The 927,462-nt window shown below is 39.9% G+C and overlaps 9 protein-coding genes and 2 long non-coding RNA genes across 21 annotated transcripts; 5 read left to right on the forward strand and 6 right to left on the reverse strand.

The window, feature by feature from the left end:
* The first annotated feature begins 44,532 nt into the window (after positions 1-44,532).
* Positions 44,533-216,713, forward strand: LOC129723611 (apoptosis-stimulating of p53 protein 2). The gene is made up of 6 exons (XM_055677938.1): positions 44,533-44,753; positions 44,812-46,231; positions 84,591-84,673; positions 128,739-128,956; positions 129,132-129,334; positions 216,546-216,713. The coding sequence occupies exons 1-6, from the start codon at positions 44,734-44,736 to the stop codon at positions 216,612-216,614; spliced, it is 2,013 nt and encodes a 670-aa protein (XP_055533913.1). The 5' UTR covers positions 44,533-44,733; the 3' UTR covers positions 216,615-216,713.
* Positions 216,714-263,297: 46,584 nt separating this feature from the next.
* LOC129719974 (uncharacterized) lies at positions 263,298-264,638 on the reverse strand. Its single transcript, XM_055671378.1, has one exon. It carries the CDS (start codon positions 264,636-264,638, stop codon positions 263,298-263,300), a length of 1,341 nt encoding a protein of 446 aa, XP_055527353.1.
* A 6,116-nt stretch (positions 264,639-270,754) lies between these two features.
* LOC129719975 (uncharacterized) lies at positions 270,755-271,849 on the forward strand. The gene has a single exon (XM_055671379.1). It carries the CDS (start codon positions 270,755-270,757, stop codon positions 271,847-271,849), a length of 1,095 nt encoding a protein of 364 aa, XP_055527354.1.
* Positions 271,850-276,122: 4,273 nt separating this feature from the next.
* LOC129724341 (mitochondrial glutamate carrier 1-like) lies at positions 276,123-745,927 on the reverse strand. Of its 4 annotated transcripts, XM_055679114.1 has the most exons (8): positions 745,812-745,927; positions 606,113-606,156; positions 605,915-606,049; positions 596,787-596,936; positions 596,609-596,732; positions 523,601-523,812; positions 523,402-523,542; positions 374,436-375,679 (listed from the first exon to the last, which is right to left on the reverse strand). In XM_055679114.1, the coding sequence occupies exons 2-8, from the start codon at positions 606,145-606,147 to the stop codon at positions 375,529-375,531; spliced, it is 948 nt and encodes a 315-aa protein (XP_055535089.1). In that variant the 5' UTR covers positions 606,148-606,156; positions 745,812-745,927; the 3' UTR covers positions 374,436-375,528. The 4 variants fall into 4 exon arrangements, with proteins under 4 accessions (XP_055535088.1, XP_055535089.1, XP_055535090.1 ...); XM_055679113.1 differs by lacking the exons at positions 374,436-375,679; positions 745,812-745,927 and adding an exon at positions 276,123-277,207; XM_055679115.1 differs by lacking the exons at positions 606,113-606,156; positions 745,812-745,927 and having other exon boundaries at positions 596,787-596,810; positions 596,867-596,936; positions 605,915-605,954.
* Positions 616,666-617,226, reverse strand: LOC129719976 (uncharacterized). Its single transcript, XM_055671380.1, has one exon. The coding sequence runs from the start codon at positions 617,224-617,226 to the stop codon at positions 616,666-616,668; it is 561 nt and encodes a 186-aa protein (XP_055527355.1).
* A 1,691-nt stretch (positions 745,928-747,618) lies between the features above and the next one.
* LOC129724340 (uncharacterized) lies at positions 747,619-791,674 on the reverse strand. 8 transcript variants are annotated; one of them, XM_055679108.1, is made up of 8 exons: positions 791,614-791,674; positions 791,435-791,541; positions 780,641-781,055; positions 778,150-778,399; positions 750,250-750,428; positions 750,066-750,188; positions 749,827-750,002; positions 747,622-749,772 (listed from the first exon to the last, which is right to left on the reverse strand). In XM_055679108.1, the coding sequence occupies exons 5-8, from the start codon at positions 750,406-750,408 to the stop codon at positions 748,929-748,931; spliced, it is 1,302 nt and encodes a 433-aa protein (XP_055535083.1). In that variant the 5' UTR covers positions 750,409-750,428; positions 778,150-778,399; positions 780,641-781,055; positions 791,435-791,541; positions 791,614-791,674; the 3' UTR covers positions 747,622-748,928. The 8 variants fall into 8 exon arrangements, with proteins under 8 accessions (XP_055535079.1, XP_055535078.1, XP_055535081.1 ...); XM_055679104.1 differs by having other exon boundaries at positions 747,619-750,002; positions 780,641-781,049; XM_055679103.1 differs by having other exon boundaries at positions 747,619-750,002.
* LOC129724343 (uncharacterized) lies at positions 783,416-789,474 on the reverse strand. Its single transcript, XR_008727907.1, has 3 exons — positions 789,077-789,474; positions 783,603-784,064; positions 783,416-783,549 (listed from the first exon to the last, which is right to left on the reverse strand). It is a non-coding gene; the product is annotated as an uncharacterized LOC129724343 (long non-coding RNA).
* Positions 791,675-793,123: 1,449 nt separating the features above from the next.
* On the forward strand, positions 793,124-794,375 carry LOC129723987 (uncharacterized). The gene is made up of 3 exons (XR_008727854.1): positions 793,124-793,260; positions 793,317-793,619; positions 793,673-794,375. It is a non-coding gene; the product is annotated as an uncharacterized LOC129723987 (long non-coding RNA).
* Positions 794,376-794,529: 154 nt separating this feature from the next.
* LOC129719977 (uncharacterized) lies at positions 794,530-798,054 on the reverse strand. Its single transcript, XM_055671381.1, has 3 exons — positions 797,567-798,054; positions 795,420-796,149; positions 794,530-794,612 (listed from the first exon to the last, which is right to left on the reverse strand). The coding sequence occupies exons 1-3, from the start codon at positions 797,780-797,782 to the stop codon at positions 794,530-794,532; spliced, it is 1,029 nt and encodes a 342-aa protein (XP_055527356.1). The 5' UTR covers positions 797,783-798,054.
* A 17,823-nt stretch (positions 798,055-815,877) lies between these two features.
* LOC129719978 (uncharacterized) lies at positions 815,878-822,563 on the forward strand. Its single transcript, XM_055671382.1, has 2 exons — positions 815,878-815,930; positions 820,469-822,563. Exons 1-2 carry the CDS (start codon positions 815,878-815,880, stop codon positions 822,561-822,563), a joined length of 2,148 nt encoding a protein of 715 aa, XP_055527357.1.
* Positions 822,564-881,675: 59,112 nt separating this feature from the next.
* On the forward strand, positions 881,676-882,377 carry LOC129719979 (uncharacterized). The gene has a single exon (XM_055671383.1). The coding sequence runs from the start codon at positions 881,676-881,678 to the stop codon at positions 882,375-882,377; it is 702 nt and encodes a 233-aa protein (XP_055527358.1).
* The last annotated feature ends 45,085 nt before the right edge of the window (positions 882,378-927,462 follow it).

The following is a 927,462-nucleotide window of genomic DNA, read 5'->3' on the forward strand; positions in this document are numbered from 1 at the left end:
CAAATTTTTTATCCTCGCTACCGACTACGAGCTGAAATTAAGTCTATCTTAAAACTAGGATGTATTTTTCAATCACTGTTTTGTAGTTTGATGGTCGTCTGATGCTCTTCGAATGGCCATGAATATGCAGCATGTATGGATTTGTTCTGCTGAGCCACGATGTCATGAGCTGGAAGAGGGGATTGTAATTCTCGGGTCCTGAAGGTATTGTGCGGGGGCTAGTTGCTGGTTATGGTTCGTTGTTGTTGTTAGCTGGTGTTCAAGTGGCCTATGGTATGTGCCGCTGAGCGAAGATATCGCTGAAGGCCTCGGGTTCTCAGGTCCTGGTGAATTCGTGTGGGGTGCAGTTGTTGATTCCAAAACCTCTGCTTAAGGTTCAAACGTGTTCTTGTCGTTTTGTTGGGTGTAGACGGAGGGGAACGGGACTAGACTGGGGCATGGATGGATTTTAGGAAAATGTATATAAGGGTCATGTAGGGTATGTCACGGCTCGCCAAGACATCACGAACAGGAACAGCTGGCCGTCTACCTCCGGCCTGAAGGGAGGCTACTAATTTAGACCTGGCGTCAAGGTGTACAGGGCATGACCAAACAACGTGCTCTATGTCGTGATAACCTTCACCACAGGCACAGATACCGCTTTCTCCGGGCCCAATACGACGGAGATGCGCATCAAATCTATAGTGATTGGACATAAGCCGGGACATCACGCAAATGAAATCTCGACCTACATCCAACCCCTTGAACCACGGATTCGTCGATACCTTGGGTATAATGGAATGTAACCACCTTCCCAGTTCCCCTCTGGTCCAAGAATTTTGCCAACTGATGATCGTATTCTGACGTACAAATGCAAAAAATTCATTAAAAGCAATTGGTCTTTCATAAATTTCACCGTTTGTTGCGCCCACCTTAGCCAAAGAGTCCGCTTTCTCATTGCCCGGTATCGAGCAGTGAGAAGGGACCCACACTAAGGTAATCTGAGAAGATTTTTCGGATAAAGCACTCAGATGTTCCCGTATTTTCCCCAGGAAATACGGAGAGTGCTTAACATCTTTCATCGATCGGAGAGCCTCAATGGAACTGAGACTGTCCGTAAAGATGAAATTCGATGATCCCTAGGGTGTACTGAATTGCAGCTAATTCTGCGACGTAAACAGAAGCAGGATTATCGAGCTTATGGGAGACGGTTAAATTGTTATTGAAGATACCGAAGCCAGTGGACCCATCGAGAAGTGATCCGTCAGTGTAGAACATATTGTCGCAGTTGATGTTTCGATATTTATTGGAAAAAAATTTGGAGATCTGCTGCACGCGTAAATGATCCGGAATTCCACGAGTTTCTTCTATCATGGATGTATCGAAAAACACAGTAGAATCAGGAGTATTTAATAAGTTGACACGATTTGGAATATTCGGAGAAGGGTTAATATTTTGTGACATGTGATTGAAATACAATGTCATAAAACGGGTTTGAGAATTAAGTTCGATTAACCTTTCAAAATTTTCAATCACAGGACGGTTTAAGACCTCACATTTGATAAGAATACGAGAAGACAGGCTCCAGAAGCGGTTTTTCAATGGTAGAACTCCAGCTAAGACCTCCAAACTCATCGTATGGGTCGATTGCATGCAACCTAGGGCGATACGCAAACAACGATATTGTATTCGCTCCAGTTTGATCAAATGTGTGTTTGCAGCGGAGCGGAAGCAGAAACACCCGTACTCAATTAACGACAATATGGTTGTTTGGTAAAGCCTTATAAGGTCTCCCGGGTGTGCTCCCCACCAAGATCCGGTTATTGTACGAAGAAAATTCACTCTTTGTTGGCTTTTTTTCATCAGATACCTCACGTGACAACCCCAGGTGCCTTTAGAGTCGAACCAGACACCAAGATACTTGTGTACCAAAACCTGAGAAATCGTTTTACCCATTAATTGTGGCTGGAGCTGAGCAGGTTCATGATTCCTAGAAAAAACTACTATCTCAGTCTTCTCCGGAGAGAATTCGATACCTAGCTGTAGAGCCCAAGCAGACAAATTGTCCAAGGTATCTTGCAATGGTCCTTGCAAATCGGCAGCTTTGGCTCCTGTAACAGAAACCACGCTGTCGTCTGCAAGTTGTCTTATCGTGCATGAATTTGCCAGACATTCGTCGATGTCATTTACATAAAAATTGTAAAGAAGGGGGCTTAAACATGAGCCCTGGGGAAGACCCATGTAGCTAATTCGAAAAGTTGCCAAATCGCCATGCGTAAAATACATGTGCTTTTCGAACAACAAATTGTGCAAAAAATTGTTCAAAATTGGAGAAAATCCATGTTGAAAGCAACGCAAGACAATCAGTCGTCCCTTTGGCACGGCGGAAACCAAATTGAGTATCTGACAGTAGACCATTTGATTCGACCCAGTGGTCTAAACGACGGAGTATCATTTTCTCCATCAATTTCCGGATACAGGATAGCATTGCAATCGGCCTATAGGAGTTGTGATCAGAAGCTGGTCTTCCCGGTTTTTGGATGGCGATCGCCCTCACTTGCCTCCAATCCTGCGGTACAATATTTTGCTCCAGGAACTTATTGAACAAGTTCAACGAGCACCTCTTGGCATTGCCGGGTAGATTCTTCAACAAGTTGAATTTGATTCTATCTAACCCAGGCGCGTTATTGTTACAGGACAGGAGGGCAATTGAAAATTCTGCCATCGTAAAAGGTGATTCTATCGCGTCGTGGCCCGGAGACGCATCGCGAACGAAGTTTTGCGCAGGAACAGAGTCCGGACATACTTTCCTGGCAAAATCAAATATCCACCTACTTGAAGAATCTTCGCTTTCGTTGACCGTTACGCGATTCCGCATTCTTCGGGCTGTGTTCCAAAGAGTGCTCATCGATGTCTCCCTCGACGTCTCGTTCACGAACCGACGCCAATATCCGCGTTTCTTTGCTTTAGCCAAGCTTTTAAGCTTAGTATCAAGCTCCGAATATCGTATAAAGTCGCCAGGTATACCTTTCTTCTGATAGGCCAAAAACGCGTCGGATCTTTGCGTGTAGACATCGGAGCACTCTTGGTCCCACCACGGAGTGGGAGGCCGTTCTTTGATCGTTACGCCGGGATATTTCTTCGTTTGGGCTTGCAACGCGGCGTCGAGAATCAAGCCCGCGAAGAGGTTGTATTCTTCAGGTGGTGGATGATGTTGAATCGACTCAACAGCTTCTGAAACCATTTCCTCGTATAACTTCCAATCAACATTCCGTGTGAGGTCATACGGAATGTCAATTGGCCGCATGCGAGTTAACCCGTTGGTAATTGAAATAAGAATAGGCAAATGGTCGCTACCGTGAGGATCGAGGATTACCTTCCATGTGCAATCCAACCGTAGCGACGTCGAACATAAAGAGAGATCCAAAGCGCTTGGGCGCGCTGGAGGTTTCGGGACACGTGTCATTTCACCGTTGTTTAGAATAGTCATGTCGAAGTTATCGCAAAGGTTATAAATTAAAGAGGAGCGGTTATCATTAGAAGGGGAACCCCAAGCCACGCCATGAGAGTTAAAGTCTCCCAAAATCAAGCGTGGCGAGGGAAGAAGTTCCATTAAATCAAAGAGCCCAACCGTTGCCCAACCTGTGCTCTGGGAGGAATATATATTGAGGCAATACAAAGCTCTTTACCTTGTATTGTCATTTGACATGCGGCAGCTTCGATGCCTGGAATCGAGGGGAGGTTAATACGATAGAAAGAATAGCACTTCTTAATCCCTAGAAGTACTCCTCCATACGGGGTGTCTCGATCAAGGCGAATAATATTAAAATCATGGAAGTTGAGATCAGTATTCGAAGTTAGCCAAGTTTCACAAAGGGAAAATGCATCGCATTTGTTTTTATTTATCAAAACTAAACGAATCAATTTTTGGTAAAATACTTCTACAATTCCACTGTAAGACAGAGATAGAATCCTTCACATAAGCAGTTGAATTAGGCATCGAAGGATACGATCGCTGCAAGGAGGGGCCATTGAGCAGTCAACTGCTTCAAAAATGTTCTAACTGTTGGGAGGAATGCTGTAAGAAAATCTTTTATTGGATCGGGTACATTGAAAGTTTCAAAAATCCAGTCCACAATGTCAGAAAATTTCACCAGTCCAGCATCTGATTTTTCAACTGGATGTGCAAAAGGAACAACTGGGGTTTTAGATGTTCCAGGAAGTGCTGGGAACTCCTTCTGGGACTTTAAATTTGCAAGCCCAGGAGGGGTTTGCTTCGGTTTTCCCGCTGCACTTTTAGGTTTGTTTGTACAATTCATTTCACTTTGGGAAATCTTAGGACCTTTTCGGGGAAGTTTAGGAGAGGAAATATTTTTCCTCTTTCTAGACTCCCAGGATTGGCATAAGATGTTCCCTCTGGTGAATCGTCAGAATCGGTTTCATCAGAGGACAACAGATCAAAGGGGTTCGAAGTAACGGGAGAAGTGGTAACGGTCTTCTTCAGCATGTCAGCGTAGGAACGCTTTGAACGCTCTTTGAGAGACCGTTTTATTTTATCCCTGCGCTGCATGTACACCGCACATGTCGAGAGCTCATGCAGATTTTCCCCGCAGTGAATACACTTTACAGCGCTAACACTGCAAGAGTCTTCCGCATGAGTCTTCCGCATGAGTCTCCCCACACTTGCCACAACGTGCCTTATTGCAGCAGTAGGCGGCTGTATGGCCTAACTGCTTGCAATGAGTGCAGTTCATGACGCGGGGAACGTATAGCCTCACAGGGAGACGAACCCGGTGGATCGAGATGTGGCTTGGTAGTGCAGACCCGGCGAACGTAACTCGAAACGAGTCTGACGGAGTGTAAATTTTTTTGTCACCGACGATCGATACCGACCGCAATTGCTTGCAGTCGAGCACCTTCACATCGGGACATGTGTTGTTTTTGAGCACCCTTTAGCACTTTTCAACATACACTCGACGGACAGACTCGAATCGGCCACGACACCGTCGATCTCCACATCTCTAGGGGGTACATAGACACGGTATTCCCGTGTAAAAAGCTCGGAGCAAGCTATATCGTTGGCCTCTTTAAGGTCATTGACCACGACACAGAGATTGTTCGGCCTGATTTTTTAAATTTCAGTCACAGCTTTAAAGTGTGACGTCAGGTCTTTCGAAATCTGTAGAATGTTCAAAGATTTCGATTTCGGCTCCGCTTTAGGCCTGAGGTAAACTGCCACCGGAAATGTCGATCCATCTGGATACAATCTGACACGTGGGGGAGCTGAGGAATTAATATTAGGAGGGGGTGCAGGAGGGACAGGGTCGAGGGGATTCGAGGATGGTGGTGCGGGAGGTGGGGGGTCTACATCCATCGCGCTAAACCTAGCGCGCCGATGGGACAGACAAGAAGCACGTACCTTCCTTACTTTTTCTCCTTCGTGTTGGAGTGCACTGCACTCACCACCAAATCGTTCGACAGCAGGCAGCTACAAAGCGACACAGTAACACAAAGGCGCTTGACCTTGCAATACAGCAATCTAGACAAAAGACACCGGTCTAGAAATGGCACCACTTGCACACACGTATTGAAATTTTTCGGAGCGATTTCGAAGCACAACCGATGCTGATGCGTGTTCGGCACATAATGATTATTCGAACTATTGTACTATTGAAAATTCTTAAGCCTTGTCAAAATATAAAATTCGACCTCTGATTGGTCGTTACACGATTGCTTTCCCAAGCACGGTCGGCATAGTTATAGACCTAGTAAATTGGGAATGCATCATATGGCCTATATAAGAGCTTCATCAGATAATAAACAGACATTTCATTTGATATTAAATTGAACAACTGAAATTTGAAGAACACAAATGAATATTTGAAGAGTTAATAGGGGTCTTCACATCGAGCTCGTATACGAATACCCAGCCGTAAACTGTGTATCTTCCATTACTCGTCAATCGAGGTGAGTATCTTTACGGCTGGGTATTTGTTTACGAGCTCGACATGAATACCCATAATATTTTCCCGTTTTGCGCTATAATCCAAAGTTAATTATCTTCATCTACATGCATACTCTGACTATTATTACGTGTTTGCGTCGCTTAGTGTTTGGCTACGGTTATGCAGAACGCAAATAATGGCGCTATGCGATTCGGCAAGACGAAATGTGTTGAAATATATAGCTCTACTTCATTCCGCGTCGAACACTCGACAGAAACGGACGTGCAAAGTGGTCGTTCTATTACAATCCGGTCCGTGTGTACGAATAGCCAAACAAAAGAGTGTATTATTCGCGCTAAAGGCCAACTAGATTGTGAGTTGTGTCGATACGTTCTGTACCCGGCTCACAACTGTGGCTGTATTGGTGCAAAATACCAGCTGCAGTTTTGATCTGTGCACCGTGAATAGATCTTTTTAATCCAAGCCCATCAGTTGACAGTCGAGTCCGTGTCGCTGTGCTGAGTGATCTCACACCCGGCTCACTGCTGGTGGCTGTATTGGTGCTGCTGTACTGGTGCTGCTGGCTGCTTTGGGTGCAGCTTCGAACGATCGGACAACCACTGCTGGAAGGAAGAAGTAAAGAGGTACGTGTTCTTGTCGGCGCTAGTGCGCTAGTGCGCTACATTTAGCGCAATGGATATAGATCCCTCGCCTCCCGTGCCACCATCCCCGAACCCCCCTGACCCTGACCCTTCTGTTACCCCCTCCCCTGTTCATTCTCCAGTCCCCCCTCGCCCCAGGCTTTACCCGGACGGATCTCAACAGGGCAGCTATACTGTTTATTTTCGTCCAAAGGCAGGAGTGAATTAAAAGCGTTTAAACATACTGCAAATTGCTAAAGACCTGACGAAGGGGTACAAGGCCGTGACCGAAATTTCCAAGGTCCGACCTAACAAGCTCCGTGTCGTGGTCAGTGATCATGCACAGGCCAATGCTATCGCTTGCTCTGAGCTCTTCACACGCGAGTATCGCGTCTACATACCCGCACGAGACGTGGAGATCGACGGTGTCATAACCGATTCGAGTCTGTCTGTCGAGTGTATCCTAAAAAGCGCAACCGGTTGCTTCAAAAATACCGAACCACAGGCGAAGATTTTGGATTGTAAGCAATTGCGGTCCATGTCTCTCGTCGGCGGTAAAAAAGTTTACACTCTGCAGACTCGTTTCGCGTTACGTTTGCCGGATCTGCACTCCCTAGCCACGTCTCGATCGACCGGGTTCGTCTGCCTGTGCGATTGTATGTACCCCGTGTTATGAATTGCACCAATTGCAAGCAGTTAGGCCACACAGCCGCCTACTGCTGCAATAAGGCACGATGTAGCAAGTGTGGGGAGACTCATGCGGAAGATTCTTGCAGTGTTAATGCTGAAAAATGTATTCACTGTGGGGAAAACCAGCATGAGCTCTCCACATGCCCGGTGTACATGCAGCGCAGAGATAAAATCAAGCGGTCACTTAAGGAGCGTTCAAAGCGTTCTTACGCTGAGATGCTGAAGAAGACCGTGACCACTTCTACCATAACATCGAACCCCTTTGATCTGTTGCCCTCTGATGAAACCGATTCTGACGATTCATCAGCGGGAACATCTTATGCCAATCCTGGGGAGTCTAGGAAGAGGAAAAATGTTTCTTCTCCTAAACTTCCCCGTAAAGGTCCTAAGATTTCCCAAAGTGTAATGAAAAGTACGAACAAACCAAACAGTGCTGCGGAAAAACCGAAGCAAACTCCTCCTGGGCTTGCAAATTTAAAGTCCCAGAAGGAGTTCCCAGCACTGCCAGGAACATCTAAAACCCCAGTTGTTCCTTTTGCACATCCAGTTGATGAAACAAACTCTGGATTAGTGAAATTTTCTGACATTGTGGACTGGATTTTTGAAAATTTCAATGTACCCGATCCAATTAAAATTTTTCTTACAGCATTCCTCCCAACAGTTAGATCATTTTTGAAGCAGTTGACTGCCCAATGGCCCCTCCTTGCAGCGATTGTATCCTTCGATGCCTAATTCAACTGCGTAAATGAAGGATTCTATCTCTGTCTTACAGTGAAATTGTAGAAGTATTTTACCAAAAATTGATTCGTTTAAAGTTTTGATAAATAAAAACAAATGCGATGCATTTTCCCTTTGTGAAACTTGCATGATTTGGATCTATCCTTATGTTCGACGTCGCTACGGTTGGATTGCACATGGAAGGTAATCCTTGATCCTCACGGTAGCGACCATTTGCCTATTCTTATTTCAATTAATAACGGGTCAACTCGCATGCGACCAATTGACATTCCGTATGACCTCACACGGAATGTCGATTGGAAGTTATACGAGGAAATGATTTCAAAAGCGGTCGAGTCGATTCAACATCATCCACCACTTGAAGAATACAACCTCCTCGCGGGCTTGATTCTCGACGCCGCGTTGCAAGCCCAAACGAAGAAATATCCCGGCGTAACGATCAAAGAACGGCCTCCCACTCCGTGGTGGGACCAAGAGTGCTCCGATGTCTACACGCAAAGATCCGACGCGTATCTGACCTTCCGGGATACAGACGATGCCGACGACTTTAAACGTTATTCGGAGCTTGATACCAAGTTTAAAAGCTTGACTAAGGCAAAGAAACGCGGATATTGGCGTCGGTTCGTAAACGAGACGTCAAGGGAGACATCAATGAGCACTCTTTGGAACACAGCCCGAAGAATGCGGAATCGCGTAACGGTCAACGAAAGCGAGGAGTCTTCAAGTAGGTGGATATTTGATTTTGCCAGGAAAGTATGTCCGGACTCTGTTCCTGAGCAAAACATTGTTCGCGATGCGTCTCCGGGCCACGACGCGATTGAATCACCTTTTACGATGGCAGAATTTTCAGTTGCCCTCCTGTCCTGTAACAATAACGCGCCTGGGTTAGATAGAATCAAATTCAACTTGTTGAAGAATCTACCCGGCAATGCCAAGAGGCGCTTGTTGAACTTGTTCAATAAGTTCCTGGAGCAAAATATTGTACCGCAGGATTGGAGGCAAGTGAAGGTGATCGCCATCCAAAAACCAGGGAAACCAGCTTCTGATCACAACTCTTATAGGCCGATTGCAATGCTATCCTGTATCCGGAAATTGATGGAAAAAATGATACTCCGTCGTTTAGACCATTGGGTCGAATCAAATGGTCTACTATCAGATACTCAATTTGGCTTCCGCCGTGCCAAAGGGACGAATGATTGTCTTGCGTTGCTTTCAACAGATATTCAGCTGGCGTATGCTCGCAAAGAACAAATGGCGTCTGCGTTCTTGGACATTAAGGGGGCTTTTGATTCCGTTTCTATTGACATTCTTTCGGGTAAACTTCACCGACAAGGATTTTCTCCAATTTTGAACAATTTTTTGCACAATTTGTTGTCCGAAAAGCACATGCATTTTACGCACGGCGATTTGGCAACTTTTCGCATTAGCTTCATGGGTCTTCCCCAGGGCTCATGTATAAGCCCCTTCTTTACAACTTTTATGTAAATGACATCGACGAATGTCTGGCAAACTCATGCACGATAAGACAACTTGCAGACGACAGTGTAATCTCTGTTACAGGAGCCAAAGCTGCCGATTTGCAAGGACCATTGCAAGATACCTTGGACAATTTGTCTGCTTGGGCTTTACAGCTAGGTATCGAATTCTCTCCGGAGAAGACTGAGATAGTAGTTTTTTCTAGGAAGCATGAACCTGCTCAGCTTCAAACACAATTAATGGGTAAAACGATTTCTCAGGTTTTGGTACACAAATATCTTGGTGTCTGGTTCGACTCTAAAGGCACCTGGGGTTGTCACGTGAGGTATCTGATGAAAAAATGTCAACAAAGAGTGAATTTTCTTCGTACAATAACCGGACAATGGTGGGGAGCCCACCCAGGAGACCTTATAAGGCTTTACCAAACAACGATATTGTCTGTTATTGAATACGGGTGTTTCTGCTTCCGCTCCGCAGCAAACACACATTTGATCAAACTGGAGCGAATACAATATCGTTGTTTGCGTATCGCCTTGGGTTGCATGCAGTCGACCCATACGATGAGTTTGGAGGTCTTAGCTGGAGTACTACCATTGAAAAACCGCTTCTGGAGCCTGTCTTCTCGTATTCTTATCAAATGTGAGGTCTTGAACCGTCCCGTGATTGAAAATTTTGAAAGGTTAATCGAACTTAATTCTCAAACCCGTTTTATGACATTGTATTTCAATCACATGTCCCAAAATATTAACCCTTCTTCGAATATTCCAAATTGTGTCGACTTATCAAATACTTCTGATTCTACTGTGTTTTTCGATACATCCATGATAGAAGAAACTCGTGGAATCCCGGATCATTTACGCGTGCAGCAGATCCCCAAATTTTTTTCCAATAAATATCGAAACATCAACTGCGACAATATGTACTACACTGACGGATCATTTCTTGATGGGTCCACTGGCTTCGGTATCTTCAATAACAATTTAACCGTCTCCCATAAGCTCGATAATCCTGCTTCTGTTTACGTCGCAGAATTAGCTGCAATTCAGTACACCCTAGGGATTATCGAAAAAATGCCCACGGACCATTATTTCATCTTTACGGACAGTCTCAGTTCCATTGAGGCTCTCCGATCGATGAAAGATGTTAAGCACTCTCCGTATTTCCTGGGGAAAATACGGGAACATCTGAGTGCTTTATCCGAAAAATCTACTCAGATTACCTTAGCGTGGGTCCCTTCTCACTGCTCGATACCGGGTAATGAGAAAGCGGACTTTTTGGCTAAGGTGGGCGCAACGAACGGTGATATTTATGAAAGACCAATTGCCTTTAATGAATTATTCGCATTTGTACGTCAGAATACGATCATCAGTTGGCAAAATTCTTGGACCAAGGGGGAACTGGGAAGGTGGTTACATTCCATAATCCCCAAGGTATCCCGGCTTATGTCCAATCACTATAGATTTGACGCGCATCTCCGTCGTGTTGGGCTCGGGGAAAGTGGTATCTGTGCCTGTGGTGAAGGTTATCACGACATAGAGCACGTTGTTTGGTCATGCCTTGTACACCGTGACGCCAGGTCTAAATTAATAGCTTCCCTGCAGGCCGAAAGTAGGCAGCCGGCTGTTCGTGATGTCTTGGCGAGCCGTGACCTATCCTACATGTCCCTTATATACGTTTTCCTGAAATCCATCCACGCCCCAGTTTAGTCCTATCCCCTTCCGCCTACATCCAACCAAACGACAAGAACCCGTTAAGACCCCGGATCCGGAAACAGCAACTAGACCCGCACGATACTCTCAGGCCCCGAGGGAGACAACCCAATATGCCAGTCCGTAATATCTTGGCCCAGCAGCGGAACATATTCAATATGCTGCTTACCTATGGCGATGGAAAACCATCAAACAACAAATCAGTGCTTTTCATGCAAAACATTCTAGCTTAAGTTAGATTTAGTTTCAGCTCGTAGTCGGCAGCGAGGATAAAAAATTTGCTCTTAGTTATTAAGATACTTTAGAAAGTAAGCTACCAGATATAATTGGCGCCGTTAAACATTGAATTGTATTTGTGCCGTGTCAAATTAACTATAGATGAGGAAAAAAATAGCTCTACTTCGCCTTAAGAAGAGCTGTACATTTGACCACGGTAAGGCGAATCGGATCGCGCTGTCATTCGCGTTCTGCATAACCGTAGCCTTTGTTCCGTTCCCGTTTAATGATGTCGTATTAAATGTGCATATTACAATTCGGCAGCACTTCACTCCTCATTTGCACAAAATTTAAAAATATTCAATGAACTTCATTCAAAATATCAAACAAAAAGAAATTACAATACTGCCAATGAACGGTCAACGTTTATTTACTATAAAAAATGACTGACACGCAAGCAGCCGGGTTATCTTTCTTGTAAAAGTATTCTACTTCAACCTTGCGGTCGTGGCTTTGCATACAATCTTCCTGTGATTTTTTCAATCAAGCGCTCGTAATAGTTTTTTTTTATTGAACATTATAAAGCACCTTTTAGCCATAGTAAAAAAATTCAATACATTTCTGAAAATAAACAGTCATTCCTTTAAATATTCTTAAGGAAATTCTCACGTTATCTATTCAAATATTTAAAAGCTTGGCCTAATGTAAATATAGTAATACCCTTCTTCCTAGCCATTCTTTCTGAAACTATTTTATAAAAAGCTCTAGAATTCTAAACAATTCAAGTCAAAATAAGGGTTATTCGAAACATGTGAAAGTGGCCAAAGCGGGCCTAGCCACTTTTTTTTTTAAGGGAGGGTGGAGTTTGTAATGATTTATTTATGTACTAAAATATCTATTCAGAATTAATATTGTGTGTTCTGCCACATATGATGACATTTCAACACTATTATATATTTTTGTACGCTTTTTTTATATTTTGAATGTTATTAGCTTTCGCAGTTAAGTAATTGTAATTGTATAAAAATTATTAAACCTACTTGTCAAGGAGAAAAAAAAGGAATAAAACGAAACTTAAATAAACTTAAAACTATCTTACTGGCTATAAAGTGAGCTAATCGTTGCAATTGAGGATTGCAACGATTTTTGTCGGAATTTGTTGATAATTTGGCTTGACATATTTTCTAATGTTTCTACATTAGTGAGCCTATGTGGCTCGTTCGTGCTAAATCAGGGAGGACGCTTCAAAATCATTTTTAAAAGTTTATTCTGAATCCTTTGAAGTGTCTTCTTCCTGGTTGCACAACAACTTGTCCAGATGGGAACTACATATAACATTGCTGGCCTAAAAATTTGTTTGTAAATTAACAGTTTATTCTAGCATAGCATAGCATAGCATAGCATATTTGATCGCCCGTGTGTTGCCCGCGATTGACCAGAACCAGCTGAAATTGCACAAAGAACCGTCAAAATGGTGCCTAGGAGTAGCAAGCCATTTTCAGTGTACAATTCCTGGTGATTTTTCTTTTCACTGGTCAATAACGTAGCTGGCCACGCCCAATGCAGATCAATAGAGGAAGGGATATCGGGAGTGTTAGTTTAATACTTGTTGCTACTAGAGACCGAGGAATCCTCTGCATCATCCACAAGTATCAAAGGAAGGAATTAGTGTTAGTGGGAAGGAATTGATCTGGATCCATCGAGGTTGATGGTGCGATCTTTTCTACACAAATTCGCGCCCGATATGGATATTTCTCGGTCTCTGCGCAACCGGCCATCAGAAGACGATATAAATAGAACCGCATCACGATCGCTGTATCGGCATATAGGAGAATCGAAGTTTCTAGGTATCATCGGCAACCAATCGTTAACAGTCTGTATTACACCAAACTTCGCGTTTCATCCCGTGAACTATTAAAATTTACCTCGAATCGAATGAATTTCGTAAAACGCACCGCACGCCGAACGCAAACTACTGGTACCAGCTCAAAGAACCGTTAGAGCGAGTAAAAAAAACCCACAAGGCACACCCAAGCATTATACGATGTAATGGTCATTGAGCTCCGAAACCGCTGTATTAAGATAGTTACACTGAGCGCTGTCAAAATAACGTGCGCGAAACTGAGCTGACCTCCCCGAAGTAAACAATAGCGTGCCCACTGCACTCCGGAAACCCCTAGATAAACAAAACTCACCCGGGCCAATGATGCGTTTCACCGGGGCATTATGGACGACCGCTCCATTTTCTCCTACCGACGCATACGCGACACGACGTTTCGCACAAAAGACACCTACTGAATATGAAAACTGACAAAGTTCCATGCATTCATAGCCCAAAAACTTAAAAAAATGCAAATAAGCATATTAAACAAAACAGAGTTCCAAGTTTATTATTAAAATGCCAAAATAATTGCAATCAAAGTTCAGTTGTCGTGAACTATTTTCACGCCCAAAACGATTTCAACATAATTAAATAAAAGTTACTTATGTATATCAACATTTGTCCAAAAGCTAGGAAAATCATAAAACAAGAACATAGAACTGAATAAAATGTCACCGCCCTGCCAGGACTCACAACTGTAGACGATGCATCAATCGCATGCCGCATTGTCATGCTCGAATGATAAATTTTGAAACTATATTGTAAAACTGCCAATTTTGACCTGTGAGAGTGCACCGTACAATCTGGTTTGTAAATATAAAAAAAACTCCACCCGCAACCGAAAAGCTACCACACTTTGTGCACCCAACAGATGACACATTTACACTTCTGGCAAAGTCCTAAACCCGCTAAAAACCACTACACACAGAGCCTATGCATTCTTAAAATGTTTGATACAAAAACTTATACTCATCTGTTTTATTTTGGTTATGCCTATGCCAGCGAAACAAACGCCGACAAGCACAGCGCAACACTAATCTCTTCGCTCTCTCGCCAGATATTATTGTTCTCTTCGCTCACACCGCCATGCATTCCATTTTCGCATGTTAATAACGAACCGCTAGTTAGCGCGACGCACAAAGTAGGCACTCACACTCACGCAACTTAGCTGGCCTTACAATTTTCAATTGCAATTCGAGGAAAAATACTATTTTCACGCAAAGAACACTGTGTTTTTCACAAAACCTTCACTTTTCTCACTTAGACAAAGCATCACAGATCACAACTTGACACTTTTTAACAAGTTTGGCCACTTAATTCACTTATAAATTAATAACTTAAACGGATAGCTTTCGGGGCACGTATTATTAGTTAGCCGTGATGCCAGCCTCCCTGTTTGTAAATTAACAGTTTATTCTTGAGACAAAGTCTAGAATTCCTGTTGATAAGAGGATATAAACATTTGATATACTTATTGCACTTTGACTGAATATTTTCAATGTGCTCCTAGAAAGTAAGATTCTTATCATAAATTAGCCCTAAGTATTAAACTTGATCAGACCAATTTAAGACCACACCGTTCATCTTAATAACGTGGTTATAGGTGGGTTTGAGAAATGAAACTCTTGGCTTATGAGGAAAAATAATTTACTGTGTTTTAGAAGCATTAGGGGAAATCTTCAATTTTTGTAAGTATGAAGAAAATAAATCTAAACTTTTTTGAAGCCGACTGCATATAACACGAAGGCTTTTTCCTTTTGCGGAAATGCTTGTATCGTCACAAAACAGAGATTTCTCACAACCTGGTGGTAAATCAGGAAGATCAGAAGTAAAAATGTTATTTAAGATTGGGCCCAAGATACTCCCCTGAGGCACACCAGCTCTAACAGGCAATCTATTAGATTTACCATTTGGATAGTTAACCTGAAGAGTGCGGTCAGTTAAAAAACTTTGTATCATTTTTGTGAGGCAAAGCGGGAAACTGAAATTTGACATTTTAGCTGTTAAACCTTTATGCCAAACACTGTCGAATGCCTTTTCTATATCTAGAAGAGCAGCTCCAGTCGAATAGCCTTCAGATTTATTAATTCGAATCATATTTGTTACTCTAAGTAACTGATGAGTAGTGGAATGCCCATGGCGAAAACCAAACTGCTCATTAATATTAAGAATTATTCTTTCAAAAAGTTTGCTAATAGAGGATGTAGCATGGTCACTGTTATACGTATTTAAATCATTCAATTTCACTTAGTTTCACTGTTCAATATTGCATGATAGAATTGAAAATCAGACGCTTGTATACAAATACTCCACTATTTTGAATTCAGCAATTTCAAATTCCCTTTTCTTAGTATTTTCCGTCTCACTAAATACCGAAGCGGGTGGGGAAGCAAATCTGCGATTGGAAGAACGGAAGAAAGAAGGAGATAAAATCATTCACGCTTAAGCCATAAATGATCGTGTTGAAGTGGTTCATTACTTCCGATCGCGGAAACCGAATACCGCGCAACTTATCTGAGAGTTTTCGGAACTACTACTCGTCCATTTCAATTCTGATCGTGAACGAGGCAGTAGTGTGATTAGTTTATTTCGCGTGCGTTTTATAGTAAGTCTTTTGTTAAATGTGAGTGTTCTTTTTAGTTAAGTTTTTCCGTTTCGTTAGGGTTTAGCTAGTGCGGTTAAATATAGGAGTGCGGTCTACGGACGTTTTTTCGTGTGTCATTGTAGAAAAAAGAAGGTAAGAGAAGTTTAAATGTGTGTACGACAAAAAATGCTGAAAACCCAAATCAGCCGTTGTCGGCTTCTTTTTTGGGCTTTCTTTTCGCCCTTACTAGCCGCTGCACTAGCGCGACGCTGCCACCCTCACGCTGCTGACCCACGACGGGATTGGAAGTTGCTGCTCTGGTAAAACGTCGGCACTTGAGATCAGCCGGCAAACGACGCCGTCGATACTGTCCGACCGACGCCATCGCGTCCCATTGATCGACGCCATCGCTTATCATCGAGTGACGCCATCGCAGCTCATCGATCGACGCCAACGACGCCAAGCAGAACAGCAGTGGACGCAACAAGTCATCGACGGTAGGGCTATTAATAGCACCGACGGGACTTCTTTATCTACCGTGAGTAAAAATAGCTCTATGAGCCGGGCCCGATAAAGACACACAAAAAACCCTTCTTGATAGAAAGTTTTCGCCGTTCAACCGTCTGTTGGACGAGTTCTTTTGACCGCACTGTAGGAATAAGTTAGGGAAGCACACAGAAGCGAGGAAATAAATAATGTGATCACTGACTGTACACGCTACTAACCCGTTAGAATTAAGTAAATCCCGCTTCATGCAATAAATGTAAATCGTTGTAAATACTATATACTATGCTCGATTTTATGCTTCCCAAACAGGTAAATCTTGTCTAGGAGAATTCTCACATTCGCGTACGTGTAGTTTTTTGACGTAGAACTACGTTTTTCTTTAGCCTACCACATAGGGATGTAAATAGGAAAACTATTACCGAAAAGGGGACGAAATATGTCCCTTTTTAAATGCTTATAAATCGGTTTGTTTTCAACCGATTTCCTTCATTTTTGCAGCAATTGTTTGGGAAATTATACACGCATCCACCCAAATGTAGAAATTTAATGATTGATTATGCAAACTATTGTACTATTGATAATTGTCAAGCCTTGTTTAAACAAAAATTACGTCCTCTGATTGGTCGTTATATGATTGCTTCCCAAGCACGGTCGACAGGATCATATATCTTGCAATTGAAAACATGCTATTTGGCCTATATAAGAGCCTGTTTCAGCCGAAGCCGCTCATAATAGTTCTAGACAGCGACAACAGCAGTCGTCCTCCCGCAGCAGCAGCACTAGCCCTCTGGTTGGTCACCACGTCTCAGGAGCAGCGCGGCTCTTCTCAGCGTGCCTCGCCAGACTGCCATTATTCCCCCGTATTAGGACAGCATGAAGATCATCATCACCAAATCCAATTTTGAACAGCAAAATGCCTTTTTTCAAGGCAAATAAACATGTCATTGAAAGTTAATAATTTTTGACAACGTAAGCAAGCATTCTGTGCGGATTCTAGCAGTTACATCTGTCGCAGCCGTCTAATTTACAGAAGGTGAAATAGCTTCAGTGCATGTTGTCCGTGTATCTTAACTCCCCCACTGTTGGGGCAGCACAAAGGTTGCGATCAGCAACCGATTTTGAACAGCAAAATGCCTTTTTTTCAAAGCAAATAAACAAGTAATTGAAGGGTGAAAACTTCCAAGCATCAACACAAGCAAACATTCTTCGCGGGATCCTAGCAATCAAATTATGTTGTAGTTTATTTAGTTAATACCCCCACTGTTAAGACAGCACAAAGGCTGCGATCAACATAACCGATTTTGAATAACAAACTGCCCTGTTAGAACGCATTCACAAAGGCAGTTAATTCGAATATGCAGAGCTAATATGAAGTCGATTCATTCAATCAGCATTAACAGAATTTTTTCGTCTCCCAGCTGCCAAGTTGCAACACGCAACAACGAGCAAACGAAATCGCTTGATGTTACAAACCGCAATAAAATACGGGTTAAAACCGTTGCGTGTGTGAGAGCACCATCGGTGTTTATTCGCTGGAAACAAATATCGAATGCGAACTGTGGAATAATTCGTCTAAAGAATATTAGAGAATTAAACAACTGAACAGAAGGGTGTGGCCTATTACGTAGCACCCTTCGGCTATAAAAGAGTGTTTCTGGGAAAACTAGCTACATTTATTAGTCGGAAGGTGAGCTGGATGGACCGTCCACAACGTTGACAGCAGTAGAAGCAGATACAGCACTCAGAAGTAACAGCGGGTTGCGCCTGTGGCTGCCTTCAAATAAATAAATCACTTGCGCTGTGGTTGGTCACCACGTCTCAGGAGCAGCGCGTTTCTTCTCAGCGTGCCTCGCCAGACTGCCATTATTCCCCCACTGTTGGGGCAGTATAAAGATTGCCATCAGCTAATCCAATTTTTAACAGCAAAATGCCTTTTGCAAGGCAAATAAACAAGTCATTGAAAGTTAATAATTTTTGACAATTCAAGGGAGCAATCTGTGCTGGATAGTAGCAATTTAAATCTGTAGCAGCCGTCTAATTTACAGAATGTGAAACAGCTTTTTCAGCTCATGTTTTCAGTGTCTTTATTACCCCACTGTTGAGGCGGCACAAAGCAAGCATTAGTAGACTTTGACTCATTAATGAAACACCTACAACAATGCATTTGTTAATAGTGTGCGTAGTTCTACGTCAGTTATGCGGTCGTGTCTTGGATATAACCTCCTACTTTTTCGTTGTTCGTTCCTTTTTTACTCCGGGTGGCTCTCGGGAAACAGCCCCACTATTGCCGCTGAATCGAACAGAAAGATTTGGCGTTGGTGATGATAACGCTTATTTTTCGGACACTCGTGTTTTCCGCGTTTCGATGAGACGGTTGTTTTTTGGCTAAGCGGAGTAGTGGTTTTATCGTACGCGCGGCGGAGTAATTCTTCCATTCAACAATTGCTACCGTTTCTTTATGTCGTTTCGGGACAATTCTTCCACAACCTGAAGTAAAATAAACAAATAAACAAACCTGCCCTGAGGTTTAGGTTTCGTGCTGGGCAAAATTCAACACGACGAGTAGCCCTCTCTGGAGGTGGCGCTTAAGCTACTCGTTTATTCGTCCTGGAAAGTATTTAGTAGACGGAAACACATCGCGGCCTGTGAGCAAGCAACATATCGGCGCCCAACGTTAAAAAAGAGGCTGAATTTGAATTATCTTGCGGGTAAAACAGATTTTTACTAATTTGGCGCAACCTGTTGGGAAATTGCACCTTTTTATTATTAAAGATAACATTATTGAAATAAATGGTCGGATTGGTTTAAGCAATTAAATACATTGGAATACTTGTTGTTAAGAAATTTTATTCTTCATATTTATATTTGTATATGCGTCGTAATCTTGGTTTCATTATTAATAATATCATATAGTTTTTACATTTTGAAAATTCTTCTAGTTTCTAAGTCTTTGTACATACTTGAATTAATTATTTTATAAATTTATTGAGCGCGACTGTTGGTATAAATAGTGCGTTTTGTAAAGTTTTAACGGCAGTGATAATTCTAAGTGAGGTTGTTCTTGGTGAATTGTTTTAAATCAATTTTTCGAGATGGCTATGAAGTTTCCATACGCAAACCATTTGACAAACAAAGAAGTGGACTATGAGCTGGTACTGCGAAACCAGCTAGAAGAACGGCAAAAAAACATGCCAGTCAATTTGCGATTATTGCGCAGACTGTTCCAAGAGGATAAAAATGTAGGGCGAGATTATCGTGCGCCATACCAGTTTGAAACGGAAGTTGATCTTATCACCAATCGGGTTGATCAAATTTAACGTTTGTTAAAGGACGGCGCAAACCCGAAATTGTTGTCTCGTTTAAGGCACTACTACCTTCGAGTGCAGAGAAACGCAGCAAATGGAGGTGGCGAAAAGGCTCGTCACCGGTTACTTAACAGAATCGAGGAGTTACTTTTAAAAACAGCTAGCAGACTTCCCCTTTCGGAAACGGAAGACGAAGGAGCAGTTGGGGAGCTGGGTGGAGCAGATGAGGACGATGCATTTGTTGGTACAGGGGGAACTAGCGAAGCACGGGGAAATGACTCAAACACTCGAGAAACCCGGTGCCAAAGAACCTTCTTATGATGTATGTATATTAGAGTGGCCATTTTTGTAACATCATGCGATTTCGATGAGCGCCGGGCGGAAAATGTTTTCTTTTCACTCCAATAATAAGCCATGAAAATTTGAAGTTGATCCGAGTTCATTAAATGGACCCACAAAACGCTTATATTTAAAATAATATATTCTCATAAGAACGACTGTTTTTTATCTCTTTTTGAAGTTTTTTGCCTTTGTTCCTTAAAATAGTTGAATATTTTGCGTCGAAATACTCTTTAGTTATAAAACTTTATCATTAAGGTCATTCACATATTACGTAACGCTAAAGTTTAGCAGTTTTGAATTCCTCGCACCCCTAAATAACGCAAATTTGCATGGTGGCCTCGCGCAATGGAACTCTTTATTGATGGCCTCGCGCAATGGAACTCTCTTATCTCCCTCTTCTAAGTACGTTACGTATTAATGAATGACATCTTATGTTCGTTAGAGAATTTGAAGCTGTCATTCAGTGATTATATTCTTAAACGTACGTCATTGCAGCAGCTGCGTGATGTGAACCGTCACAATCGGATTGGTGAAGCAAAATTATTATTTTTTTTGTATGGATTTAATGTTAGTTTTAGTGTTATTATTATTAAGTATTCTATGGAACAGTTCAGCATTAGTGATCTAAATTGACTAGGGCGGTGAATTTTATCAAATATAGTCGGTAGATCAAAGTGGTCCCCGTGGTTCTGTGGTTAGCAATGTCGGTCGGCTAGCTCTCCCACACAGTTGTGATATCGGGTTCGATTCCCGATCTGGTCGAGGATCTTTTCGAGCTAGAAATTTTCTAAACTCAGCACTGGGGCACGGTGTATCGTTGTACTTATCCTACAACATGCTAAATGAGCCGAAAACAATATCGATAACGAATTCTCTCAACTAATGTAGTTGATAGAGATCGCATTAACTCCCCAGGCTAGCGTGCGATATTGTTTATAGTCGGTAGATCTCATGTTAATCGAATTGCAACTTATATGAGTTACAATGGAACAGCAAAGTTCTTGGGCGCGCTTAAAATTGATCCAAGCTCTGGCAAAAATGTAGCCTGAGAAGTTCACAATACGCTAGTTGATTGGAATAATTCGGAAAAGTTTCGAAAACTAACCAATAGTTCTTGTTCTCTTCATATCTATGAACTTCTATACAAAATATATTACATGACAAAAGCTTCGGATCTTAAGAACCTTTTTTCATACGTTCTACAAGAGCATCAAACGAAATCAACAGCCAATCAACTCATTCACAACTTCAATGATCCAAAAGTTCGCTCAAAATTGTTCGATGAAGATCGCAAGCAAATCAAGTAATTTTATACAATCAAGTTCGCGGCGATTATAAAGAGCTCTTGGAGTTAGCATTCACCTTTCTTGGTTGTGAAGTGACCCTTTTTTTCACTTATTACACGCAAAATTCATGGTAAAAACATTTATTGTCTGAAAAAATATTTGCTCTGATCATTGACCATAAATTGCATTCGAGACATGTCCCTTTTATAGTCAAACTTCACATTCAGGTGTTTTTCGGATGTACGAATGCTATCCAATGTATTAATCAAGTTATGAATTTTCTACGTGATTCTTTCGCATATGCCGAAATTGATAGTCGTTTCAGACGCTGTAACTGAAAAGATGAAGAATCTTTTGTAGTATTCAAACTAGTCCTGTGCGCCGCCACGCCGCGCCGCCGCCGCCGACACTTTTACGCGCGCCGTCGCCGCCGATGATTTCGAGTCGGCGCGCCGCCAATTTATTTATGTTGAAATATCAATTTATTTATGTTGAAATATAAAACCAAACGTGAGAGTGCGCACATTATACGCAATATTTTAGATAAATACCAACGGCGTCACGCCGGCGCGCCGATCGCCGTCGAGGTGAAATGTTTTCTATGCCGCCGCCGCCGATGATAAGTTCGGCGCACAGGTTATTTTAAACTTGAATTAGGGTGATAATAATACTGTTTTATGAAAATACAAGAGTATTTAAATACGTTTATCGAGAGATATATGTTAAAACAAGAGAAAACCGTTCATTTTTCATGTAAATCGATTTCTAACATATAAGCGCTTTGTGGGTCCATTAAATAAACTCCGATCAACTTCGAATTTTCGTGGTTTATTTTAGAGGTCAAAAGGAATCTTTTTCAGCCCGGCGCTCATTAAAATCTATAGTTCCAAAAACGGCCATATAAAATTTGGCCACTCTAATGTATATGTATGTATGTATGACCTTCTAGATTCCACTGTCTGGCAGTGATAGGGTGAAAAAAGACAATGCTGTTGATTCTTGTTTCTGCGTCTGTCTTGTTTTCGGAACCTAGAAGGTGTTAGCTCTACCGACCTTCCAAAGACCCTTTGCAGAATGACTGAGTACTTGCAGCGCATTCTGGAGTCAATATTAGAATCTAATAGATTTTATTATTATTCTCAGACTTTCAATTCATTTGACATATCAATATCAAAAAAATTGACCCGTATTAAATATATATAGGGTAACTGACGGCTTCGTCAGGTGATATGCGTTGTGGGCAGGATTCAGTTTGCCAAACTCTACTGCTTATATTCCACTCAGAAACTCAATTTGTGTTAACTTACCTTGAACGTTGAAGTTTTTTTTTCGCATGAATGAATCACTCCATTAAAAACTCAAACATTTTTATTGTTTTTTTTTTGACAAAATTTAAACTGCCACTTTCACACATCTAGATATTTTTTTCGGCCGAAGAAAACTTCCACGAAACATATCTTTGCCGCTAGCGATATTTGGTTACGATTTTCTCGTGAAATATCAGGGCTAGTAGCAAAATAATAGTGACTTTAGTGACTTTTTTCATTAAATTATTGACCAAATAGAGACCAAAAATATACAAAAGAGGGTTTTGAAATTTATTGTCGAACCATAAATAAACCAAAAATTCTAACTAAAATCTGTATCATAATCATTCAAAATGCATCTAAAATATTATTCACTTAAAGCTAAATATTAAATCTAGAATTAGTTAAACTAAACCCTAATCTAAACCTAAACCTAAGTTCTTAAATTTATCATAATTACTTACGCTACAGTATAACTAAAATAATTAAATGAATCACCCTAAAGATACGATACGATTATAACGAAACACATCCCAGACAACCAGAAGTCGCATAAGATTGCGCGGATTACCTCGTAGAAAGTTCTATGGCACATCAGTATCGTATTGCTGTATGAACAACGTATGTGTTTAATCGCTTTTAGTGTTATTTTGCGAACTTCTTGCGATGAGTGTAACATACTCGCATAGTAATATACATAAACTCATATCATGCCTGTCCAAACTCATAGTAAACTCACAAGGTGATGATTATACGTATAAAGCAAAATCTCCAGTATCACGTCGTATTGCATATAAATTTAGACGCAAAACCTATCATTTTGTATCACCCTGAATGACTAAACTCATGAAAACAAGCCTAGATAACTAAAAATCGCATATGTTTGCACGGGTTACCTCGTATAAAGTTCTATGGTACATCACTATCGTCTAGCTGTATGAGCAACCAAGTGTTTTATCGCATATGGTTTTGTGTTGCGACTTCTTGCGATGAGTGTAACATACTCACACAGCAATGAGCATGAGCACGAGCATGAGCATGATTGACCGCCCGCGGTTGCTACTCCGTTATTGCCAGATCAGCTGTTATTACACAGAGAACCAATGGATGATGCTTGGGATTAACATTCATCCTCAATGTGTAAAAACTGGTGACCTTAATCTTTATATTAGGCAATACCAGCGCCGGCCGCATCCGAATGCAGGTCAAAGAAGGAGTGTGTATAGGAATATGTTGACATGATACTCGCTTTATTGGAAGCCGATAACACCTCTGCACTGCCACGAGAAATCACTGGATTGTTGGAGAGAAGGGTAAGGTTTACAGCAGGTTTCGTTTTGGTAAACGATGCACTGATTTCTAGTACCGGGTTCATAATAACAAATATCGCGCGTACGAGTTCATTATATCTTTTACGGAAATCATAACGCGATCCGAACTCATTCCGGTTGATGATATAACACCGCAAAAATAAAGCGCACGCGAGGATACCGGACCTATGACTCAATCAAGACAGATTCAAATATTCGAACATCTGTTTATGAAGTCATTATGCAACTACCGAAACGTATCTCTCATTGATTTATCTCAGCTGACTACACAATGTTACGAAAGCTACGAGAGTTGAGCCTACGTTAACGCCTCGCTACTCCTATCACTTCTTCGTGAAGTGACCCTCTTTATGCCGAAAATTATAACACGGTTATAACCAATCTGTAGAAAATACGACCTCATGAAATGTATCGACGCGAAGTCTCTAGATATTCGGTGACCCGGACATCTGGCTTTGAGCTTAACAGGTCGACTAACGACGTTTCTTGTAAATTGTTCGTCTGTTTTTAAAAGCGATTTCCTGATTTGAAACCGATTCAAAGCAGAAATAAACGATAGAGTGTTATTAGAGCCACGCACAGGTGCGTGTGGTATATTACACTACATTTCGAAAACATTTATATGAGCAGAACTCTCCCGGGCCGGAGACGCGTTTACACCGAAGCATTATGCACGACCGCTCAATCCACGCCTACCGACGGAGACGCTCGGGAGTACGATATTTCACGCCGATTCTCTATTAGCTGTTGATGCGAGTGTTGCCTAAAAAATTGGCAAAGTTTCATGCATCCAAAGCCCCAATAGTTTAAAAAATGCAGATATGCAAATTAACCAAAATATATATCTTAAGTTTGTCGACAAAATGCCAAACAAGTCATAATTGGGACATAGTATACAAAAACCTCTGCTCAAAAGCTGGATGAGATGGATGAGATTGCGAACAGCCTTTGTAATTATACTACATGTAAAGCCATATCGCGTTCTACGCATTCAAAATCATAAGAACATGAAAATGCAGAAATACAAACTAACCAAAAGTCTAAGGCCTCTGCCAGGCCAAACGCGAAAAGCAGCGCTCTACTTACGGCTATACACTAACCCACGGCCTGGCGAACCGGCCCGCGCCGCCCCCCGCACCCAGCCTGGCAGAGGCCTAGCACGTATTGACAAAGTATCAAACCAATCATGGTGCCACTGTTGCAAAATTATATCACGTTATCCGAACACCTATCAAAACGCCAATGACGATGACGAACAGTCTGCACATATACACATCGCCAGCAGAAAAACAGTATATAGATCTTAACCCTTCCCACCAGTCCCTAGAAAAACCTGCCAATCTCCAGTTCTATTTTTCTACATAACCAAAATAAAAATAAAATTTCCAAAAGAATCCCAGCGATGCGCACTGCATAAACACGCTCAATGTCAACGAGCTGCTTGCCGAAGGCACAGAAACACACATTCAATATTCCTTCCTTCATTCACCACCACTCCACTGGCATACAGGTCCATCAGCGTCAACACACATACCACCGCCGAGCAATCGAACGACAAAACGGCAACAGTTCGCACTACATACGCCAAAGAACCTTCTTATGATGTGATGAAAAGCCGTGTGTTGGAACTTGAGCATCAGCTGAAGGAATTGCAACGGCAGATGTCAGCCACCAGCCTTACTCCGAGGGTGAACCCGGCACACCAGAGCGCGAGTAGGCCAGGTTTACAGAATCAAACCCGAGATTGGGACAGGCAGGATAATCTTCGCGGTCACGACAGGCCAGTTCGCATGCAGAACAATACGGATCGACTCTCAGATTCGAGAACGGTTCCACCAGTAGCTAGCGACAGCGACTCGGAAGAGGAGGACCGACATGATCGGTTCAGAGGCAGGCAGAGGCCAAACGGAAGACAAAGCCCAGGTGCTAGCGACGGTAGGCGCGAATCATATGGATCGATGTCTAGCCACCAGCGGGACCGTGAGCCACGACATTTCAGAAGGATAGAACACTGGAAATTGTTCTTCTCAGGTGACACGAAATCCGTACCGGTAGAAGACTTTCTGTACAAACTGAAAAAAAAAAAATTCTAGAAGAGAATGGGTATCGGGCTACAGTTTGCTGAGGGATATCCACCTTATTTTGGAAGGACCGGCTTCGGACTGGTTATTTACATACGTTGACGAATTTCAAAACTGGGAGGATTTCGAGGAACGGATTCGATACCGATTTGGAAACCCGAATCAGGACCAAGGCATACGACTTAAGATTCAAGAGCGGAAACAACTGCGAGAGGAACCGTTCATTGCGTTTGTGACTGAGATAGAGAGGTTAAATAAAATGCTGTCTAGGCCACTATCTCGCCGGAGAAAATTCGAAGTAGTGTGGGATAATATGCGGCAACACTACCGCTAAAAATCGCAACTATTTCTGTTCAAGACCTGGACCATCTTATACGCCTCAATCACGGTTTAGACGCAGCCGATATGAATCACCAACAATATTCTGACGCACGGGGTCAACGCAACATCCATCATCTGGAATTCAACGATCCCGAGGGCGAAAGAAACGGTTCGGAGGAGGAGATAGCGGCTATTGGATTGAGGTCGGAAAGAAGTAACCGACAATCTACCGAAGTAAGACGGGAGATACAGCACCAGCAGGGCGTGTCGCAACAGAGTCGAAGCCTGTGCTGGAACTGTAGAAGAGCGGGCCATAATTGGCGAGATTGCCATGAGCCAAGAAGAATTTTCTGCTATGGTTGTGGCGATCTTGGTCAAACGATTCGTTCTTGCACTAAATGCGCTGCTAGAGATGGTAGGCAGTTTCATCCAAGTCAGGGAAACCAATAAAGGGATGCACGACTGGGAACACAACCATCCCTACAGTCAAAACGGTTCCCAAATCACCAAGTTACGACCCTATCGAACAAGTACACACGATCAAAATAGAAACCAGAAAGTGCCCGTATTTGACGGTAAAAGTGTTCGATGACGAAATAACGGCATTGCTTGATTCAGGAGCGGGAATCAGCGTAATAAACTCGTTGAAACTCGCGGAAAAATACGGCCTTCGCCTGCAACCCACAAGGTTGAAGGTCTGTACAGCGGACAGCACGCAATACGAATGCTTGGGCTACCTCAACATTCCATATACCTTCAGAGGAATAACGCGAGTAGTTCCAACAGTGGTTGTCCCTGCGATTGCTAAACCAATACTGGGATGCAATTTTTGGAAAAGCTTCGGAATTCAACCAATGGTAAATTTGGGCCAGGGCCCGGAACCAGTCGGAGATTTTGAGAAGATCAACGAACTTATTACGTTCAACTTGGAACCTATTGGACCATTACCACAGTTGCCAACTACGAAAGACACATCTCTGGATTTGCGAACCGGCCCGCGCCGCCCCCCGCACCCGGCCTGGCAGAGGCCTAGCACGTATTGACAAAGTATCAAACCAATCATGGTGCCACTGTTGCAAAATTATATCACGTTATCCGAACACCTATCAAAACGCCAATGACGATGACGAACAGTCTGCACATATACACATCGCCAGCAGAAAAACAGTATATAGATCTTAACCCTTCCCACCAGTGGGAAGGGTTAAGATCTATATACTGTTTTTCTGCTGGCGATGTGTATATGTGCAGACTGTTCGTCATCGTCATTGGCGTTTTAATAGGTGTTCGGATGGGTTCCCTAGAAAAACCTGGCAATCTCCAGTTCTATTTTTCTACATAACCAAAATAAAAATAAAATTTCCAATAGAATCCCAGCGATGCGCACTGCATAAAGACGCTCAATGTCAAGGAGCTGCTTGCCGAAGGCACAGAAACACACATTCAATATTCCTTCCTTCATTCACCACCACTCCACTGGCATACAGGTCCATCAGCGTCAACACACATACCACCGCCGAGCAATCGAACGACAAAACGGCAACAGTTCGCACTACATACGCCAAAGAACCTTCTTATGATGTGATGAAAAGTCGTGTGTTGGAACTTGAGCATCAGCTGAAGGAATTGCAACGGCAGATGTCAGCCACCAGCCTTACTCCGAGGGTGAACCCGGCACACCAGAGCGCGAGTAGGCCAGGTTTACAGAATCAAACCCGAGATTGGGACAGGCAGGATAATCTTCGCGGTCACGACAGGCCAGTTCGCGCGCAGAACAATACGGATCGACTCTCAGATTCGAGAACGGTTCCACCAGTAGCTAGCGACAGCGACTCGGAAGAGGAGGACCGACATGATCGGTTCAGAGGCAGGCAGAGGCCAAACGGAAGACAAAGCCCAGGTGCTAGCGACGGTAGGCGCGAATCATATGGATCGATGTCTAGCCACCAGCGGGACCGTGAGCCACGACATTTCAGAAGGATAGAACACTGGAAATTGTTCTTCTCAGGTGACACGAAATCCGTACCGGTAGAAGACTTTCTGTACAAACTAAAAAAAAATTCTAGAAGAGAAGGGGTATCGGGCTACAGTTTGCTGAGGGATATCCACCTTATTTTGGAAGGACCGGCTTCGGACTGGTTATTTACATACGTTGACGAATTTCAAAACTGGGAGGATTTCGAGGAACGGATTCGATACCGATTTGGAAACCCGAATCAGGACCAAGGCATACGACTTAAGATTCAAGAGCGGAAACAACTGCGAGAGTAACCGTTCATTGCGTTTGTGACTGAGATAGAGAGGTTAAATAAAATGCTGTCTAGGCCACTATCTTGCCGGAGAAAATTCGAAGTAGTTTGGGATAATATGCGGCAACACTACCGCTAAAAATCGCAACTATTTCTGTTCGAGACCTGGACCATCTTATACGCCTCAATCACGGTATAGACGCAGCCGATATGAATCACCAACAATATTCTGACGCACGGGGTCAACGCAACATCCATCATCTGGAATTCAACGAGCCCGAGGGCGAAAGAAACGGTTCGGAGGAGGAGATAGCGGCTATTGGATTGAGGTCGGAAAGAAGTAACCGACAATCTACCGAAGTAAGACGGGAGATACAGCACCAGCAGGGCGTGTCGCAACAGAGTCGAAGCCTGTGCTGGAACTGTAGAAGAGCGGGCCATAATTGGCGAGATTGCCATGAGCCAAGAAGAATTTTCTGCTATGGTTGTGGCGATCTTGGTCAAACGATTCGTTCTTGCACTAAATGCGCTGCTAGAGATGGTAGGCAGTTTCATCCAAGTCAGGGAAACCAATAAAGGGATGCACGACTGGGAACACAACCATCCCTACAGTCAAAACGGTTCCCAAATCACCAAGTTACGACCCTATCGAACAAGTACACACGATCAAAATAGAAACCAGAAAGTGCCCGTATTTGACGGTAAAAGTGTTCGATGACGAAATAACGGCATTGCTTGATTCAGGAGCGGGAATCAGCGTAATAAACTCGTTGAAACTCGCGGAAAAATACGGCCTTCGCCTGCAACCCACAAGGTTGAAGGTCTGTACAGCGGACAGCACGCAATACGAATGCTTGGGCTACCTCAACATTCCATATACCTTCAGAGGAATAACGCGAGTAGTTCCAACAGTGGTTGTCCCTGCGATTGCTAAACCAATACTGGGATGCAATTTTTGGAAAAGCTTCGGAATTCAACCAATGGTAAATTTGGGCCAGGGCCCGGAACCAGTCGGAGATTTTGAGAAGGTCAACGAACTTATTACGTTCAACTTGGAACCTATTGGACCATTACCACAGTTGCCAACTACGGAAGACACATCTCTGGATTTGCATACGTTTGATGTACCAGAAAATGCTCAAGTACCCACAGAAGAGTCCATCGAAGTAGAACATGAGCTGTCACGAACGGAGCGAATGGAACTGGTTGAGGTTGTTAAAGGGTTCGATTACACTTCAAGCGAGAAGCTTGGTAGAACGAACATGATCGAGCATGAAATCGTGTTGAAGGAAGAAGCGAAGCCCAGGAACCAACCAACGTATAGCTGTTTGCCCAGTATACAAAAAGAAGTAGACGCAGAAATCGAGCGGTTTAAACAAATGGGCGTGATAGAAGAATGCTTCAGTGAGTGGACCAATCCGTTGGTACCAGTTCGGAAATCAAACGGCAAAATCAGAGTGTGTTTAGACTCTAGAAGATTGAACGCAATGACCGTGAAAGACACGTACCCGATTCGAGCATGTTAGAGATATTCGGTAGGCTAGAACACGCTGAGTATTTTTCAATCATCGATTTGAAGGACGCTTATTTTACGATCCCGTTGAAAGATGAATGTAAAAATTTGACAGCTTTTCGAACTTCAAAAGGATTGTTCAGGTTCAATGTGTGTCCATTTGGAGTAACGAACGCACCATTTACGATGTGTCGGTTAATGGACAAGGTTATTGGGTTTGACCTCATGCCGTCCGTGTTCGCCTACTTAGACGACATTGTGATCGCAACAAAATCATTATCAGAACACTTCCGGCTGTTGAAAATAGTCGCCGAGAGACTAAGAAAGGCGAATCTTACGGTGTCCCTGGGGAAATCGAAGTTTTGTCGGAAGCAGATAAAATATTTGGGGTACTTGCTGACGGAAAAAGGTGTTGCGATCGATGGAGCAAGGATCGTGCCTATTCTGGACTACGCAAGACCTAAAAACATCAAGGACGTTCGCCGGTTGTTAGGTTTGGCAGGCTTCTACCAACGGTTCATCAAGAACTATAGTCGAATAACCGTCCCAATCACAGATCTGCTCAAGAAAGCGAAAAAAAAGTTCGACTGGACGGAGGAAGCCGAGCAGGCCTTCACCGAGCTGAAGTCAGTATTGACATCTGCACCGATTTTAGCTAATCCGGATTTTAGTAAGCCATTTAGTATAGAATCTGATGCTTCGGATACGGCTGTTGGGGCAGCACTGGTTCAGGAACTCGACGGAGACACGACAATTATCGCTTACTTCAGTAAAAAGCTAAGCAGGACACAGCGAGCTTATTCTAGCGTCGAGAAAGAGTGTCTCGGAGTGTTGCTTGCGATTGAAAATTTCCGACACTACGTTGAAGGATCGCGGTTCAAAGTAGTCACAGACGCACGGAGCCTCTTGTGGTTGTTTACGATCTGAGTCCAGTCTGGCAACTCGAAACTTCTTCGGTGGGCACTAAAGATCCAGTCCTATGATATTCAGTTGGAATATAGGAAAGGATCGTGCAATATTACGGCCGATTGCCTGTCTAGATCAATCAACCTAATCGATCTAACATCCCAGGATATTGACTACGAGGAACTGGCCGAAAAGATTTCAACAAACCCAGCGAAGTTTTCCGACTACCGAATAACAGACGGGGTTATCTACCGGTACGTGAAAAGTAAAACCCGAGTCGATGACCCACGGTTCCGATGGAAAATGATTCCCCGAGCGGAGGAGAGACTACCAATCATCAAAACCGAACACGAGACTGAACATCTCGGAACGGAAAAAACCTTGCAAGCGCTGAAGCGTCGCTACATCTGGCCGGGAATGGTTGAGGATGTGAAAAAGGTTTGCCGTGAATGCCTTAAATGCCAAACCTCGAAGGCCGGGAACATCATCGTGACTCCGCCGATGGGCATGCAGAAAGAGTTTGTCGAGTACCCGTGGCAGTTCGTCACGCTAGATTATGTCGGCCCACTTCCAGCTTCCGGTAAAGGTCGCCATACCTGCCTGCTAGTCGCAACCGATGTTTTCAGCAAATTTGTTCTGATCCAACCGTTTAGGGAAGCGAAAGCGAACTCGCTAGTAGACTTCGTGAAAAACATGATCTTCCTGTTGTTTAGTGTACCAGAAGTCGTGCTGACGGACAATGGTACACAATTCACATCGAAAGCTTTCCGCGACCTACTTGCTGAATTCAATGTAAACCATTGACTTACTCCCGCCTATCACCCACAAGTAAACAACACAGAGCGTGCAAACCGGGTATTAACAACAGCTATACGGGCAACCATAAAACGACACAAGGATTGGGCGGACGACTTGCAAACAATTGCTTGCGCGATTCGCAATGCGGTGCACGAGTCGACAAAATACACACCGCATTTCGTTGTCTTTGGCAGGGAAATGGTATCGAATGGTCAAGAGTATGCTAGAATGCGAAACCAGCCCAGTACCCATCAAATGCAGAGTCAGGAAGCGGAAGAGAGAAGGAAGAAACTCTTCGACGAAATTAAGGATCAGTTGACAAAAGCCTACGAACGTCATAAAAAACAATACAATTTACGGTCGAACCCTGATTGCCCAAGCTATTCGATTGGAGAAACTGTACTGAAACGTACTTTTGAGCTGTCGGATAAAGCGAAAGGTTTTTGTGCAAAGTTAGCACCGAAGTTCGAACACGCCGTAGTTAGGAAAATATTAGGAAAACACTGCTACGAGCTTGAGGATACGAATGGAAAGCGACTTGGTGTCTTCTACGGAAAGCACCTGAAGAAGGCGCTTTTACCCAAGAAATGACTTTTTTTTTAGCTATGAAGCTCTTCGGAGTGACCAAAATTTCATGAAAAAAACACCATAAAGGTCATTTTATTTTTGAAAAAAGACCAACTGATTTTTTTCCGGCAGCAAATTACTTCTGTGAGGGACCAATTTTCGAAAATATTTTTCATAACAGGTCATTGGTTTTAGCTTAAGTAATTTGTATTAATATAGTGCATAAGATAGGAAAGTCGACCGGCCTGTGAGGGGGAATGATCACGAAGAGGAAGGAGCTCGGGCAATGACCTGATTTTAGTAGTGAAAATCACGAAGTTAGCGAGCCCATAGGCGATGACTTCGAATAAGATAAGTAGTGTGATTCCAACTACTTTATCGACTTTTCTTATTTAAGCTCGATTATTGGAACAAGTCACGTCAACTGAAGACCAATCCCCAACCTCACGTTGGAAAATTGGATGGACGTTCTCAAGCTATGAACCTTCTAAAAGGAACAACAGATTTCGGTAGCGAATTCCACCAGAAACACCAAAATGGTAAATGTAGAAGTATTACAAGGTCGAGACTTCCCTCCCTTGTTACTTTTTAAAAATATTTGTAAATAATGTAAATATTAGTGATTAGTACGCGCCTAACGTCTAGCTTAATTTTAGTATTAGTATGGAAATTGGTTAAGTAGTTTTTAAAAAACGCTCACGATTTTTCTACGATCCTTCTTGCAAAATTTCCTGTTTCATTTGTTTTTTAGAATTTATCGTTCATTGTATCCCATGGTTTTTTTTTCCGAGAACTTCTTCATAATTTTTCTGTAGTTTTTGGTAACTTTAGTACTGGTGTTCCTCTATACGTTTCCATCGTTTTGTTGGTCTGTTTCGGAAAATAGAAAACAGAAAAACAATTAGAATTTTTCTCACCTTACGATACGTCGGGTTTTCGATCCGGGTCGCCGGGTATCTGAAAAAAAATGGTCCCATAAGCAAAACAACGATAGATACATAAATAAGAAATACTTCCTTTCAATTCCTGATGAATTGCCGATTTTCTAGCTCCAAATCCGATTTTTTCCACTTGGGCAGACTGCGTGAATGTCGCCCATGCACAACTAGTTCACAGTCACTGACACTTTTCCGTTTGTTTTGGTTTGAGTACACTGAAAGAAATCGACACGACATTATAAAGTGTTTTGCACTTGAATTCGCCCTACTGGTCAAAACATGTAGAATTCATATGCGAAACACTTTAGAATTATTCATCGTGCAACACCTCATTTTCAAAAGGAAAACACTTTCAATCCTGGTGTTATGACATATAGACATAAAGTGTTTGGATTTTGAATCTCAAATAAATGTTTACCGAGCTTCGAATGATTTTTATTCGATTTAAAAATGAAAACAGTTTTATATGGATATGATTGCATATAATATTTTTGCCTTTCTCCTAGAAAGGTATAGCAATCACTTGCGAAACCGAAAGTATAAAAGTGCTCCAAAGGGCCGAATGGCATATATCACTCGACTCAGCTCGACGAGCTGAGCATTTTCTATATGTGTGTGTGTGTATGTGCAGATTTTTATTCTCACTCATTTTTCTCAGAGATGGCTGGACCGATTTTAATGAAATTAATTGCAAATGAAAGGTCTTGTTGTCCCATAAGACCCTATTAAATTTGATTGTAATCGGATTTTTAGTTTAGAAATTATGTATCAAAATGTGAAAATCACGAAACATCATTATCTTGAAAAATACACAACCGATTTGAACAAAATTGGTTTCAAATGAACCTTAAAAACCCTTAACTTTTGAATTTTATGAAGATTGAACTTGTGGTTCAAAAGTTATGAAAAGAAACGTGTTCTGAAGACTGTTTAATCTCACTCATGTTTCTCAGAGATGGCTGGACCGATTTTCATAAAATCAGTTTCAAATGACAGGTCTAGTTGCCCCATAAGACCCTATTGATTTGTTTTGCAATCGGACTATTACTTTGCCTGTTATGTTTAAAAATGTGAAATCAGGCTATGAGAAGGAACATATTCCGAAGACTACTTGGAATCACTCACTTTTCTCAAAGATGGCTGACCCGATTTCCACAAAATTAGTGTCAAATGAAATGTATAGCTGCCTCATAACACCCCATTGAATTTTACTGTAAGCGGACTGTAACTTCGTCTGTAATGTATCGAAATGTGAAAATCACGAAACTTAATTATCTCAGAAACTACACAACCGATTTGAACAATATTGATATAAAATGAACGAGCTAGTTAAGACGTAACTGATGAATTATGATTGAACACGTGGTTTGAAAGTTTGGCTGCCCTATACGTTCCCATTTCATTTATTTTTAATCGAACTTAAGCAACCGTTATGTATTAAATTTTTAATTAAACAACGGAAGTCTATTATTTCAAAGATTACATGACTTATTTGAACATAACTAGTGTCATACGAACAAGTCATCTCTCAAACTTACAAATAACAAACTTCATAACAATTTGATATGTGGCTCAAAAGATATGGAAAGAAAAGAAATTCAAAGGCTATTTAAAACTATACCTGCTTTGATTGATATATGTGGTCTCAACATAATTTAAATGTGGTATCGTACTATTTGAACGTTCCAAATTCATTGATTCCTTGCGATGTGCTTAAAGTCTGCAAATTCACGAAGAATCGGCCATAGGATATGATCAAAGTCAAAAAACAAATCGTTTGAAATGAATGGTTTTATCGAAATGACAAAATCTTCGACTTTTGGCTTTTGGCGCCCTATTTCTGAATATATTCATATTGGGTGGTATTCGGTCATTTTCAGCAGATTTTCTGGCATCAATCTGAAACCGGAAATACCCATATTGGGAGGTATTTAGTTATTTTGGTTGTTTTCCAGAAACTAACAGTGGTCGTCTTTAAATTAAAAATGGTGTCAAGGGTCAATGTTTGGTTTCTATGCATCATCTCGATTACGGAAATATCCATGTTGAGTATCATTTGGTCATTTTCGACTGTTTCCTAAAAGTTGCCATTTAGCGATTCACAATGGTGCCTGAGGTCAATTGTTAGCTCATTGCATCATTCTCGTTCCAGAGATACTCATATTGGATGGTATTTGGTTATTTTAGGCTGTTCTTCACAAACCGGAAGTCGCCATCTTGGATTTCAAAATGGTATTTAAAATAGTTTCTGGCCTCTGAGCGTCATTCTGGTTGAAGAAACACCCATATTGGGTGTAATTCGATCATTTTCCGCTGTTTCCCAGGAACCGAAAGTCGCCAACCTAGAATCCAAAATGGGGTCTGTGGTCAATTTCAGTAGCTGTGTAGTATTTGTTACCATCAAAAACATTCACCTGCCAAATATGGTTCCATTTAGTTGATTAGTTCGCGAGATGTGCAGAAATTTGTGGAGACACATGTGCTTCCATAAGAGGGGAGGGGGGGGGCGTCGAACCATTATGGACATATTTATTACCCTTTAAAACATCCACATACCAAATTCGGTTTCATTTGCTTGGTTTGTTCTTGAGTTGTGCAGAAATGTATGTTTCATTTGTATTGGACCCCTCCTTTCCAGAAGAGGGAGGGGTCTCAAACTCTCATAGGAACCTTTATCGGGACCAAAATCCCCTTCATACAAATTTTCACGTCGATCGGTTCGGTAGTTTTCGAGCCTATATGGATCAAACAGACTGACAGACCGGACTACATTTTTATATGTATAGATTACAACATCAATATTTCAGAACCTAAAGAGTGAATATACATTTATTGGATTGAAGCGTGCATGTAAATCTATTTTTACAAATAAAAGTTTGAATGAGAAAGGCTGGGTCTGACCGCAAGGTGGATTAATTCAGGTTTTTTTTTATAAAATTTAAATTTCACTATAAAAATTCATCACCGAATATAAACTATCCTTTTCTGTTGAAGAAGCCTGCAAAGCAAACAATGATTCAAATTAGTTTAATATAAATAATTGATGTTTTAGTAAACAAATACTTGCCTCTAGCGTAAAGATGTTTTCATCAGAATCTTTGTGATCTTGTGCTGGAAGACGAAATAAGATTAGAATTCGATTCTTTTACGTGACATAAATCACTTACCTTCCAAAAATTTACAGATGTAGTCTGGAAAATCCTCAAACTTCTGAGCCGTATGACACTCGTTTACTTTTCATCTGTCGCCATTTCTCTACTTTTCAGCCCAAACGGCACATCATTTGACATATAAAAACAAAACAAATCAACTGAAAGTGTTTCGCACATGATAATCACTGTAATACGTGTAGTTTTTTTCGTTGTTCGTTCTTATTTTACTCCGGGTGGCTCTCGGGAAACAGCCCCACTATTGCCGCTGAATCGAACAGAAAGATTTGGCGTTGGTGTTCCGCCTGTGATGATAACGCTTATTTTTCGGACACTCGTGTTTTCCGCGTTTCGATAAGACGGTTGTTTTTTGGCTAAGCGGAGTAGTGGTTTTATCGTACGCGCGGCGGAGTAATTCTTCCATTCAACAATTGCTACCGTTTCTTTATGTCGTTTCGGGACAATTCTTCCACAACCTCCAGCCGAGCATTCATTAAACAATATTTTTCCATTGGAATTGCTTTGAGCATTATTCCAAGATCGATGTTTCGCATTAAAATCATCGATGATTAAAAATTTAGATTTATTTCTTGTGAGTTTTTGCACATCTCCCTTGAAATAATTTTTTCGCTCACCAGTGCATTGAAAAGGCAAATACACTGCGGCTATAAATAAAATGCCAATACTGGTTTCAATTTCAATTCCCAAACTCTCGATAACTTTGGTTTCAAGATGGGGTAAAACACGATGTTTTATTCGACGGTGGATAACTATTGCAACTTCACCACCGGCAACATCAATTCTATCAAACCTATGAACAGAGCCGAATTTACGATTGTGGGGGCCCGGGGCCCAGTTTACAGTGGGGGCCCCAGAATAAAACAAACCCGTTTTTTATCGTACGAGTTAAAAACACTTATTTCTCATTGGAAAGTTACCAAAAATTTGCTAGAATTTTTTCTTACGAGTTTTTTTTTGCAGAGAACTTATTGATTGAATAATCAACATTCAGCTCCTTCAGAATATTGTACTCTCAACTTGACAATGCTAAGTTTGACAGCCTTTCACTCTTCATAGTCGTACGCAACCTATTTTCAATCAGTTTCATCTTCGATAAAGACCTTTCTCCAGTTGCGTTCGAGATCATTAGGCTCAAATAAATAAATGTATGCAACTGCTCGAAATCCGGGATTTTTTTCTTGATATCTGAAAAATAAAAACCTACCGCAATTCAAAAAAAATGCTATCCGCGAGCAAAAATTTGCACACAATTTGAGAAAGACTGCGCAAATATAAGGCTACGCTGGCAATAATCTACAGAACCTAGGAAAAAACTAGGGGTAAGCGGGGTAAGACCGCCCCCTTAAGCAATTCTGTTTATAGAAAAAAAAGTTGCGGCTGCAATTTCATTTTTTCTTCGCTAAGAAGTTCTTCTATTCAATACCCGCATTTAAAAAATAGAAGAACTGAAATATTTTTGTTTATTTTCCAGTTTTTTTTTCAATTTTTAAAAATTCATTGAAAATGTGCAGATCTTTTTCATGCGGGGTAAGCCCGCCCACCAGCGGGGTAAGATCGCCCACCATTTTTTGAGGATAAACAATATTTTTAGGGCCGAAACGGTTGATTTTATCGGTATAGTGTCTCTGACAAAGTTGTGGATGGTATTTTTTTTCTTTTTAAATAAAATATACACTGTGAAAAATCTGAAAAAAAAAATTTCTAAGTTCAACTTACTTTGTTTTCTGATTATTCAAGTTCAGATCAATGTTTAGGTAACTTTTTTGGTTTTCAAAATAAATAGATTTTTCAGAATTGGGGGTTTTCAAGATATTTAATTCATAATATACCTATCTTTAAGCTAAAAATTAAAACTCATTAAACCTGTCTGTATGATTCTTTTGAAGACTTATTATGTATAGAAAAATACTAATAATTATTCTTTCGTTTATTTATATTTTCAATTTTCTGTTTTTTTTTTGAAGAACAAAATTATCAACGACTCTATACACCAAACAAACCGTCCAAAAAAAAATTCTTCACAAAAATTTAGCTATTAATGTTTCTATTACTCCATGATCCAACAACCATAAAATTTTAGCTTACCTTTTGTAGATTTTACAGGCAAAAACATATATTTTCAAATAAATTTAAAAAAAATATATTTTTAATTCTATTCTTATATCTTTTCTTTAAATTTTTTTAGAGTGTGTATTTTTTTCGGAAGTAAAAAACTACTATTTTCAATTCTGCCGGAGACGTCATACCAATCAAACAAACCGTCATGGCTCTAAAATCATTTTGGTTCATTAACACCATTTTCACACAGGTTTACTTTTTTCAAAAATAAGTCTTGTTAAATTATATTACTGGAAAAGCTTCAACCAAATCGAAAATGGTCGATTAACATCGATGTCTTATGTGGCTTCCCTTTGTAGTGTCGAGGCATTTGGGTCTTGAAGTAAAACAACAAGCAGTTGGATACGTTGCGGTTTTACCCCTTGTATAGTGGGCGACTTTACCCCCAGTGGAACATTTTCATATTTGACCGAAAAAGTAGTCAAAATTACAAGATTACTCATGGCCTTCGATATTCCCGAAAGAAGATAGATTCAGGCAAGCGATTAAACGTATATTCACGAACAAAACAATAGATTTTTAGACTGAAAAACCTTAAGTCCCGTTGCCGCAAAACAATAGCGCATTGACTGGTTGCCAGCTGAAAGGTTGTTTTTGATTATTTCTGCGACCGTTCGCGCACTATCAAAACAGAAAAACGTGCAAAATGTTATGTAATTATACTGTGACAGACACGTTAAAGAAATTTTTCAATTATTTTATAACTTGGTAGTAAAACTACAGTGGGCGGTCTTACCCCGCAGGGCGGTCTTACCCTGTTTACCCCTACACACTTCTGCAGGTCAATAAAATCTGCACACGGACTCTGAAAATCTGCATTATGCAACGCAAATCTAGTATCCCTGATTCGGACAGGTAAACTTATTTTCGGAATCAACAGCAATGTATTAAAAAAACTTGTGGATTATCTTCTTTCCTGCTTGATTTCCCATGCGCGCTGGTTCGATTCAAATGGTGTGTTAATGTGTGTCATTCCAAGAGAATCGAAGGTGAAATCTTATGGATGTGGTTGTGATATTGGCGCTCGCGAAAAAATAACACTGAAGGAAAGTTTCAGATTGAAATGGTCTGTTCAAATTTTCTTACTGTAAATTGAACTTTTGATTGAATCTCATTTTTGATAGAGAAAAGAACTTTTTCTCGTTTTGTGGGGGCCCGGGGCCCGGGCCCCCTGGGCCCCCCCTTAAATCCGGCTCTGCCTATGAACTATATAATTTGGGTTTCTTTTTAGTTTAATATTTGGCTTTAAAAGCGTTTCAGTCACAACTGCAATATGCACATCGTGGACTGTTAAAAAATTGAAAAATTCATCCTCTTTCGCTTTTAAAGAGCGAGCATTCCAATTTAGAAAGTTTACAGCATTATTTAAAATCATTGCTGAATTTCAATTTCATAACAATGTTAGTTGTAAATTTCATACCTACTTGAACAGCCTTAAACATCGAGTTACAGTTCAACAAAGCAATCTTTTCGGGTGTTGGAATACCTAAATCAATACTGGCTGACTTTTAAGCACCAAAGACGAATGGTTTGTTACTGTTTGAATTTGAAATACAGTGATCACCCGACTATATCTCACCCTGATGATTTTTGGCGTGATAAAATAGGGAAAGTGATAAAATCGGGAAATTTTTAAAAAAATTTTTTTTATTGATGTTGTTAAATCAATAACTAAATACGTAAAATCAGCGATTTTAATTTTTCTTGGAAAATTTATCTGTACAAACATATGAAAAAAGCTGCAGTTGTTTTTTCATAAATCGATATATCTGAATAATGACAAAAGATAGAGAAAAGCTGTCAAGGGATGAATTTAGGAAAACTGTCTGAGCTTTTATAAAAATATTTTAAAAAATCAATTTGAGATCGTGTACTGTAGATGTAGATGTAGATGATTCAGTTCCCTAAAACTTTTCTGAACAAACCTAAAAAAATGAAAAAGCCTAAAAAAATCGATGTGAAGTTGCAAATATATTACAATTAGGTTTTTTATTCGTTCATGTTTTTGTTTGAATTGGTAAAATGAATTACTTGCTTTTTTGTAGCGCAGTACCATAAGCAAAATATTAGATGTTCTCACAACACTAAACTTTGCCGAAGACAGCATGCTGATATCTCTCACATATTGCAACCAGAAAAATCTTAAAATGTAAATAACGATTTCAATGCCTTCTCATAGAAAACTTTATGTTGCTTGCAATATGTAAGAGATAGAAACATGATGTCTTCTGTAAAGTTTCTTGTTTTGAGATCACCTAATACTTCGCCTAAGACACCAAGCGTCTATCTTTATCTAATGAAAAGTAAATATTCTATCTCACTTTTAGAAGGATTGATCATCCAGCTTTCTACATCGAAGGATGCGTTTTCAAATATTTTGAAACTTCTCATATACATATTATAAGGTTATGATAAACATTTGTATCACTATTCAATTATTCGCACGATAACAGCAAAATGTAACATTGTGCATCGGTTGAATTTTTAATGTAAACTGCATCCAGAATGATACACAGAATTATGAAAAATATCTTAAATATTGAAGCGTAATAGAAAATCAGTTCACCCTGACATTTTTTTAATGAAATGTTTTATGATGATAAAATCGGGTGGAAAATGTGATAAAATCGGGGGTAGATAAAAACGGGTACAGATATAATCGGGTGATTACTGTATTACTTGAAAGGACACTGGCATATGAACAGCCTGGTGTTGCCTGAACAGGATTATTTGTCTGAAATTTGTTATCTGAATTTAAATTATTACCTACAGACACACCTGCTAATGAAAGTGCTGGTGATGCCTGAACAGTATTGAAAGTCTTTTGATTACCCACATTGACAACAGGTTGTTTAGAATTCCTACATTGTCTGGAAGCAATAATTTTTGACCTTACAGGACAATTAAAGAAATTAGATTTGTGATTTCCCCCGCAATTTACACATTTGAAACCATTAGCGGTCTCTTTCACGGGGCAGATATCTTTCGTGTGACTAGTGTCACCACAAATCATACATTTAGCTGCCATATGACAGTTTCGAGTTCCATGACCATAGGCTCGACAATTCCGACATTGCGTAAGATTATGTCCATGTCTCTTGAAATTTTCCCACTTTATTCGTACGTTAAATAAAACACGTGCTTTTTCCAAACATTTCAAATTATTTACTTTGGTACGATCAAAATGTACTAAGTAATTTTTCTGGTGTATTCCAGTTTGATTAATTTTGGCATTAGCCTTTCGTTTCATCAAAATTACTTGGTTGGGGGCAAAACCAAGTGATTATGATAAACAATCTTTAATTTCATCAATAGTTTGATCATTTGAAAGACCTTTCAAAACAGCCTTAAACGGTCTCTCGTTTTTGGCATCAAAAGGATAAAATTTATACATCTTTTCAGTCAAATACTGTAAAAGATGTTTATGGCCATCAAAATATTCGGCCAAAATACGAATTTCGCCTTGGCGGCCAATTTGAAAAGTACTTTCACATCCGACAGAAATGATGAAAGTTTTGATCGAAAAGCTTTAAAATTTGCTACAAATACCACAATAGGTGGAACTTTAACCTTCTTCATAACTCTTGTTCGCATGACACATTAATAGTTAAATTTAACCGGCAAACTAGTACTGATGCAAATATCGATAGTTTTGATCACCAGTTAAAACATGGTCGCTATATGACCGCTGTGATTGAGTTGTTTTGACAATGTATATGGTTACTGCTTTTCTAACTCTCATGGTATTTTCAACCATGAACTTTTTCAAGGTGACAATTATCATGGTAATAACTAAAAAATTCTGTGATTGTTGCGATAACCATGGGTGTAAGGTCAATACTAACATTTTTTTTCTCTGTTTACCATATAGTTTGATAGCACTTGATTTTTGAGAGTAGGTTGTGTTTCCATGTAATTCTACTACAAAAAATCGAATACATACCCTTTTATCGAATACCGTCCGCAGATACGTATTTTGGTTGCTACATGCAACCATCATCAGTGCTTATGTGGACTGTTGAAGAGCATAACTGAGTAACCCCCTTTTTATATGCGTGTAGGTAGAAGTAGGTAGATGGAAAATTCCTAAATTGAAGTTAGGTAGTCATATTATTTGTTGTAGTTGTTTTTTGTCCTGTACTGGATCTAGGGTTTTTCGGTAGGATTTTGAAAAGCCATGAAAAACGATTACCTACGTCTCTATTGAGCAAAAATCCTACCGAGCATATGGCAGAGGTCACCAAAGCATGCAAAGTTTCCAAAAATGATCCACCACACCTTTTCAAATCAAAAGTGGCTGAACATGTAGCACTGGTCGCAGTGGTACAATGTCCCCAACAAGGAAAAAACATGTAGCAGCCGAAATACGTATCTGCGGACGGTATTCGATTAAAGGGTTTTCGATTTTTTGTAGTAGAATTAAATGGAAACATAACCTATTCTCAAAAATCAATTCCATTCTACTAAGACGCTCGAAAAGAAATTTATTTGATAGCCCTTGGTTGTTTATGATTTTTGAAAATAACACAGTGCCTTCGTTCATCCATGTTTTCAAGTACACCACCTTAGTTTGTAACTAACATGCAATGAAAAAACGTGATAACGGGAAATAAAAATCTTATTTATCAGATAAAATTAAGATTTGTCTTCGGATGGTGGTGGGGCACATTCGGGCACTTACCAAATTTGTGTTTGATTGTTGTTTATTAACAAATATCGATTTAGACTGATTCTCAGTTCTAAAAATGGTTCGGAACTACAAAAGGAAAACCGAAAGAGCAAGCATCAACGAAAATGAGCTGGGGAGAGTTTCTAAAGAAAGAATGTCTTTGAGACACGCTTCAGATACCTGCGGAATTAAAAGAAGTACCTTGGTCTGTCGTCTGAAAAATCAGAGAAACGAAAAAACGGAAGAATCAGAAAGTTTCTCGTCCAAAAACTCAGATCAACAAGTATTTACGAACATGGAAAAAACATTTCTAGAGAAATATTTGATCGAAAGTTTCCAAGGCGATTGAAAAATTGTTTCTCAGTGTCCTGGAACACTTGAATAAGGTTCCAGAAAGCAGCGTTAGAGATCCAATTTTGCTGTTGCTTGACAATCACGAATGCCATTGTACTTTGAACCAATAAAATATTGCCGAGAAAATGGCATAGTTCTTGTATCCCCTTTATAGCCAGTTTGCTCGATTTTTATTTTATGAAATAAAAGGTTTCGAAGTTTGCGAAGCATCTGATCTCAGTCTCTGTTTATATGGAAGAAATAGTTGAAAAACACAAAATTTTCATTAATCTAGAAAAGTTTTTCAACACTCCGAAAGTGCCCCTGGAATGTCCGAAACTACCCCACACACAGGGCACATTCGGACAAAAAATCAATTTTGAAAAATTCAAATAAATCAATCGAAATCGCATCATCGCACACAATTAACACGCTTATATGATACTCTGATGTCCAAGCAACAGCCAGGATGAATTCAGATTTTTTTAAAAGATAACAAAAAATATTAAAAATTATGGTAGAAAAATTGTCCGAAACTGCCCCCCTCTCCCCTATTATAACGTTTCCAATACAGTAAGGTCGCTTTTTACGCAGTTTTTTTTTTACGCGGATTGCTTTCCTCCGTTACTAAAAAACGGCACAAGATATCGACCTCATTTCAATCACGTTTTCCGTTTTAGGCCACGAGTGATCATATACCAGTTTTCAAAAAAATTCACAATTTTTGGTGTAAATACTCAAAATTTAAAATATTGAATTTTGGTCTCTAGATTGGCCACTATCATATTCAAACGAGGTTTTAACGTTTTAGGACGGTTTCTTTGTTATATTTGCAACTCAAAAAAGTCGTTTTTTACGCGGGCCCATACAAATTTGGAACGCATCCCCCGCGTAAAAAACGACCTTAGTGTACTGATGATTTTTTCGGTTCTCTTTACAGTACCGTAATCAACTATCATTGCAACAAGATGCCAGACTTCATTTACAACGGGAGGCATTGCAAAAACGCCAAGCAGAACTCCAGTCAGTAGACCAACGTATATTAGAATTACAAGGTAGGCTTCATAAGAAGCGCATATCGAATATAACTCACCATCAGTCATTATCCTCTCAAGCATCACTCTTGGATAATATGTGTTCAAATCATGTAAGGTAATGTTCCAAAGAAATAATGTAAAAACATTTTAACTGGCTAACTTATGTATTAAAGATCAATATCTTCAAATTTTTATCCTCATCTACGATTGCCAAGGAATAATATAGTTGCCGTTGAGCCATTTTCTCACATACCACAAAAAACCATCGCTGTGGCGAATAATGGAAACAAAACTAGTGTGTTGAACAATCTTATTCAAACAGAAATGCGCACTGTATCTGCCGATATATCAACTGATACCAACTTAGCAGCAGAAAGTGACGAAATTAAACTAGCTGCCAAACAGAAAAGAAAGGAACTTATGCTAAAAACAAACATAATACAGGATTACGACGAATCGTATAACTATTCGAAAGCACCTGCCATACGTACTTTTCCCATTCAAAGCTGTAATGATATAATTATAATCGATCGTGAGATATCCCGAGATGAAGACGCTGAATACAATGTATACTTTTGTAATCGCAATGATGACACGGACGACGGCAATTCAAGCGCACTCAACAAAAATGTTTCAGAAACATCATCAAATGCTAATACAAATGTATGCGACAACGATAAAGATATTATCCATCTATCTACTACTGTTTACAGCAAATCGTCATCAATTTCGAACGAGCCTGTTCGAATCACAGTCGATGATAAAATTTGTCCTGCTGAAGAACAAATTACACGCACCAACCCAATAATGATAAATCAAAGTTGGGATTCTTCACACACTATACTTCACAGAATTCCGTCTGGAAATTTAGTAGTGCCACCACGGAAGCCAAACAACAATATTATCAACATGAAGCCTAACAGTACTTCAGTTGTCAAAATTAACATGGTTATGCCTCAATCGCAGCAACCACTCGCGAGTTGCTCAAAAGTTTCAGAAAAGCTTAAACCTGCCTTGCCACCCAAACCGATCAAAAGAAACAATCCTATCTCTTCAAATAACACAGAATCTGGTTACAACGAAAATAGCATATGTGAATTGAACGACATATTGAATAAACCTACTATTGCTTTAGATAATCAGCCAATAAAGGCTAAGCCCTTAACTATAAAGAAATCTCCAAGTTGTGAGCAACCAAAACTAAAACATTCAAATTACAAAATGCTCAATGTAGCTAATAATCGTGCTGTCGACACACCATCATCAGATGATACAAAACAACCGCTGCCTACTGATATTGAAAAATATGATGATGTTTTTCTACATAACGACGACCATACTAACAAATTCAATGATATCGAACGATCATGCAATAAAAACATTAGCGAACATCATCACAGTGATGAGTATTCGGAAAGCTTTCAAGACAAACCCATTGAAGAGGTGTCTCTGCGTAAACGTGGATTTTCATCTATGGTCATTACTAATAGCCAAACAAAATTAGCTCGGCGCGTGAGTTTTGACCCTTTGGCGCTACTGTTAGATGCTAGCTTGGAGGGTGAGCTAGAACTAGTACAGAGAACTACTTTACAGGCAAGTACTATCAACCAGTGTTAAAGCAAAGCAAAGCCTTGGTGCTACATTCCGATTCGGAATTTGACCTTCTGTTTACTATACACAGACTTCGCAGCCAACCGTTAAGTGTACAGGGCAATTGCGGGGCTAGCGCTACGATCCTACTGACACTAACAGTCACTCCCGAGTCAAGACTCGAACCTACGACGACTGGTTTATTAGGCCAGCATCGTACCTCGAGACTAGCTGGGGAGATGTGTACCAGTGTTACGCACTATCGAAATCGATGCGCTACTGCAAAGTGGATTTCACTTAGAGCAAGCGCACCGGTGAGTTGCCATTTGAGTTGCTATTTTCACAACGCTGGCCGTTGCTATTTTGGATAGCAACCGATGTTCGCACCGGTCGTTGCTGTTGGGGATTACCAATTCATCTATCTCTTGTTAAGACCGGCGCTTGCCAATTGCTAAAGACCGTCACTAGCTAGCGTTAGCAAAATGTTTATGTGTGTCGTATTTCCCAGAAATTCTGCGCATCTAGTAATAACCAATTTATCTGTCCGTCAATTGTTTCTGGAATGATCTGCGTTTTTCTGCTTCATAAAATGTCCCCTTTATTTCAAGCAACTCTGTTTTAACTTTGTTTCAGTTTTCCCAAATTATCGATAACACATTTCTGTTGAGCAAGATCGCGCTAAATGACCTATGGTCGAATATCGATCATTTTGACGTGGGACTACGTCTTTCTTTACTATACCAAGGTACATTCTGTGAAAACTGGATTGAACATGTAACGTTTTTGGTTGGCGGAATGGAAGATTTTAGATGCTAATAGCGCTCAAACATCTGTTCCGATTTCAATAGTTAATATATCGTTGGAAAGCTAAAATATACAAGATTTGTATAACATGATAATTTCAGTTACCATTTTCTTATTACTCCGTGAAAATTGCGGAAAAGTTTGAAGGTCGAATATCCACATACATTTTTCATACGATTGGTATATTTCCCTAACGCAGACTTCAAAAACATAGACGAAATGATTTCACGCATTCAGTCATTGGCTAGCAATGCCAGCCAATTGGCATCGCATTCATCACCCAACTAAAGCGACGAAGAAAGAAAGGAGAGATGCTTCCACGTGATTGGTTCTTCCCCCAATCACCCAAGTTACCCACAATGAGTGACGCTATAAAAGGATATTCCGTGTTGAGAGAAGCTCATTCCCTGGTCGACCGTCAAGGCGAACAGTTCGGCTTCCCTTCGATCTGAGTTGGACCCCACCAGTGGTAATCTAATTCAGATATCGTTGTTGGAATACAGCCCGGAATCGGACGTGAATGGCACTGGGGACTATTGGAAGCCGTTGGAAGGGACCATTGGAAGACTTGGAAGCCGTTTGGGTGCTGCCGATAGTGTAGGTATAGTGTGTCGTACATCAAGCGTGTGTGTCTGAGTAGCGTGTGGGTGTGTGAATAGCGTGTGTGTGTATGTGTGAGTGGCGTGTAAGTAACGTGTGTGTATGTGTAAGTAACGTGTGTGTATGTGTGTGTTTGGATGTGTGTGTCACTGTGTGTGTGTAAGTAGCGTGGGTGTGGGTGTAAGTATCGTGTGCGTGTCTGAGTAGCGCGTGTGTGTGTATGTGTGTGTATGTATGTGTGTGTATGTATGTGTGTGTATGTATGTGTGTGTATTACGTGTATGTGTGTATGTGAGTATAACATGTGTGTGCAAAAATGTATTTATTCGAGGTAAATATATTTATGACAGAATACTTGTATAGGAAAAAGTCAATTATTTTTCCTGTTAGTACTTCAATTAGTATTTCTATGAAAATGACCATAATTTTATGCTAGTTATTTTCAGCACTGAACTTGTTTTTCGTTTATTTGTAACATGGGACTGACCAAAATTCATATTTTTCTAATCAATTTAGCAACAAAAAGCTTTTTTTTTGCGAGCACCGGGTATGTGAAAAAGTTTTTGAGGTTTAAACAAAAAGTGATGAGAAATTACATGGGGCTGTTATGCATTTATGGGCAGTTCATGTGGGTATTGGTATTGGTATGCTGTGGTTTATGACAGGTGTATGTGTTTTTTTTTGTGAAAAGTTCATGGATTATTGTGTATGGTATTTGTACGTTTGGTGTGTGTTATATACTATGGCTCTGGCAGAATTAAATCTTTACACCCATCAAAGTAACACGGCAAGCCTACGTTTGTGCACTCAAGCACATACCCTCTAACTTTTTGATTTGAATAAAACTTTGCACACGTATTTGGCTTTGGCATAGGTTTTATTCGAAGCATTGTAGCCCAGAAACCGTTGGTTGTATAGAAAAACTGTCTGAGAATGAGTTGTAGGGAATTAAAAATGCATCATAAAAAAATTATACACAGTACAAAAAAATTATTTTTTGACCAAAAAAAGTTAAAAATAAACATTCAATTTCAATTAAAAAAAAGAGTTGAATTTTTTTTAATATTTTTAAAATAAACTTGATGTTAATACGCAACTTTAAAAAATACTCCAGGATGGAGAAATGAAAAATATTTTTATGGTAGATTTATTTTTTTATAAAAATTCTAATTCAAACATTTTTCAAAATATTTGTATTCTGATGAATTTAAAAGATGCAGAGAGTCATTTTGAATTAAAAAGCTCTTGGTAGTTAACATTCTCAAGGCATCGGTTTTCGAGTTATTCTGAATTCAAGCTCGAAAAATTATTAAAATTTAGGAAAATACACGTGTTTCTTAATTGGTCCGTGGTTCTCCAGCAAAAACCATACGTTCATTGGAATGCTTGATCAAAACCTACACGCCTACCTACACGTTCCCCCTTGCCGAATGTTTTATAAAAAAATATGTTTGTCGTGCAACACTACCTACTTGTTTACTAATAATAACTGTTTGTAAAGTACGCTACCAATATCCTATAATATCTGTTTTCGTATATAAATACGACTGCACTTCTCTAGAAGTGTTAGTAAAAGTATGCATCTTGTGAAAATGGAATACCAAACCCAAGTGCTGTAAACCCTTTCTGATCATCGGTGCTCATCAAGCTTTCGCAAATTAAACGAAAACGTTATTGCAAAATTGAAAATATTGAACTGTCTAGCTCATTTTAATACGTCTTTATCAATTTGTGATTCGTGTAGATTATATTGTATCGAAGTGAAAGATTAATTTGATCTCGAAGAGCATCCACACAATTCATTCATGGAACCATTAACATCAGGATGTGGAAGAAACATTCTACCGACGGAGTTGCAACCATCTGCATCTGTATACGAATTGGCGGAGATATCAAGAAAGCATTCAAAAATAATACTCCAGAACATAGAAAATTGAGTTATTCAACAAAGGCCTAGCTGGAATCAACGTATCACCGATATCACTGGCAAAGCTCAATAAGAAAAAATATCCTAAAAAAGTATCTGAACATTACTGACGGTATAAGAAAAAACATTTTTGATTTTGATGCTGAAGAAGACCTGGATTTATTGAAACGTAAAGCGAGAGACTTCGACGAGATGATTTTGCAGTTAAAAGAAAAAATTACTGCGCCCGAATGCTCGAGGGAAGATAAAGTAAGAATATTTTCGGTTCTACCGAAATCTTGGAACCAACAAACGATAACAGAATAGTTTGAAACAACGGAATACATTGTGAAACAGGCTCGGCGCATGTCAGAGGTTAGTGGAACATTGGCTATTCCTGACGTGAGGCTTGGACATGGATTGCCCCTGGAAGTAAAATACGAGGTACTGCAGCTTTATGACAGTGACCACGTCAATAGAGCCATGCCAGGGCAAAGGGACTACGTTTCAGGGAGAAAAGATGGTAAGCGACAACTTGTGCACAAGCGACTCTCAATGAATGCAATTCGTGAGGCTTACGTTTATTTTAAAGATATCAGCAAAACTGATATTGGGTTGACTTCTTTCAGAGCTATGAAACCTAAGCATTGTAAATTACTTGGAAGCTCAGGATCTCATAATATTTGTGAGAATACTGAATTGATGATACACAGTCTAAAGAAATATTCATTCCAAAATGATTCTGAATTTTACTTTGAACAACTGTTATGTAGCTCAACTACACGATCCAAATATTGTTATCTCCGCAAATTTGAACATTGCCCAAGCCGTTTAGATTTTGAAAACAGTTTTTTCAAAGAACTTGAGGAACCTTGTGTGAGAGAAATACATTTCCTACAATGGATTGCAATAGATCGATGTAATATAGAGACACTCGTGAAACCAATTAATAAATTTGTAACTTATTTTTGTGAAAAGTTGTAAATGACTTTCTGCATCTTTTAAAATCATCAGAATAAATTTTTTTTGAAAAATGTTTGAATTAGAATTTTTATAAAAAAAAAAAATCAATCTACCATATAAAAATTATTTTTCCTTTCTCCATCCTGGACTTTTTTTTAAAAGTTGCGTATTAATTTCAAGTTTATTTAAAAAAAAATCAGCTCATTTTTTTAATTGAAATTTAATGTGTATTTTTAATTTTTTTTTGTCAAAAAAAATTTTTTTTTGTACAGTGTATAATTTTTTTATATTGCATTTCTAATTCCCTACAACTCATTCTCAGACAGTTTTTCTATACAACCAACGGTTTCTGGGCTGCAATGCTTCGAATAAAACCTATGCCAAAAGGCATACGCTCTTTTAGAATGTTACTCATGGGTGTAAAAAATCTCTCCATCTGTGAAAAATGCTCAGTTTGCCAAGCCAAATACATGTGCAAAGTTTCATTCAAATCAAAAATGGTCGATTAAATTTTCGCGTATTTCCACGTCATTTGAAATGATTTTGCTCTGTTGCAGGTTTCTTCGTTTGTGCGAGCATGGATTTTTTATCCTTGTATGTTCAATTAAAGTAATTGCGTTAGACCGTGGCATGTTCCGCAACGTTGCCTTCAATAACTATTATACTTAAAATTGGCGAATCATTAATTGTATTTTGTACTTTGTGCTGTTTCGGTTTCTACAATTTGCTATTAATATTTGCAAATTTGCAGCCAAAAAAAGTTTAAATGTAGAACGCGGAAATTGTTCTCGAGTATTTGGTTGATTCTAGTGACGAAGAAAATGATTTCGCGGAACAAATGTTCTCATACGCGAGTATGAAAAGGATTTTTGGAAAGATTCGAGGCGGCTCTCAGCCTGGAAAACGGTAAAATATTGACCGCTGTGCTGAGGAAGGTGCCATCCAGCGTTTTAACAATGTTTTTTTTTCGGAAACACAGGTCTATACCGATGACCATTTCCGACGCCGCTTTCAAATGCGTCTTACGTTGTTTTCGAAGATTAAAACAGCTGTAGATGCGAAAAATGATTTTTTATTCAACAACCGGACGCAACGGGGAAATTGAGACTAACATGCCTTCAGAAGAGTCAGCAGCAGGGATCGTCTAACTACTCAGAGCTGTGCAAAAAATCCTCGTGCGTCACGCAGATTCTTGTGCACGTCTCCAATATTTGGAAGGAGTAAGAAGCGAAGGAGAGAGAGATTTTTTACCTGAGAGTCAGAGATCGGGTGGTACTCGTTTTTTTGCGTGGAAAGCACACGCCGTTGGGAGACTGCACATTAATTTTTAAAGAGACGAGTAAGAGCAGTTCGGATTGCACTGTACATTCGTTTCCAAAGAGACGAGTAAGTGCAGTTCGCATGTCACAGCACTCTTTATCCGTGTATTAAAATCTGTGTACGAGCCAGCAAGAAGACGCAAACGGACAAAATTTTCACACAGCGCAGGCATAATTAGGGATGCCACTAATATTTTTAAATAATCTGTGGGAATACTAAAAATAAAACTGAAAAAAACTGGATCCTTAAAATAAGTGAAACCTTATGTGTTTTAATTTGTGCTTTATTGTAAACCCATTTAGGGTTTATATTTATAAATAAATGGGTTTACAATAAAGCACAAATGGAAACACATAAACACATAAGGTTTCACTTATTTTCAGGATCCAGGTTTTCGATTTGCACGATAAATAATTCTAAATTTATATATAAATGGGTTTACAATAAAGCACAAATGTAAACACATAAACACATAAGGTTTCACTTATTTTCAGGATCCAGTTTTTCGATTTGCACGATAAATAATTCTAAAGTGTTAATAATGTCGTGTCGGTTTCTTTCAGTGAACAAAGAGACGCACAAAGACCAAGAAATTTTGTGAGGTAGGAACTACCGTAACTACGGGTAACTCCGCGCAGCACATTTTTCTGCGCACTCATCTTAAAAAACAATTTTTTAATAGTACATTTCACTTAAACACAGTTAATTTGTGTGCTTTACCATGTGCATAGATTGGCCTGCTATAATAGTATAGTGATTGGGCATGTTTTAGTAAAATTTACTGCTGAAAAACAGTTGTTTAAGCTGAGTGCGTGAAAAAAATGTGCTGCGCGGAATTACCCGCAGTCACGGTACGTCTTTCTGCACTATACTGGGGTAAATTTTGTAAAGTCTCCTGAACGACACGAATGCGATCCGAACTGCTCTTACTCGTCTCTTTGGAAATTGATGTACAGTCTCCCAACATCGTGTATTCTATTCGCAAAAAATGAGTAGCACCCGATCCCTGAGAATAAGAAACATCTCCGGAAAGAGACGGATAAAGTGTGTAGTGACATGCTACCTGCACTTACTCGTCTCTTTGGAAACGAATGTACAGAGCAATCCGAACTGCTCTTACTCGCCTCTTTAGAAATTAAAGTGCAGTCTCCCAACGGCGTGTGCTTTGCAATGAGTAGCACCCAGTAATACTCCCGAGCAATTCGCTCAAACCTTCCAGGTTTATTGAACTAATGACATGGCTGACCAATCTTTTGAGGACTTGAGCTTTATACTTCGTGTAGATTAGAGTGCCAACCAAAATGGTCATCTCGAATTAAAAAAAAAAAAAAACTAAATGTCTACCCGCTCGAAAAAAAAACACCCTTCAGCTCAATCGAAATCAAAATTGAGTGGCTCACTGGTTCACGCCGACACTTGCGTCCTACGACGTGTTTAACTAAGGGGCCGTTCCTAAACCACGTGGTCATAAAGAGGGGGACGGGGGGGTTTGTCAAAAGACCACGAAAGACCACGCACGGGGGTGGGGGGGGTTGACGAAATGACCACGTGGTCTTTTCTGACTTATAATTTGTTGTTGCCACTTAGTCAAGAATGAAGCTTTTGCATTTTAGAAATATGAATGTAGGTACTGAAAGTATAACAATAAAAATCTTAAAAAATTAAGCGAATTTTCGGCACTTGACAAATAAAAAGACCACGTGGTTAAAGTCGCAAGGGGGGAGAGGGGTTGGCCAAAAGACCACGAAAGACCACGGGGGGTACGGGGGGTATAAAAAGTGATCAAAATATGACCACGTGGTTTTGGAACGGCCCCTAAGGCGAAGCGCTCCGTCTTCCGGGGCCGACCAATTATGTCCGCATTCGAAACACTCATTATTATCATAATATTGTTACGAACATTTACTATAGAGCACAACAAAACTAACAACAGTTTGACAGTATTCATCAAATAGCAACGATGCGACACGTTGCTATCGCGTTGCCAAATTGAATAACTCGCTACTACTCGAGGTGAGGATTGTTATTTCCCAAATCAACATAGCAACGCCCGGTGCGGTTGCCGCGTTATGGTGGGAGTTGCCAAACTAGCTTTAGAAACTTCAATTTAGCCACTGGTGGGCTTGCTCCAAATGGGTTTACAATAAAGCACAAATTAAAACACATAAGGTTTCACTTATTTTTAGGATCCAGTTTTTTTCAGTTTTATTTTTAGTATTCCCACAGATTATTTAAAAATATTAGTGGCATCCCTAATTATGCCTGCACTGTGTGAAAATTTTGTCCGTTTGCGTCTTCTTGCTGGCTCGTACACAGATTTTAATACAACCTTCATAGCAAGTTTCGAACGCTTCCATTGCACAGAGACATCTCCGGGAAGAGACGGATAAAGAGTGCTGTGACATGCGAACTGCACTTACTTGTCTCTTTGGAAACGAATGTACAGTGCAATCCGAACTGCTCTTACTCGTCTCTTTAAAAATTAATGTGCAGTCTCCCAACGGCGTGTGCTTTCCACGCAAAAAAAAACGAGTACCACCCGATCTCTGACTCTCAGGTAGAAAATCACTCTCTCCTTCGTTTCTTACTCCTTCCAAATATTGGAGACGTGCACAAGTATCTGCGAGAGGCACGAGGATTTTTTGCACAGCTCTGAGTAGTTAGACGATCCCAGCTGCTGACTCTTTTGAAGGCATGTTAGTCTCAATTTCCCCGTTGCGTCCGGAACAGCACAAAGTACAAAATACAATTAATGATTCGCCAATTTTAAGTATAATAGTTATTGAAGGCAACGTTGCGGAACATGCCATGGTCTAACGCAATTACTTTAATTGAACATACAAGGATAAAAAATCTATGCTCGCACAAACGAAGAAACCTGCAACAGAGCAAAATCATTTCAAATGACGTGGAAATACGCGAAAATTTAATCGACCATTTTTGATTTGAATGAAACTTTGCACATGTATTTGGCTTAGCAAACTGAGCATTTTTCACAGATGGAGAGATTTTTTACACCCATGAGTAACATTCTAAAAGGGCGTATGCCTTTTGGCATAGGTTTTATTCGAAGCATTGCAGCCCAGAAACCGTTGGTTGTATAGAAAAACTGTCTGAGAATGAGTTGTAGGGAATTAGAAATGCATCATAAAAAAATTATACACTGTACAAAAAAAATTTTTTTTGACAAAAAAAAATTAAAAATAAACATTAAATTTCAATTAAAAAAAATGAGCTGAATTTTTTTAAATAAACTTGAAATTAATACGCAACTTTTAAAAAAAAGTCCATGATGGAGCAATGAAAAATAATTTTTATATGGTAGATTGATTTTTTTTAAAAAAATTCTAATTCAAACATTTTTCAAAAAAAATTTATCCTGATGATTTTAAAAGATGCAGAAAGTCATTTATCAACTTTTCCAATACCTCGTATTTTACTTCCAAGGGCAATCCATGTCCAAGCCTCACGTCAGGAATAGCCAATATTCCACTAACCTTTGATATGCGCCGAGCCTGTTTCACAATGTATTCCGTTGTTTCAAACTATTCTGCTATCGTTTGTTGGTTCCAAGATTTCGGTAGAACCGAAAATATTCTTACTTTATCTTCCCTCGATCATTCGGGCGCAGTAAATTTTTCTTTTAACTGCAAAATCATCTCGTCGAAGTCTCTCGCTTTTCGTTTCAATTAATCCAGGTCTTCTTCAGCATCAAAATCAAAAATGTTTTTTCTTATACCGTCAGTAATGTTCAGATTCTTTTTTAGGATATTTTTCCTTATTGAGCTTTGCCAGTGTTATCGGTGATACGTTGATTCCAGCTAGGCCTTTGTTGAATAACTCAATTTTCTATGTTCTGGAGTATTATTTTTGAATGCTTTCTTGATATCTCCGCCAATTCGTATACAGATGCAGATGGTTGCAACTCCGTCGGTAGAATGTTTCTTCCACATCCTGATGTTAATGGTTCCATGAATGAATTGTGTGGATGCTCTTCGAGATCAAATTAATCTTTCACTTCGATACAATATAATCTACACGAATCACAAATTGATAAAGACGTATTAAAATGAGCTTGACAGTTCAATATTTTTAATTTTGCAATAACGTTTTCGTTTAATATGCGAAAGCTTGATGAGCACCGATGATCAGAAAGGGTTTACAGCACTTGGGTTTGGTATTCCATTTTCACAAAATGCAAACTTTTACTAACACTTCTAGAGAAGTGCAGTCGTATTTATATACGAAAACAGATATTATAAGATATTGGTAGCGTACTTTACAAACAGTTATTATTAGTAAGCAAGTAGGTAGTGTTGCACGACAAACATATTTTTTTATAAAACATTCGGCAAGGGGGAACGTGTAGGTAGGCGTGTAGGTTTTGATCAAGCATTCCAATGAACGTATGGTTTTTGCTGGAGAACCACGGACCAATTAAGAAACACGTGTATTTTCCTAAATTTTAATAATTTTTCGAGCTTGAATTCAGAATAACTCGAAAACCGATGCCTTGAGAATGTTAACTACCAAGAGCTTTTTAATTCAAAATGACTCTCTGCATCTTTTAAAATCATCAGAATACAAATATTTTGAAAAATGTTTTAATTAGAATTTTTATAAAAAAATAAATCTGCCATAAAAATATTTTTCATTTCTCCATCCTGGGGTATTTTTTTTAAAGTTGCGTATTAACATCAAGTTTATTTAAAAAAAAATTAAAAAAAAATTCAACTCTTTTTTTTTAATTGAAATTGAATGTTTATTTTTAACTTTTTTTGGTCAAAAAATATTTTTTTTGTACTGTGTATAATTTTTTTATGATGCATTTCTAATTCCCTACAACTCATTCTCAGACAGTTTTTCTATACAACCAACGGTTTCTGGGCTACAATGCTTCGAATAAAACATATGCCAAAAGGCATACGCCCTTGTAGAATATGGGTGTAAAAAATCTCTCCATCTGTGAAAAATCCTCAGTTTGCTAAGCCAAATACGTGTGCAAAGTTTTATTCAAATCAAAAAGTTAAAGGGTATGTGCTTGAGTGCACAAACGTAGGCTTGCCGTGTTACTTTGATGGGTGTAAAGATTTAATTCTGCCAGAGCCATAGTATATAACACACACCAAACGTACAAATACCATACACAATAATCCATGAACTTTTCACAAAAAAAAACACATACACCTGTCATAAACCACAGCATACCAATACCAATACCCACATGAACTGCCCATAAATGCATAACAGCCACATGTAATTTCTCATTATTTTTGTTTAAACCTCAAAAACTTTTTCACATACCCGGTGCTCGCAAAAAATCGCAAGAAAAAGCTTTTTGTTGGTAAATTGATTAGAAAAATATGAATTTTGGTCAGTCCCATGTTACAAATAAACGAAAAACAAGTTCAGTGCTAAAAATAACTAGCATAAAATTATGGTCATTATCATAGAAATACCAATTGAAGTACTAACAGGAAAAATAATTGACTTTTTCCTATACAAGTATTCTGTCATAAATATATTTACCTCGAATAAATACATTTTTGCACACACATGTTATACTCACATACACACATACACGTAATACACACACATACATACACACACATACATACACACACATACACACACACACGCGCTACTCAGACACGCACACGATACTTATACACACACCCACGCTACTTACACACACACAGTGACACACACATACAAACACACACATACACACACAAGTTACTTACACATACACACACGTTACTTACACATACACGCACACGCCACTCACACATACACACACACGCTATTCACACACCCACACGCTACTCAGACACACACGCTTGATGTACGACACAATATACCTACACTATCGGCAGCACCCAAACGGCTTCCAAGTCTTCCAATGGTCCCTTCCAACGGCTTCCAATAGTCCCCAGTGCCATTCACGTCCAATTTCGGGCTGTATTCCAACAACGATATCTGAATTAGATTACCACTGGTGGGTTCCAACTCAGATCTAAGGGAAGCCGAACTGTTCGCCTTGACGGTCGACCAGGAAATGAGCTTCTCTCAACACGGAATATCCTTTTATAGCGTCACTCATTGTGGGTAACTTGGGTGATTGGGGGAAGAACCAATCACGTGGAAGCATCTCTCCTTTCTTTCTTCGTCGCTTTAGTTGGGTGATGAATGCGATGCCAATTGGCTGGCATTGCTAGCCAATGACTGAATGCGTGAAATCATTTCGTCTATGTTTTTGAAGTCTGCGTTAGGGAAATATACCAATCGTATGAAAAATGTATGTGGATATTCGACCTTCAAACTTTTCCGCAATTTTCACGGAGTAATAAGAAAATGGTAACTGAAATTATCATGTTATACAAATCTTGTATATTTTAGCTTTCCAACGATATATTAACTATTGAAATCGGAACAGATGTTTGAGCGCTATTAGCATCTAAAATCTTCCATTCCGCCAACCAAAAACGTTACATGTTCAATCCAGTTTTCACAGAATGTACCTTGGTATAGTAAAGAAAGACGTAGTCCCACGTCAAAATGATCGATATTCGACCAAAGGTCATTTAGCGCGATCTTGCTCAACAAAAATGTGTTATCGATAATTTGGGAAAACTGAAACAAAGTTAAAACAGAGTTGCTTGAAATAAAGGGGACATTTTATGAAGCAGAAAAACGCAGATCATTCCAGAAACAATTGACGGACAGATAAATTGGTTATTACTAGATGCGCAGAATTTCTGGGAAATACGACACACATAAACATTTTGCTAACGCTAGCTAGTGACGGTCTTTAGCAATTGGCAAGCGCCGGTCTTAACAAGAGATAGATGAATTGGTAATCCCCAACAGCAACGACCGGTGCGAACATCGGTTGCTTTCTAAATAGCAACGGCCAGCGTTGTGAAAATAGCAACTCAAATGGCAACTCACCGGTGCGCTTGCTCTTAGGGTTTATATTTATATATAAATGGGTTTACAATAAAGCACAAATGGAAACATATAAACACATAAGGTTTCACTTATTTTCAGGATCCAGTTTTTCGATTTGCACGATAAATAATTCTAAAGTGTTAATAATGTCGTGTCGCTTTCTTTCAGTGAACAAAGAGACGCACAAAGACCAAGAAATTTTGTGAGGTAGGAACTACCGTAACTACGGGTAACTCCGCGCAGCACATTTTTCTGCGCACTCATCTTAAAAAACAATTTTTTAATAGTACATTACACTAAAACACAGTTAATTTGTGTGCTTTACCATGTGCATAGATTGGCCTGCTATAATAGTACAGTGATTAGGCATGTTTTAGTAAAATTTACTACTGAAAAACAGTTGTTTAAGCTGAGTGCGTGAAAAAAATGTGCTGCGCGGAATTACCCGCAGTCACGGTACGTCTTTCTGCACTATACTGGGGTAAATTTTGTAAAGTCTCCTGAACGACACGAATGCGATCCGAACTGCTCTTACTCGTCTCTTTGCAAATTGATGAACAGTCTCCCAACATCGTGTATTCTATTCGCAAAAAAATGAATAGCACCCGATCCCTGAGAATAAGAAACATCTCCGGAAAGAGACGGATAAAGTGTGTAGTGACATGCTACCTGCACTTACTCGTCTCTTTGGAAACGAATGTACAGAGCAATCCGAACTGCTCTTACTCGCCTCTTTAGAAATTAAAGTGCAGTCTCCCAACGGCGTGTGCTTTGCAATGAGTAGCACCCGATCCCTGGTCAGCAGCAATCGTCGGTAATACTCCCGAGCAATTCGCTCAAACCTTCCAGGTTTATTGAACTAATGACATGGCTGACCAATCTTTTGAGGACTTGAGCTTTATACTTCGTGTAGATTGGAGTGCCAACCAAAATGGTCATCTCGAATTAAAAAAAAAAACTAAATGTCTACCCGCCCGAAAAAAAACACCCTTCAGCTCAATCGAAATTAAAATTGAGTGGCTCACTGGTTCACGCCGACACTTGCGTCCTACGACGTGTTTAACTAAGGCGAAGCGCTCCGTCTTCCGGGGCCGATCAATTATGTCCGCATTCGAAACACTCGTTATTATCATAATATTGTTACGAACATTTACTATAGAGCACAACAAAACTAACAACAGTTTGACAGTATTCATCAAATAGCAACGATGCGACACGTTGCTATCGCGTTGCCAAATTGAATAACTCGCTACTACTCGAGGTGAGGATTGCTATTTCCCAAATCAACATAGCAACGCCCGGTGCGGTTGCCGCGTTATAGTGGGAGTTGCCAAACTAACTTTAGAAACTTCAATTTAGCCACTGGTGAGCTTGCTCTAAGTGTGAAAAATGCCTGCGTACGTGGTATTGAAATTGTCAACGTCTGTGCAGGAATTAGCTGTGTTGGTATGTTGTAGATATGGCACATTTCTAGTATAGGGAGATCCGTAAAGTTGCCACTTTGTGTTGGCGATCAATGATATGTTGTGTAAGAGCTGTTCTTTGCTCATTTGGATGGTGTGGGGATGCGGATAGTTTGTTGAAGTTGGATCTGTGTTCACTATCTCTAGTTTTTAGATGATTTTTCGTCATGCCTATATACGATTTCTCACAACAGATGACTCACAATTGAGTACAACATTTCCGATAGTTTTGAATTCGCGAGGTATTTCTACATCATCATGCTACCTCCGGACTACGTCCTCGTATCGTTCGATGTCGTTTTACTGTTAACGAACGTACCACAAGAATTTATCATGCAAACCATCATATACCGGTGGCCGAGCATAGAGGAAAAAACCAGCATAAATTTGAATCTTTTTCTGGAGATGGTCGAGCTTTGCTTAAAATGCAGCTATTTCCAATTCAGAGGCAAGTACTACCTGCAACAGACGGGCACCGCCATGGGAAGCCCTTTGTCGCCAATTCTGGCCGATGGATGGTGATGGAGGACCTTATATGCAACGCAGCCCGAAAATTAAGTTTCGCTCTCCCGGCTCTCAAAAAGTATGTAGACGATCTGATACTAGCAAAGCAAGAAACATTAAGCACTCTTTGCATATTCAGCGATTGCGTTGAAGTAGCGAAACATATTCGGATTGCCAGCGTGATCTGAACTTCTGCGCAATGCGTTGTACATACTGCCATTTGCCTAACGAGTCAATTTTATCGTCTAGTTGGTTTATCTCCGGAATAATATGAAGCGGCCTTCCAATCAAGAAATGTGCGGGTATGGGGGATTGAGGCTCACTGGGATCATTTGATAAGGGAGGAATAGGACGCGAGTTCATGCATGCAGATATCTGGGCAAGAACTGTACTCAACTCTTCAAAGGTAAAGCGATTTTCTCCTCCTAATTTGCTCAAAAAGCTCTTGGCAACCTTGATGCCGGCTTCCCAAAAACCACCGTGATGAGGAGATCTAGCCGGGATAAATACAATTCAATCCCTTTAGTTGTGAAAAAATCAATTACCTCATCGTCATTTTCAGTAGCATTAATGTGCTCGTACAGGTTACGAAACTTTTTCGCTGCTCCTCGAAGATTGGTAGCGTTGTCAGAATAAACTTTATTTGGCAAGCCATAACCACTGATGAACCGAGTGAAGGCAGCAATGAATGAAGACGTGCTTAGATCCGAAACTGCTTCGAGTTGAAAAACAGACAAACAGCGCGATATATCCCTTTGCAATGGTCGCACCACGTGTACGGCGACCAATCACGTTGATTGGACCAGCGTAATAGATGCCGGTGATAGAGAATGGAGGTAGAGGCTTCACACGATCTGCTGGTAGCTGTCCCATTTGTTGATGCACCGGTGCAGGCTTTGCACGAGCACAATGAACGCAGGCACGACAAACTTTTTTGGCAGCGCTTACTCCTCGAATAATCCAATAACGTTGACGAATTCCTGCCAGCAATATTTGAGGCCCACAATGTAGTTGTTCGTAATGTTCCTGGTGTAGGATGTACGTTGAGAGTATCGACTTGTTCGGTAGTAGAATCGGGTGTTTCGTTTCGTAGCTCAGGTTTGCTTTTACCCATGCTGAGCAACCTTAAGCTGGACAGCTAAGGCCCTTGGTCTCCCCGGGACCGCCGTTAGGCATTACTTCAGGGAGAGGGCCAGTCGTGCTTTTTTCGCACTTACCTCTACGGGTAGCAGAGCAGCCTATTCAGGCCAGTTAGTTAATTGCTAACTAACTGGTGCACGTCGATGGTTTCCCGTCGATTGGTGCCCTGCAAAATACTAACGATCTGTGATGCGGCCTTGATGACAGCATCCCAGATTTTCCTATTCTCGCACATCCTACGCGCAATATTCTCTGGCGTGATGTCCGTCCCACTTATTGCCAGCATTTCGTACCTTATCCGCTCGAAACGCGGACATGTGAAGAACACATACTCCGCGTTTTCTTCCGCACCCGTACAAGCGGGGCACATAGGGGACTCGGCGTACCCGAACCCATGCAGGTACTGCCTAAAGCAGCCATGGCCTGACAGGATCTGTGTCAGATGGAAGGTTACTTACCCATGGCGCTTATTAATCCAGCATGCTAACTCTGGAATGAGTCGGTGTTTCCATCTACCTTTTGTAGTGTTGGATCACTCCCGCTGCCACCTAGCCATTGACGATGACCGTATGGTGTTGCGTATACCCCTCGTGTCGCGTTGATCGAAGCACTCTACACCCTCTTTGACGATGATGCTGATGGGCATCATGCCAGCCAAGACGCAAACCGCCTCGTATGACACTGTTCAGTATGCGCACGCGACCCTTGGGCACATTGGCCTGTACGCAGGGATGCCACATGTACAGATTAATCTGTATTTTACAGATTTTTGGCCGAAGTAACGGTACAGAATCTGTATATACAGATATACAGATTTGCGACGAAAAGTACAGATTTACAGATTTTTCGAAATTGACATCAATTTTTATAAACAATCCAAATTTTATTTCATTAAATATTAAGCAAATTGAACATATTTTCAACTCCTCACACGTTTTAAGCTAAAAATTTTGTTTATGTACCATAAAAACTTAAAAAATACAAAGTTCTTTATGTTTAAACAATACAGATTTTTTTTACTTTTTTTTGTTCCAGATACAGATGCTCAGATTTTTTCAAGGGAAAACACAGATTTAAATGTGGGAACCCTGCCTGTACGTACTCTCGAGTTTGCCACGATGGCACGAGGTACCCAAAACCTTGGACCACACTGGTCCTCCTTACCTGAGTATGGACGTGGTCACGCTAGCAAGGACTTTGCGCCTGCTGCTACGGACCGCCGAGCTGTTTGCCATCATGCGAGATAGCGCCGCCACAGCCATGGAAGCTTTCTTGTAGGTAAAATCGACGTGGCTCCTGAACGTGAGCATGTCGTAGATCATAACCCCCAGAAGCTTCAGGGAGCATTTTGAGGCGATAGTGCATGAACCAGCACTGATCGATGCCTCCTGCTCCGACTTTCTGTTATTTACAACAATAACCTCAGTCTTATGGTGAGCTAGCTCCAGTTTCCTGGAGTGATCCAGTCTTCCACTACGCGTATGGATAGCGCGGCCTTTAACTACACCTCTCTAATTGACTCGCCATAGACCGTCGGCGAAGCTCACAATCACCACCCCTGGAGGGAGTGTTAGTTTCAACACGTCATCGTACATGGCATTCCACAACACCAGACCCAGGATGGAACCTTGCGGTACACCTGCGGTAACTGGGACGCTTTTCTGACCGTCGTTTGTGTTGTACCCTAGCATTCGATTCTGAAAGAAGTTACCCATAATCTTGTATAACGGCGTCGGCAATCTGAGGCTCTGTAGCGCTAAGACTATGGAGTCCTAGCTGGCACTGTTAAACGCGTTCTTCACGTCGAGCGTGACGATCGCGCAATAACGAATGCCCCTCCTTTTACGTTGGATTGCAACCTCAGCCGTTCCAGTGACGGAGAGGATTGCATCCACCGTGGACCTACCTTTTCGAAAACCGAAATGGTTGCATGATAGGCCGTTCTCACCTTCTGTATATTTCACCAGTCTATTGAGGATTACCCTCTCAAGCATCTTGCCCGCCGTGTCCAGCAGGCAGATTGGTCTGTATGCCGATGGGTCATCTCACCTAGTGGTTTCCCGACCTTCGGCAGCAGCACCAGCCTCTGGCGCTTCCACACGTCCGGGAAGAGGCAATCGTCAAGGCGTTTAAGTATGACCGCCTTGAGCAACCCGGGGGCTTCTTTAATGGCCGTTTAGATGGCCAAGTTCGGGATTCCATCTGGTCCCGGTGCCTTGCCTATCTTCAGGGAGTTTGCGATCTCGATCAATTCATCTTCTGTCACCCTTACCGCATCGTCTGCCTCTGCACGACTGCCATCACTCACGGTTGGTGGTGACTCGTCAGCCGGAGACCAGGGACTTGGTTCGTGGCTTGGGAAGAGGCCCTGAATGATCGTTTCTAGCATTGCTGGTGATTGTTCAGCCGGGGCTAGCGCACCTCTAGTCTTGGTCATAACGATCCTGTAGGCGTCACCCCACGGGTTCGAATTGGCACTGGCACATAGTCGTTCGAAACAGGCTCGTTTACTGGGTCTGATTGCGCTCTTAAGCGTTGCCTGAACGGATCTGAATGCAGCACCGCGTTCCGCTCTTTGCTCGTCGGAACGCGCGCGTTGCATCCTCCGTCTTGCACGGAGGCATGCACTACGTAGGCCTGCTATCGTTTCGCTCCACCAGTATGTTGGTGGTCTACCCTCTAGGCGAACGAGACCTCTAGGCATCGTGGCGTCGCACGCCCATGACAACATCGAATTTAGATGGTCCGCACCCGGGTGTGGTTCACCCCCTTCGTGCCTCATCTAATGGCCTGCCCAAAAATATGCAATGTTTTCCAGCCGTAGAAGGATGGAATGTTGCTTCCGCACGCCTACCTTATAGCGGACCGATTGGTGGTCGCTATTCGTCTAGCTGTCGTCTACCCTCCAGTTCGTGATCAGTCCCGGGCTGCATAACGTCACATCGATAATCGATTCCGCACCATTCCTGCTGTAGGTGCATTACGTGCCAACGTTAGCCAAGTCTAAGTTGAGCTTTGCCAGAGCTTCCAACAAGATCTGGCCTCTCTGGTTTGTACAGCGACTTCCCCACTCGACAGCCCAAGCGTTGAAGTCACCCGCAACCACCAACGGCCATAGGCCCGTCAGTTCCACGGTTGCTTGATCGACCATCTGTGCGAACGTTTCGGTAGACCAACTTGGCGGAGCATAGCAACTGCAGTAGAATATTCCATCCACTTTGGCTATCACGTACCCCTCTCTGGAGGTCGACACAATCTCCTGAACCTGGGACCTGCCTGTCGTGCAAATGGCCGTCTTCCCAGACTTGTCCGATACCCAGTTACAGTTTCCGGTTGGGATGCGGTAGGGGTCCGAGACAATGGCCACGTCAGACAACGACTCAGCAGCTGCCTGGTGTAGCAACTGCTGCGCCGCATAGCAGTGGTTCATGTATCACCCTCCAGCCTGCGGCTTAGTAGCCGGCCTTGAAGCTGGACACTTGGGCCTCCCATGGCGTGTTTGGCGTCCCGTTTACCGGTGCATACCACACACTTGGTTGGCAAATGGCTGGGCACGTGTAACTTGAGACCCTAATGTGGCCATTCATCTCTGTCCAGCAACTTCTATCCCAACCTCCACGTGGTGCCGACCGGAATACGAGTAACCTTAGCGGAGATCGGGTAACCAACCCCGGTGGAAACTATGGTCGTATGCTGACTGGGAAGGGGGTCGTACGCGGCTGTATCCTCATTCAACAGCGTCTGACCCGGAGCGGGCGGCTGAATTATGGAATGCTGTATCCCGCCAGCTACACCTAAGATGGCAGCCCCATCAGCAGGATGTAGGTATCGCGACCCTAGTAAGGTGCATACCGAAACCTTTCATCAACCACGAACAACGAATTTGGAAATACGGAACGGATCAATCGGCAAAGACCTAGGCTACGAACACGGAAAAAGATTAAGGTAAACGATTGGAAATTGTGTACTTGGAACGTCCGATCTCCCAATGAATCGGCGCAAGCTGGCTTGCTTGATCGAAAACTACAGCGGCAGGGAGTCGAAATTGCAGCGATTCAGGAGGTTCGGTGGCAAAATTCCGGAGAAAGAGAATTCCGTGCAGTGGACCCTATTGCACACACTTTTTTCAAGTACCGCATCTACTACAGTGGCGGCAAAGCAGCGGAATGGGTCGTCGGTTTCGTAGTGCTGGGAAATCAGAAAACAAGAGTCATCCGGTGGAGACCCGTAGATGACCGTATATGCGTGTTGAGGATTAAGGGCAAATTCTTCAACTACAGTTTAATCAACACCCACGCACCAACAAACGACAAATCCGATGAAGTCAAAGATGAGTTCTATGACAAGCTTGAGAGAATCTGACGAGTGCCCAAAACACGACGTAAAAGTCGTCATCGGAGACGCAAACGCACAGGTTGGGAGGGAGGAATTCTTCCGTCCGGTCATTGGAAGGCATAGCCTTCACTCGTAAACCAATGAAAACGGCCTGAGGCTGATAAACTTTGCCGCGGCCAGATTCTATAGAACTGTCAACAGAGTCATTAGCAGGAATTTCCCTGTGCCGGTCATGTGTAATGACAAGGACGGCAACCTGCTTACTGATAAACCGACGGTTGTAGCCAGGTGGAATGAGCATTTTCAGGCGCTATTGAACGGTGAGGAGCCGGATGAACAGAGCAGGAGCAGGATGACGATTATGAGTGACGAACAAGCTGTGGAGCCACCGACACAGGAGGAGGTGAAAATGGCGATTAGTGAGCTGAAAAACGGCAAGGCCGCTGGGAAGGACGGTATCCCGGCCGAACTTCTAAAGGCAGGAAGCGAGCGGCTGTACTATGCGATCCACCAGATAATACTAAGAATCCGGGCGGACGAACAAATGCCGAACGACTGGTTGGAAGGCCTCATATGCCCTATCTATAAGAAGGGCCATCGATTGGATTGTGGCAACTATCGAGGGATAACGTTGCTCAACTCCGGATATAAAGTGCTCTCCTGTATCCTGTTCTTCAGATTGAGACCGTTAACGGAATCCTTTGTTGGCGAATACCAGGCTGGTTTTCGACAAGGGCGTTCCACGACAGATCAAATCTTCACCCTGCGACAGATCCTCGATAAGTTCCGGGAGTACAACTTACCGACTCACCATCTGTTTGTAGACTTCAGGGCGGCATACGACTCAGTGAAAAGAAACGAGCTATGTCAGATCATGCTGGAACACGGTTTTCCCTACGAAGCTAATAAAGCTGAGTCGTATGACACTGGAGGGATCAAAATCGTGCGTGCGGATAGCTGGCGAGACATCAGCCGCGTTCATAACGTTGGATGGACTGAAGCAGGGGGATGCGCTCTCCAACCTACTGTTTAACATCGCTCTTGAGGGTGCAGTACGAAGAGCAAACGTCGAAAGGAACGGTACGATCATCACAAAATCTCACATGTTTCTTGGTTTTGCGGACGACATCGATATCATCGGTATCAACCGTAAGGCCGTGGAGGAGGCCTTCGTACCTTTTAAGAGAGAAGCAGCGAGATTGGGACTTGTCATTAACTCTGCCAAAACGAAGTACATGGTAGCTGGCAGAGATCGTGGGAGTCCCCGTGGTGTTGGCGCTGAGGTGGAGATAGATGGGGAATGATTTGAAGTGGTTGACGAATTCGTTTATCTTGGTACGCTTGTGACATGTGACAACGATGTGAGCAGTGAAGTGAATTGACGAGTTGCAGCTGCGAACATGGCTTTCTACGGACTGCGTAACCAGCTGAGGACCCGTAGTTTGCAAACTCGCAAAAAACTAGCGCTGTATAGGACGCTGATACTCCCGGTGGCCCTTTACGGACATGAAGCATGGACGCTGAAGGAAGCTGATCGACGAGTGCTGGAGTGGGGCGCAGACGCATGAATCACGAGTTGTACCAGGTATACAAACATGCTGATATAGTGAAGGTAATACAGCGGAGCAGGCTTCAGTGGGCTGGACATGTAGCCAGGATGCCTGACGAGAGAGCCGCCAAAACTATCTTTAGTAGAAAACCAGGAAGAGGCTGTCGACTCCGTGGTAGGCCTCGCACGCAGTGAATGTGCGCGGTGGAAGAAGATGCACGATCTGCTGGTGTACGGGGAGACTGGAGAACGGCTGCCCAAGACAGAAGACTACGTTCGTCCGTGATCTTGAGTATTTCATCAAGTTATACGGACACCGCCTCTACCCTCGGGAACTTATTCATGTGGCTTTCTACCGCAGAGAGTAGCATAGCCCCAGAGATCAGTTCCCGTTCTTTGGCGGTTTTAGGTGTATCCACCTTGCCGCCAGTCTTTACCGTTCCGGTTGGTGCTGTCTTGGGCATGCCCGTCTTTGCCCCAACTCGGAACTCCCCTTCGGTGTCGCAAAAGGTGTACCAACCTGTGCGCCGCCTTTAGCGGCATCAGCCAATCTCAAATTCCTAGAAATCCCCATTCTCAAAAACCTAGAACACAGCGACCAGTACACCATAATTGGAACCTTACTGGTATCGGCCCCAATAGGCAGATAGTGCATTTGGGTGATGGGAGCGGCACTACGCGCTCCGTCGGAGCTGCTTACGGTTGGCCGTGGCTTTTGCGTTGAATCGACTGCCCAATGCCCGAAACCCCACCACTCCCTAGAGAAAGTCGGAGCAGAAGGCATTGATCAGTGCTGGTGCATGCAAAATCGCCTCAAAACGCTCCCGGAAGCTTCTGGGGGTTATGATCGACGACTCACGTTCGGCAGCCACGTCGATTATACCTGCAAGAAAGCTTCCATGGCATTGGCGGCGTTATCTTGCATGATGGAAAACAGCTCGGCGGTCCGTAGCAGCAGGCGCAAAGTCCTTGCTAGCGTGACCTCGTCCATACTCAGGTATGGAGGGCCAGTGTGGTCCAAGGTTTTGAGTACCTCGTACCATCGTGGCAAACTCGAGAGTACGTACAGGCCAATGTGCCCAAGGGTCGCGTGCGCATACTGAACAGTGTCATACGAGGCGGGTTGCGTCTTGGCTGACATGATGCCCATCAGCATCATCGTCAAAAGGATGTAGAGTGCTTCGACCAACGCGACACGAGGGGTATACGCAACACCATACGGTCATCGTCAATGGCTAGGTGGCAGCGGGGGTGGTCCAACACTACAAAAGGTAGATGGACACATTGACTCATTCCATAGTTAGCATGCTGGACTAATAGGCGCCATGGGTAAGCAACCTTCCATCTGACACAGATCCTGTCAGGCCATGGCTGCTTTAGGCAGTACTTGCATAGGTTCGGGTACGCCGAGTCCCCTATGTGCCCCGCTTGTACGGGTGCGGAAGAAAACGCGGAGCATATGTTCTTCACATGTCCGCGTTTCGAGCGGATAAGGTACGAAATGCTGGCAATAAGTGGGACGGACACCACGCCAGAGAATATTGTGCGTAGGATGTGCGAGAATAGGGAAATCTGGGATGCTGTCATCAAGGCTGCATCACAGATCGTTAGTATTTTGCAGGGTACCAATCGACGGGAAACCATCAATGTGCCCCAGTTAGTTAGCAATTAGCCAGGACAATCTGAGAGGCGGCCGCACAGACCGCGTTCCAGATGTCCGGGTCGTCGCACATTCTCCGGACTAAATTGGCCGAAGTAATGTCAGTCCCGCTCATAGCCATCATGTCGCTCCTCGCTCTTACGAAACGGGGGCATATGAAGGAGACATGCTCAGCAGTCTCCTCCTCTTTCACGCACTCGGGACACATGGGTGACCCAGCGTGTCCGAACCTGTGCAGATATTGCCTGAAATAACCATTGCCTGACAGGATTTGTGTCAGGTGGAAGTTCACTTCACCATGTCGTCTTCCGACCCAGCCGGATATCTCCGGTATAAGTCGGTCCTCCTTGAAGGCGATGCTGATAGGCATCATGCCGGACAAGACACAGATTGCATCGTATGACACCGTACGATACGCACTCGCAACTCTCAGGCACATGAGCCTGTAGGTACTTCCCAGTTTACCGCGGTAACTGTTAGTACCTAGCGCTCTGGACCACACTGGCCCACCATACCTAAGTATGGACGAAACTACGCTGGCAAGAAGTCTTCGCTTGCTCCCACAGACCGCTAAGCTATTGGACATCATACGAGATAGTGCTGCAATAGCCGATGAGGCCCTCTTACAGGTATAGTCGACGTGGCTCCCGAACTGAGCTTGTCGTCGACCATAACCCCCAAGAGCTTCAACGATCGCTTTGAGGTGATGGTGCAGTCTCCGACTCTGACCACCGCCTGTTGCTCCGATTTACGGTTGTTCACAACCGTGACCTCCGTCTTGTGGTGCGCGAGCTCCAGTTTCCTGGAGCGCATCCAATCCTCGAACTTGCGTATGCAGTGCGCAGCCGTCAACTCGACCTCTTCGACCGACTCGCCGTAAACCTCTAGCGTTATGTCGTCTGCAAAGCTGACGATCACAACCCCTACAGGAAACTTTAGTTTCAATACCCCGTCGTACATGACGATCCACAACACCCGACCCAGGATGGAACCTTGCGGAACCCCTACTTTTACCCATGCTGAGCAACCTTAAGCTGAACAGCTAAATCCCTTGGTCTCCCCGGGACCGCCGTTAGGCATTACTTCAGAGAGAGGGCCAGTCGTGCTTTTCGCACTTACCTCTATGGGTAGCAGAGCACCCTATACAGGCCAGTTAGTTAACCGTTAACTAACTGGGGCACATCGATGGTATCCCGTCGTTTGGTTCGAGTTCCACTTTTTCACGCGGTGATTGGAACGCACTTCTGACCCTCCTCTGTGTTGTAAGCCTGTACACGATTCTGGAAGTAGTTTTCCAGAATCTTGTACAGCGACACCGGTACATGGATGCTCCTGAGCGCGAGCGCTATGGAGTCCCAACTGGCGCTATTGAACGCATTCTTCACGTCGAGCGTGACGATTACGCAATAGCGTATGACCCTTCTCTTACGCTGGAGTGCTATCTCCGCCGTCTTGGTGACGGAGGCGAAAGCATCCAGCGTGGACTTTGGTCCCAATAGCATCCAGCGTGGACTTTGGAGTCCCAACTGGCGCTATTGAACGCATTCTTCACGTCGAGCGTGACGATTGCGCAATAGCGTATTACCCTTCTCTTGCGCTGGAGTGCTATCTCCGCCGTCTTGGTGACGGAGGCGATAGCATCCAGCGCGCCTTTGGTCTTGGCCATTACGATCCAGTCGGCGTCATCCCACGGGCTCGTATTGGCACTTGCGCATAGCCTGTCGAAACAGATCCTCTTGCTGGCCTTAATCGCACTCTTCAGCGTCGATCTGGCAGAACTGAATGCTGCGCGGCGCTCTGTCCTCTGTTCGCGCACGCTGCATCCTCCGTCTCGCGTGGAGGCACGCACTGCGAAGGTCCGCTTTTTCATCAGTCCACCAGTAGACCGGTGGCTTCCCATTCCTAGGTTGGCGAGTTCAGGCATGGTGGCGTCGTACGCCCGAGATAGCATAGCAACTAGTTGGTCAGGCGTCGGGCGAAGCCGAATGCCGTCCTCGCGCTCTCGTCTCATTGCCTCTTCAAATACCTCGGCATAGAAATGCGACGTCTTCCACCCGCGGGCGAACGGAGTGTTGGTCCTACTCGTCGCTTGTCGCCTCTCGTTGTTGTCTACACTATAGCAGACCGGCTGATGGTCGCTATTGGTGTAGCCATCGTCTACCCTCCAGTTCATGATCAGTCCAGGGCTTGAGAACGTCACGTCGATGATCGACTACGCGCCATTTCTGCTCTATGTACTTTCGGACCCAACGTTGGCCAGATCTAGGTTGAGCTTTGCCAAACCTTCCAACAAGATCTGGTCCCTCTCTGGTTCGTGGAGCGACTCCCCCACTCGACAGCCCAAGCGTTGAAGTCGCCTGCCACCACCAATGGTGTTAGGCCCGTTAGCTCCATGGATAGCAGGTCGACTATCTGTGCGAACCTTCCGGTAGACCAACGCGGCGGATCATAGCAACTGTAGTAGAACACTCCGTTAACCTTGACAACCGCGTACCATTCTTCTGAGGTTGAAACAACCTCTTGAACCGGAAACTTGCCCGTCGTTCATATGGCCGCCATGCTGGACCTATCCGCAACCCAGTTACCGTTTCCGGGAGGGATGCGGTAGGGGTCCGATACAGTGGCGATGTCCGACAGCGACTCAGTGGCTGCTTGGTATAGCAGCTACTGAGCCGCGTAGCAGTGGTTTAGGTTCAGTTGCCTCGGGTTCCCGCTGGACCCTTCCGGAGGCGGATTGACTCAGTGCCCACCACCACCTCGCACTTCTCCTTGAGGGCTTGCGCAATGTCGCACCCCTCGGTGATTTCATCCAGGTTTTTAAGCTGGAGAGTCACCTCCGAGGTGAATGCCTGAACTTGCACATCCTTGCCCAGGACCTGCTCGGCTACCGCCTTGTAGGAAACGCCCTTGTTTTTCGCACCCTTTCGGAGCTCAAGGATCATCTCGACGGTACGAGATCGGCGGATGCTCCGCACATCCTCCTCCAACTCATTAAGCTGGGTTTCGCCCCTCATCTTTTTCAATACTTCCGAGTACTTAGAATCGTCGGTTATGAGGATGACAGTGTCTGCCCTGCTCTTGGCCTTCTTCCCCACCTCCTTTTCAGCCGCTTCGTCCTGCGCGTTCGGCGTACTCCTGTTGAGCTTCGTCAATGGTGGCCCGAAGCAGGATATTGCTCCTATTCGCCGCGAACTCGATGATCGTATCGAGCTGTTCGGACAGCGCTGCCACCCTTGGCCGCTTGTCCCTACTCTTCTCGATGGCCTTGACAAGCAAGGGACCGTTGACCGTTATATCCGTTGTGGCGACTGGCGTGTTAACCTTTCCGCCACCGGATTTTACTGCATCCGTCTCCGCCTTCTTCTGCGTAGACCGCTAGATGCCGCCTCTCGCAAAGGGATTTGGTAGTTCCTCCACGCTCGTCGCTTGTTTTTGCTGGTAGGATTCATTTTAATTGGGTCCTCCTCCCAGCCGCTATCCTTGTCCATAGAGGAGAAGTCGCTGGTTTGGTCCCATGGTAACCTACGCCGAAGCAGTGAGGCCTTGGGTAAGGGGAGTCACCATAGCACCTTATGAGCACTATGACGCCCCCGCCCGCGTAAGTCAGGAAAGGGGCATCTTTTCCTAGGACCAGTCTCCCCCATCTGATCCTTCTCTGCCTGATTCCCACCAGGCAATGGATGCGGAACGTACTGGAAAGCCTGCCAGGTTTTACGGGATGGAGACCCTTGCCGTTTCAAGCCGCTGTCACGCGACTTTACTAAGGGAGCTTGATGCAGGTGCCAGCCCTTGGTTGTGGTTCCGTATCAAAGTCCGACTCGAATCCGTTTCTTTCGCTGCCAGTTGCCATAATTGGAACCTTCCTGGCCCCAATGGGCAGGGGAGTGTATTTGGTTGATGGGAACGGCACTACTCGCTCCGTCAGAGATGCTTCCGGGTACTTGTGGCATTTACGAGGAGTCGACGGCCCAGTGTCCGACCCTCACCACCCCTAGGCAATCTCCTGCTGCTGGTCCGGGGCTGTTGAGTACTGTCAGCGGTCACCCTCGTATTACGTGACCTCGGCGATCGCCTCGTGCTGACCCGTGCTGGCATGCAGCTCTGCCTCTGCATACATACATCTAAACATATAAAAATGCAGCTCTGTCTGTCTGAGGGGGTCTGAGGGGGTCTGGAGAGGTCCCGTACAAATAAAACACGAATTTATGCACATCTCGAAAACTAACCAAGCAAATGGATTTGGCATGTAGATGTTTTAATGAGTATCAAATATCTCCATATTGGTTTGACACCCTTCCCTTTTCTGGAAGGGAGGGGTTTCATACATATGAAACACTAATTTCTGCACATCTCGAGAACTAACCAAGTAAATGGAACCAAATTTGGCAGGTGGATGTTTTATGGGATAACAAATATATCCATAATGGTTTGAAACCCCTCCCTTTTTTATAAGGTAGGAGTCCCATACAAATGAAACAAGAATTTCACACAGCTCGAGAACCAATCAACCAAATACAACCAAATTTGGTATGTGAATGTTTATAGAGGTAACAAATATGTCCATAATGGCTCGACACCCCTCCCTCTTCTGTGTGGGAGGGGTTCGAAAAATATGAAATACAAATTTCTGCTTATCTCGAGAACTAACCAACTAAATGAAACCAAATTTGGCAGGTGAATGTTTTTAGGGGTAACAAATATATCCTTAATGGTTTTAAACCCCTCTTCTTCTATAATGTAGGAGTCCCATACAAATGAAACACAATTTTCGCACAGCTCGAGAACCAATCAAGCAAATACAGCCAAATTTGGCAGGTGAATGTTTTTAGGTGTAACAAACATGTCCATAATGTTTCGACATCCTTCCTTCTTCTGGCATGTCTCCAAATACCATTTTGAAATCCAAGATTGCGACTTCCGGTTTCTGAAAAACAGCGGCAAATGACCAAATACCACCCAACATGGGTATTTCCGGAATTGTTATGATGCACTGTACTTACAAATCGACCTCAGACAACATTTTGAATTGTAAGATGGCGACTTCCGGTGTCTGGAAAACAGCCGAAAATTACACAGTGCAACAAAAATTTACTTTTTTGCTGCCTTGGCTTATATCTATAATTTTTTTGTGTATTTTTATGCAAAACTAAATTTCGCGAGTTTGAACATATTTCAACTTATGGGGTAACAATGGCGCCATTTTGAATTTTTGAGAAACTGGAAATTTTTGATGTTTTTTCGACGCCATTTTGTTTTAAGACCAAATATCAAAATTCTAAGAGTTTGTCCACATATGAGCATCTTCTTACCCATATTTTAAAGAAACAGATCTGAAATCGGACAAAAACTGAGCTCAAAACGGTGATTCTACGAAACCGGTTTTGGCATAGTTTTAGTGTATTTCACAAAGCAAAATAATTTCGATTATTTCTGAACATTAATGGTAATTCGCTAATATCTTAAAGTGGTAGTTAAATAATATCTTATCTTGAGTGAAAACGTCTCAGAAATCGAATGGTAGGTAACTGATCTACGTAAAATGTCATCCACTGGTCCCTTCCAACGGCTTCCAATGGTCCCCAGTGCCGACCACGTCCAGTTTCGGGCTGTATTCCAACAACGATATCTGAATTAGATTACCACTGGTGGGGTCCAACTCAGATCGAAGGGAAGCCGAACTGTTCGCCTTGACGGTCGACCAGTAAATAAGCGTCTCCTAACACGAAATTTCCTTTTATAGCGTCACTCAGTGTGGGGAACTTGGGTGATTGGGGGAAGAACCAATCACGTGGAAGCATCTCTGCTTTCTTTCATCGTCGCTTACGTTAGGTGATGAATGCGATGCCAATTGGCTGGCATTACTAGCCAATGACTGAATGCGTGAAATCATTTCGTCTATGTTTTTGAAGTCTGCGTTAGGGAAATATACCAATCGTATGAAAAATGTATGTTGATATTCGACCTTCAAACTTTTCCGCAATTTTCACGGAGTAATAAGAAAATGGTAACTGAAATTATCATGTTATACAAATCTTGTATGTTTTAGCTTTCCAACGGTATATTAACTATTGAAATCGGAACAGTTGTGTGACCGCTATTAGCATCTAAAATCTTCCATTCCGACCAACCAAAAACGTTACATGTTCTATCCAGTTTTCCCAGAAGGTACCTTAGTATAGTGAAGAAAGACGTAGTCCCACGTCAAAAAAATTAATCCAGTGAGACCCAGCATTACTCATTCAAACTTATTTTTTGTTAAAATAAATTTACACGCACACCTCAATTTTCAGAAAAAAATACACCGTGGTAATATTTGCAGGATTTGATAATCACTCCGAATAACCAATTTTTTGTAGCCAACTGTGAAACTATACCGAACATATAAAACAAAACATTCACACAGACATGAACATTAGGGTGGGACAAAAAATAAATGTTAGCTCCCATGCACTTTTCGTGTTCCTCATGGGCCCTGTAACAACTGTAAAACTTTAAAGATCGATCGGTGGAACTATATTATTGCGCCCGATTTTTAAAGTTTCGATATGATTTTATATGAGAAAATCCACTTTTTCAAAATTTGTTCTCTAGAGATGTCCTGTTGGTTCCTAAAAATACAGGTATACCTCGATTATACACACCCTCGATTTTACGTTCTTTGATTTTACGCACATTTTACCTCGATTTTACGTACACTTTTTTCAAACACATTTTAAATGTTGTATGTTTTTTATTCTATTGTGTCGTCTGTATTTATATATTTTGTAATGTTAAATGTAATATTAAATGTGAAATTATATAATGTTCAACTTCGCCAATAGTTTTCAGCCCCTTAAAAACTGCTTTCCTTTTTACACATAATGTCTTCAACTAATAACTACACCTCGACGAGCACTACTGGTGCAGTGATGAACGCCGGTCTCTGTTCCGAAAAGCTTAATATCTGTCACGGAAACGCACAGAGTCTGTGCGCTAGAAATTTAGTGAAACTTGATGAAGTCAAGTCGCTTCCTCACTGATTCGTCCTCGCCGCCACTTCTGTGGAGGCAAGTTATCATCAACCAATAATACCATTGCACCGATATCGTAACGTTTCACTCCATCGTGCCACTTTGTAGGTGATGTAAATATTCCTTGGAGCATTTTGTCCAAAAATGCTGCTGCATTATGTTTCGTTTCGTTATCGGAATACACGTGAGAGGGAAGACCTCGTCTGCTGATAAAGCGATGCAAGGCAGCAATAAAATTATCCGTCGATAGGTTTGTAACCAATTTAAAGTGCAAGGCCTTTACAGCCATGCAAACAAAAACAACATACGAGTTAAATGTTTTTTTTTGCTTCGAATCCCAGGTTTCAACAGAAATCGTCCTGCATAATCCAGACCGACACTTGAAAAAAAAGGTGCAGGGTAACACGGGCCTCTGGGAGATCACTCATATACAAGCTACCAAGCGTAGGACGGTATTTAGCGCATGTTTGACATCGGGAAATGATTCGTTTAATAGACGATCTTGCGCGCAGCGGCCAATAACTTTCACGAACTATAGCTAGTAATCCTCCTTGCCCGACATGATGATTCTCTTCATGTAGTTTTCGGATTATCATTACCGTAATATGGTGACTTTCCGGGAGAAGCACTTGATGCTTTCCGTCGTACGGTATAGCGGAATGTTTCAACCGTCCGCCTACTCGAATAAGCCCATCTTGGCCTAAAAAAGGTGCTAAATTCGACAACCCATGTTTGGTCGATCCTGTGGTTAAACTTTTGAGAAAGTCGCTAAACACATCCCTTATTATAATAATGCTCTTTCTCCATTGGCAAGTTCTTCAGCACAAATTACAGTGAAGTCACGTTTACGATGCATTACAAAATCAATAAACCTTAAAACATACACCCATGCTCGTTGCAATTTCCGAAAGTTACTCATACGGTCTAATTTGGTTACCGAATTGTTCAAAATGATAACTAATACTGTTGCCTGTTTCAGCTCAGGTAAATCATCTGTCTCTTCTGTTACATCAGCATGTGGAATTAATTGCTGTAAGTGTTGAGGGCCGCTCAACCACAATTTGTTTGCTAGTAAATCATCTGGAGCAGTACCTCTGGATATAACATCAGCAGGATTTCTTTCAGACCGAATGTATTCCCATTGGTATTTCTTCCAGAGAGCGAGTAATAGCGCTATAACCATAAGCTAAAAATGCTAGGACTAAAGTTAATACTCAAGTTCCAACCGTAAAAGTGGAAGCGAGAAAAGGCGCTATATCCTTGGTTTCGAAACCCGAACATAAGGAGAAAATACCTATGTTCCATCCCAGGAGATTGGTCAACAAAGGAGTGTATTTTCTTAGCTTTATCACTTCTAACGAATGATGTATATTACTTCTTACATACGGATCGGTTGGTACGGATTGTCCCCGATGTTAGATTATATTGTATTATATTGCGCTACACAGTAGACCTGGTCGTTGAAAAATTCATGGAAATCATTTTTTTTAAATGGTGGATATCATTTTCCAGGAGCTGTGTTAGTGTAGACTAGACTAGACTAGACTAGACTAGAACAATAGAGCTAGCACTCCACAATCTGACTTCATCTAAATATACATCCATCGACGTTATTACCTTTTTGTTAACTCAGCCAATAATTTCGCTCCCACAATTCAAGACGAGGAATTGTAGATGGTTTTATTGGAGCTACACGAGATTTACTTGCCACCAGGTGTACACTAATTGTACCGTCCGCTGTGATGCAACTTATATTAATCACTGCTCCATAAGCCTTTGTAGACGCATCTGAAAAACCATGCAGCTCAACTCGTATCGTGTTTTTTGAAAGAATACAGCGCTGCTTTCTTATCTGGGTTACAGCTGGTAGTTGACTTTTAAATCGAATACACTCTTGGAGCAGATCCCCTGGGAGCTCATCATCCCATTTCATGCCGAGGCGTCATATGTGTTGCTTTATTAGTTTGGCTCTTGTTATTATCGGTCCTAAGAAACCTAGAGGATCGAATAATCTACCGATTTCCGATAGAACCATACGTTCCGTGGATGAAGTTATTTCTCTAGACGGTGATTCAACATAAAAAGTGAAAAAATCGTCAATGGGATTCCAGATCAGTCCCAAAGCACATACGGTATTTTCTATTCCAGTTTCTTTAAAACTAACACATTTCTCCTGTAGATCTTCTGGAATTTCACTCAGCACTTTCGGATCGTTTGAGCAAAATTTATGAACTTCAAATTCTTCTCGTTTCAACAGCGATGATAACTCATTATAAATTCTGACGACTTCTTCAGAAGATCCGCCATCAGTCAAAAAATCATCGATGTAACTGTCATATCGCATAACTTGTTCAGCTAACGGAAAATCTTTACCTGCATCTATCGTCAACTGAATTAGTGCTCTGGTTGCATGGTAAGGCGATTTGGTCAACCCATACGTTACTGTTTTCAGTTCGAATATTTTACGCACACCCTTGTTATCCATCCATATTACTTTCTGAAGTTTGCGATCATCCATACTTGCCGGTAGACCCGGTAGATGTTAGATGTTATCTTCGGAACAATTAGAAAATCAAGAACTGGTGACGTAAAGGAATTTTCACGAGACATGAATCTTGTACTAATGAGATATTTAACTCGTGTCTGAATATCATTGATCCCACTGACAGGAAGATCGATATGCTGTAACTTTATATTCAGTTTTGCTGCTAGCTTTTCTGTAACAATATTGCTGTCGGATCCCGAATCCAACAAAGCGCGAGACTTAATATGAATTCCTCCTTTTCCAACGACTAGTACTTCCGCTGTGGACAATAGTACTTGACGCGCATTGGTGCCAATGGAAGTGCACATTGCGATTGCAGTTGCTATTTCGGGTTCTTCATCTATATTCTGATTTAGAAATTTGCTTAGTTTCAATGGACTCCCTTCGAGCATTAGTGGGATGCAACATACTATGATGTCTTCGACCGCACCCACGGATCTTGCATACTTGATCAGATGGACAGTCGGAGACGCGATATTTAGATTTTAAACAATTAAAATATAAGATGGCCTTCATGACGAAAGTTTTGCGTTCCTCAACACCAAGCGCGAAAAATTTCGTGCACTGGTAGATGGAGTGTCCTTCGTTGCAATATGGTCAATTCTCTGTAGTCGCCTGAACAAAAGATCGTAAAGATACCGCTAATTTCTGGTTTAATACCTGGCGATGTCTAAATGAAATCTGTGGACTTACCTGGTGGGAACGATCAGCTCGCTGTAAAACGCGGCCTTTGTTTTTCAAAAATCTATGAAACTTTTAAAACAGCATCTTACCTAGACTTAACTTTCATTCCCATTGTTCCTGAATTTCTTTATCCAATTTTTTATATAATACGTCATTGCTTCGGTGTGCTTGGTGCATGTATCGACTAACCTGGAGATAGATCTACCACGGTTGTCTCTGCTGATTTTCGAACAGTTGAAAATAGCATCGATATGAGTGTCCATTATCAATCTTTTATCTTCGTTAGCATCTTGCAGGATCTTCCAAGCCATCTCATAATTGTTATTGTTGACTACATCCTGATCTATTTTCTCTTTGACATCGCCTGTCAAACAATTCCTTAAATGCAGTATCTCCATTGCCGGAGACTCACTGGAATATTTTGACATTAGGCTCATGAATAGATTTTTTTCAAACTAAACCAATTTTCAGGGTTTCTGTCGAACGTAGAAAAGGGTGCGTGTAATTGTGGTGTTTGTGTTTGCACGTACACTGGCGGTTGCGATATGGCAAGTTGGTTCTGATTTGATTCTACAGACATGGCCTCCAAGTTTGTTTTGTTTGTAAACTGTACTCCGCCTGTTACGGTTCTCTTGGTTCAGTTTAGCCTTTACGAATAGACTTGAATTATTGAGGACTGGAGCAGAGGGTCCAAAGCCACTGTAAAGGAGGATGGTTGTAACAATATGAGTGTTTCTTAAACCAGATTGACGCACGGAGGCCAGAAATTGTTCCCAAATGCCATTTTAAAATCCAACATGGCGACTTCCAGTTTCTGAAAAACAGCGGCAAATGACCAAATACCACCCAATATAGATATTTCCGGAATTGTTATGATGCCCTGAAGCCGCAAATCGATCTCAGACAACATTTTGAATTGTAAGATGGCGACTTCCGGTGTCTGGAAAACAGCCGAAAATGACCAAATATCACCCAATATGAATGTTTCTTTAACCAGAATGACGCTCAGAGGCCAAAAACTGTCTCCTAATGCCATTTTGAAATTCAAGATGGCGACTTCCGGTTTCTGAAAAACAGCGGCAAATGACCAAATACAACCCAATATGGGTATTTCTGGAATTGTTATGATGCACTGAAGCCACAAATCGACCTATCGACCTCAGACAGCATTTTGAATTGTAAAATGGCGATTTCCAGTGTCTGAAAACAGCCGAAAATGACCAAATACCACCCAATATGACTGTTTCTTTAACCAGATTGACGTACGGAGGCCAGAAATTGTTCCCAATCGCCATTTTAAAATCCAAGATGGCGACTTCCAGTTTATGAAAAACAGCGGCAAATGACCAAATACCACCCAATATAGATATTTCCGGAATTGTTATGATGCCCTGAAACCACAAATCGACCTCAGACAACATTTTGAATTGTAAGATGGCAATTTCCAGTTTCTGAAAAACAGCGGCAAATGACCAAATACCACCCAATATAGATATTTCCGGAATTGTTATGATGCACTGAAGCCACAAATCAATCTCAGACATCATTTTGAATTGTAAGATGGCGACTTCCGGTGTCTGGAAAACAGCCGAAAATGACCAAATGCCACCCAATACGAGTGTTTCTTTAACCAGAATGACGCTCAGAGGCCAAAAACTGTCTTCTAATGCCATTTTGAAATCCAAGATGGCGACTTCCGGTTTCTGAAAAAGACGCGGCAAATGACCAAATACCACCCAATATGGGTATTCCCGGAATTGTTATGATGCCCTGAAGCCACAAATCGACCTATCGACCTCAGACAAAATTTTGAATTGTAAGATGGCGACTTCCGGTGTCTGGAAAACAGCCGAAAATGACCAAATACCACCCAATATGAGTGTTTCTTTAATCAGATTGACGCTCAGAGGCCGGAAATTGTTTCCAAATGCCATTTTGAAATCCAAGATGGCAACTTCCGGTTTCTAAAAAACAGCGGCAAATGACCAAATACCACCAAATATGGGTATTTGCGGAATTGTTATGATGCTCTGAAGCTACAAATCGACCTCAGAAAACATTTTGAATCGTAAGATGACGAGTTCCGGTGTCTGGAAAACAGCCGAAAATGACCAAATACCACCCAATATAAGCGTTTCTTCAAGCAGATTGACGCACGGAGGCCAGAAATTGTTTCCAAATGCTATTTCGAAATCCAAGATGGCGACTTCCGGTTTCTTAAAAACAGCGGCAAATTACCAAATACCACCCAATATGGGTATTTCCGGAATTGTTATGATGCACTGAAGTCACAAATCGACCTCAGACAACATTTTGAATCGTAAGATGGCGACTTCCGGTGTGCGGAAAACAGCTAAAGTGACCAAATACCACCCAATATGAGTATCTCTGGAACCAGAATGATGCAAGGAGCTAAAAATTGACCTTAGACACCATTATGAATTGTAAGATGGCAACTATGATTTGTAAGATGGCACTAAAATACAATATGAGTATCTTCGGAACCAGAATGATACACAGGAGCTAGAATCGACAACAGACACCATTTTGAATTCGAAGATGGTGATATCCGGTTTCTGAAAAACAGCCGAAAATGACCAAATAACACCCAATATGGGTGTTTCTTAAACCAGAATGACTCTCAAGGGCCAGAAATTGTCTCCAAATGCCATTTTAAAATCCTAGATGGCGAATTACGGTTTCTGAAAAATAGCCTGAAGTGACCAAATACCATCCATTATGAGCATCACCGGATCCAGAATGATGCAAGGAGCTAAAAATTGACCTCAGACACCTGTTTGAATTGTGAAATGGCAACTTCTGGGAAACAGCCGAAAATAACCGAATACTACTACATATGGATATGTCCGTAATCGAAATGATGGAAATGATGGAAAACAACGAAAATAACTGAAATGCACCCAATATATATCCGGAATAGAGGTGATGTACAAAAGCCAAAAGTTGAGGATGTTGTTATTCCGATAAAACCAATCATTTCAAACGATATAAACAAATCGCAAGAAATCAATGAATTTGAAATGTTTAAAATTATTAAATTAAACACTAAAATAGGCGGAACGAAGTTTGCATGGTCAGCTAGTACAATATAAAAATACGCTGATGCGCGCAGTTCTAGCGGACGTTGCCTCGGTGACGCCGAGCAATAAAATAAAATAAAATTAGGCCACTGTAGGTTCAAGCAAAATATTTAGTACTCATTATTTGAATAATTTAATTTTAAAAACTAACATTTTTATTTGAATAAAGCTACTGTGTTGTTTCCAAAAGCATTTGCTTTACTGCAATACCACATAATATGGGCAACCAATTTAATCGCCCTTTTTCGATTTAGCTGAAACTTTGCGTAGACATTTCTTTGAGCAACAGAAGCCTTTTTGTGGTGTCGGTTCTTTTTTTTAAAGCATGAGTCATTTTTGAGAAGCTATTGAAAAATGATATGTTGGAAAGGTATTGATGATTACAAATATATGTAAAGCCAAAACGGTTTGTTTATTCGGTGTGACGTCGTCGGCAAAGTTCTAAATAATAATATTGTCTTTCCGAAAAAAATACACCTTAAAAATTTATTTATCTTGTCAATCAAAAACTAAAAATTATTTATCTAAAAAAGCACAAAAGATTACCTAAACATTGATGGCCACTGCCCATAGAAACGTCTACACCCAACGCAAACGGGGAACATTTTATTACTTTAGGGCAATTTTTTATTACTTATTGTGTCTTATGACTGCGTATTATACACAAATAGTAACAAACAAAAAGTAATAAAAATTATGACGGCCACACGCTTGTATGTGTTTCTGGAGGAGAACATACAGCCAAGCACCCACCGCAATGCATGTGTTAGCAAGACTTCACTCGCTGCATTTGTATTGATGCAACGATCAGATTCATTTTTGCTTCCCTTCATCCACACATATAGGAATCTCACCCGTCAACCTCAAATGTCTAATTAGAAACACTTTCGTTTCGTCCCCCAGTGTTTACATGAAATGGAAATATGTAATACTGTCTGACCAGAGTTGCCGAAGTTGCGAATATTGTCTGGATAGGCACGAGTATTGTATTTTCAAACAGGTGCAAATGAGTTTCCATGAACCAATGAGTATGTGTTTTAGATATCTTGCAGGAAAGCGAATGTTTTTGTTTTTCTCTAACGCAGTTTACAGATCGTGATGTCATTTAAAGACGCATTTCAAGTCTTTGAAATCATCAACGTTTGCATACTCTGTGACGGGGAAAATGCTGCTTGGCAGCTCTTGTCATAATTTTTCTCTACTCCGTATGCGAACTAATACACGCACACCGGATGAATTGGAGATTGAAGAAACTTGTAACATGTGCAACATATGCGACGGTGTGTAATTTTTTTTTTGCTTGAGATGGAAAGTAAGCAGTTTTCGACAGAAAAAATCTTGCATGTGGTTGAAACGACCATTATTAGATAGTCGTACTCCCGTAACACGTGCTAAATTTATGTCAGTATGTGTTGTTACTTGACTGGGGAAGAATTTTATTGCCTTTAAAGTAATAGGTTTGTTACCCAAAAGGCAATTTTGCGCTATTGCTTCTAAAGTAATAAGGAAAAGTTTTGCGTGTATGTAAAGTTTCAGTCGAATTAAAAATAACAATTAAAAAAAAAATAAAACTGGGACATTCTTCGTGGAACTACTCTTTAGCGAGTTTTTTCTAGCGGTAAAATGTAAGCTTTGCACTGAAACAAAGAAATGCAAGAAATGTATTCTACATAAATATCTTTAGCGAATTTGTTCTAGCGGTAAAATATTAACTTTGCACTGAAACAAAGAAATCCAAGAAATGTATTCTACATGAAGATCAACTCTTAACATCTACAATATATTTGAAAAATAGAGAAAAACTGTTAGTTTTCTACTTTATTTCAGGTACCAAATCCAAGTGCAGCCAATGATGAAGGAATTACAGCACTACACAACGCTATTTGTGCAGGACACTTCGAAATTGTGAAGTACGTATAGATTGATTTTCCAGAACGTTGTTTTTTTGGTGTCAAATAATCATAAAACTTACTTGACTTCTATTACTTTTTTCTTCGCTTCGCTACTTGCATTTGTAATTTGTATGGGATTTTCTTGCTTTTTTCTTCCTAGAGAGTTTGATAATGGTTTACTTATGCCCAAACCTATTTAAAAATCAAGTTAAAGATGCCTAATATATATTAAACATGGCTCACCAAACCTAATGTAAATCATTTTAATGTTTATTGGGCATCTTAAATTCAATTTTTTATAAAGGACTAGCTGACCCGGCAAATTTCATTTCGCCAAAAACATGGTTTTAGTTTTAAATATAGGGTAAGCAATCCAATAATCACAGTTTGTTTTTCTATTGTTGCATTGTTAATCTATTCGCAATTTTTCAACACAACTATAGACACAGTTTCCGCGATTGTTGGAATATATACCCTATATTTGAACATTCGTGAAAAATACGTTTGCTGAAGGACATTTATTAACGGTGTTACCACTTCCATATGACAGAATACTTTATTAGATAGATTCACATTTTGTGGCGAATTTATACCAAATTGCTGAATGTTGAATGACTAATTGAGTAACTTATTTAAATCTAATGTACATGAAAAGTATTAATTTTAAAAATCTGGACAGAAAAAATAAAAATACCCTTTCCTCAACATATCTTTAATAATTCTAACTACTCAAATGCCGCAAAATGGGACATGATTCTCATTCAAATGAGTCATTCCGTCTATTTTGTGTTCTTCAAATTGCATCCTAATTTTGATTTATTATTGAATAAAATGTTGTTTTAATATAATTACATTCTACATCATCATCATTTTTTACATCATATACATTTTGAGCATTATTAACATTAGTTTCATTATTTACATTATATACATTATTTACATCATTTACTATATTATTTATATGTTTAAATTATTTACATTATTAACATTAACTACATTATTTACATTATTTTACTTATTTACAGTACATTAACTTCATTATTTACATCAATAGCGAAATGGGTAAAGTAATCACATTAAAAATCAATTCAATGCTTTGTGGTAAACTACGTTTTTCTTTCTGTTGTCTGGTGCGTAAATAAACAAAGACGATGGCTTACCAACACGCGAGCTTGCCACATACAGGTATACCTCGATTTTACGCACATTCTCGTTTTTGAAATGTGCGTAAAATCGAATTGTGCGTAAAATCGAAGCAAAATTTTTAATATTTTTTATAACTCAAAACTACTTTCCGTAATCGGAGATTTGCAAAAGACATGTAAGGGAACATCCAATTATTACGTAACGTTCGAAAGCGGGGTTAGAAAACCCAAAAAACTTAAAAAGGTGCAAATAGGAGAGTGACATAGAAGGTGGGGTTGATGAAGTTATTTATTTGCGTTACGTAATCAATAGACGTTCACTAATGGACCCAAAAAATTTGTAAAATGCTTGAAAGGAATTACTTTAATCAAAGAACATGAGCGTGTGTTTATGCCTGTGTATGTGTGTATGTGTGTATATATGCATGTGTTTATATATGTGTGTGTGTGTATGAGTGTGTATGTGCGTATATGTGTAAGTATGTGTATGACCACACATTCATTTGTTTATTTATTTATTTCGTCAATCATATATGTAGACTGGTTACAATAATTTCTAAACTATACACGAACATAAACAAATTAATTTTGTGTCCTAAGCCTCAAGGACTTGAAATACTGTTTTAGTTTATACCGGGACATCGTAAAGTCAATGGCTTCGCAGTGTTGATTATAAGAATTCATCATACTATTTATAGGTCCATTTTTTGCGTATTCCGTACGATGATGGTTAAGAGCAAATAAACTACGGTGTCGAAGTTGTCGAATGGGTGCATAAAAGTTCAATTTAGAAAGTAGTACTGCTGAGTCAACGTTCTGCGAAACGATATCGTTTACAAATGAAGCCATCGCGTACTCTCGCCGTTCTTTTAATGTTTGAATGTCAATCAACATGCAGCGTGCTTCATATGACGGAAGACGATGTGCGGTCCAACCTAGTTTACGAAGAGCATATAGTAGAAATTGCTTTTGTACTGATTCTATTCTTTCTTCATGTACGCCAGGACGAGGAGACCACACAATGCTACAGTATTCCAGTATTGACCTCACATAGGCAATATACAAAGTTTTGATAGTGTACGGGTCTTGAAAATTGTAGCAGAAGCGTTAGATGAACCCTAACATGTTGTTTGCCTTGTGTATGATAGTGTTATAGTGGTCGATGAACTTAAGTTTAGAATCTAAGATTATTCCTAAATCCCTAACTTTATCACATTTCTTCACATTCTGATCCCCTAATGCAATTACAATTTTGGGCGTTGTTAGTTTTCTGCTAAAGGATATTACATTGCATTTTTTACATTTAATTCAAGTAGGCTTTCCTTACACCAGATGTAAAATGTGTGGATTTCATTCTGAAATACATTGATGTCTTCTTGACTTTTTATTTCCAAAAACAGCTTCATGTCGTCGGCATATATTAGAACTTTAATATTTTTGAGGATGAAGGAAATGTCGTTTACGTACAAAATAAAAAGAAGTGGTCCTAAGTGGGAGCCTTGGAGAACACCTGAAGTAACTTGAATGGGATTTGACTTTTTTCCATTAAATTTTATTATTTGTTGCCTGTTTGTTAAATATGATTCAAGCCACTTCAGGAGACCAGACTCAATTCCAATTTTTTGCAGTTTAAAAAGTAGCATTGGTATGTCAATACGATCAAATTCTTTGCTAAAGTCTGTATAAAGAGCTTCAACATGGTTCCCATTATCCATTGCATTCAATGAGTAATCTACGAATTCAAGTAAATTTGTGGATGTAGAGCGGCCTTTGAAGAAGCCGTGTTGTTTGTCAGTTATTCGATTTTTGACTTGAGCAAATATCTTTTCATTGACAATTGCCTCAAAGAGTTTAGGTATGCAAGAGATAATTGCGATTCCACGATAATTACGTATGTCAGATTTACGCCCAGATTTGAAAATAGGCACTAAAAATGAGCTTTTCCATATATTTGGGAAGATTCCAGTTTCCAACGACATATTGAGCAGCCAGAACAAAGGAGATGTAAGTTCCTTCGAAAGAATTTGCCCACATACTAACGTCGCTTTTACCCATGCTGAGCAACCTTAAGCTGAACAGCTAAAGCCCTTGGTCTCCCCGGGACCGCCGTGAGGCATTACTTCAGGGAGAGGGCCCGTCGTGCTTTTCGCACTTACCTCTATCGGTAGCGGAGCAGCCTATACAGGCCAGTTAGTTAACCGTTAACTAACTGGGGCACATCGATGGTTTCCCGTCGATTGGTGCCCTGCAAAATACTAACGATCTGTGATGCGGCCGTGATGACCGCATCCCAGATTTCCCTATTTTCGCACATCCTACGCACGATGTTCTCTGGCGTGGTGTCCATTAGAGATGGTCGGGTATGGGAAATTTGTTACCCGTACCCGACTCAACAAAAATTTTCAAACCCGTACCCGACCCGAACCCGAAGTCTGGTTTGTTTAAAATACCCGTACCCAACCCGAACCCGAAAAATATCTATTCCAACTACCCGTACCCGACCCGTACCCGATAGAAAAAAACGCCGAAATTGCCGGTACCCGACCCGTACCCGACCCGTCCTGAATTTTTGTTTAATTTTTTATTTCAAAATGCCTGGGTACCTCGCACATTTTATGCACTGATTGTCATATGTGGTCCCTCGAGCTGATGGCCGGAGTTAGGCTAGAACCGAGTGTGCGAATGATTATGAACCCAAAGTGTCCGGCGGGTGGTCACCTATAAGGAATCGGTCCACTATGAAAAGTGCAGGTCTAGTAAAGTTTAAAATAAACGACGAGTTTTATAAACTCATTAAAGGGTCAAACGAATTTTGAAAGGTCAAAAGTTTATAACTTGAGAAAAATTTGATAATTCACTGCATTTGCCAAAAACCTGTAATTTTGAGTATTGATTCGGTGTCATCGATAAATTCTAAAAATCGGTAAAAAAACAGATATTTCTGCACATGCGGCATCCTTGGTCACAGTACAAACCAGGACTATGCTATCGCTGTCAAATTTTATATATTTGTTTCGTACTAAACATCTCAATGCACAGTGGGAAAGCGCTGGCCATCAAAACAAATGTTTAAACGTCAACTGTTTCATAATATTTTTTTATTATTGATATAACATTTAAGTGCTTAAGTCCAAAATTTGGGTGCAATATCATAAAATTTGATTTTTTTATAACTTTTCAAAGCTCGGCATACTGATGTTTTTTGACATATTTAAAAAAAAAATATCATTACTTTAAAACGCTCTGCAGCTTCAATGATAGCTTGATTTTTTTGTCCTCGAAGAAAAAGTTGATTTTTAGTTAGTTTTTATTACCTATTATAATATATAATATTGTTTAAATTTTTATAAAAACAATTTTTTTTTCGCGAAATTTGGTTGATTTGAGGAGTTGTGCAAAAACTACGTAATCTGTTTTTGTAAAGAGGACGCCCTGTGGCGTTGCTTGTGGTTAAAGTTCATATAATTCTGTTTAATAAAAAAGTGAGAGGAAAAGTGCTAAAAAATCATGAGAAATTAAGTCACGTGCTTTGTGAACGTCCCCAAATAAAAAGTGGAATGGAGATTCGTGTTCAGCACCCCAAAATTAAGTAAATACCATATTTTTGTCGTATTTATCGACACTTTTTTACTTGACAAGCATTTGTATTAATTCGCCCCACTGTGCAATGCTCCGCGGTTTTCCTGACTGTTATGAAAAAAGCCCGACAAAAATTCCATTTAAATCAAAACCGTTGCAGGAAGAACTATTCACTCTAACATTAGAACGCGATAGTATGATGTCATTCCCTTGGTTTTCAAACCCGTACCCGACCCGAACCCGAAGCCTTGGTTTTTTAATTACCCGTACCCGACCCGAACCCGTAAAATATTTTTTGGCGCTACCCGAAACCCGACCCGAACCCGTCGGGTACGGGTCGGGTACGGGTTTCGGGTAAAAATACCCGTACCCGACCTTCTCTAGTGTCCATCCCACTTATTGCCAGCATTTCGTACCGTACCCGCTCGAAACGCGGACATGTGAAGAACACATGCTCCGCGTTTTCTTCCGCACCCGTACAAGCGGGGCACATAGGGGACTTGGCGTACCCGAACCTATGCAGGTACTGCCTAAAGCAGCCATGGCCTGACAGGATCTGTGTCAGATGGCAGGTTACTTCCCCATGGCGCCTTTTAATCCAGCATGCTAACTCTGGAATGAGTCGGTGTGTCCGTCTACCTTTTGTAGTGTTGGACCACTCCCGCTGCCACCTGGCCATTGAAGATGACCGTATGGTGTTGCGTATACCCCTCGTGTCGCGTTGGTCGAAGCACTCTACATCCTCTTTGACGATGATGCTGATGGGCATCATGCCAGCCAGGACGCAAAACGCCTCGTACGACACTGTTCGGTATGCGCACGTGACCCTTAGGCACATTGGCCTGTACGTACTCTCGAGTTTGCCGCGATGGCACGAGGTACTCAATACCTTGGACAACACTGGTCCTCCATACCTGAGTATGGACGTGGTCACGCTAGCAAGGACTTTGCGCCTGCTGCTACGGACCACCGAGCTGTTTGCCATCATGCGAGATAGCGCTGCCACAGCCATGGAAGCTTTCTTGCAGGTATAATCGACGTGGCTCCCGAACGTGAGCTTGTCGTCAATCATAACCCCCAGAAGCTTCAGCGAGCGTTTTGAGGCGATAGTGCATGCACCAGCACTGATCGATGCCTCCTGCTCCGTTTTTTTGTTATTTACGACAATAACTTCAGTCTTATGGTGCGCTAGCTCCAGTTTCCTAGAGTGCATCCAGTCTTCCACTACGCGTATTAATAGCGCGGCCTTTACCTCTACCTCTCTAATTGACTCGCCATAGAAGCCCACGATCACCACCCCTGGAGGGTGTGTTAGTTTTAACACGCCGTCATACATGGCGTTCCACAGTACCGGGCCCAGGATGGAACCTTGCGGTACACCTGCGGTAACTGGAACGCTTTTCTGACCCTCGTTTGTGTTATACACTAGCACTCGATTCTGAAAGTAGTTACCCACATCTTGTACAGCGGCGTCGGCACTCTGAGACTCTGTAGCGCTAAGGCTATGGAGTCCCAGCTGGCACTGTTAAACGCGTTCTTCACGTCGATCGTCACGCGCTGTAACGAATGCCCCTCCTTTTGCGTTGGATTGCAACCTCAGCCGATCTAGTGACGGAGAGAATTGCATCCACCGTGAACCTACCTTTTCGAAGACCGAACTGGTTGCTTGATAGACCGTTCTCACTTTCTGTATATTTCACCAGTCTATTGAGGATTACCCTCTCAAGCACCTTGCCCGCCGTGTCCAGCAGGCAGATTGGTCTGTATGCCGATGGGTCACCTGGTGGTTTCCCAACCTTCGGCAACAGCACCAGCCTCTGGCGCTTCCACACGTCCGGGAAGAGGTAGTCGTCAAGGCATTTCTGCATGACCGCCCTGAACAACCCGGGGGCTTCTTTGATGGCCGTCTTGATGGCCAAGTTCGGGATTCCGTCTGGTCCCGGAGCCTTGCCTATCTTCAGGGAGTTTGCGATCTCGATCAATTCATCTTATGTCACCCTTACCGCATCGTCTGCCTCTGCACGGCTGCGTGGTGACTCGTCAGCCGGAGACCAGGGACTTGGTTCGTGGCTTGGGAAGAGGCCCTGAATGATCGTTTCTAGCATCGCTGGTGATTGTTCGGCCGGGGCTAGCGCACCTCTAGTCTTGGTCATAACGATCCTGTGGACGTTACCCCACGGGTTCGAATTGGCACTGGCACAGAGTCGTTCGAAACAGGCTCGTTTACTGGCTCTGATTGCGCTCTTAAGCGTTGCCTTAGTGGATCTGAATGCGGAACCGCGTTCCGCTCTTTGCTCGTCGGAACGTGCGCGTTGCATCTTCCGTCTTGCACGGAGGCATGCACTGCGTAGGCCTGCTATCGTTTCGCTCCACCAGTATGTCGGTGGTCTACCCTCCCTAGGCGGACGAGTCCTAGGCATCGTGGCGTCGCACGCCCATGACAGTATCGAATTTAGATGGTCCACACCCGGGAGCTGTTCACCCCCTTCGTGCTTCCATCTAATTGCCTGCCCAAAAACATCTGCATCGAAATGCAATGTTTTCCAGCGGTAGAGGCTGGAATATTGGCCCTACTCGCTGCTTTCTTCCGCACACCTACCTCATAGCGGACCGATTGGTGGTCGCTATTCGTGTAGCTGTCGTCTGCCCTCCAGTTCGCGATCAGTCCCGGGCTGCAGAACGTCACATCGATAATCGATTCCGCACCATTTCTACTGTAGGTGCATTTTGTACCAACGTTAGCCACATCTAAGTTGAGCTTTGCCAAAGCTTCCCCACTCGACAGCCCAAGCGTTGAAGTCGCCCGCAACCACCAACGGCCATAGGCCCGTCAGTTCCACGGTTGCTTGATCGACCATCTGTGCGAACGTTTCGGTAGACCAACTTGGCGGAGCATAGCAACTGCAGTAGAATACTCCATCCACTTTGGCTATAACGTACTCCTCTCTGGAGGTCGACACAATCTCCTGAACCGGGGACCTGCCTGTCGTGCAAATGGCCGTCTTCCCAGATTTGTCCGATACCCAGTTACCGTTTCCAGTTGGGATGCGGTATGGGTCCGTGACGATGGTCACGTCCGACAACGACTCAGCAGCTGCTTGGTGTAGCAACTGCTGCGCCGCATAGCAGTGGTTCAGGTTTAACTGTATCACCCTCAGGACTGTGGCTTAGTAGCCGGCCGTGCAGCCGGACACTTGGGACCTCCCATGGCGTGTTTGGCGTCCCGTATACCGGTGCATACCAGACACTTGGGAGGTGCACCGCAGTCCCGTGCCTTGTGGCCTGCGCCACCGCAGCGGCGGCATAAACTGGACCTGTCGGGCCCTTTGCACGACCAGGATTCATGCCCTCGCTCAAAGCACCTGAAGCAAACGTCAGGCTGTTGGAAGGTGCCCAGAGGGAAGACCGACCAACCCACCTTCAACGTGGCCTTCTTCAGGGCCTTGTTACCCTCCGCTAGTGGGAACTTTATGGTAGCAACCTGGGTGCCGGCCGAGCCCCTGCGGAGACGAACTGCCTCCGCGGTCACTATTACTACACACTCTCGCTCGGAGGCTTGTGCTATATCGCACTCTTCGGTGATCTCGTCCAGGTTTTTAAGCTGGAGAGTCACTTCAGGAGTGAAGGCTCGGATTTGAACCTCCTCGCCTAGCACTTCTTGGGCCGTCTTATTATAGGCACAGCCCTTGCCCTTCGCCTCTTTGCGGAGTTCGAGGATCATCTCGCCGGTGCGTGACCGACGAATTGACCTGATATCCGCGCCGAGGTCTTTGAGCTTGGATTCGCCTCTCATGGCCTTCAAAACTTCAGCGTACTTAGACGCATCCGTCTTGAAAATGAGCGCGTCACCCTTGCTCTGCCTATTCGCCCCTTGCGGCTGCTTATTGCGGTCGCCGCGCAGCTTCCTGGCTGTCACCGAACAACCGCCTTCGTTGCGTCCTGGGGGCCGATTCCCCCGGAGAGCCTCTCGCACGTTTGCCAGTCGGTTCAGTTGAACAGACTTTGGCAAACGATGCTGCAGCTGTTTGTGTGTATTTAGACACAGCTGCAGCACTCCCTTTTTAAGGCTGGTTAAGCCTTGCCTCTAGCGCGAGTGCCTTGCTTTCGGCATCGTTAGCCCGTTTAAGGGCTTGCGAAAGCTCAGATTTCGCGCTACAAATGTTCATACGTAGCAACAGAAGACATTGCTTCAAATCTTTCGATATGTTGCTACGTTCGTCCGTGAACTTGAGTATTTCATCAAGTTGTACGGATACCGCCTCTACACTCGGGAACTTGTTCATGTGGCTTTCTACTGCAGAGAGTAGCATAGCCCCAGATATTTGTTCCCGCTTATTGGCGGTTTTAGGTGTTTCCACCTTGTCGCCAATCTTCGCTGTTCCGGTTGGTGCTGGCTTAGGCGTGGCCGCCTTTGCCCCAACTCGGAACTTCCCTGTCGGTGTCGCAAAAGGTGTACCAACCTGTGCGCCGCCTTTACCGGCATCGGCCAGTCTCGGTGGAGACCGGGCGATGCCCCGCCTGGCAAACGGGTTTATTAACCCGTCCGCCCCTTCCGCTACCTTCCTCATCGACTTTGAAAAAATTCATCTTTGTTAATAGGGTCCCCCTTCCAGCCGCTATCCTTGGTCATGGTGGAGTGGTCGCTTATATGGTCCCATGGTGGCCTATGCCGGAGCAGTGAGGTCATGGCTAGTGAAGGTCGTCATAGCCCCTCATGAGCAGCTATGAGGCCTCCCGGCCGGCGTAAGTCAGGAAAGGGCATCTGATCCACATCCTGCCTGATTCCCATCAGGCAATGACCGCGGAACGTACTGAAAGGCCTGCCAGGTTTTACGGGACGGAGACCCCTGCGACCGTATGCCACCTCGCCGTTTCAAACCGTTGTCACACGGCTTTACTAAGGGAGCTCGGTGCAGGTGCCAGCCCAACGTCGTGGTATTAAATCGTATTCCCTCTCAAAAGCCTAAAACACAGCGACCAGCACACCATAATTGGGACCTTACTGGTATCAGCCCCAATAGGCAGGTTAGTGCATTTGGGTGATGGGAACGGCACTACACGCTCCGTCGAAGCTGCTTACGGGTGGCCGTGGCTTTTACGGGGAATCGACTGCCCAATGCCCGAAACCCCACCACTCCCTAGGCAAGCTCCCGCTGCCGGTCCGGGACTAATCGATGTTATCACACACCCATCGGTGGTCACACAACGCGTGCATGACCTCGACGGTCGCCAGGCGTCGACCCGTGGTGGCCTGCAGCTCGGCCTGACATACTAACGTCGACATCCATTGAAAACAGCCCCTCTATCTTGCAACAGCACACGTTTTATATAAAAGTGTTAGAAATGTCCTCTAAAAAACCTACATTAATCCACCTAGCGGTCAGACCCAGCCATTCTCATTCAAACTTATTATTTATGAAAATAGATTTACAAGAACGCTTCAATCCAATAAATGTATATTTACTCTTGAGGTTCTGAAAAATTGATGTTGTAATCTATACATATAAAAATGCAGTTCGGTCTGTCTGTCTGTCTGATCCATATAGGCTCGAAAACTACCGAGCCGATCGGCGTGAAAATTTGTATGTATGGGTTTTTGGTGTCGATAAAGGTTCCTATGATAGTTTGAGACCCCTCCTTCTTCTGGAAGGGAGGGGTCCCATACAAATGAAACACAAATTTCTGCCCATCTCGAAAACTAATCAACTAAATGGAACCAAATTCGGCAGGTAAATGTTTTCAGTGGTAAAAAATATGTTCATTATGTTTTGACACCCCTCCTTCTTTTGGAAGGGAGGACTGCCATACAAATGAAACACAGATTTCTGCACATCCTGAGAACTAACCAACTGAATGGAACCAAATTTGGCAGGTGAATATTTTTAGAGGTAACAAATATGTGCATGATGATTTGACACCCCTCCCTTTTCTATGAGGGAGAGGTCCCATACAAATGAAACACAATTTTCGCACAGCTCTAGAACCAATCAAGAAAATACAACCAAATTTGGTATGAGAATCTTTTGAGAGGTAACAAATATGTTCATAATGGTTCGACGCCCCTCCCTCTTCTGGAAGCACATATTTCTGCACAAATTTCTGCACATGTCGCGAACTAATCAACTAAATGGAACCATATTTGGTGATTGAAAGTTTTCAGTGGTAACCAATATGTTCCATAATTGACCTCTGGCAACATTTTGGATTGTAAGATGGCAACATACGGTGTTACCACAGCACAAGTGAATTCGGATTTTAAAAATACTTCCTCCGATAGGAAATAGTGAAGTTTATTATAAAATTTCTGCCAACGAATCAAATTGGTAATAATTAATTTATACTTAATTTTAATAGAATGTGGTACCTTTAGTAGGTTATGGTAATCAGTCTTGCATCAATCGTCAACCAAGTTGGACGTGTTTGTTGTTACCTCCTATCCACGCGCGAATTTAAATCAAATTGTTTTTTTGCTTAGTTTTCATTTTGCTTGTTGTGTTTTTGTGTCGGTAAAAATGAATCAAATTTGCGAAGTCTGCGCGAAAGCATCCGGTGCCGAAGTGTTCTGGTCGTGTGTTGGAGGGTGTAATCGAAAATTCCATGCCTCCTGTGTGGGACAATTACAACGCAATGGTAACAATTACAACAACCGCAACAATAACAACCACCTGAACAACAATGACAATTACAATCGCAACAATAACATCTACAACAACCGCAGAACCGCAACAATAACAACTACAATCGCAACAATAACATCTACACCAACCGCAGCAACAACAACCACCAGAACCGCAACAATAATAACTTCAATCGCAACAATAACAGCTTCAACAACCGCAACATTAACAACTCCAACAACAACAATAGCCGTATCAATAATAACAGCAATCAAATCCCGAATCGTTACCTCAATCTTGACAGGAATCTTAACAACAGCTACTACAACCAACTACCACCAGACCGTGTGCTTCTTGCTGCAGCGAAGGATAAATTTTCTCGCCCCCCACCTAATCTCCAGCATATCTATTTTCAACGAGGCGAAGTACTTAATCCGTACCCAGCGAATAATGAGTCACAATCATCTTTCACGCCTACCGTTTCAACGCGCCCGCTCAACTTAACGACTCCCGCGACCTCTTCAGCTGTATCGTGTCCTTACCATTTGGCTGGCAGCCGAAACTATAACAATAACAATAATTTCAGATCAACAAGTTTCCCGTGTGATGGATGTTATTGTAAGCATTCGTGTTTTCAAAATCAGTGACGCTCAGAGAAAGAAAAAACAACGCCAGTAGTCAATGAAGTTTTGATTTATGCTCATAATTTCAACAGGATGCGCAGTGCACTCAAAATTAATCACATTAATAACAGAATAAGTGGATGTTCATACTCAATCATCTTAGCAACGGAAACGAACTGGAACGAAGATATTAAAAGTGAAGAAGTTTTCAACAGTTCCTTTAATGTGTTCAGGAGCGATCGTGATTTATCACTATCTGATAAGAAATCAGGTGGAGGAGTGCTTGTGGCTGTTGGGGTTCAGCAAGATTCTGAGCAAATCATAACCCAGAAATATGCCGAATTTGAAGATGTCTGGGTTAAAGTTCTGTTGAAGGGTGAAATCCATATTTTCGTATCTGTTTACTTTCCACCCCACTTTGCCAAAAAGCAATCATATGAAAAATTTTTAAGGACAGTAGAATTAGTGAATGATGAGTCCAACACTAACTCAAAAATTCATATATATGGAGATTTCAATCAAAATGATGTTGATTTTATTGTAAACGATGATAATGAATCGCTTTTACTTCCTGTAGTAGGAGAAAACGAAACTCTGCAATTTATTTTTGACGGATTTAGTCAACTTGGATTAAATCAGGTAAACTCAATCCGGAATGAGCAAAACTGTTTTTTAGACTTTTTATTCACAAATTGCACGGAAGATTTTAGAACACAAATTGCACAAATTGCAAATTTTTTTTATTCACAAATTGCACGGAAGATTTTAGAAAGCAGAATATCCCCTATGGAAAAATGAAAAATTTCATACTGCAATTGAGTACTCGCTAATGATTGATACCGAGAGATCACGACCCTCTGATCATGAGCCTGAATATCAATATGACTTCACTAAAGCAAATTTTGAACTAATCAATCGTAAGTTAACTGACATCGACTGGCAATCACTTCTAAAAAATCATCAAGACGCTCGTCTAGATAAGCAATGGGCGTGATCGAAGAACCGTCGGTCTGGCATGTAAGTCCATTCGCTGGCACTCTGCGTATGGCGATCCTTTCGATAGGTAAAAGGCGTGAAAGCAGAATCGACATATAGAGAGTGCTGTACCTTTTAAACGTGGACTGTGGGCTCGCCAGTCGAATTGGCGCATCTTACACTCCCCCGGAACGCGCAGGTTCTGCACTAGGCGCATTATTTCCTACGCCAACGTCGAGTACAGCGAGCTTCACTGCCGGTCTTTCATATATTTCGCCATATCCAGTCCGCACGGTTGCTCGTCGTACCTGACCATCCAAACCGGTTTGGGCTGCGATCACTCTTCCCTTAGGCCAGCAATCACGGGGTAATTTTGGATCAACCACGACAACAAGGTCATTGACTTTGATTAGTTCCACAGCAGCAAACCACTTGGTACGTCTAGTAATTGTTGGCAGATAGTCCCGTAGCCATTGCTTCCAAAACATGTTAGCTAAAACTTGAGAGGTTTTGTAATTATTATAGAGAGCAACTGAGCTGTTGTCGAGTGGAACCAAGGGTTTCAAACCGTTTGAAGATTGAATCAAAAAATGGTTAGGTGTTAAAACTGGAGAAAAATCATTCTCAAGCGGAGTGTCTGTCAACGGCCTGGAATTCACGATATTTTCCACCTCCGTCAGAGCATTCTCGAGAACTTCCGCTGATGTTACTCTCGATGCCAAAAAATTGTTTAGGTTTTTCTTTACGGTTCTGATGAGTCGTTCCCAGGCTCCCCCCATGTGGGGTGAAGCTGGAGGATTGAACTTCCATTCGGTATGAGCTGACGTGAATTCCTTCAGCAGTCGATCATGGTCTACGTTCTCCATGGCAGTTTTAAATTCTTTCGAAGCGCCTTGAAAATTGGTACCGCAGTCACTATATATGACGGCCGGGGTTCCCCGTCTTCAGAATATGTTTCGTAAAGCCATTATGCATGAATCAGTTGACAATGTAGAGGCAATTTGTAAATGAATTTCTCGTGTCGTCAGGCAAATAGCAAGCACCACCCATCGTTTTTCCACCCGACGACCGACCGAGATAGTTATGGGACCGAAGTAATCCACTCCTGTATGTGTGAATGGACGACAGTATGCAGCTAATCGAACGTCTGGAAGATCTGCCATTAAAGGCGGGCGAGGCTTAGCCCGTTCGTTTTTGCACTGTTAACATTCACTGCGTACCTTTTTAAAGATGCTCTCCAGTTTTGGTATGTAGTAAAGCTGTCGTAATTCGTTTAGAACCGTTTCGTGATTCTGATGATGAAAACGTTGATGAAAGTCCGCTATTATCAAGTGAGTGATATGGTGCCGACGAGGAAGTATAACTGGGTCAACTGCACCGGCATCAATATATTTGCATGCTCCAGTGCGACCGCGAATACGCAAAACATTGCTTTCATCTAAATATGCGCAGAGTCGGTATAACGAGCTGCATTTGGGAAGTGGCTTAGTTGTTTGAGGCTCAGAATTATTCATAAAAATGGCTATTTCATCCGCAAATACATCTTCTTGAGCGGTGCGGTATAAATAACATTCGGCTAAGGTGTACTCACCTCGGGTAAGCGATCCGCTGATTAGCTGTATCTTTTTTACTCGCCGTTTCCAATTGAGAGCACACCGGTACAGTGAAGAAACTTTACGCAGTAACGTAGTCCAACTCGAAAATTTATACGCATTTATTGCTGGTTGTAATGCTAAGGTGTGCACCATAAGATGGGGCCGGAGTTCTTCATCGGTTGGCCCATATTGGCGCGAGGTTATCGGCCACTCTGTTTCCGGTTTCCATAAGAATGCGGGGCCGTGAAACCATCGGCTCGTTGCGCTAAGATCCGGTTTTCCCTTCCATTTCGTCCGTTCATCGGCGACGTTATACTTGGTCGAAATCCAATGCCATTCTGCAGGCTCGGTACTTTCAAGAATCTCGCTTACCTTGCAAGCTACGTAAGAATTATACCTTCGGTGATTCGAATTTACCCAACAGCAAACGTCTCGAGAGTCAGTATAAAAATATCGTCGACTAACTTTAACATTAAGTGCTTTGAGCACGTTGTTAGTTAGACGTGTTCCTATCACAGCCGCCTGCAGTTCTGAGCGAGGAATTGATAAATACCGCAATGGCGCTACCCGTGTTTTGGCACCTATTAGGGCACATTCGATAGTACTTCCTTCTGTGTATCGTAAGTATACGACGGCGGCAAATCCGTTTTCACTGGCGTCGACGAAGGCGTGAAGTTGAATTTCAGCGCTTATTGATGTAATGTTGCAATACAGCGCGGAATTTCCACTAGTTTAAGTTTGGGAAGCTCGTCAATCCACATTAACCATTTTTGAAACTCCGCGTCACAGACGCAGTCATCCCAATTGATTCCAGATCTCCTGTAACAGGACTTTTAAAAACATCATAAAGTGGGCGATAAGGCCAAGCGGATCGAACATCAGCATCAGTGTACGAAGAACCTCACGCTTGGTGGGTCGACGAAATCCGGATAGAAGCTCATCTTGACGCTTGTTGGAGAGTTTAAATGTGAAACAATCTTTTTCAGTATTCCACCACATTCCAAGGATTTTTTCAGTGGGGGCTCCTTCGCATACGTCCAAGTTTCTCTCGGTGGTTGGTTTGTCGGTCGAATTTGCTAGCACCTCTTCGGAATTAGAAAGCCAGTTTCGCATTTCAAATCCACCCTCTGCATGAATTCGTTTTACTTCGCCGACAAGCTCTGTCGCTTCCTTTTCTGTTTCCACGCTCACTAGCATATCGTCAACATAATGTTGCTCGGTTATTGCACGAAAAGCAGCAGGGCTTTTCTGCTCATAGCGTTTTGCATGTTCGTTTTTGACGTACTGAGCTGTGCTAGGCGAACAGCAGGCGCCAAAGGTCAAAACCTGCATAACATATACGTATGGTTCTGCGGAATGTTCCTCACGACCCCAGAAAAAACTTTGACATTGCTGGTCTTGTTCTCGCATTTGTATCTGGTGGTACATTTCTCGCAAATCACCACTTACTGCTACACGATATTCCCGAAATTGAATGAGGACTCCGAGCAATGACGTTAAGAGATCTGGTCCTTTGAGCAGTACTGAATTTAGTGAAACGCCAAACGCTTTGGCAGCTGCGTCCCAAACCAATCTTGTTTTAAGTGGTTTGTTTGGGTTTACGACCGGGAATACTGGAACGTACCAGATACGGGAATGCTGTGTATTCAGTTCCTCGTTAGTGAGCCTTCGTATGTAGCCCTTAGAGACATAATCCGCGATTTTCGCGTTTAACACATCACTAAGTTTAGGGTCGTTCTCCATTCGTCGCTCCAGACACCGCCATCGCTTAAGGGCCATTTCTCTACTAGCGGGAAGACGCGGGTTTTCGTATTTCCAGTGTAGGCCCGACTCGTATTTCCCTTCTTTCCAGCACGTTAGCATTTTCAGCAATTTTTGTGCTCGTTCATCCTCAGTCGAAAGTAGAAAATTTCCTGATTTTACGACTCCCATGCTATCAAGAGAATAATAATTCTTCATCTCGTTATGAAGCACGTTGTCGCAATCGTGATTACACTGGCAACCATCGAGCTGATGGTTATTTAAGGAGCAACTATCTGAGCCATTGGATATTAAAGACCCATATACGCACCACCCCAAGCACGTTTTGATGCCTATTGGCTCCGATGGTTTACCTTCGCGATTGTTAGTTACATGTCCCAGTTTGGCATGATCAACTCCTATAAGAATACGCGGGGAGGTATTTCGATAGGATTCTATTGGTAATCCCTTCAAGTGCGGAAAACGGTTCTGCAACTCGTCGATCAGCATAGTTTGTGGACGAAGTTGAAGCTTTTCTACGGTTCTTACGTTGGTGGGTTTGAATCTCTTCGCGTACTTCGATGTACCGGCAATTTTCAAATTGACTTTCTGAGAAGTCCTTTCTAGTCGCCGAGTATCTCCGGTCCATTTTAGGCACATAGGTGAAGATTTTCCGCTGACACCCAGCTCATCAGCTAGTCCTTTCTCTAGGAGAGTTAGTCTTGAACCATCATCGATAAACGCATATGTCTGAATCGCTTTAGATGGGCCGTGTAGAATCACAGGCACAAATCTGAACAGAACATCGCTGGTTCGTTGTTGGTGGACGTTGCAGCTACGTTCACTTTCTTCAATAGTTTTTTCTGTGACTAAGCTAGGTGGAATTACCACTTTCTTATTGCAATGTAAAAGAGGATGATGTAAGAAAGTACAGCCGTCAATTCCACATGGTTTTTTTCGATTACAGGAAGTGTAATGGCGGTTAAGGTATTTTCGGCAAAGTTTGAGTTCTTCTATGGTTGCCCATCTTGAGTCATAACCGAATTCCGAGAAGCGTTTGCATTTTTCTATCGAAGAACAGGTGCCCTTACACACGCCACAAGCTTTTGGAAATTCTTGCTGTTTGCTAAGTTTAGGTTTACCTATCTCTGTATGCTTGTCTGTTTGAACATGGACATTATGAAAATTTTCCTTTTTCGCCCGAAATCCCAGTTTACGATTTTGTTCGCTGCTCCGTATGGGTTTAACTGAGTTCAATCTTTCAGCCTCAGCATACAACCTTGCATTGAAATCTTGCAGGCTTGGCATGGCGCTTCCCTCGGTAGCTTCTGCCCATTTATATTTCAACCAGGGTGGTAAACGTTTTACTAATTTGCTCCTAAGAGCGACATTATAAACAAAGTCAGGTATTTCACAGGCCTGTATTGTGGCACAAAGATTTTTGACTCCAAACGCAAACTGAATAACAGTATCGAAGTCATCAGTGTCCAACGATGGAAGCTCCTCGATTTTCAAAATTAAAGCCTGAATAATCCTTTCTGGCCTGCCGTACAACATTTTTAGTGTTGATATAACGCTTGCAACGTTGGATGGGTGAAGTAATTCGCAACTGACTGCATTCAACGCCGCTCCTTTCAAGCATTTGCGGAGCCGTAGCATATTTTCTTCGGCCGAAAAACCGCACATTTGCGTGGAAGTATTGAACATAGCGAAGAACAGTGGCTAATCCTCCAGCTTACCACTGAACTCCGGGAGATCCTTCGACACTGCATGGCGTGCGGCCAATTGCTACGATTGAGAATACAAACTGTTTCATCCTCTATATTATTCGCATTAGTCGAACGATTCACTCGCGAAACGATGGGTGGTTGAATTATTGGTTGTCGATTAGGTGTTGAACCATACTCGGGAATAAAATGGTCACTAGTAGTTTGATTACCACGGGGAAAATGTACACAATTTACTGGTAGTGTTTGTTTTGGGGTCGTTGTGTTTATTACTTCGAGTTGCAAACCGGGGTCATCGTTACCAACCTTATTTGTATCATCGATCCAGTTTCCGATTTGCGACGGAATATCATCGATCACGCTGCTAGTGTCGTTTTCGAACTTATCAAGGATAGCAAATTTCATGTCTAAAAACCGTTGCTCAATCGCTTCAGCTTCTTCTAATTTCCGTAGCTGTAATTCCATTTTTCTTCGCATGCTGCTCTGAGCGCTACTGCTTGCTACGCTAGCTGAACTAACTGAAACGGCTGCGTGAAATGATTTCTGTGGCGGTTGTTGCTGATGCTCTGACGAGTGACGCTGAATACATTGATTCTGTACGCTTGTATCGGCATTAGCAGCACCGCTCGGATCGGTAGCGTCGTGCGATTTAACATCGGATCCATTGTTACCAGTATCGCTCCCTGACTGGAGATCAGAAGATCCATTCTTCTTCCCGATTTTTGGCATTCTCCTTTCCTTGCAGTAAAGGAATTTTATAAGATGTTACCACAGCACAAGTGATTTCGGATTTTATGAATACTTCCTCCGATAGGAAATAGTGAAGTTTATTATAAAATTCCTGCCAACGAATCAAATTGGTAATAATTAATTTATACCTAATTTTAATAGAATGCGGTACCTTTAGTAGGTTATGGTAATCGCAAATAAGTTGCTTTAACAATTTTGGACTTTGCCCTATCTCTGTTCCAGTAACGAAATACAAATAAGTGTCACGTTTAAGTATATTAAATGTTTGCACAAATACCTGCTCTTGTTGAATATTATTTGCTAATACTGTAATTGAACTTATAACAAGTTGAAAACTATGCCAAGTTGAAACTTATTAGGAAAATTTTAAACGCAATGTATATCGTTTGCCAAATGATAGCGATGTGCGCTCGTTTGATGTCCGTTATATCCTCTACTTATGACGATCCTCTAGATGAGCAATGGGCGTGATCGAAGAACCGTCGCACAGTGGTCGGAAAGGGCTGGAATCAGGGCGAAATTAATAACTACTAAGGGTTGCCTCCTAGATGAACGATGTCTTCTCGAAAGTTGATCTCGAAACTACTGGCCAACTTTTGGTGATGGCTATGTAGTTCGAAATTTCACCACTAGGGGAGCGCTATCGCTAACTTCTCGAGGAAGCAAAATAAAAGGATAATGTCTAAAGAAAGTTTGTAGAGAATAGTATTTTGAGGAACTCTTCTTTGGACATGAAGTTAGTACCTGATGTATTTTTTGAGAAATTTAGCAATTATTCTTAAAAAACATGATTTACGGCTACTTATAGCATGTTTAAGAAAAAAAACCCGAAAAATCTCGAATTTCACGATCCAGGTACATCAAACCAAGTTAAGGTATGCGTAACGGCTATTAATATTAAGGTAGTTTGAATTTTAATTTTATGAGTAGCGTTCTAAGCTAACATTGCTTGCTAAAAAATGGCCGCTTGCGTGTCGCACGCTCGTTTTTGTTTTGATATTGTGAACGTTTCGGCGAAAATTGCCCAGAAAACTTTTTTGCTCCTGTCTCTTAGAACACGAGGGAACATTTTAGTCTTTGAATGAGCGCGGGTATCGGCGGGGATACCATTTAAAACTTTACATAAAGTTGGAATGCCAAGTATTTCATTATACCTATTTTGTGGAAGGCTTGTTTCCATGAAACGGCTTTAAAAAGGATATCTGAAGTTATTAGAATGCTAGAGTAAGGCTATATAATCATTTCGACACTATTATAACATTCATTACTACTTCTGAATTCTGTGATATATCACCTGGGCCAAAAACGTGAAAATAGAGAAGCCGTGAGTGAACAAGAAGCCCACTTTCTCAACTATGTTAAATGTATGACAACATCAATAATCCGAACATTCTGATGATTTTTCACTAGCTTAAACCCTGCAGAAATAATTCCCGAAGAGGGCTTGCTCGATGCATTAAGTTGAAAAATTGACTTTTTTCCGACTATATGCAGTTCCAGTCCACTGTGCGTCGGTCTGGCATGTAAGTCCATTCGCTGGCACTCTGCGTATGGCGATCCTTTCGATAGGTAAGAGGCGTGAAAGCAGAATCGACATATAGAGAGTGCTGTACCTTTTAAATGTGGACTGTGGGCTCGCCAGTCGAATTGGCGCATCTTACATACGGTTTCTGGAAAACAGCCAAAAATGGCCGATTTCCACCCAATATAATAATATCCGGATCTAGAATGATACACAGGAGCTCAAATCGACCACAGATACCATTTTGAATTCTAAGATGGCGACTTCCGGTTTCTGAAAAACAGCTGAAAATGACCAAATACCACCCAATATGAGTATCTCAGGAGCCAGAATGTTGCAAGAAGCTAAAAATTGACTTCAGACACCACTATGAATTGTAGGATGGCAACTTCTGGTTTCTGGAAAACAGCCAAAAAGGCCGATTTCCGCCTAACATGAGTATCTCCGGAACTAGAATGATACACAGCAGCTGAAATCGACCACAGAACCCATTTTGGATTCTAGGTTGGTTGTTCACAACCGTGACCTCCGTCTTATGATGCGCGAGCTCCAGTTTCCTGGAGCGCATCCAGTCCTCGACCTTGCGTATACAGTGCGCGGCCGTCAACTCGACCTCCTCAATAGACTCGCCGTAAACCTTCAGCGTTATGTCGTCTGCAAAGCCGACGATCACAACCCCTACAGGGAACTTGAGTTTCAACACTCCGTCATACATGACATTCCACAACACCGGGCCCAGGATAGAACCTTGCGGAACTCCTGCGGTAATTGGACGCACTTCTGACCCTCCTCTGTGTTGTAAACAAGTACTCGATTCTGGAAATAATTTTCCAGAATCTTGTACAGCGACACCGGTACATGGATGCTCCTGAGCGCGAGCGCTATGGAGTCCCAACTGGCACTATTGAACGCATTCTTCACGTCGAGCGTGACGATTGCGCAGTAGCGTATTCCCCTTTTCTTGCGCTGGATTGCTACCTCCTCCGTCTTGATGACGGAAGAGATTGCGTCCAGCGTGGACCTGCCCTTCCGGAAGCCGAACTGGTTACTTGCCAGACCGTGTACACCCTTCGTGTACCTCACCAGTCTGTTGAGGATGATCCTCTCAAGCACCTTGCCCGCGGTGTCCAGCAGGCAGATAGGCCTATATGCCGATGGGTCCCCTGGCGGTTTCCCAGCCTTCGGCAATAAGACCAGTCTCTGTCGCTTCCACCTGTCCGGAAAAAGACAGTCATCCAGGCACCTTTGCATGACTGCCCTGAACAGCCCGGTGGCCGTTTTTATCGCCAGCCTGATCGCCAGTTTAGGGATACCATCGGGTCCCGGTGCCTTGCTCACCTTTAGGGATTTGGCGATCACGATAAGTTCCTCATTCGTAACCCTTGCCTCCTCCCCTGCTTCGACACGACTGTCGTCGCTCACGGATTGGATGCTCGGCAGGTTGGCCGACCATCCCTGGTCTATGTCTGAGATACTGGAACGTCGGACGTGAGACTCGACCGCCGGAGGCCAAGGACTTGGCTCGTGGCGTGGAAAGAGTCCCTCGATGATACGCTCCAGCATCGCTGGTGATCGCTCTGCAGGCGCCAGCGCGCCTTTAGTCTTGGCCATTACGATCCTGTAGGCGTCACCCCACGGATTTGTATTGGCACTCGCACATAGCCTATCGAAGCAGGCCCTCTTGCTGGCCTTTATCGCACTCTTTAGCATCGATCTTGCCGAACTGAATGCTGCGCGGCGCTCTGTCCTCTCTTCTTCGTTTTGCGCACGCTGCATCCTCCGTCTTGCACGTAGGCACGCACTGCGAAGGTCGGCTATCGCCTCTTCGCCTCTTCGAATACCTCGGCACCAAAGTGCGATGTCTTCCACCCGCGAACGGTCGGAGTGTTGGCTCTACCCGTCGCTTGCCGCCTCTCGCTGTTGCCTGGTGGTCGCTATTAGTGTAGCCATCGTCTACCCTCCAGTTCTTGATCAGTCCTGGGCTGGAGAACGTCACGTCGATGATCGACTCCGCGCCATTTTTGCTGAATGTACTTTTGTTCCCAACGTTGGCCAGATCTAGGTTGAGCTTTGCCAAAGCCTCCAACAAGATCTGGCCCCTCTGGTTCGTGAAGTGACTTCCCCACTCAACAGCCCAAGCGTTGAAGTCGCCCGCCACCACCAACGGCGTTAGGCCCGTTAGCTCCATGGATAGGAGATCGACCATCAGGGTGAACCTTTCGGTAGACCAACGTGGCGGAGCATAGCAACTGCAGTAGAACACTCCGTTCACCTTAGCAACTACGTAGCCTTCTTCTGAGGTTGAGACAACCTCCTGAACCGGGAACTTGCCCGTCGTACATATGGCCACCATACTGGACTTATCCGCAACCCAGTTACCGTTTCCGGGAGGGATGCGGTAGGAATCCGATATGATGGCGATGTCCGACAACGACTCAGTGGCTGCTTGGTGTAGCAGCTGCTGAGCCGCGAAGCAATGGTTCAGGTTCAGTTGCGTCTCCCTTACGCCCGTGGTTTCGCAGCCGGCCTACCGGCTGGGCACCTGGGGCCTCCCATAAAGTGTTTGGCGTCTCGTTTCCCTGAACATACCATGCACTTGGGAGACTCCTCACAGTCCTTTGCTCTATGGCCTGCACCTCCACATCGCCTGCACAGCTGACTCCTATCGGGCCCCTTGCAGGTCCAGGACTTATGTCCGCCCTCGAAGCACCGGAAGCAAATGTCTGGTTGCTGTAGTATGCCCAGAGGACACACAGACCTGCCGACATTCAACTTGCCCTCTTTCAGGGCCAGGTTAGCGTCCGCCGACGGTAGTCGGAAGGTAGCTATCTGGGTTCCCACCGGACCTTTGCGTAGGCGGATTGACTCCTTAGCCACCTCCACCCCGCACTTCGCTTTTAGGGTTTGTGCAATGTCGCACCCCTCAGTGATTTCGTCCAGGTTTTTAAGCTGGAGAGTCACTTCTGAGGTGAGTGCCCGCACTTGCACCTCCTTTCCTAGGACCTTTTCGGCTACCGTTTTGTAGGTAGCCCCCTTGTTCTTGGCGTCCTTCCGGAGCTCAAGTATCTCGCCAGTGCGAGATCGGCGGATACTCCGCACATCCGCCCCCAGATCCTTGAGCTGGGTTTCCCCCCTCATCTTCTTCAAGACTTCTGAGTACTTCGACCCATCCGTCTTGAGTATGAGGGCATCACCCCTACTCCGCGCCTTTTCGACCTTTTTTGGTCCTCTGGCCACACCGCCGTCATATCGCGTCGCACCTTCCCGACGCTTCCTACCCTCTACGGTAGTCCAAGGGTTGCCCGTAGCCTCCAACTGTGCCTTTTCCGCGGTTGACCTTGAACCGGTTGGCGTGTTTTCCCGTGGGAGTAGCACGACCAATCGTTTCTTGGTGTTCCCGGGGGCCGTTTCCTCCGGGGACTGCTTCGTTCGCTTAGCGACCTGCCCCGTGGAGCAGACAGACGCGAACGAGGGGGCGTCTGTCTGCACCTCTTTAGATGCAGTCGCCCTCCCGGTCCTGGCCGCTTTTTCGGCCGCCTTCACCCGAGCTACGAGTTCTTCGTGCTCCTTTCTGGCTTCATCAATGGTGCTCCGAAGCAGGAGGAGGCTCTGCTTCAGGTCGCCAGCGATGGAAGGGATTTTGTAATCCCTCCGCACTCGTCTCTTTTGTTTTGAATGTGTTCATCTTGATGTTAAATGGGTCCCCCTTCCAGCCGCTATCCTTGCCCATGGTGGAGTAGTCGCCTATGTGGTCCCATGGTGGTCTCTGTCGAAGCAGTGAGGTCATGGCTAGGATAAGCAGTCATAGCGCCTTATGAGCAACTATGACTCCTCCGACCGGCGCAAGTCAGAAACAACCATCTGATCCTACTCCTGCCTGATTCCCACCAGGCAATAGACTCGGAACGTACTGGAAGGCCTGCCAGGTTTTATGGGACGGAGACGTGTGTGTGTATGTGTGTGTGTATGTGCAGATTTTCATTCTCACTCACTTTTCTCAGAGATGGCTGAACCGATTTTCATGAAATTAATTGTAAATGAAAGGTCTTGTTGTCCCATAAGACCCTATTCATTTTAATCGGATTTTTAGTTTAGCGGTTATGTATCAAAATGTAAAAATCATGAAACATCATTATCTCAAAAACTACACAACCGATTTGAACAAACCCTTAACTTTTCAATCTTATGAAGATTGAACATGTGGTTCAAATGTTATGAAAAAAAAAAACGTGTTCTAAAGACTGCTTAATCTCACTCATGTTTCTCAGAGATGGCTGGACAGATTTTCATAAAATCAGTGTCAAATGGAAGGTCTAGTTTCCCCATAAGACCCTATTGATTTGTTTTGCAATCGGACTATTACTTTGCCTGTTATGTTTAAAAATGTGAAATCCAGCTATGAAAAGGAACATATTCCGAAGACTACTTGGACTCACTCACTTTTCTCAGAGATGGCTGACCCAATTCCCACAAAATTAGTGTCAAATAAAAAGTCTAGCTACCTCATAACACCCTATTGAATATTTCTGTAATCGAACTATAACTTCGTCTGTAATGTACCGAAATGTTAAAATCACGAAACTACATTATGAACATATTTTTTACCACTTAAAACATTTACCTGCCAAATTTGATTCCATTTAATTGATTAGTTCTCGAGATGTGCAGAAATTTGTTTTGCCTCCTCCCCTGCTTCGACACGACTGTCGTCGCTCACGGATTGGATGCTCGGCAGGTTGGCCGACCATCCCTGGTCTATGTCTGAGATACTGGAACGTCGGACGTGAGACTCGACCGCCGGAGGCCAAGGACTAGGCTCGTGGCGTGGAAAGAGTCCCTCGATGATACGCTCCAGCATCGCTGGTGATCGCTCTGCAGGCGCCAGCGCGCTTTAGTCTTGGCCATTACGATCCTGTAGGCGTCACCCCACGGATTTGTATTGGCACTCGCACATAGCCTATCGAAGCAGGCCCTCTTGCTGGCCTTTATCGCACTCTTCAGCATCGATCTTGCCGAACTGAATGCTGCGCGGCGCTCTGTCCTCTCTTCTTCGTTTCGCGCACGCTGCATCCTCCGTCTTGCACGGAGGCACGCACTGCGAAGGTCGGCTATCGCCTCTTCGCCTCTTCGAATACCTCGGCATCAAAGTGCGATGTCTTCCACCCGCGAACGGTCGGAGTGTTGGCTCTACCCGTCGCTTGCCGCCTCTCGCTGTTGCCTGGTGGTCGCTATTAGTGTAGCCATCGTCTACCCTCCAGTTTTTGATCAGTCCTGGGCTGGAGAACGTCACGTCGATGATCGACTCCGCGCCATTTTTGCTGAATGTACTTTTGTTCCCAACGTTGGCCAGATCTAGGTTGAGCTTTGCCAAAGCCTCCAACAAGATCTGGCCCCTCTGGTTCGTGAAGTGACTTCCCCACTCAACAGCCCAAGCGTTGAAGTCGCCCGCCACCACCAACGGCGTTAGGCCCGTTAGCTCCATGGATAGGAGATCGACCATCAGGGTGAACCTTTCGGTAGACCAACGTGGCGGAGCATAGCAACTGCAGTAGAACACTCCGTTCACCTTAGCAACTACGTAGCCTTTTTCTGAGGTTGAGACAACCTCCTGAACCGGGAACTTGCCCGTCGTACATATGGCCACCATACTGGACTTATCCGCAACCCAGTTACCGTTTCCGGGAGGGATGCGGTAGAAATCCGATATGATGGCGATGTCCGACAACGACTCAGTGGCTGCTTGGTGTAGCAGCTGCTGAGCCGCGAAGCAATGGTTCAGGTTCAGTTGTGTCACCCTTACGCCCGTGGTTTCGCAGCCGGCCTACCGGCTGGGCACCTGGGGCCTCCCATAAAGTATTTGGCGTCTCGTTTCCCTGAACATACCATGCACTTGGGAGACTCCTCACAGTCCTTTGCTCTATGGCCTGCACCTCCACATCGCCTGCACAGCTGACTCCTATCGGGCCCCTTGCAGGTCCAGGACTTATGTCCGCCCTCGAAGCACCGGAAGCAAATGTCTGGTTGCTGTAGTATGCCCAGAGGACACACAGACCTGCCGACATTCAACTTGCCCTCTTTCAGGGCCAGGTTAGCGTCCGCCGACGGTAGTCGGAAGGTAGCTATCTGGGTTCCCGCCGGACCTTTGCGGAGGCGGATTGACTCCTTAGCCACCTCCACCCCGCACTTCGCTTTTAGGGTTTGTGCAATGTCGCACCCCTCAGTGATTTCGTCCAGGTTTTTAAGCTGGAGAGTCACTTCTGAGGTGAGTGCCCGCACTTGCACCTCCTTTCCTAGGACCTTTTCGGCTACCGTTTTGTAGGTAGCCCCCTTGTTCTTGGCGTCCTTCCGGAGCTCAAGTATCTCGCCAGTGCGAGATCGGCGGATACTCCGCACATCCGCCCCCAGATCCTTGAGCTGGGTTTCCCCCCTCATCTTCTTCAAGACTTCTGAGTACTTCGACCCATCCGTCTTGAGTATGAGGGCATCACCCCTACTCCGCGCCTTTTCGACCTTTTTTGGTCCTCTGGCCACTCCGCCGTCATATCGCGTCGCACCTTCCCGACGCTTCCTACCCTCTACGGTAGTCCAAGGGTTGCCCGTAGCCTCCAACTGTGCCTTTCCGCGGTTGACCTTGAACCGGTTGGCGTGTTTTCCCGTGGGAGTAGCACGACCAATCGTTTCTTGGTGTTCCCGGGGGCCGTTTCCTCCGGGGACTGCCTCGTTCGCTTAGCGACCTGCCCCGTGGAGCAGACAGACGCGAACGAGGGGGCGTCTGTCTGCACCTCTTTAGATGCAGTCGCCCTCCCGGTCCGGCCGCTTTTTCGGCCGCCTTCACCCGAGCTACGAGTTCTTCGTGCTTCTTTCTGGCTTCATCAATGGTGCTCCAAAGCAGGTGGAGGCTCTGCTTCAGGTCGCCAGCGATGGAAGGGATTTTGTAATCCCTCCGCACTCGTCTCTTTTGTTTTGAATGTGTTCATCTTGATGTTAAATGGGTCCCCCTTCCAGCCGCTATCCTTGCCCATGGTGGAGTAGTCGCCTATGTGGTCCCATGGTGGTCTCTGTCGAAGCAGTGAGGTCATGGCTAGGGTAAGCAGTCATAGCGCCTTATGAGCAACTATGACTCCTCCGACCGGCGCAAGTCAGGAACAACCATCTGATCCTACTCCTGCCTGATTCCCACCAGGCAATAGACTCGGAACGTACTGGAAGGCCTGCCAGGTTTTATGGGACGGAGACGTGTGTGTGTATGTGTGTGTGTGTATGTGCAGATTTTCATTCTCACTCACTTTTCTCAGAGATGGCTGAACCGATTTCCATGAAATTAATTGTAAATGAAAGGTCTTGTTGTCCCATAAGACCCTATTCATTTTAAACGGATTTTTAGTTTAGCGGTTATGTATCAAAATGTAAAAATCATGAAACATCATTATCTCAAAAACTACACAACCGATTTGAACAAACCCTTAACTTTTCAATCTTATGAAGATTGAACATGTGGTTCAAATGTTATGAAAAAAAACGTGTTCTAAAGACTGCTTAATCTCACTCATGTTTCTCAGAGATGGCTGGACAGATTTTCATAAAATCAGTGTCAAATGGAAGGTCTAGTTTCCCCATAAGACCCTATTGATTTGTTTTGCAATCGGACTATTACTTTGCCTGTTATGTTTAAAAATGTGAAATCCAGCTATGAAAAGGAACATATTCCGAAGACTACTTGGACTCACTCACTTTTCTCAGAGATGGCTGACCCAATTCCCACAAAATTAGTGTCAAATAAAAAGTCTAGCTACCTCATAACACCCTATTGAATATTTCTGTAATCGAACTATAACTTCGTCTGTAATGTACCGAAATGTGAAAATCACGAAACTACATTATGAACATATTTTTTACCACTTAAAACATTTACCTGCCAAATTTGATTCCATTTAATTGATTAGTTCTCGAGATGTGCAGAAATTTGTGTTTCATTTGTATGGAACCCCTCCTTTCCAGAAAAAGGAGAGACGTTCAACTATTATGGACATATTTGTTACCTCTTGAAACATCCACATGCCAAATTCGGTAAATTGAGTTGATCGGTTCGGTAGTTTTTGAGCCTATATGGATCAGACAGACAGACAGACAGACCGAACTGCATATTTACATGTATCATCAATAACATCAATATTTTAGAACCTAAAGAGTGAATATACATTTATTGGATTGAAGCGTTCATGTTAATCTATTTTTACAAATAAAAGTTTGAATGAGAAAGGCTGGGTCAGACCGCTAGGTGGATTAATTGTGTTTTTTTTTTCGTAACTTTTGAACTACTAGTTCAATCTTTATAAAATTCAAAATTTAAGGGTCTTTTAGGTAGCCCGTTCATTTGAAACCAATTTTGTTCAAATCGGTTGTATGGTTTTCGAGATAATGATGTTGCTTGATTGTTACATTTTGATACATAACCTCTAAACTAAAAATCCGATTACAATAAAATTTAATAGGGTCTTATGGGACAACAAGACCTTTCATTTGCAATTAATTTCATGAAAATCGGTCCAGCCATCTCTGAGAAAAATGAGTGAGAATAAAAATCTGCCTATACACACACATACACACACACACATACATACACACACACACACATACAGAAAATGCTCAGCTCGTCGAGCTGAGTCGAGTGATATATGCCATTCAGCCCTTTGGAGCACTTTTATATCTTCGTTTTTGCAAGTGATTGCTATACCTTTCTAGGAGAGAGGCAAAAAAGGTTGTGTTTTCTGGTTCCCAGAAAAGATGTTTTTGTTACTGTCTCCCGTTTTTCGGCAGCTTTGCCAGTCTATTTGAACAGCCCATTACTTATGAATAATATCTTATATATAAAATCCTATAATTTATTATAATTCAAAAAAAAAATGAATTAAAAATGTTTTTGGTGAAATTGTGCGTAAAATCGAGGTAAAATGTGCGTAAAATCGAAGTACGTGAAATCGAGGGTGCGTATAATCGAGAGTGTGTATAATCGAGGTATAACTGTACAATTGACCATGTGAAAAGCGTGAAAATTCGAGATTTACTCCGCATACCTCCAAAGATTGACCTTGAGATTTGTAGGGTATATCCTACCAGGGACTTTTTTTTCTAGGTATCGCTGTACGCGCAGTCGGCGCGGAAATATAACACCAGATTAGTGCTGATGATAATTAACTTTTATTTTGTACATCACTGCTTAAATATACCCTGCAGGTAACTCTGAGCGAAAGGCTTTTCCCCTTCGATCCAGTCACCCCATACCTAGCTGTTCTATACTAGCTTATGGCATTTCTTGGCCTGTCTCTTTCTTGTGCTTAACATTTAGTACATTTTGGGCATTCTGATTGAGATCGCCATAACATGTGTTTCCAAACACGTGCGCTAGCGTGAGCGCAAAGTACCCGCGCGTGAGCATGGGCGACGCTGAGCGACGCTACCGTTTGTCGAGTTCTGCTTTGTTTATTCAATGCCTCGGTGGCTTTAGTGACTATTCATCGCGGAAGGCAAAGTGTATTCGCCAACGCTTACGTAGCAGAACCGTTCGCGGTCTTTCTTCAAGATTTCCTGTTTTCTTTTACAAAAATGTTTTTGTCTTGTTTTTAGTGGGCAATGGCAGACGGCCATGTCCCGGTTTTACACTCTACCTGTTTTCATTTCATACAACAGAAGGCTTACTTTCTTTCGTACTAAGCAAAAATGTACCGTATGACAAAATTCTGCGTGACGGAACATAAGGTATTTTCTGCGCGGGGTGTGACGTCACATCTGCCACCCCGCCTAGTTGGCCATTATCTAGAAGAGATAATGTTCACATGGTCCGTTCTGTCGGCCGTTAGGTGTGCCTTTTTTATTACAATTATTTTCGCGTTTCAATGCAACTATATACATATTCGTTGTTATATAATATGCCTTCTTTCTTCGGCACGTAAAATTCAATCAAGTACAATGGTGCTACATATCGTTTCTACATAAATTAACAATATCTGAAATTTCTTCATTTCTCGCCTGGTGCGCTGCGTCTTGAAGATATCCGCTGCTTGGCTGTCGTGTTCAAGCGCCGGGTTACAGGAGGTTCGAAACGGGGGGGTGCGTCTGGCAGTTGAGGTTCTCATCGGTTGGTTGTGGTGTCATCCTTCGCGAACTCATCCTTAAGGCTTCATCTGGTTGTTTTACGATTGTTTGTCGTTGGACTTCACTGCTGGGTAAGCCGCCTCCCTTTGATATGGATCGGCTGTATTTTGTTTGACTTATAATACTGTTACGCACCGTGTGGAGAAAAGATTTGCGATTGCCACCAGCTCTGTTGCATAATGCAGTCACTTGGTTTATCATCTTTACCTGTCTGCGCGGGGTGTCCAATTACCCGCTAACATATGTGCGCACATTTTCAAATCGTAGTGCGGAAATAACATTGTTGATTAAACAAGAGCAAAGTTTTATAGCGTCATTTTGCTTGTTTGGCTTTGACCTCGAATCCTCGAATTTGTAGAAGTCAATAATTCTCAATGAGTAATATATATTTGGAACAAATTATTACTCCCTTCGCTGCATAGTTTGATGTAATCGTCTTCGCGCTGAAGTCTCGATTCTGGCTCGACCATGAGCCGCTTTGATTGATTCTTGTTGCACTTCTGGCCTCCTCAGGGCCGAAAACTGGATGTTGTTCGTCTCTTCTTGGTAATATCACTTGGCTAAATTCCCGTCGGCCATAGACACCTGCCGTTCAACTCCCCTCGCAACCGCCTGCTTCCTTTTTCGCTTTTTCCTGGGCATTATGGTATGCCCCATCGCAGCCTCCGTTGTGGTCATCTCTTCGTCTTGTAGATCTGGGAATCGTCTCGTTGTCAATGCTTAGATGCTAGTTGCCCTACTTAGCAAGTGGTGCATTAATTTTTTGCCATTATTTCATCAATTCTTTTTTTCGTTTTGTTACTTTTTCCACTTGCTGTTTAAAATTACTGTTACAAACAAAACATTTCAAATGTGCATTGTTTACTAATTTTTTTATCATACGTTCTCTAACTTTGGTGTTCGATGTTTTTTTTGTTTTACATTGAAAATCATTGCGTGACGTATCAATTCCATTTATCTGTATTTGGCTTTTCTTTCCGCGTTAAAATATCAGTTTAACTTGTCTCGTGGCCCATTATTAACTTTTTTTTAATCAAATGTTCTTCAAATAACTTTCTTCAGTTTTATTAAGTAGCTTAAATGCTTTGCTTTAATTGCATATTTTTATTCATCTCATTGCTTTTTCTCGTTAGATATCTTCTTTCATTTTCTCAAAACATTTTCATTAAATTAGATCTGTTTCCACATGATATATTATTCTTTCATCTCTTTATCTTTTTTTTTCTTCATCTATAGTTTATTTGACACGGCACAAATACAATTCAATGTTTAACGGCGCCAATTATATCTGGTAGCTTACTTTCTAAAGTATCTTAATAACTAAAAGCAAATTTTTTATCCTCGCTGCCGACTACGAGCTGAAACTAAATCTAACTTAAAGCTAGAATATTTTGCATTAAAAGCACAGGTTTGCTGTTTGATGGTTTTCCATCGCCATAGGTAAGCAGCATATTAAATTTGTTCCGCTGCTGGGCCAAGATATTACGGACTGGCATATTGGGTTGTTTCCATCGGGCCTTGAGAGTATCGTGCGGGTCTGATTGCTGTTTCCGGATCCGGGGTCTTAACGTGTTCTTGTCGTTTGGTTGGATGTAGGCGGAAGGGGATAGGACTAAACTGGGGCGTGGATGGATTTCAGGAAAACGTATATAAGGGACATGTAGGATAGGTCACGGCTCGCCAAGACATCATGAACAGGAACAGCCGGCTGCCTACCTTCGGCCTGCAGGGAAGCTATTAATCTAGACCTGACGTCACGGTGTACAGGGCATGACCAAACAACGTGCTCTATGTCGTGATAACCTTCACCACAGGCACAGATACCACTCTCCCCGAGCCCAACACGACGGAGATGCGCGTCAAATCTATAGTGATTGGACATAAGCCGGGACATCACGCAAATAAAATCCCGACCTACATCCAACCCCTTGAACCACGGGTTCGTCGATACCTTGGGGATTATGGAATGTAACCACCTTCCCAGTTCCTCCTTGGTCCAAGAATTTTGTCAACTGATGATAGTATTCTGACGTACAAATGCGAAAAATTCATTAAAGGCAATTGGTCTTTCATAAATATCACCGTTTGTTGCGCCCACCTTAGCCAAAGAGTCCGCTTTCTCATTACCCGGTATCGAGCAGTGAGAAGGGACCCACGCTAAGGTAATCTGAGTAGATTTTTCGGATAAAGTACTCAGATGTTCCCGTATTTTCCCCAGGAAATACGGAGAGTGCTTAACATCTTTCATCGATCGGAGAGCCTCAATGGAACTGAGACTGTCCGTAAAGATGAAATAATGGTCCGTGGGCATTTCTTCGATAATCCCTAGGGTGTACTGAATTGCAGCTAATTCTGCGACGTAAACAGAAGCAGGATTATCGAGTTTATGGGAGACGGTTAAATTGTTATTGAAAATACCGAAGCCAGTGGACCCATCAAGAAGTGATCCGTCAGTGTAGAACATATTTTTGCAGTTGATGTTTCGATATTTATTGGAAAAAATTTTGGGGATCTGCTGCACGCGTAAATGATCCGGGATTCCACGAGTTTCTTCTATCATGGATGTATCGAAAAACACAGTAGAATCAGAAGTATTTGATAAGTCGACACGATTTGGAATATTCGAAGAAGGGTTAATATTTTGGGACATGTGATTGAAATACAATGTCATAAAACGGGTTTGAGAATTAACCTTTAAAAATTTTCAATCACGGGACGGTTCAAGCCCTTACATTTGATTAGAATACGAGAAGACAGGCTCCAGAAGCGGTTTTTCAATGGTAGTACTCCAGCAAAGATCTCCAAACTCATCGTATGGGTCAATTGCATGCAACCCAAGGCGATACGCAAACAACGATATTGTATTCGCTTCAGTTTGATCAAATGTGTGTTTGCTGCGGAGCGGAAGCAGAAACACCCGTACTCAATAACAGACAGTATCGTTGTTTGGTAAAGCCTTATAAGGTCTCCTGGGTGGGCTCCCCACCATTGTCCGGTTATTGTACGGAGAAAATTCACTCTTTGTTGACATTTTTTCATCAGATACCTCACGTGACAACCCCAGGTGCCTTTAGAGTCGAACCAGACACCAAGATATTTGTGTACCAAAACCTGAGAAATCGTTTTACCCATTAATTGTGTTTGAAGCTGAGCAGGTTCATGCTTCCTAGAAAAAACTACTATCTCAGTCTTCTCCGGAGAGAATTCGATACCTAGCTGTAAAGCCCAAGCAGACAAATTATCCAAGGTATCTTGCAATGGTCCTTGCAAATCGGCAGCTTTGGCTCCTGTAACAGAGATTACACTGTCGTCTGCAAGTTGTCTTATCGTGCATGAATTTGCCAGACATTCGTCGATGTCATTTACATAAAAGTTGTAAAGAAGGGGGCTCAAACATGAGCCCTGGGGAAGACCCATGTAGCTAATGCGAAAAGTTGCCAAATCGCCGTGCGTAAAATGCATGTGCTTTTCGGACAACAAATCGTGCAAAAAATTGTTCAAAATTGGAGAAAATCCTTGTCGGTGAAGTTTACCCGAAAGAATGTCAATAGAAACGGAATCAAAAGCCCCCTTAATGTCCAAGAACGCAGACGCCATTTGTTCTTTGCGAGCATACGCCAGCTGAATATCTGTTGAAAGCAACGTAAGACAATCATTCGTCCCTTTGGCACGGCGGAAGCCAAATTGAGTATCTGATAGTATACCATTTGATTCGACCCAATGGTCTAAACGACGGAGTATCATTTTTTCCATCAATTTCCGGATACAGGATAGCATTGCAATCGGCCTATAAAAGTTGTGATCAGAAGCTGGTTTCCCTGGTTTTTGGATGGCGATCACCTTCACTTGCCTCCAATCCTGCGGTACAATGTTTTGCTCCAGGAACTTATTGAACAAGTTCAACAAGCGCCTCTTGGCATTGCCGGGTAGATTCTTCAACAAGTTGAATTTGATTCTATCTAACCCAGGCGCTTTATTGTTACAGGAGAGGAGGGCAACTGAAAATTCTGCCATCGTAAAAGGTGATTCTATCGCGTCGTGGCCCGGAGACGCATCGCGAACAATGTTTTGCTCAGGAACAGAGGCCGGACATACTTTCCTGGCAAAATCAAATAACCACCGACTTGAAGACTCCTCGCTTTCGTTGACCGTTACGCGATTCCGCATTCTTCGGGCTGTGTTCCAAAAAGTGCTCATCGATGTCTCCCTCGACGTCTCGTTCACGAACCGACGTCAATATCCGCGTTTCTTTGCTTTAGCCAAACTTTTAAGCTTGGTATCAAGCAAAGAATATCGTAAATAGTCGCTAGGTATACCTCCCTTCTCGAAGGCCAAAAACGCGTCGGATCTTTGCGTGTAGACATCGGAGCACTCTTGGTCCCACCACGGAGTGGGAGGCTGTTCTTTGATCGTTACGCCGGGATATTTCTTCGTTTGGGCTTGCAACGCGGCGTCGAGAATCAAGCCCGCGAGGAGGTTGTATTCTTCAAGTGGTGGATGATGTTGAATCGACTCGACCGCTTTCGAAATCATTTCCTCGTATAACTTCCAATCGACATTCCGTGTGAGGTCATACGGAATGTCAATTGGTCGCATGCGAGTTGACCCGTTTGTAATTGAAATAAGAATAGGCAGATGGTCGCTACCGTGAGGATCGAGGATTACTTTCCATGTGCAATCCAACCGTAGCGACGTCGAACATAAGGATAGATCCAAAGCGCTTGGGCGCGCTGGAGGTTTTGGGATACGTGTCATTTCACCGTTGTTTAAAATAGTCATGTCGAAGTCATCGCAAAGGTTATAGATTAAAGAGGAGCGGTTATCATTGTAAGGGGAACCCCAAGCCACACCATGAGAGTTGAAGTCTCCCTAAATCAAACGTGGCGAGGGAAGAAGTTCTATTAAATCAAAGATCAACCGTTGCCCAACCTGTGCTCTGGGAGGAATATATATTGAGGCAATACAAAGCTCTTTACCTTGTATTGTCATTTGACATGCGACAACTTCGATGCCTGGAATCGAGGGGAGGTTAATACGATAGAAAGAATAGCACTTTTTAATCCCTAAAAGTACTCCTCCATATGGAGTGTCTCGATCAAGGCGAATAATATTAAAATCATGGAAGTTGAGATCAATATTTGAAGTAAGCCAAGTTTCACAAAGGGAAAATGCATCGCATTTGTTTTTATTTATCAAAACTTTAAACGAATCAATTTTTGGTAAAATACTTCTACAATTCCACTGTAAGACAGAGATAGAATCCTTCATATACGCAGTTGAATTAGGCATCGAAGGATACAATCGCTGCAAGGAGGGGCCATTGGGCAGTCAACTGCTTCAAAAATGATCTAACTGTTGGGAGGAATGCTGTAAGAAAAATTTTAATTGGATCGGGTACATTGAAATTTTCAAAATCCAGTCCACAATGTCAGAAAATTTCACTAATCCAGAGTTTGTTTCATCAACTGGATGTGCAAAAGGAACAACTGGGGTTTTAGATGTTCCTGGCAGTGCTGGGAACTCCTTCTGGGACTTTAAATTTGCAAGCCCAGGAGGAGTTTGCTTCGGTTTTTCCGCAGCACTGTTTGGTTTGTTCGTACTTTTCATTACACTTTGGGAAATCTTAGGACCTTTACGGGGAAGTTTAGGAGAAGAAACATTTTTCCTCTTCCTAGACTCCCCAGGATTGGCATAAGATGTTCCCACTGATGAATCGTCAGAATCGGTTTCATCAGAGGACAACAGATCAAAGGGGTTCGATGTTATGGTAGAAGTGGTCACGGTCTTCTTCAGCATCTCAGCATAAGAACGCTTTGAACGCTCCTTAAGTGACCGCTTGATTTTATCTCTGCGCTGCATGTACACCGGGCATGTGGAGAGCTCATGCTGGTTTTCCCCACAGTGAATACATTTTTCAGCATTAACACTGCAAGAATCTTCCGCATGAGTCTCCCCACACTTGCTACATCGTGCCTTATTGCAGCAGTAGGCGGCTGTGTGGCCTAACTGCTTGCAATTGGTGCAATTCATAACACGGGGTACATACAATCGCACAGGCAGACGAACCCGGTCGATCGAGACGTGGCTAGGGAGTGCAGATCCGGCAAACGTAACGCGAAACGAGTCTGACGGAGTGTAAACTTTTTTACCGCCGACGAGAGACATGGACCGCAATTGCTTACAATCCAAAATTTTCGCCTGTGTTTCGGTATTTTTGAAGCAACCGGTCGCGCTTTTTAGGATACACTCGACAGACAGACTCGAATCGGTTATGACACCGTCGATCTCCACGTCTCGTGCGGGTATGTAAACGCGATACTCGCGTGTGAAGAGCTCAGAGCAAGCGATAGCATTGGCCTGTGTCAGATCACTGACCACGACACGGAGCTTGTTAGGTCGGACCTTGGAAATTTCGGTCACGGCCTTGCACCCCTTCGTCAGGTCTTTCGAAATTTGCAGTATGTTTTATCGCTTTGAATTTACTCCTGCCTTTGGACGAAAATAAACAGTATAGCTGCCCTGTTGAGATCCGTCCGGGTAAAGCCTGGGGCGAAGGGGGACTGGAGAATGAACAGGGGAGGGGGTAACAGAAGGGTCAGGGTCAGGGGGGCTCGGAGATGGTGGCACGGGAGGCGAGGGATCTATATCCATCGCGCTAAATGTAGTGCACTAGCGCACTAGCGCCGACAAGAACACGTACCTATTTACTTCTTCCTTCCAGCAGTGGTTGTCCGATCGTTCGAAGCTGCACCCAAAGCAGCCAGCAGCACCAGTACAGCAGCACCAATACAGCCACCAGCAGTGAGCCGGGTGTGAGATCACTCAGCACAGCGACACGACTCGACTGTCAAATGATGGCCTTGAATTAGAAAGATCTATTCACTGTGCACAGATCAAAACTGCAGCTGGTATTTTGCACCAATACAGCCAAAGTTGCGAGCCGGGTACAGAACGTAGCGACACAACTCACAATCTAGTTGGCCTATAGCGCGAATAATACACTCTTTTGTTTGGCTATTCGTACACACGGACCGGATTGTAATAGAACGACCACTTTGCACGTCCGTTTCTGTCGAGTGTTCGACGCGGAATGATATTATTACTCTTATTATTATTATTATTACCCTTATTATTATTACTCTTATTATTATTATTACTTTTATTATTATTATTACTCTTATTATTCAGAAGCTGTTTTGCTTGCGAAGCGAATAGACGCATATTATTTCAGTCCGTATCGATTCGCACGTCTTTTGCTCAACAATACATTTCGGTCACGGTTTTGTTTTCGGGTCAGTCAGTGCCGTGGTGATAATAGGCTGCGCACAGCAGCAGGAATTATATCCCGCACCGCCGGGTGCTGGCTACATCGCTAGCAGAAAAGTGATCCAGCCTTGGTGACAATAGCCGACAATATAGCGGCAGAAGAACTATCGCTTGCAGCACGTGAAGCCACCTCTGCGACAATAGCTGACAGTCCAGCAGTAGAAGCACTCCCCCGCGCACCGCCGGATTCTGGCTACCCCGCTTGCGGCACGGAAAAGCGTACGGCAGTACGTTGGTCAGGATTATCTTGTTAAGTATTGTGTTTCATTTTTTAACCCTTTAACTACCACTGACTTTTTTTTTATTTTGAACGATTATATTTGAACAAATTGTTTTTTCATTTAGTAAACTTTTTTTTGATTCCCCTCCATATACGGTTTTTTTACCGCGAGTTAGCGGTAGAGCGAAACGCTCCCGCAAAAAATGGACAACATGCAGGTGGAATTATTCTTGGATGTAGAAACCATTGGGGAAGAAATCGAAATCTCCCCCACCACCTCCCCTCTACCGTCCCCTCTACCGTCCCCTCTACCGTCCCCTGTACCCTCCCCTGTACCTAGCCCAGTACCGGAAGCTCCGGAGGTACGGGTAAAAGCTTACCCAGATGCCGCTATAGGTCCATTTTTTGTCTTTTTCCGGCCCATAAAGAAGCCGTTAAACATTATACAAATTGGCAAGGACCTGGTAAAAAAGTTTTCGGCCGTAACCGAAATAACCAAGGTGAGACCGAATAAACTGCGAGTTGTCGTGAGATGCTTGAAGCAAGCAAACGCGATTGCTAGCTGCGAGCTCTTTACGCGAGAGTATCGCGTGTACATCCCTGCCAAGGACGTGGAGATCGACGGTGTGATTACCGAAGGGAATCTCACAGTCGATGACATTTTTCGTTATGGGGCTGGCTGTTTCAAGAACCCCTTAATGAAAAATGTAAAAATACTGGATGTCAAGCAACTGCATTCAGTATCCATCGTAGAAGGGAAGAAGAAATTCTCCCCTTCGGATTCCTTTCGGATAACCTTTGCTGGATCTGCTCTGCCGAACTACGTCCTTTTGGACAGGGTTCGTCTGCCTGTACGCCTGTTCGTACCGCGGGTCATGCATTGCCAAAACTGCAAGCAGTTAGGTCATACAGCCACCTACTGCTGCAACAAGGCACGCTGCAGCAAGTGCGGAGGAAATCATGCTGAGACCGCTTGCAGTGAGGATACTGAAAAGTGTCTTTACTGCGAGGGAACTCGGCATGACCTTTCGGCATGTCCCGCGTACAAACAGCGCGAGGAGAAAATAAAGCGTTCCCTCAAGGAACGATCAAAGCGCTCTTTTGCAGAAATGCTAAAGAGAGCTGAGCCACCTTCGACAGGAAACATCTTTTCCTTTTTGCCAACCGATGAGGGTACATCTGACGATCCCGTCGAAGGGTGTTCTTATGCCATGCCAGAAGGATCTAGGAAGAGGAGAATAGTAAACTCTCCTAATCTTTCTCGCAAAGGTCGTAAGATAACCCCTAGCGGAATGACCAATAAGCCTACGCAAAAAGGAAGCGGTGAAGAAAAACCGAAGCAAGTACCTCCCGGTTTTAATTTCAAATCTAACCAGGAGTACCCACCGCTTCCTGGGGCACCAAAAACCCCTCGTGCACCCATTTCTCGATCAGAGGATAAGAAAGAAACAGGGTTTATAAATTTCTCTGATATTGTGGACTGGATATTCAAAACATTCAACATAACAGATCCCCTTAAAAACATTCTTCTGGCCCTTCTCCCTACAGTGAAAACATTTTTGAAACAACTGGCAGCAACTTGGCCCCTCATTTCAGCTATCATATCTTTCGATGACTAATACGGCGAAAAAGGTTAGGAATTTTATCACTGTATTACAGTGGAATTGCAGAAGTATCATCCCCAAACTCGATTTATTTTCTCATTTGATAAACACTTATAATTGTGACGCTTTTGCGCTTTGTGAAACTTTTCTAAATTCAAATAATCAACCCAATTTCCACGATTTTAACATAATCCGTCGAGACCGAGACTCACATGGTGGAGGGGTACTTTTAGGGATCAGAAAGTGCTACTCCTTTTTTAGAATCAACCTCCCTCGGATCTCGAATATTGAAGTCGTTGCCATTCAAACAAATATGAATGGAAAAGACCTTTGCATTGCTTCGATTTATATTCCTCCATCCGTGCGGATTGAACAGAGGCAACTTCCTGACATAGCAGAATTGCTTCCCGCACCTTTTTTGATTTTGGGAGATTTTAACTCCCACTGTTTGCAATGGGGATCGCAATACGACGACGCCCGATCTTCTTAATTTGTAACTTGATCGACGACTTCAATATGACACTTTTGAATACTGGGGAAGCGACACGTGTACCTAATCCTCCAGCACGTGAAAGCGTGCTTGACCTATCCCTTTGCTCGACATCACTAGCGTTAGATTGCCAGTGGAAAGTAATCAATGATCCTCACGGTAGTGATCATCTCCCAATCGTTATTTCAATTGCTAATGGTTCAACTCCCGCGAATCCAATCAATATGTCATACGACCTCACACGTAACATTGATTGGAAGCGTTATGAGACTATCATAGCGGAAAATCTCGAATCTCACGAGGAACTTCCTCCGAAGGAAGAATACGCGTTCCTTTCTGGCTTGATCATCGACGCCGCGACTCAAGCTCAGACCAAACCGATACCCGGGATAGCAATTAGACGGCGTCCTCCTACCAAGTGGTGGGACAAAGAGTGCTCTGAACTGTACGCGCGAAGGTCCTCGGCATATAAGGACTACCGAAAGTATGGCTCGGTTAAGCTGCTTCGAAGGTACGAGGTACTGGACAGGCAGATGAAGAGCTTAATGAAAGCGAAAAAACGCGGATACTGGCGGCGGTTTGTAAACGCGTTATCGAGGGAAACAGCGATGAGCACTCTTTGGGATGCCGCCAGGCGCATGCGGAATCGTAACGCTTCGAATGAGTCCGAGGAGTATTTAGATCGCTGGATACTCGATTTCGCCAAAAAGGTCTGTCCGGACTCTGTCCCCGAACAGAAGACCTTTCGCGACACGTTTTTAGTAGCTACGGAAGAGCCTCCATTTTCGATGTTGGAATTTTCAATGGCTCTCCTCTCGTGCAACAATAAAGCTCCAGGGTTGGATAGAATTAAATTCAACTTGTTGAAGAACCTACCCGATTCTGCAAAAAGACGCTTGTTGAACTTGTTCAACAAGTTTCTTGAGCTAAACATTGTTCCGCACGACTGGAGGGAGATAAAAGTCATTGCTATTCAAAAACCCGGAAAACCTGCCTCTGATCACAATTCTTATAGGCCGATTGCTATGCTCTTCTGCATCCGGAAATTAATGGAGAAAATGATCCTCTTACGGTTAGACAAATGGGTCGAAACAAATGGTTTACTTTCAGATACTCAATTTGGCTTCCGCCGGGGCAAAGGAACGAACGATTGCCTAGCGTTGCTTTCTACTGAAATTCAACTCGCCTTTGCTCGAAAAGAGCAAATGGCTTCTGCATTTTTGGACATTAAGGGGGCATTTGACTCTGTCTCTGTAGAAGTTGTAACCGAGAAACTTCATTCGCAGGGACTTTCACCAAATTTGAATAATTTTTTGCTCAATTTGTTGTCAGAAAAGCATATGTATTTCTCACATGGTGATTCGACAACTTCCCGAATTAGTTACATGGGTCTTCCCCAGGGCTCATGTTTAAGCCCTCTCTTATATAATGTCTACGTTAATGACATCGATGAATGTCTTGCCAATTCATGCACGCTACGGCAACTTGCAGACGATAGCGTTGTATCCATTACTGGTAGCGAGGCTAGCGATCTGCAAGGACCATTGCAAGATACCTTAGACAATTTGTCTGAATGGGCTCTCAAGCTGGGTATCGAATTCTCTCCGGAGAAAACTGAGCTGGTCGTTTTTTCTAGGAAGCATAACCCAGCTCAGCTGCAGCTCCTACTAACGGGTAAAACGATCACTCAGGTTTTAGTCGCTAAATATCTCGGGGTCTGGTTCGACTCTAAATGCACCTGGGCTTGTCATATTAGGTATCTGACACAAAAATGCCAACAGAGGATTAATTTTCTTCGTACGATTACTGGAACTTGGTGGGGTGCTCACCCAAGAGACCTTCTAAGGTTATACCAAACAACGATACTGTCAGTTCTTGAATACGGTTGTTTCTGCTTTCGCTCTGCTGCGAAAACACACATTATAAAACTAGAAAGAATACAATATCGTTGCTTGCGTATTGCCTTAGGTTGCATGCAGTCGACCCATACGATGAGTCTTGAAGTGCTAGCGGGTATTCTTCCGTTGAAACATCGTTTTTGGAATCTCTCTTACCGGTTACTTATTCGATGTACGATCATGAACCCATTAGTAATTGAAAATTTCGAGAGGTTGGTCGACCTTCAATCTCAATCCAGATTTATGACTTTATGTTTTGACTATATGGCTCAAAATATTAATCCTTCTTCATACGATTCCTCCAATGTCGCACTTTTAAATACTTCTAACAATGCTATATTCTTCGACACCACCATGAAACAAGACATTTCTGGTATCCCGGATCAATTACGACCGCAAGAGATCCCTAAGATTTTTTCCGATAAGTTCAAACATGTTAGTTGTGATAAAAGGTTTTTCACTGACGGATCTAATCTAGATGAGTCCACTGGCTTCGGTGTTTTCCACGAAAATTTTACCGCCTCCTACAAACTCGATGCTCCTGCTTCCGTGTACACCGCAGAATTTGCTGCTATTCAGTACTCCCTTGGGATCATCGAAACCCTACCCATAGACCACTACTTCATCTTCACAGACAGTCTCAGTGCCATTGAGGCTCTGCGATCGATGAAGACTGTGAAGCACACCCCGTATTTCCTGGGGAAAATACGTCGGTTTTTAAGTGCTTTAACAGATAAAAATTACCGGGTTACCTTAGCGTGGGTACCTTCTCATTGTTCCATTCCGGGCAATGAAAAGGCTGACTCTTTAGCTAAGGTGGGTGCTATTGATGGCGATATTTATAGTAGACCAATTGCTTATGATGAATTTTATAGTATTTTGCGTCAGAGAACACTCAATAGTTGGCAATTATCATGGGATACAGATGAACTGGGACGGTGGCTACATTCCATTTCTCCTAAGGTATCGACGAAAGCATGGTTCAAGGGGTTGGAAGTAAGTCGGGACTTCATTCGAGTGATGTCAAGACTTATGTCCAATCACTACACGTTAAACACGCATCTCTTTCGTATAGGACTTGTGGACAGTAATCACTGCGTTTGTGGCGATGGCTACCACGACATCGAGCACGTTGTTTGGTCGTGTGCCGAATACTCTGATGTTAGGTCCAAGCTAATAGATTCCCTCCGGGCCCGAGGAAGACAAGCAAATGTACCCGTTAGAGACATTTTGGGAAGTGGCGATCTCCAGTATATGTCAGAGCTATACTGTTTTTTAAAAATGCGGATATTAAACTCTAAAATAAACGTTTTTTTGTATCTTATCAGATTACTCATCCTTCTTTCACTGAATGACTGGTGTACCTTGTGCTGGAGACACAAAAACTCGAAACCTGATTGGATACAGTGCTGTACCTGTTTCGAGATCACGATAATTCGGTGCAATGTGAAATGCAGTGTAATACATGTGCGAAAATTTATTCACTAGTAATTAGAAATTAGTTTATATTTATCTTAGAATAGTTATAGTTAATAATTACTTAATAATACAAACAAACTCAAGCTCCCAACCCAACAACCCCCAACCAGAAATCTGTAAAACCATACTAACCCCAGTAAATCGGGTGTAGCGATGACTCCCTCTAACAAGTTTGTTTTTACCCTGTAAAAATAAAATGTATTGTAAACACTGCTCCGTCAAGCTAACGCAAATGAGCTAGAATATAAACAACTTTAAAACTAAAAAAACTAAACTCTTATTATTATTATTACTCTTATTATTATTATTACTCTTATTATTATTTTTATTACTCTTATTATTATTACTCTTATTATTATTATTACCATTATTATACTATTTCGACCGATTTTTCTTTTGAGTTAGAACGTATCCAATATCCAATTTATCATGCATTTGCATGATATATGTGAATGTATCCATTTAGAATGTTTAAAATAACTAAACAAAGGAAAAAATCGGCGGGATAAAGTTTGCCGGGTCAGCTAGTTAAATTTATAAATGCGTAGATGGCCGCATACTTTCATTCCAGAAATCTGTATCATAAGTAATATCTTGTGTTAACTAAATTATTAACCCATCTTATCTTTGCTCCAAAATAGGTTCTTGGTATGCTTTGGGTGTGATGTCAATGCTCAAGATTCAGATGGGTGGACGCCACTGCATTGTGCAGCTAGTTGTAATAACCTAGCGATGGTTAAATATTTGGTTGAGTCTGGAGCCTGTTTATTTGCCGCTACGTTATCCGACCATGAAACACCAGCAGAAAAGTGTGAGGAAGACGAGGAAGGTTTTGATGGTTGCTCTGAATATTTATATAGTACGTTGTATTTGAAGATAAACGGGCATATCTCGGGCATGAGGAAGAAGGCTTTTTGTGCTTTTCAACAGCTTTTACTCACTATTCTCATAACATTCGTACCGCTCTTCTGTTATGCCTGTTTATCTATTCATATTTTTTTTTCAAAAATAGTTTAAAATCCATGTATTTACAGGCGTTCAAGAAAAGTTGGGAATTTTGAATGATGGTGATGTCTTCGCCGTATTTGCTTATGATGCGCAACAATCGGATGAGTTAAGTTTTTCTGTAAATGATAAACTTACAGTTATTCGTAAAGGAGACGACTCTGAAAGAGAGTGGTGGTGGGCCAAGGAATCCAATGGCGCAGAAGGTTACATTCCCAGAAACTTGCTAGGGGTAAGTTAAAAATTTTACTCAATTATTAAATTTTAGCTTTTATTTTTTAATACAGACTAAAAAATGTTTGACTAATGATAGTGTTCAGTGTCAATTATTATAAGTAAGGGGCCATACACATACCACGTGGACAGTTGGGGACGGGGGGGGGGGGGGGGGGGTTGTGTAATGTCCACGGTTCTACAAAAAAAGAATTTACATGGCATTTGTCCAGGGGGGGGGGGGTCAAAATCGTTAAAATTCTGTCCACGTGGTATGTGGATGGCCCCTAAGACTAAATAGTAATATCTTTTAAAAGTAAATTCACATTTGAGAAGGAGGTGGCAGCACTCATAAGGTTTTTTTGCATTCTTTGTTTTTGAAAATTTATCTGTAACATTTGAAAAGGACTGAACAAAGAGATAGAGAAAAGTTGATAAGGGATGACTTCTAGAAAAATATCTGAACTTTTTTAAAAAAGTATTGACAATATTAAATTTGAAAGTTCATTTTAAAAATAAAAAGTAATTTTCAATAAATCGGTCATGTAAGATTTTTCTCAAAATAAATTTTTTAGATAGACAGTTTAGTTGGCTAATACTCCTCTGAACAAATCACACACTCAAAGAAAAAAGTTGTTCTAACAATAACTTTTTCAGGTTTACCGCAGATTCACGTTTTATGCTTTTGAGCTGTCATCAATTGAGAGAATTAAAAGCGTTCCTTCGATCGATTAAATTTATAATATTTTTTGTTGAATCTTTAAAGCTTTTCATAAAATTATTTTTAAATGATAGGCTTAAATTTTTTCTCGTAAAGTTGGTGATTAGCTGCTGTTTTTTCCATGGCATCCTGGATTTTATTGGCAGCGCTCTTTTGTGACGCCTATGTGCTTTCGTATATTTGAGACGCTCTCAAGTATTGCTTGAGCGAGCTCTACTTCTCTCATATTTTGTGACTTAATTCCTTTTTTCAACCGTATATACGCTTCAATGAATAATTTAAAAAAAAATTGAAAATGTATTAAGACCACAACATAAAACCTAAATTAATCCACCCAGCGGTCAGACTCAGCCTTTCTCATTTAAACTTATTTAGGGATACCATCCGTCCTGATTTAGCAGGACATGTCCTGATTTTTAGAAACCCGTTTGGAGCGTCCTGATTTATTTTTCATATTTTAGCATTTGTCCTGATTTTTCTGAATGGTGCCGGACATTCAGAAATGTTGAAGATTTTTCAGGACTTTTTCTTGACCCCGGAAAGAAAAGGACTCATTTCAAACGATTTTTTTCCTTGGTTGAATCTTGACGAGAGAAGTTGTCTAGTCGTTGAAACCGTTAAACATCTGACAATTGTTAAGTATAATTTCAAACAGTTTACGTTTGCTACATTTTTGGGTATCTATTAATGCCTAAGGAATCAAAGTTGCAAAAATGAATCGTCCGAGAAATACGTTAAATAAATAAATGAGTGTTTTGGCGTATGTTGCAGAGCAAATCTCAGATTGCATGTTTTATTTATTGTTATCTCAAAAAAAAAGCTTAGATCAAATTTGTGCCGGAAAAAAAAGTTGTCCTGATTTTTAACTCCGACCAAATGGTAACCCTAAACTTATTATTTGTAAAAATAGATTTACATGAATGCTTAAATCCAATAAAGGTTTATTCACTCTTTGGGTTCTAAAATATTGATGTTGTAAATGAAGTATAAAATATGAAATTTGACGTAATGTGAGTGCTTAAGAAATAGCGAAATAAAGAAATGACTCACACATTTAACACACATTTAAATCATGTTGAGACCATATATATTGATCAAAGCAGGTATAGTTTTGAATAGTCTTTGAATTTCTTTTCTTTCCAAAACTTTTGAACCACATATCAAATTGTTATGAAGTTTGTTATTTGTAAGTTTGAGAGATGACTTGTTTGTATGACACTAGTTATGTTCAAATTAGTCGTGTAATATTTGAGATAATAGACTTTCGTTGTTTTAACAATTCAATACATAACGGTTGCTTAAGTTCGACTATAATTAAATAAAAAGGGAACGTATAGGGCAGCCCAACTTTGAAACCATGTGTTCAATCATAATTCATCAGTTAACGCTTAACTAGCCCATTCACCTGATATCAATATTGTTCAAATCGGTTGTGTAGTTTCTAAGATACTGAAGTTTCGTGATTTTCACATTTCGATACATTACAGACGAAATTACTGTCCGATTACACGAAAATTAAATGGGGTGTTATGAGGCAGCTAGACCTTTCATTTGACACTAATTTTGTGGAAATCGGTTCAACCATCTCTGATAAAAGTGAGTGAGTTCAAGTAATGTTTGGAATATGTTACTTTCCATAGCTGGATTTCACATTTTTAAACATAACAGGCAAAGTAATAATCCGTTCGCAAATAAAATCAATGGGGTCTTATGGGGCAACTAGACGTCCAGCCATCTCGGAGAAACATGAGTGAGATTAAATAGTCTCCAGAACACGTTTCTGTAAATAACTTCTGAACCACAAATTCAATCTTCACAAAATTCAAAAGTCAAGGGTTTTTAAGGTAACCCGTTCATTTGAAATTAATTTTGTTCAAATCGGTTGTGTTGTGTATATTTAATTTCTCACAAAATAAACATTTGTAATCAAGGTAATGATCCAACATTTGTTACTAGAATAAGACGAGAGGTTCTTGATCTAACACTTTGTAGCGCTAAACTATCTGGAATGATTGTGAACTGGCACGTGTCAGAAGAACAATCATTGTCGGACCACAAACAAATTATGTTTAACTATGTTTCTGGGGAGCTCGTGTCCGAAAAATTCAGAGATCCTAGAAAAACTAATTGGGATAGCTACTATTCCACACTCTCAAACAAGATTTTGCTCTCAGTGGACATCTCTTCCACTGAGCAACTCGAATCTGTTTCCTCATCTTTTCTAACTAATATAATAGATTCCTTCGAAGAAAGTTGCCCGGTGAAACGGAAAACTTCTAGTAAGAACGTATCTTGGTGGAACAATAAACTTGAAAAGCTAAGAAAATCGTCAAGAAGGCTTTTCAACAAAGCTAAAACTACCGGAAATTGGACAGAATATAAAAGCTGTCTAACAGAATACAATCGAGAGATTCGAAAATCACAGAGAAGGGACTGGAAGCGTACATGTGAGCAAGTTGAAAACTTGCCAGTTGTAGCTAGACTCCATAAAGCCCTCTCTACAGATCACACAAATGGGCTAGGCCGCTTAAAGAACGAAAACGGTCAGTTCACAACAGACTCTCAGGAAACACTTAGTGTCATGATGGATACACACTTCCCAGGCTCGACTCAATTGACTTCCGAAAATGCACAGGACTTCTATATGGCTCAACCTAGCTCAATTCATGACAAGGTTAAAGCTCAAGAATTAGCCAGTGTAAGCTTCACGACGTCAAGAGTTGAATGGGCAGTGGATTCCTTAAAGCCCTTTAAATCGCCGGGGCCAGATGGGATTTATCCAGTGCTTTTACAAAAAAGCAAGGATATTATAGTCCCCTGTCTGGTGGAGATGTTCAGGACTAGCATGACACTAAGCTACATTCCGAGTAAATGGCGAGAAGTCCGCGTCATATTCATTCCTAAGGCTGGAAAACGTGATAGGACGAGTCCCAAAACATATAGACCAATCAGTCTAACTTCTGTCATTTTGAAAATGATGGAAAAAATCATTGATCTACATATCAAATTATCATACTTAAAAAGTAGACCATTAAACAAATTTCAGTTTGCCTATCAAACTGGTAAATCAACTGAAACAGCACTCCACACGCTGGTTTCAAAACTAGAGAAGTCTTTTGAGGCTAAAGAAATCTCACTGACAGCCTTTCTTAAAATTGAGGGAGCGTTTGACAATGCTTCTCACGAATCTATAAAAAATGACATGTTTTGACATGTGCATCTTGAATTAGACTGACGCTATGTTATCAAACCGGTTGATAACAGCCAATTTAGGAAGATCAACTTTAACGACAAAACCAACAAGGGGTTGCCCACAAGGAGGGGTTTTATCTCCCTTATTGTGGTCTCTTGTTGTCGAAGATCTTCTTAACAACTTAAACTAGGATACGAAATCATCGGATTCGCTGATGACATTACTATTTTAGTTAGGGGTGAATGCGGATCCACTATTTCTAATAGAATGCAATACGCTTTAAACTACACACTTAAATGGTGTAACCTGGAAGGACTAAGCGTCAATCCTTCTAAAACAGTTATAATCCCATTTATAAGAAATAGAAAGTATAATATTGCAACTCTTAAGTTGGGAGACACACAGTTGGTGGCTATCCAAGCGAACCAAGTACCTAGGTGTTATGCTTGACCATAACCATAAGCTGCGATCTCAAAAGCAAACAACGCTCTTTGGGCTTGCAGCAATACATTTGGCAAAAAATGGGGACTCAAGCCGAGGATGATTCACTGGATATACTTGGCAATAGTGAGACCCAGAGTAACTTATGCCTCGCTAGTGTGGTGGCCTAAAACTTCACAATTATCAGCTCAGAAAAAGTTAGATAAACTACAACGTCTGGTACGCCTATCAACAACAGGAGCAATGGCCAGTGCACTATCCAAAGCCTTAGAAGCTCTTCTATATCTTCTACCTCTACATCAGTATGTACAACTTGAAGCCGAAAAAGGTGCTCTTAGGCTAAAACGTGTTAAAACTTTTCAGGAAGGGGATCTAAAGGGACATCTACGAATCCTCAAAGATTTCCAACCGAACACGTTAATTACCATGACTGTGGACTGGATGGACGCTGGAACTAACTTCAATGTTCCTTTCAAAGTGATTGAAACCAATCGCAGTGAATGGGAAGAAGGAGGTCCCAAAGTTCGTCCTGGATCAGTCATATTTTATACAGATGGCTCTAAAATGGGCGAGTCTACAGGCGCTGTGGTCACTGGACCAGGAATCAATATATCAATTCCAATGGGGCAGTGGCCCACAGTTTTTCAAGCGGAAATAAATGCTGTTCTAACATGCACAAGTATTTGCTTGGCTAGGAAATATAGGTATGCCAATATCTGCATTTTCTCAGATAGTCAAGCAGCTCTCAATGCTATAAAAGCATACACTTGTCAGTCGAAGTTGGTATGGGATTGTATTCAATCCCTATGACAACTAACTGTAACAAACGTTGTCAATCTATACTGGATGCCTGGTCACTGTGGTATAGAAGGAAATGAAAAAAGCCGATCTCTTAGCAAGAATTGTTTCTTCAACTGTTTTCGTCGGGCCGGAGCCATTCTGTGGGGTATCTTCATCCTGTTTGAAATCTGAGCTAAGAGGCTGGGAATTAATGATGATTGATGCCAACTGGAAGGCTTACTCCAAAGCAAGGCAATCTAAACTATTCATTACACCATGTAAAAGAATCACACGGAACCTACTCAGTATGAATAAAGCTGATCTGAGTACGTTAACTGGCCTACTTACTGGGCACTGTCCGAGTAAGTATCACCTTAAAAATTTAGGTAAACTGACAGATGACTTATGTCGTTTCTGTAATTCTGAAGTAGAAACCTCTGAACACTTACTGTGCCAATGCAGCGCATTAATTCAGCAAAGACTGCGTATTCTTGGAAAAGGTATCCTCACGCCTAACGAGATATGGTCTGCTGAACTAATGAAGGTAAGGAACTTCATCAAAGAAGTCATACCTTCTTGGGGTGAAATGCAAAGTCTGGGTGCGACTATCACTGATACCCATGGTGATGGAACGAACTGACAGTGCATAAAAATTAACGCGGAGTATACCACAATATATCTAACTAATGGTAGTAGTGGTCATAGGCTCCTACAGGAAAAAAAATCGGTTGTGTAGTTTCTGAGATATTGATGTTTCGTGATTTTTACATTTTGATACATAACCTCTAAACAAGGAATCCGATTACAATAAAATTCAATAGGGTCTTATGGGGCAACTAGACCTTTCATTTGCAATTAATTTCATTGTAATCGGTCCAGCCATCTCTGAGAAAATCGTGTGAGATTGGGAGAGCGTTACACACACACACACACACACATATACAGAAAATGCTCAGCTCGTCGAGCTGAGTCGAGTGATACACGACATTCGGCCCTTTTGAGCACTTTTATACCTTTAGTTTTTGCAGTGATTGCCATACCTTTCCAGGAGAAAGGCAAAAATATGTAATTAAGCACTTATCTGAGGTTTTCCCGCAAAGTTTTCAATTCCTCCTTCTTCTTTTGTATATTGCTGGAAGTTCTAGATTTAGCCTTCTACTCTTAGCTTCTGCCTCCTGTTTTTCCTTTTGTCTAAATTTTTAAGCTTCAGATTCTTTTTTTTCTTTTTTCTTCCTCCTTCTGCATTGTATATAATTGGTGCGCCTTTTGACCCATTAGTACTAACCTTTTGGGAATGGGTACAAGGTAAGCTTTATTGTTATGAGTTTTCAAAGCTGCCTTGACCGTCATGAGTGCGTTGAGAGTTCTCCCGCTCATGAACGCCTTGTCGTCAGTCAAAATTCTAGCTGAGGTTGAAAAATTGCGTTCAGCGTTTCCATGAGAAAGCGAAAGCGATGCCTTCACTATTCCCGATATCAATGGGTACATAGCCCTCTATCTGTCTTCATAAAAAAACGGTTGCAATATTTGTCAACCCTTATAAGCTCACTATCAGGTCGAGCTTCGTAGCCGCAAGGTTACAGAGTCCGCTTTGACAAGCGAATGGTGATAGGTTCGAATCTTTGTAGAACCAAACCATTCGTTCGCAAAAAGGACTTTAAGTATGAGTTTATTCTCAGGCTCTTCCATCTTCTCTCCAGATTTAATAACCTCTCGTCTAAAGCTTCGATAATATCATAGACTTTAGCACGTCTACGCTGTTAGAGTGATAGCTCGCAGGAGGTTATGATAGAATCGATAAGGAAGAAAGTAGGTTACTAAATCTGAATGAGAAAACAAAAAGTACTATAACTTCCCCCCAGACTTAATAACCACTGATCTAAGGCTTCGATAATATCATAGACTATGGCACGTTATATGCTTTTAGAGTGATAGCCTGCAGGAGGATATGATAAGGTCGATAAGGAAGGTAGTAGGTTACTAAGTCTGAAGGAGAAGACAAAAAGCACTATAACACGGAGCAGGTTACTTCTCAATAAGTAGCACTGCAAAATGGTAAAAAAACAGAAATGTGCAAACAGCAAAAACGTCCGGACAATGCCACAATAGATAAAACAATACTGGTCGCAGTGGGGTCCACACAAAAAAAAATCAGGTAAATCCTCCTCAATTTTCAACAGATGCTTTGAATTAGCATATTTTCCATCAAAATGGAAAAATGCCGAAGTCACTCCAGTTTTAAAACCTGAAAAAATCCAGCTGAAGCATCAAGTTATCGTTCAATTAGTTTACTCTCTTCTATAAGCAAACTTTTTGAAAGAATAATTCTTAATAGAATGATGACACATATTAACGGATTTTTTTTTTTGCAAATGAGCAGTTTGGGTTTCGACATGGGCATTCGGCACATCGGTTAGAGCACCTCCAGTGGAATAACCTTCAGATTTATTAGTACGAATCATATTAGGGGCCATCCACATACCACGTGGACAGATTTTCAACGATTTCGACCCCCCCCTCCCTCTCCGTGGACAACTGCCCATATAAATTCTAAAAAAAATGTATAGACCGTGGACTTTAGCCAACCCCCCTCCCAAAGCTGTCCACGTGGTATGTGGATGGTCCCTAATATGATTCGTACTAATAAATCTGAAGGTTATTCCACTGGAGATGCTCTTCTAGACATAGAGAAGGCGTTCGACAGTGTTTGGCATAAAGGTTTGATAGCTAAAATGTCTAATTTCCGTTTTCCTCTTTACATCACACAAATGATTCAAAGTAACTTGACTGACCGCACTCTTCAGGTTAACTATTTAAATAGTAAATCTGATAGATTGCCTGTTAGAGCTGGTGTACCACAAGGAAGTATCTTGGGCCCAGTCTTATATAATATTTTTACTTCTGATTCTTCTGATTCACCACCAGGATGTGAGAAATCTCTGTTCTGTGACGATAAAAGCATTTCCGTAAAAGGAAAAAGCCTTCGTGTTATATGCAGTAGGCTGCAAAAAAGTCTAGATATATTTTCTTCATATTTGCAGAAATGGAAGATTCCTCCTTATGCATCAAAAACACAAATAAATTGTTTTCAAACCCACCAATAATCATTTTGTTAAGATGAACGGTGTAATTCTCAATTGGTCTGATCAAGCTAAATACTTAGGGCTAATTTATGATAAAAATCTTGCTTTCAATATCCAAACAAAGTGCAATAAACATATAGAATGTTTGTATTGTTTTATCAACAGAAATTCTAATATAATAAAGTTCGCCTATGTATGAGGCAATCCATGGGTGGTGTTCCACGGTTTGTACGTTTGTCGACTTCCGACAACATTTTGAGTTGTAAAATGGCGACTTCCGGTGACTGGAAAACTGCCGAAAATGACCAAATAGCACCTAATATGGGAAATTTTTTTTTTAACCAGAATGACGCTCAGAGGCCAGAAATTGTCTCAAAATGCCATTTTGAAATCCAAGATGGCGACTTCCGGTTTCTGAAAAACAGCGGAAAATGACCAAATATGGGTTTTTCCGCGATTGTTATGATGCACTGAAGCCACAAATCGACCTCAGACAACATTTTGAATTGTAAGATGGCGACTTCCCAAATGACCAAATACCACCTAATATGGATGTTTCTTTAACCAGAATGACGCTCAGAGGCTAGAAATTGTCTCTGAATACCATTTTGAAATCCAAGATGGCGACTTCCGGTTTCTGAAAAACAGCGAGATATGACCAAATACCACCCAATGTGGGTATTTCCGAAATCGTTATGATGCACTGAAACCACAAATAGCGACTTTTGGTGACTGGAAAACTGCCGAAAATGACCCAAAAACAACCAAATATGAGTGTTTCTTTAACCAGAATGATGCTCAGAGGCCAGAAATTGTCTCCAAATGCCATTTTGAAACCCAATATGGCGACTTACGGTTCCTAAACAACAGTGGCAAAAAACCAAATAACACTCATTATGGGTATTTCCAGGATTGTTATGATGCACTTAAGCTACAAATCGACCTCAGACAACATTATGAATTGTAAAATGACGACTTCCGGTGCATGGGAAACTGCCGAAAATGACCAAATACCACCCAATATGGGTGTTTCTTCAACCGGCCGATTTCCATCCCATATGAGATGCTTCGATACCAAAATGATGCACAGGAGCTAGAATCGACCACAGACACCATTTTGAATTCTAAGATGGTGACTTCCGGTTTCTGGAAAATAACCGAAAATGACTAAATAACACCTATTATTGGTGTTTCCTAAAGCAGAATGACGCTCAGGGGCCAGAAATTGTCTCCAAATGCCATTTTAAAATCCAAGGTAGTGACTTTCGGTTTCTGGAAAATAGCCTAAAGTGACCAAATACCACCCAATATGAGTGTTTCTTTAACCAGAATGATGCATGGAGCTAAAAATTGACCTCAGACACCATTTTGAATTGTAAGATGATAACTTCTGGGAAACAGCCGAATACTACTGCATATGAATATTTACGTAATCGAAATAATGTATAGAAGCCAAGCATTGACCCTGGACACCATCTTGAATTCGAAGATGACCACTTTCAGTTTCTGGAAAACAACGAAAATAACTGAATAATACCCAATATGAGTGTTTTCGGAATAGAGGTGATGTACTAAAGGCAAAAGTCGAGGATGTTGTCATTCCGATAAAACCAATAATTTCAAACGATATAAACAAACCGCAAGAAATCAATGAATTTGGAATGTTGAAAATTATTAAATTAAACACAAAAATAGGCGGGATGAAGTTTGCCAGGTCAGCTAGTAAATACATAAATATGCTGGTTAAAGCAAAGCTGCAAGTGATGAATACGAAGATTAGAACTCGAGAGTAAAAAATTCGGAGGGATAAAAAAAAAACAAAAAAAATACTTTCAAAACGAAAAAAACTAAACATTAAATAATTGTTTTTGCATAACAGTTGTTATCACTAATTTTGTTTGTTTTGTTGAATACCTTTTATACATAATATAATAAAGCTTTTAAACCAATTACAACATTTTATGTATCCATACTTAAATTGCTAAATTGATAGAACATTCAAGTCTTATCTAAGCTAAAAGTTGCACAACAACCCTATACGACTATTGACAACCATTGTGCGGTTTTTCCTTTTATCTTTTCCACGAGGTAATTGAAACATTCATTTAATTGTACACTTCGTCGCCTGATTATTGAGCTTAAGCTTGACGGCCGCATATTTCGTAGTTGCTTCCGGTGATGGATCTGAGCTAGTGACGTTACACAGGGAACCACGTATATAGCAACTTGGGATTAGTTCACCATTTACACGTCGTGACCTGATTATTTGAATATTTCTTCTTCGTGCCTCGATAAGCTCCATCTATTATATTATCAATACTAGTTGACCCGTAGTGGCTAGCCACTTTCAAAATGCAAGTTGGACTGTTACTTGGACTCACTACAAATACTGGTATTCATTCTAAAATGATGAAGCTTCTTCAAAAAATCTAGTTTGGAATCAAGATTCAACTATGACAATTCGACAATTCGATGCAGATGATCAACGCTAATTTAAAACTCAAATGTTAACCTTAACTGTGAGGAACATCCTTCTTTCAGTGTATCATGAAAATGCTTGGATTGATCGTTTATTTGAAGTCGAATGAATATCTTGCCTCCTATATGAAACCACTGCACAGAACATTTTTTTCCATTATTTAACCATTTACGAAAAAAAATCTAATGATTTATCAATTTTCGTTTAAGCTGTATAATTTAAATAAGAGTTTAATTTTTCAATTGTAAGATGTTACATTTAAAGTAGAACTTACAAAACAAACAAAAACAATTCGCTTATAAACTCGAAAGCCCTTCTTCTGTTTATGTCGCAGAATTGGCTGCTATTCAATACACATTGAGTGTGAAAACATGCCTGTGGATAATTACTTCATCTTCACGGACAGCCTCAGTGCTATGCCTATTTGAGGAGGAATAACCATATAGATTCTACTCAAGCAGGCTTTTCCCTACTCCAACAGAATTTTCGGCCCCGTTATGCTTTCTCCGTCTGGGCCTTCTATTATAATTGTTGATAAGAATAAAAAAAAACAAATGTGATTGAGAAAAACATAATTTGCAAAATAGTTGCCTACGATACTGAACTACTCCAGAAATCATTCACTCGTGCAAAAGTTTGCATCCGTACTTTATAATAGTCGTGGCAAAGCCTAGAATAACTGGGTATTGACGTCTCCTAACCATTATTGGGCAGTTCAAATCACTCTGTGATACTCCAGTATAACCTCACACATTATCAATTTCCCGCATGAGAAGCCTGTCTCCCGCGTTCCCTTGTTCCTGTTTTTAAACCTGAAATGTGTGGTGTAAGCCTTGAGTGTGTATAAGGTTTTTAACGGGAAATACACTAAGGTATTTTAAGCAAATTTCGAAATTACCGCGTTTTTTATGCGCATTTCGGATTCTACGCAGATTTTTCAAAATAGTCGTTTTTGTCGAGGCTTTTTTAATGGCATTTCATTTTAAAATCGCTTATTTAGAATGTCTTAGGATCGTTCGTTTTACATTTTTCCCTTATGTTCAGCTCAGTTCGTAGGTGAAAACAACACTGTTTTTTTTTTTTTGAAAGTATTTAGCAGAAATGGTTAAAAACCTTTGGCAAACTAATTAAGCAAATTTGACATCACGTTTCAAAGTAATGACAAATAGTGTAAGCTTATACTGTATCTGTATTTATAAAGCAATGAAATAATATCTTATTATTTGATAACGTATTGACTGGTGATATTTCTACATATCGGCAAATGAATTATCGCTTTAACCATACAGTTTGAACGTCGGAGTCTAGTTAAAGGATTACGTTGGAGCTCTTGTTCTAAATAACCCATCATGTACTTGACTTTTTCACAGTCGGGTACTGTCTTATGCCATCACTTAACAACCTAATTTCGATGAAGCTATATGATGTTACAGGACTAATTGGATATGTTACTATAGATTGACGTTCATGATCAACTGATAGTGGTTTGGTTATTTTTAAATCTCTGGGACATGCTGAATATTTATGACACTACGTTCCTTTTACATCCCGAAATCATCTTCCTCTGTCTTCAGCGAAGCATTATATTTTTGGCGGTTTTTGTCGATGCAACTGGATCAAAACATTTAGCCATGTGCGAATAATAACACGTGTGCCTAAGAAAGTTAAAACTTAGTTCACTCTTATTTCCTCACGCTTCATTGGGTCCGTATCAGGCGAGAGGAGGTGTGTATAGGACTAAACGCAGTCAATGGTAACTCGTAGTTGCTACACATAAAAAAAATAACAAACTTTGGTGTACTCCAGGTTCATAGTTTACTAGAAAAGAAGACTGTTTTAGTAACTTGCGTTTGGCGTGTGCGTGACCACTGACAGCTTACGAAACTATATATATTCCGATTTAACTCCCGGAATGGCGTTAGTTTTACATACAAACAATATACGCACGAAATCTGCAACATATTCTTTTCTGTGAAAGTATGAAATTGAGTCAACTAAATCTAAAATTGAGTAAATTCAGTTTCGTGTTTGAAAATTTCGAGCAAACACTCACAGAAATTCAACAACAATGCACAGTGGTACAGTAAGGCAATGTAGGCGGACATGTGTTGTTCGATGCGATTTTATGGTTTTAGAGTAAAATTTTTTTCTAAGAACTTGTTTCTAATATTTAAACTATTTTTTATGTGCAAATGAAAATTAGGGTGGTCCTGAAATCGACTAAATAGAAAAATTAACTTTTTTATTTACAGAAATAATTGTATACATTCATCGGCACAGTTGTAGATCAACTAATTTTAAGCAACTTTCGGTATTTCTTCACAATATTTATACAATATTTGTTCTTTCAAATGATACCAAAAAATATTCTTTATGTTTGCCCTAAACGGAGAGATCAATATATCAAAAGGGCCTATTGTTAAAATAGAAATAGTGAAAACTCTTCATCTGTACAATATATCGACAATGTTTTTTCGTCAAAATTGGCGTATTTCTGATTGAAGTTACCGAAGAAAACTTTGTTTTTAAATTTGAGTTGAAAAATAGATCGAAAAGACTGTTTTTGGAAACCAAAATTAATGTCTACAAAAAAATTAGTTGGTCTACAAGTTTGCCAAAGAATGTTTACAATTATTTATGCAAATAAAAACAAGTTAGTTTGTTTTTATTTCGTTGATTTTAGGACCACCCTAATTTTCATTCGCACATAAATAGAGAGGAGTTGTATAAGAAACAACTTTTTACAAAAACTATGGCTTTAAACCGCAAACCAAAATCGCAACGAAAAGCTCATGTCCACCTAAATTGCCTCACTGTACCACTGTGCAATGAGTTTAGTTTTCACCACAAGAGGGGGTGTCCCTGTCTGTCTTCACGGAAATATATGGGAAATTCGAGGGTGAACTATATTGTTATTTTAAGATATTTGCAACCAGTGTTATAAACAAATGAAATGGGTATTAATACAGCAACTAAACCTTTAATTTGAAACTAAGAATGTTGAAATCAGTCCAGGCATCTTTAGCAAAAAGAGTGAATTTAAAAAGTTTTCTGAACACGTTTCTTTTCATAACCTTTGAACTTCACGTTCAACCATCATAAAATTCGTTAGTTGGTGGTTTTGAAGGAAGCCCGTTCATTTGATACCTATTTTGTTCAAATCGGTTGTGTAGTTTCTGAGATAATGGAGTTTCATAACTTTTATATTTTAATACATAACAGACAACGTTACAGTCCGATTATAATAAAATTCAATAGAGTCTAATCAGGTAACTATCAGGTAACTTTTTATTGCAACTTATTTCGTGAAAATTGGTCCATCCATCTCTGAGAAAAGTGGGTGAGTTCAAGCAGTTTTAGAAGTATGTTTCTCTTTATATGATTTCACATTGTTATACATAACGGACATAGTCCAATAACAGTAAAATTCAATAGGGTCTTATAGGTTTCTTTGCATAACTTTTGAACTACATGTCCAATCAATATAAAACTGTTTTACAAATGATTCAAAAAACAAGCCCGTTCTGTTAATACCTATTTTGTTCAAATCGGTTGTGTAGTTTCTGAGATAATAAAGTTTTGTGATATTCACATAAAATTTAATAGGGTCTTATGAGGCAACTAGACCTTTCATTTGCAATTAGTTTCATGAAAATCGGTCCAGCCATCTCCGAGAAAATCAAGTGAGATTGGGAAACCGTTACACACATACACACACATGCTTGTCATTCTCCTCTGGATGTGGAAAGGGCGGAGAAAAAATTTACCGCGTACTTCCCTTTCAGTATGTGCCTGTGTGTAGCAAATGCTTTCACCACACTGCTTCTTTCTCCACTCCAAAGTGTCTCACCCAACTTACAGAGAGACAAACGTAATTCCAGCTCATTCCACATCTGATAGAAACAAGAGGGGCGAATCACTCTATAGAGAAAACGCAGAAGTACACCGCAGAGTCCACTGGCGAGTAGTCTGGAAAGTGAAAAAAAAACCTACCGGGCAAAAGTGTAGTCCTCGTGTAGCTACACCGCGAAAACAAATTCGACCAGAGTAAACTCGACCGGCACGAGCAACGCAGTCTATTTTTTTTCTCCCAATCTCTTTTCCTCTTCTGCCACGCTCAACAAACAAACTGTAAAACGCACCGCAGATAGCTCTGCTGTGTAATTATTGTGCATGATGTCCATACGTGTGAAAAAGTACAACATAGTTCATTGTCTCGCAAGAGAGAAATTTCAGATTTCATCGCGGTGCTTTCAGGAAGCTCACCAGATAAAAATCGTCTGTCGTTCTCTTCTAGCAAGTGCGTTGATTTGTTCTTTAGTGTGAGAGCAGTTGTTTTCGCAGTGCAAGATGTTCTCCTGCACTCTAGAGGTTTTCTGAGGAGAAAAGACAAGCATGCACACACACATACACACACACATACAGAAAATGTTCAGCTCGTCGAACTAAGTCGATTGATATACGAGATTTGACCCTTAGGAGCACTTTTACACCTTTGGTTTTTTTCAGTGATTGCTAAACGTTGCTAGGAGAAAGGCAAAAACGCTGGCATTAAAATATGAAACTCTTCTATCTAAAACATAAATTAATCCACCTAGCGGTCAGACCCAGCCTTTCTCATTCAAACTTTTATTTGTAAAAATAGATTTACATGAACGCTTCAATCCAATAAATGTACATTCACTCTTTAGGTTCTAAAATTATTGATTGTTGGAACTTTTGTTACACCTTTTTCGGTCTCCGAAAGCAAACGCGTTTTTCATCTGTTGCGTAGGCTTCAAGCTATAAATTTTATTTAGCTTTAATTATTTTAATTCAGTGTTACAAAGCTCGCACTCTTTTAACCTGTACTTTTCACACGCGAGCATTCGTGTGTACTACCACACATGCATGGGTATCCTCGTGCTGATTCCTACCACACATCTTTGCCCGCACGGCAGCGTTGCTTCGAGAACGTGTGGTAGCCAGTCAGCCATCGTTTGCACTCGCATACTCGTACTCGCAGATGGTACTTTATTCGCTCACGGTCATGCCATGGTAAAACAGAGACGATGTATTGACGAGAGTGCGAGTTGGATTTTATGCACATGAGGCGCTAGGTGCTACGTGAACGAATAATGCGATCGTGTTTTGCTTCCCACTTACACACTATTCGTATCCATCATTGAGTTGATGGCATGATATATTATTTCTTTACGGGATACGCTATCAGATACGATACATTTAAGTAAAAATTCCTCCAGTTTGAATTTAGGCGATTAAAACATTGTTTTTAGCTCTGTAACATTTTATCTTTTTTTGACCGACACTGAATGACATGTTGAGCCCGGTTTGCTACGAAGTAGACATTTCATAATTTATTCTAAGCAAATAATAAAACGAAAAAAATGTTTTGGTGCCTTTCCTTATTTTTTTATAACCGCACTAATTTTTATTAGTCGAATATCTACAGGGTGAAGTGTGTCAGTTGATAGGCAATTGTGTGTTGATATCTATATTATTTAGGTTTAGCAATTAAATTGAATGTTCAATATTGTTACCGAATATTATCAAAGCACGGTGCCCCGCTGGACCATTATTAAAAAAAAATTTGTCCATCAAATCCAAGTATGAGGGTCAATTCTTCAGGTCATTTTACACCTCTGGTTAAAATTTAAGAAAAATCTATCGACCAGATCTCGAGAAATCTCAATTTTAGGGTGTTAGTTAATGAATTTCAAAATAATCCATACTCGATTCATGCAATACCACCGAAATTCATCCAAAAACTTGCCCAAATCGTTTTATGTCAAAATATACTTGTTGGTGTTGCTACAATTAAAACTGACTTAACTGCCGGAAGGCCGCTCACAAGGGCGTAAAATATTGTTGCAAATAAGATAATATAATAACCATTAATGGGAAATTTATCCAACTCAATTATCTGTCTTAGTTATTTTTCATCACCATCTGAAAAAAGTCAATTTTTTTACCGCAAACGTTAAGACGATGCCGATCTTTCAATGTTTGGGCTTGCGGCATTCGCCTTTTCGGCTAAATTGATAGGTAACTTTAACGTCAGAAACAAACGTTGAAAGTTCTTTTTTAAAAATGTTAAATTCAGAAGCAATAGTTAGTCTCCTATTTTAAGCAAATTTCATTTTGAATGGTTTGATTTTCGAACATTTCAATTTCGCCGGCTTCTTGCTCAGGCAGAATGTCAAATAAACTCTCACTGCATAAACTAATGTCAGTAAGAGATGCCTCTCTTTTCCTCCCCGTAGCGATGCGTGGTTTCTTTTTTCGCCCTGCTTTTTCAGGTGATACGAAAAAAGTTGAAAAATAATAAAAATTTGCAAATAGGTAGTCTTGAGAAAGACTGATGTAAATTAACATTCAGGTAATCTTTAAAAGACACACTGTCAAAACACAAACTTTGAAGCCACAGGCAGTCAAAGACCAGTCCACAAGCAACCGAAAATATGTCTGACCTGTCGGGCAGCTCAAGACGCACTGTGATATTGAAAACACCCTTCAAGCTTAAACCACCATTGAAATATAGAAAATTCAATATAACATGAATATACATCGTATTTGCGAACCCACGTATACAGAATAGCAAAGTGATCATGTTTAATGTTTAGAGGTGTTCATGTTTGGCGTTTAGGAGTTTACAATGAACAAATTTGTTGTTGATACCACCTCCTTCCCGCTCTTTTCCTTTCCACACTTATGAGATAGACGTAATTTAAAGTTATTGAAACATATACGCTACAATACGACCTGTGTGCGTGCCTGCCAAACGAACAAAAACCCTATCAATCGGATCCGGTTTACTTCTGCCAGTAGATCATATAAGACGCTGAACAGAAGTCTTCACACAACGTTTGTGCGCAAAACAGAACACAGCCTACGCTTAAATCCGAAAAGCTTCTTGAGATTCGTTAATTCTAAGCGTAGGGAGGAAGGTTCACCATCCAACATGTTTTTACTATACTGTGGAGCTACGAGTAGCAGGAAATGTGACTTGTTTGCCGAGCACTTCGCTAGCGTTTTAAACAGGGAGTGCGCTTCACCTAACGATATTGCTGCAGTTGTTACTCATGTACCGAGCGACGTGTTCAACGCTGAAATCTTAACGATTACTAACGAAGAAGCTGCAACAGCCATCTGCAATCTGAACCAGTCTTTCTCCCCTGGACCTGCTGGCATTCCTGCCGTTCTGCTGAAAAAATGTATTAGAAACTTCGAATCCCACTAAATGCGATTTTTAATCTTTCCTTGCTAAGACATCGATTTCCCAGCAGTTGGAAAGAATCAGTAATGTTTCCGGTATTCAAGAAAGGTGATATGCGGAACTTTGAAAATTATCGTGGGATCTCATGTTTGTGTGCCTGCTCCAAAGTTTTCGAAGCCATTATCCATCATCATCTCATTTTTAACGTGAAAAATTATATTTTTACTGCGCAACACGGGTTTTACCCCGGTAGATCTGTTTCAACCAATTTACTGGAGTTCACCTCTTCCGCCTCCGCGGTATGGACCGGAGCCTTCAGATCGATGCTGTTTACACGGACCTAACCGCTTTTGATCGTGTGGACCATGGGCTACTTTGTGCCAAACTCGACAAGCTCAGAGTTGCTACTGGAATGGCGGAATGGCTAGATTTCTACCTAGGAAATCGTAAGACCACTGTCAAGCTGGGTAAGTCGCAGTCGACTTGGTTCAGTAACAGTTTCGGTATTCCGCAGGGTGCATACTTGGACCGCTACTCTTTTCGCTGTTCATCAATGATGTTACAAAAGTTCTACCACTTGGCACACGAGTACGCGGATTATACTAAAATTTTCAAACTCATCGAATGTCTTTAAGATTGCCATAGGCTTCAATCGCTGATTGACTTGTTTAGTGACTGGTGCCATCGTAATTACATGTTGATAAGCATTCCTAAGTGTACTGTGATTAGTTTCCAGTGCAAAAAGCAACCTTTGTTGTTTAACTATCGCATTGCTGGCACAAGTTTACAACGCAGCGACACTGTCTCCGATTTGGGTGTTTTGTTGGACTCTCAATTAACATTTAGGCAACATTTCTCGTTGATAATGTCCAAAGCTAATCGCTGGCTTGGTCTAATATTTAAAATTGGCCAAGAGTTTACTGACTTCGGTACCTTGTGGACCCTTTACTGTGCGTTCAATTTTGGAAACTGCGTGCGTTGTATGGGACCATGGAGAGATCCTGATCATCTACCACCTTACGAAAACCTTTGCTTGTTGGTTGGAGTTGCCAAAACGACACACACAACATTTTCACAGGCCGATATGATTGTCCAGTTATCCTGACTTTGCTGCAGCTGTATTGTCCTCTTCGTCCTCGAAAAAACCAGAATCTACTGCAAACGAATGCACACCTTACGAATTACGGCCTTCATGAACCTGTTCGCCGAATGGCTCTGCTCTTCAATCAACTCAACGATAGTTTTATTTTTTAGTAATTTATTGTACATTATGAATTTTACAAATTGTTTGTTTCTATGTTATTTTACGCTTGTACTATGCTATGTTTTGTTTTCAAAAGATGCTGGGTTTTTATGCCAGCTTGAAAGTTGCCTCCACGGCCTTTCAAGGTGGCTTTTCCCAGCCATTTTCTTTTATATTTAAATTTATTCATAAAGACTTTAGTCGCATGAATTATTAAATAAATAATAATAATAATACGACTTGTGTTAACCGAATTAAATGAAAATCGGTTAAGCCAGTCTCTCTCTCTATGTGTACGGCCGACGCCTGCTGAAGGGTACAGCGAAGTTGTTTATAAATAGTTCAAGTGGATTAAACTGTTTGGCGTCGCTGAAAGAGGCCTTAGAAAAAGAGTTTGGCACTAAAGCATCGAGTGCAGAAATCTACGAGCTGCTGCGCGGTAGGAAGAAGAAGCACGACAAATCATTGTTGCAGTACATCTACCATAAGCAAAATATTATCAAACGAGGCCATATCGAAGAAGATGCCATCTGTAAATATGTCGCGAACGGTGTGAATGACGTCCCGATAAACAAAGTTTGCTTGTATGGTGCGAAAACCATTGATGATTTAAAAGACCGCGTACTGCATTACAAACTGTGTGACAAAGAACACAAACACAAGTGACCGTGGACGCGAGAAGAAGAAATCAAAATTTAGTGCGAAAAATTCCACCCATGCAACTAGTGAAAATTTGCGATTTTATAATTGTGGTAAGCGGGGCCACTATGCGAATGACTGTGAAGCAAAATCGCGCGGGCCAAAGTGCTTCAGTTGTAGTGAGGACGGACATGTAGCTAAAAACTGTGAGCGTGATAAAAAGAGAGTCTTCTGCGCACACGTCTTTGACACGGGGAGTCGATATAATGTACTGTGTGAGAGTGTGCACGTGAAAATGGGTAAGCCCCTGCTGCATCGTACGATAATGTGCTTCACTGGATTCGGTGCGGCAAAAACACCAGCGCGTGGTACGGTTGAGCTAGATGTGTGTGTGGGAGCCGAAATGTTTCCAACTTTGACGTTCTACGTCGTCCCGCCGAATAGTATGCGTTAAGATGCGATTCTCGGCATGGACGCACTCAAGTACACTCAACACGCAAATGTTCAAGTCTTACGCAGCCGGTGTGTCCTTGCAGTTCACACATTTTCTGCGTTATTAACGCACAAAAAATGTGTGGAAAGTATAACGCATCAGCTGCACGAGGAATACATAGACATGATTCAAATCCAAATGTTTATCATTACTACACGGCAAGGCAAATCGTCCTGCGCCGTTATTCACGTCCACTACAACCAGAGCTTCAGGCCTCTGCCATGCTGTATGCCAATGCGAGCGATCGGGCGGGGTTCTTGCTGTAGGTAAATAAACAGCCGTAAGTAGAGCGTCTGGCAGAGGCCTCACACTACTGAGCAAAGCGACGCACTTGCTTGAAGAAATATTTCTCCAGAGAGATAGCAAACTGGTATGATATTTTTCACACGAAAGGATAATACGCTCAAACACAACAGAGATCACTGCAGAACGTGCTTTGTGAGAGAAACATATACCCAGGTAGGAAAGTAGACAACGGTGTTTACTATGCATCTCGAAACTAAAAAAATTATCCAGCCGTACGTCACGCATGTTTGCTCTTCGAATTATATCGTATTGATCTCAGCAGTGTATTCCGCGTGGCGTTCTGCTATGCATTGTCTCTAGAGTGATTCACCACTCTTCTCCCGCTCAGCTGTTGTGTAAGCAGGGTTGCCCCATTTATACCTGTATTTTTTTTTTGACAAAATCTGTTTCTCTGTATCTCGGGCCTATAAATCTGTATCCAGCAAACTAAGAATGTTGGATGGAAAAATTCTTACTTGCAGAATATTTGTAAACATATTAGTGTTTGTTTTGCCATTGCTTTATCTTTATTTTTTGGTCCTAAACATTCAATAAGTAAGGCGATAATTGAATGTATTAACTGATGATTATTCATTTTTCTCTACGTGATGGTTATACATGTTCTTGCTTAATTTATCTGCATCGATACCAACATAAACAGTAAACCGATAAATCTACAGAATTAACCGCTACAGGCGACAAACAGTTAAACAGTAACATCATGGTCAAATGCAAGATTTAACATATCCATATCCACATATCTTATTATTATTGCTTCAATGTTGTTTTTGAATGATCTGGTTTTTGGAAATGAATCGATCAGGTGATATTTCAATAAACTTAAAAGTACCTCAATTATCAGCAAGCAATGCTGTTTACACTGTATCAACTAGAGCAGGCTCCTGAAAAACGTTACCAATACCACTACAAATCATTATGACGATACCAACACCGATGAATTTTTTTTTTTATTACTTTATTAGGGTGGCTTTCAGCCACAGGCTGGTTCGCCACCATCCGATGAAATCGTTCTAAGCGAAGTGGTTCGGAGCTGTCAAATACATTCAAAATACGCTAGAGCATCAAATGCGTTATGCCCAACGCACATGCGTTGTACTGGTTCCAAGATAGATCATTATTTTTTAAGGGGGAATTTGTTAGTAGCTTAAGTAGTTTTGATAAATATTAGTAAATAATGAGTATGTGTGTCCAATCACAAATGGTGACTTCTCCACACTGTTAGAAATTTGTAGTTTCAATTATTAGGATTTGTTTGCTTTCGCAATTAGGACTTATCATTCGTAGGGATTTAAACCGACTTGTCAAAAAAGGGGAAGTAAACTTATAACTAACTTAATTGCTGACTTATGGGTTATGAAGAAAGCTTATCGTAGCAATTAAGGATTGCAACGATTTTTGTCGAAAATTGTAAATAATTTTATTCGACATAGCTTCTAATGTTTCAACATCAGTAAGTCTATGTAATTCGAGTGTACCAAACCAAGGAGGACGCTTCAAAATCATTTTCAGAATTTCATTCTGAATCCTTTGGAGCGTTTTCTTCCTTGTTGAACAGCAACTTGACCAGATCGGTACAGCATAAAACATTACTGGTCTAAAAATTTGTTTGTAAATCAAAAGTTTATTTATTTATTTTTATTTATTTATTCATTAAATAATACATGTAGAGTAAGGGTTATCCCTTTTTTAATTTTACAATCATAATTTTAATTGTTCACACAACATTCTATTTGAATAAATTATCAACTGGAAATTTATTACTAAAAACTAAATACAACAATATAAGCTATACGTGTTTACCCTAATCACCACTCAACAACCCAACAACTCATGTTAAATTCTTTCATTAAGCCACTTCATGCATTCATGCCGGAATCTTTTTGCTGTTTGAATAGATTTAATATTATTCGGAAGTAGATTACAAAGAGTAGTTGCATGTACGAAAAAAGTATTACTGTAATAAGATGTGTTATGATGCGCGATCACAAAGTTACGGACTCTATTACTTCTGAAAGGTACTAACTTATCAGAAAGATAGTGAGGACCACGGTGAATAATTTTTAATAAAGAGACATAACATCGTAGTTTGAAAAAAATTATAAAAAGAACAACCCAACAGTTGCTGCTGAAGATGGGTCACGCTAGAGAATCTAGATAGATTGAAAACCCATCGAACACAGTGCTTTGAAGAAACTCTCAGGCGATCATGTGTGGAAGCTGTAGCTTTAAAATCAATTCTGAACTATAAGAAAAATGGGGCAACAGGAGTGATTTAAACAACTTCAGTTTTGTAGATACAGACAGCACTCCTGCTGTAAGTCTAATTCTGAAGGGATGTGCGATAGTGAGTGAGCGGAAAAGTGTTCGCAGCCAAATCTAACGTTTCACCAATCGTGAATTATTCCGAGTTGTGTTTTCCGATCCACTTCTTAACACGCTAGTTTTTCTGCTTTCGTGGCATATGAAGAAACAGTGAATGTGACTACTTGGAGGATTATTTTTTTCCAAAGTATACCCCAGTTGGAGACACAAAATACGCTTCCCCTTCAGAAATATTTGGCCCATTCATTCATTGTAGAGATGGTCGGGTATGGTAAATTTTTACCCGTACCCGACTTATCGAGAATTTTCAAACCCGTATCCGACCCGAACCCGAAGTCGGGTTTGTTTAAAATACCCGTACCCGACACGAACCGGATTTTTTTTTTCCAACTACCCGTACCCGACCCGTACCCAGAAGAAAAATACCCCGAAATTGCCGGTACCCGACCCGTCCTGGAGTTTTTTGATTTTTTTTTTCAAAATACCTGGTTACCTCGCACATTTTATGCACTGATTGTCATATGTGATTCCTCGTGATGATGGCCGGAGTTAGGCTAGAACCGAGTGTTCATGTGAACGAATGTTAATGAACCCAGAGTTCCAGGCGACATATTGGTTCTCCTTGAATCCAGTGTAGCACCTGTCACTGAGGACGCCCGCTCGTCTGATGTTGAAAAATTTAATCATATTTATCACGCAGCAAAATATCTATTCATAACTGTGTACGGAGAATTTGGGTTCCATATTTCGTGTTAGTTACCTAATATTAAAATTGATCAAGGATTTCAATTATTTATTTTGTATGTATACGTATGATTCATATAAAATGCTGGAAATTTTTATTTTGTTTTCGAGAGATCAATAAAAATTCAATAGAATTTTTTTTGAAAGATTCATAATAGCTTTATTATGAACCAGATCGAAACAACTAGAAGATCAGGATAAATTAACCTATAGTGCAGCGGTTCTCAACCTATGGTACGCGTACCCCTAGGGGTACGCGAAAGAAAAATCAGTAATGGCGGACAGGAGCATTTTTTTTAAATACTTTATTTGTTGTTCAAACTTGTTCTTAAAACATGACTGTAACAATCAAACAAACCACAGTTTAATTTGAAACCTGAACTAGACTACCACAACATGATCTACCACAACTCTCTCCCACTCTGCGAGAACATTCCAAGCCAGGGGGTACAATTGATATGGAGAATATTGCCAAGGGGTACGCGGACAAAAAAAAGGTTGAGAACCGCTGCTATAGTGGACCCCTTTATTTTGTTAATTTGTGTTTGTGATGCAGACTGGCTGGACAAGATGTGAAGTTTTCTGAAAATCACTCGAGTTTTCACATACAATGAATTAACCTGACGGGTGGTCCACTATAAGGAAGGGATCCACTATATATTAATTTACCCTACTAGAACAACACGGAGAATGATGTGAACTGCATCTCTGGTAGAGTTTGAAATAAACGACGAGTTTTATTTGCGCATCGTAGCAACCTGGAATCTTAAATTCGGTATAACACAGATATTTCTGTACATGCGGCATCCCTGATCATAGTTCAAACCAAGACCTGGGAGGAAGAAACGAATACTACACTAAAAATCGTTCGAACGGACATTTGTCGTTTTTTGATAGCGTGTAAGTATCTTACTGCTGTAACCCAAGCATGACTCGAACTAAGTTTTTAGTAACATCAGGAATAAATGTGCAAATTTGTGTGTAAAACACAGATTTTTCTAGTCAGTTTCTTCGGATTTTTAAGTTTATATATATATATATACGCAGACTTTTTTTTTGTTCACACATTTATTTGACACGATTTCGCAAAGTTGCAATAATTTTACAATTTTATACCTCGCTATTTTGTGAAACGAAAATCAACATTCAACCGTGATGAAGTGTATAGTTCGAAATTGTTACCAAACGACAGTTTTTTTGATACCCGAGTAATAATTACGGAGGAGGTGTTCCACATATTACACGTTTTAACCACAAAAATGCCTTAAAAAATCGGCAAACTTTCAAAACTCGTAGCTTACCAAAGGACAGAAATATTATGTTTCAGAAAATATTATTAATTTTATTGCGTGTATGGATGTTATCATGATAAGTATTTTTCCACGTTATCATGATAAGTCCACGGTCAAGTAAAATGCAATCATCCTCCCACAGTGATGAAGTTGCCGGTGCAACTACAAAATTGTCGCTACATAAAACAGAAGTTGGTTAAGTAATTCCTCAAATTATAAAAGAAAGCCGGCTTGCACCGTAAATCCAGAAAGCGCAAGTTTAATAATCGAAATACGCTGGCAGGATTATTACTGAAAATTTAAGAAATTTATTATTTTACGTAAAAATAAACCAAAATATTTTGGGTAACCACACTGAATACAAAAAAAAAATCCTTGCGTTAAATATTTTATCTAGTAAGGCGAGTCAAGTTATTACAATACCTGCTACTAAAACTACTACATAATGCACGAAAATCGAGTTACCCGTACCCGACCCGAACCCGACCAGTTGAGAATTTTTCAAACCCGTACCCGACCCGAACCCGAAGCCTTGGTTTTTAAATTACCCGTACCCGACCCGAACCCGAAAAATATTTTTTAGCGTTACCCGAAACCCGACCCGAACCCGTCGGGTACGGGTATCGGGTAAAAATACTCGTACTTGACCATCTCTAATTCATTGTCACATCCATTAGCACGGGTTTTTTCCAAAAAGATCAGTAACCACAAATTTAATGCAGTTCGTCTCACGATGTGTGCAGACCATGGGACTGTGGCTTCCAAACCGATGCTATTTACTTAGACCTGAAAGCTGCGTTCGATAGAGTGGACCATGGGATACTGCTAGATAAAATGCAAAGGCTTTTTTCCCCTTGTAGAAGACTGAACCACTGTGACCATTATTTGATCTATTGTGGTATGCTTCACCTTACTCTAAGTGCTTACGAGCAGGTACATCATTATTTGGCGAGTTGATGTCCTAGCTACATTGCACATTTATCCCAGTTGGGCAACGCACTTCGTATGAAGTTTATTACCTCACCAGGACTTTCCCTCCAAATTTCGGTAGGTTCTATGTGTCCCTTACCGAAGATACGCAATCTGCGTTGTATTAATACTCGGCATTCGCAGAGTAGATGTTCTGAAGTTTCGCTTTCGATGCCACACAGGCGACATTTATCATCATCAAGTTTGCCTATCTTCTTGAGATGATACTTACTCGGACAGTGCCCTGTAATAAGACCTGTGAATGTCCTCAAGTCTTTCTTATTTAATCTGAGCAGCACGAGGCTCTTCTCGCGATTTGGCTCTATGAATCTTTTCGATTGTCGTAATCCACTTATGACATCCCAGTTTGCTTTGATGGTCGCTTTTTCCCATTCACCGAGTTCAGCTTTTAGAGCGCTCGGGGAGATTCCACAGAAAGCTTCTGGGCCAACAAAGTTAGTAGATGACCCTTGTCTGGCTAGTAAGTCGGCCTTCTCGTTTCCTTCGATTCCACAATGACCAGGAACCCAGTTAAAGTTCACCTGGTTTTTCATAGCTAACTTTCGGAGCGACAGGATGCATTCCCACACTAGTTTAGAGTGGCAGAAAGGGGAATTCAGGGCTTTAAGTGCTGCCTGACTATCACAGAAAATGCATATATTTGCGTGTCGATAATTTATTTCCAGACACGTATTCGTGCATTCTATTATCGCGTATATTTCCGCCTGGAATAATCATGGGAAAAAATTTATTAATTCCTGGTCCTGTGAATCCCGCACCAGCAGAACCATTTATTTTAGAACCTTCTGTGTAGAAGCACAGTGAACCATCCCGAATTGTGGGTCCACCTTGTTGCCAACTTTCTCGTTCTATCTCTACTGTTCTGTAAAGAATTCCGAAATTTGGTTTCCTCTCCAGCCAATCCTCCTTACTTTTTATTAGATTATTTATTTGGAAATCTTTCAGTATTCTCAGGTGTCCTGTTAGATCTCCTTCTTTTAGGTTGCACTGTTGATTTAGCCTTAGAGCACTTTTTTCCGGTTCTAGTTGAACCACCTGATGAAGTGGAAGAAGGTTAAGTATTGCATCTAGGGCTTTTGATGGAGTGCTTCTCATAGCTCCACAAATCGATGCACAGGCCAATCTTTGGATTTTAGCTAGCTTAGCTTGAGTGGATGTTTCAGTGGTTTTGGGCCACCAAACTAACGAGGCGTAGGTTATTCTGGGTATGATTATTGTTTTATATATCCAGTGTATCATGCTGGATTTAAGACCCCAGCTTTTTCCAATGGCTCTGCTGCATACCCATAGGGCGTTTGTGGCCTTGGTAATTGTTTGTTCTATTCGAGTGTTCCAGTTTAGTTTCTGGTCAAGTATGATTCCCAAATATTTGACTTCAGTGGAAAGCATTATATCAGTGCCTTTGTAACCGGTGGTTCCGATAAACACTACCTTGTGACTCCATCCCAAGTCCATTTCCCTGCCTGCTATAAACGACCATACCCCTAAATGCGTCTCTGTTGACCGTGTTGTCGGTATCGCGAGAGTAGTGAGAGAGATACATTAACAAAGGGATTGTTTGTTACGTATGTCCCAAGCGGCGGTGCAACTGAGCAACTTTTTCGATGAAAGTGTGAACGGAATCTAAAAAGCTCGGGGTCAATTAATTTAAAAAGAGACATTAACAAACGATGTCATCTAAGGTGGGCAAGGCGGAACGGATGTGACTATATGTCAAAATTTGACATATTCGTCAAACTTTCGGTCTTATCTAACATTCTCTAGACATCTAAATCTTGGCATTTAGCGGAATGCTCTTTTTCTGATCTCGACCCTCAAGCAGAATAGAAGTGCGCGTCGGAAAAATTTAAGTTAAAAGTTCTTATTAGAATACACGAGGTGTATAAATTAGTTATACTAGAAGTGGTGGTAGAACTCTAGGCCTAACGTTATCAGAAAACTTAAAAGTAAACCTAGAATAGAAAGTGCTAGTGTGTTAGAAATTAAGAGTGGCGATAAAGAAATTGAAGATGAAAATCACCGGTAGTGCTACGCTACTAAGAGGAAGAAAAGGAGACAAGTTAAAACAGAAAAGTCCGTTTGGGGCCTTTTTCTGTTACTTGGAACAAAAATTCCGAGTTTTTCTTCATTACTAGAAAGCCTGGAGGAACTATACGAAAATCTGGAACCTACGTGGTCCACGACGCTTGGTCGAGTCAGTAAAGTCCACCTTGGATTACATTTTCCTTGAAACGAGTGGTTGTTCATCAAAAACGGGAGTCCCTGTTAAGCCCCAGAAGGTCCAACTTGGGGGTTCAATCCTGGAGTGAGTGCGGAGGAACGCGCGAGCCGTCTAAATCAGATTCCATCCTTGGTCAGCCGAAAATCCGCTACATTGCTTCGTTAATCAACCCCACCCGGATGTGTACACCGGTCATCAAAGAATAAAGGTTGGATTAACCTTTTATGCAGAAATAGTAATCCGGAGAGCAACAAGTAAACTCCTGGTTTTGGGAGTGGTCACCGGTCATCTACTGGCGGATCGAGGATCAATCGTCATTGGTATGAGCCTTTTCTGGAGATTGGTGAGTCTACACCTCCCCTTAAGTGGATAGATATAAGCGGATATAGATGTAAGAATATAACGGTTAGTCTAATTGAATCGTTAGTATCCCGTGATAGGGAAAACCCTAGTACAAAACCTCAAAACCTAGAGAATACACGGAAAGTTGATGTGTTTATACAACTTCGATTTGTCTGCGCTTTTACCGAACCCAGAAAGGGGTTAAAAATCCTCGCTGCTTGAGCATCGGTTCTGAATCCTAGCATACGTGGCCTTTGAGCATGCTCTAATGTTAGGTTCCGTTCAGCTATGCTAGCCACAGTAGATCGTGCATTAATGTTGTCGGAGTAGTCTGGATAGTTTCCTTTCCAATCGAAAAGGCGGTTCAGTGCGGCTCATTGTTATTAACCACCGTGAACAGTAAGTCGAGGTAGATAACGTCCATGAGATCCCCACCCAAGTAGAGCACAAGGTAGCCTACCTTTAGGGAATTAAAACAAAGAGTTACAAATTGGCGCCCAAATAAAACGCATTAAATTTTCACTGTTCACCTTTTTCCCCGAGTAGGGGGAGAAAAACAGAAACTGTTTAGGTAAAGATTGTTCGAAAAACGATTAAAATTGATAGAATTTTCGATAAAATTTGTTTAAGGTACAAAAGCTATTCAAAGCCTGAGAATCCCGGTGCCATTTTTTACACTGTCCTGGAGCTCAGTTGAAAGATACTGAAACTGTGAAGGGTTAGTACAGCTGGATAGCAGAGCGAGTCTGTACAGGGCACAGACGCTGACCTGGATGGGGTTCTTTATAAAATTGGTATACTTTTGGTATACTGATCAAAATTTGCCGTTAAGTCTTATCAATAATGGATGTAGAAATGCAAATGATTTATGATAGTCTATTGGTTCATCACCTTGAGCGAAACGAAGTTGAGCATAAACTGGCCGTGCGTGCGGTTCAGTTCGATCAAACTGTAAGCGAATCAGCTCTTAGGAGAAGATTACGAGATCGTTTGAGGGAGGAAAAAGAAAAGAACTGCAAAGATGTCGATTTTAACAGATGTAACGTAGCCGTTGACGACGAGATAAAAATAATAGATGAAAATAAAGAGGGAATTCGGGATATCCTTGAGAATAGAACTAGGTTCGAAGGAGTCCGAGATTCAATAAGATCGAGGCTGGTCCACTACTTTGCGCGATGCGTTCGAGCACAAGAGGTTGCCGAACGAGACGAGGATCTAGAAGACCTTGATAAATTGAAAGGCGCAACACGTGAGTTGCTTAATATATATTTTTCCCCTTTTTCGCCAGTACCGGCGATACAATCAGAAATTATTGCCCAAATAACCCAAACTTTAACAAATTTAAATATGCCATCGGGTTCCGCTCAAATGAATGAGAATGATCAGGAATCTGCTCCAAATAACCAAACTGACGAAGTCGAGTCAGAGTTGGAGGAAAATAATCCAAGGCCTCTTGTAAAAGGTCGAAAACTGAAATCAGTTACAAGAAACTCGTCGACTGGTTATCCGTATTTCATGAATCCGTATGCCCTGCCTTTTCCGTGGTGTATGCCGCCCATCGGGTACGCGACGAACGAAAGAATAGAGCAGAGCAGTAAACCAGTTCCTTTGAGAAAGGAAAGACGTAACGCCCCATCGCGACGCGAAAGTTCGGTCGGGTTAGACTCCGATTCATCCAATGCCGAATCACCACCGCGCCGTAGGGACAGACTTAACGCGCGTAAAACGAGTAACCGGAAACGCAAACCCGTATCCGAGTGGAATTTACGGTATGACGGAAAGGACGACGGTCAGGGTTTGATGAAGTTCATACGTGAAGTCGAATTCCTCGCGAGGTCGGAATGGATTTCGCAAAGAGAATTATTTCGTTCCGCGATCCACCTCTTCGGAGGTTCTGCTAAGACATGGTTTATGGCTGGGGTTGAAAACGAGGATTTTACCACGTGGCAAGAACTCGTGAGGGAATTGAAAAAGGAGTTTTTGAGTCCGGACCATGACCATGTCGGAGAAATTCGCGCGGGGGCACGTAAACAGGGTCCTAAGGAAAAATTTCAAAATTATTTATCGGATATGCAGAGAATATTCAATTCGTTAACAGAGCCGATCTCGGAAGCAAAAAAATTTGATATTGTTTTCCGGAATATGAGATCGGAATATAAAGGTTACGCGGTAGCTTCTAATATTAACAATCTAGCCGACTTAAAAGGTTTCGGTCGCCGGTTGGATGCCACGTTTTGGTTCAAATATCAAACGGGCCCCGAAGAGTCTGCGGCGCGCCATCGTGTGAACGTTAACGAAATACAGACGGGCGCGAAACCGAAAAATCAGTCTAATCCCGATAACCGTTTCCACAAAACGCGAAATTACTACCGATCTTCACATGCAGAGGCATCGGATGAAGACAGGATTCGGAAAACCCCGCAACAAGATCTCGAAAATCGGGGAAATCGACACTGCAAAATGTACCAAAATTCAAATTCAGGTGGACTACAGACCCTTTCAATTAATTACGTCCCACCAAAGGAAGGGATTTGTTTCAATTGCCGGCTGCCAGGTCACGATCAAAGTGAATGCCGGAGTCCTAAGCATAAATATTGTAGTAAATGTGGGTTTCACAATGTCGAAACTAAATCCTGCCCTTACTGTTCAAAAAACTCCTTGTAGACCGTTTGTCGAGGCAGACGTGTCAGAAGCCCGTTGAAAATCCTCGAAAGGTTGAACCACTTTTCCCCGATTTTGACCCCATCGGCTATCGACAAGTACACGAACACGAACATGTTCATTCATCTAACTTAGAGATTAACAACTTATTTATACACTTACCTCACGATGATCGACCATTCCTTAAAATCCATGTATATAATATTCCACTAATTGGCCTGCTCGATAGCGGAGCTAATCGGTCCATATTGGGTATAGGCGCGAGAAATCTAGTAAGACAATGCCAACTAAAAATCCATCCCATCGACATTAATACAGTCACCGCCGGTGGCGAAAACTTGGAAGTTTTGGGCTATGTAAGCCTACCCATTACGTTCAACGGATCGACTAGACTGATTGATATGTTAGTGATTCCTTCTTTAAAGCGTCGACTTATCTTGGGCTCCGACTTTTGGAAGATTTTCAAAATAGTGCCGACTATTTTAGAAACCGCAATTGAAACGGTGGACTGTAAGAAGGTTCATTAACCGAAGAACAACAGAGAGAATTGGAAAGTGTGAAAGCACTCTTCAAAGCCACAGAAGAGGGCCGATTAGAATCGACTGCTCTACTCAGCCACCGCATAGAATTAACGGAAGAGGCCAAGAAATTGACCCCAGTCCGCATAAATCCCTTTCCTACTTCGCCCAAAAGGCAAGAGCAAATAAACCGTGAATTAGATAACATGCTTCAATGCGGGGTAATTGAACGGTCATACAGCAACTGGGCGTTGAGATTGGTACCCGTCGATAAGCCTGATGACTCAGTTCACTTGTGTCTCGATGCAAGAAAGCTGAACGAACGAACGGTGCGGGACTCTTATCCCCTTCCACATGCGGACCGAATACTTAGCCGTTTAGGTCCGTGTCGATTTATCTCCACGATTGATCTATCTAAGGCGTTCCTCCAGATTCCGTTGCACCCTAAATCCAGGAAATACACCGCTTTTTCCGTACTGGGTCGTGGGTTGTATCAATTCACGAGGATGCCTTTTGGGCTAGTGAATAGCCCGGCCACCCTATCTCGTCTTATGGACCGAGTATTAGGGGGTGGGGAGATGGAACCCTATGTGTTTGTCTATCTAGATGACATCATAGTGGTTTCAGACACGTTTGCAGAGCATCTAGAGAGATTAAGGGAGGTAGCCACCAGATTACGCGAAGCAAATCTGTCGAAAAACCCTTTGAAATCGAAATTTTGTGTCGATGAAGTGCCCTACCTGGGCTACATCCTGAGCAGAGAGGGTTTACGGCCGAATCCGGATAGAGTAGCTTCGATTGTAAATTTCGAACGACCAAAATCTCTTAAGGCGCTACGTCGCTTTCTGGGGATGTGCAATTATTACCGGAGATTCATCTCCGACTATAGCGCTATGGTACAGCCTTTAACTGATCTTCTGAAAGGCAAACCTAAAACCCTCGGCTGGAGTGATTCATCAGAGAACGCATTTATTAAAATCAAGGAACTCTTGATAAGCGCTCCGATACTTACCAATCCCGATTTCGACCGCCCATTTTTCATACACTGTGATGCTAGTGACTCTGCCATAGCCGGAGTATTAACCCTATCGTACGAAGGAATTGACAAACCGATCGCATATTTCTCCCAGAAATTAAGCACGGTACAGCAGCGATATTTCGCCACGGAAAAAGAAGCTTTAGCGGTCCTTAAATCGGTCGAAAGGTTTCGCTGCTATGTTGAAGGCTCGCACTTCTTGGTATACACTGACGCCTCCGCTTTAACGTATATTTTACGGAGTAGTTGGAAAACCTCCTCGCGGTTATGCCGTTGGAGTATAGAGTTGCAGCAGCACGATCTGGAAATTAAACATAGACGGGGAGTGGATAATGTTATTCCGGATGCTCTGTCAAGAGCGATTGAAGTTTAACATATCGTGCGACACAAATAACTGGTACCAAACCATGAAATCAAAAGTCCAAAATGAGCCAGAGGAACATAAAGACTTTCGAGTCGAAAATGGGACTCTGAAGAAGTTTGTACCCAGCTCGGAAGACGCAATAGATTTCCATTTCGAGTGGAAAACCTGTGTCCCTCCGGAGCTCCGGGCGGCCGTTTTGATTGAGGCCCACGATGACTCACTTCATGTAGGAACCGAGAAAACTCTCGCCCTAGTGAAAAAAAAAATATTTCTGGCCACACATGGCGAAAGACGTTCGGGAATATGTACGAAAATGTCTCATGTGTCAAGAGAATAAACCAAGTAATCGTCCGCAAAAGCCGCCCATGGGGCAGCAAAGGATTACCACTAGACCGTTTCAGGTCATTGCTCTGGACTTTATCCAATCGTTACCCCGAAGTAAGCAAGGGAATTGCCATTTACTGGTTATAATGGACTAATTCTCAAAGTTCAGTTTATTAACCCCAGTACGAAAAATTTCGACTCCACAGGTATGTACGATTTTAGTCCAAAACTGGTTCCGACGCTACTCCACTCCTGAGTACATTATTACGGACAACGCGTCCACCTTCTTATCGAAGGAACTCCAAAAGTTACTAGAAACTTATACAATTCGCCACTGGGCTAACTCGAGGAATCACAGCCAGGCTAACCCAGTTGAGCGCCTAAACCGGACAATAAACGCCTGCATGCGAACGTATGCGAGAAAGGATCAAACACTGTGGGACACCCGTGTGTCCGAAATAGAATTTGTTCTTAATAACACTCCTCACTCAGCGACCGGATTCACGCCGTATAAAATCCTGTTCGGACATGAAATAGTCCATTCCGGGGATGAACACCTAGATGAGTCTGACGATATCTCGGAGGGGGACAGAGTAAGAAAAAAACAAGAAATCGATCGTTTTATTAGCGCTCTGGTTTGCAAACAATTAAAAAAACAGCACGATAAAAATACCCATACTTACAACCTTCGATTTAAGCAACCCACCCCAACGTACGTCGCGGGCCAAAACGTCCTGAAACGTAATTTCCGGCAATCCTCGGCGGTAGACAAGTACAACGCCTAATTGGGACCACCCTACGTCCCCTGCATAGTTAAAGCGAAGGTAGGAACGAGTTCGTATGAACTGATGGACGACTCGGGGAAATCTCTAGGCATCTTTTCCGCGGCGGATATGAGAACTGAAGAAACTGAAAAAAATATAAACAAACCAATAGTAAATGATTATTCATTCCGCGTCGAACACTCGACAGAAACGGACGTGCAAAGTGGTCGTTCTATTACAATCCGGTCCGTGTGTACGAATAGCCAAACAAAAGAGTGTATTATTCGCGCTAAAGGCCAACTAGATTGTGAGTTGTGTCGATACGTTCTGTACCCGACTCACAACTTTGGCTGTATTGGTGCAAAATACCAGCTGCAGTTTTGATCTGTGCACCGTGAATAGATTTTTTTAATCCAAGCCCATAAGTTGACAGTCGAGTCCGTGTCGCTGTGCTGAGTGATCTCACACCCGGCTCACTGCTGGTGGCTGTATTGGTGCTGCTGTACTGGTGCTGCTGGCTGCTTTGGGTGCAGCTTCGAACGATCGGACAACCACTGCTGGAAGGAAGAAGTAAAGAGGTACGTGTTCTTGTCGGCGCTAGTGCGCTAGTGCGCTACATTTAGCGCAATGGATATAGATCCCTCGCCTCCCGTGCCACCATCCCCGAACCCCCCTGACCCTGACCCTTCTGTTACCCCCTCCCCTGTTCATTCTCCAGTCCCCCCTCGCCCCAGGCTTTACCCGGACGGATCTCAACAGGGCAGCTATACTGTTTATTTTCGTCCAAAGGCAGGAGTAAATTCAAAGCGATAAAACATACTGCAAATTGCTAAAGACCTGACGAAGGGGTACAAGGCCGTGACCGAAATTTCCAAGGTTCGACCTAACAAGCTCCGTGTCGTGGTCAGTGATCTGGCACAGGCCAATGCTATCGCTTGCTCTGAGCTCTTCACACGCGAGTATCGCGTCTACATACCCGCACGAGACGTGGAGATCGACGGTGTCATAACCGATTCGAGTCTGTCTGTCGAGTGTATCCTAAAAAGCGCAACCGGTTGCTTCAAAAATACCGAAACACAGGCGAAGATTTTGGATTGTAAGCAATTGCGGTCCATGTCTCTCGTCGGCGGTAAAAAAGTTTACACTCCGTCAGACTCGTTTCGCGTTACGTTTGCCGGATCTGCACTCCCTAGCCACGTCTCGATCGACCGGGTTCGTCTGCCTGTGCGATTGTATGTACCCCGTGTTATGAATTGCACCAATTGCAAGCAGTTAGGCCACACAGCCGCCTACTGCTGCAATAAGGCACGATGTAGCAAGTGTGGGGAGACTCATGCGGAAGATTCTTGCAGTGTTAATGCTGAAAAATGTATTCACTGTGGGGAAAACCAGCATGAGCTCTCCACATGCCCGGTGTACATGCAGCGCAGAGATAAAATCAAGCGGTCACTTAAGGAGCGTTCAAAGCGTTCTTACGCTGAGATGCTGAAGAAGACCGTGACCACTTCTACCATAACATCGAATCCCTTTGATCTGTTGCCCTCTGATGAAACCGATTCTGACGATTCATCAGCGGGAACATCTTATGCCAATCCTGGGGAGTCTAGGAAGAGGAAAAATGTTTCTTCTCCTAAACTTCCCCGTAAAGGTCCTAAGATTTCCCAAAGTGTAATGAAAAGTACGAACAAACCAAACAGTGCTGCGGAAAAACCGAAGCAAACTCCTCCTGGGCTTGCAAATTTAAAGTCCCAGAAGGAGTTCCCAGCACTGCCAGGAACATCTAAAACCCCAGTTGTTCCTTTTGCACATCCAGTTGAGGAAACAAACTCTGGATTAGTGAAATTTTCTGACATTGTGGACTGGATTTTTGAAAATTTCAATGTACCCGATCCAATTAAAATTTTTCTTACAGCATTCCTCCCAACAGTTAGATCATTTTTGAAGCAGTTGACTGCCCAATGGCCCCTCCTTGCAGCGATTGTATCCTTCGATGCCTAATTCAACTGCGTATATGAAGGATTCTATCTCTGTCTTACAGTGGAATTGTAGAAGTATTTTACCAAAAATTGATTCGTTTAAAGTTTTGATAAATAAAAACAAATGCGATGCATTTTCCCTTTGTGAAACTTGGCTTACTTCAAATATTGATCTCAACTTCCATGATTTTAATATTATTCGCCTTGATCGAGACACCCCATATGGAGGAGTACTTTTAGGGATTAAAAAGTGCTATTCTTTCTATCGTATTAACCTCCCCTCGATTCCAGGCATCGAAGTTGTCGCATGTCAAATGACAATACAAGGTAAAGAGCTTTGTATTGCCTCAATATATATTCCTCCCAGAGCACAGGTTGGGCAACGGCTGCTCTTTGATTTAATAGAACTTCTTCCCTCGCCACGTTTGATTTTGGGAGACTTCAACTCTCATGGCGTGGCTTGGGGTTCCCCATACAATGATAACCGCTCCTCTTTAATCTATAACCTTTGCGATGACTTCGACATGACTATTTTAAACAACGGTGAAATGACACGTATCCCGAAACCTCCAGCGCGCCCAAGCGCTTTGGATCTATCCTTATGTTCGACGTCGCTACGGTTGGATTGCACATGGAAGGTAATCCTTGATCCTCACGGTAGCGACCATTTGCCTATTCTTATTTCAATTAATAACGGTTCAACTCGCATGCGACCAATTGACATTCCGTATGACCTCACACGGAATGTCGATTGGAAGTTATACGAGGAAATGATTTCAAAAGCGGTCGAGTCGATTCAACATCATCCACCACTTGAAGAATACAACCTCCTCGCGGGCTTGATTCTCGACGCCGCGTTGCAAGCCCAAACGAAGAAATATCCCGGCGTAACGATCAAAGAACGGCCTCCCACTCCGTGGTGGGACAAAGAGTGCTCCGATGTCTACACGCAAAGATCCGACGCGTATCTGACCTTCCGGGATACAGACGATGCCGACGACTTTAAACGTTATTCGGAGCTTGATACCAAGTTTAAAAGCTTGACTAAGGCAAAGAAACGCGGATATTGGCGTCGGTTCGTAAACGAGACGTCGAGGGAGACATCAATGAGCACTCTTTGGAACACAGCCCGAAGAATGCGGAATCGCGTAACGGTCAACGAAAGCGAGGAGTCTTCAAGTCGGTGGTTATTTGATTTTGCCAGGAAAGTATGTCCGGACTCTGTTCCTGAGCAAAACATTGTTCGCGATGCGTCTCCGGGCCACGACGCGATTGAATCACCTTTTACGATGGCAGAATTTTCAGTTGCCCTCCTGTCCTGTAACAATAACGCGCCTGGGTTAGATAGAATCAAATTCAACTTGTTGAAGAATCTACCCGGCAATGCCAAGAGGCGCTTGTTGAACTTGTTCAATAAGTTCCTGGAGCAAAATATTGTACCGCAGGATTGGAGGCAAGTGAAGGTGATCGCCATCCAAAAACCAGGGAAACCAGCTTCTGATCACAACTCTTATAGGCCGATTGCAATGCTATCCTGTATCCGGAAATTGATGGAAAAAATGATACTCCGTCGTTTAGACCACTGGGTCGAATCAAATGGTCTACTATCAGATACTCAATTTGGCTTCCGCCGTGCCAAAGGGACGAATGATTGTCTTGCGTTGCTTTCAACAGATATTCAGCTGGCGTATGCTCGCAAAGCACAAATGGCGTCTGCGTTCTTGGACATTAAGGGGGCTTTTGATTCCGTTTCTATTGACATTCTTTCGGGTAAACTTCACCGACAAGGATTTTCTCCAATTTTGAACAATTTTTTGCACAATTTGTTTTCCGAAAAGCACATGCATTTTACGCACGGCGATTTGGCAACTTTTCGCATTAGCTACATGGGTCTTCCCCAGGGCTCATGTTTAAGCCCCCTTCTTTACAACTTTTATGTAAATGACATCGACGAATGTCTGGCAAACTCATGCACGATAAGACAACTTGCAGACGACAGTGTAATCTCTGTTACAGGAGCCAAAGCTGCCGATTTGCAAGGACCATTGCAAGATACCTTGAACAATTTGTCTGCTTGGGCTTTACAGCTAGGTATCGAATTCTCTCCGGAGAAGACTGAGATAGTAGTTTTTTCTAGGAAGCATGAACCTGCTCAGCTTCAAACACAAATAATGGGTAAAACGATTTCTCAGGTTTTGGTACACAAATATCTTGGTGTCTGGTTCGACTCTAAAGGCACCTGGGGTTGTCACGTGAGGTATCTGATGAAAAAATGTCAACAAAGAGTGAATTTTCTTCGTACAATAACCGGACAATGGTGGGGAGCCCACCCAGGAGACCTTATAAGGCTTTATCAAACAACGATATTGTCTGTTATTGAATACGAGTGTTTCTGCTTCCGCTCCGCAGCAAACACACATTTGATCAAACTGGAGCGAATACAATATCGTTGTTTGCGTATCGCCTTAGGTTGCATGCAGTCGACTCATACGATGAGTTTGGAGATCTTAGCTGGAGTACTACCATTGAAAAACCGCTTCTGGAGCCTGTCTTCTCGTATTCTTATCAAATGTGAGGTCTTGAACCGTCCCGTGATTGAAAATTTTGAAAGGTTAATCGAACTTAATCCTCAAACCCGTTTTATGACATTGTATTTCAATCACATGTCCCAAAATATTAACCCTTCTTCGAATATTCCAAATCGTGTCGACTTATCAAATACTTCTGATTCTACTGTGTTTTTCGATACATCCATGATAGAAGAAACTCGTGGAATCCCGGATCATTTACGCGTGCAGCAGATCCCCAAAAATTTTTCCAATAAATATCGAAACATCAACTGCGACAATATGTACTACACTGACGGATCACTTCTTGATGGGTTCACTGGCTTCGGTATCTTCAATAACAATTTAACCGTCTCCCATAAGCTCGATAATCCTGCTTCTGTTTACGTCGCAGAATTAGCTGCAATTCAGTACACCCTAGGGATTATCGAAAAAATGCCCACGGACCATTATTTCATCTTTACGGACAGTCTCAGTTCCATTGAGGCTCTCCGATCGATGAAAGATGTTAAGCACTCTCCGTATTTCCTGGGGAAAATACGGGAACATCTGAGTGCTTTATCCGAAAAATCTACTCAGATTACCTTAGCGTGGGTCCCTTCTCACTGCTCGATACCGGGTAGTGAGAAAGCGGACTTTTTGGCTAAGGTGGGCGCAACAAACGGTGATATTTATGAAAGACCAATTGCCTTTAATGAATTTTTCGCATTTGTACGTCAGAATACGATCATCAGTTGGCAAAATTCTTGGACCAAGGGGGAACTGGGAAGGTGGTTACATTCCATAATCCCCAAGGTATCGACGAACCCGTGGTTCAAGGGGTTGGATGTAGGTCGGGATTTCATTTGCGTGATGTCCCGGCTCATGTCCAATCACTATAGATTTGACGCGCATCTCCGTCGTGTTGGGCTCGGGGAAAGTGGTATCTGTGCCTGTGGTGAAGGTTATCACGACATAGAGCACGTTGTTTGGTCATGCCCTGTACACCGTGACGCCAGGTCTAAATTAGTAGCTTCCCTGCAGGCCGAAGGTAGGCAGCCGGCTGTTCCTGTTCGTGATGTCTTGGCGAGCCGTGACCTATCCTACATGTCCCTTATATACGTTTTCCTGAAATCCATCCACGCCCCAGTTTAGTCCTATCCCCTTCCGCCTACATCCAACCAAACGACAAGAACACGTTAAGACCCCGGATCCGGAAACAGCAACTAGACCCGCACGATACTCTCAGGCCCCGAGGGAGACAACCCAATATGCCAGTCCGTAATATCTTGGCCCAGCAGCGGAACATATTCAATATGCTGCTTACCTATGGCGATGGAAAACCATCAAACAACAAATCAGTGCTTTTCATGCAAAACATTCTAGCTTAAGTTAGATTTAGTTTCAGCTCGTAGTCGGCAGCGAGGATAAAAAATTTGCTTTTAGTTATTAAGATACTTTAGAAAGTAAGCTACCAGATATAATTGGCGCCGTTAAACATTGAATTGTATTTGTGCCGTGTCAAATAAACTATAGATGAGGAAAAAAAAAAGATTATTGGGCAATATCTATTTAGGAAACTTATCCTTTAAGTGGGCTTCCTCTGAATTCCTCGGTAGCTGCAGAACCGACAGGAGATGAAAAACAGAAAGCACAACTATGTGAGGTTTCCCAGCACAATGTAAAAGCACCCTCAACTATTCCAGGGGAAAATAATCAATAGCGCAATTCCAAACTAGACGATGTAGACTAATCTACTTACCTGGACGAATCATTCCTGCAACTAGAATAGTCCACGAACCGGTGAATGGCAACAGAACTGATCAGGGTAAAACTAATTTTTCGGATATTTTATTTGATAAGCGCTTAAAAATGAAATTTTTCGTCTAGGCGACACGATTAATCACTGTTTACAAAAGTCAAACCTAGCTTGGAGAGCAATGCGAAAATTATTGACACGTCAGACTACTTGAGAGAGTCAAAGTTGTAGAGAGAACCTTCATCTTTTCATTTGAGGAAAAGTCTTGAAATGGTCGTTACTACAAAAATGCAAAATTAGTAAAAATTTTGAATCGGAAAACCTCCTCAAATAGGCCTCAGCATTTTCGAAATGAAAGTGTATCATTTCGAAGTCTGTCGGAGGGGTATTGTAACCGGTGGTTCCGATAAACACTACCTTGTGACTCCATCCCAAGTCCATTTCCCTGCCTGCTATTAACGACCATACCCCTAAATGCGACTTTGTTGACCGTGTTGTCGGTATCGCGAGAGTAGTGAGAGAGATACAGTAACAAAGGGGTTGTTTGTTACGTATGTCCCAAGCGGCGGTGCAACTGAGCAACTTTTTCGATGAAAGTGTGAACGGAATCTAAAAAGCTCGGGGTCAATTAAATTAAAAAGAGACATTAACAAACGATGTCATCTAAGGTGGGCAAGGCGGAACGGATGTGACTATATGTCAAAATTTGACATATTCGTCAAATTTTCGGTCTTATCTAACATTCTCTAGACATCTAAATCTTGGCATTTAGCGGAATGCTCTTTTTCTGATCTCGACCCTCAAGCAGAATAGAAGTGCGCGTCGGAAAAATTTAAGTTAAAAGTTCTTATTAGAATACACGAGGTGTATAAACTAGTTATACTAGAAGTGGTGGTAGAACTCTAGGCCTAACGTTATCAGAAAACTTAAAAGTAAACCTAGAATAGAAAGTGCTAGTGTGTTAGAAATTAAGAGTGGCGATAAAGAAATTGAAGGTTAAAACCACCGGTAGTGCTACGCTACTAAGAGGAAGAAAAGGAGACAAGTTAAAACAGAAAAGGTCCGTTTGGGGCCTTTTTCTGTTACTTGGAACAAAAATTCCTAGTTTTTCTTCATTACTAGAAAGCCTGGAGGAACTATACGAAAATCTGGAACCTACGTGGTCCACGACGCTTGGTCGAGTCAGTAAAGTCCACCTTGGATTACATTTTCCTTGAAACGGGTGGTTGTTCATCAAAAACGGGAGTCCCTGTTAAGCCCCGGAAGGTCCAACTTGGGGGTTCAATCCTGGAGTGAGTGCGGAGGAACGCGCGAGTCGTCTAAATCAGATTCCATCCTTTTTTTTTTTTTTGTTCATCTATAATTTATTTGACACGGCACAAATACAATTTAATGTTTAACGGTGCTAATTATATCTGGTAGCTTACTTTCTAAAGTATCTTAATAACTAAAAGCAAATTTTTTATCCCCGCTGCCGACTACGAGCTGAAACTAAATGTAACTTAAAGCTATAATATTTTGTATTAAAAGCACTGGTTTACTGTATGATGGTTTTCATTGCCATAGGTAAGCACATGTTCCGCTGCTGGGCCAAGATATTACGGACTGGCATATTGGGTTGTTTCCATCGGGCTTGAGAGTATCGTGCGGGTCTAGATGCTGTTTCCGGATCCGGGGTCTTAACGTGTTCTTGTCGTTAGGCTGGATGCAGGTGGAAGGGGGTAGGACTAAACTGGGGCGTGGATGGATTTCAGAAAAACGTATATAAGGGACATGTAGGATAGGTCACGGCTTGCCAAGACATCACGAACAGGAACAGCCGACTGCCTACCTTCGGCCTGCAGGGAAGCTATTAATTTAGACCTGGCGTCACGGTGTACAGGGCATGACCAAACAACGTGCTCTATGTCGTGATAACCTTCACCACAGGCACAGATACCACTTTCCCCGAGCCCAACACGACGGAGATGCGCGTCAAATCTATAGTGATTGGACATAAGCCGGGACATCACGCAAATGAAATCCCGACCTACATCCAACCCCTTGAACCACGGGTTCGTCGACACCTTGGGGATTATGGAATGTAACCACCTTCCCAGTTCCCCTCTGGTCCAAGCATTTTGCCAACTGATGATCGTATTCTGACGTACAAATGCGAAAAATTCATTAAAAGCAATTGGTCTTTCATAAATATCACCGTTTGTTGCGCCCACCTTAGCCAAAGAGTCCGCTTTCTCATTGCCCGGTATCGAGCAGTGAGAAGGGACCCACGCTAGGGTAATCTGAGTAGATTTTTAGGATAAAGCACTCAGATGTTCCCGTATTTTCCCCAGGAAATACGGAGAGTGCTTAACATCTTTCATCGATCGGAGAGCCTCAATGGAACTGAGACTGTCCGTAAAGATGAAATAATGGTCCGTGGGCATTTTTTCGATAATCCCTAGGGTGTACTGAATGGCAGCCAATTCTGCGACGTAAAGAGAAGCAGGATTATCAAGCTTATGGGAGACGGTTAAATTGTTATTGAAAATACCGAAGCCAGTGGACCCATCAAGAAGTGATCCGTCAGTGTAGAACATATTGTCGCAGTTGATGTTTCGATATTTATTGGAAAAAATTTTGGGAATCTGCTGCACGCGTAAATGATCCGGGATTCCACGAGTTTCTTCTATCATGGATGTATCGAAAAACACAGTAGAATCAGAAGTTTTTGATGAGTCGACACGATTTGGAATATTCGAAGAAGGGGTAATATTTTGGGACATGTGATTGTAATACAATGTCATAAAACGGGTTTGAGAATTAAGTTCAATTAACCTTTCAAAATTTTCAATCACAGGACGGTTCAAGACCTCACATTTGATAAGAATGCGAGAAGACAGGCTCCAGAAGCGGTTTTTCAATGATAGTACTCCAGCTAAGACCTCCAAACTCATCGTATGGGTCGACTGCATGCAACCCAAGGCGATACGCAAACAACGATATTGTATTCGCTCCAGTTTGATCAAATGTGTGTTTGTTGCGGAGCGGAAGCAGAATCACCCGTACTCAATGACAGACAATATCGTTGTTTGGTAAAGCCTTATAAGGTCTCCTGGGTGGGCTCCCCACCATTGTCCGGTTATTGTACGAAGAAAATTCACTCTTTGTTGACATTTTTTCATCAGATACCTCACGTGACAACCCCAGGTGCCTTTAGAGTCGAACCAGACACCAAGATATTTGTGTACCAAAACCTGAGAAATCGTTTTACCCATTATTTGTGTTTGAAGCTGAGCAGGTTCATGCTTCCTAGAAAAAAACTACTATCTCAGTCTTCTCCGGAGAGAATTCGATACCTAGCTGTAAAGCCCAAGCAGACAAACTGTCCAAGGTATCTTGCAATGGTCCTTGCAAATCGGCAGCTTTGGCTCCTGTAACAGAGATTACACTGTCGTCTGCAAGTTGTCTTATCGTGCATGAATTTGCCAGACATTCGTCGATGTCATTTACATAAAAGTTGTTAAGAAGGGGGCTTATACATGAGCCCTGGGGAAGACCCATGTAGCTAATGCGAAAAGTTGCCAAATCGCCGTGCGTAAAATGCATGTGCTTTTCGGACAGCAAATTGTGCAAAAAATCGTTCAAAATTGGAGAAAATCCTTGTCGGTGAAGTTTACCCGAAAAAATGTCAATAGAAACGGAATCAAAAGCCCCCTTAATGTCCAAGAACGCAGACGCCATTTGTTCTTTGCGAGCATACGCCAGCTGAATATCTGTTGAAAGCAACTCAAGACAATCATTCGTCCCTTTGGCACGGCGGAAGCCAAATTGAGTATCTGATAGTAGACCATTTGATTCGACCCAGTGGTCTAAACGACGGAGTATCATTTTTTCCATCAATTTCCGGATACAGGATAGCATTGCAATCGGCCTATAAGAGTTGTGATCAGAAGCTGGTTTCCCTGGTTTTTGGATGGCGATCACCTTCACTTGCCTCCAATCCTGCGGTACAATGTTTTGCTCCAGGAACTTATTGAACAAGTTCAACAAGCGCCTCTTGGCATTGCCGGGTAGATTCTTCAACAAGTTGAATTTGATTCTATCTAACCCAGGTGCGTTATTGTTACAGGACAGGAGGGCAACTGAAAATTCTGCCATCGTGAAAGGTGATTCTATCGCGTCGTGGCCCGGAGACGCATCGCGAACAATGTTTTGCGCAGGAACAGAGTCCGGACATACTTTCCTGGCAAAATCAAATATCCACCGACTTGAAGACTCCTCGCTTTCGTTGACCGTTACGCGATTCCGCATTCTTCGGGCTGTGTTCCAAAGAGTGCTCATCGATGTCTCCCTTGACGTCTCGTTCACGAACCGACGCCAATATCCGCGTTTCTTTGCTTTAGCCAGGCTTTTAAGCTTGGTATTAAGCTCCGAACACCGTATATAGTCGTCGGGTATACCTCCCTTCTGGAAGGCCAAAAACGCGTCGAATCTTTGCGTGTAGACATCGGAGCACTCTTTGTCCCACCACTTCGTTTGGGCTTGCAACGCGGCGTCGAGGATTAAGCCCGCGAGGAGGTTGTATTCTTCAAGTGGTGGGTGATGTTGAATCGACTCGACCGCTTTTGAAATCGTTTCCTCGTATAACGTCCAATCGACATTCCGTGTGAGGTCATACGGAATGTCAATTGGTCGCATGCGAGTTGAACCGTTAGTAATTAAAATAAGAATAGGCAAATGGTTGCTACCGTGAGGATCGAGGATTACCTTCCATGTACAATCCAACCGTAGCGACGTCGAACATAAGGATAGATCCAAAGCGCTTGGGCGCGCTGGAGGTTTCGGGATACGTGTCATTTCACCGTTGTTCAAAATAGTCATGTCGAAGTCATCGCAAAGGTTATAGATTAAAGAGGAGCGGTTATCATTGTAGGGGGAACCCCAAGCCACACCATGAGAGTTGAAGTCTCCCAAAATCAAACGTGGCGAGGGAAGAAGTTCTATTAAATCAAAGATCAACCGTTGCCCAACCTGTGCTCTGGGAGGAATATATATTGAGGCAATACAAAGCTCTTTACCTTGTATTGTTATTTGACATGCGACAACTTCGATGCCTGGAGTCGAGGGGAGGTTAATACGATAGAATGAATAGCACTTTTTAATCCCTAAAAGTACTCCTCCATATGGGGTGTCTCGATCAAGGCGAATAATATTAAAATCATGGAAGTTGAGATCATTATTTGAAGTAAGCCAAGTTTCACAAAGGGAAAATGCATCGCATTTGTTTCTATTTATTAAAACTTTAAACGAATCCATTTTTGGTAAAATACTTCTACAATTCCACTGTAAGACAGAGATAGAATCCTTCGTATACGCAGATGAATTAGGCATCGAAGGATACAATCGCTGCAAGGAGGGGCCATTGGGCAGTCAACTGCTTCAAAAATGATCTAACTGTTGGGAGAAATGCTGTGAGAAAAATTTTAATTGGATCGAGTACATTGAAAGTTTCAAAAATCCAGTCCACAATGTCAGAAAATTTCACTAATCCAGAGTTTGTTTCATCAACTGGGAGTGCAAAAGGAACAACTGGGGTTTTAGATGTTCCTGGCAGTGCTGGGAACTCCTTCTGGGACTTTAAATTTGCAAGCCCAGGAGGAGTTTGCTTCGGTTTTTCCGCAGCACTGTTTGGTTTGTTTGTAACTTTCATTTCACTTTGGGAAATCTTAGGACCTTTTCGGGGAAGTTTAGGAGAGGAAATATTTTTCCTCTTTCTAGACGCCCCAGGATTGGCATAAGTTGTTCCCGCTGGTGAATCGTCAGAATCGGTTTCATCAGAGGACAACAGATCAAAAGGGTTTGATGTGATGGTAGAAGTGGTCACGGTCTTCTTCAGCATCTCAGCGTAAGATCGCTTTGAACGCTCCTTAAGTGACCGCTTGATTTCATCTCTGCGCTGCATGTACACCGGGCATGTGGAGAGCTCATGCTGATTTTCCCCGCAGTGAATACATTTTTCAGCATTTACACTGCAAGAATCGTCCGCATGAGTTTCTCCACACTTGCCACATCGTGCCTTATTGCAGCAGTAGGCGGCTGTGTGGCCTAGCTGCTTGCAATTGGTGCAATTCATAATACGGGGTACATACAATCGCACAGGCAGACGAACCCGATCGATCGAGACGTGGCTAGGGAGAGCAGATCCGGCAAACGTAACACGAAACGAGTCTGACGGCGTGTACACTTTTGTGCCGTTGACAAGAGACACAGACCGCAATTGCTTGCAATCTATGATCTTTACTTTTACGTCGTGACACAAAGCATTTTTGAAGCAGCCAAAACCGCTTGCCAAGATACACTCGACCGACAGACTCGAATCGGTTATGACATCGTCGATCTCCACGTCTCGTGCGGGTATATAAACGCGATACTCGCGTGTGAAAAGCTCGGAGCGAGCAATAGCGTTGGCCTGTTCCAGGTCGCTGACCACGACACGGAGCTTGTTGGGTCTGACCTTGGAGATTTCGGTCACGGCCTTGTACCCCTCTGTCAGGTCTTTCGAAATCTGCAGGATGTTTAACGGTTTCGTTTTCGGTCCTGCTTTTGGCCGAAAGAAAACAGTAAAGCTGCCCTGAGATCCGTCCGGGTAAAGCCTGGGGCGAGGGGGGGCTGGAGAATTAACAGAGGAAGGGTTGGCAGGAGGGACAGGGTCGGAGGGGTTCGGGGATGGTGGCACGGGAGGCGAGGGATCTACATCCATCGCGCTAAATCAAGCGCACTAGCGCCGACAGAACACGTACCTCTTTACTTCTCCTTTCAGCAGGGTTGGTTGTCCGAACGGTCGAAGCTGCAGCCGTTACAGCCAGCAGCACCAATATAGCAGCTCCAAACAGCCACCAGCAGCGAGCCGGGTGTGTGATCACTCAGCACAGCGACACAACTCGCTGTCAACTGTTGGCTTCTTCTTTTCCCTCCTTTGTGTTGAGATTCTCGTCCACTGCTGTAGCACAAATCACTTAGCAGCCAAATCGGCTTACGTACCAGCAAACAGCCACGATGCGAAACAGTTGCACAAAGGCGGGTGACCTTGAACCTTCACTCGACCAGGCAAACAATGCCAACACTTGCTCGCGCGTCTTTTGTTTTATATTCTATCGGAGCGATCACCAAACCCCCGATACTGATGCGTGTTCGGCACAGAATGAGATTCCATCCTTGGTCAGCCGAAAATCCGCTACATTGCTTCGTTCACCAACCCCACCCGGATGTGTACACCGGTTATCAAAGAATAAAGGTTGGATTAACCTTTTATGCAGAAATAGTAATCCGGAGAGCAACAAGTAAACTCCTGGTTTTGGGAGGTCATCTACTGGCGGATCGAGGATCAATCGTCATTGGTATGAGCCTTTTCTGGAGATTGGTGAGTCTACACCTCCCCTTAAGTGGATAGATATAAGCGGATATAGATGTTAGAATATAACGGTTAGTCTAATTGAAACGTTAGTATCCCGTGATAGGGAAAACCCTAGTACAAAACCTCAAAACCTAGAGAATACACGGAAAGTTAATGTGTTTATACAACTTCGATTTGTCTGCGCTTTTACCGAACCCAGAAAGGGGTTAAAAATCCTCGCTGCTTGAGCATCTGTTCTGAATCCTAGCATACGTGGCCTTTGAGCATGCTCTAATGTTAGATTCCGTTCAGCTATGCTAGCCACAGTAGATCGTGCATTAATGTTGTCGGAGTAGTCTGGATAGTTTCCTTTCCAATCGAAAAGGCGGTTCAGTGCGGCTCATTGTTATTAACCACCGTGAACAGTAAGTCGAGGTAGATAACGTCCCTGAGATCCCCACCCAAGTAGAGCACAAGGTAGCCTACCTTTAGGGAATTAAAACAAAGAGTTACACCTTCCAATCGCAATTTAGGAATAATGTATTTCCTTTTTCGAGTGAAAGGAACAATAATTGTTTTGGATGGATTTACACTCAACCCCTCTCATCTACACCATTGAGCTGTGAGATTAAGTGCAGTTTGCATTCTATCAGAAATAACGCTGTCGTGCTTCCCCCTAACTCAAATCACTACGTCGTCTGCAAAACCTATCACTTCGAAGCCGTTTTCCGATAGGCTCCGAAGAAGATCGTCTACGATTAATGACCATAACAGGGGAGATAATATCCCTCCTTGAGGGTATTCTTTCGTAGTTTTTCTTGTTAGGGACGTCCCACCGAGTTTAGCTGTTATTTCGCGAGTTATTAGCATGGCATGAATCCACTTTATTGTGTTCCTGTCTATGCCATGCCTTTCCATTGCCATTTTCATTGAGTTGTGAGACGCATTATCAAATGCTCCTTCAATATCAAGAAAGGCTGCCAAGGAAATTTCTTTGGCATGGATGGATTTTTCGATTTTTCCCCATATGTAGCGCGTCAGTGGTTGAAACGTTGTTTTTGTAAGCAAATTGAAATTTGCTTAATGGATTGGATTTCATATATACTGTTTTAATATGGTAGTCGATTAATTTTTCCATAGTTTTCAAAAAGATGGAAGTTAAACTAATTGGCCTAAACGCTTTCGGAACTGTCCTATCTCGTTTTCCGGCTTTTGGTATGAAAATAACTCTAGTTTGTCTTCAACTAGATGGAATGTAATTTAATATTAGGCCCACCTTACACATCTCCGTAATAATTGGAATAAACAGTTGCTTGCTCTTTTGGAGCATAACTAGCTGAATTCCATCCATTACCGGAGACTTGTATGGTTGGAAAGAGTCTATTGCCCATTCAACCTTCGATTTACTGAATAAAGAACAGGCAAGTTCCTGGGATTCAGTCCAAGTCGCATGTGAGCTTAGCTGCTCTCCAGTTTGATCCTGCACTTCATCAGTATCCGAATATGATCCTGGGAAGTGATTTTCCATCCTAATTTCCAGTGTTTCTTGAGAATCTGTGGTGTAAGACCGTCAGTTTTTCTCAATCTGCCTAAACCATTAGAATGTTCTTTAGACAGGGCTTTTTGCAACCTGGCTGCAGTGGATGTGTTTTCAATACGTTCACACATTAATTTCCAACTGTTCCTTCTGGATTTTCTTATTTCCTTGTTGTATTTTGTTAGTGATGTTCTATACAGTTCCCAATTACCTGTTAGTTTCGCTTTATTGAATAGTTTCCTAGAGGACTTTCTAAGTCCTTCTAGGGTCTTATTCCACCAAGGTGAGTCTTTATTTGACACTCGCGTTTTGGTAGGACAACTTTCGTAGTATGCACTAATTATCTTACTAAGGAGGCTTGGTATGACTTCGGAATCCGTAAGCTGGTTCAAATCATACTTAACTGATCGTAAAGTTTGTGTAAAAGTAGGATCAGCTGTCTCGGACTGCTTTTCCAATATATCAGGTGTTCCACAAGGCAGCAATTTGGGCCCGCTACTTTTCACAATCTTCATCAACGATGCTGCTCTACAGTTGCCTCCTAACTGTCGGCTGTTCTATGCTGATGATACCAAACTGTTCAAAGTAATAAAATGTTTACGCGATTGCATGGAGCTTCAGGAACATTTGGATACGTTTGCGAATTGGTGCGAACGAACTGCTTAACGTTAAGTATAGAAAAGTGCAACTCAATTTCTTTTAGTAAAAAACGTTCGCAAATCGTGTATGAATATACCATAGCAAGCCACTGTCTTCTCCGTGTAGGATGTATAAAAGATCTGTCATTTGGATAGTGAATTGACCTTCAAGATTCATTACGACAGCATTATTGCTAAGGCTAATCGGCAGTTAGGATTCATATCCAAGATTGCCGATGAATTTCGTGATCCGTTATGCCTCAAATCACTTTACTGTTCCCTTGTGAGATCGATTCTAGAGGCCAGTTCTATAGTATGGAGTCCTTTCCACGCAAATTGGGCACACAGAATAGAAATGGTGCAGAAGAAATTTATCCGCTATGCGCTTCGCTTTCTCCCATGGCGGGATCCGCTGAGCTTACCACCGTATGAAAATCGTTGCCGACTTCTTGGCATCCAACCATTGGAACATCGACGAAAATCCGCTCAGGCCGTCTTTATAGCCAAGTTCCTGACTGGCCACATCGATTGCCCAAGTATTCTGGCTCAACTCGATTTGAACGTTCCCGAAAGACCATTACGTCAAAGAAATTTTATTCATTTGGCACCACGCAGGCGACTTTATGGTTCTAACGACCCGATTCGTGCCGTATGCCACCGCTTCAATGAGTTCTACCAACTTTTCGACTTCAATTTGCCGATAAACGCCTTTCGCCAGCGAATTTTAGATGTTACCGAATAACTGTACTTTTAATTTAATTTAATTTTTCATTAAGACTAATCATTGTCAGATGAATGTTGAGTGTTAAATAAATAAATGAATAAATAAATAAATAAATAAATTACAATAGTGCATCTCAACAAAATTGCCACTCGATCTGGATCGGCCTCATCGCTAGTTGCCACTGGTACGTCAGTAAAGAAATCTCGTGATGATGTATCAAAACAATCTGATGGCGGCGAGATTGCGAGCCTGGACGATTTGTGGAACAGAATGCAAACAATGCTCGCAAACAACGCTGAACGGATTGAAACGAAAATTGAAGCCTGTAATGCCAGATTGGAGGAACGAATATCGGATATCGAAGAGCGGGATGAGTGTTCTGATAATGTACCGTGGAATGGGGTGGAATTGATCAGTGGGGTGAAATTGATCACCTGAAAATTCGTGATAAAAAATACTAATCAGAAGATATTGCTCTTACAACACTAGGTAATGTTAACGTGTCCATTAACGCAACTTTTGCTTGATTCACATACCTGTCAAAGTTAACCCTTGCATGCCCGGTGCGATTTTTCATATTTTCGAAAAATTCTTCTAACTCAGTCAAAACTCAATCAAATTTGATCAAACAAGTTTCCAAATAACAAAAAAAAAGTATTGAATTCACTTGAAGTAATCTTAGTTGAGGGATATTTACGTTAAATTTGGAGAAGTGAGTAAAGTTTGATAAAAGCTCAAAAAATTTAATTTTCAACAATGATCATTCCATACCATTAAAAAAATACTAATGAATTCGCAGGAAACCATTATCGAATTTATTTCATGAAGTAGACGATAGAAATTTCACCAATAGCCATAGAGGTTTACTGGAGCACATACCAGTACTTGTTTTAAAATTATACTATTCCGCGAAAAATATACATGAAGCTACTTAATTGGAAATTGTTATAAAAATTTATCAATTTCACCCCATTCCATGGTACATTGTTTGAAGCAAGCTGTTGATGTTGTTCGAAGTGACGTGGATCGTTCGATCGAAGCCGTGTACCGTATGGATAAAAACAAGGAGCTGATTATCTCTGGAATTCCGTATCTAGGTCGTGAGGATTTGCAGAATATATTTCACAAAATCGCTGTGTCAGTTGGTTGTTATAAAAATAATATACCCTTGGTTGATCTCCAACGTCTGGAACGACACCACCTGTGCTCTGCCAGTTTGCTCTACGTAACACCAGGAACGAGTTCTACAGAAAATATCTTACTAAGCGCTCGCTTTGTCTTCGTGGCGTTGGTTTTGATAGTGAAAACCGTGTTTATATCAACGAGAATCTAACAAACAATGCAAGGCAGATACGTGCTACTGCAATTAAACTAAAGAAACTGGGACAGGTGCAAAACGTATTTACCCGCAACGGAACTGTGTTCATAAAGCCAAACGGTTCCGGTTCCGCTGCTTCTGTTAAAAACCCTATCCTATAATAGTTACTTCTTTCCTTCCAAGCAGTTCCATGTATTCTTTCACTCTTTTCCCATGATTCATTCCACTCCTAAAAGTTAAACACGCTGGTGCTGCCGAGGAGGCTGGTTTGCTGTTGCTGTATGCTAGCTGAAACTGGACTTACTACTGCTGTTGCTGCTGTTCCAATTTCAATGATAGTCACTATCGTGCTGCAAATATTTACTATTAGAGTTTCTTCAGCTAAATACTGTTATAAAAATCAAAATAGTTGTTTAAAATTTAAACTGATAAGCTTGTTATGCAGATCTGGCTGCGAAAGTTCACCTAAATAGTTCTAGTGCAATTCAACATGTGGTATATATATAGATCTAAGTTTACGTTCTCATTAGTTATTATTTATTCGCCTATTGTTTGTTCAATGCGCAGGTTTTTCTTGAGGTCGGTACTCTTTTTTACTGATTATGGTTAACGGTGATTGTTCAAGTAGCAATGTTTTTGCGGAAGTTTCGATTCCAAGGGCTGTGATAAATTCGGTGCTGATGAATGGTAAGCTTATTGTCTGTTATATGAACGTACAAAGCTTATGCGCGCGTAATTTTAGTAAATTTGAAGAGCTTAAACAGACTGTTGCGAACAGCAAAATAGACATTGCATGCTTCTCTGAAACATGGTTGAACAATACCATCACTAACTCAATGACAAAGATAGATGGATTCAATTTAACCCTTTAGTGCCCAATGCCGCCTTTTGCCGGGCTTCAGTCAAACCTTTAAAAAGTTTCAATAAATACTTAAGAAGTGTTCATAATGATTCATAGTGATTTTACCGAAGCCCGTCTAGGAATTGATTTGGGCACTAGAGGGTTAATTAGAAATGATCGCAATAGGCATGGTGGTGGAATATGTATATATTTCAGAAATGAAATATCCTGTCGTGTTCTTAGCAAATCGTTGTATACGGAGGCAAATTTGGAAGTGAACGCTATTTCCAAAAGAGAATGTTTGATTGTCGAAGTAATCATTGGTAGTGATCGTTTACTATTAGCCTTTTACTATAATCCGCCAAGTGTCGACTGCTCTGACCTACTACGTACCCATTATGAAGAGTATTCCCTACGTTATAACTCCACCTTGTTCATCGGTGATTTTAACACTGATCCTACAAACCAATCTCGAAAGTCTTTTTGGTTTAACGATGTAATTACAAGCATGTCTTATAATATCGTAAATTCTGAACCCACCTACTACTACAGCACAGGATGTTCAATGTTGGACCTCCTTCTCACTGACTCTCCTGAGTCTATTTTGAGGTTTAATCAAATATCTATGCCAGGAATATCGAACCATGATCTAATCTTTGCGTCGTTGAACTTCTCTTACCAGGAAAAAGAGCTAGGATATTGGTACCGTGATTATTATAACTTTGATAGAGCCTCACTAATTGAAGCTTTCAATAATATAAATTGGGCTGAGTATTATTGCATTGACAGTCCAGATATGTTGACTGGAATTCTTAATGCAAAACTTTGTTATGCTTCATGAACAACACTTTCCTTTACAGTTAAGAAGGCGTAAGAAAAATCCGCGGTTTAACCAGGATATCGAAAAGGTTATCATTGAGAGAGACCTTGCTTATAGAAACTAGTAACAAAGGAAAACGCCAGAAAATCTAACTATATACAGGCGATTGAGGAACAAAGTTAATTCTACAATATCAAAAGCTAAAATGAACTTCGATAAGGAAAGAATTAATGTTAGTTTACCGTCCAAGCAATTACACTGGGGTCGCTTTTTTCGCGGGTTGTTTTTATGCGTTTTTTTAAACAGAATATTTTCACTAATCGGCAGTTAGGATTCATATCCAAGATTGCCGATGAATTTCGTGATCCGTTATGCCTCAAATCACTTTACTGTTCCCTTGTGAGATCGATTCTAGAGGCCAGTTCTATAGTATGGAGTCCTTTCCACGCAAATTGGGCACACAGAATAGAAATGGTGCAGAAGAAATTTATCCGCTATGCGCTTCGCTTTCTCCCATGGCGGGATCCGCTGAGCTTACCACCGTATGAAAATCGTTGCCGACTTCTTGGCATCCAACCATTGGAACATCGACGAAAATCCGCTCAGGCCGTCTTTATAGCCAAGTTCCTGACTGGCCACATCGATTGCCCAAGTATTCTGGCTCAACTCGATTTAAACGTTCCCGAAAGACCATTACGTCAAAGAAATTTTATTCATTTGGCACCACGCAGGCGACTTTATGGTTCTAACGACCCGATTCGTGCCGTATGCCACCGCTTCAATGAGTTCTACCAACTTTTCGACTTCAATTTGCCGATAAACGCCTTTCGCCAGCGAATTTTAGATGTTACCGAATAACTGTACTTTTAATTTAATTTAATTTTTCATTAAGACTAATCATTGTCAGATGAATGTTGAGTGTTAAATAAATAAATGAATAAATAAATAAATAAATAAATTACAATAGTGCATCTCAACAAAATTGCCACTCGATCTGGATCGGCCTCATCGCTAGTTGCCACTGGTACGTCAGTAAAGAAATCTCGTGATGATGTATCAAAACAATCTGATGGCGGCGAGATTGCGAGCCTGGACGATTTGTGGAACAGAATGCAAACAATGCTCGCAAACAACGCTGAACGGATTGAAACGAAAATTGAAGCCTGTAATGCCAGATTGGAGGAACGAATATCGGATATCGAAGAGCGGGATGAGTGTTCTGATAATGTACCGTGGAATGGGGTGGAATTGATCAGTGGGGTGAAATTGATCACCTGAAAATTCGTGATAAAAAATACTAATCAGAAGATATTGCTCTTACAACACTAGGTAATGTTAACGTGTCCATTAACGCAACTTTTGCTTGATTCACATACCTGTCAAAGTTAACCCTTGCATGCCCGGTGCGATTTTTCATATTTTCGAAAAATTCTTCTAACTCAGTCAAAACTCAATCAAATTTGATCAAACAAGTTTCCAAATAACAAAAAAAAAGTATTGAATTCACTTGAAGTAATCTTAGTTGAGGGATATTTACGTTAAATTTGGAGAAGTGAGTAAAGTTTGATAAAAGCTCAAAAAATTTAATTTTCAACAATGATCATTCCATACCATTAAAAAAATACTAATGAATTCGCAGGAAACCATTATCGAATTTATTTCATGAAGTAGACGATAGAAATTTCACCAATAGCCATAGAGGTTTACTGGAGCACATACCAGTACTTGTTTTAAAATTATACTATTCCGCGAAAAATATACATGAAGCTACTTAATTGGAAATTGTTATAAAAATTTATCAATTTCACCCCATTCCATGGTACATTGTTTGAAGCAAGCTGTTGATGTTGTTCGAAGTGACGTGGATCGTTCGATCGAAGCCGTGTACCGTATGGATAAAAACAAGGAGCTGATTATCTCTGGAATTCCGTATCTAGGTCGTGAGGATTTGCAGAATATATTTCACAAAATCGCTGTGTCAGTTGGTTGTTATAAAAATAATATACCCTTGGTTGATCTCCAACGTCTGGAACGACACCACCTGTGCTCTGCCAGTTTGCTCTACGTAACACCAGGAACGAGTTCTACAGAAAATATCTTACTAAGCGCTCGCTTTGTCTTCGTGGCGTTGGTTTTGATAGTGAAAACCGTGTTTATATCAACGAGAATCTAACAAACAATGCAAGGCAGATACGTGCTACTGCAATTAAACTAAAGAAACTGGGACAGGTGCAAAACGTATTTACCCGCAACGGAACTGTGTTCATAAAGCCAAACGGTTCCGGTTCCGCTGCTTCTGTTAAAAACCCTATCCTATAATAGTTACTTCTTTCCTTCCAAGCAGTTCCATGTATTCTTTCACTCTTTTCCCATGATTCATTCCACTCCTAAAAGTTAAACACGCTGGTGCTGCCGAGGAGGCTGGTTTGCTGTTGCTGTATGCTAGCTGAAACTGGACTTACTACTGCTGTTGCTGCTGTTCCAATTTCAATGATAGTCACTATCGTGCTGCAAATATTTACTATTAGAGTTTCTTCAGCTAAATACTGTTATAAAAATCAAAATAGTTGTTTAAAATTTAAACTGATAAGCTTGTTATGCAGATCTGGCTGCGAAAGTTCACCTAAATAGTTCTAGTGCAATTCAACATGTGGTATATATATAGATCTAAGTTTACGTTCTCATTAGTTATTATTTATTCGCCTATTGTTTGTTCAATGCGCAGGTTTTTCTTGAGGTCGGTACTCTTTTTTACTGATTATGGTTAACGGTGATTGTTCAAGTAGCAATGTTTTTGCGGAAGTTTCGATTCCAAGGGCTGTGATAAATTCGGTGCTGATGAATGGTAAGCTTATTGTCTGTTATATGAACGTACAAAGCTTATGCGCGCGTAATTTTAGTAAATTTGAAGAGCTTAAACAGACTGTTGCGAACAGCAAAATAGACATTGCATGCTTCTCTGAAACATGGTTGAACAATACCATCACTAACTCAATGACAAAGATAGATGGATTCAATTTAACCCTTTAGTGCCCAATGCCGCCTTTTGCCGGGCTTCAGTCAAACCTTTAAAAAGTTTCAATAAATACTTAAGAAGTGTTCATAATGATTCATAGTGATTTTACCGAAGCCCGTCTAGGAATTGATTTGGGCACTAGAGGGTTAATTAGAAATGATCGCAATAGGCATGGTGGTGGAATATGTATATATTTCAGAAATGAAATATCCTGTCGTGTTCTTAGCAAATCGTTGTATACGGAGGCAAATTTGGAAGTGAACGCTATTTCCAAAAGAGAATGTTTGATTGTCGAAGTAATCATTGGTAGTGATCGTTTACTATTAGCCTTTTACTATAATCCGCCAAGTGTCGACTGCTCTGACCTACTACGTACCCATTATGAAGAGTATTCCCTACGTTATAACTCCACCTTGTTCATCGGTGATTTTAACACTGATCCTACAAACCAATCTCGAAAGTCTTTTTGGTTTAACGATGTAATTACAAGCATGTCTTATAATATCGTAAATTCTGAACCCACCTACTACTACAGCACAGGATGTTCAATGTTGGACCTCCTTCTCACTGACTCTCCTGAGTCTATTTTGAGGTTTAATCAAATATCTATGCCAGGAATATCGAACCATGATCTAATCTTTGCGTCGTTGAACTTCTCTTACCAGGAAAAAGAGCTAGGATATTGGTACCGTGATTATTATAACTTTGATAGAGCCTCACTAATTGAAGCTTTCAATAATATAAATTGGGCTGAGTATTATTGCATTGACAGTCCAGATATGTTGACTGGAATTCTTAATGCAAAACTTTGTTATGCTTCATGAACAACACTTTCCTTTACAGTTAAGAAGGCGTAAGAAAAATCCGCGGTTTAACCAGGATATCGAAAAGGTTATCATTGAGAGAGACCTTGCTTATAGAAACTAGTAACAAAGGAAAACGCCAGAAAATCTAACTATATACAGGCGATTGAGGAACAAAGTTAATTCTACAATATCAAAAGCTAAAATGAACTTCGATAAGGAAAGAATTAATGTTAGTTTACCGTCCAAGCAATTACACTGGGGTCGCTTTTTTCGCGGGTTGTTTTTATGCGTTTTTTTAAACAGAATATTTTCACAATAACGCGGATTATTTTTACTCGATTCGGAAGATTTTTTGTACGCGGTATCAAATAAATTTAGTTTAGGCATATATAATCTAATCTTTTAAATGCAGTACAGTCAACCGCGTAAAAAGCGACTCCAGTGTATGGAGAAATATTAAAAATTTAGGCATCTCTGATAAAAAGTCAACTTCAACTATATGTGAACACTCGGCTGAAGACGTGAATAATTATTTTTCTTCTAATTTCTCAGACGGCAGTGCTGCAAGAACCTTCTTTCCAACAAAAACCAATGGCTTCAGTTTCGACCCGTAGCTGAGTACGAAATTATCAATGCAATGTTCTCCAATAAATCTAATGCAGTAGGTTTGGATAAAATACCAATAAAATTTTTGAAAATTATTGCTCCAGTTGGATTGTATAACAATCACTCGAAAACTATTCCCCAGAAAATGAAACGTCGAAGCTTTTTCCCCAGAAAACAAAATCCCAGAATGTACCAATCACCAGAAAACTGCTACCCAGAAAGTACTAATCCCCAGAAAGTTATTATCCGGAATGAATCAATGCCTAGAAAACTATTTCCCAGAAAAAAACCGTTTTCCAGAAAACTGTTATCCAAAAACGAAGAAATATGCATTTTCATTTTTTTAACATGGAAAATTTGTTAAAACTGAGTTTTTGTATATCTGAAATGTATAACGATTCTATCATTTGAATCAACTTATTGTCAACTAATACATTTGTTCTTTCATGGAGTAAATAAGTAAGCGCTTGACACCAGGCCATAGTCATAAAATCAGACAACTTTCAGTAATCGTTTTTGGCTGAATGAGCATCACAAGTCGACCACAAAAACACAGTAGCGAATTGATTTCTGAGGCTCCTTGACCAAAAATCTAAAATACCCCTTCTTATCTCAATTCGGTTAATCTAGTTCACATGGGGGGCAGAAATTACCTCTGTAGAGGTTCGTTCGTTTACCTGGGTTGATGCAACATCCACTAGTATATATTAAACGAGCGAAAGGGAACCCGGTTACAATTCCGGAGCCTGTTGAGTATACGTTTGCATTGGCGTGCACACCGGAAACGGTAGCGCCTTTGTAATCATGGCAACATGAATCCTTTCCTTCGAGAAGCCAACAAGAGATATCGGCTGCCGGGTCACGGGTCTGCGGTCGTGCTCCCGCTTCGTGCGGGTGTCGCGCCGTGGGCCTACCGGCGCTTCTGCCTCAACGCACTCCGGGGCGTCCGGCCGTGTGGTGGTGTGGGCCGCCCGTTCGTCCGCTGCGCCCGGGTTCATACGCTTCCCTGCTTGGGCTGCAGTCATCGATAAACAGTCAATTCAGAACTGGCACGGCTGAGGGAATCTGACTATCGAATTAAAACAAAGTGGCGAAATACCGATCGTTACTAGTGTTGTTTTGCAAAAACCTAAAGCTTGATATGTGGCAGCAAGGTTTCGTTACCGTTTTTAACTTAGCCTGTGTTTCTTGAAGGGTACTTACTCCACCGTTCCCCTCGATAAATCCGGAACAAATGTCCCCTACTGTCCCAAAAACTATGATAAATTTGTGATCCTTTGAAAAAGGTTCGATCAAATTCGGTTTAGATCTTGCGGAATGGCAGGTAAAAGAATTTTTATATTTTCGGCTCTGGAGGGGTCTGGTACGCAAGTGTTAATTCAAATGTCAAATAATTTAGAATGTTAACAATATAATAACTGAATACTAATGTTTTTTTTGGTTACGGTGATGCTGGAGAATAATTTTCTGGGCATTGGTGTATTCTGGGAAACGGTTTTCTGGTAACTAGTACTTTCAGGGGTTTAGATTTCTGGTAACTAGTATATTCTGGGATTTGGTATTCTGGAGAATGGTTCATTCTGGGGAAAATCCTTCGACACTTTATTTTCTGGGGAATGGTTTTCTAGGAAAAGTCGGACAACCCTCCAGTTGCATTGCCGCTGCTCAAACATCTTTTTAATGCAATACAGTAGGTTTCCGTTTTTGGCATGTTCCGTTTTTAGCATGCTCCGTTTTTGGCACACTCCGATTTTGGCATCAAAGGGTTCCGTTTTTGGCAACATTTTTTAGTACATAGTATACAATGATTTATTTCATTTTCATTTTCGGGTACAGAAGGGGGCCGCATGGCCAAGTCTCCAGTGCTTAAACACTTTCCATGCTGTACCAGTGGATTAGATTTGGTATCGCAGCATAGTAACCCGAGAGGTCAAATAAATTCTGCGTTGGAATGCCGTATAGTAAGACAAGGTTGAATATAGTGGATAGTCGAAGGGAACAGTGATAGTAGTTGCAGAAAGGTGCATGAAAAGAAAAAAAAGAATAGTTGTAACTGTGGTTGATGTTAATAAATTCCGTCCATTTGTAATATATGTATGTAATATTTGTCACGTATGCCGGTCTGCGTCCAGGGCTTCTCAAGGCAACCCCTCCCAACCGCACAAACTTATGAGTGGATCTGGGCATATTTTTGCATAGAGTAACCCACCTAAAAGTGATATATGCCCGTTCTTATAATAAATCCTAAACCAAGTCATGTTCGGCTCAAAATTCATCCAAATACTTTACCCCTCCCCGCTCATGGTGACTCTAAAGCACCAAGGATTATAATCATCATATCTTGACATAAAATAGTTTGTTGTGCTTACGATTGTTCCATAAACTTATATGCTGCCTCAGAGCATCACTGGGCATTTTCTTCGAAATGCTACAGTTGACAGTAATTTTAGTTAGTCTACATAGTGTTCAGTTTGAATCGTGAAGCTATAAATTTTAATGATAAACCTTGTGAGCGGGAGAGGGTGATTTTATCATTAAATGACTTTTCGGTACACTTTTCCATCGTTTGACAAAGTTTCATTCTTGTAACCATGGCTACAACTATCCCAGAAGTGAAAATAAAATTATTTCTTGATTATTTTTACATTTTTACATTGATACATTTTTACACTGATTATTTTTACATTTTTACATTTGCGATGAAACACGAAACCGGAATAATCCGGAAGGTTTTTTCTTCACCAATATAACCCAAAATATTCGCACGAACACCAGAGTATTTGGAGAGAAAACCTTACGCGCTAAGTACCCATTTCTGTTCGATTAACCTTCTTTAACAATCTCCATCGTTGTTATATTTAGAAATCGCTTGTTTATCTTCGAAACGTTAAAAATTAGCTAACGGTATCAAAGCGTAACTATCATCCACAAAAAACTGTTCAATTGCGGTCGGTTCAAACCTCTCGTTACGACCGTAAACATAAGTTTTGGATGTTGATAAGCTATCAAATGATCAAGCAAACATCACTCTTCAAAATGAAACACTACACAACAAAGTTGACTTACTTTGAGTTTTTCACTTTTGCTCAGGTTTGAAACATATTTACTTCTATGTGTTTCTTAGACATATGCTTAGTTATGGGGACTGTTCTGTCAATAATTTTGTAACGATGGAATTACTCCACGAGGTCTTTTGTCTTCTTTTTTATGTTTGTTTACATGCAAAGTATATGTTTTTCATAATTTATTTCAAATGAAGCAAGCGTGATTAAATGCAGTTTCCCTAGAGTGATATTTCACAAAGCGCAAAATTCAAATTTTGAAAATCAATTAAAAATTTATCAAAAGACTAATTGGTAGCTGTTACTCATCAAATGGGTAAAAATTTTACTCAATAAAAAACCGTGCAACTTTTTGAAATTTGGGTGAAATTTTTCTTATTTATGGGTAACTTAAATTTAACGTGTATTTGATTCCTACTGTAAACAACGCACTGTCGTATATAACAGGTCTGGCAATTAGAAAACAAGCCGTCTTTTTTACACTTATTTGCTTTCAAATGGAACAGAGAGTTTGACGTGACAGACACTGTTGTACAAGCGCTGCAAGAGAATAAAAGCGACGACAAATTTGAAATTTGTTATTACTGTACGTTATATAAGACGAATTTTGTTAAAAACCCATTTAATCATATAAATAATTAATTTTCATAATAATTTTGAAGTCTCAAATTAAATTTATTGATGACAAAAAAGGTTTCCTTTTTTTGCACGGTTCCAGTTTTGGCAACTGAAATTTGAAATTTTGTTGCAAAAAACGGAAACCTACTGAACCACCAGCTCTTTTCCCAGTGAATGGAAACGTACCAAAGTTATTCCGATACACAAAAAGCCTGGTGTTGTAGAATTTCTAATCTAAGACCCATAAGTTTGCTGTCAACTACTTCCAAAGTGTTTGAAAAGTTGATCAAAACCCAAATATCTTCCTTTGTCAACTGAATAAATTTTCTTCATTGCTTTCAATCTGGATTCCGAAGTCAACACAGTACAGAGACTGCGCTAATGAAAGTTCACGATGATATAGCGCAAACAATCGACAAAAAAGGTGTTACTATCTTGCTCCTTATCGACTTTGCCAAAGCGTTTGATCGAGTTGTGCATAGAAAATTAGTTTGTAAATTACAATCAGGTTCATTAAGCAGACAGTATATGAAGTAGCGAGAACGAAAATTAAGCGAACTGGAAATATGATACAGATTTGGAAAAATATATCGCATCCCGACGGGACTTGAACCCGCAATCTCCCTGTCTCCGGCATGGTGTTTTGACCAATTAAACTACGGGGGACGGTGGTACTGTTCCACAATCTATATCGTATCACATTCCGCTGCCGACTTATTCTATTGCTCATCCCTAACTACACACACTGCTGTGCAAGCGTTATTTATAGACTGAAAGGAATGTCTCATCACACACAGAAGGGTCAGCTGATGCTGATAACTCTTATAGACCTGTGTGATCGAGACCAAAGTCAGTCTGCGTCTTGCTTGCAAGTGCGACACAACTACGGAAGGTGCTCCGTACGGGCTAAATTTTTCGAACTGAATTTCTGATTTTAACAACGGCTTTTTCCCGTTAACACGCAAGTTCATTAAACAGACAGTATATGAAGTAGAGAGAACGAAAATTAGGCGAACTGGAAATATGATACAGATTTGGAAAAATATACCGCATCCCGACGGGACTTGAACCCGCAATCTCCCTGTCTCCGGCATGATGTTTTGACCAAAACTACGGGGGACGGTGGTACTGCTCCACAATCTATATCGCATCACATTTCGCTGCCGACTTATTCTATTGCTCATCCTTAACTACACACACTGCTGTGCAAGCGTTATTTATAGACTGAAAGGAATGTCTCATCACACACAGAAGAGTCAGCTGATGCTGATAACTCTTATAGACCTGTGTGATCGAGACCAAAGTCAGTCTGCTTAATGAACTTGCGTTTTAACGGGAAAAAGCCGTTGTTAAAAATAGAAATTCAGTTCAAAAAATTACAATCACTTTATGATTTTTCCAGCTCAGCTGCAAATCTCATCAATAGTTATCTAAGCAATAGGAGTCAAGCAGTATTCTGCAATGGTGTTCTTTTAACATTTCAACCAATTTTATCCGGAGTTCCAAAAGGATCAGTACTTGGACCTCTGCTTTTTTCATTGTTCATTATTGATCTTCCAAATTTATATTCGCGCTAACAACAATTCTAAATTACCCATCATAGGAAACAGGCTAAATCATGATCTTCGCAAGGTGATGAGTTGGTCACATAGAAACTTACTACCAATAAATCCCAGTAAAACCAAAGCTATGTTAATAACGAAGCAAAAAGTTTCCCCAGTCCACCACCCATTTATATTGATAGCGTTGATGTCACTTTTTTTAATCGCGTGAATAATCTAGGAGTCATATTTAATGATAACTTGGAATGGGATGCGCACATAAATAGTCAATGTGCCAAAATCTACGGTTCATTGAAAAGACTTACTTTGACGACGAAGCATTACGATTCGCAAACTAAAATCAAACCCTTCAAGGCTTTGCTTTTACCCCACTTTATCTATGGTAATTCATTTACACCAATGCCTTGAGTAGATCAATAGATAAGTTGCGTCTGGCATTGAATGCTTGTGTCCGGTATGTTTTCAACCTGTCGCGATATGCACATGTTTCACATTTGCATAAAAACCTATTAGAGTGCTCTTTCCATTATTTCTATAAGTACAGATCATGCTTTTTATTGTTCAGAATTATTAAAACTAAAGTCTCAAATTATCTCTTCGAAAAGCTTGTACCATTACGGGGCACTCGTTCAAGAAATTCACGATTACCTCAGCATAGTACCTCCTACTACAGCCAATCATTCTTTGTCAGAGGCATTGTCTACTGGAATAGTTTGCCAAATTCTATCAAACTTCTCAACGCAAATTCATGCTTCAAGAGGGATCTCCTGTTGACCTCGCAGTAGACGGGTAGAGATAATCAAAGAGAACAATTAGTTTAGTTTAGTACGAAATTAATAGTCAGAATCTAAATTCAATCACATTGTAACATTAAAAAAGATAAATGTTCTGCGTTACATAAATGAAATAAAGAAATATAAATATAATATAAATATAAGTCTCAGATGTCTTAAGATTGCATAAATTTTACCACATTGTTCATTTATTTGGGAGTTCCATTTGAGATTAGACTGAAAGATAATTCCAAGATTGGGTGCTATGTCAACGTATTTTATTTTTTCTTTGTTTATACATAGCAGGGGCGACTCGTCCATAGGTGCAACCTGTGCAATGCACATGGGGACGTCAGGCAAAAAATGAATCTAAAATCCAAATTCATGCTCTTATTTTCTTATTTTTTAGTTCTATTTTTGAATAGTAACAAAGGGAATTACTTGCTTTTATTCGCGGTTAAAATTGTAATTACTTCCCCAAACTCTGATTTTCAGAATTTCTAGTTGAACAGGTAGGTTCAACAGCCACAAGTCGCCCCTGATAAATAGATCAGGCAAGTTTGTAGAAGTTTGTCGTCTTGAAATAAACATCGCTTTGGTTTTTGATGAATTTATAGGCAGCAAATTTCTCAAGGACCATTGTGAAACTCTTTTTTTAAATCAGAGTTGAGAAGTTGTGCTACACGATCGATATTGGTATCAGTCGAACCAACGTGTAGTTGTACATCATCAGCAAACATGTGAATCATGCACACTTTCAGAACTGAAAATAAATCATTTATGAACAATGAAAACAGAAGTGGTCCCAGAACGGATCCTTGGGGCATGCCAGAAAGAATATTGAGTGAGCCAGATAGGTTTCCGTTGATTTCCACAACCTGAGATCGTGAGTTTAAATAAGATTCAATGAGATAAACAGCTTCACGGCAAAAATTGAACTGATGCAATAGTTTTTTTTGCAATAACTTAACGTGGGAGACTTTATCAAATGCTTTAGAGAAATCAATTAACAGCAAGAAAGCAATACCTTTTTGCCTTTCTCCTAGAAAGGTATAGCAATCACTTGCAAAACCGAAAGTATAAAAGTGCTCCAAAGGGCCGAATGGCATATATCACTCGACTCAGCTCGACGAGCTGAGCATTTTCTGTATGTGTGTGTGTATGTGTGTGTGTGTGTGTGTGTGTGTGTGTGTGTGTATGTGTGTGTGTATGTGCAGATTTTTATTCTCACTCACTTTTCTCAGAGATGGCTGGACCGATTTTCATAAAATTAATTGCAAATGAAAGGTCTTGTTGCCCCATAAGACCCTATTAAATTTTATTGTAATCGGATTTTTAGTTTAGAGGTTATGTTTAAAAATGTGAAAATCATGAAACATCAATATCTCAGAAAATGCACAACCGATTTGAACCGAATTGGTCTCAAAAGAACGGGCTACCTAGAAAACCCTTAAGTTTTGAATTTCATAAAGATTGAACTTGCGGTTCAAAAGTTATGAAGAGAAACGTGTTCTGAAGACTGTTTAATCTCACTCATGTTTCTCAGAGATGGCTGTACCGATTTTCATAAAATCAGTGTCAAATGGAAGGTCTAATTGCCCCATAAGACCCTATTGATTTGTTTTGCAATCGGACTATTACTTTGCCTGTTATGTTTAAAAATGTGAAATCCAGCTATGCAAAGGAACATATTCCGAAGACTACTTGGACTCACTCAATTTTCTCAGAGATGGCCGACCCGATTTCCACAAAATTAGTGTCAAATGAATGGTCTAGCTGCCTCAGAAGACCCTATTGAATTTTACTGTAATCGAACTGTAACTTCATTTGTATTGTGCCGACTTGTGAAAATAACGAAACTTCATTATCTCAGAAACTACACAACCGATTTGATTATTATCAGATAAGCGGGATAGTTAAGGGTTAACTGATGAATTATGATTGAACACGTGGTTTCATAGTTTGGCTGCCCTACACGTTCCCATTTCATTTGATTATAATCGAAGTTAAGCAACCGTTTTGTATTAAATTGTTAATAAAACAACGAAAGTCTATTATCACAAAGATTAAATGACTTATTTGAACATAACTAGTGTCATACGAACGAGTCATCTCTCAAACTTACAAATAACAAACTTCATAACAATTTGATATGTGGCTCAAAAGTTATGGAAAGAAGAGAAATTCAAAGACTATTTAAAACTATACCTGCTTTGATCGATATACGTGGCCTCAACATATTTTAAATGTGGTGTCGTACTATTTGAACGTTCCAAGTTCATTGATTCCTTGCGGTTTGTTTGAAGTCTGCAAATGCGCGACGAATCGGCCATAGGATATGATCAAAGTCAAATAACAAATCGTTTGAAATGATTGGTTTTATCGAAATGACAACATCCTCGTCTTTTGGCTTCTGTACATCGCCTTTATTCTGAATATATTCATATTGGGTGGTATTCTGTCATTATCAGCAGACTTTCTGACAATCTGACACCGGAAATACCCATATTGGGAGGTATTTTTGGTTGTTTACCAGAAACTAAAAGTGGTTGTTTTCAAATTCAAAAAAAATGTCCAGGGTCAATGTTTGGTTTCTATGCATCATCACGTTTACGGAAATATCCATATTGAGTATTGTTCGGTCATTTCCGACTGTTGCGTATAAGTTGCCATTTAGCAATTCAAAATGGTGCCTGAGGTCAATTGTTAGCTCCTTGCATCATTCTGGTTCCAGAGATACTCATATTGGATAGTATTTGTTTATTTTAGGCTGTTTTTCACAAACCGGTAGTCGCCATCTTGGATTTCAAAATGGTATTTAGGATACTGGTTAAAGAAAAACTCATATTGGGTGATATTTGGTCACTTTGGACAGTTTTTCAGAAGCCGAAAGTCGTCATTTTGGACTTTAAAATTGCCTGTGAAATCAATTTCTGTCATCTGGGCGTAATTCTGGTTCCGAAAACATTCATATTGAATGGTATTTGGTCATTTCCGGCTGTTTGCCAGACACCGGAAGTCACCATCTTAAAATTCAAAATTGTGTCTGTGATCAATTTATAGCTTCTGTGCATCTTTCTGGTTCCAGAAATACTAATATTTAATGAGAATCGTCCATTTCAGGCTGTTTTCCAGAAACTGGAAGTTGCCATCTTACAATTCAAAATGTTGTCTGAAGTCGATTTGTGGCTCCAGTGCGTCATTACGGTTCCGGAAAACCCCATATTGGGTGGTATTTGGTCATTTGTCGCTGTTTTTCCGACACCGGAAGTCGCCATTTTGGATTTCATAATGGCATTTGGAGACAATTTATGGATTTTGAACGGCATACTGGTTAAAGAAAAACTCATATTGGGTGGTATTTGGTCATTTTCTGCTGTTTCCAGAAACCGGAAGTCGCCATCTTAGAATTTAAAATGCTATCTGTGGTCGATTTTAGCTCCTGTGTATTATTCTAGATCTGGCTATTATTATATTGGGTGGAAATCGGCCATTTTCGGCTGTTTTCCAGAAACCGGAAGTCGCCATCTTACAATCCAAAATGTTGTCTGAGGAACATATTTGTTACCACTAAAAACATTCACCTGCCAATATGGTTCCATTTAGTTGATTAGTTCGCGAGATGTGCAGAAATTTGTGAAGAAACATGTACTTCCAGAAGAGGGAGGGACGTCAAACCATTATGGACATATTTGTTACCTCTAAAAACATTCACATACCAAATTTGGTTGTATTTTCTTGATTGGTTCTTGAGCTGTGCGAAATTTGTGTTTCATTTTCATGGGATCCCTCCCTTATAGAAGAGGGATTCGGGTTTCAAACCATTATGTACATATTTGTTACCACTAAAAACATTTACCTGCCAAATTTTGTTCCATTTGGTTGATTAGTTCTCGAGATGTGCACAAATTTGTGTTTCATCCAACTATTATGGACATATTAGTTACCCCTTGAAACTTCCACATGCCAAATTCGGTTTCATTTGCTTGGTTTGTTCTTGAGTTGTGCAGAAATTTATGTTTCTTTTGTATGGGACCCCTCCCTTCCAGAAGAGGGAGGGGTCTCAAACTATCATAGGAACCTTTATCGGCACCAAAAACCCCTACATACAAATTTTCACGTCAATCGGTTTGGTAGTTTTCGGGCCTATATGGATTAGACAGACAGACAGACTTGACTACATTTTTATATGTAAAGATTACAACATCAATATTTTAGAACCTAAAGAGTGAATATACATTTATTGGAATGAAACGTTAATGTAAATCTATTTTTACAAACAAAAAATTGAATGAGAAAGGCTGGGTCTTACCGCTAGGTGGATTAATTTAGGTTTTTATCTATGAATTGATGCAGATAATCGTGGACCTTAAGATGTGCCGAAGTAGTACTGTGTTCAGATCTAAAACCAGATTCATAAGGACTAAGAAAATTGAACCGTTGAATATACAATTGAATTTGATTCTTCAAGATTTTCTCAAAAACCTTAGACAATGATCAAAGTATGCTAATTGGACGTAGATTATTCAAGCCAGAATTGGAGAGTTGTTTTACGAATCGGAATAATTTTCGCAGACTTCCAAGCTTGTGGAAAATTGGCAGTGATGAATAAATTGAACATGTACGTTAATGGTGTAATTACAGATGGCAGGATAATCTTAACAAACCCTAATGGGATACCATCTAAACCGATTGCGTTCGATGAAATCAAAAAAATATTCGACACATCCAGTTTGCTGCAACGTGTAAATGAAAAACCAGCAGTGTTTTCGGAAGGTATTGAAGGGAGCGCAGGGTTCTGTGTAAAGTGTTCACCAAAAAAGCATTTATATCATTACCAGTATTGTTCAACTTGATACTGTCGTATGAACCATCAAAAACATTGAGTTGTTCAGGTTTTGTCCAAAGTTCTTTAGTTGAGCTCGCTGACTCTAAGTTCGAAGTTAAATAGTTAGACTTTGCTCTATTTACTAGCTCCGTTACCCTATTAAGGAGTCTTTTAAATTGAGTAAAATCTGATGTAGCTCTACTATGGATCCATTGACGGTAAGCAATATTTTTAGCAATAATTGCGTTTGAATATCGGTACTGAACCATGGGGAAATCCGTTTAGACCGTAAAACTCGCAACGGCACAGTATTTTCATAACGCTCAACAATGTGACTATTGAAGAAATCCAGAGCCAAATCAGAATCCGAAAAACTGTAGAGAAGAGACCAGTCTATACTATCCAATGCGTCTTGTAACATTGGAAAATTGATTCAATTGTAATCTCTGAACACTTGGACGTGGACTTCCGTGACTTGCCGTCGAGATATATTTAGAGATGAAAAAATTATATCATGGTGGGAGAATCCTGAAGTCGACATCTGGTTGAAGTTGAGAACGAAATTTAAATCATTTGTAATTAGTAAGTCTATTAACGAGCTTCCACCAGGATAGAAGTGTGTAGGTTCATTGTTCACACAAAATAACCCGAAATCATCTGAAACATCACAAAATCTACTAGTCTTGGCACACTTCTTTTTAAAGTTAGTATTGAAACCGCCTATTAAAATTATTTCACCGAACTGGAGCGATGATGAGCTCAGAGCAATCGGAATCGGGGGAGAATATTTTTTTTTAGGTTAAAAATTAGTTTATTTGACACGGCACGATACATTTTATGTTTTACTGAGCCAAGTACAAATGGTATTAATTCTACGTTAGCAGGGAAAAGAGGGAGGCCTTTTTTTTATTCTTGCGGCCGACTACGAGCTAGTGAGGATTTAAGGTGAGAGGAGGGGAGATACAATTTTGACTTAAAACTATTTTGGAACTTTGATTTTCAACTGGTAGAGCAATTGTATTCTTGTTTGTTGTGGGTTCAAAATATTTGTGTAAGCATAGATGCGGGCTCTTCGTTTCCGTGTCTTCAGCATAGCATATTTGTATCCTTTATCTGACAAATAGACAAACAAAATTTTAAATTTTAATGTCAGCGTTTTTCAGAAAGCAGTATAGCTGTGTCATGTACTGGAGATCACCGCTTCCCAGAATGTCTCTACAGGTACGTTCGGTTGTTTTTCTCGGGCCCGAAGGGAATCTATAAGCTCGGACCTAACACCACAGAATTCGGCACACGACCAAACAACATGCTCGATGTCATGGTAGCCATCGCCACAAACGCAGTGATTACTGTCTACAAGCCCTATACGAAAGAGATGCGTGTTTAACGTGTAGTGATTGGACATAAGTCTGGACATCACGCGAATGAAGTCCCGACCTACATCCAACCCCTTGAACCATGCTTTCGTCGATACCTCAGGAAAAATGGAATGTAGCCACCGTCCCAGTTCATCTGAATTCCATGATGATTGCCAACTGTTGAGTGTCCTCTGACGCAAAATGCTATAAAATTCATCATAAGCAATTGGTCTTTCATAAATATCGCCATCAATAGCACCCACCTTAGCTAAAGAGTCAGCCTTTTCATTACCCGGAATCGAGCAATGAGAAGGGACCCACGCTAAGGTAACCCGGTAATTTTTATCTGTTAAAGCACTTAAAAACCACCGTATTTTCCCCAGGAAATACGGGGTGTGCTTCACAGGCTTCATCGATCGCAGAGCCTCAATGGCACTGAGACTATCTTCGAAGATGAAGTAGTGGTCTATGGGCAGGGTTTCGATGATCCCAAGAGAGTACTGAATAGCAGCAAGTTCTGCGACGTACACGAAAGCAGGGGCATCGAGTTTGTAGGAGGCGGTAAAATTTTCGTGGAAAACACCGAAGCCAGTGGACTCATCTAGATCAGATCCGTCCGTGTAAAACCTTTTATCATTACTAACATGTTTAAACTTATTGGAAAAAATCTTAGGGATCTCTTGGGGTCGCAATTGATCCGGGATACCAGAAATGTCTTGTTTCATGGTAGTGTCGAAGAATATAGCATTATTAGAAGTATCTAAAAGTGCGACATTGGAGAAATCGTATGAAGAAGGGTTAATATCTTGAGCCATATAGGCAAAATATAAAGTCATAAATCTGGATTGAGATTGAAGGTCGACCAACCTCTCGAAATTTTCAATTACTAATGGGTTCATAACTGTGCATCGAATTAGCAACCGATAAGAGAGATTCCAAAAGCGATGTTTCAACGGAAGAATACCCGCCAGCACTTCAAGACTCATCGTATGGGTCGACTGCATGCAACCTAAGGCAATACGCAAACAACGATATTGTATTCGTTCCAGTTTGATCAAATGTGTGTTTGCTGCGGAGCGGAAGCAGAAACACCCGTACTCAATTACAGACAATATCGTTGTTTGGTATAACCTTAGAAGGTCTCCTGGGTGGGCACCCCACCAGGTTCCGGTAATCGTACGAAGAAAATTAATCCTCTGTTGGCATTTTTGTGTCAGATACCTAATATGACAAGCCCAGGTGCATTTAGAGTCGAACCAGATCCCGAGATATTTAGCGACTAAAACCTGAGTGATCGTTTTACCCATTAGTAGGAGCTGCAGCTGAGCTGGGTTATGTTTCCTAGAAAAAACGACCAACTCAGTTTTCTCCGGAGAGAATTCGATACCCAGCTTAAGAGCCCATTCAGACAAATTGTCTAAGGTATCTTGCAATGGGCCTTGCAGATCGCTAGCCTCGCTACCAGTAATGGATACAACGCTATCGCCTGCAAGTTGCCTTAGCGTGCATGAATTTGCAAGACATTCATCGATGTCATTGACGTAAAAATTATATAAGAGAGGACTTAAACATGAGCCCTGGGGAAGGCCCATGTAACTAATTCGGGAAGTTGTCGAATCGCCATGTGAGAAATACATATGCTTTTCTGACAACAAATTGAGCAAAAAGTTATTCAAATTTGGTGAAAGCCCCTGCGAATGAAGTTTCGCGCTTAAAACTTCTACAGAGACAGAGTCAAAAGCCCCCTTAATATCCAAGAACGCAGAAGCCATTTGCTCTTTTCGAGCAAATGCGAGTTGAATTTCAGTAGAAAGCAACGCTAAGCAATCGTTCGTCCCTTTGCCCCGGCGAAAGCCAAATTGAGTATCTGAAAGTAAACCGTTTGTTTCGACCCATTTGTCTCACCGTAAGAGGATCATTTTCTCCATTAATTTGTGGAGGCAAGAGAGCATCGCAATCGGCCTATATGAATTGTGATCAGAGGCAGGTTTCCCGGGTTTCCGAATAGCAATGACTTTTACCTCCCTCCAGTCATGCGGAACAATATTTAGCTCAAGAAACTTGTTGAACAAACTCAACAAGCGTCTTTTGCAGAGTCGGGTAGATTCTTCAACAGGTTGAATTTTATTCTATTTAACCCTGGAGCTTTATTGTTGCACGAGAGAAGAGCCATTGAAAATTCCAACATCGGAAACGGAGGCTCTTCTGTAGTTACTAAAAACGCGTCGCGAAAGGTTTTCTGTTCCGGTACAGAGTCCGGACAGACCTTTTTGGCAAAATCGAGTATCCAGCGATCTGAATACTCCTCACTCTCAATCGAAACGTCACGGTTCCGCATGCGCCTTGCGGTATCCCAAAGAGTGCTCATCGCTGTTTCCCTCGACAACGCGTTTATGAACCGCCGCCATTACTCGCGTTTTTTCGCCTTCACTAGGCTCTTCATCTGCCTGCCCAGTGCCTCGTACTTTCAAAGCAGGTTGACAGTGCCGTACTCCCAGTAGTCCTCATACGCCGCGGACCTTCGCGCGTACAGCTCAGAGCACTCTTTGTCCCACCATTTGTTGGGAGGGCGCTGTCTTATCGTTACCCCGGGTATCGGTTTCGTCTGAGCTTGAGTCGCGGCGTCGATTATAAAGCCAGCTAAGAACGCGTATTCTTCCTCCGGAGGAAGTTCCTCGTGAGTCTCGATAGATTGTGCTATAATAGACTCATAACGCTTCCAATCAATATTACGTGTAAGGTCGTAGGAAATATTGATTGGGTTCGGGGGAGTTGAACCATTAGCAATTGATATAACGATTGGAAGATGATCACTACCGTGGGGATCGTTGATTACTTTCCACTGGCAATCTAACGTTAGTGATGTCGAGCAGAGGGATGGGTCAAGCACGCTTTCACGTGCTGGAGGATTAGGTACACGTGTCGCTTCCCCAGTATTCAAAACTGTCATATTGAAGTCGTCGATCAAGTTACAGATTAAAGAAGATCGGTTGTCGTCGTACAGCGACCCCCATAGCGAACAGTGAGAATTAAAATCTCCCGGCGCGGGAAGCAGTTCTGCTATATCAATAAGTTGCTTCTGTTCAATCCGCGCGGATGGGGGAATATATAACGAAACAAGGCAAAGGTCTTTTCCATTCATATTCGTTTGAATGGCAACAACTTCTATATTCGAGATCGAGGGGAGGTCGATTCTGAAAAAAGAATAGCACTTTTTGATCCCTAAAAGTACGTCTCCACCGTGGGAGTCTCGATCTCGACGAATAATGTTAAAATCGTGGAAATTGAGTTGATCGTTTGAATTGAGAAAAGTCTCACAGAGCGCAAACGCATCACAATTGTATGTGTTTATCAAATGAGAAAATAGATCGAATTTGGGGATGATACTTCTGCAATTCCACTGTAATACAGTGATAAAATTCCTAACCTCTTCCGCCGTATTAGTCATCGAAAGATATGATAGCTGAAATGAGGGGCCAACTTGTTGCGAGTTGCTTCAAAAAGGTTTTCAAAAAAGAGAAGGGCAAGAAGAATATTTTGAAGGGGATCTGGTATGTTGAACGTTTTGAATATCCAATCCACAATATCAGAGAATTTTATGAACCCAGTTTCTTTTCTATTTTCTGATCGAGAAATGGGTGCACGAGAGGTTTTTGGTGCCCCAGGAAGCGGTGGGTACTCCTGGTTTGATTTAAAATTAAACCCGGGAGGTACATGCTTCGGTTTTTCTTCACCGCTTCCTTTTTGTGTTGGCTTATTGGTCATTCCGCTAGGGGTTATCTTACGACCTTTGCGAGAAAGATTAGGAGAGTTGATCATTTTCCTCTTCCTAGATCCTTCTGGCATGGCGTAAGAACACCCTTCGACGGGATCGTCAGATGTACCCTCATCGGTTGGCAAAAAGGAAAAGATGTTTCCTGTCGAGGGTGGCTCAGCCCTCTTAAGCATTTCTGCAAAAGAGCGCTTTGATCGTTCCTAGAGCGAACGCTTAATTTTTTCCTCGCGCTGTTTGTACGCGGGACACGCCGAAAGGTCATGCCGAGTTCCCTCGCAGTAAAGACACTTTTCAGTATCCTCACTGCAAGCGGTCTCAGCATGATTGCCTCCGCACTTGCTGCAGCGTGCCTTGTTGCAGCAGTATGTGGCTGTATGACCTAACTGCTTGCAGTTTTGGCAATGCATGACCCGCGGTACAAACAGGCGTACAGGCAGACGAACCCTGTCCAAAGCTATGTAGCTCGGCAGTGCGGATCCGGCGAATGTCACCCGGAAGGAATCCGAAGGGAGGAATTTCTTCTTCCCTCCTTCGATGGATACTGAATGCAATTGCTTGACATCCAGTATCTTTACATTTTGAATCAGGGGGTTCTTGAAACAGCCAACCCCGTGACGCAAAATGTCATCGACCGTGAGGCTTCCTTCGGTAACCACACCGTCGATCTCCACGTCCTTGGCAGGGATGTACACGCGGTACTCTCTTGTAAAGAGCTCGTAGCTAGCAATTTCATTTGCTTGCTTCAAGCTACTCACGACAACTCGCAGTTTGTTCGGCCTCACCTTCGTAATCTCGGTTACGGCCGAAAACTGTTTTGCCAGGTCCTTGCCAATTTGGATGATATATAAAGGTTTCTTTATGGGCCGGAAGTAAACAACGTAGGGACCGTTAGCGGCATCTGGGTAAGCTTTTACCCGTATTTCCGGTACCCTTGGTACAGGGCTAGGTAGCGGGGATGGAACAGGGGAAGGTAAGGGAGAACTGCTGGGGGAAATTTCAATTTCTTCCCCATTTGTTTCTATATCCAAGAAAAGTTCCATCTGCGTGTTCGCCATTTTTTGCGGAAGCGTTTTGCTCTACCGCACGTACACGAAAAATATTTCAATGAAAGGGGGGGGGTCAAGTAATTTTTATAATTTATATATAAATATATATATGTATATATGTTTGTATGATAATAACGTGAAAAATTCACCGATCTTCCGTGTTGTTATCGTATAAGACACGACCTCGTGGCTGTTAGTTGGATTAATCCTTCTAAAGCTCCCAGCAGGATGAACAAGTCACCGGCTGCAGGCTGAAGCGATCATACACGCCGCTCGTGGGGTGGTAGCCGGCGGCCGGCGGCGGGGAAATTTCTCCGACTGCTAGATGCCTTCTGTTGTCACAGCACCGGAATCAAAATCACAATCAGCACCCGTTCTATCTGCACCCAATGCACAATTTACTTCCAGGTTGTCCAGCGCCCGGGGACGCGGGGAATTTCTTCCGGCTGCTAGACAGCTATTGTCTAGCCAGACCGGTATCGAAAAACACAAGCGATACGCGTACCGTACACACAAAGCGGTATTGTTTTTTCGATCGAGCAAATAATCACGAGCTATCTTCAGATGCTTCTGTTCTTGACGATAGCAGAGAAACGAATGGGGGGAGAATATATAACTCCTAGTAAAAATCTTTCATCATTCACTCGTACATCAACAAATAACTATTCAGTTGGATCATCGATCTTAAACTCTGACTGCGAGCTAGCAATAACTTTGCAATCAATATTTAATTTATGATATAAGCAAATTCCACCACCTCGACTGGACTTACGATCATTTCTTAGCATGCAATATCTATCCACAGCAACTGTTGTATCACTTACGCTACTATTCAGCCATGTTTCCGTAACGCATACTATATCTTCTTTACTTTCCGTAAAGCAATTCCTAAATTCATCGAGCTTGCTCAGCTGACTAGAACACAAACTTTGTGCATTCACATGACATAAGTTGATATAATTATCACGAAGAGCAACATTTATAACTGCTCGCAGGATATCAGCAATACTTCCTTGCGCTACTAGATCAACCGGTGTCGTCATAGAAATGAATTACGGGCAACTGAGAAAGCATAAACTGGCAGGGATGAAAGGCAAACATGAGTGAAGGGCGCACTAAGTTAATGATCCTAACATACATTTCGAAAACATTTGTATTCATCTTGACTAATTTTAACTACTAGGAATGCGGCTTCGATCGCAATTTCAGTTGAGTTCAAATATAATACTACGGTCGCAACGACGAAGGCAACAGCACAGCAGCAACAGCAGCACCAATGGGCTCGTCCAGACTGAACGTGTAGTTTCGACCTCTCATACCATACAGCATACACTTTTGACTCTTAGGAAGGAAGAAAACATGGAGTAATGTAGGAAAGAAATCAAAGAAAATTAATGGAAGGAAAAGAAAAATCACTAGGAAAAGGCGATCTGTCTGTTTTGACTTTTAGGAAGGATGATAAGACGGATAATTTTTAGGAAAGAAGTCAATGGAATATTGTGGAAGGAATTAAGAATAACTATTGCACAGGTTGTTTGCCAGCTCTAAATTCCGCTAACTGATCCAAATCGAAGATCGGTTGGGCTGGAGTGTCTGTGCTAACTTTTGCATAAACGGTACCGTCCTTAGAAAAAACGTTCTGAAAATGCCCGTTACGTTTCAGTTTAATCCGTAAAGACCCGGGACGAAACTTGTTTTTTGAAAATGCTCGTTCTCAGCACTAAAACGGTCGATTTGTGATTTTGTGCTGAAATAGTTTAGAAACTCCAAAATTCACTCTTACATACCATATTTCATCTACCCGACATGATTTGATACTTGGAGCGATTGATACGTATGAAAATTCCCAGCGTTTGCTCAATCTGTTTGAAAAATTAGAAAAAAACACAGACTTATTTGCGTCTCACGAAAACTGGGAGGGGTCCAGAGGAGTGGCATCTTTACCAAAACTTAGAGCAACTATTCCCCTTGAATAAAATTCCAAGTTTTCCCAAATCGGCCGTTCCAGTGCTGAGAACGAGCATTTTCAAAAAACAAGTTCCCTCCCGGGTCTTTACGGGTTAAGAGCAGCTCCCTTAATGTTGCGTGTGGTTTCAGTGAGATTTTCATTCCAATAGATGTGTCGATCAACATCAAAACCGAAATGGATTAAGGACAATTTTTTAGCCGAGAAATACCGCTGGAAGAATTCATCTTTGGATGTTCGAAACGCAAATTGAAATAAAACCGGCGGCTTTGCACCTGCAGTGATCGGCAAACGAGCCAGGCGTTTGGTGTAAGCGAGAGGAAGGGTCGGTTAATCATAACCAAGAACTTGAGCAACTTTAAGCAATATATGATTTGTTCTCTCATTAAGGCAGTACGGTACACCAGTAAGAATTAAATCAATTGTCCTCAATTGTTTACCAGCCGCGTCCCGGTTCCTTCTCACATCTTCAGCAATTTTTGCGTGAGATTCTCTCAAACGATTCCAAGTCTCGAACATAATCATCCTTCAGTTGATACATCTAGTCACGTTAGGTAGAGATTTCAGCTACTAGAGCCTGGTTACTGGACTCAATTTTCCTCTCGATCTTCGCATTTCCATCCTCAATCATTTGCTCGATTCGCACCAAAAGCTGATCAAAGTTATCCACATCATCGCTAGTCCGGTCCAAATCTTTTTGAGATCGCTTTTTGTCTTGATTATCGCTACTGGCTACTGACAGAGCGAGCGTAGGTTTGCCTTTACCCATTTTGGTGAGAGCCGAACGTGTAAGAGCTTTATTTGGGTTCATCGAAATGAGTGGTCACGAAGATTTAGTACACAATATGAAAAGATGAACTTAACAAAGGCAGCGGGAATATGAAAGGCTCCGAAGATACGAACGAAAATTTTTGACAGTTTTGTCGTCACTTGGGGTTGGATGGCACAAATTGGAATGATCTGTTGATAGCTGCTCAAACACAAACCGATACATCGATGAAACTCGTAGCATAGGTTCACTTTTCACGTGAAAAAGTTCAACTGAATCGCGACCAGGAACAACTCACTTGCTATCGTCTACCATCACTAGGGTTTGTTCTTTAAACAAAGTTTAGAATTCCTGTTATTGAGAGGATATACACATCTCGTATATTTGTGCACTTAGCTTGTATACTCTTAATGTGCTCTTTGAAAATAAGATTTTTTATCGTAAATTAGTCCCAAGTACTTAACCTTGTCAGACCAACTTAAAATAACCCCATTCATCTTGACAACGTGAGTATTGTTTGGCTTGAGGAAAGAAGCCCTAGTCTTATGGGGAAAAATTATCATTTGAGTTTTAGAAGCATTGGGAGAGATTTTCCACTTTTGCAAGTAGGAAGAAAAAATATCTAAACTATTCTGCAATCGACTGCATATGACACGAAGACTCTTTCCTTTTACGGATAAGTTTGTGTCATCGCAAAACAATGACTTTGTGCATCCTGGATAGATCATTAAATTAAGCGTTTTGTAGGTCCATTAAACGAACTCGGAAAACTTCAAATTTTCATGGCTAATTATTGGAATAGAAAGGAGACTTTTTCCGCCCGGCGCTCATCGAAATTGCATGATGTTGCAAAAATGGCCGCTCAAATATATATACTCAGAAAAAAAAACATTCCAATGTTATTTGTGAACCTCTATGGAATAAAGGTTCACACATAACATCTATTTGTTTCGGTAGTGAGGATTATTAGTTCCACTTGAAGGCAACAGAAACATGAATATCATGTTTGCATGTATAATTTTTTATTTTGTTGCTGTAAATTATGCTGAAATCCGAAAAAAACAATCATCATTGCCCTAACCACACAAACCCTGAATTGCTAAAAAAATTTTGTGATATTTTCTCCATATAAAGAACATGTACATCAGGACATTCATGCTATCGAGCATTACGCATAAATAATATTGTAAGAAAGTATGTGGTGATTGAGGCATTTGAATACAGCTTAAATGCATTACAATTTTTCTGTATAGAATCGAATGTACGCAAATTATAGGCAAAGGAATAATAAATTGTATACACGTTTTCATCGAATTTTATTATCACTTAGTTTCACCATATCGTTATCACGGAACTAATTTATCATTTTCAACAATTTTGGTCTCATTCGTTGTTTCGCTTCGAACAGACGCAATTTTTTTTACTCCGCTTGATTCGAAATTCAACAATAAGGCACACGAGTTGTCGTACGACGGGTAATGTTTTATCGGTTCGTTCTTGTGCTGTGCCCTGTGCGACAACAATAGCCTGCAGTTTATCAGCAGAAGCATCTTTTGCGCACTGGCAGGCTACCCTGCCAGTGGCCGGCCCGGTCACGCAGCTGGGATTACAACTGCAAAATATTTCCTCGCCCCGCTGGTACCCCGCTAGCAGCACGGATCCCCATACGGCTGAGTGAGTGGATTCAATAGAAGTGGCATCTATTAGGCTGCATGTGAGATACAGCCTCTGTGAAACAACACGTAATTGGATCTTTTGGTGTCACCATCGTTTGTTCTGCTGAGACACCCTTCCAGATTAATCCTACTAGCAGCCACGAGGTCGTGTAGACAACAGACCTAGACGTTCGGTGAAGTATTTACTTTAGAATTATTTTTATTAGAATTATTATTATTGTTATTATTATAATTATTATTAGTATTTTTTTTCGTCCCCAATACGATTGTCTTTTTTTCATTTGATCCATCGTAGTTTGAAAAATTGTTTTTATATTTAATACCAATTATTTGATCCCCCCTATATTCGCATATTTATCGTTTGTGTGCGGTAGAGCGTAACGCTCCCGCAAAAATGGACAACGTGGAACTTTTCCTAGAGGTGGAAACAAATGGGGAGGAGATTGAAATATCCCCCATCAATTCCCCTCTACCTTCCCCTGTACAATCCCCGCTACCTAGCCCTGTGCCAAGGGTACCGGAAATACGGGTAAAAGCTTACCCAGATGCCGCTAGCGGTCCCTACGTTGTTTACTTCCGGCCCATAAAGAAACCTTTAAATATCATCCAAATTGGCAAGGACCTGGCAAAACAGTTTTCGGCCGTAACCGAGATTACGAGCTCTTTACAAGGGAGTACCGCGTGTACATCCCTGCCAAGGACGTGGAGATCGACGGTGTGGTTACCGAAGGAATCCTCACGGTCGATGACATTTTGCGTCACGGGGTTGGCTGCTTCAAGAACCCCCCGATTCAAGATGTAAAGATACTGGATGTCAAGCAATTGCATTCAGTATCCATCGAAGAAGGGAAGAAGAAATTCCTCCCTTCGGATTCCTTCCGTGTAACATTCGCCGGATCTGCACTGCCGAACTACATCTCTTTAGACAGGGTTCGTCTGCCTGTACGCCTGTTCGTACCGCGGGTCATGCATTGCCAAAACTGCAAGCAGTTAGGTCATACAGCCACCTTCTGCTGCAACAAGGCACGCTGCAGCAAGTGCGGAGGCAATCATGCTGAGACCGCTTGCAGTGAGGATACTGAAAAGTGTCTTTACTGCGAGGGAACTCGGCATGACCTTTCGGCGTGTCCCGCGTACAAACAGCGCGAGGAAAAAATTAAGCGTTCGCTCTAGGAACGATCAAAGCGCTCTTTTGCAGAAATGCTTAAGAGGGCTGAGCCACCCTCGACAGGAAACATTTTTTCCTTTTTGCCAACTGATGAGGGTGCATCTGATGATCCCTTCGAAGGGTGTTCTTATGCCATGCCAAAAGGATCTAGGAAGAGGAAAATGATCAACTCTCCTAATCTTTCTCGCAAAGGTCGCAAGATAACCCCTAGCGGAATGACCAATAAGCCAACCCAAAAAGCAAGCGGTGAAGAAAAACCGAAGCAAGTACCTACCGGTTTTAATTTTAAATCAAACCAGGAGTGACCACCGCTTCCTGGGGCACCAAAAACCCCTCGTGCACCCATTTCTCGATCAGAAGATAAAAAATAAACAGGGTTCATAAAATTTTCTGATATTGTGGACTGGATATTTAAAACATTCAACATACCAGATCCCCTACAAAATATTCTTCTTGCCCTTCTAGCAACTAGCAGCAACTTGGCCCTTCATTTAAGCTATCGTATCTTTCGATGACTAATACGTCGAAAGAGGTTAGGAATTTTATCACTGTATTACAGTGGAATTGCAGAAGTATCATCCCCAAATTCGATTCATTTTCTCATTTGATAAATACATACAATTGTGACGCATTTGCGCTCTGTGAAACCTTTCTCAATTCAAACGATCAACTCAATTTCCACGATTTTAACATAATTCGTCGAGATCGAGACTCACACGGTGGAGGGGTACTTTTAGGGATTAAAAAGTGCTATTCCTTCTTCAGAATCGACCTCCCCTCGATCTCGAATATTGAAGTCGTTGCCATTCAATTGAATATGAATGGAAAAGACCTTATATATATCCCTCGTTATATATCCCTCCATCCGCGCGGATTGAACAGATGCATCTCACTGATATAGCAGAGTTGCTTCCCGCGCCTTTTTTGATATTGGGAGATTTTATTTCTCACTGTTCGCTATGGGGGTCGCTGTACGACGACAACCGATCTTCTTTAATCTGTAACTTAATCGACGACTTCAATATGACACTTTTGAATACTGGGGAAGCGACACGTGTACCTAATCCCCCAGCACGTGAAAGCGTCCTTGACCTATCCCTTTCCTCGACATCACTAGCGTTAGATTGCCAGTGGAAAGTAATCAATGATCCCCACGGTAGTGATCACCTACCAATCGTTATCTCAATTGCTAATGGGTCAACTCCAACGGATCCAATCAATATTGCGTATGACCTCACACGTAACATTGATTGGAAGTCTTATGAGACCATAATATCGCAAAGAATCGAGTCCCACGTAGAACTTCCTTCGGAGGAAGAATACGCGTTCCTTTCTGGCTTGATCATCGACGCCGCGACTCAAGCTCAGACGAAACCGATACCCGGGGTAACGATTAGACGGCGCCCTCCCAACAAGTGGTGGGACAAAGAGTGCTCAGACCTGTACGCGCGGAGATCTTCGGTGTATTTGGCCTTCCGAGAACAAGGCACTATCGATTTGCTCCGAAAGTACGATGTACTGGATAGACAAATAAAGAGCTTGATAAAAGCAAAAAAAAACGCGGATACTGGCGGCGGTTTGTGAACGCGTTGTCGAGGGAAACAGCGATGAGCACTCTTTGGGATACCGCCAGACGCATTCGGAATCGTAACGTTTCGAATGAGTCCGAGGAGTATTCAGATCGCTGGATACTCGATTTCGCCAAAAAGGTCTGTCCGGACTCTGTCCCCGAACAGAAGACCTTTCGCGACGCGTTTTTATTAGCTACGGAAGAGCCTCCATTTTCGATGTTAGAATTTTCAATGGCTCTTCTCTCGTGCAACAATAAAGCTCCAGGGTTGGATAGAATTCAATTCAACTTGTTGAAGAATCTACCCGACTCTGCAAAAAGACGCTTGTTGGACTTGTTCAACAAGTTTCTTGAGCTAAACATTGTTCCGCACGACTGGAGGGAGGTAAAAGTCATTGCTATTCGATAACCCGGAAAACCTGCCTCTGATCACAATTTTCTCTCTTGCCTCCGGAAATTAATGGAGAAAATGATCCTCTTACGGTGAGACAAATGGGTCGAAACAAATGGTTCGATTTCAGATACTCAATTTGGCTTCCGCCGGGGCAAAGGAACGAACGATTGCCTAGCGTTGCTTTCTACCAAAAATTCAACTCGCCTTAGCTCGAAAAGAGCAAATGGCTTCTGCATTCTTGGACATTGAGGGGGCATTTGACTCTGTCTCTGTAGAAGTTATAACCGAGAAACTTCATTCGCAGGGGCTTTCACCAAATTTGAATAACTTTCGCTCAATTTGTTGTCAGAAAAGCATATGTATTTCTCACATGGCGATTCGACAACTTCCCGAATTAGTTACATAGACCTTCTCCAGGGCTCATGTTTAAGTCCTCTCTTATATAATTTTTACGTCAATGACATCGATGAATGTCTTGCAAATTCATGCACGCTAAGGCAACTTGCAGACGATAGCGTTGTATCCATCACTGGTAGCGAGGCTAGCGATCTGCAAGGACCATTGCAAGATACCTTAGGCAATTTGTCTGATTGGGCTCTTAAGCTGGGTATCGAATTCTCTCCGGAGAAAACTGAGCAGGTCGTTTTTTCTAGAAAGCATAACCCAGCTCAGCTGCAGCTCCTATTGACGGGTAAAACGATCTCTCAGGTTTTAGTCGCTAAATATCTGGGGGTCTGGTTCGACTCTAAATGCACCTGGGCTTGTCATATTAGGTATCTGACACGAAAATCCCAATAGAGGATTAATTTTCTTCGTACGATTTCCGGAACCTGGTGGGGTGCCCACCCAGGAGACCTTCTGAGGCTTTACCAAACAACGATATTGTCTGTAATTGAGTACGGGTGTTTCTGCTTCCGCTCCGCAGCAAACACACATTTGATCAAACTGGAGCGAATACAATATCGTTGTTTGCGTATTGCCTTAGGCTGCATGCAGTCGACCCATACGATGAGTCTTGAAGTGCTAGCGGGTATTCTTCCGTTGAAACATCGCTTTTGGAATCTCTCTTACCGGTTGCTAATTCGATGCACAGTTATGAACCCATTAGTAATTGAAAATTTCGAGAGGTTGGTCGACCTTCAATCTCAATCCAGATTTATGACTTTATATTTTGACTATATGGCTCAAGATATTAACCCTTCTTCATACGTTTCCTCCAATGTGCACTGTTAGGTTCTTCTGACAATGCTATATTCTTCGACACCACCATGAAAAAAGACATTATTGGTATCCCGGATCAATTGCGACCACAAGAGATCCCTAAGATTTTTTCCAATAAGTTTAAACATGTTAGTTATGAAAGGTTTTACACTGACGGATCTAATCTAGATGAGTCCACTGGCTTCGGTGTTTATCATGAAAATTTCACCGCCTCTTACAAACTCGATGCTCCTGCTTCCGTGTACGTCGCAGAACTTGCTGCTATTCAGTACTCTTGGGATCATCGAAACCCTGCCCATAGACCACTACTTCATCCTCACAGACAGTCTCAGTGCCATTGAGGCTCTGCGATCGATGAAGACTGTGAAGCACACCCCGTATTTTCTGGGGAAAATACGGCGGTTTTTAAGTGCTTTAACAGATAAAAATTACCGGGTTACCTTAGCGTGGGTCCCTTCTCATTGTTCCATTCCGGGCAATGAAAAGGCTGACGCTTTAGCTAAGGTGGGTGCTATTGATGGCGATATTTATGTAAGACCAATTGCTTATGATGAATTTTATAGCATTTTGCGTCAGAGAACACTCTACAGTTGGCAATTATCATGGAACTCAGATGAACTGGGACGGTGGCTACATTCCATTTTTCCTAAGGTATCGACGAAAGCATGGTTAAAGGGGTTGGATGTTGGTCGAGACTTCATTCGCGTGATGTCCAGACTTATGTCCAATCACTACACGTTAAACACGCATCTCTTTCGTATACGGCTTGTAGACAGTAATCACTGCGTTTGTGGCGATGGCTACCATGACATCGAGCATGTTGTTTGGTCGTGTACCGAATACTGTGGTGTTAGATCCGAGCTTATAGATTCCCTTCGGGCCCGAGGAAAACAACCGAACGTACCCGTTAGAGACATTCTGGGAAGCGGTGATCTCCAGTACATGACACAGCTATACGGGTTTTAAAAAAATGCTGGAATTAAAATTTGATTTTTTTTATCTATTTGTTAGATTACAATTCCCGTCATAAACTGAATGAAAATGATACACCATGCTGGAGACACTAAAACGAAGACTCGGCATCTTCGTGTTCACGCAGACACCTCAGACCAAAACTGCTCAAATGGAACATCACTGCTTAGCCATGTACAAATAAATAAATCCTGTAACTCAATATAGTTAAAATCAAAATTGTAACTCCCCTCCTCTCACCTTAAATCCCCACTAGCTCGTAGTCGGCCGCGAGATATAAAAATGTGCCTCCCTCTTTTCTCTGCTAATTTAGAATTAAAAAAAATGTACTTGGCTCAGTTAAACATAAATTGTATTGTGCCATGTCAAATAAACTATTTTTAAACTAAAACTTTGTTAATGTTCAGGAAAGACATTTGAGGAAGAGTAATTGATAGCTGATTACTAAAATTTGAGATATATTTCACAAAACTACGTGAAACATGCAAAATTATGACTTTTTAAGCTGAATTTGCGTCTAAATTAAAATTCAAAGCGATGACATGTGATTCTTTATTCATTAAAATGTTTGTGATGTTTAGGAAAGACACTCGAGGAAAAAAATAGTAATAGATTATTAAAACTTGAGATATTATTCACAAAACTACGAAAAGCATGCAAAATTGTGACTTTTTGTGCTAAATTAACCTCTAAACCAAAATTCTAAGCGATAACATGAGATTCTTTTTTCATTAAAATGTTTGTTAATGTTTAGGAAAGACATTCGAGGAAACATAATTAGTAGCTAATTACTAAAACTTGAAATTTTATTTACAAAACTACGTAAGATATGCAAAACAATGACTTTTCATACTCAATTCGTCTCCAAATCAAAATTCAAAGAGATGACATGTGATTCTTTTTTCATTAAAAAGTTCGTTGATGGTCATGAAAGACATTCGAGTAAAAATAACAGGTATCTGATAACCAAAACTCGAGATAATATTCACAAAACTACCTGAAACATGCGAAATCATGACTTTTCATACTGAATTTGCCTCTAAATCAAAATTCGAATCTATGATCTGTGATTTTTTAAGATAATTTAGAATTCGCAGCGATGACATGTAGTTTTTTTCAATGAAATGTTCGTTCATGTTCAGGAATGGCATTTGAAAAGAAATGATAGGGATTACTGAAAATGTAGATATTACTCACAAAACTAAGTAAAACGTGCAAAATCATGAATATTTAGGCTCAATTTGTCAGTAAATCAAAATTCAAAGCTATGATATGTGATTGTTTTCCAATAAGATGTTAGTTAATGTTCAGGAAAGACATTTAAGGAAAAATAACACGAACCTTATTGCTAACAGTTGACATGTTACTCAAAAAACTGCGTATGTTCAAAGCATTTTTGAGGATGATTTTCTGCATACAAAGAAACACCTCAAAATACTCTCTTTGATTTTTTTTTTGAAAAACATATAATACATGCAAAACTGTGACTTTTTAAGCATAAGCTCAATTCCCATCTAAATCAAAATTCAAAGCGATGACATGTGATTTTTCTTTCAATACAATATTCGTTGTTTTTTCAACATTTGCAATTATTTTCTTGCAGAGGAATCCATGTTTTGAATCAGTGCGAGTCGAGCATGAAAAATTTACATTTCTGATGTTTTCGTTGTTTTGTGAACAGTAACACATTACGGGATTCGATTTACTTTTTACCTTTACCCAAACTAGATCTTGGAACATTCAGCTGGAGGAAAGATCCCATTTCATTGGTTTGAAAATAGATAAGATTTTTAGATTTCATTATAGAGGAGAACTAAACATGAATGGTCATGCCTAATTCTTCTTACTTTAATTTCCTTCTTCCAATAGTTACAAAAAAAGAGGTTTTACTCTAAACGAGTGTCAAATAGCCCGAATATCAACCAATCTATATTCGAAACTGGGATGACCCCACACAACATTTTCCGAAACGGCGACTTCCGGTTTCAGAAAAACAACCTAAAGTGGTATTTGGCCAACCATTTCAATAATTCGGAAGTGGAACTCCATACGTCGTTTGGAAATCCAAAATGGCGACTTCCAGTTTCTGTTAAACAGAACAAAAATCATAAAATACAATCCAACATGGGTATTTCGGTTCTATGCGTTCTCAAAATATTGAAGTATTTGAAGTGATGGACGTATAAGATGTGAAATATTTTTAAAATGAGTTGTGCTAAAGCAGCAATGAATTATAAAAATGATTCTTAAATTCAAAACCTTTGATCCCGAGCATCTATTTATATTTATATATATGCGTGTACTAATTATTTTTTTTTGTTTGACTTTTCATTTTCAGCTTCATCCTCGGGTTTCGCCAACTTACGGAAATGACGTAACAAGTATATTAACAAGCGAGTTTCAATAAGGCATGTGAAATTTATATTCAGCACATCTTTTGGAGGTTTATATCTAAAAATAATAGACATGTTCTTTATAGTAAAATAAAATCTTATCATATGTTTCATTTTTCATTTCAATTGTTATTCGAAATCCCCTAAACACAAGTTTTCGTAAATCAATGTCCACAGTTGACAACGGACGAGTTCAACTAGAGCAAAAGACAACTACAAGTAAATAACGTAATTAATAACACAATTAAAACGATCTGGCAACCGTATCAATGTGAACGTTTGCAGCCTTAGTGATTGCTACATTATTTTGTTTAATTAGTAAAACTCTTTTTTCCCTACTTGATTTCCTCATGATATTGCTAACTCAAAGTCTAGTTTCTGGTGACATTGAAATTCTACTTCATGGCGACAGGTGTTATTCAGTTTCTATCAGTTATTTGGATTGCGATCTGCTAAACACAATAGCCGGCCGGTATCGATGCAACGTTGCAGTTGCCAAAGTGTTTTATTTTGCTGATTTCGTGCTTTAAATTATTAGCATCCTCAAATTTATTTTAATGATATACTTTATTTGAAAAAGTTTTGTGTATTCCATTGCGCTTCTTTTAGTATGGACGATTTAGTGATTAATTCACCTAGAAGTGATATGAAAAATTTATTTTTCCAGAACAGTGAGATAGACAGCCAGTGTCTTTGAGAAAGTTGTGGTAAATGTTTCTGCTAGCAACTTTGTCGAAGGTGTCGAATTTCTATCTCTTATCTTGAAAAAAAAAAAATATAAAAAGTTTTATATACTAAGTTTACTCAAATCATAATTTGCAATATAACTTTTATCCTGGATTTTACACATATTAGGTATAACCTTCTACAAAATTATTAGCCAAACAGAAAAACATACTTTTGTTGAATATTTGATCCAGCTATAATTCGATACAAAAAAGTTATTCGACCATTAACGGTTTTTCAAGGGTTAGTTTAACTTTAAATTACTCACTCGTACGCAAAAATACGCAAACACTTATTTTAATTTTCTGAAAGTACGTCTATTCTACTTCCAAAAGAATATAAAATCATTTGTTTAAGGGGTTATATCTACCAAATGCACAAAAAAAAAACAATCCTTTTTTCATAATTTTTTTTACAGGACATTTGAGATGTAAGGTATATAAATAATATATCATTGGATTGAGCAGCTCTTGCAGAATAGAAAAAATATTTTTATTGCTATTTTTGTTACAAAATGGCGGCTGTGCAGCGATTGCCGTGAACCGCTTTTTTAAAAGTTGTTCTGCGGCGAGCAGTAGAAGTCGTGCCCAACTCCACCTATAACCAAAACGAAATTTTTTTCATTATCTACATAAGTGTCGCTAGTGAAGTACACATAATTATATTTTTAGAATTTTTCTTCACAAAATGGCAACGGTTTGAAAAACAAATTCTGTTTCGTCAAAAAAAATCGACTTTGATTGTTTATAACTTTAGTTGCTGTTAATCAATCGCTAAAATCGTGTGTTCATCACTAGATAATCTAATGAAAAAGCTACAGATAACTTTCAAGTCAATCGGATGTAAACTTTTTCAGTTATACTGCTCGCCGATTTTGAAAACATGGTTTTGAGAAAAACGCGTTTAAAGTTTCAAATTGCTATCAATCTTAAGAACCGCAACAGTAATGCCCCTAATAATTTTTTAACCTTCAGTCAGCTACCTCTGTGCCGTAAAGTTGAACTTTCTGGGGTTTATCTTCCTCTTCTTCCTTTTATTTTATCTGATCTAAGGCTGCGCCTACGCTCTTTCGTGGTATCAGACATGCGACGCTCAGTGACTTTGACGCAGTTGGCGTCCGATTCCACGCAAAACTCAAACTTGTCACTCATATTAAAGTACTTTTGAGTATAACTCACAGTTGAAAAGTAACAAAAACCTCAAACAAAGAACGTACATAATGAGAACGGCTGATCTACTAAACAAATGGAAATTGTGAGCAAACACGTGCTGTAGAGACGCTATAACGGTCGAAACTTGATGCAGCGACCTCTATAGTACAAATTTGAAACACGATATCGATCATAGGTAACATCTACTAGTTTACAAAGCCTCGAAGTTAAAAACAAAAACGAGCATCGTAAAAATAAACGAAAAATGTTTTTTGGAGCATGAAAGTTGTTCGGTAAAAATAGATTTTTAAACGAATTTTGAGTTTAGATCAGTACTTGAGCGATGTAGATTTTGATTCTAGGATAGTTTTAGCATGATTTAAGCCAAAAAAAAAATGACAAGAAAAAAAATTTTTTGGTAGATATAACCCCTTTATAGAGTCTTTTCGATTATCGAAAAAATTCTTTTGCATGAAAATTCGTACTTTTTCAAATAACTTAGTTATTTCTATGTATAAAGTTTTACGAAGAAGAAAACAAAAATGACACTTTAGATGACGACATGAGTGAAACTGAACTGAAAATTCATACTTTTATTTTTAACTGTTTCCCATGATTTTCTATGTTTTTGTGATCTTCTACAAAATTGTGCGATTTTTATGGGTTTATATTTTCGCTGAAGATTGTAAAACACCATATTTAGGAACACCAAAGTTATTTGGAAAAGTACGAATTTATATGCAAAAGATTTTTTTCGTTAAAACAATCGAAAAAAAAACTAATAGACAAATGATTTTATATTCTTTTGAAAGTAAAATGGACGTGCTTTCAGTATATCATATAAATATCTGCGTGTTTTTGCGTACGAATGAGTTATTTAAAGTTGAACTAGCCCTTAAAAACCGTTATTGGTTGAGTAACTTTTTTATTTTGAACTATAGCTAGATCAAATGTTCAGCAAAAATGTGTATTTCTGTTTGGTTAATAATTTTGTAGAAGGTATAAAATATGTATAAAATCCTGGGAAAGTTATATTAAAGTAGTTATATTAAAAATGACGATTTTAGTTAACTGTGCATACAAAACTTTTTATATCTTTTTTAACATTAGAGATAGAAATTTGACACCTTCGACAAAGTTGCTAGCAAAAATATCTGCCACAACTTCCTCGAAGACACTGGCTATCTATCTGCCAGTGTTGCTAAGATAGTGAGAAGTAGAGATGGTCGGGTATGGGAAATTTGTTACCCGTACCCGACCCGAACCCGACATCCGGTTTGTTCAAAACACCCGTACCCGACCCGTACCCGAAAAATATCTATTTAAACTACCCGTACCCGACAGGAAAAGACACCGAAATTGCCGTTACCCAACCCGTCATAATTTTTTTTTTTTAATTTTATTTTTTGTTTTATGTTTTCTAAATACCTGGGTACCCGCACATTTTATGCACTGATTGTCATATGTGGTTTCTCGAGATGATGGCCGGAGTTAGGCTAGAACCGAGTGTGCATGTGAACTAATGTTAATGAACCCAGAGTTCCAGGCGGATGGTCCCTTATAAAGAAGGGGTCCACTATTTAAAATGCATGTCTGGTAAAGTTTAAAATAAACGACGAGTTCATGTGTACATCGCAGGAACCTGGAATCTAATAATTATAATTAGGTCAAAGTTATTATTGTTTGTAACTTAAAAAAATGGCTAATTCACTGCATTTACCAAAAACCTATAATTTTTTAGTACAGGTTCGGTGTCATCGATTCATTCTGAAAATCGGTATAACACAGCCGATAACTGTCCGAATAGGTATTTTGCGATCTTTCGTTAAGTAAGAATAGGCGATTTCATCTCTGATCTTTCCGATTACACAGTACAACAATTTTTTTGCCTTGGCTTCTATGTATGATTTTTAGATGAAGTTTGATGCGAAAACAAGTTTCCCCGAGTTCGAACATATTTCAACCTAAGGGGCAATAATGGCGCCATTTTGAATTTTTGAGAAATCGGAAATTTTCGATGTTTTTTCGACGCCATTTTATTATAACATCAAATATCAAAATTCTATGGGTTTGTCCACATATGAGTATCTTCTTACCCATCTTTAAAAAAAAAAGATCTTAAATCGGACAAAAACTGAGCTCAAAACGGTGCTTCTAGGAAACTGGTTTTGGCATGGTTTTAGTATATTTCACAGAGCAAAATAATATCGAGTATGTATGAGCATTAATGGTACTGCGCTAATATCTAAAAGTGGTAGTCAAATTATATCCTTTATTGAGAAAATGTCTCAGAAATCGATTGGTACATGTCTGATTTACGTTAAATGTCAGCAACATGTCGATTTTGCCTCAATTCCCCTACTATACTAAATTAGGTTTATCTCGACGTTAAATTAACCTATTTGAAATCTGTTTAATGTAATATCAAGAGTGAAAGCGATACTCAAAGATACAATAACAATTTGGCATCACATAATCCTCGCCATTTTGCGGGAAGGGAGTCGCATTTGACTTTTTCGAAGACGCGATGATTCCGTCTCATAGCTGAAGCGAGATTTTTATGTTTTGACCTGTCCTGCGGCCGAATTCCGAGAACACGTTTCTTTGAAGAGAAGAAAATTTCTTCATTGAAAGTATATGAAGAAATTTTCTTCTCTTCGAAGAAATGTGTGCTCGGAATTCGGCTGCTGGTCAAAAATGCAACCCCCTCTCCGCAAGAGGGAGTGGATCATGTGATGCCAAATTGTTATTGTATCTTTGAGTATCGCCTACACTCTTGAAATTATATTAAACAGATTTCAAATAGGTTAATTTAACATCGAGATAAACCTAATTTAGTATTGTAGGGGAATTGAGGCAAAATCGACATGTTGCTGACAATTAAATAGGTTAATTCAACGTCGAGATAAACCTAATTCAATATTGTAGGGGAATTGGGGCAAAATCGACATGCTGCTGATATTTTACGTAGATCAGACACCTGCCAATCGATTCCTGAGACTTTTTTACTCAATATAAGATATATTTCGACTACCACTTTTAGATATTAGCGCATTACCATTAATGTTCATACATACTCGATATTATTTTGCTCTGTGAAATATACTAAAACCATGCCAAAACCGGTTTCGTAGAATCACCGTTTTGAGCTCAGTTTTTGCCGATTTAAGATCTGTTTTTTTTTTTCAAAAGATGGGTAAGAAGATGCTAATATGTGGACAAACTCAGGGAATTTTGATATTTGGTCTCAGAACAAAATGGCGTCTAAAAAACCTGAAAATTTTTCGATTTCTCAAAAATTCAAAATGGCGCTGTTGTTGCCCCTTAAGTTGAAATATGTTCAAACTCGGGGATATTTGGTATTGCATCAAAATACACAAAAAAATTATATATAGAAACCAAGGCAGAAAAAAATGTCAAGTTATGTTGCACTGTGAATCGGTTACAATATTGGACATCCAATTTAATTGCTAAACCTAAATAATACATATATCAACGGACACACTTCACTCTGTAGATATTCGACTAATAAAAATTAGTGCGTTTATAAAAAAAAATCACCATTCACTTCCCTGCTATCGTTGCGAAAGGAAGCATTCGAAAACAGGTCCGTTATTTTTGCTCGCTCGAACAAACAATACTGTTTGGTGTGCAGTACGTACGCTTGTGTTTTTCGGTTGTGTTTTTCGGTTTCGTTGCTGATAGACGATAGCCGTACGTCCAGCAGCCAGAGCAAATCCCCGCGCCGCCGGGCGCCGGTTACCCCTTGCGGCACAGGAGATTTTGTGCACTGTGTCCAGACTGTACGCGTGCTACTGGTGTTTTCGGTACCGACACTGTGACAGGAAAGCAGTTCAGTAGTCGCTGTGAATTGCCCGCGCCGCCGGGCGCCGGCTATCTTCTAGCGGGGTACGAGAGTGTACATTGTGTACAGACGCTGCTGTAGGAAATTCCTCGCACCACCAACCGGTGGTTAGCCCCTAGTGCTGGTTCAGCTGAAGGAGACTAATTGCGATTCCTGCCAAGCCACCTACTGGATCAATCCAACTATCAGCCAGGAGGGCACGTAGGCTAAAATACAAAAAGTCTGGTGAAGTATTAACATTTGTTATTTTTCTTATTTATTTATTTTTTTTCAATACGGTTGTCTTTTTTCTTATTCAATACACCTTATTTTGAAAAATTGTTTTTACATTTTACAACAATTATTTGATTCCCCTTATATACGCATTGGTTGCATGCGGTAGAGCTGAACAATCCCGCAAAAAAATGGACGACATGCAGGTGCAACTATTCCTGGATATGAAAACAAATGGGGAAGAGATTGAGATCCCCCCCATCAATTCCCCTCTACCTTCCCCTGTACCACCCCCTTTACCTAGCCCTGTATCAAGGGTACCGGAAGTACGGATAGAAGCTTACCCAGTTGCCGCGAAAGGTCCGTTCGTAGTTTTCTTTAGGCCTATAAAGAAGCCTTTAAATATAATTCAAATCGGCAAGGACCTAGCAAAACAGTTTTCGGGCGTAACCGAAATTACAAAGGTTAGACCGAACAAACTGCGAGTTGTCGTAAGTAGCTTGAAGCAAGCAAACGCAATTGCTAGCTACGAGCTCCCTGCCAAGGACGTGGAGATCGACGGTGTGGTTACCGAAGGAAGCCTCACGGTCGATGACATTTTGCGTCACGGGGTTGGCTGCTTCAAGAACCTCCTGATTCAAGATGTAAAGATACTGGATGTCAAGCAATTGCATTCAGTATCCATCGAAGAAGGGAAGAAGAAATTCCTCCCTTCGGATTCCTTCCGTGTAACATTCGCCGGATCCGCACTGCCGAACTACATCTCTTTGGATAGTGTTCGTCTGCCTGTACGCCTGTTCGTACCGTGGGTCATGCATTGCCAAAACTGCAAGCAGTTAGGTCATACAGCCACCTACTGCTGCAACAAGGCACGCTGCAGCAAGTGCGGAGGAAATCATGCTGAGACCGCATGCAGTGAGGATACTGAAAATTGTCTTTACTGCGAGGGAGCTCGGCATGACCTTTCGGCGTGTCCCGCGTACAAACAGCGCGAGGAAAAAATCAAGCGTTCCACCAAGGAACGATCAAAGCGCTCTTTCGCAGAAATGCTTAAGAGGGCTGAGCCACCCTCGACAGGAAACATCTTTTCCTTTTTGCCAACCGATGAGGATATATCTGACGATCCCGTCGAAGGGTGTTCTTACGCCATGCCAGAAGGATCTAGAAAGAGAAGAATGATCAACTCTCCTAATCTTTCTCGCAAAGGTCGCAAGATAACCCCTAGCGGAATGACCAATAAGCCAACACAAAAAGGAAGCGGTGAAGAAAAACCGAAGCAAGTTCCTCCCGGTTTTAATTTCAAATCAAACCAGGAGTACCCACCGCTTCCTGGGGCACCAAAAACCCCTCGTGCACCCATTTCTCGATCAGAAAATAAAAAAGAAACAGGGTTCATAAAATTTTCTGATATTGTGGACTGGATAGTTAAAACATTCAACATACCAGATCCCCTACAAAATAGTCTTCTTGCACTTCTTCCTACAGTGAAAACCTTTTTGAAGCAACTAGCAGCAACTTGGCCCCACTCATTTCAGCTATCATATCTTTCGATGACTAATACGGCGAAAGAGGTTAGGAATTTTATCACTGATTACAGTGGAATTGCTGAAGTAACATCATACAATTGTGACGCATTTGCGCTCTGTGAAAGCTTTCTCAATTCAAACGATCAACTCAATTTCCACGATTTTAACATAATTCGTCGAGATCGAGACTCACACGGTGGAGGGGTACTTTTAGGGATCAAAAAGTGCTATTCTTTTTTTTAGAATCGACCTCCCCTCGGTCTCGAATATTGAAGTCGTTGCCATTCAAACGAATATGAATGGAAAAGACTTTTGCCTTGCTTCGATATATATTCCTCCATCCGTGCGGATTGAACAGAGGCAACTTTTTGATAAAGCAGAATTGCTTCCCGCGCCTTTTTTGATATTGGAAGATTTTTACTCTCACTGTTCGCTATGAGGGTCGCTGTACGACGACAACCGATCTTCTTTAATTTGTAACTTGATCGACGACATCAATATGACACTTTTGAATACTGGGGAAGCGACACGTGTACCTAATCCCCCAGCACGTGAAAGCGTGCTTGACCTACCCCTTTGCTCGACATCACTAGCGTTAGATTGCCGGTGGAAAGTAATCAACGATCCCCACGGTAGTGATCACCTTCCAATCGTTATCTCAATTGCTAATGGTTCAACTCCAACGGATCCAATCAATATTTCGTATGACCTCACACGTAACATTGATTGGAAGTCTTATAAGACCATAATATCGCAAAGAATCGAGTCCCACGTGGAACTTCCTCCGGAGGAAGAATACGCGTTTCTATCTGGCTTGATCATCGACGCCGCGACTCAAGCTCAGACGAAACCGATACCCGGGGTAATGATTAGACGGCGCCCTCCCTCCAAGAGGTGGGACAAAGAGTGCTCAGACTTGTACGCGCGAAGGTTCTCGATGTATTTGGCCTTTCTAGAACAAGGCACTATCGACTTGCTCCGAAAGTACGATTTACTGGATAGACAGATGAAGAGCTTGATAAAAGCAAAAAAACGCGGATATTGGCGGCGGTTTGTAAACGCGTTGTCGAGGGAAACAGCGATGAGCACTCTCTGGGATACCGCCAGACACATGCGGAATCGTAACGTTTCGAATGAGTCCGAGGAGTATTCAGATCGCTGGATACTCGATTTTGCCAAAAAGGTCTGTCCGGACTCTGTCCCCGAACAGAAGACCTTTCGCGACGCGTTTTTAGTAGCCACGGAAGAGCCCCCATTTTCGATGTTGGAATTTTCAATGGCTCTCCTATCGTGCAACAATAAAGCTCCAGGGTTGGATAGAATTAAATTCAACTTGTTGAAGAATCTACCCGACTCTGCAAAAAGACACTTGTTGAACCTGTTCAACAAGTTTCTTGAGCTAAACATTGTTCCGCACGACTGGAGGGAGGTAAAAGTCATTGCTATTCAAAAACCCGGAAAACCTGCCTCTGATCACAATTCTCATAGGCCGATTGCTATGTTCTCTTGCCTCCAGAAATTAATGGAGAAAATGATCCTCTTACGGTTAGACAAATGGGTCGAAACAAATGGTTCACTTTCAGATACTCAATTTGGCTTCCGCCGGGGCAAAAGAACGAACGATTGCCTAGCGTTGCTTTCTACTGAAATGCAACTAGCCTTTGCTCGAAAAGAGCAAATGGCTTCTGCATTTTTGGACATTAAGGGGGCATTTGACTCTGTCTCTGTAGAAGTTATAACCAAGAAACTTCATTTGCAGGGACTTTCACCAAATTTGAATAATTTTTTGCTCAATTTGTTGTCAGAAAAGTATATGTATTTCTCACATGGTGATTCGACAACTTCCGGAATTAGTTACATGGGTCTTCCCCAGGGCTCATGTTTAAGCCCTTTCTTATATAATTTTTACGTCAATGACATCGATAAATGTCTTGCAAATTCATGCACGCTAAGGCAACTTGCAGACGATAGCGTTGTATCCATTACTGGTAGCGAGGCTAACGATCTGCAAGGACCATTGCAAAATACCTTAGACAATTTGTCTGAATGGGCTCTGCTGGGTATCCAATTCTCCCCGGAGAAAACTGAGCTGGTCGTTTTTTTCTAGGAAGCATAACCCAGCTCAGCTGCAGCTTCTACTAATGGGTAAAACGATCACTTAGGTTTTAGTCGCTAAATATCTCGGGGTCTGGTTCGACTCTAAATGCACCTGGGCTTGCCATATTAGGTATCTGACACGAAAATGCCAACAGAGGATTAATTTTCTTTGTACGATTACCGGAACCTGGTGGGGAGCCCACCGAGGAGGTTTTACCAAACAACGATATTGTCTGTAATTGAGTACGGGTGTCTCTGCTTCCGCTCCGCAGCAAACACACAATTGATCAAACTGGAACGAATACAATATCGTTGTTTGCGTATTGCCTTAGGTTGCATGCAGTCGACCCATACGATGAGTCTTGAAGTGCTTGCGGGTATTCTTCCGTTGAAACATCGCTTTTGGAATCTCTCTTATCGGTTGCTAATTCGATTCACAATTTTGAACCCCTAAGTAATTGAAAATTTCGAGAGGTTGGTCGACCTTCAATCTCAATCCAAATTCATGACTTTATATTTTGACTACATGGCTCAAGATATTAACTCTTCTTCATACGTTTCTTTCAATGTCGCACTTTCAGATACTTCTGACAATGCTATATTCTCCGACACTACCATGAAAAAAGACCTTACTGGTATCCCGGATCAATTGCGACCCCAAGAGATCCCTAAGACTTTTTCCAATAAGTTTAAACATGTTAATTATGATAAAAGGTTTTACACTGATGGATCTAATCTAGATGAGTCCACTGGCTTCGGTGCTTTTCACGTGTTCCCGCAAAGGTTATGTGCCACAAGCTGACATGTGCAGGGACCTGGGCGGCAACCTTCTCACGAACAAGTGTGAGGTGATTGACAGGTGGAAGCAGTACTACGATGAGCACCTTAATGGCGATGTAGCAGAGGGCGACGACGGAGTGGTAGTAGATCTCGGTGTACGCGCAGATGACGACAGAATCCCAGCCCCTGACCTCCAGGAGGTTAGAGAGAAGATCGGCCGGCTGAAAAACAATAAAGCCGCTGGAGCTGACCAACTCCCCAACGAGCTGTTAAAACACGGTGGTGAATCACTGGCTAAGGCGCTACACTGGGTTATTGCCAAAATTTGGGTGGAGGAGATAGTACCGGAGGAGTGGATGTTGGTACAGTGTGCCCCATCTACAAAAAAGGCGACAAGTTGGATTGCTGCAACTATCGCGCAATCACGTTGCTGAACGCCGCCTACAAGGTACTCTCTCAAATTCTGTGCCGTCGACTATCACCGTTTGCAAGGGAATTCGTGGGGCAATACCAAGCGGGATTTATGGGTGCCCGCGCCACCACGGACCAAATATTCGCGGTAAGGCAGGTCCTACAGAAGTGCCGTGAGTATAACGTGCCCACACATCACTTGTTCATCGATTTTAAATTGGCATACGACACAATCGTTCGAGACCAGCTATGACAGATTATGCACGATTACGGCTTTCCGGATAAACTGACACGGTTGAGTCCCTTCGAATCTCGAAGAGGGTTACGGCAAGGTGATGGATTATCGTGCTTGCTATTCAACATCGCTTTGGAAGGTGTGATACGTAGGGCTGGTATCGACACGAGTGGCACGATTTTTAGAAGATCTGTTCAGCTCTTTGGATTCGCCGATGACATTGATATTGTAGCACGAACCCTAGAAAAGCTGACGGAGACGTACATCAGACTGAAAGCTGAAGCCGGACGAATTGGACTGGCCATAAACGCATCGAAGACCAAGTACATGAGAGGAAGATGTTCCAGAGAAGACAGTGTCAACCCCCCAAACTAGAGGAACATTTACAACAAAACCATTCACTTTAATGTATCGTTGCGTAACAAGTTAAAAGAGGAACTTTGTCAGGTTTTTAATCGATTCGGAACACATTTCCATTAAGTTACCGATATTGGTTGTGTCCAACCTTGTACGAAACGAGGTTAATTCATGGACTTATCCGGAAAATGCTCTCTCTATAGGCACTGAGAGAGTGACGTTGAAGAGTGCAAACAATTCTGGTTCGGGAAACTCAAGTTTCGCCCAATACTGATGGATATTTTTTTATCAATCAGCAAACAATCTTTATAAATCTACTTTTTGCGGACAAACTTGCACACCTGATAGCATATCCCTGAATAATAATATTTCAATAAATAAAAAGAATAAATAATATTTCATGCCATCAACACAATGATGGATACGAATAGTGTGTAAGTGGAAAGCAAAACACGATCGCATTATTTGTTCACGCAGCACCTAGCGCCGCGTGTGCATAAAATCCAACTCGCACTCTCGTCAATACATCGTCTTTGTTTTACCGTTATATCTATACATATAAAAATGCAGCTCTGTCTGTCTGTCTGTCTGTTCCATATAGGCTTGGAAACTGCTGAGCCGATCGGCGTGAAATTTTGTATCTAGGGGTTCTAGGGGCCGAGAAAGGTGACTAAGATAGTTCGAGACCCCTCCCTCTTCTGTAAGGGAGGGGTCCCATACAAATGAAACACAAATTCATGCACATCTCGAAAAATAACCAAGCAAATGGAATAAAATTTGGCAGGTGGATGTTTTTGGAAATATCAAAATTATCCATAATGGATTGACACCCTTCCCTCTTCTGGAAAGGAGGGGTCCCATACAAATGAAACCCAAATTCATGCACATATCAAAAACTAACCAAGCAAATAGAACCAAATTTGGCAGGTGGATGTTTTCGGGGGTAACAAATATATCCATAATAGTTTGACATCCCTCCTTCTACTAAAAGGGAGGGGTCCCATACAAATGAAACACAAATTCATGCACATCTCGAAAACTAACCAAGCAAATGGAACCAAATTTTGCAGGTGGATGTTTTCAGGGGTAACCAAATCATCCATGATAGTTTACACCCCTCCCTCTTATGGAAGGGAGGGGTTCCATACAAATGAAACACAAATTCATGAACATCTCGAAAACTAACCAAGTAAATGGGACCAAATTGGGCAAGTGGATGTTTTTAGGGTTATCAAATATATCCGTAATAGTTTGACGCCCCTCCCCCTTTTAAACGGGAGGGGTCCCATACAAAAGAAACACAAATTTCGCACAGCTCGAGAACCAATCCACCAAATAGAACCAAATTTGGCATGTAAATGTTTTTAGAGGTAACAAATATGCCCATAATGGTTCGACACCCCTCCCTCTTATGTGAGGGAGGGGTTCCAAACAAATGAAACACAAATTTCTGCACTTCTCGAGAACTAACCAAATAAATGGAACCAAAATCAGCTGGTGAATATTTTTTGGGGTAACAAAGATGTCTATAACGTTTCGACACCCCTCCTTCTTCTGAAAGGAGGGTTTTCACACAAATTTCTGCACATCTTGAGAAATAATCAAGCAAATGGAACCAAATTTGATATGTTGAGGTTTCTGAGAGCAAGAAAAATTTTCGACTCCAGACACCATTGTTAAATTTAAGATGGAAACTTCCGGTTTCTATCCGGAAAATGTCTCCAAATATCATTTTAAAATCCAAGATGGCGACTTCCGGTTTCTGAAAAACAGCGGGATATGACCAAATACCACCCAATATGGGAATTTCCGAAATCGTGATGATGCACAGAAACCACAAATCGACCTCCGACAACATTTTGAGTTATAAAATGCCGACTTTCGGTGACTGGGAAACTGCCGAAAATGACCAAATACCACCTCATATGGGAGTTTTTTTTTTAACCAGAATGACGCTCAGAGGCCAAAAACTGTCTCCAAATGCCATTTTGAAATCCAAGATGGCGACTTCCGGTTTCTGAAAAACAGCGAGATATGACCAAATACCACTCATTATGGGTATTTCCGAAATCGTGATGATGCATTGAAACCACAAATCGACCTCAGACAGCATTTTGAGTTGTAAAATGGCAATTTTTGGTGACTGGAAAACTGCCGAAAATTACCCAAAAACAACCAAATATGGGTGTTTCTTTAACCAGAATGATGCTCAGAGATCATAAATTGTCACAAAATGTAATTTTGAAATACAAGATGGCGACTTCCGGTGTCTGTAAAATATCCGAAAATGACCAAATTCCACCCAATACGAGTGTTTCTTTAACCAGAATGACGCTCAGAGACCAGAAAATGTCTTTAAATGCCATTTTGAAATCCAATATGGCGACTTACGGTTCCTAAACAACAGTGGCAAAAGACTAAACAACACTCAACATGGGTATTTCCGGGATTGCTATGATGCACTGAAGCCACAAATCGACCTCAGATAACATTATGAATTGTAAGATGACGACTTCCGGTGAATGGGAAACTGGCGAAAATGACCAAATACCACTTAATATGGGTGTTTCTTCAACCAGAATGATGCTCAGAGGCCAGAAATTGTCTCCAAATACAATTTTGAAATCCAAGATGGCGACTTCCGAAAAACAGCCAAAACGGCCGATTTCCATCCAATATGAGATGCTTCGATACCAGAATGATACACAGGAGCTAGAATCGACCACAGACACCATTTTGAATTCTAAGATGGTGACTTCCGGTTTCTGGAAAACAGCCGAAAATGACTAAATAACACCTATTATGGGTGTTTCTTTAACCAGAAAGATGCATGAAGCTGAAAGTTGACCTCAGACACCATTTTGAATTGTAAGACGGTAACTTCTGGGAAACAACCGAATACTACTACATATGAATATTTTCGTAATCAAAATAATGTATAGAAGCCAAGCATTGACCCTGGACACCATCTTGAATTCCAAGATGACCACTTTCAGTTTCTGAAAAACAGCGAAAATAACTGAATACCACCCAATATGAGTATTTCCGGAGGTGATGTACTAAAGACAAAAGACGAGGATGTTGTCATTCCGATAGAACCAATTATTTCAAACGATCGCAAGAAATCAATGAATTTGGAATGTTGAAAATTATTAAATTAAACACAAAAATAGGCGGGACGAAGTTTGCCGGGTCAGCTAGTATATATATATATATATATATATATATATATATATATATATATATATATATATATATATATATATATATATATATATATATATATATATATATATATATATATATATATATATATATATATATATATATATATATATATATATATATATATATATATATATATATATATATATATATCAGGCAGAGCTGTATGCCACCACGGGTCGGTATTTGGCGATTACCGTAGGCCACGGAAGTGCTAACTGCAAGAACGCAGTCCCCGACCATCAGCGAGAGCTAGCCTAGGTTGTGGTGAGACTCAGGCATTGGGCCGCCGAATTCTCACAAAAGCCACATTATCCGGAAGCAGCTCTGACGGAGCGAATAGTGCCGCTCCCACCACCCAAATGCACTAATTCGCCCATTGGGATTGATGCCAGTAAGTTCCCAATTACGGTAACTGGTCGCAACGCCATATGATAAGAGTCGGATTTCGTTTTCGTACCACGATTCTGGGCTGGCACCTGCGCCGAGCTCCCTTAGTAAGGTCGTGTGACAACGGCTTGAAACGGCGAGACAACAACCGGTGCAGGGGTCTCCGTCCCGTAAAACCTGGCAGGCCTTCCAGTACGTTCCAAATTCATTGCCCGGTGGGAACCGGGCAGGAGTGGGATCAGATGTCCTTTCCTGACTTGCGCCGGTCGGGGGTGTCATAGTTGCTCATAAGGCGCTATGGCAGCCGCCCCTAGCCATGGCCTCACTGCTTCGGCATAGACTACCATGGGACCAGATAGGCGACCACTCCAGTATGGATAAGGATAGCGGCTGGAAGGGGGACCCACTTAACAAAAATGAACAGTAATAATGAAGATCAACAATTGGGCGCAGATGGGTTGAAAAACCCGTTTGCACGAGGAGGCATCCAGAGGTCTCCGCCGAGAAAGGCGGAGATGGATGCAGTAAAGGACGCCTGCGAAGACGGCAAAGGCAGTACGCCTACCGGATCGACGCAAGACATCGCAGTGGCTGGTCCACTGTTGATAAAGGCGGTCGGAAGACAGCGAGACACGCTACCGAAGGTAGTAGCGCTGTCGGAGCAGCTCGATGCCATAATCGAGTTTGCGAAAAGTCGCACCAACACGACGAAGTACCTGAAGCAGGCTCTCTACATGCTTCGGTCCTCCGTCGATGCTGCGAAGAAGGAGCACGCCGAGCTTAAGGCAAGAGCGGTGGCTGCAGAGAAGAATGCAACGGAGGTGACCGGAAGGGCGACGAAGTCGGTCCAAACGGACACCTGCATGTTTGCAGCGGTTTGCGCCTCCGGGTCAGCCGCAAAAAGAGCAAGGCAGTCTCCGGGGGAAGCCCCCGAGAACAGCAAGAAACGGTTGGTTGTGCTAAGCCCGCGAGATAGCACACCAACGGCCTCCAAGTCCGCCGAAAAGTCTGCCGAAGTGGCAGTTACGGGAAACCCTTGGGTTACCGTGGGAGGAAGGAAGCGCCAAAAAGACAGCAAGCGCAACGACGAGAAGGCGACAAATCGTCCAAAAATGGGAAAGAAGGCGCGAAGCAGGGGCGACGCCCTCATACTCAAGACGGAGGGGTCCAAGTACTCCGAAGTCTTGAAGAAAATGAGAGGCGAAACCCAGCTCAAGGATCTGGGAGCGGATGTGCGGACCATCCGTCGTTCTCGCACCGGCGAGATGATCCTTGAGCTCCGTAAGGATGCTAAAAACAAGGGCGCTGCCTACAAGACGGTAGCCGAGCAGGTCCTCGGGAAAGATGTGCAAATTCGGGCACTCACCTCAGAGGTGACTCTCCAGCTCAAAAACCTGGATGAAATCACCGAGAGGTGCGATATTGCACAGGCCCTCAAGGAGAAGTGCGGAGTGGAAGTAGCCACTGAGGTGATTCGCCTCCGAAAGGGTCCAGCGGGGACCCAGGTGGCCACTTTCCGGCTTGCATCGGCCGATGCAACTCTGGCCCTGAAGACAGCCAAACTTAAGGTTGGCTGGTCAGTATGTCCCCTGAGCATACTCCAGCAGCCGGACGTTTGCTTCAGGTGTTTTGAGGGAGGACACAAGTCCTGGACCTGCAAGGGGCCCGATAGGAGCCAGTTATGTAGGCGTTGTGGTGGTGCTGGCCATAAAGCTAAAGACTGCGGGGAGCCTCCCAAGTGCTTGGTATGTACTGGAAAACGGGACGCCAAGCACTTTATGGGAGGCCCACGGTGCCCAGCCGGTAAGGCGGCCACGAAACCACGGGCGTGAGGGTGACACAATTGAACCTGAACCATTGCTATGCGGCACAGCAGCTGCTATACCAAGCAGCGTCTGAGTCGCGGTCGGACATTGCAATCGTATCGGACCCCTACTGCATTCCTCCCGGAAACGGTAATTGGGTTGCAGATAAGTCCAGTACGGCGGCCATATGCACGACCAGCAAGTTCCCGGTTCAGGAGGTTGTGTCAACCTCAAATGAAGGATACGCGGTTGCCAAGGTGGACGGAGTGTTCTACTGCAGTTGTTATGCTCCGCCGCGTTGGTCTATCGAAAGGTTCACCCAGATGGTCGATTTGTTATCTATGGAGCTGACGGGACTAACACCCTTAGTAGTGGCGGGCGACTTCAACGCTTGGGCTGTTGAGTGGGCAAGCCGCCGCGCGAACCGGAGGGGTCAGATCTTGTTGGAAGCTTTGGCAAAGCTCAACCTAGATCTGGCCAACGTTGGAACCAAGTGTACATTCAGCAGAAATGGTGCGGAGTCGATCATCGACGTGACGTTCTCCAGCCCAGGACTGATCGTGAACTGGAGGGTAGACGATGGCTACACCTATAGTGACCACCAGTCGGTCTGCTATAGCGTAGTCCAGAACGTGAGGCGGCAGGCGACGGGTAGAGCCAATACTCCGACCGTCCGCGGGTGGAAGACATCGCATTTCGATGCCGAGGTATTTGCAGAAGCAATGAGAAGAGAGCGCGAGGGGGGCAGTTGGCTCCGCCCGAGTGCTGACCAATTAGTTGCCACATTATCGCGGGCGTGCGACGCCACCATGCCTAGGACCCGCCAACCTAGGAATGGTAAGTCACCGGTATACTGGTGGACCGACGCGATAGCGGACCTCCGTAGCGCGTGCCTCCGTGCAAGACGGATGTTGCAACGTGCACGTACCGATGCACAGAGGGTAGAGCGCCGTGTAGTATTCGGATCTGCAAGATCGGCGCTTAAAAGTGCGATAAAGGCGAGCAAAAGGGCCTGCTTCGATAGGCTATGCGCGAGTGCCAATACGAATCCGTGGGGCAACGCCTACAGAGTCGTAATGGCGAAGACCAAAGGCGTGTTGGCGCCTGCAGAGCGATCACCAGCGATGCTGGAGCGTATCATCGAGGGACTCTTTCCACGACACGAGCCAAATCCTTGGCCTCCGGTTGCTGAGTCTCACGTCCGACGTTCCAGTATCTCAGACACAGACCAGGGATGGTCGGCCAACCTGCCGGGCATCCAATCCGTGAGAGACGGCAGCCGTGCAGAGGTTGTGGAGGAGGTAAGGGTTACGAATGAGGAACTCATCGTGATCGCCAACTCCCTAAAGGTGAGCAAGGCACCGGGACCGGATGGAATCCCGAACTTGGCCATCAGGACGGCCATGAAAGTGGCCCCCGATCTATTTCGAGTGGGTGCAGAAGTGCCTGGATGACTGCCTCTTTCCGGACAGGTGGAAGCGACAGAGATTGGTGCTGTTGCTGAAGGCTGGGAAACCGCCAGGGGACCCATCGGCATACAGACCTATCTGTCTGCTGGACACTACGGGCAAGGTGCTTGAGAGGATTATCCTCAACAGACTGGTGAAGTACACAGAGGGTGTAAACGGTCTGGCAAGTAACCAGTTCGGCTTCCGGAAAGGTAGATCCACGCTGGATGCTAAGACGGCAGAGGTAGCACTCCAGCGTAAGAGTTGGGGCATTCGCTATTGCGCAATCGTCACGCTTGACGTGAAGAATGCATTCAATAGCGCCAGTTGGGACTCCATAGCGCTCGCGCTTAGGAGCATCCACGTACCAGTGTCGTTGTACAAGATTTTGGAAAATTATTTCCAGAATCGGGTACTAGTTTACAACACGAAGGTCGAAGACTGGATGCACTCTAGGAAACTGGAGTTAGCGCACCATAAAACGGAGGTTACGGTTGTGAACAACCGCAAATTAGAGCAACAGGCGGTGGTCAGAGTCGGTGACTGCACCATTACCTCAAGGCGTTCCTTGAAGCTCTTGGGGGTTATGGTTGACGATAAGCTCACATTTAAGAGTCACGTCGACTATGCCTGTAAGAGGGCTTCAACGGCCGCTGCAGGACTATCTCGAATGATGTCCAATAGCTCAGCGGTATATGGCAGCAAGCGTAAACTTCTTGCCAGCGTGGTTTCGTCCATACTTAGGTATGGTGGGCCAGCGTGGTCCAAAGCGTTAGGTACCAACAGTCATTGTCGAAAACTGGAAAGTACCTACAGGCTCATGTGCCTGAGGGTTGTGAGCGCGTACCGTACAGTGTCATACGACGCAATCTGCGTCCTGTCCGGCATGATGCCTATCAGCATAGCCATTAAGGAGGACGTAGAATGCTTCGATCAACGTGACACAAGGGGTATACGAGGCACCAGAAGGTCATTCTCGATGATCAGATGGCAGCAGGAATGGTCCAATTCCGCAAAGGGTAGATGGACGCATCGACTTATTCCGGACGGATCCGGATGGGTCGGGAGGCGCCATGGAGAAGTTAACTTCCACTTGACACAGATTCTGTCAGGTCATGGTTGCTTCAGGCAGTATCTACACAGATTCGGGCATGCGGGGTCCCCCATGTGTCCCGAGTGCGCGGATGCGGAAGAAACTGCTGAGCATGTCTTCTTCGTGTGCCCTCGTTTTGTGCATGCGCGGAACGACATGATGGTAGTGAGCGGGCCAGACACCACTCCGGACAACCTAGTTCGGAGGATGTGTAAAGACCCAAACATTTGGAGGGCGGTTTGTACAGCCGCCTCTCAAATAGTTTTAGAATTGCAAAACAGGCGACAGGTTGACCACCGACACGCCAGTGTTAGCTAACGGCCAGTCTCCAGGTTAGTTAGCTAAGTTAGCAAAGAGATCTATAGAACCAAGAGGGTGCACAGAGCACAAAAGCTGCTCCCCGAAGCAATACCTAGCGGTGGTCCCGGGGAGTATTATGGGCTGGAGACTGGAGGGGTTTTAGTGGGTCCGGTCACTGATTCAAACCAACCCCACACTCCCTGAGGTTGGTCACCTCAGGGGTTTGGATGCAAATTTCCCCTCCACCTGAAAAAAAAAAAAAAATGTATATATATATATATATATATACTAGCTGACCCGGCAAACTTCGTCCCGCCTATTTTTGTGTTTAATTTTATAATTTTCAACATTCCAAATTCATTGATTTCTTGCGATCGTTTGAAATAATTGGTTCTATCGGAATGACAACATCCTCGTCTTTTGTCTTTAGTACATCACCTCCGGAAATACTCATATTGGGTGGTATTCAGTTATTTTCGCTGTTTTTCAGAAACTGAAAGTGGTCATCTTCGAATTCAAGATGGTGTCCAGGGTCAATGCTTGGCTTCTATACATTATTTTGATTACGAAAATATTCATATGTAGTAGTATTCGGTTGTTTCCCAGAAGTTACCGTCTTACAATTCAAAATGGTGTCTGAGGTCAACTTTTAGCTTCATGCATCTTTCTGGTTAAAGAAACACCCATAATAGGTGTTATTTAGTCATTTTCGGCTGTTTTCCAGAAACCGGAAGTCGCCATCTTAGAATTCAAAATGGTGTCTGTGGTCGATTCTAGCTCCTGTGTATCATTCTGGTATCGAAGCATCTCATATTGGATGGAAATCGGCCGTTTTGGCTGTTTTTTCAGGAAGCGAAAGTCGCCATCTTGGATTTCAAAATTGTATTTGGAGACAATTTCTGGCCTCTGAGCATCATTCTGGTTGAAGAAACACCCATATTAAGTGGTATTTGGTCATTTTCGCCAGTTTCCCATTCACCGGAAGTCGTCATCTTACAATTCATAATGTTATCTGAGGTCGATTTGTGGCTTCAGTGCATCATAGCAATCCCGGAAATACCCATGTTGAGTGTTGTTTAGTCTTTTGCCACTGTTGTTTAGGAACCGTAAGTCGCCATATTGGATTTCAAAATGGCATTTAAAGACATTTTCTGGTCTCTGAGCGTCATTCTGGTTAAAGAAACACTCGTATTGGGTGGAATTTGGTCATTTTCGGATATTTTCCAGACACCGGAAGTCGCCATCTTGTATTTCAAAATTACATTTTGTGACAATTTATGGTCTCTGAGCATCATTCTGGTTAAAGAAACACCCATATTTGGTTGTTTTTGGGTAATTTTCGGCAGTTTTCCAGTCACCAAAAATTGCCATTTTACAACTCAAAATGCTGTCTGAGGTCGATTTGTGGTTTCAATGCATCATCACGATTTCGGAAATACCCATAATGAGTGGTATTTGGTCATATCTCGCTGTTTTTCAGAAACCGGAAGTCGCCATCTTGGATTTTAAAATGATATTTGGAGACATTTTCCGGATAGAAACCGGAAGTTTCCATCTTAAATTTAACAATGGTGTCTGGAGTCGAAAATTTTTCTTGCTCTCAGAAACCTCAACATATCAAATTTGGTTCCATTTGCTTGATTATTTCTCAAGATGTGCAGAAATTTGTGTGAAAACCCTACTTTCAGAAGAAGGAGGGGTGTCGAAACGTTATAGACATCTTTGTTACCCCAAAAAATATTCACCAGCTGATTTTGGTTCCATTTATTTGGTTAGTTTTCGAGAAGAGCAGAAATTTGTGTTTCATTTGTTTGGAACCCCTCCCTCACATAAGAGGGAGGGGTGTCGAACCATTATGGGCATATTTGTTACCTCTAAAAACATTTACATGCCAAATTTGGTTCTATTTGGTGGATTGGTTCTCGAGCTGTGCGAAATTTGTGTTTCTTTTGTATGGGACCCCTCCCGTTTAAAAGGGGGAGGGCCGTCAAACTGTTACGGATATATTTGATAACCCTAAAAACATCCACTTGCCCAATTTGGTCCCATTTACTTGGTTAGTTTTCGAGATGTTCATGAATTTGTGTTTCATTTGTATGAAACCCCTCCCTTCCAGAAGAGGGAGGGGTGTAAACTATCATGGATGATTTGGTTACCCCTGAAAACATCCACCTGCAAAATTTGGTTCCATTTGCTTGGTTAGTTTTCGAGATGTGCATGAATTTGTGTTTCATTTGTATAGGACCCCTCCCTTTTAGTAGAAGGAGGGATGTCAAACTATTATGGATATATTTGTTACCCCCGAAAACATCCACCTGCCAAATTTGGTTCTATTTGCTTGGTTAGTTTTTGATATGTGCATGAATTTGGGTTTCATTTGTATGGGACCCCTCCTTTCCAGAAGAGGGAAGGGTGTCAATCCATTATGGATAATTTTGATATTTCCAAAAACATCCACCTGCCAAATTTTGTTTCATTTGCTTGGTTATTTTTCTATATATATATATATATATATATATATATATATATATATATATATATATATATATATATATATATATATATATATATATATATATATATATATATATATATATATATATATATATATATATATATATATATATATATATATATATATATATATATATATATATATATATATATATATATATATATATATATATATATATATATATATATATATATATATATAGGGTGCCACCCAAAATGGTCATCTCGAATTTCAAAAAAAACCAATACAAAATGTTCACCTGCTCGAAAAACTACCCTGTGCAAAATTTCAGCTCAATCGGACTTAAAATTGGGTGGCGCAAAGCGATTGAAGTTTGACTTTTTTGAAAACCGAAAAATCACCAAAGGGGGGGGGTGGAGGGGGAAATTCGGTTTTCGAAATTTGTTTTTTGATGCCAAATGACTTAAAACTGCATGAAACGTCGAGAATTGGTGTCATCTGAAAAAATTTTTTTTTGCAAAAATTTACTCTCTGGAACTTAGTCGTTTTTTCACTTGTGGAAGGCGGAGTTAAAAATGTTTAGAATTTATCTTTTGAAATTGATCACTAGTCTCTCGAAATAGCTTGTATAATGATATACACTATAACTAGCATCGAATACATTATGTTTCATTAGGGTGGTTCATTTATTCGGCATAGGGTGGTTCATAATATTGTGAAAAATGAGTATAAAATAAAAAAAGCACTTCGGTTCGTTTGATTAGTGTGACGTCTTCGACAAATTTGTAGATAATAATTCTGTCTTTCTAAAAAAATTACACTCAAAAAATTATTCATTCAAAGGTTAGAAGAAAGATTATAAATTAATTATTCAAAAGGGCTCATTTTCTAAAACCTACGAAAGATTACCAAAACCAGTCCGATCATATAGAAATAAAAAAAAAAAGTTTTCATTTTTTGAAAAAAAAGTTGTTTTTAATTATTTTTTTTTAAAGGCATATTTTTTTTGGAAGGACAAAATATTATCTACAACTTTGCCGAAGACACTATGCCGTTTCGACTGTAGACATATTTTTAATTTCCTATAGAACACTCTATGAAGAATAATAAAGAATATTTCTACTGTCAAAACAGTTCATTTGATCGGAATAGTGTATCTGGCAAAGTTGTAAATAATAACTTCGTTCCTCCAAAAAAGTGTACCCTGCAAAAAAAAAAATATATTCAAAAAAATATAATTTTTTTTCTGATTTCTCCATGGCCGGTTTCGTTGTTCAGGTGAACTTTCGTAGTTTTTATAAAAAAAAATCTTTTGTTTTTAAATGGGCTGTTTTCGATAATTAATTTGTAACTTTTTTTTTATTTTTTTTTTAAATTAGTAATTTGTTTTTAGAGTGTTTTTTTTTTTTTGAAAAACAAAACTATTATCTACAACTTTGCCGAAGGGTTCGGTAGTTTCCAAGCCTATATGAATCAGACAGACAGACAGAGCTGCATTTTTATATGTTTAGATTATGAAGCAAGGCAACGGCCGTAAGTGAGTTTAGCGTGAAGCAAAAAAAAAAACAGAGGAAAACAGTTATTTGTGTAAAAATATTTAAAAACGTTTGGGCGCAACGGTGCTAATTTTTTGTTGAAAAAATAGTGATATTCTGGGGGAAGTTGTGTGAAGGCAAAGGTCTCTAAAAGTGTAGGCAAAGGTCTAAGAAAAGAGTGTTGGCAAACGAAATAATACTGAAATGATTTAAAGGATTTAAGAAAAATTGTGATTTATTGGCAAAAATTTGAGAAGAAGACATTTGAGTGCGTAAAAAGGTTAATTTTTTGAATCATCCGCGGCGCTATTCTAGCGGCAGAAATTGAATTTGATTTGATTCTACAAACCGTCGGCTGTGTTGCTCAAAGTGCATTGAGTGCCCGCACTAGGTGATTACGGCAACTGTGTAAGCGAGTCCGGCAGGAGAGCGTGTGAGATTGAGCTCCGCACAACACGCTGCGAGACGCGCGAAAGTTCTGAAGGAGAGTTATTTGCGTCGATTCTGCTTTGTACTCTGCTTTCACTGCATACATACACGGTCATCAGCAGAGAGAGTGAGAAGGTTTGGTAGTATACATCGGGTTCGGTAAGCGACTTTATTTAATATCTGAATTCTTATTAGGGTGACTCTACTTTTTATTAGCGCTGCTGAATTGTTGAAATGGCTTCGAACATTGTCGGTTCGATTGAGCCCTACGTCCCTGGCGCTTCATTCACCAATTATGTTGAGCGGTTAGGGTTCGTCTTTCAGTACAATAATGTACCGGAGAACTCACAAAAAGCTTTATTCATAACACTTAGCTGATCAGCAGTGTTTGAGGAACTCAAACTGCTGTATCCGGCGATAGACTTATCTACTTTACAATACAGTGAGATGATTAAAAAACTTAAAGAACGTTTTGATAAGAAAGACTCTGAACTCATACAAAGATTTAAATTTTACAACCGCGTTCAAGGGGAAGATGGGTCCGCAGAAAATTTCGTTTTGGCTGTTAAGCTGCAAGCGTAATTCTTTGAGCTTGGAGAGTTTTAAGATACCGCGATTAGGGACAAGCTTTTGATGGGTGTTTTCAACAAGGATTTACGGCAGAAAATGCCTAGTGAGGAAAATTTAACGTTGGCTTCGGCTGAGCGCATGTTAGTAAATTGGGTGTTGGCAGGATCGAGAGCAAGAATGATAAGTGGTAGAACAGAACGGGTGGCTTCGGTAAAAACAGATGAGGTAGGCGAGATGAATATTTAAGCGAACGGAATAGCAGAAATAGAAGCAGAAGTAGAAGCAGGTCGGGTTTTCACATGAGAAATAGAAGTAGAAGTAATAACAGAGATAGGAGTAGAAGTAAATAAAGGGAATATGGTTATAACAAATCAGTAGTTACTTGTTTTTTTCTGTGGGAGACCAGGCCATGTTTTAAAAAGATGCTACAAATACATCAACAGTCAACGCAAACCAACTGTACGTTTTGCCGATGAGCCGCAACCAAGCACTAGCGCTGATTCAAATTTGAAACGGTTATTTAGCAGACTTAAACCAGTATTGGACGATTTTTCAGACCACTCGATGATTTTACTTGCATGATGGTTTCAAACAAAACAAAGTTTAATGAGCACTGTTTAATTGACGTAAAAATTCAAAATCGTTTCGTTAAAATGGAGGTTGACTGTGGTTCGTCAATCACTTTAATGGGAAAGCTAAATTTTTTGATTTACCCTTAGAAAAATGCGAAAAGAAGTTGGTTGTTGTGAATGGAGCTGAATTATCAATTTTGGGAAAAACGTTAGTAAATGTTGTGATCAATGGGATCCATAGGCGTTTGGAATTGATTATTTCAGACAGTCAGAATGATTTTCTTCCTTTGTTAGGGCGTAGTTGGTTAGATGTTTTTTACGCTGATTGGAGAAAATCTTTCAAAAAATTTTCTAGTATAAAAAATGTGAACGCGATAAATCAGAAGAAAAAAACAATTCTGGATATTAGAAAGGAATTCTCAAATGTTTTTCTTAAAGATTTTTCATCTCCTATTATTGGGTATAAGGCTGATTTGGTGTTAAAAGAGGATACACCTATATTTAAAAGGGCTTACGATGTGCCATACAGGTGACAAGAAAAGGTCGTAGAGCATTTAAAGATGTTAGAAAAGCAAAAAGTTATAACACCAATTAAGACTAGCGAGTGGGCCTCCCCTGTAGTAGTAGTGATGAAGAAAAATCAGGAGATTAGAATGGTTATTGACCGTAAGGTGTCTATAAATAAATTAATCGTTCCCAACACATATCCGCTTCCGGTTGCACAGGATTTGTTCGCCAAGCTCTCTGGGTGTAAGGTCTTTCGATCTCTTGATCTAGAAGGCGTTATACTCAGTTGGTTTTGTCAAAGAATTCCAGGAGATTTGTAGTAGTCAATACTATTAAAGGTTTGTTTACTTACAATCGTTTACCTAAGGGAGCATCGTCTAGCGCGGCAATTTTCCAACAGGTTATGGAGCAAGTTTTGGCTGGTTTGGAAAATGTTTCAGTTTACCTTGATGATGTTTTGGTTGCAGGACTTGATTTAGATGATTGCCGAAAGAAACTGTATAACGTATTGGATCGCTTAAACAAGGCAAACCTTAAGGTGAACTGGAAAAAGTGTTCGTTTTTTGTATCAAATTTGCCTAATTAAGGACACATTATAACGGATAAGGGGCTGCTTCCTAGTCCTGATAAAATTTCCACCATTAGTAAAGCAGCCACCCCAAAGAATGTTACGGAGCTAAAAGCTTTTTTGGGCCTTGTTAATTATTATGGCAAACTTGTTCCGCATTTGTCCTCTAAACTTTTTTTTGTTTGTTTCAACTGCTTAAAAAAGACGTAAAGTTTGAATGGAATGAAAAATGCGAAGAGGCTTTCGTTGATAGCAAAAAGGCTTTGTTGGATGCCAATATTTTAGAATATTATGATCCAAAGAAGCCAATTGTAGTTGTTACGGATGCATCAGGATATGGACTAGGTGGTGTTATTGCACATATGGTTAACGGTGTAGAAAAACCAGTTTGTTTCACCTCATTTTCTTTAAACAAAGCACAATGTTCTTACCCGATTCTACTTTTAGAGGCTTTGGCTTTAGTATGCACAATCAAAAAGTTTCACAAATTTTTATATGGTCAGAGTTTTACGGTTTACACAGATCATAAACCGTTAGTTGGAATCTTTGGGAAATCTGGCAAAAACGCGATCTATGTATCTATGTATGTCTAGATTACAACGATACATTATGGAGTTGGGTACTCCTGAAGAATATGACAAAGAATTCGTAAAGAGCATATATTTTTCGCAGGAAGTTCCCATTAATTGTACCAAAATTGCCAAAGAAACGAGCCGTGACGTATTTTTACAACGAATTATAAAATATTATCAGAGTGGTTGGCCTGAGAAGATTGACAAGGAGTTATTGATTGTCCACTCTAATAGACACGACTTAGAACTGATTGACGGGTGTCTGATCTTCCAGGACAGGGTTGTAATTCCAAAAATTATGCATAGGGACATTTTGAAAATGTTACATGTAAACCATTCAGGAGTTGTAAAAATGAAGCAGATGGCACGTAGATCTGTGTACTGGTTTGGCATCAACGCAGCTAAGGCTTTCGTCCAAGCATGTGTATCGTGTAATAAAATAGCAATAATTCCCAAAAGTAAGACACAAACGCATTGGGTTCCTTCGGTTCGTCCGTTTAGTAGAATAGATGCCGATTTTTTTTTATTTCGGTCAAAAGATATTTTTGCTCATTGTTGACAGTTATTCTAAATGGATCGAAGTAGAATGGATGCGTTATGGAACTAATGCAAGCAAGGAAATTTGTTTCTCTTTTTGCAAGATTTGGTCTTCCGGATGTGGTGGTGACGAATGGTGGTCCACCCTTCAATTCGTTTGTTTTTGTATCATTTTTTGAAAGGCAAGGAATAGTAGTCATGAAAAGCCCTCCTTACAATCCCTCTAGTAATGGGCAAGCCGAAAGGTCGGTAAGGATTGTTAAGGAAGTGTTCAAAAGGTTCCTGTTTGATGAAGATGTTAGGCAGATGAATACGGAGGATCAGATTAACTTGTTTCTGATTAATTATAGAAATTCTTGCTTGCCAAAGGATGGAACTTTTCCATCAGAGAAAATATTTATTTAAAGATTTTTAAAGATTTTATTGGATTTGATTAATCCAAAGAAAATTAACAAACCAAAGATTAATGACGATTCTTTTGATGATAAAATAACAATCTGTGATATTCCTAGTTTTAAGCATACAGTTTTGGTTGATCCAATTGCTCGACTGAAATTAGGAGATAACGTTTGGTACAAAAACCATAATATTAAAGACTCTTCCAGATGGATAGAAGCCAAATTTATTAAACAGTGTTCTCCTACAATTTTCCAGATCAGTATTGGAAGCGTGGTGCTAAGGGCGCATCGCGAGCAATTGAAGGTCCCGAAAACTGCTAGAGTAAGGCATAATTTGACAGTTCATGCAGAAGAGCTTGCAAACGTGAAAGATCCACTTCAGGTTGCGAAGACTTTGGTTTCTCTGACGAGGTGTTAGAAAATGACCTTAAGAGATTGCGAACGAATGATGGTACGACTAGCGCAGCAGGATTATCGGCTCCGAGGCGGTCAGAAAGAATAACATACAGAAGAGATAACATGCAGCTGAAAAAATGAAAATAAAACTAAAGGTATGTGGTTATGATGATGAGTGTCAAAGGACACAATCTAAAAATCTGAAAAAAGTATATGTATATAAAATGATAAAAAAATTCAAAAGAATATATATAATGAGATACAGGTGTCAACGGGCACTATCTGAAAAGTAAAATATTGATTAGAGAAAGATATTGGTGTCAATGGGCACTATCTGAAATATAAAATTAAAATGTTTAAAATTAAATAACAATATCAATAGGCATTATTTGAAAACGTAAAATGAAACTTTAGAAATAGAGTGTCAATGGACACATTACTGAAAATAAAAATGTTAGAGATGTCAATGGACATATTTTGAAAATTAATATATATAGTATATATTATGTAACAAATTTCATACATAAGAGCGTTTAAGAACGCAATTAATAATTAAATACAAATATGAATATTTTGCATTGAATAATGTTTCGGTATTCGATATCTTAAAGAGAAAGAATTGTGGTGTACAGGAAAAGGCTCAGTCAAACGCTGAGGCCGATTGAATATTGTCTATGTAAAACGGACAGCGTGATTACCAACACGCGCGAGAGCAATGCGAATAAATACCGCTGAGCTGGGCTCTAGCGGCTAGAATATTGTAAAACAGTTCGTTGATCTCTGATCCGAAATCCCGTAGTTCACTGACCCCCAGTTGTAAGAAGGAAGCTATTAAAAAGAGGATATAAACATTTAATATACTTATTGCACTTTGACTGGATATTTTCAATGTGCTCCTTGAAAGTAAGATTCTTATCATAAATTAGTCTAAGTATTTAACTTGATCAGACCAATTTAAGACCACACCGTTCATCTCAATAACGTGGTTATTGGTGGGTTTGAGAAATGAAACTCTTGGCTTATGAGGAAAAATAATTAACTGTGTTTCAGAAGCATTAGAGGGAATCTTCCATTTCTGCAAGTATGAAGAAAATATATCTAAACTTTTTTGAAGCCGACTGCTTATAACACGAAGGCTTTTTCCTTTTGCGGAAATGCTTTTATCGTCACAAAATAGAGATTTCTCACAACCTGGTGGTAAATCAGGAAGATTAGAAGTAAAAATGTTATATAAGATTGGGCCCAAGATACTCCCCTGAGGCACACTAGCTCTAACAGGCAATCTATTAGATTTACCATTCAGACAGTTAACCTGAAGAGTGACCGCACTTTGTAAATAAATAACTAATGAATAAATAAATAAATAACTTTGTATAATTTTTGTGAGGTAAAGCGGAAAACTGAAATTTGACATTTTAGCTATTAAACCTTTATGCCAAACACTGTCGAATGCCTTTTCTATATCTAGAAGAGCAGCTCCAGTCGAATAGCCTTCAGATTTCTTAGTTCGAATCATATTTGTTACTCTGAGTAACTGATGAGTAGTGGAATGCCCATGGCGAAAACCAAACTGCTCATTTGCAAAAATTGAGTTCTCATTAATATGTGTTATCATTCTATTAGGAATCATTCTTTCAAAAAGTTTGCTAATAGAGGAAAGTAAACTGGTCGATAACTTGATGCTTCCCGACAAACTTCAGCAGCACGAGACCTGGACTTAGTCACAAGGCCGGCGCGCTACTTGGCAAACTGGAGGGACTTCGCGATACTAAATTTAACACTGAAACGCTCAACTTCTTAAAAAGTGTTTTATTGAACGGTGTGGTGTGTAGTTCGACGGGTGTCACAACAGGTACGTACCGCTGCTTCTCTCGACTCTCCTGGCTCGATGTGCGGCGTCCCGCGTCGAAGCGATGATTTTCCGCCGATCAGCGGCAAGGTGGCTGCAACTGCGTGGGTGGTGTGTAAGCGACCTGGAAAGGCGTTCCAGGCAAGGGTCTTGCCTCCAATTACAACAATTATCCGGCTTGGTTGAGGTGTTGAGCAAAAAAGTAGACAATATTTCTTCTACATCGACACAAAACAAACGCTCTGCTGCTTCGCCTATGCTGTCTGCTGTGTCAACTGAGTGTGGAACACCAGTTTGGCCACGTTTGAATGCAAAACGTCGTCGTGGTAATTTTGACCAAACCACTTGTCCAGCTGCAAACAAAGGTACAAAGGCGATTGATTTTGAAAATCTTTCTGTTCCTTTCATCACGCCTGCCGCCCCGAAACCAGTATTCTGGCTTTATCTGTCTGGTTTCCAACCATTGATCACTGATGATGATGTGGAAAAAATCGTTTCTTGTTGTTTAGAAACAAATGATCCTATAAACGTGATTCGTCTTGTGCCGAAAGGGAAGGATGTCTCTCAAATGACTTTCCTGTCCTTTAAAATTGGTCTCGACCCTTCGTTGAAAAAACATGCTCTTAATGCGGAGATTTGGCCAACAGGTTTAATATTTAGAGAATTTTTGGAACAGCCAAAAAACCTAACACGGCCGCTTTACATTGCGACCAGGGAGTAATCTGTACTGGAACCCCTGCCGTATACCTCAACAACGACGATTTAATTGAAATGCGATGTAATATGGACGGCAGGAACCAACTGGTTCCTGCCAAAGGCGAGTATTTTACCAATTTTGAATCCCCCCGCTCTCAATGACTGTACCTTGCAGCGCAACGGCAATTGTGCGGACGAGTACATCTGGACCTTCTACCAAAACGTACGTGGCTTGAGGACTAAAATTAACGACCTGCTTCTAGCAGTAACCGACTGCAACTATGACGTGATCATCATGACCGAGACAGGACTTGACAACTGTATTACCTCGCAGCAACTATTTGGTGCTGATTTCAATGTATTTCGTTGTGATCGGAGTCCAGATAACAGCAACAAAGTTAGTTTTGGTGGCGTTTTGATCGCTGTTTCGCAACAATATGCCAGCCGTGTGGTGCACTTATCGTATGGCCAAAGCCTGGAACAAATATGTGTTTCTGCGACTATTAAAGGGAAAAAAAATTATATGTGTGCTATCTACATCCCACCGGACAAAAGCCACGACGTGAGAGTAATCAACGATCATATTTTGTCACTGAATGAGCTGAGCGAGAAATGTCTTCCCAATGACGCTGTCTTGGTGTGCGGAGATTTTGACCAAGCACGTATGCGATGGAACTCGATAGATAATAGTATTGTATGCGATTCTTCTCAGCTACCGGCGGCTAGCAGCACTCTTTTGGACGGTATGAATTATTTGTGCCTTCACCAAAGGAACCTTATTTGCAACGCTCTTAATCGGATTCTTGACTTAGTTTTTTGTTCGCCAAATTGTGAGGCTGCTGTGTATATCTGCTCGACTCCGTTTCTACCCGTTGACTCGCACCACCCCCCGCTTGAAATATCTCTTCCCGTGCAATGATAGGCGAAATGAACGGCCTTTGAACTTTCGTAGGATCGATTTCGAGGCCCTTTCGCAGTATTTGACTACGGTTGACTGGAGTACGATTTTTACGAACGATTTTGATGAAATGGCAGAAACGTTTTGTTCTATTTTGAACAATTGGCTAGTTGCGAATGTTCCGCGGATTCGACCACCTGTTTCACCCGCCTGGAGCACTTATCGCTTACGAGAATTGAATCGTGTGCGCAACGCTTGTCAACGGAACCTACGACGACGTAGAACTTCTGGTAACCAAACTAGGTTTCAGCAAGCTAGTAAGGCATATAGGTTTTTGAATTCCTGTCTCTACAAATCGTACGTATTACGGGTACAAATGAGTTTAACAAGAAATCCACGTAGTTTCTGGCGTTTCATCGATTCTAAGCGAAAAAGTTCGGCGATACCAAAAAATGTCTATCTGAATAAGACTACATCTGACGCTATTGTTGATTCTTGCCAGCTGTTTGCCGAGCATTTTTCTTCGGTGTTCTCAACAAATTTCTCATCCAGAACAGAGATAAATGATGCCATCCGTGATGTTCCCGCTGACTTGGTTGAACTGCGTGCTTGTACTGTAAACGTAGATATGGTATTGTCAGCTGCGAAAAAGTTGAAACGATCGTTTGCTCCTGGTCCTGATGGTCTACCTGCAGTTGTGATATGTCGTTGTATTGCTGCTGTAGCTCAACCTCTAAGCGACATTTTTAACCGCTCATTTCAGCAAATGAAATTTCCTCGCATTTGGAAGCAGTCTTTTATGTATCCTGTTTTTAAGCGAGGTGATCGTTATAATGTGATCAATTACCGAGGAATTACGAGCCTCTCAGCCGCTTCAAAATTGTTCGAAATAATAGTGAGTAAAATTATTCTCGATGTCTCGAAAAACTACATTTCTGTTGACCAACACGGCTTTATACCTGGGCGGTCGGTAACAACAAACTTAATGAAATTTACCTCGGAGTGTATAACGAGCATGGAGAATAAAGTGCAGGTAGATACGATTTATACTGACTTGAAGGCAGCATTCGATAAAATTGACCATCAAATATTGTTACACAAATTGTCTCGGCTTGGGATTTCTACTCAACTGGTGACCTGGTTGGAATCCTACCTAACTGATCGTGAACTTCGAGTGATGATTGATGGTGGTGTATCACGGCCTTTTTCAAATAAGTCTGGTGTCCCACAAGGCAGCAATCTCGGACCGCTTTTATTTATTTTGTATTTCAATGACGCTGCTTTGATACTGGACAAACGTTGTCTGAAACTAGTGTATGCTGACGACCTAAAGTTGTATGCTGTAGTACAAACGCAGGAGGATTGTTGGCGTTTACAAACCTGTTTAAGTTTGTTTGCTGACTGGGGCCACAGAAACAAACTGATTATTAGTGTTGAAAAATGCCAGGTTATCTCATTTCATCGTAAATTACAACCAACAGTGTTCGATTACCATATTGACGGCAAATTACTTACTAGAGTTAGTAATGTGACTGATTTGGGAATTTTATTGGACTCAAAAATGACCTTTGATTTGCACCGTTCTGGATTGATATCGAAAGCTACACGACAACTAGGTTTTGTATCCAAGGTTGCTAAGGACTTTTCTGACCCACATTGTTGGAAGTCTTTGCAGTCATCATATGGCATCCTTACCAGATTACTTGGAGACTTAGGATTGAACGGGTTCAAAAACGGTTTATTCGCTTGGCCCTAAGGAACTTACCCTGGCCTAACCCCGACAGTTTACCTTCATATTATGATAGGTGCCGGCTACTGGGATTAGATACTCTTGAACGTCGAAGGAAGTTACAGCAATCATTGTTTATCGCTAAGCTCTTAAATGGCGAAATTGACGCTCCTGGACTACTCCAAATGTTGAACTTTCGTATCCCAAACAGATCTCTTCGAAACACGACGTTATTGCAACCAATTTATCACCGTACCTTGTTTGGAAATAATGAACCGTTCACAGCGTGTGTTTGTAGCTTTACTGATGTTGAAGAGCACTTTGAATTTGACGAACCAACCCGATATTTTGTAAATAGACTTAGAAATGTGATTAGATAGTTTTTTTTATTCATTAAGACTATTTATTGTCAGATGGATTATTCAAATACAAATACAAATACAAATGGCATTTTCCTGTCTTGCTTCTAGGAATGAAGTCTAGTGCCAATATTTGGAACGGTTTATTGGTGAGTTTCTGGTTACCCATTGCCGGCGCAGTTGCAACTGTAGAAGGCTTACATTGTTTACAGACGGAACAGCATTGGATGTAACGTTTCAAATCAATTGCCATTTTCGGCCAATAATATTTTTGTTTGAGCCGATGGATGGTCTTCTCAAACCCAGGGTGCATTACAGCGTCATGCTATCCCTGTAACACTTCCTGCCTTAGCTCTTCTGGCACACAATGTTTCCACTCAAACCTGTAGTCCATGTCCATATTGCTGTAGCTGCATACTCCATCGACTGAGCTTTGATGACGATTTCCACTTGGTATTCATAATGAATGACAAAGCGAATGAATCGGTTACCAAAGTGAATTGGTTACCTTCAATGTACGGTCTGAATTTTTCGATGGCTTCGAGTGCTGCTAGACCTTCTTTTTCCGCTGCTTTCCATGACATCTGCGGTGTGGTCAGCTTGCGGGAGAAGTAAGCAACGACATGTTCCACCCCCTGTTGTTCCTGAGTTAGAACGCTTGCAATAGCACTATCGCTGGCATCCGTTTGCACAGTGAACGGTAACGTAAAATCGGGATTTTTTGAAATAGGTGCTGAAATTAATTTTTGGTTTTAGCTCTAAAACGCTTTTTCGGCATCATCATTCTATTTTATGATTTTCGGGTTTCCTTTTAATAAATTTGTTAGCGGAGCTGTAGTTTCGCTAAACCCCGTAATGAAACGCCGATAATAGTTTACCATTCCGAGAAACCTACGAAGAGATCGGACTGACGTTGGCCGTTCAAAATTGTTGATCGCCTCTATTTTATCGGGGTTAGGCCTCAATCCAGCCTTAGATAGTATGAAACCAAGGTACGGTAACTCTGGCACACAGAACCTTGACTTTTCAATGTTAACTGAAAGATTGGCCTCTCTCAATCTGCGTGCCACTTCCTTGAGGCTTTCTATGTGCTCATCGAAAGTGTCGCTGGCAGTCACGATATCGTCTAAATAGACAAACACTCGTGGCTCTAACTCGCCGTAGCCTAAAACTTGGTCCATAAGTCTGGACAGAGTTGCAGGGCTGTTGACGAGGCCAAATGAAAGTCTCGTAAATTGAAACAGACCTCTTCCAAAAACACGGAAAGCGGTGTATTTACGAGAAGCAGGGTCCAACGGTATCTGCCAGAAAGCTTTCGACAGATCAATTGTCGACAAGTACCGTGACGAGCCTAGCCTTCTCAGAATTCGGTCCTGGTGAGGCAGTGGGTAGGCGTCTCTACGCGTCCTATCGTTAAATTTTCTGGCGTCTAAGCACATCCTGAGCTTTATTTGTTTCCCCCCATTTTCGTCTTATGTGCTCTTAAGAACTGGCACTATTAGAAGCGCCCAGTCGCTAGTAGACTTTTCTACCACTCAAGAGCGAATCCACTTCTCCAGTTCCTCGTTCACATTGCTTTTCCGGTGACCACGGATACGTATTTAGCCGAACTGAATACGCTTTTGCATGGTCGGGCGTAAACTCAATTTTATGGCTTATCAGAGGCGTTGTTTCCAAAAACTGTCCGTCTACAAATCCCTTAAACTCCTCTTTCACTTCCTCCAATTGTTTTTGCTGTTCGGGTGACAAAGAGATCTCATCTTCTGGCTCCACTGCCACTTCCTCTATTGTATTTACACCATCCTTAATAGTGGGTTCTATTCCGAAGAGGTGCCAGAAATTAATGCCTAGGAGCAGCCGACGCTTTAATGTTGGGGCAATTATGGTAGTAACAAGCTTTGTTTCACCGTTGAATGTGACTGGGAGATGGACGTATCCCTGTACGGCCAAATTTTCTCCCCCTGCTGCCAGAAGCTTCATCTTGGTTGGGAATTTTTTTAGCTTTAATTTTTTTAACAGCTCTTCCCCACCCATACCTAGAATCGAAACTTGAGCTCCACTATCCAGTAATCCGATCAGCTTTACACCCATTACCTCTATCCCAACAAATGGACGGTTATCTCCTTCAATCGCGAATCAACTCTTCGACAGCTTTATTGGCTGAAACAAATATTCTTGGAGGCTTTTGAGATCGCCTTCGACGACCTCCTACGTCGATTTGGGCGCGTTTCTTGCACAGTATGGACAATTTTCACGAGTAAAATCGTAAAATCCGCATCTCGTACAAAAACGTTCTTTTTCTTTGAGACAACTTTCGTAGTAGTGATTTTCACCACGGCAGTTGAAACAGGTGTATTTGTTGGGTATCTGGTTTTCTGCTACTCGCTTGGCCAATAAGCTTTTGCTGTTTCCTTCCAGTGCACATAAGACGGTCCCTATATAAAAGAGTGGCCAAAATTACCAAAATGCGAATATCATATTCTGGATGTTTTGAGCACATGATTTTGTAGTATTTTATCTATATTTTCATAATTTTTTAATGAAGTCTTGATACAAAAAACGGTTCATATTGAAAAATGCCTTCAAAGTTACCTATTTCAGAAACGGAGAATAATAGTTTTTCTGAATATTTTGGAATATATAAAAATCTACTAAAGCTGTCATGGTATATTCACATATGATTGAAAGCTTATTAAATTAGTTTCCTAAAACAGGATGGGTAATGGATTTCAACCCTACAGAATCAGTCGCAGGCCACATTGAAAATATGCGTAATTTTCCTAATTTTGTCCATCAAAAACATTAAATGAAAGCACGTGTAAGCACAGCACCTGATAATGTGTCTGAGAGCCCTACTTGTGCCTTTCACAAATATGTGTTAAAAGTTTGCGGAAAATTTGCGTTTTGGTAAAAAGAGATGATTAAAAATTTTCCATTTTTTTGCAATTTTTGAATTTTTGGGTGACTTATCAACAAAGTATTTCGTATATTATAGCAATTCGGTTCAAAACATACTAAAAAACGTGAAACTATTAGATTAATTGGTTTATTAGAATATACGTTGTTCAAAACATATGTTGCTAGTTTGAGTAAAGTTTGCGTTTTTAAAAAAAAAGATAATTTAAAATTTTTAATTTTTTTATGTAATTTTTTGGAGTTTTATGGAGACTTATCAACATATGTCATAGTGGTCCCCGTCGCTCTGATGTCATAGCAATTAGGTTCAAAAATATACCTAAGTTAGTAAGATTGATTCAGTGAGTTTGTTCATACAACCTAGAACAGAAAATGTTATAAATGATTGCATTGAATTGATCAAGCACCGTTTTAAATCAGTTTTTTACAAACAAGACCATAGAAATTTGTATCAATATTTGGTGGCTCTACAATCAATTGCTAAATCGTTTCGTCTCCAGTAGTTTGAATGGAATAGTTTTACAACTTTGCTGAAGAAACCATATCTCTTGGATGTTCCTATCAAAAATAAATTGGTGTGCCATCTCTGCGGACAAATCGCGAACTAACTCTCAAAGCCATAAGAAGCGTTTTACTTTTATGTGCATCTTTGCTGGAAACAGTAATCGTTCATCTCGTTCCAGTAACGAATTATTTACGTTTATTCGAAAACACAAGACATTTGCCTCAGGTCACGTGGTTTATAGACAGCCCATTGTCAGTACAAAACTTTTCTTATATGTCATAATCACCTTGGAAAACCAACAATTTGCCACAAAAAAAATGAGTTTTGGCCGGAAATTTCAATTTTCCGACCATTGTGCAGTGGCGATACTGGGGATGGGAGGTGCCTTTCTCGTTGCTCGGCAGGTTTGTTACGCTCGCCTCTGTCTCTGCTGCTCTTCCATTTTTCTGGTTGATTGCTACCTTTTTGCTTCCAGTCCTTGTTTTGATTTCGGTTCCATTCATTTCTTCCATCTTTTGGCCAATTCTTGTTTCTGCCATTATTCCACTCCTTATCACTGTTTTTTCCATCTCTATTGTCGTAGGGTACTCGTTGGTACGGTTTTTGGACTACCTCGTTAACATAAGATTGTCTGTGAGTTGTCTCATTTTCTTTTTGCCGGTAGCGATACCAGTTGGCCGAGTCTAGCTTTCTCCCCCAGAGCTGTAAGGAGCGTAAAGTGCTGATATTTTTGACTACTAACGCATTTTTATAATCCGATCGCAGATTACGAAATATAATTTCAAATTTCCGCTGTTCGGTTGGTGGAATGGACATATAGTCGAAAATCTCTGTTACTGCCTTGATATAATCAGTAAACTTTACTGATTTTCGCTGTATTCGGTTCGCTGCTTGCTGCTCGTAATGGAAATCTAAATCTGGTGGCTGGTATTCTTGCTTCAGCTCAATGACCAACTCGTTCCAGTTACGAAAAATTGCATTCCGCTTTCCCTCCGTATACCAAGTCCGTACATCACCCGCAAAAAGGTGAATGGCTTCATTGAAAAGCGTACGCTTGCTGATATTCTCAGCTTCAGCCAAAAACTCTACCCCAGCAATGAACTTGTTCAGTTTCCTCCCTTCATCTCTTCCGTCATACCTTAACTTCCAATCCGCAACCGGACGTGGCTGACGAGACGATTTCTGTCTTCGAGGCCCTTCATCCGAACTAGAATAGCTATTGGAACTACTATCACTAGCCGTATTTTCATCTGTCTCTTCATCGCTATTTTGCCTATCCTGACAACGTGTCCTTCTACTCAGCTCTTTTTTCTTTTTATTAGAATCGTGATTCGCTTTATTCTGCTTTCTGTTCATTTGCATCATTCCTGTTCTTAGTTCTTATATCCTTTGCTTCTCTATCAGTTTTCTCCGAACAAGCGTTCGAACGATTTTCTGCGAGGTTCAACTGACTAAGCTTTTGTTCTAAGTATTTGTCCACTTGCAACATTATTCGTGCCATTAGTTTATCGGAGCTAGTGAGTTTACTTTTTCTATGTTTTCCTGCCTTTTTAGGCGTACTTTCTATTCTATTAATTTTCAACGTACTTCTCTTTTGCCTTTTCCTATTCTACTTGTCTTCTTCCCTTGCTGTATCCCAATCCATTTCATCACATTCTTCTGATTCAGTGACATCAGATTCACTAAAATCTTTCGTGTTTTTCCTTTTATCCTTCACGGTAAAATAGTCATTGAGCAACTGAATTGCCAATGCTTCTAATCCGCGCGTATCAAAGTTTAACAAATCTCTCAGTCTCATTACCCTGAATAGTAAATGTATTAACCTAGTTTTAAATGGTAGTAAATCTGTTTTTTTTTTCTTCACCTCTATCTCTAGCACATATTGAATCTTCGCGAGTTTTTCCTCGATCTGACGGAATTCTAGTTCCTGTGCTTCCTTAGAAACCAGCGGAACATCCTCAACTTCTGGCTGGAGCTTAAGCGAACTACGCAGTTTGCGCTTTTTTGCATCTCGCGAATCACCACTAGAAAATTTTTGCTGGCGTATTAGCAACTCGTGTTCGATTTCATCGTCCAACAAGTGCTCAGGATTCAACGACCGGTACTGTAATTTAAATTTAGACGTCATTGTCTTTTTAGAATAAGTTCCGAAAATTAAATAAAAATAATATTTATTTACAAGCAAATCTAAACTATAATATTATAAGAAAACTCAAACTTAAATAATTTATTTAGGAAAAAGTAGCACAATGGTAAAAATAACAAATAATTGATGTCAATGTGTTTTAGTGTATAATGTTAGGTTTAAGTATATTCAATGTATAATGTGTATAAGTTTTAATGTATTCAGGACCTTTTAATTAACGATTTGACTCTTGATCACCTACGTGATACCTGGGATTTTTTTTTTAAATTTAACTACTTTTCGGTGCACGTACTTTCTACCGTGACCACTTTTTTCGACAACCAAGAAAACTAACCACTTCGCAACTTCAAACTATTGTTCTGATTAGGAGAAGTGGTAGTGTAACAGACTACACAACAGTGCAACACTGATTGTGTACTCTCCCCTCGTTTCAGTGAAAAACTAAATAGTTTTTTATGCTACTCGATCCTCCGTTTGCCTTTTCGCGATTTTAGTTGGGCGCCAATTGTCACTACCCTCCAAGTAGGGTAGCTTCCCAACAAACTTCAGCAGCACGAGACCTGGACTTAGTCACAAGGCCGGCGCGCTACTTGGCAAACTGGAGGGATTTCGCGATACTAAATTTAACACTGAAACGCTCAACTTCTTAAAAAGTGTTTAATTGAACGGTGTGGTGTGTAGTTCGACGGGTGTCACAACAGGTACGTACCGCTGCTTCTCTCGACTCTCCTGGCTCGATGTGCGGCGTCCCACGTCGAAGCGATGAATGAAAAATGAAAAATGCAATCACCATCTTTAAGGACTGGAATGGGCTTCGATGGTTTTTTAAGAACCTTCGAAAGCTTCCAGAAAAGTTTTGAATAAGGTTTAAGTTGTTCAACTTCTCTCATGAAATTCTCATTTCGCAAGAGAGTGAATCTATGTTTAATTTCCTTTTGTAATTTTTGAAAAATAATTTTCAAAGCAGGATCACGAGATCTTTGGTATTGACGTCTCCGTATGTTCTTCAAAAGTATAAGAAGTTGAAGTTCACTGTCAATAATTGGGCATTAAAATTCACTCGAGCCTTAGGAACTTATAAATTCCGGGCATTGAGCATTAAGCTGCTAAAATTATCTAATGCTCTGTCAATGTCAGCACTATTTTGTAAAATAATACCGTCATTCAAATTTTCTTCGATCGTAGAACGATATCTATCCCAATTAGTCTTGTGATAATTTAACACCGATCTAGTGGGATTTAAAATAGTTTCATGGGAAATAGAAAATGTTATGGGAAGATGATCAGAATCGAAATCAGCATGAGTTAATAAATCACTGCATGAATGACTTTGATTTGTTAGTCCCAAATCAATTGTAGATGGATTCCTAATAGAAGAATAACATGTAGGACCATTTGGTAATAAAACTGAATAAAATCCAGCCGAGCAATCATTAAACAATATTTTTTCATTGGAATTGCTTTGATCGATGTTTCGCATTAAAATCACCGCTGATTAAAAATTTAGATTTATTTCTTGTGACTTTTTGCAAATCTCCCTTGAAATATTATTTTCGCTCACCAGTGTGTTGAAAAGGCAAATACACTGCGGCTATAAATAAAATGCCAATACTTGTTTCAATTTCAATTCTTAAACTCTCGATAACTTTAGTTTCAAGATGTTGTAAAACACGATGTTTTATTCGACGGTAGATAACTATTGCAACTCCACCACCGGCAACATCAATTCTATCAAACCTATGAACCATATAATTTGGATTCTTTTTCAGTTTAATATTTGGCTTTGAAAGCGTTTCAGTCACAACTGCAATATGCACTACGTGGACTGTTAAAAAACTGAAAAATTCATCCTCTTTCGCTTTTTAAGAGTGAGCATTCCAATTTAGAAAGTTTACAGCATTATTTAAAATCATTGCTGAATTTCATTTTCATAACAATATTAATTGTAAATTTCATACCTACTTGAACAACCTCATACACCGAGTTACAGTTCAGCAAAGCGGACATTAACTGCAGCATGGATTGTTGTAGGTAATCAATCTTTTCGGGTGTTGCGATACCTAAATCAAAACTGGCTGACTTTTCAGCACCAAATACGAATGGTTTGGTACTGTTTGAATTTGTAATATTACCTGAAAGGACACTGGCATATATGAACAGCCTGGTGTTGCCTGTACAGGATTATTTGTCTGAGATTTGTTATCTGAATTCAAATTATTACCTACAGACACACCTGCTTATGCAAGTGCTGGTGATGCCTGAACAGTATTGAAAGTCTTTTGATTACCCACATTGACAACAGGTTGTTTAGAATTCCTACGTTGTCTGGAAGCAATAATTTTTGACCTTACACCTCTTTCACGGGGGAGATATTTTTCGTGTGACTAGTGTCACCACAAATCATACATTCTGCTGCCATATAGCAGTTTCGAGTTCCATGACCATTGGCTTGAAAATTCCGACATTGCGTAAGATTATGGATTCCTCCATGTCTCTTGAAATGTTCCCACTTTATTCGCACGTTAGATAAAACACGTGCCTTTTCCAAACATTTCAAATTATTTACTTTGGTACGATCAAAATGTACTAAGTAATTTTCCTGGTGTATTCCAGTTTGATTAATTTTGGCATTTGCCTTTCGTTTCATCGAAATTACTTGGTTGGGGGCAAAACCAAGTGATTCTGACAAACAATCTTTAATTTCATCAATAGTTTGATCATTTGAAAGACCTTCCAAAACAGCCGGTCTCTCGTTTTTGGCATCAAAGGAATAAAATTTACACATCTTTTCAGTCAAATACTGTAAAAGATGTTTATGGCCATCAAAAGATTCGGCCAAAATACGAATTTCGCCTTGAAGGCAAATTTGAAAATTAACTTTCACATCCGACAGAAATGATGAAAGTTCTGATCGAAATGCTTCAAAATTTGCTACAAATACCACAATAGGTGGAGCTTTAACTTTCTTCATAACGGCTTTATGCTCAGTATGAGAAGTTTGAAATTCTTGATCCCCAACGGAAGAAAGAATATCATACCTGTTAGTCGAAATTTCAGTGTCACTTGAAGGAGATGCCTCACGTTTCCTTGAAGCCGCATCAAAGCGAGCTTTTTTATTTCTTCCAGGCATAACTGGAAAACTTCACTTCAATTTCACTTCACTATAGAATTTAAGTAGAAATATCTCAAACCAAATTTTCTCACTGAACACTAGAGATGGTCGGGTATGGGGAATTTGTTACCCGTACTCGACCCGTACCCGACTCATCGGTGATTTTCAAACCCGTACCCGATCCGAACCCGAAGTCGGGTTTGTTTGAAATACCCGTACCCGACCCGAACCCGAAAAATTTTGTTTTCAACTACCCGTACCCGACCCGTACCCGAAAGAAAAATACCCCGAAATTACCGGTACCCGACCCGTCCTGGATTTTTATTTTATTTTATTTTTTTTAAATACCTGATTACCTCGCACGTTTTATGCACTGATTGTCATATGCGGCTTCTCGAGATGACGGCCGGAGTTGGGCTAGACCCGAGTGTTCATGTGAACGAATGTTAATTAACCAGCCAGAGTTCCAGGCGATGTATTGGTGCTCCCAGAATCCAGCGTAGCATCTGTCACTGAGAACGTCCGCTCGTCTGATGTTTAATCATTTTTATCACGCAGCAAAATATCTATTCATAACTGTGTACGGAGTTCCGCTAGTTACCTCATATTAAAATTGATCAGGGATTTCAATTATTTATTTTGTATGATTCATGTAAACTGCTGAAAATTTTTATTTTGTTACTACTAGCTCAACACGGAGAATGGTGAAAAATGCATGTCTGGTAGAGTTTGAGTTAGGCGACATTTGTGCACATGAAACTCTGCACATCGTAGAAATCAGGAATCTAGAATTCGGTATAACACAGGTATTTCTGTACATGCGGCATCCCTGGTCACAGTGCAAACCATGACCTGGGATGGAGAAACGAATACTACACTAAAATGTTATCGAAACAGATGACACGCACACTCCTCGTTTTTTGATAACGTGTAAAAATTTTCCTGCTGTAATCCGAGTATGACTCGAACTTCACGAATACTAAATGTGCAAATTTGTATGCAAAACACAGATTTGTCGAGTCAGTTTCCTCAGATTTTCGAGTTTATTTATATTTACGTAGACTTGCGCAGTGTTGCAATAATTTTACAATTTCATACCTCACTATTTTGTGAAACAAAAATCAAAACTCAACCGTGATGAAGTGTATACTGCCCTTCCAAGCATAGTTGTCCCAGCGTGCATAAGATTTGTGTAGAACATGGGACTACTATGATTGGAACGGCAGTATAGTTCCAAACTGTTACCAAACGACTTCTTTTTGATACCCGAGTAATAATTACGTAGGAGGTCTGCGGAAAAGAGTTTATTTGCGAACATTGCTTACACGTTTAAACAACATAAATGCTTTTAAAAAAATCGACAAACTTTCAAAACTCGTAGCTTATAAGGACAGAAATATTATGTAAAATATTGTTAATTTCATTGCTTGTGTGGATGTTATTTTTTTATTTTTTAATGTTCATTTATTTCGTCAGGCAAATGTAGACTACATAAATAATTCATTACAGTTATTATTTATAGTGTTTACAATGTTCTTGTTACGAGCTAAATATTTCTAGTGTATTTCAGACAGTTTTAATTTGTTTTTTTTTTTTTGACATTGTTATGCCAATGGTTTTACAATGTAGATTATACTGACACATCATTCGATTTATGGGACCATTTTTTGCATAATTAGTTCTGCAATTTTTTTCTGAAAAAAGTTTTCTCGTTCTAAGATGCCGTGAAGGTGTATTAAAGTTGAGTTGTGATAGTTATGCAGATGAGTCTATACGATTTGAAATAATGTCATTGACGAAGAAAAGCATTGCAAATTCGCGGCGTTGTTTAATTGTGTGCAGATTAATGAGCATGCAACGTGCTTCATACGATGGCAGAGGAAATGCAGTCCAATTCAAGTTGCGAAGCGCGTAAAGAAGGAATTGTTTTTGGACTGATCCATATGAGATTACAATACTCTACAATAGGTCTAACATATGTAATATACAATAGTTTGATAGTGTACGGGTCTTGAAAATTGTGGCTGAGCCGCTTAGCAAAGTCCAGCATACTATTTGCTTTACTTATCAGAATAAGTATTTTTCGAATAAGTCTACGGTCAAGAAAAAAATGGAATCATTCTTCTATAGAAATCAATGATACCGTTACCGATGCAACTTCGTGCTGCTTCGTATCCGTTTTTTTCTCCCAGACCAAGACTATGCTAAAACACCTAGGCTAGAAAAGTTAATAATTAAATTTTCATAATGCACGAAAATCGAATTACCCGTACCCGACCAGTTGAGAATTTTTCAAACCCGTACCTCTCCTACTGAACTCTACTCTACTCTACTGAACACTCGTTAACGTCAAAAACAAATTTATTACTTTGCGTTTCAACAGGTAGTCTTTTAAAAAGATTGCCTGTTGAAAGCGAAAAACAAAATTTCTATATCTCTCGGTAGTCTAAGACTTAGCATCGAGCTGTTGGTAAAATGCGACCGTACTGTAGGACAGTTCAAGTCGATCTGTGACTCGCGAATAAAGTACCATCTGCGGGAACGAGTATGCGAGTGCAAACGATGGCTGACTGGCTACCACACGTTCTCGAAGCAACGCTGCCGTGCGGGCGAAGATGTGTGGTAGGAATCGGCACGAGAATACACATGCATGTGTGGTAGTATAAACGAATACTCGCGTGTGAAAAGTACAGGTTAAAAGAGTGCGAGCTTTGCAAACACTGGGTTATGAAAAAATATTTTTTTTATATAACTTCTAGGTGAATTAATCACTAAATCGTCTATACTGAAAGAAGCGCAATAAAATACATAGAAACTTTTCCAAATATAGTACAGTTGAAGCCCTCTATTACGACAACTTATATAGCGACAAATCTCTCTATAGCGACATTCTCAATGGTCCCTTCTGCTTTATATTCAGAAAAAATGTTCGTTTTATTGCGACATTTCTCTATAACGACGGTCCCTTGCGATGTCACTATACAGCGATTCGACTGTATATCACTAAAACCAAATCTGAGGACGTTATTAATTCAGAGCACGAAATCTGCAAAATAAAACACTGTGCGGCGCTCATTAAGATCGGTGGTTTAAAAAAAATGAATTAGTTTTAAACGATGGCCACTTTATTGAACATGTGGTTCAAAAGTAATGCAAAGAAACAATTTCTAAAACTATTTGAGCTCACTTACTTTTGAATAATGAATCTTACTTTTGAATAATGAACGAGCCGTGGATGCTGTAATGCCGGACTTTGGAGGTGTTGCTTCCCGTTCACCCAGAACGGTACCAAAATTCACTGGAGAGGAAATATCGACGATCTACCGCTTCTCCTTTTTGCGTGAATTAATCGCTGGTCACCACTTTAGCCGTAACAAAATTCACCGTGCCGGTCACGCTGATGGCAACGGGTTACTTGGCGCACGAGAATAGCGGAGTTAAAAACTTCACTTCGAAGTCGGATAGCACACCAGAACAAAAGGCTATTAAATTGGACTTCGGACTCTTGATCGAGTGAAACAATTACGCTGTGTGGTTCGATTGGGGATTTAATTTCTACTGAACGGTTTGTACAGAGCTAGGATGAATAAGTGTCGGTATCAGGCTATCAGTTTCTCCTCTCGCTACATCTCTCTTATCAGAGAATGAACTCTACAGAGTGCGTTTAGTAATCTTGCGTTACGTTTAAGTTAAGTATGTTTCTTCTAGATTTAGATATAATGCTAGCTCGTAAGAATAATCTAAGTTTCAACAATTTAACATGCACATTATTTACAAATTTACAATTTTACAATTATTAACTATTTAAAAATATAATGGAAACACTTTTTAGGATCAGAGTATTGATCATTTCGGCCACCTTGAAATGTAATTTCAACCTTCAGATCTCTTTCATCATTCATTAAGTTTTCACGATGACAGCTCCAGTGAATGAAACTCGACGATAGTAGCATGTTCATTCGCCTCCGTGGAACATCGTTTGTTTGTCTCCATTCAGGTAAGGGTGATCTTCGGTTGTGTACCGTTTTCATCTGTAAACAACAAAAGACCCGGTAGAATGAACAGGGTTTTTAAATTAAATGGAACGCTAATCACCTGTCTGCTTTCCAGATACGCATTGAAATAGTTTCGGACTACTCTACCGATCTTTGTAGTTTCAGCATACACCGGTGGCTTCAGCATCTGTTGGTAATGGCAGTATAGCGATTCTCGCTATCGGTCTAACGACATTTTCTGCTACCGCTGTCTTGATGGTAACGACGCGAGTCACGCCGTCTTTCCCTGGATGGAGTTTGACGATTCTACCTAAGGGCCATTTCGCAGGTGGTAGATTATCATTTTGATAACGACTATGCGTCCCCTTTCAATTGGAACAGGACGCTTGCAACCTTTTGTCGCACGGGATTGTAGTTGGGCTAGGTATTCCGGATACCAGCGTGCCCAAATGCGCTGGAAGATTTTCTGCGTTCGTTGCCAATGGTTTATATGGGACTCCGAAGTGTGAATAAGACTCGGCTCGGGAACTGCTTGCATGTTTGAGCCGACCAGAAAATGGCCTGGTGTTAACACTTCGAGGTCAGTGGGTTCACCAGGAATCGGTGTTAAAGGTCTCGAGTTTAAGCACATTTCAATCTGTGCTAGCAGAGTAATCATGTCCTCCTGGCTGATACTTGTGTGGCCTATTTCTCGCAGAAGTTGGTACTTGGCAGATTTTACTGCGGCCTCCCACAACCCTCCGAAATGGGGGGCTCGAGGTGGTGAGAATTTCCACTCAATTTCGTTGTCGCCACACCAGGCGACAATTCGATCTCGTTCGGTTCCATTCGATTTTAGCATTTCAAACACGTGATGTGGGTGGTTGGATGCCCCTTTAAATACGGTTCCATTGTCGGAATGTAGTTCACGGATACGACCACGACGAGCTACGAACCGCCGGAGAGCTGATAGGGAAGCTGATGTCGACAGGTCAGAGACCAGTTCAATATGAACAGCCTTCGTTGTGAAGCAGACAAAGATAACAATGTATGCCTTGACTGGTCCGTGTCTGCGGACTGCGGATTTCAAATATACGGGACCGCAATAATCGATGCCACTAACTGAGAACGGTCGGGATGGTGACACTCGGGATTTCGGTAAGTCTGCTGTGGTTTGCTGGATCAAAACTGGTTTTTGCCTAAAACATTTGATACATCGATGATAAACACGGCGGACTAGGTTTCGTGCTCCAATTATCCAGTATTTTTGACGAATAGTTGAGAGCATTAGCTGGGGACCAGCATGCAAGAGCAATTTATGGTAGTAAGTCACGATTATCTCTGCCAACGGATGATTTGCGGAGATGACAATTGGATGCTTCGTGTCTTCAGGAAGATCAAAGTTAGACAGGCGACCTCCAACTCGAATCAGACCGTTTTCACACATGAACGGTTTTAACCATTTGAGTGGCGATGACTTGAGGTCATTCTCACATCTCGTTGAACAGTTCAACAGAGCAAGCTCATATGGATAGAGCTGGGCTTGAGCTAAACGTGCAAGTGCGTGATCTGCTGCTTTGAGATCTATTGTGGATAGCATCCGAGATGCATTGGGGGATACTTTCGGAGTTTTCTTCTGAGATAGACAAATAAACTCGAGACAGTAGCCCATGACGTGTCGAAGTTTTGTATAGGACGAATATCTGGCAAACAGGTGATCAGCAAATTGTGATTAAACCAGGGTGGTTGATATCAGTGCTACCGTACGGGTTTCTTCTTCGACATGAATAGTTTCTTGATTTGGGACCACTGAATGCGGCCAACTGCTTGGCGGGAGAGCTAACCAGCCCGGACCATTCCACCATCTGGTTTGTGTGAGTATTTCTGTGGGTTGCAAAGCACGTGAGAGTTCATCGGCAGGATTTTCTACACCTGGCACATGTCTCCAATTGGTTACCTCAGTAGACGTTTGGATGAATGATACACGATTCGCCACAAAGATTTTCCATCGGTTTGGTGGCGATCTCAACCACTGAAGCACTGTGGTTGAATGTGACCAGAACGTGGTGTTAGTAGAAATCTTTATGGCTTGCGTAACTTTCTGGTATACTTTCGCTGCAAGTTCTGCAGCACACAATTCTAGTCTGGCTATAGTGTGTTTAGTAGAGATGGGTGCCACTTTAGACTTTGAGGTTAGCAGCTGTACGTTAACACCTTCGGAGTTCCCTGAACGCACGAAACAACATGCTCCATAAGCGGACTCTGACGCGTCGCAGAAAAGGTGAAGTTCAATATTCGTTGCCGATGGCACAGCAACAAAGCGGGGAATCCTCAATTGATCCAGAACGTGAAGCGTTGCATGAATTGCCTCCAAGTATCCTGTAACTTTGGTGGGAGTGGTCTGTCCCAATCGTATGGTTTTTTATCTTCTGTTTTCAATCTCCACAACCGCTGCATGAACATCTTGGCGGCAGCTATGATGGGACCCACAAGACCTAACGGGTCAAATATTTTGGCAATATACGATATCACCTTCCTCTTCGTGAGAACGGCAGCTGGGAGAGGTAACTGGACGTTGAAGCGAAACATATCACATTTTATATCCCAAACCAAACCTAGTGTTGAAATAGATTGGTCTACTTGCAAATCACGAACCCTGCAGTCTTAAGCATTGCTGCTACTTGCTGACGGATAGCTTTAGCAGCTTGTGGATCATCAGCACCGGTCAACAGATCGTCAACGTAAAAATCGTTACTAACGGCATCAGCTGCAGCTGGGTAGGCGTGCCCCTCTACCTGTGCCAAATATTGAAGAGTGCGTGTTGCTAAAAACGGAGCGGACGCAGTTCCGTACGTAACTGTGCAAAGTTCATAGGTATCGAGTGGATCGGATGGGCTGGCACGCCAGAGAATGCGCTGTAGTGGTTGATCGTCTGGGTGTACTTCAATTTGTCGATACATCTTTTCGATGTCAGCGACAAGGGCTACAGCGTGGAAACGGAATCGTATCACAATCGAGAGTAGGTCTTGTTGAACTACTGGACCAACTAGTAGTGTATTATTCAGCGAAAATCCAGAACTTGTCTTGCAGGAGGCGTCGAACACCACGCGTACCTTTGTGGTAGTGCTCGACTCTTTGAACACAGGATGATGTGGCAAATAACAGTGAGGCTTATTGTCGGGTACTGGATCGATTTTTCGCATATGGTGGAGGCTGGCATATTCCTCCATAAACTCGAGGTAGGCGGTTCTGACAGTGGCATCTCTTCGAGGCGTCTTTCGAGGCTATAAAATCGGCGAATGGCAATCGCGCGCGAATCGCCAAGGGTGACTTGCGGATCTTCAGACCGAGGAAGACGAACGACGAACCTTCCGGATTGAGTTCGAGTGGTGGTGCTAGCATAAATTTCTTCACATCTTCTTTCTTCAGCGAAATATAACGGACCTTGATGTACCAATTCTAGCTCCCAGAATCGTGGAGAGCGGTATCCAACGATCTATCGACATTCGAAATGTAGCAGGTGGGTGGAGCATAGGTTGATTTGATGCGTACCTTTCCAGAAACTGTCCACCCAAAGACTGTTTCAATTAGCAGCGGCAGACCTCTACCGAGTGGTATGCGCTTCCCAGTGTGAATTTCGTGATAGCATTCACCACCGATGATGATGTCGATTAGTCCCGGTTCGTTAAAGTATGGATCCGCGAGTTGGATCTTCGGAATTTTCCATGAGGTTGTGCTAAGCGGTATCGTTGGCAAATTGGCAGTAGGTTTCTTCATTACGAGGAACTCGAGGGTAGTGGAAAATTTGTTCGTAGCTGATATTTGGCGTATTATTTGCTTAACGGAATCACCTATTCCGGCTACAGCGACATCTACTGTGCGGGGGCGGATGGCAAGGGCGTTAGCTAACTTCTTGGTGATAAAATTAGACATCGATCCGGAATCGAGGAGAGCTCTGACTGGTGTTAATTTTCCATATTTATCAACTACGTGAATAGCAACCGTTTCTAGTAACACCGTGCTGTGGTTTGATTGGATGGAGAGACTAATTTCAGGTGGATTTGCAGATCCAGAACTTCTTACGTGGTCGCGATAGGTTGCTTCGCATTGTGTTCGGTTGTAACAGCAGGTTTTGTCGATATTTTAGAGGGTGCAACTTGGTCGTGCAACAGCGAGTGATGTTTTGCATAACAGGTTCTGCATGAAAACTTGGATTTACAAGCTCGCGCTTGATGGTTCGTACGAAAGCAGTTCCAACACAGGCTTCGCTGACAAACTAATTCTTGACGTTCAGAAACAGAGAGCTTGGTGAACCATGGGCATTGATACAGAAGATGTCTTTCGGGGCAAGCCGGGCATTGAGGGGTGTTAACTTTGGTGTCGGATGTAGCAGTGTTGGCTACGAACTTACCATGATAGGGTTTCTTCGGAACAAATCCGGCCACCTTGATAGTAGCTGGTTGTGAACGGTGCTGCAAATCACTCGACACAGATTTAAGCATGCGTACATGCTGCACGAGAAAGTCAACAAGTTCTTCGTAAGTAACATCATCCTTCTGGCGGGTTTCCTGCTCCCAAGCGCGAACTTGCTTTTAATGTGCTTAGTGGTTCGCCGAAACAACTAGACCAGCGATTAGGCGCGATTCCAAAGCAGCAAGGTGGAAATCTGAAATGCACGTCTCCAGAACAACACGTGAATGATACCATGCGAAACACGGGCGGACAGTCGAGTTCCGCGGCTGATAGGATTGCTATCGAAAAGACGGACAAGACTTCGTGAACAGCAAATTAAAGCGTTAGAAGCCAGACAAGCGTTGGAGAAAAAACACCTTGAAGAGCGATTGGCGTTAGTAGAGCAAATGCTAGATGATTCGAGTGATTCTGATACAACAATTGGAAAAACGGACAAAATAGAAAAGTGGTTGGACGAAACCGATAAACTGGGATTAGAAGATTCCCCTCTAAATTCATCATTTTCCCGGTAACTTCGGTTCCCCAACCAAGCACCGCTCGGCAATCGGTAGATTGCGGCTTGATACCTCTGAACAGCGGTCATTTGGCGGCCAGACAGACGGTGAAAGCGGGAAAGTGAGAAAGACACTAAACGTAAGTCTAGTAAACGTATATTCTTTCATAAACACATGTTAGAAAAACGATAGTTAAGATACTAAAAATTGTTCACACATATATTTCTTCTTCAGGAAAAATTTAACGGCCTAGTAATAAGTTTACGCGAAATAAAGAGCTGTTTAAGTTTACGGAAAATCGTCAGTAATTGTTGTCGTTTGCGAGAACAAATTAAATTGGTTTAGTGCGATGAGTGTGATATGTGGTATCACTACGAATGTGTGAATGTGGATGACAGTATACGAGACCTCGATTGGAGCTGTAATGGATGTGTTCGACATACGCTTGAGACAGAGGCGAATCGAATCAATGAGCAACGGAAGCTTTTTGAAGACCAGCAGAGGCAGTGGGAGCTTGAGCAGCAAAAACGCCAAGAGCAAGATGAAGAACGGCAGCGAGTGCTTCAGCAGCGGCAAATCTTTCAATTGCAGCAGCTCAGCGGAGAGCAGTTACCTAGATTCGGTGGGGATCCGGAGGATTGGCGAACGAACAATCAGATACGAACGAACAATCAGAATGTGTGCATTCCGCAATGACGAGGTTCTCGATCGATTGGAGAGAAGTCTGTACGACAAAGCTTTGAATGCTGTAAAAAGTCTTCTTCTGCATCCGAATAATGTACCTGTGATCATGAACAGGTTAAAAACCTTGTTTGGGAATCCAGAATCAATCGTGGAGACGATGGTGAGGAGAATCAAAACGATGCCACCCATTAAAGCAGAAAAGTTGGAATCTACTGTTGATTTCGGTGTTGCGGTGCAGAATTTGTGCGCTACTATCAAGTGTGCCAAATGGACGAACGGCTGTACAACGTTACGTTGCTGCAAGAGCTTGTCGACAGCCTACCGTCTACTTTAAAAATGCAATGGGCTTTTAACCGGAAAGAGAAAGGGTTAGTTACGCTACTAGATTTCAACGAGTGGCTCGAAAAAATGGTTGAAGCGATAAGTCAAATTAGCAAACCTCAAGTGTGGACTAAACAACCGAATACGGAAAAGAAAGGCCGAAGAGAAGAAGCCTACCTTCATGTGCACGCAACACAACCTCCACCACCGGTGGCATATCGCAAAGCTTGTCTGGGGTGCGCCGGTGAGTGCGGCAGTCTGGAAAAGTGTAGGAGCTTTTTGAAAATATCACCAAATTCACGCTGGGCCTTAGTGAATGAAAAAAAAATCTGTCGAAAGTGCTTGACGAAACATTTTAAGACCTGCGAACGGAAAGTTCCATGCAATCAAAACGGATGCGGCTTTTTACATCATCGGTTGCTGCACGACGACAGCAAACACAAAAAGCCAAATAACACAGCGCGGACAGCTTCGTGTAACGCACATGATTGCGCACTCGGAGGTGTGCTGTTGAAGTACGTTCCAGTGACCATAATTGGAAGAGACCGTTCGATCAACACCTACGCTTTTCTCGATGCGGGATCAACTGCTACCTTGATGGAGCATAGTCTATGAGAAGAATTGCAACTGGAAGGTGAGAAAACTCCGCTGTGCATCACATGGACTGGCGGTCAGGGCAGATGCGAACAAAACTCAGTGAAATGCGGGGTTGAAATTTCAGGCGTTCAGAAATCGGCCAAGCGTTTTCATCTTTCCAAGGTGCATACTGTGGGCACCCTGGACCTACCGTCCCAGTCAATGTCAATTTCGGATCTCTCGAAGCACTTTCAGTATCTATTTGGAATTCCTGTAGAATCGTACACTGGGGTGAAGCCGCGAATCCTGCTGGGTGTAGATAACTCTTGACTAGACTACCCGCTGGACTCTAGGGAAAGTCGTGAGAATCAACCGACAGCAGTACAAACGCGATTAGGGTGGTTAGTTTACGGACCATGCTCGTTAGCAACAAAGCCGAAAAGTAGAGAGGATACCGTATACAATTACCACACTTGCGAATGTGAAACGCTTCATGCTACGGTCAAGGATTATTTCTCGTTGGACAGTCTGGGCATTCAGCTCCCTGGAAAGACATTGATGTCGAAGGACGATGCTTCTACAGTCAAGCACGAAATTAAAAGGAAACAGATACGAGACGTCTCTACTATGGCGATTCGCCAATGAACACTTGCCAGAAAGCAAAGCGATGGCCCTGAAGCACCATTACTGTTTGGACAAACGCATAGGACGGGATTCCGGAATTTGCGAAAGCGTTCCGCGATAAAATATTGGACTACAAATCAAAGTGGTACATTCGTGAGCTGTCGCCACAGGAGGAAGATACGCACCAAGGACGATCATGGTATCTGCCAATATTTCCAGTATTTAATCCAAATAAACCCGGGAAACTTCGTATTGTTTTGGACGCAGCTGCGAACGTAGGGGGGTTCTCCTTGAACTCGTTCCTGCTCAAGGGGACAGACCTAGTAACGCCACTACCTCACGTTCTCAATCTCTTCCGCGAGTATCGAGTAGCCGTTTCGGGAGACGTTCGCGAAATGTTCCTACAAGTTCTGATGAATAGCGCCGATCAGCACTGTCTAAAGTTCTTTTGTAATGACGGAATTCCTGGAAGCGCCCCCAAGGTATATGTGATGCGTTTGGTGTGAGCTGCTCGCCCAGCAGTGCGCAATACATAAAAAACCTGAATGCTGAACGTTTCAAGGACGAGTTTCCGGGAGCTGTATAGGCGATTTGCAAAGGAACGTATGTGGACGATATGCTGTACAGTGTGGAGTCCGAGGAAGAAGCAACGAAACTTGTGAATGATGTTCGCTCCATCTATGCTGAAGGTGGGTTCGAAATTTGTGGATGGTTGTCGAACTCTCAGAAAGTACTGGCGTCGTTGGGCGAGAACAGAATAGGCCAGAAGAAGCTAAACCAGATCGAAGATTTGGGGACCGAAAAGGTACTAGGGTTGTGGTGGGATACAGGCAGCGACATTTTAACGTTCAAAACCCCAAAGCGGTGTGGACAATATTTGCTACCTGGTCAGCAGGTGCCTACAAAACGAGAAGTTCTTCGTACTCTGATGTCAGTTTTCGATCCCATAGGGCTGCTGGCGAATATATTGATGTATCTCAAAACGTGGCTTAATGTATTACGGGAGGTGGAATCCGTTGCTGCTCCTCGATGCTACCGAATAGCGACAAGCTCTATAGTCGAAACCAACGAGATCCAGCTGCATGTTTTTGTCGATGCCAGCGAAAACGGTTACGCAACTGTTGCCTACTTTCGATACGAAGACGGAGGTGTAATAGAATGTGCATTCGTAGCGGCTAAGACTCGAGTGGCCCCGTTGAAGTACGTGTCTATTCCCCGGTTGGAACTCGAAGCGGCAAAGATCGGTATGCGTCTAGCGCATAGTATTGGAGAAACTCACCGCATAGCGCCACGGAGACGGTTTTTCTGGTCTGATTCGCGAGACGTGTTGTGTTGGTTGCGTTCAGATCATAGAAGATACAGCAAATTTGTAGCGGCAAGAGTTGGCGAAATACTGGAAAACACTGACATATCGGAGTGGTTCTGGATTTCAACAAAACTAAACGTGGCGGACGAAGGCACGAAATGGCAGAAGATCCCGGATCTCTCACCATCAAGTCGGTGGTTCCGGGGACCGGACTTTCTGTGGCAACGGCAGAGCGCATGGCCAGATCAACCGGAGAGTCATGGATCAACTGACAACGAGATGAACCTGGTTATAAACATCCACGCCCACCGTGTTCCAGTCATAAATTTTTCCAAATACTCCACCTGGGAAAAGCTTGTACGGATTGTCGCATACGGCCTGCGATTTTACAAGAATCTTCGTTGAAAAAGGCTGCGCACTAATAGGACCACCGGAGTCCTCAGTTAGCTGGAACTTGCAGCCGCGGAGAACTGTATATATCGACAAGCGCAGCTAGATGCATTCGGTGAGGAGATTTCATTGCTGACGTGCGCAAGGGCGACCATAGGAGTAAAGGAAGCAATGATTCCGAAAAGCAGCTCGATTTACAATAGAATAGCGGGCTGCCAGTTCATCGACGCATCGACGGCCAATCCCATACTGCTGCCAAAGAAGCATGCAGTTACCCACCTCGTCGTAAAGTCTGTCCACGAGCGGTACCATCATGCCAATCATGAAACCGTGGTTTACGAACTGCGCCAAATTTATCGAATTCCCCAACTGCGCAGAGTATGTTACAAAGTTCGCCGAGAATGTCAGTGGTGCAAGAACGCCGGTGCTCTTCCGCAACCACCCCTTATGGCAGACTATCCACTAGGACGGCTCGCTGCACTTTCGCGGCCCTGTCGGAATTGGTTACTTCGGTCCTATGCAAGTAGTGGTGGGAAGACGAACCGAGAAGAGGTGGGGCATGCTAATTACATGCCTGGTAGTTCGTGCGGTACACATAGAAATCGTTCACTCGCTCACTACCAACTCTTGCATTATGGCCTTACGCAACTTCGAGGCCCGCCGTGGAACACCTATTGAGATCTACAGCGATCGAGGAACGAATTTCGTAGGAGCAGAACGGGAACTGCGGGAAGCTCTGCTTGGCATGGACCAGGATAAGCTGTTGGAGAAGTTTGTTAGGCCAAACACCAAATGGTCCTTTTTACCGCCGAGTAGCCCTCACATGGGAGGAAGTTGAGAAAGGTTGGTGCAATCCGTCAAAAAGACGCTGAACAACATGAAGCTGCCTAGGTTGCCGACCGACGAAGTTCTTAGGAAGAAACTTCTGGAGGTTGAGAGCATAATTAACTCGCGACCCCTCACGTATATACCTATTGAGGACAGCGAGAGCTAAGCTCTGACCCCCAACCATTTTCTTTTGGGTTCTTCAAGCGGCTCAAAACCTCTTGTACCGTACACCGAGAGCCCCGCTACGTTATCTAACACCTGGAAAACCTCGCAAGTGTACGCCAACATTTTTTGGAAAAGGTGGTTACGCGAATATCTCCCGACGATAAGTCGCCGGACCAAGTGGCATTATCCTGTTAAGCCTATCGAAATCGGTGACGTGGTGGTGATCGTTGATCCGGATATGCCTCGGAACTCGTGGCCTAAGACACGAGTTGTAGATGTCAACTGTAAGAACGGCCAAGTACGCAGCGCAACCGTGAGGACTGCAGACAAGATCTACGAGCGACCATCAGTGAAACTTGCGGTTCTGGACGTCGGCGCAACCGAAAGTAAGCAGGAACCAAGATCCTAACACAGCTAACTTTCACCGCTGTTAGCCAACGTTTTCATGAGCGATTTCGAAGAGGCCGCGGGAAGAGAGAATTATTTCCCACGAGTATGGAAAAGATACGTGGATGATGTTTTTGCCCCGGTGAAAGAACGCTACCTACCCCAAACATTAGATCTGCTCAACTCCCGCCACAACTCAATCAAATTTACGGTAGAGCGGGAAGTTGAGGGTAAATTGCCCTTCCTAGACCTGATGATCACCCGAAAGGAGGATGGCACATTGAAGTTTGGGATCTACAGAAAACCGACGTCTACCGACCGTTATATAACGTCCGATTCCAACCACTTTGGGGGACAGAAACAAGCAGCCTTTCATGCCATGGCCCACCGGTTGTTTAATGTGCCAATGGAAGCCGAGGAGTTTGCCAAAGAACAGCAACAAATATACAAAGCAGCAGAAATAAATGGCTACGACAAAAGATTCGTGGACAAAATTCTAGGAAAGCACAAACGCAAACAAGAGAAACAACAAATCACCACACTATTGCCCGGAAGTAGTGAAATAAAAAGGATCAGTTAACCATTCTACCCCAAAGTAACCAACCGAATAAAAAATACACTGAGAAGACTTAATTTTCAAATCGTGCACAAAAGCGAAAACACATTGCGGGACTTGCTATGCAATTTAAAAGACAAAGTTCCCCCAGATGAGCATTCCGGAATATACCGGATTCCATGCCAGAATTGTCCCTCGGTGTATATCGGGCAAACTCGACGCAAGGTGAAAGTGCGAATCAAAGAACATAAACATGCCGTTGATAATGCAAAGTCCTGCGAATCTAGTGTAGCCGCCCACACCGTAACTTTAGACCACCAAATAGACTGGAAAAACGCGAAAATTATTAAAAACATAAGGAAAACGTCCCACTTAAACGCTTGGGAATCGCTTCACATCAGTAATTCGACAGAACCGCTGATGAACGAAGACGATCCCCCCATCACATCCTGCCTATTTAACATACTAAAGCGGAGAATCCTGTAGCATCTCTTTGCTCTCTGACGTATACGAACAACGTATAAAGAAGTGTAACCAGTCGTACTCTCCTCCTGAAGATGGGCAGTATTACGCCCGAAACCGGTCGAGTTTTAAGGTAAAAATTTTAAAATGTTAAATGTAGTAAGAACGATAAGTGTTGTGTTTTGTCCCGCGTCGCGTCGTATGAGTGCCTAATAATAAGTTCACGCGAAATAAAGAGCTGTTTAAGTTTACGGAAAACCGTCAGTAATTGTTGTCGTTTGCGAGAACACAAATCGCTCACGTGGCGTTGGTAATCGCCAACAAGCGTGTTTAAATCCTGAGCAGATTATTCGCCTTATCGATGGCAACTCGTATAAACCTCTGAATAATTCCTTTTTCAAGAACCGTTTGTTATCGCTAATCGCTTCATTAAACTTCGGCAGATCAATTTTCGGCAGACGATGATGAAAGCTAACGGATGTTGGCTGGTGGCTAAAGTTCGCCATTGTTGAATTCAGGATCTGCTGCGGGACCTCCATTTTGGACATCAGAAATGAAAGGGCGCACAAAAACGATTTTCAAAATCAGCTCGTATTTGGAGATGTTGTTCAAACGCATCGGCTTTGTCAAGCATTTCGATTTCCGCTTGTGCCTCAAGAAATTCTCTGTTGCATCTTTCAAGAGTATCTAGCTTCACCTAAATTTGATTTGCATCCCTATCTGCATTGCATTCTTCTTTGAACTTCTCTATCACGTCTCGAGCTACGCACACTCGCTTTCGAACCAACATGTTCTCGATCAACTTTTTATCCGCCTTGCTAGTCATCACTCACCACTCAACTCACAGTTTGACCGAAGCGACACGTTTAATTCGATACGCTTTAACCTTCCCGCCGCGACACGTGACGCGTTTTGTGTAACGGTTACGAGAACAACACAGAATTCGATCGATTATAATCCTTCCCGACGCGCTATGCTGCTCCTACGCGAACCGGAATGACGGAAACACCACGAATAATCGTTCGAAATATATCCTTTCCGTCGCGTCGTGATGCTTCTACGCGAACGCAATCGATCGACCGAAAAAAGACACGTAAATCCAATCCGCTAAATAACGCCACCACAAATCGTTAAGCCAAATAATTATTGTTGCAAAGTGTGCTAGCATCAATGCGCACCACTATTCATGCGTACGGTGTGCAGTGCTCATCTACTTGTGATGCAGCAGCAAACAAATTTCAGATGTGATCAGTTTTATCAACGATTCGCCTTGATGTCACACATTCGCCTTTTTATGCCGAACATGCAATTTCACCATGCAATATCGTGTTAAACCGCCATTCGTTCTATAAGAGTACTGGCAACGAATTATGGCAATGGCCGAAATCAAAAAACGGCACACGATATGTTTCTTAGAGAGCAATTGTATGGCCTACCTTTGTGTGGTCGAATTCTATTGACCACTTACCGCAATGGCGGGTTACTACCTCGTGCGTCGAGATTTTGGCTTGGATTTGTCCTCCAAATCCGGCTCGAAGGACCAATGAACGAGCCGTGGATGCTGTAATGCCGGACTTTGGAGGTGTTGCTTCCCGTTCACCCAGAACGGTACCAAAATTCACTGGAGAGGAAATATCGACAATATACCGCTTCACCTTTTGGCGTGAATTAATCGCTGGTCACCACTTCAGTCGTAACAAAATTCACCGTGCCGGTCACGCTGATGGCAACGGGTTACTTGGTGCACGAGAATAGCGGAGTTTAAAACTTCACTTCGAAGTCGGATAGCACACCAGAACAAAAGGCTATCAAATTGGACTTCGGACTCTTGATCGAGTGAAACAATTACGCTGTGTGGTTCGATTGGGGATTTAATTTCTACTGAACGGTTTGTACAGAGCTAAGATTAATAAGTGTCGGTTTCTGGCTATCAGCTTCTCCTCTCGCTACATCTCTCTTATCAGAGAATGAACTCTACAAAGTGCGTTTAGTAATCTTGCGTTACGTTTAAGTTAAGTATGTTTAGCCCAAATTTAGATATAATGCTAGCTCGTAAGAATAATCTAAGTTTCAACAATTTAACATGCACATTATTTACAAATTTACAATTATTAACTATTTACAAATATAATGGAAACACTTTTTATGATCAGAGTATTGATCAAATAAAATAGGTATGAAATGAACGGGTTGTCTTTAACACCCCTATTTTTTCCTGTAGGAGCCTATGACCACTGCTACCATTAGTTAGATATATTGTAGTGTACTCCGCGTTAATTTATATGCACTGTCAGTTCGTTCCATCACTATGGGGATCAGTGATAGTCGCACCCAGACTGTGCATTTCACCCCAAGAAGGTATGACTTCTTTGATGAAGTTCCTTACCTTCATTAGTTCAGCAGACCATATCTCGTTAAGCGTAAGGATACCTTTCCCAAAAATACGCAGTCTTCGCTGAATTAACCCGAATCAGCCCAAAGATGCCATATGGCATCATTTGACACATTGAACATTTCTCGACTCAAGCTGAAATACAACGACATTTCTATCATTTGCCAATACTTTTATGAACACCAATTGATGCCCCTTGGTAGAGATAATCACATCAGGTTAGTTTAGTTTTGTACGTGGACGCAGTAGCTATTGAATGTTGAAAAAAGTGAAAACCTTCACGGGGAATTCTGGGCTGATTCGGGTTAATGCATTACATTGGCACAGTAAGTGCTCCGAGGTTTCTACTTCAGTATTACAGTTCAAAACCCCTAACTAACGAATTTTATGATGATTGTACATGTGGTATGAAAAGAAACGTGTTCAGAAAGCTTCTTAAATTCACTCGCTTTGCCAAAGATGGTTGGACTGATTTCAACAATCGTAGTTTAAAATTAAAGGTTTAGTTGCCTTATTGGTATCCATTTCATTTGATTATAATACTGGTCGACAAAATGCTGCTCTAAAGCTCACAATAGTTGCCCTAGAAAGAAAAAAAAATCACAGGAATGGTTAAAAAGCTATATTTTTTCATTTTTTCTCAGTTTGACCTTCGGGGCCACATATGTATTGACCAGTGTAATCGGACTTTTATTTCAACCATTATGTGGTAAATTTTGAAAATATTGAAAAACTATTCTCACAAAGATTACACGACCTATTTACACAAAACAAGTGTCAAACGAACAGGTTGTCTCTCAAACATACAAAAAAACAAAACCCAAAGGTTGCTTAAAACTAGCTGCTCTTATCAAAGTTCAAAATTGAAAGTCATTATGATTGAAATCTCCCAGATGGTCGAGGTACGATGCTGGCCTAACAAGTCAGCCGTCGTAGGTTCGAGTCTCGGCTCGGGAGAGACTGTTAGTGTCAGTAGGATCGTAGCGCTTGTAGCAATCATGTTGGTGAATTAAATTTGCATAATTATTCTTCGTCAATTTTCGAATTTATAGCTGATCTACTATAAAGATCATGGTTAGTTGGCTAACCAGGCGCAATTACACCTTGCGTACGAGTTAGCCGTTTGAATATTTGCTCTTCCTTTAGCCTCTCATTCGCGGTGACGCAACCCAAAATCTCAAGCACGAATCTGCGACTTACTTGCTTGTTCTTATTGGTAAAATCCCAGCCAGCGCAGGTCATTAAACTCGGGAAATGAAATGGTTAGATGCATGAATCTAATGGGAAAGGGAGATGTAAACTCGGGTTGGAATTTGCCGTGGAAGTTCGTTGCAAAATTTCCGGTTTCAAACTCAAAATCTCGTTTGATCTGAGGAGCAAACCAATCTCGCTTCGATCAGATATAACTGAGCAGCGACCGATATCAGAGTGCGTGTTTTATGTTTGTTCCGCGATTTTCAAAGGTTTGTGTTAGAGTGAGACTAGCTTTAGATTAGTTAGTTATGTTAAATGTTGTTTCGTTATTAGGGTTAGCGCAGTTAGGAGAAGACTATTTGGTGGAGACTTTGCGAGCAAGTGTGGTGGAAAAATAAGGTAACGCATAATTGGGTTTGGCTAATATTTATGGCTAACGGCGTCGAACAGCCGTTCGACGGCTTTTATTGATAGATTCGAAAGCGCCTGGCGAAGCTACATCCGCACCGCCAGCAAAGCCATCCATCCTCCTACCACGCATTTTGGATATACTGCTCGCTAGGGTGCGAACCAGCCTCCGTACTGATTGGGCCGCCGATCGGACAGATCGGCTATTGCAGCTTTCGCCGTCGACCGCCTGGTTGCGTTCCGATCCAGCCGCTGATCGGACCGATCGGCATTCGCAGCTTCAACAATTGATCGCCGCCATTGCTGACGCCGCCGTGATCGGGGCCTGAATGGCATATTGATGGTGATGAGCCGTTTGATGATTGCCGTACGGAATTAAGAAGGTCAGGTAGCCATTGACGAGTGAGTACGCTAGCTATAAAAATCCCTGCGCAGGTTGATATAAATCAAGTTTAGCCAAGATCCCACCCTTCAGATAGCTTTATGGCGTAGCCATTAAAATCTCCACCCACGCACACTATAGTGTAATCCGTTAGTTTAGGTGGCCAAAATTAGTAGATAGAAATGTTGTAAATATATCTGTAAAATTAATATAGTGCGTTTCCCTGTTGTGAAGTGATGTTTAAGGTGATTTAAGTGATCTAAGGTGTCTCACGTCTCGCGTTCGTTCTATTTAGTATTGATTGGTGTTACTCCAAGTGGACTGCTTGGGAATACAGTCCCCGCACTCTGGTTTCGCTAAACTGGGCAGCAATCTGATTGTTCAGAATTGGTCCAGTGAGGAGAATCACGAGTCCGGTGTTCTGAGGCTTTAGGATTATTGTCGCGAAATTCTACGGTATAATTCACTTGAGGATTGTATTAGCGTTCGAGACGGAGTACCTCAGGTTAGTGCATCTGCCTTTTCGTTTCCCCCAGTTCATTCTCCTGACCCGCCCTGAGGCGGAGTTTCTGGCCGGGCAAGCCAAGACAGGCAAGTGGTCCTCTTTGAGGTGGCGCTTAAGCCACTTGCTTGAAGATACGGGGAGCGGAACTGCGGATTTGAGAGTGTGGCTTTCAGGCCCGCTACATTTTGGCGCCCAACGTGGGGCCACGTTTTGGGGAAACTTAGTTGTTTTTTTTTATTTGTAGGATTTCTCTGGGAAATAGTTTAGGTTCACATAATTTTTTTCCTTTGAAATATTTATTTGCGCTGTCATGTGTAATTATAAAAATTCTTATGGTGTATTCGTCCTATTTCTTTAAGAATTAATTTCTACATTAAACATTTTGTATACAAAATAAATATTGATTATTGGGAAGTGTGAGTGCTACTTTTGAATAATTATTTGGTACCATATAAATTTTGTTTTTATCTTATTTGCTATTCAGTTTTGATAATCTTATATTATCATATATATATATATATATATATATATATATATATATATATATATATATATATATATATATATATATATATATATATATATATATATATATATATATATATATATATATATATATATATATATATATATATATATATATATATATATATATATATATATATATATATATATATATATATATATATATATATATATATATATATATATATATATATATATATATATATATATATATATATATATATATTTTATCATTTATTGTTTTCTGATTTTAATGGATACTGTCGCGATGTCGCACAGATTTCCACACGCTGATCACCTCACTAACGAAGAGGTTGATTACGAACTATTAATCCGCGGTAAGAGAAATGATATGGCTACTGAGCCAGAAGCTAAATATCGCCTTCTGCGGAATCTCTTCCACGACGATATCCGCGAAAAGCGAGACTACCCGTCGCCATACACCATCGAGCAGGAGTTTGATTATATCGCGGGTAAGGTCTATGATTTGGAGAAGAAGTTGGGTCGCGGCGTGGATGATCGGGTCATGTCCCGGTTGATCCACTACGCTATGCGAACGGCTAGAAGCCAAGCACCCGATGCTCGCTCGGAGAAAATGCGACGGGAATTGTGTGGCTCCATTCGGGAGGTTTTGAACAGAGCTAATGGGAAAAAGGTCACCGACGAGAAACAGGGTAGGACAAAAGCGTTGGATGCGCGCCGAAACTTGTCGACGGAGTTGGATGACGCAAACGGAGGTGCAGTAGGTGGTTATTCGTTGGAGGAGTTACAACGCGGAATCGGCGAAGCCTTGCGACGTGATCCTTCGAGTGGTGCATACCCGAAGCAACCTCCAGGGAGTCGGGATCCAGCCGTAACTCCAGAACAGTCCGAGGACCAGGCACTCCTGGAGCGCATTGCGAGTTTGGAAAGGGAACTGGCGAAGGCACGAATGGAAGGTTCACGCCAGAATGCACCCCCGCGCGTCGAGCGGATAGCCTCAGAGGGTGGTCCGACAAATTTCCAAAAAGCGAGAGAGAAGCCACGGGAACGGCATTCGATGAACTTTCCTCTAGACCTCAACAATCCGTGGGCGGAACAACACGAGCGAAACCGGCGGGACCGTTATGAACCTGAGCGTGTTCGACGCGACTTATCGCGGGATCGTCAGAGAGGTGATATCGGGGCAGACCGGAGGAATCGGAACCGATACTCACCGGATCCAGATCGTGAACGTAGGGAGCATCGCCCCAGATACGAAAGTGATGCCAGTAGTCGTCAGAGAGGCGATACCGGGACAGACCGGAGGGACCGGAACCGGTTTTCGCCAAATCCAGATAGTGGACGCAGGGAGCATCGCCCCAGAGTCGAGCGTGAACGCTGGGATTCTAGCGACGACGACAGCTCTCTCGCGGATGATAACGTGTTCAGTCCGCATCGCAGGCGAGATAGCCGGAGGGAGCGGTGAATTAGCGACGCCGGAATTCAGAACGCTGACCGCCGAATGGAAAAGTGGCATTCGACCTTCAGTGGCGATAGTCGGCAACGGCCATTAGAGGATTTTCTCCACAAAATCCGTCGCTTGGCGCATATGGATCACATTGCGGACGATGTACTTCTGCAACGAATCCATACGATCCTTAGAGGGGAAGCTTATGACTGGTACCTATGCTATTCTGACGAGTTTCTCACTTGGGAGGACTTTGAAGAAAGGATACGGTACATGTACACCCCAATAAGGACCAAGGGAATCGGCAGCGGATTTACGAGCGTAAGCAGCATCGAAATGAAACCTTTCTTTCGTTTAAAATGGAGATCGAGCGACTCAACAAACTGTTGACCACACCGTTGGACCAGCACCGGCTCTTCGAGGTGATCTGGGACAATATGCGACCGCATTACCAATCGAAATTGGCCTGTAAAACGGTTCGAGATTTGCGAAAGCTCGAGTACTACGCATATCGCATCGATGCCTACGATCCCACTTTTCGACAGTATAGGGATGGACCAGCTCGACCCCTCAATCGAGTCCATCAGATCGAAGTGGAGAACCGGAGCAGCGACGAGTCGTATTCGGAAGCGGAAGAAGTCAATTTTATTGGACGGAAAGGTGAACAGCGAAGGAAACCTGTTGAGTCAGCCAACTTTCCAGCAGAAAACCGACAAGTGCGGCAGCAACCAGCACACGGAACGGAGCGCTTGAGCCCGTTGTGCTGGAACTGTCGTAAGACGGGGCATGTCTGGAGACATTGTTCCGAAGAAAAAAGAGTTTTCTGCTACATTTGTGGGAATCCCGGGAAGGTGTCCAGTAACTGCGACATCCACCCGCGAGTTTCTGCAAACAGAAGGTCGGAAAACTAAGTCAGGAATGCAAAAATGGGAACAACCGCATTCCAACTGACAGAGACGTTCCCAATGAAGGTTTTGACGATCTACTCCAAAAGGTGTGTGAGGTGCGAGTTCAGACCGAGAGTTGTCCGCACATTACGGTACACATTTTCGACCAAGTATATGACGCACTGCTAGATTCGGGAGCCAGTGTCAGAGTGACGAACATCTCTGACATTGCTGAACGAAACGATCTAAAACTTCAGACCAGTCCTTTGAAAATAGTGACCGCCGATAAAACCGTTCACGAGAGCTTGGGATACGTGCAGCTGCCAGTACGATTTCGAGGGGTGACAAAGGTTCTGCCTATTCTAGTTGTTCCTCAAGTCTCGCAGAACCTAATTTTGGGATATAACTTCTGGAGAAAGTTTGGTATTCAGCCAATGATTCAGGGAGATAACGGATTCGAGTTAATCACTGCTATCGAGTCAACAACACGAGCTATTACGCCGGCAGCAGTGAAGTCGATCACCACGTTACCCGCCTTGAAACCGATGGGGCCAGATGAGACGCTGGATATTCCGGCGTTGGAATTGCCAGAGCCGTCGAAAACGACCCCCGAAACGGTTGAGACCGAACATGATCTAACGGTAGAGGAGCGGGAAAGTTTAGTGAAAGTCATTAAGATGTTCCCTTGCACGACCGAGAACAGACTGGGGAGAGCATCGTTACTGCAGCATGAAATTGTGCTCCGAGAGGAGGCGAAACCGTGTCGGCAACCGTTGTACCGATGTTCGCCTGCAGTACAGGCGGAGATGGAAGCAGAGTTAGAGAGGTACAAACAGATGTATGCCATTGAAGAATGCACTAGCGAGTGGGCAAGTGCTCTAGTTCCTGTTCGCAAGACGAATGGGAAGTTAAGGGTGTGCTTAGACTCGCGGCGGATCAATGCTTGGACCAAGAAAGATTCCTATCCCATGCGCAACATGGGAGGAATATTCCACCGGCTTGGTAAGGCCAAGTATTATTCCGTTGTGGACCTGAAAGATGCGTATTTCCAAATTCCTTTGAAGGAGGAATGTCGGGATTATACCGCTTTCAGGACCCCACAAGGATTGTTCCGTTTCAAAGTCTGTCCGTTTGGCTTAACTAATGCGCCCTTCACGATGAGTCGCCTGATGGACCGTGTGATAGGTTTTGACCTAGAGCCAAATGTCTTCGTCTACCTAGACGATATCGTCATCGCTACGAAGACGTTTGAGGAGCACGTCCGGCTTCTGAGGATCGTGGCGGAGCGCCTAGCGAAAGCCAACCTAACCATCTCGCTTGACAAAAGCCGCTTCTGTCGCAAGCAGGTTACCTATTTGGGCTATCTGCTTACCGAAGAAGGTGTAGCCATCGACAATAGCCGAATCGCCCCGATCTTGAACTACGCTCGACCACGCAACGTAAAAGACATTCGTCGTCTTTTGGGTCTAGCCGGATTCTACCAACGGTTCATCCGAGAGTACAGCCGAATCGTGGCACCGATTTCCGATCTCCTGAAAAACTCGAGAGCGAAGTTCGTCTGGACTGAGGCAGCTGAAGCCGCCTTTGGGGAGCTAAAAGCTGCGTTAGTTTCAGCACCGATTCTGGGGAATCCAGATTTTTCGCTTCCGTTCTCGATCGAGTCCGATGCTTCGGATAATGCTGTTGGGGCAGCGTTAATCCAACACCACAACAACGTGCCGAAAGTCGTGGCCTACTTCAGCAAAAAGTTGAGTAGTACCCAAAGGAAATATGCGAGTGTCGAGAAGGAATGTTTGGGAGTGCTCTTGGCGATCGAACATTTCCGCCACTTTGTTGAAGGGACCCGTTTTAAGGTGGTCACCGATGCTCGAAGTTTGTTGTGGCTGTTTTCGATTGGGGTTGAATCTGGCAATGCGAAACTGTTTCGTTGGGCTCTAAAAATCCAGTCGTACGACATCGAGCTGGAGTACAGAAAGGGCAAAAGCAACATCCTGGCGGACTGTTTGTCTCGCTCAGTCGAGATGATATCTGTACGAGCTTTAGATGTCGACCAGCAGGAACTTGCGACGAAGATTCAACAGGAGCCGGCGAAGTATCCAGACTTTCGGGTTGCCAACGGGGAAATCTGGAAGTTCGTGAAGGTGGACGGAAAAATTGAGGACCCGCGATTCCAGTGGAAACGGTATCCAGCGAAAGCGGAGAGACCCGAGATTGTGCGTAGGATTCACGAACGTGCACACCTGGGCTTGGAAAAAACATTGAATGCTGTGAGGGAACGATTCTATTGGCCATACATGAGCAGTGAAGTGAAGCGAATCTGTCAAACCTGCTTAACGTGTCAGATGAGCAAAGCTTCGAATCAGAACACGACACCTCCCATGGCCAATCAGAAAAAGATCGCTCAGTACCCGTGGCAATTTCTCGCAATGGACTATGTCGGCCCTCTGCCAACTTCGGGCAAAAATCGAAATACGTGCCTTCTGGTGGTAACGGACCTATTTTCCAAATTCGTGATCGTGCAGCCCTTCCGACAAGCAACGGCAGAATCATTAGTAAGCTTTGTGGAGAATTCTCTGTTCCTGCTGTTTGGAGTACCGGAAGTGATCCTCTCGGATAATGGATCCCAGTTCACGTCTTCGTTATTCAACGATCTGTTGACCCGGTACCATGTCACACACTGGAGAACGCCCAATTACCACCCCCAGGTGAATGACACGAAAAGGGTTAACAGGGTGATAACGACTGCTATTCGGGCTTGCATCAAGAAGGATCACAAAGAATGGGCGAATAACCTGCAACCGATCGCCAACGCGGTGAGAAACTCTGTCCATGAAGCCACCCACTACACTCCTTACTTTGTCCTGTTTGGTCGGAACATGGTGTCCGACGGCCGAGAATATCGGCATTTGCGCGACGCGCCGACTCCAGGTAACGACAAGCTAGTAGACGAGGAGAGGGAAAAGCTGCTTGAAGATGTGCGGAAAAATTTAAAAACCGCTTATGAAAAGCACTCCTCGTACTACAACCTGCGCTCCAATGCGAACTGTCCTACCTACTCGGTCGGTGAGCAGGTGCTCAAAAAGAATACGGAGCAGTCGGACAAAGGGAAAGGGTTTTGCGCCAAGCTGGCACCGAAGTACATTCCAGCGGTGGTAAGGAAGGTTGTAGGGGCACATTGCTACGATCTTGACGATTTAGACGGGCGAAGACTGGGAATTTACAATTGTGAATTTCTTAAAAAATTGTCTCGTCCTTAGTCTAACGTTTCCACCGATGCAAAATTTTGATAATTTTCTCTTCTAGCTATGAAACTCTACGGAGTGACAACATGAAATTGATTTCTTTTCGAGCTATGTAACTCTACGGAGTGACAAAATAAAATTTGATTCTTCTAAGCTATGCATCTCTACGGAGTGACAAGAATTAAATTTCGATTTTTAAAGCTATGTAGCTCTACGGAGTAACTTTTTTCAATTTTAAAATAAGTGAGGGACCGAATTTCTTTCCGCTTTCTCAATGGTCATTGGGCAAGTTGCTGAATCTGCACAATCAAAAGCGGCCCGTAAGAGTTTTTTTCCTCGTAGAACAGAGCATGAAGTTTAAGAAGGAGCTGGGCAATGACCTGTCGAAAGTAGTGGAAACACGAATTATAAGTGAGCCCAAAGCGATGATTTCGCCGTGGTCAAGTAATGACTCAGTTCTACTAATACTCGCCGCACTAAAATTTTAAGATTGTGTAGAATGGTAACAATTTGTTCCAGTTCTCAGCCTCACTTTGTTGAAATTCTTCAAATTTTCAAGCTATGTATCGCTCAATTGAGTCGAGACATCTGAGCCATGATGCGAAAGCTCTGGTGCAGAAACACTGTTCTGCCATTTCGTAAGGATGCGCACATTAGTGCGGCCCTCACAAAACCATCTATTTACTGGGGGATCCTTGATGCTGAAACGCTCGAGGAACTTCACGAAATGTGTTGGAACAAGAAAATGGCATGTTAGAACGAAGAAATTGTTCTGAGCTAATTGATGCGAAATATTTCATCAAGAATCGCCCACAGACAACGAGTTCTTGGTGAATGGTAGCATCAAACGAAGAGAGTTTCTTCGTTTTACCAGGATAAGACTTCTAAAAGACGTTAGACAAAATTAAGGGCAAGGAAAAAACGAGGCGAATGTAAAATTTCCCTTTCGGCGTCAGTAATGTTAGTGTGTGCAACTACATCGAGTCTTAGGTGTAAGTTAGTACCTAACGCTATGTATATTTTTAAATTGTCCTGCTACTTAAATTTATTATTTTGAGTTAGTATGGTCAGTTTAATTTGTAAATAGTAGATTTAATTGCATGTTATTTATTTATTTATTTATATTTAGAATATGAGTAAATATTTATTTACATGTTTATATGGTTGCTGAATTAGGGTTAATTTATTTATTTTCTCTATCTGTTATTTATTCATTTGTTTATTTAGTTAATTATTTATGTTAGTTAACATGGTTTGCTTAAAAATATTGTTAGTTTCTGAAATTTTTGTCTGGGTTGGAAAATTTATATTTTGGAAAGTTTATGGTTTGGAATTTATGGCTCGCTGTCGTCATGCTAGCAAGCCGCTGCAGCCACCCTTCGGTGCAACATCTTAATTCCTTTGTCCGGTTATCCTAAAAATTAAAATTAACCATATTAGTTCTTGTTCAAAATCTTACCTGTAATTGGAGGTCATCTTTCCTGTTCACTTTTTCCCTCGATTCAACCTCAATATTTTCCTCCAGATCCTACTCGTACCCGGGTAGTATAGTCCATTCCGTCCGTCGCGGGTGCCGATGGGGGCGGTGATATGGTCCTACAAAACATAGTTTTATATGGAAGTTCTCTGAACTTCCGTATAAATTATATAAAATTATCATTTTTCTTACCTGATTTTTTCGATTTCCTATCCGGTAGCACAAAATACACTCTTCATGATCACTGTTTACTTTTTTTTTTTTTTTTTAAGGGGGGATTTGTTAGTAGCTTAAGTATTTATGATAAATATTAGTAAATAATGAGTGTGTGTGTCCAATCACAAATGGTGACATTTCAACACTGTTAGAAATTTGTAATTTTCATTATTAGGATTTGTTTGCTTTCGCAATTAGGACTTATCGTTCGTAGGGATTTAAACCTACTTGTCAGAAAAGGGGAAGTAACCTTACAACTAACTTAATTGCTAACTTATTGGCTATAAAGAGAGCTTATCGTAGCAATTGAGGATTGCAACGGTTTTTGTCGAAAATTGTTAATAATTTTATTTGACATAGCTTCTAATGGTTCAACACCAGTAAGTCTATGTAATTCGAGTGTACCAAACCAAGGAGGACGCTTCAAAATCATTTTCAGAATTTTATTCTGAATCCTTTGGAGCGTTTTCTTCCTTGTTGAACAGCAACTTGACCAGATCGGTACAGCATAAAGCATTGCTGGTCTAAAAATTTGTTTGTAAATCAAAAGTTTGTTCTTTAAACAAAGTTTAGAATTCCTGTTAATGAGAGGATATAAACATCTCGTATATTTGATTCACTTGGCTTGTATACTCTCAATGTGCTCTTTGAAAATAAGTTTTTTATCATAAATTAGTCCCAAGTACTTAACCTTGTCGGACCAACTTAAAATAACCCCATTCATCTTGACAACGTGATTATTGTTTGGCTTGAGGAAAGAAGCCCTAGGCTTATGCGGAAAAATTATCATTTGAGTTTTAGAAGCATTGGGAGAGATTTTCCACTTTTGCAAGTAGGAAGAAAAAATATCTAAACTTTTCTGCAATCGACTGCATATGACACGAAGACTTTTTCCTTTTACGGAAAGGCTTGTGTCATCGCAGAACAATGACTTTGTGCATCCTGGAGGCAAATCAGGAAGATCTGAAGTGAATATGTTGTACAGGACTGGACCCAAGACTGAACCTTGAGGTACACCTGCTCTGACAGGAAATCTATCAGATTTTGAATTCTGATAGACAACCTGCAGAGTTCGATCAGTAAGATAATTTTTTAAAATTTTGATTAGGAAAATTGGAAAATTAAAAGTTTGCAATTTCGCAATCATCATCGCAAAACGTTCACCATCTTTTAAAACTGGAATAGGCTTTGAAGGTTTCTTAAGAATCTTCGACAGCTTCCAAAATGGTTTTGAATATGGTTTCAATTTTTCAACTTTAGTCTCAAAATTTTGATTTCTCAGAAGAGTAAATCTATGTTTAATCTCTTTCTGTAAATCTTTATGAATAGTTTTAAAAACAGGGTCACGAGAACGTTGATATTGACGTCTGCGGACATTTTTCAAACGAATTAGAAGTTGAAGATTTTCGTCAATTATTGGTGAATCAAATTTCACTTGAGCCTTTGGAACAGAATAATTCCTGGCATCAACAATTGCACATTTTAATGCGTCCAAATCGGAATCAATATTCACTTCGTTTTGCAAATCAAGCTCATTATTGAAATTTCTCTCAATATGAGTTTTGTATCTTTCCCAATTAGCCTTGTTATAATTAAAAACAGAGCTCATAGGGTTTAAAACTGATTCATGTGATAAAGAAAAAGTTATTGGAAGATGATCAGAATCAAAGTCAGCATGTGTGATCAAATCACTACATACATGACTTTGATCTGTAAGCACCAAATCAATTGTTGAAGGGTTTCTTACAGAAGAAAAGCATGTAGGACTATTCGGAGACAAAATAGAATAGTATCCTGAAGAACAATCGTTGAATAAAATTTTGCCATTGGAATTACTTTGAGAATTATTCCATGAACGATGTTTAGCGTTAAAATCGCCGATTATGAAAAATTTCGAACGATTTCTGGTGAGTTTTTGTAAATCACCTTTAAAATAATTTTTGAGCTCGCGTGTGCATTGAAATGGTAAATATGCTGCGGCAATGAATAAAATCCCAAGTTCAGTTTGAACTTCAATTCCCAAAGTTTCAATAACTTTCGTCTCAAGATGGGGAAGAGCACGATGTTTGATTCGGCGATGAATAACAATTGCAACTCCACCGCCGGAACCCTGAATCCTATCATATCTATGAACCACGTAATTGGGATCATATTTTAATTTTATGTTAGGTTTCAAAAATGTTTCAGTAATAATTGCAATATGCACATTATTTACTGTTAAAAAATTAAAAAGCTCATTCTCATTGGCCTTCAATGAGCGAGCATTCCAATTTAATATTTTAATTGCTTTATTTAAAATCATTGCTAAATTTTAAATTAGAAACAATTTTAATTGTAAAATTTGTGCCTATTTGAATGGCTTCAAACATTGATTTTGCCTGCAACATGGCGTTCATAAGATCGAACATTGCCTGTTGCAAAAAAGAAAGTTTACCTGCCGTAATAGGCCCCAGGCAGTCGACATTAGAAAAAATATTTTCGGCAGCAAAATTAGCTGGAGTAATAGGTGTACAATTATTTTCTAGCGTGTTTTGCTTACCCATATTAATGGTCATTTTCGAACTACCAACACTAGGCGGTATAATGTTCGAACTACCTGTAACCTGTGCATAAGTTAAACGGGTATGCAAAGGAGTAGGTAAACTATGCGTCACTGGTACGCTTGGAGAATTTTGTTTTGAAGTTGGTTTTAATTGAGAAATTGAATTTTGTTTACCTTGCCTTGCCTTAACAATTGCTAAACGGACTGGGCATTGATAAAAATTTGACATATGGTTGCTGTTACAATTCGCACAGCGAAAATTTTTACTCTCTTTCACAGGACATGTGTCCTTTTTGTGAGAAGAGTCTCCACAATTAAGACATTTTTGGTCCATGTTACAGAATTTGGAACCATGGCCATAACGTTGGCAAGTACGGCATTGGGTGATATGCTTTTCACCTCCGCCATACTTCCTATAAATTTCCCACTTTACACGCACATTATACAAAGCATGTGCTTTTTCAAAAAATTTTAAGTTGTTAACCTCATTGCGGTTAAAATGAATTAAATAATTAACAAGGGAAATTCCAGTTCTCTGACTGTTTTCGCCTCGTGATTTTTGTTTCATTAGAATTACTTGGGTAGGGGCTATGCCAAGTAATTCTGTTAAAGTAAGTTTGATCTCATCAACGGTTTGATCGTTGGTGAGACCTTTCAAGACAACCTTGAACGGCTTGGTGTTCTTGGTGTCATATGTAAAAAATTTGTACATCTTGTCAGTTAAATACTGAACAAGACGATCACGACCCATTTACTGAGTCGGCTAATAAGCGGCATTCACCTCTACGGCCAATTTGATAGGTAACTTTAACGTCAGAAACAAACGTTGAAAGTTCCTTTTTGAATATATTAAATTCAGAAGAAATAGTTACCACAATAGGTGGAACTTTCTCCTTTTTTAAAAATTTTATATTTTGTATAGTTTCATTATTAATAACTTCCATTTCACCAGCTTCTTGCTCAGGCAAAATATCAAAAGGATTGTCACTACAGACACTCGATGTGTCAGAAAGAGGTGCCACTCTTTTCCTCCCCGCAGCGATGCGAGGTTTCTTTTTCCGTCCAGCCATTTCAGGTGATACGAAAAAAGTTAATACAAATGTTAAATTCAAAAGTAGGTAGTCTTGAGAAAGACTGATGGGAAATAACTTTCAGGTAATCTTTAAAAGACACACTGACAAAACACAAACTTTGAAGCTATAGGCAGTCAAAGACCAGTCCACAAGCAACCGAAAAAACGTCTGATCTGTAGGACAGTTCAAGACGCACTGATCACTGTTTACTTTACGTTTGACGTTTCTATCGCTGCTGTACGAGTGTTCATATGTGTGCGTAATTTAGTGCGGAGCTTTTTATAGCACAGGGTGTTTACTCATTTTTCGTCTGTTTCGTTATGGTCGGTCATGTTCGATGTTAGAAACATTTCGTAAAATGTTTTTGGAGTTCTTTATGTCGATTAATGTTTCATGTGGTCGGATGTAGTCCGGCGTAGAAGCATAATCGTTGTATGTTGGGTATTTATGCGAATTGCAGTGGCAGCTTTCTCTGTAACCGTTAATTTCGGTGTATGAGTTACTGCTGGGTAAATTAATGTGGGTTATTGCGTTTTGCATGCAAAGATTCGTGTTCAGGTGTGTCCTGGGGTGTCTTTGACGTAAAACAAGGTAGATTTATGTAGGATACCTTTCCAATCATAGTGTTGGAGTAGTCCTGTATGTGAATGTGCCAATTTATTGTTGTAATTGTTTGGGGTATTTATGAATTTTTATGTGGCAGATTTCTCACTAGACGAAGAGTCGTCGTTAGAGTTACTGCTGGGGAGTTTTTAATTTGGGGATAATGCGTTTGCCTAATAGAGAGAAGTTTCCAAAGAAGGAAATTCTCTCGAAAAGTAAATAGCATGGGAGTTTTGCTGGGGGTGCCTTTCCAACATCGTGATTGGAGCGGTCCTCTAGTAAAATTGCCTTGGAATATTGGAAGCTCGTTTTTAAAAATAAAGCGATGCCGTATTTGGGAATAATCTATTTGGGAAATTTAATTGAATCACCGTACAGTACCGAAGGAACGTTACACGCCCATAGTTTGAATTTCTTGGTGAACCTAACATTTTGTAAATATTGTGAATAGTAGCTTAAGTTATGATTGCTTTTTGTAAATATTCTGCACATAATTTTCTTCAAAAATTTTCTCATTTGGTAATTCGTTCTGTCAGGTTTGCAGTTACGAAAATTTGATTGTACTCCTACAATCAAATTTTCGTAAACAGACCGGGGTGTTATGTAACAATCATGTTGGTGAATTAAATTTGCATAATTATTCTTCGTCAATTTTCGAATTTATAGCTGATCTACTATAAAGATCATGGTTAGTTGGCTAACCAGGCGCAATTACACCTTGCGTACGAGTTAGCCGTTTGAATATTTGCTCTTCCTTTAGCCTCTCATTCGCGGTGACGCAACCCAAAATCTCAAGCACGAATCTGCGACTTACTTGCTTGTTCTTATTGGTAAAATCCCAGCCAGCGCAGGTCATTAAACTCGGGAAATGAAATGGTTAGATGCATGAATCTAATGGGAAAGGGAGATGTAAACTCGGGTTGGAATTTGCCGTGGAAGTTCGTTGCAAAATTTCCGGTTTCAAACTCAAAATCTCGTTTGATCTGAGGAGCAAACCAATCTCGCTTCGATCAGATATAACTGAGCAGCGACCGATATCAGAGTGCGTGTTTTATGTTTGTACCGCGATTTTCGAAGGTTTGTGTTAGAGTGAGACTAGCTTTAGATTAGTTAGTTATGTTAAATGTTGTTTCGTTATTAGGGTTAGCGCAGTTAGGAGAAGACTATTTGGTGGAGACTTTGCGAGCAAGTGTGGTGGAAAAATAAGGTAACGCATAATTGGGTTTGGCTAATATTTATGGCTAACGGCGTCGAACAGCCGTTCGACGGCTTTTATTGATAGATTCGAAAGCGCCTGGCGAAGCTACATCCGCACCGCCAGCAAAGCCATCCACCCTCCTACCACGCATTTTGAATATACTGCTCGCTAGGGTGCGAACCAGCCTCCGTACTGATTGGGCCGCCGATCGGACAGATCGGCTATTGCAGCTTTCGCCGTCGACCGCCTGGTTGCGTTCCGATCCAGCCGCTGATCGGACCGATCGGCATTTGCAGCTTCAACAATTGATCGCCGCCATTGCTGACGCCGCCGTGATCGGGGCCTGAATGGCATATTGATGGTGATGAGCCGTTTGATGATTGCCGTACGGAATTAAGAAGGTCAGGTAGCCATTGACGAGTGAGTACGCTAGCTATAAAAATCCCTGCGCAGGTTGATATAAATCAAGTTTAGCCAAGATCCCACCCTTCAGATAGCTTTATGGCGTAGCCATTAAAATCTCCACCCACGCACACTATAGTGTAATCCGTTAGTTTAGGTGGCCAAAATTAGTAGTTAGAAATGTTGTAAATATATCTGTAAAATTAATATAGTGCGTTTCCCTGTTGTGAAGTGATGTTTAAGGTGATTTAAGTGATCTAAGGTGTCTCACGTCTCGCGTTCGTTCTATTTAGTATTGATTGGTGTTACTCCAAGTGGACTGCTTGGGAATACAGTCCCCGCACTCTGGTTTCGCTAAACTGGGCAGCAATCTGATTGTTCAGAATTGGTCCAGTGAGGAGAATCACGAGTCCGGTGTTCTGAGGCTTTAGGATTATTGTCGCGAAATTCTACGGTATAATTCACTTGAGGATTGTATTAGCGTTCGAGACGGAGTACCTCAGGTTAGTGCATCTGCCATTTCGTTTCCCCCAGTTCATTCTCCTGACCCGCCCTGAGGCGGAGTTTCTGGCCGGGCAAGCCAAGACAGGCAAGTGGTCCTCTTTGAGGTGGCGCTTAAGCCACTTGCTTGAAGATACGGGGAGCGGAACTGCGGATTTGAGAGTGTGGCTTTCAGGCCCGCTACACGCTAGCCCCGCAATTGTCCTGTACACCAAACAGTTGGCTGCGAAGTCTGTGTATAAAAAAACAGAAGGTCGAGTTCCGAATCGGAATGTAGCACCAAGGTATAAATAATAATAAATAAATGATAGAAAGACTATTTAGGGTAACGAACGTCTTCGTCAGTGGTTTTCTTCGGCAGGTTTTCTGCAGCAATCTTATGCGAAAACCTGCCGGAGAAAACCACTGACGAGGACGTTCGATACCCTATTTAGTAAAAAATATTACGTCAAATTTTAAATATTATGCTCCAATTATTGTATTTGTATTTGGGTTGTATTTGGCAATTGGAGGAGGTTTTCCAGAAACCGAAAGTCGCAAATTCGGATTTCAATATGAGGTATGGAGTTGATACCTGACCTCTGAACGGGTAATTAAAAATCACATTGGATAATGTTTGTCCTTTTTAGACTGGTTTCCAGAAACCGGAAGCTACTATCTAATAATTTAAAATGGCGTCTGATGATGATTTCTGGCCTCAGGGTATCACACCGCTTCCGCAAATCGCAATCGATGATATTTGGTCATTTTAGGCTGTTGATCGGAAACTGCCGCCATCTTTGCCATCGAAATAACCAGATTAGGCAGTTCGGTCATTTAATGATGAATTTTATGATTTTATGATTATCAGGCAACCAGAAGTGGTCATCTAGATTTAAAATGGGGTTTGAGGTCAGATTCTGGCCACTGGGTATAATCCAGGTTTCAAAAATTCATATTGAATGGTATTTGACAATTCATTGGATGCCCCTCAGAAATGATCAGTGATATCAACTGCGTTAAAGAATTTCATTTTCACTGATGAGATCATTCAAATTAAAAGGAATAGAATTTAGATATACATTATTCATAACGTACTGAATAAAGTTGACATAAGCAATTTAAATGTATATACAGGGTGTTAGTTAGCTCACTTAAAATCGTTTAAGGGGTGATAGAATACCCTATTTTATGAAAAAATCTTTCTACGGATATGGTCAAAATTCAACTACTGCAGAGTTATTCACTTTTTCAGTTTTCGGTTATGTTTGCTTTTAAAGAGGTCTAGCACAAGAAGTATGATAGCTAGCTCATTTCTGTTAATTTCGTTGGAAAGCTGAGAAGATTTCGCAATCAATAGTGTCTTAAAAACGTCCAACTAAAGAAAATAAGAAGCACTTAGAAAGGAACAAATGTGAAATCAAATGTTTTGCCTTTCTCCTAGGAAGGTATAGCAATCACTGAAAAACCTAAAGGTATAGAAGTGCTCCAAAGGGCCGAATGTCGTATGTCACTCGACTCAGTTCGACGAGCTGAGCATTTTCTGTATGTGTGTGTGGTGTGTGTGTGTAGGATATAACCTACCAGGGAATTCTTCTACTAAGTATCCCTGTACGCGCATTTGGCGCGGAATTAATACACAAGATTCACGTGGACTAACTGACTTTATTTTCGTACATCACTACTTAAATATACCCTACCGGTAACTCAGAGAGAGAGACTTTCTCCACTCTCTGTTTACCTTACTAATCTCTTAACCTAATCTAGTACTGCTAAAGTACGGGCGGCGTTTTGTTTACAACACAAAACTTGTTTATTTTGGTTGAGTTTGTTTGCCGGTGGCACAGCAGAAGGCTGCGCGAAGTTCTTTGCCACCTGTGGCATAATCTGTTGATACATAGAGTGTTGACAGAGCCGTTCGCGGTCCTCTGTCAAGGGAACCAAATGTTTCGCCTGACTAAAGCGTAGCAGAAGGCTATGCCCTCCTAGGAACAACATTTAACTTTAATTATAAGGCTCGTGACGGAGCATTGGGTTCTTCGCAGGGTGTGACGTCACATCTGCCACCCCGCCTAGTTGGCCATTATCTAGAAGAGACAATGGTCACACGGTCTGTTCTGATGGCCGATAGGTGTGTTTTTCTCTTTTTTTTTTTTATTGCAATTATTTTTCTATTACAATTATTCTCGCGGTTTTATGCAACTATATACACCGTTGTTTTTTTATAATATGTTTTTTTTTTCTCTGGCAAATGAAATTCTGTTATTCAAAACTGTAGCACCGTTTTGAGTTTACATTATCATACATGACATTTTCCCTATTTAGAATTAACAATTGCTTGCTCGCCTGGTACGCTGTGTCGTGAAGATATCTGCTGTTCAGCTGTCGTGTTTAAGCGCCGCTCGAACTGGTGTGCCTTGGTTGTGGGGGGTTTGAAACGGGAGGGTGCGTCTGGCAGTAGAGGTTCTCATCGGTTGTGGTGTCATCTGGTTCATTCAGTTCGCTCTTTGCTGCCTCAAATTTAACGTTCAATTTATCAGTTTCACTTAAAACGCAAGAGAGTGTCACTTTCCGGTAATGGTCTGGTAGCAGTTCGACATTCCCAATAACCGATGTTAGAAGGTGACTTTTCTCGCAATAAATACCCGGTGGGTCGTGCTTCAGATATGTGAAATGCACGTGTGGGTGGTAAAATGTGGGTTGATAGTGAATGTAGATTCGTAGTTGATAATTCCGTAACGTGTTTTAATTGCTTCAATGCCACGTGTTTGAATATTTTTCAGCAATGGTAAATGAGTAGCGTTTAGATCCCGCAATGACTTGATACCTCGCTGGCGCAGTAAAGCGAGTAGATAAAGTTGTTCCAATGTTTTACCATCCCATTCTAGATCCGGCAACAATATGAAGCCAATTTCCTCTGACGGATCCTCAAAAACTATGCGATCCTTCTCTTTCCGATGCTCTAGTATATTGTAAAGCCACTCTATGCTTAGCTGCTCCTTTTGTATATGAGGCAATGTCACGGTTTGATAATCTTTAACTGTCTGCGCGGGGTGTCCAATTACCCGCTAGCATGTGTGCACATTTTCAAAGCGTAGTGCGTAAAGACCATAGTTGATTAAACACGAGCAAAATTTTATAGCGTCATTTTGCTTGTTTGGCTTTGACCTCGAATCCTCATTTGTGGAAGTCAATAATTCTCAATGAGTAATATATATTTGGAACAAATTATTACGCCCTTCGCTGTGTAGTTTGCTGTATTCGTCTTCGCGCTGAAGTCTCGATTCTGGCTTGAGCCGCATTGATTGAGTTCTGTTGCACATCTGACCTCTTCAGGGATCAAAAACTGGATACTGCTCGTCTCCTCTTGGTAATAATGTTTGGCTTTACCTCCATCTCGACCAAAGACACCCGCCGTTCAACTCCCCTCACAACCGTCTGCTTCCCTTTTCGCGTCATACTGGGCATTATGGTATGCCCCCATCTCAGCATCCGTTGTAATCACCTCGGTCGTCTTCGATGATCGGGAACTCGTCTCATTGTCAATTCTTAGATGCTAGCTGCCCTACTTAGCAAGTGGTGCATATATTTTTTTGCCATTCTTTCATCATTTTTTTTTTTGTTAATTTTTTCCACTTGCTGTTTAAAATTAATTTCACACGCGTACGGGCTCTTATGTTCTATTATATCTTCTAATCTTCTACTTAAACACTATGCCCGTTTTTCTTTTCCTTCGGTTAACATAATTTTTCTTTTCCTACTAAAGTGTACAATATATTTTTCTCTTGATTATATCGGATGCTATTGGTTAATCAACGTCTACATTATTCATTCTCAACGAATTTTTACTTCACAATTATTTTTTTTCACTTGAACTCAATCCGATTTACAAAGGAAAAATCTTTTTCTAATTCTTGTGCGTTTTTTTTTTCTTTGTCAACCTCTGTTGCCCGTCGTGGCTCTTTTTCTTTTCATTAGGTGTGTTTTTTTTTTTTTTTTTGTCAACCTCTGTTGCCCGTCGTGGCTCTTTTTCTTTTCATTAAAAAATTTCTCTTTCTCATAGCAACTCTTTCTTTTCTTTTATCGGATTTACAATTCTTTTATCCGATTTACAAAAACTCTGTAGGCCACTTTAATTATGATACTGCTGTCTCAGTCCGTCATACTTACGTTCTACTTACACTTCGCCTGATATGCAGTAGTCTGCATAATACCTCTCCCCCTACCCTTCGAAGGTGCGTCTACCTGTTGCTAGTGATTCCTGAAAGATAAGAAGGTTAGGAAATAAAAGAAAAAATTTCGCACTTCCATTCATACTGGGTTGACTACTCCCTTGTCCGTTCACCTGATACGCATTCATCTCAATCGTTCCGGGTAGTCACTCCCGTTGTTCCCACTCGCCCAATCTTAACTTACAATAGATAGGTGGAATCTTTTAACGCCAGTAGTCCCCTCGTCTGGAAGGTTTAGCCTTCTTGTCCAAAGTCTCTCCTAGTTTTATTGTCGTTCGTTATTTAGGTCATCTCCAATACTTCATTAATCGGTTTTCTTCTCTCATTGGGCCATTAGCCATTTTTAATTAATCAAACCCCGTTCTTATTCACTGTATATTTTTCCCATGTTAACATTTGCATTTTTACAAACAAATGCTGTTCTAAATTCTTTTAACTCCTTGCAATCGCCCTCATTGTTACTTCCCGTCCGTCTTTTATCGGGCCATTGGCCATTTTTTCCTACGTCTGCCTCGCACTAACGGGGTCATCTGTACTCTGTGAATCTATCCCATGTTAAATTCGCATTTTATGTAAAAACGTTCCCTGTGTATTATTTACTTCTGTTTTCTGTGTTCCCACACGATAGGTTTTTTTTTTGTCTATAAATTCAACCACGTCTTTCTCCAAGTAAACGTCACGCCCTTTTGACACTTGTCCATCAAAGGCTTTCCATAATATCGGCGACTATTCATATTTCTTCACGTCATTTTATTTCAGTATACTTTTTCATACAGCTTTAGGTGCTTGCTACTATAACCTATTTTATTTCATTTTATTTTATAACATAGTTTAAGTTCGTATAATCAGTCATAATATCGTTTAAGTCGGCTATTATGAACTTTCTCTAAACGGTTTCCGTTTTTGATTACTGTGGTCATTTCACTTGGGAATTCCACTACTTCATAAGGTCCTCTCCACATATTCTGGAGCTTTTGACCTGATCCTGTCGGGACTGATTTCACTAAAACTAAATCGCCATACATGGGCTGCCATTCATTTGCCTTTCTGTCATAAACTTGCTTGCGCTTTTCTTTTGAATCCTTTAGGTTGGCCTTCGCGTTCGCGTGGAGGTCAAAAAATATTTTTTTCATCTCTTGTGTATATGTTTCATATGTCAAATTGTCCACTCCATTCCGCTTGTAAATGGAGGTGGGAATGCGTGCTGTACGTCCATACAACAATTCGAAAGGGGTGTACCCCGTTGATGAGTTTACTGAAGTATTATACTGAAACGTAAAAAATGGGAGTAAGTTATCCCACGTGTGCGGTTTTCCGCCAATAAATTGCCTTAGGTAAGTTTTTAACTCCCGATTAGATCTTTCCACCAAATTTGCTTGTGGGTGGTACGGACTCGTCGTTATTTTCTTAATTTTCAAAATTTTGCACACATCTTTCATGAGTGTGCTTACAAAATTCGCACCGTTATCTGTAACTAACTCCAACGGTACGCCAAATTTGCAAATATAATTCTCTACAAAAGTCCTCGCTACCGTCTGGCTTTCTTGGTTTTCCATAGGTGCGACAGTTAAATATCTAGTTAGGTCGTCCTGCATGACCAGACCATAACGATTTCCTAAGTCGGACTCGGGTAATACTACTATATCCATGTATAATTTTTCAAATGGCTCCGATGCGGTTGGGGTGATCTGCATCGGTATCTTGTTTGATCTTCCAATTTTGTTCTTTTGGCAGGAATCACACTGCCGAACGTAGTTCTCGATATCCCGTTTCATCGTAGCCCACGTAAAAAGTGTGCCAATTCTTTGGCGCATTCGTCGCGCTCCTACGTGCCCTCCTAAGGGTGCATCGTGAAATTCCTTTAAAATTGTTTCCACTTGATCTGGCGCAATTACTGTACGCTCGCTATTAGCATTATATAATACTATTTGTTTTTTCTAGCTTACCCGCTAGGAACTGAATCATATTCAGAACTTCCTGTTGCTTGATTTTTCTGAATGATATTAGGTGAATGACCCCGGCTGCCTTTACTGCCGTGGGGCTTTTATTGAAGCTATCTAAAAATTGTGAAAAAAATTTCCGGCAATCGATTAATGAACTTTCGCTGCCGTCTACTATGAAACCGCCCACCTTCTTGTCTTTAAATTTGAGTACACCATCCTCTACGTAGTCTTTCAATCCTTGTGACAGCTGATACAGTGTCTGAAGTTCTCTGTACGCCGTCCGACTGTTCAAAATGACAAGACGAGCTTCGATATTCCTCTCGTCCAATATTCTCTTCGAGACTTCCACCGTCTCACTTGGTATCAGGTCATTTGATAATGCCTGTGAAAAGTCATCATATGAAATGTTGACGAGTTGTCGCTCATCCTCGTCCTCAGCGATGTCCGCAATGTCTATGGCACTCAAATCTTGTATTGTGCCGTTCAAATCATCCGAAGCGTTCTTCTGCTGCTCTAGCAGGCGTTTCTGCTGGCGCGTAATCATGGCTATCTGCCTGTGGGGTGAACTTTCTTGCCCCTGACACGTCCCATCTGATAAACGTGACAAAAAATCGGCGACTATATTTTCGCTACCCTGTTTATACCTGATGCTGCATTCCAAACCCTGCAACTTTAGTCTCAATCTTGTCAGCGTTGGAGATGTCTCTTTGAGCCTCCAAATCGCTATAAGTGGTCTGTGGTCTGTGTAAACGATAAACCTTTGACCAAAAATGTAATGTTTGAAGTATTCTATGGCCCATACAAACGCCAATAGTTCCTTTTCTATGATATGATATCTGGTCTCTGCACCTACAAGTGCACGACTCGCGAACGCGATCGGCCGGTGCATGGATTTTTCATTCGACAGGACGGCTCCAATAGCATAATTGCTAGCGTCTGTCGTAATAACGAAAGTGTCTTGATAATCTGGCCGGACTAAAACTGGCTCTGTAATCAGCGCGTTTCTAAGGAATTCGAACGCTTCCTGACATTCTTTTCCCCACACAAATTTAGCGTCTTTCTTCAACAAATCATTCAGCGGCTTGCGCTTCTCCGCGATGTTGGGGATAAACTTCCCGTAAAAATTCACTGTTCCCAGAAATGACCTTATACCTTTTACGTTTGTGGGTGGTTTAAGGCTCTGAATGGCCCTAATATTTGCATTGGTGGGCTTTATGCCTTCTTCATTAACGACATGACCCAAATACTCCAGTTCCTTTTTCAAAAACTGACACTTAGACGGTTCTATTTTTATGTTATGTTTACGCAAGGCTTGTAATACTTTTCGCAAGTTATCATTATGGTCGGTGATAGTGTCACCGAAAACTATAATATCATCGAGGTAGACAAAAGCTTTCACGTCCCCTATCTCAAAGAGAACAGTATTCATAAGTTTTTGGAATGTTGAGGGGCTGTTCTTTAACCCCATCGGCATCCGTGTAAATTCGAAGTGGCCTTTGGGAGTGGAAAACGCCGTCTTAGCCGCATCTCGGCGGTCTATCGGGACTTGATAGAACCCCGATTTTAAATCAATTGAGGAGAAATATTTTGCTCCTCCAACATTATCCAATATCTCATTTATAAGAGGTATTGGGTATACAAACGGCTTGGTAACTTCGTTCAATGATCTAAAGTCTACCACAATTCTGTATCTTTTATTTCCGTCAGCATCCGGTTTTTTTTGGTACACATAACACCGGTGCATTCCAGGGACTAGTGCTGGGCCTAATAATTCCCTGCACCCTCATTTCCTCGATTTCTTTATTAATGTGTCGTTTCGTGGCCTCCGGAAATCTATATTGCCGTTTATTAATAGGCACCTCCGATGAAGTTTCTATCGTGTGTACGGCGGCGTCAGTAGTAGTTAACTTGTCGCCCTCGAAAAAGAATATATCCGCATAGCTTTCGACCATATTCTTCACTGTCCTGAATTCTCTATCAGGCAAGTGCGCCAAATTCAGCACTTGCCGTAGTTTTTCAATTCTTGCATTTCCTTTTGACTCTGGTGTTAGTTTATGTTCTAATAGGTCATAATCTAGCCTAGAGTTAAGATCTAACTCGGTCATTATCGTATTTTCCCTGTCACGAGGTGTGTCCTTCGGCCCCTCATACGCATGGGGTATTTCTCCCCCTATGTTGGGACCCTCTATAGGTTCCACGCAGGCTGTGGCATTCTCATTAACGATGTTGTTTCTTAGTTGGCTTTGCACCATGACTCTATTTCTGGCCGCTAAAAACACATGCCGACTAAGGGCTTCCTCTCTAGGCACGCTCCATGGGCCCAAACTATCCGGACCCCTATTGCCGTGTTTTTTAAACACAATATAGTCGAAGTTATTCCCTATCTGGAGGGTGTGTTTTTTCAAAAATTCTACCCCGATTATGCCGTCCGCCGGTAAACCGTTCATCAGGTGAAACTCTGCCGGAATCAAAAAGTTCCCGACTAATAAATCCAGGATAACCGTTCCTAAGGTTCGCACGATCCCGCGACCAATGCCCTCAAAAGTGTTTGTGTCTTGTCTGTTTATATGCACATTCAATTTCTCTGCAACATGCATGCTTAACATATTCGCGCACGCGCCTGTGTCCAAAATCAAGTTCAGCGTTTGCTGCACATTTTGTTTTGCCAGCAGTGTAATCATAAGCCGCCGGCTGGTGTCAAAGTAGACTCGCTTAGCCACACAGGCACTATTGTCCCGTATGTGGTTACATGCTGTTCTCCAGTCCGTTATCTCTATGTGGCTGGGCTCGTCAGTGATTCTCCGCCAATCGACGTCCTGACATAATTCCGCGAAATCATCGCTAAAGTATTCTTTCGCAAATGGGTCCTTTATCCCATGATTTTCGTTCCCCGAGTTCTTCGCCCCTCCATTGGGCTGATTTATACATAACACATATTGTGAACGACCGTGCGTCTCATCGTCACTCCACCTGGAATAATTTCGAAAAATATCGTGCTCATTTCCAACATTGGGAGAAATGTTCTCGACCGGTTTGTTAAATTTGTTCCTTACAAAATTATTTCTATTCATCGGTCGGGGTGCCCGGCTGGCGTTGCCGTCGGGCCCCCGGCGACCTAGTTTTTTGATTGTTGGTAGCGCTCGTAGCCTCGGCTTCGAAATTGGCGATCGTACGCATCATTATATCTACCATTATTATTATTGTAATTTCCGCGCCCGGGCGATCTTCCTCTATTGCTGCCGTAATTAAAACCATCATCATGGTGGTGATACTGGCGGTCATTATATCGATTGTTGTCATACCCATCATTATTGTAACTATTTCGATTGCTTTGCTGGTTGTTATTCCGAGCGGCAACCCGCCAATCTTGCGATTCGGTTTGGTGTATGTACCCGTTCCAACGCGCTCCCTGTGAACCTCGGTAGCGATCGTTATTACTATGTTGGTTGGTTTGGTTGCTGTCAAGGTTTCTACCCTGATTAGACCAGCCGCCCCCTGACTGGCTTCCGTAGTTCCCGTTATTTTGTTGTCGCTCGTTTCCCCTATTAGCGTTTTCCCTGTAGTTACGATTGTTATTGTAATTGTAGTTGTTGGTGCTGCTACTGTTCCCACCTGGCTGCTGTCTGTAATCTTGGGCCTCGTTATTTCGTGTATAATTGATCTGCCGCTGGCGATTGCTAAATCGCTCATTGCCCCTGTTCTGCGAGCTCCCGGCTCCGTTGAAACCATCCCGGCCTCCTCCTTGGGTGTTACTACCTGTCCCATTCGGTTGCCAGCGCCTACCGCCTCTCTCTTTCTCTTGCTCCAGTAGGTCCAGCAGCTCGTCTAAGCTCAATTTCTTATTTCCTCCCGCCATTAACTTCAGATGTGAATTCCGCAAACCCCCAATAAAATGAATCCTGAGGCTTTTTTCCATTGCAGAACCCGCTGCACCCTCCTGATTCTTTTCAAATGTATCCAGCAATTCTTTTATCTCTATCGTTCTCCTTTTATATGCGCTGTAATCTTCGCTCGGTTCCTGTCGTAGCGTTTCGATCCGTTTTATTACCGACTCGATGTTCTCAATGGAACCGCATTCTTTGATCAAGTTGCGTTTGACCTCTGGCCAGCTCTCCGCCTTGATCCGAGGCAAAACTGCCGCTGCTTTGCCTTTTAGTTTTAGTAGGACTACATAAATTAGTGCACTGTGTGACCCGTTTTCTGGGATTTCGTCTGCGAAATGCTGAACATGGTATAGGAACGCTTCCAGTTCATCTTTGTGTCCCCTGAATTCTGGGATGCATTGCAGTGCATCCGCCTTCGGGAAAACGTAATCTGCCGCTCGGCTCATATTTATTTTATTTAGTTGTTTCCCAATAATAAAACTGCTTCTACAGAATATGTTTTTTAAATTTTCGATATGATCCCCAAAACTGGGTGTGTCTTGAATTTCTACCTCGCTGATTTGGAGGCTTTTTTTAACAAATTCTTCTTCTAATTTTTCTAATTGTTCAAGTGCGCTTGCGCGGTTTCCGCGCTCTCCGTCGTGCTTCTCCTCCCCTGATTCCTGAGTTTCTACAAGGGTCGATGAAAGCGGGGGATCTTCAAAAATCACCGATCGCTCTAAGTTCGCCAACTGATCTTCTGCAAGATCTGATGTCTCAAACTCAAGACAATTTTCTGATAATCTTCTATTTCTGTTTGGCTCAGGAACAATCGCCGAGTTATTTAAGATTTTCAATGCCAGACACACTTTCGATTGAACAAGTGTGTACTGATCTGTTAATCTATTCCAATGTTCTGGCGTTAAATTCGAATTTTCATACTCTTTTAAAATTTCCGAAAAGTCGTTTACAGCGTCGCTTAATAATTTTCTTCTATTAGCGACTGCCGCCCGCGTTCTCGGCCTGTTTATGTTATTGCTCAGATTATGGTACTCCTGGTAGACATAATCCTTAAGCTCTTTTAATCTTGACATTTATGGTCATAACCGTCTAACACCTATTCTGCTTTTGCAATATGCCGCATAATAAAAAAGGAAATGACTCACTCACCCGAGTATCCTTGACACAGGGCCGGTCATCGTTGTTGACTTCAATTTCCACTACGTAACTTCGGCACCTTCTTAATACGACAATTCACTATATCGAATATCTGCCAACGTCGAAACTGACACTTACATGAAAAAAACGATCGCACTTTACAAGTCGTCTTCAGCAGCAAAACACAGCACCTTTTCCCCGCATACGAATGTCACTCGCTTGGGTTTGCCACCAACTCAGTTCACTTCCATGCAAAAAGCGAGAAAAGAGAACACTTTTTGTCAACGTCTTTTCTCTATTTTCGTTTTTCTTTTTTTTTTTTCTCTTTCACTAGCAGCACTACTTTCCAAGCTGCTGACCTCGATAAATCGTTAAGTACTTTTTCTTCAGTTCTCTTTTTTTCCTTTTTTTTTTAAATAACACACTCTTTTTCCTCCGCGAGCACTACTTGGATTAAAACTCCGAAAAACTATTTCATTTTTCACTGAACCACAGATATTTAAACCACTACTTTTTCTTTTTGCTCCCTTAGCGTGATTACTACGACCGAGTTTACGACCGCGTCTGACTTCCGAGATACGTCCGAAGATTAAAGAAAAGATTCAATGGCGCAGAAAAGACCACGCGCTGTCACCACATGTGTAGGATATAACCTACCAGGGAATTCTTCTACTAAGTATCCCTGTACGCGCATTTGGCGCGGAATTAATACACAAGATTCACGTGGACTAACTGACTTTATTTTCGTACATCACTACTTAAATATACCCTACCGGTAACTCAGAGAGAGAGACTTTCTCCACTCTCTGTTTACCTTACTAATCTCTTAACCTAATCTAGTACTGCTAAAGTACGGGCGGCGTTTTGTTTACAACACAAAACTTGTTTATTTTGGTTGAGTTTGTTTGCCGGTGGCACAGCAGAAGGCTGCGCGAAGTTCTTTGCCACCTGTGGCATAATCTGTTGATACATAGAGTGTTGACAGAGCCGTTCGCGGTCCTCTGTCAAGGGAACCAAATGTTTCGCCTGACTAAAGCATAGCAGAAGGCTATGCCCTCCTAGGAACAACATTTAACTTTAATTATAAGGCTCGTGACGGAGCATTGGGTTCTTCGCAGGGTGTGACGTCACATGTGTGTGTGTATGTGTGTGTGCGTGTAACGCTCTCCCAATCTCACTCGATTTTCTCAGAGATGGCTGGACCGATTTCAATGAAATTAATTGCAAATGGAAGGTCTATTTGCACCATAAGACCCTATTGAATTTTATTGTAATCGAATTTCTAGTTTAGAGGTTATGTATCAAAATGTAAAAATCACGAAACATCAATATCTCAGAAACCACGCAAACGATTTGAACAAAATTGATTCCAAATGAACGGGCTACCTAAAAAACCCTTAAGTTTTGAATTTCATAGAGATTGGACATGTGGTTAAAAAATTATGGAAAGAAACGTGCTCTCGAGACTGTTTAATCTCACTCATGTTTCTCAGAGATGGCTGGACCGATTTTCATAGAATCGGTGTCAAATGGAAGGTCTAGTTGCTCCATAAAACCCTATCGATTTGTTTTGCAGTCGGACTATTACTTTGACTGTTATGTTTAAAAATGTGAAATCCAGCTATGAAAAGAAAAATATTCACAAGACCACCTGAACTCACTCACTTTTCTCAAAGATGGCTGAACCGATTTTCACTAAATTAGTGTCAAATAAGAGGTCCAGCTGCCTCAAAACATACTATTGAATTTAACTGTAATTGAACTGTCAATTCGTCTGTAATGTATCGAAATGTGAAAATCACGAAACTTCATTATCTCAGAAAATACACAACCGATTTGAACAATACTGATATTAGATGAACGGGCTAGTTAAGGGTTAACTGATGAATTATGATTGAACAAGTGGTTTCATAGTTCGGCTGCTCTATACGTTCCCATTTCATTTGATTATAATCGAACTTAAGTAACCGTTATGTATTCAATTGTTAAAACAACGAAAGTCTATTATCTCAAAGATTACACGACTTATTTAACATAACTAGTGTCATACGAACCAGTTATCTCTTAAACTTTCGAACAACTTACTCCATAACAACTTGATATGTGGTTCAAAAGTTATGGAACGTAAAGAAATTTAAAGACAATTTCAAACTATACCTGCTTCGATCAATATATGTGGCCTCAACATAATTTAAATGTGGTTTTGTACTATTTGAACGTTCCCGGTATCGCTCGTGATGAAATTGTTCGAAATTAAAAGTCATTTCTTTTATTTCGCTATTTCTCAAGCACTAACATCACGTCATATTTCATATTTTAGAACCCAAAGAGTTAATATACTTTTATTGGATTGAAGCGTCCATGTAAATCTATTTTTACAAATAATAAGTTTGAATGAGAAAGGCTGGGTCTGACCGCTAGGTGGATTAATTTAGGTTATCTGAGAACTGCAATTTTCTCTCTGAAATGTGTGATAAACATGGATTTTGTTGTTAACTGAATTAAATATTGAAATCCACTCTACAAGTTGACCTTTGACATCGAGCATCTAGCTTTATTAGTTTAGCTGCTGTTTCACTTCAAAAGCAATAAGTCGCGCCTTCATTCAGTGGTGTAAGGATTACAATTTTCTCCTTTACTGTGTTTTCGTAGACACGTCGTTGAATGAAGGCGCAGCTTATAGCTTTTAAAGTGAAATAGGGTAACGGGGGTATTTTGGCCCACATGCATATTTTGGCCCACCCGGTAACATTTTACGCATTTTATCTGATAAATTCAATTAATATTAGAAAACTATGCATGCAACATTGAATAACACACCTAAGAATCATACTACACTATAATTTTCGGCGAAAAACTGGCTCTAGGTAGTGTTGTTTTGGAATTAGTTCATACATATTCAAAGTCATGGCTGAATCAACCCAAAGTCAAGAGGAAGTGGTAATATGTATGCTTTTGAAACAATGCGTTGTTGTAGTAACATCAATAAAATGTCATAGAAACAGTTTGTATACTCTAACATGTTGGAAAAAGTTGAAAAAGGGGTTAAACGCATGGCCTAAATATGTTTGCCTCTTTCTGAAGCAAACAAATTTTGGCCATGCCAAGTTTTGACATCTCTTTGATTACCGTTCGGCCGTTGCACGTGAACAAAGAAGCAGCTTGTGACAATTTACAGGTAATTACTTCTTAATTTATCACATTTAACGATATGAAATTAGATGAGAATGCCTGTCAAACCGCTATAAGCCAAATCATTTCATTTTTAGATGCCTAAAATTCAGAAAAATTCACAGCAGAAGGATGTTCTCCTAAACCCACTTTTTTGCTCTAAAAATACCGATGATGATCTTAAATATAATTAGTCCGAACTATTTCCATACACGTCTGTAGATATAAAGGTGGGCCAAAGTAAAAATTTGGTGGACCAAAATATGTTTTTAGTACTTCGTAGAAATTTTGATATTGCTAGGATATTTTTAAATATTTTGCATTGTTGAATGGTGTATATTAAAATAGACACTTAGCTTTTAACAATGGTATAATAGAGTAGTTATTTATGTTGAAAAATTGTGTTTGTTTTTAATGAACTGTGCGAACACTTCCCAAAGCTGGCCAAAATACCCCCGTTACCCTAGCAGCTAAACTAAAAGAATTAGGTGCTTGGTGTCAAAAAACAACTTGTAGAGTAGATTTCAATGTTTAAATTAGTTAACAATAAAACCCATGTTTATCACACATTTCAGAGAGAAAATTGTAGCGGGAGGCTGGCATCACGGCCAACTAATAATTCGTGCCCCAAAAGCGATCCGTTTAAGTTATTAATTTAGAAGTGAATTAAGTGGCCAAATTTGTTAAAAAAGTGTCAAGTTGTGATCTGTGCTGCTTTGTCTAAGTGAGAAAAGTGAAGGTTTTGTGAAAAACACAGTGTTCCTTGCGTGAAAGTAATAATTTCTCCACGAATTGAAATTGAAAATTGTAAGGCCAGCTAAGTTGCGTGAGTGTGAGTGCCTACTTTGTGCGTCGCGCTAAGAGCAAGCCCACCAGTGGCTAAATTGAAGTTTCTAAAGCTAGTTCGGCAACTCCCACCATAACGCGGCAACCGCACCGGGCGTTGCTATGTTGGTTTGGGAAATAGCAATCCCCACCTCGGGTAGTAGCGAGTTATTAAATTTGGCAACGCGATAGCAACGTGCCGTTTCGTTGCTATTTGATGAATAATGTCAAACTGTTGTTTGTTTTGTTGTACTCGATAGTAAATGTTTGTAGCAATATTATGAAGATAATGAGTGTTTCGAACATAATTTATCGGCCCCGGAAGACGAAACGCTTTGCCTTGGTTAAACACGTCGTAGGACGCAAATATCGGCGAGGATCAGTCTATTTTAATTTCGATTGAGCTGAAATTTTACACAAAGTGTTTTTTTCGGGCGGGTGAACATTTATAGTTTTTTTTTTAAATTCGAGATGATCATTTTGGTTGGCACTCTAATCTACACGAAGCATAAAGCTCAAGTCCTCACAAGATTGGTCAACCATGTCATTATTTCAATAAACCTGGAAGGTTTGAGTGAATTGCTCGGGAGTATCACCGACTATTGCTGCTGACTCTTTTGAAGGCATGTTAGTCTCAGTTTCCCGTTGCGTCCGGTTGTTGAATGAAAAACCATTTTTCGCATCTACAGATGTTTTAATCTTCGAAAACAGCTTGAGACGAATTCGAAAGCAGCGTCGGAAATGGTCATCGGTATAGACCGGTGTTTCCGAAAAAAAAAAAACATTGTTAAAACGCTGGATGGCAAACTTCCTCAGCATAGCGGTCAATATTTTACCGTTTTCCAGACTGAGAGCCACCCCGAATCTTTCCAAAAATCCTTTTCATACTCGCGTATAAAAAGATTTGTTTCGCGAAATCATTTTCTTCGTCACTGGAATCAACCAAGTACTCGAGAACGTTTTTTTTTTTAAATAGTTTATTTGACACGGCACGATACAATTTATGTTTAACTGAGCCAAGTACATTTTTTTTAAATTCTAAATTAGCAGGGAAAAGAGGGAGGCCTTTTCTTTATTCTCGCGGCCGACTACGAGCTAGTGGGGATTTAAGGTGAGAGGAGGGGAGTTACAATTTTGATTTTAACTATATTGAGTTATACGATTTATTTATTTGTACATGGCTAAGCAGTGATGTTCTATTTGAGCAGTTTGGACTGAGGTGTCTGCGTGAACATAAAGATGCCGAGTCTTCGTTTGAGTGTCTCCAGCTTAGTGTATCATCTTCTTTCAGCGTGTAGCGGGAATGGTAATCTAACAAATAGATAGAAGAGTTTCATATTTTAATACCAGCGTGTTTTATGAACACGTATAGCTGTGTCATGTACTGGAGATCACCGCTTCCCAGAATGTCTCTAACGGGTACGTTCGGTTGTTTTCTCGGGCCCGAAGGGAATCTATAAGCTCAGACCTAACACCACAGTATTCGGTACACGACCAAACAACATGCTCGATGTCATGGTAGCCATCGCCACAAACGCAGTGATTACTGTCTACAAGCCCTATACGAAAGAGATGCGTGTTTAACGTATAGTGATTGGACATAAGTCTGGACATCACGCGAATGAAGTCCCGACCTACATCCAACCCCTTGAACCATGCTTTCGTCGATACCTTAGGAAAAATGGAATGTAGCCACCGTCCCAGTTCATCTGAGTTCCATGATGATTGCCAACTGTTGAGTGTTCTCTGACGCAAAATGCTATAGAATTCATCATAAGCAATTGGTCTTTCATAAATATCGCCGTCAATAGCACCCACCTTAGCTAAAGAGTCAGCCTTTTCGTTACCCGGAATCGAGCAATGAGAAGGGACCCACGCTAAGGTAACCCGGTAATTTTTATCTGTTAAAGCACTTAAAAACCGCCGTATTTTCCCCAGGAAATACGGGGTGTGCTTCACAGGCTTCATTGATCGCAGAGCCTCAATGGCACTGAGACTATCTGTGAAGATGAAGTAGTGGTCTATGGGTAGGGTTTCGATGATTCCAAGAGAGTACTGAATAGCAGCAAGTTCTGCGACGTACACGGAAGCAGGAGCATCGAGTTTGTAGGAGGCGGTAAAATTTTCGTGGAAAACACCGAAGCCAGTGGACTCATCTAGATTAGATCCGTCAGTGAAAAACCTTTTATCATAACTAACATGTTTAAACTTATTGGAAAAAATCTTAGGGATCTCTTGGGGTCGCAATTGATCCGGGATACCAGAAATGTCTTGTTTCATGGTGGTGTCGAAGAATATAGCATTATTAGAAGTAGCTAAAAGTGCGACATTGGAGGAATCGTATAAAGAAGGATTAATATCTTGAGCCATATAGTCAAAATATAAAGTCATAAATCTGGATTGAGATTGAAGGTCGACCAACCTCTCGAAATTTTCAATTACTAATGGGTTCATAACTGTGCATCGAATTAGCAACCGGTAAGAGAGATTCCAAAAACGATGTTTCAACGGAAGAATACCCGCTAACACTTCAAGACTCATCGTATGGGTCGACTGCATGCAACCCAAGGCAATACGCAAACAACGATATTGTATTCTCTCTAATTTTATAATGTGCGTGTTCGCGGCGGAGCGAAAGCAGAAACAGCCGTACTCAAGAACTGACAATATCGTTGTTTGGTATAACCTTAGAAGGTCTCCTGGGTGAGCACCCCACCAAGTTCCGGTAATCGAACGAAGAAAATTAATCCTCTGTTGGCATTTTTGTGTCAGATACCTAATATGACAAGCCCAGGTGCATTTGGAGTCGAACCAGACCCCGAGATATTTAGCGACTAAAACCTGAGAGATCGTTTTACCCGTTAGTAGGAGCTGCAGCTGAGCTGGGTTATGCTTCCTAGAAAAAACGACCAGCTCAGTTTTCTCCGGAGAGAATTCGATACCCAGCTTAAGAGCCCATTCAGACAAATTATCTAAGGTATCTTGCAATGGTCCTTGCAGATCGCTAGCCTTGCCACCAGTAATGGATACAACGCTATCGTCTGCAAGTTGCCTTAGCGTGCATGAATTTGCAAGACATTCATCGATGTCATTGACGTAAAAATTATATAAGAGAGGACTTAAACATAAGCCCTGGGGGAGGCCCATGTTACTAATTCGGGAAGTTGTCGAATCGCCATGTGAGAAATACATATGCTTTTCTGACAACAAATTGAGCAAAAAGTTATTCAAATTTGGTGAAAGTCCCTGCGAATGAAGTTTCGCGCTTAAAACTTCTACAGAGACAGAGTCAAAAGCCCCCTTAATATCCATGAACGCAGAAGCCATTTGCTCTTTTCGAGCAAAAGCTAGTTGAATTTCAGTAGAAAGCAACGCTAGGCAATCGTTCGTCCCTTTGCCCCGGCGAAAGCCAAATTGAGTATCTGAAAGTAACCCGTTTGTTTCGACCCATTTGTCTAACCGTAAGAGGATCATTTTCTCCATTAATTTCCGGAGGCAAGAGAGCATCGCAATCGGCCTATATGAATTGTGATCAGAGGCAGGTTTCCCGGGTTTCCGAATAGCAATGACTTTTACCTCCCTCCAGTCATGCGGAACAATATTTAGCTCAAGAAACTTGTTGAACAAATTCAACAAGCGTCTTTTTGCAGAGTCGGGTAGATTCTTCAACAGGTTGAATTTTATTCTATCTAACCCTGGAGCCTTATTGTTGCACGACAGGAGAGCCATTGAAAATTCCAACATCGAAAATAGAGGCTCTTCCGTAGTTACTAATAACGCGTCGCGAAAGGTTTTCTGTTCCGGTACAGAGTCTGGACAGACCTTTTTGGCAAAATCAAGTATCCAGCGATCTGAATACTCCTCGCTTTCATTCGAAACGTCACGGTTCCGCATGCGCCTGGCGGTATCCCAAAGAGTGCTCATCGCTGTTTCCCTGGACAACGCGTTTACGAACCGCCGCCAGTACCCGCGTTTTTTCGCCTTTACTAAGCTCTTCATCTGCCTGCCCAGTGCCTCGTACTTTCGAAGCAGGTTGACAGTGCCGTACTCCCGGTAGTCCTTATACGCCGCGGACCTTCGCGCGTACAGCTCAGAGCACTCTTTGTCCCACCATTTGTTGGGAGGGCGCTGTCTAATCGTTACCCCGGGTATCGGTTTCGTCTGAGCTTGAGTCGAGGCGTCGATTATCAAGCCAGCTAAGAACGCGTATTCTTCCTCCGGAGGAAGTTCCTCGTGAGTCTCGATAGATTGCGCTATAATAGACTCATAACACTTCCAATCAATATTACGTGTAAGGTCGTAGGAAATATTGATTGGGTTCGGGGGAGTTGAACCATTAGCAACATGAGAAACATGAGTGAGATTAAACAGTCTCCAGAACACGTTTCTTTTCATAGCTTTTGAACCACATGTCCAATCTTTCTAAGATTTAAAAGTTAAGGGTATTTCAGGTAGCCCGTTCATTTAAAACTAATTTTGTTCAAATCGGTTGTGTAGTTTTTGAGATAATGATGTTTCATGATTTTTACATTTTGATACATAACCTTCAAACTAAAAATCCGATTACAATAAAATTGAATAGGGTATTATGGGACAACAAGACCTTTCATTTGCAATTAATTTCATGAAAATCGGTCCAGCCATCTCTGAGAAAAGTGAGTGAGAATAAAAATCTGCACATACACACACACACATACACACACACACACACACACACACACACACACACACTACCGAACTCGCAGACCGATATGGTCTGAAAATCAGACGAGCAGCAATTCGCGTAAGCACTGCTGACGGTACCGAGTATAATTGCCTCGGATACCTAAATCTCCCGTTCACCTACAAACAGCAGACAAGGGTGATACCAACCATTATCGTCCCACAGTTATCTAGAACCCTCATTCTAGGTACTGACTTTTGGGATAAATTCGGTATAAAACCAATGATTGACGTAGGGAACGGACCGGAAAAATCAATACAACGAGAACCGATGTCAATTCGATTTGTTGCTTCAACATCGAGCCATCGGGAGAGCCAATAGACCTAGAGGAGATGGAACCAGATAAAACTCTGGATATTCCAACAATGGACACGCCGATAGAGCCAATCCCAGAGACCGTCGAAACGGAACACACCCTTACAGACATACAAAGGGCACAGCTAATCGATGCTATCAAATATTTTGAGTTTACAGGGCCGGATAGATTGCGCCGCACCAGTCTCATTCAGCATGAGATAGTTTTGCAAGAAGGTGCAAAACCTCGAAATCAGCCGGTATATAAGTGTTCGCCTTATATACAGCAGGAAATTGACGCGGAAATAGAGCGCTTCAGAAGTCTAGACGCAATCGAGGAGTGCCACAGCGAATGGACAAACCCCCTCGTTCCGGTGAGAAAGTCAAACGGAAAGATTCGGGTCTGCCTGGACTCACGGCGAATAAACTCCATGACGGTGAAAGATGCTTATCCTATGCAAAACATGCATGATATCTTCCATCGGCTTGGCCGTGCAAAATTCTATTCAATAATTGATTTAAAAGACGCATACTTTCAAATCCCCCTTAAAGAGGAAAGTAGAAATTACACCGCCTTTCGTACATCGAAAGGGCTTTTTCGATAACGATTGGAAGATGATCACTACCGTGGGGATCGTTGATTACTTTCCACCGGCAATCTAACGCTAGTGATGTCGAGCAAAGGGATAGGTCAAACACGCTTTCACGTTCTGGAGGATTAGGTACACGTGTCGCTTCCCCAGTATTCAAAACTGTCATATTGAAGTCGTCGATCAAGTTACAGATTAAAGAAGATCGGTTGTCGTCGTACAGCGACCCCCATAGCGAACAGTGAGAATTAAAATCTCCCAATATCAAAAAAGGCGCGGGAAGCAACTCTGCTATATCAGTGAGATGCTTCTGTTCAATCCGCGCGGATGGAGGCATATATAACGAAACAAGGCATAGGTCTTTTCCATTCATATTAGTTTGAATGGCAACGACTTCAATATTCGAGATCGAGGGGAGGTCGATTCGGAAGAAGGAATAGCACTTTTTAATCCCTAAAAGTACCCCTCCACCGTGTGAGTCTCGATCTCGACGAATAATGTTAAAATCGTGGAAATTGAGTTGATCGTTTGAATTGAAAAAGGTTTCACAGAGCGCAAATGCGTCACAATTGTATGTATTTATTAAATGAGAAAATAGATCGAATTTGGGGATGATACTTCTGCAATTCCACTGTAATACAATGATAAAATTCCTAACCTCTTTCGCCGTATTAGGCATCGAAAGATATGATAGCTGAAATGAGGGGCCAAGTTGCTGCTAGTTGCATCAAAAAGGTTTTCACTGTAGGAAGAAGGGCAAGAAGAATATTTTGTAGGGGATCTGGTATGTTGAATGTTTTTTAATATCCAGTCCACAATATCAGAAAATTTTATGAACCCTGTTTCTTTTTTATCTTCTGATCGAGAAATGGGTGCACGAGGGGTTTTTGGTGCCCCAGGAAGCGGTGGGTACTCCTGGTTTGATTTAAAATTAAATCCGGGAGGTACTTGCTTCGGTTTTTCTTCACCGTTTTCTTTTTGTGTTGGCTTATTGGTCATTCCGCTAGGGGTTATCTTGCGACCTTTGCGAGAAAGATTAGGAGAGTTGATCATTCTCCTCTTCCTAGATCCTTCTGGCATGGCATAAGAACACCCTTCGACGGGATCGTCAGATGTACCCTCATCGGTTGGCAAAAAGGAAAAGATGTTTCCTGTCGAGGGTGGCTCAGCACTCTTCAGCATTTCTGCGAAAGAGCGCTTTGATCGTTCCTTGAGGGAACGCTTTATTTTTTCCTCGCGCTGTTTGTACGCGGGACACGCCGAAAGGCCATGCCGAGTTCCCTCGCAGTAAAGACACTTTTCAGTATCCTCACTGCAAGCGGTCTCAGCATGATTGCCTCCGCACTTGCTGCAGCGTGCCTTGTTGCAGCAGTAGGTGGCTGTATGACCTAACTGCTTGCAGTTTTGGCAATGCATGACCCGCGGTACGAACAGGCGTACAGGCAGACGAACCCTGTCCAAAGAGATGTAGTTCGGCAGTGCGGATCCGACGAATGTTACACGGAAGGAATCCGAAGGGAGGAATTTCTTCTTCCCTTCTTCGATGGATACTGAATGCAATTGCTTGACATCCAGTATCTTTACATCTTGAATCAGGGGGTTCTTGAAGCAGCCAACCCCGTGACGCAAAATGTCATCGACCGTGAGGCTTCCTTCGGTAACCACACCGTCGATCTCCACGTCCTTGGCAGGGATGTACACGCGGTACTCTCTCGTGAAGAGCTCGTAGCTAGCAATTGCGTTTGCTTGCTTCAAGCTACTCACAACAACTCGCAGTTTGTTCGGTCTAACCTTTGTAATTTCGGTTACGTCCGAAAACTGTTTTGCCAGGTCCTTGCCGATTTGAATTATATTTAGAGGCTTCTTTATGGGCCTGAAGTAAACTACGAACGGACCTTTCGAAGCATCTGGGTAAGCTTTCACCCGTGTTGCCGGTACCCTTGGTACGGGGCTAGGTAGCGGGGAAGGTAGAGGGGAATTGATGGGGGAGATCTCAATCTCTTCCCCAGTTGTTTCCACATCCAGGAATAGTTGCACCTGCATGTCGTCCATTTTGCGGGAGCGTTACGCTCTACCGCACACAAACGATAAATATTCGAATGTGGGGGGGGGCTCAAGTAGTTGCTATTAAATTTTAAAAACAATTTTTCAAACTACAATGGATCAAAATTAAAAAAAAAAGGCAGTAATACTAATACTAATAACAATAGTAATAATAATAATAATAATAATAATAATAATAATAATAATAATAATAATAATAATAATAATAATAATAATAATAATAATAATAATAATAATAATAATAATAATAATAATAATAATAATAATAATAATAATAATAATAATAATAATACTAATAATAATAATAGTAATAATAATTATAATAATAACAATAATAATAATACTATTAATAATAATGATAAAAATTCTAAAGTGAATACTTCACCGAACGTCTAAGTCACGACCTCACGGCTGATAGTAGGATTAATCGAGCGTCTCCGCAGAACAAACAATGACGATCCAGCTTCGTGTTGTGACACAGTGGCCGTATCCTACACGCGACCTTGTAGATGCCACTTGTAGTTGACTTCCACTCGCTCGATCGTATGGTGGTCCGTGCTGCTAGCGGGGTAACAGCGGTGCGGGAGAATTATTCTTGCTGATATATCAGCTGCGTATCGGATCACTGGCGGGGTAGCCTGCCCCTACCAGTGTGCAGAAGATGTTTCTGCCGATAAACTACCGGCTATTGTTATCGCGCAGCACAAGAACTAATCGACAAAAAAACACCCGTACGATAACTCGTGTATTGTTATTTTGCAAACTCAAACGGAGATGAACAATTTGCGTCTAATCGAGACGAAAGCAAAACAACGAATGACTCGAGAACGTTCTACATTTAAATTTTGTTTGGCTGCAAATTTGCAAATATTAATAGCAAATTGTAGGAATCGAGACAGCACAAAGTACAAAATACAGTTCGCCAATTTTGAGTATACACTAAAGTCGTTTTTTTACGCGGGGAGACATGCCGCGTAAAAAAAAAACGCGTAAATTCCGGAATCCGCGTTATAAAACCGCGTAAATTCCGGAATCCGCGTAAAAAAAATCCATGCACGCACAAACGAAGAAACCTGCAACAGAATTGTGCTATCGATAATTTGGGAGAACGGAAACAAAGTTAAAACAGAGTTGCTTGACATAAAGGGGATATTTTATGAATCAGAAAGAACGCAGATCATTCCGGAAACAATTGACGGACAGATATATTGGTTATTACTAGATGCGCAGAATTTTTGGGAAATACGACACACACGAACATTTTGCTAATGCTAGCTAGTGCCGGTCTTTAGAAATTAGCAACTGCCGGCGTTAAAAAGAAATAGATGAATTGGTAATCCCCAATAGCAACGACAGGTGCGAACATCGGTTGCTATCCAAAATAGCAACGGCCAGCGTTGTGAAAATAGCAACTCAAATGGCAACTCACCGGTGCGCTTGCTCTAACTAGCGGTTCGTTATTAACATGCAAAAATGGAATGCATGGTGGCAGTGATGGAAACGAAACGAATATGATGCAATCGTCGTTTATTCATCACTTGTGCACTTCACGAAGTGTACAGGCCGGGACTAAACTTGAATCCTCTCAACCCATAATGAAATGATGATATGGTGCATAGGTTTCTGGGAGAAAACAAACACATGACTACTAGACTACATCAGCTCTGAGAAGCGATTCGATCGTTGCGTTTGTCTCACCATCGGCCGGTAGTCAGGGGAAGAAAGGATAGCAACAGGAGAATATCATGTCACCTGAACAGCAGCAGAGGTTGGGTGCGGTATGAGGGAATGTGTGGGGGAAGTGACTACTTCGGCAGCGGTTGAGTTTAAGCGAGAGTAGGAGGGCATACACTGTCATTTTCTTTCTTTTTCTGACAAAAAATCATATTCATGAGTCAAATGAATAAGGATATAACAAGTTCTGATCCCTCTGTGTAACAGAGACGAATAACTTCATATACCGAGTTGTGCACTTTGAGAACCACGTGTTGTGGTGTACACTAATGAATAGAAATATATCGTAAAGAGGAAAACAAAGAGAGTGCACCAGCACCGATACTTTGTTTTTCGCATACTGACGACGATTTCAACGTATCTTAGGCTTGTTTTATGTCTATTCATTAATCGCTAGAGGTGGTTTTTTTCCTTCGCTGCATGGTGGTGTGAGCGAAGATAATGATAATATCTGAAGAGAGAGCGAAGAGAGTAGCGCTGCGCTGCGCTTGTCGGCGTTTGTTTCGCTGGCATAGGCATAATCAAAACAAAACAAAACGGATGAGTATAAGTTTTTGTATCAAACATTTTGAAAAAGGAATAGGCTCTGTGTGTAGTAGTTTTTTGCGGGTTTTGGACTTTGTCAGCAATGTGCCATCTGTTGGGTGCACAAAGTGTGGTAGGTTTTCGGTTGCGGGTAGTTTTTATTCATATTTACAAACCAGATTGTGCGATGCACTCTCACAGGTCAAAATTTGCAGTTTTACAATATAGTTTCAAAATTTGTCATTCGAGCATGACAATGCGGTATACGATTGACGCATCGTCTACAATTGTGAGTCCTGGCAGGGCGGTGACATTTTACTAAGTTCTATGTTCTTGTTTTGTGATTTTCCTAGCTTTTGGACAAATGTTGATATACATAAGTAACTTTTATTTGTTGGTATAATCACCGTTACTTCGTATGTATCGTATTAATTGATATTTTTCGGTGAACAATTACAGAACATCTATTACTTTGCGTGACGTTTCGGCCTTGTACCTGGCCTGTTTGTACCTTGCCGTAGCTTTACCAACACCAACTACAATGCGCTTGTGGTAAAGCTACGGCAAGGTACAAACAGCGGACGGTGGAGAGGAAACAAATGCGACGATCGACACAGCATCACAGCACACTCGCCAGACAGTGATACCTGATCGTGCGGCGCTGAAAGAGGTGATGAAAAGCTGCGGCTATCGAATTGTGAGTTGTGAGAGAAAAAAGCAACAATTATGACAAAATGTTTTTATGTTTTTTATGTATTTCAAAAATGTTTGTTTTTTTTTTAAATAAAACTGCAGGCGTCAGAAGATGGCTGAAACGCAACAGTAGGCCGAAACGTCACGCAAAGTAATAGATGTTCTGTAATTGTTTACCGAAAAATATCAATTAATAAGATACATAAGTAACTTTTATTTAATTATGCTGAAATTGTTTTGGGCGTGAAAATAGTTCATGACAACTGAACTTTGATTGCAATTATTTTGGCATTTTAATAATAATCTTGGAACTCTGTTTTGTCTGATATGCATATTTGCATTTTTTGAGGTTTTGGGCTATGAATGCATGGAACTTTGTCAGTTTTTATACTCAGTAGGTGTCTTTGGTGCGAAACGTCGTGTCGCGTATGCGTCGGTAGTAGAAAATGGAGCGGTCGTGCATAATGCGCCAGTGAAACGCATCATCGGCCCGGGTGAGTTCTGCTTATCTAAGGGTCTCCGGAGTGTAGTGGACACGCTCTTGTTTGCTTCGGGGAGGTCAACTCAGTTTCGCGCACGTTTTTTTGACTGCGCTCAGTGTAACTATCTTAATACAGCGGTTTCGGAGTTCAATGACCATTACATCGTATAATGCTCGGCTGTGCCTCGTGGGGTTTTTTTACTCGCCTTAGCGGTTCTTTGAGCTGGTACCAGTAGTTTGCGTTCGGCGTGCGGTGCGTTTTACGAAATTTATTCGTTTCGAGGTAAATTTTAATAGTTCACGGGATGAAACGCAAAGTTTGGTGTGATACAGACTGTTAACGATTGGTAGGTTGCCGATGATAACTAGAAACCTCGATTCTCCTATATGCCGATACAGCGATCGTGATGCGGTTCTATTTTTATCGTCTTCTGGTGGCCGGTTGCGCAGAGACCGAGAAATATCCATATCGGGCGCGAATTGGTGTAGAAAAGATCGCACCATCAACCTCGATTGATCCAGATCAATTCATTTCCACTAACACTAATTCCTTCCTTTGATACTTGTGGATGATGCAGAAGATTCGTCGGTCTCTAGTAGCAACAAGTATTAAACTAACACTCCCGATATCCCTTCCTCTATTGATCTGCATTGGGCGTGGCCAGCTACGTTATTGACCAGTGAAAAGAAAAATCACCAGGAATTGTTCACTGAAAATGGTTTGCTACTCCTAGGCACCGTTTTGACGGTTCTTTGTGCAATTTCAGTTGATTCTGGTCAATCGCGGGCAACACACGGGCAATCAAATATGCTATGCTATGCTATGCTATCACGGTGCTCCCACAAACCGTTATTATAAAATAAAATGCACCAAAGAATCTGAGTACACCATTCGATTCGTTATGACGTCCAGAATCTCTGGTCAAAATTTCAAAATCATATTACGGTACATTTTTGAGTAATGCCCTTTTGAAGGTCGTAAAGTACAAAAAAAAAAATATAAAAACGACGAAATACTTATTGTAAAGCACGTTTTCAACCACCATTTCATGAAATAACTTCCAAAATAGTTTCTACACATTCCAAGGGTTATATTTCAAGACATTAACAATTGGTGAAAAGATTTATTTGAAAATCTCACAGTGCACAGTGGTCTAAACTCGAAAAATCGTGATCATGTAGATTTCACTGTGAAAAATTGATTTTATGTACTCAATGTCTCCAGCAGAATTGTTTTATAAAACAAGGCCTTACTTTTGGCATTTTTAGTTTTTCGATCAATCCACCGAACAGTTAGATAGAAAAAATATTTTTTCTAATTTTCAATATACCAGATAGCTTCTTTCAGCAAAGTTGTGGAAAATTTCAAAAGATAAATAATTGCTGAACACTGCAATGTCCTATCTGTACGTTGGACACGACAAAAAAGAGTTTTTTGTAGAACACCCCTCTTTAAAATCAGTTTTTTGTCTATAACTTTTTCTATTATTGTCACTTAATACAATAATGTTAATACACTACTGATTACAAAATTTTCTCAGCTTCCCAAAGAAAGCAACAGAATTGAGCTAGCTATCATACTTCTTGTGCTAGATCTCGTTAAAGGCAAACATAACCGAAAGCTAAAAAAGTGAATAACTCTGCAGTAGTTGAGTTTTAACCATATGCGTAGAAGGGTTTTTTCATCAAATAGGGTTCTCTATCACCCCTTGAAGGATTTTAAGTGAGCTACCCAAAACCCTGTATACGCAGTATATGAGTGTGACGTCACACCCCGCGAAGATTACCCAATGTTCCGTCACGATGCATCAGAATTCAGGCTAAAAACCATAGTTTGCCGCCGAGCTTACTCAATACTGTAGAGAATCAAAACAATTTTAGCATAAACTGGAGCATTAGCTTACCGCTGAGTTGTAATGACCTAGCATTCTAGAGCATTCTTATTATGAGCCAAACCAAACAAAACTAAACATCCTTATTATCGTTCAGAACAATAACCAAGCGTCCTAGTTATAAGTAGTCGAACGACCGGTAGCTTACGAAATGTAAATATCTTAACGATCATGCCACACCATGTATACCTTTTTCAATTTAACTATAATCAAAACAGAAGCCGGAGGCACAACGTCACTCACAGCGCCACTCACGGTCGCTCACGGTTGCGCGCGGTCCAGAGTAAATACGCGCTCTCGCACGCGCCCTAATGTTCTCAGCAAATAATCGAATATATGTACTAAAATTCAACTCGAAAACGAAACAGGGTAATAAATACTATAGGTTAAAATAGAACCGCTAGATAGGCGATAACTCAGGTCGGAGGAGAAGAGTCTCAGCGCTCTGAGTTACACAGGTTAATATTTAAGCAAAATTGTAACTTAATAGAATCAATCATCATTATCTATCATCCAAATGAAGTGATTCCGTGCACTAAGTGCACGTACAGGACTTCGTGTGTTTCATTTCTAAGTGATCACAGGTCCTGGTAGAGCTCTAGCTAGCTCTATACGGTGGTGACAGCGGTTTTTTTTGGTTTCTAGAAAAGGAAACGGACCACGCGAGGTAATATAAAGTCAAAAGAAGCTTAAGTATAAGTAGTGTTCGATAACGGTAAAAAGCGCGATAAAATAGTTCGAAGTATAAATTGTGTGACGTTGAACGAAAGTGGATATTGTGCAACGAGAACTTAAAGTGTTAGAGAAAAAATTGTGCACGCGAAGCAGGAAAAAAACAGCAGAAAATAGTAAGGAAGAACATTGGTTACAAACTTTTATAGTGTTAATAAAGTTGGTTCTCACTCGAAGGAAGAAAAATGTAAAAGTGCCGACATAGGTGTCGATGGTTGTGAGGTGGCGTGATCCACTCACAACCAACCCAACTGGTCTAGATTCAATCCTAGCCGACACCGGGAGATTTTCTGAGGCGAAAAATCTCTGGGATCACGCCTTCCATCGCATGAGGAAGTAAAGCCGTTGGCGCCGGTCCGTTAATAAACGGGTCGTGAGTTAGGGTCCTGGGTGTGGAGTCGCCTCCCTGGGCGTCGGTGATTGGCCACAACAGTGGTGGAACTAGACCGACGGAAAATAAGCGAGAATAAAAAAAAATATTTTGGGGTAAAAATATTATTAAAATAATTGTTTGATTGATTAACAGAAATAAACATTGAAGCTTTAACACCAAATGGTTCGAACCTTGGTGTTCAGATTTCTTGATGGCGCGACGAAGAAATTAGAGTCAGTCACGCTACGTTATCACATCTGGCTAACAGAAGCGTTAGTGATACCTAGGAAAAAGAGAAAGAAGGCCACATGAGCCTTTACAGACGGATATTTTTACAGTACTATTATTTTTTAATAATATTTTGAAGCAATTATTATTAATGCTTGGAAATAATTGACAATAATTGTAATTATTATTCAAAAAAACTTTAGAATTTCTTTTATCAGGACGAGTAATATTTATTGTAAAATGGAGTACACGTTCCCAGAAAGAGATGCCATGCAGTGCATCCCAGAATATGACGGATCGGTAGACGAACTAGAAGCGTTCATTTACCATATTGAACATTTTGCCCTAGAAATACCAGAAGGAGTATCACATGCTTCACTGGTTTATATTATTCTATTGAAATTAAAAGGCAGAGAAAAATACATCGAATCAACGCAACCGCTTGGCCACAGGTTAAGCAGAATTTATTAAAGGAATTTGGAGAAATTTGGAGGAGCGGTAATTATTCAGGTAGAAACGTTGAGGCAGGGAGTGTATGAGGCCTTCCCTGAATACAAAAGAAGAGTACTTAAAATTAAGAGACAAATCGACTTCTATGAAAACAAATGTGAGAAGTCTTGTATGATAGTGAGTCTTCGGTTACATTGTATAGCAGGGCTGCACGACAGCTTATTGAAAGAAGCCGCCGGAGGTAGAGAAGCGCTGAATTTAGAAAAGCTGCTTGATTACTTAGAAAATTATGAACAGGAGATCAAACATCTCACCGATATTGAGAACCGGTTGCGTGGCTTAGAATTGCTCGAAAAACAGCACGCCGCGCTCAAGCATTGTATCAGAAGCAGAAATATTTTCTCAATCAACCACACGGGTACGAGTTATAGAAAAAGGTGGTTCAAAAGAGATAAGCATATCAGTCGCAGGACTAGAAATTATAAAAGATATAGCGGGAATCGGCCCAGTTATAACAATCACGACGCTCCTAGGAATTGGCGTAATCAGGAGAACTATGCCAGAAACAGGCAGCACAATTATTATGGTCAGAGCGAATCAATGTACGGACGGTCCGATCACTCGTACGACCGCAGACACCGAAATATTTTGAGTATAAGACATACTGGAAGGGGGATACAAATTACCCAAAACAAGTTATAAAAGATCCATTATATAAGATAAAAGATATATAAAAGATCCATTACTTCAGCGATGACTTCGCAGAATTGTGTCAAATTACTTCAGCGATGACTTCGCAGAATTGTGTCAGAACGTCGACTGGCGTATGTGCACAGATGAACCCAGCAACATAGAAATAGGCGATTGGAGGACCGCATGCAATCACATAAGAGACAATAGTGCTTGTGTGGCTAAGCGCGTATATTACGATGTCAGAGGGTACTTAATGTTAACGCTGCTGGCTAAGCAGAATGTCCAATTTACGTTAAACTTAATCTTAGATACAGGTGCATGTACGAATATAATTAATGCACGCATTGTAAACCTTTTGAATGTACCGGTAAATACACAGAACTTAACTACTTTTGGAGGTATCGGCCGCAACATTGTACGAACCTCAGGTACAATTACGTTGGATTTAATAGTCGGAGACTTCCTAATCCCGACACAATTTCATATATTAGAAAATTTGCCTAGCGACGGAATAATCGGAGCAGAGTTTTTAAAGAAGCATACGCTTCAAATTGGGAATAATTTTGATTACATCGTGTTCAAGAAACACGGCAATAGAGGTCCGGATGACTTGAGTCCGTGGAGCATGCCCAAGGAAGAAGTCCTTAGTCGACATGTTTATATGGCAGCCATAAATAGAGTCATTGTGCAGAACGAGCTGCGAGATACTAGTAACTCAGCCCGCAATGAGGCTGACGTGGACAAAAACGAAATAAATAGGGAGCACCAAACATATCAGAATAAAGAGCCGGAGAACAATTTTCTTGACTCGAAAAATATTATAATGCCCGAGTTAGACCTAGACTCGAGGCTTGACTATGACCTGTTGGAGCACAAGCTGACACCAGAGTCAAAAGGTATTGCAAGAATTGAAAAACTACGGCAAGTGTTAAATTTGGCCCACTTGCCTGATATGGAATTTAAGACAGTAAAGAATATAGTTGAAAGCTTCGCAGATATTTTCTTTTTCGAAGGCGACAAATTGACTACGACTGACGCCGCCGTACACACTATCGAGACGTCATCGGAAGTCCCGATCAACAAGAGACAGTACAGATTTCCGGAAGCTACGAAAAGGCACATTAATAGAGAAATCGATGAAATGAGGGCGCAGGGTATTATAAGACCCAGCACTAGTCCCTGGAATGCACCGGTATTATGTGTACCAAAGAAACCGGATGCTGACGGTAATAAAAGATACAGAATTGTGGTGGACTTCAGATCATTGAACGAAGTTACCAAGCCCTTTGTATACCCAATACCTCTTATAAATGAGATATTGGATAATGTTGAAGGAGCAAAATATTTTTCCTCAACTGATTTAAAATCGGGTTTCTACCAAGTCCCGATCGACCGCCGAGATGGGGCTAAAACAGCATTTTCAACTCCAAAAGGCCATTTTGAATTTACGCGGATGCCAATGGGGTTGAAGAACAGTCCTTCAACCTTTCAAAAACTAATGAATACCGTTTTGTTTGAGATCGGGGATGTGAAAGCATTTGTTTACCTCGATGATATTATAGTTTTCGGTGACACTATCGCCGACCACAATGACAACTTGCGCAAGGTATTACAAGCTTTGCGTAGACATAATCTAAAAATTGAACCAGCGAAATGCCAGCTTCTAAAGGAAGAAATAGAATATTTGGGACATGTCGTTAACGAGAACGGCATCAAACCTACTAATGCAAATATTCAGGCCATTCAGAGCCTTAAACCACCCACTAACGTGAAAGGTATAAGATCGTTTTTGGGCACAGTGAATTTTTACGGGAAATTTATCCCTAATATCGCGGAAAAACGCAGATCGCTGAATGATTTGTTAAAGAAAGACGCTAAATTTGTGTGGGGAAAAGAATGCCAAGAAGCGTTCAAATTCCTTAGAGACGCGCTGATTACAGAGCCTGTTTTAGTCCGGCCAGATTATAAGGACACTTTTGTTATTACGACGGACGCTAGCAATTATGCTATAAAGGCCGTCCTGTCAAACGAAAAATCCATGCACCGGCCGATCGCATTCGCGAGTCGTGCACTTGTAGGTGCAGAAACAAGATACCATATTATAGAAAAAGAACTACTGGCAATTGTATGGGCCATAGAATATTTCAAACATTACATTTTTGGCCAAAAGTTTATCGTTTACACGGACCACAGACCACTTATTGCGATTTGGTGGCTCAAAGAGACATCTCCAACGCTGACAAGATTGAGACTGAAGTTGCAGGGTTTAGAATGCAGCATCAGGTACAAACAAGGAAGCGAGAATGTAGTCCCAGATTTTTTGTCACGTTTGTCAGATGGGACATGTCAGGGGCAAGAAAGTGCTCCCCACAGGCAGATAGCAATGATTACGCGCCAGCAAAAACGCCTGCTAGAGCAGCAGAAAAACACTTCAGATGAATTACAGGGCACAATACAAGATTTGAGTGCCATAGACATTGCGGACATCGCTGAGGACGAGGATGAGCAACAACTCGTCAACATTTCATATGATGATTTTTCCCAGGCATTATCAGATAGCCTGATACCAAACGAGACGGTGGAAGTCTCGAAGAGAATATTGGATGAGAGAAATATCGAAGCTCGTCTTGTCATTTTAAACAGTCGGACGGCATACAGGGAACTTCAGACACTGTATCAGCTGTCACAAGGACTGAAAGATTGCGTAGAGGATGGTGTACTCAAATTAAAAGACAAAAAGGTAGGCGGTTTTATATTAGACGGCAGCGGAAATTCATTAATCGACTGCCAGAAATTCTTTTCACTGTTTTTAGAGAGTTTTAATAGAAGTCCCACGGCCGTGAAAGCTGCTGGGGTAATTCATTTAATATCATTTAGAAAAATCAAACAACGGGAGATTTTACAAATGATTCAATTTATAGCGGGTAAGCTGAAGAAACAAATTATACTATATAATGCTGATAGCGAGCGTACGTTGGTTGCGCCGGATCAGATAGAAACAATTTTGAAAGAATTTCACGATGCACCCTTAGGAGGGCATGTTGGAGCGCGACGAATGCGCCAGAGTATTGGCACACTATTCACGTGGGCCACTATGAAACGAGATATTGAGAATTGTGTGCGGCAGTGTGAGTCCTGCCAGAAGAACAAAATTTGTAAGTCCAACAGAATTCCAATGCAGATTACGACAACTGCTTCGGAACCATTTGATAAACTTTACATGGATATAGTTGTGTTACCCGAGTCTGACAGCGGGAACAAATATGGATTAGTCATGCAAGACGATTTGACTAGATACTTGATTGCGGCACCAATGCCGAATCAAGAGAGCAACACAGTAGCTGAAACTTTTGTGGAAAACTATATATGCAAATTTGGGGCACCGTTAGAATTAGTTACGGATAATGGTGCAAATTTTGTGAGCGCACTAATGAAAGATGTGTGCAAGATTTTGAAGATCAAGAAAATTACTACTAGCCCATATCACCCGCAGGCTAACTTGGTGGAGAGATCAAATCGTGAGTTAAAAACTTACCTAAGGCAATTTATTAGCGGAAACCGCACACGTGGGATAAATTACTTCCATTTTTACGTTTGAGTATAATACTTTAGTAAACTCATCAACGGGGTACACCCCTTTCGAATTGTTGTATGGACGTACAGCACGCATTCCCACCTCCATTTACAAGCGGAATGGAGTTGACAATTTGGCATATGAAACATATACACAAGAGATGAGAAAAATATATTTCGACCTCCACGCAAACGCGAAGGCCAACCTAAAGGATTCAAAAGAAAAGCGCAAGCAAGTGTATGACAGGAAAACAAATGAATGGCAGCCCATGTTTGGTGATTTAGTTTTAGTGAAATCAGTCCCGACAGGACCAGGTCAAAAGCTCCAGAATATGTGGAGAGGACCTTATGAAGTAGTTGAATTTCCAAGTGAAAAGACAACGGTAATCAAAAACGGAAACCGTCTAGAGAAAGTTCATAATAACCGACTTAAACGTTATTATGACTGATTATATGAATTTCAGTTGACGGCAGAGTATGTTTATTTGAATACGATATTGGATGTTATAAGTTACGACAGCGCACGCACCTGAGCATCTCAGGGTGACGGGCTGTATTTTTTTTAAGTAATTCAAAGGAAAACACGAAGTAACGCATGCTGAGTCTAATATATCACAAGATATATTCAAACACAAAACCCCGTAACGAAAAACGGACAGGTAAATACAAAGAAACCATACGGCTGTTGATGAGCCCAACAAACAACAGTACAGAATCGCGTTAACAAGAGCCGACCATAAGCTACGTAAGTTCGAGGCCAAAATTAGTAATGCATGGGAAAACATGATAATATATTATACCTGCGGGGAAAAATACGATAAATAAAAAATTAAAGAGGAAAATAAAATATAAAGGCGTGAAGAAATAGAAATAGTCGCCGAAAAAGATGAATGATTTTATTGACGGGAGTCAATAGGCAGAACCAAACGGAAAAAAGTATACTGAAGTTAAGGCGTGAAGAAATAGACAAAGTCGCCGAAAATATCAAGAGCCTTTCAATGACAGGAATCAAAAGGCGTGACAAGGCTTAAAGAAGGAAATGGCGTGAAGAAATACGAAAAGTCGCCGAAAGAGCGACTCAAATGGCATAACACAGTTGGAAAAATTTAAATACGAATGAAGGCGTGAGGGACAAGGAACCCTGCCGATAACAGTTAAATAAATAGAAAACTTGGGGAATTTAAAGGACTAATGACCTGGAAGGTTGTAATGGAAAAAAAGAAGGTAGAAAAATTATATAGTGAACAAAAGACCTCATGAAAACGAGGTTTTAATAATTCAAAATAGCTAATGGCCCAATAAGAAATAGAAGCAGAAAATCGATTGATGATGTACTAGGGAATTTTGTGTGATGGAGATAACATAAATGACGGGTGACAATAGAACTAGGAGAGACTTTGGACAAGAAGGCTAAACCTACCGGACAAGGAGACTGCTGACTATGGGAGATTCAGACTATTCTAATTTTAGTTAAGAACGAGCGAATGTAGACAACGGGGATGGTTACCCAGAATGATTGGCGGGAGTGCAAATTGAGTGAAAGGAAAACAAGGGAATAACCGGCCCAGGATGATTGAGTGTGCGAGTTTTCGTTTATTTCCTAACCTTCTTATCTTTCAGGAATCTCTAGAGCGGGCGGTCGCAACTTCGGACGGAAGGGGGAGAGGTATTATGCAGACTACTGCCTAACAGGAGAAGTGTAAGTAAATGTAAGTATGGCGGGATAAAAAGAAATTCTAGAGAGAATAAAAAAGATACAAAAAATAAAACTACAAAACTTAATGGAAAACAAGGAAGTCAAGAGAGTATTGAGAGTTTTTAAAAGAGTCGATGATAGGAGATATATGAAGACAGAGGTAATAAAATGAATATTTAACCGACGCGATTGTTTACAACCAAAAGATTTATTTATGAAACAGACAGAGAATACCTGACATAGAAAAGGAAGAGGTTTAACCGATGCGGTTTGTTCGATGAGAACATGATAAAACGAAGATAGAGAGATGAAAGAATGTGTGAAACAGATATATTTTAGTGAAACTGTTGTGAAGAAAATGAAAGATTATATCCAAAGAAAAGCAAGAGGATGGAAAAATATGTAACCAAAAGGTAAAAACAAGCAAAACATTTATGATTTTTCACCAAATTGAAAAAAAAGTTATTCAATGGCCAAAAGACAAGTTAAACTGATATTTCAACATAGGAAGTAAAAATCCTGTTAAAGATGAATCGGATTGATATGTGTCAACATGATGTTTAATCTGGAAAAACATCATATATCAAAGTCAAAAGTGAAACGAAATAAAAGAAAGAATGCACATTTAAATATTATTTTTTGTAAAATCAGATAAACAAAATATACACACAAAATATTGTACACTTTAGTAGGGGAAGAGAATTGAAAGTATATTAACCGAAAGAAAAAAAAATACGGGCATAGATTGTAAGTAGAAGATAGAACAGAAAATAAAATGTAAGAGGCCCGTACGCGAGTGAATTAATTTTAGACAGCAAGTGGAAAAAAATTATCAAAACAAAAAAAGAATTGACGTAATGATAGCAAAAAATATATGCACCACTTGCTTAGCAGGGTTAGCACGTAAGATGAAAAAAAAAGACACAAAGCATCTAAACGACGAGATGAGCGATTTAACGATTGCGGACTCTACAGACTACGAGGAGATGCCACCGAGTCGCCAGAAGACAGCAGTTGGCGCTAAGGGGAGACCGGATAGTGGGAGTCGATGGTGGGTGAGGTATTTCGAGCAGTATCGAGGAGAGAACAACCACCAGCCTCCAGTTTCTAAACCAAGGGAGGAATCACGAACGCGGCGACACCGCCAATTCAACACAGATCCCAGACAACATAAAAAAAAGAAAAATGGGCGAGAGCTAACCAGATATCAGTTATCGATCTGGTTTAGCTCAGACTAATCGAGACAGCATCAGTTACGCATTAGAAAACTTCCTAAGAAAACTTCATGGGGAGATTCCCAATCGAAGTAAAATCACCAACGGAAATCAAGGGGACAATATCCTTGCCGACCCCATTTGAATTGCAAAATTCATGTTTGCATTACACATCAAACAAACGGAAAAAACAAGTGAAAACATTGCAAGCAAAACAATTCAAGGTACATGACCCCGAGACAAAAGTAGGGCAAGCTAACGAAATGAGCTGACACCTTATTGCCCCAAAGAGTCCACTGGCCAAACTTTGAATTTACGCCAAGTAAGAATTACCTAAAGTTATTGAACCCCGTAATAATAAAGCAGGGGCAACCCAACGTAAAATAGCATCAACCAGGCACCCAGCTGCATGCGCAGTATGGAGAGTGCGCAAGTGGGAAAGCAAACGCGGCAGGCGTAGGGCGGAAACCCCGCCAAAGAAAGAATTCACACAAACACAAACTCGAACGCGGCGGACCGGGCGAGCCTCCACTATGACGGCGCGCACGGCGCTCCGGGTATTCGACCGACTACACCGATGACGACATCACCAGGCGACGAATACCTCCACCGCCGGACACTCCCCCCAGGTCCAAATACGGCAACCAAGCAGCGAGCACCAGTACGCAGCACCAGCACGCAGCCGATATGAGAGTTAGGGGGCCCGAATAAGTGTATGTAATATGTTGTGCAGAACAGTACGGGAAAATAAAAGAAGAAATATTATGTAAATAAGACGCACCAAAAAAGCCAACATAACTAGGCATTAGGCCGTTATCTCATCGCGATAACAACCACCTCGGGAGAGTGGGGAGATGTGACGTCACACCCAGCGAAGATTACCCAATGTTCCGTCACGATGCATCAGAATTCAGGCTAAAAACCATAGTTTGCCGCCGAGCTTACTCAATACTGTAGAGAATCAAAACAATTTTAGCATAAACTGGAGCATTAGCTTACCGCTGAGTTGTAATAACCTAGAATTCTAGAGCATTCTTATTATGAGCCAAACCAAACAAAACTAAACATCCTTATTATCGTTCAGAACAATAACCAAGCGTCCTAGTTATAAGTAGTCGAACGACCGGTAGCTTACGAAATGTAAATATCTTAACGATCATGCCACACCATGTATACCTTTTTCAATTTAACTATAATCAAAACAGAAGCCGGAGGCACAACGTCACTCACAGCGCCACTCACGGTCGCTCACGGTTGCGCGCGGTTCTGAGTAAATGCGCGCGGTTCAGAGTAAATACGCGTTCTCGCACGCGCCCTATAGTTCTCAGCAAATAGTCGAATATATGTACTAAAATTCAACTCGAAAACGAAACAGGGTAATAAATACTATAGGTAAGAATAGAACCGCTAGATAGGCGATAACTCAGGTCGGAGGAGAAGAGTCTCACCGCTCTGAGTTACACAGGTTAATATTTAAGCAAAATTGTAACTTAATAAAATCAATCATCATTATCTATCATCCAAATAAGGTGATTCCGTGCACTAAGTGCACGTACAGGACTTCGTGTGTTTCATTTCTAAGTGATCACAGGTCCTGGTAGAGCTCTAGCTAGCTCTACATGAGTACAGTGATGTTTCGATTATACCACGATCAAAAACAAAATCGCGTCACATCTTTGAAAAAAGTGTGAAAATTATGTTTCAAATGTTTGATATGATTCTGCTGTTTGCTATCAAAAACTTGTTATTTAGAATGAATAATAAATATAGCAGAAATTATCAAGGTGTATTTTTTCAAGTTTCCTTGTAAATCTATTTTAACAAACAATAAATTCGAATGAGGAAGGCTGGGTCTCATCGCTAGGTGGATTAATTCGGGTTTTTTTTTAAAAAAGATGGGTAAGCCAATGCCAATATGTGGACAAACTCTTAGAATTTTGATATTTGGCTTTAAAACAAAATGGGTTCAATGATGGCAATTTCGGTCACGGGTTTCTTTAAAACACGTTTTATTATGTCAAAGCCGACGTTTCAAGGATATATTTCCTCGTCCTCAGGGCAACTACGATTAACAGTTCACTATATACATAAATTAGTCACACGAATTAAGTTATTACATACACATCTTACAAAGAAAACAAACAAGTTCTCGTCAAAATATGGTGTATTGGTGTAAAATTGCTCTTGGTTAACTGCACTACACTATGGATATAAAATATGCAAAATATTAATCGGTTTGTGACTTGTCAAAATTTAAAAACGCAAACGGATGAGCTACACTTACACAGTATCTTCCAACACACATCACACACGATTAAAGCCGTCGGGAAATGTTGCGTCAAAACGGAGAGAAATAATGTTGCAAGACAGAGATAGAGAGTGCTAGAGACTGTAGTAGTCTGCATCAACATGTGAGAGATCGCAGCGCGCCGAAGTAAGCGATGCTTAAGTTGTTCGTGTCCGTTCTATAATTTATTGCGGATCTGTCACATGCGATGTAACTCATTTCTAACACCTGTAATGCTTGAATCCTGTCATCCGAAGTTAAAATTCTAGTGTTGGCTATATTGAAACTGTGATTCTCTTCTATCGCATGCTTCATCAACGCCGTCTTTTTAAATTCATCTTCCCTTGCCTCCCTCTCAGTGCTAGAATCTCTATACTGTTCGTAGCGTTTCGCGAGAGAGCGGTGCGCGGCAAGACGGTTCTTCAGTTGCTGTGTAGTCATACCAATGTATGAGCTATCGCAGTCTGCACACGGGATAGGGTATATAACGTTTCTTTTTGAATGATGCGAAGAAGAGTCTTTGAGTTTCGTGAAAAGTAGTCTGTTGGTTTTGACGCATTTGAAACTCAGACTGATATTTTCATGGTTCTTTTTAATACTGCGTGCAAGTGCGGGTGTGAGGCCGTCAACATGGTGCAAAGATCGATATACTTTTGGTTCCGAGTTTACTTCCTCAACAACGTTATTCGAGCTTTGGTTGATAAATCTGTTGATTAACCGATTTATCAGTGAGCTCGGATAGTTGTTGGTAAGCAAGTGCTCGCGCACTATCTGCTTATTTTCCGTGAGCGATTTGTTCGTCGCTAATCGAAACACTCTCCCAATAAAACCGGTTGCGGTATTCAATTTCTGTGCCAGCGGGTGCATCGAGAGAAAATTAAGAATTCTCCCGGAAGCGACAGGTTTCTAATACCAGTCGGTCACGATTTTTTGTTCGTTGGTTCTAATAAGAACCATATCTAAATACGGTAATCGGTTGTTATTTTCTACTTCATATGTGAATTGAATATGTGAGTCGAACCCGTTGAGAGCGTTCCTCACATATTCAATCTTGTCAGCTGGGAGAGCGGTGAACAAATCGTCGACGTATTTTTTAATACATGGAATGTGTACATCGATCTTCGCAAGCACATCATCAAGTAATGTAGTCATTACAAGATCAGCTAAAGCAGGTGACAAAGGATTCCCCATGGCTGTCCCCTCCTTTTACACGCAGTATTAAAAAGAACCATGAAAATATCAGTCTGAGTTTCAAATTCGTCAAAACCAACAGACTACTTTTCACGAAACTCAAAGACTCTTCTTCGCATCATTCAAAAAGAAACGTTATATACCCTATCCCGTGTGCAGACTGCGATAGCTCATACATTGGTATGACTACACAGCAACTGAAGAACCGTCTCGCCGCGCACCGCTCTCTCATGAAACGTTACGAACAGTATAGAGATTCTAGCACCAAAACAAGATCATTTGTAAAGAAAGCAGGAAAAATCTTGAAGAAAGACTGCGAACGGTTCTGCTAGCGTTGGCGATGAGTAGACGCGAAAGTTGGATGGTGCGAAGCCAGTACAAAGTCAGTGCGTCTTGAACTGTCCTACAGATCAGACGTGCTTTCGGTTGCTTGTGGACTGGTCTTTGACTGCCTATAGCTTCAAAGTTTGTGTTTTGTCAGTGTGTCTTTTAAAGATTACCTGAAAGCTATTTCCCATCAGTCTTTCTCAAGACTACCTGCTTTTGAATTTAACATTTGTTTTAACTTTTTTCGTATCACCTGAAATGGCAGGACGGAAAAAGAAACTATACAAAATGTAAATTTTTTAAAAAAGGAGAATGTTCCACCTAACGTGGTAACTATTTCTTCTGAAATCAATATTTTCAAAAAGGAACTTTCAACGATTGTTTCTGACGTTGAAGTAACCTATTAAATTGGTCGTAGAGGCGAATGCCGCTTACTAGCCGACTCTATAAAGGGTCGTAATCGTCTTATTCAGTATTTAACTGAAAAGATGTATAAATTTTTTACGGATGACACCAAGAGCGCCAAGCCGTTCAAGGTCGTATTAAAAGGTCTCACCAACGATCAAACCGTTGATGGGATCAAACTTACTTTAACAGAATTACTTGGCATAGCCCCTACCCAAGTAATTCTAATGAAACAAAAATCACGAGGCGAAAAGAGTCCTAGAACTGGAATTTCCCTTGTTAATTATTTAATTCACTTTAACCGCAGTGAGGTTACAAATTTGAATTTTTTTGACAAAGCACATGCTATATGTAATGTGCGAGTGAAATGGGAATTGTATCGAAAGTTTGGCGGAGGTGAAAAGCATATCACCCAATGCCGTATTTGCCAACGTTATGGCCATGGTTCCAAATTCTGTAACATGGACAAACAATGCCTTATTTGTGGAGACTCTTCTCACAAAAAGGACACATGTCCTGTGAAAGAGAGTGCAAATTTTCGCTGTGCGAATTGTAACGGCAACCATATGTCAAATTTTTATCAATGCCCAGTCCGTTTAGCAATTGTTAAGGCAAGGCAAGGTAAACAAAATTCAATTTCCCAACCAAAACAAAATTCTCCAAGCGTACCAGTACCGCCCACTTCTTCTACCCCTTTGCATACTCGTTTAACATATGCACAGGTTACAGGTAGTTCGAACATTCTACCGCCTAATGTTGGTAGTTCGAAAATGACCGCTAATATGGGTAAGCAAAACACGCTAGAAAATAATTGTACACCTATTACCCCAGCTAATATTGCTACCGAAAATATTTTTTCTAATGTAAACTGCCTGGGGCCTATTACGGCAGGTAAACTTTCTTTTCTGCAACAAGTAATGTTCGATCTTATGAACGCCATGTTGCAGGCAAAATCAATGTTTGAAGCCATCCAAATAGGTACAAATTTTACAATTAAAATTGTTTCTTATTAAAAATTTAGCAACGGTTTTTAATAAACCAATCAAAATTTAAACTGGAATGCTCGCTCATTGAAGGCCAATGAGAATGAGCTTTATAATTTTTTAACAGTAAATAATGTGCATATTGCAATTATTACTGAAACATTTTTTAAACCTAACATTAAATTAAAATATGATCCCAATTACGTGGTTCATAGATATGATAGGATTCAGGGTTCCGGCGGTGGAGTTGCAATTGTTATTCATCGCAGAATCAAACATCGTGCTCTTTCCCATCTTGAGACGAAAGTTATTGAAACTTTGGGAATTGAAGTTCAAACTGAACTTGGGATTTTATTTATTGCCGCAGCATATTTACCATTCCAACGCACACGCGAGCACAAAAATTATTTTAAAGGTGATTTACAAAAACTCACCAGAAATCGGTCGAAATTTTTTATAATCGGCGATTTTAACGCTAAACATCGGTCATGGAATAATTCTCAAAGTAATTCCAATGGCAAAATATTATTCAATGATTGTTCTTCAGGATACTATTCTATTTTGTCTCCGAATAGTCCTACATGCTTTTCTTCTGTAAGAAACCCATCAACAATTGATTTGGTGCTAACAGATCAAAGTCATGTATGTAGTGATTTGATCACACATGCTGACTTTGATTCTGACCATCTTCCAATAACTTTTTCTTTATCACATGAATCAGTTTTAAACCCTCTGAGCTCTGTTTTTAATTATAACAAGGCTAATTGGGAAAGATACAAAACTCATATTGAGAATAATTTCAATAATGAGCTTGATTTGCAAAACGAAGTGAATATTGATTCCGCTTTAGAAGCATTGAAATGTGCAATTTTTGACGCCAAGAATTATTCTGTTCCAAAGGCTCAAGTGAAATTTGATTCACCAATAATTTACGAAAATCTTCAACTTCTAATTCGTTTGAAATATGTTCGCAGACGTCAATATCAACGTTCTCGTGACCCTGTTTTTTAAACTATTTATAAAGATTTACAGAAAGAGATTAAACATAGATTTACTCTTCTGAGAAATCAAAATTTTGAGACTAATGTTGAAAAATTGAAACCATATTCAAAACCCTTTTGGAAGCTGTCGAAGATTCTTAAGAAACCTTCAAAGCCTATTCCAGTTTTAAAAGATGGTGAACGTTTTCTTGTATCCAATGAACAAAAGGCTCAAAGACTTGCTCAGCAGTTTGAGAGTCTTCATAACTCAAATTTGAATTTTGTGAGTCCAATTGAAAATGAAGTCACACGTCAATTTGATTTAATTTCATCCCATAATTTTAAAACCTGCAGAAATAATTGAAACTAACTTGAATGAGATTAAAGCAATCATTAAAAATTTCGAAAATATGAAAGCACCTGGTGACGATGGAATCTTCAATATATTAATCAAACATCTCCCTGAGAGCACAATGGAATTTTTAGTGAAAATTTTCAATTGCTGCTTCAAAATTGCATATTTTCCCAAATTATGGAAAAATTACTCCAATTTTAAAGCCGGATAAGAACCCAGCTGACGTTTCAAGTTATTGAACAATCAGTTTGCTTTCTTCAATAAGTAAACTGTTTGAGAGAATTATTCTCAAAAGAATGATGTCACACATCAACGAAAATTCAATTTTTGCAAATGAACAGTTTGGATTTCGCCATGGGCATTCCACTACTCATCAATTGCTCAGAGTTACTAATATGATACGAGCTAACAAATCTGAAGGTTATTCCACTGGAGCTGCTCTTTTAGACATAGAAAAAGCATTCGACAGTGTTTGGCATAAAGGTTTGATTGCGAAATTGCAAACATTTAAATGTTTCCAATTTTCCTAATCAAAATTTCGAAAAATTATCTTACTGATCGAACTCTGCAGGTTGTCTATCAGAATTCAAAATCTGATAGATTTCCTGTCAGAGCAGCTGTGCCTCAAGGTTCTGTCTTGGGCCCAGTCCTGTACAACATATTCACTTCAAATCTTCCTGATTTGCCTCCAGGAAGCACAAAGTCATTGTTCTGCGATGACACAAGCATTTCCGTAAAAGGAAAAAGCCTTCGTGTCATGCAGTCGATTGCAGAAAAATTTAGATATTTTTTCTTCCTTCTTGCAAAAGTGGAAAATCTCTCCCAATGCTTCTAAGACTCAAATGATAATTTTTCCTCATAAGGCTAGGGCTTCTTTCCTCAAGCCAAACAATAACCACATTTTCAAGATGAATGGGGTTATTTTAAGTTGGTCTGACAAGGTTAAGTACTTGGGACTAATTTACGATAAAAACTTATTTTCAAAGAGCACATTGAGGGTATACTAGTAAAAGTAAAATTGCACAGTGAATCAACTGAATGGGGTTGGGAGTGACCGACCATTCTCATTGTACAAGTTTTAGTGATTCAATACTTTAAAGGATCAATAACGACGCCGGCCACGTCCTTGCAATCAGGTGGAAAGAGAGAAGGGATGTTATTGTGACCCTTGCTATTTGGAGACCGTGTTTACCTCTGCATCTCCACAAAGGTCACAGGGAGGAGGTTTTTGTTAGTAGGGGAGGGCTCGTTGGATCAGGATTCACTTTGATAAGTGATGCGATCATATATGTAACTCCTACCCGTCTCTATTTAGCTATTTTCAGTTTATTCTAAATTCAGCCGACTGACTAGAAGAGCACAATTAGCTTATTTATATTTTGTACCGGTTTAGACCAAGAGACAATGCTGCGCGCGAAGTTAGCTTATTACGAAGGCGAACGAAGTATCTTTAATGCCAAACATCGGGAATATTCAGGAGCGGAGCGCGCGTAAACCATCCATCGTGTTTAAACATTTGTTTATGTTCAATCCCGTATACTCTTGAGAAAGCGAACGCACTTCGGAAGACACGATTCTTTGATAGGTATACATTGCGTAGTTGTTAGATCAATCACGATAATTATCAATCGAACTCGATTTGCGACACGCTTATATAAAAACAACGAGCAGGCAATCTTCGGTTGACCGGTCATACCAAGACTGAGCTTATCCCGCATAACTATTCTGCGATGGAGAGAATGGTTTGTGTAATTATGTCTCCGTGGCAAGTAATGGAATCGAATGATGATTCGCGCGAGGCTCGCGTATTACGAACACCATCGGTGTGTATCTTCCTTATCAACCCCTTATCCTATGCGAATGAGGCGCGCGAAAATAATTAACTATACGAAGTATCAACGTATTAAATTAAAGGTTTATTACCAATCTCAAATACCTGCAAGAAGGAAGCGCACTTCAGTAGAGGTAAACATCGCGTATATATTATAGCGAATATTTTAAATGTTTTTTTGATGAACGATGCCATAGTTACTGAACGAACGAAACTTACTCTGAGTCGCAACGTGCTGAAATAGAACCAACAGGCAGGAAGTCACAAACACACCGAAAACTCGAGCCGTAGACATGTTTACATCGGAGCATTATAAACGACATCTCTATTCCCTTTTACCGACGCAGACGCGCACGGAGTTTCGCGGTGATTATTCTCGAATGATTAAGCTAAAATACCTACTGAGTATAAAACCTGGCAAAGTTTCATGCATTCATAGCTCAAAAATTCAAAAAAATGCAAATATGCATATCGAACAAGACAGACTAAGAACAAGTTGATTTATAAAATGCCAAAACAATCGCAATCAAGAGTTAGTTGTCTTGCCGACCGACAAGATATCAACGAGATTGAATGAAATTGTTTCAACATTCATTCAAAAGCTCGAAAAATCATAAAACAAGTACATTAAACTAAGCAAATTGTACGTAACCGTCTGGTCATAACGCGAATGATAAATTTTTAAATTGTAATGTTTCCAATTCCATCAAAGTCAGCGTGTTTAAAAATTGAAAAACATCCCACGTATTAAGGCAATCGGGGCAAGCTGCAGAAAAAAAAACAAAACTCAATTCTTGAAAACTCGCTTGGAAGCAACAAAATTTATTTAAAAACTAAAGAAGTCATTAAAAAGTTAAAAGCATAATATTACCGTGCATAGTGAGTCTGACCCATTCGCACCCCCACCAAAACTATAATATTAGGCGGAAATGGTAGCTAAAGATGTATAGTTTCATAACAATTAATGAATTCAACAACTTTGTTCTGAAAAACTTCGGGAGAGCATCCAAACATATAGTCCCGTATCGTAATGAGCAATGATATGAAATTATACATTGAATGAAATTTTTCTCGGCTTGCTCAAAATACTAACGGGACCGACTCGCCATGCGCTCAGAACATATATAACAAACACTCAGTGGTGGGCACCATTCCGCTAATTCGCTAATTAGCGACGCTAAAATTCAGTTAGCGATTTAGCGATTTCGCTAATTTTTGAGCTGGTTAGCGAAACTGTTAGCGTCGTTAAAATTTTGGCCTTCGAAACGCTAATCGCTAATTCGCTAAATTTTGTAGAGAAGCGACAATAGAAATATTTAGAAAAACTGAATTGCTGATGGCGTACGTAAATTGATTCGAAAGGTGAACATACCCAAGTAACCATAAGCATTAGAAGAAAAGCATTTTATTAGCACTAATTCAGCCTTGTTAATGCTAAATAGCTTTTTATCATGTTTTTTAATGTTTAGGGCATCATGCTAAACTAGCATTACTGAGAGCAAAATATGTGCTACGATGTAGTGTTTTGAATGCATATAGAAGACACATTACATTTTTTCGTAAGTGCCAATAACGAGCGATATCGAGTGGTCAATTAAAAATAGACGGAACATGGATACTCCACGTAAATGAAAAAAAAAAACTAAAGGAGTGGGAATTTTCGACGCAAAGTTCGGGTATATGAAAGCATGAAATTTTCCGAAATAATTGGTTTGGTACACTCGAATTACATAGACTTACTGGTGTTGAACCATTAGAAGCTATGTCAAATATAATTATTAATAATTTTCGACAAAAATCGTTGCAATCCTCAATTGCTACGATAAGCTCTCTTTATAGCCAATAAATTAGCAATTAAGTTAGTTGTAAGTTTACTTTCCTTTCTTGACAAGTAGGTTTGAATCCCTACGAATGATAAGTCCTTATTGCGAAAGCAAACAAATCCTAACAATTAAAATTACAAATTACTAACAGTGTTGAGAAGTCACCATTTGTGATTGGACATACATACTCATTATTTACTAATATTTATCATAAATACTTAAGCTACTAACAAATCCCCCTCTTAAAAAAAAAATAGTACAAAATCGTGCGTTTTGGCGCAATTGTTGATGTGGTTTGGAACCAGTACAATGATTACGTGTTGGGCATAACGCAATTAATGCTCTAGCGTTTTTTCAATGTATTTGTCACCTCCAAACTACTACACCCAAACAGTTTCAGCTGGTATCAAGCAGCTTTGCAAAGCGAGCGAGAAGCAAAACCTTTCCCCTCCTTTCTGCTTGAGAACGAGACATATGCTACGCTTCTCAAGTCTTTTGCACACACGTTTTCCCCTGAGTAGCAGCAAGCACGCATCGACAGTATGAGTGAGACTAACAACACTGGCATCTAGTATGTACAGCACGGAAGTCTCGCTCATTTCGTAAAGCGACGAGACATCGTCTTGCGCGTCGCAACCCGAACCGAAAAAGAAGCGAAAGAGCAACCTGCAAATTATATGTGACGTATCTAGTCTCGTCGCACGTACATGGAAAATCTACGAGTAAGAGAGAAAGAGTAGTGACTAATACACTCAATGTGAGATATAATACAAATTCTGATTTCAATCTATGATATTCTTTTCTGATTTCAATCTATGTCAAGGTATTCGCAGTACAACTGTTGCGTTATGCGTTCCACACATTTATTGTGCGATTTCTGTGCAACATTTGTGCGAATCGGGAAGACACAATGATTGTACAAGACTTCAACTTTTGTATGTAGTCAATAAAGCCACCGAGGCATTGCATAACTCGGTAATAAACAAAAAGTACTCGACAAACGGTAGCGTCGCTCAGCGTCGCCTATGTTCACGCGCGGGTTCTTAGCGCTCACGCTAGCGCACGTGTTTGAAAACACATGTTATGGCGCTGTCAATCAGAATGCCCAAAATGTACTATAAGTTAAGCACAAGAAAGAGACAGACCAAGAAATGCCATAGGCCAGTATAGAACAGCTAGGTATCTGGTGACCGGATCGAAGGGGAAAAGCCTTACGTTCTGAGTTACCTGTAGGGTACTATTTAAGCTTTTGTGTAAATAAAGTAAGTTTAATCTACCGCTCAAGTCTCGAGTATTGATTCCGCGCCGACTGCGCGTACAGGATCCGAAAGTCTTGTTAGAGGTGGCACAGCCCTTACATCTTTGGTGACAGCGGAAAGAAGAACCTACGCCATTTAGGCAAAGTTGAGTGAAAGCTAAGAGAACTCAAAGTTAAGAGATCAAGTGAAACTGTTTTGTCACGGGAGTGCTGGTTGTAAGTGATCAGAAGTAACAGTGTAAGTCGGATCGGTTTATGGCTAAAAATGCCCTGGAATTGATAGCACTATTGCAGTGCGTGGAATGAGTGGGAAGAATTTCTGTTTTGGGCAGAACAGCTGATTTGAAGAAGCTCAAGTGAGGCTAAGACCAAGGAGGAAGGAATAAATTTATATTTGTGGTGTAATCCAACCTCCCATAATTTGCTATTGAATATTCTCAACCGTGAACTCTGAACTGCAACAATAGAATAACCAACATTCTAAACCATTAGGATCGGTGATTCCTGGTAATAAACGGGACAAAGGAGGAACCCGCGTGGGTAGTGAGAGTTCTTTAAAGCGCCAGACAGAAAAGTAACATAAAGACTATGAGTGATTGAACTCCATAGAAGACCAAAAAAAACGGAACCAAATCTCGCAATTGGCCAGTTAATGATAACGGACGGGAAAAGAACACATGCAGTAAGTGACTTATCAACAATCAACACGGCCTCTACATATTGGAACAATCAGCCAGACAACTGTGAATTATCGTATTAAGAAGCTGCCGAAGTTACGTAGAGAGAATTAAAGGTGAGAGGTCTACGACGATGACCGGCTCTGTTTCAAGGTTACTCGGGTGAGTGAGTCTTTTCCTTTTTTCCTTATTGACACCCACAGAGTACAAAAAAAATGAAATTTACAACTAATACAAATGAAAGCACATAACGGTTTCTAGCACATAAGGTGAAGAACATATACAATTTCACACCGAAAAAAAATTGCGTTAAGTGATGTAAACTTAAAACTTTGAATATAAACATGCGTGCAAATTAACAATATTCATTTACATTGCATGTAAATATAATGCCACAAGAAATATTACGTGGTTTCCAATGCTCCATAATTAAAAAAAATGCATTAAAACAGATGTGATTTTTTTTTACTGTACAGCATATTGCAAGAGCTGAATAGAGGCTTAGATAATATTGCACATAATTTTCAAACAGAATCATGGTAGGTACGTTAGAAGCACCTGAAATTTAAACGGGAGAAATTTTTTTTTACGTAACGTGCATTAATCGAATTGAATAGCTGTCCAATGAACAAGTGATATATATTTCGACGCAGTAAAATTTAGGAATTTACATTTTAGACGAAGGGAGCGATAAATTCAACCAAATATAATCCATTCAGGAGCTATTGACGATAGAAGAGAACGACAGAAAGGCACACATTAAGTAGCACAAGTGACCTCGGACCCTACATTAGGTGAAATACTTCGTGTCAGATTGTTCCCCATAATTACAACAGGGTTTCTCATTGGTTCATAATTATTTTGATTTACTGGTTCTATCAAGTCTACTTAGGTCGAAATGCCAATTTTCATAAACAATCAAATCGCGCCGCTGATGCGCTGGAGAAGATTTCATCCCACTAACGACAAGCATTGAAGCTCTCGGCATGCCTGAGCGCACGCTAGAGATTTTTTTTACCCGACAAAATAATTAAAGCGGCAAAGCGGGGAGCAAACGGACGGCAACACCGCTGGCAAAACAAATTATAGAACGAAAACGGACACTCGCAGAGTTGCGCACATAATTATTCAAAGTGAGAGTTCTAGCATACGAGTGGCCATACTGCAAGTACAGAAATTAGAGGCTACGTTATCGCTAACAAAAATGAAGAAATATTAAAAGAGCGTGAGAGCGTAACTACGAATAGCGCGCACACACGTTGCATACAGAAGCTAGTCAGTTGTACTAATTTTCGGGTACACTGTCTCTGTTTATGAATTTTACAGTGTTATTGCGATCAGCTGTGCCAGCCACGGCCAAGGTCGTATTTTGTAAGCATCTATTTTAATGGCCGATGATAGAACGTTTTGCTACCATAAGCAAAGAGAACCTGGTGGCTCACCAGTAGCGGTGAAATGCTAAAAGGGTAAAAATATGGATATATCAATAAGCGCAACGCGCGTAGCGATGGTGAAAAATCCGATATCTAATGTTGAAAGCTTACGTTAAAATATCATTTCATGAATAACGAATACCACTTTACTTGCCACTAATGTAAACATTTACAATCTTTGATTAGTTTAATTACACTAAATAAAAGTGATTTTTTTATAATCATTTAATCATTATGAAAACCAAAACTTATTTATAAACGTTGAGGCTTTGACACCAAATGGTTCGAACCTTGGTGTCCAGATTTTTTGATGGCGCGACGAAGAAATTAGATTCGGTCACGCTACCTTATCACATATGGTTAACGGAAGCGATAGTGATACCTAGGAAGAAGGCTACATAAGCCTTTTATAGTCATATTTAATCCGCAGTACCTTTTATTGTTTTTTAAAAAAAATATATATAAAATTTTATATTCTTAATGGAGTACACGTTTCCAAAAACAGATGCAGTTCATCCCAGAATTGGATGGATCGGTAGACGAACTATAAGCGTTCGTTTATCATATCGAGCATTTTGCTCGGGAGATACCAGAAGGAGTATCACACGCTCCACTGGTTCATATTATTCTATTAAAACTAAAAGGCAGAGCTGCTGCCGCAATTCATAGAATTAACGCAAACTGCCACAGGTTAGGCAGAAATTCCTTTAACAAAGAATTTGGGGATAATATACGCATCGAGGCAGTTATAAGTCAAGTAGAAACATTGAAACAGAAGGCGAATGAGACCTTTCCTGATTAAAAAAAAGATATTGAAAATTAAGGAGCAAATCAACTCCTACGAAATTAATTGTCTCCGATTACATTTTATGGTGAAAAAGAAAGAAGCTGCTCAAGGTAAACGAGCATTGAAGTTAGAAGAGCTGCTAGATGACTTAGAGGATTACTACCATGAGCGTAATCATATCTCGGAAATAGGGAATAGAATACAGGGCATAGAATGGGTCGAAAAACAGCGCGATGCGCTTAGACAATATGACAGTAACAGAAATATTTTCACAATAAATTACACAGACGCTGATTATAGCAACAGTCGTCTTGGAAGAAATGAATATTATAATTACAAAAAGAGGGATAGAATAATTTACAAGCAAAAAAAAGAAAAAAGAAGGTATTATGGATCCTGTTGCATAGGAGTTTTTTAACGATGATCTAGCAGAAATTTGTGAGCATGTTTACTGGCGGAAATGTACAGATGAACCCAGCAACATAGAAATGTCAGATTGGGAAACCGCGTGCAATCACATAAGAGATAGCAGCGCTTGTGTGGCTAAGCGAGTTTATTACGATTTCAGAGGGTATTTAATGTTAACCCTACTGGCTAGGCAGAATGTCAAATTTACGTTAAACCTGATATAAGATACAGGTGCATGTGCGAATATAATTAATGCACGCATTGTAAACCTTTTGAATGTACCGGTAGATACACAAAATGTAACCACTTTTTGGGGCCCAAAGAGGAAGTCCTCAGTCGGCATGTTTATGTAGCAGCCAGAAATAGAGTCATGGTGCAGAGCCAACTACGAGATAATATTTTTAATGAGAATTCCATAGCCTACGTGGAACCTAGAGAAGGTTCCAACATAGAGGGAAAAGTATCCCATACGTATGAGGTGCCGAAAGACACATCTCATGACAGGGAAAATAAAGGACACATCTCATGACAGGGAAAATAAATAAATATAATTGTGGTGGACTTCAGGTCATTGAACGAAGTTACCAAGCTTTTTGTATACCCAATACCTCTTATAAATGAGATATTGGATAATGTTGGAGAAGCAAAATACTTCTCCTACAAAGTCCCGATCGACCGCCGAGATGCGGCTAAAACGGCGTTTTCCACTCCAAAAGGCCACTTCGAATTTGCACGAATGCCGATGGGGTTAAAGAACAGTCCCTCAACATTTCAAAAACTTATGAATACTGTCCTTTTTGAGATAGGGGACGTGAAAGCATTGGTCTACCTCGATGATATTATAGTTTTCGGTGAAACTATCACCGACTATAATGATAGCTTGCGAAAAGTATTACAAGCTTTGCGTAAACATAACTTAAAAATAGAACCGTCTAAGTGTCAGTTTTTGAAAAAGAAACTGGAGTATTTGGGTCATGTCGTTAATGAAGAAGGCATAAAACCCACCAATGCAAATATTAAGGCCACTCAGAGCCTTAAGCCACCCACAAACGTGAAAGGTATAAGATCGTTTTTGGGAACAGTAAATTTTTACGGGAAATTTATCCCCAACATCGCGGAGAAGCGCAAGCCGCTGAATGATTTGTTAAAAAAAACGCTAAATATGTATGGGCAAAGGAATGCCAAGAAGCGTTCGAATTCCCAAGAAACGCGCTGATAACAGAGCCGGTTTTGGTCCGGCCAGATTATCAAGACACTTTTGTTATTACGACAGACGCTAGCAATTATGCTATTTGAGCCGTCCTGTCGAATGAAAAATCCAATGCACCGGCCGATCGCATTCGCGAGTCGTGCACTTGTAGGTGCAGAGAACAGGTATCATATCATAGAAAAGGAACTGTTGGCAATTGTATGGGCCATAGAATATTTCAAACATTACATTTTTGGTCAAAAGTTTATCGTTTACACAGACCACAGACCACTTATAGCGATTTGAAGGCTCAAAGAGACATCTCCAACGCTGACAAGATTCAGACTGAAGATGCAGGGTTTGGAATGCAGCATCAGGTATAAACAAGGTAGCGAGAATATAGTCGCCGATTTTCTGTCGCGTTTGTCAAATGGGACGTGTCAGGGGCAAGTAAGTTCACCCCACAGGCAGATAGCAATGTTAACGCGCCAGTAGAAACGCCTGATAGAGCAGCAGAAGAAGGCTTCAGATGAATTAAACGGCACAATACAAGATTTGAGTGCCCTAGACATTGCGGACATCGCTGAGGACGAGGATGAGCAACAACTCGTCAACATTTCATATGATGACTTTTCACAGGCATTATCAAATGACCTGATACAAAGCGAGACGGTGGAAGTCTCGAAGAGAATATTGGATGAGAGGAATATCGAGGCTCGTCTTGTCATTTTAAACAGTCGGACGGCGTACAGAGAACTTCAGACACTGTATCAGCTGTCACTAGGACTGAAAGATTACGTAGAGGATGGTGTACTCAAATCTAAAGACAAGAAGGTAGGCGGTTTCATAGTAGATGGTAGCGAAAATTCGTTAATCGATTGCCGAAAATTTTTGTCACAATTTTTAAATAGCTTCAATAAGAGCCTCACGGCAGTGAAGGCTGCCGGGGTCATTCATTTAATATCATTTAGGAAAATCAAGCAGCAGGAAGTTTTGCAAATGATTCAGTTCCTAGCGGGTAAGCTAGAAAAAAAACATAAAAAACAAATAAACAAATAGAGAAAAACAAATAGTACTGTACAATGCTAAAAGCGAGCGCACAGTAATAGCGCCAGCTCAAGTGGAAACAATTTTAAGGGAATTTCACGATGCACCCTTAGAGGACACTCTCCAACGACGAATGCGCCAGAAAATTGGCACACTTTTTACGTGGGCTACAATGAAACGGGATATCGAGAACTACGTTCGGCAGTGTGATTCCTGCCAAAAGAACAAAATTGGAAGATCAAACAGGATACCGATGCAGATCACCACGACCGCATCGGAGCCATTTGAGAAATTATACATGGATACTGTGGTGTTACCCGAGTCCGATATGGGAAACCGTTATGGTCTAGTCATGCAGAATGACTTGACGAGATATCTGATTGTCGCTCCAATGGAGAATCAAGAAAGCCAGACGGTAGCCAAGACCTTCGTAGAAAATTATATTTGTTAAATTTGGTGCCCCGTTGGAACAAGTCACAGACAATGGCGCAAATTTTGTGAGCTCATTGATGAAAGATGTGTGCAAAATTTTAAAGATCAAGAAAATTACCACTAGCCCGTATCATCCACAAGCTAACTTGGAGAGAGATCGAACCGCGAGTTAAAAACGTATTTGAGACAATTTATTGGCGGAAAGCCGCACACGTGGGAAGAGTTGTTACCATTTTTCACGTTTGAATACAATACATTAGTAAACTCGTCCACAGGATATACGCCGTTCGAATTATTGTACGGGCGGATAGCTCGAATCCCGACTTCGATCTATAAGCGGAATGGAGTGGAAAAAATGACATATGACGCATACACATATGAATTGAAGAAAATATTTCACGATTTACATGCAAACGCAAAAGCCAACCAGAAAAGGAGTTAAGAGAACCGCAAACAAATTTACGACAAATCTTCTAATGATTACAAACCCTTGTGGGGTGAACAAGTATTAGTGAAGGCCGTAGCGACTGGTGCAGACCAAAAGCTTCAGAACATATGGAGGGGACCATATGAAGTAGTGGACATTCCAAGCGAAATGACCACAGTAATTATAAAACGGCAATCGTTTAGAAAAAGTTCATAATAACCGGCTCAAGCGTTATTATGACTGATTGTTTGAACTTAAACTATGCTTTAACGTTAACGGACAGAATATATTTAATGGAATACGATATTGGATGGCATAAGTTATAATAGCAAGCACCTAAAGCTGCATAAAAAAGTAAGGAGGAAGTAAAATATAAGCAGAAATACGAAAAGTCGCCGGAAAAGATAAATGGTTTCATTGACGGGAGTCAATAGGCAGAACCAAACAGAAAAAAGAATACTGAAGTAAAGCCGTGAAGAAATAGAATAAGTCGCCGAAAATATCAAGAGCCTTTCAAAAATTAAAAAACGAAATAAGTCAGCTTGGCAAACAAAGCCCTCAGGAAGATCCAAACATCAAGCTCAATATTTTGGACGATCTGAAATCGTTATCTACCAAATTTGACCCAATACAGAAAAAAACTCAGCTTTTCACCTCTCCAGTTTCACAGAATGATTGTGATCACTCGGGATGGCGTTTAATTGGATCAACAAAGCGTTGGAAAGCTGACTGGCGATCCTTTGACGAAAAGACGAAACGTCGTGAAGAACAGGACAGAATACGATTCAGAGCATGGCGAAATAGGCAAAAACGTTCACGACAACGAAATCGAGCATCTAGAAGCAGCAATTTACCGAACAGAAATCACGTCTATGGCAACAATAAAAACAACAACTATCATAGAGGACAGAACAACAACTTCAACACCAATAGTAACCGTAGATTTTCCAACCCCAACCGTCACGTCAACAACAGTTTTTTGAATAATCACAATAGTCCCAACTATAACATGGTCAATAGACAACAGAATAACGTCACCAACTCTCACAATGATCGACAACACACCAACTCTAATCATTTCCATGCAAATCAACTGCTACCACCTGACAGAGTGCTTCTTACAGCAGCGAAAGACCGTTTCTCCAGACCTCAAGCTAACTTCATTCCTACGATTCAATTCCAAAGAGGCGAAACTCTAAACCCATACCCGGCGAACGACGTGTTTCCACTTTCTCAACCCTAGATGATCAGCGAACATGGACACCTTCCTACTTCACAATGCATTGCGTGCTCATCTAGGCACTCGTGTCTTCAACGCAATTGACTCACTCATCGGAGGACCGTTGCTGGCGAAAATTTTGTTCAACCTGAAGAGGTAGGAAATGACGCGACCTCCTCTGCTCTGGTAAACACTTCTGTTAATAATGACTCTCATTCTTTAGCTTCTACACTCGAGCACCCCACCACTACCGAGATCTCTGTATATTGTCAAAATTTTAACCGCATGCGAGGCGTTCACAAAATTAACGAAATTCAAAAAAATGTACTATCCTGTTCATTTTCTGTTATTTTAGCAACCGAAACCAGCTGGGATGAGGGTGTTCGCAGCGAAGAAGTCTTCGGTTGCCGATATAATGTCTATAGAAATGATCGTAACTATCAACTATCTGAAATGAAATCCGGTGGTGGTGTTTTAATTGCGGTGTCAATAGACTTTAATTCAGTGCCTATCGACACCATTCAGTTTAAAGAGTTCGAATATGTTTGGGTTAAAGCAGAACTAGCAGGAGAGACACACGTATTTGTCTCTGTCTATTTCCCTCCAAATAACGCGCGGAAAGAAATTTTTGAAAAGTTTTTTCATGTTGTTGAAAATATAGCATCTAACCTGTTACCTGAAGTAAAACTCCACATATATGGTGATTTCAATCAACGCAACATTGATTTTATTCCGGACATCGATAACCATAGTATTTTACTTCCAATTACTGGCGAAAATGAAACGCTGCAACTTCTTTTTGATAAAACCTCTAGTCTTGGCCTTAATCAAATAAATCACGTGAAAAATGGACAAAATTGTTATCTTGATCTGTTAATGTTCAACATTAGTGAAGACTTTTATGTGACGAATTCGTTACAACCATTATGGAAAAACGAAGTTTATCATACAGCAATAGTGTTTTCTTTATTTGTGCATGTGAATAAAAGGCATAATGAATACGAATTCGAAGATGTTTTTGACTTTCAGTCAGCAAACTATGATGAATCAACTGGCAAGATGTATTGTGTGAAGATGGAAACGTCGATTCGGCTATAGAAAATTTTTATAAAATATTATCTGATTTATTTATTAGCGACATTCCATTGAAGAGAATAAGACGTCATGGCAATTCCAAATACCCAGTCTGGTACAATAGACAAATTAAAAACTTAAAAAATCGCAAACAAAAAGCATACAAAAAATACAAAACTCATAATAATCGTGATGCTTTAACAACTTATCTTAACATTTGCGGCGAATTAAACGATGCCATTAGTAACGCGTTGGAAGAGTTCACACTAAAAACTGAGCTTGAAATCAAATCTTGTCCAAAAGATTTTTTCAAATATGTTAAACATGCAGTTTATATTTAAAAAAAAAAAACATTACAAAATTCCTATTCAAAAATTAAAATCTGAAAATTTTCATTCAAAAATGCAACTACATGACAAAGTTGAAGAGAACCCGGAAAACATCTCTGATCTATTTGCTGATCTTTTTCAACAAAATTATACAACTTTCTCAGAATCTGATCGTGATTATACATTCTTCATCAACTTTCCTGAGTTTTCCAACTATTTCAATATTGAACATGTCAGCGCACGCGAAATTGAAGATACTTTAAAAGCTCTGGATGCATCTAAAGGTCCGGGACCTGACGGAATTCCGCCAGCATTTATGAAACATTAAGCTAAAGAGCTAACTTCCCCACTGTTCATGATTTTCAATATGTCGCTGGAATCCGGTTGCTTCCCGAAATTCTGGAAAAACTCATATCTAGTGCCTGTGTTCAAATCTGGTAAAAAATCCGACATTAGCAACTATCGAGGCATAGCCATTCTTTCTTGCATACCTAAGCTTTTTGAAGCAATAATAAACAAAAAGTAATTCCACCAAATAAAAAATAGAATTACTCCAACGCAACACGGTATTTTCAAACGTCGCTCAACAACAACTAACTTACTCGAGTTTATTAGCTCCTCTCTGAACGCAATGGATAAAGGAAATTATGTTGAAACCTTATATACTGATTTCAGTAAAGCTTTCGATCGCATTGATATACCCCTGCTTCTCTTCAAATTACGGAAAATTGGAATTCATCCACAATTACTCAAATGGATTGAATCGTATCTGACAGATCGTCAACAACCAGTCAAATTTAAAGGCGTACTATCGAAACCTATTCAGGTAACCTCGGGAGTTCCTCAAGGCTCTCACTTGGGCCCTCTACTATTTATATTATTTGTAAACGACATTTCCTTTATTCTAAAACATGTAAAAACTCTTATTTACGCCGACGACATAAAACTTTTCATTGAAATTAAAAACGCTGATGATGTAAACATTTTTCGTAACGAGATAAAATATTTTTATATTTGGTGTAAAAAAAGCCTTCTTCAGCTAAACGTAAAAATATGTAGTTCGATGGCTTTTGGCAGAAAAAGAAACATACCAAGCATTATTATTTCCTTAATAGATCAGGTAGTAGAGAAATGTGAACGAGTTAGGGACTTAGGAGTCATACTTGACTCAAAATTAACATTCACTGATCATTACAATACAATTATCAATAAGACTAGTAACATGATCAGTTTTATAAAACGTTTCTGCTATACTTTCCAAGATCCATACACAATAAAAACACTTTATAATTCCTATGTCAGGTCACTTTTAGAATACTGTAGCATTGTATGGTCTCCGTTTTCTGCAACACATGTAGACAGAATAGAATCAGTACAAAAACAATTCCTGTTATATGCACTTCGTAATCTACGATGGACGTCATTTCCCCTACCATCATATGACGAACGCTGCAGACTTATTGGCATCCAATCATTAAAAGCCCGTCGTGAATTCGCAATGATGTCATTTGTTAACGATATCGTATCTCAGCGTGTCGACTCACCCGAAATATTATCAAAACTCAATTTTTAAATCATCAACGAAACAATTATGCTAAATACGGGCCTAATAATCGAATGATGTTAGTGTATAACAAACACTGTGAAGCAATTGACTTTTCTATGTCGAGAACTAAATTAAAACAATATTTCAATTCAACGCGCAATTTAAATCGGTAGAATACATTCATTGTAATAATCCGTCAAGTAAAGAAACCATTATTCAATTAGGTATAAACTCTTTTTTTTCCTCTTTCACTAGTATAATTAACATATAGCAAGTAAGTTAGTTATAAGCATATGTAGTCTACTTTTTTTTGACGAAATAAATAAATAAATAAATAAATAAAGACAGGAATCAAAAGGCTTGACAGGGTTTAAAGAAGGAAATGGCATGAGAAAATATGAAAAGTCGCCGAAAGAGATATACAGCCCTTGAGGATAGCGGTCAAATGGCATAACACAGTTGGAAAAATTGAAATACGAATGAAGGCGTGAAGGACGAGGAACCCAGCCGATAACAGTTAAATAAATAGAAAACTTGGGGAAATTGAATGACTAGAATGACCTGGAAGGTGGTAATGGAAAATAAAGAATCAAAAGAAATTGGAACAGCATTTTTTTTTGTGAAATGCAAATGTTAACATGGGAAAATTATATAGTGAACAAAAGACCTCATGAAAACGAGATTTGATTAATTTAAAATAGCTAATTGCCCAATGAGAAATAGAAGAAGAAAATCGATTGAGGATGTATTGGGAAATTTTCTGTTATGGAGATATCTTAAATGACGGAAAACAATAGAACTAGGAGAGACTTTGGACAAAAGTCTAAACAAGGAGACTGCTGACTATTCTAACTTTAGTTAAGGACGAGCAAATGTAGACAACGGGGATGGTTACTCAGAATGATTGGCGGGAGTGCAAATTGAGTGAAAGGAAAACAATCTGTCAGGAGTCTCTAAAGCGGGCGGTCGCACCTTCGGACGGAAGGGGGAGAGGTATTATGCAGGCAACTGCATATTAAGGTGAAGTGTATGTAATGTAAGTATGACAGTAGAAAGTGACGATACATTTGCAAAGACTACGGATTTAAAAAAAGAGATTCAAAAGATTAATAATATAGTCGAGAAAGTGACGATACATTTTTATTGCAAATAGAAGATGATATGAGGTGTTAAGAAGACGCCAGCAGTTAGACGAAAATTGTATATGCAGACAGAGGAAAAAACGATGAATATTTAATCAAGGCGGTTTGTACAATGAAAACATTTATTTATGAAACAGACAAAAAATACCTGACAAAAGAATAGAAAAGATTGAACCGATGCGGTTGGTTCGATGAAAACATGACGAAACAAAGATAGAGAGACGAAAGAATAATATAGCATGTGGAAACAAATTTATTTTAATAAAAAAATGTTATTAGGAGAAGAAGGAAAATATTTGAAGAGAAATTAAGATGAAGAAAATAGGGGACCAAAGCAAAGCATTTAAGCTACGTAATAAAACCGAAGAAAGTTATTTGAAGAACATTTGATGAAAAAAAAATTCATAATGGGCCACTAGTTAAACTTATATTTTAACGCGGAAAGTAAAAGCCTAATACAGATAAATGATATGTGTCGAAATGATTTTTAATGTAAAACCAAAAAAAAAACATCAAATATCAAAGCATGATGGAAAAAATTGGTAAATAATGCACATTTGAAATGTTATGTTTGTAGAATCGGATAAATCAAATACTAAAAATGATGTACATCTTAGTAGGGGAAGAGAAACCGAATTATGTTATCCGAAAATAAGAAAAATACGGGCCTAGATTGTAACTAGAAGCCTAGGGTAGATAATAGAATGTAAGAATCCCGTACGCGAGTGAACAGTAATTTTAATAAGAAAAATACGGGCCTAGATTGTAACTAGAAGCCTAGGGTAGATAATAGAATGTAAGAAGCCCGTACGCGAGTGAACAGTAATTTTTAACAACAAGTGGAAAAAGTAACGAAACCAAAAAAAAAGAATTGATGAAATAGTGGTAAAAAATAAATGCACCACTTGCTAAGTAGGCAGCTAGCATCTAAGAATTAACAAAGAGACGAGTTCCCGATCATCGAAGACGACCGAGGTGATTACAACGGATGCTGGGATGGGGGCATACCATGACGCCCAGTACAGCGCGAAAAGGAAAGCAGACGGTTGCGAGGGGAGTTGCACAGCGGGTGTCTATGGTCGAGATGGAGGTAAAGCCAAACGATATTAACAAAAGGAGACTAGCAGTTTTCGACCGCTGAAGAGGTCAGATATGCAACAGAATTCAATCAATGGTCGAGCTAGAATCGATACTTCAGCGCGAAGACGAATACATCTAACTACACATCGAAGGGTGTAATAATTTATTCCAAATATATATTACTCATTGAGAGTTATTGACTTCTACAAATGAGGATTCGAGTCCAAAGCCAAACAAGACAAAATGACGCTATAAAATTTTGCTCTTGTTATTTCCGCACTAAGATTTTAAAGTGTGCGCACATATGTTAGCGGGTATTTGGACACCCCGTGCAGGCGGTTAGAGATGCTAAACCAAGTGACTGCATTATGCAACAGAGCCGGTGGCAAACGCAAATCTGTTCGCCACACGGCGCGTAACAATACTATAAGCCAAACAAATATACAGCCGATCTAGGTCAAAGGAACACGGCTAACCCAACATTGAAGTTCAACAACAAACTCTGAACAATCGTAAAACAACCAGCTGAACTGCAGTCTTAATAAAAGTGCAATGGCAACCATTGAACTATTGTAAATAACCCGATGAAGCCTTGAAGATGAGTTCGCGAAGATGACACTACAACCAACCGATGAGAACCTCTACTGCAAGACGCACCCTCCCGTTTCAAACCCCCTGTAGCCCAGCGCTTGAACACGACAGCCAAGCAGCGGATATCTTCAAGATGCAGCCACCAGGCGAGCTAACGTTTTGTTAACTTTATATGAAGAAATATCATGTCCGACAATGTTAATTTATGTAGAAACGATATGTAGCACCATTGTACTTGATTGAATTTTACGTGCCGAAGAAAAAAGGCATATTATATAAGAACGAATACACTGGGGTCTTTTTTTACGCGGTTGATCTTATCGCTTTTTAAAGGTTAGATTAGATATACTTAAACTAAACTTATTTGATACCGAGTACAAATAGTCTTCTAAATCACCTAAAAATAATCCGCGTTATTGTAAAAAATTCGCGTTTAGTAAAACGCATAAAAACGAACCGCGTAAAAAAAGACCCCAGTGTATGTACATAGTTTCATGAAAACGCGAAAATAATTGTAATAAAAAAGCACACCTAGCAGCCGTCAGAACGGACCATGTGAACATTGTCTCTTCTAGATAATGGCCAACTAGGCGGGGTGGCAGATGTGACGTCACACCCCGCGCCGAAATACCTAAATGTTCCGTCACGTAGGATTTTGTCATACGGTACATTTTAGCTTAGTCCGAAAGAAAAGGAGCCTTCTGTGGAATGTAATGAAAACAGGTATAGTGTAAACCGGGACGCGGCCTTCTGCCGTTGTCCACCAAAACAAGATCATTTGTAAAGAAAGCAGGAAAATTTTGAAGAAAACCGCGAACGGTTCTGCTATGCAAGCGTTGGCGAAAACACTTTGCCTTCCGCGATGAATAGTTAATAAAGCCACCGAGGCATTGCGTAACTCGGTAATAAACAAAAAGTACTCGACAAACGGTAGCGTCGCCTATGTTCACGCGCGGGTTCTTAGCGCTCACGCTAGCGCACGTGTTTGAAAACACATGTTATGGCGCTCTCAATCAGAATGCCCAAAATGTACTATAAGTTAAGCACGAGAAAGAGACAGACCAAGAAATGCCATAGGCCAGTATAGAACAGCTAGGTATCTGGTGACCGGATCGAAGGGGAAAAGCCTTTCGTTCTGAGTTACCTGTAGGGTCCTATTTAACCTTTTGTGTAAATAAGATAAGTTTAATCTACCGCTCAAGTCTCGAGTATTGATTCCGCGCCGACTGCGCGTACCTTTTGTTACCGATTTGTTTAATTGTATTATAACATCGTCTTCTTTTCATTGTGCTTGAAAAAAAGCTCGCGTTGTTCCAATCGCTAAAATCCATTGATTCCGATTACCGTCCAATCAGTATTCTGCCCGCTCTATCAAAGATTTTTGAAAGTTTAGTTGCGAAACAAATGAATACCAATTTAATGGACAACCAACTATTATGTACTCTTCAGTCTGGATATCGCAAACACTGCAGTACTAACACTGCCCTCATCAAAATAGAAAACGACATTCGTTGTGCATTGGATCGAAAACTTGTCACGGTTTTAGTACTGTTGGATTTCAGCAAAGCATTTGACTCTATAAGCCATAATCTGCTTCGTACAAAATTGAAAAATTTGTTCTCGTTTGGAAATAGCGCTATCAATCTAATCTACTCATATCTTTCGGGCCGTTCACAATATGTAGAGTTTGATAACGCTGAATCTAATTTGTCTGCTGTAACGAGCGGTGTCCCACAAGGATCAATTCTGGGACCGCTCTTATTTTCGATGTTTATAAATGATCTTCCAGAGCAGTTATCGTACTGTCTATCATCGCTTTTTCTCCAATCGTCAAAAATTTGGTTATACTCATGGATAATCATATGAAGTGGGATGCGCAAGTATCGGTGGCATGTAGAAAAGTATATGGGTCAATGCAATCTTTAGTTGCATTGCGGCATTTCACTCCTCAAGCTATCCGGCTACAACTCGCGAGATCTCTTATTGTCCCCTTATTCGATTATGGCAATGTACTTTACGAAATGTTTCTCACGAAAACTTCAAAAAATTAAAATTGGCTTTTAATTCTGTCAGACCTACAAAATATTATTCTAAGGACCTCCGTATTTCTCGAGATTTTATACGTTTTCTCAATTGCCCCGATCAAGAAATCTTTTTCCGCCAGATGTGCTACCGATATTGGTAAAAAAAAACTTTCCGCCATCGTAGTGTCTGTTTATGGAACCGCCTGCCAGACGTGTGCAAACGAGCTATACTCAACATTTGAAAGATCGTGCAAATTGTATTTTGCTCAATTGGATTAAATAAAAATAAATTAAACTGATCTGCAGAGGTTACTCAAAATGTTGTGTGCACAAGCTTTGAAAACCATTATTAGGATATTTGTGTAGCAAATGATTGGATAGATAAATAAATAAATAAACATATGGTTCAAAAATTATGTAAAGAAATGTTATCCAGAGATTGTTTAAACTCACCCATTTTTATTAGATATGGCTAGACCCATTTTCACAAAATTAATCTCGAATGAAAGATCTAGCTGTCCCATAGGTTGCTATCGAAATTCATTGTAATCGGTTGGTAACTTTGTCCGTTATTTATAAAAATGTGCCATCACGTCATAAAAGCAAAGCATATATAAAAGCCAGCTTAAACTCACTCACTTTTTTCAGAGATGGTGAGACCGATTTTCATGAAATGAGTTGCAAATAAAAAGTCTAGTTGTCTCATAGGTTGTTATTGATTTTCATTGTGATCGGATTTTTAGTTTAGAGGTTATGTATGAAAATGTAAACGAAACGACATTATATCAAAAACTACGCAACCGATTTTAACAAAACTGGTGTCAAATGAACCGGCTGTCCTGAAAATTCTTAACTAGTGATAATTATAGTGATTGTACATGTGGTTCAAAAGCTATTAAAAAAAACGTTTTCCGGAGGCTGTTAAAACTCAATCATTTTTCGTAGAGATAGCTGAATCTATTTTTACAATATTACTGTCGTATTAAAGGTCTAGTTACCTCAAAAGACCCTATTGAATTTTATCGTAATTGGACTATAACTTTGTTCGTTATGTGTAAAAAGGGAAATCACGTTTTGTAAAGAGACATATTCGTGAGACTGCTTAAGGTCATTCAATTTTTTCAGAAAATTAGTCTCAAATAAAAGATCTTGCTGACGCATAATACGCTATTTAATTACACTGTTATTGGACTTTATCTTTGTCCGTTATGTATCAAATTGTAAAAATCACGAAACTTTATTACCACTATTTCAACGTTCCCGGCACACAGTGGGAACAAACTGAAAAAAGACGGACAAAAATCTTTTTCGATGTTTTAACATATAGGTGTCTTTTGAGAAGTTTTGTAACATGCGATTTTAAATATTTTAACATATCCGTTGAAAATGTTATTAAAGGGGTATTCAGTCAAAATAAAAGCAACAACATCTAGTTGCAAGATATCAAATTTAGGTCTTCGGCAAAGTTGTAGAACTATAACATTTATGAAATTTTCTCGAAGACACTAAGTATCTATATTGTAAAACCATTGAGCTATAGCTAAATTTCTGTCAACACCCCCTGAAAATCAATTCATTGAATTTCTTGAGTTTGAATCGCATTTAATCAAGTTGACATATTCTATAAAGTTGTTGATATCATCAAGATACACAACTTTTTCTAAGACTTCAGTATCGTATATCGAATTGCTCAGAAAATTAATTTTAAGACAAAATTTTACTCATTTTTTAATTAATATATCTCAATGAGTGGCACTTTGTGGCAGCCAAAATTAGCATTATTTAATCAGTCGTTGTATACACTAGAAGTGTACGAAAAATCATGGCCGGGTATGATCGGGTACTATGGTTTTCCCAGCAATGTTTTCGATCATACTAATCAAATTTCTGATGACCTTGTCTACGGATTTCACACTAACTCAACCAGATGTTGGCAGCAGTCTCTCAGAATTTCTTGAAACTTTGTGGATGTGTAAGCTTTTCTAAACTTATCTAGTTTGCAAATTACTTTACTCTAATATATGCAAAGATATGAAAATTTTAAGCTTTTTTATAATGGATATATCTAAATAATTGTAAGATATAGAGAAAACTTGTCAAGAGATAACATACAGAGAATTGCCTGAATTTTTATTCAAAACTCAAAAATCTACACACTGAAAAAACTGGTTCTGAAAAAAACAAAAAAAAATATTTAAATAAACAGGTAAGCTCCAATTTCTTAGAACTTTAATTTTCATTAAAAAAAATTTAGCTATCAATAATCTTCTGAGCATTTTAAAAAGGTCACTTTTAAGGAAAAAAAATGTTTCTAACAAAAAAAGTTATGTCCAACATTGTTTCATGTTGAAAACATTCCAAGGACACGACAAAATTGTTAGAAATTTTGGAAGTAGAATACTTCTCTCAGGAAGTTCGGCTACATAGGGATATGAAATGAAAATCTGAAACCTTTCGGTGAAAATAGGTCCAATTTCAAATGCTAATAAATCGGTTAGTATTTGATGGAATTCCTTCGTTTTTGCAGCAATAGATTGGAAAATCTTCTAAGATTCTTCCCAAAAGAAGATAACTGTAATTTTATTATTCACACTATTGTACTATTGAAATATTCAAGCCTTGTCAAAACGAAAAATTCGACCTCTGATTGGACAATGGTCAATCCTTTTCGAAGCGCAAAATTAGATTGATCTGATTAGTCAACGTTTATTTACTAGAAAAAATGACTGACACGCAAGCAGCCGGGTTATCTTTCTTGTAAAAGTATTCTACTTCAACCTTGCGGTCGTGGCTTTGCACACAACCCTCCTGTTATTTTTTTTTTCTTAAAAGTGCCTATTTTAAAAAATTTTCTATATAAAAACGATGTGTTAAGAAATTTAAACTGGCCTTTTTTTATTTTGACTAATATTGTAAACTTTTTTCAATTCATCAAGCGTTAGTGAAACCAAGCAAATATGCACAATTTCTACATTTTTAATTGCTTCTTTTTCACTTGCGAAACGGATCAGAAAATCAACAAAATAAGAACCAAAGCGGAAGGAATTGAAGCTACATCTGATAAGTTTACTTACAACTTTATTCCATTCTATATTCATGATATCTTTCAGAAAATCATTTTTGAGTAAAAAAAAGTTAAATAAGATAATAAAAAATTCGCCACTCGCAGAAAGCACTCAGTTTGCTAAGGCGAATATGTGTACATTTCATTGAAATCGTAGCCACTCGAATTTGAACGTCTGGTCTTTCAAAACCATCCATTGTAGTTAACAAACCTTTAGCTGTATAGAAACATTATCTTAAATCAAGTTGATAAAACTTTGGTAAAACCAAATAAACGGGTTCGATACGGCAACAGTTTGATACGGCAAGAGGCACTGTGACTTTATACTTACTGACTAGTTAGGTAAGCACCAATATTACTTATTTAGATGACAATGCAATGACAATTTTTGTAAGCACTTATTTTTTGTAAGCACTTATTACTTATTTAGATGACAATGCAAAGACAATTTTTGTTTTTAAGATCTACTTCTTTTAGTGTACGATGTCAAATTCAATTTTTCCAATATTTTTAATGAAAATTCAGACAGATTCCTAAATGCCATCCCTCGAAAACTTCTCTCTATTCCTCTTCATTATTTAGATATATCATATTATACAAAAGACATAAAATGTTCAGACCTTTTCAACAGTTAGTCTAAATAAATTATCGAAAAAAAGTTTGCAAAGTTGCTTTGTTTAGGAAAGCTTTCATATTTACTAAGTTACAATGAATTCTGAGAAGTTGCTACCAACATTTGGTCGAGCTAGTGTGAAATCCGTAGACAAGGTCATCAGAAATGTGATTGGTATGATTGAAAAGATTGCTAGGAAAACCATAATACTCGATCATACCCGGCCATGATTTTTCGTACACTTCTAGTGTATACAACGACTGATCAAATAATGCAAATTTTGGCTGCCACAAAATGCCACCAATGATGGTGATCGGCGATAAAATCGACGATAAACATCCGATCTTTTTCAGTGCGTAAGTCAATTTCGTCTCTCAGTCGATTGTAACAATTATCGTACGATATGCTAATCCGAGTGAACCAACTCGGCAGGGCCGGCGTTTCATGTGGGTAGTATGGGTAGTAGTACCCACTCGGAAAATATTCATGTGGGTACTTACCCACACGGAACAATCGAGCAAGACCAAATAAAGTAATGTTGCGAGCGACAGATTTTTCGATGGATATTGTTGAGCGAGAGGTTATAAATCTACAGATTTATATACAGTTGTAAAGTTTCTCAGGGGAAAGGATTATTTTTTCAATTTTTTCATTTACGATAGAGAATTTTATTTACGATAGAGTTCTAAGTTTTATTTACCATCGAGTTCTAAAGATTACCAATGTTTTCTCGTAAAAATTTCCCACGCCAAATTTGAGCTCAATTGGACTTCGGGAAGTAGAGCCTCAAAGCGGTCAAAGTTACAGTTTTTTTTATCTCTTGTGTGTTCTGATGTAGCTCGAGTCTCCCAACGCAAAAATTTCCATGTCTCTGATTTTTTTTTATTTTCAAACTATTTTTTATAATATAACATCAGATCTCATCAGAAGTCCGAAGACAAAATTTTTGAGCCCTAACGTTTGCGTTAAAAAAATGCTCCAATAATGCCGATTGTTCATGGGTTAACCTTTACACACACTGACGAAACTACCCATGTAGCATCAATCACAGTAACCCATGAGTCAGCAGAAAAAAATTGACTCGAACTCTAACCGTAATGGTGAAAACAGTGAAGCTACTCCGTTGAGACGTGTGCGTGATCAACGAAGCGGCCGCGTCGAAAACGGACATTGTACGGAATGCTTGTTCCGGTATCTACAACATCGTGGCACTGTTGGACTACAATCAGAGCATCGAAAGAAAGACCGGTTCCGTACGGCCGACGACCTTGAGCGACAAGAAACTCCAAAGAATGCTGAAGAGGAAGACCGAGGGAAAAGTAGCTACATGTACGCTTGATCGGGAGGTCGGTGCAACCGGCCAAACAGTGGTAAAGTACCTGGCGAACATGGACTTCAGAATGCAGCAGTTCCGTCCATTGGTCACAGAGCTGCAGGCAATGACGCAGTGTCAGCATCTGAATAAGTCGAGTCGATTTCTCCGTCAAATCGCGACGTGATGGTAGTGGTGGACGCCGAAACCTATCTCACCCTGGATGGCAACGGCTGGCAGGGCACTCCGTAATTTACTTTGCCCACGAAAGAACACAACAGCTCTACAAAACGATGATTCACTCCTCGCTGATGTTGGTCGGTGTCGAAAAGTTTGGTTAAAACCTAGGAGGGAGAAACGAATACACTCAAAACAGAGAACACGGACATGCGTCGTTTTTTGATAGCGTGTAGCAATCTTTTTGCTGTAACGCGTGCATGACTCAAACGAAGTTTTTATTAACGTCAGGAATACTGAATGTGCAAATTTGTCTGTAAAACACATTTTTTTCGAGTCTGAATTTTTTCAATTTGCCGTTGTATAAAAGTCTCTTCAGAGTTTTGAGTTCATATATATTTGCGCAGACATTCTGAAAATGTGTACGAGAGCGTAACCTGTGAGGCTGGTTTTTCAGGGATTCAAGCAGTTTCAAAAATGTTACAATCCTACATCTCACTATTTTGTGAAACGAGAATCAACATTCGGCCGTGATGAATTGTATTCGAAATAGTAACCAAAGCCTTAAATCCAGAAAAAACGCAAGTTTAATAATCGAAGTTCGCTAACATGATTATTACTTAAAGCTTATAAGATTTATTATTTTACGTAAAAATAAATTAAAATATTTTGTAAAACGACAATGCATACGAAAACTGGTTGCGATGAATATTTTTTCAAGCAGCGCGATACCGTTCAGTTATAGCAATACTCTTTACAAAAAAAACGCTTTTTGCCTTTCTCCTAGAAAGGTATAGCAATCACTGCAAAAACTAAAGGTATAAAAGTGCTCAAAAGGGCCGGATGTCGTATATCACTCGACTCAGTTCGACGAGCTGAGCATTTTCTGTATATGTGTGTGTATGTAACGCTCTCCCAATCTCACTCGATTTTCTTAGAGATGGCTGGACCGATTTCAATGAAATTAATTGCAAATGAAAGGTCTAGTTGCCCCATAAGACCCTATTAAATTTTATTGTAATCGGATTTTTAGTTTCGAGGTTATATATCAAAATGTGAAAATCACGAAAAATCAATATCTCAGAAACTACAAACCGATTTGAACAAAATTAATTTCAAAAGAACGGGCTTCCCTAAAAAACCATTAACTTTTGAATTTTATGAAGATTGAACCTGTGGTTCAGAATTTATGGAAATAAACGTGTTCTGGAAACTATTTAATCTCACTCATGTTTCTCAGAGATGGATGGACCGATTTTCATAAAATCAGTGTCATATGGAAGGTCTTGCTGCCCCATAAGACCCTATTGATTTTTTTTGTAATCGGACTATTACTTTGCCTGTTACGTTTAAAAATGTAAAATCCAGGCAGACTTCCTGAAATCTCGCTCGTACAAAAAAGAGACAATGCGCTTTGCGCTACAAGTCTCGTTTCTCATTCAGTCGTTTTGTGCTGTGCGCCACATGCGAGCGAGAGAACTTGGAATACGTACGAGCCATGTCTCGTCGCATGGAATTTCTTTTGCGACGTACACGAAGATATCTCGTCTCTCAACGTAACGAGCGCGGTGCATGGGCGTTGCGCACACGAGACAGCTTGCGCGCAAATTCTCGTGAGTTCGTCTCGCGAGCTAGTTTCACATATTGCTTTGCGCTGATGGCGCAAGAAAGAAATTGATTTTGCCCAGAGGGATGAAGGCAGGAGATTTTATGTGATTTATTATTTACGGTGTTATAGGAGCTTGCGTCAGAGCACCGTTTGAATAATGAATGGTGTGTAAACTAATTCATTTGTTTATCAATTCATATGTTGATTAATCCGACTTTTGTTACCATTTATATATATAATATTATTTTCTTTGCGAACGGTATAAAAATGCTTGGTATTTTCAACTGAAACAAATATATTAGATGCAGAGTGTTATGTTGGTTAACGTGGAGATGCTGTGAGTTTCTGTCGTCGTTTAAGATGTCATTGACTATTATATAATAGAAACCATTTCAAAGAAAATCATATTCAGTTTTGTACTTATAAGATTAGATGTGATTTTTAATTCGAGTACAAGCCTTTCGGGAGTTAAAAATAACAGAACCACTATACAGTGTTGAGAAGTCACCATTTGTGATTGGACACACATACTCATTATTTACTAATATTTATCATAAATACCTAAGCTACTAACAAATCCCCCCCTTAAAAAAAACAAAATAAAAAAGAACAGAACCACTAAACCAATATAATCAATTTTATATTTTCCAATACATGTTGGGGGTAAAGGTGAATTTTCAAATAAGGTATAGATATTGCAAATCAGATATATGATTCTAATGCCACATTAACTCTAGTGCGACTATATATACTCGTATTCATAGTAATCTGATCTTTTTTTGCTGTTAGGGGAATATTACCTTGTGCAACAATGGGAACTTTTGTAATAATCTTAGTAACATTGTTTTATGAAATTTTCCAACTAATGCACCCCCAGAAGGGTCTGAGGGCTCATACTGTATCGAAGACACAAATCTTTGAGTAACTGTGGGAGACGCGTTGCTCGAATCATGTCGCTGATACATGATGCTTTCGATACCGGAGACGAAAATGCAATTCAATGCTACGGTGTTATATTATCTAGTAAATATATGTTTTATAATGTGTAACATGGAATTTATGAATGAATTTCAACCATTTCAACGTTCGATTCGTCAAATGCGGAGTGTTAATCCTAGAAAGATAGTCTGCGGCAATTTGAGTGTTATCATGCCAAATGTCCTATCATCATCGAATATCTACCATTTTTGATTTGGCTGAATCTCAGCACACGTACCTGACTTAACAAACTGAATATTTTTCGCGGGCGGGAAATTTTTTCAGACTCAAGAGAATTTTTTTAAAAAAACATAAGTATTTTGGTATATGTTTGATTCGAAGCATTGTAGCTCAGAATCCTTCAGTTGTACAAAATAAACTGTCTGAGAATGAAATGCAGGGAACTAATAATGCTTACAAAAAAAATACACCGCAAAAAAACCTTTTTTGGTCAAAATAAATTATAAACAAACACCTTATCCTAATTGACAAACAAAAATTAAAAGTTAATTTTTTCCTCATTTTCTTTTCGAAGAAATCCGAAGTTATAACAAAATTTCTGGTTTAAATTTCAGGATGGTGGAATGAAATGTCAATATTTTTATTGAAGGTAAAGTTTTATAAAAAAAATCAAATTAAATATTTTGCAAACCATTCATGCTCTCATGATTTTGGGTGGAGGCGGGCATCGCACTTTTTGGACTAAAATGTCTATCTAAATAACTTATTTTGAGAAAAAAAGAACTGAGAAATCCGATTTTCCCGTTCACATGATTTAAAAATACTTTCGGGTTAATTCAAGCAAAATACTTTGTAGACCAATTAAAGTGAGTGTAAAATATTGCATTTTGAAGAAAAAAGTTAAATTTGAAATGGTGCTTCAGAGCATCTTTAAGCACAGCAGGGACTTTTTTATTCATGACTCAAAATTTTATCCCTAACAAACGAAGTATTTATTAAAAATGATTTAAAAACGGAAGAAAACCAGATGTAATTTTCCAAAAAAAAAAATAATGTTTATGATTTTTAGAGGTTTTAGTAAACATTTTCAATCAAAAAGTTCGACTAGCTTTTGTTGTCAAAGCATTTGTTTATAAGGTTTAGCAGAATGAACAAAATCTTAGAACCTCATAGAATCGTCGAAACATTACAGAAAAAGTTATGGACAAAAAACTAATTTTGAGAGGTGTTTTCCTTTCATTCAGTACTCGGTTGGATACAACTAGAAACAGTTGAACTCTTATGAGTAATACATTTCTTTTGACAAACTTTAAAATGCATACAGTCTGGTTTGCTACTATCTGCAACCTTCGCAGAAATATGGACTCAAAATATGGTTATTTTCAGCAAAAAAAAAACTAGAAATATCTTTACAACAAATAAAAATAGTAAACCAATATATTCTACAAAAATGCAAGGTTTAGCAGAATGAACAAAATCTTAGAACATTTTGAATTGTTTCGACGATTACAGAAAAAGCAATGGCCGAAAAATTAATTTTGAGGAGTGTTCCTCGTAAAACTCTGCTTCGTCATATCAGACGTACAGTTAGAAGATTACAGTGTTCAGCAACTCTTTTTCTTATATATACTCCTACAACTTTGCTGAAGAAAGCAATCTGGTATTTTGAAAATTAGAAAAAATAGTTTTTATATCTAACTACTAGGGGGATTGATGAAAAACCCGAAAATCCCAAAAGAAAGGCCTTGTTATATGGAATAAACTTACTGAAGACACTGGGTACATACAATCAATATTTCACAGTCGAATCTAAAACGATCACGGTTTTTCGAGTTTAGACCACTGTGGGTTTCTTTGAAAAAAATTTACTATTTAACTTTATTTTTTGCTAACCAAGATCTAGTGTTCATTAACAATTCACTCTGGCCCAAAAAGTTTAAAAAAATACACAGTTTGCCAAGTCAAACACGAGTGCAAAGTTCCATTTAAATCGAATAAAATTGACTTTCCCTAAAAGAACAGCACAAAATAAGTATTACTTTGAGCCTGGTACCCTAGAAAGTCTCACGAGCTCTGGCGCACGAGCTGTATCATGTATGTACAGTATAGGCGTCTCGCTCAATTCGTAGTGCGACGAAACAAAGCTTGCGCATCGCAATCCGAACCGAAAGAGAAGCGAAAGAGCAACCTGCAAATCGCATGTGACGTTGTCTCGTCTCGTCGCACGTACATGGAAATTCTACGAGCGAGAGAAAGATTTCTCTCGTCGCTTGAGAAAAAAGCACGTGCACAGGAAGTCTGAATCCAGGTATGAAAAGAAACATATTCCAAAGACTACATAAACTCACTTACTTTTCTCAGAGATGGTTGAACCGATTTCCACAAAATTAATGTCAAATGAAAGGTCTAGCTGCCTCATAACACCCTATGGAATTTTGCTGTAATCGGACTGTAACATCGCCTGTAATGTATCGAAATGTGAAAATCACGAAACTTCATTATCTTAGAAACTACACAACCGATTTGAACAATATTGATATAAGATGAACGGGCTAGTTAAGGGTTAACTGATGAATTACACGTGAACACGTGGTTTCAAATGTTGGCGTATAGGGATACGTTCCCTTTTCATTTGATTATAATTGAACTTAAGCAACCGTTATGTATTAAATTGTTAAAACAACGAAAGTCTATTTTCTCAAAGATTACACGACTTATTTGAACATAACTAGTGTCATTCAAACGAGTCATCTCTCAAACTTACAAATAACAAACTTCATAACAATTTGGTATGTGGTTCAAAAGTTTTGGAACGAAAGAAAGGCTAGGTGGATTAATTTAGGTTTTTCTCTTGGTTCAAATTGACAGTCAGTGACAGCTTATTCTGGTTCATTTTGACACTCACACAGCTTCGTATCCGTTTCTCCCTTCCAGGTTTAAACAAGCAAAAATCTGCAGACATTTTGAAAAAAAATGTAAATGTAAATAGATTCGAAAAAAAGTTTGCAAGCTAAGCAAAAAGTAACAATAAATGTTTTAATTTAAATATGGTTTATTTGACACGGCACGATACAATTTTAAGTTTAACTGAGCCAAGTACACTTTTTATTAATTCTAGATTAGCGGGAAAAGGAGGGAGGCCTTTTTTTTTATTTCTCGCGGCCGACTACGAGCTAGTGGGGATTAAAGGTGAGAGGAGGGGAGTTACAATTCTTGCTTTAAACTAATTAAGATATACGATCTATTTGTGCTTCGACTGGTGTTCTTTTTGTTTTTCAAACATAGATTTAGGCTCTTCGTGTTCGTGTCTCCAGCGTCGTATACGGGTATTCTGACAAATAGACAAAAGAATATTAAATTTTAATGTCAGTCTTTTTAAAATAACAGTACAGTTGTGTCATGTACTGAATATCACCGCTTCCCAGAATGTCTCTAACGGGAACGTTCGGTTGTTTTCCTCGGGCCCGGAGGGAATCTATAAGCTCGGACCTAACATCACAGAAGTCGGCACACGACCAAACAACATGCTCGATGTCATGGTAGGCATCGCCACAAACGCAGTGATTACTGTCTACAAGCCGTATACGAAAGAGATGCGTGTTTAACGTGTAGTGATTGGACATAAGTCTAGACATCACGCGAATGAAGTCCCGACCTACATCCAACCCCTTGAACCATGCTTTTTTCGATACCTTAGGAAAAATGGAATGTAGCCACCGTCCCAGTTCATCTGAGTTCCATGATGATTGCCAACTGTTGAGTGTTCTCTGACGCAAAATGCTATAAAATTCATCATAAGCAATTGGTCTTACATGAATATCGCCATCAATAGCACCCACCGTAGCTAAAGCGTCAGCCTTTTCATTGCCCGGAATGGAACAATGAGAAGGGACCCACGCTTAGGTAACCCGGTAATTTTTATCTGTAAAGCACTTAAAAACCGCCGTATATTTGTGTGCTTCACAGTCTTCATCGATCGCAGAGCTTCAATGGAACTGAGACTGTCTGTGAGGATTAAGTAGTGGTCTATGGGCAGGGTCTCGATGATCCCAAGAGAGTACTGAATAGCGGCAAGTTCTGCGACGTACACGGAAGCAGGAGCATCGAGTTTGTAGGAGGCGGTAAAATTTTCGTGAAAAACACCGAAGCCAGTGGACTCATCTAGATGAGATCCGTCATTGTAAAACATTTTATCACAACTAACATGTTTGAACTTATTGGAAAAAATCTTAGGGATCTCTTGCGGTCGCAATTGATCCGGGATACCAATAATATCTTCTTTCATGGTGGTGTCGAAGAATATAGCATTATTAGAAGTATCTAAAAGTACGACATTGGAGGAATCGTATGAAGAAGGATTAATATACTGAGCCATGTAGTCAAAATATAAAGTCATAAATCTGGTTTGGGATTGAAGGTCGACCAACCTCTCGAAATTTTCAATTACTAATGGGTTCATAACTGTGCATCGAATTAGCAACCGATAAGAGAGATTCCAAAAGCGATGTTTCAACGGAAGGATACCCGCTAGCACTTCAAGACTCATCGTATGGGTCGACTGCATGCAACCTAAGGCAATACGCAAAAAACGATATTGTATTCGTTCCAGTTTGATCAAATGTGTGTTTGCTGGGGAGCGGAAGCAGAAACACCCGTACTCAAGAACTGACAATATCGTTGTTTGGTATAACCTTAGAAGGTCTCCTGGGTGGGCACCCCACCATGTTCCATGGTAATCGTACGAAGAAAATTAATCCTCTGTTGGCATTTTTGTGTCAGATACCTAATATGACAAGCCCAGGTGCATTTAGAGTCGAACCAGACCCCGAGATATTTAGCGACTAAAACCTGAGAGATCGTTTTACCCGTTAGTAGGAGCTGCAGCTGAGCTGGGTTATGCTTCCTAGAAAAACGACCAGCTCAGTTTTCTCCGGAGAGAATTCGAAACCCAGCTTAAGAGCCTATTCAGACAAATTATCTAAGGTATCTTGCAATGGTCCTTGCAGATCGCTAGCTTCGCTACCAGTAATGGATACAACGCTATCGTCTGCAAGTTGCCTTAGCGTGCATGAATTTGCAAGACATTCATCGATGTCATTGACGTAAAAATTATATAAGAGAGGACTTAAACATGAGCCCTGGGGAAGGCCCATGTAAGTAATTCGGGAAGTTGTCGAATCGCCATGTGAGAAATACAGATGCTTTTCTGACAACAAATTGAGCAAAAAGTTATTCAAATTTGTCGAAAGTCCCTGCGAATGAAGTTTCGCGCTTAAAACTTCTACAGAGACAGAGTCAAAAACCCCCTTAATATCCAAGAACGCAGAAGCCATTTGCTCTTTTCGAGTTGAATTTCAGTAGAAAGCAACGCTAGGCAATCGTTCGTCCCTTTGCCCCGGCGAAAGCCAAATTGAGTATCTGAAAGTAAACCATTTGTTTCGACCCGTTTGTCTAACCGTAAGAGGATCATTTTCTCCATTAATTTCCGGAGGCAAGAGAGCATATCAATCGGCCTATAAGAATTGTGGTCAGAGGCAGGTTATCCGGGTTTTTGAATAGCAATGACTTTTACCTCCCTCCAGTCGCGCGGAACAATGTTCAGCTCAAGAAACTTCCAAGTCCAATAAGCGACTTTTTGCAGAGTCGGGTAGATTCTTCAACAAGTTGAATTTGATTCTATCCAACCCTGGAGCTTTATTGTTGCACGAGAGGAGAGCCATCGAAAATTCCAACATCGAAAATGGAGGCTCTTCCGTAGCTACTAAAAACGCGTCGCGAAAGGTTTTCTGTTCCGGTACAGAGTCCGGGCAGACCTTTTTGGCAAAATCGAGTATCCAGCGGCCTGAATATTCCTCGCTCTCATTAGAAAGGTTACGTTTCCGCATGCGTCTGGCCGTGTCCCAAAGAGTGCTCATCGCTGTTTCCCTTGACAACGCGTTTACAAACCGCCGCCAGTATCCGCGTTTTTTCGCTTTAATAAAACTCGTCATCTGTCTATCCAGTACATCGTACTTTCGGAGTAGATCAAGAGTACCGTGTTTTCGGTAGGCCAAATACACCGAGGACCTTCGCGCGTACAGTTCAGAGCACTCTTTGTCCCACCACTTGTTGGGAGGACGCTGTCTAATCGTTACCCCGGGTATCGGTTTCGTCTGAGCTTGAGTCGCGGCGTCGATGATCAAGCCAGAAAGGAACGCGTATTCGTTACGCCAGGGTATTTCTTCTTTGGGCTTGCAACGCGGCGTCGAGAATCAAGCCCGCGAGGAGGTTGTATTCTTCAAGTGGTGGATGATGTTGAATCGAATCGACCGTTTTTGAAATCATTTCCTCGTATAACTTCCAATCGACATTCCGTGTGAGGTCATACGGAATATCAATTGGTCGCATGCGAGTTGACCCGTTATTAATTGAAATAAGAATAGGCAAATGGTCGCTACCGTGAGGATCGAGGATTACCTTCCATGTGCAATCCAACCGTAGCGACGTCGAACATAAGGATAGATCCAAAGCGCTTGGGCGCGCTGGAGGTTTCGAGATACGTGTCATTTCACCGTTGTTCAAAATAGTCATGTCGAAGTCATCGCAAAGGTTATAGATCAAAGAGGAGCGGTTATCATTGTAAGAGGAACCCCAAGCCACACCATGAGAGTTGAAGTCTCCCAAAATCAAACGTGGCGAGAGAAGAAGTTCTATTAAATCAAAGAGCAGCCGTTGCCCAACCTGTGCTCTGGGAGGAATATATATTGAGGCAATACAAAGCTCTTTACCTTGTATTGTCATTTGACATGCGACAACTTCGATGCCTGGAATCGAGGGGAGGTTAATACGATAGAAAGAATAGCACTTTTTAATCCCTAGAAGTACTCCTCCATATGGGGTGTCTCAGATAGTAATAATATTATTAATAATGATAAAAAATCTAAAGTGAATACTTCACCGAACGTCTAAGTCACGACCTCACGGCTGATAGTAGGATCAATCGAGTGTCTCCGCAGAACAAACAATGACGATCCAGCTTCGTGTTGTGAAACAGTGGCCGTATCCTACACGCGACCTTGTAGATGCCACTTGTAGTTGATTTCCACTCGCTCGATCGTATGGTGGTCCGTGCTGCTAGCGGGGTAACAGCGGTGCGGGAGAATTATTCTTGCTGATATATCAGCTGCGTATCAGATCACTGGCGGGGTAGCCTGCCCCTACCAGTGTGCAGAAGATGTTTCTGCCGATAAACTGCAGGCTATTGTTATCGCATAACACAAGAACTAATCGAAAAAAAACACCCGTACGATAACTCGTGTATTGTTATTTTGCGAATCAAACGGAGAGAAACAATTTGCGTCTAATCGAGACGAAAGCAAAACAACGAATGACAATAAATGTTTGCAAATCGGAAAAACAAAATCGCCCACGGACTCTGAAAATCTGCATTTCACAGACAAGTCTAATCTAATCTAATCTGTAAATTTGGTATCCCTGTTTTTACTGCCTTTCGGTTGTTCTACACGGTAAGAAAGGAAAAACCATTAATGGGTACTTTTTCAACCATTTCGCCAAAAAGTGAGCCAACCCATTTATTGTCGCTGCAGCACTACTCTGCAATTTGCTGGTGAGTTCAGCGACGCGAAGATTTCTAGCGATGTCATTTTGTATGATTATTTCTCGCACAGTACAATTCAGTTCTAATGTTATTTGATTAAATTGATTTAAATTGTTATGCGACTAGAAAACAATCAAAACTATTAGAAAATATTACAGTCGCATATTTCGGGACATTTTATGTTGAATCAAAGACTACATCATATTAAAATACTACGAAATTCGCTGGAAAATCCTTGTCAGACGAGCGACTCGTCGCTTCCGATTTTTTTTTAGCATACACAATAGTGGGTGAACTCGATTTACCCATTAACGGGTATACCGATTAAACGTCAAAAACTGGGTACAATTTCACTCATTTTGAGAAACGAATTGTCTCAAGGAAATGGGTGAAATTTTACCCATTATTAAATAAACGGAAATTTTGTGATTATCACTCAAAAAAAAATAACGAAAAGAAGTGAAAGTGAAATCAATTATTCTTAATTATTTGCAAAAAAGGAATCTTATTGACAAATACAGCAGTATTTTATCTGCTATCATCAATTGTCAGAATCGCTATTCTCTGCAGCAAAGTCAATACCATACGGATAGTGAACATTCTAGACCTAATATGAAAAAATCTCACATTGTAAAATTCTATACTTGATATAACATACTGTTCACCTTGCAACTCCTTGAACGACGCAGTATCGCAGAACGAATCGATAGAGCTAAAACGACGCTTGAAGTTTTTTTTTTTTCACCCATTAATGGGTAAACAAATGACCCAATTTTCTCTAAGAACATGTCTTTCTAATGCGTACAATTTTACCCATTTTACATTTTTAAATTTACCCATTTTTTTGACAGCCGCATATGACAGAAAAAATTGGGTACAACAATACCCATTAATGGGTTTTCGACTCTTACCGTGTACGGGTTGCAGTTTTTTCCACGGGGATGGCATCGCTGTCAGCTACCATACATTTGACGCGTTACCAACATCACTGGCACTGGCACCCGAAAAATGGTCAGTTTACCCTTATCTTATGTTGATTCGGGCAAACCGGCTAAATGTTGACTGCAATCATTGATAGCATATCAGACAGTTTTGAACAATTTCTTAAGGTTTTTACACGGTATGTGATATTCTAAGTGATATTTAGTACATTAATTGGTCGGCGTGCGACCAGACCGAACCAAGCGCCAAAAACATTATTTCGAGTAATCGGCGATCGAAGTTTACTCACCCCGTATGCTTTCTGCAAGCTGCTGCAGAGGACCTTTGTTATAATACCAGTTTAAACGGTTCAAATGATTTCGTTTTTTCATGAAAGATAGATTATCAATTTTACCATCCAATAGTGTTAAAAACTCAATTTTCAAAAAAATGGCGCTTGGTTCGGTCTGGTCGCACGCCGACCAATTGTGTCGCAAAACAAAGTGAAGCAAACTGTAAAAGCAGAGAAAGTAGTTTTGGGATAAACGGTACAGAAATAGATGTTCGTAACATTTGAAGGCTACCATACCATTCCCTTGGTTTTTCCCCTCTCTGAGTTTTTGGTTTGCGATACAATTTTACGATTTTCGGGACACTCTCACTCACAAAATGATTGAAACCAAAGATTTTCGTTTCAGGGCTCGATCGGATCGGGAGACGATAATGAATTACCGATTGAAGTCGATGAGAGAATCGAAATAGCGTATGAACAAGCGACGATAAACTCGCATACAGTTAACAGGCTATGAGGTACACGGAGTATTCTTTCGGCTGTTAATTGTCACACAAGTTCTCTTCTATAGAGACGATACAAAACATCGCGTATTATGCGTGATCAGAATCCAATAGGATTTTCTCGAGATAATTCGATACGATTTTCTCGAGATAATTCGATACGATTTTGACCATCCTTGCTAACAAGGAACTCTGTTTATTACCAGCACTAGTAAAAAATATCAGAACATCAGTTTGTGGTATTTTTGTATTTTCTAATTATTTTTGGGGAAAGATTAAAGATGTTACATACAAACTGCTTGGCAAGGACGACTCGACAATCGGTGCAGACGGGAATGTCGGGCAAAAAATAAATAAAGTTTTGTAATGGATAATTGAAAGCTGTGTTTTAAACTTTTATTTTTAGATAGTAACAAAAAAATGGCTCGTTTTTTGCGGACTTCCTTAAACTGTAATTTTCAGAATTCGTAGTTGTAGGTTTAAGAACATCGAGTCGCCCCTGCTATCAAATACATGAACGCCAACATACTCAATTATCCCGATAAATATCATTTAAAATACGAGTCATTGTATACAATCAGGTGAATGTTTGGTTATTAAACGAACTCGTACTCAAGCATCTATTATCCGGTAATTTAGCTTGTTTATTGTTTGTAAAGAAATGGCAAGCTTTACTTTTAACTGAATACTTATATTTCTAATAATAACTACATAATGTTACCGTATCTGTGATGGACCTGATTGCGAATGATCTATTATTTCACTAGATGGTCTTACAAAGCAATACTTTTATTTTGCAGATGAGTAACTCAGAGAATATTTAGTACATTGAGAGATGAGTTATAGTGGAAGGTTTCAACATAAAGAGAACTTGGTTTAGTTGGTATAACTATATAACAATGTCAAAGAAAAACAGATGAAAATGACTAACATATTGTCTGAACATATTTCTTATAATCATCGAGTATTACGGTGGACGTCACTCCTTCAATTAAATGAATTATTTTTCTATAATTTGTTTCGTAGGTGGTTATTATATGAGACGTACTAGTGCATTAGCAAGTACGTACATTCTGTGAAAATGAGTTTCATCATATTGTCTCCTAATGGCATAACATTTTATTGGATACAGCAAAGATTAACAGGACGGCTAGCTAGTTTTAGGATAATAAAACGAAGCACATCTTATCAATTCTCAGCATAAAACATAATATACATGAAAGAATATTGATATGAGGTAAGTAAAAAAATCTTATGGTTTTAGGTATTAGCTCATTTAACTCTTGACAAAATAATGGGTAAAAAGCATGGACTATGAGTATTTAACATTTTGTTTGTTTTATTCCTAATAAAGTTTCGGCAACTCCCAAAAAATACACCATCTGAGCTATTCCAAAAAGCGGGGCAATAACCATCATGCGACAGAGTCCGCCTTTAAAAAAAGCCTTTAGTCCTTCATTTGAAAAGGTTTTCCTGAAATATAAGAGTTTAAATATTATTTTTAGTAGCATTGATATGAAATTACATGTGTACAGATATTAAGCAGAGATGGTTTCTCCTCAAATAGAATCAAGAGAGAAGCAAGATTTTGACTTTGCTCTGTTTCCGATTCGCGTACTCTTCTCTTTGTTTTTACGTTTCTTTAGCTCAGGGAGCACAGGTTATTAATAGCGAGGTTCAGTGCCAATTTTCGGGTGGAATATATTGTTGATTGCGACAAATTTTCTCGCGAAAAATTCTTGTAGAAAAGCGCGGGTACGTCTAATCGCAGTAATATCTTCTACAAAAGTGCGGAAATTGGATTTGCGCACTTTTTGTAGAAGACTCCAACATGATTGGTTATACCCGCGCACTTATACGGCGTTTTTCATGCATCTTGCGAGATAAATTCTCCCGCAATCGACAATAAAAACGATTTCGATCTACTATCTAAAGCCTTGCGTTGGTGTGCGTGAGCAATGCGCGATGTAAACATTATTCTGTCAAAATACTTTTTTTCATCCCGCCTTCTCTGCGCTCTGGTATAAGCAATCTACGAGACAGTTGCGATCAGCTGATTTCAGTCTGTTTTCAACTTATGACAGCTTTATGTATGGTCGATCGGTCAACTTGATTTCAATTCGGATCCAGGAGCGTGAAAAACAAATATTATCCGATCGGTAGTTCGAGTATCGTGAGTGCCAATCCTAAATACAACAATAAAAAATCACTTTTGATATTATTGCCGACATTTAAAGATTTCATTCTGTGCCGAACACGCATCAGTATCGGACGTGTTTGGTGATCGCTCCGATAGAATATATAACAAAAGACGTGTGAACAAGTGTTGACATTGTTTGCCTGGTCGAGTGAAACAAATCCGGGTTCAAGGTCGCGCCTTTGTGCAACTGTTTCGCATCGTGACTGCCAGCTGGTGCGTAAGCCGATTTGGCTGCTGGCTGAATTGTGCTACAGCAGTGGACGAGACACAAAAGAGGAAAAAGAAGAAGCCATCAGTTGACAGTTGAGTTGTATCGCTGTGTGGAGTGATCTCACACCTGGCTCGCTGCTGGTGGCTGTTTGGTGCTGCTGTATTGGTGCTGCTGGCTGTAACGGCTGCAACTTCGAACTATCGGACAACCAACCTTACTGGAAGAGAGAAGTAAATAGGTACGTGCTCTTGTCGGCGCTAGTGCGCTAGACTTAGCGGGATGGATCTAGATCCCTCGCCTCCCGCGCCACCATCCCCGAACCCCTCTGACCCTGACCCTTCTGTTACCCCCTCCCCTGTTCATTCTTCAGTCCCCCCTCGCCCCAGGCTTTACCCAGACGGAGCCCAGGGCAGCTATACTATCTATTTTCGGCCAAAGGCGGGACCGAAATCGAAACAGTTGAACCTCTTGCAGATTTCTAAAGACCTGACGAAGGAGTACAAGGGCGTGACCGAAATTTCCAAGGTCCGGCCTAACAAGCTCCGTGTCGTGGTCAGTAACCTGAAAGAGGCCAACGATATAGCCTGCTCTGAGCTTCACACGCGAGTATCGCGTTTACATACCCGCACGAGACGTGGAGATCGACGGTGTCATAACCGATTCGAGTCTGTCCGTCGAGTGTATATTGGAAAGTGCCAAAGGGTGCTTTAAGAACAAAACCTGTCCCGATGTAAAGGTGCTCGACTGCAAGCAATTACGGTCAGCATCGATCATCGGTGGCAAAACAGTATACACTCCGTCAGACTCGTTTCGAGTTACGTTCGCCGGGTCAGCGCTACCAAGCCACGTCTCGATCCACCGGGTTCGTCTCCCTGTGCGATTATATGTGCCTCGCGTCATGAACTGCCTGAATTGTAAGCAGTTAGGCCACACCGCCGCCTACTGCTGCAATAAGGCACGTTGTGGCAAGTGCGGGGAGAATCATGCGGATGATTCCTGCAGTAAAAATGCTGAAAAATGCATTCACTGTGGGGAGAGTCAGCATGAGCTCTCGACATGTGCGGTGTACATGCAGCGCAGGGATAAAATAAAGAGGTCTCTCAAAGAGCGTTCGAAGCGTTCTTACGCTGAGATGCTGAAGAAGACCGTTACCACTTCTCCCATAACATCAAACCCTTTTGATCTGTTGTCCTCTGATGAAACCGATTCTGACGATTCACCAGCGGGAACATCTTACGCCAATCCTGGGGCGTCTAGAAAGAGGAAAAATATTTCCTCTCCTAAACTTCCCAGAAAAGGTCCTAAGATTTCTCAAAGTGAAATGAAAGTTACAAACAAACCAAACAGTGCTGCGGAAAAACCGAAGCAAACTCCTCCTGGGCTTGCAAATTTAAAGTCCCAGAAGGAGTTCCCAGCACTGCCAGGAACATCTAAAACCCCAGTTGTTCCTTTTGCACTCCCAGTTGATGAAACAACTGAAGTGAAATTTTCTGACATTGTGGACTGGATTTTTGAAACTTTCAATGTACCCGATCCAATTAAAATTTTTCTTATAGCATTCCTCCCAACAGTTAGATCATTTTTGAAGCAGTTGACTGCCCAATGGCCCCTCCTTGCAGCGATTGTATCCTTCGATGCCTAATTCAACTGCGTATATGAAGGATTCTATCTCTGCCTTACAGTGGAATTGTAGAAGTATTTTACCAAAAATTGATTCGTTTAAAGTTTTGATAAATAAAAACAAATGCGATGCATTTTCCCTTTGTGAAACTTGGCTTACTTCAAATATTGATCTCAACTTCCATGATTTTAATATTATTCGCCTTGATCGAGACACCCCATATGGAGGAGTACTTTTAGGGATTAAAAAGTGCTATTCTTTCTATCGTATCAACCTCCCCTCGATTCCAGGCATCGAAGTTGTCGCATGTCAAATGACAATACAAGGTAAAGAGCTTTGTATTGCCTCAATATATATTCCTCCCAGAGCACAGGTTGGGCAACGGCTGCTCTTTGATTTAATAGAACTTCTTCCCTCGCCACGTTTGATTTTGGGAGACTTCAACTCTTATGGCGTGGCTTGGGGTTCCCCTTACAATGACAACCGCTCCTCTTTAATCTATAACCTTTGCGATGACTTCGACATGACTATTTAAAACAACGGTGAAATGACACGTATCCCGAAACCTCCAGCGCGCCCAAGCGCTTTGGATCTATCCTTATGTTCGACGTCGCTACGGTTGGATTGCACATGGAAGGTAATCCTCGATCCTCACGGTAGCGACCATTTGCCTATTCTTATTTCAATTAATAACGGGTCAACTCGCATGCGACCAGTTGACATTCCGTATGACCTCACACGGAATGTCGATTGGAAGTTATACGAGGAAATGATTTCAAAAGCGGTCGATTCGATTCAACATCATCCACCACTTGAAGGATACAACCTCCTCGCGGGCTTGATTCTCGACACCGCGTCGCAAGCCCAAACGAAGAAATATCCCGGCGTAACGATTAAAGAATGGCCTCCCACTCCGTGGTGGGACCAAGAGTGCTCCGATGTCTACACGCAAAAATCCGACGCGTTTTTGGCCTACCAGAAGGGAGGTATACCTGGCGACTATTTACGGTATTCGGAGCTTGATACCAAGCTTAAAAGCTTGGCTAAAGCAAAGAAACGCGGATATTGGCGTCGGTTCGTGAACGAGACGTCGAGGGAAACATCGATGAGCACTCTTTGGAACACAGCCCGAAGAATGTGGAATTGCGTAACGGTCAACGAAAGCGAGGAGTCTTCAAGTAGGTGGATATTTGATTTTGCCAGGAAAGTATGTCCGGACTCTGTTCCTGAGCAAAATATTGTTCGCGATACGTCTCCGGGCCACGACGCGATAGAATCACCTTTTACGATGGCAGAATTTTCAGTTGCCCTCCTGTCCTGTAACAATAACGCGCCTGGGTTAGATAGAATCAAATTCAACTTGTTGAAGAATCTACCCGGCAATGCCAAGAGGCGCTTGTTGAACTTGTTCAATAAGTTCCTGGAGCAAAACATTGTACCGCAGGATTGGAAGCAAGTGAAGGTGATCGCTATCCAAAAACCAGGTGTTCGGACCGAACAATGAAACCTCCTTGACAATCGACGTTTAACTAGCCGATCAAAGCTAAATTGTATTTAAAATTTTGGTTACAATTTATCGAGACATTATAGTTAAATGGTTTTACTACTTACAATTAGTGTTTCGTGTATTTTTAACTCTTCCAAATACTCCTGATTTATGATTGTTTAATTTGATGTTAAATTAACCACCCTAACCAATATTTTATGTTATTTTAATATGTTGTATCTAGTAATTTCATTTGCGTTTACTCACGATTAGCGTTACACGTTTTCGTCCTACTGACTGTACTCGTGCTAACCTAACTTTCGATGTCGTTGTAGTTCGTACCTGGATAGTGTTCGATTATTTAGTACCTTAGTTTAAAATTTCAAACAATGCTTCTCTCGCAACTCACGGATTTTAATTGTGCTCTGTCCGAATATTCCACAGACTTAATGTCTCTCGACTTTAATTCTCGAATCCTTTCAGACAGTCCTTCCGTCCACTAGAGCTGTATAATTTTAACGTGTTATGTGTGGTATTTCGTGATCATAACTTTCCCTTACTTGTTTGTTGATTTTTAACTATTAATCGATAGGTGCCTGCCAGAAACAACCTGCACTGACTCCGCTTCCTTACTTTATTAGAATTTTTCCAACAAACACTTCGCTTTTCAACTGAATTTATCTTAACTTTATTAAACAATCTTTCACTTTAACCTTTACTTTTTTCTTCTCCTTCCTGTTATCTCTCTATGACAACTTCGATATTTATTTACTCTACTACCTTGACGTTCCTTCCTGTCACCTCGATCCCTGTGGTATTTTACGCATCGCTTGGTAGCAGGTTGGCAGTGTTCCCAACACCAGGGAAACCAGCTTCTGATCACAACTCTTATAGGCCGATTGCAATGCTATCCTGTATCCGGAAATTGATGGAAAAAATGATACTCCGTCGTTTAGACCACTGGGTCGAATCAAATGGTCTACTATCAGAAACTCAATTTGGCTTCCGCCGTGCCAAAGGGACGAATGATTGTCTTGCGTTGCTTTCTACAGATATTCAGCTGGCGTATGCTCGCAAAGAACAAATGGCGTCTGCGTTCTTGGACATTAAGGGGGCTTTTGATTCCGTTTCTATTGACATTCTTTCGGGCAAACTTCACCGACAAGGATTTCCTCCAATTTTAAACAATTTTTTGCACAATTTGTTGTCCGAAAAGCACATGCATTTTACGCATGGCGATTTGGCAACTTTTCGCATTAGCTACATGGGTCTTCCCTAGGGCTCATGTTTAGGCCCCCTTCTTTACAACTTTTATGTAAATGACATCGACGAACGTCTGGCAAATTCATGCACGATAAGACAACTTGCAGACGACAGTGTAATCTCTGTTACAGGAGCCAAAGCTGCCGATTTGCAAGGACCATTGCAAGATACCTTGGACAATTTGTCTGCTTGGGCTTTACAGCTAGGTATCGAATTCTCTCCGGAGAAAACTGAGATAGTATTTTTTTCTAGGAAGCATGAACCTGCTCAGCTTCAAACACAATTAATGGGTAAAACGATTTCTCAGGTTTTGGTACACAAATATCTTGGTGTCTGGTTCGACTCTAAAGGCACCTGGGGTTGTCACGTGAGGTATCTGATGAAAAAATGTCAACAAAGAGTGAATTTTCTTCGTACAATAACCGGACAATGGTGGGGAGCCCATCCAGGAGACCTTATAAGGCTTTACCAAACAACGATATTGTCTGTTATTGAATACGGGTGTTTCTGCTTTCGCTCCGCAGCAAACACACATTTGATCAAACTGGAGCGAATACAATATCGTTGTTTGCGTATCGCCTTAGGTTGCATGCAGTCGACCCATACGATGAGTTTGGAGGTCTTAGCTGGAGTACTACCATTGAAAAACCGCTTCTGGAGCCTGTCTTCTCGTATTCTTATCAAATGTGAGGTCTTGAACCGTCCCGTGATTGAAAATTTTGAAAGGTTAATCGAACTTAATTCTCAAACCCGTCCATGTCCACATGTCATGTCCCAAAACTTTGTATTTCAATCACATGTCCCAAAATATTAATCCTTCTTCGAATATTCCAAATCGTGTCGACTTATCAAATACTTCTGATTCTACTGTGTTTTTCGATACATCCATGATAGAAGAAACTCGTGGAATCCCGGATCATTTACGCGTGCAGCAGATCCCCAAATTTTTTTCCAATAAATATCGAAACATCAACTGCAACAATATGTTCTACACTGACGGATCACTTCTTGATGGGTCCACTGGCTTCGGTATTTTCAATAACAATTTAACCGTCTCCCATAAACTCGATAATCCTGCTTCTGTTTACGTCGCAGAATTAGCTGCAATTCAGTACACCCTAGGGATTATCGAAAAAATGCCCACGGACCATTATTTCATCTTTACGGACAGTCTCAGTTCCATTGAGGCTCTCCGATCGATGAAAGATGTTAAGCACTCTCCGTATTTCCTGGGGAAAATACGGGAACATCTGAGTGCTTTATCCGAAAAATCGTTTCAGATTACCTTAGCGTGGGTCCCTTCTCACTGCTCGATACCGGGCAATGAGAAAGCGGACTCTTTGGCTAAGGTGGGCGCAACAAACGGTGATATTTATGAAAGACCAATTGCCTTTAATGAATTTTTCGCACTTGTACGTCAGAATACGATCATCAGTTGGCAAAATGCTTGGACCAGAGGGGAACTGGGAAGGTGGTTACATTCCATAATCCCCAAGGTGTCGACGAACCCGTGGTTCAAGGGGTTGGATGTAGGTCGGGATTTCATTTGCGTAATGTCCCGGCTTATGTCCAATCACTATAGATTTGACGCGCATCTCCGTCGTGTTGGGCTCGGGGAAAGTGGTATCTGTGCCTGTGGTGAAGGTTATCACGACATAGAGCATGTGGTTTGGTCATGCCCTGTACACCGTGACGCCAGGTCTAAATTAATAGCTTCCCTGCAGGCCGAAAGTAGGCAGCCGGCTGTTCCTGTTCGTGATGTTTTGGCGAGCCGTGACCTATCCTACATGTCCCTTATATACGTTTTCCTGAAATCCATCCACGCCCCAGTTTAATCCTATTCCCTTCCGCCTACATCCAACCGAACGACAAGAACACGTTAAGACCCCGGATCCGGAAACAGCAACTAGACCCGCACGATACTCTCAGGTCCCGAGGGAGACAACCCAATATGCCAGTCCGTAATATCTTGGCCCAGCAGCGAAACATATTCAATAGGCTGCTTACCTATGGCGATAGAAAACCATCAAACAACAAATCATTGCTTTTAATGCAAAACATTCTAGCTTTAAGTTATATTTAGTTTCAGCTCGTAGTCGGCAGCGAGGATAAAAAATTTGCTTTTGGTTATTAAGATACTTTAGAAAGTAAGCTACCAGATATAATTGGCGCCGTTAAACATTAAATTGTATTTGTGCCGTGTCAAATAAATTATAGATGAAGAAAAAAAATAAAAAAATTAAAAGATTTCAGTTTTGGTCGTGTTTTGGTTTTGCAGCTTGAAAAACAGCAACACTAACAAACGTACAAGCAGTGAAACGTCACCCGTGGATTGCCTTGTTTACTATATAAAAATGGAATTCCGTAACGCTTGATCTTATTGATATTATTCACTCAGTCTCTGAGGTGTACAGTAATCATCATTTTAATCGTTCTGAATCAAAAATAATTAGCGGTGACATGTAGGTTTTTCAACATGAAAATGTTCGCTGATGTTTAGGAAAGACATTCGAGAAAAAATAATAGGTATCTAATTACTAAAACTTGAGAAAATATTCACAAAACGACGTAAAACATGCAAAATTATGCCTTTCTGTGCTAAATTTTCCTCTAAATCAAAATTCAAAGCGATGACATATGATTCTTTTTTCACTAAAATGTTTGTCAATGTTCACGAAAGACATTTGAGGAAAAATAATTAATACCTGATCACTGAAAGTTGAGATATAATTCACTAAACTACGTAAAACATGCAAAATTATGACTTTTTATACCTTATTCGTCTCCAAATCAAAATTCAAAGCGATGACCTGTGATTCATTTTTCATTAAAATGTTCGTTGATGTTTAAGAAAGACATTTGAGAAAAAATAATAGGTGTAGCGGCGGCTGGGGCACTGGCTTTTTCTCTAGGATGTGATATTGCACTCGGCGTTTCACTAACAGCTTTTTCCCGATGTGCTGGATGTTTATTCACACATAAACTTACACTACTTATTACTACACTCAACCTTTACACCTTCCTTTTCTTTTCGGTAGGACTTCGTGGTTTCTCCTCACCGGCTTGTTCTAAACTGACTCAACTCTCATTCAATTATATCACTCTGGCCGCAGAACAGACCAAATAGCTCATCAACCGCGGTCCAACTTTTTCTTTTATTTTGTAAACCTAAACATAAACTTCAAACAAAACATTGCTACCGTTGCGCATAAACCTAAATATTAACTTGACACAAACCTTGCTGCTCTGCTGCGCATGACTAAGGTCAATACCTGTTTACCTAACGTGTTGTTCTTGAAATTCTTGCAACTGTGTTGCTTGTTGCAGCTTATGTAAGTAAAAGGTTAGGTCATTGCAAGAAAGCTCTTTCTTTCGCTTTAATAAACAATTGCTGAACGGAGTTCCTCTAACTGACCAACCTACCGAGATGTTTTTAGTTTCTTTTTTATTTATAATTTCTCTTCTACGTAATACTACAGGAATCGAAACGATACATAGGTATCTAATTACTAAAACTTGAGATGTTATTCACGAAGCTGCGTCAAACATGCAAAATTATGACTTTCTGTGCTAAATTTGCCTCTAAATCAAAACTTAAAGCGATGACATATGATTCTTTTTTTAATAAAATGTTGGTTAATGTTCAGGAAAGACATTTGAGGAAAAATAATTAGTATCTGATCACTAAAACTTGAGATATTATTCACATAACTACGTAAAACATGCAAAATTATGACTTTTTATACTTAATTCGTCTCCAAATCATAATTCAAAGCGATGACATGTGATTCTTTTTTCATTAAAATGTTCGTTGATGTTTAAGAAAGACATTTGAGAAAAAATAACAGGTATCTGATTACTAAAACTCAAGATATTATTCACAAAACTATGTGAAACATGTAAAATCATGACTTTTATGCTGAATTTGCCTCTAAATCAAAACTCGAAGCTGTGATCTGTGATTTTTACTATAATAAAATATTAGATATTTGAGGGAAAAATAATAGGTATCTGATTGTTCGAAATTTAAATATTTTCCACAAAACCACATGAAAAATGCAAAACCATAACTTTTTAGGCTCATTTGTCTCTAAAATTCTGATTTAAAGCGATGACACGTGATTTTTTCAATAAAATGTTCGTTGATATTCAGTAACGACAGTCGAGAAGAAATAATAGTTATCTGATAACTGAAAATAGAGATATTATTCACAAAACTAAGTAAAACATGCAATATCATGAATATTTTGGCTCAATTAGCTCTAAATCTTAATTCAAAGCTATGATATATGATTTTTTCCATTAAAATGTTTGTTTATGTTCAGGAATGACTTTTGAGTAAAAATAATAGATTTTTGATTACTGAAAACAGAGATATTATTCACAACACTACGTTAAACAAGTAAAATCATGAATATTTGAACACAATTTGCCTCTAAATCGAAATTCAAGGCTATGATATGTAATTGTTCTTTATTGAAATGTTTGTTAATGTTCGGGAAAGACATTTGAGGAAAAATAATAGGTATCTTATTGCTACAAGTTGAGATATTACTTAAAAAACTACGTATGTTTGAAGATGATTTTCTGCATACATAAAAACACATAAAAATATTCTTTTTGAAATTTATTATATTATACATATAATACATGAAAATTTTTGACTTTTTGAGCATGAGCTCAATTCGCCTGTAAATAAAATTTTTATTTCAATAAAATGTTCGTTGTTTCTTCAACATCTGCAAATATTTTTATGCAGAAGAATTTATGTTGTAATCTGGTGCGAGTCGAGCAGAAAAAAATTACATTTCTGATGTTTTCGTAGTTTCGTGAATAGTAACACATCACGGGATTCGAAATACTTTTTTACTTTTACCAAAACTAGATTTTGGGACATTTGCCTGGAGGAAAGGCTGCATTTCATTGGTTTAATTTTTTTTAATTTCTACGTAGTTATGTGGATTAAAACGTTACGTAAACGTTGCTTTCTTCTAAAAGTTACATAAAAAGAGGTTTTACTGTGAACGATTGACGAATATCCGGTTATCACCCGAGTGTGGTATATTCGTAACTGGGATGACCCCACATAACATTTTCCAAAATATTGACTTCTGGTTTCAGGAAAATAATCTGAAGTGGTATTTGGCCAGCCATTTCAATACTTCCGAAACTTCCGAACTCCATACGTCATTTTGAAATCCGAAATGGCGACTTCCAGTTTCTGTAAAACATCCCCAAATCACAAAATGCAATTCAATATGGGTATTTCCGTTCTGTGCGTTCTCAGAATGTTAAAGTACTTACAGTTATAATGGACGTATAAGATGTGAAATATTTTTGAAGTGAGTTGTGCTAATAATGCAATGAATTTATAAAAATGATTTTGAAACTTTTGATCCCGAGCATCGCCGGGAACGTTCAACTAGTTGACAATAAAAAATAAGCGTTGTTCACATCGGTTTTGGCTTTTTTTCGCGCACAATTTTCTTTTTTGTCGTTTTTCTGGAATTCTGGTGTATTTCTAAAAATTTCTGTTCTGCCAAATGAAAGGACCATCAACCATCAACCTCCAGGTATATGACATGGTTTTGGATGAATTTGGCAGCATCGCATGGCATGGTGAAAGTAGCGCGCTGCTCCGTAACAAATCGAGTAAGCGTTTTGTCTATGCTGGCCAGACGTACCGTTTTTCGACAATTTTCAACCGTCCCGTCTTTTCGCCGTTTTGTACTAACTCGTTGGAAATGTTTCTGATAAAGCTTCAATAACAGAGTTCATGACAGTTGCAAACCTTTGGGTTCAAATATTTTACGAAATGGAAAATATGTTTAACTTGTTAAAGCTATTGAGTATATGGTGTGCTTTGCTGGTAGTACCGCGCCCAGTGAAGGACATTTTTAATCGTAAACGGTATGTGCGTTGATTAAAATACGCGATTGCAAGTTGAGACCATAAGAGCCATGATAATTGTTAGACAAGATTCCGTTCTTTCCTATGGCAATTCATATGACCTTATTTCCAAATATCACGTTCTACTGCGTAAAATTTCATTACCGGTTAAGTATTTTTGTACAGAATGAGGCAATGAATAATTGAAAAATGGCGTTGAACAAGGCTAACTGATAATACGTGCCCCGAAAGCTATCCGTTAAAGTCATTGATTTATAAGTGATTTTAGGGGCCAAACTTGTTAAAAAGTGTAAAGTTGTGATCTGTGATGCTTCGTCTAAGTGAGAAAAGTGAAGGTTTTGTGAAAAACACAGTGTTTCTTGAGTGGAAGTTATAATTTATCCACGAAATCAAATTGAAAATTGTAAGGCAAGTTAGGTTGCGTGAGTGTGAGTGCCAACTTCGTGCGTCGCGCTAACTAGCGGTTCATTATTAACGTGCGAAAATGGAGTGCATGGTGGTGTGATCGAAGAGAATTGCACTACCTGAAGAGCGGAGAGAGTAGCGTTGCGCTGTGCTAGTCGGCGTTTGTTTCGCTGGCATAGGCATAACCAAAATAAAACAGATGAGTATATGTTTTTTTTTTGTATCAAGAATGCATAGGCTCTGTGTGTAGTGGTTTTTAGCGGGCTTTGGACTTTGACAGAAGTGTGAATGTGTGATCTGTTGGGTGCACGAGGTGTGGTAGCTTTTCGGCTGCGAGTAGTTTTTTTTTTGTTTGCAAACCAGATTGTGCGATGATGTTTTACTGTTTTACTTTTTTCTCCCACAAGTAAAAGCACTAAGAATTGTCAGGTGAGTTAACTTATCAATGGGCTCGATACGACAAACATGATTTGCGTTTGGTATTATATTTATTCTCCTAAATGGTCCGCGTTCGAATATGGTTCACATCATGTGATGATCCACCGAATACCACGTAGTTGCCAGTTTGCGGAACGACGTAGCACGCCGTTTTGAATGTGCTCGTCATGAATGTTTAACTGTTACAGTTTTGAATGTCCAAATTGAAAACAGAGTGCAATTAAGGTGTTTTTCTGGAGCCTTTTTCTCGTGTAGTTTTTTTTTTTTTTTTTTAAATAGTTTATTTGACACGGCACGATACAATTTATGTTTTACTGAGCCAAGTACATTTTTTTTAAATTCTAAATTAGCAGGGAAAAGAGGGAGGCCTTTTCTTTATTCTCGCGGCCGACTACGAGCTAGTGGGGATTTAAGGTGAGAGGAGGGGAGTTACAATTTTGATTTCAACTATATTGAGTTACACGATTTATTTATTTGTACATGGCTAAGCAGTGATGTTCTATTTGAGCAGTTTGGACTGAGGTGTCTGCGTGAACATGAAGATGCCGAGTCTTCGTTTGGGTGTCTCCAGCTTAGTGTATCATCTTCTTTCAGCGTGTAGCGGGAATGGTAATCTAACAAATAGATAGAAGAGTTTCATATTTTAATACCAGCGTGTTTTATGAACACGTATAGCTGTGTCATGTACTGGAGATCACCGCTTCCCAGAATGTCTCTAACGGGTACGTTCGGTTGTTTTCCTCGGGCCCGAAGGGAATCTATAAGCTCAGACCTAACACCACAGTATTCGGTACACGACCAAACAACATGCTCGATGTCATGGTAGCCATCGCCACAAACGCAGTGATTACTGTCTACAAGCCCTATACGAAAGAGATGCGTGTTTAACGTATAGTGATTGGACATAAGTCTGGACATCACGCGAATGAAGTCCCGACCTACATCCAACCCCTTGAACCATGCTTTCGTCGATACCTTAGGAAAAATGGAATGTAGCCACCGTCCCAGTTCATCTGAGTTCCATGATGATTGCCAACTGTTGAGTGTTCTCTGACGCAAAATGCTATAAAATTCATCAAAAGCAATTGGTCTTTCATAAATATCGCCGTCAATAGCACCCACCTTAGCTAAAGAGTCAGCCTTTTCGTTACCCGGAATCGAGCAATGAGAAGGGACCCACGCTAAGGTAACCCGGTAATTTTTATCTGTTAAAGCACTTAAAAACCGCCGTATTTTCCCCAGGAAATACGGGGTGTGCTTCACAGGCTTCATTGATCGCAGAGCCTCAATGGCACTGAGACTATCTGTGAAGATGAAGTAGTGGTCTATGGGTAGGGTTTCGATGATTCCAAGAGAGTACTGAATAGCAGCAAGTTCTGCGACGTACACGGAAGCAGGAGCATCGAGTTTGTAGGAGGCGGTAAAATTTTCGTGGAAAACACCGAAGCCAGTGGACTCATCTAGATTAGATCCGTCAGTGTAAAAGCTTTTATCATAACTAACATGTTTAAACTTATTGGAAAAAATCTTAGGGATCTCTTGGGGTCGCAATTGATCCGGGATACCAGAAATGTCTTGTTTCATGGTGGTGTCGAAGAATATAGCATTATTAGAAGTAGCTAAAAGTGCGACATTGGAGGAATCGTATGAAGAAGGATTAATATCTTGAGCCATATAGTCAAAATATAAAGTCATAAATCTGGATTGAGATTGAAGGTCGACCAACCTCTCGAAATTTTCAATTACTAATGGGTTCATAACTGTGCATCGAATTAGCAACCGGTAAGAGAGATTCCAAAAACGATGTTTCAACGGAAGAATACCCGCTAGCACTTCAAGACTCATCGTATGGGTCGACTGCATGCAACCCAAGGCAATACGCAAACAACGATATTGTATTCTCTCTAATTTTATAATGTGCGTGTTCGCGGCGGAGCGAAAGCAGAAACAGCCGTACTCAAGAACTGACAATATCGTTGTTTGGTATAACCTTAGAAGGTCTCCTGGGTGAGCACCCCACCAAGTTCCGGTAATCGTACGAAGAAAATTAATCCTCTGTTGGCATTTTTGTGTCAGATACCTAATATGACAAGCCCAGGTGCATTTGGAGTCGAACCAGACCCCGAGATATTTAGCGACTAAAACCTGAGAGATCGTTTTACCCGTTAGTAGGAGCTGCAGCTGAGCTGGGTTATGCTTCCTAGAAAAAACGACCAGCTCAGTTTTCTCCGGAGAGAATTCGATACCCAGCTTAAGAGCCCATTCAGACAAATTGTCTAAGGTATCTTGCAATGGTCCTTGCAGGTCGCTAGCCTTGCCACCAGTAATGGATACAACGCTATCGTCTGCAAGTTGCCTTAGCGTGCATGAATTTGCAAGACATTCATCGATGTCATTGACGTAAAAATTATATAAGAGAGGGCTTAAACATGACCCCTGGGGGAGGCCCATGTATTTAATTCGGGAAGTTGTCGAATCGCCATGTGAGAAATACATATGCTTTTCTGACAACAAATTGAGCAAAAAGTTATTCAAATATGGTGAAAGTCCCTGCGAATGAAGTTTCGCGCTTAAAACTTCTACAGAGACAGAGTCAAAAGCCCCCTTAATATCCATGAACGCAGAAGCCATTTGCTCTTTTCGAGCAAAGGCTAGTTGAATTTCAGTAGAAAGCAACGCTAGGCAATCGTTCGTCCCTTTGCCCCGGCGAAAGCCAAATTGAGTATCTGAAAGTAACCCGTTTGTTTCGACCCATTTGTCTAACCGTAAGAGGATCATTTTCTCCATTAATTTCCGGAGGCAAGAGAGCATCGCAATCGGCCTATATGAATTGTGATCAGAGGCAGGTTTCCCGGGTTTCCGAATAGCAATGACTTTTACCTCCCTCCAGTCATGCGGAACAATATTTAGCTCAAGAAACTTGTTGAATAAATTCAACAAGCGTCTTTTTGCAGAGTCGGGTAGGTTCTTCAACAGGTTGAATTTTATTCTATCTAACCCTGGAGCCTTATTGTTGCACGACAGGAGAGCCATTGAAAATTCCAACATCGAAAATGGAGGCTCTTCCGTAGTTACTAATAACGCGTCGCGAAAGGTTTTCTGTTCCGGTACAGAGTCTGGACAGACCTTTTTGGCAAAATCGAGTATCCAGCGATCTGAATACTCCTCGCTTTCATTCGAAACGTCACGGTTCCGCATGCGCCTGGCGGTATCCCAAAGAGTGCTCATCGCTGTTTCCCTGGACAACGCGTTCACGAACCGCCGCCAGTACCCGCGTTTTTTCACCTTTACTAAGCTCTTCATCTGCCTGCCCAGTGCCTCGTACTTTCGAAGCAGGTTGACAGTGCCGTACTCCCGGTAGTCCTTATACGCCGCGGACCTTCGCGCGTACAGCTCAGAGCACTCTTTGTCCCACCATTTGTTGGGAGGGCGCTGTCTAATCGTTACCCCGGGTATCGGTTTCGTCTGAGCTTGAGTCGCGGCGTCGATTATCAAGCCAGCTAAGAACGCGTATTCTTCCTCCGGAGGAAGTTCCTCGTGAGTCTCGATAGATTGCGCTATAATAGACTCATAACACTTCCAATCAATATTACGTGTAAGGTCGTAGGAAATATTGATTGGGTTCGGGGGAGTTGAACCATTAGCAATTGATATAACGATTGGAAGATGATCACTACCGTGGGGATCGTTGATTACTTTCCACCGGCAATCTAGCGCTAGTGATGTCGAGCAGAGGGATAGGTCAAGCACGCTTTCACGTGCTGGAGGATTAGGTACACGTGTCGCTTCCCCAGTATTCAAAACTGTCATATTGAAGTCGTCGATCAAGTTACAGATTAAAGAAGATCGGTTGTCGTCGTACAGCGACCCCCATAGTGAACAGTGAGAATTAAAATCTCCCAATATCAAAAAAGGCGCGGGAAGCAACTCTGCTATATCAGTGAGATGCTTCTGTTCAATCCGCGCGGATGAAGGCATATATAACGAAACAAGGCATAGGTCTTTTCCATCCATATTCGTTTGAATGGCAACGACTTCAATATTCGAGATCGAGGGGAGGTCGATTCGGAAGAAGGAATAGCACTTTTTAATCCCTAAAAGTACCCCTCCACCGTGTGAGTCTCGATCTCGACGAATAATGTTAAAATCGTGGAAATTGAGTTGATCGTTTGAATTGAGAAAGGTTTCACAGAGCGCAAATGCGTCACAATTGTATGTATTTATTAAATGAGAAAATAGATCGAATTTGGGGATGATACTTCTGCAATTCCACTGTAATACAGTGATAAAATTCCTAACCTCTTTCGCCGTATTAGTCATCGAAAGATATGATAGCTGAAATGAGGGGCCAAGTTGCTGCTAGTTGCATCAAAAAGGTTTTCACTGTAGGAAGAAGGGCAAGAAGAATATTTTGTAGGGGATCTGGTATGTTGAATGTTTTTTAATATCCAGTCCACAATATCAGAAAATTTTATGAACCCTGTTTCTTTTTTATCTTCTGATCGAGAAATGGGTGCACGAGGGGTTTTTGGTGCCCCAGGAAGCGGTGGGTACTCCTGGTTTGATTTAAAATTAAATCCGGGAGGTACTTGCTTCGGTTTTTCTTCACCGTTTTCTTTTTGTGTTGGCTTATTGGTCATTCCGCTAGGGGTTATCTTGCGACCTTTGCGAGAAAGATTAGGAGAGTTGATCATTCTCCTCTTCCTAGATCCTTCTGGCATGGCATAAGAACACCCTTCGACGGGATCGTCAGATGTACCCTCATCGGTTGGCAAAAAGGAAAAGATGTTTCCTGTCGAGGGTGGCTCAGCACTCTTCAGCATTTCTGCGAAAGAGCGCTTTGATCGTTCCTTGAGGGAACGCTTTATTTTTTCCTCGCGCTGTTTGTACGCGGGACACGCCGAAAGGTCATGCCGAGTTCCCTCGCAGTAAAGACACTTTTCAATATCCTCACTGCAAGCGGTCTCAGCATGATTGCCTCCGCACTTGCTGCAGCGTGCCTTGTTGCAGCAGTAGGTGGCTGTATGACCTAACTGCTTGCAGTTTTGGCAATGCATGACCCGCGGTACGAACAGGCGTACAGGCAGACGAACCCTGTCCAAAGAGATGTAGTTCGGCAGTGCGGATCCGACGAATGTTACACGGAAGGAATCCGAAGGGAGGAATTTCTTCTTCCCTTCTTCGATGGATACTGAATGCAATTGCTTGACATCCAGTATCTTTACATCTTGAATCAGGGGGTTCTTGAAGCAGCCAACCCCGTGACGCAAAATGTCATCGACCGTGAGGCTTCCTTCGGTAACCACACCGTCGATCTCCACGTCCTTGGCAGGGATGTACACGCGGTACTCTCTCGTGAAGAGCTCGTAGCTAGCAATTGCGTTTGCTTGCTTCAAGCTACTCACAACAACTCGCAGTTTGTTCGGTCTAACCTTTGTAATTTCGGTTACGTCCGAAAACTGTTTTGCCAGGTCCTTGCCGATTTGAATTATATTTAGAGGCTTCTTTATGGGCCTGAAGTAAACTACGAACGGACCTTTCGAAGCATCTGGGTAAGCTTTCACCCGTGTTGCCGGTACCCTTGGTACGGGGCTAGGTAGCGGGGAAGGTAGAGGGGAATTGATGGGGGAGATCTCAATCTCTTCCCCAGTTGTTTCCACATCCAGGAATAGTTGCACCTGCATGTCGTCCATTTTGCGGGAGCGTTACGCTCTACCGCACACAAACGATAAATATTCGAATGTGGGGGGGGGGTCAAATAGTTGCTATTAAATTTTAAAAACAATTTTTCAAACTACAATGGATCAAAATTAAAAAAAAGGCAGTAATACTAATACTAATAACAATAGTAATAATAATAATAATAATGATAATAATAATAATAATAGTAATAATAATAATAATAATAATAATAGTAATAATAATTATAATAATAACAATAATAATACTATTAATAATAATGATAAAAATTCTAAAGTGAATACTTCACCGAACGTCTAAGTCACGACCTCACGGCTGATAGTAGGATTAATCGAGCGTCTCCGCAGAACAAACAATGACGATCCAGCTTCGTGTTGTGACACAGTGGCCGTATCCTACACGCGACCTTGTAGATGCCACTTGTAGTTGACTTCCACTCGCTCGATCGTATGGTGGTCCGTGCTGCTAGCGGGGTAACAGCGGTGCGGGAGAATTATTCTTGCTGATATATCAGCTGCGTATCGGATCACTGGCGGGGTAGCCTGCCCCTACCAGTGTGCAGAAGATGTTTCTGCCGATAAACTACCGGCTATTGTTATCGCGCAGCACAAGAAATAATCGACAAAAAAACACCCGTACGATAACTCGTGTATTGTTATTTTGCAAACTCAAACGGAGATGAACAATTTGCGTCTAATCGAGACGAAAGCAAAACAACGAATGAGCGTGTAGTTTTGTGTAATAGTATTGTTTATTAGAATTTATGGTGGAATAGATTAATTGATATGTATTCACTGATATGTCGTGTGCAATGAATTTTTGAACGCACTGACTCTCGCATGACAGGTAATAGAAAACTCAATAAAGTTGAGTTTGACATCTGATGACTATTTAGTCAGCCTGAAATAATCATGATTGGTTTGGTCTTATCAATAATTTTAAGACTTTGGATTAGTATGTACATCTACACCTGATGTTTGCACTTAATGTTTTAGATACACCAAGCTTTGCCATTTTTCTATCTTTCCAACAGGATCACACCCAAGGTAATGAGTAGCTCAACTTAGTAATGAGCCAACATGACGCATAGTATGCCTCGAATCCGTCATCTACCACGTTTTTGCACGGTCAGGCTTCAAGTAGGGTTCTATCAGCCAAACATGTGTTCACCTCGAAAGCAATGGTTGTGGATAATACATGAAATCTTATGCTTCACTTTTTCGATTTTTCTAGCTTTTGGGCTGCTTATGTTTTGTATACTATGTTCCAATAATGACAAGGTCGGCATTTTGTTAACAAACTTAAGACTATATTAGCTCGATGGATGGTCAATATGGAAATTTTCATTTTTAAATTATTAAGGCTTTGTATGCATGAAAGTTTGCCAATTTTTCTATTTAATAGGCAACATTCGCATCGACAACTAAGAGAGAATCGGCGTGAAATGTCGTAGTGTTTCGATGTAAACCGCGTTTCCGGCTCGGGAGAATTTTACTTATATTAACGTTTTCGGAATATAATGATTTCGAGGGGTATACCCAGATACTTGTTCATGTCTCACTGTGACTGTTCAACCGAAGATTTCGTCCGGTCGATAAATATCGCGATTAACGAAAACGCGATGTATACCTTCCCAAGAATCGCGACGGCCGACGTGCGTTCGTTTCTTCTCGGGATTAGGATTGACTCGGGATCGACAAATAGCTGATTGCTACGAGTAGCATGGGCTACATCGCGTGCGTCGTACGCAGAGGATCGCGACGTTTGGCTAGAAATATACTCATGGTTATTTTCGTAATAAGCGTTTTTCGCGGTATCTTATCGTTTTTTTAGAGCAGATAAAGTATATACGAGAAACGTCGTTGGTCGATCTGTTAGGTAGAAAATGTCCGGTTGACCGAACCCCTAGAGACTCCTCGTCAGTACCTCCATGAGGTCGAATTATCTACATATAGATCAACAACGCGCAACTGATTTAGGTGTAAAGAGGACCACCTTACGAGGAGATATCATAATATTTAAAGTTGTCCCAATTTGATCAAAGGTCCAGTATCCTTGCGTACGATTTATTGTTGCGGTGTTACATTGTCAAACTGAATGACTTCGAATCGCATTATGAATATCGTGACGGATATAATGAACTTGTTCGCGCGATACTTGTTCTAAAGAACCCGACACTCGAAATCAGCGCATCGTTTACCAAAACGAACCCTGCTGTGTACCTTGCCCTTTCTCCAACATCCCAGTGATTTCTCGTGGAAGTGCAGAGGTGTTCTCGGCTTCCAATAAGCGAGTATCACGTCAACATTTTCCTATACAAATTCCTTCTTTGACCTGCATTCGGATGCGGCCGGCGCTGGTATTGCCTAATATAAAGATGAAGGTCACCAGTTTTTACACATTGAGGATGCATGTTGGTCCCAAGCATCATCTGTTGGTTCTCTGTGTAATTACAGCTGATCTGGCAATAACGGAGTAGCAACCGCGGGCGGTCAATCATGCTCATGCTCATGCTCATGCTCAGAATGAGGCAATGAATAATTGTTCGTATGTGTTGCTTTGGTTAGTAATGATTTGCAAAAATTGATTTTCCTAAGTGTCCAGTTTCTCATTTGTCCTTAGAAAATATGGTTTGCCTTTTTTGTCTCATTTTTGAGTTGGCGATTTTTTTAACAAACGATTTTTTCAGAGCATGCTGTACAGTCTCTCTACAATTATGGGTCAGTCAATGTGTTGTCTGAATGTTCAAAAAAAGATATAAAATCGGAAAAATTATCAACTACGAATGTTTTACTATCTATCTCTGTGTTCTAATGTGTACTTTCGATCAACAATTAGTATCACTGCAGTTGATGCGTTTAAATCGGCTGGGAAAAAAAAATTCACTTACATAGCAAAAGACACAATTATGGATCACTTTTGGCATTCAAAATCATTTAGTCTATAAAATCGTCAAAAAACATAACACAAGTTATTTTATTGTTGTAAAAGCTTGATTACGAGTTATTTAATTCAGTCTTGTAGCATTATCATGTAAAAGTAATGAAAATTGCCACAAAATGGACTGACCCACAATTATGTACCGCAAAATGTAACATTACTAGAATTATAGGTCACTTCACTTATTGCACCGAGCAGAATTATAGTTTTTGGTGACATTTTCAACTTTAAATTATTTTAATCGTATAAATGAGGTAACAAGTGAGTTACAAAAAATACCACTTCTAATAAAAATCATTCTGTTTCGTGAGAATAGACGTATTTGTGTAAAAGTGACCCATAATTGTAGCTGACCCATGACTGTAGAGGCACTGTTTCGGACTACAGGCTCAAATATCAGCCCCGACCGATGTGCATGTTCACGATACCAGTGAACAAGTAACCACATCAAAAACAGTAGTGACATGGACTGAAAGAGCAAATACATATTTTGCTCAACTTGTACATGTAATATATGGATTCTGTGGGAACATTGGAGAAAATTTAAAAATTAAAAGGTAATGTGAAAGTTTATTGCCGAAGACAATCGAAACCGACTTGGCGTGGCATTTTCTGCGGCTCAAATTGTGAATCGATTCAAACCCATTTCAAAGAGAAATAAAACTTAAAAATAATCGCCACTGGACTCCTGCTTGTTCTCGATGGTTTACTGAAAATTGTGATTAAAGCACTTTCGAACTTGAAGTCGGAATACAAATCTAAATCCGACTCCATTATTTCCATAACCAATACATTTGCAGCAGCAATTGTTTCTCGTTTGCGTTTCATGATTCCACTGCCCAGAACGATGAATCACATTTTTCTTTTGTTTTCATCATCACCCGCGTATTTTGACTGTTTCGACAGATACGATGTAATAGTATTGGTGAACCCACTCGTAAAACTGACAAAAGTTACAGTGCAAACCTATCTGTTTTGCAAGCGCTTCGAGGTCAATTCTGGGTCAAATTCAAGAGGGATTTTGACAGCAGTTCGGGCGACTCCAGGTCAAAACGAGGTGAGCTGATGGAATAAAAAAATTCGCTATAAGTAGCCCACACGGAGAAACAATAAATTGTACCTCTAGACAAAGTCGCACTTAGTAAAACTTTGTAAAGCTTATTTTGGTTTGTGTGACGCGCTGAGCTGTACTTAGTACACGAGCTACGTGTAAACACAGGATAAATCTGCATGTAAGGAATCAAAAACGGAACCATTTGTCTAAATATCTCATTGAAGCGCGTTTATAAGTAGAAATAGTTCGTACTATAAAATCGCACAGTATTGCGTACTAGAAATTTGGGTTCATGCTATACAAATTTATTCATTTGATTTAAATAAAAAAAAACGGACGTAATGTGAAAATTGCATTAAATAAAACAACAAGGTATATCTAAAAAAGCTAAGATTTGGCCGTATTTTAATCCATATTCTCTCGTACTTTACATGGTGATAAATATTTTGAAATTTCATTGTCTGCGGTAATCTGCACACTACATCGAGCACTCCTTTTCATACAAATATTGATATACTCGTTTTTATCGTCTATTGAGCTATTATGTAAAGCGCTGATGCTGAGCTAACTAGCTTTGGAAGCCTCTGAAGCGATTTAATGCATCTCATATGCATCACTAAACTAATCGGTTTGGAGATCATATGAAGACAAGTTGATATATTATGTAGTTATGTAGCTCCTGTTAATATTTTCGAGTTCCAAGTGATTGATTATAGAACATTTGGCATAATATTTCATTGTTGGATTAATTATTATATTTAGACAGAGTAGCACTATTTACACTGCAGTGATTGTTGAACTGGTTCGATAGGAGCACAATGTTAACCCGGATTTCCATTTTGATGTTGTGTTTTCATTTCGCATCTAACCCTGCGATCCTTTATCGAACTGTACATATGTACCCTCGGCACAGATATTTAAATTGGAAGAAGTATTCACTGTTTGTGGTTCCTTACAATTGATTATAAAATAAAATAAGGAAAAGTAATGTGAATGCTCTGGTTCAGATAAAGATGGTTGCACATTGGGTTCAACAACAGGCACAGTTTTTTCCTGGATAAGCACTTTGCCGTATTATTTGTATAAGACGATTACTTTTCAGCATGGTTGCATATTCAATTTTAGGGTACTTTTTCGCCGCGTGCCGACTACTCGCTCCATAGGTACAATTTACAAGTACGATGTATGACAAACTTGTAGTCCATAAGTAGTACTACAAGTTTGTCGAATAGTGTAATGCTCTAACTCTTATACCTAGCGTAAGCGTAAGAGCCCATATCCAGTGCAATATTCAGTCAATATTCGCGATGAATATTTTAATATTCACCGCGAATATTGGTTGAACATCCCGTTGAATATGGGCTCTCACACTTTAGGCACAAGAGTTAGAGCATTGCTTTCTTCAACAGACCTGTAGCATTACTTTAGGACTGCAAGTTTGTCGTACATCAAGTTTGAAAATTGTACTTGTGGAGCGAGCTATCGGCACGCGGCAAATTGAATGGAATTGACACCCCGAAATTGATTATATAACCTTGCTTTTCAGGCACCTTTGACTGTAAACAATCGAACTTTACCAATGCATTTTTTTGTGAATTATAATGTACTCACTTTTTTAACATACTTTTAGCAGATAAGCGGTTGCACCTCGTATTATCTTTAAGTTTATTTATTTTTCCTCATATCATTAATCTGACACGGCACAAATACAATTTAATGTTTAACGGCGCCAATTATATCTGATGACTTAAAATATAATTGGCGCCGTTAAACATTAAATTGTATTTCTTTAAGTTTACTCTTGACAGATTCTCGCATAAAACAGTTGTAACATATGTAATACATATCAATCGCTGGAATGGATCAAATTTTAATGTCTGTTGATATAAAGGGAGCGAGAGATGATTTACCTATGACTAGTTTATCAACCAAAAGCTCTTGGCCTGAAATTTAGACTTCTATCTTTTGTTTATGTTTGCAGAGCACCGTTTGCACATTAATAGCGAATTTCGTCATTCCACTGGGTCAGTGCCGGTCTTCTCAGAAAGAGAGAAATGACATTGTGATTTACGACGCAAGTAAGAAAGAGATGCCAGATAGTTTTTTCGAAATAAGCCCATGCGGCGATGGGCTAAAACTGATAAATTCTACGGTGAGCTTCGGGCAGCACGCCAAGTCAATACTGGGTCAAACCCAAGCGAATAAAGCAAGGTTTTGATAGCAGTGAGTTGGCTCATGGTCAAAACTAGGTGAGCAGGTCGAATAAGGAAATTCGCTGTATAATAGCACACTCCAAAACAGAGTTGCCAATAACATTATTTAAAAATCTTGAAAAATCCGAAACGCCGGATATTTAACAACAATATCATGCCTTGGTCAGTCATGTTTAGCTACAGCTTTTTTTTAACAGATTAGTTTCTCTATTATTGGTTGTTCTTTTTTACATTGTTTTTAATGGTTTAGTTGAATCTCTATGCCACGACATGTTACCATCAATTTAGATGAACTACATGCGGGAAGTAAAATTCGTGTAATTTTTCAAATCGACGCTAGTTGCAAAATGTAAACAAACGGGGTTATATCAGATTATTTTATAAGATGTTGTAACGGTACTAACAGGGGCGACTCGTCCATAGGTGCAACATGTGCAATGCACATGGGGACAAAAAATAAATCTAATATCCAAATTCATGCTCTTATTTTTTTATTTTATAGTTTTATTTTAAAATAGTAACAAAGGGAATTACTTGTTTTATTCGCGGTTAAAATTGTAATTACTTCCCCAAACTCTGATTTTCAGAATTTCTAGTTGAACAGGTAGGTTCAACAGCCACGAGTCGCCCCTGGGTACTAACCTGATGAAGTTGGCGAAAATAGACTTTTCTATACTTTTGAACCATTTTGACGAACGACCGAACTATATACCTATTTATATGTAAGAAGAAAGTGACGCAGAGACAATCCTTGGCTGAACGGTCATGCCAAGACTAAGCTTATTAGGAGGGAAAGGTTTATGTTATTATGTCTCCGTGGCAATGATACGCACGAGGCTCGCGTACTACGAATACGAACGATATGTATCTCTCCTATCAACCCCGCGATCCTATGCCAATGACGCGCACGAATATCATTTACTATACGAAGCATCTACGTATTTAAATGAATGTCTATTACCAAACCCGAATACCTGTAATAAAATAAACGCAGCCAGTTGATATGGTTCTTGAAAAGGTATACATCGCGTATAATCCCGATATTTTTTGCGAATAACTACGATATTTTGTCGTGATTAATTCCATTCTTTTTTTGTTTCTTTTCGCGACTAATAAATTTATTACGATATTTATCGAACGAACGAAACCTACTCTGGACTGCAACGTGCTGGTATAGAACCAACAGGCGGATAGTCTTCAAATAAATTATTTGGTACATCTCGGAAGTCACAGCACACCGAAAATATATCGATGACCAAAGTTCACCCGAGCCGAAGACACGTTTACCCCGGAGCATTACGCACAATCGCTCTATTCCCTTTAGATTATTCCCTAGAAAAATCATAAAACATGGGCATAAAACTGGGCAAAAAGTTCGTAACCGTCCAGAAGGAGCGCGAACGATAAATTTCTAAATTATATTGTATTGCTACTCATTCCGTTTTGTGAAACCAGCGTGTTCAAAGGTTTAAAACATCCCACCTATTGGAGCAATTCTGTCTATTCGAGTATAGACTTTAGCAATCGAAACGACTCCATAAAATCACGCTCTAACAAATCTGTATGTAGCACTAAGAGTAATAATACGTCAAAAATACCCAACGTTTAGTTCTATCTTTTTAACTATGCTTTGGGTTGATTTCAATTAATTTCATTCGATTGAATTAATATTAGTTGAAGAAGCGGATAATTGAAAAATAATCTATATAATCTATCTCAAAACTTACTCAAGTACCTTCCAATTTGGTGTTACTGGCTTCATTAATTTCCCCCTTTAAGCGCCTCCGTTTCTAGCTCCATTCTCACAATCCAATGATAATCTTGTTTTTGATTGGCGGCTATTATTTAAAAACAGAAGCAGAGAAGCTCGTTCGTCACTTAAAATCACCAACTTAAAACCAAAACAACCAATATGAAAGAAATCTCTGCTACTTCCGCGAAATCGATTTCATCACGCGGGTTAAGAATTTTTCAATCAGTTTGGTTTTTCATCCAATATTGAGTTCAAACTACTCAATGTTGAATTTTTGTCAAAACCACCATCGTTGAGTAAAAGCATGTTTAAAAGCAATTAGGTTGAAATGACTCAGCGTTCGCATTGCAAAACTACCCAACACCAAAAACATCATATCAAGGAGACTGGCATCTCTGGATCGATCCCATACAAATGACAAGCGTCGAATCAAACAGCGCACTCCATCTATTAAAGGTGGAAGTTTGCTATGACAGTGCTGGTAATTACATCGCTGCGAAGATAGAGTGTGCGTATGTGGTGGTCCAGTCTGTGCGTTTGGCTTGCACTCGCATCGCCAGCACACAGCACATGCGTCAGTTCCACTTTTACTCAACAGACTGCACTGCCAAAACTGTCGCTCAATCTCAGGCAGAGTTCCCAGTCTTCTTGATATGATGTTTTCGCCAACACGTAAGTTGCATAAGGTTTACATCATTTCAGGTAGTTTGTACCCTCCGATTGGGTAGATTTGGTTTTCCGTGTACTCAGACGTATGTAAAATGCTTGCTGCCATAGGCCTGGGAGGGAGAAACGGATACGAAGCTGTGTGAGTGTCAATATAAACCAGAATGAGCTGTCACTGACTGTCAATTTGAACCAAGAGCAAAAAGCGTTGTTTTTGTAAAGAGTATTGTTATTACTGAACGGTATCGCGTTGCTTGAAAAAATATTCATGGCAAAAAGTTTTTGTATTTATTGTCGTTTTACAAAATATTTTGGTTTATTTTTACGTGAGGAAATAAATTTTATAAGCTTTAAGTAATAATCATGTTAGCGAACCTCGAATCTTAAACTTGCGTTTTTCTGGATTTAAGGCTTTGGAGCAGAATCATTTCAAATCGCCTGGAAATACGCGAAAATTTAATCGACCATTTTTGATTTGAATGAAACTTTGCACACGTATTTAGCTTAGCAAACTGAGCATTTTCACAGGTGGAGAGATTTTTTACACCCATGAGTTACATTCTAAAAGGGCGTATGCCTTTTGGCATAGGTTTTATTCGAAGCATTGTAGCCCAGAAACCGTTGGTTGTATAGAAAAACTGTCAGAGAAAGAGTTGTAGGGAATTAAAAATGCACCATTAAAAATATACACTGTACAAAAAAAATTTTTTTTGACCAACAAAAATTAAAAATAAGCATTAAATTTCAATTAAAAAAAAAAGTTTTTTTTTTTTTGAAGAAACTTGACGTTAATACGCAACTTTAAAAAAAAGTCCAGGATGGAGAAATGAAAAATATTTTTTTAATGGTAGAGTAATTTTTTTATGAAAATTCTAATTCAGACATTTTTCAAAATATTTGTATTCTGATGATTTTAAAAGATGCAGAGTCATTTTAAATCGAAAAGCGCTTGGTATTAAACATTCTAAAGGCATTGGTTTTCGAGTTATTTTTAATATTAGCTCGAAAAATGATAATTATTTCGGAAAATACACGTTTTTCTTAATTTGTCCATGGTTCTCCAGCAAAAACCATACGTTCATTGGAATGCTTGATCAAAAATGTAAAATTTCATTCTTTGACAACAAAACGATTGGGCGAACGGTTCTCAAGAAAAGAGTTTAATGTTTTAAGTGATATAAATATATATAAGAATCATATATTTATTCCCGAGTTTTATTATCTTAAGAACATATTTTTTTATGACATAGATACTTTACAGAACTAGTTTCACCTTATATTTTATATACATCATAAGTAAATGATTCGTCATCTTTTGAAAACAGCTTCGTTTGTATCTTATTTTCTGAAATCGGAACAAAAGAGTAATACTTTTGTGTGGCAGCTAGGGTAGGGAACATATTCTAAGCAGCTTTAGGAACCGCCTGTGTATTCAGACGAAATACTCGAAATGTGTTGGGTGAAACTCAAACAGTAGTATATCAATCTGTTCTCTATCGTTTTCTCTGTCAGAACTTGTTTTCAGATTGTAAAACTAAGTTAGCAAACTTTAACAATCATCAATCAAAGTTACCAATCGAGGGACACTATTCCAATCACCCCGAACCTATTTTAAGCAGTTTCCATCTGTTTTGCAGGCGTTTTTTTTTCAGCACCCGAAGTGGCTCCTGAATGGCTGCAATATAGGTCGATTTGTTTCAATTGCAATTGTTCGCAGATTTCTTTGTGATTAACGGTATTTCGTATATTCGTAAGACAGCTAGACAATAAAAGTTTTCGTTTCCATCATTGAAATTGTCGATATTGATCAAAATGCAGGAGTTTGAGGCCTGTTTTCTTCGACTGATTAGAATAGGCGCTACTGCTTAAGCCGTTCCCTACCCTATTATTATAGATTTTTTGAAAATATTTCTCCATTCTGTTACTCCTTGTTCATATTCTTCATATTATACCCAACTAAATGACATTTTTGATGAATTTTTATTACTTTTCTGATTAGACCAATCATACAATCCTTTTGCGCTTGTAATGGGATGTTCATGTTCTTTAGCTAAACTTGCATTTCCTGCCATTCGTTTTAATATGCCACCAATTGCATCGCATGGGCCTTTAACATGAGAAGTCGCAAAAAAATACCACTCTGCATCGACGTTATATTTTGTTTTGAACTTGCAAAGACTTACAAAGTTTTTTCTATTTTTATATTGTGAGGCAGCTCCATCAGACATTAATATCGCTTTTTTCAACTCTATTGTTGTTTTCAAATAACTCATTAATTTGGCAATGAACACCTGAACCGCAACAGTATCATGATGGAGTACTTCCGATATTATGATGAAGCTGATATTCTTAAGTGTTCCAGATTCTAAATAGTAAATAACGAAGGGATGAATGGTGGCTTGACTATCATTCCAATAACTACACGAATCACAAATTGATAAAGACGTATTAAAATGAGCTTGACTGTTCAATATTTTTAATTTTGCAATAACGTTTTCGTTTAATTTGCGTAAGCTTGATGAGCACCAATGATCAGGAAAGGGTTTACATACAGCATTTGGGCTTGGTGTATTCCATTTTCACTTTATTCATCTTCACAAAATGCAAACTGTTACTAACACATCTGGAGTAGTGCAATCGTATTTATATACGAAAACAGATATTATAGGTAACCCAGTAGTTATTGGTTGCGTACTTTACAAACAGTTATTTTTAGTAAACAAGTAGGTAGTGTTGCACGACAAACATTTTTTTTATAAAACATTCGGCAAGGGGGAACGTGTAGGTAGGCTAAGGTTTAGCGCTTGAGTTATTTATCCAATCGTTTTGTTGTCAAAGAATGAATTGTATATTTTTGATCAAGCATTCCAATGAACGTATGGTTTTTGCTGGAGAACCATGGACAAATTAAGAAAAACGTGTATTTTCCGAAATATAATTAATTTTTCGAGCTTAAATTTAAAATAACTCGAAAACCGATGCCTTTAGAATGTTTACTACCAAAAGCTTTTTGATCCAAAATGACTCTCTGCATTTTTGAAAAACATCAGAATACAAATATTTTGAAAAATGTTTAAATTCGAATTTTTATAAAAAAATTAATCTACCATAAAAAAATTATTTTTCATTTCTCCATCCTGGACTTTTTTTTAAAAGTTGCGAACTAACGTCAAGTTTATTTAAAAAAAAATTAAAAAAAATTCAACTCTTTTTTTTAAATTGAATTATAATGTTTATTTTTAATTTTTTTTTGGTCAAAAATTTTTTTTTGTACAGTGTATATTTTTTTATGGTGCATTTTCGATTCCCTACAATTCATTCTCAGACAGTTTTTTTATACAACCAACGGTTTCTGGGCTACAATGCTTCGAATAAAACCTATGCCAAAAGGCATACGCCCTTTTAGAATGTAACTCATGGGTGTAAAAAATCTCTCCATCTGTGAAAAATGCTCAGTTTGCTAAGCCAAATACGTGTGCAAAGTTTCATTCAAATCAAAAATGGTCGATATTCGACCATTTCGCGCGATCTTGCTCTTTGGTGACTATTTCGAACACAATTCATCACGGCCGAATGTTAATTCTCGTTTCACAAAATAGTGAGATGTAGGATTGTAAAATTTTTGAAACTGCATGAAACCCTGAAAGCCCTGTCTCATAAGTTACGCACTCGTACACGTTTTCAGAAAGTCTGCGCAAATATATATAAAAAACAAAACTCAAAACTCTGAAGAAACTTTTACACAACGGCAAATTGAAAAAACGCAGACTCGAAAAATTTGTGTTTTACAGACAAATTTGCACATTCAGTATTTCCGATGTTACTAAAAACTTCGTTTGAGTCATGCATGCGTTATAGCAAGAAGATTGCTGCACGCTATCAAAAAACGACGCATGTCTGTGTTCTCTGTTTTGAGTGTAGTATTCGTTTCTCCCTCCCAGCCATAGGCCATCGCCATAGGTAACCGCACGCATCTGAGTTTGACAGATACTGGTAACTTTGTTTACTTTCGGGCGATGTAGTTGTGCTTCCAAATGTTGTGTGTGAGGTGCCAGTACACTAAGAAAAATCAAAAATTGAGCAGCATTCGCACTACGCATTATATTAATCCACCAGAGAAAAGCACAAAATCCAAATCGTAAACAAAGTTACCAGTATCTGTCAAAAAAGTGAGACAAGTCTGCGAATCTGGCATACCTGGTCTGAGTCTAGGAATTGAAGTGTCAGCAGGAATTAAAAATTACCCAAAGTTCGATCAAAGTGACAGCTATCTCTGATTGATCAATTTTATTTAGCGCACTGTTAAATTTTACAGAGTCTATGTGTATATAAAGTCGCGCAAAGAGAAAATCTATCGTTTCGGTAACACAGTTTTTGTGTCGTTTGTTGCCAAAAACTATACAGTTCTGTTTTTCACCGTACATAAGCGAATATCGTTTTTAGAAATTCTTCACAAGGTACACAATTTTGAAAGATTACACCGGTGATGCTTTGTTAAATGTAACTGGACCAGTGTACAGATTTAATGTTGGATTAAAATGTGTAGTTAAAACTCCTTTGGTTTCATCTTTGCGCGACTCAATATTATAAACATAGACTCTGGAATTTTATTATGAACAAGCGAGACATCCCATCGTTAGAACTTCTCACAACACCGGATTATGCAGCAAATGTAGAAATCAATGTTTGAAATGTTCATCAAGTTTTTGAAACTATATTAGAAAAACTCCTGAAATATTTCCCGACAATCAAGAGGAATCCGGAAAATACGTTGATATTATGACAAAAAACACATCTGTATCTTTAAATTAATATAAGTCTTCATTAACACCATTATCAAACGATTTATTTGTAAATAAAATCATGCAAATATCTTGGATATGAGGAGTTTTTTACTAAATGTATCTGGAAACACTGCCAAGCTTCGTGTTGAAACCAGGGCTGCCAACCAGACAGATTTTTCTGTATTTTACAGATTTTTTGACCACGATACAGAAATGATACAGAATACAGAATTCATACAGAATTTTGATTTTTAATACAGATTTGTACAGAATTATAGCAATCGATTTTTTTTTATTCTTGCTTATTTTCCGTCGATCTGGTTCCGCCACTGGTGGAGGCGACTCCACCCAGGACCCTAACTTACGACTCGTTGTTCAACGGACCGGCGCCAACGGCTTTACTTCCTCATGCGATGGAATGCGTGATCCCAGAGATTTTTCGCCTCAGAAAATCTCCCGGTGTCGGCTAGGACTAAACCTAGACCAGTTGGGTTGGTTGTGGGTGAATCACGCCACCCCACAACCATCGACACCTATGTCGGCGTTGGGATTCTAACCCAGGCGTCGAGCGTGGTTGTTCGAGTTCTGCTGGGCATCTGGCATTTACTAAGCGGGAAATTCCTTTTGTTTGATTTATTCTAGACATTCGACATTTGGCTAAGCGGGGAAGCTTTGAAACAAAAATACCGGATTCTATTGCCTCTCTAGCAAAAAAACACGGTTATAGACCTGACTTTTCTTTCAGGAATTTTACCCAACCTTTTTACGGTTCCAGCCGAAGTTTAAGGTTGGATGCCAAACCCAGTTACCCCAAACCAGAGCACTTGTAGGCACACGAACAAAATACAGAAAAATACAGATTTTTTTACGGGTGCATACAGATTTTTCAAAATAAAATCTGGCAGCTCTGGTTGAAACTACAAGCCAACTGTCACGTCATGTTCTGGTATCAAACGCTCATTTTTCTTTCGTAGTTTGATGCAGAAAGATGTCATGCAGGACTTCCCAAGGACAGAGAAAAGGCCTCCAAGATAGCGTTATGATTACACACGTTACTTTGAATAACCCAGGAGTTAAAAAATAAGTAAACTGATATTTATTTTAACAAAAAAATGCTTGCACATACGAAAACAGCATCAAAACAATACATACACGTCATGACAAACACACATACACAAACACGAACATATACATTCCTTCAAAAGTAAGAACATCTAAACGCGTAAATGAGCAAACACACACATACAAAAACACACATATACACCTTCACAAACACGAACACGCATTCACTAATACGAGCACATATATAACGATTCAGTAATTTGTCTTTTATATTTCTAACTGTTATTGTTTTAATAAAACATATGAAACTAAATGCAGCAATTTATTTTGGTAAAATAGTAGAAACCCAAAAGATCTAGGTATGATATTATTTAGGTCTTCAATTTAAATGTCATGCCTTGATCTTCGTAAGTTCTTAACGTAATAAATCATTCAGATATTATTTTGTTTTTCCATATCTGCAAGCGACCTTCGGCTGTTATTGATGATTTATAACATGTTCAGTTATGCGTTTGGTGTTTAATAACTCGATAATATCTGAACCGGTTATTTTCGTAATTTTCAATGCAAACTATTGGTTTGATATTCAAATATCAAGATTTGTTATTCATATTGTCTTTGTGGAACAAAATTTTGGTAGTATTTTTTGTTATTTTACCAACTATGTAAGCCTTATTAAGATCAAAATGAGGTATTGTGTTATCGAGTTTCCAATATCTGGTTGTGATATTATTATGATATTCTCTTCTGCTCGGAAAGTCTACACATTGATACGCTATTATCGATATGTATAAGACGGAGACGGGTGACTGAAACAACTAAAGTGACAAACACGGAAATATGCATCTTCTCCATTTATGAGCTCGAACACCTTGCCGTTTGTTCTGAGTAATTTGATGCCTTTTTCGCATTCACGCTGTGCAGCTTGGACCTCACACTGTAGGTTAGGCTGAAAGCGAGAGTGCGAAAGGGTCTAGTTAAATTGTAAGGTTGGGGTCGGTACAGTGACGCTCATGTTAAGAGTCACCACACCTTCCTCCTTCACGGTGTTCCAAATACCGCTATTATAAAGTAAAATACGCCATCAAAACTGTTAATGCCAGTTTGTAAGTATCACTTTCCTGCACTTCTGGGCATAACTTGAAAATCATCGTTGGACTAATTTTTGAGTTAAGCCCTGTTAAAGTTTTATGCAGGATTTCTCATACAAATATACTTGAACAACCCTTCCAAAACGAACATAAATCGGGGAGGCTGACATCACGGCCAACTAATAATACGTGCCGTGCCCTAAAAGCGATCCGTTTAAGTTATTAATTTATAAGTGGATTAAGTGGCCAAATTTGTTAAAAAATGTCAAGTTGTGATCTGTAATGCTTTGTCTAAGTGAGAAAAGTGAAGGTTTTGTGGAAAGCACAGTGTTCCTTGCGTGAAAGTAATATTTTTTCCAGGAATTGAAATTGAAAATTGTAAGGCCAGCTAAGTTGCGTGAGTGCGAGTGCCTACTTTGTGCGTCGCGCTGTCTAGCGGTTCGTTATTAATATGCAAAAATGGAATGCATGGTGGTGTGAGCGAAGAGGCTCTGTGTAGTGGTTTTTAGCGGGTTTTGGACTTTGTCAGAAATGTGTCATCTGTTGGGTGCACAAAGTGTGGTAGCTTTTTGGTTGCGGGTAGTTTTTTTTTTTATATTTACAAACCAGATTGTGCGATGCACTCTCACAGGTCAAAATTGGCAGTTTTACAATATTTTTACCAACAGCACCTGTGACCGTCGTGAATCGCTCGTTACCATCAGCAGAATTTGATCCAGCCCAGTTTTGTCGCCAACTGTTAACAGCATCCTATCTGCCCAGCAACGACTCGAATCTTCGTACAATCCATTGACTTTTTACTACCAGAACGTAAACGGTTTACGCAGCAAAATAACAGAATTTGCGCTGGCAGTTTCCGATTCGCTTTATGATTGTATCATTTTGACAGAATCTTGGCTAGATGAACAAATCTCTTCAGCGCAATTGTTCGGTTCTGACTATACGGTATATCGCTCTGATCGTAGCTCACTGAATAGCAGCAAAGCAAGGGGCGGCGGAGTAGTCATTGCCGTTCGGCGTTCATTGTTTTCTGCGCTGCTAGCAGAGGCTGCTGATGATTCACTCGAGCAAGTGTGGGTAACAATTAACAACAGTGAATGTAAAATTGTAATCGGAGTTTCCTATATTCTACCCAATCTGCGAATTGAAACTGAGATTATTGATCGTCATATTTCGTCAGTAGAAAAAGCCGTTAATTCCACTGGTATCAATGACGGTCTTTTTCTTTTCGGAGACTTTAATCGCGCTGGTCTATCCTGGTCGGTGCAGCCACAGTCTAATTATTTCATTGTCGACGCCCTGCACTCATCTGTGAACGCTGGTAGTACACATTTGTTGGGCGCATGGCTTTTAACAGCATGTTTCAGATCAATCCTGTTCGGAATCAGAATGGCCGGTTCCTATATTTAATTTTTGCAAATTTGCACGCTTTGCCATCATGCTTCGTCACCACTGCACCCGATCCTCTGTGTAACATTGATGTTCATCATCCACCATTGATGGTTACCTTCAACAGACCTGTAAAGGCTCAGTTTTGTAGATGAGTTCGATCCTTCCAGTTTCGACTTTCGGCGGGAAAACTATGAGGCGATAAGTTTGGCACTGAGAGGTAACGATTGGAGCTTTATCAACCAGTGTAGAAATTTGGATGAGGCCGTGTCAGGATTTACTGCATTGATTCAGGAACTTTAATTTATATATTCCCAAAGTTCGTCCTCGCTATAAGCCTACCTGGGAAAACAGGCATCTTGCTAGGCTCAATCGTGCTCGCAAATCAACTCTGCGTGCCTATCAAAGAAACAGAAACCCCGTCAATAGGATCCGTTTCACCTCTGCCAGTCGATCATATAAAGCCCTAAACAGAAATCTATATTCGTCTTTCGTGCGCAGAACAGAACACAACCTACGTTCGAACCCAAAAAGCTTTTGGAGGTTTCTTAATTCGAAACGTAAGGAGGATGGATTACCATCTAGCATGTTTTTGTCAAATAGCGTAGCGTCCACGAATGACAGTAAATGCGTTCTGTTTGCCAAGTATTTTGCTGGTGTTTTCAATAGCGAGTGTGCATCCTCGGATGAAATTGCTGAAGCCATGTTTCCTGTTCCTAGTGACACATTTAGCGCCGATATCTTTACAATTTCAAACGAAGAAGTTGCTGAAGCCATTTGCAACCTGAAACAATCATTCTCTCCTGGACCCGATGGTATTCCTGCCGTTATCCTGAAGAAATGCGCTGCATTTTTAAAGTCACCGCTAGCCGCTATTTTCAACCTCTCCCTTCAATTACATCAATTTCCTCGCAGCTGGAAAGAATCTTTGATGTTTCCGGTTTTCAAAAAAGGTGATAAACGAAATGTGGAACACTATCGTGGGATCTCTTGTTTGTGTGCTTGTTCAAAAATTTTTGAAACGATTGTCCACAATCATCTCATGTTCAGCATAAAAAGCTATATTTCTACTGCTCAGTATGAGTTTTACCCTGGTCGATCCGTTTCCACTAACTTGGTATGGATCGTGGTCTTCAGGTTGATGCTGTCTACACGGACCTAAAAGCTGCTTTTGATCGTGTTGATCATGGATTACTTTGTGCAAAATGCGACAAGCTTGGAGCTTCACAATCCGCTTGGTTCAGCAACAATTCTGGTGTTCCTCAAGGCAGCATTCTTGGGCCGCTGCTTTTCTCTTTGTACATTAATGATGTAACTAAAGTTCTACCACCTGGCACACGACTATTGTACGCTGATGATACAAAAATATTTCAGATTGTTGAGAGTTATGATGATTGTTGTAGACTTCAAACGTTACTCGATTCTTTCAACGACTGGTGCCTACGCAACTATATGATGCTGAGCATTCCCAAATGTACCGTGATCAGCTTCTAGCGCAAAAAACAGCCGTTGCTTTTTGACTATCGTATCGCTGGCACTTATTTACATCGTAGCGACGTTGTCACTGATTTGGGTGTTTTGTTGGACACTAGTATGTCATTTTGGCAGCATTATTCTGCGATCATCAATAAAGCCAATCGTCAACTTGGTTTAATATTTAGGATTGAAAAGGAGTTTCACGATCCTGGTACTATGCGCACACTCTACTGCTCTCTGGTACGCTCAGTTTAAGAAACTGCCTGCGTTGTTTGGGACCCGTACTACGATTTTTGGATACAGCGAATCCATCCGAAGGATTTGTCGCAGATTGCCATGGAGGAACCCTGATAATTTGCCGCCATACGAAAACCTTTGCCTGCTGGTGGGGATAAAACCCCTTGAAGAACGTCGTAAGGACATACTGGCCAGAACAGTGCACAAAATCCTCACTGGTTGCTATGACTGCCCCGCTATCTTGACAATGCTTCAGCTGCAATGCCCTCTTCGTCCACAACGTCATCAGCGATTACTGCAGACCAACGCACACCGCACAAATTATGGCCAGCATGAACCTGTTCGTCGGATGGCTCTGGTTTATAATCGTCAAAATGTTAATTTGAATTTCTAGTATAGTTAATTAATGTGTATTGTTTATTTGACTTTATCTTTGTTATCTGTATCGAATTTTTGTAATATCTCTGTATATGTTTTTGTTTTTTTTTTTTAAAAAGATGCTGGGTTTTTATGCCGCCTTGATTGTCGCCTACCAGTGACTTTCAAGGTGGCTTTTCCCAGCCATACACTCACTTATTCATTAACACTGCTAGTCGGATGGATTTATTTCAATAAATAAATAAATAAATAAATAAATATAGTTTCAAAATTTATCATTCGAGCATGACAATGCGGTATACGATAGATGCATCGTCTACAATTGTGAGTCCTGGCAGGGCGGTGACATTTTACTCAGTTCTATGTTCATGTTTTATGATTTTCCTAGCTTTTGGACAAATGTTGATATACATAAGTAACTTTTATTTAATTATGCTGAAATCGTTTTGGGTGTGAAAATAGTTCATGACAACTGAACTTTGATTGCAATTATTTTGGCATTTTAATAATAAACTGGAACTCTGTTTTGTCTGATATGCATATTTGCATTTTTTAAGGTTTTGGGCTATGAATGCATGTAACTTTGTCAGTTTTTATACTCAGTAGGTGTCTTTGGTGCGAAACATCGTGTCGCGTATGCGTCTGTAGGAGAGAATGGAGCGGTCGTGCATAATGCGCCAGTGAAACGCATCATCGGTCCGGGTGAGTTTTGCTTATCTAAGGGTTTCCGGAGTGTAGTGGGCACGCTCTTGTTTGCTTCGCGGAAGTCAGCTCAGTTTCGCGCACGTTATTTTGACTGCTCTCAGTGTAACTATCTTAATACAGCGGTTTCGGAGTTCAATGACCATTACATCGTATGATGCTCGGCTGTGCCTCGTGGGTTATTTTTACTCGCCTTAGCGGTTCTTTGAGCTGGTACCAGTAGTTTGCGTTCGGCGTGCGGTGCGTTTTACGAAATTTATTCGTTTCGAGGTAAATTTTAATAGTTCACGCAAAGTTTGGTGTGATACAGGCTGTTAACGATTGGTAGGTTGCCGATGATAACTAGAAACTTCGATTCTCCTATATGCCGATACAGCGATCGTGATGCGGTTCTACTTTTACTGTCTTCTGGTGGCCGGTTGCGCAGAGACCGAGAAATATCCATATCGGGCGCGAATTTGTGTAGAAAAGATCGCACCATCAACCTCGATGGATCCAGATCAATTCCTTTCCACTAACACTAATTCTTTCCTTTGATACTTGTGGATGATGCAGAGGATTCCTCGGTCTCTAGTAGCAACAAGTATTAAACTAACACTTCCGATATCCCTTCCTCTATTGATCTGCATTGGGCGTGGCCAGCTACGTTATTGACCAGTGAAAAGAAAAATCACCAGGAATTGTACACTGGAAATGGCTTGCTACTCCTAGGCACAGTTTTGACGGTTCTTTGTGCAATTTCAGCTGATTCTGGTCATACGTGGGCAACACACGGCCGATCTGCTATGCTATGCTAAAACGAACATAAATCATAGTAGGTATTGTTTTGCAGACAACATATGCCCATTGACGGCCTTTCTGGAAGATTAAAGCTTTATTAGGATTATTGGGAAAATTTCCGGACCAAGAAAACCCCGGGTAAAACGGCCATTTGTCAATCTAAACCAAAAAAACATCATTTGAACCTCAGTTCACCCTGGAATTCGAAAACTAGACCAATGAAAACTTTATATCTTGATGGCTTAATACGAACATGTTTCAATTATAAAAAATTTTCTCAAATTTATTTTCTGGCAAAGTTATGAACTATGTTAAATTTTAACCTTCTCCTTCTAAGATAACCTAAATAACCTCTTTTGTAATTGATGACTGCGAGCTAAAATTGTGATGTGTATGATTTTGAGGTATGAAGGGTTTTTTTCGCTCCCAGGTCACTGTGAACCAGGGCGCATATATCGTTAGTTGAATTAATTCTTTATTCTTTATTCTTTATTTGTTAAAAATTCATCTGACAAAAATAGTCTTAATGAATATGGACTAGTCAATGTGATTAAAAACCCGGAATCATAAAGATCTTCCACTTTGGAGAATGCTCGTATGCAGCAAGCTAACGGGTCGTTGAATCCAAAATTAGTTCGGTGAAAGCTAGGTTGTAACAATCCAGAAGAGCGAAGAAGACGTTGTAAGGCCCGGAAATTCAATTTAGAAAGGATTTCTGGTGAGTCGATTTCGGAGTTTAAAACTTTTGCTACGAGCACCGCTTGCTGAACTTTTCTGCGTTGTTGCAATGTGTCAATCCCAAGCAGAACGATCAGGATATGGAGGCAGGTTAATCGGGTAACGCTACGGAAGATATCTTAACGCAATCCGCACGAATCTTTTCTGCACTCGCTCAAATCGCAAATTCCAAACTAGCTGTTGAGGGCCCCAAACCTAACTGGCATTTTCGAGGAGTGGCCGAACGATAGCACAATACAACGCCTTCAAGCAATGGGGATCCATAAATTCGCGAGCAATTTTCGATACGAAACCAAGTTGTCTTGTCGCTCTACCGATTATGTTGGATGTAGATACGATGTAGATTGAATGTAAGTTTAGTATCCAATAAAACTCCGAGATCACTAACGCGGTTAACTCTTGTTAGATCTTGATTATCGATTTGATAGTTGAACACAATTGGATTCATTTCTCGGTGAAAGGTCATCACTTGACACTTGCTAATGCTAATCGTCAACCGGTTTTTGCGACTTATTAACATGCAAAAATGGAATGCATGCTAAATTTACTTTACGAACTAATTTCATTTTTGTCATATGACTTACATTTTAAGTTTAGTTTAGTGAAATGGAATTAGTTCGTAGAGTAAATTTAGCCAACGGAGCTCTTCCGTGATACGCGTTTGGAGTTTAGCCAGCAACTGACGTGTCTCATCGCTTGCGCCGCTGTAGATATAATAAGTCGTTATACACTGTGTGCGTGAAGAGATCACTCTCTCAGTTACAAAAATAAACTCCCACCGGGCAGTGTGTGCAGTTCATCGTTGGCGTGCTGAGATACGGGAACAAAATAGTAGAGAATGATTCGACTTTGGTTTAGAACTAGTTATACCTTTCCCAGTAGTTTAATTGGCCAAAACACCTTGCCGGAGACAACGGAGATTGCGGGTTCGAGTCCCGCCTGGACAAGGGAAATTTTTTCTAAGCCTAAGAGTCACACCTTCTATTCCCGTTCATTTTCACATCCTCGCAAACTGCATACATTGCCCGCTTTACTAAACTTAAAATGTAAGTCATATGACAAAAATGAAATTAGTTCGTAGCATAAAATATTGCTTAAAAAATCTTACGGCTTAGTGCATCGCAGAGGTTTGTCGGTTGGCTTAGCTCATACTTATGCGGAAGAGTTCTACGAGTATACATTAATTTCTGCTGTTCGTCTCAGTTTTCATACACGTCCGGCATTCCACAAGGTAGCAACTTAGGACCATTGCTCTTTACCCTGTTCTTCAATGACGTTTCCCTACTGCTGGATGTTGGCTGTAAGCTAGTATACGCAGACGATCTCAAGCTGTATCTGATAATACGCTCTATCGACGACTGTCGGCGGCTTCAGGGACTTTTGGATTTGGATCGTTATTAACATGCAAAAATGGAATGCATGGTGGTGTGAGCGAAGAGCACAAAGTGTGGTAGCTTTTTGGTTGCGGGTTGTTTTTTTTATATTTAGGGGTAAGCAGGGTAAGACCGACCCCTTAAGCAATTCTGTTTATAGAAAAAAAAGTTGCGGCTGCAATTTCATTTTTTCTTCGCTAAGAGGTTACCCCTACAAACCAGATTGTGCGATGCACTCTCACAGGTCAAAATTGGCAGTTTTACAATATAGGGGTAAACAGGGTAAGACCGCCCTGCGGGGTAAGACCGCCCACCGTAGTTTTACTACCAAGTTATAAAATAATTGAAAAATTTCTTTAACGTGTCTATTACAGTATAATTACATAACATTTTGCACGTTTTTCTGTTTTGATAGTGCACGAACGGTCGCAGAAATAATCAAAAACAACCTTTCAGCTGGCAACCAGTCAATGCGCTATTGTTTTGCGGCAACGGGACGTAAGGTTTTTCAGTCTAAAAATCTATTGTTTCGTTCGTGAATATACGTTTAACCGCTTGCCTGAATCTATCTTCTTTCGGAAATATCGAAGGCCGTGAGTAATCTTGTAATTTTGACTACTTTTTCGGTCAAATATGAAAATGTTCCACTGGGGGTAAAGTCGCCCACTATACAAGGGGTAAAACCGCCACGAATCCAACTGCTTGTTGTTTTACTTCGAGACCCAAATGCCTCGACACTACAAAGGGAATATTTACAGGATCAGTAAAGCAACTTCAAGCCACATAAGACATCGATGTTAATCGACCATTTTCGATTTGGTTTAAGCTATTCTAGTAATATATTTTAACAAGACTTATTTTTGAAAAAAGTAAACCTGTGTAAAAATGGTGTTAATGAACCAAAATAATTTTAGAGCCAGGACGGTGTGTTTGCAGAATTGAAAATAGTAGTTTTTTACTTTCGAACAAAGTACACACTCTAAAAAAATTTAAAGAAAAAATATAGAAATAGAATTAAAAATAATTTTTTTTTCAAATTTTTTTGAAAAAAACATGTTTTTGCCTGTGAAATCTACAAAAGGTAAGCTAAAATTTTATGGTTGTTGGATCATGGAGTAATAGAAATATTAATAGCTCAATTTTTGTGAAAATTTTTTTTTTGACGGTTAATTTGGTGTATAGAGTCGTTGGTAATTTTGTTCTTCAAAAAAAAACAAAGAAAATTGAAAATATAGATAGAAGAAATAATAATTATTAGTTTTTTTTCTATACATAATAAGTCTTCAAAAGAATCATACAGATAGGCTTAATGAGTTTTAATGTTTAGCTTAAAGATAGGTATATTATGAATTCAATATCTTGAAAAACCCCAATTCTGAAAAATCTATTTATTTTGAAAACCAAAAAAGTTACCTAAACATTGATTTGAACTTGAATAATCAGAAAACAAAATAAGTTAAAACTTAAAATTTTTTTTTTTCAGATTTTTCACAGTGTATATTTTATTTAAAAAGAAAAAACCTAAATTAATCCACCTAGCGGTCAGACCCAGCCTTTCTCATTCAATTTTTTATTTGTAAAGATAGATTTACATGAACGCTTCAATCCAATAAATGTATATTCACTCTTCAGATTCTAAAATATTGATGTTGTAATCTTTACTTATAAAAATGCAGTCAAGTCTGTCTGTCTGTCTGATCCATATAGGCCCGAAAACTACCGAACCGATCGACGTGAAAATTTGTATGTAGGGGTTTTTGGTGCCGATAAAGGTTCCTATGATAGTTTGAGACCCCCCCTCTTCTGGAAGGGAGGGGTCCCATACAAATGAAACATAAATTTCTGCACAAGTCAAGAACAAACCAAGCAAATGAAACCGAATTTGGCATGTGGATGTTTTAAGGGGTAACTAATATGTTGGATGAAACACAATTTTGTGCACATCTCGAGAACTAATCAACCAAATGGAACAAAATTTGGCAGGTAAATGTTTTTAGTGGTAACAAATATGTACATAATGGTTTGAAACCCGACTCCCTCTTCTATAAGGGAGGGATCCCATGAAAATGAAACACAAATTTCGCACAGCTCAAGAACCAATCAAGAAAATACAACCAAATTTGGTATGTGAATGTTTTTAGAGGTAACAAATATGTCCATAATGGTTTGACGCCCCTTCCTCTTCTGGAAGTACATGTTTCTTCACAAATTTCTGCACATCTCGCGAACTAATCAACTAAATGGAACCATATTGGCAGGTGAATGTTTTTAGTGGTAACAAATATGTTCCATAATCGACCTCAGACAACATTTTGGATTGAAAGATGGCAACTTCCGGTTTCTGGTAAACAGCCGAAAATGGCCGATTTCCACCCAATATAATAATATCCGGATCTAGAATAATACACAGGAGCTAAAATCGACCACAGATAGCATATTAAATTCTAAGATGGCGACTTCCGGTTTCTGAAAACAACAGAAAATGACCAAATACCACCCAATATGAGTTTTTCTTTAACCACTATGCCGTTCAAAATCCAGAAATTGTCTCCAAATGCCATTATGAAATCCAAAATAACGACTTCCGGTGTCGAAAAAAAAGCGGCAAATGACCAAATACCCAATATGCGTATATCCGGAACCGTAATGATGCACTGGAGCCCCAAATCGACTTCAGACAACATTTTGAATTGTAAAATGGCAACTTCCGGTTTCTGGAAAACAGCCTGAAATGGACGATTCCCATCAAATATTAGTATTTCTGGAACCAGAAAGATGCACAGAAGCTAAAAATTGATCACAGACACAATCTTGAACTTTAAGATGGTGACTTTCGGTGTCTGGAAAACAGCCGGAAATGATCAAATACCATTCAATTTGAATGTTTTCGGAACCAGAATTACGCCCAGATGACAGAAATTGATTTCACAGGCAATTTTAAAGTCCAAAATGACGACTTTCGGCTTCTGAAAACCAGTCCAAAGTGACCAAATATCACCCAATATGAGTTTTTCTTTAACCAGTATCCTAAATACCATTTGAAATCCAAGAAAAAAAAACCTAAAATAAACAAATACTATCCAATATGAGTATCTCTGGAACCAGAATGATGCAAGGACAATTGACCTCAGGCACCATTTTAAATTGCTAAATGGCAACTTATAGGCAACAGCCGGAAATGACCGAATAATACTCAATATGGATATTTCCGTAAACGTGGTGATGCATAGAAACCAAACATTGACCCTGGACACTATTTTGAATTTGAAGACGACCACTTTTAGTTTCTGGAAAACAACCAAAAATACCTCCCAATATGGGTATTTCCGGTGTCAGATTGATGCCAGAAAGTCTGCTGATAATGACAGAATACCACCCAATATGAATATATTCAGAATTAAGGCGATGTACAGAAGCCAAAAGACGAGGATGTTGTCATTTCGATAAAACCAATCATTTCAAACGATTTGTTATTTGACTTTGATCATATCCTATGGCCGATTCGTCGTGCATTTGCAGACTTCAAACAAACCGCAAGGAATCAATGAACTTGGAACGTTCAAATAGTACGACACCACATTTAAAATATGTTGAGGCCACGTATATCGATCAAAGCAGGTATAGTTTTAAATAGTCTTTGAATTTCTCTTCTTTCCATAACTTTTGAGCCACATATCAAATTGTTATGAAGTTTGTTATTTGTAAGTTTGAGAGATGACTCGTTCGTATGACACTAGTTATGTTCAAATAAGTCATGTAATCTTTGAGATAATAGACTTTCGTTGTTTTATTAACAATTTAATAATAACGGTTGCTTAAGTTCGATTATAATCAAATGAAATGGGAACGTGTAGGGCAGCCAAACTTTGAAACAACGTGTTCAATCATAATTTATCAGTTAACCCTTAACTAGCCCGCTCATCTGATAATAATAATCAAATCGGTTGTGTAGTTTCTAAGATAATGAAGTTTCGTGATTTTCACAAGTCGGCACATTACAAATGAAGTTACAGTTCGATTACAGCAAAATTCAATAGGGTCTTCTGAGGCAGCTAAACCATTCATTTGACACTAATTTTGTGGAAATCGGGTCGGCCATCTCTGAGAAAATTGAGTGAGTCCAAGTAGTCTTCGGAATATGTTCCTTTGTATAGCTGGATTTCACATTTTTAAACATAACAGGCAAAGTAATAGTCCGATTGCAAAACAAATCAATAGGGTCTTATGGGGCAATTAGACCTTTCATTTGACACTGATTTTATGAAAATCGGTACAGCCATCTCTGAGAAACATGAGTGAGATTAAACAGTCTTCAGAACACGTTTCTTTTCATAACTTTTGAACCACAAGTTCAATCTTTATGAAATTCAAAACTTAAGGGTTTTCTAGGTAGCCCGTTCTTTTGAGACCGGATATATTCAAATCGGTTGAGTAGTTTCTGAGATATTGATGTTTCATGATTTTCACATTTTTAAACATAACCTCTAAACTAAAAATCCGATTACAATAAAATTCAATAGGGTCTTATGGGGCAACAAGACTTTTCATTTGCAATTAATTTCATGAAAATCAGTCCAGCCATCTATGAGAAAAGTGAGTGAGAATAAAAATCTGCACATACACACACACATACACACACACACACATACAGAAAATGCTCAGCTCTTCGAGCATCTCCAGGACTTTTCCTTACAAAGTTATATCATATTTTAGCTTATTTTTTCGATAACTTTAAGAACGTATAGGTTAAATAGGGGCTAGTGGAATCATGATGTCAATACTTTTCCTTTAAGTTAAGCTGAAGTACTATAAACTTCTTTGGGTTCCATTTGTCCCAATCCACCCATTTTAGAGTACGGCGAGCATATGTCACAGTAGGTTTTCATATATCAAACATACTAACTTTTTTGTGTTAAAAGATAGAGGAATGGTTCATTCGGCAAAGTTTTAGAACATGCAAAAATATGAAACTTTGCTAAACAAACTAAATTTCTATCTTCATTGGGAACAGAGTTACAGAGTATTTCATGTAAAAGTTACAACAGAAATGTTGTTCAAAAAAAGCATTTGGGCATACAAAATACACGTTTTTGTTGAAGGCCACACATCTCCAGGACTTTTCCTTACAGAGATATAGCACATTTCAGCATACTTTTTCGATAACTTTAAGAACGTATAAAAGAAAAAGGGGCAAGTGGAATCATGATGTCAATTCTTTTTCTCAAAGTTTAGCTCAAGTGCTCAAAACTGCTATAAGTTCCATCCGTCCCAATCCACCTAATCTTTATTCTATACGTTGTTGAAGTTATCGAAAAAATATGCTGAAATGTGCTATAACTTTGTGAGGAAAAGTCCTGGAGATGTGTGGCCTTCAACAAAAACGTGTATTTTGTATGCCCAAATGCTTTTTTAGAACAAAATTTCTGTTGTAACTTTTACATGGAATACTCTGTAACTCTGTTCCCAATGAATATAGAAATTTTGTTTGTTTAGCAAAGTTTCATATTTTTGCACGTTCTAAAACTTTGCCGAATGAACCATTCCTCTATCTTTTAACACAAAAAAGTTAGTATGTTTGATATATGAAAACCTACTGTGACATATGCTCGCCGTACTCTAAAATGGGTGGATTGGGACAAATGGAACCCAAAGAAGTTTATAGTACTTCAGCTTAACTTAAAGGAAAAGTATTGACATCATGATTCCACTAGCCCCTATTTAACCTATACGTTCTTAAAGTTATCGAAAAAATAAGCTAAAATATGATATAACTTTGTAAGGAAAAGTCCTGGAGATATATAGTCTTTGGCAAAAATGTATGTTTTGTGTGTCCTACCAATTCCTCCGAACTACACTTTCGTGTAAAATGCAACTAACAAAAGTTAAGTACAAAAAACTAACTTTTAAATAAGTTCCATGTAACATAGTTTATAACTTTGCACCGAAAAAAGATAGGAGTTTCAATTGTTCAACAAAGTTTCATATTTTTGAATCTTCTACAACTTTGCTGAATAAACTATTCTTCTATCTCTTAACACAAAAATGTTAATTTTTTTATTTTTAGTATAGTTAGTTTTCATATTTTTTGATAATTTGCGATCATGCGGGTCATCCATACAAACAATTTCTCCGAAGACACTATTAAGCTAGGATGAAGTTGAAAGGCGCTATGGAATTAAGTTCCACTGTTTGCCTTATTGGACCACTGTGCGCTGTATTGTAGTGGACACGCTCTTGTTTGCTTCGGGTAGGTCAGCTCAGTTTCGCGCACGTTATTTTGACTGCGCTCAGTGTAACTATCTTAATACAGCGGTTTCGGAGTTCAATGACCATTACATCGTATGATGCTCGGCTGTGCCTCGTGGGTTTTTTTTACTCGCCTTAGCGGTTCATTGAGCTGGTACCAGTAGTTTGCGTTCGGCGTGCGGTGCGTTTTACGAAATTTATTCGTTTCGTGGTAAATTTTAATAGTTCACGCAAAGTTTGGTGTGATACAGGCTGTTAACGATTGGTAGGTTGCCGATGATAACTAGAAACTTCGATTCTCCTATATGCCGATACAGCGATCGTGATGCGGTTCTATTTTTATCGTCTTCTGGTGGCCGGCTGCGCAGAGACCGAGAAATATCCATATCGGGCGCGAATTTGTGTAGAAAAGATCGCACCATCAACCTCGATGGATCCAGATCAATTCCTTTCCACTAACACTAATTCTTTCCTTTGATACTTGTGGATGATGCAGAGGATTCCTCGGTCTCTAGTAGCAACAAGTATTAAACTAACACTTTCGATATCCTTTCCTCTATCAATCTGCATTGGGCGTGGCCAGCTACGAATTGTACATTGGAAATGGCTTGCTACTCCTAGGCACCGTTTTGACGGTTCTTTGTGCAATTTCCGCTGATTCAGGTCATACGTGGGTAACACACGGGCGATCAAATATGCTATGCTATGCTATGCTAAAACGAACATAAATCATAGTAGGTATTGTTTTGCAGACAACATATGCCCATTGACGGAAGATTAGAGCTTTATTAGGATTATTGGGAAAAATTCCGGACCAAGAAAACCCCGGGTAAAACGGCCATTTGTCAATCTAAACCAAAAAAAAAACATCATTTGAACCTCAGCTCACCCTGGAATTCGAAAACTAGACCAATGAAAACTTTATATCTTGATGGCTTAATACGAACATGTTTCAATTATTAAAAATATTCTCAAATTTATTTTTCAAATTTATTTTCTGGCAAAGTTATGAACTATGTTAAATTGTCAACCTTCTCCTTCTAAGATAACCTAAATAACCTCTTTTGTAATTGATGACTGCGAGCTAAAGTTGTGATGTGTATGATTTTGAGGTATGAAGGGTTTTTTTTCGCTCCCAGGTTACCGTGAACCAGGGCGCATATATCGTTAGTTGAATGAAATTCTTTATTCTTTATTCTTTATTTGTTAAAAATTCATCTGACAAAAATAGTCTTAATGAATATGGACTAGTCAATGTGATTAAAAACTACGAGGAACTCTCATTGCAAATTTAAATGATGGTGTGCCGGAAACATAAAGATCTTCCACTTTGGAGAATGCTCGTATGCAGCAAGCTAACGGGTCGTTGAATCCAAAATTAGTTCGGTGAAAGCTAGGTTGTAACAATCCAGTAGAGCGAAGAAGACGCTGTGAGGCCCGGAAATTCAATTTAGAAAGGATTTCTGGTGAGTCGATTTCGGAGTTTAAAACTTTTGCTACGAGCACCGCTTGCTAAACTTTTCTGCGATATCTTAACGCAATCCGCACGAATCTTTTCTGCACTCAGTCTGCACTCAAGTCGCAAATTCCAAACTAGCTGTTGGGGGCCCCAAACCTAGCTGGCATTTTCAAGGAGTGGCCGAACGATAGCACAATACAACGCCTTCAAGCAATGGGGATCCATAAAGTCGCGAGCAATTTTCGATACGAAACCAAGTTGTCTTGTCGCTCTACCGATTATGTTGGATGTAGATACGATGTAGATTGAATGTAAGTTTAGCATCCAATAAAACTCCGAGATCACTAACGCGGTTAACTCTTGTTAGATCTTGATTATCGATTTGATAGTTGAACACAATTGGATTCATTTTTCGGTGAAAGGTCATCACTTGACACTTGGTAATGCTAATCGTCAACCGGTTTTTGCGACACCGGTAATCGAACGTCGTATCCAAAAGTCCCTGAAGCCGCCGACAGTCGTCGATAGAGCGTATTATCAGATACAGCTTGAGATCGTCTGCGTATACTAGTTTACAGCCAACATCCAGCAGTAGGGAAACGTCATTGAAGAACAGGGTAAAGAGCAATGGTCCTAAGTTGCTACCTTGTGGAATGCCGGACGTGTATGAAAACTGAGACGAACAGCAGAAATTAGTGTATACTCGTAGAACTCTTTCGCATAAGTATGAGCTAAGCCAACCGACAAACCTCTGCGATGCACTAAGCCGTAAGATTTTTTTAGCAATATTTTATGCTACGAACTAATTTCATTTTTGTCATATGACTTACATTTTAAGTTTAGTAAAGCGGGCAATGTATGCAGTTTGCGAGGATGTGAAAATGAACGGGAATAGAAGGTGTGACTTTTAGGCTTAGAAAAAATTCCCCTCGTCCAGACGGGACTCGAACCCGCAATCTCCGTTGTCTCCGGCAAGGTGTTTTGGCCAATTAAACTACTGGGAAAGGTATAACTAGTTTTAAACCAAAGTCGAATCATTCTCTACTAATGTGTTCTCGTATCTCAGCACGCCAACGATGAACTGCACACACTGCCCGGTGGGAGTTTATTTTTGTAACTGAGAGAGTGATCTCTTCACGCACACAGTGTATAACGACTTATTATATCTACAGCGGCGCAAGCGATGAGACACGTCAGTTGATGGCTAGACTCCAAACGCGTATCACGGAAGAGCTCCGTTGGCTAAATTTACTTTACGAACTAATTCCATTTCACTAAACTAAACTTAAAATGTAAGTCATATGACAAAAATTAAATTAGTTCGTAAAGTAAATTCGTAAAGTCAAAGTTTGCTAACTTAGTTTTACAATCTGAAAACAAGTTCTAAAAGAGAAAACGATAGCGAACAGATTGATATACTACTGTTTGAGTTTCATCCAACACATTTCGAGTATTTCGTCTGAATACACAGGCGGTTCCTAAAACTGCTTAAAATATGTTCCCTACCCTATATAAATATGGAATTCCGTAACGCCTGATCTTATTGATATTATTCCCTTCGTCTTTGAGGTGTACAGGAACTACATAAAACATGCACAATTATGACTTTTTGTGCTGAATTTGCCTCTAAATCAAAATTTAAAGCGATGACATATGATTCTTTTTTGATTAAAATGTTTGTCAATCTTCAAAAGAGACTTTTGAGGAAAAATTATTAGTATCTGATCCCTAAAACTTGAGATATTATTCACAAAACTACGTAAAACATGAAAAAACTATGACTTTTTGTGCTAAATTTGCCTCTAAATCAAAATCTAAAGCGATGGCATGTGATTCTTTGTTTATTAAAATGTTTGTCAATCTTTAGAAGACATTTGAAAAAAAAATTATTAGTATCTGATCACTAAAACTTGAGATATGAATCACAAAACTACGTAAAACATGCAAAATTATGACTTTTTGTGCTGAATTTGTCTCTTAATCAAAATTTAAAGCGATGACATATGATTCTTTTTTAATTAAAATTTTTGTTTATGTTCATTAAAGACATTTGAGGAAAAACTATTAGTATCTGATTACTAAAACATGAGATATTCATTCACAAAACTACGTAAAACATGCAAAACTATGACTTTTTGTGCTAAATTTGCCTCTAAATCAAAATTCAAAGCGATGACATATGATTCTTTTTACATTAGAATGTTTGTTAATGTTCAGGAAAGACATTTAAGGAAAAATATTTAGTATCCGATCACTAAAACTTAAGATATTATTCACAATACTGCGTGAAACATGCAAAATTATGACCTTTTATACTTAATTCGTCTAAAAATCAAAATTCAAAGCGATGACATGTGATTCACTAAAATGTTCGTTGATGTACAGTGACATGCGTTCGTTTAGACGCACCATGTTTTTCATAGGTTTTTCTTTCAAAACTAATTGAACTTTGAATGTCATCACTTATTTTTGTTTGTTATCATAAACTAAAACAATCAGCATTGTTTCCTCAAAAAAAGTGCACTTGATAGAATAAGAAATGCGAAAAATTAAAAATAAGCTGATGCATTCGTTTAGACGCACCTCAAGTCAACGTAGTAAAAGCTCAAATTTTCTGAGTCAATCAGTTGGCTAATGCTTTGTAGCTCCTCTCTTACTCATAATAACTACAAATACTCTTCTGGACATTGAATTGACAAGGTTATGGAGAGTATTTACAGAGATTTGTTGCCAGCATGAACGTATGCATGATTAAGGGTCGTTTACTGTGTTGAACTGGCATCCTTTGGCGTAAACTCTTGCAGCCAAGATACCCCAGAGTTTCTCGATCGGGTTGCAATCCGGACTACATGCTGGTCCATCAAGTACGGTGATGTCTTTTATAGAGAACCAGGCCTTGGTTTATCGGGAAAAATGAATAGTATCGTTGTCTTGCTGAAATACAACAGGTTCATCCATATAATCCTCCAAGTAGGGAATCATAACGTCTCCCAGAAGCTAACAGTAGTTGCTGGAATTCATGTTGGTGGTGATCCAGCAGATGGAAGGCTTTTCGTCATAAGAAAATCTTTCCCATACCATAACCTTTCCTCCACCAGAATTTCGCTTAGATCGAGAGACATTAAATTCCGCTAAATCGTACCAGTAGTGAATGTCACAGGCCATTTCTCATCAGGAAAAAGATAACCTCACTGGCCCTGACTACTACAGTCTAGAGATGGGAAAAATGGTTCACTATAGTGAGCGGATCAGAGCAGTTCCGCTCACTGAGGTGAACTAGTTCTTTATAACAGCTCACTCGCTCTTTTCGTTCATACATAATTTTTGTTGACTATCAGTGTGGCTAATTATCAGACACCGCAAGCGAGAGGCATGTGAAAGCATTACACCCGATTTGTCAGACGCAAGGCCGCGCGCAAAACTACAATAGAATTCCCAAAAACAAGCTGCCACCAAATGTCTGCTCTGCTATGCATAACCTGCATATCCCATTACCCACCCACCAGCCAGCCGCAAGAGCTTGCAAAAAATCAACTTGTCACAGTTCATACACAGGTACCTACACGAGTTGACTAACGCCGAGTACACACACGAATGGATGTGGAACGAAAAGAACGAAAGAACTGATTCACTGATCTTCTGGCAATCCGCTCGCAGGCTGATCGAAAGACTCAGTTCTTTGAAAGAGCGAAATCTTTAGCTCTCAGAAGAACTGATTCTTCCGATGGCTCTTCTGTTCAGCTCGCAGGCAATCCGCTCGCGATCAGAAGATTTCGATCATTTAAAGCACTGACTTTCTGATCAGCTCGGGAGCGGATTGTCTGAACAGATTCAATAGATCAGTGAACCAGTTCTTTCGCTCTTTTCGTGCCACTTTTGCCATCCTTTCGTGTGCGTTCTCGGCGTTAGCCAGTCCGTGTGCCTGTGTGTGAACTTTGGCAAGTAGATTTTATTTTTATTCCCGTGGCTGGTGGATGATTATACATAGGAGAGCAGGCAGCCGATGGCAGCTTTTTTTTGGAAGTCTTATTGCAGTGTCGCGCGCCGCTTTGCGCTTGAGGTGAAGCATTCATTTGGCTCTTGCTTGCGGTGTCTGATCAACAAAATCAGCTATCAGCTATTTGCTTGAGGTAAGGGGTGAGTTACCGCTCTTTAAAAAAGAACGATAGATCACTCACTCACTTTGAAGAACCAGCTCTTTAGATCAGTTCGTGAGCGGATTGCCCACCTCTACTACAGTCAATACTGGCACGATTTGGCAGAATTTAATGTCACTTGAATTTTGGAGGAGGAAGAAATTATGGTATGGAGAGGATTGTCTTATGACAAGAATCTTCCTATCTGCTGGATCACCACCAAAATCAATTCAAGCAACTACTGTAAGCTTCTGGAAGACGTTTTGGTTCTATACTTGGTGCTTATATGGATGAACCGGGTGTATTTCAGCAAGACAACGCTTCTATTAATGTTTTCCAACGAACCAAGGCCTGGTTTTCTGAAAATGACATCACCGTACTTGATTGACCAGCATGTAGTCCGGATTGCAACCCGATCGAGAAACTCTGGGGTATCTTGGCGGCAAGAGTTTACGCCAAAGGATGCCAGTTCAACACAGTAAACGACCCTTAATCATGCATACGTTCATGCTGGCAACAAATCTCTGTAAATACTCTCCATAACCTTGTCAATTCAATGTCCAGAAGAGTATTTGTAGTTATTATGAGTAAGGGAGGAGCTACAAAGCATTAGCCAACTGATTGACTCAGAAAATTTGAGCTTTTACTACGTTGACTTGAGGTGCGTCTAAACGAATGCATCAGCTTATTTTAATTTTTCGCATTTTTTATTCTATCAAGTGCACTTTTTTTTGAAGAAATGATGCTTTTTGTTTTTGTTTATGATATCAAACAATAATAATGGAAGACATTCAAAATCCAATTAGTTTTGAAAGAAAAACCTGTTAAAAACATGGTGCGTCTAAACGAATGCATGTCACTGTATAAGAAAGACATTTGAGGAAAAATAACAGGTATCTGATTACTGAAACTCGAGATATTATTCACAAAACTACGTGAAACACGCAAAATTAGGACTTTTTAAGCTGAATTTGCCTCTAAATCTAGACCCGAAGCTGCGATCTGTGATTTTTTTCTATCTATTATTTTCTATCGTTTCGTAAGCTGTCAGTGGTCACGCACACGCCAAACGCAAGTTACTAAAAGTGTCTTCTTTCCTAGCAAACTATGAACCTGAGGTACACCGAAATATGTTATTTTTTTATGTGTAGCAACTACAAGTTACCATTGATTGCACGTTTAGTCCTCTACACACCTCCTCTCGCCTGATACGGACCCATTGAAGCGTGAGGAAATCAGAGTGAACTGAGTTTCAACTTTCTTAGGCACACGTGTTATTATTCGCACATGGCTAAATGTTCTGATCCCGTTGCATCGACAAAACCGCCAAAAATATAATGCTTCGCTGAAGATAGAGGAAGATGATTTCGGGATGTAAAAGGAACGTAGTGTCATAAATATTCAGCATGTCCCAGAGATTTTAAATTAACCAAACCACTATCAGTTCATTATGAACGTCAATCTATAGTAACATATCCAATTAGTCCTGTAACATCATACAGCTTCATCAAAATTAGGTTGTTAAGTGATGGCATAAGACAGTACCCGACTATGAAAAAGTCAAGTACATACATGATGGGGTATTTAAAACAAAAGCTCCAACGTAATGCTTTAACTATACTCCGACGTTCAAACTGTATGGTTAAAGCGATAATTCATTTGCCGATCAGATATTATATCATTGCTTTATAAATACAGATACAGTATAAGCTTACACTGTTTGTCATTACTTTGAAACATGATGTCAAATTTGATTAACGGTTTTTATTTTAGATGTTTGAAATATCGCCATGTAGTTTCCGATTTTTCTAAAATCCAACAAAGGTACTATGTTGCATTTCGTACAAAAACCAAGCATTTGATTTGTTAAAAAAAAAGAGCAAGAAAAATTCCAATATCAACGTAAAAAACGGCCTAAATTCCGAAATTTGCGCAGAAAACTCAATTTGCTAAAGGTTTTTAACCATTTATGCTAAATACTTTCCAACAAAAATTAACAGCACTGTTATTTTCATCTACGAAATGAGCTGAACATCGAGGAAAAATGTAAAACGAACGATCCTCAGACATCTATCTTCTTCTTCTATACCTATAAAAATGCAGTCCGGTCTGTCTGTTTGTCTGTCTGTCTGATCCATATAGGCTCGGAAACTACCGAACCGATCGACGTGAAAATTTGTATGTAGGGGTTTCAAGGGCCGAGAAAGGTCCCTATGATAGTTTGAGACCCCTCCCTCTTCTGGAAGGGAGGGGTCCCATACAAACGAAATACAAATTTCTGCACATCTCAAAAACTAACCAAGCAAATGGAACCAAACTTAGCATGTGGATGTTTTTAGGAGTAACATATATGTACATATTGGTTCGACACCCCTCCCTCTTCTGTAAGGGAGGGGTTCCATACAAATGAAACACAAATTCCTCCACATCTCGAGAACCAACCAATATATCTATAATGGTTTGAAACCCCTCCCTCTTCTACAAGGGAGGGGTCCCATACAAATTTAACACGAATTTCGCACAGCTCGAGAACCAATCAACCAAATACAACCAAATTTGGTATGTGAATGGTTTTAGAGGTAACAAATATGTCCATAATGGTTTGACTCCCCTCCCTCTTCTGTGAGGGAGGGGTTCCATACAAAAAAAAACACAAATTTCTGCTTATCTCGAGAACTAACCAATTAATTGGAACCAAATTTGGCAGGTGACTAATTTTAGGGGTAACAAATATATCCATAATGGTTTGACACCCCTCCCTCTTCTTTAAGGAAGGGGTCCTATACAAATGAAACTAAAATTTCGCACAGCTCGAGAACCAATCAAGCAAATATAACCAAATTTGGCAAGTGAATGTTTTTAGGTGTAACAAACATGTCCACAATGTTTCGACACCCTTCCTTCTTCTGGCATATCTCCAAATACTATTTCGAAATCTAAGATGGCGACTTCCGGTTTCTGAAAAATAGCGGCAAATGACCAAATACCACCCAATATGGCTATTTCCGGAATTGTTATGATGCACTGAAGCCACAAATCGCCCTCAGACAACATTTCGAATTGTAAGATGGCGACTTCCGGTATCTGGAAAACAGCCGAAAATGACCAAATAATACCTAATATGGGTGTTTCTTAAACCAGAATGACGCACAGAGGCTAGAAATTGTCTACAAATGCCATTTTGAAATCCAAGATGACGACTTCCGGTTTCCGAAAAACAGCAGCATATGACCAGACCAGATTAGACGCCATTTTGAATTATAAGATGGCGTCTTCCGGTGTCTGGAAAACAGCCAAAAATGACGAAATACCACCCAATATGAGTGTTCCTTCAACCAGAATGACGCTCAGGGGTCAGAAATTGTCTCCAAATGCCATTTTAAAATCCAAGATGATGACTTACGGTGTCTGAAAAATAGCCTGGAGTGACCAAATACCACCTAATATTTGTATCACCGGATTCAGAATGATGCAAGGAGCTAAAAATTGACCTCAGACACCAGTTTGAATTGTAAAATGACATCTTCTGGGAAACAGCCGAAAATAACCGAATACTACTACATATGGATATTTCCGTAATCATAATGATGTATAGAAGCAAAGCATTGACCCTGGACACCATCTTGAATTCGAAGATGACCACTCTCAGTTTCTGAAAAAAACAACGAAAATAACTGAAATGCATTCAATATATTTCCGGAATAGAGGTGATGTACAAAAGCCAAAAGTCGAGGATGTTGTCATTTCGATAAAACCAATCATTTCAAATGATATAAATCAATGAATTTGAAATGTTTAAAATTATTAAATTGAACACTACAATAGGCGAGACGAAGTTTGCCGGGTCAGCTAGTTCTAAATAAGCGATTTAAAATGAAATGCCATTAAAAAAGCCGCGACAAAAACGACTATCCTGAAAATCTGCGTATAATCCGAAATGCGCATAAAAAACGCGTTAATTTCGAAATCTGCGTAAAAAGACCTTAGTGTATTTCCCGTTGAAAACCTTATACACATTCAGGCCTTCACCACACATTTCAGGTTTAAAACCAGGAACAAGGGAACGCGGGGACAGGCTTTTCATGCGCGAAATTGATTATGTGTGAGGTTATACCGGAGTATCACAGAATGATTTGAACTGCCCAATAATGATTAGGAGACGTCAGTACCCAGTTATTCTAGGCTTTACCATGACTATTATAAAGTACGGAAGCAAACTTTTGCACGAGTGAATGATTTCTGGAGTAGTTCAGTATCGTAGGTAACTATTTTGCAAATTGTTATGTTTTTCTCAGTCACATTTGTTTTTGTTTGTTTTGTAAGTTTTACTTGAAATGTAACATTATACAGTTGAAAAATTGAACTCTTATTAAAATTATACAGCTTAAACGAAAATTAATAAATCATTAGAATTTTTTTTTCGAAAATACTTAAATAATGGAAAAAATTGTTCTGTGCAGTGATTCCGTATGGGAGGCAAGATATTCATTCGTCTTCAAATAAACGATCAGTCCAAGCATCTTCATGATACACTGAAAGAAGGAAGTTTCTCACAGTTAAGGTTAACATTTGAGTTTCAAATTAGCGTTGATCATCTGCGTCGAATTATCGAATTGTCATAGTTGAATCTTGATTCCAAACTAGATTTTTTGAAGAAGCTTCATCATTTTAGAATAAATACCAGTATTTGTAGTGAGTACAAGTAATAGTCCAACTTGCAATTTAAAAGTGGCTAGCCACTACGGGTCAACTAGTAATAAAATGTTCGTTGATGTTCAAGAAAGATATTTGAGGGAAAATTAATAGGTATCTGATTATTTAAAATTTAAATATTCTTCACAAAACCACTTGAAAAATGCAAAACCATGATATTTTAAGCTCAATTTGTCTCACAGCTATAATATATGATTTTTTTCATTAAAATGTTTGTTTATGTTCAGGAAAGACTTTTGAGTAAAATAACACCAAAACATGCGAAATCATATATATTTGGGCTTAATTGGCCTCTAAATCAAAATTCAAATTTATGATATGTAATTGTTTTTCATTGAAATGTTTGTTAATGTTCAGGAACAACATTTGGAAAATAGTAATAGGTATCATATTGCTAAAAGTTGAGATAATACTTTAAAAACTACGAATGTTTAAAGATAATTTTGTGCATAAAACCTAAATTAATCCACCTAGCGGTCAGACCTAGCCTTTCTCATTCAAACTTTTATTTGTTTCAATAAATTTAGATGAACGCTTCAATCCAATAAATGTATATTCACTCTTAAGGTTCCAAAATACAGATGTTGTAATCTATACATATAAAAATGCAGTCCGGTCTGTCTGTCTGTCTGATCCATATAGGCCCTAAAACTACCAAAGCGATCGACGTGAAAATTTGTATGTAAGGGTTTTTGGTGCCGATAAAGGTTCCTATGATAGTTTGAAACCCCTCCTTCTTCTGGAAGGGAGGGGTCCCATACAAATGAAACATAAATTTCTGCACAACTCAAGAACAAACCAAGCAATTGAAACCGAATATGGCATGTGGATGTTTTAAGGGGTTTCATATATGTCCATAATGGTTCGAAACCCCTCCCTTTTCTAGAAGGGAGGGGTTCCATACAAATGAAACACAAATTTCTGCACATCTCGAGAGCTAACCAACTAAATGGAACCAAATTTGGCAGGTGAATGTTTTTAGTGGTAAAAAATGTGTTCCATAATCGACCTCAGGCAACATTTTGGATTGTAAGATGGCAACTTCCGGTTTCTGGAAAACAACCAAAATGGCTGATTTCCACCCAACTTAATAATATCCGGATCTAGAATGATACTCAGGAGCTAAAATCGATCGGAATTGTCTTCAAATGTCATTATGAAATCCAAAATGGCGACTTCCGGTTTCGGAAAAACAGTGCCAAACGAGCAAATACAACCCAATATGGGTATTTCCGGAACCGTAATGATGCACTGGAGCCACAAATCAACTTCAGACAACATTTTGAATTGTAAGATGGCAACTTCCGAATTCTGGGAAACGGTCTGAAATGGACGATTCCCATTAAACATGAGTATCTCCGGAACCAGAAAGATGAACAGAAGATAAAATTGGCTGATTTCCGTCTAACATGAGTATCTCCGGATAGAATGATACACAGCAGCTGAAATCGACCACAGACCCCATTTTGGATTCTAGGTTGGCGACTTCCGGTTTCTAGGAAACAGCCGAAAATGATCGAATAACACCCAAAATGGGTTTTTTTCAACCAGAATGACGCTCAGATGCCAGAAATTATCGTCAATACCATTTTGAAATCCAAAATGGCGACTACCGGTTTGGGAAAAACAGCCTAAAATAAACAATATAAGTATCTCTGGAACCAGAATGATGCATGTAACTAACAATTGACCTCAGGCACCATTTTAAATGGCTAAATTGCAACTTCTAGGAAACAGCAGAAAATGACCGAATAATGCTCAATATGGATATTTCCGTAATCGAGATGATGCATAGAAACCAAACTTTGCCCTTGGACACCATTTTGAATTTGAAGACGACCACTATTATTTTCTATAAAACAACCAAAATAACTAAATACCTCCCAATATGGGTATTTTCGGTGTAAGATTGATGCCAGAAAATCTGCTGAAATTTGCGAATACCACCCAATATGAATATACTCAGAATTAAGGCGATGTACAGAAGCCAAAAGTCGGGGATGTTGTTATTTCGATAAAACCAATCATTTCAAACGATATGTTATTTGACTCTGATCATATCTTATGGCCGATTTGTCGTGCATTTGCAGATTTTTAACACATCGCAAGGAATCAATGAATTTGATACGTTCAAATAGTACGACACCATATTTAAATTATGTTGAGGCCACATATATCGATCAAAGCAGGTATATTTTTAAATAGTCTTTGATTTTTTTTTTCCATAACTTTTGAGCCACATATAAAATTGTTATGAAGTTTGTTATTTGTAAGTTTGAGAGATGACTCGTTCGTATGACACTAGTTATGTTCAAATAAGTCATGTAATCTTTGAGATAATAAACTTTCGTTGTTTTATTAACAATATAATACATAACTGTTGCTTAAGTTCGATTATAATCAAATAAAATGGGAACGTATAGGACAGCCAAAATGTGCAACCACGCGTTCAATCATAATTCATCAGTTAACCCTTAACTGGCCCGCTCATCTGATAATAATATTGATCAAATCGATTTTCTAGTTTCTGAGATAATGAAGTTTCGTGATTTTCACATTTCGGTACATTAGAGACGAAGTTACAGTCCGATTACAGTAAAATTCAATAGGGTGTTATGAAGCAGCTACACTTTTTATTTGACATTAATTTTGTGGAAATCGGGTCAGCCATCTCTGAGAAAAGTGAGTGAGTCCAAGTAGTCTTCGGAATATGTTCTTTTTCATAGCTGGATTTCACATTTTTGAACATAACAGGCAAAGTAATAGTCCGATTGTAAAACAAATCAATAGAGTCTTATGGGGCAACTAGACCATCCATTTGACACTGATTTTATGAAAATCGGTCCAGCCATCTCTGAGAAACATGAGTGATATTAAACAGTCTTCAGAACACGTATCTTTTCATAACTTTTGAACCCCAAGTTCAATCTTTATAAAATTCAAAAGTTAAGGGTTTTTCTGGAAGCCCGTTCATTTGAAATCAATTTTGTTCAAATCGGTTGTGTGGTTTGTGAGATAATGATGTTTCATGATTTTCACATTTTGATACATAACCTCTAAACTAAGAGTCCGATTACAATGAAATTTAATAGGGTCTTATGGGACAACAAGACTTTTCATTTGCAATTAATTTCATGAAAATCAGTCCAGCCATCTCTGAGAAAAGTGAGTGAGAATAAAAATCTGCACATACACACACACACACACATACACACACACATACACACACACACATACACACACACATACATACAGAAAATGCCCAGCTCGTCAAGCTGAGTCGAGTGATATATGCCATTCGGCCCTTTGGAGCACTTTTATACTTTCGGTTTTGCAAGTGATTGCTATACCTTCCTAGGAGAAAGGCAAAAACATTAAAATACTCTTTTTGAAATTTATATATATATATATTATGCATATAATGCATGCAACATTTTGACTGTTTGAGCAAAAGCTCAGTTCGCCTCTAAATAAAAAATTCTAAGCGATGACATGTGATTTTTTTTTCAATGAAATGTCCGCTGTTCCTTCAACATCTGCGAATATTTTCTTGCAGAAAAATCCATGTTTTGACTATGTGCGAGTCGAGCAGAAGCAAAATTACATTTCTGATGTTTTCGTAGTTTTGTGAATGGTCTCACATTACTGGATTCGATTTACTTTTTTACTTTTACCTAAACTAGCTCTTGGGACATTTGGCTGGAGGAAAGGCCACATTTCATTAATTTGAACATCGATTAGGAGGCGACTTATGCATTATTTTTTAAAAATTCTACGTAGTTTTGTGGATTGAAGAATTAACTTCTTCTCAGACGTGTTTCTTAGAACACCAACAAACATTTTCGTTATAAGAATTCACATGTCACCTTTAAGATATCATTACAGAGGAGAACTAAGCATGAATGGTCATGCTCAATTCTTATTACTTCGATTTCTTTCTTTCAAAAATCACATGAAGAGGTTTTACTGTAAACAATAATCGAATATCCGGACATCACCCGAATTTGGTATATTCGGAACTGGGATGACCCCACACAATATTTTCCAAAATGGCGAATTCAGGAAAATAACCTGAAGTTGTATTTGGCCAACCATTTCAATACTTCAGAAAATGGAACTCTGTACGTCTGTACGTTAATATCCGAAATAGCGACTTCCAGTTTCTGTAAAACAGCCCAAAATCACATAATGCAATCCAATATGAGTATTTCCGTTCTTTGCGTTCTCTGAATGTTGAAGTACTTAAAGTGATGATGGACGTATTAGATGTGAATATTTTTAGAGTGAGTTGTGTTAATAAAGCAATGAATTATACAAAATGATTCCTAATTTTGAAACCTTTGATCCCGAGCATCGCCGGGAACGTTCAAATAGTCTAATATAAAAAAGCAGTCCAGTCTGTCTGTCTGTCTGTCTGTTTGATCCATGAAGGCTCGAAAAATACCGAACCGATCGACGTGAAAATTTGTATGTAGGGGTTTTTGGAGCTGATAAAGGTTCCTATGATAGTTTGAGACCCCTCCCTCTTCTGGAAGGGAGGGGTTTCATACTAATGAAACACAAATTTCTGCACATCTCGAGAACTAATCAACTAAATGGAACCAAATTTGGCAGGTAAATGTTTTTAGTTGTAACAAATAAGTTCATAATGTTTTGACACTCCTCCTTCTTTTGGAAGGGAGGGGTGCCATACAAATAAAACACGAATTTCTGCCCAACTCGAGTATTAACCAACTAAATAGAACCAAATTTGGCAGGTCAATATTTTTAGAGGTAACAAATATGTGCATAATGGTTCGACGCCCCTCCCTCTTCTGGAAGCACATGTTTGTGCACAAATTTCTGCACATCTCGCGAACTAATCAACTGAATGGAACCAAATTTGGCAGATAAATGTTTTTAGAGGTAACAAATATGTCCATAGTGGTTCGACGCCCCTCCCTCTTCTGGAAGCACATGTTTCTGCACAAATTTCTGCACATCTCGCGAACTAATCAACTAAATGCTAGTTATATTCAAATAAGTCATGTAATCTTTGAGATAATAGACTTTCGTTGTTTTATTAACAATTTAATACATAACGGTTGCCTAAGTTCGATTATAATCAAATGAAATGGAAACGTATAGGGCAGCCAAACTTTGAAACCACGTGTTCAATCATAATTTATCTGTTAACTCTTAACTAGCCCGCTCATCTGATAATAATATTGATCATTTCGGTTATGTAGTTTCTGAAATAATGAAGTTTAGTGATTTTCACATTTCGGTACATTACAGACGAAGTTACTGCTCGATTAGAGTAAAATTCAATAGGGTGTCATGAAGCAGCTAGAATTGTTAATAGACTCTAATTTTATGAAAATCGGGTCAGCCATCTCTGAGAAAAGTGAGTGAGTCCAAGTAGTCTTCGAAATATGTTCCTTTTCATAGCTGGATTTCACATATTTAAACATAACAGGCAAAGTAATAGTCCGATTGCAAAACAAATCATTAGGGTCTTATGGGACAACTAGACCTTGCATTTAAAACTGATTTTATGCAAATCGGTACAGCCATCTCTGAGAAACATGAGTGAGATTAAACAGTCTTCAGAACACGTTTCTTTTCGTTACTTTTGAACCACAAATTCAATGTTTATTAAATTCGAAAGTTAAGGGTATTTTAGGTAGCCCGTTCATTTGAAACCAATTTTCTTCAAATCGGTTGTGTGGTTTTAGAGATAATGATGTTTCATGATTTTTACATTTTGATACATAACCTTTAAACTAAAAATCCGATTACAATAAAATTTAATAGGGTCTTATGGGACAACAAGACCTTTCATTTGCAATTAATTTCATGGAAATCGGTCCAGCCATCTCTGAGAAAAGAGAGTGAGAATAAAAATCTGCACATACACACACACACTCACACACACACATACACACACATACACACACACATACAGAAAATGCACAGCTCGTCGAGCTGAGTCGAGTGATACTTCTTTATCTTCGGTTTTGCAAGTGATTGCTATACCTTTCTAGGAGAAAGGCAAAAAAGTGTTTACACAATATGTTTTTTATTCGATTCTGCTCCTGTTTTTAAAACGAAGTTTGTGCATTGTTCGAAAAAACATTGCACGAATATACATAACAAAAAATATTGATAAATTTACCACAGACGAGCAGATGTGCCTCTTCGAAAAAAAAACCTTAAGAATACTCGTGCTCGTTCGCACATTATACTTATGCTCTACCATGTGAGCTTACTGCCTATTGACAAATTTTCGTAAAAACGGATTGAACAAAGAAATCATCATTGAGTGACACGTCTGTTTGTCTGTGGATTATATTGGATTATATTTTGAAAAATCTGTATGCACCCGTTAAAAAATCTGTATTTTTCTGTATTTTGTTCGTGTGCCTACAAGTGCTCTGGCTTGGGGTAACTGGGTTTGGCATCCAACCTTAAACTTCGGCTGGAACCGTAAAAAGGTTGGGTAAAATTCCTGAAAGAAAAGTCAGGTCTATAACCGTGTTTTTTTGCTAGAGAGGCAATAGAATCTGGTATTTTTGTTTCAAAGCTTCCCCGCTTAGCCAAATGTCGAATGTCTAGAATAAATCAAACAAAAGGAATTTCCCGCTTGGTAAATGCCAGATGCCCAGCAGAACTCGAACAACCACGCTCGACGCCTGGGTTAGAATCCCAACGCCGACATAGGTGTCGATGGTTGTGGGGTGGCGTGATTCTCCCACAACCAACCCAACTGGTCTAGGTTTAGTCCTAGTCGACACCGGCAGATTTTCTGAGGCAAAAAATCTCTGGGATCACGCATTCCATCGCATGAGGAAGTAAAGCCGTTGGCGCCGGCCCGTTGAACGACGGGTCGTAAGTTACGGTCCTGGGTGGAGTCGCCTTCACCAGTGGCGGAGCCAGATCGACGGAAAATAAGCAAGAATAAAAAAAAATCGATTGCTAAAATTCTGCACAAATCTATATTAAAAATCAAAATTCTGTATGAATTCTGTATTCTGTATCGTGGTCAAAAAATCTGTATAATACAGAAAAATCTGTATAGTTGGCAGCCCTGGTGCCACCGAACCTGCTGATGTTGATGTTGCTTTTACGTGCGGTACGTAGTTTTAGAATTTCAGTTAACTGAGGTGTCAAATAATGTTTTTGGTTCAAGCCCTGGGTAAAATGGCAATTTTTGCGTTTTACCCGGGGTTCTTTAATCCGAAATTTCCGATGGTTTTAATACAGCTGAAATCTTGCAGAAAGGTCGTCAATAGGCATATGTTGCCTGTAGAACAATACCTACTACTATTTATGTTCGTTTTGGAAGGGTTGTTTGAGTATATTTGTATGAGAAAGCCTCTCTAAAACTTTAAAAGGACTGAACTCAAAATATAACCCAACGATGATTTTCAAATTTGGTTCAGAAGAGATACAAACCAACTGGCATTACCAGTTTTAATGGCGTATTTTATTTTATAATAATGGTATTTGGAACACCGTGCCCTTTAAAAGGAATAATGAAATTATTCGAATATCTCTCTCTAATTGCTTTTTACATAGGTTCTTTTTTCCGTTTGTTGCTTAATGATGTTTTATGATAATGGTTCTTGAAATATTTTATTTGTATACATATAGAGAAGGATCTTATCCTGTCCATATGGACTGTCATTGTTATGCGATTTGGCTCTTCTATTGAAATTATTGTTAAGTGTTATAATAATTTGATTTTGTTTGTTATGAAAGTATTCCGTTTATGTTTTGATTAGCCTATTTTTGTGTACTATTACTGAGGTTTTTGTTCTTGCATGTTGAATTCTGCAGTTGGGGTCTAGAATTTCTTCTACTATATATGGATCTTCATAAAATGGGTCAAGTTTTCTTCTTTTTTCTAGTTTTGAATACACTGTATCGTTGGTTTTTAATTGGCTTGGATTGTGAAATTCTTCTGATGCTGCTGCTCTATTTACTTTATGCTCTAATAATTTGGTTCTTGCTAATTCAATTGACTTTTTTAATTTGAATTTTTAGAGCCAGTTCGCGAGAGCCGCAACCGCATGTTGTTTTGATGTTCACCGATTGAGCTGAAATTTTCAGTGTTTGTTTGTCTATTCAAGGTAAGAAGTTTTGCAAAATGTCAATTTTTTTTATTGAGATTAAGTGGGGTAAAACGGCCCAAATTCTTGACAGTGCAAAAGTCCAAATTCTTAAAAGTGCAATAACTCCTGCTAGACTTGATGAATTTTCTAAAAAATTTGTGGTAATATTCTACACTAAGAGTACTTCAAAACGCACGGTCACAATATATGGCAAAAAGGTAAGATAATGAAAAAATGCATTTTTTTTTAAATTGTCAATTTCCAGGGCCATCCTACTCTTCTCAACAACGCTAGAAAAAATTTCTGTTTATAGCGTTGTGTAGAGCAACTCAAGAGCTTTAATGTCATGTGTAAGCCAAGTGTGCCAAATGGGGTAAAACGGCCCTGTAATGTGTTTTTCAAAAAACTGTTAAAATCACTAAAATCATTATATTTCTTGCTAGACTTAATAGATTGAAAAAATCGATGGATAACCACTCTACCTTACCAGAACTACCTACTTTACCAGAAGATACGCCATTTGGGGTAAAACGTTCCTTGAAGATTTTTTTTTTCGAAAAATGCCGTTAAAATCAACCAAACTTCAAGAACTCGGGTTCGACTTGATAGATTTGCTGGAAATTTAGATTATTATTATTATTATACGACTAGAAGGGCAAGATGACAAAAGGGACCAATAGATATACAAGACAAAAAAATACTTTTTGGAAAACACTTGGGTGGTATTTGGTCACTTTGAGCTGTTTTTCAGAAACCGAAAGTCGTCATTTTGGACTTTAAAATTGCCTGTGAAATCAATTTCTGTCATCTGGGCGTAATTCTGGTTCCGAAAACACTCATAATGAATGTTATTTGGTCATTTCCGGCTGTATGCTAGACACCGGAAGTCACCATCTTAAAATTCAAGATTGTGTCTGTGATCAATTTTTAGCTTCTGTGCATCTTTTTGGTTTCGGAGAATCACATATTTAATGGGAATCGTCCATTTTAGGCTATTTTCCAGACACCGGAAGTTGCCATTTTACAATTCAAAATGTTGTCTGAATTCGATTTGTGGCTCCAGTGCATCATTACGATTCCGAAAATACCCATAATGGGTGGTATTTGGTCCTTTGCCGCTGTTTTTCCGAAACCGGAAGTCACCATTTTGGATTTCATAATGGAAATTTAGATTATTACTCTAGTAAAATACGAATAGAAGGGCAAGATGACAAAAGGGACCAATAGATATACAAGACAAAAAAATATTTTTTTGGAAAACACTTGGCGATTTTCGGGGTGCTATTTTCTCTACATAAAACAGTCCAGAACCCGAAGTTGGCATTTTATAAAACAACTAAAGAGCTTTTATTTGCTAACAAATCCAGATGCATCATTTGAAAACTGACAAAAAAGGACAGAAGTTCTTCTTGACTTTTTCACTAGGTTTCAAGAAAAGCATCGAACATGATCAAAGATACTATCGATAAGACGGTTGATGAAAGACTGCAATATTTCGAGTTTGTTGCATGTTATGAATTTGTTATTAGGTTATTCTTTGAGTTTCATGTTCATCTTTTCAATATGATTCACTTTTAAATTTATTGTCATCGTTCTCATTCTTCGTTTTGCCTTTCTCCTAGAAAGGTATAGCAATCACTTGCGAAATCGAAAGTATAAAAGTGCTCCGAAGGGCCGAATGGCATATATCACTCGACTCAGCTCGGCGAGCTGAGCATTTTCTGTATGTGTGTGTGTATGTGTGTGTGTATGTGCAGATTTTTATTCTCACTCACTTTTCTCAGAGATGGCTGGACCGATTTTCATGAAATTAATTGCAAATGAAAGGTCTTGTTGTCCCATAAGACCCTATTAAATTTCATTGTAATCGGATTTTTAGTTTAGAGGTTATGTATCAAAATGTAAAAATCATGAAACATCATTATCTCGGAAACTACACAACCGATTTGTACACAATTGATTTCAAATGAACGGGCTACCTAAAATACCCTCAAGTTTTGAATTTTATAAAGATTGAACTAGTGGTTCAAAAGTTATGACAAGAAACGTGTTTTGAAGACTACTTAATCTCACTCATGTTTCTCAGAGATGGCTGGACCGATTTTCATAAAATCAGTGTCAAATGGAAGGTCTAGTTGCCCCATAAGACCATATTGATTTGTTTTGCAATCGGACTATTACTTTGCCTGTTATGTTTAAAAATGTGAAATCCAGCTATGAAAAGGAACATATTCCGAGGACTACTTGGACTCACTCACTTTTCTCAGAGATGGCTGACCCGATTTCCACAAAACTAGTGTCAACTGAAAGGTCAAGCTGCTTCATAACACCCTATTGATTTTTACTGTAATCGAACTGTAACTTCGTCTGTAATGTACCGAAATGTGAAAATCACGAAACTTCATTATCTCAGAAACTACGATTTGATCAATAGTATTATCAAATGAGCCGGCTAGTTAAGGGTTACTATTTCAAACTATACCTGCTTTGATCGATATATGTGGCCTCAACATAATCTAAATGTGGTATCGTACTATTTGAACGTTCCTAATTCATTGATTCGTTGCGAATGCACGACGAATCGGACATAGGATATGATCAAAGTCAAAAGACAAATCGTTTGGAATGAGTGGGGTAAAACGGCCCAAATTCTTGACAGTGCAAAAGTCCAAATTCTTAAAAGTGCAATAACTCCTGCTAGACTTGATGAATTTTCTAAAAAATTTGTGGTAATATTCTACACTAAGAGTACTTCAAAACGCACGGTCACAATATATGGCAAAAAGGTAAGATAATGAAAAAATGCATTTTTTTTTTAAATTGTCAATTTCCAGGGCCATCCTACTCTTCTCAACAACGCTAGAAAAAATTTCAGTTTATAGCGTTGTGTAGAGCAACTCAAGAGCTTTAATGTCATGTGTAAGCCAAGTGTGCCAAATGGGGTAAAACGGCCCTGTAATGTGTTTTTCAAAAAACTGTTAAAATCACTAAAATCATTATATTTCTTGCTAGACTTAATAGATTGAAAAAATCGATGGATAACCACTCTACCTTACCAGAACTACCTACTTTACCAGAAGATACGCCATTTGGGGTAGAACGTTCCTTGAAGATTTTTTTTTTCGAAAAATGCCGTTAAAATCAACCAAACTTCAAGAACTCGGGTTCGACTTGATAGATTTGCTGGAAATTTAGATTATTATTATTATTATACGACTAGAAGGGCAAGATGACAAAAGGGACCAATAGATATACAAGACAAAAAAATACTTTTTGGAAAACACTTGGGTGGTATTTGGTCACTTTGAGCTGTTTTTCAGAAACCGAAAGTCGTCATTTTGGACTTTAAAATTGCCTGTGAAATCAATTTCTGTCATCTGGGCGTAATTCTGGTTCCGAAAACACTCATAATGAATGTTATTTGGTCATTTCCGGCTGTATGCTAGACACCGGAAGTCACCATCTTAAAATTCAAGATTGTGTCTGTGATCAATTTTTAGCTTCTGTGCATCTTTTTGGTTTCGGAGATACACATATTTAATGGGAATCGTCCATTTTAGGCTATTTTCCAGACACCGGAAGTTGCCATTTTACAATTCAAAATGTTGTCTGAATTCGATTTGTGGCTCCAGTGCATCATTACGATTCCGAAAATACCCATAATGGGTGGTATTTGGTCCTTTGCCGCTGTTTTTCCGAAACCGGAAGTCACCATTTTGGATTTCATAATGGAAATTTAGATTATTACTCTAGTAAAATACGAATAGAAGGGCAAGATGACAAAAGGGACCAATAGATATACAAGACAAAAAAATATTTTTTTGGAAAACACTTGGCGATTTTCGGGGTGCTATTTTCTCTACATAAAACAGTCCAGAACCCGAAGTTGGCATTTTATAAAACAACTAAAAAGCTTTTATTTGCTAACAAATCCAGATGCATCATTTGAAAACTGACAAAAAAGGACAGAAGTTCTTCTTGACTTTTTCACTAGGTTTCAAGAAAAGCATCGAACATGATCAAAGATACTATCGATAAGACGGTTGATGAAAGACTGCAATATTTCGAGTTTGTTGCATGTTATGAATTTGTTATTAGGTTATTCTTTGAGTTTCATGTTCATCTTTTCAATATGATTCACTTTTAAATTTATTGTCATCGTTCTCATTCTTCGTTTTGCCTTTCTCCTAGAAAGGTATAGCAATCACTTGCGAAATCGAAAGTATAAAAGTGCTCCGAAGGGCCGAATGGCATATATCACTCGACTCAGCTCGGCGAGCTGAGCATTTTCTGTATGTGTGTGTGTATGTGTGTGTGTATGTGCAGATTTTTATTCTCACTCACTTTTCTCAGAGATGGCTGGACCGATTTTCATGAAATTAATTGCAAATGAAAGGTCTTGTTGTCCCATAAGACCCTATTAAATTTCATTGTAATCGGATTTTTAGTTTAGAGGTTATGTATCAAAATGTAAAAATCATGAAACATCATTATCTCGGAAACTACACAACCGATTTGTACACAATTGATTTCAAATGAACGGGCTACCTAAAATACTCTCAAGTTTTGAATTTTATAAAGATTGAACTAGTGGTTCAAAAGTTATGACAAGAAACGTGTTTTGAAGACTACTTAATCTCACTCATGTTTCTCAGAGATGGCTGGACCGATTTTCATAAAATCAGTGTCAAATGGAAGGTCTAGTTGCCCCATAAGACCATATTGATTTGTTTTGCAATCGGACTATTACTTTGCCTGTTATGTTTAAAAATGTGAAATCCAGCTATGAAAAGGAACATATTCCGAGGACTACTTGGACTCACTCACTTTTCTCAGAGATGGCTGACCCGATTTCCACAAAACTAGTGTCAACTGAAAGGTCAAGCTGCTTCATAACACCCTATTGATTTTTACTGTAATCGAACTGTAACTTCGTCTGTAATGTACCGAAATGTGAAAATCACGAAACTTCATTATCTCAGAAACTACGATTTGATCAATAGTATTATCAAATGAGCCGGCTAGTTAAGGGTTACTATTTCAAACTATACCTGCTTTGATCGATATATGTGGCCTCAACATAATCTAAATGTGGTATCGTACTATTTGAACGTTCCTAATTCATTGATTCGTTGCGAATGCACGACGAATCGGACATAGGATATGATCAAAGTCAAAAGACAAATCGTTTGGAATGACTGCTTTTATTGAAATAACAACATCCTCGACTTTTGGCTTCTGTACATCGGCTTAATTCTGAATATATTCATATTGAGTGGTATTCGGTCATTTTCAGCAGATTCTCTGGCATCAATCTGACACCGGAAATACCCATATTGGGAGATATTTAGTTATTTTGGTTGTTTTCCAGAAAATAAAAGTGGTCGTCTTAAAATTCAAAACGGTGTCCAGGGTCAATGTTTAGTTTGTATGCATCATCTCGATTGCGGAAATATCCATATTGAGTATCATTCGGTCATTTTCGACTGTTTCCTAGAAGTTGCCATTTAGCAATTCAAAATGGTGCCTGACGTCAATTGTTAGCTCCTTGCATCATTCTGGTTCCAGAGATACTCATATTGGATGGCATTTGGTTATTTTAGGCTGTTTTTTTACAAACCGGAAGTCGCCATCTTGGATTTCAAAATGGTATTTAAGATAATTTCTGGCCTCTGAGCGTCATTCTGGTTGAAGAAACACCAATATTGGGTGTTATTCGATCATTTTCGGCTGTATCCCAGGAACCGGAAGTCGCCAACCTAGAATCCAAAATGGGGTCTGTGGTCGATTTCAGCTACTGTCTAACATTCTAGATCCGGAGATACTCATGTTAGACGTAAATCGGACATTTTTGGCTGTTTTCCAGAAACCAAAAGTTGCCATCCTACAATCCAGAATGGTGTCTAAGGTAAATTTTTAGCTTCTTGCAACATTCTGGCTCTGAAGATACTCATATTGGGTGGTATTTGGTCACTTTGAGCTGTTTTTCAGAAACCGAAAGTCGTTATTTTGGACTTTAAAATTACCTGTGAAATCAATTTCTGTCATCTGGGCGTAATTATGGTTCCGAAAACACTCATAATGAATGCTATTTGGTCATTTCCGGCTGTATGCTAGACACCGGAAGTCACCATCTTAAAATTCAAGATTGTGTCTGTGATAAATTTTTAGCTTCTGTGCATCTTTTTGGTTTCGGAGATACACATATTTTTAATGGGAATCGTCCATTTTAGGCTATTTTCCAGACACCGGAAGTTGCCATTTTACAATTCAAAATGTTGTCTGAATTCGATTTGTGGCTCCAGTGCATCATTACGATTCCGAAAATACCCATAATGGGTGGTATTTGGTCGTTTGCCGCTGTTTTTCTGAAACCGGAAGTCACCATTTTGGATTTCATAATGGCATTTGGATACAATTTCTGGATTTTGAACGTCATACTGGTTAATCTGGTTAAAAACTCATATTGGGTGGTATTTGGTAATTTTCAGCTGTTTTCCAGAAACCGAAAGTCGCCATCTTAGAATTCAAAATGGTATCTGTGGTCGATTTTAGCTCCTGTGTATCATTCTGGAACCGGATATCATTATATTGGGTGGAAATTGGCCATTTTCGGCTGTTTTCCAGAAACCGGAAGTTGCCATATTACAATTTAAAATGTTGCTTGAGGTCGATTATGGAACATATTTGTTACCACTAAAAACATTCACCTGCCAAATATGGTTCCATTTAGTTGATTAGTTCGCGAGATGTGCAGAAATTTGTGAAGAAACATGTACTTCCAGAAGAGGGAGGGGTGTCGAACCACTATGGACATATTTGTTACCTCTAAAAACATTCACTTGCCAAATTTGGTTCCATTTACTCGGTTAGTTCTCGACATGAGCAAAAAATATGTGTTTCGTTTGTATGGCAATCGGGTTATAGAATGGAGCATAGGCAGGCAGAAACACCAAAAGAAGGAGGGGTGTTAAAACATAATGGCCATATTTGTTACCACTAAAACATTTACTCGCCAAATTTCGTTCCATTTAGTTGATTAGTTCTCGAGATGTGCGGAAATTCCAGAAGAGGGAGGGGCGTCTAACTATTATGGACATATTTGTTACCCCTTAAAATATCCACATGCCAAATTCGGGTTCATTTGCTTGGTTTGTTCTTGAGTTGCGCAGAAATTTAGGTTTCATTTGTATGGGACCCCTCCCTTCCAGAAGAGGGAGGGGTCTCAAACTATCATATTTTCAATATTTTAGAACCTAAAGAGTGAATATACATTTATTGGATTGAAGCGTTCTTGTAAATCTATTTTTACAAATAAAAGTTTGAATGAGAAAGGCTGGGTCTGACCGCTAGGTGGATTAATTTAGGTTTTTTTCCAGAGCGTTGACCAAAAAATCATGTTACTCTGGTTGCTTTTGTATCCATAAAATTAAACAATGATTTAAAAAAATCACGACTACAAACACTAATGCTTAACAATTTATACTTATGATGTTCTTCAACGTTCATCAAAGCACTATCTTCCGTTACGCCAAGTTTTGCCTATATAAATATTGCAGAAAATCGTGTAAATAATGATTTTATTTGTTCCACAGATAAGCAGGAACTCGGTTCAAATTATTTATTTTCACAACCGATAATATCTTTTACCTTGTTTGATGCTTTTCTTGAACTAAGTCAAAAAGTTAAGAAAAACCTAATTCTTTTTAGTCTGTGTTTTGGTCAAATGCTGCATCTGGATTTGATAGCAAATAAAAGATTTTTAGTTGTTTTATAAAATGCTAACTTCGGGTTCTGGACTGTTTTATGTAGAGAAAATAGCACCCCGAAAATCGCCAAGTGTTATGAAAAACTTTTTTTTTCGTCTTGTATATCTATCGGTCCCTTTTGTCATCTTGCCCTTCAATTCGTATTTAACTAGAAAATAATCTAAATTTCCAGCAAATCTATCAAGTCTAACCCGAGTTCTTGCAGTTTTGGTGATTATGACGGCATTTTTCGAAAAAAAAAAAAATCTTCAAGGAACGTTTTACCCCAAATGGAGTATCTTCTGGTAAAGTAGGTAGTTCTGGTAAGGTAGAGTGGTTATCCATCCATTTCTTCAATCTATTAAGTCTAACAGGAAATATAATGATTTTAGTGATTTTGAGTTTTTTGAAAAAAAAAAAAAATAACATTCCAGAACAGTTTTACCCCATTTGGCAAACTTGGCTTACAAATGACATTAAATCTTGAGTTGCTCTACAAAGCGCTATGAACAGATATTTTTTAGCGATGTTGAGAAGAGTAGGATGGCCCTGAAAATTGACAATTTTTAAAAGAAAAATGCATTTTTTTCGTTATGTTACCTGTTTGCCATATATTGTGACGTGCGTTTTGAAGTACTCTTAGTGTAGAATAATACCACAATTTTTAAGAAAAATCCATCAAGTCTAACAGGAGTTATTGCACTTTTAAGAATTTGGACGTTTCTGGACATATCATTTTCAAGGGCCGTTTTACCCCATCTAACCTCAATGAAAAAAATTTAAATTTCGCAAAACTTCCTACCTTGAATAGACAAACAAACGCTGAAAATTTCAGCTCAATCGGAGTACATCAAAACAACGTCCCTCAGAAAGGTGATTGCGGCTCTCGCGAACTGGCTCTCAACTTCTTACTGCATTGATCAGAATTGTATACGCGGCCTATACCTTGTTTGAATATTTCTTAGGGTAACCTTGCTTTATTTCCAAAAAAGAGTTCGTGTGGTGAGTATCCGTGGTCTGAGTGTAGTGTCGAGTTGTAGTTGAATGAATAAAATTTCACCAATCATCCCAGTCAGTTAAACATCTGTGATTTCTTTCCAAAGAACCAAATGTCTGTGGATGATAAGCTGTGCTAAATTTCTATTTACCTTGTAAGATTTTGCATATTTGTTCAAAAATTTCGTTATTATATTCTGTTCCTTGACCTGATCGTAAGACTAAAAATGTTCCGAAAGTGAGTAAGAAATCGTTGACTAAGGCTTTGGCTTCTTTTGTAGGTATAGGAATTATTAGGACATATTTAGTTAAGACGCATTGGATGCTAACAGCATATCTATTGTTATTATTGTTTTTTGGTTTTGGATAATTTCGAATGGTGACTATTGAGATAATTTCGAATGGGTATGATGGTGTTGTTGTTATTAGTTCCTTTTCCTTGGTGTGTTTTATGACTTTGTTTGCATAATTCGCAGGCCTTAACGAATTCTGCAATCGAACGTTTCATGTTATTCCAAGTATATATTTCTCTTATTTTGAGGTACAGTCGGTGCTGACCCATGTGTCCTCCTGTAAGCGTATTATGAAAATCGTGTAAGATTTTCTGTAACATTTCTTGTTTAGTCACCTTTGTTGTTGGCTTATATAAAATAATTTGATGGGTTCAATGATGGCAATTTCGGTCACGGGTTACTTTAAAACACGTTTTATTATGTCAAAGCCGACGTTTCAAGGATATATTTCCTCGTCCTAAGGGCAACTACGATTAACAGTTTACAATTTACATAGATAAGTCACACGAATTAAGTTATTACATACACAACTTACAAACAAAATAAACAAGTTCTCGTCAAAATATGGTGCATTGGTGTTAAATTGCTGTTGGTTAACTACAATACACTGTGGATGTCAAATATGTAAAATAATTATTGGTTTGTGACTTTTCAAAATTTAAAAATGCAAACGGATGAGCTACACTTACACAGTATCTTCCAACACACATCAAACACGATTAAAGCCGTCGGGAAATGTTGCGTCAAAACGGAGAGAAATAATGTTGCAAGACAGAGATAGAGAGTGATAGAGACTGTAGTAGTCTGCATCAACATGTGAGAGATCGCAGCGTGCCGGAGTAAGCGATGCTTAAGTTGTTTGTGTCCGTTCTATAATTTATTGCGGATCTGTCACATGCGATGTAACACATTTCTAACACCTGTAATGCTTGAATCCTGTCATCCGAAGTTAAAATTCTAGTGTTGGCTATATTGAAACTGTGATTCTCTTCTATCGCATGCTTCATCAACGCCGTCTTTTTAAACTAATCTTCTCTTCCTTCCCTCTCAGTGCTAGAATCTCTATACTGTTCGTAGCGTTTCATGAGAGAGCGGTGTTTAATAGGCTTCAACCCTGTAGCATCAAATTCCAAAATATAAACAAACCAAAAGGCCACACGCCTTAAAACAAACAGCACAATTATGCAACAGCCAAACATATGCACCACTTGCTACACAAGCGACAATAAGTTATTTTCACTCTTTACTTCCCGCCTTCGGTGCCATCCTCGGTGGCCCGCAATTGAGCGCACTCGAAATGCAAAGATCAAATTACATACCCGACTAGGTTCAGCGTACACAGTTTTAACTGACCTAGCAATAAGAACATTTTGGGCTGTGGCCCTCCTGCAGTCTTTTGTCACGCTCACTCTAGCGCTAGCATCTAAGATACCAATAGTTGTAAATCATATAAATACCCTTAGATTTCGAACAAATAAACATTCTCAAACTGGACGTTGACTTAGTCAGTCTTTCTTGGTCCTTACTGGTAGATACTCCCAGGAGTCTTCCCGAGTTCGGATACCAAGTTGTAGATGACCTAGCCTTCTCCTAAAATTCACTACATGGCATATCGTGACAGGATATCTCACGTAGACCCTGATCACTGCTAAATACGCGGAAACTTTGTAAACCGATTAATTAAATCGCGAAGAAAATTAGAAAAACCACGCCGGTCCGTAAATCGCGAAGAAAGTAAGAAAAACCACGCCGGTCCGTACAGCAAGTGTTATTAAGTGCAACGCGTTAAGCGCAGTGAATAATGAACTGAGTGAAAAAAAAATGAATGAAGAATGTTGGGATGAGTGTGATGCCCCGGCATACATCCCGGACATAGAGAAAAAAAAGTGGTACGTAAGACGCCACCCAACCTCTCAAAGGCGCAAAAAAAGGCGTTTTACGAGCTAGAACGCAAAAGGTGGTCAGAGTTGCGGAAGAGTGACCCCACCAGCTACAAACAATAAGAAGAAAAAGTGAAAATAAGTGCAATGGACCAAACGTACGAAGAAATCTACGAACAAGTGCTGCGATTTCTGCCCCTATTATACGAGCTGAAAACCGCGGAAGTAACGAACGAAGAGATCAACATACAAAAATTATCCAAAATTTGTATTAGAATTTATCGAACATAACCGCCTAAATAAACAAACGCTTCTAAGAACTCAAGCACACCTAATAAGGCTATTCGACACAAACACAAATGAAGAATAAAAATGGGAAGCGAACAATCAACAGAAAAACCGCGAGTACATGAAGATATTATACGCATCATCAATGCTAATGTACAACAGTCGGCACACCTAGAAAAGACGGCAACCGCAACATCAATTCTTGCATACTGCGGTATCGGCATTACACTAATAATTGCCGCCTATTTTGTCTACCGTGCAATAACTAAGCACGAACGCTTAAGAACGGCAGACAACATACGGAAAGTAATATCGCTCTCATCAGTACTCACCGAAAAATAGAGCAAAATGGCAGCAAGAGAAGCGCTAACAACAGCATTAAAGCGACTAGACCAAGCAAGAATTAACAACGTCGCCATCATTATAGACACAGACATCGCAAGTGTCAATTCGTTAATAAACACTTTAAGAAACAACGAAATATTAACTATAGTGAAGAAATTAAAAAACTCATGCGCAGTGAAGGTGAAAAACAATATAAAAACAATCGAAGTGCTAACCAAGTTCACCCACACCAAACGGAAACAATTAGCAGCTTGCATACCTGCTAATTTTACATAGCATACCTGCTAATCTCAACGAGTAAAGGAATCATGACTAACATCGAAGCAGAGAAGCAACAGATGGGCGGACAAATAATCGCAATCGTCCACTAAGGAATGGACCCGGAAAACACAATTAACGTAAATATACTTGAACTAATAAAAATTAAAACTAATTTAACAAAAAACCTATACAGAAACTATAAAAAGATTACGCTCATTAACAAATTATCAAGCGTGAAAAACTGTTATAATACGATAACGCAAACATTAATCGAAAACGAGGAAAAAAAGACCCGTTAAAATTAAATATAAAGATAAAAACAAGCAGAAATTTATATACCGAGCTTACAGAACTAATAAAATTTAAACTGGAGACCTCCAAAAGCAACTCCAAGTTTAAAAATCTAATTATTTGCATTATATTCTTTATAAGATTATATAAATACATCAAAATGGCTAGTATCATAGAAGTAATAAAAATTATTTCATCGTTAATCCCGTCTTACGACGGTAACCCCTAAAAATTAAACAACATAATAGCCGCGTTAAATGCGTGCAAACCAATAATTAGCGAAGCAAATAAAATTGCCGCTATATTATCCAAACTAGAAGGTAAAGCACGAGCTGCAGTCACAGATGACCCTGCGACTGTAGACGAAATTATTAACAAGTTAAAAACCAAATGCTCAACCACTACTGCACCTAACACAATAATCGCAAAGTGAAATGCAGTCAAGCAAAAGGAAAACTTCACAAAATTTTCTGATGAAATCGAAAAACTAACATTCGACTTAGAGAGAGCATACATTTCCGAGAACGTACCTCTAGAAACGGCTATAAAACTAGCCACTAACGCCGGAGTTAGAGCATTAACAAACGGTATAAGAAACAATGAAACCAGACTAATACTTGAAGCTGGTAAACTCAAAGTGTGGTCCCCGTGGTTCTGTGGTTAGCGATGTCGGTCGGCTAGCTCTCCCACACGGTTGTGATATCGGGTTCGATTCCCGATCAGGTCGAGGAACTTTTCGAGCTGGAATTTTCTCGACTCAGCACTGGGGCACGGTGTATCGTTGTACTTATCCTACAACATGCAAAATGTGCCGAAAACAATATCGATAACGAATTCTCTCAACTAATCTAGTTGTTCGAGACCGCATTAGCCCCCCAGGCTAGCGTGCGATATTGTTTATATTGGTAAATTCAATACCTTTTCTGAAGCGCTGGAAAAAGCATCAGAAAACGAAGCTGAAGGTGCCACGGACACATCAGTTAATATACTAACATATAACCGGAATAACGACAGTAGATCATTTAGAGGTCAAGGTCAAAACCGCGGAAATTCCCAAAATACCTGGAATAATTTCGGAAATAGAGATTTCAGAAACAGAAATTACGAGAATGAATATTTCGGAAATAGAAATTTCGGAAACAGAAATTACGAGAATGAATATTTTGGAAATAGAAATTTCGAAAACAGAAATTACGGTAATGAACATTTTAATAACAGACCCAACTACGGGTACAACAACCGAGCACGCGGGAACCCACGCCACCAAAATAATAACGCGCACCGAGGAAGAATTTAGAGACCCAACGTATATTACATGTTCCCGGAAAACCAACTGGCCCCCCAACAGGAGCCAATTGGGGGAGAACAAATGGCTCCAGTGGCACATCAGCCACAACACCAGGAACCAAAACAAGTTCAATAAACCAACATACAACAAAGGTATTAAAAACAGTTTATAATATAACCAGCTCATTGACAAATTTCGTAACTCTACCGATAAAAAATTTGAACTCCAAGTTTACTTTCCTAGTAGACTCGGGAGCCGAAATATCAGTTTTAAAACCTACCAAACTGCATACAGTAGGTACAATAAATACAAGCAACATATGTGCAATAACAGGAATCCACCAACAATCTATAAACACATTCGGAAGTATCGACATACCTCTGATACTTCAAAACGACTGTTCAATAAACCATCAATTCCACATTATTCCAACAGACGTACCAATTCCAACGGACGGAATACTCGGACGAGACTTTCTAGTCAAATTTCATTGCATGCTAGACTATGACACATGGACATTATCAAGCTGTATAAATTCCCAACTAATAGAAATCCCCATACAAGATAAATTAAACGGAGAAATATTAGTACCACCACGCTGTGAAGTTTTTAGACAAATTCGCATAGAAAAACCAGACCAAGATTACGTAATTCCTTCCAAAGAAATTCAACCAGGAGTGTTTTGCGCGAACTCAATTATCAATGCAGCAAACCCCAAAATCAAATTAATTAATACAACTAACTACACAGAGAAAATTCAAGAAAATTTAGCAGAGAACATATTACCTTTAGAAAATTACAACATCTTTTCCTTCAATAAACAAATCAACCAAAACAGAAAAACACAATGCATATCAGAACTGAATTTAAACGACACACAAAACTACGTTAAAGACAGACTCAAAGACCTATGTACAAAATATGACGACATATTTGCTTTACAAAACGACATATTGACATGTAACAACTTCTACAAACAAAAAATTAATTTAAACGACCAATCTCCAGTATATATAAAAAATTACAAAACACCAGAAATACACAGAACAGAAATAGACAAACAAGTGACGAAAATGCTAAACGAAGACATTATTCAACCATCCATATCTCCATATAATTCACCAGTTCTACTAGTTCCAAAAAAGACCACGACTAATGACAAAAAATGGCGTCTAGTAGTAGATTTCCGACAGCTAAATAAGAAAGTTATTGCAGACAAATTTCCTTTACCCAGAATAGACGACATACTTGACCAAATGGGTAGAGCTAAATATTTTTCAATCCTTGACCTTATGTCAGGATTCCACCAAATTGAACTAAACGAAGAATCCAAAAAAATTTACAGCATTCTCAACCAACTCTGGACACTACGAATTTAATAGATTACCTTTCGGATTAAATATATCTCCCAACAGCTTTCAACACATGATGACGATAGCCCTTAGCGGACTACCGCCAGAATGCGCTTTTCTATACATTGACGACATAATAGTAATCGGATGTTCCATACAGCATCATTTAAAAAATTTAGAACATGTATTTTGCAAATTAAGAAAATATAATTTGAAACTCAACCCAGCAAAATGCAATTTTTTTTGTGCAAACGTTACATATTTAGGGCACGACATATCTTCGGAAGGCACACAACCCGACAAATCAAAGTTCTCAGCAATACAAAACTATCCACAACCACAAAACGCAGACGACGTCAGAAGATTCGTCGCATTTTGCAATTATTATGAGAGATTCATACCATATTTCTCAGACAAAGCAGCATCTCTTAATGCACTCTTAGCTAAAAAGGCAGTATTCAACTGGACAGAAGAATGCCAAAATGCACAAGAACTTTTAAATCCGAGAATATTACAACTCCCCGATTTTAAAAAACCATTCATTCTTAGCACAGATGCCTCGAAAACAGCATGCGGCGCTGTACTAGAGCACGAACACGACGGCATCAGATTGCCTATGCCAGCAGAAAATTCACTAAAGGAGAAAGTAATAAGTCTACAATAGAACAAGAACTTACTGCCATACATTGGGCTATTTCTCACTTTAGACCATATCTCTATGGACAAAAATTCATTGTTAAAACAGACCATAACCCCTTGGTACACCTTTTTTCAATGAAAAACCCAACGTCTAAATTAACAAGGATGCGACTAGATTTATAGGAGTTCAACTTTGATATCGAATACGTGAAAGGAAGAGAAAATGTTGTAACGAGTACCTTGGAAGTACCTTAAGATTTAGCAGCACTATCGTAATATTAAATAACGATATTGTAAGATTGAATCAGAATTGATTTGTTTTTTATTTCATTTATTCTGCATTACACATAATGCATGCTAGAATTAATTTTTTTTCTAAATAATCTGCGGTTCACATTACCGCAACAGGCGCAAAAAAAGTAGTAATTGGCATAATATTTACTCAGCCACGAGTCCTCTTACGTTCGCTTACGTTGCTTTGCATGCATCGCTGGCGGTCGAAGAGTGGATTGACCCAGCCGAATAAGTCTATTGACCTATTGCGTCACTGGGAGAGTTTCCTTTTTCTCTCTATCCTCGGGGATGGGATACTGGATGCTGGGTGGAAGATGCACGCTAGAAGAAGATAACTTTGCCGAAACTGCAACCTTCGGGCTTTTAGCGTGGGCAATGATCCTCGCGAGACAGGTTCCGGTAACGAAGTTACCGTGGACGGTTGATCTGAGGAATCCCAATGCTTGATAGTTCACTCTAAGTTGATTAGTGAAAGAGGCAGGAGCGATCTGCACAGTACAGATCCGCGCGAAGTTTGAGACAGGTGGTTTAAAAAAACCAGTGAAACTCTTTATTTAATTTACTAAGGACAGTTCCTTTTCCCAGATAGACCCGTAGATAGATAAAGGCAGGTTCCATTCAGAGTGGGTGTGCGTAAAAAAATTGTAGTGTGCAAAGTGTGCATAAAGGTAAGAAGCGGAATCTTGCCCAAAGGCGGTAGATAATGAAACGACACGTGCTGGCCACCTTTTTCTTCCATTAGAATTGCCACCGCTCATCGATTGCGACATCACGGATACCCCCGCGGCTTTCCTGCACAACACGATTCCGAACACGAGCATCGTCAAACGTTTATGCCTGTACGGAACAGGCCGAAAGACCAGTAATCGGCACCATCACCCTTGATGATTCACTGATCGAGGCGCACGCTGTGCGCTGCCAGGCAGCAGCAGACGTTCGAGGAGAACAATAGGCTAGACGGATAGAGTGGAGACACCCGATTTCGACCCAACGTAGCACTGGTAGCGTGCCGATAGGACATCGGTGAAGGGACCCGCGTGGTACGAAGCAGAACGACGCAGCAGCAGTAACCAGGTATGGCGGCTACGCCATTGTAAGCCGACCCACCCTCATGAAACCCGGTAAAGAGTGAGTACTCCCATCTAATTTTTGTCCATGCGCATGCGACTAAACTAGGGCCGTGACCCTAAGCCGAATCTAGAGAAGATTTGCCCCCGCCGCACACTTGCCATTTGACGACAGCAGAATTGCACACTGTAGAAGATAGGGAATAAATCGGGAAAGGAATGAGTTAGGATAAGAAATGACTAGGCCTAGTGAAGCTGTTTTTTTTTTTTTTGGTATTATTTTACTGGGACGGCTGGCTCCGAAACCAGCCCGGAAAGCTCCCGAATCCACCCTGGTCAATTTTAGTTCTGCGAGACTGGATTGGGCCAGTGATGAAAATTAACCCTCTGCCGTTCTGTTTTTGCGAGGTCGAGTACCGCGGATAAAGGTACCAGGTGGGAGCGTAGGCAAAGTATCTGACGCATTTAGCGGAGTAGAGCAGGGCATTTAAGGTCAGCGGACAGCTTCCCTTCCCGTAACGGGATAAAAAAGAACCTCCCCTTGGAAGGTCTCAGGCTGGGCAATCACATCTCGGCGGGTGGTCTCTCTTAGGAGAGTGGCGCATTTAAGCCACCCGCTTATCATCGAGAAGCGATTCGGCCGACCAGTTACATTGGCGCCCAACAAAACAAGGCTTATGCAGTATACGGGTAGTCATTGTACGTTTAGTTACATTTGGCAATCAGTAGACAAGGCTTTGCAGATTGGCCTGGTGATATTTTCAAAGGGTTTAGCCAGCATTGTTTTTTGCTTCAATTTCTTTATTTTGGCGGTCACAGAAAAGGCAGAATTTTGGTATTTATTCTTAAGATTTGCACATTATCGCCATAATTCTTGATAGAATTTTCTAAATTTTTAGGGTGCCTAACAATTGGCTGAAGCATTTGCCATCTTCTAATAATAAGTCTTTAAGCAACGTAGTATCTTCTCTTTTTTTTTATTTTTCCGAGAGAACTTGTGTTTTTCTTCCAGATTTAATAACTTAATGTTCCTAAGAATAAGAATACTTTCAGTGTATATAGTGAAAGTAAATAAGTTTAACGAAGTTCACTTATTGTTGTTTCGGAAATTATTTAGTAATCATATAATATTTTTTTCTCTATTCATTGCATATCCTAATTTTCTTAATTTACATAGTCTTCGAAAATACATCCTGGCTATCCTGTTGCGTTTTAAACATTTATTTGGTACTCTAACATCAATTACACTTGGTAAACAGGAACGGCACAATTTTCAGTCCTTCCTTGATCGATTTAGCTTAGTTTGTAGTAGTAGGTGATTTATTCTATTTTGTTAATTTTGGTTTCCCTGGAGGACATAAAATGAAAAAATTTCCCTATCCAGAATATTTGAACCACGAAGAAGTCAATTACGAACTTCTCATCCGTGGTAAGTTAGATGAAGCGGTCGCTGCACTAGATCTTGCAAATAAACAAAGGCATCTGAGAGCCCTGATGAAAGATGATATAGCAAATTGGAAGAACTACCCTTCGCCATATAATATAAGGGAAGAGCACTTACACATTGAGGGTAGGGTCGAAGATTTGGTGAAAGCAATTAAGAGACACGGTTTAGAGAGGCGCTATGTTTCACGGATATTCCACTACTGGTACCGAGCAAAACGGACTGTGTTGAGAGATGAAGAAGAAAAGAAGATTAGAAGGGAGTTGATACGTGGAATTGAGAATTGTATGAAAGAGTACAAAATAGGACCACCATCTTCACCGTTCATTGAGAGAATTAACGACATGTTAACCGACGCAGATCGGAGTGAGATACCACAGGACCAATTAGGGGCACACGGTAGTAGTACACCCAAAAATCCAAAGGAAACAGGTGCGATACCGAAAATTCCGAAACAGAATAGTACAGAATTAAGAGAAGAGCAAAACGATGAAACACAGCAGAGAATCAAGCACTTAGAACGAATGGTGGAAAGCATGTCGAAGTTGCTGGTAGAGCGCGAGTCTCGAGAAAAATCGGTTGAAAAAACACGCGATACCAAGCGAGCGTTTGAGAAGCCGCACATATCTGGCTTTTTCTCACGGGATATTTCCATTTCAAGCAATGAAGGGGACGATGATAACCCTGAAAGGTTCGATAGACACTACGAGAGAGCGCGACAGCAAAGACAAGCATCGGGTTACGACTCGGAAAGCTCCGTATTGAGTGGCAGACTCACGGATAGGGAACAGTCAGGGTCAAGACAAGATAGACGACGAACTCGAAATAACCGACATGATCACGGGATCAGGGACCACCTGAACCGGGTGGAAAAATGGAAAATCAGATTTACTGGTGACTCCAGAACAGTCAGCGTAGAGAACTTTTTATATAAACTAGAAAAAATTGCGGAGCGGGAGGGCGTAACAAAAAAGCAATTACTGCGAGATGTCCATCTACTGTTGGATGGACCGGCATCTGATTGGTTTTTTACCTTCGTGGACGAGTTCGACGATTGGTCAACGTTCGACAGGCTCATCAAATACCGGTTTGGAAATCCTAATCAGGATCAAGGGATTCGTCAGAAAATGCAAGAGAGAAAACAACATCGAGGCGAGTCGTTTATCGCATTCGTCACGGAAATAGAAAAATTAAATCGTATGCTATCGAAACCATTATCGAGGACAAGGAAATTTGAATTGATCTCGGACAATATGAGACAACACTACCGATCGAAGATATCCATCGTAGAGGTCAAAGATCTACAGCAACTAGTCATGTTAAACCATCGTATAGATGCAGCTGACCCGAGTCTCCACCTAACTGGCGAGCCAAGGCGAACGATTAACAATATGGAAGTCGAGAGAGGAGATTACGACAGTGACGGGTCAGCATCAGTGAACGCAATGGAACCACACTTCGCAAAAGAAAACAACCAAGCAACAACACGGAATAGGCCGAAAATCCTGCCTAATCAATCACGAACCGGATATGCAGGGCAGTCAACAATGAGTGGTTGTTGGAACTGCCAGCAACAAGGCCATGGGTGGCGAGAATGTTCTAGACCCAAAGTTATTTTTTGTTACGGATGTGGGAATTTAGGGCGAACGATACGTTGCTGCGAACGTTGCGCCGCAATGAATAAAAGAAGTACGAATCAGGAAAACTAAGAAAGGGGTGGGCAGAAGGGGATCAATCCACTCCTAGTTTAAACAAGATTCCCAAAACGAGAAACATAATCGATTTGGATCCTTTAACAAAGATACATCATATTAGGGTGAGCGTGACGAAATGTCCTCATATTCGAGTGCACGTTTTCGAAACTGAAATAGACACTCTCTTAGATTCGGGGGCAGGAATAAGCGTTATCAACTCATCGGAAATCGCCGAACAGTACGGACTTAAAATTCTTCCGGCCGCGGTCCGGATAAGCACAGCAGATGGAACAGAGTACAAATGTTCCGGATACCTTAACATTCCATTCACATTCAAAGGAATAACTAGAGTGGTGCCTACAATCGTTGTCCCACAGATTTCTAGAACACTCATTTTGGGGGCAGACTTTTGGGAAAGCTTCAGAATCCAACCGATGATCGATGTTGGGAATGGACCGGAGTCAATTGAAACCCTTCAAGCTAGGGAGGAACCATACATCTGTTTCAACATAGAACCTAGTGAGAAACTACCGAAGGTAGAGGAAAAAGAACTGGATGAGACACTCGACATACCGACGATTGATGAACCGGCAGAACCAGTTCCGGAGAGTATTGAAACAGAACACGAATTGTCGAACGAGGATAGGGGAAGACTAATTGAGACGATAAAAAAATTCGAAATCACAGCACCAGGAAAGCTCGGGCTAACGGATCTCATCCAGCATGAGATCGTACTGAAAGAGAATGCCAAACCAAGAAACCAACCGATTTATAAATGTTCTCCTTTCATTCAAAAAGAGATTGACGCGGAGATCGAACGATTTAAAGATCTGGGCGCAATCGAAGAATGCTACAGTGAATGGACTAACCCACTAGTACCAGTGAGGAAGTCAAACGGTAAGATTCGTGTTTGTCTTGATTCACGACGAATTAATGCGATGACGATCAAGGACGCATATCCAATGCAAAATATGCAATATATCTTTCACAGATTGGGCCGGGCAAAATATTACACCATTATCGACTTAAAGGATGCCTATTTTCAAATACCGCTAAAAGGAGAATGCAGAAATTATACTGCATTCCGAACCGAAAAAGGTTTGTTCCGGTTCAAGGTGTGTCCGTTTGGACTGACGAATGCACCATTTACGATGTGTCGTCTAATGAATAAAGTCATTGGGTTTGACCTTCAACCGTATGTCTTTGTATACCTAGACGACATCGTGATTGCTACAGAGACTTTAGAGGAACATTTTCGTCTCCTCGAAATAGTAGCGGAGCGCTTGAAAAAAGGAAAATTGACCATTTCTCTGGAAAAATCCAAATTTTGCAGAAAGCAGGTGAAGTACTTAGGGTACCTGTTAACGGAGAGAGATGTCGCCATTGATCGCTCGAGAATTCAACCGATTTTGGACTATGCTCGCCGAAAAACGGTGAAGGATATTCGAAGATTGATGGGCCTGGCTGGATTCTACCAGAAATTCATAAAAAACTACAGCCAAATGACGGCTCCAATAACGGACCTTTTAAAAAAGGAAAAGAAAAAATTTACCTGGTCAGAAGAAGCGGAAACAGCTTTAAACAACCTGAAAGCTGTACTCACTTCAGCACCAATTCTAGCTAATCCAAACTTTATGAAGCCGTTTACTATAGAATCTGACGCCTCGGAAAATGCTGTAGGAGCTGCGTTGGTTCAAGAACAGGATGGAGAAACCAGAGTCATCGGATACTTTAGTAAAAAGCTTAGCTGTACCCAAAGAAAGTATTCGGCAGTTGAGAAGGAGTGCTTAGGGGTGCTACTAGCGATCGACAATTTTCGGCACTACGTGGAGGGCACCCGGTTCAAGGTAGTAACGGACGCGAGGAGCCTGCTCTGGTTATTCAAGATTGGAGCAGAATCAGGCAACTCGAAACTCCTGAGATGGGCACTGCGAATACAGTCATACGACATCGAACTCGAGTACCGCAAAGGGAAAAATAACATTACCGCGGACTGCTTATCCAGGTCAATCGAGGCAATTGAAATAAACACACCAGACCCGGAATATGAAAAATTAATCAGAGACATCCAAACAGACCCCATCCAGTACGGCGAATATCGGGTGATAGACGGGACAATCTGGAAGTACGTGAGGGGTACTAGCAGAATAAGCGACCCACGTTTCTCGTGGAAACACGTTCCAACACAAGCGGAAAGGATCTCGATAATCGAACGAGAACATAACAAATCACACTTTGGATTTGAAAAAACGTTGGCCTGCATTAAAGAACGGCATTTCTGGCCAAGGATGAATCAACAAGTTAAAAATTTCTGCAGGGAATGTCTAGATTGTTAAACAAGCAAAGCGGGGAATGTGAAAGTCACACCACCGATGGGGTCACAGAAACCGGTGGAGTATCCGTGGCAATTTGTCACCTTGGACTACATTGGACCACTGCCAGCGTCAGGACGTAATCGTTACACGTGCTTGCTGGTAGCAACAGATGTGCTCAGCAAATTTGTGTTGGTACAACCTTTTCGTGAGGCGAAGGCAGAGTCGCTATCTGAGTTCGTTGAGAACATGATTTTCCGGCTTTTTGGGGTACCGGAAATCATTCTAACTGACAACGGCACTCAGTTCGTGTCAAAAATATTCAAAGGCTTGCTCCAACGATATGGGGTAAATCACTGGTTAACCCCAGCTTATCATCCGCAAGTGAACAATACAGAACGAGTAAACCGGGTGATTGGGACTGCCATAAGAGCAACACTCAAAAAGGAGCATAAACATTGGGCTGAAGGTATTCAAGCTATCGCGAACGCGATAAGGACAACTGTTCACGATTCCACGAAATATAGTCCTTACTTTGTGGTATTCGGTCGAAATCAAATAGCTAATGGTAAAGAATACGCGCAAATTCGCGACAAGGAACTGCCAGAGGAGACAGACGATACGGAGAGTGCTAAAATGAGGAACATGTTGCTCGAAGAGGTGAAAAAGAACCTATCGCAAGCATATGAAAAACATAAGAGGTCCTACAACCTGCGTTCTAACGTCAACTGTCCGCATTACGTTGCTGGTGAGAAGGTTCTTAAAAAAACTTTCGACCTCTCGGACAAAGGAAAAGGGTTTTGCAAGAAACTTGCACCAAAGTTTGAGCCTTGTGTCGTAAGAAAGGTTTTGGGATCCCATACGTACGAGCTAGAGAATGAAGGGGGAAAACGAATAGGAGTTTTCTTTGCCGATCAGTTAAAAAAACTAAAAACAGCTTCCAACCAAAACTAATCGATGAACATTCAGCTATGTACCTCTTTTTAGAGCAACTAACGACTTCAAACAAAGAAAATCGAGAAAAAAACCTACGGGGTAATCACAGTAATGCAATTCTTAGAGGAAAACCAAAACATATTTACCGGAAGAGTACTCAGAATTTGTAAGGTTTCACGACACTAAGTCAGAAGTGTTAAAGCTATGAACCTCCATAAGGAGCGACAACAGTTTGCAACACAAAACACCGAAAGGGTATGAGCAGCAAGCCGATTTTGACGGACTCGTGCTGGCATTTTTTTTCCGAGAAAAGCTAGCACTGAGGGTACCAAAATCTGGCCAATAATGTAACAATTGACGATCAGCTATAGAAAAAAAAAAAGCTTCATCGAAACGCCACCGATGAGGGGTTAAAACAAGACAACCAAAGAAACACCGATAGGGACCGCGAAATCGATTTAGTGGCGACACTTAGTCCGCTCGCCACGGACATTGTACATTTTTGTAAATAGTAAATTAGTTTGTCAAGGGCCTACAGTCCTAATCCTTATGTAAATATTAGTACTTAGTCTAGATTAGTCTTAGGTGTAAATACAACTCTCACATTTTTTTCCCTCGGTGGTTGATGGCATCCTACTTTGCTCCAAAGGGCATATTCACCATTTTTCCAGTCAGTTTAAGTTCAACCTGCATCCTCCCTTTCTTCAGCAGGGATATTTGCAATCACTAAAGTTAAGTTATTCCGTATACCATCCTTAAATAAAAATTTCATTAGTAAGATTTGCTCGCTGTACCTTTCTTGAGCTTATAATATTATCTGTTCCCAGCCGAAAGAAGTGTCACGATGTTTTTTTTTCTTTAGCTGTCGTAAACCGACCCTGTAGTTTTTTTTCTCGAATTTTCGACTTCCACTTTGTATTCCTCTTCGAATAATTTATTTCCTCAGTAGCGTTGCGTAACAATGAGCATGCAAACTCGGCTGTTTGCGAATGGAAAAACAAACACTTTACACCTAATAGAACCGATACCTTTTTCTTGTTACGCTCCTTATCGTTCGATACACCTCGCAAACAGTAATGTGCAGATCCCTCCATTATTCACCGAACGTGGTTCGGATGACCCGGTTAAATTATTTTTTTCTTAGATAAGAAAACACACTTTCACTACTTACTTACGCTTATGACGTTCAAGTTCGAGGATTGACTGGATTTTGTTGTCAGTTGGGTGACAGACTGAATGACAGAAATAATAGACGTGGTAGACTGGCTGAGAGCATGTCAGGAGATGGATTCTGACATGCGCAAAAAAGGATTGTGAATGAGTTTGTATACTCACGGTTTGTTCCTGTTAACTACGACAATTTGGTGATCAGATTTGTGGAATGCTGATTCATAAAAATTCTTCGTAGAAACAAGGTTTTCGTTCCGAATTCCCAATTAGCGTCAAGTGTAGACATTGTGTTCTGCAGTAGCAAATTGCGAACAGGAACAGTACTTTTTGGTGGGGAAAGCGTCACCTTGTAATCTCGCTAGGTGTCGGGGGAGGGGGATAAGCTGGACCTACTAGTCTGTTTTCGCTCAGGCGATCATTTCGTGGTATTATCTTCGCTACTCGACTTGTCGAGGTAGAGGATAATACCCAGTCAAGTAATTTTTTTTTTTTTTTTTTGAACTTACTCGTGCCGGTCTACGGCGGCGAGTTGAATCTCAAGTCTCACACGTGTTAACCGTACGAGGTATGATTAAGAAGAATGAGTGGGAAGCATGAATGGAGTTGTTCAGTCACCGTCAACTGACTAGTTGAAAACTTCTTTGAAAATGGGTTTTGTTTATCAAACCATGTAGTGCATACGTTAGGTTTGCAGTCGTATTTTTTTGGAAATTTGTTTTTAAATTTTTTGCTGGAGACTGGAGACTGTTGTCGTTGATAGTCAGTGATGGCCTATATTAATAAGAATATAGTACCGGAAATGGATACTGAGCCAATTTAGTTTGGCGATGACCGTATATGACCCCGAATTTATAACACAATTTTTTAAAATACGACTGTTGCCTACGAAAATTTGATTGGTTATTGTTAGGTCCCTTTCAAAGCCAATCAAATTTTCGTAATTTTTAGTAGGGAATGATGTAACGAGTACCTTGTAAGTAATGTTTTTTAAGATTTAGCAGCACTATCGTAATATTAAATAACGATATTGTAAGATTGAATCAGAATTGATTTGTTTTTTATTTCATTTATTCTGCATTACACATAATGCATGCTAGAATTAATTTTTTTTCTAAATAATCTGCGGTTCACATTACCGCAACAGGCGCAAAAAAAGTAGTAATTGGCATAATATTTACTCAGCCACGAGTCCTCTTACGTTCGCTTACGTTGCTTTGCATGCATCGCTGGCGGTCGAAGAGTGGATTGACCCAGCCGAATAAGTCTATTGACCTATTGCGTCACTGGGAGGGTTTCCTTTTTCTCTCTATCCTCGGGGATGGGATACTGGATGCTGGGTGGAAGATGCACGCTAGAAGAAGATAACTTTGCCGAAACTGCAACCTTCGGGCTTTTAGCGTGGGCAATGATCCTCGCGAGACAGGTTCCGGTAACGAAGTTACCGTGGACGGTTGATCTGAGGAATCCCAATGTTTGATAGTTCACTCTAAGTTGATTAGTGAAAGAGGCAGGAGCGATCTGCACAGTACAGATCCGCGCGAAGTTTGAGACAGGTGGTTTAAAAAAACCAGTGAAACTCTTTATTTAATTTACTAAGGACAGTTCCTTTTCCCAGATAGACCCGTAGATAGATAAAGGCAGGTTCCATTCAGAGTGGATGTGCGTAAAAAAATTGTAGTGTGCAAAGTGTGCATAAAGGTAAGAAGCGGAATCTTGCCCAAAGGCGGTAGATAATGAAACGACACGTGCTGGCCACCTTTTTCTTCCATTAGAATTGCCACCGCTCATCGATTGCGACATCACGGATACCCCCGCGGCTTTCCTGCACAACACGATTCCGAACACGAGCATCGTCAAACGTTTATGCCTGTACGGAACAGGCCGAAAGACCAGTAATCGGCACCATCACCCTTGATGATTCACTGATCGAGGCGCACGCTGTGCGCTGCCAGGCAGCAGCAGACGTTCGAGGAGAACAATAGGCTAGACGGATAGAGTGGAGACACCCGATTTCGACCCAACGTAGCACTGGTAGCGTGCCGATAGGACATCGGTGAAGGGACCCGCGTGGTACGAAGCAGAACGACACAGCAGCAGTAACCAGGTATGGCGGCTACGCCATTGTAAGCCGACCCACCCTCATGAAACCCGGTAAAGAGTGAGTACTCCCATCTAATTTTTGTCCATGCGCATGCGACTAAACTAGGGCCGTGACCCTAAGCCGAATCTAGAGAAGATTTGCCCCCGCCGCACACTTGCCATTTGACGACAGCAGAATTGCACACTGTAGAAGATAGGGAATAAATCGGGAAAGGAATGAGTTAGGATAAGAAATGACTAGGCCTAGTGAAGCGAAATTGTAAACCAAAACCATTGTAAGAAAATGCTGAAACGGGATAGAAGGTACCAAATCTCACTGGAATAAACCGCAGTAGTTATACGGCAGAAAACGGCGGTTTTTATGAAAAGTGATAGACTGTCCTAGTAGATGAGTTAAGGTTTTTCACTGGTTTCACTCGGGGTTTCGTGTAGTTTCGCTGTTTTTTTTTGGTATTATTTTACTGGGCGGCTGGCTCCGAAACCAGCCCGGAAAGCTCCCGAATCCACCCTGGTCAATTTTAGTTCTGCGAGACTGGATTGGGCCAGTGATGAAAATTAACCCTCTGCCGTTCTGTTTTTGCGAGGTCGAGTACCGCGGATAAAGGTACCAGGTGGGAGCGTAGGCAAAGTATCTGACGCATTTAGCGGAGTAGAGCAGGGCATTTAAGGTCAGCGGACAGCTTCCCTTCCCGTAACGGGATAAAGAAGAACCTCTCTTGGAAGGTCTCAGGCTGGGCAATCACATCTCGGCGGGTGGTCTCTCTTAGGAGAGTGGCGCATTTAAGCCACCCGCTTATCATCGGGAAGCGATTCGGCCGACCAGTTACAATGTGGGCGCCGACGCTCTTTCCCGTATAGAAATCAATTCTGAAAGCTTGAAAAACATGCTAATCTTGCCGGTACAGACAAGATCTGCAAAAACAACGACTCAAACACCAATTTACGAACCTAATACTAGTAAAACTGATCACCTTAAAGCCTACGATTCAGTTAACAATATAGATGCTTTCAATTTACTAAAAGTCATTTTCGAACCCAAACACGACTATCTTAACATTATAATTAAAAATAAAAACCTGAAAGGAATTATTGCTCAAGCGCAGACATTGCAATATAAAGGCAGAACAAACTTCGAGGAATGCATATATGTAATAAATTTAATGGCCAAGACAATGAAAATAAAGAAAATTGCGATCAGTGTAATGGATCCAATATTCAACTACTTTCCTAAAAATGGAAAAGAACAATTAAAAGAAGCATGCAACAGAAATTTAAAAGACGTTATCATAGTACTATACACACCAGCAAAGGTGATAAAAAACAAAAATGAAATACATAGATTAATAAAAGAAAACCATGACACACTCTTAGGAGGACACATCGGTACAAACAAATTATTACAAAAATTACGGAGAAATTATTACTGGACTAATATGAAAGATAGTATATCCAAATACGTGAAAAATTGTAGTCCATGCAAACAAAACAAACACAAAATTAAAACACAAGAAATTTTTGAAAACACTCCTACACCAACAAAACCATTCGAACTTGTCTCAATGGACACCGTTGGCCCATTAACAAAATCTATAAAAGGAAATCGTTACGCACTAACAGTACAATGCGACTTAACGAAATTCATAATCACAGTGCCAATAGCAGACAAACAAGCTAGTACTCTGGCAAAAGCACTAGTTGAAAATCTTATTTTAATCTATGGATGCCCTAAGATAATCAAATCTGACATGGGTACCGAATATAAAAACGAAGTATTCCAACAAATATGCACTACCCTCTCCATAAACCAAAAATTTTCCACAGCCTACCACCCAGAAACCATAGGATCTCTTGAACGAAGTCACCGTTGTTTAAACGAATATCTTAGACAATTCGTTAACAAACAACATGATGACTGGGATTCTTGGATACCATTCTTTACATTTTTCTATAATACTACGCCACATACTGAACATACTTTCACACCATTTGAACTTGTTTTTGGTACACAAGCAAACTATCCAGCACGGTTAAAAGAAACAAACTCAGTAGACCCAGTTTACAACTATGATGCATATCAGAAAGAACTAAAATTCAAATTACAATTAGCAGCTCATAAAGCGAGAATCCTACTAGAAAAATCAAAGATAAACAGAATATGCAACCAAACACAAAAAGCAAATCCTACGGATGTTCAAATAGGAGACCAGGTATGGCTGGAAAAGGAAAATCGCAGAAAATTAGATTCAGTATATTCAGGACCATTTACCATTATTCAGATGCAACATCCAAACGTAACAATACAGAATACAATATCAAAAGAAACTCAAACAGTACACAAAAACAGAATTGTCAAATAGTTAGTAACTATCCTATCATACAATTAAACATAGTATATAAGCTCACAAGCAAACTGAAAAAAAAATCATACAATTAAACATAGTATAAGTTCACAGGCAAACTGGAAAAAAAACCACCATACAATTTAACCTAGCATATAAGATAACAGGCAAACTGAAAAAAAAAATACTTAGTACACAATTGTAAACAACTAGGCATTTAAGAAAACAGATGTATATTCAAAAACCCACATAATCAACGATTGTAAAACAAGGCAAAAGACAACAGGAGATAGACCCAAGCAGAGTAATCTCATTTCATTTCATTCCATTTGGATACTCTTCAAAAACGGGGTAGGTGTAATAGGCTTCAACCCTGTAGAAACAAATTCCAAAATATAAACAAACCAAAAGGCCACACGCCTTAAAACAAACAGCACAATTATGCAACAGCCAAACATATGCACCACTTGCTACACAAGCGACAATAAGTTATTTTCACTCTTTACTTCCCGCCTTCGGTGTCATCCTTGGTGGCCCGCAATTGAGCGCACTCGAAATGCAAAGATCAAATTACATACCCGACTAGGTTCAGCGTACACAGTTTTAACTGACCTAGTATTAAGAACATTTTGGGCTGTGGCCCTCCTGCAGTCTTTTGTCACGCTCACTCTAGCGCTAGCATCTAAGATACCAATAATTGTAAATCATATAAATACCCTTAGATTTCGAACAAATAAACATTCTCAAACTGGACGTTGACTTAGTCAGTCTTTCTTGGTCCTTACTGGTAGATACTCCCAGGAGTCTACCCGAGTTCGGATACCAAGTTGTAGATGACCTAGCCTTCTCCTAAAATTCACTACAGGTGCGCGGCAAGACGGTTCTTCAGTTGCTGTGTAGTCATACCAATGTATGAGCTATCGCAGTCTGCACACGGGATACGGTATATTACGTTTCTTTTTGAAAGATGCGAAGAAGAGTCTTTGAGTTTCGTGAAAATTAGTCTGTTGGTTTTGACGCATTTGAAACTCAGACTGATATTTTCATGGTTCTTTTTGATACTGCGTGCCAGTGCGGGTGTGAGGCCGTCAACATGGTGCAAAGATCGATATACTTTCGGTTCCGAGTTTACTTCCTCAACAACGTTATTCGTGCTTCGGTTGATAAATCTGTTGATTAACCGATTTATCAGTGAGCTCGGATAGTTGTTGGTAAGCAAGTGCTCGCGCACTATCTGCTTATTTTCCGTGAGCGATTTTTTCGTCGATAATCGAAACACTCTCCCAATAAAACCGGTTGCCGTATTCAATTTCTGTGCCAGCGGGTGCATCGAGAGAAAATTAAGAATTCTCCGGAAGCGACGGGTTTCTTATACCATTCGGTCACGATGTTTTGTTCGTTGGTTGTAATAAGAACCATATCTAAATACGGTAATCGGTTGTTATTTTCTACCTCATATGTGAATTGAATATGTGAGTCGAACCCGTTGAGAGCGTTCCTCACATATTCAATCTTGTTCGCTGGGAGAGCGGTGAACAAATCGTCGACGTATTTTTTAATACACGGAATGTGTACATCGATCTTCGCAAGCACATCATCAAGTAATGTAGTCATTACAAGATCAGCTAAAGCAGGTGACAAGGGATTCTCCACGGCTGTCCCCTCCTTTTGCCAGTAATAGGCCCCACGGAAGGTGAAATAACTGGACGAGATGTTGAACTCAATGAGCTTGATAACAACATTTTGCTCTTTGATCGTCTTATTTTTCTCAATCAAGTTCTAGTTATTTCTCACCGCTTACTACATCAAACGATACCAATACATAGTTGGAGGGAAGTGTGACGTTGTTAATAAACGTACAGAACTCATTTGAGTTGCGTACGTTATATTTCTCGTGGTCTATCGAATGATGCAGAATGCTTGCAAGGTATTTTTAGAGATCATATGTTGGGCATTTTATGCATGATAGTATGACCTTCAGTGGATTGCCGTCTTTATGAATCTTAGGTAATCCATAAATTTTAGGGCAAGTCGCGTTGTATGTAGTTAGCCGATTCTTGGTGGGTTGATCAATAATTTTTTGATCGAAGAAAATCCAGACTTATGTGTTGTAACCGCCGATAAGGGTAATGAAACAGTTATAATGAAGAGAGAAGATTATGAGTCAACAATGAGAACCCTTATCGACGACATCGACACGTACGAAAGGATCGACGCGGATTGGACAAACAAAATTCAAACGAAAAATAACACGCTGGTGAAATCACTATTCGTTTTTGATTTCAATGAAAAGTTTTATGTCGTCGGCATAAATAAGAGTTTTACATGTTTTAGAATAAAGGAAATGTCGTTTACAAACAAAATAAATAGTAGAGGGCCCAAGTGAGAGCCTTGAGGAACTTCTGAGGTTACCTGAATAGGTTTCGAAAGTCTACCTTTTAATTTGACTGTTTGTTGACGATCTGTCAGATACGATTCAATCCATTTGAGTAATTGTGAATGAATTCCAGTTTTTCGTAACTTGAAGAGAAGCAGGGGTATATCAATGCGATCGAAAGCTTTACTGAAGTCAGTATATGAGGTTTCAACATAATTTCCTTTATCCATTGCGTTCAAAGAGAAGTTGATAAACTCGAGTAAGTTTTGTGATTTTTACAATTTGACACATAACGGACAAAGTTAAAGTCCGATAACAGTGTAATTAAATAGGATTGTATTGCGCATCTAGATCTTTTATTTGCGACTAATTTAGTGAAAATCGGTCCAACCATTCTGAACATATTGAGTGAGCTTAAGCAGTCTTTGGAATATGTTTCTTTTCAAAACGTGATTCATACATATCTTTTATACATAATTTTGAACCACATGTTTATCATTAGTTAAGGATTTTCAAGACAGGCCGTTTATTTGGTACTAGTTTTGGTTAAATTGGTTGTTTAGTTTCTGAGATCATGAAATTTCATGATTTTCACATTTTGATACACGGTGCCTAAACTGAAAATCCGATTACAATGAAGTTCAATAGGGTGTTATGAGACCACTATACCTTTCAATTTCAACTAATTTCGTGAAAATCGGTTTAGTCATTTCTGAGAAAAGTAAGTGAGTTCAAGAAGTCTTTGGTATATGCTTTGCTTTAATACCGTGATTTGGCATTCTTATAAATAATGGACAAAGTTACAAACCGATTACAATGAAATTCAATAGCAACCTATGGGACAACTAGGTCTTTCATTCGAGACTAATTTTGTGGAAATCTATTCAGCCATCTCTGAGCAAAGTGAGTGAGTTTAAACAGCCTCTGGAAAACATTTCAGTTTTGTTAAAATCGGTTGTGTAGTTTCTGAGATATTAATGTTTCTTGATTTTTACATTTTGATACATAACCTCTAAACCAAAAATCCGATTACAATGAAATTGAATAGCAACCTATGGGGTAACTACACCTTTCATTTGCAATTTTACGGAAATCGGTCCAGCCATCTCTGAGAAAAGTGAATGAGGAAAAAAAGTTGCACATACACACACACGCACACACACATACACACATACATACATACATTCAGAAAATGCTCAACTCGTCGAACTTCGTCGAGTGATATACGGCATTTGGTCCTCTGAAGCACTTTCATACCTTTAGTTTTTTCAGTGGTTGCTATACCTTTCTAGGAGAAAGGCAAAACATTTTCGATTTTGATGCTGAAGATGACCTGGATTCATTAAAACGTCCCTTACATTTTGCATTTTTCTACTGGTTGGTTTTCTAACAAAATGTCTGATCTTTATTCTTTATTCTTTATTTGTAAAAAATTCATCTGACAAAAATAGTCTTAATGAATGTGCACTTGTCAATTCAACCTTAAAGCTACGACGAACTCTCATTGCGAAATTGTGTGATGGTGTGCCAAAATCGAAAAGGTCTTCCACTTTGGAGAATGATCGAATACAGCAAGCTAACGGGTCGTTAAATCCGAAATTAGTACGGTGAAAGCTAGGTTGTATCAGTCCAGTAGAGCGAAGAAGACGCTGTGAGGCCCGGAAATGCAATTTGGAAAGGATATTTGGTGAATCGATTTCAGAATTCAGAACTTTAGCTACGAACACCGCTTGTTGAACTTCTCTGCACCGTTGCAATGTGTCAATCCCAAGAAGACGACTACAGTCAGGATATGGAGGTAGGTCAATCGGGTCACGCCACGGAAGATTTCTTAACGCAACTCGCATGAATCTTTTCTGCACTCGCTCAATTCGCAAATTCCAGACTAGTTGTTGAGGACACCAAACCAAGCTAGCATTTTCGAGGAGTGGCCGAACGAGAGAACAATACAACGCCTTCATGCAATGGGGGTCCCTGAAGTCGCGAGCAATTTTCGAAACGAAACCAAGTTGTCTCGTGGCTTTAGCGATTATATTAGTACGATGTAGATTGAACGTAAGTTTCGTATCCATTACAACTCCAAGGTAACTAACGTGGTCAACTCTTGCTAGGTTTTGATTATCGATTTGATAGTTGAATAATATTGGATTCACTTTGCGGTGAAAGGTCATTACTTGACATTTACTAATGCTGACCGTCAGCAAGTTTTTGCGGCACCAATAAACAAACTTGTCTGAAAGCCCTTGTAGCCGCCAACAGTCGTCGATGGAGCGTATTTTCAAATACAGCTTAAGATCGTCTGCGTACACTAGTTTACAACCAACATCTAACAGCAAGGAAACGTCATTGAAGAACAGCGTAAACAGCAACGGTCCTAAGTTGCTACCTTGTGGAACGCCGGAGGTGTTTGAGAACTGTGACGAACAGCAGGAATTAATGTGCACTCGTAGAACTCTTTCGCATAAGTATGAGCTAAGCCAACCGACAAACCTCTGCGATGCACCAAGCCGTGAGATTTTTTCAAATAATATTTTATGGTCAATCCGATCAAACGCTGCTTTCAAATCTGTATAGATTACGTCGGTTTGAGCTTTTTGTTCCATGTGCGATATACAAGTCGAAGTGAAGTCAAGCAAATTCGTACTTACTGAGCGGCCAGGCATAAAACCGTGTTAGTCACTAGAGATATAACTCCTTGTACGTAAGAGCATAAACGTACTCACGATTATTTCGAACAGTTTTGATGCAGCAGAAAGACTAGTGTAGGGCAACCTCCGGGTTACCCTACAAGGAATTGTGATATCTTTACGAGATCAACCGACGCGCAATTCCTGTACGTACGGCACGGACCGTACGGAATCTCTTATACTTAACGATTAATTTGTGGCTTACATGAGAGCTTACGGCTAATCCTAGAGTGTATTTCGCGAGAGACAATTTCCCCTCGCGAAATCACTACCTATCCTTATTACCCTAATGGCCTTTCGGTTCGTCACCCAAGCCAAGCGGAAGACTTGGCTTCAACAGTAAGCAAGCTCTGATCTACTTTCGCGCACAGCTGAAGGCTGTGCCAACGTTGAAAATAATGCGGTAGGAAACCGGCCTCTTTTCGGGGTTCTAAGTATGTCACCTAATGTGACGGAACCCTGTAGGCATCTACGGGACGCGTGGGGACCGTTACACTAGTAATGCCACGGTAGTGCCTAACGTTCCGACGATCCCCGCTTCTGTTGGTGGTGTTACTGTTTTTCTGCTAAAGGCTATTGAATTACATTTTTTAATGTTGAGTTGCAATAGACTTTTGTTGCACCAATGTAGAATACATTAATTTCATTCTGTAATATTACGAAGTCTTCTGCATTGATTATTTCTATAAAGAGCTTCATGTCGTCAGCATATACAAGCACATGTATTGATTTAAGAAGAAAGGAAATGTCATTCACGTATAATATAAAAAGAAGAGGGCCCAGATGAGAACCTTGAGGAACCCCGGAAGTTACTTCTATTGGGTTTGAAAAGGAATTTTGAAAGCGGACTATTTTTGTTCGTTTTGTTAAGTATGACTGCAGCCATTCCAAAAATTTTGTTTCCATTCCGTATTTTTCGAGCTTGAAGAGCAATAAAGGTATGTCGATTCTGTCAAATGCCTTGCTAAAGTCCGTATAAAGAGCTTCTACGTGGTTGCCGTTGTCCATTACAGTCAAAGTGAAAGTTATAAATGCCGTGTAGTTGAGTTGTAATTTGGTTTTTTACTTGCTGAAAGGTTTTTTCATTAATTATTGATTCAAATAATTTTGGAATGTATGAAATAATGGCAATTCCACGATAATTACGAATGTCAGATTTAGCGCCAGATTTGAAAATTGGCACTAAATATGAGGTTTTCCAGAGTTCTGGTAAAAATCCATTCTTCAGAGACATAATAAAGAGGTATAGTAAAGGTGTAGATAAATATTCTTCTGCCATGTTTTTGAGAAAAATTGGAGCTATTCTGTCAGGCCCAGCACCTTTCGTAGCTAAATTTTTGAGCGCGTTCTGAATTTCGAATTCAGATATTTGATTGACAGATAAAGAATTCGAATATTCAGGAAAATACGAGAAATATTCGCGGTCGCGGTCTGTTTCTTCAAATGTGGTGTATATTTCTTGAAAAAAGTGGCAAAAAGACTACATATTTCAATGCTAGTGTGTCCTACATTACTGTCAAGATGCATTCGTGATGGAAAGTTGTTACTTTTTAGTTTGGTTTTTACGTAATTGAGAAGTTTTATAGGGCAAGACTTGATTTGATGTTCGATTTTACGGTTATGTTCTTCATGTGCAATTTTAATGGCTGCGTCAAATTGACAGCAAATTTCTTGGTAATTTTGAAGATTTTCGCTATTGTTGTCTTTTTTGTATATTTTATGTGCTTTTTGTTTTCTATTTTTTAGGTTCATCAATTGTGGATTAAACCACACTGGATATTTATTGGTGCTCGTACGTCTTCTTTTTTTATTGGTACATTTTCTGATATAAATTGATTATTTATTTCATAAAATTTTGGTACTTCTTCGTTTACATTTCCTTCTTTACAAATTATACTACGCCAATTTATTATGCGTAGTCTACGTTTGACTTGTTTGAAGTCAGTTTTGTGGTATTCCGGTACATCCTCGTACTCGCAGTCGCTAGGGTACGAAGTGTTACTCATTACTATTGAATATTCAATTGCTGTGTGAAATGCTTCATTTTTCCAGATGGGAGTCAATGATGCATCTACACAGAAGTCTTCAGTGCAGTTTGTGAATAATAGGTCCAAATATGCATTTTTTTTTGTTTTTGACATGATTGATTTGATATAGATCGAGTTCTGAGGATTTGCCAAAAAGATACTGCAGTGTTTCGTTTTCGCCTACGACTGGGAGTAAGATAGATTCATTTTCATTGTCTACAATAAAGTCTGCATTACGTTGGTTGAAGTCGCCATAGACATGCAGTTTTACTTCTGGTTTCATTTTAGAAATAATAGATTCCAAAGTTTTGGAAAATAATTCATATGAATGTTTATGAGCATGTTCCGGTGGAAAGTACACGGAACAGAAGATATGTTGTTCATCAGCAATAAATGCTGTGGCTCATACATGTTCAAATTCTTTATATTTATCGGATATTATTTCTTCAGAAGTAAAGTATGCATTAATGGCAATGAGGACTCTACCGCCTGCCTTTTTTCGACTGGTAGACAAATTCCGGTCGTGCCGGAATACATTATAATTGTTTCCAAATACTTCCTCGCTTCTTACGCTTCGTCCCAGCTACTTTCAGTTCCTAAAATTATTTTAAAAGATGATGACAATATGTTTTGCTGAATTTCTTTCATTTTGCTTGGGTTCTTCATGCGATTGAAATTCTGACAGTAGATTTCAGTCGCATTCTGTCGAAGAAGCTGTTGTGAATTTGAAGAAGTTTTTGGAAAAATATTAGGATTACAATTAAAATTTTCTTCTTCAGCAGAGGATGTCAGTCTAATTGAAAGTTCAGCATTCTGTTCAGAATGCGAAAAATGTCCAGGTTTGCTTACGTTAATACTTGCCAGATGGGGCGTCCTTACTTGTAAAAATTTTTGGTGCTTTCACGTAATTGCTGTAGACGCTTGGTTCGTTCGCTTGTTAGAAAATTCTTATATGACAGCAAGTCGGCTTCGGCTTCGAGGTGTGAGTCCATATTCCTGATGAACATCGATGAAAATGTTCCGTAGATGGTCGGGAGATGTGGGAAGACCTTCCGATGCTAGGTGCATTCTGATGCTGGTTGGCGTTAGCCCTTCTACACATACCGTTGACGGTTGGTTGTTCATGAATGCCAGGTACAAGCGCACTATTTTCATTATATGCGGGTCGCGAAGTTTTGCTTTTAAAAAGCGCCCGTCGCCGTTTGTTGATTGCTGCGTTAAACGCACTATAGGAGGCCGCATTGTATCTAGCTCGAATTGGCTGTCGTGCGGTGATGATGACGATGAAGGTGTACTATTGTTGTTGATGCTGCTGTTTTTTTCTGCCTGGTCATTAAGTCTTTTCAGTTCGGTACGGGTTGATAGTTTCGCCTTTTTGAAAATTGATGAATTTTGTACTAATGTTCTTATTTTGTTGTCCAGAGAATTGTACGCGTGCTGCGGCCAATAATTCCTTGTCAAGAGGCAAAAGTGAAGGTAGTGTGTTGCGCTGCGTGATGGTTCCAGTTTCGTTGCTGTTGCTGTTACTGTAGGTAATGATATTGTTGTTGCTACTGTTGTTGTTATTTATGCGGATGTTACTGTTGTTTCTGCTATTATTGTTGTTGGTACTAGAGTTGTGATTGAAAAGTTGGTTGTGCTGCTTCCGTTGCTTTTGCCTTTGCTTGGCTTTGTCTTCCTTTTTTTCTTGCAGACGACGTAAACGCTGCTTTGCGTCGTATTGTGACCAGTCACATTTCCATATTTTTTTGCTTCCAATGAAGCGCCAGCCAGAAGTTGATTAATTATTGCTGACAAAGTTCTGATGAGCTTGCAGTGGGATAGACGATGAGTGCGTTTCCAGCGGGACATTTTTGCCATTTCTTCCATGTGAGACTTAAAGTCACGCGTAAGGGCAGCACGAGATTCAGCTAAGTTATTTTTTAGTGTAGTGATTAATTTATTGATTGACTCTGTCGTTGCATTTGTAGTTGATGTTATGGTTGCTACTGCTGCTGTTGCTGCCGATTTGGCCACCGCTTCAACAGCTGATGTGGTGTCCGAAGGTGTGTCGGAAAATGATGATATTGTATTTTTAATTTCAGCTGTACTGACTTCGTTGCTGCTGGCAATGCTAGAAATGCTTCGGTTTATTTCTTTAAGCATTTTTTCTGCATGCGCTCCGACTAACGCTGTGGTGTCCGTAGGTGCGTCCAGAAGCGAGGGTATTTTATTTTTTATTTCTGTGACCCTGGCATTGTTGTTGCTTGCGGCAATAGAAATGTTATGTTTGATAGAATTTAGGGTTTTCTCTATTACCTCGAATGAGTCGACGTGGGTCTTGCTGAGTGTTTGATAATTTGTGAGTAATTTATGGTTTGTTTCCATCGATTTGCCAATATTTTCTGTAATGTTTTTAAGTTGCGCTATTGATGACTTTAGGTTGAGTTCGGTCTCGAACCTCTCCTGACAGTCCTGGCATAGCGGCAGCATGAAGGTGCGAAGGATTTCCTCGTGGTTTCTCTGAGCACCTATACACGCAGTATGGAAAGTGCGGTTGCAAGTTCCATGACAACGCCAGAGGAAGTGGCTGTCGCTTTGGGCAAAGTTAATTATTCCACACCTCATTGAACTATTTCACTGTTTCACTCGCGTCGTAAATAAGTAAACGTAGCACGAGCACGAAAAAAATTAACTACGTAAAAAGCTGATGCGCGTTTATCGCGTGGTCGGTTAAAAAATGTTTATAAAGAAAAAGTTAAATAATAAAAATGTGTGCTAGAGCGCAAATGCGCGTCCGAACTCTACGACGGTTCGACGTGGAAAAACAAATTTGTGCTTGTACTATTCACGAGAATACTGAATTGATGATACACAGTGTAAAGAAATATTCAATCCAAAATCTAAATTCTAAATTTTACTTTGAACAACTATTATGTAGCTCAACTATACGATCCAAATATTGTTATCTCCGCAAATGTCCGCATGCCGTTTAGATTTTGAAAACAGTTTTTTCAAAGAACTTGAGGAACGTTGTGTGACTAAGATACCTTTCAAAAAGTGGATTGCAACAGATCGATGTAATATAAAGACACTTGTGAAACCAATTGATGAATTTGTATCTTATTTTTGTGAAAAGTTGGAAAATCTTCTTAGATTACCTTAGTGGGGGTCCCTTCTCATTGTTCCATTCCGGGCAATGAGAAAGCGGACACTTTGGCTAAGGTGGATGCAACAAACGGTGGTATTTCCGATAGACCAATTGCCTACAATGAGTTTTTACAAATTTCACGTCAGAGTACGCTTATCAACTGGCAGACCTCGTGGGATAAGGAAGAACTGGGAAGGTGGCTACACAGCATCATCCCAAAGGTATCTATAAAGTAAAGGGTACAAACAGCATCATCCCAAAGGTATCTATAAAGTTCATTCGCGTGATGTCTCGGATTATGTCCAACCACTACGGGTTAGACGCACACCTACTGCGTATTGGGCTCACTACTGGTAATCTTTGCGTTTGTGGTTTGGAGTATCATGACATTGATCACGTAGTTTGGGTATGTGCTGAATTCCGTGGCGCCAGATCCCTACTTTTGGATACCCTCAGGGCCCGAGGAATACAGTCCAATGTCCCGGTTCGTGATATCTTGGCCCAGCGGAACACCTAATACATGATGTTGATCTACGGCTATTTGAAAAGCATAAGTGTACCCATTTAACAATGCCAACAATTTGAACCATCAAAAAAAAAACCATTCTAGTGTAATTCCTAGATTTAGTATGGGCTCGTAGTCGACAGCGAGGATGAAAAATTTGCTTTTAGTGTATAAGATACTCTAGAAATAAGATATAGTTGGCTCCGTTAAATATTGTATGTATTGTGCCGTGTCATATAAACATATTGTTAAAAAAAACAACTTAAAATACATCATTTGCGAGAAGCTGTTTTTCACCAGTGATTCACCTTTTTTCCTGGTTTTGGAGATGTTTTTCAATAGCATGGGCTAAACGAACAATAACTATTACATGAATGGCACTTGTTTCCAAGTTGTCTTCCAGTTGTTTGCACTATTAGAAAAACTGTGTACAAAATGCCGCGGCATGCTCAATATTACACGCCTAATAATAATACTACGTACCTACAAAGTGCTTTTGAAGTAGAATACTTCTCTCAGGAAGTCCGGCTACATAAGGAAGTGAAATGAAAGTCTAAAATCGAAAAAAGTGAAAAATATGTCCAATTTAAATGCTAATAAATCGGTTAGTATTCGTTGGATTTCCTTCGTTCTTGCAGCAATAGATTGGAAAATCTTCTAAGATTTCTCCAAAATGCATGTTCGGGACAACACCGTTGGACCACCCGTAGGGTTTACCACAGGGATAATAGCGTCACGGGTTGGTAGCGAAGCGTCACGGGATCAGGGAAACGGTAGCAAAGCGTAACGGGATCAGACAGTTAGCAAGTGAGATGGCAATCAAAAACGTCATTCAGATAAAATTGCTAAATCAAGAAGAGAGTTAATAGTTAGAGGTTAAAAGTTTAAAGTTAAATACAGATTAAAAAGTTCACAAATTATTTCTACAAGTTATTGAATTTCGGATCGGTGGTAGTTGTGAAAACTAAGTGAGGCTTAATCAGGTATTAAAATTAGAATAAATTAAAAAATAACACTGAAATAACGTTACATAAAAACAGCACGACAGGACAAACCGAGTTAAAAACCTTGCGGGGGAGAATTTGTAGGATTGACGAGTGAAAGTAAGTCGATAGCTAAAACGTTAACCTAAAGAAAAATAAAACATTGAAATATTAAAATTCAAAATTTAGAAAATCTGGAGTCGATTTGAGAAAGAGAGTCGGCTAGGGAAAGATAAGTCGAAGAAATCCGCAGGAGGAAGGATGAAACTAAATGTGAGTTTGTACAATATTTTTTTTGGGTAAGTTACTAAAATTATTAATAAAATTGTAGCTTTGATCTACTTAGAACTAAAAGTGGGTTCACGGCTGGTTTCTTGTTCCGAACAATGCAGATGGTTGTAATTTTATTTTTTAAACTATTGTACTATTGAAAAAAGTCAAGCCTTGTCAAAACGAAAACTTCGGCCTCTGATTGGTCGTTATATGATTGCTTCCCAAGCACGGTCGACAGAATCATAGACCTTGCCATTTTAAATATGCTATTTGTCTGTATAAGAGTAAGGATGGGAAATATCGACTGAAATGGCTATCGATAGTTATCGATGATTTCCTCCTACTATCGATAGTTATCAATGATTTCCTATTACTATCGATAGGTTTTTAAGGTAGGTTATATAAGAGCCTGTTTCACCCGAAGCCGCTCATTATAATTCTAGACTGCGACAACAGCAGTCTTCCCTTAGCAGCAGCAGTAGCAGTGCAGTGGATATAGCAGCAGTAGCAGTGCAGCGGATAACGACCACAGCTGTGGTATGGCAACGGGTAGCGGAGCAAAGATAGCAGGATCAGGTGATGCAGGGCAGCGGATACCAATGGCAACCCCAGCAAACCAGAAGTCGTATGAGGATGTTAATTCTTAGTTGCTCAAATGTGCATGTCAAGTTTGAAATTACATAAGATGCAACATTAAATTTGTTTATGTCGTATAAAATTTAGATCCTATAAAACGCAATATTAGGTTATATACAAAGCCATTTAACGTGTCATATAAAATTGTAAAATGCGTCAATCCTCTAAGTCGTATACAATGCAATACAAAGTTTCAAATGAGGCCATTCAAGATAGCACGCGAAGTTATACAAAATCGTAACCAATTTTTTTTTACAATGTACGTATATGGCCTCCAGATTTGTACACATAGGCGCATTTCATGCATCTTATATGATCATTTTTTACCAAATAAGGGTTCACTTAACAGAGTTGAGCGCGAGTTATATGAACCAATTTGTTTGCTGGGACGGAAGCGTCCACTACTGTGGCAACGGGGATAGCGCAGCGGTTTACGTTGGTCTCAGCATCAATATAAGCAGGGCCAGCTGATGCAGTGTAGCATTTTAGTGAAATGCTGTCTCTGAGCGATAGCAGGCACACTAGCAAATGCATACAATGAAAAGAACGTTCTGGAAAACTTTTCCAGAACGTTTTTTTTTATTTCCTCCAAGGAATACTTTATTCGCACTGCCAGTGATAACGGAAAGATGTGATCGGCATCTTATCAAACATTTAATTAAACAACAAATTGTCCTTTTCAGGATGAAATAAAAACCTAATTGAAGAGTTAATATTTTCTCTTAAATCAATTTACACTTTTAAGAAATTTGGAACATATATATTTGGCTTCATCTCCGTGTCTCAGATAGGGTTTGCAATCCCGGGAACGATTTCCCGGGAATTACAGAAATATTGATTCCCGGGATTTCCGAGCTCTTCAAAAAATTTCGCAAGATTCAATATAATTTCCCATACAAATTTGCAATAAAATTTTATATACTATCAAAACACGGAACTAACGTCGTTAAAGTGTATAGCAGCTTTGAAAGGGGCATTATACAGGTAAATATTTCTTTGAAATGACGGTCAATATTTACTTGCCGAGTACTATCAATTTATTTGCTTAGGTTATTTGTCGAAAATATTTGCTGTCTTTTTCAGTAAACGAAAAATTAGGCAAATATTTGCTTCGTCCAATCTCATTCTTTGACAGTTGGTTCACTACTGAGCGAATAGTGATTTCTTTCTTTGCCATTGATAAAAATTAAATTAAATCGATTAAGAAAATTTGAAGCCCGTGAATCAATGCGACCAGAAATAAATAACACAGTGCAACAATTTTTTTGCCTTGGCTCCTATGTGTGATTTTTTGATGAAGTTTGATGCGAAAATAAATTTCCCTGAGTTTGAACATATTTCAACTTAAGGGGCAACAATGGCACCATTTTGAATTTTCGAGAAACCGGTAATTTTTGAGGTTTTTTCGACGCCATTTTGTTTTGAGGCCAAATATGAAAATTCTAAGGGTTTGTCCACATATTAGCATCCTTTTACCCATCTTTTGAAAAAAAAACAGATCTTAAATCGGACAATAACTGAGCTCAAAACGGTGATTCTACGAAACCGGTTTTGGCATAGTTCTAGTATATTTCACAAAGCAAAATAATATCGATTATTTCTGAGTATTAATGGTAATTCGCTAATATCTTAAAGTGGTAGTCAAATTATATCTTATTTTGAGTAAAAAAGTCTCAGAAATCGAATGGTAGGTGTCTGATCAACGTAAAATGTCAGCAAAATGTCGATTTTGCCCCAATTCCCCTACACTACTAAAATAGGTTTATCTGTTTTTGTCCGATTTAAGATCTGTTTTTTTCAAAAGATGGGTAAAAAGATGCCGCTCATAATAGTTCTAGACAGCGACAACAGCAGTCTTCCCTTAGCAGCAGCAGTAGCAGTGCAGTGGATACCAGGAGGATAGCGGCCACAGCTGTGGCATGACAATGGATAGTGCACTAGTTGCAGATGATCTCAGCATCGATAGCAGCTGTGTCAGCTGATGCAGGGACAGCGGATACCAATAGCAGCGTATAGCGGCCAAAACAATAGCATGGCTACGGATAGTGTAGCAGTTGCAGCGGGTTTAGCATCGATAGCAGCGATGCTGTGAGGCACTTTAGTGAAATACAGTCTCTGTGCGATAGCGGGCACTAGTAAATGCATTCAATGAAAAGTTGACTCATTTTGACAACACATGAGCCGTCTAGTTGTGAGTGTTAAATCAGCTTTTCACTGTTTAGTGTATCGCCAGGAATACTTTAACCGCACTGTCAGTGATAACGTCAAGATGTGATCGGTATCTTATCCGATATTGATTTGAACAACAAATTAAAAAATGGCTGACACGCAAGCAGCCGGGTTTTTCTTGTAAAATACTCTACTTCATCCTTGCGGTCGTGGCTTTTTTTTATTTGTTATTTGTTATTTATTGTTAAATCATCTGACACATTGGTGGTCTTAATGATAATATAATTACTAACTAAATGCTAATTAATATTTACAAACGATAAGAAACACTTTAAAAACAATTGAAACACGCTTCAAAAACAATTAAACCTGTCGTCTACGAAGAATTTGATTGAATGTTGTTACTGAGATGTTAAAATCGAATGAATCTGCTACCACGTTGAAGCTAGCTGACATGAAACGAACGGGGTCGTGTTGCCCATATGATGCAGTGCGATGCGGTAGCGATAGAAAGTTTCTCCGCCTTAAAGACCTTTCCGGAGCATACAAATTTAACTGCTGCAGAATTTTCGGGGCGTCGATTTCACCGGTTAAAATTTTGAAGACAAACACAGCCTGTGTATCGAAACGTCTTTGCTGCAGTGTTTCCATGCCCAAAAGCTGGCAGCGATCCGAGTACGCCGGTAGCTGCTGCGGGTCTCGCCACGGAAGAAAACGTAAAGCGTACCGTACAAATTTCCTTTGCACGGATTCAATTCTTGCAATCCAGTTTGCGTTGAATGGAATGCACACAACCCTCCTGTGATTTTTTATGATTGATCTTAGTATTCAGCAGCAAACGCAAAATTACTTGATCAAAATATTTGAGCGATTTCAATAAAACTATTCGAGGAGGGTAAAAATGTGCCATGAAAAAATAAACAAAACGCTTGCAGTGCAACCAATATCACTTCATTTTTTGTTACCGTATATCTAACTATGTTTTCTAGTTCTGTTATATTTTAAGTCTAGATAACGTTGAAACTATGCGAAAACAATTTTAATATTCATGCCACAGAAACAATCCATTTTGAAAGGTTGTACATTGCTTTTTATAATCAATTTAAAATTGATTGAAGTGCTATTGACGGCACGATTGTCGATCTAGTCGCACTGCGCATAACATCATATTTGCGCTGGGTAAATGTTTGTCATAGCAACGCATTTGCGCATGCGCTTTGTTGTGGCGAATTCTGACCCGCGAATGCGCGAATTTCTTTATTGCGCTGGGCAGTTCTACCCAAGAAAAAAAGTTAAAGAGGTTGTTTATAAGACACGACCGCAGAGTTAACGTAGAATACGACAGCCTGTCTTATGTCAATGTATTTAGGATTGTAATAGGTTTGGGAATACACTCAATTGGAGTTAATTAATTCAATAGTCTCTCTGCTTCAGATGACGTTTACCTCTTTAGCCGGCACCGGTAACGACAATGAACAGCAGAAGCTAGGTTTAGCTATGCGGTTTCACTTGCTGCCGTATCCGAAACAAGAATGAAATTGAATAGTTTTGAGACTGTCTTTTGTATCAAGTTGCACTCAGATATCTTAATTTAGGCAGTGGCTACAAAGAGGCTATAGACGAGAGCAAATGTTGCATTCCCCATCTATAGTATAAAAGTTCAAATAACAATTTTCTGCATTTTACGGTAGCGTAGATAATTTTATAAATGATTGCTGCAAATAGTAAGACTTGAGCAAAAAATTCTGTGATTCAAGCTCACTAGCTCAAAAATTATATATAAAAAATTTTAATCGCTATACTACTAGCCACACAAGCTATATAGCAAGCCACACACGCTACAGACATGCACAGACACGCTAGACATGCACACGCTATATAGCAAATTACGCACACTATATAGCAAGCCACACGCGCCACAGACATGCATACACTCTATAAACATACACACTAGGGTGGGGCAAAGTGATCGATTTTCCAGAACCAAGGTTTTTTTGTTCCTTTTGGAGCCCCAAAAAAACCCTAAACTTACCTGAAGTCGATTGGTTTTGTCTCCGCTTGGCGCATTGCATTTCAAATTGTATGAAAATTTATATGGGAAAACCTACTTTTTTGCATTTACCTTTCTAGAGAGTTCAATAATGCTCTAATAATGTACTAAATTGTGTTAAAGTATAATATTTAAGATGCCTAACAACTTTGCAGAAGACACTGAAAGCTAGAATGTCCCTAAGAAGAGCTATAGCTGTTCAAATTTGTGTATGTCGATTTAAATGCAGAAAATCTTGTTTTCTGCCAACATTTCCAATGTACCGCCGTCAGTAGGATTCCCATCAGAAATTACCTGTCGTAACGAGATTATACACTCAGCTGGATCAAGCAAACAAATTTAGGTCAATATTCAAGGTGAGGCAAAATTTACAACGTGTCTCAGAGGTTATTTCTGATGGAAATCTGACTGACACCGCTACACTGGCAGTGTTGGCAAAAAAGTGCAACATGAATTTCGCTATACTCAACTTTGAAGAAATGCAAGTTTAGCTAAAGAACATTAACATCCTATTACAAGCGCGAAAGAATTGTATGAGTTAATTCTTCTGCCATAAAATAGGGCAAAAAAATATATTTTTTTGAGCTTCTGCTCGTCTATCTTTATTCTCATAAGACTTAAGACTAAACTACAATTCTTTTAATACTCTTATATATAGCCTCGCAGCGAGTGTTTGTTTATGCTTCCTGTTTATGCTTTGTATAATCAAAAGATAGTGCTGGTGCAGACTAAACACTACTGGTGAGAAATAGATTATTTTCATTCTGGGAATTCTGCTTTATGCTGATTTGGCGACGATGATGGTGGTCCTGATGAGATAAGGTGGCTTGCCGGATATTGGTGACGTGTTCTGCTTAACTCTTCCCCTCTTAAGTAACTTTGTCCTCAAAGTTGAACGGTTCGAAAAGGTGATGACATATTGATGAATGATTCGATTTCCTTCTTTCGTTCTTCTGATAAATCTGTGATTGCTATCTCTTGGTCCGTGATGATGAGATCATCCTTTTTGGTGGTAGAAGTGTCTATTGTTGTAAGTGCAATGTCTTTGTTCTCGGTGCTTGGTATATTAATTTTTGTGTTGATTATTGTCTTTCTGGAAAGATAGAAATATATACCTATCACAGAGATGATTGAAATTATCGTTAATCCTCCGAATGATCCGAATATGTTGAGTTTCCATGTTAGTGAATTATTTTCTAGTTTTAATATTTCAAGTTTCTCTCGGTGATCCAGTGTTAGATTTCGTAGATAAGCTGCGGGAGGTGAATCTAATGTGTCTGTTTCGGTTACCAATAAGCCAGTTGTGGGGTGATTCGGTCGTCCAGGTATAATAGCTTCGAAATTAGAGAATAGTTCTCCGTTGATTTGTATGTCGCGGTCTTCGAATTGGATTAGAAATGAGCCATTCAGCTGCTTATTTGAATTGCTGCAATTAGATGAAATTTCTACGTGTGCGTCATTGATTAGAATAGAGGCGTCGTTAATTCGTTTGACTAAGCCTCTTGAGTAGACTTTTTCGAAGGTGCAATTGGAATGTTGTCCTCGTATGAGCCGGTCTATGCAGTTATTGGGTAATGTTAGAGAGGTGGTTTCGCACAGGTAGTAGTTGCTTTGGTCCTCGCATGGTTGTTTTGGTTCGTTAACATGCGTAAGGTTGCGCATGAGGTAATTTCGTGACAACAAAATTCGTCTGGTGTTCTTATTAATAGAGTCTACATAATCGTATTCATATACGTCTTTTGAAAACTGTGGTACTTTTAGAATGTATACTATATGAGTATTGTTTAATGTTACTTGTGCTGTAGATTGTGAGAGTAATTCTTCAAACGATGACACGAAAATATCGTACCTGCTTAAGAATGTGGCGATTGTGTTGAAGTCTCGCTTGGATAGTAACTTGCTGCTTGGGATGCCATGTTTTGCCATCAAGATCGCTTCTTCTAGTGTTTCTATCTGGTCTTGAAGTGAGTCTAGATTGGAAAGGATCATAAGATGATTGATTTCGAGAGAATGGTTTTTTGCTCTTTCTTTCTCTAGTGTTAGCACTTGATTGGTGATATCTGTGACCTCTTGTATTCTTTTGCTGATAGCTTGATTTATCGTGACTTGTTTGTTGTTTTGTGCGATGAGGGAGTTGAGCGTCATGTTGATGATTCGTAGGTCGTCAGCGGACTGCCTGCTACCCATTTCCATACTGTTCCTATTGTATCCCATCTCTTATGTCTTGTTACAAAGGGTTTTAACTTAAGAAAGGTTTCGTACAATTTATAATTTTTGATTTGTATTAATTCGTACAAAGGATCGGTTGAAGGATTTGCCTGAATTTCTTCATTGACATTAGCTATCGTATTACCTATCTGCACCAGATCTATTGGATGTACTATTCTTACATATCCTGTTTTGAATTCAGCTTTGCCTATAGGTATGATTGCTAGTGGATTATTCGTGAGGTCGTGTATGTGAATGTTGGCGTATGCGATTGACACGCAGAAGGCGAGTCTGTGAAAAGAAAGGAGTGGTATTATGATTTTTGTTCTATAGTGTCTCGCCTAAGGTTTACTTTATGAATTTTCCTATTATTAGAATCGATGACGTACGTGTCATGATTTCCCTTAATCTTTATTATATTATATCTACTTTTTCTTTTGTTATTAGAGCTTGTTTTTTCATATGCGTATGTATCTGGTAGAAATGTTTTATAATTCTCTAGTGTTATTTTATTTCCCTTATTTTCAAACAATTGTAGTATTTTTTGGTTGTTTTCTTCTTTTTGTTTAGCGAATTCCTCAAATGTTAAGTTATCTGTGTTTTCTCCTATGTAAATAGCCTTAGGTGTTTGTTTGGTAAAGGAATGTATGGAACTGTTATACTTGTGTGTAGCCTCCTGAATGAGGTTATTAACTGCTTTTATACACCTTGCTATTTCTCTAATTGTTGAATGGCATCTTTCGACTTGTCCGTTTGTTTCTGATCTGTGGACTGGTGTTTTAAAAATTTGAATTCCTAGATTTTTGATGCGTTGTTCTATTACATTTGAGACAAATGAACTTTCATTATCAATAACAATCTGCGACGGTACGTCCCAGTCATAAAGAAGCTGTATCAGAACGTCCCCTACGTCTTGTATCGACTTTGATTTTACGGGTCTTATTTTTAGAAATTTGGAAAATTTATCTAAGGAAGAAATGAACAAAAAGTTTGCATTGTAAACAAATATGTCGATATGAATAATATCACCAGGGTATTTTGGCATTGGTGTTTTTACTGGTATGTATGGTTGCGGTTTACGTTCGTATTTCTCAGTTTTGCAAATCTCACAAGTATTGACGTAATTTTAATCAATTTGTTCATTCTAGGGAAGTAATATGTTTTCAAGAGCTGAAGTGAATTTTCATTGGCGTTACGGTGAGCGAAATTGTGCGTGTTTTTAATTTCTTCAAGTTGTCGTTCTGCCTCTTCTATGTCTTCCACCCTTTTTTGGGAAAATCGAGCTTTGACAATTTTGGGGTTGAAGTTTTCTTTGTAAATTTCTTGAATTCGACCCATAGTAGGTTCGTCGGTTAAAATGCCGTTAAGAATTCCAGGGATTAGGTATTCTTTCAATTTTTGTTGTAGGTAATCATTTGTGAAATGGGGTTCTGTAAAAATATGCCTCTGATAGTTTTCAAATGGCCGGTTCTGTTCAAAGCTAGAGTTTCTTTCTATGACGAAAATAATTTGATTGCGGAAGACATTTATCGGGGCTTCTGTTGAGGGTATATAGGAACTGTCATCATCTTCGGCCGAGTGCTGTGTTGGGGTTAGTGATTTAATTTGGATGCGGGATAGGGCGTCTGCTACTACGTTGGATTTCCCAGGTATATAGTGCATTTCATAGTCATGCTCTTCTAGGAATGCTTTCCATCGCTTCAGCTTGGCGTTGTTATTTTTGGGTGATAGGGTAAATGTTAGTGGGAGATGGTCAGTGTAAATTTTTAATTTAGCTCCGTATATGAAATTTCTGAGTGTGTGTAGTGCCCAAACGACGGCAAGCATTCCCTTTTCGTTTGTAGCATAATTTTCTTCCGTTCTGGAAAGCGTTCTAGATATAAAGGTGATCGGTCGCTCTCCATCATGGAATTTCTGAGATAGCACAGCTCCCAGTGCTTTATCTGACGCATCGGTGGTCAAGATAAAAGGTTCCTTAAAATCTGGATATGCCAATACATCGTTCGAGGATAATATTTCCTTCAATATTTGGAAAGATTGTTTAGCCTCTGTGTCAAAAGAAATTGGGAAACTTTTCGATTGATTTTTAGGAATTTGGCGATGGCCATCTTCCCCTCTTAAAAGTTTTGTCAAGGGCCTCGCAATTTTAGCGTAGTCTCTCACAAAACGCCTGTAATAGCCAGAGAGTCCTAAAAAGGCTCTCAAATATTTAAGATTTTTGGCTCGGGGTATTTTTGTATACATTCTAGAGATGGTCGGGTACGGGTATTTTTACCCGAAACCCGTACCCGACGGGTTCGGGTCGGGTTTCGGGTAACGCCAAAAAATATTCTACGGGTTCGGGTCGGGTACGTGTAATTAAAAAACCAAGGCTTCGGGTTCGGGTCGGGTACGGGTTTGAAAAATTCTCAATTGGTCGGGGTTTCGTGCATTGTGAGAATTTAATTTTTATCATTTCAAGCCTGGGTGTTTTCTTAATGTCGATAATCGGTAAGACTGGAGAGAAAATCGCCCATCATCACTCAACGAGAGATCGCCCAATACCTATTCTGACAGTTGTCGGCAGTCTATGCACCAAGGGAATGACATCATGCTATCGCTTTCTAATGTTAGATTGAATAGTTCTTCCTGCAACGGTTTTGATTTAAATGAAGTTTCTGTCGGGCTTTTTTCATAACTGTCAGGAAAACCGCGGAGCATTGCACAGTGGGGCGACTTAATACAAATGCTTGCCAAGTAAAAAAAAAGTGTCGATAAATACGACAAAAATATGGTATATACTTAATTTTGGGGTGCTGAACACGAATTTCCCATCCACTTTTTATTTGGAGACGTTCAAAAAGCACGTGACTTAATTTTTCATGAGTTTTTAGCACTTCTCCCCTCACTTTTTTATTAAACAGAATTATATGATCTTTAACCACAAGCAACGCCACAGGGCGTCCTCTTAACAAAAACAGCTTACGTAGTTTTTGCACAACTCCTCAAATCAACCAAATTTCGCAAAAAAAAAATTGTTTTTATAAAAATTAAAACAATATTATATATTATAATAGGTAATAAAAACTAACTACAAATCAACTTTTTCTTCGAGGCCAAAAAAATCAAGCTATCATTGAAGCTGCAGAGCGTTTCAAAGTAATGATATTTTTTTTAAATATGTCAAAAAACGTCAGTGTGCCAAGTTTTGAAAAGTTATAAAAAAATCAAATTTTATGATATTGCACCCAAATTTTGGACTTGAGCACTTAAACATTTATTTATTTATTTATTTATTTATTTATTTATTTATTTATTTATTTATTTAATATCTGTTTTTTTACAGAATTTCAGAATTTATCAATGACACCGAATCTATACTCAAAATTACAGGTTTTTGGGAAATGCAGTGAATTATCAAATTTTTCTCAAGTTATAAACTATATTGTGTTGACCTTTTAAATTCGTTTGACCCTTTAATGTGTTTATAAAACTCGTCGTTTATTTTAAACTTTACCAGACATGCACTTTTCATAGTGGACCGATTCCTTATAGTGGACCACCCGCCTGAAACTCTGGGTTCATTATCATTCGTTCACACGCACACTCGGTTCTAGCCTGGCTCCGGCCATCATCTCGAAAAACCACATATGACAATCAGTGCATAAAATGTACGAGGAACCCAGGCATGTTGAAATAAAAAATTAAAAAAAAAACCAGGACGGGTCGGGTACCGGCAATTTCGGCGTTTTTTTTCTATCGGGTACGGGTCGGGTACGGGTAGTTAGAATAGATATTTTTCGGGTTCGGGTCGGGTACGGGTATTTTAAACAAACCAGACTTCGGGTTCGGGTCGGATACGGGTTTGAAAATTTTCGATGAGTCGGGTACGGGTCGGGTACGGGTAACAAATTTCCCATACCCGACCATCTCTAATACATTCCACCTTTTTCATGTTGGGTTTCAGGCCGTTTACAGAAATAACAAATCCTAGGAACTCCACTTCAGTCTTCAAGAATTCTGATTTGTCTGGCTGGATTTGAAGTTGGCCTTTTGTAGGGTTTCGAAAACACTTCTTAAAATGTCTAAGTGTTCTTCAAAAGTTTTCCCGAAAACGATGATGTCATCTATATAGACATGGCAGATTTTGCCAATATGTTCTCGTAGGACGTCGTCCATAACCCTTTGGAAAATTGAGGGTGCGTTTTTCAGTCCGAACGGCAATCGTACAAACTCATATTTGCCGTTATTTACAGAGAAAGCGGTTTTTTCGACGTCTTTCTTTGTCATTGGGATCTGATGAAAGCCAGATGCTAGATCCAATGTTGTAAAATATTTATTGTTTCCCAAGTTTGCCAAGACCGTTGAGGTAACAGGAATGGGATACCTGTCACCGATCGTTTTTGAATTTAGTTTCCGGTAGTCTATTACCATCCTATACTTCTTTTCGCTGGAGGCGTCCATCTTCTTTGGAACGATCCATACAGGAGAATTATAAGGGGATTTTGGAGGTTTTATGATGCCATCATTTAGCAATTTTTCTATTTGTTTATTAACTTCTGCTTTCAAGGCTTGTGGGTATGGGTATGTTTTGCTATATACTGAAATTTCGTCGGTGGTGCGAATTTCTGCATTAATTCTTGTTGTGAAAGGCAATTTTTCATCAGGTGGTTGGAATAAATTATCAAAGTCTTTGAGAAGTTTTTTAAGTTCAGATTTTTGATATTCTGGGAGGTGTTCATCTCGAATCTCGATCTGGTTTACCTCCTCGAATTTGTACTGTAGTAGGTTAATGGTTTGTCGATTTTTTATTATCAGTTTTTCCTTTGCGGTGTCAATTACGGCTTCTAGCTCTTTGAGCGTATCGTGCCCTTTAATTGCGTCGAAGGATTTTAATTCTGCAAGATGATAAAACTTTAAAAAAAATTTAGCTTTTGAAAATTTGTCGATTTTTATGTCTCCTCCAACTGAAGAAACGTTAAAAGGTTTCTCTGTGTTGTGGGAGACTCGTGCATACTTTGGATGAACATAATTTTTGTTCGATCCTGTGTCCACTAAGATTCTCAGAGGTGTACTCGCGTTGCCATAATAAAGAAAATAAGGCAACGTGGAATTCATCCTAAAAAAATAAGCTCAGCCTCCTCCTCTTCAGGTTCCTCACCTCGTTGGGCTTCCATCATTCTGATGTACCTTTCAAAAGTTTGTGATGATTCGGGGTAATATTCTTCATCTTCTGATGGGGCATAATCTGAGCGTTCATTAATTATGTCTTCAGGCTCAGGTTCTTCGTACTTATTTGTGCAAATGTTAAACATTCTCTGTCTTTTCAGTGAGGGTCCTCTCTGGTCTGACCTTTGTGGTCTGTTACCATAGTTGACGTTATTTGTTCGGATGGAAGTATCTACTTCCATCGGTTCTGGTGTGTTTTTAAATGGGTTGTTAGGTGTTATTGGGGGTTTTTGCTGTTGATTAAATTGCCTGAATGGCTGTTGGTTGGGAGGGGTTGATTAAGGTATGGTGGTGGTGGCATTGGTCTTGGATGATATTGTGGTTGTGGAATTGGTCGTTGGTAATATTGTGGGTTTGGTCTACATGAATTCAAATTGTTAGGTGGTCTGGTTAGTGCTGGAAGTTTGGGAGGAAGTCTAGGGGGCAAGAATGGTATCAAGTTCCTTGAAACCTGCGGAGCTAACATGCTAGGTCTGATCATTGTGGATCTGAACTCTGCGTTTTGATCCTTAATGCAGTAGCTGTACGCGGCAGCTAATGACGTTGGTTGATAGTTTCTGATGAATTTGCTCAGCTCACCATCGAGGCCTCTAGTGAAAGAGTCAATAGCTTTCCTATTGTATGACTCGATCAACGCCTTTGATGCTTCTGGATGACTGAATCTTTCATCGGTCTTTATATGATTCGCAATTAGGGAGAGCAATCTATTAACTTCATCGTAAAACTGCTCGAGGGTTTTACCTTTCTGTGTCGTATGCGACAACTGGTAGTCGAGCGTTTCCAAATCTCTCTTCTCTCCATAATAAGTTGTTAAAGTTTTCTTGATAAGTTTCCAATTTATGTTCACGTTTGAGGCTACTAAGGCATCGTTTGCCTCGTCTCTAATTTTTCTTCTTATGGTCTTACAGGCCATGTGGTATTTATTTTGGGCCTCTATGGGGCTTTGATGATTAGTCTCATAGAGATTGATGATGCTTTGAACATCGTCAATCCAACTATTCAACTCTCTTGACTCGCCGGTAAACGTTGGCAAATCTTTAACTAAATCTGGGATTCTTTCAATCGAATCCGTGTTTACCCGAGCTCTTTCTCTATCAAAAAGATGAAGCGGTGGGTCGCTGTAGTCCGGTCCCGGAAGGGGAACGGCTACTGCTTCTAGAGCGGCGATTCTATTGATTATATCTTACACTTGATTTTGTGCCATTTTAATTATTTATTATTTTGAGTTTTTTAAGGATATTTCTTTTTTCACTTTTTTACTTCTAATATATACTTTTAAATATAATCACTTTTCTTTTGGTTTTTTAAGGATATTTCTTTTTTTTACTTTTTTACTTCTAATATTTGCTTATTAAATCTAATCGCTTTTATTTTTGATTTTTCACTTCACTATTTTAATAATGTTGGAGTACTTAACTAATTATTTTAACCGTCATACCAATCCTGTTACAGTGGTACTTCTTTGAATCCAATCATCTGCCTCTAACGGTGACGCTTCTGAATTCTGTGGGTTGAGACCAGGCCGTGGTGTTTCCTCCTTTCCGGCACGGCTGTTAAATCCGTTTTTTCCTGGAGCGAGTGATGAGCTGTCCAGGCGACTCCGGCACAATCCGTACGGCTGCTTTACGCGGTCGGGAATTTTTTTGTTTCACAACAAAGAAGTACCCGCGAACTCTTACGTGGCGAACTACACTTGTTGATTCACTTTACACTCACGCTGGTCCCTATTCGGGCGCCAGTTAATTCTTCTTCCACAAAATAGGGCAAAAAAATATATTTTTTTTGACCTTCTGCTCGTCTATCTTTATTCACTTAAGACTTAAGACTAAACTACAATTCTTTTAATACTCTTATATATAGCCTCGCAGCGAGTGTTTGTTTATGCTTCCTGTTTATGCTTTGTATAATCAAAAGATAGTGCTGGTGCAGACTAAACACTACTGGTGAGAAATAGATTATTTTCATTCTAGGAATTCTGCTTTATGCTGATTTGGCAACGATGATGGTGGTCCTGATGAGATAAGGTGGCTTGCCGGATATTGGTGACGTGTTCTGCTTAACTTATGATTGGGCTAATCAGAAAAGTAATGAGAATTCATCAAAAATGTCATTTAGTTGGGTATCATATAAAGAATATAAACAAGGAGTAACAGAATTGGGCAATATTTTCAAAAAATCTAAAATAATAACTGGCACACAAAAGTATCACTCTTTTGTTCCGATTTCAGAAAATAAGATACAAACAATGTTGTTTTCAGAAGAAAACGAATCATTTACTTATTATGTAAAATATAAGGTAAAACTAGTTCTATAAAGTCATAAAAAAATATGTTCCTCAGATAATAAAACTCGAAAATAAATATTTAATTCTTATATATATATATATATATATATATATATATATATATATATATATATATATATATATATATATATATATATATATATATATATATATATATATATATATATTAAGGGTGTGCGAAACTGGCTTTTCTGGTGTCGAAACGAAACGAAACGAAATTAACCCTTAATTTCGGTTTCGCCAAATTAGTCGAAACGAAATCAAGGTGGATTTCGAGTTCTCGAGACGAAACGAAATTGGTCTCCAAATTTCGCGAAATTTCGCGAAATTTCGAAAAATATAAAAAATGTTTCTAAAACATAGCAATCCAATGATTTGAATCACAAGATGCTTACCTGGTGACGAAGAGTAACGTAGGTATCAGATATCGAAAAACCGACAATGCACAATGGTCGGAAAATTGAGATTTCCGGCCAAAATTCATTTTTTTGTGCCAAATTGTTGGTTTTCCATTGCAGATGATTATAACATATAAAAAAAAGTTTTGTACTGACATGGGGCTGTTTATAAACCACGTAAAATAAGGCAAATGTCTTGTGTTTTCGAATAAACGTAAATAACTCGTTAGTGGAACGAGATAAACGATTACTGTTTTCAGCAAAGATGCACATAATAGTAAAACGCTTCTTATGGCTTTGAGAGTTAGTTCGCGATTTGTCCGCAGAGATTGCGCACGAATTTGACTTTTGATAGGAGCATTCAAGAGATATGGTTTCTTCAGTAAAGTTGTAAAGCAATTCAATTCAAACAAAACTACTGAAGACGAAACGATTTAGCAAATCTCGATTGTAGAGCCAGCAAATGTTGATACAATTCTCTATGGTCTTGTTTGTTAAAAACTGTTTTAAAACGGTGCTTGATCAATTAAATGCAATCATTTATAACATTTTCTGTTCTAGGTTGTATGAACAAACTCACTAAATCGATCTTATGAACTTCCTCGTTAGACAAGCTCGCTTCTTCGTAAAACACTTGAATAAAACTTCAGAACTATAAAGCACACATAAAACCTTGTTTCCTCCACATACACAAGCAATCAGACCGACTCAAAGGAATGAACTAGAATCAGTCAGCCATAAAAGACACATGAGCCGCATGATTCAAGAGTATGATAATATTTGTGAGATTGCGGGTTTATGCGTGGGAGTAGTTGTGAGATTGACGGTTAACTCAATGCAATTTCGTGTATGAAACACCTGACTGCAGTGTTGTAAAGTTCGACCATGAGAACCTCCATTTGTTTATGCTGTATGCCGACATATCCGGTACACAGCTTCTACTTCGGCTGTAAGGCCGTTTACATACTGGCGCGTCCTGCGTTGCGGAGACGGTTCGCCTTGCCGTGGGTTAATGTACAGCTCTGCTTAGCGCTGTACATTAACTCACGACAAGGCGAACCGTCTCCGCAACGCAGGACGCGCCAGTATGTAAACGGCCTAACTGGCGAGTAAATGCTCAAATGCAAGCTCGAACCATTTGTTTAACTCTGGCAGTTATATTTGTGTATGGTGAGAGAAGTTTGCGTGTGGTGTTTCATGGCCGTGTTTTCATAAAACAAACACTGGGAATCATTTTTGGGATAATAATTCATTTTTATATTCGGTTAAGTAAGGTTAAGGTTAAGGTTAAGTTCACATGAATAATCGCTAAGTCTCTTAAGCAGGTATTAGACGACGCAAATATTTGCTATTTTCGGTACGATTTTATTTGAAAATAAAATCTGTATTGAAAAATAGCAAATATTTGCTTCGTCTAATAGCTGTTTCAGCGATGTTGTAATGGGTAAACAAAATAAATTTCAGAAAAAAACTTTGGGTTGGTAAAAAAACATCGATACACGCGAAAACCAATTTATTGCTAATATTAACCATTTTTTTTCTAACAAAATGAAAAAAATATTTTTTTACTTAAGTGTGTACAACTGAATAATCAAACTAAGTTTTTCCAGTATATTTTTGAACCTAATTGCTATGACATACGTTGATAAGTCTTCATAAAACTCCAAAAAATTACATAGAAAATTAAAAATTTTAAATTACCTTTTTCTACAAAAACCCTAATTTTACTCAAACTTTTAACATATGTTTTAAACAACGTATATTCTAATGAACCAATTAATCTAATAATTTCATGTGTGTTTTGTACCAAATTGCTCTAATATACGAAAAACTTTGTTAATAAATCACCCAAAAATTCAAAAATTGCGAAAAAATGGAAAATTTTTAATCATCTTTTTCTACCAAAACGCAAATTTTCCGCAGTTTTTAACACATATTCTTAAAGGGCACAAGTAGGGCTCTCAGACACACTATCAGGTGCTGTGCTTACACGTGCTTACATTTAATGTTTTTGATGGTCAAAATTAGGAAAAATTACGCATATTTTCAATGTGGCTTGCGACTGACTCTGTAGGGTTGAAATCCATTACCCATTTTGTTTTAGGGAATTAATTTAATAAGCTTTCAATCATATGTGAACATATCATGATAGCTTTAGTAGGTTTTTATATATTCAAAAATATTCAGAAAAACTATTTTTCTCCGTTTCTGAAATAGGTAACTTTGAAGGCATTTTTCAACATGAACCGTTTTTTGTATCAAGATTTCATTCAAAAATTATGAAAGTATAGATAAAATACTACAAAATCATGTGCTCAAAACATCCTGAATAGGAAATTCGCATTTTGGTAATTTTGGCCACTCTTTTATATAGGGACCGTCTTATGTGCAATGACGGGAATATCAAAAATGGAAAACTATAATCTTGAAGGTTATACCTATTCATTTATATTAATTATATTGCAGGTAAAAAAGCGCGATAGATACAAATGATTTAAAGTACACACTTGAAATATCTTTGTAAATAATGATTTAATAAACTTCTGAACTGATTCTTTTGGTTTGAATGAAACTATGTTTAAAATAGTAATCCTTCTTTCATAGCACTTTCATTATTCAAAATCCAAGTTTTGTCTTAGAGCTCAAACTGGAAAACATGAGAGATGGTAGGTAGATTGTCAACCATTCCTGTGAGTTTTGGTGTCCCTAGCAAAGATAACTTTTTCAAAGACTTGACTGCGTTTTTCCCTAAGCAACCATGTATGTCACAAAATATCAAAAAATTGGTCGCAGTGACGATCAAAGGATTAAGAATAAACTTTTGAAAATGATTTTGAAGCGTCCTCCCTGGTTTAGCACGAACGAGCTACATAAGCTCACTAATGTAGAAACATTAGAAAATATGTCAAGCCAAATTATCAACAAATTCCGACAAAAATCGTTGCAATCCTCAATTGCAACGATTAGCTCACTTTATAGTCATTAAGATAGTTTTAAGTTTATTTCAAGTTTTGTTTTATTCCTTTTTTTTCTCCTTGACAAGTAGGTTTGATAATTTTCCTACAATTACATTAACTTAACTGCGAAAGCTAATAACATTCAATAATATAAAAAAGAGTACAAATACATATATATAATAGTGTTGAAATGTCACCATTTGTGGCAGAACACACAATAATAATTCTGAATAGATATTAGTACATAAATAAATCATAACAAACATTCCCCCCCCCCCTATTAAAAAAAAATGGTCGCAGTGACGAAAATACCCAACACGGAGAAAAAAGGACAACCATTTTGAGCTCTAGGGAAACTTTTTTTCGCTTTTGTCGACCAGTGTTATTGAATTTTTTTTGACGCCGTTTAGTCAGATTAGACCAAGTGACATCTTCATCAATTCGAGGAAAACAAACTTTAAGTTAACTATTCTGTAAACTTTGAAGTTGTCAATATTTTTGCGCAGTTTTTTAAATGAGTTAAAGTTGATTTTAAACTGAGCAGTTCGACATAAAATGTCCAGTTTCAATATTTTTTGTCATTTTTGGTTTGGCCCAAACTTTGCATAGATGTTTCTATAGGCTGAGAAGCTATTTAAAATGCTATTTTGGGAGGATTATTGTGATTACAAATATTTTCAGAGCCAAAAGTGTTTTGATCAGTTTGACGTCTTCGGCAAAGTTTTCGATAGTAATTTTATCTCTCCGATAAGAAGAACACTAAAAAATTCATTTATTTTAAATGTAAGAGAAATATTAAAACTAATATGAAAAAGCTTATTCTTCAAAAATCTATTTTTTTTTGTATAAAAATTACAGGAAAAATACCGCAGCGATGAAGATATAAAGAAAAAAAGTTATATTTTTTCAAAACAATTTTTTTTTCACAGCGTGTTTATTTTTGGGAGGACAATATTTTTATCTACAACTTTGCCAGAGACACTATGCCAATCAAACAAACTGTTTCGGTTGTAAAAATATTTCAATTATACACAGAGTGCTCTATTGGAGATTAGAAATATTTTTTCAGCTAAATCGATTTGTTTGACTGGCATAACTAGTGTCCCTGGTAAAGTTGTAGAAAATAATTTTGTCCTAAAAAAATGACCTGTTAGTTTCAGCGATACCAAAAATAATAAAATGCATTTGGGGCCATTCCTAAACTACGTGGTGATATTTTGATCCCTTTTATTCCCACTACCCCCCTCCCCCCGTGGTCGTTTGGAAAGCCCCCTCCCCCAGTCCCCCTCCAACTTTAACCAGGTGGTCTTTTTATTTGCCAAGTGCCCTAACGAAAAATAGTCTGATTATACATGTTTGATAAAAACTTTGAAAAAGCAATTCTAATCAGACTGTTCCTGTTCGCAATACGGATAATTTTTTTTTTTAATTTTTTGCCTAAAATGTATGACGAACGGGCCTTTCAAAAATGCACTATTTTATTACCGTAACTGAATAATTAAATATTCTTCAAATCTCGTTGTTTTTATTTTTATTGTATTTTAATACTAATTGTGGATAGGCCTGTTATCCTAAATTTTCCAGAACAAATAAAGATAAATAAAGTAAAAGGAAACGCCATGTCTAAGTAAAAACAATCAGAAACTTCGAAGAGCAAAATGTTACTCATTCTGATTTTCATAAAAGAATTGATTTATGATCTCATTCTACAAATATATGTACAATAAAGTATGAAAAATTTATAAAAAAATGAAGGTCAAAGAAAACTGATTATTAGTAATTGCGCAAATTGAAAATAGAATTTTCGGTAATATCATTTTCTCAAAAACAAAAATAAAAAAAAGATAATGGTTGTTTAATTTTTAATAATATTTCACTGTCTTTAACAAATAGGGTATCGAACGTCTTCGTCAGTGGTTTTCTTCGGCCCCCTTTTAAATAAGATCGCTGCAGAAAAACTGCCGAAGAAAACCACTGACGAAGACGTTCGATACCCTATAATGATTTCCTTACCTGAAAGTAATTAATATACGCTATTCTGTTGAGTATATTCAGAATCATTTTCAATACAATTTGTTGTTGAGTATAAAAATAAATAAAATTTGTTTGAACAGTTTGATCATCTACGATAAATTGTACAATGGCTTTTAAATGTCGAACAAAATATAAACATCTTTCTTTCTTCCTTCTGTTCACGAGCATCCAGGTCATATATATTGTTTTTAAGACCAAGGCGTTGATTTTTTTGCCGATCGTTGAGTATTGAAATATACTTCCAGGAAAATGTCACAAATCCTGACGCATTGCAAAATAGAATTATTATTCTGTAGAAGTAAATGCCATAATTGCTGACAAATCGCAAACTTTCCGTGACATTTATGAATTATCAAGTCGTGTCAAATAAATTTATTAATCAAAAAAAAATAAAATGCGAAAGCTATATTCTTGGTGGCAATAATAAATTATAAGTCAGAAAAAAGACCACGTGGTCTTTTCGTCTTCTATATCTGACTTTTATTAGTAAACCAAATATCTGTTGAGATTTATTCAATTAAATTTATAGTCGCAACGAGCACAACCCAGAAAATAATGTAATAATGCGCATCGGAAATTTGGTCCGAAATTTCGCGAAATTTCGTACTCGTCGAAATTAGAAGTTTAATTTCGCGAAATTTTAGGCGGAGTTTAGCGAAATTCAACGAAACTTTCCGGTAATCTCGCGAAACCGAAATTTCGCGAAATTTCGGAAAATTTCGAGTTTCGCGAAATTATACGAAATCATTCGAAATCTCGCACAGCCTTAATATATATATATATATATATATATATATATATATATATATATATATATATATATATATATATATATATATATATATATATATATATATATATATATATATATATATATATATATATATATATATATATATATATATATATATATATGTGCTGTGCAACATGGCCTGCAGTAAAGCAACTGTAGCACGTTCCCCGCACTCCCCGCACACCGCTTGGAGCACGAAGCAGCTGCTGGTAGAACAGCAAGCTGCAGATAGGCAGCAAAATCAACATCGCTACAGAGTGTTGGTTATAACTTTAAGTTGGGAATTGGGTGAACGATATTGATCTTCGGACCAACATGGACTAAGAAGATACTGACTCCTGTGATTCCGGAGGCGGATTCCCTCCCACCCCTACACCCGATCCGGGCGGTTACAGAGTGCCGCGGGTCGGAAAAGGAGCCCCGCAAGACATGATCCATCGGGCGAGGTTGTATCCGGAAGGATATCCGGGCCCGTGGGTAGTATATTTCAGACCCAAATCAAAAGCATTGAACACGATGCAAATCTGTAAGGATCTGGTACGGTTTTCGGCCGTGACAGAGATAACAAAAGTCCGCCCAAATAAACTGCGTTTCTCGCTGTCAGACCCCAAACAAGCAAACGAGATTGCTGTTTGTGAGCTCTTCACGCTAGAGTACCACATGTACATTCCAGCTCGTGTAGTCAAGATTGACGGCATGGTCAGCGAATCGAGTCTGACCGTCGAGGACCTGTTGAAGACTGGAAAGGGCCTTTTCAAGGACCCCAGTCTTAAACCAGTTAAGATTCTTGATTGTAAGAGATTACATTCAGCGTCGTTCGACAAGGGTGTAAAAACTTACACCCAATCAGACTCTTTTCGCCTGACTTTCGCCGGGTCTGCTCTGCCGAGCTATGTGCTCGTGGACAAGGTGCGTCTACCCGTGCGCTTGTTTGTGCCGCGGGTAATGAATTGCCACAAGTGCAATCAGTTGGGCCATACGGCCTCCCACTGTGGCAATAAAGCACGTTGTGGCAAGTGCGGAGAGCAACATGCGGATGACGCCTGTAATAAGGGTGCTGAAAAGTGCCTTGTTTGTGGGCAGACTCCGCATGAGCTGTCTGCATGTCCCGCGTACAAACTGCGCCAAGAGAAGATAAAGCGGTCTCTGAAAGAGCGCTCTAAGCGCACTTTCGCAGAAATGCTCAAAGAGGCCGCTGCCACCGAACTGGTTTCCCCGAATCTTTTTGAGATCTTGTCATCCGATAAGGCTGATTTTGACGACACAGTTGGAGAATCTACCTTTGCTGAGCCCGGGAAGTATAGGAAGCGAAAAAACCTCTCTTCCCCTAAACTTCCTAGGAAGGGACAGAGAAGGTCTCCATCTGAAATGGCTAATACAAAAAAACAAAAAAGTGCTGTAGAAAATCCGAAGCAAACTCCTCCAGGGTTGGCAAAATTGAATTCTAGTGAGGAGTTCCCAGCACTTCCAGGAACATCAAAAAACGCACCTGTTCCTTCTTTTTCGTACAAGATTCAGCCAGAATCTGGACTGCTGAAGTTTTCAGATATTGTGGACTGGGATTTTGAAAATTTCAACATAACTGATCCCCTTAAAAGTTATCTGCTGGCATTTCTACCAACAGTCAAAACTTTTTTGAAGCAGTTGACTGCTAATTGGCCCTTCCTTGCAGCGATCGTATCCTTCGATGGCTAATTCATCGGCTGAGATGAAGGATTTTATCTCTATTTCACAGTGGAATTGTAGAAGTATCATCCCCAAAATTGATTCATTTAATGTTTTGATTAATAAGTATAAATTCGATGCATTTTCCCTCTGTGAAACTTGGCTCACTTCAAATGAAGATCTTAAGTTCCATGATTTTAATATTATTCGCCTTGATCGAGATACCGCTTACGGAGGAGTCCTTCTATATCTATAACCTCTGCGACGACTTCGACATGACAATTTTAAACAACGGAGGCATGACACGCGTTCCGAAACCTCCAGCGCGCCCCAGTGCTTTAGATTTATCTTTATGATCATTTGCATATCCAAATTTCAATTGATAATGGTTCAACTCGCACGCGATCAGTTGATATTCCGTATGACCTCGCACGGAATATCGATTGGAAGTTATACGAGGAAATGATTTCAGAAGCTGTCGAGTCGATTCAACATCACCCACCACTTGAAGAATACAACCTCCTCGTGGGCTTGATTCTCGACGCCGCGTTGCAAGCCCAAACGAAGAAATATCCCGGCGTGACGATCAAAGAACGGCCTCCCACTCCGTGGTGGGACAAAGAGTGCTCCGATGTCTACACGGAAAAATCCGACGCGTTTAAGGCCTTCTTTCGGGTGAAACGTAAACCCGACGACTTTAAGCGCTATTTGGAGCTTGAGACCAAGTTCAAAAGCTTGGTCCGAGCAAAGAAACGCGGATATTGGCGTCGGTTCGTAAACGAAACGTCGAAGGAATCATCGATGAGCACTCTGGAACACAGCCCGAAGAATGCGAAATTGTATAACGGTCAACGAAAGCGAGGAGTCTTCAAGTCGGTGGATATTTGATTTTGCCAGGAAAGTATGTCCGGACTCTGTTCCTGCGAAAAACATTGTTCGCGATAGTCTCCGGGCCACGACGCGATAGAACCACCTTTAACGATGGCAGAATTTTCAGTTGCCCTCCTGTCCTGTAACAATAACGCACCTGGGTTAGATAGAATCAAATTCAACTTGTTGAAGAATCTACCCGGCACTGCCTATCCTGTATCCGGAATGCTATCCTGTATCCGGAAATTGATGGAGAAAATGATACTCCGTCGTTTGGACCATTGGGTCGAATCAAACGGTCTACTATCAGATACTCAATTTGGCTTCCGCCGTGCCAAAGGAACAAATATTTGTCTTGCGTTGCTTTCTACAGATATTCAGCCAGCCTATGCTCGCAAAGAACAAATGGCATCTGTGTTCTTGGACATTAAGGGGGCTTTTAATTCCGTTTCTATGGACATTCTTTCGGGCAAACTTCACCGACAAGGATTTTAACCAATTTTAAACAATTTTTTGCATAATTTATTGTCCGAAAAGCATATGCATTTTACGCATGGCGATTTGGCAACTTTTCGTATTAGATACATAGGTCTTCCCCAGGGCTCATGCTTAAGCCTCCTTCTTTATAATTTTTATGTAAATGACATCGACGAATGTCTGGCAAATTCATGCACGATAAGACAACTTGCGGACGACACCGTGGTTTCTATTACAGGAGCCAGAGCTGCCGATTTGCAAGGACCATTGCAAGATACCTTGGACAATTTGTCTACTTGGGCTTTACAGCTAGGTATCGAATTCTCTCCGGAGAAGACTGAGATAGTAGTTTTTTCTAGGAAGCGCGAGCCTGCTCAGCTTCACTTACAGTTAATGGGTGAAACTATTTCTCAGGTTTTGGTATATAATTATCTAGGTGTCTGGTTCGATTCGAAAGGCACCTGGGGATGTCACGTTCGGTATTTAATGAAAAAATGTCAACAAAGAGTGAATTTTCTCCGGACAATAACTGGATCATGGTGGGGAGCCTACCCAGGAGACTTTATAAGGTTTTACCAAACAACGATATTGTCGGTGCTTGAGTACGGGTGTTTCTGCTTCCGCTCCGCTGCTAACACCCACTTAATCAAGCTGGAACGATTGCAGTATCCTTGTTTGCGTATTGCCTTAGGTTGCATGCATTCGACCCATACGATGAGTTTGGAAGTTTCGGCGGGCGTTCTCCCACTAAAAGACCGCTTTTGGGATCTGACTACTCGTATTCTCATCAAATGTGAGGTCTTGAACCCCTTGGTAATTGAAAATTTCGATAGGCTAGTTGAACTTAATTCTCAAACCCGTTTCATGACTGTGTATTTCAATCACATATCTCAAAGTATAAATCCTTCCTCATACACCTCCAATCGTGTCAACTTGAAAGATACTTCTGTTTCTACTGTGTTTTTCGATACTTCCATGGTGGAAGAAACTCGTGGAATCCCGGATCATTTACGCGTGCAGCAGATCCCTAGGATATTTTAAACAAATATAAAAACATCAACTGCGACAATGCGTTTTATACTGATAGATCACTTCTCAACGGATTCACTGGCTTCGGTATCTTCAACAATAATGTTACCGCCTCCTACAAGCTCGATAATCCTGCTTCTGTTTACGTCGCAGGATTGGCTGCAATTCAGTATACCTTAGGGATTATTGAAAAAATGCCCACGGACCATTACTTCATCTTTACGATCAGTCTCAGTTCTATTGAGGCTCTCCGATCGATGAAAAATGCAAAGCACTCTCCGTATTCCCTGGGGAAAATACGGGAGCATTTGAGTGCTTTATCCGAAAAATCTTCTCAGTTTACCTTAGTGTGGGCCCCTTCTCACTGTTCCATTCCGGGCAATGAGAAAGCGGACACTTTGGCTAAGGTGGGCGCAATAAACGGTGATATTTACGATAGACCAATTGCCTACAATGATTTTTTTGCAAATCTCACGTCAGAATACGCTCGTCAGCTGGCAGAGCTCGTGGGATAAGGGAGAACTGGGAAGTTGGCTACACAGCATCATTCCCAAGGTTTCCACCAAACCTTGGTTTCGTGGGTTGGATGTAGGACGAGACTTCATTCGCGTGATGTCTCGGATTATGTCCAACCACTACGGGTTAGACGCACACCTATTGCGTATTGGGCTCTCGGACAGTAACCATTGCGTTTGTGGATTGGGGTATCATGACATCGAACACGTAGTTTAGGTGTGTGCTGAATTTCGTAACGCTAGATCCTTACTTTTGAATACACTCAGGGCCCGAAATATACAACCCTACGTCCCAGTCCGCGATATCTTGGTCCAACGGAACACTCCATACTCGATGCTGATCTACGGCTATTTGAAAAGCCTACCCATTTAACAATTCCAACAAACAGAACCGTCGAAAAAAAACCATGCTAGTTTTAGTTGTAGACTTAGTTTGAGCTCGTAGTCGGCAGCGATAAAAATCGGCAGGGTAAAAAATTTGCCTTAGCTTATAAGAGAAACTAGAAATAAGAACCAGTTGGCTCCGTTAAACATTATATGTATAGTGCCGTGTCAAATATACGTTTTGATAAATTTATATATATATATATATATATATATATATATATATATATATATATATATATATATATATATATATATATATATATATATATATATATATCAGAGGCGTCTCGTACACCTGTTCAACCTGTTTATAGGACAGGTAGACAATCTCAGAAAAAAAGTGATTTTTTCACATTTGAGAGTGGATGAAAAATCATCGGAGTAATTTATTTGTAATTTCAATGTTATCCCGAACATCCTTATTTTATTTTCAACATAGTGGAAATTTATGCACCGTGAAGAATGTAACCTGATGGGCTACACTTCAGATTACGCCCTACAACTCACACGCAACGCAACCCACACGCAATAATAAATACCGTTTGTTCAGACCTTTCACCTGAACTAACCGTTGTCAACACTTCTCTGCACCTTCAAGTGTGGCAGGGTAGACGCAGTCCGCTATGCTCACCACTACTAATGCGACACCTCGCGTAAAAATAACATTTTTGGTTCAAACTTTCTGCTGAACAAAACCGATGTCAACGAGAGAAAACATTCATTACACACCACCTCTCTTCAGTGTCTGGTAATCTGTTTCGTTATGCCTTTCTGTTTCTTCTCTCGACGTCATTAAAATTTGAGAGAGACCACGTGGCCGCGAGAGTTCGCAGATCCATCTTCAGAGCTTTCGTAGTGCAAATAAAAAACGAGCCAATTCATTCATTATTTCTGTCAATGTGGTGGAATTCTTCCGTCGATGTATAGTTTCATTCAAACCTCTACACCCATTGTGTTCATTCGAAAACTTGAACCTCGCATAGTCCGCATAGTATACGTTTGTCTTCTTACGCGCTGCTTTCATTTAGTTTAAAATTTCAACATCGTCAAAGGAAACGCTTTAGCATTGAACAAAGATAGGTTTTTTACTCATGGCAAATAGATCATAAACATAATTTTAATTATCGTTGGACAAAACCTGAATGATACTGACATTGCATATCACAACGCCATCCGTCGAGCGAACTTTTCTAGTTCTTCGACGGATCCAGAGTTATTTACGACTAAAACCGATCATTGAGAATTATGATGTGATAAATGTGGATAAAGTTTTCCTCTATGAAATGATGCAGATATCATTATTCTACGAGAAAATTATCGGGAAACTCGCGGTCATAATAGACCGTAGAATTTCTTTGCCATACAGATAAATGTAGAGAGATAAAAATGTAGAGAGTTAAAAGTTTTCGAAATTGTTATCACGATACTGTTGTTTCAGTGTTGCAAATGTTGATTGAACAGGTAGCCCACTTGGTCACGCGTCGCCTCTGATATATATATATATATATATATATATATATATATATATATATATATATATATATATATATATATATATATATATATATATATATATATATATATATATATATATATATATATATATATATATATATATATATATATATATATATATATATATATATATATATATATATATATATATATATATATATATATATATATATATATATATATATATATATATATATATACTTTCTAGAGAACCGTTCGCCCAATCGTCTTGTTGCCAAAGAATGAATTGTATATTTTTATATATATATATATATATATATATATATATATATATATATATATATATATATATATATATATATATATATATATAAATATATATATATATATATATATATATATATATATATATATATATATATATATATATATATATATATATATATATATATACTTTCTAGAGAACCGTTCGCCCAATCGTCTTGTTGCCAAAGAATGAATTGTATATTTTTGATTCAGCATTCAAATGAACGTATGGTTTTTGCTGGAGAACCACGGAAAAATTAGGAAAAACGTTTATTTTCCTAAATATTAATTTTTCGAGCTTAAATGCTAAATAACTCGAAAACCGATGCCTTTAGAATGTTAACTATCAAGAGCTTTTTGATTCAAAATGACTCTGCATCCTTCAAAATCGTCAGGATACAAATATTTTGAAAAATGTTTGAATTAGAATATTTATAAAAAAATTAATCTACCATAAAAAAATATATTTCATTACTCCATCCTGGACTTTTTTAAAAATTGCGTATCAACTTCAATTTTTTATTAAATTAAAAAAGAATTCAACTCGTTTGTTTTTGAAATTTAATGTTTATTTTTAATTTTTTTTTGGTCAGAATTTTTTTTTCATTTTTTTATGATGTATTTTTAATTTCCTACAACTTATTCTCAGACAGTTTTTCTATACAACCAACGGTTTCCTGGCTACAATGTTTCGAATAAAACCTATGCCAAAAGGTACACGCCATTTTGAGCATGAGCATGAGCATGAGCATGATTGACCGCCTGCGGTTGCTACTCCGTTATTGCCAGATCAGCTGTAATTACACAGAGAACCAACAGATGATGCTTGGGACCAACATGCATCCTCAATGTGTAAAAACTGGTGACCTTCATCTTTATATTAGGCAATACCAGCGCCGGCCGCATCCGAATGCAGGTCAAAGAAGGAATTTGTATAGGAAAATGTTGACGTGATACTCGCTTATTGGAAGCCGAGAACACCTCTGCACTTCCACGAGAAATCACTGGGATGTTGGAGAAAGGGCAAGGTACACAGCAGGGTTCGTTTTGGTAAACGATGCGCTGATTTCGAGTGTCGGGTTCTTTAGAACAAGTATCGCGCGAACAAGTTCATTATATCCGTCACGATATTCATAATGCGATTCGAAGTCATTCAGTTTGACAATGTAACACCGCAACAATAAATCGTACGCAAGGATACTGGACCTTTGATCAAATTGGGACAACTTCAAATATTATGATATCTTCTCGTAAGGTGATCCTCTTTACACCGAAATCAGTTGCGCGTTGTTGATCTATATGTAGATAATTCGACCTCATGGAGGTACCGACGAGGAGTCTCTAGGGGTTCGGTCAACCGGACATTTTCTACCTAACAGATCGACCAACGACGTTTCTCGTATATACTTTATCTGCTCTAAAAAAACGATAAGATACCGCGAAAAACGCTTATTACGAAAATAACCATGAGTATATTTCTAGCCAAACGTCGCGATCCTCTGCGTACGACGCACGCGATGTAGCCCATGCTACTCGTAGCAATCAGCTATTTGTCGATCCCGAGTCAATCCTAATCCCGAGAAGAAACGAACGCACGTCGGCCGTCGCGATTCTTGGGAAGGTATACATCGCGTTTTCGTTAATCGCGATATTTATCGACCGGACGAAATCTTCGGTTGAACAGTCACAGTGAGACATGAACAAGTATCTGGGTATACCCCTCAAAATCATTATATTCCGAAAACGTTAATATAAGTAAAATTCTCCCGAGCCGGAAACGCGGTTTACATCGAAACACTACGACATTTCACGCCGATTCTCTCTTAGTTGTCGATGCGAATGTTGCCTATTAAATAGAAAAATTGGCAAAGTTTCATGCATACAAAGCCTTAATAATTTAAAAATAAAAATTTCCATATTGACCATCCATCGAGCTAATATAGTCTTAAGTTTGTTAACAAAATGCCGACCTTGTCATTATTGAAACATAGTATACAAAACATAAGCAGCCCAAAAGCTAGAAAAATCGAAAAAGTGAAGCATAAGATTTCATGTATTATCCACAACCATTGCTTTCGAGGTGAACACATGTTTGGCTGATAGAACCCTACTTGAAGCCTGACCGTGCAAAAACGTGGTAGATGACGGATTCGAGGCATACTATGCGTCATGTTGGCTCATTACTAAGTTGAGCTACTCATTACCTTGGGTGTGATCCTGTTGGAAAGATAGAAAAATGGCAAAGCTTGGTGTATCTAAAACATTAAGTGCAAACATCAGGTGTAGATGTACATACTAATCCAAAGTCTTAAAATTATTGATAAGACCAAACCAATCATGAATTTTTCAGGCTGACTAAATAGTCATCAGATGTCAAACTCAACTTTATTGAGTTTTCTATTACCTGTCATGCGAGAGTCAGTGCGTTCAAAAATTCATTGCACACGACATATCAGTGAATACATATCAATTAATCTATTCCACCATAAATTCTAATAAACAATACTATTACACAAAACTACACGAGAAAAAGGCTCCAGAAAAACACCTTAATTGCACTCTGTTTTCAATTTGGACATTCAAAACTGTAACAGTTAAACATTCATGACGAGCACAATCAAAACGGCGTGCTACGTCGTTCCGCAAACTGGCAACTACGTGGTATTCGGTGGATCATCACATGATGTGAACCATATTCGAACGCGGACCATTTAGGAGAATAAATATAATACCAAACGCAAATCATGTTTGTCGTATCGAGCCCATTGATAAGTTAACTCACCTGACAATTCTTAGTGCTTTTACTTGTGGGAGAAAAAAGTAAAACAGTAAAACATCATCGCACAATCTGGTTTGCAAACAAAAAAAAAACTACTCGCAGCCGAAAAGCTACCACACCTCGTGCACCCAACAGATCACACATTCACACTTCTGCCAAAGTCCAAAGCCCGCTAAAAACCACTACACACAGAGCCTATGCATTCTTGATACAAAAAAAAAACATATACTCATCTGTTTTATTTTGGTTATGCCTATGCCAGCGAAACAAACGCCGACTAGCACAGCGCAACGCTACTCTCTCCGCTCTTCAGGTAGTGCAATTCTCTTCGATCACACCACCATGCACTCCATTTTCGCACGTTAATAATGAACCGCTAGTTAGCGCGACGCACGAAGTTGGCACTCACACTCACGCAACCTAACTTGCCTTACAATTTTCAATTTGATTTCGTGGATAAATTATAACTTCCACTCAAGAAACACTGTGTTTTTCACAAAACCTTCACTTTTCTCACTTAGACGAAGCATCACAGATCACAACTTTACACTTTTTAACAAGTTTGGCCCCTAAAATCACTTATAAATCAATGACTTTAACGGATAGCTTTCGGGGCACGTATTATCAGTTAGCCTTGTTCAACGCCATTTTTCTATCAATTACATTCACACTTGATTGACTATAAAATGTGTCTTCTGTTTGACACCCTTTTTCAGCTTGCCAGAATTCCATTACACCTTCCCAATATGTCTGACATACCTTGTTATTATATTATTTTTTCGGTAGTTTTGTCGTTGAAAATCCCTTTTGGTCATCTGTTTTTTTAGAATGAATTATGAAAAATGCTCGCTAACGCGTAACGTATATTTTTTTAAAAATTCCAATGATTGCTAGAACGGTTAAATCTTTCACTATATAAAATTTAACCTTGTAGCAGGAGCTTCCTATAACTAGTTTTAGATATGCTGTCCCAATAGATTGGGACATGCTTAGATTAAAGCTGTTCACATTTTCGGTGTAATCAATATCTTTGCATCCCGAATAGTAAACTGTATCCTATGTTATACATTATTACATGCTCCCGTATCGAGTAGATAGGCAATATTATTTTTTGGTTTGTCTTCTGTGGCAATGTTAATAAAAAAATGATTTATTAATGTGAATCGGATTGATACTTTTTCATAGTTATTATTACATTCGTGGAACTGGATAGTGAAACAATATTTAGATTCGTCTGGATCCAATTTTTGATTGAGGTGATAAATATTTCATATTATTCCCGTTGGAATAATTGCGTCTGATTGGTGCATTTTCTAAATGTCGGGGTGTTCGGACGCGACTATCGAAACCCCCGTAATTCAGTTTTTTGATGATCATCATAAACATATAACAGTATCTGACATATCTGCCGGATTGTTGGTTATTCGAATTTTGTTGATATTGGTCCTCGTTATAATTCCTGTTATGGTTATAGTTGCTGACTTGCTGGTTGTACGAACTTGGTTGGAATTGGTCGTAATTCTGCCTATAATTTCTGTTCTGGTATAAATTTGGTTGAAATTGGTCGTGGTTTTGTCTATATATTATTTAATTCTTCTTCTAATTGTTATAATTGTTCAGCCCAACCCGAACAATTCTGACCTTTCTTCTCTTTGCTTTTCTCTGCCTCATGAGGTTCTACTACGGTTGAAGAAAGGGAAGAGTCCGAGAAACCCACCGACCGTTCTAGGTCGGCTAAAATTCTCTGAGAAATCTGATAATTCTGATTCCAAGCAATTATCGGAAAGCCATCTGTTCTTACTTGGCTCCGGAACAATGACTGAATTATTCAAAATCTTTATTGCCAGACACGACTTCGATTGAACGAGCGTGTACTGGTCTGTTAGCCTATTCCACTGCTCGGGTGGCAAGTTGGAATTCTCAAGTTGCTTTAAAATCTCTTTGAATTCGCTAAAAGCATCACCCAATAATTTTTTTTATTCGCGACCGCTGCGCGTGTCCTTGGGCTGTTAATATTATTACTAAGCTTATAACATTCTTAGCAAACGTAGTCTTTAATGTCCAGTTTTGACATATATTTATAATTTATCAATAAGTTGTTATATTTCTTTATTTATTTCTGGGAAGAGAAAAAACTATGTTCGCGACCCAGTCAACCAAAGAACAATACTATTGATCATTCAAAGACGTTTAAAAGTATTGTTGGTCGTGTTCCTGGCGACAAACGCTAATAGTTCATACTGTCGAAAAGGTACATCTTATTAAAATTTTATTATTACATATACTCAGTATCTAATTTAAAAAGTGTATGATAAAAATTATTGTACCGTATTGAACCTTGAAAAGAATAATGAGAACTTTTGGGTGATAAATGTGTATTTCAGAACACGCAACACTTTTCCTTATTGCTTTCAAAGCAACAGCGCAAAATGGCCCTTTGGGCAATATATTTGTTACTAAAAAAGCAATAAAGTTCATTCCCAGTCAAGTAACAACACATACTGCCATATATTTTGCACGTGTTACGGGAGTACGACTAATAATGGTCGTTTCAACCACATGCAAAATTTTCTCTGTGAACTGCGTTAGAGAAAAACACAAACATTCGCTTTCTTGCAAACACACACTCATTGGTTCATGGAAACTCATTTGGACCTGTTTCAAGATACCAAACTTGTGCCCGTCTAGAACAAAATTCGCAACTCCGGCAACTCTGATCACATGGTATTACATATTTCCATTTCAAGTAAACACTGGGGAACGAAACGAATGTTTTTTTTAATTAGACATTAGGGGTTGACTGATGAGATTCTGATTATGTGTGAGAAAGGGGAAAGAAATAACCTGATCGCTGCATCAATACAAATGCAGAGAGCGAAGTCTCGGTGCACATGCATTGCGGCTCTTGGTTGTATGTTCGCCGGCAGGAACACATACAAGCGTGTGGCCGTCATATATTTTGTTACTTTTTGGTTATTACACTTTGTGTAATGCGGGTCTTAGAACACAAAAAGTAATAAAAAGTTGCAATAGAGTAACAAAATCTTCCTCGTTTCTGTTGGGTGAAGAAAATGAAAGTTTACTATAGTATTTGCCAGATCTTTTCGCAGTTTCTTATATACAGTAACTATTCGCTAACTGGGCACGCTGTAACTGTACTTTTTTTAACTGGGCGCTCGCTAACTGGGAGGATTCCCAGTTAAAAAGACAACAAACGTCAAATATCAAAACTAGCTGGGGGCATGTGGATTGGGAACGAAAACTGAAAAATTAAAGTTATTCTAATCCAGCATATTTGAAATACAAAAACAATAATATAGCTGATAAATGTACTCGCAATATTAAAAGCTTGATTTGAGAAATAAGTTCGTAGTTGTGGCTTCCCTATTTGATGATCAACTTGAGAACGGAAGCCTTTTATGAAATTGTCGCGAAGCAGCGTTATCCATTGAATTCACCCTCGGCGTTGAGATGATCTCCCAGTTAGCGAGTTGATTTCGATAACTGGGAAATACTCGTCGCCCAGTTAGCGAACAGTTGCTGTAGTACAGTCGAATCCCTTTATAGCGACATCGCAAGGGACTGTCGTTATAGCGAAATGTCGCAATAATACGAAGAATGTTTGCATATGTAGAACAGAAGGTACCGTTGAAAATGTCGTTATAGATTCAGCAATGTCGTTGTAGAGAGATTCGACTGTACTATTGTCGCAATAAAGAATGACAAGTATTAGTTTTGGTATGCCGTTATAGAGGAAGGTTGTGATAGCGAAATGTCGCAATAAAACGAAAAATTTTAGTATAAAACAGAAGGGACTGTTGAGAATGTCGCTATAGCGAAATTTGTCACTATAAAAAGTGTCGTTATAGAGGGATTTGACTGTAGTTCAATTCAGGTGATCAACAAAACTTCCAATTTTGAGATGAGCTATAAATTCAATGGCTGCGAAATGTAACGCTTGTGAAAAAAAGGTACATTTTCTTCTAGCTGACGATAACACATACAACCTAAAGAAGTTATTTACGTGCGAAGTGTGTTAGTGCCACGAATTGAGTAAGATGACGACAGCGCGTTTTGTTAGCAATGCTATGTTTCGAGCAACTGGGAAATGTTTAATTGAACGGTTTTTGATAAACTTTACATTCGCGACCGCGAATTGTAAGAAGTTGTTGAACGTAATCGGTAGGAAATGGCACGAAAAGGCAAAAAGTAAAAACAACGAGATGCGATGATTTACAGTTTGTTACACGGAAAAACTCAAGTAATAGCACTGTCGCTAGCGTTCAATTCTTTCACTTCTTACCTACCACGCAAACACCACCACTCGCTAGCGCAACCCAGTGAAGCAAAGGGATTCAAATTACAATATCGAGCAGGGCTTGTGCCAGCCAAATTCATTTACATGTAAAATATCGATCCCGGCTCTCCAGCCTTTTCTTTCATTCTGCATTAGGATAGGTTAAGCGAGTACTGTACAAGTTAATATATAAAGGATTTATTAGACAATAAAAATGCATTCGGTAACCTCCATTTGAGTTGTTAATTTCTGTGTGCAACTAGGTCCGTCCCGATGGGTACCAAAGAGATCAATATTTCTTTCGGCCCATCTTAGTTCGGAAACCAGTGGCCCAGTCAGGTCCAACTTAAAACAGTAAGGTAGTTTACGACATATCTTTATAACAACTTACCAGAATATTAGACGAATCTTTTTTTTTATATCTCTGTCTCACAGTAACTTCCACGTTGGCTTTTTTTTGTATTCCAGTCCAGCGACCCAAACGTTTTACGTTGACTCTGCCACTTCCACGTCGGTGGCTACTGGTGGTTATGGTTTTATATTCCAGATAGGAATGACGTCCCGGTGCTTACTTCGTGGCACTTTTACACTATCACCGTATGCAACATCCTTCCAATTTTCTGTTGCGAAATCACAGCTGCCAGTCTTTTCTGCTATCCTCACCCACTGACTCAATGTTCTGGGTTATAATTATTATTTTTTTTGTTTGAATAACTAATCTTTCGATCACATGCAATTACAACTGAAGAGTATCCGTTCAGTATATTATCTCGTACAGTATTTCAAAACAGAGAAAGAGTCGAAAGAGATTTCAGGTATACTGCGACTGCACAAAACGAAATTGAATCGCACTCGAGAAACGAAACGAACTGATCTAGCCTAAACCACCATAAAGGCAAAAGGAAACACTCATGTTCACAAACGATAACTCCCAAGTAATTTGTATTATATTAATACCGATTCGACACCGGCTTCACGACAACGGCACCGGTGTCAACTGCTTACTTAGCTAATTTGTTACCTGACCTTCTCACTACTGCTGCTACCACCGAAAGTCAACGGCCGGCTTCGATCAGCTGTGCCGCTGCAGATGTTTATGTTTGACTTGTAAATATTGCTGTGTATTTGTGTGAAAAAGATGCTGGGTTTTTATGCCGACTTGAAATCTGCCTCTCGCGCATATTAAGGCGGCTTTTCCCAGACACAAACACTTTTATTCAAGTATTACTTCATTTAGACTACAAGTCGGATGAACTGAAAAATAAATAGTGTTAATAAGTAGGATAGGCAAAATTTTGATGAAATTTGAAATGCTGTAGCTTTGCCAAATGTTATTCGATTTTAATAATTCGAACACCATTGAACTGGAAAACTTTTGAAGTTTCATTTTCTGGCCTGCTAATTTTTGGATGGATTTGGTAATGTGTTACCTGATAAAAATGCTTTTTTGCATCTTTGGCGTAGATTCATCAGGATCCGGAATCGGATAAGATTTTATCGAGAAATGGCTATTTTTCATCCGGAAATCCGCAAAGGAACCTTTAGTAGGGGACATTTACGTTTTTGCACCAAATATAGCGTGTGACACCTTTATCTTCAGGATTGTTCATCAGGAATCTTTCACAAGACATATTTTTGAATATAGGCCTCATTGGCCACTTCCAGAACAACCTGTATGCCCCGAAGGAACCCGTAGTGGGAGAATTTACATTTCTGCATCAAAATATAGCGTGCGACACCTCTATTTTCAGGATTTCTCATCAGGAATAATCCAAAAGACATATTTTTGAATTCAGACTGCGTTGGCCACAATCAGAACGATCCGGATGCCCAGTAGGAACCCGGAGTATTTACATTTCTGCATGAAATATAACCTCTATCTTCATGATTTTGTATCGGGCATCTTCCAAAAGACATATTACTGAACATAAGCTGCATTGGTCACTGCCGGAGCGATCCGGATGTCTTGTAGGTACTGGGAGTGTGGGCATTTGCATTTTTGAATAAAATGAATTTGATGCAGATATGTAAATTCTCCCACTACGGGTTCATCCGGGGCATCCAGGTTGTTCCGAATGTGGCCGATGCAGCCTATGTTCAGAAAAATGTCTTTTGAAAGCTGCCCGATAAAATATCTTGAAGATAGAGGTGTCACACGCTATATTTGATGTAAAAATGTAAATGTCCCCTTTCCGGGTCCCTTCATTTAGATTGTTGCGGTAGTGGCCAACGCAGTCTGTATTTAGAAATATGTCTTTTGGATTATTCCTGATGAAAAATCCTGAAGATAGAGGTGTCGCGTACTATATTTTGATGCAGAAACGTAAATTCCCTCAATACGAGTTCCTTCGGGGTATCCAGGTTGTTCCGGAAGTGGCCAATGAAGCCTATATTCAAAAATATGTCTTTTGAAAAATTCTGAAGATAAAGGTGTCACACGCTATATTTGGTGCAAAAACGTAAATGTTTCCTACTAAAGGTTCCTCTGCGGACTTCCGGATGAAAAATAGCCATTTCTCGATAAGTTTTTAGCCGATACCGGATTCTGATGAATCTATGCCAAAGATGCAAATAAGCATTTTTATCAGGTAACCCATTACCAAATCCATCCAAAAATTAGCAGGTCAGAAAATGAGACTATAAAAGTTTTCCAGTTCAATGGTGTTCGAATTATTAGAATCGAATAACATTTGGCAAAGCTACAGCATTTCAAATTTCATCACATGGCATCATGCCCATCCTAGTTATTTTGACTATCCCCTGTACACTGATAGTACGAAACCGCCTAATTTCGTATCACCTTTTACTCCACCCTTTGCACTTAATAAAATTACGATTACGCGACGGGAAGAATAAATAAAATGCGATCGACATTATGGCACTTTTCTCAACCGTACACGACAACAATAGCGCTTGATAAATCGGCCCGCAGCCTTTGGAAAGCAAACCGCACAGGTCGAGTGCTCGCACCGAACTCACGAGATTTTTATGTTTCGACCGGTCTTTGAAAAAAAGGGACCCCTTCCCTGCAAAAGGGACCCCCTCCCTGCAAAAGGGACTGCATATTGAGAATCGCTTACACTCTTGTGTAATAATATTATATACTCTCAATATAATATTATATTAAGCAGATCTCAAATAAGTTAATATAACGTCGCACGGTGTGTCCGAAATGCCGGATTATCATACTTCAATGCACCTCGAATTTTCTTTCACCATAAGTTAGTTTGGGTCCATACCCTTCAAAATCAACCGGTTTTAAAAAAAAATCCATCGGGGGATAATTTAATAAAATTGATTTAATTTTTTCATGTTTTTTTTTTGAATTATACTAATTTTTAATGTTAAATACACTGATAACGCTCAAAATAAATAACTTTATCACAATCTTAAGCTTAAAGTAGCTTTCCCAGTAGATTTTTAGATTATATGTTGAAGAAAAAATGAGTTATATACACAGGTATTGAAAAAAACATTACGAAAAAACCCGAACACATTTATATAGCAGTGGTTGATATGCATTTGTTATTCACTCACTGCAAAATAACCTTGGTTGCTATGGTGCATGTAAAAAAATCAGTGATTGCTATGATTTACAACACATGTGAAACAGTGATATTAACAAACCATTTCGACAATGTTAAAACAAACGACGCACATACAAAATACATTATTTTTAATTGATTTCAGTTGAAACATACCCTCATGCTATCCCAGAACCCATTGGTGTCTTATCACATAAACCAAACTGTTATATTTCAAAGTTATTCCACAGTAAGTTAGTAAATTAGTTTGAAAAATATGTGCTAATGCTCGGGTGCCGTAAAAAATTGAAAAATTTTGTCAAATAGTTTTTCTTTCTCACAGGACATAATCTACATGATAAGTAAAATGTTTTGCAATATTTAAAACGTTGAATGCATAAAATAATCATGGATTGTTTACAAAATAAGTGATTGTGAAAACCGACCGCTAAAAATCCATGATATTGTGAAATTAATTTTATGATTTAGTAACCTTCCGCGCAAGTCCCGTCGAAGCTTTATTCATTGACAGAAAGGTCAAAGCCTTCTGAAAATATACGAAAAGAAAAATCTTCCTCCTGGTTCCTCTTTTTTATTTTATTGACATTTTATTAAATGAAGATTTATATGGAAATTTTTAATTTTTTGTTTTATGTCATGTGTAAAAAGACATTGAAAAAATAGAGTAAGCAAATTTAAAGAAATATTTTTTATATCAGGTGACGTTTTGAAAATATGTAACCTTTCTTGTGTTGATCATTCGGAAATAACACGTTTTTGATATAAATCTATCCAATTACTACCAAAATAGAGCGATTTGGACTTTTGGCCAGCTTTTTGGCTTAAATACGCCTATGTGTGACGGCTCGTCTAGTTGTTTTCGGTAGATTGTACAAAATGAAGAAAACACAAGAACAAAATCGGCCTAAAATATGTCTTTTGTGTTTCGAAAAAGTGAAACAACCAAAATTGAAACATAATACACTGACAAAAACCATAAACAGTGCCTCATTCTCGAATGCGACAAGGATAGTGGAATGTATCCCAAAGTTCTCTGCGGAAGCTGCTATATTGTATACTATAGTATGTTTTAACTAGGGTTACCATTTGGTCGGAGTTAAAAATCAGAACAACTTTTTTTTCCGGCACAAATTTGATCTAAGCTTTTTTTTTTTTGAGATAACAATAAATAAAACATGTCATCTAAGATTTGCTCTGCAACATACGCAAAAACACTCATTTATTTATTTAACGTATTTCTCGGACGATTCATTTTTGCAACTTTGATTCCTTAGGCATTAAAAGATACCCAAAAATTTAGCAAACGTAAACTGTTTGAAATTATACTTAACAATTGTCAGATGTTTAACGGTTTCAACGACTAGACAACTTCTCTCGTCAAGCTTCAACCAAGGAAAAAAAAATCGTTTGAAATGAGTCCTTTTCTTTCCGGGGTCAAGAAAAAGTACTGAAAAATCTTCAACATTTCTGAATATCCGGCACATTCAGAAAAAAACAGGACAAATGCTAAAATATGAAAAATAAATCAGGACGCTCCAAACGGGTCTCAAAATCAGGACATGTCCTGCTAAATCAGGACGGATGGTATCCCTAGTTTTAACCACCTAGAAAAAATAAACCAGGAACAAAACATTTGAGTTTTTATAAACTTTTCTAACAAGAATATGAAATCAGACAGATTAAAAACAATTTACAACTTTTGACGTATTTTATCATGTATACACTCCCCCAACAATTATGAATCACTTTTGTCCTTTATGTTATTTGACTCTGTTGAAAAAAAAACTGTTTGAAGGCATGTAGCATTTTTGCAGTGAAACATACCGTATTTGCTAGCTTTGAACACAGAAAACATCGTTTTTATCTCAAAATAGATACGTTTTTTATAAGCGTATAATATTGTAATCTAAATCTATCAAAGTATTTATCGTTTTTCTCAATCTATGTGATATAATTCTATGTGATATAATAGCTAATTCTCGGGCAAAAAAAAGCTAATACACAATCAAAATACACAATCAAAATGAGTTCTTCACGATTTACCAAAATTTTGATGGTTAATAGTGATTTTTCTATAAAAATAAGTTATTTTCTAAATGTTTCATGATAGGGACCAAGACAAGGTAGTTTCTCACTTCTGAATCACTTCGATTCAAATATGATGTTAACCAGTTAAAACACCTTATCAACTTCTATTAGGCTCCAAACGGAAGCTAAACAGTGTTGAGTCTTTGAAAAAGCACGTGGGACGGGAAAGCCACATGAAACGGCAAAAAGTTATGATGTACCATATGGACAATTCATCGCTACCTTCGGGGGCGACATACCTGGACTCTCATTCTTACTGCAACCTCGAAAGTCACATAAAATGTGATCAGGCCATGTGAGATTTTTAAAACGATATGAAACATGGCAATTCTTCATATTACATAATTTGAATAAGGTTCATCAAACAAATTCATTGTCGAAAACTGTTTAATATGATGCAAATTGTTTCAAAATTGGGACCGCTCTGAAACGTCTATTTGATGAGTGGTAATAGAATGAATATATTTTCTGAGAAATATACATGGAAACAAATACTCAATCAAGTGAAAGATTATATATTTCTGTAACTGAAAACATTTATAGATTACTTATATACAATAAAATTGGCCAGATGTGATTTTTTTGAATTCATACACCTTTTTAAGTGATCCATAATTGTGTGGGGACTGTAATAATTATAAATTATTGCAAGCGATTCGGTTAAAAGTAAAAAATTTTCATTAAAGAAACGCAGGTAGTTTCAATTTTCTACATGTTGATGTTACACGTTTTGTATAGATCACCAATCAAATCGAAAAATGTAGGTTGAAAAAACACTAAAAAATTAAATCTATTTTTTTTAAATTTCCCTCGATGGATGATTTTAAAACCAGCCGATTTTGAAAGGTTAGGACCAAAACTGACTTTTGGTGAAAGAAAATCCGAGGTACTTTAAAGTACGATAATCCGGCACTTCGGACACACCGTGCGTCGAGATGAACCTTTTTTAGTATTGTAAGAGAATTGGGAAAAAATTGGCATGTTGCTGACATTTTACGTAGATCAGACACCTACCAATCGATTTCAGATTTTTTTTTTTTACTCAATATAAGACAACTCTCAGATATTAGCGCATTACCATACTCTACATATTATCGATATTATACACACTCGATATTATTTTGCTTTGTGAAATATACTAAAACCATGCCAAAACCGTTTTCGTAGGATCACCGTTTTGAGTTTTTGTCCAATTTAAGATCTGTTTTTTTAAATATGGGTAAAAAGATGATAATATGTGGACAAACTTTTAGAATTTTGTTTGTATTTAAAACAAAATGGCGTCGAAAAAACATCAAATATTTTCGATTTTTCGAAAATTCGAAATGGCGTCACTAAACAATATCGCACGCTTAGCCTTGGGGCTAATAGCGGTCTCGATCAACTAGATTAGTTGAGAGAATTCGTTATCGATATTGTTTTTGGGACATTTTGTATGTGTAGGATAAGTACAACGATACACCGTGCCCCAGTGCTGAGTCGAGAAAATTTCCAGCTCGAAAAGATCCTCGACTCGATCGGGAATCGAACCCGATATCACAACCGTGTGGGAGAGCTAGCCGACCGACATCGCTAACCACAGAGCCACGGGGACCACATGGGACCAATGGCGTCACTGTTGAGCCTTATTATGTCCATACTCGGGGAAATTTATTTTTGCATCAAATTACATTAAAAAACTATATAAAGAAGCCAAGGCAAAAAAAAATTTTGAACTGTGTTATAAAAGAAATAATAAGAAAAGTATTTGTTGATTTGCCGTACCTGATGCAATCTGATACGCCATTGAATTGTACTTCACCTTCACCATGCTTTAGTGCCTGTAGTCTAGTTTTAATAACGTCGAATGGATTAACTATTAAGGCAGCGAGTGATCCAGCTGCACATCCGCTTAGAAACGAGCACCTTAAAAAATAAAAAAAGCTTTCCAATATTCGCATGATACATTTACGTAATAGTATACCAGAAAACCGCTTCTCCAGATCCGTCCGACTTTCTCGGGCCTAAATCGTTGAGTGTTGCAAATAACGGAAAGTATACAATTGAGAACGAAACATCGCGTAGCATTGTAGCACCTGTTCCTTTGTATAAACCAGTAATTCCTTTTGTTCTCAATAGTTCCAAAGCTATGTTAGTAGCAGACGTTTTGGAATTGGTTTTACCAACTTCATAAGCCTAGAAAGATTAAAATAATATTTTAGCAGTAGCGATCATCAAGGTCACGGTGCCATTAAAATAAAATTGATGAGTGCTGAAGTGAAGTGTAATATAGAACTGTATTATAGAAGCTTCGACGAGCAACTAATCTTGTTTCAAATACACGGTTGAGTCGAGTTAACTCGACTTCTGCAATGTGGCCCATAAATATCAATATCCGATTTTTGGAATTTCTGTAATCGGTAGTACTAAGACTATCTCCTCGAAAAAGGTTCCTATGCAAATATTGAATTCTATGATAAAATTTTTCGCATTTATTCGATTGACATCCTAATATACGGGTCATTCCATGTCAAGTGTCCGAGGAAACGCATCGACCATCTCCGATTTCGACCAAAATTTGTGAGTCTATGTATTTCGAGCCGGAACTTATAAGTACAATGTGTTGTACCGATTGGTGTACCCCTCGGCCAATGGGACTGCCTCCACTTTTGCGAATTCAGCAAAACACCTTTTTTATTTTGTGAATATCTCAGAACCCTGTAGAGCTACAGATGATATTGATATATAATTTTGAAGGGTTTTAGATGTAGAATCGAACTACGTGATCAATTTTTTTTCTGCAGTGTTGCCAACATTGCACTTTTTTCGATTCAAAACTTAATTTGCAATTTCCTCAAAAAAAAACCCTTCGATTTTGATTTTGACTACGCCAATGTGTTTAGCAGACGATTTTACATAGGAATCACTTATCAGCAAAAAACAAAATGTAGCGTTCCAGAGATACGGCATTTTCAAAATTGCAAGATTTTTGATTTTGTCTACGCACGAAAGCGCTCCAATCCCAATGGTATCCTAGCAGGCGTTTGTGTAATCGAAGAGATGTACCTTACAGGAGCATCCATTAATGATGTAACGCAAAAAATCCCGCTCTAGAATCATTTTCACGAAAGGTTACAATCTAAAACCCTACATCTAAAACCCTTCAAAATGATATGTCAATATCACCTGTAGCTCTTCAGGGTCCCGAGATATTCACAAAATAAAAAAGGTGTTTTGCTAAATCCGCAAAAATGGAGGCAGTCCCATTGGCCGAGGGGTCTACCAATCGGTACAACACTTTGTACTTATAAGTTTCGGCTCGAAATACATCGACTCACAAATTTTGGTCGAAATCGGAGATGGTCGATGCATTTCCTCGGTCACTTGACATGGAATGACCCATACATGTTTTGCCTTTCTCCTAGAAAGGTGTAGTAATCACTTGCAAAACCGAAGAAGATGAATTCTCGCTGAAACTAGGCCACTAGGTGCACAAGGTCTTTCAAATTTGATATAAATGCACATAGTTATTAGAAATAGAGAAAAAATGATAATGCCATTTTTGTTTGATCGATATTGTTGACCCTTTGGTCACCAAGGGACGGAACAGTTTTCAGAAAAGTTGAAATTTTAGCAATTCTTGATTTATTATTTGAGCTATATCTCTAAAATTCGTTATGTAAAGTACTACAAGTAGCACTTTTCTGCAAAGAGGAATGATAGGGCTTTCTTTTGAAGTGAGCAGAATTTAGGCCGCCATCTTGGATTATATCAGAAAAATGCAATTGTTCAACTTTATCGAAGACGTCATACCGATATAATCCAAGATGGCGGCCATATTCAAGATAATAACGTTTATATCAAATTTGAAAGACCTTGTGCACCTAGTGGTCTAGTTTCAGCGAGAATTGCTCAGATATAAAAGTGCTCCAAAGGGCCGAATGGCATATATCACTCGACGAGTTGAGCATTTTCTGTATGTGTTTGTATGAGTTTGTGTGTGTATGTGTTTGTGTGTGTATGTGTTTGTGTGTGTATGTGCAAGTTTAGGTTCTCACTCACTTTTCTCAGAGATGGCTGGGCCGATTTTCATGAAATTATTTGCAAATGAAAGGTCTTGTTGTCCCATAAGACCCTATTCAATTTTATTGTAATCGGATTTTTAGTTTAAAGGTTATGTATCAAAATGTAAAAATCTCGAAACATCATTAACTCGAAAACTATACAACCGATTTAAAAAGAATTGGTTTCAAACGAACGGGCTACTTGAAATACCCTTAACTTTTGAATTTTATAAAGATTGAATATATGGTTCAGAAGTTATGAAAAGAAACGTGTTCTGAAGACTGTTTAATCTCACTCATGTTTCTCAGAGATGACTGGACCGATTTTCATAAAATCAGTGTCAAATGGAAGGTCTAGTTTCCCCATAAGACCCTATTGATTTGTTTTGCAATCGGACCATTACTTTACCTGTTTCTTTTCATAACCTTTGAACCTTTTGTTCAACCATCATAAAATTCTTTAGTTGATGGTTTTGAAGACAGTCCGTTCATTTGATCTTTTTTTTTAATAGGGGAGGGGGGGATGCTTTGTGATGAATTAATTATTTACTAATATTTATTTATTTCAAATTTTGTAACGTAAGAATATGTCTTTTTATGTTACATTATGTAGTTTCTTGTAGAAAAGTAAAAACAATATCGCACGCAAGCCTGGGGGGCTTATGCGGTCTTGATCATTAGATTAGTTGAGAGAATTCGTTATCGATATTGTTTTCGGCAAATTTTGCATGTTGTATGATAAGTACAACGATACACCGTGCCCCAGTGCTGAGTCGAGAAAATTTCCAGCTCGAAAAGATCCTCGACCTGATCGGGAATCGAACCCGATATCACAACCGTGTGGGAGAGCTAGCCGACCGACATCGCTAACCACAGAACCACGGGGACCACACGTAGTGCCGGTCTTTAATTATACTTGAAGTTGTTAAACTACAGTAATTTTCTTATAAATATTCTTAATATCCTTACTTTTCGTGTAATATTTTTCTCAACGATCTCATCTGAAATGCTCTTTACATCCCCTCTTAAAAGCTAAAAATCATTTTTCATTAGAGAGATAAACAGGCAATGAATTCCAATGCACCACACCTCTGACAAAAAATGAATTACCGTGCTTGTTGGTGCGATATTGCGGCAGAATAAAGTTTTTATAACGATTGCTCCTAGCAGTTTGCTGTTTGCTGTGTAAATAATTTGGTTGTTTTGTACCGAAATAGCGTGCAAAAGTAAACAACTACGAAGTTTGCTAAAATTTTCGAAACGACATCCTATCAATAAGTACTGCAAATGTGAAACACTAGAGTATCTACTTAAATTAAAAACGTATCGTATGCATGAATTCAAGGCAACCCTCGTTTTGTTGAAAGTTGACACAGATATGGAATCGATTAAAAAATTGCAAGCAATTTAATAAGGCAGGATTAAACTTTTGAATAATTTTAATTTTGTAGCAATAGCCAAGAATGATGAAGTTCTTTTTAGCGTACGCAAGCAGGCATAAATTTTCATGTTTTTCCCATTCGAAGTTCGAATCAATACGAATGCCCAGGCTGGTTACATTATCTACAAATTGAACAACTTCATTGTTCAATTTCAAAACTGGTAGTAGCGAGTTGTGTAGGTTGTAGGTACTAGAAAGGAAAACTGCATTTGTTTTTTTGGCGTTCAGCATTAATTTGTTCTTATGGGCCCATTCATTAATTCTGTCTAAATCTTGATTAATAAGTAGTGATATTTCAGCCGCACTTTTTTCTGAGCATTTATAATATAGTTGCACATCATCAGCAAAAAGATGAATTTCGCAATGCCGAACAGCACAAAGAAGGTCATTTATATATAGAGAGAACAGTATGGGACCCAGTATTGAACCCTGGGGGACACCAGATGTGATTGAAAGAGGTGAAGAAAAACTATTGTTATTCAGAACAACTTGCGATCTAGAACATAGGTATGATTTGATTAAATTAACAGCGTGGTCCGAAAAAGTGAACATTGTTTTTAACTTGTGACACAGTATGGCATGAGAGACGGTATCAAATGCTTTAGAAACATCTAACAGAATTAGAACTACTGGTCTACCGTTATTAAGAATAACTCCAATATCGTCAAAAATTTTTAACATTGCTGTTTTTGTGCTATGTTTAGCTCGATAACCAGATTAATGCGGACACAGTAGGTTATGTCTACTTATGTGACTCATAATATTAGATTTCACGATTTTTTCAAACACCTTCGATAGCGCACAAAGAATACTGATGGGTCTTACATTTTCCAGTGAACTCAATTGAGCTTTTTTCTTTATGGGTATAACCTTAGATTTTTTCCAAGCATCCAGAAAAACGCTCGTAGTTACTATGTGATTAAACAAATGCGTGATTGGTTCAATCAAAATTGGACATATAGTTTTTATAAATTTAATCGGCAACATATCTAACCCAATGGCGTTTGACTTGATTGAGTTCATGGCATAAACAACATCCGTTTGGCTAATTCTATCAAAATAGAAAGGTTCGCGTTCCACATTGACAGTGTCATTAAAACGATCAATTAATATATTATGGTGCGTCTTGAACTGTCCTACAGATCAGACGTTTTTTCGGTTGCTTGTGGACTGGTCTTTGACTGCCTATAGCTTCAAAGTTTGTGTTTTGTCAGTGTGTCTTTTAAAGACTACCTGAAAGTTATTTCCCATCAGTCTTTCTCAAGACTACCTTCTTTTGAATTTAACATTTGTTTTAACTTTCTTCGTATCACCTGAAATGGCTGGACGGAAAAAGAAACCTCGCATCGCTGCGGGGAGGAAAAGAGAGGCATCTCTTTCTGACACATCGAGTGCCTGTAGTGACAATCCTTTTGATATTTTGCCTGAGCAAGAAGCTGGTTAAATGGAAGTTATTAATAATGAAACTATACAAAATATAAAATCTTTAAAAAAGGAGAAAGTTCCACCTATCGTGGTAACTATTTCTTCTGAATTTAATATATTCAAAAAGGGACTTTCAACGTTTGTTTCTGACGTTAAAGTTACCTATCAAATTGGCCGTAGAGGTGAATGTCGCTTATTAGCCGACTCAGTAAAGGGTCGTGATCGTCTTGTTCAGTATTTAACTGACAAGATGTACAAATTTTTTACATATGACACCAAGAACGCCAAGCCGTTCAAGGTTGTCTTGAAAGGTCCCACCAACGATCAAACCGTTGATGAGATCAAACTTACTTTAACAGAATTACTTGGCATAGCCCCTACCCAAGTAATTCTAATGAAACAAAAACCACGAGGCGAAAACAGTCAGAGAACTGGAATTTCCCTTGTTAATTATTTAATTCATTTTAACCGCAATGAGGTGACCAACTTAAAATTTTTTGAAAAAGCACATGCTTTGTATAATGTGCGTGTAAAGTGGGAAATTTATAGGAAGTATGGCGGAGGTGAAAAGCATATCACCCAATGCCGTACTTGCCAACGTTATGGCCATGGTTCCAAATTCTGTAACATGGACCAAAAATGTCTTAATTGTGGAGACTCTTCTCACAAAAAGGACACATGTCCTGTGAAAGAGAGTAAAAATTTTCGCTGTGCGAATTGTAACGGCAAGCATATGTCAAATTTTTATCAATGCCCAGTCCGTTTAGCAATTGTTAAGGCAAGGCAAGGTAAACAAAATTCAATTTCTCAATTAAAACCAACTTCAAAACAAAATTCTCCAAGCGTACCAGTGACGCATAGTTTACCTACTCCTTTGCATACCCGTTTAACTTATGCACAGGTTACAGGTAGTTCGAACATTATACCGCCTAGTGTTGGTAGTTCGAAAATGACCGTTAATATGGGTAGGCAAAACACGCTAGAAAATAATTGTACACCTATTACTCCAGCTAATATTGCTGCCGAAAATATTTTTTTTAATGTCAACTGCCTGGGGCCTATTACGGCAGGTAAACTTTCTTTTTTGCAACAGGCAATGTTCGATCTTATGAACGCCATGTTGCAGGCAAAATCAATGTTTGAAGCCATTCAAATAGGCACAAATTTACTATTAACATTGTTTTGTCACTACCCTCCAAGTAGGGTAGCTTCCCGACAAACTTCAGCAGCACGAGACCTGGACTTAGTCACAAGGCCGGCGCGCTACTTGGCAAACTGGAGGGATTTCGCGATACTAAATTTCACTGAAACGCTCAACTTCTTTAAAAAGTGTTTTATTGAACGGTGTGGTGTGTGCTTCGACGGGTGTCACGACAGGTACGTACCGCTACTTCTCTCGACTCTCCTGGCTCGATGTGCGGCGTCCCGCGTCGAACGATGATTTTCCGCCGGTCAGCGACAGGGCGGCTGCAACTACGTGGGTTGTGTGTAGGCGACCTGGAAAGGCGTTCCAGGCAAGGGTCTTCTCAGGCGCTTCCTTCGTTGGCGTGGATCGGTTGGCGACGGACGATACCGACTTCTGCCGAACCGAGAAGGGAATCCTCTCCTTTACGGTTAGGGCCGTTGCCCGAGAGCTCGTTGGTCTTTTACGGTTAGACGTAGGCAACTTAATGCTGCCTAGGCCGAAGCGGGTGCCGAGTGCTATCGCGATCGCCAATCGCAAATCAATTAAATGCAACAAAAAAGGTCCTATGGGCGGGAAATTTTCCCAAAATTAGCCAGGTTCAGAGGTATTTTACGGTGGCGGATGAATTAATCACTTATTTCCGTGGTTACCTGAATAATTCTTAGGATTGTCCTCTTTTACTCCTCGGTTTCTCCGGTTCAACAATCATTTACCACCAATTACCTCTTTTTTTTTAAAACTCGCACCTCTTTATCACTCGCTCGCCTGAATTCAAATGCGCTGTTGGCGCGTACTCGATAGCCGCCAATGCTCGTAGTTCAAATTTGGTATGGCGGCTAGTCGACTCATTTCGCCCCGTATGCGACAACCCATCGATTTTGTGTAAAAGTTGAACTGTGGAAGCTTAGTACGTTACATGAAAAATAGGTGAGCGTTTACTAGGTACATTTCATACAATTAAAAAAAAACATTTGATTTTACTGTAACGATCGGTTACACTATCCCCCACTCCGGTTAAATAATTGAACTATACAGTTCAATTATTTAGAACGAAAAGCTTCGGAAGCTGTTAAGTGGTTACTGAACATAAAACGAATAAATACATCGCAACACGTAGTAGTTAAAAAACATGGAATCAGTGGAACATCACGACTTGTAGCAACTAAGAGTGCATTTTTCGTTCGAAAATCTGCCATAATTGTACATGTGTAATATTTTTGTTCAGTGTAACTGAGTGTTCATTGACATCAGTGGTGAGTATTGTTCCTACTATTGTTTCGTTAAGTTCATCTCAGTTTCATCTTGCTTCCGCAAGAGAAGGAGATCACTTATCAGTATCTATTCGTCCGGGATAGCGTACGAACGCTGCGGTGCTATTAGTGTAAAAGTAGTTGAGTTTATAACAAAGATGGAGCAATTTACTAAAGGACTATACTTGCACGTGACATATCTACATAATAAAAAATATGAGGATTGACCGACGCAACAAACAAAAATACCAAACTAAACGATAAGTATTAAAATTATGTATCGCTTTAATGTTAGGCTAAAAGAAAAGTTTATTTCCAGGTTCATTCGGCTGGTTGGCCTTCCAGCGAATTTCAGGTGTCCAAGGATGGAGTTCCTTTCGATTAAATGATGGTGCTTTCACGCGTAAAAGCTAATTTGTCACGTTATTCCACCTGAAGAATGAACCTGATAACCAACGCATTTCATTCGCCGTTTGCGATACTTTATGCTTCCAGAATGAGTGGTGAGTAGTTTCGGTATGTGGTTCCTATTTTTTTTTTTTTTGCTTATTCCTATCCCTAACCTAACTGCCTATCTTACTACTTAATAATTATTTCTATCAGTTTATCTACTCATTTTAATCCTATTTCTATCTTCATGCAATAAATTAATTTTAGTGATTCTCTTCCAGATCTCTTTTCAGCAAGGAGCTTTTCTCTCTTGCTGCACGAAGCTTTCATCGCCGCGGTTCATTTAACGCACGACGATCGATGAACATTATGACAGATTCATCTAGCACTTAACTTGAAACACGTCAATGAGTGCATCTCGCTGTTAGCCTGCCATAATCTGAAGCATGCTTCTAGATACTCGGATTTTTCAGTGCTTAAATTTCCGATGTCAATTATCTGGCCGAAGATCGGCTGCAGAAAATACTCCCAGATTTTTACCGTTTTCATCTGCCAATTCATAACAGCTTGTACCTCTTCTCGCAACGACTACGCATGGGAGATAGAGAGGTCCATATTTGGCATTGTAATGATCAGCCGCTGAGGACAATCGAAAGTTCTTCTTCAATACGGTCTGACCCACTTGGTAAGTGGCTGCAAATTTTTTATGTCTCAGATTATGAGTTTTTACATTTTTGTCGTGACCCTTTTTCAAATTTTGCTCGACCAGCTTGAAAACTCTTTCGTTCATTTGTTTTCGGTTTTCATCCCGCTGTACAATCGAGCATTCCTGACGATCGACCTCGCGTTTATGTTCATTTCCTCGCGTAAGTTTTTCATGGCCATACAAGATGCGGTATGGTGTTAAACCAGTGGAAGAATGAACAGTGGAGTTGATCATTTCCTCAATTTCCGCGATCCCGGTATCCCATATCCGTTGATCATCTCGCATGTATGTGCGTAAGCATGCGTTGATCGTCCTGTTGGTTCTTTCAACGGGATTTGCCTGGCTGTGATGCCGCGCATTTGGCCAGTGTTGAATTCCTCTTCGTTGCAGCAGTGCTTGGAATTCTTTTCCGACAAATGTTGTCGCGTTATCAGTAATGATTACCTCCGGAGTTCCCAATCTCCTCATCCAACAATCCGGCACAATTCCTTAGCTTCTATTTTTCTAACTGGAACTAACTGTACCCATTTGGAAAATAAATCCATTAACACCAACAAATGGCATTTTCCTGACTTGCTTCTAGGAAGATTCTGAATGAAATCTAGTGCCAATATTTGAAACGGTTTATTGGTGAGTTTCTGGTTACCCATTGCCGGCGCAGTTGCAACTGTAGAAGGCTTACATTGTTTACAGACGGAACAGCATTGGATGTAACGTTTCAGATCAATTGCCATTCTCGGCCAATAATATTTTTGTTTGAGCCGATGAATGGTCTTCTCAAACCCAGGGTGCATCACAGCGTCATGCTCTCCCTGCAACACTTCCTGCCTTAGCTCTTCTGGCACACAAAGTTTCCACTCAAACTTGTAGTCCAACAGTTCGGTACGTGTCGCTACAAATTTGTAGAGTTTCGATTCTTCGATTTTAAAATCGGCATAGTTCTGCGGGAACTCTTCTACCTTCCGATACAGGTTGGTGTACCAGCTATCGCCGCTTTTAATTTCCAGTGTTTCTAAGGACCGTGACAGTGCATCAGGTACTACATTCAAGGATCCCTTTCTGTGACGAACAACCATGTCATATTGCTGTAGCTGCATACTCCATCGACTAAGCTTTGATGACGATTTCCACTTGGTATTCATAATGAATGACAAAGCGGATGAATCGGTTACCAACGTGAATCGGTTACCTTCAATGTACGGTCTGAATTTTTCGATGGCTTCGAGTGCTGCAAGACCTTCTTTTTCCGCTGCTTTCCATGACATCTGCGGTGTGGTCAGCTTGCGGGAGAAGTAAGCAACGACATGTTCCACCCCCTGTTGTTCCTGAGTTAGAACGCCTGCAATAGCACTATCACTGGCATCCGTTTGCACAGTGAACGGTAACGTAAAATCGGGATTTTTCAGAATAGGTGCTGATATCAATTTTTGTTTCAGCTCTAAAAACGCATTTTCGGCATCATCATTCAATTTTATGATTTTCGGTTTTCCTTTCAATAAATTTGTTAGCGGAGCTGTAATTTCGCTAAACCCCGTAATGAAACGCCGGTAATAGTTTACCATTCCGAGAAACCTAAGAAGAGATCGGACTGACGTTGGCCGTTCAAAATTGTTGATCGCCTCTACCTTATCAGGGTTAGGCCTCAATCCTGCCTTAGACAGTATGAAACCAAGGTACGGTAACTCTGGCACACAGAACTTCGACTTTTCAATGTTAATTGAAAGATTGGCCTCTCTCAATCTGCGTGCCACTTCCTTGAGGCTTTCTATGTGCTCGTCGAAAGTGTCGCTGGCAATCACGATGTCGTCTAAATAGACAAACACTCGTGGCTCTAATTCACCGTATCCTAAAACTTGGTCCATAAGTCTGGACAGTGTTGCAGGACTGTTAACAAGGCCAAATGGCAGTCTCGTAAATTGAAACAGACCTCTTCCAAAAACACGGAAAGCGGTGTATTTACGAGAAGCAGGGTCTAACGGTATCTGCCAGAAAGCTTTAGACAGATCAATTGTCGACAAGTACCGTGACGAGCCTAGCCTTCCCAGAATTCGGTCCTGGTGAGGCAGTGGGTAGGCGTCTCTACGCGTCCTATCGTTCAATTTTCTGGCGTCTAAGCACATCCTGAGCTTTATTTGTTTCCCGCCATCTTCGTCTTCTGTGCTCTTAAGAACTGGCACTATTAGAAGCGCCCAGTCGCTAATAGACTTCTCTACCACTCCAGATCGAATCCACTTATCCAGTTCCTCGTTCACATGCTTCTGGACTTCCGGTGACCACGGATACGGATTCAGCCGAACTGGATCCGCTTCTGCATGGTCTGGCGTAAACTCAATTTTATGGCTTATCAGAGGCGTTGTTTCCAAAAACTGTCCGTCTACAAATCCCTTAAACTCTTTTTTTACTTCCTCCAATTGTTTTTGTTGTTCGGGTGACAAAAAAATCTCATCTTCTTGCTCCACTGCCACTTCCTCTATTGTATTTTCAACATCCTGGATAGAGGGTTCTATCCCGAAGAGGTGCCAGAAATTAATGCCTAGGAGTAGCCGACGTTTTAATGTTGGGGCAATTATGGTAGTAACAAGCTTTGTTTCACCGTTGAATGTGACTGGGAGATGGACGTATCCCTGTACGGCCAAATTTTCTCCGCCTGCTGCCAGAAGCTTCATCTTGGTTGGGAATTTTTTAAGCTTTAATTTTTTTAACAGCTGTTCCCCACCCATACCTAGAATCGAAACTTGAGCTCCACTATCTAGTAATCCGATCAGCTTTACACCCATTACCTCTATCCCAACAAATGGACGGTTATCTCCTTCAATCGCGACAGTCAACTCTTCGACATCTTTATTGTCTGGGACAAATATTCTCGGAGGCTTTTGAGATCGCCTTCGACGACCTCCTACGTCGATTTGGGCGCGTTTTTTGCACATTATGGACAATTTTCACGAGTGAAATCGTAAAATCCGCATCTCGTACAAAAACGTTCTATTTCTTTGAGACAACTTTCGTAGTAGTGATTTTCACCACGGCAGTTGAAACAGGTGTATTTGTTGGGTATCCGGTATTCTGCTACTCGCTTGTCCAATAAGCTTTTGCTGTTTCCTTCCAGTGGTGATAGTGGGGATGGGAGATGCCTTTCTCGTTGCTCGGCAGGTTTGTTACGTTCGCCTCTGTCTCTGCTGCTCTTCCATTTTTCTGGTTCATTGCTACCTTTTTGCTTCCAGTCCTTGTTTTGATTTCGATTCCATTCATTTCTTCCATCCTTTTGCCAATTCTTGTTTCTGCCATTATTCCACTCCTTATCACTATTTTTTCCATCTCTATTGTCGTAGGGTACTCGAGGGTAGGGTTTTTGGACTACCTCGTGAACATAAGATTGTCTGTGAGTTGTCTCATTTTCTTTTTGCCGGTAGCGATACCAGTTGGCCGAGTCTAGCTTTCTCCCCCAGAGCTGTAAGGAGCGTAAAGTGCTGATATTCTTGACTACCAACGCATTTTTATAATCCGATCGCAGATTACGAAATATAATTTCAAATTTCCGCTGTTCGGTTGGTGGAATGGACATATAGTCGAAAATCTCTGTTACTGCCTTGATATAATCAGTAAACTTTTCTGATTTTCGCTGTATTCGGTTTGCTGCTTGCTGCTCGTAATGGAAATCTAAATCTGGTGGCTGGTATTCTTGCTTCAGCTCAATGACCAACTCGTTCCAGTTACGAAAAATTGCATTCCGCTTTCCCTCCATATACCAAGTCCGTACATCACCCGCAAAAAGGTGAATGGCTTCATTAAAAAGCGTACGCTTGCTGATATTCTCAGCTTCAGCCAAAAACTCTACCTCCGCAATGAACTTGTTCAGTTTCCTCCCTTCATCTCTTCCGTCATACCTTAACTTCCAATCCGCCACCGGACGTGGCTGACGAGACGATTTCTGTCTTCGAGGCCCTTCATCCGAACTAGAATAGCTATTGGAACTACTATCACTAGCCGTATTCTCATCTGTCTCTTCATCGCTATCTTGCCTATCCTGACAACGTGTCCTTCTACTCAGCTCTTTTTTCTTTTTATAAGAATCGTGATTCGCTTTATTCTGCTTTCTGTTCTTACGTTCATTTGCATCATTCCTGTTCTCAGTTCTTATATCCTTTGCTTCTTTATCAGTTTTCTCCGAACTAACGTTCGAACGATTTTCTGCGAGGTTCAACTGACTAAGCTTTTGTTCTAAGTATTTGTCCACTTGCAACATTATTCGTGCTATTAGTTTATCGGAGCTAGTGGGTTTACTTTTTCTATGTTTTCCTGCCGTTTTAGGCGTACTTGCTATTCTATTAACTTTCAACGTACCTTTCTTTTGCCTTTTCCTGTTCACTTTGTCTTCTTCAATTGCTGTATCCCATTCTACTTCATCACTTTCTTCTGATTCAGTGACATCAGATTCACTCAAATCTTTCGTGTTTTTCCTTTTATCCTTCGCGGTAAAATTATCATTGAGCAACTGGATTGCCAATGCTTCTAATCCGCGCGTATCAAAGTTCAACAAATCTCTCAGTCTCATTACCCTAAATAGTAAATGTATTAACCTAGTTTTAAATGGAAGTAAATCTGTTTTTTTCTTCACCTTTCTCTCTAGCACATATTGAATCTTCGCAAGTTTTTCCTCGATCTGACGGAATTCTAGTTCCTGTGCTTCCTTAGAAACCAGCGGAACATCCTCAACTTCTGGCTGGAGCTTAAGCGAACTACGCAGTTTGCGCTTTTTTGCATCTCGCGAATCACCACTAGAAAATTTTTGCTGGCGTATTAGCAACTCGTGTTCGATTTCATCGTCCAACAAGTGCTCAGGATTCAACGACCGGTATTGTAATTTAAATTCAGACGTCATTGTCTTTTTAGAATAAGTTCCAAAAGTTAAATTAATTTAAATAAAAAAAATATATATTTACAAGCAAATCTAAACTATAATATTATTAGAAAATTCAAACTTAAATAATTTGTTTAGGAAAAAGTAGCACAATAGTAAAAATAATAAATAATTGATGTCAATGTGTTATAGTGTATAATGTTAGGTTTAAGTATATTCAATGTATAATGTGTATAAGTTTTAATGTATTCAGGACCTTTTAATAAACGATTTGACTCTTAATCACCTACGTGATACCTGGGATTTTTTTTTTTGAAATTTAACTACTTTTCGGTGCACGTACTTTCTACCGTGACCACTTTTTTCGACAACCGTGAAAACTAACCACTTCGCAACTTTAAACTATTGTTCTGATTAGAAGAAGTGGTAGTGTAACAGACTACACAACAGTGCAACACTGATTGTGTACTCTCCCCTCGTTTCAGTGAAAAACTAAATAGTTTTTTATGCTACTCGATCCTCCGTTTGCCTTTTCGCGATTTTAGTTGGGCGCCAATTGTCACTACCCTCCAAGTAGGGTAGCTTCCCGACAAACTTCAGCAGCACGAGACCTGGACTTAGTCACAAGGCCGGCGCGCTACTTGGCAAACTGGAGGGATTTCGCGATACTAAATTTCACTGAAACGCTCAACTTCTTTAAAAAGTGTTTTATTGAACGGTGTGGTGTGTGCTTCGACGGGTGTCACGACAGGTACGTACCGCTACTTCTCTCGACTCTCCTGGCTCGATGTGCGGCGTCCCGCGTCGAACGATGATTTTCCGCCGGTCAGCGACAGGGCGGCTGCAACTACGTGGGTTGTGTGTAGGCGACCTGGAAAGGCGTTCCAGGCAAGGGTCTTCTCAGGCGCTTCCTTCGTTGGCGTGGATCGGTTGGCGACGGACGATACCGACTTCTGCCGAACCGAGAAGGGAATCCTCTCCTTTACGGTTAGGGCCGTTGCCCGAGAGCTCGTTGGTCTTTTACGGTTAGACGTAGGCAACTTAATGCTGCCTAGGCCGAAGCGGGTGCCGAGTGCTATCGCGATCGCCAATCGCAAATCAATTAAATGCAACAAAAAAGGTCCTATGGGCGGGAAATTTTCCCAAAATTAGCCAGGTTCAGAGGTATTTTACGGTGGCGGATGAATTAATCACTTATTTCCGTGGTTACCTGAATAATTCTTAGGATTGTCCTCTTTTACTCCTCGGTTTCTCCGGTTCAACAATCATTTACCACCAATTACCTCTTTTTTTTTAAAACTCGCACCTCTTTATCACTCGCTCGCCTGAATTCAAATGCGCTGTTGGCGCGTACTCGATAGCCGCCAATGCTCGTAGTTCAAATTTGGTATGGCGGCTAGTCGACTCATTTCGCCCCGTATGCGACAACCCATCGATTTTGTGTAAAAGTTGAACTGTGGAAGCTTAGTACGTTACATGAAAAATAGGTGAGCGTTTACTAGGTACATTTCATACAATTAAAAAAAAACATTTGATTTTACTGTAACGATCGGTTACAGTTTCTAATTTAAAATTTAGCAATGATTTTAAATAAAACAATTAAAATATTAAATTGGAATGCTCGCTCATTGAAGGCCAATGAGAATGAGCTTTTTAATTTTTTAACAATAAATAATGTGCATATTGCAATTATTACTGAAACATTTTTGAAACCTAACATAAAATTAAAATATGATCCCAATTACGTGGTTCATAGATATGATAGGATTCAGGGTTCCGGCGGTGGAGTTGCAATTGTTATTCATCGCCGAATCAAACATCGTGCTCTTCCCCATCTTGAGACGAAAGTTATTGAAACTTTGGGAATTGAAGTTCAAACTGAACTTGGGATTTTATTTATTGCCGCAGCATATTTACCATTTCAATGCACACGCGAGCTCAAAAATTATTTTAAAGGTGATTTACAAAAACTCACCAGAAATCGTTTGAAATTTTTCATAATCGGCGATTTTAACGCTAAACATCGTTCATGGAATAATTCTCAAAGTAATTCCAATGGCAAAATTTTATTCAATGATTGTTCTTCAGGATACTATTCTATTTTGTCTCCGAATAGTCCTACATGCTTTTCTTCTGTAAGAAACCCTTCAACAATTGATTTGGTGCTAACAGATCAAAGTCATGTATGTAGTGATTTGATCACACATGCTGACTTTGATTCTGACCATCTTCCAATAACTTTTTCTTTATCACATGAATCAGTTTTAAACCCTATAAGCTCTGTTTTTAATTATAACAAGGCTAATTGGGAAAGATACAAAACTCATATTGAGAGAAATTTCAATAATGAGCTTGATTTGCAAAACGAAGTGAATATTGATTCCGCTTTGGAAGCATTAAAATGTGCAATTGTTGATGCCAGGAATTATTCTGTTCCAAAGGCTCAAGTGAAATTTGATTCATCAATAATTGCCGAAAATCTTCAACTTCTAATTCGTTTGAAAAATGTCCGCAGACGTCAATATCAACGTTCTCGTGACCCTGTTTTTAAAACTATTTATAAAGATTTACAGAAAGAGATTAAACATAGATTTACTCTTCTGAGAAATCAAAATTTTGAGGCTAAAGTTAAAAAATTGAAACCATATTCAAAACCATTTTGGAAGCTGTCGAAGATTCTTAAGAAACCTTCAAAGCCTATTCCAGTTTTAAAAGATGGTGAACGTTTTCTTGTATCCAATGAACAAATTTAAATCAATTATTAAAAATTTCAAAAATATGAAAGCACCTGGTGACGATGGAATCTTTAATATACTAATCAAACATCTCCCTGAGAGCACAATGGAATTTTTAGTGAAAATTTTCAATTGCTGCTTCAAAATTGCATATTTTCCCAAATTATGGAAAAATGCAAAAATTACTCCCATTTTAAAACCGGATAAGAACCCAGCTGAAGTTTCAAGTTATCGACCAATTAGTTTGCTTTCTTCAATAAGTAAACTGTTTGAGAGAATTATTCTTAACAGAATGATGTCACACATCAACGAAAATTCAATTTTTGCAAATGAACAATTTGGATTTTTGCATGGGCATTCCACAACTCATCAATTGCTCAGAGTTACTTATATGATACGAGCTAACAAATCTGAAGGTTATTCCACTGGAGCTGCTCTTTTAGACATAGAAAAAGCATTCGACAGTGTTTGGCATAAAGGTTTGATTGCGTACCTAGCAGGTGTACCTCAAGGTTCAGTCTTGGGTCCAGTCCTGTACAACATATTCACTTCAGATCTTCCTGATTTGCCTCCAGGATGCACAAAGTCATTGTTCTGCGATGACACAAGCATTTCCGTAAAAGGAAAAAGTCTTCGTGTCATATGCAGTCGATTGCAGAAAAGTTTAGATATTTTTTCTTCCTACTTGCAAAAGTGGAAAATCTCTCCCAATGCTACTAAAACTCAAATGATAATTTTTCCGCATAAGCCTAGGGCTTCTTTCCTCAAGCCAAACAATAATCACGTTGTCAAGATGAATGGGGTTATTTTAAGTTGGTCCGACAAGGTTAAGTACTTGGGACTAATTTATGATAAAAAACTTATTTTCAAAGAGCACATTGAGAGTATACAAGCCAAGTGCATCAAATATACGAGATGTTTATATCCTCTCATTAACAGGAATTTTAAACTTTGTTTAAAGAACAAACTTTTGATTTACAAACAAATTTTTAGACCAGCAATGCTTTATGCAGTACCGATCTGGTCAAGTTGCTGTTCAACAAGGAAGAAAACGCTCCAAAGGATTCAGAATAAAATTCTGAAAATGATTTTGAAGCGTCCTCCTTGGTTTGGTACACTCGAATTACATAGACTTACTGGTGTTGAACCATTAGAAGCTATGTCAAATAAAATTATTAACAATTTTCGACAAAAATCGTTGCAATCCTCAATTGCTACGATAATCTCTCTTTATAGCCAATAAGTTAGCAATTAAGTTAGTTGTAAGTTTACTTCCCCTTTTCTGACAAGTAGGTTTAAATCCCTACGAATGATAAGTCCTAATTGCGAAAGCAAACAAATCCTAACAATTAAAATTACAAATTTCTAACAGTGTTGAGAAGTCACCATTTGTGATTGGACACACATACTCATTATTTACTAATATTTATCATAAATACTTAAGCTACTAACAAATCCCTCCTTAAAAAAAAAAAAAAATAATATATTATTGTCTGTGAAATTATTGCAAAGGGTTTGATTAATCTCAGCGGCAGTAAATCTATTATCCACATGTGTCTGTGATGATGTTATTCCTAATTTTTTAATATTTTTCCATAACTCTCTGGTAGGAAGGTTTGTATTCACCCTGACGGAAAAATAGTCTTGTTTGGCGGATCGTACTATTCCGTTAACGTAATTTCGCGTTCGCCTGAAATTCTTGAGATCGTTAGGGTTTTTCTTTAGCTTATCTGTGTTGTAAGTGACGATAGTGAATTCCAGAGCTTTTTGAAGTCGTCTTTCACCGAAGATTGATAGCTTGCCAGCTGAGACCGCATAAGGTTGGCAAGCTCTGCAACAGTCATATCAGCTTTAGTATTTTGACTAGGTTTTAGTGAGTTACTCCGGAGATCTGTTTGGTTGCCTTTGTTTGTTGCCATGTCGATCGATGGCACACACTATTTCAGATAACTGCACGAAAACTAGCTTCTTTGTTCGACTCACACGAATGTCGATTGGAGGTTTTAAATGGAACAGAAAACCGCAGTTTCGATGATATAATAAGGTTGGCAAGCTCTGCAACAGTCATATCAGCTTTAGTATTTTTACTAGGTTTCAGTGAGTTACTCCGGAGATCTGTTTGGTTGCCTTTGTTTGTTGCCATGTCGATCGATGGCACACACTATTTCAGATAACTGCACGAAAACTAGCTTCTTTGTTCGACTCACACGAATGTCGATTGGAGGTTTTAAATGGAACAGAAAACCGCAGTTTCGATGATATTTAGCGAATATATCGGCATGAAACTAAACGGCCGCGAGTTCGATCACTAAAAGGGTAAGTTTGTCGACATTTGGCGATTTCACATTCGAAAAAAGTAACTTGTTTCGCTGTTTGTACCGAGACAGAAAATTCTTAGGTGCACTTTATTCTACTACGCTATACGCTTTTATTTTTATTGTGTGTTCTGCCACAAACGGTGACATATCAAAACTATTACATATATTTAAGCTTTATTTCATTGAAAGATTGTAAATGCTTCCGCAATTAAGTGAATATAATTGTAGGAAAATTGTAAACCTACTTGTCAAGAAAAAAACCTAAATTAATCCACCTAGCGGTCAGACCTAGCCTTTCTCATTCAAACTTTTATTTGTAAAAATTGATTTACATGAACGCTTCAATCCAATAAATGTATATTCACTCTTTAGGTTCTAAAATATTGATGTTGTAATCTATCTATACATATAAAAACGCAGTCCGGTCTGTCTGTGTGTCTGATCCATATAGGTTCGAAAACTTCTGAACCGATCGACGTGAAAATTTGTATGTAGGGGTTTTGGTGCCGATAAAGGTTCCTATGATAGTCTGAGACCCCTCCCTCTTCTGGAAATTTCTGAACAACTGCGGACACAGTAGGTTATGTCTACTTATGTGACTCATAATATTAGATTTCACGATTTTTTCAAACACCTTCGATAGCGCACAAAGAATACTGATGGGTCTTACATTTTCCAGTGAACTCAATTGAGCTTTTTTCTTTATGGGTATAACCTTAGATTTTTTCCAAGCATCCAGAAAAACGCTCGTAGTTACTATGTGATTAAACAAATGCGTGATTGGTTCAATCAAAATTGGACATATAGTTTTTATAAATTTAATCGGCAACATATCTAACCCAATGGCGTTTGACTTGATTGAGTTCATGGCATAAACAACATCCGTTTGGCTAATTCTATCAAAATAGAAAGGTTCGCGTTCCACATTGACAGTGTCATTAAAACAGTCAATTAATATATTATTGTCTGTGAAATTATTGCAAAGGGTTTGATTAATCTCATCGGCAGTAAATCTATTATCCACATGTGTCTGTGATGATGTTATTCCTAATTTTTTAATATTTTTCCATAACTCTCTGGTAGGAAGGTTTGTATTCACCCTGACGGAAAAATAGTCTTGTTTGGCGGATCGTACTATTTCGTTAACGTAATTTCGCGTTCGCCTGAAATTCTTGAGATCGTTAGGGTTTTTTTTAGCTTATCTGTGTTGTAAGTGACGATAGTGAATTCCAGAGCTTTTTGAAGTCGTCTTTCACCGAAGATTGATAGCTTGCCAGCTGAGACCGCATAAGGTTGGCAAGCTCTGCAACAGTCATATCAGCTTTAGTATTTTTACTAGATTTTAGTGAGTTACTCCGGAGATCTATTTGGTTGCCTTTGTTTGTTGCCATGTCGATCGATGGCACACACTATTTCAGATAACTGCACGAAAACTAGCTTCTTTGTTCGACTCACAAGAATGTCGATTGGAGGTTTTAAATGGAACAGAAAACCGCAGTTTCGATGATATTTAGCGAATATATCGGCATGAAACTAAACGGCCGCGAGTTCGATCACTAAAAGGGTAAGTTTGTCGACATTTGGCGATTTCACATTCGGAAAAAGTAACTTGTTTCGCTATTTGTACCGAGACAGAAAATTCTTAGGTGCACTTCATTCTACTACGCTATACACTTTTATTTTTATTGTGTGTTCTGCCACAAACGGTGACATATCAACACTATTACATATATTTAAGCTTTATTTCATTAAAAGATTGTAAATGCTTCCGCAATTAAGTGAATATAATTGTAGGAAAATTGTAAACCTACTTGTCAAGAAAAAAACCTAAATTAATCCACCTAGCGGTCAGACCTAGCCTTTCTCATTCAAACTTTTATTTGTAAAAATTGATTTACATGAACGCTTCAATCCAATAAATGTATATTCACTCTTTAGGTTCTAAAATATTGATGTTGTAATCTATCTATACATATAAAAACGCAGTCCGGTCTGTCTGTGTGTCTGATCCATATAGGTTCGAAAACTTCTGAACCGATCGACGTGAAAATTTGTATGTAGGGGTTTTTGGTGCCGATGAAGGTTCCTATGATAGTCTGAGACCCCTCCCTCTTCTGGAAATTTCTGCACAACTCAAGAACAAACCAAGCAAATGAAATCGAATTTGGCATGTGGATGTTTTAAGGGGTAACAAATATGTCCATGATAGTTGGACGCACCTCCCGTTTCTGGAAGGGAAGCGTTCCATACAAACACAAATTTCTGCACATCTCGAGAGCTAATCAACTAAATGGAACCAGATTTGGCAGGTAAATGTTTCTAGTGGTAAAAAATATGTCCATAATGTTTTGACACCCCTCCATCTTTTGAAAGGGAGGGGTGCCATACAAATGAAACACAAAGTTTTGCACATCTCGAGAACTAACCGAGTAAATGGAACCAAATTTAGCATGTGAATGTTTTTAGGGATAACAAATCTGCTTATAATGGTTCGACACCCCTCCCTTTCCTGGAAGGGAGGGGTTTCATACAAATAAAACACAAATTTCTGCTCATCTCGAGAGCTAACCAACTAAATAAAACCAAATTTGGTATGTGAATGTTTTTAGAGGTAACAAATATGTCCATAAAGGTTCGACGCCCCTCCCTTTTCTGGAAGCACATGTTTCTGCACAAATTATTGCACATCTCGCGAACTAATCAACCAAATAGACCATATTTGGCAGGTGAATGTTTTTAGTGGTAACAAATATGTTTCATAATCGACCGCAGGTAACATTTTGGATTGTAAGATGGCAGCTTCCGGTTTCTGGAAAACAGCCAAAAATGAGCGATTTCCACCCAATATAATAATATCCGGATCTGGGATGATACACAGGAGCTAAACTCGACCACAGATACCATTTTGAATTCTAAGATGGCGACTTCCGGTTTCTGAAAAACAGTGTGTTCTAGTATCCAGTATGACGTTCAAAATCCAGTATTGTCTCCAAATGCCATTATGAAATCCAAAATAGCGACTTCCGGTTTCGGAAAAACAACGGCTAACGACCAAATACCACTCCATATGGGTATTTCCGTAATCATAATGATGCACTGGAGCCACAAATCGACTTCAGACAACATTTTAAATTGTAAGACGGCAACTTCCGGTTTTTGGAAAACAGCCTGAAATGGACGATTCTCATTAAATATGAGTATCCCCGGAACCAGAAAGATGCACGGAAGCTAAAAATTGATCACAGACACAATCTTGAATTTTAAGATGGTGACTTCCGGTGTCTGGCAAACAGCCGGAAATGACCAAATATCATTCAGTATGAATGTTTTCGGAACCAGAATTACGCCCAGATGACAGAAAATGACCGAATATCACCCAATATGAGAATCTCTGTAGCCAGAATGTTGCAAAAAGCTAAAAATTGACCTCAGACACCATTATGAATTGTAGGATGGTAACTTCTGTTTTTTGGAAAACAGCCAAAAATGGCCGATTTCCGTCTAACATGAGTATCTCCGGATCTAGAATGATACACAGCAGCTGAAATCGACCACAGTCTCCATTTTAGATTCTAGGTTGGCGACTTCCGATTCCTGGGAAACAGCCGAAAATGATCGAATAACACCCAATATGGGTGTTTCATCAACCAGAATGATGCCCAGAGGCCAGAATGTATCTTAAATACCTTTTAAAAATCAAAGATGGCGACGTCCGGTTTGTGAAAAACAGCCTAAAATAACCAAATACCATCCAATATGAGTATCTCTGGAACCAGAATGATGCAATGAGCTTACAATTGACCTCGGGCACCATTTTGAATTGCTAAATGGCAACTTCTAGGAAACAATCGAAAATGATCGAAAGATACTCAATTGGATATTTCCGTAATCGAGATGATGCATAGAAACCAAACATTGAATCTGGACACCATTTTGAATTTAAAGACGACCACTTTTAGTTTCTGGAAAACAACCAAAATTAATAAACACATCCCAATATGGGTATTTCCGGTGTCAGAAAATCTGCTGGAAATGACTGAATACCACCTATTTTGAATATATTCAGAATTAAGACGATGTACAGAAGTCAAAAGTCGAGAATGTTGTCACTTCGATAAAACCAAACGATTTCAAACGATAAAACCGAAACGATTTCAAACGATTTGTTATTTGACTTTGATCATATCCTATGGCCGATTCGTCGTGCATTTGCAGACTTTAAACACATCGCAAGGAATCAATAAATTTGGAACGTTCAAATAGTACGATACCACATTTAAATTATAGTGAGGCCACATATATCGATCAAAGCAGGTAAAGCTTTAAATAGTCTTTGAATTTCTTTTCTTTTCATAACTTTTTTGAGCCACATTGTTAAGAAGTTTGTTATTTGTAAGTTTGTTGTTTGTAAGTTTGTTATTTGTAAGTTTGAGAGATGACTCGTTCGTATGACACTAGTTATGTTCTAATAAGTCATGTAATCTTTGAGATAATATAGTTTCGTTGTTTTATTTATTTATTTATTTATTTATATGTCAACAGATAAAATAACTACCCCAAAGACAGATTAAAATTAAGATTACTAAAGATTAATAAACAGAAAATGCTCTTAAAGCTATTCTTATTCCTAACACGAGAGACATTAAAATCAAACACAAAATAGCAACGATTTAACACACGAGACATACTACGCATCGGTTCATTTAACCCGTAATTGGTTCTCGAAGGCTGGATGTGAAGGAAGGTATGAGAGCGAGTATTGCGACGTCGTGTGTTTATGTCAAGAACACCCAGTAGAGCATAGCAGTCAATGTTTCCTTGCAGCAGATCGCCTACAAGGCAAGTTTTAGCCACATATCGCCTCGCTTCTAGCAACTTAAAATTGATAAGTTTGCACCGATCAGCATACCCAGGTAAGTTGAGGGGGTCTCGCCATGGAAGCCTGCGCAGGGCAAAGCGAACAAACTTCCGATGAAGGGCTTCAATCCTCTGTGTGTCATTTTGATAAAAAGGACACCAAATTATTGCAGCATACTCCAGTATTGGGCGTACCAGAGCACAGAATAGAGCCTTTAGGCAATAAATGTCGTGGAATTTATTAGAAAATCTCAAGATAAACCCTAACTGGGAAGAAGCCTTCGAAACGATGAATGAAACGTGTTCTTCAAAGTTTAGCTTCGAATCAAGTAGCAATCCCAGATCTTTTACTGTCGTATCACGCTTCAACTCAGTACCAAAAAGCGAGCACGCTTACGGCCAAACGAGATTGCTAAGCATTTAGACACGTTCAGGGACATCCGGTTGATGCAGCACCAAGTTCCAAACAGCTCCAGTTGTTGATGGAGGAAGGAAGCGTCAGCGTGGTCCTTTATGACGAAGTATAGCTTAAGGTCGTCAGCGTACGATAGCTTGAAGCATTCGATGGTGCTGTGAACATCGTTCATATATAGCAGGAAAAGAAAAGGACCGAGATGGCTGCCTTGAGGGACTCCAGACGAGACAGCAATTGGCGATGAGACAAAATCGCCGATCTTCACCGACATATTCCGGCCGATGAGGTAAGATCGTAGCCAGGCCAGCAAGTTATTGTCGATGCCCATACGGTCAAACTTCGCCAGTGCAATTTAGTGGTTCATCTTATCAAATGCAGCGGAGAGATCAGTATAGATAGCGTCTACCTGATGTCCATTTTCTATCTCTCGTACGATAAACGACGTGAAGGTGGCTAAATTTGTCGTAGTTGACCTCTTAGGCATAAAGCCATGCTGTTCCGGCGAAATGCAATGCAAGTATCTTTGGAATAACGTTTCAAGAACAATAATTTCAAAAAGCTTAGAGGTAGCACTTAAAGCAGCTATACCACGATAGTTCGAAACCGTTCGCTTGCATCCTTTTTTGTAAACGGGGAAAACAAAAGAATCTTTCCAAGAAGTAGGAAAAACACCAGATGATAGAGACAGATTGAACACAGTTGTTAGCGGTATTGCGAGCGGTTCAAGGCAACGTTTCAAGACTAACGAAGGAATTCCGTCTGGGCCGCACCCTGTAGAGGATTTGAGCTATTTTCCTGCTTTAGTCACCATATCACTAGTGATTGACATTTGTATGTTGGGGGCAGAAGTTCTAGGTACATTGCTAGCGGCGGTCATGATTTCTTCGGTGCTAAGGATCTCACTAGTGAACACGCTGCTAAACTGAGAGCGGAAGAGGTTTGCGACATCAGGGATTGAATCCACTTCGTCTGTACCATTGCACAATGGTTCAGAAACCGAATTTAGGGGGAAAATTTTGGTCTAGAGCTCTATAGCAACATTTCAGAGAAAAACTTTCTTCTACAAAGTTGTTACACATGATAAAGCCCTCATTGAAAAATTATCGAAAATTAGGGTGACCAACGTTTTCGATGCAATCAAGTAGCTAACTTTTTTATCTTTGTAGATAGGAGAAAAATTTGTTCTACAATGTCATTGCTCCATTAATTCTTAGTAACTTTGTAAAAAAAAGATTTTCTCTATCTTTGAAAACAACCGATTTATATTGAAAAAACATATTTTACGCTCTAACTTTTTCATTTCAAGTTTCATCTCAAAACTGCCTTTGAACGACTTTTAGAGCTTTTTAAGAGAAACAATTTGCAATGCTGACATCGTAAATATCTCAATTTTACTCAAAGTTATTAATATTTTTCATCAAAAAATATGCGTTTTTCATATGTATGTCATTCATTTTGGGGCAAACATAAAAAATATCTCTTGGTCTCATTTTGAAGGGCATACTTGACTCTATAAATGGAGGAACTTCCAGAGATATGTTATTTTTTCAATTTGAGTAAATTCAATTTAAAAACAAGACGAAAATTTCAATAATTTTATACATTATGCATATAAAATCACCCAGGTTTATTTTATGGTATTTTTTCTTATAACTAGACGTAATTACCTTTAATTTGACCTAAGAAGATCGAAAATCGATCAACTGGTTCAAAAGTTATAAATTTTTTTTAAATTAAATACATCGAACACAGTCGTTTTTTATGGTCACCCTATTTCGAAGTTGGTCACGCAAAGTGCTTCAATTGTGCTCAAAATAGCAGGGATGCATCTATGTTGAAAATAATCAAACCCGTATTGTTTCGTTGGGTTGTTAAGGGGACTAGCTCCGAAATAGGGTGACCATAAAACGGCTATATTCGATGTATTTTATTTAAAAAATTCATAACTTTTGAACCAGTTAATCGATTTTCGATCTTTTTGGGTCAAATTAAAGGTGATTACGTCTAGTTATAAGAAAAAATACCAAAAAATAAATCTGGGTGCTTTTATATGCATAATGTACAAAATTATTGAAATTTGCGTCTTGTTTTAAATTGAATTTACTCAAATTTAAGAAATAACATATCTCTGGAAGTTCCTCCATTTATAGAGTCAAGTATGCCCTTAAAAATGAGACCAAGAGATATTATGTTTGCCCCAAAATGAATGACCAAATGAAAAACGTATGTTTTTTTATGAAAAATATTAATAACTTTGAGTAAAATTGAGATATTTACGGTGTCAGCATTGCAAATTGTTTCTCTTAAAAAGCTCTATAAGTCGTTCAAAGGCAGTTTTGAGATGAAACTTGAAATAAAAAAGTTAGAGCGTAAAATATGTTTTTTCAATATAAATCGGTTGTTTTCAAAGATAGAGAAAATCTTTTTTTTACAAAGTTACTTAAAATTAATGGAGCAATAACATTGTAGAACAAATTTTTCTCCTATCTACAAAGATAAAAAAGTTAGATACTTGATTGCATCGAAAATGTTGGTCACCCTAATTTTCGATAATTTTTCAATGAGGGCTTTATCATGTGTAACAACTTTGTAGAAGAAAGTTTTTCTCTGAAATGTTGCTATAGAGCTCTAGACCCAAATTTCCCCCTAAATTCGGTTTCTTGACCATTGTGCATTGGTCATGCACGAGGGCAATCCGGTTTCTTTCCTTTGCTCGTTAACATGATACCAGAAGTTTTTCGGGTTGGACTTAAGGCGTTGCTGAAGTCAGCTAAGATGGGAATTGTACAAGTGGTTGTTCAGCTCTCTGTATTCAATGTTCGCGTGGACGTAACGAGCTTTGGTTTGGTCCGTACAGCCAGCAAAACACCGCCACCTGAGCGCTTATTACTATTGATGGATGATCGATCTTGACGGTAGACCGTGAATGAGTCATCAAAAAGTTGAGTGGAGAATGTGTTGTCGTTGAGCCATGTTTCTGGGAATGCATAGATGTCGTAGCACGCATCGTTACACGCCAGTTGGTAGTCTATCAAGCTAGAGTTGATACCACCAACTTTTTGATAATATATCAAAAGTTGAAAAGGTGTAGCCGGATTCCTAGGAATGGAGAGTGCGTCAGATCGAAAAACACTGTCAAACCACGTATACTTGCCAAGACTGGCAGTTTGGAAGCCCATTTCACCAACACTAGACCCAGGGCCGGGACGACTTTGAAGGCGGGAACTCATAGTCGGGAATTGACGCGAACCAGCGGTTGACACGACTGGGCTAGGTAAATCCTAGGCTAGTAGCATAAGTGATGACGGTTTGAGCGAGATGCTGGTTTAGAACGTGGATTTAGATCAGTAGCAGGGTGGATGGCACCAGCGGCCGATGGAAGACTGGGAACGGGTGAGCGATCAGGAAGTGCATGTTCAAAGAAGTAGGAATACTTGCCTGGAGGAGCAGGCTGGAGAACCACTTCTACGGAATCGATCACAGGGCCGCGACGACTCCGATTACTTTATTTATTTATTTATTTATTTCGTCAATCAGGGTAGACTACATACAGTTTTACTTACATATATGATAAAATTGTTAAATTTGTCTTCTGTTCAAAGTTTTTCTGCCCTGGACATAGTAACGTCAATGTGTACACAATATTGATTATATGTGTTCATCATTTGGTTCATAGGTCTATTAGTTGCATACATTGTTGGTTGAGGAGCCACTTGAAACAAACTTCTGGTTCTAAGTATGTGTGAGGGTACATAAAAGTTCAAGTTTTCTAGTAGGTTTTCTGATTTCACACGATGAGAGATTATATCGTTGATAAAAGAGACCTTAGCGATTTCTCTTCGTTTTACAAGCGTTTCAATGTTAATTAGCATGCACCGTGATTCATATGATGGGAGGATCAGAGAGCTCCAACCTAGCTTCCTGAGTGCATACAACAAAAACTGTTTTTGAACTGATTCTATTCTTGCTACATGTGTGGGTAGATATAGGCTCCAAACTACACTACAATATTCGAGAACAGGGGTGGCATTGTGCAGCTCGATTCGAACGATTTTCGCTATTTTCGAGTACGTCACATACTGCCAGTTTTGCTTTAAGCTCAAAATGAGCTGTCATTGTCATTTGTCCTTCGGCTTATCTTACCCGCAAAGTCGAAAAAAATACGATAAACGAAACATAACGCCCACCAGAGATCATTTAGTTTTGTTCGAGTAACTCGAAACGAAATGCGCAATGTCACCCCAGATGTTACATACGAAACATAAAGTGTTTTAATGGTATAGGGGTCTTTAAAATTGTAGCTGAACCTTTTGATGAATCCTAACATACTGAAAGCTTTATTGATCATTGTATTATAGTGTTCCACAAATGTTAGTTTTGAGTCAAGTATTACGCCTAGGTCTCTAAACTTGTAACTCCTTTGAATCAACTTATTTCCTAAAGTGAAACTGAAATCATGATTGGTGTGTTTTTTCGAGTAGAATATAATGTTGCATTTTTTAATATTAAGATCCAGTAGGCTTTTGGTACACCAATTGAAGAAAACGTTGATTTCATCCAGAAAATGTTGCAGATCTACGCTGTTACGTATCTCCATGTACAATTTCATGTCGTCTGCATAGATGAGTACTTTGGAGCATTTCAATACAAGATTGACATCGTCGACAAACATAATAAATAATAAAGGACCCAAGTGGGAACCCTGTGGAACACCAGAAGTGACTTTAATTGCTGTCGAAGTTTTACCTTTAAAACGAACAAACTGCGTTCTATTCGTCAGGTACGATTCGATCCATGTTAGCAGTGTCGCTCTTAATCCCATACGTTTAAGCTTAAAAAGCAACAGCCGAATATCAACTCTATCGAACGCCTTACTAAAGTTAGTGTATAAAGTTTCAATGAAGTTATTCCTGTTCATCGCCCCTAAAGAAAAGTTCACAAATTCTAATAGGTTTGTAGAGGTAGATCTACCTTTGAAAAACCCGAGTTGGTTATTGGAAATACTATTTTTGACTTGACTGAACATTTTTTGATTTACGATTGCCTCAAACATCTTGGGGATCGACGAGATGATTGCAATTCCTCGATAGTTCTTGATATCTGACCGCTTACCAGACATAAATATTGGGATCAAAAATTATTCTTTCCAGGGTAGCGGAAAAAGCTTGACTTAAGAGACAGGTTGAAAAGCCAAAAAAGGGGTTTAACAAATGAAGTTGCAAATGTTTTAAGTAATGATGGCGGTATCTGATCGGGACCCAGGTCCTTTATTGGCATCAAGGCCTTCAAGCGACATTAGGATTTCTTGAACAGTAATATTGTCAACTGATACGTCATTTTCTTGTTCTTTTAGGTAGGAAAAATAGTTTATGTTAGGAGTATCCTCTGATGTTTTATAATTGTTTTGAAAAAATCGCGCAAACTGGTTACAAATATCACCACTATTAGTTCCATCAAAGTCTTCAAATTGCATGCGGGATGGATATTTAGAAGTTTTCATTTTTTCGTTCGTGAAGCTAAAAAACGCTTTCAGATCGGATTTAATGTTGGCTTCTACTTTCGCATTAAAACTCTCATACGCTAAGGATATTTCGACGTAAAGTGCTCTGCAAATTTCTATATAATTATTTAAGTTCTGAGAACTTTTGTCTTTCTTATAAGCTTTATGTGCCTTTTGTTTTCTGTTTTTGAGATTTCTAATTTCTCATGTGTACCATACCGGATATTTATAGTTTTCCTTTTCTTTCTCTTGGACACGAGTTCATTGATAATTGAATAAAGGCTGTTACTAAATATGCCGACAGCTTTGTTTATGTCTTTTTCATTTTTCAGTAAATTTTGCCAGTTTATATCGTTTAGTCTCCTATCAAATTCTTGATAATTGAGGTCTTGGAAATTGTGAACAAGCTCATAGTCGGTATCGCCAGGGCGCTGTCTATGAGAGTCAGTGAGCAGTGAATACTCGATGGCAGTATGACATGTTTCGTTTCTCCATAATGGATCTACGGCGGCATCAATGCAAAAGTCTTCAGTGCAGTTGGTAAATAAAAGATCCAAATAGCAGTTAAGTTGGTTACAAACATGGTTGTTTTCATAAAGCAAACTCACGGTGAACATCATAAGCCAACTAAAAAGTCAAAGGATCGGATAACAATAACAAATGCTCCAGAGAATTCACTGATAAATTGTGAAATACATACATGATTCATCCCAGTTAGCCAACGCGGGATAGACGAAGCCTGGCAGCTGGGGTCCAAAGTGTTCGTTGGAGGTAAACGTATTCACAGACCAAGTTTTTTTTCCCGGAACTTTTTTCCGATTCCAATTATTTCAACAAAATTGGTTGGAGAGAGCCATTGTTTCGATAACGATTCGCGGCGAAATTACATTGTGCGTTCCGTTACATCTATCTGAGTGGTGTGCGTTATCCTTTTTGCAATCTCGGGATAGCTGGAGCTATCGACGTTATCACCATTATCAGTTTCGTTTCGCTTTCTACTACTGTTCTGTTCTGCCTGTACCTCTGCCAGCAATCAAAACAAAACCGATAAAAATTACGGCAGCCGGAATGGACTAAGACACAGAGCAACAAATTGTATGCAGTGTATGTGAAATTACAGAAGAAAATGCATCACGGGTTATTGAATGCGCCCAATGCAAGAGGTAAGCTCATTTTCGTTGCAAAAAAATATACGGCAATGCAATCGCGAAAGTTAAGAAGCAATCATACTTCTGTTCTATACAGTGTATCGACATGTCGGCGCATAGCACGAAGCTAGGAGGAAACTACGATGACGTTATAGCTGAAATTCGTCTGCTGGGGCAATCTGTTCGAGAGGCAAATCAAGAGTCTGCACATGTTCGACGTACAGTTGAGCAAACTCAATCGCAAATCACGGTCCTGATACAAACTACCGAACATATTGAAAAGTCGCAGGAGTTCAGCAATTTGACGAGTTTCAAACCAATTGCAGGGCTAGTAGCGAGCAGTGATGGAAACGAAACGAACATGATGCAATCATCGTTTAATCTCCACATGTACACATCATGAAGTGTTACAGACCGCGACTAAACTTGAATCCTCTCAACACATAATGAAATGACGATATGGTGCGTAGGTTTCTGGGAGAAAAGAAACACATGACTGAACTACATCTGCTCTGAGAAGCGATTCGCTCGTGGCGTTTGTCTCTCCATATGCCGATCGTTAGGGGAACAAAGAACAGCAACAGAAGAATATCATGTCGCCTGAGCAGCAGCAGAGGTGTGGTGCGGAAAGCAAAGAGAGTGAACCAACACCGATACTTTTTTTTTTAAAGGGGGGATTTGTTAGTAGCTTAAGTATTTATGATAAATATTAGTAAATAATGAGTATGTGTATCCAATCACAAATGGTGACTTCTCAACACTGTTAGAAATTTGTAATTTTAATTGTTAGGATTTGTTTGCTTTCGCAATTAGGACTTATCATTCGTAGCGATTTAAACCTACTTGTCAGAAAAGGGGAAGTAAACTTACAACTAACTTAATTGCTAACTTATTGGCTATAAAGAGAGATTATCGTAGCAATTGAGGATTTTGTCGAAAATTGTTAATAATTTTATTTGACATAGCTTCTAATGGTTCAACACCAGTAAGTCTATGTAATTCGAGTGTACCAAACCAAGGAGGACGCTTCGAAATCATTTTCAGAATTTTATTCTGAATCCTTTGGAGCGTTTTCTTCCTTGTTGAACAGCAACTTGACCAGATCGGTACAGCATAAAGCATTGCTGGTCTAAAAATTTGTTTATAAATCAAAAGTTTGTTCTTTAAACAAAGTTTAGAATTCCTGTTAATGAGAGGATATAAACATCTCGTATATTTGATGCACTTGGCTTGTATACTCTCAATGTGCTCTTTGAAAATAAGTTTTTTATCATAAATTAGTCCCAAGTACTTAACTTTGTCGGACCAACTTAAAATAACCCCATTCATCTTGACAACGTGATTATTGTTTGGCTTGAGGAAAGAAGCCCTAGGCTTATGCGGAAAAATTATCATTTGAGTTTTAGAAGCATTGGGAGAGATTTTCCACTTTTGCAAGTAGGAAGAAAAAATATCTAAACTTTTCTGCAATCGACTGCATATGACACGAAGACTTTTTCCTTTTCGGAAATGCTTGTGTCATCGCAGAACAATGACTTTGTGCATCCTGGAGGCAAATCAGGAAGATCTGAAGTGAATATGTTCTACAGGACTGGACCCAAGACTGAACCTTGAGGTACACCTGCTCTGACAGGAAATCTATCAGATTTTGAATTCTGATAGACAACCTGCAGAGTTCGATCAGTAAGATAATTTTTTAAAATTTTGATTAGGAAAATTGGAAAATTAAAAGTTTGCAATTTCGCAATCAAACCTTCATGCCAAACACTGTCGAATGCTTTTTCTATGTCTAAAAGAGCAGCTCCAGTGGAATAACCTTCAGATTTGTTAGCTCGTATCATATTATTAACTCTGAGCAATTGATAAGTTGTGGAATGCCCATGGCGAAATCCAAACTGTTCATTTGCAAAAATTGAATTTTCGTTGATGTGTGACATCATTCTGTTAAGAATAATTCTCTCAAACAGTTTACTTATTGAAGAAAGCAAACTGATTGGTCGATAACTTGAAACTTCAGCTGGGTTCTTATCCGGTTTTAAAATGGGAGTAATTTTTGCATTTTTTCATAATTTGGGAAAATATGCAATTTTGAAGCAGCAATTGAAAATTTTCACTAAAAATTCCATTGTGCTCTCAGGGAGATGTTTGATTAGTATATTAAAGATTCCATCGTCACCAGGTGCTTTCATATTTTTGAAGTTTTGAATAATTGATTTAATCTCATTCAAGTTACTTTCAATTATTTCTGCAGGTAAAAAATTCTGGGAAGAAATTAAATCAAATTGACGTGTGACTTCATTTTCAATTGGACTCACAAAATTCAAATTTGAGTTATTAACACTCTCAAACTGCTGAGCAAGTCTTTGAGCCTTTTGTTCATTGGATACAAGAAAACGTTCACCATCTTTTAAAACTGGAATAGGCTTTGAAGGTTTCTTAAGAATCTTCGACAGCTTCCAAAATGGTTTTGAATATGGTTTCAATTTTTCAACTTTAGTCTCAAAATTTTGATTTCTCAGAAGAGTAAATCTATGTTTAATCTCTTTCAGTAAATCTTTATAAATAGTTTTAAAAACAGGGTAACGAGAACGTTGATATTGACGTCTGCGGACATTTTTCAAACGAATTAGAAGTTGAAGATTTTCGTTAATTATTTTTTTTTTTTTATATTCTCGCTTATTTTCCGTCGGTCTAGTTCCGCCACTGTTGTGGCCAATCACCGACGCCCGGGGAGGCGACTCCACACCCAGGACCCTAACTCACGACCCGTTTTTATTAATGGACCGGCGCCAACGGCTTTACTTCCTCATGCGATGGAAGGCGTGATCCCAGAGATTTTTCGCCTCAGAAAATCTCCCGGTGTCGGCTAGGATAGAATCTAGACCAGTTGGGTTGGTTGTGAGTGGATCACGCCACCTCACAACCATCGACACCTATGTCGGCGGTGGGATTCGAACCCAGGCGTCGAGCGTGGTTGGCGGAGACGTTACCAACCACACTAGGCCCCCGCTCTTTCGTCAATTATTGATGAATCAAATTTCACTTGAGCCTTTGGAACAGAATAATTCCTGGCATCAACAATTGCACATTTTAATGCTTCCAAAGCGGAATCAATATTCACTTCGTTTTGCAAATCAAGCTCATTATTGAAATTTCTCTCAATATGAGTTTTGTATCTTTCCCAATAAGCCTTGTTATAGTTAAAAACAGAGCTCATAGGGTTTAAAACTGATTCATGTGATAAAGAAAAAGTTATTGGAAGATGGTCAGAATCAAAGTCAGCATGTGTGATCAAATCACTACATACATGACTTTGATCTGTTAGCACCAAATCAATTGTTGAAGGGTTTCTTACAGAAGAAAAGCATGTAGGACTATTCGGAGACAAAATAGAATAGTATCCTGAAGAACAATCATTGAATAAAATTTTGCCATTGGAATTAGTTTGAGAATTATTCCATGAACGATGTTTAGCGTTAATATCGCCGATTATGAAAAATTTCGAACGATTTCTGGTGAGTTTTTGTAAATCACCTTTAAAATAATTTTTGAGCTCGCGTGTGCATTGAAATGGTAAATATGCTGCGGCAATAAATAAAATCCCAAGTTCAGTTTGAACTTCAATTCCCATAGTTTCAAACTTTCGTCTCAAGATGGGGAAGAGCACGATGTTTGATTCGGCGATGAATAACAATTGCAACTCCACCGCCGAAACCCTGAATCCTATCATATCTATGAACCACGTAATTGGGATCATATTTTAATTTTATGTTAGGTTTCAAAAATGTTTCAGTAATAATTGCAATATGCACATTATTTACTGTTAAAAAATTAAAAAGTTCATTCTCATTGGCCTTCAATGAGCGAGCATTCCAATTTAATATTTTAATTGTTTTACTTAAAATCATTGCTAAATTTTGAATTAGAAACAATTTTAATAGTAAAATTTGTGCCTATTTGAATGGCTTCAAACATTGATTTTGCCTGCAACATGGCGTTCATAAGATCGAACATTGCCTGTTGCAAAAAAGAAAGTTTACCTGCCGTAATAAGCCCCAGGCAGTTGACATTAGAAAAAATATTTTCGGCAGCAATATTAGCTGGAGTGATAGGGGTACAATTATTTTCTAGCGTGTTTTGCTTACCCATATTAACGGTCATTTTCGAACTACCAACACTAGGCGGTATAATGTTCGAACTACCTGTAACCTGTGCATAAGTTAAATGGGTATGCAAAGGAGTAGGTAAACTATGCGTCACTGGTACGCTTGAACAATTTTGTTTTGAAGTTGGTTTTAATTGAGAAATTGAATTTTGTTTACCTTGCCTTGCCTTAACAATTGCTAAACGGACTGGGCATTGATAAAAATTTGATGGTTGCCGTTACAATTCGCACAGCGAAAATTTTTACTCTCTTTCACAGGACATGTGTCCTTTTTGTGAGAAGAGTCTCCACAATTAAGACATTTTTGGTCCATGTTACAGAATTTGGAACCATGGCCATAACGTTGGCAAGTACGGCATTGGGTGATATGCTTTTCATCTCCGCCATACTTCCTATAAATTTTCCACTTTACACGCACATTATACAAAGCATGTGCTTTTTCAAAAAATTTTAAGTTGTTAACCTCATTGCGGTTAAAATGAATTAAATAATTAACAAGGGAAATTCCTCCATTCTGTGCCGAACACGCATCAGTATCGGATGTGTTTGGTGATCGCTCCGATAGAATATAAAACAAAAGACGCGCGAGCAAGTGTTGGCATTGTTTGCCTGGTCGAGTGAAGGTTCAAGGTCGCCCGCCTTTGTGCAACTGTTTCGCATCGTGGCTGTTTGCTGGTACGTAAGCCGATTTGGCTGCTAAGTGATTTGTGCTACAGCAGTGGACGAGAATCTCAACACAAAGGAGGAAAAAGAAGAAGCCAACAGTTGACAGCGAGTTGTGTCGCTGTGCTGAGTGATCACACACCCGGCTCGCTGCTGGTGGCTGTTTGGAGCTGCTGTATTGGTGCTGCTGGCTGTAACGGCTGCAGCTTCGACCGTTCGGACAACCAACCCTGCTGAAAGGAGAAGTAAAAAGGTACGTGTTCTGTCGGCGCTAGTGCGCTAGATTTAGCGCGATGGATGTAGATCCCTCGCCTCCCGTGCCACCATCCCCGAACCCCTCCGACCCTGTCCCTCCTGCCAACCCTTCCTCTGTTAATTCTCCAGTCCCCCCTCGCCCCAGGCTTTACCCGGACGGATCTCAGGGCAGCTTTACTGTTTTCTTTCGGCCAAAAGCAGGACCGAAATCGAAACCGTTAAACATCCTGCAGATTTCGAAAGACCTGACGGAGGGGTACAAGGCCGTGACCGAAATCTCCAAGGTCAGACCCAACAAGCTCCGTGTCGTGGTCAGCGACCTGGAACAGGCCAACGCTATTGCTCGCTCCGAGCTTTTCACACGCGAGTATCGCGTTTATATACCCGCACGAGACGTGGAGATCGACGGTGTCATAACCGATTCGAGTCTGTCGGTCGAGTGTATCTTGGCAAGCGGTTTTGGCTGCTTCAAAAATGCTTTGTGTCACGACGTAAAAGTAAAGATCATAGATTGCAAGCAATTGCGGTCTGTGTCTCTTGTCAACGGCACAAAAGTGTACACTCCGTCAGACTCGTTTCGTGTTACGTTTGCCGGATCTGCTCTCCCTAGCCACGTCTCGATCGATCGGGTTCGTCTGCCTGTGCGATTGTATGTACCCCGTGTTATGAATTGCACCAATTGCAAGCAGCTAGGCCACACAGCCGCCTACTGCTGGAATAAGGCACGATGTAGCAAGTGTGGAGAAACTCATGCGGACGATTCTTGCAGTGTAAATGCTGAAAAATGTATTCACTGCGGGGAAAATCAGCATGAGCTCTCCACATGCCCGGTGTACATGCAGCGCAGAGATAAAATCAAGCGGTCACTTAAGGAGCGTTCAAAGCGATCTTACGCTGAGATGCTGAAGACCATGACCACTTCTACCATAACATCGAACCCCTTTGATCTGTTGTCCTCTGATGAAACCGATTCTGACGATTCACCAGCGGGAACAACTTATGCCAATCCTGGGGCGTCTAGAAAGAGGAAAAATATTTCCTCTCCTGAACTTCCCCGAAAAGGTCCTAAGATTTCCCAAAGTGAAATGAAAGTTACAAACAAACCAAACAGTGCTGCGGAAAAACCGAAGCAAACTCCTCCTTGGCTTGCAAATTTAAAGTCCCAGAAGGAGTTCCCAGCACTGCCAGGAACATCTAAAACCCCAGTTGTTCCTTTTGCACTCCCAGTTGATGAAACAAACTCTGGATTAGTGAAATTTTCTGACATTGTGGACTGGATTTTTGAAACTTTCACTGTACCCGATCCAATTAAAATTTTTCTTACAGCATTCCTCCCAACAGTTAGATCATTTTTGAAGCAGTTGACTGCCCAATGGCCCCTCCTTGCAGCGATTGTATCCTTCGATGCCTAATTCATCTGCGTATACGAAGGATTCTATCTCTGTCTTACAGTGGAATTGCAGAAGTATTTTACCAAAAATGGATTCATTTAAAGTTTTAATAAATAGAAACAAATGCGATGCATTTTCCCTTTGTGAAACTTGGCTTGCTTCAAATATTGATCTCAACTTCCATGATTTTAATACTATTCGCCTTGATCGAGACACCCCATATGGAGGAGTACTTTTAGGGATTAAAAAGTGCTATTCTTTCTATCGTATTAATCTCCCCTCGATTCCAGGCATCGAAGTTGTCGCATGTCAAATGACAATACAAGGTAAAGAGCTTTGTATTGCCTCAATATATATTCCTTCCAGAGCACAGGTTGGACAACGGTTGCTCTTTGATTTAATAGAACTTCTCCCCTCGCCACGTTTGATTTTGGGAGACTTCAACTCTCATGGTGTGGCTTGGGGTTCCCTCTACAATGATAACCGCTCCTCTTTAATCTATAACCTTTGCGATGACTTCGACATGACTATTTTGAACAACGGTGAAATGACACGTATCCCGAAACCTCCAGCGCGCCCAAGCGCTTTGGATCTATCCTTATGTTCGACGTCGCTACGGTTGGATTGCACATGGAAGGTAATCCTCGATCCTCACGGTAGCGACCATCTGCCTATTCTTATTTCAAATTCTAACGGTTCAACTCGCATGCAACCAATTGACATTCCGTATGACCTCACACGGAATGTCGATTGGAAGTTATACGAGGAAATGATTTAAAAAGCGGTCGAGTCGATTCAACATCACCCACCACTTGAAGAATACAACCTCCTTGCGGGCTTAATCCTCGACGCCGCGTTGCAAGCCCAAACGAAGAAATATCCCGGCGTAACGATGAAAGAGAGGCCTCCCACTCCGTGGTGGGACCAAGAGTGCTCCGATGTCTACACGCAAAGATCCAACGCGTTTTTGGCCTTCCAGAAGGGAGGTATATCCGACGATTATATACGGTATTCGGAGCTTGATACCAAGCTTAAAAGCCTGGCTAAAGCAAAAAAACGCGGATATTGGCGTCGGTTCGTGAACGAGACGTCGAGGGAGACATCGATGAGCACTCTTTGGAACACAGCCCGAAGAATACGAAATCGTATAACGGTCAACGAAAGCGAGGAGTCTTCAAGTTGGTGGATATTTGATTTTGCCAGGAAAGTATGTCCGGACTCTGTTCCTGCGAAAAACTTTGTTCGCGATACGTCTTCGGGTCACGACGCGATAGAATCACCTTTTACGATGGCAGAATTTTCAGTTGCCCTCCTGTCCTGTAACAATAACGCACCTGGGTTAGATAGAATCAAATTCAACTTGTTGAAGAATCTACCCGGCAATACCAAGAGGCGCTTGTTGAACTTGTTCAATAAGTTCCTGGAGCAAAACATTGTACCGCAGGCCATCCAAAAACCAGGGAAACCAGCTTCTGATCACAACTCTTATAGGCCGATTGCAATGCTATCCTGTATCCGGAAATTGATGGAAAAAATGATACTCCGTCGTTTAGACCACTGGGTCGAATCAAATGGTCCACTATCAGATACTCAATTTGGCTTCCGCCGTGCCAAAGGGACGAATGATTGTCTTGCGTTGCTTTCAACAGATATTCAGCTGGCGTATGCTCGCAAAGAACAAATGGCGTCTGCGTTCTTGGACATTAAGGGGGCTTTTGATTCCGTTTCTATTGACATTCTTTCGGGTAAACTTCACCGACAAGGATTTTCTCCAATTTTGAACAATTTTTTGCACAATTTGCTGTCCGAAAAGCACATGCATTTTACGCACGGCGATTTGGCAACTTTTCGCATTAGCTACATGGGTCTTCCCCAGGGCTCATGTTTAAGCCCCCTTCTCTACAACTTTTATGTAAATGACATCGACGAATGTCTGGCAAATTCATGCACGATAAGACAACTTGCAGACGACAGTGTAATCTCTGTTACAGGAGCCAAAGCTGCCGATTTGCAAGGACCATTGCAAGATACCTTGGACAATTTGTCTGCTTGGGCTTTACAGCTAGGTATCGAATTCTCTCCGGAGAAGACTGAAATAGTAGTTTTTTCTAGGAAGCATGAACCTGCTCAAACACAATTAATGGGTAAAACGATTTCTCAGGTTTTGGTACACAAATATCTTGGTGTCTGGTTCGACTCTAAAGACACCTGGTCTTAGCCGGAGTACTACCATTGAAAAACCGCTTCTGGAGCCTGTCTTCTCGCATTCTTATCAAATGTGAGGTCTTGAACCGTCCTCTGATTGAAAATTTTGAAAGGTTAATCGAACTTAATTCTCAAACCCGTTTTATGACATTGTATTTCAATCACATGTCCCATAATATTAACCCTTCTTCGAATATTCCAAATCGTGTCGACTTATCAAATACTTCTGATTCTACTGTGTTTTTCGATACATCCATGATAGAAGAAACTCGTGGAATCCCGGATCATTTACGCGTGCAGCAGATCCCCAAAATTTTTTCCAATAAATATCGAAACATCAACTGCGACAATATGTTCTAACTGACGGATCACTTCTTGATGGGTCCACTGGCTTCGGTATTTTCAATAACAATTTAACCGTCTCCCATAAGCTTGATAATCCTGCTTCTGTTTACGTCGCAGAATTGGCTGCAATTCAGTACACCCTAGGGATTATCGAAAAAATGCCCACGGCCCATTATTTCATCTTTACGGACAGTCTCAGTTCCATTGAGGCTCTCCGATCGATGAAAGATGTTAAGCACTCTCCGTATTTCCTGGGGAAAATACGGGAACATCTGAGTGCTTTATCCGAAAAATCGTTTCAGATTACCTTAGCGTGGGTCCCTTCTCACTGCTCGATACCGGGCAATGAGAACGCGGACTCTTTGGCTAAGGTGGGCGCAACAAACGGTGATATTTATGAAAGACCAATTGCTTTTAATGAATTTTTCGCACTTGTACGTCAGAATACGATCATCAGTTGGCAAAATGCTTGGACCAGAGGGGAATTGGGAAGGTGGTCACATTCCATAATCCCCAAAGTATCGACGAACCCGTGGTTCAAGGGGTTGGATGTAGGTCGGGATTTCATTTGCGTGATGTCCCGGCTTATGTCCAATCACTATAGATTTGACGCGCATCTCCGTCGTGTTAGGCTCGGGGAAAGTGGTATCTGTGCCTGTGGTGAAGGTTATCACGACATAGAGCACGTTGTTTGGTCATACCCTGTACACCGTGACGCCAGGTCTAAATTAAAAAAAAATTTGTACATCTTGTCAGTTAAATACTGAACAAGACGATCACGACCCTTCACTGAGTCGGCTAATAAGCGGCATTCACCTCTACGGCCAATTTGATAGGTAACTTTAACGTCAGAAACAAACCTTGAAAGTTCCTTTTTGAAAATATTGAATTCAGAAGAAATAGTTACCACAATAGGTGGAACTTTCTCCTTTTTTAAAGATTTTATATTTTGTATAGTTTCTTTATTAATAACTTCCATTTCACCAGCTTCTTGCTCAGGCAAAATATCAAAAGGATTGTCACTACAGACACTCGAAGTGTCAGAAAGAGATGCCTCTCTTTTCCTCCCCGCAGCGATGCGAGGTTTCTTTTTCCGTCCAGCCATTTCAGGTGATACGATAAAAGTTAAAACAAATGTTAAATTCAAAAGTAGGTAGTCTTGAGAAAGACTGATGGGAAATAACTTTCAGGTAGTCTTTAAAAGACACACTGACAAAACACAAACTTTGAAGCTATAGGCAGTCAAAGACCAGTCCACAAGCAACCGAAAAAACGTCTGATCTGTAGGACAGTTCAAGACGCACTGTGATTCGAACACCGATACTTTGTTATTCGCATACTGACGACGATGTCAACGCATCTTAGGCTTCCTTTATATGTATTCAAAATCGCTAGAGGTGATTTTTTTCCATCGCTGATAGCGAGTCACTTTTTAGTGACTTTGTCACTATTTTGAGCCTAGTCACTAAAAACTCACTAACTTAGTCACTATTTTACGACCAAATGGTCACTAAAGTCACATTTTTAGCTTAAAATGAATAAGTTAACTATTGTTGTATTGCAACATACTTCAGAAAGCTTGCTTTTCATTTACAGAATATTTGGACAGTTCGGTTTGTAAGGCATTTTTGTTAACTTTTCCATCATAGAAGTGTCATGCCAGGCAATGTTTTCAAATTTCTTATTGAAGTGAACAGTGCAGAATAGTTACGAACGAATTATCTAAGAGCTGCAAAGGAATGTAAAGGTTTATTCTACAAGCTACTCGCGTCTCTAATCAGTGTTGTGCGTGAAATTACGTTTGTAGTTTGATTTGCTTGTCTTAAATCAACTGTTCCTCCTGGTTGAAGTGGATTCAAAAATTTCGAGCTTATATTGTGCATAGTCGTGTTTCGGTCTCAATTCGTAGGGTTTTGCTTTCAATCATTCGAACCTACCGGTGTTTACCAGATACCATTTCGAAATTCCATAATGATAACCTGTTCTACGCATATTTGTCCCATGATCCAAATCAAGCAAACGAGTGTTTAGTAGGACGAATTTGATTGGAAAATGTCAAGTGGGTTAAATATGCGTGGAAAATCATTGATGGGACAAACAGGCTTAGTATTGTATTTGAGGATTTTCGGAACGAACAATGCTATTTTTAATATATTTTGAAAAACCCCTCCCTTAGTTAGCTTAACCAACTCCAAACGGTTTTCGAAGCTGTCACAGGCGGCACAGATTCCCAGATTTTTTGGATAACCGCTTTAACCGCTTTACAAGTTGGAGCTTTTGTAAAAAAAGTTTATTGATTTGAGATCAGGTGAACCTAACGGCAATTTATTTCTATTCAAAAAGTCCCTCGAATTGTCCCTATACCAACCTTGAGTCAAGTTCGCAGTAAGCGCTGATGCACCGTCTTACTGGGACATATCGTAATTAGCTCTGAAGAGCTTTCGAAGACACGGGGTAACGTTTTTTTTCCAAAACTACCGTAAATAAATAAATAACAGTCACAATTTTACGACTTGCAGATCGTGGCCGACAGAATTTTCAACGATCCCCCAAAGAGAATGTCTCCTTGTATTTTTCGATGGTTTAATAAACGAAATCTCGCCTAGCTTCATACGATTTGAGATGTTTGAGTATTGTGCAAGGGCAGTCACTGACCAAAAATCGTTTTACTACGACTTTCCGGATTTGTTACATCTCACATCAAGAACTAAATACGACTGACAGACCACCAACACACCAATGCATATTCGAGAGTGTAAACATTCTTTCACGTACTTTCATAAGCACTTATAACTCGAAAACTTGTATTCGACCTATATTGAACAAGGTGTTATTACAACCATTTCAATGTGAAATTATGTTACAGATTTTAGTTCGACTTTTTTTCTACGAGAACAAATCATTGCACATCCTATGTTCTAAAGACATAAATTTCAGATTAAATTTAATTCATTTATAATTCAACAATAAATTTTGAAACCCCCTTTTGATTATTTTTGGTCATTATTTGGTCACTATTTAGTTTCTATTTGGTCACTATTTCAATGAAAAAAGTCACTATTATTTTACTCCATGTTCGCTACTAGCCCTGCAATTTTAATACCTTCAAGCAGCAACTAGGAAGTTTGTCAGTGGAAAATAAAAAAATACGTAGGGAGGTAGACGATCTGAATGAGAAGTACAGGCTGAATGAGTAGACGGCTTTCGGGAGAGAGCTTTATAGTGCGGCTAAAGAGTTCCAAACGTCGACAGGATACAAGTACGTCTGCCCGGGAAGAAACGGGAAGATCTTATTAAAGCGTCAGGACGGAGCAAAAGTAGAAGAAGTTAGCTGTAAATATCAAATCCAGGAGATACTAGAAAGGTCGACAAAGCGTACTCTCAATTCGTCATGTGATAGTGCGGGATCCTCTGAACTGGGTCCATCGTAAAAAAATCAAAAAACCTCCAACCAATAATGCAACAATGAACTGTTAGTAGTAAAATCATTATTTAAGTGCATTCGATATAAATATAAAAAAAAAATAAAAACTTTAATTACGATACTATTGATGAATTAAACAGGAATATTCTCACAAGCAGAACAAATCAGGGTCCAAACTTAAAAATACTACAATTTAATATCAGAGGGATGAATTGTATTGATAAATTCGAGAGCATTGCAGAGTTTAAGAGGTTGTATAAAGGAGATGTCGATATTATTGTTGTAGGAGAGACATGGATTCGGGAGGCTCATGTTAAACTGTATCAGATTGATGGATACAAGAGTGTATTTTCTTGCCGTCCTGATCATCTGGCGGAGGCTTGGCGATGTATATAAGAAGCTCGATAGCTTATGATGAGCACGAAAACCGTCATGAGTTAGGTTACCACCAAATTCACATTCAGATGAAGGTTAATGGATCTCCTCTTAATGTACATGGAATATATAGACCGCCTACATTCGATTGTACAACATTTTGGTCAAAATTGGATCCAATATTAACAGCCGGAAGATCCAATTCATCTTCAGTCATTGTGGGTGACATTAATATACCAGTAAATCTGAGGAACAGTAACGTTACCCGGGAATATATAGACCTTCTGAACTGTTACAATTTTACAGTAACAAACATGTGTCCCACAAGGCCTGTCAGTAATAATATATTGGACCATGTCATCTGCTCAGAGTCCGTAAACCATGTCGTAAATGAAACTATCGCAATTGATATCAGCGACCACAGTATGATTCTATCAACGGTTAAACTGGAAAAATCTCTCGAAATACGAGATCTAGAAAAGATTATTGTTAACCATGGTAGGTTGCATGAAGCATTCCAGGTCGCTGTGCAAAACATTCCGCAAGGTTCAGCAGTAGAACGATTAATACATGTGATAGAGTTACACAACACACTTAAGGACCAATATTCCAAAAAGGTGTCTATCAGAGCTTAAATAAAAGGCCACTGTCCCTGGATGACGTTTGACCTGTGGAAATTGATCCCTATAAAACAGAACATTTTAGCAAACAGTAGGCGACGACCGTTGGATAATCTACAACGTGAACTTCTACATCACATCTCAAAGAAAGTTCAGCGTGTAAAAAATGAATGTAGGAGGAGATACTATGATCGTGTATTTTCCCAAGCCAATTCAAAGGAACTCTGGAAAAACGTTAATCAAATTATGGGACGTACAAAGGCGGATCTCGGGAAAATAGAATTAGCAATTAATGGGCAGAAAACATCCGATGGCGTAGCTGTTGCCAATCGCTTCGCCGAGTTCTTCAGCACAGTTGGACCGATTTTTGTGGAATAAGAGGGATAGCAAATGATCTTATTCGAAACTACCTCTGCGACAGAACTCAGTTTACATGGGTTAATGGTATTTCTAGCTCGAAAAAGCCCCTAACAGTGGGTGTTCCTCAGGGCAGTAATCTGGGACCTTTACTGTTCTTAATTTACATCAATGACCTCGCCAAGATCGACCTGCATGGTAAACCGAGATTGTTCGCTGATGATACTTCATTGTCATACGAAAACGAAGATCCGGAAGAAATTGTTCGTCAAATTACAGAAGATATGGAAAAAGCTCACGGATTCTTCACGGAAAATCTTCTGTCATTGAACTTGGCAAAAACGAAATATATTTTGTTCCGTTCGCCACGCCTGAGAGTTTCACCTCACTCAGATGTTATAGTTTGCTTAACTAAAATAGATGAAGTAGAATACTTCAAATACTCAGGGCTAAATTTGGATGCCACATTATCCTGGAATCAACACATCACTGAACTGCGTGAATGTGTAAGTTCAACATGCGGAGCTTTATGGAGAGTCTCCAAGTTTATGCCGCAGGAGGCTTTGGTGACCATGTATCATGCCTTCATCCAATACAAGCTTAATTACCTGGTAGCAATATGGGGTGCTGCTACAAAGATACGATTGAAGCCCTTACAAGTCACACAAAACAGGTGCCTCAAAGTGGTGTACAAAAAAAAAACCTGTATTCAACATTGGACTTGTACAACGAGGCAAAAGCCTCTATACTACCAAGACCAGCACTACGTGAAATCCAGTGTTTATGACACATTCACAACCTGTTGTATAATCCACATGCACATCACAATCAAACTTTATTTCAAACGTCACATAGATATCAGCTAAGAAATCCAGCAACATTCGTTGTCAATCGTTCAAACACGGAGTTGGGCAAACAATCTGTAGCTTATCACAGTAAAACACGGTTCAATTCCCTGCCGGCTGATTTGAAATCTGAACATGTCGGTAAAAAGTTCAAAGACAAAATAAAACTACGCATTAGGAGCAGAATGATGGACTTTCTGTACTAGAATCCATTACATCTATCTACGTAATTTTATTTGCTTCGAGCTACCTTGCACCCCTCCTTTGGTCATGCCACATGCATTTGCAAACTGCACTTCTCAACTGCTACACTTGGGCTACTCTGGTAGCAAGGATAACTATACTGTAAGGTAACTTACACAAGTATATGTCTGGCCGAAGCCAGAGATACTACGCCCCTAATCAATTAAATTGATGGTTCTAGAATCTCTCGACGCTCCCGGGAACACCATTGTCATCGACGTACATAACGTTTCAACCTGAACCCTGTTTCTGAGTGATCTCGCGGCTCTCAAACTTCGGAGATCCATAACGATCTTCACCCAGTTACCTTTTATCCCACATGGACATCTGTATGCACTACTGGATCATCTGCCTTCAACACTGCGCCAGCTTCGACTTAACTCCGCATGGTCTGCACCCGGCAATCTTCATTCTGGTAACAAGGTCAACTATACTGCTGAGCATTTCCTCAGGTCAACTATCGCCTCATTGATTCTGGAACCCTGGCCCACGGTACCCGCCACATATAAACGCCACCTGCAAACCACCGCCTCCGCACTGCTATTTCACGACAACATCCGTCGCCAACCACCAACAACTTGCCACCATCTACCATACGCTCCTTCAGATACAAATTAGCAATCAATATTTCGTTCACATTAGGAAAAGCTCATATAATAATATAATTGCTTATGTATACTATTTGGCATTCCCTTAAAAGAGTCTTGAGGCTCACTGGTGAATGCTACTGTGAAATGTAAAAAAAGATGAGCAGGTTTTGTGCCTGTTGGAGGATATGCTTGAAAGGAGCTTACTCCACCGGGCTTTTCCCTGCTCCAAAGAACGAAAATAAAATTCAAATAAAATTCAAAATTCAAACAATTCCCCTAGGCCAAGTGGAAGTTGAAAGAGCTTTTGTCTTTAACTCAGCGTTCATGAGTATTTTGAAAGAGACAAAAGAAAGAGTGTTGATATCTCTTCCTTTCGCCACTAGCCGAGCCACAAGGATGTCCTCCGTTCCAAGACGTTTCCTGGCTAGGGCGGTCACTTGTTCCACAGAAACCTCGTGAGCGATCCGCGAAAGGTATAGGCAAAATTTCGGTCTAGCTGCAGGGACAACTGCAATTTCGGTGGAGACAGAAGGCGTGCTGACCGTGCCGTGTTTTATTAACAATTGAATACATAACGGTTGCTTAAGTTCGATTATTATCAAATGAAATGGGAACGTATAGGGCAGCCAAACTTTGAAACCACGGGTTCAACCATAATTCATCAATTACCTCTTAACTAACCCTCTCATCTGATAATAATATTGATCAAATCGGTTAGGTAGTTTCTGAGATAATGAAGTTTCGTGATTTTCACATTTCGGTACATTACAGACGGGGTGAGAGTCCGATTACAGTAAAATTTAATAGGGTGTTATGAGGCAGCTAGACTTATTAATTGACACTAATTTTGTGGAAATCGGGTCAGCCATCTCTGAAAAAAGTGGGTGAGTTCAAGTAGTCTTCAGAATGTGTTCCTTTTCATAGCTGATTTTCACATTTTCAAACATAGCAGGCAAAGTAATAGTCCGATTGCAAAACAAATCAATAGGGTCTTATGGGGCACCTAGACCTTCCATTTAACGCTGATTCTATGAAAATCGGTCCAGCCATCTCTGAGAAACATGAGTGAGATTAAACAGTCTTCAGAACACGTTTCTTTCTATAACTTTTAAACCACAAGTTCAATCTTCATAAAAACCAAAAGTTAAGGGTATTTCAGGTAGCCCGTTTGTTTAAAATCAATTTTTATTCAAATCGGTTGTGAAGTTTTCGAGATAATGATGTTTCATGATTTTTACATTTTGATACATAACCTCTAAACTAAAAATCCGATTACAATAAAATTGAATAGGGTCTTATAGGACAACAAGACCTTTCATTTGCAATTGATTTCATGAAAATCGGCCCAGCCGTCTATGAGAAAAGTGAGAGGGAATAAAAATCTGCACATACACACACACATACACACACGCACACACATACAGAAAATGCTCAGCTCGTCGAGCTGAGTGGAGTCATATATGCCATTCGGCCCTTTGGAGCACTTTTATACTTTCGGTTTTGCAAGTGATTGCTATACCTTTCTAGGAGAAAGGCAAAAAAAGGAATTTAAAATTAAACCTTAATCTAATCTTACACCTATCTTAATGACTATAAAGTGAGCTAATTGTTGTAATTGAGGATTGCAACGATTTTTGTCGGAACTTATTGATAATTTGATTCGACATATTTTCTAATGTTTCCACATTAGTAATAGAGGTGGGAAAAATGGTTCACTATAGTGAGCGGATCAGAGCGGTTCCGCTCACTAAGATGAACTAGTTCTTTTCAACAGCTCACTCGCTCTTTTCGTTCCTCCATCAGACACCGCAAGCGAGAGCCAGGTGAAAGCTTTACACCCGATTTGCCAAGCGCAAGGTCGCGCGCAAAATTACAATAGAACTCCCAGAAACAAGCTGCCACCAAACGTCTGCCCTGATATGCATGACCTGCATTTCTCATCACTCAGTCACCAGCCAGCCGCAAGAGCATGCAAAAAAAACAACTTGCAACGGTCCATACACAGGTACACGGGTTGGCTAACGCCGGGTACGCACACGAATGGATGTGGAACGAAAAGAACGAAAGAACTGATTCACTCATCTGGCAATCCGCTCGCAGGCTGATCAAAAGATTCAGTTCTTTGAAAGAGCGAAATCTTTAGCTCTCAGAAGAACTGGTTCGTTCGATGGCTTTTTTGTTCAGCTCTTTTAAAGAACTGATTTTCTGATCAGCTCGCGAGCGGATTGTCTGCATAGGTTTAAAAGATCAGTGAGCCAGTTCTTTCGCTCTTTTCGTTCCACTTTTCGTGTGCGTCCCGGCGTTAGCCAGCCCGTGTGCTGTGTGTGAACTGTGGCAAGTAGATTTTATTTTTTATTCCCGCGGCTGGTGGATGGTTATGCATAGGAGAGCAGGCAGCCGGCGGCAGCTATTTTCTGGGAGTTCTTTTGCAGTGTCGCACGCCGCTTTGCGCTTGGGGTGTGAAGCATTCATATGGCTCTCGCTTGCAAAATCAGCTTCAGCTTTTTGCTTGAAGTAAGGGGTGAGTTACCGCTCTTTAAAAAAGAGCGATAGATCACTCACTCACTTTGAAGAACCAGCTCTTTAGATCAGTTCGTGAGCGGATTGCCCACCTCCAATTAGTAAGCCTGTTTAGTTCATTCGTGCTAAACCAGTGAGGACGCTTTAATATCATTTTCAGAAGTTTGTTCTGAATCCTTTGAAGCATCTTCTTTCTGGTTGTACAACAACTTGTCCAGATGGGGACTGCATATAACATTGCTGGTCTAAATATATGTTTGTAAATTAACAGTTTATTCTTTAGACAAAGTCTAGAATTTCTGTTGACAAGAGGATACAAACATTTAATATATTTATTGCACTTTGTTTGGATATTCTCAATGTGCTCCTTGACGGTAAGATTTTTATAATAAATTAGCTCTAAATATTTAACTTGGCCAGACCAATTTAAGATTGCACCGTTCATCTTAACAACATGATTATTGGTGGGTTTGAGAAAAGAAACTCTTGGTTTATGGGGAAAAAGAATTAATTGTGTTTTTGAAGCAATAGGAGAAATCTCCCATTTCTGCAAATATGAAGATAATATATCTAGACTTTTCTGCAGCCTACTGCATATGACACGAAGGCTTTTTCCTTTTACGGAAATGCTTGTGTCATCGCAGAACAATGACTTTGTGCATCCTGGAGGCAAATCAGGAAGATCTGAAGTGAATATGTTGTACAGGACTGGACCCAAGACTGAACCTTGAGGTACACCTACTCTGACAGGATATCTATCAGATTTTGAATTCTGATAGAGTCTATCAGATAGACAACCTGCAGAGCTCGATCAGTAAGATAATTTTTCAAAATTTTGATTAGGAAAATAGGAAAATTAAAAGTTTGCAATTTCGCAATCAAACCTTTATGCCAAACACTGTCGAATGCTTTTTCTATGTCTAAAAGAGCAGCTCCAGTGGAATAACCTTCAGATTTATTAGTTCGAATCATATTAGTTACTCTAAGTAACTGATGTGGTCCCCGTGGCTCTGTGGTTAGCGATGTCGGTCGGCTAGCTCTCCCACACGGTTGTGATATCGGGTTCGATTCCCGATCGAGTCGAGGATCTTTTCGAGCTGGAAATTTTCTCGACTCAGCACTGGGGCACGGTGTATCGTTGTACTTATCCTACACATGCAAAATGTGCCAATCACAATATCGATAACGAACTCTCTCAACTAATCTAGTTGATCGAGACCGCTATTAGCCCCGAGGCTAAGCGTACGATATTGTTGTGTAACTAACTGATGAGTAGTCGAATGCACGAGGCAAAATCCAAACTGCTCATTTGCAAACATTGAATTTCCATTGATATGTGAAATCATTCTATTAAGAATCATTTTTTCAAAAAGTTTGCTTTAAGAAGAGAGTAAACTAATTAGGGGTGAGTACCTACTTGAATACCTTACTTCTAACAATGTCAATGTATGTAATGTAGGGAATAACCCCACGTTTATCAACGCTATCAGACAGGAGGTCCTTGATCTCACTCTGTGTAGCGCCTCTATTTCTGAAAGGATTAAAAATTGGCATGTCTCCGATGAACCTAGTTTGTCGGACCACAGACACATAGTTTTTAATATAGATGCTAACCCTCTGAAAAGAGAGCTGTACAAAAACCTAAGAATACTGATCGGAAATCCTTTAAGGAACACCTGATCGATTTACGAACCTTCAGTTACAGCAACATTCGTAATTCAGTTGACCTGAATTCGGCAGCAAATGATCTACAAAACAGAATCATGGATGCTTTTAATGCAAACTGTCCACTAATACAGCGGTCAGTATGGCGTGACGTACCCTGGTGGAATGATTAACTCAGTGACCTTCGTCGGGAAACTAGGCGGTTGTTCAACAGGGCAAAAGTCACATCTAACTGGAATGACTACAGAGCGTCCCTCACTAGGTACTACGCCGAGCTACGCAAGGCTAAACGGAAATCCAGAGTTTGTTTCTGTGATAGAATCCAAACTCTGCCGGAAGCTACGCGGCTCCAAAAGGCGATGTCCAAAGACCATACTAACGGTTTAGGACAAGTAAGGAAAGAGGATGGATGCCTCACTGTCACTACCAAGGAAACGTTGGAGGTTCTCATGAACACCCACTTTCCCGGATCGACAGAGACTAAAGAACAGAATAGCGGTGAGTCGCGGCGGGACAACTCGAGACATATGGCGTCTCGGGAGTCCATCCTGCTGGCCCGCCGACTGTTCACGGAGGCTTCAATAGGTTGGGCTCTAAGCTCACTCGACCCTATGAAGTATCCAGGTCCAGACGGCATACTACCCATCTTTCTACAAAAATCGGCCGCAGCTATCTGTGCCTTTCTTGATAGCAGCAGATAGCAGATAGCTGCAGCTGTGCCTTTCTTGATATTGAAGGGGCCTTCGATAACACGTCCTTTGCATCAATTGATACGGCTCTCTCTCATAAGGGCCCACACTTCAAGGAGCTGGATACACGCAATGCTCTCTAGCAGAGTGATCACAGCAACTTCGGGAGATTCGTCTGTAACCATATCAGTGATCAAGGGATGCCCTCAAGAAGGAGTTCTCTCGCCCTTGTTATGGTCACTAGTTGTCGACGCACTTCTTAATAACCTTTCACAGCTTGGATACGAGGTCATTGGATACGCTGATGAGAGGTAAAGATGACGCAACTCTGTCGAGCCGAATGCAAGCGGCTCTGAATGCCACCACGTTATGATGTCTACAGGAGGGTCTAAACATAAACCCCTTAAAAACAGTCCTAATTCCATTCAGTAGACGAAGAAAGATCTCCATCACTCCTCCAACACTGAATGGAGTCAGACTGGGCTTCAGCAATGAAGTCAAATACCTCGGAATTATTCTGGATAAGAAGATGAATTGGTCTGCACAACTGGATCATGCCGCTAAGAAAGCGATCTCGGCGATCTGGGCCTGCAGAACTCTGTTCGGTAAGACCTGGGGACTGAAACCAGACTTGGCACTCTGGTCTTACAAGACCATTGCCCGACCAAGAATCACCTATGCTGCCCTTGTGTGGTGGCCCAAGGTGAACGAAAAGACTGCGCAAGCCAAACTCAAAAAAGTTTAAAGACTTGCATGTCTTTCGGTTACCAGCGCTATGCGAACAACTCCAACTGCAGCCATGGAAGCAATGCTCTGCCTACTGCCTCTACATCTTCGTGTGAAAAAGGAAGCAGACCTTGGCGCTCTAAGGTTGCAAAGGAGGATAACTATACTCGAAGAGGAACAAATCGGCCACCTTCGCATACTTAGGGACTTCAAACTAACTCCGCTATTAACTACAGTCTCCGACTGGATGGACGTTAGGACCAACATGGATATTCCGTATAGAGTGATGGAAACAAACCGCTCTATGTGGAACAATGGAGGGCCCAATCTTCCACCTGGCATCATCAGTTTTTATACGGATGGCTCGAAAATGGGATCCCTAACGGGATCCGGTAAATACGGACCCGGTATCAGGGAAACATTTTCCCTGGGCAAATGGCCCACCGTTTTTCAAGCAGAGGTATATGCCATATATATCTGCGCAAAAATATGTCTGAAATGCAACTACAGACATGCGAAAATCGGTATATTATCGGACAATCAAGCAGCACTACTAGCACTTAAGTCCGTCAAATGCGCTTCCAAACTTGTTTGGGTATGCATTGAAACTCTACGGGAACTCTCCCGGCAGAACTCAGTTTTTCTGTTTTGGGTGCCCGGACATTGCGGAGTCGAGGGTAATGAACAAGCTGACTACCTAGCAAGACAGGGATCAGCTCAGCGGTTTATTGGCCCCGCGCCGTTTCTGGGTACTTCCAATTCCGCTATCAAAAGCGAACTACTAACTTGGGAAAGGCCAGAAATAGCATCCCAATGGCATCAGGTACAGGGTTGTAGACAAGCTAAAAAGTTAATCTATCCGAACCCCGGAACCGCCAGAAAGTTACTTAGTCTAAATCGTAATGAACTACGGATAATCACGGGACTCCTTACCGGACACTGTCCCGCTTTTTATCATTTAAAGAAAATCGGTGTAGTGTTGAACGACACCTGCCGATTCTGCAAATCTAAACCAGAGAGTTCAGAGCATTTGCTTTGCTCTTGCGGAGCTCTTGCTTCCTCTAGGTACAACTTCTTAAGAATTTACCTTTTAACTCCATACCATGTATGGAGCTCTAATCCCAAGCAGGTCATTAGTTTCATCAACTATGTTGTACCTAATTGGGGTACAGGTTACAACAAAACAGTTTTACTCCATCAATTAGTACGAGCAATCCGTAACCTGTGCACAGCAATCGGGGCCAGCCACAAAGACAATCAGTAAGACTGTCGCAGTGGCATTTTAGTACCCAGTGCCCTTCAGGCATACATTATATAAAAAATCACAGGAGGGTTGTGTGCAAAGCCACGACCGCAAGGTTGAAGTAGAATACTTTCACACAGCTCTACTTACGGCTGTACATTAACCTACGGCCGGGCGAATCGGTTCGCGCCGCTTTTCGCGTTTAGCCTGGCAGAGGCCTAAAGCGCACGGCCAACACAATAGAAAGGTGTTTTCACATTGAAAATTAGACACGGATTTACTGGAGTAAGTGTTGGCAAATGCATCTACCGCTAATACCGCCGCTATCGTAAGTTTCATGTGGGAAATAATATCAACAACGAAAAATGACGCGCGTCTAAGCACACCCAAACTGTTTCGCCGTGCTGCTTCCATTTACTTACTTGTAACATCCGCCTCATGGAAGTACCGGCAGCACCTACCGCTAAGGCTGTTACCATACTGCTACTGGTACCCAAAACTATTAACTCTCCAACTTAATTTGAAGAGTAGTTTTGTTTGTCCTCAAAAGAACAATTGTTCAATTCCAAATCGGATATAATGCAATCGCATCTCTGTAATATTACCGACAGTAATATTCTTCTGAACAAAATGATCCAACTTTTCCATTAGAGGAAGTGCTGGCTGATGTACGGCAAAAATCTCGCCCAACCGCTCGCGTTGGCGTTCGTTCTCAGGCAAAGGCCTGAGACGTGGTAACCAACCACAGGGCAAGTGATTTGTTTAATTTGAAGGCAGCCACAGGCGCAACCCGGAGGTCCATCCAGCTCAACTTCCGACTAATGAATGTAGCTAGTTTTCCCAGAAACACTCTTTTATAGTCGAAGGGTGCTACGAAATAGGCCACGCCTTTCAGTTCAGTTGTTCCATTCCGTAATGTTCTTCAGACAAATTATTTCACAACTCGCATATGATTTTTGTATCCAGCGAATAAACACCGATGGTGCTCTCACACACACAACGGTTTTAACCCGTATCTTATTGCGATTTGTAACATCAAGCGATTTCGTTTGCTCGCTGTTGCGTGTCGCATCATGTTGCAACTTGGCAGCTGGGAGACGACCAAATTCTGTTCATGCTGATTGATTGAATCGACTTCATATTAGCTCTGCATAGTCGAACTAACTGCTTTTGTGAATGCGTTCTAACAGGGCAGTTTGTTATTCAAAGTCGGTTATGCTGATCGCAGCCTTTGCGCTGCCCCTACAGTGGGGGGTTTACTAAATAAAGTAAAAATTAGACAACTACAACAGAATTTGATTGCATCCCGCACAGAATGTCCGCTTGTGTAGATGCCAGAAAATTATTCTCCTTCAATTACTTGTTTATTTGCCTTGAAAAGGCATTTTGCGGTTCAAAATCGGTTGCTGATCGCAACCTTTGAGCTGCCCTAACAGGGAGGCTATTAAGATATACGGACAACATGCACTGTAGAAGCTCTTTCACATTCAGTGAATTATTTCGGTTGAAACAGGCTCTTATATAGGTCAAATAGCATGTTATAAATTGCAAGGTATATGATTCTGTCGACCGTGCTTGGGAAGCAATCATATAACGACCAATCAGGGGTCGAATTTTTCGTTTTGACAAGGTTTGACTACTTTCAAAAGTACAATAGTGCGAATAATAAAATTACAATTATCTTCTTTTGGGAAGAATCTTAGAAGATTTTCCAATCTATTGCTGCAAGAACGAAGGAAATCCATCGAATACCAACCGATTTATTAGCATTTGAAATTGGACATATTTTTCACTTTTTTCGGTTTTAGATTTTCATTTCACATCCCTATGTAGCCGAACTTCCTGAGAGAAGTATTCTACTTCAAAAAATTGGACGATAACTTGATGCTTCAGCTGTATTTTTTGCAGGTTTTAAAATTGGAGTGACTTTGGCATATTTCCATTTTAAGGGAAAATATGCTAATTCAAAGCATCTGTTAAAAATTCTCACCAAGAAATTTAAAGAGCTTTCGGGAAGTCTTTTGAGGAGGAAAAATCCCATCATCTCCTGGTGTTTTCATGTTTTTAAAGTTCTTGATAATACATAGTTCGCATTTCATTCAAGTTTGTTTCTAGTACCTATTCAGGAAGAGATTCTTGAGTGGTGATCTGATCATACTTTTGTGATACTTCATTTTCAATAGAACTCAATACGTTCAAATTGAAATTATGAACACTCTCAAACCGCTGAGCATGTTTTTGAACTTTTTGTTCATTCGTAAAAATATGTGGTCACCATCTTTGAGGACTGGAGTGGGCTTTGAAGGTTTCTTAAGAACCCTCGAAAGCTTCCAGAAAGGCTTGGAATATGGTTTTAGTTGTTCAACGTCTCTCATGAAATTTTCATTTCGCAAGAAAGTGAATCTATGTTTGATTTTCGTTTGTAAATCTTTAAAAATAACTTTCAAAGCAGGATCACGAGTTCTTTGATATTGACGTCTCCGTATGTTTTTCAAACGTATAAGAAGTTGAAGCTCATTGTCAATTATTGGTGTATTAAATTTCACTCTAGCCTTAGGAACTGATAAGTTTCGGGCATTGAGTATTAAACTGCACAAATAATCCAATGCTCCGTCAATGTCAGCACTGTTTCGTAGAACAGTATCACAATTCAAGCTTTCTTCGATTGGGGTACGATATCGATCCCAATTGGCCTTGTGATAATTAAACACAGACCTAGTGGGATTTGAAATAGTTTCACGGGATATGGAATAAGTTATAGGAAGATGATCAGAATTAAAATCATCATGAGTTAACAAATCACTGCATGAATGAATTTGATTTGTTAATACCAAATCAATTGTGGATGGATTCCTAACAGAAGAAAAACATGTAGGAGCATTTTTATTTTGAAAATAGAACTGAATAAAATCCAATTCAAAAAACAAAATTTTTCCATTGAAATTGCTTTGTGCATTATTCCACGATCGATGTTTTGCATTAAAATCACCGATGAAAAAAAACTTTATTTCTCGTGAGTTTTTGTTAATCTCCCTTGAAATGATTTTTCTGCTCACCAGTGCATTGAAAAGGTAAATAGACTGCGGCTATAAATAGAATACCAATATCTATTTCGAATTCAATTCCCAAACTTTCAATAACCTTCGTTTCAAGATTTAATGTTAGGCTTTAAAAGCGTTTCAGTCACAATTGCAATATGCACACCATGGACTGATAAAAAATTGAAAAACCTAAATTAATTCACTAAGCGGTCAGACCCAGCCTTTCGCATTCAAATTTTTATTTGTTTAAATAGATTTACATGAACGCTTCAATCTAATAAATGTATATTCACTCTTTAGGTTCAAAAATATTGATGTTGTAATCTATACATATAAAATGCAGTCCGGTCTGTCTGTCTGTCTGATCCATATAGGCTCGAAAACTACCGAACCGATCGACGTGAAAATTTGTATGTAGAGGTTTTTGGTGCCGATAAAGGTTCCTATGATAGTTTGAGACCCTTCCATCTTCTGGAAAGGAGGGGTCCCATACAAATTAAACATAAATTTCTACACAACTCTAGAACAAACCAAGGATATGGATGTTTTAAGGGGTAACAAATATGTCCATAAAAGTTGAACGGCCCTCATTTTTCTGGAAGTGGAAATAAAACACAAATTTCTGCACATCTCGAGAGCTAACCAACTAAATGGAACCACATTTAGCAGGTGAATGTTTTTAGTAGAAACAAATTTGTTTCATAATCGACCTCAGGCAACATTTTGGATTGTAAGATGGCAACTTCCTGTTTCTGGAAAACAGCCAAAAACGGCCGAATTCCACCCAATATAATAATATCCGTATCTAGAATAATACACAGGAGCTAAAATCGGTCGAAATTGTCTTCAAATACAATTATGAAATCCAAAATGGCGACTTCCGGTTTCGCGGCAAACGACCATATTCCACTCAATATGGGTATTTCCGGAACCGTAATGATGCACTGGAGCCAACTTCAGACAACATTTTGAATTGTAAAATGACAACTTCCGGTTCCTGGAAAACGACCGGAAATGGACGATTCCCATTAAATATGAGTATCTCCGGAACCAGAAAGATGGACATAATTTGAAAATTAATTACAGACACAATCTTGAATTTCAAGATGGTGACAAACAGCCGGAAATGACCAAATACCATTGAATATGAATATTTTCGTAACCAGAATTACACCCAGATGACAGAAATTGATTTCACAGGCAATTTTGAAGTCCAAAATGACGACTTTTGATTTATGAAAAACAGCCCAAAGTGACCAAATACCACCCAATATGAGTATCTCCGGAGACAGAATGTTACAAGAAGCTACAAATTGACCTCAGACACCATTATGAATCGCACGAAGGCAACTTCTGATTTCTGGACAACAGCCAAAGATGGCCGATTCCAGTCTAACATGAGTATCTCCGGATCTGGAATGATACACAGCAGCTGAAATCGACAACAGACCTCATTTTGGATTCTAAGTTGGCGACTTCCGGTTCCTGGGAAACAGCCGAAAATGATCGAATAACACCCTATATGGGTATTTCTTCAACCAGAATGACGCTCAAAGGCCAGAAATTATCTTAAATATCATTTTGAAATCCAAGATGGCGACTTCCGGTTTGTGAAACAGCCTAAAATAACCAAATACCATACGAGTATCTCTTGATCCAGAATGATGCAATTAGCTATGGGTATTTCCGGTGTTAGATTGATGCCAGAAAATCTGCTGAAAATGACCGAATGCCACCCAATATGAATATATTCAGAATTAAGGCAATGTACAGAAGCCAAAAGTCGTGGATGTTGTCATTTCGATAAAACCAATCATTTTAAACGATTTGTTATTTGACTTTGATCATATCCTATGGCCGATTCGTCGTGCATATGCAGATTTTGAACACATCGCAAGGAATCAATGAATTTGGAACGCTCAAATAGTACGATACCACATTTAAAGTATGTTGAGGCCACATATATCGATCAAAGCAGGTATAGTTTTCAATAGTCTTCTTCTTTTCTTTCCATAACTTTTGAACCACATATCAAATTGTTATGAAGTATGTTATTTGTAAGTTTGAGAAATGACTCGTTCGTATGACACTTATTATGTTCAAATAAGTCATGTAATCTTTGAGATACTGGACTTTCGTTGTTTTATTACCAATTTAATACATAACGGTTGCTTGAGCTCGGTTATAATCAACTAATAATTTTGTGGAAATCGGGTCAGCCATCTCTGAGAAAAGTGAGTGAGTTATGTAGTCTTCGGAATATGTTTCTTTTCATAGCTGGATTTCACATTTTTGAACATAACAGGCAAAGTAATAGTCCGATCGCAAAACAAACCAATAGGGTCCCATGGAGCAACTGGTCCTTCCATTAGACACTGATTTTATGAAAATCGGTCCAGCCATCTCTGAGAAACATGAGTTAGATTAAGCTGTCTTCAGAACACGTTTCATTTCATAACCTTTGAACCACAAGTTCAATCTTTATAAAATTCGAGAGTTAAGGGTATTTTAGGTAGCCCGTTTGTTTGAAACCAACTTTGTTCAAATCGGATGTGTAGTTTTTGAGATAATGATGTTTCATGATTGTTACATTTTGATACATAACCTCTAAACTAAAATGCCGATTACAATAAAATTTAATAGGGTCTTATGGGACAACAAGACCTTTCATTTGCAATTACTTTCATGAGAATCGGTCCAGCCATCTCTGAGAAAAGTGAGTGAGAATAAAAATTTGCACATACACACACATACAGAAAATGCTCAGCTCGTCGAGCTGAGTGGAGTCATATATGCCATTCGGCCCTTTGGAGCACTTTTATACTTTCGGTTTTGCAAGTGATTGCTATACCTTTCTAGGAGAAAGGCAAAATCTTCTCATCATCTTCTTTCGCTTTTAAAGAGCGAGCATTCAATTTAAGAAAATTTACAGCATTATTTGAATTCATTGCTGAATTTTAAATTCATAACAATATTAGTTGTAAATTTTATATCTTCTTGAACAGCCTCGTACATCGAGTTACAGTTCAACAAAGCGGACATTAGCTACAGCATGGATTGGTGTAGGTAGTCAATCTTCTCACGAGTTGGATTACCTAAATCAATACTGGCTGACTTTTCAGCACCAAACACGAAAGGCACACCAACAGCAACGAGTTGGAATTCGAAATTTTACCTGAAAGGATGAAATGCCTGGTGATGCCTGAACAGGATTATTTGTTTTCAATTTGTTGTTTTCTAAATTTCAAATATTACACTAGCTACAGGAAAGGCTGGTGTTGCCTGAACAGTATTGAAAGTTTTTTGATTAGGGTAAGGTGGGGCAAGATGGGTCTTCTAAGCCAGATTTTCAATATCTCGTAACTGAAGTAAGTTTCGGTCTACTTTTCAAAAAATCGAGTGTTGGTTCGCTTCTACATAATTTTTAGAAAAGGTTGTTTTTTTTTTCACTGTGAAGAAGACGGGGCAAGATGGGTCACTCTCTCGAACAGCACAAAATTATGATCAAATCACAATAAACTTTTTACGGATAGCAAGAAAAATGCGTTCACTTCATAGATAACAAAAACATGGAGTCATCTCGTCCATGTTATACCGCCGAAGGGGTTAAATTTCTCTCGACGATTATTTTTCGCAGCATTTTAAAAAGAATCTCTCTACTGTCGGGTTATTGAAGCAATGAAATCTAGCCTTAAATTAGTGTCATCACAAAAAAAGTTATTTCACGCTCAAAAAAGGCACTGACCCATCTTGCCCCGTAACACTTCTTACCCTACCCACTTGAATGTTATTGACAACAGGTTGTTTTGAATACCTACGCTGTCTGGAAGAAATAATTTTTGACCTAACAGGACAATCAAAGAAATTTGATTTGTGTTTACCCCCACAATTTACACATTTGAAATTATCAGTGGTCTCTATCACAGGACAGATGTCCTTTGTGTGAGGTGAGTCACCACAAATCATGCATTTTGTTGTCATATGGCAGGTCATATGGCATGCTCATCGAAGAAATAAATAGTTGTATGTATGTTTTAGTTAGTAAAACTTTTCAAAGAAAAATCCATGTGTCCCGTTTTTTAAACCCATTTGTCCCGTTTTCCCCCCGAGGAAATCTGGTCAGCCTAAGGAGGACACTTAAAAATCATTTGCAGAATTTTATTCTGAATCCTTTGGAGCGTTTTCTTCCTTGTTGAACAGCAACTTGACCAGATCGGTACAGCATAAAGCAATGCTGGTCTAAAAATTTGTTTGTAAATCAAAAGTTTGTTCTTATAACAAAGTTTAGAATTCCTGTTAATGAGAGGATATAAACATCTCGTATATTTGATGCACGTGGCTTGTATACTCTCAATGTGCTCTTTGAAAATAAGTTTTTGCCTTTCTCCTAGAAAGGTATAGCAATCACTTGCAAAACCGAAAGTATAAAAGTGCTCCAAAGGGCCGAATGGCATATATCGCTCGACTCAGCTCGACGAGCTGAGCATTTTCTGTATGTGTGTGTGTATGTGCAGATTTTTATTCTCACTCACTTTTCTCAGAGATGGCTGGACCGATTTTTATGAAATTAATTGCAAATGAAAGGTCTTGTTGTCCCATAAGACCCTATTTAATTTTATTGTAATCGGATTTTTAGTTTAGAGGTTATGTATGAAAATGTAAAAATCATAAAACATCATTATCTCAAAAACTACACAACCGATTTGAACAAAACTGATTTAAAATGAACGGGCTGCCCTAAAAACCCTTAACTTTGGAATTTTATCAGAAACTACACAACCGATTTGATCAATATTATTAACAGATGAGCGGGCTAGTTAAGGGGTAACTGATGAATAATGATTGAACAGGTGGCTTCACAGTTTGGCTGCGCTATACGTTTCCATTTCATTTAATTATAATCGAACTTAAGCAACCGTTATGTGTTGAATTGTTAATAAAACAACACATATCTATTATCTCAAAGATTACATGACTTGTTTGAACATAACTAGTGTCATACGAACGAGTCCTCTCTTAAACATACAAACAACAAACTTCATAACAATTTGATATGTGGCTCAAAAGTTATGGAAAGAAAAGAAATTCAAAGACTGTTTGAAACTATACCTGCTTTGATCGATATCTGCGGCCTCAACATAATTTAAATGTGGTATCGTACTATTTGAACGTTCCAAATTCATTGATTCCAAATGAACGACAAATCGGCCATAGGATATGATCAAAGTCAAATAACAAATCGTTTAAAATGATTGGTTTTATCGAAATGACAACATCCTCGACTTTTGGCTTTTGTACATCGGCTTAATTCTGAATATATTCATATTGGGTGGCATTCGGTCATTTTCTGGCATCAATCTAACACCGGAAATACCCATATTGGGAGGTATTAAGTTATTTTGGTTGTTTTCCAGAAACTAAAAGTGGTCGTCTTTAAATTCAAAACGGTGTCCAGGGTCAATGTTTGATTTCTATGCATCATCTCGATTACGGAAATATCCATATTGAGTATTATTCGGTCATTTTTCGACTGTTTCCCAGAAGCTGCCATTAAACAATTCAAAATGGTGCCTGCGGCCAATTGTTAGCTCATTGCATCGTTCTGCTTCCAGAGATATTCATATTGGATGGTATTTGGTTATTTTAGGCTGTTTTCAGAAACCGAAAGTCGTCATTTTGGGCTTTAAAATTGCCTGTGAAATTAATTTCTGTCATCTGGTTCCGAAAACATTCATATTGAATGGTATTTGGTCATTCCCGGCTGTTTGCCAGACACCGGAAGTCACCATCTTAAAATTCAAGATTGTGTCTGTGATCAATTTCTAGCTTCTGTGTATCTTTCTGGTTCGGAGATACTCATATTTTAAGGTAATCGTCTATTTCAGGCTGTTTTCCAGAAACCGGAAGTTGCCATCTTAAAATTCAAAATGTTGTCCGAAGTCGATTTGTGGCTCCAGTGCATCATTACGATTCCGGAAATACCCATATTGGGTGGTATTTGGTCGTTTGCTGCTGTTTTTCCGAAACCGGAAGTCGCCATTTTGGATTTCATAATGGCATTTGGAGACAATTTCTGAATTTTGAACGTCATACTGGTTAAAGAAATAGTCAAGAATGGTCATTTTCAGCTGTTTTCAGAAACTGGCCATCTTAGAATTCAAAATGCTATCTGTGGTCGAGTTTAGCCCCCATGTATCATTTTAGATCCGGATATTATTATATTGGGTGGAAATCGGCCAATATTGGCCGTTTTCCAGAAACCGGAAGTTGCCATCTCACAGTCCAAAATGTTGCCTTAGGTCGATTATGGAACATATTTGTTACCACTAAAAATATTCACCTGCCAAATATGGTTCCATTAATTTGATTAGTTGGCGAGATGTGCAGAAATTTGTGCAGAAACATGTATTTCCAGAAGAGGGATGGGCGTCGAACCATTATGGACATAATTGTTACCTCTAAAAACATTCACCTGCCAAATTTGGTTCCATTTAGTTGGTTAGCTCTCGAGATGTGCAGATGTGTGTTTCATTTGTATGGCACCCTCCCTTCCAAAAGAAGGAGGGGTGTCAATACATAATATACATATATTTTACCACTTAAAACATTTATCTGTAAAATTTGGTTCCATTTAGTTGATTGGTTCTCGAGATGTGCAAAAATTTGTGTGTTCATCCAACTATTATGGACATATTTGTTACCCCTTAAAACATCCACATGCCAAATTCGGTTTCATTTGCATGGTTTTTTCTTGAGTTGGACAGAAATTTATGTTTTATTTGTATGGGACCCCTCCCTTCCAGGAGAGGGAGGGGTCTCAAACTATCATAGGATCGCCGGCACCAAAAACCCCTACATACAATTTTTCACGTCGATCGGTGCGGTAGTTTTCGAGCCTATATGGTTCAGACAGACCGGACTGCATTTTTATATGTATAGATTACAACATCAATATTTTAGAACCTAAAGAATGAATATGCATTTATTGGATTGAAGCGTTCATGTGAATCTTTTTTTACAAATTAAAGTTTGCATTAGAAAGGCTGGGTCTGACCGCTAGGTGGATTAATTTAGGTTTTATCGTAAATTAGTCCCAAGTACTTAACCTCGTCAGACCAACTTAAAATAACCTCATTCAATCTTGACAACGTGATTGTTGTTTGGCTTGAGGAAAGAAGTCCTAGGCTTATGCGGAAAAATTATCATTTGAGTTTTAGAAGCATTGGGAGAGATTTTCCACTTTTGCAAGTAGGAAGAAAAAATATATAAACTTTCCTGCAATCGACTGCATATGACACGAAGACTTTTTCCTTTTACGGAAATGCTTGTGTCACCGCAGAACAATGACTTTGTGCATCCAGGAGGCAAATCAGGAAGATTTGAAGTGAATATGTTGTACAGAACTGGACCCAAGACTGAACCTTGAGGTACACCTGCTCTGACAGGAAATCTATCAGATTTTGAATTCTGATAGACAACCTGCAGAGTTCGATCAGTAAGATAATTTTTTAAAATTTTGATGAGGAAAACTGGAAAATTAAAAGTTTGCTATTTCGCAATCAAACCTTTATGCCAAACACTATCGAATGCTTTTTCTATGTCTAAAAGAGCAGCTCCAGTGGAATAACCTTCAGATTTGTTAGCTCGTATCATATTAGTAATTCTGAGCAATTGATGAGTTGTGGAATGCCCATGGCGAAATCCAAACCGTTCATCTGCGAAAATTGAATTTTCGTTGATGTGTGACATCATTCTGTTAAGAATAATTTCTCAAACAGTTTACTTATTGAAGAAAGCAAACTGATTGGTCGATAACTTGAAACTTCAGCTGGATTCTTATCCGGTTTTAAAATTGGAGTAATTTTTGTATTTTCCATAATTTGGGAAAATATGCAATTTTGAAGCAGCAATTGAAAATTTTCACTAAAAATTCCATTGTGCTCTCAGGGAGATGTTTGATTAGTATATTAAAGATTCCATTGTCACCTAGTGCTTTCATATTTTTAAAATTTTTAATAATTTATTTAATCTCATTCAAGTTAGTTTCAATTATTTCTCCAGTTAAAAAATTCTGGGAAGAAATTAAATCAAATTGACGTGTGACTTCATTTTCAATTGGACTTACAAAATTCAAATTTGAGTTATGAACACTCTTAAACTGCTGAGCAAGTCTTTGAGCCTTTTGTTCATTGGATACAAGAAAACGTTCACCATCTTTCAAAACTGGAATAGGCTTTGAAGGTTTCTTAAGAATCTTCGACAGCTTCATTTTTGCTGCCATGCTGAAGTACCACAATTCGCCCCAATCTATCCTATATTCGCCCACCCTGAGACCCAGTTTTCGCCTTCCTATAATTTATTACGAAATTGTTGAAAACCAACTTAATTTTAAAGATTATGTAATGTACCCTATAATACTGTTACAAAGGAACTTATTACATTAATTATTTTCCTACAATCAGCAGGTGAAGTGATCAAGCGCAGGAAAGTAAAATATGACTACAACACAAAAAAAGTTTTCAAAAATTCATTTATTAAATTAGTTGCTTAGTTCTTCTGTGAAAGGACTGTTTGTTTTCGCTTAGTTACAAGTTTTTTCTTACTGTTCTTTTCTGCTTGAGTCTTCTTTTTGAGTTCGATGTCCATCTTGCGTTGCAAACGAGCAATTTTTCTGTTTTCTTTCTCTACCTCAAGTATCTTTTTTCCTTCCTCCTTCTGTTTAAATTCATTCAAAAATTCATTCGATGTCAAAACATGGTAGCGCTTAGATTTGTATTCCCGTTTACGGTCGCATTTTGGGATCGATGGTATTGTCAAAATATCTTCCAATGTTGGTTTAGAAGTATCTGGAGTCTCATCTCTCAATTTCTTGCCTCGTTGAGACTTCAATTGCACAAACTGACTGTTGATCGGTTGACACAGTGTTCTCATCGTATGTGGTCGATCCTCCCAAGCATTTGGAAAAATCGATTGCATCTTTATTCCAAGGATACAACCCAGAAGCTCTGAAACCGCTTTTAATACTCTGTATTCTCAACGAACGACGCAGACAGTTTTGTTAAACCACGGCAAAGTTTCTCAATGTTACTGCTTCGTATGGATTATCCTTTCTGGACTGTGCAACCGCTTTCGGCCACCCATTCTTCAATGGTTTAAACGCTGACACATCAGCAGGTTGCATCAGTCTGGTTGCATTAGGAAACAACGCAACTAGAATAATGCCTAACTCTCGACACAATTCTGACGTTTTCAAATTTATATGACTGATCTTCTTTCTTTCAAATGTGGATTCAAAAGATTCCGAATGTAATCTCGGAACACGTCAGCAGTCATCCAGCCATTATCAGATTTTGCAATTCCCCACGTCGAAGAAACTGATTGTGCAACTTCTCGCGGAACACTTTTATATGGATAGATAACAGTAGGAGGAACTGATTCTCCAGAGGCATGGAAAGAAAACATCGTTGTTACGTTGACTTTACTGCTGGACCGTTCAATATCATAAACATTTCGACTTCCCTGTTGCGCTAAAACTGCTTTCGTCTTGGGGTTCAGCTGAAAACTGGTCTCATCGCCATTTATGATTCTCGTGGGATCTTCAAGAATTTCCATCATGTTTCTCTGCTTAAGATAGAACTCAACTTTGCCGAACCATGCTTTTATGTCTGACGGGGAAACTTTTGCACTGGCATTTGTCACGAATTCAGGAGTTCTCAGAGAAATACCCGGATGACGATTCAAAAACAGACGTAACCATTTCTTACCTGCGAATAAAATTATTGTTTCAAATACCACTCAGAACAATAAAAGCGCTTAACAAACTCGGTCGGTTGTTGTTGAACGGACTTGGTCGTGGATTGGCGTCCAAGAACTGTTTGACACTATCCGCTAGCTTTTCTTTGGTAATAGGTATACCTCTCTGCTGTATGTCAACGATCCAGCCTTCAAACATACTTTCTTCCTCCATAGTTAACGTCATCCGGCCGGAACGAAAAACAGTCTGTTCCTTTTTTTTTTCAATCTCGACCGAATTGTTGATCTTGGCACACCATAAAGCCGGGCAGCTTCATTAACACCAATTTCTTTATTGCGTACTCTCAAAACTGCAGTAGATGCAGCTTCCTCCGAGTATGCTTTTCGATATTTTGCTGATTGTTGGTGTTGCTGTTGAAATTAAAGAGTGTTAATAGTTGCACAGAAGTAACATAAAAGCATTTTTTACCATTTTTAGGCGATGTGAAGTGTGAATTAACTGATAAACACACCGTTAGAACCATTTACTGCACATGAACACTTTGTTTTGCACACCTGACTTGCGCTTGACAGCAGCGGGCGAAAACTGGTTCAAACAGAAAATTCAAACCAGTGAACTAGATTTCGACCCAGGCGAATTCTAGCGCTCGTGTGATTTGGGCTACCCACATTTCGCCCAGTTAATTTGTGCCACTTTTCAGTCCAAAAAACGACAGAATACCAAAAAAATCATCTCAATTGTCAACTACAAGTCAAAGTTGATCGAGTTGATAGGAAAAAATTGAAACTAAATGTGACTTTGTACCACTTTACCTTCGATTCATTTTTAGGTTCCATATGCATAATTAGAAAACATATGTAGTCAAAATGACTCCAAGTTTTGAAACTGTGTTTAAACATAGAAAATGCGATCGAAGATCAACTAAAACTGAGAATAAATTGGGATTTAGCATAATTTTATGATAAACCTGATAGGTTATAAATATAGTGGATATATACTGGTTTAAAATACGGTGGAACCAGTGAGTAGGCGAATTATGGGGTATGGGCGAATTGTGGTGTTCTTACCCTACTGTTTTTTCATTCAGAGTGAGAGATTTGGGCACACCGTTTATGATAAGCTCATTCTTCAAAGCCGTTTGTTCGGCTATTCTCAGTCGGGTTTGGATATCACTCACTGACGACTTAAGCGGACCGAGTTGTTCATCATGGTCACTCATTTTTGTTGACACTAACGTATAGTTATCCTTCAGTTCATCAAAACACAATTTCATGTCATCGTATTGCGCAGCAATAAAATCTTGCGAAGATTTGACTTCCTGCACATATTTCTGCAATTCGCTTTGAGCGACCGTAAGCGCATTCACTGACATGTTAAGTTTTAAGTACACGATACACATTTAAACAGAATAAAATTGGCAGCAATTTGTAGTACATTGTAATTCATTGCAGGAAAATTATAATAACCCCGAGACATCGTAAGACTACGTGTTTTGATATTACACTTACGGAAGAAAACCCCCCTCAGTCTGTTGCCACTCGCAACAATGGAGGTTCGCACATTTCTGTCTCTCTCCCTAATTTATATATTTAAATTTTTAATTTTTATTTTAACTTTTTTTTACAAAAAAAAACGTGATGGTTCTGTCTCATAGCTGAAGCGAGATTTATATGTTTTGACCGGTCCTGGCCAAAAATGCAACCCCCTCCCCGCGAAAGGGGCGGGGGATCATGTAAAGACAAATTGCTATTGTATCTTCGAGTACCGCTTACACTTTTGATATTACATTGAACAGATTCTAACGTCGAGAAGAACCTAATTTAGTATTGTAGAGGAATCGGGACAAAATTGATATGATGGTGACATTTTACGTGGATCAGACACCAACCAATCGATTCCTGAGACTTTTTTACTCAATATGGGACATAATTTGACTATCGCTTATAGAAATAAGCGCATATCAGTGCTCTAATCAATCCTTTTTTCTACCGAACACAAAAATATTAGTCATTCAATTTCATCTTATGCGTTTTGTGCGAGACTTCGTACACCGTTCGTCTCTCCGAGCTATCGCGTTCAATTTCGTTTTCCGATTGCAAAATAAAATGAACGGGCATTACGATCATCTCTTTTCCTCTCTAATGTAGAATCCTCGCAATCCTGTTCGCACTACTTTATGACGATTTTTTTAGCATTTTCCTTTTGTTCAATATCCATTGATTTTTAGTGGCAATGAACGACCGGAAAAAAAATCATTTGATCGGCAGTCGCTGTATGCTTCTGATGCGTATATTCTGTTACAGCGTTTTGGTGGCTGGAGACGCTTGTTTTTGTTGTTGTTGTTGTTAATGTTTAGCGATTATGGAAAAGCAAGGTGTTGAAATTGTTTGATTAATTCTTCATACATCTCTCAAAGTATCCATGGAAATCAAAGCATCGCGTTTGGACATGAGTAGTGTAGTTACATCTGTCAATGCGGCTAGCACTTTATGTTGCGTAGCTCGCGTCGCGGCGATGGTGTACTTTGTCCGAAGCTAATTTAGATTTTCGCATCGCTAAGTACGGGTCGGACTCGATTATATATAGTCTCCGATTTTTTTCCCCTATATATAATCAAATGTTATATATAATCGAATCAGAGAAAAAATGTTTTTTATTCATTTTACATGAATGTTTTATTATTTTCGAATAAATAGGAAGAATTTTATTTTTGGCTCATCCCCCCAAACACAAATTTGGAAAATCTATACCGAGCGTCTTAGCAGAGTGATTTAAAAAATCAAATATCAAATCAAAATAATTATCGGTTTCCGTTAGACTCTACTAGAAAACACAGTTCTTATAAAATTTATACACATATCTTGTAGTTATTTCTGGTGTAATTACTGTCAAATGAAAAGACAAAGTTAGATCAGTATATATTGATTTGTCAACTCGTTTGTTTTTAATTTCTCAAATTTTTGAAAATTTTCAAACTATTTATTTTTTTTCTAAATATTTTAATTTCTTTTTTTATTTTTGAAATTCAAAGTTTTTAAATTATTTTTTATTTTTTTCCCTTCCTATCAAGCGTAACGTACATTTGAATGAAAGCACCAGGAGATGATGGGATTTTCTATATCCTTATCAAAAGACTTCCCGAAAACTTTTTAAGCTTCTTGGTCAAGTTTTTTAACAGATGCTTTGCACTAGCACATTTTCCTACGAAATGGAAAAATGTCAAAGTCACTCCAATTAGTTTACTTTCCTCTATTAGCAAACTTTTTTAAAGAATAATTCTTAATAGAATGATAACACATATTAATGAGAACTCAATTTTTGCAAATGAGCAGTTTGGTTTTCGCCATGGGCATTCTACTACTCATCAGTTACTTAGGGTAACAAATATGATTCGAACTAATAAATCTGAAGGCTATTCGACTGGAGCTGCTCTTCTAGATGTAGAAAAGGCATTCGACAGTGTTTGGCATAAAGGTTTAATAGCTAAAATGTCAAATTTCAGCTTTCCGCTTTACCTCACAAAAATGATACAAAGTTATTTAACTGACCGCACTCTTCAGGTTAACTATCTAAATGGTAAATCGAATAGATTGCCTGTTAGAGCTGGTGTGCCTCAGGGGAGTATCTTGGGCCCAACCTTATATAACATTTTTACTTCTGATCTTCTTGATTTACCACCAGGTTGTGAGAAATCTCTGTTTTGTGACGATACAAGCATTTCCGCAAAAGGAAAAAGCCTTCGTGTTATATGCAGTCGGCTACAAAAAAGTTTAGATATATTTTCTTCATACTTGCAGAAATGGAAGATTTCCCCTAATGCTTCTAAAACACAGTTAATTATATTTCCTCATAAGCCAAGAGTTATATTTCTCAAACCAACCCATAACCACGTTATTAAGATGAACGGTGTGGTCTTAAATTGGTCTGATCAAGTTAAATACTTAGGGCTAATTTATGATAAGAATCTTACTTTCAAGGAGCACATTGAAAATATCCAGTCAAAGTGCAATAAGTATATCAAATGTTTATGTCCTCTTATCAACAGGAATTCTAGACTTTGTCTCAAGAATAAACTGTTAACTTACAAACAAATTTTCAGGCCAGCAATGTTATATGCAGTTCCTATCAGGACAAGTTGTTGTGCAACCAGGAAGAAGACACTTCAAAGGATTCAGAATAAACTTTTGAAAATGATTTTGAAGCGTCCTCCCTGGTTTAGCACGAACGAGCTACATAGGCTCACTAATGTAGAAACATTAGAAAATATGTCAAGCCAAATTATCAACAAATTCCGACGAAAATCGTTGCAATCCTCAATTGCAACGATTAGCTCACTTTATAGTCAGTAAGATGATTTTTAAGTTTTTTCAAGTTTTGTTTTATTCCTTTTTTTCCTTGACAAGTAGGTTTAATAATTTTCCTACAATTACATTAACTTAACTGCGAAAGCTAATAACATTCAATAATATAAAAAAGCGTACAAATATATATATATATATATATATATATATATATATATATATATATATATATATATATATATATATATATATATATATATATATATATATATATATATATATAAATATATACATGGGCGCAGCTACGGGGGGGCTAGGGGGGGTTGAAGCCCCCCCTAGAAAGTGTTTAGCCCCCCCTAGAATTTCCCAGAGAATGATTGTATTCGATATATATTCATTCCATATTACTTATCAGAGCATCAAAATCAACACAAATTGAGATGTCGTCATTCATTGGCTAAGAACTAGTTCTGCACCCAGAATCGATTCTCAACCCTTGCTCTCTTACTCACCTTACCAGTCAGACGAGAGCTGTAATAACTCGTGATGTATCAAGAAGTCGCCATTTTACTTGGTTTTGGGCTGTGTTTCACCCGTTCCCCAGACGTCTCATCACTCGCAAGTCTCTTTCGATCTGGTCGAGCCATCATGCACGCTGCGCCCTTTAATTTCTTGTGCCGGTAGGGTTGCTGAAGAGAAGTGATTTCACAGGGTTGTCGTCCGGCATTCTTACGATGTGACCGGCCCACCGCAACCTGTTGTCTTTCGCCAGGTGTGCAATGGGGTTCTCTCCAAGCAGCGCTTGTAGCTCATGGTTCATGCGCTGTCGCCATTATCCGTCGTCCGCTTATGCTCCACCGTAGATAGTCACCTTCTGTTCGCCGATAGGCACCTTCTGTTCGAAAACACCAAAAGGACTTCCGTAGAGGACTACCGGTTATATCAGGGTTTTGTAGTTTTTTGTATCGAAGTGATCATGTCCGATCATCACCGTGATAGGTGCGTACGTTCTTAATGTCTGAGAAGAACGGGCCGTCGTTGAGAACGTGGTCAACTTGTTTTGCTGCACGTCGGTCGAGGAAAGAAAGGACTTTGGACTGCTAATCCGCGGGAAGCTGCGAAGTTGGTGCATAGCAGGCTGTGCGGGCCGATAACCGGCTTATATAAGTCTTTCCTTCCGTTCATGTCCCCAACGACGATCTTGATGTCTCTACGCGAGCAGCTATCGTGCCTTGCGGCCACAAATCCACCGTACCTTCTCTCCTTTCCGTCAAAGCTCCTGGAGCGCAACGATCCGGGATCCGGGTCGTTAAGCGATCTACTGTTACATGTACTGAGCTTCTAATCGTCGTCTTTAAGCAGGTATTAGACGACGCAAATATTTGCTATTTTTGGTACGATTTTTATTTGCACAAAATAAATTCTGTATAAAAAAATAGCAAATATTTGCTTCGTCTAATGCCTGCTTTATTTCGTCGGCTGGGTTTTGAATTCTTGATTCTCCGTAGTATGTTGATTTTAGTATGCTGCCTTACTAGGGCTGCGATGCCTTGTCTCGCGACGGAGCTGCCGCCATAGATGTAGCTGGCGAGACACCGCATTTCATAGTTCAACCGTCCGGTCCGGATCAGTCGCTGTTTGAGCCGCCCCTAGCCTGTGGGGTAGACGCGCAGACAAGCTGCTCTCTAAGGAGAACAACTACCCCTTCCTGTCAGCATACGACCAAGTTCCCACCGGTTCACCGGTTTTTCCTTGGTTGCTCGTATCCCAGTCGGTACCACGTGGAGGTAGGAATAGGGCATTATGCCTTGAACCACACTGGGCGCTATTTTAATCTAACTAGTACGGGTGAACTGTTAAAAAACCCTGCCCAGCCGTTAACCAATTCTGGCTCTCCTCAATAACGAATCAGTGTTGCTGAAAGAGCTTGGCGTTGACGGTGTGTTCAAGATATTCAGTACATCTTCGGAGATTCTATCCCTAAGTGATTTGTTTCTGCTTTTACGATACTATTTTAAGCGTTATTAAATAAGCATATACAAACTCATTTTCTCTCTTTTTAAAATGACATACATGAAAACTAGCCCCCCCTAGAGCGCCCATGTATATATGTATATATATATATATATATATATATATATATATATATATATATATATATATATATATATATATATATATATATATATATATATATATATATATATATATATATATATATATATATATATATATATATATATATATATATATATATATATATATATATATATATATATATATATATATATATATATATATATATATATATATATATATATATATATATATATATATTAATATATATATATACATACATATATATATATATATATATATATATATATATATATATATATATATATATATATATATATATATATATATATATATATATATATATATATATATATATATATATATATATAAATATATATATATATATATGTATATTAGAGTGGCCATTTTTGTAACATCATGCGATTTCGATGAGCGCCGGGCGGAAAAATTTTTACTCCAAAAATAAGCCATGAAAATTTGAAGTTGGTCCGAGTTCATTTAATGGACCCACAAAACGCTTATATTCAAAAAAAATAGATTCTCATAAGAATTGCTGTTTTTTATCTCTTTATGAAGTTTTTTGCCTTAGTTTCCTAAAATAGTTGTATATTTTGCGTCGAAATACTCTTTAATCATAAAATCATATCATTAGGGATATTCACATGTTACGAAACGCTAAATTTTAGCAATTTTGAATACCTTTCAACCCTGAATAACACAATTTTGCATGGGGGCCTCGCACAACGGAACTCTTTATTGAATATCCCCTTCTTCTGAGTACGTTACGTAATAAATGAATGACCTCCTGTATTCGTTAGAGGATTTGAAGCTGCCATATATATATATATATATATATATATATATATATATATATATATATATATATATATATATATATATATATATATATATATATATATATATATATATATATATATATATATATATATATATATATATATATATATATATATATATATATATAATAGTGTTGAAATGTCACCATTTGTGGCAGAACACACAATATTAATCCTGAATAGATATTAGTCTTTAGTCTACTATATAAAAATGGAATTCCGTAACGCTTAATATTATTGATATATATACCAACTTATTTTGATTTATCAATATTTCTTCGAAGTATTACATTTTAGAGTTTGTAGTATACGATTTATTCCTTACCTTCGCTGCTATGCGACCTGCATCCTGCATTTGAATTTTCAGGAGCTCCATTGGTGTTGTTATTATAATCTGACATAAGCCAGCTGAGCCTCCAGCAACCATTTGTCGAATTATAGACAATTTTCTAAATACACATAAATCGTAACGATCATAAATTTCATGTTATATTCACTCCTACCCGTCCTTTGTAGCCATATAATATCTGAAAAAATCATTAGCTGCCAACTTAATTGCTTTTTCAGGTGTTATAAGCAGTACATTAACAGCAGAGCCTCTATACATTCCAAAATAACCTTCAGCTTTATATGTTTTTTTAAAACAGTCGAACCTGTAAGCAAATGTTTCCATATTAGTATAAATGGACGGACTTCAAATAACTAGCAATATAATACAATACAACAATAAAAAACCCAAATTAATCCATCTAGCTGTGAGACCCAGCCTTTTCTATTCCAACTTATTATTTGTTTAAATAGATTTACACGAACACTTCAATTTTCAGAAAAAAATACACCACGATAATATTTGCTGGATTTATTTTTCACTCAAATAACAAATATTTGGTGGCAAACAGTGAAACTATACCGAACATTTAAAAGATAACATTCAAACACCTATGAACATGCAATGACACATGCAAATAACATGAAATAAAAATGTTTCAAATATATGACGCGATTTTTTTTTATCGTGGTGAAATAAAAACTCAAATTAATCCACCTAGCGGTGAGACCCAGCCTTTTTCATTCGAACTTATTATTTGTTAAAACAGAATAACACAACACTCAAATTTCAAAAAAACACACGTTGAAAATTTCTGCTGGATTTATTTATAAGGCTGTGCGAGATTTCGAATGATTTCGTATGATTTCGTAAAACTCGAAACATTTGGAAATTTCGCGAAATTGCAGAAAAATTCCGTTGAAATTTCGCGTAATTTAACCTCCAATTTCACACGAGTTATCGTACGGGTGTTTTTTTTTTGTCGATTAGTTCTTGTGCTGCGCGATAACAATAGCCTGCATATATCGGCAGAAACATCTTCTGCACACTGGTAGGGGCAGGCTACCCCGCCAGTGATCTGATACGCAGCTGATATATCAGCAAGAATAATTCTCCCGCACCGCTGTTACCCCGCTAGCAGCACGGACCACAATACGATCGAGCGAGTGGAAGTCAACTACAAGTGGCATCTACAAGGTCGCGTGTAGGACACGGCCACTGTGTCACAACACGAAGCTGGATCGTCATTGTTTGTTCTGCGGAGACGCTCGATTAATCCTACTAACAGCCGTGAGGTCGTGACTTAGACGTTCGGTGAAGCATTCACTTTAGAATTTTTATCATTATTATTAATATTATTATTATTATTGTTATTATTATAATTATTATCATTATTATTATTATTATTATTATTATTATTATTATAATTATTATTATTATTATTATTATTATTATTATTATTACTATTATTATTATTACTATTGTTATTAGTATTAGTATTACTGCCTTATTTTTATTTTGATCCATTGTAGTTTGGAAAAAATGTTTTTAAAATTTAATAGCAACTACTTGACCCCCTCCCCCCCACATTCGAATATTTATCGTTTGTGTGCGGTAGAGCGTAACGCTTCCGCAAAATGGACGACATGCAGGTGCAACTATTCCTGGATGTGGAAACAAATGGGGAAGAGATTGAGATCTCCCCCATCAATTCCCCTCTACCTTCCCCGCTACCTAGCCCCGTACCAAGGGTACCGGCAACACGGGTGAAAGCTTACCCAGATGCTTCGAAAGGTCCGTTCGTAGTTTACTTCAGGCCCATAAAGAAGCCTCTAAATTTTATTCAAATCGGCAAGGACCTGGCAAAACAGTTTTCGGACGTAACCGAAATTACAAAGGTTAGACCGAACAAACTGCGAGTTGTTGTGAGTAGCTTGAAGCAAGCAAACGCAATTGCTAGCTACGAGCTCTTCACGAGAGAGTACCGCGTGTACATCCCTGCCAAGGACGTGGAGATCGACGGTGTGGTTACCGAAGGAAGCCTCACGGTCGATGACATTTTGCGTCACGGGGTTGGCTGCTTCAAGAACCCCCTGATTCAAGATGTAAAGATACTGGATGTCGAGCAATTGCATTCAGTATCCATCGAAGAAGGGAAGAAGAAATTCTTCCCTTCGGATTCCTTCCGTGTAACATTCGCCGGATCCGCACTGCCGAACTACATCTCTTTGGACAGGGTTCGTCTGCCTGTACGCCTGTTCGTACCGCGGGTCATGCATTGCCAAAACTGCAAGCAGTTAGGTCATACAGCCACCTACTGCTGCAACAAGGCACGCTGCAGCAAATGCGGAGGCAATCATGCTGAGACCGCTTGTAGTGAGGATACTGAATAGTGTCTTTACTGCGAGGGAACTCGGCATGACCTTTCGGCGTGTCCCGCGTACAAACAGCGCGAGGAAAAAATCAAGCGTTCCCTCAAGGAACGATCAAAGCGCTCTTTTGCAGAAATGCTCAAGAGGGCTGAGCCACCCTCGACAGGAAACATCTTTTCCTTTCTGCCAACCGATGAGGGTACATCTGACGATCCCGTCGAAGGGTGTTCTTATGCCATGCCAGAAGGATCTAGGAAGAGGAGATTGATCAACTCTCCTAATCTTTCTCGCAAAGGTCGCAAGATAACCCCTAGCGGAATGACCAATAAGCCAACACAAAAAGCAAGCGGTGAAGAAAAACCGAAGCAAGTACCTCCCGGATTTAATTTTAAATCAAACCAGGAGTACCCACCGCTTCCTGGGGCACCAAAAACCCCTCGTGCACCCATTTCTCGATCAGAAGATAAAAAAGAAACAGGGTTCGTAAAATTTTCTGATATTTTGGACTGGATATTTAAAACATTCAACATACCAGATCCCCTACAAAATATTCTTCTTGCCCTTCTTCCTACAGTGAAAACTTTTTTGAAGCAACTATCAGCAACTTGGCTCCTCATTTCAGCTATCATATCTTTCGATGACTAATACGGCGAAAGAGGTTAGGAATTTTATCACTGTATTACAGTGGAATAGCAGAAGTATCGTCTCCAAATTCGATCTATTTTCTCATTTGATAAATACATACAATTGTGACGCATTTGCGCTCTGTGAAACCTTTCTCAATTCAAACGATCAATTCAATTTCCACGATTTCAACATTATTCGTCGAGATCGAGACTCACACGGTGGAGGGGTACTTTTAGGGATTAAAAAGTGCTATTCCTTCTTCAAAATCGACCTCCCCTCGATCTCGAATATTGAAGCGTTGCCATTCAAACGAATATGAATGGAAAAGACCAATGCCTCACTAATATAGCAGAGTTGCTTCCCGCGCCTTTTTTGATATTGGGAGATTTTAATTCTCACTGTTCGCAATGGGGGTCGCTGTACGACGACAACCGATCTTCTTTAATCTGTAACTTAATCGACGACTTCAATATGACACTTTTGAATACTGGGGAAGCGACACGTGTACCTAATCCTCCAGCACGTGAAAGCGTGCTTGACCTATCCCTTTGCTCGACATCACTAGCGTTAGATTGCCGGTGGAGAGTAATCAACGATCCCCACGGTCGTGATCACCTACCAATTGTTATCTCAATTGCTAATGGGTCAACTCCAACGGATCCAATCAATATTGCGTATGACCTCACACTTAAGATTGATTGGAAGTCTTATGAGACCATAATATCGCAAAGAATCGAGTCCCACGTGGAACTTCTTCCGGAGGAAGAATACGCGTTCTTTTCTCGCTTGATCATCGACGCCGCGACTCAAGCTCAGACAAAACCGATACCCGGGGTAACGATAAGACGGCGCCCTCCCTCCAAGTGGTGGGACAAAGAGTGCTCAGACCTGTACGCGCGAAGGTCCTCGGTGTATTTGGCCTTCCGAGAACAAGGCACTATTGATTTGCTCCGAAAGTACGATGTACTGGATAGACAGATGAAGAGCTTGATAAAAGCAAAAAAACTCGGATTCTGGCGGCGGTTTGTAAACGCGTTGTCGAGGGAAACAGCGGTGAGCACTCTTTGGAATACCGCCAGACGCATGCGGAATCGTAACGTTTCGAATGAGTCCGAGGAGTATTCAGATCGCTGGATACTCGATTTCGCCAAAAAGGTCTGTCCGGACTCTGTCCCCGAACAGAAGACCTTTCGCGACGCGTTTTTAGTAGCTACGGAAGAGTCTCCATTTTCGATGTTGGAATTTACAGTGGCTCTCCTCTCGTGCAACAATAAAGCTCCAGGGTTGGATAGAATTAAATTCAACTTGTTGAAGAATCTACCTGACTCTGTAAAAAGACGCTTGTTGAACTTGTTCAACAAGTTCCTTGAGCTAAACATTGTTCCGCACGACTGAAGGGAGGTAAAAGTCATTGCTATTCAAAAACCTGGAAAACCCGCCTCTGATCACAATTCTTATAGGCCGATTGCTATGCTCTCTTGCCTCCGGAAATTAATGGAGAAAATGATCCTCTTACGGTTAGACAAATGGGTCGAAACAAACGGTTTACTTTCAAATACTCAATTTGGCTTTCGCCGGGGCAAAGGAACGAACGATTGCCTAGCGTTGCTTTCTACCGAAATTCAACTCGCCTTTGCTCGAATAGAGCAAATGGCTTCTGCATTCTTGGACATTAAGGGGGCTTTTGACTCTGTCTCTGTTGAAGTTTTAACCGAGAAACTTCATTCGCAGGGACTTTCACCAAATTTGAATAATTTTTTGCTCAATTTGTTGTCAGAAAAGCATATGTATTTCTCACATGGTGATTCGACAACTTCCCGAATTAGTTACATGGATCTTCCCCAGGGCTCATGTTTAAGCCCTCTCTTATATAATTTTTACGTCAATGACATCGATAAATGTCTTGCAAATTCATGCACGCTACGGCAACTTGCAGACGATAGCGTTGTATCCATTACTGGAAGCGAGGCTAACGATCTGCAAGGACCATTGCAAGATACCTTTGACAATTTGTCTGAATGGGCTCTTAAGCTGGGTATCGAATTCTCTCCGGAGAAAACTGAGCTGGTCGTTTTCTCTAGGAAGCATAACCCAGCTCAGCTGCAGCTCCTACTAACGGGCAAAACAATCACTAAGGTTTTAGTCGCTAAATATCTCGGGGTCTGGTTCGACTCTAAATGCACCTGGGCTTGCCATATTAGGTATCTGACACGAAAATGCCAACAGAGGATTAATTTTCTTCGTACGATTACCGGAACCTGGTGGGGTGCCCACCCAGGAGACCTTCTAAGGCTTTACCAAACAACGATATTGTCTGTAATTGAGTACGGGTGTTTCTGCTTCCGCTCCGCAGCAAACACACATTTGATCAAACTGGAACGAATACAATATCGTTGTTTGCGTATTGCCTCAGGTTGCATGCAGTCGACCCATACAATGAGTCTTGAAGTGCTAGCGGGTATTCTTCCGTTGAAACATCGTTTTTGGAATCTCTCTTACCGGTTGATAATTCGATGCACAGTTATGAACCCATTAGTAATTGAAAATTTCGAGAGGTTGGTCGACCTTCAATCTCAATCCAGATTTATGACTTTATAATTTGACTATATGGCTCAAGATATTAACCCTTCTTCATACGATTCCTCCAATGTCGCACTTTTAGATACTTCTAATAATGCTATATTCTTCGACACCACCATGAAACAAGACATTCCTGGTATCCCGGATCAATTGCGACCCCAAGAGATCCCTAAGATTTTTTACAATAAGTTTAAACATGTTAGTTATGATAAAAGGTTTTACACTGACGGATCTAATCTAGATGAGTCCACTGGCTTCGGTGTTTTCCACGAAAATTTCACCGCCTCCTACAAACTCGATGCTCCTGCTTCCGTGTACGTCGCAGAACTTGCTGCTATTCAGTACTCTTTTGGGATCATCGAAACCCTGCCCATAGACCACTACTTCATCTTCACAGACAGTCTCAGTGCCATTGAGGCTCTGCGATCGATGAAGACTGGGAAGCACACCCCATATTTCCTGGGGAAAATACGGCGGTTTTTAAGTGCTTTAACAGATAAAAACTACCGGGTTACCTTAGCGTGGGTCCCTTCTTATTGTTCCATTCCGGGCAATGAAAAGGCTGACGCTTTAGCTAAGGTGGGTGCTATTGATGGCGATATTTATGTGAGACCAATTGCACAGGATGAATTTCATAGCATTTTGCGTCAGAAAACACTCAACAGTTGGCAATCATCATGGAACTCAGATGAACTGGGACGGTGGCTACATTCCATTTTTCCTAAGGTATCGACGAAAGCATGGTTCAAGGGGTTGGATGTAGTTCGGGACTTCATTCGCGTGATGTCCAGATGTCTGTGATGTATGTCCAATCACTATACGTTAAACACGCATCTCTTTCGTATAGGGCTTGTAGACAGTAATCACTGCGTTTGTGGCGATGGCTACCATGACATCGAGCATGTTGTTTGGTCGTGTACCGAATACTGTGGTGTTAGGTCTGAGCTTATAGATTCCCTTCGGGCCCGAGGAAAACAACCGAACGTACCCGTTAGAGACATTCTGGGAAGCGGTGATCTCCAGTACATGACACAGCTATACGGGTTTATAAAAAATGCTGGCATTAAAATTTGATTTCTTTTATTTGTTTGCTAGAACACAATTTCTGTCACAAACTGAAAGAGAATGATACACCCGGCTGGAGACACTAAAACGAAGACTCGGCATCTCTATGTTTACGCAGAAACCTCAGACCAAAACTGCTCAAATAGAACATCACTGGTTAGCCACGTACAAAGATTTGTGATTAATCTTTTCAAAAGTGAGATGAAAAATTTATTTTTTGCTCCATCGGGATACAGAGTTGGTGTCTTCGGTAAAGTTATAGGTATAACCAATACAACCAACTTTGCCGAAGACAAAAAATTCGTATCTGCTACTCAAATTGACTTAGAGAGTTTTTATTGAAAATAGACTTGTCAAAACACATTTTTCAATGAAACATATTTTTTTCTGTTTTCTAGGCCTTCACTATGTTCTACAAAGTTGTTAATAGAATCAATATACACAACTGTCTGGAAGGTACTATATTCGTATTGTTTGAAAAACTATGAGTTGTGGGCTATTTTTTTTTCGTTATATTTGAAATCACTGTATCTTTCTTAGGGGCAGGTAGATGCAGATTCGGTAGTAAGCATATGAAAGTATAACAATAGAACTTTCAAACGCTGGTGGTTTCGCTAGTCCACGACTTTCTGCTGATGGGTTGTGTTCATAACAAAAAACCTTGTTTTTACCCTCTTTAATGATTTAACCAGGTAAGTATTTTTACCGCAGTAGCCGTTTTTTCAAACCGGTGTGTAATTTGGCTAACATGCATACGATGTGAATTCTATCGTGCTTGTTGGTGATAAAAATGGTTTTAAATTTAATAGAACAATACGGAAGCACAAGTAAGGACGTGAAGGACGACGAGACAATTGTTTCATGCAACAATACAACATTATAACACAAATATTATTAATACACGATAATCTCACAATCCGCTTTCCTGTTTTTTCTCATCAAATCCAAAATGAAATCTGAATCTTCTCTTTTAAATGACTTCTAATCAAAGAGCTAAAGAGCATTTCTAAGAATGTAAATAGTCATTATAGAAGGAAACAGTCACGCTTTGTGATCATTGGGTTTTGCGGCACAACGAATAAATTCTTGTTGCATTAAATATTCCTCGTAAAAAAGCAAAATTCAATGCAAGAGCCTTACGCTTACCTGACTCTAGTTACCACCAGGCTACAACACACTTTCGAAAATTACACGAAACAAAGTACAGTAATAAAACTCTGTTTAGGGCATAAACCACAGGTTGAAACATGTTGGATATTAGCCAACTTCTCAATTATTTTGGATATTAGCCAAAATTGTTTCACATTTGTTGCCTTTCCAAATGCATTTTTCGACAATCGGCTTCCGTAGGGACCTTGTTTAGGGTGTTTATCATCACGGGAAACTGTTTTCTCGATGTTGGTAATAATGGCATATTAGCCAAGTTTTGATTTTTGGGCAAATAATTGAGAAATGTTAGTCTTATCAATGGGAGACACAAAATTTTACAATTTCAAAATCGAGTTCAGATTATTTATAGCAGTGATTCAGACTTTGCACTTAATGATTTCATTAAGGATATTTTAAAAAAGGTTAAAAAAGTAGCAAGAAAGAGGACCAGGATGATTGAAAAAATTAAAAAGCTCATTCTCATTGGCCTTCAATGAGCGAGCATTCCAATTTAGAATTTTGATTGGTTTATTTAAAATCATTGCTGAATTTTAAATTAGAAACAATTTTAATTGTAAAATTTGTACCTATTTGGATGGCTTCAAACATTGATTTTGCCTGCAACATGGCGTTCATAAGATCGAACATTGCTTGTTGCAGAAAAGAAAGTTTACCTGCCGTAGTAGGCCCCAGGCAGTTGACATTAGAAAAAATATTTTCGGTAGCAATATTAGCTGGGGTAATAGGTGTACAATTATTTTCTAGCGTGTTTTGCTTACCCATATTAGCGGTCATTTTCGAACTACCAACATTAGGCGGTAGAATGTTCGAACTACCTGTAACCTGTGCATATGTTAAACGAGTATGCAAAGGGGTAGAAGAAGTGGGCGGTACTATAAGTAATCCAATTACAATGAAATTCAATAGAAACCTATGGGGCAACTAGACCTTTCATTTGACACCAATTTTGTAAAAATCGGTTCAGCCATCTCTTAAAATAATGAGTGAGTTTTAACAACCTCTGAATAACTTTTCTTTACATAACTTTTGAACCATATGTTTGATCATTACGAAATATGCAAGTTAAGGGTTTTGTAGACAGCCCGATCATTTGACACCAATTTTATTGAAATCAGTTGTGTGGTTTCTGAGATATTGATGTTTTATGACTTTTACATTTTGATACATAACCTCTAAACTGAAAATCCAATTACAATGGAAAACAATAGCAACCTCTGGGGCAACTAGGCCTTTCATTTGCAATTAATTTCATGAAAATCGGTCCAGCCATCTCTGAGAAAAGTGAGTGAGAAAAAAAGTTGCACATACACACATAAATGCTCAGTTCGAATAAAAGAATAAATGTGGCTAACCACTACAGTCCAGCTTGTCCAGATATATTTGGATAAACAGGAAGATATCCATGTCAAATGGCAACCCTAATCTCGACGAAAATAATAGAGATAATATACAGTTTCAAAAATCAAACTATCTTATGGCCAATACGTACATAGATTTGTATATCTTTTCCCCATCTGGTCCTACTTGCTGGTTTTGCAGACGGGTTTTCACAAGGTCCAGTGGAAATACACAGGAAACGCCTATTATACCTGCGATACCTCCATTGATAATTTTTGGTACAAGCCTATGAATTTATAACAGGATTTCATGATTGGTATTAGTTATCACGTTAAATGTAATTACTTACGGAAACTGTTTGGTAGAATTAATATTGGAAACCATCGTCAGGATCTGAAAAAAAGAATAACTATGAACTTAGATTACAGTGATCACCTGATTATAACACCCCCTTGATGATGTTTGGGGTGATAAAATAGAGAAAGTGATAAAATCGGGAATTTTTTTTATCAATATTTTGTTATGGAAGATGACAAACTGATAATTAAATGCGTAAGATCAGCGATTTATATTACTATAAGCTATCTAATCATATAAAAAGCAGTTCTATCTGTCTGTCTGTCTCTCTAATCCTTACAGACGTAGAAACTACTGTACCAATCGGCGTGAAAATTTGTACGCAGGAGTTTTTGGGGCCAGAAATTGTGATTAAAATAGTTCGAGACCACTCCCTCTTGTTAAAGGGTGGGCTCACATACAAATAAAACATAAACTTCTGCGTAACTTGAAAACTCACAAGCAAATGGAACCAAATTTGAACTGGTTGGGAGCAAGGAATATGTCAATGGTAACTTGACACACCTTCCTCCTCTAGAAAGAAGGGCTCACATATAAATGAAACACAAATATCACTACTAGTCCGTAGATTAGGTACTAGTGTTTGCATAAAGCTATGAAGTTGCGCTGTTAGTGTCATACATTTCTCAAGCAGCCTAAAAACTAATTTCTTGTGATTTTCAGTAATTTTCTCTATATTCTAGGTAACGGAAGAGGGACCAGAAATGATCCTAAATGTGTATACGTAGTTCACGGATAGCCCTCTCGCAAAATATCTCCTCAATACATTTCAAAATACATGAAAATTGAGACATTTTTATATTTTCCTTCATTATTCTAGCAATATCAAAGTTACCCGCAAGCAGAAAACAGAAAAAGAATCGATGACGTAGTTGAAACAACACTGATGAATTTAGTTATCGTAGGATAGGGAACATATTCTAAGCAGCTTTAGGAACCGCCTGTGTATTCAGACGAAATACTCGAAATGTGTTGGGTAAAATTGAAACAGTGGTATATCAATCTGTTCTTTATCGTTTTCTCTGTCAGAACTTGTTTTCAGATTGTAAAACTAAGTTAGCAAACTTTAGCAATGATCAATAAAAGTTACCAATCGACAGACACTATTCCAATCACCGCGAACCTATTTTAAGCAGTTTCCATCTGTTTTGCAGGCGTTTTTTTGCAGCACCCGAAGTGGCTCCTGAATGGCTGCAATATAGGTCGATTTGTTTCAAATGCTGTTTGTTCACAGATTTCTTTGTTATTAACGGTATTTTTTATATTCGTAAGACAGTTAGACAATCAAAGTTTTCGTGTCCATCATTGAAATTGTTGATATTAATCAAAAAGCAGGAGCTTGTGGCCTGTTTTCTACGACTGATTAAAATAGGCGCTACTGCTTAAGCCGTTGCTTACCCTAGATGCATTCTAGTGCATCCAGTATTTGTTTAAAAAAAATCAAGCTAACGGTATGTACTACTATAACCTAAATTAATCCACTTAGCGGTCAGACCCAGCCTTTCTCATTCACACTTTTATTTGTAAAAATCGATTTACATGAACACTTAAATTCAATAAACGTATGTTCACTCTTCAGGTTCCAAAATATTGATGTTGTAATCTATACATATAAAAATGCAGTCCGGTCTGTTTGTCTGTCTGATCCATATAGGCTCGAAAACTACCGAAGCGATCGACGTGAAATTTGTATGTAAGGGTTTTTAGAGGTAACAAATATGTCCATAATGGTTCGACGCCTCTCCCTCTTCTGAAGGACATGTTTCTGCACAAATTTCTGCACATCTCGCGAACTAATCAACTTAATGAAACCATATTTGGCAGGTGAATGTTTTCAATGGTAACAAATATGTTCCATAATCGATCTTGGGCAACATTTTGGATTGTAAGATGGCAACTTCTGGTTTCGCAGATACCATTGCGAATTCTAAGATATGGAAATCCGGTTTCTGAAAAACAGCTGAAAATGACCAAATACCACCCAATGTGAGTGTTTCTTTAACCAGTATGACGTTCAAAATCCAGGAATTGTATCCAAATGCCCTTATGAAATCCAAAACGGCGACTTCCGGTTACGGAAAAACAGCGGCAAACGACCAAATACCAACCAATATGGGTATTTCCGGAATCGTAATGATGCACTGGAGCCATAAATCCACTTCAGACAACATTTTTGAGGCAATTTCCGGTTTCTGTAAAACAGCCTGAAATGGACGATTCCCATTAAATTTGAGTATCTTCGGAACCAGAAAGATGCACAGAAGCGAAAAATTGATCACAGACACAATCTTGAATTCTAAGATGGTGACTTCCGGTGTCTGGCAATCAGCCGGAAATGACCAAATACCATACAATATGTATGTTTTCGGAACCAGAATTACGCCCAGATGACAGAGCGTGACCAAATATCACCCAATATGAGTATCTTCGGAGCCAGAATGTTGCGAGAACCGAAAAAATGACCTCAGACACCATTATGAATTGTAGGATGGCAACTTCTGGTTCCTGGAAAACAGCCAAAAATGGCCGATTTTCGTCTAACATGAGTATCTCCGGATCCAGAATGATACACAGCAGCTGAAATCGACCACAGACCCCATTTTAGATTCTAGGTTGGCGACTTCCGGTTCCTTGGAAACAGCCGAAAATGATCGAATAACACCCAAATATGGGTGTTTCTTCAACCAGAATGACGTTAGAGGCCCGAAATTATCTTAAATACCATTTTGAAATCCAAGATGGCGACTTCCGGTTTGTGAAAAACAGTCTAAAATAACCAAATACCTCCAATATGAGTATCTCTGGAGCCAAAATGATACAATGAGCTAACAATTGACCTCAGGCACCACTTTGAATTGCTAAATGGCAACTTCTAGGAAACATTCGAAAATGATCGAATAATACTCAATATGGATATTTCCGTAATCGAGATGATGCATAGAAACCATTTTGAATTTGAAAACGACCACTTTTACTTTCTGGAAAACAACCAAAATAACTAAATACCTCCCAATATGGGTATTTCTGGCGTCGGATTGATGCCAGAAAATCTGCTGAAAATGACCGAATTCCACCCAAGTTGAATATATTCAGAATTAAGTCGAGGATGTTGTCATTTCGATAAAACCAATCATTTTAAACGATTTGTTAATTGACTTTGATCATATCCTATGGCCGATTCGTCGTGAATTTGAAGACTTTAAACACATCGCAAGGAATCAATTAATTTGGAACGTTGAAATAGCACGATACCACATTTTAATTATGTTGAGCCCACATATATCGATCAAAGCAGGTATAGTTTTAAAAAGTCTTTGAATTTCTTTTTGCCTTTCTCCTAGAAAGGTATAGCAATCACTTGCAAAACCGAAAGTATAAAAGTGCTCCAAAGGGCCGAATGGCATATATCACTCGACTCAGTTCGACGAGCTGAGCATTTTCTGTATGTGTGTGTGTATGTGTGTGTGTGTGTGTATGTGCCGATTTTTATTCTCACTCACTTTTCTCAGAGATGGCTGGACCGATTTTTATGAAATTAATTGCAAATGAAAGGTCTTGTTGTCTCATAAGACCCTATTGAATTTTATTGTAATCGGATTTTCAGTTTGGAGGTTATATATCAAAATGTGAAAATCACGAAACATCATTATCTCGAAAACTGCACAACCGATTTGAACAAAATTGATTTCAAATGAACGGGCTACCTTAGAAACCCTAAACTTTTGAATTTTATGAAGATTGAACTTGTGGTTCAAAAGTTATGAAAAGAAACGTGTTTTGAAGACTGTTGAGTCATGAGTGAGATCACTCATGTTTCTCAAAGATGGCTGAACCGATTTTCATAAAATCAGTTTTAAATGGAAGGTCTAGTTGCCCCATAAGACCCTTTTGATTTGTTTTGCAATCGGACTATTACTTTGCCTGTTATGTTTAAAAATGTGAAATCAGGCTATGAAAAGGAACACATTCCGAAGACTACTTGGACTCACTCACTTTTCTCAAAGATGGCTGACCCGATTTCCACAAAATTAGTGTCAAATGAAATGTATAGCTGCCTCATAACAGCCTATTGAATTTTACTGTAAGCGGACTGTAACTTCGTCTGTAATGTATCGAAATGTGAAAATCACGAAACTTCATTATCTCAGAAACTACACAACCGATTTGAACAATATCGATATGAAATGAACGAGCTAGTTAAGGGGTAACTGATGAATTATGATTGAACACGTGGTTTAAAAGTTTGGCTGCCCTATACGTTCCCATTTCATTTAATTAAAATCGAACTTAAGCAACAGTTATGTATTAAATTGTTAATAAAACAACGAAAGTCTATTATGTCAAAGATTACATGACTTATTTGAACATAACTAGTGTCATACGAACGAGTCATCTCTCGAACTTACAAATAACAAACTTCATAACAATTTGATATGTGGCTCAAAAGTTATGGAAAGCGAAGAAATTCAAAGACTATTTAAAACTATACCTGCTTTGATCGATATATGTGGCCTCAACATAATTTAAATGTGGTATCGTACTATTTGAACGTTCCCATTTAATTGATTCCTTGCGATGTGTTAAAAGTCTGCAAATGAACGACGAATCGGCCATAGGATAGGATCAAAGTCAAATAACAAATCGTTTGAAATGATTGGGTTTATGGAAATGACAATATCCTCGACTTTTGGCTTCTGTACATCGCCTTAAGTCTGAATATATTCATATTGGATGGTATTCGGTCATTTTTAGCAGATTTTCTGGCATCAATCTGACACCGGAAATACCCATATTGGGAGGTATTTTTGGTTCTATTCCAGAAACTAAAAGTGGTCGTCTTCAAATTCAAAATAATGTCCAGGGTCAATGTTTGGTTTCTAAGCATCATCACGTTTACGGAAATATCCATATTGAGTATTATTCGGTCATTTCCGACTGTTGCCTATAAGTTGTCATTTAGCAATTCAAAATGGTGCCTGAGGTCAATTGTTAGCTCATTGCATCATTCTAGTTCCAGATATACTCATATTGGATGGTATTTGGTTATTTTAGGCTGTTTTTCACAAATCGGAAGTCGCCATCTTGGATTTCAAAATGGTATTTGAGATAATTTCTAGCCTCTGAGCGTCATTCTGGTTGAAGAAACACCCATATTGGGTGTTATTCGATCATTTTCGGCTGTTTCCCAGAAACCGGAAGTCGCCAACCTAGAATCCAAAATGGGATGTGTGGTCGATTTCAGCTGCTGTGTATCATTCTAGATCCGGAGATACTCATGTCAGACGGAAATCGGCCATTTTTGGCTGTTTTCCAGAAACCAGAAGTTGTCATCCTACAATTCATAGTGGTGTTCTTGCAACATTCTGGCTCCGGAGATACTTATATTGGGTGGTATTTGGGCACTTTGGGCTGTTTTTCAGAAACCAAAAGTCGTCATTTTGAACTTTAAAATTGCCTGTGAAATCAATTTCTGTCATCTGGGCGTAATTCTGGTTCCGAAAACATTCATATTGAATGGTATTTGGTCATTTCCGGTTGTTTGCCAGACACCGGAAGTCACCATCTTGAAATTCAAGATTGTGTCTGTGATCAATTTATAGCTTCTGTGCATCTTTCTGGTTCCGGAGATACTCAGATTTAATGGGAATCGTCCATTTTAGGCTGATTTCCAGAAACCGGAAGTTGCTATCTTACAATCCAAAATGTTGCCTAAGGTCGATTATGGAACATATTTTTTACCACTAAAACATTCACCTGCCAAATTTGGTTCCATTTAGTTGGTTAGCTCTCGAGATGTGCAGAAATTTGTGTTTCATTTGTATGGCATCCCTCCCTTCCAAAAGAAGGAGGGGTGTCAAAACATTATGGACATATTTTTTACCCCTTAAAACATCTACATGCCAAATTCGGTTTCATTTGCTTGGTTTGCTCTTGAGTTGTGCAGAAATTTATGTTTCATTTGTATGGGACCCCTCCCTTCCAGAAAAGGGAGGGGTCTCAAACTATCATGGGAACCTTTATCGGCACCAAAAACCCCTACATACAAATTTTCCCGCCAATCGGTTCGGTAATTTTCGAGCCAATATGGATCAGACAGACAGACAGACCGGATTGCATTTTTATATGTATAGATTACAACATCAATATTTTTTAAGAGTGAATATACATTGATTGGATTGAAGCGTTCATGTAAATCTATTTTTACAAATAAAAGTTTGAATGAGAAAGGCTGGGTCTGACCGCTAGGTGGATTAATTTAGGTTTTTTCCATAACTTTTGAGCCACATATCAAATTGTTATGAAGTTTGTTATTTGTAAGTTTGAGAGATGACTCGTTCGTATGACACTAGTTATGTTCAAATAAGTCATGTAATCTTTGAGATAGTGAACTTTCATTGTTTTATTACCAATTTAATACATAACGGTTGCTTAAGTTCGATTATAATCAAATGAAATGGGAACTTTGAAACCACGTGTTTAATCTTAATTCATCAGTTAACCCTTAACTAGCCCGCTTATCTGATAATAATATTGATCAAATCGGATGCGTAGTTGCTGAGATAATGAAGTTTCGTGATTTTCACATTTCGGTACATTTCAGACGAAGTTACTGTCCGAATACAGTAAAATTCAATAGAGTGTTGTGAGGCAGCTAGACTTTTTTTTCTGTGTGGACTCATCACTGCGAATAGAGATTAGATCTATTGTGATATTGTTCAGGTGTTTTCTGTACTCCGCACTTCAAATTATTGGCAGTATTATTATTATGATTATTATTATTTAAAAAAGATAAAATAACTACCCCAATGACAGATTAAAATTAGGATTACTAAAGAAAAATTAACAGAAAATCCTCTTAAAGCTATTCTTATTCCTAACACGAGAGACATTAAAATCAAACACAAAATAGCAACGATTGAACACACGAGACATACTACGCATCGGTTCATTTAACCCGTAATTGGTTCTCGAAGGCTGGATGTGAAGGAAGGTATGCAAGCGAGTATTGCGACGTCGTGTGTTTATGTCAAGAAGACCCAGTAGAGCATAGCAGTCAATGTTTCCTTGCAACAGATCGCCTACAAAGCAAGCTTCAGCCACATATCGCCTCGCTTCTAGCAGCTCTAAATCGATAAGTTTGCACCGATCGGCATACCCAGGTAAGTTGAGGGGGTCTCACCATGGAAGCCTACGCAGGGCAAAGCGAACAAACTTCCGCTGAACGGCTTCAATCCTCTGTGTGTCTTTTTGATAAAAAGGACACCAAATTATTGCAGCATACTCCAGTATTGGGCGTACCAGAGCACAGAATAGAGCATTTAGGCAATGAATGTCGCGGAATTTCTTAGAAAATCTAAAGATAAACCCTAACTGGGAAGAAGCCTTCGAAACGATGAATGAAACGTGTTCTTCAAAGTTTAGCTTCGAATCAAGTAGCAATCCTAGATCTTTTACTGTCGTTTCACGCTTCAACTCAGTATCAAAAAGCGAGTAGTTGTGATGGTATAGAGCACGCTTACGGTCAAATGAGATTGCTGAGCATTTAGACACGTTCAGGGACATCCGGTTGATGCAGCACCAAGTTCCAAACAGCTCCAGTTGCTGATGGAGGAAGGAAGCCTTTATGACGAAGTATAGCTTAAGGTCGTCAGCGTAAGATAGCTTGAAGCATTTGATGGTGCTGTGAACATCGTTCATTTATAGCAGGAAAAGGAAAGGACCGAGATGGCTGCCTTGAGGGACTCCAGACGAGACAGCAATTGGCGATGAGACAAAATCACCGATTTTCACCGACATATTCCGGCCGATGAGGTAAGATCGTAGCCAGGCCAGCAAGTTATTGTCGATGCCCATACGGTCAAACTTCGCCAGTGCAATTTCGTGGTTCATCACATCAAATGCAGCGGAGAGATCAGTGTAGATAGCGTCTACCTAATGTCCATTTTCTATCTCTCGTATGATAAACGACGTGAAGGTGGTTAAATTTGTCGTAGTTGACCTCTTAGGCATAAAGCCATGCTGTTCCGGCGAAATGCAATTCGAGTACCTTTGGAATAACGTTTCAAGAACAATAATTTCAAAAAGCTTAGAGGTAGCACTTAAAGCAGCTATACCGCGATAGTTCGAAACCGTTCGCTTGCATCCTTTTTTGTAAACGGGGAAAACAAGAGAATCTTTCCAAGAAGTAGGAAAAACACCAGATGATAGAGACAGATTGAACACAGTTGTTAGCGGTATTGCGAGCGGTTCAAGGCAACGTTTCAAGACTAACGAAGGAATTCCGTTTGGGCCGCACCCTGTAGAGGATTTGAGCTGTTTTCCTGCTTTAGTCACCATATCACTAGTGATTGACATTTGTATGTTGGGGGCAGAAGTTCTAGGTACATTGCTAGCGGCGGTCATGATTTCTTCGGTGCTAAGGATCTCACTAGTGAACACGCTGCTAAACTGAGAGCGGAAGAGGTTTGCGACATCAGGGATTGAATCCGCTTCGTCTGTACCATTGGTCATGCACGGGGGCAATCCGGTTTCTTTCCTTTGCTCGTTAACATGATACCAGAAGTTTTTCGGGTTGGACTTAAGGCGTTGCTGAAGTCGGCTAAAATGGGAATTGTACAAGTGGTTGTTCAGCTCTCTGTATTCAATGTTCGCGTGGACGTAACGAGTTTTGGTTTGGTCCGTGCGGTGCTTGCTATGTAATCTGAGTGCGGATCTTTTCCTTCTCTTCAGCAACCTTAATTGCGAATTAGACCAGGCAGGTTTTGCAGTTTTCAGGCAATGTTTACGTGGCACAAATTGATCGATGGCATACAACAGGATGCTAGACAAAGTAGATGCCGCGTAATCAGCATCAAGATCACGGAATGTCTCCTCCCAATCGATACTTGCAAGGAACACGTTCATGTCGTTGAAATTACTTTGCAAAAATCGTACAACACACTATCAATCACGTCATTGAAACAATTTCCCAAATTCTTTGGCATAGTTATTAAGAGAGGAGGATGGTGTCTGCAATCCTTTACGGGAGGTGCAGGAGCGCGAGAGACTGAACAATCCAAGCCTATTTCCTCGCTAACGGAGCAGAGATCAAGCGTACGTCTGTTACTATTTAATATCTCATTGGCCTGTTTGAGTCCTGCTGTACAATAGCCATCCAACAAATTGATTGAAGCCGGTCTAAGCGAAGAGCGACCAGGATCCGGAAAGAGGAAGCCACGGGAGTCTTGCACCCAGGAGATTTCGCGCAGGTTAAAATCGCCGAGAATTACGATATTGTCTCTTGCACCCATCTGGGAGACAATCCATTCGAGCGAATGTAAATGCTGCTCAAGGAGGCAACTATCATTTACGCGATCTGGCGGAATGTACACGATACAAATAAAATGCGTAACTCCGGAGCTGGTGATCGCCACCCACAGATGTTCAACTGTTGATCCCCCGGGAGGATGCAATATGCGAGACTTGTAACAGGACCTTACAGCCAGCAGAACACCGCCATCTGAGCGCTTATTACTATTGATGGATGATCGATCTTGACGGTAGACCGTGAATGAGTCATCAAAAAGTTGAGTGGAGATTGTGTTGTCGTTGAGCATAGATGTCGTAGCACGCATCGTTACACGCCAGTTGGTAGTCTATCAAGCTAGAGTTGATACCACCAATATTTTGGTAATATATCAAAAGTTGAGATGGTGTAGCCGGATTCCTAAGAATGGAGAGTGCATCAGATCGAGAAACACTGTCAAATCACGAATACTTGCCAAGACTGCAGTTTGGAAGCCCATTTCACCAACACTAGACCCAGGGCCGGGACGACATTGAAGGCGGAAACTCATAGCTGGGGATTGATGCGAACCAGCGGTTGACACGACTGGGCTAGGTAGATCCTGGGCATCCATACTGCGGTATGATGTGCGTCCCGGGGATGATGACATGTCGGCTGAGTAGCATAAGTGATGACGGCTTGAGCGAGATGCTGGTTTAGAACGTGGATGTAGATCAGTAGCAGGGTGGATGGCACCAGCGGCCGATGAAAGACTGGAAGCGGGTGAGCGATCAGGAAGTGCATGTTCAAAGAAGTAGGAATACTTGCCTGGAGGAGCAGGCTGGAGAGCCACTTCTGCGGAATCGATCACAGGGCCACGACGACTCCGATGAACGCTGGCAGCATTTGGCACGACTGTGACGAAACGAGAAGAGGTCTCCATAGTGCTTTATACGGTGCGTCGCGGCAAACTTGCTGTATATATGCGTCTTGGGGTGCAGCTTATTCGTCCATTCGCCTGGATCCGGTAAGATGTGAGGCGGGTCGTTCGTAGTAGGTTTCGGTTGCCAAAAATTTTCACTAGATCTGTTATCAGCAAACTCGCGGTAAACAATTCCCCTAGGCCAAGTGGAAGTTGAAAGAGCTTTTGTCTTCAACTCAGCGTTCATGAGTATTTTGAAAGAGACAAAAGAAAGAGTGTTGATATCTCTTCCTTTCGCCACTAGCCGAGCCACAAAAATGTCCTCCGTTCCAAGACGTTTCCTGGCTAGGGCGGTCACTTATTCCACAGAAACCTTACGAGCGATCCGCGAAAGGTATAGGCAAAATTTTCGTCTAGCTGCAGGGACAACTGCAATTTCGGTGGAGGCAGAAGGCGTGCTACCCGTGCCGTGCAATAAAAGTGGTTTATTGGACCGATTGGTATCGGCATTGAACAGTCGACGAGGTTTGGAAAATCGGGAATCCGTAGCGGTGCGTCTAATCGATCGTGGCGTAAACGAATTCGAGTTCATCAACGTGGCGAAGTTGGTTCTAATCTCATTCTTTAGTTCGTTCAATATTTCAGCCTTGAGGTTCTCCATAATGCCACTATGGGTGTTTAATGCTTCTTCCAAACCCGCTTCGTGAGCAGAGCGAGTAGCATTCCTAACTCGAATGTCCTTTATCAACGATGTACAGGATTTGCACAACCAAAACAATTGTGCATTTTTCATCACATCCTCGAATGCGACGGCAGCAATACCTGTACATCTGGGATGGAAAACTGCAGAGCAGAAGCCACGGCAAATAACGTGACTTTCATTAATATCGTTAGCGCACGAGTGGCAAATGAGAGACATCCTGTACTCGATTCAAAATAACACTCCCAGTACGAGACTACCAAACGTAGAGAAACTATGGATGAATGTAGTGCAAAAGTACGGTAGCAGAGTGGAGTGAGGCTAGTGATCGCGCAAAGGATCTGATGTAAACAAACACAACACTGTCAAAGTCGATTTGCAGGGCAATAATTCTTGTAAAATCGTAGGAATAATCACTAGGTAATCGTTATTACCCACTGCGTGTAGAGACACCAGACACACGTACTCGAAATAACACCGGACACGATTTTCTCAAAACTTGCGTTAAAGATGAACAGGCCAAAATAACGGTACACCGTTGTAACCGCCGTACACCAATAACAATAAAATGCCACCGTAAGCTAGTTTTCGCATGAAACTTCACTGTATGCGAATAGCTAGTACTCAGATATTCACGTTGGCACGAAATAAGCCGCAAATAATAACTTGTTCACTAGTAATTTGATCAAATAAACGGAGCAAAAACGCGGCGATGTAAACAAACTTTAGCAGAGTTGCCAAAAAAAAACAATACTATTGAAGTAAGTAATACGCTTATCATTCATATCCGTGCTTGTGTGTAAGTTTTACCTTTCCGTTTCAAGCTTACTACTCTACTATACCGAGCCTCTGTCCCTCCTAACAATATCGCCTAAATACAATTCCCTGGAGAGAACTTTCTTACGTTACTCACACCAGTTTTATTACAACAGGGACTTATTTTTGTTAGAATTGACAGAGGTACTGTAGAATCCAGATTTAAGAAAGGGTACTTGGTAGGAAGCCTAAGAATAAACCCATGCGAAAGTTCTTTGGCAACCAAATGGCCTGATTCTACTAAGATTCGAACCCACGACCACCCGCTTACCAAGGCGGACTCTGTAACCTTGCGGCTACGGAGCTCCCCAAGCTAGACTTATTAATTGACATTAATCTTATGGGAATCGGGTCAGCCATCTCTGAGAAAAGTGAGTGAGTTCAAGTAGTCTTCGAAATATGTTCCTTTTCATAGCTGAATTTCACATTTTTAAACATAACAGGCAAAGTGATGGTTCGATTGCAAAACAAATCAATAGGGTCTTATGGGGCAACTAGACCTTCCATTTGACACTGATTTTATGAAAATCGGTCCAGCCATCTCTGAGAAACATGAGTGAAATAAAACAGTCTTCAGAACACGTTTCTTTTCATAACTTTTGAACCACAAGTTTAATCTTTATAAAATTCAAAAGTTAAGGATATTTCAGGTAGCTCGTTCATTTGAAATAAATTTTGTTTAAATTGGTTGTGTGTTTTCTAAGATAATGATGTTTCATGATTTTTACATTTTGATACATAACCTCTAAACTAAAAATCCGATTACATTAAAATTGAATAGGATCTCATGGGACAACAAGACCTTTCATTTGCAATTAATTTCATGAAAATCGGTCCAGTCATCTCTGAGAAAGTGAGTGAGAATAAAAATCTGCACGTACACACACACATACACACACACATACACACACATACACACACACACACACACACACACACACACACACACACACACCCTTTGGGCACTTTTATACTTTCGGTTTTGTAAGTGATTGCTATACCTTTCTAGGAGAAGGAAAGGTATAGCAATCACTTGCAAAAGCGAAAGTATAAAAGTGCTCCAAAGGGCCGAATGGCATATATCACTCGACTCAGCTCGACGAGCTGAGCATTTTCTGTGTGTGTGTATGTGCAGATTTTTATTCTCAATCACTTTACTCAGAGATGGCTGGACCGATTTTCATGAAATTAATTGCAAATGAAAGGTCTTGATGTCCCATAATACCCTATTCAATTTTATTGTAATTGGATGTTTAGTTTAGAGGTTATGTATCAAAATGTAAAAATCATGAAACAGCATTATCTCAGAAACTACACAACCAGTTTGAACAAAATTGGTTTCAAATGAACGGCCTTTCTGAAATACCCTTAACTTATGAATTTCATAAATATTGAACTTGTGGTTCGAAAGTTATGAAAAGAAACCTAAATTAATCCACCTAGCGCACAATGGTCGGAAAATTGAAATTTCCGGCAAAAATCAATTTTTTGTGCCAAATTGTTGGCACTGCAGATGATTATGATATATAAGAAAAGTAAACGTAAACCACGTAAACTGAGGAAAATGTCTTGTGTTTTCGAATAAACGTAAATAACTGGTTAGTGGAACGAGATAAACGATTACTGTTTTCAGCAAAGATGCACATAATTGTAAAACGCTTCTTATGGCTTTGAGAGTTAGTTCGCGATTTGTCCCAATAGATGGCGCATGAATCTAACTTTTGACATTGCTCGCTTCTTCGTAAAACGCTTGAATAAAACTTCAGAACTGTAAAGCACACATAAAATTTTGTTTCCTCCACATACATAAGCAATCAGACCGACTCAAAGGAATGAACTAGAATCAGTCAGCCATAAAAGACATATGATCCGCATGATTCAAGAGCATAACAATATGTGTGAGATTGCAGGTTTACGTGTGGGAGTAGTTGTGAGATTGACGGTGAACTCAATGGAATTTTGTAAATGAAAAACCTGACTGCAATGTTGGGAAGTTCGACCATGAGAACCTCCATTTGTTTATGCTGTATGCCGACATATCCGGTACGCAGCTTCTACTTCAACTGTAACCGACGAGTAAATGCCCAAATGCAAGCTCGAACCATTTGTTTAACTCTGGCAGTGATATTTGTGTTTGGTGAGAGAAGTTTGCGTGTGGTGTTTCATGGCCGTGTTTTCATAAAACAAACTCTGGGAATCATTTTATGGGATAATAATTCGTTTTTTTATTCGGTTTAGTAGGATTTCACATGAATGGTCGCTAAGTCTCTTAGCGATGTTATAATGGGTTAACAGAATAAATTTCAGAAAAAAAGTTAAAGAGGTTGTTTATTAGACACGACCGCAGAGTTAACGAAGAATACGACAGCCTGTCTTATGTCAATGTATTTCTTGCAATAGGTTTGGGAATACACTCAATTGGGGTTAATTAATTCAATGGTCTCCCTGCTCCAGATGACGTGTACCTCTATAGTTTTGGGGCTGTCTTTTGTATCAAGTTGCACTAAGATATCTTAATTTAGGCAGTGGCTACGAAGAGGCTATAGACGAGGGCAGATAGTGAATTCCCCATCTATAGTATAATAGTTCAAATAACAATTTTTCGCATTTTACGATAGCGTAGATAATTTTATAACTGATTGCTGCAAATAGTAAGAGTTGAGTAAAAAATTATGTGAATCAGGCTCTCTAGCTCAAAAATTCTTCAGATAAACTTTGAGGCTTAGCTGAAGTCAAAAAAGGTTAATAGTGTTTGTCAATGCCATTTACTGACAACTGAATAACGTTCTTCAACATGGCAAATTTTTTATTTAGTTCTGAATGATTTACAGTGATAAATAAATTCAACATGAGGTGATTTATTTGCAATTATATATGAAAATTTTAATCGCTATACTACTAGCCACACACGCTATATAGCAAACCACACACGCTATAAACATGCACAGACACGCTATAGACATGCACACGCTATACAGCTAGCCACACACGCTCTACAGATAGTCACACACACGCTATATAGCAAGCCACACATGCTATAAACATGCACACACGCGCCATAGACATGCATACACGCTATAAAAATACATACGCTATACAGTTAGCCACGCACGCCATATAGCTAGCAAAGTACGCTAGTCACACACGCTATATAGCAAGCATACACGCTATAGACAGGCACAGACACGCTAGACATGCACACGCATTATAGCAAGCCACACTCGCTATAAACATGCATACGAATATAAACATACACACACGCTATATAGCAAGCCACGCACGCTGAAGCAAGTCACGCGTGCCACACACCTTATATAGCTAGCGACACACGCGTCGCTGCTTTCCGCTGGTGCTCCACGCCGCCTTTGCCCATTGCACTACCGTCGCTGCTTCTGTCCAGTGCTGCTGCCCGCTGCTAGTAAACTGATTTGCTTGAGGAGAAACAGTCTCTTATATAGCTCAAGGAGTGCATTCCTGGCTAACTAGGTACTCCATTCTGTCGTCCTTTTTAGGGAAAGGCAGCAAGCGACCAATCAAAAGTCGACATTTGCGTGTCAACAATTTTCAATAGTACAATAGTTCGAACAATCAGATTACAATTTACTGCATTTGGACGGTGGCTTAAATGATTCTCCAATCGATTGCTGCAAAAATGACAGAAATCGGTTGGAAACTGACTGAGTTTAAAACGTTTGAAATTGGACAATTTTCGTGACGCTCTCGATGTTTTGGATCCCTGTATATGTTGCCGTAAGACGTATTCTACGTCAAAAACTTTGGGTTGATAAAAAAACATCGTTTGAAAATAATAAAGATGCACGCGAAAATCAATTTATTGTTAATATTAAACTTTTTTTTATCAAACAAAACGAAAAAAAATATTTTTTTACTTAAGTATGTACAACTGAATAATCATACTAATTTTAAGATTTCCAGTATATTTTTAAACCTGCTTGCTATGACATAAGTTGATAAGTCTCCACAAAACTTCAAAAAAATACATGAAAAATTAAAAATTTTAAATTATCTTTTTCTACAAAAACGCAAATTTAACTGAAACTTTTAACATATGTTTTAAACAACGTATACTCTAATACACCAATTAATCTAATAATTTCACTTTTTTTAGTGTATTTTGAACCAAATTGCTATAATATATGAAAAACTTTGTTGATGAATCACGCAAAAATTCAAAAATTGCAAAAATTGGAAAATTTTTAATCATCTTTTTCTACCAAAACGCAAATTTTCCGCAAACTTTCAACACATATTTTTGAAGGGCACAAGTAGGGCGCTCAGACACACTATCAGGTGCTGTGCTTACACGTGTTTACATTGATTGTTTTTGATGGTCAAAATTAGGAAAATTACGCATATTTTCAATGTGGCCTGCGACTGACTCTGTAGGGTTGAAATCCATTACCCATCCTGTTTAGGAAACTAATTAAATAAGCTTTCAATCATATGTGAATATACCATGACAGCTTTTGTAGGTTTTCATATATTCCAAAATATTCAGAAAAACTATTTTTCTTCGTTTCTGAACTAGGTAACTTTGAAGGTATTTTTCAACATGAACCTTTTTCTGTATCAGGATTTCATTCAAAAATTTTGCAAATATAGATAAAATACTACAAAATCATGTGCTCAAAACATCCTGAATATGAAATTCGCATTTTGCTAATTCTGGCCACTCTTTTATATAGGAACCGTCTTATGTGTAGCGGTCAGACCCAGCCTTTCTCATTCAAAGTTTTATTTGTAAAAATCGATTCATGTAAATTCATGTAAACGCTTCAATCCAATAAATGTATATTCACTTTTTAGGTTCTAAAATATTGATGTTGTAATCTATACATATAAAAATACAGTCTGGTCTATCTGTCTGATCCATATAGGCTTGAAAACTACCGAACCGATCGACGTGAAAATTTGTATGTAGGGATTTTTGGTGCCGATAAAGGTTCCTATGATAGTTCGAGAACCCTTCCTTTTTTTGGAAGCGAGGGGTTCCTTACAAATGAAACATAAATTTCTGCACAACTCAAAAACAAACCAAGCAAATGAAACCGAATTCGGCATGTGGATGTTTTAAGGAGTAACAAATATGTCCATAATAGTTGGATGCCCCTCTTATTTCTGGAAGGAAGGGGTTCCATACAAATGAAACACAAATTTTTGCACATCTCGAGAACTAATCAACTAAATGGAACCAAACTTGGCAGGTAAATGTTTTTAGTGGAGAAAAATATGTCCATAATGTTTCGACACCCCACCTTCTTCTGGAAAGGAGGGGCGCCAAACAAATGAAACACAAATTTCCGCACATCTCGAGAACTAACCGAGGAAATGGAACCAAATTGGGCAAGTGAATGTTTTTAGAGGTAACAAATATGTCCATAATGGTACGACGCCCTTCCCTCTTCTGGAAGCACATGTTTCCACAAATTTCTGCACATCTCGCGAACTAATCAACTAAATGGAACCGTCTAACATGAGTATCTCAGGATCTAGAATTATACGCAGCAGCTGAAATCGACCACATTTGGATTCTAGGTTGGCGACTTCCGGTTCCTTCAACCAGAATGACGCTCAGAGGCCAGAAGTTATTATAAATACCATTTTGAAATCCAAGATGGCGACTTCCGGTTTGTGAAAAACAGTCTAAAATAACCAAATTACATCCAATATGAGTACAGACGCCGTTGGATAACTGCAAGACTTTTAACTGCAACGCCTTTCAACTGCAACGCCTTTGCAACAGCAAGACCGATAACTGCAACAACTTTGCAGTTATCGGACCGCAATTCGTCAGTCATATTTGACATTGAAGTGACAGATCTCACGGGAGGATCCTAAATGCATTCGAAAATAAAAATTGTTAAATCTCTAGAAACATTTCAAAAGGATTCTTTCATTTCTCTCGATTTCTTTTTTCGATTTCATTTACTTGTTGTCTCTTCATTCTAGATGGGAGATTATAGATCTCCACTATTAGTCAATGAAGCAAAATCACCATGTTATGTGGTTCACTTTCCGTAATTATTATAAGTAAAAAAATATCCCTTGTGTACTGTTTGGCTAGCTTTCACTACTCAGCGGGGCAGTGCATAGTAGATCACAAACAATATATATCGTGAAGTTGAAATAATAATGAAAAGCGAGATGAAAATCAATGTCGATGAAGTCGATAGTATTCAAATGCATCATGTTCGTAAGTGTGTGTTGATCACATTCAAGTTACTCGATGCAGCTGAAAAATTTATAACCGAAAATAACATGAAACATCGTATTCGGAACAAGCAATCAAATTTTTTATTCCGGTGTACATGGAAGACAATGCCATTGATGTACGCATCCATGACCTTCCAAGAGCGTTTAGTCCGAGGTCAATAGAACGTATAATAGGCGAGTATGGAGAAGTTTTGTCTATTAGACACGATACATGGAAAAATTTCTTCCCGGGTGTTTACAACGGCGTCCGTATCGTGCGTATGCGTTTATCAAAACCTAAAGCAAGTTTTGACACTTTTGCCGGTCGAACCTACTCCGAACAAAGCTTGGTTACCTACAAAAATCAACGTCTAACTTGCCAATGGTGTGGCCTAGAGGCTCATCCTGGAAAACCCTGCAATGAAGCAGTAAAACGCAATTCGTCATCCTCGAAACCCAGCGACGAAAAAACAAATAAACAACCATCGACAAAGGTGTCATCATCATCGGAAGCAACAAAGACAACAATACAAAATTCAAATGCGAAGCAGCCAACAGTCAAAACAGCAACGGAAAAAACATCAGCACAAGACACACCAGCGCAAACAGAGGACACCTCACCCGATACCGATACTAACGACCTTAGAACCGTGGACCGAGAGACAAAACGAAGACTCCGAAAGAACAATGCCTCGATTGGAAGCGACAGCGAGATCTCAGCCAGCGAAAACGACACCATCGGGCCAGATCCGGCGGCAGGAAAGAGTATTTGTTCCCTCCCCAGAAAAAGATCACAACGCGTAGTACCAGCCAAAATGCTCCCACAACAGGAAAAAGAAAGGTACCGAATAATAATCAATAAAGCAGCAGGTGCGCACACACACGCACACTTACACGCACACACACGCGCTCACACACACACGCGCACACACTCACACACACACACACGCACACCGGCCGAGCTGCAGGCCCCCACGGGTCGACGCCTGGCGACCGTCGAGGCCACGCACGCGCTGTGTGACCACCGATAGGTGTGTGATAGCATCGATCAGTCCCGGACCGGCAGCGGGAGCTTGCCTAGGGAGTGGTGGGGTTTCGGGCATTGGGCAATCGATTCTCCGTAAAAGCCGCGGCCACTTGTAAGCAGCTTCGGCAGAGCGTACAGTGCCGTTCCCATCACCCAAATGCACTAACCCGCCTATTGAGGCTGATACCAGTAAGGTTCCAATTATGGTGTACTGGTCGCTGTGTTTTAGGTTTTTGAGATGGAATACGGTTTTATACCACGACGTTGGGCTGGCACCTGCACCGAGCTCCCTTAGTAAGCTCGTGTGACAACGGCTTGAAACGGCGAGGTGGTATACGGCTGCAGGGGTCTCCGTCGCGTAAAACCTGGCAGGCCTTCCAGTGAGTTCCGCGATCATTGCCTGATGGAAATCAGGCAGGAGTGGGATCAGATGCCCTTTCATCACCTACGCAGGACGGGAGGCGTCATAGTTGCTCATGAGGGGCTATGACGACCTTCACTAGCCATGACCTCACTGCTCCGGCGTAGGCCACCATGGGACCATACAGGCGACCACTCCACCATGACCAAGGATAGCGGCTGGAAGGGGGACCCTATTAACAAAGATGAATTTTTTCAAAGTCGATGAGGAAGTGAAGGTAGCGGAAGGGGCGGACGGTTTAGTAAACCCGTTTGCCAGGCAAGGCATCGCTCGGTCTCCACCGAGACTGGTGGATGCCGGTAAAGGCGGCGCACAGGTTGGTACACCTTTTGCGACACCGACAGGGGAGTTCCGAGTTGGGGCAAAGGCAGGCACGCCTAAGCCAGCACCAACCGGAACAGCGAAGACTGGCGGCAAGGTGGAAACACCTAAGACCGCCAAGGAACGGGGACAGATATCTGGGGCTATGTATGCTACTCTCTGCAGTAGAAAGCCACACGAACAAGTTCCCGAGCATAGAGGCTGTGTCCGTACAACTTGATAAAATACTCAAGTTCACGGACGAACGTAGCAACATTTTGAAAGATTTGAAGCAATGTCTTCTGTTGCTATGCGTGAATATTTGCAGCGCGAAATCCGAGTTTTCGGAAGCTCTTAAACGGGCTAACGATGCCGAAAGCAGGGCACTCGCGCTAGAGGCAAGTCTTAACCAGCCTAAAAAAGGGAATGCTGCAGCTGTGTCTAAATACACACAAACAGCTGCAGCATCGTTTGCCGAAGTCTGTCCAACTGAACCGACTGGCAAACGTGCCAGAGGCTCTCCGGGGGAATCGGCGCCCAGGAAGCAACGAAGGCGGTTGTTCGGAGACAGCCAGGATGCTGCCCCGTCAATCCAGCCGAGCAAGGAACCGACAAACGGCGAAGCCACGGGTTGGAGCACCGTGGTGGACAAAAAGCGGCAGAAGCGGGAACGACGCGCGAAGCGCGGCGACCGCAATAAAAAGCCGCAAGGGGCGAAAAGGCGGAGCAAGGGCGACGCGCTCATTTTCAAGACGGGTGCGTCTAAATACGCGGGAGTCTTGAAGGCCATGAGAGGCAAGTCTAAGCTCAAAGACCTCGGCGCGGATGTCAGGTCAATTCATCGGTCGCGCACCGGCGAGATGATCCTCGAACTCTGCAAAGAGGCAAAGGGCAAGGGCTGTGCCTATAAAAAGCAGCCCAGGAAGTGGTAGGCGAGGAGGTTCAAATCCGAGCCCTCACTCCTGAAGTGACTCTCCAGCTTAAAAACCTGGACGAGATCACCGAAGGGTGCGACATAGCGCAAGCCTTCGAGCGAGAGTGTGGAGTGGTAGTGACCGCGGAGGCAGTTCGTCTCCGCAGGGGCCCGGCCGGCACCCAGGTTGCTACCATAAAGCTTCCACTATCAGAGGGTAACAAGGCCCTGAAGATCAAATATTTTGGCAACACTTCCTACCTGTGCAAGTAAACAGAAAACGCAGTGCAGTTTCTCAGCTTTTTTCAGTAGAAATCATCAAAATTTGGCCTAGAAGTAGTGACAGTGATAAAGTTTAATACTCACAGTACACGAAAAAAGTGAAGTTTGAGTGATTTGGAAGTGATAAGTATGATTTTTCAATAAAATGAGATATCTATCAGTACCATAGTCTTTACAATAGATAGTCAACAAACTTTTAAACACAAGTGCTTGTAATGAAGTTCTCTTTTTGCCTTTCTCCTAGAAAGGTATAGCAATCACTTGCAAAACCGAAAGTATAAAAGTGCTCCGAAGGGCCGAATGGCATATATCACTCGACTCTGCTCGACAAGCTGAGCATTTTCTGTATGTGTGTGTGTATGTGTGTGTGTGTTTGTGTATGTGCAGATTTTTATTCTCACTCACTTTTCTCAGATATGGCTGGTCCGATTTTCATGAAATTAATTGCAAATGAAAGGTCTTGTTGCCCCATAAGACCCTATTGAATTTTATTGTAATCGGATTTTTAGTTTAGAGGTTATGTTTAAAAATGTGAAAATCATGAAACATCAATATCTCAGAAACTACACAACCGATTTGAACAAAATTGGTTTCAAAAGAACGGGCTATCTAGAAAACCTTTAAGTTTTGAATTTCATAGAGATTGAACTAGTGGTTCAGAAGTTATGAAGAGAAACGTGTTCTGAAGACTGTTTAATCTCACTCATGTTTCTCAGAGATGGCTGAACCGATTTTCATAAAATCAGTGTCAAATGGAAGGTCTTGTTGCCCCATAAGACCCTATTGATTTGTTTTGCAATCGAAGTATTACTTTGCCTGTTATGTTTAAAAATTTGAAATCCAGCTATGCAAAGGAACATATTCCGAAGACTACTTGAACTCACCCACTTTTTTCAGAGATGGCTGACCCGATTTCCACAAAATTAGTGTCAATTAATAAGTCTAGCTACCTCATAACACCCTATTAAATTTTACTGTAATCGGACTCTCACCCCGTCTGTCATGTACCGAAATGTGAAAATCACGAAACTTCATTATCTCAGAAACTACCTAACCGATTTGATCAATATTATTATCAGATGAGAGGGTTAGTTAAGAGGTAATTGATGAATTATGGTTGAACCCGTGGTTTCAAAGTTTGGCTGCCCTATACGTTCCCACTTCATTTGATAATAATCGAACTTAAGCAACCGTTATGTATTCAATTGTTAATAAAACACGGCACGGTCAGCACGCCTTCTGCCTCCACCGAAATTGCAGTTGTCCCTGCAGCTAGACCGAAATTTTGCCTATACCTTTCGCGGATCGCTCACGAGGTTTCTGTGGAACAAGTGACCGCCCTAGCCAGGAAACGTCTTGGAACGGAGGACATCCTTGTGGCTCGGCTAGTGGCGAAAGGAAGAGATATCAACACTCTTTCTTTTGTCTCTTTCAAAATACTCATGAACGCTGAGTTAAAGACAAAAGCTCTTTCAATCGAACTGTAACTTCATTTGTAACGTGCCGACTTGTGAAAATCACGAAACTTCATTATCTCAGAAACTACACAACCGATTTGATTATTATTATCAGATGAGCGGGCTGGTTAAAGGTTAACTGATGAATTATGATTGAACACGTGGTTTCAAAGTTTGGCAGCCCTACACGTTCCCATTTCATTTGATTATAATCGAACTTAAGCAACCGTTATGTATTAAATTGTTAATAAAACAACGAAAGTCTATTATCTCAAAGATTACATGACTTATTTGAACATAACTAGTGTCATACGAACGAGTCATCTCTCAAACTTACAAATAACAAACTTCATAACAATTTGATATGTGGCTCAAATGTTATCGAAAGAAGAGAAATTCAAAGACTATTTAAAACTATACCTGCTTTGATCGATATATGTGGCTTCAACATAAATTAAATGTGGTATCGTACTATTTGAATGTTCCAAATTCATTGATTTCTTGCGATGTGTTTAAAGTCTGAAAATGCACGACGAATCGGCCATAGGATATGATCAAAGTCAAATAACAAATCGTTTGAAATGATTGGTTTTATCGAAATGACAACATCCTCGTCTTTTGGCTTCTGTACATCGCCTTAATTCTGAATATATTCATATTGGGTGGTATTCTGTCATTATCAGCAGACTTTCTGGCATCAATCTGACACCGGAAATACCCATATTGGGAGGTATTTTTGGTTGTTTTCCAGAAACTAAAAGTGGTCGTCTTCAAATTCAAAATGGTGTCCAGGGTCAATGTTTGGTTTCTAAGCATCATCACGTTTACAGATATATCCATATTGAATATTTTTCGGTCATTTCCGACTGTTGCCTATAAGTTGCCATTTAGCAATTCAAAATGGTGCCTGAGGTCAATTGTTAGCTCCTTGCATCATTCTGGTTCCAGAGATACTCATATTGAACCGGTAGTCGCCATCTTGGATTTCAAAATGGTATTTAGGATACTGGTTAAAGAAAAACTCATATTGGGTGATATATGTTCACTTTGGACTGTTTTTCAGAAGCCGAAAGTCGTCATTTTGGACTTTAAAATTGCCTGTGAAATCAATTTCTGTCATCTGGGCGTAATTCTGGTTCCGAAAACATTCATATTGAATGGAATTTGGTCATTTCCGGCTGTTTGCCAGACACCGGAAGTCAACATCCTAAAATTCAAGATTGTGTCTGTGATCAATTTTTAGCTTCTGTCCATCTTTCTGGTTCCGGAGATACTCTTATTTAATGGGAATCGTCCAAAATGTTGCCTGAGGTCGATTATAGAACAAAATTTGTTAATATATATTTAATGGGAATCGTCCATTTCAGGTTGTTTTCCAGAAACCGGAAGTTGCCATCTTACAATTCAAAATGTTGTCTGAAGTCGATTTGTGGCTCCAGTGCATCATTACGGTTCCGGATATACCCATATTGGGTGGTATTTGGTCATTTGCCGCTGTTTTTCCGACACCGGTATTCGCCATTTTGGATTTCATAATGGCATTTGGAGAAAATTTCTGGATTTGAACGGCATACTGGTTCAAGAAAAACTCATATTGGGTGGTATTTGGTCATTTTCTGCTGTTTTCAGAAACCGGAAGTCGCCATCTTAGAATTTAAAATGCTATCTGTGGTCGATTTTAGCTCCTGTGTATTATTCTAGATCCGGATATTATTATATTGGGTGGAAATCGGCCATTTTCGGCTGTTTTCCAGAAACCGGAAGTTACCATCTTACAATCCAAAATGTTGTCTGAGGTCGATTATGGAACATATTTGTTACCACTAAAAACATTCACCTGCCAATATGGTTCCATTTAGTTGATTAGTTCGCGAGATGTGCAGAAATTTGTGAAGAAACATGTATTTTCAGAAGAGGGAGGGGCGTCAAACCATCATAAACATATTTGTTACCTCTAAAAACATTCACATACCAAATTTGGTTGTATTTTCTTGATTGGTTCTTGAGCTGTGCGAAATTTGTGTTTCATTTTCATGGGATCCCTCCCTTATAGAAGAGGGAGTCGGGTTTCAAACCATTATGTACATATTTGTTACCACTAAAAACATTTACCTGCCAAATTTTGTTCCATTTGGTTGATTAGTTCTCGAGATGTGCACAAAATTGTGTTTCATCCAACATATTAGTTACCCCTTAAAACATCCACATGCCAAATTCGGTTTCATTTGCTTGGTTTATTCTTGACTTGTGCAGAAATTTATGTTTCATTTGTATGGGACCCCTCCCTTCCAGAAGAGGGAGGGGTCTCAAACTATCATAGGAACCTTTATCGGCACCAAAAACCCCTACATAAAAATTTTCACGTCGATTGGTTCGGTAGTTTTCGGGCCTATATGGATCAGACAGACAGACAAACTTGACTGCATTTTTAGATGCAAAGATTACAACATCAGTTTTTTTGAGAACCTAAAGAGTGAATATACATTTATTGGTTTGAAGCGTTCATGTAAACCTATTTTTACAAATAAAAAATTGGATGAGAAAGGCTGGGTCTGACCGCTAGGTGGATTAATTTAGGTTTTTCCTAAAAACTTGCGTGAAATAAAGTTAACTTAGCATCCACAATCACATGCAAGTTTGAGCTTGATCACACTCGCATGCAAGCTTAAAGCTTGCGTACGATGAATGATTAGCTCGCATGCGATCTCACGACTTGTATCTGTCAGAAAAAGGACGGTATTCAACGAGACAAATAATAAATCGATTTTATTTCATTTATTTTTAAATGGAAAAAAAATAAAAATAAAAATGTCCAACTTGTCGGAAAAATTAGAAATTGGTGAAATCGAAGACGAATTGAAGCAAATAGAAGGTCACTCATCAGAGGAGGTTTCTTCGTGCTCGTCGTCTATCCTTAATTCCCCGATGCAAGTGGAATCAGGTGATGGAGAGGATAATCCTTGTGAGAATCCAACGCACAGTGCGGGAAGTCAACAGGTTGAACACCAATCCGCTCCAACTGAAATAAATAAAGGGCAAACCCGGGACGAAGAGGCGTACAAAACCCAAGATGGGTGGAGAGGACCAAATTACCTGAGTGGAACCGGGAAAAAAATGGTGAAAAAATTAGTTCTACAGGGGTACAACGTAAATGAAGCCCGAGAACCGTTCAACGGAATCCCAAACAGGAAGGGTTCAATCAGAAAACGCTGAAAGACCGAGACCGTTCGATACATCCAACAGCAGTGATGGTAACCCTATTCCGAAAAAGAAAAAGGATTACCAACGCTCAAATGCTAGCCGTTTCTCGGTTAATACAAGGTTGGAGGCAATAAGGACAGCGGGGACTTGAAAAGAACCACCTGCCAGAGCTAATTGTCCTCCAACCTATAACGAAACACTGAAGTTCGCCTCAATATCGAATAAGTGTCAGCTGAAAGAGATGGTCAAAATATTCAATACATCTTCGGAGATTTATTCCCGATTGAAGTGATTTTGTCTTCTGTTACGACACTACTTTATGCGTTTTTAAATAGGCGCATTGTAACTCTTTTTCCTATTTTTTAAATGAAGTTTATGAAAACTAGCCCCCCCTAGAAAGTTGCCTTAGTTGCGCCCATGATGAAGGCAAAATCGTGGAGATATAAGACTTGAATCAGAACGCGAGGAAACGATGAGACAGAAGCCTCGCAATATTACTGGACGGGAAAAAGATAAACCCAGACTGGAAAAGAGAGGCGAGCCTGAAGCGGACAAATCAGCAACGCAATTGGGTGGACCCAGCCACCCCCGAAAAATCACGTAACAGTGAGGATAAGGAGGAAAGGGATCGTCAATCTGACCTGGGGAATCGAAGAAAATCCCAAGAATCCGAACATAAAACCAACCATTAAATTCATTCAGGTGAATCTTCACCATGCGAGAGGAGCTACTGGGATCCTCTGCCGAAGATTCACCAAAGAAATTATAAACGTGGCCCTTATACAAGAGCCATGGGCCAGTAAAAATAAAATACTTGGGATCCCCAGTAATAACGGTAAGCTAATCTTTGACGATGCGCAGCCTCTTCCTAGGGCAGCCATTCTGGTAAGTGCTTTGACTAACGTCACTCCAATTACAGAATTTATCAGCAGAGACTTAGCAACCATACAAATAGAAGTTCCTACGGCTAGAGGAAGAGCGGAGCTCATCGTCGCCTCGGCATACTTTCCTGAGGAACAAGAAGAAGCCCCTCCAACGGAAGTGAAGGAACTTATCAACTACTGCAAACAGAACACTAAACAGTTCGTAATAGGATGTGATGCAAACTCTCATAACACAGTTTGGGGTAGTACAAATATAAACAAAAGGGGTTAGTGCCTTTTAGAATATATACTAACAAATAACATAGATATATGCAACCAAGGTAATAACCCCACTTTTATAAATGCTATACGTGAGGAAGTCCTGGATATAACTTTGTCCAGCAACAAACTTTCAGAAAATATATAGAATTGGCATGTGTCTGATGAAATCTCACTATCAGATCACAGGCAAATTCTTTTCGATTACTGTGCAGGAGAAATCTTGCAAGAAACCATAGAGAACCCAGGAAAACCAACTGGGATCTCTACAACAGTAAACTGTTGATCGACAAACATATCTTTGAAAGAGAAATTAAAACCAAAGATGAACTGGAAACCTGCTCTAATTTAATCCCAAGTAAGATCATGGGCGCAACTAAGGCAACTTTCTAGGGGGGGCTAGTTTTCATAAACTTCATTTAAAAAAATAGGAAAAAGAGTTACAATGCGCCTATTTAAAAACGCATAAAGTAGTGTCGTAACAGAAGACAAAATCACTTCAATCGGGAATAAATCTCCGAAGATGTATTGAATATTTTGACCATCTCTTTCAGCTGACACTGATTCGATATTGAGGCGAACTAGGTTTGGTAAACGGCTGGGCAGTGCGTACCAGCAGTACACCCGTGCTAGTCGGCATAAAATAGATCCCAGTGTGGTCCAAGGCATAATGCCATATTCTTAACTCCACGTGGAACCGACTGGAATACGAGCAACCATGAGAAGATTGGGGAGCCGGTGGGAACTTGGTCGTATGCTGACAGGGAAGCAGTAGTTGTTCTCTTTGGAGAGCAGCTTGTCTGAGCGTCTGTTTTCCAGGATGGGGGCGGCTCGAACAGCGACTGATCCGAAGTGGACGGTGAACTATGAAATGCGGTGTCTCGCCTCTACACCCAAGACGGCGCCCCCGTCGCGAGACTAGGTTTCGCAGCCCTAGTAAAGCAGCATGCTAAAATAAACATACTACGAACAACCAAGAATTGAAAACAAACCGGAATTACCCGCAGTGATTTAGTGACGAAATAAGGCAGACGATTAGAACCACGGTACATGTAACAGTAGATCGCTGAACGCCTCGGATGCCGACCGGATCCTGCTGAATCAGCTAGAACTTCACCAGTTCGGCATCGTTGCGCTCCAGAAGCTTTACCGAAAAGGAGAGAAGGTACGGCGAATTTGTGGCCGCAGGGCACAATTTTACCAGAGCGGCGGCACAAACAATGAGCTGGGTACCGGTTTTATAGTGCTGGGCAGGATGCAGAGTCGTGCGATCAAGTGGCAGGCACTCAGCGACACGTTGTGTTTGTTGAGAATAAAAGGCCGGTTCTACAACTACACCATCCTCAATGCCTACTGCCCTCTCGAAGAACGTCCCGATATAGAGAAAGAAACGTTCTACGCTTAGCTGGGGAAACTCTACGATAGCTGCTCGCGTAGAGACATCAAGATCGTCATTGGGGACATGAACGCTCAGGTCGGTAGGGAAAACATATATAAGCCGGTAAGTAGCCCTAGCCCGCACAGCCTGCACACCGTCACGAACGACAACGGCCAGGGATGCGTCAACTTCGCAGCTTACCGCAGACTGGCAGTCCGAAGAACCTGCTTTCCCCAAAAAGACATCCACGAAACCACCTGGGGATTACCTGACCAACGTACAACAAACCAAATTGACCATGTTTTCATCGACGGCTCTTTTTTCTCAGACATACAAACGTACGCACCAATTGTGGTGGAGGTGTTGGCATGACCACTTCGATCGAGTCTAGTACGACGAAGTAAAAAGTTGACGATGTAGCTGATACGACCGGTAGTTCTCTACGGAATCGATACATCAACGCTTCTGGCCTCAACGCTCTTGGAGTTTTCGAACAGAAGGTGCTGCGGCCTATCTATTGTGGAGTACAGACAGACGACGGATAATGGCGATAGTGCATGAACCATGAGCTCACGTCCTGCTTGGAGAGAACCCCGTTGCACACCTAGCGAAAGTCAATAGGTTGCGGTGGGCCGGTCGCGTCGTAAGGATGCCGGACGATGATCCGGTGAAATCACTTCTCTTCAGCAACCCTGTGGACTAGGGGGCGCAGCGTGCGTGATGGCTCGACCAGATCGAAAGAGACTTGCGGGTGATGAGACGTCTGAGGAACTGGCGAAACACAGCCCAAAACCGAGCAGCATGGCAACAACTCCTTGATACAGCACGAGCCACCACGGCACTCGTCTTATTAGTAAGGTAAGTAAGAGAGCTAGGTTTGAGAATCGATCCTGGGCACAGTACTAGTTCTCAGCCAATGAATGATGACTTCTCAATTTGTGTTGATTTTGATGCTCTGATAGGAAGTAGTGGATGTATTTATATTGACTACAATTATTCTCTGGGAAATTCTAGGGGGGGCTTAAAACTTGCTAGGGGGGGCTGTAGCCCCCCTTAGCCCCCCCGTAGTTGCGCCCATGAGTAAGATAATTAGTGCATACTACGAAAGTTGTCCTACCAAGACGCGAGTGTCAAATGAAGACTCACCTTGGTGGAATAAGACCCTAGAAGGACTTAGAAAGTCCTCTAGGAAACTATTCAATAAAGCGAAACTAACAGGTAATTGGGAACTGTATAGAACATCACTAACAAAATACAACAAGGAAATAAGAAAATCCAGAAGGAACAGTTGGAAATTAATGTGTGAACGTATTGAAAACACATCCACTGCAACCAGGTTACAAAAAGCCCTGTCTAAAGAACATTCCAACGGTTTAGGCAGATTGAGAAAAACTGACGGTACTTACACCACAGATTCTCAAGAAACACTGGAAATTATGATGGAAAATCACTTCCCAGGATCATATTCGGATACTGATGAAGTGCAGGATCAAACTGGAGAGCAGCTAAGCTCACATGCGACTTGGACTGAATCCCAGGAGCTTGCCTGTTCTATATTCAGTAAATCGAAGGTTGAATGGGCAATAGACTCTTTCCAACCATACAAGTCTCCGGGAAGGGATGGAATTCAGCCAGTTATGCTCCAAAAGAGCAAGCAACTGTTTATTCCAATTATTACGAAGATGTGTAAGGTGGGCCTAATATTAAATTACATTCCATCTAGTTGAGGACAAACTAGATTTATTTTCATATCGAAAGCCGGAAAACGACATAGGACAATTCCGAAAGCGTTTAGGCCAATTAGTTTAACTTCCATCTTTTTGAAAACTATGGAAAAATTAATCGACTACCATACTAAAACAGTATATATGAAATCCAATCCATTAAGCAAATTTCAATTTGCTTGCAAAAACAACGTATCAACCACTGACCCGCTACATATGTTAGGGGGAAAAATCGAAAAATCCATCCATGCCAAGGAAATTTCCCTGGCAGCCTTTCTTGATATTGAAGGAGCATTTGATAATGCGTCTCACAACTCAATGAAAATGGTAATGGAAAGGCATGGCATAGACAGGATCACAATAAAGTGGATTTATGCCATGCTAATAACTCGCGAAATAACAGCTAAACTCGGTGGGACGTCCCTAACAAGAAAAACTACGAAAGGATGCCCTCAAGGAGGGATATTATCTCCCCTGTTATGGTCATTAGTCGTAGACGATCTTCTTCGGAGCCTATCGGAAAACGGCTTCAAAGTGATAGGTTTTGCAGACGACGTAGTGATTTTAGTTAGGGGGAAGCACGACAGCGTTATTTCTGATAGAATGCAAACTGCACTTAAGCTGTGGCTCAATGGTGTAGACGAGAGGGGTTGAGTGTAAATCCATCCAAAACAACTATTGTTCCTTTCACTCGGAAGAGGAAATACATTATTCCTAAATTGCGATTGGAAGGCACTGATATAATGCTTTCCACTGAAGTCAAATATTTGGGAATCATACTTGACCAGAAACTAAACTGGAACACTCAAATAGAACAAACAATTACCAAGGCCACAAACGCCCTATGGGTATGCAGCAGAGCCATTGGAAAAAGCTGGGGTCTCAAACCCAGAATGATACACTGGATATATAAAACAATAATCATACCCGGAATAACCTACGCCTCGTTAGTTTGGTGGCCCAAAACCACTGAAACATCCACTCAAGCTAAGGTAGCTAAAATCCAAAGATTGGCCTGTGCATCGATTTGTGGAGCTATGAAAAGCACTCCATCAAAAGCCCTAGATGCAATACTTCACCTTCTTCCACTTCATCAGGTGGTTCAACTAGAAGCGGAAAAAAGAGCTCTAAGGCTAAATCGACAGTGCAACCCAAAAGAAGGAGATCTAACAGGACACCTGAGAATACTGAAAGATTTCCAAGTAAATAATCTAATAAAAAGTAAGGAGGATTGGCTGGAGAGGAAACCAAATTTCGGAATTTCTTACAGAACAGTAGAGATAGAACGAGAAAGTTGGCAACAAGGTGGACCCACAATTCGGGATGGTTCACTTTGCTTCTACACAGACGGTTCTAAAATGAATGGCTCTGCGGGTGCGGGATTCACAGGACCAAGAATTAATAAATTTTTTCCCATGGAACACTGGCCAACAGTATTCCAGGCGGAAATATATGCGATAATAGAATGCATAGAATGAAATATATGCATTTTTTTGTGATAGTCAGGCAGCACTTAAAGCCCTGAATTCTCCTTTCTGCCACTCTTAACTAGTGTGGGAATGCATCCTGTCGCTCCGAAAATTAGCTATGAAAAACCAGGTGAACTTATACTGGGTTCCTGGTCATTGTGAAATCGAAGGAAACGAGAAGGCCGACTTACTAGCCAGACAAGGGTCATCTACTAACTTTGTTTGCCCAAAACCGAGAATCTGTGGAATCTCCCCGAGCGCTCTAAAAGCTGAACTCGGTGAATGGAAAAAAACGACCATCAAAGCAAACTGGGATGTCATAAGTGGATTACGACAATCGAAAAGATTCATAGAGCCAAATCGCGAGAAGAGCCTCGTGCTGCTCAGATTAAATAAGGAAGACTTGAGGACATTCACAGGTCTTCTTACAGGGCACTGTCCGAGTAAGTATCATCTCAAGAAGATAGGCAAACTTGATGATGATAAATGTCGCCTGTGTGGCATCGAAAGTGAAACTTCAGAACATCTACTCTGCGAATGCCGAGTATTAATACAACGCAGATTGCGTATCTTCGGTAAGGGACACATAGAACCTACCGAAATTTGGAGGGAAAGTCCTGGTGAGGTAATAAACTTCATACGAAGTGCGTTGCCCAACTGGGATAAATGTGCAATGTAGCAAGGACATCAACTCGCCAAATAGTGATGTACCTGCTCGTACGCACTTAGAGTAAGGTGAAGCATACCACATCAGATCAAACAATGGTCGCAGTGGTTCAGTCTTCTACAAGGGAAGGCCCTGAAGAAGGCCACGTTGAAGGTGGGTTGGTCGGTTTGCCCTCTGGGCACCTTCCAACAGCCCGACGTTTGCTTCGGGTGCTTTGAGCGGGGACATAAATCCTGGTCGTGCAAAGGGCCCGACAGGTCCAATTTATGCCACCGCTGCGGTGTCGCAGGCCATGGAGCATGGGACTGCGGTGCACCTCCCAAGTGTCTGGTATGCACCGGTAAATGGGACGCCAAACACGCCATGGGAGGCCCCAAGTGTCCGGCTGCACGGCCGGCTATTAAGCCGCAGGATTGAGGGTGATACAATTAAACCTGAACCACTGCTATGCGCGCAGCAGTTGCTACACCAAGCAGCTGCTGAGTCGTTGTCGGACGTGGCCATCGTCTCGGACCCCTACCGCATCCCAACCGGAAACGGTAACTGGGTATCGGACGAGTCTGGGGAGACGGCCATTTGCACGACAGGCAGGTCCCCGGTTCAGGAGATTGTGTCGACCTCCAGAGAGGGATACGTGATAGCCAAAGTGGACTGAGTATTCTACTGCAGTTGCTATACTCCGCCAAGTTGGTCTACCGAAACGTTCGCACAGATGGTCGATCAAGCAACCGTGGAACTGACGGGCCTATGGCCGTTGGTGGTTGCAGGTGACTTCAACGCTTGGGCTGTCGAGTGGGGAAGTCGCTGTACAAACCAGAGGGGCCAGGTCTTGTTGGAAGCTTTGGTAAAGCTCAACTTAGACTTGGCTAACGTTGGTACGAAATGCACCTACAGTAGGAATGGTGCGGAATCGATTATCGATGTGACGTTCTGCAGCCCGGGACTGATCACGAACTGGAGGGTAGACGACAGCTACACGAATAGCGACCATCAATCGGTCCGCTATGAGGTAGGCGTGCGGAAGCAAGCAGCGAGTAGGGTCAATATTCCATCCTTCTACGGCTAGAAAACATTGCATTTCGATGCAGGTAGGCAATTAGATGAAAGCACGAAGGGGGTGAACCACTCCCGGGTGTGGACCCCGGGTAGACCAACGACATACTGGTGGAGCGAAACGATAGCAGGCCTACGCAGTGCATGCCTCCGTGCAAGACGGAGGATGCAACGCCCGCGTTCCGACGAACAAAGAGCGGAGCGCGATGCCGCATTCAGATCCGCTAAGGCAACGCTTAAGAGCGCAATCAGAGCCATCAAACGAGCCTGTTTCGAACGACTATGTGCCAGTGCCAATTCGAACTCTTGGGGTGATGCCTACAGGATCGTTATGACCAAGACTAGAGGTGCGCTAGACCCGGCTGAACAATCACCAGCGATGCTAGAAACGATCATTCAGGTCCTCTTCCCAAGCCACGAACCAAGTCCCTGGCCTCCGGCTGACGAGTCACCACCAACTGTGAGTGACGGCAGCCGTGCAGAGGCAGACGACGCGGTAAGGGTGACAGAAGATGAATTGATCGAGATCGCAAACTTCCTGAAGATAGGCAAGGCACCGGGACCAGATGGAATCCGGAACTTGACCATCAAGACGGCCATAAAAGAAGCGCCCGGGTTGTTCAAGGCGGTCATGCAGAAATGCCTTGACGACTGCCTCTCCCCAGACGTGTGGAAGCGCCAGAGGCTGGTGCTGTTGCCGAAGGTTGGGAAACCACCAGGTGACCCATCGGCATATAGACCAATCTGCCTGCTGGACACGGCGGGCAAGGTGCTTGAGAGGGGAATCCTCAATAGACTGGTGAAATATACAGAAAGTGAGAACGGTCTATCAAGCAACCAGTTCGGTTTTCGAAAAGGTAGGTCCACGGTGGATGCAATTCTCTCCGTCACCACAACGGCTGAGGTTGCAATCCAACGCAAAATGAGGGGCATTCGTTACTGCGCGATCGACACGCTCGAAGTGAAGAACGCGTTTAACAGTGCCAGCTGGGACTCCATAGCCTTAGCGCTACAGAGCCTCAGAGTGCCAACGCCGCTGTACAAGATTCTGTGTAACTACTTTCAGTATCGAGTGCTAGTGTATAACACAAACGAGGGTCAGAAAAGCGTCCCAGTTACCGCAGGTGTACCGCAAGGTTCCATCCTGGGTCCGGTACTGTGGAATGCCATGTATGACGGTGTGTTAAAACTAACACTCCCTCCAGGGGTGGTGATTGTGGGCTTCGCCGACGATATAACTCTTGAGGTCTATGGCGAGTCAATCAAAGGTAGAGTTAAAGGCCGCGCTATCAATACGCGTAGTGGAAGACTGGATGCACTCCAGGAGCTTAGGTTTAAAGTTTCTTACTATTTTGCTGTTTAAATTTCAAAATCTGTGATTGTAACGGTTGCCTTCTCTATGGTGGATTTATGCTACTAAGGAATGGTATCTTGGCTATTGTAAGTTTGGCTATTGCTGTTTGAGCTAATTTTAGGGGGAGGTGGGCTATTGTTCGTTATACCAGTCAAAAGAGAGGCATAGGCTGTGTTTAGTCCAGCAATGTCTGTTCTCTTTTCGACGGCTTGTTGTGTGGTGTATATATGGCACATCTCAAGGAAGGGAAGTGTGTTGGGGGTTCTACTACGGTCAAGGATGGTGGTGTTGTCTAGGTTGAATCTGTGTCCGAAATCAACACAGTGCTGTATGAGTGCTTTTTTCTCTCTCATCTCGTCTATTGTTGTTGTTGTGTGGGTACCAGCGATAATCTCGTCTATGCGTTTAATATTAGATTTGTAACTCAATAGCCTTGTGTTCAGTTTGTTGTTTGTCATGCCAATGTAACAACTGCTGCAGTCGCTACATGGTATTTTGTAGACTACACTATGGTTATCTGTTTTTCTGAGCGGATCTTTGAGTTTCGAGAGAAATTGGTTGACTGTGTGTGTTTGTCTGTATGCTATCTGGTATTGTGGATAGTCATGTTTGAGCATTTTAGCCAGTCGTTCTGTTAGCAATGGGACATACGGGACCGAACGATACAGCTTTACCTGTTGTGTGCTACTGGAATGATCTTGAGGCTGTTGCTGGATATGCTGTTCGGTTGTTGCTGGCTGCATGATGTTCTCGCTGGCTTGTTCTTGTCCTGGACTGGATTGCGGAAATACATTTATTGCCGGTTGCGATGTTGGTGTTCCATGTTGGCTGTTGGTTTGTGGATTCTGCTGCAACGGAGGTGGTGGTGGTTCTATAAGTGGTAGTGGGGAAGGTGAAATGTGTGCTGGCGTAGAGTTGACATTGGATCCCCATCTGCTGTTCATCTTCGAAGTTTGTTTTTGGATTAGTCTGTTTATTAATGTTTTCGGGTTGTTGTTGTTATGCAAGTGCTGATGTATCGTTTTTGTTTGATGTTGTATGCCGCTCTGCCGTGAGAGCGCCATGACCCGATAAATGAAGTTCCCCGCAGCGTTAACTTTTTGCTGTATTTTGTGGCATGAATGGTAGTTTAGCATCCTTCCCGACGCGATTGGTTTGGTGTACCATTCCGTCGTAAGGTGCTGATTTCCTTGGCTAATCACGATCATGTCTAGAAAGGGTAGCTTCCCTTCTTTTTCCACCTCAACCGTGAATTGTAACCTTGGTTACTGTCTATTTAACACATCCAACACCTTAGGTACCATAGTTCAGTTAATGCCCTGGCCAATATTGGTGAAAGAGGGCTCCCCATTGCAGTGCCGTAAATCTGTTTGAATTGTTGATTTTTGTACTGGAAGTAACTGGATTCCATACAGAAACTAATCGCTTCCAGAAAACAAATCTAGGTTGATTTTTGCGTCTACTTCTCTCCACCGCTCAATTCTCATCCTGGTGACCAATTCCCTCCGAACACTCGTAAACAGTGATACCACATCCAGGGAAATTATGATATGGTTCTCTGGCAGGATCACCTTGTTGATCTCGTCACAGAAATCAAACGAGCTGTGTGTGCTGTACGTGCTTTTGATCGAGCCTGCTAGAATGTTCGCAAAAAATTTTGACAGTCTGTAAGTGGGGGCGGTTGTGTTAGGGATTACTGGACGTAGGGGGAGATTTTCTTTATGAGCTTTTGGTTGGCCATAGATGCGTGGACATACGGAATTGTTAACAGTGAGGTGTTTGGCAGTTGTGTAGTCGATCAGCTTTAAATTTTTTAATCTGTTTGCCAGGTTATTGTTCGTTTTTTTGAATTCCGCTCGTTGGGTCCCTGGTTAGCTTTGCGTGCGTTCCTTCGTCGCCCACCAGTACTAGCATTTTCTCTTCATACATTTTCATTTCCATAATAACCGTCCGGTTTCCTTTATCCGACGAAAGAATGCATAAGTCTGGGTGTGACCGAAGGAAATTTTTCGTCTCTCTGATGGCAGTGTTGCAAAATGCCACCGTAGGGTCGCTTGTGTCGATCTGCGAGTGGAAGCCATGGACAAAGTTTTGTATTATGTTGATGGCTCTGCAACGATTCTCGTCTTGAGTTCGTTTGTCGGCGTGTGTTCTAATGATTTCTTCTATATCGGCCAGTACATGGAACATCGGAATTTGGTTGACATTTGTCGGCGTTAATGAAAATTTTGGACCGAGACTCAACAGGGTTCGAGTCTGCGCTGGGACTTGAACCGTTGTAGCGTTGAAAATCGCTTTATCGTTGGTTGTTAACGCTCCTGGTGCCGTTAGCGTTCGGGCAAGAATATCGCTCAGCTTTTTATGAGCGGTTTTGGTTCGTTTCGTCATTTTAGTTCGGAACGACATAGCTTGCGTTTGCAAAAAGTTTTGACTGATGTTTTCGTTTGTTATGCTCGATAGTGTTGGCCCCACTTGTTCCATCATCCCTTTTAACTACTTGCTTTTGTTAAAAGCTTGCTTTATCTCAATATTCAATATCGCTTTTTTTAATTTTTTGACACATCGCACAGTGGGGCGACTCCATACAAATGCTGGCCAAGCAAAAAAATGTCTTCAAATAATGGAAAACACATGTTTTTTTCATAATTTTGGGACGCTGAGTCCGAATTTGATGTTATTTTTGCATGAAAATGTGTATTTTTGACGCCAGGGGAATTTTCATGTTTTTCATATAAATTATATGAGGAAAATTTTTCGTCGGATTCAATTTTTTGGAGAACACAATGCAATGCATGATGCTTGAAAGACTTTCATATGCCATAAGAAAACACAAATTTATTATTCAGTTATTAGGAAAATAAAAAAAATCAATCAATTAAAAAATATGCTTCGTAATGGAAATTACTTTGGCTTGGTTTTTTCAAGGTGAATATATTAAATTGCGATAACATTCTTATTTTTATTCACTTCCACCTTCATCTTCATTTCTGTGTTCATATTCAATACAGTTTTAATATCTTCATAGAGAGTTTTCAAAATGCAAATTCTAACTTCAAAATAATAATTCACTATTTGTTCTGTAGAAATCATCAGGCGATTTATTATGTCATAGTTTGTGTTTACACGATTGTTTCTACTTGTGACTGGTATGATACAAAATTAAATTATGATTTTGGTACTCAGTGCTGGTGATACGAAACATAAACAATGATTAGTTTTTGATACTGCGTTAAATATCGGAATATCGATGGGTTAAACTTGTTAATATGAAAACAGTGAGATTAATCATACTGAAACATGTTTGAAAACGTTGTTATTATTAGACTAATACGAGCCATTTATTATTCTGTTGACTGTTTGCAGTGTGCAATTCAAATTTACATTTTTAAAATCCGATTTGTGCCGAACACTTGTTGTTTCGCTTCGAAAGAAGGGTACTCTGCGCAACTCTGCGCAGGATCGGACTAGATGCTTTTGAAAGCATTTTTTCTAGGCAATCGTTTAAAACTAGTGCTAATAGTGCCAAACCCTGCCGTCTAAACTTAAAACGCTGTTTTATGCAAAAAATACGAAATTTTTTGATTCTGCCTATTTTTTTTGAGTATTTCAATCAGATTATACATTATCCAATGATGAGGATTTATTCTCCACTATTTTACAGACAACTTTTCCTTAGACGTCATCAAGATACAAGTTACCCTTGAGGCTCCAGCAAATTTCGCAACATTGCATTTTTTTCAAGAAAAACGACAAAAAACGCTGACTCAGTACACTTTGAAAAATCACAGAAAATTCAAATTTTGTCTTATTGCTCTAAAAATTTGGATTCTGACACTTCAATAGTATACAACTATAGGAAAAATATAATTGAAATGAAATTCGCATTTTCATTTTTGGGTCGATGGCCAGCGATTCCCCACTGTGCATCGGTCTAGCTTTTCTATGCATGTTTCATTTTTTGCGACCATATCATGCAGGCATTTCAGGGACTGTACTATGTGCTGGGAAAACATACCTCGCTTTCTGCAGTTGATTAGGAACGACTTTCGGCTTTGCATGTTTGCTAGCTTAGAATTCGCAATGGCGTAGCTTTTGAACTTATTGAGCACAGATTCACCATAGCATTCAATTATGTATTTATAAAAACTACTATCGGCGATGTTCATTGATATGGATTGGGAATCGACCGCGTATTGTTATCGGGGTTTTTTTCTTCGGCTCAGCGGTCTTGCAATTCAAAAAGCAGCTATTTAACTTTGTCCTACGTTTCGACACCGATTGGTATCTTCCTCGGGGAAACTATATTTAAATGAGTTGACTATTTTAACAATTTTCATTTTTACATACATTGCCTACCTACAAGTTCTAGCTTTGTTCCGCGTCCTACTGTTTTTTAAAACATATAACTGTGTGTTTTGTATCGTTCGATAGTGACATTGGTGGATTGGCTAAATTTGAAAAATTGTTATTTTAAAACTATCATTTTTAGCTTAGGTTTAAAGTTTCTTACTATTTTGCTGTTCAAATTCCAAAATCTGTGATTCTGGCGGTTGCGTTCTATATGGTGGATTTATGCTACTAAGGAAGGGTATCTTGGTTATTGTCAGTTTGGCTATTGCTATTTGAGCCAATTTTAGAGGGAGATGGGCTATTATTCGTTATACCAGTCAAAAGAGAGGCATAGGCTGTGTTTAGTCCAGCAATGTCTGTTCTCTTATTGACGACTTGTTGTGTGGTGTATATATGGCACATCTCAAGGAATGGAAGTGTGTTGAAACACCATGAAACATGAAACATCAACATCGCAACCGGCAATAAATGTATCTCCGCAATCCAGTCCAGGACAAGAACAAGCCAGCGAGAACATCATGCAGCCAGCAACAACCGAACAGCATATCCAGCAACAGCCTCAAGATCATTCCAGTAGCACACAACAGGTAAAGCTGTATCGTTCGGTCCCGTATGTCCCATTGCTAACAGAACGACTGGCTAAATGCTCAAACATGACTATCCACTAGGCTGTCCCAAAAAAAATCGATGTTGAAAAAGTCAAGGTCAATCAGCAACTGCACCCCACTCGAATTCGCCACCCGAGGCCTTCAGTGATATTTTGGCTCAGCGGCACATACCAAATGGCCACTTGAACACTAGCGAACAACAACAACGAACCATAACCAGCAACTAGACCCCGCACAATACCTCCAGGACCCGAGGATACAAGCCCCTGCCCCAGCTCATGACATCGGCCATTCGAAGAGCACCAGACGACCATTCAACAACAAAACACTGATTGAAAAATTCATGCTAGTTTTAAGTTAGACTTAATTTCAGCTCGTAGTCTGCAGCGAGGATAAAAAATTTGCTTTTAGTTTTTAAGTCACCAGATATAATTGGCGCCGTTAAACATTAAATTGTATTTGTGCCGTGTCAAATAAATGATATATGAGGAAAAAAAAGTCAAGGTGCTCAGACCTAAATTTCTATTTATTTATTTCGTCAAGCAAATGTAGACTACAGTTATAATAATACAATGTTTTCTTATATTCTATACATTATTTCCAGTAATTAGTCGTTTTTTTATTTGATTTCTGCCCATGGTGATGTCGATATTTTCGCAGTGCTGATTATAGTTACGCATCATGCGATTTATTGGGCCATTTTTTGAGTAGTTTGTTCTGTGAGAATTTTCCGAAAATATTTTACGATTTCTTAATCGACGACTGGGTGCATAAAAATTTAGTTGTGACAATAATTTAGCAGATTGCACGCGTTGAGAAATAATGTCATTGATAAAATAAAGCATTGAAAGATCGCGGCGTTCTTTAAGTGCTTGTATGTCTATAAGCATGCAGCGTGCTTCATATGATGGTAAGGGAAATGCTGTCCAATTTAGCTTACGAAGCGCGTACAAAAGAAATTGTTTTTGGGCAGATTCAATGCGTTCTTCATGTGTGGCAATATAGGGATTCCATACAATGCTACAGTATTCCAGAATTGGTCGGACGTATGTAATATATAATAGTTTGATTGTATATGGGTCTTGAAAATTGTGACCGAAGCGTTTTATAAAGCCCAGCATACTATTTGCTTTGTTGATAATTGTATTATAATGCTCTATGAATGTAAGTTTGGAGTCTAAGATTACGCCTAGGTCCCTTACGATTTTGCATCTTTCTACTGGTTGGTTTGCTAAGAAAATGTTTGTAGCTGGTGTTATGTTTTTCTGCTAAAGGCTATTGAATTACATTTTTTAATGTTGAGTTTTTTAGTTTTAAATTAGTTTATTTGACACGGCACGATACATTTTCTGTTTTACTGAGCCAAGTACAATTCGTTTTAATTCTACGTTAGCAGGGAAAAGAGGGAGGCCTTTTCTTTATTCTCGCGGCCGACTACGAGCTAGTGGGGATTTAAGGTGAGAGGAGGGGAGATACAATTTTGACTTAAAACTATTTTGGAACTTTGTTTTTCAACTGGTAGAGCAATTGTATTCTTGTTTGTTGTGGGTTCAAAATATTTGTGTAAGCATAGTTGCGGGCTCTTCGTTTCCGTGTCTTCGGCATAGCATATTTGTATCCTTAATCTGACAAATAGACAAAGAAAATTTTAAATTTTAATGTCAGCGTTTTTCAGAAAGCAGTATAACTGTGTCATGTACTGGAGATCACCGCTTCCCAGAATGTCTCTAACGGGTACGTTCGGTTGTTTTCCTCGGGCCCGAAGGGAATCTATAAGCTCGGACCTAACACCACAGTATTCGGTACACGACCAAACAACATGCTCGATGTCATGGTAGCCATCGCCACAAACGCAGTGATTACTGTCTACAAGCCCTATACGAAAGAGATGCGTGTTTAACGTGTAGTGATTGGACATAAGTCTAGACATCACGCGAATGAAGTCCCGACCTACATCCAACCCCTTGAACCATGCTTTCGTCGATACCTTAGGAAAAATGGAATGTAGCCACCGTCCCAGTTCATCTGAGTTCCATGATGATTGCCAACTGTTGAGTGTTCTCTGACGCAAAATGCTATAAAATTCATCATAAGCAATTGGTCTTTCATAAATATCGCCATCAATAGCACCCACCTTAGCTAAAGAGTCAGCCTTTTCGTTACCCGGAATCGAGCAATGAGAAGGGACCCACGCTAAGGTAACCCGGTAATTTTTATCTGTTAAAGCACTTAAAAACCACCGTATTTTCCCCAGGAAATACGGGGTGTGCTTCACAGGCTTCATCGATCGCAGAGCCTCAATGGCACTGAGACTGTCTGTGAAGATGAAGTAGTGGTCTGTGGGTAGGGTTTCGATGATTCCAAGAGAGTACTGAATAGCAGCAAGTTCTGCGACGTACACGGAAGCAGGAGCATCGAGTTTGTAGGAGGCGGTAAAATTTTCGTGGAAAACACCGAAGCCAGTGGACTCATCTAGATTAGATCCGTCAGTGTAAAACCTTTTATCATAACTAACATGTTTGAACTTATTCGAAAAAATCTTAGGGATCTCTTGGGGTCGCAATTGATCCGGGATACCAGAAATGTCTTGTTTCATGGTGGTGTCGAAAAATATAGCATTATTAGAAGTATCTAAAAGTGCGACATTGGAGGAATCGTATGAAGAAGGATTAATATCTTGAGCCATATAGTCAAAATATAAAGTCATAAATCTGGATTGAAATTGAAGGTCGACCAACCTCTCGAAATTTTCAATTACTAATGGGTTCCTAACTGTGCATCGAATTAGCAACCGGTAAGAGAGATTCCAAAAACGATGTTTCAACGGAAGAATACCCGCTAACACTTCAAGACTCATCGTATGGGTCGACTGCATGCAACCCAAGGCAATACGCAAACAACGATATTGTATTCTCTCTAATTTTATAATGTGCGTGTTCGCGGCGGAGCGGAAGCAGAAACAGCCGTACTCAAGAACTGACAATATCGTTGTTTGGTAAAGCCTTAGAAGGTCTCCTGGGTGGGCTCCCCACCAGGTTCCGGTAATCGTACGAAGAAAATTAATCCTCTGTTGGCATTTTCGTGTCAGATACCTAATATGACAAGCCCAGGTGCATTTAGAGTCGAACCAGACCCCGAGATATTTAGCGACTAAAACCTGAGAGATCGTTTTACCCGTTAGTAGGAGCTGCAGCTGAGCTGGGTTATGCTTCCTAGAAAAAACGACCAACTCAGTTTTCTCCGGAGAGAATTCGATACCCAGCTTAAGAGCCCATTCAGACAAATTGTCTAAGGTATCTTGCAATGGTCCTTGCAGATCGCTAGCCTCGCTACCAGTAATGGATACAACGCTATCGTCTGCAAGTTGCCTTAGCGTGCATGAATTTGCAAGACATTCATCGATGTCATTGACGTAAAAATTATATAAGAGAGGACTTAAACATGAGCCCTGGGGAAGGCCCATGTAACTAATTCGGGAAGTTGTCGAATCGCCATGTGAGAAATACATATGCTTTTCTGACAACAGATTGAGCAAAAAGTTATTCAAATTTAGTGAAAGTCCCTGCGAATTAAGTTTCGCGCTTAAAACTTCTACAGAGACAGAGTCAAAAGCCCCCTTAATATCCAAGAACGCAGAAGCCATTTGCTCTTTTCGAGCAAATGCGAGTTGAATTTCAGTAGAAAGCAACGCTAGGCAATCGTTCGTCCCTTTGCCCCGGCGAAAGCCAAATTGAGTATCTGAAAGTAAACCGTTTGTTTCGACCCATTTGTCTAACCGTAAGAGGATCATTTTCTCCATTAATTTCCGGAGGCAAGAGAGCATTGCAATCGGCCTATATGAATTGTGATCAGAGGCAGGTTTCCCGGGTTTCCGAATAGCAATGACTTTTACCTCCCTCCAGTCATGCGGAACAATATTTAGCTCAAGAAACTTGTTGAACAAGTCCAACAAGCGTCTTTTTGCAGAGTCGGGTAGATTCTTCAACAGGTTGAATTTTATTCTATCTAACCCTGGAGCCTTATTGTTGCACGACAGGAGAGCCATTGAAAATTCCAACATCGAAAATGGAGGCTCTTCCGTAGTTACTATAAACGCGTCGCGAAAGGTTTTCTGTTCCGGTACAGAGTCCGGACAGACCTTTTTGGCAAAATCGAGTATCCAGCGATCTGAATACTCCTCACTCTCATTCGAAACGTCACGGTTCCGCATGCGCCTGGCGGTATCCCAAAGAGTGCTCATCGCTGTTTCCCTCGACAACGCGTTTACGAACCGCCGCCAGTACCCGCGTTTTTTCGCCTTTACTAAGCTCTTCATCTGCCTGCCCAGTGCCTCGTACTTTCGTAGTAGGTTGACAGTGCCGTACTCCCGGTAGTCCTTATACGCCGCGGACCTTCGCGCGTACAGCTCAGAGCACTCTTTGTCCCACCATTTGTTGGGAGGGCGTTGTCTAATCGTTACCCCGGGTATCGGTTTCGTCTGAGCTTGCGTCGCGGCGTCGATTATCAAGCCAGCTAAGAACGCGTATTCTTCCTCCGGAGGAAGTTCCTCGTGAGTCTCGATAGATTCCGCTATAATAGACTCATAACGCTTCCAATCAATATTACGTGTAAGGTCGTAGGAAATATTGATTGGGTTCGGGGGAGTTGAACCATTAGCAATTGATATAACGATTGGAAGATGATCACTACCGTGGGGATCGTTGATTACTTTCCACTGGCAATCTAACGCTAGTGATGTCGAGCAGAGGGATAGGTCAAGCACGCTTTCACGTGCCGGAGGATTAGGTACGCGTGTCGCTTCCCCAGTATTCAAAACTGTCATATTGAAGTCGTCGATCAAGTTACAGATTAAAGAAGGTCGGTTGTCGTCGTACAGCGACCCCCATAGCGAACAGTGAGAGTTAAAATCTCCCAAAATCAAAAAAGGTGCGGGAAGCAATTCTGCTATATCAAGGAGTTGCTTCTGTTCAATCCGCGCGGATGGGGGAATATATAACGAAACAAGGCAAAGGTCTTTTCCATTCATATTCGTTTGAATGGCAACAACTTCAATATTCGAGATCGAGGGGAGGTCAATTCTGAAAAAAGAATAGCACTTTTTGATCCCTAAAAGTACCCCTCCACCGTGTGAGTCTCGATCTCGACGAATGATGTTAAAATCGTGGAAATTAAGTTGGTCATTTGAATTGAGAAAAGTTTCACAAAGCGCGAACGCATCACAATTGTATGTGTTTATCAAATGTGAAAATAAATCAAATTTGGGGATGATACTTCTGCAGTTCCACTGTAACACAGTGACAAAATTCCTAACCTCTTTCAACGAATTAGTCATCGAAAGATACGATAGCTGAAATGAGGGGCCAAGTTGCTGTGAGTTGCTTCAAAAAGGTTTTCACTGTTGGGAGAAGGGCAAGAAGAATGTTTTGAAGGGGATCTGGTATGTTGAATGTTTTAAATATCCAGTCCACAATATCAGAGAATTTTATGAACCCTGTTTCTTTTATGTCTTCTGATCGAGAAATGGGTGCCCGAGGGGTTTTTGGTGCCCCAGGAAGCGGTGGGTACTCCTGGTTTGATTTGAAATTAAAACCGGGGGGTACTTGCTTCGGTTTTTCTTCACCGCTTCCTTTTTGTGTTGTCTTATTGGTCATTCCGCTAGGGGTTATCTTACGACCTTTACGAGAAAGATTAGGAGAGTTGAGCATTCTCCTCTTCCTAGATCCCTCTGGCAAGGCATAGGAACACCCTTCGACGGGATCGTCAGATGTACCCTCATCGGTTGGCAAAAAGGAAAAGATGTTTCCTGTCGAGGGTGGCTCAGCCCTCTTAAGCATTTCTGCAAAAGAGCGCTTTGATCGTTCCTTAAGGGAACGCTTAATTTTTTCCTCGCGCTGTTTGTACGCGGGACATGCCGGAAGGTCATGCCGAGTTCCCTCGCAATAAAGACACTTTTCAGTATCCCCACTGCAAGCGCTCTCAGCATGATTGCCTCCGCACTTGCTACAGCGTGCCTTGTTGCAGCAGTAGGTGGCTGTGTGACCTAACTGCTTACAGTTTTGGCAATGCATGACCCGCGGTACGAACAGGCGTACAGGTAGACGAACCCTGTCCAAGCGGACGTAGTTCGGCAGCGCGGATCCGGCGAATGTTACTCGGAAGGAATCCGAAGGGAGGAATTTCTTCTTCCCTTCTTCGATGGATACTGAATGCAATTGCTTGCAATCCAGTATCTTTACACTTTGCATCAAGGGGTTTTTAAAGCAGCCAACTCCATGACGCAAAATGTCATCGACAGTGAGATTCCCCTCGGTAACCACACCGTCGATTTCTACATCCTTGGCAGGGATGTACACGCGATACTCTCTCGTGAAGAGCTCGTAGCCAGCAATTTCGTTTGCTTGCTTCAAGCTACTCACGACAACTCGCAGTTTGTTCGGCCTCACCTTCGTAATCTCGGTTACGGCCGAAAAATGTTTTGCCAGGTCTTTGCCGATTTGGATAATATTCAATGGCTTCTTTATGGGCCGGAAAAAAACAACGTAGGGACCGCCAGCGGCATCTGGGTAAGCTTTTACCCGTACTTCCGGTACTCTTGGTACAGGACTTGGCAAAGGGGAGGGCACAGGGGAAGGTAGGGGTGTGCTGATGGGAGAAATTTCAATTTCTTCCCCGTTTGTTTCCACCTCCAGGAAAAGTTGCACCTGCATGTCGTCCATTTTGCGGGAGCGTTACGCTCTACCGCACACAAACGATAAATATTCGAATATGGGGGGGGGGGGTTCAAGTAGTTGATGTTAAATTTTAAAAACAATTTTTCAATCTACAATGGATCAAATAAAAAAAAAGACAGTAATACTAATACTAATAACAATAGTAATAATAATAATAATAATAATAATTATAGTAATAGTATTAATAATAACAATAATAATATCAATAATAATATTAATAATAATATTATAACATAGTAATAATATTGATAATAATAGTAAAAATTCTAAAGGTAATACTTCACCGAACGTCTAAGTCACGACCTCACGGCTGATAGTAGGATTAATCGAGCGTTTCCGCAGAACAAACAATGACGATCCAGCTTCGTGTTGAGACACAGTGGCCGTGTCCTACACGCGACCTTGTAGATGCCACTTGTAGTTGACTTCCACTCGCTCGATCGTATGATGGTCCGTGCTGCTAGCGGGGTAACAGCGGTGCGGGAGAATTATTCTTGCTGATATATCAGCTGCGTATCGAATCACTGGCGGGGTAGCCTGCCCCTACCAGTGTGCAGATGTTTCTGCCGATATATAACAGTCTATTGTTATTGCGCAGCACGAGAACTAATCGACAAAAAAACACCCGTACGATAACTCGTGTATTGTTATTTTGCGAACTCAAACGGAGATAAACAATTTGCGTCTAATCGAGACGAAAGCAAAACAACGAATGATTAATGTTGAGTTGTAAGATAATGTTATTTATAGCATATAGTTGAAAGATAATGTTATTTATAGCATTTTTGTAGAACATTTCGACTTTCTAAAAAATCTTTTTCAGGTTGCCCAAACGTGATTTATGAAAAAATGACTTTTTCAAGCAACAAAACCACTCTTCTGCACTTTTTCAAATTTGTTCGATTCCTAAATTTTTCCATATATTTTTTATTTTTGTTGGGTTATTTTTGAATATTTTTCATGGTTTGGTTCAGTATCGCGTTCAATTATTTGACTCACAGAGCCCATTGAACATCACAAAAAAGTGAATTTTTCTCATAATTTTCAGATAAAACAAATATAATATTTTTTGATCAAGAACTGAAATTTTTACTGCAAAGCGGGATTCAAGACGAAAATTTGCATGGTAAAAGATTCTTGATATCTGAGATATTGGCGTTTTTACGTGTGATGAAAAACTATGCATTTTGTCAAAAATCCCACTAAAGCTTTTTTTAAGGGGGGGATTTGTTAGTAGCTTAAGTATTTATGATAAATATTAGTAAATAATGAGTATGTGTGTCCAATCACAAATGGTGACTTCTCAACACTGTTAGTAATTTTAATTGTTAGGATTTTTTTTTACTTTCGCAATTAGTACTTATCATTCGTAGGGATTTAAAACTACTTGTCAAAAAAGGGGAAGTAAACTTACAACTAACTTAATTGCTAACTTATTGACTATAAAGAGAGCAACTGAGGATTGCAACGATTTTTGTCGAAAATTGTTAATAATTTTATTTGACATAGCTTCTAATGGTTCAACACCAGTAAGTCTATGTAATTCGAGTGTACTAAACCAAGAAGGACGCTTCAAAATCATTTTCAGAATTTTATTCTGAATCCTTTGGAGCGTTTTCTTCCTTGTTGAACAGTAACTTGACCAGACCGGTACAGCATAAAGCATTGCTGGTCTAAAAATTGGTTTGTAAATCAAAAGTTTGTTCTTTAAACAAAGTTTAGAATTCCTGTTAATGAGAGGATATCAACATCTCGTATATTTGATGCACTTGGCTTGTATACTCTCAATGTGCTCTTTGAAAAGAAGTTTTTTATCGTAAATTAGTCCCAAGTACTTAACCTTGTCAGACCAACTTAAAATAACCCCATTCATCTTGACAACGTGATTATTGTTTGGCTTGAGGAAAGAAGCCCTAGTCTTATGAGGAAAAATTATCATTTGAGTTTTAGAAGCATTGGGAGAGATTTTCCACTTTTGCAAGTAGGAAGAAAAAATATCTAAACTTTTCTGCAATCGACTGCATATGACACGAAGGCTTTTTCCTTTTACGGAAATGCTTGTGTCATCGCAAAACAATGACTTTGTGCATCCTGGAGGCAAAGCAGGAAGATCTGAAGTGAATATGTTGTACAGGACTGGGCCCAAGACAGAACTTGAGGTACACCTGCTCTGACAGGAAATCTATCCGATTTTGAATTCTGATAGACAACCTGCAGAGTTCGTTCAGTAAGATAATTTTTCAAAATTTTGATTAGGAAGATTGGAAAATTAAATGTTTGCAATTTCGCAATCAAACCTTTATGCCAAACACTGTCGAATGCTTTTTCTATGTCTAAAAGAGCAGCTCCAGTGGAATAACCTTCAGATTTGTTAGCTCGTATCATATCAGTAACTCTGAGCAATTGATGAGTTGTGGAATGCCCATGGCGAAATCCAAACTATTCATCTGCAAAAATTGAATTTTCGTTTATGTGTGACATCATTCTGTTAAGAATAATTCTCTCAAACAGTTTACTTATTGAAGAAAGCAAACTGATTGGTCGATAACTTGAAACTTCAGCTGGATTCTTATCCGGTTTTAAAATTGGAGTAATTTTTGCATTTTCCATAATTTGGGAAAATATGCAATTTTGAAGCAGCAATTGAAAATTCTCACTAAAAATTCCATTGTGCACTCAGGGAGATGTTTGATTAATATATTAAAGATTCCATCGTCACCAGGTGCTTTCATATTTTTGAAATGTTTAATAATTGATTTAATCTCATTCAAGTTAGTTTCATTTATTTCTGCAGGTAAAAAATTCTGGGAACAAATTAAATCAAATTGACGTGTGACTTCATTTTCAATTGGACTCACAAAATTCAAATTTAAGTTATGAACACTCTCAAACTGCTGAGCAAGTCTTTGAGCCTTTTGAACAAGAAAACGTTCACCATCTTTTAAAACTGGAATAGGCTTTGAAGGTTTCTTAAGAATCTTCGACAGCTTCCAAAAGGGTTTTGAATATGGTTTCAATTTTTCAACTTTAGTCTCAAAATTTTGATTTCTCAGAAGAGTAAATCTATGTTTAATCTCTTTCTGTAAATCTTTATAAATAGTTTTAAAAACAGGGTCACGAGAACGTTGATATTGACGTTTGCGGACATTTTTCAAACGAATTAGAAGTTGAAGATTTTCGTCAATTATTGGTGAATCAAATTTCACTTGAGCCTTTGGAACAGAATAATTTCTGGCATCAATAATTGCACATTTCAATGCTTCCAATGCGGAATCAATATTCACTTCGTTTTGCAAATCAAGCTCATTATTGAAATTATTCTCAATATGAGATTTGTATCTTTCCCAATCGACCTTGTTATAATTAAAAACAGAGCTCATAGGATTTAAAACTGATTCATGTGATAAAGAAAAAGTTATTGGAAGATGGTCAGAATCAAAGTCAACATGTGTAATCAAATCACTACATACATGACTTTGATCTGTTAGCACCAAATCAATTGTTGATGGGTTTCTTACAGAAGAAAAGCAAGTAGGACTATTCGGAGACAAAATAGAATAGTATCCTAAAGAACAATCATTGAATAAAATTTTGCCATTGGAATTACTTTGAGAATTATTCCATGATCGATGTTTAGCGTTAAAATCGCCAATTATGGTGAGTTTTTGTAAATCACCTTTAAAATAATATTTGTGCTCGCGTGTGCATTGGAATGGTAAATATGCTGCGGCAATAAATAGAATCCCAAGTTCAGTTTGAACTTCAACTCCCAAAGTTTCAATAACTTTCGTCTCAAGATAGGGAAGAGCACGATGTTTGATTCGGCGATGAATAACAATTGCAACTCCACCGCCGGAACCCTGAATCCTATCATATCATATCTATCTAACCACGTAATTGGGATCATATTTTAATTTAATGTTAGGTTTCAAAAATGTTTCAGTAATAATTGCAATATGCACATTATTTACTTTTAAGTTTTAGTAAAGCGGGCAATGTATGCAGTTTGCGAGGATGGGAAAATGAACGGGAATAGAAGGTGTGACTTTTAGGCTTAGAAAAAATTTTCCCTCGTCCAGACGGGACTCGAACCCGCAATCTCCGTTGTCTCCGGCAAGGTGTTTTGGCCAATTAAACTACTGGAAAAGGTATAAATAGTTCTAAACCAAAGTCGAATCACCCTCTACTATTGTGTTCCCGTATCTCAGCACGCCAACGATGAACTGCACACACTGCCCGGTGGGAGTTTTTTTTTGTTTTTTTTTTATAACTGAGAAAGTGATCTCTTCACGCACACAGTGTATAATGACTTATTATATCTACAGCGGCGCAAGCGATGAGACACCTCAGTCGGTGGCTAGACTCCGAACGCGTATCACGGAAGAGCTCCGTTAGGAAAACTACTGGGAAAGGTATAAATAGTTCTAAACCAAAGTCGAATCACCCTCTACTATTGTGTTCCCGTATCTCAGCACGCCAACGATGAACTGCACACACTGCCCGGTGGGAGTTTTTTTTTATTTTTTTTTTTATAACTGAGAGAGTGATCTCTTCACGCACACCGTGTATAATGACTTATTATATCTACAGCGGCGCAAGCGATGAGACACCTCAGTCGGTGGCTAGACTCCGAACGCGTATCACGGAAGAGCTCCGTTGGCTAGATTTACTTTACGAACTAATTTTATTTTTGTCATATGACTTACATTTTAAGTTTTAGTAAAGCGGGCAATGTATGCAGTTTGCGAGGATGCGAAAATGAACGGGAATAGAAGGTGTGACTTTTAGGCTTAGAAAAATTTTTCCCTCGTCCAGACGGGACTCGAACCCGCAATCTCCGTTGTCTCCTTCAAGGTGTTTTGGCCAATTAAACTACTGGGAAAGGTATAAATAGTTCTAAACCAAAGTCGAATCACCTTCTACTATTGTGTTCCCGTATCTCAGCACGCCAACGATGAACTGCACACACTGCCCGGTGGGAGTTTTTTTTGTTTTTTTTTTTATAACTGAGAGAGTGATCTCTTCACGCACACAGTGTATAATAACTTATTATATCTACAGCGGCGCAAGCGATGAGACACCTCAGTCGGTGGCTAGACTCCGAACGCGTATCACGGAAGAGCTCCGTTGGCTAGATTTACTTTACGAACTAATTTCATTTTTGTCATATGACTTACATACAAAAAAAAACTCCCACCGGGCAGTGTGTGCAGTTCATCGTTGGCGTGCTGAGATACGGGAACACAATAGTAGAGGGTGATTCGACTTTGGTTTAGAACTATTCATACCTTTCCCAGTAGTTTAATTGGCCAAAACACCTTGCCGGAGACAACGGAGATTGCGGGTTCGAGTCCCGTCTGGACGAGGGAAAATTTTTTCTAAGCCTAAAAGTCACACCTTCTATTCCCGTTCATTTTCGCATCCTCGCAAACTGCATACATTGCCCGCTTTACTAAAACTTAAAATGTAAGTCATATGACAAAAATGAAATTAGTTCGTAAAGTAAATCTAGCCAACGGAGCTCTTCCGTGATACGCGTTCGGAGTCTAGCCACCGACTGAGGTGTCTAATCGCTTGCGCCGCTGTAGATATAATAAGTCATTATACACTGTGTGCGTGAAGAGATCACTCTCTCAGTTATAAAAAAAAAATAAAAAAAAAACTCCCACCGGGCAGTGTGTGCAGTTCATCGTTGGCGTGCTGAGATACGGGAACACAATAGTAGAGGGTGATTCGACTTTGGTTTAGAACTATTTATACCTTTCCCAGTAGTTTAATTGGCCAAAACACCTTGCCGGAGACAACGGAGATTGCGGGTTCGAGTCCCGTCTGGACGAGGGAAAATTTTTTCTAAGCCTAAAAGTCACACCTTCTATTCCCGTTCATTTTCGCATCCTCGCAAACTGCATACATTGCCCGCTTTACTAAAACTTAAAATGTAAGTCATATGACAAAAATGAAATTAGTTCGTAAAGTAAATCTAGCCAACGGAGCTCTTCCGTGATACGCGTTCGGAGTCTAGCCACCGACTGAGGTGTCTCATCGCTTGCGCCGCTGTAGATATAATAAGTCATTATACACTGTGTGCGTGAAGAGATCACTCTCTCAGTTATAAAAAAAAAAACAAAAAAAACTCCCACCGGGCAGTGTGTGCAGTTCATCGTTGGCGTGCTGAGATACGGGAACACAATAGTAGAGGGTGATTCGACTTTGGTTTAGAACTATTTATACCTTTCCCAGTAGTTTAATTGGCCAAAACACCTTGCCGGAGACAACGGAGATTGCGGGTTCGAGTCCCGTCTGGACGAGGGAAAAAAATTTCTAAGCCTAAAAGTCACACCTTCTATTCCCGTTCATTTTCGCATCCTCGCAAACTGCATACATTGCCCGCTTTACTAAAACTTAAAATGTAAGTCATATGACAAAAATGAAATTAGTTCGTAAAGTAAATCTAGCCAACGGAGCTCTTCCGTGATACGCGTTCGGAGTCTAGCCACCGACTGAGGTGTCTCATCGCTTGCGCCGCTGTAGATATAATAAGTCATTATACACGGTGTGCGTGAAGAGATCACTCTCTCAGTTATAAAAAAAATAAAAAAAAACTCCCACCGGGCAGTGTGTGCAGTTCATCGTTGGCGTGCTGAGATACGGGAACACAATAGTAGAGGGTGATTCGACTTTGGTTTAGATCTATTTATACCTTTCCCAGTAGTTTAATTGGCCAAAACACCTTGCCGGAGACAACGGAGATTGCGGGTTCGAGTCCCGTCTGGACGAGGGAAAATTTTTTCTAAGCCTAAAAGTCACACCTTCTATTCCCGTTCATTTTCGCATCCTCGCAAGCTGCATACATTGCCCGCTTTACTAAAACTTAAAATGTAAGTCATATGACAAAAATGAAATTAGTTCGTAAAACATTATTTACTGTTAAAAAATTAAAAAGCTCATTCTCATTGGCCTTCAATGAGCGAGCATTCCAATTTAAAATTTTGATTGGTTTATTTAAAATTATTGCTAAATTTTAAATTAGAAACAATTTTAATTGCAAAATTTGTACCTATTTGGATGGCTTCAAACATTGATTTTGCCTGCAACATGGCGTTCATAAGATCGAACATTGCTTGTTGCAGAAAAGAAAGTTTACCTGCCGTAATAGGCCCCAGGCCGTTGACATTAGAAAAAAATTTTTCGGTAGCAATATTAGCTGGGGTAATAGGTGTACAATTATTTTGTAGCGTGTTTTGCATACCCATATTAGCGGTCATTTTCGAACTACCAACATTAGGCGGTAGAATGTTCGAACTACCTGTAACCTGTGCATATGTTAAACGAGTATGCAAAGGGGTAGAAGAAGTGGGCGGTACTGGTACGCTTGGAAAATTTTGTTTTGAAGTTTGTTTTGATTGGGAAATTGAATTTTGTTTATCTTGCGTTGCCTTAACAATTGCTAAACGGACTGGGCATTGATAAAAATTTGACATATGGTTGCCGTTACAATACGCACAGCGAAAATTTTTACTCTCTTTCACAGGACATGTGTCCTTTTTGTGTGAAGAGTCTCCACAAATAAGACATTTTTGGTCCATGTTACAGAATTTTGAACCATGGCCATAACGTTGGCAAGTACGGCATTGGGTGATATGCTTTCCACCTCCGCCAAACTTTCGATACAATTCCCATTTCACTCGAGCATTATAAATAGCATGTGCGTTGTCAAAAAATTTCAAATTTTTAACCTCACTGCGGTTAAAATGAATTAAATAATTAACAAGGGCGATTCCAGTTCTCTGACTGTTTTCGCCTCGTGATTTTTGTTTCATTAGAAATACTTGGGTAGGGGCTATGCCAAGTAATTCTGTTAGAGTAAGTTTGATCTCATCAACGCGATTCAACATTTACTCGATTAGTTCCCGAGATGTGCAGAAATTTGTGTTTGATTTGTATGGCACCCCTCCCCTTCAGAAGAGGGAAGGGTCTCAAACTATCATAGGAACCTTTATCGGCGCCAAAAACCCCTACATACACATTTTCACGTCGATCGGTAGTTTTCGAGCCTATATGGATCAGACAGACCGGACTGCATTTTTATATGTATAGATTACAATATCAATATTTTAGAACCTAAAGAGTGAATATGCAATTATTGGATTGAAGCGTTCATGTAAATCTATTTTTAAAAATAAAAGTTTGAATGAGAAAGGCTGGGTCTGACCGCTAGGTGGATTAATTTAGGTTTTTAAGCTATTTAACAACGCATCATTTGATATAGAAAAATGGGTGATCAATTCACCTAAAAGTTTCATTTTCATTTTTGGATGCAGAAGGGGGGCGCAGGGCCAAGTCTCCAGTGCCTAAACACTTTTCATGCTGTACCAGAGGAGAGATTTAGATTTGGCATCGCAGCATAGTAACCCGAGAGGTCAAATAAATCCTGCGTCGGAATGCCGTATAGAATAACATGGTTGAATATAGTGAATAGTCGAAGGGAACAGTGATTGTAGTTGCAGAAAGGTGTATGAAAAGAAAAAAACCTAAATTAATCCACCTAGTGGTCAGACTCAGCCTTTCTCATTCAAACTTATTATTTGTAAAAATAGATTTACATGAACGCTTCAATCCAATAAATGTATATTCACTTTTAAGGTTGTAAAAAATTGATGTTGTAATTTATTCATATCAATTTTTCAGTCCGGTCTGTCTGTCTGATCCATATAAGCTCGAAAACTACCGAACCGATCGGCGTGAAACTTTGTATGTAGGGGTTTTTGGTGCCGATTAAGGTTCCTGTGATAGTTTGAGACCCTTCCTTCTTCTGGAAGGGAGGGGTCCCATACAAATGAAACACAAATTTCTGCTCATCTCGAAAACTAATCAACTAAATGGAACCAAATTTGGCAGGTAAATGTTTTTAGTGAAAAAAAATATGTTCATAATGTTTTGACACCCCTCCTTCTTTTGGAAGGAAGGGGTGCCAAACAAACACAGATTTCTGCACATCCTGAGAACTAACCAAGTGAATGGAACCAAATTTGGCAGGTGAATATTTTTAGAGGAAACAAATATGTGCATAATGGTTTGACACCCCTCCCTTTTCTATAAGGGAGAGATCCCATACAAATGAAACACAATTATCGCACAGCTCAAGAACCAATCAAGAAAATACAACCAAATATGTATGAGAATGTTTTGAGAGGTAACAAATATGTCCATAATGGTTCGACGCCCCTCCCTCTTCTGGAAGCACATGTTTCTGCATAAATTTCTGCACATCTCGCGAATTAATCAACTAAATGGAACCATATTTGGTGATTGAAAGTTTTCAGTGGTAACAAATATGTTCCATAATCGGTAACAACCTCAGGTAACATTTTGGAATGTAAGATGGCAACATACGGTTTCTGGAAAACAGCCAAAAATGGCCGATCTAGAATGATACACAGGAGCTCAAATTGACCACAGATACCATTTTGAATTCTAAGATGGCGACTTCCGGTTTCTGAAAAACAACTGAAAATGACCAAATACCACCCAATATGAGTATCTTCGGAGCAAGAATGTTGCAAGAAGCTAAAAATTGATTTCAGACACCATCCTGAATTGTAGGATGGCAACTTCTGGTTTCTAGAAATCAGCCAAAAATGGCCGATTTCCGATTAACATGATTATCTTCGGAACTAGAATGATACACAGCAGCTGAAATCGACCACAGACCCCATTTTGGATTCTAGGTTGGCGACTTCCGGCTCCTGGGGAACAGCCGAAAATGATCGAATAACACCCTATATGGGTGTTTCTTCGATCATAATAACGCTCAGAGACCAGAAATTATCTTAAATACCATTTTGAAATCCAAGACGGCGACTTCCGGTTTGTGAAAAACAGCCTAAAATAACCAATCAGGCACCATTTTGAATTGCTTAATGGCAACTTCTAGGAAACAGTCGAAAATGACCGAATAATACTCAATATAAATATCGAGATGATGCATAGAAACCAAACATTGACCCTGGACACCATTTTGAATTTAAAGACGGCCACTTTTAGTTTCTGGAAAACAACCAAAATAACTAAATACCTTCCAATATGGGTATTTCCGGTGTCAGATTGATGCCAGAAAATCTGCAGATGATGACCGAATACCACCCAATATTCAGAATTAAGGCGATGTACAGAAGCCAAAAGTCGAGGATGTTGTCATTTCGATAGAACCAATCATTTCAAACGATTTGTTATTTGACTTTGATCATATCCTATGGCCGATTCTCCGTGCATTTGCAGACTTTAAACACATCGCAAGGAATCAACGAATTTGGAACGTTCAAATAGTACGATACCACATTTAAATTATATTGAGGTCACAAATATCGATCAAAGCAGGTATCGTTTTAAATAGTCTTTGAATTTCTTTTCTTTCCATAACTTTTGAGCCACATATCAAATTGTTATGAAATTTGGTATTTGTAAGTTTGAGAGATGACTCGTTCGTATGACACTAGTTATGTTCAAATAAGTCATGTAATCTTTGAGATAATAGACTTTCGTTGTTTTATTACCAATTTAATAACGATTACTCAAGTTCGATTATAATCAAATGAAATGGGAACGTATAGGGCAGCCAAACTTTGAAACCACGTGTTCAATCATAATTCATCAGTTAACGCTTAACTAGTCCGCTCGTCTGATAATAATGTTAATCAATTCGGTTGTGTAGTTTCTGAGATAATGAAGTTTCGTGATTTTCACATTTCGGTATATTACAGACAAAGTTACAGTTCGATTACAGTAGAATTCAATAGGGTGTTATGAGGCAGCTAGACTTATCAATAGACACTAATTTTGTGGAAATCGGTTCAGCCATCTCTGAGAAAAGTGAGTGAGTTCAAGTAGTCGTCGGAATATGTTCCTTTTCATAGCCGGATTTCACAATTTTAAAAATAACAGTCAAAGTAATAGTCCGATTACAAAACAAATCAATAGGATCTTATGGGGCAACAAGACCCTCCACTTGACACTGATTTTATGAAAATCGGTCCAGCCATCTCTGAGAAACATGAGTGAGATTAAACTGTATTTAGAACACGTTTCTTTTCGTTACTTTTGAAACACAAGTTCAATCTTTATGAAATTCAAAAGTTAAGGGTTTTTCAGGTAGCCCGTTCATTTGAAACCAATTTTCTTCAAATCGGTTCTGTGGTTTTAGAGATAATGATGTTTCATAATTTTTACATTTTGATACATAACCTCTAAACTAAAAATCCGATTAGAAATTTAATAGGGTCTTATGGGACAACAAGACCTTTCATTTGCAATTAATTTCATGAAAATCGGTCCAGCCATCTCTGAGAAAACTGAGTGAGAATAAAAATCTGCACATACACATACACACACATACAGAAAATGCTCAGCTCGTCGAGCTGAGTCGAGTGATATATGCCATTCGGCCCTTTGGAGTACTTTTATATCTTCGGTTTTGCAAGTGATTGCTATACCTTTCTAGGAGAAAGGCAAAAAGAATAGTAGTATCTGTGGTTGATGTTAATAAATTTCGTCCATTTGTAGTATATGTTAGCTATGTAATATTTGTCACGTATGCCGGTCGGCGTCCAGGGCCTCTCAAGGCAACCTTTCTCAACCGCATATATATTTAAATATTTTTATTCATTAAAACTCTTGTCAGATGAAACATTTGATAAATAGTAATAACAATAATAACCTTATTTGCTTTTAACATACCTGCTGTGCTTCAATCTTTTACTTACCCTGTTTTATGTCTGTTACCTTCAATCATTTTCCATTGACCTTTGTTTGATTGTATTCCCCAAGGTAATTGCTTGATTCTTCGTTTGTTCTATTTCTTGATTTTTCTCGCGTTTGTAAAAAAAAAGAAAAAAAAATTGATTGATAATTTGATTTGAACAACGAAAATTAATCTAAATAAATCTGAATTCCGACTGCGCATATATCTAACTACTGGTTGAGCGTTGGCTTTGAGAAAGTTGGTAACGCAATCTTTTGAATACTATACCAATTTTCTTTACTGAGCCCCCTCGGCACCTCAGTAGAAAGCATGTCTTAGTTGTCACAATAGTAGGGATACCATCCGTCCTGATTTAGCAGGACATGTCCTGATTTTGAAACCCTGTTTTGACGTCCTGATTTATTTTTCATTTTCTGGCATTTGTCCTGATTTTCATAAGGTTTTCAATTTTGTAGTGTGATAATAATATGCAGAATTTTTCAAAATCAATAAGTTTTTTGATTCCAGAACACAACGGTCACTACGGACGATTTTGTTTTTAGTTGAATCTTAGTTAGGTGACCAGAGAAATCTTTTAGGTATTGTAACCGTTAAACATTTGGCTTAACGGGGGACCCTACTCTGTAAGGTCGAAAATTATTTTTTTTCCAATGTTTAGCGTAAAGTAAGGTGTTCGGCTATTTTGGCTATGATTAATTTTATTTATTTATTTATTTCAATTCTTTATCTGATCATTTACGATCTAAATAAAATGTAAAGAGTGTGTGGGTGGAGAAAAGCTCATTGGAGGTGGTCTTCAATACCCTCCTCAAATGTGCGTAAAAATCCCACCATCTTTCAACGATTACAATAGCATTACACTACATTTTACAACAACATAATTCACAATAACATAATTCACAATAACATAATTCACATTAACATAATTCCCAATAACATAGTTACGATAGTTTTTACATATTGCTTTCAATTCTGTGGCGATATAGAATGGGAGCTTCGTTAAAGTCGAACTGATCAGAATAGCGGTTGAATTGACGAATCATTGAAGAAATTGGAGAATGGGCAGCATATTGCGTTGACTGAAATTCAACCTGGAGCATGGATCTCGCACGTAAAACTCTGGATGGTGCATAATATCCTATTTCAGGCAGAAGATCTGGAGCATCGAATTCGGCTGTGATTAGTTTTGCCATGAATACAGCTTGTGACACACTTCTTCGTTCATTTCAAGCAGTCGACAACGGTCTTCATAGGAGGGTAGATTTTGAGGATCGTTCCAAGGTTCCGTAGAGCATAGCGGACAAATTTTCGCTGAACGCTCTCTATTCTGTCCATCCAAAATGCTTGAATCGGGAACTAAACAGCACTGCCAATGCACAGTACAGTGCTTTGAAGCATAGGGGATCATCGAAGTGATTAGCTATTAAGGTTCATGTCAAGATTTATTTTGCACGTCGTGGTTGCACATATTAGTGTATTAAGTTGTTGGCAGCTGGGAACGTGAATGCCCCCCCCCCCCCCCTAAATTGGAGGTTGGTTTTTCTCAGCAAGTACTGAACCGATTTGGCTGAATTTTTTTTAGCATGTAAGAATGGATTATCTAACTTGGTACATATCCGTTTTTGAAATTTAAAAAAAATTGACAAAACGGCGGCCATTTTAGTAAAAAAATAGCTTTTTGCATAAAAAAAATCACTTTAAAAATTATAAAATATTGAAAAAATAATTAAATATTGTAAAACGGCTATGTAACAAGTAAGATAATCCATTTTTACATGCTGGAAAAAAAATTCAGCCAGATAGGCTCAGTAGATGCTGGGAAAAACTCACCATAAGTTAAAAACATGGTTTCGCGAAAAACGCTGTCAATAGCATAATATGTACTAACTATACTTGCACACACGACACACAAAATACATCTCCAAACATACCTTAATCAATATCCAAAATACCCGAACATTTCATTTCACCCTAAACATCCAGAAAAAAATCACATTTTTTATTTTTCGACTTTCCAGTCAGTCCCATCTAAACGGAAAGTTTAATTTGAAAAAGTTTACATGAGCTGAACATCTGCCTATACATTCAAAACTGCTTAATAATATTAGATCGTTTGAGTAGTATGTTGAACAAGTTAAGAAGTATTTTGGTGTTTTTGAAGTGCAAATCACATTTAAGGTGGTATATTATTTTAAACTTCGAAGAACAGCTTAGCTCAAATTTGTACCGAAAATAAGAGTGTCCTGATTTCTAATTTCAACCAGATGGTATCCCTACACAATAGTCAATTAAAACTGCTTAATCCGTAAAAGATGATATCAATCAATTTGATCTTTCATGATGATATCAATAAATCTGATATCAATCAATCTGATCTTTCAAATGACTCAAACATTCCACCCAATCGTTGTCATTAACATTCAATTTCGTCTTATTACGGCCGTTGCAATGAAAGAATCTAATGAGCTTTACAGACTTTAAAAATCATTTTACAATCATGCAGTATGTCGTTAGGTTAAGTTTCATTGCTTCCTTATTTTGATTACAACCGAAAAGCCCATCAAAATCTTTTCAACGTTTAAGGTGTTTTGCAACTAGCATCTAGCCTTATTAGACTGGATATACTCGTATGATACATTAACGAAAAAAGTATGTTAGTTCGCGAATTTAAAGCAGATATTACTAATTGCAAAACCGTCAAGCCCCTCAACCTAGGAGAGGGGTGATCAATTCACCTAAAAGTTAAATAGAAAATTTCCTTCTTCATTTGATTGAGATAGACGCATAGTGTCTTCAGCAAATCTCTTACATATTACGAACCATATGAAGTTTTCTTTCAAAAGGCACTAAAAATCCCAATTTTCGTTCTAACTTTTCCCCACATTTTTAAACCTTCTACAAAGTTATCAGATTTTCAAAAATGCATGTTTTTGCAAAAAAATATCATGTTTTATCTATTAAAATAAACAAGCTATTTGCCATATAATAATATTTTCAGGAGTAATTTGCACGTCCACCATCTCCAATTCTCGCAATTATTCACAAGTGGCAGTTAATCGAGGTTGCTGTCTACAGACTTGGTTGGTAAGCGGCTGGGCAGTGCGTACCACCAGTACACTCGTACTAGTTGGCATAAAATAGACCCCAGTGTGGTCCAAAGCATAATGCCCAGCAACTCCTATCCCTACCTCCACGTGGTACCGACTGGGACACGAGCAACCAAGGGAAGATCGGTGAACCGGTGGGAACTTGGTCGTATGCTGACAGGGAAGGAGGAGCTGTTCTCCTAGGAGGGCAGCTTGTCCGAGCGTATGTTCCACATGTTAGGGGCGGCTCAAACAGTGTCTAATTCCGGAGCGGACGGCTGAATTATGAAATGCGGCGTCTCGCCAGCTACACCCAAGACGGCAGGTCCGTCGCGAGACTAGGCATCCGCAGCCCTGTAAGGAAGCATGCCGTAACATTAAAATACTACGAACAATCAAGAATTGAATACGGACCGGAACAATTGGCAACGACCTAGGCAACGAAATAAGGACGACGATTGGAAGGCCGGTACATGGAGCTGTAGATCGCTGAACGCCCTGGGTGGCGACCGGATTCTGCTGGATCAGCTAGGACCCCGCCACTTCGCCATTGTTGCGCTCCAGGAGCTTTGCCGGAAAGGAGAGAAGTTACGGAGGATGAGCTGGGTACCGACCAATGAGCTGGGTACCGACTTTATAGTGCTGGGCAGGATGCAATCGTGTGATCAAGTGGCAGGCGATTAGCGACAGGTTGTGTTTGTTGAGAATAAAAGGCCGGTTCTACAACTACACTATCCTCAATGTGCACTGCCCTCACGAAGGAAGACCCGATGTAGAGAAAGAAGAGTTCTACGCACAGCTGGAGAAACCCTACGATAGCTGCTCGCGTAGAGACAACAAGATCGTCATCGAGGACATGAACGCGTAGATCAAGCCGGTGATCGGCCCGCACAGCCTGCACACCGTGACGAACGACAACGGCCAGTGATGCGTAAACTTTGCAGCTTCCCGAGGACTAGTGGTCCGAAGTACCTTCTTTCCCCGTAAGGACATCCACAAAACCACCTGGAGATCACCTGACCAACGTACAGCAAATGAAATTGACCTGGAGATCACCTGACCAACGTACAGCAAATGAAATTGACCATGTTCTCATCGACGGCCGCTTCTTCTCAGACATTACAAACGTACGTACCTATCGCGGTGCAAATATTGGCTCGGACCACTACCTAGTTGTGGTATCATTGCGCTCAAAACTGTCGACCGTATACCACGCGCGACACCGCCGAACCCCGCGGCTCAACATTACGCAGCTCCGGAACTCCCAGGCTGCGGAGGAATACGCGCAACAGCTTGAAGCGGTGCTACCCACAGCGGAGGCGCTGTGCGCATTGCCTCTTGAAGACGGCTGGTGCAGCATTCGCACAGCTATCGAGGAGACCGCAACGGCGACACTAGGAGTGGAAGCACCGAGTGGCAAAAACGACTGGTATGACGGGGAGTGCGAGGCAGCGGTAAATGAGAAGAACCGGACCTGGGCGATATACCTGGGCAGGTCAACGAGAGAGAACAAGGCCAATTACAAACGGGCACGGAACTACATGACCACGATTCTCAGACGAAAGAAGCGCCAGCAAGAGGATCGTGAACATGAGGAGCTGGAGCAGCTGTACCGTGCCAGTGAAACGCGGAAATTCTATGAGAAGGTAAACCAGTCTCGCAGAGGCTATGTGCCGCAAGCCGACATGTGCAACGACGCGGATGGGAACCTTCTCACGGATGCCAGCGAGGTGGTCGACAGGTGGAAGGAGTACTTCGATGGACACCTGAATGTCGAAACAGTAAACAGAAGCGGAGCAGGAACTGACCAAGGAGCACCAGCAGCGGATGACCGAGTACCAGCCCCCGATATTCATGAAGTTCTTTGTGAGATCGGGAAGCTGAAAAACAATAAAGCCGCAGGCAAAGACGGACTGCCGAGCGAGCTCTTGAAACATGGAAGAGAGGCGCTGGCTACAGCTATGGCAGATCATGCACGACAACGGATTTCCGGATAAACTGACTCGATTGATCAGAGCCACCATGGCGCAAGTGATGTGCTACGTGCGTGTTTCGGGGATACTCTCGAGTCCCTTTGAATCGCGCAAAGGGTTGAGACAAGGTAATGGACTTTCCTGTTTGCTGTTTAAAATCGCCCTTGAGGGTGTGATCCGGAGGGCGGGCATCGACACGAGGGGCACAATTTTCACAGGGTCTGTTCAGCTTCTGGGCTTCGCGGATGACTTCGACATCATATCACGTAACTTTGCTACGGCGGAGGAAACTTACGCCCGACTGAAAGCCGAAACTGGACGAATCGGACTGTGAATAAATGCGTCGAAAACAAAATACAACCGAGCGAGAGGCTCCAAGGAGAACAACATCAGTCTCCCAACTCAAGTCTCTGTAGACGGTGATGAGCTTGAGGTGGTCGATGAGATCGTGTATTTGGGGTCACTGGTGACCGCCGACAATAACACTAGCAAAGAGATCCAGAGACGCATCCAGGCAGGAGATCGTGCCTACTTTTCACTTCGGAAGGCACTTCGATCGAATCGAGTGCGACGACGCACGAAGTTGACGCTGTATAAACCCTGATAAGACCGGTAGTCCTCTACGGGATCGAGACAACAACGCTTCTCGCGGAGGACCTTATAGCTCTTGGCGTTTTCGAACGGAAGGTGCTGCGGACTATCTCCGGTGGAGTACAGACGGACGACGGAGAATGGCGACGGCGCATGAACCACGAACTGCACGCGCTGCTTGGAGAGAACCCCATTGCACACCTGGCGAAAGTCAATAGGTTGCGGTGGGCCGGTCAAGTCGTAAGGATGCCGGACGACAACCCTGTGAAATCACTTCTCTTCAGCAACACTACCGGCACCAGAAATAGAGGGGCGCAGCGTGCACGATGGCTCGATCAGGTCGAAGGAGACTTGCGGGTGATGAGACGTCTTGGGAACTGGCGAAACACAGCTCAAAACCGAGCAACATGGCGACAAATTCTTGATACAGCACGAGCCACCACGGCTCTCGTCTGATTGGTAAGGTAATGTCTACAGACTTTAAAAGGCGAAAGTTTGTATCTTAGTTGACAGTGGTCAAGCCAGGTTTCAGCACCATTGTGCATATTGACAGGTTCACCGGGGCACCCGATTTTTGCTGTATAAACCTCGGCAAGAGTGGACAACTTGGCTGTAGAGCGTGCTCATAGCGGTTATCAGGAATTTCTGATGGTACGCTCAATTTTAAATGATGAGCTGATTATTCTTGATTCTTCCGGAAAGTTTAATGTTTGAGAACTAAATATTCGTACACATTATTATCATTTTTCGGATGGCAGCACCGCACAGTCGTCCATGGATACTGAAAAAATTGTTTCACCTTTCAGCAGTCATGTCTTGGCCTTGTCGTCAGTTGATTTTGACGTTAAGTATACATCATATTAAGAGTGTATAAATTAGTTCGACTTTTGCTCACGCGCAGCGACAATCATGTCCGATGTATTCTGCAAGAGTCAGGTATCTTGTTCTAGTCATCTTTACTAGTAGTGAAATTCATGTTTTACTCATATGAGAGCCCATTCTTTCAGAGGAGGGAGGGGCGTCAAGTTACCATTTCTTACTCTTAAAAACCTCACCATGTCATTTGGTTCCATTTGCTTGATTAGTTTTCAAGTTACGCAGAACTTACATTACCAAACAGTTGGCCTTTGCTGTACGTAAGAGTCGTCTCAATTCCACTCGGTCCATGGCTGCAGTTCGCCAGCTCTGCAGTCTGCGTAGGGTCCGCAGGTCGTCTTCCACCTGATCGATCCACCTAGCCCGCTGTGCACCTCTCCGTCTCGTCCCTGCCGGATTGGTTTCAAGAACCATCTTTACCGGGCTGTCGTCTGACATCCTTACAACATGCCCAGTGCACCGCAACCTGCCTATCTTAGCGATGTGAACGATAGATGGCTCCCCAAGCAGCTCCTGCAGTTCGTGGTTCATTCGCCTTCTCCACACTCCGTTTTCCATCTGCAGTCCACCGAAGATGGTACGCAACACCTTCCGCTCGAAGACCGCAAGGGCGCGTTGGTCTTCCACGAGCATAGTCCATGTCTCATGCCCGTAGAAAACTACCGGTCTGATCAGCGTCTTGTAGATGGTTAACTTGGTGCGGCGACGAATTCTACTCGATCGGACAGTCCTCCGGAGACCAAAGTATGCACCATTTCCTGCCAGTTACGCAGAAGTTTGTGGTATATTTGTATGGGAGACCCCCTTTAGAAAGAGGGTGGGGTCTCTAGTTACTTAAATAACCTTTTCCGGCCTCAAAAATCTCTACATTAAAATTTTCACACCGATTCGTACAGTAGATATCACGTCTATAAGGATCATAGAGACAGACAGACAGATAGAACTGCTTTTTCATATGATTAGATTTCTTGTAGTAACTTAAATCGCTGATTTTACGTAATAAATTATTGGTTTACCATCTTTTATAAAAAAAAATATAAAAAAAATAGTTGAAGAGGTTGTTTATAAGACACGACCGCAGAGGTAACGTAGAATACGACAGCCTGTCTTATGTCAATGTATTTCTTGGAATAGGTTTGGGAATACACTCAATTGGGGTTAATTAATTCAACAGTCTCTTTGCTCCAGATGACGTTTACCTCTGTAGCCGGCACCGCGTTTTCACTTGCTGCCGTATCCAAAACAAGAATGAAATTGAATTGTTTTGAGGCTGTCTTTTATATCAAGTTGCACTAAGATATCTTAATTTAGGCAGTGGCTACGAAGAGGCTATAGACAAAGGCAAATAGTGCATTCCCCATCTATGATATAACAGTTCAAATAACAATTTTCTGCATTTTACGATAGCGTAGATAATTTTACAACTGATTGCTGCAATTAGTAAGACTTGCGCGACAAATTATGTGATTCAGGCTCACTAGCTCAGAAATTCTTCAGATAAGCTTTGAGGTTAATTGTGTTTGTCAATGCCATTAATTGACAACTGAATAATTTTTTTTCAACATGGCAAATTTTTTATTTAGTTTTGAATGATTTACCAGTGATAATTAAATTCTACATGGGGTGATTTATTAGCCATTATATATGAAAATTTCAATCGCTATACTGCTAGCCACACACGCTATATAAACATGCACACACGCGCTACAGACATGCATACACACTATAAGCATACACACACGCTATACAGCTAGCCACGCACGCTATATAGCAAGCCACGCACTCTAGCCACACGCTGTATAGAAAGCCACACACGCTATATAGTAATCCAGCGTGCACAGACACGCTAGCCACACAAGCTATATAGCAAGCCACACACCTTATATTTTAGGGACACACGCTACAGATATTCACACACGTTATGTGCACACACCCTTTATATAGATACGCTGGATGATGGTGGCTTGTCAAACAACCTGGCGGTGCGAGTCTCTTTCAGTTTCGGGTTGTATTCACCCAACGATATCTGAATTGGATTACCGCTGGTGGGGTCCAACTCAGATCGAAGGGAAGCCGAACTGAAAGAAGTAGGAACTGCAGCTAACCACTACCGGCGCCGCTGTTGCCCGCTGCTGATCCACTTCGCCTACTGCCATCGGTGTTGATGTCCGCTGCTGCTGCCTGCTGCTAGTAAACTGATTTGCTTGAGGAGAAACAGTCTCTTATATAGCCCAAAGAGTGCATTTCCGGCTAACTAGGTACTCCATTCTGTCGTCCTATTTAGGGAAAGGCAGCAAGCGACCAATCAAAAGTCGACATTTGCGTTTCGACAATATTCAACAGTTTTCAATATTTTACAATAGTTTGAACAATCAAATTACAATTTTCTGCATTTGGACAAGTGCTTAAATGATTTTCCAATCGATTGCTGCAAAAATAACAGAAATCGGTTGGAAACTGACTGGGTTTAAAACGATTGAAATTGGACAATTTGACGCCCTCGATGTTTTCGGTTTTGAAATTGGATCCCTGTATTGAAATTGGGTCCCTGTAATTGTTGCCGTAAGACGTATTCTACGTCAAAATCATCAAGAGGTTGATATAATCGGGTGCTCACTGTATGCCATTCGGCCCTTTGGAGCACTTTCATACTTTCCGCTTTGTAAGTGATTGCTATACTACAGGAGAAAGAAAAAAAAAAACCATTGAAAATGGCAATTACACTGAGTCAAAAACTAACACCAAAAATGATGTTATGAATATTGCCTACAGTGTATAGGTATAAACCTTTGAAAATAAAAAAAAAAGTGGAAGGTGGTATCCAAGACACGACCGCATGACGTTGGACTACAGTATTTTTATATTCCGTTAAAACAAATAGTAGACGGAATTGTAACTCTAGTGTTTTCTGCAATTTTATCTAACAGTGAATTTCTTAATGCTCAGACGTTAGAGCGTATTAAATAATTTTATATACTAAAATAATGGATCTTTTATATTACTGCTGTCACTTCAGAAAAATCTTTGTTCGTAATTCAGGGTTGATATTTGTTGACACTTTTGAGTGAAAGTGGAAAAAAGCATCCATAAACGTTATTTTTTAACAATCCTTTCAGAGTTCTCCCTTACCGCTTTTTACATGGAAGTGAACAGCCAAAACACCTCATTATATTTCATGCCACGGAAACAAGACAGCAAAATCAGTTTATTTCTTTACGCTATGCCTATGGAATATTTCACTTCCATGCAATGTTCATATACTCTTTCTTCGTTCTTTCGTTATCCGTTAACGCAGATTGTCAAGTCATCGGTCAGTGTCAGTGAAAAAGTGTTTCGGTGAGGTTTATTTTGGCTGAGTGGAACGAAATAGTGATCGACGACAACAATGGACAAAAATATTACGCAGCAAGGAACTGGCTCCGGAAGATCCATATAGATGTTTCTATAGGCAAAAGATGCCATTTTGTGCTGTTGATTGAATTTTTTGGAACACGACTCATTTTTGAGAAGCTGTTGAAGGCAGACTTGGTAAAAGCACCGCTCCGAGCCGCTCGGTGACATCGCCAAACTGTAGGCACCCATCACCACGAGCGTATTATCTTTTCATGCGACATTCGTAGCGAGCCCCAGCTCGGCGCAAGAGCTAAGAAGCTACGAATGCAGTGCCGTAACCTTGTGTTTGTCACCGGGAGGCACTTGGAACGTTTTATCGTTTTCGTTCTGTTTTGAACGGCCAGTGCGTCAGGTCGTCTGGACTGAGGCCGCTCGCGCACGGCATTCGATGTTTACTCTGCTGCAGTGCTGCATGTGGATTAATGAGCAGGGAGGGATGATGGGTGAGTGTTTGCTTATGTAGTTGAACATGATTTTGCATTGCCGTTATTCGGTTTGGTGAATGTTATGAACAAGTCTCGCTCTTGCAAGAATGTTTTTTTAGGTTTCGGGTACAAAGTTTGTTCTATTGGAATTCTAAACATTTATTATCCTTAATATCCACCGTAATATCGCAATTGTAAGCAGAGCAGCGAAAACAAAGCTAAATCAACGAGAAAAAATAAGAATCCGCCAACTTTGATGATGCGTGGTTTGTACTTTTTAGTAAACGAGTATACGATGTAACAATGATTTCCGTCAACATCACTGCTTACAGTACCGACAGTGAATTATCCAAAATAATATCATCATTTCAACAGCGTGATATTTACTCGCATGAAAAAATAAATCTATTGATTTACAACAATTAATGAAATACGGGTGATATCATTTACCTTCGTTACGGATCGTGAGCTAACTGCCTTTCGTCTATGCTATTTGTAATCAAGATTATGCTTTCATAAATCAAAAGCTGTTGTTATGAACGTTAGTCAATTTGATGATATTAGAGATTTGATGAATTAATACATAGTTTTAGCGATATAAGTAGATTAGCGTTGTTTTTTTATTTGCATTACATTGACTGAGCCGGTAACAATGTGATGGCAAACATGTGTTTTTCAATTCAGCTATTATCTCACGTGCAAGTTGCTTGAAAGCACTTTTCTCTTCCGTTTAAGCCTTCAATTCATTTTCGTTACTGAGCCCATGGTGAATATTATTATAATTTGATTAGTATGAGAAACTTTTATCATATCAAAGAATATTCATTAATGGAGATTAAATCAAATAAAATATATTTAATTATGTCTCACTTTTTCAATCAGAATTAACACATGAGTAGCTGGACTGATGATATATCGCAGCTCTGAATGTATGTACTGGTCGGACTCAATTACCCGGAGCTTTGAATGATATTTCACTCCGGATAATCCGAATTCTCCGGATAACCGAGCCGTTGATTTATTTTTTCCATTTTCGCTTGTCAAGAACAGCTAGATTGCTAATAAAAATACGTGTGAATATGCCGACATCAATATTTAAAAATGGTCTAATGGTCGATGTCGATGTTTATCATATAAACGACATTCAGTTTATTTATCCCGGAGATGTCTGAACGGATTTATACGCAACATATTGAATTTGAAAGGTATAGCTGCGTTCAAATTCAAATAAACTTTATCGTAATCGGTCAACAGATTCCAAAATAAGCACCAGAATATTTATAAAGTAAACATGAAGCCGCTAAAACACCTTGATACCCTTTTTATATGTCTCTTATTGGTAATTATAAAAGCGTTGCGGCTAGATAAGCTGCGGATCAGAGAAAGCGACTTAAATTTATTCAGAAGCAACCCATCCATGCGACGGGTACGCTGACCATCAAAATAGCGGAAATTCAATAATAATAAGTTGAACCAAAATCAATCTTGCTATTTCTCTTTTTGCATCATTGAATTGACTACGCAGCATATAACACAAAATACTGAATCAAAGTTGATATTTCTAGGTAGAATAGTCAAAACGCAAATGTGGCAGATGTTAACAAAATCCGAAATCGAAGAAAAATAACGACTCGAGATAATCAAGCCATTCTCTCCTTATAATCGAACCCCGGATAATCGAGCCTTCGGATGATCGTGCCTCCAAATAATCGAGTCCGATCTGTATTGCAATATGCGTATGTACATTGATTTAAAATTTCTTATAAGGTTTTTCGACAAATCCGTGGGTGGCAAAATAACTAACGAATTTGTTATTTCCCTCAAATGTATTTAAATAACTTTATTTCTTCGAAAGTACAGGGCATATTTGCATTTGTTTTACGAAAACCATCCTTCTGTTCAACATAAGCAGCATATTCAACTAGTAAATGATCTAAAAAGGAACATTGATAATAAAATGCGCTCTGTATTATTTTGTTTTTATTTGCGATTGTTGTACATTCGAACATTTTAATTTTAGTACGAAAAATAGTTGGAAATCGATATGAACCTGATTTGTAGAAGGTTCATTCAATAATTTAATAACTAACAGGTGAAATCCAAAGCACCTAGCCCGAGTGCGAGTGGGTTATGAAGCAGAGCTACATTCAAGCTCTGCTCGAGATGCTGTGCGGGCTTTACCAAGTTTGAATAGGAATTTTGTAATGTTTTTTTTTTTTTTGAAATATAAACTCATGTTGTGAATTGATGATCGATGATTATGCTTCCTGAAACGACGGAAAGTATCAAAATAGTGTCTTGATCATTCTCTACTGTATTCTTTGGCTGAAGGCTTAAAAATATAAAGCAATTTAAACCTCATATTACAGGAAATATTTACCGAAACGTATGCTTTCTTTAAAACTGTGTAATGCGCCCCGGTTCTTAACCCTATAACTAGATTTCTGTATTTGAAGAGCAACACCTCATAGAACACCTTGCTTTTATTTTTGCTTCATTTTTTCAAAAGAAGTAAATTAGCCTGCTGGTTGGCGCGTGTGGACACTACACGTGTGACAAAATATCAAATATGAGAACGAAACAAACAAATCCAAGTAACTGCAACTATTGCAATAAAAAATTTTCACCACATGTTCTTTTGAAACTATAAAAAGAAATAGAAAATCAGTTCAGACTACTGATTAATTATCACTTGAACGCTTTTTTTCTATCCTTGGCTACATCGGTGTTGTTGAACAGAGCATTATTTTGCTGCTTCATTATAATGAATTTCATTAAATTTCATTTCATTAAATTCATGACATTTAATTTTAAAAACAACACAAATATATAGTTACCCACTCACCCGCAAACGACGTCAGCGCTCACTGTGCGCTAGCTCAACGTGTAATATACATAGTAGGGTGCCAGCTAAAATGGTCATCTCGAATTTAAAAAAAAAAAAACCTATACAAAATGTTCACCTGCTCGAAAAAAACACCCTGTGCAAAATTTCAGCTCAATCGGACTTAAAATGAAGTGGCGCAAAGCGATTGCAGTTTGGCTTTTTTGAAAACCGAAAAATCACCCAAGGGGGGGTACGTGAAATTTCGGTTTTCGAAATTTTTTTTTGATGCCAAATGACTTAAAAACGCATGGAACGTCGAGAATTGGTGTCATCTGAAATTTTTTTTTTTTGCAAAAATTTACTCTCTGGGACTTAGTCGTTTTTTCAATTGTGGAAGGCGGAGTTCAAAATGTTTAGAATTTATCTTTTGAAATCGATCGCTAGTCTCTCGAAATTGACTGTATAATGATATACACTATAACTAGCATCGAATATATTATGTTTCATTAGGGTGGTTCATTTATTCGGCATAGGGTTGTTCATAATATTGTGAAAAATGAGTATAAAATAAAAAAAAGCACTTCGGTTCGTTTGATTGGTGTGACGTCTTCGACAAAGTTGTAGATAATAATTCGGCGTTTCCAAAAAAATTACACTCAAAAAATTATTCGTTCAAAAGTTAGAAGAAAGATTAAAAATTCATTATTCAGAAGGGCTCATTTTTTTAAAACTTGATATTTTTGAATAAAACCTACGAAAGATTACCAAAACAATGAAACCAGTCCGATCATATAGAAATCAAGAAAAAAAATATTTTTTGATAAATAAAAATTATTTTTAATAATTTTTTTAAGAGGCATATTTTTTTTGGAAGAACAAAATATTATCTACAACTTTGCCGACGGTTTATTTGATTGGCATAGTGTATCTGGCAAAGTTGTAAATAATAACTTCGTTTCTCCAAAAAAAATGTACCCTGTGAAAAAAAAATAAATTTAACTTTTTTTTTCTGATTTCTCCATGGCCGGTTTTGTTGTTCAGGAAAACTTTCGTAGTTTTTATTAAAAAAATCGGTTTTTGAAATGGGATGTTTTCGATAATTAATTTATAACTTTCTTTTTTTTTTTGCCTTTCTCCTAGAAAGGTATAGCAATCACTTGCAAAACCGAAGATATAAAAGTGCTCCAAAGGGCCGAATGGCATATATCACTCGACTCAGCTCGACGAGCTGAGCATTTTCTGTATGTGTGTGTGTGTGTGTGTGTATGTGTGTGTGTATGTGCAGATTTTTATTCTCACTCACTTTTCTCAGAGATGGCTGAACCGATTTTCATGAAATTAATTGCAAATGAAAGGTCTTGTTGCCCCATAAGACCCTATTGAATTTTATTGTAATCGGACTTTTAGTTTAGAGGTTATGTATCAAAATGTGAAAATCACGAAACATCATTATCTCGAAAACTTCACAACCGATTTGAACAAAATTGATTTCAAATAAACGGGCTACCTAAAATACCCTTAACTTTTGAATTTTATGAAGATTGAACTTGTGGTTCAAAAGTTATGAAAAGAAACGTGTTCTGAAGACTGTTTAATCTCACTCATGTTTCTCAGAGATGACTGAAACGATTTCCATGAAATCAGTGTCAAATGGAAGGTCTAGTTGCCCCATGAGACCCTATTGATTTGTTTTGCAATCGGACTATTACTTTGCCTGTTATGTTCAAAAATGTGAAATCCAGCTATGAAAAGAAACATATTTCGAAGACTACTTGTACTCACTCACTTTTCTCATAGATGGCTGAACCGATTTTCACTAAATTAGTGTCAAATGAGAGGTCTAACTGCCTCATAACACCCTATTGAATTTAACTATAATCGGACTGTAACTTTGTCTGTAACGTGTCGAAATGTAAAAATCACGAAACTTCATTATCTCAGAAACTACACAACCGATTTGATCAATATCATCAATATTATTATCAGATGAGCAGGCTAAGGGTCAACTGATGAATTATGATTGAACACGTGGTTTCAAAGTTTGGCTGCCCTATACGTTCCCATTTTATTTGATTATAATCGAACTTAAGCAACCGTTTTGTATTAAATTGTTAATGAAACAACTAAAGTCTATTATCTCAAAGATTACATGACTTATTTGAACATAACTAGTGTCATACGAACGAGTCATCTTTCGAACTTACAAATAACAAACTTCATAACAATTTGATATGTAGCTGAAAAGTCATGGAAAGAAAAGAAATTCAAAGACTATTTAAAACTATACCTGCTTTGATCGATATATGTGGCCTCAACATAATTTAAATGTGGTATCGTACTATTTGAACGTTCCAAATTTATTGATTCCTTGCGATGTGTTAAAAGTCGGCAAATGCACGACGAATCGGCCATAGGATATGATCAAAGTCAAATAACAAATCGTTTGAAATGATTAGGTTTATCGAAATGACAATATCCTCGATTTTTGGCTTCTGTACATCGCCTTAATTCTGAATATATTCATTTTGGGTGGTATTCGGTCATTTTCAGCAGATTTCCTGGCATCAATCTGACACCGGAAATACCCATATTGGAAGGTATTTAGTTATTTTGGTTGTTTTCCAGAAACTAAAAATGGTCGTCTTTAAATTCAAAATGGTGCCTGAGGTCAATTGTTAGCTCATTGCATCATTCTAGTTCCAGAGATACCCATATTGGATGGTATTTGGTTATTTTAGGCTGTTTTTCACAAACCGGAAGTCGCCATCTTGGATTTCAAAATGGTATTTAAGATAATTTCTAGCCTCTGAGCGCCATTCTGGTTAAAGAGACACCCATATTGGGTGTTATTCGATATTTTTCGGCTGTTTCCCAGGAACCGGAAGTCGCCAACCTAGAATCCAAAATGGGATGTGTGGTCGATTTCAGCTGCTGTGTATCATTCTAGATCCGGAGATACTCATGTCAGACGGAAATCGACCATTTTTGGCTGTTTTCCAGCAACCAGAAGTTGTCATCCTACAATTCATAGTGGTGTTCTTGCAACATTCTAGCTCCGGAGATACTCATATTGGGTGGTATTTGGTCACTTTGGGCTGTTTTTCAGAAACCTAAAGTCGTCATTTTGAACTTTAAAATTGCCTGTGAAATCAATTTCTGTCATCTGGGCGTAATTCTGGTTCCGAAAACATTCATTTTGAATGGTATTTGGTCTTTTCCGGCTGTTTGCCAGACGCCGGAAGTCGCCATTTTTAAATTCAAGATTTTGTCTGTGATCAATTTTCAGCTTCTGTGCATCTTTCTGGTTCCGGAGATACTCATATTTAATGGAAATCGTCCATTTCAGGCTGATTTCCAGAAACCGGAAGTTGCCATCTTACAATCCAAAATGTTGCCTGAGGTCGATTATGGAACATATTTGTTACCACTAAAACATTCACCTGCCGAATTTGGTTCCATTTAGTTGGTTAGCTCCCGAAATGTGCAGAAATTTGTGTTTCATTTGTATGGTATCCCTCCCTTTGAAAAGAAGGAGGGGTGTCAAAACATTATGGACATATTTTTTACCCCTTAAAACATCTACATACTATCATAGGAACCTTCATCGGCAGCAAAAACCGCTACATACAAATTTTTCACGCCGATCGGTTCGGTACTTTTCGAGCCTATATGGATCAGACAGACAGACAGACCGGATTGCATTTCTATATGTATAGATTACAACATCAATATTTTTTAAGAGTGAATATACATTTATTGGATTGAAGCGTTCATGTAAATCTATTTTTACAAATAAAAGTTTGAATGAGAAAGGCTGGGTCTGACCGCTAGGTGGATTAATTTAGGTTTTTAAATTAGGTATTTATTTTCAGAGCGTATATTAAAAAAAAAAACAAAACTATTATCTACAACTCTGCCGAAGATGCCACACCGCTCAAATGAACCGTGATGGCTCTAAATTTTTTTGTAATCATCAAAACCTATCCGAAATAGTATTTTTCAATAGCTTTTCAAAAATGAGCTGTGTTTCAATAAATTAAACCAATAGCACAAAATGGTATCTTTTGCCTATAAAACGTCTATGCAAAGTTTCAGCCAATGCGCACGTTCACGTTCTGATTATGTAAACTTGACAGAAAATGTATGGTCGAACTGTCAAAACGATGCAAACCCAGAAACAACGAGTCAATTGTGTTGCGTATCTGATTGAGATCCCTATACTCTCATTATCACTGAATAACATCGATACAGTCTTTTGTCCGATTTTTTTTTAAAGGAGGGGGGAATGTTTGTAATGATTTATTTATGTACTAATATCTATTCAGAATTAATATTGTGTGTTCTGCCACAAATGGTGACATTTCAACACTATTATATATATATATATATATATATATATATATATATATATATATATATATATATATATATATTTAGACTACGCCGGATATATATGTTCAGACTACGCCGGATATCACCTGATATCGCCAGATGATATCGGATATCACCTCGAGCGTTCACATTTGAGTGAGCTGATATGATTTGACATTTGCTTTGGTAATTGAAAAGAGAAGAAAACAAAAACAGGTCAACGCTAAAACAAGACAACAAGAGCAATGGGATTAGGATAGAGATGTCAGCGAGTTGGCTCGCACCAACGCGAACTCTCATATGCAATTGTTAACATGTACGGGATGAAAATAGCAAAAATATTTCCTTCCTTTTTTCTCGCATGCATCGCGAAGTTCGAAATTTGTAGGGTTGCGTCAAATGTTTGTTGGCCGTGTTGCCAACTGCTTGGAATGTGGTTATTATTGGTTTTCGAACATGATATCCGCGATAGCATGTAGCCGAGGTGATATCCGTTGACAGCTCGATTGTATGGGATATCAGGTAATATGGATGGTGATATGGCCTCGATAGCACAAATCGCCTGATATCAGGTGATATGCGGTGTAGTGTAAACGGGGTATAAGACACTTGCACTCGTCTTTCGAATATTGTACCAGACAATTTATTCGTTTTATTTACCACAATAATGTCCTTTGCCAACACTTGATTGAACACACAGTGCTCTAGCTTATATAATCGTACAAAAGATCAGATCGACTTGAACTGTCCTACAGTACGGTCGCATTTTACCAACAGCTCGAGGCTAAGTCTTAGACTACCGAGAGATGTTGAAATTTTGTTTTTCGCTTTCAACAGGCAATCTTCTTGAAAGACTACCTGTTGAAACGCAAAGTAATAATTTTGGTTTTAACGTTAACGAGTGTTTAGTGAGTAAATTTGGTTTGAGATATTTCTAATTAAATTCTATAGTGAAGTGAAAGTGTAGTGAAGTTTTCCAGTTATGCCTGGAAAAAATAAAAAAGCTCGCTTTGATGCGGCTTCAAGGAAACGTGAGGCATCTCCTCCAAGTGACACTGAAATTTCGACTAACAGGTATGATATTCTTTCTTCCGTTGGGGATCAAGAAATTCAAACTTCTCATACTGAGCATAAAGCCGTTATGAAGAAGGTTAAAGTTCCACCTATTGTGGTATTTGTAGCAAATTTTAAAGCATTTCGATCAGAGCTTTCATCGCGTCTGTCGAATGTGAAAGTTAATTTTCAAATTGGCCGCCAAGGCGAAATTCTTATTTTGGCCGAATCTCTTGATGGCCAAAACATCTTTTACAGTATTTGACTGAAAAGATGTATAAATTTTATTCTCTTGATGCCAAAAACGGAGAGACCACTAATAGTTTCAAATGTGTAAATTGTGGGGGAAATCACAAATCAAATTTCTTTAATTGTCCTGTAAGGTCAAAAATTATTGCTTCCAGACAACGTAGAAATTCTAAGCAACCTGTTGTCAATGTGGGTATACAAAAGACTTTCAATACTGTTCAGGCATCACCAGCACTTTCATTAGCAGGTGTGTCTGTAGGTAATAATATAAATCCAGATATTAAATTTCAGACAAAAAATCCTGTTCAGGCAACACCAGGCTGTTCATATGCCAGTGTCCTTACAGGTAATATTTCAAATTCAAACAGTAACAAACCATTCGTGTTTGGTGCTGAAAAGTCAGCCAGTATTGATTTAGGTAGTCCAACTCCAGAAAAGATTGAATACCTACAACAATCCATGCTGCAGCTAATGTCCGTTTTGTTGAACTGTAACTCGATGTACGAGGCTGTTCAAGAAGGTATAAAATTTACAACTAATATTGTTATGAAATTGAAATTCAGTAATGATTTTAAATAATGCTGTAAATTTTCTAAATTGGAATGCTCGCTCTTTAAAGGCGAAAGAAGATGAATTTTTCAATTTTTTAACAGTCCACGATGTGCATATTGCAGTTGTGACTGAAACGCTTTTAAAGCCAAATATTAAACTAAAAAAGAACCCAAATTACATGGTTCATAGGTTTGATAGAATTGATGTTGCCGGTGGTGGAGTTGCAATAGTTATCCACCGTCGAATAAAACATCGTGTTTTACCCCATCTTGAAACCAAAGTTATCGAGAGTTTGGGAATTGAAATTGAAACAAGTATTGGCATTCTATTTATAGCCGTAGTGTATTTGCCTTTTCAATGCACTGGTGAGCGAAAAAAATATTTCAAGGGAGATTTGCAAAAACTCACAAGAAATAAATCTAAATTTTTAATCATCGGTGATTTTAATGCGAAACATCGATCTTGGAATAATGCTCAAAGCAATTCCAATGGAAAAATATTGTTTAATGATTGCTCGGCTGGATTTTACTCAGTTTTATTTCCAAATGGTCCTACATGTTATTCTTCTATTAGGAATCCATTTACAATTGATCTGGTACTAACAAATCAAAGTCATTCATGCAGTGATTTATTAACTCATGCTGACTTTGATTCTGATCATCTTCCCATAACATTTACTATTTCCAATGAAACTATTTTAAATCCCACTAGATCTGTGTTAAATTATCACAAGACTAATTGGGATAGATATCGTTCTACGATCGAAGAAAATTTGAATGATGATATTATTTTACAAAATAGTGCTGACATTGACAGAGCATTAGATAATTTTAGCAGCTTAATACTCAATGCCCGGAATTTATCAGTTCCTAAGGCTCGAATGAAATTTAATGCACCAATTATTGACAGTGAACTTCAACTTCTTATACGTTTGATGAACATACGGAGACGTCAATACCAAAGATCTCGTGATCCTGCTTTGAAAATTATTTTTCAAGAATTGCAAAAGGAAATTAAACATAGATTCACTCTCTTGCGAGATGAGAATTTCATGAGAGAAGTTGAACAACTAAAACCTTTCTGGAAGCTTTCGAAGGTTCTTAAGAAACCTTCGAAGCCCATTCCAGTCCTTAAAGATGGTGATTGCATTTTTCTAACGAATGAACAAAAATCTCAAAAACTTGCTCAGCAGTTTGAGAGCGTTCAAAACTCGAATTTGAACGTAGTAAGTCCTATTGAAAATGAAGTAAACCAAAAGTATGATCAGATCACCACCCAAGAATTTCTTTCTGAAGAGGTATTGGAAACAAACTTGAATGAGGTGCGAACTATTCTCAAAAAATTCAAAAACATGAAAGCACCAGGAGATGATGGGATTTTCTAAATTCTTAATAAAAGACTTCCCGAAAACTCTTTGAATTTCTTGGTAAAAATTTTTAACAGATGCTTCGCACTAGCACATTTTCCTACGAAATGGAAAAATGCCAAAGTCACTCCAATTTTAAAACCCGAGAAGAATCCAGCTGAGGGATCAAGTTATCGACCAATTAGTTTACTTTCCTCTATTAGCAAACTTTTTGAAAGAATAATACTCAATAGAATGATAACACATATTAATGAGAACTCAATTTTTGCAAATGAGCAGTTTGGTTTTCGCCATGGGCATTCCACTACTCATCAGTTACTTAGAGTAACAAATATGATTCGAACTAATAAATCTGAAGGCTATTCGACTGGAGCAGCTCTACTAGATATAGAAAAGGCATTCGACAGTGTTTGGCATAAAGGTTTAATAGCTAAAATGTCAAATTTCAGTTTTCCGCTTTACCTTACAAAAATGATACAAAGTTATTTAACTGACCGCACTCTTCAGGTTAACTATCTAAATGCTAAATCTAGTAGATTGCCTGTTAGAGCTGGTGTGCCTCAGGGGAGTATCTTGGGCCCAATCTTATATAACATTTTTACTTCTGATTTCCTAATTTACCACCAGGTTGTGAGAAATCTTTGTTTTGTGACGATACAAGCATTTCCGCAAAAGGAAAAAGCCTTCGTGTTATATGCAGTCGGCTACAAAAAAGTTTAGATATATTTTCTTCATACTTGCAGAAATGGAAGATTTCCCCTAATGCTTCTAAAACACAGTTAATTATTTTTCCTCATAAGCCAAGAGTTATATTTCTCAAACCAACCCATAACCACGTTATTAAGATGAACGGTGTGGTCTTAAATTGGTCTGATCAAGTTAAATACTTAGGGCTAATTTATGATAAGAATCTTACTTTCAAGGAGCACATTGAAAATATCCAGTCAAAGTGCAATAAGTATATCAAATGTTTATGTCCTCTTATCAACAGGAATTCTAGACTTTGTCTCAAGAATAAACTGTTAATTTACAAACAAATTTTTAGGCCAGCAATGTTATATGCAGTTCCCATCTGGACAAGTTGTTGTGCAACCAGGAAGAAGACACTTCAAAGGATTCAGAATAAACTTTTGAAAATGATTTTGAAGCGTCCTCCCTGGTTTAGCACGAACGAGCTACATAGGCTCACTAATGTAGAAACATTAGAAAATATGTCAAGCCAAATTATCAACAAATTCCGACAAAAATCGTTGCAATCCTCAATTGCAACGATTAGCTCACTTTATAGTCAGTAAGATAGTTTTAAGTTTATTTTAAGTTTTGTTTTATTCCTTTTTTTTTCCTTGACAAGTAGGTTTTATAAATTTTCCTACAATTACATTAACTTAACTGCGAAAGCTAATAACTTTCAATAATATAAAAAAGAGTACAAATATATATATATATATATATATATATATATATATATATATATATATATATATATATATATATATATATATATATATATATATATATATATATATATATATATATATTTGTACTCTTTTTTATATTATTGAAAGTTATGAGCTTTCGCAGTTAAGTTAATGTAATTGTAGGAAAATTATTAAACCTACTTGTCAAGGAAAAAAAAAGGAATAAAACAAAACTTAAAATAAACTTAAAACTATCTTACTGACTATAAAGTGAGCTAATCGTTGCAATTGAGGATTGCAACGATTTTTGTCGGAATTTGTTGATAATTTGGCTTGACATATTTTCTAATGTTTCTACATTAGTGAGCCTATGTAGCTCGTTCGTGCTAAACCAGGGAGGACGCTTCAAAATCATTTTCAAAAGTTTATTCTGAATCCTTTGAAGTGTCTTCTTCCTGGTTGCACAACAACTTGTCCAGATGGGAACTGCATATAACATTGCTGGCCTAAAAATTTGTTTGTAAATTAACAGTTTATTCTTGAGACAAAGTCTAGAATTCCTGTTGATAAGAGGACATAAACATTTGATATACTTATTGCACTTTGACTGGATATTTTCAATGTGCTCCTTGAAAGTAAGATTCTTATCATAAATTAGCCCTAAGTATTTAACTTGATCAGACCAATTTAAGACCACACCGTTCATCTTAATAACGTGGTTATGGGTTGGTTTGAGAAATATAACTCTTGGCTTATGAGGAAAAATAATTAACTGTGTTTTAGAAGCATTAGGGGAAATCTTCCATTTCTGCAAGTATGAAGAAAATATATCTAAACTTTTTTGTAGCCGACTGCATATAACACGAAGGCTTTTTCCTTTTGCGGAAATGCTTGTATCGTCACAAAACAAAGATTTCTCACAACCTGGTGGTAAATTAGGAAATCAGAAGTAAAAATGTTATATAAGATTGGGCCCAAGATACTCCCCTGAGGCACACCAGCTCTAACAGGCAATCTACTAGATTTAGCATTTAGATAGTTAACCTGAAGAGTGCGGTCAGTTAAATAACTTTGTATCATTTTTGTAAGGTAAAGCGGAAAACTGAAATTTGACATTTTAGCTATTAAACATTTATGCCAAACACTGTCGAATGCCTTTTCTATATCTAGTAGAGCTGCTCCAGTCGAATAGCCTTCAGATTTATTAGTTCGAATCATATTTGTTACTCTAAGTAACTGATGAGTAGTGGAATGCCCATGGCGAAAACCAAACTGCTCATTTGCAAAAATTGAGTTCTCATTAATATGTGTTATCATTCTATTGAGTATTATTCTTTCAAAAAGTTTGCTAATAGAGGAAAGTAAACTAATTGGTCGATAACTTGATCCCTCAGCTGGATTCTTCTCGGGTTTTAAAATTGGAGTGACTTTGGCATTTTTCCATTTCGTAGGAAAATGTGCTAGTGCGAAGCATCTGTTAAAAATTTTTACCAAGAAATTCAAAGAGTTTTCGGGAAGTCTTTTATTAAGAATTTAGAAAATCCCATCATCTCCTGGTGCTTTCATGTTTTTGAATTTTTTGAGAATAGTTCGCACCTCATTCAAGTTTGTTTCCAATACCTCTTCAGAAAGAAATTCTTGGGTGGTGATCTGATCATACTTTTGGTTTACTTCATTTTCAATAGGACTTACTACGTTCAAATTCGAGTTTTGAACGCTCTCAAACTGCTGAGCAAGTTTTTGAGATTTTTGTTCATTCGTTAGAAAAATGCAATCACCATCTTTAAGGACTGGAATGGGCTTCGAAGGTTTCTTAAGAACCTTCGAAAGCTTCCAGAAAGGTTTTAGTTGTTCAACTTCTCTCATGAAATTCTCATTTCGCAAGAGAGTGAATCTATGTTTAATTTCCTTTTGCAATTCTTGAAAAATAATTTTCAAAGCAGGATCACGAGATCTTTGGTATTGACGTCTCCGTATGTTCATCAAACGTATAAGAAGTTGAAGTTCACTGTCAATAATTGGTGCATTAAATTTCACTCGAGCCTTAGGAACTGATAAATTCCGGGCATTGAGTATTAAGCTGCTAAAATTATCTAATGCTCTGTCAATGTCAGCACTATTTTGTAAAATAATATCATCATTCAAATTTTCTTCGATCGTAGAACGATATCTATCCCAATTAGTCTTGTGATAATTGAACACAGATCTAGTGGGATTTAAAATAGTTTCATGGGAAATAGTAAATGTTATGGGAAGATGATCAGAATCAAAGTCAGCATGAGTTAATAAATCACTGCATGAATGACTTTGATTTGTTAGTACCAGATCAATTGTAGATGGATTCCTAATAGAAGAATAACATGTAGGACCATTTGGAAATAAAACTGAGTAAAATCCAGCCGAGCAATCATTAAACAATATTTTTCCATTGGAATTGCTTTGAGCATTATTCCAAGATCGATGTTTCGCATTAAAATCACCGATGATTAAAAATTTAGATTTATTTCTTGTGAGTTTTTGCAAATCTCCCTTGAAATATTTTTTTCGCTCACCAGTGCATTGAAAAGGCAAATACACTACGGCTATAAATAGAATGCCAATACTTGTTTCAATTTCAATTCCCAAACTCTCGATAACTTTGGTTTCAAGATGGGGTAAAACACGATGTTTTATTCGACGGTGGATAACTATTGCAACTCCACCACCGGCAACATCAATTCTATCAAACCTATGAACCATGTAATTTGGGTTCTTTTTTAGTTTAATATTTGGCTTTAAAAGCGTTTCATTCACAACTGCAATATGCACATCGTGGACTGTTAAAAAATTGAAAAATTCATCTTCTTTCGCCTTTAAAGAGCGAGCATTCCAATTTAGAAAATTTACAGCATTATTTAAAATCATTACTGAATTTCAATTTCATAACAATATTAGTTGTAAATTTTATACCTTCTTGAACAGCCTCGTACATCGAGTTACAGTTCAACAAAACGGACATTAGCTGCAGCATGGATTGTTGTAGGTATTCAATCTTTTCTGGAGTTGGACTACCTAAATCAATACTGGCTGACTTTTCAGCACCAAACACGAATGGTTTGTTACTGTTTGAATTTGAAATATTACCTGTAAGGACACTGGCATATGAACAGCCTGGTGTTGCCTGAACAGGATTTTTTGTCTGAAATTTAATATCTGGATTTATATTATTACCTACAGACACACCTGCTAATGAAAGTGCTGGTGATGCCTGAACAGTATTGAAAGTCTTTTGTATACCCACATTGACAACAGGTTGCTTAGAATTTCTACGTTGTCTGGAAGCAATAATTTTTGACCTTACAGGACAATTAAAGAAATTTGATTTGTGATTTCCCCCACAATTTACACATTTGAAACTATTAGTGGTCTCTTCCACGGGGCAGATATCTTTCGTGTGACCAGTGTCACCACAAATCATACATTTTGCTGCCATATGGCAGTTTCGAGTTCCATGACCATAGGCTTGACAATTCCGACATTGAGTAAGATTAAGGATTTCTCCATGTCACTTGAAATTCGCACGTTAAATAAAACACGTGCTTTTTCCAAACATTTCAAATTATTTACTTTGGTACGATCAAAATGTACTAAGTAATTTTCCTGGTGCATTCCAGTTTGATTAATTTTGGCATTTGCCTTTCGTTTCATCAAAATTACTTGGTTGGGAGCAAAACCAAGTGATTCTGACAAATATTCTTTGATTTCCTCAATAGTTTGGTCATTTGAGAGACCTTTTAAAACAGCCTTAAACGGTCTCTCGTTTTTGGCATCAAGAGAATAAAATTTATACATCTTTTCAGTCAAATACTGTAAAAGATGTTTATGGCCATCAAGAGATTCGGCCAAAATAAGAATTTCGCCTTGGCGGCCAATTTGAAAATTAACTTTCACATTCGACAGACGCGATGAAAGCTCTGATCGAAATGCTTTAAAATTTGCTACAAATACCACAATAGGTGGAACATTAACCTTCTTCATAACGGCTTTATGCTCAGTATGAGAAGTTTGAATTTCTTGATCCCCAACGGAAGAAAGAATATCATACCTGTTAGTCGAAATTTCAGTGTCACTTGGAGGAGATGCCTCACGTTTCCTTGAAGCCGCATCAAAGCGAGCTTTTTTATTTTTTCCAGGCATAACTGGAAAACTTCACTACACTTTCACTTCACTATAGAATTTAATTAGAAATATCTCAAACCAAATTTACTCACTAAACACTCGTTAACGTTAAAAACAAAATTATTACTTTGCGTTTCAACAGGTAGTCTTTCAAGAAGATTGCCTGTTGAAAGCGAAAAACAAAATTTCAACATCTCTCGGTAGTCTAAGACTTAGCCTCGAGCTGTTGGTAAAATGCGACCGTACTGTAGGACAGTTCAAGTCGATCTGATCTTTTGTACGATTATATAAGCCAGAGCACTGTGTGTTCAATCAAGTGTTGGCAAAGGACATTATTGTGGTAAATAAAACGAATAAATTGTCTGGTACAATATTCGAAAGACGAGTGCAAGTGTCTTATACCCCGTTTACACTACACCGCATATCACCTGATATCAGGCGATTTGTGCTATCGAGGCCATATCACCATCCATATTACCTGATATCCCATACAATCGAGCTGTCAACGGATATCACCTCGGCTACATGCTATCGCGGATATCATGTTCGAAAACCAATAATAACCACATTCCAAGCAGTTGGCAACACGGCCAACAAACATTTGACGCAACCCTACAAATTTCGAACTTCGCGTTGCATGCGAGAAAAAAGGAAGGAAATATTTTTGCTATTTTCATCCCGTACATGTTAACAATTGCATATGAGAGTTCGCGTTGGTGCGAGCCAACTCGCTGACATCTCTATCCTAATCCCTTTGCTCTTGTTGTCTTGTTTTAGCGTTGACCTGTTTTTGTTTTCTTCTCTTTTCAATTACCAAAGCAAATGTCAAATCATATCAGCTCACTCAAATGTGAACGCTCGAGGTGATATCCGATATCATCTGGCGATATCAGGTGATATCCGGCGTAGTCTGAACAAGGCATTAGAGAGTAGATTTTTTTAACAAATTAATATAACATATTCCATCAGTTTCCACCGTTTCATTTAAAAGTTTAAGACACTTGGAATCGAAAACATTTTTCAAATATTAAAACTCCATGTACCTCCCGTGTGTGATTTTGCAAATGACATGGAAGCATTCAACATTTTCCACGAGACACAATCTTAATTTTGGTTGAGATAATTTTTTTTTGCACAGAGTAGTTTGATAAATTTTGTAAATTTGTTTTGTAATATTTTGTCATTTTACTTATAATTTTTCCAATTCAACATTGCCACCCTAACGACAATGATATAACAAACATTATATTTTCAGGAATTATTCTATTGGTATTCAGTGAAAAGGGATTTTTTTATTTTATAATCATTTTTACACAATATTATGAACCAATGTCGAATAAATGAACCACCCTAATGAAACATAATGTATTCATGCTAGTTATAGTGTATATCATTATACAAGCTATTTCGAGAGACTAGTGATCAATTTCAAAAGATAAATTCTAAACATTTTGAACTCCGCCTTCCACAATTGAAAAAACGACTAAGTCCCAGAGAGTAAATTTTTGCAAAAAAAATTTTTTTCAGATGACACCAAATCTCGACGTTTCATGCGTTTTTGAGTCATTTGGCATCAAAAAAAATTTTCGAAAACCGAAATTTCACGTACCCCCCCCCCCTTGGGTGATTTTTGAGTTTTCAAAAAAGTCAAACTTCAATCGCTTTGCGCCACCCCATTTTAAATCCGATTAAGCTGAAATTTTGCACAGGGTGTTTTTTCGAGCAGGTGAACATTTTGTATAGGGTTTTTTTTTTTGAAATTTTCTGGTCACTTTTTTTTCATACGATGATTGGCGCCCGAATACATAGCAAGGAGAAACAGAGTACAAGGAGGCGGAGATGCCACGAAAGCAAAAAAGCAAGCAAAAATGGATCGGAGCTACACCGCGCGCTCCATGTAACTTTATGAAAACACCAACGGAGAGATATCACCTCTTTGGTGCTATTCTTCGCTCTTCACGTGCCGAATCGTCGACCGAAGCAGCTAGCTTGAGTGCGTGTTACCTAGCAAGCAAGAGCTCAATTTGCGTTCCACTCCTAGTGCAGCGCGTGCTTTACCAAGTCTGGTTGAAGGTGCTGTTTTGAAAGGGTGTTGATGATTACAAATATTTGTAGGGCCAAAACGGTTTTTTGCCTTTCTCCTAGAAAGGTATAGCAATCACTTGCAAAACCGAACGTATAAAAGTGCTCCAAAGGGCCGAATGGCATATATCACTCGACTCAGCTCGACGAGCTGAGCATTTTCTGTATGTGTGTGCGTGTGTGTGTATGTGCAGATTTTTATTCTCACTCACTTTTCTCAGAGATGGCTGGACCGATTTTCATGAAATTAATTGCAAATGAAAGGTCTTGTTGCCCCATAAGACCCTATTGAATTTTATTGTAATCGGATTTTTAGTTTAGAGGTTATGTTTAAAAATGTGAAAATCATGAAACATCAATATCTCAGAAACTACACAACCGATTTGAACAAAACTGGTTTCAGAAGAACGGGCTACCTAGAGAACCCTTAAATTTTGAATTTCATAAAGATTAAACTTGTGGTTCAAAAGTTATGAAAAGAAACGTGTTCTGAAGACTGTTTAATCTCACTCATGTTTCTCAGAGATGGCTGAACCGATTTTCATAAAATCAGTGTCAAATGGAAGGTCTTGTTGCCCCATAAGACACTTTTGATTTGTTTTGCAATCGGACTATTACTTTGCCTGTTATGTTTAAAAATGTGAAATCCAGCTATGCAAAGGAACATATTCCGAAGACTACTTGGACTCACTCACTTTTCTCAGAGATGGCCGACCCGATTTCCCCAAAATTAGTGTCAAATGAATGGTCTAGCTGCCTCAGAAGACCCTATTGAATTTTACTGTAATCGAACTGTAACTTCATTTGTAATGTGCCGACTTGTGAAAATCACGAAACTTCATTATCTCAGAAACTACACAACCGATTTGATTATTATTATCAGATGAGCGGGCTAGTTAAGGGTTAACTGATGAATTATGATTGAACACGTGGTTTCAAAGTTTGGCTGCCCTACACGTTCCCATTTCATTTGATTATAATCAAACTAAAGCAACCGTTATGTATTAAATTGTTAATAAAACAACGAAATAGATATCTCAAAGATTACATGACTTATTCAAACATAACTAGTGTCATACGAACGAGTCATCTCTCAAACTTACAAATAACAAACTTCATAACAATTTGATATGTGGCTCAAAAGTTATGGAAAGAAGAGAAATTCAAAGGCTATTTAAAACTATACCTGCTTTGATTGATTTATGTGGCCTCAACATAATTCAAATGTGGTGTCGTACTATTTGAACGTTCCAAGTTCATTGTTTCCTTGCGGTTTGTTTGAAGTCTGCAAATGCACGACGAATCGAATATTATATGATCAAAGTCAAATAACAAATCGTTTGAAATGATTGGTTTTATCGAAATGACAACATCCTCGTCTTTTGGCTTCTGTACATCGCCTTAATTCTGAATATATTCATATTGGGGGGTATTCTGTCATTATCAGCAGACTTTCTGGCATCAATCTGACACCGGAAATACCCATAATGGGAGGAATTTTTGGTTGTTTTCCAGAAACTAAAAGTGGTCGTCAAAATAGTGTCCAGGGTCAATGTTTGGTTTCTATGCATCATCACGTTTACGGAAATATCCATATTGAGTATTATTCGGTCATTTCCGACTGGTGCCTATAAGTTGCCATTTAGCAATTCGAAATGGTGCCTGAGGTCATGATTCTGGGCATCATTCTGGTTCCAGAGATACTCATATTGGATAGTATTTGTTTATTTTAGGCTGTTTTTCACAAACCGGTAGTCGCCATCTTGGATTTCAAAATGGTATTTAGGATACTGGTTTAAGAAAAACTCATATTGGGTGATATTTGGCCACTTTGGACTGTTTTTCAGAAGCCGAAAGTCGTCATTTTGGACATTAAAATTGCCTGTGAAATCAATTTCTGGCGTCTGGGCGTAGTTCTGGTTCCGAAAACATTCATATTGAATGGTATTTGGTCATTTCCGGCTGTTTGCCAGACACCGGAAGTCACCATCTTAAAATTCAAGATTGTGTCTGTGATCAATTTTCACCTTCTGTGCATCTTTCTGGTTCCAGAAATACTAATATTTAATGGGAATCGTCCATTTCAGGCTATTTTCCAGAAACAGAAAGTTGCCATCTTACAATTCAAAATGTTGTCTGAAGTCGATTTGTGGTTCCAGTGCATCATTACGGTTCCGGAAATACCCATAATGGGTGGTATTTGGTCATTTGCCGCTGTTTTTCCGACACCGGAAGTCGCCATTTTGGATTTCATAATTGCATTTGGAGACAATTTCTGGATTTTGAACGGCAACTGGTTGAAGAAAAACTCATATTGGGTGGTATTTGGTCATTTTCTGCTGTTTTCAGAAACCGGAAGTCGCCATATTAGAATTTAAAATGCTATCTGTGTTCGATTTTAGCTCCTGTGTATTATTCTAGATCCGGATATTATTATATTGGGTGGAAATCGGCCATTTTCGGCTGTTTTCCAGAAACCGGAAGTTGCCATCTTACAATCCAAAATGTTGTCTGAGGTCGATTATGGAACATATTTGTTACCACTAAAAACATTCACCTGCCAATATGGTTCCATTTAGTTGATTAGTTCGAGAGATGTGCAGAAATTTGTGAAGAAACATGTACTTCCAGAAGAGGGAGGGGCGTCAAACCATTATGGACATATTTGTTACCTCTAAAAACATTCACATACCAAATTTGGTTGTATTTTCTTGATTGGTTCTTGAGCTGTGCGAAATTTGTGTTTCATTTTCATGGGATCCCTCCCTTATAGAAGAGGGAGTCGGGTTTCAAACCATTATGTACATATTTGTTACCACTAAAAACATTTATCTGCCAAATTTTGTTCCATTTGGTTGATTAGTTCTCGAGATGTGCATAAATTTGTGTTTCATCCAACTATTATGGACATATTAGTTACCCCTTAAAACATCCACATGCCAAATTAGGTTTCATTTGCTTGGCTTGTTCTTGAGTTGTGCAGAAATTTATGTTTCATTTGTATGGGACCCCTTTTTATGGAAGGACAAAATTGATATCTACAACTTTGCTTAACACACTATGCCAATCAAGCAAACAGACTGTATTTTTTTTAATTCCGCAAAGAGGGCTCTATTGGAAATTGAAAATATTTCTACATCCAAAACGCGTTGAATGATTGGCATGGTGTCTTCGGTAAAGTTGTAGATATCAGTTTTTTCCTTCAAAAAAATGTTCTACGAAAAAGGAATTTAAAAAAGAAATCCAAAAAATCATAACTTTTTTTTTCTCGGATTTGCATTGTTCAGATAATCTTTTGTTAATTTTATAAAAAATTAATAAGATGTTAAAAAAATTAGCTTTTTTAGATAATAACGAAAAAATGACTGACACGCAAGCAGCCGGGTTATCTTTCTTGTAAAAGTATTCTACTTCAATCTTGCGGTCGTGGCTTTGCACACAACCCTGTTATTTTTTCTCGGATTTACATTGTTTAGGTAATCTTTTGTTTAATTTTTTTTTGTCTACGCAAAGTTTCAGACAAATCAAATATGGTTGATTAAATTGGTTTCCCGTTTTTTTGTTGAATTGCTCTACAGATATTCTGCGTCACAGCAATTGTATCATCCATATTAAAAACGACGTGCCACCAGCTACCAGAAACAACCACCGCTTCTCCTGGTTTTAGAGAAATCTCAATCTGCAATTTTCTAAAATGAGGGAATAAAATGACACAGCCGCAACCAGAACCCTTACCGACTTGCAACCACACAGTTCTCTTTCATGCTAAGCAAAAACAAACCGGCACTAAAGAACAAAAACCCAAATTAATCCACTTAGCGGTGAGACCCAGCCTTTCTCATCCAAACTTATAATATGTTAAAATAAATTTACACGATTTAAGATCCTTAAATTGTCAAATACAATACAATGAAGGTATATCCACACTTTGGGTACTAGAATAATTATTTTATATACAAAGTAATAATGTAGGTATAGTATGTGATATTTGTGGTCCCCGTGGCCCTGTGGTTAGCGTTGTCGGTCGGTTAGCTCTCCCACACGGTTGTGATATAGGGTTCGATTCCCGATCGAGTCGAGGATCTTTTCGAGCTGGAAATTTTCTCGACTCAGCACTAGGAGAAAGTCAATATGTTTACTTTCATTATGTGATTTCACATTTTTTTGAGCAACGGACAAAGTTACAATTCGATTACAATGAAATTCAATAGCAAGCTATGGGTCAACTAGACCTTTCATTTGACACTAATTTTGTGAAAATAACTTTTCTCTACATAACTTTTGAACCATAAGTTCAATCATCACGAAATTTAAAAGTTAAGGGTTTTGGAGACAGCCCGATCATTTGAAACCAGTGAAAAGTATTGAAATCGGTTACGTTGTTTCTGAGATATTGATGTTTCGTGATTTTTACATTTTGATACATAACCTCTAAACTAAAAATCCGATTACAATGAAATTCAATAGCAACCTATGGCGCAACTAGACCTTTCATTTGCAATTAATTTTATGAAAATCGGTCCAGCCATCTCTGAGAAAAGTGAGTGAGAAAAAAAGTTGCACATACACACACACACACACACACACATACATACATACAGAAAATGCTCAGTTCGTCGAAAAGGATCGAGTGGTATATGACATTCGGCCATTGGAACCACTTTTATACCTTTGGTTTTTCCAGCGATTGCTATAGCTTTCTAGGAGAAAGGCAAAACAGAGCGAACGAACGCTTGTATTAAATGGGGATACATTCTAACCACTGTTCTCTTGGATTCACTGTTGCTTGGATCAGTTTTGACGTTTCGTCTTGATAACGCTTGCTGCTTGTTTTTCGTTTTCGCTTTGACGAAGGAACGGTGAAGATCAGTTGGTTGGATTCGTCGTTGAAGATCATTTGGTTTGATTCGAACGATGCGCGCGAAATATTTCAACTGAGTGAAAGATCTAGCGGGGGGATCCTAAATGCATTCGAAAATAAAAATTGTTAAATCTCTAGAAACATTTCAAAATGACTCTTTCATTTCTCTTGATTTCTTTTTTCGATTCAATTTACTTGTTGTCTCTTCATTCTAGATGGGAGATTATAGATCTCCACTATTAGTCAATGAAGCAAAATCACCATGTTATGTGGTTCACTTTCCGTAATTATTATAAGTAAAAAAAATTTCCCAATATATATCGTGAAGTTGAAAAAATAATGAAAAGCGAGATGAAAATCAATGTCGATGAAGTCGATAGTATTCAAATGCATCATGTTCGTAAGTGTGTGTTGATCACATTCAAGTTACTCGATGCAGCTGAAAAATTTCTATTCTATTAGACTGTTAGTCTATTAGACACGATACATGGAAAAATTTCTTCCCGGGAGTTAACAACGGCGTCCGTATCGTGCGTATGCGTTTATCAAAACCTAAGGCAAGTTTTGACACTTTTGCCGGTCGAACTTACTCCGAACGAAGCTTGGTTACCTACAAAAATCAACGTCTAACTTGCCAATTGTGTGGCCTAGAGGCTCATCCTGGAAAACCCTGCAATGAAGCAGTAAAACGCAGTTCGTCATCCTCGAAACCCAGCGACGAAAAAAACAAATAAACAACCATCGACAAAGGTGTCATCATCATCGGAAGCAACAAAGACAACAATACAAAATTAAATGCGAAGCAGCCAACAGTCAAAACAGCAACGGAAAAAATATCAGCACAAGACACACCACCGTGGACCGACAGACAAAACGAAGACTCCGAAAGAACAATGCCTCGATTGGAAGCGACAGCGAGATCTCAGCCAGCGAAAACGACACCATTAGGCCTGATCCGGCGACAGGAAAGAGTGTTTGTTCCCCTCCCCGGAAAAAGATCACAACGCGTAGTACCAGCCAAAATGTTCCCACAACAGGAAAAAGAAACGTACCGAATAATAATCAATAAAGCAGTAGATTATTTTTTTTGTATTTGGCACCGTAGACCTAGTGGTATTTTGCCGTGTCAAATAAATGAGTTAATAAAAACCCTAAATTAATCCACATAGCGGTCAGACCCAGCCTTTCTCATTCATTTTTTTTTGTAAAAATAGATTTACTTGAACGCTTCAATACAAAAAATGTATATTCACTCTTTAGGTTCTAAAATATTGATGTTGTAATCTATACATATAAAGGGTGCCATACAAATAAAACACAAATTACTGCACATCTCGAGAACTAACCGAGTAAATGGAACCAAATTGGGCATGTGAATGTATTCAGGGGTAACAAATATGTATATAATGGTTCGACACCCCTCCCTTTTCTGGAAGGGAGGGGTACCATACAAATGAAACACAAATTTCGCACAGCTCAGGAACCAATCAAGAAAATACAACCAAATTTGGTACGTGAATGTTTTCAGAGGTAACAAGTATGTCCATAATGGTTCGGCGCCCCTCTCTCTTCTCTTCCATACAAATGAAGCACAACCATATGCAAACTAATCAACTAAATGGAAACATATTTGGCAGGTGAATGTTTTTAGTGGTAACAAATATGTTCCATAATCGACCTCAGGCAACATTTTCGATTGTAAGATCGCAATTTCCGGTTTATGGAAAACAGCCAAAAATGGCCTATTTCCACCCAATATCATACGCAGGAGCTAAAATCGATCACAGATACTATTTTGAATTCTAAGATGGCGACTTCCGGTTTCTGAAAAACAGCTGAAAATGGCCAAATACCACCCAATATGAGTGTTTCTTTAACCAGTATGACATTCAAAATCCAGAAATTGTCCCCAAATGCCGTTATGCAATCCAAAATGACGATTTCCGGTTTCGGAAAAACAGCGGCAAACGACCAAATACCACTCATTATGGGTATTGCCGGAATCGTAATGATGCACTGGAGCCACAAATTGACTTCAGACAACATTTAAAATTTTAAGATGGCCACTTCCGGTTTCTGGAAAACAGCCTGAAACGAACGATTCCTATTAAATATGAGAATCTCCGGACCCAGAATGATGCACAGAAGTTAAAAATCGATCACAGACACAATCTCGAATTTTAAGATGGTGACTTCCGGTGTCTGGCAAACAGCCGGAAATGACCAAATGCCATTCAATATGAATGTTTTCGGAACCAGAATTACGCCCAAATGACATAAATTGATTTCAGAGTCAATTTTAAAGTCCAAAATAACGACTTTCGGTTTCTGGGAAACAGCCCAAAGTGACCAAATACCACCCAATATGAGTATCTTCGGAGCCAGAATGTTGCAAGAAGCTAAAGATTGACCTCAGACATTATTATGAATTGTAGGATGGCAATTTCTGGTTTCTGGAAAACAGCCAAAAATGGCCGATTTCCGTCTGACATGAGTATCTCCGGATCTAGAATGATATACAGCAGTTGAAATCGACCACAGACCCCATTTTGGATTTTAGGTTGGGTTACTTTCTGGATTACAACCAAAATAACTAAATATCTCCCAATATGGGTATTTCTGGTGTCAGATTGATGCCAGAAAATCTGCTGAAAATTAGCGGATACCACCCAATATAATTATATTCAGAATTAAAGCGATGTACCGAAGCCAAAAGTCGAGGTTGTTGTCATATCGATAAAACCAATCATTTCAAACGATTTGTCTTTTGAATTTGATCATATCCTATGGCCGATTCGTCGTGCATTTGCAGACTTTAAATACATCGCAAGGAATCAATGTACTTGGAACGTTCAAATAGTACGATACCACATTTTAATTATGTTGAGGCCACATATATCGATTAAAGCTGGTATAGTTTTAAATAGCCTTTGAATTTCTTTTTTTCCATAACTTTTGAGCCACATATCAAAATGTTATTTAGTTTGTTATTTGTAAGTTTGAGAGATGACTCGTTCGTATGACACTAGTTATGTTCAAATAAGTCATGTAATCTTTGAGATAATAGACTTTCGTTGTTTTATAAACAATTTAATACATAACGCTTGCTTAAGTTTGACTATCAAAAAATTAAATGAGAACGTATAGGGCAGCCAAATTGTGAAAGCACGTGTTCAACCATAATTCATCAGTTAACCCCTTAAATAGCCCGCTCATCTGATAATAATATTGATCAAATCGATTGTGTAGTTTCTGAGATAATGAAGTTTCATGATTTTCACATTTCGGTACATTGCAGATTAAGATACAGTTAGATTACAGTAAAATTCAATAGGGTGTTATGCGGCAGCCAGACTTTTCATTTGACTCTAATTTTGTGGAAATCGGGTCAGCCATCTCTGAGAAAATTGAGTGAGTCCAAGTAGTCTCCGGAATATGTTCCTTTTCATAGCTGGATTTCACATTTTTGAACATTACAGGCAAAGTGATAGTCCGATTGCAAAACAAATCATATAGGGTCTTATGTGGCAACGAGACCTTCCATTAGACACTGATTTCATGAAAATCGGTTCAGCCATCTCTGAGAAACATGAGTGAGATTAAACAGTCTTCAGAACACGTTTCTTTTCATAACTTTTAAACCACATGTCCAATCTTTATAAAACTCAAAAGTTGAAGGTATTTCAGGTAGCCCGTTTATTTGAAACCAATTTTGTTCAAATCGGTTGTGTAGTTTTTGAGATAATGATGTTTAATAATTTTTACATTTTGATACATTACCTCTAAACTAAAAATCCGATTACAATAAAATTCAATAGGGTCTTGTGGGACAACAAGACCTTTCATTTGCAATTAAATTTATGAAAATCGGTCCATCCATCTCTGAGAAAAGTGAGTGAGAATAAAAATCTGCACATACACACACATACACACACACACACACACACACACACACACACACACACACACACACACACATACAGAAAATGCTCAGCTCGTCGAGCTGAGTCGAGTGATATATGCCATTCGGCCCTTTGGAGCACTTTTATACTTACGGTTCTGCACCTTTCTAGGAGAAAGGCGAAAAAATATTTTGTGACCTTGCGTTAACGATCCTGCTGACATTGATGTTGCTTTTACTTGCGTTATGCCAGCGGTTACGAGCTTTCTGTTAAAATTTCATTCATGAATCGAGTTCAGAAACGTTTCGTAAATGGTCTATTGTAGTGATGAACTTTATCTTCGCCTACATATTGGTTATGTAAAGTAGTTACTAAAACGCAGTAAATTATGATGCGGAAATATGAATATCAGATTGATTGATCGAAAACCGTGCCTTTTTTAGTTTTCTGCTATTTTTTGACACTATTCCATTAAAAAATACATTTCGACATCATTGAAAACAAGAATGGAAGTGATGGACCCCCCTCTAAATTTTGGCATGTGTCAAGTGTTGTAGTTATCGAACGGCATTCGATAACTGCAATGTAAACATGTTGCAGTTATCGAACGACGACTGTATAACAACACGTTACTAGGACGAGAATCGAGTGTATCTGAAAGAGTGCTGCGATAGTTTGAAGTGAAAATTGAAAATAATTGGCTGTAATTTTTGAAGAATTTTTCTGGGGAAAATGACTTTTATCAGCACTTGCTGCACTGCCAAGACAATCATTCAATTTGGCGAATTGGGTAAAATTTTCCTATCTTAGCAAAAGAGCAAACTCAACGAGACTATCTGAAATTGGAGACCACAGGGTGGCCATCAGATTTCCAATTTCAAATTCCCGGTTTTTTCCCGGTTAGAAATTGGTGTTTTTCCCGGTTTTAAAACGCATAAATATAAAAGTTCAACCACGTTAATTCATTGACAAAATAAATTTGTGAGAGAATTTGGTTTTTAATATGTATTATTATTACATTTAAAACTCCCAAAAGGGCTAACTACTTCGGCCAACATCTATTTGCTGTTGATTTTTCGAATTTTCATGGCTGAGGAATGCAACTGCAAATCATTTCCTATCATTTCAAGCCTTGAGAAATTTCATCAATTGTTTTTAAGCTTTATTACGAATTTTGGCCTTATTCAAATGGCTTAACTAAAAATAAAATATAAATTTTTTCAACTAAATTCTCCATTTCTGACATCATTTTCTCTTTTAAAACTTAATTTTAAATTGAATTGATTTCAAAATTTTGTATTGAATTGACTTTAAAAATTATTTTTTTAAGTCTCTGATAACTTTTTCATAGTCATTTTTAGTGTATGAGAGAAAACATTCTAGTTATTTTTCAGAGTTTTCAAAATAATTAGAGCACATTTTTTTGACCCGAATCGAGATAGTTTTTCGTCTTGCCTGAAACTGCAATGATAGCCGTTTCTGGCAATTTTAAATTTGTTTGAGAATAAATTTTTGCACACACTTTGCTAGATTCAGTTTTGAAATTGATTTAAAATTGATGTTGTTAGTTTCTTTCAGGCTTCAATACAATTTTACTGCTACTTAGAAACAACTTTTGCCTTTTTGAGCTAAATAAGAAGCTTGTTTTGTGTTTTCTGAATCCGCGTTCTAAATTTCCGAATTTTCAACAAAAATCTATTTAAAAAAATGAATCTATTACTTTTATATTATAACTGAATTTTTTTTATGTTTTTGGTGCATTCCTGACTTTAAATTAAAATCTGATTGCTGACTTTATAAATATTCAGAAATATTTGAACATATTTATTATCTTTTTCTAGTCTCTGCAAACGTGTCATGGCAATGTGAGCTGAATTATGAACAATTGTGTGTATTTCTGTCGTTCAAAATATTTTTTCCGTTTTCTTAAGGATCTCTTGAGGCACAGTCATTGCCTCGACAATAGAGAAAGGACTAATTTGATACCATTGTTATCCTTGCGTGGTATTTTTCCAGAATTATTTTAAGCGACTAATTTTTGCTATGGCCCTTATAGTTTTATTTGAAAAATAAGTCTTTCTGATTTTGGAGGAGTATGCAAGCAATTTGAGAAAAAAAAAACAAAGACAGGCTCTGAATTTTTAAGCCTCTACAATACTATTTCATAAATTTTGAATTGAATTTTAAGTTATTTTCGTTGCCTCTGGTCTTCGAAAACGTAAATTCTTTAAAATCGATTTTTGAAATTTCTGGCCTCAAGACATTTTCTCAAGCGGATTTAAGCTTAACGCATTCCCGGTGGAGAAATAAAAAAATAGTACACGGGTAAAAATATTTTCTCGTTTCCATGACCTTTCAGGTCATGAAATCATGAATGTTGTTTTCCGACAGAATCATGACCTATGACTCATGATATCATGATGTCAACCCCGAATATCATGAGCTATGAGAAGCGTTTTCAAGAATGTGACTCATGGCTATTATAAGCGTAACACATCGCTGTCGCATGGACTCATAGAATCATGAGTTATTACTCATGATACCATGGGTTGGACTCTGAATAACATGAGCTACTCAGAGCGTTTTTATAAATACGACTCATGACTGCTAAAAACGTAACACATATCTGTCAAACTGCGCGCCGGTATATTCAGTTATTTGCAATTTTAGAATCCGTGATCAATACCGTAGGTAGACTAGCGTATTTCATGTGCAAAACAAGGTTTTCGCGAGTGAACGTGTGGATAAAACATATGACGAGTGTCCGGTTGCATAAATTTACTCAACACAGTATTATCAAGTGCGGTTGAAACTGAACAACTGTGGCAGAGAACATACGATCGAAAAAAATTTGGATTGGAGATCGAAGAGGATACAAAAAAGTAAACAACTACTGATACCAGGTCTATAATATAATATGCCTATTGACGTAGTGCTCGTATACAAATAGCTAGCCGTAAAGTTTGTATTTTGCATCAAGCCCAGTTTAAAGTTCCTTCGCTTGATATGTAAACTCGTTGTTGTTGTTGCTGCTAGAATTGATGGATAAGAAGCTGTGCGGCGAGTGTCATCTGCCTAGTAATGATTTGGAACCAGTGCCCCGCGGTTTCTGCGATGCCTTTCGTCACATCGGCTAGCAATGTTGTGAAATTAACGATCGTGTCCACAAGGATTTGTTCGCACAAGGGAAGGCAATGTTTATTTGTCCCGCCTGTAAAGATAAATTAGGCGGTAGAAGAATCCTTGCCTATTTTGCCGAAAAACTAAATAATGTGCCCGCTGTGCCAAAGAATGTTGTTCAATTTGAACAGCTGTGTGATACTATTGGATCACTGAGTTATAAAATGGATTGTTTGATGCTGTCGCAGAGCCGTAACGATCCCAGCCCTGCTGCTCCTGTGTGGCCGAGACTAGGAAATCATCGCCGGTGGAGTAGTAATGGTGGTGCGGTACGTAATTCTGCTAGCCTCGGCAATAACTCGAGATTCAAATGATCTTTCGGTTGCATGAACTGTCCGTCGTTTTAGTATCAATCAATTGAAAATTATCCACGCATCAGTCCCCAAATGCAGACAATTGTAATTTGATTATTCGAACTATTGTAGATAGCGAACGGCTTCGGCAGTGGTTAAGATTGCTGCAGAAAACCTTCCGAAGCCTTTCGCTACCCTACTATTGAAAATTGTTATTGAAAAGTGTTAAAATTATAAGAAATAAAACAAAGTTTATCAGAAAGTCTTAAAAAAGCAATCAGTTTACTAATAAAGAATGGTGCTAACTATGTAGCAGCGGGCAGCAGCGATAGCGAGTACCAGTAGCGGCAGTAGTAGCAGCGTCAGCGGTAAGTGCAACGGTATTACCTCCTTTAGAAAAAGGGGGCTTTTGTGCGGTAGCGGCAATTCCTCCAGTAAAAAATTGCCGTATTTTGGCAACACACAAACGGGGGTGTTGGCAATCAAAATCTATCTGCCGTCAAATTTATAGTCCGAAAACAGCTTTTAATGTCAGGAATAGCACAGAGATGGGATCAGCATCATATCCTAAATTGAATTAAAAAACTAATTGTCCTTTTAAGGATGAACTAAATAGTCAACTGAAGAGTTAAAATTTTGTCGTTCATACATTACACCTTATTCGAAATGTTGGTGCACCTTGACATAGACGATTTTAAATTCGATATGATCTTCATGTCTCAGCACGAGTCGAAATTTAAATGTGCACCAAGAAACAAATAACTGAGTACCTAACCAACTTTTTTATAAGTAGACCCTGTTGATGTTTTCCACAATAATGCGAAGGAGCCCAGTTTAGAGCAACCATCAACATCAAACATTTGTTCTACTATTCAGGATGTCCATGATGTTCAACATATTGCTTTCTTAGAGAATTTGAGACGACATTTTGATGACAACTTATAAACATTTAAGCATCTGATAGGAACAGCTTTTACTACATTTACACAGTTTACTTAACTATAATCGATCCGCTGCATCGCGCCACGCCATTCCGATGCGTCTTGAAACAATTATTTTTGGCTGATCGTGAGTAGGGGAGTGCACGCGAATAAGACCGTAAATAGGAGTGTGTGTCCATGATTTCGGGAGCGAAGAAAACTCGCAAGCGTCAACACTCGGTGGTGTGAAATGAAGGAAGTGTGAAAGAACGAGAGACAGTTCGAATGGTGGAGGTACTCCATTGTGTGTGTGATTTCGGTAGCGGTGAGAACAATACTTGGAGTATCGCATGCTTGTTTAGAGCTAGTTTAGCAACACTGGAGCATAAACCCATAAACCATATGTAGTTAAAAAAAACTTCAAAACAAGTTGTTTTCCTTGTTTTGTGTTGCAGAATAAATAATTTTTTTGTGTATACTTTTATCGGTAAGATAAAACTGTTATCTGCAACTTTTCTGATGAAGTCACACCGATTAAACAAACCGTTCTGACTCTAAAAATATTTTTAACCATCCATAAGGCAATCCACGGGTGACGTTTCACTGCTTGTACATTTGTAATTGTTTTTTCAAGTTGCAACACCAAAACACAACCAAACACAAAATCTTTTAATGCCGAAAAAAAAATCTAAAGTGATATTTTATTATTGGATAAAGGATTGTCATTAACCATACTGGAGCCACCGATCGTTTGTTTTTCGTGCTTTTCGATCCGGGTTGCATCCAAGTTGCGACTGTTCGAACATACCTAAGGCTGTCAAAAGTTGAAAACTAACTGAAATCAGCTGACCGCACCTGTCTCGTCGATTGCCTTAGCAACATCCATAAACTACGTAACGCAAAAACCCCAATTTTTGGACTCCCACCCTCCCATATGTAACGAAAAGTAACGCCAAAACCTACCCCCATAAAAATTACGTAACGCTGTACTGCCGGTACCCGCATAACTGTCCCATACTGATTTTGGTCACTTTTGAGTTATCATCGGGAATCGACTTTATTGTTATCATATTTTCTGGAAAAAAATTAAAATTGATACTTTTGTATGGGAAAACATGGAAAAAATTCCAAGTTGTTTTTGTCCCATATTAAAAGTACCCGCATTACAGACCCACTGCATAGAGGTACAAACTGCAAACATATAATTTTGCTCCAGATTAGTGTATATCGGATTATTTAGGGCATATAGAAGTATGTCATTTAAACAATATCGCACGCAAGCCTGGGGTGCTTATGCGGTCTCGATCAACTAGATTAGTTGAGAGAATTCGTTATCGATATTGTTTTTGGCACATTTTGCATGTGTAGGATAAGTACAACGATACACCGTGCCCCAGTGCTGAGTCGAGAAAATTTCCAGCTCGAAAAGATCCTCGACCTGATCGGGAATCGAACCCGATATCACAACCGTGTGGGAGAGCTAGCCGACCGACATCGCTAACCACAGAACCACGGGGACCACTAAATTAGGTGTCATTCAATAAACTAGATTAATGTTGTTTTTCTGTGGTACAATCTACGTTGCCAATGATACTGCCGGTTGCTGGTTGAATTTGTATGTGATGGAACAAAATTTGCGAGTACTTTTGAAATGTACCCGCATATTTTGTCCCATTTTGTCTTTTTTTTTTCAAGTTATATAACGTAAAACCAATTCCACCCATGGTTTTTTGTTCTCAACGATAAACTTGTGGTGCCATGAAACTGTTATGGTCATTGGTTCTGGATATAATTGCTGGAAATCCGAAAATTCACGGATAATATTGAATCGCCGTTTTCTCAACATGTTATTTTTCATTATGGGACAGCTATCGGGATACCGTCAGTGTAGAAGAATATGCCAAATAAAAATGCACATATTTGGAAAGTCTCCCCTTGGATTTTTTGTTACGTAACGCTGATCTTACCTCCCCCCCCCTCTTTTACAAAAAAACCTTTTACAAAAAAACCTTTTCACAAATTATTTGTGACCAAAAACAAAAAATAATAATAGCACCAAAATGACATCTTCAGCCCATAAGAACATCTATGCAAAGTGCAAATGCAATGCTATGCAAATGACATTAAAAAAAATAGATAAGAAACGTTTTGTGTTCTCTAATGTCATCGATAAAGATTTACAGTACTTTTTTCAGAAAAAATAGAATCCGTTAGGAAAAACGATCAAAAATGGTTGAAATGTTATTATAAATTGATTAGGGTATCGAACTTCTTTGGCAGGTTTTTGCAAAATGCTGCTGCAGAAAAGCTGCCAAAGAAAACTTATTAATTTATGTTCTACTTTGTTTTGCCGTGCAAATAATAAATAATACTGACTGTCGAACTTGTTACTACAAACGCAAATCCTCTAACCCGTAACGGTTTGGCATCTAAGACTATGAACAAAATCTGATCTTTTATGATTTTTATTAATTGTTTTAAGTTGAAAAATTATAATTTCAATAATTCATAATTATGAATCAAATTCCAACTTATCAGAGGAATGAATCCAATTCAAAGTTTATGAACTTTTTCCTAAGTTGATTGAATTTTTATTGTAGTTTCATGAAATAAATTAATGACTTCATAAATCAAAACACGAATTCAAATATAATGTCAAATTTCATTCGTGGAACGCTAGATCACATGAATTATATTTTCAATTTCGTGATTGATAATTTATGACATTAAGATTTAATGAACCAAAGCGAAGTTTCATAAATTGAATGTACAATTTCGTGAATCGGATCGCACAAATCATGATTTCATGAAACTAGCCCAATCAATCAGGAGTTCAATTCATGGTTTCCTAAATCAAAGCAAGATTTTATAAATCGAACACCCGATTTCATGAGTCAAATGCTATATGTCCTAACTCGCAACTCATGATTTCATAAATCAAAATCATGGTTCTAGTAGCCAAAGCAAGAATTCATAAATCGAACACCCGATTCCTGGAGTCAAATGCTGTATGTCCTGACTCGCAACTCATGATTTCATAAATCAAAATCATGGTTCTAGCAGCCACAGCAAGAATTCATAAATTTCATGAGTCAAATACTAAATTGCATGACTCGTGACTCATGATTTCACGAGTTCAGCTCATAATTTCATGGGTTAGAATAAGCCAAAGCAAGAATTCATAAGTCAAACACCCGATTCCCGGAGTCAAATGCTATATTTCATGACTCGCATTTCATGATTTCATAAATCACAATCATGGTTCCATGAGTCATAAATTGATTTCATAAATTGAACGCCCGATTTCATGAGTCAAATTTCATGACCCATAAATCATGGTTTCAATCCAAATTGCTCATGATGTCAGCAAAACAGTAACGCACGGGGTGCGTTACGAACAATTGGCTCATGATTCCATGACTCTTTACTCATGGTGTATATTCATACCATGAAAATAAACCCAAATCATGAAATCATGAGTCATTTTGCCCGTTCTCGAGATTTTATTTTTACCCGTGTAGAAGGGTAATATGCAAGACACGAACGCATGACGTTGACTACCGTATTCTTATATTCCATTAAAACAAATAGTAGTTGGAATTGCAACGCTTCTATTACAAAACTTCGAGGCACCAAAAGGTACCAGTTGCCGATTATTCTTGTTTACTGGTTAGTTCGTCCAGAATTCCAGACATTTCAGTATTTTGCAGTAGCCATGTACTACTAACAGCCACCAGCATTACGGGTGAAATCGGCTCGAGATGACCGGTACTATTTTGTCTTTCCTCCTTTCAATTGCTAACACCTAGCGTCCGTAGGTGACCGGTACGGTTTAGTAATGAAACTGATGGGGTTTGATTGATTGATTTCTTTTGAAGGGACTTTAACCCCAAACGGTCATTCGTCCCTCTGCTTTGCTTGAGGAGAAACAGTCTCTTATATAGCCCAAAGACATACGCTGGATGATGGTGGCTTCTCAAAACCTGGCGGTGCCACACGCAGGTATGCCACATTTTCATCTGTATTTTGGAGCTCAAAAAATTTTATCACCTTGGTAAAATTTGAAATAATCTGTAAAATAAAATCTGCATATGTACTGGACATATCCTTCTCGAAAAAAAACTGCAATATAGCTTGTTTAACATTTTTTCCGCGAATTTATTCATGCACACGTTTATGCGTAGCATATGAATATAATAAAAACTTCCGACACGCTCCACCGCATTTGAGTTAATTCATGTTTTTCAACTATATAAAGAAGTTTAATTTACGACCCCATGAAAACCAAAAAAAATCTGTATAAATCTGTATTATTTCCAGAAAATCTGTAAACTGTATGTGCAGATATCTGTATGAAAAATACGCAAAAAATCTGTATAAATATCGATATCTGAATCGGATTACCACTGGTGGGGTCCAACTCAGATCGAAGGGGAGCCGAACTGAAAGAGGTAAGAACTGCAGCCAACCACTACCACCGCCGCTGTTGCCCGCTGCTGATCCACTTCGCCTACTGCCATCGATGTTGATGTCCGCTGCTGCTGCCTGCTGCTAGTAAACTTAACTGATGGGGTGAAATGTTCGAACGGTACCTTTATACCAAGGCTTTGTCAGTTAGTTAGAAAGAAGGAGGGGCTAAGCAGCTAATGAAATGACAAGGAACGTAAATAAGCATCGCAAACAGAAAGTAACAACAACAAAACAAAGTCAGATCGATTGTATCCGTTAGTGTCGACTGTGCTTGGGAAGAGAGGTGGTGATATGCTGCGCGGTATGATTTGGACAATCGATATTAATTACCAATTTTTCAATAGTGTATCTCAAACAATAGTTTGTTTTTGTTACATAAATTAAATCGTAAATAAATTTCTGATCGATTGATGCCAAAACCTCGAAACCCTGATTATAAATGACTGTAAAATAAGCGCTCAAAATCTGACCACTTTTCCCTGGTTGAATTACTAGATTTTTGAATTGAGGTGCCTAACTTTGATATAGACGTTAGTCAACGTCAAAATCAGTATTTACCTCGAGCAGTGAACTTTAAACTCTTATTACTAATCAACTATATGCATAATTAACACAAACTGTATTGCATATTAAACATCAATCTATTCTCTAACAATGCTGAATAGTATCGTCGTGCAAATTTTCAAGTATAATTGTTGAACTCAAATCAAAGTTCGAATGTCAGGTGATGCCATATGGCATCACCTGCCGGAAATGGGTTAGGTTACGATTTTTTTTAATTTTTTGCTTATTTTCTGTCGGTCTATTTCCGCAACTATTGTGTCAATCCCTGACACCCGGCGAGGCGACTCCAACTAGAATCTTAACTAACGGCCCGAATCCAGAGATTTTTCGCCTCAGAAAATCTCTGGAGGATTGAATCTAGATCAGTTTTGGTTGAGTATGAGTGGATACCCGATCAGTCAAAAATATCAGGATTATAACAAATCTTGATATAAAGTTACGCACTGTTTTGCATCAACTTGTGTTCTAAACTTGGTATCGTTAATAGTTAAAATATCAAAATTCCTATCAAATTACTTACTGATTTTTACAAATTATAGCAAGTTTTGTAAGGTTTTCGGCAGAAAGAGATCAGAATTAGCTAGAATGTACAATATTTTGTTAATTGATTAAAAAAAATTGTTATAAATATGCTTTAAAAAAACACAATTTTGAACGTCCAAGTGTATGATAACAAAATTTGATATAATTCTGTACTTTTTATCGTTCTGGCATGTCAAGAATATTACAGGCTTTGGTATTTCTATCCAGTTCAGATATATTTGTGTTACCCGTTTGTTATAATCGTCTGATCGGAAAACGTCACCACACAACCATCGACACCTATGGCGTTGGTGGTTGGTGGAGGCGTTACTTGTTTTGGGTTTTAGATATTTTTTATCATAGTTTAGTTTTTGCCTATTTCAAGTTAAAATATAAAGCCTTATTGGAATCATTCTTAACTTCACTGGCCTTTAAAATATTTTTTAGTAATTTAAAGTTTTAACCTTCCCTGGGTTTTGTAAGTATTTGCTGGCGATTTGTAACCTCAGATTCAAATCTTGTTTCTTTTTAAAGAATATGTTTGCTTCATTATTCGGTACCCAACTTTGAAACATACTAAGACATAAATGACATTAGACGTTGATCCTGTAAAGTGATGATTGTTTTGATGTTTGATCGCCACTTATTGTTAAAGCCCGAATCAGTGCGAATGAGAAGGTAGACAAATTAGAGAAAAACAATCGCAGCGAACTGTTAGTGTACAGAACAATTGCGGGGCTAGCGCTAGGGTCCCGGTTCATTTTCGAATTCCCGGCTTTTTCCCGGTTTTCCAGGTTTTCCCGGTTCGCTGGCCACCCTGAGACCAGAACGATTCAAGCGGAAATTCTAAGATTGGAAATTGTTTGACATCAAACCGGTAAAACTCGTACTAGGGTAGCTCCAGCCCAGTATATAGCTTCATGTATTTTAAGAAATTACGTTTATTTTAATTACTCAAAAAGCAAGAAGCAAGCTTTTTGCGTAGTTGTTATCAAGGTTTTGGCGAGTGACAGAAAATATATTACTTTTTTGATTATCCAATATTTCTCAATGTTTAATAATCCAATATTTCTAAATGTTTTGTTATTTTTGACGATAGAGACAAATTTGTTTTTTTTTTTCTCTGTGTGCGAGAAATAAAAACAATACAGCGCAACGAGGAACATAAACGAAAATTGAATGTATGCTCATTGAGAAAACTTTACCGATAATTCATGGTACTTCATTCTGTGCCGAACACGCATCAGTACTGGACGTGTTTGGTGATCGGTCCGATAGAGTATAAAACAAAAGACGTGTGAACAAGTGTTGGCATTGTTTGCCTGGTCGAGTGAAATAAATCCGGGTTCAAGGTCGTGCCTTTGTGCAACTGTTTCGCATCGTGACTGCCAGCTGGTGCGTAAGCCGATTTGGCTGCTGGCTGGATTGTGCTACAGCAGTGGACGAGACACAAACGAGGAAAAAGAAGAAGCCATCAGTGTCAGCGAGTTGTATCGCTGTGTGGAGTGATCTCACACCTGGCTCGCTGCTGGTGGCTGTTTGGTGCTGCTGTATTGGTGCTGCTGGCTGTAACGGCTGCTACTTCGAACGATCGGACAACCAACCTTACTGGAAGGGAGAAATAAAAAGGTACGTGTTCTTGTCAGCGCTAGTGCGCTAGACTTAGCGCGATGGATGTAGATCCCTCGCCTCCCGCGCCACCATCCCCGAACCCCTCTGACCCTGACCCTTCTGTTACCCCCTCCCCTGTTCATTCTTCAGTCCCCCTCGCCCCAGGCTTTACCCAGACGGAGCCCAGGGCAGCTATACTGTTTATTTTCGGCCAAAGGCAGGACCGAAATCGAAAAAGTTGAACCTCTTGCAGATTTCTAAAGACCTGACGAAGGAGTACAAGGGCGTGACCGAAATTTCCAAGGTCCGGCCTAACAAGCTCCGTGTCGTGGTCGGTAACCTGAAAGAGGCCAACGATATAGCTTGCTCTGAGCTCTTCACACGCGAGTATCGCGTTTACATACCCGCACGAGACGTGGAGATCGACGGTGTCATAACCGATTCGAGTCTGTCCGTCGAGTGTATACTGCAAAGTGCCAAAGGGTGCTTTAAGAACAAAACGTGTCCCGAAGTAAAGGTGCTCGACTGCAAGCAATTGCGGTCAGCATCGATCATCGGTGGCAAAACAGTATACACTCCGTCAGACTCGTTTCGAGTTACGTTCGCCGGGTCTGCACTACCAAGCCACGTCTCGATCCACCGGGTTCGTCTCCCTGTGAGGCTCTACGTGCCCCGCGTCATGAACTGCCTGAATTGCAAGCAGTTAGGCCATACAGCCGCCTACTGCTGCAATAAGGCACGTTGTGGCAAGTGTGGGGAGTCTCATGCGGAAGATTCTTGCAGTGTTAACGCTGAAAAGTGTATTCACTGCGGAGAAAATCTGCATGAGCTCTCGACATGTGCGGTGTACATGCAGCGCAGGGATAAAATAAAACGGTCTCTCAAAGAGCGTTCAAAGCGTTCCTACGCTGACATGCTGAAGAAGACCGTTACCACTTCTCCCGTTACTTCGAACCCCTTCGATCTGTTGTCTTCAGATGAAACCGATTCTGACGATTCACCAGCGGGAGCATCTTACGCCAATCCTGGGGAGTCTAGAAAGAGGAAAAAAATTTCCTCTCCTAAACTTCCCAGAAAAGGTCCTAAGATTTCTCAAAGTGAAATGAAAGTTACAAACAAACCAAACAGTGCTGCGGAAAAACCGAAGCAAACTCCTCCTGGGCTGGCAAATTTAAAGTCCCAGAAGGAGTTCCCAGCACTGCCAGGAACATCTAAAACCCCAGTTGCTCCTTTTACACTCCCAGTTGATGAAACAAACTCTGGATTAGTGAAATTTTCTGACATTGTGGACTGGATTTTTGAAACTTTCAATGTACCCGATCCAATTAAAATTTTTCTTACAGCATTCCTCCCAACAGTTAGATCATTTTTGAAGCAGTTGACTGCCCAATGGCCTCTCCTTGCAGCGATTGTATCCTTCGATGCCTAATTCAACTGCGTATATGAAGGATTCTATCTCTGTCTTACAGTGGAATTGTAGAAGTATTTTACCAAAAATTGATTCGTTTAAAGTTTTGAAAAATAAAAACAAATGCGATGCATTTTCCCTTTGTGAAACTTGGCTTACTTCAAATATTGATCTCAACTTCCATGATTTTAATATTATTCGCCTTGATCGAGACACCCCATATGGAGGAGTACTTTTAGGGATTAAAAAGTGCTATTCTTTCTATCGTATTAACCTCCCCTCGATTCCAGGCATCGAAGTTGTCGCATGTCAAATGACAATACAAGGTAAAGAGCTTTGTATTGCCTCAATATATATTCCCCCCAGAGCACAGGTTGGGCAACGGCTGCTCTTTGATTTAATAGAACTTCTTCCCTCGCCACGTTTGATTTTGGGAGACTTCAACTCTCATGGCGTGGCTTGGGGTTCCCCATACAATGATAACCGCTCCTCTTTAATCTATAACCTTTGCGATGACTTCGACATGACTATTTTAAACAACGGTGAAATGACACGTATCCCGAAACCTCCAGCGCGCCCAAGCGCTTTGGATCTATCCTTATGTTCGACGTCGCTACGGTTGGATTGCACATGGAAGGTAATCCTCGATCCTCACGGTAGCGACCATCTGCCTATTCTTATTTCAATTACTAACGGGTCAACTCGCATGCGACCAATTGACATTCCGTATGACCTCACACGAAATGTCGATTGGAAGTTATACGAGGAAATGATTTCAAAAGCGGTCGAGTCGATTCAACATCATTCACCACTTGAAGAATACAACCTCCTCGCGGGCTTGATTCTCGACGCCGCGTTGCAAGCCCAAACGAAGAAATATCCCGGCGTAACGATCAAAGAACGGCCTCCCACTCCGTGGTGGGACCAAGAGTGCTCCGATGTCTACACGCAAAGATCCGACGCGTTTTTGGCCTACCAGACGGGAGGTATACCTGGCGACTATTTACGGTATTCGGAGCTTGATACCAAGCTTAAAAGCTTGGCTAAAGCAAAGAAACGTGGATATTGGCGTCGGTTCGTGAACGAGACGTCGAGGGAGACATCGATGAGCACTCTTTGGAACACAGCCCGAAGAATGCGGAATCGCGTAACGGTCAACGAAAGCGAGGAGTCTTCAAGTAGGTGGATATTTGATTTTGCCAGGAAAGTATGTCCGGACTCTGTTCCTGAGCAAAATATTGTTCGCGATGCGTCTCCGGGCCACGACGCGATAGAATCACCTTTTACGATGGCAGAATTTTCAGTTGCCCTCCTGTCCTGTAACAATAACGCGCCTGGATTAGATAGAATCAAATTCAACTTGTTGAAGAATCTACCCGGCAATGCCAAGAGGCGCTTGTTGAACTTGTTCAATAAGTTCCTGGAGCAAAACATTGTACCGCAGGATTGGAGGCAAGTGAAGGTGATCGCCATCCAAAAACCAGGGAAACCAGCTTCTAATCACAACTCTTATAGGCCGATTGCAATGCTATCCTGTATCCGGAAATTGATGGAAAAAATGATACTCCGTCGTTTAGACCACTGGGTCGAATCAAATGGTCTACTATCAGAAACTCAATTTGGCTTCCGCCGTGCCAAAGGGACGAATGATTGTCTTGCGTTGCTTTCAACAGATATTCAGCTGGCGTATGCTCGTAAAGAACAAATGGCGTCTGCGTTCTTGGACATTAAGGGGGCTTTTGATTCCGTTTCTATTGACATTCTTTCGGGTAAACTTCACCGACAAGGATTTTCTCCAATTTTGAACAATTTTTTGCACAATTTGTTGTCCGAAAAGCACATGCATTTTACGCATGGCGATTTGGCAACTTTTCGCATTAGCTACATGGGACTTCCCCAGGGCTCATGTTTAAGCCCCCTTCTTTACAACTTTTATGTAAATGACATCGACGAATGTCTGGCAAATTCATGCACGATAAGACAACTTGCAGACGACAGTGTAATCTCTGTTACAGGAGCCAAAGCTGCCGATTTGCAAGGACCATTGCAAGATACCTTGGACAATTTGTCTGCTTGGGCTTTACAGCTAGGTATCGAATTCTCTCCGGAGAAGACTGAGATAGTAGTTTTTTCTAGGAAGCATGAACCTGCTCAGCTTCAAACACAATTAATGGGTAAAACGATTTCTCAGGTTTTGGTACACAAATATCTTGGTGTCTGGTTCGACTCTAAAGGCACCTGGGGTTGTCACGTGAGGTATCTGATGAAAAAATGTCAACAAAGAGTGAATTTTCTTCGTACAATAACCGGACAATGGTGGGGAGCCCATCCAGGAGACCTTATAAGGCTTTACCAAACAACGATATTGTCTGTTATTGAATACGGGTGTTTCTGCTTCCGCTCCGCAGCAAACACACATTTGATCAAACTGGAGCGAATACAATATCGTTGTTTGCGTATCGCCTTAGGTTGCATGCAGTCGACCCATACGATGAGTTTGGAGGTTTTAGCTGGAGTACTACCATTGAAAAACCGCTTCTGGAGCCTGTCTTCTCGTATTCTAATCAAATGTGAGGTCTTGAACCGTCCCGTGATTGAAAATTTTGAAAGGTTAATCGAACTTAATTCTCAAACCCGTTTTATGACATTGTATTTCAATCACATGTCCCAAAATATTAACCCTTCTTCGAATATTCCAAATCGTGTCGACTTATCAAATACTTCTGATTCTACTGTGTTTTTCGATACATCCATGATAGAAGAAACTCGTGGAATCCCGGATCATTTACGCGTGCAGCAGATCCCTAAAATTTTTTCCAATAAATATCGAAACATCAACTGCGACAATATGTACTACACTAACGGATCACTTCTTGATGGGTCCACTGGCTTCGGTATCTTCAATAACAATTTAACCGTCTCCCATAAGCTCGATAATCCTGCTTCTGTTTACGTCGCAGAATTAGCTGCAATTCAGTACACCCTAGGGATTATCGAAAAAATGCCCACGGACCATTATTTCATCTTTACGGACAGTCTCAGTTCCATTGAGGCTCTCCGATCGATGAAAGATGTTAAGCACTCTCCGTATTTCCTGGGGAAAATACGGGAACATCTGAGTGCTTTATCCGAAAAATCTACTCAGATTACCTTAGCGTGGGTCCCTTCTCACTGCTCGATACCGGGTAATGAGAAAGCGGACTCTTTGGCTAAGGTGGGCGCAACAAACGGTGATATTTATGAAAGACCAATTGCCTTTAATGAATTTTTCGCACTTGTACGTCAGAATACGATCATCAGTTGGCAAAATGCTTGGACCAGAGGGGAATTGGGAAGGTGGTTACATTCCATAATCCCCAAAGTATCGACGAACCCGTGGTTCAAGGGGTTGGATGTAGGTCGGGATTTCATTTGCGTGATGTCCCGGCTTATGTCTAATCACTATAGATTTGACGCGCTCCTCCGTCGTGTTGGGCTCGGGGAAAGTGGTATCTGTGCCTGTGGTGAAGGTTATCACGACATAGAGCATGTGGTTTGGTCATGCCCTGTACACCGTGACGCCAGGTCTAAATTAATAGCTTCCCTGCAGGCCGAGGGTAGACAGCCGGCTGTTCCTGTTCGTGATGTCTTGGCGAGCCGTGACCTATCCTACATGTCCCTTATATACGTTTCCCTGAAATCCATCCACGCCCCAGTCTAGTCCCGTTCCCCTCCGTCTACACCCAACAAAACGACAAGAACACGTTTGAACCTTAAGCACAAAACCAGCAACCAGACCCCGCACAATAGAACCAGGACCCAAGGACTACGAGCCTCTGTCCCAACTCACGACATCGTGGCTCAGCAGAACGAATCCATACATGCCATTCGACGATTATCAGACGACCATTGAACAACAAAACACTGATTGGAAATCCCATGCTAGTTTTAAGTTAGACTTAATTTCAGCTCGTAGTCGGCAGCGAGGATAAAAAATTTGCTTTAGTTTTTAAGTCATCAGATATAATTGGCGCCGTTAAACATTAAATTGTATTTGTGCCGTGTCAAATAAATGTTATGTGAAGAAAAAAAAAAAATTCATGGTACTTCTTTTTACCGATAATTTATGGTTCTTAGAAGAACCTGTTTTGATCTAAATGAAATTTCTAGCAAATAAGTGTTAATCATTCATCGGCAGTAGTTTTTACTCGATGAATAAAGACTGGCTGAAGGAGTTTAAATTGCTACTGTAAAGTCGAATTTACAACCGCATTCGTTAGGCGTTTTAATATATTTAATAAAGTGTTAATGAATGTACGAGAAAATACTATGTTGCTCGGTTTTGGGCTGTGTTTCGCCAGTTCCCCAGGCGTCTCATCACCCGCAAGTCTCCTTCGATCTGGTCGAGCCATCGTGCACGCTGCGCCCCTCTATTTCTGGTGCCGGCAGGGTTGCTGAAGAGACGTGATTTCACAGGGTTGCCGTCCAGCATCCTTACGACATGACCGGCCCACCGCAACCTATTAACTTTCGCCAGGTGTGAAATGGGATTCTCTCCAAGCAGCGCGTGCAGTTCGTGGTTCATGCGCCGTCGCCATTCTCCGTCGTCCGTCTGTACTCCACCGTAGATAGTCCGTAGCACCTTCCGTTCGAAAACTCCAAGAGCGTTGAGGTCCTCCGCGAGAAGCGATGTCGTCTCGATCCCGTAGAGGACTACCGGTCTTATCAGGGTTTTGTACAGCGTCAACTTCGTGCGTCGTTGCACTCGATTCGATCGAAGTGTCTTCCGGAGTGAAAAGTAGGCACGATTTCCTGCCTGGATGCGTCTCTGGATCTCTTTGCTGGTGCTATTGTCGGCGGTCACCAGTGACCCCAAATACACGATCTCATCGACCACCTCAAGCTCATCACCGTCCACAGAGACTTGAGTTGGGAGGCTGATGTTGTTCTCATTGGAGCCTCTCGCACGAATGTATTTTGTTTCCGACGCATTTATCCGCAATCCGATCCGTCCAGCTTCGGCTTTCAGTCGGGCGTAAGTTTCCTCCGCCGTCGCAAAGTTACGTGATATGATGTCGAAGTCATCCGCGAAGCCCAGAAGCTGAACAGACCTTGTGAAAATTGTGCCCCTCGTGTCGATGCCCGCCCTTCGGATCACACCCTCAAGGGCGATGTTAAACAGCAAACAGGAAAGTCCATCACCTTGTCTCAACCCTCTACGCGATTCAAAGGGACTCGAGAGTATCCCCGAAACACGCACGTAGCACATCACTTGCGCCATGGTAGCTCTGATCAATCGAGTCAGTTTATCCGGAAATCCGTTGTCGTGCATGATCTGCCATAGCTGTTCTCGATCGACTGTATCATAGGCCGCCGTGAAGTCAATGAAGATGTGATGTGTGGGCACGTTGTACTCGCGACATTTCTGTAAGATCTGTCGGATTGAAAAGATCTGGTCCGTGGTGGCACGGGCTCCCATGAAACCCGCTTGGTACTGACCCACGAACCTCCTGGTTAAAGGCGATAGATGACGGAACAGGATCTGTGAGAGTATTTTGTAGGCGGAATTGATAAACGAGATGCCGCGGTAGTTGCGGCATTCCAGCTTGTCGCCCTTCTTGTAGATGGGACAGATAACTCCCTCCACTCGTCTGGCAGTTTTTCCTCCTCCCAAATCCTGGAAATGACCCAGTGCAGCGCTCTAGCCAGCGCCTCTCTTCCATGTTTCAAGAGCTCGCTCGGCAGTCCGTCTTTGCCTGCGGCTTTATTGTTTTTCAGCTTCCCGATCTCACAAAAAACTTCGTGAATATCGGGAGCTGGTACTCGGTCATCCGCTGCTGGTGCTCCTAGGTCAGTTCCTGCTCCGCCTCTGTTTGCTGTTTCGCCATTTAGGTGTCCATCGAAATACTCCTTCCACCTGTCGACCACCTCGCTGGCATCCGTGAGAAGGTTCCCATCCGCGTCGTTGCACATGTCGGCTTGCGGCACATAGCCTCTGCGGGACTGGTTTACCTTCTCAGAGAATTTCCGCGTTTCACTGGCACGGTATAGCTGCTCCAGCTCCTCATGCACACGATCCTCTTGCTGGCACTTCTTTCGTCTGAGAATCGTGGTCATGTAGTTCCGTGCCCGTTTGTAATTGGCCTTGTTCTCTCTCGTTGACCTGCCCAGGTATATCGCCCAGGTCTGGTTCTTTTCATTCACCGCTGCCTCGCACTCCCCGTCATACCAGTCGTTTCATGCTTCCACTCCTAGTGTCGCCGTTGCGGTCTCCACGATAGCTGTGCGAATGCTGCACCAGCCGTCTTCGAGAGGCAATGCGCCTAGCCCCTCCGCTGTGGGTAGCACCGCTTCAAGCTGTTGCGCGTATTCCTCCGCAGCCTGGGAGTTCCGGAGCTGCTTAATGTTGAGCCGCGGGGTTCGGCGATGTCGCGCGTGGTATACGGTCGACAGTTTTGAGCGCAATAATACCGCAACTAGGTAGTGGTCCGAGCCAATATCCGCACCGCGATAGGTACGTACGTTTGTAATGTCAGAGAAGAACCGGCCGTCGATGAGAACATGGTCAATTTGATTTGCTATACGTTGGTCTGGTGATCTCCAGGTGGTTTTGTGGATGTCCTTACGGGGAAAGAAGGTACTTCGGACTGTCAGTCCTCGGGAAGCTGCGAAGATGACGCATCTCTGGCCGTTGTCGTTCGTCACGGTGTGCAGGCTATGTTGGCCGATCACCGGCTTGTACATTTGCGGAGCCTACCCGTGCAGACTTCGCCAGGACCTGTGATAAATCGAAATAAAACATCAGAGTCCTGTACGCATGGTCATTCGACCATGCGGAACGCTTGATGAAACAAGATTCAATTTATTAAAATAACTCAACTTAATTCTACCCTACCAGAAGAGCCGGAGAGATACAGTTCTCTTGTCCGATTCTTCGTCCTGTCCTCGTCTAGTTCTCTAAATTTTAATTACTTAGTTATACATTTGTATCTTGCGTCTCGCTCAATTTACTCGCGGACAGGCGTCACTCACTCAATCGTAAATCGTTCGGTATTTATTATTATTATTATTTTAGGTTATTTGCCATGTGGCCGTCATCGTTTCGTTCTCATCGGTAACGGAGCGTCGCATTTCGACTTCGAATGCTATAGAAAAATAATAAAGTATCGTTCTCCTGAAATAAGTAGAACTGCTGAGTGCTTTGAGAAATGCTTATTAATCATACATGCGCGGCTATTATATCAGAACCTGCCTGTGAGAACGGAATGTCGCGATTTATTCCTAATTCAAGAAACATGCATGGACAAGAATATTCCTGTCCATGGGAATGTAATGCAAAAGTCTCTGAGAATCAAAAATGTTTCCTAATTTCTTGGAAGGACTGTTCATCTCCTCCCACTCAAAGAGCCGTGAGTCATCTAGAAGAGATGACTTACGCCGGTCTGCTGCTGGCATATGTATAATACAAAATTTAAAAGGAATGATTTCGCCATCCTTCCTGGTTTGCCATCATATCGTCGTTCGTGGTGTTCGTGTAAATGCTTGCAGGGTCTCGTCGTCGAATCGATGCATCGAGCCGGGGTGCGAGAGAAATTAAACGGGAGGGGTGTGTCTGGCCTACAAGGTTCTCATGAGCTGGTGGTAGAATCGTCTTATTGCTCCTGGTGGTGGAATCGTCTTATTGCGCCTGGTAGTGAAACCGTCTTATTGCGCCTGGTAGTGGAACCGTCTTATTGCTCCTTATATCGTCAAAAGCGCACGTCACCGTGTTTCGTCCAATTATCCTCACGTGTGCACTCTTGTCCTCGTATGTTATGAACTTTGTTGGCTGGCGGACTTCTCTCTAAAGTGTATTGGCTATAAAATCGTATTACGCCCGCAGAAAAAATCATTCTCCTAAACCAAGTGGCAGCAGTCGTTTCGTGATTGTCAATGGTTTTGTAATATGGTGATAGTCAGCTGGCTTGACTTGACCGACTATACAAGGTTGCAAATAACTTGCTTGTAGAATAACTAGCTTGCATGCGCGCATCTTGATTTGCAGCGCGAAAGGAAAAAACATTGTTGTTAAAACTATGCAAAACTGTGTAAAGATGTTTTGCTCGTAGGGTTTTTGGTGATTGCGGCCCATGTTTTGATAGGTATGTGCTCGCATTTCACTCATTAGGCTTTGCCTCAAAATTTGGTGTATATCTAGCCCGACCGTGGGCTGTGTTAATTTTGGCCGTGTCGTGGTTGACTTCCTTCCTTCTCTTCTCGTCATGCTGTTCAGCCGTCGACATCCGACCGTTCAACTCCACGTACCCGACCCCTCGTTCTTTATGATATATGAGATTTTTATAGGGAACCCCCTCGGCTGCTTCCTGGTTAACTCGCTCCGTCTCGATTATTGAATTCACAATGGTATCACTTCTTAATTTCTACTCCTACTAAGCAAGCGGTTATATTTTTTTTGCTTAAATTCTTTTTTTTTGTGGGCCAATTTGCTGTTTAATATGAATTGCACTCACGAACGGGTTCTTATGTTCTATTATTTCTCCTGATCTTCTACTTAAACACTATGCCCGTTTTTCTTTTTCTTCGGTTAACATAATTTTCCATTTTCTACTAAAGTGTACATTATGTTTTTATTTTTTTATTTTATCGGATGCTCTTGGTTAACTAACGTTTACATTATTCATTCTCAACGAATTTTTAATTCACAATTCATTTTTTTTCTTTTTTTTTATACTCAAACTCAATCCGATTTACAAACAATTCTTTTTATAATTCTCGTGCGCAGTACATTCCGCTATCAAACAACTTTTCTTATCTCTTTTTCTTTGTTAATCTTTGTTGCCCGTCGTGGCTCTTGCCTTTCCATTTAAACATTTCCTTTTCTCATTGCGATTATTCTTTTCTGTTATCGGATTCACAACTATTTTATCCGATTTACAAACAATTCTTTAGGCCACTTCAATTATGTCAAACTCCTTTACTGGATGATTTGCAAACTTTCTTTAGTTCTACTGCTGTCTCGGTCCGTGTGTATTCTTGTCATACTTACATTCTACTTACACATCTCTCATTATGCAGTTTGCTGCATATACCTCTCCTCCTTCCGTCCGAAGGTGTGACCACCTGCCCTATGGATTCTGAAAGATAGGAAGGTTAGATATAGAAGGAAAGTCTCGCACACTTAATCATCCTGGGTCGGTTATCCCCTTGTTATTCTTACACTCAGTTTGCATTCTCGTCAATCATTCAGGGTAACCATCCCGTCGTAACCAATCACACAATTCTAACTATTAATAGAATGGTAGAATCTACTAGCGTTAGTCGTCCCCTCGTCCAGGAAGTTCAACATTCTTTTCCAAAACGTCTTTCTTAGTTAGATTTGGCGTTAGTCATCTTATATCTTTTTTAAATCAGTCCCCGTGCTTATGAGACCTTCTGTTCACTGTATGTTTTTGCTTTTTAAATTTTATTAAAAAAAATTATGCTTGAATTTCCCGCATCTCTTTTTTGCAAAAACTTTTCCATTCTAAAAAATGTCACACCTATTTCCTTTATTTTTAATACGCCCACAACTGTCTTTTTTTTTCTTTTCGTTTCCCTAATTGAGCCCTCTTGATTTTTTTTCTTTTATTATTTACCACCCGTTTAGTAAGCTCAATAAAGGCTGCATTTTTTTTCATTCATGGCAACTTTCTCGCTTTTCCGCACGCTATTCCATTTTATACTCAACTTTCCGTCGAATTTATGCCTTTCTACTCTTGTCAATAAACGTTTATTCATCTTTTTCGGCGACTTTTTGTATTTCTTCACGCCTTCATATTTTATGTTTTCGTTCAATAACCTTCGATTTTGGTCCGAAGCTTGCTTAGCTATCGACCGGTTCTGTCAAATAATTCCTATTTTTTCGTTATGTTTACCGTCAGTCGTTATTTTTTTGCTAAATGTAGTTTTGTCTTTCCTAACGTCTGAGTAAATTTGCGTTAAAAACGAAATTTTTCCAGTCGAAATATCGTCGTAGCGATGTCAACTCATTCCAATATATTTATTTTTATTTTCTTCCGGTTGGAGTTTACTTGACCAACACTCTTCGTTTATTGTGCATTAAACCTTAATAATGATTCAAAGGCAAAAGTTTACTACGCCACTTTATGTGGTGTTCTTATCACCTGCAAATGGCTTTGTCGATAATTTGTATGGCTCCCCCCAAAATAATTTATTTTCCCACAGTCGAACAAAACTTAAATTCTCCAACTATTCATAATAACGCTTGAGACGATTAATATGAATTTTTCAAATGCTTCAATTCTGTTAAAATTATTTTAATATCGAAAATCCTTTAACCTAATATTCTTCTCGCTCAATACTATTGTCTCAGTGTCATGTTACCGTCGTGTCACTGGCAACGTTAACACTTTTAAGTCAGTCGTTTGCCCCCACGTTATGCATCGTTGACAAATTTCCATGGTCAACGCCATATGAGCTGCGTCAACGCGTTTGCGCTTGCAATAAAAAATAAAAAAATAGTGTCGAATGCACTACGATGCTCTGCTGATAGACGCTCGTCGCTTGCATGTGCGCATCAAATTTCTGTCTTTATTTTTTTCTTCCTTACGGTGATTCACCTTTCGCTAGCCGTGTCACCGCTGTTTCATTCATGATTTTTTGTTTACTATCGGGCTTTACTATGCACCTAATGTTTTACTTGTAGAATATTTCGCTGAACATATCAGCTGTTGAGTTCTCGGCGATGAACTCTAAATGAGTAGGAATCTAATCCTAAACGATATAAACAAATACAATGTTGCATCTTGAGTAATTTCAACTTGATATGCATATTTGACCGACTAAGAATTAATATTATTATACAACGTCTGTTTGTCGGGCCCACGCATGATGATATTGCGACTTTTTCACTTGCCAGCGGGTTTGCCGCTGAATTGTATGGCGCCCCCGAGGAGGCAAATTAAATTGCGCTCGCTTATGCTTATCTTGTTTTATTTAAAATTATTGATTAAACTTCGCTACAATGTATTCTTTACATAAAAAAAATCTATAAAATAATTCTTTATAAAATTATTATCTCTTTTGTTTTTTTGAAAATTGTTCTTATAGAGTCAAGTCGTTTTTTTTTCAAACTTCTGTCGGCGTCGTTTATTTACTGTATATTGTATCTCGCTGTGGTGCGTTTTCTTGTTATTTCTAAGGGAAAAAAAAGACAAATGTAAATTCATAATTTAGTCATAGTAACGCTTTAATCGGTTATTATGAACTTTCTCAAGGCGATCGCCGTTTTTTATTGCTGTGGTCATTTCGCTTGGAATTTCGAGGTCCTCTCCACATATTTTGGAGCTTTTGACCTAGTCCAGTCGAAACATGTTTTACTAACACAAGATCTCCCCACATAGGTTTAAAGTCGTTAGAAGTCTTGTCGTAGATTAGCTTGCGACCTTCTTTACTTTTGATTAAATTGGCTTTCGCATTCGTATGTAGGTCATAGAAGATCTTTTCCATTTCTTCAGCATACGTTTTGTAGTTAATGTCATCTAGGTTTTTTCGTCTGTATATGGAGGTCGGTATGCGTGCCGCACGTCCATATAATAGGTGGAATGGAGTATGGCCCGTGGATGAGTTCACGGTAGTGTTATACTCGAACATAAACAATGGGAGAAATTGATCCCATGTGTTAGGCTTTCCGCCGACAAACTGTCTTAAATATGTTTTCAGTTCGCGATTTGATCTTTCTACCAAATTAGCCTGTGGGTGGTACGGACTAGTTGTAATCTTTTTAATTTTCAAAATTTTGCACACATCTTTCATCAACGCGCTTACAAAATTTGTGCCGTTGTCTGTAACTAGTTCTAACGGCGCACCAAATTTACATATATAATTTTTGACTAAAGTTTCCGCTACTGTATAGCTCTCTTGATTTTGCATTGGTGCAACAACTAAGTATCTAGTCAAGTCATCTTGCATGACTAGACCATATCGATTTCCATTATCGGATTCGGGTAACACCACGATATCCATATATAATTTTTCAAATGGCTCTGACGCAGTCGTAGTGATCTGCATCGGAATCTTGTTTGCTCTGCAAATTTCATTCTTTTGGCAGGAGTCGCACTGCCGGACATAATTTTCAATATCGCGCCTCATATTAGGCCAAGTAAATAATGTGCCGATTCTTTGGCGCATACGACGTGCTTCAACATGTCCTCCAAAAGGTGCGTCGTGAAATTCTGTCAAAATCGTTTCTACCTGATCAGGCGCTACTAGTGTACGCACGCTATCAGCATTGTATAAAATAACTTGCTTCTCTAGCTTACTTGCTAGAAATTGAATCATTTGGAGAATCTCTTGCTGTTTGATTTTTCTAAATAAAATTAAATGAATGACCCCGGCAGCTTTCACGGCCGTGGGGCTTTTGTTGAAACTTTCCAAAAACTGTGAAAAGAATTTTCGGCAGTCGATTAATGAATTTCCGCTACCGTCTAAAATGAAACCGCCTACATTCTTATCTTTCAAATTCAGTATCCCATCTTCTACATATTCTATCAGTCCATGTGACAGCTGGTACAGTGTCTTAAGTTCCCTGTATGCTGTCCGACTGTTTAAAATGACGATACGAGCTTCGATATTTCTCTCGTCCAATATTCTTTTCGAGACTTCCACTGTCTCGCTTGGTATCAGGTCATTTGATAATGCCTGTGAAAAATCCTCATATAAAATGTCAACGAGCCGTTGCTCATCCTCATCCTCTACGACATCTGCAATGTCTATGGCACTCAAATCTTTGATTGTGCCATTTAAATCATCTAATGTGGTTTTTTGCTGTTCTAATAGGCGCTTCTGTTGACGCGTAATCATAGCTATTTGCCGCCGGGGTGCACTTTCTTGCCCCTGGCATGTCCCGTCAGACAGTCTTGATAAAAAATCCGCGACTATATTCTCGCTTCCTTGTTTGTACCTGATGCTGCATTCCAAACCTTGCAGCTCCAATCTCAGTCTTGTTAGCGTTGGAGACGTCTCTTTAAGCCTCCAAATCGCTATAAGTGGTCGATGATCCGTGTAAACGATAAACTTTTGACCAAAAATGTAGTGTCTGAAATATTCTACGGCCCATACAATTGCCAGTAGTTCCTTTTCTATAATATGATACCTTGTTTCTGCACCTACAAGTGCCCCACTCGCGAATGAGATTGGCCGGTGCATGGATTTTTCATTCGACAAGACGGCACCAATAGCATAATTGCTAGCGTCCGTCGTAATAACAAAAGTGTCCTTATAATCTGGCCGGACTAAAACAGGCTCTGTTATCAGTGCGTTTCTTATGAACTCGAACGCTTCCTGACATTTCTTTCCCCACACAAATTTAGCGTCGTTCTTCAACAAATCATTGAGCGGTTTTCCTTTTTTCCGCGATGTTAGGGATAAATTTCCCGTAAAAGTTTACTGTGCCCAAGAACGATCTTATACCTTTTACGTTAGTGGGCGGCTTAAGGCTCTGTATGGCCTGTATATTTGCATTTGTGGGCTTAATGCCGTTTTCACTAATGACATGACCCAAATATTCTATTTCTCTCTTTAGAAATTGGCATTTCGATGGTTCAATTTTCAAATTATGTTTACGCAATGCTTGCAGTATCTTACGCAGATTAACATTGTGATCGGCGATTGTGTCGCAAAAAACTATAATATCACCGAGGTAGACAAATGCTTTTACATCCCCGATCTCAAACAAAACAGTATTCATTAGCTTTTGAAAAGTTGAAGGACTGTTCTTCAACCCCATTGGCATTCGCGTAAATTCAAAATGGCCTTTTGGCGTAGAAAAAGCCGTTTTTGTCGCATCACGGCGGTCTATTGGGACTTGATAAAAGCCCGATTTTAAATCGATGGAAGAAAAATATTTCGTTTTCCCCACATTATCCAATATCTCGTTGATAAGCGGTATCGGATATACAAAAGGTTTAGTCACCTCATTCAAAGCTCTGAAATCAACCACGATGCGATACTTTTTGTTGCCGTCGGCATCTGGTTTCTTTGGTACGCATAGTACCGGTGCGTTCCAAGGACTTGTGCTAGGTTTTATTATACCTTGCGCCTTCATTTCTTCGATTTCTTTATTTATGTGCCTTTTCGTAGCTTCAGGAAATCGGTATTGCCGCTTATTAATTGGAATCTCAGATGAAGTTTCAATCCTATGTGTCGCGGCGTCAGTAATAGTTAGCCTGTCGCCCTCAAAAAAGAAAACATCTGCATAATTTTCCACAATTGTTTTGATTGTTTTGAATTCTGTGTCTGACAAATGTGCTAAGTCTAACACTTGTCGTAATTTTCTGATACGTCCCATTCCCCGTGGCTCCGGTTTTAGCTTGTGTTCCAATAAGTCACAATCAAGCCTTGAATCTAGATTTACTTCAGGCATGGATATTTCATCAATTTTTACTGACTCAATACTAGGCAGCTCCTTGGGGGCACTCCATGGGCTCAAATCATCAGGACCTCTATTCCCGTGCTTCTTGAATACTATATAGTCGAAATTATTTCCTATCTGAAGCGTATGCTTCTTTAAAAATTCCGCCCCGATTATTCCGTCGTGCGGCAAGTTTTCTAATATATGAAATTGTGTCGGGATCAAAAAGTCTCCGACTATTAAATCCAACATAACTGTTCCTAAGGTATGCACAACTCGTTGTCCGATACCTCCAAAAGTGGTAATATTTTGCGTATTAACCGGTGCATTCAAATGATTTATAATACGCGCATTTATCATATTCACACATGCTCCTGTGTCTAAAATAAGGTTTAACGTAAACCGAACATTCTGTCGAGCCAGTAGTGTAATCATTAAATAACCACTGACATCGTAACAGATTCGCTTAGCCACACAGACACTGTTGTCTCTTATGTGATTACACGCGGTCTCCCAATCGGAAATTTCTATTTATTTATTTATTTCGTCAATCATATATGTAGACTGGTTACATTAATTTCTAAACTATACACGAACATAAACAAATTAATTTTGTTTCCTCATCCTCAAGGACTTGAAATACTGTTTCAGTTTATACCGGGACATCGTAAAGTCAATGGCTTCGCAGTGTTGATTATAAGAATTCATCATACTATTTATAGGTCCATTTTTTGCGTATTCCGTACGATGATTTTAATTTTATTCAATAATTTATCTGACAATATGTAGTCTTAATAAATAAAAAAATAGTGTCAAGTTTACAAAATATTCGAATTTTTCAACTTATTCACAAACTTACGGGATGGTTCGCCAAACTCAAACAAATCTTCTACGCTTGCGAAGTCCTGATTGCAGCGGTTATAGGCTCGTTAAGTCCAAACGACGTCCGATGGAATGCGGTTTGTAGTAGGCCAGTTGAACGTAAGGAACGTTGAGAAGCACGGAAGTTTAGCTGGAACAAGAGCGTTGGCGAATCTATTTCGCCATTCAATATTTTGGCAACAGATGCAGCTTGCTGGATTTTGCGACGACGTGATGGTTAAGAGCAAATAAACTACGGTGTCGAAGTTGTCGAATGGGTGCATAAAAGTTCAATTTAGAAAGTAGTACTGCTGAGTCAACGTTCTGCGAAACGATATCGTTTACAAATGAAGCCATCGCGTACTCTCGCCGTTCTTTTAATGTTTGAATGTCAATCAACATGCAGCGTGCTTCATATGACGGAAGACGATGTGCGGTCCAACCTAGCTTACGAAGAGCATATAGTAGAAATTGCTTTTGTACTGATTCTATTCTTTCTTCATGTACGCCAGGACGAGAAGACCACACAATGCTACAGTATTCCAGTATTGACCTCACATAGGCAATATACAAAGTTTTGATAGTGTACGGGTCTTGAAAATTGTAGCGGAAGCGTTTGATAAACCCTAACATGTTGTTTGCCTTGTGTATGATAGTATTATAGTGGTCGATGAAATTAAGTTTAGAATCTATTCCTAAATCCCTAACTTTATCACATTTCTTCACATTCTGATCCCCTAATGCAATTACAATTTTGGGCGTTGTTAATTTTCTGCTAAAGGATATTACATTGCATTTTTTTACATTTACTTCAAGTAGGCTTTTCTTACACCAGATGTCAAATGTGTGGATTTCATTCTGAAATACATTGATGTCTTCTTGATTTTTTGTTTCCAAAAACAGCTTCATGTCGTCGGCATATATTAGAACTTTAATATTTTTGAGGATGAAGGAAATGTCGTTTACGTACAAAATAAAAAGAAGTGGTCCTAAGTGGGAGCCTTGGGGAACACCTGAAGTAACTTGAATGGGATTTGACATTTTTCCATTAAATTTTATTATTTGTTGCCTGTTTGTTAAATATGATTCAAGCCACTTCAGGAGACCAGACTCAATTCCATTTTTTTGCAGTTTAAAAAGTAGTATTGGTATGTCAATACGATCAAATGCTTTGCTAAAGTCTGTATAAAGAGCTTCAACATGGTTCCCAATATCCATTGCATTCAATGAGTAATCTACGAATTCAAGTAAATTTGTGGATGTAGAGCGGCCTTTGAAGAAGCCGTGTTGTTTGTCAGTTATTCGATTTTTGACTTGAGCAAATATCTTTTCGTTGACAATTGCCTCAAAGAGTTTAGGAATGCAAGAGATAATAGCGATTCCACGATAATTACGTATGTCAGATTTACGCCCAGATTTGAAAATAGGCACTAAAAATGAGCTTTTCCATATATTTGGGAAGACTCCAGTTTCCAACGACATATTGAACAGCCAGAACAAAGGAGATGTAAGTTCCTTCGAAAGATTTTTCATGAGTGCTGGAGGTATTCCGTCAGGTCCAGGTCCTTTGGAAGGGTTTAAATTTCTCAGACCCTGCAAAACATCCTGTACCTGAAGTTGGTTGACACCAACGTTTCTTGGATATTCTGGATAAAATGCAAAATAATCGCGGTCGCGATTTTCTTCGGAAAATGTGGTATAGATTTCCTGGAAAAATTTTGCAAAGAGATTGCAATTTTTCTCCGAATTATCACCAACATGTTCATCGAGTTGCATGTTGCTGGGTTTCATCGGTACATCTCCGCCAGTCAACATTCTCGCATATTTCTGCCAAATCATCATTGAAATACTCCCGCACAACAGGATCCATGGTACTCTCTTTTTTGGCAGTTGGTACTTCTTTTGTCAATTCTGTTTACATTTAATATTCTCTGAGGCCTCCGTTCATACGAGTTCCTGTACCACCTATGAATTGGTCCGTTTTGACCACAATTAAATTGCCAACTCCTGGCGTAGTTCCCTCGGCTCCGCCGATGTGCATATCCCGTGCAAAGGCTGTCCTTAAATCGATTGTCATAGTCGTGTCCTCTATTATTATAATTGCTATACCTGCGATTGATATTCTTACTTCTTCTAAAACGCCTGTTATTACAACCGGCTCCTGTGTAATTAATTGTAAAAATATTTCTGTGTTGATTATGCTGTCCAAGCGCAGCACGTTGTTTTCGATCCATTCTAAGCCCCGTATACGATTTTCTATTTCAGAAATGTGATTACCCTCATGGTAGTAATCTTCTAAGCTTTCTAGCAGCTCTTCAAACTTCAATGCTCGTTTGCCTCGAGCAGCTTCTTTCAACCGTGTGTCACACAGGCCCGCTATAAAATGTAATCGGAGACTCACTATCATTCATGACTTCGCAGGAGTGTTTTCGTAGGAGTCTATTTGCTCTTTTAATTTTAATATTCTTTTTCGGTAATCAGGGAAGGTTTCATTCACTTCCTGTTTTAACGTCTCTATTTGATTTATAACCGCTCCAATATAAATTTTATCATCAAATTCTTTGATCAAATTTTGCTTGACCTGTGGCCATGCGTTCGCTTTGATTCGATGTATTGCGGCAGCTGCTCTGCCTTTAAACTTTAATAAAACAATGTAAACCAGTGGAGCATGAGATACTCCTTCCGGTATTTCCTGAGCAAAGTGCTCAATATGATAAAGGAACGCTGCTAGTTCGTTTACCGAGCCTCTAAATTCCGGGATGCACTGCATGGCATCCTCTTTCGGAAACATGTACTCCATTGTTTCCAGATATTCTATTTCTCCGGAAAATATTTTTTTTTAAATAAATGTGTAAAAAAAACTCCAAAGTCAGTTGTCCTTTGTTTTTAATTAAATTTAAAATTATCTGTCTTTGAAATATCTGTATCTCTTCTCTTTTTTTAACCTTGCAATATATATAAACTTATAAAGTTAGTTGTCGTTGTTGTACTTTTGACGACAATGAAAATAGCCTATTTTTTGTTTATTCCTTTTTCTAAGTACCACGATCGACTCTGTTAACCAGAGGTGATATCGTAGCGTGACAGACTTCACTTTCACAGTCGCGCTATGAATAAATTGGGACGCCAAGGTACGAACCATTTGGCCGTCGGTTATACTATATCATATGTCTACTTTGTAAATCAGTAAAAAAAGTTATAAGAATATATGCACAACTGACAAAAATGCACGCCTAAAAGCTTACTCGCAAACTATAAATTTCTCCCGTGCAAGAATAATTTCCCGATGCAATTCGAATCTTGTTGTTAGATCCCAAGAAATCATGTTCTTTTTTATTAATCCTTTATAAGAAACCATAAAAAAAAACAAACAGTACGTATACTAATTTTCACTTCATATCTCAGAAATGCTACCGATTATTTTAATTCGATTTAATTGTTTGATTATTTAATTGAAAATTTAAAGTTTGGTTTAATTGGACCCCATTCAACTTCGCTCAGTTTTATATAAACTAAATTGCTTATGTCGCATAGGCGCTTTACGCTGATAATTTAATCTATTTCAACAACAATAGCATTTCTCTGCTATCTGTCTAAAATGAACACCGCGTGCTACCGCACTGGTTGGCCGCTATGTTGATTTCTGCTTATGATAGCAGAACGAAAATTGTAGAGCGTAGAAGAAATCCACAACTTCTTATCGTGACTGTCGTAGTTACGTGAAAATTTGACACCTGATCGTGTCTGAGTACTTGATTTCTCACTCAATAATGCCGTCGGTGTGCCGAGCAGTTTGTGCTGGCAATTTTACCTCTCGTGCTGCCGCGATGCTATACGATTAAACTTACCATCATCTATCATACCATCTATATCAGCTAGACGGCAAAGAATAGCCCTAGACGCATACTTACTGTATCTTTTCTTTTTGAAAATAATTTTTTTTCTAGAATGTATGCAATTTCTGACGATCAAGAATCTGCGATTCTGGAAATAAATGATCATCATCATTTTTTTGATATCATTGATTTGTAGAAAGAATAGAAAGAAACATGATTTACTACTTCTTACACGTAATAAAAAAATCAATATTGATCAATGTTTTATCCAAACAAAAGCGTTACAAACATTTTTATAAATTGTATCTAAATATTTAAAATCTGTAAACTTTTTCACATTGATATTTTTTTCTTTCATATATTTTAAACAAAATTTGTAACACTCTAACCAATTCTGATCTTTTTCTGCCAAAAATCTTACCAAATAACTCGAAATAATCAGTAAGTAATTCTGATAGAAACTTCGATATTTCAACCTTTAACAAGACCTAGTTTTTTAACAAGTTGATGCAAAAAAAAACTTCTTAACAACATACCCTGAACCTGAAAAAAATTCAAATTTATTTTTCTAATTTATCTTTTTTGGATTTATGTTAGTTTCGCGCCTAACTGTGATATTTTAGCGCGTCGCTTACGGATGGTTCGGGCTTGCCGCTGTGCTATTAGTACGGATTATAAGATTCGACACTAACTGCAAGCGGTGTCGTTTTATTTGAATAAATGCTGTATAATATAATGTCAATAAAGGGTTAGTACTAAATACAAGCAATTAGTTTTTTAAATGCAAGCTGCTATATGTAATTGGCTGAACAATCATGAAAAAATGAAAACTGCCGAAAAATCAATAATTGTTATTATTGTTTCGACTATTCCTCCGCTGTTGGCCAACCGCTGTTAGCAAACCAAAGACCAAGAAAAATTGAATCTGCAGTGCGGTTTAAATAAAATTATTTAATATTAGTGTTTCAAATGTTTCATAAATAATCTGTAACTCATGAAAAACATTCATGGCCGTACAACGTTACAACAGCTGACCCTGCATAAACGTAGGTACACTTGCACTTCTCGTACGGCGGGTATTTTGTTTGTTTAGTTTATTCACCGCTACCCTTGGTGAAAAATAACACCTTCGCTCGCGAAGGAATAATTCTACGAAATACGACGAAAAAAAACACTCGTCGGAATGTTCGCGCGTAAGATTTCTCTAACATGCCACGGACAAGAAGACTGCTAGTGATAATTTAAAGCAAAGCAAAAGCAAAACGTTTAAAGTACTCACCAAATCACCATCATCATCTTATCGTTGTTGCTTAAAAAAACCTTTTTCACACCTGTATTTTGAAAATTTCACTTGCACTCTTAACAAGGCTGTCGTTTGGCAAAAAATGTTGCTCTAATGGTTGTAAGTACGTGTTTTAAGTTTGATCTTTGATCTTTCACCTGTATTTTATAACACCGCACTGATTAACTCACTAATTTATACTGATATTCTCACTATTTACTGAAAAAAAACTTAATTTGCTTTTAAAAAAGTGGTTTTTCTACACCCCACTTCTGACACCATAAAATGCGGAGCCTACCCGTGCAGACTTCGCCAGGACCTGTGATGAATCGAAATAAAACATCAGAGTCCTGTACGCATGGTCATTCGACCATGCGGAACGCTTGATGAAACAAGATTGAATTTATTAAAATAACTCAACTTAATTCTACCCTACCAGAAGAGCCGGAGAGAAACAATTCTCTTGTCCGATTCTTCGTCCTGTCCTCGTCTAATCCTCTCAATTTTAATTACTTAGTTATACATTTGTATCTTGCGTCTCGCTCAATTTACTCGCGGATAGGCGTCACTTACTCAATCGTAAATCGTTCGGTATTTATTATTATTATTTTAGGTTATTTGCCACGTGGCCGTCGTCGTTTCGTTCTCATCGGAAACGGAGCGTCACATTTCGACTTCGAATGCTATAGAAAAATAATAAAGTATCGTTCTCCTGAAATAAGTAGAACTGCTGAGTGCTTTGAGAAATGCTTATTAATCATACATGCGCGGCTATTATATCAGAACCTGCCTGTGAGAACGGAATGTCGCGATTTATTCCTAATTCAAGAAACATGCATGGACAAGAATATTCCTGTCCATGGGAATGTAATGCAAAAGTCACTGAGAATCAAAAATGTTTCCTAATTTCTTGGAAGTCCTGTTCACATTTCTTCTCTACCAATCTGCGCGTTTATGTCCCCTATGACGATCTTGATGTCTCTACGCGAGCAGCTATCGTAGAGTTACTCCAGCTGTGCGTAGAACTCTTCTTTCTCTACATCGGGTCTTCCTTCGTGAGGGCAGTGCACATTGAGGATAGTGTAGTTGTAGAACCGGCCTTTTATTCTCAACAAACACAACCTGTCGCTGATCGCCTGCCACTTGATCACACGACTCTGCATCCTGCCCAGCACTATAAAGCCGGTACCCAGCTCATTGGCTGTACCGCCGCTCTGGTAGTACTGTGCTCTGCGGCCACAAATCCTCCGTACCTTCTCTCCTTTCCGGCAAAGCTCCTGGAGCGCAACGATGTCGAAGCTGCGGGGTTCTAGCTGATCCAGCAGAATCCGGTCGCCACCCGGGGCGTTCAGCGATCTACAGTTTCATGTACCGAGCTTCCAATTGTCGTCCTTATTTCGTCGCCTAAGTCGTTGCCAATTGTTCCGGTCCGTATTCAATTCTTGATTGTTCGTAGTATTTTAATGTTTCGGCATGCTGCCTTACTAGGGCTGCGAATGCCTAGTCTCGCGACGGGGCTGCCGTCTTGGGTGTAGCTGGCGAGACGCCGCATTTCATAATCCAGCCGTCCGCTCCGGATCAGACGCTGTTTGAGCCGCCCCTAACATGGGGAACAGACGCTCGGACAAGCTGCCCTCCTAGGAGAGCAGCTCCCCCTTCCCTGTCAGTAAACGACCAAGCTCCCACCGGTTCACCGATCTTCCCTTGGTTGCTCGTAGCAGCAGGATTTGTAAAGAACTGTTCTCACAGGGAAAAATATTATTCATATGTCCCCACTGTAGAGAAAAATTGAACGGCCGATCGATAAACGCCTATGCAGCTGACGCACAAAACAGCCAATCTGTTCATTCGCATCAGCTGATTGATCTACCTTCTCAAGTTCAAAAATTGTGCGAAATAGTAGAGGGATTGAACAAAAAAGTTGAAATTATGTCACAGAAGCCGCTGAATTGTGATGGGTACGTTGAAACTCCCACTAATTTGCCAATCCCCGCTACTTTGTCCACCACACCTATATGTCCCACAAGAAACCCCAAACGGCGCCGTGCGGACCGTATGCCAGTCGATATTGCTACCGAGAGTGGCACAAACACTGTCGATCTAAGTGATCTATCTGTGCCATCAGTTGCTTCTGTTGTGGTGAAAAAATGCTTTTGGCTCTACTTGTCTGGTTTAAATCCAAAAGTAACCGATAGTGATGTACAAAAAATTGTCTCACGCTGCTTTAATGCAACCGAACCTGTTGCTGTCGTTAGGCTCGTTCAAAGAGGTACTGATACATCAAATTATTCATACATCTCGTATAAAGTTGGATTGGATCCCGACGTAAAATCTACTGCTTTGGACCCTGCTTCTTGGCCGGCTGGATTACTATTCAGGGAATTCATCGACCGTCCAAAAAACTAGAGCTTGAATACACGACCAGCCTACTACACCTTGTGCTGTGCAAGAATCATCTCAACTGCGATTATTCATTGACGGTGGGGGCCTACGGGGTCCCACCAGAGGCGAGTATTTCGACAATTCTTCCGCGTCTCCTGTGCTGTACCACTCATTTTTTCAGAATCATGATCGTGACAAGACCGGTGTATGGGTGTATCAACAGAACGTGCGCGGACTTAGGACTAAAATTGATGAGATATACCTGGCAACAAATGACTGCAATTACGATATCATCATGCTAACCGAAACTGGACTGGATGACAGCATTCTTTCTGTTCAGTTACTCGGCAACTCATTTAACGTCTTCCGATGCGACCGGAGTCCCCTAAACAGTCACAAGCGCTCTTTTGGTGGTGTTTTATCGCTGTCGCACACCATCATACAAGCACGATTTTTGAGACCACTCACGGAAGATGTTTAGAGCAGGTATGCGTTAAGGTTACGATTAATGGTTTAAAGCTGCTGTTGTGTGCTATATCCATTCCTCCTGACAAGAGTAATGATTGTGCTGTTATAGACGCACATATCGCTTCCATTCGCGATTTCTGTAATAACAGCCCCGCTGATAGCACCGTTTTGGTTTGTGGTGATTATAATCAGCCTCGGATAGTTTGGGCCAACTACAACGACATTATTCAACATGACAATACTATCCAACTCTTTACTGCCAGCGCTACACTTGTTGACGGCATGGACTATCTGAGCTTAAACCAAGCTAATTTACATCGTAACCACCTCGGCCGAGTATTAGATTTAGTTTTCCATTCTTCGGACACTAAATTGACTGTGAACAGGTGTGTTGCACCGATATTACTAGTTGATTTGCATCATCCGCCTTTGATGATTTCGATTCCTACTAATCTTGAAGCAGTTTGTGCTCGTGATACTTCTGCAACGCGGCAATTAAATTACCGCAAAATCAACTTCTCAGCATTCTCGGCTTGTGTCTCGAGTATAGATTGGCCGACTTTTTTGGAAACTAATGATGGCCGAAAAATTTTGCTCAGTTATTCGTTCTTGGTTTAACGAGAATTTACCCTTCGCAAAACGACCTTCCTACCCTGCTTGGACCAACCGTCCATTGAATGAACTAAAACGGAACGCTTGTCAACGTAAACTGCGTCGCAGGCGATCAACTGACTCGATTCAAAATTTTAAACGTGCTAGCAACGAATATTGAAAATTGAATTCAAGCCTGTACAAATCATACGTATTAAGAATTCAAACTGATTTGCGGAGAAATCCAAAAAAGTTTTGGCATTTTGTAAACTCAAAACGAAAAGTGAGCTCAATCCCCACGAAGGTTTATCTTGATAATGTCGAATCTAACTCGGTGTCTGATTCATGCAAGCTATTTGCCAAGTTTTTCTCTTCGGTATTTGCTTCCGATTCTGTTTCTAATGACAACGCTAGTCGCACCGCCGCCAACGTTCCAGCTGATCTTATTGACCTCGACATTTTCGAAATAACACCTGAAATGCTTTTCACGGCTGCCAAAAAACTGAAAACTTCATTCTCCGCTGGTCCTGAGGGAATCCCGGCTGTGCTTTTATGCCGTTGTGTAGAGAGTCTGGCTATACCACTCTGCTGCATATTTAATCGATCTTTGGCTCAAGGAAAATTTCCCAGGATTTGGAAGCACTCTTACATGTTTCCAGTATTTAAGAGCGGTGAACGTCGGAACATAAAAAACTACCGTGGAATAACTAATTTGTGTGCTTCATCCAAACTGTTTGAAATTATTGTAAGCACTGTTGTCCTGAACTGCACGAAAAATTACATTTCCTCGGATCAGCATGGATTTGTACCTGGCCGTTTCGTAACTACGAACCTCATGGACTTCACGTCAACTTGTATCTCTGAATTTGAACGCAACGCGCAAGTAGATGTTATTTATACGGATCTAAAAGCAGCTTTTGACCGTATCGACCATCGTATATTGCTAAGGAAAATATCCCGAATGGGAGCTTCATCGCGATTCGTAACCTGGTTGGAATCATTCTTGTGTAACAGAACGTTGCAAGTTAAACTCGGCTCTGTTGTCTCAGCTCCCTTCACGAACAAATCAGGTGTACCGCAGGGTAGTAATCTCGGGCCACTTCTTTTCATAATTTTTTTCAACGATGCTGCCAGCGCTCTAGGAATTGTTTGCAGACTTGTTAACGCCGATGATTTAAAAATTTATTTGACGATTCGTAATATCGAAGATTGCTACCGTTTACAGTCACTACTTGACTGCTTTGTGACGTGGTGTAAACTAAATTCCTTGACATTTAGCTTAAGTGATTACATTTCGCCGGATCCAATCACCAATAACTTTTGCATATGTCATTGACGGGCAGGTGCTCAAAAGAGTTGATCACGTAAGCGATCTTGGCGTTATCCTGGACCAAAGACTGACCTTTGAAAGGCACCGTACAGAGATTATTTCTAAAGCCACTAGACAACTCGGCTTTATCGCAAAAATTGGACGCGATTTCATGGACCCCCATTGCTTGAAGGCATTATACTGCTCTTTGGTTCGTCCCATGTTGGAAAATGCAAGTGTAGTTTGGACTCCGCATCAACTATCGTGTAATATAAGATTAGAGCGTGTGCAGAGAAAATTCGTCCGTTTGGCTTTGAAGGATTTACCTTGGCGTGATCCAGCTAATTTGCCTTCTTATCCGGATCGCTGTCGTTTGCTTGGACTTGACACGCTTGAACGTCGCCGCAAGATACAGCAGGCATTATTCGTTGCAAAAATTTTAGCTGGTGAAATAGATTCCCCGAAATTGCTATCTATGATTAATTTCCGAGCATCACAACGTATGCTGAGATCATCTGCGATGCTACAAAATTTATTCCACCGCACGAATTACGGTTACTTCGAGCCTGCAGCGTACATGATTCGAGTTTTCACAAGTATCGAAGAAGCTTTTAACTTTGGCGAACCTTCACATATATTTAAACAGAAAATTGTTAGGCTTAGATCTTTTTAACTGTAGATTCATTAGGACAACTGTCAGATGATGTAAACAATAATAAATAAATAATTGAGAAACAAGGCGTTCTAAAAACTGAGTGATTGTTACTCACTTTTTGGGTACAGTATAACTCAGTTTTGAGTTTAGTAATTACTCATTTTTTTGGGTTCTGAATTGCTACTTAATTTAATTTACAAATTTATTTAAAGTTTCGAAGTTAAATCCTCATACCTCATACCTCACTAACCGTAAAGCCTCAGTCTGCGTGAACTCCGTGTGTTCCAAAGAGTTCGTCCTCACGTCTGGTGTCCCACAGGGAAGCGTACTGGGTCCGCTTATATTTGTCTTGTTTGTAAACAACATATGCACTAGACTGAAGTCCCAGAAGCAGATGTTTGCTGATGACCTCAAATTCTATAGAGTAGTATCGTCACCTCTGAACTGTCTGGCTTTGCAAGACGACATTAACAAACTCTCGCCATGGTGTTCACAAAATGGCATTTATTTATTGTCCAGGAAAATATAGGCTATAAGCCCGTTATCCACACTTAAGATTGAAATACAATAAATTCAAAGACAACAATACAAACAATTAACAGTCACGAAGTTGTCCTCTTAAATATAAACTTAATCTATTTTTCAAAACTGTTGGAGACATGTCGATATTAATAATGTGCTGTAATTCATTAAAAGATCTCATAAAACGGCATGTAGGTTCGTGTTGTGAATAATTCCGAGCTCGTTGCGGAGGGTTGAACACTCTTGGATTTCTTAGCGTAACTGGGCTGCTATTCAGGTTTATTCGAGCTGAGAGACAACGACTATCGGCCCGTCCCGCTAATATATTGGTGAAAAACACTATATCAGCAATCCTTTGTCGGCAATGTACTGTGTCAATATTGACTAAAGCGCACAATTCTTGATAGGGAGGTAATTGATCTCCATTGCATCTGAGGTTCCGTAGGGCAAAACGCACAAACTTTTTTTGAATTCCTTCAATTCTCTGTATATGTGTTACATATTGGGGGCGTTAAACGACGCTCGCAAAGTCCAGCTTGCTTCGCACTAACGATTGTAAATGGCTAATATGGAATAAGGGACTTTAAGATCACGCCCGTACCGTCTCACGAGCGAAAATAATCTTAAGCTGTCTGTGACTACATTATCAATATGGTTAGTAAACGGAAGCGATCGGTCAAATATAACGCCTAGATCGCGAACTGTTTCTTCACGTGTTAGTTCAGTTCCATTGAAATGGTACCTAAACATGAGCGGAGATATTTTACGAGAAAATGTCATGACTGAACAATTGTCCGCGTTGACATTTAAGCCACTATCCGAGCAGAATTGTCCGAGACTATGCATGTCCAGCTGTAATTTAAGACAGTCACTGCTTGTTTTGATAGGCAGGAAAAATTTTAAATTATCAGCATAAATCAGCATTATGGCATTAGTCAAGTAGTCTGGAAGTTTATTCATCACGAGTTCAAATAACAGCGGTCCCAAGTGGCTTCCCTGAGGTACACCGGAATTTACAGTGAACGAGGCCGAGACTTGTCCCTTGATTTTCACATACTGGACTCTTCCTACTAAATATGTTTGTAGCCAGTCGTAGAGTGGACCGCCAATTCCGAAGTCACTTAAAGATTGAATAATACTGCCCGTTTTAACCGCGTCAAATGCCTTGCTCATATCTGTATAAATACAATCGACTTGAAATCCTCTAGATATGTAATCCAGTGAAGTAAACTCGCAAAGATTTGTGGTGACGGATTTCTTTTTTAGAAACCCGTGTTGCACACTAGCCGTTCGAAGAGCTTAGGCATAGCGGATTGGATGGTTATACCACGATAGTTCTCGACATCTGATCGAGATCCTTTTTTTCATGAAAAAGAACGCGTAACCATACATATTACATTGATGGTAACGTCCTGGAGCGGGTCACTTCTATTCGCGATCTAGGAGTCACAATAGACTCTAAACTCCGATTTCATGATCATGTCTCAATCATTGCAGCCAAAGCGTTTGCAGTGCTCGGACTCATTCGATGGCAGTCACGCCTTTTCACTGATGATGACTGTCCACAACTGTTAAGGCACATCAATTTTAATGTCCCCCGCGAGCCCTCCGAAGTGATCCCACGATAATTTATCGTTCCGCAGAACTAGTTACGGACGTGATAGTTCATATATGCATGTCTGAAAGCATATAACGATGTCAGTGACCTCCATAAATTGGGTATAACGAAAACGGCTTTTGAAAATAGAATTAGAAATTAGAATAAGCTATAACTAGTCTGTACGATTTTTATTCAAAGACGAGAAACAATAAACAATAAAATTAAACATACCTGGGTTTGTTGTTTGTACTGACTAGAAAGCCCTAGAATATTTTGCGAACGGAAGGTATTTCTAATCCGAAAACATATGCAACACACCAAAAACAAATTTAATCGATGGAAATTAAAAGCAACGATTTTAAGGTGAAACAGGATTGTGGCCTTTTCCTATTCAATTTTGAGGTTAGAGTTCTTTTTACTTCTGTATTTTGATCGTAAAAAAATCGGCTTCCACTAAATAAACACGCTCAAACTGCTACTTCAGGCATGCAACAGTTGTGAAAACAATTGATCAAAGTTTCATGTACGTAGTCTTCATAAATCAAGCAAAAATTAGATTGCAAAATTCGAGTTGATCGCGACCACGTCCCGTTTCACCTTAAATGTCAAATTCGTTTTCAATTCACACAAAATAATTATTACAATCAAAAATAAATAATGAGCATGAGCATGAGCATGATGAGCATGATTGACCGCCCGCGGTTGCTACTCCGTTATTGCCAGATCAGCTGTAATTACACAAAAAACCAACAGATGATGTTTGGGACCAACATGCATCCTCAATGTGTAAAAACAGGTGACCTAAATCTTTAAAGTAGGCAATACCAGCGCCGGCCGCATCCGAATGCAGGTCAAAGAAGGAGTTTGTATAGGAATATGTTGACGTGATACTCGCTTTATTGGAAGCCGAGAACACCTCTGCACTTCCACGAGAAATCACTGGGATGTTGGATAAAGGGGAAGGTATACAGCAGGGTTCGTTTTGGTAAACGATGCGCTAATGTCGGGTTCTTCAGAACGCCGCGTCTACAAGTTTATTACATCCGCCACGATATTCATAATGTGATTCGAACTTATTTAGTTTGACAATGTTACACCGCAACAATAAAACGTACGCGAGGATACAGGATTTTTGACTAAACCGAGACAACTTAAAATTACCGTATATCTCCTCGTAAGGCGATGCTCTTTATACCTAAAACTATTGCGCGTTGTTGATCCATCTGTAGATAATACGACCTCATGGAAGGTACCGACGCGGGGGTTGAAATGATATTTATCGACTGAACGAAATCTTCTTCGATTTCCGATGTAATAATTTATATGCAACGCGCGAGCAGTCTCCGACTTAACGTTGATGAAGATGAGAAAGATATGATGAAATATCTGGGTTCACTTCGCGAAATCACCACACGCCGGAAGTCCATATATCAGCAAAACTCGCCCAGGCTGAATACGCGTTCACACCGAAGCGTTACGAACAACCGCTTTAATCCCCCCGGCCGACACATACGCGCAGGAACTCGGCGTTTACGTCGATTATCTCTTAACAATGTACGCCTAATACCCCTTATAAATATGAAAATTGGCAATGTTCCATGCATCCAAAGCCTCAACATTTAAATAAAAGCAAAAATACATATAAGCCAGAATATATTTTTAAATTTATTGACAAAGTGCCGAACTAGTCATAAATATAACAAATTATGTAAAACAACTGGTCAAAAGCTAGAACAATAAAAAAATCAAAGCATATGATTCCTGAGAAACACATACTCCAAACTCCACAAACCACACTAACACTTTGTGGACAAAAATAAAACTTGTTACTGAAACCCTGCGGAAAAAAATACCGCGCACACAATTTCAACGATGAAATCAAAATCTCTCTGTATCTGTTTTCTCACATAAAGTAAAACTAGAAACAAGCATCAAAATATCACTATACAATACAGACAAGACAAAACGTATACTTAGCTTTCATCTCTTCATTTTCCAGTTGTTTTCATCGTTTTTGGACTTTTCTTTAAATAGAAGTACACTCGTTTAATCCATACAACATTTCATTCGTTGAAAAGAGATAGCACATAAACACTGTAAACGGCGATGCATGGTTTTGATCTTATTGGCAAATTTTCACTTCAAGTTTAATTAGATACAAGCCAAATATAATTTGCACTATGCCAATGAATAAATCCCTAATGAGCATTCAATCACTATAAAACTATGTGGAGCAGCTGCTCGAAAAACACTCACACAAACACCACACACTCCACACTTTCAAACCGTCGCCAAGACAGCGATAGAAAAAAAAAACAAAAAAAAATAAACACTTTGGTGAATCTAAAAAGCAACGCAATAATATTCAATTCTAACAATTAAATTCACTTTTTTTTGTGGAACTTCACACTTTTCGCACTCAGCACATTTCAATAGAACACCTGTATATATGTTTAACAATTCTTTAGATGTAAAATAACCGAAAATCACCAAACAATGTGATGTTTTCAAAGCAGGAACCAGCTGGCCAATCTCGATCACGGCCTCGCACAACCATCCGCGAACTTTTCCAAGAAAAACCAATTTTAAATTTAGAAAATAAACTCACTCCGCGATAACATCTATAACGAACATGCACAACTAAATTAAACAATTTTTCTTCCGATATAACATGCGAGCGAAAAATTTTTTCTATTACAATCAAAAATAAATAATATTCTTAAACTTAAATTTCGTTTATTCTTTATGTAATTCACCACAAAAATCTCTTTGCAGGTTTTCGTAGAATACTCGTTTTTGAATAGGTATTCTACCAGAGATATTCTACGTAGAAAACTCGTCGAAAACTACATGAGGTTTTCTACATGACATCCCTGTTCACTCCACAGCACAAAATCAAGTGTCTTAGCCTGTAGTACACTCTTTGACCGAGCGTCAAATATTTGTCTCTTTTTGACAGATAAAAATTTGGTCAGAGATAATTATTTGTCACTCTCCGATTTTAACATGGGGCAACAACAACCATGATGTCAAATAAATCCTCTACAGGCTTTAAGCCTGTAGTACACTCTTTGTCTAATGGTCAAATATTTGACCTTCTGACATAATTGTCAAATTTATTAGACATCATGGTTGTTGTTTGCCCGTGTTTGCCCCATGTTAAAATTGGAGAGTGACAAACAATCATCTTTGACCAAATTTTTCTCTGTCAAAAATTGCCAAATATTTGACGCTTGATCAAAGAGTGTAATACAGGCTTTACACTTCGGTTTGCCATGTCATGCATACCAAAACCAATCTTTTTACACTCAGATTTCAATGGTAGAACGCGTCAAATGCCAAAACACTACAAAATACCGTGAATTCAATTAAAACCGATAAAAAATAAAAACCTGTTGAAACGATTGGGTTGGTTTATTGGTATTCATGTGTAAAGAGCATTTGGTATGAGCGTGTTATTTTTTTCAGTGTAACTACTGTCAAAACTAAGCCATTGGCATCCCTATACCAAGTAACAGTAAATGACAATGAACTTAAGTCTTGGGCTCAAATTAATTTGTGCCCGCTGTCAGTAGTAAGATAAAGATGTATGAAAAGAGGCGCTGATATACTATCTCCTTTACACATATGTTGATATAATAGGCCTTAAAACCTTGAAACATGGCGTGATGCCATAGGGGTGGTCAAAACCCTTCTTTGTTCCTGGGTAAGGTTGCACTGTTCCAGTGGAATATACTGCAGAAAATTTCTTTAATACGTTATCGTCAGTGTTGCGTAATATTCTCATTTCAGTGGAATGAAAATTAAATTCCTTTTGGTTTATTTTCAACGAGAATATTTTTACTAAAATGCTTTAGATACTCAAATTATTGTAGTAATAAACACTCAACATACCTATTTTCGGGAACTTCGGAGAAATAATTGAATATTGCACTCGGTTAACATATCCATAAAATAAAACGATTAAATGGATTGGACTTGGAAACCTGTCGATAATTATCGATAGTATCGATAATTGTCAACTATCGATAGCAGCGTTGCCAACCCTCCAGTTTTTCCTTGATAGCTTCAGTTTTTTTTTTGGGCACACCAGCGAAACAGGTAAAGTTTGAATATCTCCAGTTTTTACGAAAATGTTTCATTTTTATCCAGTTTTCTAATCGTCACCTAGTTTATTGAATTCATTTTCCTTAAATGTAAAGTCTTTCCAATATTTCGTGCATTCATACCCTCCAGTTTTCTGGTTTAAATCGAATTACAGTAGCATCTTCGAGTACGTACGCCAGACTTCATACCTATTAACTATAATCTCCATTAGTAAAAAATTAAATTGACCCTGACACAAGCAAAAGAGATTTTTAAGGCTGTTCGCACCTACGCGAATTGTCATATGCAATTGTCAATTTATGTGTGAAAACAAAAGCAAAAATATTTCCCTCCTTCACTTTCGCAAGTTAAAACAAAACCAATATCAACAGAGTCGTCAAGGCCAATAGCAATGCATTGTCTCTCACCCTTTTTGTTTACATGAAATAATATGGTGCAATATATGTATATAATTGCTATGTACGCAACATTTTTGAACCGAAAATCTAACAATATTCTGCATAAGCTTCAATTTTTATATCCAGTTTTCTCCAGTTTTTTATTTTGAATTCTCCCAGTTTTTCTTGAAAAATGATTGGCATCGCTGATCGATAGAATAGACCTAAGAGAAGAGTGGCCAAGATGATACCTCGGTTTGCTCCAGGATTTTTGCTCCAAACGTGATTGGCTGATTTTGACAGCACGCGTGTGTGACAATATTCAAAAGGGGTTCAGCTTGCCGTGTTGCTAAACAGGTGGTGTTCGGCCCAATCATTGAGTAAGTAAAAGGAGTAAAAGTGAAATATTGTGGACACAATTTTGTTTTTGATGCGACAAAAAAAAGCAAAAAAGAATTTGAATGAAATGCCAAGAGTTTGGTCGTAAAATTTTATCGATTTCCCAAGAATGCAGAACCTTATCGACAGGGGCTAAAAATATGCGTAAAATCTGAAAATATTCCAAATTTTAAAATCTCACGCAATAGTCGAAAATGCAGTGAGGTATTTCTTTTTATTATTATGTTGTTTATTTAGTTGATCGTGGTAACGGGAAATTAAGCATTTCTTGAAAACAAGCAATTTTCCCCTTGATTTTGCAACAGGAATTAAGTGTTTTGCCGAATATTTTTAATTCTGCTCTCTATGAAAAGTCCGGAGAAGTCAGAAAAACAAAAAAAAAAGTTTGGCAGTGGTAGTATGATGATATGAATATGGACGAAGTTTTGTTTTATATGTTGTTTGTAATCTAATTTTCATTGTTGTGTTTTTTGTTAAATAAAAATATCAAATGATAAATTTTTTTTGGTTGCACTGGATTTTGCGTAAGGCAGACGAAAATAATGTTCAACCGGGGATATGTTTCATAGCAAAAAAGAATAGAAAGAAGCCACTTGGCCACTCTTCTCTTAGGAATAGACTACAGACGGTGTTTTGAACAGATACGTAAAGAGTGGGGTCGAAAACTCCAAGTGAACCGTCAAATCGAGGCTCCAAGTGTGCAATGTAAATAAACAAAGTCACAAGTGAACTTTGAGCAGAGCAAGTATTGTGATCTTAGGACTGGAAATCTGATGGAATATAAATAAATATAAATTAAATAATCTTTTTCTCGGCCTTCCTTTTTTAACATTTTTATTCGTTTATTTCGATATGAATAACTACAATAATTACAATGCCATAGATCGGCTTTCTTGTTTGTTATGTCTGACTTTGTGCGGTTCGTAGATTCTAAGCCGGAATCAAATGAATCTTTCAATTATTTTGCGTCGTATGCTATGACAATCTTCGAAAATTTTACATTGAATTGAATCCATCAATCTGAGCAGCTCAGCTGTAATGTTCGTGTTATTTACTATAATTTCGGTGATGTTTTCGCGAAAAATGTTTTCCAGTGCCACAAAAAATAGAAAAACTGGCCCAGATAAGTACACCAATGCTTCTCCTGTATAGTCTTTTAAAATTGTATACTTCGTATAATGTTTTAAATACGGAGTTTGACACACGCATGGTGCGAAACACGCTTCACAGACTGCGTAGTTTTTAGCCACACTTCTCAAAATATAACCACCTATGTGATATATCTGGTTTCTTTCTGAATTATCAAAATTTGTGTCATCATACACGGCGACATCAAATTCGATTCCAATATTTTCTTTTTTGTTTTCATCACTACTGGTATGCGGATGAAGATTTCTGATATTCGTAAAAAGGTTTATTAACTACGGCCGTTCCTCGTAATCGCAGGATGCTGATGGAATCTCCATCATAAATTGACTAATAGTTAGTAATTTTAGATTGTCTTTAAACTGAAGCGCGGTTGGTCGTTTTTGTTTAAATCGAAGAAGAGAACATATGTTTTCTATGCAATCTTGAGTAAAACGAGCTGTACAAAGGTACAGATACTTAGCAACCGAAAGGAAATGATGTTGCAACCGAAGAATGGAGTTCGTGCACATTATACATGCCGCTTGCCATGGCTTCCAGATTTTGAGTATTCCTACCTTACAATTAAAAATGATGTTTTTAAATGGGCGCAAAAATCCGATGGACTGATTATACGAATCCTTCTTGTTAAAACTCAGTGCAAGTTCGGGCTTTCGAGACGTCATGAGCTTGAACCATTGCCAAACTATTTCTATAAAATAAGCTGTTGTTAATAGTTCGGGTAGATCAGCCTCTGCGCTCATGAACCGCAAAGTAGCTGCCACGTCATGGTTCACCAACTTATATGAAGTTGCTACTTTCATCGCATCGAATTTATTGCTGTTTAAAAAATCCACATCCTTATACGTTAAACGTGATGCCATCCTAAGACCTTTTCTCCTTTCAAAGTCAACCAAATCTACAAGATGATATATATTGACCGTATTATTCGCCAATCCATTTCCCTTAACAGTTTCGTCTGATAGGTAAACGAATCTGTTTCTTACCCAGCCTTGAACCATACATTTAAAAACATGGGTAGCATCAGGGATAATCTCAAATGCGTCATTAGTCCGTACTGGATGGTCGAGAGAGGCACTGCAAGGACATTTGACTTAGCATGTTTCAAACCGAAATTGTTCCACATTCGTATATTGTTTGGTCCACAATCTGAAGTCACAAAATGCACCTTCAAACCAATCTTTTCTGACATACGAATGATATCGAGCACCATGTTCATCAGAAAACCATCAGGAATCGCATTCGCCGTAAAATGATATGCGGCTATTTGTTTCCATCGACTAGCTATACCAACTAACATGATCACGAGACCGTGTGTTGCTTTTCCGGACTGTGTCGGAATGGTTACTCCCCCAAAAAATTTTTTGTTGTTACTGCAAAATGATAAACTCTGATCTATGGACATCTCATCAAGAACTAGGCCACAATCTCTTTCAGCTTCGGTCATGCTTTCAACTTTACTTGATAACAAAGTAAATGTTTCATCAAGTATCCCAGAATCAAAATGAAAATTCTCGAGGTGCTTCTGCTGTGTTCGAACTGACGGATACGGGTATTTCTTTTCGTTCCTTAAATATTTATACCCTTTAGTTCCACAAGCGAATCTGACTCCAAAGCTTTCAGTCATTGTTTTATCTGACCACTTCCTGACACGCTTGAGGCTGTTTTTAATTAAAGTTACCTGTTCAGGGTTAAACAGAATTGATGCTGCCTCTTTAGATACATGGTATTTCTTTTCCAACCGTGTAATACGCTTACGGAGTAATTTCAAAATGCGGTTCTTCGAACAATCTCGTCGTTTTAGCTTTTGAATGGTTTGAATTAAACTAAAATCATGGCTGAAAAGGTAAATAAAATCAAAAAACATTTTATTGTGGTACCGGCACTTGGGCTGCTTTGATAATTTTTCGTATTCTAACGCTGTTTCTCCAAAACCGTCAGAGCAAGCAGTTACCGTCGAACCAAGTGATGAATACGATGCCGAATTTTCTATTTCCTTTTCACGATGAAACATTCCTTTCGATGAAACACTAGAGCATCCGTCATTATTTGTAATCTATTGATGAAAATAATGAACTAATTTGTATAACAGGGAAAATTATTGCCAAAATTTTTATACCGGAAAACCTTGATCATCATCAGAAATGTTTATGACTTTTTCAAACACTGGGAAAGCACCAGAATTAATCATTAATTTTCCTCCTTGTCTGACAACGTACAAATCGTTATAATTGAAGTGAAGCTGAAATCATTTTTTCGTAGTTAAAGATTAACGAAAAAAGCAGTTGAAGAAATATACTTACGCTGCATATTCTGGAATTCTCAGTGATATCTTCATTTTGCCGACGACAAAATAAAACCCACTTCTGTCTCACTTCAGGTTGTTTGGGAAAGCGGAAAAACACCACGTTTTCAAACGAATTTGGTGTTTTATTCTTGCAAAAAGCGGCGATGTACCTCATTTTTCAATTTTTAAAACTGACTAAAAAAAGCAGAACAGTAAAATTTGCCACCTTTGTCACAATTTTTATGTGTATATTGTCCTTTCACAAAAAAATTAGAATGCAGGGTATTTTCAAGAAAAAGAAGAAGCAACACCCGCAACTGACAGATATCTCAAACACTGGTAAAAAAGTGCTGTAAGGAATAGCACTCGATACACGTTCAACTGGGGATAGTGAAATGTTCGTAATTTAAATACAAAAATATCCGAATAAGTTTTATTCTCTACACCTCATTAGTTAACTATGGTCTATTTGTTTGTTTCTTAGGTTTACGTTTGTCTTGATCGAGCAAAGAATATCATATTCATCATCAAAGGCATGTACAATTTATTGCCATCAGTGATGGGCACCATTTCGCCTATTTTTAGATCGGTTAGCGAATATGATACGACAATATCGGGTACGGGTTTGTTAAATTTCGCATGCTTTTGGCGATTTGATGTATTTATCACAACAAAGCCATGATATATAAATTAAAAGTCGTGGGACAACTATGTCTAAAAAGCTCAATTTCGAAGATGCAAGAGACAGACATAGAAACGATGCGCTGTACACTTTTGCGGTACTGGAAAACATTTATGTTATCTCAGGAAACAAATTAAAAAAAAAGACTTTCTGAAGCATAAGAATTCTCGAGCTGGAACCAACAGAAGTTGCGGGGAAATTAGGCCTTCGAATTTCGTTTAGCGGTAGAGCTCAGAAGCTTCGGTTTTTTGAAAAATGTCCTCACGGGTAAAAATAAATTAAAGCTGAGAGAGTTTCCCAGCTGAAAAATATATTAATATTTTTTTACCACAAAAGATCAAAATAATGGTCGCAGTGGTCCAAATCTTACAAAAAAAAAACACTATGTTTTAACGTTTATTGCATCTCTAAGAAATTTATCATCACAATATTTTTGTGCTATCGAACATTTTTCATTGGTAAAAAAGTATAATTTTACCCGCACGACTTCCCGAAGTCTGATTGTGTTGAAATTCAGAATAGTGACTTCTTTCGAGAAGACGAAACTTTTGAGCCGTTCATCTAAATCTCTGAACGAAATTCAGAAGTTTTTTCCCATATATCTCATTGATACATTTTTTTGTTGAAGTTTTAACCGGCGGTCATTCACCAGTCAATGAAAACTATGTTATATTGCATACTGTTTAAGCAACATCAAATAATGGATTATAACTAGTTTATTCATAGAACATTCTGATTGCAAACCATATCAATGCGGCTCTGCTGCATAGTCGAGGGCAAGGAATCAAGGCGGCTTTAAGTCAATGCTATTCAATTTCAATTGAAGTAAATTAAGAGTGCATACGCTTTGACAAACAATTTCTTGAGTCGCATTTTTATCGGTGCTGTCTGAAATTGTCATTTTCGGTTGTCAGTTGCGGTTGTCAGTTAGAGCGCAAAATTCTAATTTTTCTCTGAAATCACAATACTAAAAGTCACGCGCGAAGAACTTTTTAGCCGCGGTTGCCAACACTCTTAAAAATAAAACATTGGAAAAAGTGTTGCCTCTTTTGCAGTTTTTCTCTCTGCGTATCTGTTTAAAACACCGTCTGTAGAATAGACCATTTTACGAACTGACAGGTGTCACGGATCCTGCTGGTGTTGATGTTGCTTTTGCGTGCATTATGTCAGCGGTTCCAAGCTTTCTGTCAAAATTTCATTCATGAATTCAGTTCAGAAACGTCTCGTAAAATGGTCTATCGTTTAGATCGTTTAGCCTCCAGCAGGGCTGCCAAGTATGCAGACTTTTGTGTATTACACAGATTTTTAACCACACGGTAAGAGTATAGACACTATCTATATAGACCTACGGACTGAATCGCAGCGAGCCAAAATAACTGTCAAAATGAACATAACGAAAAATTTGTATCGAAACAAAATTAACAAAAATATAACAAACCAGCGATTCCAGTGCTGATGTCATTCACTACGCAGGTCTATATATATAGTGTCCATAGGTAAGAGTCGAAAACTCACAATACACATAGACTCTGCCATTGATGCGGCTGTCAAAAAAATGGGTAAATTTAAAAATGTGAAATGGGTAAAATTGTTTCGTTGGGATCATCATCGCTTAATTTTATTTCTGTTGAATTATCGACGTTTATCGGTATCGGTTTATCGGGCTCACCGATAAACGTCGAGATTTCAACAGAAATAAAACAAAGGGTAAAATTGTGCGCATTAGAAAGACATGTTCTTAGAAAAAATGGGTCATTTGTTTACCCATTAAGGGGTGAAAAAAAAAACTTCATGCGTCGTTTTAGCTCTGTCGATTTGTTCTGCGATACGGCGTCGTTTAAGGAGTTGCAAGGTAAACAGTATGTTATATCAAGTATTGAATTTTACAATGTGAGATTTTTTTATATTAGGTCTAGAATGTTCACTATCCGTTTGGTATTGACTTTGTTGCAGAGAATAGCGACAATTAATGATAGCAGATAAATTATGTACTCCTGTATTTGTCAATAAGATTCATTTTTGCAAATAAATAAAAATAATTGATTTCACTTCCACTTCTTTTCGTTTATTTTTTTTTTTTGAGTGATAATCACAAAATTTCCGTTTATTTAATAATGGGTAAAATTTCACCCATTTCCGTGAGACAATTCGTTTCTCAAAATGAGTGAAATTGTACCCAGTTTTTGACGTTTAATCGGTATACCCGTTAATGGGTAAATCCTGGGAGAGAGAAACGGATACGAAGCTGTGTGAGTGTCAAAATGAACCAGAATGAGCTGTCATTGACTGTCAATTTGAACCAAGGATACTAAGCATTTTTTTTGCGATGAGTATTGTTATAACTGAAAATTATCGCGTTGCTCGAAAAAATATTCATCGCAAACAGTTTTTGTATTCATTGTCGTTTTACAAAAAAAAAATTGGTTTGTTTTTACGTAAAATAATAAATTTCATAAGCTTTAAGTAATAATCATGCTAGCGTACTTCGATTATCAAACTTTCGCTTCTCATGATTTAAGGCTTTGGTTACAATTTCAAACTCACTTCATCACGGTCCCCGTGGCTCAGTGGTTAGCGATGTCGGTCGGCTAGCTCTCCCACACGGTTGTGATATTCCCGATTCCCGATCGAGTCAAGGAACTTTTCGAGCTGGAAATTTTCTCGACTCAGCACGGGGGCACGGTGTATTGTTGTATGCATCATACACATGCAAAATGTGCCAAAAACAATATCTGTAGCAAACGCATTATTTAGAACTTGACAATATAGTCATTCAGCAACTCATTTATTATTGTTCTTATAAAAGGAATTAGAATAGATTTAACAATCGCAAATAGGTTCCCTTCATAGAGGAGATTGCTACATAGATAATCCCCGACCGACCCTTCGTGCGGGTGCTAGATTAGAAGCAGGTATAGAATTTCTAGATCCGTGCGAGTGCACTGATCGTAATCGGTCTATTTTCTCAGTCTGTTAGGTTTAGCCAGCGTCAATGACTATGTGAATTATGGCCGGATAATGCTCAAAGAAAAGGGCGATAAGTCTTATTATCAGCCGGCGCGTCTGCGTACGCATTATTATCTTAAGTAGGGAAATAGGGAATGCAAATCCGGCGTTTTGTAAAACATTGTAACTATCTGAATGAATGTTGTCGTAGGCGCGTGTGAAGAAAGAGCCGATAACGTTCGAAACCTTTCTCCCGTTCAGGTACCGGATTAAGGGTAGGCAAATTTGACCTGACTAGGCGAGTGGAAATTTTGTCGCGTTCTTTTTGTTCCCTTACGAAGATTAGGAGAACCTTCTCTCTCATTTTCTCTTCCATACGTAAGCATAGTTCATGAGATTCCAATTTGTAAATTTTGTATATAAACCCGATTTGCTACCAAATAAAATGATACCACTAGCAAAATCGAACTCGCGTAGATCTTTCTTAATCCGAACGTTAGATTTCAGAGGTTGTCCCTTGCGTGTTTAAGCCTTTCGAATGCGAAAAGGACCTTTGCACGTCGGTTAAGATAACACGAGGAATCTAACCCTTTTTAAAAGAAAGACGTTCTTCTTGATAAACTCCTGAAGTCGACATTTGGCGTCACTCCAGAGAGGAGCTAGTTGGTATCGGTCCTTTCTTTAAACCTTGCGACGATTCTTTCTACGGCGATCAACCTTGGATATCATCAGGACGATCAACCCTACGAAGCCAGAGAGAAAATCATCAGAAAAGCCGCTGCCGCCCTCATTACTGAAGGATTAGTTATTTTGTTAACAATCCTAACGGTAGTTGCCGCTTATGTAAGGAGAAAGATTCTAAGGAAAACATGGTCGCATGTGATGAGTGCGATCGCAGATTTCATTTAAACTGTGGCCACCTTAGAAGGCTACCATTACCTGAGGAACGATGGATTTGTGTTAAATGCACAAACATCGAAATGGGTCTTGCAATAATGCAATGTTTAAAGACCAGCGATGCGATATCGCAAAGATTTAAAGACCATGGAGAAACGATGGCAAGAAAGATGTATTCAGTTTATCAAACGAAGACTGAATCATCACAGATTCGCTTCAGTGAAGAAGCAAATCATGTTCCAGCAGAGAATACACTCAAAATATTTTTCACATTATTGTTACGTAAAATTTCCTGTACTTATTCATTTTCTGTCATTTTGCATGATTTATGTGACGAACATAACATCTACGTGAAAATCACATGCATACTATGTTTCATCACGTAATATCTACGTGAACTTGGCAACGTCAAACAGAATGTCATGGAAGAAGTATCGCGTGAATTCACTATGTGAAAAAACACAGAAATCAAAATGGCAAAGCTGTTGTCTAACTCAGTCTCTGACAATAAAATAGAATTTCTCGACGGCTTGCCAATAAGTGAGCTTTCGAAAAACCGTACGAATTTAACATCGAGCCTTGAGCTTACAGGTTTCACCCAGATTTTGTTCAAAGGTCGAGGAGTTTCCCATACATAAACAGTTGCAGCTTACAATAGTTATCGCCGGCAAATGTCGTAATATTTGTCCGTTTTAATGTCGTTTGATTCGCTTACGAATCGGCGATTTTGCATGGCCGTGCGATTTATCAAGCAACATATTTCTATAATTTCTTAAAACTATTTGCCGTCTTTTAAGAATTGGGGAAACAAAATTTGGAAATTGTACGTTGTATCAAACGTAGTAGCTAGCAGATAATCGAATGCTTTCCATTTTACCGGTAGTTGAATTCTACGTGAAATTCACATAAAATGCATATGTCTGCTGTATAAGATTCATAGGATAAATCATCTCACCAGATCATGATGAACTCAAATGACAATCACGTAGAAGCTACGTGAAAATGACAGTGGAAAATATTCACATAACTTTTCCCGTAACTCTGACGTGAAAATTATTTTGAGTGTAGGCTAGCAGATCCAGAATGTTTGGATCAACTCACCCGGTACGAGGATGAGTTGGAATATAATAACCTGCTTAATGACATCCGTAAGACTTCGAATCTAACGGGTTGCTCCAATGCACTAGACAAATTTGTGCCTAGTATAAAGGCCATGAATGAAATTAGCCTAATTAATAATCCTCAGCTGATGGAGGATATTATTGGAAAGTTTTCTTTCGGCATACAAATCTGTTGGACTAAGGAAAAGTCTCAAGTCAAAGACTTAGATGAATTAAACGACTGGCTGAAACCACATGTTGAAGTGCATGCAATGAGGCGGAGATCAAGACAACCGCCAGGAATTCCTATGTGCGCCAGGAAAAACGCACAAGATGAACAGTCACTCAAAGACAAGGATACAACATCTGTTGTAATTTTCGGGAATCGCCAAAGAGTTGATCACCACGAATCTAATCCAAAGCCTTTAAAAGGTAATGAAGAAATATTCAAAGCAGTTAAAAGAATAAACATTTCTGAAGAATCAATAGAACCGCGGAAGGTTCTTGTTAATTCCCCAAAGATTGTGGAAAAGAAACCTGCACGAGCTAATGTCACTAAAGTATGTCCAGTAAAACAAGGCTATCAAGATTGGCAAAAATCAGAGATAAGCTCTCAAAAAGGGAAGCTCAAAAGTAAAAAGAAAGACCCTAACATTCATCAAGTAAATGAACATAAGGGCATAAAACTCTCATCGAATAATAATAAATTGTTGAGAAGTCCTTCGGTTTTAAAACGAAAACCTGGTAACATTATTAAACCGAGAGTATCACCTGCAGAAGCGATCAATTCCAAAAACGGAAGATATGCTCCAGGATCACCATGGAAAATTAGGCGTAACAAACCGATAGTAAGCTACAACTACGCTGAAAACAACTTAGACACTATAAAGCAGTGTGTGGCCAGAAATGATGTTTTGAATAACTACGTTACTCGGAAGCAACGATCAGTGGAATTGATAAAAGAGCATTTGATATTGAATTTTCGTCGAAATTTTACAATTGTCATGAAGGACAATGTATTCTTTGATGCAGCAATGAAATTTTGGAGCTGCAATGGTTTTAAATGTCCTGAGGAATTTTCCTACGCAGAGAATGCAATTGTTAAACATCATAAGCACGGCTGTCAAGAACCTCTATGGAAATGGGTTCAATAGTAAAAGCAAAATCCTATCGGATAATATTGAAATGTTAGGATGTATATCGAACCCAACATATTCGTCGGAAATTGCAGAACCCCCTAACGACAAAGTAAAACAATTTGAAAAGTTTCCGGATATGCTTTGGAACACGGTACGACGAATTGGCCAAAAGGATGAACATTAGAGTGGCCATATTTTATATGGCCGTTTTTGAAACTATCGATCTTAATGAGCGCCGGGCTGAAAAAGTTTCCTTTTGACCTCTACAATAAGCCACGAAAATTTGAAGTTGATCGGAGTTTATTTAATGGACCCACAAAGCGCTTATATTTAAGAAATCGATTTACATGAAAATTGTACGGAGTTTTATTCTTTTTTTAACATATATCTCTTGATAAACGTATCCAAACACACTTGTATTTTTATAAAACCATCATATTATTGTCCTTATTTAAGTTTAGAATAATCTAAAACTTTTGGTGTTTGTTAAAAAGTTCGGATTTAGAATGAGGTGGGTATTTTTACCGTATGAACCAACAACATGCAATATAAACTGAAGTTCGTCTTCATTATGTGTTGGAACACGGTTAAAATTTTTCATGAATTAAACACCATGTTTTGTGGCGTCGTTGAAAGCGAATAATTTTTGAAAGAAGTTTGCTATTCCTCATTATTTTTCTACTCGGCTGGGTCACGGTCGAAAAAATCAACATGAGGTTCAAAACTCGAAAAGAAAGCATTGGTATTGTATAAAACGAGATGGGATTAATTACATACTAGTAACTGTTCAGCATTTTATTGCTTGCGACATTCGACAGCAGCTATTTAAGGCCAAACGGTATTGAAGCCAAAAATGGCCGACTTCGAGCCACCACTTTGAATTTTCAAAGGCACAAGACTCGGTAACAGGTAATGCGTCATCTGTGAAAACGCTGTTTTATGTTTGCTGTCGTGAAGCAAACATAAAATAGCGTTTTCACAGGGAATGCATTATTTATTTCCGAGTCCTGTGCTTCTAAAAGTACGAAGTGGTGGCTCGAACAGCCAATCTGTTAGTGGCTTCAAAACCGTTTCACCTTAAAGACCATTCGCTTTAAATCGCCTGATCATTTTTTATTTAAATTCAAGCTTAAATACCACAAGTGATTCTTCATCTTTTTAGTTACAGCGTCTGAAACGACTATCAATTTCGATAAATGCGAAAGAATCACGTAAAAAATTCATAACTTGAATCATACATTTGATAGCATTCGTACACCCGAAAAACACCTGAATGTGAAGTTTGACTATAAAAAGGAACATGTCTCGAATGCGATTTATGGTCAATGATCAGAGCAAATATTTTCTCAGGCAATAAATTTTATTTTTAACCATATAGCGTGTGATAAGTGAAAAAGGGTCACTTTACAACCAAGAAATGTGAATGCTAACTCCAAGAGCACTTCATAATCGCCGCGAACTTGATTGCATAAAATTGCTTGATTTGATTGCAATCTTCATCGTACTATTTCGAGCGAACTTTTGGATCATTGAAGCTGTGAATCATTTCGCTTGATGCTCTTGTAAAATAGTTGAAGAAAGGTGTTTAAGGTCCGATGCTTTTGCCATGTAATATATTTTGCATAAAAGTTCATAGATATGAAGAGGACAAGTAATATTGGTTAGTTTTCGAAACTTTTCTGAAATATTCCAATCCACTAGCGTATTATGAACTTCTTAGACGATATTTTTGATTTAATAAATTTTAAGCGCGCCTAAGAACTTCGCTGTTCAATCGTAACTCATAAGAATTGCAATTCGATTAACATGAGATATACCGACTATATTTGAAAAAAATCACCGTCCTGGTGAATTTAGATAACTAGTGCTGAACTGTTTCATAGAAAAAAAAATAATAATAATACTAAAACTAACATTAAATCCATACAAAAAGCTCTTAATAACTTTAATAATTTTGCTTCACCAATCCGATTGTGACAGTTCACTAGGGATATAATCACTGAATGGCAGCTTCAAATCTTCTAACAAATACAAGAGGTCATTCATTTATTACGTAACGTACTCAGAAGAAGAAGATATTCAATGAAGAGTTCCATTGTGCGAGGCCCCCATGCAAAATTGTGTTATTCAGGAATAGAAGGTATTCAAAATTGCTAAAATTTAGCGTTACGTAACATGTGAATGTCCCTTATGATATGGTTTTATGATTAAAGAGTAATTCGACACAAAATATACAACTATTTTAAGAAACTAAGGCAAAAAACTTCATGAAGAGATGAAAAAAAAGCAATTCTTATGAGAATCTATTTTTTTTAAATATAAGCGTTTTGTGGGTCCATTAAATGAACTCGGATCAACTTCAAATTTCTATGGCTTATTTTTGGAGTAAAAAGGAAACTTTTTTTGGCCCGGCGCTCATCGAAATCGCATGATGTTACAAAAATGGCCACTCTAATGAACATATTGGAAAATTCAGCTGCAATAGAATATCAACAAGGAAAAAAATGATGCTAGAATCCACTAAATTTAAAACATGTTCAACGCAGGATGAAGATGTTAGCAAGAACGTCATATCGCTAATAAATGTTAAAGTTGATGGAATGCAGGAAGACATCGATGAAAAGCGCTGGATACAATGCAATGCAAGTTCAGTCGATGAAACTACGAAGAAGGTTATTCAAAAACTTACATGGCATAATAAATCGAGGATTCTCAAACTTGTTAAAACTCGTTGGAAAAAGGTCCAAGAGTTAACTTTTTTGAATCGAAGGCGTATAAATTTGAAATCTTCGGCAAAAGAACGAAGTGAATGGAATAAATTGGTGGAACTGTTAAAGGTCGACGGTTACTTATTTGAATGCTAAAGGAATACTTATGCAACCTTCCGTAAAGGTTGCAAATTTGGATGTTTGAAGGAAAATAAAAAACAAACCCTAATACATCAAAAAGTCATCAACCTGTCAACAAACTTTGCAAGCGTTTCGTTTCTAAATTGGAGAAACGATGAGACATTAATGAAAGTTAAAATCTTCAACGCCGTAGTATATTAAGAAGAATTGAAAGTGATAACAAAAAGCTTCTCATCTGCGGAGAATTTGAAGTAAAATTGTCAGAAGTAACTGAAGTCTGCCTGTGAATTAAAGGCAGTGAAATTATGAGAAGATATCCACAAATATAAAAAGTGCTAGTGATTACACGTTGAAAGGTTGAACTGTATGAAGTTAAGCCAATACCTTCGATGATTATAAAACTAAAGGATTCTATAGATAAACTCGACCCATCGGAATTGCAACAACACGCTTTGAAGACAGTAAACGCTATTGAGGCCGAAAAACGATTGAACGTTATTAGAACAGTATTTTGATCAGCCTCTTAAACAGTTCTTCCGTGGGTAAAAATCTAAGAAGAAGAAGAAAGATATATTCGTAAGCTCAATCAACAGGAATTGCTACAAAACTTCCAACTTTAAATTATCTTCCGCACTTCATCGTTTTCAATCAAAACAAGTTGCCACCGAAGCCAAGATTAGTTTTCGACGGAGCTACAAAAGTAAATGGAGTATCTTTGAACTCAATGTTGCTGCCCGGTCCAGATCAACTACTTCATTATTTGGGACTCTTCTACGATTTCGAGAAGGAAAAATACCTGTATGTGGAGATGTTCCATCAAGTGAAAATACGCCGTGAAGATCAACTGCGCAACGTTTCTTATGGCGCGACTGCAACAGTAGTAAAAAACCGGATATTTACGTCATGCAAGTCATGACTTTTGGTTCGACTTGTTCGCCGTACTGCGCGCAAGCAGTAAAAACCATAACGCAGAGAGATACTTGGAACAGTTTCCTGAGGTTGTAAATGCAATAATAAAACAACATTACGTCGACGATTACGTCGATAGTTTTTGGGATCCAAAAAAGGCAAAGGAGCTTGTGCAAAAGGTAACTGAAATTCATCAGGAAGGAGGCTTCCATAATAGAAACTTCTCTTCGAATAATACTGAATTGCTGAGAAGTATACCTGTAACAAGACGGTTATGCGCTGATATAAAACCGTTCGAAGATAAGAAATCTCAAATTGAGAAGGTATTAGGTGTGTATTGGAACACCAGTAGAGACACGCTAAGTTACCGATTTAATCATAACGATAAAGGAGCAGGAATTCTCAATATTAACGAAATACCTACGAAGAAACAAGTATTATCTTGCATATGAGTATTTACGATCCACTGGGTCTAATTTCTCATTTTAGTTGTTCATGGTTTAGATACTAATGCAGGAACTACACAAATATTCCAAACAATGGGATATACTTGTTCCGAACGAGCTGTACGATCAATGGCTGAACCTCTTACGTAAACTTAAACAAGCGGAAAGCTTATCGATCCCGAGATGCATTATAACAGAGCACGCTCCGATAGAGTTACATTTTTCGTTGACACCTCTGAAAAAGCACTTCCAGCTTGTCTATATGCTAGAACTGAAACAAGCTTTGGAATCAATACGCAGTTAATAACAGCTTAAACAAGAGTTGTGTCAAATCAACCAGTATCTATTCCACGTCTGGAACTCCATGAGGCAGTCATGGGGACAAGGCTATTAGACGTCGTTCAAAAGGAGATACGTCTGGACATAAAATCTGCAACATTATGGACAGATTCGAAGACAGTGCTAGCATGGGTAACAAATACGAAAAGAAAATATACATCATACATTAACGTCCGAGTCGGCGAAATATTGGATACCACTGCCAAAGATCAATGGCGTTGGGTATAGTCTGAAAACAATAAGGCAGATGAGGCTACTATAGAATATGTCGGAGAAATTAAATGGCATAATGAGCCAAAACACTTCGAATTACGGTTCGACGGTTGAACGTTACCCGGTAATCAACCTGTTACAGAAATAGAAGAAACCTTATTCAACGGCGAATGTGACCTCGTAAATAAAAACGATTTCTCCGATTGGCGGAGACTACACTACCAAATTTATCATCAGGTTATGGCAGAAGAGAATAAATTTCAAAGCCGCTCATCTGAGGTACATCGAAATACATTTTACAGGAAGGATCCTTCCCAATTAAGTTGAATCCGTTTTGGGCGAATAAGGCGTGATGCGGTCCACATAGAAATGGCAGAAAAACTGTACACAAGATTCAACTATTTGTCTCGATTGGGATGCCTACGATACTGCCACTGAAAATAGCGATAGCAGCAATGTATATCTACGTCAGATGCAGTCATATGGCTAATCGTGAAACCACATGTTGAAGTGCATGCAATGAGGCGGAGATCAAGACAACCGCCAGGAATTCCTATGTGCGCCAGGAGAAGCGCACAAGATGAACAGTCACTCAAAGACAAGGATACAACATCTGTTGTAATTTTCGGGAATCGCCAAAGAGTTGATCACCACGAATCTAATCCAAAGCCTTTAAAAGGAAATGAAGAAAAATTCAAAGCAGTTAAAAGAATAAACATTTCTGAAGTACCAATAGAACCGAGAAAGGTTCTTGTTAATTCCCCAAAGATTGTGGAAAAGAAACCTGCACGAGCTAATGTCACTAAAGTATGTCCAGTAAAACAAGGCTATCAAGATTGCCAAAAATCAGAGTTAAGCTCTCAAAAAGGGAAGCTCAAAAGTAAAAAGAAAGACCCTAACATTCATCAAGTAAATGAACATAAGGGCATAAAACTCTCATCGAATAATAATAAATTGTTGAGAAGTCCTTCGGTTTTAAAACGAAAACCTGGTAACATTATTAAACCGAGAGTATCACCTGCAGAAGCGATCAATTCCAAAAACGGAAGATATGCTCCAGGATCACCATGGAAAATTAGGCGTAACAAACCGATAGTAAGCTACAACTACGCTGAAAACAACTTAGACACTATAAAGCAGTGTGTGGCCAGAAATGATGTTTTGAATAACTACGTTACTCGGAAGCAACGATCAGTGGAATTGATAAAAGAGCATTTGATATTGAATTTTCGTCGAAATTTTACAATTGTCATGAAGGACAATGTATTCTTTGATGCAGCAATGAAATTTTGGAGCTGCAATGGTTTTAAATGTCCTGAGGAATTTTCCTACGCAGAGAATGCAATTGTTAAACATCATAATGCGGGTATAAAACTCGAGAATCATCTTTTAAGCACGGCTGTCAAGAACCTCTATGGAAATGGGTTCAATAGTAAAAGCAAAATCCTATCGGATAATATTGAAATGTTAGGATGTATATCGAACCCAACATATTCGTCGGAAATTGCAGAACCCCCTAACGACAAAGTAAAACAATTTGAAAAGTTTCCGGATATGCTTTGGAACACGGTACGACGAATTGGCCAAAAGAAGAAAAAAATGATGCTAGAATCCACTAAATTTAAAACATGTTCAACGCAGGATGACGATGTTAGCAAGAACTTCATATCGCTAATAAATGTTAAAGTTGATGGAATTCAGGAAGACATCGATGAAAAGCGCTGGATACAATCAAATACCTTAAAATAACAATATAGTTCACTCTCTAATTTCCCATATATTTCCGTAAAGACAGACAGGGAACACCCCCTCTTGAGGTGAAAAAGGTAACTAAACTCATTGCACAGTGGTACAGTAAGGCAATTTATGCGGACATAAGCTTTTCGTTGCGTTTTTGGTTTGCGATTTAAAGCCATAGTTTTTGTAAAAAGTTGTTTCTTATACATAGTCCTCTATTTATGTGCGAATGAAAATTAGGGTGGTCCTAAAATCAACGAAATAAAAACAAACTAACTTGGTTTTATTTGCATAAATAATTGTAAAACAACTAATTCTAAGCCTTTTCGCTCTATTTTTCAATTCAAATTTAAAAACAAATTTTTCTTCGGTAACTTCAGCCAATTTTGACGAAAAAACATTGTCGATATATTGTACAGATGGACTATTCACTATTTCTATTTTTGAAATAGGCCCTTTTAATATATTGATGTTTCCGTTTAGGGCAAATATAAATAATTTTTTTTTGTATCATATGAAAGAACAAATATTGTATAAATATTGTGAAGAAATACCGAAATTTGCTTAAAATTAGTTGATCTACAACTGTGCCGATGAATGTATACATTTATTTCTGCAAATAAAAAAGTTAGTATTTTTATTGTGTCGATTTCAGGACCACTCTTATTTTCATTTGCACATAAAAAATAGACTAAATATAAGAAATAAGTTCTTAGAAAAAAATTTTCTCTAAAACCACAAAATCGCATCGAAAAACTCATGTCCGCCTACATTGCCTTACTGTACCACTGTGCATTGTTGTTGGATTTCTGTGAGCGTGTGACCGACATATTCACACACGAAACTGAATTTACTCAATTTTAGATTTAGTTGACTCAATTTCATACTTTCACAGAAAAAAATATGTTGCAGATTTCGTGCGTATATTGTTGGTATGTAAAACTAACGCCATTCCGGGAGTTAAATATTGTTAATATAATGTGATGTAGCTTATCGAGGCACTAAGAAGAAATATTCAAATAATCAGGCCATGACGTGACTAATCCCAAGTTGCTATATACGTGGTTCCCTGTGTAACTTCACTAGCTCAGATCCATCACGGGAAGCAACTACGAAATGTGCGGCCGTCAAGCTCAAGCTCAATGATCAGGCCACGAAGTGTACAATTAAATGAAGGTTTCAATTACTCGTGGAGAAGATAAAAGGAGAAACCGCACAATGGTTGTCAATAGTCGTATATGGTTGTTGTGCAACTTTTAGCTTAGATAACACTTGAATGTTCTATCAATTTAACAATTTAAGTATGGATACATATAATGTTGTAATTGGTTTAAAAGCTTTATTATATTATATATAAAAGATGTTCAACAAAACAAACATAATTAGTGATAACAACTGTTATGCAAAAACTATTATTTAATGTTTAGTTTTCTTCGCTTTGAAATATTTTTTTTGTTTTTTTATCCATCCAAATTTTTTGCTTTCGAGTTCTAATCTTCGTATTAATCACTTGCAGCTTTGCTTTAACCAGCATATTTATGTATTTACTAGCTGACCCGGCAAACTTCGTCCCCCCTATTTTTGTGTTTAATTTAATAACTTTCAACATTCCAAATTCATTGATTTCTTGCGATTTGTTTATATCGTTTGAAATTATTGGTCGTAGTATTCGGCTGTTTTCTAGAAGTTGCCATCTTACAATTCAAAATGGTGTCTGAGGTCAATTTTTAGCTCCATGCATCATTCTGGTTAAAGAAACACTCATATTGGGTGGTATTTGGTCACTTTAGGCTATTTTCCAGAAACCGGAAGTCACCACCCTGGATTTTAAAATGGCATTTGGAGACAATTTCTGGCCCCTGAGCGTCATTGTGGTTTAAGAAACACCAATAATAGGTGTTATTTAGTCATTTTCGGCTGTTTTCCAGAAACCGGGAGTCACCATCTTAGAATTCAAAATGGTGTCTGTGGTCGATTCTAGCTCCTGCGTATCATTCTGGTATCGAAGCATCTCACATTGGATGGAAATCGGCCGGTTGAAGAAATACCCATATTGCGTGGTATTTGGTCATTTTCGGCAGTTTCCCATTCACCGGAGGTCGTCATCTTACAATTCATAATGTTGTCTGAGGTCGATTTGTAGCTTCAGTGCATCATAACAATCCCGGAAATACCCATAATGAGTGTTATTTGGTCTTCTGCCACTGTTGTTTAGGAACCGGAAGTCACCATATTGGATTTCAAAATGGCATTTGGAGACAATTTCTGGCCTCTGAGCATCATTCTGGTCAAAGAAACACCCATATTTGGTTGTTTTTGGGTCATTTTCGGCAGTTTTCCAGTCACCAAAAGTCGCCATTTCACAATTCAAAATGTTGTCTGAGGTCGATTTGTGGTTCAGTGCATCATCACGATTTCAGAAATACCCATATTGAGTGGTATTTGGTCATATCTCACTGTTTCTTAGAAACCGGAAGTCGCTATCTTGGATTTCAAAATGGTATTCAGAGACAATTTCTGGCCTCTGAGCGTCATTCTGGTTAAATAAACATCCATATTAGGTGGTATTTGGTCATTTTCGTCTCTTTTCCAGTCACTGGAAGTCGCCATCTCACAATTCAAAATGTTGTCTGAGGTCGATTTGTAGCTTCAGTGCATCATAACAATCGCGGAAATACCCATATTTGGTCATTTGCCGCTGTTTTTCAGAAACCGGAAGTCACCGTCTTGGATTTCCAACTGGCATTTGGAGACAATTTCTGGCCTCTGAGCGTCATTCTAGTTAAAAAACACTCATATTAGGTGGTATTTGGTCATTTTCGGCAGTTTTCCAGACACCAGAAGTCGCCATTTTACAACTCAAAATATTGTCGGAGGTCGACAAACGTACAAACCGTGGAACACCACTCATGGATTGCCTCATACATAGGCGAACTTTATTATTATAAAATATTCGGCCGAGTCCACTTCAGAATAAAATGTGCATTTTTCTCAGTGTACCCATTAGGGTAATATTATTGTTAAAAGTTACTCTTTTTCGCATGTCGTGTAGAACAAAATCAGAAGTGGCGCACCTAGCGGTCGAAAAGGTGACTAACGCTTCTGTCATTTTCAATTTGTCTTCATAATTTCACGTAAGTGAACTATATTGGTATTTAAGATATTTGATACAATGCAATGCAAGTTCAGTCGATGAAACTACGAAGAAGGTTATTGAAAAACTTACATGGCATAATAAATCGAGGATTCTCAAACTTGTTAAAACTCGTTGGAAAAAGGTCCAAGAGTTAACTTTTTTGAATCGAAGGCGTATAAATTTGAAATCTTCGGCAAAAGAACGAAGTGAATGGAATAAATTGGTGGAACTGTTAAAGGTCGACGGTTACTTATTTGAATGCTAAAGGAATACTTATGCAACCTTCCGTAAAGGTTGCAAATTTGGATGTTTGAAGGAAAATAAAAAACAAACCCTAATACATCAAAAAGTCATCAACCTGTCAACAAACTTTGCAAGCGTTTCGTTTCTAAATTGGAGAAACGATGAGACATTAATGAAAGTTAAAATCTTCAACATAGAAGCAATAGAAAAAAATTATTGAGCGAAAAAAATGATTCTATCGCCGAAGTATATTAAGAAGAATTGAAAGTGATAACAAAAAGCTCCTCATCTGCGGAGAATTTGAAGTAAAATTGTCAGAAGTAACTGAAGTCTGCCTGTGAATTAAAGGCAGTGAAATTATGAGAAGATATCCACAAATATAAAAAGTGCTAGTGATTACACGTTGAAAGGTTGAACTGTATGAAGTTAAGCCAATACCTTCGATGATTATAAAACTAAAGGATTCTATAGATAAACTCGACCCATCGGAATTGCAACAACACGCTTTGAAGACAGTAAACGCTATTGAGGCCGAAAAACGATTGAACGTTATTAGAACAGTATTTTGATCAGCCTCTTAAACAGTTCTTCCGTGGGTAAAAATCTAAGAAGATGAAGAAAGATATATTCGTAAGCGCAATCAACAGGAATTGCTACAAAACTTCCAACTTTAAATTATCTTCCGCACTTCATCGTTTTCAATCAAAACAAGTTGCCACCGAAGCCAAGATTAGTTTTCGACGCTGCTACAAAAGTAAATGGAGTATCTTTGAACTCAATGTTGCTGCCCGGTCCAGATCAACTACTTCATTATTTAGGACTCTTCTACGATTTCGAGAAGGAAAAATACCTGTATGTGGAGATGTTCCATCAAGTGAAATTACGTCGATAGTTTTTGGGATCCAAAAAAGGCAAAGGAGCTTGTGCAAAAGGTAACTGAAATTCATCAGGAAGGAGGCTTCCATATTAGAAACTTCTCTTCGAATAATACTGAATTGCTGAGAAGTATACCTGTAACAAGACGGTTATGCGCTGATATAAAACCGTTCGAAGATAAGAAATCTCAAATTGAGAAGGTATTAGGTGTGTATTGGAACACCAGTAGAGACACGCTAAGTTACCGATTTAATCATAACGATAAAGGAGCAGGAATTCTCAATATTAACGAAATACCTACGAAGAAACAAGTATTATCTTTGCTTATGAGTATTTACGATCCACTGGGTCTAATTTCTCATTTTAGTTGTTCATGGTTTAGATACTAATGCAGGAACTACACAAATATTCCAAACAATGGGATATACTTGTTCCGAACGAGCTGTACGATCAATGGCTGAACTTCTTACGTAAACTTAAACAAGCGGAAAGCTTATCGATCCCGAGATGTATTCTAACAGAGCACGCTCCGATAGAGTTACATTTTTCGTTGACACCTCTGAAAAAGCACTTCCAGCTTGTCTATATGCTAGAACTGAAACAAGCTTTGGAATCAATACGCAGTTAATAACAGCTAAAACAAGAGTTGTGTCAATTAAACCAGTATCTATTCCACGTCTGGAACTCCAAAAGGAGATACGTCTGGACATAAAATCTGCAACATTATGGACAGATTCGAAGACAGTGCTTGCATGGGTAACAAATACGAAAAGAAAATATACATCATACATTAACGTCCGAGTCGGCGAAATATTGGATATCACTGCCAAAGATCAATGGCGTTGGGTATAGTCTGAAAACAATATGGCAGATGAGGCTACTATAGAATATGTCGGAGAAATTAAATGGCATAATGAGCCAAAACACTTCGAATTACGGTTCGACGGTTGAACGTTACCCGGTAATCAACCTGTTACAGGAATAGAAGAAACCTTATTCAACGGCGAATGTGACCTCGTAAATAAAAACGATTTCTCCGATTGGCGGAGACTACACTACCAAATTTATCATCAGGTTATGGCAGAAGAGAATAAATTTCAAAGCCGCTCATCTGAGGTACATCGAAATACATGTTACAGGAAGGATTCTTCCCAATTAAGTTGAATCCGTTTTGGACGATGGCACAAGATTCAACTATTTGTCTCGATTGGGATGCCTACGATACTGCCACTGAAAATAGCGATAGCAGCAATGTATATCTACGTCAGATGCAGTCATATGGCTAATCGTGAATTAAGAAGGCCGCCAGAAAACGCTACACGGCTGCAAACCACACCACAGAAGATACAGTGTAGCTGTAATTAGTAATTTATTTGAACCGTAAATGCAATATGTTTACTTTGAGAAGATGTATAATTTTGAAATAATGCGTAATAGTTTTTGATAAATCTTAGTAGATTTATGGGGCCCAGAATGTAGCAAACGCATTATTTAGAACTTGACAATATAGTCATTCAGCAACTCATTTATTATTGTTCTTATAAAAGAAATTAGAATAGATTTAATAATCGCAAATAGGTTCCCTTCATAGAGCAGATTGCTACATAGATAATCCCCGACCGACCCTTCGTGCGGGTGCTAGATTAGAAGCAGGTATAGAATTTCTAGATCCGTGCGAGTGCACTGATCGTAAGCGGTCTATTTTCTCAGTCTGTTAGGTTTAGCCAGCGTCAATGACTATGTGAATTATGGCCGGATAATGCTCAAAGAAAAGGGCGATAAGTCCTATTATCAGCCGGCGCGTCTGCGTACGCATTATCTTAAGTAGGGAAATAGGGAATGCAAATCCGGCGTTTTGTAAAACATTGTAACTATCTGAATGAATGTTGTCGTAGGCGCGTGTGAAGAAAGAGCCGATAACGTTCGAAACCTTTCTCCCGTTCAGGTACCGGATTAAGGGTAGGCAAATTTGACCTGACTAGGCGAGTGGAAATTTTGTCGCGTTCTTTTTGATCCCTTACGAAGATTAGGAGAATCTTCTCTCTCATTTTCTCTTCCATACGTAGGCATAGTTCATAAGATTCCAATTTGTAAACTTTGTATATAAACCCGATTTGCTACCAAATAAAATGATACCACTAGCAAAACCGAACTCGCGTAGATCTTTCTTAATCCGAACGTTAGATTTCAGAGGTTGTCCCTTGCGTGTTCAAGCCTTTCGAATGCGAAAAGGACCTTTGCACGTCGGTTAAGATAACACGAGGAATCTAACCCTTTTTAAAAGAAAGAAGTTCTTCTTGATAAACTCCTGAAGTCGACAATATCGATAACGAATTCTCTCAACTATAATCTAGTTGATCGAGACCGCTATTAGCCCCAAGGCTAGCGTGCGATATTGTTTTGTTTTCAACACGGTCAAACTCGACACTTTGAAAAAACTTTTATACAATGGCAAATTGAAGGAAACACAGACTTGAAAAATTAGTCTGTAATATTTGCACATTCAGTATTCCTTCGTTTGAGTCATGCATGCGTTACAGCAAGAAGATAGTTACAGTTAGGGAGAAACGAATACTACACTCAAAACAGAGAACACGCACATGCGTCGTTTTCTGATAGCGTGTAACCAAATGCTTAGACATACGTAACACTGGCGATTTTTTTTGGTACTCTTTGCCCCACATCACCCGGTACCAACACCAGTATGAACCCCAGCAAACAATTTTGTTGATTTACAGCTTAATAAGCTATTATACAGTGGATTTTGGCTGAATTATAGCTTAATCAACCGTTATTCAACAAAAGTGTTTGTTGGGACTCCCGCATAAACAAATACCATACACGAATTGTTTCCCGTATGGTATCTTAACCATTTATAAAATAGTCACATAACCATTTACATACCATATCAGCTTCAGTTTTGACCATCTAGTTTATAGTAAACTGAGAAATAACCATTTGGTGAACTAGGCGTTAGGTATGGTTACCATTCAAAAACAGCGATTTTCCCGAACAATTTTTTTTCGATATTTTACACGATATGGCAAACTAATAATCCAAAATTTTGTACTAAAACTATTCTTCAAATAGTATAAATATGTTATTTTGTTGAAACACGATACGCATCTGGTCGATACGATGGTATTTAATGGTATTTAAATAGTTCCTAATAGTTTACGTAACATAGCAGTATCAGTACTACTATTGTTGAATAATCTTGTCAAGAATATTGAGTTTATCATATTTTTTAGTTTACGAATATTATATTAGAAATGATCGCTGTATTCTATACTTTCATCATTATTCTGTAGACCACACAAAGGGTTTGTGAACCACCAGTTAAAAATCACTGTGATGAAGCAACTTTGGAGCATTCTCGATCCATGTTTTAGCAATAAAACATGAAAAACGTGTAAAAATAAATATATTCTTTATTGCCCCTTGCATGACTATTTGGACTTCTGTGATAATCATTCATTGCCCAATTTCTATTTCGCTTTATCAAATTGACACCTCAGTAGCGCAGTGGCAGTTTTTTTGGGTTCATTGTTTGTTTTGTTATTCATTTGCAACCAGTGCTGATAAAAGTCATTTTCCCCAGCAAAATTCTTCGAGAATTACAGCCAATCATTTTCAATTTTCACTTCCAATGATCGCAGCACTCTTTCAGATACACTAGATTTTCGTCCTAGTAACGTGCTGTTATACTCAGATGAAATAGATCGCGCGCATCGTTCATGGTCACGGAATAAAATTTGACGACAAATCCAACCAAATGATCTTCACTTCAAAGCGAAAAAGAAAAACAAACAGTCTACTCAACCAAAATAAACCTCACCGAAACACTTTTTCATTGACACTGACCGATGCCTTGACAATCTTCGTTAACTGATAAACTGATTTTGTTGTCTTGCTTTCATCGCATGAAATATAATGAGGTGTTTTGACAGTTCACTTCCATGCAAAAAGCGGGAAGGGAGAACTCTGAAAAGATTGTAAAAAAATAACGTTTCTGGATGCCTTTTTTCACTTTCACTCAAGACTGTTAACAAATATCAACCCTGTTTGCAACATTAAGTATATGTTTTTGAGCAGCTTTAGTTGAAAATTAGGTTGAATATCAAAACAAAACTAAGTGTTACATGATTGATTGGGTGATACTGAGTATCGATACTTTCTCAATTGTTATTGTATCGATACCAGACCTCACGGTTTCAAGTATACTTTATTAATATTTATATTATGCATTAAGTTAAAAAGTGGAGTTGTCGACTAGCGACATTCGATTTTTCTCTCATACCGTACATTATACCTAACGTCGGAAGTAATGCGCTGTATACTGCCGCTCATAGCAAGTCCGTCCCATTTGCGTTTTGGTGCTGATGAGAAAACAGCAATTAAAAATCGTAACACTTTAAGTGGAATTTTGCACTCAAATGCTTTTTCAATCAAAACCATCAACAGAATTTAGTACTGCAATGACAATCTAACACTTTTGCATCATAAAACTTGCATAAACACCAAAATTTGATAAAAATTTGTAGATAATTATAATCTGGGACTCACATGCGATTACTTTTAGAGTACGTAGCCAGAATGATAGCAAGTCAGTCCCATAGCCAGCTACGACCGGTGATGAAAAACAAACTACTGCAAATCGATGGCGGTGCTATAGCTTGTGTTTGGAATGAATCCATCGCTGGTCAATTCATAAATGACCTTCTCTCGTGCTTCATTAAACAAGTTTTTTGTGAGAAGCATAACACAATGTACAGCACTCGTTCGCTAATTGCACGCGATTTAGTTGCACTGCGTTTTGATTGCACGTCCGTTAGTTGCACGAAAGTGCAATTAAAAAGCAGTTTTGCGTCAAACTACACGTGGTTTTTGAAGCTAATGTCTCTCTGTCAAGTTTTGCGAGGGGATACTGAATGCGCGAAATATTTAATTACCTGAAAATAAATTCAATATTTTTAATTTTGTTATTTTAGATTCCGGTTGTATGTACTAAATAACAAATATACATAATCACATTGCACGTTTGCCCAATTTGTTTTCAATTATAGTCGATCTAATTAATTTCAATTTGATCACTTGTGTCGAATCCTCACTGAAATGTCGCATTAAGCTGTCCACACACTGAACAGCTTCTGAAAACGTGGGATTCTCTGAAATACAGTAATGTGCGTTACACTCCAACTAAGTTGCAATGCATGAAAAAATCTGACTGGTTCGAAATTGGTTCGTAAACGGATACACGAAAACCAAACATTAGCGCACCCCCTAAAAATTTTTGACAGTTTTGAGTTCATGCAATTAAAAAGCCCATCCGCTAGTTGCACTGCAACTTTCGTGCAATTAGCGCACGAGTGCTGTACCAACTGCTCAAAATAAAATTAGATTTTGTTTTTACATTTGATACTACTGATAAATTCGAAATTAGTTTATGTGTAGGAACTTGTTCTAAATTTTCCTGAGAGCGGTCACACGTTCGTGACGGCGGACAGCTTCCACGTAGCAGTGGAAGCAAATATGAAAGAACACCTATAGGAAAATGTTTGCTCCGTTAAAAACAGCTAAGTAGCGTACTGAAGTATTTGAAATGACTGACATATTCTTCAAAACGAAATTCACGCCAATAATTGAATAATTCTTGCCCACGTCTTTTCATAAAATACGGATAAAATACGAAAACTAGTATTAACTAGAGATTGCTTTAACTAACAATACAGTGACACACCTGAAGCGTTCACTGTCAACAAACAACAGCTGAAAAAAGCTACTGGTGGAAACTTTGTCTTGAAGAAAACATTGTACTATCACCTAGAGCCACACGATGTAGAACGCGTAAAATTCAATCAAACCTCCTATCAAATATCATTTGGTACATCCAATTCTAAACATGAAGACCATACGTTGTGGTAAATATCACATTTTTCATAATCATTATTGGCTGTGGGGTTAAATTGCAAAGATTTCTGCAATGGGACCGACTTGCGATCACTTTTGCTATGGGACAAACCGGCTGGCTATTTTTTTCATAGTTCCTCAGAACAAAGTACAGCACTCGTGCGCTTATTGCACGAAAGTTGCAGTGCAACTAGCGGATGGGCCTTTTTAATTGCATGAACTCAAAACTGTCAAAAATTTTTAGGGGGTGCGCTAATGTTTGGTTTTCGTGTATCCGTTTACGAACCAATTTCGAACCAGTCAGATTTTTTCATGCATTGCAACTTAGTTGGAGTGTAACGCACATTACTGTATTTCAGAGAATCCCACGTTTTCAGAAGCTGTTCAGTGTGTGGACAGCTTAATGCGACATTTCAGTGAGGATTCGACACAAGTGATCAAATTGAAATTAATTAGATCGACTATAATTGAAAACAAATTGGGCAAACGTGCAATGTGATTATGTATATTTGTTATTTAGTACATACAACCGGAATCTAAAATAACAAAATTAAAAATATTGAATTTATTTTCAGGTAATTAAATATTTCGCGCATTCAGTATCCCCTCGCAAAACTTGACAGAGAGACATTAGCTTCAAAAACCACGTGTAGTTTGACGCAAAACTGCTTTTTAATTGCACTTTCGTGCAACTAACGGACGTGCAATCAAAACGCAGTGCAACTAAATCGCGTGCAATTAGCGAACGAGTGCTGTATTCAAAAATATTTGTTTTATCGAAAGTAGATATAAAAAGGAATTGCTTCCATAAATGAACTCAAAATTGACAAAAATGCAATTGGGACGGACTTGCCATGAGCGGCAGTATAGCAAATCAGATGCGTTATACAGCGCACTACTTCCGACGTTAAGTATGATGTACGGTATGAGAGTAAAATCGAATGTCGCTAGTCGACAACTCCAATTTTCAACTTAATGCATGATATATAGGTATCAAGCACTGACCATTGCTGGAGTGATTTTTAATTAACCTACCAAGGTAGCAGTCATGATAGAGATTTTTTTGTCTATATGATAAAATATTTCTGTCAAGCGTTTCGATAACGCTAGTATCGATACCCATCACCCAAACTGCGAAATCGTGTGCGAGATTCGACTGTGATAATCGTGTATTTCGGGATAGTCCAATTTGGCGTAAAAGTCGCAATATTAAACCTTATTGCAATACCTTTCAATGTGTCACCTTTCTTGTTCGTTTGGCTCGAATTTTGACATGTTCGTTTGGCTCACAACACACTCTTCGCATATCCCTCCATCTGAGTATTGCTAGTTTTCAGTTGTTCAGGTACCATTTCATGAATGGTATATTTATACATATTGATTTATATTCTGATAACCGTTCGTGGAATAGCCGTGATATTGTTTCAAATATTTTTAAAATTGTTAGTGGCGTTTTCTTGATTTTTTGCAAAAATATGATTTGTTTTTCACCTGCATATATCATTACTTGTCAGCCATCTGGCACATTTCTTTCTGTGAGTGGTATTATATTTATCTTTCCAGGGAGCGAGGGGCGCTGTTTCGCATTCGTCGTCGTGCAAAGTCGACTTCAACATCGTTTTGCTCTGCCCTGGATAGAAAAGACTTTTATAAATACTCAAACCGAAAGAATTGTTACTAATTTTAATACCTTTCATTATAGATTGACAAAAGCCTACTCGCGTTTGCTGGAAGATATCTCTTCGTTTTTCGATGGGGCTTCAACCTTGGTTGGCGTATTTCTCTGTGCGTACAGCGTTTTCAAGGTATACGCTTCTTGCGTACCGCTGCTGCTTTCTGCAAATTCTGGACCACAACATATATATATATATATATATATATATATATATATATATATATATATATATATATATATATATATATATATATATATATATATATATATATATATATATATATATATATATATATATAATCGAACGAGGTCTGTGGACAGATTTTTAACGATTTTGACCCCCCCCCCTCCCTCTCCGTGGACAACTGCCCATATAAATTCTTAAAAAATTGTATGGACCGTGGACATTAGCCAACCCCCCCCCCCCAAAGCCGTCCACGTGGTATGTGGATGGCCCCTATATATATATATATATATATATATATATATATATATATATATATATATATATATATATATATATATATATATATATATATATATATATATATATATATATATATATATATATATATATATATATATATATATATATATATATATATATATATACATATATATATATATATGGAAGCGACAGAAATTGGTGCTGTTGCCGAAGGCTGGGAAACCGCCAGGGGACCCATCGGCATACAGACCTATCTGTCTGCTGGACACTATGGGCAAGGTGCTTGAGAGGATTATCCTCAACAGACTGGTGAAGTACACATAGGGTGTAAACGGTCTGGCAAGTAACCAGTTCGGCTTCCGGAAAGGTAGATCCACGCTGGATGCTATTCTCTCTGTCACCAAGACGGCAGAGGTAGCACTCCAGCGTAAGAGTTGGGGCATTCGCTATTGCGCAATCGTCACGCTTGACGTGAAGAATGCATTCAATAGCGCCAGTTGGGACTCCATAGCGCTCGCGCTTAGGAGCATCCACGTACCGGTGTCGTTGTACAAGATTTTGGAAAATTATTTCCAGAATCGGGTACTAGTTTACAACACGGAAGGGGTCAGAAGTGCGTCCCAATCACCGCAGGGCTACCGCAAGGTTCCATCCTGGGCCCGGTGTTGTGGAATGTCATGTATGACGGGGTGTTGAAACTAAAGTTCCCTGTAGGGGTTGTGATCATCGGTTTCGCAGACGACATCACGCTAGAGGTCTACGGCGAGTCGATCGAAGAGGTCGAGTTGACGGTTGCGCACTGCATACGCAAGGTCGAAGACTGGATGCACTCTAGGAAACTGGAGTTAGCGCACCATAAAACGGAGGTTACGGTTGTGAACAACCGCAAATTAAAGCAACAGGCGGTGGTCAGAGTCGGTGACTGCACCATTACCTCAAGGCGTCCCTTGAAGCTCTTAGGGGTTTGGTTGACGATAAGCTCACATTTAAGAGTCACGTCGACTATGCCTGTAAGAGGGCTTCAACGGCCGCTGCAGGACTATCTCGAATGATGTCGAATAGCTCAGCGGTATATGGCAGCAAGCGTAAACTTCTTGCCAGCGTGGTTTCGTCCATACTTAGGTATGGTGGGCCAGCGTGGTCCAAAGCGTTAGGTACCAACAGTCATCGTCGTAAACTGGAAAGTACCTACAGGCTCATGTGCCTGAGGGTTGTGAGCGCGTACCGTACAGTGTCATACGACGCAATCTGCGTCCTGTCCGGCATGATGCCTATCAGCATAGCCATTATGGAGGACGTAGAATGCTTCGATCAACGTGACACAAGGGGTATACGAGGCACCAGAAGGTCATTCTCGATGATCAGATGGCAGCAGGAATGGTCCAATTCCGTAAAGGGTAGATGGACGCATCGACTTATTCCGGACGTATCCGGATGGGTCGGGAGGCGCCATGGAGAAGTTAACTTTCACTTGACACAGATTCTGTCAGGTCATGGTTGCTTTAGGCAGTATCTACACAGATTCGGGCATGCGGGGTCCCCCATGTGTCCCGAGTGCGCGGATGCGGAAGAGACTGCTGAGCATGTCTTCTTCGTGTGCCCTCGTTTTGTGCATGCGCGGAGCGACATGATGGTAGTGAGCGGGCCAGACACCACTCCGGACAACCTAGTTCGGAGGATGTGTAAAGACCCAAACATTTGGGGGGCGGTTTGTACAGCCGCCTCTCAGATAGTTTTAGAATTGCAAAACAGGCGACTGGTTGACCACCGACACGCCAGTGTAAGCTAACGGCCAGTCTCCAGGTTAGTTAGCTAAGTTAGCAAAGAGAGCTAAAGAACCAAGAGGGTGCACAGAGCACAAAAGCCGCTCCCCGAAGCAATACCTAGCGGTGGTCCCGGGGAGTATTATGGGCTGGAGACTGGAGGGGTTTTAGTGGGTCCGGTCACTGATTCAAACCAACCCCACACTCCCTGAGGTTGGTCACCTCAGGGGTTTGGATGCAAATTTCCCCTCCACCTGAAACAAAAAAAAATAAATATATATATATATATATATATATATATATATATATATATATATATATATATATATATATATATATATATATATATATATATATATATATATATATATATATATATATATATATATATATATATATATATATATATATATATATATATATATATATATATATATATATATATATATATATATATATATATATATATATATATATATATATCCGGAATATTTTTAAATAGGTATAAAAATATTTATAGATCTAAATTTTATATATATATCAACCGTGTCCTGCTTCTAGTAAATTTCAGTATTCAAATCGAAAAAAATAGATAGACTAATACTCACTGCAGATGAATTCAAATATTTTGGGGCATATCTTTTCCCCTGCAGGATATGCCATTGTACCATTCGGGTTTCTAGCCTTGGCAAATCGTTGGCATGGTTTGCCTGTTACACTTGTTTTAATTAGTTGCTCTGCGTTGACTAGCTTCATCAGCAGTAACCCGCTAAAGATGCTGTCGGTTGCCGATCGATCTGACAACTCCTTCAGTTCCTTTTTTGTTGAGTCAATTCCGTCTGTCTCTGTGAATTCAACCTATGTATGAAGAAAACAGAAAATCAGAATAAGGAGAAATGTGCCAATACTCGAGTTTACATGCGATTACATTTTCCCAGATGTCGCCGTCAGTAACTGAGGGTTTTTCAGAGAAGCGATACGAATACAATCTATTCTTTTACGCAGATACCACGCAAAATTCCGCGTTATTTGGAGCATCCTCCTATTTTCGAGCATCCACCAAAACTAAACTAAAAAATCCACGTTGTCACGAAAATATTAAAAACCGCTTGCTTAAACCGCCATCTTAAGAGTCGATTAATACTTTCTGACATGTCTGTATGACTGTCATCGTAACCACATCTGACAAGACAAATGGAAATAGAAACGTTCCTTATCGATCTGATAATCTGATTTGATATGATGACAGTCAGACGAAAATATTAGATAGTCTTAATTAGCTTTAAACGGTTAAGTTGCTGCCACACGGATACGATTTCTAGTACAGTCAGTACAGTATTGTGGGCCATCCAGAATTATGAGCCAGTTGCATTTGATTTTTACATGCGAGACTGGCTGACTCATAATACTGTTTAAAGCTAGTTTAGATCAGAGATACTCAGAGAGAGGGATAAGCAATAAAAACCGCCAATTAGGCAACTAGGCTGGCGTAAGTTACGTAACTTCTTCATTCGACTCGTATAACCGGTGGTGACGATGGAAATCCTTGGGTATAATAAAATGCAGCAGAAAAATCATGAAGATGATAAATTTTATGTTAATGTTTAATTTTATATACTTCCACCATAATAGATAAGGGGATTATCATCCATTTATGGTTATTGATTATGCGGGAAGAAGTAGCTAAGAGTCATATATGCAAACTTGGAATATTAGAAAACAATCTTTTATCTTCACTAGAAGGTTGCACTCTAATATCCCAAGTTTGCATATGACCCTTAGCTATATCTAATGCTTTCGATCTTCACTTTCACAGCCTTGCTCAAATCTATAATTCATAAATCTGCCCGAATTGTCATTTGAAGCGATTTGTAACATGTAGACTTCATTAATAAAGTTTTACAAAGAAACAATAGTAGTACGTTTGGTTGAATAATTTCAAAATAAGATGTTTTATAAACAGCATTAAGGTTAGGAGCACAGAAAATAAACGTACATGCCATGGGTCTCGAGTTGGCAAATTTACTTAGAACATGAAACATTGCCGCCTGCGTCATTCAAAACGACTAGTAAGTACTAGTAGTACTAGTAACGCTTCTACCTCAAGGAGACCGAAACGTGTGGCTATAGCGGCCATGGGCCCGTGATTCCCATATAGGGCCCTTCAATGCGGGAAAAAATAACAGTTCCAAAGGGAATAAAATGAATATAGCAATAGAACACTTTCTTCCGAGGTTGAGCGGGTTTTTCAAATTAACTCAGTTTTATTGGCGCGGTACGTAATTTGAGTAAAAATACCTGACACGACTGTAAAGAACACATCCTGCAAAGTATGGTATAATAATTGTAATAGTTGTTTAACCAAGAAATTTCTTGGACAAACGGTTTTTTTTGTTTGGAAGGGCATCGAAAGATAATCGAAAGGATATATATGATCGGTGTTCTACCATACCGAACCAAGTAACTAACAAAAGCAGCAATCTGAGAAATCAAAGTTAATGGTTTCGCCTCTCATTGATTGCTAACTTGTTTCAGAATTCCATTTTGAAATGATGTAATCTGTTCAAATTACTTGATATTTTTGTGATAGATAGACTAGCAAGTTATGCATAGAGTGTTGTGATCAACTCATTGAAAATCTGGCATTTTTTGCGTAATAGTCGGGTTTCTACCAAATATCCCAAAAGTGACATCTCTATCTTCTATGCTTTGCATTGACAAGAGCTAACATCGCTGGAGCACAACCAAACGATAAAAACATAAATCTTGCCCGCAAATATGTTGGCTGCAGAATCATGACCGCCTGCCATAACTAATTAAGCAAATTGAACCAAATTTGACGTGTGATAGTTATTAAAAGCAACAAATGTTTTTATGGTGAAGTTGAAATTGAAAAGTAAAAATTGAAGAGTGAGAAGTGAAAACTGAAAAGTATAAAGTGAAACGTAAATAATAAAAAGTAAAAAGTTGAAAATAAAAATTGAAAACCGAAAATTTAAAATTCATAAATCCCGAAAAATAGTTGACGTCTTTTGTTGAACTAAGCCGTATTTCATATTTTGTATGTATCATGGTTTGTGGTTTAATTTAAGAGCTTACCGTCTGAGTGTTGTTTGAATCTTTCATCATCTGTATTTTTTTTTGACAGTCGTAGAGCGTGATTATCTGAAGCTAATTTCTCCGCTTTTAGTTTAACGATCTTTTTATTTTATTCCCTGATCCTTGCGTTAAGACGAGCTACTTTTTCCTTAAGTCTAATCGTTGTGTTCTCGTTTGGATCCTCTTCCATGTCCTTCAGACTCTCGTTGGGTTAATGTGTGTTCATTTCCGCGACATCAAAACTATCCATTTCTTCTAAGTATTCGAAGTATGTTCCTTCTTTTTCTTGTTTATCGCTATTATCGATTTCTTCTTGTTCATGTATTTTCTCAATGTCAACTTCATCATTTTCATAATCAATGGAAATGAATTCGATGCCGCTTGGTCCAATTTCGCCGGTTAGTTGCTGCTGTAACTGAAAGACATTTTTGTGATTTTTAAATGAAAGTGAGATATTTTTTAGTAATGAAGAAGGTAAGTCAACCTTGGGGCGGGACCTGACAATAGAAGGAAAATTTTAGTCAATTTTCTGGTCAATTTGACCCAGTCCAGAGCTAATACGGAATCCAGCAATAACTTACAAGCAGACTCATAGCGAATTTCTTTATTCCACCAGCTCACCTCGTTTTGACCTGGAAGCGCACTACCTGCTGTCCAAACCCTTCTTTATTCGCTCGATTTTGACCCAGTTTTGACCTGCCGTGCTGCCCGAAGCGCACTGTAAAATTTATCAGCTTCAACCCACCACCGCACGTGCTAAGTTTGTAAACAATTATCTTGCATCTCTTTCTTACTTGCGTCTTAAATGGCGATGACGTTTTATTATTCCTCGGCAGTTTTGCCTGCACACAGTGGAATAAAGGAATTCGCTATCAGTAGCAGAGCCAGGAAATGAGTTGAGGAGAGAGAGATAAAAATAAAATCCCAGACAAAAGGCGTCCGTTCACGAATTAATTTTAAAATTTCTTCACTAGAGAAAACTGTCAATTACAGAGCAAATCACACCAACTTGGTACTTGGTTGGCAAACGGCAGGCCAGTGCATACCAGCAGTACACTATAGTGTCTATATAGTACACCCGTACTAGTTGGCATAAAATAAACCCCAGTGTGGTCCAAACCAACTCCTTTTCCTACCTCCACGTGATACCGAGTAGGATACGAGTAACCAAGAAAGATCGGATTGAGCTCTGCAGCAGAATAAAACTCCACGTTTCACAGTGCATTAAAAACTAGCGTTGCACTGAATAATAGGGCTAGGAAAAAGTTTTTTTTTGTGGAAAGTACCGAATTTTTAGTTTACGGAATAATGGTTTCAACTTGAGCTTGTCTAGAGTAAGTCACATTGAGTCAAGAATAATTTGGTTTTTGATTTTTCTTCTCTTATCATCATGTTTCGTTGAATATTTAGCCGTTTGTTCAGCAGAACGGACGGCCGAATATTCAACAGAACATGATGGTTAAATAAGAAAAATTATAAACCAAACTACTCATGAATTGAAGTGGGTTACCTTAGACAATGTCTAATTTAAATCATTACGATAATTCGAATATTCAATAATTTTCAAAAATAACTTGGCTCTCCCGAATTCGAACGTTTGTGCGTTTTCCATTCAATTTTCTTTCTGTGTAGAAGTAATTCATAGATAAAAAGGTTTACTATCCCGTCATATTTCATTTTCATTTTGTAACTTGTGCGGTTGCAATTTCAGCATCGAGTGGAAAATTTATCTAATTTTGGGTAACGCTGCAAGTGCGTGTTCACGTGAAAATAACCCTTATTATGGGTACTTTTGCGAGGGAGTGTATTAGTGGAAAATACCCGCACTTGAACACCCCCGCAGCAGCGTGTACCCAACATGACAACTGTCACCACTTGCGCTGAATATCGTTCACATAAGTTTGTTTATTTTCGTTTAAATTCGTTCGTTTTTCCGTTTGTGAACGATATTGTCGCGTTAGATAGGTTCGATAATTTTTATGTCATGTTTGTAGAATAATTGTTAGGGATAGATAGGCCGGTATTTTCCTCTAGCTGCGGAAAAGTGGTGCTGAATCCAGTCTCGGCGGATTTGTTGTGATCGGCAGCCATCGAGGGAGTTGAGTTTAGCCTCGATCGTGATCAAGCACACACGGGCATTTTTTTGTCCGGTTCAAGTGAGCGTTTTAACTGTTGTTTACAGTTTGTGTGTAGTGAAAGCGAAGGTTGTTCCGCTTTACAACGAAGGTTGTTCCGTTGTGTCACGATCGAGTGCGCGAGTTTTGGTGTTTACTTGCTCGCCGGATTGGCAGTGTTCGCTACCCCGGCTAATCGTCAAGGAGGAAAACACACCGCCCGCCGAGGACCATAGAAGAATTTGCCCAATATCTGGACGGCAGAGCACCAGCAAGGCGACCATTTTGGACTCCGGAGATTCCCGCCACCAACAGCTAGAGGAAAACAGAAAACCGATAAGTTTTAATTTATTTATTGTTTGGTTTTTGTTCTTGCATTCAAGCAAGAATCTGAAAGTGCATAGAGGTACATGTTACAATTGGCGCACAGCGCTAAAACCGTACTGAAAAAAATATTTTTCTAAGGAAAAATATTTTTTTCCTTTTGAGTGTGGGATACCTCTATCAAAAATCGGATTTTTGCTAGAATTTTTGTTGCGCAAGTGGTGAGGTTTCTTCCGCAATATTGTTCGCGGTCGTATTGTTGATTCATTTTTCAGTGTTATTTTTATTATTTATGAAATATTTATTGTATATTTTTATTTATTTCTGTTTTCTGAATCGGTGATTTTGCATTGGTTTTGGTGGAACTGCCAGACGAGTTGTGGAAAGCTTGAGTCTTTTCCAGTCAAGGTGGTTGCCAACCATAAAATATTCCGATCCGATTCGAAACATTTTTCAATTCCGCTCAAATTCCTGAAATATAAGGGAATCGCTAGTGGGCGAAATAATAATACAAAGTTTCCTACCGTGTCGATACTGAATGCTTTGTGCTTTCGAGTTATTTTCCGGAAAAATCGAGAGAATGGCGATGATTGTGGAAGAGCTCAACAGAGCTTATTCGTTGATGCGGGTCGACCATTTGCATTTCGACGAGCTAGATTTTGAGTTAAGCTCGCGGAATGTTGTCATCTCGGCTGATTCGGATCCATCTGGGGTTCAGCGGCAGCGTCGTTTACAGGGACTGTTGGCCGAAGAACGGTCTTCTCCGGTGGAACGCTTGCGCGTGTTTCATGGGGATGCTGCTGAAGAAATGGAGATCTGCCTTGGGAAGTTGAGTTCCATTAAGGAAGATCTCTGTTATAGATGCTCAAACAAGGAGGTTTACCGAACAAGGTTACTCCATCTGGGGTCTCGACTCCATATAATCCAAAAATATACAGCAGGGGAGGTCAACCAGGAAATTTTGGGTTTGTTGGCGGATGTTGCTGCTACATATTAAGAACATTTTGATTTGTCAGCAGTACTTCCCCCAATTGAAAATACTGGGGAAGGTGGAGCAGATTTGGGAGATTTGCTGGGCACGATCGTGCCACCAACACAAACGGCACCCATTTCCCCGCAAAGTGTAGGATCTGGTCCGCTCGTAGGAGAAGATGTTGGGTCTGTCTTGAGCGAGTTAAGGGACGAGATTCGACTATTACGGCAGCAATCCCAAAAGGATAGAGCTCTAGCGGCTGAGAGGTCTGATAGTCTTTTGGAAGCTACTCAGACGCTAATGGGCGGGATTGCTTCACTGAACACGATTGCTTCAGTTTTAAGAAAAACGGTTCAAGAAGTTGTCTCACTTCGTGAATCCGTCAGTGAACGTCGGGCGCTGGTACAATCTAAACCAGCTGGCGTTCCCGAGATTGATCTGCAGACCGATCTGGACGAAAGACGTGAGACGGACCAAATCGAAGAGCCAGAAGAACCGGAAGTACCTGATCTACCACTGGCGCCCACAATTAACCAAACCGTGGTGGAAAAGTTACTCCTGGACTTCCTGAAAGAGCGATGTCCGTCACTTCAGATTGAGAACACGAAACCAGCTTTACCAGTCATTCAGTCCCAGGCCCCAAAACACCATGGGAATGGAAGGTCAAGCCCGACAGATGGGCGTTTTCCTTTGCCCAATCATACGGGTTATGAAATACCATCCTGCTCGGGCTACCATTACAATCGTCGACCACAGCGTGTTTCCGATTGGAAAATCGAGAAATACGCTGGTACAGATGATGGGCTAGGACTGAATGAATTTCTGGACTCCGTTGAAAATTATGCTCAGTGCGAGCAAATTTCAAAGGAGGAGCTGTTCAGTTCTGCAATGCACCTACTCACTGACAATGCTCTCACTTGGTATCGGGCTATGAGCTCGCAGAACAGGCTTTACAACTGGAACCATTTGGTTTGTGAGCTTAAGGCAAATTTCGTTCATCCGGAACTTGACGCCGCTCTCAAATCAAAGGTTTCCCAGCGCCTGCAGATGCGAAACGAGTGTTTCCTGGATTATTTCCAGGAAATGGTAAAAATATTTCGTGCTATGACGGTTCCCATGACACCGAGCGAAAAACTCGACGTGCTCAAGCGGAACCTCAGGCCGGACTATAAGCAAGTTTTAATTTCAATGCCAGTGAGTACGCTTGCAGAATTGATGACTTTAGGTAAATCGATTGATGCGTACAACACACCGATTTACCGAAAAGTGTTCGGTTCTCAAAAGGAAGTCGCTGCTTATTCGGTAAATCCACCAACTAACACCTCGAAAAAGGACCAACCAAACAGAAAGGGAGGTGGTTCGAATAACAGCCACGTTGAAACCAAAACATTTTCGAGCAAAAACTCTCAAAAGGATAACTTTGCTTCCAAAACGCCGTCTGAAAACACGAAGAAAAAGCCAGGAAAAGAATTTTGTCGAGAGAAACTCGAAACCGGAATCCAAACAAAAGCCGGTGATTTGTCTCGACTATCTGGTGGAACAGCATCGACCTCCAGGTCTCGGAGTCTGTTACAACTGCGGTGGTACTGGACACGAGCATGAGGCGTCCAGAAATCCAAGACGAGTCTTCTGTATTTTGTGTGGATTCAAGGGCTTCGATGTCTCTCGCTGTCTCTACTGCTTAAAAAACGGGATTCGTACCAACTAAAGTCGCAGTTGTGTTAGGATGTGCGCCCCATAGAAAGCCTAAAATTAGACCCCCAAATTTACAACAGTTTCCGACCAGCTCATGATGAGGATTATCGTGATCCGTTGTTTGTTGAAACCATCATCCTCGATGATCCGTCGGATAATCGTCCTTTCGTTTTTGTCGCAGTATATGGCCATTCCTTCAAGGCTTTGCTCGACAGTGGTAGTAATGCCACCATTATCACCAAAAAGTTGTACCGAAAGTTTTCCAAAAGTCCATTGAAAGGTTTGGAAAGGCCAGTTGAACTTCGTTCGGCAAACGGACAGACCTAACCGATCCTTGGACAAATATATCTTTCGTACACTTTCCAAAACAAGGCAAAGGTTATTTGCACCCTTGTAGTGGAGCAAATAACAGTTTCTTCAATACTCGGTATGGACCTTTTGCGCGCCTTTGGAATAACACCCGAGTTGCAAACTTGTGCTCTGTTGAACTCAGGTTCGGAACGGGACGAAGAAGTAGATATTGATGCTCCGAGTGAGTCTATACTTACTCCGGAACAGATGGCCTGTATCAAACAGGTTAAGACCTGTTTTCAGGCTGTAGTGCTCGGAAAATTGAATACGACCTCGCTAACAGAGCACAGGATCGTAGTTAAGGAAGAATTCCAAAGTGCCGCGCCTGTTTGCCGGTATCCTTACAAAATGAGCCCAAGAAAGCTGTCTAAAGTCTGGGAGGAAGTCGACCGATGGCGCTCTATGGGTATTATTGAAGAGTCAGATTCCGATTGGTCTTTGAATATTGTCGCGGTGACCAAACCAGACGACTCTATTCGGCTTTGTCTAGATGCCCGACGCCTTAATGAGCGTATAGTACGTGATGCATACCCTCTGCCGCATCCCGAGCGCATTCTATGAAGCCTGCCTAAAGCCAAGTACCTGTCTACTATAGACTTAAAGGAGGCTTTTCTCCAGGTTCCTTTGGCTAAGGGCAGTCGTAAGTTTACTGCTTTCAGTGTGCCCGGCAGGGGTATGTTCCAATTTACTCGTCTACCTTTCGGTCTCGTTAACAGCCCTGCCACTTTGGCACGTTTGATGGACCAGGTGTTAGGACGAGGAAAACTGGAACCATACGTCTTCGTTAACCTCGATGATATCATCGTGGTAAGCGAAACGTTCGGGCATCACCTACAATTACTCAAAGAGGTGGCCAAATGTCTAGCCAAAGCCAATCTGACGATAAACCTGGCAAAATCCCGTTTTGGGGTTCCAGAGTTAAAATCTCTTGGCTATTTGTTGAATCTGGAAGGTCTAAAGGTCAATCCTGACAAAATTCAGCCGATAATCGATTACGAGCGGCCGGTGACGGTTACTAAACTGCGCCGATTTCTTGGAATGTGCGGTTACTACCGGCGTTTCATTGATCGGTTTAGTGAGGTAACCGCACCTTTGACCGACCTCTTGAAAACAAAGGCCAAGAATATTGGCTGGAACTCCGAAGCAGAACTCGCGTTCCTGAAGGTAAAGGAACTTTTAGTCACTCCTCCAGTGCTTGTCCCGCCAGATTTTTTGAAGGAATTAATTCTGCAGACAGATGCCAGTGACACTGCTGTCGCGGCTGTTCTGGTGCAAGAAAATCCAGAGGGGGAAAAAGTGGTAGCTTTTTTTTCACATAAGCTAACCACTCCCCAACGGAATTACCACGCTACCGGAAAGGAAGGTCTGGCGGTGATTATGGCGGTTGAACACTTTCGAGGTTACTTGGAAGGTTATCATTTTCGACTTGTCACTGACTCATCAGCCATTACCTGGATACTGAAGACCAAATGGAAAACCAGTTCACGCCTGAGTCGGTGGAGTTTGGAACTACAACTCTACGACATGTCCATTGAGCACCGGAAAGGTAAGGACAATGTCGTTCCGGATGCCTTATCCCGTGCTGTAGCAGCCATTTTCGGCATTGTCCACCTCAGACTGGTATTGTTCCATGAAGTCTAAAGTTTCAGATAATCCGGATGATTATCCTGACTTTAAAGTCGAAGATGGTAAACTTTTCAAATACGTGGCCTCGAAAAGCGTACCATTCGACTCTCGCTTTAGTTGGAAATTGGTCCCAACTCCCGAGTGTCGAGAAGAAATCGTGCAACGTACCCACGATGAATTGCTTCATGTGGGTTACGATAAAACGATTCACGAGGTTCAAAAACGCTATTTTTAGCCTCGCATGGGACCAGAAGTTCGCGAATATATTCGCCAATGTGGGACCTGCAAAGAGATAAAAGCACCATTTACCTCAGTCCAACCAGAAATGGGTCAGTCACGCACAACCGGTGCACCGTGGCAGATGATTTCGGTGGACTATATAGGCCCACTTCCTCGAAGCAAACGGGGCAATCAACACTTGCTAGTCGTCCTCGACGTCTTCAGCAAGTACGTAATGTTGACCCCCGTTCGCAAAATTTGCAGCGCCTCACTTTGTGCGACCCTTCACAAACAATGGTTAAACCGCCATGGAAGTCCGGAAATCCTGTTGAGCGATAATGGTTCGACGTTCATCTCCAAAGAATTCAGCCGGTTCCTAAAAGAAACAAATGTTACACATTGGCTGAATTCGAGATATCATTCGCAGGCTAACCCGGTAGAACGAACGAATCGTTCTATAAATACGGCAATACGCGCTTACGCCCACACGGACCAGCGCAACTGGGATTCCCGCATCTCTGATGTGGAGCGCATCCTAAATACTACGGTTCATTCTTCTACCGGGTTTAGTCCTCATTTCGTCGTCCATGGTTGCGAAATGGCATCAGGGGATGACTACTCCAGGATTTCCGGGGAGGGTGATCTGATATCAAGACAGGACCAATTAGAGACAATTTGGGGTATTGTGGTTAAAAATCTTAGTAAGGCCTCAGAGGGTGCTCGACAGCAATACAACGGGCGACATCGCAAATTCGCGAACCCATTCGCAGTCGGTCAAATTGTTTACCGACGAAACATGAAGTTGTCGAACGCTCTCGAGCCTTATAACGCTAAAATTGGACCACAATACTTACCGGCGAAAGTTCTCGCCAAAAAGGGGTCTTGGTCCTACGAGCTGGTTGATCCTACCGGAAAAAATCTTGGTGTCTGGCCAGCTAATCTTCTCAAACCAGCATAAACTGGTACAATTTTGTACCGGCGGCCTGCCTTTAAACGGATTGTTCATTTGGGAACATTTCAAAGGCGACCGCCGGATTACATTTGGACTGTCGGTCCATTTATGCATTGCTCTACCTTCTTCTAGTGAATAGTAAAAAGGGAGACTTACACTGCTGTTAGAAGATTCTTCATTACCTTCGTTAACGTTTTGCGTGCTTCGCATTAGTGGCGGAGTAATAAATCGTTCCGCTGAAGTTCTGCTTTCTGTTCCATAATCAGTCGTGACGGTGTAAAGCTTAATTTTTGCCGGAATAGAATTCCGCGCCTTTTGGAAAAACACCCACGCACTGGCACTTGGAAGCAGAAGGCAAACAACCGAAAACACATCACTTCGCCTTGTTCGGTGCCATTGATTTAGTTTTTACCCCTCTTCACCGGGGACTTTTTACTAATTTTTGCCTTGTTTGGGCGTTTATTCTTTGCACAAAACACTTTTCCCCTCTTCTATGGGGATAAACACGCACGCGCAACGTGTTTTCGCCGCGAGAAACCGTCGCGAAAACCAAAAAAATCGCGAAAACCGGAATGTGAACGGCGAGTTTCCATTCCGGTTTGTTTACATAAAATATTCATTGATCATTCCGCATAGGAATGACGTCAGCGCCGGTTGACGTCTCCAAGCGATGCCGTGCTGCCAGAAACGATAAGATGGATTCGGATTAGAAACTGATCGTTTGTGGCAAGGCAATGTTATGTATGTACGGTGCGGCCGAATGTGGATATGTATGAATGTGCGTCATCGGAACCGAATGTTGTGTATTCGGAGTCTTGCATAATACTGGGGTTTCAGATTTCAACCACCAGGGTGATAAAATTGAATTCCTAAGGGAATATTTCTATTATTTACCGCATTATGCGAGAGACATTCTTTGGTCCCTCTCAAACGTTTCAGTATGGGAGGTGCTTTTGAGATAGACAGGGACAGAAAGACATTTCTTCCGGAATGTCGACGATGACGTGGGATGGGTGCCAGAAGGGGTGCGTAAATGTATGATTGGATATGCATGAGCGAACGAATAAAAGTTGGTGTGGTTGAATCAGAAGCAATGTTCTAGAGTTAATTCAAAATGCGAGTCGAATTGCAAATGGCGATTGGAATGAAATTGGAATGAAAGAATGAGTGGTTCGGAAATTAACTCTAGCTCAGGTATCGAGTGTTGGCACCGTAAGAACACGAAAGTTGGACAGTCGATAAAAAAAACCGACAACCGTTCCCCTGCAAGTCAGAACCGTACAAAATTTGTACTGGGACTTGCAGTATTTTGGGAAGATGAGTTGTCTTGAAGAATGGATTAGAATTGGATTTCAAGTTCAGGCCTTGATTGGGTCAGATGATAGCTGACTGCTTCTCGCTTTGCGAATGCTTTCAAAATTAGCACTTCACACCAAGACCAAACAATTTCAACGATTTGGAACTCCGGTCGATTAGTTTTTGGAATTGTTTGCTTGTAAATTACGGAAGGAATGATAGGGATAGCAGCTTTTGTACATATTTATTTATTTATTTGTTTATTTATTTATTTATTAATTTATTTATTTATTTGTTCATTGAACTATTCATTCCCCGTTTATTATTGTTATCGGTGTTAGGTTAGTAAAAAAAATTGTTGTCAATTTTTTTTCCACTCGGTGTGGGCGAGATTGTAACCTGTGCGGTTGCAATTTCAGCATCGAGTGGAAAATTTATCTAATTTTGGGTAACGCTGCAAGTGCGTGTTCACGCGAAAATAACCCTTATTATGGGTACTAGCTGTGGAAAAGTGGTGCTGAATCCAGTCTCGGCGGGTTTGTTGTGGTCGGCAGCCATCGCGGGAGTTGAGTTTAGCCTCGATCTCGGTACAGGACACACGTCGCATTTTGTGTTTATTTTTTAACTGCTGTTTTTTTGCAGTCTGTTTCCTGTGTGTCTCGCGAAGGTTGTTCCGCGGATACGTGTAAGCCAGCGAAGGTTGTTCCGCTGGCCCGGGATTCGTGTGCTACGACTTGTGTTGGCTCGCCGGTGGTAAGCAGTGTTCGCCACCCCGGCTAAGTGACAAGGAGCGAAGGAAACCACCCCGCCGAAGTTTGCTGCAGGAGCTGTTGGAAACCGCCATTTCAACAACGAGCAGCAGCGTCGCCGCAGCCTCCCCTTCCCACCACAAAACAGCAAGAGGAAATGGACGGAATAAACCGATGTTTTGTTTTGTTTATTTTGTTTTTTTTTAGTGTTCTAGCAAAAGTCCGAAAGTCCGTTAGAGGTATCTGGCCGCCCTGTAAGGGTTTGCCGGGCAAATCTAGCGTGCATAGGGTGACCCCCTGTTACAATTTTTAATTTAAAATTTTTGATTTTCATTCATCATTTTTTTTGCTTTTTCATACAAAAATTGTTACGGGTGGGTGTCGAAATTTGCAAATTTTGGCGTTGTGTAATATTTGACCAGAACATTGATGGAATCAATTTTTCATGTATTCACAATATATCTTCACCCACAGTTCATTATTGTATATTCTTACCATATCAGAAAGCTCCTGGGTGTCCAACAGTTCCGCTTGTGTTTTGAGTGCGGATATCTCAGGGTTCGCATTGGTTTCCCCGGTTAACTTTTTGATTGTTTTAGGCCCTGGAATGAAATTATAATTTTCGTATGTTTTTTTATGGAGATAAGATCAGTTTTATTCGCAATTTTACTCACCCATTTTTCCAAACAGTAGTAGTTGCTGCCTGGTGACCGGAACGTCGATACAAGATGGCCAAATTTTTTCACACGAGAGCAGAGATGCCACATGTTTTTGAAAAATGTCAGCAACTGCTCGAAAAACCAGACAGGGATCCCGCATAATCAATAACCATGAACGGATTATAGTCCATATGGTTCTACGATAGCCCATAACATCGTGACTATATCCCGAACTAGTTTTTAGGCACGTTTTATGATTATTGATCATAGGGATTACCAGGGGGGATCTATCTGTCAAAAATCGTGTAACCAACATATTCGGCAACATGGTGTTTGTTTTGGTTTTTGTTCCTTTTGTTCATGAAATTGATCGATGTGAAATATTATAGAATTGGAATGTTTTTCATCAAAACTCGAGAAACCGCGGAAAACTTTCATGAATGTTGTTTAGCTATTCACATTTTTCCCCCATTATTGTTCATAGTTACAAACATCATGAACCAACAAACGTCATGGACCAGAGTTGATCTGCGATAACACACACATATATGAAATTTGACAGCAGTGAATCCCCTCTGGGGATTACAGATGTGCAGATTCGTCTGCAAAACACAGATATTTAGTGTCCGCAGTGGCGTAGCGTAACCGGGTGACACCCGGGGCGGAAAATTTGGCACCCCCCTTTTCCCATGGGTGTCACCCCCGCCAGGTTGCAGTGAAATCATTTTGTTACCCAAAATTGTGAGAGATATCACGTTCGTTTTCGATTTAACTAAATCTACCGATTTTTGAAAAAATGGTTGCGATTATTTTCTTAAAAGTAAATTTATATAATTTTCGGGGTTTCACAGTTACCTCCACCTATTTGATAGTTAATCTCACGGATATCACCCTTTTGAAGGTGACACGTTTGAAAATTTTCCTCATGGGTGTCACCCCCTGAAGGGTGACACCCGGGGCGGACCGCCCCCGCCGCCCCAACCACGCTACGCCAGTGAGTGTCCGTGTGCAGATTTTTATTGATTCGCAGATATTTGCAGTTTTTCTATAGTTTCTGCAGATGTTTGTCAGAGTCTTCTTATATATATTTTATCCTTTCTCGAAATGAGATTTTTCTCAGATTTCAAGCAAATTTTCCGGTTTTCGAGCAGCTGCAGACATTTCCACAAAACATCTGGCATCTCTGCACTCTTTTCTTAGCTCATTAGCAGGGCAACCAGATGTGCAAATTTGTCTGCAAAACGCAGATTTTTAGAGTCCGTGTGCAGATATTTATTGATTCGCAGGTATTTGCAGACTTTCAATGGTTTCTGCAGATTTTTGTCAGAGTCTCCTCATATTTACGCAAATTTTATCGAAATGTGTGCAGATTTTTTCAGACTTTTGCCTGCGTGAGCAAAATTTTTTCGAATCACGTATAGATTTTTTTCAGATTTCAAGCAGATTTTTCCGGTTTTTCGAGCAGTTCCATTTTTCAAAAATATCTGGCATCTCTGCTTATTACCATCTCTTTCGTTGTTTCTTGTTTTGAATGTTTGAACCTGCATCCTCATGAGGTTACACGTTAGTATACTTTCCTGTTAGGAAAAATGTCTCAGTCAAGAAATCCACGTATGAGCTAATTCAGACAAAAATTCAAATGTTCCAGTTCGATTGAGAAAGGTAAGCTATCAAATAAAACGCATTGATATCTTTTTAATAAAACATGATTATTTCAGAACCGTTCAAAAGGAGTTTGTTTGTCGAAAAAAATCATAAGCGATACAAAAAATCAATTGAGTTTCAATGTACTGCAAGATTTGCGCTATGAAAGGGATGATGGTCAAACGCATGATCCTTCGAACATGTCTAAAACTGGCAAAGACCGAACTTTAAACTACTCCATGGAACCGTTTATTTTCGATCACTTGGAGACAATGTCTGAACCAGTAAGAAATAGTGATTTTGACTTATCATTCGAAAACTCGGTCTATGATGACCAAGAATATCAGACTGAGAGTGACGAGGATGATACGCATACGGTAATGGATTTTTTAGTAAATTAGTCACTTTGCTTGACAGACAGTTTTTTTAGGAATTCCAATCGGAAAGAATATTTTAACCCTGCGCTTTCCATCACTAAACAAGAAGTGATGTTTCTTTTACTTAATATTTTCACTCGCCATAAACTAACCAACGCTGCCTTGGAAGATTTATTGCGGTTTTTAAATCTGATCGTGAACACAAAAGTGCTTCCGGAGTCTTTTCGTCAATTTTACCTTTTTTTTTGGTGAAAACAGTTATGCACGTCAGTTTATTTGCACTGATTGCAAATTGTTTATTGGAGAAGAAAAACAAAAGTGTCAAAACTGTGGCAGTGGAGCATTTTCATTTTTTATTACGTTTGATTTGGTTTACAAGCTTAAGCAAGTATTGTTGCGTAATTGGAGAAGCTTAAGCGATGGTTGTCCGACTTTTCCTAGAAAACCATTCCCCAGAAAATAAAGAAGGATTTTCCCCAGAATGAACCATTCTCCAGAATACCAAATCCCAAAATGTACTAATCACCAGAATACCAAACCCCCGAAAGTACTGGTTACCAGAAAACCGTTCCCCAGAATGCACCAATGCCCAGAAAACAATTTTCCAGAATTACCGTGACCAGAAAAAAAAGTATTTGTTCACATCTTAATTATTTGAAAATTTTAATGATGACAAAGTGTTGTTTAATAATAATATAATAATGATAATATAATACAACTAATAATAATATAATAACTACTAAAAATATTAATATAATACAACTATCTACTATTTGTAATAACTAGTGTTATAATTGAAAGATTTAACTATTTTGTAATATCAATGCTATTGCCAATATTTGGTCCTCTAACGACGTATTGTTCTCATCTGCTGCTGTTAAAAGTTCCTTTAATTTTGTCTCCCTGCTGACTACCTTTTTGCAACGACGCCTGGCAGTGGCTTCTCCTTGTAGATACCGCAAATATTCAGCAGATGTCGATTGCTCCTCCTCCCTGAATGCACGTAGTACGGCGTAAAATTTCAAATTACTGACGCCTTTCAGAAGCGAATTAAACTTTACTTAGGGCGGGTGTTTATAAAGTTGCATGTCCACATTGTGATAAAGTTTACATTGGCCAAACAAAAAGAAATTTAGACATCCGGTTTAAGGAACATACTTCAGAACTTGTAAAGGCTAAGAAAGACTCAGAAAAAGGAATAACTCACCATTTCAGATCCAAAATAGCCGAACATATATTTCATGAAGATCACGCTATGACTACCGACAACATTAGTCTAGTTCGATCAGCAACATCCCCTTGGAAATTAGATGTCGCAGAAAGTTTAGAAATTTTCAAACAAAACCCAGCTACCCTCCTTAACAGAGATCAGGGTAATCATTTCTCTTGGCTTTTTAAATTTCTACCGAAAACTCCCCGACAAGACATGGATCACCAGGCCGCACATTTATCTACCTAACTCAAGTTGTTTACGTTTTCTGAGTTAAAATTTGCCCCAGTCGTTTACCTAATTAGGTATAAAATTCTTGGGGTTTCGCTATTTTCTCCACAGTCCAAATAAGCACTGACGAAGGCACTATGTCAGTGCCGAAATACGTATTTGCAAGTGAAAAGTGAAAAGTGATAGAATTAAATAGTGAAAGTGAATAAAAAGTGAAAAGTGTAGTGAATTAAACTTGTTGTGGTATCCCTCTATGTTGTTGGATGTTCTTGGCATATCATTTAATGTATTCGATCTCGTAGTCCAGAATTCTGGAGGGAACCTGGGCTGCGCGCCGAGCTTTCCGCATCTGCTGTTACCAAACACATAATTTTTGGCAATATAATCAAAAAATGGCGTCATCGATTGTGGCGCTGATGCTCGGACAATGCCCAAGCCTTCAGGCACATCTTGCGGATCCAAGAAGGCTAAGGCTTGGGCTTGTCGGAACGCCATCTGCATCCTTACGCTCTTCGTATATTCACCACTTAGTCCACTTTTTTTCAAACGCTTCCACCAATTTTTTGTTAGGTGGAAGTAGCAACCAAACTGTGTCGCATCAGGGAAAACTTTTGATACGGCCTTTATCTCAGCAGCCTCAAAGTCTGTTAGCACAATGGAGGGTCTAAGAGCAATCCCATTATCGACAGCGGCAGTTTTTACCAATTTAAGAGCTTTCCGATATGTTGACTCGGCTTTGTCAGGGAGAAGCATTTGTACTAGTGGCAAAAATATCCGGTATCTTCCATACCCTATGGATCCGTGGATCGTGAAAACCTGTCGGAAGTTTTTCGGGGAGGAGGAAAATGTGCCATTTAGCACAAATATGCTCGCCTGACTCAGCCTCGTCAAATTTGCTATAGTCGTAAAAATCATTAGACGACCTTCTCCAATTGTAATATTTTTCAACAAAAACTCCCGACCATCGAAAGTTTTTGTGAAATTTTCTTCGATTTCATCATAATCGGCCGGATCCACTGGCAGGTGGCCCCTATGGCGTTGTCGCTGGCATTGCCTTTTCTGTGCTAATTTGGACATAGTTGTTTGTACCTAGAAAATGATTTGCGAAAAATATATATCGGAAGCGGCGGCCACGTGCACTCAAACAACTGATCTGTTGGATTTCCTAGGTCTATTCCAAACACAGGGGTGATCCCCTAGTTTACGTCCGAACGAGCGGTAGCGAGTAAGGACAGCATTCATCCCGGACAATCGAGTTGGCCAAAGGCCACGAGTGTGTTGCATTATATGTAGTTTTTAATATAAACTTATGTTTAAATGCAGAAATTGTGCTATTGAAATATCTCATAGACCGGAAGATTTTCGGCGGTAAACATCGCATGAAAATATACAGACGTTGGCGACAACAAATAGTCAACACAAACAGTTCACACAAATGATGAAATCGAAAATACGAAAATTTTTAAATTTTCAGCCTTATGATTTTTAGCCTTTCGTGATTCACCTTCCGTGTTTTTCAGCCTTTTGTAGTTTTTAGCCTTTCGTGATTTCAGCCTTTCGAGTTTCAGCCTTTCGTGTTTCAGCCTTTTGAGTTTCAGCCTTTCGTAGTAGACCCCAGTGAGTTATTTGTGGTTCTCCAGCAGCAAACAGAAATTTATTGAAAAGTACGGTCAATATACCAAGATAATACAATATTAAAGTACAAACAACACCCGCCCCGTGTGCCAGTCATTAATTTCAGTCAAGCTGCTGAGCGGCTGAGCCTCCATCTTATACCTTACAAGTCTCTTAAAAAAATTGATGAAAACGGCTCTAACTCCACTATTAGTTGGTAGTGTTTTAAACCAAGGCTTTTTTATTGTTTATTGTCGAACATGTTCGGACTGCTCATATAAAAAATAAAGATAAACATATAAACTTATTTTGACCGAAGCCATATTCTCGAAAAAACTGGTTCCGTGAAAAACATTGATAACGACATTGATACCTTTGATGTTGATATTGTATATAATTTTCAAAAAATAAAATTACACTTATCGGCTCCTGCATACACCATCATAATCAAAATCGGCGCGCTTAAATTTCCTCGGCGGCGCGCCGAATAAAAATCGTCGGCGGCGGCGGCAGCGCACAGGACTAGTAAGAATTCAAAATGCATTAAGTTGTGGAACAATTCGAAAGAATCGAATGGAATGCAATTATGTTTGGTTTAGTATAGAAAGATATGTAATCACTAGACTGTATCATGAGACGATTTCATGAAGCTGAACGCACAAAAGTTTGAAACATAAAAGTGGCAGCCACGTGCATGCAGGCAACTGACTGTTAGTCTTTTCACAAAGCAGTATGCATATCAAATATAATAATCAAGTAGACCGAAGACCACACAAACCGATTTTTTTTTTAATTGTAGAAAAACAAACTAGAAAACTTATTTATTCATACTATTTAACTTGCTGTCTTTATAGCAGCATATTCAAGTGAAAAAAAAACAAAAATACTTTACCTCCACTGGAAACTGTGCGGCACACAAACGTATTATTTTTTCCGGCTGTTCGTTTCCTTCTAAAGCTTTGCGCTTGAGGGCAACTCTGTACCGAGTAGTTTCGGCTCGTAGTGGATCTGGCATGTGGTTGTGCTCTGTGCAAGATATCATTCGATGCCTTCCATCGATAATTTCCGTTCGCGATCGTCCTGGACATTTGGCGTTGGCTTCTTGCATCCGTCTAAGAGCACACTGCCAATAGCATTTGTTCTCACTCTGAAAAAAATAATTCAATTTTGTTAATTTTTCGTTGGTTTCTAAATATTAAAAGTTAGTTTGATAGAGCCGCTTGAAGGGGAAAAAGTGAAGAATACATTGAAGTGTAAAAGCGCAAATACACACACGGCGTAATGACCTTCTCCATGCAAATTTGATCGCGCAAATTGATGATATCGCGCCTTCCGTTGCCCTTTAACCAGAACCATCCAACTTCGTTTTCTAGGAAAGAAGGTAGTCGCCTGCCGCCTTCTACCGCGCACTTGACAATCTTCCGCGAAAAAGTATCGTGCCTTCCACAGGGCGCATTTTCTGTGTCACCTTCTAATGGCGAAGGCGCTGGCTAACGCCGTGTTGTATCATTTTAATCTGCTGGTGATTCAAGTTTTAAAAATGTACACACGGTGGATCTCAAGACGGCGCAATTGCACCTTCCGTAAAGACAAATGGAAGGTGGTAGATTCTAGAAGGCACATCGAAAGGTTTAACGCCGTGTGTGTATTCAGGCCTTAAATTTATTTAACGGTTTTCGTTTAATCACAGTAACCTAATAATGAAATGTTTCAAACTAATGACGTGAGCTAGATTTCGATTACTGCGACTCAAAAATGAAAAATTTATCTACTTACTTGTTTGTCCTTGTGGTATTCATAGCCTTCGTGTAATAGTTTCAAACCACGTTTATTAATTTTCACTACTTCACTTGTGTTGTCACTAAGAGGAGAGGCTTCCTCGAACCCAAAAAATTGTTCTTCCATCTTCAAGCACTTTCGATATACTGTGCCGAAAGCCTAGACTTTCTGTCTTTTTATCAGCCCTTCATTCCTGTCTATTGTTTTTGGCGCTATAGAACATTCTACTGCTGATCATTGTTATCAATCTATAATAGGTTGATAACAATAATCAACAGTATATTATTCTATTGTGCAGAAACAAGAGACATGTATAAAGACGTAACAAAAAGACAGAAAATAAGAACATTCGGCATTTTTCTTGCAAATGAATCTTAGGATTGAAAAGAAACGTTCTTGAGAGCTCACAACGAAAAGTTACGTGGCAAAATAGTTGATTATGTGCATCAGATTAATCACGCTCAAATTATTGACACGAAATACACTCCCGACAATTATGTTCTCGATAGTTCAATCATTATTGAATATAGTACAAATATAATTTTTTCTATTCTATCCCGATTAAAATACGCAGGCTTTATTTTCAAACCTGAACTGAGCATAAACTCGACCAAAGAGATACATAAGAAGCAAAAACATAATGATTGTTACATTAGTGTTATCGAAAGAGACACTTGTGCATTTGGTAAAATCAGACACATCCTGTCAGATGAACAAGGAATTTATTTTTTATATACATCGTTATTAACAGAATTTATTAAGAGTCGCTTCTGGAAAGCACAAATTGTTGAGGAGGAGAAGTTGATGCTAATTAAAGTAAACGAATCGATTTCTAAATTAATCTTAATTACGTATAACAATGAAATGTACTTAAGTAAAATATTTTATAAGCCGCAGGTGGATTAACATCTTGCTGTTTGAAGTACTAATAAATATATTATATTTCAATTATAAATAATTATATAGATTCTATTTTTATCATATCCTAACTATTTTCTTTGTCTTGTTTGCATATCACGTTTACATTCTTCGATCACAGAATGTTAGCTCTAATTCTGCTTCACCTGCCTCGTACCCGTACGTTCTCGTAGCTTACTACCTTTACATCGTTCAATTCAAGTTATTCGTTTTGCTCGTACGACTGGCAGATTCATACTGATTCTACTTTGAAAAATTAACATTATTGCGAACGTCAGTCTCAAATTTCACTCACTCACCGTTGACGACCTCCTTGAAGTGTGGAGTTTAGTAAGCATCATACTCACACTCCATACAATTCCTCCATGCCACTCTTTCAATTGTTATGCATACTCTGCGTTCGGTTTAGGGAGCTTTTGAAGCCTTGCATCTACTGAATACAATCGGGTTTTCAACCTGTTCCAAAAAATTTTATCTACTTACATCAATTAGCTCCCGATCTTCCTTTGCGTTTGACTTCAAGAAAATTGGTGTTGCTTCTGTTTCTGTCGTCATTTTGAGTTGAAAGAGTTGAAAAGGGCTGCCCCGCTCTGAAATATTTATTTGTTCACCTTATCATTGATGAAACCGCGATTTATACATGTTTGGGCTGTTACTTCGGTATATTACGTAGTATGGCTACTTAGTCCTCTGGAGCAATCAGTGCAATGAAAGATGCTTATCTTTATATCACGCATAGTATTTCGAGATTACAATTTGTGCATTATAAAATAAAAATATAACTAAAATTGTGAACAAACTTTCTGTCCTATGCATCAAAAGGAATTCCATTTGAAACATTCGTGACTCCGCTTGTGACCAAAAAAACGAAGGCGAATATTTTTTGGTTTTGTTTGTACACATTCAGTGACAGTTCTTTACGGGGTTTCGCGTAAGTGCGAAGCGGCTACAAAACATATTTATTTTCCAACCTTCGTTGTTTCAAAGTGGTTCCAGAGACCATATCGGAAAGTGTTTTATTAACGTAAGAATCATTAAGGCAAGTGCGATTTGAAACTGTGCCACAAATAGTAACCGTTGAAGGTGTGGTGGACAAATAGTGCTCACTATCCTATTTGGGAATACTGAATATAACATTGTAGCTCAATAGTTTAACTCATTCAGTTTAGTACAGTTAAAACTGATGAAAGATATTATCACGAACAGTTACCATACCTCATTAAGTACGTTTAAAATCCTTACCGATTCAGCAATGGTTTTTGATTATGCGGGCTGCTCGACGAAAATGAACGGAGTGAATTTTCTTCATAGCGGCTCTACTCGAGCCCTCAACAAAATCCCTTACGAAACTGTCAAAAAGTTGTTTGCAAAATCAATGCTGCATTTTTCGAGTGGGAACGAGACAAATGCAGGGCTGCGCAGGTACACAACCTCCATAAACTACTCAAACAGAGGTTTTTTTTACAGAGGTTGGTACTTTCGAGTAGTTCATTTTGTACCAACTTTTTTGGAGGATTTCTTCCTGAGTGTTATGCCTTGTTCAGACTACACCGGATCGCCAGATGATATCGGATATCACTTCGAGTTATTTAATAATGTTCACATTGGAGTGAGCTGATATGATTTGACATTTGCTTTGGTAATTGAAAAGAGAAGAAAACAAAAACAGGTCAACAAGAGCAATGGGATTAGGATAGAGATGTCAGCTAGTTGGCTCGCACCAACGCGAGCTCTCATATGCAATTGTCAACATGTACGGGATAAAAATAGCAAAAATATTTCCTTCCTCTTTTCTCGCATGCAACGTGAATTGCGAAATTTGTAGGGTTGCGTCAAATGTCTGTTGCCCGTGTTGCCAACTGTTTGAAATGTGGTTATTATTGGTTTTCGAACATGATATCCGCGATAGCAAGTAGCCGAGGTGATATCCGTTGACAGCTCGATTGTACACGCAAAAGTTGAAGTCTTGTACAATCATTGTGTCTTCCCGATTCGCACAAATGTTGCACAGAAATCGCACAATAAATGTGTGAAACGCATAACGCAACACTTGTACTGCGAATACATTGACAAAGAATGAAATCAGAATATGTATCATATACCGACACTTTATTTCTCACGTCGAGTGTATTAGTGACTGCTACTCATGGAGCAGAGCCAGCAGCAAACAACTACTTGTGAACTCACTAGATTTAAATAGCTATAATATTCGAACGAGATAAAGATGGATTTGGTCATTAAAAAGTACCATTGAATGATTTGCAATAAAAAACGAAACAAAATTCTGTTCACACCATTTTCAAATATCTTAAAATAACAATATAGTTCACTCTCGAATTTCCCATATATTCCCGTGAAGACAGACAGGTAACACCCCCTCTTGTGGTAAAAAAGGTAACTAAACTCATTGCACAGTGGTACAGTAAGGCAATTTAGGCGAACATAAGCTTTTCGTTGCGATTTTGGTTTGCGGTTTAAAGCCATAGCTTTTGTAAAAAGTTGTTTCTTATACATAGTCCTCTATTTATGTGCGAATGAAAATTAGGGTGGTCCTAAAATCAACGAAATAAAAACAAACTAACTTGTGTTTATTTCATAAATAATTGTAAACATTCTTTGACAAACTTGTAGACCAACTAATTCTAAGTAACTTTAAAAAAAAAACTTTTTTGTAGACATGAAATTTGGTTTCCAAAAACAGTCTTTTCGCTCTATTTTTTCAATTCAAATTTAAAAACAAAGTTTTCTTCAGTAACTTCAATCAAAAATACGCCAATTTTGACGAAAAAACATTGTCGATATATTGTACAGATGAAGAGTTTTCACTATTTCTATTTTAAAAATTGGCCCTTTTGATATATTGATGTCTCCGTTTAGGGCAAACATAAATACTATTTTTTGGTATCATTTGAAAGAACAAATATTGTATAAATATTGTGAAGAAATACCGAAAGTTGCTTAAAATTAGTTGATCTACAACTGTGCCGATGAATGTATACATTTATTTATGCAAATAAAAAGTTAGTTTTTTCATTTAGTCGATTTCAGGACCACCCTAATTTTCATTTGCACATAAAAAATAGACTAAATATAAGAAACAATTTCTTAGAAAAAACTTTTACTCTAACACCACAAAATCGCCTTACTGTACCTTTGTGCATTGTTGTTGAATTTCTGTGAGCGTGTGACATTCTCACACACGAAACTTAATTTACTCAATTTTAGATTTAGTTGACTCAATTTTTTTTCATTTTCTTTGTCTAATGGTCAAATATTTGACCTTCTGACATAATGGTCAAATTTATTTGACATCATGGTTGTTGTTTGCCCCATGTTAAAATCGGAGAGTGACAAATAATTATCTTTGACCAAATTTTTATCTGTCAAAAAGAGACAAATATTTGATGCTCGGTCAAAGAGTGTACTACAGGCTATACTTTCACAAAAAAATATGTTGCAGATTTCGTGCGTATATTGTTTGTATGTAAAACTAACGCCATTCCGGAAGTTAAATATTGATAATATAATACATGTAGCTTATCGAGGCACAAAGAAGAAATATTCAAATAATCAGGCCACAACGTGTAAATGGTAAACTAGTCCCAAGTTGCTATATACGTGGTTCCCTGTGTAACTTCACTCAGATCCATCACGGGAAGCAACTACGAAATGTGCGGTCGTCAAGCTCAAGCTAAATAATCAGGCCACGAAGTGTACAATAAAATGAATATTTCAATTACCTCGTGGAAAAGATAAAAGGAGAAACCGCACGATGGTTGTCAATAGTCGTATATGGTTGTTGTGCAACTTTTAGCTAAGATAACACTTGAATGTTCTATCAATTTAACAATTTAAGTATTGATACATATAATATTGTAGTTGGTTTAAAAGCTTTATTATATTATATATAAAAGATATTCAACAAAACAAACATAATTAGTGATAACAACTGTTATGCAAAAACTATTATTTATTGTTTAGTTTTCTTCGTTTTGAAAGTATTTTTTTTGTTTTTTTTATCCCTCCGAATTTTTTGCTCTCGAGTTCTAATCTTCGTATTCATCACTTGCAGCTTTGATTTAACCAGCATATTTATGCATTTACTATCTGACCCGGCAAACTTCGCCCCGCCTATTTTTGTTTTAATTTAATAATTTTCAATTTGTTCATATCGTTTGAAATTATTGGTTTTATCGGAATGACAACATCCTCGACTTTTGCCTTTAGTACATTACCTCTATTCCGGAAACACTCATATTGGGTGGTATTCAGTTATTTTCGTTGTTTTCCAGAAACTGAAAGTGGTCATCTTCGAATTCAAGATGGTGTCCAGGGTCAATGCTTGGCTTCTATACATTATTTCGAATACGGAAATATTCATATGCAGTAGTATTCGGCTGTTTCCCAGAAGTTGCCATCTTACAATTCAAAATGGTGTCTGAAGTCAATTTTTAGCTCCATGCATTCTGGTTAAAGAAACTCTCATATTGGGTGGTATTTGGTCCCTTTCGGCTATTTTACAGAAACCGGAAGTCACCACCCTGGATTATAAAATGGTATTTGGAGACAATTTGTTGCCCCTGAGCGTCATTCTGGTTTAATAAACACCAATAATAGGTGTTATTTAGTCATTTTCGGCTGTTTTACAGAAACCGGAAGCCACCATCTTAGAATTCAAAATGGTGTCTGTGGTCGATTCTAGCTCCTGTGTATCATTCTGGTATCGAAGCATCTCATATTTGATGGAAATCGGCCGGTTGAAGAAATACCCATACAACAATATCGCACGCTTAGCCTTGGGGCTAATGACGGTCTCGATTAACTAGATTAGTTGAGAGAATTCGTTATCGATAATGTTTTGGCTCATTTTGTATGTGTAGGATAAGTACAACGATACACCGTGCCCCAGTGCTGAGTCGAGAAAATTTCCAGCTCGAAAAGATCCTCGACTCGATCGGGAATCGAACCCGATATCACAACCGTGTGGGAGAGCTAGCCGACCGACATTGCTAACCACAGAGCCACGGGGACCACAGAAAATACCAAGAAATACCCATATTGGGTGGTATTTGGTCATTTTCGGCAGTTTCCCATTCACCGGAAGTCGTCATTTTACAATTCATAATGTTATCTGAGGTCGATTTGTAGCCTCAGTGCATCATAACAATCCCGGAAATACCCATAATGAGTGTTATTTGGTCTTTTGCCACTGTTGTTTAGGAACCGGAAGTCGCCATATTGGATTTCAAAATGGCATTTGGAGACAATTTCTGGCCCCTGAGCATCATTCTGGTTAAAAAAACACCCATATTTGGTTGTTTTTGGGTCATTTTCGGCAGTTTTCCATTCACTAAAAGTCGCCATTTTACTACTCAAAATGTTGTCTGAGGTCGATTTGTGGTTTCAGTGCATCATCACAATTTCGAAAATACCCTATTGGGTGGTGTTTGGTCATATCTCGCTGTTTCTCAGAAACCGGAAGTCGCCATCTTGGATTTCAAACTGGCGTTTGGAGACAATTTCTGGCCTCTGAGCGTCATTCTAGTTAAAAAAACACCCATATTAGGTGGTATTTGGTCATTTTCGGCAGTTTTCCAGTCACCGGAAGTCGCCATTTTACAACTCAAAATGTTGTCGGATGTCGACAAACGTACAAACCGTGGAACACCACCCATGGATTGCCTCATACATAGGCGAACTTTATTATTATAAAATATTCGGCCGAGTCCATAAAATGTGCATTTTTTTCAGTGTACCCATTAGGGTAATATTATTGTCAAAAGTTACTCTTTTTCGCATGTCGTGTAGAACAAAATCGGAAGTGGCGCACCTAGCGGTCGAAAAGGTGACTAACGCTTCTGTCATTTTCAATTTGTCTTCATAATTTCACCTAAGTGAACTATATTGGTATTTAAGATATTTGATAAAAGGGATCAAAATATGACCACGTAGTTCAGGAATGGTCCCAAATGCATTTTATTATTTTTGGTGTCGCAGAAACTCACAAGGCATATTTTTTTAGGACAAAATTATTTTCTACAACCTTACCAGAGACACTAGTTATGCCAGTCAAACAAACTGATTTAGCTGAAAAAATAATTTTAATTTCCAATTGGGCACTCTGTGGGTAATTAAAATATTTTTATAATCGAAACAGTTTGTTTGATTGGCATAGTGTCTTTGGCAAAGTTGTAGATAATAATATTGTCCTTCTAAAACCAAACATGTTGTAATTTTTTTTTTTTGAAAATCTATAACTGTTTTTTATTCATTCATCGCTTCGGTAATTTTTTTGTAATTTTTATACAAAAAAAAAGAATTTTGAAAAATAAGCTTTTTTATATTAATTTTAATGTTTCTTTTACATTAAAAATATGAATTTTTTAGTGTTTTTTTATCGGAAAGACAAAATTACTATCTAAAACTTTTCCAGAGACGTCACACTGATCAAAAAACTTTTGGCTCTGAAAATATTGATAATCACAATAATCCTCCCAAAATAGCATTTTTAATAGCTTCTCAGCCTATAGAAACGCTTATGCAAAGTTTAAGCCAAATCAAAAATGACAAAAAAATATTGAAACTGGGACATTTTTAAAAAGTAATTTTAAGTTATATTAAAAAATGTGCAACAATATTGAAAACTTCAAAGTTTACAGAATAGTTAGCTTAAATTTTGTTTTCCTCGAAATGATAAAGATGTCACTTAGTCTAGTCTGACTAAACGGTGTTGAAAAAAAAATTCAATAACACTGGTCGACAAAAGTGAAAAAAAAATGCCCTAAAGCTCAAAAGGTTTACAGCTTTTTAACCATTCCTGTGAATTTTGCTGCTTTTAGAGAATGCAGAATTGCATCAGAAGGCCGCCGAGGAATTGCTTATCGGATTTGTCGCTTTTACGTTTGCATAGGGAAAAACTCTTTTAAAAAGTTATCTTTGCTAGGGACACCAAAACTCACAGGAATGGTTGAAAACCTACCTACCATATCTCATGTTTTCCAGTTCGAGCTCTAAGACAAAACTTGGATTTTGAATGATGAAAGTGCTATGAAAGAAGGATTACTATTTTAAACATAGTTGCATTCAAACCAAAAGAATCAGTTCCGAAGTTTATTAAATTATTATTTACAAAGACATTTCGAGTGTGGCCTTTAGATCATTTGTATCTATCGCGCTACTTTTACCTGCAATATAATCTGAATAAATGGATATATGCATCAAGATTTTAGTTTTTAACATTTTTGATTTTCTCGTCATTGTCGGTTTATCGATATCTGAATACCTACGTTACTCTTCGTCGACCAGGTAAGCACCTTGCGATCAGGTGCTGAAGGGTACTTCGTTAGCGTACGGTCCAACGTTTCAAATCATTGTAATGCTATGTTTCAGAAACATTTATTTTATTTTTCGAAATTTCGCGAAATTTAGAGACCAATTTCGTTTCGTCTCGAGAACTCGAAATCCACCTTGATTTCGTTTCGACTAATTTGGCGAAACCGAAATTAAGGGTTAATTTCGTTTCGTTTCGTTTCGACACCAGAAAAGCCAGTTTCGCACACCCCTAGTACTTAGTGCCATTCGTCAGTGCTTATTTGGACTGTGGAGAAAATAGCGAAGCCCCTAAATTTGTATACCTAAGTAGGTAAACGAATGGGGAAAATTTTAACTCAGAATACGTAAATAACTTGAGTTAGGTAGAGAAATGTGCGGCCTGGTGATCCATGCCTTGTCGGGGAGTTTTAGGTAGAAATTTAAAAAGCCAAGAGATATGATTACCCTGATCTCTGTTAAGGATGGTAGCTGGGTTTTGTTTGAAAATTTCTAAACTTTCTGCGGCATCTAATTTCCAAGGGGATGTTACTGATCGAACTAGACTAATGTTGTCGGTACCCAAGTAACAATTATTGTTGCCTAAACATTTACTCGATCACTTTTATTAGGCTACTAGCTGACCCGGCAAACTTCGTCCCGCCTATTTTAGTGTTTAATTTAATAATTTTAAACATTTCAAATTCATTGACGATTTTTTCCGATAGTTTAGCGCTCGATAAGGTTAGGTCGAGCACTTCTTGTCGAATTGCATTTACAAAAGTTGGATTATTACCTCGATGGCATATATCAATATTATTTGTTAGTATATATTCAAAAAGGCACTCACCTCTTTTGTTTATATCTGTGCTTCCCCATATTGTGTGATGGGCGTTTGCATCACACCCAACGATGAACTGCTTATTTTGCCTCTTGCAGTGTGCTATAATCTCCTGTACCTCCCTGGGAGGGGCTTCTTCTAGTTCCCCTGGGAAGTAGGCGGAGGCCATCATTATTTCTGCTTTTCCCCGTGTCGTTGGCAGTTCCACTTGCACAGCAACTATATCCCGTCCGATGAATTCTGTAATTGGCGTATAGTTGGTATAACTACTTACCAAAAGCGCTGCTCTTGGTGCATGCGCAGAATCATCATGAAGGAGCTTACCCTTATTTGTTGAAAGTCCTAAGACTTTATTTTTGTTCACTCATGGCTCTTGGACAATAGCCACGTTGATGTTTTCTTTGGTGAACCTGCGACAAAGGATTCCGCTTGCCCCTTTTGCATGATGCAGGTTCACCTGGATGAACTTAATGTTTTTGTCGTCCATCTCGGTACAGCTTTGCTCCAGGGGGCTTCTTTCGCTCCCCCTGCGTACGGTGATTATTCAAGGGTACCTTTGAGTGCTTGTTTTGCTCTCCCTCAGGTGTGCTCCCTTGAACAGGCTGTTTACACCGGTTTTTGCTATCACTCGGTAGTGAAGGCAGAACTTTTTCGGCGATTACAGCATTATTCGTGGATTCAGACCTGTCGCTTTTGAAATTTCGACCAGCCCTGATTTTCCGCGGGTATATAATTCCGAATTTATAATTCAGTTTGTAGTTCCAATCAGCGATTTTTTTCGCTGACGCTTCGTCTACTGACAGGATAAGCTGAACATGATTCTTGAAAAATGGACATGATAAATTTCCCGGTTTTCCCGGTTCTGTTTCGAATTCCCGGCTTTTCCCCGGATTTCAAGGTTTTCCCGGTTCGCTGACCACCTTGAAATAAGCACAAACTCAGAACAAGTTGTGCGAGTCTATCAGTTGTTCACTAGTTTCGAAGTGATAGCAGGAGCAAAATTGAAATAGCAAAAAAAAATGTAACAATCAATGTCTTTCTAATTTTATAAGAACCATGTGATCAATTAAAGCATATATTACAGGTTAAAAAGGCGAAGAAAATCAAAAAGGATGAAAAACTTGCTGCGTTCTAAGACCTAAATTAAATAATTTTTTTTTCACCAAAAATGTCCGGGGTCCGGAAAGCATTACCCGGTCCGTTCCGAAGTCCGGATGGCTTCGTTCCGGTCCGGTCCGGAAAAAAATTGGACTTTGAAGGTTCCGGTCCGATCGGACTTCGGACCGGACCGGACCGGACTTTTACCGGACCCTACATGGTCCGATGTCGAACACTAGTCATATGTAAAAAAATTATACATTTTTTCATTTAAATACTGAATAAAACGATTCCAATCTTTCATGTTTGAGCCAGTAAGCGGCATTCGCCTCTTCGGCCAATTTGATAAGTAACTTTGACGTCGGAGAGAAACGTAGAAAGTTCTCTTTTGAAAATGTTAAATTAAAAAGCAATAGTTACCACAATAGGTGGAACTTTCTCCTTTTATAAAGAAATTTCACTTTGAACAGTTTTACTTTCGAACATTTCAATTCCGCCGGCTTAGGGATACCATCCGTCCTGATTTAGCGGGACATGTCCTGATTTTGGAGTCCTATTTGGGCGTCCTGATTTATTTTTTATATTATAGCATTTGTCCTGATTTTCATAAGATATCTAATTTTGTTGTAAGCTAATAAGCAGAATTTTTGAAAATTGCTCAATAAGTGTTTTCGATCCATGTCGCAACGCTCACTGCAATCGATTTTTTCCATTGTTTAAAACTCAGTATAGTAATAAGAAGATCCGATAACGCGTTGACTGTTACCATTAAGTATCTGGCATTTGTTAAGTTTAAGTTGAAACAGTTCACGTGTGTTGCATTTTAAAGCATCTACTAATGCGTAACAATTCGAATTGGCTTGATAAAAGTGGAGATACACTCATTTTTTTGATAGGTATTTTTCCACACGGATTTTCAAATTAACGGTTTTTTCACGCGGATTTTTAAATGGAAGGATTTTTGAATTACGCGTTTTTCCACGAGGTACATATCTCCGCGTAAATAAAAACTGAGTGTATTTTAAGTAAATAAAAAGAGTGTTATATTGTATTTGAAGGGTAAATCACATATTATGTGTTATATTTGCTCATACTTTGAAGAATAGAATGGCTTAGCCAAATTGGTGCCGAGAAAAGGTGTCCTGATTCCTAACTTCGACCAGATGGTATCCCTACGCCGGCTTCATGCTCAGGCAGAATATCAAATGAATTTTCACTGCATAGGCTAGTGTCAGAAAGAGATGCCTCTCTTTTCCTCCCCGTAGCGATGCGTGGTTTCTTTTTTCGTCCTGCCATTTCAGGTAATACGAAAAAAGTTCATAAATAATATCAAATTGCAAGTCTTGAGAAAGAAAGAAATAGGTAGTCTTGAGAAAGACTGTCGGGCAGCTCAAGACGCACTGATAGTAATCATTGATTTAATAAACCATTATCGGTATTTTTGATTTAATAAAACATTAAACACGGTTTCTACAGAACGTGTTTAAGTTGTCAAAGTAATTGTAGAAGATTGTAAAGAAACCACTCTATTCCAACGTGTTATTTTCTACCGTGTAAGAACCTTATAAATAAACATTCGTATATCATGTAACGCGTAATTTAACTATTTTCTATACCCCCCCCCCCCTCTTCACTTAACGCAACTTTTCATCGTGGTTTCGCGCAGTTTAACGCCTTGATGAATATCTCCCTACCCTGATCGCGTTACGTAATATACTAATGTTTCCTGATGGTTACTGCGCATGTTATCGTTACAGACGATATTTTTTGACAGCAATACAAAAGATAATTGAACACAAGTGATAATGTAATTGTGTTGCTATGAAACACTTTCACCAATCTTTTAACTATGTATGATTCTTCGCGATTCGATTTAATCGTTTAAAAATGATTGGTTTTATCGGAATGACAACATCCTCGACTTTTGGCTTTTGTACATCACCTCTATTCCGGATATATGTTGGGAGCATTTCAATTATTTTCGTTGATTTCCAGAATCTGAAAGTGATCATCTGTAAATTCAATATGGTGTCCAGGGTCAATGCTTGGCTTCTCTACAGCATCAAAAATGTGGTTATATTTGCAGCGCACAAGGTTAAAGACAACTATCACTTTTTGTATTTCGTTTAGGAGGGCATAGCAATTTCTGTCAAAACTAAAGCTCTGAAGCTCTATCTTACAGGCCAAATGTTCTACGCTACTCGACTTGTAAAAATTTTCAAGCGTTTTTTCGGATTTCTCTGTGTTAGAGGACTCCTCTTCGCACACCGTAGTGTATTTAAATGTGTTTTTTTTTCAGATAGTTCATTGCTATCACTAGGCTGACCAGATATCATGCCTTATAGTGTGCAGTGATCGATGTGTCAAGCTGAAAAAGTTGTAATTGCCTGAATTTTTAGTATTGTTTCAAAACACTCTGACTGCTGACTTCAAAGTCAGCATAGGTTTTAAAACTGCCAGGTACCTTATCAAAACTATTTTAAACGTGTTACCAAAAAAGTATATTTTATCAATGAATAAATAAAAAGTACATGGTTCGTTCTCGTTGAACACATAACTGAGAAATGTTACTCTTGTTTTAAGGGGACACAAAATTTTACAATGTCAAAAACAAGTTCAGATTATAGCATAAAAGTAATTCTGACTTTGCACTTGACGAATTTACAAGGTAGAAGAAAAAAAAAAGGTTAGAAAGAACGAGAAATAAGAGAACGAGGATGATTACGAATAACTTAATTGAGTAAAAAGCAAACTATTTGTTTGTTGCATTACAAAATTCCATTCAAACTGTTGATTGGTTGAAAGAAAAATAATTTTTGGTTTGTTTCAAACAGGGCCGGATTTAGACGTTGTGGGGGCCCGGGGCAAATTTGTTTGTGAGGCCCTCTTTTCTTAAAACATTTAGAGGTAACGTTCTGCAAGGTGACGAGCAAAAAAAAAGGTCGCCCGAGGATTAAGGGGGCCCCTTGAATCGGGAGGCCCGGGGCATTCACCCCCTTCGCCCCCCCCCTCAATCCGGGCCTGATTTCAATAGGGCCGTTATATATGGGGAGACGGGGAGGAGGAGGGGTTGTCAAAAGACCACGAAAAATCACGTGGGGGGTGTGGGGGTTAACGAATAGACCACGTAGTCTTTTTTCTGACTTATAATTTATTATTTCCCCTAAGTCAAGACAAAGCTTTCGTAATTTTTCAATCAATAAATTTATTTGACACGACTTGATAATTAATAAGTGTCACGGAAAGTTTGCGAGTTGTTAATTGCTGACAACTCGCAAACTTTCCGTGACACTTATTTATTATTTATTAATTATTATATTCACTTATTAACTGTAATCAAATTTTTGAAACATATTTCAAATTTATCCGAAAGCATGTACATCGCAAATATAGACATGCGAAAATCGGAATCTTTTTGGACAGTCAGGCGGCACTAAAGGCATTAAAGTCTGCTACATGTGTCTCCAGACTAGTCTGGGAGTGCATCGCAACACTCAGGGAACTCTCCCGCCTCAACAAAGTTATGCTACTTTGGGTACCCGGTCACTGCGGAATCGAGGGAAATGAACATGCCGACAGCCTCGCAAGACAAGGATCTGCTCAGCAATTCATTGGACCGGAACCGTTTTTGGGTACTTCCACATCCGCCATTAAAGGCGAACTAAGTACATGGGAAAAGCTAAAGATAGCATCTCAATGGCAACATGCGCAGGGTTGCAGGCAAGCTAAACAGTTTATCTACCCTAACCCTACGGTTACCAAACGGCTACTTAGTTTAACTCGTAGTGAACTACGCATCATCACGGGACTTCTCACTGGACACTGTCCTGCTCTTTATCATTTAAAGAAAATCGGCAAAGTCCTAACCGACTATTGTCGCTTTTGCAACGCTGAACCTGAGAGCTCAGCGCATTTGCTTTGCTTTTGCGGGGCTCTTGCTTCATCGAGGTTTAATTTCTTTGGAAGTTACCTCTCAACTCCATACCAGGTATGGAGCACCAATCCCAAAACGGTCACAGGTTTCATCAACCATGTAGTTCCGGATTGGGGCACAGGCTTACAACCAACTAGCTCAACTCCATCAATGAGTTCGAGCATCTTGTAATCTGTGTAAAGTAATCGGGACCAGCCACAAAAGACAAACATTCCTGTCACAGTGGCGCTTTCTACCCAATGCCCTTCAGGCATACAAAAAAAAAAAAATAAATAAATGGTATTTACTTCTTTAGAATAATAGTTCTATTTTGCAATGCGTCGGGATTTACGACATTTTTCCTGGAAGTATATTTCAATACTCAACGACCGGTAAAAAAATCAACGTCTTAGTCTTAAAACAATATATTAGATCTGGATGTTCGTGAACTGAAGGAAGAAAGAAAGATGTTTATATTTTGTTCGACATTCAAAAACTTTGTAATTTACAAAAAAAAAAAACTAAATTACAAATCCGATACCTGAAAATCACTAAAAGTAAGGTTACACTTATTATTAAATAATATTTTTCTAGATGATAACTATAAGCGAAAAATTTATCGTATATGATCAAACTGCTTAAACAAATTTTATTAATTTTGATACTCAACAACAAATTGAAAATCAATCTGAATATACTCAAAAGAATAGCGTATTTTAAATTACTTTCAGGTAAGGAAATTATTATATTTGTTAAAGACAATGAAATATTATTAAAAATTAAACAACCATTATCTATTTGTTATTTTTGTTTTTGAGAAAATGATATTACTGAAAATTTTATTTACAATTTGCGCAATAACTAATAATCAGTTTTCTTAAACCTTCATTTTTTTTAAATAAATTTTTCATACTTTATTGTACATATATTTGCAGAATAATATCACAAAACAAAATACCACGAAAGACCACGGGGGGGTAGGGGGTATAGAAGGGATCAAAATATGACCACGTAGTTCAGGAATGGTCCCAATTGCATGTTATTATTTTTGGTGTCGCAGAAACTCACAAGGCATATTTTTTTAGGACAAAATTATTTTCTACAACCTTACCAGAGACACTAGTTATGCCAGTCAAACAAACTGATTTAGCTGAAAGAATAATTTTAATTTCCAATTGGGCACTCTGTGGGTAATTAAAATATTTCTATAATCGAAACAGTTTGTTTGATTGGCATAGTGTCTTTGGCAAAGTTGTACATAATAATATTGTCCTTCTAAAAACAATCATGTTGTATTTTTTTTTTAAATCTATAACTGTTTTTTTTATTCATTCATCGCTTCGGTAATTTTTTTGTAATTTTTATACAAAAAAAAAGATTTTTGAAAAATAAGCTTTTTTATATTAATTTTAATGTTTCTTTTACATAAAAAAAATATGAATTTTTTTGTATTTTTTTTATCGGAAAGACAAAATTACTATCTAAAACTTTTCCAGAGACGTCACACTGATCAAAAAACTTTTGGCTCTGAAAATATTGATAATCACAATAATCCTCCCAAAATAGCATTTTTAATAGCTTCTCAGCCTATAGAAACGTTTATGCAAAGTTTAAGCCAAATCAAAAATGACAAAAAAATATTGAAACTGGGACATTTTTAAAAAGTAATTTTAAGTTATATTAAAAAATGTGCAAAAATATTGAAAACTTCAAAGTTTACAGAATAGTTGGCTTAAATTTTGTTTTCCTCGAAATGATAAAGATGTCACTTAGTCTAGTCTGACTAAACGGTGTTAAAAAAAATTCAATAACACTGGTCGACAAAAGTGAAAAAAAAAATGCCCCAAAGCTCAAAAGGTTTACAGCTTTTCAACCATTCCTGTGAATTTTGCTGCTTTTAGAGAATGCAGAAATGCATCAGAAGGCCGCCGAGGAATTGCTTATCGGATTTGTCGCTTTTACGTTTGCATAGGGAAAAACTCTTTGGAAAAGTTATCTTTGCTAGGGACACCAAAACTCACAGGAATGGTTGTACCTACCATATCTCATGTTTTCCAGTTCGAGCTCTAAGACAAAACTTGGATTTTGAATGATGAAAGTGCTATGAAAGAAGGATTACTATTTTAAACATAGTTGCATTCAAACCAAAAGAATCAGTTCAGAAATTTATTAAATTATTATTTACAAAGACATTTCGAGTGTGACCTTTAGATCATTTGTATCTATCGCGATACTGTTACCTGCAATATAATCTGAATAAATGGATATATGCATCAAGATTTTAGTTTTTAACATTTTTGATTTTCTCGTCATTGTCGGTTTATCGATATCTGAATACCTACGTTACTCTTCGTCGACCAGGTAAGCACCTTGCGATCAGGTGCTGAAGGGTACTTCGTTAGCGTACGGTCCAACGTTTCAAATCATTGTAATGCTATGTTTCAGAAACATTTATTTTATTTTTCGAAATTTCGCGAAATTTGGAGAAAATAGCGAAGCCCCTAAATTTTTATACTGTCCCTACCCTCCAAGTAGGGTAGCTTCCCGACAAACTTCAGCAGCACGAGACCTGGACTTAGTCACAAGGCCGGCGCGCTACTCGGCAAACTGGAGGGATTTCGCGATACTAAGTTTCACTGAAACGCTCAACTTCTTTAAAAAGTGTTTTATTGAACGGTGTGGTGTGTGCTTCGACGGGTGTCACGACAGGTTCGTACCGCTACTTCTCTCGACTCTCCTGGCTCGATGTGCGGCGTCCCGCGTCGTACGATGATTTTCCGCCGGTCAGCGACAGGGCGGCTGCAACTGCGTGGGTGGTGTGTAGGCGACCTGGAAAGGCGTTCCAGGCAAGGGTCTTCTCAGGCGCTTCCTTCGTTGGCGTGGATCGGTTGGCGACGGACGATACCGACTTCTGCCGAACCGAGAAGGGAATCCTCTACTTCACGGTTAGGGCCGTTGCCCGAAGGCTCGTTGGTCTTTTACGGTTAGACGTAGGCAACTTAATGCTGCCTAGGCCGAAGCGGGTGCCGAGTGCTATCGCGATCGCCAATCGCAAATTTATTAAATGCAACAAAAAAGGTCCTATGGGCGGGAAATTTTCCCAAAATTAGCCAGGTTCAGAGGTTTTTTACGGTGGCGGATGAGTTAATCACTTATTTCCGTGGTTACCTGAATAATTCTTATGATTGTCCTCTTTTACTCCTTGGTTTCTCCGGTTCAACAATCTTTTACCACCAATTACCTCTTTTAAAAATAGCTCGCACCTCTTTATCACTCGCTCGCCTGAATTCAAATGCGCTGTTGGCGCGTACTCGATAGCCGCCAATGCTCGTAGTTCAAATTTGGTATGGCGGCTAGTCGACTAATTCCGCCCCGTATGCGACAGCCCATCGATTTTGTGTAAGAGTTGAACTGTGAAAGCTTAGTACGTTACATGAAAAATAGGTGAGCGTTTACTAGGTACATTTCATGCAATTAAAAAAAAACATTTAATTTTACTGTAACGATCGGTTACAATACCTAAGTAGGTAAACGAATGGGGAAAATTTTAACTCAGAAAACGTAAATAACTTGAGTTAGGTAGAGAAATGTGCGGCCTGGTGATCCATGCCTTGTTGGGGAGTTTTAGGTAGAAATTTAAAAAGCCAAGAGATATGATTACCCTGATCTCTGTTAAGGATGGTAGCTGGGTTTTGTTTGAAAATTTCTAAACTTTCTGCGATATCTAATTTCCAAGGGGATGTTACTGATCGAACTAGACTAATGTTGTCGGTACCCAAGTAACAATTATTGTTGCCTAAACATTTACTCGATCACTTTTATTAGGCTACTAGCTGACCCGGCAAACTTCGTCCCGCCTATTTTAGTGTTTAATTTAATAATTTTAAACATTTCAAATTCATTGATTCCTTGCGATTCGATTTAATCGTTTAAAAATGATTGGTTTTATCGGAATGACAACATCCTCGACTTTTGGCTTTTGTACATCACCTCTATTCCGGAAATATATTGGGTGCATTTCAATTATTTTCGTTGATTTCCAGAATCTGAAAGTGATCATCTTTAAATTCAATATGGTGTCCAGGGTCAATGCTTGGCTTCTACATCATTTCGATTACGGACAAATCCATATGTAGTAGTATTCGGTTATTTTCGGCTGTTTCCCAGAAGTTACCATTTTTTAATTCAAACTGTTGTCTAAGGTCAATTTATAGCTCCTTGCATCATTATGGATCCGGTGATACTCATATTGGGTGGTACAGGTCGGACTCGATTATCCGGAACATAAAAAAAATATTTAGTTCCGGATAATCGAATCACAGAAAAAATATTCAAATTTGCGTCTAAAGAACATTACACAAATATTTCCTTTTTTTATTTTACTTGTATGATGCAGTGGCGTAACCAGAAATTATTTCTGAGGCGCAAAGGGAAGATTTCTAGAGAAGCATAAAAAAATAAATTGGACATTAATTATATTCACTTATTTCGAACATGTCCCAAACATGCCAGAAGTGACATGAATTGTAACAAATATGCCAGAAGAAATGGTGAAGGTAAAATTTGGGATTAAAAATTGAAAACGAACACCAAAAAAATTAAATTCCGGATAATCGAGTCTAAAATTCCGGATAATCGACTTCCGGATAATCGAGTCTCCGGTTAATCGAGTCTCCGGATAATCGAGTCCGACCTGTATTTGGTCACTTTAGGCTGTTCTCCGGACACCGGAAGTCGCCATCTTACAATTCAAAATGATGTCTGAGGTCGATAGGTCGATTTGTGGATCCGGTGCATCATCACAATTCTGGGAATACCCATATTGGGTGTAATTTGGTTATTTTCCGGTGTTTTTCAGAAACCGGAAGTCGCCATCTTAAATTTCAAAATGGCATTTGTAAACAATTTCTGGCCTCTGAGCGTCAATCTGGCTAAAGAAAAACACATATTGGGTGGTATTTGGTCATTTTCGGTTGTTTTCCAGACACCGGAAGTCGCCATCTTACAATTCAAAATGTTGTCTGAGGTCGATTTGTGGCTTCAGTGCGTCATAACAATTCCGGTAATACCCATATTAGGTGGTATTTTGTCATTTGCCGCTGTTTTTCGGAAACCGGAAGTTGCCATCTTGGATTTCAAAATGGCATTTGGGAACAATTTCTGGCCTCCGTGCGTCAATCTGATTAAAGAAACGCTTATATTGGGTGGTATTTGTTCATTTTTGGCTGTTTTCCAGACACCGGAAGTTGCCATCTTGGATTTCAAAATGGCATTAGGCGACAATTTTTGGCCTCTAAGCGTCAATCTGGTTGATGAAACATTCATATTGGGTGGTATTTAGTAATTTTCGGCTGTTTTCCAAACACCGGAAGTTGCCATACTACAATTTCAAAATGGCATTTGTAAACAATTTCTGGCCTCCGAGCGTCAATCTGGTTAAAGAAACACACATATTGGGTGGTATTTGGTCGTTTTCGGCTGTTTTCCAGACACTGGAAGTCGCCATCTTACAATTTAAAATGTTGTCTGAGATCGATTTGTGGCTTCAGTGCATCATAACAATTCCGGAAATCCCCATATTGGGTGGTATCTGGTCATTTGCCGCTGTTTTTCGGAAACCGGAAGTCGCCATCTCGGATTTCAAAATGGCATTTGTTAACAATTTCTGGCCCCTCTGCGTTATTCTGGTTCAAGAAACACCCATATTGGGTGTTATTTGGTCATTTTCGGCAGTTTTCCCGACACCGGAAGTCGCCATCTTACAATTCAAAATGTCGTCTGATGTCGATTTGTGGCTTCAGTGCATCATAACAATTCCGGTAATACCCATGTTCGGTCATTTGCCGCTATTTTTCAGAAACGGTAAGTCGCCATCTTGGATTTCTAAATGGTATTTAGAGACATGCCAGAAGAAGGAATGGTGTCGAAACATTGACATGTTTGTTACACCTAAAAACATTCACCTGCCAAATTTGGTTATATTTGCTTGATTGGTTCAAGAGCTGTGCGTAATTTGAGTTTCATTTGTATGGGACCCCTCCCTTATAGAAGAGAGAGGGGTGTCAAACCATTATGGATATATTTGTTACTCCTCAAAACAATCACCTGCCAAATTTGGTTCCATTTAGTTGGTTAGTTCTCGAGATGTGCAGAAATTTGTGTTTCATTTGTTATGAACCCCTCCCTCACAGAAGAGGGAAGGGAATCGAACCTATGGACTATGGGCATACTTGTTACCTCTAAAAACATTCACATAGCAAATTTGGTTGATTGGTTCTCGAGTTGTGCGAAATTTGTGTTTTATTTGTATGGGATTCCTCCCTTGTAGAAGAGGGAGGGGTGTCAAACCATTATGGGTATATTTGTTACACCTAAAAACATCCACCTACCAAATTTGGTTCTGTTTGCTTGGTTAGTTCTCGAGATGTGCAGAAATTTGTGGTTCATTTGTATGGGACCCCTCCCTTCCAGGGAAGGGAAGGGTGTCGAACCATTATGGACATATTTGTTACTCCTAAAAACATCCACTTGCCAAATTTGGTTCCATTTGCTTGGTTAGTTTTCGAGATGTGCAGAAAATTGTGTTTCATTTGTATTTCGTTTTCGAGATGTGCAGAAGTTTGTGTTACATTTGTATGGGACCCCTCCCTTGCAAAAGAAGGAGGGGTCTCGAACTATCGTAGTCACCTTTCCCGGCCCCTTAAACCCCTATATACAAAATTTCACGTCGATCGGTTCGGTAGTTTCCGAGCCTATACGAATCAGACAGACAGACAGACAGAGCTGCATTTTTATATGTTTAGACTGTTGAACAATAATGGAAAATAAAAAACTTTTGTTAAATGGTTGTTCAGTTGAATTTGGAGAAATTATCCGACACACAGTTGTTTAGAAACGGCGAAGAGGGTTTTGAGCAACAACAGCAGAATATTGTATTCAACACTTGTTAAACCAGCGTTGAATAGATGCACCAGAAAACATTTCTTTGCCTACTGTTTTTTATGTGTTCGACTTGCGTTCGAATAAAATATTTAATAAACATTTGTTAAACCTTTGCTCGACTGTTGAAATGCTCTTGTTAAATGCGTGTTTAGTAATAATATTTGAAAACGTTTGTTTCGTGTGTTAGAATATACTTATGCAGCTCACGCTGAATAGTAGCGTGGAAAAAACGTTTAAACGATATTTGTTCAGCTATATTAGCCCAAACAAAATGTAAAAATAAAGTTCGAAAAAATTAGTTGAACCATATTACTAATTTGTGTTAATATTTTTTATTATAATCCTCATCATTAACTTCATTTGTTTTTGTACTTGGAAATACTACGAGTAAATTTTAATTTATATCGGAAGGCAACATCCTGATGAGATTCGAACTTGCGATCCATTGCTTGGCTGCCTTCGATGAATGCATGTGAGCTAATCTGTATAATAACGTGTGTTGTGTTTAAAGTGAATATGCTTCTAATCGTTCTGATCTAATAAATGTTGAACAGGCATTGTATAATTGCTGGAATATATGCTTCTTGCACACACCTCTAAACAAAGCGTACCGGTTGATTTGACATAATCATTGTTTGCAAGTAGCAACTGCAACGTGCAAGAAGCTTATATTCCATATAAATGTTGAACAGCCATCATATATTATATATGATGGCTGTTCAACATTTATTAGACCGATTCGTTCTTTTGCTTTCGTCTTGATTACAATATTCATTGGTTTGTGCCAACGTAAGAACCCCGATAACACTCACGGAACGCGACGAGAGACAGGACACAACACTTATTGTTCTTACAAAACATAAAAAAGGAATTTGATTTACCTTTTTAGTCGACCGGTTTCGGGCAGCGATCTTGCCCATCAGCTGGACGATGTCCGACTAGTTGCGCATAGTAGTTGTTGTCTTCTATATATCACAATTTCACCACTGTTACAGCTTTGTCAGGTGGAAGAGCGAAGAGAGTATTGGGGGATCATCCTCATTCATTAATGGATTGTCGGCGGTGGTGAAAAGAAGACACCGTAAAAAATTGTTGGCCCTCTCACAAACGCAAGCACCAAGAAAAGCAAAGCGATCTCCACAACACATCGATAATTTTGTCGTCAATTTATCGTCCACCCAACTCACACAGCCGGAGTTGGAGTTGTTGAACAAGGGATTGAATTTTGCTGTTTCCCCTTCGTGCCCCCCTGTTGCCGATACAGTAAACAATATTGAAAGTGCCATTCAGTACAACAGTTTCGCATCTAAATCAGCAATTCGTCATGATGTTGAACGTTGTATGTCGAATGTAACACGCGCACAGAAGGACGATAAACAGCTGAGTTTTGATGCGTGGTGTACAATACGCCAGCTTAAGGCCCGTGATGTTGTATACTCTCGTGCGGATAAGGGGAATGCAGTGGTGATCATGGATAAACAAGATTACGATGCTCGTGTTTTAGATATGATCGCTGCTGGCCCGTACGAAGAGTACAAGTTTAAAAACGGGAAACCCAAAGATCCACTCAATACAATGACAGAAGAAGCTAACACTGTTCGGCAAAAGGTTGCGCGTCTGATGGGAGAGGATAAATTAGAACGTAAGTTTCATGTCCCCAACCCGAAAGTTGCGTCCTTGTATTGCCTGCCAAAAATCCATAAAAGTCCACTGGCGATGCGTCCTATATCGTCAAACATTTGCACACCGACGGAAAAAATGGCTGCATGGGTGGTGGACGAAATGAAAAATTACCCCGTAACACATGGTATGAGCGTTAAAAACTCCGTAGAACTGGTGGATTATCTAAAAGATGTAGAGATAAGAAGAGGTGAAGCTCTAGTTTCATTTGATGTCACTGCTCTGTTCCCCAGCGTTCCAGTGACTGATGCATTGAACAGCTTGCGCAGACACCTAGAACGCAAGAAAGCACCACCCAATCACATCGAAGCATATTTGCTGATTACCGAAACCTGTATGAACCAAAACTTCTTTTCGTTCAGGGGGAGGTTTTACAGGCAAGTATTTGGGCTCAGTATGGGCAACAAGTTATCCCCACTTTTGGCAGACCTTTTTATGAGTGACTTTGAGGTGGCACTATCGACCGAGAAATACTTCCCTCGAGTGTGGAAACGCTATGTGGACGATATTTTTGCAGTCGTGAAAGAACGCTATCTTATACAAACACTCGAGTTGTTGAACTCCCGTCACAGAACGATAAAGTTTACGGTAGAGAAAGAAACCGATGGGTCACTGCCATTCTTGGATCTGACGATAAAGAGAAACGGAGATAACACACTGAAGTTCTCAATATACCGAAAACCAACAGCCACAGACAGATACATAACATCCGACTCTAACCATTACGGCGCCCAGAAGCAAGCAGCATTCCATTCTATGGCAAACCGCCTATACAACATACCGATGGACAGAAAAGATTTTGAAACCGAGAGAAACAGGATACATAAAGCTGCTGAGTTGAATGGGTATGACAAAGACTTTGTAAACAAAATTCTCCGAAAACATCAACGGAAAAAACACAGGCTAAATTGCACAACACTAAAACCGGAAAAAGAAGAACAGCATAGAATCAGTCTTCCATTTTACCCAAAAATAACCAATCCCGTCCAATCCGTACTACAGAAACATGATTTCTATGCTGTTTACAAAAGTGAAAACACCTTGAAAGATCTGTTGTGCAATTCAAAAGACAAAGTACCCCCGGATGAAAAATCAGGTGTCTACCAAATCCCCTGCAAAAACTGCTCCGCGGTTTACATTGGCCAAACACGACGGAAATTAAAAGTGCGACTGCGAGAGCATAAGAATGCAGTTGACAACGATCGGGCTAATGAATCGAGCGTGGCAGCACACACCATATCCCAAAACCATGCCATCGACTGGGAAAATGCAAAATTATTAAAAAATGTACGAAAAACATCGAACCTAAACGCATGGGAATCAATGTACATCACCACCGCCGACAATCCATTAATGAATGAGGATGATCCCCCAATACTCTCTTCGCTCTTCCACCTGACAAAGCTGTAACAGTGGTGAAATTGTGATATATAGAAGACAACAACTACTATGCGCAACTAGTCGGACATCGTCCAGCTGATGGGCAAGATCGCTGCCCGAAACCGGTCGACTAAAAAGGTAAATCAAATTCCTTTTTTATGTTTTGTAAGAACAATAAGTGTTGTGTCCTGTCTCTCGTCGCGTTCCGTGAGTGTCGTCTTGATTAGACGCAAATTGTTTATCTCCGTTTGAGTTCGCAAAATAACAATACACGAGTTATCGTACGGGTGTTTTTTGTCGATTAGTTCTTTTTTTTTTCTTCATCTATAATTTATTTGACACGGCACAAATACAATTCAATGTTTAACGGCGCCAATTATATCTAAAGCTTACTTTCTAAAGTATCTTAATAACTAATAGCAAATTTTTTATCCTCGCTGCCGACTACGAACTGAAACTAAATCTAACTTAAAGCTAGAATGTTTTGCATTAAAAGCACTGATTTGTTGTTTGATGGTTTTCCATCGCCATAGGTATCGCCATATTGAATATGCTCCGCTGCTGGGCCAAGATATTACGGACTGACATATTGGGTTGTCTCCCTCGGGGCCTGAGAGTATCGTGCGGGTCTAGTTGCTGTTTCCGGATCCGGGGTCTTAACGTGTTCTTGTCGTTTGGTTGGATGTAGGCGGAAGGGGATAGGACTAAACTGGGGCGTGGATGGATTTCAGGAAAACATATATAAGGGTCATGTAGGGTAGGCTCGCCAAGACATCACGAACAGGAACAGCTGGCCGTCTACCTCCGGCCTGAAGGGAAGCTACAAGTTTAGACCTGGCGTCACGGTGAACAAGGCATGACCAAACAACGTGCTCTATGTCGTGATAACCTTCACCACAGTCACAGATACCGCTTTCTTCGAGCCCAATACGACGGAGATGCGCGTCAAATCTATAGTGGTTGGACATACGCCGGGACATCACGCAAATGAAATCCCGACCTACATCCAACCCCTTGAACCACGGGTTCGTCGATACTTTGGGGATTATGGAATGTAACCACCTTCCCAATTCCCCTCTGGTCCAAGCATTTTGCCAACTGATGATCGTATTCTGACGTACAAGTGTGAAAAATTCATTAAAAGCAATTGGTCTTTCATAAATATCACCGTTTGTTGCGCCCACCTTAGCCAAAGAGTCCGCTTTCTCACTGCCCGGTATCGAGCAGTGAGAAGGGACCCACGCTAAGGTAATCTGAAACGATTTTTCGGATAAAGCACTCAGATGTTCCCGTATTTTCCCCAGGAAATACGGAGAGTGCTTAACATCTTTCATCGATCGGAGAGCCTCAATGGAACTGAGACTGTCCGTAAAGATGAAATAATGGTCCGTGGGCATTCTTTCGATAATCCCTAGGGTGTACTGAATTGCAGCTAATTCTGCGACGTAAACAGAAGCAGGATTATCGAGCTTATGGGAGACGGTTAAATTGTTATTGAAAATACCGAAGCCAGTGGACCCATCAAGAAGTGATCCGTCAGTGTAGAACATATTGTTGCAGTTGATGTTTCGATATTTATTGGAAAAAATTTTGGGGATCTGCTGCACGCGTAAATGATCCGGGATTCCACGAGTTTCTTCTATCATGGATGTATCAAAAAACACAGTAGAATCAGAAGTATTTGATAAGTCGACACGATTTGGAATATTCGAAGAAGGGCTAATATTTTGGGACATGTGATTGAAATACAATGTCATAAAACGGGTTTGAGAATTAAGTTCGATTAACCTTTCAAAATTTTCAATCACGGGACGGTTCAAGACCTCACATTTGATAAGAATACGAGAAGACAGGCTCCAGAAGCGGTTTTTCAATGGTAGTACTCCAGCTAAGACCTCCAAACTCATCGTATGGGTCGACTGTATGCAACCTAAGGCGATACGCAAACAACGATATTGTATTCGCTCCAGTTTGATCAAATATACACCCGTATTCAATAACAGACAATATCGTTGTTTGGTAAAGCCTTATAAGGTCTCCTGGATGGGCTCCCCACCATTGTCCGGTTATTGTACGAAGAAAATTCACTCTTTGTTGACATTTTTTCATCAGATACCTCACGTGACAACCCCAGGTGCCTTTAGAGTCGAACCAGACACCAAGATATTTGTGTACCAAAACCTGAGAAATCGTTTTACCCATTAATTGTGTTTGAAGCTGAGCAGGTTCATGCTTCCTAGTAAAAACTACTATCTCAGTCTTCTCCGGAGAGAATTCGATACCTAGCTGTAAAGCCCAAGCAGACAAATTGTCCAAGGTATCTTGCAATGGTCCTTGCAAATCGGCAGCTTTGGCTCCTGTAACAGAGATTACATTGTCGTCTGCAAGTTGTCTTATCGTGCATGAATTTGCCAGACATTCGTCGATGTCATTTACATAAAAGTTGTAAAGAAGGGGGCTTAAACATGAGCCCTGGGGAAGACCCATGTAGCTAATGCGGAAAGTTGCCAAATCGCCATGCGTAAAATGCATGTGCTTTTCGGACAACAAATTGTGCAAAAAAATTGTTCAAAATTGGAGAAAATCCTTGCCGGTGAAGTTTACCCGAAAGAATGTCAATAGGAACGGAATCAAAAGCCCCCTTAATGTCCAAGAACGCAGACGCCATTTGTTCTTTGCGAGCATACGCCAGCTGAATATCTGTTGAAAGCAACGCAAGACAATCATTCGTCCCTTTGGCACGGCGGAAGCTAAATTGAATTTCTGATAGTAGACCATTTGATTCGACCCAATCGACCCAATCCCCTTTTTTCCATCAATTTCCGGATACAGGATAGCATTGCAATCGGCCTATAAGAGTTGTGATCAGAAGCTGGTTTCCCTGGTTTTTGGATGGCGATCACCTTCACTTGCCTCCAATCCTGCGGTACAATGTTTTGCTCCAGGAACTTATTGAACAAGTTCAACAAGCGCCTCTTGGCATTGCCGGGTAGATTCTTCAACAAGTTGAATTTGATTCTATCTAACCCAGGCGCGTTATTGTTACAGGATAGGAGGGCAACTGAAAATTCTGCCATCGTAAAAGGTGATTCTATCGCGTCGTGGCCCGGAGACGCATCGCGAACTATGTTTTGCTCAGGAACAGAGTCCGGACATACTTTCCTGGCAAAATCAAATATCCACCGACTTGAAGACTCCTCGCTTTCGTTGACCGTTACGCGATTCCGCATTCTTCGGGGTGTCACTCCAAAGAGTGCTCATCGATGTCTCCCTCGACGTCTCGTTCACGAACCGACGCCAATATCCGCGTTTCTTCGCTTTAGCCAAACTTTTAAGCTTGGTATCAAGCTCCGAATACCGTAAATAGTCGCCAGGTATACCTCCCTTCTGGAAGGCCAAAAACGCGTCGGATCTTTGCGTGTAGACATCGGAGCACTCTTGGTGCCACCACGGAGTGGGAGGCCGTTCTTTGATCGTTACGCCGGGATATTTCTTCGTTTGGGCTTGCAACGCGGCGTCGAGAATCAAGCCGCGAGGAGGTTGTATTCTTCAAGTGGTGGATGATGTTGAATCGACTCGACCGCTTTTGAAATCATTTCCTCGTATAACTTCCAATCGACATTCCGTGTGAGGTCATACGGAATGTCAATTGGTCGCATGCGAGTTGACCCGTTATTAATTGAAATAAGAATAGGCAAATGGTCGCTACCGTGAGGATCGAGGATTACCTTATATGTGCAATCCAACTGTAGCGACGTCGAACATAAGGATAGATCCAAAGCGCTTGGGCGCGCTGGAGGTTCCGGGATACGTGTCATTTCACCGTTGTTCAAAATAGTCATGTCGAAGTCATCGCAAAGGTTATAGATTAAAGAGGAGCGGTTATCATTGTAGGGGGAACCCCAAGCCACACCATGAGAGTTGAAGTCTCCCAAAATCAAACGTGGCGAGGAAAGAAATTCTATTAAATCAAAGAGCAACCGTTGCCCAACCTGTGCTCTGGGAGGAATATATATTGAGGCAATACAAAGCTCTTTACCTTGTATTGTCATTTGACATGCGACAACTTCGATGCCTGGAATCGAGGGGAGGTTAATACGATAGAAAGAATAGCACTTTTTAATCCCTAAAAGTACTCCTCCATATGGGGTGTCTCGATCAAGGTGAATAATATTAAAATCATGGAAGTTAAGATCAGTATTTGAAGTAAGCCAAGTTTCACAAAGGGAAAATGCATCGCATTTGTTTTTATTTATCAAAACTTTACACGAATCAATTTTTGGTAAAATACTTCTACAATTCCACTGTAAGACAGAGATAGAATCCTTCATATACGCAGTTGAATTAGGCATCGAAGGATACAATCGCTGCAAGGAGGGGCCATTGGGCAGTCAACTGCTTCAAAAATGATCTAACTGTTGGGAGGAATGCTGTAAGAAAAATTTTAATTGGATCGGGTACATTGAAAGTTTCAAAAATCCAGTCCACAATGTCAGAAAATTTCACTAATCCAGAGTTTGTTTCATCAACTGGGAGTGCAAAAGGAACAACTGGGGTTTTAGATGTTCCTGGCAGTGCTGGGAACTCCTTCTGGGACTTCAAATTTGCAAGCCCAGGAGGAGTTTGCTTCGGTTTTTCCGCAGCACTGTTTGGTTTGTTTGTAACTTGCATTTCACTTTGAGAAATCTTAGGACCTTTTCTGGGAAGTTTAGGAGAGGAAATATTTTTCATCTTTCTAGACTCCCCAGGATTGGCGTAAGATGTTCCCGCTGGTGAATCGTCAGAATCGGTTTCATCAGAGGACTACAGATCAAAAGGGTTTGTTGTAATGGGAGAAGTGGTAACGGTCTTCTTCAGCATCTCAGCGTAAGAACGCTTCGAACGCTCTTTGAGAGACCTCTTTATTTTATCCCTGCGCTGCATGTACACCGCACATGTCGAGAGCTCATGCTGACTCTCCCCACAGTGAATGCATTTTTCAGCATTTTTACTGCAGGAATCATCCGCATGATTCTCCCCGCACTTGCCACAACGTGCCTTATTGCAGCAGTAGGCGGCGGTGTGGCCTAACTGCTTACAATTCAGGCAGTTCATGACGCGAGGCACATATAATCGCACAGGGAGACGAACCCGGTGGATCGAGACGTGGCTTGGTAGTGCTGACCCGGCGAACGTAACTCGAAACGAGTCTGACGGAGTGTATACTGTTTTGCCACCGATGATCGATGCTGACCGCAGTTGCTTGCAGTCTAACACCTCTACATCGGGACATGTGTTGTTCTTAAAGCACCCTTTGGCATTTTGCAATATACAATCGACGGACAAACTCGAATCGGTTATGACACCGTCGATCTCCACGTCTCGTGCGGGTATGTAAACGCGATACTCGCGTGTGAAGAGCTCAGAGCAAGCTATATCGTTGGCCTCTTTCAGGTTACTGACCACGACACGGAGCTTGTTAGGCCGGACCTTGGAAATTTCGGTCACGCCCTTGTAATCCTTCGTCAGGTCTTTAGAAATCTGCAAGATGTTCAACTGTTTCGATTTCGGTCCCGCCTTTGGCCGAAAATAGACAGTATAGCTGCCCTGGGCTCCGTCTGGGTAAAGCCTGGGGCGAGGGGGGACTGAAGAATGAACAGGGGAGGGGGTAACAGAAGGGTCAGGGTCAGAGGGGTTCGGGGATGGTGGCGCGGGAGGCGAGGGGTCTACATCCATCCCGCTAAGTCTAGCGCACTAGCGCCGACAAGTGCACGTACCTTTTTACTTCTCCCTTCCAGTAAGGTTTGTTGTCCGATCGTTCGAAGTTGCAGCCGTTACAGCCAGCAGCACCAATACAGCAGCACCAAACAGCCACCAGCAGCGAGCCAGGTGTGAGATCACTCCACACAGCGATACAACTCAACTGTCAACTGATGGCTTCTTCTTTTTCCTCCTTTGTGTCTCGTCCACTGCTGTAGCACAATTCAGCCAGCAGCCAAATCGGCTTACGCACCAGCTGGCAGTCACGATGCGAAACAGTTGCACAAAGGCGCGACCTTGAACCCGGATTTATTTCACTCGACCAGGCAAACAATGCCAACACTTGTCCACACGTCTTTTGTTTTATATTCTATCGGAGCGATCACCAAACACGTCCGATACTGGTGCGTGTTCGGCACAGAATGTCGATTAGTTCTTGTGTTGCGCGATAACAATAGCCTGTTGTATATCGGCAGAAACATCCGCACACTGGTGGGGGCAGGCTACCCCGCCAGTGATTCGATACGCAGCTTATATATCAGCAAGAACAATTTTCCCGCACCGCTGTTACCCCGCTAGCAGCACGGATCACCATACGATCGAGCGAGTGGAAGTCAACTACAAGTGGCATCTACAAGGTCGCATGTAAGATACGGCCACTGTGTCACAACACGAAGCTGGATCTACATTGTTTGTTCTGCGGAGACACTCGATTAATCCAACTATCAGCCGTGAGGTCGTGACTTAGACGTTCGGTGAAGTATTACCTTTAGAATTTTTACTATTATTATCAATATTATTACTATGTTATAATATTATTAATAATATTATTATTGATATTATCATTATTGTTATCATTATTATTATTACTACAATTATTATTATTATTATTATTACTATTGTTATTAGAATTAGCATTACTGTCTTTTTTTTTATTTGATCCATTGTAGATTGAAAAATTGTTTTTAAAATTTAATATCAACTACTTGATTGCATTGCCAAAACTGTAAGCAGTTAGGTCACACAGCCACCTACTGCTGCAACAAGGCACGCTGTAGCAATTGCGGAGGCAATCATGCTGAGAACGCTTGCAGTGGGGATACTGAAAAGTGTCTTTATTGCGAGGGAACTCGGCATGACCTTCCGGCATGTCCCGCGTACAAACAGCGCGAGGAAAAAAATTAAGCGTTCCCTTAAGGAACGATCAAAGCGCTCTTTTGCAGAAATGCTTAAGAGGGCTGAGCCACCCTCGACAGGAAACATCTTTCCCTTCTTGCCAACTGATGAGGGTACATCTGACGATCCCGTCGAAGGGTGTTCCTATGCCTTGCCAGAGGGATCTAGGAAGAGGAGAATGCTCAACTCTCTTAATCTCTCTCGCAAAGGTCGTAAGATAACCCCTAGCGGAATGACCAATGAGACAACACAAAAAGGAAGCGGTGAAGAAAAACCGAAGCAAGTACCCCCGGTTTTAATTTCAAATCAAACCAGGAGTACCCACCGCTTCCTGGGGCACCAAAAACCCCTCGTGCACCCATTTCTCGATCAGAAGACATAAAAGAAACAGGGTTCATAAAATTCTCTGATATTGTGGACTGGATATTTAAAACATTCAACATACCAGATCCCCTTCAAAACATTCTTCTTGCCCTTCTCCCTACAGTGAAAACCTTTTTGAAGCAACTCACAGCAACTTGGCCCCTCATTTCAGCTATCGTATCTTTCGATGACTAATACGTCGAAAGAGGTTAGGAATTTTGTCACTGTGTTACAGTGGAACTGCAGAAGTATCATCCCCAAATTTGATTTATTTTCACATTTGATAAACACATACAATTGTGATGCGTTCGCGCTCTGTGAAACTTTTCTCAATTCAAATGACCAACTTAATTTCCACGATTTTAACATCATTCGTCGAGATCGAGACTCACACGGTGGAGGGGTACTTTTAGGGATCAAAAAGTGCTATTCTTTTTTCAGAATCGACCTCCCCTCGATCTCGAATATTGAAGTTGTTGCCATTCAAACGAATATGAATGGAAAAGATCTTTGCCTTGTTTCGTTATATATTCCCCCATCCGCGCGGATTGAACAGAGCAACTCCTTGATATAGCAGAATTGCTTCCCGCACCTTTTTTGATTTTGGGAGATTTTAACTCTCACTGTTCGCTATGGGGGTCGCTGTACGACGACAACCGATCTTTTTTAATTTGTAACTTGATCGACGACTTCAATATGACACTTTTGAATACTGGGGAAGCGACACGTGTACCTAATCCTCCAGCACGTGAAAGCGTGCTTGACCTATCCCTCTGCTCGACATCACTAGCGTTAGATTGCCAGTGGAAAGTAATCAACGATCCCCACGGTAGTGATCATCTTCCAATCGTTATATCAATTGCTAATGGTTCAACTCCCCCGAACCCAATCAATATTTCCTACGACCTTACACGTAATATTGATTGGAAGCGTTATGAGTCTATTATAGCGGAATCTATCGAGACTCACGAGGAACTTCCTCCGGAGGAAGAATACGCGTTCTTAGCTGGCTTGATAATCGACGCCGCGACTCGAGCTCAGACGAAACCTATACCCGGGGTAACGATTAGACAGCGCCCCCCCAACAAATGGTGGGACAAAGAGAGCTCTGAGCTGTACGCGCGAAGGTTCGCGGCGTATAAGGACTACCGAGAGTACGGCACTGTCAACCTACTTCGATAGTACGAGGCACTGGGCAGGCAGATGAAGAGCTTAGTAAAGGCGAAAAAACGCGGGTACTGGCGGCGGTTCGTAAACGCGTTGTCGAGGGAAACAGCGATGAGCACTCTTTGGGATACTGCCAGGCGCATGCGGAACCGTGACGTTTCGAATGAGAGTGAGGAGTATTCAGATCGCTGGATTCTCGATTTTGCCAAAACGGTCTGTCCGGACTCTGTACCGGAACAGAAAACCTTTCGCGACGCGTTAATAGTAACTACGGAAGAGCCTCCATTTTCGATGTTGGAATTTTCAATGGCTCTCCTGTCGTGCAACAATAAGGCTCCAGGGTTAGATAGAATAAAATTCAACCTGTTGAAGAATCTACCCGACTCTGCAAAAAGACGCTTGTTGAATTTGTTCAACAAGTTTCTTGAGCTAAATATTGTTCCGCATGACTGGAGGGAGGTAAAAGTCATTGCTATTCGGAAACCCGGGAAACCTGCCTCTGATCACAATTCATATAGGCCGATTGCGATGCTCTCTTGCCTCCGGAAATTAATGGAGAAAATGATCCTCTTACGGTTAGACAAATGGGTCGAAACAAACGGTTTACTTTCAGATACTCAATTTGGCTTTTGCCGGGGCAAAGGGACGAACGATTGCCTAGCGTTGCTTCCTACTGAAATTCAACTCGCATTTGCTCGAAAAGAGCAAATGGCTTCTGCGTTTTTGGATATTGAGGGGGCTTTTGACTCTGTCTCTGTTGAAGTTTTAACCGAGAAACTTCATTCGCAGGGACTTTCACCAAATTTGAATAACTTTTTGCTCAATTTGTTGTCAGAAAAGCATATGTATTTCTCACATGGCGATTCGACAACTTCCCGAATTAGTTACATGAGCCTTCCCCAGGGCTCATGCTTAAGTCCTCTCTTATATAATTTTTGCGTCAATGACATCGATGAATGTCTTGCAAATTCATGCACGCTAAGGCAACTTGCAGACGATAGCGTTGTATCCATTACTGGTAGCGAGGCTAGCGATCTGCAAGGACCATTGCAAGATACCTTAGACAATTTGTCTGAATGGGCTCTTAAGCTGGGTATCGAATTCTCTCCGGAGAAAACTGAGTTAGTCGTTTTTTCTAGGAAGCATAACCCAACTCAGCTGCAGCTCCTACTAACGGGTAAAACGATCTCTCAGGTTTTAGTCGCTAAATATCTCGGGGTCTGGTTCGACTCTTAATGCACCTGGGCTTGTCATATTAGGTATCTGACACAAAAATGCCAACAGAGGATTAATTTTCTTCGTACGATTACCGGAACTTGGTGGGGTGCTTACCCAGGAGACCTTCTAAGGTTATACCAAACAACGATATTGTCAGTTCTTGAGTACGGCTGTTTCTGCTTTCGCTTCGCCGCGAACACGCACATTATAAAATCAGAGAGAATACAATATCGTTGTTGGCGTATTGCCTTGGGTTGCATGCAGTCGACCCATACGATAAGTCTTGAAGTGCTAGCGGGTATTCTTCCGTTGAAACATCGTTTTTGGAATCTCTCTTACCGGTTGCTAATTCGATGCACAGTTATGAACCCATTAGTAATTGAAAATTTCGAGAGGTTGGTCGACCTTCAATCTCAATCCAGATTTATGACTTTATATTTTGACTATATGGCTCAAGATATTAATCCTTCTTCATACGATTCCCCCAATGTCGCACTTTTAGATACTTCTAATAATGCTATATTCTTCGATACCACCATGAAACAAGACATTTCTGGTATCCCGGATCAATTGCGACCCCAAGAGATCCCTAAGATTTTTTCCAATAAGTTTAAACATGTTAGTTATGGTAAAAGGTTTTACACTGACGGATCTTATCTAGATGAGTCCACTGGCTTCGGTGTTTTCCACGAAAATTTCACCGCCTCCTACAAACTCGATGCTCCTGCTTTCGTGTACGTCGCAGAACTTGCTGCTATTCAGTACTCTCTTGGAATCATCGGAACCCTACCCATAGACCACTACATCATCTTCACAGATAGTCTCAGTGCCATTGAGGCTCTGCGATCGATGAAGCCTGTGAAGCACACCCCGTATTTTCTTTTGCTTCAACAGATAAAAATTACCGGGTTACCTTAGCGTGGGTCCCTTCTCATTGCTCGATTCCGGGTAATGAAAAGGCTGACTCTTGGGTGGGTGCTATTGATGGCGATATTTATGAAAGACCAATTGCTTATGATGAATTTTATAGCATTTTGCGTCAGAGAACACTCAACAGTTGGCAATCATCATGGAACACAGATGAACTGGGACGGTGGCTACATTCCATTTTTCCTAAGGTATCGACGAAAGCATGGTTCAAGGGGTTGGATGTCGGTCGGGACTTCATTCGCGTGATGTCCAGACTTATGTCCAATCACTACACGTTAAACACGCATCTCTTTCGTATAGGGCTTGTAGACAGTAATCACTGCGTTTGTGGCGATGGCTACCATGACATCGAGCATGTTGTTTGGTCGTGTGCCGAATTCTGTGATGTTAGGTCCGAGCTTATAGATTCCCTCCGGGCCCGAGGAAAACAACCGAACGTTCCCGTTAGAGACATTCTGGGAAGCGGTAATCTTCAGTACATGACACAACTGTACTGTTATTTGAAAAAGACTGACATTAAAATTTAATATTCTTTTGTCTATTTGTCAGAATACCCGTATACGACGCTGGAGACACGAACACGAAGAGCCTAAATCTATGTTTAAAAAACAAAAAAGAACACCAGTCGAAACACAAATAGATCGTATATCTTAATTAGTTTTAAGCAAGAATTGTATCTCCCCTCCTCTCACCTTAAATCCCCACTAGCTCGTAGTCGGCCGCGAGAATAAAAAAAAGGCCTCCCTCTTTTCCCTGCTAACGTAGAATTAATACGAATTGTACTTGGCTCAGTAAAACAGAAAATGTATCGTGCCGTGTCAAATAAACTAATTTTAAACCATAACATTTATTAGACCAGAACGTTTAGAAGCATATTCACTTTACACACTGCACACGTCATATTAAAGATTAGCTCACATGCATTCATCAATGGCAGCCAAGCAATGGATCGCAAGTTCGAATCTCAACAGAAGCCCAACAAAAGATAGTTTTTGTTGCCTTTTAATACAAATTAAAAAATCACCCATATCATATCCACAAGTAAAAAACTAATAAAGCTAATAAAAATAATTTTAACAAAAAATTCGAGCCCCATTTTTGCATTTTTTTTTGTCTAAAAGAGCTGAATTAATGTCGATTAAACCTATTTTTACGCTACTAGTGACCCATAATTGTGGCTTTTGCTTTGCAAGTAATATTTTTCTTCTTAATCGATTCATATACATCAGTTGCAGTGAAACTATTTGTCAATCGAAAGTATACTTCAGAACACAGCAATAGATAGTGAAACATTCGTAGTTGATAATTTATGACGTGGGACTACGTCTTTCTTCACTATAGACCATCACACGGTGACGTCACGCACCTGAGTTTGACAGCTACTGGTAACTTTGTTCACCCTCGGGTGATGCTCAATTATAGCAGATCACTTCAATTGTGACCAAAATGCCTTTTAAATGTTGTGTGGGAGGTGCCTGTACACTAAGTATAAATATAAATTGAGCAGCATTTCCTCTACACACACGATTGCTCCATCAGAAAAAAGCACAAAGTCTAAAAGGTAAACAAAGTTACCACTAACTGTCAAAAAAGTGAGATTAAAAAGATTCCGTGAGATAGTCTATACTAAGTTACATTCTGTGAAAACTGGATTGAACATGTAACGGTTTTGGTTGGCGGAATGGAAGATTTTAGATGCTAATTGCGCTCAAACAACTGTTCCGATTTCAATAGTTAATATACCGTTGGAATGCTAAAATATAAAAGATTTGTATAACATAATATTTTTAGTTATCATTATCTTACTACTCCGTGAAAATTGCGGAAAAGTTTCAAGGTCGAATATCCACATACATTTTTCATACGATTGGTATATTTCCCTAACGCAGACTTCAAAAACATAGACAAAATGATTTCACGCATTCAATCACTGGCTAGCAATGCCAGCCAATTGGCATCGCATTCATCACCCAACGTGAGCGACGAAGAAAGAAAGCAGAGATACTTCCACGTGATTGGTTCTTCCCCCAATCACCCAAGTTCCCCACACTGAGTGACGCTATAAAAAGACATTTCGTGTTGAGAAAAGATCATTCCCTGGTCGACCGTCAAGGCGAACAGTTCGGCTTCCCTTCGATCTGAGTTGGACCTCACCAGTGGTAATCTAATTCAGATATCGTTGTTGGAATACAGCCCGAAATTGGACGTGAACGACACTGGGGACCATTAGAAGCCGCTGGAAGGAACCATTGGAAGACCTTGAAGCCGTTGGGTGCTGCCGATAGTTTAAGTATAGTGTGTCGTATATCAAGCGTGTGTGCCTGAGTGGCATCTGGGTGTGTGAATAGCGTGTGTGTATGTGTGAGGGGCGTGTGCGTGTATGTGTGTGTATGTGTAAGTAACGTGTGTGTGCGTGTAAGTAACGTGTGTGTATATGTGTGTGTGTGTGCGCGTGTGCGTGTTTGTGTGCGTGTGTGTGCGCGCATGTGTGTGTGTGTGAGTGTGTGAGTAGTGCGTGTGTGTGTGAGTAGTGTGTGAGTGAGTAGTGTGTGTGTGAGTAGTGTGTGTGTAAGTAGTGTGTGTGTGAATAGTCTGTGTGTGTGTGAGTAGCGTGTGTGTGAGTAGTGTGTGTGAGTAGTGTGTGTGTAAGTAGTGTGTGTGTGTGAGTAGTGTGTATGTGAGTGTGTGAGTAGTGTGTGTGTGAGTAGTGTGTGTGTGAGTAGTGTGTGTGTGAGAGGGAGTAGTGTGTGTGTGTGTGAGTAGTGTGTGTGTGTGTGTGTGAATAGTGTGTGTGAGTAGTGTGTGTGTGTGAGTAGTGTGAGTAGTGTGTGTGTGTGAGTAGTGTGTGTGTGAGTAGTGTGTTTGTTTTTTTTTTTATAGTAAGGAGGTGAAGCTTCAAAAGCCTGGCCTGTAGTTTGTTGTTGTTTTGTGGTTAACCTGAGTGTACCCTTGTGTTACCCCCTGGCACAGTGTGGTATCCGCCGGAGCGCTTCCCCACTAAACACCTCCTTACTCTTCGTTTGCCTCGATTCCCCCGGGACCACTTTTAAGCGACTACTTCGGGGGGAGGCTGTGCTCCTGCACTTCTCGTTTTCTCACAACTTTAGCTTACATTACTAGCTTGCTGGCAATTTCTCCAGATTCTCTGCAACTCTGTCATGATATGTGATACTGCACTGTTGACGACATTCCAAGTATTCTCGTTTTCACACATCTGTGCTACTATATTCTCGACATTTAGCGTTGAGATCTCCGCTCTTTCTGCTTCGAATCTTGGACATTGAAAAACTACATGCTCCGGAGTTTCTTCAACATCCCCACATACCGCGCAAAAGGGAGTCGTTGCATGCCCGAACCGATGCAAATAGTGCCGGAAGCAACCGTGACCGGACAGAAACTGTGTCAAATAAAAGTTCACCTCGCCGTGTTTTCTGTTCATCCAAATCGAGAAATCCGGAATGAGTCGGTGCGTCCAACGGCCCTTCGCCGTCCCATCCCAATCTCGTTGCCATTTGGCCATTGACTCTGGTCGTAACATCTTTCGAACTCCTTTGGTGTTTCTTCGGTGGAAACACTCACTGTCCTCCGTCAGGGTAATACGATTGGCATCATCCCAGCTATGACACATACTGCCTCCGACTAGATTGTTCGGTACGCACTTGCGACTCTAATGGCCATGAGCCTGACCACACTGCACAGTTTCGTCTGATTCCTCTTAGTCTTTAATGCCCCAAGCCAGGCTGGACCTCCATATCGCAGTATTGAAAGGATACACTAGCCAGTAGACGCCGCTTACTACTGCTAGGACCGTAGCTATTTGGCATGATCCTGGCTACCGCGTTGACGGCCTTTGCCGCCTTATCGCATGCATAGTCGACGTGACTATTAAAGTTCAGTCGGTCGTCGATCATCACTCCTAGATACTTGAGCGCGCGCTTCGAAAGTATGACTTCGTCGCCGAAGGTGATTTCTGCCCGCTGGACCGCCTTACAGTTGCTGACCAATAGCACCTCCGTTTTGTGATGTGTATTCTTCAGCTTTACTTCCTGCATCCAGTTTTCGATCATTCCGATCGCCTCGGTAGCCAGCATTTCCACCCCTTCCAAGAACTCCCCTGTCACCGATAGCACAACATCATCTGCAAAACCCACAATCACCACCCCCAGTGTGTTTGTGTGTGTGTGTGTGTGTGTGTGTGTGTGTGTGTGTGTGTGAGTAGTGTGTGTGTGAGTTGTGTGTGTATGTGTGTGCGTAGTGTGTGTGTGTATTTGTGTGTGTATTACGTGTGTGTGTATGTGTGTATAACATCTGTGTGCAAAAATGCATTTATCCGAGGTAAATATATTTATGACAGAATACTTCTATAGACAACAAGTTAATTATTTTTCCTATTAGTACTTCAATTGGTATTTCTATGATAGTGACCATAATTTTATGCTAGTTATTTTCAGCACTGAGCTTGTTTTACGTTTATTTGTAACAGTGGGTTGACCAAAATTTATATTTTTCTCATCAATTTAGCAACAAAGAGCTTTGTCTTGCGATTTTTCGAAAACACCGGGTATGTGAAGAAGTTTTTGATTAAAAATTACATGGGACTGTTGTGCATTTATGGGCTGTTCATGTGGGTATTGGTATTTGTATGCTGTGGTTTATGACAGGTGTATGTGGTTTTTATCTTGAAATGCTCATGGATTACTGTGTATGGTATTTGTACGTTTGGTGTGTGTTATATACTATGGCTATGGCAGAATTAAATCTTTACACCCACCGTAGTTCCACGGCAAGCCTACGTTTGTGCACTCAAGCACATACCCTTTAACTTTTTTGATTTTATATTCATTTTTGAACATTCAGGCAACACGTTGACTGACCAATAATTGTAAGGGGACTGTATGTTCTAATGCGCGAAACAAAGGTTTGTAAACACTATTATTAAACAAGGTTTAACAAGCATTTAACAAGAGCATTTCAACAGCCGAGCAACGGCTAAGCAAAGGTTTCATTGATATTTTATTCTGCAGGTTGAGCACATACAGAAAAGTAGCTTAATAATTTTTTTTGCGGTGCATCTATTCAACACTGGTTTAACAAGTGTTGAATGAAATATTCTGATGTTCTTCGCCGTTTCTAGACAACTGTGTGCCGGAAAATTTCAACCATTGAACAGAAATTTTCTATTTTCCACTTCGGTTGTTGTTCGACTGTTGTCTAATCAAAGTTATTCAATAATTGTAAAATGCTGTTCAAATTTGTTGAACGAACCCTGTTGAAAAATAACGTTTGATTACCCTCCGGTAATTCCAGACTGATAACCTAACGTTACTGCCCTCAGAGCGAAAAGAGAAATTTGTTTGATTAATCTCTATACAGAGACCCACAGCACAAACTTCCCATGATTTGTGATATTAAGAGTGGAAAGAGAAATTTGTTTAATTAATCTCTATACAGAGACCCACAGCATAAACTTCCCTTGATATGTGATATTAACGGTGTTGTGATATACAAAAGATTTATGTTTGATAAATCTCATCAAAGAGACCCACAGCACATAAACCTTCTAACGAACCTGCAAAGGAAAGAGACAAGGGACTTTCTCATAGCTTGGGGAATCCTTTCCCAAGCACATAGACTCAAAAATAAGAACTCATTAGTACAAGCTATAAACGGCACCACAGAGCACCAAGTTTAATAACTATCTTAAGAGTTATGTCGTAGTTACATACTTGTAACACAACCTTGAATTGAGATACCAACTACCGAAACACTTTGGGTACTCATCTATCTTGAACCTAGTGCGCTAGCGATTGTTAATCCTTTTATCCTTCTTCACATTCTACTCTACGCATACACACATATTCTCTCTAGCGATCAAGAAAATGCACATGACCTGAATGCAGGGTTGTACTGAATATGGAAATTTAATATTTTTAACACTTCCGCTCAATTTTCATCTTCAGATAATTTAACATTTTCTTGGAATTTCTGTTTCGGCAAAGGTTTTGTAAATATATCTGCTTACTGACTATCTGTAGGTACATATTTCAAATTAATTTTCTTCTGTTTAACCAGTTCTCTAATAAACATATACTTTACATCAATATGTTTTGTTCTTTTATGTTCACGTGGTTCTTCTGCAATTCTGATACAAGGTATATTATCTTCAAATATCGTGAATGGAACCGCGAGGACTCCAATCTCACCAAGTAGGGTTGATAACCATATCCCTTTCTTTGATCCATTGCATAGTGCAATCAGTTCAGCTTCTGTGGTCGATAGGCTTACGATCTCCTGCCTTTTCGTCGACCAAGATACCACGTTCCCGTAAACCATGAACACGTGCCTTGAGACCGACTTTCTCTCATCCTCATCGTTTGCGAAATCAGCATCAGTGTATCCGACCAACGGATCCTCGTCATCCTTCCTTCTATACACGAGCGGAAGACATTGCGTACCTTGAAGATACCTGACTATGCGTTTTAGTCCCGTCCAATGTGATTCTTCTGGTGAATCCTGAAATCGACTAAAAACACTTACAGCAAAGGTTATGTCAGGTCTTGACACCAACGTCAAGTACTGTAGGCAACCCAACAGTGCCTTGTAAGGCGCATCGGTCTTTGCCCCTTCATTCTTCTTCCACTTCACATTGGGGTCTAAAGGTGTTGATACCACTTTACAATCATCCATTCCAAATTGATGAATGATTCGGCTAACATACCTCTCTTGTGATATTTCCAACCACCCTTCCTCGAGATTCCTTTTGATATCCATGCCTGAGAAATGACTCAATTCCCCAAGATCCTTCATTTCAAACTCCTTCGAAAGGTTATATTTCAACCACTCAATCTGAGTTAGATCTTGACCAAAAATTAAAATGTCGTCAACGTATAAAATTATATACAAACCCCTTTCTGTTGACACATAAACACAGGTATCAGAGTCTAACCTTTTGAATCTCAAATTCGTTATGAAATTGTCAAATCGCAAATTTCAACTTCCACTTGATTGTTTGAGGCCATAAATGCTTTTATTAAGTTTGCAAAGATTTGACTGTAAGCCTATTCCAGGAGGCAATTTCATAAACACGTCTTCCTCCAATACCCCATTGAGAAACGCCGTTTTCACATCCATTTGATGTATCCACCAATTTAGTCTGACCGCGATAGATAGCAAACATCTTACTGCTGTCATTTTAGCGACAGGAGCAAAAGTTTCACCATAGTCCAAACCTGGACGTTGCGAACAGCCTTTTGCCACCAGCCTAGCTTTATAACTCTCTGAACCATCATCTTTGATTGTGAACAACCACATCGAATTGATAGGCTTCCTATCCCTAGGGATTTCCTTAACTATTGTCCAAGTATTGTTGTCCTTTAAAGACTTCAACTCCTCCTCAATAGCTGACAACCATTTTGCCTAATCGTCGCGCTTCCTCAACTCTTCTAAGTTTTGAGGAACTTCCCCGTAAATGTTTCCCGACATGAGACTAGTTTCGTAATCCCTTAACCACGCAGGGGGTCTTCTAGATCTACCTCCTTGACGTTGAGTATTGTCAACATTCTCGTCTACCAATGATCCCATATCATCTTGGTTTTCATCCACAGAAACAAGTTCAGGGTTAGTCAAAAACTCTTCAATTGGTTCTTCAACCAGACCGGGTTCCAACGTTAGTGGTAATTTCGGTGGCACTTTTACCACATAACGTGCCTCAAAATCAAGTAGCTCAGTTTCATCTTGTTTCCCATGTTTTTTTTCAAAAAGTAAAATTTGCTTTCGTCAAACATTACATCTCTGGATACAATGACCTTTCTAGTCTCGCAATCCCAGAGCCGAAAACCGTTTGGAGCATAACCAACTATTACAAGAACCCGGGCTTTTATATCTAACTTGGACCTATGCTCCTTACCTATGTGGACAAACGCCACACATCCAAACGTTTTCAATTTCGTTACGTCGGGCTTTTTACCGAACCACATTTCAAAAGGCGTTTTACATTCGGTTAAAGCACTAGTGGGGCTTCTGTTCGTAACATACATGGAAACATAAACCGCTTCTCCCCACATTTCATGAGGCATTTTGCTCTCATGCAAAATCGTTCTTACCTTATCCATTAGAGTACGATTCATGCGTTCGCTTACCCCATTCTGCTGAGGTGTGTAAGGAACAGTAGGAATCATTAAGATTCCCTTCTTCCTACAAAAATCCATGAACTCTTTCCCATAATATTCACCACCATTATCTGATCTCAAGCAACAGATTCTAAAAGAAAATTGAGCTGTTACCATCGCTTCATACTCAATAAATTTATGGAATACATCACTTTTTCTCTCAATCAGATAGACAACCACAAAGTGAGTAAAATCGTCAATGAAACTCACAAAATATCTATACCCATCATGGGTAGGCACAGTCATCAGGCCACAGACATCGGTGTGAACTAACTCTAACGGCTTCATGGACCTGACTACTTTCTTCCTTTTAAATGGTTTCCTAGTTTGCTTTCCTTCAATACTACCTTCACAAAGAGAAGATTCGGACGAAATCGAATCTGGCTTCAGGTTAAGCCCCTCAACAATCTCATTTTTTTTAACTATTTTTAAAATATTGTCATTACTCAAATGACAAAATCTTCGATGCTCACTACTTCTCCCATACTATTAAGTTTATGCAAAATATCTTGATGGGGTGTAAAAAGTGCTTGTAATGAATTGAACCGCTGACTGCGCAAAAGATATAATTGCGACCGCAATCCGAGCATAGCTACCGGACCATGGCGCTGATAAACTTCTTGCAATTTGGACATAATTTCCTTCGCATAAAAACATTCTAGGACATGCACCATTGCGTCATCGTCCAGCAACATCAATATTTCATTGACAGCCAATTCAACCGCTCTCAATCTATCTTGAAGTAATAATTTACGTCCTGCTTCTTCTTCAGGAGTAGCACCCGCTACTGGTTCAAAATAATCTTCTGTGGGAGATTTTTTTAAAAGTATGTAAAAGTCCTTCTTGTTTGAAATGATGCTCTATGCGAAATTTCCGAAATGAAAATGACTTTTCATCCCCTTTGAAAATGGGGATGATTACTCGTCTTGCCCTATTCTCTATGTTAATACTAAACCCTACAAAAGTTTCTTCTAACTTTAAACTTCACTAAGAAAACCCTATAAATGTCTATCCAATACAACAACCATTTATCCTGGGCTCATAACCTGTTGAACGAACTCTGTTGAAAAATAACGTTTGATTACCCTCCGGTAATTCCAGACTGATAACCTAACGTTACTGCCCTCAGAGCGGAAAGAGAAATTTGTTTGATTAATCTCTATACAGAGACCCACAGCACAAACTTCCCTTGATATGTAATATTAAGAGTGGAAAGAGGAATTTGTTTGATTAATCTCTATACAGAGACCCACAGCACAAACTTCCCTTGATATGTGATATTAACGGTGTTATGATATACAAAAGATTTATGTTTGATAAATCTCATCAAAGAGACCCACAGCACATAAACCTTCTAACGAACCTGCAAAGGAAAGAGACAAGGGACTTTCTCATAGCCTGGGGAATCCTTTCCCAAGCACATAGTCTCAAAAATAAGAACTCATTAATACAAGCTATAAACGGCACCACAGAGCACCAAGTTTAATAACTATCTTAAGAGTTATGTCGTAGTTACTTACTTGTAACACAACCTTGAATTGAGATACCAACTACCGAAACACTTTGGGTACTCATCTATCTTGAACCTAGTGCGCTAGTGATTGTTAATCCTTTTATCCTTCTTCACATTCTACTCTACGCATACACACATATTCTCTCCAGCGATCAAGCAAATGCACATGACCCGAATGCAGGGTTGTACTGAATATGGAAATTTAATATTTTTAACAAAATTTTCATAGAGTTCCTCTGTTTCCGAAAAAATTTCCGGAAAAATCTTTCGGGGCATCACTGACGTTGATTTGAAAGTACACAAGTTGTTAAATGGTTTAAAAAAATGTTAATTCTGCAATAAATCAAGTATACGACGCGTTCAGAAGGATGTTTTATAAAACCGGTGACCTAGTGTTCGCGTCTACAAGAGCTAAAGAATTGCTCTTTGAAAGACTTTAAACGCATGTATGCAGCATTTGAACAACACGTGCAGAATAATAGTTCAGAGTTGCCGTTTGAAACGTTCAAATAGCTTTTATTGAGCGAGAACGCCACTGATAAATGGAGACCTTTAAAGCACTTCAATGAAGCACATATTTATTAGTGCTGTTGGTAATCACTTGCAAACGTTTGAACAACTTCTGTTAAGCTAGAGTTCCACTGTTGAATAAGTACATGAACAAAGAATTCTGCAACGTTTGTTCAACAAATAGTTCAACGTTTTTTTTATTCAGCATCGATTGCTTCAACACTGCCTTTGTTCCATATTTGCTGTCATAACAGCTTCCAAATTGTTTCTTGGGTAGTCATAGCGTGATCTTGATGAAATATATGTTCGGCTATTTTGGATCTGAAATGGTGAGTTATTCGTTTTTCCGAGTCTTTTTCAGCCTTTACATGTTCTGAAGTATGTTCCTTAAACCGGATGTGTAAATTTCTTTTAGTTTGGCCAATGTACTCCTTATCACAATGTGGACATGCAACTTTATAAACACCCGCCCTATGCAATTTGTCAATAGTGTCCTTAGTAGACCCCAACTTTGTTCTAATTTGATTATTTCTACTACTGTAGATAATATCGATACCAAATTTTCTAAATCTTTTACGAAGTTGACGTGTAAAATTGACGTCATATTCAACCACTACTCTCTTCCGATCTTCTGTTAGCGGTGTGAGTGTCGTGTGAGATTTCCTATGTTGGATTCGTTTCTTTTTATCATAAATGGCTTGTATGGTTCTTCTATCATATCCATTCTGCTCACCAACATCAAAAATATATTCCATTTCGTTTTTCTTACCTTCATTACTGAGAGGCGAAGATTCCATACGGTGGATCATATGGTAGAAAGAAGCCATTTTATGCTGGGAGGAGTGGTTAGAAGTGTTAGGTATTACACGCTTAGTATGTGTGGGTATCTTAAAGATTTCGAATTCAAAGTGGTTGGAGTTTTTGACAACGACTACATCTAAAAATGGAAGCCTGTTGTTTTGTTCAATTTCCAAAGTGAACTGGATATTTTTATGAATACCATTCAAAATTCCCAAAAAAAAGTCCCCATGTTGTAAAATACAAAAAATATCATCAACATACCTCCACCAACGATCTGGTAAGCAGTCTTTTTCATTTAGTTTATTTTCCAAATGTGCCATAAAAACTCACATAAGAAAGGTGAAAGGGGATTCTCCATCGGTGCTCCTTTTGTTTGTTTGTAAAATTTCCTACGAAATGAAAAATAATTGTCTTCCATGCAAAGTCGAGTTAACTTCAAGTAACTGCGTACTTTAGTTTTCCAAGGGTTGTCACATTGTTGGGAGAGAAGCCAATCTTCCAAAAGATTTATAGCTTCTTTCACTGGAACACTCGGAAAAAGTGCTGTGACGTCAAAAGAAACCATTGTCCCGCCAGTGTTCATACCCCCCGATCAGACTTCCTGAAATCTCGCTCGCACAAAGAAGAGACAGTGTGCTTTGCGCTACAAGTCTCGTTTCTCATTCAGTCGCTTCGTGCTGTGTGCAGCGTGCGAGCGAGAAAACTTACCATTCGTACGAGCCATGTCTCGTCGCATCGGAATTTTTATTGCGACGTACACGAAGATATCTCGTCTCTCAACTTAACGAGTGCGGTGCATGAGCGTTGCGTACTTGAGACAGCTTGCGTGCAAATTCTCGTGAGCTCGTCTCGCGAGCTTGCCTCGCATGTTGCTTTGCGCTAATGGTGCGAGAAGGAAATTGATTTTGCGCAGAAGGAAACAGGCAGGGGATTTTATGTTTTTTTCATTTACGGTGTTATAGCAGCATGCATCAAAACACCGTGAGAATTATCAATGATATAAACTAGTTCATTTATTTATCAATTCAAAATTCTATGATTAATTCATCGGACTTTTGTTAACATGAATTAAGAACGTTTTGTTACTATACTTATTATGCTAACGGTACGAAAATGCACCGGATGCAGAGTGTTACGTTGGTTAACAGAAGTGTTCCTTTCGTCGGTTTAGATGTCATTGACTATCTTATGATAGAACTTTGTTTTGTAGTTCTAAGGATAAAAAATGTGGTTTGAAATTACAACATAAGTTTTTCGGGAGTTAAAAATAGTAAAACCATTGAAATTGTTTATATTTTCTAGTACATGTTGATGTTTCATAGAATTTTCGAATTGAGTACACTAAAGTCGCTTTTTATGCGGGGGATACATGCCGCGTAAAAAACCGCGTAAATTCCGGAATCCGCGTAAAAAAAACCCGCGTAAATTCTGCAATCCGAGTGAAGAGGAACCGAAATCCGCAAGAAAAAAAAAATACCGCGTAAATTCCGGAATCCACGTAAAAAACCGCGTAAAAGCGACCTTAGTGTATAGATATTGCAAATCAGGTTCTGAAGGTTCGTGATAATCTGATCGTAGTAATATAGTTTTGTGAATTCTTCAAGGGTCTGACGGCATATATCGTATGTAAGTACGGTAGGCAGCCTATACACCAGAGTAGTGAAACTGTATATTAAAGAAATGACAAAGCACTCACCGTTGAGGAAACTGTACACATCAAAACGGGCGAGCTGTATAATTTTGCATTGCCGTTATCCGTTTTGATGTTGACAGTTGCCTTAACGGTGATGGTGTCTCTGGTGTAGGCAGCCTATACACCAGAGAGACGCAGAGACACTCACCGTGAAGGCAACTGTCAACATCAAAACGGATAACGGCAATGCAAAATTATACAGCTCGCCCGTTTTGATGTTGACGGTTTCCTCAACGGTGAGTACTTTGTCATTTCTCTAATATACAGTTTCACTAAGGTACAGTACGGGCGTCTCGCTCAGTTCGTAAAGCGATAAGACAACGTGTGGTGCGCCGCAGTCTCTTACCGAAGAAAAAAAAGAAAAGAAACCTCTCGTCGTTTCAGCGCGTGTACAGGAAGTCTGTGTACACGAGAAGGTCTCACGAGCTGTAGCGCACGAGCTGTATCAAGTATGTACAGTACGGGCGTCTCGCTCAGTTCGCAGTGCGATGAAACATCGCCTTGCGCATCGCAATCCGAACCGAAAGAGAAGCGAAAGAGCAACCTGCAAATTGCATGTGACGTGTCTCGTCTCGTCGCACATGCATGGAAATTCTACGAGCGAGAGAAAGATTTCTCTCGTCGCTTGAAATAAAAGCGCGTGCTCGGGAAGTCTGCCCCCGATGATTTTAAATTTTCTACAAAATCTCCTGTGCTCTTAATAGATCGACTAGCAAATTTGTTCGGCATTGATTGAAATTCCTTGACTAACCATTTTGCCAATTTTTCTGTTGGTGCCCCCACCGCAGAAACGATTTCTCTCATTTCATTACCAGGTTTATGTATTTTAGGGAGACCCTTTATTCTAGGAAGAGAAGGGTTCGAAACACGAAGATTTTTCAAAGCGTCACCAAAAATAAATTGGCATTCTTTGATAGTTTTTTCAAAATTTTTCACCATGTCGGCAAGAGGGTTGACTCTCCGTTGCCTGTATGGGCCAACATTTCTCCAACATTTGTTGATCGTAATCATTTTTGTTCAAAATAACAATTTTATTCCCCTCATCAGCTATTAAATAGAAGACAGGTTTATTACGCAATTCTCTGATTGTCTGTAAGTCTGTGCTCTTTTTTACGAGGCGTGGACATATTTTTAAATTATACAAGAAGGATGTGCGCACTTTATTCATTTGTGCGGTTGAAAAATTGCAACTTCCCATCCCACTTTCAATATCAGTGATTGCCTGTTCAACATTTGGTTTAGAAGAAATAGCAAAGTTGAGGCCTTTGTTCAAAAGATTTTGTTGCTGTTGTGAAAATTCGCACGAAGATCGATTGACCACAAAATTTTCTTTATATTTTACCTTAGTTTTCTTTTTACTACTCTTATTTCGTAAAAACAACTGCTTAATCTTTATTGCACCCAATTTTCGTTTTCTTTCCCCCTCACACTGTTCTGCAACTTTTACTTTGATTAGGAATTCTGGGAACCCAACGGGAAACTCTTTGGCCAGTTTCAAATGAAGGGAGTAGCACTCCAAAGTGACTGAATTTAATTTACTATAAAGAAGTTTTATACTATTTTTTATCCATTCCAATTCCATCTTCTTAATGAGAAAAGGAGGAGTTGAAGTTCTAATTTTAATAGATATTTTTTTTCATTCTCGCTTATTTACCGTCGGTCTAGTTCCGCCACTGTTGTTGTGCCAATCACCGACGCCCGGGGTGGGGACTCCAACCCAGGACCGTAACTCACGACCCGTTGATTACGGGCCGGTGCCAACGGCTTTAATTTCTCATGCGATGGAAGGCGTGAATCCCAGCCTCAGAAAATCTCCCGGTGTCGGCTAGGATTGAATCCAGACCAGTTGGGTTGGTTGTGAGTGGATCACGCCACCTCACAACCATCGACACCTATGTCGGCGGTGGGATTCGAACCCAGGCGTCGAGCGTGGTTGGCGGAGACGTTACCAGCCACGCTAGGCCCCCGTTCCAAATAGTCAGTCGATATTTGACACATTGTTTTAGAAAAGCTATGTCATTATGAATTCTCGCTATTTTCTTCCTCAACTCCAAAAACTTATTTGGCTCAAAAGGCTTGGATGCCATGTTAAAACTTATTAACTTCTGTTCGAGCGTCTTGATAAAATATTATACTACACATTACACTTTTTATCCACTTTCACTATTCAATTCTACCACTTTTCACTTATCACTTGCATATACGTATTTCAACACTTACTTTGTGCCTTCGTCAGTGTTTATTTGGACAGAGGAGAAAATAGCGAAGCCCCTAAATTTTTATACCTGAGTAGGTAAACGAATGGGGCAAATTTTAACGCAGAAAACGTAAACAACTTGAGTTAGGTAGAGAAATGTGCGGCCTGGTGATCTATGCCTTAACGGGGAGTTTTAGGTAGAGATTTAAAAAGCCAAGAGGAATGATTAACCTGATCTCTGTTAAGGAGGGTAGCTGGGTTTTGTTTGAAAATTTCTAAATTTTCTGCGACATCTAATTTCCAAGGGCATGTTACTGATTGAATTAGACTAATGTTGTCGGTGGTCATAGCGTGATCTTCATGAAATATATGTTCGGCTCTTTCGGATCTGAAATGGTGAGTTATTCCTTTTTCTGAGTCTTTTTAGCCTTTACAAGTTCTGAAGTATGTTCCTTAAACCAGATGTCTAAATTTCTTTTAGTTTGGCCAATGGAGAAAATTAATAATGGCCCATACAGGCAAAAGAGAGTCAACCCCATTGCCGACAGGGTGAAAAATTTTGAAAAAAACTATCAAAGAATGCCAACCTATTTTTGGTGACGCTTTGAAAAATCTTCGTGTTTCGAACCCTTCTCTTCCTAGAATAAAGTGTCACCCTAAAATACATAAACCTGGTAATGAAATGAGAGAAATCGTTTCTGCGGTGGGGGCACCAACAGAAAAATTGGCAAAATGATTAGTCAATGAATTTCAATCAATGCCGAACAAATTTCCTAGTCGATCTGTTAAGAGCACAGGAGATTTTATTGAAAATTTAAAATCATCGGGGGGCCTGGCGAGATAATGGTTTCTTTTGATGTCACAGCACTTTTTCCGAGTGTTCCAGTGAAAGAAGCTATAAATTTTTGGACGATTGGCTTCTCTCTCAACAATGTGACAACGCTTGGAAAACTAAAGTACGCAGTTACTTGAAGTTAACTCAACTTTGCATGGAAGACAATTACTTTTCATTTCGTGGGAAATTTTACAAACAAACAAAAGGAGCACCGATGGGGAATCCCCTTTCACCTTTCCTATGTGAGCTTTTAATGGCACATTTGGAAAATAAGCTAAATGAAAAAGACTGCTTACCAGATCTTTTTTTTTATTACTTTATTAAGGTGGCTTTCAGCCACAGGCTGGTTCGCCACCAGCTTACCAGATCGTTGGTGGAGGTATGTTGATGATATTTTTTGTATTTTACAACATGCTTCACCCGATGAGATTGCCACAGCTTTGGCTCCTGTTCCGGCCGACGTATTCAATACCGGAATCCTCACGATTACTAACGAAGAAGTTGCCAACGCCATTAGAAACCTAAAACAGTCCTTCTCCCCTGGACCTGGTGGTATTCCTGCTGTACTCCTGAAGAAATGTGCTGGAAGTTTAGAATTACCGCTAACCGCCATGTTTTATATCTCCTTGTTGAGACATCAATTCCCTCGCAGCTGGAAGGAATCATTGATGTTCCCGGTGTTTAAGAAAGGTGACAAACGAAATGGGGAAAATTATCGTGGGATCCCGTGTTTGTGCGCTTGCTCCAAAGTTTGTGAAGCTATAATTCACCATCATCTTATGTACAGTGTAAAAAACTACATTTCTACTGCGCAGCACGGGTTTTCCCGGGTATATCTGTATCTACTAATTTGTTAGAGTTCACCTATTTTTGCCTCCGCGGTATGGACCGAAGCCTTCAAATTGATGCTGTCTATACGGATCTAAAAGCTGCTTTTGATCGCGTTGATCACGGGCTTCTTTGTGCCAAGTGCGACAAACTTGGAGCTGCAACTGGAATGGTAGAGTGGCTAGACTCTTACCTACGTATTCGTATGATTGCTGTTAAGCTGGGCTCGTCGCAGTCCACTTGGCTGAGCAACAACTCCGGTGTTCCGCAGGGTAGCATACTCGGACCGCTACTTTTTTCATTATTCATCAATGACGTTACAAAAGTTCTTTCACCTGGCACTCGATTGCTGTACGCGGACGACACTACAATTTTTCAACTTATCGAAATTGTTGAGGATTGTCGCAGGCTTCAATCGCTGATTGACTTGTTCAATGACTGGTGCCTCCGCAACTACATGCTGATAAGCGTTCCAAAGTGTACCGTAATCAGTTTCCAGCGCAAAAAGCAGCCGCTGTTGTTCGACTATCGCATTGCTGGCACATCTTTGCAACGTAGTGATTTTGTCACTGATTTGGGTGTTTTGTTGGACTCTCATTTAACATTCAGGCAGCATTTTACGATGATCATCATCAAAGCTAATTGTCAACTAGGTCTTTTTTTCAGAATTGGAAAGGAGTTCATCGATCACGGCACCTTGCTAACTCTCTACTGTTCTTTGGTGCGGTCAATTTTGGAAACGGCGTGCGTGGTGTGGGACCCGCATTTTGATGTTTGGATTCAACGAATCGAGCGCGTTCAGAAACTTTTCATCAGAAGGATCTGTCGTACATTGCCTTGGAGAGACCCTGATAATCTGCCACCTTATGAAAGCCTCTGCTCATTGTTTGGAATCTCATCGCTCGAACAGCGCCGTCAAGAAATTATTGCCAAAACGACACACAAAATCTTGACGAATCGGTATGATTGTCCTGCTATTCTAACTTCGCTGCAGCTGTATTGCCCACTTCGCCCACGACTTAGCCAGCATTCACTGTACAAAATACGGCTTGAATGAACCTGTTCGCCGAATGACTCTGGTATACAACCGGTACTACGATAATTTTAATTTTTAGGTTTAGTAATTTATTGTGCTCGATGAAATGTTCGTTAATTTATATTATTTTCGTTATTGTATATTAGCCATATGATACTCGTAAAAGATGTTGGGTTTTTATGCCAGCTTGATAGTTGCCTTCATGGCTTCTCAGGGCGGCTTTTCCCAGCCATATATATTTTTATTCATTAAGACTTAAGTCGGATGAAATAACCAATAAATAATATGAATAATAACATGAGGACTTGGAGTTGTTTGGAAATTTTGAATGGTATTCATAAAAATATCCAGTTCACTTTTATTTAACGTGCGAATAAAGTGGGAAAATTTCAAGAGACATGGAGGAATCCATAATCTTACGCAATGTCGGAATTGTCAAGCCTATGGTCATGGAACTCGAAACTGCCATATGGCAGCAAAATGTATGATTTGTGGTGACACTAGTCATACGAAAGATATCTGCCCCGTGAAAGAGACCACTAACAGTTTCAAATGTGTAAATTGTGGGGGAAATCACAAATCTAATTTCTTTAATTGTCCTGTAAGGTCAAACATTATTGCTTCCAGACAACGTAGGAATTCTAAACAACCTGTTATCAATATGGGTAATCAAAAGATTTTCAATACTGTTCAGGCATCACCAGCACTTTCATTAGCAGGTGTGTCTGTAGGTAATAGTTTAAATTCAGATATCAAATTTCAGACAAATAATCCTGTTCAGGCAACACCAGGCTGTTCATATGCCAGTGTCCTTTCAGGTAATATTTCAAATTCAAACAGTAACAAACAATTCGTGTTTGGTGCTGAAAAGTCAGCCAGTATTGATTAGGTATTCCAACACCCGAAAAGATTGATTACCTACAACAATCCATGCTGCAGTTAATGTCCGCTTTGTTGAACTGTAACTCGATGTATGAGGCTGTTCAAGTAGGTATGAAATTTACAACTAATATTGTTATGAAATTGAAATTCAGCAATGATTTTAAATAATGCTGTAAATTTTCTAAATTGGAATGCTCGCTCTTTAAAAGCGAGAGGATGAATTTTTCAATTTTTTAACAGTCCACGATGTGCATATTGCAGTTGTGACCGAAACGCTTTTAAAGCCAAATATTAAACTAAAAAAGAACCCAAATTATATAGTTCATAGGTTAGATAGAATTGATGTTGCCGGTGGTGGAGTTGCAATAGTTATCCACCGTCGAATAAAACATCGTGTTTTACCCCATCTTGAAACCAAAGTTATCGAGAGTTTGGGAATTGAAATTGAAACAAGTATTGGCATTTTATTTATAGCCGCAGTATATTTGCCTTTTCAATGCACTGGTGAGCGAAAAAATTATTTCAAGGGAGATTTGCAAAAACTCACAAGAAATAAATCAAAATTTTTAATCCTCGGTGATTTTAATGCGAAACATCGATCTTGGAATAATGCTCAAAGCAATTCCAATGGAAAAATATTGTTTAATGATTGCTCGGCTGGATTTTACTCAGTTTTTTTTCCAAATGGTCCCACATGTTATTCTTCGATAAGGAAACCATCTGCAATAGATTTGGTACTAACAAATCAAAGTCATTCATGCAGTGATTTATTAACTCATGCTGACTTTGATTCTGATCATCTTCCCATAACATTTTCTATTTCCCATGAAACTATTTTAAATCCCACTAGATCTGTGTTAAACTATCACAAGACTAATTGGGATAGATATCGTTCTACGATCGAAGAAAATTTGAATGATGATATTATTTTACAAAATAGTGCTGACATTGACAGAGCATTAGATAATTTTATCAGCCTAATTCTCAATGCCCGGAATTTATCAGTTCCTAAGGCTCGAGTGAAATTTAATGCACCAATTATTGACAGTGAACTTCAACCTCTTATACGTTTGAAGAACATACGGAGACGTCGATACCAAAGATCTCGTGATCCTGCTTTGAAAATTACTTTTCAAGAATTTTAAAAGGAAATTAAACATAGATTCACTCTCTTGCGAATTGAGAACTTTGTGAGAGAAGTTGAGCAACTAAAACCTTACTCAAAACCTTTCTGGAAGCTTTCGAAGGTTCTTAAGAAACCTTCGAAGCCCATTCCAGTCCTTAAAGATGGTGATTGCATTTTTCTAACGAATGAACAAAAATCTCAAAAACTTGCTCCTGCTGAGTGTTCATAACTCCAATTTGAACGTAGTAAGTCCTATTGAATTGAAGTAAACCAAAGGTATGATCAGATCACCACCCAAGAATTTCTTTCCGAAGAGGTATTGATAACTAACTTGAATGAGGTGCGAACTATTCTCAAAATATTCAAATACATCAAAGCACCAGGAGATGATGGGATTTTCTATATCCTCGTCAAAAGACTTCCCGAAAACTCTTTAAATTTCTTGGTAACTTTTTTTTTTGAAAATGATTTTGAAGTGTCCTCCCTGGTTTAGCACTAACGAGCTACATAGGCTCACTAATGTAGAAACATTAGAAAATATGTCAAGCCAAGTTATCAACAAATTCCGACAAAAATCGTTGCAATCCTCAATTGCAACGATTACCTCACTTTATAGTCAGTAAGATAGTTTTAAGATTCCGAGTCGAACAACCAAGCGCATCGGTTGTGTTTATCGGTCGTCTCGATATATTCGCAAAAAATAATCGAACAAAAGACATCGCTTGCCCGGTCCGGTCTAACGAGTGCTGTGCAGTGCAAAATAAATCCGCTTGAAGGTCAACCGCTATTGTTTGCTTTGTTGCTGCGTAGCTGCGCCGCCGCAGCTGAACCGAACGTTTCGGTGTTTAGCTGTGTTGAAGACAACCAGAGCTACATAGAGGAAAGTGTAAATCTGCACAGCTGCCGGCTGCCGGCGGCTGTACCCAACGATTGCGTGACCACATTGTCGAAGACAAAGCATCGCTTGAAATCAAAGAAAAGGTACGTGTTTCTTGTCGGTGTTAGGGCGCTAGCCTTAGCACAATGGAAGAGGATACCTCAATCCCCGATCCCCCGACACCGAACCCTCCTGACTCTGTCCCTCCTGCTCTTTCCCCAGCTGTCCACTCTTCAGTTCCTCCTCGTGCCAGGCTCTACCTTGACGAAACAGCAGGTTCACGTTTCGTTGTATATTTCCGGCCAAAAGCAGGACCTAAGTCGAAATCCCTGAACATTATACAAATTTCGAAAGACCTGACGTCACGCTTCAAGGCCGTGACTGAAATAATTGAGGTTAGACCAAACAAGCTCCGTGTTGTGGTCAATGACCTGAAACAGGCCAACGATATAGCTTGTTTCGAGCTCTTTACTCGGGAGTATCGCGTATACATACCGGCCCGAGACGTGGAGATCGACGGCGTCGTGACCGATCCGAGTTTGTCCGTCGAGTGCCTCTTGAAGGATGCTGTAGGCTGTTTTAAAAACAGCAGCCTTCCTGAGGTTAAAGTATTAGAAGTAAAACAATTGCGATCTGTGTCGCTCGTCGGCGACAAAAAAGTTTACACTCCGTCAGACTCGTTTCGTGTCACGTTCGCCGGGTCTGCATTGCCGAGCCACGTCTTGATCCACCGGGTTCGTCTTCCTGTGCGCTTATTTGTGCCCCGTTTAATGAACTGCACCAATTGCAAGCAGTTAGGTCACACAGACGCCTACTGTTGCAATAAGGCACGGTGCGGTAAGTGTGGAAAGAACCATGTCGACGATTCCTGTAGTGCGAATGCTGAAAAATGTATCCACTGCGGGAAAAATCAGCATGAGCTCTCCACATGCGCGGTGTACATGCAGCGCAAGGATAAATTAAAACGGTCTCTCAAAGAGCGTTCAAAGCGTTCAAGAAGACCACGACCACTTCTACCATAACAGCGAACCCCTTTGATCTGCTGTCTTCAGATGAAACCGACTCTGACGAACCACTGGAGGGAACTTCTTTTGCCATTCTTGGGGAGTCTAGAAAGAGGAAAAATCTTTCCTCCCCTAAGCTTCCCAGAAAAGGTCCTAAGATTTCCCAAAGTGGAAAGAACACTACAACCAAAACTAAAGGTGCTACGGAAAAACCGAAGCAAACCCCTGCTGGGCTTGGCAATTTAAAGTCTCAGAAGGAGTTCCCAGCACTTCCAGGAACATTTAAAACCCCAGTTGCTCCTTTTGCACATCCAGTTGACAAAACAAATGCTGGATTGGTGAATTTTTCTAAAATTGTGGACTGGATTTTCGAAAATTTCAATATACCTGATCCAATTAAAAACTTTCTTACAGCGCTCCTCCCAACAGTTAGATCATTTTTGAAGCAGTTGACTGCCCAATGGCCCCTCCTTGCAGCGATCGTATCCTTCGATGGCTAATTCAACTGCTAATTTGAAGGATTCTTTCTCTGTTTTACAGTGGAATTGCAGAAATATTTTACCAAATATTTATTCATTCAAAGTTTTGATAAATAAAAACAAATGCGATGCATTTTCCCTTTGCGAAACTTGGCTTACTTCGAATACTGATCTTAACTTCCATGATTTTAATATTATTCACCTTGATCGAGACACCCCATATGGAGGAGTACTTTTAGGGATTAAAAAGTGCTATTCTTTCTATCGTATTAACCTCCCCTCGATTCCAGGCATCGAAGTTGTCGCATGTCAAATGACAATACAAGGTAAAGAGCTTTGTATTGCCTCAATATATATTCCTCCCAGAGCACAGGTTGGGCAACGGCTGCTCTTTGATTTAATAGAACTTCTTCCCTCGCCACGTTTGATTTTGGGAGACTTCGACTCTCACGGTGTGGCTTGGGGTTCCCCTTACATGATAACCGCTCCTCTTTAATCTATAACCTTTGCGATGACTTCGACATGACTATTTTAAACAACGGTGAAATGACACGTATCCCGAAACCTCCAGCGCGCCCAAGCGCTTTGGATCTATCCTTATGTTCGACGTCGCTACGGTTGGATTGCACATGGAAGGTAATCCTCGATCCTCACGGTAGCGACCATTTGCCTTTTCTTATTCCAATTACTAACGGGTCAACTCGCATGCGACCAATTGACATTCCGTATGAGGAAATGATTTCAAAAGCAATCGAGTCGATTCAACATCATCCACCACTTGAAGAATACAACCTCCTCGCGGGCTTGATTCTCGACGCCGCGTTGCAAGCCCAAACGAAGAAATATCCCGGCGTAACGATCAAAGAACGGCCTCCCACTCCGTGGTGGGACCAAGAGTGCTCCGATGTCTACACGCAAAGATCCGACGCGTTTTTGGCCTATCAGAAGAAAGGTTTACCTGGCGACTATATACGGTATTCGGAGCTTGATACCAAGCTTAAAAGCTTGGCTAAAGCAAAGAAACGCGGATATTGGCGTCGGTTCGTGAACGAGACGTCGAGGGAGACATCGATGAGCACTCTTTGGAACACAGCCCGAAGAATGCGGAATCGCGTAACGGTCAACGAAAGCGAGGAGTCTTCAAGTCGGTGGATATTTGATTTTGCCAGGAAAGTATGTCCGGACTCTGTTCCTGAGCAAAACATTGTTCGCGATGCGTCTCCGGGCCACGATGCGATAGAATCACCTTTTACGATGGCAGAATTGTCAGTTGCCCTCCTTTCCTGTAACAATAATGCGCCCGGGTTAGATAGAATCAAATTCAACTTGTTGAAGAATCTACCCGGCAATGCCAAGAGGCGCTTGTTGAACTTGTTCAATAAGTTCCTGGAGCAAAACATTGTACCGCAGGATTGGAGGCAAGGTGATCGCCATCCAAAAACCGGGAAAACCAGTTTCTGATCTCAACTCTTATAGGCCGATTGCAATGCTATCCTGTACCCGGAAATTGATGGAAAAAATGATACAGATACTCAGTTTGGCTTCCGCCGTGCCAAAGGGACGAATGATTGTCTTGCGTTGCTTTCAACAGATATTCAGTTGGCGTATGCTCGCAAAGAACAAATGGCGTCTGCGTTCTTGGACATTAAGCGGGCTTTTGATTCCGTTTCTATTGACATTCTTTCGGGTAAACTTCACCGACAAGGATTTTCTCCAATTTTGAACAATTTTTTGCACAATTTGTTGTTCGAAAAGCACATGCATTTTACGCATGGCGATTTGGCAACTTTTCGCATTAGCTACATAGGTCTTTCCCAGGGCTCATGTTTAAGCTCCCTTCTTTACAACTTTTATGTAAATGACATCGACGAATGTCTGGCAAATTCATGCACGATAAGACAACTTGCAGAAGACAGTGTAGTCTCTGTTACAGGAGCCAAAGCTGCCGATTTGCAAGGACCATTGCAAGATACCTTGGACAATTTGTCTGCTTGGGCTTTACAGCTAGGTATCGAACTCTCTCCGGAGAAGACTGAGATAGTAGTTTTTTCTAGGAAGCATGAACCTGCTCAGCTTCAAACACAATTAATGGGTAAAACGATTTCTCAGGTTTTGGTACACAAATATCTTGGTGTCTGGTTCGACTCTAAAGGCACCTGGGGTTGTCACGTGATGAAAAAATGTCAACAAAGAGTGAATTTTCTCCGTACAATAACCGGAAAATGGTGGGGAGCCCACCCAGGAGACCTTATAAGGCTTTACCAAACAACGATACTGTCTGTTATTGAGTACGGGTGTTTCTGCTTCCGCTCCGCAGCAAATACACATTTGATCAAACTGGAGCGAATACAATATCGTTGTTTGCGTATCGCCTTGGGTTGCATGCAATCGACCCATACGATGAGTTTGGAGATCTTAGCTAGAGTACTACCATTGAAAAACCGCTTCTGGAGCCTGTCTTCTCGTATTCTAATCAAATGTGAGGTCTTGAACTTGCTTTATCCGAAAAATCGTTTCAGATTACCTTAGCGTGGGTCCCTTCTCACTGCTCGATACCGGGCAATGAGAAAGCGGACTCTTTGGCTAAGGTGGGTGCAATTAACGGCGATATTTATGAACGACCAATTGCCTTCAATGAATTTTTCGCATTTGTACGTCAGAATACGATCATCAGTTGGCAAAATTCTTGGACCAAGGGGGAACTGGGAAGGTGGTTACATTCCATAATTCCCAAGGTATCGACGAACCCGTGGTTAAAGGGGTTGGATGTAGGTCGAGATTTCATTTGCGTGATGTCTCGGCGTATGTCCAACCACTATAGATTTGACGCGCATCTCCGTCGTATTGGGCTCGAAGAAAGCGGTATCTGTGACTGTGGTGAAGGTTATCACGACATAGAGCACGTTGTTTGGTCATGCCTTGTTCACCGTGACGCCAGGTCTAAACTTGTAGCTTCCCTTCAGGCCGGAGGTAGACGGCCAGCTGTTCCTGTTCGTGATGTCTTGGCGAGCCTACCCTACATGACCCTTATATATGTTTTCCTGAAATCCATCCATGCCCTAGTCTAGTCCCGTTCCCCTCCGTCTACACCCAACAAAACGACAAGAACACGTTTGAACCTTAAGCACAAAACCAGCAACCAGACCCCGCACAATAGAACCAGGACCCTAGGACTACGAGCTTCTGTCCCAGCTCACGACACCGTGGCTCAGCAGAACGAATCCATACATGCCATTCGATGATTATCAGACGACCATTGAACAACAAAACACTGATTGGAAAATCCATGCTAGTTTTAAGTTAGACTTAATTTCAGCTCGTAGTCGGCAGCGAGGATAAAAAATTTGCTTTAGTTTTTAAGTCATCAGATATAATTGGCGCCGTTAAACATTAAATTGTATTTGTGCCGTGTCAAATAAATGTAATGTGAAGAAAAAAAAAGATAGTTTTAAGTTTATTTTAAGTTTTGTTTTATTCCTTTTTTTCCTTGACAAGTAGGTTTAATAATTTTCCTACAGTTACATTTGCTTTACTGCGAAAGCTAAAAACATTTAATAATATAAAAAAGCGTACTAATATATATACCACAGTCCAAATAAGCACTGACGAAGGCACTAAGTAAGTGTTGGAATACGTATATGCAAGTGATAAGTGAACAGTGCGTCTTGAACTGTCCTACAGATCAGACGTTTTTTTCGGTTGCTTGTGGACTGGTCTTTGACTGCCTATAGCTTCAAAGTTTGTGTTTTGTCAGTGTGTCTTTTAAAGACTACCTGAAAGTTATTTCCCATCAGTCTTTCTCAAGACTACCTACTTTTGAATTTAACATTTGTTTTAACTTTTTTCGTATCACCTGAAATGGCTGGAAGGAAAAAGAAACCTTGCATCGCTGCGGGGAGGAAAAGAGAGACATCTCTTTCTGACACTTCGAGTGTGTGTAGTGACAATCCTTTTGATATTTTGCCTGAGCAAGAAGCTGGTGAAATGGAAGTTATTAATAATGAAACTATACAAAATATAAAATCTTTAAAAAAGGAGAAAGTTCCACCTATTGTGGTAACTATTTCTTCTGAATTTAATATATTCAAAAAGGAACTTTCAACGTTTGTTTCTGACGTTAAAGTTACCTATCAAATTGGCCGTAGAGGTGAATGCCGCTTATTAGCCGACTCAGTAAAGGGTCGTGATCGTCTTGTTCAGTATTTAACTGACAAGATGTACAAATTTTTTACATATGACACCAAGAACGCCAAGCCGTTCAAGGTTGTCTTGAAAGGTCTCACCAACGATCAAACCGTTGATGAGATCAAACTTACTTTAACAGAATTACTTGGCATAGCCCCTACCCAAGTAATTCTAATGAAACAAAAATCACGAGGCGAAAACAGTCAGAGAACTGGCATTTCCCTTGTTAATTAATTAATTCATTTTAACCGCAATGAGGTTAACAACTTAAAATTTTTTGAAAAAGCACATGCTTTGTATAATGTGCGTGTAAAGTGGGAAATTTATAGGAAGTATTGCGGAGGTGAAAAGCATATCACCCAATGCCGTACTTGCCAACGTTATGGCCATGGTTCCAAATTCTGTAACATGGACCAAAAATGTCTTAATTGTGGAGACTCTTCTCACAAAAAGGACACATGTCCTGTGAAAGAGAGTAAAAATTTTCGCTGTGCGAATTGTAACGGCAACCATATGTCAAATTTTTATCAATGCCCAGTCCGTTTAGCAATTGTTAAGGCAAGGCAAGGTAAACAAAATTCAATTTCTCAATTAAAACCAACTTCAAAACAAAATTCTCCAAGCGTACCAGTGACGCATAGTTTACCTACTCCTTTGCATACCCGTTTAACTTATGCACAGGTTACAGGTAGTTCGAACATTATACCGCCTAGTGTTGGTAGTTCGAAAATGACCGTTAATATGGGTAAGCAAAACACGCTAGAAAATAACTGTACACCTATCACTCCAGCTAATATTGCTACCGAAAATATTTTTTCTAATGTCAACTGCCTGGGGCCTATTACGGCAGGTAAACTTTCTTTTTTGCAACAGGCAATGTTCGATCTTATGAACGCCATGTTGCAGGCAAAATCAATGTTTGAAGCCATTCAAATAGGCACAAATTTTACTATTAAAATTGTTTCTAATTTAAGATTTAGCAATGATTTTAAATAAAACAATTAAAATATTAAATTGGAATGCTCGCTCATTGAAGGCCAATGAGAATGAGCTTTTTAATTTTTTAACAGTAAATAATGTGCATATTGCAATTATTACTGAAACATTTTTGAAACCTAACATAAAATTAAAATATGATCCCAATTACGTGGTTCATAGATATGATAGGATTCAGGGTTCCGGCGGTGGAGTTGCAATTGTTATTCATCGCCGAATCAAACATCGTGCTCTTCCCCATCTTGAGACGAAAGTTATTGAAACTTTGGGAATTGAAGTTCATACTGAACTTGGGATTTTATTTATTGCCGCAGCATATTTACCATTTCAATGCACACGCGAGCTCAAAAATTATTTTAAAGGTGATTTACAAAAACTCACCAGAAATCGTTCGAAATTTTTCATTATCGGCGATTTTAACGCTAAACATCGTTCATGGAATAATTCTGAAAGTAATTCCAATGGCAAAATTTTATTCAATGATTGTTCTTCAGGATACTATTCTATTTTGTCTCCGAATAGTCCTACATGCTTTTCTTCTGTAAGAAACCCTTCAACAATTGATTTGGTGCTAACAGATCAAAGTCATGTATGTAGTGATTTGATCACACATGCTGACTTTGATTCTGACCATCTTCCAATAACTTTTTCTTCATCACATGAATCAGTTTTAAACCCTATGAGCTCTGTTTTTAATTATAACAAGGCTAATTGGGAAAGATACAAAACTCATATTGAGAGAAATTTCAATAATGAGCTTGATTTGCAAAACGAAGTGAATGTTGATTCCGCTTTGGAAGCATTAAAATGTGCAATTGTTGATGCCAGGAATTATTCTGTTCCAAAGGCTCAAGTGAAATTTGATTCATCAATAGTTGACGAAAATCTTCAACTTCTAATTCGTTTGAAAAATGTCCGCAGACGTCAATATCAACGTTCTCGTGACCCTGTTTTTAAAACTATTTATAAAGATTTACAAAAAGAGATTAAGCATAGATTTACTCTTCTGAGAAATCAAAATTTTGAGACTAAAGTTGAAAAATTGAAACCATATTCAAAACCATTTTGGAAGCTGTCGAAGATTCTTAAGAAACCTTCAAAGCCTATTCCAGTTTTAAAAGATGGTGAAAGTTTTCTTGTATCCAATGAACAAAAGGCTCAAAGACTTGCTCAGCAGTTTGAGAGTGTTCATAACTCAAATTTGAATTTTGTGAGTCCAATTGAAAATGAAGTCACACGTCAATTTGATTTAATTTCTTCCCAGAATTTTTTACCTGCAGAAATAATTGAAACTAACTTGAATGAGATTAAATCAATTATTAAAAATTTCAAAAATATGAAAGCACCTGGTGACGATGGAATCTTTAATATACTAATCAAACATCTCCCTGAGGGCACAATGGAATTTTTAGTGAAAATTTTCAATTGCTGCTTCAAAATTGCATATTTTCCCAAATTATGGAAAAATGCAAAAATTACTCCCATTTTAAAACCGGATAAGAACCCAGCTGAAGTTTCAAGTTATCGACCAATCAGTTTGCTTTCTTCAATAAGTAAACTGTTTGAGAGAATTATTCTTAACAGAATGATGTCACACATCAACGAAAACTCAATTTTTGCAAATGAACAGTTTGGATTTCGCCATGGGCATTCCACAACTCATCAATTGCTCAGAGTTACTAATATGATACGAGCTAACAAATCTGAAGGTTATTCCACTGGAGCTGCTCTTTTAGACATAGAAAAAGCTTTCGACAGTGTTTGGCATAAAGGTTTGATTGCGAAATTGCAAACTTTTAATTTTCCAATTTTTCTAATCAAAATTTTAAAAAATTATCTTACTGATCGAACTCTGCAGGTTGTCTATCAGAATTCAAAATCTGATAGATTTCCTGTCAGAGCAGGTGTACCTCAAGGTTCAGTCTTGGGTCCAGTCCTGTACAACATATTCACTTCAGATCTTCCTGATTTGCCTCCAGGATGCACAAAGTCATTGTTCTGCGATGACACAAGCATTTCCGTAAAAGGAAAAAGTCTTCGTGTCATATGCAGTCGATTGCAGAAAAGTTTAGATATTTTTTCTTCCTACTTGCAAAAGTGGAAAATCTCTCCCAATGCTTCTAAAACTCAAATGATAACTTTTCCGCATAAGCCTAGGGCTTCTTTCCTCAAGCCAAACAATAATCACGTTGTCAAGATGAATGGGGTTATTTTAAGTTGGTCCGACAAGGTTAAGTACTTGGGACTAATTTATGATAAAAAACTTATTTTCAAAGAGCACATTGAGAGTATACAAGCCAAGTGCATCAAATATACGAGATGTTTATATCCTCTCATTAACAGGAATTCTAAACTTTGTTTAAAGAACAAACTTTTGATTTACAAACAAATTTTTAGACCAGCAATGCTTTATGCTGTACCGATCTGGTCAAGTTGCTGTTCAACAAGGAAGAGAACGCTCCAAAGGATTCAGAATAAAATTCTGAAAATGATTTTGAAGCGTCCTCCTTGGTTTGGTACACTCGAATTACATAGACTTACTGGTGTTGAACCATTAGAAGCTATGTCAAATAAAATTATTAACAATTTTCGACAAAAATCGTTGCAATCCTCAATTGCTACGATAAGCTCTCTTTATAGCCAATAAGTTAGCAATTAAGCTAGTTGTAAGTTTACTTCCCCTTTCCTGACAAGTAGGTTTAAATCCCTACGAATGATAAGTCCTAATTGCGAAAGCAAACAAATCCTAACAATTAAAATTACAAATTTCTAACAGTGTTGAGAAGTCACCATTTGTGATTGGACACACATACTCATTATTTACTAATATTTATCATAAATACTTAAGCTACTAACAAATCCCCCCTTAAAAAAAAAAAAAAAAAAGTGATAAGTGAAACAAGGTAGAATTAAATAGTGAAAGTGTAATGTGTAGTGTAAATATTCTATTCTATCAAGACGCTCGAACAGAAGTTAATAGACTATAATCAGCCGGGAGTTATTTGTAAACATAATCTTACGCAATGTCGGAATTGTCAAGCCTATGGTCATGGAACTCGAAACTGCCATATGGCAGCAAAATGTATGATTTGTGGTGACACTAGTCACACGAAAGATATCTGCCCCGTGAAAGAGACCACTAACAGTTTCAAATGTGTGAGTTGTGGGGAAATCACAAATCTAATTTCTTTAATTGTCCTGTAAGGTCAAAAATTATTGCTTCCAGACAACGTAGGAATTCTAAACAACCTGTTATCAATATGGGTAATCAAAAGATTTTCAATACTGTTCAGGCATCACCAGCACTTTCTTTAGCAGGTGTGTCTGTAGGTAATAGTTTAAATTCAGATAACAAATTTCAGACAGATAATCCTGTTCAGGCAACACCAGGCTGTTCATATGCCAGTGTCCTTTCAGGTAATATTTCAAATTCAAACAGTAACAAACAATTCGTGTTTGGTGCTGAAAAATCAGCCAGTATTGATTAGGTATTCCAACACCCGAAAAGATTGATTACCTACAACAATCCATGCTGCAGTTAATGTCCGCTTTGTTGAACTGTAACTCGATGTATGAGGCTGTTCAAGTAGGTATGAAATTTACAACTAATATTGTTATGAAATTGAAATTCAGCAATGATTTTAAATAATGCTGTAAATTTTCTAAATTGGAATGCTCGCTCTTTAAAAGCGAAAGAGGATGAATTTTTCAATTTTTTAACAGTCCACGATGTGCATATTGCAGTTGTGATCGAAACGCTTTTAAAGCCAAATATTAAACTAAAAAAGAACCCAAATTATATAGTTCATAGGTTTGATAGAAGTGATGCTGCCGGTGGTGGAGTTACAATAGTTATCCACCGTCGAATAAAACATCGTGTTTTACCCCATCTTGAAACCAAAGTTATCGAGAGTTTGGGAATTGAAATTGAAACAAGTATTGGCATTTTATTTATAGCCGCAGTATATTTGCCTTTTCAATGCACTGGTGAGCGAAAAAATTATTTCAAGGGAGATTTGCAAAAACTCACAAGAAATAAATCAAAATTTTTAAAATTTTAATAAAATAAATCAAAATTTTTAATCATCGGTGATTTTAATGCGAAACATCGATCTTGGAATAATGCTCAAAGCAATTCCAATGGAAAAATATTGTTTAATGATTGCTCGGCTGGATTTTATTCAGTTTTATTTCCAAATAGTCCGACATGTTATTCTTCTATAAGGAAACCATCTGCAATTGATTTAGTACTAACAAATCAAAGTCATTCATGCAGTGATTTATTAACTCATGCTGACTTTGATTCTGATCATCTTCCCATAACATTTTCTATTTCCCATGAAACTATTTTAAATCCCACTAGATCTGTGTTAAACTATCACAAGACTAATTGGGATAGATATCGTTCTACGATCGAAGAAAATTTGAATGATGATATTATTTTACAAAATAGTGCTGACATTGACAGAGCATTAGATAATTTTATCAGCTTAATTCTCAATGCCTGGAATTAATAAGTTCCTAAGGCTCGAATGAAATTTAATGCACCAATCATTGACAGTGAACTTCAACCTCTTATACGTTTGAAGAACATACGGAGACGTCAATACCAAAGATCTCGTGATCCTGCCTTGAAAATTACTTTTCAAGAATTACAAAAGGAAATTAAACATAGATTCACTCTCTTGCGAAATGAGAATTTTGTGAGAGAAGTTGAACAACTAAAACCTTACTCAAAACCTTTCTGGAAGCTTTCGAAGGTTCTTAAGAAACCTTGCATGGTGATTGCATTTTTCTAACGAATGAACGAAAAACTCAAAAACTTGCTCCTGCTGAGTGTTCATAACTCCAATTTGAACGTAGTAAGTCCTATTGAAAATGAAGTAAACCAAAGGTATGATCAGATCACCACCCAAGAATTTCTTTCCGAAGAGGTATTGGTAACTAACTTGAATGAGGTGCGAACTATTCTCAAAAAATTCAAATACATCAAAGATGATGGGATTTTCTATATCCGCGTCAAAAGACTTCCCGAAAACTCTTTAAATTTCTTGGTAAAATTTTTTCTTGAAAGTGATTTTGAAGTGTCCTCCCTGGTTTAGCACGAACGAGCTACATAGGCTCACTAATGTAGAATCATAAGAAAATATGTCAAGCCAAATTATCAACAAATTCCGACAAAAATCGTTGCAATCCTCAATTGCAACGATTAGCTCACTTTATAGTCAGTAAGATAGTTTTAAGTTTATTTTAAGTTTTGTTTTATTCCTTTTTTTCCTTGACAAGTAGGTTTAATAATTTTCCTACAATTACATTTACTTAACTGCGAAAGCTAAAAACATTCAATAATATAAAAAAGCGTACATATATATATATATATTTATATATATATATATATATATATATATATATATATATATATATATATATATATATATATATATATATATATATATATATATATATATATATATATTAGGGTGGGGAAAAAAATCGATTTTTCAGAACCAAGTTTTTTTGGTTCCTTTTGGGGTCCCAAACATCCCCAAACTTACCTGAAGTCGATTGGTTTTGTCTTCGCTTGGCGCATTGCATTTCAAATTTGTATGAAAACTTATATGGGAAAACCTACTTTTTTGTATTTACCTTTCTAGAGAGCCCAAAAGTGCTCTAATAATGCTCTACATTATGTTAAAGTATAGTATTTTAGATGCCTAACAACTTTGTAGAAGACACTGAAGAGCTAGAATGTACCTAAGAAGAGCCATAGCTTTTTAAAGTTGAGTATGTCGAATTAAATGCAGAAAATCTTGTTTTCTGCCAACATTACCAATGTACCGGTGTCAGTAGAATTCCCATCAGAAGTAACCTGTGGTAACGAGTTTATACACTCAGCTGGACCAAGCAAATAAATTTAGGTCAATATTCTAGGCGTAAATAGAATCTACAACGTGTTTCAGAGGTTACTTCTGGTGGAAATCTGACTAAAGCCTGTATCAGACTAACCGTCGTAGCGGTTTCGGGGCGTTGCAATATTCAAACTGGGTGTTGCAATACTCAGTAAAGCGATTCCAACCTTATGACGGGTAGTGTATATGTATAACAAACGCCGAACAAACAGTCTAAAGATAATTTTTAATTCTTTTCGTCGGCACATGTATTGTTTACAATTTTATAATAGAAAACTCACTGTTCTAGATGAAAGATATTACAAATTAAATGGCTCGATTATCCGGAGCGAATTTTTTTTTAAAACTCCGGATAATCGAGTCCGACTTGTACTTGTTTTATGTTTTTCGCAAACCTTCTGCACGATGGGACAGGTATGCGTTATTAAAAAATATACCTGATATGAAAGATTCCTGATGGAAAATCCTGAAGATGGAGTTGTCTCACGCTATATTTTTATGCAGAAATGTAAATGTCCCCTGATCAGTGCTGATAAAAGTCATTTTCCCCAGCATAATTCATCGAAAATTACAACCAATCATTTTCAATTTTCACTTCCAATGATCGCAGCACTCTTTCAGATACACTAGATTTTCGTCCTACGAACGTGCTGTTATACTCAGATGAAATAGATCGCGCGCATCGTTCACGGTTACGGAATAAAATTTGACGACAAATCCAACCAAATGATCCTCACTTCAAAGCGAAAAAGAAAAACAAACAGTCCACTCAACCAAAATAAACCTCACCGAAACACTTTTTCACTGACACTGACCGATGCCTTGACAATCTTCGTTAACTAATAAACTGATTTTGTTGTCTTGCTTTCATCGCATGAAATATAATGAGGTGTTTTGACAGTTCACTTCCATGCAAAAAGCGGGAAGGGAGAACTCTGAAAGGATTGTAAAAAAATAACGTTTATGGATGCTTTTTTTCACTTTCACTCAAGAGTGTCAACAAATATCAACCCTGCCCCTGATAAAGGTTCCTCTGGGGATTTCCGGATGGAAATAGCCATTTCTCAATGAGCTCTTTACCGATTCCCGATCTTGATGAAACATTCACTTTAGAAATGGTTTTTTCATCTATGCCAATGATGCAAATAAGCATTTTTATCAGGTAACCAATTATCAAATTCAACCAAAAATCAGCAGGTTTGTCATGCCTACCGGCACTTGCCTGTACTACTTATTTTGACCCCTGTACATAGGCTTACTAATGTGTAAACATTATAAAATATGTCGAATAAGTTCCGAAGAAATCGTTGCAATTCTCAATCATAGTCAGTAAAAGATAAATGTAAGATTAGGTTCAAGTTTTATTTCAATTCATTTACTTACTTCATCACAAAAAAATTTAAAAAAAAAACGCTAATCTTCACCTGCTCATCGAACTCATAATTTTAACTAATAACTAACTAAGATACTCATCTTAATACTACTCACAATCAGCAGACAGCAAATACCTGTAAAAATATAGAACGACATATTAGTATCCGGTGAAAGCCATATATTCACACAAACCTACCGCTGAATAGCAGTATTGCCTTGCTTTGCTAGCACCAGCGATTCAACATCATTCGGCGGTGGTGGACGTCGGAATTCTAATAATAATTTGTTCAATCGTAAGCATACCAATCTGGGTGCAATAGTTACTTTCTGAGCACTTCAGCAAATCAATACTTCCGATTGGAGGCTTGTATTTTTAATCATCAGGATAGGTCCAATAGCGAAGGAGATGACCATGCAGTCGATACCAGCGCCGATGCCGTGCTCCGAACATCGTCGGACGCTTCCAGAGGACGACTGGATTTAGTGTCCAATTTGTTTGCTGGTTTTCCTACGTGATTCCTGCTGATTCAGCATCACCAAACAAACACTACGCGAACACGACAAAAACGCGCAATCGCAGCAACTAAAAAAGCGGAGTCTGACCGTATGACTATATTCCTCCGGAGAGGCACGAACGGTCAAGTTTTTTTCACTTACACTGGAACTATTTCTTACAAACGAAACACAGATTTAATAAAAACAAGTTCCTAGCGCGCGATCAAAACAAAACTTCTTTTATTCCTTCCCGTTTGTCGAAATTTGACATCGCCAAGCAGCGTTGCCGGTGCTATTAATGTTTTGACTGGCTGTCGTGTGTGCCAAAAAGAGAAGCACACATTTTTATTCGATAAGTCTCTATATGTGACTTTGTGTAGGTGTGAAGAGGCACGTTTGCCTTTGCCATGTCAATGACAGCAGCCGGCAACCGTTGGGAACGGTCGGCGGCAAAAATAGAAAAGATTCTATTTTTTGCAACAACAACAAGCGACGGTCGACCGCTGTGCTCTGATTGGTCGAAAAGGAACGGAACGGTAACGGTCAACCGCTACGACGGTTAGTCTGATACAGGCTTAACGCCGGTACACTGGCAGTGTTGGCAAAAAAAATGATTTGCAACATAAATTTCGACACACTCAACTTTGAACAGCTCTAGTATTTTGTTGGCACACCCTAGCTCTTTAGTGTCTTCAGCCAAGTTGTTGGGCATCAAAAAACCTACCATTTGAAGTCATGGTTTGAGCCATTTTGAGCTCTTTAGAATGGATAATGTAAAAAAGTTGGTTTTTCCATACAAATCTCCATATAAATTTAAAATGCAATGCGCCAAGCGGATTCAGGAAATTCAGGATTGTTCGGGGCCCCACATAGAACAAAAAAAACTTGGTTCTGGCTTTCTGTTATCAAGTTTCGTTTCTTCCATATAACGATTCCCCACCACATATTCATATATATATATATATATATATATATATATATATATATATATATATATATATATATATATATATATATATATATATATATATATATATATATATATATATATATTTTTTTTTTTTTTTTTTTTTTTTTTTGTTTGTTTCAGGTGGAGGGGAAATTTGCATCCAAACCCCTGAGGTGACCAACCTCAGGGAGTGTGGGGTTGGTTTGAATCAGTGACCGGACCCACTAAAACCCCTCCAGTCTCCAGCCCATAATACTCCCCGGGACCACCGCTATGTATTGCTTCGGGGAGCGGCTTTTGTGCTCTGTGCACCCTCTTGGTTCTATAGATCTCTTTGCTAACTTAGCTAACTAACCTGGAGACTGGCCGTTAGCTAACACTGGCGTGTCGGTGGTCAACCTGTCGCCTGTTTTGCAATTCTAAAACTATTTGAGAGGCGGCTGTACAAACCGCCCTCCAAATATTTGGGTCTTTACACATCCTCCGAACTAGGTTGTCCGGAGTGGTGTCTGGCCCGCTCACTACCATCATGTCGCTCCGCGCATGCACAAAACGAGGGCACACGAAGAAGACATGCTCAGCAGTTTCTTCCGCATCCGCGCACTCGGGACACATGGGGGACCCCGCATGCCCGAATCTGTGTAGATACTGCCTGAAGCAACCATGACCTGACAGAATCTGTGTCAAGTGGAAGCTAACTTCTCCATGGCGCCTCCCGACCCATCCGGATACGTCCGGAATAAGTCGATGCGTCCATCTACCCTTTGCGGAATTGGACCATTCCTGCTGCCATCTGATCATCGAGAATGACCTTCTGGTGCCTCGTATACCCCTTGTGTCACGTTGATCGAAGCATTCTACGTCCTCCTTAATGGCTATGCTGATAGGCATCATGCCGGACAGGACGCAGATTGCGTCGTATGACACTGTACGGTACGCGCTCACAACCCTCAGGCACATGAGCCTGTAGGTACTTTCCAGTTTTCGACAATGACTGTTGGTACCTAACGCTTTGGACCACGCTGGCCCACCATACCTAAGTATGGACGAAACCACGCTGGCAAGAAGTTTACGCTTGCTGCCATATACCGCTGAGCTATTGGACATCATTCGAGATAGTCCTGCAGCGGCCGTTGAAGCCCTCTTACAGGCATAGTCGACGTGACTCTTAAATATGAGCTTATCGTCAACCATAACCCCCAAGAGCTTCAAGGAACGCCTTGAGGTAATGGTGCAGTCACCGACTCTGACCACCGCCTGTTGCTCTAATTTGCGGTTGTTCACAACCGTAACCTCCGTTTTATGGTGCGCTAACTCCAGTTTCCTAGAGTGCATCCAGTCTTCGACCTTCCGTATGCAGTGCGCGGCCGTCAACTCGACCTCTTCGATCGACTCGCCGTAGACCTCTAGCGTGATGTCGTCTGCGAAACCGACGATCACAACCCCTACAGGGAACTTTAGTTTCAACACCCCGTCATACATGACATTCCACAACACCGGGCCCAGGATGGAACCTTGCGGTACCCCTGCGGTGATTGGGACGCACTTCTGACCCTCCTCCGTGTTGTAAACTAGTACCCGATTCTGGAAATAATTTTCCAAAATCTTGTACAACGACACCGGTACGTGGATGCTCCTAAGCGCGAGCGCTATGGAGTCCCAACTGGCGCTATTGAATGCATTCTTCACGTCAAGCGTGACGATTGCGCAATAGCGAATGCCCCAACTCTTACGCTGGAGTGCTACCTCTGCCGTCTTGGTGACAGAGAGAATAGCATCCAGCGTGGATCTACCTTTCCGGAAGCCGAACTGGTTACTTGCCAGACCGTTTACACCCTATGTGTACTTCACCAGTCTGTTGAGGATAATCCTCTCAAGCACCTTGCCCGTAGTGTCCAGCAGGCAGATAGGTCTGTATGCCGATGGGTCCCCTGGCGGTTTCCCAGCCTTCGGCAACAGCACCAATCTCTGTCGCTTCCACCTGTCCGGAAAGAGGCAGTCATCCAGGCACTTCTGCATGACTGCTCGAAATAGATCGGGGGCCACTTTCATGGCCGTCCTGATGGCCAAGTTCGGGATTCCATCCGGTCCCGGTGCCTTGCTCACCTTTAGGGAGTTGGCGATCACGATGAGTTCCTCATTCGTAACCCTTACCTCCTCCACAACCTCTGCACGGCTGCCGTCTCTCACGGATTGGATGCCCGGCAGGTTGGCCGACCATCTCTGGTCTGTGTCTGAGATACTGGAACGTCGGACGTGAGACTCAGCAACCGGAGGCCAAGGATTTGGCTCGTGTCGTGGAAAGAGTCCCTCGATGATACGCTCCAGCATCGCTGGTGATCGCTCTGCAGGCGCCAACACGCCTTTGGTCTTCGCCATTACGACTCTGTAGGCGTTGCCCCACGGATTCGTATTGGCACTCGCGCATAGCCTATCGAAGCAGGCCCTTTTGCTCGCCTTTATCGCACTTTTAAGCGCCGATCTTGCAGATCCGAATACTACACGGCGCTCTACCCTCTGTGCATCGGTACGTGCACGTTGCAACATCCGTCTTGCACGGAGGCACGCGCTACGGAGGTCCGCTATCGCGTCGGTCCACCAGTATACCGGTGACTTACCATTCCTAGGTTGGCGGGTCCTAGGCATGGTGGCGTCGCACGCCCGCGATAATGTGGCAACTAATTGGTCAGCACTCGGGCGGAGCCAACTGCCCCCCTCGCGCTCTCTTCTCATTGCTTCTGCAAATACCTCGGCATCGAAATGCGATGTCTTCCACCCGCGGACGGTCGGAGTATTGGCTCTACCCGTCGCCTGCCGCCCCACGTTATGGACTACGCTATAGCAGACCGACTGGTGGTCACTATAGGTGTAGCCATCGTCTACCCTCCAGTTCACGATCAGTCCTGGGCTGGAGAACGTCACGTCGATGATCGACTCCGCACCATTTCTGCTGAATGTACACTTGGTTCCAACGTTGGCCAGATCTAGGTTGAGCTTTGCCAAAGCTTCCAACAAGATCTGACCCCTCCGGTTCGTGCGGCGGCTTCCCCACTCAACAGCCCAAGCGTTGAAGTCGCCCGCCACTACTAAGGGTGTTAGTCCCGTCAGCTCCATAGGTAACAAATCGACCATCTGGGTGAACCTTCCGATAGACCAACGCGGCGGAGCATAACAACTGCAGTAGAACACTCCGTTCACCTTGGCAACCGCGTATCCTTCATTTGAGGTTGACACAACCTCCTGAACCGGGAACTTGCTGGTCGTGCATATGGCCGCCGTACTGGACTTATCTGCAACCCAATTACCGTTTCCGGGAGGAATGCAGTAGGGGTCCGATACGATTGCGATGTCCGACCGCGACTCAGACGCTGCTTGGTATAGCAGCTGCTGTGCCGCATAGCAATGGTTCAGGTTCAATTGTGTCACCCTCACGCCCGTGGTTTCGTGGCCGCCTTACCGGCTGGGCACCGTGGGCCTCCCATAAAGTGCTTGGCGTCCCGTTTTCCAGTACATACCAAGCACTTGGGAGGCTCCCCGGAGTCTTTAGCTTTATGGCCAGCACCACCACAACGCCTACATAACTGGCTCCTATCGGGCCCCTTGCAGGTCCAGGAATTGTGTCCTCCCTCGAAACACCTGAAGCAAACGTCCGGCTGCTGGAGTATGCTCAGGGGACATACTGACCAGCCAACCTTAAGTTTGGCTGTCTTCAGGGCCAGAGTTGCATCGGCCGATGCAAGCCGGAAAGTGGCCACCTGGGTCCCCGCTGGACCCTTTCGGAGGCGAATTACCTCAGTGGCTACTTCCACTCCGCACTTCTCCTTGAGGGCCTGTGCAATATCGCACCTCTCGGTGATTTCATCCAGGTTTTTGAGCTGGAGAGTTACCTCTGAGGTGAGTGCCCGAATTTGCACATCTTTCCCGAGGACCTGCTCGGCTACCGTCTTGTAGGCAGCGCAACATTTTTAGCATCCTTACGGAGCTCAAGGATCATCTCGCCGGTGCGAGAACGACGGATGGTCCGCACATCCGCTCCCAGATCCTTGAGCTGGGTTTCGCCTCTCATTTTCTTCATGACTTCGGAGTACTTGGACCCCTCCGTCTTGAGTATGAGGGCGACGCCCCTGCTTCGCGCCTTCTTTCCCATTTTTGGACGATTTGGCGCCTTCTCGTCGTTGCGCTTGCTGTCTTTTTGGCGCTTCCTTCCTCCCACGGTAACCCAAGGGTTTCCCGTAGCTGCCACTTCGGCAGACTTCTCGGCGGACTTGGAGGCCGTTGGTGTGCTATCTCGCGGGCTTAGCACAACCAACCGTTTCTTGCTGTTCTCGGGGGCTTCCCCCGGAGACAGCCTTGCTCTTTTTGCGGCTGACCCGGAGGCGCAAACCGCTGCAAACATGCAGGTGTCCGTTTGGACCGACTTCGTCGCCCTTCCGGTCACCTCCGTTGCATTCTTCTCTGCAGCCACCGCTCTTGCCTTGAGCTCGGCGTGCTCCTTCTTCGCAGCATCGACGGAGGACCGAAGCATGTAGAGAGCCTGCTTCAGGTACTTCGTCGTGTTGGTGCGACTTTTCGCAAACTCGATTATGGCATCGAGCTGCTCCGACACCGCTACTACCTTCGGTAGCGTGTCTCGCTGTCTTCCGACCGCCTTTATCAACAGTGGACCAGCCACTGCGATGTCTTGCGTCGATCCGGTAGGCGTACTGCCTTTGCCGTCTTCGCAGGCGTCCTTTACTGCATCCATCTCCGCCTTTCTCGGCGGAGACCTCTGGATGCCTCCTCGTGCAAACGGGTTTTTCAACCCATCTGCGCCCAATTGTTGATCTTCATTTTTTTCAATATTCATTCTTGTTAATTGGGTCCCCCTTCCAGCCGCTATCCTTATCCATACTGGAGTGGTCGCCTATCTGGTCCCATAGTAGTCTATGCCGAAGCAGTGAGGCCATGGCTAGGGGCGGCTGTCATAGCGCCTTATGAGCAACTATGACACCCCCGACCGGCGCAAGTCAGGAAAGGACATCTGATCCCACTCCTGCCCGGTTCCCACCGGGCAATGAATTTGGAACGTACTGGAAGGCCTGCCAGGTTTTACGGGACGGAGACCCCTGCACCGGTTGTTGTCTCGCCGTTTCAAGCCGTTGTCACACGACCTTACTAAGGGAGCTCGGCGCAGATGCCAGCCCAGAATCGTGGTACGAAAACGAAATCCGACTCTTATCATATGGCGTTGCGACCAGTTACCGTAATTGGGAACTTACTGGCATCAATCCCAATGGGCGAATTAGTGCATTTGGGTGGTGGGAGCGGCACTATTCGCTCCGTCAGAGCTGCTTCCGGATAATGTGGCTTTTGTGAGAATTCGGCGGCCCAATGCCTGAGTCTCACCACAACCTAGGCTAGCTCTCGCTGATGGTCCGGGACTGCGTTCTTGCAGTTAGCACTTCCGTGGCCTACGGTAATCGCCAAATACCGACCCGTGGTGGCATACAGCTCTGCCCATATATATATATATATATATATATATATATATATATATATATATATATATATATATATATATATATATATATATATATATATATATATATATATATATATATATATATATATATATATATATATATATATATATATATATATATATATATATATATATATATATATATATATATATATATATATATATATATATATATATATATATATATATATATATATATATATATATATATATATATATATATATATATATATATATATATATATATATATATATATATATATATATATATATATATATATATATATATATATATATATATATATAATAGTGTTGATATGTCACCATTTGTGGCAGAACACACAATATTAATTCTGAATAGATATTAGTAAATAAATCATTACAAACACTCCCCCCCCTATTAAAAAAATAGTGAATGACACCACCGCATGCGAAATAGTGAGTCCTTACTCCCGTTGACATGAATCACCAAAGAGAGATAAAACGATCCATGTAACTCCACCCGTGCAGTTCGAAGACGTAGTTGATGCTCCAAGTCATGACTTTCATAGAGCTGATTTTGAATCGATAAGCATGCCTATGAATCGATTAGCAATTCTTGGAATCCTCTCCACCTGTAAATGATGCAACAGAGTATTTCAACTGTGCTATCAATTCTGCAATCGGTCGTATTGTTCCTCCACGAAGATCAATATAAAAACCAGCCTGGTCCAATCTCCGCATTCATCATCTCAAGACGCAGCGCTCCGCGGCGTTGCGAAACTATTGTAAAGCACGTTGCCCGGCTTCGAAGCAACGATTCAAGCGACTCAGTAATTTATATAGTACATATGACCGCTACCTCTACAAACTGTACACCTCCATGATGCAGGGCAAACTCAGACGAAATGCGCGATTATTTTGGTCGTTCATGAATTTTAAACGCAAAGAAGAAGGGTTACCAGTGGATATGTTTCATGACGATTGTCACGGCTGGCATTTGTTTGATAAATGCACTCTGTTTGCCCGTAGTTTTCAGCGCAACTTTCATGAGCATACTACTTCCGATGCTCAGGGTGATACTGCTTTGAGTGGCCTGTTATGTTTAGTATAAATTTGTTTGTGGTAGTACAAAATTTATGCACATTTGTAAGTGCAAACACGCATCACCTAAGACTGGCAACTAAAATTTGCCATCGCCATTCATCAAGCCCCTCGACAGATCATGCAGCAGAAAAGTCAGCTCAACACCTACGTTTCGAGTACAAATAAGCAAACGTGCAAAAAGGCGAAAGCAAAAGAGCTAAGGCAGTAGGGAGAATTCGCTTGCAGATGAGAATCAGTGCCCAAATTTTCTTGCCACCACATCATCATTCGTGTCTGCTATTCGCACTGGACGCACTTCCGTCTGATCATTACGACGAATAACAGAGTTCGAGAGTGTCACGTCCGTGTTTGATCGCAGAATAGTTTTGCTAGTATGGTCGAATCAGTACCAAAATATCCATTTTAAAAGTCATTCACCAGTAGTAAAGAGTTGTGCCTACACTTTGAAAATAGAGAGTGATTAACACAATCAGCAAATCACAAGAAGGTAAAAGAGATTCGTTAAAGGCACGAGCCACAGTTCGGCAAGTCGAAGCACGACCGGACAATAGCAGCAGCTAGTCAAGCTTAAGTAATCAAAAGCCTTCCGCGTGAGGTGAGCAAATACGAATCCTCATACCCGACAGGCACTCACGATACTGTCATTTCAGGGCTTTTGTTTCCTGCGCGATTTTGGACTTTATTTAGTGTGCTGGAAAGAAATCATCGCGTGGCTTCGGTGAAGGCTTTGTCGGTGAAGTAGCAATCGGGGCGGTGGAAGGTTACTTAGCAAACACTTTGGCACATTGGTGACGATAGCAAGACGGACACGTGGAGAGCGGAAGCCCTCCTGTTGGCACACGGTGCGGCAATAAACGGACGGCCATACGGTGCTAACCGACCGGGTGAGATACCTCCTGAGTCGGTGCAACCAGACAGCGCAGGAGAGCGTTGACGGAGTTCATCGCTATTCATCGGTGCTCAAGGGGACACGCTATCGACTCAACGGCAGCAGTGATTGGTTAGGTTTGAGGCAGAGGAACCGCTGGCATGCGACACACACTAGCGCCCCGACCTGGAATTAGCGACGGCTTACCTCGAAAGGCGGATGCGACGCAGATTGCCTGTAAGCGGAATCAACGGAAATAGCTGGCACCACAAGACAGTGGCGTTGCTCAGCATCAAGGCAGGCGGTCGTGGAAAGTCGGGAGCACGAATGAAAATAGAGACAGTAATGCACCCAGTGTCGTCACATTTCAGGCTAAGTGCCGAATGAAGGTAAAGCTGTACACTTGTTGATCTTGTCAATTGATATAATGGGCCGATGGCGGCGTAATTAACTCTTGTGATGCTAACTTGTTAGTTTGGGCTTTTTCTCATTTTCTTGAGTACCTTACGCAGTATCTGTGTGTAGAGCAGAGCTGTCAAGATTATACGCAACATTGGCGCCCAACTAAAAAACCACACAATATTTTCTACCGTTTAGCAACTTTGGTTTGTTTTTTTTTTTGGAAATTTGGTTTTGTGCTTGGTTGCCCAGGAAAAGGGACAATCTAAATTTAACTAATACGCATAGATTTTGACATGGATCACACACACCTTACTGATGAGGAAGTGACCTACGAATTAGGTTTACGACATGTAGTTAATTTAGGCTACACTACCCATAGAGTCAAGGTGCTCGGCCTTATAGCAATAATGCAGGAGGAGACCCTGAGAAACAATAAACCCACCGATTCCATACACGTTATGAGTTATCACTCGAACTTAGAAATTTGTCAAACGCAAGTTAATCTTTTACATAATGAAGCGAAGTTAGCCGTCCGCAACGGCAATAATGCAGCTCTAACTAGAGTTCGAACGCGGCTTACTCACTATCGAGACAGATTAAAATTGATTTTTCCGCCGGCCGAGTTGCAAGAAGCACACGCGAGGCTCACGAAACACGTAAATATGTTATTGGGTGAGGCGAACAATATTCCGAGTGAAGAAAATAAAGTGAAAAATACGGACAGTCTAATTGTGGGACCGCGGTCCAATGAACCAGTTGCTTCTACACTCGAAACAGAAGAGGGGGCCATTGGGGGCTCAAATAGTTCGACGACCACGGAGGAAAACAATCTGAACCACGACAACGCATCGCCAATTACTGATTGGTCAACGTTAATGAAGAGTTCGCTGACAAATGGGCGAGGAAGAGGACAACCATTGTCGAGATCATGGGACGCAGGTAATAATCAATTTGGAAGACGTACGGATCCAGATTGGCGAGCAGGTTCTTCAACAGACCCTCGTCATCTCCAAGAATACGATAAAAGAGAAAAGACGGGTGCGAGACCAAGAGAAGGCCCACCAAGAGAATCTGAAACAAGAAGCAGTCAAGTGAGTGCGGAACAAGTTAGAGACGAATACTACCGTTTGCGGGATGATCTACTGAATCGGCTACTTCGCCCAGAGAGACCGGCAGCTGACCGATCGGAGGAAAGAAGAATGCTCAAAGCAGTACACAACTGGCCGTTTAAGTTTCGTGGAGAGAAAGATACCACTTCACTTAATGTTTTCTTGGATCGTGTAGAAACATTTGCAAAATCCGAGGGCATGAACGATGCAACATTATTGTGTTCCATTAAACACCTGCTTCAAGAAGATGCTCTGGATTGGTATGCGCGCGCAACGGCTCAGCAGCGTTTACAAACGTGGGCTGCGTTCAAGCGAGAGATTCGCAAAGAGTTTTTGCCCAGCGAATATTCGCAAATCCTACGGGTCGAAGCCAGTTTCAGATTTCAGGGAGTCAATGAATCATTTGCGAAATATTATCGCGACATTTCCGCCTTATTTCGTTTCGTAGAATCACCCATACCAGAAGAGGATAAATTATTTATGGTGAAGAAGAACATGAATGAAAGCTATGCGGCCATAGTAACTGCAGCAAGGGCACAGTCGCTAGAACAGTTGGTGGAGATTTGTACCGGATACGACGAGACAAAGATGATCATGAGTAGACAGCGCAGGATTCCTATTCCACATAGCGCACTGTTAGAGCCAAATTTCGCTACGCCAGCATCCAGTAGTAAACCATTGTTGTTGCCACAACAGCAACCACATCGTCTCCATAGGGTGCACGCAGTAGAAGCCGAGGAAAATACACAGCGTGACTACGAAACAGGACAGCAGACTCAGCAAACATATGAAGCTTCGGAAGAGTCGCACGAAAACAGCTGGCAGTACCGAATCGAAGAGCTCGTGGAACAAGTGAACGCACTCAAGCTGATCATGGAAAGAAACAGGTTGCACACCGCACCACAACCAAATCAAACAGCAAATCCTGCAAATAGGGCTAGACAATCGGGCGGAGGACATCAGCATTCGAGACCGCTAGACCGAGAAATTCGACAATTGTTACCACAACCAGAGCGACCGCGAAACCAGCAACAGCAGTTTCCTCCAAGGTGGCAGACACAACATTTAACACAAAACCCAACAGAAGAGTTACAACGCAACTTTCAACGACGTGGTCAATTGGAGCAAAACAGAGTAGACCAAATGGAAAACCAGTATCGACAACGGTACGAATCTTCAAACTATCAGCGGCCGGTAATGCTGTGCTGGAACTGTGACGAGGAAGGTCACAGGTTTATGGACTGTCCAAAGCCTCAATCCATTTTGTTTTGCTATCGTTGTGGACGCAAAGGGTACTCATTACGCAGTTGCTTCACTTGCCGTACAGATGCGGTAAACTACTCAGCGGGGAACGAGCAATAGAGGGAAGCTGCTCTCCGCAAGTTCTTAACTACCCTTCGACCACACACGAATTCAAGACTCTCAGTTCGATCATAAGGAATCCCGGAAAAGACAACCGTCCGCATGCCGTGATATCGGTGCTAGGTAAAGAAATAATCGCCTTGCTGGACAGTGGTGCAAATTGCTCATTGCTGGGTGGAAAAAACACTGAATTAGCAGAAGAATTTAGTTTGAAAAAAGGCATAGTCTCTGGGGGCATCAGAACAGCAGACGGCAATTGTCTACAATAACAGAAGCGAAGTTCTTCCAGTGTTACTAGTACCATCAATTCCTGACTGTACCATCCTAGGAATGAATTTCTGGGACAAGTTTGGAGTGCAAGCTGTATGTTACTCTATTGCGACAGAGCCGGATGTAGAATTCATAGAAGGTGAAAAAATCAAGCAGTTGACGCAAAAACAAAAGCAACGTCTGGAACAAACGATTCGACTATTTCCGAAGGCGCAGGAAGGAAAGCTGGGGCGCACAAAAATGTACGAGCATCGCATTGAAGTGGGGAATGCCTCACCACGCAAGCAACGTCATTATCCAATGTCACCGTACGTCCTGCAGGAGGTAAATAGAGAGCTCGACAGGATGATCGCCCTCGATGTCATTGAGGAGGCACAGTTTTCACCATGGAACAACCCATTAGTCGCGGTCAAAAAGAAAACCGGCCAATACAGAGTTTGCCTAGACGCACGTCACCTTAACTCCATCATGGTTAACGAAGGTTATCCAATTACGCAGATCGCGTCAATTACCAACAATCTCCGAAGCACCAAATACATATCGTCAGTCGACCTCAAGGACGCATTTTGGCAGCTACCTCTCCATCCAGGTTCGAGACCTCTTACAGCCTTCACTATTCCTTCCAGAGGCCACTTTCAATTTAAAGTGGTACCTTTTGGATTGTGCACAGCCAGCCAAGCACTAGCGAGACTGATGACACACCTCTTCGCTGATTTAGAACCGTTGGTGTTTCATTACTTAGACGACATAATAATTTGTACCAAGACGTTTGAGGAGCACATAGCTTTGCTCGAAGAAGTGGCACGCCGGTTACGGCACGCGAACCTCACGATCTCGTCGGAAAAGTCAATGTTTTGCAGAGAAAGTATGAAATACCTCGGATACATAATCGACGAGCAGGGTTGGCGTGTAGATAGCGAAAAGAACGAAGCGATTGTTCAATTTCCAACACCGTCCACACGTAAAGAAGTGCAACGCTTTTTGGGCATCTGCAACTGGTATCGACGATTCCTCGCAGGATTTTCACAGCTAGCCGCCCCATTGACAGATTTAACACGAGTCAAAACAAAATTTCGTTGGAGCTCCACAGCCGAGGAAGCTTTTTTAAAGCTCAAATCTGCTTTAGTCTCAGCACCAGTACTCGCAATGCCGGACTACAGCAAACCCTTCGCAATAGCGTGCGACGCTAGCGACACTGCTATCGGAGCTGTGTTAACGCAACAAACTGACGGAGAAGAGCACCCCATTAGTTACTTCTCGCAAAAACTGTCGGCATCAGAAAGGAAATATTCAGTGACGGAACGGGAATGTTTGGCGGTGATAAGGGCGATTGAGAAATTCAGAGGCTACGTAGAGGGAGTAAAGTTCGTCGTACACTGCGATCATGCAGCATTAAGCTATCTGAAATCAATGAAAAATCCCACGGCGCTGATGAGTCGATGGCTTTTGAGGCTAAATGCATTCGACTTCGAGATTCACTACAGGAAGGGATCAATCAACGTGGTTCCAGATGCTCTTTCAAGAACTGTGGCCGAAACAGTATTCGCAATAGAAAAGATTGAAGACTCGTGGTACAAAAATCTTGTCGAAAGAGTAAAAAGTGAGGGTGACCGATTCCCAGATTTTCGCATCGCAAATAACACGTTATTCAAGAACTGTCGCTGTAAGGATGAAGTTGGAGCAATAGGTCACAAATGGAAGCAAGTTGTTCCGGCGGAGGAAAGACTGCAATTGATTCGCAGATATCACGACGAACCAGCAGCCGCACATCTAGGCTTCCACAAAACTTGGCACAAGCTGCAGGCACACTACTATTGGCCACGAATGCAACAAGAAATTAGTGCGTACGTCAAAAACTGTGCAGTTTGCAAAGCGTGTAAAGCACCAGGGATAAGAATGATGCCGCAGATGGGAAACCTGAAACCAGCGAAGATGCCATGGGAAATGGTATCGGTGGACTTCGTTGGGCTCTCACCCGCTCCAAACAAGGTAACACAGTCTACTACTAGTGGCAGTTGATTGAGTTAGCAAGTACGTGGTCGCAAAACCAATGCAATCTGCAGACTCGCAAAAGATGGTGGAATTTCTGGAAGAGGAAATCTGTTTGAAGTTCTCGCGTCCGCGAATTGTTTTATCCGACAATGGGAAGCAGTTTGAATCGTTACTCTTCAAATCATGGCTTTCACGACACCAGATTGCACATATGAAAACAGCGTTTTATTGTCCTCAAGTCAACAACGCAGAGCGCGTTAACCGTGTTGTAATAACTTGTATTGGCTCGTTGCTAGACGGTAATCACAGAGAATGGGACGAAAATATACCGGCCATCCTCGCAGCAATCAACACAGCTAAGCACGAGTCAACTGGAGTGAGCCCTCATGAAGCGAATTTTGGACGGAATCTGCTACTCCACACGGATCTCTACACACAGCAAGGACTGAACATCCCAGATGACCCCAAGGTAGCACAGAATCTAAGGCTATCAACAATACACCGAATACAGCAGCTGATTATTCAGCGTATCAGGAACAGTTATGAACAATCGAAACGAAGGTACGACTTTCGCAAAAGAGTGGTATCTTTCAAAGTGGGAGATGTAGTTTGTCGCAGATCGTTCGTGTTATCATCAAAAGCGAATCAGATTACAAGCAAGCTGGAGCCGAAGTTTGTACCAGCAATCGTGGAAGAGATACTAGGCACAAACTTGTACGAGTTAGAGGACATATTAGATGGGAAGAAAGGTAAATTCCATGCGAAGGATATTAAGGCCGATTAGGCAAACCAGATACAGCTATGTCAGCAGGCTAGGCACTGCGAACCACGTGAAGACCACAATAAAATACCGTTTGCCGATCGGGAAAAATCGAGCTATTGGCCAAATGTCGGATGAGCAAAAACTAGATAAACTACATCTCCACTTTGGCCGAAATCCCCAATGCTTATCGCGTACAGACAAGCAAAACTGTACAAGGAGACAAAGGTATCTTTAGAATTGCAGGCCTTCCTGATAGTGGAAAAGCAGAGGCGTCAAGTTCAACGGTAGAACCGGGGTGATCGGGCGACAAAGTTTTGACCATTATCGTGAAGGGTAGGTAACGAGAGAAGATCGAGCCGACGAGACAACCACCAAACCGTAAAAGGTGCGACACATGAAAAGACCAACACAAGTAGTTAATATGAAGAGCCATTAGGTGTCCAGTAAGTTCGAATGCGTGGCCAGAAGTTAACAGCTGTGGGTCGTCATGAAATTATCTTTCTAAAGTAACGCGAATCAGGGCGCGGTAAATCCCTTCAACTTGGGCTCATGACGATCAGGTTGCGGAAATGCTTCCTTTCGCAGTTTCAATGCACAAACCAATACAAACCAAATAAGTCCTTGATAATATTATTAAGATATAATTTCTCCGTCTGATCATTACGACGAATAACAGAGTTCGAGAGTGTCACGTCCGTGTTTGATTGCAGATAAGTTTTGCTAGTATGGTCGAATCAGGACCAAAATATCCATTTTAAAAGTCATTCACCAGAAATAAAGAGTTGTGCCTACACTTTGAAAATAGAGAGTGATTAACACAATCAGCAAATCACAAGAAGGTAAAAGAGATTCGTTAAAGGCACGAGCCACAGTTCGGCAAGTCGAAGCACGACCGGACAATAGCAGCAGCTAGTCAAGCTTAAGTAATCAAAAGCCTTCCGCGTGAGGTGAGCAAATACGAATCCTCATACCCGATAGGCACTCACGATACTGTCATTTCAGGGCTTTTGTTTCCTGCGTGATTTTGGACTTTATTTAGTGTGCTGGAAAGAAATCATAGCGTGGCTTCGGTGAAGGCTTTGTCGGTGAAGTAGCAATCGGGGCGGTGGAAGGTTACTTAGCAAACACTTTGGCACATTGGTGACGATAGCAAGACGGACACGTGGAGAGCGGAAGCCCTCCTGTTGGCACACGGTGCGGCAATAAACGGACGGCCATACGGTGCTAACCGACCGGGTGAGATACCTCCTGAGTCGGTGCAACCAGACAGCGCAGGAGAGCGTTGACGGAGTTCATCGCTATTCATCGGTGCTCAAGGGGACACGCTATCGACTCAACGGCAGCAGTGATTGGTTAGGTTTGAGGCAGAGGAACCGCTGGCATGCGACACACACTAGCGCCCCGACCTGGAATTTGCGACGGCTTACCTCGAAAGGCGGATGCGACGCAGATTGCCTGTAAGCGGAATCAACGGAAATAGCTGGCACCACAAGACAGTGGCGTTGCTCAGCATCAAGGCAGGCGGTCGTGGAAAGTCGGGAGCACGAATGAAAATAGAGACAGTAATGCACCCAGTGTCGTCACATTTCAGGCTAAGTGCCGAATAAAGGTAAAGCTGTACACTTGTTGATCTTGTCAATTGATATAATGGGCCGATGGCGGCGTAATTAACTCTTGTGATGCTAACTTGTTAGTTTGGGCTTTTTCTCATTTTCTTGAGTACCTTACGCAGTATCTGTGTGTAGAGCAGAGCTGTCAAGATTATACGCAACAGGCCTTTCTAGAGATGTTTTTGATTTCAAACTGCTTGAAATAATAAGTCGTCACGTTATCGCTGCCCTTGATAAACTGAAATCATCTTTCGCAGTTGGATCAAATGGAATTCCGTCGTGCGTTCTGAAACGATGTGCCTCTGAGCTTATTCACTCGTTGGGCCTGTTGTTTAATCTATTCATTCGGCAATGCGTATTTCCCTCCAGTTGGAAATTTTCCATTATGTTTTTCGTGCACAAAAAAGAGGATAAACGTGATGTACAAAACTATAGAGGCATCACATCTCTCTGCGCATGTTCTAAGGTGATGGAAATAATTGTTAACGACGCTCTTTTCGCCAGCTGCAAACAATACATCACGTCGGATTACATGATTTTTACCCGAAACGATCGATAACAACCAACTTAGTTGAGTTCTCATCGACTTGCTTGCAAAACATGAGTAACGGTGCACAGATCGATGTAGTATACAGTAATCTGAAAGCGGCGTTCGATCGAGTTGACCACATAATACTCCAAGTCAAACTCGAGAAACTCGGAGTTTCATCTGCTCTTGTGCAATGATTCGGGTCTTATTTAATAAACTGAAAACTTTGTGTGAAGATAGGAGCCTAATTTTCTGCAGTTTACTCGGAAAACTCGGATTTATGTTTAAGATAGCAAACGAGATCCGCGATCCGTTTTGTTTTAGATCTCTCTTAGATTTCTCTCTAGTGCGGTCTATCCTTGAATTGTGCTCTGTGGTATGGTGCCCATTCCACAGTTTCTGGATTGCTTGAATTTAATGCGTGCAACAAAAATTTGTAAGATATGCTCAAGGGGTAAGACAGTGAGTAAATTTGAGATTTTCCGAGTTTTGCTTAGCAAACCTGAATGATAAAAAGCAAATCTGAGTAACTCTCGTGTCTCTGCATATCCATCCCTAAACCTTTTTCCCACAAATCTCTTTCAACTTCGTAGTCGCGAATTAACTTATAAAAACAAATATTTTTGGTTTTATTATATTGATTTTGACAAACACCTGGGTGTTTGGAGAGACTACCTTACATGATAAGTACACATTTCTGTTCGATTTACCTTCTTTAACAATCACCATCGTTGTTTTATTTTAAAATCACTTGTTTATCTCCGAAACGTAATACGTTCACGGTATTAAAGCGTCTCTATTATCCACAAAAAACTGTTGAATTGCGGTCGCTTCAAACCTCTCATTACGACCGTAAACATAACTTTTGGATGTTGACAAGCTGGCAAATGTGCGAGCAAACATCACACTTCAAAATGAAACACTACACAACAAAGTTAACTTACTTTGAGTTTTTCACTTTTGATCAGGTTTGAAACATATTTACTCCTATGTGCACCGTTCGCCCTGCCGCTAGTGGCCAACACCAACAAAGCATTCAGTCGTCGTCGTCGGTGTGTGGACGAAATTTTTTTAGAAAACTCCATATAACCATATAAAATGTTTTTGACGTGGGACTACGTCTTTGTTTACTATATTGGGATGCATTCTGTAAAATTGGAAATGAATCTGGCAAATGTTGCGTCAGATTTTAAACGTTAATAACAGCATAACCACATGATGGATAACAATAACCAATATGTTGTTGGATAGATAAAATGTATAACAATTTTGTAATATGCTAGCTATCACTCTAATTCCATTGCTAAGCGATAAAATTAATAAAAAGTTTCAATAACAAATTTCCGCGAATAATGAACCAATTACATGCGAGCATTCCTAGCACAGACGACTTGAATGGACACCATCCTTTCCCTGTGATATTCTCTGTATCAATATCGAAATAAAAATTGACAGAGTCTCCTCGTCCCAATAGGTCAATTTGTTTTTGCTTCCATGAGCTTAGACTAATTTGATGTCTCGAAGGTAAGGGTTTTCCAAATAGATTGAAACAATCCCCGTTCTTGAACAATTTCTAAACCTGCTTTCAGAACCCAATAAAAACTGATTTTTTTTTTTTCTTCACATAACATTTATTTGACACGGCACAAATACAATTTAATGTTTAACGGCGCCAATTATATCTGATGACTTAAAAACTAAAGCAAATTTTTTATCCTCGCTGCCGACTACGAGCTGAAATTAAGTCTAACTTAAAACTAGCATGGGATTTCCAATCAGTGTTTTGCTGTTCAATGGTCGTCTGATAATCGTCGAATGGCATGTATGGATTCGTTCTGCTGAGCCACGATGTCGTGAGTTGGGACAGAGGCTCGTAGTCCTTGGGTCCTGGTTCTGTTGTGCGGGGTCTGGTTGCTGGTTTTGTGCTTAAGGTTCAAACGTGTTCTTGTTGTTTTGTTGGGTGTAGACGGAGGGGAACGGGACTAGACTGGGGCGTGGATGGATTTCAGGAAAACGTATATAAGGGACATGTAGGATAGGTCACGGCTCGCCAAGACATCACGAACAGGAACAGCCGGCTGTCTACCCTCGGCCTGCAGGGAAGCTATTAATTTAGACCTGGCGTCACGGTGTACAGGGCATGACCAAACCACATGCTCTATGTCGTGATAACCTTCACCACAGGCACAGATACCACTTTCCCCGAGCCCAACACGACGGAGGAGCGCGTCAAATCTATAGTGATTGGACATAAGCCGGGACATCACGCAAATGAAATCCCGACCTACATCCAACCCCTTGAACCACGGGTTCGTCGATACTTTGGGGATTATGGAATGTAACCACCTTCCCAATTCCCCTCTGGTCCAAGCATTTTGCCAACTGATGATCGTATTCTGACGTACAAGTGCGAAAAATTCATTAAAGGCAATTGGTCTTTCATAAATATCACCGTTTGTTGCGCCCACCTTAGCCAAAGAGTCCGCTTTCTCATTACCCGGTATCGAGCAGTGAGAAGGGACCCACGCTAAGGTAATCTGAGTAGATTTTTCGGATAAAGCACTCAGATGTTCCCGTATTTTCCCCAGGAAATACGGAGAGTGCTTAACATCTTTCATCGATCGGAGAGCCTCAATGGAACTGAGACTGTCCGTAAAGATGAAATAATGGTCCGTGGGCATTTTTTCGATAATCCCTAGGGTGTACTGAATTGCAGCTAATTCTGCGACGTAAACAGAAGCAGGATTATCGAGCTTATGGGAGACGGTTAAATTGTTATTGAAGATACCGAAGCCAGTGGACCCATCAAGAAGTGATCCGTCAGTGTAGTACATATTGTCGCAGTTGATGTTTCGATATTTATTGGAAAAAATTTTAGGGATCTGCTGCACGCGTAAATGATCCGGGATTCCACGAGTTTCTTCTATCATGGATGTATCGAAAAACACAGTAGAATCAGAAGTATTTGATAAGTCGACACGATTTGGAATATTCGAAGAAGGGTTAATATTTTGGGACATGTGATTGAAATACAATGTCATAAAACGGGTTTGAGAATTAAGTTCGATTAACCTTTCAAAATTTTCAATCACGGGACGGTTCAAGACCTCACATTTGATTAGAATACGAGAAGACAGGCTCCAGAAGCGGTTTTTCAATGGTAGTACTCCAGCTAAAACCTCCAAACTCATCGTATGGGTCGATTGCATGCAACCTAAGGCGATACGCAAACAACGATATTGTATTCGCTCCAGTTTGATCAAATGTGTGTTCGCTGCGGAGCGGAAGCAGAAACACCCGTATTCAATAACAGACAATATCGTTGTTTGGTAAAGCCTTATAAGGTCTCCTGGATGGGCTCCCCACCATTGTCCGGTTATTGTACGAAGAAAATTCACTCTTTGTTGACATTTTTTCATCAGATACCTCACGTGACAACCCCAGGTGCCTTTAGAGTCGAACCAGACACCAAGATATTTGTGTACCAAAACCTGAGAAATCGTTTTACCCATTAATTGTGTTTGAAGCTGAGCAGGTTCATGCTTCCTAGAAAAAACTACTATCTCAGTCTTCTCCGGAGAGAATTCGATACCTAGCTGTAAAGCCCAAGCAGACAAATTGTCCAAGGTATCTTGCAATGGTCCTTGCAAATCGGCAGCTTTGGCTCCTGTAACAGAGATTACACTGTCGTCTGCAAGTTGTCTTATCGTGCATGAATTTGCCAGACATTCGTCGATGTCATTTACATAAAAGTTGTAAAGAAGGGGGCTTAAACATGAGCCCTGGGGAAGACCCATGTAGCTAATGCGAAAAGTTGCCAAATCGCCATGCGTAAAATGCATGTGCTTTTCGGACAACAAATTGTGCAAAAAATTGTTCAAAATTGGAGAAAATCCTTGTCGGTGAAGTTTACCCGAAAGAATGTCAATAGAAACGGAATCAAAAGCCCCCTTAATGTCCAAGAACGCAGACGCCATTTGTTCTTTACGAGCATACGCCAGCTGAATATCTGTTGAAAGCAACGCAAGACAATCATTCGTCCCTTTGGCACGGCGGAAGCCAAATTGAGTTTCTGATAGTAGACCATTTGATTCGACCCAGTGGTCTAAACGACGGAGTATCATTTTTTCCATCAATTTCCGGATACAGGATAGCATTGCAATCGGCCTATAAGAGTTGTGATTAGAAGCTGGTTTCCCTGGTTTTTGGATGGCGATCACCTTCACTTGCCTCCAATCCTGCGGTACAATGTTTTGCTCCAGGAACTTATTGAACAAGTTCAACAAGCGCCTCTTGGCATTGCCGGGTAGATTCTTCAACAAGTTGAATTTGATTCTATCTAATCCAGGCGCGTTATTGTTACAGGACAGGAGGGCAACTGAAAGTTCTGCCATCGTAAAAGGTGATTCTATCGCGTCGTGGCCCGGAGACGCATCGCGAACAATATTTTGCTCAGGAACAGAGTCCGGACATACTTTCCTGGCAAAATCAAATATCCACCTACTTGAAGACTCCTCGCTTTCGTTGACCGTTACGCGATTCCGCATTCTTCGGGCTGTGTTCCAAAGAGTGCTCATCGATGTCTCCCTCGACGTCTCGTTCACGAACCGACGCCAATATCCACGTTTCTTTGCTTTAGCCAAGCTTTTAAGCTTGGTATCAAGCTCCGAATACCGTAAATAGTCGCCAGGTATACCTCCCGTCTGGTAGGCCTTAAACGCGTCGGATCTTTGCGTGTAGACATCGGAGCACTCTTGGTCCCACCACGGAGTGGGAGGCCGTTCTTTGATCGTTACGCCGGGATATTTCTTCGTTTGGGCTTGCAACGCGGCGTCGAGAATCAAGCCCGCGAGGAGGTTGTATTCTTCAAGTGGTGAATGATGTTGAATCGACTCGACCGCTTTTGAAATCATTTCCTCGTATAACTTCCAATCGACATTTCGTGTGAGGTCATACGGAATGTCAACTGGTCGCATGCGAGTTGACCCGTTAGTAATTGAAATAAGAATAGGCAGATGGTCGCTACCGTGAGGATCGAGGATTACCTTCCATGTGCAATCCAACCGTAGCGACGTCGAACATAAGGATAGATCCAAAGCGCTTGGGCGCGCTGGAGGTTTCGGGATACGTGTCATTTCACTGTTGTTTAAAATAGTCATGTCGAAGTCATCGCAAAGGTTATAGATTAAAGAGGAGCGGTTATCATTGTATGGGGAACCCCAAGCCACGCCATGAGAGTTGAAGTCTCCCAAAATCAAACGTGGCGAGGGAAGAAGTTCTATTAAATCAAAGAGCAGCCGTTGCCCAACCTGTGCTCTGGGGGGAATATATATTGAGGCAATACAAAGCTCTTTACCTTGTATTGTCATTTGACATGCGACAACTTCGATGCCTGGAATCGAGGGGAGGTTAATACGATAGAAAGAATAGCACTTTTTAATCCCTAAAAGTACTCCTCCATATGGGGTGTCTCGATCAAGGCGAATAATATTAAAATCATGGAAGTTGAGATCAATATTTGAAGTAAGCCAAGTTTCACAAAGGGAAAATGCATCGCATTTGTTTTTATTTATCAAAACTTTAAACGAATCAATTTTTGGTAAAATACTTCTACAATTCCACTGTAAGACAGAGATAGAATCCTTCATATACGCAGTTAAATTAGGCATCGAAGGATACAATCGCTGCAAGGAGAGGCCATTGGGCAGTCAACTGCTTCAAAAATGATCTAACTGTTGGGAGGAATGCTGTAAGAAAAATTTTAATTGGATCGGGTACATTGAAAGTTTCAAAAATCCAGTCCACAATGTCAGAAAATTTCACTAATCCAGAGTTTGTTTCATCAACTGGGAGTGTAAAAGGAGCAACTGGGGTTTTAGATGTTCCTGGCAGTGCTGGGAACTCCTTCTGGGACTTTAAATTTGCCAGCCCAGGAGGAGTTTGCTTCGGTTTTTCCGCAGCACTGTTTGGTTTGTTTGTAACTTTCATTTCACTTTGAGAAATCTTAGGACCTTTTCTGGGAAGTTTAGGAGAGGAAATATTTTTCCTCTTTCTAGACTCCCCAGGATTGGCGTAAGATGCTCCCGCTGGTGAATCGTCAGAATCGGTTTCCTCAGAGGGCAACAGATCGAAGGGGTTCGAAGTAACGGGAGAAGTGGTAACGGTCTTCTTCAGCATGTCAGCGTAGGAACGCTTTGAACGCTCTTTGAGAGACCGTTTTATTTTATCCCTGCGCTGCATGTACACCGCACATGTCGAGAGCTCATGCAGATTTTCTCCGCAGTGAATACACTTTTCAGCGTTAACACTGCAAGAATCTTCCGCATGAGACTCCCCACACTTGCCACAACGTGCCTTATTGCAGCAGTAGGCGGCTGTATGGCCTAACTGCTTGCAATTCAGGCAGTTCATGACGCGGGGCACGTAGAGCCTCACAGGGAGACGAACCCGGTGGATCGAGACGTGGCTTGGTAGTGCAGACCCGGCGAACGTAACTCGAAACGAGTCTGACGGAGTGTATACTGTTTTGCCACCGATGATCGATGCTGACCGCAATTGCTTGCAGTCGAGCACCTTTACTTCGGGACACGTTTTGTTCTTAAAGCACCCTTTGGCACTTTGCAGTATACACTCGACGGACAGACTCGAATCGGTTATGACACCGTCGATCTCCACGTCTCGTGCGGGTATGTAAACGCGATACTCGCGTGTGAAGAGCTCAGAGCAAGCTATATCGTTGGCCTCTTTCAGGTTACCGACCACGACACGGAGCTTGTTAGGCCGGACCTTGGAAATTTCGGTCACGCCCTTGTACTCCTTCGTCAGGTCTTTAGAAATCTGCAAGAGGTTCAACTGTTTCGATTTCGGTCCCGCCTTTGGCCGAAAATAGACAGTATAGCTGCCCTGGGCTCCGTCTGGGTAAAGCCTGGGGCGAGGGGGGACTGAAGAATGAACAGGGGAGGGGGTAACAGAAGGGTCAGGGTCAGAGGGGTTCGGGGATGGTGGCGCGGGAGGCGAGGGATCTACATCCATCGCGCTATGTTTAGCGCACTAGCGCTGACAAGAACACGTACCTTTTTATTTCTCCCTTCCAGTAAGGTTGGTTGTCCGATCGTTCGAAGTAGCAGCCGTTACAGCCAGCAGCACCAATACAGCAGCACCAAACAGCCACCAGCAGCGAGCCAGGTGTGAGATCACTCCACACAGCGATACGACTCGCTGACACTGATGGCTTCTTCTTTTTCCTCGTTTGTGTCTCGTCCACTGCTGTAGCACAATCCAGCCAGCAGCCAAATCGGCTTACGCACCAGCTGGCAGTCACGATGCGAAACAGTTGCACAAAGGAACGACCTTGAACCCGGATTTATTTCACTCGACCAGGCAAACAATGCCAACACTTGTTCACACGTCTTTTGTTTTATACTCTATCGGACCGATCACCAAACACGTCCAGTACTGATGCGTGTTCGGCACAGAATGAATAAAAACTGATGTCTTTAAAGAAAACATGCTGGTAAAAGCAACAGTACCAGTGTAGTAAAGAACCGCAGGTCTCTCGTCGTCTATGATTGCAGCGGTACTCTTCTATTCGTACATTTCAGCGGTACTATTCGTATTGCAGTGGTACACTTTTGTTAGTACATTTCTATTCTGTGCAATCGAGGAAAAACTGCAATGCTGCTGATTGAAAGTTTATCTCATAAATATGATTACCATAAACTACTCAACAAGGAGTGTAAATTTTTGCAACGGATATTTATTCAATTTTATCTTCGATATTCACTAAATAATCGTGACCGGATAGTGTCGAAAGAGTAAATTCCTAAATATATACATTTATAGAATAGAAAGAGCTTGCGAATACTTGTAATTTTTTTTGTTTATTTACTAAGATTCATTCAGAATCTCTTTTTACATTTCAAATTGTTAGATGATATATTCACTACACTTTTCACTTTTTATTCACTTTCACTATTTAATTCTATCACTTTTCACTTTTCACTTGCAAATACGTATTTCGGCACTGACATAGTGCCTTCGTCAGTGCTTATTTGGACAGCTACCCTCCTTAACAGAGATCAGGGTAATCATTTCTCTTGGCTTTCTAAATTCCTACTTTTCTTTTTTCGACTCTAAGCAAAGTCATGCTATTTTTAATTTTAATTTAAGGAGTAAATGTAGTAATGAAGATAGAAAATTAAACTAACTGAAAATATGATTGTAGAAACTACGAAAAATATAGTTCAGCAGGTGGGACTCGAACCCACAACTTCCAATCTCCGGTCAGATGTGTTCCCGTTACACCACCGCAGAACGTTAAAGACGTAGTTCTAGAATCGAGTTTTGTATCGCTTATCCAATTCTCGCACTTCGTACATTTACTCAGTAGAGACTATTATTTATAGCTGGCTATTGTTTCAACACCCTCAGTGGAAGTTGGAATGACTTCTCAGTGTGAGAGATAGAAACGTGCCAGTAAGTTGCCATCTCTACCAGCAGCAACATCGACTTGCGTCACAAACATTTTTACTTTTCTTTTTTCGACTCTAAGCAAAGTCATGCTATTTTTAATTTTAATTTAAGGAGTAAATGTAGTAATGAAGATAGAAAATTAAACTAACTGAAAATATGATTGTAGAAACTACGAAAAATATAGTTCAGCAGGTGGGACTCGAACCCACAACTTCCAATCTCCGGTCAGATGTGTTCCCGTTACACCACCGCAGAACGTTAAAGACGTAGTTCTAGAATCGAGTTTTGTATCGCTTATCCAATTCTCGCACTTCGTACATTTACTCAGTAGAGACTATTATTTATAGCTGGCTATTGTTTCAACACCCTCAGTGGAAGTTGGAATGACTTCTCAGTGTGAGAGATAGAAACGTGCCAGTAAGTTGCCATCTCTACCAGCAGCAACATCGACTTGCGTCACAAACATTTTTACTTTTCTTTTTTCGACTCTAAGCAAAGTCATGCTATTTTTAATTTTAATTTAAGGAGTAAATGTAGTAATGAAGATAGAAAATTAAACTAACTGAAAATATGATTGTAGAAACTACGAAAAATATAGTTCAGCAGGTGGGACTCGAACCCACAACTTCCAATCTCCGGTCAGACGTGTTCCCGTTACACCACCGCAGAACGTTAAAGACGTAGTTCTAGAATCGAGTTTTGTATCGCTTATCCAATTCTCGCACTTCGTACATTTACTCAGTAGAGACTATTATTTATAGCTGGCTATTGTTTCAACACCCTCAGTGGAAGTTGGAATGACTTCTCAGTGTGAGAGATAGAAACGTGCCAGTAAGTTGCCATCTCTACCAGCAGCAACATCGACTTGCGTCACAAACATTTTTACTTTTCTTTTTTCGACTCTAAGCAAAGTCATGCTATTTTTAATTTTAATTTAAGGAGTAAATGTAGTAATGAAGATAGAAAATTAAACTAACTGAAAATATGATTGTAGAAACTACGAAAAATATAGTTCAGCAGGTGGGACTCGAACCCACAACTTCCAATCTCCGGTCAGATGTGTTCCCGTTACACCACCGCAGAACGTTAAAGACGTAGTTCTAGAATCGAGTTTTGTATCGCTTATCCAATTCTCGCACTTCGTACATTTACTCAGTAGAGACTATTATTTATAGCTGGCTATTGTTTCAACACCCTCAGTGGAAGTTGGAATGACTTCTCAGTGTGAGAGATAGAAACGTGCCAGTAAGTTGCCATCTCTACCAGCAGCAACATCGACTTGCGTCACAAACATTTTTACTTTTCTTTTTTCGACTCTAAGCAAAGTCATGCTATTTTTAATTTTAATTTAAGGAGTAAATGTAGTAATGAAGATAGAAAATTAAACTAACTGAAAATATGATCGTAGAAACTACGAAAAATATAGTTCAGCAGGTGGGACTCGAACCCACAACTTCCAATCTCCGGTCAGATGTGTTCCCGTTACACCACCGCAGAACGTTAAAGACGTAGTTCTAGAATCGAGTTTTGTATCGCTTATCCAATTCTCGCACTTCATACATTTACTCAGTAGAGACTATTATTTATAGCTGGCTATTGTTTCAACACCCTCAGTGGAAGTTGGAATGACTTCTCAGTGTGAGAGATACCGTTCTGCGGTGGTGTAACGGGAACACATCTGACCGGAGATTGGAAGTTGTGGGTTCGAGTCCCACCTGCTGAACTATATTTTTCGTAGTTTCTACAATCATATTTTCAGTTAGTTTAATTTTCTATCTTCATTACTACATTTACTCCTTAAATTAAAATTAAAAATAGCATGACTTTGCTTAGAGTCGAAAAAATAAAAGTAAAAATGTTTGTGACGCAAGTCGATGTTGCTGCTGGTAGAGATGGCAACTTACTGGCACGTTTCTATCTCTCACACTGAGAAGTCATTCCAACTTCCACTGAGGGTGTTGAAACAATAGCCAGCTATAAATAATAGTCTCTACTGAGTAAATGTACGAAGTGCGAGAATTGGATAAGCGATACAAAACTCGATTCTAGAACTACGTCTTTAACGTTCTGCGGTGGTGTAACGGGAACACATCTGACCGGAGATTGGAAGTTGTGGGTTCGAGTCCCACCTGCTGAACTATATTTTTCGTAGTTTCTACAATCATATTTTCAGTTAGTTTAATTTTCTATCTTCATTACTACATTTACTCCTTAAATTAAAATTAAAAATAGCATGACTTTGCTTAGAGTCGAAAAAAGAAAAGTAAAAATGTTTGTGACGCAAGTCGATGTTGCTGCTGGTAGAGATGGCAACTTACTGGCACGTTTCTATCTCTCACACTGAGAAGTCATTCCAACTTCCACTGAGGGTGTTGAAACAATAGCCAGCTATAAATAATAGTCTCTACTGAGTAAATGTACGAAGTGCGAGAATTGGATAAGCGATACAAAACTCGATTCTAGAACTACGTCTTTAACGTTCTGCGGTGGTGTAACGGGAACACATCTGACCGGAGATTGGAAGTTGTGGGTTCGAGTCCCACCTGCTGAACTATATTTTTCGTAGTTTCTACAATCATATTTTCAGTTAGTTTAATTTTCTATCTTCATTACTACATTTACTCCTTAAATTAAAATTAAAAATAGCATGACTTTGCTTAGAGTCGAAAAAAGAAAAGTAAAAATGTTTGTGACGCAAGTCGATGTTGCTGCTGGTAGAGATGGCAACTTACTGGCACGTTTCTATCTCTCACACTGAGAAGTCATTCCAACTTCCACTGAGGGTGTTGAAACAATAGCCAGCTATAAATAATAGTCTCTACTGAGTAAATGTACGAAGTGCGAGAATTGGATAAGCGATACAAAACTCGATTCTAGAACTACGTCTTTAACGTTCTGCGGTGGTGTAACGGGAACACATCTGACCGGAGATTGGAAGTTGTGGGTTCGAGTCCCACCTGCTGAACTATATTTTTCGTAGTTTCTACAATCATATTTTCAGTTAGTTTAATTTTCTATCTTCATTACTACATTTACTCCTTAAATTAAAATTAAAAATAGCATGACTTTGCTTAGAGTCGAAAAAAGAAAAGTAAAAATGTTTGTGACGCAAGTCGATGTTGCTGCTGGTAGAGATGGCAACTTACTGGCACGTTTCTATCTCTCACACTGAGAAGTCATTCCAACTTCCACTGAGGGTGTTGAAACAATAGCCAGCTATAAATAATAGTCTCTACTGAGTAAATGTACGAAGTGCGAGAATTGGATAAGCGATACAAAACTCGATTCTAGAACTACGTCTTTAACGTTCTGCGGTGGTGTAACGGGAACACATCTGACCGGAGATTGGAAGTTGTGGGTTCGAGTCCCACCTGCTGAACTATATTTTTCGTAGTTTCTACAATCATATTTTCAGTTAGTTTAATTTTCTATCTTCATTACTACATTTACTCCTTAAATTAAAATTTTCTAAATTCCTACCGAAAACTTCCCGACAAGGCATGGATCACCAGGCCGCACATTTCTCTACCTAACTCAAGTTGTTTACGTTTTCTGAGTTAAAATTTGCCCCAGTCGTTTACCTAATTAGGTATAAAATTCTTGGGGTTTCGCTATTTTCTCCACAGTCCAAATAAGCACTGACGAAGGCACTATGTCAGTGCCGAAATACGTATTTGCAAGTGAAAAGTGAAAAGTGATAGAATTAAATAGTGAAAGTGAATAAAAAGTGAAAAGTGTAGTGAAAATTTTTCTGTCAAGACGCTCGAACTTAAGTGAATAAAAATAAAAAAAACATGTCAAGCAAAAAACAAAAATGTAATTGTGGATTGCTACGATTTTTTGCTGGAACCTGTTAATAATATTGTTTAAAATATCTTCTTATGTTTGGCAATTAATGAACCTTTGTAAGGGCTTTCTGTTATGTTGAAAGTAAGATCCATATTATATATTTGATTTCATCAGAGTTAAATAAGACAAAACCATTCATTATGATAACGTAGGTATTAATAGATTTGGTTTTTGAGGATATAGAGTTAATTCTGACTTTGACGTATTATGATAAATTCTTGGTACTTCTTCAACAAGAACGATATGCTTTTGCCTTGTCAAAAAAAAAAATGTTGTTTGCACAAAAAAATACAGGCATAATAAAAACTGCCAAATAAAAACGATATTCCTTCGAGTGTTGTTGAATATATTTCAAAAATTGATTTTCAGGGGAGGCTGAAAATAAAAATACGTACAGTCGCTGAGCAAACACGTTCATTCTGTCTGCAGACTCTGTATATTTTGTAACAAAAAATCCCCTAATTACAGTATATCTTTCTCTTGGCGACTACTCCAGGACCATACTCTTGAAACAGATCATATAGTTCTTGCGAACCACAAAAGCGCACCTACAACCTGCAACTAGGAGAACGGAACCTTCGTTCTGATATAGAACTTACAATTAAACTCGCATGAATTACGTGTGTTCACATTTTAGGAACTTATAAAACGATTTTCCGATACTTCTCACCAGTGCAGTAAAATTTCCAGTCACTTATTTGAAAATGATAAATATAAACGAATCGGTAAAACCTAGCAACCTTCCTTTCAACGTAGTGTTTACTCGTAGAAGCCTTGATTTGACATGCCAAATTATTTCATTCGCAACCCAGCAACATATCTTCACCTGTTCACTCATTTGAGTTACCACTTAATCTTTCGAGACATCGCACAATTTCAGCAACAAGGCAGTTACTTGTAGATTGGAACAAGCAGCATTTCATTTGAGTCAGTCGTTTGTGTTTCAATTGATTTTCGCGAGTGGAATACGCTGGACTCAATCCATTCTAGAATGGACCTATAGTGACAAACGAAGAACAGATAAAACTAACATCGATCATTTTCTGCCGTATGCAACGTAAACTGCACCGGTTTTGTATCGGTTTGTGTTGTTTTGATTTCTGAGATGTTCAACGTTTCTCATTTCTCGGCGCATAGCGAGAGGGAAGAAAACTTTGCTGCAGCGAAAATAGGAGTGAGTTTAAATAATACTCGAGGTTTCAGTTTAGGTACCCGTGGTAATTGAACTAGTATCGTAGTGAGTTTGACATAAGATAAAAAATAAATTTATGCAGGCATTGTTGCTGTACGCTGGTATGGTATTCAAAATCAATGTACTTAGGCTGACAACATTGCATTCATTCCTGGTCTCGATAGTGATTTATTGTTTATAATATTTCGCGACGCACCATAGTTACTCATTCGCAAATAAATACTTGCAGCTATTCAAAGGAAAACGAACTGCAGTTACTCAAATGGTATGTTTACCAATATGAGACGATTGGGAACTGTTTCATTTGAAACAGAGTGATTATGCTGTTCATTTTAATTGTGCACCCGTATACTTCACAGTTCCGACCCATTTTCACATAGAAAGAAGGAAAGTATCGTTGTCTTGAAAAGAGAAGCGGTACATTTGACATCCTCGCGGTTGACAGCCAGTTTTGACATAAGCGATCGCTGCATTTTAAAATGACGGTGTTGGATTTTTGATCAAATTTCAGAATCTAGTTTCATGTCAGTTTGTCGGTGATATGGCCTCGATAGCACGAATCGCCTGATATCCGGTGATATGCGGTGTAGTGTGAACGGGGTGTAACTTTCGTGTCTCTGAATATACATTCTTGAACCTTTTCCCCACTGCGAATATAAATATGAATGTTACTCGGTCTCACCGCTCATATATTTTTCTTGTTCTCGAGGTAATCGGAGATGTGAATCATCTGGATATTTCGGAGTAATTTTGAGTAAATCGGAGTTACTCCCAAGCATAAGAGTAACCCAGATAAAAGCTGTCTTGCCCCTCGGATATGCTCTTAGATTCCTCCCTTGGCGCAACTAAAGCCCTAGAGTTAAAGTTTGGACGACTGTCACTAAAAAGTTCCAATCGAACTGTCAAAACTTGTTCCAATCGAACATAAGAATGTTTGACATGTCAAGTTTGTCTTAGTAGATGGGAAGTATTGTGATTTAGCAATAGCAAAATGCGAAAAAAAGAGATGAAACTCGAATATAATAAGAAACAAAACATTGAATTCCAAAAATCTTCACGATATTTTATTTTTTAAATCATAACGCCATAGACCTTCTTTCTATCGTCTCTGATCTTTTGCTTCTGATTAAGATTCTGAGTTACTACGGCTGTTGGTGATACATGGAATTTTCAACGGACATTGGGTAGCTTGTTTGGAGTGAGCGTAATCAATCGACATATTATCCGGTGTCTCACTGAGCCACAATCTTATACCACAGACAGACGTCCAAGCAAGAATAACATTGATCAAAATTTCCGTGTAAATTTTCAAAGTAAATTGCGTTATAAATCACTTGTACACTAGCGCCGCCTGGTGACCTTATCGCTACAATACATTTTTTTTCGCTGGTGTACGAGGCTGGCGGTACTGGTAGCGCTATCTGGTTACGGATTGCTACTACAAAAACTTTACACAAGTTCGGAACTCAGGTTGGACGTCTGTCTGCGCTTATACACAGGTCCCGGTAACTTTTAGTGCTTTTCCATTCTCCGACGCGAAGCATAAATCATCGTGATTAAAGTGGAACTGCAAAACATTTTTTTTATTCGGATTGATATTTTCAAAACGCCAAACTTACGCTACAAAGACGTGTCGTTTCTGTTATTAAAAAATCCTCCGGTAATTAACATTTTCGGCCATTTTCGGCGATGATTTTTATTGGTGAGGAATTGAAAATAGCTTATGCTTTCAAAATTTCGTGATGTTCGATTTGAACAGAATAGAAAATAGCACTTCATTTCTTTTCACTACTATATGTAGCAAAACAAACTGAAACAAAAAACTATGAAACTGAAAATACGAGTAGTCATGTAATGTCTTTTATTTTTTGCAATGTTGCTGGTTCTTTGAAATTTTAGAATGGCTGCCAGATCGACGGAAATTCAGTCGGCCAAACTTTAACTCTAGGCCTTTAGGGGTCATCCACATACCACATGGACAGATTTTTAACGATTTTAACCCCCCCCCCCCCTGGACAACTGCCCAAATAAATTCTAAAAAATTGTATGGACCGTGAACATTACACAACCCCACCCCCAGGCTGTCCGTGGTAGTTAAACACTCATTATATGTTTTAAACTTGTTTCTGAATAACTTTTCAATCGTGGTCAGAAACCGGAAGAAGCTGCTGAACATAATCGACCAAAAATGGTAAAAAGTGATGAAAGTCGAAGCAACGAGATGCGATGATTTTCAGTTTGGAAGAAACAAAAGCAACTTTACACGGGTTTACACGTTAACTAGTGTGCGTAGGTGAAAAGTCACTTATCTCTATGTTGTGAGCCAAACGAACATGTAAAAATCCGAGCCAAACGAACATGAAAGGTAACACATTGAGAGGTATTTCAATTAGATACAATAAAGGCACATCAAGTGCAGTAAAGGATATTTTTATTTTCACACAATTTTCATGTTCTTTTGCTAAACAATGAATTGAGAAGGCTCCAAAATTGCTTTATCACAGTGATTTTTAACTGGTGCACTATGGTCGGAATCGTGAAATTTCACGACAAAAATCTGTAAGTCGGAAACCATAGATGCTAGAGATTTCTTGTCTTCTAGAAAGTTACTCTACTAAGAGGAATCTATCTTTTGGTATGACTGGTTACTAGGGTGGTCCTATTGTACTCAAAATAAAAATTGTAACTTTTTTAACTTACTACTTAGAGCAATATTGTCTTCCACAAAATTGTAGCTAATTTAATTTCATGAACCTTGCTAAAAAAAATTATTGCTCTACCTCGTTTCTTCACTGCTTTAGGGCAATTTTTCCAAATTCGTTCGGGGTGGGTCTAAAAAAATTACTATTATTGCTCTAGTTTTTTCAGCTTTATTCGGATTTGAAAGTGGTGTTCGAGTGACTTTTAGGGCGTGAAAAACTGCATATTTTGACACTAATAGATAATTGCTAACTTTTCAGAGAAAAAAGTTACAGGTATTTTTTCGTTTTAAAATGACACTTTTTGGAGGCACCCTACTCCTTTGTTTGCACATATATGCAACAACAACACGTTTAGGATGAAAGTTCAGAGTTCAACTTCAAAATGCATTTTGTAGAATTAGTCAACTTTTGTTCCCTTTAGGGTTAAAATGCATTTAAAAACTACGAGTTTTCACACAAAAATTTGCTTATCTAGCATTCAAAACCATCTAGTTATTCCAATTCGATTTTTATTTGGAAAATTTCTTCGAGTGACTTTTGGGGCATGAAAATGCGCTTATTTTGATGTCAATAAATAGTTTCCAATGCTCGTAGAAAATAAATTATCGTTTTTAAATTGAAAAATGGCATTTTTTAGGGTTCTCTACATATTCAAATATTTACAAACCTGAATTGTTTTTAAATTAATCCAAGTACTCTTTCCACTCAATCGCAGACCTTTGAATATCTGTTCTTTTTCTGGCAGATCTGAAGAATCCATAGCACATCCGTAAAATTCGCAACTCTAGAATTTTTTCGGGCGTGAAATTGGCGATCGTTCCGATAATGTTTGTTTCCAGCTCCAGGGCCTTATTCAATAAATCCCCTTGAAAGGGGTAGACTTGCCATGATCCTGGTAGAATGTGCTAAAATTTTATGAAGTGTCGCAGGCATGGGATACCAAATACTTTATTTTTGAAGGACAAAACTATTATCTACAACTTTTCCGGAGATACTATACCGATCAATCAAACCGTTTAAATGCTAGAAACAGTTTTGATCATTTATAGACACTCGAATGCACGAAATGTTATCTTTAGCTTACAGGAACACCAGTGCAATGTTTCAAAAATGATAATTAAAAAAAAATAAAGCTGAAAATTTTTCTGTGGAATTGCTCACCTGAACTAGGCTGTTTATTATTACTATTATAGCAGCTAGGTTTTTTTTTATCAATTTTTCGTTTAGACCGAGTGCCAATGCAAACTTCTCTGGATCCGATAGAAGTTTACGGCACATCGACCCAGTGGTTGATGATCCATCTCCTCCCTGTTTAGGTACATCGACACGAGCGTTGAACTTTTCCAATAAAATACCTTGCACTTCTTTTTTTTTCTTTCAGATACAATTTGTCTTCGGCTGTTTTTACTAATGGCAACGATTTCGTCCAACGTGTATGTAAACAAGTACTAAAAACACTACTGGAGAGTGCTATGCAATGCTATCAACGTAAAAAAACATGAATTTTACACGTCGTTACAAAAAAACGCCATATTTGAGTATATTTTACGCATTTATTTTGCTTTTACAACAATATGATACATAAACAACATTTCAAAAAAAACTATAATTTCTTAACAAGCGTTAGAAACTATTTATTGACATCAAAATAAGCGCATTTTCATGCCCCAAAAGTCACTCGAAGAAATTTTCCAAATAAAAATCGAATTGGAATAACTAGATGGTTTTGAATGCTAGATTAGCAAATTTTTGTGTGAAAACTCGTAGTTTTTAAATGCAAAAGTTGACTAATTCTACAAAATGCATTTTGAAGGTGAAACTATGAACTTTCATCCTAAACGTGTAGTTGTTGCATATATGTGCAAACAAAGGAGTAGGGTGCCTCCAAAAAGTATCATTTTAAAACAAAAAAATACCTGTAACTTTTTTCTCTGAAAAGTTAGCAATTATCTATTAGTGTCAGTGTCAATATGCAGTTTTTCACGCCCTAAAAGTCACTCGAACACCACTTTCAAATCCGAATAAAGCTGAAAAAACTAGAGCAATAATAGTAATTTTTTTAGACCCACCCCGAATAAATTTGGAAAAATTGCCCAAAAACAGTGAAGAAACGAGGTAGAGCAATAATTTTTTTAACAAAGTTTCATGAAATTAAATTAGCTACAATTTTGTGGAAGACAATATTGCTCTAAGTAGTAAGATAAAAAAGTTACTATATATATTTTGAGTACAATAGGACCACCCTAGTAACCAGTCATACCAAAAGATAGATTCCTATTAGTAACTTTCTAGAGGACAAGAAATCTCTAGCATCTATGGTTTCCGACTTACAGATTTTTGTCGTGAAATTTCACGATTCCGACCATAGTGGTTCACGAACCTTTTGTATGGTCAACAAAATAATGATCTGTCGTATACCAACTCTTTTGTACGGCACCAAAGTAAAACGGAAAAAAATACTGGTGATCCCCAAGTGCTAATTTTAAACAACCAGGAACAGCACACCGCCTATCATGAAGAAACCAACCTGTTATTATGGGTAGTGCTCTGCACCTCTGCACCAGGTGTACCCGTCGACTCGCACGAGGAGCAGACTACTCGATTCGTGCGAAGAGAATTTTCTTCGCACGCCGTGAACACGCATTAGTTCGCAGGTGCACGTGTGTTATTTCTCGAGTACACGGCGGGTGCACCGTGTAGATGAATGAAACCAAACGGGATAACTAATAACCTACGCTATGTCTCTTTTGTATTCGAAAAAATTGGTTCAGTCACACATGTTGGGTAGTTCATTTTTGTGCGATAATGACTAGGAAACAAAAGTATTACAGAGATTCTACGCCGCAAAAAATGCCCACGGACCATTATTTCATCTTCATGGACAGTCTCAGTTCTATTCAGGCTGTTCATCGATGAAAATTTTAAAGCACCCTCCGTACGGGAACATCAGAATGTTTTATCTGAAAAATCTTCTCAGATTACCTTAGTGTGGATGCCTTTTCATTGTTCCATTCCGGGCAATAAGAAGGTGGACAGTTTGACTTAGGTGGGCTCAACAAACGATTATATCAATGATAGATCAATTGCCTACAATGATTTTTTACAATTCTCTCGACAGAGTACGCCTTTAAACTGGCAGATATCTTCCTTCCACTACGGGTTATACATCTACTGCAAATTGGGCACACGGATAGTAATCATTGCGTTTGAGGATGGAACCATCATGACAATGAGCACGCGGTTTTGGTGATGCCGAACTCCGTGGCACCAGATCGTTACTTTCGGGTACTCTCAGGATCTCGAAAATACAAACCTATGCTTCAGTCTGTGGTTTCCTGGATCAAGGGAACAAGACATGAATGATGCCGATTTATGAGTTCCGTAAACCGGGGTAAGATTTTGCCAGTGTGGGGTGAGATTGTGTCATACAAACCCATTGATTGTCAGCCATTTCATGGCGATCACAAGACCCAACTTTCTTAAATAAGTTTCCTCTAATATTTAAACAAGAAAGACTAGTCTTTTGACCCGAAAGGGATGGTCGCCAAGTCACGGGTTGAATGACACAATCACACCCCCACTGGCACAATCTGATCGCGGCTGATGGTACTTGAAAAGCAACAGAGTGCTCATCAAACCACAAGTCGAACCGCTGATTTAATAGAACATGCTAGTTTTAGTTTTAGACTTAGTTTTAATTCGTTTCGCCTTTATAAGATATCCTAGAAATAAGATTAATCTGGTTGAAATTTTGAAAAAAGGGTTTGGAATGAGTAGCAATTAGGAATATTCACTATTGTTCCAGTGGATAAGCATCTAACAACGTGGACCATACGTGCCTACCCCTTCGTTACTGTCACTTTTTTTATTCATACCATAAAATTGTCACACTGACCTGAGGATCCATGAAAAGGACATCTTGAACAAATAAAGGATGCCAAAAACTGGCAAAGAAAAGCTGCGGTCATTTGCAAAAGGCTATAAAAAGCTGCAAAACTAAAGTGGCTAATTAGAGTTCAAGTATCCATTTTTCATATTTAAATTTATCGTCATACACCTGCTCAACATGGTATGCCCGATGCGCAATGGTCAGGCAATCTACGGAGTCATTTTGCTACTGTCGGCTTGCCTCGTCAGGCAGAAAAAATGCTTGAGATATTCATGTGTTCTTCTCTTTGAATACTGGGAAAAATTACCTTGGCTTTGAAAATCAATCACACTAGCCATGGCAATGATATGACGGACACCGCGTGCCATCGTTCGGCTTTGAGGAGCAAAACTTCGGTTTCAGGTGTAAAACTTCGGCTTTCTCTTTTGCTGATGTGTAACCGATTCGTTTTTCTCGTGCAGAATGAATAGGAGTGAGCAGTTGCTTGTCAGGTGTAGCGTAAATTAATTGCGCGCGCGGAGTCCTTTGATTCCCGCGTAGTGCAAATGAAAAACACACCTTGCTCTTCGGTCGCCCGGAGGAGAAAACCAAGTCTGGTGCTAATAATGGTTGCTATGCAGTTAATAATCATACTGTATAAAGCATTCAAAAAACGCAAACGTAAAAACGCTTTGAACGCAGCTAGATGTGTCGCTGTGCTTAACGAGGTGATCGCGAAATAATGAACTAAAAATGTCCGCGAAAAGTACGCGCATAGAAAACAAAGTATAAAGTATTTTCAAAGTTGCTCTTTACCAAATGAAGAAAAATGCGAGTTCCCAAAAACAAACCAAGTAAAGTGCAGTGCTTAAGAACATTATTTATTTATTTATTTATTAACATATGTAACGTAAGGCAATGCCTTTTAATATGTTACAAAAAGATTTATCATTGATTGGCTGTCTATCTTTCATGTAGCTTCCAACTTAAAAACTATTCATTTGTATTAGTTTATTTTGTGTTTCCTCTTATTTTAATTCTTTAATTTAATTTGTACTGTTAAGCCATGCCAGCAAATTGCGCTTGAAGACTGCTAAGTTTGTAATAGATTTGATTGAAGACGGTAACGAGTTCCAATGAACAATGCCTCTAACAAAAAGTGCTGAGCCATAGTCACAGGTTCTATGACGCGGTACAGAAAAGTTTCTTGATCGGAGATTTCTTACAGGCATCAAATTCGAAAAAAGATACGCAGGTTTCTTAGTCACATTGATTTTAAAAATTGAAAGACAAGATCTGTATTTATAAAAATGTGAGAAACTGCAACCTAGTAGAGCTGCATGGTGATGTGAAACATGCGAATATCTGGGAAGATTATAAACATATCTTACACATGCATTTAGAGCCATACGAAGCTTATTTAAAACACCGACAGCAGAATTAGCGAAAAGGGAATCACCGTAAATGAAATGAGGGAGTATTAATGATTTGAATAACCGCAGCTTTGTTGTAATATGTAAGTGTTTCGTAACAAAATTCAGACGTTTCAACGCGCCATAAATTTTTCCACACTGGGCATTAATGTGGGCATCCCATTTAAGCTGACGTGTGAAAAAAACTCCTAAGTTGTTTACCTTATCTACAAATTGAATATGCTCACCCTGAAAATATAATTGTGGAGGAGTGAGTAAAGCTTTGGAAAACAGTATAGCTTTAGTTTTCTGGGGGTTAACAAATAGAAGGTTTGTATTCGACCATAACGATATTTTGTTCAAGTCGTGGTTTATTTTTATAGCAACATCATTAACGTCATAGTTATGGTTAGTACAAAAGTAAACCTGAACGTCATTCGCGAACAAGTGAATCGAGCAATAATCTAGGCTAGTAGACAAGTCATTAATGAAAAGCGAAAATAAAAGTGGACCAAGGACGGATCCTTGTGGGACGCCAGATAAAATTGGCTGAAAAGAAGACAGAACATTATTACAGAAAACAGCTTGGTATCTTTCCGTAAGGTATGACCTAATTAACTTGATTGCCGTTGTAGAGAAATCAAATGAAGATGATAGCTTATTTAAGAGTTTACTATGGGAAACACGATCAAACGCCTTTGCAAAATCTATCAAAAGTAGAATAGCGATCCCCTTTCTATCTACCGCCTGTGCAATGTCATTATGAACCTTAAGTAATGCACTTTCAGTACTATGATGTTTCCGAAACCCTGACTGAAAAGGACTGAGCAAACCCGTTTCTTGAATGTGATCCGTAATTTGTGCTTTGATTAATTTTTCAAATGCTTTAGATAGCGCGCTAAGAAGACTAATGGGTCTAAAGTTCGCGATGTCGGATACATTATTTTTCTTCTTAAAAGGAATTACTTTCACTAACTTCCACTCCCTGGGATACTTTGAAGTGCACAGGATAGTGTTAAACAAGTGATTAATAACTGGCAAGATCCAAGGCAACATAATTTTAATAAACGCGATTGGAATATTATCCGGTCCACACGTATTTGACTTGATTGAAAAAATTGCATTTATGACTTCGTCGACAGTAACGAATCGAAAACCAAATCTATTGAAGTCGTTTGTTGGTAGCAAGGGGGATTGATCCGCGCAAAAATAGGAGATAAAATACATATTGATTTCTTGTGCGGTATACTCAACATTCTCAGTTTCCTCATTCTTAGTCACACCAAGCTTTCTAATATTGTTCCACAGCTGCTTACAGGGAACATCTGTCCTGAATTTACTTCTTTCATACTCCTGTTTAGCCCTCTTGATCAAGTCATTGACAACATTCCGGACACGTTTGTATAGGGTCAAATCTTCAGTAAGTTTCGTATGCTTCCATTTTCTATAAGCCAGATTTCTATTGATGATTGCTATTTCTATATCACTGGTAAACCACGGATTTGATTTTGTCCTACTTGCTCTCAATGGTATAAAATTGTTGTGTAAATAACACAGATGAGTGTTGAGCAGTTGAGCAATAATATCAGGATCATTAATACTCAACGCTTCATTCCAATTTATAGATTGGCAGGCTTCATTAAGTGCAGCAGTATCGAAATTGGAATAGTCACGATAAAATGTTGCCTGCGTACGAGTTTCAGGCAGTACATCCAACGAACAGAAGAGTAAGTCATGGTTAGATACACCAGGTAGAGAAATTTGATCCTGCTTAGATATTACGTGCGGGGAATCAGAAATGATCAGATCAAGTAAAGAACAGCCAGTATTAAAGAAAAAAGTCGGTTCTGAATTAATGCATGTACAAGAAGTACCATCAAGCATATCCCGAAAACGTTTACCTCTACTCGAATCCTTAAGTAAATCGGTATTAAAATCACCTACAAAGAAACAGAGATCATACTTTGAGACAAATTCATCAAAGTGCTGCAGCAAGACGTTTGAGCAATCATCATTCGGAGGATTGTAGTAAACTCCTAACAATATTTTCTTATCACCGCATTTTAAATCAAGTAGTAAGTACTCTGTTGAATGATCTTCTGACCGACGGGTAACTTTACAGAACATGTGCTTTCTAATATAAACACATATACCACCTCCATGCCTATTTCGATCATGTCGAACCAGTTTAAAACCATCAATAGAAATCATATTATCTTTAATCGATTCATTTAACCAGGTCTCCGACATGCAGATTATGTCCATTTTGCTGTTAAGAAATATTGATTTTATTTCGTCGAATTTTACCATTTTGCGTGCACATAAACTTTGCACATTGATGTGACAAACATTCAATTTATCACTGCTCAAAGCAGCGTGTAATACAGACCTAGGAATGTTAGAGTTTGAGGCATTGTTGTCTGTTGGATTACCCAAAATCATCAATTACATAACGCGCAATCTTCAAACGAAACGCACCCACACCACTTACCAGCACAGAGTATAACTCAGCAGAGAGGAAACACAAACTAAACCTACATCTAATACTAACGCAATTCATTCAGATCAATTATCACAGTCCAATCAACGCATTGTAACACCAGCGGATCATGAGTTCTTCGCAAAACGAACGAAAACAAAAAGCACCAACAGCAGCAACAGCATTCGATCTTGCATCCAGACTCCTCCAGTGGCAATGTAAGAAAATCGCACTATCACAGTCGATAAGCTCCAGCAGCCCAGCAGCAAAACTTTTGACTTTTAGGAGAGGAAGACTCACGGATCACAGGATCGGATTCATGAGAGAACACAGTAAGGAAAAAAGATAATTGCGAGGATAGGTGATTGATTTTTCTTTATTACCGTTTAAACCGTTGAACTTTTAGGAGTGGATGGAGAGAAGGGATATCTAAGGAAAGATGCACAGGAAAATGAGTGTAGGAAGAGAAAGCATTAATGGATAGGGTTATCTGAACTTTGTAATCAGCTGCTCAACAGAGTAGAACGCTTCGGCGCGCTCGGTATCACTTGTTGTTATATGCACGACACCGTTCTTCGTAAAAACTTTCTGTAGGCGGCCCTGTCGCTTTAGTTTAACTGCTTCGGCTCGAACTCTTCTCGCCTCCTCCGACAAATTTTCGTTGATGAATATACGATTAGCGCTATCAAATCCAGCGTGACGCAGATTCAAATTTCTCGATCCCAAATATCTTCTGTAGAATTCGTCTCTCACATTTCGAAGACTAAACTGGCAAACAATAGGAGGGGATGCACCTGCCGTAATAGGCAATCTCGATAGACGTCGCAAATCAACATACGGAGTTTCAGCCTCTGCATAAGCCAAACTGCAAGCGATATTTTTAAACAGCTGTTGTAGATTTTCGTTCTGCCTGTATGGAACTCCGGAAATAATCAAGTCCTGTGACTTTTCCAACGAAATCACAGATTGCTTTGCTAGATCCAAGTTGCATCGTATTTCACCTATCGCATTATCCATTCTTGTAACACTCGACGTTTGTTCATTCTGCAGAGTAACAAGCTGATTTTCCAAACCGACAATTTTCTCTTCAAGTTCCTTCTTGCAGGAATCAATTTTCACCTCCAGTTTTGCACTTGTCGAGGTAAACATATCCTGAATCTTTCCCCAAAGATCATCCAGGTTCTGTATGTTGCCTGAACAGTTTTTATCGCCATCATCCCGGGAACGCTTGTTTACATTAAAGGGCATATCTCGCCCACTGAAGAGATAAATAGTGTAAAAAAAGGAAAAAAAAACTAACAGCAGCAACAATGCGACAGCATTTGCAACAGAACAATCGACAGCACCAGCAGCCTCTACAAGTCGATCAAAAGCTATCTCCACAACAGCAACCACAACATCACAACGAGCAAGCCAATCAACACAGCAACAGTGGGGAATTCGACAAGTGCTCGACATAAACCGCATACAGGAACTTGCCAGACGGCTAAAAAGCACCAAAAGAAACCCAGCAAGAAGAACCATCAACCATCAACCATCAACGGTACCATCAACCATCAACGGTACCATCAACCATCAACGGCAGACAGCAACAGCAGAAGCAGCGTCATCAAACAACAGCAGCAGTAACATCATCTACAGCACCAAACAGATAAACAACAAACACCAAGAAACCACAACATGCAGCAACAGCAGCAACATAAAGAACAGCAACAACTATGATAAGTAGAAATTTTTTTTTGTACTAAATGACGAAACAAAGGTTATACACACTTAATCCAAAAAAAGTCGTTTGGTATTTTTTTTTACAATTATCCATAATTATCCACCGGTAAAGTGTAAAAATACCGGTATTCCTGCAAAAAAAGCATCAAATTAACGACTGTTCTGTAAGATCTGTAAGTTTTACCATAATTTTGTTAATTTTTACCGGAATATTTGCTTAATTTCACATTCACCGAAATCTGTATAAAATTTTACCGAACAACCTGTAAAAATACCAAATTGTGAATGTGGTGGCCATTTTTCTCATACGTGCAACCGTGCAAGACGCGAATATTTTCTACTGGTGCTGCTGATTTGTTTTAACTGTTGTTGTGTGTAAGCATAGGATATTTATAATTTGGAAAGTGTTAATGGTGAATTACTCAAACAGGATGTACGAGCCGCTAACATTTTTCGTAAGTAATCTGGTTAATTAAGTTTAATTTTAGACGGTACCGGCGGGCTCATTTATAACCGACTTTTTCTGCCACCGGTATTTTTCACAGGTGCGTTCGGTATTTTTGTTCATTTTTAAAGTTTCTTTCGGTAAATTTTACTGGCTGCTCGGTTTGGAACATCACCAAAAAGCTGCGAAAATTACCGACCACTCGGTTGGTGGTTTCACAAACTGTTCGGTAATTTTCGGAAACACCGAAGATTTCACCGAACGTTCAGCTGTTGAGATTTCGGTAAAATATTACCGAATTCGGTGTTTTATTTTAAGTGTGTAAGAATTATCCATTAGCCATAAAGAAATAGCAATAGCAAAGCTGTTATTTCAAAGTTTTTTTTTTTTTTACAAAAATTCCATATTTGTTATTTCACTAAAATATTTAAATTTTACGAAATATCATTTTATTATTCATTCAAAAAGGGTAGTATGAGAAATAGACACAACTACGCCTATATAAGCAAAAAAAAAAAAAAACAAAACAATATATATAGTGCAATTATAGCAAACACGCTCACTTAAGAATATTTTAATTTTCTATGACTTTTGCTTATAATAATAATAATTTACTAGTCCAACAAAAACAATTACACTTTTGCTAAGATTATATAAAAGAAAAATTTTTTCCACAACTATTTTTAAAAATTATAATACCAATAATTTCTCTAAATAAAACAAAAACCTCAAAACCTACTCAACTTTACAAATGGTTTTACGCAACAAATCCATTTTACACCACTTAAAATAAAAACATTTTACAACACTATAAATATCATAACAATACAACGGTTTCTTTTTTTTCTAACTAAATTTTCTTTTGGAAAATAACGAGCAAAATGGGTCTCAGTGCGATACATAACGTACTATCGCAGCTCGAGAAAAATAAGCAGAAGCCGACCGCAGTCAAAAACTCAAACGAATTAAAACAACTAGTTTACACACTAGAAGAAGAAAAACTAGTACGAATAATAAAAGTAAATAAAAAGTTCATAATAATGAGAGCAACAAAAGAAGCCTCTGAATTCATTGTACTGTCCGGAAAAACGTCAACCACTTTTAAAACACTACATAGATATGTCTTGGAAATTATGCCAACAATAACAAGAGTACTTCTGATATCAACCAACAAAGGGATAGTAACACACCACGCAGCCTATGAAAGAAAATTAGGTGGTAAAATAATAGGCTGTGTTTATTAAAAACCCAATAATATACACTCAACAGCATCAAACCTAAATATATAAAATCATAATCAGACCATTTAGCTTCACAGTTTTACAAAATTCTAATAAAAAGTCATTCATAACAAATCTTTTATAAACAATACAAAATAATTTTTATTGAACAGCAACATGCAAATTCACCAGCCAATTCAATATCATTTTTTTTTAGCCATATAGTAACAACTGATCAGGAAGGTCGACTAACCAAACGATTGTTACTAACACATATCAGTTTCAAATTTCATCCAAGTCAAAGTACACATGACTGGAAATGAGATTTGCAATATCTACCCAAATCAATTTGTAAATAGCCATAACAAAGATTACAATAAACAATTTAAACAACAACAAAAATTTTTAATTGTAAATAATGAACATATCTTATCCACAATTAAAACTAAATCTTTTGAGTAACCATTATATCTTTAATACAAATAATTAGTTGTCTTAGCGTATAATACGAAAAATATATTAACACTAATTATATAGATCATTCATAAATAACAATTAGAATTTAAAACTGTCTCATCAACCCTACATTAATCAAGTTGCAATTCATTTAAAAGCATATAAAAATCTTATCCTCACAACAAAACGAACTATATTTCTCAAAACATAAACAAAATCTTTCGATTCAAGTATGGCAAACACAATCAAATTTCGTTAGTTGGGTGTTCGCTAGATGGGCCGTCACCCAACTAAAAAGCACTCTAATGTCAGAATTCAACGTCATTCAAATGCACTTTAGGGGTCCTGTTGGTTTAAATTAGTTTATTTGACACGGCACGATACATTTTTTGTTTTACTGAGCCAAGTACAATTCGTATTAATTCTACGTTAGCAGGGAAAAGAGGGAGGCCTTTTTTTTATTCTCGCGGCCGACTACGAGCTAGTGGGGATTTAAGGTGAGAGGAGGGGAGATACAATTTTGACTTAAAACTATTTTGGAACTTTGTTTTCAAACTGGTAGAGCAATTGTATTCTTGTTTGTTGTGGGTTCAAAATATTTGTGTAAGCATAGATGCGGGCTCTTCGTTTCCGTGTCTTCAGCATAGCATATTTGTATCCTTAATCTGACAAATAGACAAAGAAAATTTTAAATTTTAATGTCAGCGTTTTTCAGAAAGCAGTATAGCTGTGTCATGTACTGGAGATCACCGCTTCCCAGAATGTCTCTAACGGGTACGTTCGGTTGTTTTCCTCGGGCCCGAAGGGAATCTATAAGCTCGGACCTAACACCACAGTATTCGGTACACGACCAAACAACATGCTCGATGTCATGGTAGCCATCGCCACAAACGCAGTGATTACTGTCTACAAGCCCTATACGAAAGAGATGCGTATTTAACGTGTAGTGATTGGACATAAGTCTGGACATCACGCGAATGAAGTCCCGACCGACATCCCACCCCTTGAACCATGCTTTCGTCGATACCTTAGGAAAAATGGAATGTAGCCACCGTCCCAGTTCATCTGAGTTCCATGATGATTGCCAACTGTTGAGTGTTCTCTGACGCAAAATGCTATAAAATTCATCATAAGCAATTGGTCTTTCATAAATATCGCCATCAATAGCTCCCACCTTAGCTAAAGAGTCAGCCTTTTCGTTACCCGGAATCGAGCAATGAGAAGGGACCCACGCTAAGGTAACCCGGTAATTTTTATCTGTTAAAGCACTTAAAAACCGCCGTATTTTCCCCTGGAAATACGGGGTGTGCTTCACAGGCTTCATCGATCGCAGAGCCTGAATGGCACTGAGACTATCTGTGAAGATGAAGTAGTGGTCTGTGGGTAGGGTTTCGATGATTCCAAGAGAGTACTGAATAGCAGCAAGTTCTGCGACGTTCACGGAAGCAGGAGCATCGAGTTTTTAGGAGGCGGTAAATTTTTCGTGGAAAACACCGAAGCCAGTGGACTCATTTAGATTAGATCCGTCAGTGTAAAACCTTTTATCATAACTAACATGTTCAAACTTATTGGAAAAATCTTAGGGATCTCTTGGGGTCGCAATTGATCCGGGATACCAGAAATGTCTTGTTTCATGGTGGTGTCGAAGAATATAGCATTATTAGAAGTATCTAAAAGTGCGACATTGGAGGAATCGTATGAAGAAGGATTAATATCTTGAGCCATATAGTCAAAATATAAAGTCATAAATCTGGATTGAGATTGAAGGTCGACCAACCTCTCGAAATTTTCAATTACTAATGGGTTCATAACTGTGCATCGAATTAGCAACCGGTAAGAGAGATTCCAAAAACGATGTTTCAACGGAAAAATACCCGCTAACACTTCAAGACTCATCGTATGGGTCGACTGCATGCAACCCAAGGCAATACGCAAACAACGATATTGTATTCTCTCTAATTTTATAATGTGCGTGTTCGCGGCGAAGCGAAAGCAGAAACAGCCGTACTCAAGAACTGACAATATCGTTGTTTGGTATAACCTTAGAAGGTCTCCTGGGTAAGCACCCCACCAGGTTCCGGTAATCGTACGAAGAAAATCAATCCTCTGTTGGCATTTTCGTGTCAGATACCTAATATGACAAGCCCAGGTGCATTTAGAGTCGAACCAGACCCCGAGATATTAAGCGACTTAAACCTGAGAGATCGTTTTACCCGTTAGTAGGAGCTGCAGCTGAGCTGGGTTATGCTTCCTAGAAAAAACGACCAACTAAGTTTTCTCCGGAGAGAATTCGATACCCAGCTTAAGAGCCCAATCAGACAAATTGTCTAAGGTATCTTGCAATGGTCCTTGCAGATCGCTAGCCTCGCTACCAGTAATGGATACAACGCTATCGTCTGCAAGTTGCCTTAGCGTGCATGAATTTGCAAGACATTCATCGATGTCATTGACGTAAAAATTATATAAGATAGGACTTAAACATGAGCCCTGGGGAAGGCCCATGTAACTAATTCGGGAAGTTGTCGAATCGCCATGTGAGAAATACATATGCTTTTCTGACAACAAATTGAGCAAAACGTTATTCAAATTTGGTGAAAGTCCCGGCGAATGAAGTTTCGCGCTTAAAACTTCTACAGAAACAGAGTCAAAAGCCCCCTTAATATCCAAGAACGCAGAAGCCATTTGCTCTTTTCGAGTTGAATTTCAGTAGAAAGCAACGCTAGGCAATCGTTCGTCCCTTTGCCCCGGCGAAAGCCAAATTGAGTATCTGAAAGTAAACCGTTTGTTTCGACCCATTTGTCTAACCGTAAGAGGATCATTTTCTCCATTAATTTCCGGAGGCAAGAGAGCATCGCAATCGGCCTATATGAATTGTGATCAGAGGCAGGTTTCCCGGGTTTCCGAATAGCAATGACTTTTACCTCCCTCCAGTCATGCGGAACAATATTTAGCTCAAGAAACTTGTTGAACAAGTCCAACAAGCGTCTTTTTGCAGAGTCGGGTAGATTCTTCAACAGGTTGAATTTTATTCTATCTAACCCTGGAGCCTTATTGTTGCACGACAGGAGAGCCATTGAAAATTCCAACATCGAAAATGGAGGCTCTTCCGTAGTTACTATAAACGCGCCGCGAAAGGTTTTCTGTTCCGGTACAGAGTCCGGACAGACCTTTTTGGCAAAATCAAGTATCCAGCGATCTGAATACTCATCACTCTCATTCGAAACGTCACGGTTCCGCATGCGCCTGGCGGTATCCCAAAGAGTGCTCATCGCTGTTTCCCTCGACAACGCGTTTACGAACCGCCGCCAGTACCCGCGTTTTTTCGCCTTTACTAAGCTCTTCATCTGCCTGCCCAGTGCCTCGTACTATCGTAGTAGGTTGACAGTGCCGTACTCCCGGTAGTCCTTATACGCCGCGGACCTTCGCGCGTACAGCTCAGAGCACTCTTTGTCCCACCATTTGTTTGGAGGGCGTTGTCTAATCGTTACCCCGGGTATCGGTTTCGTCTGAGCTTGCGTCGCGGCGTCGATTATCAAGCCAGCTAAGAACGTTTATTCTTCCTCCGGAGGAAGTTCCTCGTAAGTCTCGATAGATTCCGCTATAATAGACTCATAACGCTTCCAATCAATGTTACGTGTAAGGTCGTAAAAAATATTGATTGGGTTCGGGGGAGTTGAACCATTAGCAATTGATATAACGATTGGAAGATGATCACTACCGTGGGGATCGTTGATTACTTTCCACTGGCAATCCAACGCTAGTGATGTCGAGCAGAGGGATAGGTCAAGCACGCTTTCACGTGCTGGAGGATTAGGTACACGTGTCGCTTCCCCAGTATTCAAAAGTGTCATATTGAAGTCGTCGATCAAGTTACAAATTAAAGAAAATCGGTTGTCGTCGTACAGCGACCCCCATAGCGAACAGTGAGAGTTAAAATCTCCCAAAATCAAAAAAGGTGCGGGAAGCAATTCTGCTATATCAAGGAGTTGCTTCTGTTCAATCCGCGCGGATGGGGGAATATATAACGAAACAAGGCAAAGGTCTTTTCCATTCATATTCGTTTGAATGGCAACAACTTCAATATTCGAGATCGAGGGGAGGTCGATTCTGAAAAAAGAATAGCACTTTTTGATCCCTAAAAGTACCCCTCCACCGTGTGAGTCTCGATCTCGACGAATGATGTTAAAATTGTGGAAATTAAGTTGGTCATTTGAAATGAGAAAAGTTTCACAAAGCGCGAACGCATCACAATTGTATGTGTTTATCAAATGTGAAAATAAATCAAATTTGGGGATGATACTTCTGCAGTTCCACTGTAACACAGTGACAAAATTCCTAACCTCTTTCGACGTATTAGTCATCGAGAGATACGATAGCTGAAATGAGGGGCCAAGTTGCTGTGAGTTGCTTCAAAAAGGTTTTCACTGTAGGGAGAAGGGCAAGAAGAATGTTTTGAAGGGGATCTGGTATGTTGAATGTTTTAAATATCCAGTCCACAATATCAGAGAATTTTATGAACCCTGTTTCTTTTATGTCTTCTGATCGAGAAATGGGTGCACGAGGGGTTTTTGGTGCCCCAGGAAGCGTTGGGTACTCCTGGTTTGATTTGAAATTAAAACCGGGGGGTACTTGCTTCGGTTTTTCTTCACCGCTTCCTTTTTGTGTTGTCTTATTGGTCATTCCGCTAGGGGTTATCTTACGACCTTTACGAGAAAGATTAGGAGAGTTGAGCATTCTCCTCTTCCTAGATCCCTCTGGCAAGGCATAAGAACACCCTCCGACGGGATCGTCAGATGTACCCTCATCGGTTGGCAAAAAAGAAAAGATGTTTCCTGTCGAGGGTGGCTCAGCCCTCTTAAGCATTTCTGCAAAAGAGCGCTTTGATCGTTCCTTAAGGGAACGCTTAATTTTTTCCTCGTGCTGTTTGTACGCGGGACATGCCGGAAGGTCATGCCGAGTTCCCTCGCAATAAAGACACCTTCCAGTATCCCCAATGCAAGCGTTCTCAGCATGATTGCCTCCGCACTTGATACAGCGTGCCTTGTTGCAGCAGTAGGTGGCTGTGTGACCTAACTGCTTACAGTTTTGGCAATGCATGACCCGCGGTACGAACAGGCGTACAGGTAGACGAACCCTGTCCAAGCGGACGTAGTTCGGCAGCGCGGATCCGGCGAATGTTACTCGGAAGGAATCCGAAGGGAGGAATTTCTTCTTCCCTTCTTCAATGGATACTGAATGCAATTGCTTGCAATCCAGTATCTTTACACTTTGCATCAAGGGGTTTTTAAAACAGCCAACTCCATGACGCAAAATGTCATCGACAGTGAGATTCCCCTCGGTAACCACACCGTCGATTTCTACATCCTTGGCAGGGATGTACACGCGATACTCTCTCGTGAAGAGCTCGTAGCCAGCAATTTCGTTTGCTTGCTTCAAGCTACTCACGACAACTCGCAGTTTGTTCGGCCTCACCTTCGTAATCTCGGTTACGACCGAAAAATGTTTTGCCAGGTCTTTGCCAATTTGAATAATATTCAATGGCTTCTTTATGGGCCGGAAAAAAACAACGTAGGGACCGCCAGCGGCATCTGGGTAAGCTTTTACCCGTACTTCCGGTACTCTTGGTACAGGACTTGGCAAAGGGGAGGGCACAGGGGAAGGTTGAGGTGAGCTGATGGGAGAAATTTCAATTTCTTCCCCGTTTGTTTCCACTTCCAGGAAAAGTTGCACCTGCATGTCGTCCATTTTGCGGGAGCGTTACGCTCTACCGCACACAAACGATAAATATTCGAATATAGGGGGGGGGGGGGGGGGGTTCAAGTAGTTGATATTAAATTTTAAAAACAATTTTTCAATCTACAATGGATCAAATAAAAAAAAGACAGTAATAATAATACTAATAACAATAGTAATAATAATAATAATAATAATTATAGTAATAATAATAATAATAACAATAATAATATCAATAATAATATTAATAATAATATTATAACATAGTAATAATATTGTTAATAATAGTAAAAATTCTAAAGGTAATACTTCACCGAACGTCTAAGTCACGACCTCACGGCTGATAGTAGGATTAATCGAGCGTCTCCGCAGAACAAACAATGACGATCCAGCTTCGCGTTGTGACACAGTGGCCGTGTCCTACACGCGACCTAGTAGATGCCACTTGTAGTTGACTTCCACTCGCTCGATCGTATGATGGTCCGTGCTGCTAGCGGGGTAACAGCGGTGCGGGAGAATTATTCTTGCTGATATATCAGCTGCGTATCGAATCACTGGCGGGGTAGCCTGCCCCTACCAGTGTGCAGATGTTTCTGCCGATATATAACAGGCTATTGTTATCGCGCAGCACAAGAACTAATCGACAAAAAAAAAACACCCGTACGATAACTCGTGTATTGTTATTTTGCGAACTCAAACGGAGATAAACAATTTGCGTCTAATCGAGACGAAAGCAAAACAACGAATGCTTTAGGGGTCCGAAAAGTGAAAAAAATATAACTGAAATAAAATTATATTATTTATTGTTGGGAAAAATGTATAAACATGTTATGTTATTACGCTTATTCCATTCAGCATTGATAAGTTTGTTGCTCAGCACTATTAGCTGGACAATTCATGCAGATCATCTCTGACATGATAAATCGCGTAATTTAGAAAGTACATGCCATACATCTACAACATTTTGTGTGTAATTTAGAGGTTTATTGCTCGGTTGTTTGTTCGTTCATTTCTTCAACGCCTTCGCCTGAAATATGCATCGTTTCGACCCGCCATTTTTTAAGCAAGAAGCCCAGTGATGTGCTTGCGCTTTATTACTTTGCTTCTAGTTGGAAGATCTATTTTTCGTATAAAAAATATTTACCAAATACATTATTTACTATAGCAGCAAGACAGGAGAGCAAAGTGTATTTTCTTTGACACAGTTTTACCGCTATGAAATTAGGAAATCTTTTCACAGCATAGAGGAAACAAACAATCGGCGTTCCCCAATGAAAAATTTGCCCAGCTGTCAGTTCACCCAACTAACGAACACGATTCGCTAGTTAGGTGGCAGCCCGCATAATCAAAAACCATTGCTGAAGCGGTAAGGACTGTACTTAATGAAGTATGGTAACTGTTCGTGATAATATCTTTAATCAGTTATTACTGTACTTAATTGAATGACTTAAACTATTGAGCTACGATATTATATTCAGTATCCCCAAATAGGATAGTGAGCACTATTTGTTCACCACACCTTCAACGGTTGAAGCTCCATCGAGAAACGAAGAGACATCTTCCAGCAAACGCTGTAGTCGCAGGTTTTTGTCAAACTATAATGGAAGGTAATCAAATTGGTCACAAATCTTCCGGCTTTAGTATTTATACAATAATTTTTTCTTTCCAGTATCTCCGAGCAGAACGAAGTTGAAGTCGACATTGCACGACGAATGCAAAACAGCGCCCCTCGCAGCCTGGAAGAACACAAATATGACTACTCACAAAGAGAAATGTGCTACATGGCTGGAAACTGATGATATTTGCAGGTGAAAAACAAAAACATCATATTTTTGCAAAAAATAAAGCAATCGCCACTAACAATCTTCATAATATTCAAAACAATATCACGACTATTCCACGAACGATTATCAGAATAAAAATCAATATAAATATACCATTCATAAAATGATACCTGAACAACTAGAAACTACTGCAAAAAAAACATATTCGTACTATTTGAAGAATAGTTTTAGTACAAAATTTTGGATTATTAGATAACCATATTGTGTATAATATCGAAAAAAATATGTTCGGGAAAATCGCTGTTTTTGTATGGTAACCATACCTAACGCCTAGTTCACCAAATGGTTATTTCTCGGTTTACTATTAACTAGATGGTCAGAACTAAAGCTGAAATGGTATGTAAATGGTTTTGTGACTTTTTTATAAATGGTTAAGATACTATACGGGAAACAATTTGTTCTCACAGCATAAATCGCAGATTCGTAGTCACTGTTCCGTAGCAATCACTTTATTCGCAAAAGCTTTAAAGCTAAATATAAATGTTGTTTAATCATTAATTGATAAAGTTTGTTGAGAAATACTCACAATTCGGTGACTCTTCAATGAGATCCTACGACTAATTTGCTTGTGATTTTAGTTACCATTTACCTGGCATGATTGAGTAATTCTTAATTTGAGTAATGCACGAGCTTAGAATTTAATAAATTTACTTACATTTAACATTCGTATTGAAAGGATTGAATATCTTAATACCGAGGATGAGATTGGTTGGAATTATAACCTATAATCGTAGTTTTGTTTTAATTTTAGCAATAAGCCGAATATACTCAATATAATATGATATGGGAGATTGAGAGAAACTTACAACGTTTTTAATCTTTATCTTTTAAACACTACCCGGATTATTTAATACTAAATTATAATTAAACAAAGTTTAATTGAAAAGACTTTCCGCACATAAGTGATTTACTGCACGCATGGAATTGTTTTGATGATAAGCATTCTTCTTGTGAAATGACAGCCTACTCTCGCACATATCTACTCACACCCGTTGAGGTTTATTCAAACAATAGAGACGTCAACGAGATTCTGTATTCCCTGTGGAAGCTTCGTTGCCTGAGCCGTTACCGGCCGTAACGTCTCCCGCAACATTCCCCTCTCCGTAATTCTGCTCCGGTACTGCAGGATTACCTCTCGAAAGTACATCGAGAACCGCTAGTTTTGCTACGGGACGTCGTAGAACTCCTGTACTAGTCTGAACATAGGCCTGCCGGATGCGACCATCTTTCCCCGGAATGACCTTTAATACCTTACCACGAGTCCACCGGTTCCGTATGACCTCACCCATGATGAATACAACGTCTCCCTCCTGAACTGGCCTCACGTCCTGATGCCACTTGGTACGTCTCGTTAGATCGGGTAGATATTCGCGGGTCCATCTGATCCAGAATTGATCCAGTATATGTCGACATATATTCCATCCACCCCGCAGTGTCTCATTTTCCGCAGTTGGCGCTTTCTCCGTCTGCTTAACCCCGTTCGAGCTCAGAAGGATAAAATGATTCGGAGTCAATGCCTCCTGGTCCGATGTTTTCAAAGGCATATATGTTAATGGCCTAGAATTGACCATTGATTCCGCTTCGCACAATACTGTATGGAACACTTCTTCAGATGGCGCCCGGGTACGGTGTATGGAGTTCATTGCTGTTTTAACCGACCGTACCATCCTTTCCCACGCACCGCCCATGTGAGGAGAGGATGGTGGAATGAAGATCCAACGCGTATTGGTGTTCGTGAAAGTCTCTGAAAGTTCTTGGTTCATCGTAGCAATCTGAGAAGCTAGTTCTCTGCTCGCCCCAACAAAATTTGTTCAGTGATCGGTGTAAATTTCCGCCGGCGCACCACGACGGGCAATAAAACGCCGCAAGACTAATTTAAAAGTCTCGGTTGACAGCGATGTTGTTACCTCTAGATGTATTGCTCGTATCGTCATGCATGTAAAGAGTGCTACCCAGCGTTTAACTTGACTTCGACCTATTTTAATCATATATGGCCCGAAATAGTCAATTCCAACTCTCGAAAACGGTCGTACCCACGGAGTTACACGAGCTTGAGTGTGAGGTGCCATCCTAGGTATTTCGGGCTTCGCATTGTAGATAATGCACCACTGGCAACGAGCAACCACTGAACGCACCGTTGTTCGCAGTGCAGAAATGTAGAAACGCTGGCGAATTTCATTGACAACTGTTTCCCCGTTGTGATGTCCAAACTTTCGGTGATAGTAGTCTATTATAAGCTCAGTAATCTTATGGTTCTTTGGCAATATTACTGGATACTTTGCTTCGTATGAGGCCCATGGAGATTTTTCGATCCGGCTCTCCATGCGTATTACACAGAATTCGTCTAGAAATGGAGACAGCTTTCTGAGTGGGCTGTCCTTTTCAAACTGCAGCCTTCGACTTACTGTTACGTCCTTCGCAGCAACCAACTCCTTCGCTTTTTCTAGCAACAGCAACTCCTTGGTGTATATTTCAGCTTGCGCAAGCCGCAAAAGCGCTCTCTCCGCGCGAACAAAATCTTCTTGCCGCAGTCCTCGTCCATTTTGCATTGCCCCCTTCTTCCCATGTTCTACGTAGTGGTCGATGAATGAATACACATATGCAGTGCTGCGAAGCATACGCTCCCATCTCGAAAATCTTTCCGGTTTGATCCAGGCTCGAGGCTCCTCAATTCGATGTACGTGAATGGCACGTAGTTCTTCCTCTACGTCGACTGGGAGATTATGTTGCATCGGCCACTCATCCTCATGTCGATAAAGGAAATCCGGCCCGGTGAACCAGCGACTATCCTGATGCAACTTTGGGCCCTTACCCCATTTAGTGGCTTCGTCTGCTACATTCTGCATCGTGGGGACCCATCGCCATTCTTCGACCGTCGTGTCTTCTAGAATTTCGCCAATACGAACCGCTACGTACTGATGATATCTCCGGGCATCAGATTTGATCCAAGATAGAACAGTTTTAGAGTCACTCCAGTAGAATCTACGATACACGGGAAGCGAATGGTACTCGGTGACGGATTTCGCTATTCGGCTTCCAATGACTGCTGCTTGCAGTTCTAACCGCGGAATAGACAGTGGCTTTAGTGGAGCCACCTTGGCCTTTGATGCTACCAGAGCGCATCGGGGCTGGCCTCGATCTATCATACGAAAATAGACGACGCAGGTGAAAGCGGATTCACTCGCATCTACAAACACGTGGAGCTGCAATGTTCGAAAGCTCTCTGAGTCATAATCAGGAAAATAGCAGCGTGGAACACGAACTTCGTCCAGTTTGCTTAATGATTCGATCCATCTACGCCAGCGCCCTTGTATTACAGAGGGCACTGCGTCGTCCCATCCTACCTGAGATCTCCAGAGGTCTTGGATTATCATCTTACCATGTATGAGCAAGCTAGAGATCAATCCAAGGGGATCGAAAACGCTCATAACGAACCGCAAAATTCCTCTCTTCGTCAAGACGGTTCCCGGCTGCACGAAGTCTTGCGGTAATTTCAAGGAATAAATGAACACGTCTTCATCAGGAATCCAAGCCATTCCTAGAACTCGTTCCATTCGACTGCCTTTGTCTGCTGTGAAATCTTTTCGCACCTCTGTTACCTGCTCTCCCAGGATCTTCAGCACTTCCGTCGAGTTCGACCGCCAGTTTCGTAGCTCAAATCCAGCCTTTGCTTGAACCATTTTTACTTCTGAGGCCAGTTTACCCATTTCTTCCACCGTATCTCGACTGTCTAGGTAGTCATCCACATAATGATTTTCTACTATTGCAGTCGCTGCTTCGGGAAATTCCTTCTGGTACTCCATGGCATTAGTATTTTTAATGTAACTAGCTGAACAAGGTGAACAGGTTGCTCCAAAGATCGCCACCTCCATCACGTACACTTCTGGCTTCTGCGATGGATCGTTCCGGTAAAGGAAACGTAACGCTTGGCAATCTTCCGACCGAATTTTCAATTGGTGGAACATCTCGCGGATGTCACCAGCGATTGCCACCTGTCTCTGTCGAAAATGGCAAAGTACTTTTGGTGAAGATGCCATTAGATCCGGTCCTTTTAACAATTGGTCGTTGAGGGACACTCCATTTGCTTTGGCAGCCGCGTCCCATATGATGCGTACTTTATCGGGCTTGCGAGGGTTCGTAACCACTCCAATTGGTAAATACCAAACGCGCTTAGGATCACTTTCGATCAACTCTTCAAATCGTAGCTCAAATCCAGCCTTTGCTTGAACCATTTTTACTTCTGAGGCCAGTTTACCCATTTCTTCCACCGTATCTCGACTGTCTAGGTAGTCATCCACATAATGATTTTCTACTATTGCAGTCGCTGCTTCGGGAAATTCCTTCTGGTACTCCATGGCATTAGTATTTTTAATGTAACTAGCTGAACAAGGTGAACAGGTTGCTCCAAAGATCGCCACCTCCATCACGTACACTTCTGGCTTCTGCGATGGATCGTTCCGGTAAAGGAAACGTAACGCTTGGCAATCTTCCGACCGAATTTTCAATTGGTGGAACATCTCGCGGATGTCACCAGCGATTGCCACCTGTCTCTGTCGAAAATGGCAAAGTACTTTTGGTGAAGATGCCATTAGATCCGGTCCTTTTAACAATTGGTCGTTGAGGGACACTCCATTTGCTTTGGCAGCCGCGTCCCATATGATGCGTACTTTATCGGGCTTGCGAGGGTTCGTAACCACTCCAATTGGTAAATACCAAACGCGCTTAGGATCACTTTCGATCAACTCTTCAGGTGTTGCTTTATGAGCGTATCCCTTCTCTAAGTACTCGGAAATCTGCCTTTCCAAATTAGCCTGCAACTTTGGATACTTTCGCAACTTCCGCTCGAGGCAAAACAAACGGCGTTCCGCCATAGCATAACTGGATGGAAGCTCCACATCGTCGTAGCGCCATAGCAGGCCAGTTTCGAAATGGCCGTCATCTCTCCGAATAGTAGTTCGGTTAAGTATTTCTTTCGCGCGCTGATCTTCTTCTGCTTCTGGTCCATATGACACAGCTACTCCCAAATTCTCTATTGCAAAATGATTTTTCACGAGCTCATGCAGACATTTCGCATCCTCATCCGAATTCTCGCAGATGTGTAATGTCGGTGAAACCGAATCCGTCGTTGTATCCCCGGTACTACCGAAAACGGTCCATCCCAATCTAGTCTTGGCTGCCACAGGTCCATTGGATTTTCCCTCACGCATTTTGAGTGGTACAGAGAGGCTTAGGTTGTCCAGCCCGATCAAAATTCTAGGTACGGCCTGGTCATAACTTTTCACCGGCAGTCCGGATAGCTAAGGGTACCGGTGAGACAGATCTTTGTAGTTCAAAGTCTGCACTGGCAAATCTAATTGGCTCACGGTGCGAACATTCGTCAAAGCAAATTTCCGATGACTTTCATCTCCGGAAATCTTTAAATTCACCTGACGAGATTCATCTTCCCGCCGAGTAACTTTTGCTGTCCAGGTCAAGCAAAGTGGCTGAATTTCCCCTTCTAACTCCAACATATCTGCTAATCCCTTATCGATCAATGTTAGCGATGAACCTTCATCCAAGAAAGCAAAGGCGTGTACTTGCATGTCCTTTCCATACAAAACTACAGGAATTATACGAAAAATCGTTGCACTTTGCAATTGACGGTGAATGGAAACAACAGCGTCTGATTTCGGTCCTGACCCATCGGACCTCTCTTTTGTCGTGGGTCTGCTGGTTGTCGTTCGACGGGCATGTAGAGTGGGGTGGTGCTGTCCATCACAACCGTCGATTCCACAGACACGTGTTGACTTACATGGCCATTTTCCGTGTGGGATAAGGCAGTTTCTACAAAGTTGGTGTTGTTCTACTGCCTTCAAGCGATCTCCGAGGGTTGATGTTTTAAATTTAAAACAATCCCTGATTCTATGTTTTAGGCTTTGACAAATGTAACACGGCCATGTTTTATTTGCCACTGCTCTGTTCCCGCTGGTCTCCGTTTTACGATCCTCTGTTGAAGAATGCGTGTTCACGTACGCCTTCTCTTTTGATCGGGGTTTATCGTTGCGGCATGCTTGATGAGTTTCGTGCTGGCTGAACTTCGTCACATCGCTGGCTGCCGATGTCATCGCTTGCATGTAATCGCCGAAGGTTCCCAAGTCAACGGCTCCACAACGCTGCTTGTAGAGTGCCCAATCCAGTCGGATATTAGCTGGCAGTTTCTCCACCAATTCGTTAAGTAACGAAGGATTCATTAGGTGAGCAAATTGATTTGCTGCTTTCAAATGCCCAACTAGATTCTGCACGGTGATGCCGAAATCGACCAATGTTTCCAAACGCTCTGGTTTAGGCGCTGGAACACTACGCACCTTGTTCAACATCGTCTGCAATAATTTTTCCGGACTTCCGAACAGGGTTTCCAAAGTTGACATGACTTGCGGAACAGATGATGGCAGCAATAAATTGCTCCGAACTGTCTCCAGTGCTCTGCCTTTGAGGCACCTTTGCAATCGCACAAGGTTTTCCGCGTCGGAATAGCCACACATTTGAGTTGAGTTCAAGTAGCTACTCACGAATAATGGCCACTCCTCAGGGTTCCCTGTGAATACCGGCAGGTCTTTAGGGACAACTTGCCTCGAAGCCAACTGTTGCTGGAATTAACCCCAATCATTTTGCTCGGGCTGCGGTACCGGCGGGGGTGGTTGTCTTGTTGCTCCCTGAGCGGGTCGTGGGCATAGTATCGGTTGCTGATAATATGAATGCGTATATGGATACGCATGACCAGCTTGATGATACCACCGTGGCTGGTTAGTAGGTGGCCAATTAGGGGACTGTGTAGGCAGAGGCCAGTTCTGTGTCTGCGTCGCCGGACGCGGAATTGATTGTTGCACCGGGGCAAGCGGAACTGGCACCTGTGTCAGTGGAGGCCAAGTTGGTGGCTGTGCCGACGAAGATGGGACTGTCGACTGCGTCGGAGGAAGTGGATTTTGTTGGTTGGGAGTAGACGTATGTGTGACCTTTGGTATTGCACCCTTAGATTTACCTGCTCTTTCGCCTAATGACGTACATGGTGTTTCGTGGCTGATTCCATCCGTGTTGACATATGTCGACTTTTCTGGCTCGGTTTCATCGCCGCCCTCGCTGCCGACGCTCAACATGTTGGCATGGTCCGAAATCCACTGATTCACCTTCTTTTTGCTCCTCACTCGGCTTTTACAGCTTTTCACACTTTCACCGTCTTCTTCTTCCGCTTCTGCTAGCAGAAGGGCGTATTTCTGCTCTAGGAATTTTTTCTCTAGCTCTGCTTTTTCCGCCATAGCCTTCTCTTGACGTTCCTTTTCCAGTTGCTGCCGCTCCAACATCAGCTTTTCCTCAGCGTTCCGTTCTTCTTCGATCTTCATCAGTTGAATCTGAACCCTCGACCGACTACTTCGACCAGATTTGCTGGAATTGACGGATTTCTGGCATCCACCTACGTTGAGGGCAGAAGCACATTTACTACATTCCCAACATCCAGCTTCCCGAATGTTATCGTCGACCGAAGCGCAGGAGAAGTGGTAGCGATCCTTACAGGCATCGCAGGTTACCAAATTCT

The sequence above is a fragment of the Wyeomyia smithii genome, chromosome 2 (assembly GCF_029784165.1).
Source record: "Wyeomyia smithii strain HCP4-BCI-WySm-NY-G18 chromosome 2, ASM2978416v1, whole genome shotgun sequence".
Classification (NCBI taxonomy): Eukaryota; Metazoa; Arthropoda; class Insecta; order Diptera; family Culicidae; genus Wyeomyia; species Wyeomyia smithii.

Excerpts from the sequence above, each read along its gene's own strand:
- LOC129723611 (XM_055677938.1), top strand. The coding sequence starts at position 44,734 with ATGTGTTCAAATCATGTAAG. Across the intron at positions 44,754-44,811 it reads ATGTGTTCAAATCATGTAAG|ATCAATATCTTCAAATTTTT; the intron begins GTAATGTTCCAA and ends TATGTATTAAAG. Across the intron at positions 84,674-128,738 it reads GGACACTTCGAAATTGTGAA|GTTCTTGGTATGCTTTGGGT; the intron begins GTACGTATAGAT and ends GCTCCAAAATAG.
- LOC129719974 (XM_055671378.1), bottom strand. The coding sequence starts at position 264,638 with ATGGGCTACTGTCTCGAGTTTATTTGTCTATCTCAGAAGAAAACTCCG.
- LOC129719975 (XM_055671379.1), top strand. The coding sequence starts at position 270,755 with ATGCTGTACAGTGTGGAGTCCGAGGAAGAAGCAACGAAACTTGTGAAT.
- LOC129724341 (XM_055679114.1), bottom strand. The coding sequence starts at position 606,147 with ATGGTTTCCAATATTAATTCTACCAAACAGTTTCC. Across the intron at positions 523,543-523,600 it reads TCTGGAGAAGCGGTTTTCTG|GTGCTCGTTTCTAAGCGGAT; the intron begins GTATACTATTAC and ends TTATTTTTTAAG. Across the intron at positions 375,680-523,401 it reads GGCGTATCAGATTGCATCAG|GAAAACCTTTTCAAATGAAG; the intron begins GTACGGCAAATC and ends CTTATATTTCAG.
- LOC129719976 (XM_055671380.1), bottom strand. The coding sequence starts at position 617,226 with ATGTCTCTCATTTGCCACTCGTGCGCTAACGATATTAATGAAAGTCAC.
- LOC129724340 (XM_055679106.1), bottom strand. The coding sequence starts at position 750,408 with ATGAGGTACATCGCCGCTTTTTGCAAGAATAAAACACCAAATTCGTTT. Across the intron at positions 750,189-750,249 it reads AGAATTCCAGAATATGCAGC|CTTCACTTCAATTATAACGA; the intron begins GTAAGTATATTT and ends AAATGATTTCAG. Across the intron at positions 750,003-750,065 it reads ATGATGATCAAGGTTTTCCG|ATTACAAATAATGACGGATG; the intron begins GTATAAAAATTT and ends TTTCATCAATAG.
- LOC129719977 (XM_055671381.1), bottom strand. The coding sequence starts at position 797,782 with ATGCAAGAAGCCAACGCCAAATGTCCAGGACGATCGCGAACGGAAATT. Across the intron at positions 796,150-797,566 it reads CCGCACAGTTTCCAGTGGAG|GTACAAACAACTATGTCCAA; the intron begins GTAAAGTATTTT and ends ATCATTTTCTAG. Across the intron at positions 794,613-795,419 it reads TGCCAAAAATTATGTGTTTG|GGAGGAGGAGCAATCGACAT; the intron begins GTAACAGCAGAT and ends ACGTGCATTCAG.
- LOC129719978 (XM_055671382.1), top strand. The coding sequence starts at position 815,878 with ATGGCGGCTAGTCGACTAATTCCGCCCCGTATGCGACAGCCCATCGAT. Across the intron at positions 815,931-820,468 it reads CGACAGCCCATCGATTTTGT|CTTTGTCAGGTGGAAGAGCG; the intron begins GTAAGAGTTGAA and ends CCACTGTTACAG.
- LOC129719979 (XM_055671383.1), top strand. The coding sequence starts at position 881,676 with ATGGTGGAATTTCTGGAAGAGGAAATCTGTTTGAAGTTCTCGCGTCCG.